This window comes from Dermacentor albipictus, chromosome 5 (genome assembly GCF_038994185.2).
Source record: "Dermacentor albipictus isolate Rhodes 1998 colony chromosome 5, USDA_Dalb.pri_finalv2, whole genome shotgun sequence".
Lineage (NCBI taxonomy): Eukaryota > Metazoa > Arthropoda > Arachnida > Ixodida > Ixodidae > Dermacentor > Dermacentor albipictus.
This window is the reverse complement of record NC_091825.1, coordinates 165,140,536-166,292,920: the sequence shown is the minus strand read 5'-3', so window position 1 is coordinate 166,292,920 and position 1,152,385 is coordinate 165,140,536. Positions and strand designations below refer to the sequence as shown.

The 1,152,385-nt window shown below is 46.2% G+C and overlaps 6 protein-coding genes, 5 long non-coding RNA genes and 1 pseudogene across 13 annotated transcripts; 6 read left to right on the top strand and 6 right to left on the bottom strand.

Annotated features, from left to right (window-relative positions):
• Positions 1-52,916: 52,916 nt before the first annotated feature.
• LOC135917563 (uncharacterized) lies at positions 52,917-55,147 on the bottom strand. Of its 2 annotated transcripts, none has more exons than XR_011514959.1 (3): positions 54,843-55,124; positions 54,118-54,767; positions 52,917-53,871 (listed from the first exon to the last, which is right to left on the bottom strand). It is a non-coding gene; the product is annotated as an uncharacterized lncRNA (long non-coding RNA). The 2 variants fall into 2 exon arrangements; XR_010569329.2 differs by lacking the exon at positions 52,917-53,871 and having other exon boundaries at positions 53,885-54,767; positions 54,843-54,923; positions 55,026-55,147.
• A 20,126-nt stretch (positions 55,148-75,273) lies between these two features.
• LOC135917575 (uncharacterized) lies at positions 75,274-77,356 on the top strand. Its single transcript, XR_010569336.2, has 3 exons — positions 75,274-75,506; positions 75,600-75,709; positions 77,204-77,356. It is a non-coding gene; the product is annotated as an uncharacterized lncRNA (long non-coding RNA).
• Positions 77,357-103,829: 26,473 nt separating this feature from the next.
• LOC135917561 (alpha-(1,3)-fucosyltransferase C-like) lies at positions 103,830-107,110 on the bottom strand. The gene has a single exon (XM_065451121.2). The coding sequence runs from the start codon at positions 106,790-106,792 to the stop codon at positions 105,698-105,700; it is 1,095 nt and encodes a 364-aa protein (XP_065307193.1). The 5' UTR covers positions 106,793-107,110; the 3' UTR covers positions 103,830-105,697.
• A 15,468-nt stretch (positions 107,111-122,578) lies between these two features.
• On the bottom strand, positions 122,579-148,080 carry LOC135917571 (suppressor APC domain-containing protein 2). Its single transcript, XM_065451125.2, has 6 exons — positions 146,797-148,080; positions 146,597-146,721; positions 146,145-146,291; positions 145,585-145,686; positions 125,158-125,262; positions 122,579-124,905 (listed from the first exon to the last, which is right to left on the bottom strand). Exons 1-6 carry the CDS (start codon positions 147,689-147,691, stop codon positions 124,783-124,785), a joined length of 1,497 nt encoding a protein of 498 aa, XP_065307197.1. The 5' UTR covers positions 147,692-148,080; the 3' UTR covers positions 122,579-124,782.
• A 5,926-nt stretch (positions 148,081-154,006) lies between these two features.
• LOC135917574 (uncharacterized) lies at positions 154,007-165,254 on the top strand. Its single transcript, XR_010569335.1, has 4 exons — positions 154,007-154,367; positions 159,203-159,283; positions 159,627-159,800; positions 164,931-165,254. It is a non-coding gene; the product is annotated as an uncharacterized lncRNA (long non-coding RNA).
• A 136,211-nt stretch (positions 165,255-301,465) lies between these two features.
• LOC135917578 (visual pigment-like receptor peropsin) lies at positions 301,466-934,498 on the top strand. Of its 2 annotated transcripts, XM_065451131.1 has the most exons (7): positions 301,466-301,844; positions 470,361-470,633; positions 617,388-617,547; positions 703,630-703,757; positions 723,473-723,569; positions 841,100-841,331; positions 929,010-934,498. In XM_065451131.1, exons 2-7 carry the CDS (start codon positions 470,612-470,614, stop codon positions 929,274-929,276), a joined length of 906 nt encoding a protein of 301 aa, XP_065307203.1. In that variant the 5' UTR covers positions 301,466-301,844; positions 470,361-470,611; the 3' UTR covers positions 929,277-934,498. The 2 variants fall into 2 exon arrangements, with proteins under 2 accessions (XP_065307203.1, XP_065307202.1); XM_065451130.1 differs by lacking the exon at positions 470,361-470,633.
• LOC135917565 (uncharacterized) lies at positions 360,406-364,854 on the top strand. The gene is made up of 4 exons (XR_010569330.2): positions 360,406-360,572; positions 361,653-361,710; positions 362,704-362,869; positions 364,731-364,854. It is a non-coding gene; the product is annotated as an uncharacterized lncRNA (long non-coding RNA).
• On the bottom strand, positions 418,339-419,894 carry LOC135917558 (uncharacterized). Its single transcript, XR_010569324.2, has 2 exons — positions 419,213-419,894; positions 418,339-418,532 (listed from the first exon to the last, which is right to left on the bottom strand). It is a non-coding gene; the product is annotated as an uncharacterized lncRNA (long non-coding RNA).
• Positions 463,087-463,265, top strand: LOC135917579 (U2 spliceosomal RNA; annotated as a pseudogene).
• Positions 934,499-948,744: 14,246 nt separating the features above from the next.
• On the top strand, positions 948,745-949,338 carry LOC139060355 (protein GVQW3-like). Its single transcript, XM_070539473.1, has one exon. It carries the CDS (start codon positions 948,745-948,747, stop codon positions 949,336-949,338), a length of 594 nt encoding a protein of 197 aa, XP_070395574.1.
• Positions 949,339-1,014,083: 64,745 nt separating this feature from the next.
• Positions 1,014,084-1,145,783, bottom strand: LOC135917569 (uncharacterized). The gene is made up of 10 exons (XM_065451123.2): positions 1,145,546-1,145,783; positions 1,104,469-1,104,676; positions 1,085,856-1,085,962; positions 1,064,435-1,064,637; positions 1,059,173-1,059,341; positions 1,058,175-1,058,346; positions 1,050,871-1,050,968; positions 1,037,276-1,037,417; positions 1,019,775-1,020,041; positions 1,014,084-1,014,354 (listed from the first exon to the last, which is right to left on the bottom strand). Exons 1-10 carry the CDS (start codon positions 1,145,726-1,145,728, stop codon positions 1,014,209-1,014,211), a joined length of 1,695 nt encoding a protein of 564 aa, XP_065307195.1. The 5' UTR covers positions 1,145,729-1,145,783; the 3' UTR covers positions 1,014,084-1,014,208.
• On the bottom strand, positions 1,055,033-1,057,490 carry LOC135917556 (piggyBac transposable element-derived protein 3-like). The gene is made up of 3 exons (XM_065451119.2): positions 1,057,308-1,057,490; positions 1,056,897-1,057,036; positions 1,055,033-1,056,839 (listed from the first exon to the last, which is right to left on the bottom strand). The coding sequence occupies exons 1-3, from the start codon at positions 1,057,336-1,057,338 to the stop codon at positions 1,055,205-1,055,207; spliced, it is 1,806 nt and encodes a 601-aa protein (XP_065307191.1). The 5' UTR covers positions 1,057,339-1,057,490; the 3' UTR covers positions 1,055,033-1,055,204.
• Positions 1,145,784-1,152,385: the final 6,602 nt, after the last annotated feature.

Here is a 1,152,385-nt window from a genome sequence, read left to right as displayed (position 1 = left end):
ATGAAAAGGCTGAGGAACGTATCTTAGAAATTTGTCAGTCGAGGCTTCAATGTGAAAACATATCAATAGAGAGAGCACATCGTCTTGGAAGGCATAATCCTAAGAAAAAGCGGCCAATAATGGTCAAGTTTCTTTCGTTTAAGGAAAAGCAGGCAGTGTTATCAAGCGCGAGGAAAATAAAGGGCTCGGACATTAGTATCTCGGAGGACTTTTCTGAGAGCGTGCGCAAAAAGTGGAAGCAATTGTGGGATTATGCTAAGGCGAATCAAGTGAAGACTGACAAAGTAAACCTCAAGTTTACTACTCTTTATATAAATAAGGTAAAATACGTCTATAATGAATCCCTGGACGAAGTTGTACAAGCAGACTGACAGGAACTGAAAGCAGACGGGTCGGTGCTTTCTTTTCTTATTGTGAATTGCAGAAGCATAAGAAATAAAGGTGATGAATTTTCTAGCCTCGTTGATATGTCTAGACCAACTGTCGTTCTAGGATCTGAATCCTGGCTCGATGCTGACGTTGAGGATAATGAAGTATTTCCCAGGGGCTTTGTTTGTTACCGTAAGGACCGAAATCGTTTCGGGGGCGGCGTTTTTGTTTTGGTGGATGCGACAATGTGCTCCCGGGAAATCGACATTCAATGCAGTCAAAGTGAAATGTTGTGGGTAGAGATTAGATTGGAGAACGGCAGGTCATTATCGGTATGTTCGTTCTATTGCCCACCAGGAGGCAAAGTTAATATTCTAGGTGAGCTTACCGCCGCAGTGGAAACAGTGAGCACCGATTATCTAGTTATAGGCGGTGATTTTAATCTTCTAGAAATCAATTGGTCTCTGGCAGATCCCAGTTCCAGCGCTTGCAGCCAGTCAAGTAAAGAAATGTTGAAGATATGTCGCCTCTTCGAGCTAACACAACTAGATCTAGAGCCCACACGAGCAAAAAATGTTTTAGATCTATTTTTCACTAACACGCCAGAGGCGGTGCGTTCTACAGTAGTGCTGCCGAGCATAAGCGAACACCAAGCTGTATTGTGTGATATGAATTTGCAGTATGTGAGAGCAGCTAACAGCAGTCCACGGCGTATCTATAGCTATCAAAGAGCACATGTCAGTGAAATGACCCTGGCTCTAGATTCCTACTATGACGTATTTGAGACACAGGCTGAATTCATGAATATGGAAGAATTATGGGAAGTATTTAAGAACAAGTTGCTCGAGATGCCTGAAAGATATGTACCATCATGGGTTATAACGGCACAGCAAAAGTAAGCCGTGGTGTTCTCGACAGGTGAAATGCAAAGCCAGGCAGAGAGCTCACGTTTACGCTGCTTATAAGAAAAACCCTTCGTTGAAGCTTAAAGATAAACTCAAAAACAAAACTGAAGAGATGAAGGTAGCTACGCAGACAGCCAAAGATAAATACTTTAGCACGTTCCACCTGCGTATACAGAAAAGACCGAAAGAACTGTGGCAATTCTTTAAAATGAACACTAAAGATGTATTATCAATACCTGCTCTTGATTGCGACGGTGCCACCATCCATAACGACATTAAAAAAGCCGAGTGCTTTATCTCGTTTTTCAGTTCTGTGTATGCTGCTCGTGTTGACACTCAAAATACTGTGGCGCGATCCACCCAAGTGGTGGGTGAGCCCATGGACGATATCGTGATCGACCAGCGAGGAATAGAGGCAGCTCTCAGAACATTGAATCCGTCTAAAGCAACTGGGCCTGACGCTTTGTCACCAGCACTGCTTTCTTTGTGCCCACGGGAGGTGTCCAAATATCTGTGTGTAATCTTTACTAAATCTTTACTAGAAATATCTTTACCAGATGACTGGAAACTTGCCAATGTCGTCCCTGTGCATAAAGGTGGACCGCGAAGCAGTTTTGAATTACCGGCCTATCTCGCCTACTAGCGTTTCATGTAAGATACTTGAACATGTGCTTTACAGTAATATTATGAGCCGCATGAACGCGCACTCTTTGCTCAGCCCCCAGCAGCATGGATTTCGCAGTGGATTTTCCTGTACAGCACAGTTGCTTGAGCTGACGAATGATTTAGCAGGAGCTTTGGACAAGGGTTTTTCTGTTGATTGTTTGTTTCTAGATTTTAAGAAGGCGTTCAATGTTGTCCCTCACTCTTTAATTATAGAAAAATTAGAAATATATAATATAAACAGTACGGTTGTTAACTGGATAAAAGAATACTTAAATTTAAGAAAACAAAAAGTTGTGCTTAATGGCAAAACATCCCGTGAAGTTGATGTGTCCTCTGGAGTGCCCCAAGGATCAGTCATAGGACCACTTTTATTTCTTATCTATATAAATGATATTTGCTCCGGTATTTCATCGCAAATCAGACTATTTGCCGATGATTGTGTTTTGTACAGGACTATTCATACTACCCATGACTGCAATGATTTACAAAATGACCTGTACAAGGTAAATGAGTGGTGCAACAAGTGGCATATGCACATTAACATGAAAAAAACCGTTCATATGCGTTTCTCGAGGAAAAGAACCCCTCATGACTTCTGTTACTCTTTAAATTCAACCATGATAATATCGGTTCAGGAGCACAAACATCTCGGCGTTTATTTCACACCTGTTCTTTCTTGGAGCCGTCACATTGATCATATCACAAGTAAAGCATGCCGCATTCTAGGTTTCCTGCGCAGAAATGCAAAAAAGTTGCCACTGGAGACAAAGGTACCATTGTACAAATCAAATGTCCGATCTGTTCTGGATTATGCGTGTGCTGTGTGGGATCCGTGGACGGCACGTGACGTCAACAGTTTAGAAAGAATTCAAAGCATAGCCGTTCGTTTTGTTTATTCAAACTACACTAGGAATTTCAGTGTTTCAAGAGCAAAAGAAAGTCTGAGTTGGGAGCCACTTCAGCAACGCAGGAAATATCTCGGACTGAATCTCTTTCATAACATATTCCACTCTCGAACAGGTATAAATCCCGGGAAACATTTTTCCAAGCCTGATTACGTTTCTGAACGGCTGGACCATGAAAATAAGGTTAAAGAAATAGCCTGCAAAACTGAAGCGTTTAAAATGTCATTTTTCCCCAGAACCATAAACCAATGGAACAAGCTACCATCCGATATCGCAATGATTCTATCAAATGATGTATTTTCAAACTGTATACGCCCACTGAAGTAAGTGTTTTTGTGTGTATGTGCGAGTATGACAGCATTCCGGGTATATGTTATGTATTGCCTGCTTTATTTATTGGTTCTTTGTTTCCTCCCCCCCCCCGCTGTAATGCCTACGGGCGCTGTGGGTATTGTGATAAATAAATAGTGTCACGTGGTAGTGACTGAAGAAAGCAGCCAATCTGAGAATGAGGAAACTAGCGTTTTATTGGGCGAACTTGTGCCCTCAAAAACGGGCTACACTCAAAGAACGGCGACAGCGGCAAACAGTCGGCGATCGTCAAAAATCTGATCAGCGGGTCCAGCGCGTGGGCTTTTATACAGCAGTCATCGAATGTTCCAGACTAATCGTTGGGACCCGCGTGCCTTCCACAAAGTTCTACACCATTCGCGTCATGCGATGAAATCAGATAACACAAGGTTCGGCGACAACAGATAGCGGATAGAGGCATCGATAACTTTCCAGAAACTTCGGATACATGCAGGCGCGTCCCGCGTTGTGCGATAACATTTGTTAGGCGGCGAAACGTGGTCGCCCGATAAATATAAACAAGTACACGTGTCAATACCCCCCTCTTAAAGAGCATCGACCCGATGCTGCAAACAAAAAAGAAAACAAAATAAGGAGGTTTGTCAGCGTCCGTGAAAAGGTTTAAGGCGCACCACGTGGACCACTTAAGATCGTGCGCGGCGCTACAGTGTAGCGGCGCCGGTGTGAATGCGAAATGCCGTCTGGCACGACTTCATAGTCCAGTGCGTCAATACTTCGGATGACCTTGTAGGGTCCGAAATAGCGTCGCAGTAGTTTCTCACTCGGTCCTCGTCCGCGTATCGGGGTCTAATACCCTAACACGGTCGCCGGGCTGGTACTCGAAGCGTCGTCGGATGTTGTAGTGTCGGCTGTCGGTACGCTGCTGGTTCTTGATCCGTAGGCGAGCGAGCTGTCGATCTTCTTCGGCGCGCTGGAGATAGCTAGCGACGTCAACATTCTCTTCGTCAGTTATGTGGGGCAGCATGGCGTCGAGCGTCGTCGTCGGGTTCCTGCCGTAAACCAACTTAAACGGCGTGATCTGTGTTTTTTCTTGCACCGCCGTGTTGTAAGTGAATGTTACGTACGGCAGGAGCGCGTCCCACGTCTTGTGCTCGACGTCGACGTACATTGCTAGCATGTCGGTGAGGGTCTTGTTCAGGCGCTCCGTGAGACCATTCCTCTGCGGATGGTAAGCAGTTGTCCTCCTGTGGCTTGTCTGGCTGTACTGCAGAATGGCTTGGGTGAGCTCTGCTGTAAAATTACTGCCGTTTACCACTTGAACTCGACATCACATTTGGTTAGATGTGTTAGCGGCTCCGCGATGCGTGAAAAGTCCATGACAAAGCGCCTATAGTAGGCACACATGCCAAGGAATCTGCGCACTGCCTTCTTGTCGATTGGCGGCGGGAACTTTGCGATGGCAGCTGTCTTCTGCGGGTCGAGGCGTACTTCAGATTTGCTGATGACGTGGCCTAGGAATAGAAGCTCATCGTAAGCGAAGCGACACTTTTCCGGCTTCAGATTGAGCCCTGATGACTTGATGGCCTCTAATACTGTCGCAAGCCGCTTAAGATGATCGTCGAAATTTCCGGCGATGACGACGACGTCATCCAAGTAAACAAGACAGGTCTGCCACTTCAATCCTACTAAAACCGTGTCCATCACGCGCTGGAACGTTGCAGGCGCCGAGCACAGTCCAAATGGCATAACCTTGAACTCGTAGAGGCCGTCTGGCGTGATAAAGGCGGTCTTTTCACGATCCCTTTCGTCGACTTCTATTTGCCAGTAGCCAGACTTGAGGTCCATCGATGAGGAGTATTTAACATTGCAGAGCCGATCCAATGAGTCGTCTGTCCGTGGGAGGAGTATACGTCTTTCTTCGTGTTTTGTTCAGTCGACGATAATCGACGCAGAAGCGTAGGGATCCCTCCTTTTGCTTCACCAGGACTGCAGGAGATGCCCACGGGCTTTTCGACGGCTGGATGATGTCGCGCAGCATTTCGTCGACTTGGTGCCTTATAGCTTCGCGTTCTCGCGTCGAAACTCGGTAAGGGCTCTGGCGGAGTGGTCGAGCGCACTCGTCTGTTATTATGCGATGCTTTGCGACTGGGGTTTGTCGAATCCTTGATGACGTCGAAAAGCAGTCTTTGTATCGTCGGAGAAGACTTCTGAGCTGTTGCTGCTTAATCACGGGGAGACTTGGATTTATGTCGAAGTCTGGCTCGGGAACTACGGTCGTCGGGGTAGATGCCACAGAATCTGAGAGGACGAACGCATCGCTGGTTTCCTGAATTTCCTCGATGTATGCGATCGTCGTGCCCTTGTTGACGTGCTTGAACTCCTGGCTGAAGTTTGTCTCAGCAACACTTTCGTGTTTCCTCCGTGCAGTCGAGCGATCCCTCTTGCGACGCAAATTTCACGGTCGAGCACTTGACGTTGGTCACCTTCGATGACTCCTTCTATGTCAGCGGGTGTTTCGGTGCCGACCGAAATAACAATGCTGGAGCGAGGCGGGATGCTCACTTGATCTTCGAGCACACTCAAGGCGTGGTGACAACGAGGGCTCTCCGGCGGTATCGCTTGATCTTTCGACAGCGTTATTGACTTCGACTTCAGGTCGATGATTGCGCCGTGTTGGTTCAGGAAGTCCATACCGAGAATGACGTCTCGTGAACACTGTTGCAGGATAACGAAGGTGGCAGGGTACGTCCGGTCATGAATGGTAATTCTTGCCGTGCAGATTCCAGTCGGCGTGATGAGGTGTCCTCCAGCCGTCCGAATTAACAGGCCATCCCATGCAGTCTTACTTCAATTGGGCTGCGATGGGTCCACTCATGGCGGAGTAATCGGCTCCTGTGTCTACTAAGGCGGTGACTGCTTGGCCGTCAAGAAGCACGTCGAGGTAGGTGGTTCTTTGTCATGCATTACAGTTAGGCCTTGGCGTCGGATCACGGCTGCGTCGCGTTGACCTGCGGTTGATACGTGGCGTCGTCAGGTGGTCTTTCGTCAGCGTGTTCTTTCCTGCCAGACTTCGTCGGGACGGCGGTGTGTCGTCGTTGTTATGTCGTCGAGATAGTCTTTTCGGCGGAGGATCTTCGTCAGTTCGACGAACAGCAACCGCACCTCCATCCGTTGCAGCTTTTAGTTTTCCGGATATGGGCCGACGGACCGGCCCCGGGCAGGGCCAGTGTATGGTCGGCGCTGCGGCGACAGGTAGCGGCCTGGTGACGGCGAATGGGACGATGGTCGAGGGCTCCACTGAGTAGCGGCAAGGTAGTCGGCGACGTCACGAGGGCGTTCACCTTCCCTCGGGCGCTGTGCGTTGACGGCGAAGCCTCGCAATCCCAGGTCGCGGTATGGGCATCGGCGGTACACATGGCCGGCTTCGCCGCAGTGGTAGCAGAGCGGGCGGTAATCAGGGTCGCGCCAAATGTCCGTCTTCGTCGCGTAGGTGCGCTGGGCGACGGGTGGTCGTGCTGGCGGCGGCGGACGACGGAATTGCGGTACAGGGCCCTGGCGCGGTCGCGGAGGGGGACCTTGACGGCGTGCGACGAGACATCGCTTCTGGCTGCGGCTGCGGTAATTGTGGTTGCACCTCAGGAACTCCAAGTAATCGGTGCACCTCTTCTTTCACGATGTCGGCGATCGAGGCCACTTGAGGCTGCGACGATGGCAAGACCTTGCGCAGTTCTTCGCGCACAATGGCCCTGATGGTCTCGCACAGATCGTCCGTGGCCAGTGATTGAATTCCTGCGTAGTTCGTAGAGTTTGTACGGCGGTTGAATTGCCGGTTTCGCATTTCGAGTGTCTTCTCGATGCTGGTGGCCTCGCGAAGGAACTCTTCTACGGTCTTCGGTGGGCTTCGTATCATTGGGCCGAAAAGTTCTTCCTTCACACCACGCATGAGTAGGTGGTCTTTCTTCTCCTCAGGCATATCCGGGTCGGCGTGGCGGAACAGACGGCTCATTTCTTCCGTAAATATGGAAACGTTTTCGTTAGGTAGCTGCACTCTGGCGTCCAGCATAGCTTCGGCCTTGCGCACGACGCTCGTAAAGGTGCGCAGGAAGCCGCTACGGAACAGGTCCCATGTTGTCATGGTCGACTCCCGGTTCTCAAACCACGTTCTGGCGGCGTCTTCTAAGGCGAAGTATACATGCCGCAGCTTCTCGTCAGAGTCCCAGCTGTTGAAAGTCGCGATTCGTTCATAGGTCTCCAGCCAGGATTCCGGGTCTTCAGTAGCTGCTCTGTGGAAGGTCGGTGGTTCCCGAGGTTGTTGCAGGATAATGGGGGACGCTGGGACAGCCATTGGGGTTGTCTTCGAGAGTAACAACTACTTCCAGGGCTAGTTCGCCGTGTGGCTAATTAGGCACTCCGCGCAGAGGCGAGAAGTACAGCGACACGTATTCTTGGCCACGATCTTCTTTGCCGTTTTAGGTAGAAGTCCGTGCTCTGGGGGCAGTCTTTGCAGTCTGCGGCTAGCACGCTGGTCATGGGCGATGTTGGTTTTGTCCTCGGGCTTCGGGCTTGGATCGCGGCTCTGTGGGGGCGTTCGGTACATGAACACACAAGCACCTCCACCAGATGTCACGTGGTAGTGACTGTGAAGAAAGCAGCCAATCTGAGAAAGAGGAAACTAGCGTTTTATTGGGCGAACTTGTGCCCTCAAAAACAGGCTACACTCAAAGAACGGCGACAGCGGCAAACATAGTTGGCTATCGTCGAAAATCTGATCAGCGGGTCCAGCGCGTCGGCTTTTATGCAGCAGTCGTCGAATGTCCCAGACTAATCGTTGGGACCCGCGTGGCTTCCACAAAGTTTTACACTATTCGCGTCACGCGATGTTCGGCGACAACAGACAGTGGATAGAAGCATCGATAACTTTCAAGAAACTTCGGATACATGCAGGCGCGTCCTGCGCTGTGCGATAACATTTGTTAGGCGGCGGAACGTGGTCGCCCGATAAATATAAGCAAGTACACGTGTCAATAGTGTTGCCCATTGTAGGCATAGCACTGTGAAGGCACCATGGATACTGCCACATTAATGTTTGTGTTATTGACTTCAAACCTTGACTAATAGACAAAAGTAATTCTTAAGATTCAGCATATTCATTGTTTGTACTGCTGTGGCTGCCCTAAAAAAGCTTTGAGCAGGAGTGCACTTAGAAATTTCTGAACTGTAGGAACTGCGCGTGGTGACATTTAACGGGAGCGGTCAATCAGTTGCACAATACGAGCTTATACCTACAGTTGCATACATAGCAGGCAATGCTATGAGGGCTAGTGAGGTTTTTTTTGCTGCTCATATATGTGACCAAAAAGTAGTGCATTGCATATGAAGGAAAGATAAGTACGTGCTATGTAATTCAATGTGAAATTGGGTCTCTACTTTTGCCTCGAAATGGGACATCTTACATGAATGGTGTCTGAGATCTAAACCTATTTACTACCAAACAAGCGAAGTAACATATTTCTGCAGCCACAGCACATCACTTACGCTAGTGATGAAAACGGTACATCATTTACTAGAAGCACAAAATATGCATAAATGTAGCGATCTGAAGTAAACTTGTGTCCACAAGTAGCAGCTCTAATATAAGCATTATTTGAATGTTGCAGATAAAAAAAGTTCACTGGGTAACATGCAGAGTGCGATTTATATGGGCACACCGTAGAGTTCCGTGCAATACTTACTAGAGAGAACTCTGGCACTAGTGTCTATGGGAGCGTTAAGTGGGGGAATTTTGCCAACTGAGGACGTTCCACGTACGCCGCCAAGGTCTGTGAGTGTTGGCGCTGGCTAACACTCCCAGGGTTTACTAGTACAGTAAAAGCTCGTTAATTCGAACCGCAAGGGGAAGCCGCTTCAGTTCGAATTAACGAAAGTTCGAACTAACGAAAGTGAAGGAGAGCAACAGTACACTGCGATTTGGAAGCAGTAGGGCGTGTCAGAAATTTGGCATGTCAGAAAGTGATGGTGTGTGCCGCGGGCACACGCTATGTTCAAGTCGAAGCTCTGGTTCCGACTGTACCACACCACCGATGTCCACCGAAACGAACGTTAGCCGAGGCTTAACACCATCACAATGAATCGCGACAGCCGATACCTCCTAAGCTGAAAACAGAGGTTCACAACCGAAGAAGACTGCCGAGACAAAGACGCTGAACATGTGGAGGTGGCGAAGGGCCTGATTCGTTGGTTCTTGATTGCAAGCGCAGCTGCGACGTACTTGATTCGCTGTGTTTTGGCGCTTGCCGTGCCATCTCCGCACAACATTAGCAGCTGTACAAGATTTGCAAAGCCTCCGAGATTCGCAACGGGCAAGAAGTCTCGGAGGTTACGTAGAATGGAGAGGCGGCAGCCGCCGCTGCCTTCTGGCTGACCCTGCGTCGGTTAGATTTTTTTCCGATTTTGCCTTCTCTCGCCGTTCTCTCCGTTTCGGAGGCAATACAGCCTTGAGTGTAGGCAGTAGGCGCGTTTCTCTGGCCGTGTGCCAGGCGAGCGTAGTTCGAATTATCCGTGAGGGAACCTTCTCGCGTTCGAATTAACGGAATTTTTTATACATATACTTGTGTGGAGCTTGGACGGACCAAATCGTACAGTTCGAATTATCCATAAATTCGAATTATTGAAGTTCGAATTAACGAGCTTTCACTGTACACATAAATACCCCAGAAAGTTGATGGGGAAACAGCGCCGCGGTAGCTCAATTGGTAGAGCATCGCACGCGAAATGCGAAGGTTGTGGGTTCGGTTCCCACCTGCAGCAAGTTGTTTTTTCATCTACTTTAATTTTCATTCATTTATCGTTTCTTCATTCCATTTATTAAGCACAAGTAATTTCCCCTATGTTGTCCTTAGTGTCAGTGTTTGTTGGCTTCTCATGATATGACTAATAAAAATCGGGCCCCTCGGCCACGGAGTAAGACATATAGGAGGTGAAACTCCCGTCAGCGCGAGCGAGCGCGGGCGACCAGATAAAGTCACAATTGTTGCATGCGCCGACGCTACCCTATGCAGTGGCGGCACCATGCGGCGCGTCGTAGAAGCAGCAGCGGAAAAAAAAAAAGCAGCACCCGGCGCTCACTCCGGCGGCACCCGCTCAAAGCAGACGACAAGCAGACGACACGGGTGTTTGCTTCAGCGGGCACGCCGTAACCGAACTGCGTAGGTGCGCGCACTCAAGAAAACTGTTTTGTTGTGTGCCCATCAAAAAAAGCAACACGTGTGGCAAACTTCCGCTAATCTTCCTCTTATCGCCAAGCAGCTAGGGCAACTAGTTTTCGCGAGTCTTATAAAAAAGAAAAGGAACGGAAACACATGCACGGCGGCATCCTTCCTAAGCGCACCCTGTGAGCACTAGAGCGAGAAAGAAGCGGTCGCCCTTTGAGCGATTAGGAACGAGATAGCCATCAGTTTCGCAAGCGCAAAAAGCCGAAAACCGCCCGCCACGGAGCAAGATAGCCCTGGCTACAACCAGAAGCTACGTATCATCTTATAGCTGTCATGGAAAACGCGTTTTATTTTTTACTGTGCTCAAATGGCTGAAGCGTAGCAGCAGTTGCTTTTCGGGCTACAAGCGGTAAAGAAGCGCGCGAGAGTGCCCTCAGTAGAAGTCAGGCGCGCGCGGCCGAACGGGAGCAACACTCGACCGGTTGCCCTGACAACCGAAACAGCGGTAATTTCTTCCCATGCCGCCAGGTGCCGCCAGCATGAAAATATATCCGCGGGCTTGTGACCTTTTCTGGACGCCGCAAACAGCGGAGTTTCCACTCCTATATTTCTTGCTCCGTGCCCTCGGCTAACCCCCATTCTTCTCGTTTATATATTACATAACGAGGGTCTCGAATCCGGCAACATTGATGCCTTCAGACCTCTAGCCACCATACCTTCAGGTACAGTGTACTAGAGACAGTGTACTAGATAGGGGCAGTGTGTTCAGACGGCGCCGCGCGCCATGCACAGCTTTGAAGCCGGGAGCGTAGACAGGTCCCGGATGTATGCGGCGGCGCTGCAGTCGCACGGGCTGTACGGACGCGTTCTCCGTGAGTTGCGGCCAGTTGCAGCGTGCTTGCCATGTGCTTACTCTGATGGGCTCTGAAGGAATTCCTCGAGTTTCTGTCTCGTTGGGAGTCACATGCAAAAGGATTGCCATTTGTTGGGCATGTTGGTAGCCTGACTTGGAAATCATATTTAGCGCCAGCGAACTAGGACAGAAGGGAAACGACACCACAATGCGCTAACTTCAACTTCATTTTCAGTAAACACCCGCCTATTTAACCGTGCATGGGTTAAATAGGTGGGTGTTTCCTGAAAATCAAGCTGTTGAAGTTAGCGCACTGTGGTGTCGTCTCCCTTATGTCCTTCTTCGCTGGCGCTAAATATGCTTTCCATTGCAAAAGGACTTTGCGGCTTGAGCCTGTCGACGGCAGATAGGCTCCGTGTAAAATTGTGCAGCACTTTGGCTCTGTTAGAATACTTGGAAGGAGAGGGTTTTAAATACCTATTGACATCTAGACTAAGCCAATAAAAGTTGGAAAACTTCTTGTGTGGTAGTCGTGCGGATCCAACGATCACCCAACGCCGTCTCAATTTTTGATTGTTGTGAACTGCCTTTTTATATATTGGCGAAGGCGATTCAAACAGGGAATACAGAAGTCAGTAAATATTTGGTATCGCTACTTCACTCACCTGATAATTCTGACAAGGAAGGGGACGTTGCGTAACAATTGACAAGTTAGTTTAAGCTGGAAATCTGACGCTGGTAGAGCAAAGGCTAAACAATACTCCGGCAGAGCACCGGGTTTATGTGGAGGAAAGGAGTGATAACCGCCTCATCCATTATATATGGCAGGGTATATCGCGCAGAAATTTTTTATTCGCTAGAAATGTGAGGACTGCCGCTCTCTTCTTTTGCAGAACTCTAGTGTCAGTAGCAGCCTCAAAATTCACGACATTTGTGACAGGGGTGGATTGCTGTATCCCTCCAAGTTGCTTTTCGAAGCACTAAAGAAACTTGAAGGAATAAATTTACAACCTTCTTCAACAAAAAGGAGCTTTGCAGCGACAGCATAGTTGATGTCATGATTCTAGTGAAAGCTTTAAAATTGGCTATATATATAGCTTAAAATTACATGCTGATAATTTCACATCAACAGTTGTGCGTCTTTATGTCCTAACAAGGCTGCGCTTTCACGTTAAAGGTGTTAATCAGTGAAGAGAAGCACCACGAAAAAAGAAATTGCACTTTATAGTTAGCTACACTGTTCTTAGCAGGCTGGTGCAACATATGCATGCATGCGGACACTTCTTCGTGTTTTTCTTCCGAATGCACAACTTCTTCTGGTGCATTCAAAAAGCTAACTTTGTGAATATAATTAAAATGAATTAAGTAATTTATTTGCGCATTATAATTCCGCTGTAGGTCTCCGTTGTTTGGGTAGGAATGTACTTGCACTGTTTTTCTGTGTTTTGGCATGATGTGTGTAGTTTTGCAGAGATCCCTTTTACTTGGCGTCATTCCTACCTGTTTTATTCGTTCCATAGGAATGTAGGATGTCGGTGTGTCTCATACTCGCACATGAGCCTGACGTTCGGGAACACTTCATGAGGTAAATAAAAAAAATGTCACGAATAAACTGTGCAAATGTAGTTGCGGGGCGCTCGCGAAACCGAATGAAAGAACGAGGGACAAATGTTTATCGCGAAAGAAGGTAAATGACAAGCAGGGAAGCTCTTTGGCTTTGGGCTATGTACGTACATATTGTTTTGCCTTCTCTCCTACAACAGCAGCTGAGGAACTAAGCGCTTGACGTTGGCTCGCGGATGCCGCGGCCGCTTTTTTATGAATGCGAACCGCAAAAGAAAATGTGCGCACCTGGAATCCGAGTTAGTTGAAATCAATTCGATGTCCTTAACTACGGCGTTATTTGCAGCCGACTTTTCCGTTCGAATAATTTCTAGTTACGTGGCAGCGTGGCTCAAAACAAATTTAACGGCTTTACGCCACTACTTCGGTGTCTGCAGAACCTTTGCTGTTAGGTGAATAAATGTGTCTAATGGGCGTTGAGATGCGCTAGGAGTGCACATACAATTCATCTCTTACATGAAGTGAATTTCGGGGATGCATCTTAACACCCGCCGATGATTTGTACGTCTATTTGATTGCGACAGAAAATGATTATCAAAATATCAGCATGCAGTGCTGGCGCTGCGCCGTACGTTCCGTACAGCCCATGTTCCTACAGCGCCATCTCGTGCTATCTACATGAAGCGCCTCAGCGGCGAGGGCTTCCTGAACACACTGCCCCTATTCTAGTACACTGTACTTCAGGGGCTCTATTCTGGACACGCATGGCGGCTGCACGGCCGCCATTATCCGCCATGTTTACTCTCTGATTGGCTGTCGAAAGGTCACGTGTTTTGAAATTTGTGCCGGGAAGCGGAAGTATTGCAAAAAGCAATTTTGCGTTTTCATCAAGATGACGAAACGTGACGTGGAGCTGCAAATTTTATGAACTAATACAATTTTTTGGTCCTTGGCAGATATATTGTGATGTTAGCGCTTCAAAAAGAATGTGAGCGGTAGCGTGCAGAAGCCAGTGCAATGCATCTGCAATTGCGCGAATATGTGGTGGCGATCCAAGATATGCGCCATGCCAGCTTGCTGATTGGCTGAAGGAATATCTCGTGAGGAGCGTCACAGGAAGGGCTGTTTCGTAATCGTCATTTTGACGATGCGTGACGTTGCGCTGAGCCGCCATTGCTGAGATTTTCCGCCATAATTCTTGCTGCGACGAGCCGCGCGAATTATGCTAATGGGCAGCCATATGCAATGGCAGCCGAGAGGAATGCGTATCGCCACATTTTCCCCGTCGTTTGGCGCCACGAAAATTTTTTGTTCAAAACGCGTGCTCATAGTATTTGCATCGCTCTCGGGTGGTGTTGGCATTTGTGTTTGGGGCCATCGTTTTTTAAAAGAACGCGTTTATACGAAATAATATTGGTTGAATATAGCAAACTTTCAGCAACGTTGTCTACTTTTCACTGCTGCATTTGTATTGTAATCGAGATTAATGCCTTTTTGCACAATCAGACGTTATGACAACGGCCTCTTTCTAATTTATAAAAAGAAATGTACGCAAGGCGGCGCCTTGAAGTTTCCTCCCGTGGTGCGAGAAACCAGCGAAATGAACAAGAGATGGCAGCGCCGGCGCTTGCGTCGCTCTAGTGGATATCTCTGGCGCGCGCAACGCTATCGGTGATATTCGGCTGTTTCTCAGCCAGCCGAGTCAGGCTGAGTCACTTGCGTTTCTCGAAATAGCGATAACGTGGCCTAGAACGTCCTCGCATCACCACTGGTAGGTCGCGTATGTTGTCTCAAGAAAGAAAACAAGCGCGTTGGCGCCAACATGCGATGACTCATTCCATTTTCCAGGGACACGCATACTAGCTATTGAAGCAGACGATGGCTTGTACGCAGCAGACGACGAAAGCGAGAAGCGTTTTCGACGGAATAATCATACGCTTTGAGATAGCTGCTTTATTTTTACTGCGGAGGAAAACTGTTTTGCTTTACCGATAACGCTACATTCAGTGCCTTCATTTCAGTTTCTTAGGCAAAACGTCAAGTTGGCGTCACGTTACGTAAGCAAAACCGGGCCACCAGCGCCATTTTGTTTGCGTCGCGCCTACGTCACTCATCGAAGAAAATGGCGGAATGTCCAGAATAGCGCCCCAGGTAGCATGGGCGCTATTCTGGACATTCCGCCATTTTCTTCGATGAGTGACGTAGGCGCGACGCAAACAAAATGGCGCTGGTGGCCCGGTTTTGCTTACGTAACGTGACGCCAACTTGACGTTTTGCCTAAGAAACTGAAATGAAGGCACTGAATGTAGCGTTATCGGTAAAGCAAAACAGTTTTCCTCCGCAGTAAAAATAAAGCAGCTATCTCAAAGCGTATGATTATTCCGTCGAAAACGCTTCTCGCTTTCGTCGTCTGCTGCGTACAAGCCATCGTCTGCTTCAATAGCTAGTATGCGTGTCCCTGGAAAATGGAATGAGTCATCGCATGTTGGCGCCAACGCGCTTGTTTTCTTTCTTGAGACAACATACGCGACCTACCAGTGGTGATGCGAGGACGTTCTAGGCCACGTTATCGCTATTTCGAGAAACGCAAGTGATTCAGCCCGACTCGGCTGGCTTAGAAACGGCCGAATATCACCGATAGCGTTGCGCGCGCCAGAGATATCCACTAGAGCGACGCAAGCGCCGGCGCTGCCATCTCTTGTTCATTTCGCTGGTTACTCGCACCGCGGGAGGAAACTTCAAGGCACCGCCTTGCGTACATTTCTTTTTGTAAGTTAGAAAAAGGCCGTTGTCATAACTTTTGATTGTGCGAAAAGGCATTAATCTCGATTACAATACAAATGCAGCAGTGAAAAGTGGACAACATTGCTGAAAGTTTGCTATATTCAACCAATATTATTTCGTATTTACGCGTTCTTTTAAAAAACGATGGCCCAAAACACAAATGCCAACACCACCCGAGAGCGATGCAAATACTATGAGCACGCGTTATGAACAAAAGATTTTCGTGGCGCCAAACGACGGGGAAAATGTGGCGATACGCATTCCTCTCGGCTGCCATTGCATATGGCTGCCCATTAGCATAATTCGCGCGGCTCGTCGCAGCAAAAATTATGGCGGAAAATCTCAGCAATGGCGGCCCTGCGCAACGTCACGCATCGTCAAAATGACGTTTACGAAACAGCCCTTCCTGTGACGCTCCTCATGAGATATTCCTTCAGCCAATCAGCAAGCTGGCATGGCGCATATCTTGAATCGCCACCACATATTCGCGCAATTGCAGATGCATTGCACTGGCTTCTGCACGCTACCGCTCACATTCTTTTTGAAGCGCTAACATCACAATATATCTGCCAAGGACCAAAAAAATGTATTAGTCCATAACATTTGCAGCTCCACGTCACGTTTCGTCATCTTGATGAAAACGCAAAATTGCATTTTGCAATACTTCCGCTTCCCGGCACAAATTTCAAAACACGTGACCCTTCGACAGCCAATCAGAGAGTAAACATGGCGGATAATGGCGGCCGTGCAGCCGCCATGCGTGTCCAGAATAGAGCCCCATATCTGGGTTTATTGACCAGTTGCCTTCACCCAAAAAGATCACGTTCTCGTGACGCCTGCGGGCAACAAGGACGTTCCACGTTCGGCGCCAAGGTCTGTGAGTGGTGGCGCTGGCTAACATTCCCGGGTTTACTAGTACATATAAATACTCAAAAAAGTGGATGGGGAAACAGCGCCGTGGTAGCTCAATGGGTAGAGCATCGCACGCGAAATGCGAAGGTTGTGGGTTCGGTTACCACCTGCGGCAAGTTGTTTTTTCATCCATTTTAATTTCCTTTAATTTATCGTTTCTTCATTCCATTTATTAAGCACAAGTAATTTCCCCGATGTTGTCCTTGGTGTCAGTGTTTGTTGGCTTCTCATGATATAAAATAGGGGGAGTGTGATTACCGCCAAGCGGCTCCTACGGGAACCACAGTGCATCCTCATGATGCATCCGCTAGGTGACGCTCGCCGTCGTTTACACGGCTGGTTGGTTTGGATTTTGTGGCGAATGGACGTGCTTTTCGGGGCTCCGTGGCGGCGACGAAATCTTAAGTTTTTGAGCTTGCTTCTGTTTTTATTTGCTGGTTTTTTGCATTTAAATAGTAATTGGGGGGTTTTCCGTTTCTTTCCTTTTTTTTATTTGTCTCTCGTATTTCGGGTGCGCGGGTGTGCTTCGTGTACGTTTGTTTTGCAGGATGATTAGGTCGTCCTTGCGTGGCACGTGTTCCAACATGTGCAGCCTAGTGGGACGTTGAGTGTTTGTAGTCTTTAAGTAGTAGCTTGGAAGTGGCAAGAGAAATAGCTATTAGTGGTTTTACTGTGCGTCTTTGGTAGAAAAGTGAGAGCGTGACCGCGTGGTTGAGCGCGTCATACCTTTGGTCTCCGCGGCATTGATTGTTTTTGAAACAGTGGTGAGAGTTTCTTTGCGGCATTTTGAGGATTTGGATCCTGTGCGTATCGGTTTTTTCTAGAAGGCACGTGCTCTGCATTGATATAATATTATAGTATTTGCAAAAAGCCGTGCAATACATGGCGAGAAAGCCGGTAAAGCAGGCAGTACGGGGGGCGACCCTCAAGGCAGATGAGGAGACGGGTGAGAGTGGAGAGGGCGTCGAATCAACCGGCACACAATGTGATGTCTATATAGGATGCAGAAAATGGAGAGTTTCCAGGAAGAGCTTCTCAAACAGGTGCAAGAGCTCAACAATGAGCTAAACACGGAGCGTGAGGCACTGAAGGTAGTTGAAAAGAGACTAGAAGCAGCCGAGGAAAAGCTGAACAGGAACGCCATTGTGACCGAAAATGTGCGTGACAATAGAACGCAGACCCCCGACGTGACAGGCGCGGGAGGGTCAGAGAAATACGTGGAACGCAGGCAGGGTGATGATGGGTTAGCTGGAAAGAGCAGCACCTACCTTGAGGCCGCTACGCGGAAAAAGCAGGAGCCGAGGGGACAATGCCCCTTGTCGAGTCCGAATCACGCGGAAAATGACAATGGGAGGCAGGGGGAGTAGGAGAGAGTGAAAGGGTGATTATTGCAGGCGATTCAAACCTGGCTGGGTGCTCAAAAGCAATTGTGGAGAGGGTGAAAGGCGACAAAAGAGTGGCGGTAGGGACATTTCCAGGGCGCACACTGGGTTCTGTCATGGAGCGAGCAAAAGAAAAGCTCGCGGACAATGCCCACGTGCGCAACCTCGTCATAGTAGCAGGTGGACTAAATGACGTCCTAGACAGGAAAGGGCCAGGACTAGCCCAGCGCTTGGCGAAGGGGGTGGACGACTTGCGTGAGCTATCCCCTCAGGTGCAGATCGTGGTGTGCACGGTGCCGGAGGTGCCTGTGCGTGACAGTCACGTACAAAGAGCCGTAGTGGCTGCTAATGAGGCAACATGGAAAATGAGCCGAGAGAAAGGCTTCGAGGTTGTCGAAGTAAACAGGGAAGTGAGAAGTTGCGGTGGTTTTAAACGAGACGGGATCCACTTCAATTACAGGTTAGCACGAGAAGTGGGCTGGCGACTTGGTGGTTGCGCTGTTGCTTTTTTTGGGGGGCCCGTGGGCGCTCAGGAGGTCAGAGTAGATAGTAATGAAGAAGGTCCCCTAGGGGAACATCAGAAGAGCATCGCCTTCGATAATAGAAAAAGGAGGAAAACAAGAACAAGAGCTCGCCATGCAATAGGCTACATAAACATGCAGGGCGGCAGAAGAAAGGAAAAGTGGGCAGAGATTGAGGAGCAGTTACACAGAGAACAAATAGGGGTGTATGCGGTTACAGAAACGCACCTTAGAGACTCAGAAGAGCCACCAGTTATTGACAATTATGTTTGGGAAGGGTGCAACAGAACTAAGTCGGAAAGAAAGGGAGGGGGAGTCGGAACGCTCATCCATCAGGGAGCCAAATGGAAAAGAGTAAATTCACAATGTCAAGAGCATCTTTGGTTATCAGGTACAATGAGTGGGAAAGAAACTTGGCTGGGCGTTACGTATTTGTGGACCGGAAAAAATTGCACAGAGAAGAATAAAGAGTTAGTGGAATGCATAAGCGCTGATATTAGGGGTTTCGGGAATGGTGCTGACATAGTCCTATTAGGTGACATGAATGCCCACATACAGGATTTGGATGGCTATACCGACAATAACGGGAAGTCAATGCTAGACCTTTGCGAGCAACATAACCTCGTGATCGTGAATACAGGGCCTAAGTGTGAAGGACAGATCACGTGGGAAGTGGGAAACCGGCAATCGACCATTGATTACTGTCTGATGACAGAAGGAATTCATGATAAGTTGAGAGAAATGGTCATCGATGAGGAAGGGTTTGACAGCATAGGGAGTGACCATAAACGCATCATATTGAAAATGGGATATGTAGTTGGGAAAGAGAGCAAGGAGAGCAAAATGGCCAGTCCAAATTTGAACGCTGAACAAATAGCAAATATAATCACTAGAGTTGAGGAAGAACTTGGCAAATGGCCAAGTAAAGAGTGGGAATATGGTGAGCTTATAAGTGTAACAAAGACAGAAATACGGAAAGAGAACCAACATGTTCGTTGGAAAGGAAAAAAGAAACCGAAAAGCTGGTGGAACAAGGAGATACGAGAAGCGATCGCCGAACGACAGAAAGCATCTCGAGAGCACAGGCAGGCAAAGAAGGCGCAGTTGCCACAGGATGAAGTAACTAGTAAATGGGAAGTATACCGGGAGAAAAAGTCTATGGTTCAAATACTGGTGCAAGCAAAATTAAAAGGTGAAAGTGAACGTTGGTTGTCAGAAATACGTGAGAAACAGAAGGCCGCACCTAGAATATTTTGGAACCACATAAAATAATTAGGCAGGAAGTCAACAACAATACAACGACATATCCTAGACGAAGATGAAAACAGACTCGAAGGAGAAGAGGCAATAAATTACATCCTAAAAGCAACAGCCGAATCTTTCCAAGGCAATGGCGAGGTTATACTTGTTGAAAAAAAGAGTATGAAAGAGACCCAAGGGGAAAAGCAGCTGGTGCTAACAAATTTAAACTGGATGAAAGCGGAAGCGAAAATTCCTAAGCGTACAGCCACAGGGCTAGACGAGGTTCCCATTAGGCTGATAAATGAACTAGGATAAAAAAGTAAGGAAGCTCTGGTGAAAGCAGTGGAAAGAACTTTAAAAGATAGACGAATACCAGACAGTTGGCGACAAAGTAGAATGAATTTGATTTATAAAGGAAAGGGGGAGAAAGACAGAATTCACTCGTATAGACCGTTGACCATTACATCGGTAATATACAGGCTACCAATGCAGGCAATCAAATTAAAGCTTCAAGCATGGACAGAGAATAATGGCATTTTGGGAGAGCTTCAGAATGGCTTCAGAATAGGTAGGCGTTTGGATGACAACTTCTTTGTTCTTACTCAGTGTATTGAAATATCAAAAGCAGAAAGCAGACCGTTGTATGTGGCCTTTTTAGACATTACAGGAGCCTACGACAACGTGGACTGCAACATTTTGTGGGATATCCTGGAAGGGAAAGGCTTAGGTAACGATTGTATACAGCTTTTGAGAGATATTTACCTAGAAAATACCGTTTGCGTTGAATGGGAAGGGATGAGGAGCGAGGAGAAAGTTCATATCAACAAGGGACTGAGGCAGGAGTGCCCTTTATCCCCGCTGTTGTTTATGATGTACATGGTGAGGATGGAGAGGGCGCTAGAAGGAAGTAATATCGGGTTTAATCTCTCATACAAACAGGCGGGTACAGTAATAGAGCAGCAACTCCCAGGTTTATTTTATGCGGACGACATTGTGTTGCTAGCTAACAAGCAAAGTGATTTGCAACGTCTGGCTAATATCTGTGGACAGGAAGGCAACGATTTAGGTTTGAAATTTAGTGTTAGAAAATCAGGTGTTATGGTATTCAATGAAAACAGTGAACAGACAGTGGAGATACAGGGCCAAGAAATACCTCGGATAACAGAATATAAATACCTTGGTATATGGATAAACGAAAGCAATGGATATATGGAAACACAGGAAAAAAACATAACAGTAAAGGGGAAGGGAAATGCAGCCATAATGAAGCACAGAGCGCTATGGGGATACAATAGGTACGAGGTCCTCCGAGGTATGTGGAAAGGTGTAATGGTTCCAAGACTTACTTTTGGAAATGCGGTTGTTTGCTATAAATCAGGGGTACAATCAGGACTCGACGGGAACCAAAGGTCAGTGGGTCGCCTCGCATTGGGCGCTCACGGGAAGACTACAAATGAAGCTGTGCAGGGTGATATGGGTTGGACTAGTTTTGAAGTGAGGGAAGCTCGCAGTAAAATTGATATGAAGAACGGCTGAGGAATATGGAAGAAAGTAAATGGGCGGGGAGAGTGTTCAGGTATCTGTACAGGAAAAACATTGATTCACAGTGAAGGAAAAGAACTAGGAAGCTTACCAGCAAGCATGCGGCCTGTAGGGTGGACAACACAACAACAAAGGTCAAGCGGAAAGTCAGAGAAGCTGAATTAATCTCATTGGTGGCGGCAGTGGAAAAGAAACCTGCCATGAGTAACTACTTAAGAGGAAAAAACGAAATCAGGAAAGAAACCATTTATGATAACTCAAAGGGAAGCTCATTACTTTTCGAAGCCAGATCGGGATGCCTTAGAACACGCACGTATAAAGCGAGATATAAGAAGGAAGAAGAAACATGTGCTTGCTGTGGTAAAGCTAGGGAAACTACGGAGCATGTTTTATTAGAATGTGAAGACGTCTACCCAGCGGTCGATTTAGGCACCACTGGCCTCCTTGAAGCCCTTAGGTTCAGAGGGAGCAGTGCTAAAGCAAACATGTCCGCAATAGACATTAGTAAGAGGTGACTGGAGGATTGGTGAGTGCGTGAGTGACGAAACTTCGTTGTGAACGCCTGCAGAACGGTTAGCCTTCCCCTGTTAGGGAGGCGTTACCGTGACGCGGCCATGACGTCTTCGCGGCGTGTCGCGCCTCTACTTCGGCCGCGGCCTCACTATTCCCTTTGGTCGATCGCGCCTGCCCCTCTTTTGGGGTGGCAGCCTCCCTCCGGTTTCGCTCGGTCGTTGCCTTTCGAGGGCCGCCGAGATCTGCTGGACGGCCTGGGTTTGGACATCTTAGTCATAGCATCTCGTTGCGGCCTCGAGCCGCTGCGGGATCGTTGTTATTGTTGCAGCTTCATGCGGATTCTTAGCACAGTCCCAAAGGATGTGAGCTGCAGTGGCTCTTTCCTTTCGGCACACACAACTCAGATCACTCTCATAAACACTTGGACACACGTGCCTCATCAGCACCGGGGTGAATAACGACCCCGTTTGAAGTTGTCGGTATAAAACCGCCTCCTTACGGGTCAAGCCCGGATGAGGTGGCGGCATAGTCCTTCGCTCTAGTCGGTACCATTTCACAATTTCATTGTAGGAAGTCATTTTGTCCTTGGTTTCCCACCAACACGACGGGTCGGCTGTAGTAGCAGCGGCACGGTTGGTTAGTCCTCGCGCCGCCGCGTTCGCCGTCTCGTTGTGGTTATTGTTGCCGCGATCCGACACATCACTGCCCATGTGGGCCGGAAACCACTTTATCACCACACACCGACTTTCACTCGCGAGATCGACCACACTCAACACACGCGCGGAGGATTGGTGGAGGAAAAGTAGGGAAACGACATAAGACGGAGACGTACAAAAGCACAGTTCGCAATAGGGGATCAGAAAATTTGGGCGTGGTAGTTCATAGTGTTTTTTTTGTCTTTTTTCATTGTTTAACCTAGGTAGAATATTGGGCAGTAGAGTAGCAAGAGCTTGGTGGCGCAACCCACCGCCCCGTTCCAAAGGGGACGCTCATAACATCCATCCATCCATCCACGTCCGCCGTCGTTTACAATAGGTACGAGGTCCTCCGAGGTATGTGGAAAGGGGTAATGGTTCCAGGACTCTCTTTTTGGAAATGCGGTTGTTTGCTTTAAATCAGGGGTACAATCAGGACTCGACGGGACCCAAAGGTCAGTGGGTCGCCTCGCATTGGGCGCTCACGGGAAGACTACAAATGAAGCTGTGCAGGGGGATATGGGCAGGACTAATTTTGAAGTGAGGGAAGCTCGCAGTAAAATTGAGTATGAAGAACGGCTGAGGAATATGGAAGAAAGTAAATGGGCTGGGAGAGTGTTCAGGTATCTGTACAGGAGAAACATTGATTCACAGTGGAAGAACTAGGACGCTTACCAGCAAGTATGCGGCCTGTAGGGTGGACAACACAGCAACAGCAAAGGTCAAGCGGAAAGTCAGAGAGGCTGAATTAATCTCATGGGTGGCGGCAATGGAAAAGAAACCTGCCCTGAGTAACTACTTAAGAGTAAAAAACGAGATCAGGAAAGAAACCATTTATGATAACTCAAAGGGAAGCTCATTACTTTTCGAAGCGAGATCGGGATGCCTTAGAACACGCACCTATAAAGCGAGATATAAGAAGGAAGAAGAAGCATGTGCTTGCTGCGGTAAAGCTAGGGAAACGACGGAGCATATTTTATTAGAATGTGAAGACGTCTACCCAGCGGTCGATTTAGGCACCACTGGCCTCCTTGCAGCCCTTGGGTTCAGCGGGAGCAGTGTTACGGAAACAGGTCCGCAATAGACATTAGTAAGAGGCGATTGGAGGATTGGTGGAAGAAAAGTAGGGAAACGACAAAAGACGGAGACGTACAAAAGCACAGTTCGCAATAGGTGATCAGAAAATCTGGACGTGGTAGTTCATAGTGTTTTTTTTTCTTTTTTCATTGGTTAGCCTAGGTAGGGTATTAGGCAGCATAGTAGCAAGAGCTTGGTGGCGCAACCCACCGCCCCGTTCCAAAGGGGACGCTCACAACATCCATCCATCCACGTCAAGCTGAGCGCATGGGTGGCCTATACAACGTTACTAAGCAATGGGCCTATATGCCCACGTTTTCAGCGCTTTTTGGGTCATTTTGAGTGGTTTCCGTACGCTGTGCGCTTTTTCTGGCTTGTTGAAAATGCGCATGTGATCAGCCGACGTCAAAGCCACTACTTTGTGCCCGGTTGCACAACCGGGTACAAATCGTGCAAACAGAAGCTGTCGCTTTTCGGTGTGCCCAAAGACGAGGAGCTTTTCTGAAGTGGCAGAGGAATATCCCACGAGCCGACAAGCCCCTTGAACGGAACGCCGCTGTTTGCGAGCTTCATTTTGGTCCTCAGTTTTTGTTACGTCATTTCGAACACAACATACAAGGTGAGACGGTGCGTTTGGAAAGAAGCAGACCGGTCCTTGAGCCCGATGCCGTTCCAACGAAGTTCCCGAACGTGCCTAAGTACCTCTCCAAGGCCGTGCCCATGCAAGAAGAGAAACCCAAAAAAGCGACTGGATCCCCAGGTCGTGGCTTCGAAGAGGCGGCGAACAGTTCCGCAGGCCAGCGACATTTCAGCAGAGGCACTCGCATCTGCCGAATCGGACCTACCAAGAACTTCGGATGCCAGAAACGTCACCCTCCCATCAGACAAATGGGGAAAGCATGTTTTTTTGTGAAGAGCCGGTGTGTGCCTGCCAGGGCTGAACATGAGTATCCTCCATGCTCAGAAGCTTGTTTTGTTCCGCAGCGAGGGCACCGCTGTCAAGCACCAGGTGTTGGTCCGGGGTGTGGAACTCACGGCGATAGACGAGAAATCCGATCCAGCGTCCGTGCTGCAGGAGGTTGATAGCATGCAGATTTGCGCAGGAGCGGGATTACTGACAGAGTTCTACCATGTTAGCTGCTCAAAAATGATAAAATAGAGCGAAGGCTTTTATCATATACAGTGCAAAGGTGCCGTGAGCGAAAATGAGATGCGGTGCGTCGCCTGCAAGTATTTGAGAAGGCTTCTTATTAATCAGCGGTGCCGGGAACGAACGAAGTATTTTAATGATTGGAAAATGTAGAGAGGTCGGCCGGATAATGGAACATCTGGCCCGCTACTCTACGTAAGGGAAGGGGAAGAGGGGAAGAAAAAGGGTCACAATGGGGGATGATAATGGGAGGAACGAGGTGAAGGACACATTACACAACTGGTATCACAGGCGTGAGTCCAGGCCGGTGTCACCTAGGAAACGTGAAAGTGCACGCATTGTCTCTGTCGTCTGCCAACTCTGCGGCCATGCGCCTAGCAAGAGGTCCTCCGACAGTGGTCCATTGTGTAAATGTCTCAATGTATCTGCCATTGTCAGTCTTTCGCCCGCATACTCAGCGCGCGCCACGAGCACATGTTCTATAGTCTCTACAGCGCCACACACTGAACAGTCCGGGGAGTCTGTCCGTCCAATAATGTGCAAATATTTGCGCGTGAAGGCGACGCCTAATCGCAGTCTATGTATCAGGCATGTATGAGGGCGTGGAATACCACGCAGAATAGGAAAATGCATGTCGGGATCCATCCTTTTAAGGCGGACGTGACGAGCGTCTGGCTTGGCCCAGTATCTTCTCGTCGCACTCCTCATTAATGCCGACAGGAGGCATGTGATGTCCGGTCTGGAGAATGGCACTACACTTCGCAGGCCATTGCTGAGGGCGCGCCTTGCTGCAGTATCGGCCGTCTCATTACCGTGAAGAAGCGAAATGTCAGTTACGATTATGGAAAGAAGTTGAGGGCAAGAACCGAAGCAGTGATACATCTCGGAGCCAAAGTAAAAAGCTTGGATCGAACCATCACTCAAATGAAGCAGGAGAATGAGGATATTGAAGAAAGTTCTGTGCTAAAAAAGATCGAAAAGCTTCCACAAAAACAAAGAGTTGCAGTCATGCAGTGTTTTGAGGTTGGAAGCCGCAAATCTGTCAAAGGGATGCGCTATATTCCAGAGTGTATGCTAGAATGTATTGTAATGTACATGAAAAATGCACCTCTCTACGAACATGTACGAAAACAAAAAATACTTGTGCTGCCTAGCCACACTTCTCTCAGGAAGTATATGAAGAAATACGAAAGCAGATTTGGATTCAATGCAGCAGTGCTTTCTGGCATATCAAGAAAACGCAAGAGATGACTGAATTTGAGTGCCATGGTGGCCTTATTCTCGACGAGATCAAGCTTGCAGAAAACTTTGCTGTTGCTAGCGGCTCTGGTAAAGTGGACGGGTTCGTTGATCTTGGCCCCTACACTCCTGAGGCTGACAAGACAGTTACTTGTGACCATGGACTGGGTATTACGTTTCAGCCTCTTTCATGGTCATGGCATCAAATCCTTGGTGTTTTCGCTTCTAAGGGAAATGTTAAAGCACCGAAAACTGATGAAAGGCGGAGATATACTAATGTATCGTCACTGCCATTGTAGCATGCAAGTGAACGCATTGCAGTCCGGATATACTCATTTATGAACCGAAAGAATCACTGCAAATTCGTGTTTCTAGCGCGAGAAGCATAGCACGCCCGTAGGAAGCGACGTGGTTGGATGGATGGATATTATGAGCGTCCCCTTTGGAACAGGGCGGTGGGTTGCGCCACCAAGCTCTTGCTACTATACTGCCTAATATCCTGCCTAGGTTAAACAATGAAAAAAAAAACACTATGAACTACCACGCCCAAATTTTCTGATCCCCTATTGCGAACTGTGCTTTTGTACGTCTCCGTCTTTTGTCGTTACCCTACTTTTCTTCCACCAATACTCCAGTCGCCTCTTACTAATGTCTATTGCGGACATGTTTGCTTTACCACTGCTTCCTCTGAACCCAAGGGCTTCAAGGAGGCCAGTGGTGCCTAAATTGACCGCTGGGTAGACGTGTTCACATTCTAATAAAACATGCTCCGTAGTTTCCCTAGCTTTACCACAGCAAGCACATGCTTCTTCTTCCTTCTTATATCTCGCTTTATAGGTGCGTATTGTAAGGCATCCCGATCTCGCTTCGAAAAGTAATGAGCTTCCCTTTGAGTTATCATAAATGGTTTCTTTCCTGATTTCGTTTTTTCCTCTTAAGTAGTTACTCATGGCAGGTTTCTTTTCCATTGCCGCCACCCATGAGATTAATTCAGCTTCTCTGACTTTCCGCTTGACCTTTGCTGTTGCTGTGTTGTCCACCCTACAGGCCGCATACTTGCTGGTAAGCTTCCTAGTTCTTTTCTTCCACTGTGAATCAATGTTTTTCCTGTACGGATACCTGAACACTCTCCCAGCCCATTTACTTTCTTCCATATTCCTCAGCCGTTCTTCATACTCAGTTTAACTGCGAGCTTCCCTCACTTCAAAATTAGACCAGCCCATGTCACCGTGCACAGCTTCATTTGTAGACTTCCCGTGGGCGCCCAATGCAAGGCGACCCACTGACCTTTGGTTCCCATTGAGTCCTGATTGTACCCCTGATTTATAGCAAACAACCGCATTTCCAAAAGTAAGTCCTGGAACCATTAAACCTTTCCACACACCTCGGAGGACCTCGTACCTATTGTATCTCATAAGCAACCGCCAGCGCCGCCTCGCGGTTGCATCGCGGAAGCACACGCGAGCGGCCGCGCCTTCGGCACACTACCCCTATTACAGCCCCTGTAACTCTTCGGCCGAACCGAGTCTGAAGACGATCCAGAGAATCTCATTCGCGACCTTTGACGGCCCCGCTTATGCAACGTCGCTCTCAACGAATGCTTCGCCGTAAACGGGAGCGCCGGGCGCGCTGGTTGAACGCCCTCTTGCTGCTGTCTTTGTTCGTCTTCGCTGCGCGTTCTGAACGGAAGAGGGGCGCAAGAGCCCCAGCGCCTTACAAGAACGCCTCACTGTATGTTTAGCGATGCCTGCTCCCAGCATGAACGCACAGCACGAGCGCACCCCACATGAACCGTTCCGCTAAGGCGAGTAGTTTAGCGACCATTTCGCGAATTAGCTTTTTTGTCCCGCTCATTCGTGCAGTTATTTCGTGGGGTGTTGATAGAGCTGCAGCCAACAATTCAGCAGCGCAACGCATCGGGTGCATGAGCTCGGGCTACTGGATACCGGAGCAATCTTTGCAATTTGCGCCCAGTCAAGCCGGCGGAAAGAGGGGTGTCTTCAGGCTTATATGACACCTCCCCCCCACCCCCCACCCCTGTTGCTACGCCACTGCGATGTAGGGAGTTAAGTATAAACCCCAAACAAGCGATCTTGCACGCGACAGCGACAAGCGAGGCGATGGAGATGGCTTTCGGGTTCACTGGTTGCCTACAAGCCGAACTTCATGCGAGCGATGGCTTTGAGCGACTACTTCCTGGTATGAGCGTAGCTATATATGCGCCGAAACGAGCGTGACGCGTGCTTTACTAATTTAAGTTGATGTATTTTATTGTAAAAAGGAGCACAAAATATTCCTGAAGGTCTTGCACTAGGTTCTTATTCTTGCACGTGTAACATTCAATAGTTTGCTCGTTCCGTGCGACAATCAGCAGTATTTGAGTTATGTACATCCAGTTCTGGCTTCGCGCTATTGGCTAGTCGCTCATAGCACTTTCGAGTGACGAGCCCTAGATTTCTAGAAACGAGCGATCGAGCGACAACACCGAGCGATCTGTACAAGCGACGGCTCGTTTTGTCGCTCGAAGCCGTCGCCGTCGCGCGCAAGATCGCTCTCATGGGGTTTGGACTTAACGCCGAACTCCTAAGAGAAACGCAAGCTCTCGAAATTTTCCATTACCGTCTCGGCAAAACAGCATCAAACTACCTTGCACCGTGCTTCACATGTAGCGGCAGCGGTCGGTCCGGACGGACACCATTGTTGAAGTCACGAGGCGCCCGACGAATCACAGGGGGAAACGAGGCGCGCGAGCTGCACCGAGTCTGCTGCTACACTTTTCGTCGAAATAAAATCTGTTTGCGCTTCTTTCGCTCAATTTCGATGCGATATTCGAATTCGGAGGGTTGAAAACCATGATGCACAGCTCATTTTTCCTGGAAAACATTTCAGCTTCCCTTTAAGGCTCCGAGCGCAACGCTCAAACGATATCAGAAACTACGCCATGTGAAGAAGAGGCTGCTTAGGGCGGCTGCTGCGCATCAAAAGCAAAAGTAAGAAATTTTGGCTCTGAAGAAAGGGCTTTCTGAAATGCCCGATAACAGAATCGAGGAAGCGTTGGCCAAACTTCCACCTTTACAGCGACTTGCGTTTATGACATCGTCTAAACAGTTGAACGCAAAGTCTCCGTGTGGCGCGCGGTACAATGCGGACTGGCTTCTGAATTGTTTAATGCTGAGGATAGCGAGCCCTCGAGCATATAAGCTTCTATCTGACATGAACATGCTGCCCTTGCCCTCCCTGAGCCGTCTCACACAAATTCTGAAAGGAATACCATGCAAGTATATGGTTTCAATCCTCTCTATATGGAAGCTATTGGAAAACAGCTGGGCAACAGAGCACATGGGAAGAAATTCGGCACACTGATTTTTAAGTTACGCCAGGCGTACAATTTCAACAAGTTAGCCTTCAAACTTGATGGTTTTGTGGACTGCGGTGGTATTTCAAATGAAGGAACTGACCAACTTGCAGATCATGCGCTCGTGCTGATGTTCGTAACACTTCTGGAGAGCTGGGTGCAACCGATTGCCACCTTTGCCACGAAAGGTGCTGCGCCTGGCAAGATTTTAGCAGAGCTGGTGTTGCAAGCAGTAATGCAATTGCATAAACATGGTGCTATGGTGATCGCCGTAGTCAGTGACGGAGCTGGGAACAATCGCTCGATGTGGCAGCAGATGGGAATCAGAGGCAGCGTAACCTCGCCTTCTCACAAGATTCCACATCCATGCCTGCCTGAGCGCGCGCACCTTTATTTCCTGTGTGATGTACCACATGCCCTGAACTGTGTACGCAACCATTTGCTCAAGCACAAATATGGACAGGTGAGTTAGCGTAGTTTATTTCATATATAACCTGTGCTGATTGGCGTCGAAAACTCGCCGACAGAGCAGGTGCAAGCAGCCAGAAAGAGGGCGAAATTGCTTTGAGCAAAAGTAGCTCAAAATTATTTTTTTGTTCGCAAAGTAAATAAAAAGTGTCACTGTGTTTGTTGTTTGTTCTGTTCGTCAAAAAGAAAATGAATTAAGCTTTGACCTAAATATGTTCATAGTATTTAACTTCATCCTTGTCACTGCTCACAGGTAACTTCCAACTCATTTGCACGTCCCATAATATCCGCGGACAACTATAAAAATACATGTATCAGTTAAATTTCTTAGGCAAAGAAGCGTTGACGGGGGTGGATCAATTCACCACAGCGTTGTCTCAAGTGACTGTTGGGCGTGATGCGTTAATGTCCCTACGGCTGCACAGGCGCTCGCCGTCTTTAATTACGACAGATCATAAGAATAAGCAGCAAAAAATAAAGCCCCCGCTGAAGGGAGCACGGTGGCGCTTTTAAAGGGAAAAAGTTGCTTGAAAAGCGGAATCGCAGTGCATGCCCGATCATTTGCGGTGTAGTTGCAGCACTAGCTAGACATGTCATTCAAAGGTCCTTGGCATAAAATATTGTGCGGGCAGCCAAAACACAGTCGTCAAAGAGCGAACGGCCCAGGCCAGTTGGGAAAAACGACCCACCGCAGAGATGACATCGCAGGAGTAGCCGATGCGCGCTGCGTGAGAGATGCGTCACTGCAGCGCCGATAGTGCACAGACACCGTGAAGTCCCCGTTACTTACGCGCGGCAGGTTTGTCACAAAACTCAGACTGCGCATCTAAACTACATTTACCGACGGATAAGCGCCTACAGGCCAGTTGGTGCGAACGACGCGTCGCAGCAGGAGCAGACGACGCGCGGCGCATGACGAAAGACTAAAACCCCTCAATCTCCCAAAGTAGCGCCAACCACTTCCCTCCTCCTGCTGGAAGAGGAAAGTGGCAGGCCCAGCACCGGCGCCGTGCTGGGCCTGCCGTAGCAGACGACGGCTCGGCGCTACCACGGAGCGCTACTTTTGAAAAATGAGGGGTTTTACCATGGAGGAAGGAAACTGAGCAGAGGCCCCACCCCCTCCGCGCGCTAGGAGAAAAGTGTGGAGAAAGTGACGTAGTAGGTTCTCTCTTTTGCGGATTTTTTTATTTCTTTGCCATAGCGGCCACGCCTTTCGTGCCACAATGGTGGCTTTGTTTTGGTTCTGTGCGCTCCCATGTGTTGCTCCGTAGGTTTCGTACCGTGGCAAAGGCGCCGTGCGGGTAGGTTTGCGTTGGTCTCCGTGTTTTGTTGCACTGTGTTATCTGCACCATGCTCTCCCCGATGTTGCTGTGGCCAGGTGGGACAGGGGGAACTAAAGTTCGTGAAATGAACGCGCATTCAATGCTGTACGCAATGTACCGCGCCATGGCAATGGCAACGGACGACGGAATATCCGCGGGAAATTTTGCCCTCTTTGGCGGAATCATGCTAACGTGTTAACGATTGCTTCGTACTGCTGCGGAGCGCGCGGGTCCGAGTAGCACGGTTGCGCGCAGCGCGGCGTGGTTTCGCGAGAAATGTAAACAAGAGGAGAGCTGGCCCGATAGGCGGAGCAACGCCATGAGCAACGCCAACTTCCGGCTTCACTTTAGCTTCTCAGAGAGTGACGTCAGGGCCTCTCCTCAGTTTCCTTCCTCCGTGGGTTTTACGAAAGACTAAAGCCCCTTGATAATTTGAAAGTAGCGGCACTCTCCTCCTCACGGCGCTTTCCTCCTCGATTCTCCTCGCCCGCCGGTGCGCACGGCGCGCTTTTCCTCCTGGGCTCCCGTGGACACGATCCGTGGACGGGCCGCAGGATTCTATTAGCCCCGAGAACGAACACGAGCGGCGCTGCGAGCGCCGCTTGCGTGACGTCAGGGCACGGACTCGCGCCTGTCGTCTGCTACAGTTGGGGCGTTGTCCGGGCGCTTTCTGTGGTGTTTTCGTTTGTTCGCCCTCGTTATCTCTGCTTGTACACTTATGGTGGTCGTCTCAAATATATTTTTACGACGTCTTCCTTTGCGAACATTTATTCAAAGAGCTAATTTCTTAGAAAACAATGCAGCTCTCGAAGGCAACGCTACAGTGCCAGCCGAAGCGACGCAGACCAGCCCATTGCGGGTTTTTCATACGCGGATAGACAATCGCAAAAGCATAGCCTATAGGAATCCAGTTATGATACCATACCTGCCGCGGTGCAACAAGTATGTCACAAAGCTGGCTATATATGACTTCTACGGCAGTTACGTTGATTTTATTCCGCTAAAACAGGTTTGCTCACGACGAGTAGTTCATGGTATAATATCGAATTTTTGCATTTCCTCACACAAACGCTCGGCAGTAGCACGGGGACTTAACTAATACTGAAGCTTATATTCTACACGCCTCACTTGCTTCTTTAACTGCTTGTCAACATTAGGCGGTTCTTCAGGTGTTTATTTTTTTAAGCGGCGGAAATTTGAAGTAAAGTTAATGAAGGCTTACAGCTATTTACAGAGTACAAATAGGAATGTACCAATATATATTCCCTTTTCCGTGCTACACGTTCAACTCACCTCTTTAGAGCGCGTTTGTTAATGATTAATAATGTATGTTATGTTCCTCTTTTTTTGTCTATGTTACGAAGTGTATATCATTTATTTATTTCAATACCGCAGTGTGTTTTGCATTGTTATTGCGGAAATATTTCACTGTTATTTTATATATTGCATAACTGCAATGTTTTATGGCCACTATATAAATGTAATTTATATGGCGCTTGATGTGTTACCCCATGCAGCCATATTGTACCTAAGGGGGTGAGGTTACCTCAAGCCGCGTCTGTGCGGCTTTTTTCCCTCATCCACCTCCATTTACCACTCCTCTGTACATGTGTGCGTGTAAATGGAAATTAATAAATCAAATCAAATCAAACTCACTTGAGAAATTTACTGGTGCTTGTTGCTTGAGGAATATACATGACGAATCTGTTTGGCGAACTGACACAGGCTCCTCGGCCCAATTTTTTTTTAGTGAAGTATGCCTGCTGGACCGCATAGCTGCAGCCAGAAAGAAGTCGACGCGTCAATGACTAGTAGTATGGGACATAATGAAGATATACAAATTCCCCCGGTGGAGGGTCAGAAATCAAGTGAAAGTATATGCAAGGCTTGTGGTGCTTTCTTGATGAATGTTTGCGATTGGATTGGAGCAAACTTAATTTAGCCTGCAAGGTTCTCTTTTGTGTAACGACGAAGCGAATAGTTATCCGTTTGTATAATTAAATAACGCTGCATCGAGACATGGTGAGACAGAAGGTGCTTGAATTTTCCTTTTGTAGGCAATCTAAGCTGCGGTGTAGTAGCTCGAGAATACTTTAGCCATTCCAGTTGGCGCTGTAAAAAAATGCTTTATGGTTTTAATTCGAAGTTGTAGTGAACTGATGGGTTTCGCGAACATAGCGTGCCTCGCCATACGGACAGTCGATTGCTACCGTTACGTGATCAGGGGTGTGCCATATTGTCGATAAAGGCTACTGAGGCCCACTATGAAACATTTCATCACTTTCAATTGAGTGGCTCTCGATCTTAACAACGAAACTTTTCTCTCGGGTGATTGCTACTATGGTGTGTAAGAGGTGTGTGTTGGAGGCCGGTTTCAGAGGGGGATGAAAGTAGCAGCAAACTTTTTCATAGGAAATGCGCGCCTAACTATTTTTAACGCATTAATGCATGCCCATATTTGAATAGAACAACACACCAGAGTAATAGGAATCATGATGACAGCTTCGCTGGGCAGTGTCTTTCTAAAATCAGATAACATGTTGACGCCAATTACCAAATTTTTCTTCCACGTAAAATGCAATGCCTCTCATAGCTAAATACTAAAGGAGTGTTAAATGTTTAGCGAAGCATTATACACAACTTCGCGCGTTGAATTTGCAGATATTCTTTTTTTAGTCAAAATTTACCGATAGACACGGCGCATATATGCATTGCAAAACCTAGTAGACCCCTTTAACGCTACTTAGCTTGCGATATCCAAGCCGCAAAGTTTCTCGACTCACACGCTTTTGAAGAAGAAACTGTGGTTAAGGTATGACAGCTGAAAGAAGCCGACGTATTCTTCAATACGTACTGCTCGAGCCACCCATACCCCAAGCATACACGAAGGAAACGAGTGCGCGCGGCAGCCGAGCGAGCCGGAGCGAGCGGCGTCCTGGCCGTGACGTCACTCGCGAGAGGGCGCCACTCCTAATTCTCGGGGCTAATGAGGCGTGTTATTTTGGGCCAGTTGCGCGCCTCAGTGGGGTTGAAAATTTTGAGAAATTCTAATAATAGCGTCGATAATGCTGAAGGCAAAGCTTATGAGGAGGTTGGTTTTTTTCTTAAAGCCGTATGAACGGGGTATACCGATGTGAAGGGAGCTTTGAGGCGAGTTCTATACTCCAGACAATTTTTCTGCCACATGATCAGTTGCTTTACTTCGTGCGTCTGATCTAGCATTGCTTGTGACACATCCCTTTGTGTGGGGTTTATTAAGCGAAAGCCTTAGACCTCTGTTTTAAAGTCCCCTTGTGAGCTACAAAAATATCACGTGACCGAAGGAAGGCGGGAAGCGAACCAAAGCATGTGCAAAGCATTAATGATTAGCAAACTAATGATCGTTTAGGGATTGCATTAAGATGACTTCGGGTGTATTAAGGTGGATTAAAGTCGATGAAGGTGCATTAGGGTGAATGTTGGACTATGTTTGATTAAGGTCGATGAATGTGGATGAAGGTCATTAAGGACGAATAGTGGATTAGGGTGGATTAAAGTGCATGAAGGATAAGGGTGGATTAATAAGGATTAAGCTGCATTTAGGATGATTATGGTGGGCTAGGGTGCATTAAAGTGAATGAAGGAGGATTAGGGTGGACTAAGGTAGATGAATGTGGATTCGGTTGGAATAAGGTGAAATAAGGACGATTATAGTGGATTAGGGTGGATGAAAGTGAATGAGGAAGCATTGGGGTTGATTAAGGAGGAATAAAGTGCATTAAGGAGGGTTAGAGTAGATTAAGGTCGATGAAGGTAGATTAGGGTGCATTAAGGAGGACTTTTGTGGATTATGGTGGATTAAGGTCGCTGAATGTGGATTCGGTGGATTAATGTACATTAGAAGGATTATGGTAGACTAATCGGTCTTAATACTGAATGAACCCTAACTCTCCTTAGTCCTCCCTAATCCACCTTAATCCTCCTAATCCACCTTAATACAACCTAATCAACCTACACCGCCCCTAATGCACCTTAGCCTACCCTATACAGTCTTAATCCTCATTTATCAACCCTAATCCATCATAATCCGCCTTAATCCTTATTCATTCACCTTAATCCAACTTATTCCTGCTTAACAGTCCCAATCTACCTTAAGAGGAAGCTTTAGCTCGGGTGCTCCTATCTAAATACATGTAAAAGGAGAATTCGTTTTTCTCGGCAACCACTGCACCAAATTTGACTGGGTTTGCTGAATTTAAAAGAAAAACTTAAAATCTAGTGACTGTTGGTTTCGAATTTTTGAGTTAGGTCGCCAATTTTTTATAAAAAATTGACGAAAATTGCACATTTTCAGAAAACGAAACTATCAAGTTTACAACTCTGTAACTCAATAAGAAAAAAATGATATCGCTATTCTGTGAATTGTATTTGATAGCACATTTAAAGCGGACAAAATTGATATGTTACACATGAACCTCAAAAAATGTATTAATATGTATTTACAACTTTTGCAGAACCCTCGTAAACAATGTAACAAATTCACGTAAGATGTAAAATGACATAATATTTGTCCGCTTTGAATGATCTAATGGATGCCGTTTACAGAACCGCGATACCTGTTCTTCATGCAGAGCTATTAGTTTGTAAATTCATGCTTCTATCTTTTTCAAACTTCTGAATTCTTGAAAATCTTTCTAACAAAATTCAAGCCCTAAATCAAAATTCTGCTTCCAACAGTCACTAGAATGTGTCTTACTCTCTCAAATGCAACAGATTTCATCAAAATCGGTCCAGGGGTTATCTGATAAAAACGTTTTTGCGTTTTTACATGTATTTGAATAGGCCGCGTCGGAGTTGGGCCCGAGCTAAAGCTTCCTCTTAATACACCCTAATCCACCTCTATCAAACCTAATCCAGCTCCATGGTCCTTAATCCACCCTAATCGGTCTTAATATTCCTTTATAAAACCTAGTTCACCTTAATCCACATTAAACTCCCTTTATCCACCTTAATCCCCCCTAATCCTTGTTCATGCACACTGATCCACCCCAATCGGTCTTATGACACGTGTACTTATCTTTATCGGGCAACCACGTTTCGCCGCCTAACATGTAATCGCACAGCGTGGGACGTGCCTGCATGTATCCGAAGTTTCTGGAAAGTTATCGATGCTTCTATCCGCTGTCTGTTGTCGCCGAACCTTATGTTATCTGATTTCATCACCTGACGCGAATGGTGTAGAACTTTGTGGAAGGCACGCGGGTCCGAACGATTAGTCTGGAACGTTCGACGACTGCTCTATAAAGCCGACGCGCTTGACCCGCTGATCAGATTTCCGACGGTCGCCGACCGTGTTCGCCGCTATCGTTGACGAAAATATCACATTTTCAGAAAACAAAACTATCAAGTTTACAACTCTGTAACTCAATAAGAAAAAAATGACGAAAATTGCACATTTTCAGAAAACGAAACTATCAAGTTTACAACTCTGTAACTCAATAAGAAAAAAATGATAGCACATCTAAAGCGGACAAAATTGATATGTTACAGATGAACCTCAAAAAATGGATTAAGGTTAATAATAATATTGGATTAATAACCCGCCGGAATCGCTGGAATGTGCTATAAGTGTAGCCTGTTTTTGTGGGCACAGGTTAGCCCAATAGTGCGCCAATACGTCGGATCATCTTGTACGGTCCGAAATAGCGGCGCAAAAGCTTCTCGCTCAGTCCTCGTCGGCGTACAGGGGTCCAAACCCAAACACGGTCACCGGGCTGGTACTCCACGAAGCGTCGTCGGAGGTTGTAGTGTCGGCTGTCGGTCCTCTGCTGGTTCTTGATTCGCAGGCGGGCGAGCTGTCGGGCTTCTTCGGCGCGCTGGATGATGTCGTCGCGCAGCATTTCGTCGACTTGTTCTCTTATAGCATTACGTTCTCGCGGCGAAACTCAGTAAGGGCTCTGGCGGAGTGGTCGAGCGCACTCCTCGGTGATTATGCGATGCTTGGCGACTGGTGTTTGTCGAATCCTCGATGACGTCGAAAAGCAGCCTTTGTATCGTCAGAGCAGACTTCTCAGCTGCTGTTGCTTTATAATCACGGGGAGACTTGGATTAATGTCGTAGTCTGGTTCGCAAACCATGGTCGTCGGGGTAGATGCGGCGAAATCCGAGAGGACAAACGCGTCTCTGGTTTCCAGAATTTCCTCGATGTACGCGACCGTCGTGCCCTTGTTGACGTGCTTGAACTCCTGGCTGAAGTTTGTCAGCAACACTTTCGTGTTTCCTCCGTGCAGTCGAGCGATCCCTCTTGCGACGCAAATTTCACGGTCGAGCACTAGACGTTGGTCACCTTCGATGACGCCCTCTACGTCAGCGGGTGTTTCGGTGCCGACCGAAATAACAATGCTGGAGCGAGGCGGGATGCTCACTTGATCTTCGAGCACACTCAAGGCGTGGTGACTACGAGGGCTCTCCGGCGGTATCGCTTTATCTTCCGACAGCGTTATTGACTTCGACTTCAGGTTGATGATTGCGCCGTGTTGGTCCAGGAAATCCATACCGAGAATGACGTCTCGTGAACACTGTTGGAGGATAACGAAGGTGACAGGGTATTGACGCGTGTACTTACCTTTATCGGGCAACCACGTTTCGCCGCCTAACAAATGTAATCGCACAGCGTGGGACGCGCCCGCATGTATCCGAAGTTTCTGGAAAGTTATCGATGCTTCTATCCGCTGTCAGTTGTCGCCGAACCTTATGTTATCTGATTTCATCACCTGACGCGAATGGTGTAGAACTTTGTGGAAGGCACGCGAGTCCGAACGATTAGCACAGAGAAAGAAATTCAGCAAGAGGGGACACTCTTCAAAAACTGGCAACAGGAAACACGTCACGCCTAGTTTCAACACCATCCGTTAGTTGACGCGAGCATCAGAAAAAAAGAATGTGAAATAAACTTCCAGACAACGTTTTATTTTTTTTATTATTTCCTACTAAAAGTGAAAAAGTTGCCTGTAAATGAACTTATACATTGCAACTTTTTGTTGCGTTGCCTAGCAACAAGCTAGCGGCACGCCAGACGCACGTGCATACGTCATGCGCCAGACAAGCCGCAGGAGTGAGCGAGGCCGGTCGTACGTGCTGTTGCGTGTGCCGAGGTATGCGTGGCCGGCAGGAGGTCAGGGCCCCACTTTACGCAGAGTCAGAGACGAGGAGAGCTTTCTCGGCGAAGAATTCTTTATACAATGTGTACAAGTTGGCGTGGTTGTCAGGAGAGACCAACAGAGCAGCTGCAAGCTGCTTAAATAACACCTCCCCGTCCCCAGATTCCCTAGACAGTCCCTAAGGACGAACAATTTCGAGAGAGAGAGGGTCCGGTGCCGTCCTGTGAGCTCGTGATTTCACTGGAGTCTCGGATGTGAGTTCTATGTCGTGAGCGATCAGCTCCGTCTCTCCTGGATTTTCAGAAAACAAATCCATGTTCCCTTCTACCAGGTTATTTAGATCAGCCAATCGCATGTCTGTCAAAGCTTCCTGAGACGCAGCTACCCTCATCACATCTTCCGCACCCGTAATTTCGTTCATTTCACTTAGGCACGAAATTTCTGTCGCCACTTCCTCCGTCACGTTGAGAGCTAAATTAACTGTTTGCTCCTTAATGAGAACCTCTCTCGTCACTTTTGCTAGCATGCTATCTAGTGAGCTAGAGCACAGCAGGACAAATAACCCGCCGACATATTCGGTGTCTTTCATCAATGTGCTCTCTAACTTGGTTTGACTGGTTGTTCTGCCTGACTGCCTAACAGCCTTCACCTCTGTATTTTCTGCAATCTCTCTCTCATGCTTAACAGTCTCTCCCTCACTACTCACAGATACTGAAGGGTTCTAGCTCTGGCTCAATTTCGCACTCATCGCCGAGTGGATTGCTTACTTCCACGTCGGTATCCCGTTCTTTCATTTCCAGTTTAGCAGCCAAGGCACGCGCTTTAGATGTCGTTAGAACCGGAACGCTACCCTCTACCCAATCTTTACCCTGGTCCCTCAGTAGGCGATCGGTGCGGTTAGAGAACAAGTAAGTGTACTGTGGCGGCAGCTTAGAAACAGCCGCCTCAGTACACACTTCACCGAACGGCCCGCAGAGCACCACATCTGCGACCAGAAGGCAGACACTCGTGTCCTCTAACACAGGCTTTATCCAAGCGCATTTGCCATTGTACTGCTCCTGCTTCACATAATCTGGGTGCACCAAGTCAATGGTTGCTCCACTGTCCCGCAACACGTTACATTTTTTCCCATTCACCTGCAGTTTAGACAGGTGCGGTTTGAGCAGCTCATCATTAGTCTGCGTGTCAGAAACGTACGCGAACACAACGTTTGGTTTGCGGCAGCCGACAGCTATGTGACCGGTTTCGTTGCAGTTAAAGCACGTCACCGGCCTCCGTTCTTCGAACAAGCTCTTCTGTGAACGTTTCTCACGAATCTCTCTCTCTTGTTCCCCTACCGGCTGCTCGTGAACCTTCGACTCCACTTCTTTGGCAGCATCTTTCCCATGGGCTTAGCTGTACCCTTCCAGCCTCTCTTTTCCACCGCACCGGCGATCATAGCCTCCTCTTTAATTCCTCTGCGTGAGGCATATTGATCCGCCAGGTCAGCGGCTGACTGCACCGACTCGACACGATCTCTGTCTTGGATCCAAAGTTTCATTGCCTCCGGCAACTTTGAATAAAACTGCTCCAAGGCAAACACTTCTAACGCCTTTTCGAAGCTGCCAAAAGCTTTGGCGCCCTTTAACCACTCGGCCAAATTTACCTTTAACTCATAAGCAAACTCAGCAAAAGTGGCGCCCTGCCTTTTGTTCAGACTTCGAAATCTCTGCCTGAATGCCTCTGCTGACAAATGAAACCGCTTCAATAGGCTCTCTTTCACCTGATCATAGTAATCAGAATCATCCGCAGGCAACCTCGCAAGCACATCTGCTGCCTCGCAGGGCAACAAACTAAGCAAGCGCCGCGCACAAGTGCTGCGAACAAATTTTGACTTTTCGCAAGTTCTCTTGAAATTTACTAGATACAGGCCTATGTCTGTCCAACCTTGAAGGGCTGCATAAGTTTAGATAGATCATATAAGTCATGTCTACCTGCTCCCTCTGATTCCGGAACCACACTTGTCTTTCTCAACTCGACTTCAAGTCGAAGTTTCTCTATCTGAAGCTCTGTTAGCTTCTGCTCGTCCGCCTTGCGCCTTAGGATTTCGTTCCACATTTCTACGATTTCCTCTTTCGCAAGATCCGTGCTCTCGATCGCTTCAATGATACTTGCTTTCGTCATTTGAAGCTGAACTTCAACGCCTAGCTCCTCGTAAAGGGATATGAGCTGAGTTCTAAGCAACCGTTTGAGATCCATCACGGAACACTGGTGTGACAATGCCTCGACCTCTACCCAGAAGTACCAAAACACACGCTTCTGCGGCAGGTCTCTACCAGCGACTAGGATTACACCTCTATCCAGTCAGCCTGGTCACTCAAAAGAGCAAAGCCAACACTTACCAGCAGTGGCGTAGCTAGGTCGTCTGGCACCCGGGGCCCATATGTCTTCTGTCACGCCCCCCTCCCCCCCCCGCGGTGTAGCCGGCGGAAAGAGGGGTGTCTTCAGACATATATGACAACCCCCCCCCCCCCCTATTGGCCCCTTGCACCCGGGGCCCACGGCCTCCGGGCCCCCCCTGTTGCTACGCCACTGCTCACCAGCCCTAAGCTGTCCGTCCCCGTGATCTCGGTGTGCTGTCGTCCGTCATACTTCAGGCTCGATCCTACCGCTCGCCATCCAGTTGTTGCGTGTGCCGAGGTATGCGTGGCCGGCAGGAGGTCAGGACCCCACTTCACGCAGAGTCAGAGACGAGGAGAGCTTTCTCGGCGAAGAATTCTTTATACAATGTGTACAAGTTGGCGTGGTTATCAGGAGAGACCAACAGAGCAGCTGCAAGCTGCTTAAATAACACCTCCCCGTCCCCAGATTCCCCAGAGAGTCCCTAAAGACGAACAATTTCGAGAGAGAGAGGGTCCGGGCAGCCTCCGTGGTCCCAACGCCGCTTTCAGTGGCCGGCGCCTCCGGGCACCGCGCTGCGCCGTCAGGCCAATCTGGCGGTCGGTCGGTATGGTGCGCAGGGCAAGTTCAAAGGCCCGGCATAGAACAAAGGGAACAATCTGCAAGGCAAGGTGTCAAAGCATCGTTCTTGGGTGGTCGGTAAAAGGGTTGCCCCTGGGCGCCGCCGCACAAAGGAGGGGGGGGGGGGGGTGCATTGCTGCCCGCACGAGGAGGGGCCGAATAGCAGTCGGTGAGCCGGCGGCCGCTTCCGTCGTTGTCGCCGTGCAGCCGCGAGGACACCCAAGCCGTGCACTTAGTCGTCATGTGCCCGAAGCGGGCACCATGTGGGGATGAATGCTGCCTCCACGGTCGACACACCACAGCACTGGCCTCCCGTCAGGCAAATCCCAAGGCACAAACATAACAGTGAGAAGCTCGCGTGCTCGGCGACCCGTATGTTTTGGATATAGCCCATTTTTTGGGCTCCCGGCGTTCTTTATGCTTCTCTTGTGTATCGTCTGCATTTCGACACGGCACCACTGCACTATACTGGACTACGGCAAGGTGAGAAATTGTGTTTGACAGTGTGCGGCGCATTTTAAGCACATTTAGGCTTAGTACGAGTGGCGCAGTTAGCGAAAAACAGCTCCGCCGTCCTGGCGCAGTTAATTGGAGTTAATGCCTCGTTTGCGACGCTTTCTATGAGCCCCAACATTACTATAACTTATTTCGGTAGTTTTTGGGCACGCTTGCCGCGCCCGGCTTATTGACGCAGTAAGCGAGAAGCAGCTCGGCTGTGTGACGCATTTGCGCGTGTACTACATGCGTGTACTAAGTCGTAGCGCCTAAGACTGACAAGTTTTCGCGCATTCTGTGGCCCCCAACAATATTGTAACTAACGTCATTATATTTGGGGTAGTTTAGAAGCACGGTTGCCGCGCCCGGCTTATTGACGCAGTTAGCGAAAAGGAGCTCGGCTGTGTGCCGCAGTTAGTTTCGCCTGTACTGAATCTTACTGGTAGAAGTTCTTGACGCATTCTCTGACCCGAAAAAGTATCGTAATTTATTTGGTAACTTTTTGGGATATTTTGAGGATTGCTCGCCGCGCCTGGGGTTGTGAAGCTGTTAGCAAAAAAGCAAGCCGGCCATAGTGAGTTAGTTTTGCGTGTATTGAATTTTAGTGGGAAAAGTTTGTGACGCATCTTATAGCCCTGCAGCAACATACACCTTATTTCGGTACTCACGCTTCTAGAAAACGCGACGAGCGATTGCCGAGAGTGATAACACGGGAGTGTTGCATGCGCCGGCAGGACGCGTAAAAGATAAAACGGAGGAGCTCAAGAACATGACATTTATGTATTCTGAGCGACTGAAAACAGGCTTTGCACCCATGAGTCTGACTTGAGTGCAGTTAGAAGGCATTCTGCGAGCGTGTAACATGGTCTGGCTGAGCCTGTGTTGTAGCCACTTTTGTGTACTTGGCGTACCATCGTGTCGACTGAGGCCAAGTTGTTTTGGAAACGCGCAGTCACCCGTGTATTTGTGCACCTAAAGTGCAGGAAATAATGCCCGGAAAAGGAGGGGTGCTTGAAAATCGGATGTTCAGATTTTATGGCATTGTTTGGGAGGAGTCCTTGCTGCGAAATGTACGTAAAAGTGAATTTATCTGTAATGCCGCTCATTCACCACTTACGCACGTTTCGCCTCTACACGCGATACTCCTGTTAGGTCAATATACCGAAATGATACATGCTTGTAATTTACCTTCTTTCAGCTGATGGCATCCAGTGGAGCATCGTACGGCAACGACTGCTGCTTACCTGGTGCCACAACTTTGGATGAATGCACAAGAAGCCCGGAACGAGCATTTATATAGAGCAAAATAAACATTTCATCGTTTCGGAAGACGTATTACGTTTTCTTTATGAAATTGCACCTGGCAGATTCGGCGCAGTCTTGTAAAGGTCAATCGCAATCATTTCTACTTAATAATGAAACGATTCCACGCCAAGGCCACGCGAGGTTCTGCAGAAGCGAAAAAAAAAAGAAATGAATCGCGCCGAGCAGCGGAGCCGGCGCGGCGTGTACCAACTGGTGTTCAAAACGCGCGCGCCCGAAACCGGAAGGAGTCAACAACATCCGCTTGGTGTGCTACAGTCAATTCGGCCGCTGGGCTCTATGGGAGTGTCCGCTCTTGTTGAAATTTCTTTCTCTATGCGATTAGTCTGGAACATTCGACGACTGCTCTATAAAAGCCGACGCGCTTGACCCGCTGATCAGATTTCCGATGATCGCCGACCGTGTTCGCCGCTATCGTTGTGCTATTAGTCTAGCCTGTTTTTGTGGGCACAGGTTCGCCTAATAAAAGCTAGTTTTGTATTCCACCGTATTGCTGCTTTCTTCACCGTCACTACCACGTGACACTTAAAACATTTTCATCAACCCTTCACCTTAATCCACCATAATCCGCCTTGATCCTCCTCCACCCACCTTAATCTTTATTCATGCATTTTAATCCTTCTTAATGCTCTCTAATCCACCTTAATCTTCTTTAATACCCTCTAATCAACCTCAATCCTCCCTAATTCACCTTATGTCAATCACTAATGATTCATTAACTTGGGTAATCATTCTCTTATACATGGGTGGACATGCTTTGGATCACCTCTGGCCTTCCTTGGGTCACGTGATACGTCCAGTTTACAACGCGACCTTGAAACAGAGATCTAAAGGCTTCCGCCTTAAAACAAAAACTCACTGTTGACTAGCTAACGCTCATCACCTGCAATACCACGGGTATACTTGCCGTTAGTTTTTTCAGGGCGCAAAGCAGAATCTATAATAACAACAGTTAGCGACGTGCGAGGTGATGGAGCCGCCCCAGAATAGTAAGCATAATGAGGACAACCGCAACAAAAACGCTGGTGAACAGGCCGGAAGAATGAAAAAAAAAATGCAGCATTACGGGATGCTTTGCTACGAGCTATAAGAAAGACGCCTCAGCTCGCAAACAACGCTGTTCTTTGTCGGAGCAAAGTTCTTTCGGCCAATGTCATGCAGCCACTGCTTCCTGCGCAAGCAGTCACGCTTTCCTTGTGGTATCATAATAATGGCATAACCATCTTCAGGCTTTTTGCTGCTATTCTATGCGCAACAGCCCGACATAGCGCTAGCACTTAGAGCAGGAAACACAGCGTACAGCGTTTGCTACGCCGAGCTAAAGCGTCGAGCCAGCCGTGCTCAGGAGGAAAATGACGCGAACGAAAAAGAAACACCCAAGCAAAACTCAAGATCCGCGCGTTTCCAAGGGCAACGGCAGGGAGACCAATCGTCGTGCAGCAAAACGGGGGAAAACTGGTTGCCGCGGGGGAACGCGCAAGGGGCGAGGAGGTCGCGCGGCGGCGGCAGAGTTCAAAGAGTGTCGCTACTTTCAAATTATCAAGGGATTTTAGGCCGACTTAGAGTTACTGCAAGGTCGATTCAAATAGGTCGCGAAGCTTCGGGCGAAAAGCGGTTCAGTAAAGATTGTCACCGATATCAGCATGGGGGGTTATGGGAGCAGCGATTGAAGCGCGAATATGTTTGGAGGGAACAAACATTGGGAAAGAAAAACGCGTTTTTTAATTCAAACGTGACACAGTTAGATTCATTCAACGAAAATAAAATTCCTAGTCAATTTTATATATTCGTGATGAGTTAAGAAAATACGTTTAATTTTATTATTATTAATAAATGCATTTCTTTTCAGCGCCCATCGCTACAGGGGGCGTTGACGCCACTATCACTTGCAGTGCAATGCACGTCTTGAAATGGGCAGAAAGGCGCACTCGTATCACCTGTTGAAATACGCCTCCCTCACAATTTGTGCTTTCTTGCTTGTCGAAGTTTGCCTGAATTTGGTGACGCGGGTAGCTTCATCGCTTCTGAATCTGTTCAGTCAAAAGTAGTGAGTTACGACCGCCAGATAATTGTGTAGTTGTTTTCGTGCGACTGCGCTGGCCGACGGGCTTGGCATCCGACAAAAGGATCAGCACTCTACACCTAAAGCTTTCGTCGGCCTCCAAAGAAAGTATGTTCTGTGCAGAGATGCGATTTCGACAACCGCACGGCTGGCCTTTTCCTGCATCGCTTTTCACGCTGAAAGCTTGAAACGCCCTTCAAGTCGAATGGCGAGGCATTTGAATATATATAGTTCCAAAGGAAGAACAAAACAAATTTCGCGCCTTCGAAAACAAAATGACGTCACTTCTGCTTTTAAGGGACATGGCGTCACGTTATTTTTTCTTCCGCCGTAAGTGTTCCCACCACATACATATGGCGCTAAGCCCCATGAACCAGCGATGGACCGCCATGTTTTGAACGTATGGGCTCCTATGGAAGCTTCGCTACCAGGTATATTTACCTTGGTTACTGTATGTGTTACCGCAGGTAGCACATACAGTAACTCTAGACGGTATAGGAAGGCAGCGCGATCTGGTGGCGGGCGCATGAACTAGGCGGTACGGACAGCGCGCTTTGTCCCTCCCGTCAGTGGGTGGGCATGACAAAATATAGGAGGCTATGTCAGGGCACATAGAGTTAGTAGACCAACTCTATGTCAGGGCAAATAGACGAGAAAAGAGTGGCAGTAATGAAGGGGAGGCTAGAGGATTGGTGGAGGCAGTCAAGGGAGATGCCATAATCGGGGAGCTCATGTTTTCTATACTATTTTAGATATTTATTTTGGGGGGAGGAGGTGAGTGAGAACTAGTTTACGGAGAAGGGGATATAGAAAAAAAAAGTAGGAGGGGGAGCAAAAGGCTAGGTGGCGCCAGCCGCCGCCCGTTACAAAGGGTGTAGCCACCATCCATCCGGTATGCCTAGGAAAAACGCCTGCAACACGCGCTAAACCTCCTCCGTAATGCCTAGTCGGATACAACTTTAGAAAAAAGGGGGCGTTTACTCCTCCAAGGCGGATGCACACGAGCATCCACCAATGGGCGCGCACTCTGGACCGACGTCATGCGCCGGACGGCCGGGTGACTTCACCGCTTCGGTCATCTGGGCGGGGCCTCCCCTTTTTTCTAAAGTTGTATCCGACTTATAGAAAAGGCATAGTCGTAATATTCGAGGAGCGAAAGCCCTCAGATTTTCTCTCTCGCGCCAGCCTTTACTCGCGCCTGCGCACAAACGGCTGACGATCCCTCAAATGAACGTCTCGCGCCCGACGGTTCACGAGACCGTTCGGGCCGCGGAGATCGAAGTGTTCTAAATCTAAAAACGTTGGCTTATTCGCAACTCAAATCAACATTAGGGGGCGCTGCGAAGCCTGACCCGGTTACGGTGCTCGTTACGGAGGAAGCGGTGGTTGGTCGTGGCTCGCGGACGCTCCTGTGGACGAGGCTTCAGCGACTTCGTTCGTAGCTAAGTGCTCTTTTATCTTTATTGGCTAGTGTTTTGAAGTGTTTTCTTTTGCATGGAGTAGGGGCGCAAATTTTGAATTTTTGGTAGGAGTAGGAAACGTACCGGCTTTGTCTAGGTCTGGTGGCTCCCCCGTTAGGCCTAGGGGGTAGTTCTTTCAGCTAGCTCTTCAGATTTTTACATGGAGTAGGGAGTGATAATTCTTTGTTTTTGTTTGGGATAGCGGTCGAGGTCGGGTTTGCGTGAGTGATTCGGCGAACGTGCTCGTTGGGCCTAGGGACCCGAGCAAGCGATGAAATCGAAAAACGTGAAGGCCGCGGGGAACGGGGAGCAAGTGCAGTGCGACGAGTGCCTGCGCTGGTGCTTCCTCGACGAGACTGAATTCCAGGATTTAGCAGAAGCCGTGGGGTCTAGCTTCACGTGCAGGTCGTGCGAGGGCGTCAAGGAAGCCGTCCAAAAGCTGGAAGGGAATTGGGCGGCTAAGTTTGAAGAGCTTAAGGCAAGCCTGAGGGAGGAGCAGGAGAAGCGGGTAGCACTGCAGGCGAAGGTTGAAAATTTCGTCAAGGTGGAGGCGGCCCAGGCCGCGCTGTTGGTGAGGACTGTGGCCGAGCTTGGGGAGGCGAAAGAAAGGAGCGCCGAACTGCAAAGGCGGCTCGACGCTCTTGAGACTCGGGCAGCGGATAATGTCGGGTCAGGACGCCAAAGCGAGGGCGAAGTGGGAGGCAGGGAGCCAAAGCAAGCGGTCGCCAGCTCGCCGCCGGTGAATCGGCGTAGCTATAGCGAAGCAGCGCAACACGCCCCGAGTGAGGCGACGCTGCAGCCACAGGAAGCCGGGAAGCAGGGAGAGGTAGGAGAGAGTGAAAGGGTGATTATCGCTGGCGACTCAAACATGGCTGGGTGCTCAAAAGCAATTGTGGAGAGGGTGAAAGGCGACAAAAGAGTGGCGGTAGGGACATTCCCAGGGCAGACACTGGGTTCTGTCATGGAGCGAGCAAAAGCAAAGCTCACGGAAAATGCCCACGTGCGCAACCTTGTCGTAGTAGCAGGTGGGCTAAATGACGTCTTGAACAGGAAAGGGCCAGGACTAGCCCAGCGCTTGGCGAAGGGGGTGGACGACTTGCGCGAGCTATCCCCTCAGGTGCAGATCGTGGTGTGCACGGTGCCGGAGGTGCCTGTGCGTGACAGTCACGTACAAAGAGCCGTAATGGCTGCCAATGAGGCAATATGGAAAATGAGCCGAGAGAAAGGCTTCGAGGTTGTCGAAGTAAACAGGGAAGTGAGAAGTTGTGGTGGTTTTAAACGAGATGGGATCCACTTCAATTACAGGCTAGCACGAGAAGTGGGCTGGCGACTTGGGGGTCGCGCTGTTGCTTTTTTAGGGGGCCCGCGGGCGCTCAGGAGGTCAGAGTAGGTAGTAATAAAGAAGGTCCCCTAGGGGAACAGCAGAAGAGCATCGCCGTCGATAAGAGAAAAAGGAGGAAAGCAAGAACAAGAGCTCGCCATGCAATAGGCTACATAAACATGCAGGGCGGCAGAAGAAAGGAAAAGTGGGCAGAGATTGAGGAGCAGTTACATAGAGAACAAATAGGGGTGTATGCGGTTACAGAAACGCACCTTAGAGACTCAGAAGAGCCGCCAGTTATTGAGAATTATGTATGTGAAGGGTGCAACAGAACTAAGTCGGAAAGAAAGGGAGGGGGAGTCGGAATGCTCATCCATCAGGGAGCCAAATGGAAAAGAGTAAATTCACAATGTCAAGAGCATCTTTGGTTATCAGGTACAATGAGTGGGAAAGAAACTTGGCTTGGAGTTACGTATTTGTGGACCGGAATAAATTGCACAGAGAAGAATAAAGAGTTAGTGGAATGCATAAGCGCTGATATTAGGGGTTTCGGGAATGGTGCTGAGATAGTCCTATTAGGTGACATGAATGCCCACATACAGGATTTGGATGGCTATACCGACAATAACGGGAAGTCAATGCTAGACCTTTGCGAGCAACATAACCTCGTGATCGTGAATACAGGGCCTAAGTGTGAAGGACAGATCACGTGGGAAGTGGGAAACCGGCAATCGACCATTGATTACTGTCTGATGAGAGAAGGAATTCATGATAAGTTGAGAGAAATGGTCATCGATGAGGAAGGGTTTAGCAGCATAGGGAGTGACCATAAACGCATCATTTTGAAAATGGGATATGTAGTTGGGAAAGAGAGCAACGAAAGCAAAATGGCCAGCCCAAATTTGAACGCTGAACAAATAGCAAATATAGTCACTAGAGTGGAGGAAGAAATTGGCAAGTCGCCAAGTAAGGGGTGGGAATATGGTGAGCTTCTAAGTGTAGTAACGACAGAAATACGGAAAGAGAAACAACACGTTCATTGGAAAGGAAAAAAGAAACCGAAAAGCTGGTGGAACAAGGAGATACGAGAAGCGATCGCCGAAAGACAGAAAGCATCTCGAGAGCACGGGCAGGCAAAGAAGGCGCAGTTGCCACAGGATGAAGTAACCGGTAAATGGGAAATATACCGGGAGAAAAAGTCTATGGTTCAAATACTGGTGCAAGCAAAATTAAAAGGTGAAAGTGAAAGTTGGTTGTCAGAAATACGTGAGAAAAAGAAGGCCGCACCTAGAATATTTTGCAATCACATAAAATTATTAGGCAGGAAATCAACAACAATACAACAACATATTCTAGACGAAGATGAAAACAGACTGGAAGGAGAAGCAGCAATAAATTACATCCAAAAAGTAACAGCCGAATCTTTCCAAGGCAAGGATGAGGTTGTATTTGAAGAAAGAAAGAGCATGAAAGAGACCCAAGGGGGAAAGGAGCTAGTGCTTACAAATTTAAACTGGAAGAAAGCGGAAGAGAAAATTCCTAAGCGCACAGCCACAGGGCTAGACGAGGTTCCCGTTAGGCTGATAAATGAACTGGGACCAAAAAGTAAGGATGCTCTCGTGAAAGCAGTTGAAAAAACTTTAAAAGATAGACGAATACCAGACAGTTGGCGACAAAGTAGAATGAATTTAATTTATAAAGGTAAGGGGGAGAAAGACAGAATTCACTCGTATAGACCGTTGACCATTACATCGGTAATATACAGGCTAGCAATGCAGGCAATCAAATTAAAGCTTCAAGCATGGGCAGAAAATAATGACATTTTGGGAGAGCTTCAGAATGGCTTTAGAATAGGTAGGCGTTTGGATGATAACTTGTTTGTTCTTACTCAGTGTATTGAAACATCAAAAGCAGAAAGCAGACCGTTGTATGTGGCCTTTTTGGACATTACAGGAGCATACGACAACGTAGACCGCAGCATTTTGTGGGATATTCTGGAAGGGGAAGGCTTAGGTAACGATTGTATACAGCTTTTGAGAGAGATTTACCTAGAAAATACTGTCTGCGTTGAATGGGAAGGGATGAGGAGCGCGGAGAAAGTTCATATCAACAAGGGACTGAGGCAGGGGTGCCCTTTATCCCCGCTGCTGTTTATGATGTACATGGTGAGGATGGAGAGGGCGCTAGAAGGCAGTAATATCGGGTTTAATCTCTCATACAAACAGGCAGGTACAGTAATAGAGCAGCAACTCCCAGGTTTATTTTATGCGGACGACATTGTGTTGCTCGCAAACAAGCAAAGTGATTTGCAACGTCTGGCTGATATCTGTGGACAGGAAGGCAACAATTTAGGTTTGAAATTTAGTGTTGGAAAATCAGGTGTTATTGTATTCAATGAAAACAGTGAACAGACAGTGGAGATACAGGGCCAAGAAATACCTCGGGTAACAGAATATAAATACCTTGGTATATGGATAAACGAAGGCAACGGATATATGGAAACACAGGAAAAAACCATAACAGTCAAGGGGAAGAGAAATGCAGCCATAATGAAGCACAGAGCGCTATGGGGATACAATAGGTACGAGGTCCTCCGAGGTATGTGGAAAGGGGTAATGGTTCCAGGACTTACTTTTGCAAATGCGGTTGTTTGCTTTAAATCAGGGGTACAATCAGGACTCGACGGGAACCAAAGGTCAGTGGGTCGCCTCGCATTGGGCGCTCACGGGAAGACTACAAATGAAGCTGTGCAAGGGGATATGGGCTGGACTAGTTTTGAAGTGAGGGAAGCTCGCAGTAAAATTGAGTATGAAGAACGGCTGAGGAATATGGAGGAAAGTAAATGGGCTGGGAAAGTGTTCAGGTATCTGTACAGGCAAAACATTGATTCACAGTGGAGGAAAAGAACTAGGAAGCTTACCAGCAAGTATGCGGCCTGTGGGGTGGGCAACACAGCAACAAAGAAGGTCAAGCGGAAAGTCAGAGAGGCTGAATTAATCTCATGGGTGGCGGCAATGGAAAAGAAACCTGCCATGAGTAACTACTTAAGGGGAAAAAACGAAATTAGGAAAGAAACCATTTATGATAACTCAAAGGGAAGCTCATTACTTTTCGAAGCCAGATCGGGATGCCTTAGAACACGCACGTATAAAGCGAGATATAAGAAGGAAGAAGAAGCATGTGCTTGCTGCGGTAAAGCTAGGGAAACGACGGAGCATATTTTATTAGAATGTGAAGACATCTATCCAGCGGTCGATTTAGGCACCACTGGCCTCCTTGAAGCCCTCGGGTTCAGCGGGAGCAGTGGTAAAGCAAACAGGTCCGCAATAGACATCAGTAAGAGGCGATTGGAGGATTGGTGGAAGAAAAGTAGGGAAACGACAAAGGACGGAGACGTACAAAAGCACAGTTCGCAATAGGGTATCAGAAAATTTGTACGTGGTAGTTCATAGTGTGTTTTTTTTCTCTTCTCATTGGTTAACCTAGGTAGGATATTAGGCAGCATAGTAGCAAGAGCTTGGTGGCGCAAGCCACCGCCCCGTTCCAAAGGGGACGCTCATAACATCTATCCATCCATCGGTCTGGCTACACTGTGCATTATGGCGGCTTTACGAAGGTTCCCGCGTACGCTTTCCTTGGTGAAAACTTTGTTTGTTGCACTGCGATGTTAATTCGCGCTGTTTTGTGGGGGGAGAACGGGTAGTGGACGCCGAGCACCTCATTTTAGTCGGTACCAGTGGTACAAAGAGTAATTAAGTAGAAGTGGTCGCGCGTGTGTGCAAACCTCCGGCGTCACAGCGGACCCGCACGAGATTGTGGTGAGAATCACCGACGCATTCCGGGACCCATCGATCGTGGAGGCAAAGTGTTCGTGCACTGCTGGATTGTCGCAAAAGTGCAAGCACATCTCGGCTGTTTCTCCTGGTACTTTATCCTGGAACATTTGGTGTAGTTGTCAGTCCCTTTAATGTTTCATCTCTACATTGCGTTTCAATGCTGTTCATATTGCAAAGATCGTAGTAAAGTGAAATGTTCATGTGCGTGCACCGTTGTAAGCAGAAGAGATCCTATTATGTGCCGAACTGCAACTTAGCTTCACCTTGTGCTATGGCGCTTGGGGTTACCTATCACAATGCATATCCTGCTTTTTTTCTTTTTTTGCCGACATGAGTGTTCGTTTCCTATGGCTCATACGTTATTGTTTCACAATTTGTGCTCGAGCAACTGCGCGATATCAGTGGCGACTCAGGCAGAACTCATGAAACCAACTTTTGTTGTCTTTGTTAGTGCCCTTCTCAAAAGGGCCCTGAAACTGGCATGCCGCATAATATAGATACCACGACCACCACAAGCTCTGTTCGCAGGACGATCAGACAGCCGTGTGTATTTATTGGTCTCTGTAAGTGATGTAGCTCCAGGCGTCCATCTCGCGTTTAGAGAGTGCCACACATGCCTGAACCACAAGTAGCAATGTGTTAAAAAAAAAAAACTTGACCAGGACCTTGCTACTTTGCCATGCACCGTGTAGCTTCCAGGACACTAGCTGAGGCCAAAGGAAAAAGCAATGCATCAGTGCAATAACTACTAATTCCGCTTACAGTTCAATGATTCGAAAAATTTTTGCAGCAGGCGGTCTCCTTTTGTAGTGAGGTAACTATGATCAGTCGGAAGTGTTTCAGTGCCCCTTTAAGTGTTTGTTAAGTGCTTTAAGTGCATGTTAAACTTTTATGTCACTTTTCATTTATTGATATGATAGTAAGGACAGCTCTATATGCTCTCTGGAGGTCAATAATTATCATTCACTGATAAGTCTGCACAAGTGTCTCCTCATGTTGTATTACCAGTGGTTTAGTTATGCTTCCCAAGACAGCCTTTTGCACTGTATTCAACAAACTGGGAAGAAGCATAAATTATGGTACATATACCAGCTGGGGTCATTTGAATCAAACCATTCTTTCAGAGTACTCAACTCTAGTGGCCAAACTTTTTAAATACTCATCGTATGCAGGTTTTACACTGTTCCATGTTACTTCTCATGTTCTGTTTGGCCAGATATACCCTTATATGCTAAAAAGTGCAACAAAAATGGGCTTGAGTAAAACGTATGAGGCGAGTACAGTGAACAAAATATTGAGTGCATGTGGTTTATTTTGTGAAAAAATACAAGTAAGGAAAGGGACAACAAACAGCCATTGAAGAATAACCACAACTCTATGCACACAGATCATAAGTGAACTGCAAATATCTCGAAAAGTGAAAAGATGAAAACTTGCATCAGAATGCGTAGTGTAAATCAGCACTTCAATGAAGAATACAAGTTGCAAAAGAATGTGCATTGCTAATTTACAAAAAGTGTGTTGAAGTTGAAGTCTGCAGGTTTGGCCAATGCAAACAAGTGCAGCATGTAGATCACATGGCAACGACCGTGTCTGAAAAGTATGAAGTGGCTGAGTGGCATAAAAAATTCTGGATTTCCAAACAGAAGACCGCACTTACTCTCAAGGCCGCCACGCTTTGATGGAGCCAAGGTCACACGCACAAATGCCTCTATGCAGTACAGGCTACTTGCAATATCGCCAGCCATGGCACGACTTCAAGTGAATCACCTAATGCCGAATATGCAAACGTGCCACTGGAATTCATCTTTTGGTGGCACAGCCACAGTTACTTTTAAAATTTCACACATCAACTGAGCAGTCTCTGCAATTATGTTGCTACATGTAGTTAGAGAACAGTTAAAAAGGTGACTCAAGAATGCAGTGGAAATATGCTTCAATTTCACCAATGTCAATGCAATTGTTTTTACACATAACTGGTGCCGTCCTGAAAGTGGATGAATTTTTGTGTAGCACGTCACACGAGCATTCAGAACATCGAATGATGGCAGGCCTGTGAATGTATTTACGTTGCTACTATTTATCGTGTTCACAAACTTCTGTGGAAAAGTACCCGATGTCACTTGGGCAGCCTTGCTTTCTGTAAGCCTTGTCTGTGAAGCCATTTCTAGTAGGAAATTTGCCACGTCTTTTTCTTCTCTTGAGTACTCTGCCATTAATGTCCGGAGGCCAGGTTGGCAAGCACATTCCTGTCACAAAGCAAAAGCAAGAGTTGTAATGTCTGACATATCTGACGCGAAATGCAGCTTCTTTTTGTCATTCCAATAATGCACGTCAATGTATTAAATTCAATGTTGGAAGTAGGAAAGCCAGGCTTTTTGCATCAGTTAATTTGCACCCATCACACACCACAATCCTTTCACGAAGTTAATGCCATGCTGCCGGCTAGGTAAAGACAGCTACCACATCACAAATATATAGAAAAAATAAATTGCCATATTTGCTATGTCCTTGTCCCTTATGGTGTTTGCAAGGCTTTGGTCCATGCTGTTAGGGGATGGGAAATCGTCCTGCAATGTCAGATAGAGTTCAGTTCAAGAAACCAGTGGTTAAGCAATGTGTGCACAAGTTGCAATTAATGTGCACCCATCACACACCACGTGCTACAATGCTTTTACGATGTAAATCCAGAAAGCATGCCACCGTCTAGGTAAACACAGCCACCACAACACATACATATCCAAAAAGAAATTGCCAGGGAAAAAGGGCTATCTCGACGCCTTTATCTTGAGTCCCTCATGATCCAGACTATGCCACACACTCTGAACAGGAGCGATGGCAATCTGCCGTCAGTGTATGCGCGCTGCCTGCGTCACGTGTTCTAGACTATTTAAGCGAGCTGCTCGAGCACCTTTGTTTATTTTACCTGTGAACAAGGCTCCCGTGTGGGAGCCGAAACGTCTTCTTTTCTTTTAAATCTTTATTTGGTCGGCGAAGTGCCCCGGGTTTTTGTTTACCCTTTTAACCATGTTTCATCCCGACCAGACGGGCTTCCGTCAAACACTGAACTTCAAAAAGAAATTACCATATTTCCTTTGTCACTTATTTGGTCCATGCTGTTGCGGTCAGGGGATGGGAGATCGTCCTGCAATGTCAGAGTTTAATCCCAAGGAATAAGTGGTGAAGCAATGTGTGCACAAGTTGCAGGCAGCCAATTTACCATGGTGGTCGTGCTGACAGGTGCATGGGGCAACACCTTTGCTTCTAATGGGGAGGCAACAGTTTCTTTGCTTGATTCATTCTGTAATGCATTAAAAGGTGTTGACATCTATTGCATGCTTGTAGACATGGTGTATGTACCATAAGCATATAAGTGCTGCACCATGTAGTCAAATTAACTTACTCTGGCTGACCGATACACACGTCGGCGAAGTCTTGCCAGTGAAAGCTCTTTCATATGAGCATCCTTGTTCTCATCATAACATGACGTCCTTGGCAGGTTTTCAGTTAGTACTGCATTTTTTTCAGCCGCTGTCTTTGACATGCTACATCTGAAAAAATAATTGTTTATGCTTTATTGTGCATCAATATGGGCTGCACCCAGAATTTTTTTCTTTTTACCTCAGAAACAAGGCCACAATATTTATAAAAAAACATTTGCAAGGAAATGAAGCACGGTTTGAGTGTGCAAGGCTATGCAACGTTGTACACAGAATGTAGCATCTGCAAAACGTAGTTGAAAGCTGCTCATAAGGCAAAGTACACAGGTGCAAACACCATGCCACATGACCGGAGTAGTTTTGCCACTGACTTGGGGATGATTTAATAACACAGATAAAGCTAGCTTAGGTACTAATACTGCACATACATATGCGACACGTCAGTAGACGGCGGACGCCGTAAATTTTTCTCGAAACTAGCAAACGCGTGTAAAATTGACATGTGGCTGTTGCGTAAGTGGCAAACTTCTGCAATGAACGTGATAGGCTCGCCGTCGGTGCGAAATACCAGTGTCATATGGCCACTCTTGAGCACGTCGGAGATTCTCAAGTGCAAGTGGCAAATTCGTAATCAGTCGCGCTGGGAAGTGCCCGCGTGCAGTGCGCCTGTGCTGCAAGTTCATCCGCACCACGCATGATATTTATTCCGCTTTAGCATGCCACATACGTGGCACGTTTACACTCAACACTTCCCGAACTTGCTAGTACATCATTCGTAAACATTTGAATCTCCGACGCCCGTATAAGTTGCGCGAGACGTGCTGGGCATCAAAAGCCTCCCGAGTTACAGCCGGGTGTAGCCAACGAGCGCAGAGGTGACGTTGCTCGCAGAAACCGCTGTGAAGCGCCGAACATGAGCTCTAATTACAGCCAATGTGGTTAACGAGTGCAGAAGAGACGTTCCTCGGAGAAACTGCTGTGACAGGTCTCGAACCTGTGCTCGAATTTCCGGTTGCGGCTAACATATGCAGCAAATAATGCATAGGCCAATCGCCAGTGCCCGCAATGCGAAACGTGTTTACATAAGGTGACACAGCGACATGTATAATGGCCACGCACAATGGTCATGCATTAGGGTCGAGTTCACAAGTTCACAATAGTGTCTCACCTGGTAAGGAGAAATTATCCCGTGCAAAATGCCGTGAGCAAACAGTCACTGTAAGCGTCACAGCCAGGCACGTACCCAGGGGGGGGCCCGGGGGGGCCCGGGCCCCCCCCGAAATCAAGTGGCATACCCCCCCCCCCCCCACTTACGCCACCACTCCTCACATATTTCTAAAGCGCCGCCAGAACAATGTTGAGACTTCGCAGCTGTTCATCGGTCAGCATTATGCTGCCTTTTTCACTCCTTTTAGATGGCGGTAGTTATCGGCATCTGTTGTCATGTGAAGGACAGTTTTCTCATATATTCCGCACCCGCGCGATTAACTCGAGATGCGTTCAGTTGTCACCAATTATTCAACCGTCACGCGCATAGCTGTTGCTTTTGTTAGTTCAACCTTCCTTGTTTAGGCTGATCCTGGGACCAGGAGAGGGATGCGGCTGTTACTCAGGTGGTCTGTACTCTCATGGAACGAGTTGCGGCCGGAGAAATCGCCAATTGCGTTTAACTTATCCCTTTGCTTCATTATTTCCTTGAGTTACGGCTCGCCGCGACGCTGGCAGATGTTCGGAACCATATACACGTGATATGGACTAGATAAGGTGGGAAATAAAATAATGCGAACCAGCGTCAATCATGAAACCCTGCAATAACCCTTAAACCCAAAAGCAAGATGACTGTCGCCCGTTACCTCGTCTGTTTTTCCCTAACTGTATTGCACTTTTCGTGCAAAATTGGCAACTGGAAACAAAAATCGCAAGGAGTTGAGAAATTAAGCGATCTACTAAGGGCGAGAGCCAAGGAAACAACCAAACTGCAAGCAAAAGTGAATAATAAAAAAGTTAACCGTTGTTTATGAGAATATTTATGGATCAACATCTTTTTATTTAAAAAGGGAGTAGAGAAAACGCCGCCGGGAGTGGAGAACAATTACTTGTTTTGAATGACGGTCCTACAGTTATCGGTCGAACCGCCTCACGTAGCCCCTTCTCTGCTGTGCTTATGTGGGTGTTTTTCTAACCTTTCGCAGCGAGCGCAGTACGTCTAGAATCGCAGAGTCCTGCGCTCTACGCGGTTGTATGGGACTGGCGGCCTCACAGCGTTACGCAATTCGCGGAACTGTCAAAACTGATCAACAAGGCGAAAACAACTGATATTCGAAACTATAACATGAGAAAGACTGAAGAAGCCGTAAAAAATGAACGCAGCCTGAAATCAGTAAAAAAGAAACCTGGCATAGGACAAACCATGATGTATGCACTAAAAGAGAAAGGAGGATAATATCATCAGCAATATCGAAGTTATAGTAAAAGCAGCGGAAAAATTCTAAGCAGACCTGTATACAGTACCCAGAGGAGTCACGATAGTTCACTTAAAAACAGTAATGAACAGGATACAGAAACTCCTATAACTAGCGATGAGGTCAGAAGGGCCCTGCAAGACATGAAACGATGAAGAGCGGCAGGATAAGGTGGAATAACAGTCGATTTAGTCAAAGATAGAGGAGACATAATGCTTGGAAAACTGGCGGCTCTTTATAAGACGTGTCTATCGACTGCAAGTGTCCCAGAAAACTGGAAGAATGCAGACATTATATTAATCCACAAAAAAGGAGACGTTAAAGAATTGAACAATAATGGGACCATTAACTTGCTCCCAGTATTATATAAAATATTTACCAAAATAATCTCCAATGGAATAGTGTTAACAATGGATTTTGTCAACCAAGGGAACAGGCTGGCTTGAGGAAGAGATACCTTACAATGGATCACATCCATGTCATCAATCAGGTTATCGCGAAATCTGCAGAGTACAATAAGCCTCTCTATGTGGCTTATATAGATTACGAAAAGGCATTTGATTCAGTAGAGATACCAGCAATCGTAGAGGCACTACGTAATGAAGGGGTACAGAACGCTTACGTAAAAAGCTTGGAAAATATTGCTACATGCGTGAGGTATTTGTTTGTTTGAACGAGGCGCGTAGGCGCCATCACTCCAGAAAATAGGAGGAAGAATGAACTTGGCTCGTGCTGTGAATCTAACCGGTCAGCGCTGCAACCGTTGTTGTAAATATAATCTGTAAATAGTTTTCGTCTTACTGACTCATCCTTCGTGTAAGAATATCTACAGAGGTTCTACAGCTACCTTAATTCTACACAAGAAAAGCAGGGAGATACCTATAGAGAAAGGGGTCAGACAGGGAGACACAATTTCCCCAAAGCTATTTTCTGCATGCTTAGAAGAATTCAAGCTATTAAACTGAGAAGGCTTACATGTAAAGATCGCCAGCAAATATCTCAGCAACCTTCGGTTTGCCGATGACATTGTTCTATTCAACAACAATGCAGACGAGTTACACCGAATGATTGGAGACTTTAATAGAGAGAGTGTAAGAGTGGGGTTGAATATTATTATGCAGAAGATGAAGATAATGATCAATAGCCGGGCAAAGGGACAAGAGATCAGGATCGCCAGTCGGCCACTAGAGACTGTGAAGGAGTACGTTTACCTAGGTCAATTAATCACAGGGAACCCTGATCATGAGAAGGAAATTCACAGAAGAATAAAAATAGGTTGGATCGCATACGGCAGACATTGCCAGCTCCTGACAGGAAGCTTACCATTATTATTGAAGTAAGGTGTGCAATCAGTGCATTTTGCCACTGCAATATGTCCAGTGCCAATGCATTTGCCAGTGCATTTCCCAGTGCATTTTGCCAGTGCATATGGGGCAGAGACTTGAGAGCAAGTTAAGGACCACGCAAAGAGCGACGAACGAAGATTGCTAAGCATAACGTTAAGAGAGAAAGAGAGCGGTTTGGATCAGAGAGCGAACGGGTATAGACGATATTCTAATTGACATCAAGAGGAAAAAATGTAGCTGGGCAGGTCATGTAATGCGCCGGTTAGATAACCATTGCACCATTAGGGTTACAGAATGGGTACCAAGAGAAGGGAAACGCAATTGAGGACGACAAAACACTAGGTGGAACGATGAAATTAGGAAATTCCCGGGCGCTAGTTGGAATCGGTTGGCGCAGGACAGGGGTAATTGGAGATCGCAGGGAGAGGCCTTCGTCCTGCAGTGGACATAAAACAGACTGATGATGATGATGATGATGATGATGATGATGATGATGGAGGTGGTGGGCCCCCCCCCGAAAAAAAATCCTGGGTACGTGCCTGGTCACAGCCTTGCCGATGCGGAGGTTAGCGATCCACCTGGTTCTGCGGCTTCAGCCTTTCCACTCGGAGGGAAGTGCGTGAACGGAAATATCGCTGTCCTTCCATCTCGCTGGCACGCACCGAGGAACACAGCAGAACTGCTTGGCCGTTCGCTTTTTCTTTGCTAGCAGCTTCATTCTTCCGTCCGCGACAGCAGCCTCTACGGCACACACGGCGACTGGACCTCCGTATTTCGTTTCTCCCTACTGCCGCTAGGTGTCGCATGAATTGCTGTCAAGATTAAATGATGCCATTCTCGAAAGCCAATTTTAATAAAGTTTTCATAGCAATACCGCCTAAAATCCAGCGTTTCAATTCAATACGAGCCAAATCCAAAGCTCTCACCCTAATATTGGGCATATTTGCCGCATAATTTTTCATTACTTGTTGTCGTAAACTTGCCCTAGCTGACATGTAAAGCATATCATATAATAGCTTTGATAGCGTTGCATTTAGGTCCGGTAACAAATTTTTGTTTTTTTTCTCAATTTCCATTTATGTGGATTTGACCCATTTCGAAAAAAAACTCCTCAAATGCATGCATACCTATGTATTTACTCTTTACTTTTGCGTTGATATTGTCCACCAATCAGATAGCCTCCGTTTAGTTATTTCTACCTGTTCAAAGTCTATTCTACTTTCACTGTCTTTAAAATCCAAGGCTTTGAATAGTTCCCCCTTAGATTCAACTGCAGGGTGAAGTTGTTTACAAGCAAGTATCAGATGTTCCGCCGTTTCCTTCTCCTCTCTACACGCCTCGCACACCAAATCTATCTCCTGGTATCTGGCTCGGTACGTTTTAGTCCTCAGTACACCTGTCCTGGCTTCGAACAACAATGAGCTTCCCTCAAAGTTATCGTAAATATTTTCTTTGGCTATTTCTTGCTTAAACGTCCTGTATGTCTCCAATGCCGATTTGGTTTGCATCTCTGTACTTCACATACCCCTCTCTGCCTCCTTAACCTTTTTCTTGACAGATGATTCCTTACTTGTTCCCCCGCTACTGCCCAAGTATTTGCTTGTCAATTTTCTAGTTCGCTTCCTCCACCTCGTGTCAACATTCCTCGTGTATAAGTAACTGAAAACCTTCCTAGCCCTCCGAATTTCCCCCATTTTTCTCAATCGCTCCTCAAATGCTATCTTGCTACTAGCCTCTCTGCCCTCGAAAGAAGACCATCCAAGATCCCCCTGCACTCCAAGATTTGGTGTCTTGCCATGTGCTCCCAGAGCGAGCCTACCCACGCCACGTTGCCTAATTTCCAACTGTTGCCGGGTCTCTGTTCTAATACACAGAACTGCATTGGCAAAAGTCAGGCCTGGTACCATTACCCCCTTCCATATCCCTCGTACTACCTCGTACCTATTGTAGTTCCACAGTGCCCTACTCTTCATAATCGCTGCACTTCTGTTACCTTTAGTCGTTAGATATTTTTTGTACTCTGTCAGATACTCAATGCCATTATTTATCCACACCCCAAGGTACTTGTATTTATCGACTATCTCCAGCGTGGCCTCCTGTATCTTATGCTCGCCGCAACTGTTATCATTAAAAATCATGACTGCTGATTTTTCTTTGCTAAACTTCAAGCCTAACCTGTCTCCTTCTGTACCACATATGTCCATTAATTCCTGCAGATCTTCTGCATTGTCAGCCATTAATACAATATCATCCGCGTACATCAGTCCTGGTAATGACTGTTCAATCAATTTTCCTTGCTTGAGAAATGATAGGTTGAAGCCGAGTCCGCTTTGCTGTATTTTGGCCTCTAGACCTTGTAGGTACAGCATAAACATCAGAAGTGACAATGGGCACCCCTGCCTAAGCCCCCGCCGTATCATCACAGGCTCCGAAACCTGCTTTTCCCATTATATAATCACCCGGTTACCTTTATAGATATCGTTTAAGAAATTGATTACTCCATCTTGCACTCCTAAAGTTTCCAGAATGCCCCACAAGCCCTCTTGAAGTACACTGTCATAGGCTCCCTTGATGTCCAAAAAAGCCAGCCATAGGGGTCTGTGTTCCTTTTCAGCTATTTCAATGCACTGCAACTGTTTCTGCGACGTGATGCCACCTCGCGGCGACGAGAAAGAGTTGAGAAAAGCACACATTATTTCTGTATTTTAAGTATTCGCGCCTGAAAACCTATAAAAAACAAATGTAGATTACATTAGTGGCATAGGATAGCATGTATACGTTTTCTTATGCGCAGACAACCTTCTTGTCGGCTTTCCAAGCGTCCGTGCTCCCTCACGGGTTACAGAATCAAGCGTCTTTCCTTTCTTTAGATCACTGTCATCATCATCATGCTCTTCTTTGATGTCTCCGAAGAAGAGTTTGCGAGCATATGCGTGACTTTAGTGTATTTATAGGCTGCTCCCACTTGCATCTTAATGCAGCCCTTAACATCCTCCCCCCCCCCCCTTTATTTTTCCGTTTTTATTATATATTATGTCTAGAGTGTAGGAATGACGGCAAGTAATAAGCGCGTTATACTGGTGTCACAGGACCACTTTCGATCGCGGTGAACTTCCACAGCTTATGCAAAGGAGCCAGTCGCGACCGAGTAATATGGTCCCGATGAGACATGATCGCGATTGAAAGTGCACCGCCGCTTGACATTCGTATTAAATTAGCAATCCGTGGATGCTTTAGCTCAACAAAAAATATTTAGTAGGAAGTGGCCATTCCGAGGGAGAAAACAAACAAGTTTATTGGTTATTTAATGCAGAAACATGCAGCTATAGAAAGGAAGGGTAACATAGCGCAAATGGCTTCACATCGGTTTCACCAAACATAGCCAATATACCACTGTGGGTATGCGCCAAGACAACTCGGGTCAACAACTACAAATGTAACATCGGGCTGTCGAATGGAGTACTGGTAATTCAGCGATAAATGGTTCATGTTGAACTTTGAGACCCATGCAAGACAGAATTCATATAGCCAGGTGGAACCAAATTGGAACAGCAAATGTTTTACATTTAGTAGTTTCATTTTGGCATTATTCATACAACCAAGTGATATGTAGCATAAAAAGGTGGAAGGTTGGGTGAGTTGGTGTTTTTCGCAATGCAGGAATGGTTTTAGAAAAAAAGAAAAAGAGTACAGAGAAGCAGTGATCTTTCTCCTCTGTACTCATTTTTTTCGCTAAAACCATTCATGCACTGCACAATTAAAACATTGCCAGGTGAAATGTTTCAAAATGTCAAAAATGTTTAGGTTGTAGACATTGGATAATAGAATAAAAGGAACCTTTAAGTCCATCTATAATGACACATTCATACAATGCATGTGTGCGGATGCTGGAAAATAAAGCCGCATTAAACATGATTTTGTACATGCCATCACCATGACCACACTTAATTCTGGCTTTCCTTGCACTTTGCTTACATAACATGTTTAGTGAAAATAACATAGAATCACGGTTGTATCCCCGTGCTGTTGGCTTGAGGGTGCTGAAACATTTCAGTCTCTTTTGTTCATTCCTTGTGACTGAGCTTTTAGGGTGTTTTATTTTTGTTGCAAGCAAGCATTCTGGTTGTAATTACGTCATGCAATTCAAAGGCCTGTTATGACGATGTTTTGAATGCAGTGTGGCAGAACCCAGTGACAGACCACAAAGTAGTAATACAATATAACTATGCAAACTGCAGCAAATTATAGCTGTCATCATAAAGTAGAAATGTCTTGCAGGCTTTGTTTATATATTCAGGCTTCGTATTGGTCCTTACTTGGGTGTTCAGTGACTAGAAAAGGTATCTGTATTCACATGGAGTGGCTTAATTATGTCTTAGGTCATTGAAAGGGCACCATTTTCTTGGCTTATTGACATGGAAAGTGGGAGCGGACACATACATCCTAAAATCTTTAAAGCCTTTGTTGGTGCTGTTTGCCATTCTGATTTCAAAATTGCTGGGCATAAAGTCTACAAGTGTCGTAGTTAGTTCCTGAAGGGTGGTCAAGGAACCTACCAATAACTCCTAGAACACACAGTGCCTGCAAAACAGGTTGCTAAAATTACAAGCAATAACAATCAACTGACAGGTGTGGACAGCCAGTCACAGCATGCGGTGAGGGGAATAGAGATAAAAGCTTCACTTGACGCTGCTGATCTACAATTTGTAAGCAGCGTCTGCATAAAATCTGTAAGATACAGATTCGGTTGTGTGGTTTATCAATGCTCAGAGAGAAATTCTATATTTGTCCCAAAAGCATGTTTGTGACTGACCTCCTAACTGCAGCCATTGTTAACATGTACCAGGGCTAGTCAAGTCAGTCAGTGTGCAGCACTAGTCGATTTCCTGCATCCATAAGCTTGACCACTTTTTTGCATTATTGCTCAAGGGCCATGGTTCTGCCTTGCTGCATGTAGAGTGAATGGATACGCTTTGCATTTCATTGCAGCTTGATGCTGTGCATCACAGCAGCACAGCTTTTCATTACACAACTTGCCATGTGCCATGGAGTACATATCTGGCACAACAGCTCTCATGTTTGTGGCACACAGCGCACACAACAAAGCTTCATATGCATAAACTTGTGCCAAGACTCCCGCCGTATCAAATCTCAGATGAGCATATGTACTGCATATTCATGTATTCATTAACCCTGGCTCATATTTTGTACTACTTGAAATCGATAACGCAGCATGATGGGCATTGTTTCCGGCATTTTCACAATGCCACTAGAGCAGTGTAGCAGGCCTTTCAAGAGTCCCTGTACAAAAGCAGTAGTATGCAATGTGTTCACCATTCCTGCTTTCATTTCATGAAGTCATGGACAGAGTGTAGTGTTGGTGAGTGCAAGTTTAATTTAAATCGGTTTCATATGTAGTATGTCTATATATTGCAGAAATGTGGTGTAAAATATTCACTTAAAAAAGCAAATTTTAGCATACAACCTTCCACACATAACTGCTTTTAAGAGAGCTCCAAGTCGGTGTATGCCAATGGTTTACAGATTCCTAGGCAGAGTTCAAAACGGGTTTGCGGAAACCATTCTAGAGGTGCCGCACTGGCAAGCATCATCTGTTGTAAAAGCAAGCTAGATATCTGATTAAGTATTTGCGATGAAGAAAGCTTGTGCCACTATTTGAACTTTTTCTGACATCCACTCACAGGCAACATGTGGAACCAGACATGGAAATTTTATCTCTAATTGATGCTAATGCCTTTGTTTCCAGGGTGTGACCGTGATGGATTTGGTGAAACACTAGCGAGCTTTGGTACACAAAACATAAAATCCTACTGTTTGTTGCTCAAGTTACCTTCACAGAATGGTTCAGTTTATGACATAGCCATTTAAGGCTGCAGGTCTTGAATCCTGCGAGTGCCATGGCTATCTCCCTTCTTTTGTTATTGATGCAGGTCATTTAACAGCATACATTGTGCTCGACAAACATCTTATCACTGCTAAATTTATGAATTTTTATTCACACAGCTGTTGCTGCAAACCCTCAGTAATACCTTTAGTCCTGATAATGTAATATACAGGGTGATCATTTTTAAGTTTTACGGAATATTTAAGAATCACCTGTGGCAGATGGCCCAATTCTTGTCATTGAGTTGCATTATTCAAATATGCAGGCATTACTAGCATAAGAAATCTAAACACATATTCAACTGATTAACAAAAAACAGCAAATTAATTTTTTAAATAATTACTTTACGGCACATATTCCAATTTATTAGTTGTAGCCGGGATGTTTACAAAACACATCCACTCGAAATTAATTTTCAGGATGACACCAATTTGGAATCATTTTCAAAAGTGTGGGATGAAATACTTGAACGTTTCGGTTACTTTTGTGCTCCAATGCGTAAGAGTGCTTTGTTAAATAAGTGAACCGAGAGTGCACTTTCATGGTGCATTTGATTGCACACATCTACAAACTGGTGCGATAGAAATTCATTCTAAGTGGATACACCTGACAAACTCACCAGCTACAATTTGTAAATTGCAATATGTGCTGTGAAGCAATTAGGTAAAAAATATCATTAGTAAATTTTTGTTAATTATTTGAATATGAATTTTCTATTTTTCGTGCAAGTAATGCTTACCTCTCTCAGCAATCCAGCTAAAGGGGTGGAATTACGCTATCTGCAACAGATGAGTTTTACAAATTTCATAAAACTTAATTGTCACCCTGTATATGTAGCGTTTGGCACATGTATTTGCTACTTGCATACACAAGTAAATAAGCATGACATACAACTGCAAATATGGAAAAATCTAACTTCTCTGCAGTGTTGCCAGATTGCCAGCAGGAAAGTCAGTAGCCAGAACTCTTAAAGGGCCCCTGAAACGGTTCGGACAAATTTTGTAGGCGCATAGGGTACAGCTTAAGTAGAACATTCACACCACAATTTAAGTGAAGCGTTACGTATTAATGGAGTTACAAGCGATTAGAAGTTACCCTCCTCCCTAGCCATGCCTTTCCTCCTCAACTCGCTCGCCGAGCGAGCGGCGCTAAGCTCCGCCTTCACTGGTCCTGCGTCACGATGCGACGCCACATCGTCCACTTCCGGTTGTGGAGCACGCCTCCTCCCGCGCGATACCTCTCCGCTGGCCGCTTGGCCGTCGACCGAGAGCCATCGAAGCAGCGTGCGTTGCGAGCATTCTGTCGTAGCGCCGAAGGTGTCCGGTATTCCGGTAACCACAGGCAAGCTGGTCATTTCGGCAAATGGCTGGAGGCATATAAACTCAAGCCAGGCACGTACGTACGCAGGATTTTTTTTCGGGGGGGGGGGGGGGGGACCAACCCAAGGTAACTTCTATGCAAATTAGGGGGGGGGGGGCTACTTTACTAGTACAAATGTGAATAACGTCCACCATTCGTCATAAAAACACGTAAACCCACAAGCGAGAAATGAAATAAGGTGTATTTTACAGGTACGCCCTGTGCGATACACCTCTCCTTTACTTGGCAAACAAGGGACTACGTCAAATGGACTTGCGCAGGAAGAACACTGCCAAGGACAAGTAAAAGAGCCAAATTGTAAAATGAAGATTACTTTAGTAGAATACAACTTAAAGAAACAGCAGTTGGCAACCAAGGCACACAAACTGCGGGTTTTTTTTTTTTCGCCAGCCGATCACAGAAGCAAATAAAATCGCCGGCCTGCGGCCTTTTCAAAATGGCGTCGTAATTGATACCTCCGGAGCGTCTGCTGTTCTTGAAAAGTATTTTCATCAGCGGAAGCAATGGGGATGTGCAAAAGACATAGACAAAGTGTATGGAGTCTGAGCATTCCACTCTTCAAAAGTCTGCGGTGCCGTTTATTTCACTGCTGAACCCGTTTTACTCATGAAACTTCCCTGCCAACTAAAGTGAAACTTGACAATAAATAGTTAAAAATAGTTAAAAAGCAAGCATATCATTTCAGTTCAATCAAGAACTAGGGTTTGGCCGTTCCACTATAATAGGCGAGGCAAAAGGTATGAAAGTGGGCGCTAATAATTCTATTTTGTGGTTACCGCCTTATTTGGGTAACAGAAAAAGTTTGAAGTACGAATTATTTGCAGCCTCCCGGAGCAACAGTGGCTGGTGGTTATGAGGGCGTGGGCGGGGCTTCACTGCAGACTTAGTTTGTATCCGACTATAGTAGCGTTTTTTTAATTAGCTCTGGAATAACTATAGAAAAATATGTATTTCCGGAACAGTCACAGTACTTTTGGATCCCTCGTTTATGCTCTACCAAGTGCCGCAAACGACTCGTATTGTTATTTGGGAAGGTACGTAACGATGCGTGGCTTCCAGTCCAGTACAACCTCGTAGGGCGCAGGACGCTGCGATTCTAGACGTACTACGCCCACCGCGGAAGCTTAGAAAGACACTTCATAAGACTCACATAAGCACAGCAGAGAAGTGGCTACGTCAGGCGGCTCAACTGATAACTGTAGAAGCGTCATTCAAAACACATGGAATTGTTCCCCACTTCCAGCGGCTTTTTTTCTACTTCCTCTTTAAATAAAAAGATGTTGATCTATAAATATTTTCATAAACAATGGTTCAATTTGTCAAGTTTCACTTTTTCTTCTTGTTTGGCTGTTGCCTCGGTTGCCGACAATGGATTCCTTAGTAGATCGCTTAATTTCTCAACGCCTTGCGGCTCTTCTTTCCGGTTGGCAATTTTGCAATAAAAATGCTCTACAATTAGGCAAAAACCAGACGAGGTAACAGATGACGTTCATGTTGATTATGGATTTAACGGTTATTGCAGGGTTTGATCATGGACGCTGTTTCGCATTGTTTTATTTTTCACCTTACGTAACCCATATTACGGGTATATGGTTCCGAGAATCTGTCAGCATCGCGGTGAGCCGTTACTCGAGGAAATAATGAAGCAAAAGGAAAAGTTAAAGGTAATAGGCATTTTCTCTGGCCGCAACTCGTCCCACGTGCATACAGACCAGCTGACCACGAACCGAATTCCCTTCTTGGTCCCTGGATCAGTCTAAACGAAGAAGGTTGTACTAACGAAGCAACAGCGAAGCGCGTGACCGTCGAAAAGATGGTGACAACTGAACACATCTCGAGATAATCGCGTGGGCACCGAATCGATGAGGAAACTGTCCTTCACACCCCCAAAAGATGCCGGTAACTACCGCCATCAAAAAGGAGTGAAAAAGGCAGCGAAATGTTGACCGCCGAAGAGCTGTCAAGTTTCAACATTGATTTCGAGGCGCTTTAGGAATGTGTGTGAAAAGTGGTGGCATGGGTGAGGAGGGGGGGGGGGGGGTATGCGTCTTAATTTCGGGGGGAGGGGGGCCCGGGCCCCCCCGGGCCCCCCCTTGGGTACGTGCCTGACTCAAGCTGATGAAGGAACTTCAGAGTAGACGTACGTGAGCAGCCTGATCGGTCTGCACGGTCCAGACACTTGTTGGCGCAGCGCTTAACCACTCAAACGAAGCGCTAATATTGCTCTAAGCAAGTGTTAAACATTTGGCGGTAACTGGTGACACGCGCGTGGTAGAAGCGAAATGCCATACCAAAACGCTGCTGCCACGCACGGAAGTGACGTCACAGTTATGATGACGTTGTTTAAACAAGTATGGCGTGTTCCGGTTTATAGTTTTGCGCGCGCTGCTGGAGCTGCTTCAGTGTTTCAGCTTGGCTAAAACACAATTTTACGGTTTCTTACTGTGTTGTGTGATAGAATGTTGTTCTAGTTAGTTGCGCTGGTAGAACCGGATGGTGTTCGAGCTTGCGATCTCGAGCCACACTTGGGCGCAACGCTGGAGCAGCTCGTTTCTTTATGCCTTGGAGCGTGTTTATGGTTGCATGGTGTGGTCTTGTGCAGCCCCTGTTACGTTTTTCAGTGCTGTTGCTCTTGTTTGTTGAATTTACTGATGTGAATGGAGCATATGTGGGCTCTCAGTTTGGCAGAACTTTTTGCTGTTATGGTAAAAACGTTTAAACTCGTTCCAAATGCTTGTTGCTGCAGTTGCCGCTTAGTGTTGTGCATCGATCGCGGGAAAAAAAATGGCTGTGGCTTAGGTAAGGTTAAGCCCAGGATGCGAAGCATACTAGCCTTTATTTTAGTTGTTGAACCACTGTTTAGCCTGGTGAACTGCTGTTGCTTGGCTATATTTGGTTCGGCTAGACGAAGAAACAACTCATGCATTACTGCTTCGCCTTCAAGAGTGGAACGCGACAGCGTTCCCGTCGACCCGCCAAGGGGTGTAAGACAATGGGCTACAGGGCAGCGACTACGCGCCCCGCATTGGACGCGGTGAGCGTCGAGCAAAGCAGCGTTCGGCGCGGCAACGAAATGTGCGCCTGAGCAAGAGACGCACGCCTTAGAAACAGCTCGTTTCTAAGGCAACACCGCATTCACTAGAGGCGCTTTTGTACCGCTTTGAAGCTTCATACTCGTGGCTCAGTGGTAGCGTCTCCGTCCCACACTCCGGAGACCCTGGTTGGATTCCCACCCAGCCCGTCTTGCAAGAGTTGAGCCAAAGCCACTTCTCCTCTGTCGTGACGTCACGGTGTCACGTGGTTTCATGGCGACACCGCCGCGCCTGAGGAGCTGGGTTGAGCTCTCGTAATATGCTTCGCATAAAAACAAATGTTTCATCCTTCGTAGGATCGCTGTTGCAGATATTGCTTTAGATGATAAAGCATTTATCTAAACACGAGCACAGGGTGTAAATGATCGCACTCCGATGCATGTGATACATAATGACAATCACCACGAAAGCCTATCGCATTACTATTACTTCCACAGGTAATTTTCATGGCTGCTATGGAATGGCTGTCTCACTGCACCACAATCTATAGCAACTAATACACTGGGCATTTCAAATGTTTCATGAAAGCGGGTTGGGCCCTGGCCAGACTGACGCAGCGGCACTTGAGACACACTTTTCAACGCCCAGCCTCGTGTGAGTCACTTGACACTCGTCACAGACACTTGCTGACATTGCCTTCAGGCGGGAACAGGCCTTTCTGTTAGATTCACGTTTCACGTCCAGGCTTTCGTTACTAGGCTTCTGCGTGCTTAAGGCGACGCGAAATGTTTGAATGCACTTTGCTCATCGACAAAAGGCGCCCTTACTTTGCACAGCGATTTGGAAATGTGTATGCACCCTACATCGACGTCAATGCCGACGCGCACCACTTCTGCGTTTTCGAGCTCGAGAGCAGTGTGTCGACGTGGTGTCCAAGGCCAAACAGGCATCCGACTTTGCCAGAAGGCGTACACACAACTTAAAGAATCGCTACATACGACACACCCTGCAATATGCATGATCCGTGTCGGCACCATATGCAGTCGGCGCTGTGCTACCACGACTCTTCGAAACCGACAGTCCAAATGAGGCGACATGTCGTGCTGTTTCGTGGATGCAGCACAGTGCGTTCGAAGCTTCTGTAGCTTCGTAACGGCAACGTTATTCGTACTCGCCGATATTACACAGTGACCCAATATGCAGTCGGCGCCGTGCTACCACGACTCTTCGAAACCGACAGTCCAAATGATGCGACATGTCGTGCTGTTTCGTGGATGCAGCACAGTTCTTTCGAAGCTTCTGTAGCTTCGTAACGGCAACGTTATTCGTACTCGCCGATATTACACAGTGATTCAATACTCCAGTACACACCACACAGCCACAAGGAATCGCAACGGTCCTCCCATTGCGTGCACGCGTGTGTAGGCGCCGACAGTCATTTTCGATTTTGAAACGCAGCATAATATAAATGCTTTATTTATTTAGGCGTAGTGTATTTAACAACAAAACGATAACGTTAGCATTTCATGTATTTTTTACGAAGTTTTCTTTTTGTGACGTCATCATGCGTGGCAGCAGCGGACTCCACTTGGGGTCGTCTGCTGCCACGCGCGTGCACCCAGCGCCGGCCTACTTTTTAGTTGTAAAACTCCGCCTGGGAGCGGCGCGAGAACGTGACCCTCTGCCGTCTCCTCTCGCGAGGTGGCGCTGCCGCCATGGTTGGCCCGGTTATGGAGCCCGGTTGGCTACAGAAGCTTGCCAAGGCAGCAGCGCGCCGCCGACTCAATGCCAGTTTTTTCTTTTCTTTTGCTGCTTTTCGTGGCGCTAAGTATTCAAAGAATAGCATTTTTACATTGTGCGCTCTGTAAAAAGCAGCTAATAGGTGAATGAAGAGGACAGTGAGGCTTTTCATTTGTGGCATGTTTTATGTACAGATGAAAAAAATGATAGGACCGGTACAACGCCGTATTGATGAATCTAAGCATGATGCATCGATATTCACAAAAGACGCGCTTTCTTGGTTGCTACAGCTACCTTGTGACTGCTTTCTAGATGACAGTTTGTATCCCTGGAGTAAAAATGCATCCGCATAACAATGAAGAAATTCAGTACTTCGCACGTGAACGCGAACGAATGCTCTGCACAACCAAGAAGAGAAAAGCAGCACCCCTCTAGATCATCTAAAACCTTCCAAAATATATCTCCGCAAAGGCCTGCCTCATCCAGGGAAGCTGACACACTTTTGTTAGCAGTCTTCATAAAGCCCAGTATCTTTGGCGTCGATCGGGACGTGCTTTAAGGAACCTTGCTTGAGATTTCTGCACTCAATTAAGTAACTGTCGCAGCCAACTGCTGGGATTTCAAAGCTTATGTCCGCTATGCATAGTTCACATGGTGCGCCCTTTCTGACTTTATGAACGATATCCACACAGATAATAAACAGCATTGTCCCTTATGTTTCCTCGAGCATAAGTGTGCTCATTGCAAGCACATTCTGGTGAGCTGCTTGGCTCCAGGCAACTTATCAAAGCCGCCTCAATGGCATTGCGAAAACTTTTTTTTTTTTTACTGGCAGGCTTCTGTCATCTGCTTAAATGTGTCGATGACGCCGACGAGCACAGACAGGGCCTGACATACCTTCCACACTAGCACGTAGCGCTGTTTTAACAGGTGCCCTAGCAAAAATGCCAATAGAATTTTCTATTGGTCCAATAGAGCTTTGCTATGGGTTCTATAGGTAACTGATTGGAACTCTATCGGTTTTATTGGAATTCTATTGGTACCCATAGGTTCCAATAGGCGACATCTATTTCTTGCCTATAGGTCCGATAGACTTTGCATTGGTACCAATAGGGGACAGCTATTTGTCACTTATAGAACCAATAAATTTGTATTGGCACCAATAGGGGACAGCTATTTGTCACTTATAGAACCAATAGATTTGTATTGGCACCAATAGGGTCAAATAGATGCCAGCTATTTGTCACTTATAGGACCAGGAGAAGTTGTATTGGTACCAATAGGGGCCAGTAGAGTTTGTATTGGCACCAATAGGGGACAGCTGTTTGTCACTTATAGAACCAATAGATTTGTATTGGCACCAATAGGGTCAAATAGATGCCAGCTATTTGTCACTTATAGGACCAGCAGAAGTTGTATTGGCACCAATAGGGTGAAATAGATGACAACTCCTACTTGTCCTATAGAGCCAGCAGAGCTCGTATTGGTACCAATACGCATCAATAAGTGGCAGGTGTTATCAGCGACCTAAAGACTAATGTGGTTGCTATTGGTACCAGCAGGATACTGCTAGGAGTTTTGAGTTACTTGGTTCAAATTTAGTCAGTAGAACATTATTTCCTGTAGAACCAAGAGCTTTATTTGGATCAACCTTAATAAAATGGCAGTTTTGATTCATTCAATAGGAACTGCATCAAATATATATGAATGAGGATTTTTCAAAATGTGGCAGCAATTTTACTAATACCTGATGCCTTAGTCGCTCAGTAACAATTCTCTATTAATTTAACTTGTGCAGATATTCTGCCCAAAATTATGCTTATGCTATAAACTTGTATAAAGTTGAACAAGATCAAGATTAACAGGAAGTGAAAGGCTTCATGTGATCTAGTGGTTGATCAAAGAATGTCGCTGGAGCATGTAAACAATGGAATTGTGTTCATCAGGGCAGGAAATGCTTTTCTTGGCAGCTTTCACGTGCACGTAGCCTACTCGTTTTGAGTTATTGCCACCTCAAAAAGAGCCAACAGCGGCACTACCAACTGTTCCCCCTATAACGCTTAACACCTGCCACTTTCTTTTTTAGACTTTGATTACCCAAGCTTACTTTATGCACCAGCTTAATCTCTTTCTCACCCATTGAGGGTACGGGGCAATTTACTCATGCCTAAATGCTGCTAAGAAAGCAGTTGCTGCCCGACAGTACATCATCTTGTCAAAATCACTCAAAATGACATTCCTTGTTAAATCACTGCTAAGGCTTGTGGCATTAAGGACATGCTATAAACATGCTACAAATACGTGCGTTTACACATTACCAGGCTTTTTTAATGGCTGCAGCTTTTGTAGTTTCCTTTTTCATCCTTATAAATCTTCCCAAGAACTTGGACAGTGCTTTGGCACCGTGCCTTAAGCAGACTGTTTCCTGTTACTCATAGAATAAACCTTCATTGCATTCTTTTAGATGTAGCTCTTGTCTCCTTTCTCAGTGTGGAAAGAAATATTTCTTTTTAAACCCCAAGTTCAATGTGTGCAGTTAATAGTTTTCGTGCACAGATTTTATAATTAGCTCTGTCTTTCCGTGTCACTTCAACGTTTAGGCATTCGTGCAGACCAGCACAATACAGGTATAGTGAAAGTGCAGACATGAACAAAGTGCTGGTTTCAAACAAACATTTATTTTAAATGTGAAGCATACATACACATTGGAAAAAAAAGATAAATGAGCAAGAGTGTTGTGGGAACTTGTAATTAACAGTTCTTGAACCTTTATAAAAGACAAAAATATCTTAAGTTTATATGATCAGACATGAGAATGACCAAAATCTAGTTCCTAGTGCCAGCAGCGCAATGCTACCGGCAACTCATTGATCACACACTGAATGGGCCACAAGGAAGTTTTTTTACAGTTAAACACTCTGGCACCACCAGTATTGAATGTGAGAGTGATGTCGCTCCACTCACTTCCCTTCATACGCTTGCGATACAGTGCTCCATCTGTGATGTCAGTGAGCACCGTATTTTTGTTTGAAATATCGCGCAGATTCTTCTTCTCAAGTGAGTCGAGAAGTGCCGCAGCCACCACCTTACTCGAAAGTAAAACGTCAATTTGTTCCTGCAAATTCATAACTGCATAAAAATTGTGCGCCGAATTCCGGGCATTGCAGTTTTAACAAACAAAACTGTGTGCTTCAGCATTGGCAGCAGGCGTACTGCAGGTCGTACAAAAGTAGTAGCGCTTCACTAATTGCCTCTGCCAATTCTTCCACGCCTTCCTCAACAAATATTGAGATGAAGGCAGCACCTCGGCTCCCAGCAAAAGGTTCACCACATTTACTAGCTTTTCCATGTCGCTCCAGTTGAGCCCTGCTCACGTTGAGTACGCCATCAATGTAACCATTGCATCAGCAACACTCAGGTCACAATTTGGCAGACGTTCCCCTGAGAACAATTTCATGAAGTCGTCCTCGCCGTCCGCCGTGTCCACGCAGTTGCTTTCACTGCCCGCATCCGCATGTGCAGACCCTGTTGGTTCTTCGCTTGTACGGTCATTGACGATATGTTGCAGTGATCTCCGGCTGCGATCGTCATTTCTTGTGTTTTCGGCGACGTCGTCCACTTCAGCCGGCAAACAATTGTAGTCTGGTTGCACGCTGTCGTCCAAGTGAGGTGGCGAGTTCGCTGGCTCCACAGCCGGAGACCGCTCGCAGCTCAAATTGGTACTGGGATTAGAGCTTCCCTCCACACGCTGATAAAAAAGAGTGCTTCACGGAACCGTGAAATTCGCTCCAGGCTTCAAATAGCACTTGCGCTTCCTCTCCGGGTTCACGTGCACTGCTACCGGCGACGCCCCGATTTTTCCATCGCTCGCAGAAAAACGGACGTTCGGAAGGCGAGGAATGCCGCGGAAATCGTCACCAAGCAAGGACTCTCGTAAAACGTGACCACTACTACGGGAACCCAATATAACAGACACAGAATTTTGGCAATTACGGTATACAATCACAGAGCCCCTACACCAAAAACGTGTAGGGGCACAAAAAATTTGACAATGAGTCGTCGCGTGGTGACGCTGTATGTTTTACATTATTTTGCTTTCTCACATTACTGTCTTCATGCACCTAAGGCAAAAACGTTTTTAAGCATAACAAACAAAGCAAGAAATAAGAAATAGCAAAGTTAAAAAAAGTACATTGATCGTTTTCTCATATTTAAAGCCACGGGGGAAAGAAAATGCGAGCCGACGAGAGCCATTGCTAGCCCACGTTCGTGCTGCCATGACACAACGTGGTCACGTGGTCTTGGACGGTAGCGTCGGCGGCGTTTTCTTTCTCTATGGCGTTGGCTTGCATCCATAGCTCAAGTAATTGCGAGTATTCGTCGCTTGTGCTTTTGCTGCAATGTACGCGTCGGTCAGATTTCGCGACGACGACGCGCGAGATGTCGTTAGCATCGGAGGTATAAAAAATTTCAGCTTTCAAAGCATTTCAGACTACCAAAGCAACAGGTGGCACAAAGTGCACTGGAAGGACGACCATCAAAGTGGCTTTTTTTCGAGCGCAGATCCTGCGGTTGTTTGGTAAGTTAAATTCTAATATATATATTTGTTCTTCTATAATATTTGCTTATATTTAGGCTGCGTTTGATTTTGCTGTGCTCTGATATTGCGCAGAGACAAAAGAGGCTGCACATCAACCGACAAGGCGGGTCCCACTTCCTCCACGCCCGTCGGACAGTGAGGACAGCGAAATGTCAATGTCCAGCGCGGATTCATTGAACGAGGTAATGAAATTTCACTCTTACGTCTGGCCGCATAAGTTTTGCTTGCCTTTTGTGGCGCTGCACGTGCCCAGCTTCTACAGATATCGAACATTATAGAGCTCAACATGCAACATGCAGCCTGTTTGACAGCAGAGAAGGAAAATACTGTTACTACATTGTTGAGTGGAAAACAGAATGTCTTCATTTATGTTAAAGCTCTCTCTCCCTCAATGACATCGCCCTAACTTGTAAGAAACTGTAGGGAAAAGGCCGCAAGCTTAGCAATTTGCATGGGTTAATTGTTCACGTATGTATAATGGTGGCGTAGATGAATTTCATTGTTTGTTGAAAGGAATCGCTCATAACGCACGTGGAGCTGATTCATACATTCCTAACCTGTAAACCTCAGTGCTACTGTTTTGCATATTCAACAAATTTCATTGGAAACTTTTGTTGGCATTAAAAGTATGCCTGCTCTGGACGCATTCAAGTATGATGCGCTAAAAGGTATGCTTTAATCCAGTCATGTTCCTTGATTGGCCCCGAAGAAAGCATGTTTTTTTTTTATACACCCCTCAGCCATAAGTCTGTTCTTTCAAAAGTCAGCGACATGTTCCTTTGCAATTTTCTCAATGTATTATTCCAATTGTAGCTGCTCAGGGCTTGTGTGTTTGAGACTGACGTCACTTTTTAACAATACTGTTTTCAATTCAAAGCTTTCTTTGCCTACCTTCCAAAGCTTGGCATCGTTGTATAAATTGGCCGATTTATTGCCTCAATGACTCTGCACAAGCTGTCAGTCAGTTAAAAAATTATAGGTCTTGTGGTGGGATTTGAACCTTGGTATTCCAGTGCAGCATCAGATGCACTGTTCATTAGACCATAGACGCACAAAGAACTGCAGTATAGCAACCTTACCCCTCATTTCCCTCTTGCAATTTAGCACTTTGAAACAGATGGCATATATGCCATATTGCATACAATTTACTTTTGAAATTTAAACATTGCATTGTGGTAGGTGGTAGTGGAGCAAGTGCCCAAAGAAACCCATGAAGCCATGCCATAATTCGCAACCATTTTTGCTGAATCCCATTAAAGTGCGTGTGTGTGACAAGACTGGCTGCAGTAGGAAGGCTGTTTGGTGAAGCTTTCTTTATGATGTATGAAGGTATAGATGCTGTTATCCATTTGGTGATAACACTGTTGTGTTTCTCCACAAATGTCTGCAAGGTATGCTGTTGTGACTAAGGGTGACTGCAAGATACATTCGTCACTGAATTCACTGCATGCAGAGATGTGATATATGTCACATCTCTGCATAGGTCTTATATAAGACCACTCTGGATTTCTTACCATGTTTAGCACTTTGTTATTGCTGGCTCATCAAATTTTGCTTATTCTTTCCACAGTGAGTGGGATCAGCACATCTTTTTCATGTTAATATGCCATATATGCTTGTCCTTTCAGTAGTACTTCTAAATCTTTGTTCTCACTTGCTGACCTTTCCCATTTTAGTTTTTTTCAGGCACTACCTTGAGAAGCGGTACAGCAGTGAAGATGACATAACAAGGAGGCACAACATGCTCGGAAAGCTTGTTGCTGGAAAGATTGCGGATCTGATGAAGAAGTAATTTTGTAAATATTATTTGTAAATAAATACATGCCTACTTTCAAATGAAATTTGTTCTTTTTATAGACTGGTTGCCACATTGCAGTCCTCACTGCTGTATAGCACCATTGTTTTGATACATGAACAATGTGCTTAGACCAGTAGGCAACACTACCAATAGACAAATACACTACTAATAGGCCAATAAAGTGCCAATAGACAAATACACTACTAATAGGCCAATAGAGTGCCAATAGGCAAGTATATTACTAATAGGCCAATAGAGCACCAATATATACCAGTAAGCCACCAATAGGCTTATACAATACCTATAGACCAATATGTTCAATAATCCCATAGCCTACTGGTATGCCCGATATGTGCAATAGGTTGATCGATTCTGTTTCAAGGAAAGGTGAGCATACCTTGTTTTTATTGTCGTTGGTTGCCTAGCTTAGTAGAAAGCTTACAAAAAATTAAGCGATCCCAGTGCTATAAAACGTGCTGCACTGCAGGCCTTAAAAATCGTGTCACGGAACTCTTCTCAAACTGTAAAGCTAGCTCTCTGCGTGGTACGGCGGCAGCATAACGGTGATGCTTAAGATACGTACGCAGTGAAGCTGTGTGCGTAATTCACTTTTCGAACTCTTGACGCATTCACGGACAACTTTTAAGAGGTAAAATGAGTGGTAATCGTTCTGTCGTCGAACCTTACAGTTTCTAAAGAGCGCAGAAGCGAATTTTACAACGTGTACAATGAAACTGTTGTGTACTTTGCGAACTCTATACACAATGTGGTATATAATAATCTGCTTGAAAAAGGCAATAGGAGCGGCTATTTAACGCTATTTTAGAGAGCAGCGGACTACACGCTCCGACATTTTTTAGGTTCGGGCAGTCAACTTTTGGAGCCAAGTGACCGATCAAAGCCTTGTGACATCACTGTCACTGTGTTAGCAAAAGTAATCAACTAGGCAAGCAGTTCGTCACAACACAACATCTGCCGTACTAATTACAACGCCGCACAGCCGCCCACTGCGTAGCAGACGAACAGGTTATAAAAGCGCCACCTACGGCCGTCGGTTGAACGAAAGTGGGCGCAAGCTGCTCCCATAGAAGCCGGATATCTGTGCAGGTCTGGAGTTCCAGTAGGTCGTGCAGGACACCTTGAAGACGCGCTTGGCAAATACCGTGCCGTCTGTCACAATGATTCACTTTCTACTAAAACAGCACGTGAAAAGCTGCTATAGCTTTATTATTACGCGAAAACATGTTTTGCTTAACCATGAGAACTTGTTATTGTGTGTACGACTACATGTTACGTATAAAGTATCAGCGTGCCGCTAAAGTTGGAGGACAGACGACGAGGTTTGCGTTCGCTTTGAAACAGCTGGTCTAAGTTGGTCATCTGTTCGTGCTTTCCTTCGCTTGATCATGCATTGTGGGTGAGTAAAGATATAATATGTGTGAATAGAAGCATTTTATGATGATTTTATTTTGAGAGCGCATTATTTGCGTAGCCATAGCCACATTTTAGACGAAGCCTCTTACAACACCAGCCAACATGAGCCTCGCAGACACATATACCGTCATTCCCATTATAGTGAACTCTAGTTCACTATAATTCCCATGACGGCACGGCGCCCCCTTAAGAAACTCCCATAGACGGTGGCGCCAGAATGCCCTCTAGGGGCTCTATGGGCAACCAGCGCTGAAGCTTCGCGTGCCGACAGCAGCGCCGTAACACACAGCCTAGCGAGTGGTAGACACAGTTTCCAGTAGCACACGCAGTGATTTCGTGTCAGCAAATTCACCGATTGTCTTGAGTCACACTTTTCACGGCTCCTCAAACGGCAGGGAACCGACGTGCTAGGACGTAGCAGCACATGCGCTCTACGCAGCGCGCATGGCCATGGACAGAACTTGGCTGGCCGCATCGGGCTAGACAAACATTGATACAGGCGCACGTTTCTTATCGCTAAATATGTCGTGCCATCTTCGTAGCCTCCCTATCGGACTGTTTCAGCATATTTTAGTAACGCATGAAAAATGTCGTAGCGCCTCCTGGCCAGCGCTGGTTCCCCATTCTCGACATGCATGGCGGCTGCCCGGCCGCCATTATCCGCCATGTTTACTCTCTGATTGGCCGTGGAGAGCTCACGTGCCATAAAATTTGTGCCGGGAAACGGAAGTTTTGCGAAATGCCATTTTGCGTTTTCATCAAGATGACGAAACGTGACGTGGAGCTGCAAATATTATGGACTAATACATTTTTTTGGTCCTTGGCAGATATATTGCCATGTTAGTGCTTCAAAAAGAATGTGAGTGGTAGCGTGCAGAAGCCAGTGCAATGCATCTGCAATTGCGCGAATATGTGGGGGCGATCCAAGATATGCGCCATGCCAGCTTGCTGATTGGCTGAAGGAATATCTCATGAGGAGCGTCACAGGAAGGGCTGTTTCGTAAACGTCATTTTGACGATGCTTGACGTTGCGCCGCGCCGCCATTGCTGAGATTTTCCGCCATAATTTTTGCTGCGACGAGCCGCGCGAATTATGCTAATGGGAAGCCATATGCAATGGCAGCCGAGAGGAATGCGTATCGCCACATTTTCCCCGTCGTTTGGTGCCACGAAAATCTTTTGTTCATAACGCGTGCTCATAGTATTTGCATCGCTCTCGGGTGGTGTTGGCATTTGTGTTTGGGGCCATCATTTTTTTAAAGAACGCGTTTATACAAAATAATATTGGTTGAACATAGCAACCTTTCAGCAATGTTGTCCACTTTTCACTGCTGCATTTGTATTGTAATCGAGATTAATGCCTTTTCGCACAATCAGACGTTATGACAACGGCCTCTTTCTAATTTATAAAAAGAAATGTACGCAAGGCGGCGCCTTGAAGTTTCCTCCCGCTGTGCGAGTAACCAGCGAAATGAACAAGAGATGGCAGCGCCGGCGCTTGCGTCGCGCTAGTGGTTATCTCTGGCGCCCGCAACGCTATCGGTGATATTCGGCCGTTTCTCAGCCAGCCGAGTTGGGCTGAGTCACTTGCGTTTCACGAAATAGCAATAACGTGGCCTAGAACGTGCGCGCATCACCACTGGTAGGTCGCGTATGTTGTTTCAAGCAAGAAAACAAGCGCGTTGGCGCCAACATGCGATGACTCATTGCATTTTCCGGGGACGCGCATCCTAGCTATTGAAGCAGACGACGGAAGCGCGAAGCGTTTTCGACGGAACAATCATACGCTTTGAGATAGCTGCTTTATTTTTACTGCGGAGGAAAACTGTTTTGCTTTACCGATAATGCTACATTCAGTGTCTTCATTTCAGTTTCTTAGGCGAAACGTCAAGTTGGCGTCACGTTACGTAAGCAAAACTGGGCCACCAGCGCCATTTTGTTTGCGTCGCGCCTACGTCACGCACCGAAGAAAATGGCGGAATGTCCAGAATAGCGCCCTAGGTGTTATTAGCGGCGAGAATTAGGAGTGGCGCCCTCTCGCGAGTGACGTCACGGCCAGGACGCCGCTCGCTCCGGCTCGCTCGGCTGCCGCGCGCGCTCGTTCCCTTCGTGTATGCTTGGGGTATGGGTAGCTTGAGCCGTACGTATTGAAGATAACGTCGGCTTCTTTCAGCTGCCATACCTTAACCACAGTTTCTTCTTAAAAAGCGTGTGAGTCGAGAAACTTTGCGGCTTGGATATCGCAAGCTAAGTAGCGTTAAAGGGGTCTACTAGGTTTTGCAATGCATATATGTACCGTGTCTATCGGTAAATTTTGGCTAAAAAAAGAATATATGCAAATTCAACGCGCAAAGTTGTGTATGATGCTTCGCTAAACACTTAACATTCCTTTAGTATTTAGCTATGAGAGGCATTGCATTTTACGTGGAAGAAAAATTTGGTAATTGGCGTCAACATGTTATCCGACGTTAGAAAGACACTGCCCAGCGAAGCTGTCATCATGATTCCTATTACTCTGGTGTGTTGTTCTATTCAAATATGGCCATTCATTAATGCGTAAAAAAATAGTTAGGCGCGCATTTCTTATGAAAAAGTTTGCTGCTACTTTCATCCCCCTCTGAAACAGGACTCCAAAAAACGAATTGCTCATGCCTGCTAACACGACGGCGCGTCATGTAGAGTATTTACATAGTTAATTCACAAATACCATAGTAGCAATCACCTGAGAGAAAAGTTCCGTTGTTAAGATCGAGAGCCACTCAATTGAAAGTGATGAAATGTTTCATAGTGGCCCTCAGTAGCCTTTATCGACAATATGGCACACCCCTGATCACGTAACGGTATCAATCGACTGTCTCTGTGGCGAGGCACGCTATGTTCGCGAAACCCATCAGTTCACTACAACTTCGAATTAAAACCATAAAGCATTTTTTTACAGCGCCAACTGGAATGGCTAAAGTATTCTCGAGCTACTACACCGCAGCTTAGATTGCCTACAAAAGGAAAATTCAAGCACCTTCTGTCTCACGATGTCTCGATCCAGCGTTATTTAATTATACAAACGGATAACTATTCGCTTCGTCGGTACATAAAAGAGAACCTTGCAGGCTAAATTAAGTTTGCTCCAATCTAATCGCAAACATTCATAAAGAAAGCACCACAAGCCTTGCATATACTTTCACTTGATTTCTGACCCTCCACCGGGGGAATTTCGATATCTCCAATATGTCCCATACTACTAGTCATTGACGCTTCGACTTCTTTCTGACTGCAGCTATGCGGTCCAGCAGGCATACTTCACTAAAAAAATTGGGCCGAGCAGCCTGTGTCAGTTCGCCAAGCAGATTCGTCATGTATATTCCTCAAGCAACAAGCATCAGTAAATTTCTCAAGCGAGTTTGATTTGATTTGATTTATTAGTTTCCATTTACACACACACATGTACAGAGGAGTGGTAAGTGGAGGTGGATGAGGGAAAAAAGCCGCACAGACGCGGCTTGAGGTAACCTCACCCCCTTAGGTACAATATGGCTGCATGGGGTAACACATCAAGCGCCATATAAATTACATTTATATAGTGGCCATAAAACATTGCAGTTATGCAATATATAAAATAACAGTGAAATATTTCCGCAATAACAATGCAAAACACACTGCGGTATTGAAATAAATAAATGATATACACTTCGTAACATAGACAAAAAAAGAGGAACATAACATACATTATTAATCATTAACAAACGCGCTCTAAAGAGGTGAGTTGAACGTGTAGCACGGAAAAGGGAATATATATTGGTACATTCCTATTTGTACTCTGTAAATAGCTGTAAGCCTTCATTAACTTTACTTCAAATTTCCGCCGCTTAAAAAAATAAACACCTGAAGAACCGCCTAATGTTGACAAACAGTTAAAGAAGCAAGTGAGGCGTGTAGAATCTAAGCTCCAGCATTAGTTAAGTCCCCGTGCTACTGCCGAGTGTTTCTGCGAGGAAATGCAAAAATTTGATATTATACCATGAACCACTCGTCGTGAGCAAACCTGTTTTAGCGGAATAAAATCAACGTAACTGCTGTAGAAGTCATATATAGCCAGCTTTGTGACATACTTGTTGCACCGCGGCAGGAATGGTATCATAACTGGATTCCTATAGGCTATGCTTTTGCGATTGTCTATCCGCGTATGAAAAACCCGCAATGGGCTGGTCTGCGTCGCTTTGGCTGGCACTGTAGCGTTGCCTTCGAGAGCTGCATTGTTGTCTAAGAAATTAGCTCTTTGAATAAATGTTCATGCCGCATGCCGTTCGTGACTGTAAAGTACCGGGTTCGCAGCATTAGAGAAAGGAAGCGCGGGCAAGACAGATGACGATTATTGTTGTGGGACAAGATAAGCCTCAAAGGGTGTAAATTTTTCTAAGAGTGCAACGGTAATCGTCATCTGCACTCTAAGAAAAATTTACACCCTTTGGGGCGTATCTTGTCCCACAACGATAATCGTCATGTCTTGCCCGCATTTCCTTTCTTTAACGCGGCGAGTCCGGTACATCCCAGTCACGAACGGCATGTGGGTTATCAGTGTGACGCAGCATTCTCGACAGGAAAGTAGCGAGCGCAGAGTTTTCAAGAGAGGAAACGCAAGAAAGGCAGATGGCGATTATTCATGGAAACGCGGGCAAGGCAGACGACGATTATTGTTGTGGGACAAGATGCGCCCCAAAGGGTGTAAACTTTTCTAAGAGTTGTTGTGGGACAAATATACACCCTAAAGGGTGCAACCATTTTAAGAGTGTGCCTTGGTTGCGTTTCCTTTCCTGAAAACTCGGCGCTCGCTACTTTCCTGTCGAGAATGCTGCGTCACACTGATATGATGCGCGGGAAGGCGGCACGAAAGGGAGTTTGAGGAAAAAGCGCCGTAGAAAGAAGCGTGGTAAAGATCGGAATGCGGTGAATAATGTAGCGCAGCCAATGACGGCGACAGACGCAAAAAGGTAGGGCGCGAAGAAATGAAAGGTGCAGTCATAGTTGGCGACGTTTTGCGTATCAAGCACATTCGACCCACCGGTCAAAAAGAGACCGAGAAGCATATTCTGCGCGACCGCGGATGGTTTGTGCCGGTTGTTTCGGTAAACCGAGTTATTACCTTCCCTCCTTTGACTAACGAGGCAGGAAGTGTTATTATGGGCTGGAAGTCATACTTGTAGCTTTAAAACTTTGCTTGTGTATAGTTATAGAAGTTGTTTTCATTAATTGTTTACCTTTCTCCCGTTTCTTTTGTAACGAAAATATCACTCTGGCCTTGTCGGCATTCGGGGCGATATGGAAAGCTGTTTAGATTGCATTGGATTGAATAACTTTAATGAAAGGTCCTGCGAGCTACGGGATGCAAGGTCCCATAGAGCGGGCTACTCCCACGTTGGGACCGGGAGTTGTAAATCCCTGGCCGCATCGTGGGCTCGCTGGACGGCCCAGAGCTGCTCCGCCAGGTCCGTGCTGCGTAACGCTTCTTGTAGCCTGGCGGAGTCTTGATCCTTGTTAGCGTGGGTCAGACCACACGGCCAGAGCAAGTGATGTACGTCTAGTGTGCTATGGCAATTTTCGCAATATGACGTTTTGTATAGGTCAGTCATGCAGTGATGTAGTCTGTTCTGCGTGGGGTACTTGTTTGTTTGAAGCATTTTGAACGTGAGGGCTTGAGGCCTGGTGAGCTTATTGTGAGGTGTGCTGTATATTCTGCGGTCTAGATAAAAGTGTTTTGTTATCTCGTTATATGTGGAGGGAGGGTCCCGATTCTCGATGGGATGGTCACGACCAGAATAGGCGGCGTCCCGGAGGGTTAGGTCTCGCGCGCTCCTGGGAGCCATATCATTGAGATTGCAAGGGGCGTCCTCGATATCTCCGAGGTGTGCCGGGAACCAGCAGATGGTGTTATGCTGCAGCGGTGCAGATCTATCGATTATTTGTAGAGCTTGGCTTGCAATCGCTCCTTTCTGAAAGGCTTTGACGGCCGAGCGTGAATCGCTGTAGACGTGGGTGTTGGTCGGGTCTGTGAGCGCGAGTGCGATGGCGACCTGTTCAGCTATCTCGGACTTGTGGGTCTTGACTGTGAGAGCGTTTGTGACTTGACCTTGCTTATTGATCGTGGTGGCAACGAAGACCTTCCTGGTCGGGTACTGTGCCGCGTCTACGAAACAGGCTAAGATCTTCTTATCACGTATGTCGCGCAGGATGAACGATCCGCGTGCCAGCCTTCTGGGTTGATGGTGCGCGGGGTTCATGTTCCGCGGGAGTGGGCGAACCGTGTAGGAGTTGCGTGTGTCCGTCGGAACGCTTTGATATAGATTCTCCATTACTGTGGTGTGATGACCTAGTTTGGCTAGGATTTCTCTACCTGGTTTGGTTCCAGAGAGTCTTGTCCATTGAGCCTGTTCTTGAGCTTCGGCGATTTCTTCAAGTGTATTGTGCACCCCCAGTTGCAGCAGGAGCTCTGTCTCGGTGTTCTTGGGGATTCCGAGCGCTAGTTTGACTAGCTTCCTCAGTTGTACATTGAGTTTGTCCTTCTCGGCTACCTTCCATCTGTGCATGGCCGCCTCGTAGGTGAAGTGGCATAGCGCAAAGGCGTGTGTTAGCTTGAGGAGATTTTCTTCCTTAAGGTCGTGTTGTCTGTTTGCTACGCGTCGTATGAGATTCAAGGCATTATTCGACTTTGTCACGATCTTCTCCACTGTCGCGGCGTTAGAGCCGTTGCTCTCAATGAGCATCCCAAGGACTCTGATTTTGCTGACGTGTGGAATGGTTCCTCCGTCTTTTGTTCTGAGAGTAATGGAGTGTGTGTGTCTGATTTCGCTCTTTGGCTTGGGAACGCTTCTCGATGGTTTGTAGACGAGGAGCTCCGACTTCGCAGGCGAACATCGCAGGCCGGTGGGAGCGAGGTATTCCTCGATCGCGTCGATCGCTTGCTGCGTTACGCCATCTGCGTATATCGTGTATTTGACGTTCTCGATTTGATCCAGTTCCTTGCCTAGGCCGGCTAGTGCAAGGTTAAAAAGCGTCGGAGAGATGACAGAACCTTGCGGTGTGCCCTTGCCGCCGAATTGGTATTTCTGGGACTTGATTTCCCCTAGACGGAGGGTGGCCGTTCTGTCGCTCAGGAACGATTTTGTATAAGCGTAGAGTCTCGTGCCGAGGTCGAGGTTGGAGATCGTGTCGAGTGTGTAGCCATGTGATAAGTTATCGAATGCCTTTTCGAGGTCTAGCCCTAGGATTAATCTCGCGTCTCTCGTGTCTGCGTCAATGATCTCATGCTTGAGGAGCTTCATGGCGTCTTGGGTGGATAGCCCGGGTCTAAAGCCGATCATTGCTGCGGGGTAGATATCTTTTTCTTCGAGATGCCTCGAGAGCCTGTTTAGGACCGCGTGCTCGGATACCTTGGCGACGCAAGACGTCAGCGAGATAGGTCTGAGGTTATTGATGTTGGGTGCCTTGCCAGGCTTTGGGATGAGCACGATGAGGGCCGTTTCCCAGTCTTCGGGTAGTGCTCCGTTCCTCCAGATTTTGTTGATTTCCTCTGTGAGGGTTTCGATTGAGGTTTCGTCGAGGTTTTTAAGTGCCTTGTTAGTTACGCCGTCCGGCCCCGGCGCTGACTTGCTGTTTAGGTTCTGAAGCGCCGTGCGTATCTCTTCGGTTGAGAAGTCCCGATCTAGCTCTGGGTTGGCTTTGCCGCGATATGCTTCGGCGGTCGTGCCTCTAGCATTTTTGGCCAGCGGGAGGTACTTGTCGGCGAGACGGTCAATGAGCTCATTTTCCGTGGTAATTTTGAGTTCCTCGTGCATGATCCTGTTTAGCGTACGACCCTGGTCCGCTTTGGTTCCGGTTCTGTCTAAAAGATGTTTGAGCAGGTGCCACGTCGTCCCGCTGTTGATGCGGCCATCCGCGGCGTCGCGCACCTCGTTCCAATGCTGGTTAGATAGTTGCGTGTAATATTCTGCAATCAGCCTCGCGCACCTCGTTCCAATGCTGGTTAGATAGTTGCGTGTAATATTCTGCAATCAGCCGGTTGAGGGAAGGAATTCTTTTCCTCAGCCGTCAATTGTGTCTGTTCTTTCCATCTCCTGGTGAGCGATTGTTTGGCTTCGAGCATGTGAGCCAGTCGGCTGTCCATGCTTTGAACAGGGAGATCTGTCTCTATTTCCTTCGTGGCCGCCTTAATGTCGGTCTTTAGTTGCGACGTCCATTGTTCAATTGATTCTTTGCCTGTTCGGCGTTCGTGTCTGAACTCGCGGAACTTGTCCCAGTCGACGTACGTCATTTTTCTGGGTTCTCTGGATGGGGTGTCAATCGCTGTCTCAACTATGTGATGATCGCTGCCCAGATCCTCGAAGAGGTTGTTCCACTGATAGTTTGGAACGTTGCGGACGAAAGTGAGATCTGGCGTTGTGTCGCGGTTGACCGAGTTACCCGTTCTTGTGGGGTATTCGGCGTTCGTGATGAGCGTTAGGTCAAGTTCATCGGCGTCGTTTAGTAACTACTTGCCCTTGGCTCTGCTGGCGGCGTACCACCAGGCCGTGTTAGGGGCGTTGAAGTCCCCAAACACGATCATGGGGTTGTCGCCGGCACGGTTGCGGGCGAGCTGGAGTATTTGCCTAAATTTTTGTGCTCTGTGCTAGGGGCTGCTGTAAACGTTTAGGATGAATATGCTCTTGGCATTCTTGGCGCTAGGGAAGATTTCCGTGAGAATGAATTCGCAATTGCTGCGGTCGTGATTAATTTTGTGTGTCGTGTGGGCTAGCTTGTTGCCGACCAACGTGGTGATACCTCTACATTTGTGTTGCGGTGCCGTTGCGGTCACGTCATAGCCGGATAGCGAGGGTGTAGCGGTATTTGTCTCTTGTAAGAGAATGACTTGGGGTTTATCTTTTTTGGCTCCAATGTATTGTTGCAGGGGGGCCTTTTTGCGGACGTAGCCCCTACAATTCCATTGCCAAAGGCGAAACGTTTCAGTTTGCACAGCCATCTTTGTTGTTGGCGTGGGGTGGCCTTTGTGAGACCACGTTGTTGCTTTGTCTATCGAGCGACAACGCCCGAGTAGACTGTGACGTCACAGACGGGTGGTCTGCCATTTCTAGCGCGTTGAGTTTTGCCCCAAGGATGTTGATCGTCTCCATCATGTGATTGATTTGTAACGTTATCCTGTCGTAACCTTCCTTGAGGGTCCCTACAGTCGTCGCAAGTTTGTCTTGCCCTTCCTTCAGTGACGCGATGGTATACTTACAAGCCCGCCGAGCAGTTCCTTGATTTCCTTGATGTCACTGTCCGTTCTCGATGGATGTGTGTTTGTCACGGCTTTTCTCTTATGCGGATTGCGCGAGATCGAGGAACCGCGGTCGCCTGTCGTCACGATCGCGAGGACGCTCCAGGAATTCGAGCCAGAGATCCTTGTCAAGGATACGATTCGCCCCCAGCCCACGAGTTGGCGGTGATGATCGTTTGACGTGGGCCCAGCGAGTTCAGCTGTTTAGAAAGGTGGTTGGAACTGCGTTATCAAAATTGGGAAAAGGAAAAAAAAGACATGGCAGATTTTGACATAAAAGAAGAAGGCAACTGCGTTCGGCGCGCTGGTGTTCGGATCGCAACAGTGAGCTTTCGGGGTTTTGGCTAAGTGTCGGGCGGATTTAGTCCAGCTTTGTAGATACCAAGCAGGGTTTTAAGATAAATTTACATTGTCTGATACAGAGATAGTGCCACAAATGTCTACAAATTCTCCAGGGGACTGCACGGGGCGATCTCCGCCCTGGTCGGCCTCGCTACCACCTGATCAAATGCCTCTTGAAGCTTTCTTTTGTGGTGGGGTGAGCAGCATTCCTGTGGCACTGGTGCCTGTGCATGGAGGAGCCATCCGGCTCAACAACCCGAAGGCAGTGCAGGCGGAACTTCAGGCGGCAACGCATCACTACTTGCACATCACTGATGTGCGACAGTTTGGCAGAGGTGGGATTGTTTGCCGTTCGCCAGACAAGGCGTGTGTGTACGACTTACTTAAGTGCTCATCGTTTGGATCGATGCAAGTGAGTGCCTTCATTCCCCCGCATCTTGCCTGCACTAAGGGAATAGTTCGTGGTGTAGACTCCTCTTTAAGTCTGACGGAGATTCTAGAAAAGCTCTCCGCGGCTGGAGCAATCGCTGTTTACCGGTGCAACAGAATGGTGGACAATACACGTGTCCCTACTGAGTCAGTAATTGCCACTTTTGCAGGTACGTCTTGCCCTACTGAGATAAAAGTCTGGCCTCTAATATTCAGAGCGGACCCGCTTGCCTCACGTCCTTTACAATGTCGAAATCGTTAGCGCTATGGTTACGGCATGGGTGGTTGCAAATCCATCCTTCGTTGTTGCGTCTGCGGCGGGAGCCATTCCGCTAGTAATTGCTCGGCCGAGTCGGACTCCTGCTGCCTCTGCGGTGTAGCCCACAAAGCTGATTGCTCAAACTGCCCTGCTAGAACTCAAGAAGTCCAAATAATGGAGGTTATGGACAAAAGGCGCTGCTCACGCCAAGAGGCAATTGCGGCGGTAAAAGAAAGAGCCCATGGTTATGCGAGCGTGACAGCACGAACCCAAGCTGTCGTTGATGGAAGCCTGTCAGAGGTATGCGCACAAGCTATTGAAAAGTCTATGGCTAAAATTATGGAGCGCATAGTAGAAAGCGTCACGGAATGCTTCGATGGACTGGTATCCTCAAAGTTAGAAAAATTATTACCGAGTGTTACTGCCCTGCCATCATGCTCTGACATGAATGCTGGTTTAACCCACTCTCAGGAAAATGGGGCAATTGCGTCCGCAACCCATATAGAGCAAGTCAGGCCTGTTCCATGTTCCTCAACCAGGGCAATTAATAGCCCAGACAACCCTGATGATCAAGATACCGCAAACGTGGAAATTGATGTGAGGGCACATAAAACGAGGTGTTGTCCCCTTGAGGCTTCCACTTCACACTCAGTTAGTAAATCCAAGAAAATTCTCTCTGAAGTCAACCCGAAAGGTAATATATTGGAGGAGGCTGTGGCCTCTGCGGTGCTCTCATCACTGGAAGGTAGATGAGGGTATTGCAGTGGAACTGCAGATCAGTATTCGCTGCTTATACTGATTTAAACGTTCTATCTTCTCAAATTTCTCCAGATGTAATTTTACTGCAAGAAACCTGGTTATCCCCTGAAAAACAATTTTCTCTGCGCAATTTTAGGTCCTTTCGCCTAGATCGCCCATCTAGAGGTGGGGGACTGTTAATTATGGTCTCAAGCAAGTCTTGCCACAGGGCAAATATATCATTCGAGCTGATGGTCTCCAGAATGTGAAATTCTAGCAGTAGAAATTACTCTCCCTGGCAGTAGGCCTTTCTCATTAGTCAATATATACTTTCCCTCGGGTGTGCAGGATACACACCCACTAGACTCGGTTATGGCAAAATGCGGTAAAGATATAATTTTGGCAGGTGACTTCAACTCTCATCATGTATCATGGGGATCTGCAGGACAGACCTGTGCGGAAAGCGTCTATGGGACTGGGCTATCACAAATAACGTTTCATGTCGAAATTCGGGATCAGTCACGTTTCTTCGCGGACAGTTTAGATCTGTGCTGGATCTTACATTTTCAGGTCCAGGTATTCCCACATCCGCATGGGAAACGGTGAATGTCGGGACGACCAGCGATCATTTTCCTGTTGTGTTTGAAGTGGTAGGTCCGCAGTCCACCGTGGAGGCTCGAATCCACTCTTTTGTGGATTACCGCGTACATTTAAAAATTGCTTGCGGACCACTTTCAAATCAATGGAAAATTCTCCATTGAAAGCTGAGGATATATGCTCAATCATTGATACTTCGCGCAAAAGAGCAGAATTCCAGTTAAAGGCATGCAAAAACACTGCTTCTACAAATTGGTGGAATGACGATTGCACGCGAGACTACAAGCGACGCAAGGCTGCATGGAAACAACTCATGCATAACCAATCTCCGAAAAACTGGAGCAACTATAAATTTATTGCTGGAACATTTAAAAGAACGGTGTGTAAGGCAAAAGACGATTACAATGTACGACATTTCGATTTTTTTTCAAAAGCAAATAATAAGCATGCATTATTTCGGTTTTTAAGGTCCCCAAAAATGATTCCACGCCCCTTGAACTGGGAGTCGGTAGTTTTAACCACAAGTGAAAAAGCTGACTCTCTAAATGTAATCGCGCAAGGGTTAGAGACCCGCTTCGCTACCTCTCTTCCCTTCTCTCCTCACGGACAGGGCACCTCAGAAGATTTCGAAGAGTTTTCCATGGCAGAATTGTCCCAAGCCGTTTCCCGTTTACCAGCTGCAGCCCCAGATCCCGATGGAGTCACTACCAAGATGATTAAACTTCTCTATGAAATTGCTCCTAACGGCTTGTTAGATACCGTAAATTACTCAGTACAATATGCATGGTTACCTCCTGTGTGGAGAATTGCGAAGGTGATTCCTCTGCTGAAAGACCAAACCTAAGGGTATGTCCTAGACAATATTCGGCCTATTTCTCTAACATCAAATATCGTAAAATTAATAGAAATATTATTAAACGCACGTATGGTTAAGTTTGTGACCACAAGATAATTATTGAGCCCCTGCCAAATTGGGTTTAGACCAGGGATATCCATTTGGTGCGCACATATCGACCTAGAAAGCCGAATTCAGTTGGCTCGTTACCAAAAACAATATGCTGCCCTAGTCACATTAGACATTCCTAAAGCATACGATAGTGTGGAATACGCTTTATTAATAAAGAGGATGCAGGATATTGGATTGCCAGACTACTTCATGACGTGGACTGCAGAGTTCTTGCAGGGCAGGGCGTTTTACTGTGCACAAAGCGGAATTTCATCGGGAAAATTCAGACAAACACGCGGGGTTCCTCAAGGCGCAATTTTGTCCCCGCTGTTGTTTAACATCCTACTCAGCTCCATTCCTTATCATCAAAATGTAAGCACGTACATTTACGCTGATGATATAGCGTTTTTTGCATCAGCAAGTGATATTCAGTCACTGTACGAATGCTTACAGGAGTACTTATGCGAGCTAGAAGCATGGCTGGGCAGTATTCGCTTGTCCCTTAATGTAAATAAGAGTGCCGTTCTTGTCTTTCCCCTACAAGACCCAGTTACTATATCCCTTTCATACCGTCATTCCACTATCCCACAAGTGGAAAAGGTCAAGTACCTTGGAATTATTTATGTGGAAATTTTGATTGGCGTCAGCATATTGAACTTCAAAAGCTTCTCGCGCAATGGGGATATTACGAAGAATAAGCAATTATGGATGGGGCATGCGCAGAGACACACTCATAATGATTTACCGCATCTATATCCGACCTATACTAGAGTTCGGCTGTGTGTTATTCTCCGGCGCCGCAGCTTACAAGCTACACCCACTAGTTTTGCTGGAACGGGAAGCGCTTCGCTTATGTCTGGGGCTACCAAAGTTTGTAGCCAACGCTGTGCTCTACAAGTAATCATGATTACCTTCCCTTGAAATGAGATTTAAAATACTTACCGTTCAAACATTTATAAGGCTCTATGAATCCCCACTAAGAAGATCCCAGTCCATCTTCATCAAACAACGAGTCCAATTTTTTGGAGTCAGATGGCCACGGTTTCACACGTATCGCAATCGTTATTGAATCCGTTATACGTAAATATAAATTATATAATCACGGAAAACAGCATCTCAAATGTGCACTAGTTATTACTTATGATGACCTATACCCAAATAATGCAAAGCAGCTTCCCTTCCGCATATTTTTAATGGCTTACTCCAGAATCACTTGAATCAACTCCACACTAACGTAATTATAGCAACGGATGCTTCGCGGAGTGAAGAAAAGGCAGGAGCTGGAATTTTTTCATCATCATTGGACTGGTCTTTTTCTATTCGGCTTCCCGACTTCACTCCAATATACCTAGCGGAATTCCTAGCTGTTGTCCTAGCTTTACGAAAGCTACAATCTTCCAGGACAACCGCGGTAATAATAACAGATTCTTTGTCGCTGTGCAACTCACTTACTGCTCCAGGCGAGTCACACATATTGAAAACTTTGTACTCACTGGCTCCAAGTCATTTGAGAAGTTTACGATTAATATGGGTACCTGGGCACAAAGGCACATTTATGAATGAGGTCGCAGACAGCTTGGCCAAGGCTTCTATCAGCGGCCCAGTGCTTCCCCTTCTTCCAACGATGGGTTTTATCACGTCCGCCAGGTTCAGAAGATACATCCCTTTAACATCAAAATCAAACCTTAAATCATCCTTGGAACTACACCACTTACAATTCCCTTGGAGCAGGAAGTTTTGCAAAACAAGACAAACGGAAGTTACATTAACGAGACTACGTTGTCGAGTCCCACCTCTAAATTTTTACATGCACCTATCTGGTCTGGCAGTATCCCCATTGTGCCATTTTCGCAATGCATTAGAGACGATTGAGCACTACTTACTGGAATGCCGGCGTTTCTTCTCCATGAGGAAAATGATATTAGAAATTACAGTGCGACAGCTTGGCCTGCCATTGCACACTCCGGTACCACGGTCTTTTGGAGCGTCTGTGCTTGGGCACTCACACAGGAATGTGTGGTTCGCCTTAGAAAAATTTATTATTGAATCAAACCGATTTCATTGATGACCGTATTATTCTTTTCATTCCTCCTTTTTTGCCTCATTTATATATTATAGATAATTATTTTTTTTCCTCTTCAAAGCATGACAGTCTACTGAACCCTTTCGATTTTTCCTCGCCTAAATTCATGTAACAAAATTATAGATTTTTACCTCCATTTTCTGAACACTTAAGCAGTCTGCCCGACTCTAGGGCAATCCCCGCGAGTGGGTAAGCGCCAAACTCATCAAGGACATCATCATCATCATCATCAGTAATAGCCTGGCGAGTCAGGGGTGACGAGCCTGTGCTTGCACGTGGTGCAGCGCTATGTTGTTTCGTTTGTGTTACGTACGTTCTCCAGGGCCCGGGATCCAGAAATTTGTCACACGAGGCTCGTCACCAGTACACTACATGTTCCATCAGCGTTTCTCATGGCCAGCGAATTGAGTTCACCGGCCATTCCGGACTTCCGGGGCGAGGAGTAGCTGTTGGATACGGACCCTTTTCCTGGCATCACTCGAGTTCCCCGACCACATCCAATCGCCATCGCATTCCAATTATGGTGCGCAGGGGCGCAATTAACACGTTCCCGGACCTGTCAGACAAGTTGGCGACCCCCACCTCATGTGCCGCACGTCGAGTATTGTCTCCACCCCTGCTTGACTCTTCCCGAAAGTGGAACGGGAGTCTGACACGTTTCCAAGTGGTTGATCTTGGTCCCGAGCAAAGCTGTTTTGCAGCTCTGGAAGGTCGTTCGAAAACAACCAGTCGCCTCCAGCTGAGCGCTTTTAAGTGGGGAGGCAACACCAAGGCAACGCTGGTGTTAAGTCACCCATCAGACAGTGGACCCCATGGGCCGAATGTGACGACACTTGCACGGGCGCCTACCATTGGAGGAAAATGACGACACCTGAGCGGGCTCGACGATTGGCCGAAAATGACGTGACCCCGAGAGACCGAAGGGGTTAAAAGCGAGAGACAGGGAGAAAAGACATTCACTCTTTCATTTTCTTTCGTTCTTGCCACGAGCCACAGCGTCCGATTTGCTGCTGGCCGTCGATGACTTTATGACTGTTCATTACTTTCTGTTATTACTGTAAATATTGTAAATAAACCTTCAGTTTCTTCTCAAGATACTCCTCAACGTCGGCGAACTCCCGCACTAACCGGCAAGATCCAGTAACAGTTGAACGCAGTTGCCTGAAGTCATGCCGTGAGGGTTACTGGCTTTGCGTCTCGCGCACGTTAGGTTAGGTTTACGCTAGCTTAGGTTACGTTAGGTTAGCGTGAAAAGCATTAGGGTGCCGCGGCGTCACAGCGGTTATGCCGTGCGGATTATTGTCTTTGCGTCTCGGCCACGTTAGGTTATGTTAGGTTAACGTTATCTTAGGATGGGTTACCTTAAGGCCCGTTTATAGTCCGACGTTATCGGCGCGCGGGCGAGCGTCGTTCGCGGCCAGTCACGCTACGTCAGTTGCGCTGCGCCAGCCGAGATGCCATCCCCTCTATACTTCAACGCGCGCGCCGTAGGCTGCTATCTTCGGAGCATGCGCAGAAGGCTCGCCAAGTCGCGCGCCGTCCGCAAAAGCCGTCTGCGGAGTTGTGTTGGCGCCTTTTTCTTCGCGCGCAATGCATTGTGGGTCGACGCAGTCGGCGGCGCCGGCGTGCGAATGGAGCGGGAGCCAAATCTGCGCCGGGCACGTCGGGGCGCGCTGGCAGCCGCCGGTTACGTCGGCGCTGCAGTGCGTCGGACTATAGACAAGAACGGCACCGAGAGCGGCGCTGCTGCGCCGGCGTTGAGAGCGCCGCATGCGGAGCAAAATTCTATTAGCCGGTGGTACCCCTCTCCCATCTCTCGTTCGCGCCGCCTTGATTGCCTCCTGCACTGCGCGTGTTTGGGCACGTTTCGCGCCGCGCGCAGTGTGTGCGCGTGGACATTTCCTTCGAAGGGCGGTGTACAGTCTCTCTCACATTTAGGGGAAAACTCGAAGCGCAGCAGCTGGCGCAGATGCTCGAGGGGCGGGATCTTGAACGGCGTCGTCTGCTACGGCGGCGCACGCTGGCCGCATTGTCGAGAAACGTTCTACTGTCAGGTGCAGGGCGCTGATCACATCGTTACTGCGTGAAAGGAGCCGGTATTCTTTGCTAAGCGTTGCGCGACGCCCACTGATACGCCTCGAATGTAAGTTCATCGCTGCATGGCAGTCATAGACGACGTACTGATTCCATACATTCTTGACGGCCCGTTTCTGGAAGGCGACTATATATTCTAACGCGATAGGACGCCGATCCACACTGCTCGTGCTGTGCAAGAACTGCTAGAAGAGCGCGCAGTCACTCTCTTGGAGCGGCCGCCTCAATCCCCGGGCGCCAACATCATTTAAAATGTCTGGGGCTCGTTGAAAGTATCGCTGGCGCAACATCCTCTCTATCAGTCGCCCGAGGATAGGCTTCGATCCACCATCGTCAGTGACTGAGACGTGCAGCGAATGAACACATCCCTGATCAAGTCATTCTACACTTCACTGCCTTCCAGGATGAGCGCTGTCATCGCTGCCGCTGGGGACATGACGAGATACTAACTGAAGTTCCGAGCGTGACGTGTCCAATTCCCCACCGGCGGGCAGGGTCTGTCTGGTGTAGCGAATGATTATCGAGAAAAATCACTTCCAGCTCATTGTCTGAACCTAAAACGTTCATTTAATCGTGTCCGTTTGTTTCACCGTGTTCGACTCCCATTGTTGAGTGCTTTGTTTTCCTTTCGAGTCAAACAAAGACTGAGCACGTTGCGCGCACATCTTGGTGCGTTTTGTCGCTGCTCATTACGGTAGCACACACAGTGAAGAAATATACGTGCACAGTCCGGCCCTTCGAAAGAACAAATGAACCATGTTGTCAAAAGAAGTTTGTGGAACTCCATTAGCGCCAATGAAGGATCAGAGTGTGGCGACGCACAACGTTTAGTAAAGAATATCAGCTCAGTTCCTGCAGTACCGATGAAATCGGTGCATTGCCCCTGACAGTACCACGCTTCCCGAAAATGCGGCCAGCGCGCGCCGCCGTAGCAGACGACGCAGATCACGACACCGCCCCTCAAGCGTGTGCGCCTGCTCGAGCTGCTGCCGCCGCACGACTCCATTGCTTGCCGCATCGCGATGCAATACGTTCCGAGTTTTCCCCTTAGTGTGAAACAAACTGCACATGCTATATTTGCCTTTAAGAAGATCGGTACGCTTGACGATTATTTTTATGGCTGCAATGCGGCGAAAGGGCAGCGTCTGCTTAACCATGTAAGGGTCGCTGAGCAGGTAATTGGAAACGACATCGTATGTGCCGCCGGAAAAATCGTCAGCACATACGATGCGGCACATACATACGGCACCTACGAGCTAAAGTCATTTTTGCAGTTTCTCACATTATGTTTGCTACAAATCCGTGTTGTCTCTGATGGCGACAACGGACTTCTATCGACACTGTGCGGAAATAAACAAGATATATCGCTGCATAGCACAAGTACGACATGCGCACACAACTTTAACTAGTACGTCCCCTACAATATGGAATAGAGGCAGCAATGTAGACAGCTTGGTCATTTTTTAACAGTACTCAAGAGACGGAAGTTGAAAGTATTATTAATCATTCCTGCTTCAGCAATGCCGGCGCGACCAAGACGCGGGTGTGTATCGTCCAGTAACCCGATCGATCGGTGCGATGGTGAAGCGGGAATGAACTCCGGTCATGTTCTATGCATCATGCACATATTCAATTTCTCGGCACGCGTGAACTTCGGCCACTGCTAGCGCATACAACAGACGTGGTTTCCATTCTTAGACAGCGCACACACAAACGAAACACGAGAAAGAAGACAGGACAAGCACTCGTTGAACTTAAAGTTTTTATATGAATAAAAGGATTATGTACCGAGTAATTATTAATTTCACGTGGGTTAGATATAGAAACCGTCATACACTCAGGAGTGATCAATAAACGATCTCGCTTCGTTTGCCAGATGTTTACTTCGCTCGGCGCACCGCAGTAATCCATGTCTGTCGTCTGCTTCTTTCGTACCATTTTCTTGTGAATCAGTATAATTTCACTGGTGGCATCAACCTTTTCATGTTTACATTGCTGTCGTGACAGTTAACAACACAATAATAATTTCCGGTCATCCGAAGAGGCGCCGTCGCAAACAAGAGACGTTTCGCGCGCAGCGCGAACTGAACGCGGGCGCGACCGCGAAGGGAAGCGGCGACGGAAACCTACACCTTCTCGCGTGCAGCGAGCGCGAGAAAGCCTTCTCGCGTGCAGCGCGCGCTCAGCCTGGCCTCCTCTGGCTCAGCGCGAGCGAAGGGAACCGGCGGAAGCAAACCCCCGGGGGATTGGAAACCGTGCCGCCAGGGGAGAAACGAGCGCTGGCGTCTCGGGCAAAACTTGGCGTGCGCTCGTCTATAGAAGGAGTTGTTTTCGCCAACGTAATTTTAGGGCAAGATATAGTCCGGCGTAACGCGCGCGCGCGGCCACGCGCGTCGCGGTTAAGCGACGTCGGTGAAAAACGCGCACTCTACAGTTCGGCGTCACGGCGTAGCCGGCGTGCCCAGGCGCGCTTGGCGAACTCAACGCCGCCGGCGCGGAGATAGAGCGTGTTCTATTTCACGCGGCTGACGCTAGACCAGAATGCACTGCGCGCTGTAGCGGCAGCGAGCAGAAGGCAGAATGGCGGCCTGCGATGCGCGTCCTGACAGTGCGCCTGTGGTTTTTTCAACATCTGTGTGTGATGACAGCGCGAGTGAGGACGCCTGCTTGAAGCGATTAGCAACCATCCATGTGTATACGATGTGAAACGCATGGACCACCGCGACACAGAGCGCAAGAACAACGCGTAGGAAGCTATACGAAAGCAGTGTGGTCTCGCCACAGGTAAGCTGCATTTCGCAGCTCCTGTACTAGCTGGTGGTAGTCGCCGAGTTGAGGGCGCTTGTCGAATAGCTTTCGCATGTACATACATGGTCCGCTTCCGTTTTTGACGTAGCCGAAGTACTAGCAATATGAGTGCGATGTTCTGGCTGTCAGGCATGGCGGCCGCATTTCGGTGGGGGCGAAATGCGAAATACACCCGTTTGCTTAGGCTTAGGTACACGTTAAAGAACCCCAGGTCAGAAAGAAAGTGGTTTTCGCACGGAAAACCTTGTTGTTTTTTTCTGGCTGTCAGGACAAGTTAGCGCCATCCCGCAAAAGTTTTCATTTTAGCGCACAAACAGCGCGCGGAACGAGAAGCGCGCGCTACCCGAACGGCGAGGGTATATGCAAGACGCGCATGCGCCATGTAAACAGCTGTTCGCCGCGGCGAAGTTGCGCTCCCGGACGCACAGATGGCGCCAGCCTCGAGCTGCGCGCGCGCGCCGAACTCTAGAGGAAGCAAATTTCTTGCACCCCTGGCGTCGCTAGCGCAGCGTATCCGACTTCGCCTGCCGCGGCCTGGCGCGCCGAGAACGCCGGACTATATCTTGGCCTTAACGTAGCGAGCGCGAGCGCGCGCGCGCGCGCGCGTTACGTCGGACTATTAGGCCTTCTACATTTTCAATATATGCGGATAGGCCTCTTCCACGCTCCCTACTGCTCCCACGGAAACATCTGCGATGTTATCACTTGTTTCACCGCGCCGGCAGTCAGCGTACGGGCGTAAACAAACTCGAGCCCACTTCGCAATGCCGGCACTCCTAGGGACAAACGCATACAACACGCGCTAAGACACTCCTCCGCAGTGCCTAGGCACAGTCATACATTCAAGGTGCAAAAGCCTCCATATTTTCTCTCTCGCACCTGCTCTTAGTCGCGCAAACGTCCGGCGCTTCCGCAAGTGCCACGCCCCGCTATACCTATTAGCAATTGTAAATACGCCCCCGGGAAATGGAATGAGTAATCTTATGTTGGCGCCAACGTGCTTGTTTTCTTCCTTGAGACAACATACGCGACCTACCAGTGGTGGTGCGCGCACGTTCTAGGCCGCGTTATCGCTATTTCGTGAAACGTGACTCAGCCCGGCTCGGCAGGTTGAGAAAGGCCTAATATCATCGATAGCGTTGCGCGTCCCATAGATATCCGCTTGCGCGACGCAAGCGCCGGCGCTGCCTTCACTTGTTCTTGTGCACAATTTATTTGCGACTGCTTCTTGTTTTCCTATTTTGAAGTACCTTATAAATTCCCTGCCTTCACGAAATAAAACCAGTTGGAAGTCTACGCTAAATTTGTGTGCGTGTCAATGTTACAGTTCACGGCCCGTCTTCCTCGCGCAGTTTAAAATTTTGCTGAACCAGCCGTCGATTAGTAATTAATCTTAGGATTACAGCAGCACAGCCGTAGCCTAGTGGCATAGTGACGAACTCGTATAGAGGAGGTACTGAGCCAAAAATATGGAAATGCCATAAATTGCGCACTCAACCCTTATCCCTCGATTTCCCGCAGCTGCAGAGCACTTGACCACTGTAGCAGTCAGACGAGCTTTCATAACCCCCATATATATATATATATATATATATATATATATATATATATATATATACGATCGAGGGCCGTTTTTTTTTCAACCTCCGATCACTCTGGGCAGGCGCTACGCGGGCAGCAAAAAGCGGACATGCGCTATAGGCAACTGCACAGCTCTCGCACTACACACTCCGCCATTGTTGACATTCAGGCGTCAGTCGGCATTGTGCTACAGCCACGTAAACATGGCTGCCATTATTGTTGCTCCCGCCTAGTAAGAAGGCCATGGTCAAGGCCAAGGCCATGGTGCTGCAGAAATCCATCGGAGAATGAGTCGAGTGTATGGGGAAAACTTCATGATTGATGGTGTTGTGCGTGAATGGCGTCGAAATTTAAAAGATGGACGTAATGATGTGCATAATGAAGGGGGCCAAGGACGCAAATCTGTCGTTTCAGATGACCTGGTTCAACGAGTTGACAGAATGGTTAAAGAAAACCGCAGATTCACCATTACTGCTTTATCTACGGAATTTCCAGAAGTTTCGAGGTCTGTTTTGTACTCTATTATTACTGAACGGTTACGCTACAAAAAACTTTGTGCACGTTGGGTCCCAAAAATGTTGACGGACGGCCACAAAACTCGACGAATGGCGTCAGCTTTGGAGTTCCTTGAGCGTTATCAGGATGAAGAAGACAACCTTTTGAAATCAGTCGTGACTGGGGATGAAACCTGGATTCAATACAGCACACCGGAAACAAAGCGACAATCACAACAATGGATGCATTCAAATTCACCAAACAAACCAAAGAAATTAAAAAAAACCTTCAACAACAGAAAGACCATGGCTACTGTGTTTCGGGATCAACAAGGTGTGTTGCTTGTGGAGTTTATGGAGCCCGGAACCACAATCACTGCAGCTGTTTATTGTGAAACTTCACGACGTTTGCGTAGAGCCATTCAGAACAAACGAAGAGGAAAGCTGACCGCTGGAGTTGTTCTGATCTATGACAATGCCCGTCCACACACTGCTGGAGCAACTCAACGGCTTCTCGAACAATTTGGATGGGACATTTTCGATCATCCGCCATACAGTCCCGACTTAGCACCCTGTGACTTTCATCTTTTTCCTGGACTGAAGACGTGGCTTGGTGGGAAGCGCTTTCAAACCAATGGCGACCTTCAAACCAACGTCAAGGACTACTTGAATTCATTGGCGGCAACTTTTTTTGAAAAGGGTATTGCAAAGCTTGTCCACAGATATGACAAATGCCTCAATCTCTTCGGTGATTATGTCGAAAAGTAACCGTAACTGTACTAATCTTTTGGTAATAAAATTATTGTTTTAGATGAACTTGTCTTTTATTTATAGCCTATCGGAGGTTGAAAAAAAAAAACGGCCCTCGTATATATATATATCATCAGCCTGGTTACGCCCACTGCAGGGCACAGAACTACCCCGGCCATGTACTATTTGTGGCCATGTCGTCCCTGCAAACTTCTTAATCTCATTCGCCCACCTAACTTTCTGCCGCCTCCTGCTACGCTTCCCTTCCCTTGGAATCCACTCCGTAACCCGTATTGACCATCGGTTATCTTCCCTCCTCATAACATGTCCTGCCCATGCCCATTTCTTTTTCTTGATTTCAACTAAGATGTCATTAACTCGCGCTTGTTCCCTCACCCAATCTGCTCTTTTCTTATCCCTTAACGTTACGGCCATCACTCTTCTTTCCATAGCTCGTTGCGTCGTCCTCAATTGAAGTAGAACCCTTTTCGTAAGCCTCCAGGTTTCTGCCCCGTACGTGAGTACTGGTAAGACACAGCTGTTACACACTTTTCTTTTGAGGGATAACGGCAACCTGCTGTTCATGATCTGAAAATGTCTGCCAAACGCACCCCAGCCTATTCTTATTTTTCTGATGATTTCAGTCTCATGATCCGAATCCGCGGTCACTACCTGCCCTTACCACTTCCAGTGCCTCGCTACCTATCGTAAACCGCTATTCTCTACCGAGACTGTTAATCATTACTTTAGTTTTCTGCAGATTAATTTTTAGACCCACCCTATTGCTTTGCCTCTCTAGATCAGTGAACATGCATTGCAATTGGTCCCCCGAGTTACTAAGCAAGGCAATATCATCAGCGAATCGCAAATTACTAAGGTATTCTCCATTAACTCTTATCCCAAATTCTTCCCAATCCAGGTCTCTGAATACCTCCTGTAAACACGCTGTGAATAGCATTGGAGAGATCGTATCTCCCTGCCTGACGACCTTCTTTATTGCGATTGTGTTTTTCTTTATGGAGGACTACGGCGACTGTGGAGCCACTATAGATATCTTTCAGTATTTTTACATACGACTCTTCTACACCCAGATTCCGTAATGCCTGCATGACTGCTGAGGTTTCGACTGAATCAAACGCTTTCTCGTAATCAATGAAAGCTATATACAAAGGTTGGTTATATTCCGCACATTTCTCTATCACCTGATTGATAGTGTGAATATGGTCTATTGTTCAGTAGCGTTTACGAAATCCTGTCTGGTCCTTTGGTTGACAGAAGTCTAACATGTTCCTGATTCTATAAAGAAGTCTAAGGTGTTCCAGTCCCTAATAAATGTTATAAATTATTAGAAGTGTTTGAATGAGTCGTTAGCTTTGCTTACTGGAAATAGAAGCGAGACTTAGACACGTACAAATCAATTACATGCATTTCACACGCCGTTGATGAAAGGCTCAACCGAAGGGATCACTAAAGCCTACAGGTTTTTTTTTTTTCAGGGTCAAAGAAGCACGCAAAGCATCTTGAAGCGAGGTGAACATACAGCAACATATTCATTCTCTAGACATAAGCTACCCATACTTTTAGAAATAATTGTTAATTGGCGACCTCCGTCTCTTTAAAAATATAATAAGCGTTTCCCTGTGTATATATTTAAATATATTGTATATGTGCATGGTGTTTACAGTGGAAATTTAAAACAATGTTGAAGCGAGAAAATATGAGGCAGCCGCCGCTAGTAGTTCTAATGCGCTTGCTCTCCTATTGCCAGGATTTGCAGAAATAAAGCAAATTATGAATTAAAACCTATGCACGTCCGTGCCAACAATGATGCAGTAAGCTATTAGCGACAATAAAATTTTAAGTGAGAAGGTCGAGGAAAGTCAAACGAAACCTCAAATGATGTGGTTGACAAAACTGGCAATGACACGTTAAGTGTGGGGGGGTGTAGGCTTCGGCATCGCCAGGGCGGGGGGAGGAGAGCTCAGGCCCCTCCGGACTTTTCCAGAGGAGGCTAGGGCTCCGGAGCCCCCTCCCCCTCCCCGCATTCGGCGCCTATGAAGTGCGAAATATTTCGGGATTCATTGTTGATGTCGACAGAATTTGGCCAGCCAGAAGGCGAAGGCCCTAAATACAAAAAAAAAAAAACTTTAAGCCCACTATGCAATGTTTTTGCCAAACTATCCGAAACTTCAATGTGTGCAAGTCCACAGTGACCAGGAAAAGAAACAAACAAATTTCTGGAAGATGGAATGAAAAAGAAATGTTGCGACAATTGAGAAATGAATCCTTTGTAATTTGTAGTGGCATACGGATAAAGAAAGTCGGTGAGCACAATTACATGCGACACATACTTCTGGATCTTGTCTTGAACTCATGGTAGTGCTGCGGGGCAAATACCACACTCATACTTCCTAGAGACGTCAGGAAAACTTTGCAAATACTTCTTCAGAAGTTCAAGCATCTGACCGGTAAGTAGTTCAGCATGGCTAGGGGAAAATATAATCGATTTCACAAATGCGTACCACAATCCCAAAAGAACTGGCACACTGCATTGATTTTCAGCAGACAACTATTTTTTGCTAAAAGCCTCTGCGCGTTAATACAACCTCAGGTAGCTTGAATCTTGGTCACATGTAATCGAAAAATATAGCGGCGAATGTAACTCTGAAATTTGCTATCTCGTGAACTTGAGCGAAAACTTAAATTTGAAAATGTTTGCTCGAAAGGAAAACTTTCACGGCCATAATGCTGCTGCCCCTCGCGAGTCGCAAGAAGAAAAAAAGGCGCACTGAAAAAGCCAATGAGACATAAAATAAGCTGCACGATGGACACTTCCTCGATTTTTGAAGCAGATTGTTAGTGGTATCAAGAAATATGCAGTGAATAACAGCGAAACATGTGGTAACCGACTGATTGGCGGAAGTAAAGCTCACAGGATAAGTTTTGCTCTTTGTACACCGATAATGTAGCACGTATTGCGCAATTAAATCGCCCGTTATGCGCAGCAACCGCACTCGATTGAAGTCGCGCCAACGCAGCGACGCGCCATTTCTTATTTCAGGACCACGAAAAACAAGGTATTCACCTAAGTACAGCGGCTGTTTAGCTGTCAGCAAGCCGTTAATTCACATATGGCGAAAGCAAATGTCACGGAGTCCAAGCCCGCGAGTGCACAAGTCAAACTGCGCTCGCACGAGTATAGCGCACCTTTGGGCCCTTACGACACGCACCAACGCGCGCGCAGGACATTTTGCAGCCGACACGACGCCAATGATTAATCTACGTTCGAGAATATCTATTCAAAGAAGCAAAACCAAGCAACAATGTGACGTCAGATCCTGTGAAAAAAAAGAGTTGTTCTCCTTTCTCACCTTCTCTCAGCTCACGCATGCACAGCGTCCATGGAGCCCTCAAGAGCGACGTTCATGTCCGAAAACCGGCTCCCGCAGTCATAGAGTTTATTGTATGAAACTATGCCAGCGGTATGTACACGCGCTACGAAACCTCCTCCTTAAGTGCTAGGCAGCGTCATATATTCAAAAAGCAAAAGCACCCAGATTTTCCCTCTCGCGCCCGCTCTTACCCGCGCCTGCGCACAAACGACTGGCGATCCCTCAAATGAACGTCTTGTCTCCGTAGACGCTTCTCGAGCGAAAATGGCGCTGATGCACGGCGCGAGGGCCCATGTTCTAGCCACCATACCCATGTGATGCTATTAGGCCAATAGCGACGCGGCGTCGGCCAGAGCGCGCGATGAGGAGGCTGCATTCTTCAAAGCGTGGCACTACTTTACGAAGTTTAAGGGGCTTTAGGCGGCACAACAGCCGCTCCTATCCAGTACTCACTGTACGTACTTGGTAAAGAGAGAGCGTCTGTAAACCATTCTGTGCTTTCCGTTTACCCAAGATTATTTTGGCAGCAAAGAACTGTCGTTTCGAAAGTACACAAATGTCCAGAGGGGCTGCCGCGTGGTGCTTTTATTGAGCTCCGACAGCCAAACCTATGAGGACGGCGTCATAGAATAGAGAACTAACTTTAGGGCGTCGTGTTATCCCTCATACTACGCAAGCGAGGCGCTTCCGACAGACGGCGACGTCGAAAGTCCTCGCCGCCAATAGGTGCTTGCACAAATTTTCCATATGGCCTTCAAGATCGGGCGGTGCGATCTCAGAGGCATACTTTTCTGGCATACAGTACCTCCTATCACGGTAAGAGCTAGCCCGGTTTGCTGTTTCAGAATCACATTCCTCTTCAGTGTCCCTTTATTAAAGGGCTTCATGTACAATCAATTTAGTATGACGGCCCACATCTGACCCTTCCAGTGTGTCGGCTTGCCGCATGCATGCCGTTGGTCACAACTGTGAGCAGCTGCAAGTCGCCACCTAAAGCTACACCAGATTCCTTCCACGTTTTGGCTACACACATAAGAACAATGTGCGCATGTTCTGATGTATAATGAGACTACGACATGTATAAAGTATTTACAAAAATGTCCGCTAGTCGGCACCAAACGTTAGTACCTAAACGTTTTCTTCCACGTATAACAGTGAGCTTGTTTGAACCACCATTCATTGAAATCGCTGTACGCCTTCACCGGGGCAGACGAGTTGTGCAGCATTCGGCAGAAGCCGCACCCAAAGTCCTCCCAGGCGTACGAGTAATTTTGCCTCCACGCGTGGTAGCTGTTGTACAGGCGCACGTCCGCGGCAACGCGCTTCATGTGGTCAGCGAGCTGGCGCACGTTCCGGAACGCCAGGGCGTCGATGTAGGAACCGGGAGGCGCTATGCGGCTGTAGTTGGCGCCGCCCAGCACCACGGGCACCATGCCCCAGTTCAGCGCGTTGAAGAACTTCTCGGTGACGTAGTCGGTGCAGATGGAGTTCTCCAGGGACAGGTAGAAGTAGTAGGTCTTGGACGCCTGGCGATAGCAGCGCTCGGCCATTTTGGGCAGGCACGAGGCGCCGCCCTTGGCGCCGCAGTCGCCTACCACGTCCACTTGGACGAACTTGGCGAGCTCCCGGACGAAACCCTCGCGGTTGCTGAACGTCTTGCAGTTGCTGACGAGCCACAGTGCCTGGCGGGTCTTGTTCGCCCACCAGTTGCGCGGCAGCGGCGGTTGGGCCACCTTCTGCAACCAGGGAAGCACGTTAATGTCCGAGTCGGAGCGGTACGTTGCTGTCCAGTTGATGGCGCTCCGCAGGGCGTCCGGCAGCCTCGATTCGTAGGCAGGCGATTCGTGAGTAAAGAGCGCCCAGCGCTGGCCGCGCGGCCGCTCCGTTGGCAAGTCGTTGGCGCGCACGTCACGCAGGTGGAACACAACCAGCGCGCTCGCGCTCAGGGCGCTCCGGTTCGAAGTGCGCACGCAGGCCGGCTCGCCGCCGCACGCAGAGGGCTTCAACTCCGTGCTCCACACCCGGTTGCGGAAGAACGGCGTCCACATGAGGATGACGGGTGGATCGGCGGCCGCAGGCTGCCGCCGCCGCACCGCCGAGGAGGGCCTCGCACTGCTCCTGCTGCCGGGCAGCAGCACGTAGAGACCGGCGAGGACGGCGCCCACGAGCAGCGCCAAGAGGCACCTCGAGGGCACGCGCATCGAGGAGTCGAGCATGGCAGCGCGACGCCTTTATCGGGCGCGCCTCGCAGCCCCGCCCGGTCAGCTCGCTCCTCACATTTCAGCGATACGCGCGGACCACGCAGCGCGGTAGCCGTGCGCGCTCCAGCGATTGCCGCACACGATCGCACCCAGACACCAATGCGGAGCGGGCTGCGTCGGGGTGCATATGAAACGAGGTCACAGAACACCCATAGAATAAAGAACAAGCTTCTATGACGAGGCACGGAGGAAGCCGACTCCAGCAAGCGCTTCGTTAAGAAAGAAAAAAGCTGAACCCACGCCCCCCGCACCAATGTTGCCGCACTACGCGTCCTTTATGGCGAACTTCGGATACAAAACCCCGCACCTCGAAATTCGCAACTCCAAACGCTGCTTTGCTGCCCCGCAGCGCCGCGGAGCGTTGCAGAGAAGAGTGTTCTACAGGGTAGTGCGCGCGTTTGGAGTTTCGGTCGGGTCGAAAATGCCTCAAAAGAGCTCAGTGGAGATATTCGAGCACTGTATGAAACACTATGATTTGAGTGATTTCTTCCGGGTTGCTTCAGCCGCACTGCCGTACATTCAAAACGCCTCGTAATTCTTAGTTACTTATTCAACTCGGCGAGTTGTGCGCTATAGATAAATTGTCATTTGAAATTTGTAGCGTTTGACGAGCTTTCCATGCCAGCTTTTACAAAGACAAAATAGTTAATGCTACTGACATGTCGACATAAACTACCGACGTTCACTGTTCTGTTTTTTATATCACAATTTCCTCGTCTCACAGCTTTTCCTTCGCTGTAGCGACTGCGTTTTGCTTTCTTTTAGCACCCGTTCAACAGACACCGACAATCCGTTTTGCGCATTCGATGATCTGCCTATTGCAACTCTACTTCTCTTAATAGGAACTAGGATATCAATATACACCCGCTTGATAGAGCTTATAATCAACACCGCCTTTATTCCCGTCTTTCAACGTTACGCCCATCATTTTTCGCTCCATTGCTCATCAATCGCGCGGCTCTTGTTCAAGCTTCTTTGTTACGCTTCCAAGTTTCAGCCCCGTGAGTTGTATCAGGGTGTCTACCAAGTTGAAATTTCCAAATTCCCCGAGTTTTCCAGGTTTTCCCCGAGTGCCTTTGCAAAATTCCCTGAGCGATGCAGAAATATGCTTTATGTCAAGACGGGCTGAAACCATATCGCCCGATGGTGTCACTCGCTGGTAAGCATACGAAAAAAATTAAAAAAAACGACTTAGTCCAATTTGAATACTAAGGAGTAGTGTTTATGTTATTCAAAAAGAGAATAGAAGGGAGGCGTTAGTAAAATGCACAGCAAATAAAATGTGCTCGAAAAAAAATTGCAAATCGAGTCGGACATTCTCAAATACGAATAAAAAGGAGATGCATACAGAAGCAAACATTTCGAATATGAGCTATTTCTATCAAATGATAGCAAGCTCAGTGGTATGAGGCCCGAACGTTGTCACAATTGAGATTCTCTCTCAACAGCTCGTAAGTCAACCTCAACTGTCCTGACATACTATCAACCCGCGCACGACGCCTCAGTGTTGTGTTTCACTGCTTTAAAGAGTTTACTTTGGTTTGGATGAGGGACACCTGCATCTCGGCATCACCAACACTTCGCTTTTTGAGCTCAAGCTCCTTCAAAATGGCGGCAGCACACTTCCTTTCCCATTCATTCCTCAATACGTAGGTCCTTTCTGCTCTTGTACTCCTTCCGCCACTTGTTCGCCCCACAGACCACTTCAAGCATCTTGGCCAGTTGCACAGTCCACGTCCCATTTATCGAACTCCCTAAGGGCCGCGAAAACGTCAGAAAAGTCGGCCAGTTGGAAAAAATAAATGCATGCCATTTATTGCCCTTAAGGTCTCAAGCCGCCACAGGCACATTCGAAAACACTCTGAAGGCCTGCCGGTACACGTATTAGGCATACCGGTGTTCGTACTGTGACAGGAAATACCGGGTGCACGCGTGTATAATTAAGGAATACATACCGTGTCCCGTGGCAATAGCCCCTTCCCACGCTAGTTATGCTTCACTGCAATACTTTTGCGTATGCTTCACCAAGTAACATTTCTGTACAGAGGCGAAGCTGACTTTCTGGAACCGGCATTATGCAACGCACCGTGCTTTCCAAGCTTCTAAGCCAATGCGAGTCCGTGCCATTGCTGACAGCAGCGAATTCTTTCAATAAAAAACACGGCATCCAACGGCAAGAAGCTTCATAGCGAACGTCGAAGTAGTTAGGCCTAGCGTAGCGGCCGTTGTGCGAGAGCGCCGGTTCGAGGCGGCAAGGTAATCAAAATGGCAGCGGTGGTGGCTTTGATTAATGCCGCTTCGAACCTGCGGTCACGGCAAAGCCTCCGGAAAATCGGACGGCGAAGAGTTCTTACGTTTGAAATTTCAGGAGTTCTGATACATTGACTCTATGGGGTACGTGGTGGTGCCGCGAAGCCGTCCAAATTATCGAGAATCTGGAAAGTCGGTCGCCGACTGTACACTGGCAACTCCTCCAGCCGCCGACAGGGCGTCAAAGAAGATTCATTACGATTCCTGTCTGTTACTCGAGCCAGCATTACCTCGACTTTCTACCCTTCCAGTAAAATTACAGCTAATTTTTTCTGAGAGCACAAATTCCCCGAGTTTTCGCTGAGTTTTTCCGGACTACTCAAAATCCCTGAGAATTCCCGGTCTTCCCGGTTGGTAGACACCCTGTGTAAACTTTGTTAGAATGCAGCACTTGTGCACTTTTCCAGTTAGATATCGGCCAACCGCCCGTTAGTGGTTTGGATATGCCTGCCACGTATGCGCTCCAACTAAATTTCTTATTGGTCTGGAGACTACGAGAAGATTATCAGTACCGAGTACAGGTACAGCCGCAAAAACCGAAACTGGGAGCATTTCAGGAGCGCATCCGCCACGCCCGTCGGTGACGCGAGTCTACCTCGGTTCTCGGTGGCGTCTCCTTGTGTCGCTCTTGGCAGCCGTTCCGCAGGCGTTTTGCAAACCACCGTCGTCTGACCGTGCTTTCTGGTCGCGATAACGGTAGGCCGCTGACTGAGGGCGCTCCACATCACTGAGAGCGTTCATTCGGTTCGATGATGGGTCAGGGTGGGGATGACGAAGATTGTTTAGCGCACTGGCTGGGATAGAATTGGATGGGAATGACTCATTCCCATCCATTTCTATACCAACCGGGTCGCTAGACTACCTTCCGATATACACACTCTGAAAAAAGAAAAATGCGATGATTGGCATAACATGGACTGTATTCCTCCATACTATCTTGCGGAAAAAAAAAAATCCAACACGTGAGGGTTACTGAATTTCACCACATGACGGAAAACCATGTGTGAGAAAAATGTCACCAAAAATCTAGTGTGTCGCGAGCTGTCACCACTTCTAGAAGGGAAAAAGATACATTGCTCGTCGTCTTTCAAGGAAGAAATGTTGAATCATTAAAAAAATGCAAGCCTTGCAACAGTGCATGCAACACTAGATTTGTGGCAATGTTTTTCCTCACACTTGGTTTCCCGTCATTTGGTATGGTAGGGAAACCTTATTCTGGTCCTTCGTTTGGCAAAATTTAAAGGGCGTTCACGTCCCCCTTCCCACCTCAAATTTTTGTTTGACTAAGAAATATTTTGGACAAGTACAGTCAGTCTACCTTATGCTAATAATCGCCCACGATATTAAAAAAAAAAAGCTGATGGTCAGGCACCACAGTTGGAACTGTTGGCGTGGGATGACCTGCCAGAGTTCTGCACGAGCTCTGTCCACAAAAACACACTGCCCCCGCTCTCTGTGCCCCTGTGAGACACGCTATAGAAACAAGGCCGCCTCTGCTGTGATGTCACGGAAATCTGTACAAATTAGTTCCAAGTTGAACAGTGATGCATTTGCCATTGCATCATTAGTTTGTAAAGCTAAAAAAAAAAGCAGAAAGAAAGCAAGAGACTTCGAAAGCATTACCAACTTCCCATTATGATACATTGTCTATCTTATAGATGCTAATCAGTAGATTTTTGTTGATTACTCATTTCAATTGCACCGCAACTGAAATGGCTGACGTCACCCCGAATGAACTACCCAATGATACCTTGCATACCCCATCTTTAGGCATTTGAGGATTGTTCCCTAACTTAGTGACATCCACAACCAATATACACTTTTATAGGTCATCAAAAGCCTTCAATACTGTTAAATTTATTCAAAATATGTATTACAGTATTTGATACACATGGTAAACATTTCTAATGTGTAAATATACAACAATGTATTAATTTTTCCAGCAAAGCAACATTAAAATATAGCAATGTGTGTATGAACTTTATGCAAGGAACACCTGTGGGTAAATTAGCAGGATCTCATATAAATTGCTTATTTCATATAAACTGGTCATTTCATCACAATACATACACTATAACCATGAGTACAAAACACATTCATTTCACAACTGGCTTGTGTGGAACATTTGTGAACACGTTTTCATATTCATAACAAAATAAGTACCAAAGGAAAGTTGTTTTCTTGAATTGTATGTGCAAGTCAAATAATGGAATGGTTCTGAGTAATACTGCACTGTGATTGCATTCTCAATACCAGTGTCACACAGGTGATATCCAACTAACAGTTCAAGATGACATTAAGTCAAAGCGCTGATGATGTACAAGAAAGGAGGAATAAGGCATGAAGGTTGAGGCACCTCAACGAGCAAATAACAATGACATCCATTAGAACAAGTCAAGGTTGAGTGTACGCCTAAGCACTGATTAAATATTTGCATAACATCATTTTCCTCCTGCTTAACATAAATACTTAAGCTAAACACAAAGCATTTGCATTTTGATTTTGAAGCTAGCTGCACGACGAGCAATCGTGCAACAGCAAATTGTGCCTGCAGACTTGAATGTGCATCTTTCATGCACAGTAATAGAGAAGCAATTGGCACTTTCCCATCCACAAACGTCTGTTCGTTCATAAGTTGCGTTCATTTCTCTTAAAGAAATGAGCGACACCATAAATAGCATAACATTTCAGAGTATCAATGATAGAGGGGTTAAAGGGACACTAAAGAGGCATATTAATTTGAGCTGCACTAGTAAACTGCAGTTCTGCAATAGCAGAACAACCGCCTTTACCATGGTAGGAGGTTCTTGGCAAGACCAGAAAAGATGCAAACACGGAACACAGGTGGCAACGCTGCCATTACGTTTTTGCACCAGCTCACCATGACTTCGTGGATATTGACAGTATCCACGTGTGTCTAGTTAGCAAGCCTCTATTATTAAAGAGGGACTCCATTTCATTCCAATATAACAGAAAGCCGAAGCTGACAAGTTTTGAGAACTTTTCCTCTGTAAAACAGCCTAAATAGAAGAAAACACTTCTGGAATCTACAACATCACAGTGCGGCTAGACGGTGCGAGATTTAGGCAAAGGGCAGTTTAGCCTTCATTTCCTCCACAAGTAAAATCAACCCATTCTCACTAAATGAATGAAAACAGATTTGAGAGGATCTTTAATCAGTTCAAATTGATTTAGTGTTTGCCCTTAGTGTTTCCTTTTAAGAACCAGAAAATAATTTAACAGCGTATCAACAATGTACACATAACTGTGCCTCTGAGATAGTGCATACACATTAATAGAGCAGGGATATTGCATTATATTGGCAGCATTATTTAGTAGCATGAAATCCATGCAAGATGTTTGTACTGAATCCGGTTCTTTCCTAAAATGCTTTTTCGCCTGTCTGATAGATTGCTTGGAGAGGCAATGTGAAAAAACTTCTAAGTTGCGTTATAATGGAAATAGAGCAAGAAAAGGGCAGGACATACCGTAAAAGAAAGCTGCCAATATGATGTAACACAATGATGATGTAATATGATGTATTACACAATAATGTAAGCCATTTCAATTAATGGAATGCCATTACTGAAGCACAGATAAAAATTCACAAAACATCTGTACTAGCATATGTAATTTAGTCATGAGATGAAAGTGCAAGGCATTCATATGTATTGAGGTATAAGTGTCGTTTCAAAGAATACTCTCTGCACTAACCAAGTGCTCTCTGTTAAGCGATGGTGGAATTCAAAGTGCGAAGCACATAACATGTAGCTGTTTATTTATTACACACAAAACTGAAAGGCAACTTCTTGAGTAATAAAATGCAGGATCCTCCTTGATGCTGCTGACAAGGAAGGGTATGTGTAACAGTCAACACAATGCCAGTGGATGCACTGGCAAATGTTGCTATCATGTTACCTGGCAATAAACACCAACACTGTACACATAGTTTGTCAATGTGCATAAAGTTAGTCTGCTTCTGAAGAAGCTACATGTGTGGCAAAGTGCAGAACCTATTTATATGCTTTGTTATAAATGTTCATTGCAGAATCTTGCTAAATTTATTACACTATATGACACTTATGGCAGTGGGCTAACAAGCAAAATGACAAATGTACAGAGACAAATAGAGAAAAATTACCCTGAGCAACTTTCAGTTGGTGCAGTAATGGTTGAAATTGTGGCACACAAGAACTGGCTTGATCACATAGTAGGAAACAGGCAAGTGATGGTTTAATACATCTTTTGGAGTGCATCCACCTCATTTAAGTAAACTTCAATATAGTCTATATGATACATATAATGAAGACTACGATGATGATAACGTATTGCTATTACTGCTGATAACATGCATATCTGCATACCAAGCACAGCAGAGGGAGGAAACTGCTGAAGCATCAACTAGCCCCCTTCACCTCTGACTGCCGACTGTACTTGCACACAAAGCAGCAGTTGTATAACCATGCGGACCAGGACACTTCACTTGTGAGTGCACCACTGGCTAGCACAGTGACTTGAAAAATCAGAATTGGTAACAATTCGAAACGTTGTCATTTGAAGCAGCTCATTTGGCTTAGATTACTTTGACCAAATGAGTTTCTCATTATGCAGAACTGCGGTCTGTTCATAGAATAAAGTAACAGAGACACCAGAAACATAGATCATAACGCAATGTTGCAGGCTGCCAAGAAGCAGAGATTGCTTTTGTGAGCAGGAGTGCCAAAAATAGCAGCAGTGACGCTCTCTGGAGAACAGATTTACAGTGACAAATACAAATTGTAGGAAGTTGGGGTACCGTTTCCACTATGTGTAACAGCACCTGCATCATAATCAACCGTCTCACAAATTCTCTCCATCATAAGGTGCTGGAGTATGTAAAAGTAAGCACTCGTGTGGCCTAGCCAAGTATTTGGCTGGTTGAACATGCAGGAAAGGGTACAGCATGTTAGTTGGCATGACCCTCATATCAAAACTAGTTTTAGCTTACCAACTGACTCAGGCCAAAGAGCCATCCTTTAGATGCATTTGCACTGCTGTTTTGAACATAGTGATCACCCTATGATCTCTCTCATGGTGGCTCCTGGTAATCATTGCTAACACACACTGAATGAGAAGGAACTTGACTGAGGTGCAATGTGGGAAATGTTTTGATGGCACAGAAGATGACCTGACATGTTTAGAGGGCCTTCCTACCGCTCAGAACATGTCTTTGTATTATGGTGGGAATGAGAATACTATGTGTCATATTGACAGAAACGAGCACGTCTTTATTACATAAACAAGGAATGATAATGTTACAGGGGTAAAAGAAGTCAAAAATATATTTACACAATATTTACAATAACTGTAGCAGCTGACAAGATGGTAGACAGCACGCAATGTTCACAGTGTCGTCTTCTTCGGACCAAGCTTAAAACGTCTTCTTCGTCAGCGTGGCACATGACCTCCGTTGGATGAAGCACCGGTCCAGTGCTGGTTAGGAGGTGGTCGAGTGATACGACTTAAGACACGCAACGTGAAGCACGCTGGAGCGATGCTGAGCCATCAGTGGGTCAAGCGGAGCGATTTTGTACGTGACTTCAGTTACTTGACACAAGACAGGGCCAAAGTAGCATGAAGGTAACTTCTCCAAGAGGCCAACGCGACGCGACAGTGATCAGAGGAGAACCAGGGCGCTCGGTGTGTAATGGACGTCACGATAATGGGCATCGTGTAACTGCCATTGATTTTTCCTGCGTCTCCACAAGTCAACGTCAGGCAATATGGTGTGCTTCTGCATTGAGTATGGCTTCACAGGCATACTCGGATGTGAAATTAGGACTAGCAGGCAGAACGATGTCAAAAAGGTAGAGCAAGGCCAAGGCCAAACAAGAGGAAGAATGGACAGAAGCCTGCGATATCATGGCGAGCCGAATTATAGGCAACTTTAAGGAACGGCAATGCAATGTCCCAGTCGCAATGGTTAGCGGAGACATATATGGACAGCATGTCAGTAAGGGTTCGGTTGAGACGCTCGGTTAGACCGTTTATTTGTGGATGGTAAGCAGTAGTAAGTTTGTGTTTAGTTGTGCACGAGTCTAGAAGGTCATTGATAACTTTAGAAAGAAAGCAGCAGCGTCGGTCAGTGAGGAGCTGTCGAGAGCCACCATGGTGAAGGATGAGGTTCTCTAGGAGGAAGTCAGCGACATCGGTTGCACTGCTTGTCGGAAGAGGCCGTGTGATTGTGTATCGGGTGGCATAGTCTGTTGCTACAGCAATCTACTTGTTTCCCGAAGCAGACGTAGGAAAAGGGCCTAAAAGATCAACACCTACACAGAAGAATGGTGTGGCTGGTACGTCAAGTGGCTGAAGGTGACCAGCAGGGAGTATGGTCGGCTTTTTGCGTCGTTGACAAAGGTCACAAGCAGTGATATGACGGCAGACGTCCCGTTATAGACCAGGCCAAAAGAAGCGCCGATGAACACAGTCATAAGCCTGCGAGATGCCAAGGTGACCAACAGTCGGTACATCATGAAGCTGGGCAAGAACAGTCTGACGTAGATGCTCAGGCACAACGAAGAGTCGGTCAGGGCCGTTCAAGCCCATGATAGAGCGGTACAATATGCCATCGTGAAGTTCAAACATGCGAAAGGAAGGATCGGGCGTCGCTGAAGTCAGCCATTGAATAAGATCTTGTAAGGAGGCATTCCAATGTTGTGCCGCTCCAATATTGTGAAAAGCAGCGAGAGAGAGAGAATGATGACAGGTATGCCGGTCACAGAAATGTCAGGTGGGTCGACAGGATGGCACAACAAGCAGTCCATATCTTAATGTAACTGACCGGTCTTGTATACAACTGAATAGTTGTATTCTTGAAGGCGCCGAGCCCGGCGGCCAAGGTTCCCTGAAGGAACCTTCAGGGACGAAAGCCAACACAGAGCGTGGTGATCAGTGATGACTGTGAATTGCCGGCCATACAAATAGGGGTGGAATTTACTTACTGCTCAAACAAGAGCCAGACACTCGCATTTGGTGATAGAATACTTGCGCTCAGTAGAGGAAAGAAGGCGGCTGGCATATGCAATAACATGTTCTCGCCCTTGTTGTTTCTGGGCCAAGATAGCTCGAATATCGTGGCCACTGGCATTGGTACAAACTTCTGTTGGAGCTGACACATAAAAATGTGTGAGAATGGGATGGGAGGTAAGCAGCCCAATCAGCTCGGTGAAAGCACCAGCTTGCTCAGGGCCCCAAATGAAGGCAGCGTCTTTCTTGAGGAGCTGATTAAGAGGGTGCGCAGCGTCTGCAAAATTTCGGACAAACTGACGGAAGTAGGAACAGAGGCCCAAGATGCTGCGAACGTTCTTGGCGCACGTTGGCATGGGAAAGTCCTTCACTGCCCGTATTCTATCGTGATCAGAGTGTACACCAGAAGAATGGAGGAGATGTCCGAGCACAGAAATTTCACGAAGACCAAAGTGGCACTTGGATGGATTTAGTTGTAGCCCCGCCTGATGGAAAACAAATAGGATCATCGAGAGACGTTCGAGGTGCGTCGCGAAATTCGGAGAAAAAATGATCACGTTGTAACAGAGGCAGATAGACCACTTGAAACCGTGTAGGAGGGCATCCATTCGTTCAAATATGGTCGGGGCATTACATAAACCAAAAGGCATGACTTTGACCTGATAAAGGCCATCAGGAGAAATAAAAGCCGTCTTTTCACAGTCCATGTCATCGACAGCAATTTGCCAGAATCCGAAGTGAAGGTCTATGGATAAAAAATATTGTGCTACATGCAGGCAATCCAGGGCATTGTCAATGCATGGTAGTGGATAGACGTCACTCTTTGTTACCTTGTTGAGGTGCCTATAATCCACACAAGATTGCTAACTATTGCCCTTTTTTTAACTAGTACAACAGGGGATGCCCATGGGCTGCAAGAAAGTTCAATGATGTTACGAGAAAGCATCTTGTCAACTTCGTGTTGGATGATGTGTCGCTCAGTAGGCGAGATGCAGTAGGGTCGCCGATGGATCAGGCTCGCATCACCGGTGTTTATTTGATGTTTGACAACAGATGTTTGTCCTAGAAAGCGCTCTCCAAGGTCGAATATGTCCCAGTACGAGGCAAGGAGGCAACATAGTTCTTGAGCACGCTGGGGCGGAGGGTAGGGAGAGAACATGTTCATTAGGGAATTCAAGTCTGAAAGGGCGGGAGGTGAAGCAAGAGTTGCACACGAAGAGTTGCCACAAGATAAAGCCAAAATGTGGTAGTCTCGGGCCGGTGTGATTCGCACCAGAGATATTCTGCGTGGGAGGACTTGTGTACAAAGTCAAAAGTTCACAAGCGGAAGGCAGGACGTGTTGCCTGTAATGGTAATGACGGTGTGGGCAAAAGCGGCATTATGTGAGATCAGGACATCTGGATTAGGGGATACGGTGTAGTCACCATCTGGTACAGGTGAAACACCAATGTAGGTAACGGCATGGTGAGGGAGGGGAATATACTCTGTGGAACATGGCCGTATCGGAGCACTATTGGGAGGGTCAATAGCAACAGGTAGAGTGAGTTGCACAACACCAGCAGAACAGTTTATCAAGGTGGAATGTGCTCACAGAAAGTCAAGTCCCAGGATTACGTCGTGAGGGCCAGTGTTCTAGAAGATAAAATAAAACAGAAGTATGATGTATGGCGACACTCACACGAGCCGGACACATGCCAATAATGGTTAGTGTTCCACCGCCAGCGACTCCGACCACAGGTGACGGGGCAGGAGTGAGGACTTCCTTGAGACGGTTCTGAAGCTTAGCATTCATCACAGATACGTGCGCGCCAGTGTCAATCAGAGCCGTAACAGGTACACCATCCACGTTCACTTTGAGGAGGTTCTGATGTGCGAGCAAGGTCAGAAGAAGATTTTTGTGTCATGTCATTTTGGGAGCATCACCTCCAGGTGCTGCACCCGTTCTTTTTCCGGAAGTGTGCGCTGGAAGGAGCTAGGGGACGGTAATCGACGAGATGGGGGAAATTGGGAGAAGCGGCGATGTGGCGTAGGAGAGCGGCTAGATTGGGTGGGCAGAGAAGTGCTGCCAGTACTTACTGGCTGCATTTGCGGTGGGAAGCGAGAAGCAGCATGAGGGCCATGGGATGGGAGGTAGGGCCAGGAGGTCAAATTCTACGAAGAGTGGTAGTGACATGAAATATGGCTGATACGGCCACAAGTGAAGCATATATGCCTGTCGTATGCAGTGTGCCATTCAACCGGGTTACGATACCACATAGGAGCATTCAGGTTGCAGTTGTGTAGGACAGTGGTGGATGGAGTGCAGTCAGGCTGATTAATTGAGCAGACGTAAGTAAAGCCAACGTTGGCCAATTCCTGGTGCATGACAGACTGGATCAGTGAGATGGTTGCCTAGCAATTGTCAGGGCTAAGGGTTGGGGTCAGGATAGGAGATGCGGCTTGTATTTCACGTCGGATGATTTGTACGATGTCATCAGAACGATGTCGATTAGAATGGCGTGGGCAGACTGTGTAGGTCTTCACACGTGGATATAGCAGTCGTGTTGGGAAGGCGGGGAAAGGGGTGGGCAATATGGCGACTCTTGGCTTCTTCAAACAGTTGGCATTTGGTAATAAAGGCTTGCACAGTGGAAGAATTCTTAAACACAAAAAGGTGGAAGGCATCATCTGCTATGCCCTTAATGACATGTGCAACATTATCAGGTTCGGACATCTTTGGATCCACCTTGTGGCACAGGGCGAGCACGTCCTGGTTGTATGTGAGGTAGGACCCAGTGCATGTCTGGAAACGTGAAGCGATGTTTTTTTGGGCGGCGCGCTGACGTTCAACAGGCTTGCGAAACAAATACTGGAGCTTGTTTACAAATGTCCCAGCTAGTAAGTTCCTCCTCATGGGTCTGAAACCAGAAGCGTGCCGTTCCCGTGAGGTAAAATATCAAGTTAGCGAGCATGATGGTCTGGTCCCAGTGGTTGCTGGCACTCACCTGCTCATATAGTTGAATCCAATCTCCAACATCAGTGTTGTCGTTGCCAGAAAAGGTTCCTGGGTCGCGGGGTTGTGCAAGAATGATGGTGGGTGTGGGTGCCGACGTGCCCAAATCATCCTCACCTTGAGCTGGCATTGTAGATGTAGCCGAGGAGTGCCCACTGCGTATATCCTTGCTAAACCTTACTAAATGCAAAGCTCTGTCATTCACCCACAACCACAGCTTAACAAGTCACACGTACACAATAAATTCAGCTCCTATCAATCATGCCCCGTCTTGCAAATATCTCGGCGTTCAATGACATCGACACTATCATGGGCAACTGATATTGACACCATCTGTTCCAATGCTTCACGCACCCTTGGGTATTTAAAACCCAACCTGAAAGCCGCATCACCAGAAATCAAAAAGCTAGCATATCTAACATTCATACGTCCGCAGTCAGAATATGCGTTATCTATCTGGCACCCTTCCCAATCATATCTTACCTAAAGTTGTTTTTCATCAACTTTCATTTCCAATAATTTATCATTTCTTTATTTAATTTATTAAGCCCAAGTAATTTCCCCTATGTTTTCCTTGGTGTCAGTGTTTGTTGGCTTCTTATGATATGACTAATAAAAATTGGGCCCCTCGGTTAACTCCCTTTCTTCTCGTCTATGACATAGAAGCAATACAAAATCGCGCTGCTCGGTTTATAACTTCCAATTACTCTCGTGAAACCAGCATAACCGCACTAAAACGTACACTTAAACTACCATCACTTGCTTCCCGCCGGATCATCTCTCATCTCTGCTTGCTTCACACCTTTTATTACCACCCACATTCCAGGCATTCCATATTAAATCCACCCTTACGTACATCCTCTCGCTTAAGCCACAGTCGTCCCATAGCAAACATTAACACCCGATCATCTGCCATGAACACTTCATTCTTCCCTGACGCAATAACCCATTGGAACCATCTCCCTGAAGATATCGTGTCATGCACTGACCATAAAATGTTCAGCAAAATGTTAAATAACTACATTGCTTAATTACCGATCCCACCCACCCTTACTCCAACACGACATTCCCCTTTTTTCACAATTGTTCCTGGCTTGTTTTTGTTTATTGTTGTTTCTTTACTGTTCTGTACATTTGTTCTAACATTGTCACAAGGATTAAAGCCCTCCCTTATGTAATGCCTCCGGGCCTTTAAGGTGAAAATAAATTAAATGAAATATCCGTCTTGATATTGAGCCCGCAACCTCCACCACAATGTTAACGGGGGTAAAGGAAGTCAGAAATATATTCATAGGATATTTAAAATAACTGTAGCAGCTGACAAGATGGTAGACAGCGTGTGATGTTCAGAGCGTCGTCTTCTTCGGACCACGCTTAAACTGTCGTCTTCGTCAGCGTGTCACAATATGTTTAATGGGACTCCGAAAGCGGTACACAATGACCTGTGGCATCACTTGACAGTGAAACAGTCTAAACAAAACTGTGTACCATCTTGCAGTCTAAAACCTGTGTAGGGAGAGTTATTTTGCTTAGATACATTGATGCATTGCTTAAAATTGTATTTCATGTGCTTCCACCAGCTTCTTTTGCATCATATAGTAATTTCTTTCTGATTTACAGTTAGAGCATGTTGAAAAGTGGTGCGGCCTTTGTGCACACGAACGGAGTATTGCATCAATGGGTCCTCACGTGTGCCTTCTTGACATAGTAATGTGCTCAATGCATGACGTGTTGTGGGCGCGGTGCGAGGGTTACTGTCATATTCAGGATGATGAAAAAGATGTGTGCTTTGGCGCGCCGTGTCGTCATACCCCCAAGTAGGCATTCTTTACAACAATGTGCCTGCTAGATTGTTGCATAAAAGGCTTTGATTTTGGCAGCAGTGATAACAGGAAGACACAGACTACACAGACTGCATCTGTGTATGTGAGATTATAAGCATAAGCATGTGATAAGCATAAGCATAAGTATAAGAATGTGAGATTATAGTTTCTAAAAAAAAAAAAGACTTAATCAACCAATTATGTGCCAAGGATATCCATCTGAGGTCCTAAACGACCCATCAGGCTTAGTGAAAAACCGTAGTATAGCATATCCAATATATTTATAGCATTGCAGTATAGCATATGTTGCTGCGAACATCTCAGCCAAATTTTGCAGCCATGAGGCATGTGGAGCTCATGAGGAGCACGAAGTCACATATTTCTCAAACACTCTCTTTTCAAACAAGGCCTTCTCACCTGCTTCGAAGCTGCCGGCAGCTGCCACATTTCATCATATAGCAGACTCCTATACAAGGCTGGTTTTGGCCAATACCTGACATCAATCAAGAAAGGTGTTTGCATCAGTTCGCTTCTTCCTACTGTTACTATGTGTATTTATTGATGCAGTTTAATAAAAAGGCTGACATAAGCAAGAATCTGCTCTCGAACTTTGACAAGAGTTACGCACTACTGGAAGAAGCTGACTACAGTCTGCTCACGCTCGGCCGCGGCCACCTGTGTAGGAATTAAACTTTGGCCACCCTGCTTATCGATGTTGTCGCCGTTGGGCCTCGCTGATTTTGATTATATTTGAACACTCAATCAGCCTCGAAGCCTTGAACCACGTTAAAGTGGAACAATATGTACGCTTGCCAGCATGTGCTCACTCCTGGCCATTCCTGGCTTCGCGTTGAGCTACTGACAGCGCTTCAAAATGCGCAAGTTGGATGTGGCTACTATCCGTCGGTCCGCACTACGTATCATGGCCAGACTGGAGCACATGAGCACGAGCGCGCACTCCAGCCCTGTCGTGTACGAAGCAAATGCTGTGCATACACACTGCAGTTGCATGTAGCTTGTAGCAGTGGTCTGCTACATAGCATAGATGCCGGGGCCACTGCAGAGTGCTGCGACGAGCCCGCTTGCCAAGGACAACTGCGTTTGGTGCGTCGTAGGTGCCAAAATCTGTAGTGGCTTCCACGTGAACATCCAAAATCAAATTTGAGCTGTGTGCAACGGTGATGTTCAGTAGGTGGAGCGTTGTGGGCACACCCCGCTCCGCCATAGCCTTCGCAGTGCAAGGCATTGAAGAAGGAGCGGGAGCACCACGACGACAATCACAAACTATTTTTGAATGCCAAAAACTCCGCTTTTGCTGAGTGCATTGAAGTTTTCTGTCTCTTCTATGTTCGTTTCTTGTTTTTTACATGCTATTATTTGACGATCATGAACAGCCAACTATCCTGAATTTCAGCTCTAGCATTGAAGTACTTTTTGCTGCAAAGCATTTCTGAAATAGTCTAGTTAATTATCTTGAAGGGGCAGCGCAATAAGACGAAGACAGAAGGCAGGAACACAGAGGACAGTGCGTGTTCCTGCCTTCTGCCTTCGTCTTATTGTGCTGCCCCTTCAAGATGTTCAACCAGTACCAACTCGCCCAAATGTCGATCCTTCTATAGTCTAGTTAAAACAACTAGTGCATGTCTTGACAAAAATTATTTATGGGTCTCTTTAAGGTCGTATTTCAGTGTTTAGCACAAAGTAATCATTCCTGTGGAAACTCCCATATGCTTCCAGTTCCTCACTTTTACCGGTATGGCTATTCCATAGTGATCAATATTCAGTTCTGTGGGTGTACTTACACAGTTTCAAGGAGATTAGGCAGATAGAAAACGTCTGTTTGGAAAATTTCTGCTTGCTTTCCAGAGAAACTACTGCATTTTAGGCACTTCAAACAGCAGGCTTCCCATTGTGCTGCAAAGTAGCAAGTCCTTGAAAAATGATGGAGAGTCCCTTTAAGCGTCTTGACAAGCTATTTATGGTTTCCCTTCTGTGCTTTCTGCAGCACATTGTGGATGGGTGCCATGCTTGTCAGTGCTTTGTTATACCATTTCATAACCTTGCTGTATTTACCAGGCAGTCTGTAAACATCTGTGGCACTTGTTGCATTGTCCTTTTTTTAAATTGAAACACAGAATGATTACAGTAAAGGAGGCCATAATTGATCATTCTTAGTGCTGAAGTAAACAAGGTTCCATAATACGAATAATTGCTCAGTGGCAACTCACTGCAGCAGAAAAAACAACTCAATTAAGTTTCATATATTAGTGATCCTCCAAGTATTGTTACAGTTTCCGTTTAAAGGGGTCGATGCAGCACTGCTCTTTGACCTCCCTCTCATTTTGGTTCATCAGAATATTTCTTTGTATAACCCCTTAAGTCACGGCATACACATTTGTGGACAGGACTTACTTTTGTCATTACTGTGGAGTGGTTGCAAAGAATAGACAATGAACATTAAACTTTGAGTAAATAGGAACATTGTTTTCTTAAAGTACACCCATTTCACTTCTGAGTGAGATGTATTGCTTCAGACGTCTGATTTGGTGAATGCACTACCGTGTTTGACGGGACGACTGAAATGGGGTGTTTTGCTAGTACTACTTGCAAAAGATTTTTTCCCCCCTTGTTGTAATGTTTGCACCCCATAATCAACCTGTGCATGTCATTCGACCGAGCCATTCAATATTTCTAATGAAGAAACGAAGTATAAATTAAGCATATGAACGTAGCAATAAATTATTATTAATTAGTACCTTTTATGATGGGTCTTTATAAAATGCACAGAGTCATTCTCACCCCACCTTGACTTGCTTTCTATGGACTCTCCAGCACCTTGGCAAAAAATTATGTGAATTTCACACATTTATCGAGAGTCGATTGTAATTCCTGACTGAAGGGGATAAAGCAGCACGCAAGTGGATCACGCAGAATACTCATCACTTTCAACCATTTATAAAGGAGAGAGTGGAGCACATTCATTTGTGCAACAGCAAACAAAAATAAAGCAGTGCAGTACGGCCTTTCATGACTGGTAGAGTATTGCAGGTATTGCACGTGCTGCGTCAAGCTGGACTAAGCATTGACATCAAATGATGAGAGGACGAGGAAGACAAAGAAACAGCTGCATCGGTGCTGCAGATCCCCTTACAGCGCACCCACACCAGGAGGAAATCACAACTTGTGCAGTGAGTGTGCACATAGCATGAGCAATACGTCAATGCTTAATGCAATAGCACAGTGGGTGTCAATATCATGGGAGCTGGAACAACTTTTGCTCTGGTGGTACAAAACAATCTTGCTCCACAGTAGACGTCAGTATGCTCAGCGATATATTTTATCATATTTGGCAACACACTGTAACCTGAAAAGCAATAGTGCCACTGGTGGCCTCAATGCGACATGTAGAGGTTGCAATCACCTCTGTTACACAGGGGCAAAGAAATGCCACTGAGGTTCAGGGCAAAGTAGGGTGAAAGTGCACTGTGTATGCTACCTGCAAAGATACAAGTCTGATGGCAGTGGCTTAACGACTGGCTGCTCTAAAAGTTGATTCTCTCCACTGCTATCCGACCTGTTCCAGTATAACCAACTGCAAAGCAAACCCGCATCCAGGTAGAGCGATGTTCAGCATAACTTCAGTGACAAGAGGAAAGATTTGTTTGTTTGTAATGAAATCCTTGCTGTCACCCTGTTGCCTGCATGTGTCCCAGTAGGTCCCATGCAATGGTTTACGCCTCTCAGCCCTTTCGCAAGAGAGGCACTCACTGCAAACAGCCCTCTGAAGAAAGCAGGTAAAGCGAAAGATGTACATTCACATGAGAGTCGTCTCATCAACAGCAGCCCTGTGCTGTGATCGAGCCTGGAACAGCTCCCGTATCAGCACTGCTTTCTCTCTTTCCAGCTGCGCAATCACTTCACTTTTCTGGCTCACTTCCTGAAAGCAAAGATAAAAAATGGGGGGCAGGGGCTGCTGAGGTAAGGCCATTTTGAGAGCACCAATAAAAATCAGAATTATACTATCAGTTCAACCTTTTCTTGATGCCCGAGAGCAGTGTCCCATAAATAAAAGTTCAGTGAGCCTATACACTAGGAATCCATGCTAAGCATGTTTACAGAGCAAAATTTATATCTTTTGCCAGGTATGGCATGGAATGATGGGGTGAGGCAGTTCTTAATTTGTGCGTACCTCAGTTAAGAGATGGTTTTGCTCTTTCAGCCGCTGAACTATGGAGTTTTGATGAATGTCGTAGGGTGGCGGCTGGACAGCCAAGTTCATGTGCGTTGGGAAGCCCTGAAAAGAAAAAGTTTTCTGCATCATTTATACCATGAACTTAATCCTTTGCGTTCATGTGTCGAGACTGCTCCAACACACAAAAATATCATTTGCAGTCAGATGTCGGGAGGCACCCAACATACATGCATGCAGGTTTCTTTTTGGTATTGTTGCGGGCCTTTTGGGAACCTTTTCAACTATATTGTGATTGCAGTTCACAGTGTTCGACTAAGAGGACATCACTTTTTAAGTGGCATACTTGAAGCAATATATGCTTTTTTTGGTGCGAAGCACCAAGAGAACGGTGACATTATCTCCACATGGGTTTTACAAAAAGGACTTGCATGAGCTTAGAAAATCCCAAGATTAGTTATTTTAGAACATGTCCTCAACATGATAGCAATGAAGGAAGTGGTGATGAGGACACTAGAAAAAATGTTTCCTGTGGCTTTCACCCACAAGGGTATGCTGGCTGTAGACTGCACAAGAGTCCGTGGAATAAAGATTATCTGAAATAAGTTACTATGCATTTGTACATTAGAGCAATTTTTCCGCAAGACATCCAAAATGCATGAAGTAATTCCTGACTAGAATAATTGCAAAGTGGATAAATGCTTATGACCACTAAAGGCTAATGCAGTACACTACCATACTATAAAGATGTGGATATCTTGCATAGAGATGTGCTCTAAAGCAGGTAGCAAGAGGACATCTATCGTCCTTTTTTTCTGTGTTCACAACAAAAATGCATATTATATAAATACAGGTGCTCACACAGCTCTACATACATTATTCAGTAAGCACAACATATCACATATGGAACAACGTGGTACAAGCTGCACTTTGATTTAATAGGTATAGGTTGAGCAACCATACACACTTAATATAAAGTGGAATCATTCATTTACAAGACTGTTCCACAGATTCACCGTGGGCTATGAGATACTGTAATCGGCTTCAGGCTGATTTTGGCCAACTGTTGTTTGTGCAAATGCACCTATACCTAAGCTTACAAGTGCAAGATGGTCATATGAGGGAGAGGGACATGACGTAAAAAAATGGCAATTTCTCGCCAAAAAGTGTGTTTCGAGTTTCTTGCAGTTTTAGGGTCTCCAATCATTGTAGAATGCACATTTATATTCTTAGACAGGCTGGTAGTGCCTTGGGTAAAAAAAAATTTACCGTGACCATTGTTTTGGAAGTGCATTTGCAGTGCAAGCAAAAAACTTAGTATGAAATGGCTATACAATCATTGTAAAGGTTGTTTTCCTCTCTTTTTTATATGCTCAAGCAGTGGTATCAAGGGTTCAACAGGATGCACGTAAAGGCTGATGAATGAAGTTAAAAGAAACAAATTTTGGGCAGTGGCAGCAAACAAGGTGAAACTCAATGCACTATTGGTGCAGGTGCTGTCACTTGACAATTTATTGCCACACGAGGCTTCGTGCCATCATCCGTTTTCACGAAACATGCAGTTTAGTGCCCTCAAACAGTTTACAACTGCCGTTCTTGGAGCATGTTGTGCTCCGATGGCGCTTCACAATCTTTAGTGTGCACATTTACATCTGTTAAATGGCTGGCCCCAAGTTCAGCCCATACCAAAGTTTTGGAAACTAGCATTCTTTTGCAAAGCCAAGGGGCACAGCCTGCGGCAGTAAACCGACCATGTGCGGAAGTCACTCATGCTCTGGACTTTCCAGGCCACTGTGAGATATTGATGCAGTGTTTCCTTCCCCGATGCTGAATGCGTGTGTTTGGCAAGCTTGTGGGAGCTATGAAGGTTCACAATTTGCCATGTTCCTACGTGTGCCACAGAAGCAAGGAGAGCAGATGCCTTTTTCCCCTCTTCCCATGTGGGGAGCCTGACCACTTTTCTCATGGTGGAGCAACCTGCTTGCAAACCAGTTGCAAACGTAATGGTCACCTGGCCACGAAGCCCCACGTGCCCATTGGACAGAGCAAAGAACAAGGCAGAACATCCAAAATCGGCGTGGCTGGCGAACGCCGGTAAAAGGAGAAGACTGCGAGCCATGACGGAGGAAGGACCTCAGGTAAACATCTCGTTCCGATCCTTTGTTGTGCCCTGCCACTGTTCACTTTACAATTGACCCTGGAAAACATTGCATTCAAAAGGCAAGCAAAAGGGAGTTGGCCGTCAAGCCTATGCCTTGCACACAAAGGCGGTTTGAGAGAACCCAAGTCTACAAGCTCTGGTGTTTCTAATGGCTGCAGCCCTAGCAGTCTTAGAATGCTGGCCAAAAAAGGGATTCAGGGCGTACGATGTGCTAGTTAGAAAAGGGGTTTGACAAATGCCCATCCATGATGTCAGGAAACGCAGCAGAGTATGAGAAAGTAGCTAAAAAGAAGTGGAAGGTTGAAGCTGTCGCGTGGTTAGTGTGCCACGGGGGCACGGGCACACAGAGACGGACCGACACGTACACGCTGCTTCCCCAGACGAAAAGGGTCACCCCCTCTTTATGGGGCTCGAACATATACACGTATAAGTACACACAAGTCACAGGGGGCGCTACACTCTGGTGGCAGCCTAAGGTGACTGAGCTGTGGCAAAACTCTACATCTCCCCCCCTGAAGCCTTGAAGGTCAGACGGGAGGGACTCGAGAAGCCAAACGGGTCAAAAGTTTCACAAGTTTAAACAGTACGGCAGAAGAACAGGCCGGCAGTAACATGTTCGTATCACACAGTCAATGAGGGCCCCGACTGCAGGGGACTGTTGCACAGACTGTCCAAGGGGGCCCGCTGATTCCGCGACGTTGGCAGGCTGAGGTTCCCGACAGGGAATTTGCTGCTGTAATGGTGGTTCCTCTCTGAAGACAGTAGGTGCAAAAGCCACTAGGCGATGCCGGTTGCGCTGTAGGGTGCCCACCTCACTGTGTTTCAACCACGTAGCTTCTTGGTCTTTGCCCCAGACTGAGGACCGTAGCCTGCACTTGATCAGGTTGCCCAGATGCTGACCTGTTTGGAGTGGCGGTTGGTTTCGTGCTCCATGATGCCCATTTTAGTTGTCAGCTTGCTTCTGCTTGTCAGCCACATCCTTGGCGACGACATCTGTCGTTGGTGGCTAGTTGGGATGTAGCTGGGAGTCTTGCTTTGGGACTCTGCGTCTGAGCTGACGTCCCATCAACAGTTGGGCTGGACTAAAGCCGTCGACTCCTGGAGTATCCCGATAGCTGAGAAGAGCCAGATGAGGATCCTTTGACTTTCAAAGCAGCACGACGCTGCAAAAGCCGCATTGTGCGACAAGAATAGTGGGTCGTTGTCTGATCTGACTTCTTGTGGGATTCCATGGTGGACAAAGACGGTTTTGAGGGCGTCAATGACTGCCTGTGCTGTCATGCTCCTCAGGGTCACCACCTCAGGAAACCTTGAGTAATAGTCCACCACCAGAATGAACGTCTGGCCGTTGAGGTGGAACAAGCTCATTCCGAGGAATTCCCAGGGACGTCCAGGTAGGGCCGTGGAGACCAGGGGCTCTGCAAAATTCACGCGGGTGGAAGCGCACTGTTTGCAGCTGGTGACAAGAGAGGCGATGTCTACTGAGATACCGAGCCACCAAACTGACTCCCGAGCTAGGGCTTTGGTCCTATTGATGGCCCGATGACCTTCGTGAGACAGCGGCAAGACCGCCGGCCGAAGGGACGATGGGATGACTATCCGGGTGCCTTTCCGCAAAACACCGTCACAGACAGAGAGCTCGTCTGCCACAGAGGCGTACTTTGAGAGGTGCAGTGGCGGTATCTTGGACTATTGTGGCCAACCGTGCTGGCAGTAGGAGGCGAGGGCCTTGTACTCACCATCAGACTCTTGTGCCTGTCACACGTCTTTAGGGCTAAGTGGCAAGACTTCTGACATGCAGCCGACTACCTGTGCTGCAAAAAGTTTGATAGTGTCTAGGGGAGTGGGTGCCTTGTGGGTAATGCACGACAAAGCATTGGCCGTAGCTAACAGCTTTCTTGGCACGTGCAGCATACGGAACTGGTATCACGTGGCCTTCAGCCGTAGTCTCTGAATACAAGGCGGCAACATGTCCAGTTCCATCTTGCCCAGAAGTGTAACGTGTGGCAGGTGGTCACTCTCGACATCGAAGGTGATGCCACGGACGAACTCGTCGAACCTTTGGATAGCCCACGTCATTGCCAAAACTTTTTCGGTCTGGCTGTAATGCTGCTTGGTCTCGGTCATTGACCTTGAAGTGAATGCGACTGGGCAGCACTCTCCAGAGGGTTGCGACTGCAGACACTGTAGAGACGTACGATGGGTGGTACTTGGCCATGCACCCATCTGACATCAAGCATTCCTTGATTTTCTCGAATGCTGACTTTTGATCATGCTGCCACGCCCAACTCGCAGACTTGTTCAGTAAGCTCTGATGGGCGCTGCGACGTCCGAGCTGTGTGGCAAGAAGATCCACCATTCCGAGCAGTCTTCCAACGCCAGCGACGTCTATTGCAGCTTCCATGGCTCTGACTGCTTCGACCTTGCCCGAATCCGGCATGATGCCCTGTGCTGAGACAACGACTCTGAGGAAGGTGACCTCTAGTACCGCAGAACGACACTTGTCCTGGTTCAATGTGATACCTGCTTTTGCAAGGTGAGATAGCACCTGGCTCAGCCTGGCGTCATGTTCCTGGCGGGTGCGTCCAAAAACCAGAATATCGTGTCATATTGGCGACTCCTCCTTGGCCCTCCAGGATTCCTGCCATCTGTTTTTCGAATTACTCTGGTGCGGAGGTGATGCCAAAGGGGAGCCGGCAAACACAGTATCGGCCATATGGGGTGATGAACGTCGTAAGCTCTTGGGAATCTTTAGAAAGCTTCACCTGGTGGAAGCTTGCGGTCACATCCAGCTTCGAAAAAACTGTTGCATCGCCAAAGGGGCCAAGGACTTGCTCGACAGTTGGGAGAATATGTTGCTCCCTGAGAACGACCTTGTTCAGTTGAGTCAAGTCGACGCAGAGCCGGTAGGAACCATCGCCTTTCCCGACCGCGAGACCGGAGCACCATGGTGTTGGCTTGTTGACCCTGCGGATCATGCCTGTGCCCTCCAATTTGTCCAGCTCACAGCAGACGATCTCGAGCAGCAGGATACAGCATCAGGTTTCGACCGGATGTTGTACTCGTCCTTGAGAGTGCTCAATCCATTGAAGAGGTCGGCGTGCAGCATTGCTTTTGGAGTCTTGAGTTGATCGAGAAATCGAACTACTTGGAGGGTTTGGAGTGCTGGCAGTCCCAGATGAGGCACAGTGAGAGAGTGAATCACGTAGAGGTGCTGATGGCTTGTTTTCCCTTGCCACCGAAGTCATGCCAGATACAAGCCCAGTACGCGCAGTGACTGTCCTCCCGGGCCAGTGAGCAAAGTGCCATCTTGGTCGAGTTTGGCAGGCAACGTAGGAAAGTTGCTGGGAACAGCTGATACTTCGGCTCCGGAGTCGAACTTGAACTGCGCTGTGTGTCATGAACGATGATGTCGACGGCTGCGGCGGGCGTCCCGATTGCGTGCAGGGGAATGGAGTGGAGCTTGTTCTGCTTGAATTTCCGCGAGCGGCATACTTCAGCAAAGTGGCCTTCCTTTTTACAGAAGTTGCAGGCGGAGCGCGGGCCGGGCAGTCCGAACGTCGATGAGGCGCGCGGCCGCAGAATTCACATGTGGACGGCTTGCGTGAGCGCTCTGCTTGCGGCTGCGGCGAACAAGGCTTAGCTACGGAGCGACGACGAGAGGGAGCTTTGGTGGCGTCGAGGTTGAACTCGTGCGATTCTGGGGCATCGCCTTTTCGCTGTCAGCGTCTTCGGATTGACGGGCCTGTGTCCCAGCGTCCTTGAGTGTCAACTTCGTGTTTCGGCACAGCTGATCCAAGAGACAGGAGTCGTGGAGGGCGATGACGGTTGGGTCGCGTGCGAGCCTTTTCTCGATGGCAGCTGACGGATAGTGACAGCGCCTAACCATCCTGCGCAATTCTGCACAGTATGCAGTGGCGTATCAACAGGGGGGGGGGGGGGGCCCGGGTGGACAAGGGGCCAGGGGGGGGGTGTCATATACGTTTAAAGACACCCCTCTTTCCGCCGACTGCACACGGGGGGGGGGGGGGGTTGGCAGAAGACCTATGGGCCCCGGGTGCTAGACGACCTAGCTACGCCACTGACAGTATGTGTCAACGATTTCGTCGAGTAGCTGAACGCGTCTGTGGAACCACAACGACTCGTAAAGCTAATTTGCCGGGTGCACGAAGTGCTCAGTGAAGCGGGCGGCAAGAGCTCGTGGCGAGTGCCTGAGCGTCGGGCGAGAATGTCTCGGGAAGCGGGCGTGCCTCTGGGCCCATGCAGTGCAGTGGCGAGCGTACCTACATGTCTTCCAACGCTTGTGTCAGTCCTGAAACCACTGCGTAGTCTTTATAGCGGCTGAGCCATGTCGCCCACGTTGGCGGGTTCGCGAAGTTGAACGGTGCCGGTGGCTGGAAGTTGACGCCGTACAGTTTCGGTGGCTTGCCGGTCTCGAGGGACATCTTGGTGCCTTCCTATCATGGTGAGGGCTAAGGCACGGAAGTGTCATCTGTTCACTTGTGACACCATGTGCCGCGGGGGCACGGACACGCAGAGACGAACGGACACGCAAGTATACGCCGCTCCCCCAGGTGAAAAGCGACGAGGAGGAAAAACATTTATTGTGCTCTAAATTTATGTAATTTTCGCAGTCTTCCGACGGCTTTTTACATCTTCTGATGGTGTCTTCCGTCTTCTTCAGACAGGGTCGGTTCTCCTAGTCCAGGGCTCCGCTGAGGACTGCTGTCCAGTGAGCTCGCCGTACCAATCCACGGTGGATGTCCAGGTTGTCACTGTAGAGCATCCCCCCCCACTGCTCTGCACTCGGGTTTTCTACTCTGGATACCTGATTGTTCTTCTGACAGGCCCATGTTATGTGGAAGAGGGTTGGCTTATCTCCGCACCATGGGCATGTGTCACCGTACTGTGTGGGGTAAGCTTTGCTAAGGGTGTTTAGATTGGGGAAGGCCCCTGTCTGCAGTAGTCTCCACCCTACTGCTTCTTGTTTGCTTAGTTCTTTACATGGCGGTGGGTAGTATTTCATTCTCACCCCCCTATGGTAATTTAGGATTTTTCAGTAGCTCAGGGGGACTAGGTTGGTTTCTTCGAGCTATCCTATCGGCCTCTTCGTTCCCTGGAACTCCAGTATGTCCTGGTACCCATACTATGACGTGCTGTAGTTGTTTGTTTTTCTGTTGCGGATCACTCGAGCAGAGTATGCGGACTGCTCTGCGACTGATTCTGCCGTTTGTGTAGTTACGGCATGCTGCTTGCGAGTCGTTTAGTATAGTTAGGGACCTGTTGGCTCAGTAGCCCTCCGCTGCTGCAAGAGCTTTTCAAATTTTCAGAAAAGGAAATTATCAAGTTAACAACATTGTAACTTAACAACTAAAAAGGATAATCCAATTCTGTGAATTGCATCTAATAGTACATCTAAAGCGGACAAAATTGATATGCTACACATGAATATAAAACAATTTAGTAATATGGAAATACAGCTTTTGCAGAACCCTTGTAACCAACGTAACAAATTCACATAAGATGTAAAATTACATATCGAATTTGTCCGCTTTCAATGATCTAATGGATGCCGTTCACAGAACCGCGATATCTGCTCTTGATGCAGAGCTATGAATTTGCAAACTTCATCCTTCTAATTTTTTCAAACGGTCGAATATTTGAAAATATTTTAAACAAAATTCAGGCCCTAAATCGAAATTCCTCTTCCAATAGTCACTAGAATTTATCTTTCTCTCTCAGATGCAACAAATTTCATTAAAATCGGTCCAGGAATAATCTCAGAAAAACGTTTTTGCGTTTTACATGTTTTTGAATAAGCCGTGTCGGAGTTGGGCCCGAGCTAAAGCTTCCTCTTAAAAGAGGCAGGAGTGAATATATATATATATATATATATATATATATATATATATATATATATATATATATATAGACAGAGAGAGATAGAGAGAGAGAGCAGATATGGTAATAAACTTCCACAAGGCAAGTCCACAAATGCAATGTTATGAAGAAATCATCACCGAATAAGTGCCTCAAACTTAACATTTTGTGTCTTTAGAACAACTTGGACTAAAACATTAGTACTTATACAGTTCATAAGTCTTTTGCATGCACACACACAACAAAAAGGAACATCCGAATATGAACAATAACATACATCTCTTAGTGGAGCAATATCAGTAATCTTTCAAAATGTGAAGCATTGTAAACAGGAAATAATGCAATGGATGCCAATGAAATCTTTCAGGTGTAGATAAAAGCACAAGCAAGTGAAATAAATTGGAATGTAGTAAGCATGCGTTATGTGATACCAAATGATGGAAGGAAAAAAATTAATAAAAGAGGGAAATCAAGTGTATTTTTGTTGTCGTAGTTGGGTCATGAACGATTGAACGTGTGTACAGTTTACCATGTCTGCAGACAGAACACTCCAATCAGTGATGGTGCGTGGAAAAAATTAATTTTTGAAAGATTGTGTCTTGCAGGAATACTACCTGAATTTTTTTTGGATGCTCGGATCGCATTGGTCAGCGATGAAATGATTCTATATAGGCGTTTTTATTTATGTGCAGTTCATCATGGTACAGTAAGAACATAAATTTTAATAGATCATGCTGTCGTCTTGTTTGCAATGTATTCAAGTCGGCGTATTTTAGAAGTAAACTGGGTGATATAGAGGAACTGTAGCGATTAAAAACAAATTGTATTGCTTTTCTTTGAATCATTTCAAGTTTCTTAATATTTACTTGGCTGTGGGGATGCCATACCACTGATAAGTACTCGAGGATTGGACGGATGAAAGTTTGGTACGCAATTAACTTCAATTTTGGGGTCGATCTATGCAAGCATCTTCTTAAGAATCCTAGTTTCTGCATAGCTTTCTTTTCAATGCAGCAAACATGATCATTCCACTTAAAATCTGCACTGAGCACAACACCTAAGTATTTATAGGTATTAAACAATAGTTTATGGCCATTGATTAAGTATTCATACCGCAAAGGGAGGTGTTTACGTGTTATGGTCATAACCATCGTTTTCTTTTCGTTAAGCTTCATTTACCAGGTTGCACATTAAGAAGATCTTTTCATTAAAGCTGTGTTTAAAAGAGCCTGGCCATGTGGGCTACGTATTTCTAGGTAAAGGATGCAGTCATCTGCAGGTAACCAACCTTGAAGTAACTGGAATATCATGGGTGATGTCAATAAAGATTAAGAAAAATAGTGGCTCAAGCACTGAACCTTGAGGAATTCCAGACTTCACCGGTCGTGAATCGGAGCATACGTTTTCAACAGAAGCTATTTGACATTGATAAGAAAGGTAGGCCTCAATCCACGAAATTAAAGCATCATTTCTCAGTATAGGTTTAAATTTTGCCAGAACTTTTGGATGCGATATGCGAGCAAATACTTTTTCAGTCTAGGAATATTATGTCAAAATGACTTTGTTTATCTAGAATAGCTACAATATCCTGAACAGTTTCCAGAAATTGTGTAACAGAGAATTCTTTATGGAAGCCATGCTGCTGGTCGTTGATTAAATTATGTTCCTCGAGAAAAACTGAAAGGTGCTTGAATATGATGTGTCCTAGAACTTTTGTGCACGAGCACAACCGGGAAATGGGTCTATAGGAAGAAATGAGGGAGAGTTAGATGTTTTTGGTATAGGAATAATTTTTGCATACTTCCAATCGTTAGGAAGCTCACTCTGTGACAATGATTTCTTAAAAATAATGCGCAAGAACTTCGAGCACCATTCAGCATATGTCAGACAAAGCATGTTAGGTATGCCATCAATACCAGATGACTTTCTTTAGATCAATATTAAGGAGCAATGACAAGATCCTTTCATTAGATACTGAGATGTCACTTATTGGTGGAACATCATGAGCTGTTTTTGAACATGGTTTTCTAGTGTCATCGTAGGTAAATAATAAGCAGATGAACGTATCAAATGATGCTGCAATTGCTTGTTTGTTAGTAACACTAGCCCCATTTATATACATATTAAGAAAGCACTTCTTTCTTGGAGAAAAATGTGGCCAGAATTCTGCTGAGGACGAAAGTAAGAAGTTTTCCAAAGTAACGTTACAATAGTAATCTTTTGCTTTTTTGATAGTGTCTTTCAACTGTTTGCACAGGATGCAGGCTTTATGCATGTTAGTGAAAGATGGGTTCTGACGCCTTCCGTCCCTAGCGAACAACTAACTTAGTAATCCACGGGCTTACATTTTTTATTACTTTTACTTTTGTTGGTATGTGATCATGAACACACCGCAATACAAGGTTCTTGAAGAAACACCAAAGACCATCAACAGACCAATTGTTAGATTCAGAATGTATGGCAAATCAAGAAAACTATAAGTCTAATGTTGTAGTGTTTGTACATCATTGGTGCGCGAGAAAACAGACCATGCATTCTTCCCTCTTTCTTTATGATACTTTGTTAAGGTTAACGCTTAAGTACACCAATTTATGATCCCATATTCCATCAAACACATAGGTGTCCGACACTCCACGTAACATACTATTGCTAACAAAAAAAATATCCAAAGTTGAAGCATTGGTATTCTGGATGCGGGTGGGTTGCTTAACTAGTTGGGTTAGATCATGAAAAAGGACTATATCAACTAAGCGTTTAGCTGCATTTGATAACAGTGCAGGAAAGTTGGTGCCCCATGTAACTGAAGGGACATTAAAATCACCACCTAATATTATATTGCTACAGTAACCGCAGACGGTAGAATTAAATTCATCCACCTTATTAAAAAATGCTTTATCTGTGTCTGGGGATTGGACGCATTCGAGACCTGGTATATTGGCTTATCTTCCAACTCTTAGCTTTTCTTCAAAGCAGTTTTGGCTTAGTTTCCCACAAGGCGTATTTGCTGTGATGCCATGACACATGAGATGGCCACTTGGGAGCAGGATATTGCAACATTTTGTCACTTACTCCTGCTTACTTGATGGCGTTATGTTGCTACATCAGGCTGTGCAAGAAGTAGCAGCACAGCGGATGACTGAGCTTCTTGGACTTTATCTTCTGGAGCTACTGTGAACAATGCCTAAGCCTATAGCAACTAGCACAATTTAATGTCCTGCTTAACCGTTCATGAACCAAACAAGCATGGCAGAAGTCTGGAGCAAGTGGCCTGGTGCCAGAGGATGCAACAAAAAGCTTCAGCCTGATACACGTGTGTGACCATAGTACTAGAGGCATAGCAGCACTGTGAATTACCTCTCATGATGTAGCACACTCAACTACAGTGCATGGAAAACATTCTGAACTCCAACTCAGTAGTACCCTGCAGCACCATGCTGTGAAGGGTCGCTGAGGGTTTGTCATTGCATGGCACATATAGTAGTGGTCGCAACAAACTCTTGTTGCTCATCCACACAACAACAATAGACACACTGGCATATGCAGTAGTGCGGGAATAATCTTTACGAGCTACAGACACTGTTTTAATTTATGTGTCTAAGATTTCTTTCTTTTGCATGCCAAGGTGCATGAATATTGAGATAACAGTTCTCTGTTTCTGCCCACAATGTCAGACAAATGGGCAGGAAAACTGTTCACAATTAACATGCTTTATTATGCCACCAAGAAACAGTTAGACCCATGACTGTGACAACAAAGTCAACAGTTATGGCAAAACACCACAGTGAACAGCAAAAGTCGGCGGCTGGGTAGTGCCCTGCCTTGTACAATATACGTCAGGTTTGTCGCGCATGGTGTCATTTGTGTGGTACTGCTCAAAAGTCACTTTTTATACTAAGGTAACATAGCAAGTAGCTTCCAACACATTGGGATAATTCAGGGGAAAGAAAATACCTGGGAACAAAGTGGTCACATATTCTGTCATCAAGAAGGCAGCAGCACTTATAAATGTGAGTCAATGCTCCTTATAACATGCGACTGCTGAATGAATATGAGCGAAGGGGGAGAGTATAATGGCCACCCAGAAACCTCTCAGGTGACGGCAGAGGCAAAGAGAATGCATAAAAAAATATGTGGATCCCACGCACTGTAGGAACCGATGCAAGCGAAGGTTTCTTTGCTGTTTGGTTTGACTATCGATAATTTGCAGTGATGTTGACGTCGAATGTGTAATTTCTTCAGCATTTAGTTCAATATGAGAGTGGTGAGTCAATGTTAAACATTACCTTGCCTGTACCGGTGCTGTTTGTCTTCATAGTACACAAAACACGCAGAGAAACATGTTTGGTTGAGGCGTTGTTGCGCAACATTGTCTATAATCTCCGAGAGGTATGAGCATTACCATTGCCTCACATGGCACATCGCATCATGGCAGAAGTGTTAAACTTTAATTGAATTATGGGGCTATACGTGCCAAGACCATGTTCGGATTATGAGGCACACCACAGTGGCAGACTGGGGATTAATTCTGACACCCTGGTGCTTCTTAATGTGCACCTAAATCTAAGTTCACAAGCGTTTTTGTATCTCCCGTTTAAATATGGCTGCCATGGCCGGGATTTAACCCACAACGTCGAGCAATGCGCAGCTATCAAGCTAATATGAAGGGCACAGAAGTGTTGACTTCACGTGCGACCGCTTCTGCAGTGTCGCCTAGACCCTACGGGGTTTTAATGCGGCTTTGCATATGCAAGCCCTGCATCAGTTATTCGTTTGGCAAATTTGCATGGTGCATATTTTTCAGAAATAGCAGAAGCATACCGTACCATACCTTCAGTTTGCCTGCAGCTGCTGTTTCCTTTCCTTTTCATGTCACCTTTTCCCACTCCCGCCCTCTTCCCCTGTATAGGAAGTGCGGAAGTGACAAGACTGTTACTCATTTTGCGACAGCATCGGTTCTACCCATTCTCTGCCTCCTCTACCCCCTCCTCTCTACAATTCTATCTATGTCCACTCTGGGCTAGCATATTAGTAGAAAGGTAAGTGCTACAGTTTCCGCAATGCTTTTGAGAGGGTCACTGATAATTAAAACTGTCAAGAGGATAATGTGGCAACACCCAGGGAGCTCCAAAGGGCATCGTGAATGCGATAGAAATCTTTGAACAAGTCTCTTGTGTCGACTTTCCTCTCTGCCATGATCCTGCCATATATATATATACACACCGGCATCAAAGATGAACGGGTTGACTGGCCGACATCAAGGCAGCAACATCTACGGCGTCGGTGATGAGGAAGATCAGACAGGCATCAGACTCGGAGATACGTGAGACAATAGAAGCTTGTAAGAACACTCCTTTGTGACGGCGCTGCAACCATAGGCTAAGGGTTGCCAGGCTTTCCTACAGTTGCTACAGTGCGTGGGATCCATATATTTTTTTCATGCACTCTCCTTGCCTCTGCCCTCACCTGAGAGGTTTCTGGGTGCCCATTATACTCTCCCCACTCGCTCATATACATTCAGCAGTCCCATGTTATAACGAGCATTGACTCACATTTATACGTGCTGCAACACGGTGTGCAAGACAACAGCAGCAGCAGCGCAAAATATGAAGGAAGAGGCAAAGAAAGAAACAAAGCATTAAAAGCACCTTGCCGTGCTGTGGTGCGCCATTCACAGCTTCAACTGGAAGAATGAATTGCGCGAGCTGGATGCAGGAAGTCATCACATGTGCAAGCCAACAATGAGCAAACAGGGTGCAAACGAACAAATTCTTGATGACATTTGCCTTCCTTATTGGTCAGCAATGTTTGTAGCCTCCACAGTGCTGTGGGGAACTAGTGAGGTGGAGTACAGTGTTGCTTAAACTTTTTGCCAAAAATAAGGAGGAGCCAAGAACATTTCAGGGTGTCTACCAAACTGACATTTCAAAATTTCCTGAGTTTTACAAGTTTTCCCCCGAGTGCCATTGTGAAATTCTTTGAGTGACACAGAACCTTGTTTTATGTCCAGACGGGCTGACACCATGTCACCAGATGCTGCCACTCTCTAATGAGCATGTTAAAAAAGTTAAAAAAAAAACTTCATCCAGTCTGACCAGTAAGGAATAGTGTCTATTTTATTCAAAAAGAATTAAGAAGGGAGGGGTCAGTAAAATGCACAGCGAATAAAATATATCCTAAAAAATGGTAATAATAATAATCATCATCAGCCTGTTTTATGTCCACTGCAGGACGAAGGCCTCTCCCTGCGATCTCCAATTGCCCCTGTCCTGTGCCAACAGATTCCAACTAGCACCCGCGAATTTCCTAATTTCATCGATCCACCTAATCTTCTGTAGTCCTCGATTATGTTTCCCTTCTCTTGGTACCCATTCTGTAACCCTAATGGTCCAACGGTTATCTAACCGGTGCATTACATGACCTGCCCAGCTCCATTTTTTTTCTCTTGATGTCAATCAGAATATTGTCTATACCCATTTGCTCTCTGATCCAAAACACTCTCTTTCTGTCTCTTAACGTTATGCCTAGCAATCTTCGTTACATCGCTCGTTGCGCGGTCCTTAACTTGTGCTCAAGCTTCTTTGTCAGTCTCCAAGTCTCTGTCCCATACGTCAGCACTGGTAAAATGCACTGATTGTACACCTTCCTTTTCAATGATAATGGTAAGCTTCCAGTCAGGAGCTGGCAATGTCTGCCATATGTGATCCAACACATTTTTATTCTGTGAATTTCCTTCTCATGATCAGGGTTCCCTGTGATTAATTGACCTAGGTAAACGTACTCCTTCACAGACTCTAGAGGCCGACTGGTGATCCTGAACTCTTGTTCCTTTGCGCAGCTATTTATCATTATCTTTGTCTTCTGCATATTAATCTTCAATGCCACTCTTACACTCTCTCTGCTAAGGTCCTCAATCATTTGTTCTAACTCGTCTGCACTGTTGCTGAATAGAACAATGTCCTCGGCAAACCAAAGGTTGCTGAGATATTCGCTGTCAATCTTTACTCCTAAGCTTTCCCAGTTTAATAGCTTGAATACTTCTTCCAAGCACGCAGTGAATAGCATTGGCGAGATTGTGTCTCCCTCTCCAACTCTTTTTTTTATAGGTATCTTCCTGCTTTTCATGTGTAGAATTAAGGTAGCTGTAAAACCTCTGTAGATATTTTCCAAGGTATTTACATAAGCGTTTTGTACTCTTTGATTACGTAATGCCTCTATGACTGCTGGTATCTTTACTGAATCAAATGCCTTTTCGTAATCTATGAAAGCCATATAGAGAGGCTTATTGTACTCTGCGGCTTTCTTGATGACCCTTCTACTGACATGGATGGGATCCGTTGCAGAGTATCCCTTTCTGAAGCCAGCCTGTTCTCTTGGTTGACTAAAGTCCAGTGTTTCCCTTATTCTATTGGAGATTATTTGGCGAATATTTTATATAATACTGGGAGTAAGTTAATGGGCCTATAATTTTTTTATTTTTTAACTGCTCCCTTTTTGTGGATTAGTATAATGTTTGCATTCTTCCAGTTTTCTGGGACCCCTGCAGTCGACAGACACTTCGTATATAAACCGCGAGTTTTCGAAGCATTATGTCTCCTCCATCTTTGATTAAATCGACGGCTCTTCTATCTTCTCCTGCTGCTCTTCCTCGTTTCACATCTTGTAAGGCCCTTCAGACCTCATTACTAGTTATGGGAGGTGTTTCTGTATCCTGTTCATTACTGTTTCTAATTGAGGTATCCCGACTCCTCTGGGTATTGTACAGGTCAGTATAGAATTCTTCCGCTGCTTTTACTATACCTTTGAGATTGCTGATGATATTACCCTGCTTATCTTTCAGTGCATACGTCTTGGTTTGTTCTATGCCAAGTTTCTTTCTCACTGATTTCAGGCTGCATCCATTTTTTATGGCTTCTTCAGTTTTTCTCACCTCATAGTTTCGAATATCACTTATTTTCACCTTGTATATCAGTTTTGACAGTTCTGCGAATTCTATCTTATCTCTTGAGTTGGACATTTTCATTTTATGTCGTTTCTTTATTAGGTCCTTTGTTATTTGGGAGAGCTTGCCTACTGGTTGCCTTGGTGCCTTGCTTTCCACCTCAATCGCTGCTTGTGAAGCCAACCTAGTTACGGTTTCATTCATCATCTCTATGTTCTAAGGCTGCATATTTCTTTGCAAGTACCAGCCTGAATTTGTCTGCTTTTACCCTTACTGCTTCTAGGTTGACCTGTTTCTCTTGACAAATTCTGCTCTTTCTCTCTTCAAATTAAGGTGAATCCTAGCCCTCACGAACCTATGATCACTGCACTTTATCCTACCTATCAAATCTACATCCTGCACTATGCTGGGATTAGCAGTAAGTATGAAGTCAATTTCATTTCTTGTTTCACCATTAGGGCTTCTCCAGGTCCACTTTCTGTTGCTACACTTCCTGAAAAAGGTGTTCATTATTCAAAGCTTATTCCTTTCTGCGAATTCTACCAGCATCTATCTTCTAGTGTTCCTAGAATCAATGCCGTAGTTGCGAATTGCTTGTTCACCAGCCTGCTTTTTCCACACTTTTGTATTGAAGTAACCCATTACTACAGTATACTGAGTTTGCTCTTTTCTCATCGCTAATTCAACATCTTCGTAAAACTGATATACCTACTTCCTCATTACCGTGACTGGATGCTGGCTTGTACTACCTTTAATCTATACCTCTTAAGTTTGATTACGACTACAGCTCCCCTCTCGTTAATGCTGTAGAATTTGTCAGTGTTGCCTGCTATACCCTTATGGATAAGGAATCCTACCCTGTATTGCTTCTTATCTAGGAGACCTCTATAGCAGAGGTCATGTCCGTTATTCAGCAATGTGTAAGTCTCACCAGTTCTTCTAATCTCACGAAAGCCGATGATATCCGATGATGGTAATACCCATTGCAAATTGAGTCAAACTTTCAAATACAAATAAAAAGATACATACAGAAGCAAATATTTTCAAATATGAGCTATTTCTATCAACGCATAGCAAGCTCATTGGTATGAGGCCCGAACTTTGTCACAAGTGAGGATCTCTCTCAGCAGCTGGAAAGTCAAACTCAACTATCCTGTGCACAAGGCCTCAGTGTTGCGTTTCACTGCTTCAAAGAGTTTATTTTGGTTTAGCTGAGGGACCCGCATCTCGGCATCCTACACTTTGTTTTTTGAGCCCAAGCTCCTTCAAAGAAGTGGAGGCATGCTTCCTTTCCCATTCATTTCTAAATGTGTCGGCGTTTTCTGTTCTCGTCCTCCTTCCGCTGTGCTTTCGCCACATGGACCATTTGAAGCATCCTCTTGGTCAACATCATGGTACAGCCAACGTCCGATTTTTCAGATTCCCTACGGGCCACGAAAGCGTCCAATAAAAATGAATGCAAGTGTTGTAGTGCCTTTAGGGTCTTACATTGCCACAGGCACGTCCGAAAAAGCTCTGAAGGCCTGCCAGTACAACACTTATTAGGCATATCGGTGCTCATACTGAGACAGGGGACGGCGGGTGTATGCGTGTATAATGAAGGAATACATATGTATTGTGTCCCGTGACAATTGTTCCTTCCTACGCTTGTTAAGCACCACAGCAATACTTCGCGTATGCTTCACCGCTAAGATTTCTGTATTGAGGTGAAGCTGACTTTCAGGAACCGCTATTGCGCAACGTGCCATGCTTCCGAGCCATTCACGAGAATTACATAGTGGAGTCGGTGCCCTTGCTGAGAGCGGCGAATTCTTTCAATGAAAAACATGGCACCGAACGACAATAAGCTTAATAGCGAACATTTAAGCAGCGTGACCTAGCGTTGCTGCGGCGGCTACAGGTGCTGCGGATCTGCGTGCGAGAGTGCCGGTTCGAGGGGGCACGATAATCAAGATGGCGGCGGTGGTAAACGGCATTAATCCCTTAATAAGGGATTAATGCCGTTTCGGACGTGTGGTCACGGCGAAAAGTCCGGAAAATCAAACGGAGAAGTGTTCTTGCGTCCGAAATTTCAGAAGTGTTAATACACGGACTTTGTGGAGTACGTGGCGGTGCCGCGAAGCCGTTCAAATTATCAGACATGTCCGGAAAATCGGTCGTTGACTGCACTGGCAACTACTCTAGCCGATGACACGGCGTCAAAGACGATTAGTTACGATTCCTCTCTGTTACTCGAGCCAGCATTTGCACGACTTTCGTTCCCTTTCAATAAAACTTCAACTAAATTTCCTTGATAGAAGCACCAATTCCCTGAGTATTTCCAGACTATTCAGAATCTCTGAGAACTCCCGGTTTTCCTGGTTGATAAGACACCCTGTATTTTCTAGAAGATTACATTGCCGATTACACTACTGTGCTAGCAGGTGAGAGCAACATCTATTGCTCACTGTATCTTCAGTTGGGTGCTCATAGGGAATTGCCATCATCCAAAAGGTGCCTTACGTGTCTGCGTTGCCAGTGTCGCAGTAATACAATAACATGATGAACAAGCATCACACTAAAGCTCTCCGATAGCTAGTGCTACGAGTTGCATGTGCCTCCCCTGGGCTGCCCTGAGGAATGCAAATTCAACGAGGCAAGAATTTTAAAGGCACTTGTATACTGAAGTTTAGTGCGCACTAAAGAACTGTAAGTGACTGACCATTCTGGAGCTTTCCACATGATGGCCATCATCATGCACATGAACAGCATTGGGATGCAAAAGCCAATCGAAAAGTTTTTGGAAATTCAGCATAGAGGAGTAATGTGGTCAGCTGCTTTACTTAGTATATAGGGTGGTGTATGTACGAACAATTGTGGCCCGACTCCATGTTGATGCACTCTGCAGCGAGAAGCGCATACTGTCACAGCTGCACGTCGCATGAATGGTACATGAAGGGACCATGACAATGCCCCCAGCCATAAGTCCTTCATCATTACCAACTTCCTGGCCTGAAGCAACACCCCAGTGGTCCCCTATCCCCTTTACAGTCACAACTTGGCTCCGTGCGACTTCCTTTTGTTCTCCTGACTGAAGAGAGCGCTGAAAGGAATTGGGAGACCGTGGAAAACATCCAAAAGCATGTTACAGTGTTCCTGAAAGACATTCCCATCGAGGACTTTCAGGGTGCCTTCCAGGCATGGCAGACACGTCTCCGCAAGTGTATTGATGCGGAGGGAGAGTATTTTGAAGAATTTTAGCTATTTGTGCAGGTTCGGTCAATAAATCTATTTTTTTTCCAGAAAATGTGCATTACATTCATAATAGACCCTGTATGTTTGTGCAATAAGACTAGGAAACTCTCTGAACAGCGACGACACGATGGATCTTCCATATCAACATGTGTGGACTCGCTGTGGATTCTGTCAAATACAGGGTCTCTTCTTAGTGCTTCTTAAAAAGTATGTGAACTATAGGTGATTTGACTATGTGTATGTGTCATGTGCAAACATATCGGATTGCAATCATGCATATTTTTCACTCCGGTTTTCGAGGCGGGGCAGCATGCACAGATTTAGCACTTTGTTGACATAGAATCAGCACAAGTACCTTTACTCTCACATATGTCACTGCATAGCCACCAATTTACAAATGTGGCATGTACACGAGGCCTCACTCTACTATGTTTTCATTTTGTAGGCCGCTTGTCAGAACTCTTTGATGACTGCAACTTCAACTGGGTTCCTCCAAAACACGTAGGGTTTGCACTGAATGCACCCGCTGTGCAGCGCTCAACAAGTGCTTGGGAATTAATTTTAATTGAAAAAAAAAAAAAACACCAGCCTTAGTCGTGAAGAAAGGCAAAGCACGAGTTTAAAAATGCTTGTTTACTAGTACAATAATTATCACTGTGTTGGCCGATACTTATTACTTCAGCCATGGCTCATGCACCCAGCCGTTTGACAGGAGGTTGTGCCCTTCCAATGCATTCTGCAACTTCAATTGATCCTTGCTAAAAAAATCTGGTTCACAAAACAAGCAATTCGTAAATTTCCGAAAGCACTGACGCAGGACCATTCATTCGTAGCACAGTTGCCTGAGCCCAGCACAACAGGGTCGACACTGCATAGCTTTACTTATTCAATGTATCGGACCCTGTTGCTTCCATGAGCATTGTCATGTAGTCACAACAATCTGTAGTCAGAGTAGCATTCGTTGTTGCCAGTGCATGCAGTAACAACATACAAAAAATGATCAACAGTTTCAGCGCAACATTGGCATGCTGCCCACAATGCGTCGCATTGAGAGTGTACACATGTGTCTCATGCATACACCCCCATTAGCGCAAAGGGAGTGCAACTAAGTGAACATGCTTTATGCTTAATTTCTGGAAAAGTGAAGAAAGATGGAGCACTTTTCAAAAGGTGCCCCAAATGAGAAATACTGCAACATGATCTGCACACGTACCTTGTCTGAACTGTCAATCAACGCATTAAGATGTTGGTTAGCATCCAAGATTCTTGCCAGTTGAAATCTCAGTCTTTCATCTTGGGCATCCATGGAATACTCCTGTTGAAGATAAAGAAACATGCTCACACGCTAGCAACTTCATAACAAGGGAGAAAGTAACAATATCTTTACTTGCAACATGATTCTGTAACTGCAAGAGCATACTACCTGGTGAATCATCACAGTATAGAAAGAACATACTGCACATTCATTCACCAGGCGCACTACTAAGCAATATGAACAAACACTACAAAGCACCAAATTCTAGCAATGTCTTAATGCAGCAAGCTTTCAGACACTTGTGGCAGCTGGCCTTGATGAAGAGCAGTATATTTTCTTGAAAGAAATTGTAATGCTCTGCACATTGAAATTTTTGTCACATATTATATAACAATGAAAATATTCTTTTCAAACACATTGGCTTCATACAAAGCAGTAAAGTGCAACAGAGCATCTAACAGCATATAAGGTATGCTCAGTTAGGCAATGAAGCATTGCAGAAATAATATGTTGCTTACTGGTGTTGCATGACACTTTCCAGCTTGCTGGATTTTTTCCTGAACAGCACTGATGCGCTGTTGGTACCACTCTCTAGCTTGCTCTATGGCCTGCAGACCTTGTTGGAGTGCATCCTTTTCATGCTCTAGTTGCTTCATACGCCGCAGCTGCGAGAACCAAAAAAATGTCATTCGCCTTACTTACACTTGAATCGCAACCGTCATTAATACTCCCAAGTATGGCAGGCACAAATGCAGAACTACACTTGCTCTGTACCACTGTGTGCTTTAGAAGCTACTTTGACAGTATTCTTCATGTTCCATTATTTTAGATAAGAATGGTCACAGTGCTTTGTTGCAGTTCATCTGGTGACAGGAACTGCAAACACTTATTTCACAGTGTTCATGCTTAAGTTTACCTCAAGAATGTACTACAAAAGTCCGTGCACCGAGAAATTAACAGATGCCATTACCATGTTATACTCTATTCCGTGACCAAGTGTGTGCCTACGCGGTTCTTTCTTCTTCGGAAACTTGCGCTCTGGTGTTGCTGTGTGAGCTGGTGCAGCTGGCAGAACACTTTTCGCTTTGCATGAGCCTGCAGATAGACAGCACAGTGTCACTAGCATGTGCACATTCCTGGTTATATTGAGAAATACAAAAAAGCACATACTCGCGTTATCGTCAGGGCCCTGCTCAGGGTTTTTGTTCTCCTTTAGTGCATCCGGATTGCGCCTGTGGGCCTGCGTTGGTTGACTCTTGGCCAGCTCGGAACTCAAATCGGGAGTTTTGCTGCGTACCCGGCTGAATCTCAATATCCCCGAGGGCTCCGCCGAAGCTTGCTGAGGCCCGTGGTGCAGCCTGTTGTCACTGCGATAACCCCTTAGCTTGCTTGGCAACTCCCGAGCATTCGTGGGGGCCCGACGTGGATCGCTAGACATCCTTGGCGGCTCGGCACCCGTCGTGTTTTGGAGGTGCGGCACACTTACGGATCTCTGGTGCGTGGCCACAACACCGGGCCGTACCGTCGCCGTGTTGGAAGGCGGCCGAACTGCCGACAACTTATTAAGGGACCGGTCTGAGCCACCGTAAACCTTGGCCGAAGGCTTTGAAAGGGCATTTCCTTGCCCGTTTGACCTTTCGACACGGTCAGGGAGCGGCACGGACGAAGGCCGTCCTCTAGGTTCGGTGACCTGACCCAGAGTTTGTGGCGGTGCGGGCGGCATGACGCTGCGATGTCTTTGCAGAACGCCCTGCTGGGCAGGCTGGCGGTGGTTCGACACCCGATGACGGAGCAAGCAGATCTTTAGCCCAGCACAAAAGCGCTCGAACGTCAGCTGACCATTCGGCGGAGTGACCTTCTGCAGGGACTCGATCACGCCACTAGGAACAACCGAAGATGTATTGTCGTCGCGACGACTTGCCCAGCGTGCCTCTATATCCTTGATATTGATGTGACCAGCCTTCTGATCGTCCATAATATCAAATAAAGTCTTCATGGCCACCACAAAGCGTTTAGGTAAGTCGTCCAAGGATGGTTTGATGTGTCGCTGAGTCGAACTTGTCATGTTTGCCAACGTCCACACCGTTACCACAGCAGAAAAAATTGCAGACAACACCTGTGCGATTGTTCGTCGCGCAGAACCACTGGATACCTAAAGCATAGAGGCACTGGATAGCTAAAGCATAGAGGAGGCAATGCTACAACCAATTTTCACTACCTCTTGATTGCCAAGCACAGACTCAAGACAGCGGAGCGAGGCGAGTTGGCGGAGTGAAGCCTGGTGAAGCTGCTGGTCGAGGGTAGCGGCTTTCTCTATGGTAGCGGCATATAATAATGTAGCGGCAGCAGCGGAACGGCGGGCATCGCCGGGATGGCCGGAACTGTTGCCGTTGCACCGCTGTTGAACAGGCCCTGCAGGCCGCGCACACTCTCAAGTTCTAGCGATCGCCACAGAGGGCGAAAAATCAACTGCGGCGCGTTCCAGCATAGCGCGTAAGTGGAGCTACTATAATTCGGCTACATATTTTAGTTTGTACCTTTTCTCTCCGTGTTTTCTGCTAAGGGCGCTCAACATGGCTCAATATTTGATTTATAAATGCACACATAATAACCGTCAAACATAGTTAACATGTAACTTTTTGCAAAATAAACAGACAATTGTTTTATTAAACTTACGTTATTAAAGCCTGTGCTTTATCAGTTGAATAAAGGTTTTGAGACCTCACTGACGTGCGATAAGCAGCAGCCCACTGGTAGCATAGAGTTTCCTACAAAAATTTTTGTAGGAAACTCTATGACTGGTAGAGTGTGCTAGAACATGGAGAGTGTCCGGAACGGCTGCTCTTTCAATGCATTCAAAGTGAAGCCAACGCCTCCTATAAATCCTAGTATATTATAGAAAACGTTGATGAAGCCAAACGACCGCAACGCCGCTAGGGGCGCTGCGATCGGTAGCACTCACGCGGCGTGGTGCCAAGTGGTGCCGAGGTGCGAAAGACCTGGGTTCGAATCTCAGCAAGGGGTAGTGTTTTTCTCTTTAATACTTCATGCGTTGATGTTTATATTATCTATACGACTGCTTAATACTTGCTCCCGTTGCTATCTAACATATCTAATGCCAACCATAACATGGAGCAATAATAACAAAATAATTTGTTTTAACATTGAAGGATGGATGGATGGATGTTATGAGCGTCCCCTTTGGAACGGGGCGGTGGCTTGCGCCACCAAGCTCTTGCTACTATGCTGCCTAATATCCTACCTAGGTTAACCCATGAGAAAAAAAAAACACACTATGAACTACCACGTCCAAATTTTCTGATACCCTATCGCGAACTGTGCTTTTGTACGTCTCCGTCCTTTGTCGTTTCCCTACTTTTCTTCCACCAATCCTCCAATCGCCTCTTACTGATGTCTATTGCGGACCTGTTTGCTTTTCCACTGCTCCCGCTGAACCCAAGGGCTTCAAGGAGGCCAGTGGTGCCTAAATCGACCGCTGGATAGATGTCTTCACATTCTAATAAAATATGCTCCGTCGTTTCCCTAGCTTTACCGCAGCAAGCACATGCTTCTTCTTCCTTCTTATATCTCGCTTTATACGTGCGTGTTCTAAGGCATCCCGATCTCGCTTCGAAAAGTAATGAGCTTCCCTTTGAGTTATCATAAATGGTTTCTTTCCTAATTTCGTTTTTTCCCCTTAAGTAGTTACTCATGGCAGGTTTCTTTTCCATTGCCGCCACCCATGAGATTAATTCAGCCTCTCTGACTTTCCGCTTGACCTTCTTTGTTGCTGTGATGCCCACCCCACAGGCCGCATACTTGCTGGTAAGCTTCCTAGTTCTTTTCCTCCACTGTGAATCAATGTTTTGCCTGTACAGATACCTGAACACTCTCCCAGCCCATTTACTTTCCTCCATATTCCTCAGCCGTTCTTCATACTCAATTTTACTGCGAGCTTCCCTCATTTCAAAACTAGTCCAGCCCATATCCCCTTGCACAGCTTCATTTGTAGTCTTCCCGTGAGCGCCCAATGCGAGGCGACCCACTGACCTTTGGTTCCCGTCGAGTCCTGATTGTACCCCTGATTTAAAGCAAACAACCGCATTTGCAAAAGTAAGTCCTGGAACCATTACCCCTTTCCACATACCTCGAAGGACCTCGTACCTATTGTATCCCCATAGCGCTCTGTGCTTCATTATGGCTGCATTTCTCTTCCCCTTGACTGTTATGGTTTTTTCCTGTGTTTCCATATATCCGTTGCCTTCGTTTATCCATATACCAAGGTATTTATATTCTGTTACCCGAGGTATTTCTTGGCCCTGTATCTCCACTGTCTGTTCACTGTTTTCATTGAATACAATAACACCTGATTTTCTAACACTAAATTTCAAACCTAAATTGTTGCCTTCCTGTCCACAGATATTAGCCAGACGTTGCAAATCACTTTGCTTGTTTGCGAGCAACACAATGTCGTCCGCATAAAATAAACCTGGGAGTTGCTGCTCTATTACTGTACCTGCCTGTTTGTATGAGAGATTAAACCCGATATTACTGCCTTCTAGCGCCCTCTCCATCCTCACCATGTACATCATAAACAGCAGCGGGGATAAAGGGCACCCCTGCCTCAGTCCCTTGTTGATATGAACTTTCTCCGCGCTCCTCATCCCTTCCCATTCAACGCAAACAGTATTTTCTAGGTAAATCTCTCTCAAAAGCTGTATACAATCGTTACCTAAGCCTTCCCCTTCCAGAATATCCCACAAAATGCTGCGGTCTACGTTGTCGTATGCTCCTGTAATGTCCAAAAAGGCCACATACAACGGTCTGCTTTCTGCTTTTGATATTTCAATACACTGAGTAAGAACAAACAAGTTGTCATCCAAACGCCTACCTATTCTAAAGCCATTCTGAAGCTCTCCCAAAATGTCATTATTTTCTGCCCATGCTTGAAGCTTTAATTTGATTGCCTGCATTGCTAGCCTGTATATTACCGATGTAATGGTCAACGGTCTATACGAGTGAATTCTGTCTTTCTCCCCCTTACCTTTATAAATTAAATTCATTCTACTTTGTCGCCAACTGTCTGGTATTCGTCTATCTTTTAAAGTTTTTTCCACTGCTTTCACGAGAGCTTCCTTACTTTTTGGTCCCAGTTCATTTATCAGCCTAACGGGAACCTCGTCTAGCCCTGTGGCTGTGCGCTTAGGAATTTTCTCTTCCGCTTTCTTCCAGTTTAAATTTGTAAGCACTAGCTCCTTTCCCCTTTGGGTCTCTTTCATGCTCTTTTTCTCTTCAAATACAACCTCGTCCTTGCCTTGGAAAGATTCGGCTGTTACTTTTTGGATGTAATTTATTGCTGCTTCTCCTTCCAGTCTGTTTTCATCTTCGTCTAGGATATGTTGTTGTATTGTTGTTGATTTCCTGCCTAATAATTTTATGTGATTCCAAAATATTCTAGGTGCGGCCTTCTTTTTCTCACGTATTTCTGACAACCAACTCTCACTTTCACCTTTTAATTTTGCTTGCACCAGTATTTGAACCATAGACTTTTTCTCCCGGTATATTTCCCATTTACCGGTTACTTCATCCTGTGGCAACTGCGCCTTCTTTGCCTGCCTGTGCTCTCGAGATGCTTTCTGTCTTTCGGCGATCGCTTCTCGTATCTCCTTGTTCCACCAGCTTTTCGGTTTCTTTTTTCCTTTCCAATGAACGTGTTGTTTCTCTTTCCGTATTTCTGTCGTTACTACGCTTAGAAGCTCACCATATTCCCACCCCTTACTTGGCGACTTGCCAATTTCTTCCTCCACTCTAGTGACTATATTTGCTATTTGTTCAGCGTTCAAATTTGGGCTGGCCATTTTGCTTTCGTTGCTCTCTTTCCCAACTACATATCCCATTTTCAAAATGATGCGTTTATGGTCACTCCCTATGCTGCTAAACCCTTCCTCATCGATGACCATTTCTCTCAACTTATCCTGAATTCCTTCTGTCATCAGACAGTAATCAATGGTCGATTGCCGGTTTCCCACTTCCCACGTGATCTGTCCTTCACACTTAGGCCCTGTATTCACGATCACGAGGTTATGTTGCTCGCAAAGGTCTAGCATTAACTTCCCGTTATTGTCGGTATAGCCGTCTAAATCCTCTATGTGGGCATTCATGTCACCTAATAGGACTATCTCAGCACCATTCCCGAAACCCCTAATATCAGCGCTTATGCATTCTACTAATTCTTTATTCTTCTCTGTGCAATTTATTCCGGTCCACAAATACGTAACTCCAAGCCAAGTTTCTTTCCCACTCATTGTACCTGATAACCAAAGATGCTCTTGACATAGTGAATTTACTCTTTTCCATTTGGCTCCCTGATGGATGAGCATTCCGACTCCCCCTCCCTTTCTTTCCGACTTAGTTCTGTTGCACCCTTCCCATACATAATTCTCAATAAGTGGCGGCTCTTCTGAGTCTCTAAGGTGCGTTTCTGTAACCGCATATACCCCTATTTGTTCTCTATGTAACTGCTCCTCAATCTCTGCCCACTTTTCCTTTCTTCTGCCGCCCTGCATGTTTATGTAGCCTATTGCATGGCTAGCTCTTGTTCTTGCTTTCCTCCTTTTCCTCTTATCGACGGCGATGCTCTTCTGCTGTTCCCCTAGGGGACCTTCTTTATTACTACCTACTCTGACCTCCCGAGCGCCCGCGGGCCCCCTAAAAAAGCAACAGCGCGACCCCCAAGTCGCCAGCCCACTTCTCGTGCTAGCCTGTAATTGAAGTGGATCCCATCTCGTTTAAAACCACCACAACTTCTCACTTCCCTGTTTACTTCGACAACCTCGAAGCCTTTCTCTCGGCTCATTTTCCATATTGCCTCATTGGCAGCCATTACGGCTCTTTGTACGTGACTGTCACGCACAGGCACCTCCGGCACCGTGCACACCACGATCTGCACCTGAGGGGATAGCTCGCGCAAGTCGTCCACCCCCTTCGCCAAGCGCTGGGCTAGTCCTGGCCCTTTCCTGTTCAGGACGTCATTTAGCCCACCTGCTACTACGACAAGGTTGCGCACGTGGGCATTTTCCGTGAGCTTTTCTTTTGCTCGCTCCAAGACAGAACCCAGTGTCTGCCCTGGAAATGTCCCTACCGCCACTCTTTTGTCGCCTTTCACCCTCTCCACAATTGCTTTTGAGCACCCAGCCATGTTTGAGTCGCCAGCGATGATCACCCTTTCACTCTCTCCTACCTCTCCCTGCTTCCCGGCTTCCTGTGGCTGCAGCGTCGCCTCCCGCGGGGCGTGTTGCGCTGCTTCGCTATAACTACGCCGATTCACCGGCGGCGAGCTGACTACCGCTTGCCCTGCCACCCTGCCCCCGACTTCGCATGTAGGGTCTACCCTACTTTCTGTGCTTTTGCCTCCGGCTTGGTGTCCCGACCCATCATTCTCCGCTGCGCGCGTCTCAAGCGCATCGAGACGCCTATGCAGTTCTGCTCTCCTTTCCTTCTCTTCTCCAAGCTCGGCCACGGTTCTTACTAATTGCGCGGCCTGCACCGCTTCCACCTTGACCAACTCGGCGACTTTCGCCTGCAAAGCTAACCGCCTCTCCCGCTCCTCCTTCAGGTCTGCTTTCAGCTCCTCGAACTTGGCTGTCCAATTTCCTTCCAGTTTTTGGACTGCTTCCCTGACCTTTTCGCACAGCCTGCACGTAAAGCTAGACTCTTCCGCGTCTGCTAAGCTCTGGAAACTGGTCTCGTCGAGGGAGCACCAGCGCAGGCACTCGTCGCACTGCACTTGCTCCGCATCCCCCGCGGCCTTCCCTTTGTTTGGTTTCATCGCTAGGCCTACTTCCTCAGGCTCAACGAGCACGTCCGCCAAATCACTTCGAAGAGCTAGCTGAGATAGTTACATAGGCCTATCAAACAGGTCCCGTCTAGCACCCAGGCCCAACGAGGGAAACCGCCAGATCCAGACAAAGCCGGCACGTTTACCACGCTTACCACGAATTCAAAATTTGCGCCCCCGCTCCATGCAAAACAAAAGAAGAAAAAAAAGACCACCTAGCCACGAGCGAAGTCGCTAAAGCCTCGACACAGGAGCGTCCGCACGCCCAATTACTATTTAAATACAAAAAACAGCTAATAAAAACAGCTAATAAAAACAGAAGCAAGCTCAAAGCATGCACAAAAACTTATGATTTCGTCGTCGCCACGGAGCTCCGAAACGCACGTCCTTCCGCCACAAAATCCGAAAGGGCAACCGAAAGGGCTCCGAAAGGGTTGAACAATAATTACTGCAGCGCCACCTCACGGGTCTGAACAAAACTTTCCCAATTAAAGAATGGCCTTCGAGACCGGTACGCATACACTAGCCTGCCGACGCTGGCTCGACCACTATGACGGAGTTTCCTTCCTCCGTGGGCTCGACCAACGTTACTAACCTAGTCTAGTAACCACTAGTAACGTTGCTTCAAGGTGTTCAAGGTGTCCTGTCTCTTCGAGAACGATGCCAATCCGAAGTCACAATATACCGGCATTGCCCATGCATACCACAGCGCAGCAGCATGTTCTTTGGTTCTTTGTTCTATGGCAGCGCCAGATTTCCCTCTAGGTAGTGCAGTGAGACCACGAAGAAAGAAGCCATTCCAGGATTATTTGGATGAGATATCAAGTCTATGGACGACTATTTCAAGAGTGAAAAGAGCCTCCGCCATCATTCCACCAGCACGGATATTGGCCGAGTCATCCAGGTACCTCAACAACAAAAATTCTGTGTCTTCAGATGTACCTGCAACCTCTGAAACTGACGACGCTGGCCAAGAGTGTTCCGTCAGCTTGCCCTTCCTTAGTGAGCTTCCTGGCCTTGCCAATTCGTGCCAAATATAATTTTGTTTCAATGAATGCAAGCTTTTTCATTCCACATTTTTGTTAGAGATCATTCCTCTTCCTCATCCAAACATTAAAGGTCGACCAATTCTTTGCTCATACTTAATACCAGTCACTGTCTAGAAGCATATCGGTAGCAGTATTTTCTAGTGTACGTTGCCATGTGCGATTCCTCTCCTGAAATAGCTGATGCGGCATTGGTTTGTGTCTTGCATTAACCTTTACACTGTGTGCTATGTAGCATTTAACTTTTCTTAATGTTTTTGGCTTTGGGTGCTTGCAAGGTAGAGTGGCTTTTTTCTTGAATGCAAGCTTTCTCATTCCCATATTGAATTCCTAGTCTCATTCAGGATTGCTATTTTTGCTCGACAGCCTGTGTCTTTGCGCATGCTACATTGACGTGATTGGTTGCAGAATCTAGTTTCACTGCTCTCCGACTTGGTATTTGTCACCCTGTTACGTTTCTCATATGTGGGAGCCTGGTCAGTTGCACTGGGAAACAGCCTCTCGAGGCAAACACCTGCTCCTACAGTCCGCACAGTGACATAGACTGCGAATTTACACGCAACGTGGTTTTTGCTCCCTGTTCCGTTCTTTCCTGCTGCTGCCGTGTGAAAATTTTGCTTGTGGCCTTCCTCCGCCATGATTTGGCGTCAGCAGAGACTCTCAAACATGATTACATGGTTCTAAGTGTATGAAGTTGATATCCACATGTGTGGAAAGGCCTGCAAGAGTGGCTGCAAAATGGTGATGTCTGCAAAACCGACCATGCCCATGTTTAAAGAATGTGGGGCACCAAGTGTGAGTTACACATTAGTGGCATGCGAAAGAACAAAAAGAAACATGCAGGTTGGAAAGGCGGTAACGCTAAAATGCCGTGCACTCCATGTCGCTGTGTTGGCCGTGGCAGCAGATGCTTGCGTCACCCGATTGTTCTGCAATGCAAGTTGCTCATCTTCCAACACTGACTGTCGGTGCAAACACGTGGGACACACTGTCCAATCTGCTTGCACTGCTGGTTGTTGCTTGTTGCCAGACTACCATCTGCAACGAAGGCAAGCACTATGCCTACAGTCGGACGGTTGAATGTGCCGCAAGCAACCCATGTGCGTGCATGCTCACTGTTTTCATGTGGATCGTAGCCAATGTATAGATTGAGCGTTATGTTAGAGAATGCTGAAGTGATTTGATTGCAGAGTCTTGTTTCAATGTTGCCCCACTTGGTCATGGTTGCCTTATTACATTTCTCGGATGACGCGGCCTGGTCAGTTGCATTGGGCAACGGCCTCTCGAGGTAAGCAGCTGCTCCTGCAGTCCGCACAGTGACACAGACTCCCTGTTTACACGTACTGCGATTGGTGCTCCCCGTTTGTCCTTTCCTTCTGCAGCTGTGGGTAAAGTGTGCTTGTGGCCTGCTTTGGCCGCAATTTGGCGTGAACGGAGACTGTCATACATGATTACATAGTTTGAAGTCTATGAAGTTGATATCCACATGGGTGGAAAGGCCTGCAAAAGTGGCGATTCCCACAAAACAGACCATGTCCATATTGAGAGTGGGTGGGGCACCAAGTGTGAGCGACACATTAGTGGCCAAAGAAAGAACAAAAAGAAACGTGCAGGTAGAAAAGGAGGCAACGCTAGAATGCCGTGTAGTTCGTGTCGCTGTGTTGGCTATGGCAGCGGCTGCCTGCGTCACCCGATTGATTCGCAATGCAAGTTACAATGACTGTCGATGCAAATAGGTGGGGACACTATCCAATCTGTTTGCGCCGCTGGTTGTCGCTCTTTACTAGACCGCCATGTGCGACGAAGGCAAGCTCTGTGCCTGAAGTCGGATAGCTGAACGTTCTGTAAGCAACCCATAGTGCGTGAACGCTCACTGGTGTCATGTGGATCTTAGCCAATGTACAGTGTATTGTCTGAACCTTATGCGGTGATTGAATGCCGAGTCTCATTTGATCATGGTTGCCGGATGTGGCGACCTGGTCAGCTGCATTGGGCAACAGTCTCACGAGGTAACCATCTGCTCCTGCAGTCCACACAGTGACAATGATTCCCAATTTACACACACCGTAATTCGTGCTCCCCGTTCGACCTTTCATGCTACAGCAGTGGGCAAATTATGCTTGTGGGCCTTCTTCAGACGTGATGTGGCGTGAACGGAGACCAGCATACGTGATTATATGATCCGAAGTGTATTAAGTTGACAGCCACATGGGTGGGAAGGCCTCTGCAAAAGTGGCTGCAAAATGGTGATCCCTACAAAAACGACCGTGCCCATATTGAGAATGTGAGGCACGAAGTGCGAGTTGCACATTAGCGGCACGCGACAGAACAAAAAGAAACGTGCAGGTCGGAAAGGAGGAGGTAACGCTAAAATGCCGGCTGGTGCATGTTGCTCTGTTGGCTGCGGCAGCAGATGCCTGCGTCAGCTGATTGCTTCGCAATGCAAGTTACGGCGACTGTCGATGTAAACAGGTGGGGCACTGTCCAATTTGCTTGCACTGCTGATTGTCGCTCCTTACCAGACCGCCATGTGCGATGACGTAAGTGAGCTTCTCAGCGAATCTCGAGATGCAAATTTAATTTCTGCTCTTGTACGAGAAGGCTTTTCTTCTGCCAATAAAGTGGCATGTTCTGTTCACTCACTTGTGGGTTGTTTGTATGGGCGTCAGTAGAGGCTCTTTGGTCTCCTGACAATTAGAACGCACCAGCTACGCGGCATTGCCCTGACGCGCGCCGAGGCCCCGAACACTCTCAAGTTCAACATTAGAGAAGGAAACTGTACCTTCCACAGTGGTACGAAAATAAGCAGCGGCAGCACATGGAATGGCTGAGGAATATGGAAGAAAGTAAATGGGCTGGGAGAGTGTTCAGGTATCTGTACAGGAAAAACATTGATTCACAGTGGAGGAAAAGAACTAGGAAACTTACCAGCAATTATATGGCCTGTAGGGTGGGCAACACAGCAACAAAGAAGGTCTAGCGGAAAGTCGGAGAGGCTGAATTAATCTCATGGGTGGCGCCAATGGAAAAGAAACCTGCCATGAGTAACTACTTAAGAGGAAACAACGAAATCAGGAAAGAAACCATTTATGATAACTCAAAGGGAAGCTCATTACTTTTCGACGCGAGATCGGGATGCCTTAGAACACGCACCTATAAAGCGAGATATAAGAAGGAAGAAGAAGCATGTGCTTGCTGTGGTAAAGCTAGGGAAACGACGGAGCATGTTTTATTAGAATGTGAAGAAAGGTGGAAGGTGGAAGAAAAGTAGGGAAACAACAAAAGACGGAGACGTAGAAAAGCACAGTTCGCAATAGGGGATCAGAAAATTTGGGCATGGTAGTTCATAGTGTTTTTTTTTTCATTGTTTAATCTAGGTGGGATGTTAGGCAGTATAGTAGCAAGAGCTTGGTGGCGCAACCCACCGCCCCGTTCCAAAGGGGACGCTCATAACATCCATCCAGCGGAACCAGGAAGTGCAGTTCTTTTTTAGAGCAAAATCTAATATGGCCACTTTCCACTAAAGCTCTTTAAACTTCGTAAAGTAGTGACACTCTCCTCCTCCGCCTTCCCTTCTCCTCGTTTCTCCTCTTTCACGCTCCCTCCTCGACCGTGGCGCCGCCTACAGTGCTCGAGCGTAGCAACGGCGCCAACATGTGCTCCTCGCCACTCTGTAGACTCTTCACGAGCAAAACTGGCGCTGAGGCACGGTGCGAGGGCCCACGTGATGCTATTAGGCCAATGGCCACGCCGTGTCGGCCTCGGCAAGAGCACGCGAGGAGGAGGCGGCATTTTTCAAAGCGTGGCACTACTTTACGAAGTTTAAGGGGCTTTACTTTGCGCCGGTGGCATACAGCGTACACGCCTTGCTCGCCCTGCTTTTGTCAGGGCTTCTGTCCAGTGCTTGCGAGGTGCAAGCGAAGTGTTCGCTTGTTGGCGCGCGCCGAAGCTTGCCGACGCGTGCCAGTGGTTAGGGCAGAACGTTTTTGTCATGCGCTTTGGAGCTCCATTTCTGCAGCGCCTGTACGTACACCGCACTCGAAACTCCACTGTAATTCCTAATATTCTGGCTGCAACTTCATTGCAATCAATATCTATCAAGCGGCTGTGCTCAACGCAAAGGTGTCTGTTGCAGATAGGTGCCCGCAACAGATGCGTTCCTGGCGTACACCTGGCTTAGCTATACATCCCTAGGTAATGTGCCGGCCATACCATGGCATTACGGGAGCTATAATAGAGTAGCTCTAGCATGTCCTTGTATTCCAGTAAATGCAGTGGCGTTTACTGGGTTACCGGACACTTGATGGTAGCAATATCTTGTGAAGCTTCGTCTACCCACTATGCCTTAATTATAGGTGCGCTATTACATTTAAAAAGGCAATGCATTCACGATTACGCCGCTGTCGAAAATTTACATCAGCAGCAAAGTAGCTAGAATACACTTCGTTACTATGTTTGTCTGGTTGAGGTCTATGCCATGTGGTTGTCACCTGGTGTATGCTCGTGTTTACACCTCCGGTAACCAGTAATCTGCAAACGATAAGAAGTTTGCGAACTAAAACTCGCCAGTAATTTGACCTTTGGGCTTGGTCAGCTTTCAGGAGGGAGAACTACGAGCATAGTGACCATTTCATGCTCTACTTTTTATCTATTTATGCTGTGGTCTATTTTAATTCTTGTCCCTACATTTCAGAATTTAGGTTTATCATGGTTTAATGATCACTGTTGTTGGACAGCTGGAGAACCTCCTCCTAATGCCAGTGGCATCTGTAAGGTAACTATGTATAATTTCTTCAAGTGCAGAGGGCAGGCACATAACATTTTCTTTTCAGAGTGCCTCCTGCGTTCTTGACTTGTCCCTGGACTACAGGCGTATGGTTGTTATCCATGTAAAAATGGTTAAAGAATCACAGAGTAAAGGTCCAGGTTGCCAACATTGTTTCTTGATGATGTGCCCAATAACCCAGATCTAAGTTCATTGCATCATCCCCATTAATGAAGCGAAGCTTTCTTTGCCTCTTCCTTCGACTTTTACACTGCTGTTGCTGCTGTTTTCTTGCGCACCGCATTGGGGGTGGTTTAGAGCATGTCTATGCATGACAGGATTTTCCGCACAGTCCAGGGGCTGAAGCCAGCAGAGTGACAACGTTACTACCAGTCGCTGAGAGCGAGCGGCCCCCGACCGTATACGTGCCTGGGCAGTACCTGGAAATAGAAATGCCTCCCATGCCAAAGACCAAACCCCGAAGTATTACATTCCGGGTTTCGAAAAGGAGGACCTAGAAACGAGGGTGAGTGGGATCTGGCACCCCAACTGGGCTATTTCAGGGATAAATAAATGAGAGTTGATTTGATGCATCCCTTTATTGGGAATTTCTCTGCTAAAATGAAGTATCAAGTGCATTATTTTTATGAGCTTTCAAATGATAAAATCAATATTTAATGCCTGGCTCCCATGGTTCATTCAACACGGCTAGAAATGCTTTGAACATTGCCTGCTCTAACTAAAGGATTATCTGCTGCAGGGCATCACTGCTGCTCACAGGATGCATTTATTCAGCATTTATACGCGTAGGCCTAGCGCGTCCATCGAGTTCGTAACTGGCGAGTGAACGAACCCAGCTGACAAACTCTGTCGAAGGAAATGAATTTTCAGGTTGGTTTGTTGCTGCAGGGATTTAAAATATGGCACTCCTGACTTCATATGATGTGGGATGTGGTGAATGAACCGTGTGGAACTTGGGGTGGTCAACGGCGGCATGTTTCGTGCGGTGTCGGGTGACTCAAGTTTAACGGGCAAGCTCTGCGCTGTTTCCAGTGGCAAAGATGACTTCCGAAAGTGAAAGACACTAGTATCCAAACTATGGGAAGTACTTACATAATCAGCCGTGCCACCTGTTTCAGCTGACACTGCGCTCTTCTATTCGGCATGTCAGTCCAGTTCAGTACAAGTTCACTGTACTCGTTCACTCGCTTCTTTCAAGTGCAACCATCTTTTGGGCTGGTTGGGGATAAATCGCTCGCGTAGCAATCAAGAACACTGATGCACTGAAGCATACGTGACAACGCAGTCATGTTTGAGTCAGTGTGTCCTTATACTTGAGCACTGCAAAAAGAAATTATCTGTTTGCAACGTGTGCCCCTTGTGCAGTGCATAGCAGGACCTGCATCATGCAAGACCTATGCATGTAGCAGCGTACACCATGATTGCTTCGATGCCTGCTTCAGAAGCAGCAAGTACTGAGTCAATGAAACTGTAATTGATTTTTTATCTCACTTTTTGTTTATGGAAAGTGTAGATGGTGTGAGTGCATTGTGGGGAAGGCGAAAAGGTGTCATCAGTGTTTTGTGCAGTCGGTATGCTTAAACTGCTGGAATCCCTTCAGCTTCTACCAAAATGTTTCTTGCTGCGATACTATAAATTGTAGCCAGGACCAAAATGTACGCAAAACCAAGTTACTAATGCATCTGCGCAGAATGTGTTTGATAACAAGTTAACACTTCCACAAAAACAATATGCCAATGCACAGCAAATGTGCTTGGAATAAATACATTCCGTAAAGGTGAACGACTGGGCCTACGATAACAAACTTTGTAGTAGCACTGCAAAAAGTGCTGCCATGCATGTCAGCCACAACAAAACTGCTGCACGTTCAACCTACTTCCTTGGAGGCACCTCTGTAAAGACAGTTCGGGCCCTTCCCATTCTGGGTGTAACATTTAGCTCTTCTCTCAACTTTTCCGCATCTGTCACCGGCACTGTATCTAAGCATCGGCCCATTCTTGGGTTTGTTTCTCGTGTCTGCCTTCCCTGATGACGTAAGATTTTCCAAGCACTCTAACGCTTCTATCATTCTATCACAACTCTAGTACTGCTGATCAGTATAGTTCCCAATAAAGGAGAAAATCAGACATCCACCCGTTCGTAGCAATTGCTACAAAGGAAGCCCATACGGTTTCCTCGAAAGAAAAGCCTCACAGTTGAAGAAAAATTCGTCCTGGTCCGGGACTCGAACCCGGTACCAGCTTCTTTCCGGGGCAGCTGCTCTACCATCTGAGCTAACCAGGCGGCTAGCACATAGCAGGGTGATGTCGAATTTGTCGACAACACGAAGCAAAGGCAAGTGTTTGACGTAGAAGTTCCCGTGCCAAACTCGCGATGCTAACAAACATAAGCTTGTTCAGCGCCAGACAACACGCACCCTCTACTCCCGTCTTTTCGGTTGTCGCAAGCTCATGCCAGCCCACGAGGATTGCCTCAAACCCTTCAAGTAGCACACCCTGCAATACCAGCGCTACATTGCACTAGTCTATACTGCAGGGTGCTTGAGGGCTCTCTGAACAGTACTAATCTTTCTTCAGTTCGTCTGAACAAGTGGTCAGCACCTCTATGGCTCGACACCACAACTCCATGATTATATCTAACATACAGAGCTTTCTCTCCACCCCCCTTGGCCATTTAGGATTCTCCTTCCTTGGAACCAGACTGAATTGGCACTTGTGTGGGTTGTGCACCTGTCGAATGTGTGCGTGTGCGCCGTGCTGTGTTATTGAGCAAGTGTGTGTGTGTGCACGTGGAGGGTAAGGAGATGTCTTCTGCATCCTGCAAATTCCTGCTCTAGATGGCTGGTTATTAGATGCTCTAACATACAGGCATCAGCCTTTCTTTCTAGTCTAGAGTGCCAAGTTACCACTAAGATTATTATTATAATTATTAATATTATTATTAGAATCATCACTACGACCACATTGATTGTGTTGAAGCCAGCGTGACACATAATTCAAAATATTTCTGGAGCTTCGTGCACTCTCACATCTTCTAAAAAGAGTGCCAACGATGTACGTCTTCTTCATGAAAATAGTGGTGTTGTCTCGAGCACTGCTGGTGCCTTTGCAGAACATTTCTGTTTGCTATATGGTGTGAAATATGCTTCAAGTAACCTTACTTCTCAGTCTGGCACAGTGTGTACGCTATCAGTCAGTGAAAACCTTGTTTTCAAGTGTATGAAGTGCCTTAAACCTTCCCTTTCTTGTGGTACTGATGGTATTTCTTCCTCAGAGCTTAACCCTTTGAGATGCTGTCTACACAATTGCGCACAGCAGGAGAGTGCATCAATAGCAAAAGCACTGATGAAAGTAATGGTATTTAAGATGTGTTTCATACATCTTTCATACATCATTTTGTAAACTTGACAAAACTCGCTAAACAATTGAAAATTCTTAATATTTTCTGCAGCTGTACACTTTGTACAATTCTGAAGATGCAAGAGATGTGGTGAAAGCAACTTTTCAATCAACGGAATAAAGTGGCGTCTGAAAGGGTTAAGGCGTATGGAAGCATACTTGTTTCCTGTTCTCACAAGTACCTTCAATAGTTCCCCAAAGTCTAGTAGCTTTTCTAGCACTCGGAAGGTTGCGTGGACATTGCCCATGCACAAATCAGGTGCTAGATGTGCAGTTACTAACTGCCGACCTATATCTATCCTCTGCAGTGCGTCAAAAGTGTTTGAATTGATATTGGATTCCTTGCTTTGCGTTAGTGCAAAGAGCATTTTAATAAATGAACAGCATGACTTTGTGCCGACAACTTAAAACTATTTGAGACTGTCAACATTGTTCACCACTGTATCGACTTCCAAAAAGACAATTTTTCACTCTCAGTTTGGTGCAGAAACAGTAAGTACTCTTAAATGCTTCCGATACTATGGCATTAAGTTATATGCAGAAAATGCACCATGTGAAATTTTGATACACCCTACGTGATGCTCCACTCCTTAGGGTCGATGAAATGAAACATCTTGGTGGGTACTTCAACAAAATGCTAAGCTTCTCTTCACAGATAATTACACAACATGCCCTTCATGCTCTTGGAATTGCATGCCATATATTGCATGATTTCCACTCACCTGTTGTTTTTCTGAAATTCTTCTGTGTGCCTCCAACTACTGGAGTATACCTCTGTAGGAGGGGGTGAAACGAGCAAATCTAATTTTGACCTCATTGAACGCATCAAAAATAAATTGATATCTATCTTAAAGCACGACTTTTGCCATTCTGGCGACCACAGTGGAGCCTTCTCAAATAGACTTCAACTTGCACCTCTAGATTCAAGACTTAATTAATCACACTTTTCGTTCCTGTATAAGGTGGTCCATGGCATTATACATTTCCTAAAGCTTCTTGATCATATGCAGTTGTTCGTGCCGCAGCAGTATACCAGGTAGCATTCCACATTCGTTGCCTGGCCTTGTTGCAAGATTGTGCTATAGAAGACTCGACTCCAAAACATACTTCATAGTTCATTTCCTGTGTTTTGTGTTTCTGTAGATAATCACGTAGGATTATCTCCCTTTTACTTTTCCTTGTTTCCTTTTTTCCCTATTTTTTTCTGTATCTTGCATTTTTTTGTCTACCACATTCATGTTTTCTGTACGTTTTGTCTCACATAATGCTCGTTAAGTGCACCAGCACGAAGGCTGTCTAGGTGTTCCTGGGCACTACAATAAACATTTGAATGATTGATTATTATTGTAGTATAAAATCGTGCCTTTTATGTACTAGTATAACATTTGAGTGCAGTAGCTTTTGTGCAATTAAAGAAACGGCATGAGTGCAATAATAATATGCTATGTGCCTGACCGTATGCATTGTGCTATTATTTTCTTCAGAATTTTAATAATGGCTATCTACTGTATCCAGTGTTGTGCTATAAAATACTATGCCACAGCAATTATTGTGTGCCTCGCAGAACAAATTGAATATATCTTTCTCAGTCAAAACATCATAGGAGGCTGAAAACATTAAGCTGCAATCTTTTTTTTTGTGGTGACGAAGTGTATAAATTGTGAAAATAGCCTGTTTATATTATATTTCTTATACTATGCAAATGAGCTGCTTCCATGCATTCAAATAAGTACTCCAAATAGTACGACTTGGCAAAGGGCAACGAAAGACCCCCTATTAAATCCAATTCTTAAGCTTGTATTATCGGATGGTATGTTATTTAATTAATGTAAAGAAAGACAAACTTGACATGTGGAAACCAGTTACAATAGAACATAGCCCTTACACTGTGAAAATGTTTTGTAGCAATACACTCAATGTGAAGGCCTCGGGATGCGGTGTTGCATCAAAACAACCTAGAATAATAGAGTTGTTCCATGTGCTAGAGTTTACAGAGCCAAGAATCGGGGTTAGACAAGCTACGAATTACACAAATTTTAGCTATTCTAGATTTTTTTTTTTGGTGAGTGCTACAGGTGTTTCAATTCTTTTTTGCCAATTTTCTTAAAACCCACTTTTTCACGTTTCTTTAATGCACCAACAAGCATAATTATATTGACCCGGATGCTTTAATGATTCGGCGGCAGCAGCAGCGGCAGGGAAAGACCGAATCTAAGCCTGTGCTCTGCTTTTTGCAGTTGGGAGCGTCGACCTTGGCCTATCGTCACATCAAAGCGCGTGCAGAAGAGCTTCCACGCCGCCTTGACCCTCGCAGAAGAAGCTGAAATTTGGACTGCCTGCACCCCATCTACGGCGCTCGTCACCAGCATCACGTGTATAAAGGCTGCTCGTCCTGGCGTAGTGGCATTCGGCGGCAGCAGCAGCAGCGGCAGGGAAACACTGAATCTAAGCCTGCGCTCTGCTTTTTGCAGGTTGGTACCTTTCTGTACGGCTGCCTTCTGAGTATATACTGTTGCTGCTGCTGCCACTGCCATTACACTACTGCCAGTGCTTATGTGTTACATGTCTGCCTCTATGCTCTTTTTTCTTGTATTTTTTGTAGAAACATATTAAGTTGCATACGTAGTAATGGCAATGAAAGAAATTTGTTGCTTTTCCTGCGAAGCCGAGTTTGAACCTACTGAGGCAGTGATACTGTAGTATGCGCAGACTGCGAGCACCGATTTCACATTGGAGATTGCTCTGGCTTCACAGAAAAGCAGTACAAGAGCAAATCAGCGTCTGCTAGGTAAAAGTGCTCGTATCTCACCTGTAAGGCCTCGAAGAACGCGAAAGAAGGTCAGAAAGTTACAGCCAGTGCCGATGAAATTATGGACATTAGATCACTGTTGCTTAGCATTAACCGAAAGCTGGCCGAACCTATGCCCCTTAAAGAAACAGTGTCTAAAATTGAAGAATCAGTTCAAATGATGTCAGAGAAATACGACAAAAGTCTTGAACGGGTGGCCACACAAGAGCGGGAAACAAAGGACATTCGGAAAAGAGTGGACGTGCTAGAACAAAAATGCAAAGACACAGCTTGTGAGACGGTTCAAGTACAACTGGAGCTACATGAACTGGAACGAAGAAATCGAAGGCAAAACTTAGAATTTCATGGAATTCCTGTCTCTGAGCAAGAAAATCTTCTAAACAAAGTGAAGAGTGTTGCTGACATGATGTAGGTTCCCGAGCTCGCGGAACTAGACGTTAGTGCCATACATCGCCTTCCAGCAAGGCCTGGCAAAATCCCTGGTGTGATCGTTAGGTTCACAAGGCAAATGGCACGAGATCAGTGGTTTGTGAACAGACATAAATTGAAGGAAAGTAAATCCAGTGTCTTTGTACTCGAAAAGCTGACTAGTCACAACAGGCACTTACTTGGTTTGGTGAAAGACTGTGCCAAAGAAAAAGGGTACCGTTACATGTGGCACCGAAATGGCAGGGTATTTCTGAGGCGGGCGGATGGCGACCGAGCACATGTGACACGAAATGCACACGACCTTCCCGCTTAGTTTTTACTTTCATAATTGCACATTGTTTTGTTAAAAGTTCAGTATGACACAAAGATATTTTCTTCCGCAAGCATTAGATGCAGCTGGCATAACTGAACATAAGAATTCCTTGAAATGCCTTCACTTGAATGCACGCTCGCTCTGCACTAAACTAACAGATATTGTGGATTTCGTGTCTAGTTTTTCCTTTTTCTTTGAAGCCGTCATAGTCACGGAGACATGGTTCAAAGATGACCGTGACGAACTTAGCTTGGCTCCTTATCACTGTTATTTTTTAAATCGTCCAAATCGTCGAGGGGCCGGTGTTATGTTGTTACTGAAAGATGCACTGAATTGTGAATTGCTTCCATCGTTCTGTAGTGTACGTGAGGACTTCGAAATACTTACGGCACGTGCTGGCAAATACGTGTTCTCTGTTTGTTACAGGCCCCCAAATGGGAGCCTTCCTAGTTTTTTTTTGTATCTATGAGCGGTTTCTACGTTTTGTTTCCGAGAATAACTTGTTCTTGATATCTGGTGGTGACTTTAACATAGATCTGTCTGCAAATTCCACATACCAGAAAGCGATGATCACTATAATAACGTCAAATAGTTTTGAAAATCTGATTGCTTCGCCAACTCGAATTACAGACAGCAGTGAAACTCTTCTCGACTTATTCATAACAAATATGCAAAACGAAAGCATAGCCACCGGTGTGCTATCATACGACATAAGCGACCACCTTGCAATATTTATCATGATACCTAAACATAGTTTTCGAGACAAGAGGGATGTGAGATGCTTCACTTATCAGCCAATTACAGCAGCCAACCTTGAGGCTTTTAGAACGCAGATGTTAAACTGTGACCTGGAAGTTATTGGTCCAGTCACGAACGCTGAAGGGGCATATACAAAGTTCATAGATATAATTTATGGTGTATACAAGTACCAGTTTCCCCAAAAAAAAGAATGATCTTAGGCAAGAAAATTCGTAAACCTTGGATAACACCTGAACTGCTTGCAAAAACGAATTGTGTCATAAATTTATACAATATAAGGACCCAGACACACTAAAACAATTCAATATATATCGAAATAAACTGATTAAGGAAATAAAACTAGTAGAATGCGACACATTCAGTCTGAATCTGAGTGCTCTGCACCAAAACCTGACTTCTTATGGAAAAGGTTATGGAAATCTTAATCGTAATAAATTGCATTCTCGTATAAAAAAACTGAACATAAATGGCAATGAGATATCTGGTATCCCTCTCGCCACTATGTCTAATGATCACTTTGTTAGGAACAATCAAAACAGTTCATCTAGAACATTGTTTAAGTTGAAGCCTGTTGCTAGCCCCTTCTCATTATTTCTTGAGCCTGTTTCTGAACACGAAGTTTTCTCTGCTTTCGTGTCACTGCGAAATAGTTCCTTGTGTGATTTTGAAGGCATGCAAATTAGACCGATAAAGCATGTGTTAGATATTGTCACATCGTACCTTACATATATTATTAATTTATGTTTGTCCAGTCCAACTTTTCCGAAAAGAACGCAAATCGCTAAAGTGAGTGTTTCATTTAAAAAGGGAGACAAAAATGAAATCCAAAATTATAGGCCTATTCATATTGCCTATCTTTTCTAAGGACCTGGAAAAAATCTTACATCGCCAATTTAATAATTTTTTCAAGAAGAACAATATAATATCACCTGCCCAATTCGGCTTCAGAAAGCTTAAATCCACCGAATATGCACTGTTGGAACAAAAGGAATTCATCTTATCTCAGTTCGAGGAAAGAAGACTTGTGCTTGGCGTCTATGTGGATTTTAGCAAAGCGTTTGATAATATTCACCCTCTAATGTTAATTAAAAACTTGATAGCTATAGCATTCGAGGTCATTCTTTAGCACTAATTAAATCTTACCTAGCAAGCAGACGGCAGTTTATTCAGACAATGCATTGCTCAAGTATGAAGCCTATTTCAAAAGGAGTTCCGCAGGGAAGTGTTTTGGGGCCCCTTATTTTTAATGCCCATATCAATGATGTATTGAATATTTACCTAAACGCAAAATATGTCCTGTATGCTGATGACGCCAGTATATTTGTTTCAGGAACAAACTGTACAGATATAGAGTATGAAACGAACCTCATGCTCTCTAAGCTGAGGCACTGGTCAATACTGAACCAATTAGAAGTAAATACAAAAAAAACCCCAAAGCTGTGCTCTTTAGGCCTAAAAGTAAGCCAGTGAATTAAAATATTAACATTATGTACGGGGGACAAAACGATGGAAATGGTTACTAGTATGAGAACTCTCGGCGTAACGTTTTCAAGTAATATGCTTTGGACGAACACATTGACGCAGTCACAATCCAGGGGTGCGATCTTGTACGCGTTCCAAAATAGAACGGAGGCGGTTCGTTCCACCGAGCCATATACGATTCGTCAATTTGAACCGTGCCGAACGCCACAACGTCAATTGTGACGTGATATCTGCTGTCAATCATTCCGTGTCGCCTGCTATCGGTCGAACGGAACGGAACATGCCGCCTATTACGTGACGTAAAGAACGGACCGCCTCCGTTCTATTTTGGAACGCGTACAAGATCGCACCCCAGTTATCTATGGTCATTGGCAAAACGTGGAAATGCAAATCACTCTTGCCGTTAAAGTTCAAATTCTCATTTATAACTTGCTTTTTTATTCGTACCTCTTTTATTGCTTATTGGTATGGGGTACAACTACTTTTGTTAATTTGCATAAATTACTTGTCTTGCAAAAGAAGTTTGTCATGCGGTCATGCTTTCTGGGGCCACTAAACTCTTCCTCACTGGAATGGTATTAGCTCCTGTGTCTCTCAAGACCGTAGCCTTGCATGCTTGTACCCTGCCTTCCACCGCAGGCATGTCCTGCTCTATCCGTGCATCCTCTCTAGACCCCATGATACATGCAGTCTTATCCACGGACCTAGACCAGCATTCGTCTGCCTTGTGGCCTTTCTTTTTGCATAACTGGCAAACAACCGGTGTTTTGTGATGGTTATCTCTCACTCGGCAGTTCACCACTACGTGACTTAGCCGGTTACATAGAAAGCATCTCTGGGGTCCCCTTCGTCTACTACACTGCCCCTGGTTCTTCTCTCCTACTGCCATCGTGAGCGCATCTTTGTCGCCTTTTTCTAAATTTTTCAATCCCTGTGCTTCTACGAACTGATCCGTTTGTTCTGCCATCTGTTCGACAGTTTGTATTTCTCTTTACCTAAGGAATATCGTCAAACTGCTGCTACACCTGGCAAGAAACTGCTCACCCACGACCTTGTCGAGAACCCCCTCGTACGTTTTGTCCGTCTCGGACAGCTCTATCCACCTCTCAAAATAATTTGCGAGCCGACACATGAACTGTTTGCCTGTCTTTAAATCCTCAGGCTTACGAGACCTAAACTTCTCTCGGAACCCTTCGGCAGTCAACCTGAATCTTTGCAATGAAGGTTTCTTGACCTTGTCATAGTCTAATGACTCCTCGGCTGGCATACGCCCAAAGACACTCATAGTCTCGCCCACTGAACATGGACTCAAGGCGTTAGCCCACTCGCTCCTCTCCCAGCCTTGCCCAATCGCTATTCTTTCGAACCGATGCAAATACGCATCTAGGTCATCCCTCCGCTCATCGAAAGGTGCTATTAATTTCCTAGGGCAAATCTGTTTTGGCCTGGAAGAAGGTGGGTGGGATGACGCCGATCCGGGAGTACTCATGCCTTCACGAGAGCCCGTGCCCATCTCTGCTAACCTTATCTTCAATTCTAAAATTCCTTTTTCTCATTTCTGCTCCTTTTCTTTTTCTAATTGAGCACACTCGAAGAACTTCATCTCTTCCTTCAACAGGTTTAAATCTTTGGCTCTCGCCGCCAAACGTTCCCACTCCATCTCAAAACCAGCAAGATCAGTGATAGGGTCGAAATAGAATCCTGGAAATATCCTGGGACAGATCCTAGTAAGGATTCTATCCTGGAAGGCTCGCCAATTTGTGTTACACTGATCTCGGGGACGTGCAGATGGAGTTGAGAGACGCAGGCGAGCACAGCAAACAAATTTTACTAAGAGCAAGCTCAAAATAAAACACACTCAAAATGAAACTCAAAGCTCAACTGACAAAGACAAAGCTTCGCACTTATGTAGCCTAAATATGTTCTTATTCTCTCCTACGTTCGTCCTTAGTGCGTTCCGCGCGAAAGTCCAGCAACCCTGGCCTATGGCCGCACGCTTACAAAAGGAACGTTCTGACAAAGTTCAGTCGTGGTGTGCATCTCCAAGTGCGATGTCCCCCGCAGGGGCGTCTGCGTCAGCAGGCGTTTAGTGTGTTGCGACACCACATACCCGAGCACACGAGGGTTGGACCCTTCCGCGTTTAACCGTGCGTGGCTTAGCCGTGTCCGGGGAAAAAAGGATCCTGGGGGTTGAGCCGATGCTGGGTGTTCGGACCTTTAAGGCCCCCGGCGGAGGCAACACACCCCTTTGGCCTCAGCTTCACGTAGACGGCACCCCCGGACTGACCCACCCGGGGGAAACCGGTAGTTGCCTTTTCCTGTCTCTCTCTCCCTCCAGCCTTCGTCTTTCTCTTACTTTTTCATCTTTCCTGTCTTCTCCTAGCTTCCGTTTACTTCCAATATTTCGAGGCAGCAAGGGTTAACCTTGTGTGAATAACCAACCTAGGTTATCTCATATTTGGTTATAGTGATAACGTACAGCTGGCGTTTGCAGGACCTGTTTTTTACAGTCCCTGTAACGTCCCCTTGTAGGGCTCCACGGTGGGTGGCTGGCGTTATTGCCGAAAATTAAGTTCTCCTATGGCAAATTCCTTCCCACCCCTCCTTGATCGCCCTCAGAAAAGAGGGCACACCGAAGATGTATTCAAGTTCTTTAGTCGTGAAAGACCCAACTTCCTACGATTTCATGTGATTCACTCGGAAAAGTCAGACACACAAGTACGCACAATCTCCCCATTTCTAGTTTCAAAGTCTTTAACTGAGGCTCTTGGTCAAGGTTACAAGGCAACAAGGATGGCAAGTGGAGATCTCCTCTTGGAGCTCCAGAATCTGAAACAATTTGAAAAGCTACCCAGTCTCGTGTCATTTGGGGACGTTCAAGTGACAGTGACTCCGCACCGCACTATGAACACTACCCGCGGCGTTGTCTCAGACGATGATTTGCTTCAGTTGACAGACGCAGAGCTCTTGGAGGGCTTTAGTGAGCAAAATGTTGTCAATGTGAAAAGAATAAAGATGAGGCGCGACGGTAAAGAGATTGCGACCAAACACATAATACTCACCTTTAATTCAAGTGTCCTGCCCGAGTCAATCGAGGCCGGGTACATCAAGCTTCGTGTTAGGCCGTACGTGCCAAACCCACTGGGTTGTTTCAAATGCCAGCGCTTCGGCCACAGCTCGCAGAGCTGCCGTGGCCGCCAAACTTGTGCTAAATGCAGTGCCAAAGAACACACCACTGAAACTTGTGAGAACAATCTCCACTGTGTAAACTGTGATGGAGAGCACGCCAGGTCCTCGAGGTCGTGCCCATCCTGGTAGAAAGAAAAAGAAATAGTAACGATCAAAGTTAAAGAAAATATCTCATTCAAGGAGGCACGCAGGTGGGTAGCATACCTGCCAAAGAAAAGCTTTGCCAAAGTGGCGCGTCAGGGGGCAGCGTCACAACGGCCTCTGGCAGCTGTCCGACCCACAAGCCGTGAGTCGGCAATCACGACACCTGCCCCCGCGGCGGTTGCAGCTAGCGCTGCTCCGTCAACCGAGGAGAAGGGACCATCGACCCCGAAGGTGGGCGCAGCCGAGGCTGCCTCAACCTTCCAGGTTCCTTCCAGCGCTGGCAACAGCCGGCGCAGCCAAATCCCCAGGGAGCCCCATCGACCTCTGGGCTGGTGGGCGCAGGGGTCTTGCCCTCCAAGGCGGGACCCTCCCTGACAACATCTCGCTCGCAAGAGCATGTGTCCTGCGCCTCACAAGAGGCAATGGACACTACACCTGTCCTCACGGCGCGCCAAGCGCCTAAGGAGCGGCGAGGCTCCCTCGAACGCTCCAGAAAGGGTAGAACCCCCGTTACCGGGCCTCGAAAGAGCTCTGTAACCTAAGGCATCACCTCCGTTTCTGTAAACACAGCACCAATTTTTCTTTAAATATGGATACACAAATCATTCAATGGAATGTCAGAGGTCTCTTTAGAAACCTTGATGATCTACAAGAACTCATCCACCAACACAATCCAAAAGTGCTGTGTTTACAGGAAACACACTTAAAACCAAAACACACAAATTTTCTTCGACAGCACGTTACTTTTCGCAAAGATCGCGATGACGCTATTGCATCATCGGGTGGTGTTGCCATTGTAATTTAAAAAAGCATAGCATGTTAATGTTTGCAGCTACGAACGGCCCTCGAAGTAGTGGCGGTTCGAGTTGTCCTGCTAAACAAACTCATCACTATTTGTTCACTTTACATACCCCCACATTACAAACTAAACAAACCTGAATTTCAGTCCTTCATAGATGAATTGCCAGAACCTTATGTTGTTCTTGGCGATTTCAATGCACACAACACCTTGTGGGGAGACTCTCGTATCGATGCGCGAGGTCGTCTCGTTGAACAGTTCCTTTCTTCTTCTGGAGCGTGCCTTCTAAATAAGAAAGAACCCACATATTACTCTCTTCCAAACAAAACCTTTTCGTCAATAGATCATAGTATAGTTTCCGCATCTATACTGCCCGAACTCGAATGGGAAGTTACAAGCAATCCTTACGGGAGTGATCACTTCCCCGTACTGCTAAGAACATCCAAAGAAAATGAATTTCCTCCGCAAGCTCCTAGGTGGAAAATAGATACAGCTGACTGGGAGAAATTTCGAACTCTCACTAGCATCTCATGGGCTGATATGTTTTCTTTAGAAACTCATGCTGCTGTGGAGTATTTTACAGCGTTCATAATAGATGCCGCATCTAAATGCATATCTGAAGGAAGTGGCTTGGCATGCAGACGGCGCGTCCCGTAGTGGAACGATGAATGTAGAATCGCACGTAGAAATCGGAACAAAGCGTGGGGGTTGCTACGCACTTCGCCCACTGCAGAGAATCTTGTCAACTTTACAAAAGCAAAGTCACAAGGCAGGAGAACCCACAGGCAGGCCAGAAGAGAAAGTTGGCAGAACTTTTTATCGAGTATTAACTCGTTTACAGATGAGGCCAAAGTCTGGAACAGGGTAAATAGAATTAGAGGTCGACCAGCGTATTCACTCCCACTGGTAAATACACAGGGCGACACACTGCAAGATCAGGCAGGCTCACTTGGGGAGCACTTTCGGAGTGTGTCGAGTTCCACCAATTATTCAAAACCCTTTCGCAAATACAAACAAATAGAAGAATGCAAGCCACTCATAAGAAAGTGTCAGCAGAATGAGCCGTTCAACCGTCCTTTTAGTATTGCAGAGTTGAGAGCTGCCTTGAGCGCATGCAAGAGCTCTGCACCGGGATCCGATAGAATCATGTATGAAATGCTCAAAAACTTACACAATGACATGCAAGTAACACTACTTACACTTTTCAACACCATCTGGGACGCAGGGTACCTTCCAACGGCATGGAAAGAAGCCATTGTGGTCCCTGTTTTGAAACAAGGGAAAGACCCTTCTTCAGTGGCAAGTTACCGCTCGATAGCCCTCACAAGTTGCATGTGTAAGGTATTTGAAAAAATGATAAATCGGCGACTCGTCCACTTCCATGAACAAAACAAAATGCTTGGTCCCTATCAGTGTGGCTTCCGAGAAGGGCGCTGCACAACCGACCATCTTGTACGTATTGAAGGACATATTCGTGACGCGTTTGTACACAAACAGTTTTTCTTATCGATATTCCTCGATATGGAGCAGGCGTGCGATATGACCTGGCGCTACGGAATCTTGAGAGATTTGTCAGAAATAGGCATTCATGGTAATATGCTAAACGTAATAAAAAGCTACTTGTCCAATCGTACCTTCCGTGTGAAAGTAGGCAATGTGCTGTCACGTCCTTTCACACAAGAAACCGGTGTACCCCAGGGTGGCGTGCTCAGTTGCACACTCTTTATTGTTAAGATGACAACACTTCGTGCTTCCTTACCACCGGCCATTTTGTATTCCATCTATGTGGACGACATTCAAATAGGTTTCAAATCCTGTAACCTCGCAGTGTGCGAGAGACAGGTACAGCATGGTTTGAACAAGGTGTCAGGGTGGGCAGAGAAAAATGGATTCAAAATGAATCCTCGTAAGAGTTCTTGGGTTTTGTTTACAAGGAAGAGAGGCCTGGTTCCGGATCCGTGCTTAGAAATGTGTTGACAACAGATGCCTGTAAACAAAGAGCACAAATTTCTAGGTGTTATACTTGACAATAGAGTCACTTTCGTCCCACACATTAAACATCTTTAAGAAAAGTGTCTGAAAACAATGAACCTAATGAAACTTCTATCCCAGACTACGTGGGGTAGTGACAGGAAGTGCCTAATGAATCTCTATAAGAGCCTTATCCGGTCACCATTGGTAGATTACGGTGCCGTGGTATATAACTCTGCCGCCCCGAGCGCGCTAAAGATGCTAGACCCTGTTCACCATCTAGGTGTCCATTTAGCCACGGGCGCTTTCAGAACAAGCCCAATTGAAAGCTTATATGCTGAATCGAATGAATGGTCTCTCCACCTACAGAGATCATACATCAGCTTTACATATCTCCTGAAAGTACGCTCTAATCCTGAACATCCATGTTTTGATACCGTTACCGATATGACGTGCGCTACATTTTTCAGCAACTGTCCCTCCATAAAACAGCCTTTTTCGCTGCGTGTGAAGGAGCTTAGCAATGAAATGCATGTCCCACTCGAGCATCACTTAATGCACATAATCAAGCTCTGACCTCCTTGGGAGTGGCAGGTGATACAATGTGACATATCCTTTATAAAAGTTACAAAGCACGCTCCTGAGGCCGAAATCAGAATGCATTTCCTAGAACTGCAGTACAAACACTCCTGCACAGAGTTCTACACAGACGCTTCGAAGTCAAATGCCGGGGTATCCTATGCAGCCGTCGGCCCATCCTTCTCGGAATCCGATGTACTGCATCCGGAAACAAGCATCTTTACGGCCGAGGCCTACGCATTACTCTCTGCTGTGAAGCATATAAGAAGGTCAAAACTTCCAAAAGCAGCGATCTATACAGACTCTCTAAGCGTCGTGAAGGCCCTAATGTCACTCTACAAACATAAAAATCCCGTATTCAATGAACTGTATTCGGTATTGTGTAAAGCGTACTCATCTAACCAGAACATCATAATATGCTGGGTGCCTGGCCATAGGGGAATCGAAGGTAACGTTCTCGCGGACGAGATGGCCATGTCAATCACATCGCAAGCTGTTAACCCTACCGCTGATGTGCCTGTCACAGATCTGAGGCCTTACGAAATAAACTGCGACATCACTGGCAGTGCACGTGGGACGCGCAAACAAATAACAAACTGCACGTTATAAAGCCCCAGTTAGGTTTTTGGCCCTCTGCAACAAACACTCGGCGAGCAGATGTCCTATTCTGTCGCCTCAGAATAGGACACACATTTGGCAGTCATAGTTATCTGCTTACTGAAAGTGAACCTCCAACCTGTGGTAGATGCGGTGAGAGGCTTACCGTCCTCCACGTGCTCCTGGAGTGTCGGGAAGCCGAAACGGAGAGAAAGAAACATTTTCCACTTGCTTCCCATTATAACATACCTCTACACCCGGCTATGTTTCTCGGTAAGGAACTGCTTTTTGACACCAATGCAGTCCTCAACTTCTTAAATGATGTTGTGCTACATGTAATAAGACCATTAAACTCGTAGCGCATCCTCTTTCCAGAGGATGCCGCTGTGATATTTGTTTTATATAGCACATGCCTCCAGGCGAGGGGGTGTCTTATGCAGCCGTCGGCCCATCCTTCTCGGAATCCGATGTACTGCATCCGGAAACAAGCATCTTTACGGCTGAGGCCTACGCACTGTTGTCGGCTGTAAAGTATATAAAGAAATCAAAACTCGAGAAATCAGTTATATATACGGACTCCCTAAGTGCTGTGAAGGCCTTAATGTCATTTTGTAAGCACAAAAATCCAGTAATCAATGAACTCTATTCCGTCCTGTGTAAAACGTATATATGTAACCAGCATGTCATCATATGCTGGGTGCCGGGTCATAGGGGTATCGAAGACAATGTTCTGGCGGACCAGATGGCCACATCAATCGCATCGTATTCTGTAAATCCTACCGCAGCAGTCCCTGTCACAGATCTGAGGCCCTACTTGCGCAGAAAACTGCGAAACTACTGGCAACGCTCGTGGGACATGGAAACAAATAAACTGCACATAATAAAGCCACAATTAGGGTTCTGGCCTTCTGCAACAAAATCACGCTGAACAGATGTCCTATTTTGTCGTCTAAGAATAGGACACACATTTGGCACCCACAATTTTTTACTCACTGGGAACGAGCCCCCAACCTGTGGGAGATGCGGGGAGAGGCTGACCATCCTCCTTGTCCTCCTGGAGTGTCGGAAAGCCGAATCTGACAGAAAGAAACATTTTCCGTTAGCATACCGGCAGCACATTCCCCTTCATCCTGTAATGTTACTCGGCCCAGAACCGCTCTTTGACACTAACGCAGTCCTAGACTTCCTGAAAGATGTTGTGTTACATGTAATTAGCCCTATACATTCATAGCGTCTCCTCTCTCCAGAGGATGCCGCTGTGAACGATTTTTCGTATAGCACATGCCTGTAGGCCCTTGTGTTTCAAGGGCTCTGGCGAGGCAGCAGTGCTCCAAGTAATTTTACCATACTATATATTTTTTATTTTGCATCATTCTACTACGATGGATTTTAATGTTCATAGTATTCATCATTAGTCATCGCCATAATTTTATAGCATGTAGATTTTACGCACTTTGCTGCCACAACTTTTAGGCCAGTTTACAGCCAAGTCACATCTTCCATAATACATCGTCAACATTACCACTTGTCACGGCGCTCTTTGGCCAAACCTGGCCCTTGCACCATAAAACACCACACATCATCATCCGTCATGCATTTCACGAAAGAATAATCAGAAACCCTGGTTCACAAACACACTAAAAAGGCTCGAAAACAAGAAAAATACGCGCATTTCGTACAGCTGAACGCCACGCAAACCGCCATGCATGGGAAAAGTATTATAAAGCTGAGAACTCATACCTGGCAGCGATTCGAAGAGCTAAGCGCTCATTTTACGAAGTAGTGCTACCAAAAATGATAGTCGATAACCCCCAGAAATTCTGGAAGGTGATAAACCGGAAGGAAGCGCGCGCTGTCACCCTCACTAACAATGCTGGTGAAATCATGGCTGATACCGACTGTGCAGACACCTTTAACACTGCATTTTCATCTGTTTTTACCGACGAAACCGAAGCACCGTGTTTTACATTACCACTTATTATTACTACAGCCATGGACGCCATAACGATCAACAGTAGGGGAATTTCGTGCACAATAAATAAAATAAAAAATTCATCTGCCGCCAGCATAGATGAAATTAATCCAAAAATTTCGAAAAGCGCTAACCTAGCCTGTTCCAGTATTTTCTGTTTATTGTTTTCACAATCACTTTCCGAAGGAACCATTCCAGACGACTGGAAAGTGGGGAAGGTCGTTCCCGTGCACAAAACAGGTAACACTGATTTACCACTTAATTATCGGCCCATTTCATTAACACGTGTACCCTGAAAAATCATGGAACATGTCATTTACTCCCAAATCATGCAATTCCTAGATTCCCGTAACTTCTTCCATCCGTCACAGCATGGTTCTTGTAAGGGTTTTTCGTGCGAGACTCAACTAGCCATTTTTCTTCATGACATTTACGCCAACCTTGATATTAATCTACGAACCGACGCCATATTCCTAGACTTCGCTAAGGCATTCGATAAAGTACCTCACCGACGCTTGCTTCTTAAACTTTCCCAGTTGAACCTACATCCAAACATCATCGCGTGGATTAACGAATTCCTCACGCATTGCTCTCAGTCTGTCTTCATTAATAACCAATCCTCCAACCCAGTCACCTCCGGCGTCCCGCAGGGTTCCATCCTCGGTCCCTTGTTATTCCTCATTTACATTAGCGACTTACCCCAGCGCGTATTTTGTCATACCGCTTGTTCGCTGATGATTGCGTTATTTATCGTTCGGTAACTAACCTTTCTGACCATGAATCCCTTCAGGCAAACCTAAACCACGTGCTAAACTGGTGTTCGCAGTGGATGATGACTCTTAACCCTAACAAATGTAAGTACATGCCTTTTCACTGCCGTCGCAACCCTTTTGTTTTTGAATGTACCGTTTCTAACTCCCCTGTTGACCTCGTCCAGTCTTACAAATACTTAGGTATCACCATTTCTGATTACTTATTTTGGCGTCTGCACGTGACTAACCTAATATCATCAGCTAATAAAACATTAGATTTCTTAAAACGTCACCTGCGGGAAGCCCCTAAACATGTCAGACTGCAAGCATACATGTCCCTTATCAGAACTAAACTGGAATACGCATCGCTCATCTGGAACCCTCATCAAGCATATTTAACAAGCGCCATCTAAACTGTACAAAACCGGGCTACCAGATTTATTCACTCTCCATACTCATACGACGTTAGCATATCATCTCTAAAATTGCAATCAGGTTTGTGTGATCTTTCTGCTCGCCGTCGCATTGCCAATCTTGTTTTGTACCACAAGTTCTTTTATTTGCCACTAAGACAAGAACCATACATCTGCGCACCCCTGCCACGCAGATCGTATCGCATCGGTTACCCTCTTCAAGTTTTGCGTCCACGAGCCCGTACTGCTACCTTCATAAACTCATTTTTTTCACGAACGGCAACTGACTGAAACGGCCTTCCCCACTATATCGCTGCCATAACCTGTCCATCCACATTTTCGGCTTCTGTAAACGCCTGCACCTTGTAAACCTCATTCCTTATGTAACACCCCAAAAGGGGTCTCTAAGGAAAATAAAGTGATGTGATGTTGCACACGCACCGCAAAAGTTTGTGAGTGGTGACACTGGCTAACACTCCCAAGCAGTGGCGTAGCCAGAAATTTTGTTCGGGGGGGGCTACGCCACTGGCCCAACATTATATATATATATATATATATATATATATATATATATATATATATATATATATATATATATATATATATATATATATATATATATATATATATATATATATATCAGCAGCAGCAGCAGCCTGGTTACGCCCACTGCAGGGCAAAGGCCTCTCCCATATTTCTCCAACAACCCCGGTCATGTACTAATTGTGGCCATGCCGTCCCTGCAAACTTCTTAATCTCATCCGCCCACCTAACTTTCTGCCGTCCCCTGCTACGCTTCCCTTCCCTTGGAATCCAGTCCGTAACCCTTAATGACCACCGGTTATCTTCCCTCCTCATTACATGTCCTGCCCATGCCCATTTCTTTTTCTTGATTTCAACTAAGATGTCATTAACTCGCGTTTGTTCCCTCACCCAATCTGCTCTTTTCTTATCCCTTAACGTTACACCTATCATTCTTCTTTCCATAGCTCGTTGCGTCGTCCTCAATTTGAGTAGAACCCTTTTCGTAAGCCTCCAGGTTTCTGCCCCGTAGGTGAGTACTGGTAAGACACAGCTATTATACACTTTTCTCTTGAGGGATAATGGCAACCTGCTGTTCATGATCTGAGAATGCCTGCCAAATGCACCCCAGCCCATTCTTATTCTTCTGATTATTTCTGTCTCATGATCCGGATCCGCAGTCACTACCTGCCCTAAGTAGATGTATTCCCTTACGACTTCCAGTGCCTCGCTGGCTATTGTAAACTGCTGTTCTCTTCCGAGACTGTTAAACATTACTTTAGTTTTCTGCAGATTAATTTTTAGACCCACTCTTCTACTTTGCCTCTCCAGGTCAGTGAGCATGCATTGCAGTTGGTCCCCTGAGTTACTAAGCAAGGCAATATCATCAGCGAATCGCAAGTTACTAAGGTATTCTCCATTAACTTTTATCCCCATTTCTTCCCAATCCAGGTCTCTGAATACCTCCTGTAAACACGCTGTGAATAGCATTGGAGAGATCGTATCTCCCTGCCTGACGCCTTTCTTTATTGGGATTTTGTATATATATATATATATATATATATATATATATATATATATATATATATATATATATATATATATATATATATATATATATATATCTGCACGTTGCAGCTCAGCCTCCTCCTTAGGAGGAAGCTTTAGCTCGGGTTACCCTATTTAAGTACATGTAGAAGGGGAATTCGTTTTTAGAGCAGAAAGATAACATCATCATATCGCCCGCCCCGCGCAATATGCATCCCCAGCGCAACGTAGAAAGAAGGAAGGCCAGAGCGGTGGCGCTCCTACGCCGCGCAACAGAACTCCCTGGCGGCAGCTGCTTCGTTGACGCGGCCCAGTATGGCAACAGCAACAATTTCACGGTAGTGTCAATCAACCACGCGGGTTCGACCGTTAACGCCGCTTCGGTACGAAGCACGTCGTCGCGTGCGGCGGAGCAAGTGGCCATTGTCTTGGCCCTCCTGGACGACGGACATGCCAATATCTTTAGCGACTCCAGGGCAGCCATCCGCGCATTCAGCGTTGGTGCCGTGTGTAAGGAAGCCTGTCGCATCCTCGACGGCAAAAGCATCGCCACCCACACTCTCACGTGGTTTCCCGCTCACACGGGATCCATCATGGGAGGCCCCACAAACCTCAACGAGCTGGCCCACTCCAAGGCGCGAGGTCTCACTTTCCGCGACCATGGAGAACCCTAATGCCGGCCCGCAATGGTGGAGAGCAGAGATCAACCGACCACATACAACGAAATTGCGCAGCACTTTTATCTCGGCAGGAGAGACTTTCCCCTTCCACACAAGAAGTTAAATAGAACGCAGGCATTGACCCTCAGATTATTGCAAACAGGCTCATATCCCAACCCGGCTTTATTCCACAAAATTCATCCCGACACCTATGCCACTAGTTCTTGCAGGCACTGCAATGACATCGCTAGCCTAGACCATACGCTCTGGCGTTGCCCCTCGTTACGAGGCACAGAACAAATCAACGAGGACAAGTGGCTCTCCGCTATCAAGAGCCCCGATGCCGGGGCGCAACTATGGTCTGTCCAGAGGGCCCACGATGCGGCGGTCGGGCAAGGCCTGTCCCAACTTGGGAGCGGCCCGCAGCGCGCTGAGTCGCGTACCTCAGGACCTTATTAAAGTTTTGCATCCATCCATCCATCCATGCAACCACTTCACCAAATTTGAGGAGGTTTGTTGCATTTAAAAGGAAAAGTTTAATTCTAGTGACTACTGGTTTCGAATTTTTCATTTAGGTGGTCAATTATTTATTAAAAATTGGCCAAAATTGAAAATCTTCAGAAAACAAAACCATCAAGTTTAAAACTCCATGACTCAACAATGAAAAATATCACAATTCTGTGAATTACATCTAATAGTACATCTACAGCGGACAAAATACATATGCTACACATGAATCTAAAAAAAATTAGTACTGTAGAAATAAGGCTTTTGCAGAACCCTTGTACACAACGTAACCAATTCACGTAAGATACAAACTGACATAACAAGCTTGTCCGCTTTGACTGTTATATAAAATGCCGTTTACAGAACCACAATATCTGTTCTTCATGCATAGCTATTAGTATGTAAACGTGGTGCTTCTATTTTTTCAAACTTTCGAATTTTTCAAAATATTTTAAACAAAATTCAGGCCCTAAATCGAAGTTCTGTTTCCAACAGACACTAGGATTTAACTTTCTCTCTCAAATGCAACCAATTTCAATAAAAGCGATTAGCAGGATTATCTCAGAACAGCGTTTCTGCGTTTTACAAGTATTTGAATAGGCCGCGTCGGATTGGGCCCGAGCTAAAGCTTCCTCTTAAACAATTTATCGTGGGATCAAATACATGAATAATAACTGCATTGTCATTGCCAAAGATGCTGCAAACGAATTCTTGAAAGCTACGCACTGTAAATACAAGTAAAATATGTATTTTTTTACAAAATATTATACTCGTATGTGCCAAAAATTGTGCCCAACATAACTGACGTCAATGCTTCCATGTTTTTGGTCTATTTATTAAGTAAAGAAAATATCACACGAACTTTAGAACTATATCAGTTCGAAACCAGGAAAGCAGTGCATGCCGCTCATATGAAAAATTAAAAGGCAATGAACTGAACAAGTTGAGGGCAAATATGTTAATGAAACTTTGTCATTCAAGCACCGTGCTTACATTCTTGTATATATGCAATGGCCAGTGAAAAATCTCAATGACGCTGTCGTTTGTTCCAATGTATTACGCAGGAGTAGCTGTCCCTTGTCGCGTATCGTGAGTAATTGCACCGAAGTTATAGTCGCGACAGAGAGCACGTATAAAAAGCAGGAGTTCTGCAAGATATATGAGGGCAAGTCAAATGAATGAGCCAACAACGGGGTACTTTATTTAAAAGTAGTCTTCATGAGAATTTAGACATTTGTCCTATTGACTAACGAGTCGCGTGATTCCCGTCTTATAAAACTCCTTGGGCTGCTGCTTCAAAAAGTCTGTATCTGGTTCCCTTGAGCTGTTTTTTCGGTTGCACCAAAATGTAGAAGTCGCAAGGTGACAGGTCTGAGCTGTATGGCGGATGTTGCAGCGTTTCCCACTTGAACTTTGCCAGTTTTGTATTAACCACATAAGCGACGTGGGGACAGGCATTGTCGTGGAACAAGATGACCCCATTCGTTAATTTTCCACGTTGTTCGTTCTTGATTGCGACACGCTGCCGTTCTGGCGTTTCACAATATCGGAAACAATTGATAGCCTCTCAAGATTTAGCAAATTCTATCAGTAATGGACCCTGTCGATCGAAAAAAAAAGTCAACAACACTTTTCCAGCGGAAATGATGGCCTTTACGTTCTTTGGGCGTGGTAAATTCGAATGTTTCCACTGTAAGCTTCGCCGTCGTGTTTCAGGCTCGTAGTAGTGGCACCAAGGTTCGTCCCCGATCACAGTTGCAAACAAGAAGTCGTCATCCTCATTGTGATACCCGATCAGATGAGTCAAGGCAGCGCGAAACTTCTCCGTCTTCTCGCGATGGATGAAAATCTTGGGGATCCATTGCGCACCAAAGAGCCGATAACCGAGAAGCTCATGAATTATGGCGTGAATCGAACCGTGACTGATGTTCAGACGGTCTGCCAGTTCATCGATGCTTATCCTCCGTTTTTGTTTCAGCAGCTCATGAACCTTTGAAATTGTGGGGTGGTGATTGCGCGATGGTTTTGGCCCGGTCTTAGAATGTCTTTGCAACGTCCTTTGAACCGTTTGCTCCAACGCTTCACAGTGGTCAATGAAATGAAGTGTTCAACGTACACGGCAGTCATATGGCGATTAATTTCTGTTCTGGAAACACCTTCAGCTGTCAAAAACTTCGCGACACCGAGCTGTTCAACTTTTGAAGTGTCCATTATGTGACGCAACCATATTCAACCCAGTGTATGAGAGCATTAAAGAACATTCATCTTCACACCTGCGTGTCACTTTTGTAAATGAGACATGCCGTTCTCCTACACGCATGCCTCGCAGATAATGAACCGAACCATTATTGCGCGGTTAGGGTAGGCTCACTTTCATTTGACTCGCCCTCGTACATTAGAAATACAAAGATACAATGGGATATGCAAATGCGAAAATACGGCTTGATAAAGGACAAAAAGGTGTCACTGGAAACAAAGTTCACTGCATGTATACACAAAACCTCGCAACAAGACATTTAAGTATACGTATAAGTCTCCAATGAGTCTATGTATGCAAGAAGAAGTAACTGTGTAAAATGCGTCAAAAAAGGCAAATAAACATGTTGCACAATCATAGATTCACAGAATCCTAGATTCCGCACCCATCCCATCCACTCCCCCCGATGTATTGCGCGCGACGGAAGGCGGCGCGCTTGCTCCCCGCTTTTTCTCCTTTGCGCACACAAGACTGAGCCAACTGAGCCACTATCGTCGGCTCACCCATTCCACCTCCCCTCCTACGCTTTCACTCGCACATACAGCATGCAGCGCGTGGTCACGATGTTATCACCCTTGGACTTTATACGAAACATGAGGGCGACGGCAGGAATGCGCCTGGAGTGTCCATATAATTGCTTTCGCAATAATATAATAAACGTATCCGGCAACTGAAGCGTCCCGTCGCCCATTACTTTCCGCAAAAGAAGTATCAAATTCGAACTTTCACCATGCGACAATTCGCTGCGCCGCAACAATGTATTTTTTTTTTTCTCTGAGGCGGAGGCACCGAAATGAAAAAAAAAAAACGCATAGGAAAGTATGTTGGCCAGAATCGAATGCCTACTTCGGGCACCTAATGGGGCTACGGAAGGAATACCGAAGAAAACATGAGACGCTTGGTCCATTGAAAACCATACGCATACTGCTCAGTATCCTACAGCGGCGAAACAAGACTTTCCGGAAAGGTTCCGCTCAAGGAATGTGGTGCAATCTTTCGAGTCCCCACAGTGATGGTGGCGAGCGACCATTGTTTTTTTTTTCTCGTATGCTAGCCAGAAGGCGTCCAAAACTCTGTCAGGTGAATATCCACTCGGCCAGAGCAATCCGAACGCGCACTGAAGTGCACCGCACGGTGGTCGGGGCCATACGAGAAAAACGTATGCGCTCTGGCTGGCTCTGGCAGCCCGCGGGTAGGGTAGCGAGAACAAAAAAAAAAAAAAGGAAAAGAAAAAAAGAAGAGGCTTAATGTGTCCTCGCGAATGAAAGTCAAAGTAGAAAAAATAAATAAGAACGTAATCACTTTGGCTGGCTTTAGTGTCTTGACATGGATGTTCTGGCGTCGATTTTAAAAAAATGTTGATATTTTTTTATGTGACATGACGGCACAAATTAACCACCCCAACGCTTCGTCTCATTGGACCTCGCTGCCTGCTTTGTCAACTCGTCTGCTAGTGTGTTGATTTGGCTTGTCTCGTTGTATGTTCCGATGTAAGACTTTAGAAAAGTCAATAAACCTTTGGCGTCAAATGTTTATAACAACATTAAACCCACAAAGTTCCGCAATTGAAAATCTAAAGCACAACTTTGGAAATGTCAATGCACCTTTCACATCAAGAGCTTATGAGATTTATACCCATAAAGGTTCGCAATTGATATCCATGCGCTCCATAGATTCCGTGGCCTCAGTGAGATGCCGCGGCGAGCCCGCTCACCATCAAAGCGCTCTTGAAACTTTGTGCTCGGATGGGACTGCTTGGCGTTATGTGACTCCCGGTGTATGGGCGTTGCCACGAAATCCAGCCCGAGTTTGCAATCGTCGCGGTTAAATGTCTTTTCGAGCGTCAAAAAAAATTAAATTATGGGGCTTTACGTGCCAAAACCACTTGCTGATTATGAGGCACGCCGTAGTGGAGGACTCCGGAAATTTTGACCACCTGGGGTTCTTTAACGTGCACCTAAATCTAAGTACACGGGTGTTTTGGCATTTCGCCCCCATCGAAATGCGGCCGCCGTGGCCGGGATTCGATCCCGCGACCTCGTGCTCAGCAGCCTAACACTATAGGAGCGTCAAAAAGACATTCTAGACAAAATCCAGAGTGATTTCCGGCGCCGGGGGTCGCTTTGGTCGGCGGTGCATGGACAGCACGAAAAAATTTCGGGGGGGGGGGCTGAAGCTCCATAAGCCCCCCCCCCCCTGCCTACGCCCCTGCTCCCAAGGTTAGTTCTAATAGTAACACATAAATACCCAAGAAAGTGGAAGGAGAAACCGCGCCGCGGTAGGTCAGTTGGTTAGAGCATCGCGTCCGTAATGTGAAGACGTGGGATCGTTCCCCACCTTCGGCAAGTTGTTCTTTCATCCAGTGTAAGTCCCATTAATTTATCACTTATTTAATTAAAATAGTAAGTACAAGTAATGTACCCTATGTTTTCCTTGGTGCCTTTGTTGGTCGTCTTCTCATGATATGATTATATCTATAAATATAATAAAAAATACAGATGACTTCGTGGTTCTCACAAGCATATAACACATGAATCATAAACATTCTTGCTCTTTACATTGCAGTAGGGGAGTTCGACTAGCAAACTTGCTTATTCAAATCCAATAGAATATTTGAGAAAAACGACCTGCGAATGTGGAGTCGAATATCGGCTATTCCCAACTTCCCCTCCCCCCCCCCTCCTAAAGAAGAAATCAAATATTCCGGGAGTCTTTTGGGGCAAACTTGTGTTTCCATTATTTGATGGATGCGGTGCCGTTAACAACTGGATGTTAGGTCAACCGATAAGCTCGTAAATGATAAAGAAAGGCAAATACTTTCTTATCTGGTGCACGATGACAGTGACAGTAATGAAGACTGACGCTGATTGTGCGTCCTAAATGCATGTAGTAGAGTGTAGTGCGAGCTGAACAGAGCTAAGTGTAATACTACAGCACCGCGCATCGTATTCAAACAATCCGAGTATAGAGAGATTGTCAAATTTATTAATTGCATTGCCTAAATGGAGACAGTGAATTCGTAACCTGCATAAGACGAGACATGCTTACTCATTGGTTGGTAACTACTGTGCATAAATATGTTCCTCTATGTGTCGGTTTAGCAACTCTATCGACTGTGCAAACTACCCCAGCGTCACAGCACTAGAATCATTCAGACTACTCTCCATTTGCAACAGTCTTTCTGCGTGTAGACTGCAAGGACTATTGATGCCACTCATAGTATTCGAACGAAACAAATATTCGGCAATTTCGAACATTTAATTCTAGAACCGAAGAGAAATCGAAAAGGAAAGACTAATCAATTTGTCTTCTAAATTCCCAATATTAGCTTACCACTAGGTTCCAGTACCTCTGTTACACAGCCGGTGCACAGCCGGTGCAATTACGCGTTCTCTAGCATTAGCGTTAAGTAGCGGGTGCCAATTTAGAGCGGCGTCATAAATAAATCCCAAATACTTCCATTAGATGACTTGGGTAATCAACTCTTGCCGACAAAAAAGAAATAAAAGCTAGATTTGAATGAAAATGACATTTCTTTCTTTTCGCTGAAATGTTCTTGCCTTCGTTCTTTGTTTTTTGTTACTTTCTTAAAAAAAGGCACAGGAAAGTGCAGAGGCTACTTAGTCTTAGAGAGGCGTTCCTTACAATATTTGGGCTTAGGTACGACAACATATTCTTTATGAGGCCACCTACAACCACCTCCCATTTCGGCGACAAAGAAACAAAGGTAAGAAACTTCATAGGGCACCGAAGAAACGGAGATATCGCATGAAGCTCTATAGGTGCTTTCCTGTGTAATTTTTGTGTCTGAATTCGTTCCGGGTATCTCATTTAAGGCTCTTGTTTCCGGTCGTGGTTGTCTTGCTCTGCAGCTCAGGACAACTTTCAAGAAGCGGCGACGTACAGGAAGCTCACCTATAAGAAACAGCTTCCTTCGTCACTTTGTCATGCTAAACTTCAGAGACCAAGAAGTGCTTCACATCTTTGAAAGTCGTCTCTGCGCCCGCTCTTAGTTAATGCTTTCTCTGGTAAACGTGAGGCTTCTCTCGGCATTTGCGAGGGATCGCCGGCATCCGAACTTTCAAAACCAAAAAGTAATCCATCTAAAAAGCTGCGGAAAAGAGCGTCGTTGGTAGAGCTTACGGCATGTGTCCACCTATTGAAAAGTTTCAGCACTTCCCGTTGGTCAGGCGCTTCCTGGCTCGTTTATTTTTCTTTTCATTATTTTTCATCGCTCGCTCATTCTCACAAAATTGCTCTATCGGACCCCGTTTCACTTCCGCTGAGCTCTAAACTCTGACCACGAGTACACATAGTTTCCGGGATCTTATTGTTTCTTTCTATATGTAGTGACTGCTTCCTCTGCAAGCAAAAGTAAAGGAGTAGTCTGAAATTACGGCCATGACCTTTACGAGGCCAGCGATCCTTGAAAAAGAAGAAAAAAAAAACACGCTTCTAATTGCCAGTTCTAAAGGCTTTCTTTCGCCCTTTACTCCTCCTATTCCACCGTTTAACATGATTCGACGCACTTCGTTTATGATGGTGCGACTTCTTTTCCGCGCGCAAACAAAGCTAACGCGAGCGTGCACTGTGAGTGTGCTACAAACACTTCGCCTTTGTACGGGTGTTCTGTTTCGACGATGCAGAAATGTTGAAGAGATGACTGTGGTAGACAGTGTAATTTTGCTCCTTGAGCTGGATTACTCGAAGAGGCGGACATTACGTGCGCGCGAAATCAAAATGCAAAAGGGAATAATTGGCGAGAAAATCCCTAATTAAGTTCTTCCTAGCTGCTTTACGGCACATATTGCAATTTACAAATTTTAGTCGGTGAGCTGGGAAGGTGAAGTTCTGATGATGATTTACCACATTGCCGGGGATACCTGTGGCCTTCGCAAATAATTGGTGTGAGCGAAGAATCCATGTCAAAAACATTCTCACGTCATACGCAGTGGGGAGAGCATAGATTTGACCCTAGATTGTAACGATCACGTAAAAGGAGATTGATAACGAGATTGTAACGATCAAAGTAAAAGAAAACATAAGTTTCAAAGAAGCACGCAGGCGGGTATCCTTCCTGCCAAAGCACACCTTTGCCGATGTGGCGCGTCAGGGGGCAGCGCCACAATGGTCTCCGGCGGCTGTCCGTCCCACACCCAGTGAGGCGGCAGTGACACCATCCGCCCCCCGGCGGCTGCAGCTGACGCTGCTACACCAACACAGCAGACGGGGCCATCGACCCCGAAGGTGGGCGCAGCCGAGGCTGCCTCAACCTCCCAGGTCCCTTCCAGCGCTGGCAACAGCCGGCGCAACCAAATCTCTCAGGGAGCCCCATCCACCTCCGGGCTGGTGGGCGCAGGGGTCTCGCCTTCCGAGGTGAGACTCTCTCGAAAAACTTCTCGCTCTCAAGAGCGCGTATCCGGCGCCTCACAAGAGGCAATGGACACAACACCTATCCCCACGGCGCACCAAGCGCCTAAGGAGCGGCGAGGCTACCTCGAACGTTCCAAAAAAGGCAGAACCCTGGTTACAGGGCCTCGAAAAAGCTCTGTAACCTAAGGCATCACCTCCGTTTCCGTAAACACAGCACCAATTCACTTTAAATATGGATACACAAATCATACAATGGAACGTCAGAGGTCTTCTTAGAAACCTTGATGATGGGCAGGAAATCATCCACCAACACAATCCAAAAGTGCTGTGTTTACAAGAAACAGACTTAAAATCCAAACACACAAACTTTCTCCGACAGTACATAACTTTTCGCAAAAATCGCGATGATGCTGTCGCATCATCGGGCGGTGTCGCCATTGTTATCCACAAGAGCATTGCGTGTCCACTTTTACTGCTACAAACGCCTCTCGAAGCAGTGGCGGTTCGAGCTGTTCTCCTAAACAAACTCATCACCATTAGCTCTCTTTACATACCCCCACATTACAAATTAACGAAACATGAATTTCAATCCTATATAGATCAATTGCCAGAACCTTATGTTGTTCTGGGCGATTTCAATGCGCACAGCTCCCTGTGGGGAGACTCTCGTACAGACGCGCGAGGTCGTCTTGTTGAACAGTTCCTTTTTTCTTCAGGTGCGTGCTTGCTGAATAAAAAGGAACCCACGTATTACTCCTTTTCTTCAATAGATCTTAGCATAGTTTCCCCGTCCATACTGCCCGAAATCGAATGGGAAGTTACGAACAATCCTTACGGGAGCGACCACTTCCCTATACTGATAAGAACATCTAAAGAAAACGAATATCCTCCGCAAGCTCCTAGGTGGAAGATAGACACAGCCGACTGGGAGAAATTTCGAACTCTCCCTAACATCTCATGGGCCGACATATCTTCATTAGAAATTGATGCTGCTGTGGAGTATCTTACATCATTCATAATAGATGCAGCATTAAAATGCATATCCGAAGTGAGTGGTCTGGCATGCAAACGACGTGTACCGTGGTGGAACAGCGAATGTAGGATCGCCCGTAAGAATCGGAACAAGGCGTGGGGGTTGCTACGCGCTTCTCCCACTGCAGAGAATCTTATGAACTTTAAGAAAATAAAGTCCCAAGGCAGGCGAACCTGCCGACAGGCCAGAAGAGAAAGCTGGCACGAGTTTTTATTGATTATTAACTCGTTTAGGGATGAGGCCAAAGCCTTGAACAGAGTTAATAGGATTAGATGGCGGCAAACACATTCACTCCCCCTGGTAGACACACAGGGCGATACACTGCAAGACCAGGCAGACTCACTTGGGGAATATTTGGGAAATTATACACAATCATTTCTCAAATACAAACGAACAGAAGAACGTAAGCCATTAACAAGAAAAGGTCGAGAGAATGACCCTTACAACCGTCCTTTTAGTATTGCTGAATTGAGAGCTGCCTTGAGCGCATGCAAGAGCTCCGCACCAGGATCTGATAGAATCATGTATGAAATGCTCAAAAATTTACACAATGATACGCAAGTTACACTACTCACACTTTTAACACCATCTGGGATGCAGGGTACCTTCCAATTGCTTGGAAGGAAGCCATTGTGGTCCCTGTTTTGAAACAAGGAAAAGACCCTTCCTCAGTGGCAAGTTACCGCCCGATAGCCCTCACAAGTTGCATTTGTAAGGTGTTTGAAAAAATGATAAATCGGCGACTCATATTTTTCCTTGAACAGAGCAAAATGCTTGATCCTTATCAGTGCGGCTTCAGAAAAGGGCGCTCCACAACTGACCATCTTGTACGTGTAGAAGGAAATATCCGGGACGCATTTGTACACAAACAGTTTTTCTTATCCATATTTCTCGATATGAAGAAGGCGTACGATACGACGTGGCGTTACGGAATCTTAAGAGACTTGTCAGAAATGGGCATCCATGGTAATATGATAAACCTAATAGAAAGCTATCTGTCCAGTCGTACCTTCCGGGTAAAAGTCAGTAATGTACTTTCGCGTCCTTTTACGCAAGAAACGGGTGTACCCTAAGGAGGCGTGCTCAGCTGCACACTCTTCATCGTGAAGATGTACACGCTTCGCGCTTCATTACCACCGGCAATCTTTTATTCTGTCTACGTGGACGACATACAAATAGCTTTCAAATCCTGTAACCTCGCCGGCAAACAACAACAGGTCTTGACCGTGTCCACTACACAATGCTGGCACACTTACCTCAAGCATCGGTAGGGTAGTCTGGGGTAATGCCCACAGATTGGAAAAATGCGATAGTAGTGCCCTTTCTAAAATCTGGTAAACCAGATCCCCTAGTAGCTATAGACCCATTGCATTAACAAGCTGTCTAGCTAAATCCTATGAGAGCATCATAAACACAAGACTCACATTTATCCTTGAAACAAGATGCCTAATAGATATGCACTAGTGCTGATACAAAAAGGGTTGCTCCACCATTGACCATCTCGTACGACTAGAACAGGAAATACGTGACACCTTCCTTCACAAGCAATATTGTCTGATGGTTTTCTTCGATTTAGAAAAGGCCTATGATACGACGTGGCGATACGGAATCCTAAGAGACCTGGCTGACCTGGGAATTCGCGGCAGAATGCTGAATTGTCTATGTAATTTCATGTCAAATAGAACATTTCAACTACGTATCGGCACAACACTTTCACGCACATTTACACAAGAAAATGCCGTACCACAAGGTTGCATTTTGAGCACGACACTTTTCATAGTCAAAATGAACTCTGTTAATAAAATTATCCCATCATCTGTTATGTACTCATTATATGTTGACGATTTGCAAGTGGCTTGCCGCGCTTCAAATCTACCCGCCTGCGAAAGACAACTACAAATAACCATAAATAATCTGACACAATGGGCTGACAAAAATGGTTTCCGTTTTTCAACACACAAAACTGTTACAGTTCTCTTTTCCCAGAAGCGAGGTTTACACTGCACTCCAGTTCTCACATTGTATGGTACAACGCTGCCGGTCAAAGAAGACTACAAATTTTTAGGCGTAACTTTTGACACAAAACTGAATTTCCTTGCCCACATTAACTCAACTAAGATAAAAGCAAATAAAGCACTAAATATCATTAAGGTTTTATCGCACAAGCACTGGGGATCTGACCGAACATGTCTATTACGTTTATACCGGTCTCTTGTGTACGTAGCATTCTCGACTACGGTAGTGTAGTTTATGGTGCAGCTAGGCAGTCCTACATTAAGCGACTTGATCCAGTTCACAATCTTGGCCTACGACAGGCGAGCGGTGCGTACAAAACATCGCCTGTCCAAAGTTTATATGTTGACTGCAATGAGCCGTCCTTACAGCAACGCAGAGCACTACTTACACTTTCCTATGTACTACGAATTCGATCATCACCACAACATATATGCTACAGCGTCGTAACACAGTGCAAATCACGGATACACTACACAAACAAACCAAACATGATTCGGCCACAAATCTTACGACACGAAGAATACTGTCAGAATTACGATGTTCCTCATGAGGCCCTGCAGGTTGCTGAAAGGCCACCAAGGTTGCCACCATGGTACAACTTTTCACAGCTATGTGACTGGACGCTAACACATCTAAAGAAAAAAGACATTCCACAAGAACACATAATACAAGAGTTCCGAGCCATTCAAGAAAAATATAAAAATTACACGGAGTTTTACACTGACGGCTCCAAAACACAAGAATACGTAGGTGTCGGGATCGTAACAAAAAATTGGAAAAATAGCATTCGGATAAATAATTTTTCTTCAGTGTTTACCGCCGAAGTTTTTGCAATATGGACGGCAGTAAAAAAATTACCATCGACAAGCAGATGAATGCTATCATATATACCGATTCGTTAAGCGCACTCAGATCTCTAAACTTTTAACTCCGCGTCTGAACCCCTAATTGGTAATATCCTAAACATGGTGGCCTATAATGAATACGGAAGAACCTTACGATTCTGCTGGGTCCCAAGCCATGTCGGGATACCAGGGAATGAAGCAGCAGATAGATGCGCGTTCGTGGCTGCGCACAAAGGTATAACACAACCAACACTTCCATACAAGGACAGTATCCGAGCGATTCATAAGGCCCTGACATCAAAGTGGCAACTAGAATGGGACTCATGCGCGAATAACAAGTTACACACAATAAAACCCCTGCTTGGAGAATGGAAGTCGTGCAGTCACCAGCAACGCTTCTATGAGATGATCCTATGTAGACTTCGAATCGGGCATACACACCTGACACACAATTTTCTACTTCAAAACGAAAACCCGCCAACTTGCGAGAAGTGCAATGAACCACTCACCGTAATGCACATTATTATGACATGTCGAAACATTGAAACACAGAGACAAAGGCTTTTACAAAATCTCTACAACTTACACATACCTTTACACCCCACATCAATACTCGGAGATGAACCGCTAGTGCCCTTCACTGACCTGTTCAGCTTTTTAGAAGAAACTGATTTTTTACACAAACTCTAAAGTATCGCAGCTTGCGCTGCTTTAAGATTTGAATTCTTAATATCTTGTGGCTGGCGCAGCATGGCCTTAGTCGCTTTTGCGCCATTAAACCCGAATTAACTAACTGTAACAGTGGCACCCACGACGATAGTGGAAGAGAGAATAGCCTAGAGGAATTCGAAATCCCACAGGTAACGCCGGAAGAAGTAAAGAAAGCCTTAGGAGCTATGCAAAGGGGGAAGACAGCTGGGGAGGATCAGGTAACAGCAGATTTGTTGAAAGATGGTGGTCAGATTCTTTTAGAGAAACTGGCCACCCTGTATACGCAATGCCTCATAACCTCGAGCGTACCGGAATCTTGGAAGAACGCTAACATAATCCTAATCCATAAGAAAGGGGACGCCAAAGACTTGAAAAATTATAGACCGATCAGCTTACTGTCCGTTGCCTACAAAGTATTTACTAAGGTAATCGCAAATAGAGTCAGGAACACCTTAGACTTCTGTCAACCAAAGGACCAGGCAGGATTCCGTAAAGGCTACTCAACAATAGACCATATTCACACTATCAATCAAGTGATAGGGGAATGTGCAGAATATAACCAACCGTTATATATAGCTTTCATTGATTACGAGAAAGCGTTTGATTCAGTCGAAACCTCAGCAGTCATGGAGGCATTACGGAATCAGGGTGTAGATGAGCCATGCGTAAAAATACTGGAAGATATCTATGGCGGCTCCACAGCCACCGTAGTCCTCCACAAAGAAAGCAACAATATCCCTATGAAGAAAGGCGTCAGACAGCGAGATACGATATCTCCAATGCTATTCACAGCATGTTTACAGGAGGTATTCAGAGACCTGGAGTGGGAAGAATTGGGCATAAAAGTTGATGGAGAATACCTTAGGAACTTGCGATTCGCTGATGGTATTGCCTCGCTTAGTAACTCAGGAGACCAATTGCAATGCACGCTCACTGACCTGGAGAGGCAAAGCAGAAGGGTGGGTCTGAAAATTAATCTGCAGAAAACTAAAGTATTGTTTAACAGTCTCGGAAGAGAACAGCAGTTTACGATAGGTAGCGAAGCACTGGAAATGGTAAGGGAATACATCTACTTAGGGCAGGTAGTGACCACGGATCCGGATCATGAGACTGAAATAGCCAGAAGAATAAGAATGGGTTGGGGTGCGTTTGGCAGGTATTCTCAAATCATGAACAGCAGGTTGCCACTATCCCTCAAAAGGAAAGTGTATAACAGCTGTGTGTTACCAGTACTCACATATGCGGCGGAAACCTGGAGGCTTACGAAAAGGGTTCTGCTGAAATTGAGGACGACGCAACGAGCTATGGAAAGAAGAATGATGGGTGTAACGTTAAGGGATAAGAAAAGAGCAGATTGGGTGAGGCAACAAACGCGGGTAAACGACATCTTAGTTGAAATCAAGAAAAAGAAATGGGCATGGGCCGGACATGTAATGAGGAGGGAAGATAACCGATGGTCACTAAGGGTTACGAACTGGATTCCAAGGGAAGGGAAGCGTAGCAGGGGGCGGCAGAAAGTTAGGTGGGCGGACGACATTAAGACGTTTGCAGGGACAACATGGCCACAATTAGTACATGACCGGGGTAGTTGGAGAAGTATGGGAGAGGCCTTTGCCCTGCAGTGGGCGTAACTAGGCTGATGATGATGATGATGATGATGATGAACCTCGCAGTGTGCGAGAGAGGTACAGCATGGCCTGAACAAAGTCTCAATGTGGGCTGGCAAGAATGGATTTCAGATCAATCTTAATAAAAGCTCTTGTGTGCTTTTTACAAGAAAGAGAGGACTGATCCCAGATCCTTGCTTAGAACTGGGTGGACAACAAATACCCGTAAAGAAAGAGCACAAATTTCTAGGTGTTACACTTGACTACAGACTCACTTTCGTTTCCCACATTAAACATCTTAAAGAAAGATGTCTAAAAACGATGAATATAATGAAACTCCTATCCCAGACTAGATGGGGTAGTGACAGGAATTGTTTAATGAAACTCTATAAAAGCCTCATCCGATCACGATTAGAGTATGGCGCCGTGATCTATTATTCTGCCGCCCCGAGTGCGTTAAAGATGCTAGACCCTGTCCACCATCTAGGTATCCGCTTAGCCACGGGCGCTTTCAGGACAAGTCCCGTTGAAAGTTTATACGCAGAATCGAACGAGTGGTCACTTCATCTCCAGAGAACATACATCAGCCACACATATTTTCTGAAAGTCCACTCTAATCCTCAACATCCGTGTTTTAATACTGTTAACGACATGACATATGCTACACTCTTTCATAATCGTCCCTCCATAAGACAGCCTTTCTCGCTGCGTGTGAGGGAGCTTAGTCATGAAATGCATGTTCCACTCCTCGAGCTTCGCCTAATGCATCCAGCCAAGCTGCTACCTCCTTGGCAGTGGCAGCTGATACAATGCGATATATCTTTCATGCAAGTTACAAAACACGCTCCAGAGATTGAAATCCAAATGCACTTCCGGGAACTCCAGCACAAATACTCCTGCACGGAGTTCTACACAGACGCATCAAAGTCACACGACGGGGTGTCCTATGCAGCCGTCGGCCCATCCTTCTCGGAATCCGATGTACTGCATCCGGAAACTAGTATCTTTACGGCTGAGGCCTACGCACTGCTGTTGGCCGTAAAGCATATAAATGAATAAAAACTCCAGAAATCAGTTATATATACGGACTCCCTTAGTGTTGTGAAGGCCTTGATGTCATTCTGTAAACACAAAAATCCGGTATTTAATGAACTTTATTCCATTCCGTGTAAAGCGTATATAGGAAACCTGCGTGTCATCATATGCTGGGTGCCAGGTCATAGGGGCATCGAAGGCAATGTTCTGGCGGACCAGATGGCCTCGTCAGTTTCATCGCATTCTGGTAATCTCACCGCCGCAGTCCCTGTGACAGATCTGAAGCCCTTCTTACGGAGGAAACTACGGAACCACTGGCACCGCTTATGGGACGAGGAAACAAATAATAAGCTCCACGTGATAAAGCCACAGTTAGGATTCTGGTCTTCCGTAGCAAAATCACGCCGGACAGATGTCCTATTCTATAGGACATCTGATCGGACACACTATAGGACACTATAGGAATAGGGCACACATTTGGCACACATAACTTTTTACTCACAGGAAACGAGCCTCCAACCTGTGGTAGATGCGGGGAGTGGCTGGCCGTCCTCCACGTCCTTCTGGAGTGTCGGAAAGCCGAATCTGAAAGAAAGAAAAATTTTCCGTTAGCATACAGGCAGCACATCCCCCTTCATCCAGTAATGTTACTCGGCCCAGAACCGCTGTTTGACACAGACGCTGTTCTGGGCTTCCTGAAAGATGTATTACATGTTATTAGCCCCACACACTCGTAGCGTCTCCTCTCTTTAGAGGATGCCGCTGTGATAGCTGTTTCATATAGCACATGCCTCTAGGCCCTTGTGTTTCAAGGGCTCTCGCGAGGCAGTGGTGCTCCAGGAAATTTCACCATCTAATATATTTTCTGTATTGCATCACTCTTTCACAATGGATTTTATTGCACATAGAACATGTCATTTGTCATCGACATAATCTTATTACAGATAGATTTTACGCACTCTAGAGCGACTATATTTAAGGCCCCTATACAGCCACTTTACATTAATCCCATAGAACGCATAACTACATTGCGAACTCATCACCACTGCCTTGTCGCTCTTTGGCCACACTTGGCCCTTGCGCCAATAAACACTACATATCATCAATGCTTGATCCTATTCACCACTTAGGTATCCGCCTTGCTACAGGCGCCTTTAGGACTAGCCCTGTGCAAAGCCTCTACGTCGAGTCAAACGAATGGTCATTGCACTACCAAAGGACATATTTAACTTTCTCCTACGCCCTTAAAGTTAGCTCAGATGTTAAACATCATTGTCATTTCACTATATGCGACTTGTCCACTGCTAGGCTGTTTCGTAACCGCCCAGCCACTAGGCCTCTTCTGTCCCTTCAGTTGGAAGCACTATCAGAAAAAACAGGGGTCCCTCTTTTACACAATGTCCTAATGGCTCCTACACGGCTTCCACCGCCTTGGGAGTGGCAGACTATCCAATGCGACATCTCTTTCTTAGAAATATTGAAACGAGCCCCGGAGGCACACATATATTCGCATTTTATGGAACTCAAGGAGAAGTACTCATGTGATGAATTTTACACAGATGTTTTGAAGTCTCCAGCTGGTGTTGCTTACGCAGCTCTGGGACCCTCACTTTCAACATCTGGACCACTAAACCAATACACCAGTATCTTTACAGCGGAAGCATACGCCATTCTTAAGGCTATTGAACACATACGGCTCAAAAATATCGCTAAGGCTGTTGTATTTACACTCATTAAGTGTAGTGAGAGCCCTAGTTAGTTTACGAAAGCATAAGAACTCGGTTTTTAATGAGCTGTATAGCTTGTTATGCTCCTCATATATGTGCAATCAATCGATTATACTATGCTGGGTACCTGGCCATAAAGGCATAAAATGCAACGTAGCTGCTGAAGAAAACGCTACGTCATTGAGTTTTAGCAACAAAGATGGAAATATCCCCATTCCTGCCACAGACCTAAAGCCCCTTCTGCGCCGTAAATTGAGGAATCATTGGCAAGAAGAGTGGGATACACAAACATTGAATAAGTTACACATTATAAAACCAAAGTTGCGGAATTGTACAAGTGACAAAACAGCACGGTACAAGGAAGTACTTCTTTGCCGATTAAGGATAGGCCACACATACGGCACCCACTCTCACCTCTTGACTGGGGGCGATCCTCCATCTTGTGTTAAGAGCGGCAATAATCTCACTGTCCTCCATGCTCTTATTCAGTGCCCTGCAACAGACACAGAGAGGAAAAAGTATTTCCCTGCAGCATATCGCGAGAATTTACCCCTTCACCCTGCATGTTTTCTTAGCGATGAACCTCTTTTTAATCTGCAAACAGTATTAGAGTTTTTAGCCGAAACGGACACCCTGAGAGAGAGAGAATCAACTTTTGTGCTGAGCCCTTAGTGACGGGTGGTGCGCGCTTGCACCAGATGGGGTGGAACCTTATTCTCAGGTCCCATATGTGTCCAGCAGTTCCTGGCCCCTAGCCGCCAGCGCGAGCTGGGTCGGTAGGTCGGGGCTGGACAACAAGGTCTCCCATCGCTCGGGGGGGTTGGGGCTGGGGAGGGCGGGGGGTAGGGGTGGTGGGGGGTTCTTGAGCTTAGTGCACTCTGCAAGGATGTGTGCTAGAGTGCCTTTTGACCGTCTGCAAAAAGGGCATGAAGTGTCATGCTCTGTTGGGAACATCTTATGCAAGAGCACTGGATGCGCTAGCGACCCCGCTTGCATGCGTCGCACGATCGTTTGCTGAATTCGGTTGAGTTGCGGATGCGGACGGGGAAGCCTACATCTGCCGCTTCTGTACATTTGCGTGATGTCTTTGTAGCTTGTCACGGGGTGCGGTAGCCCTGGCTCGTCCTCGGCCCGGATCGATAGTTCTCGGGCATAGTGGTCGGCGAGTGCGTTGCCTTCCACTTGCGAGTGAGCCGGGACCCACACGAGCTCAACGGCCCGCCCCGGTGATTTGCATTTGTTGAGGATCGCTAGTGCCACGGAAGAGATGTTCCCCTTGCGGTAGCTTGCGTAGGCGGTCTGGGAGTCTGTGACAACGGTCCTCACTCCCGGTTGTGCGAGTGCGAGGGCCACGGCCACTTCTTCTGCTTCGGCTGTATTCGTCGTCCGTATCGACGCGCCTGTGACAAGTTTATCTATGGTGGTGACGACCGCCGTTGCTCTGGTTCCGTGCTTGGGAAGTGAGGCGTCCGCGTAGAGGACCTCGGGGTCCTCTTCCAGCTGTCGAGCCAGTGCCTTGGCCCGCGCAGAGCGTCTCTCGTTGTTCCTCCCCGGCTGCATGTTCCGGGGGAGGGGCTTGGTCTTAATAATGTCTCTCCACGTTGTGGGGAGCGGCTCCGTTGTCGGTAGCTGTTCAATTTGCCATCCTATCTTGCGTAGGACGGCCCGACCGTGCTCTGTCCGGCTCAGCCTTACCCTCTGGTGGGATAGGTGTGCTTCCACCAGCACCCTGAAAATCATTTGGCCAGGCAACTTTTAAGCACACGACTAACAGCCCTGCATTCAAGGGCTCTCTTGAAACTCTGGAGTCAGTGTTATGGTTTTATTGCATCATCTTTTAACGAAAGCCCATTGCCATAGCCCACATCACATCCTAGTCACCGTCATTATTTTGCCACCTATATATTCCACTCCACTTACAGCGTAAGTTTTTTAGGCCCTTTTACAGCCATATCACGTCTACCATGATAAGTTCATTGTGCATGTCATCCACAATACATCCTCAACATTACCACATGTCATGGCGCCCTTTGATCAAACCTGGCCCTTGCGCCATAAAACACCACACATCATCATCATCTCATTCGATCACGACTAGACTATGACGACGTGATTTATCACTCTGCCGCCCAGAGCGCACTAAAGATGCTAGACCCAGACCACCATCTAGGAATCCGACTGGCCACTGGCGCTTTCAGAACGAGTCCCATACAAAGTTTATATGTAGAATCAAATGAGTGGTCACTTCATCTGCAGAGAACATACATCAGCCATACATATTTTCTGAAAGTCCACTCAAATCCTCAACATCCCTGTTTTATTACCATTAATGACATGACATATGCTACACTCTTTCGCAATCGTCCCTCCGTAAGACAGCCTTTCTCGCTGCGTGTGAGGGAGCTTAGAGAAGAAATGCATGTTCCACTCCTCGAGCTTCGCCTAATGCATCCAGCCAAGCTGCTACTTCCTTGGGAGTGGCAGCTGATACAATGCGACACATCTTTCATTCAAGTTAAAAAGCACGCTCCTGAGGCCGAAATCAGAATGCATTTCCTAGAACTCCAGCACAAGCATTCCTGTGCACAGTTATACACAGACGCTTCGAAGTCAAATGCCGGGGTAGCCTATGCAGCCGTCGGCCCATCCTTCTCGGAATCCGACGTACTGCATCCGGAAACAAGCATATTTACGGCCGAGGCCTACGCATTACTCTCTGCTGTGAAGCATATAAGAAAATCAAAACATCCAAAAGCAGCGATCTATACAGACTCCCTAAGCGTCGTGAAGGCCTTAATCACATTCAGCAAACAAAAATCCCGTATTTAATGAGCTCTATTACGTATTGTGTAAAGTGTACTCATCTAAGCAGCATATCATAATATGCTGGGTACCTGGCCATAGGGGAACTGAAGGCAACGTTCTGGCGGACGAGATGGCCACGTCGATCGCATCGCGAGCCGCTAACCCTACCGCTGAGGTGCCTGTCACAGATCTGAGGCCTTTCGTGCGAAGGAAGCTGCGAGCCCACTGGCAACACATGTGGGACGCGGAAACGGATAATAAGCTCCACCTGATAAAGCCACAGTTAGGATTCTGGCCCTCTACTACAAGATCGCGCCGAACAGATGTCCTGATGATGATGTTTGAGGTTTAATGGCGCAAGGGCCAGGTATGGCCAAAGAGCGCCATGCTAGTGGTAATGAATATGTCGTGGTCTGATGGGCTCTGTGAAGTTAATGTGACTTGGTGTGGAGGGGCCTAAAAGAGTTTGTGTAAATTGCATTAAATTACCCGTAATAAAATTATGGCACTGATTAATGACATGTACTATGATCACTAAAATGCATTAAAAAAATTATGCAATATATAAAATATGCGAGAAGCTAAAATTGTCTAAGAGCACTACTGCCTCGCCAGAGCCCTTGAAACGCAAGGGCCGAGAGGCATGTGCTATACAAAATAGCTATCACAACGGCATCCTCTGGAGAGAGGAGACGCTATGAACGTATAGGGCTAAATACATGTAACACAACATCTTTCAGGAAGTCTAGGACTGCGTTAGTGTGAAAGAGTGCTTCTGGGCCGAGTAACATTACAGGATGAAGGGGAATGTGCTGCCGGTATGCTAATGGAACATGTTTCTTTCGGTCAGATTCGGCTTTCCGATACTCCAGGAGGACATGGAGGACGGTCAGCCTCTCCCCGCATCTCCCACAGCTTGGGGGCTCATTTCCAGTGTGTAAAAATTTATGCGTGCCAAAAGTGTGTCCTATTCTTAGACGACAGAATAGGACATCTGTCCGGCGTGGTTTTGTTACAGGAGGCCAGAAACCTAATTGTGGCTTTATTACGTGCAGCTTATTATTTGTTTCCAGGTCCCACAAGCGTTGCCAGTAGTTTCGCAGTTTCCTTCTTAAGAAAGGCTTCAGGTCTGCGACAGAGACTGCAGCGGTAGAATTAACAGTGTGTGATGCAATTGATGTGGCCATTTGGTCCGCTAGAAAGTTACCCTGGATGCCCCTATGTCCAGGCACCCAGCATATTATCACATGCTGATTAGATACATATGCTTTACATAGGACGGAATAGAGTTCAATTATTATAGGATTTTTGCGCTTACAGAACGATATCAAAGACTTCACAACACTTAGGGAGCCCTTATATATAATTGATTTTTTGAGTTTTGATTTCCTTATATGCTTCACGGTCGACAATATTGCGTAGGCCTCAGCCGTGAAGATACTAGTTTCCGGATGCAGTAAATCGGATTTCGAGAAGGATGGACCGACGGCTGCATAGGACACCCCGTCGCGTGACTTCGATGTATCTGTGTAGAACTCCGTGCAGGAGTATTTCTACTGGAGTTCCCGGAAATGCATTTGGATTTCAATCTCTGGAGCATGCTTTGTGACTTCCACGAAAGATATATCGCATTGTATGAGCTGCCACTCCCAAGGAGGTAGCAGCTTGGCTGGATGCATTAGGCGAAACTCGAGGAGTGGAACATGCATTTCTTCACTAAGCTCCCTCACACGCAGCGAGAAAGGCTGTTTTACAGAGGGACAATTGCGAAAGGGTGTAGCATATGTCATGTCATTAATGGTATTAAAACAGGGATGTTGTGGATTTGAGTGGACTTTCACAAAATATGTTTGGCTGATGTATGTTCTCTGCAGATGAAGTGACCACTCATTTGATTCTACATATAAACTTTTTATGGGACTCGTTCTGAAAGCGCCAGTGGCCAGTCGGATTCCTAGATGGTGGACTGTGTCTAGCATTTTTAGTGCGCTCGGGGTGGCAGAGGGATAAATTACGGCCCCATAGTCTAGTCGTGATCGAATGAGGCTTGTATAGAGGTTCATTAAGCACTTCCTGTCACTGCCCCATGTAGTCTGGGATAGAAGTTTGATTATGTTCATTGTTATTAGACATTTTTCTTTAAGACATTTAATGTGGGGGACGAAAGTGAGTCTGTAGTCAACTATGACACCTTGAAATTTGTGTTCTTTGTTTACAGGTATCTGTTGTCCACGCAGTTCTATGCAAGGATCTGGGATAAGTCCTCTCTTTCTTGTAAAAAGAACACAAGAGCTTTTGTTATGATTGATCTAAAATCCATTCCTGTCTGCCCACGTTGACACTTTGTTCAGGCCATGCTGTACCTGTCTCTCGCAGACTGCGATGTTACAAGATTTGAAAGCTATTTGAATGTCGTTTACGTAGACAGAGTAAAAGATGGCGGGTGGTAATGAAGCACGAAACGTGTTCATCTTCACGATAAAGAGCGTGCAGCTGAGCACGCCTCCTTGGGGTACACCCGTTTCTTGCGTAAAAGGATGTGAGAGTGCATTGCCGACTTTTAGCCGGAAGGTACGATTTGACAGATAGCTTTCTATTATATTAAGCATATTACCGTGGATGCCCATTTCTGACAGGTCTCTTAAGATTCCGTAACGCCACGTTGTGTCATACGCCTTTTCCATATCGAGAAATATCGATAGGAAGAACTGTTTATGTATAAATGCGTCCCCGATATTCCCTTCAACACGTACGGGATGATCGGTTGTGGAGCACCCTTCTAGGAAGCCGCGCTGATAAGGATCAAGGATTTTGCTCTGTTCAAGGAAATGAATGAGTCGCCGATTTATCATTTTTTCGAACACCTTACAAATGCAACTTGTGAGGGCTATCGGGTGGTAACTTGCCACCGCGGAAGGGTCTTTGCGTTGTTTCAAAACAGGGACCACAATGGCTTCCTTCCACGCGGTTGGAAGGTACCCTGCATCCCAGATGGTGTTAAAAGTGTGAGTAGTGTAACTTGCGTATCATTGTGTAAATTTTTGAGCATTTCATACATGATTCTATCAGATCCTGGTGCGGAACTCTTGCATGCGCTCAAGGCAGGTTTCAACTCGGCAGCACTAAAAGGGCAATTGTACGGTTCATTCTGTCGGCATTTATTGATGAGTGGCTTGCATTCTTCTATTTGTTTATATTTCAGGAAGGATTGAGAATAATGATTTGAGCTTGATACACTCTCAAAGTGCTCCCCAAATGAGTCGGCCTGATCTTTCAGTGTATCTCCCTGTGTGTTTACCAGGGGGAGTGAATGTGTTTGCCGCCCTCTAATCCTATTTACTCTGTTCCAGGCTTTGTCCTCATCTCTAAACGAGTTAATACTCAATAAAAACTTGTGCCAACTTTCTCTTCTGGCCTGCCGGCGGGTTCTCCTACCTTGGGATTTTATTTTTTTAAAGTTGACAAGATTCTCAGCGGCGGGAGAAGCTCGCAGCAACTCCCACGCCTTGTTCCGATTCTTACGGGCGATCCTACATTCGCTGTTCCACCACGGTACACGTCGTTTGCATGCCAAACCACTTACTTCGAATATGCATTTTGATGCGTCATCTATTATGAATGCTGTAAGATAATCCAGAGCAGCATCGATTTCTAAAGAAGACAGTTCAGCCCATGAGATGCTAGAGAGAGTTCGAAATTTCTGCCAGTCGGCTGTGTCTATCTTCCACCTAGGAGCTTGTGGAGGATATTCGTTTTCTTTTGATGTTCTTATCAGTATGGGGAAGTGGTTGCTCCCGTAAGGATTGTTCATAACTTCCCATTCGAGTTCAGGCAGTATACACGGGGAAACTAGGCTGAGGTCAATTGATGAAAATGTTCTGTTGGCGAGAGAATAATATGTGGGTGCCTTCTTATTCAGCAGGCATGCACCAGAAGAGAAAAGGAACTGTTCAACAAGACGACCTCGCGCAGCTATACGAGAGTCGACCCACAGGCTGTTGTGCGCATTGAAATCCCCAAGTACAACGTAAGGTTCTGGTAATTCATATATGAAGGACTGAAATTCATGTTTGCTTAGTTTGTAGTGTGGGGGTATATAAATCGCGCAAATAGTGATAAGTTTGTTTAGCAAAACAATTCGAACCGCCACTGCTTCAAGGGCCGTTCGTAGCTGTAAACGTTGACATGCTATAATCTTTTGGATTACAATTGCAACACCTCCTGATGATGCGATTGCATCATCACGATCTTTGCGAAAAATAACATGCTGTCGGAGAAAGTTTGTGTGTTGTGATTTTAGGTGTGTTTCCTGTAACACAGCACTTTTGGATTGTGTTTGTGTATAATCTCTTGCACATCATCAAGGTTCCTAAGAAGACCTCTGACATTCCATTGAATGATTTGTGTATCCATGTTGAAAGTAAATAGGTGCTGTGTGTACGGAAACGGAAGTGCTTAGATTACAGAGCTCTTTCGAGGCCCTGTAATCGGGATTTTGCCCTTTCTGGAGCGTTCGAGAGAGCCTCGCCGCTCCTTAGGCGCTTGGCGCGCCGTGGGGATAGGTGTGGTGTCCATTGCCTCTTGTGGGGCGCCGGACACGTGCTCTTCCGAGCGAGAAGTTACCAGGGAGAGTCCCGGTTTGGAAGGCAAGACCCCTGAGCCCACCAGCCCGGAGGTTGATGGGGCTTCCTGGGGGATTTGGCTGCACCCGCTGGTGCCAGCGCTGGAAGGGGCCGGGGGGGAGGTTGGGGCAGCCTCGGCTGCGCCCACCTTCGGGGTCGATGGTCCCTTCTCCTCCGTTGACGGAGCAGCGCTAGCTGCAACCGACTCACTGCTTGTGAGTCGGACAGCCGCCGGAGGCCGTTGTGACGCTGCCCCCTGACGCGCCACATCGGCAAAGGTTTTCTTGGGCAGGTATATGATACCCGCCTCCGTGCCTCTTTGAAAGTTATGTTTTCCTTGACCTTGATTGTAACGATTTCCTTTTCTTTTTTCCAGGATGGGCATGACCGCGAGTACGCGGCGTGCTCGCCATCACAATTAACACAATGTGGAGTGTTCTGGCACGTTTCGGTGGAATGTTCTTTGTCACTGCACTTGGCACAAGTCAGCCGGCCTCGACAGTTCTGCGAACTGTGGCCGAAGCGTTGGCACTTAAAGCATCTGAGAGGATTGGGAACGTATGGTCGAACACGAAGTTTGATATAACCGGCCTCGATGGACTCGGGAAGAACACTTGAGCGGAAGGCAAGTATCAGGTGTTTCGTCTCGATCTCTTTTCGATCTCGCGTCATCTTAATTCGTTGAACATTGATAACATTCTGGTCACTGAAGCCCTCCAAGAGTTCAGCGTCAGTGAGCTCCAGCAAGTCAACGCTGCAGGGCCTGAAAAACAGGGCCTGCAAATGCCAGCTGTACGTTGCCGCTATAACCCAATATGATATAACCAAGGTTGGCTACTCACACAAGGTTAACCCTTGCTGCCAGTAAGGTCGGAAGTAATAAAGAAATGAGAAGGAGACAGGAAAGGTGGAAAGTAAGGAAAAGACGAAGGTTGTAGGGAGAGAGAGACAGGAAAAGGCAACCACCGATTTCTCTCCGGGTGGGTTAGTCCGGGGGTTCCGTCTATGTGAAGCAGAGGCCAAAGGGGTGTGTTGCCTCCGCCGGGGGGTCTTAAAGGTCCAAACACCCAGCATCAGCTCAACCCCCAGGATCCCCTTTTCCCCAGACACGGCTAAGCCGCGCACGGCTACACGCGGGAGGTTCCAACCCTCGTGTGCTCGGGTACGTGGTGTCGCAACACACCAAATGCCTGCTTGCGCAGACGCCCCTGCGGGGACAGATGTCCTATTCTGTCGTCTAATATGACACACATTTGGCACCCATAACTTTCTACTCACCGGAAGTGAGCCTCCAACCTGTGGTAGATACGGGGAGAGGCTGACCGTACTCCACGTCCTCCTGGAGTGTCGGGAAGCCGAATCTGAGAGAAAGAGACATTTTTCCTTAGCATACCGACAGCACATTTCCCTTCATCCTGCGATGTTTCTTGGTCCAGAACCGCTTTTTAATACAGACGCAGACCTAGGTTTTCTCAGAGATGTGGTCTTGCATGTTATTAGTCCCATGCATTCGTAGCGCCTCCTCTCTCCAGAGGATGCCGCTGCGATAATTGTTTTGCATAGCTCATGCCTCCAGGCCCTTGTGTTTTTAAGGGCTCTAAGGAGGCAGTAGTGTTCCAGCATTTCTTATAATCTGATATATTTTACCTATGGTTTCATTCTTTTTAAATGCATAGAAATGTTCATAGTACAAGTCATATGTCATCGCCATAATTTTATTACACAGATTTTACGCACTTTAGAGCGTATATTTTAAGGCCCCTTTACAGCCACGTCACACAAATTTCATAGTAATCATAGTTTCATAGTAATCATCACTGCATACCCACTACCACAGACATGGCGCTCTTTGGCCATTCCTGGCCCTTGCGCCATAAAACCCCATACATCATCATCATCGTCATCATCATCACACGACGGGGCGTCCTATGCAGCCGTCGGTCCATCCTTCTCGCAATCCGACGTACTGCATCCGGAAACTAGTATCTTTACGGCTGAGGCCTACGCACTGCTGTCGGCCGTAAAGCATATAAATAAATCACAACTCCGGAAATCAGTTATATATACGGACTCCCTCAGTGTTGTGAAGGTCTTGATGTCTTTCTGTAATCACAAAAAACCAGTATTTAATGAACTCTACTCCGCACTGTGCAAAGCATATATATCTAACCAACATGTGATCATATGCTGGGTGCCTGGACATAGGGACATCGAGGGAAACGTTCTAGCCGACCAGATGGCCAGATTAATCTCACTGCATGCAGTTAATCCTACTGCTTCGGTCCCTGTCACAGACCTGAAGCCTTTCTTAAGAAGGAAACTACGAAACCACTGGCAACGCATGTGGGACGAAGAAATAAATAATAAACTACACGTAATAAAGCCACAATTAGGTTTCTGGCCTCCTGTAACAAAATCCCGCTGGACAGATGTTCTATTCCGCCGTCTAAGAATAGGACAAAGTTTTGGCATACATAACTTTTTACTCACGGGAAACGAGCCTCCAACCTGTGGTAGATGCGGAGAGAGGCTGACCGTCCTCCACGTCCTACTGGAGTGTCGGGAAGCCGAATCTGAAGGAAAAAAAAAACATTTTCTCTTAGCATACCGGCACAACATCCCCCTTCATCCTGTTATGTTACTTGGTCCAGAACCACTCTTTGACACCAATGCCGTCCTAGGTTTTTTGAAAGATGTTGTGTTGCATGTTATTAGCCCCACACGTTTGTAGCGCTTCCTCTCTCAAGAGGATGCCGCTGCGATAATTATTTTGAATAGCACATGCCTCTAGGCCCTTGTGGTTCAAGGGCTCTGGCGAGGCAGTAGTGCTGTAAGTAATTTAACATCTCGCATATTTTAAACAGTGCATAATTCTTTACGATGTATTTTAATGTTCATAGTTTTCGTCATTAGTCATCGCCATAATTTTATAGTACGTAGATTTTACGCACTTTACAGCGACTATTTTTAGGCCACTTTACAGCCAAGTCACATCTTCCATAATACATCGTTAACACTACCACGTGTCATGGCGCTCTTTGGCCAAACCTGGCCCTTGCGCCACAAAACACCACACATCATCATATTGTTTTTTGATCTACAGGGTGTCCTAACTATCATGTACCAAGATTTAGAATTATGTAAATGTAATGTAACTAGACAGAACAAAGGTAATGTTGTTTGCCATCGCTTCGAGTTACTCGGATTATTTTTTGCATTTTGTCTAATAACATAATTCCTAATTAGTTAATAAACGTCGCAAATAATTAAATGAAAAGTGTCCATGAAAAGTTGTAGAGCAATATGAAAGCCTCCTGATACACTTTTCTGTTACTCATTGTGTGCTACATAAAAGTATTTTTCCAAGAAATATTCCTGCGAATACACGTAAAGTGTCTTGAGTGGCCAGTCACGTGTCAATTTTGTGGTGCAAAGCCACGAATACAACATAAATGGGTTCTTTTAAGAAAAAAGATTTAGCTTAGAAAATCCATCTTCTTTATGCAGCCTGTGGAGAACAAGGTTTCTTAGACATGGCCATGGCCTTGAAGGAAGATGCCGAGGCCACAGGCAGTTCCTCCAGTGACCGTGAAAAGGTCCCCTGGGGCACAAGTCTAATTTTGGCACCCCCCACCTTTCTCCTGCAGCTTTTCTGTCTACTTAGCTAACCAGGTTGGTCAAATATGGTAAAGGGAAAAAAGAATCAACAGCTTCAAACATAAAACTTGCTCAAGCTCAATGCATTTTTGGTGTGAAGTTTTTCACTTATCATTTATCAAAAATGGGTGATAAGTATATGATATAATCTTCATACGGACACCTCTTTCCCGCAGAGAATCCGCAGTAAAAAAAGCAGCTTATGAAGGCTTGAATATTGGCCGGGATGATGTGGCATAGATATGATAATGATTATAAATATTTCTGGTGAACTTAGTGGTAGTAGAGTGAATAATGACAGTTTATGTATAGATTAAAAGACATTTCGTTCTAATGCCAGAATTTTAAATCATCCCAAATAATTATTGTGTTTGATAGTCTATGCACATCGAGTGACAATGCTTCTTGATGCTTGCTCCTTGCTGACATTCTTATGCTGCACAATTCACTTGAATATATTCCCTATTTCTCCCGTTCAAGCAACTCTACATTCATCATAAGAAACCTTGTAGATTAGTTCCAGAAACTTGCTGATGAGATTAGAGGGCGGCGTACACCCCAAGCTTAGATATGCATTCAGGAGCCTCATATCTTGCAAATGCTAGAAATACTCCTGCTGAGCAAGTTCTAGGTGTCATACAAGGTTATTAGCGAATACGAATGTGCCTAAATTGGGAAAACAGTCAATCTAAAACATGTCAAGCGATATCACTGACAATGTACACACATTCCAACTGGAGTAAATACAATTGAATATAGCACCAAATGCAAGAATCATTGGCATGATGCCATTCTTTCAGTGGAATAAAATCTGTCCTGCAATGTTAATATGGAATGCTTTATAATCCAAACTACTAAATACCTCGTGAGGGTTGTGACGTGAAATATACATGCATTTATCCCTCATTTTTTTATTTGAGGACCCGGTAATGCTTAAACAGCAGTGAAAGTACTGAGAGCACAGTTAATACTTTATATTGCTCCAGAAATCCGTTTCTCTGCCGATCGCAGCATCCGACGCTAACAATTTTTGACAGAAAATGTGAGACAGAAGCCACATAACACTTAGGGTGCTGCTATTCAATTTCATTGTCTGGGAACGAAACCCATAATGTACGTGTTATGGCCCTACGTGTCATTACCTTTGAACAACAAAAAGGTAGGGAATTAGCGTTTTGCAAAACTGCATGGAGGTTTTTACTGTGTGCAATTAAAATTAGAAACCTTCACAGATGATACTGAATGCATTCTCCACAGCTTTAGGCTATACAAGTGCACTACTTTACACAGAACACGCTCTTTACCTCGTCGCTGCCCAGGTGGTGATTCAGCATCTTCAAAGGTGTTTCATTGTATGGGATGGCACATCGCGCTTAACGTATTTGCAGAATATTGCATTCCAATTGTGTCATATGAGATAAATCCATTAGAGAGCTTTAACTTGCCCTAAATGTATTACAGCTGTGTGCGGGTAAACTGGCAGCAGCTTGCAGTGCTTGTGGAAAAGCAGTTGTAACTGCCATATTATATGTAACTGCTAATGTACAGGCATCAGCAACAGCAATGGGTAGGGTACACTTCTTTCTTCTACTCTGGGGTATGCATCTGCCATGCCTAGTGCTTTGAAGATGCTTGATTCCGTCCACCACTTGGGTATCCGTCTCGCTACTGGTGCGTTCAGGACTAGCCCCGTGGAAAGCCTGTATGCCGAATCTAACGAATGGTCCCTACATCTTCAAAAAACATATTTAAGTCTATCATACGCCCTCAAAGTGAAATCAGGTTTCCATCATCCATGCCATTCAGTTATTTACGACCTGTCTACGGCTAGGCTTTTCCGTAACCGCCCAGGCACTAGACCTCCTCTGTCCTTCCGATTGGAAGCATTGTCCGAAGAAACGGGCGCGTTGATTGTAGAGAATGTCATAATGGCAACTACGCGCCTTCCACCGCCCTGGGAGTGGAAGACTATCGAATGTGACGTGTCGTTTGCAGAAATATCAAAACGAGCACCTGAGGCACACATACGCTCACATTTTCTTGAGCTTCAGGAGAAATATTCTTGTGCTGAATTTTACACAGATGCCTCTAAGTCTTCTTCTGGTGTTGCTTACGCAGCACTAGGACCAGCATTCTTAATTTCCGGTACATTGAACCCATATACATGTATCTTTACAGCGGAAGCATATGCAATACTCTCTGCAGTGAAGCACATCAGGCAAATGAATTTTACTAGGGCTATAGTGTTCACAGACTCATTGAGTGTAGTGCGAGCCCTTATGAATGTACGTAAACATAAAAACACTGTCTTTAATGAACTGTACACATTGCTGTGCTCAGCTTATAGTGCTAAACAAATGATCATCCTATGCTGGGTACCTGGCCACTGTGGCATAAAGGGCAATGAAGCTGCGGACGAGAAAGCTACTTCAGCAGCTTTTAGTGACACGGACATAAACATACCCATCCCAGCCACAGATCTTACAGCATACTTGCGTCACAAGCTCAAAATCCATTGGCAGCAACAGTGGAATGCTGAGATATCAAAACTCTAAACTGCACTTAATAAAACCCAAATTAGGATATTGGGTATCGGAGAGAACATCACGATATAATGAAGTGCTCCTTTGCCGATTAAGAATAGGACACACTTACGGCACTCACTCTTACCTCTTGACTGGGGGGTATCCTCCCACTTGTAGCAAGGGCGGCCAAAATCTCACAGTCCTGCACGTTCTTATTCAATGCCCTGCAATAGAAGCACAGAGGAGAAAGTATTTCATTTCCGCATATCGCGAAAATATTCCTCTTCACCCGAAATTTTTTCGCAGCAATGAACCGCTTTTTAATCCGAAACTTGTTTTAGAGTTTTTAGCTGAAACAGACACTCTGCAAATAATTTGGCCAGGAAATGTTTAGCTCACGTATAACAGCCCTGCACTCAAATGCTTTCTTGAAGTTAAAGTGTGAATGTAATGTTTTATTGCATCATGATTTTAACGATACTCCATTACCATAGCCCACAGCACTACTTACTTAACCAGTGTCATTATTTTATCAAATATATATTTTACGCCACCTACAGCGGCCGATTTTAGGCCTTTTGACAGCCATATCACATATACCGTGAGAAATTCATTGTCTAATTCATTGCCTGCATCATTCACAATGCACCGTTAACATTACCTTTGTCATGGCGCTCTTTGACCATACCTGGCCCTTGCGCCATAAAACACCACACATCATCATCATCCTACCCTCTAATTAGTACTGTAGAATTTTTCAATGTTGCGCGGTATGTCCTTAGGGATTAGGAATCCTATTCTGTATTGCTTCTTATCGGGGATGCTTCTATAGCAGAGGACATGGCTGTTATTCAGCAACGTATATGCCTAGTTAGTTATTCTAATCTCACTAAGGCCGATCATATCCCAAACAATGTCTGATACTTCTTCAAAGAGCACTGCTAAGCTACCCTCACTCGACAGAATTCGGCAATTAAAGGTTGACAGGGTCAGTTTCCATTGACCTATGGCCTATGGTAAGGCGCGTGTATGGTAATGGTAAGCGCATGTATGACCGTTGCTGTATATCCCGCCTGGTCAGGTTAGTGCTCACCCAGGGTTTGGAAAGGCACGTACCTCTTTTTACGCAGAAAGGAATCTTGTGCAGTAACTACGCACAAATCAGCACAGCATCCCGAGCAACGAATATATTACAAGAACTCTATAGCTTCGTGAATATGTGAAGAGTAGCTACCGAAGCCGGAATTTGCAAGTATTTTTTTCTTCCTGTGCGTGTGCGAAGAAAGAGAAAAATATGGCAGAATTTTCCGATTCAGTTCCTCTATTAATACCACATTGCTTTCAATGTAAATTCCTTTCGCCGTGATATCCATAACAATCGGTTCGCCACTCAGTCACGTTCATAGCAGAGGTACGTGAAGTTCCGCAACTCGCGTTTCACCTCTTGTTTCCTCGGTGTTGCGTGGAAACAGTCCCACTGGCTGTTTGATCCCCGTTCGTTTAGTATGCATGTCAGTATGTTTGGGAACCACCCAATGACTGGAGAACGTTCCGTGACGTAGAGTGGCAGTTCTTTTCACGTAGTCTGACGTGGGTACCATCGCAGAGCTTCCTAGAAGCTTGTTTGTTTGATATTTAAGTAAGTATTTGTTGAGAATCACGCATACGCTAGTGAAAGATACATGAGGCCACGTGACACCCTTTTCCGTGTAATTTGCCGCTCGCTACGTGAGTACCATCGCATAGCTTTTGCGATTCCCGTTGGTTTGACACCCAAGCCAGTATGGTGGGGAATGACCCAGGGGCCTGGTGAAGTAAAGTTACGTGAAGCCACGTGACTTTTTCACGTGGTATAAAGTACGCAACGTGCGTATACCACCGTAGAGCTTGTTCGAAGCCCGATTGTTTGATATCCATGTCAGTATGGTTAAAGCTTAAAAAGCTTCTTTCGTCATTTCTTCACTTGATGGCGCTAGCTTCTTTACGAAAACTGTCCACTTGAAGCGGCGCGAAAACGGAAACGTACGCACTATAATACGGCCGCGCACGTGTGTGTCGTCTGGTCGAGCGGCTGGGATATGCCGCGTTTCGTCGCCAGGGCGGCGTGCAACGCACTCTTTTCGACGCGCCGCCTATCCAGCGCTGGTTCCCCATACTCCAAGATCCATTATTTGCTCCTATGACATTGATTCCGCAAATTATCTGAGATAGAGCCCGTGAACACGTGTTTTTCATCCCGGAGCATCGATGAACAAGCCAGAAGATTATTAACAGTGCCCCTGTCATTTGCGCTTGTTCGGCCCCTTCCTGCACCTGTGCTGCGCACGGAGAATCCCACACGCAAGCTTCTTCGTTGCGCGTTTTTGTAAAGTTCCAGTTACATTCGTGAGTCCAGCCATTCTCTGGAAAGTGGATGACGCTTCTTAATGACTCCTTTTTTTACTTTGTTGATAACCATAAAAATGCTGAACTTGCCTTCATCGTTGTGCATCCTTCTTCTATATCATCTCACCCCTCAGCCAGCGTTTACGTCCCCGTTCTCCCCTCCCTCATGCAAAGTAGCAGGCTAGAGCACGTTAGCTCAGGCCATCCTCTCTGCCTTCCTTCAAACAATTTCCCTCTCTCTTCGCGTGGCCGCGATGTGTTGGCTTCTCCGCAACGCAGTCGAGCCCATTGTTCGCCAAATGATGGCGCTCGGCAAATAACGTCACTAGAATCGCTAGAGAGGGCGCCAGCCGCGCATGGAAAGCAGTGGTGCAACTCGCTCCCTCAACGGAGCTTATACAGTAACTCTAGCAGCGTCCAGGAGAGTCCCGGAGAATGTGCTAGGCGGCTTGCGACAATACGAATGTGTCAGGCAAGACGGCGTATCTTAGAAACTGTGGAACAGCGCCCGTACGCTTGCACGTAACCCGCGTTCCCGAAGTGTCACTATTATTTTACTTATTCGTGATGCTCCTTTTCACCGTATTACGACCGTTATAACGTTCTCTCTTGGCGCAAGACGCACATACGTAGATTATCCGAAATTTCCTGACCATTGTCGTCAATTATGTTGACCAGGTGGCGTGTCTGAGCAGACCGTGCGCTGGTCGGTAACTATGCTTTATATTTTCGAATCTACCGTAACTAAAGTAAATTGTGGGGTTTCTCGTCCCGGAACCATGCAGTAGCTTGCGAAGGACGAATCAGTGGAGGACTGCCGATTATTTCTGAGAATCTTGGGCTCCTTATCATGCACACAAAGCTTTACAGTGCGGCCAAATTTTGCCCGTTGCTTAATGTGCACACTTGATTAATTGCACGAGCCTTCTCGTATTCCACCTCCATCGGAATGCGGCCGCGGCGGCCAGCATCGAATCCGAGACCTCGTGCTAATCTGTGCAATGCGATAGCTATTAAGATTCCGCGGCTTCGTAAGATGCTTCGTAACTTATTGCTACATATTATTTGAGGGCTCGATTATGTTATGAACATCTTTACCAGCTTCCTTTCACGTCAGGAGACCCGCGACGGCTCTCTCCTGGATTTAGAATCTATGAAGGGTGTGCAGAAAAAAAAAAGAAATACATTGGTACTACTGCACCGCCAACGCAAGTAGCCCATTCAGCAGGGCGGCGCAAGCAGCGCATTTTACGAATCTTGAGCGTTCTGCGGCTAGCCGCTGATCAGGGCAAGGGATGACACATAGGAAGCGTTTATGGGCAGCGCCTATTGGGACAAAAGCCTGACGTTTGTCAAACTCATAGACGTCGCCCAGGGCCATTTGCACTGAAGCGTAAGAGTCAAGGGAGTGGGAGGACGTTCCTGCAAGACGTCCTCTACAATAATGAAGTTATAACCCGCAAAAAAAAGTGCAATGAATACCGCCCTCAAGCAGCGTCACAGAGGCCTCCGGAGTCCTCCGAGCCCACGCGCAGTGGTGCCGCAGTGACTCCACCCGCCCCCGTGGGGGAAGCAGTCAGTACTGCTCCACCATTGACACCGAAGGATAAGCGCTCTCTCGAGCGTGGTAAGAGGGAAAAATCCCAATAACAACTCAAAATAAGAAAGCGTTAACCTAAAGGTTATCGCTCATTTGTGTTAGCATTTTTAAATCCATGTCACCTATACCACACCTCTTAATTTTTCCGTATAGTGCCATTTCTTATCTTTCCATTTTAAAATGGCTTTTAGTATCCACTGGAATTGTAGAGGGCTTTTACACAACTTAGGTGACATTAAAGACATATTAATAAACTTCTCTCCTGTAGCCCTGTGCTTACAGGAAACAAACCTAGGCGAAAAACACAAAAACATTTTGAAAGGTTTCACTGTTGTACGGCGCGACCGTACTCAGGCGAACCGGCTGTCAGGTGGTGTAGCCATTGTCCTGCCAGGTGGTATAGCAGCCAGAGAAGTTCCCATTAACACTCACATAGAAGCCGTTGCTGTCACCGTTTTAGCTCACAAAACCATCACCATTTGTTCAGTATACATTCCGCCGCATTTACATTTTACCGTAAGAGACCTAGAGTTAATTTTAAACCAGCTACCCGAACCATTTTTATTAGCCGGTGATTTTAATTCACATAACACGCTGTGGGGTAGTCAAACAACTGACACCAGAGGTCAAACACTTGAAGATTTTATCCTAACAAATAACATATGCCTTTTAAACACCGGTGCGGCAACTTACTACTCCCCAAGCACAGGAGCTATGAGTTGCTTATATCTGGCACTATGCTCTCCATCTCTCTTTGACGATTTTCAATGGAGTGTTATTCACAACCCCTATGGTAGTGACCATATGCCTGCTATTATTAAAAGAAAATCTCCTTCTCCTACCATACCATAAGACCATCCCGTTGGAAACTCTACCTAGCAGACTGGCCTCTCTTTACTGAAAAGGCCACTCTCGATAACATATCAGATGAGCTAACCATAGATGAAATGAATTATAAGATCACCGCCTGTGCACTTGCTGCAGCAGCAGAAACAATCCCACAATCCTCTGGCTTATTAAGAAAAAACCTGAAACCCTGGTGGACGAAGGAATATACATAAACAAAAAAACTACAAAACAAAGCGTGGGGTATCTTTCGGTGATACCCAACACAAGACAATCTACTCTCCTTCAAAAAAGCAAAAGCGAAAGCCAGGTACACACGCAGACAAGCCGAAAGACAGTCCTGGAAAAATTATGTCTCGTCGATAAATAGTTCAATAACATCCAAACGAATGTGGAATCAGGTTCGTAAGTTTAGAGGCGACTACGCTTCTTACACTATCCCCATACTATCACCTCCAGGCACGCAAACAAATATAGAAGAACAAGCAGACATATTAGGACAACACTTCCATAATATATCGAGCTCGGTAAACTATTCAGCTGCATTTCTAAAGCATAAGCAATTAGCAGAAAAACTAAAGCTTCCGACCACAGGAAGTTCAGAAAGACCGTATAATGCCTCTTTAACACTACCGGAAATCAATAGAGTACTAAAAACTGACAAAAAACAGCACCTGGTCCGGACAGAGTACATTACGCGCTGCTCGCTCATCTATCTCCTAATGCAGTTGAAACCTTGCTTCGTTTTTTAAATAAAATCTGGGAAACGGGAAAAATGCCGAAAGAGTGGAAGAAAGCTATCATAATCCCGTTCTTGAAAGCTGGAGAACCCCACAACAGCAACCAGTTATAGACCCATAGCACTCACAAGTTGTCTTGCAAAGTCCTATGAAGCCATCATCAACATAAGACTGACATACATCCTTGAAACAGAGAACATGCTAGATAACCATCAGTGTGGATACAAGAAAGGTTGCTCCACAACAGATCACCTAGTCTGGCTAGAAGACGAGATACGTGCGGCCTTTCTACACAAACAATATTGTCTCACTGTTTTCTTTGATTTAGAAAAGGCCTACGACACAACATGGAGGTTTGGTATCTTAAGGGACTTAGCAGATTTAGGAATCCGAGGTAGAATGCTCAAATGTCTAGCCGATTTTATGTCGGACCGAACATTCCAGGTGCGTTTAGGAACGGCGCTGTCACGTATATTCATTCAGGAAAATGGAATGCCACAAGGATGCGTACTAAGTACAGCACTCTTTATAGTAAAAATGAACTCTGTTAACAAGGTCATCTCCCCCTCTGTTATGCATTCCATATATGTCGATGATCTGCAAATAGCGTGCCGCGCCTCAAACTTACAAACATGTGAAAGACAGCTCCAGATAACAATAAACTAACCGAGTGGGCTGAGAAAAATGGCTTCCGCTTCTCTACTCAAAAAACCGTTACAGTGCTAGTCTCGCAAAAACGAGCATTGTACTTAGACCCAGTTCTAAAAATGAATGAGGTCGCGCTGCCGGTAAAACAAGAACATAAATTCTTGGGAGTAATCTTTGACAAAAAATTAAACTTCCAAGCCCACATTAAAACACTAAAGATTAAGGCAAATAAAACATTGAATATCCTGAAACTTTTATCTAATAAGCACTGGGGTTCCGACCGAACCTGTCTTTTACGTATTTACCGGTCTCTTGTGCGTAGCCGTTAGGCTATGGCTCCGTGGTTTACGGCTCAGCCAGGCAGTCCTACGTCCAACTCCTTGATCCAGTACATAACCTTGGATTGCGACTGGCAAGTGGTGCCTACAGAACGTCACCCATTCAAAGTTTATATGTTGAGTGTAATGAACCCTCATTACAGCAGCGCATAGCATTATTAACATTCTCTTACCTACTCAGAACACAGTCATCACCGCAACACATATGCTACAACTTCCTCACACAGTGCAACTCACGCTTACACTACACAAATAAACCGAACATGATTAGGCCACTTGTCCTGCGGTATGAGAAATACTGTCAGGATTAGGACATCCCCCACGAAGTCCTCCAGGTCGCCAAGAAACCACAACGGTTTGTCCCTTGGTACAATTTCACGCACTTGTGCGACTGGACATTAACACATTTAAAGAAAAGAAACACTCCACACGAACACATCATGCAAGAATTCCGTGCTCTTCAAGACAAATATCAAAATCACATGGAATTCTACACGGATGGCTCCAAAACAAAAGAACACGTGGGTGTAGGGGCCGTAAAAGAAAATTGGGAAACAAGTGTCCGTCTACCAATACATGCTTCTGTTTTCACTGCTGAAGTTTATGCTGTATGGGTTGCAGTTCAAAAGATTATCACTGGCAAGCACAAAAACACAGTCATATACACTGATTCCTTAAATACACTGAAGGCTCTACATCTGAAACCTGAGTGTGAACCCCTGATAGGAGACATTTTAAACATGGTGGTGCTTAACGAATACGGGAGGTCAATCCGTTTCTGCTGGGTCCCAAGCCATGTTGGGATACCGGGTAACGAAGCAGCTGATAGATGTGCATTGATGGCAGCGCACAAAGACATTACACGCGCAACACTCCCATATAAAGATAGCATCCGTGCAATTAGAAAAGCATTAACGGTAAAATGGCAACGCAAGTGGGACCGTTGTGCCGACAACAAGCAACATCTCACGAAACCCATAGTTGGCGAGTGGAAGTCGTGCTATCATCAGGAGCGGTTCATCGAAGTAGTTTTATGCCGACTACGCATTGGGCACACACACGTCACACACAATTACTTACTTACCAAAGAAGACACACCAACATGCGAGAAATGTCAACAGCCACTAACAGTTCTGCACATATTACTCACATGTACGGAGACTGAAACACACAGACGAACACTTTTGCTCAAATTATATCAACTACACATACCTTTACACCCTGCTCTAATTTTAGGTGATGACCCACTAGTACCATTATGTGACGTTCGTAAATTTATAGATGACACTGGCTTTTACACAAAATATAGATTAACAAAGCCTTTTCCTTCATAAAGTGGATTTTAAAACACCTCGTGTTTGGCGCAGCATAGCCTCAGCCGCTTTTGCGCCATGAAACCCCATTTAACTAACTAACTAACTAACTAACTAACTAACTAACTAACTAACTAACTAACTAACTAACTAACTAACTAACTAACTAACTAACTAACTAACTAACTAACTAACTAACTAACTAACTAACTAACTAACTAACTAACTAACTAACTAACTAACTAACTAACTAACTAACTAACTAACTAACTAACTAACTAACTAACTAACTAACTAACTAACTAACTAACTAACCAACCAACCAACCAACCAACTAACTAACTAACTAACTAACTAACTAACTAACTAACTAACTAACTAATACCGCCCTCAAACATTTCTTCAAGGACGGGATAACACGAGCCGTGAGAATAAATGATAGCGCAAGTATTGGTTCCAATGGCGAAATGGTCGCGTATGAATACTTGCACCTTCTTTACTGTCAGATCATTCCTAGTGACACCTGGAATAGAATAGTCGTTGGACGGCTCCCCTTCAAGTGTTTATAGCATACAGAGAATATCCACCAGGGAAGAGACGGGGCTGGGAAATTTTCCAAGGTCAACACAAAGAAATGAACATGGTCGAACCACTGTCAGGAGACTTCCAGAAACAGTAGGCGTGCCAGAGGTGACGTTAAAATTCCCTCTAGGCTAGAAGATGAGCTCACATGCAAAATTGAGCTTTGGTCTAGTTAGTTTTCAATAACCGATGCTTTCCCAAGGCATTAAACACGAGTACAGTGAAAGCTCGTTAATTCGAACTTCAATAATTCGAATTTATGGATAATTCGAACTGTACGATTTGGTCCGGCCAAGCTCCACAGAAATCTATGTATAAAGAAGTCCGTTAATTCGAACGCGAGAAGGTTCTCTCACGGATAATTCGAACTACGCTCGCCCGGCACACGTCCAGAGAAACGCGCCTACTGCCTACACACAAGGCTGTATTGCCTCCGAAACGGAGAGAATGGCGAGAGAAGGCAAAATCGGAAAAAATCTAACCGACGCGGGGTCAGCCAGAAGGCAGCGGCGGCTGCCGCCTCTCAGTTTTACATAACCTCCGAGACTTCTTGCCCGTTGCGAATCTCGGAGGCTTTGCAAATCTTGTACAGCTGCTAATGCTGTGCGGAGATAGCACGGCAAGCGCCAAAACACAGCGAATCAAGTACGTCGCAGCTGCGCTTGCAATCAAGAACCAACGAATCAGGGCCTTCGCCACCTTCACATGTTCAGCGTGTTTGTCTCGGCAGTCTTCGTCGGTTGTGCACCTGTTTTCAGCTTAGGAGGTATCGGCCGTCGCGATTCATTGTGATGGTGTTAAGCCTCGGTTAACGTTCGTTTCGGTGGACATCGGTGGTGTGGCACAGTCGGACCCAGAGCTTCGACTTGAAGATGGCGTGTACCCGCGGCACACGCCATCACTTTCTAACAGGCCAAATTTCTGACACGCCCTATTGCTTCCAAATCGCAGTGTACTGTTGCTCTCCTTCACTTTCGTTAGTTCGAACTTTCGTTAATTCGAACTGAAGCGGCTTCCCCTTGCGATTCGAATTAACGAGCTTTTACTGTAATAGGATGAATTCACAGCGCTGAAATAGGAACTGACGTTTAGTTGCCTGAGTTGGCATATAAATGTACTTTGCACAAAGGAAACAGGAAAAGACTACAGAAGCTACGCACATAAATGCAATGTAAGAAAAGTGCGGCGGGGCGTTCTTTGCATATTGAATTTCTTGTGCCTCGTTTCTGTTGCCGTTTCCTGTTTTCCTTGCGCAAAGGACATTTATACCTCCACTCAGGAAACTAAAGTTAGTTGTTAGTTCAGCGTTGGTGTTTGTCCATTATGTCACCCCTGTCTCATGTGCTGGAAAACATTGATTATGCGAGCTGCAAGCTTAACGAAGAAACATAACACATCGCGTATCGCTTAAAACGTCGGATCTTAAAGACGTTGAAGCATTCGCCGGAAGAAGCACAATGCCATAATGTCGCCTTTCACTTTCAGAAATCACAACATACATTTATCAATATTCCGGGTGTTTGCGAATATGTTCTTTTTTTTTTCGCGCGAAATGATAGCAACGCAGCGAGGATGTTTTACGAGAATCTCCAAACCTGCTGCTGCAAGACCTACACGCATGCAATGCATAGTTCTACGCTTACCACTTCTTTTGCATGAAACCTTAAGAATTCACTGTGCTTATAGCTAAATAGTCATCAGCCAGCGCTGCTCATGTTGTCGCTCAGACATTCTCTCATCCTTTATGGCTAGCTTAACTTGCAATTACTTTAAAGTTTGAGTTATTGTAAGCCTTTTATGCGCCTAACTCCAAAGATGTAACGAACAACCTTGCCTACTGTCTCTTAGCATAAACAAAGTGTCAAGGCACATAAAACCTTACTTCATGTAACAAAATACTCTCTATATAAATGATAATGTCACAGGTGGAACTTCAATTAGAGAAGAAAAATAATTCGGGCAACAGCGTAAGATGTTTATCTCAAACTTATTCCTCTAGTTAATCATACGGCTACCGAAACACTCACCTCTCCGTGCACAAAGTTGCCAACACTTTTTCACATTACCAGGACTGCATTCATTGCAAAAGCACAATAATATGCGCTCTCGCTTTTTCCAAATGACAAACCTCTTTGTTTCATTTCCTGTCTCTCTGGAATAAAGTAATCATAAAGGGTGCTGTCTTCGCCACGTGCCATACATCATGAAGCACGGATATGGAAACTTGACTGTCGACGTCTGGCGCACCAACCTGTTTAAATAGGCAATGTACATGACATGCATGCCTCTCAGCCTTTGTAGAGGAGAGGAAGAACTGCGTTCTCCCGTAAGGTGTGTCTAAAGCTGACGTATATTCTGCAACACAAGCGCAGAGTTCAAATTATATAGGCGAGTGAGAGGGTTACGCGGGGGTGGTGTCGTGGTTGTAAGAACAGAAAATATAGCTATTATTTCCCTGGACCAAATTCCAAAGCACCAGCACTTAGTTTTAACCGCTCAAACCTGTGGCTACACATTTCTGTTTTGCACAGTAAATCGTTCACCCGACACTCGTGACCCTTTCATGGAGAAAATGCAGTATTACGTGCTGTTGCATAGAGACTGCAATGTTACACACAGTAAACACACTGTGTGTGTTTACTGCAGCATATCGACTACATTCTATTGTGATAAAATTTCAATATGGCAAATTAAGATTCGTTTAAACATCGGGACCAAGGCTATTTCTTCAGCGCACCGCGCAGCGTAGCCCCTACCCGACGGCTGTTATATGCCCATGTAACGCGGAACCCGTCGATCGCTTCCAACGTCCGGTAGGCGCAGCTTCACTGTTAGCGGCCACCTGGCGCTGTAGGCGTCCGGGCGCGCACTCGGAAGTTTTTCGGTATTGACGGCGAGCTCTGTTGCGTCTGGAAGGAACGTGCTCCCACTCCCTTGGCTTTTACGCCTCAGTGCAAATGGCCCTGGGCGGCGTCTGTGAGTTTGACAAACGTCAGGCCTTTGTCCCAACAGGCTCTATCTATAAACGCTTCCTATGAGTCATCCCTTCCTCTGAACAACGGCTCGCAGCGCAACTCTCAAGATTCGTAGAATGCGCTGCTTAGCCGCCCTTGAGTGACTAATTTAAATATGTGCCGGAATCTGGGAAGCGTAGATTGGCTTCCCTTGCCCCAACGGTCTCCCAGTGGAATTCTTTATAGAATTTTGGGACATCATAAGATCACTGCCTAATGATTTTGTATAGACACTGTTTCGAAGAGCGCATACTTCTAGCTTCGTTCCGCAGACAGCGCATTTCCGTGCTACCTAAAGAATAAGGCAAACGCGGCTAAGACAAACCAGGAAAAGACAAACACGACTCAAATCGCAGGAGTGGAAAGTCCTAGGAAACGACATAAGCTGTCAAGCTATCAAGTGGCGTAGTAGACGCTCTTCGCCATTGGGAGCAATCTCAAGAACTGTGGGGTGAAATGCCAACGCTATAGGAAACGCTCTCATCGAACAGACCGTAACAGCGCTTGGGTACCATGCCTACCATTGCCGGAGACTTGGGAATCTGTATTCAAATGCAGCAAGCAATTCGAGTCACCCGCAATGATTACTAAACATCAACGAAACAATAGCTGTAAAAGTCATTGCAAAAGGTTTTCTAAAAGCTTTGTAAAACTCGGAATGTAGGCTGTGTCGGGGACGCTGTTGTAGTGGGGGACGTGAAAAATTTTACCCTTGCTGCCGAAGGTGCACAGAAACTTAAGTTAAGATGTAAACAAGATACGTTTATTGGCGCATTACAATCCTGACATCCTTAACGTATGATGCGTATAGTGGGGGTCCTACGGTGCATTCATGCGATCGTGCGCGCTCCCTATTCGTAATAGGCCCCGCCCCTACTTGTTCGACGCGGTGGACGTGGACTGACATCTGTATGACTATCTGGCCGAGTCTTTTCCTGCTATTTGCTTACGCTACGTGTCGGCATTTTATACAGTTTTTCAGTGCGGTAGTCATTATGCACTTTGCCAAGTATAATATTATTCTTTTGCGTAAGTTACCACCTCATGCGTCGCATTTACCACTGTACAGATTTCTGCGTAATATAAAATGCTGCCGCCCAAAAATGCGCAACGCGTGTGGTGCAAGGCCATGGGAATGTACGCCAGTAACGAAACCAACGCAGAAAATAAACACTGAGGAATACGCACAATTAATCGCGCTGTTACACGGCTTTTGAAGGAGCAAGCACCGCATTAAAGAAGCAGAAATAGCCACTGCAGCTGTAATATAGCTACGTTAATTCGCAGCTCACTTGATATAAGTGTTCTGCTTTTGTCCTTGGTTATGTGCCATTGATTTTGCCGATTCTTTTTGGTGAGTTATTCATCGTACCTTTGTCGGTGGACTGGTTGCGTCGGTGACGATTTAGCGCTAAAATGTTTCCCTGACAGCCAGCCATACCTTTCAAAGCGAGAACAGAGTCGCCCTAGTTGCCTGATGTGAAAGGTAGCCAGTGAGGATCTTCGGAACATGCTGGCGCCCTCAGAGCAAATGTAGCAACTTACGAAGCAACTTAAGAAGCCGTGGTTGCTCTCAGCCTATGGCATTGCGCAGCTGCGCGTGGTGTCGGGGGTTCGATGCCGGCCGTGACGGGGAACTCTGACGGAGGCGGGATGCAAAACACTCGAGTACCGTGCTTTATATACCTGTTAAGGAACCCGACATCGCAAGAAATAAAATTCAGCACCCCTTCGCAGCGTCCCTCAGTACCCACTGTGCCGTTGCGGCATGCCAGGCCCCACAATGCATTTTATTTGATAGCATACATTCCATAATGTACAGCACAATTAGCGAAGAGCGCACAATCTGATCAGACACGCCTGTTATATGCTATGGACACTGCGAGAAAGGCTCAAGAAATGTCGTATACTGTACCCGTGCAGTGAGTGCATCAAGATAGAAATTGATTACTGAGGTCATACGCAGATAACATAGGCAAAAAAGTAAAACTAACGACGATCTGCCTCCTGTATCGAGAGACGCAGACGATGAATGGCAATGCAAGTAGTCTGTGTGGAGCGTAGCAGACGGCCTATGGGAATTCTTGTCTAAACTTCTCCGTAGCGCCGTTGTCGATCAAGCGCGAGATCACAATGCGTGAATTACTTCCTTAAGAAACGTTATACTAAAACTTTTTCTGTAATATGGCTTTGGAAACATCAACAATTTTCAGTTAGGAAACTTGAGTCAGAATAGTATAAAATGCCCTAAGATAACTACGACACTACACTTGTGACCCTGTCATTGTCGGACAAGGAAGTAAGCTCGTGCTTGCAGCTTTGGCGGTGTCTGTCTTTAAAAGCACTACTGACCCTTTTCACGACGATGCCATGGTGACGCGCCTACTGCTTGCCTTAACTGCCTTCGTTGCCTGTGTGTTTACAATGGGTGCACATGAAGCCGTTGCTGCTCTGAAAACCACTGTTTCGACGGATATCATACACGGTGACTGGGTGGACGACATGCGAACCTTTGGCAGCAGCTATAAAGTAGATGTAACCGCTATCAGATCTCACTACGATTTGTCGAAAAGGCGCGAACACCGCATGCGGTGCTTGTGACGAAATCGTGGCTAAAAATGTAGTCGAAGCTGTCCTACCATTCCACTTATAAACTGAATCAGTATAAGCGTGTTTAGCTGTTCGTTCTTTATTTCAAATACTTTTAGGCAGCGGCTTGTCACGTTCCTGACACAGTTAATTTCCCTGTGTGGCCACTATCTGATTGATCATTTTCTGCTTATCGCTCGCGGGTGTGCTCAGTGGCGAGAAGCTTGTTCTTGCTGGGCAGAATGCCGTATAATTTCCTACAATAATTACTAGAGGGAACTCTGGCACTGCAATCGCTCAGCCACCATGATAATGGTGGGAAGTACATGGATTCGTCTGATCTTCGTGCTTGCGAATTCAAATTTTCTTGTGGCTTTGTTAATTGCGATTTATAAGCATATGTTGACGTAATTTTTAGAGCAGTCTATACTTTTCGAAGTGCAGAATACGCTGAAAACACGCACAATCGCTACTAAATGCAATGGTTCAGCTTGTTGAATTCGCCGATCGAAACGCGCCAAGCGTCTCAACGCACTGGCTGGCCCGCGATAGATTCGTAAGGGCGTTTAATGCCGCTTCTCAATGCATGCATTTGTGGCTGAATGGTTTCAATATCGGGCTTCCGTGCTGGAGGTTGTATGCTGGAATTCTGCCATCGGACCATTTTAATAATGTTTGTTTAATTATTCATTACGCACTACCTCGTTGAAAATGACGAGCTTACAAAGTGACCAAGCCGTTTGAAGCCAAAATGGCGAAGTTTTAGGTAAATCCATGTGCGTCCCACAACTCCCATGCTGGCTGAACCGACCCCATTGCAGCTCCCGCAGACATTAACGCCGGAATTCCCTCTAGTAATTATTGTATGAAATTCTATGCACAAGGCGTGCAACGCAGATATTCTGTACGTTGCTAATAGCTTATAGCAAATACGAATTGTCGCTAGTCACTCGATTACTCTGTGGACCGTTACGAAACCTTCAGCTTCGAACATTAGCGTGTTATCGGTGCAGTCGCTGTCAACAATAGTTCGGCGCATTGATTAAAGTGTGCACCCGTTCACTTATTCTTAATACGTTGCCGATAGAGTGGGCGTAAGTTTGCGTGCGAGTTGGGGTGGATGTGTGTAGATAGCGTGCGAGAAACTTACGATATGCCGAGAAGCGGCGCTAGTCCCCTTGTCAGTGCATAAAAAGCGGTACTCACACGCGCAGACGTTCCGCGGTTGAAGTTTTTTCTCTGGAGATTAACACCACAATGCTGGCGGATGAGTGAATTTTTTGTCATCTTCGAGGAAAGGCGGGCATCGCGAAGAGCCGGTATCACAGGCAGTCCTTGTGTACCAGCGGTTCGTGAAATTGGACATACATATTTCGTACATTGCTTAATATATAAGTTACGATTGTTTCAGCCAACTACTGCACACGTCTTCAGTCCACCTATCCATATTTGGCAGCATGAATGGAGCACAGTGCGTTAGCCAAAAAACATTTTCATTTCCGAGAGCTGATAGCACAGAAGCAGGGCAGAAGAGGTAATTGTTTTGTATTCACCCGCAGTCGTTGAGGTGACTTGCGGATGGATTGATGTTATGAGCGCCCCCGTTGGGATGTGGCGGTAGGTTGCGCCACCAAGGTCTTGCTATTATACTACGTGATGTCCTACTTAGGTTAAAAAAGTCGAAAAAAAGAAAAAAAGTGCCACGAATTCCCATAACAAAATTGTCTGACCCCTATTGTGAGCTTTGTTTTTGTACGTCTCCGCTTTTTGTAGTTTCCTACATTTCTTACACCAATCTTCCAATTGCCCCTTACTAACCTCTATTGCGGAAATATTTACTTTTCCCTGCACTCGCTGAACCCTAGTGCTTCAGGGAGTCCAGTGGTGCCTAAATCGACCACTGGGCAGATATCTTCACATTCTAATAAAACATGCTCCATCGTTTCCTTAGCTTTACCGCAGCAAGCACATACTTCTTCTTCAGTCTTATATCTTACTTTGTAGTAGCATTATAGGTCTCTATCACCATATTCATACTATCAATCAGGTGATAGAGAAACGTACGGAATATAAGCAACCCTTATATATAGCGTTAATTGATTACGAGAAAGCGTTCGATTCAGTCGAAACCTCAGCAGTCATGCAAGCATTACAGAATCACGGTGTAGACGAGCCGTATGTAAAAATACTGAAATATATCTATAGCGGCTCCACAGCCACCGTAGTCCTCTATAAAGAAACCAATAAAATCCCAATAAAGAAGGGCGTCAGGCAGGGAGATACGATCTCTCCAATACTGTTCACAGCGTGTTCACAGGACGTATTCAGAGACCTGAATTGGGAAGAATTGGGGATAAGAGTTAACGGATACTACCTTAGTAACTTGCGATTCGCTGATGATATTGCCTTTCTTAGTAACTGAGGGGACCAATTGCGATGCATGCTCGCTGACTTGAACAGGCAAGGCTGAAGGGTGCGTCTAAATATTTTTCTGCAGAAAACTAAAGTAATGTTAAACAGTCTAGGTAGAGAGGCACTGGAAGTGGTAAGGGAATACATCTACTTAGGGCAGGTAGTGACAGCGGATCCGGATCATGAGACTGAAATATACAGAAGAAAAAAATGGAAGACGCTTAAGCTTCGCCTTCAAAAGTGGAACGCGAGAGCGTTATCGCGCCCCGTTTGCATTACCCACTCATTCGCTCGGCATGCTCTTGAGTCACACAAAGACGAAACGTGCGCCTGAGGAAGCGGAACGAACCAAAGAACTCGGTGTCTCGGAGGGAGAAACGATTTACGCGAGCCAAACGTCGTGATCGGCACGGACAATCGGGCCGCGACGCGCCATGAAGGCGGACACGATCATGGTGCTGACGCCTCGATGGGATCGTCCTCTACCTCACTTAGGAGCAACACGCAGATGCATGACTCCTCGCCAGCAGCATGGCACACATCGCAGGGGACGCTTTCCCACCAGACGCGCTACGGCGCAGCGATCACGTCAGAGGTGCCTCGCATGGGACGCTGCACGTAGGAATCGCGCTGTGAGCGGAAAAAGGAGCCGCGTCGCCTAAACACTACGCTTCGAGTGACGCACGCTGGAAGTTGAAGAGGGAGAGAGCGAGAAAACGTAATAAAGGCAAGGGTATTGGGCCATCCCCGCACCGGTCCCCGCACGGCCCCAATGCGCTCAAATGAGACGAAAGGGAGAAGCGGGCGAGTGGCGCGCCACCTATCGGGGCAGCGCCGTACATTGCGAGGAGGGGTTCCTCTGTGTTTGCCGCAAGATGGTTCTGCGTGCGCACCTAGCGCAGAAGAAATGTAGTGGAAACGTACTTCGCTACGCGTTTAACTGTGACTTCTGTAATTTACATGCTCATAAATACCGATATACACCGCAATATAACTTTCTACGGCACGGTTCTAAGGCAACACCTCATTCACTAGAGGCGCTTTTGTCCCGCTTTGAAGCATAGAACTCATGGCTGAGTGGTAGCATCTCCGTCTCACACTCCGGAGACCCTGGTTCGATTCGCACCAAGCCCATCTTGCATGTTGTTTTTATTTATGAATTGCCTTCCGTCATTTGTCCCTCACGGCTAAAGCAGCCGACGCCGACGAAACCGGCTTTTCTGCCACACGAGCTGTTTAACGCTGTCGTGTTCATAAAAATGGGCTGGGGTGCCTTTGGCAGGCGTTCTCAGATCATGAACAGCAGGTTGTCATTATCCCTCAAGAGAAAAGTGTATAAGGGCTGTGTCTTACCAGTACTAACGTACGGGGCAGAAACCTGGAGGCTTACGAAAAGGGTTCTACTTAAATTGAGGACAACGCAACGAGCTATGAAAAGAATAATGATGGGTGTAACGTTAAGTGATAATAAGGAAGCAGATTGAGAGAGGGAACAAACGCGAGTTAATGACATCTTAGTTGAAATCAAGGAAAGGAAATGGGCAGGGCATGTAATGAGGAGGGAAGATAACCGATGGTCATTAAGGGTTACGGACTGGATTCCAAGAGAATTGAAGCGTCGCCGGGGGCGGCAGAAAGTTAGATGCACGAATGAGATTAGGAACTTTGCAGGGACAACATGACCACAATTAGCACATGACCGGAGTAGTTGGAGAAGTATGGGAGAGGCCTTTGGCCTGCAATGGGCGTAACCAGGCTGATGATGATGATGTAGGTGCGGGTGGGCCACCAATGGAAACTGACCCTGTCGAACTTTAATTGCCGAAATCAGTCGATTGATGCTAGCTTAACAGGACTCTTTCAGCGCCAATCAGACATTGTTTGTGATATCATTGGGCTTAGTGAGAATAGAAGAATTGGTGAGGCTTGTCTATTACTGAATAACGGCCATGTCCTCTGCATGCTATAGAGGTTTGCCAGATCAGAAGCAATATGCAGTAGGATTCCATATCCACAAGAATATAGCGGGAAAAATTGACGAATTCTACAGCCATTATGATAGGGTAGCTGCAGTCGTAATCAAACTTAATAAGAGGTATAGATTAAAAATAGTACAAGCAAGGTAATGACATCAGCAACCTCTAAGACAGGAGAAGAAGCGGAGGAATTCTATACTGACCTGTACAGTACGCAGAGGAGTCAGGATAACTCCATTAGAAACGGTGATGAACAGGATACAGAAACTCCTGTAACTGAAACGAGGAAGAGCGGCAGGAGAAGACGGAATAACAGTCGATTTATTCAAAGGTGGAGGAGACATAATGCTTAGAAAACTGGCGGCTATTCATACGAAGTGTCTATCAACTGGAAGGGTCCCACAAAGCTGGAAGAATGCAAACGTTATACGAATCCATAAAAAGGGAGACGTTAAAGCATTGAAAAATTATAGACCTATTAGCTTACTCCGAGTATGATATAAACATTTAACAAAACAATCTCTAGTAGAATGAGGGCAATACTGGACTTTAGTCAACCAAGGGAACACGCTTGCTTCAGGAAGGGATACTCTACAGTGGATTACATCCATGTCATCAACCAGGTTATCGAAAAATCCGCAGAGAAGAGTAAGGCTCTCTACATGGCTTTCATCGATTACGAAAAGGCATTTGGTTCAGTAGAGATACCAGCAGTCACAGAGGCATTACGTAATCAAGGAGTACAGAACGCTTATGTAAATACCTTTGAAAATACCTGCAGAGTTTCCACAGCTACCTTAATTCCACACAAGAGAAGCAGGAAGATACCAATAAAGAAAGGGGCCAGACAGGGAGACAATTTCTCCACTGCTATTCACTACGTGCTTGAAAGAAGTATTCAAGCTATTAAACTGGGAAGGATTAGGAGTAAGGATCGACGGCAAATACCTCAGCAACCTTCGGTTTGCCGATGACATTCTTCTATTCAGCAAAACTGCAGACGAGTTACAACAAATGACTGAGGACCTTAACAGAGAGAGTGTAAGAGTGGGATTGAAGATTAATATGCAGAAGACAAAGATAACGATGAACAACCGGTCAAAGAAACAAGAGTTCAAGATTGCCACTCAGCCTCTAGGGTCTGTGAAGGAGTACGTTTACCTAGAATCACAGGGAACCCTGATAATGAGAAGGAAATTCATAGAAGAATAAAAGTGGGTTGGATCGCGTACGGCAGGCATTGTCAGCTCCTGACTGGAAGCTTACCATTATCATTGAAAAGGAATGTGGACAATCAGTGCATTTTTCCACTGGTGACATATGGGGCAGAGAGTCGGAGACTGAAAAGAAGCTTGAGAACAAGTTCAGGACCACGCAAAGAGCGATGGAACGAATATTGCTAGGCATAACGTTAAGAGACCGAAAGAGACTGGTTCGGATCAGAGAGCAAACGGGTATAGACGATATCCTAAATGACATCAAGAGAAAAAATGAAGCTGGGCAGGTCGTGTAATGCAGCGGCTAGATAACCGTTGGACCATTAGGGTTACAGGATGGGTACAAGGAGAAGGGAAACGCAGTCGAGGGAGGTGGAGCGATGAAATTAGTAAATTTGTGGGCACTAGTTGGAATCGGTTCGCGCAGGGCAGGGGTAATTGGAGATCTGAGGGAGAAGCTTTGTCCTGCAGTGGACAGAAAACATTCTTGCTGCTGCTGCTGCTGCTGCTGCCGGTGCCGCCGCCGCTGCCGCCACCGCCGCCGATGATGATAACGTTCTAAGGCTTCCTGATATCGCTTCGAAAAGTAATGAGCTTCCCTTTGAGTTATCATAAATTGTTTCTTTCCTCATTTTGTTTTTTCTTCTTAAGTAGTTACTCATTGCAGGGGCGCTATAACGTAAAACTATTCCAAACTTTTCTATTCCAATTCTACAATCAGCCCTCCGCAATTGGACAAAAACTTTTTTGGACCACCCCCATTTCACCTGTCCGTCACGCGCCGTCACGAAAGCCGTGATAGCGCCCATCTGACATGACGTCTACACACTGATTTGCATGAGTTGGCTGATAAAAGAAAAAATACTTATTTCGGATTCAACGCCTTTTCGCCATTAGCCCCGGGCTATTGATGAAAAGATTTAGGGCTGCACCCACTTCACCTGCCTGTCACGCGACGTCCCAAAACCGCAAAAACTCACCATGTCAAAGTGAAAGTATGGAATGGTATGGTATGAAGAATTTTATTTAGGTCCTGACGGATCAGTCTGGGACTGATGCGGGCCGCTCCCACGTCGGTACAGAGAGGCCGAGCCCCTCTGCCATCACACGGGCCCTCTGGACAGCCCTGAGTTGGTCCGCCAGCTCTTCACTGTGCAGCATCCGCTGCCACCACTGTTCACCTCGAGAACCATCACCGGCCAACGCCAAGCAGCGCCACAGCATGTGTTGTAAATCGAGCGACGTGTACGCATTAGAGATGCATTATTATGCCGAAAAAAACTTAAGTTTCTTCTGAAGAGCCGCAGTCTACCCCGTTCCGAAAGGAATAAAAGATGGCTGCCGCCGATCGCTCAGTCGCTGGGTACTTGCACCTGCCGCGGAGCATGGGCGTATTTGCGTATAATAAATATTTTGCACGGGTACGTAACGTTTTCGAGCACTTTCGGCACGTTTACGACCTCATTCTGCCAACTCATTGCTGAGAATCCGTTTTAGCGTAATTATTAAGCTTCCGTTGCATGTTGCCGTGATTTTCGACCAGCCACCGCAAACTAAGTAAGAGAAAGCGGACCAATCGCAGACGCCGGCATCACCCTCTTCATCCGGTTATCGATATTCAGTGTAGTGGCTCGGCCCCATCAAATCCCTCTCCACTTGAGCATGCTCCTCACCTCTTGTGAGCCAATTAGGTAAGACAAGCCGCTTAGTGCAGGCAATGTTATTTGTTTTTCAAGCAAACAAAAGTGACCACCTATGAAAGAAGGGAGCATTTGATTTGTTTGTTCAGACAACCCTGCGGGTGACCGCCCGATGCTTGTGTTGGCGGTTACGCAAATTTGACGTCAGGAAATCGGAATAAAAACATACCGGAATAGTTTTACGTTATACGGCCCCAGATACCTCATTACTCTCCTAGACCATTTACTTTCTTCCATATTCCAAATTTGTTCTTCATAATCAATTTTACTGTGAGCTTCCCTCACTTCAAAACTTGCCCAGCGGATATCAGTGTGCACAGCTTCATTTGTAGTCTTCCCGTAAGTGCCCAATGCGAGGCGTCCCACTGACCTTGGTTGCCATCGAGTCCCGATTGTACCCCTGATTTCAAGCGAACAACCGTATTTCCAAAAGTAAGTCCTGGAACCAATACACCTTTCCACATACCCCAGAGCGCTTCGTACCTATTGTATCCCCATAGCACTGTGTGTTTCATTATGGCCGCATTTCTCTTCCCCTTTATTGTTATTGTTTTTCCTGTGTTTCCATTCATATATTGCCTTAGTTTATCCATATATCAAAAATATTTATACTCTCTTACCCGAGGTATTTCCTGGCCCTGGATTGCCACTGTCTGTTCACTGCTTCAATTGAATACTATAACACCTGATTTTCTAATGCTAAATTTCAAACCTAAATTCTTGTCTTCCTGTCCACAGATATTAGCCAGACGTTGCAATTCACTTTACTTGTTATCTAGCAATACAATGTCGTCCATATAAAATAACCTTGGAAGCGGCTGCTCAACTACTGTACCCGCATGTTTGTGTGAGAGATTAAACCCGATATTACTTCCTTATAAAGCCCTCTCCATCCTCACCATGTACACCTTGGATCGCCACCGGAAGCGCCTTCTGATTTCTCAAGAGCTAACTGCTTCGTGAAAAGAGTCGATAAAATAAAAAATAACATATGGACAGAAGCGTAAATATGTTCGATAAACGGTATAGTTTGCTGACTGATAGGTAAATCGCGTCTGGAAAAATAAGCTGGAATACGCGCTCCCACCGCTATCTGGACATCCTAAGGTCTGATGGCACGTAGCAAAGTAAGCGTCGCATTTTCAAAGGTGACCTCTCCGGGATTTACAGGTTACAGGTGAGATGCTTGTGCATAATACGTCGGCAGGCCGCTGTCCGTTGCGTACGAACCTCGCGTGCAGACAACCACATTAGTTGGGCTGCATATTTACAATTTATGCGTAATGCGTATAATATAGTGCAAAACGTTGCCAAGATATTTTTGCGGTGAATTGTCCGATGCGAAACTACGCAGGTTTCAGCGAGCAGAAAAAAGACCAATTTAAATCTTAAAAATAGTGCATAGTCCGCTAGTGAAGAAATTAAATTCAGGGGTTTTATGAAGCACGCCATAGTGGGGGACTCCGGACTGCCTGGGGTTCTTTAACGTGCACGTAAATACACGGGTGTTTTCGTATTTCACACCCATCTAAACGCGGCCGGGATTCAATCCCGCGACCTCGTGCTTAGCAGCCCAACACCATAGCTACTAAGCAACCGCGGTGCGATCTCTAGCGATGGCACGGCGCTCCTGCGGAACAGTATTCCTATTCTGTCCCCTGTTGTGAGTGCTTATATCTAAATGCTTAGTTTAGTGCAGCCGAAAGTGGTACTGTGTTGGCGACTCGCAATGATTCTCTCATCTTTTGTTTGAATATAAACGTTTTTAAAATGTTATTGATGGCGCTGGAGCGTCGTGGACTTCTTCGAAAGCGCAAGTCTTCGACGTTTCTTTCCCTGCAGCGGAGAGGCCACCAACACGCTGAACGCAATATACATTGCGTTCAGCGTGTGGGTGGCCTAAACTTCCCAGTCGCCTAAGTGAGCTTGCCTTCGGCGACTCTTATTAGTCGACGCTAGGCACCTGGTCATTGGTGGCGAGCGTGCTATTGTACATCACGTCGTCCCGCAGGTGACTAACGCAGACCTGCCCACCTGTGAATGCTAAAATTCGTTAAAAAATCCTTGGACAAGACTCCGAGGAAGAAGGGGGAGGGGTAACTGCACCGTTTTTTGTTTTGTTTACTATTTAAGCTTGCTCTGTGCATGAGCCTTTTGAGGGATACATACGCACTTCATTAACAACACTTGACGTTTAGACGCAACCCACAAGTAGCAATCAGATTCGAACAGCAGATCTATACGGAACAAAGCTTAATTTTTCGGTGCACGCTTTTGTTTCAGCATGAAATGTATTATTTGTGTCAGGCGAAAAATGCGGAATATGCTATTCCACCCCCGCAGGGGCGTCTGCGTCAGCAGGCGTTTGGTGTGTTGCGACACCACGTACCCGAGCACACGAGGGTTGGCCCCTCCCGCGTGTAGCCGTGCGCGGCTTAGCCGTGTCTGGGGAAAAGGGTATCCTGGGGGTTGAGCCGATGCTGGGTGTTTGGACCTTTAAGGCCCCCCCGGCGGAGGTTACACACCTCTTCGGCCTCGGCTTCACATAAACGGCACCTCCAGGGTGACCTACCTGGGGGAAATCGGCAGTCGCCTTTTCCTGTCTCTCTCTTCGCACATCTTCGTCTTTCCCTCTCCCTTTTAGTCTTTCCTGTCTTCTTTTTCTTCTGATAACTTCCAACATTCCTGGCGGCGGGGGTTAACCTGGTGTGGTATGACCTACGTTGGTTATACCATATGTGGTTATAGCGACGACGTACAGTTGGCATGGCAGGGCTTGTTTCACCACATACCTTGCCTTGTCCCCTTGTTGGGCTCGGTGGTGGGTGACTGGCGTCGTCGCTGAATACTCAACATATTTCATGGGAACTTCCAACCCTTTCTCAACCGATCGTCCCTCTAAAAGGGGGCGCACCGATGCTACATTTCAGTTTTCTCTCAAACCCACTCAGACTTTCCCGAAATTTCACGTTGTACACAGTGAAAAACCTGACAAGAAGGCAAGAACTATTTCACCATTCATTGTGGCGAAGTATCTCACAGAGACCATTGGAGGTGGCTATAAAATCACCAAGCTGGCCATTGGCGACTTGTTACTCGAATTGAAAGACAAAGCACAACACGACAAGCTCACGAACCTTGTACAACTTGGAGACATCCCCGTCAGTGTAACAGCACACCGAACCATGAATACGGCCAAAGGCGTAATTTCTGACATTGACTTGATGGATTTGACCGAAGAAGAACTCCTGCAAGGATGGAAGGATAAAAATGGAATAAACGTACAAAGAATAAAGATCAGACGGGACAATAAGGAGCTGCCAACTAAACACCTGATAGTTACCTTTGGCTCTAGCACGTTACCAGAGACAATATAAACTGGATATATCAAAATCAGAGTACGACCGTACATCCCCAACCCGCGATGCTGTTTTAAATGCCAGAGGTTTGGCCACGCTTCCCAGAGCTGCTGAGGGCGGCTAACATGTGCAAAATGCGGCATCAATGATCACTCTGCAGATGACTGTAAGGCTGAGCCCCGTTGTAGCAATTGTAACGGTGGCCACCCTGCATATTCTCGATCATGCGCGGTCTGTAAAAGAGAAAAAGAAATAATTACGATAAAGGTAAAAGAAAACAACAACTTTCAGAGAAGCACGACAACGCATCTCACCAACATTTGCACACAGCACATTTTTCGCCGAAGTGGTACGTCGGGGGGCAGTACCACAACGGCACTTGGCGGACGCCAGCGCCACGCATAGCGAGCGTGTGGCAACGCCACCCGCTCCCATGGTGGGAGCAGCGAAGCCTGCCCTACCTCTCCCGAATTTGACCCCAGCGGAGGCCCCTGCTAGTGCTGGCACCAGTCAGCACAGCTCAGAGGTCAACACAAGCCCATCAACCACCAGCACGGTGGGCTCCAAGGCCTTGTCTTCCGAGACAAGGCCTCCATGGAAAACAAAGCGCTCGCAAGAGCACGTGTCCAGTGCCTCTCAGGAGCCCATGGACACAACACCCAGTCAGAAGGCGCAGTTGACGCCTAAGGAGCGGCGCGATTTGCTCGACCGCTCCAGGAAAGACAACATTCCAATTACAGGACCCCAAAAGGGCACTGTAACCTAAACGATGTACATTCTCTTCGACACATAGCACAGCACAACATTTATTTTGATATGGATACACTAATTATTCAGTGGAATATCAGAGGCCTGCTTTGCAACCTCGATGATATCCAAGAAATCCTTAATGAACTAACTCCAAAAGTGCTGTGTGTCCAAGAGACTCACTTGAAATCTAAACACAAACTCTTCCTTCGTCACTATGTTATTTTTCGGAAGGATCGCGATGATGCTCTCGCTTCATCAGGCGGTGTAGCCATCATAGCTGACAAATCTATAGCCTGTCAACACTTACAGCTACAAACGCCACTTGAGGCAGTGGCCATTCGAGCTGTACTTCTAAGTAAACTGATAACCATCTGTTCCCTGTATATACCGCCGCACTTTGAGCTTCACAAACAAGAATTCCAAGCATTAATAGATCAGTTGGCTGAGCCATATCTTGTGCTTGGAGATTTAAATGCGCACAGCAACCTATGGGGCGACTCGCGCTGTGACGCGAGAGGTCGCTTGATTGAACAGTTCCTTTTTTCTTCAGGTGCATGTCTTTTGAATGAGAAGGAGCCCACGTATTATAACATAGCAAACAAAACATACTCCTCAATAGATATTAGCATTGCATCTCCTACCCTTCTACCTTACTTTAAATGGAAAGTTATTGAAAACCCCTACGGGAGTGATCATTTCCCTGTAGTTCTAAGCACACCAATGGCTAAAGAATGCCTTCCACAATTACCTCGCTGGAGAACTGACTCATCTGACTGGGAAAAATTCAAAAATCTTGCTTCTTTATTTTGGGACGACATGTGTGCTTTAAGCATAGACGCTGCGGTTAAATATTTTACGGTTTTTCTCCTTGACACCTCCTCCAAATGTATCCCTGTAACAAGTGGATTGTCCATAAAACGCCGTCTTCCGTGGTGGAATGATGACTGTCGAATAGCGCGTAAGAAGCAGAACAAGTCATGGGCTTTACTTCGGGATTCTGCGACGGCAGAAAATCTAGTCAATTTCAAACAGGTCAACTCCCCGGGGTCGGAGAACGCGGTGACAAGCTAGAAGAGAGAGTTGGAGAAAGTGTATATCGGGCAATAACACTTATACTGATGAAACAAAGGTGTGGAATAGAGTGAAGAGAATAAACGGCCGACAGCCTTACTCGCTGCCTCTGGTAAATACTCAAGGCGGCAGCATGGAAGATCAGGCGAACTTTCTTGGCGCACATTTTGAACAGATCTCCAGCTCGTCGCACTGCTCTGAAACATTCCAAAGATACAAAAGGCAAATAGGAAGACAACCATTAGAACGGAAAAGCACAAAATGCGAGGCATACAATAGACCTTTTACCATGGCGGAGCTTCAGGCAGCACTAAATAGCTGCAACAAATCTGCCCCAGGTTCTGACTGCATCCTATATGAAATGCTAAAACACCTGCCGTCTAAATCACAAAAAATTCTACTTTGTCTCTACAATTCTATATGGTCTTCCGGCCACATTCCCTCTGCTTGGAAGGAGGCCATCATAATTCCTATTTTGAAACAGGGTAAGGACCCTTCTTTGGCAAATAGTTAGAGGCCTATAGGATTGACGAGCTGCTTATGCAAAGTTTTTCAAAAGATGGCAAACAGTCGCCTGGTCCACTATCTAGAAATAAACAAGAAATTAGACCCATATCAATGTGGTTTCATAGAAGGCAGATCGACGACAGATCAGCTTGTGCGCATGGAAATGTACATCAGGGATTCCTTTGTTCACAAACAGCTTGTATTATCAGTATTTCTTGACATGGAGAAGGCGTATGATACTACGTGGCGCTTCGGGATCCTTCATGATCTTTCTGCAATGGGTATTCGCGGCAACTTGCTGAGAATAACTGAAAGCTATCTCTCTGACAGGACATTTCTTGTTAGAGTTGGCAACGTACAATCTCGACCATTCGTACAGGAGACAGGTGTACCGCAGGGTGGAGTACTGAGCTGTAGGTTATTTATTGTTAAAATGAACTCCCTACACACCATATTACCTCGCACGCTCTTCTACTCCGTCTATGTGGGCGATGTACAGATAGGGTTGAGGTCGTGTAACCTTAGCATTTGCGAGAGACAGCTACAGCTTGTCTTGAATAGATTCTCAAAGTGGGCGGATGAGAATGGTTTTAGATTGAAACCCCCAAAAAGCACATGTTTCCTGTTCTCAAACAACAGAGGTGTACTACCAGAACCAGATGTTAACCTTAAGGGAGAAAGACTAACTGTCAGCCTTGAATACAAATTCTTAGGTGTTATCCTCGACACAAAACTCAACTTCATTCCCCACTTAAAGTATCTTAAAGGGACCCTGAAACGCTTTTGACGATTTTCTACAAACGTACTGAGTCGTTAGAGTAGGTCCTTCTGATCCTTAATTGACACGTCTAAATGCTCTGCGTAAAGCGTGTAATTTATTATAAGGTTTTAAAAATGCACATCGCTGCCGATCGCAGCGCACTGCTCGGCGGAATTTTAAGCCGCCCCTACCCATATGACCGAAATAATCCATATGACGTCAGTGGGGCGAGCTATCCGATTGGCTGACCAGGGCGCGTGATCGATAATTTTTCCAACTTTATGGTAAACAAATGATCTTCGTAATAGTTGGAATGTTAGTTAATTTTTTTATAAAAAGGAAGTAGCATAAAGAGAATGCACAAGAACAATTTTTCAGTACACTTAAGCACTTCCGGCACACAGCAAGTGTCGTCTGCTTGTGTTACAACGTACTCCATTTTGACGAGAGCTCCGCGGTCAGAGTTGGTGTCAGTCTTTTCGTGAGCACTATGATTCGACTTTGTTGCCTTGTGGGCTGCAAACGTAGCGACTGGCAATATGTCAAGCTGCGACATCGTGTCCCTTTGCAAGGCAGCGTACGAGCGAACTGGCTGCTGCGCAGGATTTGCGCGTTTGTGGCCGTCACTTTACACCGGAAGATTACTAACGCAATAGCGTTTCGCGAGTCCCGTATTAGGGCAAACGTAAGCGCAAGGGGACAGGATCTGGCCGCTTGACTGTGCCGTAACGGGATGAGCCGAAATGAGCAGAAGGGCAAATGTGAATGGTCTGCACGGTGCAGCCACCTGGTGGCATAGAGCTCAGCCATACACAGTAGCAGCAACGAAGCGTTTCCTTCTTTGCTGCTGGTGCGTACTTTTCGCAGGAGTGTAATCATCAACACGTTGTTTTTATAAATGTTTAAAATGTTTTACACTTCGTTAGAGCAATATTAGCGCTTTGTTTGACTGGTTAAGCGCTGCGCCAACAAGTGTCTGGACCATGCAGACCGATCAGGCCGCTCACGTACGTCTACGCCAAAGTTCCGTCATCAGCTTGAGTTTATGCCTCCAGTCATTTGCCGAAATGACGAGCTTGCCTGTGGTTAACGGAATACCAGACACGTTCGGCGCTACGACAGAATGCTCGCAACGCACGCTGCTTCGATAGCTCTCGCTTGGGGTCGACAGCCAAGCAGCTAGCGGAGAGGTTTCGCGCGGGCGGGGGCGGGTTCCAAAACACCCGGAAGTGGACGATGTGACGTCGCATCGTGACGTAGGACCAGTGAAGGCGGAGCTTAGCCCCGCTCGCTCGGCGGACGAGTTGAGGAGGAAAAGCATGGCTGGGGAGGAGGGTAACTTATTATCGCTTGTAGCTTCATTAATACGTAACGCTTCACTTAAATTGTGGTGCGAATGTTCTACTTCAGCTGTACCCTACGCGTCTACAAAATTTGTCCGAACCGTTTCAGGGGCCCTTTAAAGAAAAGTGCCTGAAGACCATGAGCCTCCTCAAGCTGCTTTCCCGAACAACCTTGGGCAGTGACAGAAAGTGTCTGCTTAGCTTATACAAGAGTCTCGTACAATCACGCCTCGACTACGGAGCCGTGGTGTACCACTCCGCAACTGAGAGTGCGCTAAAGATTCTAGACCCAGTTCACAACCTCGGTATACGACTGGCAACAATGGCCTTTAAAACGAGCCCTATTGAAAGTCTGCATGTCGAGTCCAATGAATGGTCCTTACATCTACGCAGGATATTCTTAAGTTTTCATACTACACAAAGGCAAAATCAGACACCGAACAACTATGCCATTCCATCATTAGCGACCTACGCGCTGCCACGCTTTACAGTAACAGCCCACGCATTAGAACCCCTTTGAGCCTACGCTTGGAAGCAATGGCAGTGGGAACAGACATCCATCTCCCAGAAAATATCCTAATGCCTCCCACTCGCCTTCCACCGCCTTGGGAATGGCAGACCATGGAGTGCGATATCTCGTTTGTCGAAATAACAAAACATGCACCTGAGGCACACATACGATCACACTTCCTCGAACTCCAAGCGAAGTACTGCTGTGCCGAATATTATACAGATGCTTCCAGATCATGTGCTGGTGTCGCGTATGCAGCTCTCGGGCCACTTTTTTCCACCTCGGGTTCTCTAAATCCTAACACAAGTATTTTCACGGCTGAGGCGTACGTGATACTCTCAGCTGTAAAACATATCAGACAAAGAAATCTCAATAAGGCGATCATTTTCACAGATTCATTAAGCGTAGTAAGGGCCTTGATGAGTTTTCGAAAACATAAGAACCCTATTCTTAATAATCTATACACAGAACTATGCTTAGCCTTAACATACAACCAAAACATAGTCCTATGTTGGGTACCTGGCCATAGGGGCATAAAAGGTAATGTAGCTGCTGACGAAAGTGCAACGTCAGTCGTCTTTAATGAAACGGATGTGAATAAACCCATTGCAGCAACAGAACTTAAGCCATTCTTACGCCACAAACTGAGGAAGCACTGGTAGGACCAATGGGATAATACAGTGGAGAATAAGCTACACGTTATGAAACCAAAATTAGGGGCCTGGATATCTGAAAGAACAGCAAGACATAAGGAAGTGCTTCTTTGTAGGCTAAGAATAGGAGATACTTACGCCACTCACTCCTACCTTTTGACGGGAAGCGAACCTCCGACATGTACCAAATGTGGCAAGAAGCTTACAGTTATCCATGTTCTTATCCAATGCACAGAAATAGAGGCAGAAAGAAAAAAGTGCTTTCCCTCTGCTTATCTCCAACACACACTATTACACCCAGCATTCTTTCTCAGCAATGAACCCCTTTTTACTTATCAATCAGTATTAAACTTTCTAACTGAAACGGACACCTTACAAGTAATTTGGCCAGGCTATTTGTAGCACGGCCTCCACCTGGAGGTCGTAGCTGCAACGAAACCATTTTTTAGAGCACGTGTCTCCCAGCCCTTGCTTTCAAGGCATTGCTGAGGCACTAGTGCTACAGATTCTACATATTTTACTGATCATCCCTATCTCGTGAAACATCTATTGTCATCGGAGAAACGATCAATCGCTGTAATTTTTAATATGTAGATATTCTTATTTTATGCACTTTAGAGGGAATAAATTTTAGGTCCTTTTACATCTTCATTGCACCACATGCATATTTTGCACTTTTTATTGAATGTTTTAGGCCACTTTCATTGCACCACATGCATATTTTGCACTTTTTAGTGAATGTTTTTGGTCACTATACAGCCGTGTTTTATTACACCTCGCAATTAACACTCACATATCATTGAGAAGCACTGATCATCGACTTGGCGCTCTTTGGCCACATCTGGCCCTTGCGCCAATAAACACTACTAATCAATCAATCAATCAATGCTATTCCACAATGTTCTCAATTTGAGAGTCGGAAAAATATATTATAATTTTCTAAGCTTTCCCACTTTGTGTACGCACTTTGCAGAATTATGATAATCTAAATAAAGCAAACTGGATTGCCTGTGCGGGCCACAAAACAAACAAAAAATGACAAAGTTGGCTATTTATGAAGAGGCAAAAACGGTCATGTTTCACAGTTCCTTGTTCGCCTTTTTACCGCTAATTCCTTTCAGATGGTTTTTCTTTGCATACATTTCTGTATGATAAATGTGCATCAAAGAACCGCTAATTTTAATTTTTGCGGCAAATTCGAAAAAACAGGAAAGGTCCAAAATTTGATACTATTCGCGCGCGAATAATAATAAAAAAATGGTGTCGCCTTTTCCCAAAACATTTCCCCGAAAGGACTCCGAACATAATAATGTAACATGTTATTGTTTGTATGGTGTTCCAGCTAACCTTATCCAGGGTTTAAAAATATGCGAATGCCAGGGAGCTTGACAGAACCAAAGCAATGTTGTTTGCCGTCTCTTGGAGACGCTCACATTATTTTTTCACTCTACTTAATTACAAAATTACTCGTAATTCATAAATCAACTTCTGAAATATTATAAGTAGATGAAAAGCGCCAATGAGACAATTCTAGATCAACATGAAAAATTCCAGATGCAGCTTTGTGTTGCTCAATACGTGCTACAAAAAAAAATCATTTTTCCGAGCGTGAAAGAAGCACGCGAATACAACCAATGTGCCCCGAGCGGCCAGTCGCGCGGCAATTTCGCGTGCATTTACCTATTTATATACTCATTACGTATTCATGTTAGCTTGTACAAGGTCGCGAAATCATGTCCCGCCCGTGGGGGCTGTATTCCCACAGGGGCAAAGTGCAAAAACGCCCCTGTACCGTCCAGTGGGTGCGCGTTAAGCATCCCACGTGGGTAAAATTTTCGAACTCTCTCACTACGGCGTGCCTCATAATCATATTGTGGTTTCACCATGGAAAACTGCAGAATCAAATCGAAATTTGTGTTGATGAATTACTGCAACTGTAAGATTTCTTTGCGAAGAGCACGAATGGCGTTATACGCTAGAAAGTTTCAAGCGTACCAGTCATACTGCGGCAAAGTTTTGAAGTCTGTGATTTAGTGAGGATAGTTGAAAAATTTTTTGGAACTGTTCGAAAGAAATGGCTTCCCTAGAAATTGGGTTGCGATATTGCAATGTCGCACAAGTCTCCATTTATTATTATGATTATTGACAAGCAAAAACTAACATTTTCGATGCCTTTATACTTTTGGAATTTTGCTGTGAAAATAAAAAAGATACGGTATGCAGGAGACAGACTATTGACCCTTTACTGTGCGTTTCGCATTTAGCAATACGCGGGTGCCTCCCTTTAGATTATACATACGTTTTGAAAATCGCGTTTGTAAAATAGCGTAATGTTAATCATTGAGCAGGATAAATCAAAGACGCTGGCATTACCTACATGAGAAATCGAAATGCCTAATCGACTAATTAACGAAAATTCACTAACTGACTTTTTTAATTATTACTTTATGGCACATACTGCAATTTACGAATAATAGCCTGTGAGTTCACAAGGCGTATCCACTTGGAACAAATTTTCACGATGACACCAGTCTCGAATGAATAATTCCTAAAGTTGGCGAGGAGATACAGTGGCACCCAATTTACATTTGTGTTTCAGTGCATAAAACGATGTTTTAACACGCCGCGGTGGCTTAGCGGATATGGCGTACTGCGGCTAAGCACGAGGTGGAGGGATAAAACGCCTGCCGCGGCGGCTGCATTTCTATGGGGCCGAAATGCAAAGACGCCCGTATGTCGAGCATTGGGGGCGCGTTAAAAATGCCCTGGTTGTCTGAATTAGTACGGAGTCCCCCACTATGGCGTGACTCATGGTCAAATGGTTGTTTTCGCACGTAAAGCCCCAGAATTCAATTCTACAAGCGGTTTTCGCGTGGTAACAGCAGCGAGAGTGCTGCCCCACGACACTTCCGGTCAGGGCCCTTACCACTCTACTACGCCGTAATACAAAGCACGTTGTTAAGTTGTTGTACTGTACGGAAAGTATACTTGTACGTTCTGAGATAAAATATATGCGCACTACGCCTCAAAACTAATACATAAATTTGTCGCGAGACTTTCTGCAACCTTGACTTGTAAAATTGTTGTTATGTACTGAGAAAAAGTGTTGAAAACCTGCGGGCTTAGATTTCCACGCGCTTCTGCTACTGGATATTCCCGCCAATGCCTTTCTTGCACGCCACATCTCGCCGACTGCATCAGTGCGCAAAACCGGAAGCCGCGAAGGGCCTATTCAAGCTACAGTTGCTCTTCATATTTTGTGATTCATGTGCGTCTGTGCGAAGAAATTGATGCCTGTTGAACTTTCAAGCCATTGTTAATTCAAAATCAATGCCCCACAAGGTGCAACGAGCAGGACCATATTGTGCTACCTTCGTACAGTCACTGGAGGACTACCTAGAATTTTTTCATTTACTTTATTCTTTTTCCCTGAGCACATCGATCGATAAAGCGCTTCTTTTTCTAAAGTTTCAACGCGAATACCTTTCAGCATAATGTTTTCAAATGCAACATTTTGTTTCCGGAAGGTTGCCTCGTGCGCGGCTAATTGCTTTGAAGCACCGGTTCTTCGCATATGTGTACATCTATGAGCTGTACAGCTGACTTGCATTACCGTTACTGCGGCTGCCGCTTTCGATATGGTCGCGCGTATTATTGGTCGTTTTGGAACTGCATTTATAAACGTTCAAATTTTAATTTCATAAAACTGTGTAGCATTAGAGGATTTATAATATTTTTATATCCCCAGTTTGATATTCACCATATATCGCGATGAAAAACCGACTTTGGCTCACCAGCACTGCCGCCTAGAACTGATCTGTTGCTTCTGCGGCACTGTGCTAGCTGTGCTAACTACTGATCTGCAGTGCAACACCTTGTGTTTGGTAATTCGGAAGAGGTTTGCGCGCTACGCAGCCTGGCATATAAGAACTACATGTATTTGTTGCCGTCTTCTGCGTGTCAAATCCCACATGGTGGGTAAGAGCCGTGTTTAAGCGCACGAAAACAGCCAGAGGAGTCCGTCTAGAGAATTATTGTGCCATCGTGATCCCGGCTACTGCTTGCACGCTTGGTCAGTTCAGAGCTCTACAATTTGTCATTAACGATTTTTGTCTAATTATAATATTTGAGATGTCGAATGATTAATTAGGACGAATTATGTAAATAGGCGGAATGCAAAAAACAATGTGAGTCTCCAAGCGACGGCAAACAACATTACCTCGTTTCTGTCCATCCACGTGGCATTTGTATATTTTGAACTCCTGGTGCGTTATAGTTGTGGCACCCTGTGTACCATCGATCTGGCTTCAAATATATATTGCTCGCATACTTGAGAAAACTTAGGGGCAAGCTATACAAATGAATTTGCGTTTCCAACAGTGTAGATGATATACGAAATACATACCAAATAAATTATAATCTCAGATGCGCAGCCCTCTTCTATAATCATTGAGCAATATAAATAGCATTGATAATGATAGTATAACTTCCACGCTCGTATAATACCTCACAAAACTTGAAAAGGAACCTTAACGGCAGCAAAAGGAAAGGGCGCGCATCTGTGGACTCCAATCTTTCCACCTCCTCTCAAGCCGAGCACGCAAAGGTGGGCACGCCATCCTCCCCACTGACGATATAATCGTTTCCATTGGCCCTCGAACTGCTGCTTAGAACGAAAGCGTTGCCAAAGTTCTTGGCACTGACTCGCAGAAACACGTCGGTAAGATGCGCTGGCGCACGTCTCAGACGAATGCGGAACCAATATCGGGCAAACTGATGAGATTGCTGCGGTCGCATGATTAAAGTGTGGCACTACTTACGTAATCGGCTGAACGTGCGTCGATCGAGGAGCTTCAGTGCCGAAGATTTAGGAAGGGCATGCGTTTTGCTCTTCTTCCGTCGTATACGACAAAAATGGAAGATATACTGCCTCTAAATTCGGGGATTCTCTACTTGTCTGGTAAAGTTGCAGTTTGTCAAGGAATTCGCGTACATGGCGGGCAAACTGATGAGATTGCTGCGGTCGCATGATTAAAGTGTGGCACTACTTACGTAATCGGCTGCACGTGCGTCGATCGAGGAGCTTCAGTGCCGAAGATTTAGGAAGGGCTTGCGTTTTGCTCTTCTTCCGTCGTATACGAAAAATATGAAAGATATACTACCTCTCAATTCGGGGATTCTCTACTTGTCTGGTAAAGTTGTAGTTTCTCAAGGAATTCGCGTACATGGCGGGCACCGAAAAGCACTCCAAAAACGTCGGTTGCTCTATAGCCACTGCGGTTGCATTACACGCATTTTTAAGCGCAGGTTTCTATACCTAACCAACCACGGTATCACGTCCCTCAGCCTGGCAGTATCTGACGCGGTTGTGGATATACCGAGTGTTCAAAATTAAGCTTTATGGTTTCCTTAAAGTTAGGCACACGGAGGCACGCGAAGACTACCTGTGCAAATAAGTTATGTGGCCAACGGGGCACAAAGTGAGAGGATAATTATCGCTGTCAACAAGCCCATTAAGTAAACTTTAATATTAACTTTTGATTGACTGCAGTAAGTGGGTATGTTTCTATTGAAAAGTGAGAGGCAGTCGAGTTTCTACACAGTATCAGTTCGAATAATTCTTCTAGCGTGTCTGTTCTCCGAGATATCCGACTTCAAATTTTAATTGTCGCTCGCATGATTACGCATGCAAGAGAGTGAGGATCGGCCCAAAGCTCCTCCCTGATGTAACGCGGCTGTTGCGTGCGGCGTTCAGTCTGACAACAGGGCGGAGGCTGTTACAATCTCGACCGGGTGAGGTTTATCTTCACCGAAAGAATCAGATAAACGACGACGAAGCCGGGCATCGTGATGATGAAAAAAAAAAACGTAGAAAAGATTGTATTCGCTTCATTGGTGCATGTATGCGACTCTCATCTGAGTCTTGAGTGGTTCTTATTAACACGTGGGCCGGCGTGACCTTAAATAACCTCTGGCGGTACTGTGGCTGCCACCGCCTTCTTCCGGAGCCTGTCTTTCCCTTTGAACATCCTTGTTGCCATCTCGGGGAAAAGGGGGGCGTCGTCTTGACCTTCGGTTTCTCCTATACTTTTTTGTCAACTTGTGGAGAACGCGGTGGCGTCGTCTGACCTTTTCGCCTGTCTTTCCCTTCGCCCATCTTTTTCTACCAGCTTGGGGAAAAGGGGGACCTCGTTTCGGAGAAGAGGGGAATTATGTTGACGTGGGGAAGCTCGTTTGAATACTTCTCACACCTGACAGCTCGATCATAACAGACCATCTCCCGCCAGAGGAAGTCTCGAAGGGGCTGCAGTATTCAAGCACTTCGAAGAGACCGGTAGACTCCGTGCTTCTTGCTTCGTTTTGCCGATCGTTCTAAAGCCCCCCTAGTGGCCTCTTCTGGAAATAAACCAGGCCCAACCAAAGGCAAAATAAACAGCGAGCACCCAACCAACCACGAGAACGGCCACGTTCACACGTCCTTCACATAAAATCTTATCAGAATCGTCCTTGCAGCCCTCACTCGATATTTCTGAAAGCTAACAAAGGAGAAAACTAGACTTAAGTGCGTATTTCAACCAACTTAATGCCTAATGTTCTTGTGTTTCCTTTTTCCTAGAAAGCCATGGCTGTCGAGAGACAGAACGTACTGAAACCGAGCAATATTGGCGTTATAATTAATTCCACAACCGACAAGCAAAACGCTTTGAAGAAAAGCAAAGAACGAAAAGGCGTCCTTTGCAACAAACAGCAAACTTAGGGATGCGCCCAATTCGTCAATTACTCCCTTTTAATGCGCAATCGGTTGGAATCCGAAGGCCTTCGGGCCTCGCTAAAGGCAACAAAGTACGCCAGGCATACACTGTCCTCTGCCGTCGTCGTCTGCCTCTCTGTGTACCGCGGCTTCGTGTTTCGTCCCTGAAAAGAAGGCCGTAAACGCGGAAAGAATTGCCTGCCTTCCTTTTCCCTCACTCTCGCGGAGCATTCTACTACAGTGACATTCTGACTAGTCCTGTTCGTACATGCATATCTCCGCCCGGTTGAACATTTCAGCCGCACCCCTTCTTGCAGAGACGCGTTCTGATTTGTTGTTAGGTGACGCCTTCGTTTTGTCACCAGCCACAGCGAGCCCATTGATGTTCTGCGTGATGGCCCGTTCGCTTGTCTTATGGGGTGCGGTGTGATGACTTCTCTATTTTTTACTGAGCTGAATACTTGGCTCGCTCCATCTTGCGCTGTTTAACCAATTTTAGACATGCCAGGTTGTCCCCTAATGCGCCTTTGAAGTTCCCGTGCATTGGGTTCCTGCCCTGCCGGACTGCCCTGGCATTCTCCTCTCCTTTTGACGATTCCGGAAAGCCGCCCAAGTGCGGAGGTACGACGGAATTTTTCAGCGCCTCCTAGAACCTTTTGGGACTGTTTAAACTGGTCTCGTCTCCAGAGGAATGTTCTCCGGGATAGTCCTTGTTTCTACTTTCATGACGTAATCGATCCCTTCTTCCCTCGCGATTTCTTCAACAATCTGAAACCTTTAACAATATTGTGAAAGCTTTCCTAATGTGTTAGTGCCAAATTAGTCTCTAATTCCTCTGCTAGCCCTTGCTGCAGTATTCCTACTCACCCGGATGCCTCCTCACTAGTGCCTTTTTCACTGATTTCACTAGCTATGGGCTGTGCTTCGTGAGCGCCTATGTCACGAGGCATATTTTTGGCTTCGTTGCCGTGATTTTTCTCCGCGACGATCTCTTGAGCCTTAGAACACGTGAGAGCTTGGACCATATGGTCGCCAAAATTCAAGCCCTTCTTCTTCAACATCATTTCCGAGTGATCTGAAAATAAGTAGGGATAATGTTGCGAGAGATTCGCCAATACTGCTGCTTCAATCAGCAATAGTCCAAACGGACCTTCAATCTTTACGCTGGCTATGGGCAAGCAAACACTATTCTTCTCGGCTACCTGCCGGATCCAATGCATATTACCGGGTGACATCAGGTTTCAGAAATGCAGATTAGACAATATCCATTGTCGGAGCTGAGTCGATAAGTACTTTACACACAGCATTCCATTCACTGCTAGTTTCCGAAGGTAGTGTTCTAAGAGGGCCAAGTTTTCATCGCCGTCTTTCATGAAAGAAAAAGAAACAATTCTAGGCTTCCGACAGCCGATCGCAAGGTGTACAGGCTTGTGGCAGCCGAAACAGACGACAGGTTGTCTAGCCTCAAACGCCTTTTTTGTTTTTCTTTCGCCTTTCACTGCAGTGTTATTCTTGCCTGAATTATCGGTTGGCACGTCTTTGGTCCTACGTCCAGCTTTCTCGTTGTGAAAGGGGCGCCTGTTTTCCTCTTTACTGAATCTAGTGAATGGCCTGACACGCGTTTTCTCAGATTCGCGACGTGCCGCGAACTTATCTGCTTGCACTGCAGCATGTTCCAAGCCCTTTTCGCCCGACCTGTCTTGAATGTACAGGCGCATCTCTTCGCTCAAGGACCCATAGAATTGTTCAATGCAAATTAACTGAACAACGTCGTCGGACAACCGAACGCATCTTCCCCTTTTAGCCATTCAATTAAATGTTCTTTCAGCTTACAAGTGAAATCTTGAAAAGGCTCACCCAGGGTTCTAGCTGTCTCCCAAAAACGACGACAGAAACTCTCCGCTGAGAGCGAATATTTCCTTAGCAACGTGGCTTTTACTTTCTTATAGCCATCTGTGTCGTCTCTCGTTAGCCTTGCAATAATTTTGGTTGCTTCGCCTGCAAGAACGGTCAGAATCTGTTGTGGCCAACTGTCTAGTGCCAACCCGTCTTTTTCGCAGCTTTGTTCAAAAGTAACGAGAAACAATCCCATGTAAGCGTTTACCATTTACGACGGCATGAGATCCCTTATTTCTACTCCTGCTTCACCTGAACGTCTTTCATTTATTGAGATGTTATTCCCTGATTGCATAGCCAGATTCCGCTGTGCGTCTCGTTCTTTTAGTTTTAGTTCGTGAGTTCTTTCTTCTGCAGCTCTCTGTCACTCTCGTTCCTCTCTTTCTGCAGCTTCCCTTCGATCAGCTCTTTCCTTTCCTCTGCAGCGTTTTGTTCGGCTTTTCGCCTTTCTTCTGCAGATCTTTGTCTTTCCCTTGCAGCTTTTTTTCCTTTCTTCTGCAGCTTTTTGTTCAACTTTCTCAGCTCATGACTCCATGTTACCCGGCGTCACCCAATGTATCGACTGGCCAATGTTCAAATCAGTTGTGCAAAAAGCTACCGTGATGGCTTATCCTATAGCCTAGATGACATTATAAATGGTGTACGTCCTAGAAGCCGCCACGCATTCGCTGTCAGGAACGTCTACCTGCCCCGACTACGACATTTAGCTGGAGAAGTTTCATGCAATTCGTCGGTGTGCAGAGCGACCATATAGGCGTACAGTCTGTACGTGACTTGAGGTTGGCGAGAATTCAAAAGAAAAATTCAGCGTCGCATGTACAAACTCGCATCGCAAAGGTGCATGTCGTTCTGTGAGTCTTTGGATCCATCCAAGAAAACTTTTGTCTTAGATACGGAGAACTGTTTGTGGTCTCTGTGGAATGCCTCTGCAGCACCAGGCTTTGAAATCTTTGGCCCTTCACTCACAACTAAGAGAGATTGACGGTCCTGACAATCTGCGCAAGTGGATTGCTGTGAAAACTAGTTCCGCTGGAACATCGGCGCTCGACCACTAAACGATTTCCCGCGACCCCCGCATGGACAGTATATTCACTTAAAAGTATCATAGACACCGTCCTTCTTAAAAAAGCTTCTTAAAAAAAGTATCATACACACCTTGCTTTACAGGCTGCTTGAGCACATTGTGCCAGATTGCTTAGAAGCCGAAGAGTTCGCAGTGTCTATGATGGTGTACGGTAAATGCAAGTTTCTTGCATGATGCATTGTGCTCAGAACCATTTAGATTAAGTTGTCATTTTAGTGAAATCTTTGTTTTCCAGATACGTGTCATTTATAGTGCCCAAAGAACCGCACTTTTTAAATGAGTTGCTCCTGCTCCATGTCTACTGTTCGGTGTTGTAAAATGCATGTACGTTGGACAGCATAGTGTTTGGCCTTCAGCTGAAGGTAGTATTGGTCCTTCTGCATGCACATAAAATAGCATTAAGACAAATGTGAAAAGACAAGTGATAACACGATCCATCCGTGTAGCAAAATTTACACATAACCAAATTGCTTGATGCAATCCCTAGGTAAGTAAGAAAAAATGTAATAATGTGCTTATATGATAAACACTACCTATGTCTCAGGCGCATGGCCTTTTACCGCCATGTGCCATAACAGTTCATTATTTAACGCTATAGAACTATTTGCCCTATTTATGTCCAACCGCTCTAAATTCGAAAATGTTAATTGATTGCACTATAAAGGTTTAGTCAGTGTCATGAGTCGCTGCCAGAATTAAATTTTCAGTTGTAGCCGTCCTATGTGTGATCACAAAAAAGCATTTGGAACCAGGTGACTGTTGCATTGTGTTAGGAGTGCGTATTAGGACAGTCAATTATACTTTCATTGTAAACATGTACAAAGTATGTATGTAAACATCTCGAAGCCATAGGCAGTGCAATCTTAATCGAAGGTGTTTATGTGTGCATACAGGATTTCTGTAAGCATTGTCTAGAATTAGCAGTACAGTAAGGTGTAGTGAAGCCAAGAGAAAATATTGTTACAACAAAATGTTTAAAGTGCACCCTTAAGAGTCTGAAGCACATTTAGAGGACTTTACAGCATGTAGTAAAATAAAAATGGGGACTTAGGTGCTTGATTTTTGTTCGTTATTACCATATGACACCAACAAAGAATGTAGACAAAAGAAAAGAGGAAGGGAAGTGAAGTGGACTAAAAGGCAACTTGCTCCTGATGGCACCTGCATTCACATTTGCATGATGCATGGAACCTTAGAGTTGTAGCAGCAGCTCTCGACCTGTTTACTTTGTTGCACATTTGTGTTGTGTTTGTACTAAGTGTGGCCCTGGAATTGTTAGGCAGTGCAACTCGTGGCGTTGGTGCTGTATGCAACACATCCTTCTAACCGCAGGTGTCATGTATTATGTGAACCTAAGTTATTTTGAATTCATGTAATCCACAAAAGTTACACTTGAAAGGATGTGCCCTATTCGAGACCATTGCCAGGTGTAGCACTGACTGACAGTCCCAGGGCGAGACGTTAGCCTTGCTCAGCTACTATGCAAACGTATTTTATATACAAATGTGGTAATTAGTGTACATGCTAAAAGCCTCACATGATAACATTTCTGATCCGCACCTTACAATGATTGTTATTTTGCTTTAATTCAGGATGCCTTTCTAACTGCGCTGCACTCTGTAGCTGACCACTCCAACAATTTCAGCAGAATTGTCAGACAGGTATGTTCTTTTGTGATTTTCAATACTAATATTTTAGTAGTTTATGTTTGATGTAAATGCACAGATCAAATGAAAAAAGACGTTAAAACATGACCTGACAGGCACTGTCTCCAAACGTTTGTTAGGAAGGAAAATCTTTGTTACAAGTTGCCATTATAGCAACACAAGAGAGTCTGCACATCAAAATACCAGTGCCTAACAAGCAGCAGCATTGTACCGTAGAAGAATCCAAAACATTATGCGAAATCTGTACTAAACTAGGGACTTATCAAAACGTTATGAGAGAGACAATTTTTTAAGAGTAACAGGTGTGTTTGAGGCTTAAACTATTTCTTGGGTCACTCTGCCTCATTGCTGGAACTCAAGTGACGTGTCCTGCAAAGCAATTTGCATTCGTATTTTATACAATCTGCACCAAAATGTGAGCAAAGGGCTGCGATACTCCAAGGGCCTACTATTGAAGTAGCAACCAGTCTGCCTAGTGTACTGCAGCCTCAGGAAAATGAAATGTAGTACACTGCACCACATGCACGCGCAACAAACTTTAATCCGTGGGTATTTCTACACAGTGCTTGTGCAGGACTGGGAAGCTGGCTGTTTGTTCGCGATTGAAATAACTACTTACATGAAGACTGTGTTGGGAATCTACTATCTTTTTCAGTCAGTGTAATATTCAATAAAGGTGTGGGATTTCCACGAACATTTTGCCTGCCACAGTTTCTTTGTGGTTTTTTGCACTCATGCCTTGATGGCTGCGAGACACTTCAGGCTGGTTGAAGAGACAGCGGCAGTCTAATAGCTGGCGTTGCAAAATTATTATTTTGATTTTTAAGAGCCAACTTGCCTTGGCCAATGCTGAACCGACACACCAAAAGGCATGGGATTATCGATAAGGTTAGAATGACTTCAAAAGAAGTTTCTGAGGGTTCTTTTTTAACTCACCTCTGTCTGCTGAGACCAAATCATATCAGCTTTTAATGACGCAATGTTCAGGTTAGATAACCGCAAGGCTGTGTGGGTACTCAAACACCATTATTGCTTCAGCTAGCTGAAGTGCCTTCATGACATCAAGGCAGAAGCAAAAGACTTGGTAAAGGAAAGGTTGGCGGACAAAGTGCTCTTGGTGGTAAATATGTAGTTTCAATGGTTATCGCACTGAGTAAGAAAATGTGTTCCCGATACAGTGTGAACATAGTGTTAATGCTGAAGAACAAACTGCCACCATCTGCTTTGTTCTACACAAGCACGTGCACAGAAAAGGGATGCCTGTTGATCTTGAGGGCCACCACTGGAGAGATAGACTGCTATCGCTATGACATAGAATGTGACATCACATGACTAGAGATCACACCTTTGCTGCAGCTAGCTGGCTGGGCAATCGAAGCCGTGCTTGTAAAGTTGTAAATAATGTTTCAATCACAAGGTGGCAATTTAGTTGCCAATTCTTACAGCATGGTGCACTGCTGAGTGCTGTAGTGCCAGACGTATTCGACCAAGCCTGATGCGACTTCTCATGCGCACCCCAAGTTCAAGCCACCGCTAGATGCTTAGTTGATAAAGTCACTGAAAACGAAATAATATGTTCATCGAAAGAGTCATGCAAGCGATGCACACAGGGCTTGTAGCGTGCTCACTTGGTATGACATCAGTCAAAACAGCCTGTGCAGAGATGCTGGCAGAAGTGCGGCAGAAGTGTGGACTGAGGAGAGAAAAGCATCAGCTGTTGAATTTACACATATAATAGGCCGATAATAAATCACCGTTAAGCAATAACTCTGGCAAAAGGGGCAAGTCCCACTCCCCACGATGAATGCTGTGAAAGCAGTAGTTATTGCAGCAAAGTTCCTTATAGCTCTTTTGTGAATAATCATGCCAACCGAAGAACCAATATAAAAGCATCAAGTTGCTCCAATAAAATCTTTGTTGCGCTACACACCTGACTGGGATGCAAAATCTAGGTTTTTTTTATAACCATGACGCCCACATGGAATGCTTAAAACGGGTAAACACTTGGAAGTAACTGTGAATAAACTGCTGGCGTGATTGAACCGCTGAATAAACTGTAACACTTCAGAGCTGGTATCACACAGTGTTGTTTGCTACGCCACGGAATGATTCCAGCAGATGGGCGCCACAATGTCTCCTTGAGGCGAATACAGACACAGGGTGCCAGCAAGCACGCACTAAACGTTTTTCCATGTACATTGATGTCGTCTAGCATATTTGTTTTCTTGGCAACTCAGCCATATTGGGTTAACAATTTTCTGCCTGAATATTCATCGCAGGGAGCACTGCAGCCAACTAAAGCGAGTTTCTTGTTCACACGTTGCCGCAGATGTAGACGCGACCCAATTTTCTGGGCACATTTATTGGGTTCAAGAAACAACAGAGAGTAACCTAAGAACTGCATTCCTTCTAGATCTAATGCGTGGTGCCAGGTGTTAGCCATTGTTTCAAAATTTTACGAAACCGGGCCACATTATTTCTTCAATGTCTTTTCTTATATCGGCTTGATACAGTCCCTGGCTTACTATGGGTGCATGTGATGTGGCTGTTTAAAATGTAATTTTCCTTTTGAGTGCGTTCCAGTCGCAATAAGTCGCGGCTATATTCTGTTTTCAGCAACCCTTCATGTGACATTGCAAAATTTCTTCACCTGTGGCAATCAAGCCTATTTTTTAAACACATGCCTTTCTTTCAGCATGAAAAAGAAATCTTAGGTGAAACAAGGGAAAAATAGCTCCTTATGCATTTGAACGATATTCCGACTGAGAGAGGTGAAAAGTTATAAAATGTTCTACACTTTCATAATTTTTCTACCATATATACAACGTGCATATGTACCATATGTACAGTGTATGTATTTCTTATTAGGAATGAAGCAAGTTTACTTTTGCGCTAGCCTATAAAAGAAACAAAAAAATGACAGACTGAGCTTTTAAGGGGGCCCTCAGAGGGGCCCAGTCAGTGCGTGTCTTCTTTTCTAGTGCAGCTGAGCATATATGCAGCCTGCACACCCTGTTCTAGAGAAGATCTGCTGCGTGTGGAACGAGTGGACATGCTGACATGGCATGGCATTATGTGCACAGTCTTCCCATGTGTTTAGTATTGGAGGTTGCATAATCTAAAGTTAGAGTTGCTTACTGGAGGTTGCATAATCAGTAGTTTCAGAGATGCATCGAAGCGAGAGACAAAGCATTCGCCCCCACTGCTGGCTGTTTTCATGATAGCGTCTTCCCACTGTGTGTGGCAGTATCAGTGAGGGCAGAGTGGATGCGAAAGCAAAGCTGGGTTCGTTTCATACTACCTATGTGAAGGTATCGTTGACACACCATGAAACCATATCCTTGATCACCGACTCTTAAATTCAAATTTTTTTCTCATTCAAGTTTGCCTTTTCTGACTGCGGCCCCTTCGGTGTGAAAAGAACTCATTTGCAAATGTATTTATTTGACTAAAAGGGGGAATATCAGTACAACAAACCAAATTGCTCATTTTAGTGGCTTCATTATGTCGGTGTTTAAGTGTACATACCTCCAGAAAAAGACGACTATCATCTGCTCACACTGCACCATGCCCACTCATATAAGAATAAACTTAATTTTGGTTGGCCACGGTGCTTATTGGTGTAGCAGCCGTCGTGTGTTCACCCATGTGCATTTTGTCGGCTGCCTGAAAACCTCAAAGAACGGCTGTGCTTTGCTTAAGTGCATTCACTACTCGAATAAGCATACGTTTACTAGGATCCCCATATTATTGAGTTAGTTGGCATGCTTTAAGAGGTTCAAAATATGGCAGTTGGATTTGTAATAGAGAGTCATACTAAAATGCTTTGTATTTACTAAAAGTAAGGGTGAGCCGCAATGGCAGGATTTAAAAGACTAGAAAATGGCTTCAATTAAAATTATTTCACAGCAGATACTATTCGAAACCCCAGCCCCTCCCCGAGAAGGGACTCACGAGACGAGAACAGGTACTCCTCCTGCGCCTCAGGACAGGCAGCGTTTGGCCTGCCGCCAGGAAATTCAGCGTAGGGAGAATCGCATCATCTGCCTGTAGGAGATGCAGCTCCCCTGAAACCCTGGAGCACATCCTGTGCCACTGTCCAGGACTAGTCTCTCAACGCAGGAGACGACAGCCGCATACCGCCGCCTCGGCCTTCCAGCCAACACCGTAGAAGACCTTCTCTTTCCCCGCCTGTCCTCGGTCACAGCACTGCAGGCCTTCCTCGAGTTTGCTGCTGCAGCCGGACTTGCCGCCTTGTAGCCGATCCCCCGGCAACCTACTCCTTGCGGTGTCCTGCCATGACAAGTTGCGATGGCTGACCCTTCCCACAACCTACTTTCTTCCCTTCCTTACTTCTCTTTTTTGTCCCTATCTTCTGCTTCCTTCTGGGGCTGAGCTGTGCTACCTCACGGGTAGCAGAAAATAGCTTCATTTTCTCCTTCCTCCAAATCACTGCATACTATATATATTTAGAGGTAGAGAAATTCATATTAGGCTATCATCTTACCTCACATGAAAAAGATCAGACTGAGAAAATTTATTAATTTCTTCTTATAGGTGATGCCTCAAATTGTGCTTTTTCCTTGGACCAAAGGGACTGCAATGTTCTTCCGCGTGCAAATGTTTGCACAGTTTCCAAAGATAATTCCCTCCCTGTTTTGTGTGCTTGATCTGAGTGTAAGTTACATTCTACAGAATGTATAGAATGTACACAGAATGCAATACCGGTATAGGCAAAGCAGGTACTAAATAAATAACCACAAAAGGATTATGGAGGGAGCAAAAATTGCATTTGCACTAAAGATATGCGTAGATGTCCCGTCGGTGTCGCTGTCAAACAAGCAGATGTGATATCGAGGGACTGAGCGAAATAACTAAATGTGTGCTTGCCAAAGTACGACTTTCATTTCCATCTGGATTGTGACTTAGCTATCAAAAGAAGCTTTCTTCGTTTTGTCATGCTCTTTTTCTGTTAAGATGTACTTTTTTCTTTGTTTAGTTTCGTTTCGGTTTTCGTAACTATATCATGTGCACATGTGACCAATAATGCTATCTGCAAGTTAGTGGTTGTGGGTATTTCTCGTTGCCTGTCCTTTGTTCAATTTGCGTGCTAAAGTCACTACAGCACCAACCAGTATAAACCTGTGTGTTGCATTTGTTTTGTTGTTTTAATACGAATGATCTGACTGGTTATGTGCCCAATAAACAATTAGATTATGAAAACAGAGTTCATCAGAACGTGTCATTTGTTTTACTTATAATTAGCCTATTTCAACTGCAAAACCCACATGTTCTGGCATGTAGATTTAGATAGAACTAATCTTTTTGTGGTTTTTAGTTCTGAACAGGTGAGAGCAGTGCTAAGGACAAAAAGCGAGTCCACATAAAAAAATAACTTGGTGCACTCTGCACTGACTGATAATTGATCTGTTTTTGCAACAGACAAGCAATTAAATATGCAGTTACGCGTTGTCAAAGGCATGAAAGCACATAAAGAGGCAGGGGATGGTCACACACAAATGTGTCGTGGCTGTAGGTCTGTCAATAAGCATCCCATTTTCTTGCTCACTGACATATTCGTCTTTTTTGTGGGATTTGATTATTTCTGGGTTAAAGGCTGCTGATTTCGCTAACGCGTCGCACTTGTGAAATTCAGGCCATCATCTGCACTGCTCACACTGTATGTACCCTAATGGTCACATTATAGTGGTGCTCAATCGTTAATGCTCTCATTCAAATATCGAATTATCTGGTCCAGGTATGCTTTCCTTCATGCCAAAGCATAAAAATATACCATGTTTGTGTCAGAAGGAAATAAACTGAGATTGGTGTTAATTATTGCACATAAATCTATGCTTAGTTGCATTAACATTTTTTCTTAATTTCAACAACTTATTTGGTGCAGTTCTGTAACATTCATACTCTGGCTTATACACTTAGGTATAAGGAAAAAAGACGAAAAAGTAAAGCATTGCAGTGGATTTCACTTAATGCTCTTGATTCTTGTTACTTTCTTGGCTTGGCAGGTTTCCTGTTGGGAAAAGCACGTGTACAAAAGCAGCTTTTGACCAAATAGGTTGTTGTTTGGGAGGCTTTGCGAGCACCACTATAACGTGACAACAGCAGTTTGTGGCCATTTGGTTATACAAATTCTGGTGTAATGACACCACAAAAAGAATGATGAAGACGAAGAAAGACAAAGAAAGGTACGTACATATACGACACAGACACCGGATCTCATTTTAAGCTTTAAAATAAGGAAACAGGCAATATTTAATCATGATATCTGTTAAAAGAAATTCTTCGTGTACTGCAACGAATGGATCACTGATGCATGTGTCACTCTTCTTAAATGTTGCAAGCCACAATTACCTCGCATGTTGTCAGGCTTTGATACCTGGCTACAACGGAAGTGTTGTGGAACACAGGACCGCAGTCACATTTCTGTTCAATGTTTAAGAATGTATGAGGGAGGGTTGTTTCACACAGATGGCTCATACTCCCTCAATCTCCCTGATTTCGCATTAATAGAGCATCCCATCTGTTCAATGTAGGCATTGCCTTATGATGGCAGCAGACTACACAACGCTTGCGGCCTAGCTCACTGGATGCATATTGTCCTTACATCCACAACCAACCTTTTTTTTGGCTTCTGCCTTTTGTTGTCACAGCCCAAAACTCTCCTAACAAGGGCCTGAGAAAAAAAGTATTTGCGCAACTAAATTAGGCATAAAGATGGACTATAATGAATGAGTTCAGTGAAGTGAAAAAGTGGTTGCAGTTTCGTATGATTTTATGATTTTCATGGGTAATTGTGTAGCTGGTCCCTAAGGACCATTTTTTCTGTGTGAAGCATGTGAAGAGAGATTTGCTCTGATATGAGGAAAAAGACTGAAGCCAGGAACACAAATTGTTTGTTGCGTGTGGCACAATTTGCAGGCGGTGCACTGTGCAACGGAGGTTATGTACAGTCTGCCATTCCCAACGGTCGTGCCTGCATTGCATAGACGTAAATTGTATTACTTTGAGATGGGGGCTAATGAAGTTGTTTGTGTGTAACAACGCTCATCGGCACATTGTAATGCACCGCAAAATAGATGCGTTCATTCCTGTCTTCTTCAAAACTCGTAGCCAGAAATTATGACCAGGCGTATGTAAGATAATTAAGCCACAGATTTACACGAAAAGGACAAATGTATCAGTCATTCTCAATTACATTGCATCAAGATTTTGTTTTCGAATGAATGGTGTCACTTCGTGTCACTACGTGTAGTATATGATGTCTGTTTTTTTATTAAAGCTACAGTTAACGTTAGGCGCTTATCTGCCGCATGTCTGTCTTCGTTTGCTTCTGTGGTGCCATTACGCCAGATTAAATGCATGACAGGACCTGCCAGTCCATGCGGTTATACTACATTGTGCTGAGTACGGCTGGCAGCTTGAATTTCATGAGTGCGAAGTAGCAGTAAGAACTTCAGAAGGTCAGAAGTTTGTGTCAGTTGGTGATGCGTATTAGAGTATAGTGAAGCGCTATAGATGGAAGAGTGTCAGGAGAGACAGATAGGACAAGTGCTACTGACAACTGTGAAGATTTACTGGAATGTTTCGCTGCAGCAGGACAAGGCGTGCATTATCTTGCTGCAGAAAAAATTGCCAATGTTCATAGTTGTCAGTAGCACTTGTCCCGTCTACATTACACTTCGCTGTACTCTAATAGCAGTAACAACAGCAAACAACTGACGTGAGCGATAATCAAAGCCCAGAGAATCGCCAAATTGTAGGGGAAATGTTTCAGTGTAGAACCTGTTTTGTTAACTGACAAGCAAACAGCATACTTGTCTGTAAACTGATGACCAGTTGCATTTTCCATGCACACACATTATTTTGTACTTCTTCCTGCTTCTTAGGTTTTTTGTGGCTTTTAGGAAGCATTGCAGAGTACTTAACAGTTTGCATGTTGTCAGCCAGGATAAGTTGTCAGCCAGCAAATCAGTTGTCAGCCAGCACTATGTGTCATTACTCTATAAGCCCTTACTTTGTCAGTGTCCTTGGTCCTGTTCCCGCCTAAATATGAATAACCAAATAACCATTTTTAAATTTTGAGAGTATGAAGAGAATACTTTTAATATATATTTCATTAAAAAATTTATCAGTTTGAGGAAGAAGTCCGGCTGGCCAAAAGCTTGGTGTGAAATGAAGAAATGGCACTCCACATCTATTCATGCTTACTTGTCGCCATAGCCAGTCTGTTAGCTAACTGTTTGGTTCTTCCTAATGAATTCTCGAGAAAGTACCAACTCTGTCGTTCATTGAAAATAAATTTTTGTACTTGGAGACACAGCCATGCACAAAGCCCTTGAGCTCATCAATATCTTTTTTAAAAGAAAGTGTAGCTTCTGTGTGAAGCATTAGGCTGAATAAGACGAGGTTAAATTGAAAGATGGAGACATTAGTCATAGAGAGTTGTCCAACAAGGGACGTCTCATGCTGCAGCCAACATCTTTACAAGGGAACCAAATGGCTCCCGCCTGAGACTTTCATTCTTCAACCTGGCAAGTCTCCTTGTCGAAACATTTCACCTACATCCGTTCCACCGCCCTTGACAAACAATACACTAATACATTTGGCAACCCATGGCAAGGTAACAAATTCACATTGGAAGAAAAGAAATGTAGTGTGCACCCTGGAAGGTACCATCAGCACCATTTTATTTACTTGAATAAAATACAGATTTGCTTTCTAATTACTTTATATTGATCTCCCTTTTATAATTGGAAAGCATGGTTCCTCAGAGAGAATAATAATTCGAAGCTCACACAATTGTTCTCCTTTAATTCCGTTAAATCTGTCCTGGTTGCAACACTACCAGTCCTGTCTGCAATTGCATAGCAGTGTTTTGAGTATGCATCCGGATTCAAAAGAATAGTTAGGTTTTTGCGTCAGTGTCTGCTACTGCTTTGCAGCTCAAATTTTATGAGCTGTCATGTCATGTGCTGCTTAAATGAGAGCAATGTGCTATTTGAAGCGGGATGAATTACAATCTCAAATGACCTCAGCTCGGGGGACGACAGGATTGGAGGCCAATGTGAGATGGAGGATTTCATTTCGGAAAAGAAGGCACTTAAACGTGAGAAAGCATGACTAATTTCATCTAAAGTTGCTGCTATTGGATATGATCAGGGAAGGTACTGGTTCGTGGATGCATTTGCAACATGTTACATTGCTAGCTTTATGTTTTGCACTGGGTACAATGAAATCTTGCTGCTTGCACAATATTCAACTAAACATGGTAGCCATGCTAAAGTGTCCATGCAGAACACAACTCATCCATTATTATAAACTACAGTGGAATCTCGATAAATGTAAAACGCTCAAGCGAAACTGCCACTTAAACAGAACACCATCCTCATGGTTGGTTGGTTGGCTCTCTGCAATGTCTCTCAGTAAATAGAAATCCTGGTAAACAGAACCGATTTCCCTGGTCCCTTGAGGTTCGGTTTTAAAAAGCATCCACTGTAAAAATATAGGGGGGACCTTGTATGGAGCTTTCACAAATCTAGTCGTAAACAAAACTGCATTTCAATGAGGGAGAAGTGCAAAACACCCATGTACTTTGATTTAGGTGCGCGGTAAGGAACCCCAGGTTGGCCAAATTAATCCGGGATTACTACGGCATGCCTCATGATCAGATGGTGGTTTTGGCTCGTAAAATACAATAATGTAATTTTAATAGCTTGCCCGGAAATACAGCGCAATAACTACAGTAAATTGTTTATCCCGATTGTGTGATGAGTCCCAATTTCCTAACTTAGTACTTCGGCATTTATCATCATACTTTTGGGCTACCACTGATCTGCGTCATTATACAAGCCACTGTTAATTTGGCGTGGCTTCGTCTTGCAAGCTCAATATATAGTATGTGCAAAGGTGCGGATGCCAGTACAAAGTAACAGTTCAAACATATGGTTCAATAGTTACTGTTCAATATAAAACGAGATAAGATTTCTTAGCATTTCGTTCATTTACTAATTTCATTGTGTTAGGACATGTAGAATACTAGTAACGGGCATGTTCACAGTGTACAGTGTTCGCTTTTTAAATCCACACAATATTCTTACTAGGGCAAAAATGTGCTTTCCTTTGGGCCAGAAACTGAACATATTATATTTGTTACATTTTCTGTCTCTAGCATTTCTTTTTTCTCTATCAGTGTGTGTCTCGTGTATTTTTCCTTTCAGCAAATAGCACCTGCTCTCGAAGGCGTTTACTGGCCTCGGAGGCACTGCCGATAACTAGCATTTTTGTGAGGACGACTGTATGACAGTCGTCCTCACTATGAACATTGGCAAATTTTTCTGCAGCAGGATAATGCACGCATTGTCCTGCTGCAACGAAACATTCCGGTAAATCTTCACAGTTGTCAGTAGCACTTGTCCTATTTGTCTCTCCTCACACTCTTGGATCTATAGCACTTAACTATACTGTAATATGCATCACCAACTGACACGAAATTCTGCCCTCCTGAAGTTCTTACTGCTACTTCGCACTCATCAAATTCAAGCTGCCAGCCGTACTCACCACAATGTAGTATAACTGCATGGACTGGCAGCTCCTGTCATGCATTTATTATGGCGTAATGGCACCACAGAAGCAAACGAAGACAAAGACATGCGGCAGACAAGCGCTAACCTTAAGAGGAAGCTTTAGCTCGGGCCCAACTTCGACGCGGCCTATTCAAATACATGTAAAACGCAAAAACGTTCTTATGAAATAACCCCTGCACCGATATTGATGAAATGTGTTGCATTTGAAAGATAAAGTTAAATTCTAATGACTGTTGGAAGCAGAATTTCGATTTAGGGCTTGAATTTTCTTAAATCGATTTTCAAATATTTGACCGTTTGAAAAAAATAGAAGCACAAAGTTTACAAATTCATAGCTCTGCATCCAGGACTCATATCGCGGTTCTGTAAACGGCATCCATTAGATCATTCAAAGCGGACAAATTCAATATGTCATTTTACATCTTACGTGAATTCTTTACGTTGGTTACAACGATTTTGCAAAAGTTGTATTTCTCTACGATTAAATTTTTTTTATATTCATGTGTAACATGTCAATTTTATCCGCTTTAGATGTACTATTAGATGCAATTCACAGAATTGTATTATCATTTTTAGTCGTTGAGTTACAGAGTTGTAAACTTGATAGTTTCGTTTTATGAAAATTTTCGATGTTTGCCAATTTTTAACAAAAAAATTGACGACCGAACTCGAAAATTCGAAACCAACAGTCACTAGGTTTTAAGTTTGTCTTTTAAATGCAACAAACCTCGTCAAATTTGGTGAAGTGGTTGCCGAGAAAAACGAATTCTCCTTTTACATGTATTTAGATAGGAGCACTCAAGCTAAAGCTTCCTCTTAACTGTAGCCTTAATAAAAAAAAAACAGGCATCATATACTACACGTAGTGACATGAAGTGACACCGTTCATTCGAAAAAAAAAATCTTCATGCAATGTAACTGAGAATGACTGATACATTTGTCCTTTTCGTGTGAATCTGCCAAAGCCTAATTATCTTACATACGTCTGGTCATAGTTTTTGGCTACGAATTTTGAAGAACCCAGGGATGAACCCATCTATTTTGCAGTGCATCACAATGTGCCGATGAGAGTTGTGACACACAAACAACCTCATTAGCCCCTATCTCAAATTTGCAGGGAGGGGCTCATGGATCAGTGAAAGGGAAAATGTCGAAGAAGGGCGGCGACGGGGTTCATTTACCATTGGACTAACGTGTGCTCGTGAGTTGGTCAATTCAGTGGTGGCCCTGTGCCATCGATTGGCCACGTGTGGCGAGCACGCGGCAACGTGCCGATGAGAGTTGTTACACGCAAACAACTTCATTAGCGCCCATCTCAAATTTGCAGGGAGGGGCTCTTGGATCAGTGAAAGGGAAAATGTCGAAAAAGGGCGGCGACGGGGTTCATTTACCATTGGACTAACGTGTGCTCGTGAGTTTGTCAATTCAGCGGTGGCCCTGTGCCATCGATTGGCCACGTGTGGCGAGCACGCGGCAACGTGCCGATGAGAGTTGTTACACGCAAACAACTTCATTAGCGCCCATCTCAAATTTGCAGGGAGGGGCTCTTGGATCAGTGAAAGGGAAAATGTCGAAAAAGGGCGGCGACGGGGTTCATTTACCATTGGACTAACGTGTGCTCGTGAGTTGGTCAATTCAGCGGTGGCCCTGTGCCATCGATTGGCCACGTATGGCGAACACGCGGCAACGTGCCGATGAGAGTTGTTACACGCAAACAACTTCATTAGCGCCCATCTCAAATTTGCAGGGAGGGGCTCTTGGATCAGTGAAAGGGAAAATGTCGAAGAAGGGCGGCGACGGGGTTCATTTACCATTGGACTAACGTGTGCTCGTGAGTTGGTCAATTCAGCGGTGGCCCTGTGCCATCGATTGGCCACGTGTGGCGAGCACGCGGCAACGTGCCGATGAGAGTTGTTACACGCAAACAACTTCATGAGCGCCCATCTCAAATTTGCAGGGAGGGGCTCTTGGATCAGTGAAAGGGAAAATGTCGAAGAAGGGCGGCGACGGGGTTCATTTACCATTGGACTAACGTGTGCTCGTGAGTTGGTCAATTCAGCGGTGGCCCTGTGCCATCGATTGGCCACGTGCCGATGAGAGTTGTTACACGCAAACAACTTCATTAGCGCCCATCTCAAATTTGCAGGGAGGGGCTCATGGATCAGTGAAAGGGAAAATGTCGAAGAAGGGCGGCGACGGGGTTCATTTACCATTGGACTGACGTGTGCTCGTGAGTTGGTCAATTCAGCGGTGGCCCTGTGCCATCGATTGGCCACGTGTGGCGAGCACGCGGCAACGTGCCGATGAGAGTTGTTACACGCAAACAACTTCATTAGCGCCCATCTCAAATTTGCAGGGAGGGGCTCTTGGATCAGTGAAAGGGAAAATGTCGAAAAAGGGCGGCGACGGGGTTCATTTACCATTGGACTAACGTGTGCTCGTGAGTTGGTCAATTCAGCGGTGGCCCTGTGCCATCGATTGGCCACGTGTGGCGAGCACGCGGCAACGTGCCGATGAGAGTTGTTACACGCAAACAACTTCATTAGCGCCCATATCAAATTTGCAGGGAGGGGCTCTTGGATCAGTGAAAGGGAAAATGTCGAAAAAGGGCGGCGACGGGGTTCATTTACCATTGGACTAACGTGTGCTCGTGAGTTGGTCAATTCAGCGGTGGCCCTGTGCCATCGATTCGCCACGTGTGGCGAGCACGCGGCAACGTGCCGATGAGAGTTGTTACACGCAAACAACTTCATTAGCGCCCATCTCAAATTTGCAGGGAGGGGCTCTTGGATCAGTGAAAGGGAAAATGTCGAAAAAGGGCGGCGACGGGGTTCATTTACCATTGGACTAACGTGTGCTCGTGAGTTGGTCAATTCAGCGGTGGCCCTGTGCCATCGATTGGCCACGTATGGCGAGCACGCGGCAACGTGCCGATGAGAGTTGTTACACGCAAACAACTTCATTAGCGCCCATCTCAAATTTGCAGGGAGGGGCTCTTGGATCAGTGAAAGGGAAAATGTCGAAGAAGGGCGGCGACGGGGTTCATTTACCATTGGACTAACGTGTGCTCGTGAGTTGGTCAATTCAGCGGTGGCCCTGTGCCATCGATTGGCCACGTGCCGATGAGAGTTGTTACACGCAAACAACTTCATTAGCGCCCATCTCAAATTTGCAGGGAGGGGCTCATGGATCAGTGAAAGGGAAAATGTCGAAAAAGGGCAGCGACGGGGTTCATTTACCATTGGACTAACGTGTGCTCGTGAGTTGGTCAATTCAGCGGTGGCCCTGTGCCATCGATTGGCCACGTGTGGCGAGCACGCGGCAACGTGCCGATGAGAGTTGTTACACGCAAACAACTTCATTAGCGCCCATCTCAAATTTGCAGGGAGGGGCTCTTGGATCAGTGAAAGGGAAAATGTCGAAGAAGGGCGGCGACGGGGTTCATTTACCATTGGACTAACGTGTGCTCGTGAGTTGGTCAATTCAGCGGTGGCCCTGTGCCATCGATTGGCCACGTGTGGCGAGCACGCGGCAACGTGCCGATGAGAGTTGTTACACGCAAACAACTTCATTAGCGCCCATCTCAAATTTGCAGGGAGGGGCTCATGGATCAGTGAAAGGGAAAATGTCGAAGAAGGGCGGCGACGGGGTTCATTTACCATTGGACTAACGTGTGCTCGTGAGTTGGTCAATTCAGCGGTGGCTCTGTGCCATCGATTGGCCACGTGTGGCGAGCACGCGGCAACGTGCCGATGAGAGTTGTTACAGGCAAACAACTTCATTAGCGCCCATCTCAAATTTGCAGGGAGGGGCTCATGGATCAGTGAAAGGGAAAATGTCGAAGAAGGGCGGCGACGGGGTTCATTTACCATTGGACTAACGTGTGCTCGTGAGTTGGTCAATTCAGCGGTGGCACTGTGCCATCGATTGGCCACGTGTGGCGAGCACGCGGCAACGTGCCGATGAGAGTTGTTACAGGCAAACAACTTCATTAGCGCCCATCTCAAATTTGCAGGGAGGGGCTCATGGATCAGTGAAAGGGAAAATGTCGAAGAAGGGCGGCGACGGGGTTCATTTACCATTGGACTAACGTGTGCTCGTGAGTTGGTCAATTCAGCGGTGGCCCTGTGCCATCGATTGGCCACGTGTGGCGAGCACGCGGCAACGTGCCGATGAGAGTTGTTACAGGCAAACAACTTCATTAGCGCCCATCTCAAATTTGCAGGGAGGGGCTCATGGATCAGTGAAAGGGAAAATGTCGAAGAAGGGCGGCGACGGGGTTCATTTACCATTGGACTAACGTGTGCTCGTGAGTTGGTCAATTCAGCGGTGGCCCTGTGCCATCGATTGGCCACGTGTGGCGAGCACGCGGCAACGTGCCGATGAGAGTTGTTACACGCAAACAACTTCATTACCGCCCATCTCAAATTTGCATGGAGGGGCTCTTGGATCAGTGAAAGGGAAAATGTCGAAGAAGGGCGGCGACGGGGTTCATTTACCATTGGACTAACGTGTGCTCGTGAGTTGGTCAATTCAGCGGTGGCCCTGTGCCATCGATTGGCCACGTGTGGCGAGCACGCGGCAACGTGCCGATGAGAGTTGTTACACGCAAACAACTTCATTAGCGCCCATCTCAAATTTGCAGGGAGGGGCTCATGGATCAGTGAAAGGGAAAATGTCGAAGAAGGGCGGCGACGGGGTTCATTTACCATTGGACTAACGTGTGCTCGTGAGTTGGTCAATTCAGCGGTGGCTCTGTGCCATCGATTGGCCACGTGTGGCGAGCACGCGGCAACGTGCCGATGAGAGTTGTTACAGGCAAACAACTTCATTAGCGCCCATCTCAAATTTGCAGGCAGGGGCTCATGGATCAGTGAAAGGGAAAATGTCGAAGAAGGGCGGCGACGGGGTTCATTTACCATTGGACTAACGTGTGCTCGTGAGTTGGTCAATTCAGCGGTGGCACTGTGCCATCGATTGGCCACGTGTGGCGAGCACGCGGCAACGTGCCGATGAGAGTTGTTACAGGCAAACAACTTCATTAGCGCCCATCTCAAATTTGCAGGGAGGGGCTCATGGATCAGTGAAAGGGAAAATGTCGAAGAAGGGCGGCGACGGGGTTCATTTACCATTGGACTAACGTGTGCTCGTGAGTTGGTCAATTCAGCGGTGGCACTGTGCCATCGATTGGCCACGTGTGGCGAGCACGCGGCAACGTGCCGATGAGAGTTGTTACAGGCAAACAACTTCATTAGCGCCCATCTCAAATTTGCAGGGAGGGGCTCATGGATCAGTGAAACGGAAAATGTCGAAGAAGGGCGGCGACGGGGTTCATTTATCATTGGACTAACGTGTGCTCGTGAGTTGGTCAATTCAGCGGTGGCCCTGTGCCATCGATTGGCCACGTGTGGCGAGCACGCGGCAACGTGCCGATGAGAGTTGTTACTGGCAAACAACTTCATTAGCGCCCATCTCAAATTTGCAGGGAGGGGCTCATGGATCAGTGAAAGGGAAAATGTCGAAGAAGGGCGGCGACGGGGTTCATTTACCATTGGACTAACGTGTGCTCGTGAGTTGGTCAATTCAGCGGTGGCCCTGTGCCATCGATTGGCCACGTGTGGCGAGCACGCGGCAACGTGCCGATGAGAGTTGTTACACGCAAACAACTTCATTACCGCCCATCTCAAATTTGCAGGGAGGGGCTCTTGGATCAGTGAAAGGGAAAATGTCGAAGAAGGGCGGCGACGGGGTTCATTTACCATTGGACTGACGTGTGCTCGTGAGTTGGTCAATTCAGCGGTGGCCCTGTGCCATCGATTGGCCACGTGTGGCGAGCACGCGGCAACGTGCCGATGAGAGTTGTTACACGCAAACAACTTCATTAGCGCCCATATCAAATTTGCAGGGAGGGGCTCTTGGATCAGTGAAAGGGAAAATGTCGAAAAAGGGCGGTGACGGGGTTCATTTACCATTGGACTAACGTGTGCTCGTGAGTTGGTCAATTCAGCGGTGGCCCTGTGCCATCGATTCGCCACGTGTGGCGAGCACGCGGCAACGTGCCGATGAGAGTTGTTACACGCAAACAACTTCATTAGCGCCCATCTCAAATTTGCAGGGAGGGGCTCTTGGATCAGTGAAAGGGAAAATGTCGAAAAAGGGCGGCGACGGGGTTCATTTACCATTGGACTAACGTGTGCTCGTGAGTTGGTCAATTCAGCGGTGGCCCTGTGCCATCGATTGGCCACGTATGGCGAGCACGCGGCAACGTGCCGATGAGAGTTGTTACACGCAAACAACTTCATTAGCGCCCATCTCAAATTTGCAGGGAGGGGCTCTTGGATCAGTGAAAGGGAAAATGTCGAAGAAGGGCGGCGACGGGGTTCATTTACCATTGGACTAACGTGTGCTCGTGAGTTGGTCAATTCAGCGGTGGCCCTGTGCCATCGATTGGCCACGTGCCGATGAGAGTTGTTACACGCAAACAACTTCATTAGCGCCCATCTCAAATTTGCAGGGAGGGGCTCATGGATCAGTGAAAGGGAAAATGTCGAAAAAGGGCAGCGACGGGGTTCATTTACCATTGGACTAACGTGTGCTCGTGAGTTGGTCAATTCAGCGGTGGCCCTGTGCCATCGATTGGCCACGTGTGGCGAGCACGCGGCAACGTGCCGATGAGAGTTGTTACACGCAAACAACTTCATTAGCGCCCATCTCAAATTTGCAGGGAGGGGCTCTTGGATCAGTGAAAGGGAAAATGTCGAAGAAGGGCGGCGACGGGGTTCATTTACCATTGGACTAACGTGTGCTCGTGAGTTGGTCAATTCAGCGGTGGCCCTGTGCCATCGATTGGCCACGTGTGGCGAGCACGCGGCAACGTGCCGATGAGAGTTGTTACACGCAAACAACTTCATTAGCGCCCATCTCAAATTTGCAGGGAGGGGCTCATGGATCAGTGAAAGGGAAAATGTCGAAGAAGGGCGGCGACGGGGTTCATTTACCATTGGACTAACGTGTGCTCGTGAGTTGGTCAATTCAGCGGTGGCTCTGTGCCATCGATTGGCCACGTGTGGCGAGCACGCGGCAACGTGCCGATGAGAGTTGTTACAGGCAAACAACTTCATTAGCGCCCATCTCAAATTTGCAGGGAGGGGCTCATGGATCAGTGAAAGGGAAAATGTCGAAGAAGGGCGGCGACGGGGTTCATTTACCATTGGACTAACGTGTGCTCGTGAGTTGGTCAATTCAGCGGTGGCACTGTGCCATCGATTGGCCACGTGTGGCGAGCACGCGGCAACGTGCCGATGAGAGTTGTTACAGGCAAACAACTTCATTAGCGCCCATCTCAAATTTGCAGGGAGGGGCTCATGGATCAGTGAAAGGGAAAATGTCGAAGAAGGGCGGCGACGGGGTTCATTTACCATTGGACTAACGTGTGCTCGTGAGTTGGTCAATTCAGCGGTGGCCCTGTGCCATCGATTGGCCACGTGTGGCGAGCACGCGGCAACGTGCCGATGAGAGTTGTTACAGGCAAACAACTTCATTAGCGCCCATCTCAAATTTGCAGGGAGGGGCTCATGGATCAGTGAAAGGGAAAATGTCGAAGAAGGGCGGCGACGGGGTTCATTTACCATTGGACTAACGTGTGCTCGTGAGTTGGTCAATTCAGCGGTGGCCCTGTGCCATCGATTGGCCACGTGTGGCGAGCACGCGGCAACGTGCCGATGAGAGTTGTTACACGCAAACAACTTCATTACCGCCCATCTCAAATTTGCAGGGAGGGGCTCTTGGATCAGTGAAAGGGAAAATGTCGAAGAAGGGCGGCGACGGGGTTCATTTACCATTGGACTAACGTGTGCTCGTGAGTTGGTCAATTCAGCGGTGGCCCTGTGCCATCGATTGGCCACGTGTGGCGAGCACGCGGCAACGTGCCGATGAGAGTTGTTACACGCAAACAACTTCATTAGCGCCCATCTCAAATTTGCAGGGAGGGGCTCATGGATCAGTGAAAGGGAAAATGTCGAAGAAGGGCGGCGACGGGGTTCATTTACCATTGGACTAACGTGTGCTCGTGAGTTGGTCAATTCAGCGGTGGCTCTGTGCCATCGATTGGCCACGTGTGGCGAGCACGCGGCAACGTGCCGATGAGAGTTGTTACAGGCAAACAACTTCATTAGCGCCCATCTCAAATTTGCAGGCAGGGGCTCATGGATCAGTGAAAGGGAAAATGTCGAAGAAGGGCGGCGACGGGGTTCATTTACCATTGGACTAACGTGTGCTCGTGAGTTGGTCAATTCAGCGGTGGCACTGTGCCATCGATTGGCCACGTGTGGCGAGCACGCGGCAACGTGCCGATGAGAGTTGTTACAGGCAAACAACTTCATTAGCGCCCATCTCAAATTTGCAGGGAGGGGCTCATGGATCAGTGAAAGGGAAAATGTCGAAGAAGGGCGGCGACGGGGTTCATTTACCATTGGACTAACGTGTGCTCGTGAGTTGGTCAATTCAGCGGTGGCACTGTGCCATCGATTGGCCACGTGTGGCGAGCACGCGGCAACGTGCCGATGAGAGTTGTTACAGGCAAACAACTTCATTAGCGCCCATCTCAAATTTGCAGGGAGGGGCTCATGGATCAGTGAAACGGAAAATGTCGAAGAAGGGCGGCGACGGGGTTCATTTATCATTGGACTAACGTGTGCTCGTGAGTTGGTCAATTCAGCGGTGGCCCTGTGCCATCGATTGGCCACGTGTGGCGAGCACGCGGCAACGTGCCGATGAGAGTTGTTACTGGCAAACAACTTCATTAGCGCCCATCTCAAATTTGCAGGGAGGGGCTCATGGATCAGTGAAAGGGAAAATGTCGAAGAAGGGCGGCGACGGGGTTCATTTACCATTGGACTAACGTGTGCTCGTGAGTTGGTCAATTCAGCGGTGGCCCTGTGCCATCGATTGGCCACGTGTGGCGAGCACGCGGCAACGTGCCGATGAGAGTTGTTACACGCAAACAACTTCATTACCGCCCATCTCAAATTTGCAGGGAGGGGCTCTTGGATCAGTGAAAGGGAAAATGTCGAAGAAGGGCGGCGACGGGGTTCATTTACCATTGGACTAACGTGTGCTCGTGAGTTGGTCAATTCAGCGGTGGCCCTGTGCCATCGATTGGCCACGTGTGGCGAGCACGCGGCAACGTGCCGATGAGAGTTGTTACACGCAAACAACTTCATTAGCGCCCATCTCAAATTTGCAGGGAGGGGCTCATGGATCAGTGAAAGGGAAAATGTCGAAGAAGGGCGGCGACGGGGTTAATTTACCATTGGACTAACGTGTGCTCGTGAGTTGGTCAATTCAGCGGTAGCTCTGTGCCATCGATTGGCCACGTGTGGCGAGCACGCGGCAACGTGCCGATGAGAGTTGTTACAGGCAAACAACTTCATTAGCGCCCATCTCAAATTTGCAGGCAGGGGCTCATGGATCAGTGAAAGGGAAAATGTCGAAGAAGGGCGGCGACGGGGTTCATTTACCATTGGACTAACGTGTGCTCGTGAGTTGGTCAATTCAGCGGTGGCACTGTGCCATCGATTGGCCACGTGTGGCGAGCACGCGGCAACGTGCCGATGAGAGTTGTTACAGGCAAACAACTTCATTAGCGCCCATCTCAAATTTGCAGGGAGGGGCTCATGGATCAGTGAAAGGGAAAATGTCGAAGAAGGGCGGCGACGGGGTTCATTTACCATTGGACTAACGTGTGCTCGTGAGTTGGTCAATTCAGCGGTGGCACTGTGCCATCGATTGGCCACGTGTGGCGAGCACGCGGCAACGTGCCGATGAGAGTTGTTACAGGCAAACAACTTCATTAGCGCCCATCTCAAATTTGCAGGGAGGGGCTCATGGATCAGTGAAACGGAAAATGTCGAAGAAGGGCGGCGACGGGGTTCATTTATCATTGGACTAACGTGTGCTCGTGAGTTGGTCAATTCAGCGGTGGCCCTGTGCCATCGATTGGCCACGTGTGGCGAGCACGCGGCAACGTGCCGATGAGAGTTGTTACTGGCAAACAACTTCATTAGCGCCCATCTCAAATTTGCAGGGAGGGGCTCATGGATCAGTGAAAGGGAAAATGTCGAAGAAGGGCGGCGACGGGGTTCATTTACCATTGGACTAACGTGTGCTCGTGAGTTGGTCAATTCAGCGGTGGCCCTGTGCCATCGATTGGCCACGTGTGGCGAGCACGCGGCAACGTGCCGATGAGAGTTGTTACACGCAAACAACTTCATTACCGCCCATCTCAAATTTGCAGGGAGGGGCTCTTGGATCAGTGAAAGGGAAAATGTCGAAAAAGGGCGGCGACGGGGTTCATTTACCATTGGACTAACGTGTGCTCGTGAGTTGGTCAATTCAGCGGTGGCCCTGTGCCATCGATTGGCCACGTATGGCGAGCACGCGGCAACGTGCCGATGAGAGTTGTTACACGCAAACAACTTCATTAGCGCCCATCTCAAATTTGCAGGGAGGGGCTCTTGGATCAGTGAAAGGGAAAATGTCGAAGAAGGGCGGCGACGGGGTTCATTTACCATTGGACTAACGTGTGCTCGTGAGTTGGTCAATTCAGCGGTGGCCCTGTGCCATCGATTGGCCACGTGCCGATGAGAGTTGTTACACGCAAACAACTTCATTAGCGCCCATCTCAAATTTGCAGGGAGGGGCTCATGGATCAGTGTAAGGGAAAATGTCGAAAAAGGGCAGCGACGGGGTTCATTTACCATTGGACTAACGTGTGCTCGTGAGTTGGTCAATTCAGCGGTGGCCCTGTGCCATCGATTGGCCACGTGTGGCGAGCACGCGGCAACGTGCCGATGAGAGTTGTTACACGCAAACAACTTCATTAGCGCCCATCTCAAATTTGCAGGGAGGGGCTCTTGGATCAGTGAAAGGGAAAATGTCGAAGAAGGGCGGCGACGGGGTTCATTTACCATTGGACTAACGTGTGCTCGTGAGTTGGTCAATTCAGCGGTGGCCCTGTGCCATCGATTGGCCACGTGTGGCGAGCACGCGGCAACGTGCCGATGAGAGTTGTTACACGCAAACAACTTCATTAGCGCCCATCTCAAATTTGCAGGGAGGGGCTCATGCATCAGTGAAAGGGAAAATGTCGAAGAAGGGCGGCGACGGGGTTCATTTACCATTGGACTAACGTGTGCTCGTGAGTTGGTCAATTCAGCGGTGGCTCTGTGCCATCGATTGGCCACGTGTGGCGAGCACGCGGCAACGTGCCGATGAGAGTTGTTACAGGCAAACAACTTCATTAGCGCCCATCTCAAATTTGCAGGGAGGGGCTCATGGATCAGTGAAAGGGAAAATGTCGAAGAAGGGCGGCGACGGGGTTCATTTACCATTGGACTAACGTGTGCTCGTGAGTTGGTCAATTCAGCGGTGGCACTGTGCCATCGATTGGCCACGTGTGGCGAGCACGCGGCAACGTGCCGATGAGAGTTGTTACAGGCAAACAACTTCATTAGCGCCCATCTCAAATTTGCAGGGAGGGGCTCATGGATCAGTGAAAGGGAAAATGTCGAAGAAGGGCGGCGACGGGGTTCATTTACCATTGGACTAACGTGTGCTCGTGAGTTGGTCAATTCAGCGGTGGCCCTGTGCCATCGATTGGCCACGTGTGGCGAGCACGCGGCAACGTGCCGATGAGAGTTGTTACAGGCAAACAACTTCATTAGCGCCCATCTCAAATTTGCAGGGAGGGGCTCATGGATCAGTGAAAGGGAAAATGTCGAAGAAGGGCGGCGACGGGGTTCATTTACCATTGGACTAACGTGTGCTCGTGAGTTGGTCAATTCAGCGGTGGCCCTGTGCCATCGATTGGCCACGTGTGGCGAGCACGCGGCAACGTGCCGATGAGAGTTGTTACACGCAAACAACTTCATTACCGCCCATCTCAAATTTGCAGGGAGGGGCTCTTGGATCAGTGAAAGGGAAAATGTCGAAGAAGGGCGGCGACGGGGTTCATTTACCATTGGACTAACGTGTGCTCGTGAGTTGGTCAATTCAGCGGTGGCCCTGTGCCATCGATTGGCCACGTGTGGCGAGCACGCGGCAACGTGCCGATGAGAGTTGTTACACGCAAACAACTTCATTAGCGCCCATCTCAAATTTGCAGGGAGGGGCTCATGGATCAGTGAAAGGGAAAATGTCGAAGAAGGGCGGCGACGGGGTTCATTTACCATTGGACTAACGTGTGCTCGTGAGTTGGTCAATTCAGCGGTGGCTCTGTGCCATCGATTGGCCACGTGTGGCGAGCACGCGGCAACGTGCCGATGAGAGTTGTTACAGGCAAACAACTTCATTAGCGCCCATCTCAAATTTGCAGGCAGGGGCTCATGGATCAGTGAAAGGGAAAATGTCGAAGAAGGGCGGCGACGGGGTTCATTTACCATTGGACTAACGTGTGCTCGTGAGTTGGTCAATTCAGCGGTGGCACTGTGCCATCGATTGGCCACGTGTGGCGAGCACGCGGCAACGTGCCGATGAGAGTTGTTACAGGCAAACAACTTCATTAGCGCCCATCTCAAATTTGCAGGGAGGGGCTCATGGATCAGTGAAAGGGAAAATGTCGAAGAAGGGCGGCGACGGGGTTCATTTACCATTGGACTAACGTGTGCTCGTGAGTTGGTCAATTCAGCGGTGGCACTGTGCCATCGATTGGCCACGTGTGGCGAGCACGCGGCAACGTGCCGATGAGAGTTGTTACTGGCAAACAACTTCATTAGCGCCCATCTCAAATTTGCAGGGAGGGGCTCATGGATCAGTGAAAGGGAAAATGTCGAAGAAGGGCGGCGACGGGGTTCATTTACCATTGGACTAACGTGTGCTCGTGAGTTGGTCAATTCAGCGGTGGCCCTGTGCCATCGATTGGCCACGTGTGGCGAGCACGCGGCAACGTGCCGATGAGAGTTGTTACACGCAAACAACTTCATTACCGCCCATCTCAAATTTGCAGGGAGGGGCTCTTGGATCAGTGAAAGGGAAAATGTCGAAGAAGGGCGGCGACGGGGTTCATTTACCATTGGACTAACGTGTGCTCGTGAGTTGGTCAATTCAGCGGTGGCCCTGTGCCATCGATTGGCCACGTGTGGCGAGCGCGGGGCAAAATGCTTCGTGGCGGGATGCTCGCCCGGCAGTGCCAGACGGAACACTGCAGGCCGAAGTTTCGGACGCCGGCGTTCCCTCCGAGCAGGCGCAACGCCTGCTGCGTTGGCAGCTTACGGACGGCCGAGTTCCCTTGAGCCTTATTCGCCCGCGTCCGATACTTCGGTGTACGGCGTTCCGTCTGGTGCTGTGCAAGCGCGTGACCAGTGCCACCAAGCATTTCGCTATGTGCTTGCCGCTCCTAAACTAATATACGTTTCATTCCTTCACAAAAGTCCGATTGTACCGCCCAGTCAAATGGGTCTGAAGTGGGCATATTACAGTACTCCCGTTGAATGTGGAAATAATGCCCACCTCACTGGGAATTTTATAGTACGCCCTCTCAATGGGAGCAAAAACATATACCAAAGGAAATGCGTTTCAGGACAAGCGAAAGACGCCCATTTGGGTGTTTTTCTGTTTACAGTGCACTCCCTCTCCTTCGCTGTTGCCTCACAAAAACATGCGCCTACAAACGGACTAAATGAGACTCGCTCTGCAATTACCGTTGAAAACTCTAGCTGTAATAAATCACTTTATGGTTTAAAATTCGCGCTTATTCTCGTCAATGTGCCCTCCGCTGTGAGGGTGCAAGACCATTTGCTCCTGTTGTGTGACCATAACCACCCATCCGTCACCAAAACACTGCTTTAACGCACTCCCAATGTTCCGACTAAGTATTATAAATGCATATGTTGGTACAAAGGAGTACCCTGTTGGCGTACACAGTTGAAACTTTTTGATACTCGGCTATCATAAAGAAATAAAATTGTTTAAAATTTTGCCCATTTGGTTAAGCTTGTGGACTGCCGTGAAGTTCCACAGGACGATGAAGCTGCAATGTCCAGAATTCCTTGAAAATCCGCGAGAATGTTTTCGGTGTCCGAGAAAACGCCAATGCGACAAGAGGCCGGCGCCTGTGTAAGACGTGTTTTGGCTGTGTACGGCCGCTGAATCTGCGAAATCGTGCCGTTTGTACATTGGACGCAAAACAAGTCGTGGTATACAACTGTCGGCAGCAGTTCACAAACTCACGGGCAAATTGCAATAGAAAGTGCGACTTCTCTGTCAGAGTGGCATTTACTAATCGAAACAGACGACAAAATGTATCACGCTGCCTCGTCGTTGCGTCGCCTGAAGCCGTCGCTGCGGCTTCACCTGCAAGCAAGAGTCTTGATCGACGGTGATTTCCGCCGCGTTCCGGAAACAGCAGCTTTGCGCACTATCCGTCGTACAACGCGTCAAAGTGGTTTCTGCGGCGATTCGTGTGGTATGCGAACAAGCCCCTGCAAGCACGACCGGAATACTTCGCAGCCAAGAAACTGCAAACCAACGTCTAAGCTCAGCACCCTTTCGTTTAACACAAACGACGTTACTAAATGTATATCAACGCAAGTGTCGCCGCAATGGAGTGCCGTCTATTTAGGCTCCCCTTGCAGCCGCTGATATCGCTGGGAGCCACTAGGCTTAGAACCCGTATCCGGCAGGACAATTAACGTCTCTACAATTATGTCGTGTCTAATGAAAATGCAGCTGGTCGCCTTGACATCATTGGAAGCGATGAGCAAACACATACGCAAACCACGCAGACCACCGCTACTCACGATCGCTGTGCCTATATACGAGTCAACTTGTATCGCGGATCTCGAGTTGTGACTAAATCAATTAACCTCGTGTCTCAGGGACGGGCGGGCCACTTCTGAAACGCCGGGCCTTTTCGGAGCTGGCTACTTATAAAGGCTGAGGTGGTCTTTAAGCACAGTAGCAGAACCAATGAACCAAGAAAAATTGCCGTGAGCCGACGTCTGGTCATGACATAACTCAGCCAACAGACTGAACCAGAACTCGCATAATCACGTAATTGTAACCGGAATTGAGGAATAGTGTAACCTAGTACCGCATGTTACCAAAGTTGCATATGCTATCCTGAATGAAATCTCTATAAGCTTATACCAAGATAAACTGCTGTAATCTAACTAAACATAGAAAATTAGGACGAGGCGTTAATAACGCGAGCTTTACGCGTGTGACAGGTGGGCCAGTACGTATTGATTCGCCCTAGCTTATAGAACACGCTAACCTACCGAAACGCCTTCAAAATATAAGCTGGTATACCTTATATAGTACCCGTAACACTGGATATTTTAATGTCATCATCAGATGCAAATAATTCAGGGCAATGAATGCCATTCGACCCGTTGTGGTGCTACAGAGAAAAAATTAATTTTATTCCGTCATAATATCAGTGATAATAATTGCAAAAAAATTGGTGAGGAAACAAGAGCAAGGTATGCGTAGAATGTCTCAAAAGTCAATTTATTTTAACATAAATATGGGGTGTGCCTTCACCAAAATAACACGCATATAAAACTTCCAATTACAGAATTTCTGGCCATTGTAAGCAAAAAACGACGCTTGAACACCTTAGTTCTCCCAGTGCAGGGTAGCAAACCTGACGTGCATCTGGTTAAGCTCCCTGCCTTTCCTGTGTTCCATTTCTTTCTCTCTTTTTCTGACCAGCTTAGTAGCCATAACCAATAAATTGAAGACAAACAATATGACTGACATCGCTGCGCTGGACGACGCTCATTTGCAGTAGCTAAACAGTTAATTGAAGTGTGTTTTCCATTGTGAGCAAAGCATACTAATCAGAGGAAGAGGATCGACTGTCAAATAGATGCTAACAGGCGTCCGATTGTTTACAGTATAGTTGACTAGTAAAGCGACAGACGCCAGACGCCACTGATGTGGAGAGTAAAACCATTTTTTGAACGCCTTCCGTACAGCTTTTCTCTAGTTAAGATAACAAATGCCTTAAACCACGCAAAATTAATTACCTCGTTTCATCAATGCTTCTGAAATTATGAGCGCTCAAAGTCATATTTAGCCATTCGCTTCGAGTGCAAAGCCGAATGATTTTCTCGAATTCATTTGAATGCGGAAGTCGTTCGATTCTAATGGCATTAAATATTGCTGTATAGCAATCGAATAATGTAATTCGATGTTAATGCCATTTGATTCGAATGACATTTAAACGTCCAGTGTGGCAGGGCTATATCACAACCGATTGTGAGTCACTGGCCATGTTACCACTATCCATTCATCTTTAGAATATTGGTGGAATATGTTTGAGAATGATTTCATTAAATATGCCAATTACATTCCCAATCCTGTGTGAATCAGTAACTTGTGAAGAGACTTTCCATTTTTCTGTGACGTATGGGTGAGGTTGCTGCATGAGCCAAGACAGCGTACCCGAAATAATTTCTACCCGTCAAATGACAATTCTCAAGTCTGGTACCTTCATTGCCGTTGCTGTTTATATAAATCTTTACAGTTCGCTTATCGCGCAAAGAATGAACGATATTGGAGTTTTCGGACAACTGATTCAACACCAGCTATTTATTTCGCATATGTATTTTGCTCATGGTGCACATCTTTCAACATAAATTGCTATATGAGTTTCCGCAGTAGAAGCAAAACCAAGGTAGTTCATTCTTATAGGAGATTTTTAGAAAACATTTGAATATGAAGTATATTGCAAGCAATCAGTGAAGGCTGAAATTATTTATTTCCTTCATGACTTAGAAACAACAGTCGATGGAGGAATCAGATTTTGTGTATTCATATTTTGCGACTTCCGTGTTTTAACGACCATCCTGATTGGCTCGCGATTAAGAAGCTAGCATCTTTGAGACGCCTAGCGGTACAGCTCACGGAGTGCAGGTGGAATCTTGAATGAGTTGCTCCGGTGTACAGCAGACGAGAAAATGATGCAAGATGGATGCACTGTCAACGGCATGGCCATATGCCAGAGAAGATTATACGTCTTCTACAGAAAGGACCTCAATTTGGAGTCCAAGCGGATGTTCCTGCGCATGGTTTCATTGTAATGAATCGAAAAGTGGCCACTGAGGCAAAACATGATAATCAGGACCACTGCCTTCTTGAAGGTGTTCACTGCCTGCGAATGTTTGTTCCGAAAACCTCGGACTCGCACGGTACTAGATTGTTGAAGGACGTATCTTTTTTAAGAGCAACAACCTGATGCTTACGCAAGCTGACAAAGAGGGTGGGTTCTCCGCTTTACCCAAGGGAACTTACAATGAAAAAGCTTTGGTACTGGTTAATAAGAACTTTGTTCCTGTGAAGAAAAGTGAAGTTCGTGTAAAAACCAAGTTCGTCGAGTTTTGTAAGCAATTAGACCTCGGCGAGTTTGCCAGGGACACATCTAACTGCACAGGGAACAGCTTGAGGGCGCTTTTCGCAGGCAACACACATAAGCCCCAAGTTCCGTTTAGGACTAGCGTTGAGTGTAGAGGCATCGTGGCAGAAGTGTGTTAGCCAGTTTTTGTTAAACAAGCTCAAGATGCTTGCTCTAAACGACCAATTTCGTGTAAAAAAATCAGCCGCAGTAGTGCAGTTTTTGAAGGGAAATTATCATGTTGCTTTCGGTTTTTCGATAGACGTAGGTGCAGGACTGTTTTATTCTGTTCCGCAGAATAAACTGCTAGTGTATGTCAAAGAATGAACTAAAGATAACGGCGACCTAACCTTTCACAACACCATCGCTTTGTCCGTTCATAATTTTCTATCTTTATCGCAGTTTTAGTTGAACTCTACTTTTATTGTATTTGACAAGCAGTCGTTTTTGCAGCGCGATGGTATCGGCATAGGGTCTTGCGTAGCCCCTATTCTTTGTGACATTTATCAGGCCAAGATGGACAACACATTTGAACATGTGTATAATGGGGGGGAGGGGCTGGTTTTAAAAATTTTTAGGCATGTTCACGATTTTTTAGGGCTTTAAAAAAGCAGCCCGCTTTCACCTACTTCTATACAGTGGGCGAAGTTTATCTATTTTTAGCAAATATGGACGTGGGTTTGCCTTTCAGCCACGAGCTTCCGAAGCTTTATATTTTAGTTTTTAGACCTAAAAATTACGTTCTCTGATGGACACGTTTGCTAGGGCTACTACCTACGGGCTGAGAAGGAGTTGCTGCCCTTTCACTCGGCGCACTCCAAGACAATTAAGAGGGGTATAGTGGTGTCGCGTATGGAATAGGCTCTCCAAAAATCGTGCCCACATAAGATTAAGGCCACTTCTAATGATCATGTAAGCCGTCTTTTGGCTGCAGGGTTTCCAGTCTCGGTCTTGACTGCCATTTCAGAAATCCTCTTTCAAAAATTGATGCGTGGACCAGGAAGTACAATGGCTGAGGATCAATGGAAGGCACATAAGACAGAGGTGGTCCCTTACATCCATAAGCTCTCCCGCAATCTTAAGAAGGTGGCAAGTAGGCAAGGCGTGCCAATTTGTTTCTCTGCCCGAAATAAGCTGGGAAACTTGTGTCCATATATCTGTAACTCCAGAAAACGTGGATGCCAGAAGAACCACCAACCACCGTTTGCAAAATGTTCCACTGGAGTGGTGTGTTGCATTCTCATGTCATGTGGGATGTTTTACTTCGGCGAAACTGGTCGCTGGTCAATGACCGTTTAGAGGAACTCGCTCCAAAACTGGAAAAGAAGTAGATGATAAATACGCACATTAGCAAGTGTACGGATTGTGTGGCCCGGCTGAAAGAGACGGCGATTCTAGGAAAGAGCAGTGACAAGACCGTGCGCATCAGTTTAGAAGCCTTTCAGATTAGAAAATTTGGTGGCAAGTGCCTTAGCACCCCTTCCCTTGCTCTCTATGATGCTGAATGTGATCTTCTGCGTGCGGCTATCGGGGCCTAAGATTGCAAAGGAAAAGAAAAATCATTGTTTGCGTTTTGTTGCGCTTGGTCGGCTTTATTGCGCTTGTGTTGTTAGCACAATATCACCCTTGACACGATTTTCACCTTCATTTCCCTTGCTTCAATCTGGCATATACATAGTGTCCCACATAACTTGAGCCAATAATTAAACAAATTAAGGCGCGTCGGAAGCGAATTGAACTGAACGCGCACTATTCGCAATAACCTATAGTAACTCAGACAATTTTTTGTTTTCCCCATAACTCACTAATCAATCAGGTTTAATTACCCAACTTTTTTTATTGGCTGAGGACCCCAAGTATGGTACGCAGATTTGTAGAGCACCTTCAGAAACCATCGATCGAGTTGTTTCCTTTACTAAACGTCTCACGTAGTCCTTTTTTCTGGGTTGGTCAGCAGCATGCATATTCGGGGTCATCCGACGGGAGCCGACTTTGTTCACCGAACGCACGCTTGAGAGGAGCATGATACCACTGCGCAAGCTCTCCGTCACGTGGATGTTTTCATATATCACAGGCTTTCTTTGCAACCCGGAAAAAAGAACTGCCTGAGACGTATCGTAAAGGAAACAACTCGATTGGTGGTTTCTAAAGGTGCTCTACAAATCTATGGTCTATACTTGGAGTCCTCAACCAATAATTAGAAAGTTGGGTAATTAAACTTAAATAATTAGTGAGTTATCGGGAAAATACAAAATCACCTGAGTTACTATGGGCTATTGCAAATAGTATGCGTTCGGTTCAATTCGCTTCTGACGCACCTTTCGTTTTTAGATTCTTGGCTCAAGTTAATTGGGACACCCTGTATAAGGTGTGCTATCCTTGACAATAAAATCAGTTGTTAGCGCTATGTGTACTGGTCTCTCTTTTTGTGGTCGTCTGTTTGCGTTGTTACCTAGATGTTTCAAGATGAACCAACTCGACCAAAGGAAGTATTAATGACGTTACTGCTGTACTGCGGTGTTTTCTAGTAAGCTTAACTTTTTCTCTCCCATTAAAAAAAATAATTTTTTGCAAGCTAGCCCATCCACGCAAGTACGCATCGTAGCAGTTGCGATTCTGCATACAGTTACTATATTTTTCACTTTAAGTCAATACAGTATAGATCAAATAGCTGGTAGATCAGTGTATTGATGCTCAATCATTAAAGAACACTATTTCGCACATAGTGCTAAATTGTCTGCTTTCTATTGCTATGGCGTTTGCTCGTTCTCATCAAATGAATTTGATTTCAACAGCACCGCATAGAACATTCTGATTGGCACTTGTGTAATTTTAATAGTGCTAATCAAACAACAAGCCCTAATTCAACAGCTGTCAAGAATAATTTCTAATACTTTCGGTCCCTTTCCATGTGTTCTGTTTCATACTATGTATTTGGTCAGCACAGTGAGCAGTCTTCTATTCAGTCTGCTTGGTGCTGTTGAGGTCAGAATATCGTCAACCAGCAAGTCAAAATTATAATGCTATCAGCAAGACTTCGATTATTGAGCAGGTGAAAGCATTTTATCTAAGTCTAAAAGTATTTTGACGAAACCACCAGTGTCTAGAGCAAGCATCATATACACTGCAACTCATAATAAGTTTTCAAGTTGGATGGGCAAGTATATATACCTAAGTATACCTGTGCTTATATTTTCTACATATTAGCTAGTGTTTTAGCCACATGAAACAGCCTAGGTTGTTTTGCTGAAGTGAAATTTATGGTTGATGCACCTGCTTGTTTTTGTTGTGCACTTACACTTCTGTGGTGTCTTAAGCGCTGTAGTCGTATGACAGTTGAATTATTGCAGCAGTGTCGAAGCTAGCTTGCTACACTATGCCAACATATACCTATCACTGTATTTTCATTATTTGAGAACAAGCCGTGTTACTAAGCGAAACGTTTATTGTCCTTATGAGTTTGATGGTCAGTTCATGTAACTTTTCAGGACAGAGTTTACACAGGGAAGGAAGGGATACCATACAATATGACTGCTGCTGTCTCTTTATTTTCATGGAAGGATTAAAAATAAGAATATCACTGGATGTGTGCTTATATTGTGCGCAAGTTCTCTCAGAGGGAAGGTGTAAGTTGTGATATAAAGGCATAAAATCACGATAAACAGTACTTGCGTAAAAATAAAAGTAAATATGTACAGACTAATTTCTATCCCTTGTCATCTAGAAAGGATGCTTTCCTTGCATTGATAATGAGGGTTTGCTCACGCGTGTGTTATTTATGTGGTACATTTCACTGATTTCTCTCGTCATTTCTTCACTGTGGGCGAAAACAGATGAACAATCTTAATTTAAACTGAGGCCCTATATCGGCAATGCATGGCCAAGTTGGATAAGCATAATGGTCTTGAGTGAAATGTGATGATTTCTTCGGTACATATTTGGCACATCGAGCTATGACCAGTTTGCCCTGTATACATTGGGCCACATGTGAAAGAAATACAGTACACTGCCTCTCACACACACTACACAAACTTGGTGGCATCTTTAACCAGGCAAACCTCGCTCGCCTGTTCGCCTTTCTCAATTCACTTGTGGACTGTTGTGCATGTGTATACATTTGTACGTGTGTACAAATGTGTGCCCATAGCAGTCCGCAAGCGAATTGAGAAAGACACCCAGCCAAAGGAGGCTTGCCTAATGAAGCATACCACCACATTTCTCTTGTGTCCGCTAGGGGTAGTGGAGTCGATTCCTTCGATCAGCTGTATATCTGGTCATAAGTACGTGGTGCAGACTGGCTGGTGCCTCCACATGCACCCAGGAGAGTACCATAATTCACTTCAGGGACATGTATGTTTGTCCCACTTGACAATTCATTGACAAGGCGGGTTCTGTGCATCAGATTTAGATTATCCATATGTTTTGTTCACCTAAAATAATCAATTGACCAACAAAAACAGTGAGGAATACCACATAAGAAATGGGACGTGTCAGTCCGCGCTCACTATGATTGCGTGACAAAGAGCAACACTCTGTAAATGACACGGAATAGCAATCACTGTTTGCATTTAATTCTATTTGTTATTTAAGCACTTTTCCTCATGCTCTTGTAGATGTCTATTGCAACTGTTCCTCTGATTCTGAGAGAACGTTTGTGCAGTACAAATGCACACGCAGTGTAAATATTTTCTTTATTCCTTCGGTTAAAGTAAACATTTAAACATTGAATTAATAGCTTTTGTGTCCTGTGGTCTCTCTTATGTCCCTTGTTGCGTCGCACTCAAAAGTTAAACGTGAACATGCACCAACTTTCTCAGTTACTCGTCAGTCATTGTTTATAATCTCGAATTGTTTTGAGCCAGAACATTCTTACCATTTATGCCACTTCCAGCCAGTATAGTACTACTCTGGCTTTTCATAAAGCATGTTAATGTGTACTCCTGCATTTATGGTTTATCTAATGATAGCCTCATAGCAGAAGGTAAGAGTTCTAGAGATTCAAACTGTATTTTGGCTATCACTATTTGCGCAGCAGGTGATGAGAGGCGGATTCTAGGAGGGCTCTTCTATTGGTTGGCTGGCACAACCTGTACTGCACAGTAACTTTCTCTTGAGTGAATTGGTCTTTTATAATTGCCATGTTGTTGTAGCGCAACAAACTGGAAAAAGAAAGATTCCAAAGGACAGAAAGAAGGGAAAGACAGATGGCACTACACTCACAACTGTTTGTTAGGCAAAAAACTTGCTACATATATACTGTACACAGTCTCGACATCAGGGGCGGCAAAGAGCAAGTGACGGGTCATCTTGTTTGCGTCAAGCCCAAAAATTTCATTTCTGCATCATATAACGAGACAGATGTTTGACTAGCACATACTTGACCCCTGATCTGAATGTGATATGCCTCTGGCAGTACCCGAGCGGTTTTATCTTTACTCCTACCTAGGATTCTCACATCAGAAAAACAAGGCTTACAGAAGCCCGATTTGCAATGCACAGAGAGATGGGTGTCTATATCCCCTTTTTTTTAATTGTTTGCGTGTTCCCTCATTCGGTCGTTCACACAACGGCGAGTCTGCCCGACATAGGTTTTCCCATAACTTAGTCGTGTCTCGTAAACCACAGTTTTTGACGTAGCGTTTTTGAAGTAGACCCCTTTTTGACGTAGCGTTTCTGTCTAGTTTCGAACATCAGGTCCATCGGCTTGTAAATGCCAGTTTTCTTCATCACCTAGTGGCAGAAACCTCGCTTCCGAAGCTCAAACGTCGCAATAATGCCAAGGGAAGTGAGGGAAGTGAGCACGATTCCCGAAAAAAGGCTTAGGTGGCCCCTCATTACCACAGGGTGAGCCATAACCTCAAGAAGGCAACTAACAGGTATGGGGTACCTGTTGTTTTCTGCCTCGAACAAGCTGTCTCGCCTATGTCCCCGAATCATAGAGTGTGCAGTGCAGACGTACATTCAAACATGCAAAGTGCTACGTGGAAAAGTGTTTCACTGCTGTGGTTTCCCAGATACCGCTAAGTAGCGGGAAAACCTACATCAGGTAGACTGGCCGTTGTATGAGCGACCGAATGAGGGAACATGCAAACAATTTGAAAACGGATATGAACGCCCATTTCTATGCGCTTTGCACACCGTGCTGCTGTAAGCCACGTTTTTCTGCGGTGAGAATCCTAGGTAAGAGTAGCGATAAAATTGCGCAGGAACTGCTCGAGGCATGTCACATTTATGCCACTGGTCAAGCATGTGTTAGTCAAACGTCTGTTTTGTTATATGATGCAGAAAGAAATTGTTGGGTTTGACACCCACAATATGACCTATCGCTTGCGGTTTTCTTCCGCTGATGTCGAGTGTGTGCGCGGTATATATGTCGCAAGCTTTGTGCCTAATAAACAGCTGTTAGTGGCAGCACCGTGTTTCTTTCCCTTCTTTCTGTCCTTTAGAATCTTCTGCCGTGCTACCTGTACCATTTTCTACACTTCACAAAGCTGAAAGCGCCTACTTGGGCTCAGTGAAACTGGTTGTGTATTGCTTGTATTGTCTCTTTAAAGATTCCTTTCAAACAGAGGTGAGCCATATAATGTTTTGTAGACCCTCTACATTAATGTCACTGGATGTACCTGCTATTTCCAGTCACATTTATCGCACAGTTAGACTTACTTCTTTTTGCTACCATCACTTAGTGATATAAGACCAATGGCTGATTGCACAAGCAATAAAAATCTATAAAGATGCTTGATGTCACATTTCTCCGGCTTCCATAAACGAAGCAAATTAGCTGCCTTAATAAGAAAGTTTGGCAGACTGGGTGGGAATAGAACCTGGGGTGTGAAACAAGCGTGCTTCTGCGATGCCACAAAATCCATGTGCTTTTGGAAGTAACGACTGCAGGTGTAAACGCTACTGAGGGTGAGGTTTGCGTTGTGCCATGAAGAACTAGGTCCTTAAAAATCGGTTGTCAGTTCCTTTAATGTGTGCCTAGTGTATGTGTAATATTGCGCATGCCACATTGCAACCATCTGGTTCACTAAAGGTGCTTTCACCTTCCCGCACGTAAGCAGTCTTAACGTGTCTCTGCCCTCTTTCATTGCAGGTACACCTAGGAAATGTACACATTGACGAGGAGTGGGACTTGCTCCAGTGCCATGGCCAGGACTCCCTGTTCTGCAAGGAACTGGCAAAACTGGTGTGGCGAGATTCCTGGCACTCAGGATAGGAGTACCACAGGGGCTCCTATCCTGTGGTACTCCTGATTGGGGACCTAAGATGAAGACGCGAAGGATGATTTAGTTCTTTGGGAATCACGTGAGATTTTCTCAGTTAATTGTATATGACGTAGTTGCGCAGTATTCGGCCAGGGCATTCGATAAAACGTTTCGTTGATGGGCGTCATTCCTGTGCAGTTTAAGTCATGTTTTGGAGTCGTCGGTTTCTCCGACGTATGCATACCTACAGTCCGCACACGGAATGACCTACACTACGCCTGAGAACTTGTCCTTTACCAAAGGGTCTTTCACATGCATGAGCTCGTGTTTAAGTTTCCAGAAGCGAACGTGCGCCGTCTGCACGCCCTATGATCTCAGACCGTGGGCGAAGGTCTCGCTTATGGCGGGGACATATGGTATTGAAGCTTGTTTTTTGGGGGGTGCAGGGTGGCTGAGTACTGCACGAGCCTGCTGGCGCCCTCCTTAGTCAATGAAGTACTCAGGGTATCCACAAGTCGTCAATTTCTGCCGCACAAGTTCACTGTCCACCATGCGTTCTTCCATTGTTGTGCGCACATTTTTCACCTGACGAAGAAGAGAGCAGACAACAGACCTCTTTTGTGAAGCAGGGTGCACCAGCGTTTAGTTGAGGTAGCGCCTGACGTTAGTTAGCTTCCAAAACATCTAGAATAACAGATTTGGCCCTTCGCGTTGCACAAGGGTGTCCAAGAACGACCGTTGGCCTTCAGATTCCACTTCCACGGTGAACTTAATTGCTGCTTGCATTACTGTTTAGGTGAGAAGTGAAGAGGATAAGGATACGGATAAGGAAAACAAATGAGATATTATCTGTGTAATGTTCCAAGTCTGACTGGCCAAGTGACACATAGTCCCGAAGAATTGAATGTTGTGACCCTCCGAGTAGCGGTGAACGTCACCACGTCGTGGCGCAAGATGTTCGCCTGCGTACTTCCAACGTAGCATAGGCGTCTACCTTCGGTGCGAGCGATGAGGTTGTAGCCCTCTTACGAGACTTGCTTGGCAAAAGACGCGGTGTGGACTAGTCTGGCGTTTTGTTGCTGACGTGGTCAGGTGATTGCCTCTGTGGCACTGGACAGGGCCGGTTATGGCAACGTGAGCTTGGACCGGGGTCGTGGAGCACAGCCATGGCGAGGAAGTCGAGAGTCAGAAGCTGCAGCTGTTGCTGGCCAACTCTCGGATGTCCTCTCGTCGGTCCGTGCTCCCTGAAGTTACTACATCCCATCTCCAAAGCACAGCTAGAGAGGCGACTGCCTTGCTTCTTGTCCATGTCAGCAATGCCCACTCCTCCTTCTTCCTCCCCTTTTCCTTCAATTTTTCTCTGACAATTGACATGCTTCTCACCTCATCTATCCATTCTCAATTTCACTGACCGGTGTCGTTGTCTGCTTCACGTTATCGCACATGGTCTGCTGGTGACTCATGACAGTGTGTAGAAGGAAAATCATGGCAGCGTATGCATACGCTTGTCAGTCAGCACTGTGTTTGTGTGTTTTCTTTTACCTCATGTGATCTCATCTGTTGGTACTGTTCCTTGCCATGGTGGTTTGTATTTAACATGTGAAAAGAGTGTAGTGCAAACCTGAAAAGACAGATACTCCAGCTTGAATCGAAGAATACTTTGTTGGCATCAATTACACAAAAGGCCAGGAGTGTACACCTTGAGGCACTCTAGTTTATGGCATTGTGGGTCTTGGAGGCCGTGGAATCGGCTAATACTTTTCTGCATGCTTCACTTGATGATTCTCGTAGACCACAAGTGTAATAATGTTCTCAGCATTATGTTCACACCAATGCCTGATGCCATTTTAATGTGATGTTTAACATGCCTTTTTTTTCTGCTACTAGTGAACTTTTTTTATTTCATTGCTTATATGCACCTTTTATACACCTATTCATTTAGTTATTTATATGTAATATCTGCAGCGCCATTCGCATTCTGTTACAGCTACACTGTTACGAGGAATTTCACAGTGGTTGCCGTCTGTAATAAAACTTTTTTATTTATGTGCAATGTATGTAGTGCCATATAGGCTTCCACCATCTTCCACCAAGGGGAGTTACACTGTGATTGTGGCTACATTATATGTAAATGCAACACTGGTTCGGAGACTTGAATTTGCTCTGAAACATAATTATCAACAATTAAAAAATTAGATTTAACTACATATACCTTTCTTGAATCGATAACTTATTTGCAAAGTCTTAGTAAGTAATTCTTAATTTTCGTTTCTTGCATTTCATTACATTGGCTTTGTTTAAAAGTCTGCAAAGGTCTTGTGTGGCTGCTGCGGTAAAAGCAGATGCCAATATGCTGCTAGCCTGCATGCGGGCTACCACTAAACCAGCCCTAACCATGCTCCAGCGCCGCAGCACGTGCTCTGTGCACGAAAGGCTGTGAGCCAGCAATTAGATCCCTTGTTCTTCTATAGGCTCTGAGAAATGCCATATAACAGTGTTGTCAGATTGGCACACTTCCCTGAAAGATTTTTTTTTACTTTTTATTGTTCCCGAGATGTTATGCAATGAAGCTTCCAAAAGTTGTCATCTAAACTAGTACACATTGTCTTTCATAATGCAGTCTTCAGCGCTGCCTGTTTTTTTGCCTTTTTTAATCGTCAGAAGTGGGGCCAGATGGTGGTTCTAAGACTCTGTAAGCCTTTTTACACCAGCAGCATTGTCCACGTGAAATATCAGGAAAGAAGCTTTTATCATCGCTGTCAGAATCTCACTTATAATTATTCTGGTACTCTTGTCGCTTTTCTGCAAACTACTTTTATTTCAATGTCATTGCGTTAGAAAATTGAAGCATGATGTATGCTCGCAGCTAAAAGGGCTTGATCCACCGGCTGCAAAGTGTAACATAACGAATCAACTTATAGGCTGATGAACACAGTACAGTACACAGCACACAATGCAGGATATGAAAAACATGTACTGTGTTCATCACCCTATAAGTTGATTCGCTATGTGCGCAATGGCTATCAGAAAGAGCGTAACATAAAAGAGATTGACAGCAAAAAAAAAAAATAGTGACAATAACATATGCACAGAAAACTGCGCATAACTTGAAAAAAAAAACGTAGCTGGCAGATATGGTCTACGAGTAGTTTTTTCAGCACCTAAGAAACTCGGAAAAATATGCGCCGGACTGGATCGTAGAGTTTCAACACAAATAAAAGTAAATTGTCGTAAGTGCATGGTCAAGCATCAGGAAATACTTGTCGAGCGCAGGTCGTCCGTTGTCTACTGTTTGCCCATATCGTGTGGAAAAGTATACATCGGCCAAACGGGTCGGCGTGTAAACACAATAATTTTGGAGCACAAAAGGTCACTGGGGGGAAACACTCAATCCCACATTAAAGGGCACTGCTCACAACATGGGTGCTTGCTGCTTTACAATGATACCACAGTTTTATCGCACCATAAGGATCAGCTGACCAGGGAAATAATCGAAGCCTTTCACATTCACAAGAGGGGAGAGGGTTGTATCAGTCAGCCATCTGTACATCTAAGCCATAGTGAGTTTGCCTTTTTGGAAGTACACTAAAGAAAAAAAAAGTGTAATCAAAATGTTTGTTAGGGGGGCAACACATACGATAAGATTGCACACCATGATAAATAGTTGCCATATGTTTGACGCGCGAGTATGCACGGGTAAATGATTTTAAAAAAAAGCCTTTAATCTTGCCTTGGTATTCTTTGACGCCTGAAGGTGAGCAGGTATATAAATATGAAGTATGTGTTCTGAAATAAAACAGTTGCGAGTGCAGCGAGTGCCGTCTTTTCTTGTGTCTTCACTGTGCCCGTGTCAGTGCACTGCTTCACCAGCAAGGTGTGATGACTACTTTGCTTGCTTTTGTTAGCATCTTCACGCTTGGAAACCAATATATTGTGTATTTCTCAGTGTGTAAAATGAATATTGAACATTTTGAAACCGTTATACTAGCCGAGTCATTTGAACAGATACTCCCATATCTTCCTGTAACACCTCCGTGATCAATGTAAAGAAATACTCCTATGGCACCCTGTAAAAGATCCTTGGCATGTAAAAAAGTATTCCCATAGTTCTCCGCAAATGGTCCTCGATGGATGTAAACATATACTCCCATAGTTCGCTGCACAATCTCTTAAATGTATGTAAACATACTGACACGTGTACTTGTTTACCTTTATCGGGCAACCACGTTTCACCGCCTAACAAATGTTATCGCACCGCTCAGGACGCACCAGCATGTCAGAAGTTTCTGGAATGTTATCGATGGTTCCATCCGCTACCTGTGAGCGAACCTTGTGTAATCTGATTGCATGTATGCACGACGCGAATAATCTAGACACGCGGGTCCCAGCGATTACTCTGGAACATTCGACGATTGATGTATAAAAGCCGACGCGGTGGACCCGCTGATCAGATTTCGACGACCGCTGATCGTGTTCGCCGCTATTGCTCTCCTTTGAGTGTAACTTGCGTTTTTGGGCACAAGTGAGCCCAATAAAATACTAGTTCCGCCAATTACCGTTTCGCTTTCTTCACCGTCACTACCACGTGAAAATATGCTCACACTGTTACCTACAAGAGCTCCTCGATGGATGTAAACATACACTCTCACAGTGCCCCGCAAGAGCTCTTCAATGGAACTGAACATATACTCCTATAGTTCTTAGCAAAAGCCTCCCGATGGATGTAAACATATACTACCATAGCTTCCAGCAAAAGCTCCTCGATAGACGTAAACATATGCTCCCATAATTCCTTGCATAAGCTCCTTGATGAAGATAAACAAGAAGATAGTTCCCGGCAAAAGCTCCTCGATGGAAGTAAACATATACTCCCATAGCTTCCTGCAAAAAGCTGCCCGATGGATATAAACATATCCTCTCATATGTACTCTCTTAGGCAATATTACACCCTTTGGCAGCACAACAATAATCGTCACCTGTCTTGTCCGCATTTCCTTCCTTTAACGCGGTGAGCCCGGTACTTCTCAGTAACGAATGGCATGCGCGTTATCAGCATGACATAGCATTCCCAACAGGAAAGTAGCGGGTGTGGCGTTTTCAATAAAGGAAATGCAAGATGACGATTATTGCTGCGTGGCAGAGATACACCCCTAAGGATGTAACCTCGCCTAATCGTGTACATCGAAAACCTCCGTTCTGCAGTGGAGTAAAATTGTTACTCCGCCTAACGGGAGTATATTAACCTCACATTGGGAAGTGCGTAGAGGACAAATCATTTACTCCCATCTCGGATCATTTTTGCTAGCAGTGTACTTACTAGCAATTGTAAAGTCGCCGCCGGGCGATATCTGCGGGATGGTCAGACGCCGCTTGGCGGCGACGGCTGAATGCCTCCAGCTCCCACGCAACGCTCAGAGAATGCGGCCTGGCCTCGCTCTCATTCATGGCCAAACTCGCACTGACTAGGCGAGCGCGGCGCTCCTCTTAGCCAGGCGCGCTGCGAGTCACGTGGTCAGGAGGTGACACAGCTGCGGAGAGCGCATGCGCCAAGCCGGTGGCGGCGGCGGAGCTCGGCGCGGCAAGTCACTGATGCGTTAACAAGGCTACGGCGCAGCTGCGGTCAAATGAAGGTCAAATTGCTGGGGACGGCGAAACTAGGCTCGACGCGGTTAATAAAGCTTTAGCTTTCAAAATTTATTTACGCTTTGTACAAGAAAAATGAAAACATATATTTTTAGCTTTTAGAGTTTGCTGAAGGCTGCGTACAGATCGACTGACACAGCCGGACAGCAGCATGCGTCTACGAAGACGTCTACTGCTGCGTAGTCTTCTATTCGCCTTTCGCCGCATCTGCTCTCGACTTTGGCTACCCCCTCACGCAACGCATTTGATGGTGTGCGGCACTGCCCATTGTTGCCAGACCCCGAGCGTGCCACGTGCTTACAGCATCTCCATATCTATACCTTCCCGCTCAGCGAGTGCCTATCGCAGCACGCGCTCTGCAACGCTGTCCGACTGAACCACTTCTAGAAATGATTACAGTTGTGGTCTCCTATCGAACATGTGGCCCCTATCCATTGTGGGAAATTGTCCAAAATTTGCTCGAGTATTACAATTTATAATGAAGAATAACTTTGCTGGACTTGGCACGGCAGAACGTGAACTTCGCTCTTGAAATTAAAATTTGTAACAGCAGAGTGCTTGTACAACAAATCAAGAAAGAAGGATGATGAAAACCTTCCAGATGTAATTTCATGACTCCCCTGCAGCTCATAGGTTCACATTTTACTACCTAACGACAATAAATAGGATAGGATAGGATATTCTTCTGCGATGGCGCATAGCCACTGCGGGGGATTGGCCAAGATTTGGATGGAATTAGGAAAATTCTGTTAGTACAAAAATTGCTAAGTGTGTTAAGTGGAAATGGATAAAAATAATGTTACGACCAATAACATGATTATCTTTTTCTTCTTCAGTTCAGTACGCTGCTTTGCTCTATTTGTGATTTCATTGACTTGCTTTTTTATTCTTTTGTATTTTATCATCCTTATTTCCCTGACGCCAGAGTGGCTGCTTTATCATTTTTCTATTTGTAGTAATTTATCGTTTCACTTTCTGCTGTAGAACGCATAGAAGAGGAGTAGCCGATGCGCTCTCTGCCTCAGTACCTAAACAGCAACAATTATACTGCGTGTTTCAGCTAACTTTAGCCATATATAAAAAGAAACATGCCGATGCACTCTAAAACGACGCGCCCAAATGCATGTTGCTCACTTTTCTACTTAGAGCATCACGCTATTTTCTGTACTTTGCTTAATTGGATAATTCATCATCATCATCATCATCATCATCATCATCATCCTATTTTATGTCTACTGCAGGACGAAAGCCTCTCCCTGCGATCGCCAATTACGCCTGCCCTGCGCCAACTGATTCCAACTAGCGCGCGCGAACTTCCTAATTTCATCACCCCGCCTAGTCTTCTGCCGTCATCGACTGCGCTTGCCTTCTCTTGGTACCATTCTGTAACCCAATTGTCGGCCAGTTATATAACCTGCGCATTACATGACCTGCCCCGCTCCCTCTTTTTCTCTTAATGTGAATTACAATATCGGCTATACCCGTTTGCTCTCTGATCCAAACCGTTCTCTTTCTGTCTCTTAACGTTATGCCTAGAATTCTTCGTTCCATCGCTCTTGGCGCGGTCCTTAAGTTGTTCTCAAGCTTCTTTGTCTCCAAGTTTCTGCACCACATGTCCGCACCGGTAAAATGCACTGATTATACACCTTCCTTTTCAATAATAATGTTAAGCTTCTAGCTAGGAGCTGACAATGTCTGTTATATGCGCCCTGACCTATTTTATTCTTCTGTGAATTTCCTTCTCATGGTCAAGGCTCCCTGTGACTAATTGACCTAGGTAAACGTTCTTCTTCACAGGCTCTAAAGGTTGACTGGCGATCCTGAACTCTTAGTCCCTTGTCCGGCTATTCAGGATTATCTTTGTTTCCTGCATAATAATCTTCGACTCCACTTTTACACTCTCTCTGTTAAGGTGCTGAATCATTTGTTGTAACTTATCTCCAATGTTGCTGAACACAACAATGTAATCTGCAAACCGAAGGTTCCTGAGATACTCACCGTCGATCCTTACTCCTAAGCCTTCCCAGTTTAATACCCTGAATACTTCTTCCAAGCACGCCTTGAGTAGCATTGGAGAGATTCGGTCGCCTTGTGTAACCCCTTTCTTTATAGGTATTTTACTACCTTTTTGTGTGGAATTAAGGTAGCTGTTGAATCTTTGTAGGTATGTTCCAAGATATTTACGTAAGCGGCTTGTACTCCTCGATTCCGTAACGCCTCTATGACTGATGATATCTCTACTGTACCAAATGCCTTCTCATAATCTATGAAAGCCATATAGAGAGGCTGATTGAACTCTGCGGATTTCTCGATTACCTGATTGATGACATGGATAAGATCTATTGTAGAGTATCCTTTCCTGAAAGCTGCCTGTTCGCATGGTTGACTGTAGTCCAGTGTTTCTTTTATTCTGTTGGAGATTATCTTGGGGAATATCTTATATAATAGTGTAAATAAGCTAAGGGGCCTGTAAATTTTTAATTCTTTAATGTCTCCCTTTTTGCGGATTAGTATAATTTTCGCTTTCTTCCAGTTTTCTGGGACCCTTGAAGTCAATAGACAGTTCGTATAGAGAGCCGCCAGTTTTTCAATCATTATGTCTCCTCCTTCTTTGATTAAATCGACTGTTATTCCATCTTCTCCTACCTCTTTTCCCCGTTTCATGGTTTGCAAGGCCCTTCTGACCTCATCGCTAGTTGTAGGAGGAGTCTCTGCAACCTGTTCGTTAATGCTTCGAATGGAGGTATCGTGGCTCATCTGGGCACTCTAGAGGTCAGTTTAGAATTCGTCCACTGCTTTTATTATTCCTTCAATATTTCTGATGGCATTACACTCCTTATCTTTGACTGCATACATCTTGATTTGTCCTTTGCCAAGTTTCCTTCTCATTGATTTCAGGCTGTGTCTATTTTTTACGGCTTCCTTAGTCTTTCTCACGTTATACAGTCAAGATTATTTAACCAACTTCTGAAGCAGCAAAGTTAGGCAACAAATTCCAATTAGAAATATGTAGATAGCTTTGCAAAACGTCCGATTAAACAGTTTCTAATTTTCTATCTATGAAGTATTAGCGTTTTTCAGCTTACTGCGGATGCCCCCGAAATACAAAAGAAATTACCACGTGACATACCCGCTTGCGTGCAGTGAGTGCAGCGCTCCAGAGCTGCCCAGGTACAAATGAACATAGCATCTAGCAGGGCGTGCTACCGCTTAAAAGGCGATAGGGCTGTGACGAAGGCATTGGCTGTGCGAGTTACGCCAGCGATGTTCTTCCCTCGCGGCAGTTCATGATAGCGATAAGCATACGTAGTAGCAGCACACCCGGCTAATTGGGCTCAATGCTATATTCATTTGTGCCCCGAAAGACGAAATGCCTCTTGGCGGAGTGTTGTTCTTCTACCTGTGGCTATTTCGTCGAAATCTCCATTGTATGTAACAGTCGTCGCGCGCTTAGTTCGGTGGCGATAGAAGTGGACCGTCCTGGGCGTCTGCCGGAACCGGTGGCGTCAGCGACGGCGGCTTCCGGGCTACAGACTGACAGCGACAGCGAAGGCAGCCATGTCTACTCGCTCAGCAGCGAGGACCCTTCTGATGATGACGACTTCGAACTTGTGCGGAGCCGTAAGGCGAAGAGAAGGAATACCAGGTCCTCTTTGTCCTCCTGTACACAAACTGTTAGGCCCACATGGAGCCCCGACGCCGACACCATCTTGTTGATGCTTGTGATAACCCAACGGTAACACGAAGCGGCTTAGTAGGCAATCTGTCTCGATTCAGCTGGAGACCGTGGTACTCAACGAAATCATGGACATTAGAGTGAACACCTGCAAAAATGTCTTGGTGGTTCATATTCTGCATGCGGGTAATCTTAGCGCCCAACTCAAGATTACAGATCTTGATGGCATGCAGCTGCGCTATCACATCCCGCTGGGCTCTGACGTCATTACGCGTGTCATATACGACGTAGACTTGGCCATCCTCAGCAATGACTTGGCGATTCTGGTTTAAGCAGTGAGTGATCATGACGTCATTGTTGATGTCTTGTGCCTGGGCAACTCACGTTGCGGGAAGATTGTGTTCAAGGGCAAATGTCTGCCGTCGCACGTTAATGTGGGCCACTTTCGTCATCTTGTCTGGCCTTTTATTCCGAAGCCTCTGCAGGGCCGCAACTGCATGAAACTAGGACACGCGAGCAGCATCTGTGAGAACGAAACAGTGTGCAGGCTGCAGTGCTGAGCCACACGCCGCGGATTAATGTGCAGCCACTGTCATGAAGTGTCCAAACTGCCACGGATCTCTTACCTTTATCGAGAGTAGACGCTGCAAGAAAGCTTCGAAGTCTCCCTCGTACAATCACGTTAAGTTACTGGCCTACACGAAAGAACTCTAACTGTCGTTTCTAGAGCTTCGACCCGTAATTGAAACTGAATTTACCAGCAAACCTTTTACGACGTGGTACAACACTGCTGAGTCGACTGTGGGCAGGAGTAGCATTCACTAACTCCTACAGCTATCGTATTGGAATGGCAGACTCACCCATGTGCGCTAATTGCAAGTGTGAAGAAACCATCAGTCATCTTCTTTGCCACTGTTCTCGCTTTTATAACCAACGTCAGACTCTCCAGTGTGCCAATAGACTGTACGATAGGCCATTTACAGAAGCAAAGATCTTAGGAGCCTGGCCTCACAGTTCATTAGCCCTAAAAGTTGTTCGAGCGCTTCTTCACTACCTGAAAGCAACATGGTTGAGTGCCCGACTATATACGGTTTCACTCGCGCGATAACTGCAGCGAGAGCGCGCACCCAAGAAACTCCCGGTCACGGACCTTATCAGACTACAGCGCTGGAACGCAAAGCGCAATTTTAAATTGTTTTTCTGGCGGAAAGTCTATATTTATGTTTTCAGATAAAAGACATGCGCAATACGCTTCAAGACAAATACATAAAAATTGTCGTGTAACTTAGCGCAACATTTATTTGTAAAATTGTTATTATGTACAGAGGAAAAGTGCTGAAAATCTGCGGGCTTAGATTTTAACGCACTCTTGCTAGTGAATTTAGATTTATACAGTACCAGTGGCACCCACGATGATAATGGAAGAAAGAATAGTCTAGAGGAGTTTGAAATCCCACAACTAACACCAGAAGAAGTAAAGAAAGCCTTTCGAGCTATGAAAAGGCGGAAGGCAGTTGGGGAGGATCAGGTAACAGCAGATTTGTTGAAGGATGGTGGGCAGACTGTTTAGAAAAACTGTGCATCCTGTATCGCAATGCCTCATGACTTCGAGCGTACCGGAATCTTGGAAGAACACTAACGTATTCCTAATCCATAAGAAAGGGGACGCCAAAGACTTGAAAAATTATAGACCGATCAGCTTACTGTCCGTTGCCTACAAAGTATTTACTAAGGTAATCGCAAATAGAATCACGAACACCTTAGACTTCTGTCAACCAAAGGACCAGGCAGGATTCCGTAAAGGCTACTCAACAATAGACCATACTCACACTATCAATCAGGTGATGGAGAAATGTGCGGAATATAACCAACCCTTATATATAGCTTTCATTGATTACACGAAAACGTTTTATTCAGTCGAAACCTCATCAGTCATGGAAGCACTACGGAATAAGGGTGTAGACGAGCCATATGTAAAAATACTGAAAGACATCTATAGCGGTTCCACAGCCACCGTAGTCCTCCATAAAGAAAGCAACAAAATCCCAATAAAGAAAGGCGTCAGACAGGGAGATGCCATCTCTCCAATGCTATTCCCAGCGTGTTTGCAAGATGTATTCAGAGACCTGGATTGGGAAGAATTGGGGATAAGAGTTAATGGAGAATACCTTAATAGCTTGCGATTAGCTAATGATATTCCCTTGCTTAGTAACTCAGGGGCCAATTGCAATGCCTGCTCACTGACCTGGACAGGCAAGGCAGAAGGGTGGGTCTAAAAATTAGTCTGCAGAAAACTAAAGTAATGTTTAGCAGTCTCGGAAGAGAACAGCAGTTTGCGATAGGTAGCGAGGCATTGGAAGTGGTAAGGGAATACATCTACTCAGGACAGGTAGTGAGCTCGGATCCGGGTCATGAGACTGAAATAATCAGAAGAATAAGCATGGGCGGGGGTGCGTTTGGCAGGCATTCTCAGATAATGAACAGCACGCTGGCATTATCCCTCAAGAGAAAAAAGCTGTGTCTTACCAGTACTCACGGACGGCGCAGAAACCTGGAGGCTTACGAAAAGGGTTCTACTTAATTTGAGGACGACGCAACGAGCTATGGAAAGAATAATGATGGGTGTAACGTTACGGGATAAGAAAAGAGAAGATTGGGTGAGGGAACAAACGCGAGTTAATGACGACATAGTTGAAATTAAAAAAAAAAGAAATGGGCATGGATCGGACATGAAAGGAGGAGGGAAGATAACCGATGGTCATTAAGGGTTACGGCTGGATTCCAAGGGAAGGGGTTTAGCAGGGGGCGGCAGAAAGTTAGGTTGGCGGAGGAGATTAAGAAGTTTGCAGGGACAACATGGCCACAATTAGTACATGAGCGGGGTAGTTGGAGAAGTATGGGAGAGGCCTTTGCCCTGCAGTGGGCGTAACCGAGCTAATGATGATGATGACAATGCTAATCAATATCACAGCATATCACAGCCAATGCCTTTTTTTGCTGGCTAAATTGAGCGGGCTACATGAATGAGCCAAACCGCAAACTATCCAGGGCCTATGTTAATAAACCGTGCAACGGTTTATAGACATCTGGCACCTAAATTATATCATGGGAAAGTGCGATAGACTGATGTTCTTTTTTCTCTCTCGCTTTTTAACTCCTCTCCCCACGTATAGGGTAGCGAACTGGACTCAGCCTGGTTAACCTCCGTGCCTCTCCTTCCACCGCGCGATCTCTCTCTCTCTCTCCTGCATGCTCGCAGCAGCCGCGGCCCGTTGGCGGCAGGTGGCGCCGGCCGTTTTCAGCGCTCTCCCTCGGCGCCTCTGCCTCGCACTCTCGATTCCGGAGCGCCCCACCTCCTTACCCGCTGTGCGATTACTTTGCCGCGCGCGCCGGGAGAGCGCTCACACTGCTACGCGCACCCGGTCGGTAACGCAGTCAGGCGCCGCTGAAGCTTCGCCGAGCGCGGACTGTTCCACGCGCGCCGAAACACGGACGCTCGACGCCCCTCGTGCTTGGCGCACTTCGGCCTTCCAGCGACGCGCGCCTCCTTCGCTCACCTTTCCAAACATCAGCGAGAGTCTATCGTTGTAAAAGGCTCTGCTTAGACCGCGCTGCAAAACAGACGTCGAACTTTCTGCATCTTTGACGACGCCGGACGTCCTACCCTGCGGGTGAAACATGAACAACACAACGGAGCTGCTCTCGATGGCCGACGGTCGTCGGGACGTCCTCGTTGGCAGCTATCTACTGGCTGTCGGTAAGCTCCTCGAAGGCATCACAGTCACATGCGCGTCTTTGCAGCCTTCGCGCACTTTCTCGTCGGCTTTAATGCTCCGATTCGTTGACGCGCCGGCCCATTAGTCGAAGGGCTCCTTATGGAGCCATTCTGTGTGTCTGAGCCGTGCTCTATAGGACGCAAATTTGATGCGACGGGCGACGACGAGCGCATCAAATTTGCTGACCTTTGCTCGTTCAGTCGTTGATGCTTTCAGGCGCGCGTATGTTTCTTCGCAGAAAAGATGAAACTGCCAGTCGAGGTAACTAACGGGCGAAGAACAAAAATGCCCAAGAAAGTGCAGAGGTCGTTATAACGAACAGCGTATCCGATACAATGCCACACTTATTTGCACAGTGACATAGCGAAAGTGACCCACTCTTGGCCACTTGCCGCTGTATTGCAGCGAGCGTTGCGAACAAAAAAAAAAAGAAAAAGCAAGGCCGGAAGTCGAGCCTTCAAGAACAATCCAATATCCTCCCTTGAAATGCCCCGCAATACCCTCTATATTCGTGCTGTGGACGGGGAAGTGTTAATTCGGCTTCTGAATTTAATACATCTTCGTCGACTGTAATTAAGAAAGAAAAAAAATTAGACCTGAAAGAATGTTCTTATCAAACTTCATGTAGAAAATAATCAGATGTATAAATATTAGGGCACACAGTACGAGGAAGAAGAAATTTGGCGCTCGACATGCTTTCTATTGAAAGCCCGATCACAGGAGCCAGACCGATGCAAGATATCGGTCTACAGTGGTGTCACGCATGTGATGTAAAACAAATGAAATGCCCACCCACGGTTTACATATGATGCAATCTGTCTGTAGAAATTTCAAATGAAAGCATAGCTGGCTTGAGGTGACGGCTACATCTAGTTTGTTGTATGGTGTTTTACTCTTATTGATGAAAATGTTTCTCCAAAATACTTTTTCAGTTCGTTGAGCATGCTTATTCTCAATGTGTTTTGCACATTTGGATAGAAAGTATACTTTTATTTTGGTATTTATATGTGCCGTCATTAAAGAGTTAAGGCGGAAAGTCACACGGTCGATGAACATCGCCCATGTGGAAATATTTTTGCTAGCTGTTGCTACATCAACGGCGCCAGAACCGGCAAACTATGGGAAGCACCGTTTAGCTGTCGATAACTGTACTTTTTTGTCATTGTCATTTTCGCGATGTCTTAGCGAGCATCGTTGGAAATCGATGCAGGATAGTATGTCGTTATTATTGTTGTGCTTTTTAGTGTAATTTTTAATGGCGAATGTTCCGAAAACACTTGGAGACGTCTACATTGTGCCGGGTTTATCGGATATAGACAAACGCTCGCGAGTATTTTTGTTCTTGTTGTTAACGATTATGCCCAAGGGTTAATCTTCGCTGGGATTCCAAATATCAATGTTTTGTTCTACGGCCAGATAAGTGTGCTTCAATATGTAGCTAGAGGATGAAGCTCGAAGCTCGTACGGGTGATTTCAGGCACATCGAATATAACGTGCACTTAATTCCTCAGGAAGAACTAAATAATTTAGTTCAGAAGGTCTCTTTCATAAGGTCTTTTTTGTATCAGAAAATGTTTCGAGAAAGCGGAAAAAATAATTTAAGGATCCCAGGTCCAGGGCATTTGGTGTCCTAGAACACGAGATAGGTTGAAACTTATTCTTGTTTCCATGCAAGTGGACCAATCGGCACTCAGTCTAGGTATCCGCCTGTCATATTGTGCACGTTGAAAAGGTAGCACCGCGACAAAGGCTTACGGTGCTCGAAAAATTATTAATTAAAATAGAAATCCTAATTCGGTAACGCTGTTGCACCCTGTTAATTATTTGTTGAAGGGAAACCTGTAAGACGGCTTTATATTTCGTACGATTGTCGCGGACAACAGGGAAATAAAGCAACTTATTTAACAAGCTGACTTTATTTCATCGCGGAAAAAAGAATGCCGGTTAGAGCTGTGATGTGGGTCGTATTTCTCTACTGCACACTTGAAGGCGAATAAACAAGCTGGATAGAGGTAAAAGAAAAGCCTTAGTAAGGCTATTGCGTGATTTCACAGTTCATTAGCCCTGCTCTGCGGCGTAAAATGAAGGAGCAGAAATTTATGCATGCGGTAACGGAACGGCTTGAACGGCTTTTGTTGAAGGAAAAGTCGATAAAAAACCCCTCAAAGACTAACTCAGCTGCGGCGTTCTCCGTCAAAACTACGTGTTTCACTGATCACGCGGGAAGCGAACGTGCCAGAGAGACGGGGAAGGGAGGGGGGTCGCGTGGGGAGGGGAGAAAGACGAAGCGCCCACTGTTGCCGCGCGTTACGGGTGATACGCGTCCTGCTCGTGCCAGCGCGAAGGTTTTCGATGGCATTCCTTTGTCTTCGCCTCAGCGCGATGGCGTAGCACACGTCAGCGGAGTGCGTCGCTGCACGGAACAGCGCGGCGCTACACATCCGCGTGCGCGCTTATCCGTCGACGACCTTTCCAGCCGCGCGCGACGTCCCCCACTCTTTACATAACTGTTGGGGATCGAAGTCAGAACGGCCTCCAAACGCGTTGCCAACGCTGTGCTCAATTTTGTTGTTTTAAATTTTTTTCTTTTAGCTCTGCAGGTATAAGAGAAAGAAGGTAAGGGAAGTGAGAGTTTTGTAGGGACTGTGAGAAGAGGGTTAGCTCGCTTTGATACCGCAAGCCATGCTTTCCGTCTCTCATTTACATGAATGGGCGATACCTTGCGGTTCAGTAGAAGTTCGGCCTATAAAAAAATCCCTTTGCAGATACAACACAAGTGTAATCCTTGAACCGGGTTGCTTCAATAGGCGGACATGAAAAGTAAGAGCCGAAATACATAGTTGACTATCAAAAAGTTTTACTAAACCATTAACTAATTTATTTCCAGCATGTTTTGAGAGATACGAATTGTAGCTGGTGAGTTCACAAGGGATATATAGAGTTGAAACTAATTGCGAAGATGGCACCAGTTTTGATATACGCGCCGTTGAACTCGCGGTAAAAAAATGCACTGTGTTTCCCTTGCCCTTTAAAACAAATGTCGTTTCAAGCATTAAATTAAAAAAAGCTGAAGATCAATGTATTTCGTCGCACATTTCGGGAACGAATATCTCGAAGCTCGGCTCTTCCGGAAAATTGCTTCCTAGTGAATGCACCTTTCAAGCTCACCGGCGCGAATTCCTGACCTTCAATATCTGCCGTCAAGTTATGTAACAAGAACTCAATTAATGAAATTTTGTTAATTAGTTGATTATATATATCGATGTTTCGTGCAAGTAATGTCCACTTCTGTGAGCGAAAGAGGTCGATAGCTCAAATTGTGCTCTATGCAACGGGCGATTCTTTAAAATTCTGTATTTTCTCAAAAACTAAAAATAAAAGAGAGAACATAAAGAGAGAAAAACACCTGGTATATCATAACATACAATGTACTGTGCAATGAACTTGAGCTTTGGCCATGGCAGCCGACTAGCTGTCAAAGCACTACATCTTTCCGTCTGCGTTGTTTGCCTCCTTTTTCTAGTCGGCACGCCATTCGGGCAACTGTTGGCTGGCGATGTTGACACCGGGGCTTACATGAAATAGACTCGCCATCGCGGCGCCCATGGCCAATAGTCGTATGAGTAGGGCGTCGTGATACCTTCGCTCACACCCGAAGACCCTCACGAAATGAAAATGAATCGGAAAGAAAACACGAGCTTGGCGAAAATGAACAGTGTGTACTACTTCGATCATAGCACGCTATAAATGCGGAACTGGAGACGCTGCAGAATCAGCGTTAGCATTACGTTGAAGTGGGAGTTGACACGCGCTGCCTGCAGCCAGTGAATAGGCACACGAACGCACAAACACACAGGCACGCATGCGTTCTTTTTTTTCCAAGCGTTTGGTGTAATAACTTTCCGCTGCGGTTGCTTTGCAACTATTTTGCTTTCTGTAGCGAGAAAACAAGAAGCTGAATGAAGAATGTAATGTAGGGCGACATTAAAAAATATTCACAGGGTCTCTTATGTTGTTTCTAAGACGACTTGAAGGCGGAAGCCCAAGTGCCGATGCATCAAAGACAGACACATCCTTCTTAATTCGATTCGTCTACTTGGATTAAGGCTTTCAGCGCTTCAACTTTGCAGCACTGCTTTTTAGACACAAGTAGTCTACTTCGCTTAGTCATCCCTTTTAATTCGCTTAGTCATCCTGCTAAATTCGCTTAGCTACTTCACTTTGTCGTCCCTCTTGACTCGTTTTATCATTCTTCTTTGTTTCTTACGGGGTATTAGATCTTCCCGTTGAGTGCGGAAGTTGGCCGACGTTGAGGAGGATTTAGAGAACTGAAGGTTTATTTGCATTATTCACAGTAATAACACAAAGTAATGAACAGTCATAAAGTCAGCGACAGCCGGCAGCAAATCGGACGCTGCGGCCCGTGGCAAGAAGAACGAAAAAAACTATTCGCCCTATCTCTCGCTTTTAACCCCTTCGGTCTCTCGAAACCACGTCATTTTCGGCCAGTCGTCGAGCCAGCGCAAGTGTCATCATTTTCCTACAGTGGTAGACGCCCGTGCAAGTGCCGTCAAATTCGGCCTATGGGGATGCTCCAGGGGCTCCATTGTCCTAGAACCTGGCCGAAAGAATGCCTTAGAACACGCACCTATAAAGCGAGATATAAGAAGGAAGAAGAAGCATGTATACTTGCTGCGGTAGAGCTAGGGAAATGACGGAGCATCTTTTATTAGAATGCGAAGACGCCTACCCAGCGGTCGATTTAGGCACCACTGGCCTCCTTGAAGCCCTTGGGTTCAGCGGAAGTAGTGGTAAAGCAAACATGCCCACAATAGACATTAGTAAGAGGCGATTGGAGGATTGGTGGAAGAAAAGTAGAGAAACGACAGAAGACGGAGACGTACAAAAGCACAGTTCGCAATAGGGGATCAGAAAATTTGGGCGTGGCAGTTCATAGCGCTTTTTTTTTCATTGTTTAACCTAGGTAAGATATTAAGCAGTATAGTAGCAAGAGCTTGGTGGCGCAACTCACCGCCCCGTTCCAAAGGGGACGCTCATAAGATCCGTCCGTCCGTCCGTCCGTCCGTCCGTCCGTCCGTCCGTCCGTCCGTCCGTCCGTCCGTCCGTCCGTCCGTCCCTCCGTCCGTCCGTCCGTCCGTCCGTCCGTCCGTCCATCCATCCATCCATCCATCCATCCATCCATCCATCCATCCATCCATCCACCCACCCACCCACCCACCCACCCACCCACCCACCCACCCACCCACCCACCCATCCATCCATCCATCCATCCATCCATCCATCCATCCATCCATCCATCCATCCATCCATCCATCGTCCTATGGTTGACTTGCATCCGGCGTCGCCTCCTCGCCTGGAAGCGCCCAGCTGGAGGAGACGGGTTGTTCCCCAACGACCTTCTAGAGCCGCAAAAAAGCTTTGCTCGAAGCCAAGATCGTACGAACGTACGTAAAACAAACAAAACAACATAACGCTGCACCACGTGCAAGCGCAGACTCTTCACCCCTGACTCGCCAGGCTATTATTATGCCAAAATCAACCCTGTTTTTTTTCTTTTCCCACTTTGATAAAGCAGTTCCAACCGCCTTTCTAAACAGCTTTCCATATCTCCCCGAATGCCGACAAGGTCAGAGCGATATTGTCGTTGCAAAAGAAACGGGAGAAAGTTAAACAATTAATGAAAACAACTTCTATAACTATACACAACCAAAGTTCTGAAACTACAAGTATGACTTCCAGTCCCTAATAACACTTCCTACCTCGTTAGTCAAAGGAAGGAAGGTAATATGTCGGTTTACCGAAACAACCGGTTTAAACCATCGGCGTTCCCATTTAACTTGCCTCTTTGTAACGCACGCTGAAAATATATTCCTGGAATATTAAACTCCGTCTGAGCAAGTGTCCGCTCTTAGGGTACGTGTGTCTGAGCCAGGTCACAGGACAGTGGTCGGTCTCGAAAGTGAATTTCGCTTTGTACAGGTAACAAGATGACTTCTGGACCACCCAAACTAAGCAGGCGCATGCTTTTTCGGAAACGCTGTAAGCCTCCTCTCTGCACGTTAATTTTTGGCTAGCATACAGTACCGGATGCTCCTCCGTGTCTTCGCCCCCCTAGCTGAGGACGACTCCCAACGTTCTGTCACTAGTGTCGCACTGCACGACAAATTCCTTAGAATAGTCATGGGTCCGAAGCGCTGATCCTGAGCTCAGAACCTCTTTCAGGTGCTGAAATGCGCTTTGTTTGGCCTCATTCCATCGAACTTTTCGGGCTCTCCCTTTCGGAGGGTGTCTGTCAAGGGGCTTGCTACCTGTGAGAAATTTGGAATGTACCAATGGTAATATCCCATGAGCGCCAGAAAGGCTCTGACATCCGTCTTAGTTCGCGGTTCAGGAAAGTTATTGATAGGCCCTATCTTTAGTTCGGAGGGCCTCCGCGTTCCTTTTCCTACGACAAGCTCTAGGTAGGTATTATGCGAACACCTGAAGTTCCACTTTTCAGCCTTTAGCGTGAGACCCGTGTCTCGTAGACGTGCCAGCACCTTCCTTAAGTGCTCCATGTGATCGTTCTAGCTGTTACGAAAGATGGCCGCATCATCTAAGTAGAGGATCGCGTAATGTTGTAGGTCTTTCAAAACAATATTCATCAGCTTGGAAAAGCTAAATGGTGCGCTCTTAAGCCAGAAAGTGAACATTAGGGGTCGTAATGTGCCAAGCGGGGAAGTTAATGCTGCGTAGCGACTTGAGCTTTCTGACATGGGCACCTGCCAGCACCCCCTAACTAAGTCGATTGTTGAAATGTACTGGCCTCCGCCCACCCGTTCTTCTATATTATGTATAGGTTAAAGTTGGTCCCTTGCAATCGCGTTCAATTTCCTATAGTCCACACACGGACGCGGCTATTTCCCGCTCGCCTCTACGAGAATCATCGGGGAAGGGTAATCACTGTGTCCTGGCTCAACGATTCTCAACTCAAGCACTCGTTGGATCTCTGCTTCCATTATTTCTCGCTAACGAGGTGAGAGCAGGTACGGTTTGGATTGGACGGGCTCGTCTGATGTCAACTCAATCTCATGAGTAATGAGCACCGTTCTCCCCGCCCGGCTACTGAAGCATTGGCGAAATTCCTCAAAGAGTTTCCGGAGGTCGCTTAATTGACCGGCCTCGAGAGCCAGTCGGTTTACAGGCAGATTCAGGTTGTCCTCTATGGAGCGTCCAGCATCTGTCACTGTCGCTAAAACGTGAAGTTTGACCGCTACTTCTTCAGACGCATTTACCACCATGTTCACAACCTCTTCCCTTCCACAATAACGTTTCATTAAATTGCAGTGGTAAATGATTCCTTTATTCCTTTTTCCTGGAACTTCTAGAGTGTAGTTAGTCTCCGATATCTACTCGGTAACCTTTACAGGTCCGTAACACTGTACCTCAACTTTGTTTTTTCGTGAAGGCCTTAGGATCATGACCCTGTCGCCTACCTTAAATGTTCGCCTACGCGCATTTCTGTCTTCGTACGGCTTCGAGGTTTCCTGGGCCTCTTTTAGGTTTTTTACAACCAGTCGCGAGACACTTAAGTGATCCGGCAATTTTAAAACGTAAATCAGCGCCCTCTGGCTTTCAGCTGTTCCTCCCCACATTTCTCTTAACATTCTGAGGGGGAACGGATCGTCCGACCGTACACCAGATCGGAAGGAGTGAACCCCGTTGCCTTATGCGGGACCGTTCTCAACGCGAACAGGGTTGCGGGTAAACAGTCCTCCCAGACTACTTTGTGTTCATGGCACAGTGCACGTAACACTCTCTTAAGCACCCAGTGCATCTTCTCAACACTGTTTTATTGCGGATGGTACACGGAGCTGTGTATCAGCCGCACACCACACCTTTCTAGGAACGTCGTGATTGATCATCATCAGCAGCAACCTGGTTACGCCCATTGCAGGGCAAAGACCTGTCCCATACTTCTCAAACTACCCTAGTCATGTGCTAATTGTGGCCATGTTGTCCCTGCAAACTTCTTAATCTCATCCGCCCACCTAACTTTCTGCCGCCCCCTGCTACACTTCCCTTCTCTGGAAATCAGTTCGCAACCCTTAATGTCCATCGGTTATCTTCCCTTCTTGTTAGATGTCCTGCCCATACCCATTTCTTTTTCATGATTTCAACTAAGATGTCATTAACTCGTGTTTCTTCCCTCTCTCAATCTGCACTTTTCTTATCCCTTAGCGTTAGACCCATCGTTCTTCTTTCCATAGCTTGTTGCGTCGCCCGCAATTTAAGTAGAAGCCTTTTCGTATGCCTCCAGGTTTCTACCCCGTAGGTGAGTCCTCGTAAGACAAAGGTGTTATACACTTTTATTTTAAGGAATAGTAGCAACCTGCTGTTCATGATCTCAGACTGCCTCGCAAACGCACCCCACCCAGCCCATTCTAAAGCTTCTGAATATTCCAGTCTCACGATCCGGATCCGTGGTCACTACCTGCCCTAAGTAGATGTATTCCCTTACCACTTCCAGCACCTCGCTACCTATCGTAAACTGCTGTTCTCTTCCCGAGACTGTTAAAGATTACTTAAGTTTTCTGCAGATTAATTTTTAGACCCACCCTTCTGCTTTGCCTCTCTTGGTCAGTGAGCATGCATTTCAGTTGGTCTCCTGAGTTACTAAGCAAGGCAATAGCATCAGCGGATCACAAGTTACTAAGGTATTCTCCATTAACTCTTATCCCCAATTCTTCCCAATCCAGTTCTCCGAATACCTCCTGTAAACACGCTGTGAATAGCATTTGAGAGACCGTATCTCCCTGCCTGACGCCTTTCTTTATAGGGATTTTGTTGCTTTCTTCATGGAAGACTGTGGTGGCTGTGGAGCCGCTATAGATGTCTTTTAGTATTTTTACGTACAGCTCGTCTACACCCTGATTCCGTAATGCCTCCATGACTGCTCAGGTTTCGACTGAATCAAATACTTTCTCGTAATCAATGAAAGCTCTATATAAAAGTTGGTTTTATTCCGCCCATTTCTATAACCTGATTGATAGTGTGAATATGGTCTATTCTATTGTTGAGTAGCCTTTATGAAATCTTGCCTGGTCCTTTGGTTGACAGAAGTCTAAGGTGTTCCTGATTCTATTTGCGATTACCATAGTGAATACTTTGTAGGCAACGGACACTAAGCTACGTCCGGACAGATACGTGTGGCAGTGATCAAATCTCAATAAACTTAAAGAACGCTTGTCTCAGGCTGACCAGGGGACGGTATCTACAAGTGCTTTAACCACGACGTATGCAATACCTCGTGGTTAAAGTACTTGTAGATACGGTCCCCTGGTCAGCCTGAATCTTTGCAGGAAAACCGATTCGAGCAAACGCGGACAACAGAGCGCTGACTATTTCAGTGAAGGTCAGTTCCTTCAACGGAATCGCTTCCGCAACCTTTGTCGCGGGACAGAGCATGGTCAAAAGGTACTTGCACCCTGATCGGCTCGGCGGCAAAGGCCCGACTGTGTCGATCACCAGCCGACGGAATGACTCCGTGATTAAGGGAACCAACTTTATAGGTGCCTTGCCTTTATCCCCCGGCCTTCGAGCTCGCTGACACCGCCCGTCACAGGACCTTACATAATTTTCCACATCCTTAAATGATCCTGGCTGGTAATATTCTAACAATAGCCTGTCCTTCGTTTTCTTGATTCCTAGATGGCCCGACCAGCCATTTCCGTGACACAATGTCAGGAGATCCTCTCGATAGCTCTCCGTAACGATTAACTGATCGAGGATACGGCCCGTACGATCTCGGTAGTGTCTTTACAGCAGTCCTCCCTTTTCGTGGATGGTAACGTTGCGCCTAGCTATGCCATCTTTCGCGTTATAGTGTAAACGTGTCAGAGTCTGGTCCCTCTGTTGCTCCTCACTGAGCTACTCTCTCTCTACCTGGAGGAACCTGTCAAAGCCCCCAGAGGCAGGTGAAAGTATATAGAGCTGCTCTCCCTTTCTGTTACTTCCACTGACGACCTTTCTTCACTACGCGAGTTTTCTACGGGGATCATTTTAACTGGCTCCTCTGCTGCCACACTGTTTTCTTTTTCTTCCGTTGTCCGTGGTTCTACTAGGGAATGCGCTTTCTCGCGTTCCGCCACCGCTGCGCTGGGGTCCTCGGTCAGCTGAGCTGCGATGTGGCGTGCTCGCGAGTGGGTTATTACCTGCACCCTTCCTTCTCCGAACTCCTGACCGCGCTCCTGTAGCAAACGCTCCGAATGGTTTCAAAAGTGATACGGTTGTCCATTGACAGTGCCTTCAAAATGCCTGCCTCTTTCTCTAGTTCTCTGAAAGGGCCGGAAATGGTCACTCGTGCTATTGGCAGACACACGCTGTTTGCCTTCAACTTCATCCAAGTTACCTTCCCTGTATAGTCCTCAGCGTTTACAAAAGAAGGGTGGGCTAGGTCCATGGTTGCTTCCACTGTCCCTTACTACCTTGCAGGTTTTCCCGCTAATCCGTAGCTCCTGGAGGTATGGACGGACAAGCTCCAGGCCTTCGTCGCTTCCACCCACGTAGGAAAGCACTACCGGTTTTTTTTTTGCGATCCGAGGCATAGTGACCTAGGCCTTGGCACTGATAACATCGGACCGGTCGCCTCTTCTCGAACTCTCGCGTATCCATCTTGTTTGTCCCCTCCTCCGGAGGGCTGCTAGCTCCTTTATCGTTGTTCCCTTTCTGAGTTTTTTTTCATCGGCTCGGCTCTCTCGATACCTTTTACCTGTATCTGTTTTTTGTGGGGAATATACCTGCTCGGATTATCCGTTCCATTTGAACGCTCGTCGTCGGTAGTGAGTTTTCGTCGCATCATGTACTCATAAGCTAGCGGAGCCGCCTTATCTGCCGTGTCTATGGCATCTCTATCCTGCACCCATAACCTCACTGACTGTGGAATGCTGTGGCAGAATTCTTTGAGACACATATACTCTATAATTTTGTTTCTACTTTCTTAGGCTTCGGCACCCTTAAGCCACTCATCAAGGTTTGTTGTCAAACCGTACGCAAACTCTGAGTAGCCCTCGTAGCTCATTTCTCTCGCTTCTCTGAATCGCTGCTTAAGTGCTTGCGGGGAAATTTGGTACCTCCTCAACAGTGCTGCCTTTACTTTCCCGTAGTCTTCCGCGTCATTCGCCGTTAATCCTGCGACTACGTTCGCTGCCTACGAAGGCAAGAAAGTCACCAACAGCTGTGACCTGGTGCCCTGAGTGAAATACACCTTTCACAAGTTCTCTCGAAATGAACCAAGAATAAGGCAATGTCCTGTCCAACCTTAAGGGGCTTCATCCACTGGTACACCCGACATGGCTCGACCTCGCTTGATCTGCTACGGTTGTCCCCTTTACTGCCCACCGCGGGACGTTATTTCTGAAGTTCAATATGTAGCTCTGCCATCTCTTTCTCGTGCTTTTCCCGTTCACGCTCACTCTCACGTTCTTGATGCTCACGCTGCTGTGTTTTTTGTATCACCTCTCAAGCAATCTTATTGCTTTCATCATCATTGCCACTATCTTGAATTGCCTTTTCGATAGCTGGCTTTTTCATCTTTTCGTCTGCTTCAACTCCCAACTCGTCGCACAATACCAACTCTGGCCTCGTCAACCTTCTAAGATCCATGGCAGCTACCCCGGCTGGTGGTTAGAACTATTTTCCTTGAATAATTTCTGCAAACACAAAATATGCAACAAATTCCCGATTGCTAGAGCCATCAAAATATACACACAGAATTTGAAGTCTCGTGAATCAAAAGGAAAAAAACAAAACAAAACAAAGCGCTCACTCGCGGATGCAGCACCACGCCATCCGGTTCATCGGTCCGCTGTTCCCGGTTTCTCAGGACTCCCTGGGTCGAAGGCTGTTTCTTCTTCGCTGTTCCCAGTTCCTCAGGACTTCTTTGGACGAAGGTTCTTCCTTACCGCTGCCACCAGTTACGTACCGTTGAATGCCGTTGAGTGTAGGAGTTGGCCAACGTGAGGATGATATTGATAACTGAAGGTTTATTTACATTATTTACAGTAATAACACAAAGTAATGAACAGTCATAAAGTCATCGACGGCCGGCAGAAAATCGGATGCTGCGGCCCGTGGCAAGCAGAACGAAAAAAACTCTCTGTCTCTCGCTTTTAACCCCTTCGGTCACTCGGGGTCACGTCACTTTCAGCCAATCGTCGAGCCAGATCAGGTGTCATCATTTTCTTCCAGTGGTAGGTGACCGTGCAAGTGACGTCACATTCCGCCAATAGGGACGCTCCAAGGGTTCCATTGTCCGTGGGTTGACTTGCCTCCGGCGTCGCGTCCTCGACTGGAAGCGCTGAGCTGGAGGAGATTGGTTGTTCTCGAACGGCCTTCCAGAGCCGCAAAACAGCTTTGCTCAGGACCAAGATCAATTACCTGGATTCGTGCCAGCCTCCCGTTGCACTTTCGGGAAGAGTCAAGGAGGCAATAGCTCGACGTGCGGCGCATGAGGTGGGGTCGCCAACCTGTCTGATTGGTCCGGTAACGTGGTAGACGCGCCCCGGCGCCCGATAATTGGAATGCGACAGCGAGTGGATGGGATCGGGGAACATGATGAGGATGATGAAAAACTTTATTTATCCCTCTTTAAAGGGAAAGGGGCAATGGAGTAGAGGGTGGGGGGAGGAACTACTTGAAGTAGGCCCCCTTTATCCTCTCAGCTCACTCCAGCATGGCCTCCTGAACATCGGGCCGGGAGCTGCGCAAGGCAGCCTCCCACTGCTCATCACTAGATATTAATTGCTTGAGGAAAGGGGGGTGCTTTGGGCACCCCCACATGATGTGGTTTAAGTCTGCTTAGGGAGAGACACAGAATTTACAAGAGGGAGAAAGGTAAATGGCGGGATGAATGCGGTGGAGGAGGTAAGAGGACGGAAAGGTGCGAGTCTGCAGCTGTCGCCACAGAACTTCACACCTACGCGGGGATTTGCCCATGAGTGGCGGAAAGGTTAAGCGGTTTAATCGGTAGTGTGTGCAGATGTCGTGGTAAGTAATAAGTCGATCCCGCGCTCTAAACGGCGCTTCCTCCGTGGCGAGGTCCGACACATCTGATGCCTGAGCCCGGACTGTAAATCCTCAGACACTGGCATGCGCCGCCTCGTTTCGGCAAGACCCGCATGCGCGGGAGTCCAGATTAATGCCACAGTTTGATGGAAAGGATGGGCCAAGAGGAGAGAAAGGGCTGCCTTAGAGACCGTACCCGCTCCGAAGTTATGTATGGCTGCTTTGGAGTCACTAACGATAACTGGTGAATTTGGGATTGTGAGGGCCAGGGCTATCTATGGCCGCTTCTTCCGCCTCCTCCGAGGAAGAGCCAGGAATGGAGGCGGCCGCAGCAACCTGGCCGTGAGAGTTAATGACTGATATTGCCTAATGATTTCTGTTCCCATATTCGGCGGCATCAACGTAGAGCACGTTTTTTGAGGTGGATAATTGTTTTTGGAGAGCCTTTGCTCGCTACCGCCTGCGCTGTTTGTGGTGCACAGGGTGCCTGTTTTTAGGAAGTAGAGGGATGCAGAGGTTCTCGTGTATGTGATGTGGAATGGTGTGTTTAGTCTTGATGATGGGTGTCGGAGTGATAGAAAGAGTTTGTAGAATGTGTCGACCTGTTGCGGTGTTAGAAAGTCTGCTATATTGGGATGTGAGGTGGGCTTCTGGGAGTTCATTATGTGTGTTGAAAGTTACAGTAAGCATTAGCCTTTCAGTGGAGGGACGTATGGGGACCTCCGGAGTGAATTTATATATTTTGCGTAAAAGAGTGTCGATCTTATCTGATTCTGATTTAAGGAAATGTAGATATGGTGTTGCGAAAGTAATCATACTGATAACGAAGGCCTGGATCAAGCGCAGATGTACGGCCTCCTTTAGTCCGCCATGTTTATTGGAGACTCGCCCTAGAAGGCGCAGGGGGCGATCGACTGTGGTGTGGAGTGTATGTAGGGTATATATGTTGAGCCGGTTGCTTTGAATGTGTACACCGAGCACCCGGAGCCTGTCCGCTCTAGAAACAGGGATGTGGTTTAGGATGACCTGTATATTAGACATGTGTTTTCCGGCCCCCCGGTGGGATGGCAGAAGTAGCTCGGATTTTTTAGGGGAGCATCTGATTCATAGCCCCGGCATGAGCCACGGCAGCGTCTGTTGCGGCCTGTAGAGTGTCTTGAATCTCTCCATCGGAGCCGCCAGTCGTCCAAAGCGTGATGTCATCGGCGTAGAGTGAAAACTTGAGATCGGGAATAGACCGCAATGCTTGTGCCATCGGCATCATAGAAAGATTAAAAAGAAAAGGGGACAGCACTGAGCCTTGGGACGTGCCGTAGCTACCTAAAGCGTACGAAATGGATTGCTCTGTGCATATATGTGTATCGTTGTGGTCCGGTTGAATAAGAAGGTACTTATGTAGTCATATGTCTTTCCGCCAACCCCAATGAGAATAAGCTCTCGGAGGATGGCGGAATGTGATACGTCATTGAAGGCTCCGTGTAGGTCCAGACTGAGAATTGCTTGCGTATCAAGACTGCTATTGGGTGTAATTATGCCATGCTTCATTCGAAGCGTGATATCTTGGCATGAGAGGGATTTTCGAAAACCTACCATTTCTGATGGATAAAGATTGTTGTCTTCCATGTATTTACTGAGTCGGTTGAGGATGACGTGTTCGAGTGTTTTACCTAGACAAGAGGTTAGTGATATAGGCCTCAAATAAGAAGTGTTGAGTGCTTCGCAGGGGCGTCTGCGTCAGCAGGCGTTTGGTGTGTTGCGACACCACGTACCCGAGCACGCGAGGGTTGGCCCCTCCCTCTTGTAGCCGTGCGCGGCTTAGCCGTGTCTCGGGAAAGGGGGATCCTGGGGGTTGAGCCGATGCTAGGTGTTTGGACCTTTAAGGCCCCCCGGCGGAGGCAACACACCCCTTTGGCCTCTGCTTCACATAGACGGCACCTCCAGGCTGACCCACCTGGAGGAAATCGGCAGTCGCCTTTTCCTGTCTCTCTTTTCGCACATCTTCGTCTTTCCCTCTCCCTTTTAGTCTTTCCTGTCTTCTTTTTCTTCTGATAACTTCCAACATTCCTGGCGGCGGGGGTTAACCTGGTGTGGTATGACCTACGTTGGTTATACCATATGTGGTTATAGCGACGACGTACAGTTGGCATGGCAGGGCTTGTTTCACCACATACCTTGCCTTGTCCCCTTGTTGGGCTCGGTGGTGGGTGACTGGCGTCGTCGCTGAATACTCAACATATTTCATGGAAACTTCCAACCCTTTCTCAACCGATCGTCCCTCTAAAAGGGGGCGCACCGATGCTACATTTCAGTTTTCTCTCAAACCCACTCAGACTTTCCCGAAATTTCACGTTGTACACAGTGATAAACCTGACAAGAAGGCAAGGACTATTTCACCATTCATTGTGGCGAAGTATCTCACAGAGACCATTGGAGGTGGCTATAAAATCACCAAGCTGGCCATTGGCGACTTGTTACTCGAATTGAAAGACAAAGCACAACACGACAAGCTCACGAACCTTGTAAAACTTGGAGACATCCCCGTCAGTGTAACAGCACACCGAACCATGAATACGGCCAAAGGCGTAATTTCTGACATTGACTTGATGGATTTGACCGAAGAAGAACTCCTGGAAGGATGGAAAGATAAAAATGGAATAAACGTACAAAGAATAAAGATCAGACGGGACAATAAGGAGCTGCCAACTAAACACCTGATAGTTACCTTTGGCTCTAGCACGTTACCAGAGACAATATAAACTGGATATATCAAAATCAGAGTACGACCGTACATCCCCAACCCGCGATGCTGTTTTAAATGCCAGAGGTTTGGCCACGCTTCCCAGAGCTGTCGAGGGCGGCTAACATGTGCGAATTGCGGCATCAATGATCACTCTGCAGAGATGACTGTAAGGCTGAGCCCCGTTGTAGCAATTGTAACGATGGCCACCCTGCATATTCTCGATCATGCGCAGTCTGGAAAAAAGAAAGATAAATAATTACAATAAAGGTAAAAGAAAACATGACTTTCAGAGGAGCAAGACAACGCATATCACCAACATTTGCACAGACCACATCTTTCGCCGAAGTGGTACGCCGGGGGGCAGTACCACAGCGGCACTTGGCGGACACCAGCGCAACACATAGCGAGCATGTGGCAACGCCACCCACCCCCACGGTGGGAGCAGCAAAGGCTGCCCTACCTCTCCCGAATTTGACCCCAGTGGAGGCCTCTGCTAGTGCTGGCACCAGTCAGCACAGCTCAGAGGTCAACACAAGCCCATCAACCACCAGCACGGTGGGCTCTAAGGCCTTGTCTTCCGAGACAAGGCCTTCACGGAAAACACTCCGCTCGCAAGAGCACATGTCCAGTGCCTCTCAAGAGGCCATGGACTCAACACCCAGTCAGAAGGTGCAGTTGACGCCTAAGGAGCGGCGCGATTTTCTCGACCGCTCCAGGAAACACAAAATTCCAATTACAGGACACCAAAAGGGGACTGTAAGCTAAACGACGTACATTCTCTTTGACACATAGCACAGCATTTATTTTAATATGGATACACTAATTATTCAGTGGAATATCAGAGGCCTGCTTTGCAACCTCAATGATGTCCGAGAAATCCTTAGTGAACTAACTCCAAAAGTGCTGTGTGGCCGAGAGACTCATTTGAAATCTAAACATAAACACTTCCTTCGTCACTATGTTATTTTTCGGAATTATCGCGATGATGCTCTCGTATCATCAGGCGGTGTAGCCATCATAGCTGACAAATCTATAGCCTGTCAACACTTACAGCTACAAACGCCCCTTGAGGCAGTGGCCATTCGAGCTGTACTTTTATATAAACTGATAACCATCTGTTCCCTGTATATACCGCCGCATTTTCAGCTTCACAAACAAGAATTCCAAACATTAATAGATCAGTTGCCTGAGCCATATCTTGTGCTTGGAGATTTAAATGCGCACAGCAACCTATGGGGCGACTCGCGCTGTGACGGGAGAGGTCACTTGATTGAACAGTTCCTTTTCTCTTCAGGTGCATGTCTTTTGAATGAGAAGGAGCCCACGTATTATACCATAGCAAATAAAACATACTCCTCAATAGATCTTAGCATTGGATCTCCTACCCTTTTACCTTGTTTTAAATGGAAAGTTATTAAAAACGCATACGGGAGTAATCATTTCCCTGTAGTTCTAAGCACACCAATGGCTAATGAATGCCTTCCACAATTACCTCGCTGGAGAACTGACTCATCTGACTGGGAAAAATTCAAAAAGCTTGATTCTTTATCCTGGGACGACATGTGTGCTTTAAGGATAAATGCTGTGGTTAAATATTTTACGGTTTTTCTCCTTGACACCTCCTCCAAATGTATCCCTGTAACAAGTGGATTGTCCACAAAACGCCGTCTTCCGGGGTGGAATGATGACTGTCGAATAGCGCTTAACAAGCAGAACAAGGCATGGGCTTTACATCGGGATTCTGCGACGGCAGAAAATCTAGTCAATTTCAAACAGGTCAAATCCCAGGGTCGGAGAACGCGGCGACAAGCTAGAAGAGAAAGTTGGAGAAAGTTTATATCGGGCATTACCACTTATACTGATGAAACAAAGGTTTGGAATAGAGCGAAGAGAATAAACGGTCGACAGCCTTACTCGCTGCCTCTGGTAAATACTCAAGGCGACAGCATGGAAAATCAGGCGAACTTTTTTGGCGCACATTTCGAACAGATCTCCAGCTCGTCGCACTACTCTGAAACATTCCAAAGGTACAAAAGGCAAATAGAAGGAAAACCACTAGACCGGAAAAGCACAAAATGCGAGGCATACAATAGACTTTTTTGCATGGCAGGGCTTCAGGCAGCCCTAAACAGCTGCAACAAGTCTGCCCCTGGTTCTGACCTCATCCTATATGAAATGCTAAAACACCTGCCGTCTCAAACACAAAAAACCCTTCTTTGTCTTTACAACTCTACATGGTCGTCCGGCCACCTTCCCTCTGCTTGGAAAGAGGCCATCATAATTCCTATTTTGAAGCACGGTAAAGACCTTTCTTTGGCAAATAGTTAGAGGCCTATAGCATTGACGGGCTGCTTATGGAAAGTTTTTGAAAAGATGGTAAACAGTCGCCTGGTCCACTATCTAGAAATAAACAAGAAATTAGATCCATATCAATGTGGCTTTAGAGAAGGCAGATCGACGACAGATCAGCTTGTACGCATGGAAATGTACATCAGGGATGCGTTTGTCCACAAACAGCTTGTGTTGTCAGTGTTTCTTTACATGGAGAAGGCGTATGATACTACGTGGCGCTTCGGGATCCTTCGGGATCTTTCTGCAATGGGCATTCTCGGCAACCTGCTCAGAATAATTGAAAGTTATCTCTCTGACAGGACATTTCGTGTTAGAGTTGGCAACATGCAATCGCGACCATTCATACAGGAGACAGGTGTACCGCAGGGTGGAGTACTGAGCTGTGCGTTATTTATTGTTAAAATGAATTCCCTCCACACCGTATTACCTCGCCCACTCTTCTACTCCGTCTACGTGGATGATGTACAGATAGGATTCAAGTCATGCAATCTTAGCATTTGCGAGAGGCAGCTACAGCTTGGCTTTAATAGATTCTCAAGGTGGGCGGACGAGAATGGTTTCAAATTGAACCTTCAAAAAAGCACATGTGTCCTATTTTCAAACAGGAGAGGTATACTACCACAACCAGATATTAACCTTAATGGAGAAAGACTAACTGTCAGCCCTGAACACAAATTCTTAGGTGTTATCCTGGACACAAAACTTAACTTCATTCCTCACCTAAAATATCTTAAAGAAAAGTGCCTGAAGACCATGAACTTCCTCAAGCTGCTCTCTCGAACAACTTGTGGCAGTGACGGGAAGTGTCTGCTTAGCCCGTATAACAGTCTCGTACAATCACGCCTCGACTACGGAGCCGTGGTGTACCACTCCGCAACTGAGAGTGCGCTAAAGATTCTAGACCCAGTTCACAACCTCGGTATACGACTGCCAACAGGCGCCTTTAGAACGAGCGCTATTGAAAGTCTGTACGTCGAGTCCAATTATTTGTCCTTACATCTACGCAGGATATTCTTAAGGTTTTCGTACTACACTAAGGCAAAATCAGACACCGAGCATCCATGTCATTCCATCGTTAGCGACCTGTCCGCTGCCAGACTTTACAGTAACCGGCCACGTATAAGAACTCCTTTGAGCCTACGCTTGGAAGAAATGGCAGAAGAAACAGACATCCATATCCCAGAAAATATCCTTATGCCTCCCACTCGCCTTCCACCTCCTTGGGAATGGCAGACCATGCAGTGCGATATCTCTTTTGTCGAAATAACAAAACATGCACCAGAGGCACACTTACGGTCACACTTCTTCGAACTGCAAGTGAAGTACTGCTGTGCCGAGTTTTATACAGATATTTCCAAGTCATCTGCTGGTGTCGCGTATGCAGCTCTTGGGCCATATTTTCCCACCTCCGGTACTCTAAATCCTAACACAAGTATTTTTACGGCTGAAGCGTACGCAATACTCTCTGCTGTAAAGCACATCAGACATACAAACCTGAATAAGGCGATCATCTTCACAGATTCATTAAGCATAGTAAGGGCCTTAATGAGTTTTCGAAAACATAAAAACCCTGTTTTTAATAAAATATACACACAACTATGCTTAGCCTTAATGTACAAACAAAACATCGTTCTATGTTGGGTACCTGGCCATAGGGGCATAAAAGGTAATGTAGCTGCTGACGAAAATGCAACGTCAGTCGCCTTTAATGAAACGGATGTGAGTATACCCGTACCAGCCACAGAACTTAAGCCCTTCTTACGCCACAAACTGAGGAAACACTGGCAGGACCAATGGGATAATGCAGTAGAGAATAAGCTACACGTTATCAAACCGAAATTAAGGAACTGGATATCTGAAAGAACAGCAAAACATAAGGAAGTGCTTCTTTGTAGGTTAAGAATAGGACATACTTACGCCACTCACTCCTACCTTTTGACGGGAAGCGAACCTCCGACATGTACCAAGTGTGGCAAGAGGCTTACAGTTATCCATGTTCTTATCCAATGCACTGAAATAGAGGCAGAGAGACAAAAGTACTTTCCTTCTGCTTATCTCCAACGCATACCGTTACACCCAGCATTTTTTCTGAGCAATGAACCCCTTTTTACTTTTCAATCAGTATTAAACTTTCTAACTGAAACGGACACCTTACATGTAATTTGGCCAGGCTACTTGTAGCACGGCCTCCTCCTGGAGGTCGTATCTGCAACGAAACCATTTTCTAGAGCACGTGTCTCCCAGCCGTTGCTTTCAAGGCCTTGCTGAGGCACTAGTGCTGGAGACACAACAGGTTTTACTGATCATCCCTCATCTCGTGAAACATCTATTGTCATCGCAGACATGATCAATCGCTGTAATTTTTAATGTATATACTTGTATTTACCACATTAGAGCGAATAAACTTCAGGCCCTTTTACAGCAACGTTGCACAACATACATATTTTGCACTTTTTAGCGAATATTTTTAGGCCTTATACAGCCGCGTTTCATATACTCCGCGCAATTAACCATATATCATTGAGAAGCACGAATCATCGGCTTGGCGTTCTTTGGCCACATCTGGCCCTTGCGCCAATAAACGCTACAAATGAATCAATCAAGAAGTGTTGAGTGGTTTGTTTGTCTTTGGGATAAAAATTACCCTGGCATCTTTCCACGAACTAGGGAAGGTGCCAGTGTCAAAGCAGTGATTGGAGTACGCCGTGATGGCTGTGACAGAGTTGTCGTCTAGATTGCGCAGTATTTTCTTGTTAAGAAGGTCGGGACCTGGTGCTGACATTGTGCGCAGGGTGGCGAGGGCATGACGAACCTCTGCTTCCGTGATAGCGGCACTGAGTAGCTCGTTGGGTTCGCCAGTACATTTTGGTATGCCATACTTCTGAGCGGGAGGCAGATGTTTATGGCAGAGGTCGTCGAAGAATCCGTTGAGATTGTTTTTGTGTGCATGTAGCAATTTGTTTATGCTATGGTTGTGGTGTGTGCGCGATGGGGTAGGATCTAACAAGTGTCGCAAGAGTTGCCATGTGCGCTTGTTATCAAGGTTTTTATGCGTGATTTCACATACTTGGCCCCACTGCTGGCAGGCCAGTTGTGTGGCGTACTCCTGGATCTGGAGGTCTAATTTGCCAATTCTGAGTCTTAGCTTTCGGTTGAACCGTTGCCTGTTCCACCGTTTGAGAAGAGACTGTTTGGCTTCCCACATCTGTAGAAGCTTGGAATCAACCGTAGTGACAGTGGTTTCGGGGGGCAGAGTGGTAGTATGCGTCTGTGCATCTGAGTGTAGTTGCTGAACCCATTCTGAAATGTCTTGAATGTTTGTGGGAGCTGATATATGGTGGGCCTCTCGAAAATTGTTCCAGTTGGTAAGGCTGAGGCGTTTGGGTGCAAAGGGTATGTGTTTGGATTGTAGTGTGATGGTAATGATGTAATGGTCGCTACCGAGGTTAACTTGTGAGTTGTGCCATGTGACGCGTTGGATTCTGTGTGTAAGCGTAAGATTGGGTGAGGTGTCCTTAGCTACGCTGTTGCCTAGCCTGGTTGGTGCATCGATGTCGTTATGTAATGTGAGTCTGTGCTCTTGTATGTGCATCCATAGGGCTCTGCCCTTAGGAGTAGAAATGGAGTAACCCCATAAATGGTTGGGTGCGTTGAAATCTCCAAGAATTAGGAGGTGGTGAGTGGCAGCGGCAATAGCTTGAGCGAAAAGGGAGTCAAAGTGGTGATGTTGATGTTTGTCTTGTGGACGACTATAGATATTGAGAATGTAAAGGCCAGATGCATTATTTTTGCGAGGAATAATTTCTAGAAAATCGTGCTCTATACCGACGCTGTCGAATTGGGAATGATTGGCAGTGAGGTGCTTTTGCATAAGAATTGCCGTATCGGGCCGGGAGACCTTATTGGTCTGATAGACATTATAACCTGGGAAGCTGATTAGTCCGTGAGTTTCCTGAAGCGCAATGACAGCTGGGAGATAAGAAGAGGAGGCTAGAAACTGCTGGAGGTGGGCTTTCTTTTTTCGAAACCCCCTACAGTTTCACTGCCACACTTGAAACTCGGAGCGTGTCGGGTTATTGGCCATTGTTAAGCAGAGCTGGTGGGGAGGCGGATAGAGCAGGTGCAACTATGGTAGGATGACTCGCGGTGACTCCAGCTATCCAACTTGTAGTTTGTTGGATCTGTGCTTATACGAATTCAATAAATTTGTTGAGCTTTTCATTCCTGGCTGTGCAATCTGCATTGATTTTTTCAATTGCAGTGAGCATATTATGAAATTTAGTCTGCAAAGCAGTTAGCCTGTCGTTATAATTTAAGATTGTCTCGTCCAGGGTGTCCTCTGATCGCGGAGTGCTCGGACTTTTACGTTTGCTGGGGGGAGGGTGGAGGGGTTCCCGTTTAGTGGAGGGGTGGTGTGAAGAGGTTTCAGGTAGGGCTGATGGATGATGAGTCGAAAGGGTCGTGTTAGAGAGAGGGGCTTCAGAGGTTGAAGTAGAGGGGTGACGAGACTGGAGTTCTAGTTGAAGTCTTTGAATTTCAGCTTTTACAATTGTATTTTCTTCGAGGAGGGATTCATTATTAGCAGTTTGGTTTGAGGAGCAGCTGGAAGAGGCTACCTTAGCCCAGCTTACCTGGGGTGGGTTGCGCGAGGAGTTGGTGAGAGTAGGGCTTGATGATAGAGCAGGCCAGGCGACGTCTTGGGTTGCGCAGCCAGGCCCGCGGTCCTTGCTTTTGCTGCGGCTTCTTCGCCGGCTTGAGTCGCGAATGCGGTCGAGACTGGGATGTTGGTGGGGGGGGGGGTGAAGTGTCTTGTTTATGCCTGGGACGTGTAGGGCGCGGTTTGAACCTTTGTTTGCATAGTGAGGAGCCGGTTTCATGGTTTCCGTTGCACACAACACATATCGGGTCGCATTCGTGGTCCATGCGTGCGTCTTTCATTTCGAACTTGGGGCAGAGTGTGTTGGTGGCATTAGCATTAGTGCAGACGTCCTGGCGATGGCCAATCTCGCGGCATCGGGCGCAGGCTTCTACCTTCTGCCTGAAGGGGCGGCATCAAAGTGAACAGCCGTCGTAGTTGACGTAGAGAGGGATGATTTTGCCTTGGAATATGACCATGATGGTTTCAGTATTGCCCAGGCGTCGTGCACCGCCAATGATCAATGCTGGGCTGCATCTGCGGAGGGTTGAGGCGATGTCATCTTCTGAGTAATCTGGGGGCAAGTGAATGCATCATCTACAGGTATCGATGGGATCGGCCACATGGGTGGTGACTTCGTAGGGGTTACCATTGAATTGCAGACTCTGGATGTTGTGGTAGAGATCTGCCCGTCCCATGTCTGGTGTGCTGATTAGAACGGTATTGTTGATGGTGTTGACACGAATTTGGTCAGAACTGGTGCGGTCGGTGATGGGGAGCCCCGCAGCCTTGAGGATGACTTGTCTGAGGATGCATACATGGATTCCAGCGCAGTTGAGGCCCCCACGAACCCTTAGGATGATTTTATAATCGCTGCGCGGCATCTGCGGGGGCTTCGGTTCTGCTCTTGATTGAGTCCTATGAGCCACTGTGGGATATGCTGGTGGCGAAGGATGCTGACGCAGTCCTGTGAGGTTATCGTAGATCTCGCGCCAGGTGCGCGCGACATCGATGCCAGCGGCATCGCGCTGCGTTCCTGCGCCCATGCTAGGCGGAGCGAGGCCCAGCAGCGAGACAGTCAGCCGAGAGCCCTAAAAAGGGCTGCGGCTCGCGTAAGGGACGTCGGAGTTGCCTGATGTGAGTGTTATCGGGGAACATAAGTGATGCTAGGAAAAGGTTCCGTATCCAATAGGGGGTATGAGCCATTGATGGATAGTTTTTGTACCTTTCGTGTCATCGACGCATTTTCGCTGATTGATATTGAAGGTCGACTGAACATGAGACATACAAGGCTTTCGCCTTAAAAAAAAATGCTGATCCAACGCACGCACATTTTGCGATCTATATGAGGCGAATAGGTTAATGAAACACTAAATTTGGCCATTTCATTGCTGCCCGTTTAGCGTAAACTGGCGGCCGCGCATGTGCTCTCGCGCACTCGTTCTACGCAATGTGACACACAAGGCGATCTTCTCAGAAAGCTAGTTGTCGTTGCCATGGTACAAGTTTCAGATTCATTTTATTCAGGTTAGTCAGTGGCGTACATTCATAACGGAATGTGCAGGGGGAGATCGTAGGGCGTAAATTTGTATGGGCGACCTCCTGTCTGTAATTTAAAGGTGTAGTAAATATAAATGCCAGGAAAGAAACTTATGCAAACTAGCTTTGGAAGTTTGCGTAGTTACAATAAATATAGTATAAAAGAAACACTACGAAAAAACATTAAGTACGTCAGTGATTAAGCAACTCATAAAAATGCATAAAGAAATGGCTAAACTCATGAGCATGAATATGGCAAAAGCAAGCATAATGCACCAGCCATATATGACAGGTTAGCTATACGTGCAATTGAGACCTAATTGTTGGAACGTCGGGCTGCTGTGCTGGGGGACCCGGATGTTCCATCCCACCATCGGGTACGTAATTCAATTTATTCAAGTGTAGGTGAATAAACGAGGCAGCAGCAACACCAAGCATTCAGGGTCAGGAAAAAGCGGGTGGTTTAATTGTTAATATGATTTTATACTTATTTGTTTCGAAAACATATATTTATTTATTTATTTTCACATACTGTCAATCCCTCATGGGATTATAACAGGAGGGGCAAGTACATATGGTAGTATTTGCGAACAAAGAATATAAATAGATTATATAATCATAAGTGTGTTATTGCAAAAGTTTTGGTTTCACTAAACAAAAAAAAATAAGTAGTTAATCACAAATGCAATATTTGGGTACAATATACTATAACAAGGAAGAATCTGAGAAAACAAGAAACCAAACAAGAAAAAAGAAAAAAAAACACCTGAAAGCACATGTGATATACAATACCTAATGAACATGACAAACAGGATGCAGTCATGCGTATGATGCATCATACAAAAGGAACACTCATAGATTAAAGTGTTAGGCTATGAAGATCGGTAACAAACCTGACTATGTGTCAGAGCTGTAAGGCAAGGAGGTGTTCTTCCACTGAATTAGCAAATGTATGTAATGAGGAGCTGTTACTAATGGATTCACTCAGTTTTATTCCACCCTCTTATCGCTAAAGGAAAGAATGAATTCTTAAAGCAATCGGTATGAAAAGAATGCTCATTGAGTGTTTGTGTGTTTTTATGCCGCGTTGGCCGTGTTTCATTTCTGGAGATGTATCTAGAGGTATCAGTATTAAGGTTGTTATGCAAGAGCTGGTACATAAGTTTAGAACGGGCTAGTACAGCTCGGTTTTGTACTGTTAGGATTCCGGCTTCGTTAAGTAGTTCGGTGGGCGAGTCTGTTAATTTATGTTTATTGTATACATATCGTAGAGCTTTCCTTTGTACACCTTCTAGTTTTTTAATTAGTTGTTTAGTGTGTGGAAACCAGATAACGTTTGCGTACTCAAGGAATGACCTGACGAAAGTTTTGTAAGCCAGAAGTTTTGTATCGGGGGGTGCTAGTCGGAGGTGTCTTCCAAGAAAGAAAAGGCGTTTCATTGCAGTTGCTGTGACATTATTTATATGGGAGTTCCATCTGAAGTCATGTGTTAACGTTAATCCGAGGTACTTGTGTTCATGAACTCGTATTAGTGGCACGTCGTTAACGGTATGCATAAAGCTCGAGTTATTTTTTTTCTGGTGATTGAAAGAACAGCAGATTTTTTAGTATTGATGGTCATCTGCCAGTGGGCACACCAGTTAGACACAGCTTTCAAGTCGTTGTTTAATGGTATATGGTCATCATACGAGTTAATATTTCGATAAAGGATGCAGTCATCTGCAAATAGCCTAATGTTTCCTGTGATTTTTGCGGGTAGGTCATTATTAAAAATTAGAAATAAAAGGGGAGCCAGAACGCTTCCTTGGGGGACTCCCGATGTTACACGGGCTGTCTGGGAAATCTGTCCATTCACTTCCACAAACTGGGTACTGTTAGTACGATAGTCGCAAATCCAGTCAATTATGGGGCCTGTACCTAATGTAGCCTCAAGTTTCCTTATGAGCTTTTGTGTGATACCCGGTCAAATGCCTTCGAGAAATCGAGTAGGATGAGGTCTGTTTGTCTGTGTTGGTCGATATTAAATGATATGTCCTGGGTTAGTTCCAGTAGTTGAGTGATTGTAGAAAGGCCTCTGCGAAAGCCATGTTGATATGGTGATATGATACTCTCCTTGTCTAAGAAAACGGTTATATGTTTTAGTATGATGTGTTCTAGAAGTTTGCACACGGTACTCGTAAGCGAAATCGGCCGAAAGTTGGACGGGTCTTCTTTGCAGCCTGACTTATGTATTGGGACAACTTTTGCGGATTTCCAATCCTGTGGAAGAACAGATGATGATAATGATTTGTTAAATATTAACAAAGGTACTTCGTCATCCATTCTGCGTACCGGTTCAAGAAAGCGTTGGGTATTTTATCCGGGCCTGGCCCTTTTTTTGTGTCCAGGTTTAGGAGAAGGTTCAGTACTCCGGCCTCCGTGACGGTGAGGGTGCTTAGTGTGCTGTTAACGGTGATGTCAATTTAGGGTAGTTTCCCATCGTCAGATGTGAAGATAGAAGAAAAGTAGTTATATACATTTGACCAGAAAAAAAAAACGAGTGAGGGTTGTTTTAATGTGCTGCACAAGTCTTTCGCTGCCTCAAGCAGCCTGGCAAAGCGATGCTTTGCCAGCTTGCTCGAGGTGGCGAAAGACATGTGCAGCACATTAAAACATCCCTCACTAAATCCTCCCTGAAACGCCCTATGTGTTGCGCTGCCCTTACATTTTAGTTTTACGCATTTTTTTTCTTCGCCGCATGTATATACACGCTATTAGATTCGTTGGATGGTCCCACCGCTGTCAACCAGATGTAGGAGTCGTCGGACTATCTCGCCACTGCCACCATTTGAAGGAGTTGAAGGTCGTAGAGAGGAATTCGCTGAGCAGGATTTATTTACATATTTTAAATTTTAAGCGAGATACATTGGCAGTCCAGCGCGACTCCCATATGGAGCCCGCAAAACTAACATACAGCAAACAGTTTACGAGCACACAGCTCTCTACTACATTTCGAGCATGACAACGAGCACTCAGCTCCCGACGATGAACACACTCTAGCAGCCGGCAAACGCTGCTTATATCCTCTCCGCTTGACGTCATAGTTCGACGTCATCGTTCGACGTCACCGTTCGAGGGCCCCGTGGACGGATTCTCCGTGGACGGATTCCCAGTGGACGGAGTCCCAGTAGACGGAAATGTTCGTGTTGCACACACGCACAGGTTTCAGTGCCGCACAGCTTTCAGTGCCGCACAGCTCTCGGTGTCGACGTCAGAGGGCTTCGTGGAACTCTGCTCCGTCCCGGGTGGCGCTGCCGAGTACCACGTTCCTGAGCTGACCGCGCGCCACGTGGCTGCCGGTCATCCGCAGTTCTCTGAAGGGCACCCCGTCTGGTGGGCTTGGAACACGTGCAGCGGGCTGAAAGCTGGCACGTTTCCACCCCGTACGGCCATTCCTAACAACGCATTGAAAGTCTCCACAAACTTTGGTTATCGTCTCGTTTGGTCAATGTGGCCAAAACAATCCATAGCTTCTAAACAGACTGTGTGGGAAAGAAGAGTATACGGTATTTCTGTGCTACTTCCGCAAGCTGTTACTAAACAAGCGTAAAACTGGAGCCATTTTCTAGAAGCATTAACGTCATCGCTTATCGTTTGTTTGCACAGTGGTGCGTGGTAACCGGGCCTATTTTTCGAGAAGGCGGTATAGTATTTCGTCCTCCGGCAGTATACATTGGTGTTCGCAATTTCTTTCCCTCTCTTTAACGTGTCTTGGTGATTGGAGATTGCAAACAGTGGGGAGCAAAGGGGTGGGGGTGGGGAGTCAGAAAGAAATAGTTCGCGCAGCGTATATCCCCCTGTGCGGGCTGAAGGCTGTTGAAAACAAAATTAAATTCTAGAGCTTTGCACTTCAAAACAAGAATTTGATCCGCAGTCCTTTACGTATAATGGAGGACTGCGGAATCATTTATACCATCTGGGGTTCTTTAACGTACGCGCTAATATAAGTACGCGATTGTTTTCGCATTTCGCCTCTGTCTAAATGCGGTCGTGGCCGGCTGGGATCGAGCATCAAGCTCAGCAGCGGAGCGCCATATAGGCACTACAAAGCCACCGCGCGCATTCCGAAGAGCGGCGAGCCTGAGACTTGTCGGCGAAGGCTACGTTGGTCCCATTAGTCGGGGTTCATCACCGGCAAAGCTGTGATCGTCATCCATCGTCAGCTGTATACCTTGCTAGACTGCCGGGAAATAATACTCTCTCGAGCATCCATTATCGCAAGTACCTGCCTCTATGATGGCTGTTGGGTAGGTATTGTAAGGATAAACTTTCGCGGTCTAATTCTCCATCAGATTCGCGTATATACCATATGCGTTGTCTTTTCGCAATATCGGGCTTCCCCGCGGCACGCGGCCTATCACACGGCTCGTGCAAAAGAGGATGCGGGCACTTTGGCCGTGCTTCGCCGCTGAATCAGCAACTGTTCACCCCTCTGGCACGCACAGTAGATCCAGGTAGGTCACTTTGCACTCAGCTCATTGGGAAGGCACAGAGCGCGCCAGCAGCTTTTACTAATGGACTCGTACACGCAGTCCCGGATCCCTTGTCGACGCGGAAACACCACTCAGTTGAGTGAATGGTGTATACTGTAGTTGGCCGCCTAAATGATTCCTGTACGTGTTTATGCGGTTCTTTGTGTACACTGACCGTCAGAGTAGTGCCAACTTACATGCGCCAACATTGCTTGACTTGCATTTAGGCGGGATTCGATCGTATTAAACGTTCATTCGGTATCTCCTTCGCTGCTTGTTTGGTTCACGTTTTAATTTTATGGCAGAGCAGTACGTGATTCCAGCCCTGTTTGCACACCCTATTTCGGTATCGGAGCGAAAGAGGGCGAATTTCGAAGGTGAGGTGTTTTTTTTTTGGCGATTTCAGATAAATTTGGGGTTCGCGGAACGAATGAAAACGCCGCTTCCGGCTTACTTTCGTTAAAATAAGGCCATATGATGTCTTATAGTGCACGTAGGACAACAGAAAGGCGTCAAAATGACGCTTGGAACGAAAAAGACGCAACAACTTAGCGTAGAGCTATGTACCGAGTAGTAAAAGTTAGACAGAGACACTTAAGACTGTTTACGTGTGGGAATGCGAAAGCATTGCACTCGCTATAGGGAAATGTTTTTGCTTAGGTATTCATTCGTATGTTGTGCATGTTGTAAACTTGCGTGGCATTACTATTTGTGTTTCCTTGCTTCTTCTGCGGCGTTCTTCCGTGGGCGACCATGTTTCACAGATGCCGCTGAGGTAGACTCTTCCGAGGGCATCCCAGTAGACTCGTATAAGACACAGAACTGATAATATCCGAAGAGCAAGTGGCACGTAGGAGGCAGAGACGTGATGTGTAGAGTAACGCACGCACTAGGCACGCCTCATTTTATACACTCATGATTTGGCGTTGAGAGTGCATCGCAGTAGAAACAGCGCCGATGAAATCAGAAGAGCAATGGGATCATGGGAGGCAGTGAAGGAGGCAGTGAAGGAGGCAGTGACGTGACGTGTGCAATGACGCACGTACTAGGCACAACTTTAGTCAGCCACAACCGTGGAGCCATCGCGGCGCCGCGGTAGCGTGCTCGTCTTGCGCCCCGGAGGCCCGGGCTCGATTTCTACGCCGACTGAAGTGTACCAAATTTTATTTTCAAATCCATTAATTGACTTTGTTTACTGAAACCTGCGTGAGAAATTTGACGTCGATTCGAGTATTTTTGATGCGTTTTTACTCGACGGGCCATCGGCCGCTTTTGGTACCATGTTTCGATCAAACCGCCGACGACAGCGCTGGAGTTTTCGCATAATGGAGCATTTAATTCTTTCGCTATAATGATGCATAATTAGTACAAAAATGCCCAAATTGAGCCCAGGTGTCATCGTTCAAACTGCGCGCGCCTGAAACCTGGACTGAAAGTGTGGGCTTCACTCAACAAAATATATGGGCTGATCCCGGAGAGAATGCAGACTAAAAATGGGAGCCTATCACGAAAGCAGGGCGCTATAAACTATAAACCACATGGTACACCTGTGAAAGAAAGTATCGGGACCATGGGAGTGCGTGGCAGACTAAGGTCCCTGAATAAAACTAAAAGCTAGCGACATTCCTCCTCGCCCGGGCTCTCCTTCTCAAGGCCTTCTCGCAGCTCGATCTTTCTCTCATGGCTCGCCCTCGCAGTTTGGTCTTTCGGTCGGAAGCCGTCCATAGAGTTGCGCGAGGTGAGACATTAAAATTGTTGTTGGGTGTTTGCGCTTAAAGTTTTACCGGCTTGGCTATGGTGTGCGGTCCTAGGAACCATGATGGAACGCTACGAAACTGGCAGAAGTAGATGTTTTTTGTGCTGTCTTGGCCCATAATTGCGCGCTTGCTTTGCGGATTCTGGCTGATGGCCTGCTTCCAGTTAGAAGAAAGTCTTGAGGCTAGTTTGGTGGTGAAATTCGTATTAGTGCCGAGTCATCAGCATCAGCATCATCAGCGTCATCATCATCATCAGCCTGGTTACGCCCACTGCAGGGCAAAGGACTCTCCCATACTTCCCCAACTACCCTGGTCAAGTACTAATTGTGGCCATGTTGTCCCTACAAACTTCTTAATCTCATCCGGCCACCTATCTATCTTCCGCCCCCTGCTACGCTTCCCTTCCCTAGGAATCCAGTCCGTAACCCTTAATGACCATCGGTTATCTTCCCTCCTAATTACATGTCCTGCCCATGCCCATTTCTTTTTCTTGATTTCAACTAGGATGTCATTAACTCGCGTTTGTTCCCTGACCCAATCTGCTGTTTTCTTATCCCTTAACGTTACACCTATCATTATTCTTTCCATAGCTTGTTGCGTCGTCCTCAATTTAAGTAGAACCCTTTTCGTATGCCTGCAGGTTTCTGCCCCGTACGTGAGTCCTGGTAAGACACAGCTGTTGTACACTTTTCTCTTGGCGGATAATGTCAACCTGCTGTTGATGATCTGAGAATGCCTGCCAAACGCACCTCAGCCCATTCTTATTCATCTGATTATTTCAGTCTCATGATCCGGATCCGCGGTCACTACCTGTCCTAAGTAGATGTATTCCCTTACTACTTCCATTGCCTCGCTACCTATCGTAAACCGCTGTTCTCTTCCAATACTGCTAAACATTACTTTAGTTTTCTGCAGATTAATTTTTAAGCCCACCACTCTGTCGAGTTTTAGTTTCTGCTAGTGTCGAGTACTAGCACAAAGATCAGAAATATTTGTCTCGTCAATAATGTATACATAATGTACAAGATGTTTATATACATGGCAGACCTTTTTTTTTTAGCTTTATGTCGTCCACGGCCATGCATTGTACTCGTAGGCAAAAACACTGTCGCGGCTTGCACAGATCAACCCGCTTCACGAGTTATTTCTCTTGCATTGAGCAGCTGCAGACTCTTTATTTGACTTTCTAATGACACTTGCCCGGCGTGAAAGGACTGCGATGAAGGTTTCGCTGGCACACGTTAAAGGCGATGCGCTCGCGTGTGTGCAGCACTGTGTAGCTAGCGATTCAACAAATCGGATGCGTTTTCGGTGCTCGAAGGGCGTACGTGTGTACTCTCGGTTACCCAATCGACTGCCGTGTGTTCAGTTTGTGCAGCTTCATAACTTAATCATCTTAGTACCATGATGACTGAGCGCGAGGCGCATGACATAATCGCCTGAATAACGCGAGTGTCATGTAGAAACGTGTGCGACCAATGCAGAGCATCTCAACTATCCTGGTCGTTTTGTCTTGACGCTGACAGCTCTTCATGCAGTGAAACTGGTCTGTTGGCTCTCAATCGCAAACATCACAGTGGAACCTGTACTTCATTTCTGAATAAAGCTTATGCAAGGACGAAAGTTACACATAGAAATGGTTTCCTTCAATGAGCACTCTCCCCTTTACGCAGTTCCAGGTCAATATGAGCCAACAAACTCGCGCACCACTTTATCCTGCCTACCCAGGAGAAAGCCTACTCACAGTAGTCAAAATCATTTGCATTGGTAGTGAACAGCTTGTCCTCGCAAAATATATTTGCAGCGCCTAACAAAAGCATGGAGTGACATACCTACGCACTCTCAGTACTACACCAATAAAACGTGTTGTATTTTTAGCACGATATATAACAGAACACATCCTACGCATTTCATAGCTTCATACACGTTTTGACGATAGCGCAATCAGGAAAACAAAATTGAACGGGCACCGAGAATAAGCTTACTCATGCCTGGTCTCCCTAACCCGTCAACAAAGAAAAAGTGCTCCGTTCGTATACGTTTGCACCTCCAGTAGTCTTAGAATCAATCCCTAACCTGAAACAAAACAAAAACTTAGATCTATAATGACGCGGTTAGCCGCGAAACTTAGCCAAATCATACGAAATCTCTTGCTAAAGCCTTGCCGCGGAAACTCGACGGCCAACGACGGCGCGCCGAAGCGCGGAAAAGGAAAAAAAAAAGAAATAGAGCAAAGGGCAAGAGAAATAACACGTGATGGCGCTCAACCAATCGAGAGAAACCGACCTTCTCTCCAGCCTCCTCTCATGGTCGTCGCAGCAGCGGCCGCGGCAAGATAAAAGCATTCCGTTACCTCTTAGTTTTATTCTGGGACCTTATGACAAACTTCCCGCTTGTTGCCTGCTGTCCACCGTGCTGCTGTCTAGACTAGAATCAGAGCGGTGATGCGCATGCGGGTCCCATCATACCTGCCCGCATGCCGTACTGCTTTTCTTAATGAGCTGCGTTGGTCGTCGACTAAACAAACGACAGCCGCCTGTGCCCCGTACTCCGCTCCCGCACATCGGTCAAGGTCAATCTAAAGGGTTGCCAAGCTTGGGCCGAAAAGCGTGACAAAACCTATCGCCAAGGATATTAGTTAGTGTTGCACGATTGAAGCGCGACAAACACTGAAACTAGAAAACCTATCTGCAAAAAAAAAGAACTCTAAAATGTTTAATCAGTATACTGGCATACGAATAACTTTTCCGTTTCAGATATGTTTCCTGCACTAAAAGAACAAATGTAAACTTTTTTTTCTATTTCACAATTTATTATTTCTTTCTCGGCGACCCCTACAAACCCGTGATTCTGGCGCAGGACTTCAATAAGCTGTGCAAGCCAGCTATTATGTCGCGAGGAATGGCGTTGCTCACTTGAACGTGACGGTTTCGTCAGACTTCTCGTTTTTTTCCTTGCGTGTCTCTTCAAAAACTGGCGTGCGCTTCACTTCAAACGTTGCGTGACCGAGCGCACTGCATTCGTTGGGGAAAGGTGTGAGTACAGGTTTTTTGTTGTGAAAGTTCGCGCTGAGGCATCCGACACGCAGGTCTCGTCGTGACCATAAATGCGGAACGCCACGCGCAGAAACGTTGCGCTACGTTCGTTTACGCTCCGTAATACAGGCTCTGAGTGTCTGACGGGCCGCAAAATTAGTAAGTGGATTGTTTTCTAAATGATAGTGTGGGGCAATGTTGTCTGATAATTGTTGGATATGAATACATGGTTTCGCAAGGAATTACGAGTGATTCTGTGAAAAGGATTCGCATAGGTTGCTATGCATTACAACTATGTGTTGGTCATAGTACCTTTCATCATTGAAACATGTTTTGTTTGGCCCGTTATATTGGTTGCATTATTCAAGACGAATAAAATTGAAGCTGACTTTGAAAGCTTTTTCGCAGTCTCATTTATTTCTATCCTATTCGCTCACCTTCCTATGGAAGCCACTGCAGCAATTACCGTCAATAACAGCCTAATTACCTTCACATTAAGACATACGCCATTCCTAATAGAGAAAGGACACGCTGGGGTTTCAGCTGAGGTGAGTCGCAAGCTCGCCTCAGCCACAAAAAAAAAAAAATAACTACTATCGTAACGGTAGTAAATCTGGACGCTAAAGGAATTCAAACATTCGTGCCAAGCAGCGTAAGATCTTGACGTCATTACCATTTGCGGTTGTGACGTCACTTTTTAAATTTCTTGCTTACTGTTAGTTGTCCCCACGATACGTAGATGGCGACGGTTTCAACGAGCCCCATTTTCTTGACATGTTGCTTCTATGGAAGCTTCGCGCGGTCTCGGAAACTCCGTCACTTCGATGACTGAGGTAATTGGCGCCATACCTCAGGAGGGCGGGAAATCAAATCCGCTACCCTTGCACGGCCTCCTAGATAGGCGCGCGCGGGCGCGCCGGTCTAGGAGGGCCTGTCCTTTCGCCCCCCCTCTCAACTCCTCTCCCTTGCCCTCCTGTGCAACTGCCTCACCATCGACTTTTATCCGCGCCCGCCCGCCGCCGCGGTGCCAGCTTAGCCCGCTGCATGAAGTTTCATGTTTCGTTATCTGCTGTTATCGGGAAGCGTGCGCTGCTGTGCGTTGACCGGCGTGGGCAGCTTCGTCAGTTTCGTGGTCCTCGATAGCTGTGTGCTTGTGTTCCGCGACGTTTCACCCGTTTTACGACTGGCACCGTTCGTGCAGCGGTGCACGAATACTCAAAAAACAAGCGCTACGAGGTTCTTCCGGGTGCCTAAAGACAGCAGGTGAGCTCTCAGACCCAAGGACATTAGAATGCGCATGTCCACAAACACGGCCCTGTGAATGCCTGTGCTCCATGAGTCTCCGGACGTCGTTGCCCCTTGATTGCGCTACACTTCCCTCTTACCTGTAAAGAAAGCTGACAAATAGATGGTCGTCCTCCATGTCACCTAGTATTTGACGTAGTAGTTCTGCGGAAACGCGCAAGGCGGAAAGAAGTAATGAATAAAGGGAAAATCAGACATCCACCCGATCGTAGCAATTGCTACAAAGGAAACCCATACGGGTTCCTCGAAAGAAAAGCCTAATAGTTGAAGAAAAATTCGTTCTGGTCCGGGACTCGAACCCGGGACCACCGCCTTTCCGGGGCAGCCGCTCTACCATCTGAGCTAACCAGGCGGCTAGCAGATGGCAGGGCGAAGTCGAATTTGTCGACAAATTTGACTTCGCCCTGCCATCTGCTAGCCGCCTGGTTAGCTCTATGACTTGCGTTTTTCTTTGCCAAGTGTCCTTGTGCAACTTCAGTAAATCGCCCAGCTTTCCATTCCGATTCCGCCTTCTGTGCTTTTTCTTTGTGTCACTGTTCTACAAACGTACTAACAGCTAAAATATTACTGTTCCTGTGTATGTATCATCTCAGTTATTGCCGATGGTAAAAGCGCACGACCAACCTTCATGTGCAGGCATGACACGCATGAGCATTGCAAGTGTCCTATATGCAGATTTTCGCAGTTCGTATTTATTACACAAAGGAGTACCTAGTAGATATGATTTAGTTCCTTAACTGACGTAATTTTACTGCTAAGCATTGCATTCGTGGTGAAAGAAAAGTCGTGTTGTGGCCTTATTTCACCTCGTCTTTGATTGAGGACTCCGCCTTTCTGCGAATGTTTCCTATGTGCTGCTGCAAACGCTGACTACCTTCTGCTCCTCCTTGCCACCGTTACTCAAATGGTGGCCAAGTGCAATATATTGTGCTAATATGCACTTACGTTTTTAGTACAACGTTATTTTTGTTCTGCCATGTCTTTTTCATTTTGTTCAGTAGTAATGAACATTTCACGCATGTCATATACTTTTGTGCAGGTTTATAAGCAAGTTCTTGTTTTTTTTGGCATGGCTGTCAATAAAACAATCTCAGCATGTTATTCTATATTTTGGGTATTTTGTGTGTCATTGTTTTTGCCATTACAAGGGACTTTTCCGTTTCTTTAGTTGTCATAACTATGCCTTACACGTCGTCCAGTTTTGGGCAATATTTCAGTGAGTATATCAGAAGCTCTCAGTGCGCATAAAGAAAGCTCCTCTATACTTCGCTCTTTAGGGCATTATATAAAAATCTTCTATATTTGTGTACATGAAGCGGCCTTCGCGTTTTCTTGAGTCTTATATTTATTTTGTTATTTCACTGTCTGTGAACTTTTGTGTTGTTCAGTAGTCTAATACATGTCATGCATTCTTCACTTTTCTGTATTTTCTGAGCGTGTATCATACCCGCTTATGCGAAAATATTTATTTTTGGAAATGCAAGTCAATAAAAGGAGGCGAACCATCTGCTGTGTTTGAATGGTAATTTATATGTGGTCTGGAATTTGCTGGCATACTCTAAGTATGGACAAGACTGCGTGCGTGATAAACCATAAGAACACACGGCGCACCACGCGCTAGATCACAAACAATGCTTGCAGTAACGCGGACGCGCGATAAAAACAAGGCGCCGCGGACATGCAAAAAGAAGGCAAAAGTGAAAGTGCGCGGGAAAGGGAGAAAGGAAGTGGAGTGGGTCGCCATGATTAAAACAAAAAGAAAAACAGCGCTAGGGTGAGGAGGCGCCGCGCGGCTGCTGTTCCTGTTGCCATGACAACGTAAACAATCGTGTGCGCCGCCATTTTGTCAAAGTAGCGCCCTCCTGCTTGGGCCGCAACTGACGGGGACCTTGGTGCTAGCGTCGAAAGAGCGTCTGCTTAAAGTCAGCCAATGGCAGCCATGCGGAGATTCACCCCTGGGGCTTAACTACCAGTTTACAAATACCTTGCATCTGTGCCGCTGTCTTACGGAGTGGCTGCGCTAGAGCCATGGCTCGGGCGTCCATCGCGCGTGGTATTTATTGCGCAGCCTACTGCCTTCCCTCCCGCCTTTTGATGACTCGCGCAATATTCCTAGCTTCTTACTACGGCTTTACTTCACGGGAGCGAAGCGCTTTCCAATATTTGCTGCTGCTTATTCAAGCACGGTTTTCAAATCGGTGTCCTTTGATGAGCAAAAGGATTGTCCAAATGCATATCTCAACGATGGACGGGGCTTTTAAAATTGCGCAAATTGCTTTTGGCCCGGCGTCCTCCTCCTCCACTACTACCATTGAAATGCTGGTCTTATACAGATAAATAAAAAGTTAAATAACACATCTTTGCTAATTTGCGAATGGACTGCGATATCTAATCGGCCATCTGTAGCGTGATGAAAGAACGAAGCGTGAAGAAAGCATCAGTACATCTGTTAAGTCCGATTTTAAAACATTTATTTCCAATTGAAATAGGTCACCCTATATATATATACACAGACACACAAACACAAACACCTATATATATATATATATATATATATATTATAGAAGGGTTTATTAGACGACGGACCGATGGCGGGTAGAGCGTTTCACCGAGGGCGCAGTCTCTAAGGTCGAGCATCTGCGGCACGCGATGCTGTTGGCAATCCTGCTGCCTACGTCCATGCGTTTTTCATTACAATGGCCCCATTGGAAAAAAAAGCCATCCTGGCGATGGCGACTTATTCTGAAGATGAGGCTGCAGAATCATGTTAGGGCTTGAGCCGCTGGACGTGGACGACCGCAGTTACGACGACGCATGTCTGACGGCGGTGGGAGTGGTTGTATGAAGTAGTTGACGGGAGAAGTTTGCTGCAGAATGCGGTATGGTCCGTCGTATTTAGGAAGAAGATTTCAAGCGAGTCCTTGTGTGCGGTGCGGACAACGATATGAGGGTTCTTGGTAGAAAAGTTGGAGTCGAGTCGCGAGGATCGTGTTTGGATGTTTGGCGATTCTCATCGTCCGAAGTGAAGTGGTGGGCCAACTGACGATATTCTTCAGCTTGTCTTGCGGCGTCCAAGATTGGCAGGTATTATGATAGGTCTTGCTGGTAGGGCAGAATGGTATCAATTGTATCAGAAGGATGACGGCCTTAAAGCAGATAGAAAGGGGAGAAATCGGTAGTGGCTTGCGTTGCAGTATTGTAGGCATAGGGGACGAACGGAATAACTAAGTCCGAATCGGAGTGGTCGGATGCGATGCGCATAGCGAGCATGTCACCAAGGGTGCGATTAAAGCGTTCCGTGGCACCATTGGTTTACAGGTGATAGGCGGTGTGAGTGCGATGAATAATAGCGCACTCAGCCTGCAATTTTTCAATGACTTCAGACAAGAAGGCGTGGCCTGGGTCGCTGAGGAGTTCACGAGGGCCTCCATGACGAAGCACAAAACGGCGCAGTATAAAAGTGGCGATTTCCTGCGCTGTAGCAGCTGGGAGGGCAGCAGTTTCTGCAGAACGTGTTAAGTGGTCGACGTCAACAATAATCCACCCGCCGCCGGTGGTAGAGAAAGGAAGTGGACCGTATAAATCGACAACGGCACGATAGAAAGGTTGACAAGGGCATGGAAGGCGTTGTAGTTCACCGGCTGGGAGTTGCGGTGGAGATTTCAGCTGTTGACATTCCCGGCAAGAGTGGACGAAGTTCCGAATGAAGGTGTACATCACCCCCAAGTAGTAGCAATGCCGAAGTCGCTCATACATCTTGAAAACGACGGCGTGGCCACACTGGGAATCCGAGTGGAAAGATGAACAGAACTCTGATCTCAAGGCTCTGGGGATAACGAGCAACCACGTACGTCCCTCTGGTGCATAGCTGCGTTGGTACAGGAGCTGATCAGGAATCGAAAAATGAGAAACTTGGCGCCGAAGTGTTCGAGAGGCTGGAACTGGTGAGGTATCCAAGAAAAGGTCGAAAAGGGATGCAATCCAGGGGTCATTGTGCTGTTCGGCAGCAGTAGTGTCAAAGTCAAGAGACGACATCGTGCACTCACAGGGGGACTCACGAGTGGCCTCTAGCAAGAGTGGTGAGCACGAAAGACCATCAGCGTCGGAATGCTTCCGTCGGAACGATACACCACGCGTATGTCGTACTCCGGGATTCGCAGGACCCAGCGAGCGAGGCAGCCAGATGGGTCATTTTAACTAGAAAGCGAACACAGCGCATGATCGTCGGTCACGACGTCAAAAGAGTGGCCATATAAATAAGGGCGGAACTTTCCAAGCGCCCCAGACGATGGACAAGCACTCCTTTTCCTTAACTCTGCAATTGCCCTGCGCCTTGGTCAGCGTGCGGCTCGCATAATGCATAATGCATAGTGGGGCAGGCAGGATGCGTGCGACGCATTCTGCCTGACAATGACGACGCTGTGCGAGAACAGCAACTAGGCCTACACCTTTCGCGTCAGTTTGTACGTACTTCAGTAGGAGCTTGAGGGTCAAAGTGGCGAAGAATAGGTGGCGTCCTGAGAAGATGGCTTAAGGTGGTCAACGCATGGTCGCAGGCAGGGGACCACGATGAGAGGTCTTTGTATCCGCGAAGTAGTTGCGTGAGGGGTGATAGCAGCAATGCAAAATTTCGAATGAAGCGCCGGAAATAAGAGCATAAGTCGACAAAACTGCGAATTTCTTTCACTGTAGTGGGCTTAAGAAACGCAGAAACGTCCCGCAATTTCTCGGGCACCGGAAGAGTGCTATCCATGGGCACAACGTGACCGAGAATTGTCAACATGCGCGTGGCAAATTGACATTTGTTGAGATTAAGCTGCAGACCGGCATTAGTTAAGGATCTCCGCACGTGCTGAAGGCGGCGCAGGTGTGTTGCGAAATTAAATTAGGGGCGAACACTACGATGTCGTCAAGATAACATAGACATATCTTCCGTTTAAGGCCACGCAAAACGTTATCCATCATCCTTTCGAATGTAGCAGGCGCGTTGCAAGGCATGACGGTGAACTTATAGACGATCTGGTGTAATAAAAGCAGTTTCTGGGCGATCGGCCTCCACCATCGGGACCTGCCAGTAGCCTGACCGCAAGTCCAATGAAGAGAGGAACTCGTCTCTTTGTAAGCAGTCCAGAGCATCATCAATGCGCCGCAATTGGTAAACATCTTTCTGCGTGATCTTGTTTAGGCGCCGAAAATCTACAAAGAAGCGTATGGAACCGTCTTTCTTTTTGACAAGTACCACAGGAGAAGCCCATGAGCTTTGTGAAGGTTTAATCACTCCTCGACTGAGCATGTCATCGACCTGGTCGGAAATGACGCGGCGTTCCGCAGCGGATACGCGATACTAACGTTGGCGCAGCGGTGAGTGGGAGCCAGTGCCGATGTGGTGCTCGACTGTTGATGTGCGCCCTAAGAATGCTTGTGCGACATCGAAAGAAGTTCGGAAGCGCTGCAGAATGGTCAGAAGCTGGGATCGTTGCGAGGGGGTCAGATCCTTTGCGATGAATGGACTTAAAACATCCGTACATGTTGGATCAGGAGCATAGAAGGCGCTCAGGTCAAGGGCGGCCGTAGGGGATGCCTTGTCGGGGACGGATACAATCTGCATAGAATCGATGGTCTCGACGTGTCCAAGGCATTCGTGATGAAGCAATGAGAGTGAGGATGAAAGCGTGTTATTAACTGGCATTGTGCTGAAACCGGCGGTGACATCAAGAGTATCAAAAGGCAGAGGATGGGCATTTTGGGCAACGAATAGGTCGGATGGCGGGAAGAAGACTGTTCCATCGTATATAGCACCGCATGAGACGAGCAAAAGTGCTCACGAGCATGAAAAAAAAATTATGGGGTTTTACGTGCCAAAACCACTTTCTGATTATGAGGCACGCCGTAGTGGAGGACTCCGGAAATTTCGACCACCTGTGGTTCTTTAACGTGCACCTAAATCTAAGTACACGGGTGTACGAGCGTGAAGGTATATTGGTGTCTTCCTTGACAAGTTTAGCAGAAGAATGAGGATCAATGAAGGTGAGGTCACTGAGCTGGATGAATTCAACCTCAGCGCGAGCGAAATTGATTATAGCCTTGTGGGAAGAGGGAAAATCCCATCCTAGATTAATTGCATGGGAGCGCAACGAGAGCACTACAAATTTTAAAATCTACATAATGTCTTGAATAAGGACACGGGCTGTACCTGCTGCGGTTGGTTCGACAGGTTGAGCACTTGCAGTCCGAAGTGACAATCTAGAAAGAGGCGTCGTTAGCTTACGAAGTGATCGGCAAAATCATGCATCCATAACAGAAACAGCTGCGCCGGTATCAACAAGAGCGACTGTAGCGACACCTCCGGACAAACTCGTCAATAGCATTCATAATCATCATCATCATCATCAGCCTGGTTGCATCCACTGCAGGGCAAAGGCCTCTCCCATGCTTCTCGAACAACCCCGGTCATGTACTAATTGTGGCCATGCCGTGCCTGCGAACTTCTTAATCTCATCCGCCCACCTAACTTTCTGCCGCCCCCTGCTACGCTTCCCTTCCCTTGAGATCCAGTCCGTAACCCTTAATGACCATCGGTTATCTTCCCTCCTTATTACATGTCCTGTCCATGCCCATTTCTTTTTCTTGATTTCAATTAAGATGTCATTAACTCGCGTTTGTTCCCTCACCCAATCTGCTCTTTTCTTATCCCTTAACGCTACACCTAACATTCTTCTTTGCATAGCTCGTTGTGTCGTCCTCAATTTGAGTAGAACCCTTTTCGTAAGCCTCCAGGTTTCTGCCCCGTAGAAACCTGGAGGCTTACAGGTGAGTACTGGTACTGGTACCTCGCTGTGAGTACTGGTAACACTGTTACCGTAGGTGAGTACTGGTACTGGTCAATAACATTAGCAGGTAGCAAACCAGGACTTCGGAGTTTCCAAACTAGCGCAGTTCTTGCCTCGGGAACTGCCTCGTCTAGTTTCCCTTGTTGTTAGAGACAGGCCGCCGACTCATCGGTTAAAGTGACCGGCGACGGGGCATGGCGAGCGGCGATGGTCGAAGACATGACGATCAGTAAGAGTACGAGATGGCAGTGGGTCGGATTGAGTGTATTTGTATTGGAGTCAAACGGATAACGAGACGCCCGGAGATTATTGTCGATAGTTTGCACCCGGAGGCAGAACCTTGTGACGTGTCCGGGATACCTAAATGCAAAGCATATAGGCCGATTGCCGTGCGTGCGCCACGGGTTGGCAACAGGAGGGCCGACCCAGGAGGTGGGAGGAGGAAGGCGGCGCACGGGCTGCTGAAAGGGTCGCATCGGCTCTTCGCGTGGCCTGGCAGATACCGCAGCATAAGTTAGTGGAGCAGCCGCAAGAGGCTGCTGGGGAGGAACTGGTAGTGCGTCAGCGACTTCTCCTTGAATAACGTTCCGCAAAGCAGATGGCAAATGACTAGCAGGCACCTGGGTGAAGGGTACCAGGGACAGCTGTCGTGTGACTTCTTCGTGGACAAAGGCCTTGATTTGCGTTATCAGCGACGCCTGGTCGGAACCAATGGCCAGGCTGGAGATCGACGTATCGGGTGTAGGAGGAGGCCTCGTCAAAGCTCGCTGTTTGCGTAGCTCGTCTTAGCTCTGACAGAGGGTGATAACATGGAAAACAGTGTCTGGGTTCCTTCCTGGCCAGTAGAATTTGGAAAGCATTATCATCTATTCCTTCATGATGTGCTTAATCCGGTTCCCTTCCGACATGGTGGCATTAACTCGGGTACATAGATCGACAACGTCCTCTATGTAACTGGTGAATGTTTCACCCGTGTCCTGTGGACGTATGCGCAAACGCTGCTCGAGTGGGAGTTTGCGAATGGCGAGACGGTTAAATACCTCTGTAAAAGCCGCCTTGAACGTAGACGACGTTCCGAAATCCGCCTCATGGTTCTTGAACCAGAGGTTGGCCACGCCCGCGATATAGAAAACGACGTTGGTTAGCTTGCTCGAGTCATCCTATTTGTTATGAGCTATCGCGCGCTCGTATGATGCAAGCCAATCTTCAACGTCGTCGTCCGTCCCGCTGAGAATGGTAGGATCCCGCTGGCGAATAGCGCCAGTGCAGAGAACAGGCGGCGACGGGAGCGTCTGTTGGTCGGCGTCTGAAGATAGCTTCCGAGTGCGGAGTTCCAGGATGGTAGAGCTGAAACGGACCCAGCACATCCACCAATTATAAAGGACGTTTATTAGACGACGGACCGATGATGGGTAGAGCGCTTCACCAAGGACAGTATCTAAGCTCGAGCATCTGCGGCACGCGATGCTGTTGGCAATCTTTCTGCCTACGTCCATGCGTTCTTCATTACAATTTATATATCTTTATTTGTTTGTTTATTTATTTATGTTTATTTATGGAATACCCACAGCACCTTTACTGGCATTACAGTGGGAGCAAATACAGAACATCAAGCGCATTCGTGGAATACGACTTAGAAATGAACAATATACTGTACGAATGGTAAGCATAATGGTCAAAGAAATATAGACACTACTCGCATGCATAAAGAAACACCAACAACAACATAAGTAAAGTCGCATCAATCCAACAAGGCATAAAATGCATAATTCGATATTACATGAACTACTGACGATGGCAGTCTATTCAACTCCCCTAATGTTCTAGGAAAAGAAGACATCCTGAGTACTTCTGGGTGGCAAAACATTTATCGTACTTTATGGACGTGGTCGCCTCGAGCTGCTGCATAATAAGGTTCAAGTATGTACTGTTGCCTGTCAATACCAATTGTGTGGAAAATTGGATGAAAAAGTTTTAAACGAAGTTTTTTCCCTGCTATATTCAAGAGACTGCCACTGTAAATTATTATTTGCTTGTGTAGCGCTAAAGGTAAACCTATAATTTACAGTAACAAATCGTGCAGCTAAATTTTGTACTTTTTCAAGGCTTTCCTTGTCACCAACCATCGGGGGGTCCCATACCTCGCATGCATATTCTAACACAGACCTGACAAACGTCTTGAACAGTAGCTCTTTAGCAGCCATACTGAAAGTTTTAGCGTTGCCGCGTAGAAACGCTAATGACTGACCTCCACTCGCTGTTACATCATCAACCTGACGTTGCTATTTGAAATCAGTTGTATTATATATATAGACACCCGTGACAATGCAATATTATCAAAGGCATACTGAAACAAACAGGGGTTTTTTCTTGCTAGGTGACTAGAAAGTTGTCATAGCTGGATTCAAACTCATGTTCCAATTACAACACTACTGAGCAATGCGGCTCAGATCACAGCGTAAAATGCGGAAATCGTCTTCAGAACTAATAGGGTTGTACAAACCGCAATCATCAGCGTACAATCCCAAATGCGACAGGACTAGTTCACTGATATCATTGATAAATAACAGAAACAAATGGCAACTCGGAACTGGGCCCCGAGGGACGCCAGATGTGAGGTCTCTTCTTGATGACTCAGCACCATTCAAAACTAAGTACTGTTGACACAGTCTTATGTAGTCGGCAATCCATCCAATAACTTGTGCAGTAATGTTGAACATATAAAGTTTCTCAATTAACAAAGAATGGGACATGGTGTCGAATGCCTTCCTAAAATCTAAAAGCATACAATATATCGAAAATCCTTAGTCCATATCGCTGGCAATATCATGTGTGAATTCAATTAAATGTGTTACGCAAGAAAAACATTTCTGAAGCTATGTTGAGAGGGATTAAATAAGGAATACCGATTCATATGTGCTGGAATACTTGAGTATAAAATGTGCTCTAAAGCTTTGCATTCAAAGCACGTTAAAGAAATCGGACGATAGTTAACTACTTGATGAAAAGAGCGCTACCGAGACGCGGACTAAAAGAACAACTTGTACGACGGACAAGGCGCCTTGTCCGTCGTACAAGTTGTTCTTTTAGTCCGCGTCTCCGTAGCGCTCTTTTCATCAAGTATGCAAAACCAACTCGCCCACATCAAGCTTCGGCTGCTTCAGATAGTTAACTACGTCACTTCGCGTACCAGATTTATGGACACGAACTACTGCTCCAAGCTTCCAATCATTCGGCAGGGAAGCTTCTGCCACTAACTGTTCAAAAACTATTTTGAAAAAAGGAGCTATAGGTGGGGCACAAATTTTAAAGAAGTTATTAGTTAAACCATCAGGTCCTCCCCCTTTAACAGTGTTCAATTTCAAAAGCAACAGTTCTATGCCATGATTGCTGATAACGACGTCATCCATATTGTCCATCGGGGCTATCAAATCTAGTGGGCTACTTCTGTCGTCATCGTTGCTTGCATCACAGTGGTAAACACGGAAGCAAAATACTGAATAAAGCGTTCCGCTTTAGCTATGTTATCAGAAACGGTGCCGCTTTCAGACAAGTTGATGGAATAGATGTTGCCTCTTTAAAAAATTTTTTTCACGTGCTTACAGAATTCCTTGGGATCTTTGTTTTTTTTGTAAACAGTGATAAGGTGCCTAAGAACGGCTGGCCAACGTTTCGATAGGAGTACGTATCTTCGCCAAAGGCGGCCTCGTCATCCTCGGCATGTTAGTTTTAAAGGGTTAGTGCAGTGACGTCACGTGCGGGTGTTGTCGCTCGCGGCTGTTGTCGCTCGCAGTCCTTTAAAACCAGCCGCGAGCGACAACACTCGCACGGGACGTCACTGCACTAACCGTTTAAAACTAACATGCCGAGGTTGACGAGGCCGCCTTTGACGAAGATAGGTCCTCCTATCGAAACGTTGGCCAGCCTTTCTGAGGCACCTTATCCCTGATTACAAACTTTACACCACAGTGTGCTATTCTATCTGTCAGCCCCTTTCTTGATTTGGGATCTTCCTTGATTCTCAACTGGACAGTTTCACTAAAAGCATTCTTGGCTACGCGAATTGCTTGCTTCATTTCTGACGTAATTTCTTTCAGCTTCTTCCTTTTATAACTTGACGGCACTTGAAGGAAATCATGAAAAAATATTTGCCTCTCCTGTGTAAGAGTGCGCACTGCTTTCGAGAACCAAGCCTTATTTCTAGTTTGTCTATCAATTAGCACCCTACATGGTACAAAACGCTGCCGAAGTTCTAGCATATTGTCTTTGAAGCAAGTTCACAATTCCTCTGCATTTGTATATTCAGATTCTGTTGCAAAAAATCATAATACCCATCCAAGCCTTCGTTTATTTTATCCACCTGAGCTTTCGAATAGTTATACAACTGTCTCGCCACTGTGTGCGCAGGTTTTACATGCGCAATTTCAATTTGACATAAAACAGCTCTGTGGTCGCCAACTCCAGGAATGACAGCCGTAGAATTTATCAATTGAGGTTGGTTTGGGAAAATCAGATCTAGAACATGATTTCCTCCAGTTGGCTCAGACACTATTTCTGATAGTACGACCAAATCAACAATGTTTGTCATTTCCTGACACAAGCGAGCCTCATTTGAAGTTAGTGATCTCTGATCGTTCCACAAAGCATTTGGGAGATTGAAATTACCGCCTACAGCCAGGTCGTGTGGCTGCACCGTTTCACCTGCGGATCTCAGATGACATAATATATCAACAGAGGAATCAGGTGGTCTATAAAAACTAGATATAGTCAAAGCATGTTTGTTGGAAAGAGCCAGTTCACAAAAAATAGCCTCACATTATCTGACAGTAACGGGCAGCTGGACAGACGAAGTGCATTTTCTACCAATATAGAAACTCCGACACCTAGAAAATTTCGAACTTTTCTGTAACTCGTGTAACGATGTGGAAATACCTCATCAGCTATATCATCACTTAGCCAGGGCTCTGTTCCTAAAATTGTAGAGGGCTTAACCAAGTTAACAAGCCCGCTAAATTCGTCAGCTTTATTCTTGATACTAAGACAGTTTATGACGAGAAAAGAAAAACTGCCATTGTTAGATTGACGCGTTGCTTCTGGGAAACAACTTGGTTTAGCTCAGCATTATAGGCACATTTCGTGCCATTGAAGAATAACGTATCGTACCGACGGCTAACTTTATCGCCATCCTTCCTAGGCGATTTCCCTAAATCCCCCAGTTGTTTTCTTTGCGCACGTACTATATAGTAAATATCTTCAGATATAGCAAACTGGCTATTTTTTATCCTTCTGGCGTTTTCTAATATTAACTGTTTTTTTTTTTGTACGAGGTAAAACTTGCTATCGAAGGAAGATTTTTACCACTTTGAAACCTCCCAAGGCGGTGTGCACGCCCAATTGACAGGTTAACGTAAGCCCCATTGTGTGAAGAATTGTGCGCTCAGAATCTAAACTTTGTTCGGGATCATCGCTTTCATTGTCGCGATAGCAAACCAAATGGCAATGTCTACTCTGGTTTGCCAGATTCTCGACTTTTGCCCAAAAAGATTTAATCAACAGACGCTGGTCGTCACATTGCTTCTTGCACACACTGACGGTTATGCAATGCTGATCGAAGCTTTGCTGAGCGAAGCGAAGCTGAGCGCACTTCGCTTCCAGTGATGTAATGCGTCTGCTAAGGTCATCTATCGCAAGCTTGTTCTCTCTGTGTTACTACGAAAGCCTTAAGTTTAGTCTTAATTTCCTCCTGACCGTCAAGAAGCAGCTGCAGTTTTTGTTGAGTTGTTGGTCCCGCGTTAATTTCGACGTCTCCGCACAAAAAGAGCAAAAGAAAGTAAAAAGCGTAACGTTGCAAACGATGGAAACGACATTTAAGCTGTCAGCTGAGGTTACAGCATTTTTTTTGCATACAGGACACTGTTTGGGCTGGAACCGGTAAAACAAAGACCGCAGCGAAATGAGGCAGTTCTGTGTCACTAACCTGGAAGAACAGTAAAAACAGCCTGAGCGGCATCGTCCTTGCCGTGCCAGTTACACGCCCCAACGACCCATTGCGGACACCTCCCTTATGTAGCTAGAGGATGAGCTCGTAGCGCTGCCAATCGTCGTATACTGGTACAGAGCAACGACGGAACTCAGCTCAACTGCACACAGCCGCAAAGTCCGAGGCCATGTCCGTCCTGTTCCGCAGGGCGTCGGTTCCAGTGGCTGTCCAAGGTCAGTTGTCGGTCCACTGATGAAACGGTAAAGGTATCACGATGGCCAAGGGGAAGCCTAAGGCATGGGATAGCGCTGACCTGAAAGAACAGTAAAAACAGCGTGAGCGCCATCGTCATTGCCGTGGCGGTTCCACGCCACACACACACACGCACCCTCACACACACACACTTCTTACGATATATATATATATATATATATATATATATGTGTGTGTGTGTGTGTGTGTGTGTGTGTGTGTGTGTGTGTGTGTGTGTGTGTGTGTGTGTGTGTACGCGTGACAAGCATGTGACGCCCCCTCGGGCATGATCATTGTTGGCCCGCCAGATTCGGTGGGCGACATTCGTCCCCTCACCAAATAACCACCGACGAGCACAGCTGCTCGCGATCAGTCATCGTTCAACACCACCACATTGCGGAGCGTCTCTCTAGCGGTGGGTTCCTCGAGCCCCCCTCGTTCACGAACCCGGGTGGATCGTGACACTGGCGATGAGTGCCCACGTATCGACCCACGCAGCCGCGAGCGGCGAAAACACCGCCCCCGTTCCTGCCATTATGCCGCTATACGAAAGGCTCGAGCCGTTCGATGGAGATGGGTCCACCTGGCCAGTCTACAAGAATCAAGACCACGTGTTTTTCCGGGCAAACCACACACCCGGGGCCAAACAGCGTGATATTTTCGCGGGACCCGTGTCTTCAGTCTCCTATTCTACCTCCTCAAGCCGGTCACACCACATATCAAGACGCTGATGAGCTGCTCACCATGCTGCGCTCGCATTTCTACCCGGAACCGTCCACACTAGTGAAGCGGTTCTGCTTCAACAACCGGAGACACCGGGAAGGAGACACCCTCGAGCCATGCGCCGCTGCGCTATGAGGGTTAGCGAGTGCCTGCGCCTTCAGGGACCAGCTGGAGTCGCTGCTCCGGGACGGTTTCGTCTGCGGCATAAACAACCACGCCGTGCAGACACGACTCCTGTAGCTGGCTCACTGGACGACGCCATGAACGCAGCGCTGGCAACGGACGCTGCGGCCAAGGATGCCGGTGAGATTGCACGTGTGGCCGGCTCACCGTGGGCAGAAGCAGTGGCCAACAAGATGGCAACAAAGGGCAGTACCTGCAGTCTTCAGTGGTGCTCCCTCCCCCTCGCAGTACCAGTTCTCAAAAGCACAATACTTCACGTGCGGGAACACTGGGCACTTCGCATGGGTGCAGCAGCAGCAGCTGCAGCAGGAGCCTGGATCTAGCCCAGGTTGAGCACAAGCCCGTGGCAAGGGCAGCCGTCGCAAGGATACGTGGAAGGCACGTGCGGCAGCAGGCTCGAGTTACTCCGCGACCAGGCTCCACATCGTGGCCGAAGACTTGCCAATTTTCGACATGTGGCACGCAGGTCTTGTTCCGTCTTCCGTGCCGCCGTACATGCTGACATGCTGGCCGTCGAAGTCTGCGGGCACCCCATTTCCATGGAGCTTAATACAGGGGCCAGAGTGTCGGTGATGGCCGGGAAACTGTTAAGCGTACCTTCCCCGGCCTGTCCGTCGAGGCTTCGGGCGTCATGCTGCGCCGCTACTCTAGACGCCTCTCCTAGGCCCAGGGTCAGCGTTCGCTTTGACGACACGGAGGCAATTCTTCCGCTTTGCTTAACCAAGGCGTCGTCGACGACTCTGCCGGGCCCAAACTGGATTCACGCACTGGGCGTTCATCTCCTGGAGTACCAAAAAGCCGTCGTGCATTTGGTGAAAGACGTCCCAAGCTTCCTCACCGAGTTCAAGTCCCTGTTCCAGCCAGGGGTGGGTACATTCGCCGGCACGACGGCTGGCATATATGTACCTGAAAGAGCCCGGCCTCGTTATTAGAAGCCTCGCCCACTGCCGTTAGCCATGAAGGATGGCGACGCACAGGAGCTGCCACGGTTACAGCGAGAGGGCATTCTGGTACCCGTCAAGATGTCTGAATGGGCTGCTCTCATCGTACCAGTCCTCAAGCGAGATGGCAGTGTCAATATCTGCGGGGATTTCAAGGTTACCATCAACCCCGTCGCTACCGTCGAGAAGCACCTGCCGTCCCAGATTAAAGATCTCTGGTCGGCGTTGTGCGGTGCACAGAAGTTCAGAAAGCTCAACCTCAGAAACGTTTACGAGCTGCTGGTTATTCAGGATGCCTCCCTTAAGTATGTCGCAATGTCCACAACTTTGGGCCTCTTCCAGTACACGCGCTTACTATTTGGCGTAACCTCAGCCCCAGCCATTCTTCAGAGGAAGATGGACAACCTCTTGAGCGGCATGAATCACGTGGCGGTGTACTTGGACGACATCCTGGTTACCGGCACCGACGACAGGGACCACCTGCAGAACCTACACTACGTCCTGGCACGAATGCAGGATGCTGGTCTCAAGGTCAATGTGGAAAAGTGCGTTTTCGTGGCCTCCGGTGTTGAGTACTGAGTACCTAAGACATGTCATTTCCCAGGCCGGCCTATCCTGGCCCCCGCAATGTTGATGCTGTGCTAAAGGTGCCTAAGCCCCGAAGGAGCATCGTAGCTACCTTGGCCTCATCGACTTCTACAGGAGTTTCATGCCAAACCTGTCGGCGTACCTACAGCCGCTTCATCTTCTGCTTCGAGATGACCAGCAGTGGGTCTGGAACAAGGAGCAGGACGTGGCCTTCCAGCGCAGCAAGGAGCTAATCACCAAGGCTTCGGTGCTGGTATACTTCGATCCGGTCAAGACTGTCGTCCTGTCCGTAGATACGTCACCGTACAGTGTGGGAATCGTCCTGGTGCACAGGGACAAGGATGGCCAGGAACGCCCTTTGTCGTTTGCGTCTTGTCGGCCTCATACTACAGAACAACGTTACGGCCAGCTGAGCAAGGAAGGCCTGGCCGTCATGTTCGGGGTCGAACGCTTCCACCAGTACCTGTGGGGCCGGAAATTCGAGGCGGTCACCGAGCACAAGCCTCCGTTAAGGCTGCTGGGGCGTGACAAGGTGGTTCCCGTGCAGGCATCACCTCGAGTGGTACGCTGGGCCTTGAGGCTGGCAGCCTGCAGCTACCAGCTGGTCTACCGTCCGGGAAAGGACCTGGGACCTGCTGATGCTCTGAGCCGCCTGCTGGCTCTTCCAGAGGTGCATGCTCCTGTTCCAGAACCTGCTGACGTGTGTTTGCTGGATCATGCGTACTCAGAGGTCCTCTCTAAATCTTTGGTATTGCAGACGACCAGCAGGAATGAAGTCTTGTCTCAGGTGGTCATGGCGGTCTCCCGAGGGAAGAGTTGGTTCAGCGGGCTTATAGCCAGAAGGCCGCCGAGCTGTGGCTGCAGCACGGCTACCAACCACGGGATTCCAGGGTCGTGATTGCACAAAGTCTCCGGTCCAGGGTCCTGCTGCTGCTTCACGCGGGTCATTCTGGCGTGGAAAACAAGAAGGACGTGGCCCGGACTCACGTTTGGTGGCCTGACCTGGAACAGAACATCGCTCACGTGGTGCAGCCTTGCCAAGTCTGCCAGAAGCATCAGTAGGCATCACGTCATGGGGAAATCACCCCCTGGCCCTTCCCACCGAGGTCCTGGTCACGCCTGCATATGGGTTTGGGGGGCCGTTCTAAGGCCATTACTTCATTCATGGTGATAGTGGATGCCTTTTCGAAGTGGGTGCAGGTGCTGTCTGTTACCACTCCGTCAGCAATCGCGTCTATTGCTGCGCTGCGACAGGTTTCGCCACCCAGGGGTTGCCGGACGTCATCGTGTCCGACAATGGTCCTGCTTTCGCCAGCCCAGAGTACCTGGCCTGGCTGACAGAGAGTAGAATCCGCCGGATGATTGTTCCGCCATACCAACCTGCTTCAAACGGTGCAGACGAGCGGATGGGGCAGACCATCAAGGACAAGTTCAAGATGAGCTAGGCTTGTGATTTCCAGACGCAGGTTGCCCGAGTACAGTTCCAGTACCGGACCACGCCCCACAATGTCAATGGCTGTGCCCCATATGAGCACCTGCTGGGGCGGATGGTCAAGGCACGCCTGGACGTCTTGCATCCGGACATACGATCCACTGTGCTCCTGAATCAACTGAAGCAGAAGCTGGCTGCTGACCGAGAGTGCCGTCCCGGACCTTTTCCAGATTCGGGAGCTCCAGTCCTTGCAGGAACATCTGTCCCGGCCCACCCTGGTCCGCCGGACAGGTAGTGTCTGCTGCCAGTGCCTTAACACTGCTCGTCCGCATGCCAGACGAGACCACGTGGCACCTAAACGCCGACCATGTTAGGCCTCACCTCGGGACTTGGCTAGCACTCTCAGTTGCCACTTCGGAAGTCCAGTGCGCAGGAGGAGCAGCGGAAACACCAGTCGCTTCCAGCGAAGCACCGCCCACCTCGGAGGCGGCAGGCGTTGCCAGTGGGGTGGCGCCCATAGGGTCGGTCCCAAGTCCGGCACCACTTTCAAGGCCGGCCACTGCGGACCCTCAGGATGGAGCGAGGCTGGCTCAGGCAGCACCCGACATTACCACACCCGGCCTGTGAACACTGATGCCCAGGCGGAGTACTCGACCACGGAGGCCGCCGGACCATTACTCACCTGGATAGCAGGCACCGTCGACCCGGCCAGGGCGGCTGCAGAGCCTCGACCAGGCGTGAAGTTATTTTGTACATTTAGCCTGGACACATTTTGTTTGCATCGAACAAACAAACTGGGGGTAAGGGTGTGACAAGCATGTGACATCCCCTCGGGCATAATCATCGTTCAGCCACCAGGCTCGGTGGCCTGCCAGACTCAATGGGATGCATTGGCCACCGCACCAAATAATCACCGACGAGCACAGCTGCTCGTGGTCAGTCATCATTCACCACCACCACGCTTCGGAGCGTCTCTTTAACCTTGGGTGCCTCGAGCCCACCCTCGTTTACAAGAACGGGTGGTTTGTGAGGATATAGGTATTTGAACTTGATAACTTCAATAGATTCTGATTCTAGCATGATAATAAACGCATCGGGACTAATTGGAAAAACTTATTGTGGGAACACATTTCCTTTTCTTTTTTATTCTGCTCTTATTTTCTCCCCATATTTTCTGCCCTTATGGGCTGAGTAGCCAGCGGGACACTTAATCTGGTTGATCTACTTGCCTTTCACCTCTTATTTTCTCTCTCTCTCTCTCTCTCTCTTTCTCTCCTCGGTTCTTGCACATCCAACGTCGTTTCTGCACTTGGGTACTTAGTTCCAAACCTCTATAAAACCGTATACAAATACAATTTAGGAACAGATAAAATGACCACGACATAATTCTGTCCCTGATCTTCTGAAATCCCTGATCTTCTGACATTAAATATGCGAAAAACTCCCGGGCATCTATTTGATAACATTAAAGTAGTCATGTTGAAAAAGGAGGTACGGGTCATATGACAAATGGTTAAATTTTTGCTCAATATATAGACAATCCAGACGCACTCGCACCTCTTTCACTGCTGCACTGTCAATGCATTGGTGGTTCACTTGCGCTGCCCGTAAGTGGACGGTTAGAAAGTCTGCAGATACGCGAGTGTCGGGCAGTGGCGCTTGACCGCAAACAACGGCAAAACCAAGCGAGCCCGTGTGCCGTACATTCGGTGCACGTTAATGAAGCCCATGTGGTCCAAACTAATCCGGAGTCCCTCACTATGGCATGCCGCAGAGGACGCAGTGTCAAGCTCCATTCAAACGGCTCTGCATCCGGAGCCAAGGCAGAATTCTGCCTTTCAATGCTGCCTTTCAATGCTGCCTTTCATCAGTGTTACGCGCAACTACACTAGAGTTCCTCCTCTGCAGCGGTGTGGATATCCCACCGTGCACAGCGCATATAATGATTTTACCCATGTTCTAAGACACCATATACCATACAACATGGGCCTGTGAAAACATCCTTTATAACGGCCCCATCCGAAGCGCTACGCACGAGCAGTGCGAGAGGGTGTTGACCAGCTAGGCACTGAAGGATCAGCGAAAGGTGTTCGCCAGAGCTGAAACTGAACTGAGGTGAGCGCCGCTGGGACCCTGGACTGAAGGGTGCCCCTTCCCCCCCCCCTCCCCCGCTCGGAGGTCATCTCCCGTCCGTGCCACGAAAATAAAGTGTTGTCTCACTCTCTACTGTGGTCCCACAGGGCGGCAGACAGATGTTTTACCTATCAGGCACTTCAATCTTCAATGGTGCTAAAGCAGATAAGAATGATGCGCTCTCAGGGTGCGGTAATCCCTTAAGCTGCTACCAATGGCTGACTACACGCTCTGTAGCTGATCTGTAAACCAACACCGAGCTCAAAGAATTAAACAAAACCGGCGGTAAGAAGCGAGAGGCACGATGGAAAAAGACTGAAGTCGTGCCTATCCCCTTTACCATGACAAATGTAAAAGACAGTAAGAACTGCCATTTCCACAAACACGATCGACATAGACAAGAGTCGTCACTAAAGAAAGTTTTCTTGTTCTCGAAAGCCGTGCATCTGCGGGTCTTCACTCCAACCCGATAACATAGGAGAGAAAGATAAGCCATAAGGAAAAGGTAGGGAAGTTAATCAGACTGGGCCCTGTAGGCAACGTACCCTGTACTGGGAAAGCGGGAAAGGAGATTGAAAGAGGAGAAGGAAGAAAGAAGGTCACATTCTTGACTGTATGCACACAAGCGTGCACCACTGAATCAGTCACAGACAGTCATACAGGCTGGTGCATTTCAAGAAACGCACGAGCCCCTTTGTGGCTTTGTACGTAGCAGATGCATGAGGCCGCAGTCCCAAGATCTTCTCTTCTGTGGAATGGTCGTATAAGTGCTCCAAAGCTGTACGAAGGGCACTCTTCTTGTCTTCGTATGTAGGGCAGTCACGCAGGATATGTTTGGTCGTTTCTTCGGCACCACATCTCCTGCAATTCGGACTGCTTGCGATTGCAATTAGGAATGAGTAGGCGTTTGTGAAAGGAACACCTATTCACTAGCGGCACAGTAGGATTTCTTCACGTCGGTTATAACCATGTAAACGTTGCAATGTCATATACTAGTCCATGGCATATAGGTGCCGGTTGGTGAACTCCGGTGTATTTCATTTCCTTACAGTAATAATGTAGGCAAGACCGCTGAGGTGCAGTGCTGCATCCGCTCTCGGCAATGGTATCGAGGTGCTTTTACATACATCATATGCCTCACTGGCAGCTTCGTCGGCACTTTCATTGCCAGCAATATTATAGTGCCCGGGTAGCCACAGAAATACAATGTCGTGGCCTCCGTACACCGCTTGATGGTGGCGTAATCGTATCTTTGCTACCGATTGGTGATGTGGGCTGCGGTGCCGAGATGATAAAAGCGATTGCAGGGCTGCCTTTGAATAACAGAATATAGCCCAATGATTAGGTTGTTGTTGCTGCACATATTGGACTGCGCTACGGAAGGCGGAAAGTTCGGATCCTGTCGATGCTGTGGCGTGGCTGATCTTGAACTTGCATATTGACATCGACGGAATGACTATCGCACCAGTAGAGCTGGATAGAGTCGAATAGCCATCTGTATAAACGTCAACACGATTGGAGTATGCATCATGCCGTAGATCTAGAGCGGCTTGATTCAGGGCACAAGTTGGAGAGTCTGACTCTTTCCAACTCATGGAATGGAAAGCCGCACTTGCACCTGCAGGGGACACCACAGAGGACCAGGTGATCTTGCTACAGGCGTGAAATCGGACGGAAAATGAGGACTGGTAGGAGGCTACAATGCCCGAAAAAGTTGCATCTGGTGTACTTTCTGAGAGAGAAGCAAGGACTTTAGGCTGTAGTAGGGAAAGGTGGCGAAAATGATTTCTAAGGGTGCCTATGACAATATATGCACTGATGGGATGCTCCTTGGCGATGGCAATTGTTGCAGCTGTTGAAGCGCAGTACGGGAGACTCAGACATGTTCTAAGCGCTTGAGCTTGCATGCTCTCAAGCACCCTGAGATTTGTCCTCCGGGTGCTTGACAGCACCGGAGTGCTCTAATACACCAAATCCATGAAGAGCGCTTTGTACAGTTGGAGCATAGAACGCATCAACGGTACCCATGCTTTTCCCGCAATGATTTTGAAAAGGTGACTGATTGAGAGGGGTCTCTTCCTTAGGTAGGATGCATTAGGGCTCCAGGAGAGGTCGCGTTCAACAATCATCCCTAAAAATTGGTTGGTTCTCTTGTACAAGATAGGCTGGCCATTAATTGACACAGGGTATCCAGTCATCGATTTTCGCGTGAAGGTGACCAATAGGAAACAGTGAAAGAATTACCGTCCATAACATTGCACCGGCTGTCGTGTAACTGCCTCGCACTGTGAGCAAAACTGCAATATTTTCCCCAAAGAAATCAGAGATCTCCGGTAAATGCCTATTAGATTATATTTTAGATTATTGTGTCTTACTCTCACAAAGTAGAAACCAGCCCAACGGCGACTGTAAAAGGGGCATCTGTCGGCGCTATACATGCTGGGAGGACTCAGCGTAGACTAATGTAGGGCCAGCATATAGTCCCACGTGCTGTCGACAGTGAACCTACTAAGCAGCCGCTGCAAGGAATTATGGGAAGTCGGAGCGCTGGCCGCCGCTGGAGACCCTCCTGTTCGCCTTGCCTGCAGCGTGCGAGCCGCGAACGGCACGACGATCCCTTCTTCCACAATGTCTTGCGCCTAACCACCAATGGAGGGAACGCTTGCGGTCGCCGCTCAAGGTACTGCGGGTTTCTGGATATGTACATTCAAGAGAGCCTGCGTACCTCATAATCAGATTGTGGTTTTTGGCACGTAAAGCCCCAGATGTTTAATTATTGCGGTTGCGTTTATATGGGCACTCCACATGCATTTCTGCCTTCGCCTTCGGCGTTGCCGTGACGTTCCGTATAGAGTCCAAGGGCGATAAAATCACCGCCGCGTGCCGCATACGCTATGTGCGAGTGAAAGCGGGCGAGGGGGGAGCCGGCGATCTTGGCTCAATCTCGTACACGCAAGAGAGGAAAGCGCGGAGAAAGTGCGCCATCTTCCGTCGTGCGCAAAGCACCTGGGGAACTGTAGAGAGGGGAGGCTCGTTCTTCTCCGGGACGTTGTATCTTGAAAGCCATCTGCGTCGGGGACAGGGTCCGCCGCGCACTGTGTTTGCGCGGCTTAGTTTGCGTTGATGCGAGACACAGCAAGAGGGTCAATTTGCTTCCACGCTTCCTCACTCGAGCGGTTTGACAGCGAGTTTCCGCGGTCATTGAGGGAGATGTGTTTATGTTTGCTTGTGCGCAGTGGACACTATGCTTGTTAATTTCGTTTGTATACCTACGTTTACAAGTTTATACGCTCGATAAAACTAACATCATAACTTCTTATAGCTATCCACTAATTTTCTATCGCGATCAATACTTCGCTTTGCGAAACTGCGACATTTTCTTTTTGCCGGAGTCGAATGCCTCGCGCTGTTTTCGTGTGGCTTTCTATATGACCCATTTATTGTGGAACTAGCTTTACACTCACTTTGTACATATTACTTTAGCAGGACGAGTGAACTGAGCAAGTTGGTAATGATTCATGTGGAAAGACATTTGGTGCAAAAATACACAAGATGCCTATGTCGGCTTTCGTGCTAAAGTTTTACTTTCCGACCCACGACTTGTTGCTGGACAAATTGGTTCATGTCATGGCATGGTGTAAAAACTCGAACCAGTTTGGATGCAAAACTGCGCAGAGCAGCACAGCGTAAAGAAATAAAAGGAGCGCTCTTTCCTGTCTAGTCGTTTATTCATCGAATCGCTTCGCGTTTTTTACACCACAACAGAGCATGAATTTGCACGTTAGCACTAACAGACAAGAACAAAAGAGAGACACATGGGCACCACAACGTGCACCACGTTTTATTTCTGTCACTGTCTGCAGACGATGAAATTTTTCATCTAGAAATAGGCTTGCTATCATGTAGGATATACGCAACTGTGTTCTATACTTATGATTCGTCACAAATGACTTGCTACACTTCTCTCTCCACGCTTGTCAACGTCGCTCCTTTATAGCAACTGTGTTATAGCAACTTTATAGCAACTTTATAGCAACTGTATAGCGACGTCCTTGAGCCTTCTCGAGGACGCCCCGTGCAACGGCAGGTCGGACTTAAGAATACACTGCTCCAAGTCACAAATAGCGGCCGATACCTTTATTTCGTAATCTTACCGGTGGTCCTTAATTAAACTGGACTCCCGGGAAGACAAGTTCACAGAAAGTCCGAGGCTTGAAGTGATTAACAGTAGTATAGAACAAGCGATGCCACTCGAGCTATACACTGTAAAAAGCAACCGTCATTTTGACGGTCATCTTTTTATCTATTTTGACGAGGCGTCGTTGTCAAACGCGAAAGACGGCGACTTCTCCGTGAACGAGCGAGCGAGGAGAAAGAGATGGAGAGCGCAACACAAAACGAGAAACTCTATTGGCTGGCGCGTAGGGGTACGTCATCTGAGACGTCGTTTCACGTGGGCTTCGGGCCCCCGCGGATACTTTCAAGGAAGGAGTCCTCCTCGTCCGTTGTTGCCTGAGCCAACGTTTCCTGAGAAGTGGCTCCGTCCCCTCGCTTTTCTTTGTGCGCGCTGCTACTGCCTGGGCGTGCGTTCGGCTTTTTTCGCCATTTTTGCCTTTTTGTGTGAGGCGCGTTGGAAGGCCGCGAAGACGCAATCAAGGAACGTGTGGGCATCGAGCTGCAGCCGAAAATCAACTGCAGCGGGTTAAGGTAAGTGTAGCGTGTTCTGCTTATATGCTTCTTCGTCTGTTTACATGCTTCGTTCGTGCAGCACGTGTTCTGTGACGCACATAGCTCACGCGAAGCACGCTAGTTCTCACGCGTAATGTACTACACGCACCGATGGCCGTGGGCCCGAGACTGCCGTTTAGAGACGTGCTTCCGTGTAAAGCGGAAACCACACAACCGCGATCTCTCGCGCGTGGTCCTTCGTGCTTGAATCGCGGCCTCATGGTTCAACCACGTGCAGCGATTTTCAGGGGCTGCCTGCATCCACGTGTTAAAAAAAAAAAAAAAACTTTCTGTGAGGTACACTGAAGCGTACGAAGAGCATTGGCGCACGTTAATTGACGAGAGTAAAAGAGAGTCGTTTTTAGTACCCTTATCATGCAGGCACATACAATCCCGATCGAGCCTGACTTTCGATCACTGCTACGCGGGCCAAGGATCGAAATCGAGTTGGTCGAGCTCTAGCGCGCTATGCGTCGCTGTTTAAATGCAGAGCACCTGATGAATGTGCTTAATAGGCAGCAAAAGTAGTTGTAAAAACAATTCTTTACATTTTACATCATCAGTTTGACTTACCATTTGACTTACCATTTTTTTAAAACATCAGTTTGACTTACCGAAATGTTCGGCGGGAGTCTTGCAGAGTTAACAAGTGGCTGAATGTTTTCAGTGTTCGTGTACTGATAGTGTGCAGTTTCATTCTTGTATAGCATTAACATATGGGCCTAATTACCTTATATTCTGGCAATCGTTATTTCTGAATAAATTTGTTCATTTTTAAAGTTTATTGCCTATGGGCCTCAAACAAGGGCCAAAAATTTATTTCGACTGGCGTGTCGATTAGCTGGGAATTATTCAGTAAAGTAAATTTGGAGTTTTCTAATTATATACCGCATTTTCATCCACTTCTGCTGAAATGATGCTGTACCTGAGGTGTAGAAAGTGCCTTGATGACAGCAGGATCCTTAGAAGTATGGTTATGACGTATTATTTGGATGCATGTATCTGATCCCTTTGATGTTTTCTCTGGAGTCTAATAACATGTGGCTTGTGAATTCCCAGCATGCAGCTGAAGGGGGGCCGGAAGGACTGCCAGCAACGCCGCACCTTGCTGTCATTGGTGTGTATTTGTCATTTATAGAACTTTGGATCAAAACATGGCTTGTACACTGTATTTTACTAATGTATGATAATGATGATGTATGAACCAGATAGGTCAGGTGCTACTGTCAATGATTGCTAAATGTAATGTGTGCAGCACTTTTATAGGTAGCGACGTCAGGAAAAATGGGAGCTGATTTTGTGTAACCTCACCCTACTTAGTAGAACATATTCAAAACTTAGAAATGAGGCTAGCCCAGGATGAAAGGCTTAATTGCTGCTTCATCTTATATATGTGAAGTTTGTTTAATAATTTGACATGATAACAGTGTGCAAGTTTGGCCAGTAGTTTTCCATTCTTGTTAGAGTGCGCAAAAAATTTCTAACTCAGTAGCAGTACTGTCGATAAGTGGGGAGGGCAGGGCGATTTCTGCACTATAAGGTGATATGCCAGAGTTCATAGAGACTAACATGCAGCTTTTTGACTTGCCAAAAGCATGACGTTTTGCTAGAAAGCATGAACGAAGCTGAACTGGGCTTTTCTCATCAATGTCATGGCAGGCTCAGTACAAATTGGAGGGCCACTCTGGCTTAGAGAAAAGTTGCCCCGGTGCTTGCCTAAGTTTTGTCAACTCGTCAGTATTCTCCATTATTTAAAAAAAAAGTATTCTATCGACAGACAAAGTTGATTCTTTTTCTTTTTCGGGCAATATTTGTAAAGACTTTCCCACAAACAAGTTCTGTGTAATATTTTGTGTTTACAAGAAGCAAGGGTCTTCAACAGATATAATTAGCGGCGTGTGAAGCACTGATAAGGGAGGGCATGTTGCACGTCTGTCTACTGCCAGGGTACCATAAGGCCTAGTGACACGACCCAGTATGGCTTTTTATGTGTACATTTGAATTCGCCTTCTCTCAGTGTACACATCGAAGGCCATAGAGTTACTCGAATTATTGGATCACCCCTTTAGTGTAGAGCATTTGCTTGTGACCTAATTTTTTTTACTTGCAGGATCAAGCATGGGGGGCATAAAGAAAATCATCGTTGCAGTTGATGCTGTAGAATTCATCTCTACAAGAAGTCTTGAGAAGGCCATGGGCCTCCTCCTAGGTGCCTTCTTTGTTTTCAACGTGGCGTACCCTCCCGACTGCCCCCTCACCATGGAGTTTTTGCAGAGGTAAATGAGTGAATGTGGATGATGCTTTTGATAAGTAATCGGGAACCGAGACAATAACTTGAGCAGTAGGCTTCTTTTTCCTGAGGAAAGGCATTCGCCCTCCTTAGCCAGTGCCTGCAAGTGACCAGTCCTGCCCTGTTCCCCTGTAATTCAAATGTCACATACATTCCTCTCGTGCATTTCTGCGTTCTCTGGCACGGCATCATGTTGTTTTGTGGCACAGCTGTATGGTGTTTCGCCAATCACGGCCTTCTTTAGAAAGTAGAATGGCAAGGTTATTGACATAGTGCTGCTTGCCAGTGGTACATGCTGACAAGCCTTGCACATTTGCTAGCTCTGGCAATGAGTCAGATGGCTGCGAGGTGAAGGTTGAAGTTTTTATTTTAAATTGCACCCAGTTCTGGTATTCTAAGACTTGCAAAACTGGAGATTTGATCATTGTCGCATTACTAATGCACCAGCTTGGCAATTTACAATGCCTAAACTTGGTCACGTGTCCTGTGAGCGCATCTAGATAGCGCTTTTCAGTTTTACGCATAGTTTTGTTAGTTGGCTACCGCAAGAAAGGTGCAAGGACGAAGAACCAGATAGGTCAGGTGCTACTGTCAATGAGTGCTAGATGTAATGTGTGCAGCACTTTTATAGGTAGCGACGTCAGGAAAAATGGGAGCGAGAATGAAGTGAAAATGCAGTTCTTTTAAGTCACTCTACTATGTATCATGTCCATTGGCTAATGTCCTAGTGCAACATTACAGTGTGCCTGACTATGGGTTGCGTCCACACATGTGGCACTAAGTTGCGGAATGCCTGTCTGCACTTTTACAGACCTCAGGTTCCCTTGTTACCATTGATGCAGTGCTCTCTCTAGCCTGTGTACAATCAGCCCCAAGAAAATAGAGCTCACTACCTCACCTTTTGGGCACTCAACAAACCTTTTGCAATGATGAATGTCAGTTTTTTTTCGTTTTGCATTGAAACTGGAGACATGACACATAGGCAGGACAGCTTCACAGGTACTGTCACAACCATTACATGGCACTTTCGCCTTTCACCTGGTGATCTTTTAGGGGCTGGCAGTGTGATTAGTGCCTTTAAAAAAATTATACTGTGGTCCCACATTTGCCCAGAATTGCTTAGTACTTGAAATGGACAGGTGAAAGAGCCATCATAAAGGTTGCTATGTCGGCACCTGAGAAGTTGGCCACCCTGTGTGTCAACAGTTGCAGTGTAAAAGAAAAAAATTACACATTCATCATTGTGGCAGGTTTGTTGATTGCTCAGAAGATTTCAGTAAGAAATTCCGCTTATTTGCAGCCAAGGGCACAGAAACTAGAATGAGCATTCTCCAAATGGTAAGATGAAGCATGATAATGAGGTTCGTAAATGTACACACGACTACCACATTGCAACTGCAGCCTATACCTGGACATCGGGGTGTTACATCAGTACCGACCTATGTATGCGGCTGACAGCAGAAACCCTGAAATGCAGCAAAATGCTCTTGTATAGTTACGGTTTCTTGAGTCTGTGCATGTTCTCTGTATATGATGAGCACCTATTGTTACTAGAAATCCTTTACGGGAGTATGTGCGATTGTGGGTTGTTTTTACGAGTTATAATAATGGTTACATGTAGGTACATCATCCATCATTAGTGCATGTATATGTAGCTATTTAAGCGCATTACTACTGTGCTCACATTTGCTGCTACATGATTTTAATGGTCTTTTCATTTCATAATACTGTATGTTGCAGAAGGCAGTGCAGTTCACACATTCATGGCATTTCACGTGTGTAGCCAGAGTATGTGATTGGCACAGATTATGGAGCATGGATTTATTCTATCCTCATCTTGTTTCCAGGTACCTGGGGCAGATCAACCCAACGAAAGGGCGCGGCAAAGGCAGGGCCAGCAGAATCTCGCCGAAGTTACTCAGCCTGCTGAAAGCACTTTAATTTATGAATAAATGTGCAAGTAGAGATGTGCATTTTTGTTTTTTGTTGCGTGTTTCATGAGGTACTGCCCACTGCAAGTGACTGTCATGTGGCCATGTTGACCATACAATATATTGACACAGAATTATGTTGACACTTGTTGTGACACTTGTGTTGTTGGGCCATCATACTAACAGTACAGTTGCATTTCATGTTGCCAAGCCAAATTTTGGAATGGTTAAAGGCATCGTCATTTTTAAATGACAGCCTGCTATTACCTTGATGGCCAACGCTGTACTGACAAGTATATAAATTTCAAATTTGCAAAAGTCGAAGTCATAAAAACAGTGAATTGACAGCTTGCCATCACAGACAATCAAATGGTATAATTACGGTTTGGTTGTATATTGAAATTTATAAAAAAACATAGAAGTCAGGAAAAAACATTGTCTTTTAGAAATGACGGCTTGCTGTAACTGCTACGGTCAAGTGCTGTCAAATTGACGGTTTGGCTGTATTTCACATTGACAAGAAAAACATTGAAATGATGCAAAAATTGTTATTTAGAAATGATGTTCTGCTGTCACTTTGATGGTCAAATGCCATCAAATTGACGGTTCGGTTGTATTTCAGATTGACACGAAAGACGTCAAAATGATGGAAAACTGTCATTTAGAAATAATGTTCTGCCGTCACTATGATGGTCAAATGTCATCAAATTGACGGTGCAGTTGTATTTCAGATTGACGAGAAAAACATCAAAATGATGGAAAGACACCGTCATTTGAAAATGACGGTGTGGCATCATTTTAACGGCCAAATGCTTGGAAATAGAGCTGCCAAGGTATTTCCCGTCATTTTGACGCATCAGGAGAGGCAAGCGACCTCCGCCAATCAGCACTTCAGCAGCAGACAAAATGGACATGTCCACTAGGTGGACACTTACAGAATAGCCCCTCAGGAAAGCCAGAATTGTAAGTTACGCGGGTCGCCACACAAGAATAATCTGCCACTCATCTCACTGACGCTTCAAAGCTTATTCGTCATTCCTATTATCTCTATTATTAACGGTGCCAGCGCGACCACCTTTATATCAGGGGCCACGAAGGTGTACGTATAGACGCATTTGAATATATGCTATAGAGTACTATAGAATGTTACTATTCCATTTCTGGAACCAGCCCTCCACAATTGGGCGAAAATATTTCGGACCAACCCCGCTTTGCTAGTATGCCACACGACGTTACGAAAACCTCGAAACCTCTCCATCTGATAGGACGCGAGAACACTCATTGTGCATCGCTAGACAAAAAAAAAAAAGAAATATAATTATTCATGATCCCACACTATTTTTTTGCCATTAACCCTCTGCGATTGGCCCAGAATTTTCGGGCTGGGCCCATTTCGCGTATCCCTCACGCGAAGTCACAAAACTACAGAAAGTCATCGCGTAAAAGTGACTTGGGGACCCATAACGTAAAACTATTCCAATATGTTTCTATTCCAATTCCCTGAAGTCAAATTTGCGTAACCACCGACGGAAGCACCGGGCGGTCACCCGCAGGGTTGTCTGAACAGACCAATCAAATGCTCTCCTCGTTCATAGGAGGTCACTTTCGTTTGCTTGAAAAACAAAAAACATTGCCTACACTGAGCGGCTTGTCGTATCTAATTGGCTGACAAGAGGCGAGGAGAACGCTCAAGTGGAGAGGGATTCATTGGGGCAGAGCCAGTGCAGTAAAATCGATAACCGGATGAAGAGGGTGGGGCCGGCGTCTGCGATTGGTCGGCTTTCCCTTACTTAGCTTGTGGTGGCTGGTCGAAAATCGCGGCGGCATGCAACGAAAGCTTAAGAATGACGCTAAAACTCACCCTCAGCAAAGAAGAGTTGGCAGAATGAGGTAGTAAACGTGCCGAAAGTGCTTGAAAACGTTACACGGTCACGCAAGAAGTTTTATTATGCGCAAATACACCCATGCTCTTCGGCAGGTGCTAGTAGCCAGCGTCTCAGCGATCGGCGGCAGCCATCTTTTATTCCTTTCGGAACGGGGCAGCCTGCGGCTATTCCGGAAAAAAGTCAATTTTGTGCGGCATATTAATGCATCTTTATCGCGTACACGCCACTTTGACGCGGTGAGTTTGTGCGGTTTTGTGACGTCGCGTGACAGGCAGGTGAAGCGGGTGCAGCCCGAAAACTTTTTACCAATAGCCGAGCGCTAATGGCGAAAAGGGGTAGAATCAGAGAAATAACTGTTTTTCTTCTGTCAAAGCATGCATAATCAGTGTGTACACATCATATCAGAGGGGGAGGTATTGCGGTTTTCGTGACGTCGCGTGACAGGCAGGTGAAGTGGGGCTGGTCAAAAAAAGTTTTTCACCAATCGCGGAGGGCTGATACCTGAATTGGAATAGAAAAGTTTGGAATAGTTTTACGTTATAGCGGCCTTGTGCGCATTAAAGATGTCATAAATGTGCGGAACGAAACTGAACGTTTTTTCGGAATAGACAGAAAATGGCCCGTTCGGACTTGAATAAAAGATGTCTGCCAACCAATCACTCGGACACTGGCTACTGAGATCTGCCGGACAGCATGAATTCACACGCCTATAATAAACATTTTCGGGTGGCAGTATAACGTTGTCGAGTCCTTTAGGCCAGCTTACTACATCGCTCCGCTAAGTCTTTTTCGCTGAGGATCGGTTTTAGCGGCAACCTACCGTTGCACCCCGCCGAGATTTTCGACTAGCCGCCGCACGCTAAGGAAGGGGAAGCGGGCTACTCCCAAACGCCGACACCAAATCCAGTTATCTACTTTAACGGTGCTAGTTCGGCCCCACCAAAATCCCCTACACTTCTGCGTGCTCCTCCTATTGCAGTCGCCATCTCTGCAATAGCATCTGTTGAACAGGCTGTCATTTGAAGGCGAGGTGGTTAAACTGCCAAATCAGACATTGAACCGCGCAAAAATATCTGCGTACGAAGTCATTGTTTCGTGCTAGAGGCGTGTTTGAGTTTGTCGTAATGCGCCCACTAATATTATCCAGGGGTAGCAAATGTTGTGAAACTAGTCTTGGATGTTCTAGCTCGTTTAAACGTACTCTAAGTTCTTCACTTCACGGAAACAAAATCAATAAATTGTCTTAAAACATTCTCTAAGCACTTTATTTTCTTTATGATTGCGATATGTTTATTTAGCATATAACAAGAGAAAATGAAGCTTAAGGTTGTGGTTTTGAATCTCGCACCGAAACAGCAGCACCTGTACGCCAGCGTGGAGTCGGGGATTTGAAGTATAGCGTCGTATTAAGGTTGCTATGGTTCAGCAAATAGTCTCTAAAATATCCTCTTTTAGGCTGTTTAAGAATGCAATGTATTCCGTTTTTATCGGTGACAAATTAACTATAAGGGAGTGGTGGCTGTCAAAATGTGTGGCGTCGCCGCGAGCTGATGCGAAAAATTCAACGAGGCGTTGCCGTCCAGTCTTTCGTTTTTGATTCTTTCTCCGCTTATCAAGTCTCCCCACACGGTAAAAGTGACCATTTTGGTATTATAGAAAGGTAATTTGCTTATACAAGCTCAAATAATTTTTCTGCTTACTTGCCCTTTAAAAGTAGTTATATTTGCGATCCAGACGTTTTTACTCAGACAAAAAAAAAAATACTCCTTTAAGAAGTTAATACTAGGCGTGGAACAATACATGTCAAGCGCGTTAACGTGCTTTTACTTTTCTTTTTCGTGTTGGAGCTGCAGACAGGTTTGCCGGACGAGGTGAACCCTCCGGCAATCTCCTTTGTTTCGTCCCCGCAGCAATAGGATCATGACATCGATTATCGGATTATGCCTCGCGCTCCGTTGCTCTTCTCCCGCTAACGCCGCGCTCAGTGTCGAGGGAGAGCGCAGCCAAAGCACCCTACGGGATTTTCCAGGCGACCCTTACTTCTCGTATTTTGTTTTCATTCACCATGGCGTATAAATAACAACAGTGGCGCCATGAAGTGCGGAATGGTTCAGCTTCTCAGGTCGTCGTAGAAGCCTCGAAAAAGAAAGCGTTTACCTCCGTTTGCTGTTGGTGATTGTTAAGCTTTCCACTAAATGTGAAAGGCTTCGTGCGTAAGCACGGGAATTCTCGCGTGTTCCTCCCAATTGAACTACACGCTCTATTCACGAAACGTTCCGTCCAAAATATGTTCTAATTAAAATTCACGAAACTGCAAAAAAGCAAGAAGAAGAAATAAACAGACTGGAGTGCTAGAGAGTGAAGAGGAAAGTGTCTCGAAATATGAGTGAAAAAAAAAACGATATAGAGGTAAATGGTGAAAAATAAAGACTGTATGGGCACTGTCCCACAGTCTATCAAGGTGCCGCATCGTCGCACACGGTGTCTGTCAGGCATACAAAATCAGACTGTACACGGTGTCGCCCACTCCCTGTTGATTGCATAATCGGGTTTTTTTAGAATGTTGTTTCTGTGAGCGGGCGATAGTCCAGGTGGTCTAAGGTGCAGGAGAGCGCTGCTTTCTTGAGTTAAAACGAGGAGGCTCGCTAAGAAGGTGCTCGATCATTTCGCTGCACCCGCATATGTAAAAGAGCGGGTTCGTGGCGCTTTTACTGAGGCAGAATTGCGAGTTTGAAAATGCTACTGTATGCTATAAGCCTCGTTTACATGAGCTCGACGTTAGTTGGTCGAGTCAGAAGACGAGCTGACCAAGCGCACTGTAACGTAAAGTTATTCTAACGGTTTCTATTCGATTTCTGCCTTCACGGTTGGTGAATAATTAATGGGGCCGCACCTACTTCGCTTGTCTGTCACGCGACATCAGCAAGACTACGGAAGCTCTCCATGTGATATGACGTCTTCACACTGATTATGCAGAATTAGGCTGCACAAAAGTTAAACAATATTTCCGATTCTACGCCCTTTTCTCCACTATCCCTCCGCTATTCGTCAAAGTGTTTTCCTGCTGCGACCGCTTAGCCAGTCTGTCACACGACGTCACAAATACGTGAAATCTCGCCACTTCAATGTGACGTCTACGCACTAAATATGCATGAATATGCCGAACAAAACAGATTTCTTTTCCGGAATAGCTTGAGACTGGCCTCGTTCTGAAAGAAATAGAAGATGGCTGCCCGCCGATCACTCTGGCACTGGCTATTCGGAGCTACCGGCAAGAACGAATTTATTTACGTGTAATAAAAAAAAATTACGTGGCAGTATTACGTTGTCGAGCCCTTTCGTCACGTATACGACATCGTGATGCCAAGTATTCTTTCCTGAAGATCTGTTTTAGCGGCATTTCTAACTCTCCGTTGCGTGCCGCCGCGATTTTCGACCATCTACCACAAGGTAAGCTGTAGGAAGTGGAGCAAACGCCGACGCCAGGACCACTTTCTTTCCCCAGTTATATACTTTCAAGTACCAGCTCTGCCCCACCGAAACCTTGTACACTCTGTGCTCTCCTCGCCTCTTGTCAGATGATGATATAAACAAAACCTGTCAAGGCAGACGGTGCTATTCGATCTGAAAGTAAGCAAAAATGACCTCCTATAAACGAGGAGAGCGTTTCATTTGGCTGTACATACAATGAGGTTCAACGCCGGGTGGCTGCGTCGGCAATTACGTAAATTTGACATCAGGAGATTGAAATCAGGTCAGAGTGGACTACATTTACTTTACATCCCCCAAGCCCGACTCGACCGCGTTTGCCTCTCCCTCGCCCCCACCCCCCCCCGCCTTGCATGCGGATTGACCGAACTAGACTCGATGCTTGTTCAATCCGACACCCTGGCGTTTACATGACACCGACAACTGGTTTTGGACCCGACAAGCTCACTTGACCGAACTTTCCTCGGTTCATTTAAACGTAGCCGTAGACCAGCTAGAAAGGTGCAGTCACCTCGTGAGATGCCAGATGTAAATTAGCATCCACAGCCTGAAGCCGTGGTGTTTCTAAAGTCGGTTGAATTCCACTGTTCCAGTGTTCGGTCACACGCAAGCGCACGAAAATGATGATTAGTATGCAAATAACTACGCAGTGAACGATGGTTACTCACGGACTTGTTATGCCATGCCAAGTTATCCCCTCTGCTACGAACGAACTACTTCGTTTCGGTGTGTGACTCGGCAGGCGGGGCATAATTATTTACAGGAGCCGTAGAAACTCACCAAAAACAGCGACGTTCCAACTACGCACAGCGTATTGAGTGAAAATTAATAGTGAAAGCTCGTTAATTCGAACTTCAATAATTCGAATTTATGGATAATTCGAACTGTACGATTTGGTCCGGCCAAGCTCTACAGAAGTCTATGTATAAAAAAGTCCGTTAATTCGAACGCGAGAAGGTTCCCTCACGGATAATTCGAACTACGCTCGCCTGGCACACGGCCAGAGAAGCGCGCCTACTGCCTACACACAAGGCTGTATTGCCTCCGAAACGAAGAGAATGGTGAGAGAAGGCAAAATCGAAAAAAAATCTAACCGACGCGGGGTCAGCCAGAAGGCAGCAGCGGCTGCCGCCTCTCCATTCTACGTAACCTCCGAGACTCCTTGCCCATTGCGAATCTCGGAGGCTTTGCAAATCTTGTACAGCTGCTAATGTTGTGCGGAGATGGCACGGCAAGCTCCAAAACACAGCGAATCAAGTACGTCGCAGCTGCGCTTGCAATCAAGAACCAACGAATCAGGGCCTTCGCCACCTTCACACGTTCAGCGTCTTTGTCTCGGCAGTCTTCATCGGTTGTGCATCTCTGTTTTCAGCTTAGGAGGTATCGGCCGTCGCGATTCATTGTGATGGTGTTAAGCCTCGGCTAACGTTCGTTTCGGTGGACATCGGTGGTGTGGCACAGTCGGACCCAGAGCTTCGACTTGAAGATGGCGTGTGCCCGCGGCACACGCCATCACTTTCTGACACGCCAAATTTCTGACATGCCCTACTCCTTCCAAATCGCAGTTTACTGTTGCCCTCCTTCACTTTCGTTAGTTCGAACTTTCGTTAATTCGAACTGAAGCGGCTTCCCCTTGCGGTTCGAATTAACGAGCTTTTACTGTATCAAGTGTTTTGGTTATGCCCGCAACACATTTCATCGCTCCCACGGCCTTTTCGGATTCAGGGCTTTGCCGCTTCTTTAATTAGCTCCGTGTAGCTTCCATGGCATTAATTTTTTGCAACGATCGCGTCCTCAGTGCAGCGTTCAGCAATCTTTAATACCTTTATACCTGCTAAGCTCTTCTGAAGGCGATGTTCTTTTCCGTATAACTTTAGAAGCCTGTACTGCTGTGAGCGTAAGTTGGGATATGAATTCGCTCAGCCCTTTTTAGCACTCCTGGAAGTGGCAATATTTATGAGAGCAACCTTCAATTAGATGGAAGTTTCCAGATTTTGCGGCATTCCCAGTAAGCTTCTCCCAAGCTCAGCTTGCATTGCGGTCTACCGCTAGATTTTCTCACCTGAATAAATTGCAAAAAAGGGCCGTCAATGCGAATGTACTCTCACTTGTGTGTCCCCTGAAGGCCGAGTCTTACGTAATTCCGCGTCGCTTGCGTCACGGGGCCACTGCTATTGCTGAGTGTTTTATCAAACGCGTGGCACCCCACTCTGCTCGTTCCACGATAGTATATACTGTAAGCAGTCATTCACAAATTAACATGGACGGTGGACGATAGCATTAGGACGTTGCCATTCGAGCTTGGCATTCCTGGAGGTGAGCGAATATGGCGTTTTTGAGGTCTCTGTTGGCGATTATTGTATAGGAAAGGCGGACTGCACAATACAGTCGCGGATGGATAACATATACTCAAGAACAAAGCAGACCTCTGCATATGCGCTTCAGTTTGTATGCTTATTTCATCTTCGAGGTAGTGGGAGCAAAAACAGAGACGGCGGCACCGAAATACTCCATTAAGAGTTCGAGAGTTGGATGTGTGTACTCGCTCACTTGTCTCGCTTATATATATATATATATATATATATATATATATATATATATATATATATATATATATATATATATATATATATATATATATATATATATATATATATCAGAGCTGATGAGTGCCTACGAAGATGGGATGGAGGAGAGCGGGTACAAAAGGGGGCAGAGTTTTAGTACCGAGGCGATATTATCAGATGTACTCCTGGAGCTAATCGTCGAATACAAACGGAGTGATAGCGCGTAAAGATATCTTGCAGTTTACGACCAATTCGATTGGAACCCATTCCACGCATGCATTACGTCGCAGGAACGATGGTATATGACGTCCGTGGGTGGTTCTATTCTACGAGCCCGTCTCGATTGACATGGTTTTATAGCTTTTCCTTTTGTCAGCCACCGCGCTTTCTCCCTAATTGCTTGTGTCCTTGCGCGCAGAGCAAATCTTTGCGGTGGCTCCTCCTTGTATTCTCTTTTCTGTCGTTGCTGTGTTCGTGCTTAGTGGTATACGTGTATAGTACTGAAAAATTGAAACACGAACAATTTCTGAAATACTTCAGTGTGCTGTTTTCTTTCCAGATTTTCACCCTCCGTGGTTGTACAGTGGCTATGGTGTTGGGCTGCTGAGCACGAGGTCGCGAGATGGAATCTCGGCCACGGCGGCCCTATTTCTATGGGGGCGAAATGCGAAAACACCCGTGTACTTAGATTTAGGTCCACGGTAAAGAACCCCAGGTGGTCGAAATTTCCGGAGTCCCCCAATACGGTGTGCCTCATAATCAGAAAGTGGTTTTGGCTCGTAAAAACCCATATTTTTTTTTGTTTCCAGATTTACCTGTATATGCAACGGCGGCTTAATTGAAACTCCAAAACGTATACTTGTGGCTAGACTATGCTTAGAAACCGGCTACAGAGCGATTGCATGCCGCACTTCGAAGTATTTACGTGTAAAAGGCGGCTGTAGACGTTCATTGCTGTCGGCGTTTTAATTTTTGAGAACGTATGTATAAACACACCCTTCAAACAGCCACATGATATTTTATTTTTTTATTTTATTTCTATTAAGCATGCCCGAGCAGATAATGAAACGTCCGCGTATAGTTACCGGCTCTGCGGGTGCGAGAAAAAAGAATAGCAAAAAAGTTGTCAGACAGGATAACCAATGAAAGCGGGATGATGCATACATGGACGGATGTGCGGATGAATGTTTGGATAAATGGGTGGATTTTAACTTGCCGAAGATACGCATGGTGTATGAAAGATGCCGGTGTAGATATAAGTGCGGATCAATTCTGATCACTAGAGACTACCGTGCGTATGCCGGTGGACGAACATTTTGTTTTCCATTACACCCTACTGAAATGTATTGAACTTGCGCACTCGTGTAATTAAAATAGAAAGTGAAGAAAAAAAAACACTCATATGGCCGTGTGCAATATAGACGAGTTCCACTACCTGTTTTATACTGCATGACATGCAGCAAAGCACCTATCTGCTATGTTCCGATCTCCTTCCTGTCTTTATCCTGACTGTTCTTGCAGTGCGAATATGCCCCACCTGTACAAGTTTCTGACTTTGAGACAATTCTGAATATTTTACTCGCGTTTTTGGTTATCCACGTACGTATCATTAGCGTCCCTCTGACTTAGACTACTTCCGTGGCGCAAACTTAACGGACAACTGCTGCGAAATTTTGCATCTGGTGAAAATGATATTTTTTTTCGTGATGTTGTATAGTTACAAAGAAGCCTTCCTGCAAATTTTTGTTCGCGCGATATCCGAACGGGTGCATCATAAAGAACTTCCTAAAATTCATGTTTTCCGTGCCGAAAAAATGGGAGAAAGCGTCGTCATTACAGCTCACCGGAAGTAACGCGAATTTCACGCTGGGCCACACCCTTAATGACGGGCTATGCTGGCTGCTTCACACGCAAATTGTGTATAATGGAGGCCCTGGCACTTACATGATGTTTTTCGCGTACTTCAAAGCCAAAACAAGTACCAATATCGACCGCTCCCTGTTGGGAGCAGTCGTATAAGCACCCCGTATAAATATAGGATCACCTGCCGTGGTAGCCTCGTGGCTACGGTATTGCGCTGCTGAATTCCGACCATGGCGTCACGGTCTTTAAGTGCTGTGTTCACAGCGAATGGACACGCATCGCGGTCGTTAATGCAGCTTTGCGTAGTCTGGAGTTGTACGCGCAAGCGGCAGAGCGAAAAAAACAATTGTGGCTGCTTCTCCCGCGATTGCAAAACGCACTGTATTTTTCCTTCTTTCGTGACGTATGCTGCAATTGACAAAGCATTCGCTGCACAAAAATATCTCCAAGGTTTCCACTGCGGTGCCAAGCATTCCTTAGCAGACACTACAGGCTTTTATACTTCCCGAAACCAAAGGACGGTGCATGACTGGCGCTGTTGACTGGCGTTTTCGCAGCGCCATCTGGGAAGCGCAATAGACATATAGATCACGAGCAAGCTCGCATGTCTGCAAAATAGTGGCCAGAAAAGTTTATACCAATTTGGGCATCCGCACTCCCGCCCCTCTTTTTGTACGCAAGCGCTCCAGGCACAAAAAAATTTCCCTCTCACCTCAAACTAATCGTTCCTAAAGATGAGTACAGCAACTGAAAGCAATAAGGGAAGTATTAACGAGCTCGGTACAGGCAAGAACAGGACGTATAAATTGCGGCAATGTCGAGGATTAGGGCTCGCCTATAGAATAAGCAAGCGGAACCGGGCGCTACAAGCAAACCTTGCAGTTTGGGATGCAGGTCAGCGTTATTTTTATGGCAGTTATCAGTATGAGTACATGGACCAGATCGGTAGCGGCAGCGTCGTGACGCTAGTAAAATTTCCACCGCTACACTTAGGTGTCTCTGAATGTTATGTCACCGTATAATGAATCTACCGTCTACCGGAGACACTATTTCTCTCCGTTGTTTTATGCTCTTACGACGAGGCGTTTCTCGCTGCGACCAATATTCCACGTAAACATAGCAAGCTTCTGACCATTTGATAATGTGGTGCAGCGGGGTCCTACCTGATTTGACCAGCTATAGATTGCAAACGGGACGCATAATGCGAGCTAAGGGGTCCTATTCATGTCCGTGCGCCCACTACATGCATTAATTCTACTGCCGGAACACGATGGCGCGAGAACATTAGCCTTCATGGCGCTGCTGCATTATGAGAGACGCAGTTATTCCGCGATCATCACGGCATTATTAAAGGCACACGAACCTGGTAAAACCACGAGGAAATACGCATCACTGCCCTTAAAACTTTTTAAAGTCTTTAGAGTACTCTTACTCAGTAGGTTGTGTATACCCATGAAGCAATGGTCGGAGATACAATTTGTTAACGCACTTATACTGCAAGATTCAATTGCTGCTTCATACGTTGTAGGACGTGCTTAAAGGACAGCATACAGGTGTCCATTTCGCCGCACTTAAAATTTTAAATTGCGAGGTAGAGCATTCCAAAGCTGCACATGTTGGCTACGGGGTACGCTGCAATGGAGTGCTCACGGTTCCCTTTGACCCCCTGGGGTTCTGTAACGTGCACCCAAAGAAGAGTACACGAGCCTTGTTCTATTCCATTCCCATCTCAACTGCACCCGGCCTACTTGCGTCCAGCAGGGATATTCCATAGCCAATGGGCCTTATCAACGATTATTTTCAGTTACCGTATGTGGGCGCGCCGATCTTCAGAGTAAGATCTTTTGTAACCTCCTCGCCCCCCCCTCCCAATACCTATACGCGACGCCGTCGTAATTCATTCCAGCTACCCCATACCACAGCTATTTGTTTTTAACATGCTTCAGCAGGTTTTGCTTATTTGCGTGTATTTCGCGCTACATCTGGAACGGAGCCTGTCCTCTCACATTTTTGTTCGTGCCTATATGACTTTAGCAATCTCGTCCTACACCATTGGTACTGCTAAGACCTTGAGCACGGTTGCACGTGGTGCATGCGCAGTGACAGGGTTTTGCGCTCAATCTTGATGCACGACATACATTTGCAATTTAAACCCACTCTCTTTATGCTTGTACTAGGACATAGCTGCGAGGTAAACATTGGTTTTTCTTCTTAACCGAGTGTTAGCTTGCTTGACGCACAAGAGCGTGCGTTCCCAAATATTTATCGCTTTCACGGGCTGCACAGACTGATGTTTGTGGAAATTCCCGCGTTTCCAAGTGAAGAAGACGAAGAGCGTAAACTTTATTTTCAAATAAAATGAACTGTACATTTTTTTTCAAGTATTTGTATGTATGTACTTAGGTTGCGAAAGCATTTTGTCGACGTAAAGGATAGGCATGGTGCAGTAGGCGAGATAGAACAAGAGGCGGTGTGTCTTGCAGGCTAGCGTATAGAGTGCTCACTACACCAAGCCGGCGCAGGTGGCGCGCATTGGTGAAAGAAACAGTTTGTTATATCGTCGAACCACAACGAAGTTATTTCTTTCAGGTAGCACTGAAACGCAGCATAAGGTTACTTCCTTCAACATAAAGAAGAAACGTGATATCAAGCGGCCTTTAACTAAAAAAAAAAACATTGATTTCTGCGACGGTTTCACGAATCTTCGACATGAAAAACGCATTTTACAGACAGATTTCAGCTATTTTTGTGGCATGTGACCTGTGCATCTTATATATATATATATATATATATATATATATATATATATATATATATATATATATATATATATATATATATATATATATATATATATATATATATATTGCACTGACTGAACAAATATTGCTGCAGAAGGGGATGTAGCCCTTTCAGCGCCTTTAAAACTAGGATGTCTTTTCAAAAAGTAAGTGGCGCAGGGTTTGACGAGGACACTTGCGAAATCAAGGACGTGAACAAGATATTCGAATCTAGTACAACTTGGTGTACAGGGTTGCAAGGTCACGCGGACATGGATACACAGGGCAGGCGGGAAATTACATTAATGAAAAGCAGTGTGAGCACCGTTACTTATGCCAGCAGACTGCACAACTGGGAACTGCACACAATGAGCGACATACGCATTACGACATCAAAGGAAACGCTCAATGTATAAAATAAACAGTTATTCGCACTGTCCGCTACTTCTGTGTCGTCTTTGAGTGAAGCAATGGCGCGCTTTGGTGAACTGGCCAGGTATAGCTTTGCCGTATAGCTTTCTTCCATTTTTTGTTCTAAGCAACTTGCTGAAGCGTAGCCACCGTGTAATCTATAATATGTGGAATACTGGCGACGATTCGTGGCTGTTGCGCTAGAAATGACGCCAGCGCTCGTTACTGTTCATCACATGTCATCTGATTAAAATTTCCTGACGGACAAGTTGGGGAGTACATACGTTCATTAAACTCAGCTACGCACACTTCTTATGGTGACCATAAAAAGAAAGTTTATTACCGTCCACGACTTATTATTCGAACGAATTTACTAGTGAACTTCGTGGTAAACAAGGGAAGCTGAATGCGTAACTCCTATATTGTGTACCTTGTTTACACTCCCGCAAATCGTATTTGAGCGTAATCATTAAATGGAGCGACGCAAATTGAGCTGACTGAGCACTTATACAACGAGTGAAAATATACATTCTGGTAGAGTGGCAAACGTGGATTTAATACAACGAGCGTGGTTCTTCGAATTTAAGAAGACAGCACAAAGTAGTCTAATCAGGCCGCCCTTTTTCTTATGCTGTCATGCAGTTTGCTTCCTTGCGCCTCATTATTCTAACGAATTGGACTCACTTTATTTGTTTCTTTTTGCATCTTGTAATTATATAGCGCATTGCTAATCCTGTCTTAGGTAAACTGTATAGTAAAGATATTTAAAGAATACCGTCTTTCACGCGCTTAATTAATACACAAGTCGGTCTTCACACTCGTCAAGTAAAGCACACGAATCATTGATTCCGAAAAAAAACGAAAAAGAAATAATAAAAATAAAGACGAAATAAATCGTTGCCTAGCAATACCGTTCAAGGTAAAAAGTGCCGTCAGAACTTGCTTGTAAGAACATCGCACCACACTCCTCATTATAAGGTCTACACCGTGCACGATAGAGCGGTTCAACGAAATCCGATTTTTCGCAATGATCTGCTGCGATCACACAGCAGCTATGTCGTTTTACTGCCGAGTTCGAGGTCGGGGGTTAAATTTCCGAACTTCGCGGACACATTTGAGGGGCGGAAGCTTGCGAAAAACGGTAGTGTATCGCGTTTCGGGTGCACGTTAACGAAGCTCAGGTGGTCAAAATTAATCCAGTACACAACGGCCTTTTTTTTTCTAGCTCACCATATGGCTTCGGTACGAAAAGCTCCATTATTTAGGGTAACCTAACTTTTTTTTTTGCGACAGACTGCAATTTATTTAGGTTAGCTTATTGCTGTATTTTGCCTTGTGTTCTTACAGTTCAAATTTGCCCCCTTGAGCACATTTCTGGCTCAGGAACGCGGCGGGCCGTAACTTCGTTTCATCGTCAGTGAGAGAGACAAATACCTTCAATAAAGCAGCACTGCAGATTCATTTGAACGAGTTTCTAATCCCAATCTGAAATTTTTAAAAGCGTGAAACAGAAAACTCTATATGTAAGCGCTGCACGTAATGCAACACTGGAAGTGTTCCTAAGAGTGTCTGGAGTCGAGAAGAACAATGCGAAGTGGGGCAGAATTCCACGGCTTATGGCTTAGAAATATAGTTTGTGGCGTTCTATTGCCGATGGCCTGATTGGTTCGCACGTCACTAGCGCCCTTACACACAATGTGCTTTTTCCTCAATGTCATTTCTAGGGATGAAGCTGCATGCGCTCTCACGTTAAAAAAATGTATTAGTTTGGAAGTGCGAGCACGCAGAGCGTGACAGGAATTTCGAGCGTTTGCTCTGCAGCTTGTGGCGGGTGATTGTTTTCACGCACGTTTTACTCCAGCGCTTAGGAAGGCATCTTGCGCGCTTTGCTTTTTCTTGGTGGGCGCGCGGCGCCGCGGAGGTGGAGTTTATGGTATAGCGGAAGAGTGGCTATAGGTGTTCTGAGACGAGCGGCTACGTCAAACATCTCCCTCTCCCTGTTTTCTTTACTTACCATGGCGGAAGAAAACAAAGCGAACTTTTCAAAGCAACCTCATGGCCTTTCTTGTTGAGTAAATGTCCTTGTGCGAAAAGTATAAAGGAATAACTTTGCGCAGAGTGAGGATGAAGGGCAATAATACAAAGTATATGCAGCCTTGCTTGAAAAAGATGAATAAAAGAGGCGCCGTTGCCTTCTGCCCGCTTGCGTGCGAGACGCACGTTGTGAGGCGAAGTAATTGTCTGTAAATCATAGCCTCTTGCAGTTCAAAGTACGAGTATACAGTCGAAGCTAATCGAAAGGCATCATAGGGCCGTATTATAAAATATGCCAGGTTGGAGTGTGGTCTTTATTCAGGAAATTTCTGCACAACTGGGTTAGTAGCGATGAGTGCTGACGAAACCGCGTAGTGCGGTGTCCGGCTTGGAAACTGCGGACAAAAAATACTGTGCTGCACTCGCTACGTGAGCTTTTAAAGAGGTTTCTTCTCTGAATTTTCTTTGAATATGCATTGAGTTTAAGCGTCAAGCATTCCTTGTCTTGTTCATACGTTTTATACGTTGTCTGGTGGGGCGTAAAGTCCTAAGCTCAGGGTAGTGTGGTATTAGCATTCAGCTCTTACTGAAATTCCGTGGCTGGCAATCGAGCTCACGACCTCCCGCTCAGCAACACTGCAGAATGCCTATGTTGCTACAAAGTAGCAGTATTTTACACAGTAACTGTATACGTGGGGCATGGCTGCTAAATATTGCAAGACGAAACACAAACAACACGAACACTCCCGGGTGGTAGTGCGCTCAATCTGCTCAATTCGCTCCCGTTCTCTCTCTCGCCCCATGTGTGCGTGTATATATATATATATATATATATATATATATATATATATATATATATATATATATATATATATATATATATATATATATATGCGTGTGTGTGTGTGTGTGAACATTTAGAAAGAATTTGAGTGCGCTACAAGGTAAAGTCAAGACGTATTCCATTTTAACAGTTTCGGATGGTCGACCAGTCTTCATCAAGGTTTACAAGAAAGTGGCAGTTCGACACTGATAGTGAAGGCAGCAGACCGGGTTTCCGAGAGAGAGTTCTCTGGTACTCCAAACCAATAGGAACAGTTGTGACAGTGATTGACTCTTTCTAGGTGCTTTGGCAGATTTACAGCTGCCTCATGGGCAACGATGCGCAGCAAACGCAATGTCGATTCCCATGTACGTAGGGCAATGAGGCCAGTGAGAAAAACAGAAAAAGAAAAGAAAAAAAAGGAAAATAGAAGGGAAAAATAATAAAAGAGAAATAAAAGAGGAACACTAACTTCTCCGAAGATAGTGTTCACTTCCTTGACGTCACTTTATCACTGAGTGGCGGTCGCATTTCCACGTCCCTCTACAAAAAGCCGACATATCGTCAGCAATATCTCCACTTCTATTGTAGTCACCTCGACCCCCGAAAAACAAGCATCCCCTACCCTCAAAACACAAGAATCCGTTGCGAATCAGCACAATTTGAGACACATGCGGACGAACTGAAATATGCTCTTGTACACCAAAAATATCCTCCACAAGTAGTATGCAATGCCATTGAACGCGCCCGTAGCTTAGATCGAACACATTTAATGGGGGAAATGGTGGGCAATACCAATACCCAATCAGATCCGAATTTGGTTCATTTCATTCTGAACCGCCATTTCAACATCATTAAACAGAGCATCCGACTCGCTGCTATTTTCCAGCGGGTGCCTCATGTGGCATATAGAAGAAACAAAAATTTAAGAGATTTGTAAGTCAGGGCGAGTACATCGAATCCCAACGCGCCCAAGGGTTGTCGATCATCTGGAAAACGTCGCTGCAAGGTATGTCGTCATATGACAACAAATAGAGCTCAGGTATCGAACTCGTTTTCTTTATATAAGATCAATGAAAATCTTGACCGTGATGCCAGTGACGTCGTGTACAAAATTTGATGCTAGTTGCGTAAGCAGGAATATATCGGACAAACAGAAATCCTTTTCGCCTGCGGTTCAACAATCACCGAGTGCATGTGAAGAGTCTCCCAAATTTATCCTTCTCCAGGCACGTTCGACTACCAGATCACTCTTTTGAACGCATGAGCGTTGCGCTGTTGCAGTCTGGTTTCCAACACACCCGCACAAGCGAGCAGAGAGAATCTTTTTTCGTTCATAAATTCGGAATGTACGCTAAAGGAACGAATGAGAGTACGGCGTGGATGAAGTGCCTCCGGGATATGCAGTGAGAGGGGGAAGCGTGGATACAGGTTCTCGACTCGAAAATTGAGACGCTCGCCACCGCTTGCTGTTTACCCCACGTGCGCCTCAAGGGGCCGAGCGGGAAACTAATAAATCTAGTTTCCTCCTCCCTGCCACTCAAGTAGTCATTCTGAGTGACTTATTGCCCCTTCTGGAAATCCGCACGAGCTGACGTGACAGTTGTCCTGTAAACATTCGAAACCTGCACCACACCGAGGCTCCTTAACTCGGCTCCATAAAGCTGTACGCCCAGGGACGTACTCGCTTCAGGAACCAGGCGTATACATTCTTTTTACAATATTTTTCCGCGCCTCAGCAGGACCACGAAGTCAACGGAACAGGCCGTGTCTTGTATATAGCCCCGTTTACATGAATGCGACAGTGGCGCATCGCATTTCTAAGCGCATTTGGGAAAGGCGATGCGACGCCGTTTACATGTAGCGCCTTAACTCTCGCTAGTGTTCCTGTATGGGCGTCTTGCGCTGGAGTTTGAGGTATAGTAGCGGCGCCTGGTGGCGGCGCGGGAAACGACATCTGGGTCGTACCAGCTTGGGTCGTATTGAGCCCTGGCTGTGGCGAAGCACGTTTCTAGGCCGAGTTTTGCGTCAATTCGCACTTTTTTCTGCCCTGTTGCGAGTGCGAAAAGGCTCGTCACTTCTCGCAGACCATGCCGACCACGCTGCGAGCTCGCCGCAGCCTATAGTTTAACGAAAACGGGCTCTCCGTGTGCCGTGGGACGCAATGCTGGGAGCAGACGAAATCGGTGGCGCCGATCCGGAGAGACCTAAAGCCCTGTAGAGAGACCTAGCCCAGCCTCGAGAAGGCGTCACCGTCATTACTTCTGCGTCGTGGGCTGCCATGAACAAGAAGGCCTGAATCCCAACATCAGATTCTACCGTTTTCCTTCAAGGCCTCACGAAGTGGAGCGTCGGGCGCGCTGCATAGCTGCAGTTCGTCGCGCTGAGTAAGCGAAACTTCGCGCCATGCTGACTGCTTCGCCTGTCTTGAAGCTTGCTTGATTATCTGCGTTCTAATGTTCGGTCTTTTGCACCTACAGTCCCGACAGCAGACCGACATAGCAGCAGGCATGGCTGGTAATTCACGATTCGAGACCCGGCCACAGCGACAATTAACAATTCGACCGATGCGAAGTGGCGAAGTGACCTGTGTGTGCAAATGAGCACAAATGGTCGGGCTCATTCGATGACACTTCACTACCGCACTACGAGCAGCACAGGTTAAGAGAGTTAAATGCGCTCATCCTTGATCTCAAGCCAGCACGTTGAGGCAACGCAGCAAGGCAGTATTGATTGCAACACATCGATGTTCGAGCGCTGTCATTAAAACCTACATCAAACGAGCGGCGTACGAGCTCGCACTGCAGCGCGATTCGCCCGTACGTGCGAGCTCATATGTAATTGCACCAGTTATTACCAGTTACTAAAAAGGAGAGATAGCCGCTACTACAACGCAGGCATAACTACTTGTTTAGCGGCATGCAGTCAACAAAGATTGCAGGAGGCCCGCCGTTTCGCGGCATGTCGAAAGACCGCTGCCGTCGCGGCGCGTACGATCGTGCGCTCGAGCAGTTCGTACATCGCGGCGCGTACCGTCGTGTGCTCGAGCAGTTCCGTACACATGATGTCTGCCTATCGCCGCTGTGGATTCATTTCTAGCAAGCTTTTCCTCGCGTTTGTGCGCCTGAATCTAGCAGCTAGCGTGCAAACCTTACCTGAAGTTCCACTTCGTACGCGACTCGCTTCACTTGCGATTGACACGGTGCTAAAACTTCGCCGCCCAATTCTTGAACGGCGTACACGTATTCGGCACGGCATAATTTCTTGCCTTTACGCAGCGTGCCACCCCTGAAAAAATCTTCGGCGCCCGATATTCGCTGCAGGCCGTGAAACAACACAAGCGAAAGTGACGGGTCCATAGTGTAAACGTGCTTTCCGAAGCAGACGACCGAGCTTGGTACGACCCATTTTAGCGCAGAGGGCGCTTTTTAGCACCTTTTTCGCAGCGCCCCCTGGGCAATGCAAGAGCCCCATATGCTCCCGCAGGGAGCATATGCGGGAGCATATACAGGAACACTAACTCTCGCGAGAACGTAGCGCCACATGGTGCCGTATAAGGGAAGTGCAACCGACTTCCGGTGTAACTGGTTTCCGGTAGTAGGCCGAGTGAACGTTGGTGGTTGAGTGCCGAGAAATAGAGAGCTTTAGTTTAGCGTACGCAACTTATAGCGTACGCTATACGCTATAGTGTAGCGGACGCAAAGACGCGCACATGTTTTGCAGCTTTAGTTGGCCAGCGAGATCTTCGGATCTCAGAGGCCATATGCCATCGTTGCGGCTATTTTCCGACTATAGCGATAGGTAGCGCTGACATCTCGAATGTTTCTTTCGTTAGGCTTCGACTCGTTCGAAACCAGGCACGTACCCAGGATTTTTTTTCGGGGGGGGCCCACCACCTCCATCATCATTATCATCACCATCCTATTTTATGTCCACTGCAGGACGAAGGCTTCTCCCTGCGATCTCCATTTACCCCTGTCCTGCGCCAACCGATTCCAACTAGCGCCCGCGAATTTCCTAATTTCATCGCTCCACTTAGTGTTTTGTCGTCCTCGATTGCGTTTTCCTTCTCTTGGTAGCCATTCTGTAACCCTAATGGTCCAGCGGTTATCTAACCGGTGCATTACATGACCTGCCCAGCTACATTTTGTCCACTTGATGTCAATCAGAATATCGTCTATACCCGTTCGCTCTCTGATCCAAACCGCTCTCTTTCTCTCTCTTAACGTTATGCCTAGCAATCTTCGTTCGATCGCTCTTTGCGCGTTTCTTAACTTGATCTCAAGTCTCTGCCCCATATGTCAGCACTGGCAAAATGCACTGATTGCACACATTACTTTTCAATAATAATGGTAAGCTTCCAGTCAGGAGCTGGCAATGTCTGCCTTAGCGATCCAACCTATTTTTATTCTTCTGTGAATTTCCTTCTCATGATCAGGGTTCCCTGTAATTAATTGACTTAGGTAAACGTACTCCTTCACAGTCTCTAGTGGCCGACTGGCGATCCTGATCTCTTGTTCCTTTGCCCGGCTATATATCATTATCGTCATCTTTTGCATATTAATATTCAACCCCACTCTTACACTCTCTCTGTTAAGGTCTCCAATCATTTGTTGTAACTCTTCTGCATTGTTGTTGAATAGAACAATGTCATCGGCAAACCGAAAGTTGCTGAGATATTTGCCGTCGATCTTTACTCCTAAGCCTTCCCAGTTTAATAGCTTTACTTCTTCTAAGCATGCAGTGAATAGCTTTGGAGAAATTGTGTATCCCTATTTGACCCATTTCCCTATAGGTATCTCCCTGCTTTTCTTGTGTAGAATTAAGGTAGCTGTAGAACCTCTGTATATATTCTTACGCGAAGGACGAGTCAGTAAGACGAGAAACTATTTACAGATTATATTTACAACAACGGTTGCAGCGCTGACCGGTTAGATTCACAGCGTGAGCCCAGTTCGTACTTCTTCCTCTTCTCTGGAGTGATGGCGCCCACGCACCTCGTTCAAACAAACAAATACCACACGCATGTAGCAATATTTTTCAAGCTTTTTACGTAAGCGTTCTGTAGTCCTTGATTACGTAGTGCCTCTAGACTGCTGGTATCTCTACTGAATCAAATGCATTTTCGTAATCTATATAAGCCACATAGAGAGGCTTATTGTACTCTGCAGATTTCGCGATAACCTGATTGATGACATCAATGTGATCCATTGTAAGGTATCTCTTCCTGAAGCCAGCCTGTTCCCTTGGTTGACAAAATGCAGTGTTGCCCTTATTTTATTGGAGATTATTTTGGTAAATATCTTATATAATACTGGGAGCAAGCTAATGATCCTATAATTTTTCAATTCTTTAACGTCTCCTTTTTTGTGGATTAGTATAATGTCAGCATTCTTCCAGTTTTCTGGGACCCTTGCAGTCGATATGCACTTCGTATAAAGAGCCGCCAGTTTTCTAAGCATTATGTCTCCTCCATCTTTGATTAAATGGACTGTTATTCCACCTTCTCATCCCACTCTTCATCGTTTCATGTCTTGCAGCGCCCTTCTGACCTCATCGCTAGTTATAGGAGAGTTTCTGTATCCTGTTCATTACTGTTTCTAAGTGAGGTATCGTGACTCGTCTGGGTACTGTATACAGGTCAGGTTAGAATTTTTCCGCTACTTTTACTGTGTCTTCGAGATTGCTTATGATATTATCCCTCGTATCTTTTACTGCATACATCATGGTTTGTCCTACACCAGGTTTATTTTTACTGATTTCAGGCTGCGTTCATTTTTTTACGGCTTCTTCACTCTTTCACATGTTATAGTTTAGAATATCAGTTATTTTCGCCTTGTGGATCAGTTTTGACAGTTCCGCGAATTGCGTAACGCTGTGCGGCCGCCAGTCCCATACAACCACGTAGAGCGCAGGACTCTGCGATTCTAGACGTACTGCGCTCACCGAGAAAGGTTAGAAAAACACCCTCTTAAGCACAGCAGAGAAGTGGCTACGTGAGGCGGTCCGACCGATAACTGTAGAAGCGTCATTCAAAGCAAGTAATTATTCTCCACTTACGGCGGCGTTTTCTCTACTTCCTTTTAAAATAAAAAGATGTTGATCCATAAATATTCTCATAAACAACGGTTAACATTTTTATTATTCGCTTTTGCTTGCAGTTTGGTTGTGTCGTTGGCTCTCTCCCTTAGTAGATCGCTTAATTTCTCAACTCCTTGCGATTTTTGTTTCCGCTTTTTAATTTTGCACGAAAAGTGCTATACAATTAGGGAAAAACAGACGAGGTAACTGGCGACAGTCATCTTGCTTATGGGTTTAAGGGTTATTGCAGGGTTTCATGAAGGACGCTCTTTCACATCATTTTATTTCCCACCTTATCTAACCCATATCACGTGTATATGGTTCCGGGCATCTGCCAGCGTCGCGGCGAGCCGTAACTCAAGGAAATAATGAAGCAAAGGGAAAAGTTAAACGCAATTGGCGTTTTCTCCGGCCGCAACTCGTTCCATGAGAGTACAGACCAGCTGAGTAACAGCCGCATCCCTCTCCTGGTCCCAGGATCAGCCTAAACAAAGATGGTTGAACTAACAAAAGCAACAGCTATGCGCGTGACGGTTGAATAGACGGTGACAGCTGAGCGCATCTCGAGTTAATCGCGCGGGTGCGGAATCTATGAGAAAACTGTCCTTCACATTACAAGAAATGCCGATAACTACCGCCGTCTAAAAGGAGTGAAAAAGACAGCATAAGGCTGACCGATGAACAGCTGCCAAGTCTCAACATTAATCTGGCGGCGCTTTAGGAATGTCTAAGGAGTGGTGGCGTGGGTGGGGAGGGGGGGGGGTATGCCACATGATTTCGGGGGGGGGGGGCCCGGGCCCCCCCGCCCCCCCCCCCCCCTTGGTACGTGCCTGTTCGAAGCGAGAAGCGATCTCGAAAACACCACAAGGGTATCCATAATACTCTGTCGTCGAAGCGGCCTGAGACTAAGCGAAAGCCGTTTACACAATCATTTGCTGCGAACGAAGTGCATTTTACAAAAGCAACGCCAGGTTCAATTCGAAGCGGGCAGCCGGGACCACCGCCATCTTGATGGCTAATTCCTTCCCATCATTCCTAATGCGACGATCCTGCGTTTACATGCTCCGCGAGAGTCGACTCGCGCCCGTAAATCTACCCTCGCCTGGCGCATTAATGCGATGCGCCTTCCTAGCGCATTACTGCTATTTACATGAATGTGATGCGCTAGAAATGCGATGCGATACGACACTGTCGCATTCATGTAAACGCGGCTTATGTGTACTATGACACTGCGTTACTTTCTACAAGTTGCTGCTCTTCTGTCTTCCCTCCGGGACCCTTCTCTTTTGTGCCCCCCATCGTCCTATTCAACTTGCCCTCTCTCTCGCTACAACGGCCGCACGGCCCCCGCACTGGTGCTGAGCCGCGATCGTTTTCTCCCGCCTTGCCTCGTGTCAACGGCAACCCAGCTACCACTTTCCTACGCCCCCCTGCCCTTCTTCGACGTATGCCTCCCTCCTCCTTTTTTTTCTTTTTACTTTTATTTTCATTTTTTACTTTCTTTTTTTTACTTTCTCACTGTAAAAACATCTATTTCCCTGAAAAAAGGAATTTTCTGACAGCTGCCTAAAAAGAAAATTTCTGTAAAGCTCTGCTTGCTGTATTTTTATTTTTCTGTTATTTAACACCTTTTTTTTCTGTTTTACTTTAACAGAAATTTTGTCTTTAAAGACAGTTATATGTTTTGTAAACAAAAAAAGTTCTTTATTATGTTTAAAACTTTTCTGCTATTTTAATAATAGTTTCTGTTTTATTTTACAGAAAGTGTATGCGCAAAACGATTATCCATTTTGAGGCACAGAAAGCGTTCTGTTTTGTTTATATTTTTGTTACCTGACATTTTTTTTCTGTTCCACTGTACAGAAATTCTATGTGTAAAGACAATTTTCTATCATGATATATTGTGGGCGAACCAGGAATATCGCTGAGGCCAACGGTTTGAAAGGGCATTTATCTTCTTGAGGGAAGTTGCCGCACTCACGAAAAGATTTTTTTATTTGTCGAAACGTTGGCTGCAGCAGATATTCCTTTTCGACCACTGTTTATCACTTCTAGCCTCCATTTTCTTGTGCACTGCTCTCATGTTTGAGTTTTCTAATGCGCCTCGCCTAATCATTCTGAAATAACAACTATCACGTAAATATGCAGCTGGTCTCAGAACGAAAGTTAGGTGGTGTGCTCAATGCTAAAAGTGTTCAACTGCAGCGCAAAAACATGGTCACACGTAGCGCTCATGCGTGTCTCCGTTTTTACTTAGTTTCCTTGCGCTGCTGTTAAATACAGTCAACACTTCTTCTGTCAGTGGCTGTAAGAAAAAATTATGTAACTTAGGGCAGTGTATAAGAACACGAATTTGTTTTATTTCACACCACAAGATCCATTGACACAAAAATATGAAAACGGGAATATTAATATAGCTGCTTATGCGCATTAATTTCAGAAGATAAGCAGCATCAGTTTTTCTCCAGGTGTTATAACAGCTTGAAAGTCAATTTCTTTGGCTGTAGATAAACTTGCGCTTGCCATGGATTGCACGCGTACGTAGAGAAGGAATAATTAAAAAAAAGAACATGCCCTTCTAAAGCAAGCTAAGCGAAGTAAAACTTTGTGTATAATAGGCACCGATAGCCAATTTACTGGACTTTGCGACCCTGGCAGTAACATTTCTTTAATTCAGTCATGGCATGAGCTCCGAGGTTGATTAAGTTTTCTCAATCCTCAGTGAAATAAAAGAGGCAATTAATGCGATAAGACAGACAGTGGAAACGACTAACTTTAAAATGGATAAACTGTGGAAATGGAGCTAACGGCGGAGAAAAGACTTAGGAAGATTGATGCGCTTGAGATATGAGGACGATGAGTATCTGCCATCGGATGCGGCTAGTATAAATTCTATTCCTGGACTATCGGGGGCTATCACAAAGAGGCAAATAGCGGGTAATAGAAAGGCAGCCTCACATAATAACACTGGACAGTAATCATGGATTTAACGTGTTGCAATGCAATTGTCGCGGCTTCCAACACAAAAAAGCAGCACTGCGACAGGTGATCAGGTCATCTGAGGCCAGGCGAAAGGTCATTAAGCTGCAGGAAACCTTAGCGGACGAAATTATGCTTACTGGGTATAAAGCGATATGTAGAGACAAAAATGGAGAGGGGGTTGTTGACCTTCATTGACAAAAAGTTGCCATACATTGAGCATTATATTAATCTTCGACATTCCAGGTTTGAATTTATTCTAGTTGAGATAATACTTATAAGGAACAGAGGTAAGACGCAAAGCATTTTCTGCTTGAATATTTACAGCAGTCCTAACGACATGAGACAGGTTTAGAGCACTCTTCAACAAGGTGCTTTCGGTTGCCAAAAGCTTCCCTCTCATTATTGGAGGGGACTTTAATGCTGCCTATCACTGATGGGGATACACTTGGAACACAAAGAAGGGAGAGGAGTTATGGAGTTTCGCCATGGACCTGGGGTTATGCTTGATTACTGATCCGGCCTATCCCACCCGTTGTCGTGCGCCCACAAGCAGGGACTCCACACTAGATCTTACTTTTGCAAATAACTCAAGGGGAGCCAATTGGGAAAATTCAAGCATGGATCTCGGCAGCGATCATTGCATCATACAGATAACCATACGCATGCCGAGACAGGAAGCTAGAACCCTCAAGTTCACTGATTGGGATCAGTGCAGGAAAATCAGGGCGAACAGAAGGAAAGTGGGGCCTTTAGAAGCCGAGCAGGAGCCCCTTCGGACATGGGTCATCCAGCTCAGAGAGGACGTCAAAGAGGCCACTAAAGAAATCAGGACAGAGGAAAAAAATGGAGGCTATGGACAGAGGCTGGCGCATCTGATTGAGGCCAAACAGGATTACAGAGATGGAAACCGCAATGACTTAACAAAAGGCTAAGGAAAAAGATTGCGCAATTAAACAGAGAAATTGATGATCACTCGAAGACCCTTGTGAAGCAACAGTAGGATGAGATTTGTAACTCGGCTGATGGTAGACTCAAACGGGGAGGTAGCTGCAACTTCCTCAAGCACTTGCTCAAGGAGAATGAAACCACGACAAGCAAGAGAGCAGCTACAGCTAAGTTGGTTCATCGGGAAAGCCAGGATAAACCACAGAGGGATATCATGGATAGTCTCGCAGCCAAATATCTCCCACTTAAACAACCAAACGAAGGAGAGGAGAGCTCCGAATATCATCATCATCATCGTCATAATCATCATCATTATCGGCCTTTTCATGTCCACTGCAGGACGAAAGCCTCTCCCTGCGATCTCCAATTACCCCTGTCCTGCGCCAACCGACTCCAAATAGCACCAGCAAATTTCCTCATTTCGTCACTCCATCTAGTCTTCTGCCGTCCTCTACTGCGTTTCCTGTCTCTTGGTACCCATTCTGTTACCCTTATGGTCCAACGGTTATCCAGTCTGCGCATTACATGACCTGCTCAGCGCCATTATTTTTCTATTAATGTCTATTAGAATATCGACTATGCCCGTTTGCTCTCTGATCCAAACTGCTCTCTTTCTGTGTCTTAAAGTTATGCCTAGCATAATTCAGCAATTTCCACATGTGCCCTGAAGTGAATAGTAAGATTAGTTCAGAAGAATTATACAGAAAACGAAGTCATGAAAGAATGCGGATATTCGATTTGAATATAATATTCTTACTGGCTGGATGGTTTAAAAAACTTTCAACCATAGTTGCACGGACGGTTTGTTAACATTGTCATGAATAGGTCACACGCATAAAAACAAAACCAACAAGAGAACCAAGATAGTGGAATGGTGGTAATTAGACTACCAGCTACATCGGTGGAGCCGAACCTGTTTTTCTTTATTTCTTTGTCTTCATTGACTGTCATTCCGTTAAGATGAAGCAGTCATACTGAATATGTCGTTTTTTGTATGCTTAGCTGTCCTTAAAGAAGAAAACCAGAGACGCCTCAAGTCACTGGTTCCCGCATCATCTAGCTTCGTGCATATTGGCAATAATAAAGTGAAGCTGGTCAGTGCAATCTTCTATATAGGCTTCTACATTTTTTAATGAACCGGCGACCACCAACATGGAGCTGTGTCTGTGCTGTGTGTGTTTTGTACGTGTTGTGTGCGTGTGTATCGTTTGTGTAGGGGGGGTGCACGTACATTTTGTTTAATGAAGATTGGTTTGTTTCAAAATGTATAACATGCCACTTACTGACCTGCCACTTACAACTGCTAATATTCTGCAGTTAGCTGAAACGAAATAGTTGTCTGGCTGGTATAAATACTATTTGGAAGTGGCTTCTCACACGGTACTTCTCACACGGTACAGTCAAACACTGCAAGGCTCTGTTGACCACTCTTCCCGAAAAGGTGCTAAGTTGATTCGCTGAGCTCTGTACAATCAAGCTGCTGTCATAGGTATATTAAAGTCCCACTGTTTTTTTGTAGGTCAGTCGCAGCATGATGCCCTGAGAGAGGAACCAAGGTCCAGCACCAAAGCAAGCAGCATGTCATTGCACCAAAAGTCATCTCTGTAACCAGATGCCTTCACGATTGAGTTTTAAAGCAAAGCCTTCAACAACGTAATGACGAGGCTACTTCAAGTAATTTTTCAGCACCATTATGGTTTGATATGTTAGCTGGTTCTCTTTAACTGTAGTTTAACCGTCCGTGCAACTATGGTTGAAAGTTTTTTAAACCATCCAGCCAGTAAGAATATGATATTCAAATCGAATACCTGCATCTTTCATGGCTTCGTTTCTTGTATAATTCTTCTGAACTTATCTTGCTATTCACTGGAGTGTACATGTTGAAATTGCTGAATTGAAGCCGATCAGTGGAGAAGTGATGCTTGTTTAGCGGAAATCGTAAATTTGCACCAAATTTGAGATGAGGACCATAGATAAATAATAGCATTGACATTATCAACCTATTTATCTCTACAGCAGGATGAAGGCCTCTCCCAGCGATGTCAGTACACCAGTCTTGCGCCAGGTGACCCCATGTTAGGCCTTTCAAGACTTTCGGGGTATTGTACCTTCAAGTCTGCAATGAAATTCATGGGCGTTCCAGTTTATAGCTTTCCTAATCCGTGCAATATATGTTCAGGATGACTTTAACTGTAACGCCAATGCTTTTTTAGCAGATTTTGGAGGCATATGTCTCGAAATTGGCACTAGTCCTCGAATTTCCGCTGTACAGCAATGACTTGATTAACTCTTGGCGACAATATTGGAATTCGTGCATATGCCCCAAATGGGATAATTATGAAGTTATTCAGTGAATCATTTTAATTAGCAACCTGGATACTGCGATCTGTCGCTCAAGTAAAGTTCACTTCTTTGGGTAATCTACATCAATAGACTGAATTGTGCTATGTGCTGCATGCGTTCTTTTTTTTTCGAAGAAGACAAAGAACACGGTATATCCGCTGCGTAAACGCAATGCTAGCTTTCCTGCAATTGAAGTACAATACTGAAATCGAAGTTTGCTTAGCCGCAGCGCAGGCGCAAAACACGTAGCAGTCAAGGAAAGGGCAGGCATGACGGGCTACCGGTCATCACGGCATCTGTGCAACGAGCGGCCATGCTAGGTGCCTGCACGCACAGCAGAGTGCGTGAACATGCTGACGTCTCCACTCTTTGCACAGACGCCTGGGCTGGTAGCGTGTTTTCGGTACCACTTCGACTATCAGCGCTGAACAAAGCCGCGTTGGCGCACAGGGCAAGGAAGACAAAACTGTATTCATCGTGAGTACCTTACAATCCAAGCGCTCGTGTGTCGTATGCTCTACATCTCGTCTACAGTAACGATGAACAGCAGAAACGGAAGTTAGCTGGGTCACCCTGTATACATCTCACTCGATGACCACGAGCACTCGCTGTCACAGCGCTGATGTGATGAAAACCGCCGGCAGCGAGAAGGGAACGATTCGTGCTGCTTCAGTTTCACCACGAGAACACATTTCACGACCAAAGAAGTAAAAGCAGTCTTGAAAGTCCTGGGAACTTCAATTGCACTATTGAGGTTCAACTGCACTATTGACAGACCAAGTAGCCCGAATCAATGCCTAGATCAAAACTTGAAAGTCTACTGCAGACTTGCAGAGGTGGGAAAGCTACGAGCTGTTACCGAGTAGACTATGTGTGCTGTATAAATACAAGTGATGAGTGCGCTGAAGAACCAATGTGGCCGAGACTCCACGTGCAACTGGTGCAGAGGCTAGACCCCCATTATCAGTGCTTCAAGCCGCTTTCTGTAGACCAGAGTGAGCTTGGTTGGGATACTAGGTGCATATATTCCCGCGTTTCAAGGGTAGGAGAACAAATGAACTTTTTGTCCCCCCACCCCCCAGTCCGAGTAGGGCGCAAGTGCACTCATTGCCCCTTCCCCCCCCCTCCCCCCGGTAGATACGCGTATAGTAGAGGAGTTTCTTTCGAATCTACTGGAGCATCAGCATAACGCCAAAGGACTTGTGGAGGCCAGAATGAAGTCAACTTAGGCTCGATCCAAAGTCTACTATGATAGGAACACCCTTCAGAGGGCGTTCAGTATCGGTGACAAGGTAATGTTACTGAGAGCCTCAAGGCAAAACAGGCTCGAAGTACAGTGGAAGGGCACAAAGAAGGGGATGCAAAGCTCCCTGACACAAACTACGTTGTGGAAACCCCAGGGAAACATAAAGAGGTGCGCATTTATCATTGTAACTTAATGATGCCTTACGTGAAAAAAGAGAGGCAGTGGTAAATATGACCCTAAGCCTTCTTGAAGAGATGAAGCACAACCTGGTTTGTGTAAGTGTAGGGGAAAGTAGCGATGTAAAACTCCTGAAGAGGACTGGGCAGAGAGGAACTAAAAGAATTACAATTGTCTTATTTCAGCTTAGATACAGCAGAGTTTAATGAACACTTCGTGGACAGAGCGGGTATAACTGATCTGACTGAGCACGATTACTGAACTGACGTTCGAGGAGTCAGTGCAATCAAAGTGTTATCGATTCTCTCCTAGGCGGAGAGAAATCCTTGACAAGGAAGTGAAGCGCATGCATGCTCGAATTAGGAATATAATTAAGCCCTCCGAGAGTGAATATGCTTCAACTGTGATCTTGACGGAAGCTCCAGGTAAAGACCCAAGACATGTAGTAGACTACTGGAAATTAAATGCTCTCACCAAGGATTAAGTATATCCAATTCAAAATTTTGAGGAGAGAATGGAACAGCTAGGTGAGTCGAGCAGCCTATGTGACTACGCTAGACCTAACTCGAGGGTACTTGCAAGTACCGCTCACTGAGCAAGCGAATAGATACGCGTCATTTCATCACACCAACAGGCACCTATCAACCGACAATGATGAGCTTCGCAGTCCAAAATCCTCCCTTTTGTTTTTCACGCCTCGTGGGTAGAGTTCTAAAGGGTTGTGAAACATTTGCCGTGCCCTACTTGGATGATATAGCAGTCCTTTATGACTGATGGGCAAACAATTTGGTGCATCTTAGACCCCTGCTCAGCCGTTTGCGTCATGCTGGGCTCTCCATAAAGGCCGGGAAGTGCTATCTTACGAGGGTGACCGTGGACTGCCTAGGTCACCACAGAGGACGAGAGAGAGAGGGAGAGAGAAGGGAAAGAAAGAAAGGCAGGGAGGTTATCCAGACAGAGGTCGAGGTTTTAGGAAACCTATCGAGGTTAAAATATCGGTGGTAGAAAGCTACCCTCTACGGACAACTAAGACGGAGATTCGGGCATTTTGGGGGCTCACTGGGTATTATAATCGTTACATCTAGGTTTATTCAACTTTGAAAAGCCCCTTGACTGATGCTCTCCGCGGGACAGCACTGACAAGCGCAGTCTGGGATCAAAAGAAGGAAGCTGCCTTCTTCAGCCTGAAGGTGGTATTGATTAGCCGTCCGGTACTGCGAGCTCCCGATTTTGACTAAGAGTCCACGGTCCAGTGTGGTGCGAGTTATCTAGGACTAGGTGTCAGTCTCTGCCAAGTGGATGTCGACGGTAACGAACATCCCGTGCTCTGTCTGAGTCGAAAACTGAGCTCTCATGAGGTGCCATACTGCACGTCTGAAAAAGAATGTTCTTGTATTGTGTGGGCCATTTAGAAATTGTAGTGCTATCTCGGGGACGCCTAATTCACCATAGAGACGGCCATTGTGCATTGGCCTAGATGCAAACCGCGACACCAAAGAACAGTCGCCTCCTAAGGTGGAGCCTCATTCTACAGCAATATTATTTTGACATAAAGTAAAAGAAGGGCAAATTGATTGGAAACGCAGATGTACTTAGTCGCTCTTTCTAAGCGGTCCGGAGTTGCTCTTCGTCGTTACTCAAAATGGCTACTTGAGTTTTATTTGGGAGATTGTGCGTGTAGATGTGTAACGTAACACGCCTGGTTTATGAGCATTATGGGAGTCCAGAGAGTTCTGAGTGTGTGCATTTTTCAAACAGCTACTAAAGAAGGGTTGATTGCCATCCTTCTTTTGACCAGGCTTGTCAGAGAAAACTGAGTGTTTGCTTGCGCACGGGCTTGAGTTTCGGAGCAAGTTTGAATAATCTGGTCGGCGCCATTCCCGACAATGTGGCAGTCGACGGGGACTTTCTGGCATTCATCTACAGAAAATGAAGTCATCTCTCCATGCCGCAGCGGCGGCTGCTACCCTCCGTGATTATTTTGATAGTGGAGGAAGCTGTTATGACTATAGTAGACAACATGCTGTTAGTCAGGCGCAACAGTCGAATGCGAAAACTACGCTGAGACGATAGCCAGAGGACAGTTCCCAGCCGATGCTGGGCGCTACTGATTTTCCCGTAGCGAGGTCCCCTAAGCAGCACCACAAAGGGAAGAAAGAGTTGCCACTCGCGGGGAGGCAAGACGACGCGAAAGGCTTGTGGACGTTTTCCGAGAGAAAGCCGCCAGGAACTGGCGCCTGCTCTGTACTGAGAAGCAGTGGAGAACACCAGTTGTGAGTAAAAGATATCCTATCTAATTCCCACCGTCAGACCCTCTCTTCGCCTTTCCGCACGCAAGAACTTGGGAGGGGGGGGGGGAGGGTCGATGGTCCTATATTCCGTCTGCGACAGTGTTGTATGCGCTTCTTGATTGGCTATCGTCCTGGTGGGTAGTTACCTGTGTGTGATTGGTTACCGCTAGGGGGAGTGTTAGAACAGCTGTGCTATAATAGAGTCCGGTGAAAAAAACATGCCTCTCTGCGCCATAGAAATTATTCTCATCCAGACGCTCATTGCTAAACTCTTGATCTTTATCAGTTTTTCCTATTCAATGATGTAAATAAATTTTGTTCAAGTGGCAGTAAACTTATTGGTTTTCAATTTTCCAACTTCCAAGCTTCTGATTTCTTCAACCCGAAGCCTCCGTCACTATACGATAAGGAGCCCGGTTTGAGACATAACCTAGTGCCGCAACAGCACTTCCTCGCATCAAACAAATTGCTTGACCCTTATCAATGAAAATTTGGAGGAGGCCGAGCCACAGCTGACCACCTCGTGCTGATTTCGGCATACATTCGTAAATCTTTTGTTCACAAACAATTTTTCCTGTTGGTTTCCTTGACATTAAAATGCTTATGATATCGCCTGGTGTTATGAAATTTTGCGAGATCTCTCTCAAATCGGTAAAAGTGGAACATGCTTAACGTAATAGGAAGCTATTTATAAAACCTCACGTCTCTGACTCAGTCTCAGTCAGTCTCAGTCTCTGACTTTGGGACCCTTGTCTGTATACCATATTTTGTAATAAATTGTTATGAACGAATAATAAACTGAAACTGATCCGTTTTGGAGTTGGCAGTGCTCTGTCTAGGCCATTTATCCTGGAAACTGGGGTAGCATAAGGTGGAGTAGTTAGTTGTTCCGTTTTTATTGTAAAAATGTATTATCTATGTTCATGTATTCCACGATGTATGTTTGATTCCATTCGCGTTGATGACGTGCAGATGGGATTTAAATTATCTAACCTCTTAATGTGCGAATGACGGGTTAAACTTGGTTTAAACAAGGTGTCCAGATGGGCGCAGGAAGATTAATGTAAGCGAAATCCGTTGAAAAACTCCTATATCCTTCTTTAGAGAAATAGAAGCCAGGTTCTAGACCTCCAATATTTAGCTGCATGGTCAACAGTTACCTTTAAAGAGATAACTTAGATTTTTAGGCATCACTTTAGACATGAAATTAACCTTTATTCCACACCTTAAGTACCTTAAAAACTCGAAGATGCTGAATCCTGTCCATCACTTAGGTATCCGCCTGGCGACCAGCGCCCTCAGGACAAGTCCTGTAGAGGGTCTCTACGTTGAAGCTGACGTGTAGTCGCTACATCCGTAGAGGTAGTACTCCAGTTTTAGGTATTTTCTGATGGTAAACACAAACCGCAAACATTCCTCCTACCTGAGTGTTAATGATATGAAATCTGCAACGCTTAATAATCGACCTGCAGTTAGAGGACTCTTTTCATTACGCGTAAGAAAACTGAGCAAATGGGAGTTCCAATTCTTCAGCATGACCTAATGGTCCCACCGAAGCGATTGGCGCCGTGGCAGTGGCAGCTCATAGTATTTGATACATCGTTCGTACAGGTGACAAACACACCTATAGGCAGGTATTTGAATGGATTTTTTCGAACTTCAGTCGAAGTACTCGTGCAAAGAGTTTTACACCGACATTTCTAAGTAACATGTCAGCATATTTTACTCAGAAATCGCTACACCCTCTTCCGAAACCGCTGTCTTGCACCCCGAAACAAGTATCTTTACGGCTGTTTAGTCGGCTGTAAAACACATAAGAAAATTAAAGCTTCAAAAAGAAATTATATTTAATGACTCGCTAAGCGTCGTAAAGGCTTTAATGTCACTGCGTAAGAACCCTGTAGTTAGTGAGCTTTATTCCATTCTTCGCGGAACATATATGCCTTACCAGCAAGTCGTAACATGCTGGGTGCACAGGGGCAGTATGCTTGCTGACCAGATAGCCACATCACTTGCATCGCAAACTATCAATTCTGCGGCTGTTGTCCCTGCCTTAGATCTGGTCTTTACTTCTGAAGAAACTGAAATACCGCTGGCAGCGCCTGTGGAAGGCTGAAACAAAGAAGCTTCATGTAATTAGGCCACAATTATGTTCATGACCCTCGAAAACACAAACACGGCGAATTGATGTCCTTTCTGTCAACTGAGAATAGGACACACATACGGCACACACAATTTTTTGCTGACTGGCATTGAACCTATGACTTGTAGATGTGAAGAGGGGCTGACCGTCCTCCATATCCTCTTGGAATGTCAGGAAGCAGATGACAGGAAGAAACACTTCCCTCTAGCATGTCGGCAGCACATCCCTCTACACCCGATAATGTTTCTTAGTCCAGAACCGCTTTTTGACACCATAGGAATCATAGGTTTTCTTTAATGATGTTGGGCTGCATGTTCTTAGTCTACGGAATTCTTAGCGCATCCTCTTGCCAGACGAGGCCGCTTTGTGTTTTGTACAGCACAAGCCTCCATGCACTTGCGTTTCAAGGGCTTTGTTAAGGCAGAAACGCTTCTTCTAAATTTTGCCTGTGACATATTTTGTGTTTATTAAAACTCCCTCAGAATGCATTTTTCATGTTCATAGCTACTTAATTAAAATTTTAATTATGGTGTTTTACGTGCTAAAACCACGACATGATTATGAGGCACGCCGTAGTGGGGGACTCTGGAATAATTTTGACCACTTGGTGTTCTTTAACGTGCACCTAAATCTAACTGCATGGGTGTTTTTCCATTTCGCCCTCATGGAAACGCGGCCGCCGTGGCTGGGATTTGATCCGCGACGTCGAGCTTAGATAGCAGCGCAACACCAAAGCCACGAAGCAACCACGGCGGGTACACTTGATTAGTCATTGCCGAAATCTCATTACACGAACATTTTATCCGCTTTACGGCGACAGATTTTATGCCCCTTTACAGCCACGTCACATCTTCGTCTCGAAATTCATCGCTCCACTATCAACTCAGTAGCACTGGCATGGCGCTCTTCGGCCATTCATGACCCTTGTGCCAAAGACACGACACAGTCATTCAATTTCACTTTGAGGATACTTTAGGGATGGCAAGAAATGGTCTAAATACATAAACTTCTCGGTGCGGGAGTTATTCGTTTTCATTCAGCAGAGGATCTAGTTCAAGGGATGTTAAATCAATGGCTATTTCACTGTACTTGTCTATGAAAAAAAAAAAGTTGTTTTGTACATTTTTTTTCTGGAGCTGTCACTATCCAGCAATGTGGCTGCTGATTCAAAGCTGCTGTTAAAGTCGAATAAAGGGGCGTTGTGGAAGATACTCTCGAACAGTACGTGTCTTCAATTGCTTGCACTTGAATGTCCAGAGCAAGCGATCGAGCAAGATGCTTCCAAGACGGTCTCGCAAGAGTCGACATGTTCCGCGCGGCCTTCACATTGTTTTTAGGAACAATATGGCTGCTCAAAAATGCTCCTTAGTAGTGTTCCTAAGGAATAACGTTATTCCTTTGGAACACTACTAACCGCAAACACAACAAGTTAGGCTAGAAGGATAGATCGATCCTCTCGAAATTTCTAGGTTCAGGTTCATGGAAAAAAAGCGACTCGTTGCCCGCAGACAATGTTGGAGACGGAAGCCAGCACTTGTCTTTCGACGCTTCTGGCGTTCAGGCTATGGCACCGATGATGCTATTAGCTTTTTCAGTATCGGTTTGCTTCAAAGTTGACGAACCGCAAACATCAGTTTTTGTTTGGTTCTCGGGTATTAGAAAACGAACACAACAGTTTATTGTTGGTAGTGAAGAAATAAAAAAAATGCGCATTATGCCCTAGTGGTGCAAGGCTGGGTAACAGCGGAGCTATTTTCGGCTTTTGCTAAGTATTGTTAGGTTTTCTAAGTTTTGCTCGGGTAGGTTCATACTAAATATTGCTTTAGTTTTCTACGTTTTGTGATGTTATGCATGGCTTGGAGAGGCTCATACCAAGCGTTACTAGGTTTTGCTAAGTCTTACGAGGTAATGCATGGCTTAACTATGCTCATACTAAGTGTCGACAAGATTTGCTAGGTTTCTCCAAGTTTTTACGAGGTCATGCACGGTCAGGCCGGTAAGCCACACAAGCCCAGTAACTAACACGCATATAAGCCACAGTACGTGCATCACAATTTATTGTCTACAGTGCTTCAGTACAAGTCGCCATCATCGTATCTGCCGTCCTCGTCCTCGAGGTCCCAACGTTGTGGGGGTCGTCGTGGTGGTCGGTGGCGTCGGGGATGGCTTCGCGAAGCACTTGCAATCCACGTCGAACCAGAGCCGCTCAGATACGCGCCAGCCGTGCGCGAACTTTATGCCGAAGAATTCACGCTGAAAGCGGCCGTCGGCACCTCTCATGGATTTGCGGGCTTGGTGTTGGAAGTTCTCGGTGACGCGCAGGCCTTTACATTAGGCCTTTCTAAAACTGATAATTGCCAAACTGCTGACCGGAACCAAATCCCGGTGGCGCCGAGCATTCACTCGGCAGCGTTCGTTGTCTCTGGCCCGAAACTCGGGATCCTCGGCTCGGCGACGGCGTTTGTTGGCAGCGGCCTCGGCGCGATGGGCAGGATCGGCTCTCCTTCGTCAATCATTGTCCTTCTGAGCTACCCGCCGAGCTTCCTTTTGGGTGACAAATGCGACAGCTTTGCCCAAACTCTCTGCCCGGAAATTCGCGCTGGAATGGGCCGGTCGCATCCCCCGTGTCTCACGGGCTTGACGCTGGAAAATTTCGAGCAGTCGCAGGCCGGGATCGCTTTCTCGGTGACGTCGAGCGTTCAGGCGACGACTCTCGTGTTCCCTGGACTGAAACTCGGGATCCTTGAATTGGCGTCGCCTCTTCTCAACCGCAGCTTCAGCGCGGTGTTCCGGATTAGGTCGGCGGTGACGCATCCGTTCTCGCCTGGCAGTACGGCGCTCTTCCTGGTAAGCTTCTTCTTCTTCAGGGATCCGGACTTTCTTCGGTATTCCCTAGTGTCCCTTGTTATGAGGGACACTAGTCTTCCCATGGCAGCAGCATGCACGCACGGAGCAGAGGGGGCGAAAGGTTTGTCGCCGCGTGGGCTATTCCGAGGTGTTTCGCCTGTGACGTCACTACTCCGCCCTACGTGCGTGGGGTGCGAGGAGGTTACATCTAGGTGCTCTCGCAGGTGGTTGCTAGGCAATTAACGCGAGGCGGCGCACAGCTCGCCTGAGTTTTCTGGTAACTCTCTATGGCGGATCGAAAGCTTAAACGGCTCCTCTGGTAAAACACTCGGATAACGCCAAATCCTCTCTCTGGTCCTCACATTCTTATTTGACCAAAGGAATGTCAAAAGGAACATGGCGGAACAGAAACGGGGAAACATACCGGTATGCCAGTGGAGCGGCGTGGGTCAAGTGGCATCGTGTATGCGGTCGTTGCCAGTTTTGAGAGAATGGGAGGGAGCCAAATGTTTGCACAGCTTGCTAGCTGTGTACCATTTCTGTGTCACTTTCTGACATACCATGTAATATCTACTTCCACACAGCGTATATTAAAAAAATACATTAGGCCTTTGTAAAACTGATAATTGTCAAAACTGCTGACTGCTTTGTACAACAAGGCACCATTCACCCGACCATCTTCATCGTCACCGCCTTCACCCATTCATTATTGCGATAGCAATTTGATGGACGCTCCAGACGGATTTCTGTAATTGCCGTCGATGTTGCCGTGATGTACCGCATAAAGTCTAAGAGCGATAACGCCGTCACCGCGCGTCGTATGCTGCATGTGCCAGTAAAAGAACGCGACGGAAGCCGATCAATCTGGTACGCGTGACGGAGCAAGCGGAGAGCTAACGCGCCGTCTTCGGTCGAGCGAAAGACCGTGGAGGGATGGGAGGAAGGAAGGGTTGGCTACATATATGGAGGAAATCGAGACGAAGTGCGAAAGGGAAGGGTGACGTCTGGCTTAGGGAACTCGGCCGCTCCGGTGGCACAGGTGATTGGCGCCATCCATGAGAAGGGTGACAAAGCAAATCCGCTTCCTTGTACGACCTCCTAGGTTGGCGCGCGCCCACGCTCGCCGATCCAGGAAGCCGTGCACTTTCTTTCTCCTCTCAACTCCTCTCCCCACGCACTTTCTCACAACTCCCTGACCTTCGACTGTCTCCGCGTGCACCCGGCGGCCAGGCGCAAGCTTAGCCCACTCAATTACATTTCATGTTTCGTTGTCTGCTGTTATCGGGAAGCGTGCGCTGCTTTGCGTTGATCAACGTGGGCAGTTTCATCAGTTTCGGGGTCCTCGATAGCTGTATGCTTGTGCTCCGCGATGTCTCACCCGTTTTACGACTCGCACCGCTCGTGCATCGTGCAGTAGTGCACGAATACCTAAAAAACAAGCCCTGCAAGATTGTTCCGGCTGCCTGAAGAGAAGAGGTGAGCGCGCAGACCCAAGGACATAAGACACATGTACACGAACACGGCCCCGTCCATGTGTGTGCTCCATGAGTCTCCGGACGTCGTTGCGCCTTGATTGTGCTACACTTCCCTCTTACCGGTAGAGAAAGCTGATAAACAGATGTTCCTCCTCATTGCCACCTGGTCTATGACGTGTTTTCTGTGCCAAGTCTCATTCTGCAACTGCAGTCACTTGCCCAGCTTTCCATTCCGCCCTCATTGCTTCTTCTGTGTTTTACGTTCTCCAAACGTACTAACAGCTGAAAAATTACTGTTCATGTTTGTGTACGAGGTCTGTTAGAAAAGTATCCGACCTTAGGCCGAAGAATAAAAACTCGCACAACTGGAGCGTCGGAAACCGAATCACCCTCAGAGTAGTCTCCTGGGGACTCCACACACTTCTCCCTGCGGTGCTGCCATTGTTGGAAGCATTCCGAAAAGGCTTCTTTCGGAAGGGACTTTAGCTCAGCTGTCGCTGCAGCCATAATGTCCTTTCTTGTCTGAAATCGCGCTTCTGTCAATGGCCTCTTGACTTTGGGAAACAACCAAGAGCCGCAGGGGGGCCATATCAGGACACTAAGGAGCCTGTTGAACTGCAGGAGTCTGGTTTTTCGCCGAAAAGTGTGAATCAAGTGCGAGTAATGCGCAGAAGCATTGTCGTGATGGATGTGCCAATTTCCTATTGATCACAACTGCGGTCTCTTGCGCCGCACAGCACTACGTAGGCGACGGAGAACATCCCTGTAGTACTCTTTGGTGATTGTTTGACCTTGTGGCGCGTACTCGTGGTGTACCACACCGCGGGAGTCAAAGAAAGCAGTCAGCATCACTTTGACGTTGCTGCGCCTTCTTTGGTCTTGGTGACATGGAATCCTTCCATTGTGACGACTGGGATTTTGTTTCCGGGTCGTACCCGCACACCCAACACTCGTCACCAGTGATTATGGTGTTCATGAAGTCCGGGCCACTGTTTGCGTAATCCAGCATGTCCTGTGAGACTTCAACATGAAGTTGCATTTGCTCCACCGTGAGCAGCTTTGGCACGAATTTCGCGGCAACTCTCTTTATGGCCAAATCTTCGGTCATAATGGAATGTGCAGAAAAAGTGCTGATGCCCACCCCTCCCTCAATTTCTCGGATAGTCATACGATGGTCTTGCATCACCACAGCGTTTACTTCGGCAATGACCTGGGCATTTCGGCATGTTGATGGCCGACCGGAGCGTGGCTCGCTCTCCACCGATGTGCGGCCGTCTTTAAACCAGTGGCATCACTCCATAATCTATGTGCTGCTGATAGCATCGTCACCGAAAGCCGTCTGAATCTTTCGAATGGTTTTCACTTTGCTGTCTCCCAGTTTCTGGCAAAATCTGACGCAGTAGCGCTGCTCCAATCGCTATGCCATTTTCCTTGCACTAAAAAACTGACGCGAGCACTGCGCACTACCTCACTCAAACTCTGCGTACCAGCGACTGACGCTATCGGCAGGCCGGAAAAAATTCGCGCATGGGCACAAAGATTCAAGGTCGGCTGATGCAAGCGCGCTTGTTTCATATCCATCAGCCCCCCCCCCCCACACACACACACACAGACACACACACAAACACCAAAAGAAAATGTCGGATACTTTTCTAACAGACCTCGTATAATCTCAGTAATCCTCGATGGGAAAACCGCGCGAACAACCTTCATTAGGCAGGTACGCTTTTTTTTTCGTCCGGAAGCCATTAGCATTGCAAGTGTCCTAAATGTAGATTTTTGCAGTTCCCGTTTATTACACAAATGAGTGCCCAGTAGGTACGACTTTGTGCCTTAAGTGACGTAATTTTACTGCTAAGCATTGCATTCGGGGTGAAAGAAAAGTCGTGTTGGCTTATTTTACCTCCTCTTTGATTGAGGAATAGGCCTTTTTGTGAATGTTTACTATGTGCTGCTGCAAAAGCTGCACTACCTGCTGTTACCCCTTGCCACCGTTACTCAAGTTGTGGCCAAGTGCAAAACAATGTGATAATGTGTATTTCAGTTTTTAGTACAATGTTATTTTTCTTCTGCCATGTCTTTTTCATTTTGTTCAGTAGTAATGAACATGTCATGCATTTCATATACTTTTGTGCAGGTCTATACGTAAGCTCTTGTTTTTTTTTGTATGGCTGCCAACCAAACAGTGTTAGCATTCTATTCTATATTTTAGGTATTTTGCGTGTCATTGTTTTTACATTACTAGTGAATTTTCCCTGTCTTTAGTTGTCGTGACTATGTCATACACGTCGTCCAGTTTCGTGCAATATCTTAGTGCGCATATCAGAAGCTCTTCTACACTTTGGTCTATAGGACATTACATAAAAATCTTTTATATGTGTGTACATGAAACGGCCTTCGTGTTTTCTTGAGTTTTATATATATTTTTTATTTCACTGTCTGTTAACTTTTCTGTTGTTTAGAAATCAAGTCATGCATTTTTCACCTTTGTTCATTTTCTGAGCGTGTATCAAACCAAGTTATGCGAAAATATTTGTTTTCGGAAGCGGAAGTCAATCAAACGAGGCCAAAGGACTGTTGCGTTGGAAGTTGAACTTGTATTTGTTCTGGCATATCCTGGCATACTCAAAGAAAGTATGGACAGGACTGCGTGCGTGCTAACGCATAAAGAACCCACGGCGCACCGCGCGCCAGTTCACAAACAATGCCTGGGGTAGCGCATGCGTGCGACAAAAAAAAAATATATATATATAAGCGCCGCGGACAGGCAGAAAAAAAGCAAAAGTAAAGGTGCGTGGGGCATGGGAGAGGGCATAGAGGGATCGGTACGGGTCCTCATAACAAAAACAAAGAGCGCTAGGCTGAGGTAAAGCCCCTTAAACTTCGTAAAGTAGTGCCATGCTTTGAAGAATGCCGCCTCCTCCTCCAGTGCTCTGGCCGAAGCCGACGCCGTGTCGCTATTGGCCAAATGGCATCACGTGGCCCCTTGCGCCGGCTTCGTTTGTTTACAGTCGCGCTTCAGTGCCATCTTTGGTCGAGAAGCGGCGCTTGTTGGCTCCATTCCTTCCATTCGTATTCTGTGTTGTTTTGATTTTGTGAATGTCTTGAAGGATGTTTTGTGGCAAGTGCGACGTCGCTTCACGTAATTTTCTGTTACCATGACCTGCTGCGCGTTCGGATGCCAATATAGTTTTAGCAAAGGCAAGAATATGTTCGCGATACCGTCCGGTAAGCGCAACGGGTTAAGAAGAAAGACCAAGTCGGGAGGGAGAACTTCCGACCAACTTCCTCCGCGCGGCTATGTGATGTAAGTTGTGGCTCTCTCAGAATATTGTATGTGCCAGGCTTGCGTATTGTGCTGCGGGAAATAACGTAGTGGATATTGCACAGTTCACTGTGCTTGTTGTCATTTGTACGCCCGCTTTAACATGATTTTTACGCAACGTCTGCTTTGCTTATATGCGCACTACGTGGTCGTGTTAGTCATATTTGGTGCGCTTAAACGTTTTGAACGCCAACCGGCGTGAGTTCGCGGGCACGCGAGGTTGCGTGCGATAACGTGATTACGAAATTTTTAAGATTCAGCGCAGTCCTTTTGATAAAATTTCAGTCTCGATCATGAAAACGCCTCAGGAGAGCAACTCTCTGCCTTTTGTGGTTACTTACTAGCCTTCTTTAGATAGACTAGCTTTGTTTGCCACATTTGTTCGTGTTTTCGTTGGCGGGTCGCCCGGTGGATTTGCGATACAGAGGCACCGATGAAAAGCGTGCGTGCTCTCCCGAAACCGTGTTACGCGGTGCGTTCGTCGTCGAGCGACAGCATCATAGGTAATTGAGACGTATGTGCTAATTCGCGTGAGCTTTAAAGTGTGCGAAGCTTAAGCTGTGGCGGTGGAGCACTCGCAAAGAAAACGTGCGGTTGCCCGCCCGTTCCCTGGCTGGTTTAGCCGTCGTTCGTGCTTAGTCGTTTGCTCGTTCGTTCGCGCGCTCGTTTAGTCGTTTGCTCGCTCGTTTAGTTCGCGCGCTCATATAGTAGTTCGCTTGCTCGTCTATGCCACTATTACTTTCTGCAGTCACTATGCCTAATTGAGACGCGCTTGCTGTAGGACTCTTAGGCTGGTGCGTTTATTTACGCAGTGAGACAATAAATGGTGCACACGGACTTGTGACTGCAAAGGCATATCTGTAATGCATCTATGTGAAAATAAACTGTTAACTTGCAACTCGAATGCCGTTTCATATCATTTTAACCTATGGATGAAACATCATTTCACTTGCCGCAATTTCGGCCGCGTCATGGCGGGGGGATTTTTCGCGCGATCATGACTTCACTAATAAAGTCATTTCTCGCAAATGTTACTTCGAATAGAGTGCAGCCGTCCTCAATGCATGCACCTCAGTGCAACTCGGTTCGCGACACGTACGTCATTTAGTAAACGGACGAACCAACGCACGATGAAGTGTTATTCGTGATAAGTCATTAACCTGAAAAAATTACTGAAGGCCACAGTGGTCTTGTTTGAGATTTAGCCAAGCATTGTTATCGCGCTCCCGCTTCGCGCACGAATGCTAAAAACTCATTTTATTTTCTTGTGTACGCACAGTCCCGACTCGATGATCGGCCGCGGTATTTCTGTCGGCGTTGAGACACGAGAAACATGATAGCACCAGCGCCCACCTCTGAGGCTTTACGCGCGCTTAGTTTGGCAAGCACGCACGTTGGCGGCACTGTAGCTTGTAATACACTTTCGAACCTCCAGAGCAGTGATCTCCGTCAGCCTTTGTACGTCATAGCTGATACGCGCCGCGAATTCACATGGTAAGGGCGGCGCGGATTCTTTAGGCTGAGGGCTTGCTGGAAGCCAAGAGGTTGTCATGCGATGGTAAACGTGTTATTTACAGCCATTCGCCACAAGATCTTGCGACACACCCTTGACAAACCATCATCATCAGCATCAGCCTGGTTACGCCCACTGCAGGGCAAAGGCCTCTCCCATACTTCTCCAACAACCCCGGTCATGTACTAATTGTGGCCATGCCGTCCCTGCAAACTTCTTAATCTCATCCGCCCACCTAACTTTCTGCCGCCCCCTGCTACGCTTCCCTTCCCTTGGGATCCAATCTGTAACCCTTAATGACCATCGGTTATCCTCCCTCCTCATTAGATGTCCTGCCCATGCCCATTTCTTTTTCTTGATTTCAACTAAGATGTCATTAACTCGCGTTTGTTCCCTCACCCAATCTGCTCTTTTCTTATCTCTTAACGTTACACCTATAATTCTTCTTTCCATAGCTCGTTGCGTCGTCCTCAATTTGAGTAGAACCCTTTTCGTAAGCCTCCAGGTTTCTGCCCCGTAGGTGAGTACTGGTAAGACACAGCTATTATACACTTTCCTCTTGAGGGATAATGACAACCTGCTGTTCATGATCTGAGAATGCCTGCCAAACGCACCCCAGCCCATTCTTATTCTTCTGATTATTTCCGTCTCATGATCGGGATCTGCCGTCACTACCTGCCCTAAGTAGATGTATTCCCTTACTACTTCCAGTGCCTCGCTGCCTATTGTAAATTGCTGTTCTCTTCCGAGACTGTTAAAGATTATTTTAGTTTTCTGCAGATTATTCTTTAGACCCAGTCTTCTGCTTTGCCTCTCCAGGTCAGTGAGCATGCATTGCAATTGGTCCCCTGAGTTACTAAGCACGGCAATATCATCAGCGAATCGCAAGTTAATAAGGTATTCTCCATTAACAATTATCCCCAATTCTTCCCAATCCAGGTCTCTGAATACCTCCTGTAAACACACTGTGAATAGCATTGGAGAGATCGTATCTCCCTGTCTGACGCCTTTCTTTATTGGGATTTTGTTGCTTTCTTTATGGAGGACTACGGTGGTTGTGGAACCGCTATAGATATCTTTCAGTATTTTTACATACGGCTCGTCTACACCCTGATTCCGTAATGCCTCCATGACTGCTGAGGTTTCGACAGAATCAAACGCTTTCTCGTAATCAATGAAAGCTATATGTAAGGGTTGGTTATATTCCGCACACTTCTCTATCACCTGATTGATAGTGTGAATATGATCTATTGTTGAGCAGCCTTTACGGAATCCTGCCTGGTCCTGCCTTGACAAATGCTGCGTACCTAATTGTAGGGCACGTGATACATTCGCAGTCGTCAACGCACAGCGTTAACACTCCTTTAGGTACTTTTTAAAGTAATAGTTATCAAAAATGAAACAAACGCTGCGGTTACCGAATCTGTATAAGCATCCGACTAAAAATTCTATGCTATACACGAAGTTACGCGGAGCTGGAAAGCCAACGTGAATGCCTAAAGAGCACTGCCTTGCTATGCGTGCATTCACTGCGCGAAAGGTCGTCTGCTGCGCTCGAGCATCGTAGGCGGCGCCATGGTCCAGGAGGGAGCGTGAAAGAGAGGAGAAACGAGGAGGAGTGAAGGCGGAGGAGGAGAGTGGCACTACTTTACGAAGTTTCAGGGGCGTTAGGCTGAGGAACTGCCGCTCGCGTGAGGAGGTGCCACGCGCCTGCAGTTTCTGTCGCCATGACGACATAAACATTTGTGTGCGCCGCCATATTGCCATAGTATCGCCCTCATGCACGGAGGAAGGAAACTAAGGAGAGGCCCTGACGTCACTCTTTGTGAAGCAAAAGTGAAGCCGGAAGTTGGCGTTGCTCATGGCGATGCTCCGCCTTTTGTGCCACCCTCCTCTCTTGTTTACATCTTTCGCGAAACCACGGCGCGCTGCGCGTGGTATCGCGCGCGGAGCGCGCGCGCTCGCGCAACATCCGGCAGAGCACGGTGCAGGTAACACAGCGCAACAAGACACGGTGACTAACGCAAACCCGCCCACACAGCGCCTTTGCCACGGCACGAAACCTACCAGAGCAACACATGTGAGCGCTCAAAAAATCAGAACAACGCTGCCATTGTGGCCCAAAAGGCGTAGCCATGCAACAAAAAAATAAAAAAGCAGCAAAAAAATAAGACCTTATACGTCATTTCCGCCACATTTTTCTCCTAGCGTGCGGAGGGGGTAGGGCCTCTCCTTAGTTTCCTTCCTCCGTGCCCTCATGCTAGGGCCATAACTGAAGTGGACCTTGGCGCTAGTATCGAAGGAGCATCTGCTCAGAAACAGCCAATGGCAGCCATGCGAAGATTCCCCGCTGGCGCGGCGGCTTCGAATCTGTCAACAAGTGCGTACTTCGCACGGCCGCACGCGGTCGCGTGCGCCGTATCTTGAAAGGGATCTGCAGACTCCTCATACCTTTGTGCGCGCTGTGTTATAGTCGGTCTTGCGTTGAAGCGATGAGGCTACGGCTACGGCTACGAAGCGCATCCACACGACGGACGGAGTGAGCAGGGAGTAGACAACCGCGCCAGAAAAATAAAGATGGCGGCACCGCCCTAAGCGACTGCCGTCCGCCTCGAACCTGTTAAGTCGTCGTCGTTCTCTGTGTGGCCCGTAACTTTCAAACTGAGGCTTGTATGAGGTTTATATTTGTGTCCAGAAGCTTCGACAGCAAGGTATTCGTCATGAGTGGGCACCGTTGCCGAAAGCCATACTCAGATTCTCGGCGTGTAGGCTTAGAGTGGCTCTATTGGCTGAACATGGCCTCGAAGATGATGAGGTGGCCAATGCGGATCTCAGTGGCCGTAAGTTCCAAATGCTTGTTTGTTTCTACTCACTCTAAATGACGCCATTGGTATAATAAAGACTTTGTCATGCGTGTTTTTCACTCTGAATGAAGATGGATATCGAAAGGAAACGACGGTTGGCCGCAATGGCTGTTTTGTTCGAACTGGATCATGATGAGTACTTGGTTTATAGAAAGAGGTCCTGTTGGCAAAAGGACTATATCGTCAACAAGCATCTCAGTACGCAAAACCACTTGTACCGATAGCTGTTGGTCAGATACATTGAGGAATACCACAGGCTGCTTCGAGTGACAAGAGAGCAGTTTCTTCAGTTGCTGCCAAATCGTCTCTTTCGCTCTCGTGTCCGCGTAATCGGTGAGTTTCATGTCCCACAACGCGGGGAATTGCTCCACGAGATGCAAGAAGAAAGTTGCCTTGTCGCTGAAGTTCACTGCGGTCGCTCTTGTGCGAGTCGCGCGCGCTAACAGGCATGAGTGGTGTCAACAGGCATGAAGCTGTTTCAGAAAAATCCCAGAGCCACGCCTGTTGCCAGACTGTAGAGCATGCTAGGCTAAATCCGCAGCATTCGACCCCCAGAATCCGGATGCGAAAAATAGCTCGGCCTTTTCCGTCCTTGAGGGTCGCGGACGACGCGCGGATGGCACGAATCCGTGACGCGTAGTCACGGGATGCCCCATCCGTCGCGGAAAAGACGGATTTAGTCCGTCGTGTGGATCCACCATAATCGTCGACGCACTCCGTGGCAACCTTTCTTCAGTCGGCTCGCATTCTTAACGTCCGAATATCGCACAGCGTCTACTAGAGACGCCGTCGGGACTACTTTTGATTTTGTCCTATCGATTTCGTTAAGGTGCCCCCAATTACTTCTCTAGCGGCTTTGCTATCTTCACTGATGGGCTGCTGTAGCAGCTGCAAATCGAGATGTGCTTACGTATTAAGTATATACATGGATAGGTTGGTTTTGCACTTTGAGGCAAAAGGCACGACACGAGAAATATGCAAACTGTCTCTGTGTCGTCATCCGTTGGCACGCTATGGCCGGAGCTGCTCCCAATATTATGTCACATTTACTCGCCACCGGGCCAGGTACACCTTTTGATATGTCATATATAGTGCTTATAGTTAGTTCCCAATGTAGTGTCCTGTCACGGTTATCCACGTCCGTGAAGTAAGACCGCTATTTAAAATGATTGTGCAGTAATATATGCGGGATCCCCACATGATCATGATGATGATGATGATATGCGGGATTTATCCTTTCTCCATGTTCTCTACCATGTTGCCGTTCCGTCTTTTTAATATAGCCGCAATGTAGACTAGCAGATATGAAACGCCATAAAGGCTTCACCGCATACTCGAAGAGCTTGCGCACACTCCTGACACTTATTTGTATTCAAGAGTTCTGCGACTGCCAAGGACATCCTTAAGGAATGCTAAAAAAATTATGGGGTTTAACATGCCAAAACCACGATCTGATTATGAGGCACGCCGTAGAGGGGAATTCCGGAATCATTTGGACCACTTGGGGCTCCTTAACTGCGCCTAAACCCAAATACACGGTTCTTTCGCATTGCACACCCATCGAAATATGGCTGCCGTCGTTTGGGTCCTATCCCGCAACTACCTGATCAGCAGCCGAACACCATAGCGACTACACAACTACGGCGGGTAAGGAATGTTGGCAGTTCGAGGAACGTGACAGTTGGCACGTGAGACAATTTGTTTGCATCCTCATTGCGCGAGAATCGGTACGAGCCGTCGAAAAATGATACTCTAGAGCGCATTGTATTTTATTTGATGGAATACGCGTCCAAAATTTCATACCCGAATCACCCTTTAACATCTGACGACCAGGCATTTCGCTTATTCGTGAAGGCGCCTGACAGCTGCTGATTTATTTGTCTCGAAATTTGGCCGCCCTGTCAACGTTATAGATTTTTTGTTATTTTTACGTCATCTTCTCTATTTAAGCTAATGCTGTCCTAAGATTGCCAGTGGTTTCACCTTTGCGAAAATGCCCGCATTTTTGTCGGCCTCTTCTCATATTTTGGGGGATCTTTAATAGACGTTGAAACAATAGCACGGCCCCCATTTTATTTATTTTATTTCCTGAGGTCTTGTGCAAGCTTCTGCCTTCTTCCCATTCATCAACCTCATGATCTCCCTGTGACATGTATCCCATTTCGACGACTACGATCCCACGGAAGTTGGCAATGATGTAATGGCTGTAGGATAGAAGCCGTTTAAATCAATTCTACCGTGGACACGAAAGCTGCTTTCGCTCACTGCGAATGAAAATATTGCATTAATAAGCGCCATTCCTCAGCATCTTGACGCGTATATTCTATGCCGACGACAACGATGATAGGCACATTAACGGACTTCGTCTACTGGGTCAGTAAAATTCGGCGAGGAAGAAGAAGGCGTGCCTCTGTCCTAAAAAGAATAGGTAACCGTTTCAGCACGCAATTCTCGGCCACTCCCCTGTGGGGTCTGAGTCATAATATGAGGCCACTACCGCCATTATAATCATCATCACCATTCTGTTTGTTTTTGGGCAGGTTGTCCTGCTGTTCTTGAAGAACAGCTCCCTGTCTTCGGTCCGCGTTGTACTACGATACTGGGGGAGATGCGGGTATACTGACCGCGCCTGATGCTCTGGACGCCTTCTGGAAGTCTTTCATCTAGCCCGGACGCGTTATCACCAGTTACGATGATTCCTCACATTTCTCTATCACCTGATTGATAGTGTGAATATGGTCTATTGTTGAGTAGCCTTTACGGAATCCTGCCTGGTCCTTTGGTTGACAGAAGTCTAAGGTGTTCCGGATTCTATTTGCGATTACTTTAGTAAATACTTTGTAGGCAACGGACAGTAAGCTGATCGGTCTATTATTTTTGAAGTCTTTGGCGTCCCCTTTCTTATGGATTAGGATTATGTTAGCGTTCTTCCAAGATTCCGGTACGCTCGAGGTCATGAGGCATTGCGTAGACAGGGTGGCCAGTTTTTCTAGAACAATCTGCCCACCATCCTTCAACAAATCTGCTGTTACCTGATCCTCCCCAGCGCCTTCCCCCTTTGCATAGCTCCCAAGGCTTTCTTTACTTCCTCCGGCGTTACTTGTGGGATTTCAAATTCCTCTAGACTATTCTATCTTGCATTATCATCGTGGGTGCCACTGGTACTGTATAAATCTCTATAGAACTTCTCAGCCGCTTGAACTATCTCATCCATATTAGTAATGATATTGCCAGCTTTGTCTCTTAACGCATACATCTGATTTTTGCCTATTCCTAGTTTCTTTTTCACTCCTTTTATGCTTCCTCCGTTCCTGAGAGCATGTTCCATTCTATCCATATTACAGTTCCTTATATCAGTTGTCTTATGCTTGTTGATTAACTTCGAAAGTTCTGCCAGTTCTATTCTAGCTGTAGTGTTAGAGGCTTTCATAAATTGGCGTTTCTTGATCACATCTTTCGTCTCCTGCGATAGCTTACTGGTATCCTGTCTAACGGAGTTACCACCGACTTTTATTGCACACTCCTTAATGATGCCCATAAGATTGTCGTTCATTGCTTCAACACTAAGGTCCTCTTCCTGAGTTAAAGCCGAATACCTGTTCTTTAGCTTGATCCGGAATTCCTCTATTTTCCCTTTTACCGCAAACTCATTAATTGGCTTCTTATGTACCAGTTTCTTCAGTTCCCTCCTTAAGTCTAGGCTAATTCGAGTTCTTACCATCCTATGACCACTGCAGCGCACCTTGCCGAGCACGTCCACATTTTGTATGATGCCAGGGTTAGTGCAGAATATAAGGTCTATTTCATTTCTAGTCTCGCCATTCGGGCTCCTCCACGTCCACTTTCGGCTAAAGCCCCTCCATACACGTTTTCGCCGACCAGCGGCGATGATGCGTGGGTGGAGGGGCTTTACTTTCGGCTATCCCGCTTGCGGAAGAAGGTGTTCATTATCCGCATATTATTCTGTTCTGCAAACTCTACTAATAACTCTCCCCTGCTATTCCTAGAGCCTATGCCATATTCCCCCACTGACTTGTCTCCAGCCTGCGTCTTGTCTTCCCTGGCATTGAGGTCGCCCATCAGTATAGTGTATTTTGTTTTGATTTTACCCATCGCCGATTCCACGTCTTCATAGAAGCTTTCGACTTCCTGGTCATCATGACTAGATGTAGGCGCGTAGACGTGTGCGACCTTCGATTTGGACGTCTTATTAAGTTTCACAAGACCTGCCACCTTCTCGTTAATGTTATAGAATCCCTTTATGATATATATATATATATATATATATATATATATATATATATATATATATATATATATATATATATATATATTGGTAGATTCCTTTTCGTATTCTGCAAACAGCTGTAAGCCTCCATTAGCTTTACTTCAAACTACCGCGATTTGAAATAAACAAGAGATTAACCGCCTAATTTTGAGAAGCAGTCAGAAACGCTAGTGGTAGAATATGAACTGCAGTGTTAGTTAAGTCGTCGTGTTACTGCCGAGAATTTCTGTGAAGAAATGCAAAAATTCGAAATATACCATAAACTACTCATCGTGAGCAAACCTGTTTTAGCGGAATAAATTAAAAATTACATTGGGGGTTCTACGTGCCAAAACCTCTTTCTTATCATGAGGCACGCCGTAGCGAGGGGCTCCGGAAATTTGGACCACCTGGGGTTCTTCAACGTGCACCTAAATCTAAGTACACAGGTTTCGCATTTCGCCTCCAACGAAATCCGCCTGCCGTGGCCCGGATTCGATCCCGCGTCTTCGTGCTTAGCAGCCCGACACCATAGCCGCTAAGCAACTGATTAAAACCAAGTTAACAATTGTAGAAGTCATATATAGCTTGCATTTATGACATACTTGTTGCACTGCGGCAGATATGGTATAATAGCTGGATTTTCATATGCTATGTTTTTGCGGTTGTCGATTCGCGCATGAAAAGCCCGCAATGGGCTGATTTGCGCTCCTTCAGCTGGCACTATAGCGTTGCAATTGAGAACTGTATTGTCGACTAAGAAATGAGCTCTTTGAATAAATTTTTGCGAACGAAGACGTCGCAAAAATACACTTGAGACGACCGCCATAAATATACAAGCAGAGGGAACGACAGCGAACAAACGAAAACACTGCAAAAGGCGCCCGGATTCCAGGGACCATATACGGACACCGCCCTAACTGTAGCAGACGACAGGCGCGAGTCCTCGCCCTGACGTCACGCGAGCGGCGCTCGCAGCGCCCCTGTAGTTCGTTCTCGGGGCTAATAGACAGCACAAGGCCTGCACTCTTAGGCAAAGTTACACCCTTTGGCTTGCCCCTTTTGCCACGCAACAATAATCGTTATCTACCTTGATGCGTTTCCTTTCTTTAACGCTGCGAGCCCGGTACTTTGCAGTAACGAACGGCACGCGCGTTATCGGTATAGAAAGTTTACACCCTTTGGAGGGCCTCTTCTGATAACGCGCGTGCCGTTCGTTACTGGAGAGTTCCGGGCTCGCAGCGTTAAAGAAAGGAAACGCATCAAGGCAGATAATGATTATTGTTGTGTGGCAGAAGGGGTAAGCCAAAGGGTGTAATTTTGCATAAGAGTGTGTTCTCTCGGATCCATGACATCACGCTACCTGGCCCGATATTTCCTTTGACAAGGCTGGTGTGATGAAAGCGGTGACGTCAAAATCGCTGTTGCCTACTCGGGAACATCTCCATTAGACTCCATGGCTGTCGGGCCAGGTAACATGACCTCATGGATCGGAGTGAAAAGGCCTTGTGCTATCTAGGTGGTGTTGGATTAGCCGCACCAGTAGTGACGTCGTTGCTCTCCGTCGCAGCCGGGCGCGCGCACAGCAGTTTCTGTCCAGCTCCGAAATAGGTAGGCCACGCGTCATACGTTCGCTCGAGGAGCAGGCAGCTTTCGATCAGCAACGCCGCGAGCAGAACCGGGAACACCCGCCGAGGTTGTTCAGTGGCTATGGTGTTGGGCTGCTGAGCGCGAAGTCGCGGGATGGAATCCCGGCCATGACGGCCACATTTCGATGGGGGCGAAATGCGAGAACACCCGTGTGCTTAGATTTAGGTGCACGTTAAAGAACCCCAGGTGGTCGAAAATTCCGGAGTCCTCCACTACGGCGTGCCTCACAATTAGAAAGTGGTTTTGGCACGTAAAAGCCCACTATTTTTTTTTTTAGAACCGGGAACGAGCTCGTGAACGCCGTGCCGAAGTTGCAGCCCGGGCACAAGAACAGGCTCGTGCAGCCGAACGCAAGCAGCAAATGCGTACCGGGGATCCGGCAGCCTACCAAGCAGTCGTTTAATAAACCGTCGGCATTACTTTAGTGTTAAACACCGGGGCCGCACGTTTCAGTTTCGCTGGTTAACCATCTGTGCGGAGTGCTTCGGCGGTGATTTTTGTTAGCTCTATCACTCAATTTTTAGGGGAGAGTTTTCCCGTGCGGACGTCATATCCAGTACCTTAGCTTCGCTGTAAAAAATAAACAGTTACCCAATTTATCGTCACTTAAGATGAATGCACACGACGGGACTTGCCAGTTCAGTATGCAGGCGAGCGCAACGGGGCTCATTTGTCGCGGAATCGGGCATCATACAAGCCACTGACGACCCGATTTGTTGCAGCTCAGTGACGTCTCAGTTTTCTGACTGAACCGGATAACAGTCCTGCTGTGGGACTTTTACAGTGAAGCTGTATATAGCTGTTCTCCAGTGGTGGTCGATGTCCGTTCGACTACGCGAAAAATAACTTCGTCTCCAGTTCTTAGCGAATGCTCTGTAGCTCTGCCTTGGAAAAAAAATTACTGTAGTTTGTCTATATGAGAACTTATTACGCCGAGTTTCATTTACTGGTCGTAATTAGTTCACAGCGAAGTTCACAGAGTGGAAGTGGTGACGATTCGTGGAAATCTCATTTGTGCGTTGAATGACTAGTGAAGAGAGCAGATGACGCCATGCGTCGCGGCAATGGTGCATTCATCTGCAGCGGTCTATGCACTATGCATCTGGTTGTAAGCGAAGGTGATGTGTGCCGTCAGCGAAGCAAGTGGTCATCCGCATACCTCGACTCGGGCGAGTGCACAGCACTCGAGTGCCGACAACGCGGGCCGCAAGACCGAGGTGTACGCAGAAGCGATAACAGACGCATTGAACAAGCAATAATAGAAGTAAAAGGATGCTTTATTGGGAATAAAAACCACGTTATATGTTAAAACCACGTCAAAAACCACGTTAAAAACCACGTTATATGTTAAGACCACGTCAAAAACCACGTCAAAAACCACGTTATATGTTAAGACCACGTCAAAAACCACGTCAAAAACCACGTTATATGTTAAGACCACGTCAAAAACCACGTTAAAAACCACGTTATATGTTAAGACCACGTCAAAAACCACGTTAAAAACCACGTTATATGTTAAGACCACGTCAAAAACCACGTTAAAAACCACGTTATATGTTAAAACAACGCTAAAAACAACGCTAAAAACAACGCTAAAAACAACGTGATGCATAGCGCGATATTAAACGATGTCGGACATGCCGAACGATAAAAAGGGACCGACGCCGTTGCGGCCCCAGCCGAACAAGGGGGAGTCTGACGTACAGGTCAAGGTGGCTGAAAAGAAAGAAAAGCATTAAAAAAATATTAAATTATGGGGTTTTACGTGTCAAAACCACTTTCTGATTAGGAGGCATGCCGTAGTGGAGGACTCCGGAAATTTCGACCACCTGGGGTTCTTTAACGTGCACCTAAATCTAAGCACACGGGTGTTTTCGCATTTCGCCCCCATCGGAATGCCGCCGCCAAAGAAAAACACGGACAACAAGCCGCAATTAGTCCAATGGAGCAGCAAGGAAGTGCGAAATTAGTACGAGGGAAAGCGGGAGCAGATAATCGAGTGGAAGGCAACACCAATGGTGTCCGTACAGACCGATCGAGGTGGCAAGGCGGGCAGAAGTACCAAGTTTTCTTTGCTTATGCATTAGATCGTGCAAAATAGGAAAGTGTAGGGACCCATGGCCAAAAGCGGGTAACGCGTCCAACATTAAATATTATACAGCCGTGGCAGTAAGTGTCCTAATGCGTAAGAGTGTGGAATGCTGAACAGCAGCAAGACTATAGGAACGCAAACCAGTGGCACGCAAACTTGAGTAGGCTGATACATAAGCCTACGCGAGCATGGGTGCCACTGGTTTATTATATTATGATACTTGTATATTAAGCGGCTGCAATTTGATGGCGCCTGCTCGGGATGCTGCCGTGCCCTGTATACGTATAATAGGAAATACAACTACCCATGGTTTCCTCGGTTCCCGCAGCTGTATCGCGGTCAAAGGGGCGCCGCTCTTAGGAGTGGTAGAGCGCAGGCCACTCGAGCTGCTTGCCACCTGCGCGGGAGGGCCTTCGCGGCTCTCAGAAGACGTTGTCGCCGGAGAGACGACCGTCGGAGTTTCGCCTAGGGACGACGTAACGGCTGCCTCGGAATCTGAGGGACTCTGGAGGGCAGTCCCGGTTTTTCCGCGTCTTTCTCCAGCCCTTGTTGCGGCGCTTCGGGTTGCTGTTCGGGCTGCTGCTCAGGGCTCCGCTGCTGCTCTGGCGCCTGATCCAGTTGCTGCGCGGGTCCGAAGAGCCACGGTAGTCGACCACGCAGCCTTTCTCGGGTACGGCTGCAGCACTGGAAACCGCAACAGTTCATCAGTTGGCCCATGACTTCGTTCTCGTGTACTCCGCAGCGTACGCAGTTGACGGATGCAGCGTGTCTCGCTTCGGGCGGCTGATCAGACGCGGCGACCGGATGTCAGCGCTGCGTGTTGTGGAGGCTTGCGCTGCCAGCGCTTCCAGTTTTAAGGGTTTTGGCGAGTGACGTCAATCGAGCTAGTGACCAACAGTGCGCGAGTTGTGCTTATCGGAATGGCAACGTCATGCAGGTAGGTATAGCGTGATCTTCGAGTGAGACATGAAATTATACGTCTTTCCGATCCCATCACGGAATTACTTTCGCTGTACTCGTCGCACTTGTAGCATAGGGCAATCACTGCGTAGCTTGAGCAGCGGCTAGTAGATATCAGCGCTCTAGGAATACTGTCTGATAATCAGCGTGCTCGATAGTGCGATCCAAGCATGCGTAATTCTAGATCTGCCTTGAGCAAAACTAACAAAAATGACCTTCGCGTCGATTCTCTACATAACTCGAGCACATAACCCTAACAGTGTTCTTTTTTTCACCCTCAGATATTATAAAACGAACACAATGGTTTACTTTCAATTATGCAGAAGCGACCAAAAAATAGCAAGAAAGAAATTAAAAAAACAATGCCGAATGCACCCTTAAGCATGGTCCGCATACTGCCATCTCCGTTTTGTATCTTCTACCTATAGCTTCGTTCTGTGTTAGCGGCGCACTAAGTCCGCGAGCCACCGCTTCCATTTACGAGTGCGCGCTGCGCAACCACGTTCACGAAGGCAGGGTACGTTCTGCAACGCGCTAATAAATTCCCAGACTGAATTGAATTGAGTTCTAGGATTTTACGTGCCCAAACCACGATTTGATTATGAGGCACACCGTAGTAGGGGTCTCCGGATTAGTTTTGACCACCAGGGCATCCTTAACGTCCTCCAAATACACATGACCACGGGCGTTTTTGCGTTTCGCCCCTATCGAAATGCGGTCGCCGCGGCCGGGATTTGATCCCGCGACCTCGTGCTTAGCAGCGCAACAATATACCAAGGCCGCTTAGCCACCGATCGCCGGGCAGAAAAACAGGAGAAAGACCGCTTCCCGGGGAGGGGGAGGGGGGGGGGGTAAACTTTGCTCGCTGCTGCTGCAGCGCTTCCTCACGCCAGTGTTATGATAGCGAGTGTCCGCCGTCATCAAGTGTGATTTATACATATATGCCTGCGCCCGTTGACACCATGCTTTTTAATTTAGTTAGTAAGTGAATGTTTACAAGTTTAAATGGCCGATAAAACTACTATCCTTACTTCGTACAGCTGTCTACTAATTTGCTATCGCAATCGATGCTTCGCCTTTCTGGCAAAACTGCGACTTTTGCGTTACTGTTGTCAGACCAAAACGTGTATGTCGTTTATAATTTTCAGAACAGTAATATTACTGGTATTAGGTTGCCAAGAAGCTGAAAAAATACTTTGTCATAGACCTCACTGATAAGACGATAAACAATCATGATTATGCAAGATGGTTTAACGCAACCACTGGTCTTTAGAGGATCTTGCGAGGTTGCTGTAACGCCATATGTTTTTAGGACACTGTGCAAGCTTGCTGGACTGCTTGCTTTTTTGTGATTGTTGAGGAAGCAGTGCGTCGGTACATCGTGTAAAAGGTTTTCCCTGTAAACGAAGGGCAGACAGTTACAATACAGGCATATGCAGCAGAGGAAATTTCATCACTGCGGTGAAGAGGCAACCGTCATCCGCATTCTGTGTCAGTGTCCGCAGTATCGTGTACAGAGACGCTCACTTACCGCTGTGCTCCACAAGATCGACGACCGGCCTCTGCGGGCAGAAGTACTCTACAACATATGCGTGACTCGATATCCAGTCAGAAGACCGTGAAAATAGTGATGCGCTTTTATTCGATCCACCGCACTCAGTGAACGCCTGCAGTAGTTAGTAATTCCTTCTTTTTTTCTCTCTCCTCCTGCCTTGCAATGTTACCGCGGCAGAGGTCGTCACCTTTAGGGAGGTACTGAAAGAACCATATTGAGTAAAAAAACTGAGTAATGTAATTAATTGACGAAGTCTAGTTTAGTCTATATGGCAATTTTACCGTTTTTTTTTGTATATAGCCTCGCCTAAAATCAACGTTTAGCGCTTCGGGACTATGTTCCCATTCGGGAACACAGTCCCGAATGGGAATATCGGGTAGCATTCCATTGCCATTCCATTCCAGGTGTTTGAAGATGTAGAATGATACCGGAATCATTCAAACTCCGGAGTTGCCGCTCTGCAACTCTGGTATCTACCATTCTCAGGGTACGTGTTGTGCACGAAACACAGCCAATATTGTCAAGCGCCGAGTCTGAATGATGCATAGTAATAAGCGCCGCGGGGGCTTTATCTCTGCGTTTGCCGCAGATGCATCCGTTTAGTCCTCAGTGGTACTGTTAGGGACAGTTGCCGTTTTGTCGGGACAGCAGGAAGGGTTTGTAGGTGATATGGACAGTTGTAATTCATGAGCAGCAAGTTCATGCTCGAGGATTCCTATGATTAAATGTGGCACCCAGTCCGCCCTCTTTTCGTATAGCGTTCGCACCTGTTGTGTATTCGTTCTCATTTTTATTAGTAATCGTAGTCAAAAGTGTAGTGAATGAGGTTGGACGGTCTCCATACTCGACGGGTCCCAGACTGAGCAGACCCAGAGAGATGAAATACATCATCATCATCATCATCATCATCATCATCATCATCCTGGTTGTGCCCACTGCAGGGCAAAGGCATCTCCCATACTATCCAACTACCCCGGTCATGTGGCCATGTTGTCCCTGCAAACTTCTTAATCTCATCCGCCCACCTAACTTTCTGCCGCCCCCTGCTACACTTCCCTTCCCTTGGAATCCAGTCCGTAACCCTTAATGACCATCGGTTATCTTCCCTCCTGATTACATTTCCTGCCCATGCCCACTTCTTTTTCTTGATTTCAACTAAGATGTCATTAACTCGCGTTTGTTCCCTCACCCAATATGCTCTTTTCTTATCCTAACGTTACACCCATCATTCTTCTTTCCATAGCTCGTTGCGTCGTCCTCAATTTAAGTAGAGCCCTTTTCGTAAGCCTCCAGGTTTCTGCCCCGTACGTGAGTACTGGTAAGACATACCTGTTATACACTTTTCTCTTGAGGGATAATGGCAACCTGCTGTTCATGATCTGAGAATGCCTGCCAAACGCACCCCAGCCCATTATTATTCTTCTGATTATTTCAGTCTCATGATCCGGATCCGCGGTCACTACCTACCCTAAGTAGATGTATTCCCTTACCACTTCCAGTGTCTCGATAGCTATCGTAAACTGCTGTTCTCTTCCGAGACTCTTCAACATTACTTTAGTTTTCTGCAGATTAATTTTTAGACCCACCCTTCTGCTTTGTCTCTCCAGGTCAGTGAGTATACATGGCAATTGGTCCCCTGAGTTACTAAGCAAGGCAATATCATCAGTGAATCGCAAGTTACTAAGGTATTCTCCATTAATTCTTATCCCCAATTCGTCCCAATCCAGGTCTCTGAATACCTCCTGTAAACACGCTGTAAATAGCATTGGAGAGATCGTATCGCCCTACCTGACGCGTTTCTTTATGGGAATTTTGTTGCTTTCTTTATGTAGGACTACGGTGGCTGTGGAGCCCGTATATATATCTTTCAGTATTTTTACATATGGCTCGTCTACACCCTGATTCCGTAATGCCTCCATGACTGGTGAGGTTTCGACTGAATCAAACGTGTCTCGTAATCAATGAAAGCTGTATATAAGGGTTGGTTATCATATCCAGCTTTTCTGGACACGTACCAACTAGCGCCCCAAGCGGGCCCGGCACGAAGCTAGCGCGTTTTCAATGGAACGAGCGGGTTTTTTTTTGCGAATAACAAAAGCTGCAGGGCGATTATTGAAAAACGCAGGTGACAAACGTGTTCTGGATGACAGTCCACACGAGCCAAATGCAGTGATCACACTATGGCACGTAAAAATTGTGTTCCCACAGCACTTAAAGTTTTAGCAATGGAAGCCTATGGAAACGACGAAAATTTGTGCTCGATTTTTGAGGCAAGAACGATGACTGTAATAAAACTATCCCGTCTATCGTAATACGCAGTGCAGCGTATGTAGTCCGGAGACTCAGCTTGCGATTGATGCCTCTCTCGACTCTCCACATATGGCGTAAGACTGTTCCCGAAAGCAATTTTTAAAACACTGTCGTGAAAATTGCCGTGGTATCTATAAAAACATGAGCGTACCCCTTTTGAAGCCTTGGTGGCCGTGGCCGAGTGGTAAAATAGCGAGCACCTTTCGTGTCGCGTCACGGGTGGCCGTGGTTCGATTCCCCCTTCGCAGCGTTTGTTTTTTTAAGCAGCATAGGACCTAGTTTTGTAGTCTCTCACTAGATGGCATAAACACAAAACTCAAGAATTGGTTTCGGTTCTGGTTTTCCAGTGGTGCTCTTGAAATATTGTACTTTCTGTTTTTCCTTCATAAAACGTAGCAGTATCGTGTTCATTTGTTAAGTCATCGCTTTTATGAAGGTTTTATTCATTGGACAACATAACTAGAAGCTTGCGCATGGCTTTGTGTTATGAAAAAAAAAAAAACTTTCGTGCTTTGTAGCGTGGAACCTGCAAGAACAAGATGGCTATTCTTATTGCGTTCTTCTGGAAGGTCCGTTTTCTTCGACTTTCGGCTGTCCTTAATGGCACACACCCCGAGCGAATGACGTCCAGCTGTGCCACAATGTTACCCGGTGGCCAGTGCCATTCCTATGCAACATTCGTGTGGAACAAAGGGTCTGCTAGGCTGAGTCGCTGCCCGAACGTTAATTATTTCTAAATATTCATCCAAATAAGAAATGTACAAACTAGGAGATGTGCAGCGTCTGGATTAGTAGCTACTGTTAATGTGTTCCCTGCAGCCAAGTGGTATCAATCCGTAGGTGCGGCCGTAAAAAAACATTTGAATAAATGTCCTTCGTTCGGTGCATTTGCTTTTAATGTGCAGCATTCTTTGTCGAGTACCCCAGAAATTTGGTAGCAAAATCGTGCAATATCGTACCTGTAACGCCAAAAGCTTGACGCATTTCCCATATAAATATACAGGTGTTCATTAAAAGGGTTGGGGTGACCAACTTGAAATTGGAAGTGGCATCAGCATAAATTTGTGCCAAGGTGAATTTAGCAGTGATATGGGAGTGGCCCTACCTAAATTTGGGGTGAAATGGTAGTAGCCAAACTGAATTTGAGGCTGATATGGGGGTGGCCCAACCTAAATTTGAGGTGATATAGGGGTGGGTAAGCCTAAGTTTAGGGGAATATGGGGGTGGGCCAGCCTGGATTTGGGGATGACATGGGGGTTGGAGAACCTGAATTTGGGGGGGATATGGGGGGTGGGCCACCCTAACCATGGGCGTGATATGGGGCTGGGCCAAGCTCAATCGAGGGGGGGGGGGTAGGGGGGCTAACCTAAATTTGGGAGGGATTTGCAGTGGGCCATCCTAAATTTGAGGTGATAGACGGGTGGGCCAGGCTAAGTTTGGGGCTGATATGGGGGTAGGCCAACCTGGATATGAGGATGATATGGGTGTGGGCCAACCTAAATTTGAAAGTAACATGGGGACGCGCTAACCTAACCATGGGGGTGATGTTTGGCTGGGCCAAGCTGAATTGGGGGGGGGGGGGGAAGGTGATGCGTGGACTAACCTATATTGGGGTATGATTTGCGGTGGGCCATCCTAAATTTGAGGTGATCGAGGGGTGGGCCAGCATTAGTTTGGGGCTGATATGGGGGTGGGTCAAACTCAATTTGCAGGTGGTATTGGAGTGGGCCAATACAAATTTGGCGGTGTTGTGGAGGCGGGCCAATCTGTACTTGGGGGTCATATGGGGTTGGTCCTACCTAAATGTGGGGGAAATCTCGGGGTCAATCAATCTGAACTTGGGGGCGATATGGGGATGGGCCAACCTAAATTTTGGGGTGCGTCGACTGGAATTCTGGGGGACGATTTATGGAAATTCATGGGTGGACCAACTTGAAATTGGGGATGGGCCAACTCCAAGTTTAAGGCTGGGCGAAAAAAAATCGGGCGTGGCCGACTTAAAATTGGAGGGTGGGCCAATTTTAATTTGAGGGCGTGCCAACTTGAAATTTGGGGGTGAGCCTATCTAATGTTTGGGGGTGGGCCGATTGAAATTTGGGGGGCCTGTTTACGAATAGTTAGACAACACCAGTGGTGTTTCTGCATCTTTTTCATCATCGCAAAGTATGTATATTAATAATTGTTACCTAATACCCCTCAAGGTGAGCTACCACTCGAGCCTTCCCAGCCCACTGGGCTGATAATGTCACAGAAGTACTCTCATCGTGACAACTGCGACGTTCAATGCGGAGATCACATGAACAAATCACAGACTGAGCTGAAAATTTTCGCACCAATGTCATTGCTAACACTACTCGCTCGTGCTAGAGGCAACACAAGCTGACAACTATCATAATTCAACTTTCACTCGCACGCTAGTCGACACGCTCTCAGCGCACTATTTCGCCAATCATTGGATAGAGCCTTGCTGGATGTTTTACTGTCATGTTGCGTCGTTTTTCACGAAGGCCGTCTCCCGAAAAGAGAATAGATTTTTGAGATTGACGAGGCAAGCTAGTATATAACTCATACGAAGCAAATGTATAAACGGTTGTAGTGATTTTTCAAAAATGAATATAAGTAAATAAGATTTCAGATGGTATTGTTTCGACCGGGCATGACAACGAGTTTTTCCCTCCTGTCACAGTGCTTTGACCGAAACCTAATCATTTTGCTCAAACGTGTTGCCCAATACTACATGTGCTAAATGTAGAAAAGTGCGGTGCGTGTCACAGCTTCAAAGCCAGTCTATTTTGTGTACGGTTGTTGATATTGTAGTAATGTGGAGTTTTCTTCTTTATAAGAGCACAAAAAGAAAAATATAACAGAGGGTAGCTAAGCGCAAAGTAAATTGGAAGATCTGAAACCAGCAATTATTTTTAATTTGTGGATTGATCTCCTCCGCCGGTAGATCGCTGTCGCATTACTTCAAAGAATTTTGTTTGTGTGCAACTACAGCAAAAACGAAAATACTACCATTTCATTGCCAGGACCTTCATGCCCTCCACACACACAAGAAGGACACCAGATAATTGGCAATATCAGTTTATAAACTGACATTGTTTTGCTAATTTCAGTGCAGCGTGGTGCCTGCGGACGGAGTATTTTCTTAGTATCAGTCCAGTGTTAGCAGTGAGAAGCAGATCGGTCCCATTCCCATGAGGGCATACTAGCCATTGTAGCGCTTTACTGTAGGACAAATTAAGTGCTAAAAACTTGGTGTGGCTTGTCCTTTCCGCAGGTCGTCCATCCATTCTGTTATGGTGACGATCAACATTGTGTCCGTCAGGCCTCCTCCTCATTTTTAGCTTCACCATCGCGAGAGTGGACAGAGAAAGGAAGCTTTCTTCACAATCAGCCCCAGCGGGATTCCACCACTCGTAACTGCTGCAATTTGCATTCAGTGACTGGGCATGCTAAGCACATCCTTAGTTTCACAATGACTAGAGTACGCAGAAAAAGTAGAGCTTTGGTCGCTATCACTACCACGAACCCATGTCAATGCAGATATACATACGTGCAGGGGCTGAGTATGCTAACCTCTCCGCTACCACCTGCTTCCACCACCTTAGATTTTCCAGGCATACCTGCTTCTTGTTTTCATCGCAGACGCATGCAGGATAAACGCGGATAACTAAAAAATCTCAGTGCCCTTCCACTCTGTGAAGAAACATGACCTGCAAAGCTGTGTATGTGGGTCCCTTAATGGTGAACTGCACCTCCACCGTATGTCGGCCCCGCATTGCACTGTCTTCGGGATCGGCCCACGTATGGGGAGTGCTTAACGCCTGCTTCACCTCCGCCGCGGGTCTCCCCGGCATGGCGTTACATTCGGGATCAGCCCACATGTGGGGAGCGCTGAACGCATGCTTCACCATCGCTGCGGGTCGGGCCGGTATTACGCTACCTTCAGGATTTGGCTCTACACGCGGACGCGATAGTGGAGAAATTAGCCCTTAAGAGGAAGCTTTAGCTCTGGTGGTCCTATCTAAATAAATGTAAAAGGAGAATTCGTTTTTTTTCGACAGCCACTGCATCTAATTTGACAAGGTTTGTTGCATTTAAAACAAGAACTTAAAATCTAGTGTCTGTTGGTTTCGAATTCTTGAATTAGGTCATCATTTGTTTATTCAAAATTGTCCAAAATTGCAAATTTTAAGAAAACGAAACCATCCAGTTTACAACTCTCTTTCGGCAAAGAAAACTGATATCAAAATTATGTACATTGCATCTAACAGCACATCTAAAGCAGACAAAATTGATATATTGCGCATGAATCTTAAAAAATTTAGTAATATGGAAATACAGCTTTTCCACAACCCTTGTTCACAACGTAACGACTTCACGTAAGATATAAATCGGCATATTGGAATTGTCTAATGGATGCTGTTTACAGAACCGCGATATCAGTTCTTGATCTGGAGTTAATAATTTGTAAACTTCGTGCTTGTGTACTTTTCGCACTTTCGAATTGTTGAATATATTTTACCAAAATTCAGGCCCTAAATAGAAATTCCGCTTCCAATAGTCATTAGAATTTACCTTTCTCTCCCGAATCCAACAAATTTCATTAAAATCGTTTCAGGGGTTATCTAAGAAAAGCGTTTCGGCGTTTTACATCTATTTGAATAGGCCGAGTCGGAGTAGGGCCCGTGTTAAAGCTTCCTCTTAACGACTTTGCTGTAAAAAAAAGAATAAAAAAATAAAAGAAAACAAAAACGCTGCATCCATCAATATCGCCGGCTCAGATTTCGTCATGATGGCACCGTCCCCATCGGCACGGCTCCGTGAGCAGCTACCAAGCTGTTCACTTTCGTTATCTTCCTTCCCTCGGCGGCCGCGCATTGTCTTGATGCCAGCGGCGCGCCAAATCTGCACCATCATTCCGTCATGCATCGCTTCTGCGACCAAGCAAGCTTTCGGCGGCACACGTACACTGCCGCATTGGAGCCGCAGTGGTTGCTCAGTGGCTATGGTGTTGGGCTGCTGAGCACGAAGTCGCGGGATCGAATCCCGGCCACGGCGGCCGCATTTCGATGGGGGCGAAATGCGAAAACACCCGTGTGCTTAGATTTAGGTGCACGTTAAGGAAACCCAGGTGGTCAAAATTTCCGGAGTCCTCCACTACGGCGTGCCTCATAATCAGTAAGTGGTTTTGGCACGTAAAACCCCAAATATTATTATTATTACACTGCCGCATTGACACCAAAACTTTAAACTGCTTGCTTTCGAGAAAACAGCATGAATAAAAATGGAAGGCGACTATAAGGCCACGTGGAATACGCTCGCGGAGCCATACTATTGATGACAGCATCCCGAAAGGCTAGATGTGGTCAGCTTGACTTTACAGGTTTGGAAGGAATGACTGACGGTCTAGCTGCTTCATTATCACATAAACAGAGCTTGAAGTTGTTAGCGCAGTTTGTGTGTGGTTCCTCCTTTGTGTCCCGTCGTGAACTGCTGTTCTTTCTGTGGCTTTACAGATGTTCCTTTCCTGCGTCAGTTACGCCTTCCAAGAGTGTTTACTTGGAAAATTTTTGTTTGCATGGCTCTTACAGAAGCATGTTTAGTCGAAAGTTTTTCGATTGGCTGCATAATCTCGAGGACGGGCTCCAAACTTATCATTTTCTTTAGCCACGTAAGAACCATTACTGAAAATTTAATTAACGTAGCTTTGTTAATTACGCAAACAACTTCTCAACTTACTCCGCATCTAGAGGTTTCCAATCTGAACACTCGAATGATAAAATGATGTTAACATTGCTTGTATCGTTTCAATAGTTTTGTTTCGTGCAGTTGAAAGCAGCCGGCATATTGATGGTGTTGTAGACTTCTTATAAAGTAAGTGTGAAAGCTTGGACAGGTTATCTTGGCACAAATCAACTTCATGAGCTTAAGCACATGTGCCCAACCTTGCACGACTGCCTTGACAACCGATTCTTATATATTATACAAGAAGCACCTCTGCGCTACGGTACATCCCACAAGGTGTGCGAGAACATTGTGTGCGCTCCCGATGAAGTGCCTGAGCGTTGGTGGCATCAGGCTCGGTTTCCTGGCATCATAAGGAATAAAAACTGCTGCCTGGAGGAAAGCATTGGGTACATTTTCAGTACTTTGTAACATATGGATCAGCATGGATGTGCACGTTAGAATGAAAAGTACTGAAATATTAAGATGAGGCTTTCGGTGGATGTATTTTAGCTGTCTAATGATAAGATCTAAAGAAAAAATACTGTTATTTTGTGACAAATAATGCTGACATGAAATATCAGCTCCGACACAGTAGCCGTGGTGGAACTGGCCCCTGGACTATTGGGATACATTGAACCACGATACGCTGGTTTGATAGTTCGCGCTTGAATTGCCTGTATGTCGGCGCCGCTGTGCAGTGTTGGAGGCGCTTTTTAAACGACAAGCACTCATCATCATCACCATCATCAGCCTGGTTACGCCCACTGCAGGGCAAAGGCCTCTCCAATAGTTCTCCAACAACCCCCTGTCATGTACTAATTGTGGCCATGCCGTCCCTGCAAACTTCTTAACCTCATCCGCCCACCTAACTTTCTGCCGCCCCTTGCTACGCTTCCCTTCCCTTGGGATCCAGTCCGTAACCCTTAATGACCATCGGTTATCTTCCCTCCTCATTACATGTCCTGCCCATGCCCATTTCTTTTTCTTGATTTCAACTAAGATGTCATTAACTCGCGTTTGTTCCCTGACCCAATCTGCTCTTTTCTTATCCCTTAACGTTACACCTATCATTCTTCTTTCCATAGCTCGTTGCGTCGTCCTCAATTTGAGTAGAACCCTTTTCGTAAGCCTCCAGGATTCTGCCCCGTAGATGAGTACTGGTAAGACACAGCTATTATACACTTTCCTCTTGAGGGATAATGGTAACCTGCTGTTCATGATCTGAGAATGCCTGCCAAACGCACCCCAGCCCATTCTTATTCTTCTGATTATTTCCGTCTCATGATCCGGATCTGCCGTCACTACCTGCCCTAAGTAGATGCATTCCCTTACTACTTCCAGCGCCTCGCTGCTTATTGTAAATTGCTGTTCTCTTCCGAGACTGTTAAACATTACTTTAGTTTTCTGCAGATTAATTTTTAGACCCACTCTTCTGCTTTGCCTCTCCAGTTCAGTGAGCATGCATTGCAATTGGTCCCCTGAGTTACTAAGCAAGGCAATATCATCAGCGAATCGCAAGTTACTAAGGTATTCTCCATTAACTTTTATCCCCAATTCTTCCCAATCCAGGTCTCTGAATACCTCCTGTAAACATGCTGCGAATAGCATTGGAGAGATCGTATCTCCCTGCCTGACGCCTTTCTTTATTGTGATTTTGTTGCTTTCTTTATGGAGGACTACGGTGGCTGTGGAGCCGCTATAGACATCTTTCAGTATTTTTCCATACGGCTCGTCTACACCCTGTTTCCGTTATTCCTCCGTGACTGCTGAGGTTTCGACAGAATCAAACGCTTTCTCGTAATCAATGAAAGCTATATATAAGGGTTGGTTATATTCCGCACATTTCTCTATCACCTGATTGATAGTGTGAATATGATCTATTGTTGAGTAGCCTTTACGGAATCCTGCCTTGTCCTTTGTTGACAGAAGTCTAAGGTGTTCCTGATTCTATTTGCGATTACCTTAGTAAATAGTTTGTAGGCAACGGACAGTAAGCTGATCGGTCTATAATTTTTCAAGTCTTTGGCGTCTCCTTTCCTATGAATTAGGATTATGTTAGCGTTCTTCCAAGATTCCGGTACGCTCGAGGTCATGAGGCATTGCGTATACAGGGTGGCCAGTTTCTCTAGAACAATGTGTCCACCATCCTTCAACAAATCTGCTGTTATCTGACGACAAGCACTATTTTTCAGCTAATATTGAAAGCAAGTGTATTCCTTTCTTAGGGGGGGGGGGGGGGGGGAGGTTTCTTTTTTAGCGTCTAACCACAGTTCCAAAGTTATCAGTTAGCTCAAGATGCGCCTGCATGTGTTCCTAATATCGAGTATGTTGTCACGGATTCAATAGCGAAAGAGCGTTATCTTATCAGATTGCGCGCGTGAAGCGAATACTGGCCTACATTCGCCGTCACATTTGAGGACCCGAGATTGCGCTGCAATGTACGAGCATTTCAGTCTGACGAACTGACGCCTTGATCCGTAGATCGGAATCAGAGGAAGCACTTTGCGCGCAGCCATCGTTGCGCTTTGAGCGTTTTCTTTTCCAGCGCAAGCTCACCTTATAATGAGATATATTCGTGACTCACTCTTTGGCAGTGTTTTGTTCTGGACATCCCTACAATGTGAGAGTATAGAGGCGCTCCATCTTTATTGAGTGAATACTTGGGAACGGACTAGGCCTTTTCTTGCGTCTGCGTCTACACACTTACCGCATCAATTAATTTTTTTATAACCTAATTTAGGAGGCTGTAAAACACAGCAACCTTTTATTAACAGGACGTTTTAATAACATAGAAAATATAAATGCTTATTAGTCGGCTTTCACCTCATGGTAAGGAATTTCAATAAAGATATCTTTATGATAATTAAAAGCCTATCCTTTTGACAACGTTTAATCTGAGTTCCTCTTTGCAAGCTGGTACAGACTTGCAGGTGGTTCGTATCGGGGGCCCTCAACATATGTCGAACCGTCAAACAAAGAGTTACTCCGAATGTTTAATTTCAGGAAGGCGTGTTACCCTCCTGTCTTTCATTCCCTTTCGCAAACACGCATAAGACGAAAGTTCTGTATGAAGAGCGTCGTTAGTCAAAACCAACGAACTAGCGTAACTCACCTCGCTTATATCGCTGTCATTTAGGCTTATATAAGAAACATATATATCTTATATCGACGCATCACGAATCGAAAAAGAGCTGTCCGTGACCAGCCCAGCTAGGTTTCTTTCATTTCGTACTTCGTAGTAGCGGCTAATAGTAGCTCACGAAGCAGAGCACTGAGTGTGGATATTGCAGAGAAGGTGTTCTATATACTGTCTCGTCACCCACCGAAAATTGCCCACCGTGCTACTGGCCATTCGTAGAAAATTGTATATGTGACGCCCAGCCATTTGCAACACCGCAACTTTGTTTTGCGATTGGAGAGTCCAGGTGAGAGAGAGGGTGGTTATGTAGATAAAGACACGCTATTTTCTGCAGTAACATAGGAATGCATGAATGAATGCCTTCATTTATTGAGAAAAAAGAAGAGCAAGCATCAGTGGAAGCACGTCTCAGCAGATTGGGAAAGAAGAGAGGGACAAAGAGTAAAAGCTAGAAGTCGGGCGGCAGGCAAAGTCGCAGTTTAGGGGCGAAAGAATATAAGCAGGAGTTGGTGAAACCAGTTCAATTCTAGTGTAGATCTGTGATGCGGTGAGTAAATGATTGGAGTCACCGCCAAGCATCCGTCATTTACGGCAGTATAAGCACCCGCCGTTCTTGGTAACAAACGTTTACTGAAAACCAATCTTCGCAATTAATTATTCATCAGCCATACCTCGCCACGTATTTCTTAGTGGCAGGGTCAGTGGATTTCAACTACGCTGTCGCGACAAGTTACGACTCTAACGTGACGCTTGCGGTTACGGTTGCCATACTCGTGACTGTTACTATTGTGCGAATACTATAAACATGGGTTTACCGCACAAGTTAATGAACAGACATTTTAGAACCGCGTTTCTCACCTTACATACGCTCAACGCAAGCACCATTGCAGTATGTTACGGTGCCCGTCCCTTCAAGACAGAGATGAAAACAAAAGAACGCGTTAGAAGACAGGGTACCGACTTGGGCCTCGTGCCAAACATATCCAAGCCAACAATATTTATTTTATTTCAATAACCTAAAGGCCTAATGCGGACGTTACGTAGGGGGGGATTCATCAAAGAAAACTTAACAATATACAACACAGAATATGAACGGCTGAAGAGGGGAATAAACAAGTTAATAAGCCAGGTACAAGTTGACAGGGGAAAGAATGGCTAGGAACAGGTACTGAAATAATGCACATGTAGCAAAGCCCACAAAACAAAACAAAAATCGCACCTTCAGAAGTTACAAAACATGTCATCTAATATTCCACGGAACGTTATGGCCCACACCGCATATCATTCTACAGTGGAATTTTCTAAGCATGACCAAAGAGCTGTTTGAATGATGATGTTCCAGCGATAGCCGCAATGCTAGAAGGAAGCGAATTCCACTCTTCAATAGCCAGGACCAAAAGTGAGTATTTGTATCGTTCTGTCTGAGCGAAAATGGGTTAGTCTTCTTCATGTGATCTACACAAGCCGGTGTGTGCGGCACCGGGAGAAGATGTGAACTTGCGGATGGTGTGTTGCTGTGGTAGAGAGTATGGAAAAAAGATAAACGGCTGTGTTTTCTGCGCAAGACCAGAGGCGGGAGACGGAGCGATATTTTCAGTATTGTTACACTTTGATACCGAGAGTAACGGAAACGGATGAATCGAGCAGCCTTGTTTTGTATAGATTTTAACATGGTTAACAAGATAGGTAGAATGACGGTTTCAGATCACGGATGCGTATTCTATCACAGGCCTGATTAGCATGTTGAATGCGTGTAGTTTTGTGTCCTGGTTGGCTTGGTGTAGTCGGCGTCTAAGAAGACCAAGTTTTTTTAAGTGTTTGGTAGTAATCAGTTCAATATGAGTGCTCCAGGATAAATACGAGCTAAAATTTACACCGCGGTATTTTACCGACGCTGAAGTTTCAATGATGGTATTATTAAATGTGTGGGCATTAGGAATCGCCTTAGCAGCGGAAGTAAACTTGAGATGTATAGTTGGGTCTGCGTTAATTACCATCTGCCCTACCGCACCAATGAGTTAGCTCATCAAGATCAGTCTGGAGAGCAATGATGTTAACAATCATGCCGTCGTTTCTATGCAAAGAGGTTATGTATTTAAACTTCTGGAGTGACAGTCCAATCCGCCACCTACGGGAGCGCTTGAAGCCGCCGGCGGCCATATTGTTAGAGGAAAAGGAGCACGGTTACAGTACGTTGCTGCAAGCACGCGCGACGCAACTGTGCTTGCGGTTCTGCGATGAAAAATGAAATGAGACCCCTTTAGGAAGTATATCAGTCCGGCATTGTGTGTCGCTGTTGTCAAAAAAAAAAGAATGTCATGGTGGTGGGTGCCTTGTGTTCTTTGTACAATATGTTGCGAGAACTGAAAAACAGTCGTTTCCCGTTTTCTTCATTCAGTAACCTGCCGCGTGCATCGGCACTGTGATGCCCTTTCGTCGATACGTGCTGCCGGGCCGTATTGGCAAAACATGACCTTGAAATATAGTATCCTTATGCCATTTCTTAAAAAAATCACTATTTGTGTTAATGAGCGTTTTTGATTTAAACCTAGAAAACAAGAAAAATATTCAACGGTAGGTCTCATTTTTGTCCGGCGTTTCAGTTCTAGCTGAAAAGAGTTGGTGAAAGCAAATTTACAATAAAGCTAAGGCGACCCACCATCTGCACGAAGCCGCAAGCCTACATGCGCTCCAATGAGGGTAACCTGCCAAAGTTATAGTCATGTGTCACTGGCGGCTCAAGCAATCTTTACTTTTTTTTTTCGTTTCTACATCCGTTCTTTTTGCGTCTGCGGCAAAAACGAGAAGTGGGAAGGCAGATAAACGGAAATTGGTGGAGGCAGGTGGTAGCGTAATGGTTAGAGTGCCCATCTCCCAAATGCAAGCTGCTGCATTTGGGGGATGGGCTCGAAACCCGGTGGTTTGTTTGGGAAGACAGCTTTCTGTGCACTCTGGTGACTGCGACGCTCAGAATTAGGCGGCAGCCTGACGACAACGGTCGCCGTCAACATAACAGAATAAGCGGGCGTGTAAGGTCCCACTTAAAGCCGAAAGTACATTCAGAGGAGATACGCTATATTCTTGTCGGCAAAAAAAAAAGTGATGAGTAACGAGCAATGTTGTTGAGCGACGCTGTAGACCGATAATGTCACCATAGACAGGACCATGCTCCAATCCCGGTGCTCAGCGGAAATATACGTCGACAGCATTTCAACTAGCGTGTTATTGATACTTCATTAAGGTCGTTGCGTGTTTGTGTTGTGTCTTGCAGGAGCGAGTAGTATAGGAGATGACATTGGAGAGAAGGCGGTGAGCGAAGTCTGCGAAAAGTAATTGAGGATAGCCATATTGAACGTCGACGCCGTGTTGAAGAAAGCCTGCGACTTCAGTTGCTCAGCCGACAGAAGGCTTGAGAGGTAGCATACCTCTGGGCGTATTTGGTAACCACAGCGATAGACACACACTTTGCAGAAGTAAACACAGGAAAGGCACGTAGTGAGTTGGCCGCCCTTTTCAAGCTCTGGTATAGCTTGAAAAATGAATGTGGAGAAGTATGACGCACCGAATAGTATATGCCAATCCAAAGGAATCAGCGTGGTCATACTTGCGCGACATGCCATGGTGGCCTGCCACCAGGACACCATGAAGTTGCAGCGATGACAGTTTTCATTGGGTACTTGAGAATAAAAACGAGCACATCAGAGACGTCCAAGGGATGTTTCTACGGTATAAGAACACATCGCCTTCGCCCCCCCCCCCCCTCAAATAACTAAATCACGAATATAAGCTTACAAATAGGGGCCTCGTAAGATCGAGCTCTAGGGTGCTTGTTGATCTTGTTCAGGATGACGTCAGCGTTTCATTCAGCGTTTATTTCTGAGAAAATGAGTTGGAGTTACGTTTATTTGCATCACAATGGCGGGCGTAATCAGGCAAACATTGTCAGCATTTCATTAGAGGGTGCCTGATTACTCTGTGGAGATTACGTTTAACAATGACAACAAACACAGAAAGCTTTGCTTACATCGATTCGCACATACGTGGGATACGCATAATTTTGTGACTATCACTTTAGATGCTTCAGAATGGCGCTCATTAGCCCAACATTTCTATCCACAGTGAGCAAAAGCGGCTGTCGTATCCACAGTAGAATTGATTGAAATGGCTTTAATCCCATGGACATATCGTCGCCAACTTCCGTGGGAATGGAGTCGTCAAAATTGAATACAGGTGACAGGGAAATCAGGAGGTTGATGAATGGCAAGAAGGCGGAAGCTGGCACAAGACCTCAGGGATATAAAATGACTTTTTGAGCAGCTTGGTCAGGGGGCCATGCAATGCTTTCCACGTCTATTAAAAATCCTCGAAAATATTAACAGAGGCCGACAAAAATGCGCGAATTTCGGGAAAGGTGAAACCGCTGGAAATTTCACGACAGCCTTAGCCTAAATATAAAAGATGACTTAAAAATAAGAAACCATAACGTTGACAGGGTGGCCAAATTCTGGCACAAATAAATCGGCTGTTGAAGCAGTTCAGCTGAAACGCAATGGTGCGAAGTAAGGCGGGAATGTCGGCAAGTGTTGAAGAAAGGTCAAGTAGGTGCTGTGGCCGACGCCAGCGCTCGGCAGCTGTCAAACGACTGCACGTATTAGCGAGATGCCTGGTCGTCAGTAATTACAGTATGATTCGGGTCTGAAATATTGGACGTGGACTCCATCACATTGAATACAGTGCATTCTTGGACAGATGGTACCCATTCTCTCGCAATGAGGATGGGAAAAAATTGTCTCACGTGCCGGCTGTCACCTTCCTCCTACTGCCAACATTCCTTTCCCTCCGTAGTGGCTTAGCTTTTATTGGGTTCGGCTGCTAATCACGAGGTCTCAGGATCGAATCCCAACCACGGCAGCCGTATTTCAATGGGTGTGAAATGCGAAAACCCGCATACTTAGGGTTAGGCGCACGTTAAAAATCCCAAGTTGTCTAAATTATTCCCGAATTGTCCACTACGGCGTGCCTCATAATGAAATCGTGGTTTTGGCAAGTGAATCCTCATAATGCGTTATGTAACATTCGTTAAGGATGTCCTGGGCAGTCGCACAACTCTTGAATACAATTAAGTGTCAGGAGTTGCGTGCGAGGTCTTTGGATATATCATCATCATCATCATCATCATCATCATCATCATCATCATCATCATCATCATCAACCTGGTTACGCCCACTGCAGGGCAAAGACCTCTCCCATACTTCTCCAACAACCCCGGTCATCTACTAATTGCGGCCCTGTCGTCTCTGCAAACTTCTTAATCTCATCCGCCCACCTAACTTTCTGCCGCCCCCTGCTACGCTTCCCTTCCCTTGGAATCCAGTCCGTGTATAATAGCTGTGTCTTACCAGTACTCACCTACGGGGCAGAAACTTGGAGGCTTAAGAAAAGGATTCTACTTAAATTATGGACGAGGCAACGAGCTATTGAAAGAAGAATGATGGGTGTAGCGTTAAGGGATAAGAAAAGAGCAGATTGGGTGAGGGAACAAACGCGAGTTAATGACATCTTAGTTGAAATCAAGAAAAAGAAATTGGCATGGGCAGGACATGTAATGAGGAGGGAAGATAACCAATGGTCATTAAGGGTTGAATATGTGGATAGCCTTTATGGCGTTCCATAGCTGCTAGTCTACATTGCGGCTATATAATAAAGGCGGAATGGCAACATGGTAGTGAATGTGGAGTACATACAAATCCCGCATATATTACTGCACAATCATTTTAAATAGCGTTCTTGCTTCACGCACGTGGATAACCGCCATAGGAGACTACTTTGGAAGCTAACTGCAAGTACTGCATATGTCGTACCCAAGGGTGTACCTGGCCTGGTGGCCAGTAAATGTGACGTAATATTGCGAGCAGCTTCGGCCATAGCATGCTAACGGATGACGACATGAAGTGACAAGCGCAAGAGTGGACAGGGGACACTAAAGACGCTAGAAGGACAAGCGCCCAGTTGGAAGTTTGCGCTTATCCTTGTCGCCTCTTTAGTGTCCCGTGTCCACTCTTGCGCTAGTCACTTTAGCATGAAATACCAACTAGCCCCCTCTCACAGCCTGCGACGACACAGGGACAGTTTGCTCAACTCTTGTTTCGTGACTTTTGTGTCAAGGTGAAAAACCAACATATCCATGTATATGTCTTAATACTTAAGCACATCTAGATTTGCAGCTTCAGCGATAGCCCATGAGTGCGCATTGCAAAGTCGCTAGTGAAATAATTGTGTGCACCTTAACGAATTCGATAAGGGAAAATCAAAATCCATCCACGACGGCGTCTCTAGTAGGCGCTGTGCGATGTTCCGACGTTAACAATGTATGCGGATTGAAGAAAGGCTGCCCCGAAGTGCTTCTGACGGTTAGGCTAGCTTCTTTACTCCGTAGAATGAAAAAAAAAGCTAGGCTGCTAGGTCTTGCGCCGGAATTCTCCCCTCTTCAACCACCTTTCTTCAGGAGCTCCACACATCTCGCAGTGGCCGAAACCAGCCCACCACAAGCACCCCAAAGCAACAGGTTTTCCATTCCACAACAAGTAACCGTTCTGCATCCTCTTGTTCCCGATGGCTATCGCGGTGCAGTCTTCGAAGACGTTGGAGACTGGCTTGACAAGTATGAACGCGTCGCACAGGTTAACCAGTGGACTGAGGAGCAAAAGCTCTCCCACATCTATTTCTTCTTTGACGACAGTGGCCCATACTTGGTGGTGCAGTTCGCCATTAACGGGCCCACATACACAGCTTCGCTGGTCATACTTCTTCACATATTGGAAGGGAATTGCGTTTTCTTTTTTGCATTCATATCGCTTTTAGAAAGAGAAAATGCTATAAATACAATGTCATCCGTTCTTGTCTCGTAGATTTAAATATGGGTTTAAATAAACTCTATCCCATTCATCCTGAAGAGCAGGTGTAAGCGAGGAAATACACGCTAGCTCGCTCGTTCAATCACACACACACGTACGCGCGCTCGCGCACGCACGCACACACACAAACGCACACACGCACAGATACGACACATGCTGACCCGCATTCACATATTCACGCGCCCTCGCCTGCACACATGTATAAAAAATGTACGCACGCACACGGAACTGCACACACACACACAAACACGCGTATGCTCGCACACGCATGCACGCATTATTGCTCACACAGATTCAAATACTGAGACAAAAACACGCGTGCTCACGCAAATACATTAAAATTATGGGTTTTACGTGCCAAAACCACTTTCTGATTATGAGGCACGCCGTAGTGGAGGACTCCGGTAAGTTTGACTACCTGGGGTTCTTTAACGTGCACCTAAATCACGCACATACAAGTAAACACGCATGCACGCTCAAGGTGTGCAAACCCATATACACTCCCTCCCCTTTCCTGTTGCATCACAAAAACATGCGCGCGCAAACATACTGAATGACACGCGCTCTGCAATTACCGTACGGAACTCGAGCTGTAATAAATCGCTTTACGATTTAAATATCGCACTTCTTCAAGTCAATGTGTCCTATATTGCGAGGGTGCAAAACCATTTGCTCCTGTCGTGTGACCTAACCGCCCATCCCGGCCAAAACGCTGCTTTAACGCACCGCCAGTTTTCCGGCTAAGTGCCATAAATGCATATGTTGTTACAAAAGACTACCCTCTTGGCGCCAGACTAGCCTCTTGGCGCAACCATTGTCGCCGAAAAGCCCATCGTGCGCGGCACTTTGCCTTTAAGGCGAATGTTTGTTTGCATCTTCCTTCGACTTTCCCACAGCTGCGGCTGCTGTGGGCTGCTCTGGCTCTTGCTGTCGCGCACACCGCGTCGGGGTAGAGGGGGTTCAGAGCGTGTATATAGATGACAGACGCGAGTCCGAGTGGAAAGGCGACAGGAGAAGCTCGTTTTCACTCCACCGCGTCGAATGTGCGCAATGCCCTCTTGAGCTCTCTCGCCGTCTCCAATATAGCCGCTTGACAGCTGTAATTAGCCGCGACTCCCCTCAGAAGGATTGCAGAAACAGCAGCGCTTCCCGTACTACTAACCTGTGAGGCCAGAGGGGACGCAGATAGAACTGTAGAGCGAAGAGGAGAGGGAGGAGACGAGGCAGTTCCCATACAAAAAAAGGGGGGGGGGGAGGTGACTTGAGAATGCGAGGAAATCCCGCTACCTTAGGACAGTGGTTGCGGGGACACATCATAAGCTTAAGTTTAAGGGGCGGTAGAGTACGTTGCCGCTATTTCTGAAAAGTAAACGCCATGCAAATATATCAAGCGGGCAACTTACGCAGCGCGTGCAGAAGCAGATCCACATTAGTTAAAGCGCACCGCAGGGTACAGGAGACACTACGGAAGCGGTCGACCGTCAAATCAACACTTCTGTGCCCGCCGCTTTAGCTTTGCGGCTATGGCATTGCTAGAGGCCGTGGATTTGATCCCAATTGAGGCAGCCGCATTTCGACGGGGGCTAAACAGAAAACGCACGTGCACTTAGATTTGGGACACGTTAGAGAACATAATGGTGTCAAAATTAATTCGGATTACGCCACTAGGGCGTGCCTCATAATCTGAGTGTGGTTTTCGCGCATACAGCCCCATAATCCAATTGAAGTTCAATGCTTCTGCCACTATGCGATGCGCCATGTGAGGCAATGACAACGCTCAACGCTCTCAGAGGTTATAAAATATGGCGCACAACGCCTCAAGCAAACACTTCTCCCTGTGTGTTCTGTGTACTACGCAAACAAGCAGCAGTGGTACACGCAAGGTAACGTTTAACATCAACTCAACTCTCTCGTGTTAGCCTAAACGTTGAAGAAATTGAGCGTTAGCCGTCAACATCACCGTTCATTATCGTCAATCAAAGCATCGAGCATGGAAACCTGTGCTTACATCGATCCCCACAGTGCGTGGGATCAACATAATCTTGCTTCTCACGCTTTCGCCATACGCTGCTAACCCGCTTTCCTCTTTGCACTGTCTTCGCGATCGCCTTCCTTGATCCGCGCTCCGCGTTCGCTCTTTGATCCTTTTGCTTTGCTCATTCACTCTGTTACGATGACGCCGAGGGACGACGCTGACGCTGGCCGTAGGAAAGGGCAAAAGAGCTGTGCTCTGAGAATAAATTTATAGTTAAAGTGCTCTTTAAACGATTGGCGTTTTCTGGATCCATTGTGAACGCAGGAAAGTGGTTTTGCTCTTCAGATGTTCTTTGAAGAAATTAGTTGCACAAGGTGAACGACTTGTAGAAAGGGATTGAAACGTTGTCGCACCTTTCCAAACGGATCATCGCTGACTTTGTTCTATGTTTGCAAATCTCATTGCCGTAACTTAACGTATTATAGTCCGCTGCCATAGTGTGCATTCTACTGGCACCCGTTTTTTTTATGGCAATGGACCACCGGTTGTCTGCTGTACTCGTCACCGGCCCAACCTCACTTCTTGCTCTAAATATCAAGTGGAATACTGGCTTACACCTGTTTTCTCTATACTCCTTCTAGCCGTCTTCCTGTCTGTCAAGGTTACGTATAGAATTTTCCCGTCCCATCGCTTGTTGGGCAGTGCTTGGCTCCTTAACAAGCTTCTTTTCTTATCCTACAAGTTTGCGCCCTTAGCCCAGCAAGAATGCCCTGAATACGTACCTTTATTTTTAGGAATATCGGTAAGCTTTCATGCGAATGCTTTCATGAGAATGCCATAATTTACTCCCTTTCCCCATCCGCAGAACCAAGTTCTTGTAAAAGAAAGAACTGGTGAGACCGGCATTTTTTTTATTATTGCTCGTTATCCCTCCGAAGTCAATAATCTTGACAAAGCTTGTGTAGCCTCGAATAAGGTTTACATTCGTAATTAAAAATTTTTCTCTTGCGACTAGGGCGAAGGATCGAGCCTTTTCCCATTGCTTCCGCCCACACTCACGAAGTTTCTGAAAGATTTGAACATCTAAAAAGCACCTAAATTCCCCAAGGTGGGAAAGAAGGCGCACAGCATTCTTCAGAAAGAGTGAACTCAGGCGACTGAAACTAATACCGAGGCTGAAATTGAATATTAATATTTGCTGTCCGGAAAACAGACAATGTACGGAAGCTCCCTTGCGTTGATAGCGTTGTACGGGATATTCTGCGATAGTATAACACCGGGTACTCTTTCATGGTGCCTGACCACGGTTTTTTTAATCAAGACAACGAGGAGGAAAACTCCATTATATGGCAATTTTACTCTGCTCTTACCACAATGTGCTCGCCTACACCAGCCGTGGTGATTAGGGGCTGTGGCGTTGCGCTTCAAAGCACGACATCGTGAGATATCATATCGATCGCAGCAGCCGCATTTAGATGATGGTGATATGCAAAAATGCCCGTGTACCCTTCATTGGGCGCACATTAAAGAACCCCAGGTGGTCAAAATTAATGTCGAATCCCCAACTAAGGTGTGCCTCTTCGACCGTGGTATTGACACCTAAAGCCCTAGAATTTAATGTGCTCGCATATAATTCATGAGGATTGAGGGATTAAAAGGCTGGTCGGATGTTACCGGGAGGCTTATGTAGCCGTATAGCCTAGTTTTTTATTGCATACCTTTGCTCTGGCTCATATGTTTACTCCCATTCTTCGAGATAAATTCGTACATCAGGTGTACCTCTTTTATTGTGAAAGCAATACTACGCCAGGTCTAACAGCTCGACGCGCATGCCGTGGCCCCCTCAGAGCCGGCGCTGCACTTAGCAGGTGCCATCAGCTCTCTCCGTTGCTATGACGACGCGTGACGTCAGCTTGCTCCCCGCCGCAGCTAGAAGGGAGCCCCTCGTCGCGTGTGCCATGGCCCCCAAGCCGTCGCCGCGCCCAACCGGTGGTCTCTCCGTTGATATGACGACCTGCTCGCCTTGCGCTCGCTCCGTGGTGGATTCACTGGGATATATAGCGGTGCACTACGCGTTGGTCAATGGACTCACACCAGACACTAAATACAACATCAACAACGTGGAAACCAAGTCACACTTCTTCACGGACCATAAAAGCGTCTTCATTGAAGTCAATAAAAGGTGATTTCATGAGTGGAACAAGTCTTTGCCTTTAATAGAGAACATAGATTACCATCAGTAGAACCGAATTAAACAAAGCAAGTCCAAGCTAAACCAAGTCCAACACCAAGTTACACCACAGGCAGAACTACAAGCGTAGCCATGCAGATATTGCTTTCGCAATTCAACCAGGTTTAACCAGAGCTAAACCACAGCCATTTTTTTATTCATATGATATAATAAGATGTTGACGCACAATTTAAGGCACCGGCTACTCCTTGTCTCTTGAATGGTTCTATCATACGACATACAGGGTTCAGGATTACATATCAAATAACCTTTTGACACAAGCACCAGGACTTGTCACGCAACATTTTCACAGGAAGACTACGACGTAAGAAACACATCGTGCGTACAATATACAAGGTAAATGTCTCCACAGTTATGTAGAAAAAATCTCAAAAATACAAACGATACTGTCGCCTAATAACAGTGTCTAGTCAGAGGGTGGTACATACATCATGTAAATACATTATCACATATAGAAGCAACAGAACAGTCAACATCACATAATCCGCAAACACATGCATATATACAGCGACGTTGAAATGAAAGGAACAATAAAAGCGTTAATAACGTCCAACAACGCCGCTGTCTTCAAGAAAAGTCTTTAGTGCTTTTAAAGCGTTCTTCTGCAAGGGCGTTTTACATTTTATAAGCGCATGTTCTGCACCACGGGTAATTCGAGCATTTTCTCGTAAACTATGCGCAATATGGTCAACAGAATGTCCATTTGCGTTATAGCTATGCTGAGGCACTGGAACAATCGTGATATTTCTGTAGACAGAATACGTGGTCACACTCCGCTAAACTCATACGTGTGTCGACAGCGTTGTAGTATTTCCTTGTGGAGAGCAACCTAATTAATTTGATATTTGATTTGTACATCCATGCGAGCTGTACTTTAATCGTGTGTCAACATTTAGGGCTGCTAAAACAATATAAGATATGTGCGTGCACGTATTCTTATTGCGCAGTGACCATAAAAATTCGTATACAATAAACCATATAATAAACCCTCGACACCTACGGTGGGGGGAACCGGAAAACTGACTGCCACCATGGATCGACGCGACAGTTATACCATCTGGCAAAAGAATTGTCGCGGATACAGTAGAAGAAGGTCCAACTTAGATCAACAGCTAAATAATAAGAAACGTCCTAATGTCATAATGCTACAGGAGCCACACTGTAAGGTCAAATTATCTGGGCACGAGAGCTGTCAGCACTCTAGTCAAACGTGCCTACACAGTCGTTCAGTATGATACAGGATTTGCGGATGTAGACAATGTATTAATCGAGTTAATGCCACTAGAAAAAGCAAAAGTCTATGTGACCCTAATGTTTATAGTAACACAATAAACAAACTTCCCAATTTCCAATCACTTCTCCGCAAGACCTTCACTATCGCAGAAGGCCGAGTCATAGTGATTGGGAGAGATTTCAGTGCTCAACATAAGGCATGGGATACAAATTTGAAAACCACATTAGGTAGGCACCTATGGCTAGACGCACAACAAGAGGGCCTTACCGTCATCACAGATCCGTCGACAGCTACGAGGGGGAGGTCTAGTGTTAGTGTGGAACTACGCCCGATCTCATCTTTACGAAGCTTATTAGGGATGCGAAATGGCTTAACACCCAACAGGATCTAGGCAGCAATCACAATATCCTTGAAGTCACTGTTAAAGCTGGGCCACGCAAATCTATGGGTAAACAACTCCAAATAGCAGACTGGGAAAAACTCAGACTGATTCACAAGAAAAAGGATAATACTATCACATGCATTGTGGAATGGAGCACGCTGCTTAAGCAGGATGTTATCTCAGTCACACAAGTAATCCCACAGGACGCGCAAATGGAACAGGTGGATAGTAAGCTCCTACATTTGTGGGAAGCTAAAGAAGGTCTCATTATGAGAGGGAAAACTCAGAGATGCAACAGGATGCTCCGACGCAGGCTAGTCCGGCCTAACAGAGATATAGAAGCATACACACAAAAGCTTTGTATGCAGCCATGGGAAGCAACATGTACCAATATAGATAATCAGTTAGGATTATCCAGAACCTGGACCTTTTTCAGGCACTGTTTCATTAAGAGTAAAGCCACGTACAGACAAAATATAAACAAAATTTTACATGCATATGACAAAACTGAAGCATCTTTTATCGATGAGATAGCCACAAGGTGTTTATCTCGGGCTAAGCCAAGAACTCATTCAGATTACACAGGCATCAAAATCAGACAATTAGACGAAGAGACTAGCGAAGCGGAATTGAGAGCAACTCTACAAAAGCTTAACACTACATCGCGCTGGGACTAGAGGGAGTAACAAACAAAACGATCCGAAATCTCGATAATGGCTCTCTAGAACAGCTTACCAAGTATATAAACGAATGCTGGAAATCCGGTACAATACCACAACAATGAAAAATGGCCCAAGTTATTCTAATACTTAAACCAGGCAAGCGGCTACAGGATGACAGCTGGAGAACATGAGACCCATTTAACTCATGTCTTCTGTCGGCAAACTCATGGAGCAGGTTGTCCTATCGAGGCGGACCAACTATCTCGAGGACAACGACGTCCTCCCGCCTACACTGTTGACAGAGAAATTTGTCTACACAGGATACAATGCTCCTGCTTAAGCATCAAATTATGCATAATAATAATAATAATAATAATAATCTTTGGGGTTTTACGTGCCAACACCACTTTCTGATTATGAGGCACGCCGTAGTGGAGGACTCCGGAAATTTTGACCACCTGGGGTTCTTTAACGTGCACCTAAATCTAAGCACACGGGTGTTTTAGCATTTCGCCCCCATCGAAATGCGGCCGCCGTGGCCGGGATTCGATCCTGCGACCTCCTGCTCAGCAGCCCAACACCATAGCCACTGAGCAACCACGGCGGGTAAATTATGCATAACAAAAGTTGGAACACCAAAGCTATCCTAGGATTGGACCTCAAGAAAACTTTTGGCAGTGTTACTCACGAAACAATATTAAACAGAATAAATTCTTATACTCACTGGCGAGTATAGAATTATTATGTCCGGGAATTCTGGACATTCTCCTTCGGAACATCACGGCAAGGCACAAGTGTAACTCATAATCTTGAATTTTTTTGGCCATTATTTCACAATGTTGGCCGAGGGTCAGAAAGTTTCAACTGACTACAACACGGTAGTCCCTTCTAACAACATATGAATTTTGGCACTTAGTCGGAACATTGGTGGTGCGTTAAAGCAGTTAAAACAGGTCAGAGAGAGGCGGTGAAATCACCGGACAGGATGAAATCATTTTCCACCCTCCCGGCAGAGGGCACATTGATTTGAAGAAGCGCTAAACTTAAACCGTAAAGTGATTTCTTACAGTTGGCAATGAAACGGTAACGGTGGATGTAGTGTTGTGCAGTGTGCACGCGCAGGTTTTGGAGATGCAGCCGAGACTGTAGAGAGGGATTACGCATGTGCACGTCTTGAGCGTGCCTGTGTATGGCTGCATGCGCGTGTGCGCTCTGTGTATGAGTGTGCATGTCCCTCTGTATTTGCTTTTCTGTGCGCGTGAGTGTGTGTATGCGTGTGGGAGCGTTCGCGGCGCCTGTGCATGCTTGCGTGTGTGTGCGCATGTACGCCCATGTTAGTGCACTTATGCGCGTGCTTGCGGTGCATGCGTGGGCGCGTTTGAACGTGTACGTGCGCCAACCTGTGTGCTTGTATTTCAGCATGCACGCGTGCGAACAAATGTGTGCGTGCTTGTGTGCGCATCGATGCCTGTACATGCCTATTGAGTGTGTGTGCGCGTACGAGGGAGTGGGAAAGCGAACGTGTCGGTGTTTGTGTGTGTGTGTGTGTGTGTGTGTGTGTGTGTGTGTGTGCAAAGGAGAGAGAATGTGAGTGCGTGAAAGAAAGAGAGTCTGTGGGTGCGTGTGTGTGTCCGAGCATGCGAGGGAGAAAGAGTGTTTTCGTGCGAGGGAGAGAGAGTAGGCGTGTGTGTGCGTATGAGGGTTTTTGTGTGTTCGTGGGTATGAGCGAACATTTTACTGCTTACACCTACTCTTGGAAACAAACGCAGTGTGGAGGTTATTGAAACCCATGTTTAAATAAATGAGACGAGAACGAATGACACTGCATTTTCAGCATTATCTCTTTCTGAAAGCGAAACCGACAAAAAATGGGAAGCGCTTGTGACGTCAGTATTGCCGCCCTTGATCGGCACGGCCCCGTAAGAAGCTGCTAAGCGGTTCACTTCGTTGCCTTGTTTCAGTCGGCGGCAGCGCAATGTTTTTAGGGCAATGATGCGCTAAATCTGCACCATCATTGAATCGTGTATTGTTTCTGTGACGAAGCAAGCTTTCGCAGCGCACCTTCGCTGCTACATTGATATTTGAACTTTAAACAGCTTGCCGTCGGAAAAAAACAATGGGAATAAAAACCGACAGTCGTCTGGTTGCAAGGAACATGCTCAGGGAGCCATGCGCTTGATGACAATATCTCAAAAGGCCGGAAGCACCGGAAGCGGTCAAGTCGACGTTAACCACGATCTTTCTTCCGCGTCAGTTAAGCTTTCAGAGAGCGTTTACTTGCAAAATATTTGTTCGTAGCTCTTACAGGAGCATGTTTAGTAAACATATTAAAATTATGGGGTTTTACGTTCCAAAACCACTTTCTGATTATGAGGCACGCCGTAGTGGAGGACTCCGGAAATTTCGACCACCTGGGGTTCTTTAACGTGCACCTAAATCTAAGTACACAGGAACTAAACATATATATTCGCTGAGCTGTACAATCTCGAAGACGGGCTCCAAACTCCTCATTTGCTTTAGCCAATCAAGATCAATTATTTAAAAGTTGATTGACATAGATTCATTAATTACCCACACAAATGCTCAGCTTCCTCCGTATGCGGAGGTTACCATCTGAACACTCGAATGATAACAATAACGTCAGGAAGATTTACATTGGTTTATTTCTTAAAATTTGGTGCCACTAAAAATACCGCCTATAAATTCATTGTGCAGTTGTCTTCTGATAAAGCAGGTGCGAATGCTTGGACAGGTTTTCTTGGCACAATTCTAGTAAATGAAGTTAGAACGCATCTGCCAAACCGCACACCTCCGTCTTTACAATGTACTCTCCAACGTTATACACAAAACACATCAGCGCCATGGTACATCACAAAAGTGTGCGGGAACATTGTCTGCGCTCTGTTGGAACCTCAGTGCTGACACCCGTTATTGCAGTCGCACCGCTGGCACGAGTTGTTGCAAATGGGTCGCAAGCCCCAAGGGTAGCGTTGGCCTGGCGGCCTGGGGCACCACTGGAAGCATCCGAAGGTCCTGGCAAAGCATGAGTCGACTGCTAACAGAACAACTTGTTTATTCTAGCATCGCAAAAGAGCGGCCGGTCAGGTCGACCGAAGTGGAGAGACGGGAGAGCACGAGCACGTTACTCAACAGAAGAAATCGGAGCGCCTCTCTTGGCGTCCGGGAGCAGCTGCTTTTATACTCTTGGTGTCGCGGGCAAGAAGGAAGGTCACGGGATGACACCACGTGACAGCGAGGCACGGACGGACTGAGAGACATGTAGAGACGAGTGTAGTGACGCATCAGACGGGCCGGCGCCGGTCAGACCTCCTCGCTTCACACTTGGGGAGCTCCTCTCCCCGGCTGCCGCGCTTTGACAAGCGTGGGCACACACACACACACGCACACACAAAGACACGTGGCACTGAACATGCCGGGACGCGCTCGGCGGGGATGCGTCGCGGCCGCTCCGAACGGGCCAAAATGTCCGCCGCTTTGAACGAAGCCCCGGGGTCCGTTGCATCCGCGCCGGCTACACCGCGCGTCGTAGGCGAAACGTAACAGACCGCCCCGCCGGGGGAAGGAGATCCCGACGGTCAGGGGACTGCATCCGCTGTCCGGAGGGATGTCGCTCGATGATGCTCATAACCGAAGTCGGTCGTCCCTCGACGTTTCTTGAGCGCAGCGCACCGAGAAGGCCTCGTTCTCACGTTCAGGTTCACACAGGACACTGCAAAGTGACTTCGGGAGAGTTGCCATTTTTCTCTAGTTCCCAGCAAGCGTTAGAACTACGCCGAAACTCAGCCGCTCAGTCAGCAAGCACGGCACAACCCTCACTAAGCCATGCCAGGCTCTTTCCCCTTTTATACTACCTAGTTCCTAGTTAGTGCCTAGTTCCTTACAGTAGTCTAGCAGCACTCAGAACGCATCCACAAATCGGAAAATTGCACTACAAAGCACATCATCACTTTGAAACACTACACAAAAGCAATATGTTAAAAATCCTGCCTCAGGAAGAAAAACATCAATAACAAACAATTTTGAGGCTGATTCCCACTTTAGGGGCTTCGACTTAAGCCATCGGCGTTACCGTTGAGACTTTTTGTAACGCACCTCAAAGGAATGTTGTTGCAAAGTGAGGCTCCAGCGCAGGAGGCGGCCATTTGTGGAACAGATGGTCTGCAGCCATTGGAGAGGGCAGTGATCCGTTTCGAAGCATGCGAAGCGGAGATCGCAGCGAGCGACCGTACACTAGCTCAGCTGGCGAAAACCCCGTAGCCGCATGCGGCGCGGTCCGTAATGCAAACATCACCCCAGGCAGACACAGCTCCCAGTCAGTTTGGTGTTCAAAACACAATGCTCTCAACACGCGCTTCATGACGGAGTGAAGCTTCTCCACGGAATTCGACTGGGGGTGGTGTGTAGCAGCTTTACCCCGCACCTTTCGAGAAAGGCTGTCGTCAAAGCGCTAGTAAACACTGTGCCCTGATCTGATTGTATTTCCGCAGGAAAACCAACTCGCGCAAATATGGACAGTAGTGCATTGACTATCTCAACTGAGCTGAGTTCTTTAAGCGGCACTGCTTCAGGGAACTTTGTCGCTGGGCAGATCACAGTCAAAATGTGTCTGTACGCCGTGGCTGTTACCGGCAGAGGTCCCACTGTATCAATAACGAGCCGTCTAAAAGGCTCCGTAATGATAGGTACCAACTTCAACGGCGCCCTCGATTTGTCCCCTGGTTTGCCCACCCGCTGACAGGTGTCACATGTCTTCACAAAGTGGTCTGCGTCCCGAAAACACCCTGGCCAATAGTACTCTTGCAAGAGACGGTCCTTAGTTTTCTTAACACCTAGGTGTCCGGACCACGAACCTCCATGCGAAAAGCGCAACAGATCCTGACGGTAGCATTGAGGCACGATCAGCTGATCGAACTCCACTCCCCTGCGGTCTAGATACTTCCGGTACAGGACCCCACCTCTTTCCACAAAGCGAGCATTTTTCTTGGCGATACCTTCCTTGACAATGCAGCGTATGTTTTCTAGGCTGCCATCCTTCTTTTGCTCGGCTATCAAAGCCGACCGGCTGACTTTTAGCAACCTATTAAGTCCGTCTGACGTAGGCGCGATGAGCAAATCTGCAGATAGCTCTTCTAACTTTCCCGCATCGGGAATTTCTTCTCCAGTATCTGGTGCCTTTAACGCTACAGGCTCAATTTTATTCAGTTCGGGCGTGCTCTGAATATCAGCTTGCTGCGCCTCTGACCCTTTCTCATCGTTCGACAATGTCGGTCCCGCAACTACCGCCTTTGCAGCGAGCTCCCGAACCTTCGATCTGGTTAAGGCCTGAACGCTAGCCTCACCAAACAAAAGCCCCTTCTCGCGCAGGAGGTGATCGGACCTGTTCGAAAATAAGTACGGGTACTGGGGGGGGGGGCAGCATAGATGATACTGCCGCCTCCATCTCAAGTGCTCCGAAAGGTCCTTCAATAAGCACTTTTGCTACGGGCAGACACACGCTGTGAGCTTCCACGGCTTGCTTGATCCATGCGCACTCGCCCGTGAACATATCGGGTTCTACGTAAGAGGGGTGAACTACATCCATTGTAGCTGCGGAATCGCGAAGCACTCGGCACTCTTTCCCGTTCACGAGGAGGTCTCGCATGTAAGGCTCGAGAAGCTTCATGTTCTCGTCAGTGCTGCATAATGACAAAAACACGACTTTTGTTTTTGTTTCTGGACACTGCGCCGAAAAGTGACCCGGCTTTTGGCACGTATGACACACGCGCGCTTGCCTCGCCTCGAACCGCTTTCTGCGTTCGGCTTCGGCTGCCGCCGTCTCCTTACGTTCGGTCGGACTGCTTTCACTCGCGTCCGCACTACGTGTGTGCCCCTTTGCTCTCATGGGCGTGAACTTCGGCCTCTCAAACTTGGAGCCAAATTCACCCTTTTGACCGTCCTTAGCTCCGCGAGCCCCACCCGTCACATACTCTTCGGCTAGCTCAGCGGCTCTAGCCACCGTACTAACGTCTGGCCTATCCAAGACCCAGTACCGCACGTTCTCAGGTAACCGACTATAAAACTGTCCTAGCCCAAAACACTGCAGAACTTTCTCGTGGTCACCAAACGCTTTCTCTTCTTTGAGCCACTCCTGCATGTTTGACATTAGCCTGTAGGCAAACTCTGTATATGACTCACTTTTGCCTTTCTCATTTTCTCGAAATTTCCGACGGAACGCGTCCGCTGACAGCCTGTACTTTTTTAGCAGACTCGATTTCACTTGGTCGAAATCCTCTCCCTCCTCTCTATTCAAGCGAGCGACTACGTCGGCCGCCTCGCCGGGTAACAAAGTGAGCAAGCGCTGTGGCCACGTTTCCCGAGAGAACCCCTGCTTCTCGCACGTTCGCTCAAAGTTAACCAGGAACAAACCAATGTCCTCTCCAAGCTTAAACGGCCGCATCAGGTCAGTCATTTTGAACAATACTCGTTCTCCTGCACCGTGTGCCTGACTTCCATTACGAGCGCGTTCCATCTCCACCTCGAGACGCTTCATTTCCAAAGCGTGTTGACGGTCACGCTCTTCTTTTTTCTCTTGTTGTTCTTTTCGTTCAAGCTCATCTTTCTCTTTTTGTTCTCTAAGTTCGCGCTCCTGTCTTTTTGTCGTCTCCCTCTCCTCAATGGTCTCAAGGCATTCCGACAGCTCGTCATCCTCAGCTTCTAACTCAAGAATAGCCCTCAGCAGTTCCGGTTTTCTGAGTTTGTCTGAGACATCCAGACCCAACTCTCTTGCAAGCTCCAGCAATTTCGGTTTGCGCAACGACTTCAAATCAATGGCTGCTCTGAATGCTGCTTTCTCTACTGCCTACTATTGTCTTGCCGCAAACTAACCCGGCAGCAATGACAACCACAATTACCAGCTCTGTTTCTGACACTAACAAAAGCCTGGCAAAACTCAGAAGAAGAAAATCCCGCACTCACCAAACCTCGCAGCCAAGAATTCAGCGCAGTCGTTCCGCTGCAGGCAACCAGTCATCACACAGGGCTCGTTGCACTGCTCCCGGATGGTCGTTGTGCTGCTCAGCATACAGTCAACCGCATATCTTCGCTGCTGGCCTCCGTTGTCGCGATCTCACCGCTGGCAACCAGCTGTTGGAATCCCACCGATGGCACCGGCTGTTGGAATCTCAGCGCTGCCACCAGCTGTTGGAACCTCAGTGCTGACACCCGTTATTGCAGTCGCACCGCTGGCACGAGTTGTTGCAAATGGGTCGCAAGCCCCAAGGGTAGCGTTGGCCTGGCGGCCTGGGGCACCACTGGAAGCATCCGAAGGTCCTGGCAAAGCATGAGTCGACTGCTAACAGAACAACTTGTTTATTCTAGCAACGCAAAAGAGCGGCCGGTCAGGTCGACCGAAGTGGAGAGACGGGAGAGCACGAGCACGTTACTCAACAGAAGAAATCGGAGCGCCTCTCTTGGCGTCCGGGAGCAGCTGCTTTTATACTCTTGGCGTCGCGGGCAAGAAGGAAGGTCACGGGATGACACCACGTGACAGCGAGGCACGGACGGACTGAGAGACATGTAGAGACGAGTGTAGTGACGCATCAGACGGGCCGGCGCCGGTCAGACCTCCTCGCTACACACTTGGGGAGCTCCTCTCCCCGGCTGCCGCGCTTTGACAAGCGTGGGCACACACACACACACGCACACACAAAGACACGTGGCACTGAACATGCCGGGACGCGCTCGGCGGGGATGCGTCGCGGCCGCTCCGAACGGGCCAAAATGTCCGCCGCTTTGAACGAAGCCCCGGGGTCCGTTGCATCCGCGCCGGCTACACCGCGCGTCGTAGGCGAAACGTAACAGCTCCCAATCAGATTTATGAGCGTTCGTGGCATCAGACTTGGTTTCCTGGCTTCATTAGGAATGAAAGGAGCACATACCTAGTGACCCAAGCAGGTAGGCTACTTCGACCACTGGGTCGGCGTAAGATTATAGATAGACAGACAGACAGACAGACAGACAGACAGACAGACAGACAGATAGATAGATAGATAGATAGATAGATAGATAGATAGATAGATAGATAGACAGATAGATGGATAGATAGATAGATAGATAGATCGATAGATAGATAGATCGATAGATAGATAGATAGATAGATAGATAGATAGATAGATAGATAGATAGATAGATAGATAGATAGATAGATAGGCAGACAGACTTGAAATGGCTGAAGTTTAGCCAAATAATATTATTTACCCTAACAGCTGTCTGGGAAAGCAGTGGATAATTTTTTGAGTAATTAATAACAGATTGCGCAGTTCGGACCCGATTAGATCTTGGTTGGGACGGGAAATATGGAAATTTTAGGATGACTGTTTTGGTGGCAAATATATCAATTATCTTGGGTGAACAATAAGACATTTTTCGGTTTTACAAGCGAAAACCGCAATATATTTATGAGGCACGTCGTAGTGTGGAGCTCCTGATTAATTTGACCACCTGGGGATTTTTTTTTACTTTCACACAATGCATGGTAGACCAGCTTCCTTGCATTTCGGCGCCACCGAAATGCCGCCACCTAGGCCGGCATTCCATCCCGCACCCGGGCTTAGCAGCGCAACGCCAAACTCATTGCGTTAGGGTGGCTAGAACGGGGAGGTGTGAAAACCGGCCTCTCCGAGCGTGTCGGGATGCGCGATCCCTTCAATGTAGAACTGTCATCGGGGGCGCTGGGCGACTGGAAAACAGTGAATTCGGGTTTGATTTATTCTACATGAGTAATTGACGAATGACGCAACAGAAGGTCCCCGGACTGATCTATAATGATGACATTGTGCCACGAGCGGACAATGCAAGGGATTAACAGACACTTGCGAATATTTGTGGCAACGCAGCGACATATGTAGGCCTTGAGTTTAGCGCAGAGAAATGTAGAATTATGATTCTTCGTGAAAAGACGAATAGTTACACGGTGTCAAATCAACAGCAAGTTAAACCCATAGTCAAACAATTTATATACTTGTGCGTATATACAGGGGCTCCCGCGTAACTTCACCCAAACATTCAAAATATGCAAATGCCACGCAGCTAGACAGAACCAAGCTAATGCTGTTTGCCATCACTTGGAGACACTTATATCATTTTTCAATTCCGTCTAACTAGATAAGTAGTCCTAATTAATTATCAACAAGCAACATGAAAAACTCCCGATATACCTTTCTCTTGCTGAAAACGTGCTACATAAAAGTGTATGCGAGCGTGAAAGAAGCCCGCAATTACACGCAAAATTGCCGCGCGACTGGACGCTCGAGGCACTTTGAGCATATTCGTGGGCTTCTTTCACTTCCGGAAAAAAAACACTTTTATGTAGCATGCATCGAGCAACAGAAAACTCTATCGTGAGTTTTTCATGTTGCTCTATGATTTTCTCATTTGACACGTTTAATCTAATTATAATATTTCAGAAGTTCGTTAATTAATTGAGAGTAATTATCGAATTAGGCGGAATGAAAAAATAACCTGAATATCTCTACAAGTGACAGCACGCAACATTACCTTGATTTTGCCCAGCTACGTGACATTTGCATATTTTTATTGTTTGGCTCAAGTTACGTGGTACACCCTGTATAAACGAAGACTTACTCAAGCACACCAATAAAAGCTGAAAATAAAGGGGAAGCTCAATGTAGCAATTATCAAACAGAGCACTTTGGTGCCAAACATTTATGAGGTGGTGCGGGGAGTCTGGCAACGGGTAATGGTGCCAGCACTAACGTTCGCAAGTGCCATTCTGTGCTTAAAATCAGATATCTTATCGTGGTTGGAAGTTATTAGCAAAGATCGGTAGGACAGTTGGCATTGGGGGCCCATGGTAAAACCACAAATGAGGCAGTGCAGGGTGACATGGGTTGGGACTCTTTTGAATTGAAAGAGCTGAGCAAAATTAGCTTTGAAGAAAAACACAAGAACCTTGACTAAAATAAATGGGTGGCTAAAGTGCGCAAGTGTCTGTACCTGAAAAGCGCGGAGACAGAACGGAGAAAGAGATCAAGAAAGTTGGCAACCGAGCACAGGATAACTGAAAGTGTAGATAGACAACCAGGAGTCATCGGGAAGGAAGTGAAAGAAACAGAGACATAGACTTGGATGCAAAGAATGGAAACCAAAAAGACTATGGAGAACTACAAGGGTTGGAAGAAATAATAAGAAAGAATAATCTGTCCAATAACGCAAAGGGCAGTGCCGTTCTATTGGAGGCTCATGCTGGTTGCTTAAGGACACACTTATACCATAGGAAATATTCGCAAGAAAAAGGGGCGTGTGTATGCTGCAGCCAAAATCCCAAGACCACTCATCACATCCTTATGGAATGCACAGGGATTCACCCAGTGATACTACACGTAACGTACAGTTTCCAGAAGCGCGTGCATTTAAAGTCGACGGAAACATCGACCAGTCAGCCGTCGAGATAACCAAGAGACGTTTGAGTATTGGTGAAAAAAAAAAAGCAGGGAAGAGATTGATACGAACAGATCCGTTACAGGCCTAGGTAGCGATACGAGATATAGAAGGTGTGAGAAATAAAGTTTAAAGAGTTGTATGCAAAAAAGCTAAAATGAAAATTATGCAGATCCCACGGACTATGGGAATCGATGTAAGCGAAGCTTTCCGTGCTGTATGCTTTGGTTGACGATAGCTAGCGGTGATGTTGACGGCTAAAGCTTAATTTATTCAACGTTTAGGCTAACACGAGAGTAGTGATTTGATGTCAAACGTTACCTTGCGTGGACCGCTGCTGTTTGTCTGCGTAGTACACGGAACACACAAGAAAAGGTGTTTGCTTGAGGCGTTGTTTTGTGCCATATTTTATAACCTCTGAGAGGGTTGAGAGTTGTCATTTCCTCACATACAAGATCACATACAGGCATCATACAAGATGTGGACGTGCTCGGCAAGGTGCGCTGCAGTGACCACAGGATGGTAAGAACTCGAATTAGCCTAGACCTGAGAAGGGAACGGAAGAAACTGGTACATAAGGAGCCGATCAATGAGTTAGCGGTAAGAGGGAAAATAGAGGAATTCCAGATCAAGCTACAGAACAGGTACTCGGCTTTAACTCAGGAAGGGGACCTTAGTGTTGAAGCAATGAACGACAATCTTGTGGGCATCATTAAGGAGTGTGCAATGGCAGTCGGTGGCAACTCCGTTAGGCAGGATACCAGTAAACTATCGCAGGAGACGAAAGATCTGATCAAGAAACGCCAATGTATGAAAGCCTCTAACCCTACAGCTAGAATAGAAGTGGCAGAACTTTCGAAGTTAATCAACGAGCGTAAGACAGCTGACATAAGGAAGTATAATATGGATAGAAGTGAACATGCTCTCAGGAACGGAGGAAGCCTAAAAACAGTGAAGAAGAAACTAGGAATTGGCAAGAATCAGATGTATGCGTTAAGAGACAAAGCCGGCAATATCATTACTACTATGGATGAGATAGTTCAAGTGGCCGAGGAGTTCTATAGAGATTTATACAGTACCAGTGGCACCAACGACGATAATGGAAGAGAAAATAGTTTAGAAGAATTCGAAATGCCAAAGTTAACGCCGGAAGAAGTAAAGAAAGCCTTAGGAGATATGCAAAGGGGGAAGGCAGCTTGGGAGGATCAGGTGACAGCAGATTTGTTGAAGGATGGTGGGCACATTGTTCTAGAGAAACTGGCCACCCTGTATACGCAATGCCTCATGACCTCGAGCGTACCGGAATCTTGGAAGAACGCTAACATAATCCTAATCCATAAGAAAGGGGACGCCAAAGACTTGAAAAATTATAGACCGATCAGCTTACTGTCCGTTGCCTACAAACTATTTACTAAGGTAATCGCAAATAGAATCAGGAACACCTTAGACTTCTGACAAGCAAAGGACCAGGCAGGATTCCGTAAAGGCTACTCAACAATAGATCATATTCACACTATCAATCAGGTGATAGAGAAATGTGCGGAATATAACCAACCCTTATATGTAGCTTTCATTGATTACGAAAAAGCGTTTGATTCTGTCGAAACCTCAGCAGTCATGGAGGCATTACGGAGCCGTATGTAAAAATACTGAAAGATATCTATAGCGGCTCCACAGCCACCGTAGTCCTCCATAAAGAAAGCAACAAAATCTCAATAAAGAAAGGCGTCAGACAGGGAGATATGATTTCTCCAATACTATTCACATCGTGTTTACAGGAGGTATTCAGAGACCTGGATTGGGAAGAATTGGGGATAAAAGTTAATGGAGAATACCTTAGTAACTTGCGATTCGCTGATGATATTGCCTTGCTTAGTAACTCAGGGGACCAATTGCAATGCATGCTCACTGAACTGGAGAGGCAAAGCAGAAGAGTGGGTCTAAAAATTAATCTGCAGAAAACTAAAGTAATGTTTAACAGTCTCGGAAGAGAACAGCAATTTACAGTAGGCAGCGAGGCGCTGGAAGTAGTAAGGGAATGCATCTACTTAGGGCAGGTAGTGACGGCAGATCCGGATCATGAGACGGAAATAATCAGAAGAATAAGAATGGGCTGGGGTGCGTTTGGCAGGCATTCTCAGATCATGAACAGCAGGTTACCATTATCCCTCAAGAGGAAAGTGTATAATAGCTGTGTCTTACCAGTACTCATCTACGGGGCAGAATCCTGGAGGCTTACGAAAAGGGTTCTACTCAAATTGAGGACGACGCAACGAGCTATGGAAAGAAGAATGATAGGTGTAACGTTAAGGGACAAGAAAAGAGCAGATTGGGTGAGGGAACAAACGCGAGTTAATGACATCTTAGTTGAAATCAAGAAAAAGCAATGGGCATGGGCAGGATATGTAATGAGGAGGGAGGATAAGCGATGGTCATTAAGGGTTACGGACTGGATCCCAAGGGAAGGGAAGCGTAGCAGGGGGCGGCAGAAAGTTAGGTGGACGGATGAAATTAAGAAGTTTGCAGGGGCGGCATGGCCACAATTAGTACATGACCGGGGTTGTTGGAGAAGTACGGGAGAGGCCTTTGCCCTGCAGTGTTCGTAACCAGGCTGCTGATGATGATGATGATTTCCTCACATGGTACATCGCATTATGGCAGAAGTATGAAACTTGATTTGGATTATGGGGCTGCACGGTTCAAAACCACACTCGGATTATGAGGTAAGCCGTAGTGGCGGACTCCGGATTAATTTTTCCCCGTGATGTTCTTTAACCTGTCCTAAAATCTAAGTGCACGTGTGTTTTCCATTTCGCCCCGTCGAAATGCGGCTGCCGCGATTGGGATCAAATCCACGATCTCTAGCAATGCCATAGCCGCCTAGCTAACGCGGCGGCCGCAGAAGTGCTGATTTGACGGTCGACCGCATCCGTAGTATCTCCTGGGCCCTGCGGTGCGCTTTCATTATTGCGGCTCTGCTTCTGCACGCCCTGCGTAAGTTGCCCACTTGAGATATTTTCATGGCGTTTATTTTTCATAAATAGCAGCAACGTACTGTACCGTATCTTGAACTTAAGCGTTTCCTGTTTCCACGCAACCGCTGTCGTATAGTAGTGGGGTTTACCTGCCTTTCAACGTCACCTCCCCCCTCTCTTGTATTGGAACTGCCTCTTCTCCCTCTCTTTCTCCTCCTTTCTACAGCTGTCAAGCGACTAATTACAGCTGTCAAGCGAATATATTGGAAATGACAAGATAGCTCCATGGAGCAATGTGCACATTCGACATCGTGGGGTACAAAACTAGTTTCTCCCATCGCCTTTTCTCTCTTGCGCTGTAATCTATATGCACACTCTGAACAACCCCCGACGCCGTGTGCGTGACTGCAGCCAACAGCAGCAGCAGCAGTGGAAAAGTCGAAGAAAGAGGCAAAGAAAGCTTCGCTTTAAAAACATGTATTGCATACCTGAATCAATCAAGCAGGCTATCTGACTATTTGCCACTGCCCCGTTTCAAAGGAGAAGCCAATAAATCAGCACCATTGTCATGAAGCGCCAAATTCAAACCGTAAAGCAGTTTAGTACCGCTGGCATTGGAACGGTATATGACAGAGCGAATGAAATTCAGGCTGTTCGGACGTGTAGGTTTTTAAGAGCAATGATGGAACATGGATGGTTCGGTCCATTATCTGCGAGGCATGCGCAGACTCAACTCCGATGTCTTTATTCAAGCACATGTTAAACGCAGAAACGCTTTTCTGAGATAACCACATGGCCAATGTAATGATTTTTTTTGCATTTGAGAAAGGCAAACGCTAGTGAACGTTGGAAGCGGAATTTTCGTTTAAGACATGGCTTTCTGAAAAAAATTTGTCAGAAATTGGTTAGCTTGAAAAAAATACACGTACGAAGTTTACAAATTTGTAGTTTCGCTGCATGAGCAGATACCGTAATTTTGTTCACTGCACCCATTAGAGCATCTAAAGCTGACAGATATTATTTATCAATTTAAATTTTAAGTGAAATTCTTCAATTGTTTGCAAGGACTTTGCAAAAGCAGTACTCAAATATATGTGTTATATCTGAGCGCCATGTATAATGCATCAACTTTCTCCGCTTTAAATGTGCTAATAAATGCAATTGACGCATTCGTGATATTCTTTGTTAATGCTGAGTTACATATCTATAAATTTGAGAGTTGCGTATTCCTTCAGATCTTCAATATTTTTTATTGAAACTTTGTCGGCCTACGTCAAACATTCGCTACCAACAGTCACTAGATTTTAACTTTCTTTTCGATGGAACAAAGTTCATCCAATGTGGTACAGTGGTCGCTGAGAAAAAGGGTTTGTAATTTCCCACGTATTTAGATAGGAGCCCCCGAGCTAAAGCCTCCTCTTAAGTAAATCTATTTGCTCAGTACATTTCGGTTTGGTCGACTATAATTAGTTGCTCTTTCTTATTCTATCAACGCTGACATTGACAGCTCCAGTCAGTCATAGAGAAAGCTTATTTAAAAGGATGGTATCAAGGTTTTCAGCTAAAGTTGATCCGCTTTTTCTTGTTTTAATATCAGTCATCCTGGAGAGGGTTAGTTCAGTTGGATTGTTACAACTGCAGTAAGTATAATACCGCGGGCTGGGCTATTGCAGACATATGCATGAACTTTTCTGTTCCGTTAGTGTCGTTATCTTTCCGATTTTTGCCCAGAATGATGCGGTTGAATCCGGCTTTCACGTCGCTGGCAAAATTACGAAGGCAGTGTTTACCACTCCTGTTCTATTCTTGCTAGATCAGGCAACAAGTGAGCATTATGCTTCAGAAATACAGACTTCTTTCTGGTCTCCATATTAACAGCAATTAACAGTCACTGGACTTCGCAAAGAACTGCCCAGAGAACAGCGAACGTTTTTGAAGCTTGGAGGCAGCTGTGTCTCAAGCGAATTAGTAATGAACTCAGAAGTTGTGCACTTCAGCTTGCTTATAGCTTATCAGCAAGCTTTTACTCAAGAGCTCCTATCTACAAATACATGAGAACAGAGAAACCGTTGTTCTCGCCACCAACTGCACTGAATTTGATGAAGTTGATTCCATTTAAAAGTTGTTAAAACATTCAGTGTGTACAGGTATAATTGTTAGGGACATAAGCTATTTTACATCTCTTAAAAAATTCACAATAGCAAAAAGTAAAGCATCGTGCGTACAATTCTGTAACTCAGTATCAGGATTGTATAAACTGCGGGTATTGAAATATCCAAAGGAGGCAAAGTATTTGTTTTATATAGGGTATCCCAGCTAAGGTTAGCCAAGCAGTTCAAAGAAGAAAAAAAGAAGATTAATACATTAAAGTGCAAACTGGTATTTTAGGACCTTCGGTGTTCGGTTGTCAGAGCTCTATCGAACAGCGTGGGAATCGTATCTGGCACCATGTTTTTTTTTTAAATCTTCTCTTTTGTTGTTGCACAACTTACGTAACGTTAGCTGGGACAAACTGTTTAGTGTGTCCCGGCTTCTAAGGCCACAAATCAAGATTCTACTTGCTACAGTAATAGAACTTGGCTTTTTCTCTTGAATGCAACCGAAGTCATTCGAGTCAATCCAGCGCGATTTTTCAAGTAGATAATTTATTCGTTTCATATGTATTTGAATAGAGATAGTTTACTGCGAGTTATAAAGCTTCATTTTAACGCGTGTAGCTGTGCAGCACTTGCAATCCTTGCCCTTACGTAAACATCTTCTGATAGCCGCAAACCCTGTATTTTTATAGGATAAGTATCATTCAGTCAAAGTTGCACAAAGCTGCACATAAGGATCACCTTCCCCCATTATCCTGCAAATTCTTGAACTGAACAACTAGGAACAGGTACTGTTCTTAGTTTCAATGGGTACGACTTGCTCGATTTTCGGCGTTTTATCATTTTCACCAGCGATTATTTCTGAGGTCATTAAAAAATGCAAAACTGGGCAAAATACCCTAGATTTTATCAAAAAATATTCACGGCCATTCAACTCTGCAAATAATGTGTATGACCAGTGAAGATGTGTATATGAGCCCCTTAATGGCGAACTGTCCGATGCCGTACGTCAAACGCCGTATGCGCATAAATGGAAGGCGAGGCCCAACTAGTCGCTCTTCCACGATATTGAGCCTCGGAAGACGATGAGGCAACGGGGTTATACATAGCCATGTATTGTAGCGAAACGCGGCACGATACCTTTTGCTAACGTATACCGGCACGTAGAACAGACACGCACTTCACCGCCCTCCGAGAGCATACACTGCTTCACTGTAGCCAAGACGATCGGGCGTTGGTCGACGTCACGCAGTGCAGTAACAGTTGTGAGGTCACTCGAAAACCACAAGTGGTCACACACAACACAGGCCACACAAAATTGGTCCCATACAAACTTCTTCTGGAACCTGGCCGTTGCTCCGGTGAAACGTTCCATGTTTGCGGGATTGGGGCCACATGTACGGTTCGCATTTCTTTCCGCCTTGCGCTCCTCGCGAGCAGCACGCTTAGGCACCGCCCCCATGGAATAGCGGAAGGAAAGGATATACGCAAGCGCTTGGAACGCCGACAGAGAGAGGGCGGTGTGAACGTAGACATGGCCGACGCGGGTCAAATTGTAGTATCTGTTCTTGTCAGCTTAACATCTGACACGGGTTGTATTTGGAGCTAAGATATTAAACTTATTTTTGCAAGTTGGAGGAGTGCTTAAAGCCTGCTTCGCCTCCGCCGTGGGTCGGCCCGGTATCGCCTATCTTTGGCACCGGCCCACGTATGGGGAGAAATCCTCGCTCTACACGGCTCGATAGACGCACGCAATATTTTCCAGAACCTATAGCCATATACAGCTTCGCTGTAAAAATTGTCGGATGGCCCTGAAAGCCACCCAATCGAACCACGAAAGTGTTGAATAAACCGTTGTGTTGGATAATTAGCGTATGGTTGCCAACATTGTCTTGGAGGTTATCGGCGACAACTGCAAAGATTAAAAGCGATCCAATATGGCTGGTGGCTTCATGCGTGCTTCTTCCCGCGTGTCTAGTGTTGGAAGTCACGTAATTTCCGTGAAGCAAGAGGCATCCCGAAGCATTCGCTGTCCGCAGCCGGCGCTAGTCATCACGCGATCGTGGTAACAGCGAGTGCTCGTAGTGATCGAGTGAGAGCCGTTCATATATGCCTGCGCGCGCGTGACACCAGGATTGTGATTTTATTGATGCGAAAGCATCGAATGGCCCATTGAGCGAAACAACCGACCTCTGTAGCAGCGAAACGACACCTAAATTCCCCTTGACTGCGACGGTACTTCACGTGCGACCCTCGACGAAGCAAAGCGGGCGAACGGGAACGCCTGCTGCAGTGTTGGCGAGCCAGGTGTAGCTTGAGGGGAAAGGGCATCACCGCGAAGCCACGTCACCGTCGCACTCGGAAGTTTGTGTTATCCACGCGTTTCTTGTCCGTGCAAGCTCTCGCCTGCGTTCTAATTTGGCCTGGATAATCACTATAAAGAAATCCGTGTGCGAAAAAAAAAGCACAATATATTCGAAAGGAAAAATGTTGGTGACAGTGACTGTAGAACCTGCGACCCCATGCTGAGAGACCGAGTGTCTTACACACTGGGCTAAACCAGTGCATCCTAGATAACAGGGCTGGGCACTCTGCTTTATGAAATCGTGCTATTTGGAGCGAAATTTCCATTGGTAAGTCCGGTGTGACGAAAGTGGTGACGTCAAAATCACCGCGGATTACTCGGGAGCGTCGCCATTAGATTCTATGGAAGGTATCATGGCGTCACGGATGGAAGTGTAGCGGTCTTGTGCTATCTCGTAGGCAGCGGCGAAGCATCTCAACGCGCTTGCTCTCCCGCGAGGCGTTTATAAATCAAAGGACCACTCAGCGGCGTTCAATTCGAATGAATGCTTTCGCATTCACGACTCATAAGGAATGCTTAGGTGTCCTCGTATATATTTTTTTAATAAGCAATGTTTACTGCAATTTATACAGCCGACAGAACTGCGAAACTTACTTGTATAATTGTCCAACACCTTGTTATCGCTGTCAGTGCTTCGCCTTTCGGGCCAAAAAGCTAATTTTTTTTCTCCAATTCGAAGCCATATACTGTCATTGCAACCAAGCATAGAACAGCAACAACGACATGCTAGAGAAATACAGATACGAGAATCATAAGCAGGGAAAGCAAAAAATAACCCCGATTGCATTTATTTAGTGGCAAGATATATGTCCCCGGTAACGTGCCTGTTTTAAGCACAAGATTCGCTATTATATTTTTCTCAGTCTTCAGAGAATCGATTCATCCCGTTTTTTTTTTCAGATATGCGAATTTTTTTAGTATCACGAGCATCAGGTGACACGCTTGTTTCTTGCGCAACATTTCCGGTTCACTTCCTGGGACGACAGGGGAGAAAATCCAAAATTAATCAGAAAAAGAAAATAGAAAACAAATAGTACAGTAAAAAAATGTATGGGTTTATTTATATATATAATATCAGAGCATAAGTTTAATTACAGGTTGAGTCACTACAGTGCTTGTAATAATAGAATTAGAAATGACTGAGATGACCGGGGACGACATTGAAAATAAAAAAGAAAAAAAAATAGAAAAATAATTATAGTACAGAATTCATGGGTTTCGTTATAGACAAGATATGAGAGCAAAAGTTTAGTTACAAGTTGAGTTACTGAAGTGTCTGAAATAATTAGAATTAGTTTGAAATCACTGAGACGACCGGAACCGCGATTAAAAATAAATCCGTAAAAATTTGAAAAATAGTCCACTGCAATATTCATGGGTTGGATTATAGCTATAGTAGAGCATAAGTTTCATTAAGAGTTGAATTACTCAAATGTCTAGAATAATTAGAATTAAATTGAAATCACTGCTTAGCGCACACAAATGCAAAGATTCGTAGACTTTAGAGACCCGTCCCGCGAGCACGACTTTGGCGAAATTCCTGGAAACTCGGAAGTAGACAGCGGAAGTAGTCACTTAACTAATGTTTTCACGCACAAGAAGGTGGCATGAGATTTAACGGTCTAACTAATGGAAAACAGCTACCTCTGAGTCAGTTTCATGCGTTGCGTTCACTTAAAGTTAACCCAAAGAGAACCAACACCGACGTGCGAGTGCCACTAAGAGACACCTATGTCAAAGACCAGAGTCGCCTACCATATTTTCTTTTTTTTTGTGACACTGTGTTTTCCGCATTTGAAGAGAGTCAGCTCAGTTATTCTACAGCAAGCCAAGGCTTAAAATTCTAATTTATTTTTGTCCTTACTGATCTTTTTGTTACGTCTGTTTTGTTCTTCCTGCAACATTTCCGTCCAGTTTGAGTTGACGTAGCTGAGCGCTATGCTCCTTCCTGAGACAGTGAGCTTTTTTTTTCGCATCTAGCAATAACAATAATACATAATTTTTGCTAGGTTATGTTTTATTTTGTTTTTATTTTTCTTTGTGCATACGACTGCGAAAGCCCTCTATAGGATAAAGTTGAAGTGTGCTGTCAGAAAGGCAGCTAACGAGTTGCTCGGATGTGAGAGCGCCAAGGTGAGAGTCGACGTAGATGTTGGTTTTCATTTTAGCGGCCGACTCGCAGTCTGCGCGTTCGTAAAGCATTGCCTGCATCTTGTGCCCAATCCAAACGGCAAAACAATGGCATAACGCTAGCACGTAGCACGTGCTAATTCAAAATGTAAGCGTGTTTGGTGTAAGTGGCACAGTGCGCCGTGTCTGCTGAATGCGTGTCAAAGTTTCTCTGAATCAATGGTAAAGGGGAACTGCCTATATTCGCATGCGTGTTCTTAATCGTGCAAGCAGCTTCGCTGCAAAAAAAAAGGGGGGGGGGGGCGGGGGAGAAAAGAAAAAGAAAAGCCTAGCGAGACGCTCTCCAGCCTTCTGTTTCCCAACGCTAAAATAAGTTCCCCTCTATCACAAGCATTTGCATGGCACGCGCGCGCTCGTGCTGCAACGCGCTTCCATAGCGTCTTTCAGTATTTTTTCTCCTGCACTTGGCCGTGCCCTTCCACACCATCCCGGCTCGTTCATGTTTGGCTGCGCTGCATATTGCGTTCACACGAAAACGCGGAGTTTCCACAGAGTCGCATTTTGCTTCTGGCGCGAACATTATATTTAAGCGAGTGCGTGCTTGCTAGGTGGTCCGAGCAACAGAGTGGCTTTTAAAGGGCACGCTGGAACGCCACGTTTTGTTTAATTCTTGCAGTCGTCGCTTTTCAACAAAAAATTCGCGTAAGGAAGATTTGTGGCTCCTCGCCAGCCCACCACTCGGGGGTTTGGGGACTGTTCTTCATTTTCTTTTCTTTTTTATTGCTCCGTCGCGTCCTATAGATGCCCTGCTCGGCGTATATCATTCCGGTGGAATATGCAAGCGTCGTATTTTCAGTGAGCAGGTCTTCCTAACAACGCGTCGTGAAATTGTGCGGCACGAAAATACCTTACATGCAAGATCGTGTAATGTACTTGCATATGCGGACCTCACTGCGTGCAGCGACACCAGTTGGAACGTTGAGCATTATCAGGGGCCTGAAACGTCTGCCTTGTGTTTGCGTCTGTCTGATGCACGCGTGAGAGCGGCAGAAGCAGGCCTTTTCGATTGCTGGCGCCAACATCCGACCACTGTCTGATGACTATTAGCGGCGAGAATGTGGAGTGGCGCCCTCCCGCTAGTGACGTCACGGCCAGGACGCTGCTCGCTCCGGCTACGATTGGTCGGCTTCCCATTACTTAGCTTGCGGTGGCTGGTCGAAAATCGCGGCGGCATGCAACGGAAGCTCAAGAATGACGCTAAAACGGACCCTCAGCAAAGAAGAGTTCGCAGAATGAGGGGGTAAACGTGCCGAAAGTGCTCGAAAACGTTACACGGCAACGCAAGAAGTTTTATTATACGCAAATACGCCCATGCTCTCCGGCAGGTGCGAGTAGCCAGCGTCTGAGCGATCGGCGGCAGCTATGTTTTATTCCTTTCGGAACGGGGCAGCCTGCGGCTATTCCGAAGAAAATTCAGTTTTGTTCGGCCTATTAATGCATCTTTATCGCGTACACGTCACTTTGACGCGGTGAGTTCTTGCGGTTTTGTGACGTCGCGTGACAGGCAGGTGAAGTGGGTGCGGCCCGAAAACTTTTTACCAATAGCCGAGGGCTAATGGGGAAAAGGGGTCGAATCAGAAATAACTGTTTTGCTTTTTTCTATCAAATCACGCATAATCAGTGTGTACACATAATATCAGGTGGGGAGGTATCGCGGTTTTCGTGACGTCGCGTGACAGGCAGTTGAAGGGGGGGTGGTCGAAAAATGTTTTTGACCAATCGTGGAGGGCTGATAGCGGAATTCGAATAGAAAAGTTTGGAATAGTTTTACGTTATAGCGCCCCAGCTTTGCTTCAAGTTACCGCCACTTAAATTTAACCGGTGAAGAACGGCCTAATTTTGAAAACCAGATAAAAACGCAAGTCGTACTGGCCGAATCTAAAATGCAGTGGTAGTCAAGTCCTCGTGCTGTTACTGGTGAGGGTTTCTGTGAAGAAATAGAAAAATTCGATATTATACCGTAAACTAGTCGTCGTGAGCAAACATGTTTTAGCGGGTTAAAATCAAGATGAATGTTGTAGAAGTCATATATAGCCAGCGTTTAATTGTGACACGCATATTGCACTATGGTGCGAATGGAATCTTAACTAGATTCTTACGTGCTGTGCTTTTGCGTCTATGCTTTTATTATTCCCGTGAGCTACCACTGGAAAGTGTAGATCCGTGCATGAAAAACCAGTAATGGGCTGGTCAGAGCTCCCTCAGGTTTTGCCTACGAGAAATGTATTGTCGTCCAGGAAATAAGCTCCTTGATTACATTTTCGCGAACGAAGACATAGTAAAACATATATTTGAGAGGCCCGTCATAAGCATACAAGCATTCGGAATGAGAGCGAACAAACAGAAACACTGCAGAAGGCGTCCGGACACCGCCCGAACTGCAGCAGACGACAGGCGCGAGTCCGTGCCCTGACGTCACGCGAGCGGCGCTCGCAGCGCCCCTCTAGGTCGTTCTCGGGGCTAATAGGTTGCTTTTCATTTTAACGGGAGACTCACAGGGCTCGACAACCAGTTTTAGATATCCCGCCGCGTGGTTCACTTGTATATGCGCCTTTTCTTTTCATCATCGTAACCACCATCATCATCTTTATCATCACTATTCTTTTCCTTTCCTGTCCTCTATCCCGGTGCCGAGCAGCATGCCAAAGCAAGGTACAGCTAAAACCAACCTCTACGCCATTTTAAAATCAATTACCTCACTTTCGTATTCTTGCAAAATGCCCGCAGGCTCTTTTCGTGTGAACGGGTAATCTGGGAACTCAGTGCCAGTTTTATGTCTTGTGAATTCAGAAATCATGATGTTCAATGAGTGAATTTTCCATTGAATTATAACTGCACCAAAAGTTGTCAGACGAATACTGCCAATATTGCCGTTTATTTTAACTCCTCCTTACTCTTCGACTTCTAAAAACTACTATGTTGCGTTTTTCCTGATTTATGCAGAATAAGCCTCACGTTTGGTCCGACACTGAAACTGCACAAAAATTTTCAATTTTTCGGGGTCGTAGGTTGAACGGCCCTTCACCAGGGCCGCTATAACATAAAGCTATTCCAAACTTTTGTATTCCAATCCTGCAATCAGCCCTCCGCGATTGGTCAAAAGTTTTCATGTACCACACACACTTCACCTGTCTGTCACGCGACGTCACGACAACCGCGATAGCTCCCAAGCTGATATGTGTACACACTGATTATGCATGATTGAACCAAACAAAAGAAAATGTTACTTCTGATTTGACGCCTTTTCGCCGTTAGCCCTAGGCTATTGGTCAATAGTTTTCCGGCTGCACCCACTTCACCGGTCTGTCACTCCACGTCACAAAACCGTGATAACTCATTTAGTCAATGTGACGTGTACGCGATAAAGATGTATTATTATGCCGAACAAAACTGTATCTTTTGTGAATAGCCGGAGACTGCCCCGCTACCAAAAGAATAGAAGATTGCGGCCGCCAATCGCTCAGGCATTGGCCACTCGCAGCAGAAGGGGAGTATGAGTTTATTTGCGTACAACAAAACTTTTTTGGGGGGGCCGTTTAACGTAATCGGGCCCTTTCGGCACGTATACGACATTGCTCTGCCAACTGTTATTTACTGAGGATCCTTTTGAGCTGCATTATTAAATTTCCGCTGCATGCCGCCGTGATTTTCGACCAGCCACCACAAGCTAAGTAAGGGAAAATGGACCAATCGCAGACGCCGGCTCCACCACCTTCATACGGTTATCGATTTTCAGTGCACTGGCTCGGCCCCATATAATCCTTCTCCACTTAGGCGTGCTCCTCGCCTCAAATCAGCCAATTAGATAAGACAAGCCGCTCAGTTTAGGCAATGTTATTCGTTTAGGCAATGTTATTCGTTTAACAAAAGTGAAGTCTTCTAAACGAGGAGAGCGTTTGATTGGTCTGTTTAGACAACCCTGCGGGTTGCCCATAAGGCGCAACAGGCAAAGCGACCTGTTTGGACAGCAGTTGTAGATCAGCTTCTTCAGTGATTTTCGTCGTTTACATTACCTGCATCATAGCTAACTCGCAGTATAATGGTCATAGAATGGAATTCTTCAACGAAATTAACCTTAAACGAGGAAAAATTAAAGCGAAGCTTCAGCATATCAAGCTACGTATCTGGCACTGTTACTTCAAGAGGAGAAACAATTGGGCTCCCTGCCCTGATTTGATGGGTGCCATAACGCATACGTGGCAGTCAGCGGCAATCTGTTGCAGTGCTGTGAATGTTACTCTGTTTGTTGGCAGCATTCATCGGATGACCACCCGTGCGTCTTGAAGTGAGGGACGGAGCGACAACCGTATTCAGGTTATCTCCGTCACCAAAATTGCACTATCATCAGGCCGTTGCTGTTCACCGCTTCATACCAGGGGAACCACGCGAGCAAAGGACAAGAAAGTTCCCACCGGGAGGCGCTACTGGAGCCGGCAGCAGCTACAAAAGGCTACGCGAGCCACTTCAACCCTGCAGTCAGCGGCAATCTGTTGCAGTGCTCTGAATGTTACTCTGTTTGTTGGCAGGTGAGCTGCATATATATATATACATATATATATCGTTTTTTTTTTCCGCCGCTGACTGCAAAGCGTTTTTTTGTACAGTGTTTGATCCGGTACTATGACTGATAGCAGTGCAGAGTGTGGTCTATGCAATGCGATTTTTGAAGATGAGTGTAGCGTTACTTGTGCGGAATGCAGTTTGTCTTATCATTTTGGGCAGCACTGTTCCGGTATTGCTGAGTCGACATACACGTCAATGGGGTCTGCGAAACGTGAGAAATGGCGTTGTCGTACATGTCGCGGAGACTCTAGAGCCACTGTCGCTTCTGGGAAGCTGTCGCAGGACAGCTCTTCGGGCATATTGGCAAGGTTATCTTCCCTCGAAGACAAGCTGACAGCTATCCTTGGTCTAAAAGACGTAATTGACAGTCTTGCACTGATACCAATACACGTTGATAAGCTGACGCTCACTTGTCAGTCCCTGCAGACCACAACTGTTGAGTTAAAAACATCAGTCACGTTCATGTCGTCACAATACGACAAGCTTCTTGAACAGTGCAATAGCAACTCGCAAGCAACGATGAGACTTGATCAGAAAGTGGTTTGCCTTGAGGAAACTCTATCTGAGCAGGCAAAACAGATCAGTCACTTACAATCGCAACTAAATGACAGTGAACAGTATACTCGCAGAGCTAACCTGGAAATAAGCGGATTACCGGTCACGGCAAATGAGGACTTGTCGGCAGTCTTGTCGGACCTGGCTGGGAAGCTTAATTTGCATGACCATACGGCGGAACAGGTATGTGCTGTTCACCGCTTATCAGGAGGCCAGGGAAAAATACCGGTGATATTGGCTAGATTCACGTCACCAGACTTGCGTGATAAATGGCTGCAGGCAAGGGCTCGACTCAGGGCGTTGGCCGAAAACAAACAGATTCCTGACATTTTTTTCAGTGAGAACCTGACTCGTGCGAACAGTGAACTTTTTTGGAGGGCTAGGGTTCAAGGCAAAGCAAAGGGATTTAAATTTGTCTGGGTGCGAAATGGGAAAATATTTGCGAGGAAGGCCGAGGGTGCTACTGCTCTAAAAATCTCGTCTGTAAGCGACATTGATAAGATGGCCTAAGATTTGTAGTTCCTCGCAAAAGAGTATGTCGTTTCCAGATTTCGACTCCTTTGTTAAGACCTTTCAGCCAGCGTTGGGTTGTTCTTGTACCATTCTTCACATTAATATTCGGAGCATCAGGAAACACTGGGATCAATTCGCGGTTACGGCCTGTGCTCTCAGTGACTTTGTTGACGTGTTTGTATTAACGGAAATTAACATTACCGGCACTCTAACCGATGTATTTAGACTTCCCGGTTACCATGCCTATTTCATTACACGCAACAACAGCAGGGGTGGTGGCATTGCGGTATACTTCAAGGAATCATTGATGATCTCCGAGGTTACCGTTTCCTTCGGCACAGCGGAGGTCATGGCCTTTGAAGTATCCTGTCGTGGTATTTCATTTTATCTTCTTGCTATGTACCGACCTCCTAGTCAAAATGTGTCGGGATTTATTGAAGAATTACAAACTATACTGAAAACCAACTTTGTTGCTAAAAACGTGTGCATGATAGGGGACATCAATATCGATTTGATGAAGGGTGATCGCCATGGCACTGAAAGTTACTTAACAGTACTCGCAGAATTTGGCATTGAACCACATATCGCCGATCCTACTAGAGAAGAATTTCTTAATAATCGCATTACAACTACTTGCATTGACCACGCTAACGTCCGTGCGTCGGACATTTCTTCAGTGACCGGAGCTGTAATCAGACAGAAACTGGCAGATCACTATTACATTGCGTGTCGCCTTATGAAAACTGACTCTATGCAGCACGCTAACTCTACCAGGTGTGTTGTGACCATTCTAGACCAAAAAAAGTTCGATAATCATGTCACTGAATATGATTGGGATTCATTTACTCATCATAACACTAACGACACTGCGTACGATAGCTTGGTCAGGATATTAGGCGAAATAAAGAAAGTGTGCAAAAAAACTTTGGTTGTGAAGAAACGTAAAATTGACTGCCAGTGGCTGACTTCGGAAATCCTGGCTGCTATCAAAGAAAAAGACACTTTCTGGTCTCGATGCCGCAGGGCGCCAAAAAATGACAAACTTCGAGCAGAATATCGTTGCATTAGAAATAAGGTAACTGCGCTTATCCGCTTATCAAAGAGGAAGTTCTTTGCACAGCAGTTTCACAACACTCGTCGCGATGTAAGGAACACCTGGTCTCTGATAAACCAGTTACGTGGTAACATACGCTTGTCCGTCCAAGAAACAGTGGAGCATAATTTCGGTGTAGTGTCGCCTATTTTGGCTAATGAGTTCAATAACGTATTTTCGGCTGAGCAACGGGTCGCAGTCCAAACTTTGAGCTCGACAAAGATTAAAAACAGTGTATCGCCATCAGCCTTCCTTCCTCTTATGACAGAATCTGATCTTTTCAGCATTTTGTCTAGTCTGAAACGTAATAAATCCGCCGGACTTGACAACATTTTCATAGCTGATCTGATAAGAAACATTACAGCTTTGAAACATGTTCTGCTATTTATTTTAAACGGCATAATTGCAACTGGTACATGGCCAGATTCACTGAAGAGTGCTCGCGTTAATCCTCTGTACAAAAGTGGGAAAAAGAATGATATTGCCAACTACCGCCCTATTTCTGTTCTTTCCTGCAAATCCCAGATTCTAGAAAAAGACGTACTTTCTGTGATGAATGCATTTGTTGCTAAACATGACCTAATGAGTGTGAATCAGTACGGATTTGTTAGTGGGTCTGGAACACAGGTGCTATTAGAAAATCTCTCTGATTTACTGCACCAAACCCTGGAAAACAATGAGGTGGCATTTGGGCTTTTTTTGGACGTAAAAAAAGCTTTCAACACAGTAAATCATCAAATTTTAATCTCTAAACTGTATTCATATGGATTTAGGGGTCCTTTTTTGTCACTAATTAAAAACTACCTTCACAATCGCTCACAAGTAGTCATGTTTGGACCTATCTGCAGTGACGCGGTAAGTCTGGTGTGCGGTGTCCCGCAAGGGTCTATCTTATCTCCTTTGTTGTTCAACTTCCCAGTTGAAAATGACAACAGAGGTTGTGTTCAGTACTACAGAAATTTCTGTTGTACAACAGGATTTTTCTGTAGTAACTACAGATTCCTGATGGAGCGACAGACTTTTCTGATGTACAACAGACATTTGTTGTTGCTACTACAGAAGTACAGTCTGTCGTATGTCTGTTGTTACAACAGAAAGCTGAAGCTCTACAACAGATTTTTGTAGTACTACAGAAATTTCTGTTGTACAACAGGATTTTTCTGTAGTAACTACAGATTCCTGATGGAGCGACAGACTTTTCTGATGTACAACAGACATTTGTTGTTGCTACCACAGAAGTACGGTCTGTCGTATGTCTGTTGTTACAACAGAAAGCTGAAGCTCTACAACAGATTTTTGTAGTACTACAGAAAAAATTGTCATCACTACAGGCACCCTGTTGTCCCAACAGAAATGTTCCTGAAGTAACCCGAAAAACTTCTGTTGTGCTACAGAGAGCTGTTGAAATACTACAGAAACCTATTGTGGCAACAGGCCCCCAATTGTCACAACAGAAGTGTTCCTGAAGTAATGCGACCAACTTCTGTTGTACTACAGAAAAATGTTGTTGTACGACAGAAGCCTATCATTGCAACAGGCCCCCAGTTGTCATAACAGAAGTGTTCCTGAAGTAATGGACAAACTTCTGTTGTACTACAGAGAACTGTTCCACAACGGAAACCTATCGCCGCAACATGTACCCAATGATGACAACAGAAGTGCACTGAAATTGTGTGATGCGACAAGCTTCTGTAGTGCCCGGTTGAAAAAGACAAAAAGAATTCCTGTCGCAACTACAGAAATTCTGTTGTACGACAGAAGTTGTTGACATTTCTTAATTGGGAGACATTTCTGACATTACGACAGAAATTCTGATTTCGCAACAGAAGAATTCTGTCGCGACAACAAGAGTTCTGAAGTCGGAACAACAGCTTTATATCCTGACAGCGACTCCGACGTTACGACACCAATTCTGACGTCGCAGCAGAAACATTCGGTCGCGACGGCCAAGAGTTCCGAAGTCGCAACAGAAGCGATTTCCGTCGCGGTCCTTTAAAATTGTATGTTTGCGCATCGGTGGTGTACACTGTACTTTTCTCTTGCGCGGTATTCAATTGCGCTTCTCTGAAGCCGGCAATGCTGATGGCACCGACACCGGTAATAAAATCGACGTGGCGAATAGTTATAATTGTGCCGTGACGACGCGGCACCAGCAACGCCCTACCACCCTCCTCAAAATCGGCCGCTGATCAAAATCATACCATCTGCGGGAATGGCTGCGTATCCGTTTTTTTTTTGGTAAGATGTGGCACACAGGCCTGTGGACTTACATGTGCTGTTACACTGACACATTAGTTAATTTCCCAGGAATATTTCACAAGCTTATGCGAAGCGGAAAAGAAGATTTGGGTTGTTCCACAAAGTTGCGTGAAAAGCTGTCTCGCTCGGGTCTCATAAATCTGGTACAGTGCTGCCGTGAGAAGCCAGTATGCTGTCAGAAAGAACTCTTATCCACGAATGTTCATGTAGCTATTTTGCATTGAACACACGAATTATATGCGCGCTCAAAAGTGTAAAGAACGAGAGACAACTGTCGAAACTAGCAGTAATAACCCTAAAAGTCAACGTTGTCTATTTCTGAATTTCTTATTTAATAAGGATATCGTACATCAAAATCGATGTTCTAGCACTGCAAGATGTACCTATCGATGGTACGAACACTCTTGCTCTTCTAGAGATGCGGCACTTGACGCGGTGGATCTTGGCTCTCAAAATGCAAATGTAAACATCAGCGCATCGGCACGTCGTACTGTTCACATGGCCAAAATGTTCACTCGAAAAGAATGTCAGGAGTGGTGCAGTGGTAAGATGCCGGGCTGGGAATCGTGAGGTCGGATGTTCGAATCCTAGGCGAAGACATTTTTTTTATTTTTTTTTTACTTTTATGTTTTTCTTTTTTGTACTAACAAATTTACATAACCTTACGGACGTCTCTGTCAATTTTTAATTAAATGTTGATCGAGAACTACACAACTTTCTACTACAGGACGTCACACTACAGACAACAGAACTACAGACAACAGAACTACAGACAACAGAACTACAGACAACAGAACTACAGACAACAGAACTACAGGCAACAGAACTACAGGCAACAGAACTACAGGCAACAGAACTACAGGCAACAGAACTACAGAAACAACGTCCCAAAATACGACAGACTCTTAAAATTTCCTGTTGTGTTTTTCAACTGGGTTATATGTGAATGATATATGTGACCACGTGAAAGCATCCACCGTATTCCTTTATGCCGATGACACTTTACTAGTGTCAAGCCACCCTGAGTTTTCATGCGCCCTGGCTAACCTTCAAGAGGACGCTATTAAAGTTAGTGAGTGGTTTGCCTCAAACTTAATACAAATAAATAGCACCAAATCCAGACTTGTCTGTTTTCGTAACCCGCACAAAGATGTACCAAGCGTCGCTTCCATATATTTACACCCTTCATACTGCTCTCTGTGCTCTTGTCAACCTATAGCTAGCGTCCAGTCGGTTAAGTATCTTGGTGTGCACATAGACAGTGATCTGACGTGGAATACTCATTTGAGCCACATTTGTAAGAAACTTAGAAGTGTTGCATGTTTGTTGTTTAATTTAAAAACCATGATGCCTTTTTCTATCAGAAAACTAATCGCCCAGGCTCTGGGGTATAGTGTTTTAAGATACGGTATGTGTTGTTTTTTTAACTGCTCTTTCACATGGAAATGTCGAGTTAATAGGATTTTGAAAAACATCGCTACAAGCGTCCTCTACATGCCACAGAAGAATTTGCCCAGCAGTGTCTTTAGAACAGCCGGTTTGCCTTCTTTCGAGAATCTTTTTAAACAAATCGTAGTACTTAAGTATTTTTGGAGCAGTGCATACAGGCACATAAATACGAAACCGGTACCGTTGAGACATGTTCCTCGTTATCTTAAACCGAGAGTGCGCACTCACTACGGTAAAGCAACAAGACGCTATTATGTTCCTGCTATCTTCAATGAACTACCAGACGATGTACTTTCTTTGTCCACCCGCAAAACACTGAGAGTTGCTGTACAAGCGTTAGAGAACCTTTAATATGTACAGATGTTATCAGTGCATATTTGATAATGTGTGATGGTTGTGCCAAATGCACAACCAGCTTCTGATGGAGTTCTGGTGTGTCGCGTAGATTGCCGCGGCTGCCGGTTGTCGCCGCACAAGCCCTCTTGTGGCTTCGGCGCTTCCGTTTTTTGTATACTGTTTTAACTATACTGAATAAAGATTATTATTATTATTATTATTATTATATGTTAGTGATGAACGTCTCACTAAAACGATTACTTCTCTAGGGAAAGCCGCGGTAAGTGTGTCAACGCATGTTGCTGACACAATGGTTGATCTGAGGCCAGACTCCTATCATATTTGTGTCTTCCTGCGCCACACCTCACCGCTCCCGACTAAAACTTGGACGGATAACTCCTGTTCGTTTCAAGAACCCGGGGACTCGTTTCCTTGTGAGCGGCGGTTTAAACGCTCCACACGCAAAACAGGAGTACAAATGCAACTCCTGAAGACGATTTTAAGAGAAGAATGTCATGACTGATGCCACATTTGCTTCGCTCGACCATCCTACAGTGTCTACCTATATTGCGTCTATGCTATCTGGAACACATTCTCCAGACCCCACGTGGTTGTTCAGACACGGGATGCCGCAGGTTAGGTGGAACCAGATACGTGTGGCAGCGATCAAATCTCAATAACAAGTATAAAGAATGCTTGTCTCGAAAATAGACCCGACGGAGTGGAGGGGGGAGAAGCTTCGGGAATCATCGATTGATAAAGTACACACAGAACTCTGAAAAATGATCTCCCCTTTGCTAGAACTGCTCCACAAGGGTACCTTTACAGCCACATTGGACGAGAGATAACATCAGCCGGACTTCGTTCCTCTCCAGTATTGAGTCAAACGTCAACACGAAGAAGTGCATGCGTCTAGGAATCCCGACTCACAGCGTAGCAGTCCACGTGTTAACATTCTAGTGGCACAGGCGTGCCGGCACTAAAAGCCGCTCTCTCCCTGACACTGGTGCGGGTGGTATCGGGAGATGTGTCTCGGATGTGTTGTCAGAAACAGGGCCCTTTGGCGTACGTTTCGTTCAATGGAACGGGGTGACACGCAGACTGATCCGGCTGTGGAAACACTTTCGCAGCCGGATCAGGCAGTGTGGATCAGGCACGCGATGCAAACAAGGCCGCACGAGTTTGCAGAACACTCTGTTAGAACATATCTTTTCTAAGTATGGTCACGTGTCATCGGGACAATGGCCCAACATTAATAAATCTAATCCAAGTGCCCAATGAGATATATCGGAACTGTTTAGTATGTTCGTACGGCCGATCTATCAGTGACAATCGAAGCGTCAAAGAAATGACCGCGAAGAACACCTGGTACCGACGGTATTCTCTATGAACCGTTCAAAAACTCCAAAGCACAAGAAACTGCGCTCAAATCAAAAACACGATCAAATCAAATTTCCTTGAGAAGAAAGTGTTAAGTTAGCGCAAGTAAATTGGAAAAAAGAAGAAATACATAGACAAAGTTCTACTCGCAGCGCTACGCATTACCATTCGGCGGTGCTACATGTGTTTGCCTCTTTGTGAGAAAACACCATGAACACGCGTAGACCTCTCCTGGACCTCTCCTGGCACAGCGGAATTTACCAAGTGTACCCTGGCGCTTGCTGTGCGCCCGAATGCTCTGCTTCCTCAGTGGAGCTATGAGATTCTGATGAGCTTATGTGTGAATGGTTATTGTATGCAAAAGGAGTCTGACGCACTTGGTTTGCATAGGGAGTACTACTACACATTCGTTGAGAAGTGGAACCATACTATCCAAAGGACCAGTGCCTGTGAACTGCAGTATAGCAGAGATTCATTCTGACGCTGCTAGCTAATTATAAACCCGAACGCAAAGACCGATTTGCCGCATACATTGAATACTTACTGCCACTGTTTGCCTTATTTGTTCCAGATAACAAAGATACCCCCCCTCACCGACTTGCAGCATAGATTTTTCTGTATCAGACATATTATATAAGAGAAATTGTTTAGCCGACGGTGTTTCGGCGCATAGATGCCCACGGCTGACATCTCGTTTCATCTTGTGCGCTGTATATCCTAGCCTCGAACGTCGAAATCCGCTGTATATCCTGTAATCGCGCTGTATATCCTAGTGCGAACGTCGAAAGGGCGTTGTCCATACTCTGTGGCGTCAAGAAGCAGCGCGCCACAGTTGCGGATGCAAACATTGGAAATTATCCTTGTATATATTACAAGTTTACCGAGCGAGAATATTTGTGGTACCAGTTTCTCAATAAAGCTTCTTCAGTAAGGCCAGTGTGTTCTTAGAGAACAGTTGTCTAAATGTTGGAATAAATAACTAAAACTAAAAAACTCCGGTTTTGGGGCGTGTAACTGTCTGCTAAATTCAAACGTGCCGAAAAATTTTTTTAAGTTACACTCCGAAAAAACATACTAAGAATCTCCGATAAAATAAACTCCGAAAACGCAGAACCCTATTTATAGCTCACGCACTTATACCCCAAAACGCTGTAAGGAATAAGCCAATAAAACTCCTTATTCAATTTTAAGCCTGCAATTTATTTTACTGTGTATAGTGCTAGGAAAAATAATGGCTTCATATATCACAACATACGCCACAGATCATTGCTGTAATTCATGCATAAAACAGGCTTTAAAACACACCTAATTATACGTACCATACATTAGGCCTATAAGTGAGCAATATAGCTAGGGCAGAACGCCATTGCTGCCTATTCTACTACATGCAAAACTCCGCAAGGCTTTTACGAGGTGACCACTGGACAGATTTTAATGAAATGTGTTGCATATTTCAGAGACAAAGTTAAATTCTAGTGATTGTTGAAAGCGATATTTTAATTTGTGAGGCTTAAATAAAAAAAAACTAATTTTCAACGAATTTCAACGTGAAGCTTACAAATTTGTAGATGTACACCAAGAACAGGTGTGGCACTTCTACAAACTGCATTTGTTAGACCACCCAAGGCGGACAAATTTCATCTGTGAATTCATATTTTGCGTAAAATGTTGTACAATTAATAAGCGTGGTACCTGGCCCATGCCGTCATCCAACTCATCCACGCTAAGGACGTGATTGAAGGAAAGAACATTTTCTCATCGAGAACTAGGAGTAAGGGATGTATTTACAATCTCTACATGAAGGCTGGAGACGTTACATTTCATCACTCTAGCATGACTGAAAAGCGAAGCACGCAGAGCAGTCGAAAACGTCTGAATAAACACCTTCTGTCCTCCCTAGATCCCCAGGTGAGAGAAAACTGCCGTACAACCTTTGTCCAATCGGAGCGTCCAAAGTTATCGAAGGCCCGCCATTGAATGCGAGGGTTCACACACACACTCGCGCACGTTTGTTTCACTGAACATACTGAGTGGAGAGGGTCCTCGTAGACAGGGGTACTCACGCTTGACTCAAGCTGGCGCGTCTTGATCCCAGAACTGATTTCGCAGTTAGCCGCCATGTCCGACATACGATCGTGACGATTACTACGGGCCGTGAGAAAGTGCCGTAAAACGCCCTTTCCAGCAGTTCTCTTGCTCCATTTAGGCCGTGAAGGCGATGGCGAACCAACTAACAATACTCGGCCCGCCAAATGTGGCTAGCCTTGCTGGCGCCGTCGGGCTGTCCGAGGAGGCGCATTGTTGTCTTCACGAAGCGATTCGTTGCGTCGGGCTCGGAGAGGTTCGAAGGTCACTACCCCGCAGGCCGATCGTAACAGCTCCTCCATGTCCCGGAAAATCTCGACTGGCCAGTGCTGATAACAGCTTGTCAGGATGAGAATGACTGGTGACCAAGAATATGGCTTGGCTTTCTGCAACAACTGCAGACTTGAAATGCCTCCAACCATCTCCCAGTAACTGACACAGAAGAGTCGATCCCGGCAACACTATAAAAACCCAGTGCGCAAACGCCCGAAATCAGCTCTTAACCCACCAGGCTTCCTATCAAGATTTCAACGTAAGCCACTCAACTGGGAACCGCAAATTTGGCCCCAAGATTTTGTGCCGCCAGAGCGAGCGCTCATGTTCCTCTTGAATTTAACCAAACCCGACTGCAGTGCTGCACGAGAGGAGATGTGTACGCAGAACTAAACTGAAGACTCAAAACCACCAATACCCCCACATAACTTATGCAGCCTAACTTCACGAACAGCCTGTTCTTACCCTATCGCACTGGTGTATACTTATCGCACAGTCCCGTCAACTCCAGAAGTACGTAATCAAAATCGCGCTAACTCTGTGGTCCCTATGCACAACGCGTACTTGCGTCGTACGCAAACGTTTCATAACGCTTACTCACATTTCTTCCTCTAGTCCACACAGCACACGTACCTTAAACGAACAACCAAGCTTTTGTAACTTACGTACTCACAAAAACCGTAAAAAATGTGTCTTCTAATAACTAGTTCCACGCGCGCTTACTAGAAAAATCAGAACGGTGCCGCCCTCAACCCACACGAGCGACCCGGTCACGAACATTGTTACCTTCCGTCGACACAGGACACGCGCTAATGGAGCTAACAACGCCTCTCGGTGCAAATTAGGTACTGACTGAAAACCTAGAAAACCTACGCGCTTAACCTTACAAAAAAAACTTCGAAAAAAGTTCTAAAAGGAGAAGGTTAACTAAGACACGCAATCAAATTTATTTAATCAATCACTCAATCAATAAATCTACTAATACACACGCCCGTCCTCCGCAGGGGCATCTGTGTCAGCAGGCGTTTGGCGTGTTGCTACACCACGTACCTGAGCACACGAGGGTCGCATTCTCCCGCGTGTAGCTGTGCGTGACTTAGCCGTGTCTGGGAAAAAGGGGATCCTGGGGGTTGAGGTGATGCTCCGGTTCTTGAACCTTTAAGGCCGTCCGGCGAAGGCAACACACCCTTTTGGCCTCTGCTTCACATAGACGGCATCTCCAGACTGACCCACATGCATGGAGGAAACTGGCAGTCGCCTTTTCCCTGTCTCTCTCTTCTCAAATCTTCGTCTTTCTGACTTTTCGACCTCTCCTGTCTTCATCTCTCTTCCATTTACTTCCTTTCTCCTTGGCGGCGAGGGTTAACCTGGTGTGGTTATCCTACCTTGGGTACACCATATTTCGTTATAGTGACGGCGTAAGACCGGCGTCGTGCAGACTTGCACGCAAGCTCAGCGGCGTCCCCTCGTTGGGCTCCGTGGTGGGCGGTCGGTGCTGTTGCCGAAGGAATACGTTCTTCTTATGGCAGCGCAAACCTCTGTTTTCTATGATCGGCGTCTGAAAAGATGCCGCATCGAAGCACCGTTCCAGTTCTCGTTTCGGAGCAACGCTCCATAATTTCCGAAGTACTATGTGCTGCAGAGTGCAAACAACATACCCGTAAGAAGGCTCTCCCCATTCCTAGAGGCCATGTCTCTAAAAGACAAAATCGGACTTACATACAAAGCCTCAAGAATGTCTAGCGGGGACCTCGTCCTAGAACTGAATGACAAAGATCAAGCAGAGAAGCTCTCGAAAATTACCAGTATTGGCGACGTGACAGTGACCGTTTGAGCCCACAGAACTCTTAACACAAGCAGGGGATTAATAGCTGAAGAAGACTTTCTTGGCTTGAGCGACCAGGAATTGCTCGAAGGTTTCCAGGAACAAAGTGTTACCAAAGTACAAAGAATTGTTATCCGCAGAAACGACCAAGAAATCCCAACCAAACATGTTATACTCACCTTTGTAATAAGCGTAATGCCTACCTCGCTCGATGCAGGTTATGTTAAAGTCAATGTCAGACCATATATCCCAAACACCAGACGATGTTTCAAGTGCCAAAGGTTCGGAGATGCTTCACATGTATGCCGAGGCCAGACAACCTGTGCTAAATGCAGCTCCAATGATCACCAATATGACAACTGCACTTCTTCGCCACATTGCATTAACTGCAAACGAGACCAACCAGCTCACTCGCGATCTTGCCCATGCTGGAAAAAGGAAAAAGAAGTAATTGTACTAACCGTGAAAGAAAAAATCTCGTTCTTTAAAGCCAGAAACGACTATCATACCTTTCGCGACGCAGTTCTGCCGATGTGATGAAGGTCGGGGCATCGTCACAGAGGCCTCAGGAGTCCTACGAGCCCACGCACAGTCGTTCCGTAGTGACGCCTCCCACCCCCGTGGTGGAAGCAGCCAGCGCTGCTCCATCCTCTTCGAAGGGCCTGCAGACACCACTTCCGCAGAACCCTAAACTCAAACGAACAGCAAGGTCCAAGACACGTGTTTCTGCGCCCAACTCCAGGTCCTCCAGCGCTTCAGAGCGATCGATGGAGGTCGTTCCACTAACCCCGGTGTTATGGACACCGCAGGACAAGCGCTTTCTCAAGCGCGGAAAGAGCGACAAAGTCCCAATAAGCACTCTAAATAAGAAAGCGATAACCAAAGGTTATCGCTCCTTTGTGTCAGCGTTCTTTAGATATATGTCACCTAACATCTATCTTATCTCCTATTCACTCGTAACGCTATTTTTTACCTTTCAATTTCATAATGGCTTTTATGATCCATTGGAATTGTAGAGGTCTCTTACATAACTTAGGTAAGCATCAAAGACCTGTTATTTAAATTCTCTCTTGTGGCCTTATGCTTAAAGGAAAATAACCTAGGCGAAAAACGCAAAAATATTTTAAAAGGTTTTACTCTTGTACGGCGCGACCGTACTCAGACGAACCGGCTTTCGGGTGGTGTAGCCGTTGTTGTGAAGGACGGTGTTGCAGCTAGAGAAGTTCCTATTAACAGTCACTTAGAAGCCGTTGCTGTCACCATTATAGCTCAAAAAACCGTCACTATTTGCTCACTGTATATCCCATTCCACACCTATTTTACTACTAAATGCTTAGAAGATATAACAGCTCAACTGGCGGAGCCATTTGGTTTAGTACGGAATTTTAATGCTGACTGTACTCTTTGCGGCAGTATCAAAACTGACCAAAGAGGGCAACTGGTTGAAGATTTTATTTGTCAAGTGATACCTGCCTTTTAAATTGAGGTGCACCGACCTACTTTTCACGGACTTCACACACTTTTAGTTGTTTAGATTTAGCTTATTGCTCGCCATCTCATTTTAATGATCTTAAATTGGAAGTCCTCGACACGTCATACGGTAGTGATTACGTGCCCGCAATCATCAAACATTTATCATCACCACCAACCTTAGTCACTAAACCACGCGAGTGGAAATTACAGCTTGCTGTCTGGCCGGTTTTTATGGAAAGCGCGAAACTGGAAGTTGTCTTTTCGCCAGAAAAGACAAACTTAACAAAAAATCACTGAGGTCATATTCTCATTAGTAGAAAAGGCAATACCCCATTCATCCGGTATTTTGCGCACAAGGCTAAATCCCTGGTGGACAAACGAGTGTACCGAAGCCAAGAAAGAACAAAGTAAGGCCTGGGGAATCCTACAGAAGTACCCCACTTATTGTAACCTTTAAAATTTCAAACAGGCCAAAGCGAAAGCGCGATTTATTCGAAGACTGGCAGAGACATCGTAATGGGAAAATACATATCGTCAATTAATAACATGGTCACGTCAAAACGAATGTGGGACCAGGTGAGGAAACTTAAAGGAGAATACACCTCATAAACATTACCACTACTCACATGTTCAGGCACAAAAACAACACTACAGGACCAGGCCAACTTATTAGGCGAACACTTTTACAAGGTCTTACAAGCAAACTACTGAAATGCTTTCTTAAAATATAAAGAGTCGGCGGAGAAGCAGATACAGTCCAATACTGGGGCTTCGAAAGAACCTTATAATAACATCCACACAATGCAAAAATTGAACACAGTTCTCTCTGCCGGTAAAAAAACGGCAACAGGTCTTGAACGTGTCCACTACACATTGCTGGCACACCTATCTCAACATCACCAGACACACTTATTAAATTTTTCAACAAAATATGGGAATCTGGAGTAATGCCTACAGACTGGAAAAATGCAGTAGTAGTGCCTCATTTTAAATCAGGTAAACCCGCAACATCCCCAAGCAGCTACAGACCCATTGCATTAACAAGTGTGGCCAAATCCTACTAGATTATCATAAACACAAGGCTCACACGCATCCTTGAATCAAGGAGCCTGATAGACATGCAGCAGTGCGCATACAGAAATGGCTGCTCGACAAGTGACCATCTCCCGTACTGCTAGAACCTGAAATACGTAACCCGTTTCTGCGCAGACAACACTGTCTCTCAGTTTTCTTCGATTCAGAAAAAGCGTATGATACCACGTGGTGGGAAGGAATTAAGGAATTAAGAGACCTGGGGCAGTATAACGTAAAACTATTCCAATGTGATTTTATTCCAATCTCCTGACGTCAAATTTGCGTAACCGCCGACGCAAGAATCAAGCGGTCGCTCACAGGGTTGTCTGAACAAACCAATCAAATGTTCCCCTCGTTCATAGGAGGCCCCTTTTGTTTGCTTGAAAAACGAATGACATTGCCTGCACTGAGCGTCTTGTCTTATCTAATTGGCTCCCAAGAGGCGAGGAGTATGCTCAAGTGGAGAAGGATTCGACGGGGCTCAGCCACTGCACTGCATATCGATAACCTGATGAAGAGGGTTGTGCCGGCGTCTGCGATTGGTCCGCTTTCTCTTACTTAGCGTACGTTGACTCGTCGACAATCGCGGCGGCATGCATGCAACGGAAGCTTAAGAATGATGCTAAAACGGATCTTCAGCGAAGAAGAGTTGGCAGAACGAGGTCGTAAACGTGCTGAAAGTTCTCGATAACGTTACACGGCCACACAAAAAGTTTTATTACACGCAAATAAACCCATGCTTTCCAGCAGAGGTAAGTAGCCAGTGCCTGAGCGATCAGCAGCAGCCATCCTTTATTCCTTTCGGAATGGGGCAGCCTGCGGCTATTCAGAAGAAAATTCAGTTTTGTTCGGCATACTAATGCATCTTTAGCGCGTACGCGTCACTTTGAGGCGGTAAGTTTTTGCGGTTTTGTGACGTCGCGTTAGAGGCAGGTGAACTGGGTGCAGCCCGAAAACTTTTGACAAATAGCCGAGGGCTAATGGCAAAAAAGCATCGAATCAGAAATAACTATTTTTGTTTTGTTTGGTCAAATTATGCATAATCAGTGTGCACACGTCATATCAGATGGGGAGCTATCGCGGTTTGCATGACGTCGCGTGACAGACAGGTGAAGTGGGGGTGGTGCAAAAAAGTTTTTGACCATCGCGGTGGGCTGATTGCAGAATTGTAATAGAAAAGTTTGGAATAGTTTTACGTTATAGCGCCCCTGGCTGACTTGGGAGTGCGTGGCAGAATGCTCAACTCTCTATCTGATTGTATGGCAAACAGAAGATTTCAGGTGCGTCTCGGCACAATACTTTCACGCACAGTTACACAGGGATATGACGTTCTATAGGGTTGCATTCTGCGCACGACATTATTCATAGTCAAAATTAACTCTGTTAATAAGCTCATCCCATCCTCTTCTTTGCACTCATTATATGTCGACGATTTGCAAGTGGCTTGTCGTGCCTCAAATCTACCCACTTGCGAAAGACAACTACAAATAATGATAAATAATCTCACACAATGGGCTGACAAAAATGGATTCCGTTTTGAACAGACAAAACTGTTACAGTACCGTTCTCCAAGAAGCGAGGGTTACACCGCAGTTCTCACATTGTATGGTACAACGTTGCCGCTCAAAGACGACCACAAATTTTTAGGCATAACAATTGACACAAAGCTGCACTTCCTGGCCCACATTAACACAACTAAAATTAAAGCAACTAAAGCATTAAATATCCTCAAGCTGTTATCGCACAAACACTGCGGATCTGACCAAACTTGTCTACTACGTATGTACCGGTCCCTTGTTCGCAGAATCCTCGACTACGGTAGTGCAGTTTATGTTGCAGCTAGGCAGTGATATATCAAGCGACTTGATCCAGTTCATAATGTCGGCCTACGACTGGCGAGTGGTGCCTACAGAACATCGCCTGTCCAAAGTTTATATGTTGACTACAATGAGCCTTCCTTACAGTACTGCAGAGCACTACTTACACTTTTCTATGTACTGAGAATTCGGTCTTCACCACTACATATATGCTACAACATTGTGACACAGTGCAAAACACGGGTATACTACACAAACAAACCGAACGTGATTCGGCCATTTACGACACGAAGAATACTGTCAGACTTATGATGTTCCTCGTGAAGCCCTGCAGGTTGCTGAAAGGCCAACAAGATTGCCCCAATGGTAGAACTTTTCACAGCCATGTGACTGGACACTAACCCATCTAACGAAAAAAGACATTCCACAAGAACACATAAAGCAAGAGTTGCGAGCTATTCAAGAAAAATATAAAAACTACGCAGAATTTTACACTAACGGCTCTAAAAGACAATAATACATAGGTGTCGGGATCGCAAAGAAAAATTAGGAGTATAGCATTCGGATAAATAAGATTTATTCGCTCTTTACGGCCGAAGTTTATGCGGTATGGACGGCAGTGATAAAATTACCACCGACAGGAAGATGAATGCTATCATATAAACCGATTCGTTGAGCGCGCTCAGAGCTCTTAACCTTAACTCCGGGTCTGAACCCTTGCTTGGCGATATTCTAAGCATGGGGGCTTATAATAAATACGGAAGAAGCATACAATTCTGCTGGGTCCCAAGCCATGTTTGGATACCAGGGAATGAAGCAGCAGATAGATGCGCGTTCATGGCAGCGCACGAAGGCATAACGGAAAGAACACTTCCATACACAGACAGTATACGAGCAATTCATAAGGCGCTGGCATGAAAGTGGCAACTAGAATGGGACTCTTGCATAAATAACAAGTTACACACAATAAAACCCTTGCTTAGCGAGTGGAAGTCGTGCAGTCACCAGCAATGCTTCAATGAGATGATCCTATGTAGACTCCGAATTGGGCTTACACACCTGACACACAATTTTGTACTTCAAAACGAAAACCCGCCAACTTGCGAGAAATGGCATGATCCACTTAGAGTAATGCTCATTATCATATCATGTCCACATACTGAAACAGAGAGTCGGAAGCTTTTACAAATTTTACAGCTTTTACCGACAAAAAGTGAGTTGCTTCGGGGGCGAGGGGGGGGGGAGGGAGACGGGGAAGTTGTGCGTTGTGTTTTGACTATTTAACTGGGCTGAAGGCTTTCTAAACACAGCTGTGGGAATGAGCTATTCCAGTGTCGCAGTAAGATATAAATAAAAACTTTAGCATATTTACGCACCAGCACTTCTGCTAAACAATGCGAATTTATATAAGACATGGTAAAGCAAATATATAAAAATACACATTAGATAAAGAAAGAAAACACGTACCCAGCAGCAACAAAATAAAATCAGTTAACTAGATCGCGATGTAGCTTCAAAAGAGTATATTTCATAACAGGAGAGAGAACTAATACCTCTAAGCAAAGTAAAGTAAAGAAATCAATTCCAGCTTTGGTAAAGACGCGCTAAATTAAAAAATATGTAATACACACTTGTGGCACCGACTGGTGATTGTAAATGCTAGAAATGGGAAAAAGAATAACAAGAAGGTATGTGGGGAAAGAATAAGAAAAACAAATAGAAGAGAGGAGAGTACTGCAAATATAGAGCATGCAATAGGCATTCCAGACAGTGTCACATTTGTTCATACAGTACAGCAGGTTTCACAAGCGCAAATAACAGCTCTCAGACTATACAGAGGAAGGTTTCTCCACAACCACAGATGTCAATGTCTGCGCTGTGACTGTAGAAGAAAAAACACAGCTGGGAATTATTTGATGGTAAAGCGGGTGTTCCTATAACGGTATAGGGGTTGGTCCCACGCCCGTGGCGCACAAGTTTCCCACGAAAGCGCCGCAGACATACGACGGGTTATCATAATACTGGCATACTAGTGCAGACGTATACGTCGATTACTGTCCGCAGCATCAAACATGTCGACAACACACTGAAGGTCTATGTTATTGGCAAGAGGTCGCTCGACCGCAAGCATAGCTTGGTTGCACAGATGGTTATGCGTCATCTTGCTGCGAAGATAACCCCCGTAATCAGAAATGCACCTTAACTTGAAGCCCATGCTTGACTTGATTTTAATGACGCCTGTCGCGAACGCATTGAAAGAAACACAATGGGCATCTTTGGCGCGTTCGCAACAAGCGTCATTTATATCAAGTCAAGCATGGGCTTCAAGTCAAGATGCATTTCTGATTACGGCGGTAAGTCTTCAGTCTTCGAAGGCACGAAAACCTGCTCTCGCAAGATGATGACCACGCCGGTATCGTCACAGCGATAACAGCTTGCTCGTGCAGTTCGTGGATGGCTAGCTTATATTCTTACAAGACAGTCACCAATTGCAACCGTGTCTCTATATTGCATTTCATTTCGGCTTCGATGTGCTGAAGAAGTCTTGTTATCAGTTGCGCTCGACTTCAACGCTTTCGATGTCGTATGCGTAGTGCTCGGCGAAAAGCTTGAGTAAGCAGCTGTTCACAAAATTCACACTCCGTGGGTGGAGGGTGCTAATTCCGCAAAGTAGAACATTACTATCCGCGAACTACCTAGTCAGCTCCACAATCAGTTGGTCCAAACCGGGTAGAAAAATTTTCACTATGAATGTTTCCTTTGAATCTGGAAACTTTTCTTCAACGGGTCGTCCTTCGCTCAATACATACTGTTCTAAATGTAGCGGTAGGCGCGTCATTCTCTGTTTTTCTCTTCAGGACACCCCGTTTTCCCCAGAAACACCGCAGGTTTGCTCCCAGACTGTCAGATGCGTTCTGCGAATTTCTCATTTCGGAGAACTTGCCAATGACTGTGGATGCCATGAGACATGCCTCATTAATATTGCAGTCTCTACTTTGTCATAAGTCCGAAAGAACCTTCAGGCGGCTGAGTACATTGTTAAATAGGCTTAAATGGAAACGAGTTCATTTGCTCGTGCAGACCCTTAGCTTCAGCTGCCCGCCTGCTGTTTGTAGGGATGACTTGGGCGATACATACAAGGATAGGAGCAAAACTTTTCATTGCCGCTGTGCAAGCCGCTATGTGGCAGGCCCATCTTGTATCGCTGAGACGCTGGAGTCCCATCACTGGAAAAGCAACCTTTTCTGCACATCCACGTACAGAGAGTGAATTGTAGATCCACTGAGGAAAACATAGAGGCATTCTAAAAGAGAGGAAAAATCTCACCACTTTTATCATCCTGCACATATGAACGATGACTAGTTTGAGGCGGTGGTTGATGCAGTGGACGTGCACTGCCCGCGGCACTTTCTGCCTGAATAGCGCCTGGACGCCCATTGAGGTACCCCTCATGACACTCGCACCATCATATATTTGAGCAACGCACAGCTTAGTATCTATGCCGTAGCTATTCAAAGTTTTCCTTACGCAGCCCAGGATCGACCTTGCATCCAAGTGCTGAGCGTTGCGAAATCCGAGAAACCGCTCAAAGATATATAGCCCTACTTTCGTAATACCTTACTACAACTTATAATTGTTCCATCTTGCTTAGGTCCTCGGTTTCATCGACAAGAAGTGGAAAGTACTTGGAGATTTTCACCTCTTCCTTTATACTTGTTAATGTGATGTGGCTGAGAATTTCGAGGATCTAGTGTTGTATCCAATGATGAACGTACTTTGTGTCCGCTCCTCCACCATTCAACTTCTTTCTGACAATATCGTCATATTTGCCAAACAAGTTCAAGAGCTCAACGAAGTTGCCTTTGTTCTGACTTGTGGTACTTTCAACGTGGCCCCTCTGAGCGATTCCCTGAACGGCAGTGAATCGCAAATTGTCTGCGACTCTTGCTATATAGAGGCCATTTCCCCCCGCCTCATCCCTGGAGTACGCGTCGGTGAGATGCGTTGCAACTGACTTGCTCTGTCCTCCCGACTTCATCTGCTCGTAGGAAACCCACGATGTATGGCAAAACTTATGCGCGAGTGAGATTTCGTGCTTTCTGAAATCAGCATCTTTTTCTAGGGCTTTTTTTTTAGTTACTGTATCTACCGTTGACAAATGCATATTTCTCATCGACACCCGTAGAAAACATTCCGCAAAGGTAACGAAAGCTACATCCGCCTGCGCCCTGAATTCCAACCAAGAAAATAGGCCGTAGCAGTCTGAGTGGACGCTCCTACTCAATTTTCCGTACTTCCTAGACGGAAATGAGTTCTCTAATTGGCTGTGCGGGTGATTCTGTCTTAAGTTTCAAAATGTCCAACTGGCCTGCATGATTGATATCCACATCCAAGCCGGTGAATTCGGTTGCGCAGTGAGATTCATCCCTTGCTGCACACGACGCAGAAAGCTCGTCGCACTCACTGTCCATTTGCACCGACGAGAACGGACAAGCGTCGTCAGAAGTGATGCTGTTCACAGTCTTTTCAAGCGGAATCAAAACGAAGCGCTGAGGATTTTATTGTTCATGGAGCGTCTCCGAATCTCCCATTGTTGAAGCAGAAAGCTCAGTATGGACGCATTCTTGCTTGGACCGCTTGCTTGAATTTAAAAAAAAGTCGGCAATTGACCTTTTCTGCGACATCCTAATGCGACCCAAAGGTCCTGTGGCTTCAACCACACGTCGGAGCCTTTTCCAGTGGCGAGATGGGCTGGCGTTTCCTCCCGCGACACGCGTACTGCTTGCGAACGAGCAAAAGATCTGGCCTAAGTGGTTGGTGCGACTGCTGCAGTGAACTAGAAGACTAAAAGAGGTGAGTGCAATGAGCGGAACGGCTGCGCTGCAGCGTGAATGGTGCGCCCAAGGGAGATCGTAGCTGCGGTGCTGTCGTCCATCGCTGCTGAAGCCGTGTGTGCGTGCGTGTGTGTGTATGTGTGTGTTTATGTGACGTGACTTTAAAGAGAAAGGAAGAGATAAGTGCAGTGCCGTAACTGTCTCTTGCAGGAGAATACCTCAACAGCACTGCACGGGGAAAGGGGTATGGGGAGAAAAAGATGAAGAGAGAGGAAAGGAGAAGCGGGAAAAAAATGCGGGGCACATAGCCGCGCTCTTAATTGCGTCGCACTGCAAAAGTCAAGTAGTGTGCAAGCGCACTCTTGAGAATATACGAGTGGGCTACAGGAAAAACAGCGCGTTGGTCGTGTCTCACGGCCGTCCCAAACGCCGATAGGATGAACACAAGTCTGTGCGCTCCACACTGAAAGTAGCACAGTGAAGTAGGAGGTGCCCCAGGATCCCCACATCTGCGCAGTTGACGCACACGGGGCTGCCGTTTCCCTCCCGCCTGTGTAGTCTGGCTGCCGTGATGTAGCATCCGACACGCAGGCGATGGAGGAACGAGCGGGAGGAGGCGAGGGGGTTTACCTGCCGCAACGCGCGCGTCCGGGTGCGCAGAATCGTCGTCTTGGCCACGTCGTAAGGGGTGGCCGAGGTGGCAATCTGGAAGCGATTGGAGTGAGCCTCCTTAGCGAGGGCGTCGGCCGCCTCGTTGCCCGGTAAGTCGATGTGCGCCGGGACCCACTACAAGGCCAAATCGCAGTCCCGCCCGTCGAGATGGCAGAGTTTGAAACCGACCCGCTGCACAAGCGGAAGACCAACATAGTAATTGGCAAGCATGCACAGTGCCGCGCGCGAGTCAGATAAGATCACAGCGGAAACGACACCGCTCTGCTGTAGACGTAGGTCAGCCGCAAGGTCGATCGCAGCGAGCTCGGTCACCGTCGACGACGTATAGCAAACCGAAGGCGGCACTGTCGCGTAGCGGAACGGTCCGGCGCCGTGCACGCGGCAGCACCGGAGCCATCACTCGACACAGAGCCGTCAGTGTAGAAGAGAAGCCGGTCCCCTAGGCGCTCGTAGAGAAGTGCAGCCGTCTGCTGCTGCATGGCACATACAGCGGCGCTTTGACTTGACACCTGACAATTGACACCTGACTTGACACGTTGCTCACGTCGAGTAGCGCGCAGTCGCGCGGCGAGTTGCGGCAGCGACGCGATGAGTATGCTGAACTCTGTGGCACGCTGGTCCATGCCCGAGCCCTCGATGGTGCGGAGGCGGCACACGAGGCGCTGTCCCTGTGGCGAAAGTTGGAGGCGCTCGTTGTGGGTCAGCGCTTGCTTCCGTGCGCGAAGTGAGGGCGGCTATAGTTTCCCGCTTCGTCGAGAGTTGCTCCCACATGCGAACTGTGAGGAAGCCCGTGGAGTTGGCGGATTACGGCGTGCTGTTGACGCTCCTGTTACATCTGAATAACAAAAAGAGCATTTCTTAGACGTTAACCAGAGGCGACCCACACCATTTATCACCCGCCTGGCCAGAAGTCAATGCAGCGTTGACGCCGACCGTTCACGGGTCAGGAAAAGAAATATGACAGGAATATGACAAGTTAAACTAATGGGTGAAAGGGTCCCAAGTCGACTGCTACCGAAGAACAGCGCCGACCTTCGTTTCGCAGATTGCGATATGGTCACAGATTTCATAAAAGTGGACGCGGAGTTCGGCGGAACGCCGTGAAATTCAGAGCGCATCTCCACATGATAGTAGGGTGGCAGAGAAGCCAACACGAGAAACTCGCTTGGACATAGCACCGCGTGGAATGTGTGCATACGCTCTGGAGCTTCCTGGGCGTCGCCACGTTAGCCTCGTGACACCTGTGATTATCTCTGACTCCCCCCCCCCCCCAAAAAAATGAAACATTTCAGAAACTGCGGCGCTTACCTTTCTACTAACCTGAAAGTCCAGGGGCTACGGTCGGGTACAACTTTAGAAAAAAGGGGCGTTTACTCCTCCAGAAAAGCTAGCCACCCTGTATACGCACTGCCTTATGACTTCGAGCGTACCTGAATTTTGGACGAACGCTAACATAATCCTAATCCATAAGAAAGGGGACACCAAAGACTTGAAAAATTATAGAAAGATCAGCTTACTATCTGTTGCCTACAAGGTATTTACTAAGGTAATTGCAAATAGAATCAGGAAGACCTTAGACTTCTGTCAACCAAAGTACCAGGCAGGATTCCGTAAAGGCTACTCAGCAATAGACCATATTCACACTATCAATCAGGTGACAGAGAAATATGCGGAATATAATCAACCCTTATATATAGCTTTAGTTGATTACGAGAAAGCGTTTGATTCAGTCGAAACCTCAGCAGTCATGGAGGCATTACGGAATCAGGGTGTAGACGAGTCGTATGTAAAAATTCTGAAAGATATCTATAGCGGCTCCACAGCCACCGTAGTCCTCCATAAAGAAAGCTACAAAATCCCAATAAAGAAAGGCGTCAGGCAGGGAGATACGTTCTATCCAATGCTATTCACAGTGTGTTTACAGGAGATATTCAGAGACCTGGATTGGGAAGATTGGGGATAAGGGTTAATGGTGAACACCTTAGTAACTTGCGATTCACTGATGATATTGCCTTGCTTAGTAACTCAGCCGACCAACTGCAATGCATGCTCACTGGCCTGTAGACGCGAAGCAGAAGGATGGGTCTAAAAATTAATCTGCATAAAATTAAAGTATTGTTTAACAGTCTGGGAAGAGAACAGCAGTTTGCGATAGGTAGCGAGGCACTGGAAGTGATAAAGGAATACATCTACTTAGGACAGGTAGTGACCGCGGATCCGGATCATGAGACTGAAATAATCAGAAGAATTAGAATGGACTGGGGTGCGTTTGGCAGTCATTCTCAGATCATGAACAGCAAGTTGCCATTATCCTTCAAGAGAAAAGTGTATAACAGCTGTGCCTTAGCAGTACTCACGTATGGGGCAGAAAGCTGGAGTTTTACGAAAAGGGTTCTGCTTAAATTGAGGACGACGCAACGAGCTATGGAAAGAAGAATGATAGGTGTAACACTCAGGGATAAGAAAAGAGCAGATTGGGTGAGGGAACAAACGCGAATTTATGACATCTTAATTGAAATCAAGAAAAAGAAATGATCATGGGCAGGACGTGTATTTAGAAGAGGAGATAAGCGATGGTCATTAAGAGTTACGGACTGGATTCCAAGGACAGGGAAGCGTAGCAGGAGGTGGCAGAAAGTTAGGTGGGCGGATGAGATCAAGAAGTTTGCAGGGACAACATGGCCACAATTAGCACGTCACCGGGGTAGTTGTAGACGTATGGGAGAGTCCTTTGCCCTGCAGTGGGCGTAACCAGGCTGCTGCTGCTGCTGATGATGATGATAATGATGATGATGGCTCCAAGGCGAGCCTCCGCCAATGGGCGCACATTCTAGACTGACGTCACGAGCAGGGTGGCCGGTGACCCCACCGATGGAGAAGATAGCCACCCGTGCTTCGAACTGGGCCAAGTAGCGTCAGTTGCTTGCGTCTGCCCCTAGTCAGAGATGAATCCACAAACTGTTTGTGGTGGTCTGCCGGACCGAAATATTATTGCGAGCTTAGGATGCGCCATTCGTGCCGCGTGCGTTTATTCTGAGGTGTGATCCAGCGACGAACTATTGCAGCGAGCATCAGTGACGCTGCGCTACTCTTGTCTGAAAACAGGATCCCGCGGCGAACAACTACCACAAACATTCTGCGTATTTGTTCCATGGCGTATTGTTTTTCTCCAAAGTGAAGCTACGAAGACGAAAGTTTGCCAAAGTCTCGTCCTTACTTTTAGGGCGGGTTCGTTCGTGCACTTTGTCGCTGTAAAAAAAGAAACAGTGAGAAGGAATGAAAAAAACTTTTCACATTCTTGAAGATAAGCTTATAAAAGCACATAACCAAACAAATGTAAAGCTTATGTAATTTAAAATCAACAGTAGTTATTTAAAACGATAAATGAAGCATTTTTGTGCCTTTCCTGTCTCGATTGTCTTCACGCCCCAGGTTTGTAATGGTTTCAATAGATGCATTATTTTTTTTAAATACATGTTAAATAGGAACTGATTCATTTTAAGCTCCGAAAACGAGTAGTAAATGTGCCGTGTACATGTAACCCAGCGCAAAAGCTGCGCAGAGCTGCTCTTTCTACTTTTTCCCTTGCAATGAATCCAAAAAGCAGACCACGGAGAGCGTTGTAAAAGGTACAGGATTATTATTCTGTCGCGATTCGGCATGTGCTGTAGCAATCAAATCATGAGAGCTCTACCAAACCAGTCGTAAAAATAGAAAAGTCTATATTTATACCGAGAATTACGCATTTTAGAAGCACCGTTTCTTAGTCGCGGAGGCAACCGGCTGTCGCGCTTCGGTCGTCTGGGCGTGGCCTGCCCTCTCTTTCCAAAGTTGTATCCGACTATAGCTAGATAGAATGCTAGAGTGGAGGGGGGGGGGAGAGGAAGCAGAGATAAGGTAGAACAGGCGCAGTTGGTAAATGAGTGAATAACAGCCTTGCCACACTTCGCTCGCTGTACCCCTGCTACAGGAAGGGAGAGGGATAGAGAAAAGATGACATGAGAAGGCAACGAAACGCTACTACTGTCGACACGACAGGGGTTGCGGGGAAATGGGATAAATTGAAGTTCAAGGTACGGTAAAATACGTCCCCGCTTTCTCTGAAATATAAACGCCATGAAAATGCGTCAAGCGGACAACTTACGCAGGGCATGCAGAAAAAGAGCCGCATTAATTCAAGCACACCGCAGGTGTTAGTCGGCACCACGGAAGCGTCGGCACGTCAATTCAACACTTAAGTGCCCGCCTCGGTAGCTTTGCGGCGTTGTCACATCTCGGAGTCGCGAATTTGATCCAGGCCGCGGCAGCCTAATGTTAAAGGGGGTGGAATAAAAACGCCATCATTCAATTAAAATTTATTGCTTCTGCCAGGATGCGATGTGACATGTGAGGCAATGACGATACTCAACCCTCTCAGACGTTATAAAATTAGGCGCACAACAATGCATCAGGCAAACACCTCTTCCTATGTGTTCTGTGTACTGCCCAGACAAACGGCAGGGGTGCACGGAACGTAACGTTTAACGTCAACTCAGCACTCTCACTTTGGACTGAACGTTAAAGAAATAAATCATTCGCTGCCCACATCACCGCTAATTATTGTCAATCAAAGCAAACAGCACAAAAAGCTTCGCGTACTTCGATTCCCACAGTGCCTGGGATCTGCATAATTTTTCCTTCATTCTTACTACCCGATATACTCGTCGATGTGCTTGGTGGATTCCTGGCCCAAGCGCCACTTCGAGCCGCAACACTTCCAAGTGCGTCGACATTCGGTGCGCGTGTCTTTACCGACATGCTGAGTGGATGGCTAAATGGTGATGTTCTGTAAAGGTGGATGGGTTACCGGGTCTTTTTAATAGTAGGCAGCGTTGTCCCGAGGGTTTTTTGTGAGAAAAGCTGTGGCTTAGAAGGGTCACGATCTCTCAACTCGTTTGGCCCAATTTGCGATTTGTGGCCGTGCTGTTACATCCGAGGCCCGAACTGGCCGCTTTGCGCTAGCAGACCGAACAAGGATGAAACGTAGCCCGTTTTTAAATCTATTTAGAACTGCTGGAACCATTTTTATCTCATTGCGGCAGTTCGCGCTGCATTTCAAACGCCTATTCTATAACATTTGCTTGTGATCAGAAATCTTCTGTAAGGAATTGTTATGGTTAAACAAGGCCTTCCTTTGTAAGTTGCGCTGCTCTCATACATGTGCTTCCAAATTTTAAAAAATCAAAGTTGACGTTTTGTTTCATACCGCCTACCTTGGATAAGTCATTCGGCGCTCTTGGTGAGGGTGGCAAAGGGGCCGGGGGTGGGGGGCAGGCGGAAATTTTAATGGGGCGGCCGCCCCCCTGGCGCCGCCCCTCTAATTGCTCTGTGCCCTTTGTCCGCGCAGTACATGCTTCTCGGTCCCTTTTTCTCCAGTGGCTCGGATGCACTTGAATGGAAAACGTTGTTAACGGCAATCGCACCTTTCTTTTCCTTGCACCTCGCTCATGCTGTTTGGCCCTTCTCACTCCCTTTGGCTGCGTCACACTCTTCACCGCATTCTGACCTTTACCACGCTTATTTCTACGGTGCTTTTTCCTCCAACTCCCTTTCACGATGTCTTCTCGAGCCTCGTGCTGGCCGGTACACGTCTCATCGGCCCGGATCATTGTCTCATCCGCATAGCCCGAGTTATTTATAATTAAATCATCCCTCTCTTTGACTTGACTGGCTGACAACTCGACCGACTCTGGAACAATACAGCAGTTCTCTACTCGAGATGCGCAACTCACACTCCTGCAAACTGCCCTCTGCTGCACTGCCCGGCTTACACTGTGCATCGGCACGCGGCTCGTCGGTCTCGATCGCTGTCTCACCCGCACAGTCGGAATGATTGTCTAAATCATGGCTCTTTTGGCTACCCAGACTGGCGGACAGCTTCACCGATCCCTGAACAATGCAGTTATCTGAGCTACGCAGCTCACACTGTTGCGAAATATATACCCTCAACTACATCGTCCAGCTTGCACGGCGCTCCGGCACGTGCCCCTGACGCGACATGGGTGCTCTTCTCTGTTGGGTCAGCGGAACTGTGAACTTCGTTAACAACCTCGTTAACATTGTCTGCGACGCGCACACGCAGTGACTGTACCAATTCATTCACAGCTAGCCTAGCTGTATCTACAGTGCTCTGTTGGCACAGCTCCTCGTCGCTCCCACTACGACTTTCAAGGGCCTCTGTTAATACTAAGGCAACGCTAACTGCTAGCACTTTGAGTTCACCTATGAAGGTACTGCTGACCTCACAGGTACTACTCCTTTTTCCGGCTTTCGACGAAAATCTGCTATTGACTTCTCGCTGCGTGTAGCCTACACCTATAGATTTCTCAAGCCACTGCGGGGTTTGTTTGATTGCGTGCTCCAAACTTTGAATCGTTTTGTCCAATGCTGAACCGTACTGCCTCATTGCTTCTGTTAGTTCTTTTTCCTGCGAAATTCTTTTCAGTTTCTGCCTAGCTTCTTCCTTTCTTTGCCTAATTTCTTCCTGTTCTTTCCTAATTGCTTCCTGTTGCAGACTTTGCTTAGAATTCGGCTGCCTAGATGTTCGTTGAGTTTCAAATCATTGCCACTTTGGAGAATGGCCTTACGAATTTCTGCTTCCGTTAAGTCCTCCTTTACGTCTAGCTCAAACTTTTCCCACAAACAGAATAGGTTAACACTCGTCAAACACAATAGGACCATGGTCGCTCCTTTCTGCTTTGGCTCTGCTGTCACACAATACTTGCTGCAATACCCACACAAATCAGAATACAAGCAAAACATCCCCAGCGATTCAAGTCTACAAACCCAGAGAAATGGAAGCCTGGTAAATCTTACGGCCGAAACCAAACGCTTACGCGCAGAAGCAGCACCATTGCACCAGTAGTCCGCCGCATTCATTCAGTTGTAAGAGGTGGTCAAGCCCATGCCGCCTCCAACTTCATCGTGATACTGGTCAGTCACCACGCCCCAAAGTCCGTGACGTCTATCTCATCGCTGTCTACGAGTTGTAGGAGAATTCCACCGCTGGCGAACAGCTTTACGGGTTGGAGTCGGGCATGTAAAAAATCGTATCTGGCCCATGCCGTCGCCCAGCCCATGCATGCTAGAGACGTGGTTGAAGGGAGGAGCTTTTTCTCATCGAGAAATAGGACTACGGGATTTTTTTGCGATATCGACATTAAAGGTGGAGAACGTTACATTTCTTCAGTCTAGCAACGAAGCACACCGAGCAGCGAAAACGTGTGAGTGATTTTACTGTCAAAGGGAAGAGAAAAGCACAGCGCCGTTTCTACCACTCGTGCGAGGGCGCCTCCACAGCGCTGTACCGGTGGGGGCTTAAACCTCTGTCCTCCCTGGATCCCCGGGCGAGAGAAAACTGCTGTCCAACCTTTGCCCAATCGGAGCGTCCAAAGTGGTCAAAGCACCCGCTTTTGAGGGCGAGGGTTCACACACTCACTTCCGCACTTTTGTTTCACTGAACACACCAAGCGGAGAGGCTCCTCGTAGACAGGTGTTGTCTCGCTTAACTCTAGCTGGCGCATCTTGATTCCAGAACTGTGCAGTTAGCCCCCGTGTCTGACATAAAGTCATGAAGATTACTGGGGGCCATGAGAAAGCACCGTTAAACACCATTTCCCAGGAGTTCGCTCGCTCCAATTAGACCAACTGACAATACTCGGTCGGCCAAACGTGGCTAGCCTTGCTGGCGCCGTTGGGCTGTCCGAAGGAGGCGCATCGTTGGCTTCACGAAGCGATTCGTCGCATCGGGCTGGGAGAGGTTCGAACGTCACTACCCCGCAGGTCGTTCGTAACAATATCCACAACTTGAAAGCTCACTCTTGCGTATTAAGAACCCTAAGCTTTGCCTTAACTTTCCCGTGCTTTAAACCAATATTGTGAAGTGCCAAGCTCAGCGTAGCTTAAGAACCATGTTGTGCAGTGCAAAGAGTGCTCTCGCATTTTGCAGGAAAGGCGTTTCAACATATTGTGAACAAGCGTGGGTGCATTTTTAAAAATGTTGCGCCGTTTTGTGCTGATCTCGTCCGGCAACAATAATCGTCCTAAATCTTGCTGGCATTTCCTTCCTTAAGTGCCCCTCACCAGGCCTCATGGCATACTGTAGTTACACGCTGGAAGTTGTTACGTGTCCTGGGAGCATTCTGCCGCAAACATTTTTCAAATCCACTTATTACTAGCCGAGATTGAAATATTTCAGTGCCGCGAACCCATGATTTCAGCAGGCATGCTCCACTGCCTAACGAGACACCCTCTCCACTTGCCCCGTCCAGCATTTGCGAGTTATATTCGTTCCTTGCGTTCTCCCATACCGGACCTCGAGGATAGCGTGACGCATACGTCACGGGCCCCACCTTCATTTTTTTCTGCTCGTTTTTTTTTCTTTTGCGGTTCTGCGTACTTCCACTGACGGTGTTGAGAGCGATCTGTTGTGATTATGTCGTTTCGCGTAGCGCATGATGTTGCGCGCTGTGCACGAGGACACATGACTAGCGGTATAGCTCAGTGTTACACGAATACTGCTGCAGAACAAGCGGATCGCAAAGCATGATCACGGCGCTGTAACACGGTATCTCTCTTGCTTCGCTGCGAAGTAAAACCAAAAACGCGCAGGCCTTCCGTTTGCGTGCTTTTATATTCCTCTAAACTTCAATTCGTCAAATAAAGTAACAGATCACGCAAATAACAGATGTTGCCTTGAATAATTCTCGAAGTTACGTGTCACCATGAGCGACGTCACACAGGGGATACGAGTACGTAGGCGCAGGGACACGAGTCGTCACCGTCCGCCTTGGAACGAGGTCTACGCAAGGGAAATCGAAAACGGCATTTGGATTGAAGTTTAAGGCATTTCCGCAGCGTGTAGTGATGTAATTATTTGCAGACACGATCGTTAGCTCACATTGTATGCTCTGCGCTTCCCAGCTCAAAATGGCCAGGCTTGGTGAGGGGCCCTTTAACGTCGAGCGCGCCTTTGCTACTTTCCAGGCAAATATGGCATGCGCATGTCACCGTGCCGTAGTCTTCTTGACAGGGAAGTAGCAAGCACGAATGTTAAAAAAAGAAAGTAAACAGCTCGTGCCAGGATGATCTTAAGGAAAGCAGTCGGCAAAGAAACCTTCGTAGACGCAGCTCAATATGGGCGATCTGGTAAGTTCGTGATCACGGCGGTCAGTGAGAAAGGCGACCTCCTATCTGCGGCCCCGGTAGGCGCTGTAACAGCAAACGTGGCAGAGCAGGTGGTGGTTGCGCTGGCGATGCAGGATTCTAAAAGGCCGTATATCTACACTGACTCCCGCGCGGCCGTCAGGAATTTCGCCTCGGGAATAGTTGTGAGACAGGTGGCGGCGCTTCTGAAAAGCAAGACGAAAACCAATGCTGACCTCGTGCATTACATTACGTGGCTGCCCGCTCACATGGGCGACGACGTGCATTTGGGCCACCCGTACCCCAATGAATTTGCTCACTGCAGTGCGCAAAAACTCACGCGCCGCGACGGCATTGGGGCTTCATTGGATCCGTAGGAGATCGGCCAGAACGACCCATTATAAACCTTCCATGAGATCGTCTCCCACTCTAAAGAGGAACGTAGGCGCTTCCTTCTTCCACACCCATGACAATGTAGATCTCAAGCGATCAGGCTTAGGATGCTTCAGACGAGATCACATCCCTGGCGAGGTTTCCTAAGCAGGATTAACACAGAAACTGATCCACAGTGCCCGGATGGTGGGAGGAGTTTAGCACTCTACCTCATATGCTCTGGCAGTATCCTGCATTACGGGATACGACACCCATCAGTGAACAGAACTGGGATGAGGCCATCTCAAGTACCGAACTCAACATCCAGTCCACAGCCGTCCAGAGGGCTCGCGAAAGAGCGGAGAGGCTTGGCTTCCCGATTCTTACATGGGAGTAGCCAGCGGCGAGCTGCGGACCCCAACGCATCTCTGCCGGCTAGTCCCTCAGCATCTTAATAAAATTCTTTGTCTGTCTGTCTGTACACAAGATTCATAATGGTTATTGCTGTGGGACAAGACGAGTGCTCAAAAGTCTGTAATTGTACGAGTGTGCAGACTATTTTCTTAACACATCACATATTCTTCTCTCTGTGTGTGTGTGTGTGAGTAAGATAGATAGATAGATAGATAGAGAGAGAGAGAGAGAGAGAGAGAGAGAGAGAGAGAGAGAAATTATATGATAGGTATGGACGTCCAATAAGATTCTCTTACTCTGACAAGGGGAAAACAGAGGAGCAGGTTATGAGGACAGAACGTCAAGAGTTGGTGCGCACTCCAGTTTCCGGCGTATTGGAAATGTGAGTGCTGCGTCGCAGAATCAGTGTGGTTGCCTTCAGGAGTCGCCGCAGCGCTCTTGTGTCCTCCTGAAGCTGTGATGTGCGAGACCAACCACTGTAGTAGCCCAAGCGCTTTGGCGTCGCGCTGATTAGCTCGAGGTCGTGGGTTCAATCCCGACCACGGTGGCCACAAGTCGACGCGACGAAAGGCAAAAACGCTCGTGTACTTAGCTTTAGGTGCACGTGAGAGAACCCCAGGAGGTCAAAATTTATGCGAAATTCCCTGTAACGGCGTGCTTCATAACCAGACCGTGATTTCAGTACGATCTCATTATTACGCGATACCAAAGTCCCAAGACGTCATGTAGACGTCGTTGTCGCTTACTCCGTGGTTGCTGCATTATGCCTCTGAGCAATAACTAATTAAACCAACAGCAAAGCTTCAGAAACAGGCATGCTATTGCAACAATTATTAATCTCGTTAACTCCTTTCAGTGGAGAAAAAGCTTTAGGTCTCGTCAGCTAAGCAGAAAAGACATCCAGAAAAAAGCCTCCTTGAGTCCACGCCTCTTATGGTCCACTGTGCGATGCCGACTGAATGGAAGCTTCGCAGAACGATAATAGCCGCGCACAATGGACGGGGTCTCCTCACAGCCCTTTAACACGCAGCACGCTCTCTTTACTGATTAAGGTACGCGAACCGTATGGTGAACGCTACATTACATGGAGTTGGTGAGTCGGTATACAGCCTCTTTGGCAGCCTGCTGAATGCGAGTTATCAGAGAGAGAAAAGAAAAGATAGCGAGGTCAACCAGAGGCTCATGTGCCTGGATATGGTCGAGGGGGCATAATGAATGATAACATCAAAAGAAACACAGAAAAAGACCGCGCCAGTTCTGTGTACACGCGGTAATGCATCCCAGTCCACCAAGAGTCTCTGAGACAAGCCGCTTTCAGAAAGTTCAGCAATACTTGCGCTTATTCTCTGCTCCAGCGGCGCGCGACGTCAGGTTCTAATTAGTACTGTGTACATACGTACGGCGTTCTAGACGAGGAAGACAGAAAGAGACAAATGATACACAAGCGCTACATAATCTCTGCTAATTAATGCATGCCAACCAGGCAGTAAACTAAGTCGGGGTCCAAGAAGCTTTTTCTCAGGAAATGACTTTTTTCGAGGAATGTGATTGAGGTTTTTGTGTGGCAATAAAAATTGAAATATAATATTACCACGATTCCATTTCAGTTCCACTCCCATTACATTCACCTACCGGAAACCTCTTAGAAAAATTGATGAAAACAAAGACGAATAATAATGCCTACTTGAGGCCATTCTGTCATTCTGTAAGCAGAAGCGGCCGTTAGCCTGTTCTCTCGTATGCTATAAAGGATAAAAGCAATAAAAGAAAAACACAAACAAAATAGCAGCAATGTAACGGTTGCCGTTTGATATTGTTCAGTCAGTAAGGTTTTGTATCTAGAACATACGAAACGTAAGTAGTCTAAGCCGACTAACGACGCAATCGTTTTGTCATTTCATCACATTCTAAAGCTATCGTGTCAAGCTGGAACCGCATGGTGCAGTTTTGGCGTGATTGGCGCACGGCGGAGGGGCGCGGGAGCTGCATCGACGAACGGGCCCATATAAATTGCGTAACTGCGTGGCACTGTTGGGAGTAGAAAAGAGCGCGCCGCGTCGCGTCGCCGCGCCTGCGTCCACCAATGAAGGTGCACCGCGAGTGGCCCGTCATTCTATACATCACGCTTTAGTTACCTCAACGCCTATAGAAGGTGTTGCGCTCCGTGGCATCTTGGCGGAACAGCTAGGGGAACACCTGGGCAAACGCGGCGCAGCCGGTGCGCAACCGCCGTGCCCATGCGGGTGCTGACGCGTCAGCGATAGGGTGAGCGTTCGCCGCGCGTCGCGTTTTTGTGAGCGGAAAACGCACCATGTGGTTCCACCTTTACACGCAACGCAGAACATGAAGCTGCACCCGGCAAGTACTTATAAGCGGAAACGTTCGGGCATCCGCAGCATTTTTCCTTTTTGTTTGTTTTTAGCAAAGTTCCTATCCGCTCAGACTTCAAGTAGTCAAGTGTACCTCGATGCGCCAGTCATCAACATCTGAACTGCTGACAAGACGGAGCTTCGCCGATATTGTCCGAACAGCTGCTTGCATCTGCGCAGCATCCTTCAAGGCATCGTGGGCAGCATCGTGAGCAGCAGCGGCAACAGCTTTATCGTCCGACACTGCACAGTATTTCTACTGCACTTTTGCAGGGCCAACAGAAGTGTGCGTCGATGCGCCAGTGATCAACATCTGAACTGCTGACAAAACGGAACTTCGCCGATACTGTCCGAACAGCTGCTTGCATCTGGGCAGCATCCTTCAAGGCATCGTGAGCAGCAGCGGTAGCAGCTTTATCGACCGACACTGCATAGTATTTCTACTGCACCTTTGCAGGGCCAACAGAAGTGTGCGTCGATGCGCCAGTGATCAACATCTGAACTGCTGACAAAACGGAACTTCGCCGATACTGTCCGAACAGCTGCTTGCATCTGGGCAGCATCCTTCAAGGCATCGTGAGCAGCAGCGGTAGCAGCTTTATCGACCGACACTGCATAGTATTTCTACTGCACCTTTGCAGGGCCAACAGAAGTGTGCGTCGATGCGCCAGTGATCAACATCTGAACTGCTGACAAAACGGAACTTCGCCGATACTGTCCGAACAGCTGCTTGCATCTGGGCAGCATCCTTCAAGGCATCGTGAGCAGCAGCGGTAGCAGCTTTATCGACCGACACTGCACAGTATTTCTACTGCACTTCTGCAGGTCCAACAGAAGTGTGCGTCGATGCGCCAGTGATCAACATCTGAACTGCTGACAAAACGGAACTTCGCCGATACTGTCCGAACAGCTGCTTGCATCTGGGCAGCATCCTTCAAGGCATCGTGAGCAGCAGCGGTAGCAGCTTTATCGACCGATACTGCACAGTATTTCTACTGCACGTTTGCAGGGCCAACAGAAGTGTGCCTCGATGCGCCAACGATCAACATCTGAACTGCTGACAAGACGGAACTTCGCCGATACTGTCCGCACAGCTGCTTGCATCTGCGCTGCATCCTTCAAGGCATCGTGAGCAGCATCGTGAGCAGCAGCGGCAGCAGCTTTATCAACCGACTCTGTACAGTATTTCTACTGCATTTTTGCAGGTCAGTTGGGAATTTTCTTGCATTATTTTTTGCTTCAATTAGTTACCTTTGCTGCGGCTGCTGCCACCGTTCTGTTTTTTTTCCTCCTCGTTGTGTGTTTTTAAATATAAACGCGTGTGTGAGCTTGTATCCAGCCTTACGTTGTCATGGCTCCGGAAGTGTGTCCGTCCTGCAATAAGGATTGTCCAGGTGAGGAAGGTTTTGCGTGTGTGGGTTGTACTTACGTATACCAATTCGGAAAGTGTTCAGGAGTTGCAGAATCGACGTTCAGATCAAAAGGCTAAATATGGCGGGAAGTGTGGTGCTGTCCAACATGTCGGACCGCAAGCACAAAGAGCCGCCAGAGTGGCAGGTCGAACACTGAACAGGACACTGATTATGCCAGCTTGATATTGAGCATAAATGAAAACCTAGCGCAACTGATGACATTAAAAAGCACGGTGGAGAGCATTGAACAGTTGGTGAAGACAACGTCTGATCAGTACGACACAATTCTTCAGCTCATTACCCGCCAAGATAAGGACATAGCTGAGCTAATGAAACTAGTGGACGTCATTGAGAGTAGGGAACGTTCACTTGACTCCGAGCAGATAACAAAGGATATCAGTGACCTGGAGTGGCAATGCAGGAAATTAAACCTTGAATTCCATGGCATTCCGGAAATTAAGGATGAGGGCCTGCTATCGAAGCTTAATACAGTTACGAGCAGGGTGAACCTTCCCGTGCTAACTATGAACGATGTGGCCGCTGTTCATCAGTCGCCAGGGCCTAAACATAAGGTCACAGCGATTATTGTCCGGTTTTCAAGACAGTCACAGAAAGATGTGTTCTTGAGCGAGAAGGGAGAACTGAATTAACTGAAAACAAACTCTTTTATGCTGGACAATTTGACAAAGAGGAACAAGGAGTTGCTTAAACATGCAAATAACTTGGCGAAAAACAACAACATTACGTATGTGCGGCACAGAAATGGGAGAATTTTTGTGAGACAGCGAGACGCAACAAACGCAGTTCACATTGCTTGCACAGCATATCGGAATAATATAGTCTAGTTTGCTTCCTTGTTCCTTGTTTATCAATTTTTAACAATTTACAACGCCAAGTGCACTTTCGTCGTAGTACATGGCGGTAAATACTTCTTGTTGTGTAATGCCACTTGATTCTTTGGATGTTTCTAGATCTCAGACATTGCAGTCTTTCAGTGTGTTTTATTTAAATGCTCGGTCTGCGGTATCTAAGTCAGCCGATCTCGAGTTGCTTTTTACGCAACTGGGTTTTGCTTTTGGCGTGGTAATGTTGACTGAAGCCTGGTATGGTGAACATAGCAGTATGCTCAAGCTTCTTTTGTATGACAGATTTGTTTTAAATCGCACGAATAGTCGCGATGGTGGCGTACTATTGATGTTAAAAAAGCACTTTCAGTGTGGTGTGTTACCTGAATTTTCTGTCATCAACCCTGATTATGAAATTCTGTCCCTTGTTATAGAAAACAAGGTTGTGGCTGTCATATATCGCCCCCAAACGGAAATTTGAAATCCTTTATTGCGTTTCTTGACCTCTTTTTGTCCTTCATAAGAGAAAACAAATACGATGTCATTTTAGGTGATGATTTCAATATTAACGTCCTCGCAGATAACTCCACAAAAAATATATAAAAGCTATTGAATTCTTTTGCGCTCTTAAACGTGATATGCCATCCTGCACGTGTTACATTGCAGACTGAATCAGTACTTGATCTAATTATAACCAATATGCCCATGCCTATTCTGAAAGCAGGCGTAATAAACACTGATGTCAGTGACCACCGCGGCGTTTTCATGCGCGTTCCGAAAGGAAATTTCCTAATACAAAAAAGATACCGAAGTTATTTCAAGTTATGTCGACTAAAAACCTGAACAATTTCAAAGAGAAAGTTCGTAATCATGACTGGAGCAATGTTCTTAAGAAAACAAGTGCCGAAAGGGCCTATGCTTTGTTTTTAACGGCTTTTTGTGTATATACAACCAGTGCTTCCCTTATAAACATGCACAGGAACGAAGGAACATCAGGAAGCCATGGATGACACCTGAATTGCTCAAGAAAATTTATAAAAAGGATAGGCTATATAAGAAGTTTGAGAAAAACTCGAGACTCTCAGAGGCTTAATGCTTCTAAAGTGTTCAGAAATAAGCCGACGGCGGTAATACGCAGTGCACGTGATTCTTATCTCTGTAACCAGTTTTTCAGTTCGATGAATAAGTACGATGAATTATGGAGGAAACTGGACTTTTAATCAGATCTACAGGCCCAAGCCGAGTACCAAAAATTCAGACTCAGGGTAAGGAACTCACAGTCACTGATTTAGCTAACGCATTCAACAACTACTTCATAGAGATAACTAGTGATTTCGTTGATACCAATACTCTTCATATACGAAACGAGAAGTCAATGTTCTTAACGCCACTATCAGAATCAGAGCTCATGTCAGTTTTCATGAGGGTAAATAATAGCAAATGTTGTGACGCAAATGGCACTGGAATAAAACCGGGCAAGTTTGTGATAGGAGACATAGCCGAGTGCTTAGCTCACATATACAACCTTTGCTTATCTCAAGGAACATTTCCGGGGCAAATGCAACTCGCCAACGTGAGTGTAATGCACAAAAACGGAAGTAAGAATGATTTTACAAATTTTAGACCAGTGTCCATACTACCCATTTACTCAGAAAGATTTGCAAAATTGGTTCTTACTAGAATAACAAATTTTAGCGAACAATGGAATATCACGGCGCGCAGTATGGCTTCCGAAAGCATCGATCAACAGAAATGGCACTGCTAGAACAGAAATAATTTATCCTGCAATCGCTCGAAAATAAAGTAGTTGCCCTTGCAATATAGGTTGATTTTACAAAAGCTTTCGATTATGTAAATGTACGGATTAAAATGTACCGATTCCGCGGAACGGTTCTATCACTTCTGGCGTCCTACCTTAGTGAGCGCAATCAGTACGTGTATTTAAATGGCTACTCTTCTAATATATTGCCAATTTCTGCAGGCGTACTTCAAGGGAGTATTCTCGGCACATTTCTGTTTAACTTATATTTGAATGACTTTGTTAACCTCGATCCGATGGTGAAATTTGTCATTTACGCTGATGATGTGACACTGTTATTCTCTGGAGGAAGTACAGATGAGCTGATTCTGAGAGCGAACAGAACGCTTGTGGAATTAGATACATGGGCGCAACTTAACAAATTGAAAATAAACGTTAGTAAAACGAAGGCTGTCATATACCGTGCGAAAAACAAAAAGATTGACGTTACCTCAGACATTAAAGGGACGCTAAAGTTTACTATGAAGTTAAGTTGAAGTGATAAAGCAACGCTCTAGAACGTCTAAGGCGTCAATATAGTCGTGAACAGAGCTTTAGTAACCGAGAAATCGAGGTAAATGCATAACACGATTTGAGACCCCCCAGCGATATTCCGGTACTAGCCCAATGACGAAGGCATTTCTCATCATAATTTATGTCACTAGTACTCAACTACTCGTATTAAAAAGAACAATTCATGAGGTTATAAGACGGAAGAAAATGCTACTTGTCTACTTCTGTTCGATTCTAAGAAAAAATAACATTTTGACTTTACCCTTCAGTTGTATGCGTGGTCGAAAGGTTTCGTTTTCGCTCGACTGTGCGCCGCGCGCGCTTTGGAGTTTCAGTTGTTTCGTTATCGCGTCGTGCTGCACTGGTTTTGCTGGCTCGCAAAACTTGCACTTAGAACAAACAGCGAGAATGCCTCGTTTATGTGATGTCATGGGATGCGCGAACGGTCCGCGGAACTTGGCCAAGGGCAGTTGCAGCGGTGAATCCAACGTTACTTATCACTGTGTGCCAATGGGTGAACCTCTCCGTTCGAATTGGTTAAGTGCCGTACTTCTGCCACAGCGCGTTGGCAAAGAGCCGAAAAATCACATAGTGCGCTTGCTGCACTTTCGCCCAGAGGATTACGAGTTCAACGCCGACTTACTGAAGTCGTGTGGAGTGCCTTTCAAAGCAATGCTTTCCCGTAGCGCTGTTTCGTCGGGCTTGCCTGCATTCTCCGAAGTGCAAGAACTGCAGGTCGATTCCGGGGTGATGAGTGCGGCATTTGGTTTCCACGAAGGAAGAGCTACAAACGTGCGAATATGTGCAGCCATGACATACAGTTGCCGTCGTAGTAGTACACAACGACGCCGGCAGCGATAGCCCTAAGCAGCAGGTCATGTTCATCAGCGCTTAAATCGCTGAAATCGAGCCAGGCATTGCGAGCCAATGTGTCGTCGTCAGGGTCGTCCATTGCAACGAGCGTCAAAGTTGGCGTCATAAAATAAAGAACCAGCTTATCGTCGCGCGCTTTCCCTTCCGCTAGCCACCATAGTTCCGCTTTCGCGCTGCTGTCGGCACTGTCTTGGCTCTGTTTCTGTCCACGTGTTTGGGTTTTGCGCAGAAAAGCCGTAGCGCCGTCTGCGGCACCGTTTTACTCAACGACGGCGCAACGTGTCAGGATTGGGGGCTCAATCCCATCGCTCGAGATCCGTTGCCAAGATTGGAGTCCGGCATGAATTCGAAGGTAGCTGGCCCATGCCGTCGTCCAACTTATCCACGCTGAGGACGTTGATGAAGGGAAGAACTGCTTCTCATCGAGAACGAGGAATATGGGTTTATTTAGAGAAATTAAATCAGTCTATCATGACTGCTTGAGAAAAAGAGTGTCAGTCCAACATGACTGCACGAGAGAAGTGTATCAGTCTAACATGACTGCCCAAGAGAAGTGTATCAGTCTAACATGACTGCCCAAGAGAAGTGTATCGAGCATCCGCACAACAGCAGTTTTTATACACTCGGTCCGCCGGCGATACAAGGCGGCGAATCTTCGTTTACTCATCGTCAACTTGCCGCCGCCCCGCAGAGCAGTTTACGTACACAAAGGCACACACATTCCGATGCCCGACGCCGGCGTCGGAGGGGTGCCGTTCCGGGAAGTATCGGAGCCAATGGTGGGTAGCTCGTTGTCTTGCGTCTGGTCGGAGCATGGGAAGCAACAAAAAACGGCTTTCCCGCGGCAGCTTGCTCATGCGTAGCAGATCAGGTCCGCGCTGGAGAGCTCCGGCACCATTGTTCGCCCACCGAACTCGTTCCGTCACAACGGCGATGGGGCTGGTGGATGGAGGCGGTTTTCAGCACAAAGCCCGCTTCATCGAACGCCTCCTAGCTGCAGCGACGGAGAGTGGGGGATGCGCGTCTTGTCCCCCAGTCGTAATTGGGTGGCAATTTCGCCTTGCAGCTCACCATTCTTAACAAACGTCACTATGTGACAATGATTTCCCCACACCTCGATCGGAGGGCGCGTGATTGGAACTGCGCTAGAGGTACGTAGACGCTTAAGAACGCATTTTCTCTTAAAATAAGTCTCTTCTTCGCATGGAACAAGCGTTTGGAGGTTTCTGGGATAGTATTTCAACAGTCCACGTTGACTTAATAATAACCTTTAGTGTCCCTTCCAGCTGCACAACTCAAAGATAGAAATAGTAAGCGCATTTAAAATACTTTGAGTCTATTTCAGTGAAAATATGACCTGGGATATTCATATCGACCACGTTGTGTCAAAACTATCTCGCGTGGTTGGACTGACGTACGCCAACAGATATAATCTACCGCCAAAGGTTAAGCTTCTATTGTACATGTAGAATGCACTATTCTACTCACATATGAAATATTACCAATTAGTTTGGGGGAACACAACAAAAGGCAATTTGCAAAAAATCGTGATATTGCAGAAAAAAATGTTAAAAAATACTGGAAACGGCCCCGTGAGTCGCCCTTCCTATCCCCTGTTCTTGAAGTACTGTATAATGGAAACAGATGAGCTATATCCGCATTGCCTGTGTTCACATTATAAGCTTGAAGTAAAAAATAATGGCTATTCCCTACTACGGTTTTGCATTGTTTTCTAAAAGGACGACACCTTATGAGAATCGGAACACACAGCCATGGCTAATCAAAACGTGCAGAACCGGATACGGGCAACAAATGGTTAACAGAACGCTACCGGATTTGTTAAATTTCTGCCATAACAACGGATTTACTCCTGAAACAGCATCGAACCAGGAACTGAAATTGTTCTTTTGTGACAAAACTCCTTTCTTATGACAGAATTTAATATGGTTTTTCATTTCTGCGCATGTACCTTATGGGCATTACAAAGCACCAGTGTGTTGTTTCATACCACACAAGTGTGTACCATTTTTTCCCGTCTTTTCCTTCATTATGTAACACTTTTTATTTGCACTTTTTTCATGTTTGTACGTTTCCTTTAACATTCGTCTATCACTCAGTTCACAAACTTTTTATTTTTAGAGTTACATATTCTCACTGTTGTGGACAAGATTACTATTTGCTTGTGGTTTTTATGTTGCCGTGCCAAAAGTGTTCCGTTTCTCCCGCACTTCTTGAGTGAAATAAAGATTATTATTATTTTTTTTCTCTAGATTGTAATGTGTACTCATGAATGTGTATTTTAACTCTCTACGTTAGAGCTTAAGATACGTACTGTATGAACGTTTATATTCATGTTGTATAATACGTCCGCTTGCTATAGTCTCGGTGAAGAGACTGGGCGAATTCAAAACAATTAAATAAATAAAATAATCAGTGTTGCATTCGACTTCCCTTTATTCCACAGTTTATCTTGGCGGAAGTATGAGTCGGTATTTTATTCGTCCATGTAGACGCCCAGGTATCTATCTTGCTTGACTATGGGTATGACTTCATACCAAGTCCGTACTTGTCTGTCTGTACACACGCTACATGCAGCAATTCGGCATCGTGCGGAGCGAAGATATACACGCACGAAGTCCAATTAAGATTTGAGATTGGCTAGACGAAAACAAAAGAAAATAGAGCGTCACATGCACAAGCTGGCATCCCGACAATTGGTATCCTTTTGCGAGTCCCTGGATCCGCGAAAACATTTGTCGCCTATATGAAGGACTGTTCGTGGCCTTCGCACACCCTTTGGTCAGCGCCGCCCGTTTAAATCTCTGGCACTCAATCTACAATGTAGAGATATTGACGTCGCTGAACCTTTCTGCAGAAAGATTGCTGGCGAAGCAAATTCCGATGGAACGGGTACGGGAACACTCGACCACCCACTGTTCTCACGCGATGCCCGCATGGAATGCCCTTTTTCTATGGAAGAACTAGAAGCTGCGCTTGCTTTGTGCAGGCGTTCTTCAGCGCCAGGACCTGATGGCATTACATACCGTGCCCTGTGTAACCAAGGAGAGCAAGTTCGGAAGGCACTCTTGCTCCTGTACGATTCCTGGCAGACGGATACGGTTCGGCAAGAATGGAAGTCAACTCGCCTCATTTCACTTCTCAAAGCTGGCAAGTCGCCTTTGGACATTTCCTCATACCGTCCAATCACACTTACCAGCTGTGTCGGAAAAACAATGGAAAGAATAATTTTAACACGTCTGGAATGGTACTTAGAGTACTATGAAATCTACCCAGATGCTATGACCGGATTCAGACGTGGCCGTTCGTCAACAGACAACGTTGTTGACTTGATAACATTTGTGCAATACCAAAAGGCCTGTAAGCGACTATCTGCTGCTCTGTGTCTAGATGTTAAAGGGGCTTATGATAATGTCACTCATGAAGCCGTCCTTAGCACGTTAGAGGCGGTCGGACCTGAGGGTAAGATATATATGTGGGTGGGCAGCTATTTACAGAGGAGACCATTCTACGTGCGCACAGAAAATGGCCCGACATCCGAGCATTACGGTAGCCTAGGAGTCCCTCAAGGTGAAGTGCTTAGCCCGACTCTTTTCAATCTCACCCTCTGTGGATTAGTTGACAACCTGCCAAGCACCGTACGACTTTCCATCTATGCGGACGAAATCTGCATTTGGGCATCAGGTGTGACATAACCTCAGCTTCGCGCTCGGCTTCAGAAGGCGACCACAATGACATCTTGCTACCTTCGTGAACATGGACTTGAAATTTCATGCGGGAAGTGCGCAATGGTGGCATTCACGATGAAGCGAATGTCTGCTTACGGCGTATCTATTAACGGGCAACTTATACCATACAGAAGAAGTCACAGATTCTTAGGAGTCGTAATTGACAGAGACCTTTTTGGACTCCGCACGTGAATTACGTGAAAAAGCAGCTGACTGCTGTCCGTCACCTGTTCAGGTTCCTTGCAGGAAAAAGTTGGGGAATAACTATACACGCTATGTTAGAGCTGTACATGGCGCTATTCGTTGGATTCCTGCGATACAGCCTGCCTGCAATATCCATCGCCTGCAAGACTAACCTGCGTACGATTCAGAGTATTCAAGCCCAAGCCCTTAAGGTATGTATTGGCTTACCACGCAGTGCATCAACGGCTGAAACCATTGCCCTTGCGCAGGATTACCCGATCACGACGCACATTAGCGTTGAGACAATGCGTATGCATCTCAGGCATTATGCTAGGACCCCTTCCCACCACTTGGCGAGCCTCACTGCTGCAATGCCCTGCTGGACATTTAGCGGTATTGTCAGTGCACATCGTGCGTCGTTAAGTTCAGGGAACGCACCTGCGACCAAGCCAGCGTTTCCTCCGTGGTGTTCGAGCCGTCCACAAGTACATAATGATTCCAGGACTACTGAAGAAGACATATCTACCGGCCCCTGCTTTAAAGCAGCTGAGCCTACTTCATTTACATGAAAAGTACAGCAACCACGTGCACATCTATACCGATGGATCGACTACGTCGTGCAGTTCTGGTGGTGCCGTGGTTATACCAACGCGAGGAATGACACTGCGGTTCAAGACATCGCATGTCCCGACCTCAACGGCGGCAGAACTAACGGCCCTGCGTCGAGCACTGGAATTCATTGATTCTGAAAGATCTAGAAAATGGCCTGTGTTCTGTGATTCAAAACCGGCATAACAGTGCACGCAGTCAGTTCTCCGACACGACTGTCCTGACCAATTGACATAAGAAATCGTGAAACCTTACCATAACGTCCAAAAAAAAAAAAAGGTCACGAGGTCGTCTTTCAATGGTTACCTGGTCACTGTGGAATCAATGGCAATGATTCCGCCGATAACGGTGCTCGCACAGCACATCAAGAAGAGCACAGTGTTCCAATTCCGCTTTCGAGGACAGACGCCGCAAGGCAGCTTCGACAGCTGGCACGCAGTCTCACACTGACCGAGCGGAACTCGCCAAACTTACGACTTACACGACTGCATCGACTAAACCCCTCCCTGCAACTCCGAGCTCCACTCGGACTTCCTTGACGTGAAGCTACGCTTCTCTGTCGCCTTTGGTTAGGAGTTGCCTTCACAAAGGCATAATCTACAATAATTGGAGTGACTGACAGTGCAGCATGCGAGGTGTGTGGCACAGAAGAAAACGTCGACCACCTGCTGTGCCACTGTCCACGATACACCCCAGAGAGACAAGAACTTGCCAAAGCTTTCCAAAAACTGGACAATTGGCCGCTTTCTGTGCAGGTGCTGCTGGAATACCGCCCCCCATCGCCCGTCGGCCCATAAAGCGGTGAAGGCGCTTTTGTGCTTCTTAAGGACGACGGGCTTGTGCGACCATCTGTGACTATTAATGCAATTTCTGTAATACCACACACGTCAGCGAACTCACCACAATTTTCTTCTTTCTTTCTCTCCTCTCTCTCCCTGTTATCTTTGTTTTCCCCATTTCCCATTCCCCCTGTGTAGGGTAGCCAACCGGATGTTATTCTGGTTAACCTCCCTGCCTTCTACTTATCTTTTTCCCTCCTACCTGGCTGTTAATTAAAAATCATAATTCGCGATATCTCTCTGGTAAAATTAATGCCTAGATATGTCGCTGTATTGCGACATGTTTAGGCAAGTTTCTGTACGCCCTTGCATTGGTCGCTTGTAGCACTATGTCGTCCGCATATATCAGCCCAGGGACGCTCGGTAGTACCCGTTTCCCACTACGGATATATGAGAAATCGAGGCCTAAGTCACGGCTTTCGAGACGTCTTTCCGTACCCTGCATAACGGGTGAACAAGATTGGACATTGAGGGAATCCTTGCTGAAGTAGTCGATGAATTTCGATTGGTTTGTATTTCCGGCTTTCCCATACAATTTGCACTCAGTTGTCCCTACATATCTCTTTCAGCAGCTCCACGAAATCGTCATCCATGCCCTCGTGCTTGAAAATATGTCGCAGCAATTCCTTTTCTACGTTGTCGTAGGCTCGCTTAATATATAGAAATTCTATCCATAAAGGTATATTCTGCGTTACTGAAACCTCTATGCCCTGAGTTATTACATCGATATTATCCTCTCAGCGTCTGCCTGGTCTAAACACCTTTTGTAGTTCCCCTAGTATATTGCTTATCTCCACTCACTTCGACAGCTCCAATTTTACGGCTTGCCTTGCCATTCTATATTTTACTGTTGTTATTCTAACTGGCCTGCAGTATACGAGATAGTATTATGCTTATTACTTTTGCCCTTATAGGTATGGTTCCGCCTGTTTTCACGCCAAACAGTTGGTATTTTCTTGGTTTTAATAACTTGCTCTATGGCAATAGTCAGTTGTGCCTTGATCTGTGGGTCCAGCTGTTTTATTAGCTGTATTGAAATTTCATCTGGTCCTGCTGTCGTGTTGTTAAGGACGTTTACTACTGATTTTTTTCAGTAATAGGTTTCTAACTTTTAAATTTTAAATTTTCAGCTTTCACGCTTCTCTGATGCTGAATCTGGTTGAGCCTGGACAACTTTTTTTTTCTTGCCGAAGTTCTCACTGATAACCTCCCTCATGCACCGCAGCGTATCGCCTCCTTCACATATTTTCCTTCATTCATTTTAACCGTTTGCAAATTTGTAGTAGCTCCTGCTAGCGCTCCTCCAAGGTTTCAGAATATTTTTGGCGCGCTGTTACCTTTTCTGCGAATGTCATGCGCTCAACTTTTCACTTGCTCATTTAATTCATTTTTTGGCACTAGTTCGCTCGTCACCTTTTCTTTTTCCTGGTACATGTTTCATCTAAGCAGTACCTCCTCTTCTTGTAATCAGAACTTTTTGGCTTCGAGATGATCCTAGACCCCCGCTGAGGTTCTTCTACGGCTGGCTTTATTTTTTGCCTTCTCTTTGCTCTACAACTATTTTTAGGCGTGTTTGTCTGACCTCTTACTGCAGGACGTCTACAAATCCCTTGTAATCCTAGACGGCTGTACGAAAGGTCTCAATTTTCTTCTCTATGTTTTTTGATCATTCCGTTATTTGGTGTTAATTTAGCTTTGCGTATTCTGCAGATTTTTTTCCTTTCTTGAATCGCTGTCTCTCCCAAAAAGGTAACATTATACGCTGATGATCACTGCGCAACCTATCCATTCCTTGTACATATATCGTCTTATACATACATATACGTATACCGTATATCTGTACATATACCGTACATATATCGTATATATCATCATTTCGTCAAGTTGTTCATAAACCGGTTCTGAGACTAAGGCGTAGTCGATGCAGAAATGCTTATTTCCGCCTTGCCACGTTACTTACCTATCACAATTATTTTACCTGTTATCTGCTACCTGGTTGGGTTTCTCACACAGAGCCAGCATTAAGTATCCGTATTAATCAGTATATCCATCTAGATACTCCATGTGGGCATTCATATCTTCTGCTAATATCACCAGGCCTGATTTTATGAACTCATTGACATCGTTTCAAACACAGTCAGTCAAATCGTTATTTTAATCTCTGCTATCACTACCTATCCGTTTTTAAGCAACTCCCAGCCAAGTCTTTCTTTCTTCCCATGTACAGCTAATCCATAAGTGCTCCTTACATGTTTCTTTTGTCCTTTGCCATTTCATACCTTGCCTAATTAGCCTACCTACACCTCCGTCTTTTATGGATGTAGTGATTCTGCTGCACCCTTCCCACACAAAATTGCCAATAACAGGCGGCAGCTACAAATCTCGTAGATGCGTTTCAGTCAAGAAGTACACGCTGAAAGCTTGATCATTCAGCTGCGTTTGACGTCGTTCACGCTGACGATGATGAGTTAGTGGCATCTCCTTCGAAACGGGGCAGTGACAAATGGTCACCTAGCCTGCTAGAGTTAATCAGGTATGCTATACATGATTTTGGATCTAATATTTTTCTATATAGCTCCTCAACCTTCTTTCTCGTCCTCAAAATTTCTCTATTTACCTTTTACCGCTGCCTGTGCCTGTATTAGACCAGGTCGTATCAATCTCTTCCCTAGTTTTTTCTACCAATACTTTAAACGTCTCTGGCCGGTCTCCACTGCTGACCGGTTAATGGTTCCGCTCACTATGTATACTAATCCAAGTTCTGATCGAAGGTGTACGTTACCTGCGGGTGTCTATGGGTGAATACCTTCGCATTACATTGGGATGTGCTGTGTGGTCTCCTAATTTTTGCTGCACCTGACACATGCCTCATCTTATTGTGAATATTTGATCTGGTATGTACTGTATTTAAGCAGCAAGCTTGAGCCTCAATTTGCAAGGCACTGACCTTTGCGTTTCATACAGATTTTCCCTACAAATTTGGATGGGTGGATGGATGGATGTTATGAGCGTCCCCTTTGCAACAGGGCGGTGGGTGGCGTCACCAAGCTCTTGTGACTATACTGTCTAATGTGCTACCTAGGTTAAAAAAAAGGACAAAAAGACAAATAACTTTAATGAGGTCCTGAGAAGCGCCGCACTTCGAGCAGCAGCGCGGGCCACTCCCACGTGGGGACGGGGAGGCCTAGCCTCACCGCCGCATCGTGTGCTCTCTAGTCCAGAAAAAAAGGAAAAGAAAAAAAAAACACAACATGAATTCCCATAAGCAACTTTTTTGGCCCCCAAATGTGAACTTTGTTTTTGTACTTCTCCGTTTTTTGTCGTATCCCTACTTTTCTTCCACCGATTTTACAATCGCCTTTTACTAATCTCTATTGCGGACATCTTTACTTTCCCCCTGCTCACGCTGAACCCGAGAGCTTCAGGAAACCAGTGGTGCCTAAATCGACCGCTGGGCAGATATCTTCGCATTCTAATAAAACATGCTCCATCGTTTTCCTAGTTTTACTGCAGCAAGCACGTGCTTTTTCCTTCTTATATCTCGCTTTACAGGTGCGTGTTCTAAGGCATCCTGATGTCGCTTTGAAAAGTGATGAGCTACCCTTTCAGTCATCATAAATTGTTTCTTTCCCGATTTTGTTTTTTCCTCCTGAGTAACTCATGGCAGGTTCCTTTTCCATTGCCGCCCCACCCCCATGAGATTATTTCAGCCTCTCTGACTTTCCGCTTAACGTTCTTTTTTTCGCCGTGTTGGTCACTCTACAGGCCGCATACTTGTTGGTAAGCTTTCTATTTCTTTTCCTTCAGTGCGAATCAACCTTTTTACCTGAACACTCTTCCAGCGCGTTTACATTCTTCCATATTCCTCAGTGGTTCTTCATAACCAATTTTACTACGAGCTTCCCTCACTTCAAATCTTACCCAGCCCATATCACCTTGCACACCTTCATCTGTAGTCTTCCCCTGAGTGCCCAATGCGAGGCGTCCCACTGACCTTTGGTTGCCATAGAGTCCTGGTTGTACCCCTGATTTCAAGCGAAGAACCGTATTCGCAAATGTAAGTCCTGCAACCATAACAGCTTTGCACATACGCCGGAACACCTCGTGGCTGTTGTATCCCCTTATCGCTCTGTGTTTAATTATGGCTACATTTCTGTTCCCCTTTACTGCTATTGTTTCTTTCTCTGTTTCTATATATCTGCTGCCTTCGTAAATTTCTCCCCGGAATAGCAAGCCATCTAGCGTGAACTTCGAAATGTACCCTATGGAACGTCTATGCTTGGAAACGCTCTAATAGTTTCAGAGCGGCTGCGCCATATTCTATGTACCTGCGTTCTGAGTTGTCAATTAATTCCTACTCGTGATGGTGGCGGATGTTTGTTGTAGCTTGTGGCGTCTTCGGGTCTCACAGGCGTACCGACAACCGCGGGTTCGAGCTTAGCGAGCCACAGGGCCGCATCAGCCGCCAGCCTCCAGCGCCGCCGCGCGCGAGCTGAGGCCACAAGGGGCTACCCAGCGACACACACAAGAACAGAGTATTGCCCTGATTTAGGTGATGCCGTTTATTGTATCCGGCGGCACCCGACACTGCACAAACACCCGGTCCCGGGGCAGCGGAGAACCGAAGGGGTCCTGCACCAAGGCCGAAAAATACAGTCAACGGGCGCCTGTTGCACGTCGCTGCAAGAGCACAGCCTCAAGCCGAGACATGCCGCTAGGAAAAGGTGGCGCTGCAGCGCTCGGAATGAACTTACGCATTTCATATGCGCTCCGTGATTTTCGGGCAATTTATTCTTTTACCAGCCACTTACTTCCACTATTTTTGCACTGGACTTGCTACCACCGCTTCGGACCCGGTGTTGCGCTTGCCATAACAAGGCAAGCAAGTTCAGATGTTTTTTTTACCTTTTCTTTTGGCCGAACCGGCTGCGGCAGCTAAGCCTACGGCTGCCACGATCGACGCGACATCGCCACGATCGATGCCACGATCGACACGAGCTGCCACGACATCGATGCGTTCGCGCGCAGCTGCGGTGGCGACGCCGCACCCTGCCGTGCCCAACGCCGCATCGAAGATGCTTTACGCCGTTGAAGGCTGCGATAACACCGCCGAGGAGTTATCCGACGGTACATGGACGGCGTTCGAGATGCAACGCCGCTACCAACGAACATCTCCGCCTGAACAAAAACCTGCCGGAGCCCAGACGCCGGCCACGACGCTGTTTGCCCCGAAAGCGCTGCAACGCGGCTGCCCTCCACCGCCGACCAGGTAGTGCCCGCTTCCCCGCCTGCCCTCGGACGACCTCAATATAGTCAATCGCCCGAAGAGCACACTCAACCTCCACACCGCCAGTCCCGCCCGATTGGCTGTTGCCATTTACGCAGCCGCCAACGCCCACCAACGCCTGGCAGTTACTGCCGCCCAGGTTAGAATCCACCCTACTAACGACACAGTGACAGTGAGCACGCCTGACAGTGCTCGTGCAGTGTCTTACGCCAAGGTCCACACCATCACCATCGACACCACAGAAGTCGCGGTCGCCGTCTACGCCCAGCCCCAGACAACTACGTGCGGGGGATACTGTACCGGGCTTACAGCTATGCAAGCGACGCCCACATCTTCGCCGAGCTTCGGGCTCGCAATGCCGACATCCCTATCGTTGCTGCGCGGCGTATGGGCCAGACACGTCACTTTTTCGTCACGTTCGCCAACACCAAGCTGCCCTGATACATGTGGTATTTGGGCTTCACTTTCGAGGTCTTCCCTTACAAAGGGTGGCAGGGGGCTTGTTTCAACTGTCTCAATCTAAGTCACAGAGCAGATGTGTGCCACCAACCGCGCCAACCCAATTGCCGCCACTGTGGCGTGGCCCATGAACCTCAACCAGTCGGCCGACCACCCACTTGTCAAACCCCGTACATCGTGTGCAAAGGCCCACATCCCACTGGCTGTAGAAGCTGTAAATATCGTTTCGTGCCTACCAACTGACCTAAATCTTCCAAATCCTCCACGGACACTGAAACTGACCCCGGCGCCTTGTCACGTGGCCATCAGTCTCGTTCTCGGAGCCGCGGCCGCCAACAACGACCCCAGGAGATGACCCTTTCCCACCACTGCGAAGCAGCAGCTCCAGCGACAACAGCCCTAGCCGTTCCCCATCGCTCTCTCGGGACTCCCGGGAGAACTCTCAGGATGGGCCGGATACCAAGTACACCAAACAGGTCACGCGGAACACCCCTCCATTAGCTCGAAGCCAACTGCCCAACCCCCAGGCAAAGGAACTGACAGACATGGTTAAACAACTGCGCTACAGTTAGCACAGGCAAATGCTAAGATTCATAGCCTTGAGTCTTCACAGGCGCACCCACAACCGCGGCCGCAGCAGGTGTCTCGCGCTTCCACCCCCGACCCCACCAATGACCCCAACATTTACACCGACCAGCCCAAGTGCAATAAGCGCATGGCACTTCCCCCCTCCCCTACCTCTGACATTGATGCAAAATTCGAAGCCTTTCACGCCCACTTATCTAATCGAGGACATCTTGAAACGGCTTACCCCCACTATCCACCAGCTCATTGTAGGCTGCACCAACATGGCAGCCAATATTCACACCCTAACCACACGTCTCGACTGCCTCACGGGCCCTCTACAAACCGACGCCCTCACTACAGCCAAGCCCACTCAATCGCCTGGCCCGCCTCTCTCGACCGAGAGTGCAACCGCGCGCGCGCCTGCTGGCGGTATTATCGCAACCGACGTACCGTTTCCGCAGCGTCCCGGACCCTACAGGTAACGTGATGGCTAGCGCGCCCATCCACAGTATGGCAGTGGAACTGCAGGGGCTTCAAGGCAAAGCGGAGAGCCTTGGAGCATACCCTGTAGGCCCAGCCATTTGCACCCTACATTATAGCGCTCGAAGAAACATACACCGACACCGAATTCGCCAGCTATACCGCTTACAACCAACCGGTGGCGCCGGATCTCCGCTCGAGCACGACCATCCTTGTACGCCGCAACCTCACCACCAATCAACTCGATCTTGACTATCCCGAAGTCCCACACACTTTCGTGCAGGTCCTTCCAAACAGTCGAGTCGAATCCCGGCTCAAAATCCTTAACGTGTACAGCAGCTCAAGTGACAAAAACACTAATGTAGCCACTCTCCTTCGCAAGGAGTGTGCGACCGCGTGCAAGAGATGCTACTTATAGTGGGTGACTAACGCACCACATACCGAGTTGGGCTACCCCCGCAAAGCCTGCAGTCGCAAAGCAGCCAAAATTTGGGACACTGCCCAGACACTGGCTCTGACGCTCCTCCTCGACCCCGAACGGCCTACCCATTTCAGTAACAGCATCACGAAATACAACTGCCCCGACCTCGCTTTCGCCCGCGACATCCCAGATACACGCTGGGAAAATCTCGGTATGAACATAGGTAGCGATCACTATGTTCTGAGCACTATTTTTGCAGCCACAAACAGCAAGGGCCCGCGCCGCACATTCGAACACACCAACTGGGACGCTTTCCGCTACGTACGCGCTCAGCGTCCGCAAAGCCACATAGACGACCTCGACACATGGACAGATACTCTGCTCCACGACGCAGCGAGCGCTGCCTCCACAGTCACCCAGGAGGAGGGTGGCCCCACCCCAGATGCTAAACTCATGCATGTGTGGGAGGCCCACCGCAGCCTCCACGCTCGCTGGCTCCGACGCAAACACAACCGCCCTCTCAAGCTTTGCCTCGCTTAACTCGAACGAGAGATCAAAGCCTGCTCTACCAAACGTAGTCGGCAGCAGTGGCATCAAACTTGCGACCGACTTAACGGGCAGTTGGGATGCAAGAACACATGGTCTCTGCACAAGCACTTACTTTATCCGACCCACACCAAGCCTGCATCACACAAGAATCTCAACCGCGTCATATACGCATTTCCAGGCACGAACCAGGAACTCCTCGTTACCTTGAAAGACAAATACATCAACACCTCCACCGACATTCCCACCCCCTTAAATTACAAAGGCTCCCACAGCCCAGACATGCGCAGAGACATCATGACGCCGGAAGTCCGCACCGCTTTCAACCGCATCAAGACCATATCACCAACAATGCGATGACCGTATTACCAGCAAAATGCTCCGCAATCTCGACGACCAGTTGGTCGAAGCACTTGCGGACTTTTGTAACCACCACTGGCATGAAGGTCGCCTTCCAGACTCCTGAAAGCATGCCAATGTAATCTTCATACCCAAACCAGGCAAACGACTCGATCTAGGCAACCTCCGGCCCATCTCGCCCACGTCTTGCCTGGCGAACGTTATGAAACATGTAGTTGTAAACAGACTCCAGGCTCACGCATACAAGCAGGATCTCCTCCGCACCCCCCTACCATGTTTGGGTTCCGGGGTGAACTCACTTACTGAACTACTGGCTGAACTATTAAACCGAAGAAGACGCGATAAGAGCAATAGCAGCGGGTGTGTTATTCCGAATTCGCGCCGCATGAAGAAGCGAACATGGCAAAAAAGGGTTGCTATACTTAAGCTACTGGTGGTCAACTATTCAATCGTGTTCCTTCATGCAAGGGGGCAAGGGAAACGTCAATCATGCGCTCGCGTTTGTAATTCTTATTTATTTACCCTGACTACGAATTCACATTAAAGGGGTAGATTTTGCATTATACTGCCATGAAGAGATATGCACCTGACAAGCTGGGGGAGGCCTCTTTTAATTCCCAAGACAGCTTTCAGTAATGGGTCTTTTTCTTTAAAAATAATATAATCATTAGATTTTATTTTATTTGATGCATAGTCTACGGTAAAACATCTGCGCCCCTCAGCTTGCAGCTAGAATGCCGCAGTCTTGTTGTCCACTTCGTGAAACGTTGCTCTTTGTTACATAGTTTACGCTTTGTACGAACACGCAGAACAACGCACAACCTCGGAGTAAGTGCCGCGTTATGCGCTACCTGAGCGGGTGCTAAAAGAATTCGAGAAAGAAGGGCACCCGTCTCAACTGTGTCGCCACGTGCATGTGATGCATCAATTTAACTGTGCTATGCTCTGTTAGGCTTAATAAGAGAAAACTGCATTCGTAAAAGTCCTTGAGGAATATAGATTTGAAGGGTTTTTTTCTATCCTAACTTGGCCTGAAATTAGCATGTTTTCCTTTTATTTTCAGCAAGTTCGCTTTGAAAACACATCATTATAGAGCTTTCCAACGGCCCATACGAAATATTTAATTCCTTTCTTTTTGTCTTCCTTAAGCTTTCAAAGCAAATCTATTGTTATTGATTGCTTCGTAGCGCTTTGTTTCAGTGAGTAATGACTTCGTTACGATACACAAAGGCAAAAGAGAAAAAAAAAAGGCCAGGAGGTTTATTGCACTTCATGCACAGCTAGCGTGCCGGTGTTTTTTGCCATGTATAATTCATTCTTTCCATAAGCCTGCAGCATTCTAGCCGGTCTCGAAGAACCACTTTGTTAATTATGTGTTCTGAGATTTCACTTTTTAGTTACTGCAGTATATGTTGTAAACAGTGAATGTCTGGCTTCGCACGGCGTCTTCGCTGAATCGGGATGTTTCCAAAGTTGTAAAGAAATCAACTGCGTCGTTTGATATCGTCTAGAAGGAGCGTCCCTACGCTTCAGCCAGTTTATTATGGTAGGAAGTTAGGTAATACGAAGAATACTGCATCTGCTTGCATTTTTAGAACTATGAGCTGAGTTTGATTTAATTAAAAACTTGATGTTTACGTGCTCCTCGCGGTACATTTAGGTACTTGTTTGGCTGCTGTGAAAGTTCATCTCTTTGCAAGGCACACTACTAATGCTCTAGATGCGCTTGGCTGTTGATTAATCTTACTTAGAGTGGATCAACGTGAATGTTTATTTCATCGCAATATGTTGTTTATGCAGTAAATTCATTTGCTTGTTTTGTGCGTGTGTGTTCGTCACGTGTGCCAGCGCATATTTGAGTGTATTCTGTCTCCCTCGTGTTTGGAAGGCTGAATGGGGTAAGGTCTTGAATGATTTCCTTTCGCCCAGACGCACTGTTTCCTGCATTCTCCGGTAATGAACCAGCCACGCGTGCATCCATATGCTGCTCGCTCATTAATGTTTCTTTCATTATATTAGCGTTAGCGTCCGCCATTTTTCACGGAAACGAAACAAATCACAACCTAAACGCAACGATGTCTCCCGCATGGCATACGAGGTGCTGTACTGCCTAAATTGCTCGCAAGCAGTCCGTAATTCCCGCGGAGCGCAGCGAACCCCATTACGTTGGTTTTGCCAGCCGCGAACCGCTGGTGGGCTCGGGCTCCGCGCGAGGAGCATGTGGTGAGCTTGTACTGTGGCTACCATGTACGTGAAGGGGCGGGATGCCCTCCGCAGTTATAGCACGCTTTCGTGCCTGTCTACATGCCAGCGGTATGATTACGGCCCTTCTTAGGCGCTGTGCTCGAAACGGGGTCGTGCAGTCTATACTACATCTCAAGTGGAGTCAAGCGAGAGAATGTATCCGCATGGAAGGCGAATGACTGCGTCTGCCTAGTGCCCTTAGTTTGCCAGAGTTCCCTCCAACAACAGCGAGACCATGGCCTAGAGTTCTGGCACCACGTTAAAAAAACTTCTAGCCTGTAAGTTCCCTGAAACGACTCGTTATCGCAGCGCTTGTCTTGTTTTCTTTCCGATCGCCACGTTGAGTTCGGGTGCACAAACGGCGGCCAATGAGGGAGCGCTATTACGTAAGATAATTTTTTTTTGTGATTACGGGCTGCGCATACGACCTCCGATACTTTGGTGATACATCCAGAGTGTATATCTCTTCAGGCTCAACAACTTTCTGTCTTGTAGAAGAGAGAAACTAAACGTACTGTTTTCCTGACCTTTTGCCGATGGCATGCTTGCTACAACAGCGAATGGCCCTGCAGGAAATTGCTACGGAACACTTCCTTTCGCAACTCCATCCATTGTATCTTTGAAGGGCACTTATGAGATTAACTAAAGGCCCCATGCACCATCCAGTGGCAGGCTTTGGCTCCATGCAACTGTTGAGTGCTTCAATGCGCACTACAGGCTCGTTGACATTTGGCCTTTTCTCTCCATGTATCATTAAGATGATCACTGTCCCATTTGTCCGCAGAGCGTGTGTGTGCTGCCACGGAGCGTAAATGAATATTTCATGTGGCGGCGAAATATGGAGCAGTGTTGGGAACTTTCGTTTGCTACAAACAGGCTGAGAAAGGGAAAAATCGGACTTCGTTTACTGTGACAGCTGGAAAATGAGTATTTCTGGCCTCCGTCATCGTCTCGTTGTCGTCCCTCCACGTTCTCTTTCTCGGTTTCTTTATTTCCTGACGGCAAGGAAAATTATGCGCTGCCGCGTGTCAAACTCATGCAGCAATGTGCGGTTGGGAGGTAGACGCACTAACCTATCATTTATCGCGCACTATTCGGGCCTGGTCCGTGGTATTGTGCGCCACGCAGACTGCGAGAAGGGTGGCGTTTGTGTGTGCATTTCTGGGGCCACAGTAGTGGTGATAATGCAGTGGGAGAAGACACATCGCAACAACAACGAATGTCGGGAGGATGGTGATGTCGTCTGTGAGAATGTGCTGCTATCAGAGTAAATGAGTCCAGTGTAGGAGAAATCGTAGAAGTCTGCCTAAACTTAATGCGGAAAAATTGCTCCCCGAGCGGCGCCAGCTTTTCTAATGTATCTCGGTATCGCGCGCCGTTTTCGTGGGTCAACGGGGATACATACAACCATCGCCACCAGCAGTCAGAGATGGGACGTAGCTGAGACCCGTCCAGGCCTCCGAGGGGGACGAGCGCGGCGAACTAGTCAAGCGCGTTTAATGTGAGTTCATCGTGCATCTGTGACATGTTCTGCGAGTGTCTTCGCCTCCGACGCGCCCTGTTGGCCGCTATGGCATTACCTCGAGCAAGAGACCAAAGCGAGAGTCGTTAGCTGAGGTTATGGTTTGCGGCCGCTCAGCTGAAGCACATGTCTACGCAAAAGTTTTAGTTCATTAACTAATAAATCGTAGTGGAGCGTTCGGGCAGCAATACGTTCGTTCGGTCTTTTGTTCGCTCATTTATTCGAAGTCGTAAAGACAAGGCAACAGGTGAAAACGACAAAGCGCCTTGCGGGGCCGCGTGGGCTCCAAAACCTAGACGCGCGTCTGACTCGTGTGGCAACGATTCACGCAATGCTTCGTCATTACGTTGATATCAACTAAAATTCAGTCTTCTCATTTTTTAGCCCTTCCATTCACTACTGTGCCAGGCTTCTCAGATCTGTGCTGGTGACAAAAAACAAGCGACAGATTCTCCCTTGCTTTCCAAAATAAGAGTGAGGCTAAGGTCCACACAATCGGTGTTGTCGGCCCCCATGCCTTATTCAAAACTCCTTACGTACTCCCAGGACGGGCCCCATGTTCCTGGCGCTGCTGCTTGCAGGAGAAATGCCTCACTGGGTGTCTCCAGGAGAACTCCTGCTGGTTTGTACTGACAGAAGCATTCCCAAGTGCTGCACACGGATGCCGCTCTAAATCTCGCTCTCGTTTCTCCGCAAATGAAAGAAAGAAGGCGTGGGCCCTTCAAGACAGTTGTACGCTGAGGGCTCTTTTTTTGGTTGTTTGGTTGGTTGGTTTGTTGGTTGCCCTGCCACCGGATAGAGAAAAGAGCACGGCGCCGCTATAACTGCCTATCATTTCTATGCGACAGTGTAATAGTGCTCTCTCAGAGTTCTAAGTTCGCCTCAATTGCGGAGTTAGCCCCGGAAAAGTAATACGTCAGGGCCAGCACTCTTCATGTGATTAGGCTACCCTAAATCCACCATTAATTCATCGTGCAGTCTACTCGCTCCTAAAGCACTCCAGGAGCTGACAGAATTTCAAGTACGGATCCCCTGACCCTCGTTAAGTGAATGCATTCGTTGTATTGTGATAGCAATTATATCGACACTGAAACGCATTTCTGCGGTCGTCGTCGCCATAATTTGTCCATACAAAGTCTAAACACGATAACATCGTCGCCGCGCGCCGTACGCTGTATGTGCGAGTGAAAGCTAGCCAGGGTCAGCCTACAATGGCGGCTCAATCTCGCGCGCGCGAGAGAGGAAGTCGGAGCGGAAGCGCGTCTTCTGTCGTGCGCGAGGCACCGTTGGGAGGGGGATTGAGAGGGGTAGGCGTTCTGCTCAAGCAGCTGGTGCGCACAGTGCGGTCGCGCGTGCTCCGTAAGCCCCGCAAGCGATAGGCGACGTGGACAAAGTGTGCACCCGCGCAGGCGTCATCTTCATAGCGATCTGCGATATGGACAAAGTATGCGGAGTGCCGGAAGCTTCGTATACCGTGGACAAAGTACGCGAGGTGCCGGTAGCTTCGTATGTGCTGTGCTTTCAACGATTGCTTCACGTTGCAGCGAAAGACGGTGCAAAAATCGATTTGCTCGCTGCTGTGGCCGCGCTTACTCACTCCATCGTTTTGACAGCGAGTTGCCGCAGTCATCGATCGAACGAGATGTGTTCATGCTTAAATATGCGCGCGTGACAACGTGCTCGTTAATTTAGTTAGTAAGCGAATGTTTGCAAGTTTATATGGCTGATAAACTAATATGCTTACTTCGTCTAGCTGTCTACTAATTTGTCACCGCAATTGATGCTTAGCCTTTCGGGCAAAACTGCGACTTTTTTTTGTTACTGAGACCTTGAGCGTATGAGCATAAATGACTGACTGGATTGCGCACCGAAAATTTGCACGCACTTACGCTCATATTACGACAAATCGCAGATGCGGTCAATCCAGCATGGTGACTTAGAGAAAAGAAACTTTCTCGCTCTCTTTGCGGCGCTCGATTGTCTTCTGGTAGGTGGCTGACGAGCGTAACGTGTCCCCCTCGGTTTTCTCACTTTCCGTATAAGAGCGCATGTTTCATCATCAAATTTGTGCAACCCCTGCCGCGAACTAGCACTATCGCATGTACGTTAATGTACAGCTTGATTATGGAGACCGCGCAACGAAGACGCTCGTAAACCTTTCTGAAAGTCACTTGTCGCAAAGACATGCTATATCTTGTGCGTATGTTGGGCGCTCTGACCTGCGTTCGGCTATGTCGTGTGCCTGTGACATCAGCAATGTCATTTCCTTTCTCGTCATTCCCATCCGGAATATAGCATGCTGGGCGTGCAGCCAGACTATTCTCTCCCTGATTGATCAAAGAGCGTCTTTTTTTCTCTCTTTGATCACGGAGCATACACTTCCGGCCACCTCCGGTATGTTTTGGCAGTCGTAAGCTCTCCCGACAGAATCATTATTAGCGTTTTCTTTGAAAATATGTTTACAATGGACGGAGAGGAAAATCAAGCTTGGGACTGCCGCTGAAGGGGAGCAACGCCAGCACACACTTTATTGGATGGAGAGCATAAAGCAGAACAGGAGCTCCGGCTTCGTACAGAAGACATTCAAGGGCGATCGATAGATTGCTGCCCTTTCTATATTTTCGCAGCACGCGTTTGCTTGTTAGGTACAAAAGAGTCTTTATTGTTGTTTCTTTCTACCGCCCCCCCCAAAAAAAAATTGGCATTAGTTTCTATTCAGAAGAAATTCCGGCAACAACCAACTCAGGATCATTATCGGCCTTTATGCAAATAACATAGATGCAGCGTAGGGACACACCGTATTGCCATCACCGAAGCGTGGGATGTATGAGGCGTTTACTGCAGCCGGGCTCCTGCCTCACGCTTCAATGACCATCATTTTTACTTGCATCCCCTTTGAAACTGGTGCCTATAAACAGTCACCTAGCCTGCCTGATCTAATCAGACTTTACTACATCTTTTGCAGTCAAGCATTTTACATACCAAACTCGACCTTTTTTTATCTTCGTTGAAGTCACTACCTCTATATTCTATCCTTATCAAATTGAAATTCTTTATTTGTGCCTTGTACAGATACAGACAGGGGAGGCGCCGAAGAAGCTGTCCGAAACAGCTTGACAAAGCCGCAGCCACCTTTCGCTTGGCAGCGGCTTCACAGCAAGGCTTTTCAAACAAAGGTAATTGCAGTCTAATAACAGTAATGCGATAATGAACACCTACAAAAAAACATAACAAAATTATACAATATCTAGACAACATTCACCACAAAGGAAAGCAGAACCTACATCGTAACATACATAGCACGCAAAGGACTGTTTTACACACTGAAGAGATCAAAATTAATACATTCACAAGCATTTAAGAGAGAAGGAAGAGTGAATTGCAGGCGTTCTTTACCGGAATTTATTCGAGGGATCGGCACTACCCAATTCTCCGCATACCTTGTCTTGTAGGATGCTTCTCGGGAACGCAAATCAGGAAAGTAAAGTACGTGATTCACGTTTCTCCGTGTTTCCAGGTTAAACCGAACACTTAAGCGGTATTTGTACAAGTTGTGGATCTTCAGCACACTACTCTGCAAAAGCAGATCCGCGCTCGCTGAGCCCAAGGGGACATATTGAAAATGACGCAGGAACTTCTGCAAAATGTAGATGCGCTGAAGAGAGCTAATTGTGGCTGTGCCCCACACTAAGTGACGATGGTTTAAATGGGAGTAAAAAAAGGGAATTATAGAAGAGTAATTTTACTGGCCTTGGAAGAACGTATCTGAGCCGACCTACGACCCCAGTTATTTGAGCCAGTTTTGTTGTGATATGACCCACGTGATGTTCCCAAGATATACAGGAGGAAAAAACTACTCCGAGACATTTAAATTGCTCAACCACACCTATGCGTTGTGAATTTAGCTTAATCTCGAGGTAGGAGGGAACTGGTTTATGTTCAGGGCAGAATATGACAGCTTGTGTCTTCTTTTCATTTACACGCATGCACTTGGATTCGAACCATTTTCGTAACTCGTTCATAGTGTCATTGCATTCCCGAACAAGAAGATCAAAATAATTTCCAGCAAAAAATGCTAGTATCGTCGGCGTAGATAATAAATTTAGCAGTGGAGTTAATGTTGGAAATACCATTAGAGTGCATATTAAATTGTAATCGTCCCGATATACTGCCCTGCGGAACACCAGAATAACAGATTTTAGTTCAGATTTCATATTGTCTATGCAGACAGCCTGTTTTCGATGCGATAGAAATTATTTAAGAAGCATTTGAGCCTGTCCCCGACAACCATAACGTTCTAAGTTATCTAGGAGTATAGTGCAGTTCATTAAGTCGAATGCCTTCGAGAAGACCATGAAGACACCAATAACGAAGGCTTTCTTTTCAAACTGTGTTCATATGTATTCCTTTTGTTCGAGTAGCTAGTGCTAACTTGGCAGATTTATGTTTACGAAACCCAAATTGATTCAGCGAAAGATGATCATGCTTATTAATAAAATTAGACAAATTAGTATACAGAACTTTCTTAACAGCTTTTGAAGAGATTGGGAGTATAGATACTGGTCCATAATTTCCTAAATCCTTGCGGTCTCCTTTCTTATACGGAACCGTTACTTTGGCTATTTGCATTTTATTAGGAAATGTGCTGGTAGCAAAGCATAAGTTAAATATATCTGCGATAACAGGTGCAATGACTCCTACAACATGCTTCACAGTCCTTACTTGAATGCCGTCAATGTCGTGGCTACGGTGGTTATTGAGTTTTTGTATTACTCATATAACTAATTTTGTTGTAACCAAGTTGAGAATTATAGTGTCATTATTGTAAGAATTAATGTATTTATTAGAATCATGTGGTGGGTTCTTATGAGCTAGGGTAGTAAAAAAGTTGTTGAAGGCATCTGCTAGCTCTTCTACAGATATATCTTTATTATCTAGTTTAGCGTACTTGGGGCCGCTCGTCGTTGTTCACGTCTCAGTAGGAAATTTAATCTTGACCCCGGCAAATCGTGTCGACCATTTTAACTTCAAGTAATTTAGAGTAGTATTCCGCGCGTGACTGGCGTAGTTTTTTTTGTTAACCTATTCCTGGATTTCCTAAATCATCCGCAGGTCACCTGCTGAAGGTGAATTTAAGAAGATTTTGTAAAGCTTGTATTTCATCTTAATTTCTTGGTGTATATCAGAAGTTATCCAAGGTTTGCGAGTTTTAGGTTGTGATCCTCACACTTTTAATGGGAACCAGGAATGGTACAGCTGCTTGAGTACTTGGAGAAACTCATTGTAAGCCTCGTTTGCGTCACTAGCAATGCCAACATTATCACACTGAACTCGTGCCAGTGAGTTGTAAAAGGAATTCAGGGCATCATTAGTTATACAGTGGTACTTTGCTTTTCCCTGTCGGTACTTTACCGCTCCAGTCCTATTTATGCTCATGAATACTGTAAGGTGGTCGCTGATGCGCATGCTATTACGCCTGTTTCAGCTATTGGTTGGGAGGAGTTCTTAATCAGCAGATGGAGAAGAGACGCACTTTGTGGTTTGACCCTTGTCGGTACTTTAACAAGGTTAAGAAACCGTTCATAGCCAAACCCGGGTTAAAGTTTCTAGTAGAAACACTATCCTTCAACAAGTCAATATTAAGATCCCTTCCAGCTATTAGTGTGAAAGTATTAACGAAAGAAAATCATCCTAAAATGCCAAGAACCTAACCATATTTCCCTTGGGGGGACGATAGCGAACCGAAAACACGAATCTGCTAGTACAGTCTGATATGATTTCAAAATCATCAGTAATTAAACAGTACGAGTCCAACTTGTCGCATTCAAAGTCATTGGACACCAGTAAAGCAACGCCACCCCCGCGGTGGTTGAATGGTTCAAGTAATAAGTTTTATGGTTGGTCATCGTAAAAATGTCGGAGTCATTGGTGCTCAAAGTTTCACTGAGCATGATAAAAATAAGTAAATGAAAATTCACCAAAGAATTATTCTAAACACATTGCCTTGTTCTCTACAGAGCGTGCATTTAGGTGCATAGCGTTAAACAATGTCAGCGCGATACACGAAGTATTGTGTTTCAGTTCATTCGGCAAGTAATAACACATCTGCGGCGTTTGATTATTTTTTCAAAAGGAACACAAGAGGTACTATGAACAGTGCTACAGTCGATACAAGTCGCTCTTTCCCTTCACATGTATAGCACTCATACCCTCACTTTTACGAACGAAACCTTTTCCATTAATGTACCAAGTAAACTTGTATCCTTTATCTTTGGCGCGTTCTTTCGTTGCTTGGAGCAGCTCTCTATTGCGGGGTGTTAGGTTCTCTTGCATGAAAATGGCTGGCGCGCTGTCCTTAAGGTTTTTATTTATTCTTTATCCATTTTTCTCTTATTGCTTGCTTCGTAAGACGGACAATGATGCCTGGCACCTTATCACGTTTAGCGGGAAATGAACAGTTGCGATGTCTGATTCCATCAAAGAGGCACTAGAAGTTTATCAGCCACGTTATTTAATATTACTGTTAAATCCTCGTTCGCTACTTCTTTAAGTGCAGCAGCCTGCTTCTAAATTCAAGGTGATGCATTTCGTTTTCAAGTTGAGGTTGGACGACCTGATTTAGGTCATCTTTCTTATCAAGCTCTGACATCCTCTTTTTCATGTCCTTTATGTCGGCCTCTTGATGGCAGAACTTCTGCTCAATTTCATCGAACTTCCATGGTATAAACTTAAAAGACTCTTCCATGCTCTCAATTTTTTCTGCTAGGGCCATCAGGTGTTCTAGTTTTTGGGTAATTGACATGAGGGAAAGTTTAATATCTGTTTCAGAGCGATCACTCCCTTTACAACACATGTTGCTACTCCCAGCACTTCTGCATGATGGGCATTGCCACGTTTTCTTTGAAGCCCCGTTCTTTGATTTGAAGGATTTTTCAGTTAAATCAGCACATTTTCCAAATTGATAGGCGTGCTCGCACTTGGAACATTTCACTAGTGCACTGTAAAAAATTTTCGTAATTTTATGGTCAAACTTGCCGTAAAAATTACGTAGACCGTTCAGTTTTATGAAAAACGGCGGAATTCTTCGTGAAAAAAAAAACGGACGTGAGCTCTGTTCTTGAAATACGGAGAGCCGTCCGTAATTTCATGTGGAGGGCAACTGAGCATGTTAAGAGCGAAAAATCAACACGCAATAAATATAAAGAAAGACATGGCCCACGCTCACCAGCAGTTACATAATATCACCATAGGTAACGCTGTTTGAACATTATTCATAGGCCAATCGTAAATACACGCACACAAACGGAAGAGGTTTCAGCGGTGACGCTGCTTACCACCCTTCGTCGCTCCTACATGACGGGTTGCATTTCTCCGGCACAACAATACCGAGTTGACAGCGACTGGAAATGGCGTGTGCGGAGGTGGTATACTTGTTGCATTTGGGATTTCACCCTGAGAATAGGAAAGAATCGACGATGGACTGCAACCCAGGTAAGTGATTTAAGTTTTCTTTTTCGTTGTCAGTGCACGTCGCGCGTGCGAAATGCACCGCGATGACCGGTGATGGGCTCAACTGTGTTGTGTGAGCGTGCCCTGTAATGACATTCCCGCTTGGCCATGAGGATTGATAAAGCCGCGACATTGCGAGTCTGTGATAGAGGGTGTAGCGTTTCTTGTGCTGATTTCATATAGAGTACATTGAGGCGCGTAGGCAATATCAGTGTCGATGATGTCTGTAGCACTCCGTTGACGGCTGCACTGTACTGTACACAGCTGCATTGTGTTGAGCTGGTTTACTAACGTTGTAATTCCAGTTTGCACTATGTTGTGCTGTGTCCTTGGCATTCCAAAATAAAGTGAAGTCACTGTTCCCCTTAGCAATCGCTCACGACGCGGTGTAACACTAAGTTAGCCGTATTCGGTGACGCCTTGCGTCATAGCGAAATTCTATTTTTTAAAGCTTAGGACGCAGTGTCCTGGCTTGGCGTGCATGATTGCTGTATTCATACCCGTAATTGAAAGATTGCTTGTCTGGAATTGAAAGTTTGCTTGTGTATGAAGACCTCAGAGGGCATGTTGGATGCGATGCCCCTACATTAGAACGAAAGGACTGTGTAGCGTTCTTGCTGCCATAACCTCGTGTGATCTGCAGTGCTAGGTAACACTGCTGTCACACGGTGCCCATTACTTTGGGATCGAGCTCGAGCAATAGTGCGCGATTGCAATTGAAAGTGTCCGCGTGATTGTGATTCGTGTTAAGGGTCACTGCAGAAGAAATGGATTATTTTTCTAGCTGGTAATCGGCATCAGATGTTTCTCGAATTTTTTTCTTTTGTTCTTACTTGAAACAGCAACGAGGCTGACGATCAACGTTCTGAAGCAATACGTCAGCATTTCACGTATTCTGGGAATGGATTGCCACGTAAATTCTACCCATATGTGGCCGGAAAGGTAAAGCAAATGCATGTGAAAAGTTATTTTTGACGTAACCTTGACACAGAATAGCGGTGGCCAAAAGTTTGTCATGGACGTCCCAAAGTTACAAATGTTCCCAACTAGTATAAAAAAATCAAAACATGCGTCAACACTGATGCTAAAAGCTGGTTCTAATACCGACTGTCTCTAGCTGCGTAGACTAATTTTCAGCATAGGAGCATCACTACAATAATTATTCTAAAATGCATGTTGTTAGTTATGTAGAGCAAAATGTCTGCTGCTTTGCCGAATAGAAGGTGCTTCATGAAGTCTTTTTTTAGATGAGTTGAACGATACAGTTCAAGATACCAACTGATACCACAGCAATTAGAAATTTGGTGACAAGCTTATGTGCAAGAGTGTAATTGTATGTGAAAATGTTTTTGCTTTGTTGTGGACGACCGCTCTGAAAATATCTGATGTTAGTATTTCAATTGCAGCTATTGCACCAGTGAAGGTTATCTGCGTGCCGGTTTGCGCTCAGTTTCACAGCCAGGGGGCCTGCTTGCAGTGGCAATGTGCCACAGCTGTCAGTCGAGTGGGGCTCTTTGTGCTGGTAAGCTGTGCCATACTATTATATATCTGTCTTGCATATGCAGTCTTAATGGACAGCGACTGCAAATGTTGGTGGAATGAAGAGGCTTATGCAAGTAGAATAATTTTTGCATATGCATTCGAAAGGTAATTGAATATTTGTTTTCCTGTGGCAATAAATTGGTTCAGCATGAGCAAGTTGACTTAAAAGTAATATTGTCTCATACCTGACTTGGGTGCACATATGAGTGGTGTTCGAAAAAATACTAATAGTGCCAGAATTCAAGATTTGAGGCAGCAGATAATACATGCACCAATAAAATTATTATTTGTCTGGTGTTGCCTTAAAGAGCACGCAAAAACATTGCACACTCATCACTAGCACTGTCATGCATGGGCTCCATGGTAACTAAGTTTAGCCAATAATAAGCTCACTGTGAGCTAGTGTTGAGCTAGCTATAGTAGTTGAATATGCGACGACGTAAATAAATGCGACAATGGAAGGCAACGTAACAATGTAAAATTATAGTCTGAGCTCGCAGCACCGTCGTGTGGTCAGGCGACTAAAATATATCAATATGTAAAAGGGAATGAACAGCGCTACTGCCAGTACGAAGTGACGGCGGCGGACACAACAAGATATTCCATTTTTCCTGTCCGTAGCCCCTGTTCGATTCCCTTCTAAACATGCACCAAGCAGCCCAATTCAGAACGATCCTGCAGTTTGATCTGAATACTTCAATTTCCCAAGCAGGTTAGTGATGACCCGCTGGCATAGTGGGAGCTATTCTGCAAGTTGTGTATGCTTTGAAAATGTGTCACGAAAATACTTCACGGCTAAAAATTTGGCGTACAACTGCACAAAGCAGCATCAATAGCTACGTTGCTCCCCCATGTTGTGTCAAGGGTCTGTGCATGTTTCGTAAGATAATGCTTGAGTCGTCAACCGGTTTGTCCTACATAATTGCTGTTGCAGGACAGTGGGATGTTGTAAACAGCACCAAACGTACTTCTTATGAACTCCACCACATACTTAATGATGCAAACTTCATGTCTTGGCCTGGTCCAATTAACATTTTGTGCGTGCCCAGATTTCTTGGCGCTGAAAATAAAAAGGTAGTTCCAACTCTCTGAACAATATGCTTGAATTCACAGCTGCCTTTGTGTACAGATTGCATAACAGTCGTAGGCCTTGGCTTGCTCAAAGTTGTCTGACCTGAGACGTCAGCTACGTTCCACTCCATTAACTGCTTCTTGGCTATGCATGCCAAAAGGCAGTGTGATACGCACTGTTAAAAGCAAACATTGTACTTGGTTATGGAAGCTCCCCTCCACTTCGGGGTGGTACCAAGTGTTAAAACTGCTCTCTGGTTTTTCTGTCGCAACAACATGCTTCAGTGTTCAAGTGCACTAATAGGAAAGATAAAAACACGTTTGAGTGCCGGGAATAGCTCCAGCTCGATGCTCACCACAGAAAATTTTCAGGCCCAGATAGCGGAGCTTGCCTTTGAGTAGTAGTTTTGCTTACTTGAACATGCGTGGCACTTTGTAGGAGACATTAAAAAGTTGCTCCACCCCTTTATTTGTAACTTTACACCGTCGAGAACACTGTCAACTATTCGTAGAGCACTAACTGCTGTGAGAACCAGCGTAGTAAAGGTATTATGCTTCACTGCAAAACTTTCTACCCTGTATGACGTGAAGTAAGGCTACTAAATGCGTAGAGTGATTTGTTTTTTGTCTTCTCTAAAATGCTAGATGAGTTCATGGAAGAGGGAATACTACCTTTCAAAAGATGAAGTGCCGACAGAGACAGCACGCTAAGAAAGGACAATACAGGACAAGGCGCTACTTGCAACTGTTTATTGAGATCAAAAGCAGCTGAAATATATAGCCATGAGGAGAGGTGGAAGAAAAAAAAAGAAGCACTGATTATGTGAATGCGCATGCGTGAGAATACAGAAGGTGTATATGAAGCAAATGACAACATTAACCAATATCTAAAGCTTATCTAAAAACATGCATTCATTTGTGTAAATATTCAGAGACTGGTTTAGATCACCACTGGTTTAGCTTTCTTTTCCAATGTTTGACCTTCTTCACTGCTTCTTCTTTCTTTTTCACCTTTTCCAACAACGCCTCCAAAACTGCGCTCAAAACCAAACAAGCAAAGCCAGCCTTTCTTAACTTGAAAATCTGTTCATGAAAGCTTTCGTGTGCCTTAAGGCAGCACGATTTTTTAAGGGTGAATTCAAGGTACATAGTGGTAATCGTAAGTTTAACAGTCTTGGAGCGCGTAGACTCATACGGCAACAATTCATTGCAGGAATTTCTGTCGTATCCAGTGGTGATACCGTATTCTCACCAAGTGGCGCATAATCTTAAAGACGTCGCCATGAAATACAAAATACCTGTGCTTTTTTCCGCGTCCCGAATACTTGCTACTTTGTGCCGCCTAATTGGACCTGATGACTCTAAGAAAGCAGTGTTCTATTAAACATATAAATCATTTTGTGAAGTGTGAAGAAGCGGTCGTATACCGCATACCGCTGAAGTATGGGAAAGAGTATATCAGACGAACTAGCCAATGTATTTATGAACGCCTGTGGGAGCACACGTTTTCGCTGAAAAATACTTATGCCTCAAACTTGCCACTTCCTTGCAAGGCCTGCGGGAATGAGAATAAGCAAGTATGTGAAGCAAGGCTTCATGATACAACAATCGTGTTTAAAAGCAAAGACACTGTGGCGCGTGAACTGTTGGAGGCCAACTAGATTGAGAATAGAGGGGACGACTGTGTCAGCACCCCGTCTCTGAATATTTTCACAAATAAATGCATGTTTTGGCTAATCTTGTGATTCCCTTCATATTGAGCTTCATTGTTCTCGCGAGGTGCGCCTTCACATAACCACTGCTTCTTTTTTTTTTCTCCTTCTCCCCATGGCTATATATTCAGACGCTTTTGACCTGAATAAACAGTTGCAAGTAGCGCCTTGTCTTGTCTTTGTTCCTTCTTAGTGTGCTGTATCTGTTGGCGCTTTATGTTCTGAAAGCTCTGAACCAATTAGCCCCACAAAGTGTTCTACTGGACAATTACCACTAAACAGTCCATTTCTGGACCTCAGGGTTTTCTTTGGGGAGTGTCATGTGCACTAGATTTATGCCCCATTTTTTAGGGAGGGAATTCTGCCTTTCGCATCAGCGCACTCTTTGGCTGTGAAGCTCTGTCACAGGAGCACGAAATGGCGTCCTCAACAACTCGAGGCATCACTAAGTGTAGGAGAACTTCTGGACCTAGGTCTAACATTAGCCTACCATGGGGTGACCAGTGTTAAATCACATTCACAAGGTCAGCCATAGTCTAAAGAAAACTGTTGGGAGAGCTGGAACTTCTATTTGTCACGCCAAGCAATCTGGGTTCAAAAAGGTGAATCAGACCAGGCCTTGACGTAGAGTGTAGCAGGAGGCACATGCAGCAGTTCAACTGTGCGGTTGTAAAATAGCACCTGAGGGTCTCCATCTCTTACATCTGCTGTTTTGCACATCACAATTGTAATAAAACTGTATTTAGTAGTTGCACACCACAGGCCCTATTTTGTTTTATCACACTTCTTTGTGTTTTCTCCCACTGCCCCGTGTCTTATTTTAACAACTTCTATCTGCTGGCGGTCGTAAAATTGCTTCAACATTATTGGCTGATTCCAATATTTTTTTCTCTAACCATTCTCTCATGTGATCTAAAGAAAATTAACTTGAATAGCCTGACATGAAGATGAATTCAAAATAATTTATTTATTGTGCTTGCTTGGTAGCACTGAACTGTTTCTTTCGTTAATATAATACTTGTAATTCACCTTTGTATTGCTGGGTAGTGGTAGAGACAGTTATTTGCCAGAAAGGATTCCAAATTTTCCACCTTCTGAGTGTAGGTTAGACAGTCACTTGTTGCACTTCACAAGGTGTGACCTGTGGTTGCTAGAAAATACAGTTTTACTGAGAATATTCATGCATACAATTTGATTCTGTGTGCTAGTATGTTTATATTAGCATGTATTTCATAGAGTTGAGGCTCCACGAAAGTACATTCTTGCATTGAATGTCCGTCACATGGTTAAGCAGGTTGACCATATCTAATAGAACTTCCTACGTTCTGGGACACTTGTTTGCGACTTAAGCTTGTGTGGTTTGGTGCTGTCACTGTAAGCCTAATGCCTTTTTTTTGTTCTCCCAGGAAGGACGCAAGCATTGGTGAGGAGCCATTTGACCTTCCGCCGCAATAATATTTTATTTGGTAAGTTCTATGACAGGTTTTATTTCGTGTAGTACGTGCTATAATTGTGTGCAAGGTGTTCAAAACTTTACGGATTAGGCTGTTCGACAACAGGTGTTTACAAATTAATAATTATATAATATGTTCCAGGTCATTAGTGATACAATCGCTGCTCACTGCTGAATTTTTTTTAATTATATGATGAGCCACCCTGCACGTGCGGTTCTTCTGCCTAATTATACAAACCTTCAAATACGGTCAATTCTTTATCACAAGTGTAGATCAGTCGGGGAGAACTGTTCACAGCGACAATCTCATAATATTTACTTACATGCAAAAGTGAGTCAAAGGTCAGGTATACTTATGAAGTTTTATGAAACAAGTTCATCGTCATATTGCATAGTTCATTCAAAAGTTTGTCGTGGAATTCTCACTTCTATGAACAGATCAACAGTTGTCGAACGGCGGTTGTCTCTAGAGCCAATGTTTGGGCAAGAGGCTTGTCTTCAGAGTACTAACAAAAGACTTCTTCGCCATGCAGCTTGAGCTGATCAGTACGAAGACATTACGTAGGATAGGGAGACAAAGCATCAGTGGGCCCCCTCGATTATCAGTCTCTGACAGTCCTGGACTGCTTAGGACTGCTGTCCCGCATTCTATTTTTTTTCAATTAGCTTCGGAAGCTCCGCCGACTAGTCCGAGAGCTACCAGAATCGCTTTCGTTTTACCAGAAGTCACAGACTGTCTACAGACTCTCAGAACTATCAGCAGATATTTGCTCAGATATATGCAAGTAGCTAGCAGACAACGGCTGTCTTAAAAAGATGGGCGCGGGCTTGACGCCATGTTTTAAAAGAGTCTGTGTGTTTCTGTGTACTTTGCGCATTCCAGACGGCACACACTGTGCACTAAGCTATCGCTTCCATTACATCGGTGCTTCGTGTGCCACAATGCGAGGTTTTCACGAGTGGTCTAATTGCTGCAGCTTTAGTCCTTGTGTTTTTTTAATAGTGAAGCACAATCATCAGGCGGAAGTTTTTGCTTTTCTTGATCTGTTTCATGAAATCTGTCATGCTCATTGCTATATGCGTAGTAAACAGGTGGATTTCGCTTTTGAGATGAGTTAAAGTGGTGTTCGAGAAACATATCACATTGCATGTAGATATTTTATGCTGGTAGCTGGGGTGGTATACAGGGTGTCTCACGTAACTTGAGCCAAACATTAAAAATAGGCAAATGCCACGTAGCTGGACAAAACTAAGGTAATGTTGTTTGCTGTCGCTTGAAGATACTCATTTTTTTGCATTCCGCCAAATTAAATAATTAGTCCTTGGTAATTATTCAACTTCTCAAATATTATAATTAATACGGGCTACATAAAGTGTTTTTCTGAGCATGAAAGAAGCCTGAATACACACAAAATTGTTGCGTGACTGGCCATTCGTACCACTTTGCGGGTATTCGCCAGCTTCTTTCTCGCTCGGAAAAACACTGCTATGTAGAATGTCTCGAACAACAAAAAGCTGTATGGAGAGCGTTTCATGTTGCTCTACAATTTTCTCATGGACACTTCTAATCTAACTATAATATTTGAAAAGTTGATTATTGGCGGAATGAAAAAAAATCTGAGTATCTCCAAGCGACGGCAAACATTACCTTTGTTCTGTGGAGCTACGTCGCACTTGCATATATTTAATGGTTGGCTCAAGTTACGTGGGACACTGCATAATCAGAAATTCGCCCATTGCTGTTGACATGTATGTTGATCCCGTCTGTTACCCAAGCTCGAGCTTTTTCTTTTGGAAGTGCAGGATTAGTAGGCAGTGTAGACGCGCTCTGTCCTACACATACATCAGACCTTCAGTAGGCGGTTTCACGAACTTTGAGGATCTCGGCATGTGCTCTCTGGGTGAACAGTGATGTGGCTAGACCGTGGTTTTTCTTTTTTGTGTGGGGCCATGACGCTTAAGTTTCGCAGGAGACGAATGAGCTGGCTTAAATACAGTGGTTAAGGGGCACGAAGAGCGAGTGCACGATGTAAACTGAGCTTCGTGAACATGTTCAATGTGCTCAGGCTACGATTCCATTATGCAAGCTTTATGGTTGTGTCAGCGATGTGGCCTCTGAGACTGCACCATTTTGGAGGCCACGCTACTGAATTTGCTAGGTAGGACGTCATCTACAAGTAGCTAACAGCACGAGGTCGCGGGATCGAATCCCGGCCACGACGGCTGCATTTTGATGGGGGCGAAATGCGAAAACACCCGTGTACATAGATTTAGGTGAACGTTAAAGAACCCCAGGTGGTCGAAATTTGCGGAGTCCTCCACTACCGCGTGTCTCATAATCAGAAAGTGGTTTTGGCACGCAAAATCCCATAATTTAAGTAGCTAAGAGCAGACAACAGCCGCCAAGAGAGCGACTTCCGATCACGGTGCTTTCAAACAAAACCACGGACAGTCCCAGACAGCTGGTTCGTGTGACCGTGATGCGCCCTTCTGTCAGTGCTAGGCAGACCGGAAGCCACAGGCAGATTGCGGATAGTCTGGGACTGCATAATCGACAAGGCCCAGTGCTCTCACATACATTATGTTTACTGCGGACGAAGGCCTTTCCTAATAATTTCTAAATATATCTGGCTTGCGTCAAATGACTCCATTCTGTGCTTGCATATTTATAAATTGCGTCGTGGTGCCTAGTTCTCAACACAGCAGTCCTCAACAGTCTCTTTCTTTATTTATACTGCATATCATTTTTTGTCGTTCCATTGCTTGTTGAGCAAGCCTTCACTTCTCAAGCTTCATTTTTATCGTGCCAGAATTCAGTCTCTTAGGTTAGTTTTAGCACAGTGCAATGATGGTACTTTTAAGACTAATGGTAAGCTATAGATCGTGGCTCAGTAGGGTGTGACATAAGTGTTCCAAACAATTTTTAGTCTTCAAGTTTTCTTATACTGGGGGGGGGGGGATCCAGGACTCCTGTGACTAATTGCCTTAACTAACATATTTCATTGCCCTCTTGCCCTAGAAGATATAACTGGTGCCTTCTTGCCGGCCTTTAAAGTGGCAACATGTGCACTTCAGACATTAGGGCATGTTCAGATAAATTCAACTAGACATGCCTGGCGGCCAATTTTAATTTTGATAAAAAATTATTTTGCTGCCTGAGCCTGGCCACAATGAAATCAACCTCAGTTTCGTGAGAAAATAAAAGTGTCTCTGCAAAAAAAGGCAATATACAATGACCTGTTTAGTTTGAAGCATTTTCCCTGGATATTATCGAATCTGCATTTTGGATAGATCCCAAAGAAAAAGTGTGGTCGCTGCGGCTTTAAAAGTATTTTCTCCCAGACCGCAGGCCAATAATAATAGTTCCAACTAATTATCACAGAGTATCCTCACTACGGTATAAAGAAGAAAAAATCGGGGAACGCTACATTGCACAAATTGGCCAACGTTTTTTTTTTTCTTTGCATTTATTAACAGCACAGAATTTGGCCATATTGTTGCCATGAAATTCGTAGAAATTAACCAAATAGCTCTGGCCTAATTGGCTCTCAACATCTATGGGAGGTGCACATGTTTGGGCATGTTAATGAATTACTATACGTTAATTTTTTTTAGGAGAGGCTTCATTTATTTCAGAAATTTTCCGAATTAAGCGCACTCACATGAAGCAACGCAATCTGGAAACACACGTTACATTATTTGTTTGGTTGTGGAATTGCAAGTCAAGAAACGGTTAGAATAAACGGTACTGCCTGCAGGAGCCATGTATGGAGTCCAGGCGTAGTTGCAAGTTTCGTTACGTCACGAAAATGCTACCGGTTGCTTCGAAAAGCACACACTAACAAAAGGGCAAATGTTTTGGTGAACACTGTGCAATATTAGAACTTTAAGAAGATGGGAAGGGTATGTTGATGCATTCACGACCGTAACTTTCGATTTTCACTGCTGGAGTAAAAATAATATTACACATTGATACTTGTTTCGTGACACAACGAACCATATCTGAAAGGGGCTGACAGCTGTTGCGACCCAGTTGTGGTGCAAGCATGGTTTCTTTATATTGTTGTTATTCTACCAGCCTGTCAGCTGGACAGTATCTTTGGCTTGCTTGTTCGTCGTCGCAAGTAAACAACATGCATGGTTTGAGCTTGTTTCAAGAGTGCTTCATTATTTTGGGAAACACCAAAATATGCAAGGTTGTTTAACGGAGCAGTGGAAGTTGAAAGCTATGGTCCGCAGCATGTAGCCATCGCAGTTCTGCCTAAATAGGGGAAATGCGATCTCTGAATCTTATAATGTGCACGTGACATCTTTGCCTGTTCCAAGCAAACCATCAATTGGCTTGGGTCCTTTCCATCTGAAGCTTTTTATGCTATAAGGCTACGAATGAATATATACCAAAATGGATGAGTCTGAACCATTTTTTTTTACAAAGAGCACTTGTAATGACAGTTGTGAATTAGAACTTCTTTATTGTTTATATGAGCAACAATTGTGCTGAGGGTAGGAATAATTTAACATTCTTAATTGAGTGATGTTTCTTTCTTTTCAGGCAAAGCCAAAGGCACTTGCAAGCAGCCAGTCATTCCAATTCTCCACCAATCCTTCCTCTCGTCAGTCCACTTCTTGTGTCTATGCGGAAATGACTAGAGCAAGAGTGGACGCGGGACACTGAAAAAGGCGTCAAGGACAAGTGCAAACTTCCAATTGGTGTTCATTACAAAAAGGTATGTATATGTAATCTCGCGCACTTGATCATAATCAGTTACAATCGAGCAAGTCAACATCGTCATCACAAATAAACAAGAGCGCACCGCGGCCTAAGGCGGCCTCCCGCATGCAGACCCCAGGTACGAAAATTTTTTAACAGTCAAGGCTATAGGGATGGCTTGCTAACGCAGTTGCCTTCTGCGATAGCCACCGCCTCAGTGATGAGTGTAGTGTTTTCTTTCACATTGCTTGCTATTATTTTTGTTTTTTCAAACGGTGGACGATATTTGCATTGGGAGCAATGGATTCCAAGGAAACCTGCACTCCCTTTTTGTACTTTCTGATTATGTTGCTGTATTCTCACGTTTAGGCAGCTTCCCGTTTGTGCCACGTAACGCTGCCCGAAGGAAAGAGGTATGTTATACAATACTGCTCGTGAGCATTCGATGAAACCCTTTCTGGGCACAATGTTGCATGATATTGATTGTCTGCTGACAGGGCTGGTTTTGGCGCATAACTTAGATAGCTTGCGGGGCGCGGGAAAAACGACTTAGACTCCAGTCTTCTGGCCCATTTTCTTTAGTTACGCCCACATGATACTGTTCGCAGGAATCTAGCACTCATCCCATACATTCACGCTATCTTGCATAAACTAAAGAAAATAGGCCAAAGGGCGGGAGTTCCGGTCGTTTTTTCCGCACCCAACGAGTTACCTCAGTTATGCGCCAAAACCAGCCCTGTCAGCAGACAATCAATATGATGCAACATTGTGCACAGAAAGGGTTTCGTCGAATGCTCAAGGGAGTAGTGTATGGCATACCTCTTTCCTGTGGGCAGCGTTGCGTGGGACAAATGGGAAGGTGCTGGAACATGAGATTACAGGAACATAATCAGAAAGGACAAAAAGGGAGAGACGGTTTCCTTGGTATATCCATTGCTCCCAATGGAAATGTCATCCACTTTTTGAAAAAAAAAATTTGAAATAACAGCGAGCAACGCGCAAGAAAACACTAGGCCAATCACTAAGGCAGCGGCTATCGCAAAAGGCAACTGCATTAGCAAACCATCCCCAGCATTGACGTTAAAGAATTCGCATACCTAGGGTCTGTATGTGAGAGGCCGCCTTAGGCCTTGGCGCGGCCTTGGTGCGCTCTTGTTTATTTGTGAGGACCATGTTGACTTGCACGATTGTAACTGATTATGATCAAGTGTGCGAGAGGATATACACATACCTTTTCGTAATAAACACCAGTTGGAAGTCTGCGCCTGTCGTTGTCACCTTTTTAGTGGCCCGAGTCCACTCTTGTGTAAGTCACTTACGCATGGAATACCAACTAGTCCGGTCTTACACCCTGCTCTATGCAAGTTGTAGTTTTTTCAGTAAAGCAGAATAAACAAAGGTTTGTTGAGATTCAAATGGCTTGTTGTTTGTCGGACACGAATCTGTATGTATGCTGTGTACATGTCGTGTGTAGAACCCAAGTGCAACATGACAACACTGACACAAAGAATAAGCGGTGTAGAAAGCAATGACGCTAGGAGGAAACGTGCAAACACAGCAGGTTCGGTGTGGTGTATGCCCTGTGTGCTAAGATTTCTGCCCCGTTTCCAGCTATATCTTAAATGTTGCAAGTTATCCACGTTGTAATATGCGACTTGTGTGGGTCATCGCGCAAGATAACTTATTCCAATGAGCAGGAGAATTTGGCTGGAGAACACGAGCATTACCATTTACAAAATATAGAAATTTTGCAAACAGCGTTCGCACCCGTAAATGCAAAGCAACATGAAGTTGAGCCAGTTGATATGGATTTGCGGTATGGAAATCGAAGCATAGAGAACATAGAAACAAGAAGAATGAAAAGAATCGTGTTTCCATTTTTCTTTTAGTTCTTTTTGTTTCTTTTATGTGCATACCTTTCCTTATCATGGTCTGTCCGCTTTTCAAGTCCCCGTTCTTTCATTACCAAAGTACAGGCATGTACTGTAATCACAAGTACGGGGCTCACTTTACAGCATTTCGGTTTTACGGAACTCACCGTTTTTCTTATTTGCATAAAACGACCAATTTTGTGATCACAACTATGGAGCTCACCGTTTTCCATTTAACGGAAATTATTTTTACGGGCTGTTCGGTTTACGGAAACCCCGTTTTTCATTTACAGAAAAGTGTCCGGCAACGTTTTACCTTCAACTTTGACCGTAAACTGAAGAAATCTTTTTTTTACAGTGTGGCTCATCCTAGGGGATGAGCGGACTCCATAGGCGCTATAACACAAAACCATTCTTAACTTTTCTATTCCAATTCTGCAATCAGCCCTCCACGATTGGTCAGAAACTTCTTTGTACCGCCCCCCTCCCTTCACCTGTCTGTTACGCGACGTCACGAAAACCGCGATAGTTCCCCATCAGATATGACGTGTGCACACTGATTACACATGATGTGACCGAAAAAAAGAAACAGTTATTTCTGATTCGACGCCTTTTCGCCATTGTTCCTCGGCTATTGATCAAGAGTCTCCGGGCTGCACCCACTCCACCTGCCTGCCACGGACGTCACAAAACCGCAAAAACTCACCGCCTCAAAGTGGCGTGTACGCGTTAAAGATGCATTAATCTGCCGAACAAAACAGAATTTTCTTCTTAATAGGCGCAGGCTGCCCCGTTCTGAAAGGAATAAAAGATGGCTGCCGCCGATCGCTCAGGCACTGGCTACTCGCACCTACCGGAGAGCATGGGTTTATTTGCGTGTAATAAAACTTTTTGCGTGGCCGTGTAACGTTTTCGAGCCCTTTCGGCACGTGTACGACTTCGTTCTGCCAACTCTTTTTTTTTTACTGAGGATCGGTTTTAGCGTCATTCTTAAGCTTCCCTTACATGCCAACGCGATTTTCGACAAGCCACCGCCAGATAAGTAAGGGAAGCGGGCCCATCGCCGACGCCGGCACCACCCTCTTCATCCGGTTATTGATTTTCAGTTCACCGGCTCGGCCCCATCGAATCTTTCTCCACTTGAGCGTTCCCCTCGCCTCTTGTCAGGCAATTAGATAAGAAAAGGCGCTCAGTGTCGGCAATATTATTCCTTTTTAAAGCAAGCGAAAGTCATCTCTTATAAACGAGGAGAGCGTTTGATTCGCGTGTTCAGAGAACCCTCCGCGCCAACGCCCGATGCTTGCATCGGCGGTTACGCAAATTTCACCTGAGGCCATTGGAATAAAAATATATTTGAATAGTTTGAAGTTATAGGGCCCCTGGCAGTTTCTTGAAATCCGCCGAAGCGAGCGTGCGGGTTTTTACCTGAGACCAATGACGCCACACCACCATGGTCCGCCCTCGCCGATACTTCTTCCGCGCTAGGCTCCACCCACCCTCGCCGTGTCGCGATGCTGCAGGATGCTATCTTTTTTTTTTAATTTTTTTAAATTTACAGAATACTGCAGGCCAACTTGTGACCCAGGTAGGAGGGAATACGTTCATACGGTAATCTAATTAAATACGTTCAAAGCAAAGAAGTGCATATGAAATATGAGATACATTGAATCATATGAGGTGCATTGAAGGATCATATAAATACATAAAGAACACATTCTACAAGCATACAATGCAAGGGATTGAATTGAAAGGAGAGAATATTTACGGTACCAGTTTACACAGGTTTTTTTTTTCATGCTAACACGCATGAAAGTACTCATGTGGTCACACGTTTATTTGAAATGCAGTTTTTCAATGGCATGTTATATGTTATTGGACAGGAATACATCGGTCGGCAGAGAATTCCAATCATTTATTGTTCTAGGAAAGAAGGAATGTTTAAAGCAATTTGTACGCGTGAAAATAGGGGTTATCTTGTAGGGGTGATAATTTCTGGTAGCTCTAGCTGGTAGCGGCTGGAGACAGGGTGAATGACCAAGTTGTAGTTCCCTTTTCCAAAGGCGGAAAAGCAATGTTAGGCGTGTTACCTTTCTTCGGGATTCTAGCGTGGCAATGTTATTTTCATTAATCCATTGAGAGGGGGAGTCATAACGTCCATAACAATTATATATGTAGCGGACGGCAAGCCTGTTTGTTTTCCAGTTTTTTAATGTCTTTTTTCGTGAATGGGTCCCAGACGACGCAAGCATATTCTAATCGCGACCTTACGAGTGTGTTGAATGCCAATTGTTTCACGGATGGAGGAGAATGTTTCAGCTTGTGTCTCAGTAGGCCGAGTTTACGTCGAGCAGACGCATAAACATTATCAATGTGTTGCGACCAGGTTAGACGATTGTTGATGGCTACATCCAAATATTTAAAGGAGTCTGTTTCAGAGACCGCGGATTGATTAATAGTGTATTGATATGTTAGAGGGCGTTTTTTGTTGGTAATGCGCATAAAAACCGTTTTTTCTTCATTAAGTTTCATTTCCCAGGTGTCGCACCAGTGAGAAATCTCAGTAAGACTTTTATTCAGGATCACTTGATCATTGGCATCTTTAATATCTTTGTAAAGTAAGCAGTCGTCTGCGAACAATTTAATACTCACACTATCGTGTATGCATGCTGTTATGTCATTAATATATACTAGGGAAAGTAGCGGTCCGAGCACGCTTCCCTGCGGCACTCCCAAATATACGGGGAGACATCCAGAGTAATGGCCCTCAACATCGTCGAATTGTCTGCGCTTGCTCAAATATGCACACACCCAGTTTACAATGTTAGGTGGAAACCCATAGTTGCTTAGTTTTGTTATCAAACCAAAATGAGAGACCCTATCGAAGGCTTTGCTGAAATCGAGGAATATAACATCGACCTGGCCGGCTTTATCAAGAACGGAGGCAAAAGCGTAGACGCTAGAGAGAAGCTGAGTAGTGTTACGAAAGCCGTGTTGGCACGGGGACATAATACCACGTTTTTCAAGAAATTCCGTCATGTAATTTGAGGTAATGTGCACTAAAAGCTTGCAAGATGTAACTGTCAGTGATATAGGGCGATAGTTTGATACTAATGTAGGGTCGCCTTTCTTAAATACAGGCTCAACACGAGCGACCCACCAGTCTGATGGAACGATGCCACAAGATATGGACGAGTGGAAAATTACAAGAAAATGTGAAAGCCACTCGGCATAGCGACGAAGAAAAGCATTAGAAATGCCGCCAGGACGGCATGTATTTTTTGTGTTTAGATTTAAGAGCATAGAAAACATACCCTCGTATGTTATAAAATCAGAATTTACGTTTTGCACATCATCAGCAATGACCCGAGAGCACTGATTAGACTCAGAGAAGATAGAATGGAAGTAATGATTAAATTTGGATGCCTGGTGTTGCTTATCTTGAATTATCTGACTATCAATCTTCAGGTGATCAAGAGCTTGCCTCTTCTTATAGTTCCAATGTCGCCAAAATTTTTCAGGGTCAGTCTTAAGAAATTGGGTCAGCGTGTGGGAGCAATAAAACTGCCTACCTGCTCTAATTTTTTTTTTAGCGAGTGTTTGTTTTAGCTTGTCGAATACTGGGCCACATTTTTTTGCTTTCGGAATCTTTTTACTTTTCTAACGAGGTGGATTATATCTCGATTGATCCAAGGATTTTTTCGGTGCACCTTCTTCATTTTACTAAGGAGGAAGTTATCAATACAGAAGTGGCAAATGGAGAAATCTTTCTTCTCTGCTTTCACTCTCCCCCTCCCCACCTCGGCGAAGCTCCAAACGTCAACAGAAACCTCACGAGATTCTAACAGCTCCACTGTAAAAGGGTTTTTCCAAGCCTGAAAGAAGACAGCAAATACACGCAAAGTTGCCGCGCGACTGGCCTCTTGAGGCACTTTGTGTGTATTCGCGAGCTTCTTACACGCTCGGAAATACACCTGATGTGCAACAGAAAGCTGTATCGGGATTTTTGCATGTTACTGTACAGTTTTGTTATTGACACTTTTCGACTAACGATATTATTTGAGAAGTTCATTAATTAATTACGACTAATTACGTGTCTAGGGAGAATGCAAAAGTGAGCTGAGTATCTCCAAGCTATGGCAAACCACATTACCTTGGTTCTGTCCAGCTGCATGACATTCGCATATTTTTAAATCTTGGTGCATATTAGTTGGGACACCCTGCATAAATATGAAGGGTTCTTTTTGGAAATAAACTAGTTGCAAGCGCAGCGAGTGTCGTGTACTCTTGCGTCTTTCCACCTTGTCCTGGTCAATGCTCTACTTCGCCTACACGGTATGATCTCTACTAATCTCACGTGCTGCACACGACTATGACTACAATAGTTTGGTCCAAACGTAAGGAAAAAAACTCGAACCGCTAAGCCAGGAAGTCATGAAGCCACATCTGGGACTTGTCACCGGCCTGCCACGTTCCGCACCCTTGCACCTCCTTGCTCAAATCAGTCGGACGAATCCGATCAAGGCAATATACGAGGGCGCCAAGCCTTGACATCAGTTCCGACTAAGAGCCACGATATCCAGTCGCAGTATTCACTCGGTTCTTCATATGCTGGTCCCCTCAACGCCTCTGCGCTCGGTCCCTCCTCCGTGGGATTGTCCCCAGACCGGGGACCCTGGGCGAATTCTCCAAAGCGTGAATGCCGATAACGCGGAAACGCAGTTGCCTTACGCAAGGTGGCATGAAGCAGAAGTTCGCGATGCTCCTCGCCGTAAACAAACTCTCTATGGCCTGGAACTACCCGTTAACATTGGAACTGGGTGCGATATTCGTTGCATGGAACGCCGTCCTCAAGCCTCGTTTTGCAGCTTTCACTCATCACACTGTTTACACAGACCCACAGGCATCGATAAAGGCCTGCAACCGGCTGGCCTAGCACTATGGTGTTCACTCGATACACTGGGCGATCCGAATCGCCGATGATACTGGCAACACTGTCCACCTCGCATGAATACCGGGTCACGCCGGAGTCACTGGCAACCGAATGGCCGACTCTCGGACAAAGGAGCTTCTTTCCTACCTCTCAGAGACTCGACCACAAGTGCCTGACGACCAATATCCCACCGACCCGCACACAGTCCTGGCAGAGGCTAAGGAGGTTCGAAGGGCCGCGCTCCGGAACATCCTCCCGAAAAATTCTGCCCCTCTGCCAGGCAAGTTTACCCGCGCGGAAGCCACGTGCCTCTGACGCATCGCCATGAAGACAGTATTAACACCAACGTGCCCCTCCAGGATGCGACTCCAGACCTGGAAATCAGCCACTTGTCGCTCGTGTCCAGAGAACCAGCTGCTAGAACAGCAACATATACTGTGCGACAGCTCGGCTTTCGCCTAGCACCGGAGAAGAGCGATAGCCATCTTCCCCTCTGCTCTGAGACCTCAGGATTTCGACGCCTTGCACCTTCCCACTGGTCCCCCCAGAGAGACTGCGCTTCATATTCCAGTCGTTACTTCGGTTTCTACAAGACTCAATAGTGGCTGGTAATATCTAAAAAGACTTTCTCCTTTATCCCTACCCCCGCCCTGGTGGATCCACCTCCTGAGGACGAAAACGTTTCACTGTTATTTTCATAAACGCTTTAACAACAACACAGAAGCTGAGAGGCATGAAAGAACGTAAGGTCCCAAAGCGCTGGTCACATGCCCGGCTACTTTGTAATATATAAGCACAAAAAGCTTCTTGAGAGACGCTTAATGCACGGAAAACGCGCAAGGACTACAAATATTTTCCAAATTCAGGTACTCCGTATGGCGACAATCCGCGGTGTGGGCGACACGGAGTAAAGAAAAAATATTTTGGCGGTTTTCACATGCTAAAAACACGACCTAATTATGACGCACGCCATAGTGAAGAATTCCATATTAATTTTGACCACTTGGGTTCTTGAAGGCGCACCCAAAGCTTGACATATGTTTTTTTTTTCTTTTCCTTTTGCATTCTGCTTCTATCGGAATCCGACCGCCGCACTACAAGGTGTTTCACTAAACTTGAGCTAAACATTAAACATTTCCAAATGCTACATAGCTGCACAGAACCAAGATAATGTAATTTGCCGTCGCTAGGAGATACTGAAATTCTTTTTGGTAGTATGCTTAATTCGATAATTAGTGTCAATTAATTAATCAGCTTATCAAAACTCTAACTAGAAGAAAAATGACAATGAGAAAATTGTAGAGCAACATGAAAGGCTCCCGATACAGCTTTCTCTTTCTCAATACGTGCTACATAAAACTGCTTTTCGGAGCGTGAAAGAGTCCCATGAATACACGCAAAGTGCCTCGGCTGCCAGTCGCGCGGCAATCTCGTTCATTTAGTCGCAAAAAGCGGTGCCTGCGCCAACGAACCGTTATGCTAAGATATCGTCACAGGCGTGCACGGGATTTTTCGCTATTTCAGACTTTCGTTGCCACGGCTCTGTAGCAGCAATATTGTCAAATTCCCAACTTGCCGGTTCGCCAACCCTCAAAAGCTCCTCAGAAGCTAAGGAGCTTGACGGGAATTCATTATCATCATGTCTAATTGCGCACGTTTGTGTTTACTTGATTCCTCTCGCAAAAAGTTTCACGTGAGAGACATGTCTGCATTAACAACAAACAGGCAACGGAAAGTAAACTAAGTAAGAGAAAGCGGAACAATCGCAGACGCCGGTACCACCCTCTTTATCCGGTTATTGATATTCAATGCAGTGGCTCGGTCCCATCGAATCCCTCTCCACTTTAGCATGCTCCTCGCCTCATGTGAGCCAATTAGATAAGACAAGCCGCACAGTGCAGGCAACGTTATTCGTTTTTCAAGCAAGCTGAAGTCACCTCCTATGAACGAGGAGGGCGTTTGCTTGGTTTCTTCAGACAACCCTGCGGGTGACCGCTCGATGCTTGCGTCGGCGGGTACGCAAATTTGACGTCAGGAGATTGGAATAAAAATATATTGGAATAGTTTTACGTTATACGGCCCCTGCAGGGTTTTGTTGCGCGAACAGCTCGCCAAATTTCCCAGTACTGCCACATTCGCTTCCCTCTATGGCTTTCTGAAAAATTGGCGCGCGCTTAGTAGCTTAAACTTTTTCTCAAATTCCCTTAAGGCAGCCAGGGAATGAAACTGAAGCCACGTGAACATGGTACAAATACGTGACCGTGCTTACCTTTCGGCAACAACAGAGGGCTCATGGTCCCATGGGCATTGTCGCGCAGTGGACGCAATGTATCACACTGCAAAAAAGCATTCCAGCGGTCTTCCTGTGCTATCGTTTCTTTCTTTCTATCCTTAACTGTTTCTTCTTCATATAAGGGCTACAAATATTCTGAATTTCTCGCTGTCAACTAGCCCAAATATTAGTGTAAATATTACAAGAAGCAGAGTGCACTATAACCGTCATCAGTGCAGTGGCGGAAACATTCATAAATATTTAAATAACTTGAGCAGATCTCAAACTGGAGAAAGAAGAAACCTGTATCTTTCTACTCAGTAATGTGCTTCGCCATCGCGGAGCTCGGTTTTGGAACTTTGAAAAGAGTATACATGCATTGTTTAAAAATTCGCTGCCTCCCAAAGCTCGCTGTCTAGGATGCTACACGTTGACATTTTTGTATACATACATGCATGTGAATTTTGTATGACTTTAGCTACACCGGTAAAGCAGACACCACGGACAGGACTAGACAAACACCCGCAGGGCTGACTGTCAACAAGTTTTCTCATTTGTTTCGCGAGAGTCAGCGCTGTGCGTTTCCACTCCTGACTGTCTTGACTGCTTCACCGCTGTACCCATAGTCATGAATGATCAACATATTGCAGTAAGGTAGAAGGATGGCTGAGTTGGACAGGATGAATACTTATTAATCAGCGTGAAAACGACGGAAGACACAGTGTTAGAAGGACACAGCGCTATCGCTGTCTAACAGCTGAAATTAACTGAACAAGACGCTTGAAAAAGAAAACACGAATAAACCGGCTACCTTCGTGCGCAGGAAACGTAACAGATCTGGAAATAGTTAGTGAGTAAGTGCGTTTTACGATTGAGCAAAACGACAGATGGCTCAGATGCACAGTCATCGCGCAGCCCTTCTATACGGAAGGCTTCAGAAAGTTCACGAGCCCTTCTGTCTTTGTGCTTAATGATGATGTCAGTTTTTTTTTCGAAGAAAGGTTTGCACCCACAAGATCTGCAATGTGCTGAATGATGGGAGGTCGGCGTTCCTTTTAAAGTATATTTATGGTGGCCCAGGCGCTAAATGAAGCAGTGACCCCTCTGCCGAATGTAGGCTTTTCCGTAAAGCAGAGGAATTTTATGAACTACGCCTACGGCGTAGCAAATGAAGCAGGGTATCAGTACGGGCTAGTTGGTATTCCATTGTTTCAAACCTCACTTACAGCACCTACATAGACAGTGACCAAAAGAACGACGAAGACAAGCGCTTGTCTTCGTTGTTCTCTTGCTCCCTGTCTATGTTCGCGCTGTAAGTGATGTAGGAAACGAGGCGTTTGCGTTGATTTACAGAACAACCAACAGCAGTCGATCCACCTGCCTTCCTCTGAATCGCAGCACAAGCCTTACATACTGTACGGTGACCGAAAAAAAAAGAACATCGTCGTCAAAACCTTTTACAATCTTAATCTTTCCTACGCAAGCCTAGACACCTTATCAAGCCGCGCCACGCTCCATAGACTCAAGTTTCTTTATCAATTAATTCAAAACGCATTAAACATGGATACTGCTACTTACATTAGTTTTAATCGTTCTAGAGAAACACGTCACAAGCATGACTTTACGATTAATGAGTACTCTTGTGCTAACAACACATATTACTTTTCCTTTTTCCCTCGAGCCATAAGAGAATGGAACGGGCTAGATAAATCTATAACTGCGCAGGATTCCTTAAAAAAGTTCGCTGAGCTCGCAGCCTCGTCAGTCTTGTCAACAATCCACACCTGACGATCATGTTCAGACTGTATTGATATTGAGTTGCCCACACGCTGTGTAACTGGCGTATTACTGTACTGTGCTGTATACTGTTTGTATTGTTGCCCGCTTGATGTGTAACTGGTCTATTACTGTACTGTACTGTATTCCTGTATCTTTCTGATAAATCCACTCCTGTAACAGTCCCAGTGGGACTAACAGTATGTTAAAAAAAAATACGATGGGACAGCCTATGACCATATGGCATGACATGAAATGTACTGCTCCTCTTATTGCCCATGACGTCAATTTAAACAGGACGATATTTCCACTTCCTTATGAGTCTGTCGGACGTCGACGCAAGCACATGTGCAGGGTACACTGCGTTTGTTCAACGAAAAACCTGCTGCTTAAAACTATCGTAACAGTTATGTGTACAAGACTTTTTAAGGGTGCAGTGTACATAATTTTGAGCTATAGACTTTTTGATAATCTTCGAATGACCATACGTATGACCGACCTTTCATCTTTCAGCGCATTGCAGACCTACTGGGTGCAAACGTTTCTAAGAAAAAACTGACATTATCATCATGCACAAAAGCAGAATAAAGGCTCGGGAACTTGCCGAAGCCTTCCGTATAGAGAGGTTGCGCGATGATTGCGTATCTGAGCCACCTGTTGTTTCGCTATATTGCGAAGCGTACTTGCTCAGTAACTATTTCCACGTGACTTAGATTTCCTACGTAAGCAGGTAGCTGGCTTATTCGTGTTTTCTTTTTCAAGCGTTTTGTTCAATTACTTTCAATTGTTAGCGCTCGTCCTGTGTCCTTCTAACTATGTGTCTTCCGTTGTTTTCGCGCTGACTAATGGGTTTGAATAAAGAACCCATTAGTCAGTAGTCATTTCCAAACGATTGAAATTTTCTATGCTCGCAAGCTGCCGGTAAAGATGAGGTTTATATTTTTATTTCTTGCGTTGGGACATCGCAGTTCCGTACCTGTACCACTTAACTAAAAGATGCTCACACTGTGCTTAAAAAAATGTTTATCGGCATGAAAGTACTGAGTGGCTGGATTTAACGTCCCTGTGCGGCACGCAGCCTTTCTAGACATTCTGCTTCGGGTCAGTTTTGACCAGCAAAGCTCCTTGAACGGATCACCAATGTCTAAGCGCATGAACATTTTTGAGTTCTACATCGGTAAATCAAACCTTCAACCTCCTCTTCAGGCGCAGAACAGCGCCGCACCGCACAGGGTCAGAACGAGAGCATGACAGCATGTTTAGCATGGTACACAGCAATATTATTATTATTATTTTTAGAATTTGTGCGGGACATTTCTTCGCTGCAATACATTCATTTCTATGTTGCTAAAACGGGGACGTACAATGTGGTTCACGGGTGTTCTTAGATTTCAGATCTTCCGCGTCACAAGGATAAAAACAGAAAAGCTCAATCTCTGCCGGCGAAGACAAAGTGTCACAGACAGCGGGTATGCCGCGTTCCTTTGTTCTGACGATGACTTTTACTAAATTGATATTTTTTGAGCCAGGCATCCGTGCGGTTATTGCAAGCCAGCGAATTCTTCTTGCGTGCAATGTTGCGGCTCACGGTGGACACATGCGTGTTGCATTGAGTTTACATGAAGCTCACTGTAAATATACTGATGGTGTTATACAGTATTAACAGAAAGTACGACACACAGTATAGTTCTACAGACAGACAAAGACGGCAAAAAGTGGTATATCGTGGAAAGGCATCCGTATTCGTAGAAAAAAAATCATATCCACTATTTCCTCTTTATTGTTTTTTTATGCATAAGCCAACAAATATTACCAAGTGGTACACATACCACCAGGGAAGATATTTCGTTTTTAAACAGGCCAGTTACGAAGGCTCCAACAAAGGCGTATAGGGTGTGTGTACTTTTGTTAAAACTGTACAGAATTTAAAAAAAAATTGCTGAGACAAATGCCATAATTCCAGTCGTTGAGCTGAATTACCCAAAGAGGCAGGCATTACTTTCACGGAAAATGGAAATGCGTAATTGACTACCTAAAGGGACTGAGAATAAATTTTCATGGTACCAATATTTTTAATGCAATGGAATGCTTGCAGGTCAGAGTGTCTAATCATGAAGTGGTAACACGGAAAACGCCGTAAAACATTTTCTATTAGAATTTTTCTAACGGCAGCGAGGATGTAGTCGGAACTGGAAGCATGCTGACAGCGCTGACAGGTGAGCATGATATGATTGTACGCTGGCATTATGGGCGGTAGGCGACAAGTGCGGCTGTAACGGTGAGGAAGTATTATTTTGTCTGTCAAGTCGACAGTCCTACGGTTCATGTTTTCCGAATTGTTAAAGTATTTCTGCGATAATAGCTACGTGTTTTCGTTGCTTTCTGTCCAACTGCTTTGCTATTCAACCAGTCAAAACGAAACCAATCGGAACGAAAACGGAACGACGATGTTACACAGGACACACAGTTCAGCGTGTTCCTGTAGCCATGCGTGCGCTTTTGATTTGCGAAGCATAGAATAAAGCGCAAGTGTCTAGTAATATAGCAACTGCAATGTTAAGCAATAATTATGTCGTACTTAATAACAGCCGACGTACGTACAGTAATCTCGTAGACTACATCAGCAGTACCAAGATTTCACTGCAAGGCCTCTTCACTTACTGGCTTTTGAGACTGTCTTAGCCAATTTAAAATGATAATCCCTTTTTCAATCGCGAACAGCGTGCTGGATTCTATAACTCTAAATCACGGCCATTTCAATTCCATCAGGCTCTCACAACACATTCTGGCCAGTTGTCAGTCCCTTTATCAAAATTCACTTAGTCACTTTATAGTGATTTTAACTGATTCACTTTCTAGTTATTGACTTAAGAATATAGCCGCTGAGTTCGCAGGGTGCATCCACATGGAACAAACTTTGAGAATAGCAGCAGTTTTGATATAATCATTCGCAGTGTCTGGGACGAAATACAAGGGTGTTTCAGTTACTTTCGCGCTTGAATACAGCGGGGTTTTTTTTTTGTAAAGGAAGTAGTACAACAGTGCATTTTTACCGCAAGTTGGCGGTGCATATCAGGAAACCCGTGCCATCCTCACAATTCGTTCCAAGTGGACAAGCCTTGAAAACTCACCGGTTACAATTTGTAATTTTCTACATGTGCCAAGCTCAATTAGATTTTTGGTTATATAGTGTAATATGCACCTCGCCTACTTGTGCTAGTAATGTCCGCCGCTTCGAGTAATCCAGCTCAAGGGCTACAATTATGCTATCTCAGACACGCGATTTCTTTAACAAAATTTTTTACAGTCTTCAAAAACGACATTTCGTAATTAGTTCAGCAAGTGCTAACGCTACACTACGAAAAGTTCTTCAGCAGAGTGCAAGGGCCTTTTAGCAGACACAGCGAGCGACGGCTTTAGTTGAATCTACGGCCACTTCACGGGCACAAGTGAAGCAGGAAAGGGTAGGACGTGATTAGTCCAACTGCTACTACTGCCGGTACGTTCGATGCACTTCCCTTATGAAGCAAAGCGTACCGCACCGTCGAAATAGGGTGGTATAGACGTTCTGCGGCGTGTTTGACGAAGAAGAGGGTGTTTGCGGCGATGCTCTGTCGCAGTCCCCGAGCTTCCTAGCGAGCGAACAAGTGAGCTTGCATCCCGTCTGGGAGCGCGAGCAAACACGTTGAGATTCGCCATGCTTTATCGGTTCGAGGCTATTCTCGGCGCTTGGCAGTCGAGTCCTTGCCCAGATGAGAGTGGTCGTCTTGCACGAAGCGATAGCGGTAAGCTCGCCTTTCCGACTGTGAAACAGGCCGCATGTCTGCCAGAGTAGATATGTATCCGGGGCACCGGAAACCTCGTACAATTTGAGCTCCTGGTTTCGGAATGCATATACTCGCACGGCACGAGGCAGAGAAAAGAAAGCGAGCAGGCAGTAATGTTCAGCGTAAAAGCGTCTGATTGGCTACACTCCGCTGAAGGGCGCGTGGAGGGAAACAGTGGAACGTAAATAAGAGAGAGAGGAGGAGGAAGGCGGTCAGTGTGGGCAGTGTGGGCGCGTGCGCTGACAGCCCCACGCAGTCAAAGGCAGTCGCGGCTCGCGCCGAAAGAATCTATTGAGGCGTACCAGCTACTCGAACTTTCTTCTTGGCACCCGAACTGCAGTTCTGTTTTAAATAAATGGTGTTCTAATAGCATTATTTGTTAGCACTCAGAAGATTTGAAGTCTATAAAATGATTTAGTGTCGTCACGCAAGGGTTGAAATCATCCGTTCGCCCATGAGGAGGGTAGTGCCCACTCTTGCCTGGCTCCGGCGATGAAATATATGCGATATAAAAACCAAGAAGGGAACGAAAGACAGCATGACAATATGAACTTGTCATCGTAAAGCATTTCCTGGGGTATCGTCGACGGAGGCATCGTGCATTTTTGCTGGCAAGTCTCGCGATACATAATTTCATTGAACGAGCTTTAGTAATTCCATCAAGCGAAATTATTTAACGGGGTGTTCTAATCTTTGGGCCAAATTCGAGCTTGCTGTCGGATAAGACGTCAATATACGTGACCGCCGTTGCGCTGTGCTTTCGTTTACCTCAGCCATTCCAATCAAGGGTAAATGGAAAGAAAAAAATATATGGTATACCATCTCGGAACTGCATAGTGCGTTATGAAGGACACCGTTGCGTAGTTTTTGGAATAATTTTGGCCACTTGAAAGTGCAATACAGACGCGTTTTTTGCATGCTGCCCTCGTCGGAATGCGGCCGCTATGGCCGGGGATCGCACTTGCGACTTCGTGTTCAGTAGCACAACGCCATAGCCACACTGACATGGCGGCGGGTACGAAAGATAAGCGAGCATTTTTGTATAAAGACTTAAGTAACAGCCTTATGACTAGGGGGACATAACCATGCATTTCGCAGAGTCACGCACGCGCTGCCCATCATTGATATGTACGCTATAGCAGTTTGAAGGCTGTCTCTGCGTGACGGTTTCGCTATAGATTGCGAGGACAAGACACCAAATAGAAGAGCCGTAAGTGGAAGTGACGTGGGCCTCTAATAGAAACTAACAAAGTCATCGTACTTATCAGCATTTTATTTAAAACTTATGCACTTGATGAAGCTCCAGGTCTTATTGTCCGTCTTATCAAATTGGAGTGCACTTCCTGTCTTCCTCATAATGCGCGAAGCAGAAGTGTATATTCAATATTTCTTTCATCTGTTTGTGAAGAACTGGGGCTCTGTTTTGGACTTTCCGCCCTTTTTTTCAAGGCGTGACGTAGACGCGACATGTACAAAATGACGCTGATGGCCCCATTTCGCTTTCTTAACGTGACGCAAACTTGACGTTTTGCCTAAGAAACTGAAATGAAGGCACCGAAGCTGACGTTCTTGGTAAGGCAAAAGTTTTCCGCCTCAGTAAAAAATAAAGCAGCTAGCTCAAAGCCTACGATTACTCCGTCGAAAACGCTTCTCGCTTCCGTCGTCTGCTCTGTACAAGACATCGTGTGCTTCATTAAGGCCAATCCACACGACGGACGAAATTGCCCTTTTGGACCGCGGTCCGCGCACCACGTCTTAGGACGTCACCAGTTCGTGCGTACCGCCGTTGGCCCGCGCAAGACCGCGGCCCTCGCGGTCCAACAAATCGCCGAGGCTTTTCCCGCTTCCGTTTTGGCGGCGGACCACATGCAAACCGCAGCAATTTTGGCTTAGCCAACGAATGTTGTCCGGCAACAGAGTGTCTTCAGCCAAATCCAATCTAGTTTTCGGCTCAGCAAAAGCCAGTCAAGCCAGTCGTTTCATGTCCGCCGTTCCGCCTACAAGTGCGTGCAACAGATATATTTTTTAAACACCTTGTCCTCTTGGAGTGACGAGGAGGTTTTTTTCATTTTGTATACCTCGTTGTGCAGTTCCCGGCTTTGTGGGACTCGAGCAGGAATGATAACAATGATAACACTCTGGCCGAGAATGTAGCTGGTTGGTCTGCTCTGCCGTCTGCTATCGCGGTCCGCCGTGTGGATGTGCTCTGCGCCAGACCGCACCGCGGCGGGCCGTGACGTCGCATCACCTGACCGAGTGGCCCGCGGACTTGGTCCGTCGTGTGGATCGGCCTTTAGCTGGGATGCGTGTACCCGGGAAACAGAACGAGTGATCGTACGTTGGCACCAACGTGCTTGTTTTATGCCTTGAGTCAACACACGCGACCTACCAGTGGTGATGAGGGCACGTTCTAGGCCACGTTATCGCTATCTCGCGAAATGCAAGCCACTCAGCCCGATTCGGCTGGCCGAGAAACGGCCGAATATCACCGATAGCGTTGCGAGTGCCAGAGGTATCCGCTTGCACGACGCAAGCGCCGGCGCTGTCATCTCTTGCTCAGTTCTCTGGTTACTCGCACCACGGGAGGAAACTTCAAGGCGCCGCTTTGCGTTGATTCCTTTTTATAAATTAAAAAGACGCCGTTTTCATATATTCTGATTGTGCGAAAAGGCATGAGTCTTGATTACAATACAAGCGCAGCAGTGAAAAGTGGACAACGCTGCAGAAAGTTTCCTATGTTCAACCATTATAATTTTATGTTAACACGTTCTTTTAAAATAATTGTGGCCCAAAACACAAATGCAAACATCACCCGAGAGCGATGCAAATACTACGAGCACGCGTTATGAACAAAAGATTTTCATGGCGCCAAACGACAGGGAAGATGTGGCGATACGCATTCCTCTCGGCCGCCATTGTATGTGGTTGCTCATTGGCATAATTCGCACGGCTCGTCGCACCACAAGTTATGGCGAAAAATCTCGGCAATGGTGGCCCAGCGCAACGTCACGCAACGTCGAGTTGACGTTTACGAAACGGCCCTTCGTATGACGCTCCCCACGACATATTCCTTCAGCCGATCAGCAAGCTGGCATGGCGCCTATCTTGGATCGCCACCACATATTCGCGAAATCGCAGGTGTATTGCACTGGCTTCTGTACGCTACCGCTCACTTTCTTTTTGAAGTGCTAAAGTCGCAATATAGCTGCCAAATGCAGAAAAAATGTATTAGTCGATAAAATTTGCAGCCTCATGTCACGTTTTGTCATCTTGATGAAAACGTAAAATTGTATTTTTGCAAAAGTTCCGTTTCCCTGCACAACTTTCAAGGCGCGTGAGTTGAGTGGTTGCAGGCTACTGGTGGGATTAGCCTTGCAGTTGCTGCCGGCAATTGCTCCACCCTAGCGACGCTTAAAATAAATAAATCACATAAATCAGACACAGACCTCACACAAATGGTCACTCCTAAGTTCACCATGTGGAGGCCAAATCCGTGTCCTGCAGGTAATTTAAAAGAAGGCGAGAGACCTCCTTCCTACACAACTGGTTCCCGCGCGGTAAAACAATCTCCTTAAGAGATACGTGAGAAACTCCTGTCTTCTTGAGGGGCCGGAATAACACACTCCTTTCCGCGTTATACAGAGTACAGCACATAACGTAATGTTTTATGTCACCGCACACACCACACGTTGAACATAATGGAGACAACGCCAGGCCAGTCTTATACATTCCACGCAGGGGTAGGAGCAGAGCCCGTGCGAATGCGGCTTTTGAGACCCGTGATCACACATGGCTTGTGAGGTGAGCTCCACAGAGAAGTGAAGTGGCACACCTCTTCTCTGAAGAGTCTCTTGTCCTCTTGAGGCACTTTTTGTCAATGAATTCACAGACAGCGCTCTATGGGCGAGGCTGTCCGCCATCCCGTTGCCTATGATACATATGTGCGAGGGCCCCCATTGGAAACGTATGGAGAAGCCTTTGATATCGAGATTGTGCACCGAGTGTAGGGAGCTAAGACACGAGGAATCAGTAGGGAACCCGTGCTCTAACCTTTGCAGGGCAGATTTTGAATCTGTAAGAATGGCAACAGGTTGAGGCGTACAAAACCGTACCTTCTTTAGAGCTGCCTCAATGGCAACGCTTTCGGCCGTTCTGGAGGACACGACTGCCGTGAAGCGAACAGACCAATCATACTTCAAAGAGGGAATGTGAAAAGCAGCTGCACTAGATCCTCTGACGTTTGTCCACAGAGACCTCAGTAAAAATTTGAAGATGGCGTGCATATTGAGTCTTAAGATGTTCCAGTACCAGCGAACGCGTTGCAGCTGTTAGATACGGGACATTTTCGTGAGCCTCCTTCGGGTTCACCAGATCACATCGAATCGCGTCACACCTAATTAAGAAGCGCAGAAGCACATCTACCACGTTCCCGAGACACGGCTCGTCCAAACAAGTTGGCGTCCTCCACCTCGCGCGTCGCATGGGGAGCTGTTGTCCCACTGCTTGGCTCTTTCTGAAAGTGTAGCGGGAGCCTGGCACTTTTCCAGGTAACGTGGGTCCCGAGCAAAGCTGCTTTGCGGCTCTGAAAGGTCGCTCGAGAACAAACACCTGCCCCCGCTGTGCGCTTGCAGGCCGTGAGGCAAGACGGCTGTAATGCTCCGTGAAGCCCTGGCAGCAATCCCCCCGTCCGCCTTTGTGACGGCAGTTGCAGACCACGAAGGCAATACCGCAGAGAAGTAAGCCCTCGGACAATTGGAGCCCAATGAGCGACCCTCTGCACCGGGTGTGACTTACATTCGCACGGGCGCCTACCATTGGCCAAAAAAGACGCCACCTGAGCGGGCTCGCCGATTGGCCGAACGTGACGTGACTTCAAAACACCGCAGGGGTTAAAAGCCAGAGACTGGGAGCAGCAAGGGAGCATTCTTTCATTCATCTCTTTCGAGCTTCTTGCCACGGACCGCAGCGTCCGAGTTGCTGCCGGCCCGTAATGACTTTATGACTGTTAATTTCTTTGTACTCTCACTGTAAACAATGGGAATAAACCTCCAGTTTTCATCTCAAAGTCCTCCTCAACCTCGGCCAACTCCCGCACCCAACGGCAAGGTCCGAAATCTGGGGGACAGCAATTGGGATTGTCCTCCAGATCCAACACCGCCAAATTAGAACTCCGCTTAGCGCGAACGTGAGGAATTGTCAACGAATAATCGAGGCTCATGAATGACCAAGGTGGTTTCAACCTCTTAGTTAGACCTCTAGCGTCAAGACCGAGGTAACCAAGAGTATTTAGTGCCAAGTACGCTCGGGACTCAGATCGCTTTCGAAGGCGCTGTAGAAGGGCTCGTCCGGCAACCTACTGTTTGAGGTGGCCAATTTGCATCAATGACCTTTGTGAAGCGACTAGGCTAAAAGGTTTCGATAGAGACTCACTAAGTACTGCATTGTTAGCAGCAGTCTGCGGAACGTCAAGAGCTCTCCTTGGGGCCCTTTCTGTGCAGAACCTCAAGTCGTTCCAGCTGTGATATCAATGGGGAAATTAAAGGGAGCTGATACATTATTCGACTCGTCACTAGTGCATCGTGCAACCTGATCATTGAAGAAGGGTGATTTCCCCATTGCTCACTTGCAGCTCTACGGATCACATTGACACGCGAAGATAGCGATGTCACAACCGAGTCCGCAGCTCGTCGCCACTGTAGACGGAAGTCAATAACGAGGCCCAAAAAGCGCTTGTGCGTCAATTGGCGAAGGCAAGATTGATCAAGGTCTATCTTCAGCCGCACATATCGTCTTCCTCTACCTGGAAACACGATGAAGCCAGATTTTTCCACCGAGAGAGTCAACCCAACACGTTGAAGGTAATATTGAACTGAAAGTAATGCCTGTCGAGCTATCAGAGCTAAACGCTTGTGTTGATATCCGGTTAACCAAAGACTAATGTCGTCCACATATATCGACATATGGACACGCCTGCAATGTTTCTGTACCTCAGCGGGAAGACCAGTCATTACAACATTAAAGAGCGCTCGGGAAAGGGACACTTCCCTGAGGTACACCTCGCGCACGGAGCAAGAAACATTCAGGAGTGGAAACTCCGCTGTTTGCGGCGACCAGAAAATGTCACAAGCCCGCGGAGCCGTTATCGTGCTAGCGGCGCCTGGCGGCCTGGAAAGAAATTGCCGCCGTTGAGAGCGCGCCGAAGCCGCCTGCCCGGGCGCTGCATTTTTTTTTTTGCTGCGGCTTCTACGACGCGCCGCATGGCGCCGCCACTGTATACGGTCCCGTCGGCGCATACAGTAATTGTGACCTTATCTGGTTGCCTGCGCTCGCTCGCGCTGACGGGAGTTTCACCTCCTAAATGTCTTACTCCGTGACCTCGCGATACCACCCGTTTGGTGCTTGTGGTACTTCCTAACCGCACTTGAATTTTACGATCACTGATAAATGAGTGAATGAATCACAGAAGATAGCCCTGTATGCCCATGACCTGCACACTATTTAGTATTGAGCTCTGAAGGACGCTATCATAAGCCATTGATATGTCTAAGAAAATAACTAGTGCTGAAAGGCCGAACGCTCTATGATGTTCAATATGGCTTATCAAGTCCAAGGCGCTATCCTGCGCGCTTAAACCTGTTCGGAATCCAGTCATATATGCTGGCAGAGCCCTTGGATCTTCGAACCACCAAGACAAACGCTTACTTTCCAGCTTCTCCACGAGCTTAGACACACACAACGTCAGTGATAAAGAACGATACGAGGCCAAGTCCGTCATTTCTTTGCCGGGATTCTGCACTGGGACAACGCAAGCCACCTTCCATGAAGGAAGAACGTCGCCAGTCTCCTACACTCGATTAAGATAGCTTAGGAACATCTTCCGGTGTTCCAGAGGTAGGTTCTGCATCATCTGGTTGGTAATGCCGTCAGGACCTGGTGCCCATCCACGCCGCAGGCTGCTGACTGCTGTGTGTAGCTCTCGAAGTGTCAACGGGGCGTCCATCACAGAGGTAGACGTTGCAGGCAGAGCGCAGGGATGAATTCCTAAACTTGCACTTACAAAGGCATCTGCAAATTCCTCTGCCAAGCACACGAGAGGTTTCTGCTTGCGCAGTGCAAGCGCTTCGAAAGGTTTACTAGGACAAGAATCACCAGCAAAACTGCCAATGACTAGCGAAATTCTCGTCATTGGTGAAAAAACAGTCAAGCTAGCGCATAAGGACGCTCACTGCGACCTACAGAGTTTGTTCGTATGGCGTCGAATGGCAGAGTTAAGCCTATTGAAGGTCGTCTTCAAGGATCTGTCGTCCTTCTTCCGCATCAGATGCCGCGCCGCCCTTTTGCGCGCTGCGCAAAGGTTCTTGAGTTTTAAATCCGGAGTCGGAAAATGATTACTTAACTTGACCGCTGTGGTTGCAGCAATCTTACCAGAAATCATTTTGTCTATCACATCACCAGAAACACATGCAACTTGCTCCCTGTATTTGTACCAATTAACAACATGGCTAGTTTTAGAGCCGCGCCTATGGAAGTCGGCAGTAAACACTAAAATTGGATAGGGATCACTTCCCATGCGGTCGCGTGCAGTTGACCAGTTCACGTGGACGTCAGGTGAATGCATGGTTAGGTCTATAGATGTGGCTGATGCTGGAGGCCGCAAGAAAGTAGGACTTCCGTCATTGGCCACGCACAGGTCCAAACTGTCGATAACTTCTACAAGTTTGCGTCCGCGGGAATTTGTGTTCCTGTCACCCAAGAAAAAGTGATGGGCGTTGAAGTCACCGCAGATAATTTGGGCGCTGGGCAACGGTCACAAAGCTGCTGGAGAAACAAGTCCATTGCTACCTTCTTCCGCGGAGAGACGTATACGGATGCAACAGAAAGAGTTCGGAAGCCAAGCCGTATCCTCACAGCCGCTACCTCAATACTATCGGTGCAAAGATCGGTGACGTTCCAAGCCACATGAGGAATCTCTCTTTGTATGTAAAGGGCCGCACGTCCTGTGGGAAATGACTTTATGCTGCAATTCTTGTGGGTGACATATCCAGTCAAAGGTCTTCCGCTTGGTAGGCCAGCCTCCGAGAGGGCCATTACTGGAACACACGTATCTTTCAAAAATAATTTAAGTTCTGAGAATCGACTTTTAATCCCAGCGCAGTTCCATTGCATAATAGACGGCACTTTTCGGTGATATTTAGTTGCACAAGGTTGAAGAACACTTGCCATATTATAAGGTAAAGGTCGCTGTGAAGGCGATAATCACGGACACAAAGGAAAGAACGACCTGTAGAAAATTCTTCAGGGTGCCAGTCTGCATCGCTTGAACATAGGAACGCAGGACTTCAAGCAAAACTCGCAGAAGGTTGAACTAGGTCCTGATTTTTGAGCTCTTTATTTTGCTGTATGTCCTGCCTCACAACTTCAACAAAAGATGCGGACTGAGACCCACTCTAGGCCGCTGCAGCTGGTTTCTTCATCTCCTTTGAGGCAAGGGAAGCGATGGGTCGGGTACCTATTTTTGCCGTGCCGCTGACGAGAACAGCCAATGGGGGCCGACCGTGAACCGTGACGTCGGTCCCAGTTCAGTGACCCCGTCGGCGGAGGCAGGAGGCTGCGCGCGTGCTGCGGGACACTCGGCGGTTGCTTTGCCAGCATGAACATGCGACTTGAGGATTTTGAGCGGTTCCTGGAATGTATTCGGTCATACCCTTTTCTTTATGACAAGACGCAATGTGACTATAAAGACACGGATGGCAAGACCAACCGATGGGAATTAATAGGACCGGAGTTCGGCCTGACTGGTAAGGTTATTTCGTTGTGGAGTGTCTAATATACGGTGTCGACCCAGGTGTCGGTCAGCATGAGGAAAATGTTTTCTGCAGCTTCCGAAGCATCATCAAAATTTAAAAATGCCAGGGACCGTTGGCTTAAGATCGTCAGCGGCACTGACGCCACATGTCGGAGTGGGGCACCCGGACTATCCCCTTCCCTCACTGCTCGTTAGGGTCCTCCATCAACGCCTCCTCTCTCTACATTCCAAGACAACCGCAGCGAGAAAACGCGCGCAGTGTGATCGTCATTCCGAGCAGCTGCGACGCAGCATCGACGTTGACGCTGTGCCGCTGCGGGAAGTCTCCCGCTAGTGTGAGCGCGCCTTTACTTCACTAAGCCGTGCGTTCTTTGCCACTTCCTCGAAGTCAGCCCGTCCGATCCTGCGACTCCACACTTCCTTTTGCGTAGCGCCCGCCGGACGGCAAAGCAAAAAACTTTTTGCCCTCGCTGTGTCTGTTGCGGCAACCGAAGGCGCAGCAGCATGGCATCGCAATTATGTTCTCGGCCCTGCACATTATATTACGCTAACGCACTCCGTCAGTCCGCCTGCCGTACTTTCGTCGCGCAGGCCCAGCAATGGAGGTCGGCGCGCGCTGGAAAGAAAAATTATACAAAAGCGCGGCGCCTGCTCCGCGCTGGAAAGAAAAAAAATACACAAAAGCGCGGCGCCTGCTTTCACGTGACACAGATTGGCCGATGCGGGAGCGGAGGAGGCTGGAGAGACGGGAGGCGTGGAGGAGGACGTGCCAGGGTGAGCGGGGTGTCGGAAAGATCTAAGAATGGCGCTACTTTTGAAAAATTGAGGGGCTTTGGGTTAACCCCCTTTCTTCTCGTTCATTACATAAGGAGGGTGTCGAATCCGGCTACATTGGTGCCTTCAGGTAGCATATGTGGGCTTATTGACCAGTTGCCTTCACCCTAAAACATCACGCTCTCGTGACGCCTGCGGCAAGAAGGACGTTCCACATCCGCCGCCAAGGTCTGTGAGTGGTGGCGCTGGCTAACACTCCCAGGGTTCTACTAGGACACATAAATACCCAAGAAAGTGGATGGGGAAATAGCGCCGCGGTAGCTCAATTGGTAGAGCATCGCACGCGAAATGAGAAGGTTGTGTGTTCGGTTCTCACCTGCGGCAAGTTGTTCTTTCATCCACTTCACTTTCCATTAATTTATCGTTTCTTTATTCCATTTATTAAGCACAAGTTATTTCCTCTACGTTGTCCTTGGTTTCAGTGTTTGTTGGCTTCTCATTATCTTCCTCCTCAAGGCACGTGAGCTCTCGACAGCCAGTCAGGGAGTAAACATGGCGATAATGGCGGCTGTGCAGCCGTCATGTGTACCGAGAATAGAGCCTCTGCTGGTGGCATCGTTATGTTTTGCGTTTTTCTGACTGGAGGGCTCGGATTTATCGCTCGTCATAATATCTTAACGCCGTGTGATCCCCTTCAGAGCTCGACCAGAACAAGCAACTTCAATCGCTTTCGTCGGTAGTCCTCCCATTGTCAACATGCAAGAAGTAGTATGCCTCCTTAGCTACTGCATCCCGAGGCTACGTTATCCGATGCAACTAAAGGTAATGTCGCCAGCTGCTTTCGAGGTGTATTCGGCGACACGTCTTAATAATGTTGAAGCGGTAACAACGTGTCGCGACGACATAACGATGACAGTGTAAATATTTAGATAAAAAGCAGTGGTACTATATGCTGGACTGATAGGATAATTGCTTTCGTCTTGTGGATGTTGCGCAGCATTTGTTAGCCCCCCTGCCATAGAAGCGCGCTTTCAGATGTTCAATTTCAATTTTAATTTTAGAATTTTAATTGCTGTTACATATCACCGTGTGGGTATGCACAACGTACTTCTTTCAATCTCCGAAGACTAGTACAGGATACAAAAAATAAAATAAATGTAAATCAGTCAGTGACAGATCTGTAGATAAATACTAATGCAGTATTATTAGGACACCCGGCGTCTAGTGCATTGAAAAACAAGAACATAAGTAATACATAAAACTCGATAAGCTCATGCATATGGCTCATGAGACAGTGTTGAATATAAGTGTTAGATATGCAGTAAACAGAAAAAAAGTGGTCTGAGAGAGTAATGCTTTTCGAAATCGATTCCTAATTACCCCTAAATTTAGAATAATTTTATTTCGGTACTTAAAGCAAGCAGCGCGAAAAATTTTGCAACAGATATAAAAATGGAAACAGCGCCGATTCCCTTTCTGTAAAATTATCTTTCACCCAGCTTGACTCAAGCATCGAATACTAACTCACCCAAGAAATTTCCCCTCAACGTGACAACGTTATCATGACGCACGTAATTGTCAAAGGCAATGATCTATGAAACTCTCCATGTCATTATCATGGAAAGAAAACTAGCAAATGTAACGTGGCAAACAGATATGTTTGCAAGTTAGCTGCGGGCTGCCCTCACAGAACACGAGAGACACTGGGTGCTCATACTTCTGCGCGTGCTAGTAAAAGCTGAGTTGGTCGATTTAGTGCGCAGCTCTCTTTTGCAATGTCTCCCCTGAGCCCAAGTAGGCTATTATTCGTAAAAACAATTTGCATATTGTCATCTACCTTCATTTACTCCGCCTTTGCTCTAGAAATTCGTGAATGGCCACACAGGGCAATGTTGAAGCTACGACTATAGGCGAAATTTTATTCACAAGCCTCAAAGGCTTCAGCAGAAGCAATACGTGAAGTCGGTATATAACATGTATTTGTAAGTGGAAGCGTTGTAGAGCTAGAAGTTGCAATACCGCGTGGATATAAGCAGCGTGTCAAGGCATGCATAAACAAGGTGACGGTACATAATAGTTAGGCAGCGAAAAATCAAATAATGGAATGGTTGCAGGCACACGTAATAAAGGACACAAAAAGGACATAAATCTGCAAAAGTCACATGCAAAAAATAAGGAAAATTCCATTCGTGCGTTCTTATTGGGGCGCACGTTTCGTGGCGTCATTTGAGTACGCAAACTCGAGTGGCTACGAATATATTCCGCCTTTGTTTGCAAAGTTCTTCACTCTTTTCATGAAAACACGTTTGCACGTTGACAGCAGAGCCTGCAGCATCAAACTCTCCTGGCGTCATTTGTGCCGCAAGCTTTTTTACTGTCATAAGTATAGCGCCGCGGCATTGGCCCAGTGGCTATGGTGTTCTCCTGCTGAACACGAGGTCACGGTCTCACTCCAGGCCGCGGCTGTCATGTTACGATGGGGACAAAATGGAATAACGCTCGCGTACTTAGCTTTATGTGCGCATTAAACAACCCGAGGATGTCGAAATTAATCCGATGGCCTCTGCAACAGCGTGTCTCACTGTTGCGTTGTCATGGTTACGAGTGTCAGCTGGCCTTGTCCGTGGCGACGCGATATTACTGTGATATGGTTGCAGCTGCGCCATTCACGGGTGCTTATCTACACAGTATTGAAATGGTAGATGTATTAAAGTGTGACACTTGCGGATCTGAAGAAACTAGTGAACATGTATTCTGCACTTGCCCTCAATGCGACGTCCGTCCGGAACAGCCATGTATTGATTCATTCCTAGAATTTGTTAACATGAACCAATATCAGTTAATTTTAGGTGGCGATTTTAACATTGACATGCTGGCCAATAATAACACAACAATCGAGTTCAATACTTTACTTAACGTTCACTCCTGTGAAAATGTCATCATGTCACCTACACGGATTACGACAGAATCAGAAACACTTTTAGATCTCTTCATAACAAACTTCAAAACAGATAGCTTGAAATCTGGCACCATCGCTTATACTCTGAGTGATCACATGCCAATTTTCATATCTGTCAATCTCACTCCGAATTCCCAACGACAACCGGACCAAACGTCATTTTATCGAGTTATAAATGATCAGACGTTATGCGAGTTCAAGGAACGCTTATCTATTCTTAACTGGGAACATGTTTTTGAGGAAACCGACCCTGATGAAGCATACGAAAAATTTTTAAAGATATTTACTGACATTTATAATGCTTCCTTTCGACTGAAGAAATTCTCCCAATCAAAGAAAAGTAGAAAACCATGGGTCGACAAAGATATGTTGCAATTGATAAGAAAACGAGATAAACTTTACAGACTGTTTTTAAAAAGTAGGTGTCCTGAAGCGCTGAAAACGTTCAAAAAATTTAGGAACTTCGTTACAAAGCAACTTCGCATCGCTAAAAAGCAATATATTTATAACCGATTCAATTCAACTGGTGGACAGTCCGAAAAAGTTTGGAAGGTTTTAAAATCTATCTTTGGTAATTCTTCCGAACCGACGACAAAAATTATTTATGAAGGGATTGAATTAAAAGGTGCTGACCTAGCAGATGCCTTTAATGACTACTTTCTTTCTTTTGCGGACACATCAAACAGCGATGTAAATCTGTCTAATATGAGTGCCCGAAATAGCGAAACAATATTATAATGCCGGTTACAGTAAATGAAGTAATTACAGAATTTTTATCACTCAATAACAGTAAAGCTAGAGATGCGTCAGGTTTCCAGATACAGCCCATAAAATTTACTATCGACATTCTTGCACCTTGCCTTGCCCATATCTTCAACTTATCTTTAGTTTCCGTCGTTTTCCCGCGTCCTATGCAAAGGGCAAAAGTTATAGTAATATATAAAAAAGGGAACAAAAATGTAGTGGGAAACTATCGCCCGATATCCATCTTACCTGTGTTTTCTAAAGGCCTCGAAAAAGTTGTTCTTAAACGGCTATCTTGTTTTAGTGAACGATACAACATTATCACTTCAGCTCAATATGGCTTTCGTAAAAACAGATCTATTGAGTTAGCTCTCCTTGCTCAAAAAGAATTCATACTAGAAAATTTTGAATCAAAAAACATGGTACTAGGATTATTTCTAGATTTTTCAAAGGCGTTCGACCTTGTTAATCACTCTGTGCTGCTTAAAAAATTGGATCATTACGTTATTAGAGGCATAGCCCATACGCTGATTGCCTCATACTTGCGACATAGGTCTCAGTTTGTTAGTATTGCCGGTGAATGCTCCCAGTTGAAAGCGGTAGCTTCCGGCGTTCCGCAAGGGAGCATTTTGGGTCCGTTTCTTTTTGTTCTTTATGTCAATGATATTGTCCACATCGACAGCACTGCTAAGTACATAATTTACGCAGATGACACCAGCTTGTTTTTTTCGGGTACTTCAACTGCTGATCTCGCAAATCGAGCTAATAAAACCTTAAAAGAAATAAATACTTGGGCGGCTGATAATCACTTAAGAATTAACGTTAGCAAAACTGCAGCAGTCATGTTTCACCCACGTCACAAACACTTTGAACCTCCTCTAATTGAATTAAACAATACCAAAATAGAATTTGTGCAGTCTGTGAAAACTCTGGGCGTTTACTTTGCAGCAGATATGTCGTGGAATGATCATATTAATTACGTAGTTCAGAAACTTTCCAGAACAGTTGGTATCATGCGCCGCAATTGCTTTAATTTTCCTACATCAGTTAACTTGTTACTTTACCACTCTTTGTTCTCTTCCATAGCCAACTACGGATGTATGGTATGGGCAACAACAACAGCTGGAAACATTAACAAACTCACTGTCTTACAAAAACGTATTATACGCATTGCATGTAAAGTGCCGTTTTTCTTCCACACTGCAGGCCTTTTCCATCAACACAACATTATACAGATGAAGTCCATGTATAACTACAGACTGTGCTATAAATATAAACTCGCCATGATGAAAAATGATGACTCCTTGCTTAGACTTGCTGGGTTAGAGCAGAGCAGAACTGTGTATGATACCCGCACAACAGAACCTTGGAATGTTAAGAAATGCCGCACAAACTATGGCAAACAAATGTTGCAGTATACCTTACCGACACTTCTGAACCATTTGTACTGCTACGAGAATATTGATTTATCTAATATTTCTCTGAAAGAATTGCCCCAAATGTTCGTGTAGTTTTGTACTGTACAAGTACAATGTACTGCGTACTGAACGTGTATGTCTCATTCTCTGTACCGAACGTACGTGTTTTTTTTGTTTTATTTGTTTTTCTCCTCACGTTTTGTTTGTTGTTGTACTCCGCCGCCGTCAAAGCTGCACTGTAAGAGGAAGCCAGGACCTCTCAAGCTGTCTATACAGCTTTTTCCCTGGCTGTCCTCGCAACACCAGTTGCGGAAATAAACCTTCAACCTTCAACCTTCAACCTAGAAAACTTTCTCGAACGAAAAATTTTGGACCATGGCCACATCCGTCGACGGCGCAGAAAGCTGATCGCGCTCTTACAGTTCTCTAGGAACATCGGCCTCAGTGACAGATTGTAGGTAGTGCTGACGTGCATCCTATACACCAGGACACCGCGAATTCAAAGGGCGCCGCCATATTGATGAGCGCCGGTCGCGCCATCTATCCCAAGCGCCGCGAAGTAGCAGGCCTGGGCTGCCACGCCGGGAGATGCGACCCGGCGCGAAAGCGAAACTTGGGCTTTTTAGCTGGGCGGAAGGCGTGTTTCACGTTTTTTCTAACCTGTCATTTTCGTTATCTGGATTCAATCAAACTTCAAGACCTCGTGCAAGTCCACAATGGACACACTGAGTGCTGTACAGACTGCAGAAGCGAATACATCGGGTAGGTACGCTATTACGTTTGTACAAACCGCGCGCTATATGCTAGAACACCTGTGAGCTTTTTGGCACGTAACCTGTGAAGGAATTTACAGCACTGTGTTGGTGCCATATATTATTAAAGCACGCAGAACACTGTCATCTGCACTTTCAGTTTGGTCTTGTTTGTAATGGTCTCTACTGGGTTGGCTGCGCTTGGCAACCAACTGGCGAGGTCGTTCGACTGCCTGGTTAGCAGACGCCTGCCCTTCACCACCTGCACACTGAAAACAAAATAGATGTTATAGTAAGAAGGGCTGTAGTATACACTGGTCATAAGAAAAGAGCAGCGTCTGTCAGCGTGCCGTATTGCAATTAAAATTTATTTCAAAGATTAAGAATTCTGACTGTTAGCTTTTGACATGCTCCCTTTAATAGTACTGTTATCGCCTTTTACTATTTTTCACTATTCTGTTACCTTTTGTGTTGTTTTCAATTGTTTTAAGACTACGTTAGTGATCCCTTTTGTATATTCATACTTTTTAGTACCCTTTCTTGACTGTACATATATTGAACTGTTGCTTTTGTTTTTTGCCATGCATGATCTCTTCCTTCTCTTGACTTTCTTGTCAGCCGGCTGGCTGGCCCTGCAAGTGAGGTAGGTAGTGCTGTGCTTTTTTTCGGTGAGCTTCAAAGCCACATATTACATATATTTAACGTTTTGAATAAAACAATGTCGCAGTATCGCCCGAAAAGTGAAACATTGATAGCGATCGCAAGGTGTTGGACACCTACATAAAGTAGGGGTCATAGTAATATTGTCCGTATAAGGTGTAGTAAACATTCGCTTGCAAATGAATTATCAAGCACTGTAGCACGCACGCGTAGGCAAACATGAACTGATCTCACTCGATGACCGTGGACATTCGCTGTCAAAACGCCAGCGTTATGAAGAGCGGAAGCAGCGGCGAGTGAACACATCGTCCTACCTCTCGCTTCAATGCGTCTCCGAAACTTCATTACGCGCCTCCAACACAAGACGTTCGAGAAGACAGCATCCACGAAACCACCAGTCACCTCGGTTCGCTTTTAATTTGCACTCGCCGCGGATTACCTACAAGACAGGGCGGGCGGAGCGGAACTCAGCCGCGTCATGCGCAGCAATGGCCAGGTTCCCTCCATCCCCTCCCTCAGCGCACTCTTGATTACGTTACCGCGTACTGGCCTCCCACTTTCCTTGCGCGCACAACACTGGGCGAACAGGAAGACGATGCCGCATCGAGCCACCATCTTTCGCGGCACATCCGTACACGCTTTCCCTCGCATCCACAGGATACAGCGCGCGAGACGCGACAGCATCTTGTCGAATTTGAGCTTTAGGACCCTAGTGCTGACAGCAATGACAACAGCGGGAAATCACCTGGAGTGCTCCTATAACTGTTATCGCAGTGAAAATCAATGCATATCTCCTGTTCAGATACTTTTTACCTCATTGCCTATGCAGTTCACCATGTTGAAGGAAAACCGATAACCGATGAAGAAATATCGATAACCGGATGAAGAAGTTGGTGCCGGCGTCTGCGATTCGTCTGCTTTCTCTTAGCTTGCTGTGGCTCGTCGACAATCGCGGCGGCATGCAACGGAAGCTTATGAATGACGCTAAAACGGATGATGAGCAAAGAAGGGTTGGCAGAACGAGGTCGTAAACGTGCGAACGTTCTCAAAAATGTTACACGGCCACGCAAAAAGTTTTATTACACGCAAATAAACTCATGCTCTCCGGCAGGGGCAAGTAGCTAGTGCCGGAGCGATCGGCGGCAGCCATTTTTTATTCCTTTTGGAACGGGGCAGTCTGCGGCTATGCAGCATAAAATTCAGTTTTATTTGGCATATTAATGCATCTTTTACGCGTACGCGTCAATTTGACGCGGTGAGTTTTTAGGGTTTTGTGACGTCGCGTGGAAGGCAGGTGAAGTGGGTGCAGCCAAAATACTTTTGATCAATAGCCGAGGGCTTAGGACAAAAAGGCGTTGAATCAGAAATACCTATTTTTGTTTTGTTCAGTCAAATTTTGCATAATCAGTGCGTACAGGTCATATCAGATGGGGAGCAATCGCGGTTTTCGTGACGTCACGTGACAGACAGACAGACAGGTAAAGTGGGGGTGGTCCCAAAAAGTTTTTGACCAATCGTTGTTGGCTGATTGCACAATTGGAATTGAAAAGTTTGGAATAGTTTTACGCTATAGCACCCCAGGGCCGCTATTTTGTAGCGATGCCTTATGCCTTATTCTATGCTGTTCTTATCGTCCACCACACACGGCCGCCTGATCCCGTTGATAATGTCGGCTGACCGTCGCTCTGACCACTGGCCAAGCGCGAAAAGGCCGAAAAAGCATAGAATCGGAAAAGGCATCGCTACAAAATACCGGCCTAGGGGCGCTATAACGTAAAACTATTCCAAGCTTTTCTATTCCAATTCTGCTATCAGCCCTCCGCGATTGGTCAAAAACTTTTTTCGACCACCCCCCATTTCACCTGTCTGTCACGCGACGTTACAAAAACCGCAATACCTCCCCATCTGATATGATGTGTGCACACTGATTATGCATGATTTGACAGAAAAAAGAAAAACAGTTATTTCTGATTCGACCCCTTTTCGCCATTAGCCCACGGCTATTGGTAAAATGTTTTCGGGCTGCATCCACTTCACCTGCCTGTCACGCGACGTCGCAAAACCGCACGAACTCACCGCGTCAAAGTGACGTGTAGGCGATAAAGACGCATTAATATGCCGAACAAAACTGATTTTTTTTCGGAATAGCCGCAGGCTGCCCCGTTCCGAAAGGAATAAAAGATAGCTGCTGCCGATCGCTGAGACGCTGGCTACTCGCACCTGCCGGAGAGTATGGGTGTATTTGCGTATGATAAAACTTCTTGCGTGACCGTGTAACGTTTTTAAGCACTTTCGAAACGTTTAATACCTCATTCTGCCAACTCTTCTTTGCTGAGGGTCAATTTTAGCGTCATTCTTAAGCTTCCGTTGCATGGCGCCGCGATTTTCGACCAGCCACCACAAGCTAAGTAAGGGAAAGCCGACCAATCGCACACGCCGGCACCACCCTCTTCATCCGGTTATCGGTTTTCAGTGCACTGGCTCTGCCCTAGTGAATCCTTCTCCACTTGAGCGTTCTCCTCACCTCTTGTCAGCCAATTAGATACAACAAGCCGCTCAGTGTAGGCAATGTTATTCGTTTTTCAAGCAAACAAAAGGGACCTCCTATGAACGAGGAGAGCGTTTGATTGGTCTGTTCAGACAACCCTATGGGTGACCACCAGGTGCTTGCGTCGGTGGTTACGCAAATTTGACGTCAGGAAATTGGAATAGAAACATATTGGAATAGTTTTACGTTATAGGGCCCCAGGTATCGCTTCTTCCGTTGACTCCTTGGCCATCGTCAATGATTGATAGAAATGACTTCTTGACGAGCGTACTCGTGATGGCATGCCTAAGTTGCCGGGCTAAGTGATCAGAAGGCGCAGTATTACAAATAGCCATGGGGGTAATTGTAACTTTCTCGAGCAATCAAGAGAGTTTTAATTGTTATATATGTTATATAGGCCGTAAAAATAGTCGATTATACGACTGAAGTTGCCACAGTAAGTCTGTCAGAACTTTTTAACTGCAAACGATTTGACCAAAGTCAATGACATTGCTCTTTCGAGGTGCTAAGAGAACACGTGGCTTCTGCACGGTATAAAAAGAACAACCGGAAGAGCTCCGCCCTTAAGTTTTGAGGCCTGCTGGCCTCGGCTGCATGAATATGCCTGAGTTTCAGTTAACTTTGAAGGGCTTGAGCTTTGAAAGCATTGTGGTGCCACGAGATTATGCGCTGGTATATGTGGTAGCTTCGCTGTAATTATCTTACTAGTATCAAATGGTCACGTGCGGGAGGTGTAGCTCAGAGGTAGAGTGCTAGTTTCGCATACGAGTACTCCCGGCTTCAAACCCCGTAACTTCCATTTTTCTTCCCAAAAGCGTTTTTTTTATTATTGCGCTGTAGAAAAACAGCCTTCTGTTAGTATATTTCACCATAGTGCGCTAATGTTTAGCACTTGTCTCGTATAAAACAAGGTTATTGCACGCCAACTGTCCCGGACGAGTTGCTCGTCTGTCTCAGATTTTCATCTAACAAACCGTGGTTATTTAATACCTTGCTCGAAGACATCTTCTAGTATACTGTGTTTCCTAGCTAACGTTAGCCAAGCCGTTCAACGAAGCAAATTATACCAAAAACACCGTGTGAGATGCATTTATCAGATCTGCGGTGTTCGCTCGTCAGCGTCTGTAAACCGAACATCGTAGGTTTTAGAATCGTATCTTGTACCCTCTTTCTGAAATATTTTCTTTTATTGAACATCTTGGTAAACGTTAGCTGGGATGCATACGTTTGCTAAAAGGCATGTTTGTGTCACGTGATATTTTCCTTAAGTTTACTCAAATACTTGAAACCTGGTTTCGTTAAAAAATTAATGTAGAATTTATTTTAGCGTTCAGCACAGCACTACTTCGTCCGCTGAACCTACAATGATTTATCTTCTATACTGTCGCGTTGTAATGACGGTGATGATCCACAGTGTGCAACGCAAGTCCAGAAACTTGCGTTGCACACTTCCTGCGAAGGTCAAAACAAAGGCTGTTCAGCTCTGCGAAAAAGCCGGACTCTCCAAGCTGGCCTCCTCCATAAAGGCCTCTAAAGAAACCAGTCCTTCTGTGTTTTTCAGTGCCAAGACGCACAAAGAACTGTGCCCGTTTCGGGCCATTGTTTCTGAGCGTGGAACCTGGCAACGACAATTGGGAGTGTTCCTGCAAAGGTTTTTGTGCCTCCTCGACACTGATGACCCCTTCCTCATAAAGACGCCAGGTACTGTCTCCACCTTCCTCCGTGAGGAATGTCCTAAGGCTGTCCGAGCCTTTTCCGTGGACATCAAGGACTTGTATTACTCCTTGCCTCAAGAAGATGTATGCATTGAAGTCGGCCATTGCATTGACAAATATGGTGTTCTTAGGTTTCAGAATGCATGTGGTATCAACGTCGACAAGTTTTTAGAGCTTTTAAGGTTTTATATGCTTTCCACTTTCGTTTCAATGGAGGATAAGCTTTTTATACAGAAGAAAGGTGTGTGCATCGGTTCATGTATAGCCCCTGTTCTTAGTGACATATTATTAGCCAGCTATGAGCGCAATCTTGTAACTATGCTCAGCCAGACAAGCACTGTAAAAGTGATGCGATACGTCGATGACTTTCTAATTTTTTACAATACTAACGCCACTGACGCGCAGCCTGCTGCTGCTATAATATTTGACTTGTTCCGCACAGTTCTAGATTCCTTCGAATGGACCACGGAGCATCCGTCAGACAACAAACTTCGTTTCTTAGACTTGGAGCTAACGTTCTTAAGCAATCATGTATGTTGGGGTTACGCTCCTCGGTCTCATAAGAACCTTCTTCCATTTTCGTCCGCGCATTCAAAGATAGTCAAGCGCGGTATAGCAAGATCCTGCATGAAGGCGGCCCTCATCCGGTCATGTGACCACCAAGTGGATGTAAGCTTCGAAAAGCAAGTAGCCAGACTGAAGCTCGCAAGTTTCTCGGTACCACTTTTGACCAGCATCGCTGAAAGCCTCGCAGCGAACCTTAAAGGAAAGCAGTCGGCAGCTGCTCTGTCCGAGAATCGCTCACGGCAAATGGTTGCGGTTATACCATATGTTCACCAGGTTGTGCACAATCTCAAAAAGGTTGTGAGTAGGGCAGGCGTCAGGTTGCTGTTTACTGCCAAAAATAAGTTAGGTAGCCTGCGCCACCAAGTCAATAGGGTAAGCAATAACAACAAAAAAAGTTGTAAAAAACAGCACAGACAGAGGTTTGTTGGTGAATGTTGTGACTGTGTGGTGTACAAGATCCCCCTTTCATGCAAGCGTTTTTATATCGGCCAAACGGGGCGTTGCATCAACGACCGCATGCGCGAGCACTTCAACAAATTTCAAAAACGGGTAAAAGATAGTCAGTTGTCACTACATTGCAATGAATGCGGCTGCAAGCCATCTTTCGAAGGTGTAACCTATCTGTCAAAATATCGTGATGACCACGCACGCCTTATATCCGAAGCCTTCCACATTCACGTTAGTGGCGAAGCATGTGTAAGCCTTCCGTCCATTTCTCTCCCTCCGAAAGAGATTGCCTTCTTATCACATTAATTGCAATTCCCCCTGCGCATGCCCTATTCTGTAGATTCTGTGGTTTCAGATAGCGGCGGAGCATATATATGCTGACTGACGGAATAAACACACTTTGGTTGTTAGTCAGCGCTGTTGTCTGTGTCCCTTCACTCGTCCCGTCGTTTAGCGCTGCTTTTATTGCTCCAGAAACTAACTGTTCATTCGACGAACGTGTGCCCAGCAAAAAAAAAAAAAAAAAATGTAACACTCACCACAAAGAGAGTGGCGAGTGCAGTCTTCGATCGTCGAAATCTGATTCTGTGGGTCGAGCGCATCGCCTTTTTGACATCACTTGTGCAAGATTCCAGCGTACTTGCTGGTGGCTGCATGCCTTCCAGAAAGTACTGCACAATTCGTGTCGTAAATTCAATCTCATTAAACAAGGTTGGGTGAACGATAGACAACAGATATAACCTGCGATAAGATATCTAGAATGTTCCGATACAGAAACGTCCGTTGCGCGCCTTGTGCTGAGCGATATCATCTTAACAAAGATTATGTCGGGAACGGTAACCAATAACATAAAGCCCCGGCACCTGCATGTTTGTTTTCCTTCATCACGAGGAGTTGCTCGGGAGCCTTTTTTGAACCACTAAAGGTGAGCATACACTTCATGTGCCCCTCTGGGGTAATGCATGAAATTTCGGAGAATTTTGAGAATTCGACTGCCATGAATAATGCCTTGCAAAACACCTTTCCGAGGTGGTTGCTTTAGCATATGAGCTAACGAAGAGGCTAGCCGATCGCAGAGCGACGACGATTTCTTTCTTGTAAATCCCTGTTTGCACAGGGACGGGTAACCTATTTCAAAAATAGCCATGCAATAGCGCCTGGTTTCGAGTGCTGACCTGAGCTGCTGTGCTTCGACGTGGACGAAATTCAGAAATGGTAGTAAACCGAAGAATTGATTGCAGTTTACTAAAGCTCAAGAGGCCAAATATTTAAGGAGCCCTCTAATAGCACGACTTTTATTGACGCCGCGTTGCTTTGCGACGTTTGACCCCGTCAATGAACCGGCCAGCCAGATGTCTTTCGGCCATGTGACTCAGCGAAGCTAAGAATAATAAGTATTAGAGCTGTCCATCTGAACTACAGAGAGATGTAACAATAGGCCATTTCTATGATTGTTAAAAACTCAAGTGTTTCTGCAAGCCTTGTTAACTTCTAAAACATCAGCGAGAAACTTCGGGCGAACCAAGTGGCTTAATTTTTTGTAGTTACTACCATATGAAGCAAGCAGACAATAAAGCTAGGAAAAGCATACGGAAAAATTAACCCTTTTTCTACGATACCAATGATGGCGACGCTCGAAGCACGTTTTCACCGTCGCTGTCGTCGCCGTCGTACTTTCGCATTGGATGCGTGGCTCGCACGTGGGGGGTTAGAGGGTCTCAAGAGACGCGACAAACCCGCAGTGCGTTTGACGGCAAAAAAGACGAAGCCAATTGGTCTTACCGTCACGTTCCGCACAATCGGATCTACAGCGGGCAGTGTTCCGCCTTCCTCTGCAGGTATAAGCTCTGCGCGCGTAAGCACAAGCGTTTCTGCAGTGCCAGTTGTGTGCACATGCGATGTCAGCCATACAGATAGTAAATTTCTCGCTACAAACACCGACGGTTTTCCTTCGTTCTCATTGCGTGCACGATCGAGGTGCGACATCTGCAACACTGGCTGGTAACGCTCTTCAGCATGCCAATGTTTTGAGGTGCCTGGTAGGATGCTGTTTTGAACTGAATTGAATTGAATTTTATTTCTCGTTCATTCAAACGAGGGTAGACTGAGACTAAAGGCATAAAGCCTGACAAAGGTCTCAGCCCCCACGAACGACAGGTTTGACAGCAGGTGACACACATATGCACAATTTTGCGCGTTACAACAGGGTTGGTTACTGTGAAAGTCCATGGTCATTCGATTCTTCAAATGTATAGTACAATGTACAGCAACGGCTAAGTGCAAGTGAGCATTCGAGATGCTAATGGTATGCTAAAATTGTACAAATATACACGAAATAAAGGTCAGCTCACTTATGGAGCAATATACGGCAACAACATGCGCATAAAAAAACATCATAATTGTATGCCAAAGTAATGAAACACTGGGAACAATACGTGGATGCCAACATTTGTGTTAATACAAAGCCCAACAGTAGATATTAAATGAAATCATGTGAATCTTGAAAAGAGAAACTATGTAATTCATGGCAGACACATTTTCCATTTTATTACACGCATTTATTAAATTTTAAAGTATATGTCTTCCCTATCTAACCAATCTCTTATTCTGTCTTTAAATGTGTGTAAAGGAGTATTTAAGGATACAGATGCACTGTAACTGTTCATTATTTTTGTGGACTGATAGAGAAATGTTTGTTTCCCGTAATTGGTCCTTGCTTTTGGTGTGTGTCGTGAGCTGTGTCGCAAGGAGTATCCTGAGAGGTTACATTGACTACTTTGAGCGCTTGGATTTCTCTTTTGGAATTTTAGAAGAATTTTCATATGATATATCCTGTCCGCACGCAGCATATCATATTTTTGGAATAATGGACCGGTTCTTAGATCTGAAAAACGGCCATATTAATTTGCATATAAGAGGATAACTCTTTTTTGTAAGGTAATCAATTTCGTGTAATTTGTTCTGGTGGTTGTACCCCAAACCAATATCCCGTAGCAAAGCTTTGAATAAATAAGTGCATTATACAGTTGTTCTTTCAGCCATAGAGGGATCAGGTGTGCAATTTTATATATTACACCGATGTTTTTTGACAATTCACCGCAAAGGGAATTTACGTGTGTATTCCATGACAATTCTTCACTGAAATGTATTTCCAGAAACTTTTGTTGTTTGACGTGTTTAATGAGGCAGCTGCTAAATTTTACTTGTATACCACCATCAATTCTTTTATTAGGCGCCCTAAATATAATGTAGGTTGTTTTAGTTGCGTTCAACTGGAGTTTGTTGGTCGCCAACCAGTCAGATAACACAAGTGTATATTCATTTACACACTGCTGTAATTCTGCTGTTTTGTCAGCTGTAAAGAATACATTTGTATCATCTGCATACATTGCCAATGTTTGTGAACCTGATAAATCCGTAATATCATTAACATAAATTAGTAATAGTAACGGTCCTAACTTTGAACCTTGTGGGACACCTTGATGTAGGGTAAGTATGTCAGATGCAGTAGAGCCCAGCTGCACGAACTGTTTTCTATTACATATATAACTTTTTATCAAGTCATTTGCAACGCCTCGTACTCCGTATCTTTCCAATTTTTCAGTTAGGATATAGTGGTCAATCGAATCAAACGCCTTTCTCAGATCCAAAACAGGCCAAGCGTTAACTTCTTCTCTTCGATGTTAGCAATTATTCGATCTTTAATATCCAGTAAAGCTTGCTTAGTTGACTTATTTTTTTGAAAACCACATTGGCATTGCGCAATAACGTTGTGTTTCTTAAAAAAATTTGATCATCTTGCATAATTAACACCTTCAAAAAGTTTTGAATATACCGTGAGAACTGAAATTGGCCTGTAGTTCGACAAGTGGTCTGCACTTCCTCCTTTATAAATTGGTGTGACACGTGCTATCTTAAGCTCGTCTGGAAAAACGCCTGTGCTAAGAGACAAGTTTATAACATGCACGAGCGCTGGCCCTATTTCGTGTGACACACATTTAACCGGAATAGGACTGACACCGTCTACGCCAGCTGAAACATCATGCTTTAATGTCTTGATAAGATCACGTACTACTTCACCCACCCATGTCGGTTTGAAAAAAAAGTGAGTTTGATACACGTGGTGTGGAAAACCTGTGATTGTTTCCGATTGCAACGTGTGCAGGGTTCATACCAGCTTTAATAAAATGCGTATTAATGCAGCTAACCATTTCAGCACGTTCTATTTCCCGTCCGTTTAAGCGTGTCATTTGCGGATGCGTGTTTGGATTTTTTTCCTGTTATATCATTAACGGCATACCATATTTTTCTCGGATTGCTTCGTATATTCGAGAAAAGGCGCTCATAGTAATCACACTTTGCTTTCTTTAAATCACCTTGTACTTCGTTCCTAAATTTCTTGTACGTCGTGAATAGGTCAGGCTGCCGCGTGCGGATGAAGGTGTGATACATAGCGTCTTTCTTTTTGATGCGTTCGTGCAAGTCTTTGTCGACCAAAGGTTTGCGCGCCTTTTTATGTTTCTTTTCAGCAGCCGCTGGCTGAAGTGGAAAAGCCAAATCATAGCACGCAAGCACATTTCGTTCAAACAGAGCAAACGCTCTCTTTACATTTGTTTCATTATAGATTTCTTGCCAGTCTACGCACTGGAGGAGACATCGGAATCGCTCTAGAGTATTTGATCTGATTATTCTGCGGAATCGCTGTTTGCAGTCATTGTTTTGTTTGTCAGGGTCTTTAGGTATAAGACAAAACACAGGTAAATGGTCACTTAGATCTGCGATTAGTACTCCCGATTTGACATCACATTCATTTAAGTTCGAAACGCATATGTCTAACAATGTAGCACTGTTGACTGTTACCCTTGTTGGTGCAGTAATGTAATTACTGCAGCCATAATAAGAAAACAATGTTTTGAGTTCTATCGACCATGCGTTATCAGTGATCATGTTGACACTCACATCCCCCATAATTACAGAAGTATCACTAGTTGATTGGGTCAAAAGCAGCAGCCTTTCCAAAAAACTACAAAATGTGGCCTTGGTTCCAGTTGGGGGCCTATATACGACACTTACAATATTTTATTTAGGTGCACGGTCAAGCATTCTACATCATTAGTAATAACAGAAAATTCATCAGTGACAACTAACTTCAACGGCTCTTTAACATAAACTGCTACCCCTCCCCCGGCTTTTTTTTTTTCTCTTCTTACAGGATGCGAGCTATACCCTGAAAAATGTGGAACAGGATCATTTGCAGTTAACCATGTTTCCGTGAAAAGCACAACATCAAATTTATCGGTTTTAATTTATTAATTCATTAATTTCATCCAACTTATTCCTAATGTTTCTTGTATTAATATGTATACAGGATAAAGTCTTGCATCCAGAATATTCTTTGTTCAGCTTTTTGATGTCATAATAAGCGTCTGTCACTTGGTGATCGGATGAATGAGCAGACGCCATTTTAGTGTCATAGTTTATCATTAGGTGGTTTTAGATAAGTCCTCAATAGTGGTGATGCGCAGAATGGGCGAGCCATCATCTTTCCGAGCCAGCACCACGCCATTGGCAATCCAGACATATTTCCACTTTGTTTCCTTCCTTTTCTGTCGTGCAGACGCGAGAAGCTTCTTGTTTTGTTGCGTCAAATGCTCGTTGAGGTACACTGAGTTGTCTGAGGTGAAACCACGATCTTTACATGTTAGCTGCTTTTTTCTTGCCTTCATGTGCACACGGTTTCTTTTCTTTGCACGAAGCGCACAACAATGCTTTTGACGCCAGTCTTTGGACCCGCCGTGGTTGCTCAGTGGCTATGGTGTTAGGCTGCTGAGCACGAGGTCGCGGGATCGAATCCCGGCCACGGCGGCCGCATTTCGATGGGGGCGAAATGCGAAAACACCCGTATACTTAGATTTAGGTGCACGTTAAAGAACCCCAGGTGGTCGAAATTTCCGGAGTCCTCCACTACGGCGTGCTTCATAATCAGAAAGTGGTTTTGGCACGTAAAACCCCATAATTTTTTTTTTACGCCAGTCTTTGCAGTTGACACCCAGTGACACGTGTCAATATCACTTTCTGAAATGCTCTCGCCAACCGCTACTCCAATTCTTTCTATCACTGTCATGACGTCATTTCCACCGGGCACGCCTTTAATTTCTAAATTATTGGCTCTATCATGCTGTTCTAGTTCCTTTACTATTTGCGACAACCTTTTGTTTTCTGCCTTGTAATGAACATTAAGTTTCACTAGCTCCTTGTTCTCAGCCTTCAAATCAGCTATATCTTTCGTGAGGCCGTGCATTCCATCGCATGTAGTGGAACAAAAATTTACGCAGTGTTTCAATTCTCTGAGTTCCGTTCGCATGTCCCTCTTGAAATTCTCTAGTTGTCGGCACAACTCGTTCACATCCATATTGCCTTACTAGCTCAGACAAGAAAGCAAGTATACATCAATATCAACATACACTTTGTTCGACAGCAGCGCACAGGACAATCCAATAAAACGCTAGTCTCCTAAACAGTTAGCTCACCTGCGAAAGCAGACGATGGCTATTAGCGCTGTGTGGACGGTGCGCTGCTGCCGAACTGTAGCCCGTGCCAGCCGTTCCGTCGCCTTTTATAGGGGCACGGTGACGCCCTTTTCAGCAGAAGTTGCCTCGCGTTCTATCTGCCGCCAGTATGTCGCACCCGCGTATAACCTCCGTCCGAGGAGGTTCAACACAGCGCTAAGCCTTGCTATCGCTTTTGATTCTTTGTCCTTCGTGAGAAACTGTTCAATTGTTAACTGCAGGAATAGTAGGGAAAAGGCATATGGATTTGGTCGAAAATACAACCTTTGAGCAGGTGAGGAGCAAAGATATTTTTATTAACTATGGTGAAATAGTAAGAGCCAGCTTACCGTATGCTTTCTAGGGCTTCTAGTTTGATTCTCTGCACTTCGTCGCCTATAGTCTCTCCCTCTCTCTCTTTCTTTCTCTGATGTTTCACACGTTTGCGACTAACTAAAATCAAGCCCTTCGGATTCCCTTATTCTTCTTGGCAATCCATTTCGGGAGGGCCTCGACTTGGTGGTCTTGCTTCCATCACGTAACATACGAGGGTTTGTTAGCCAGTTAGATGCTCCCGAGCGCGCGTACGGCATGACCCACGCAGTTAAAAAAATATGTCATACGCCCAATTTATCGCGAGTGGCTCTGTTTAAAAATTCCAGGGCTAACTTTGTACACATATACAAATACCCAGGAAAGTTGACGGAGGGACAGCAGCCTCGGTTACTTAATGGTAAAGCCTCGCATGCGTAATAACAAATATGTGAATTCGGCGGTTACCTGCGGTAAGGCATCTTTTGGTCAACTTTCGTTTCAATTACCGTATTATTTCAGAGGAAAAAAAATTATTCTTCCCTATGCCATCCTTAGCTTCATTGTCTGCTTCATATTCATTGTTAATCATTGTCGTATTCATTGTCACTTTCATTGTTAATCGTGCCGGTCATCTTTTACATAGAAGCTTTATGTGGCTATTGGATTGGTCCGTTCGTCCGTCCGTCCATCTGTTGGTCGCCTGTACGCCGAAAGCTCCTCCGTCGCAACCCTATGTGCACACGCGAAAAAAAGAGAGAAAGAGAGGCGCGCGATTAGGCAGCACCACTCTCTGATCCATGACGTCACGCTACCAGCCCCGAAATTTTCATTGACAAGGCTCAATCTGTCGTTTCGTACTCTTCCTTCCCAAGTCTTTATTTTCCTTTTTTTGACGCAACAATGTGTTCTTTAGATCCCAACCAACTCGCCCAGCAACAATTTCTACTCAACTACATATCTAGTTCAGTGGGCCCCTTTTCTACCCTGTCTACTTCAAGTTACATCAACGATTTGAGTATTATTGTGGAATCAGTGTGTCGGTTCAGCGCTCAATCTGTCGTTTCGTACTCTTCCTTCCCAAGTCTTTATTTTCCTTTTTTTGGTGCAACAATGTATTCTTTACGTCATGAAAGCGCTGACGTCAAATTCACTATTACTTACTCGGCAGTATCCCCTTAGATTCTATGGCAGTCGGGCCAAGTAACATGACGTCATGAATCGGAGTGGAAAGGCCTTGTGCTATCTAGGCGGTGTTGGATTAGCTGCTCCAGTAGTGACGTCGTTGCTCCCTGTCGCAGCCGAGCGCGCGCGCAGCAGCTTCTCTCCTGCTCTGAAATGCGTAGGCCACGCATCATACGTACTCCTGAGGAGGAGCTAGCTTTCTATCAGCAATGCCGTGAGCAGAACCGGGAACGAGCTCGTTTACTCCCCGTGCCGCTGCCGCAGCACAGGCATAAGAAGAGGCTCGTGCAGCCGAGCGCAAGCAGCAACTGCGTCCTTAGGATCTGGTAGCCTACCAAGTCGTCGTTTAATGAACCGTCGGGATTAACGCAGTGATAAACACTGGGCCGTACGTTTTAGCTTCGTTGACACGGAGTGCATGGGAGGTGATTTTTTTCGTTTAATCGAAAATGGGTAAAACCAGTGGCACTGCGAGCGAGTGGAGGGCATTGCCTCTGCTGCAAAATACGGTATAGCTTCTCGTCGTCCTTTCAGTTCTTTGTTCACAAACCCTCCTTGATGAAAGTTTGCACAATCGTTCCTTCGTATTACAAAAAAGTGTGTGAACAGTTAAGCTATGTATATGGCGTATTACCAAGACACTGCAGTGGATGTCGTGGGAAAACTATGGTGTCACTGGTTTTTATCCAATCTGTGATGTATATGGCAATTCGATTCGTGCGTTTGTCCGTCCGTTCTTCTGTTGGTCGCCTGTACGCCGATAGCTCCTCTGTCACAACCCCATGCGCACCCACGAACAGAAGACAGGGAAAAAGAGAAGCGCGCGATTAGCCATCACCACTTAGATAGCAGAAGGCTTGTTTTTTCTCATCCATGACGTCATGCTACCAGGCTCGAAATTTCCATTGACAAGGCTGGCGTCATGAAAGCGCTGGCGTTAAAATCACTGTTGCTTACTCGGGAGTATCCCCTTAGATTCTATGGCAGTCGGGCCAAGTAACATGCGTCATGGATCGGAGTGAAAAGGCGAAACAGTTAAACAGCGAAAAACAGTGAAAACAGTGAAACATGGGGCTACTCGCACTTTACTCTGCGGTCTTTGTGAGCTTCAGCTTTAACTGCACATGAAGAGTGAATAAAAAAAGAGAAACACATAGAAGGCCCCCCAGTTATTGCTTTAGATAATGCGGTGATTTTTTGTATGATTTATTTTTCGTTTAGCCAAACGATGTTGTGGCTCAGGATGAGCCGTCGCTTCCTGAATGGTTACTTTAATAATGCAGCTCAAATGAACCACTTCCACTTGTCCCGCATAAGACCATTTTCTTGCTGTGCTGCTTGGTCGTTCGGCACGTGATGTCTTTGTCGTCCAACGCTCATTAGTAGTGCTGTTTATCTCCATGTGTTAAAGCCACAGTCAAGCGGGTTTTAACCTCTCAGCTCAGGAGCTCCTCGTTCTGTTGTTCCTATATAAACATTTATTGCAGCGTCTTTTTGGGGACGCGAGTCCTCCTTTTTTACTGGCGCTCGTGAACACATAGAATCAGCGCGGTACACAATACATATTACTCTCCCCTCATTTTATTTTAATTGTTCTTTTTCTCTTCAGTTTTGCTACCTTCATAGCCATCTTGTCTGTAATGAGTCCTGAAGAAGTCAATTTAAAGAAACCGTACGGTAATGGAGACGTACCGAGGTTATAGCGCTGCTGGTTGTAACGACTGAAATAAGAGCGTTCACTTCGCTATTTGACACATAGAACAGGAAGTACGGGTCGCAAGAACCAAGACGAAATAATCAATTACTTGTTTGCTTTTCTAGCGTATTCTTGTAGTTTTCTAAGTTATCACGTAGTTCTCATTTCAATAACTTGATATTCGCGGAGGAATATTGCTTGCTCTCAAAAATCCTTAATAGCTTATTGAAGCAAGGGCTAACAAACAGTATTGAGGAAAGATTACGAAAAGCGGAAGCGTTTGTTTGAAATAACAAGTGGTAAGTTCGGATAGAAACATTCTGTAAAAGATATTTGAACTGCAGACAGGTGACAGAAAAATGTAACTTTGGTAGCCTGTCAGTTATTTACAAACGACTTTCGTTTCTTTATAAATTCAACTGCGACAGCAGAACGAGCGTATAAAGTCGACGCGAGGCAGTGATGTTGTGCTGATGTGCTTTATTGTACTTTGTACTATAAGTACAAACCTAAATTTCAGGCATGATAAAGCTTTAGAGCATAAAATTCGCGGGCCATGGCCGCATTGGGCGAACTTTACACTTCAGCGTGTTTCTGCTCAAGCCGCGCTCACGCGGGCCATGTGCTGCCGCACCCAGAGTTGAAGTGGGAACGCGCGCTGAGGTCTGGTCATATGAAAATGGAAAAATGATGCAAATGTAAGCCTAAGTTAGTTACTTCTAGAAAAGTAAGTTGAGCGCAGTGCACCTGATCGCGTTGAGACAAAGAACTGTTGGGTACAAAGATTCGTCGAGTGTCGTATACCGTAGGCTTAGGAGATGACAGTCCCTCACTAGCGACGTGCCCGGCGCATTGAAAGTGGGACACTCCAATATCAGCTGCTCAAGTGTCTCGCACCAACCGCAAGACGTGCACGATGTACTGGCCACACGTCCTGGTAGGTATAAACGTTCGCACACATTCACGCAGCCAACACTTAGCTTGAGTAGTGATTTAGTGCAGTGAGGCAAGCCTCGACCGCGAACAAGTGGCGGGAACGTTCCATTTGTGATGCGCTGGTTCGGATGCTGCTTGGGTAGGTGGTGCCAAATCAGCAGACGGGTGTCATCAAGGTTGCACAAAATTTCAGGGCAGACACAATCATTGTGAGCGCAAGTTGTGAGCACGTCGGTCCATGCTCACCCTTTTTATTGTTGATGCACAAACACGAAAAATACATGGAACCGTCCCTGTACGAGAAATGTACGCTATTATGGCCCCATCGACTATACGATTTCTCGTAGATTGAACCAGTTCTCGTAGAGTGTGCGATTGCTATAGACTGTACAATTTCTCGTAGGATGAACGAGTTCTTATACTACACGTGTGTACGAGATTACTTTCTTGCCAATGAACGAGACTCTCGTACATCATGAACGAGTTTGGTTGTACGAGCTGAGTCCGTACCAGATGAACGAGCTTGTACGTCCTGCAAGAGTACGAACTCTAAAAAATAGTGGCATTTCCTTTCATATTTACTATAATGATGCAAATGCAATTCTTGTAAGCGTACTACATGCATAATCACTTGTGCTGACCTTACTGCAATGTTGTCTTGCTTTAATGGGTCGTTCACAATCTTACAGTAAATAGATGTAACAATTTTGAGGTGAAAAAAAAATGTCGGATCAAATAATTGCATGTATTTAGAAATAAAAGAGTATACTTTACGCAGGTTCTTTTGCCCAGCCATCCAAACTTTCATTAAGAGGGATGTTCTCTGAATTGAAGCAACAGCACGTCATACATCTCACAAGCGTTCTTCACTAAACCTTCTAATGGCACTAAGAAACAGGCCAACCTAGACACAGTAAGGTTAAAAGCAGACCAATCTAGGTTGGAACTTGCAAATAAACATGCAGCCTTAGAACAGAGAGATGAACGTGACAAGAGATAATGAATGAAACTTTAGCTAGGCTGGCTTCAGAAGCAGAGATTGAAGTGGCAGGTACGGCACCAAGGCTAACAGCAGGTAAGCTCTCCCAAGTAACAAAGCATCTAATAAAGAAAAGACAAAGAATGTGTCGAACTCAAGAGATCAAATATAATTCGCGGAACAGTCAAAACTAATCAACAAGGAAAAAATAAAGGATATTCGAAATTATCATGTAAGACTGAAGAAGCAGTAAAAATGGGCGCAGGGTAATATCATCAGAAATCTGGAAGATGTAGCAAAAGCAGCGGAAGAATTCCATACTGACCTGCACAGTACCCACAGCAGTCAAGCTAGTCCCATTTGATGTAGTGAGGAACAGGTCAGAAAGGCTCTTTCTATAGCTTGCGATGAAGTTAAAAGAGCCTTGTAAAACATGAAATGTGGAAAAGCGGCAGGAGACGACGGAATAACAGTCGATTTAATCAAAGATGGAGAAGATATAATGCTTGAAAACTGACAGCCCTTTATACGAACTGTCACACGACTTCAAGGGTCCAAGAGAGCTTAAAAAATGACAACATTATGCTAACCAACAAAAAAGGAAGACGTTAAAGAATTGAAAACATAGGCGCATTCGCTTACTGCCAATACGATATAAAATATTGACCAAGATAATTTCCAATAGAGGGCACAGGCTGGCTTCACGAAGTGATACTGTACATTGGATCACATCCATGTCATCAATCAGGTAATCGAGAAATCCGCTGAGTGCAACCAGCCTCTCTATGTGGCTTTCATGGGTTACGTAACACCATTTGATTCAAAAGAAATAACAGCAGTCATAGAGGCATTACGTAATCGAGGGGTACAGGAGGTTTCCATGAACATCTTTCAATATGTCTAAAAAGATTCCTTAGCTACTTTAATCGTCCACAAGAAAAGTAGGAAGATACCTATACAGAAAGGGGTCAGACAAGGAGACAGAATCTCTCCAATGCTTGGTTAGAAGAAGCATGCAAGCTATTAAATTGGGTAGGTGTGAGAGTGAGGATCATCGGCGAAAATCTCAGTGACATTCGGTTTGCAGATGACATTGTCCTGTTCAGCAACACTGGACACGAGTTGCAACAAATGATTGAAGTCTTTAAACGAGAAAGTGTGAGAGTGGGGTTGAAGATTTATATGCAGAAGTCAAAGTTAATGATCAATAGCTGGGCAAGGAAACAAGTCTCGAGGAAAACCAGTCAGCCTCTAGAGTCTGCGAAGCAATACGTTTACCTAGGTCGATTACTCACACGGGACCCTAACCATGAGAAGGAAATTGATAGATGAATAAAAATGGGCTGTATCACATACGGCGTACATTGTGAGCTCCTGACTGGAAGCTTAACATTATTGCTGAAAAGGGAAGGTTTAAAATCACTGAATTTTACCAGTGCTGACATATGAAGCAGACTTGGAGACTGAAAAAGAAGCTTGAGAGCAAGTTAAGGACCGCGCATAGAGCGATGGTACGAAGAATGATAGGCGTAACGATTAGAGACAGGAAGGTAGCGGTGCGGATCAGAGAGCAAACGGGGATAGCCGATATTCTAGCTGACATTAGGAGAAAGAAATTGTGCTGGGCAGGTCATGTAATGCGTAGATTAGATAACCGCTGGACAATTAGGGTTAAAGAATGGGTCCCAAGAGAAGGTTAGCGCAGTCGAGGATTACAGAAGACTAGGTGGGGCGATGAAATGAGGAAATTCGCAGGTGCTAGCTGAAATCGGTTGGCGCAGGCGAGGAGCAATTAGCGTACATTATGGTAAGTACTTAGCGCAAGAAAAATGAAATGAAGCAGCATTTCAGGATGCTACGCTTCTTGTGCCACACCTGCACATACCCACCGGATTTGGAGCCAAGGAGGGTCCACAGTTAAGCAGCGCGTGCCGTATGGCTAAATCAAAGGAACTCGAAGTAAATCGAGGAGTTCATTCAACATAATGTCTTATCCCATTAAGAGGTCAGTGCGCTTTTGCGATACATGTGGCCCGACGTTAAATTTTAATGATTTATGAAGTAACCTATTGTTCGCACTACGCCGAACAGAGGTGTTCTTACTCACGCTACTTTGTAAGTCTGCACACAAGGGTTATGTAAGCACATTTGGTGGTAAAACCATTCAGCACGCCTGCAAGATTCATGTATATCTTTTTTTCGCTAATAACGAAAGAAAAAGAAAACTGGAGCCCTGAAATTAAAATACATCGTTATAGGTGAATGAGTTGCCCTGATGAGCATCATTTGCAATAAAGACCAGCGTATTTCACTCAAATTGAACTAACTTGTTGCCTTCTTATAGTTACAGACTTTACGCACATGTTTTATTCGAAGTTAGAGAATCGTCGTAAAAATTGAAGTTTCAGTTTTTTACATTTCAAAATGGTCATATAGGCAGAAATAACTGCCGGCGCATCATTCGTTCAATTTGCTTGATTATACGCACCCGGCACCGGGAAACGCAGCTCTCTTTCGAACGTGTTTGTGACGTAAAGGTGTGGCGTATATTGAAGATGACGCTGCACTTCTCTCTTACCACGTGCTCATTACGATTGGCCATGTGCGCAACTCGTGATTGGACGCGTAGCCACTTCAACAGCGGGGGTGCGCTTTATCCCGCGGTACGCAGAAACTTTATTTCGCTAGGCCCTACTACGTCACAGGGGGGTTGTACCGTGAACGCAGGGGTGTCGCCTGCAGGCGTAATCCCGCAAATATAATGAGTAATTTGACTCCAATATTTCATGTCTACATGGTCATCCTGAGGTATAGTAACACGAAACAAGACTCACGATGATTTCCTTCAAGTTTGTAATACAAGCAAGGGCCGTAAAGCTTGTAACTAAGAAGATAATTATTGTCATTAAATTAGTTAATGAATGTACTGCGTCAGTTTCTCGTGCATATAATTTCCGCCTGAGCAAATAATTCATCTTCAGTGACGTGCTTCGAGTAAGCTTTATGGGCTTTTGTAAGGGCAAAAAAAAAAAACTGTTCGAATGAAAAGTAACTGCAGTGAACATTCCCACATAAATTTATCCGCAATGATATGCACCGTCCCTGCAAGCAGACAACAGCAGCAGCCACGCGAAACCCGGGAGGGTAGGCAAGGAAAGCTTAGCTTCGAAACGTGCCGCCCACTTTTGCTCGCAAAAAAAAAGAGCAAATAAGAGGAAGAAAGGAGGGATAACATTTTCCATGGAAGCATGCTAGCACAATTCGTAAGTTTCTGGGTTCATGCAGGGCAATAACATAAGCAGTGGCGTGTGCGGTCGATGGAAACACCAGGATCCAGACTCTTGCCGGAGAGGCTCCTTGGCTCCGGAGAGGCTCCTATCTGAGTCGGTGCAGGTCACCTGGGGGACGTAACCATATTGCGGCTCACGCGCACAGTGTAGCCCGGACGCAAGTTCTCTGAAACGACGGCGAGACCGCAGTGCACGCTTGGGAAATGCGGACGCTACTGCATCAAGCTTACTTATACGCCTAAGCAGCCGTGCTGAGGTCGCTCCTCTCGGTTTCAGACAACCTCCGTGGAGTGCGCGTTCCTTTTCTTGATGCTATGGCACGGCACTCGCCGGATAAACCTTAATACCTTATTTGTTCTTACTAAGCGCATTAAAATATCAAGAGTAGAAAACAGATTGTTATATGTGGCGTTTTTAGGCACTACAGACGCGCATGACAACGTGGACGGCAACATTTTGTGGGATATTCTGGAAGGGGAAGGCCTAGGCGAAGATTGTCTACAGCTTTAATTTTACCTAGAAAATACCGTTTGCGTTGAATTCGAAGGGATGAGGAGCGAGAAGAAAGTTTATATTAACAAGAGACTGAGTCAGGGGGGCCCTTTATCCCCACGACTGTTTATGATGTACATGGTGAGGATAGAGAAGGCGCTAGAAGTAATATCATGCTTAACCTCTCATACAAACAGGCGGGCACAGTAGTAGAGCAGCACCTTCCAGGTTTATTTTACGTGGATGAGATTGTGTTGCTAGCTAACAAGCAGATTTATTTGCAACGCATCGCTGATATTTGTGGACAGGAAAGCGAGAATTAGGGTTTTAAATTTGGCGTTAGAAAATGAGGGGTGTTCAATGAAAACAGTGAACAGACCGGCCAATACAGGGCAAGGAAATACCTCGGGTAAAAGAACATAAATACCTTGGTATATGGATAAATGAAGGCAAGAGATATGCGGGAACACAGGAAAAAAACAATAACAGCAAAGGGCAAGAGAAATGCAGCAATAATGAAGCACAGAGCGTTATGGGGATACAATAGGTACAAGGTTATCCGGGATATGTGGAAAAGTATAATGGTTCCAGGACTGGCATTTGGAAGTGCGGTTGTTTGCTTGAAATCAGGGGTACAATCAGGACTCGATGGGAACCAAAGGTTAGTGGGACGCCTCACATTGGGCGCTCACGGGTATACTACAAATGAAGCTATGCAGGGTTTTATGGGCTGGACAAGTTTTGAAGTGAGGGAAGCTCACAGTAAAATTGCCTATGAAGAACGAGTGAGGAATATGGAAGAAAGTAAATGGGCTGGAAGATCGTTAGGTATTTGTGCAGGAAAAAACATTGAGTTACAGTGCAGGAAAAGAACTAGGAAGCGTACAAGCAAGTATGCGGCCTGTAGGGACAGTAACATAGCAACAAAGAATGTCATTTGGAAAAACAGAGAGGCTGAAATAATCTCATGGGTGGCGGCAATGGAAAAAGAAACCTGCCATTAGTAAACTACTCAAGAGTGAAAAAAAGGAAATCAGGAAAGAAACAATTTATAATAACTCAAAGGGAAGCTCATTACTTTGGAAACGAGATTAGTATGCCTTAGAACACGTACTTATAAAGCGAGATATAAGAAGGAAGAAGAAGCATGTGCTTGCTGCGGTAAAGCTAGGGAAATGATGGAGCATCTTATATTAGAACGTAAAGATATCTGCCTATCGTTCGATTTAGGCACCACTGGCATACTTGAAGCCCTTGGGGGAAAATAAACTTGTCCGCTATAGAGATGAGTAAGGGACGATTGTAAGATTGGTGGAAGAAAAGTAGGGAAACGACAAAGAGCAGAGACGTACGAAAACAAAGTTCACAATAGGGCGTCAGAAAATTTGGTTATGGGGAATTCATCCTGCGTTTCTCTTTCGTGTCTTTTTTTCTTTTTTTCTTTTTTTAAGCTAGGTAAGACATTAGGCTGTATAATAGCAAGAGCTTGGTGAGGCAACCCGCGGCCCCGTTCCAATGAGGAGGCTCATAACATCCATCCATCTAGCAAAGCTTCACACGCGTATGATGATGATAAGCAAGAGGACGGCTTAAGCTCACCAACGTGTTTCCGCGGGATGGCGCCCAGACCGAAAACAGCACAAAGTCCGTCATCTGCTTCTGCTCCGCGGTATTTCCCGAGTGTAATATTGGCAGCCATACGGCTTGCGCACTTCGTCAATCTTTTCTTCTCACGTGCGCTGCTTCTGGTTTATGTCTCCTTTTCAGTCGGCAGTGACCATATGCATTACTCGATAAGCTTTCAATAAACAGCGTTAACGAGCACATTTATCTTACCACCATACAGCAATCCGTTGCAGCCTACTTACCACCCGTACCTTTCTTTCTGTTTAGTTCGAATAGTTCAATTATGGAAAACCACCTAGCCTAGCAATCAACTCTTCTAGAATACATGTATCTTGTGACAAACGACACTGTTCCTTGTTTTTCTTTCTTTCTTCAGGTGAATTTCTGAAAGAGTCAGGAATTGCTTCCGTGAGTAATTGCAATGTCAAGTTAGCTAGTTAAAACAATTAACAAAATTATAATTTTTATTTCGGGGAACCTGCTTCAATTCGGAAATTGAAGCCAAGCAGTATAGTGACGCCATGCGTACTTAGCCAAATTCCAAAGACCGGCACCTCTTCTGAAATATAGGTTCTCGAAATTTCGCGATGTACCAGGCACAAGCGGCGTACCTGTTCGCTATGCAAAAGTAAGCAATACAAGGTTTTGGGTTAACCTGGCGTCGTGATGTGATTTTACAGTCATTCTGCAAATGTGCTGCGCTCACATATAAGCATGATTATCGCTTACTCTAGAGAACGTTGCGGCTTTTGCTCTCCACTGCATCGGACATCAAACAACTTCTCCTCACACAGCAACATCGTGATAAGATTTAGTATGCATAAATCACCTATAGGAAAAGAATGGACCTCACCAGATTCAACCCAATGGCGCGTTCAAACCATTGAGACACGTGTAGTACAGAATACAGTGAACGTTGTTCAGGGCAATTTTATCGTGTAATAATTAACTGCCAGGAAATATATTCCTTACGAGAGCAAACACAACTTTTTGTGTATGACTGCTTGCTCTGCGACCGCGATGTACACTTTTCCACGCCCCCCCTCCCCCACCCCCTTCCCTTTACCCCCCTCCGTAACGCTGAAACATCGTTACGCCTCCTGTCAGTGCTTGTTGATGGCTTGTTTCTTGTCTTATTTTCCTAGAGCGAACTGCACCGCACCAATTTCTCGTACCATCTTCTTGCGAGCCTATAATAGGATCGTCGGATGGTGTATATTTGAAATCGACTATAGCGACTTGAAATTTGGTGTTGAAATAAAAAAACAGAAGAAAAGAACAAAATAAAAAACAGGATGCCAACGAAAGCGCCTTTGTTGTTGAGAGGTGGTGTGTCATTGTGTCGTTTGCAGCACAGGACATTGAACCATTTCCACTCTCTAACTATTGCCTCCACTTGTTGCTTCGGCAAAATGATTGGGAACACAAACCAGCAATGGTTAGAATATTAATATGCAGAAAACTAATTCACTATTCATATACCTTCATATATCATACCGTCATCACTCGATGCTGAAATCCGCCTATGCCAAATCGTAGCACGGACGTCTGAAGTGGTTAACAACGCATGAAACCCGCCCCACATTGAGGCTTTATTACCGGCGTCTAACGGCGTTGTATCTCTCGGCGCCGTCGCAGGAACGGTGCTCTAGAGAGGGTGCCCAGCCACGCGAGAAGCATGCAGACAAGCGTCAGCCGAGCGCAGCACAATGTAACCGGAGGGATTAATCCGACGCCGTGTGTCACGTCAATCATGTGACCTATGGAAATATTCCTGATTATAGTTTTTATGCTTTAATTATAGTTCTAGGACACAAAAATATTCAAGGCAGTGGGCAGGAAGGTACAAGTGGCTGCTTTCGCAGGCGGCCCCGCCGCACCGCCGACAACGCTTTCACCCCGCGGTGCCGCGCAGCGAGATCAGAGGTACCAACATTGTCTAATCCCGCCATGTTTTCAAGTTTGGTAATGGCGGCATTTTGAGCCAATAAGAGGCGCCATCGTGGGCCTCTCTCTGATTGTACCTCTTCGATTTCTGTACTTCTGGCTTCTCGCGGGCTGCCAGAGCCAACCAGAGCACCTTTGTTTTTCGCGAGTCTCTACGCGCACCGCACGGTGAACTTACCGTATTATCGCGATTCTAAGCACCCCCCCCCCCCCCCCCCCCCGATTCTAAGCACCCCCCTCTCTTTTCGCGAAAAAATTGGGAAAAAAGGTTTGCATGCGAATCTAAGCACCCCCCCTATTCTTTATGAAGACCGCGTAGCCAAGACCGCCAAGCACGCTTGCTCGCTCTGTCATCGAGCCGGAGCCGTCGGAGTCCCGAGGTGGAACGGCGTCCGCGGCGCGATCTTGCCGCACAGCCGGACTGCAGAGCCGCGCGGACTCGTGAGTGGCAGTGATAGTGACTAAGCATCCGACGAAAACGATGGGCTCATGGTCTGCACCGATCTTTCTTTTGGATGTTTGCGAAATAAAATTTTATTTCTCGCACCCGTCTCGTCGTGATGTTGCAGCGAAAAGGAGGAGGGGGGTCATTCTAGATTCCTTGAATCTAAGCACCCCCCCCCCCTCACTTTGGGCATCGCGATCATGAAAAAAAGGGGGTGCTTAGAATCGAGTAAATACGGTACGTTGCGCGTTCGTTTGTTCTCGGATTGGACGGTTCTGGCTATACCCACGAACTCCCAGAACCAGTCAGCACGATTTTGGTCTGGCTGAGTCTTGGCTTCTGTCTGGCCAGCAGACGACAAATAAGAGTCGACGAGTGTCCAGTGCCATCTTTGTGGGCACTTGGCGGATTCCAGTACGAACCCTTAAGGACCTTTGACTCGCTCAGCTAACTAATGTACGGTTCGGTTTTCAATACTTCTAGCGTTATCTTATAACATTCTAACCTACCTTTCTGTCTTGCGAGGCGGTGTGATATGAGCGGCAGTGGGCATTTGAAGTTTTTTTATGAATTTTCTTTACGTGAACAGCCTGCTGCGCTCTCATGCGTGCATGCTAACGTGTAGTGTTCAACGCAATTTGCAGACGTCGCTTATTTCCGTACGTTGCGGTGCTGTATAGGTTCATTTTCGCCTTGTGTTATCCATTTTCAGATATCTCACGTATAAGCGGTCATATGTCCTTTTTTCTGCCATTCGTGAATTCTGTCGCAGCTAGTGAGCGCTCGCTCCGTCTCTGTTGCATGTTCGGCCGGGTGCCGTCGAAACCGATGTTGCCGATTTAGTCTAACTAGTCCATTGATGCTAATGTAATGTACAGGTTTACTAATGACAAACTGGTCTATATAACCGCATGTACTTCAGTTTATTGCTCTCATGATCGACCAATGCTGTTTTTTGTGTGATGCTTTTCGCTAGTCACAGACGGCGTGTATTTTCGGATGCCAGCCGCAGCCTGAGCTCCTTCAGCGCAGGTGCAGAAGAGGAGCACCATCAGCCGAAACTGCTTTCTGGAATCGAACCACTAGCTCGGCGGCACTCACTTTCATGCGCATAACACGTATATAATATCCTGCTTTTACGCGCCTTGTCGAATATGATGTGACTGAACGTCAGCTCATCAACGCCTGTGGGTAAGGGAATCGCTCCGAGTAGGCATCCTCGAGCGATCGCTATATGGGATACGATCACTTATGCGGGATTTCGTGTCTTGGCATCAGACGTAGAGGTTGTTTGCTGCTCAAGGTGTGCAGAGAGAGAGGTTGGCCGAGTGCGCGTCCTGTGATAAGTCGCGTTCATTTTCGTGAAAGTGGTCGTATCCTTATTTATGTAACACTTACGTAACACTCTTATGTAGCTCGTTTAAAACAGCAGAAATATGGTTCGGGAATTTTCCACGACGACCTGCAATCCTCTGATAGATAATGTTTCTCTAATTATAACACTTGATAAGTTAATTAATCGATAATAACTAATTATGCAATTAGGCGATATACAAGAAATGTCTAACTAGCTCGAAGCGACGGCAAACCGCATTACCTTGGTTCTGTCCGTCTACGTGGCATTCGTATATATTTTTTAATATTTTGGCACAAGTTATATGGCACGCCCTGTATATTTCTTAGCTGGCGACGTATAAATGGGCCGACTACGCCGAGCGGGCGCCGGCTGCTGCCGTGCCGGTAACGTGTTTTCGTTTATTCCGTGGCCAGCGGTACCGGTGTTCGATTTTCCAACATTCGTGTTGTCTTGGGCGCAGAGTTTCATGCAATGATTACTAAAGGGAACTCTGGCACCTGTGTCTACGGGAGCTGCAAGCAGGTTAGTTTAGCCAACATGGCAATGAGGGGCAGTGCATGGATTTGCGTAAACTTCCTCCTTCTGCTTTAATTCAAATGCCTTCGTGACTTTGTAAACTCGTAATATTCAACAAAATAGTGTGTAATAAGTAATCAAAAAATAGTAATAACATTGTCCGACGGAAAGATTCCAACACAGGACCTCTAGCACAGAATACTGAAAACACGGAAGCATGCGTCCTGAAACGCCACAGACGCATACGACGACAAGCGGCATCGAACGCCCTTATGTGTTTCTCGCGGGCAAGCCAGTGCGTTGAGACGCTAGGCGCATTTCTATTTGGCCACCTCAACAGAGTGAACCGCTCCAATTAGCAGCGAGTGTGCGTATATTCACGTAGTTTTCTACAGTAAGAAAAGTAAATGCTGTTTTACGGAAGCGTTTACAGGCCGCCATTTTGGTCTGTTAACGCTGCTGCTTTTTATTTTTAACGAAACGTACGCGTTACTACGTCCAATTCGCAAGCATTAAGCGAGAAAGAGAGATAGTAAAGAGATAGTAGGCAGGGAGGTCAACCACATGAGCGTCCAATTTGCTACCCTACGCTGGGGAAAGATACAGGGGAACAAAAAGAGGAAAGCGGGATAGAGGGAACACTGTGTGTGCATGCAGAAAAGCGCCTGGAAATCAGTCAAGTCCAAGCATGTGCCCCGCCGATACATTAGGCTGCCGTCATTCTGCCGTCTGAAGCTAATCTTGGCGCTTCCCCATAGCTGCTGATGCACGTTGAAGTCACCTTTGAACACTAAGGACCCACTGGCCGTCAGCAGTATGTTGCAGTACGTGGCATTATATTGTTAAGGTGAAACCGAGCCTTTTTTACTTTAGTGCGAATAGAATGCTTCGGGAGAACCATGATGCCTATTCAAGACTTGCAAATACTGAATTGAGAGCATAAAGCACGTACATTGCACTTGGCACTGATCGAGTGTCCAGGTGTTCGAAGAGCAGTCGAAAACTATTCATCAAAGAGCGGAGCATCATAACCACTTGCCGGTCTTCGGGTAATTTGTCAGAAACCCGCGCTGTGCACTCTACAGCGCTGCTCAGTGGTATCCCTTGACGCGGCTGCGGCTCCGGCTGTGGCATTGGCTGTGGTATCGGCTGCGGCTTCGGTTGTGACTTCCGCTGTGGCTCTGGCTTTGGCTGTGGCTTTAGTAGTGGGGGCCAAGTTGTATGGGTCTCTGCTATGACCTTATCAGATTTAGATTCGATTCCGCCAAGTCTAGGGGGCATAGGAGGAGGTGTCAGATCGGGTGTACTCTTCACAGAGCCATCAGCGCTCTTTGGCGGGAGCGTCGCTGTGCTGGGGACGTCGCTTTCTAACGGCCGCAACAGCTTCCCGACGAGGCGAGCCGTCTATCACCATCTGCTTCGAGACCGTCTTTTCCTTCATCATTTTGGGGCAGTCCTTCGATGAAGCATTATCGGATTCAAGGCAATTGGTGCATTTGAGAACCATGGCTGCACAAGGGTCTGCAGCGTGGGGCTCACTGCAGCGTGAGCAAACTCTCATGTTCTCGCACAAGGGGCTCACTTGTCCAAGCCTCTTACATTTGCGGTATTGAAGGAGCTTTGGGATAAATAGTCGCACACGGCACCTAAAGTGGCCCACCTTGACGTGCGCAGGGGGAGTCTCGCCCTTGAAGGTTATTTTCACACAGCAGGATGTGCCATGGCGATATACATGGGTTATGGTGACGCCATCAACGACAGGTGTCACTCGAATCGGCAAGTCAGCGCTGGAGATGGAGACGCCCATGCCGTAGATGGCACCAGTAGTGGAACCATTGTCCAGGGGTATGTTCGAGCGGACATTTATGCCGCCCAGTTCTGTAAATTTACTCGAATTTCTCTGCGTAGTCTCATGTGTGACGTCAATAGTCAACACATTTTTTTCGTGGGTTGACTCTAACGTCTGTAATTTGATCAGGCGCCACCGCTTCAAGTTGCACCGAGACAGTCTGTTGAGTGGCCAAGGTTGTCGGTAGCGAGTTCTGGTACAAATAGAACTTTATTGCCTGCGGTATTCCGAGTTGGTCCTACCATTGGCGTGCTCAAAGACATGGTTGCACTAGTGGTGTGTCTGTGCTTCGTCTTGCAGCTCCGCACAAGCTGGAAGACGTCATCAAAAAAGTCCTCACTGCTGAGCGAGTATACACTGGTGTATACTCGGTGTCGCTCTGGAGGCCGGTCCTCTTGCTAGACGCAGCCGCCGCTGTAGCCGCCATCCACGGGAGAGGCACAGGGACAACTTTCCTCCGCGCCACGAACAATGGCGGCTCTCCAAGATGTACGCAGAAATCAGGAGAAAACTGTTGATCTAGAGAAATAGCGTCCTGGCTCGCAGACAATTCGTCTGTGAACGAAATCATTGTATAAATACGTACAGCGATCCTGCACAATGTAACTTAACTTCATTTCTTTCAAACTTAGAAATTGTTTGTGCGACAGCCCAAGACGGGGGCGCGTATGAATCGAATGTAAAATTGTCTATAGGCTACTGTGAAAATTAGGACAATGAAGGACAATTAAACAAAGCAACAAGAGCGTCTGAATCCACTAGCAGTATATTCAGACAAATCCACGTATAGTGGTATTGCCTTGATACGCTGCTGCATAATATGTTTTGGGATATTACTTTCTTTTTTTCTTTTCCATGGCAATTTCCCATAAGAGCAATGCATTTTCATACGGTTATTGCGATCGTGTTTTCACTTCAACTTGAATAATGCAACTGCTGAAGAGGGTTTTTATTGATACTTCTAAAGCTGACAGCTTTATATTCCAGTGAAATAGCTTAAGAACATTCCAACGACCCACAAATAACGTGTTAAGCCCTAGCCAGACTAACGGAACAGCGAGCGCGGCACGCCGCTGGCGGTAAAATGCTGCTGCGGCGGTGCGGACAAAACAACTGGCGGTGCACCGCTGCTCACTTGAAAGAAGAAAAACCCACCTCTTTGTTTAACTTCCAGAAGAATTTTGTACGTGAAATGAAAATAAGAGAGATAGATAAAAGAAAGGCACGGATGTCAACCAGGCAAGAGTCCGGTTGGCTACTCTGCGCTGGGGGAAGGGAGCAGGCGATTACACAGAAGGGAGAGAGACATGGGGGTAGAGAGACGTACACGAACAGCACTGCAGAATCAAAGGCACTCGCACAAGCCAGGCATTCTCAGAAAGCACAGAAATGCCTTTAGTGCCTTCTGAGCCAGTGATCGGTGGGGACGGTGTTCTAATATTGTCTGTTCACTCAGCAAATGATCCTCTAGTTTCCTAAATGCGTTGGATTGTGCTTCAACTTGAGGACAGTGGTAAAATAGGTGATCAACGCTCTCCTCACAGCCGCAGACATCACATGCAGGACTGTCAGCAATTCTAATGAGTGTTGAATAAGCTTTCGTGAAGGCAATTCCCAACCACAAACGACACAGTAGAGGCGCTTCGCGTCGGTGCAGTCCGGCCGGAGGTCTGAGTTGCAGCGAAGGGTTGAGTCTGTGCAGTCTGGTGCACCTTGTATGTGCGGTGTTCCACCCAGCTAACGCGAGTGTGCGTGCTGGAACGCAAAGCTGTTTTGCAGCGTCTGTGCTTGAGAGGAATGGGGACGCAGTGGTCTTCTTGGTTTGATGTCTGAGCTGCCTTAGGTGCGTCATAATTTCCTATAATGCCGCAATGGCTTGGTATCCTTTCAAAAGTAATATCATGACATTTTTCTCTCCAATAATGCATGAGTTTCACGATTTAGCAAGTCAATTGATCGAGAGTTCCATGTCGGAGAAATGACTGTAGACATTGTAATGCGGGCCTTGGATCGCAGAAGAGTGCCAATTTTTCACGACTCTCTGTGTTGATCACATGAAGAGCATCGCAGAGAGCCGCCAGCTCTAGAGCTGTAAACGTAGTGATACGGGAAGACAGGAACCGTTGGGTCATTCTCCTTGTTGGTATAACTACAGCGTCACCGGAACTGGTTGATATTGTTGAGCCATCAGTATAAACTTGTATGCAGTCACTGTATTTCAAGTAGAAGAGGAGCAAAGTAAGTTGCTTGAAAGCTGATGACGGCAAGTCCAAATTCTTCTGAAGCCCTGGGATTCTTAGGTTTACATGATTACGGCTCACACACCACTGACGAATCGAAGGTCTTGCAGCAGATGTGCACCCTGAAGTAAGAGAGGTACAATGCGCTAAAACAGTTGTACTGAATGTCTTGTGGGACCTTTTTACAGGGAGACTTGCGAGGTGGTGGGTGGGGGTCCGGGCGAATTATCTTATATACACACGCGTTTCAATGGTAATGTGTGTTCTGATGGTGTAATCTTGAGCGATTGCAATAACTTCTGCCATTGACGCCATCCATGGTAGACCAAGGCATATCCTGAGGGCATGGGCTTGAATACCTTGGATAGTATTTAGGCTGGTACTGCAGGTGATCGAGATGGCCGGCAGGCTATACCAGATGATTCCAACAAAGAGGACCCTCTACGATTGAATCATAGATTGTATTGACACTCCCCAGGTCTTTCCCGCTAGGAACCTAAACATACGGCCAACTCCCGTTAGTCGTTTTTTTTACATATTCACATGAGGGGTCCAGGTGAAATTTCTGTGAATAACCACCCCTAAAGATATGTGACTTGTGCTGTACGAGATAAGCTGTCTGTCGACGGATATCAGTTATGCAGACATTGGTTTCCTTGTAAATACCACCACTGCGCAACTTTCTTCTGATATTTGAAGTCCTTGTTCCCGAAGGTACGATGATGTTAAAGTACCTGCCTTCTGAAGCCGCGCGCGAAGCTGAAATCGTGTCACATCCGACGTCCAAATAAAGATGTCGTCCCCATAGATAGAGAGCTGCACGGTGCATGGAAAGATGTCAGCGAGCCCGATGAGTGTTAAATTGAAGAGCGTTGGCCTCAGTACTCCACTTTGAGGGACACCATGGTCACTGTAATGCTGGGGGGTTGGTCCATCCTCGGTAAATATGAAAAATTATGTTCTTTATAGGTAGCTACTAATCCAGAAACAGATCTTGCCGCCACGTCCTACTGCTTCTAGCGTGCAGAAAATCGCTTCATGCGTTGCGTTATCATATGCTCCCATAACATCCAGAAATAGGGCAGCAGATAATCTTTTGCAGGATTTCTGGTGCTCGGTGTGCGTCATCAAGTCGATAACGTTGTCTATGGAAGAGCCGCCATGTCTCAAACCTGCCATTGCGTCTGGATAGACCTCGCAATGTTCGAGGTACCATTCTAATCGCGCTAGAGCCATTCTCTCCATTAGTTTTCCGATGCAGCTAACAAGCGCATTCGGTCGCTATGGTGCAATGTCTACAGGTGACTTGCCAGGCTTGAGCAGTGGAATTAGGCGACTTGTCTTCCATTCCTATGGAACCGTGCCTGTCTGCCAAGAGCTGTTTGACAAGTGAAGAAGCGCTTTCCTAGCCCCTTAGCCAAGACTGCATAGGGCATAATAGGTTATACCGACGGGACCTGGTCATGATGAACGCTTGCACAAGGCAAGTGCAGCTTCAAGTTGGTCCATAGTGAAAGGACTGTCCATGCGGGGGTCGTGTGAAATCGGTGAGGGATCGAGCGTCCATGGTCCAGCGGTACTAGTTTCGCCAGCAATCCTCCTGCAGAAATCGTCAGCGCTGTCGAAATCTTTGCATTCTTGGTAAAGGGCCAAAGATTTGAAAGGTGGTGTTGCTGAGGGGTTCCACAGACACCACGAACAGTTCTCCATATGAGAGACAAATGTTTTCTTGGACCCCAAAAGCTCGCAGAACGTCAACCATCTTTGCGATGCAAGTTTGTCAATGCGACGCTGAATTTTCTTTTGAGTTCGTCTGGCCAACCTCAAGTCATGTACAGACTTCGAGCGACTGTATCTTGGCTCGGCACGGTGACGTATTGCACAAAGCTTCTTTAATTCAATGTCGCTTTCGATGCGTGCAGATGTTCTCGAAAGCGAATGCTTCGCAGCCAGTAGGGCCCCTCTTATAGCGTGCTCTAGGCTAGAGGGTAAGCACTCACGACAGCCGTCTTCCACAATTGATGTGAACATCGGCCAGTCGATACATTGGGTGAAGCCGACTAGCTTGAAGTCCATCAGCCCTTCAATCTTAAGTGAAGAGGTGGCCACTTCCCCGCGTTTAAATATTTGAAAAACCACCTAACCTTTTTGGTGAAGGAGCTTGAAACAATGGTGAGGTCCAGGCAGCTACTGTAGGCAGTTCCTCACAGAAAGGTGGGGCTTCCATCATTTAACAAACATAGCTCTTGTTCGGGGGCAAATGACACTAATCTTCTCCACTCGAGTTTATCTTAGAGCCCCCCAGAGATAACGGTGGGCATTAAAGTCTCCAGTCATCACCAAAGGTTGCGGAGTCAATATCGTGATTCGCTGTAACCGCCCGCAGTCCAGCATTCAGGGCGATATATTGGCTCCAACTACTGTGAAAGTGAGCTTGCCTTTCTTCACTTTTAGACACACGTCCTTGTTTTCATGGTCAAGTGGCACTGGATTACAAACATACGTAAGATCACATCATATGAAAATGGTAATCTTGCTGCATTCTCCATGTGTGGCGGACAAGAATCACTCATAACTGGACTGTCTGATGTGAAATGATAGGGGCTCGCAGATGAAGATAATGGGGAAATGATCCATGAACACAAACTGTCGAAAGTCCGACATGCATGACTTAAGTCATCTATCATTCCGATAAAATATCGAAAAGAAGAAAGTTCAGCGCAAACTGCCGAGCTGTTTCAACGTTTCTGAATAAAAGTGCATTGGCTGCGCTTCGTATGGCGTCGAGTGATGCTGCTCAACATAACATGTTATGCAGTGCAATATCACTCGACGCCACACGAATCTTTGCTTCGGAGTTTGTCACCAAGAACACAGTTCTTTAAATTTTTGGAGGTTGTTTTGGATAATACGACTTTCAAATGATGCGCTTTATTTTCTGTTTCTTGTAAAGGTCATATGAAGGCGATTCCACTGCACTACCAGTCGTTCCCTTGGTTGCTGAATGAATGAACCACCAGAGTTCAGCCTAGTAATTGCAGTAGGAAAGTATATTGTCTTGGGATCCGAGCCCAGGCTACTTACTATCAGGACAGCGACTAGTTGGCTGCGTCTGCTGGCCATACCTCATCGCTTCGGCGTATCACCTTCCTCAGCGTCTACGCCAAGTGACGCCGCTTGACGAAGCGCTGGTAAAAACGCTGAATGTGGAGCGGTCTTAAAAGCCGACGCCGAAAATCCATTGGAATTTTGATCGTTGTGGTTAAGCTTCTCTATACCCTCTGTGAACTTCAGAAAGCTTGTGTCGTTTAACAAGCAAGGAAAAAGCTCCCTTGCATTTTCCGTCTTCACCATCGGAATTCGAAGCATCTGGGTGCCTACGACCGGGAAGCCTTGTCAGCAAAGTTTTTGCATTTCGCGCGACTCCCACGAGAACTTTTCATTCAAAAATTCACCACCTGGCTAAGTAATGTCAGAAATTGGCTTGTTATTACTCTAAAATATGAACCATTTAAAATCAATAATTGAAGAACCAATTATGCCGATTTTAATAAGGCAAAGATTACTTCTTACTTGTAGCGCTTACCGTTCTCAGCATTCAAGAGGTATTTAAACGTAAGTTCTCCCTAGTTAAGCTTAATTTTCCTAACTTGAATAGAAAAGCTGGGGCCACTGATAGTTCATGGCCATTGAGTCCAGGACACATTTATTTCTGAATCTGACCGAAACCACGCCATACCTTTGGCTGCACCGCATGACATGGCTGCGCCCAGCGTGGCTGCTTCAGGAGAAACGAGTACCATTTAGGATCCGTTTGCCTCCTGCAGATAAAGTGAACGGTGTCCTTCATCTCACCTTTGCAGCAAAGTTCGGGCGTCGTTTGAGCGGTCTTTTTTTAATTTGTTCTTGCTATCGTAGGGAAAAAGCACCAGCTTATGGTAACACACAGGCGGCTCGCTATGCTACTCGCTTGGATTGCCGTGGCTTCAGACAACATACGTCAGCATGCGCTGTCGTTCGTTGTAGCTGCTCGCGCCTTGAAACAATTGTAACACTCATTGGCCTACACAACTGCACCAACGCGTCCAAACACATAATCTTACTAGACGCAGCGCTGCGAAATAAACGGGGACATACTTTACAATATGACATTGTCCTGTTCAATAACACAGGAGACGAGCTACAACAAATGATTGAGAACCTTAACAGAGAGTAAAAGTGGGGCTGAAGATTAATGTGCAGAATACAAAGATAATGATTAACAGTCACGCAAAAGAACAGGAGTTCAGGATCGCCATTCAGCTTCTAGAGTCTGTGAATGCGTATGTTCACCTAGGTCACACTCACAGGGAACCCTGATTATGAGAAGGAAATTTAGAGAAGAATAAATATGCGTTGGAGCGCATACGGCAGACACTTTCAGCTCCTGACTGCAAGCTTACCATTACCATTGAAAGTAACCGTTTGCAATCAGTGTATTTTACCGGTGCTTACATAAGAGACAGAAACTTGGAGGCTGACAAAGAAGTTTGAGAGCAAGTTGAAGACCGCGCAAAGATGGAACGACGAATGACAGGCCTAACGATAAGAGACAGGCAGGTAGTGGTGTGGATTAGAGAGCAGGGGGGATAGCCGATATTCTAATTGACATTAAGAGAAAAAAGAATGGAGCTCGGCAGGTCACGCGTTGCGTAGGCTAGATTACCGGTGGACCATTGGGGTAAAGAATGGGTACCAAGAGAACGGAAACACAATCGAGGACGACAGAAGACAAGGTGGGCCGATGATGTTAAGAAATTTGCAGGCGCTAGTTAGGATCGGTTGGCGCAGGACAGGGCTAATTGGAGATCGCAGGGAGGGGCCTTCGTCCTGCAGTGGATATAAATAGGCTGATGTGAATGATGACTGAGAAACACGTGTCTCTCGTTGGACACCCCTTCTTCAAAATGGGTAGAGTGCATGCTACAAACACTACAGGTGTTCAGTTGTGGCACCCATTCTATGTGTGCTTATGACTTCATTTATTTAGGGCCATTGCATGTGTTACGAATATATTTCATCTGTCCGAAGTCCCAGCACTATTGCAAAACTCTTAAAGACGCGGACATGAAACACAGAAACAATGTCAACCCTTTCAGCTCTCTTTTCCTCGTGGAAACTCGCGTTTTTAGAGGATCGCATTAGGCGCCCATTAACGTTCACGGACCGGACAGGCCGCCATTGGAATATGAAGCTGGCAATGTTTAACGCTAGAACGTTATCTAGTGAGGCGAGTCTAGCAGTGCTATTGGAGGAATCATTGGGCAGTAATGGGATATAATAGGGCTCATTGAAGTTAGGAGGCCAAAAGAAGCATATACAGTGCTAAAAAGCGGGCACGTCCTGTGCTACCGGGGCTTAGCGGAGAGACGAGAACTAGGAGTCGGATTCCTGATTAATAAGAATATAGCTGGTAACACACATGAATTCTGTAGCATTAACGAGAGGGTGGCAGGTTTTGTTGTGAAACTTAATAAGATGTACAAAATGAAGGTTGTACAGCTCATGACTGGTCATGTACAGGCCTCTACATCCAGTCTTGATGACCAGGAAGTCGAAAGCTTCTATGAATACGTGGAATTATCGGCGATGGGTAGAGTGAAAACAAAATACACTATATTGATGGGCGACTTCAATGCCAAGGTAAGCAAGAAGCAGGCTAGAGACGAGGCAGTGGGGGAATACGGCATAGGCACTAGGAATAGCAGGGGAGAGTTATTGATAGAGTTTGCGGAACAGAATAATATGTGGATAAGGAATTCTTTCTTCCACAATCGGGATAGCCGAAAGTGGACGTGGAGGAGCCCGAACGGCGAGACTACAAATGAAATAGACGTCATACTCTGCGCTAACCCTGGCACCATACAAGATGTGGATGTGCTTACCAAGGTGCGCTGCAGTGACCATAGCATGGCAAGAACTCCAATTAGCCTAGGCCTGAGGAGGGAAGGGAAGAAACTGGTACATAAGAAGCCGATCAATGAGTTAGCAGTAGGAGGGAAAATAGAGGAATTCCAGATCAAGCTGGCTACAGAACAGGTATCGGGCTTTAACTCAGGAAGAGGACCTTAGTGTTGAAGCAATGAACGACAATCTTGCGGGCATCATTAAGGAGTGTGCAAAAGATGTCGGTGGTAACTCCGTTAGACAGTATACCACTAAGCTATCGCAGGAGACGAAAGATCTGATCAAGAAACGCCAATGCATGAAAGCCTCTAACCCTACAGCTAGAATAGACCTGGCAGAACTTTCCAAGTTAATCAACAAGCGTAAGACAGCTGACATAAGGAAGTATAATATGGATAGAATTGAACATGCTCTCAGGAACGAAGGAAGCCTAAAACAGCGAAGAAGAAACTAGGAATTGGCAAGAATCAGATGCATGCGTTAAGAGACAAAGCCGGCAATATCATTACTAATATGGATGAGATAGTTCAAGTGGCTGAGGAGTTCTATAGAGATTTATACAGTACCAGTGGCACCCACGACAACAACGGAAGAGAGAATAGTCTAGAGGAATTCGAAATCCCCCAGGTAACGCCGGAAGAAGTAAAGAAAGCCTTGGGAGCTATGGAGAGGGGGAAGGCAGCTGGGGAGGATCATGTAACAGCAGATTTGTTGAAGGATGGTGGGCAGATTGTTCTAGAGAAACTGACCACCCTGTATGTGCAATGCCTCATGACCTCGAGCGTACCGGAATCTTGGAAGAACGCTAACATAATCCTAATCCATAAGAAAGGGGACGCCAACGACTTGAAAAATTATAGACCGATCAGCTTACTGTCAGTTGCCTAGAAACTACTTACTAATGTAATCGCTAATAGGATCAGGAACATCTTAGACTTCTGTCAAGCAAAGGACCAGGCAGGATTCCGTAAAGCCTTCTCAACAATAGACCATATTCATGCTATCAATCAGGTGATAGAGGAATGTGCGGAATATAACCCACCCTTATTTATAGCTTTCATTCATTACGAGAAAGCGTTTGATTCTGTCGAAACCTCAGCAGTCATGGAGGCATTACGGAATCGGGGTGTAGACGAGCCGTGTGTAAAAATACTGAAAGATATCTATAGCGGCTCCTCAGTCACCGTAGTCCTCCATAAAGAAAGCAACAAAATCCAAATAAAGAAAGGCGTCAGGGAAGGGAGATACGATATCTCTAATGCTATTCACAGCGTGTTTGCAGGAGGTATTCAGAGACCTGGATTGGGAAGAATTGGGGATAAAAGTTAATGGAGAATTCCTTAGTAACTTGCGATTCGCTGATGATATTGCCTTGCTTAGTAACTGAGGGGACTAATTAGCTTACTAACCTGGAGAGGCAGAACAGAAGAGTGAGTCTAAAAATTAATCTGCAGAAAACTAATGTTAAACAGTCTCGGTAGAGAACAGCAATTTACAATAGGTAGCGAGGCACTGGAAGTGGTAAGGAAATACATCTACTTAGGGCATGTAGTGATGGCAGATCCCGATCATGAGAGGGTAGTAATCAGAAGAGTAAGAATGGGCTGGGGTGCGTTTGGTAGGCATTCTCAGATCATGAACAGCAGGTTGCCCTTATCCCTCAAGAGAAAAGTGTATAATAGCTCTGTCTTACCAGTACTCACCTACGGGCTGAAACCTGGAGGCTTACGAAAAGGGTTCTACCTAAATTGAGGACGACGCAACGAGCTATGGAAAGAATGATGGGTGTAACGTTAAGGGATAAGAATAGAGCAGATTGGGTAAGGGAACAAACGCGAAATAATGACAGCTTAGTTGAAATCAAGAAAAAGAAATGGGCATGGGCAGGACATGTAATGAGGAGGGAAGATAACCGATGGTCATTAAGGGTTACGGACTTGATTCCAAGGGAAGGGAAGCGTAGCAGGGGACGGCAGAAAGTTAGGTGGGCGGATGAGATTAAGAAGTTTGCAGGGACGACATGGCCACAATTTGTACATAACCGGGGTTGTTGGAGAAGTAAGGGAGAGGCCTTTGCCCTGCAGTGGGCGTAACCAGGCTGCTGCTGCTGCTGCTGCTGCTGATGATGATGAACGTTCACAAACTCACGAACCCGACAGAACGGTGCTACACATCCGTTCCGAACCATAAACAAACACTTAGCGATGGGCCCTGATCATACGGGAACTGTAAAATCCTTTGTTATGAGTTTCGATTTCCGATTACACTCAGGAAGATTGTTGCAAGAGAGAATCAAAGCTGGAAAAATGTGCCTAAGGCACCGAGATGCGGTGACTGCCTGAGTGAATAACGGCTCGAAAGGTTGAACACTACACTACATTCCATACACTACTACGCTAAATTCCATCTAGCACTGCTAAGTTAGTTTTATCGATCGAAATGTGAAAGCTCAGAAAGATGAGGTCAGGAATGTTGGATGCCTTGCCTTGAACACGTGTGGGCCTCGTTGATAATTTGTGACAAGTCAAAACTACGCATAATATCAAAAAGAATTTCTGAACAAGGAGAGCGATAACACATGGTCGGCCAGTCGATATGGGGAAGGTTGTAATCCCCAAGAAGGATCAGCCGGGCTTTTTCTACATGAAGTAAAATTAAATTATGGGGTTTTACGGACCAAAACCACTTCCTGATTATGAGGCACGCCGTAGTGGAGGACTCCGGAAATTTCGATCACCTGGCGTTCTTTAACGTGCACCTATATTTAAGAACACGGGTGTTTTCGCATTTCGCCCCCATCGAAATGCGGCCGCCATGGCCGGGATTCAATCCCGCGACCTCCTGCTCAGCAGCCCAACACCATAGCCACTGAGCAACCACGGCGGGTCTACATGAAGTTCCCTATACCCATATAATGATGTCATTGCGCGTTCATCAGTTGAAGGGCTACGGTAAACACAACCGTCGCTGATAGTGGTCGCACCAATACTCAGTTTGCAAAAACGTGCTTCGGCGTTCTCGACTTCTCGTAAGACAGCGAAATATTTTTTTTTATTTATAAGTAAAGCGACTCCTCCCCCCTCGCGTTAATCTGTCTTTGCGCACAATCACATAGTCGGGTGGGACTATTTCTTTGTCCTTTATGTCGTCTGTAAGCCACGTTTGTGTTCTCGCCATGAAGTCAGGCTCTAGGCTGATAAGAACAGGCTCTAGTGCATCAAGCTTATTCAGGATACTACGCACATTTACGTTTGCAAAGGTTATTTGTTTCGTTTTTGGGGCGGCCGGGGGTGTAGGTGTGGTCCAATTTAAGTACTTGCTGTTTTTTTTTTGGCTTTTGCTTGCACTTGTCTGTGCCTTTACAGGTACTCGGCAGTTCTTTTTCTTCATCCCACTGAAACATTTTTCCGTTGTTTCGGACTTTATCATAAACGAGCGCAACCTTTTCACCGGAACCTTTCTTTGATTTTGCACTAACCCACAGCTTTTTGCTTATGTCGCGTACTCGGACAGAGAAGTCTTCACTGATCGCGTATTCAGCATTTTTAAGTTTGCGACAGTTTTTTAGCACAATAACATTTTCACGGAAGTCAAGAAGGTTTAGTATTACAGGCCTGGATTTCTCGGGTGAAAGTTTTCCTAACCTATGAATGCGTTCAATGGCGACGGGTTGAATTTCAAGAATGCTCTAGGCAATGCTTTCATTAAAAGTTTGTTCAAGAGATTCATTTTCTTCTTCTTCATCTTCTCGAATTCCGTAAACTAAAAGATTACACCGTCTCGAGCAATTTTCCAAATCATCCAGTTTGAGTTCAACCGAGGAAACAACCTTCTGCAGGTTGGTCACCTGGTTTATGCAGTCAAATATTTTTTTGTCCAGGGCAGCCATGTTTTCTAGTTTCGCTTCAGTTGATGCTAGTTGATCCTCCTTAATGCTTTTTATGTCTCCGGCAGTCGCCTCGAGCTGCCTGAAGATCTGTTCAAGGTCTGGGCTGGGGTTTTTTTTTACGTCTCCAGCCAGCAGCAGTAATTTCACCGCGTGAGTTGCCAAATCACACAGTACAGGACACAGCAGCCTTGGGCACCGCAGCATAACAAGGAACGAATCATTCGAGCGAAGACATTTGCCGTAAAGCCTTCTTACCTGCTCAAGATAAGCGAAAGAATTAAGCATCCGCATGGTGCTGTTGCTGCCGTGCCCAATGGAGTGCGTGCTGGTCCAGTCTCGCTTTAAGTAGTCCCGAAGCGCCACCTGGTCGAAGCTGGGAGTCCCGTCAGTGTGTAGCGTCCCTGTCGACTGCCCCTGGAAGGCGAAGGTTTCGATGACCACCTTTGTCGCAGTGTGGAAGGAGCCGGAGTGGTTCCTCAGCCGCACTATCTCGCCCTGCGTCATGGGGCCAGAGCCGTCCCGTGCCGAACTAATAAGAATAACTAATAAAAGAATAAGAATAATAAAAGAACTAATAAGCTGATTCGTCCTCTGCCTGTTTTTTATGGTAGAGAAAGCAAATACATTCAGTTTATGCATCAACCTGCATTTCTTATGAGAAACCTGCCATGGCCTTGCTTATGGTGATACTGAGCGTTGCGCGCTGTTTCCTTTGGCAGGGTTCATCGGCAGCGTGGGCAACGGGATAATTCTAGCCATGTACGCATGCGTGTCGTCCGTGATGGACCCCACAAGCCTGCTCCTTATCAGCCTGGCGGCTTCTGACTTCGGCATTGTCATTGGAAGCCCAATCTCGGCCACGGCCAGCTTCTGTGGGAGGTAAGTTCAGTGAGCATTGCCAGCACTTCTGACTATGCTTCATTTAAAAACGTTATCATTTGTATTTTATAACTGCATTTACATTCCATAGGATTATTTGGTGCACGCGTAACAACTCCTATGTGTAACGCCCGAGATGCACGAAGACTGTTTCAATGAATAAATAAACTGATAATATATCAATAATATATTACCGCGCGTGAACAATCGGTACGCCCAATTCATGCACGCGCACCTGCACTCGACAAGAATTCTGTCCTAGTGCATTTCTCTGGAATGGCGTTCAAATTTGTGAAACCTTCTGTTGGTCCTATGCCCATCAATAGACGACCGCTGTAGCAATATGTGCCAGTATACTAGATAATTTCAGTGGTAGTGAATTTCTACGGGCTACCTATGTAAAGTGATGAATTTCGATTTGTATATTATTTCGCTAAATGTCACATTGAAACAAAACAAGTACATCTAAGGCACTATAGTGTAAAGCTATTCCAATCCGTTTCTGTTCAATTTCTTTCGTTAGCCCTCCGCTATCGGTCAAAGATTTTAGGGGCCACGCTGGCTCCGCATGTTTGTCGCGGGATATCACGAAAACCGCGATAACTTCCCATCTGAAGATGATATGTACGCCATGATTATACATGATTATGCTAAACATGGGAAAAATATTTCTTTTAGATTCTACGCCTGCGCGCTCCTCGCCTCTGGTCAGTGATTTAGTTAAGATAAACCGGTCACGGTAAGCACTGGGTTCTCCTTGAAACCAAGTAAAAATCACCTTCTCCTAAAAATCACTTTCTCTTCGTGGAAAATCCTCAAACATTTCATTGATAGCACCACCACCCACTCGTATCAACAAGATCGCCTCACCAAGCTTTTATTCACAGAAAGCAAGACGCATGGCTAGGACCACGTTAAGATTAGCTTATGTCAAAAGTACATCCCATCTGCGCCCACTCAACCTCACGGGCCATACACAGGGACCTCCAACCCTGCCCTTGATGAAGATTTCAGCGTGGCAGAGATTCATGCTGCCCTACATAAGATGAACAGCCGTTCGGCGCCAGGCGCAGATGGTGTTACGAATAAAACACTAAGAAATCTAGATGACCCCTCGGTGCAACAACTGACCGAATACATCAACAACTGCTGGCGCCAGGAATCCATTCCCCCGACATAAAAAACGGCAAAAGTAAGTCTCATCCCCAAACCCGGTAAGCCATCTAGCCTCGCCAATCTCCGGCCCATATCGCTAACTTCATGTGTAGGCACGGTCATGGTGCACGCACACCTAACCCGTGTAAACACTCACCTCGAAGACACATGTGTTTACCCCCATTCAATAATTGGCTTTAGACAGCATCTTTCCACCCAAGACGCTATGCTCCAACTTCAGCATCACATCCTAGATAGTAAATCCCGTCACACGAAGGTGATCTAGGGCCGCGACCTCGAACGTGCCTTCGATAATATAAGGCACTCCACCATCCTCGAGCGCATCTCCTTGCTCAACCTTGGAGAACGCACTTACAACTACGTAAGAGACTTTCTATCCAATCGGAAGGCCTTCCTGTTGGTCGGAGACATTCAATCGGAGGAACTCTCCCTCGGCAGCACGGGCACATCGCAAGGCTCTGTCATTTCCCCAATACTGTTTTCTCTGGTTATGCTCGGATTAGCACAAGAACTACAAAAACTCGACGGCATTGAACACACCATATACGCCGACGACATTACAATCTGGGCTGCAAAGGGCAGTGACGGCCAAATCGAAACTGCCCTACAAGACGCCATTGACGTCATAGAAAATTATCTTGAAGGCACGGGACTCCGCTATTCCCCTGAAAAGTCGGAGCTTCTCGTATACCGCCCCACACTCCGTGGACGCCCCCCGCGGGGCTCCACGACAAAACGCCAATACGAGGAAATAGAGCTCAACCTGTTGGATGGCAGACCTATACCCGTGGTCCCTTGCATCTGCGTTCTTGGTATGATCATAGAAGCCAACGGAGCTAACTCTACGGCTATCTCAACGATCCTTCGACAGACCGCCAATACATCCAGACTGCTGAAACGAGTGACCAACTGGTGAGGGGGTATGAAGGAAGAAAGCCTCAACCGCCTTGTCCAATCTTTTATCGTCTGTCACATCACTTATGTTGCGCCCTTTCTCAACTGGTACAAAATTGAAAAGACTAAACTGGACGTCATCATTAGAGGAGCCTATGAGCAGGCCTCAGGACTACCCAACCACACCAGCACGGAACTTCTACTAGAATTAGGCATCCAAAACACTTTAGACGAGTTTATCGAGGCCCAACGTCGATCTCAACTAGAGCGGCTTACTCTCACGGAAACGGGCCGCAGCATTCTAAACAAGCTTAATATCACCTACCACCGTCAACATGGAGACAAACACCCAATACCACGCGACATTCAGCAATGGATACACGCCGACCCTATTCCTAAATACATGCACCCGGACTACAACAAAGAACGCAGGAAGGCACGAGCTACTTCCCTCATCAAAGCTTACGCCAACACCGCGGGCGTAACCTTCGTCGACGCAGCTGAGTACCAAGATGGCCGGCGCTTTGCGGCGGTTACCACAGCAGGCGGCTTGCTCCGACATACTGCCAGCATCATTACCAAAAATGCCGAGACGACCGAGGAAATGGCCATCGCCCTGGCCACTCTTGACCCAGCCTGTCACACCATATGAGTGATTCTCGCGCAGTAGTCAACAACTACATCAACAGTCGTATTTCTCATCAATCACTCCGTATCTCACGACAAGCCCCGCATTCGTCTGAAAATCAAATCACCCTCGTCTGGATCCCAGCACACGCCGGCGTTGTCCACCCGAACCTTCGCAGACACCGAGAGACCAAAGTCCACACAGCAAATGTAGCTCGGTCCCCGTCATTCGGACAACAAAGCTCTTGGTCAGAGAAAAATGCTACTAGTCAAACTCTCCCAGAGAGGGCGGTGTGCGTTAATATCTCTACAAAGAATCTAATGGTTAGATGTGGCGGATAGCAAAGCACCCAGTCGTCGCGTATCAAAACAAGAGGTTGGAGAAATATATGCAGCAGCAAGAGTGTATGTAGGGTTCTTAGTTTTTACAGTTAAACGCACGTATTGGTCATCGTAGGGAGAAAAAACTAAATGTAGCACGTGTGTTCACACCGACCATCAACTACGACCTTCCTCAGGACGCAAAACTTCGTGGATGAGAAAGCTTCATATTGCGATAGTCGAATGGTAATTTGAAGGTTTGGTTCGCAAATGACAATGATGAAAAATTTGTTCGAAAAAATTAAAACGTCGAAAATCCGAAATTCTTGATCTGAGGCCTTGAGCATTCCACTGAAAAAGTGATGCTCACTTGACACCTTTACGGAAGGACAGCGGTGAATGAGCTGTGATAATATTCGAGACTTGCAAGTACTCGATTTATCGCGTCCAGCACCTGTAGTGCACTGCGAGCGCTCAGGGTGTTGAAGTTCGTCAGTAATGTATGCATGATATTCATGACAGACCTCAGCATGGCGAGCTCTTGGAATTCCTGGTTTTCTATGCGGAAAGCTACAACGCCATTCGTAGTTGGTGGACGAGTAATGTCTCGTGGTTTTGCGAATTGGCGTAATTTCGGTAAAGGTGGCCATGCTTCACTTGAATCAGTGATCGCGGGCATCCTTCTCGCAAATGCGCTGGTAATGCGTGGCGTCAGTGGTTGACGACCAGTCTTCGCTGGATTGTACACTTCCTTAGAACTACCAGCGTATTTTTTGGACTTCAGTTGCCGGGAACGCCGGCGGCCCATTTTAGTTGCGGCTTCTTTATGTGTCGAATGGTCTGTAACCACCTGTCTCAAGATCCTCTTTTAATTTTTCTGAAATGGGTAATCATTCCAAGTACCATGGGGTGCTTCATTGCAATTTGAGCGCTTGAAGTCCGTTGCTAGACAAGTGTCTGAGCTATGTGACTTTGAATACAGTGGGCCCAGGTTCTTATAGACAGCACTGTTGCGGCTGGGGGTCCGAAGATATGGAATATGCTTTGCTCATCCAGGAGTAAGGCAACGTGGGGCTAGGCTCGATATCCAGGAAGGTTTATAAACAAGTTTATATAACAAAATTATAACAAAATTCATAGAGAAAACGTTCATGAAGACATTGTAGCAGACGATCACTCCAGCCAACCGTCGCTCTTTTTATCCCCTGCGTGGTGATTGTTAAGTCGCCTCCCCCAATCCGGCGTGAGGAGACCGATGACCTCACGTTCCACCAATCCGGAGGTTTGCTGCCTTTTTCCTCCGAAGGGGGCTTTGTCGGAAAAAGACGCACATCACTGGGCACAAACAGGGGATGGGGTACAGCATAGTGACTCCGTCTCCAGCATGGACGTGCCAATTGGGGTGGCTGACAGGTAATGGAACGTAACCTTGCATTGACCGCGTCTCCGGAGTGGACGTGCCAATTTGGGCGACTGACAGTGGGTCGACCATATCCTTGCTAACTGCTCAAACCTCTCCTAGCCGAGGTACTCCAGTGGTGGCTATAAAACGTTCCATTTGAATACTACCTCAACGAGGCCGTCGGCCCGTTTCTCATAATCGCTTTATCCGTGACCGCAGGTTGTCGCGGAGTGAACGGCTGATCACATCAGCACTCACGTGTCCAATTCTCTGACAATTACGGGCTATGGGCTTGATGACGAAAGGTCGTACACTATGGCGAAAATAGTCGACCTTCACGTGCGAAAGTAGGCAATCACCTTTGTGGGGAGGCTTCACGCAAGTTATTTGCCAATATGAAAGCTTGTAGTATGGCAATGCTGTCTGTCGTTGTTTTGATCAAAACAGGTATATCACTGTCACAGATAGATACACTGATCCTGTAATCCACGCCTGCAGTGGTTTCCAAGCTCTGTGGAATGTGGCAGCGCACTCTGACGTTATTTAGCTGTGTGATCTTTACCAATGGATCCAAGGCACTTCCGTTAGTAATATCGATAACGAGGGCGTTTTTACCGTCATTAATTCTGGTGTATTTTACCTCGCCTGGAGCCAGCGCTTCCAGATACACGGAGATGTCCTGTCTATTGGTTGACATTGTCCGTAGCGATCTGGGGAGCAAACAGAATCATATGCTGCGGAGCCTGCGGTTTAGGAGTCACAGTCAGCTTACTTGATGCGGAGCACCCGCTGACATTTCGTCTTTTCGCTTTTTGATGTGTGTAGACCTCGAAGCCTTCCTCGTCCAATATGGCGTTGCTCGAGGGAAAATACAGGTTGGTGTCATCGCTGTCAGCTTGGCTTCCACGTAGTTCCTCCTCCTCGCAGTAGCTCCCGCGAACGCTTGCATGTCTGGACGCCCCTCGACCGATTCTACTTCCATCGTCCAAAAAAGCGAGCGGCGTCTCCCTGCTGAAGCCGGTGAAAATCTATAATATTCAAGAGAGACCAAAACATTGATGTGTACAACAGCCACTTCGTCCTTTGGACGGGCTGTTAAAACAACCTTGTCCATCCGCACCCATGCTTGCGTCGGCGAGTACGTAAGTTTGACGTCAGGAAATTGGAATAAATGCAAGATGGAATAATTCATTATTATAGCACCCATATCTTCTGGAAGGTTCCAGAACCCATGCTCAGGTGCACCACTACGAAAAAATTTTGCTCATGTTGAAACGACGTCACAACAAGCATTGTGAATACTATACACAGATGTTACAGGAATATTATACGCCTATCAGACGCGCACATTGTATTTCATATTGCCTCCACTCCTATAGAAGAGCGATTTACAAGCAATAAGGTAAAATAATCCTCCCCGATATAACGTCAAATGCATGCGAAAATGTATGAAACTCGCTTATACAACACCGTATCGTCACCTTTCGAGAAAATTGGTAGCCGTTTCATCTGCAACCTTGTTTTGCCGGACAACAGAAAGCAACTGGGATGCGCATTTTAATATTACCGGATGGCACTGCAATATCAGCACGCCAGCCCGCGTACATACCGCATGGTGTTATATCTTTATGCCTGTGCTTCGGAATGAAAAGCCGTATTTTTAGAAGGTGAGAGAATTGGGCATTTTTTTTTAAGATTCATGGTCAGGGCCAGCACAACAGACGGAGACGAAGAAAACGAGACGATGAGCATGGCGCGTTTTCTTTTTTTTCTCGTTTTTTTTTACTTTTACCACAACAAACGTGAGGAGGCGGTTACTTTCTTCAAGTACATGTAGAGGCTTCGTCCAGGATCTAACCGTGGTATTTAAACGAAACATTTATTTTTCCTGCTCTTAGAACACCACCTGGGAATAGGAACCACTTGAACAGAGATTCTTTCTGAACTGTCCTCTAGTCTCAGGAGGTCATACGCTTCCAATTGTTTCCAGCTTCTTAGATTGCTTTCGCTTAAACTTTCTCTTATCCATTGTACACTGTGATGCTTTTCATGTGTTTTGTAATGTTTGTTTGCTTGTTTTGTTTATTCATTTTAACATTCCACTCGTGCTTTTTTCATCAAGCCTAACACGTTTTGACGGTAGCTCGTGTATACCATGCGCAAATGCTAGCACGTATGAGATGGAAACAAATTGGGTAGGTTGTATTAGGGACGCCGCCGTAGTAGGTTCATGAAACGTTTTGTGCGTACTGAAGGGAGTGTATGGGCACTAGTGTAGAAATGGCATAATCAAATTTACATGTCGAATTATGCAGCAACTATAGGTGGTCTCACGGTTTAATATTGCAATCAGGCTCACTTCCTATTCTTAGTGGGCCCTTTTGTGTTGCAGAAGGTGTTTGGGCACTACGGTAACGAAATGACCCCGCTACTGGTGGCCGCCGAAACACCTGTGCCGCTCAAGCCCGTCGCACTCGTAGATTATTGGGGCTCCTGCGCTTGCACTCCCTATGAAAGCGGGCACGTTCCGCCATAGTCAAAGGGTTACGATATTCTTCTCTCTTGCTACCTTTCTCTCTCCACGCCATTTCTGGATCCTATACGAGTTGAACGCGCAAAGGCGTCTGAGGCGAATAAGCTTGGCATATTTGCATCATATTACGCACTTGTAGGCCTTATAACTGCAGATTAGCGCCAGTTTGAGTTTCATAAATGCTGCCTACTATCACATAGGGAGCTGTCTCAAACACGATCACTCGTGCTCGGATGGATGAATGTACTACCGAGCTACACCTCCGTGAGCACCACGTGCGAAACTTCGATCGCGTCAAGCGCGGTGTGTCCACAGCGCCATCTTGGCCCGTGAGACACGAATTGTTGAGTAATGGCTTGTTTCGTCTGCACAACGATATCAGTGTAAAGCACATGTCATCGATTCAGACATTAAAATATACATACTTAATTTATGATACATAACATAACTTATGATCTAATCTTGCAATAGTGCTCGTTCACTATTCCTATAGTGGGCCCACCATGGTCAGAGGTGGTGGGCAAGAATGGGCATCCTTCTTTCTTGTTACCGAGTCTCTTCACACTATTTCTACAACTCCCGTGTCGAACGCGGGGGCGCCATAGCCGAGAAAACGTGAAATTTCGGCGACAAAATGCACATGTATAGGCCCTCTAACTCCTGATGGACACAGGTTTGAGGTACCTGGATTATACCTAGTAAGGCTTGCTGAGCTTTCTCGAATGCGGCTGCTCCCACTCAGATCGATAAACGGTACTGCCAAGCTATAGTCTTCTCAGGACGAGAGGCAAATTTAGCTGCGACTGCGTCATGCGTGGCGCGACAACAGCGCCATTTTTGCACGCGACTACAGCGTACTAGAAGAGGGTGGTCTGTTCAGGGAGGGCGCGTCGCTGAAGCTCATTTTGTAGACGTCACCAGAAGGGGCCGCTTCAGCATGGACTGAGCAGTGCAGGGTGAAATGGGTTGGACCTTTTTTGAAGTCAGAGAAGCAGAGAGCAAATTTTGTGTTGAAGAAAGACTTCCGAACATGAATGTGAATAAATGGCCAGCTATAGTACGCAAGTATCTGTACTTGAAACATGTGCACACAGAATGGAGGAAGCCGTTAAGAAAGTTGGCAGCCAAGTACAAGACAAGTGGAACTGTAAATAGACGACCGGGAGTCATTAGATGGATAGTGAGAGAAAGAGAAGCAGTTAATTCTATGCAAATAATGGAAACAAACAGGACCATGGAGATTTACAAGAACGAGACAAAGAAATTACCAGGAAAAGCCTGTACGATAACACGAAGGGCAGTGTCTTCCTATTTGACGCTCGGTCCGGTTGCCTAAGGACCTAAACATACCGGAGCAAATACCCAGAAGTAGATGAGGTATGTGTATGCTGCAGCGAAAATCCAGAGACAACTGAGCACATTCTAATGGAATGCGAAGACATTCATCGAGTGAGAGAGAACCCTAGGTAGCCTACACCTTCCAGAAGCGCTTGAGTTTAAAGTGGATGGAAGCGTCAACCGGTCAGCAGTCGAGAGAAGCAAGAGACGTTTAAAGCATTGTTGGAAAAACGGAGAGAAGAGATTGATATGACCGGATCTCTTACAGTCATAGCTAGCGGTACAAGGTAGATTTTGAAGGGAAAAAAAGATTAAGGAGACTTGTACACAAATGCTAGCTAAATACTACGTATGGCCTGCCTGAATAAATCAAACAGGCTAGTTCACTATTTGTCACCGCCTCGTTTGAACGGGGTGCCAATAAATCATCATCATCATAATAATAATCTTTCTGGAAGCCGCCGTGCTTCCTCCGACACGCTCAACTTAGCAGCAATGACGGTTCGTGGCGCCGGTTGCGCTAATGAAAATTTGCAGCTTTATTTTTAATTTTTATTCAAGGTCCTCAAATGCTCCGAGGTGGAGTATTGCATGAGGGTGTCGAAGAAAAGAAAAAAAAATATTGAAAAGGAGAGCGAGCCAACTCGTTACATAAAATTTGGTAGTATGAAATCGAATGTTACACAATACTTAGCGATAAAAACAATTATTGGGTTTTACGTGCCTAAACCACTTTCTGATTATGAGGCACGCCGTAGTGGGTGACTCCGGAAATTTCGACCACCTGGGCTTATTTATCGTGCACCTAATCTAAGTATACGGGTGTTCTCGTACTTCGAAATGCGGCGGCCGCATCCAAATGCGGTCGCCGTGGCCAGGATTCGGTCCCGCGACCTCGTGCTTAGCAGCCCAATACCATAGCCACAAAGAAACCACGGCGGGTAGTACTTAGCCATAGAAGTCACAATTGTTGCTTATACATCGTTAGGCTGCAGAATATCAACAACTGTGGAAATGCACATGCAGTTGTTACAATTACGTGTCACACATGAAAAACTTATCAATGAAAACCTACTCCTTCGTATGCAGATATCACTCAAACATTACATGGACATTCTGTAATGAGACTATCTACTTAATTTTTAAAAGTCTCAGGATCAACTCTTTATTGTATATAGCGAAATTAATTATTACCAAAATGATTATTTACCTAGTTATTCAATCATTTAGGTAATGTGAATAATACAAACCAACAGCAGACTTAGTTTTAATTAATTTACTTATTTATTCTATAATCTGAAATAATCAATCGAAACATTATTTCACTAATAATTATAAATTTCACTGACGAGTTATTTAAATGTTGGATAATTAAAAGTAATTCCACTCTTTACATTGCATTCAAATCTTTACACTGCGGCGACAAACGCTTTGTATAATTAAAACTGAAACAGCTAAGGGAAAAGCAAGCCTTTAAGTAAATGCGTGGTTTGAACTGCATAAACTAGAAACGATGCAAAGTTCGATGCAGGCACTATCGGAGCACACACAGCACAACCGGCAACAGTAGGATTGAGTGACGGGAAAACTTATGGGACGGATGTTGGCGATGGCGCTGCTTTCGCATGGGCTGGCATCCAAGTGCCGGACCTTTCCACACTTTACGCATCACGGAAATGCATGGAACTTGCCGCCCCTGAACACACTGCGCCCTTCTAGTACACTGTAACGCCACACATGATGGTCGAGTAATGGCTTTCTTCTTCTATACAGGGATACCAAAGTATGAGTAGTGTCGTTGCAAGGATATAAACCGTGGTGGTATAACATGTTTTTGTTACATATGGATTTAGCAAGCGACCAATTTTAAACACGTTTCACGTTAAAAGAGATATATATAGAGAGAGAGAGGAAAGGAGGCTCACAGACTGTCAAACGGCCACATTTGTCTGATAAACGTTCATGCGCCGCGGCAACAAGTATCCGTGTGGCACGACAGGAAGCCAAATATTCTAGGGCGCTATGACGAGAGGTCTCCAACGTGTGAGCAGGAAGACATTGCTCCAACTCACATTTCGCTACTGCGTGAACGGCGAACGTCTCGCCGCCTGTGTTCGGCGTCGGCAAGTAGACCGTGTCTTCATCCTGTCGGGGCTTAGCGTTTGCCTTGTTGCAGCTCGTAACTCTAAACGGCTGGTCCCTTCATGTAATTTGCATTTTGTTCCCTGTATCTTCCCTACGCATGTTGTTTTTGACACTTCATCGGAATGTAGAAAAATTCGGGCTTTTGTAACCTTATCAAATGGCAAAATTAATAAAAACGACGACCCCCTGCCCCCCTTTCTTGTATAATAAATACCTCCCACACAATAAATAGAATAATCAGGAACCTTAAACAACTACCGGTCCCGTAGCGCAGATGTTCTATGATCATAAAGTGAATCGCCGGCTAGCTATCTCTCCCGCTCACTTGCATGCTAATTTCCACCCCCTACCACCCCACACACGCACGCACGTACACGCACGCACGTACACGCACGCACACCCGCACCCGCACACAGACACACACACACACGCACACGCAACAAATAAATAAATCAAAAAGCTGATGTCAGAAAAATACTTCCGCTGTGTATGTTAGATTACTATTAAATCTCGACAAATTTATTAAGGGCATCTTCCTAAGGACTGTCAACGACGTGCTTGTGGCCAAGTTGTCGAACGCGTTCCTGATGTCTCAATGAGGCATTCCTAACTTCATTGGCGCGAACCGCTATTTTCAGAGCATTACAAAATTTTTCCATGGCGGCCACTCTAGCTGTGAAATTCATGAGCAGCAGTAAAACACGAGATAAGTGACATCTTGCGATACCCCTAACATTCAGATGGACAGTGATAGTTTTTCGAGCAGACGAGCCTGCAGCTTTGAGAGAGACCGAGTCGCTTGGTGTACGCAGCAAAACGAAGGATAAAGTTAAATCATGTTGCTGAACGTCTCGAAGCAACACACGGGCTTCGAAAGCTCCTAATTAATTCTGGCCATCTGGGCTTCTTCAACGTGCACCTGAATCTCAGTACACGAGGTTTTTTTTTTCGTCGTCAGCCCCCATCATTATGCGGCTGCCGCTGCCGAGTAGCGAATCATGGACCTTGTGATCAGCAACAGAATGCCGTGGCCACTCAGTAACCGCGGCGTCTATCAAAGAAAAGACTGTCACATATTCGTTCATTACCATTATGAACAAACACTGTGAAATAATAGTTGGCTGTATGCAGTATTGATGAAAAGAACATGGGTGTATGGCAGCTGCTAGCATTGAGGCATCCATTGTCGACCTATTCTTGCATACGCAGTACTTCGTAGACTCTGGCGAAGATACAAGGTGCTCGCCTCGCCTATAGGAGCTTTCTATAATGTCAGGAGTTCCAGAGACATAAAACAACGCAACCTGCGTTGCAGTGTTGCTGAACAGAACAATATCATCCGCAAAGACGAGGTTGCTGAGATATTCGCCATTGATCCTCGCTCCTAAGCCTTCCTAGTCTAATACCTTGAATACTTCTTCCAAGCATGCAGTGAATAGGATTGGAGAGTTTGTGTCTCCTTGCCTTACCTCTTTTTTTATAGGTGTATTTCTACTTTGGAGAAGTAAGGTAGCTGTGGAATCTTTGAATACATTTCTGAAAATATTCACGTATGCCTCCTCAACTCCTTAATTACGGAGTGCATCTATGACTGCTGCTATCTCTACGGAATCAAATGCCTCCTCATAATCTATGGTATAAAGTTTGAAAACAGGGATAAAGTGCCTCAGAAAGGCTGGCCAACGTTTCGATAGGAGTACCTATCTTCGTCAAAGATAGGTCCTCCTATCGAAACGTTGGCCAGCCTTTCTGAGGCACTTTATCCCTGTTTTAAAACTTTATACCACACCCGCCGAGGTTGCTCAGTGGCTGTGGTGTTGGGCTGCTGAGCACAAGGTCGCGGGATCGAATCCCGGCCGCGGCGGCCGCATTTCGATGAGGGCAAAATGCGAAGACACCCGTGTACTTAGATTTAGGTGCACGTGAAAGAACCCCAGGTGGTCCAAATTTCCGGAGTCCCCCACTACGGCGTGCGTCATAATCAGAAAGTGGTTTTGGCACGTAAAACCCCATAATTTTTTTAAACTTTATACCACAGTGTGCTATTCCATCTGTTAGCCCCTTTCTTGTTTTTGGTCTTCATTATCTATGAAAGCAATATAGAGAGCATGATTGTACTCCACAGATTTCTCAATTACCTGATTGATAATATACATGTGATCAATTGTCGGATATCCCTACCTGAAGCCAGCTGTCCCTTTGGTTGACTGAAGTCATGTCTTGCCCTGTTTCTGCTGAAAATTATCTTGATGAATATTTTGTACAATACTGAAAGCAAGGTAATCTGCCTATGATTCTTCAATTCTTTAACGTCTCCGCTCTTATGAATTAGCATGAGTTTGGACTTTTTCTAGCTCTCTGGTACACTTGAAGTCGTGAGACAGTTCGTACAAAGGGCCGCCAGCTTCTCCAGCATGATGTCTCCCTCACCTTTGAATAAATGAACTGTTATTACTTCTTCTCTGGCTGCCTATCCCGATATCATGTCTTACAAGGCCCTTATAACTTTATCGATAGTTCCAGAAGGAGCTTCTGTATCTATTTCATCACTACTTCGAATGGAGATAAAGTGGATGCTCTGGGTACTGCACAGGTCAGGGTACAATTCTTCTGCTGCTTTTAATCAAAATTGCTGATGGCGTTATCCTGCTCACTGTTCAGGGCATACATCTTGCGTTGTCCTATGCTAAGTTTTCTTCTCTCTCATTTCATGCTGCGTCCATTTCTGCTGCTTCCACAATCTTTCCTGCGTTTTAATTTCGAACATCCCTTACTTTCTCCTTCATCAGTTCTGATAGATCACCCAATTCTATCTGATCTCGAGTTTTACACTATCATGCTTCGTCGTTCATTTATTTGATCATATGTTACTTCGGACAGCTTACTTGCTGGTTGCCTTGGTGCCTTGCCCCCCATTTAAATGCAGCTTCTGAAATCAACCTAGTTACGTTTCATTATTTATCTCTCTGTCATCTTCATCTTCCTGTTCTAAAGCTGCATATTTGTTTGCAAGCACCCTCCTAAGTTCGTCTACTTTTACCCATTCTGCGTCTAGGTTGGCGTGTTTCTTCTTGCCTAATTTTGCTCTTACACTCTTCAGACTGAGAGACCTTTCACCTTACTAACCTATCGTCCCTGCCCTCTGCTTTACCTAATACTTCTACATCCCGCATCATGCTGGCATCGGCAGAAAGTATGACACCTATTTCATTTCTTGTTTTTCCATTAGGCCTTTTACAGGTCCACTTCTTGGTACTGCGCTTCCTGAAGAAGGTTTTCATTACTTGGAGCGTATCCCTTCCCGCGAATTACGCCAACATCTCTCCTCAAGTTTTTCTAGAATCGATGCCGTAGTTGTCAAATGCTTGTTCCCCACCTGCTTCTCCCCACTTTTGCATTGAAGTCGCCCATGGCTGCAGTAGAATACGGCTGCACCTTTGTCAGTGCGAATTCAACATCTTCATAAAACTTAATTTCTTCATAATCATGACTGGAGGTTGGAGCATAGGCTTATACTAGCTTTATTCTATAACGTTTATTCAGCATTATTACGACAACTGCTACTTTCTCGTTACTGTTGTAGAATTCATCGATTTTTCCCGCTATGTCTTTATGGATTGGAAATCGTACCCCGTATTCTCTCTTATATGGGAGACCTCTGTAGCAGGGGACGTGGCCTCTAGTAAATACTGTATATGCCTCACCAGTTCTTTTAACCATAACAAAGCCAAGCGATTTCACCTGTACACGTCAAATTGTCTTCTTCTCACTGGCGCTACTCTTGGTTGCGCCGTAATATAACCCCCGCATCTAAAGGCGATGGTCTTGGCGTTAACTATAAGGGAGGTGAAGTCGCAGCAACGTAAGGCTTCAGCCAGGACACATGCACAACGACCGTGGGTAGACGCGAGTCCAGAGGACCGATATCGTAGTTCACATTGCCAAGCTGATGCAATATCGTGTAGGGCCCTGTGTAGCGCGGCAGAAGCTTTTCAGACAAGCCGACACTGAGACATGGTGTCCATAGGACAACGGAGCTAGGAGCAAGTCGTACGTCTCGAGGTTGGCTGCCGTACCGGTTCTTCTGCGTGGACTGAGACACAGCGAGCCGGGAGCCGGTAATCTGCCGTGCCGTGTGAGTCTGGGCGAAGACGTCTTCAGCATATTCAGTAGGAGTGTTCGTCCGGGAAGGAGGCAGTGTGTCAAAGGTCAAAGATGGGTTGCGGCCGAACAGAAGGTAAAATGGTCAAAAGAAAGCAGACTCGTGACGGGATGAATTATAGGCGAAGGTCACGAAGGGCAACGCGCTGTCCCAATCACTGTGGTCTTCAGAAACGTGCATCGATAGCATTTGTGTCAATGTTCGATTGAGCCGCCCCTTCAGTCCGTTTGTTTGCGGGTAGTACGCGGTGTAAAGCTGGGGCTAGGCAGAACAGGATCAAAGCAGGTCATCAACTACTTGGGACAAGAAGATGCGGCCGCAATCAGTGAGGAGCTGCCGGGGTGCACCGTGATACTAACTTCCACGGATGCACTGTCGCAAAGCTCGTGCGATCGCGTATCGGGTCGCATAATCATTCGCAACAAAGACCCACTTATTGCCAGATTTTGACGTCAGAAAACGGCCGACAAGATGGAGACCGACGCGAAAGAATGGTTTTGAGGGCACATAGATGGGGTGAAGGTGTCCAGTGGACAGCAGAGCAGTTTTTTTTTTTTTCGGCGCTGACAGAGCACACATGCTGCATGGTAACGGTGCACAGAGCGGCACAGACGTGGCCAGTAGAGGCGGCGCCGTACGCTGTCGTAAGTACGCGAAAGGCCGGGGTGGCCTGCACTGGGAGCGTCATGCAACTGCTCAAGAACTGATGACCGAAGATGGCGTGGTACAACGAGTAAAAATTCTGGTCCCTCAGGGCGTAAGCCGCGACTGTAGAGAACATCGTCGCAGAGCGCGAACATGCGCAGTGTGGGCTCCGAATGTCCAGAATTGAGACTTTCGATGAGAACACGTAAGCTGTCATCACGCCGTGGTTCAGTGCGGAGCTCGTGCAGATCACAAATGGCCAAGACGCAAGAGTCTATGTCCCGCGCATCATATCCAGGGTGGTCGACAGGATGACGGGAGAGACAGTCGGCGCCCTTGCGCAAACGGTTTGACTTGTATAAAATAGCAGATGACTATTCTTGGACCCGCATCGTCCATCTACCCAATCACCCAGTGGAGTCTTTAAGTGAGGAGAGCCAGCACAAAGTGTCGTGATCGGTAACCAGGGGTGTGCGGCCATACAAGCAGGGGCGGAATTTCGTAACTGAGCGTATTAACGCCAGGTACTCCCGCTCGGTAACTGAAAACAGCAGCCGGCTGGCGTATGCAGTTACGCGCTCTGAATTACGCTGCCACTGTACAAGTACAACCTCAATTCCATGGCCACTGGTATCCATTTGTAGTTCAGTGGTGGCAGATGTATCCTAATGAGCCAGCAACGGGAGCCGTGAGCAAGCGCACGAAGGCGGAGACGGCTTTGGTTTGAGCGAGGCCCCATGTGAAGGATCGACATTTGGGCGAGTTGGTACTGCTTGAACATCTTGAAGGGGCAGCGCAATAAGACGATGACAGAAGGCAAGAACACACAGGACAGCGCTGAACTCATAACTAACTTTATTCGAAGGCATACACACACTTACGTACACATCCCATAGCCACGTGCTCTCCCATTTATGGCGTCATTATCAGTGCGCAGGCAAAAACACGCAAAACCATTTAATCTAATGCTACGCTATGAGGCGGGTTAAAAATTCAAATTCACTGTCATGCAAATTTAACGATGGCATGCTTACACATGTGAGAGGGATATCCTGGGCCGGTATTTTGTAGCGATGCCTTTTCCGATTCTATGCCTTTTCAGGCTTTTCGCGCTTGGCCAGTGGTCGGAGCGACGGTCTGCCCACATTATCAACGGGATCAGGCGGCCGTGTGTGGTGGATGATAAGAATAGCATAGAATATGGCACAAGGCATCGCTACAAAATAGCGGCCCTGGGCGCTTTAACGTAAAACTATTCCAAACTTTTCTATTCCAATTCTGCAATCAGCCCTCCACGATTGGTCAAAACTTTTTTGGACCACCCCCACTTAACCTGTCTGTCACGCGACGTCACGAAAACCGTGATAGCTCTTCATCTGATATTACGTGTACACACAGATTATGCGTGATTTGGTCGAACAAAAGAAAAACAGTTATTCTGATTCGGCCCCTTTTCGCCATCAACCCTCGGCAATTGGTTAAAAAGTTTTCGGGCTGCACCCACTTCACCTGCCTGTCAAGCGACGTCACACAACCGCAATATGTCACCGCGTCAAAGTGACGTGTACGCGATAAAGATGCATTAATATGCCGAACAAAACTGAATTTTCTACGGAATAGCCACAGGCTGCCCCGTTCCGAAAGGAATAAAAGATGGCTGCCATCAATCGCTCAGGCACTGGCCACTCACACCTGCCGGAGAGCATGGGCTTAATTGCCTGTAGTAACGCTTCTTGCGTGGCCGTGTAACGTTTTCGAGCCCTTCCCGCACGTTTACGACCTCGTTCTGCCAAATCTTCTTTGCTGAGGATTTATTTCAGCGTCATTCTTAAGCTTCCGCTGCATGCCACCGCAATTTTCTACGAGCCGTCGCAAGCTAAGTAAGGCAACGCGGACCAATCGCACATGCCGGCACCACCCGCTTGATCCGGTTATCCATTTTCAGTGCAGTGGCTCGGCCTTATAGAATACCTCTCCACTTGAGCCTGCTCCTCACCTCTTCTCAGCCAATTAGCTATGACAAGCCGTTCATTGTAGGCAATGTTATTCGTTTTTCAAGCAAACAGAAGTGACTTTCTGTGAACGAGGAGAGCGTCTGATTGGTCTCTTCAGCAACCCTGCGCGTCACCGCCCGATCCTTGCGTCGGCGGTTACGCAAATTTGACGTCAGGTGATTGGAATAAAAACGTGTTGGAATAGTTTTACGTTATAGGGCCCCTATACCGTAGAACTATTCCAATGTGTTTTATTCCAATATCGTGACGTCAAATTTACGTAACCGCCGACGCAAGCATGGGGTGGTTATCTGAAGCGTTGTCGGTACAGCCCAATGAAACGCTCTATTCGTCTGAAGGTCCCTTTTGTTCGCTTTCAAAACGAATAACATTGCCTGCATTGAGCGATTTTTCTTATCTAATTGGCTGACAGAAGGCGAGGAGCACGTTCAAGTGGAGAGGGTTTGGATGGGGCCGAGTCAGCGCAGTAAATATAGATAACCGGATAAAGAGGGTACTGCCGGCGTCTGCGATTGGTCCTCTTCCCCCTGCCCTTTTCGACCATCTTACGGTAGCTGGTGGAAAATTGCGGCGGCGTACCACGCAAGGTTAAGAATGCCGCTAAGACTGATGCTCAGCAAAGGAGAGAAGGCACAGTGATGTTGTAAACATGCCGAAAGTGCTCCATAACGTTACGCGGCCACGCAAAGAGTTTATTATACGCAGATAAACCCATGCTCTCTGGCAGGTGCAAGTAGAAAGTGCCTAAGCGATCAGCGGCAGCCATCTCCAATTCTTTTCGGAACGGGGCTCCGGCTATTCAGAAAGGAATTCAGTTTTGGTCGGCATATTAATACATTTTTAAAGCTTAATTTTAATACAGTAATACATCAATACATTTTTAAGTGAGTTCTCGCGGTTTTGTGATGTCGTGTAATAGACAGGCGAAGTGGGCGCAGCCCGAAAGTTTTTGACCAACAGCAGAGGGCTAATGGTGAAAAGACGTCAAATCAGAAATAATTATTTTTATTTTCTTTTGTGTAATCATACCTCACCAGTGCGTGCAAGTCTTATCAGATGTGGAGCTGTCGTGGTTTTCATGACGTCGTGTGACAGACAGGCAAAGGAGGGGGGGGGGGTGGCTCAAAGAAGCTTTTGACAAATCGCGGCGGGCTGATTGCAGAATCGGAATAGAAAAGTTTGGAATAGCTTTACGCTATAGCGCCCCAGGAATGTGTTATAAAATAGCTATATTCACAGTAATGTGGGTCCTCGCGTTGCTGGACAACGGGACGCACTGTTCAAATGACAAATCGGAATGGTCCCGCTTAAATGGTTGGCACAACGTTTTACCACGTCGGTGTAGAAGTTTTTGTTAATTTTTCGTCTTTGAGGCTGATATATTCATGGTACACCGAGAGTCCAAGATAAAAAATGCGATCAGCATTGCCGTGCTTTTGGTAGTCATCGCCTCACTTTTTTAAACAGAGGTGAACCGTGACCTCTGTACTCGTAGGAAGGAAGGAAGAAGGACAGTGGGAAAGACAGGATGGTTAGCCAGTGTATGTACCGGCTCGCTACCATGCGGTCGCGACAAGAGTAAAGGGAAAAAAGGTGATAGCAAGAACACATTTATTTGCTCTTTTAGATGTTCTGATATCATGCGCGCCGTACCATGGCACTTTTCACGTAGTGACTTCTTCACACGTTCCACATATTCAACGGTATGTGACGTTGACGGGCAGCCCCCTCTAGGATCAGGATTTTATTGAAGCGAATTTCTTTCCTCCGTAAAACTTTCGGTCCATGCAAAGACACTCCTTGATAAAGATTCGTCTCCAGATACATGCAGAATCATGTTGCATGTTTCGTTAGGGGCCTTTTTTTCTAGCCTAACGCAGACCTTACTGCTAACTTTCAGCTGGTAATTTGGCTCCATCACGTCACTAGTGTAACATCCAACCAAATTAGCCAACAAGCCAAGAGTGCGTGGCTAAACACTGAGTTGCCGCACGTTTAGTTTAAACGGAAACCATCTTAAGGCCGTCTAATCTGAGCACACACAAAATGACTCAATGACATTTGATTTTATATTCTTCGTTTGTAGCGCCAAGTGACATACACAGAGACTAGAAGAAGACAGGACGAGCACTGTCTGCTAAATCTTTATTTAAACTATGAATATATTGTTACAAGCACGGGGAAAAGCGGGTTTATTTAGGCGTGCGAGAGCAGGAAGAGCAGGCTACGAACAGCAGGAATGGTTGCTGCACAGTCTTCCTTCTCCTTTTCCCTTCTCTTCTTGATCCACGCGTCCCTTTTACGCGCTTGGTCGTAACATATACCTCTCCTCACAGACAAAGCCCACTGGGCGAGTCAACTAGCTTGTCGTGGCGTGCATGATTTCAACCTTGCGACATGCGCAACTTGTGTCCTAGCAGAACGTCTACCAGTGTTAGTGAGGCGCGCGAGAGTATAGTTCACTTCGCTGACTTTGTCCATAGCAATATACGGTGCATCATAGTTTGCCAGCAGCTTTTGGCACAAACCGCGCTTCCTTGTGCGAGTCCAAAGCCAAAAGAGATCACCAGGGTGATATGAAACCGGCTGATGTCATGCGTCGTAGCGGGCTTTGTAGTTTTTTTTTTTTGCGATGCCAAAGTCCGCAGACTCACAAGTCTCGAAGCCTCTTCAGCGAGGCACAGCGTATCGGCGACCGTAAGATTATCGTGGTGGTAAAAAGGGAGGACAGTGTCGAGCGTATACCGGGGCGGCCGAGCATATAGAGGAAAGAAGGGGCTGTAGCCGGTTGTGTCATGTTTAGCGGTGTTGTAGGCGTAAGTGATAAACGGTAGAACTTCATCCCAATTCTTATGATCGGACGCAACATACATGGAAAGCATATTGGTGATTGTTCGATTAGTGCTCTCAGTGAGGCCGTTCGTTTGCGGATGATACGGCGTCGAATGCCTGAGGTGCGAGTTACATAAACGCACAAGCTCTTCCATGATATCCGCCGTGAATTGACGTCCCCGGTCGCTTGTAATAAGACCCGGCGGTCCATGTCGCAGAACAATAACGTGAAGTAAGAAGAGCGACACTTCGAGGGCAGTGGCTGATTGTATAGCTGCCTTCTCGCAATAGCGTGTGGAATAGTCGGCGCAGACAATTATCCAGCGGTTCCCCTTAGATGACCGAGGAAAAGGGCCTAACAGATCAATCCCAACTTGCCTAAAGGGTGAGCTGGGAGGCGGGACAGGTTGAAGGAGACCAGGTGGGGCAGTGGTTGGGCATTTCCGACGTTGGCATTGTATACAGCTGGCGACATACAACTCAACCAAATGTCGCATCCGGGGCCAGTAAAAGCTTTCTTGAATGCGATAAAGGGTGCGCACAGTGCCTAAGAGACCGGAGGTAGGGTCATCGTGCAGAGCCTGAAGGATTGCTGGCCGGAGACGCTCCGACCCCACTAGAAGGAAGCGTGCAGCCATGCTTGAGTAGTTCCTTTTGTATTAGAGCCCATCACGCACACAGTAGCTGCTTGTTGCACTTGAATGGGCTGAAGTGAAGAGTGGCTCCAATTTGGTGTCTGTCCGTTGTTCTGCTTTGAACGAATCGATATCTGGAAAAGCGGATGTCACAGAAGCGTGAGATGGTCAAAATCTACTGCGGGAAAGGCAGTCTACGTCAGCATGTTTTCGGCCACTCTTCTAGGAAACAGTGAAGTTATATTCCTGCAACCTCAAAGCTCTGAGTGCAAGGCGACCAGAAGGGTCGCGAAGGTTCACGAGCCCGTACCGGGAATTGTGGTCTGTGATGACCAGGAATGGGCGTCCGTACAAGTACGAGAGAAATTGCTGTACCGCAAAGAATACAGCGAGGCATTCTTCCTCTGTCTCCGTGTAATTGCGTTCAGGTTTGCTAAATGAGCGGATTGAATAAGCAATCACGTGCTGACGGTTGTCATAGCGTTGGACCAAGACGGCACCCAAACCAACGCGACTAGCATCTGTGTGGATTTCTGTCGGCGCAGCAGGATTGAAGTGTTGAAGGATAGGTCGGGAGGTCGGCAGGAACATCAACTGACGAATTGCTGAATCGCACTCGGGTGTCCACTCAAACCGTGCGTCTTTATGTAGCAGATTTGTCATAGGATAAGCGACGTCAGCAAAACCAGGAATAAATCGGTGAAAGTAAGGGCAAATGCCCAGAAAACTACGAAGTTGCTTCATTGACTGCGGTGCACTGAATGCCTCAACAGCTGCCGTCTTGAAATCATCAGGCCGGATACCGTCTTTGTCAACAAGATGACCCAGCACAAGGGTTTCACGGTCACCAAAGTTACATTTCTTGAAGTTCAGAACCAGGCCAGCGTTTTTGATGCAGTTGAGGACAATATCCAGGTGCGTATTGTGCTCATTGAATGGGCGCCCGAATATAACAACGTCGTCAAGATAGCACACACAGATGTTACACTTTAACCCAAGCAGAATGGTGTCCATGAACCTTTCAAAGGTTGCTGGAGCGTTGCACAACCCAAATGGCATCACATTGAATTCGAATAATTCATCCGAAGTTACGAAGGCTGTTTTCTCCTTGTCTGTCAGATATATCGGGATTTGCCAATATCCTGAGCGTAAGTCCACTGAAGAAAAATAAGAGTCCGAATGAAGGAAATCAATTACATCATTAATCCGGGGCAGCGGATAGACATCCTTTTTAGTCACGGCGTTTAATCTTTGGTAATCGACGCAAAGTCTCCAGTTAATACCGTCTTTCTTTCTGACGTGTATGACCGGGGCTGCTCAAAGACTCGAGACTCTTGCATTATCCCATTTTTTATCATGTCACTCACTTGTTCCCCGATTATCTTGTGCTCGTTAGGCGACACGCGATAATGTTTTTGCCTGATGGGGCGCGCAGTTCCCGTATCGATAGTATGGCGTGTTCGCTACTCGGGAATAGAGAACGCTTTCTCCTGCTGCAAAGTCAAACACTGACAGATGCTTAGAAAGCATATCCACCAAGGTATGGCACTCCCTTGTGCTGAGCGACTTGTTTATCATAGACAGAATCTTTTTATCTGAGACGTGGCGAAGGTAAACCGGTTCACACAGCTGGTCTGTTAGTACGGCTACGGACTAAGATGTGTATTCTGTAAAGTAGGCGAGTTTCAAGCCATCTGGAAGCACGACGGGTTCTGCCGGGCAGTTGGCCGTCCATAAGCCAGCACGCCCATTGCCGATGGATACCACACAATGAGGGACAAAAACGTTCTTCTTCACACAATTTAGATGCATTGGCTGTACGGAGACATCGAAACTGCCTGTAACTTCACCGCGACATACAACTGGCACGCACATGGAGGTGGACGCATGCACAACAGTATGTGCAGATACACAAAGTTCACCTTGACTGCAAGTCTCCTCTAGGAGCCCGGACGAAACATGGCCATCGACGCAAACTTCCCCCGTGCGACAATCCACGGTCGCACCACACGGTCGCAAAAACTCGATGCCCAAAATCACTTCCTGCGTCGATCGGGGAATAACTACGAATACCATCGCGAAAACTCCACCAACCAAGGATACCTCATCAGCGCACACACAAACAGGGCGCAACGACTCGCCGCTCACTCCACAAAACGTTGCAACCTGGTCCCACCGAAATATAACTTTGCGCCCCAACCGACCTTTAAAACCGAGACCCATTACGGATACAGTTGCTCCGGTATCCACTAAAGCCATTGTAGAAACACCATCAACAGGTACATGCACTTTGTTCTTAATAGCAACTGCAGGGGCATTTTTGTCGATAGCACGTGTCGAGCGACCTCACCCCTATCGGCCGCACTAGCTAGTTTTCCGGTTGGGAAAGTGAGCCGGAACGGCGCACTGGCGATGGAGGTTGACCTAAACGCGGTGCACGAGATGGCGATGGCGTCAAACTCCTGTCAGATGCCGGCGAGTGGCTGTGAAAGCTTCTTCGCGAGTAATTGTTGCCGGGAGGGACGCCAGCTGACCAAGATGTGGTGTACGTCTGTTGAGCTGTCCTCATATGAAGTGTGGTCCTTGTTGAAGACCCGGATCAACCATTCCACGTTGTTGGGCGATGATTGCAAAACTTCGATATGTGGCCCTCGACACCACATTGGAAACACACCGGCAGATGCCGCAAATCTCGATGTTCCTCCATGTAGTCACGCATGTTGCTGTCGACTGCATAGCCAGCAGGTGGGTCACATTCATCATGGCTAAGCATCGGCCGCTGGGAGGCGTGCGTGCGGCGAGGGCGTTGGTCGTAGTCACAATCTTGATAGCTCATGATCCCTCTCGTCTGTGGGGTAGAGCTATACTCAATGGTCGCTGAGTGAACCATCGGTTGCCATGCAGTTGAAATGGCCATGTTTCTCATCTCGTGTGGTGAGTACGCACCAGTGATTCCGGGTGCGCAATGGTGCATCTCTTCCCTATGGAGCAACTCTTCGCAAACAAGCTGCCGTATTGTTGATGGAAGGTCAACACACGAGCTCGGGTCTACACTTGCCACCGTTGTGACATTAGCCAGGCGACCAAACTTCGATATTATCCGTCGCATCTTCAGCGTCTCAAAGGCCCTGAAGTGGCGAATGACGTCAGACAGCGAATCCAAGCTTTCCTTGGCGATCAAAAAATTGCAGATGTCTTCGGCTACTCCTTTCAACAAATGTCTAACTTTGTCGCCTTCAGACATTTGAGAGTTGACTATTCTACGCAGTTTCAGCACCTCTTCGATATAAGTCGTACAGGTCTCGCCGGGAATCTGAGCTCTTTGCGAAAGCGTCTGTTCAGAGTGTTTCTTTTTTGCACTAGAGTCTCCAAAACACGCTCTGAACTCCTCGCCAAAACACGCTCCCATGAAGGGAGCGTGTCTTCGTGATTCTCATACCAGACGAGCGCTGTGTCGGTAAGAAAAAACACAACATTGGACAACTGTGCGGTCAAGTTCCAACCGTTAGACCGGCTTACTCTTCGGTAGTTCGTGAGCCACTCGTCGACATCTTTTCCGTCTTTTCCTCCGAAAGTGAGTGGCACCCGGTAGTATTGCCACGGAACACCGGGTGCTGGCCTTGAAGCCGCGTCAGATTCGTCGGGAATCTGGCAGGCGTATTCAGGCATGTCAGGTGAGGCTGGCGGAGGTCCGGCAAGTCGACGGCTTCGGCGAAGTTGCAGCAGCGCAGGCTCTGTGGTTACGAGGTTTACCCCGCACCTCCACCAATTTGTTACAAGCACGGGGAAAAGGGGGTTTATTTAGGCGTGCGAGAGCAGGAACAGCAGTCTACAAACAGAAGGAATGGCCGCTGCATAGTCTTCTTTCTCCTCTTCCCTTCTCTTCTTGATCCCCGCTTGGATGCAACAATATATATAACATTTGATTTCTTGCGCTATAATTTCATAGATAAGGAAATAAAATACCACTCCTGGAATGTTAACTATATCAATCTGGGGCTTTATGTGCCAAACCTACGATACGATTATGAGGCACGCCGTAGTGATAGACTCCGGATTAATATTGACCAAGAGAGTTTCTGTAACTTGCACCAAATGCATGGCACACGGCCGTACTTTAACTACGCCCCCATCGAAATCCGGCCGCCGTGGCCGAGATTTCATCCCACGCTTTCGGGATTAATCGCGCGGCCCCGGAACTTTTGTGAAGATGGCTACATATGAATTGCCATATTGCCATAGTACAATGGAACTCCATGTTGCGATATGGCGACGTGCTTGTTGCAATAGGCATATTTTCACGGCGTCAACAGTAACGAGGACTCATTTTCATTGTTTTCTTTCTAGCATTGCTTTAGCAGCATTTGTTTGAACGTCCTATATATGTCGAGGGGAGGGGAGTCTTCATTTCGTTGTGGTATCAATGGTATTATTAAATACTAAGATTCTCCTTTATTGACATTATTGTAGCATCAAGAGATGGCACTAGGACATGGTACCAAGGCATACATAGTGATTATGACAAGTAATTGCTGTATGACGTCGCTATATTGCAAAAATGTATTTTCCGTTCTTCGATTCCCTTGGTGCCAAATCATGCCTCCGTACCTCTTTTAGGTTGTCCACAAGAACAATGCAAAGTTTACACTTTATGCGCTATAAACTATGCATAGTTGCGCTGGTTTCGCGATTACATTATTACTGCTGGCAGTAGAAAAACACATAATAAAGTTTTATTGAACAGATAAATCTCGCGATAAGAAAGACATGCGCTATCACTGCTTTTAACAAAGAAGTGCAAATTGCAACTGGGCAAAACGCTACAATTCTCTTAAATTTACCATAATGTCAAAAATATAAGTGGCCTCCAAGCACAATTACGCAATTTTGGAGAGTATTTGTTCTTCATAGGCCCAACAGCCTCTTCATCCGCATAGGTCTCTGATTAGGCCTGATTGATGTCGACAACAATCTTCATCTTTCGTAGTTCTTGCGGCGCTCTAAGCGAAAATCGACATCTTCATCTTCGATGCCACAGTCGCAGTGCGGGTTCAAGAAGCTGACTACCAAAAACAAATCTGATTGTCAGATATTTGAAGAAACAGACGGCCCAACGCTATACATATCACTCTTTCGCGTGCAACTTCATTTGCATGAAGGCAATGGTGCGTGGGCAACATCATGTAACTGAACTGAATATAGCATGGCGCAAGGGGCCAGGTATATTCCAGGCTCACTTGGCAGCGGCATTGGGCGGTGAATAAGTAATTAGAGTTCGAAAGCACGTCATATGAGCGTATTCGGTCGAATAGCGTTGTGCTTGCTTGCTGCTCTTGCCATATAAACTACAGAAAAGGAGAAACTCAAATGCAATAAACACAAGTTTTTTTTATAACAGAGGATCTGGGTCATCGTGCAAACTGCAATGGGGAGTATCGCGAGCTGTGGAACATTGTGGCGGCGGCCATATCTATAGAGTGTTTTAGTTGAGCGTCGTTAAGGTGCGCTTAACTCAGAGTTGCCCCGCTCCCCGCAGGGGCGTCTGCGTCAGCAGGCGTTTGGTGTGTTGCGACACCACGTACCAGAGCACAGAGGGTTGGCCCCTCCCCCGTGTAGCCGTGCGCGGCTTAGCCGTGTCCGGGGAAAAGAGGGTCCGGGGGGTTGAGCCGATATTGGGTGTTCGGACCTTTAAGGCCCCCCGGTGGAGACAACACACCTCTTTGGCCTCTGCTTCACGTAGACGGCACCCCCGGACTGACCCACCCGGGGGAAATCGGCAGTCGCCTTTTCCTGTCCTCCTCTACGATCTTCGTCTTTCTCTGTCGCCTTTTTCATCTTTCCTGTCTTCTCTTCACTTCTTTTAACTTCCTTATTTCCTGGCTGCAAGGGTTAACCTTGTGTAATATATCCAGTCTTGGGTATATATATATTAGGTTATAGTGGGAACGTACCGCTGGCGTACGCAGAATAGAATTTTTCTAATCTTGTGACGTCCCCAGGTTGGGCTCCGAGGTGGGCGGCGGGCATTCCTGCCGAATACAGTAATCCCATATACGGCTTCAAATTTCCCCACACTCCCTGATCGCTCCCTGAATAGTGGGCGCACCGATGAAACCTTCAACTTTCTCTTCAAACCACAAGAAATATTTCCCAAGTACCACGTAATACATAGTCAACACGAAACCAAGACAGTCCGTACAATATCCCCGTTTGTGGTCGCAAAATGCCTGACAGAAGCAATCGGTTCTGGTTACAAAGTAACTAAGATGGGAAGCGGCGACCTTCTTCTGGAAGTGTGTGACAAGCTCCAATACAGCAAACTGACGAAACTTGTTGCGTTTGGTGACATTCCTGTATCTGTGGGCCCCACCGGTCTATGAACACTGTGCGTGGTGTCATTTCTGATGACGACCTCCTTGATCTTAGTGAGAGCGAGCTGTTAGAGGGATGGCAAGACCAAAACGAGGTAAAGGTGCAGCGAATTAAGTTAAGGCGTGACGACAAGGAAATTCCAACAGAGCATCTAATAATAACATTTGGAACAAGTGAACTACCTGATTCATTAGAGACGGGATATTGTAAACTACGCGTACGACCGTACATTCCCAATCCGCGCCGATGCTTCAAGTGTCAGCGTTTTGGGCATGGGTCCCAGAGCTGCCGAGGGCGTGCCACTTGTGCAAAATGTGCACCTAAAGACCACGCTTCAGACAACTGTTCTTCCACAACCCACTGCGCTAACTGTGACGGAGACCACCCCGCTTATTCGCAATCGTGCCCGTCATGGAAGAAAGAAAAACAAATAATTGAACTGAAGGTAAAACTAAACATCTCTTTTCCAGAAGCGCGCAAGCGTTTTAGTGTGCACAACCAATCGAATCCGTCCTACAGTGATGTGACGCGCCGGGGGGCAGCGCCACATCTTCTGGCGGCCGCGCAAGTCACACGCCATCAGCCTCCCTGGCGGGAGCAGCCACTGCTCCTGCGCCCCCTACCACGAAGGGCCAGCAGACGTCCGAGCCTGCCGGTCCCAGGGCCACTGCTCGTGCGGACAGGCCCGAAAAACCTCTGCGCGTGCCCGCTGAGCGGGCGTCATCCAGCGCCTCTGACGAGGCGATGGATGTAACAAAAACTTCTCCGGCGTCTCAGACGCCGAAGGAACGGCGTTGCTCCCTGGAGCGCGCCAAGAAAAAAGAGATACCCCGCATCAAGGGGCCTGGAAAGGTCCCTTGAGCCAACCTAATCCATATCTCTTTACACACACCATAAAACACTTTCAATATGGCCACACAGGTAATGCATTGGAATGTGAGAGGTCTAATACATAATCTTGATGACATTAAGGAACTCCTTCGCAAGTTTTAATCCAAGGGTGCTGTGTGTGCAAGAGACACACCTCAATCTTTCACATACTAACTTTCTCAAACAGTGTGCCATTTACCGCAAAGATCGCAGTGACGCCTACGCCTCGTCAGGCGGTGTTGCTATTATAGTTGATAAGGGTATCGCCTGTAACCATTTACATCTGCAAACGCCCCTTGAGGCAGTGGCAATCAGAGCCGTGCTATTTGATAAGCTAGTTAGTGTTTGCTCTCTCTATATTCCTCCGAGCCATCAACTTTCCAGAACAGAATTCGAGAGCTTTATCGCAGAACTGCCCGAACCTTACATTGTAGTAGGCGATTTAAATGCACACAACACCCTCTGGGAAGGTTCTCGTTGTGATACGAGAGGGCGCTTATTAGACAACTTCCTTTTATCTTCCAATGCGTGCATACTAAACAAGAAAGAACCCACATTCTACAGCGTGGCAAACAAAACGTTCTCATCTATTGACTTAAGCATAACATCAAGTACACTAGTGCCATACCTGGAGTGGAACGTGATCAAAAATCCATATGGGAGTGACCATTTCCCAATTGTCTTAAAATTAACAAAAAGCGATAAGTTTTCTCCACATCTGCCCCGTTGGAAGGTCGACTGTGCTGACTGGAAACTATACAGAGAGTTGACACATTTGACCTTGGAGGACATCTGTACTCTCTCAATCAATGATAGAGTGTCATATTTGACGGCGTTTATAACAGAAGCTGCATCACTATGTATCCCTCAAACGAATGGATCACCCTCTAAACGACGTATTCCTTGGTGGAATGAGCAGTGTAAGGAAGCCCGCAAAAATGAAAATAAGGCTTGGAGTCGCCTTCGCGACTGCTTAACTACTGAGAACTTGATCAGCTTCAAGAAAATAAAATCAGAAGGTAGAAGAACGCGCGGCCTTGCCAAAAGGGAAAGTTGGGAGAAATACATCTCTAGTATTAATTCATATACAGACGAAAGAAAAGCCTGGAACAGAGTAAACAAAATAAAGGCCGCGAAACGCATCCTCTACCATTAGTAAACGTGCAAACAGATACTCGTGAAGACCAGGCTGACTGTCTAGGAGCACATTTCGAGCACATTTCCAGTACATCTCATTACACAGATACATTCCTAAAATTCCGGCGACAAGCAGAACAGATGACTCTGGGTGGGAAAGGCACATCCAATGAAGTATACAGTCGTCCATTTGGAATGGCTGAGTTCCAAGCCTCACTGAACTGTTGCAACAAGTCCGCTCCAGGAAGTGACAGAATAATGTATGAGATGATCAGAGACTTACACCCTGAAACCCAAAAAACACTACTGTCACTCTTAAATTCCATGTTCTCTGCCGGATACATTCCTCCTGTCTGGAAAGAAGCAATCGTAATCCCTATTCTCAAAGAGGGCAAGGACCCTTCCTCACCCAACAGTTATAGACCTATAGCTCTCACTAGTTGTCAATGCAAATTATTTGAGAAGATGATTAACCATCGCCTCATCCATTTTCATGAAAGCAACAAAATACTTGATCCCTTTCAGTGTGGTTTTAGGGAGCGTAGATCCACAACAGATCACCTTGTCCGCATCGAGACAAATATCCGTGATACCTTTGTCCGCAAACAGTTCTTCCTGTCAGTATTTTTAGGTATGGAAAAGGCATACGACACAACCTGGCGCTTTGGGATCCTCCGTGACCTGTCTGAAATGGGAGTTCGAGGCAACTTGCTGAACGTGATTCAGAGTAACCTCTCCAATCGGACGTTCAGTGTTAGAGTGGGTAACGTTCTGTCTCGTCCATTTACGCAAGAGGCTGGTGTTCCACAAGGTGGTGTGCTGAGCTGCACTCTTTTTATTGTCAAAATGAACGCGATCCAGACTGCCATACCACATACTACGTTTTATTCCCTATATGTGGATGACATCCATATAGGTTTCAAATCATGTAACTTAACTATCTGCGAGCGATAAGTACAGCTATGCATAAATAAATTATCTAAGTGGGCGGACCAAAACGGTTTCAAACTAAACCCATAAAAAAGTACACGCGTCCTATTTTCTAACAAGAGAGGCATAATGGCGGACCCCGCAATAGATCTAAATGGAGAACGGCTATCTGTGAGCCATGAACACAAATTTCTAGGAATCCTTTTAGACAGTAAGCTGACTTTTGTACCACACTTGAAGTATCTGAAATCAAAGTGCCTCAAGTCTATGAACTTGCTGAAGCTCTTGTCACGTACATCTTGGGGAAGCGACAGGCGGTGCCTTTTAAAGCTCTACAAAAGTCTAATATTAACTCGCCTTGACGACGGAGCAATAGTCTACAATTCTGCTGGACCTAGCGCTCTGAAAATGCTTGATCCTATTCACCACTTAGGTATCCGCCTTGCTACAGGCGCCTTTAGGACTAGCCCTGTGCAAAGCCTCTACGTCGAGTCAAAGGAATGGTTATTGCATTACCAAAGGACATATTTTACTTTCTCCTACGCCCTTAAAATTAGCTCAGATGTTAAACATCCTTGTCATTTGACTATATGCGACTTGTCCACTGCTAGGCTGTTTCGTAACCGCCCAGCCACTAGGCGTCTTCTGTCCCTCCGGTTGGAAGCACTATCAGAAAAAACAGGGGTCATTCTTTTACACAATGTCCTAATGGCTCCTACACGGCTTCCACCGCCTTGGGAGTGGCAGACTATCCAATGTGACATCTCTTTCTTAGAAATATCGAAACGAGCCCCGGAAGCACACATATATTCGCATTTTATGGAACTCAAGCAGTACTCATGTGATGAATTTTAAACAGATGCTTCGAAGTCTCCAGCTGGTGTTGCTTACGCAGCTCTGGGACCCTCACTTTCAACATCTGGACCGCTAAACCCATACACCAGTATCTTTACAGCGGAAGCATACGCCATTCTTAAGGCTATTCAACACATACGGCTCAAAAATATCGCTAAGGCTGTTGTATTTACAGACTCATTAAGTGTAGTGAGAGCCCTAATTAGTTTACGAAAGCACAAGAACTCGGTTTTTAATGAGCTGTATAGCTTGTTAGGCTCCGCATATATGTGCAATCAATCGATTATACTATGCTGGGTACCTGGCCATAAAGGCATAAAAGGCAACGTAGCTGCTGACGAAAACGCTACGTCAGTGAGTTTTAGCAACACAGATGGAAATATCCCCATTCCTGCCACAGACCTAAAGCTCCTTCTGCGCCGTAAATTGAGGAATCATTGGCAAGAAGAGTGGGATACACAAACATTGAATAAGTTACACATTATAAACCAAAATTGCGGAATTGGATAAGTGACAAAACAGCATGGTACAAGGAAGTACTTCTTTGCCGATTAAGGATAGGCCACACATACGGCACCCACTCTCATCTCTTGACTGGGGGCGATCCTCCAACTTCTGTTAAGTGCGGCAATAATCTCACTGTCCTCCATGCTCTTATTCAGTGCCCTGCAATAGAAACAGAGAGGAAAAAGTATTTCCCTGCTGCATATCGCGAGAATTTACCCCTTCACCCTGCATTTTTTCTTAGCGATGAACCTCTTTTTAATCTGCAAACAGTATTAGAGTTTTTAGCCGAAACGGATACCCTGAAAATCATCTGGCCAGGCAACTTTTAAGCACACGACTAACAGGCCTGCATTCAAGGGCTCTCTTGAAACTCTGGAGTCAGTGCGATGGTTTTATTGCATCATCTTTTAACGAAAGCCCATTGCCATAGCCCATATCACATCCTAGTCACTGTCATTATTTTACCACCTTTATATTCCACTCCACTTACAGCGTAAGTTTTTTAGGCCCTTTTACAGCCATATCACGTCTACCATGATAAGTTCATTGTGCATGTCATCCAAAATATATCGTCAGCATTACCATATGTCATGGCGCTCTTTTGTCAAACCTGGCCCTTGCGCCATAAAACACCACACATCATCATCAGCATCAGAGTTGCCCCGCTAAGCGACAGAGGAGCGGTGGGCGATTTTCACACTTTAGTCATACTTTTAGCGTAGCGGAGCGGTCCTTTCGTTGTTGCAGCGCCCTCTGGCCAAATTCAGGGTAAATAAACAAAATAAAAACACCCATTGATCATTTTCATAAAGTAAAACGAATATAAATATATTATTTGCCCATAAAGTATCTAGACGTGCGCTTGTAAATGTGTTGCCGGTCCATTTTATCCAGTCGAAAATACAGCGCCATCTTGGGGAACGCCATGCGATAGCCAGCGAGCTTGCTTTCTGCATCCAAGTCAATCCTTTCTGACGCCAACGCTAGCCAACGCGCTGCGCAGCACGCTCCGCTCAGGCAGCTTGTAAGCGGACCGTGTTTGTCGCTCCGCTAGCCCGCTGGCGGCTAAGCGGAGGGCGCATTCGCGCTTCCGCTGCGCTCAGCTGCTGAGCTGAACGTAAGAACGCCAAATCAGAACACCCTTATATTTTAAGCCATCGCTGTCGCGCTGCTAGGAGGCAATCGCTCGAGGGACAAAACGAGCTTGCCGATTGCTGCTCAGTGCGAGTTCTTTAACGTTCCTTCTTTTTCGAACGCAGGATATTCGGACAGGTCTTACGGACTATTTTTTTCGCAATCGCAGCATGATTATTAAGATATGTGCTCATTGATAAGCGTGCATTATTGGCACTATCGCTGAGTGGCCCGATGCTCCAGCTCTCGAAGAGGTTTTAGCAAAGCTTCACGATTCCCGTCACTAGAAAATGCGTGTGTTTTTCAACGGTGACAGTGTTTACGCTTCAGTTATTTTCCCATTCCATGAAGCCGCGTGCTCCTGAAAAACGTGCTCGTTAATGTTTATATGTGTTCGTTAGTACTCAAAGGAAAAGCGCTTGCTATTCTTTAGATGTGATGCAAAGGGTCAAAGCCATTAACAAACCTGCTCCTTCATAAAGAAAATGAAACTCAGAACTTGTCTGTGGAGCAGCACTTTTTTCGCCAATTAGGTTTTCCATGTTTACTTCTCATTACTGTGCTTTCAAAAAAAATGTATTCATTACTCGCAAGCGATTTCTTTCCCCGAACTCTGCTAACAAACGTAGTTTTCAAATTTGGTCAATCTTTCACATGGCGAATGTTTTAAAAGCACCCTTTAATGGCCGCATGTGGAACACTAGACTGGCCAAGCCGTTAGGGTTCATAATTATAGCAGCGCTGAAGAAAAATAACACAAGGAGAAACAGGTATGACCGGCCCCACTTGCTCAGTTTCACCAATTGAATTCGTGGATTAAGGAACACCATGCATAACAATTTAACAGCATGGGCTGAAAAGATGCACAGAATTCGCGAAGTTTATTTTAGTCAAAATACGCTTACTTACGACTCGCATACATAGTACATAATAATGGATTTCTTTTCTTAATTTCGGATTTGCACATCCATCCCGCGCACTTCTCTGGTGAATGTTTAGCAAGCTAATGCAAAACAAATACGTAAATGTGTTTTGAGATTAGCAATGACTGTTCATAAAGAGCAATTTCAACATAAAATGTAAAGCTCGAACTTCAAAAATGTAAATATACAATTGCTCTATAGTTTGCACAAAACTGATGAACAAGGAGCTTCAATTTCTTATTTCGTCGGTAAATGTATCGATCACATGCGACGACGTAAAGCAAGGAAAAATACTTGCCCCCTTAGTAGGCCCACGCTGCGTTCGGAACGTTTTTCGAGACGGAAGGGTCACGTGAGCGGCTTCAACCAATCAGACACCCACGTAAGCGGGTCGGCGCGTCGGGGGCGGGTGGAAGAGAAAGGCGACACTCTGAAATGGTTTTTTCATTGACTCTCTTCAGGTAGAATTGCGGTATATTCTCCCTTTTGGGAGCAGAGTTGCGCGTAGATCCGCTATCTTGCTCGCCGGAGCGTCCAAGGTATGCAGGAAAGCCACTCCTCTTGATTATAGGAGAAACGCTCGGCACCCCAACGACAGTGCGCTTTTGTTCGTTCCTTGTCGTTGTCACCAGCAACACTTTCATTTTAAACATAAGATGAGAAAACTCGAGGAAACGGCGATTTGTGTTTAAAGAACTGCTGCAATTTTGCTGCGCTTTTCACTCTAGGAATATGATTAAAACAACAATTTTGCGTAGTTGAAGTAGCTCACACGCAATAGGCCCTGAAGACGGCTGCCAACTTTTTTACTGCGCACTTTGATTAATTATATTATATTGCCCTGCTAGCTGCGTCAGATGAATTTTTACATATTGACGCGCGCTAATTTTTCATCTTTTCTCGGTGACCATTCTGCGCGGGATCAAATCTCTGCGAAGGCGGCCACACTTCGATGGGGACGAAATGCAAAAGGGCCACTGTACCGTGCATGGGGTGCACGTTAAAAAATCTCAGGTTGTCAAAATTTTTGCGGAGTCCTCCACTACGGCGTGCCTTATAATAACTTTGTGGTTTTGACACATGATATCGCAGAATAAATTTTTTTCACCGTTTTTCACCTACTAACAACTGATCGCTCGGCACAAGACGCGCCTATATTTATCAATATCGTCCTGAATGTTTCCGCCGACTGTACATGGAGAGAATATTCTCTCACCAGATTCAGTGCGTGAAACTAACAGTGTTGTACGTTCTGGAACGTATCGTTATGCTGGTATGTACGATGAGTCATGCATAAATAGCTGACGCACTCAACCTGTACATCCCACTTCAAAGATCGACGATTGGGCTCATCGCTTTCATTGTGCCTTGAGTGTCGCTTGTTTTTCTGGGTACAAGGTCACTTACTAAAGAGGTGGGGGTGAATTGTAGCGACAGGCAGATTTAGCCTTTCTGTGAACAAACGTCTTTGTCTTTTATTCGCCCCAAGGCAACCCTCGCGTGCGTGCTTTCTTCACGAGAACCTGTCTTCGCAGGGGGTCCTGCTCCACCCTATGGTTAGACTCGTGACTCAGAGTTCTGGCACTGCCTTGTCTTTCATCATCACCACAGCGTGACACGCGTAATGTACTTAGCCAAAGCAACCGATTACTAAGTTCGGCAACATATCTTCAAGAGCGGTGGCTATACTTGAAATGCTTTTTTCTCCAAGAAATGTTCTCTTCAGTGCAACATTTATACTGCAAACTGCGCCATGCTGTTCCCACTGCAGCATTGCATAAGAATTTTCCTGTAGAAGACAGCGGCCATGCGCGTGAAAAGCGTGTAAAATGAGGACATGAGTGACTACATGGATTCAGTAAAAGCATAAGGAAATATAAATATTTGTCTATATTATGCTTCGAAAAAACTTCCACTACATATAGGCAGCTGCATGCCATTCGTGTCAGCCGAACCGTTTATATATTTCTTGCTCTTCTCCAATTCGACCGACCTTTCAAAGGAAACTAATAATGACGACACTTCGGGCTGGAAAAAAAAAATAGGTCCTGCGACGTGGAAGGCAAAGAAACACACATGAGATTGCCACATTTGGGGTGGCGCTGGGCGCGGCAACGGCTTTGTCGCCGCTTGGGCAGTGCAGCCGTGAAGCTGGCTATGCAGCTGGGGGGAGAGATGCTTTGAACAGACGTGACGATGTGTCGTCCAGTAGGGGTGGGAGTGGCACATGCAAACTAATGGACAACTCTACTCCCCAATGGGATCCAACTATATTACACAACATTATTGCTTTCGGAAAGTGACGCGCACCCTGAAACTTCCGCACGTTGTTGCGGAACGGCGCTCCGTCAATTTTCTAGCGCCACATAACTATACCCCGTTCCATACATAGAGTCAACGTTGTGGAGGCTAGAGAGAATTCTTTCAGTGGTTTCGCTCGCACTTGGATGTTGTTCGATGATTTTTGGTCGCAACTGTGTGCAACTGTTTTTTGTGTAGGCTCAGTATTCAGTATTGAATGAAACAAGTGATAATCCTTAGAAACAAACACACTGTGGTATACGGTGCTAATGCGTTATTTTAGATCAGTTTTATTTTTGTTGCTCTGTTCGGGTTTTTTATTTGGAACTTGTCGCGAAAAGCTGCACGTGAATGGTCGCGCGAGCGAATGCGGCTGGTGCGGTGAAGTATGGACGGAACGCGCGAACTGATAACGTTTCTTGACCGAACTTCTTGTGTAGCTTCCACAGCGTTCACTGCTATGTGTGGAACGGAGTATAGGACGTGACAAGTCCGGTGGCCGGCTTTTTCCTTTCTTTTGGCTTGGAAACCTTAAGTCAACACGAAACAGTTCAAAGTTGACAAAATGTCTTCTCTCTGATAAAAACAAAAGAAGAAGAAAAGAATCATATTGTCATCTGCAGTCAGTGGACCTCCTTGACTATGCAGTCCCGAACTATCCGTAAACTGTCTGCGTCTTCCGGTATGACAGCCCTGACAGAAGAGCTCGTCACAGTCACGTAATCCAGCTGTCCGGGACTGTCCGATTTTCCTTCAAACGCACCGTGACTGATGGTCACTCTCCTAGCTGTCGTCGTCTGCTTAGGTCCTCCCAGGTAGCCCCTTACCCAGCGGATTAATTATCATGGCCTCCTCTCAAAGGCCACGTCGCCGACACAACCATAGAGCTTGCATAGCGAAATCGCAGCTTGAGCGCTTAGAAAGTGACACGGTTATACCCCCAGGCGTTGAAGAAGTTTTGAGCAGAGGGCCGAAGTACAGTGTTGAAGCTCCGATCAGTAAGCATGAACTTCTGGCAACAGCGCATAGAATTGTAGAAAAAGTGAAAACCGAGAAGGAGCGTTGCCGTCTCGAAAGTGTCGACGCTGTGCGGAATAGCTACAAGAATAAGGACGGCACCCGCATGATACGAAGAGAAGCAGGATACATAAGGTACCCTGGGCGGACAATAATGCTGGCTGATAAGGACGGAAGCTTTGTAGTGATGCCTCGAAAGCTTTTTAATGACCAGGCCATGCAAGCTGTTATGAAGAATTTTCGGATCACTGATGTAAAACCAACGAGGGTAAAAAGTAAGGCTGTAGCCTTACTGGAAGATTTGAAGCTCGACCTCATTAAGAGGGAGGTGAAGAGCAACAAGATTCAAGCACTCACTGGGTCCTTCAGTGCAAAGCGCCGCAATGTGGAACGTCCCGTCAGAGCCATTGTTATGGAGTGCCGAACATGACAGGCTTCTGTCAGCCAGTATCTGCAAAGATCGCTCATGTTGCTGGCATATGAGGACCTATACAAGATTGTAGCTCACACAGACTAGTGGAACTACTCAAAGATGACCTGCCAGGTGCGAACTCGGGCTTCTTGGTTGACATTGAGGAGCTATTCTACTCATTCCCCATGAGGACCGGCTCGAGGCGGTTGCGATTGCATTGAACGTTAGAAAGTGGTAGCGCTGCAAAATGCGATTCGTGTCGCCGTAGGGGGGTTCCTGGTACCGTGGGAAGTGTACCTTACCTCAACCATGGTGAGGTTTGAAGATAACTTTATGTACAAAAGCGAGGTACACGTATTGCATCAAGTGTAGCACCAGTACTCACTGAGACCTTCTGGCCGAAATAAATTGCTTGTTGTCGCGGGTGCTTACTGATGACCGCATAGTTAGTGTCATTAAATACGTGGACGACTTTTTGGTCCTGTTAAATACAAACTCTGACAATGACCGTGAAGAGGTAGCGAAATACATTCTTCAGTCCTTCAAAAGCGCAACCACCAAGTTGAATTCTACCTTTGAATTGCACGATAATACTTTTTTGCCTGATCCTCCCCAGCTGCCTTCCCCCTTTGCGTAGCTCCCAAGGCTTTCTTTACTTCTTCCCGCGTTACTTGTGGGATGTCAGATTTTTGTAGACTATTCCCTCTTTCATTATATTCGCGGGTTCCACTGGTACTGTATAAATAATTATAGAACTCCTCTGCCACTTGAACTATCTTATCCATATTAGTAATGATATTGTCGGCTCTGTCTCTTAGCACATACATGTGATTCTTGCCTATTCCCAGTTTCTTCACTGCTTTTAGGCTTCCTCCGTTCCTGAGAGAATGCTAAATTCTATCCATGTTATACTTCCTTATGTCAGCTGTCTTACGCTTGTTGATTAACTTCAAAGTTCTGTCAGTTCTATTCTAGATGTACGGTTAGAGGCTTTCATACATTGGCGTTTCTTAATCAGACATTTTGTCTCCTGGGACAGCTTACCGCGATCTTGTCTAACGAAGTTACCACCGACTGCTATTGCGCACTCTTTTATGATGTCCATAAGAATGTCATTCATTGCTTCAACACTAAGGTCCTCTTCCTGAGTTAAAGCCGAATACCTGTTCTGTAGCTTGATCCAAAATTCCTCTATTTTCCTTCTTACCGCTAAGTCATTCATCAGTTTATTATGTACCAGTTTCTTCCCCTCCCTTCTCATGTCTCGGCTAATTCGAGCTCTTACCATCCTGTGGTCATTGCAGCGCACTTTTCCGAGCACGTCCACATCTTGTACGATGCCAGGGTTAGCGCATAGTATGAAGTCTATTTCATTTCTAGTCTCACCATTCGGGCTCCTCCACGTCCACTTCCGGATATCCCGCTTGGGAAAGAAGGTATTTATTATCCGCAAATCATTCCATTCTGCAAACTCTACTAATAAATTTCTCCTACCATTCCTATAACCTATGCCATATTCCCCCACTGACTTGTCTGCAGCCTGCTTCTTGCCTACCCTGGCATTGAGGTCGCCCATGAGTACAGTGTATTTTGACCTTACCCGTCGCCGATTCCACGTCTTCATAGAAGCTTTCGACTTCCTGGTCATCATGACTGGATGTAGGCGCATAGACCTGTACGATCTTTAATGTGTACATCTTCCACTCGCTCGTTAATGCTGTAGAGTCGCTGTATGTTAGCAGCTATATCCTTAATAATTAGAAATCCAACTCCTAGTTCTCGTCTCTCCACTAAGCCCCGGTAGCACAGGACGTTTCCGCTTTTTAGCACTGTATATGCTTCATTTGTTCTCCTAGCCTCAATGAGCCCTATTATATCCCATTTAATGCCCGCTAATTCCTCGAATAGCACTGCTAGACTCGCCTCACTAGAAAACGTTCTAGCGTTAAACGTTGCCAGGTTTAGATTCCAATGGTGGCCTGTCCGGAACCAGAGATCCTTAGCACCCTGTACTGCGTCACAGGTCTGACCGCCGCCGTGATCAGTTGCTTCGCAGCTATTGGGGACTGAGGGGGCTGAGGTTTGGTTGTTGTATTTATATAGGAGGTTGTGGCCAAGGGCTGCACCAGGGTGGCCAATCCTGCTCTAGTGAGGGAGTGCGTTACCGGTTCTGGTCACCCGGATGAAGCCGCACTCCGGGCCTGTTTATGCAATTTTATCAAAACGCGGATTTTTTTATTCCGGTGGAAAATTGCGCGGCACCGGGATTCGAATCACGGTCCTCTTGCACGCGAGGTGGATGCTCTACTTCTACGCCATCGCTGCATCTGGGGAGCATCAGGTAACAGCAGATTTGTTGAAGGATGGTGGGCAGATTGTTTTAGAAAAACTGGCCGCCCTGTATACGCAATGCCTCATGACCTCGAGCGTGCCGTAATCTTGGAAGAACGCCACATAATGTTAATCCATAAGAAAGGGGAATTTATTAATAATTATTCCGTGTCAGCGCTGTCTTTATTTGGATTTGAAATAGGAGTTAGTCGATTCCACATTAAATCACTTCTTTTTAAGATATCGCTGTTAAACAACTCGTGCATGCAGTCGATCATCGCTCGTGTCAGATGTGACGTAACCTTATCGTGATATGTCCTAAATAATGCAAGATCTTCTAACTTTCTGGTTTGAAGGAAACACTTAAAAGAGGGTCTTTTCTCTGTACAAGCACCAAACACTCTTTGTTCATCCATGGTTCGCGTGCATTTCTCGGTTTTTTAGAGGATTTGTATGGAAAACAGTCCTCATATATTGTTGTAATAGGGGCAATGGATCATGGGTGCTTTTGCAGCAGCGATCTCTACATGAAATTCCTGTTTGTATTGGTGAGTCTGGCACAAAAATAACTTAGTGTCGCCTCGTTATTGGACTAGTACTTATTTAGAGCACACTTATGGTGATGTCGTCTACTCAATTGGTTAAAAAAATAAAAATAGTTATATAATCACTCATTTGCGCGCATATGACTCCTGACATACAATTTTGTTCGCATACGTTGGTAATAAAGAGATCAAGGGACGTATGTGTGAGCCAGCACGTGGGCTCTTGTATCAAGTTAAGAAAACTATTGCATTCCAATATTGTCTCTATTTCGCGTTGTTCAGATGCGCAGATGACGCTGACAAAAAAAATCACTGTTTACATCGCCACCCAAGGCTAACAAGAGCTTCTTTTCTCTAATATAAAGTAAGAAGGCACCGAAAATTGGAAAAAGGCTGTAGCATTACTACATGGAGAATACATAGTCAACAAACTTTAAAAACAAAATTTCGGAGTCGTCATGCATTCGTGAAAATTCTGGCATTAAGTTGCACTTTAATGACTCATTTGCAGCGATCAGAATACTAACTCCTGTTTTGTTTTGCCTCTTCTGTGAGTAAGTATTGTAATGCTGTGTATTCATAAGTACAGAATTATACCGGTACCAGGTTTCAGTTCTAAACAAAGTATTGCAAGGAAAATTCAAAGTGTAAAGAAAGGTCGTCATCTCTTCCTCTTTGTTGCAGAGTGATCGAGCATTCACATGTAAGAATGACGAAATCTTGTGATTACTAAACACTTGAGATCAGCAGTTGTAAAAATTCTGAAACCATTTCGCAAACTTATTTCCTTTTTGCGTCTAGACAGTATATAGAGTTCAGTCAAGTTCGTCTAAGTCACCGCCGCAAGCAATCTTAACGACCCGCGAGGCCTCGTCCTTTCTGGCAAGAATTTACTCCTTGTTAATCGAGACGAACTTCCATGCCTTGTCATTTTTCGTTTTGCCCCATTCCCTTCGTCATCAGTCTCTTGAGGTTCGGCCACATAACCTCATTAACATAAGCAGCGTTGTTCTTGCTGTACCAAAGACTGTGTGCAGTCATCTTAGTCTTCTTTACTCTTTCCAATAAAGCATGTCGTTTTGCACGACTCTGAAACTGCACGACAATATTTGGTCAAGAAAAATTCCTTGTATTTACACGGTGGCATTTGTCAATGTCATCCTCAGTGAATGGCTATTGCAATACATCAATTTTTTGTAGTACCGTCGTTAAATCTTCCTTGCAGCCACTGGAAGCCCCTCGATATAATGATTTCCATTTCTAGAATATTTCTCAAGGTCTGTCAAACGTCGTTCTAGTTACGAAACAACTTTCATTGACGCATCACGGTCGGTACGCAAAGCACCATTTTCATTTCTCAGGGCTTTCTTTCTTCCTTTAAGGAAACAACTTCAGGTAAAAAGCCATCGAAGTGCTGGCTGAAATACTCTACAGGTTCTGTCATATCCTTTGATTCATTTCTCAAGCCTTTCTCAAGAGCGCTGCGGGATAGCTGCGATCTCCTTTTTCAGTTCCTTTCGGAACGCATCTTGCAAATTGTCAATTTGACTTGGCATAGTTCGAAAAACGCGCAAAAAAAATCTTGGCAGAAGCAGCAGTAGTAAAATGCAATGAGCCAAACGAGGCGGTATGAAAATAGAAGCAAGCTTCAAACCTGCACAATGGTGAGAGAAGCTCTTAGGAAGTTGAGCCGCTTTGCTGCTTCCGCTAACAAGTGAAGTACCGCTGACCGGTAGCCCCGTATTTAAGCAGCAGTGCCTGGTCGAAAGTCGCAGCATGGCTGCGTATCACTCCGGTGGCGTGGTGGTTATGTTGGTTTCAGCTGGCAGCCGGCCTTGGGCAATCCGTGCTAGTGTCGACACGTTCCTCCGGCAGTGCAGACAAGAGTGATTCCTGCACAATGGCGAGAACAACTCAAACAGTTGCGTCGATTTACTGCTGCCGCTGCCATGTAAAGTCCCGCTGACCAGCAGCCCCGTATTTAGGCAGTAGCCGGCGATGGAAACTGGCAATCTGGCTCCGTATCGATGGCGAGGGGCGTGGCCGTTATGTTGATTTCAGCGGGCAACCCGTCCTTTGCCGGTCTTATACATGCACGTTATAAGCCGTCGATCGGGGCCATGGAGCGTCCATGCCTTACCGTCCTCCCAAAATAATTCACTGTTCATCGGTCAAGCAGCACGGGGTAGCCCATTTAGGAGCGTGCAACGTCAGAGAGGGATTCCAGAAATTACCCACTTTTAATTATCATGTGAATATACTTTTCTTCATCTTTCGTCATTTCGTTGCACAACTACGTGTGTCGTCACTTCTCTCCTGTGGTAAAGCCAGCCGATTACAGAAATTGCAGCAATGGACGGCTACACTTTCTTAAACAAGGAATCGTGATTCCGTGTCCATCCAAGAGAGACTGCGGATCAAGCGTTCATCCAACAATATGACAGCAATTTCGCGCCTGTCAGTGAAAACTCTTCGTTAAAAGTTTGTTAGGAAGCTCAGTTACCACCATCCCGTGACCCGTTCCAGCTATGTGATGCATGTCAGGCGCGTGCTTAGCAAATTCGCAAAGGTTTATTTGTCATTTTCAGTAGGGGGCGACGTTCAAAAGGCAAGACACAGAGACACAGGGTACACTTCATTGTCATCTTTTGGCGCTGAGACAGGATTCCCTGCTCTCTTTTCAAAGCCAGTGGTCCGTGAGTTCCGCGGCACGGATTTCGCATAGCCTCAAGAGATGGCGCCACTCTGCGTGTAGCCTCCTTTAAGAGCTTTTCTTCTTCTAACTGGGCAGTGCATTCTGTCTCCCTGGCACCTTTCGCTACCTGTCGTGCCGCCTTCAGCCGGTTTTCTTCTACTAGCTGGGCAGCGCCCAGATGGACCAGTGCACAGTATGGCGTGCTATGGTGTGATGTGGTGGGGTGTGCCGTTGCGAACATGCACTACACCCATTTTAAGATTGTGGCTAGTATCATCTCCAACCAATCTGCTTTTCCGGTAGCTATTTCATGCTTACATCTTCTCTCAATTATGGGAAAGTCAGCAATATTTTAATCGAAATTCACGGCCAAGCGATCCAAAAGAACAAAAGGACCATAAGTATAAGCAACGGTCGTATATTCTGTTCACGGGAAAGCTAGTTTCCCCTACTTTAAGGCCTGGTGTAGATGTAGGCGTCTTCGCATAAACACGAGCGTGCTGAATTGTTTTGATTTAAAGCCTAAGTGAGCAAAATCGACAATCTCGGGTAGTGTAAGGCTTTCGCCTCAGCGAGCAAATGGGATGAAAATATTTCGAGGGAACTGGGTACAGTACTCATATAATAGTCATACCAACCGCGGTACCGTTGCACTCGGCTAATAAGCGAAAGCCAGTGCGGCTCGGACGCTTTTTGCTTAAAGGGAGAACGTACTCGGCCGGGCGATCGCAGTTTTAAATTTCATCGCAAGTGTATCAACGTTTCTCCTTGCTATGCGTTTTTCTCGTTGTTTTGAGTTTTCAATTTCAGCAGTTTCGAATAGAGAGTATTCAAGTGAAAACTTAGCGTGGCCCCGCTTCCAAACTACCGATAATTCCAAACACGCGTAAACATACACATGCAGCCACTTTCTTGCGCCATCGTTCAGTAGTAGCTTTTGTAAGGTGTTCACGGATGAGCGAGTGTGGATGTGCAGTTGCAAGCCCGTAAGTTTATTTTTCCTCAACGCCTATATGATACTGAAAGCCATTTTGTGACCTTAAATCGTCTGAAGCTTTTGAATTTATTAGAAGCTCTCGTGTGATTCTGTACCCTGCATATAACATTGACACCACTGAAGTTCCTGTATAAACGCAATTTGCGAATATTGTGAAATAAAGAAAGGACTCAGACTCAGTAGTCCCTAGTCGACGAATGCGATAAGTGATTGCACTGCAATAAAGGGTGATTATGCTTATATTTTATGGAATTTTGGAAAATAGTCTGTTGCAGATAACTTAATTCTAGTCCTTCAGCTGAATTATTCAGAGAGGCGGACATTACTTGCACGAGTAATCCAAAGAAATATTCACCGAATTACCAAAAATTTCGCTTATTATCTTTTGAATTATTTATGTTAAGGCACATGATGTATTTTATGAGTCGTATCTGGCGAGTTTACAAGTTGTATGCATTTGGAAATAATTTCCAGAATGTCGCCCGTTCGGAGATGTGCGCCATAAAACGTGTGATAAAAATGCACTGTTGTTTCACTAACTCTTTTTAACAGAACATTCTTTTATGCATTAATACACAAAAGTAGCTGTACCGCCCATATATTTTGTTCCACTCTGGGAAATAACATGTCGAAACTGGAGTCATCAGGGAAATTCATTTCTAGGGGATACATCTTGCAAGCTCACCGGCTACAATTCGTATACTGCAATATGTGCCGTAAAGTAATTAATTAAGAAGCTAATTAGCGCATTTTCGATAATTACTTGAATACGTATTTCGATTTTTCGTGCTAGTAATGTCCGCCTCTTCGGACAATCTAGCTCAAGGACCAGAATAATGCTGTCGGCCACAGGTGATCTTTCAAAATCCCACAAAGCTTAAAAAATGTATGATGTATGTTCATTCTCATTGCCTAGTAACGCCAGTCATGCAAGCGAACGAATGTTTACATACATATTACATGTTTACATGTTACATGTTTACAACGAATGTTTACATATTATTGGCCTTCAATTGAAAGCCACTGAGCGCAGCGGTTCAGGTTATCGAGGACATAGTGAAGCTTGCACTTCACCGTTCTGTCAGATGCCTGAGTCAGGAGCAACTCTTCCCATTATGTACACTTCAAAAGCGGAACATACGGGAAAGATGATGATGGCAGCGAGTTTTTCAGCGGGCACTTCGGCGTGAACGGAGGCATTGGGTGTTGGTACGCTTCAGGTACGCCGGACCTCGGAGACGAGCTACGAAGTAGCTCATTATCGCGGTGTTGTTTATCTCGGAAACAATAGAGTTTGCTAACACTAATCTACAGTGTCCGCTTGACGGACTAGCACAATTGCTCATTTGGCAATAGTTTACAGTATTTTTTTATCAAGTACGTCGACTTCTTATCTTTTGTGCCCATAACTTTGGTGATCTAGGAAAGCCAAGCTACAGCGCTACCCCCCCCCCCCCATTTTTTTATTTATGTGGATTTTCGCAGTGGTGCGCTTATTTAGGATAACTAATCTCATGGGAGAAGCGAGCAATCTTAAGCATTGCTCAAGCATATCTGGAGGTATAAATGTATCTACTTCACTAACCCGGCACCCACGCGATCTTGAGTTAGGGATGAGTAGATGGAGTAAGATGAAGATACTCGCTATTTGTTGTTTATTCTACCTTTGTGTATTTAAGGTGTAGTATAAATAAATGGGGAATTCCTTTTTTATGCTATCTTCATTATTATTATTATTAGGTATGGAAACATACAAAAACACACAAAAGAAACTGGAAGGGAGCAAGCTGACAACTGCCACCGAGAGGGGCACTACACCTGCTTACTCTCTCGGGAGGAGGGAATGAAAAGAGAAGAGGAGAAGAGGAGAAGATAGGAAACAAAGAAATAAGAAAGAAAATACGAAATAAACAAATGACAGAAACACAGACCAAAGGAAGTAGGAACATGTAAAAAATGTGTATAAACGGGAGGCCAAATCAGTTTTCTGCATGGAACTAAACAAGGCTCTATGAGCCTCGTCGCGTTGAGCAACACTCCCTTTTGGAAACAGACAATCATAAAGGATCGTACACTTGAGTCCAGTCAGTCCATATTCCTTAATTAGCAGTGCGCGTTGTGTGAAGAATGCGGGACACTCCAATATAAGGTGTTCAAGCGTATCACAGGAGCAACAGGACGTACACGACGGACTGTCCACACGTCCGTGACGATATAAACACACGTGCACCAACACAGAGCCAACTCTTAATTTCACTAACAGTGCCCTGGCACTACGAGGCAAGCCACGACCATGAACGCGGGGAGGGAACGAGACGTTTGCAAAATGCTGGTCTGGGTGTTTCTTTGGGAGGTATCGGCAGATTAACACACGGGCGTTGTCAATGATACAAGACATTTCTGGGCAGTCACTCCCGTTTTGAGCACAAGTCAAATCGAGACAATCAGCCTCCTCATTTCCAACAATACCCACGTACGAAGGTATCCACTGGGCAGTAAGTGATAATCCACCAGAAGTAATTTTGTCAGCGAATTCTATTATAGTGCATAGAATTCGACTATTGGCATCATTTCTTAACAGCCTGCTAAGGGAAGCGCGGGAATCTGTAAGGATGACGACCTTCGATGTGCGTATTTCTTCCTGTACGTACTTCAAAGCAACATCAATCTCTGCCAGCTCCGCAGTTGTTAATGATGATGGATGAGGTATTCGAAACACCGTTCTTATGTCAGTCGAAGGGCGTCCCTGCTTATCGATAAGTCCGTGAATATTTTAAGATGATCTCCATGTTTTTGAAATCAGTGCTGCTCAGCCAACTGGAGTAGTGCCGAATCAGACTGGTGATACGTTTTGTGTATCTCGGGAATTGAAAGATAAATAGGAATGGGGCATTTGTTATTGTTTTCCTTCGGAGATGTCAGCCACGCAGTATCTTGAGAACTGCCAGCAGAGCAAGGAACAATGCCGCTATATTTCCCATGCGGGAGAATGGTTGCTGAATCAGCAGTTTAATAAGTACGTGTCCATCTCATGCTCGGTGCAGACACTCTGCGTGATATACCACTCTCTGGTCTGCTTGCAGCCTCAGGGGCAGTTCGTGTGCTTCAGTGAGTTATGGAACAGACTGCGCCTCACAAGGCAAGCCAAGAATAACTCCGAGGGCAACATGGTGGTCCCGTTCTAATTTAGACATCAAACTAAGCGGCACGTTCAACACTGGAAAGGTGTACGTTATGCCAGAAAGTACAGATGATTGATGTACCTGTAGTGCTGTCATCTGGTCACAGCCGTCGCACCTAGCAGTCAAGGTGGCCACATACCTGAGTAGGGACAATGATCTGCGCCGCACAGAGGTGACGGCAGGGCGCCATGATAGGCGATCATCGATAACTACACCAAGGTAGCGGTGTTGCTATACGCAATCTATCGGTGTATCTCCGAGGTATAGCCGGCTTATGGTTCGACGAGCGCGTTGCCTAGGATGATAAGCGATTGCGGCTGACTTAGCGGGTGAAATCTGCGGACCAACTTTATCCATGTACTCTAATGTGACATTCAGAGCTCTCTGCAAGATTCCACGAAGATGTGCACCGTGGTGTGAAGGACCGCTGATCTACAATGCGAAGTCATCAGCATAGATTGCTATGCCTATCGGAAAGTCAAATTCTTCAGGCAATAGGCTTGGGAGTCCAGCAAGTACACTGCTGAAGAGAAGCGGCGGTAAGACGCAGCCTTGCGGGACACCACACTTAACAGTGCGAGATTCACTTGTTCCTTCAACGCGCAGTTTCATTTGGCGCTCCGTTAGAAAATGGCGCACGAAACGAAGCAAACGACCCAAAATTCCCGCAGTCATTAGGGCGAAAACAATCGCTCTATGTGGTACCCAATCCAATGCTTGCGGTATGTCTAGGAATAGCATATATGCAGAGTGCTTGTTTTACCGAGCAGATTCAGTCGATGATACGAGGTCTGCAATGCTATTAAGGGCTGATTGATGGGAACGAAAGCCACTCATGACATCGGTAAAGAAATTCAGTTCCTGTAGTCTGCTATCTAGACGAAACAGTACCATTCGTTCCATCAGCTTGATAACATCAGGACGCCCGAGCTATATAACAGGTGTCATCACGGATGATTTCCATTCTTTGGGGATCGGAATCGTTCGCCACACTCCATTATATTCATCCAAGATTAGCTGATGAAAGGCCTCATCGATGTTTCGAAATGCTTGGTACGTGACACCGTCTTCGTCTAGGGCAGTGCGGCGTTTAGAATGGCTAAGCGCATAGCTAAGCTGCTCGAGAGTAAAGTCTGCCTCATCCATCTCGCAAGCAGGACCATAGCAAGAGGTTAGGGTACCTTGACTTGTCAGAGAATTAAGGTCGTCGTTTGTGTTGTCTCTTGACATAGCATATACGAAAAGCCCGGCAAATGCTTCCGCGATAATTTTCGGCGATCGGCCGATCCTTATGCACAGTGCAGCCGCAGGATTCTTGCAGATTTCGGGATTGCGGAGAGCCTTCAGTATGCACCATACAGTTCCGATACCGCTTGCCCTATGCAGCAAACTAAAAAGTGCGGCTCACCTCTTTCGAGGAAGTTATTTTGTGTGCCGCCGTTTACACAATCCAACCAGAGCTTCGTTTAGAGCGCTGCGCCCTCCTGTAAGCGCGGCGTCGACAGGCGCGTAGCCTCAACAGCTAAAGATCATGGTTTGGTTTATCTATGCACCGTCGTCGTCATACCGTAGCTTGTTGTAGACGCTCACTCACCAGTTTGGACAGCTTGTCGTGTGATGGCGCCTTTCAAATCAGCTGACGGAACTTCTCCCAAATTGCCCCAGCGCAGGCGGCTGTCTGGCGTCTAGGAGCATTTTCTGTAGCCAGCCAAATTGGTAGGTGATGTGAGTCCTGTCGGTCAGCTTCACATGACCAGGCCAGGCGCACATCTCTCGTTGATATTGCAATGTCGATGGTGGATTCTCCCTTTCCTCTGTGGACAAATGCAGGTGAACCGTCAGTGAGGGTGTGTAGATGATCATGTCTAACAATGAGTTCATTGATCTCCACGCCACAACTGTCTTGTGGATGAGAACACCAGCGGGGATTGTGAGCACTGAAGTCTCCGCATGACAAAAATTATGGGCCGCAACGAGAGAGTAAGCACTCCAGTAATTTGGAGTCTGAAGACCGCGTCCGTCGATAATATATGCTTGCCACTGTCATCGTTGTATCTCTGATACTTATAGCTTCAGCGGAACATTCAAAATCGGTGCCGCAGATGTCACCTGTATCAATAACTGCGAAATGTACATCAGCTTGTGCATATAACGATGCTTTCGAAGCATTTACTGGATATGTGTCGTCCGTGCACTTGAATGTACCGCATGCCGGCAATGTGCATTGAGTGTTGCCATGCCTGCATACGAAGCCTGGAAGTCTGAATTCTTCTTTTCTTGCATTGTGTACTTGAAGCGCTATAACATCTGACAGAGCGTTGGCCTACACGAACATCAGCGCGATTGGTTATGAAGGCGCTGCTGTGGTATTTAAAAGACACTGGACTTTCTAACAGATTGTGACTTCACTGTGCGACGCAGGATTGTACGGTGACACTGCATAACACTAGGAATGCTTTTGCGGGCTGCGTGACAATGTCCACGTTTCCCCGGTTAACAAATGCTATCAAGCAGCGCAGGACGCGCCTGCATGTATAGGAAGTTTCTGGAATCTTATCGATGGTTTCATAAGCTGTCTATCACCGAACCTTGTGTAATCTGATCGCATGTGTGCGCGACGCGTTTAATAGACAGATTTAGCAGAGCGTTTGCTTGCGCTCCGCTCCCGCACACCTTTCACGCGCACCGGTGGCTGCATAGAATGTATTGATTGCGCTTTTCTGACAAGCGCGTCTCCCAGGGACGTCACTGACGTGCTCTAAGCTTGGCGGTAAAGCGATTACGAAAGCAACAACACGCTACCTGACGCACCGCTAAATCAGGTTCCTAGCGGAACGTGGTCAGCGTCCCACGTTCCGCTGCTGCTATGTGTGCTGTGCGCACGCGCGTCAGAGTTCCCGGTAGCGTTTTGCTGAGCGGCTGCGGGCCAATTGTTGTGATAGGCTGGTCTGAGCGGAGCGGACCGTAAACGCTCTGCTAAAACTCTCTAATGTTGAACTTTGTGGAAGGCACGCGGGTCCCAGCGATTACTCTGGAACATTCGATGACCGATCTATAAAAGCCGACGCGCTTGACCCGCTGATCCGATTTTCGACGATCGCCGACCGTGTTTGCCGCTATCGTTGTGGGCACAGGTTCACCCAATAAAAGTTAGTTTTGTCTTTCACAGTATTGCTACTGTGTTCTTCAACGTCACCACCACATACGTCTGGTGGAGGTGCTTTTAGTTCATGTACCGGACGCCTCGACAAGCCGTGATCCAAGCCCGCACCGCAAAGAGAACACCAACGTAGTTCCGGGCCATCGAGCAAGCCACTGTCTTCAGCAACTGCCCCCAGAGCACTGACTTCTACCTGAGAAGACCAAGAAGACTGCGGCCAAGGCAAGCCCAATGGCAGCCCCAGCGTCCTCCATCGTGCTGCAGCAGCCCAGGGAGCCTCCGGCGTTCCGCGGTTCAACAATCGAAGACCCGGAAACCTGGCTTGAGACGTATCAGCGGGTCGCAGCATTTAACAGCTGGAACAGCGAGGACAAACTGCGACATGTCTTCTTCGCATTGAAAGATGCTGCCAGGACGTGGTTCGAGAACCCAGAAGCTACCTTAACAACCTGGGACCTCCTCCAAAACGGCTTCCTGCAGAAATTCACCAGCGTCGTAAGCCGAGAACGAGCCCAAGCACTACTAGAAACCCGAGTGCGGCTGCCTAATGAGACCACCGCAATTTTTACAGAAAAAATGAGCCACCTATTCGGCCACGCCGACCCGGAAATGTCCGAGGAAAAGAAAGTCCGCCTACTGATGCGTGGTGTAAATTAAGAACTTTTTGCCGGAATGGTACGGAGCCCACCGAAGACCGTCGACGAGTTTCTTCGCGAGGCCACCAGCATTGAGAAGAGACTGGAAATGCGGAACCGGCAATTCAACCGCCGCACTAACTCGACAAGCTACGCCGGAGTTTCGTCACTGGCCACCGACGACCTGTGCGAGACCATCCGAGCGGTCGTGCGGGAGGAGCTACAAAAGCTGTTCCCTTCATCACAGCCTCAAGTGGCTTCAATTGCCGGCGCCGTCCCTGAGGAGCTCCAACAACAACACGGAGTAGCCCCTGAATCGCCGCAGCCTCAGCCGCAAGCGATGACATACGCCGCTGTAGCCCGCCGTCACGTATCCCCTCCACGCCCACGGTAGGGCCCAGTGACGACACAGTTCCGTCAACCACCACCACCCCCGCCGCCAGCACGCCAACCCATCGCCCCACGCAACATTCTAAGGAAGACTGATGTTTGGGGCGCCCCCGACGACCGTCCACTTTGCTAACACTGAGGAGACGCCGGGCACATCTACCGTCGATGCCCATACCGGGAGATGGGACTCCGAGGGTTCGCCGTTAACGCGCCGCGGCCACAGATTGAGGAACGACCTCGCGATATCGCCGACTACCTCGCCGCCACTCAGTAGAGCCCTCAACGACCGTCCCGTTCGCTGTCACGAGGCCGCTACCTGTCGCCGCAGCGCCGACCATACACCGGCACAGCCCGGGGCATCTCTGTGAGCCCATCTCCAGAAAACTAAGAGCAGCAAACGATGGAGGTGCGGTTGCTTTTCGTCCAACTGACGAAGTAAGGAAGCCAAGACTACACCGACGAAAGACGACGCGACGTTCCAGCTTCAGTTCAACACGACGCAGCCGTGATCCGACGCCAAGGCCGAACTGCAGCGCCAGAAAGAACCACTGATCTGGACGTGCTTCTCGACGGCCGCGCAGTTACCGCCTTAGTGGACACAGCGGCCGATAACTCCTTAGTGAGTGGACACATCGCCGCCCAGTTGAAGAAAGTTAAAACTGCATGGGAAGGCCCTCAAATTCGAAACCGCTGGAGGACACCTCATTACGCCGACTGGAATCTGCACGGCAAGAATTACCGTTCATGACAGGACTTACCCTGCCACCTTCGTTATGCTCCAACAGTGTTCACGAGACTCATTATCGGCATGGACTTCCTGAACCAACACGGTGCAATTATAGTGCTGAAGTCATAATCGATAACAGTGTCAGAAGAACAAGCGATACCGCCGGAGAGCTCTCGTAGTCACCACGCCTTGACTGTGCACGAAGATCAAGTGAGCATGCCGCTGCGCTCCAGCATTATTATTTCCCTCGGCACCGAAACACCCGTTAACGTAGAAACCGTCACCGAGGGCGACCAACATCTACAGCTCGACCATGAAATTTGCGTCACAAGAGGGATCGCCCGACTCAACGGAGGGAAAGCGGAAGTTTTGCTAACCAACTTCAGCCAAGAGTTCAAGCACATGAACAAGGGCACTACAGTCGTGTACATCGAGGAAATTGTGGAAACCAGCAAGGCCTTTGTCCTCTCGGATTCTGCCGCAGCAACCCCGATAAGTGTAGCCTGTTTTTGTGTGCACAGGTTCGCCCAATAAAAGTTAGTTTTGTCTTTCACAGTATTGCTACTGTGTTCTTCAACGTCACCACCACGTGACAATATTAGAAGTAAGCTAATGGGCCTATATTTATTCAATCTTTCTTCTCCTTTTTTTTGTGGATTAGTATAATGCTGGAATTCTTCCAGTTTCCTGGGACCCTTGAAGTCAATAGGCAGTTAGCATAAAGGACCACTAATTTTTCAAGCATTACGTCTCCACCAGCTTTGATTAAATCGACTGGCATTCCATCTTCTCCTGCGGCTTTTCCCCGTTTTATGTCTTGCAAGGCCCTTCTAACTTAATCGCTAGTTATAGAAGGAGCCTCTGTCTCCTGTTCTTTGCTACTTTGAATGGAGGTATTGTGGCTGCTTTGGGTACTGTACAGGTCAGAGAATTATTCCGCTGCTTTTACTATATCTTCGAGATTGCTGGTGATTTTACCCTGTCTATCTTTCAGTGCATAAATATTAGTTTGTCGGATGCCAAGTTTTCTTCCCACAGTTATCAGGCTGCGTCCATTCTTTACTCCTTCCTCAGTCTTTCTCACGTTATAATGCTATCTGATCTCTTGAGTTCGACGCTTTCATTCTTTGTCGTTTCTTTATTAGGTTTTTTGTTACTTGGGAGAGGTTACCTACTGGTTGCCCTGGTGCCTTACCTCCAACATCAATTGCTACTTCTGAAGCCAGCCTAGTTACGGTTTCATTCATTGTCTCTATGTCATGTTCATCCCTCTGTTCTAAGGCTGCATATTTGCTTGCAAGTACCAACCTGAATTGGTCTGCTTTTGCCCTTACTGTGTCTAGGTTGGCCTGTTTCTTCTTGGCCAATTTTACCCTTTCTCCCTACAAATTGAGGAGAATCCTAGTCCTCACTAGCCTATGATCACTGCACTTCACCCTGCCTAACACTTCTACATCCTGCAGTATGCTGGGAACGGCAGAAAGTATAAAATCAATTTCATGTCACATTTCACCAGTAGGGCTTTTCCAGGTCCACTTTTTGTTCCAACGCTTCCTGAAGAAGGTGTTCATTATTTGCAGCTTATTCTTTTCCGGGAATTCTACCAGCATCTGTCCTCCACTGTTACTAGAATCCACGCCGTAGTCTCCAATTTCCTGTTCACCAGCCTGCTTTTTCCCCACTTTTGCATTGAAGTCACCCATGACTAAAGTATTGTACTGAGTTTAAACCCAGTATATTGAGTCTACTCAAACTCACTATACTGTAGTTTGAGCAAATACTACCTTAAAAGCATGTTATCGTGCAATAACCAGCAGCAAGGCTTCACGGAGCACAGACCAATACGGACCCTGATGGATCAGCGCCAGAAAAAGACAAGTGATTAGTCTGCAAGCCAAGATGTTTTACTGCAGGGCGCTTTCGACATACGTGTATGCGCAATATTTCATCAGTCAGCTATATCTACCGCTCCATGCGTGCTAATGCACTTTGGATTTAGTTGGACGTAACGCGGTGACGCCAGTCATATCGCAGAACGTACTAGATGAAATACATGGAGGAGTGGTTTCCTTTGTAGGAAAACTGAGGGAGTCTAGCTCCGCTGGCATCTTGCTCCTGGAGGGCGAGCAAAATATTTGAATCAGGCGTAGAAAGAAAAAGAGCAGATTATGTGGAAGGAAACACAGGTTGTACCGGAAATGAGATTTACGGTGCTTAGCGATCCAAACGTAATAATGAGACGTGACGGCGGTTAGTACGTTTTTGTGTTGCCGGTGAACGCTGGGTGATATCTGGGGGGAAGAATGCCTTCAGAATGTGTGACAAGGACCCTCAGTATGTAAACCATAAAACATCAGCTCAGTGTCCTCAGCGCCCACCGGTATTGCACCATGCGCCAGCACCATGCACTCCGACTTTCGCGCTTGAATCACTGAGCAATGACACGTTTGCCAAATTTAGGTTGTCCTGCGACTTGAGTTGCTCTGACAAAATTTGCACAAAAAAAGAGGAGAAAAAAAGAAACAACAATATCCGCGGGACAATGGTTACTCAAGCTATTTATTCTCTTTCTTTTTTTTCACAAATACCAATACCACTTTGGGCATATGTTTACTTTTTCTTTCTTAGTTTTTTCCTCGAAGAACTACATTTTCTTTTCTTTCTACATCGCCTGCGATAAATAGTGCTATTCTGCCTTTTCAGGTCAGTTTCTGAAAGAGAGGGAACTTTCCTGTGCAAGAAATTCCAGTGCACGGGTAGAAAATGAGGAACATTCGCTAATTAACGTTATAGTTACTTATTTCAGCTCATGTACGTATTGGAATTGCGAAATCTATGTCGGGCAGTGGCAAATTCAAATACAAACAGCCATTTCATCATACCCATCGTTAAAGAGACCTGCGAAATACAGTGCCATTTCACTTGGGCATTTCTTGAAGGGGCGTCTCTCTAGCAGTTCGGAAATAGCATAACTTGAATGCCAACACACTTTCCTTTACTAGCTTGTGGAGACGATTATATATCGGGAAAGTAGTGCTAGTCATATAATTTCTCCTAAGCACTGTTATGGTTGGCGTGTAACACCCCAGGAAAAAAGGATGCTCGGGAAACCCTGTTCAACCGGAACGGAGCATGGATTCTTAATTTGCTTTGGTTTTCTCGAATGGTTACCGGTCTGGCAAGGTGCCCCGCAGTGCTTTTTTCTCAGCGCCCCTCAGCGCCCCTCATCACTTCCTCGAGTGACGGCTCGCCGCGACGCTGGCAGATCCTCGGAACCATATACCCATGATATGGGTTGGATAAGGTGGAAAATAAGATCATGCGAGGTGGAAATAAGATCAGCAAACCCTGCAGTAACCGTTAAACCATGAGTAATAAGAATGTCACCAGTTACCTCGTCTGGTTTGTTCCTTATTGTACAGCACTTTTCGCGCAACTTCGCAAATGGAAACAATAGTCGCAAGGAGTTGAGAAATTAAGTGATGTACTTAGTGATAGAGCCAATTCAACAGCCAAACAGGAAGGAAGAGGAAAAATTCACGAATTTAACCATTGTGAAAATACTTATCATCAACATCTTTTTATTTAAAAAAAGAAGTAGAGAAAACGCCGCCGGAAGTGGAGAATGATTCTGTGTGTTTTGAATGACGCTTCTATAGTTATCAGTCGAGCCGCCTGAGGTAGACACTTCTATGCTGTGCTTATATGGGTGTTTTTATTAGCTTCCGCGATGGGCGCAGTACGTCTAGAACCGTCGCGTCCGGCACTCTGCGCGGTTGTACGGGACTGGCGGTCACGCATCGTTACGCAACTTCCCAAATAACAATTCGAGTCAGTTTTGGCACTTCGTAGAGCAGTAAACGAGGGACTCAAAAGAACGGTGATTGTTGTGCAAATATATATTTTTTTTATAATTCTTCCAGACCTAATTAAAGGAAACGCTACTATAAATCTTTAATTGAGACTTTCGCTTGTTTAGTTGTTCTTGCCAGTGTTCTTCATGCGCTACTTTCCTGCGCGAGTCCATTTGTTGTGGTTTCTTGTTTGTCGAGTAAAGGAGAGGTGTATCTTCAAGCGTACCTGTGAGATACACCTTATTTTATTTCTTTTTTGCGCGTTCCCATGTCTTTATGTAGAACGGTAGGCATTATTCACGTTTGTACTAGTAATGGTACACCTCCCCCCTCATTTTCACAGAAAAGTTACCTTCGGCTGTGCCCCTCCTCCCTGAAAAAAAAAAAAAATCCTGGGTGCGTGCCTGACGTGCCTACCGCGGTTTCACAGTGAAGCGGCTCATACGCATCGCGTACGCCGGTAACGCATCCGGCAAAGCTAAATATTTCCAATACTGGAAGTTCATGAACGTACACGGAAGCCGTAACGCTATTACCGTCATCCTGATACGCCACAACGAGCTGCAAACGTTTTTTTGTTGCCCTAATGTTCTCGCTGAAGGGGGCGAATAAAAAGAACTACTAATGATTGCTGCTGCCGATGCCTTTGCGCCAGTAGATATGTAGGACGGGGTCGTTGCAGTTATACTTTTTGGGCTCTAGTTCACATCCGTGGGATTTGACGGTGCTTCCAGCAATACTGAGCGCGTGTGCAGCTGTGGCGCCCCGGTATCCCGTAAACTCTAACAAGTTTACGCACATGCTAAAGCTCAGCGCAGAACGATACTCACCTAAGAATGCTAAACCCATTTTCATCCCCAGTGAAAATGTTTCACCCCCGCACGCATACCTAGAAATTATTTCAGCTCGTACGCCGATACTGTTGTATACCGCTCGCAAATACACCGTGATTTCGCTCAGAGCATGGCGTTGCGTGCGAAAATTATTTAGAATAAACGTGCCAGGTTTCACCAACTCTGTCTCTTCTTGTGACTGACTCAGCTGTCCCAGCAACGGTAAGTGCGGACGGCCATGTCCGCAGTGACAGCATGCGCAGTAGCAGTACCTACAACGTGAACCTTGTGGCTGTTTCATTGCGGTAGGTATATTTTTGTGCGCAATGTTTTTATTTATTATTTCTTTATAGGATAAACACTTGTCCCTGCAATCCTGCTTGCGCTTATATGGGAAAGATTACGTCACTGTTATAACCTTCGCAGCTAGCACCAGAACCAGAATAATTATTCCTTAATTATGTGGAGTTTATCGGAAACAATTAGGAATATACAAGGTTTAAAATATTGCTGGGTGCTTCAGGTATCTAGAACCAGTTGATAACTTACCACGTTCGTACTAGATAGAGGATACAAACGCCATATTGTTCATTGGTAGTGTTCAGATGTCCTCGGAATAGTGCTGTAATACACTTAGTTGGCTAGAAAGTTCAGATTAATAACTGACATTTTGACATAGTCATCTGAAGGAACCAAGTTGTACGTTGAAAAAAGAACCGTGCGTTCAGGAACACCCGGTGTGATTGCTTGAGTTTTTCCTTTTACGTTGTTCTTCTTGGCTGGATTTGAAAAAAAAAAGCCTGCAAAGTAAGAAAAGTGACGTTTCTATACGCGTGTTCACGTGTGGACTGCAGCACGCGCAAGAAAAGGTTGCCTATAAGCTGCCGCAACACCAATGGACAAAACTCTTAGTGCTCCATTAATGAGTTGCTCTCATGTATGCTCTTAAGGAAGGAAACGCGAAGGCAGGCCCTATAAAAGCACCAAATGTAAGCAGCACACACCCATGTCAGCAACTTCATTCTGAAGGTAGAGAACCGCTTAGAGCTGCACTTTGGGACTGCCAGCTCAAAATTTGGCGCCAACGCCACCGCTATGTCAGCGAGGATGACGGGCAATGCATGAATTTCCCCAAACTTCGCACTTGCTGGGTTAGAAAGATCTCGCGGATTTTCATATTATTCTTTTTGAGAGGTATATTTAATATCGGATTAGTCATGAGACAATGATTAGTGCTACTTAGCCCTCCCTCCCCCCTCCAATATAGAATATTAAAGAGTTTTCAGAGCACCACAGACGAAATAACTGTGTAGAGTTGCAAAAAATTGAGACAGATCCAGCGCGCTTTTTGCAATAAGATTTAAGTGAAAGTCGAAACGTTGGCTGACCTTCTTAAGTTTTGTGCAAGGAAACCCACGATGCGTGATATCTTATTTTATTTGCAATTACGCGCGAAGGACCATAGACCTTTTTGTATCATCGCAGAAGTTTAGTGCCATTTTCTTTGGGAAAACAAGCATGTGCTGCTTGTGTTCTGCAGTGCCGGTAGCAGCATAACAAATACGTATACCTTCCCGGACGGGACGGCAACACGCTGATATTCCCTATCCCGCCACCATTGACGTCACAGTCTCCGGGAGCGGCCCACTATCCTATTAGGCTTATAGGATCAGCCACGTTTACTATTACAGGAGGTGCTGCTGTTTTAACTGAAGCTAAGGCCGAAGAGAACTATATTTGAATTTTAAAGAAGTAGATAAACGTGCGAAAGCATTTAACTGGAATTCTGTAACAGAGCACAGTCCACTCAAGGCTTACGAACTGCTTGCCTTTGAAGAAATCTACCATTGCTTCCTAAAGGAAATAAAGCTTCACACGAGAAACAAAAGTAGGCCGTGGATCGATAACGAAATAATGGAGCTTTTCTGTATTAGAAGCATGCTTCTTAAATAATGTCATAATAAACGTGGGGAGGCTCTTCCAAGAGAAGAACTTAGATAAATGAGAAACAGAATGAACGCTGAAATAAGACTAGCTAGGACGTGCTACCACACAGACAAGTTTTCAGCTTGTAGTAGTAATACCAGCAAAACATGGAACTTGTTTAACTCCGTAATAGGGAGACCTACACAGAAGGGTACAAATGATACTCTTATGGAGGCCTTCGTCCAATCACTAGCTGTCCAGCGAGCGAATGATTTTAACAAGCACTATATTGTGTCGGTAAATAACATCACAAACGAGTGCAAACAGCATTACGTTCTCTAACAGTCATTTTGCTTTTCTATCTACAGCTAGTGAAGCCGAATTGTGGGATATAATAGGGTCCATGATCTTATAACAATCTCTTGGTTTTTTATGAAATTAGGATAAAAGACATAGCTGCGAATTTCGATGTGCTCAAATAAAGACTGCTTTACATCTTAAATGAAACGTTAAAAACCGGCCAGATACACAAAAACACGAAAGTTAGCATTGTGAGACCTCTCTATAACAAAAAGATAACGAAAAAATTGCGAGAATTACCGACCAATTTCAATTTTTCATATTTTGCAGGCATACTGGAAGAAATAGTAAATTTTTAGTCCGAATAGTCCAAGAGTCGGAGTCGAGCAAGTCTAAAGGGGCAGCTGATCCATGCCGCCGCCTCACTCATCCACGCTAAGGTCGTTGTTGAAAGGGGGAACTCGTTCTCATCGAGAACGAGGAGTATCGGGTTTATTTACAACATTTACATGAAGGGTAGAGAACGTTACATTTCATCAGTCCAGCACGACTGAAAATGAAGCACACACGTGGAGCCGAAAACGGCTGCTTAAAACCCACTCTGCCCTCCCTGCCGTCTAACCTTCGACCAATCGGAGCGTTCAGTAATCGAAGGCCTTTGAGGGCGAGGGTTCACTGACTCACTCCCGCACTTTTGTTGCACAGCACACTGGAGTGGGGCCTCGTAGACAGGGAATGTCACGCTTGACTCAAGCTGGCATGTCGTGGTTCCTGAGCTGACTGCAGTTAGCCGCGGCGTCCGTCCGACAACCGTGACGATTACCAGGAGTCCCTGGGGGAACGCCGACGAACACCCCTTTTGCAGGGGCTTGCTTGCTCCAATTGGTCCGTGAAAACCACAGCGAGCCAGCTAACATTACTCGCTCCTTCCGCCAAGTGTGTCTAGCCTGACTGACGCCGTGAGTTGTCCGAAGGAGGCGCATTGTTGGCTTGACGAAGCGAGTCGTCGCAGCGGTGCCGGAGAGGCCAGAAGGTCACTGCCCCCCCCCCCCCCCCCCCTGGCCTATCATAAATGTTCCGCCATGGTCCTGAAAATCTCGGCTGACCAGTGCTGATAACCGCTGGGCAGGAAGAGAATGGCTGATGGTGAGGGCGATGACTTAGCCTGCAGCGATCAGCTGGCAAAATGCTGACGTACACCCCAAAACATCTCATAATGACAGGCAACAGCAAAGCAAACCCCACAACACGGCTCTGCGATGAGATGAAGTATCTTGTATCTCACTTTATGTCCACCAGGCTTGAAAGAAAACATGAGTGGAAAACAACAAATACTGCATTTCACAAGGCAAATTTCGAAGGAATTTCCTGCTGACGAAGTTAACAATAACGGATGGAGTCCTACTAAATGGGAAGGGATCGTCTTGGCTTAACAAATTAGAAAATACCAACTACAACAAAGTTTATTCGGGATCCCTAAACGCAGAACGAGTTTCAAGTTAGCCTGCTCAAGCCATCCGCATTGCTGCGCACCTTTCTTTTCCTATATCCAAAGGGGCAGTTGTACTGTTTGAGGGTGAAGCTGCATCGGAGCAAGCGCCCAATTATTTGTGACGTTTTATCAAGCCATGTCAAGGGACAGTCGTCGGTCTCGAAGATGAATCTCGCTCTGTACAAGTAAAGGCTGTTTCGCATGGCGCAAATGAGGCGAAAAAAATCGTTCGGCCACGCACGTTGCAGAGCGATTTTAGCTGACAACTTTCACATGCGTCAGCGAAGTGCGGTTTCCGTCGCAGCGACGCGCAAGGTTGCCCCCTTCCCACGATGTAGCCATGTCTGCATCGTTAAATAAAAACAACATGGAAACTAGTCAAATATTCGAAGTTTCCTGTTATCATTCGATAATAATACCAATTATAATAAGTACACCATTTTTAACGCTTAAAAACGTTGAGACTTCACGACAGCTTGCAGATGCGTTGAGTGAGACGCTGCACAACACCCCAAGTACGAGCGTGCGGCTTGTGCGGAGTCGATGGGGTGGTTCCGTTTAGTACACTCTAGTTTCGTTCTTACTATGGAAAGCGCAACTTTTTTCCTGGATGAGCATTTGCTCTTGCAGGAGAACAAGCTACTATTGAGTGTACATGTATAAGCAGCTGGCACACTTTGTAAAGATGAAAAGGTTGACAACGGTGGCGATCAAGTGGGTACGTGCCTTATGTTCAAGTGGCGTCTTCTCCCGACCTGGATAGCGTGCAGTTTCTCCTTTTAAACGAATTGTATAGCGGAAGAAAAAAAATGTTTATGACGCTCCTAATCCGCAGGCGCTAGTGGGTACGCCCTGTCAAAACATAGCTAAAACTGGCCCGCGACATTGCTCCACAGAACTACCAACGCATGGTAAAACAGGAAAGCTCCTATTCTGACGGCGCTTTGTTTCGTCACACACATTGCCTCTCCCACATCGGGCCGATCGCTGCGACTGAATGACGGCGCGGCCAACTTGTTGGAATCCAGTTGCGGAGAGCCCATGACGTCGCGGTGGTCGCTGAGCGACGGAATTCACTGTGTCGCTGACTGAAAATCGCGCCATGTGAAACAGCCTTAACGCGACAGCTTCTAGGCTGCCCAACCCAAACAGGCACTTTCTTTCTTTGAAGCGCTCCAGGCTTCCTCTCTTACAGCTTGTTTACGGCTGACATAGAGAATAGGATGTTTCTCATAATCATCGCCGACCCGACTAAGTACCATGCCCATTCCCTTGTCGCTTGCGTCGCATTGAACTATGAATTCCTTTGTGTAGTCTGGCGTGCGAAGCACAGGACGAGAAACTAATAGCGTTTTCAAACTTTGGAAAGCGTTCTCTTTGTCCTTATCCCAGTGCACGCTACTCGGCGCCCCCTTTCGGAGGACGTCCGTTAATGAACTTGCCATTTGCGAGTAATTCGGAATGTACCGTTGACTGTACCCCACAAGTCTAAAAAATGAGCGAATGTCTGTTTTCGTGCGCGGCTGAGAAAAATCTCCAATCGTAGCTATTTTCAGCTCGGCCGGCCGTCTCGTGCCCTGACCAACAACATGGCCCAGATAAGTAACCTGCGAGGAGCTAAATCTTCACTTTGCGCGCCTTCATCGTTAACCCTGCTTTCCTCAACCATGAGAACGCCTACTTGAGGTGCGATACGTGCTGTTCCCAGCTGTCCGAAAAATTTGCTACGTCATCAAGATATGGCAAGGAGAACTCCTGCAAGTCTTTTAGGATAATATCCATCAATATAGAGAGGCTAAACGGCGCGTTCTTCAGCGCGAAGTTAAGAACCAGCAGGCGAAAAGTGCCTAAAGCTGAGATAAATGCGGCTTAGCGGCTGGCACTTTCTGAAAGGGGAACTTGACAGTATCCCCGCACAAGATATAGAGTCTAAATGTATTTAGCAGCGCTGACTCTTTCGATTGCTTCCTCGGTGTTGGGTATCGGATAAAACTGATCCTTGGGGATGGTATTTAACTTCCTTGATGGATTCAACAATCGGCTAGGTGTAACCAAACTAATAACGCATGAAATACAGCTGACATCAACCAAACCCGTAAGATCAAAGCCTTACAGGGTGTCTCCATGACAGAGAGAAATTATGGAGGCAGAGATACGGCGCATGCTAGATGTGGAGTTACTGAGCCTGCTGAGAGTGACTACACGTCACCGCTAATACTTGTGGAAACGCCTAATAAGTACCCTCGTATATCTGTAGACTACATGTAGTCTACAGATACAGACTACATGTAGTCTGTATCTGTACAGACTGTACATGTAGACTACAGACTACATGTACAGACTGTACATGTAGTCTGTACATGTACAGACTACATGTACAGAAAACGTTGATTTGAGGATGAAGATGGTGGTGAGAATCGTGCACGCTCCAAGGCACTTCAAGGTTTCTTGTGCAGTCCACGCTCATACAAAATTCTGTTGAGAGCCTTCAGACTATCAAGCTGAGGATGAGGATCAGGCGAACCAATAGAACCGTTTCAGTTAATAGTCCAATGGCATATTCTGAAAAGATGTCCGTCAGCAATTTTCTCTGTGCATCAATTCGCGGGCAGATGCAGAAGAGGTATTCTATCTTCTACGCAATACGGCATTCCACACAATTCGGACTGTCCACCCGGCCGATGAGATGTAGGTAGCGCCGCGTGAAGACCACACCTAGTCGTAATCTGCGCAGCAAGCTTGTATTGCCCCTTTTCATGTTTGGTGATATGCGTATTTTCGTCTCTGGGTCGAGTTCGGGCAGGCGGCGATGACGATTACCTAGCGAGGCCCAATATAGTGCGGTATTATCGCGCAAAAGTCTGTACACTAGGTCAGTAGTGCCTGGTAGGGAAAATGGGATGGACACTGGCGTGGCATTAATGTGGGCCATCTTTGCGTCAGCGTCAGCGAGCTCATTTTCATGTAAGCCAAAGTGTTCCGGAATCCACTGAAGCCTTATGCAATAGCCAGCTCTTAGGGCAACATCATGTGATTCGATCACCTCTTGAGCAAGGACATAGTGAGGTCCTCACCCGCCGTGGTTGCTCAGTGGCTATGGTGTTGGGCTGCTGAGCACGGGGTCGCGGAATTGAATCCCGGCCACGGCGGCCGCATTTCGATGGGGGCGCAATGCGAAAGCACCCGTGTATTCAGATTAGGGCGCACGTTAAAGAACCCCAGGTGGTCAAAATTTCCTGAGTCCCCTCCTACGGCGTGCCTCGTAATCAGAAAGTGGTATTGGCACGTAAAACCTCATAATTTATTATTAATGTCCTCGTCTAAGGGCAGAATCGGTCACCTAGATGTGCCGACTTGGAATCGCAAAATATAGCCCATGTTTGATGCGGCTCCACCAATATATAACGAATTCCCTCCAGAATGGCAACAATCTGTGCCAGTTCGACTGAGGATGGAACTCTGTATCGACTTTACCCAGCACTTTTGTAAGAATGTGGAAGTCAGTGAGCTGGTTATCCACCTGAAGTTCGACTGGAAACCCGACTCGTGTGAATACTGCAAAAGCGCGTCTACTAGTTCGATGGAGCTGAGTTCAGAGGCATTGCCTCCGGAAACTTTGTGGCCGGACACATCATGGTAAACAGGTATCTGTAACCCGGCTTTGTCTTTGGTAGTGGCCCTACCGTGTCTATTACAAGTCGTCTGAAAGGTTCTGATATTAAGGGCACTACCTTTAGAGGAGCTTTCCATGTTTCTCCTGGTTTACCCGAGCGCTGAGAGGCGTCGCCTAATCTGATAAAATTTTCTATGTCTTTGCAACAGCCAGATCAGTAGTATTCGATGAGCAACCTTTTTTTCGAATTGTTTATGCCTAGAAGGCCGACCACCCATTTTTATGAAAGAGACCCAAAAAACCATCCTATACTGAGTAGGTACGACTAACTGATCCCGAATCTTGCACTTTAGGTCTCTGTAGTGCGAATGTAACAAGCCACCTTTCTGGCGCATCGTCACGTTGCGCCTAGCAATGCCTTCTTTAGCCGTTTCATGTAATTTAGCTAGGCTGACATTCTTTTGCTCAGCTGCCAGTGATTCTCTGTCCACACGTAAAAGCCGATCCATGTTCTTTGAGGCCGGTGATAGCAACGACCCTGTTTCGCTTGGGAGTGCGTCAGCTGGCTCTCCCTGCAAACGTAAACTTTGACACATGCCTTGTGATGTGCTCTCGTTGAGCTGGTCAGCTGGTAAGATTTCCTCAACCCCCTTTTCATCCCTCGAGCCTTGTTCGGTTTCTGTTGCCGAGGCTACCTCTTTTGCTACTTCTGGTGGAGCGGCTTTTGCATTTTCAGATGTAAACAGCGCGATTTCACGAGCTTGGGATCGCGTCGACGCCTGTACTACCCCCTCTCCAAGTTACTGCCCTTTCTCACGCAGTAACTGTTCCGACCGGTTCGAAAACATGTAAGGGTACTGCGGCAACAAGAATTTGGTAACTGCAGTCTCGGTCATGAGCTCCCCGTACGGCCCACTGATTTTGACCTTCGCCATCGGGAAACACATGCTGTGTTCTTCCGCAACCTGTTCAATCCATGCTACTTCTCCGGTGAAGTTGTCTACCATCACGTAAGACAGATGGACAATTGCTATGGTGGCTGCACTGTCTCGTTGCGCCCGGCATGGGTTTCCATTAATATGCAGGTCGTGCAGATATGGCTTAAAAGTTCCATGTTCTTGTATTTTTCTTCCACGAATGAAGAAACTACGCTAGGCTTCCCGTAGTTCGTATTGGTATGTCCGAGTTTGTGGCACTTATAGCAGCGGATCGGTCTAAAAGATGCAAATTCCTTTTTCTGCTTTTTTTTGTACGTTTCGTGATTTGACTTCTCCTTGCTCTTTTCTGACGTCCTTTTCTCCGCGTTTACACGCTCCAGTGGTCGTTTCGTCTGCGATCCCTTTATGAACGGAAATTGTTTCCGCGGTCCATTTCGACCGTCCCACTTTCCGTCCTCGGCGTCCAGCTTTCTATGCGTTGCGTACTCTTCTGCTAATTCGGCCGGCTTTTCCGCAATGTTTGCGTTTCCTCTATCTTGCACCCACAGCTTCACAGATTGTGGGACGCTTTTATAAAACTGCTCAGGACGCATGAATTCAATAACCATGTCTCTGCTTTCGTATGTTTCCGGGCTTTTCAACCACTCGACTAGGTTTGAATTTAAAGAGACACTAAACGGAAACACTAAGTCGACGTGGACTGTTTAAATACCATTCCGGAACCCTCGCAATGCTTGTTTCGTGCAAAGAAAAGACTTAGTTTACGAGAAAATTGCATCTGAAGTGTCTGAATATCTTTTTCGAAATACAATTCTCTCGGTGCCTTAATGGGGGAGTGGTGACGTTGCATACTCCATCACCACCCTTTGCTGTCATCGGTGAGTAAAACGGCGCCCGACAGACGACGGTACCGAGGCACAATAGAACCGTAGATTCGCCGCTGCAGCTACTTTTTTGATCAAGTGTAGACCGATTGGGCATCCCGCGACATCACATGAAAGTTGAATTCTCTGCTCCTTGCAGTTTGTGCAAGTTTCGCGAGTGAGCAAAACCGGAGCAGCGCTACGCGATAATGAATCTACGGAAATGCGAAAGCGTGGACGGCGCAAAGTCGAGCAAAAACGAAATCTTTTGGCCGCCCGCGTCGTGGTGAAGGGTGATTTCAATTAGTTCTTTTTTCTAAAACATAAAGTACAACTGCTCAAGTAGTATTTTATTTCATAATATAATACAAGGATGTTTTTTGCAATGAGTAGTTGAGTAGTAGCGATAGAATTTAACGGAGTAGTGCTTTCATCATCGGGCAAGTGCTTGAATGTCCCGGGGGAGTCTGCAATGATGCCCTGCATTTACCTCAATTTCTCGATTATTAAGGCTCTGTTTGCGATAATATTGATGCCTTACAGATTCTCGGACGTTGATCTATCGATTTAGCTTGACTCAGTATTAGCCTTTAGCGTACCTTTAAGCCATACGCGAACTTCGGATATCCCTCGCTATCCTTTTTGTCTATGCTTTGAAACCATTGCCGAAAAGCTTCGGCTGTAAGGCGGTACTTCTTCAAAAGGCTAGCCTTAACCTTCGCACAATCATATGCATCTTGCGCACTGAGTCTGGCCATTACTTCAGCAGCCCCACATGGCAACATACACAGCAACCGCTATGGCCATGTACTCGGAGTTCATCTTCTCGCAAGTCCTTTCAAAATTTCCTAGGAGCAGCCGTGCGCAGTTCCGGACCTCCAATGTCTTCAACAGCCTTTCCATGCGGTATGATTCTGCCTCACTTGATCGTTCCAGAGCCTCTTCACTCGCTCAAGACAACTCCAAACGTTTACGTTCAAGGTCAAGTTGCATTTTTCATCACTGGCGTTCCTCTCTGACCCGTACTTCTCTCTCTCTGTTCCGATTCTCTCTTTTCCAAAATAGTTTTAACCTAATGCCAATATCCGCCTGACTGGCATGTTCGGAAATCAGCTTTACTATTTCCGATTTGCTGATTTCGTTGTGTACATCTAGGCACAGTTCCTCGCCGACAACAAGCAATTTGCCTCTCAGCAAAAGTCCTGAAATTCATGATTGCAGCTTTACTGCCTTGGTCTTGCTCGCTAAACATAACGATGTAAACACAACCTAGCTGGATGGGCTCACGCTGGGTGGGCTCACGTAAGCTGAATGGTTTTCTTCTTGACATTGGAAACCAACACGAAAACGTTGATGTCATCCACCACGCTGAAATACACCAGGACCCCGACATTCTGCTCGCCCGGGACGGACTTCACCCCAATTTATTTGGCGTCAAGGTAATGGCTAACAACATCAAGTACAGGCTCAGGAACTCTTTTAAATCGACGCAACCTACAACACCAATAAATCCCGCGTCCCAGTTAGCTTCAACACAGGAACACACGCTTGGTATTTTCAACACCAGCTCGCACGCACGTTCCACCGAAGCTAGAACCCGAGAAGCATCTACACAAACGGTGGACGCGGAACCAACACCACCTTTACAACATCCGCGCATACGGAAGCCCACAACCACCCGAGAAGCCTTCACGCAAACAGCTACATACACTAACAAGCAAACCAAAACGCAGACAGACATCGGTGCAGGCCTCGACAAGAAAATTAAACGTAAAAAGACACCACCTGAAGATTTTTCGCCCCGGAGGTCTGCCCGAACCAAACAGAAATGACTACCACGCACTAGGGATAGCACACGCAACAACAAATATCGCCATTTCCTCCAATCCCGCAAACTCGTCGCCAAACAAACAAATTACAGATTTTACCTAAAAACTTACACTAGCTGCATTAAACAAAGGAAAATCCCAAAAGGTTTCAGAATTAAGGTTAGATGCGCCCTTGGTTCTTTACCCTCCAGGCTGTTATTAAAGTGGAATGCTGTCCTAGAAAATGCATCGCTCTCCCTAATCGACATTCTCGAAGAGCACTGCAAAGAACAACTTATGATGATCTCTGATCAACATGACAGCATAATTCGTCCAATTTCTAGGCGTATCTCCACCTTTTTTTTCTTTTTTTTATTATCCCCTTTCCTTTCTTTTTTTTTTTTGTCAGCCGGTGCGTCAGACGCCCTTGACACGCCGGCTAACGTGCGTGTGTTGACAGACCGGTGTGAAGGGGGAGGGGGGGGGGGGCCCTGGCATTGACCTTGTACACAGCGTTTCTTTACTCTCAATTCGACACGCTAACAAATTTTCCCTCGTGTCCGCGTTCTCCCGCCTCATACCATTTCCCCTTTAGAAGAACCCCACCTATATATACTGTAGCGAGGAAAGCATATGTCGCCTTGAAGAAGACAAGTCCACTTGTCGAAACGTTGGCTCCTCCATTCACCTTGTTCACATTTTGCTCATCGTCCAGAATTATGTTTTGTAGTATAGTCGAATGGCAATATCAGAACTATTATGTCTGTAGGTTGTGAGTATGTCGTAGTTTACTATTTTTCCACGTGTTTTAGCTTGAGAAATTCGATTAGTTCAGTAAATTCCTTGCGTCACATAGTTGGCCTGAGTATGGGTGGTTAGAAAATATGGTACTCCGATGCGGGATGCCGACGCTCGATTTTCTGCGACACGGGCTTGTTAACGCTATCACGTCATAAGCAAAAAACAATTATGGGGTTTTACGTGCCAATACCACTTTCTGATTATGAGGCACGCCGTAGTGGAGGACTCCGGAAATTTTGACCACCTGGGGTTCTGTAACGTGCACCTGAATCTAAGTACATGGGTGTTTTCGCATTTCGCCCCCATCGAAATGCGGCCGCCGTGGCCGGGATTCGATCCCGCAACCTCGTGCTCAGCAGCCCAACACAATAGACACTGAGCAACCACGGTGGTTCATCATGAGCCAAGCGCTCACCGCAGACACAGCGCCACGTCGCAAAGGCCGTCTCACCGCTGCGAACTGGTTGTAGGAGTTGGGCTCGGGCATGCCAAAAGGGTCAGCTGGTCCATACCGTCGTCCAACTCATCCACGCTAAGGATGTTGTCGAAGGGAGGGACTTGTTCTCATCAAGAGCGAGGAGTATTCGGTTTATTTACAATATGTACATGAATAGTATAGAAAGTTACATTTCATCAGTCTAGCATGACTCAAAACGAAGCACACACGAAGAGCCGACAACATGCTGCTTAGATACCCCTCTCCTCCCTGCAGTTCAACCTTCGTCCAATCTGAGCGTTCAAGGCCGTCGTGTGAACCCTGGCCTTTGAGGGTGAGGATTCACACACTAACTCCCGCACTTTTGTTTCACTGAACAGACCGTCGTGTGGCCCCGTAGACATGGATTATCCCGCTTGACTCAAGCTGGTATGTCGTGGTTCCCGAGCTGACTCTGCAGTTAGCTGTAATAGCAGCTTAGGCTTGTCGGTTTTCCATCCTGGTGTTAACAGTGCAAAACGTAGACGGGACACGAGATGAGGAGACGATACCACAAGCGCTGTGGAGCGCTGTGGTGCGATGTCACAAGCGCTTGTGGTGTCGTCTTCTCGTCTGGTGTCCCGTGTACATTTCGTGCTGTTAACACCACGGTCTGCAGTTAGCCGCCACGTCTGTCAAATGACCGTGACGGTCGTTTGACAGAGTCCCTCCCGGACTCCGGTAATCGTCACGATTACCGGAGTCCATGAGGGAACGGCGATGAAGACCCTTTTCCAGGAGTTTGCTTGCTCTAATCGGTCCGTGAAGGCCACATCAAACCAGCTAACAATACTCGGTGCCAGTGAGGTGCCGTGGGGCTGTCTGAATGAGGCCGATTGTTGGCTTCACGAATTGATTCGTCGCAGCTGGGCCAGAGAGGCCAGAAAGTCACTACCTCGCTGGCCGGTCGTAACAGCCCGTTAGAAGATTTTAATGGCTGCATATGTAACGCAGTCGATAGATAAAAACAATGTTGTATTGATTCTATTCGTTGACTTACAAAGAACTTTTGGCTCATTAGATCATGAACTGTTCCTCCCAAAACTAAGCAGCTGTGGCTTCAGAGGCCTGCATTACTCATTTCTTTTATTAAACAAGCAGACAGCAATGTGTATTTGTGTTGGAGTGCTATGGTTCTTTCTTGTGTGTTAAAGCAGGTGTGCCGCAGGGGTTTGTTTCGGGGCTGCCCTTGTTTAATATTTCTACGAATAACCTTGCTTGCTTACCACTAACATAAAAAATTTATGTATATGCTGATAACACGGGTTTGGTTATATCGAACAAATTTTGAACAATGTCGCTCGATTATTAAAGTATAAGGTGTCCAAACTTGATTGGTTTGTTTATTAATAACTTGAAGACTAACATGCTATGTTTTCGCAGTCCATATGAAGTAATTGAGGATATTTGCACTTCTTATCTCTACACTAGTGACCGCGATGCATGTTCATGTCCTCTGGTAAATCTTGTAAAAAAAACACACAATATACCTGGGTCTACACTTCGACGACATTCTGTGGTGGAAGAAGAAGTATTTTAATGGATGGATGGATAGATGCAAAACTTTAATAAGGTCCTGAGGTACGCGACTCAGCACGCTGCGGGCCGCTGCCACGTTGGGACAGTCAGGCCTTGCCCGACCGCCGCATTGTGGGCCCTCTGGACAGCCCATAGTTGCGCCCCGGCATCGGGGCTCTTGATAGCGGAGAGCCACTTCAACTCATTGATTTCTACTGTGCCTCGTAACGAGCGGCGACGCCAGAGCATATGGTCTAGGCTAGCGATGTCATTGTAGTGCCTGCAAGAACTAGTGGCATAGGTGTCGGGATAAATTTTGTGGAATAAAGCCGGGCTGGGATATAAGCCTGTTTGCAATAATCTGAGGGTCAATGCCTGCGGTCTATTGAACTTTTTATGTGGAAGGGGAAAGTCTCTCCTGCCGAGATAAAAGTGCTGCGCAATTTCGTTGTATGTGGTCGGTTGATCTCTGTTCTCCACCACTGCGGGCCGGCGTTGGAGTTCTCCATGGTCGTGGAAAGCGAGACCTCGCGCCTTGGAGTGGGCCAGCTCGTTGAGGTTTGTGGGGCCTCCCATGATGGATCCCGTGTGAGCGGGGAACCACGTGAGAGTGTGGGTGGCGATGCATTTGCCGTCGAGGATGCGACAGGCTTCCTTACACACGGCGCCAACGCTGAATGCGCGGATGGCTGCCCTGGAGTCGCTAAAGATATTGGCATGTCCGTCGTCCAGGAGGGCCAAGGCAATGGCCACTTGCTCGGCCGCACGCGACGAGGTGCTTCGTACCGAAGCGGCGTTAACGGTCGACCCCGCATGGCTGATTGACACTACCGTGAAATTGTTGCTGTTGCCATACTGGGCCGCGTCAACGAAGCAGCTGCCGCCAGGGAGTTCTGTTGCGCGGCGTAGGAGCGCCACCGCTCTGGCCTTCCTTCTTTCTACATTGCGCTGGGGATGCATATTGCGTGGGGCGGGCGATATGATGATATTATCTTTCTGCTCTTTCGGAAGGCCCTGGTAGGCGTCGCCAGCAGTGGCCGGGTGAACGCCCATCTCAGTTAGGAGTCGTCTGCCCGCCCTGGTGCCGGAGAGCCTGAGAATCTGTGCCCTTTCTTGTGGCTCTGCAATCTTTTCCAGGGTATTATGAATACCCAACTGCAGGAGTCGGTCGGTGCGTGTGTAGTTTGGTAGTCCGAGCGCGCTCTTGATCCCCCTCCTTATCAGGGCATTTAGCTTGTCTCGCTCGGCCCTCTTCCAGGCATGCATGGCCGCTACGTACGTAAAATGGCACAAGAAAGCGTTGACTAGCCTTATCAGATTCACTTCGCTCATACCTCTCCTTCTGTTAGCTTCCCGCCTGATTAGACCGATGACGCTATTCGTCTTTTTTGCAAGCTTGTGAATGGTGATGCTATTCGTGCCCGCCCCTTTGAGTGTCATTCCCAATATTCGAATGGAGGCGACTTTGGGAATGGGATCTCCGCAATTGGTGTAGAGATTGATGTCAATTTCAGTGGGGGGTTTCCAGTTCTGTGGCTTGCGGCCCTTTCTACTTGGGCTGTAGAGAAGGAGCTCCGATTCCTTTGGGGAGCACCGGAGTCCCGTATCGGTTAGAAAGCGCTCTGTAGTGTCGACAGCTTCCTGGAAAGCGGCTTCGACTTGTCCGTCACTGCCACCCGAGCACCAGACAGTGATGTCGTCTGCGTAGATCGTGTGACCGATGCCCTGGACCTTGCCTAGATTCCTTGAGAGGTCGACCATTGCGATGTTGAAGAGGAGTGGTGATATGACTGACTCCTGGGGGGTGCCTCTTCTGCTCAGCTCCATTTTCTCCGGTTCCAAATCTCCAGCCTTGAGGATGGCGCATCGTTTGCTCAAGAAAGACCTTATGAAGGCATGGAAGGACGAGCCCAGGTCGAGTTTGTAGATGGCGTCGAGAACGAACTCGTGACGGATGTAATCAAAGGCCTTCTCCAGGTCCAAACCAAGGATGGCTCTCGTGTCCCGAGTGCAGCGTTCAAGGATTTGGATCTTGATAAGCTTCATGGCGTCCTGGGTGGAGAGGCCTGGCCTGAAACCTATCATGTTTTGAGGGAAAAGGTCGTTGGTCTCGATAAACTCGGCAATTCGGTTATGGATGGCACGCTCGGCCACCTTCCCTACACATGACGTCAGTGAGATTGGACGGAGGTTGTCCAAGCTCGGCGGTTTACCGGGCTTTGGGATTAGTATGACTTTCTCCAACTTCCATTCTGCCGGTACAATTCCCTCCTCCCCAATCCGATTTATCTCATCTGTGAGAAACTCGATCGATGCGTCCTCTAGATTTCTGAGAGCCTTGTTGTTAATGTGATCCGGGCCGTGTGCTGACCTACCATTAGGGTCGTGTAGGGCGCGGCGGATTTCACTAATCTTGAAAGGCTCGTCCAGCGCGGAGTTCGGCTTCCCTTTGTATACAGGGTATGCCGCCTCATCGGCCACAGTTTTGAGCAGCAGGTACTTCTTAGCCAACATCTCCAGCAGGTCCTTTTCCGAAGACGACTTCTTGGCTTCGTGGAGCGCTTTAGCGAGGACACTTCTCTCGTTTGACTTGGTGCTGGAGTCGTCGAGCAAGTGTTTGAGAAGATTCTACTTGCCTCCCGTGCGCATCTGCCCGTCGATTGAATTTCAAATTTCGTCCCATTGCTGCCTAGACAGGGCTTGGCAGTGCTCGTCGATCTGCTTGTTGATCTCGGCTATCCTTTTTTCTGAGCTTGCGATTCAAGCGTTGGCTTTTCCACCTCTCGAGAAGTGATTGCTTAGCCTCGAGAAGGTGTGCTAGCCTGCTATCCATTTTGTCTGTCTGTAGATCCGTCTCTATGGTTTTGGTGGTGGAGCAGACATCTTGCAGAATTAGTGCGCACCACTGGACGAGACTCTCCGGCTTTTCTCCACGGGCGGCGCGGGCCTTGCGAACCTCACGGAATTTGTCCCAGTCAGGCACCGAGAACGCCTTCTTTCTTTTCTCCTGCACTTGTAAGCTGGTGACAGTGATGTAGTGATCACTACTGAGGTCTATGAGCAGATTCTACCACATGGCTCAGCCAGCTTTTTTAGCAAAGGCGAGATCCGGGACAGAGTGCGTGGTCGAGGAGGTGCCCCGTCTGGTGGGAAAGGCTGGGTCCGTCAATATAGAGAGTCCCGCATCTCCCGCCTCCTGCCACAGGCTTCTGCCCTTGACCGTGTCGTGTTTGTAGTTCCACGCGTGAAAGGGGGTGTTGAAATCGCTGGCCACCACCAGTGAAGAGTTTCCGGCGAGTTTCGTTGCCCTAGTGATGATGGTTTTGAAACGTTGTCTGTGATCGCTCGGGCTGCTGTATACGTTAAGTATAAAAATGCTGGATATGTTGGAATGGCTTGGGATGACTTCTACTAAGGAGGTCTCCGTCTTGCTAGACCGGACCCCTAGATTGTGTGCGACGAAAGTGAACTTAATGCTGACTAATGTGCAGATTCCTCTGCCGTCCCCACGAAGAGCAAGAGCTTTGTATCCCTTTGTATCCCTGGAGTGAAACCTGATCAGTCATCGTTTCTTGCAATAATATAACATGTGGCCTTTCTTTGTGAGTGCGAACAAACTGCTGCATGGTGCAGGGTGGAGTCCCCTGCAGTTCTACTGCCAAATCCTAAATTGGGTGTGTGGCGCCATCCTTGCTGTATAGAGCGCTTTCCGCCTTGCTACTAGGGTCTCGAGGGAGATGGTTTTATTAATCGGTCCGGGAATGTGCAGTGGTGGCGGCGCAGGTACTGACGCGCCATCCGCTAAGTAAACGGGACGTACGTGGGTCGACGTCCTGATGTCCATTTCCTGCACCTTGGACTCTATCTCTGGCATTCTGTTTTCTAAGCATTGAATTTTGACATTTTGCGCGTCTAACTTTTGATCCACGGCCAACAGTCGCTGATCCACTGCAGATAATGGTTCGGTAGTCTTCTTGATCTCGTAGCAGATTGAATTCAACATTTCTCTGACTTCGGACTTGGCTTTAGCCGGTACATTTTCGGGCATGCTGGGAACGGCCTTTCTTTTGGCTGGGTTGCCCGAGTGGCTCCCATCCATGACCATGGGAACGTCTGCGGTTTGGGGAGAGGGGGTTCCCGAGGGGGATGACGTGAGTCCTGCCGCGGCCACGACGGCCCGACCAAGCCGAGCGGAGCCCGTTTTCTGAACATCCAGACCACTCCTGGGGCGGGCGATAATCTTCCAGTGTTCCTTCGGGAGCTGAGGCATTCCCGACGACTTGATGATCTTGTGCTTTAGGCTAATGGGCTTCCTGCTGCCATTGAGACGCTCGCGGTGCCCCTCGCTGCTTGCCGCTTCATGGGTGCTGTCGAGACGAGAGACGCGCAGGGCGTTTTTCTTGACAGCGGTGGAGCGCCAGCCGTGCTCCGCACCAAATTTCGGCGGAAGATCGTCTCCTTCCATGACAACAACCATTCCCTCTGTCATGACGAGGCGGGACTAACCCTGCCCGGCGAACGCTGGTTAGGCCTTGCCGTCAGACTGAGGGGAGCGCGGCGTCACGGAAGAGAAACAGCTCGAAAAACCAACAAAAAGGCCACCCACCGTAGAAAAGTTGGTATCCGTGGGTTGCTCTTTTCCTTATGCATCCGTTGGTGCAGAAAGCATAGAGATTGAGATGAATTTCTCAACGAAAATATTGAAGAAAGCAGGAGCCAATGTGGGCACGACCGTACTAGTGGCGCCTTCAAGTATTTTAATGACTGGAAAATATAGAGAGATCGCCCGGATAATGGAGCATCTGGCCTGCTACTGAACGTAAGGGAAGGGGAAGAGGGGAAGAAAAAGGGTCACAATGGGGGATGATAATGGGAGGAATGAGGTGTAGGACACATTACAAACTGGTATCACAGGCGTGAGTCCAGGCCCGTGTCACCTAAGCAACGTGAAAGAGCACGCATTGTCTCTGTCGTCTGCCAACTCTGTGGCCATGCTCCCAGCAAGAGGTCCTCCGACAGTGGTCCATTGCGTAAAGGTCTCAAGGTATCTGCCATTGTCAATCTTTCGCGCGCATACTCAGGGCACACCACGAGCACATGGTCTATAGTCTCTACAGCGTCACACACTGAACAGTCCGGGGAGTCTGTCCGTCCCATAATGTGCAAATATTTGCGCGTGAAGGTGACGCCTAATCGCAGTCTGTGTATCAGGCATGTATGAGGGCGTGGAATTCCACGCAGAATAGGAAAATTCATATCGGGATCCATCCTTTTAAGGTGGACGTGACGAGTGTCTGACTGGGCCCAGTATCTTCTCGTCGCACTCCTCATTAATTCCGACAGGAGGCATGTGATGTCCGGTCTCGAGAATAGCACTACAGTTCGCAGGCCATTGCTGAGGGCGCGCCTTGCTGCAGCATCGGCTACCTCATTACCGTTGAGCCCACAGTGTCCCGGGATGCATTTTTTGTGCATGAAAGTGCATGAAAGTAGCTCGGTGATCTGCAGTGCCAGAACCTGATATGTGGTGTAGCGCAGGAAGCATCCCAAAATTTGCAGCGCGTGTTTTGAGTCCGTGAAAATGCACCACTCTTGAGGTCTTTCCCCGCAGATGTGGCGAATCGCTTCCCGAGTAGCCACATGCTCTGCAGCGGTTGATGTAGAATTATGATCAAGTATGAAACCTCGAGTCATCTGTTGGACTGGTATCACCACAGCTTCTGTCAATGCCTTTGGTGACGCGGAGCCGTCTATGTAAACATGAACTTATGTCTGGTATTCTGACCAGATGTACGCGAGAGCAAGTTGTTGTAGTACACTGACGGGAACCAATAATTTCTTCAGTGTGCCGGGGACATGTACGCATACGGAAGGTTGAACCATCACCTACGGTGGTTTGACGGGTCGATATGGAAGGCATAGCCTGATGTTATGTGTGGTAGATGGCAGCGGAGTGCACTTGTGAAACTGCTGCTCGGCCGCTCATGTAGAACCGACGTCAATGGGTGGCAATGACGTCGTGTCAGTAAGCGTAAATACACATGAAGTGGTTTGTGGGACAGGTATATCGATAATCGGCATACGTGGGCTTCCTCAATTGTGCCTTTGTTGGAGGCACGCCGTGGCGACCCGAGGCATATTTTGAGTGCCTGCGCTTGAACGCTCTCTAATCTCCGTAAGCAGGAAATGCTCAAGGTTGAGAGTATTTGAAGGCTGTATCGAATGTAGCCTACGAAAAGAGACTGATAAAGTCTTAGTAATGAGCCTTCCGTGGGGCCCCATTTCATGCCTGCAGCGAAGCGAAGAACATGGCAAAAAAGATTAAGTTTTTGCTTCAACATATTAACATGCCAATCCCAACCGCTTAGTGCACTACAGTGAATTCGGCCGCTGGGCTCTATTGGAGTGTCCGCTCGTGTTGAATCTTTATGACCGGGCTTTAATCGCGTGACCCCGTGCTTATCAGCGCAACACTATACCGAGCACCGTACATGATAGCATTTGCTGTCGGCAATGCTATAATGCTGATAACGCGCATGCCGTTCGTAACTGGCAAGTACCGGGCTCGCAGCGTTAAAGAAAGGAAACGCATCAAGGCAGATGACGATTATAGTTGTGTGGCAGAAGCGGCATTCCAAAGGGTGTAACTGTGACTAAGAGTGTACGGTACTCGTTCATCTGTCTTTTTCCAACACCAGGATACTTTTGTGTGTCTTGCTACCCGGCTAATTACATAAGGTCAATTACCGAAGCTAGTAAATTTTGAATTCAGTGCGTGACTTTCGATGGGAAAACTTTTTTTTGTTTTTGCGTCCCATAACATTTCATTCAGTCTTTTCTTCTTTTTTTCTTTTTTTTTCATGGCGTTATATGCTGCGTAATCATTTTTCCGCGCTTTGCTTGCAGCGCACGGAATACCAGAACTGCATCGTGATTGAGCGCCTGCGCGCCATGACACCAGTCATCGTAAATGTGATTTGAGCAAACTAACGGCGCCCATTGCCGGACTTGGCTGCCGCCTGTCATTTCGTAGTCCGTGAACATCACGCGGAACACGCAGCACGCACTTCATCATCAGCCTGGTTACGCCCACTGCAGGGCAAAGGCCTCTCCCATATTTCTCCAACAACCCCGGTCATGTACTAATTGTGGCCATGCCGTCCCTGCAAACTTCTTAATCTCATCCGCCCACCTAACTTTCTGCCGTCCCCTGCTACGCTTCCCTTCCCTTGGAATCCAGTCCGTAACCCTTAATGACCATCGGTTATCTTCCCTCCTCATTACATGTCCTGCCCATGCCCATTTCTTTTTCTTGATGTCAACTAAGATGTCATTAACTCGCGTTTGTTCCCTCACCCAATCTGCTCTTTTCTTATCCCTTAACGTTACACCTATCATTCTTCTTTCTATAGCTCGTTGCGTCGTCCTCAATTTGAGTAGAACCCTTTTCGTAAGTCTCCAGGTTTCTGCCCCGTAGGTGAGTACTGGTAAGACACAGCTATTATACACTTTTCTCTTGAGGGATAATGGCAACCTGCTGTTCATGATCTGAGAATGCCTGCCAAACGCACCCCAGCCCATTCTTATTCTTCTGATTATTCCTGTCTCATGATCCGGATCCGCAGTCACTAGCTGCCCTAAGTAGATGTATTCCCTTACGACTTCCAGTGCCTCGCTACCTATTGTAAATTGCTGTTCTCTTCCGAGACTGTTAAACATTAGTTTTCTGCAGATTAATTTTTAGACTCACTCTTCTGTTCTGCCTCTCCAGGTTAGTGAGCTAATTAGTCCCCTCAGTTACTCCATTGCCTCCATGACTGCTGAGGTTTCGACAGAATCAAATGCTTTCTCGTAATCAATGAAAGCTATATATAAGGGTTGGTTATATTCCGCACATTTCTCTATCACCTGATTGATAGTGTGAATATGATCTATTGTTGAGTAGCCTTTACGGAATCCTGCCTGGTCCTTTGCTTGACAGAAGTCTAAGGTGTTCCTGATTCTATTTGCGATTACCTTAGTAAATAGTTTGTAGGCAACGGACAGTAAGCTGATTGGTCTATAATTTTTCAAGTCTTTGGCGTCTCCTTTCTTATGGATTAGGATTATGTTAGCGTTTTTCCAAGGTTCCGGTACGCTCGACGTTATGAGGCATTGCGTATACAGAATGGCCAGTTTCTCTAGAACAATCTGCCCACCATCCTTCAACAAATCTGCTGTTACCTGATCCTCCCCAGCTGCCTTCCCCGTTTGCATATCTCCCAAGGCTTTCTTTACTTCTTCCAGCGTTACCTGTGGGATTTCGAATTCCTCTAGACTATTTTCTCTTCCATTATCGTCGTGGGTGACACTGGTACTGTACAAATCTCTATAGAACTCCTCAGCCACTTGTACTACCTCATCCATATTAGTAATGATATTGCCAGCTTTGTCTCTTAACGCATACATCTGATTCTTGCCAATTCCTAGTTTCTTCTTCACTGTTTTTAGGCTTCCTCCGTTCCTAAGAGCATGTTCAATTCTATCCATATTATACTTCCTTATGTCAGCTGTCTTACGCTTGTTGATTAACTTCGAAAGTTCTGCCGGTTCTATTCTAGCTGTAGGGTTAGAGGCTTTCATACGTTGGCGTTTCTTGATCAGATCTTTCGTCTCCTGCGATAGTTTACTGGTATCCTGCCGAACGGAGTTACCACCGACTTCCATTGCACACTCCTTAATGATGTCCACAAGATTGTCGTTCATTGCTTCAACACTAAGGTCCTCTTCCTGAGTTAAAGCCGAATACCTGTTCTGTAGCTTGATCTGGAATTGCTCTATTTTCCCTCTTACCGCTAACTCATTGATCGGCTTCTTATGTACCAGTTTCTTCCGTTCCCTTCTCAGGTCTAGGCTAATTCGAGTTCTTACCATCCTGTGGTCACTGCAGCGCACCTTGCCGAGCACGTCCACATCTTTTATGATGCCAGGGTTAGCGCAGAGTATGAAGTCTATTTCATTTCTAGTCTCGCCGTTCGGGCCCCTCCACGTCCACTTTCGGCTATCCCGTTTGCGGAAGAAGGTATTCATTATCCTCATATTATTTTTTTCCGCAAACTCTACCAATTACTCCCCCCTGATATTTCTAGTGCCTATGTCATATTCCCCCACTGCCTTGTCTCCAGCCTGCTTTTTGCCTACCTTGGCATTAAAGTTCTGCAGCGGTGGAGTAGAGGTAGAACACCCGCCTCGCGTGCAAGAGGTCCGTGGTTCGAATCCCGGTGCCGGCAATTTTCCACCGGATTAAAAAAAAAATCCGCGTGTTGATAAAATTGCATAAACAGGCCTGGAGTGTGACCTGATCCCGGTGACCAGAACCGGTAACGCACTCCCTCACCAGAGCAGGATTGGCCACCCTGGTGCAGTACTTGGCCACAACCTCCTATATGAACAACACAATCAAACCACGGCCCTCAGTCCCCAGCAGCTGCGAAGCAACTGACCACGGCGGCGGTCAGACCTGCAACGCTGCAAAGGGTGCTAAGAATCACTGGCTCCGGACAGGCCGCCATTGGAATATGAACCTGGCAACGTTTAACGCTAGAACGTTATCTAGTGAGGCGAGTCTAGCAGTGCTATTGGAGGAATTAGAGGGTAGTAAATGGGATATAATAGGGCTCAGCGAAGTTAGGAGGCCAAAAGAAGCATATACAGTGCTAAAAAGCGAGCACGCACTTAGCGGAAGCCAACACCAGCTTGGGACTTCAGAAATATTCCCTTCGCTCCTTATTCTGCATGCACATCTGCCGATTCTTTTCAGCCTTAAGCAAGGATCCTAAGCTTTGCTAAGCTTTGCGCCCCCACTGCGCCATATGTATGAGCAGGCACTTTAACACATCGCTGCAGGGCTGACGCCTTGCGCGAACAGGACCCACAGGAGCGTTAGTTAACTCCCGCACAAAGCCGCGCTTACACGACTTGAATGCTTCCGCACAGCATAGCGCACAGTGCATGAGTAACCGGCGACCAAAAAGGGCAGTGCGCAACTCACTGTTTCTTTTTTTTTCTTTTTAGCAAAGCGTGCTTGTAAGCGATCGCAGCATCTGTGCACACAAGGGAGGAAACAATAAGAATTAACAAAATAACATCAAAAACAGATCCCGCGGCCGCAAGCTATCGGACAATTAAGTAATGCATCCCGCGCAAGGCTGCGGTTTTGATGAAGGAGCAGCTCGTGTCCACGGCGCTGACGTGAAAGTCATGGTGAACGAACACTGGCGGATGCACGCGATAACAAGAGGCAGATGCATTGTCACGGTCTTTATTTAATAATTTCCGCTTGTTCTCAACAGTCCCCGGCAAAAGTTTTCTTGTTACTGTTCTGGTTCTTTGTTGCGGTTAGGGCGCCTTCCGTCAATTCTGAAAGCTTCATTGCTGAGGCTCTCTTAAATCCTCCTTGGTGCCTCCTCCAAAGGGAGTCCCAAAGCTATGTCCAAGTTTTCTTTCGCCCTGGACAAGCACTCGGCTTCACAATGTAGCCCTATACGATCGTTTCATATAACATCTTGCCCATGCATATATTTGCCTGCGCACGCCGGCTGTCGCCTGTTGCTGCCAGGCGGCGGCACGCGAGCCCGGCGTGAAAGAATGATCGTTTTAAGCAACTACAGCACTTTATAGACCCTTTTCGCGAAGTAGTTTGCTCTAGAGAAATGGGATGGTGCTTTTAATGGTGCGCCGTACGTTGCCTCATGGAAAGCGCACAAATAAGAAATCATCACCGCTTCTGCTTTGCTTCTGTGCAATCAGCAGTCAGAAGGGCATTTGGGTTTTCGCTAACACACAGCGCTCCATTGATGCTGCAAAATGTGGATCGGTGGAGTGAAGGCGTGTGTAGTAATTGGCTGCAAAACTAGCAACTGGCCCATTACGGAATTGAATGAATCCATGTGTCCAAGTTCACGGAACGCAGCTGCATAAGGACTACCTTTGTTGCCGGCCCTTCGCGATTGAGGGCTTTTCTCGGGGAGGAAAAACATTTACTCATCCGCCAGCGTTGTATAGGTAAGCTCCAAGGAAAGGACTTAACCCTGGAATGTCGGCGAGAGTGAGTACCGATCGTTACACAGTGGCAACTGCTTCCTGGCGTAATAAGTTTCTCGCATTATTATCTACAAACATCTATCCCAACTCACAAAAAAATTTACGCTCACTCAATAGCCGACGTATCGAGAATATGTGAACCAGCAGCCACTTCAATCAATGCGCCAAAGCATATGTGAAGGTGACTACAGCGACGACACACGATTGCTCATAGCTGAATTATTCGGGACGCTACACCAAGTGAGTGGCTTATAATACGGCTTTCCTAAAGCTATTACAGCGTAGACCACATCTACGTTACAAGCCTTGTGCGCAGGAAGGACAAATATATCTCAACTGCGCACGCCAGAGAGCGACTAGGCGGAAATTAAACAACGAGATAGCGACTGCACCGCGGTACATTACTGAGTCATAAACGTGATGAGTTGCTGTTTCAAAGTATTTGCCAAATTCAGAGCGAATAGCAGAACACACTTATCCTGATTCAATTCGTAAGTGAAAAGCTTGGACAGCTGGGAATACATTTTGTTAGCTCAGCTTTTAGTACTAGCACCGCATACGCTGTTAGCGCCGTTCTGACGAGTAATGAGCTCTGAAAGCGCTTACATGTCCCCTGAAGCTGTGGCCAAAGCTTTATGCCGGGCACCCGGTCATGCACATTCGTTTTAAACACAGAGAAAACGGAGGCAGCTGAGACAAGCAATGGACGCATCACCACGTGATCAAACAAGGCAGCGCCCACGGGATCACCGTGAAAAGGGTCTATAGCCGGTGGCAGTTTTATGTGACAGCTCAGTCAAACCCCCGTGGGCAGAGCTTTCTTTGTTGTGCTGGTACAACAAGTAGTCATATCGTTTGCTGGTGGTTTCAGCTTTGGTTTTACCAGCGCGTTCAACACAACAGCGTCTTTTTTCTTTCTCTCTTTTTTCGTATGTGCTTTCCATATGAGCCCACTCGGTGTATTAGTACTATGAGTGAAATGGTGTCAAGGGAAAACTCGGGTATACCAGGTGTTTCTACGAAGACTTAAAGGAATATTTAAAAATGGAGCCGTTTTTAAATAAAAGGATGGTGCCTTCGTAATAGGGGCGCCAGTGGTGGTGACCACGTGGTGAGGGGTGATACGTGGCAATTATTCGCTAATGAAAATATCAATAATTAATTCTTAAAAATTTTCTTTCAGTGGTCTTATCGTAACTGGGAAATTGAAGCAAGCGCTCTATACAAGCCATATCAGTTTTTCGATCCGGAGAAATGTGATCACACGCGGAACTGTGACATGATAACATATCTAGGCGTTGTACTAGATCATCACTTAAACTAAAAAATGCACATTGACTTTCTATGTAAGCAGCTAGCCACTGTGTGCTTTTGCTTTTCAGATGTCATTCTTTACTGCAGCGACATTGATAACAATTTATTTTGCCCTATTTAACAATCGACTATCATAATGCTTTGAATCTTGGGACCGCACATGACTCTTACGTAATATAACTTGCAGTACTACAAGAACGTGCAATCCGGTTCTTGTCAAACTCAAGTTTTGGGATCTCTACTAAACCTCTCTTTTTCCAATAGCAAATCATGCCCCTACACCTGCTATAAATTTCAAAACAACAATAAGGGTGTACCACTCTATAAATATCAATGATCAACTTCACTCCTCAAATTTTATGCCTTTGCAATTCAAAACAAGAGGTTATGAATGTGGTAACTTCTAAAATCACACGTAAAAAATGTTTAGGGAAAAAGGCGGCTTTCTAGTGTTGGCACTTCTTTATGAAACAATCTTCCAGTGCGTTTGAAACAGCATAGAACTTTCCATGTGGTGCTTAAAAGTTATTACAAATAAGTGTATTAGAACCTGTAATTATGTTTTTTATGATAACCTGATTGCTGTTAAACTGATTTTTATATGTATTAAATTTGTTAATTCCTTGTTTTGGACGCTAACCTGATGTGCTGATGTATAAATGTGTTTCTTGCCTGCAAGTTTATGCATGTAATCGTTGCATGGATCCCTACTAGCATGATGCTACGAATCCAGATGTTTGTAAACATGTTTTTCTGTATGACCATACCTTGTCTAATTAAGTTCAGTTAAATTCAACTTAATGATGAATTTTGGCTATAAAAGTGCGCGAAACCGAAACTGGGAGGCTGCAACGTGCGTAAAGCTGTGACCATTGCGGCGGCGTTTAGCTTATGTCACCCAGCAGCGGCCAGATAGCGCGCTGCGGTTTCGTGCTCCTCGCTGTCACGGCGCTTTCTCGCTGTCAAAGCTTTAACAAGCAGCGCAACTTGAACGCTACCATATGCTGCAGAGCGTCAAATAAGCCTTTAGAATCGCAGAACGCTAATGGGGAAAATGTTACGGTTGCAGCGAATCATAGACGTAAACGCTAGTAAAGCACAATCAAACCAAATGCACACCTAGTTTTAGCCTATGCGAATGCTCCATTTGTATGATGCTCAGGCACCTACCATGGGTTATATATGCAATGGTGGCATCGACCATAATATGGTTTTGCCCAGGTGATTATGATGACCATGGAGCATATATTGTGGCGTTCTATATTCAAAATAAAAAGTACATGCAAACTTCTTCGTTTATAATCTCTGAGACTGGGAAGTACACATGGCTTTCAGCACGCGCCACCAAATCTCTGAGATCATGTACAGATAGTGCTGCCTCTCTCCTTAAGCTTACAGCTCCAAAAATTCAAGCACGAATTTAAGAAACACTGCCCAGCTGTCCTCAATGCCTCGCTGTCAAAGCATCACGGCAGCAACGTAGGCCAAATGTAACCATCAGTTGAGAATAAATGGGGCCTATAATTCAACATGACGAAATAGATCAGAAGCAAGCGGCACACGTTAAAACAGGCACCACGTTCACCTCTGAAAAATGCCCTTACGTGCCTCGGCGTTGAACGCTAAATTCAGAAAAAGCTGTATGCGTCTGTATGTTACCAACTTGGCCTAAAAAATATATTTGACAAACTTCCTTTACTTTGCATGTCAAAGCCGTTCGCTCACTTTTGACAGGTGACCGAGACGCCTTACATATGTTCCTTACCTTTAACGAAAACGTTCCTTTTGTGACTACTGCTGAAGGGAATTTTCAGAATACACTTGCTTCCTTCTTCCATACGAAGTACGTGAAATTTTAGGTGAAGGCAACTGGTCAATAATCCCTCACATGCCACCTGATGGCGTCAAAGCTTTCGGATTCGAGACCCTCGCTGTAGTCACGCCTGCGCTAGGTAGGATGTTTACAGGGACACTAAAGACAAAAATGATTTCTTCTGCATCAGTAAATTACCTCTCTAGGACACCAAAAACACCACTCTTACTACGATAAGACGCTTGGTGAGCCAGAAAAAGCGCTAGAACTAAAGACGGGTGACGACACCTTCTTGAGGTTCGCGCACCTAGTTGCTGTGACGTCACGGATTTTGGTGGCATCTTCTAGGGCCTACTTAATTTTATAGCGGTACAGATTGACTACATTGTGTTCTAAAGGAACCAAATAATAAACTTGGCATGTTTTGGGAACCTTTACTCAGCCAACGTGGCCCAAATGCGAAAACATACTTCGGAATCACTGACGTCACACTGACGTACCGGTGTCGGGGTTTCGGCACGAAATTCAAATACTGACACTTCGACCTTCATTTTCTCATCTAATAATCAAACTATTATTTTGAAATGACTGCCTGTAGTGTTCTCAAACAATGCTTCATTAGTCTAAACTGATTTGTTGTTTCGCTTTAGTGTCCCTTTAACAGTCACTCCCATGGCCGTGAGTGGTGGCGCTGGCTCACACTCCCACCGTTTATTCTTGTATACATACATAAATACCCCAGAAAGGGGATGGCAGAACGTCACCGCGGTAGCTCATTTAGTAAGAGCATCGCACGCGTGATGCGAAGAAGTGCGTTTGTATCACACCTGCGGCCAGATGTTTTTTCATTCACTTTCATTGCCATTTAGTTATGATTGCTTCGATTCAAATAAAAAACTAAAAATAATTTCCGCTATTCTTACCCTGGTGTCATTGTCCGTGGGCTTCTTATGATTGTAACTATAGAGGCAGGGTGTCCCAACTATCATCATGCACCAAGATGTAAAAATATGCGAATCCCAAATAGCTGGACAGAACCGAGGTAATGTTGTTTGCTTTTGCTTGGAGCTACTCAGATTATTTTTTGCACTCCACCCATATAATAGGTCTTCATTATTTAACTTGTCAAATATTGTAATTAGATGAAAAGTGTCAAGGACACAATTGTAGATGAACATGAAAAACTCCTGATACAGCTTACTGTTGCTCAATGCGTGCTACATAAAAGTGTTTTGCCGAGCGTGAACGAAGCCTGGCAGCCAAAGAAAAGTATTCATTTTAAAGCCTCATCTGTTTACTAAGGTTCGATGACAGGTTTGCTGCGGTCATCCACAGAACGTCAGCCATAGCGCACAGCCATGGCGTGAATGATGATCAGAGCAGCACGCACGCACGCACGCATGCGCCTGTGGACACACATACGCGCACTCGCATGCACCGTCCATAGTAGGCGAGATGATAGGTGTCAAAAGCACGTTTCAGGTCGCGCAGGCATCTTAGCATCAGCAAACCTTTGTTAGCGCGCGAGCTCTGTGCCAGGCTCCTTTCGCGTGATCGCTTGCATACACTATATGTGAAAGTACACGAATGCACTTGTCTCATTTCAGATGGATCTTCGGCAATACGGGATGCCAGGCGTACGCTTTCATCGGCTTCTTCTTCGGCTCGGCTCATATTGGAACCCTCACTCTTCTAGCGCTGGATCGCTACCTGGCCACCTGCCGCATTGGCTTTCGTGCGTGTCGTTTTGGGTTTTTTTTTCGAGTGTGTACTTAGCAGCTTTAGTTCCAGACTCATGCAAAGTAGCGCTATCGTCAGTGCAAGTGTGCTACGTGCTTTTGTGCTGCGACGAGCAGTATTATTTGACCGAGGATAAAAAAGTTAAATGGGATTTTCTTTTTAGCTTGACAGTTTCTCACATATCTAATATGCTCATTTCGCGTTGTCTCCTATGAGGCATCTGAAGATCCCACGTAACTGAGCTCGTTCCTACAACAACTGTCTCACATCTGGAAAAAAAGAAAGTGAGACTCGAGACAAAACTAAAAATTTTTGTTACCGAGCTTCCAGCAGCAGAGGGGTTCAGAAGTATTATTTAGCCAAATTTTTATTACCTTTTAATTATTAATCTTTTGGGGCATGCTGTCATTTCGAAATTGAAGTCAGTCAGTAGACAACAAAGTACAAATTTTTGCACCCTTCAGGGTGTTGAATTGTCGCGTGGCTAGCCTCCTTACTTTAAAGCTGTCGAAACTTACTGTACACGACAGTGCTGTTAAAGTCAACTCCGGTGATTTTTTGACCATATCAAGGTAATAAAATATTTAGGTTCCTGAGATCACCCTGTCACGCATCTGGTAGTAGAATTCTTTCGCAAACTCGAAAATAATTTTAAATAAGCAAACAAGCGCAATAACGAAACCGAAACCTGACTAAACAGCCGAGCGAACCTCTTCGTGTGACGTCACGGGTGTCTCCACCGGGGAAGGTGTGCCGGTCTCGCCCGTTGGCAGTGAAGAGCAGACACTCGGCAGAATCCTGACTGCGCCGGATCTTCCGGTGACAATGTCAGGGGCACCAGCTCTTCAGATATGTCAAATATGGTTAGGTGTGATTCTGACGAATTTGATAGCCACGAATCGTCGTGCGCATTCGACCCGCCACCACAACACCCAGCGCCCATGCGCTACATATCGTGCTGCAACATGAAGACAAAGGGTCCCCCAAAGCACTGATTTTTTACGTGCTGCTTGCTATTTTAGGTGTTTTACCCCTTCTCACGAAAACGCTTCCCATGCTCACTGTAAGATGTGGAGCACGATTTTTCGCATTTGTATCTCGCAAAAACGCCGCTAACTGTCCAAAGTACCGAATGCTACATCTGTTTATATCCATCGGAAAGTGCAGTGACCACCCGCCGTTCGTTTGAGATATAATACTAGCCGCTCATTCTTGACGTGAAATAATGTCAGAACATATCAAAACAGGCAGATTTTGTGCATGTAAGCAGCGTTGCATCACTCCGAATCGCGCTGATCTGAGCCACCACGCACCTTCGTAAACAGCGAGCAGGAGACCGTAGTAGCGGAACGTCATGCGGCCTACTTATCCTTCTTCCTATCTCTTCATGCACACAATTTGTTCTGTAAAAAGGACATAAATGAGGACTTTGCGCGCGTGATCGTTCATTTAGAGAACGCGTAGTTTTCTTGCAGAAACGCCGATGCCAATCTAGAAACCGTTGGCAGCTGAACGAGGCGGTTGTTTACGCTGCTGTATCGAAGGGGCCTACGCTCACTGCCCATTTGGGATACGAGGCAAGCAGTGCAGCTCGCAAACTCTATAATGATTCGGCATGACAATACGTAAAAATACACGCATCTTCGTATCGCATTTAAATTAAGGAAGTACCGGTGAGTGCGGCGGGCAGCATTCTGTTGGAAACGGCAACGTATCGATGTCGATACTGCCCCGTGTCGTGGCTTCTCGCATTTTGTGTGTAGACTGTACGAAATGAGGAATGGTTTATTTCAAATCCGTATGGGCAAAACTGAACCACAGAAGTAGTTTTCTTCATCGTGATCGCTTAGTTAGCTTCAGGTTAGTCCCCCAGGTCCGCCAGCAGCAGACGCATGAACTACGCGACTGTGGTATATTGACTTAACCTCGGCTGAACGCAATCGGCATAGCCTCAAACTGTGTGTACGGATGGCGAGGGCTGAAGTTCGTGCAGCCAACAAGGCAACTTGCCACACCCCGTAACTTGCCCGTCCACGGGGAACGCAAATTCTCGTGACTGCAACTTCTCACGCAAAGCACTAGCTCACCATCGTCGACTCCTCCACGCTCTCGTCGCTGTCGTCTGCATGATCCCGGCACGCTCTGAGTGGGACTACCCTGGCGTCATACTCAGTATTGCCTGTAACTGAGGTAAGGTATAGGTAAGGTACAGGGTGTTCGAGGCAATTTATTAAATTAATTTGTAAAGAATATGTGCAACTCTCAAACCTTGTTTTTTGAGGACATGAGGGGCGTTTGCAGAGGAACCTACCCAGCGAATTTCATCAACATCCGTTGACATCGAAAAATCGCCGGAGTTGCCCTTTAAACTACATCTGCCATGAGTGAAGCCATAGCTGAAAACTGAGTGCAAACTGGGACCATCTCGTTCCCTGAAACATCTGACACGAGGTTTTGAGTGTGATAACGATGGATGCTTATTTTCTATGCCGTTTTCGTACCATCTGTTCCCCGTTTCATGTAGTTTTGGCATCGTCGTGTTTGCGTTCCGCAAAGAAGTAAAAAACGTAAGCTTAATTAACCTCCCATCAACAATTTGACCTTACCCACCAGCACTCATCAGGGCGCAAGAACATTTTGCTGGTAAGGCATCACATTTTGCTATAACGTAACATTAGAAACGAAATTATATTGCAGTTCGAGCTGACATGTTCCTGTATTGTTAAAATATCTAGCACTCAAAAGTGTTAACTCGAACAGCAATTCATTTAATGGTGCACATTTAACGGCAAACAGCTGTTATACCTAAAGTTTATAGCAAAGGTTTTGCTTTGGAGTACTTCCAAATTTTCACTTCTGCAATAACAACATTCCCCTTAAGTTCAATAATCATCTTGCTGATTAATAAAATAAAACGCGAGTGTAGGGCACTAGCCCCTTTGGCGCAAGCAGCAGTGTTCTACACGTAAATAGACTACATGAGTCGCTCAGCCAAATCAGACAATGAAACTTGCCCGCCACTGTTACCTAGCTTGGTCAGATATAAAACAACTGTCATTCCTCAAATCCCCTATATTAATTAATTTTTGGCAATCTTTTCAGAGATGCGCGCTATATTAAAACAACCTTTCTGACAATTATGCCTAAATGTTTATCCCGTATAGAAGGCTTCTGTGTAAACTTAAGTATAGCACTCCTGTGTACTAACAATGCTTAGGTTAATGACTGTTAAAGTTTATTTCAGCTACAGCTGCCCATTTTAACTATATGTTTTCACAAACCGAAAAAATCGGCGTCCATTCCACACTGTGAAAGTGGATCTACATACGGTGAAGCTGTTGCGTTAGACGACGTTATGACAAGCACCACCACCACAAGCGACAAACATCACACACGCACGCACGTGCGCGGAACCTGCAGCATACAAACTGATTCTTCTAGGCCCTCTGCCCAGAGCAAGTGCTTTATTGAACTAACTGAACTTTTCAAAGCAACTTGCGTCAGAAAATTTGCAAAGTTAGACTTGTACACAAGCTGCAGATATGATATCTTCAGATTGTAATTCGAATATGCGTGAAAATTTAATTATGTTACGTGGACACTCAAATGCAAAGTGCTTTTCCAGGTGCCGTTTGAGTTCTCTCTGAGTGGCCGTGGCCGCTAGGTGGCGGTGATGTTTTTGGGTGAGCACAGAACTACTCCACGAAAAATCCCAACCAACTATAGGCTAACAGCTTCGCTGTAAAAAAAATATACAGCAGCAAGTAACCTATATCTTGTGGCGATTGTGCCAGATTGTAACGGAATATCGTGAGGCCGACCCCAGTCCTTTAACCCAGTACGTGAGCAAGCGTCTTCAGGAGAACATTTTTGCGTTGTCGTTTTTTATAGTGGCAATTGACCATCGAATCGTGCATTTTAAGGCAGATTTTTGCTCAATGTCAACACTAAAAACGTCGCTGCCTTACAAGTCAGGCAGCGTAGCCTTGATTGGGCAGTTCGACACGTCACTGTCGACGCGACTCTCTAAATCTTGGTGATAGCAGTGAATCTCCCTTGCAAAAGGCAAAAGCTGCAACAAGAGCAATGTCTGTGCTATAAAAAAAAAACAGTCGTGCTGAGGCCAGAGAGGACTAAACTTTAATTATGTTTTACTTGAAATTGTGTTTTTTTTTCTAGTGCTTCTTTTCACTTGTTGTTAATGATCCGTTATGAAAACATAGCGGTGGTCCCGGTTGTAAAACAACTCTGAACATTAGCGCTGCAGTGAAACAAAGGAGAGCATTTTGTGGCCGCTACTTTTGCGTCTGATACAATAGATCCACGAGATTTTGGCGAGTGCACTCAAAGCGAGCGCCTTTGGCTGAAGGTTCGAATTAAAAATTGCCTAAATAGCACGAAAAGCTTCTCTTTAAGTTAGTAGACTGCATAGCGACGCTTTAATTCTGTTTGATTTCATTTATTTACTCTCAAGGCCGTACAGACATTACACAGAGGAGTGGCAATAGAAAAAGAAAAAAAAATTGCTAATGAGGCAGCACATGGTCACAGATAGCCGACTTGAACACAGCATGATCTGTGATAGTGACGATGGATGCGGGAAAGCGATTCCAGTCTTGACTTGTTTTCGGGATGAAGGCTTCGAGGTATACATTGCTTTTATACTGAGGCACCCCAACCTTCATTCCATGATCAATAGGGAATGACAAATGGCTCGGTAGCGAAAGAACTGTCATTTTTAGGTCAATATTAGTGTAGTATATTTTATGAAAGAGACATAAGCGGGAAATTCGACGTCTAGTAGAAAGGAGAGGTAGGTCAAGCTTTTGCTTCATGCGAGAAACACTGGCTTAGCGAAAGTAGTTAGAGAGGATAAACCTAAGTGAGCGCTTTTTAACCAATTTTAAGGACTGTGTTAACGAGCTAGTGTACGAGTCCCATATCGGTGAAGCTTACTCGAGTTTAGAACACACGAGTGTTTTAATCCACCGTCAGTTTTCAGCGGAACGGGAGCGAACCTGAAATTCCGCCGAACAAAACAAAAAAAAAACTGTTACCTTTGTTAATAACATGGTGGATATGTTTACGCCATAACAGGTTATTAGTGATAGGGGCGCCTAGATACTTGTACAGGTCGACGAACCGATGAGGGCAACCATTAAGATCATAGCCCTGAGAAATAGACTGCTTAATCTTTCCAAACACCCTCATTGCTTTACATTTATTAATGTTTCGTTTCATAAAAACTTAAGCCATGTATCACACCAACAAGAAATTTTATTTAGGTCAGATTGAAGAACGGGGAAGTCAGACTCATAGGAAATTACGCGGTACAGAACGCAGTCATTTGCAAAGAGCTTTATGTTAGAAGTAACAGAATCAGGCAGGTTAATAATATAAATTAGAAAAAAAGAGGCCCAGGGACTGACCCCTGAGGAACACTGGATGTTACATTGCATGATTTAGAGTCATGATCATTAACAGAAACGTACTGTGTTCTATTCTGCAAGAAACATCCAATCCCCTTAAGCAAGCTACAATAAAGATGGAGTTAAGTTTCAGTAAAAGTAATCGATGTGAGACGGTACCGGAAGCTTTCGTGAAGTCAAGGAAGATGCAGTCAATAATTTAAGCTCTATCTAAAGCGGAAGACAAATAATTAGTCTTCCACTTAATTAATTAATTAAATAATTAGATTGCGCCGGCCTCTCGCCGACTGGCCGGCGCAATCACTCTGGTTTGCTGAGCGAGTGTCGCTACGCGGAGCAGTGGCTTCTGCGAGTTATTCATGCAGCGTGCCTAAGACTGGAAACCCAACACAAACCTTAGCTTTTTCTACCGTGGCTGCTCACATGAATATCACATGAATACCTTTTACGAAAACCGTGCTGCTGTGTCGCAAAAAAACATTGTTAGACTCGAGAAAACAAATCAGGTTGCAGTAGATTATGTGCTCTAATAACTTGCATGGAATAGAAGTTAAGGAGATCGGCCGGTAGTTTAAGGGGTTATGTATATCACTAGGTTTGAGGACTGGAATCACGTTCGCCGTCTTCCAGGGGTCTGGAAGTGTTGAACTCTGCAAAGACCGTATAAAGATATATGACAAGAAAGTAGATGAATACGCTACAGTACTCTTAAGGAATTTGTAATTTATAAACACCTGCCCATGAGGAAAGATTAGCTTATTTAATCAAATTGTTTATGCCATCAAAATCGATCGAAATCGGCTCCATCTCAGGGTATGTAAAGGCACGTGCGGAATAATATAATATATGGGGTTTTACGTGCCGAAACCACTTTCTGATTATGAGGCACGCCGTAGTGGGGGACTCCGGAAATTTTGACCACCTGGGGTTCTTTAACGTGCACCTAAATCTAAGTACACGGGTGTTTTCGCATTTCGCCCCCATCGAAATGCGGCCGCCGTGGCCGGGATTCGATCCCGCGACCTCGTGCTCAGCAGCCTAACACCATAGCCACTGAGCAACCATGGCGGGTGGCACGTGCGGACGGTGAAGTATCTACTAAAGCGTCAGAAAAAAATAGCGAGAATGTGTTGTTAAAAACCGTTGAGCAAAGCTCACGGAGCACAGGAAATCCAACGTCAGTTTTCAGAACAATTTCTTTAGGTTTGCGTACGTTGATAACGTTCCAAAACTTCTTAGGGTTAGTTGTGAGCAGATGAGGTAGCGTTTCAGAAAAAAAGTAATTCTTGGCTGAGTGAATGGCCATGTTATATTCAGATGTGATAGCTACGTGGGCAGCTTTTGCTTTTGTCTCCCCGGACAGCATGAAGCGTCGAAAAATGTGGTTTTTCTTGTTAAGAAGCCGTTTTAAACACAAGTTAAACCAAGGAGCCCTATTGCATGGAGATAATAGGCTAGTCGGAACATATTTTTGAATATACTCAATCAACTGCGAACAGCAGTTACGGGGCATTTCCTCGCGGTCTACAACTATTCAAGCTGCTACACCATAACATTAAAAAACGTTTTCACCCTTTGGGGCTCATCTTGTCCCCCAACAAGTATCGTCGTCAGCCTTCCTTGCATTTCCTTTCTTGAAAACTCTGCGATAGCTACTTTCCTGTCAAGAATGCTATATGTCACGCTGATAACGCCCATGCCGGTTGTGACCTGGAAGTACCGCTCCCGCTTACAGCGTTAAAGAAAGGAAATGCGGGCAAGCTGGATGACGGTTATTGTTCTGGGACGAGAAAAGCCCCAAAGGGTGCAAACTTCTTAAAGAGCGCATCTGCTGCCGGGAGTTTTCGATGAGCACGCGTCCCGTTCCTGGTTGCCGCTTTTCGGGAATCTCCCCTTTCCGCCCTCAGAAAGTCGAGACGAAGACCCCAGCTGCAGCGCTCTATCCTCCGCTTCGAAGACAAGCGTCGTCATTTTTCTCTGGTAGGGTACCGAGTCGGTATAATGTAACTTTCGCGCGATTCTGATAATGTGGGCTGAGTGCCGCACGGATCACTGAAAAAGCGTGAAAAGAAATAGTATTGGAATAAGATTGTAACGTTATTCTTACCCTACATTAATAATGAGCGCCGGCAGGATGCTTTCTCAAGTATAATTTAGGCTGGTTCCTATCCCGCACTCGCCTCACATCGCAAGAATGCTTAGCCCACTCTAAATTGAGCCAGATAATGCATGCAAAATCCGAAAGTACAGAATCTTATATAGCACTCGGAGGCCAGGAGAGGAAACACATCAGTGGCAAGGAAAGGGAGCAGGTTCCGCGGCAATCGTCCACTGCCACTGCCGGTTACTGGCAGACTGCATAGTAGGTGGAAGCTCTCTATGCCCCCCATTGGACGTGTCAGATCGCGTCACAATTACGTCAGGCCTACAATCAGTGCCAGTGCCACCCCCGGCTGTGGATGGCGTAAAAATATTCACCGACGATTACGATACTCCCCGATGCGTAATTTGAGCGCAGTTCTATACGTGTTTTAATTTCGCAATATATTGAGGCAAACAATTTGAGAGAGACATGTAGCAGAGCCGGCAATGGAAAATCTGATCTGCGGGTCAAGCGCGTCGATTTTTATACGGGACTCGTCGAAAGTTCCAGTGTGCTGTCCAGTGGCTGGTGCGGCGTGGCTTCCATAAAATACCATACAATTTGCGACGCGCATAGAATCAGATTAGAAAACAATGCCAAACCATGACAATCGAAACAAGCGTGAACGACGCCAAACCAAGTTATCCAAACAAGGGCGAGCGAAAGCTGACACAAGCAGACGATAGTCCGAAACGAGTGGTTTGGCTGGGACCAGATCCGACTACGCATCGAGCGGTCGGGCGAGTGCGCATGACACCAGTTTCCCGCGTGCACGTCACTGTAGGGGCCGTTCTCATTGGACTCCGCCATTCGCGACTCGCGTCTTTTATCTCATGCTCCGCGTTCGCTCTTTCTTCTTTCGCTGTGCTCGTCGGTCGGTTACACCGCCGACTCCGCCCATGCTCGCCGCACAAACCGGCACCTAAGAGCTGCGCTTTAAAAGTAAATCACAAATACAACAAAAGTGGTGGTGACGTCGCGCGCTTTTTTCGCCTTCCGCCCTCCATTCCCCCCGCGACGGTCTCTTTGTCTCTCTGTCCCTTACCTTATCTTTGCTTAGCAGGCCTCTCGCCGACTGGCCGGCGCAATCACTGTGGTTTGCTGAGCGAGTGTCGCTACGCGGAGCAGTGGCTTCTGCGAGTTATTCATGCAGCGTGCCTACGACTGGAAACCCAACACAAACCTTAGCTTTTAGAGCGCAGCTCTTTGGCGTCCGTTCCTGGGTTTCGCGTCGTCGTCGGCGTTGTCGTCGGCCTCGTAACCAGCTCCGCCCCCCTTTCATCCCCCCAGCGCTAGCAGCGACCGACTGATACCGCTGGATGCCACTGACGCCGCTAGAGAGTCAAGATAACGTGACTGCATAGAACACCGTCGCCGCCATGCAGAAAGAGGAGGAAAGGGTCCCCCCCCCGTTCTTGTGTGGCGGATAGGGTGCTCTTCAGTTGCCGACGCACCGGTTATTTCACGTAGGCCCCGGCACGTCGACGAATACGTGACCACCTTCCCACGGCTAGACATGGTTCTTAGCGCTGCGGAAGCGAGGGTATCATATTGTTTGTGTCGGCATCGGCGGCGTTGTCCCTGAAACCAACTCCGCAGCTGGGGTTGACTCACTACCGGCGTCAGCGGCATCAGTCAGTCGCTGCTATCTCTTCCCTCCTCCCTTTATCGTGTTGTCCGCTTGCTGCGCGCGCTTCTGCCCCCATCGTTTGCCGCTGGGTGTACACGCCGCCCCCCTCCCCCCTCTTCCTGCGAGTCTCCGGTTGTCAAAGCGCCGGCTCGAACTTAATTCCTTTCTTCGCTCCTCCTCCAATGCAACCCCTGTGCGGTGGCAATCAGAGAGCCAGATCGGTGGCGGCGGATCTGTATATGTGCACCGCCCGAGCCGAAATTGCCGCTGCCGTTCGCCCTGTGCGGTGGCAATCAGAGAGCCAGATCGGTGGCGGCGGATCTGTATATGTGCACCGCCCGAGCCGAAATTGCCGCTGCCGTTCGCCACTGCGAAATTATCTGCCAGTTCTTTCTGAGCCATGAGCGAGACGACCGATGGAAATCCTCCGTCTGCTGCTGCTGCTGCTGCTCCCCCACTACTAACACCGATGTTAGTAGTGGGGGACTTTAATGTTGACATAAAGACAAACAGCAATTTCCTAACACTTATGCGGGAGAACATCCCGTTCCTCTCGCTCGTAACGCGTCCCACGGCTGTGGCAACCTCGCGAGGCACTTGTATAGATCTCGTCTTTGAGAATCAAGCATTGGTGTACCAAGTCGAACATATATCAGTCTATTTCTCCGACCACAAAGCTTCCTTCATGACTGTCAAGAACTGTTAGTGGAGTCTTTGTTAAAGGAATACGTGTGAAAAATAAAAAAAAATTCTGTGATAGCGCATACATGTGTTGCTCGATTTCTTTGCCTCAATCTATCGAAAAGGTGAAACAGCTTATTTGCTGCGCTCAAATTTCGCATTAGGAAGTAACGTAATCGTCGGTAATTTTTTTCTACCGTGGCTGCTTAGTGGCTTTCGCGTTACGCTGCTGAGCACGAGCTCCTGGGATAAAATCCCGGCCGCGGCGGCCGCACGCTGATTGGGGAAAAATGCAAGAACCCTCGTGGGCACATTAAAGGAACACCAGGTGGTCGATTATTAATAATTGGGAAACCCCACTGCGGTGGGCTTCATAATCAGATCGTGGTTTTGGCACGTAAAACGCCAGAATCCTGTTGAATGTTTTTAACCTCAGTTTCATTTTTTTAACCTTTTGAACACTCACTAACCGCCCTACACACGCCGCACCGTGTAGCAGGACCTGACATCCTAAGAGCTCGAGCATCTCTGGTTTCACCAACGGCTTCAGTGGCTCCAGGGCATCCCTCTTGATTAGTTTTGGGCGACCTTTTTTTTTGCTCACAATATCGTCAGCGCATTCGGCACCTTTCAGCTTCACCTTTCGACCTTCTCACAACCCTCCCTGTCTCTGGAGTGATGACCTTTTTTTCGGCCTAGGCGTATGGGGGTCAAGTGTCTTCAACGACACGTGTGCATGCATCAAGTAACCTCTCGTAATATGACACAATCGGAAATTGAAAGAAACTGAAATAGTACACAATTGTAGAAATGACAAATGAACACTTCAGTACAACCACCTACCGACTCAGCTCCACATCCCTCCCTTTTCTGTTCCTGCCCCAATTGGTGTGGAATGGCATAATTCACCGGCGATCACTATACTCCGTAACGGAAAATTTGATCGCAGCTCTATACGTGTCTTCATTCCGTGATACATATGCTGGGGCGGACAATACGTCCCGTGTGGCACGTTCAAAACAGAGCGAAGTTTCGCGCGACTTCCTCGCTAATCAGGAGATGACGAGGAGCAGTGCGTGGGTTACGCGTGGGCATGATTCACAGCAGCCGCCGCAGACAGATCTCCGCTCATGCAGCGCTTTGTTTCCATACAGACGACGCGCGCTACTGTGGCACCATCTCATAGCCATCGTCGCCGCAAAGCCCGTCTTTCACCATACTCTCCTCCTCCGTTTTCCTCCTCGCGCTCTCTTCGCTAGCGCCGTATTTTATCTCCCCGCTGCACTCCGCATTCGCTTTCATCCTTCACTGTGCTCGTTCGCTCGGTTAGAGGAACAACGCTGACGCCGACGCTCGCCGCAGGAATTGGTGTCTAAGAGCTGCGCTCTAAAACGACGTCATTCGAGGTAGCGTATGTGTGGTCCTTATATGCCTTTACCCTAGTATGACTTGTCAGCGGCATGTGAAATCTGCTTCTCATTAATGAAATGAACCCTTGTGTAAATGAGAACACGAATTGTTGTAACGTGGGCACGTGTGCCGTAACTTAGCTACGTTGCTCCTTTAAACGACCATTGCAGGATGAACGTATACACGCTTGTTGAAAGTGATGGAAAGGTGACATATCGGTCTTGCTACAGAGTAACATTGTGAAGCCAGGAGACCTCGTCATCACAATCACATGACAATCATTTTGATGAGAAAAATGACAGGAGATGAGTGCAACAATGTCACAGGGTGTATATGGCTCCCTCCGCATGTCGTAATACTATAAAAGTTAGAATTAAATGAATTATATCACTGGCAATCTTTGCCTATGGCTCTTTTTCATTTGGAGGGAACCTTTTAGGCAGCCCTTCATAAAGGCAACTTGTGCGTCTTTTACAGCGATCAATTTATCAGTTTCTCCATTCAAATTAGTTATCATCTGTGCCAATAAAGTTAGGAACAAAAGCTTTGCACACCTTTCTGTAGCCCGGACAAGCCCGGCTCTGCAGGTAGCTGGCGCCGTGCAGCTGCTGCCTCCTTCATTAGCACTTCAGTAGCACTTGCAGAAGCAGATCAACATAAATAAATAATGACCACGCCATACGATGTGCATCCATGTCCATAGAATGGCATGAAGGCCATTTTTTATTCTTGCAGTAACAAACTGCTGTTTCTATTAACATAATTGAGAACACATGTTAATAGGTAGATAATCTTTTACAGCAAATCTGTAGCCTCTCAGTCGTCAGCGTTTTGCGTGTCCTTTCGTGACCAAAAATTATCATCATCAGCAATGGCTCATGCCCCCCAATCAGCAAAAATAAAAAAAGAAGGAGAAAAAGAATGAAGTGGCGTATTCCGCTCGAAATACAGAGGCCACAAGCACTCGTGATAGTGAAGCGAACAGTGCCTACATTCATTTGAATCACGCATACAACGTACAGTACAGCGTACGTTTCAATAAAGAACAAGCTCAAAACAAGCGTCTAACATTAACAATAGTTCATACCCCCGTAAACAAGCAAAACATGTAATCCCTCATACCCCTGCAAGGCAGATGTTACAAGTGCTCAGTAAAGTGAAGCGAATTGTGCAGAAATTCATTGAACTCACCTACAGAACACGCAGAACAGGATACGTTTGAATAAAGAACAAGCTCAAAACGAGCATTCAACTCATCAATAAAGCATTACATACCCCGCTCTCAGAAGTTTTAGGGGTGGTTTTGCAACAACTTCGCTGGACGTACACTTATTTAGGGCCGGGAGGGCGAGTCCATTTTTTATTCATTTTAACAGCAAATGAAAAAGCGGTTTTGCTGTTCAAATTCTAATTTGTGGCAATGAAGTTATGAGGGAAAACTGTGGGCATCCATTCTGTAGCCCGGATGACCTCTCCTCCGGTGAGAGCTCCATGGTGCTCCGTAGCTGCTCCCTCGCCAGCGGGCTCTTCGGTGGTACCTGTAGAGGGAGATTAATATAACTGACTTAATGGCAAATGAAAGAGAGTCAGTGAATCTCTTCAGTGTCTTTTTGAAGATAACATTACATTATGACTTATTCAACTATGGATTAAAAATACAAAAAATATTTTAGAAAAGGCTCCTTGAAACTGTCAGCTTCATTCATGATAAATAGAGCCTAATGAATTCATCATTACGTGCGTCACTTCACGGAACGCATTTAGAGCCCTTGACTTTTATATATTTCTTAATTGCATTAAATAACATCATAGAGAGATCCTGCAATTCAGCTACTCACCTTCTAATGGCACTGCACACTCTTCAGCCGTTTGCAAATTGGCAGGCTCCCTAACGTCTGTACCTTGCCCTTACCGGTTTTGCTCTGCTACTTTATATACGAAAAGAAAGCGATCATAATTTGCTTAGAGACAATTAAGATAAGCGCTAAACAAAAATGCAGCAAAGAGAAACTGGAGAACAAGGAATATCGTAATTCACCCACTAAACATGCCAAACAGCGCCAACACATACTCTCGTCTGCACACATCGGAACAAAAGTGAATAAAGAGATCTTGCGCGCGGTGTTAAAGCACAGTACAGAACTTGCCATGGCGGTCAGGAACTAATCCCTGACCCTCACAGACGGAAGTATTCACCACAAGAGTTCCTTTCTTAGTGGATCGAAATATGTTCACAGTAAAGCTGGTATCTCCAGCACGCCCGCTCTTTCGGGTGTGCTGGAGTAATCTAGCCACGCAGCATATGTAGAATAACTTGAGGCAAAACACAAAAAAGCACGTAGGACAACAGAAGGCAACAAAGACACAGCGCTGTTGTCGCAGCCCTTCTGTAGTCCTACGTTTTTATGCGAAGCATATTAACGTAGGTTTCGGGCCTTCGCACGACGCCCGGCGGTGGCCACCATTGACCCTGAAGTGGGGTCACGTGACATGACGTCACGTGATGACGTCACACAGGCTGCAGATGGGGCCTCATATCGCGCCGTCGGTCGCCTCCCGGCGGTGGCCACCATTGACCGTCAAATGACCTTCAAATAGGTCACGTGACATGACGTCACACCGGCTGCAGATGGGGCCTCATATCGCGCCGTCGCTCGCCTCCCGGCGGTGGTCACCATTGACCCTGAAGTGAGATCACATGATGTGACGTAACGTGATGACGTCACACCGGCTGCAGATGGGGCCTCATATCGCGCCGTCGGACGTCGCCCGGCGGAGGCCTCCACGCTTCGGTTCGCGCCGTCACGCGCGACGCGGCGACGGCGCCACCATCGCTACATCACGTGATATGTGACGTCACGCCAGGGATGAAGCGGCGCGCGCCCGCCGTCGCGTCAGTCTCTGCGCCCGCAACCGCGCCAGCGTCTTTTCGCCGGGCGTGTATGCGGTCAAGATGCCTCCAAACGCTAAGGATACGCTAAAGTTAAGCCCAGTGGATGCTTCGCATCCACTGGGCTTAACATTGATAAGCCTCCAATTTTTTTTTGCACTTTGTCTCAAGTTATGCAGCACCAACTAGCCCACCAGTCTGTTCTCTTGATCTAGAATAAGACATTTCACACAAGTACCACGGTCTCAGTCTGGTTCGGCCTAAATAGAGTGGAGGGATGAAGGGCTTAATTAGAAAGTACAAATTTACCTAACTCCGTTAGAACGCCTACAATGAGCGTCTTCTTTTTTTTTCGCTGTCACTGAAGAACTAAATTTCAGAAAACAAAACAGCCCTAATGCAAGGCTAGTAGCGCATGCTTTAATTTGTGACGATAGAGTATCATTGCAAGCTCGCTGCGTGCCTTGAGTACCAGCAATGAATTAACCTGAGAATCACCTCGTTTGTCAACAAACCTGTTTTCTAGATCGCGCGTGTCAGTGTAAGTGGGCAAAAATTATTATTACAATGCTAAATAAGAATAAAGCAAACGCAAACTCATCGAACGTACTGTACGTTAAACTAAGATTTCATCAAGCACAGGCATAACGCCACTCGACTTAGGTTATGGGTTCAGCAACAACGCCAGAACGCATGAACAATGATAATCAAAAGGCTTACAGAACACAATATCAATTACCTGTCGCATTTGAGGAATCAAAATAATGTGGCGTACACCACAGGGTCGCCCAAGTCTTGTAATTCCGCTATATAGCCATCTCGTCATCTTATCGGAAGATGTCCGCCTAAGTCGTTTCTTGACGCCCCGCAGGCGCGCATGGTTCCGAAGCTTCATACGGTCAGTCTTCCAGGGTAAGCGGAAATTGTTGCTAAAGCCACTGCGGGGAATACGCGCACAACGCTCAACAAGATCCACAACAAGCATGAGCGACTAAGCCAGCTGAGCTGAGCAGTCTTCGCCATCTCAGACGAAGCTGACAAATTCAGGGGTGGGAAAGGGAGAGCGCTTTGATTTCATTCACGCAATAAAAGTGATCTTATTTTATCATTGCATTAGTAATAAAAACATTGCAACAGCAAGGACAATTGACACATCTTAATTTATACAATTTTATAATGTTTTTTTTCTTTGTTTCAACAACCGTCCGCCGCGACGATGGCGCGGAGTCCCAACCCAAAGCTAGCGGTTGCTTTTACGCCGGTGACTGCATGCCAACAACGGCAGCGGAATTCCACCAGATCTCGGTCACTCTAGCAAGGTATAAAGAGCACCTGCAAGCGCTCTGGGCTGTAGCGCGGTGCTACGAGAGTACCAGCCGCGACCAGCCGCGTTGCATCACGCGACCAGCCATTGCAGCCATCATTGCATCACGCGACCAGCCGAATATACCATTCATACTTATCTCTGGCCTGACACTAAATGTGCCGAAGTCCTTTCCGCGCACCGTTCCGGACAGGCCAGGAAATCTGCTTAGGCAAGCACGCACCCGCTAAGCCCATTTCCTGTACAGCTTATAGTGACTGATCTCAAGTGAAGGAGGGCGTGGGATATAGTAATTAAAATGTTTGTTTTGAAGTCGTGGACGCGCTTTCTCAATTTTGCACACCACCGTGCAAATTGGTAATTTATTTTTTAATCGTTCATAATTCTTGTGAACGAATACACCGCTTCAGCACATTCTCTAGCTAATGACTATTATTCGCAGTAAAATGCCGACTTTGACTTCCAAACTTATGTATTCAGCACTGCGATCCTAGTTAGGATACGTTTCGTGAATGTTTTGGAGCTGGCATTGCGGCGAACCTGCCCCAGCAAGCGATGGTCGGTATGGACACGGAAGCGAGGGTTCACCCACGTCACACAGCACGCGAGAGACGCTGCTGAAGGGTTCGTCGTCTCTCTGACATGGCGCACAGTATAGGATCCAGAATCTGAACGCCAGTGAACAAGTTCAGCACAGCATAATAGTGCTGCCGCTTCGTTCTGGGCAGCAGGACACTATAGCTACTGGGACACTGTGGCGTGCGCCCTTCGAGAAGACGGAGAAGTAGAATGGGTCACTAGCTGCTTTTGCTTCTTCATGTAGATGGTATCAATGCCTGTCTCACTGCAGACACACGAGTGCGCCGTGTGGAAGTGTATCAGCGGCAGACGTGAAGAATCAATGTAGTTGTCCCAGACTGTACATTAGGTAACCGCTGTTGCGTACGCCAGGGTAGCGTATCGTACTGCTGCCGTGAAGTAGCGGCGCCTGCCTATCGAAGCTAGACCGACGTTACTTATTGGGTAGCGTGGTGTTGTCGGCGGGCTGCAGACATACGGTAGACTATGGCGACCAAGCAAGGGCGAGACGCTGTCTAGTGCGAAACTTGTGCGGTTTATTCAAAGGTAGACGAAAGAAAATGAGAGGAGCATGAAGTGAGTAAAAGTACATTCCGGAGCCCTTAAATAGGCTCTCTACAATCGTGAACGAGATCATGCTTCCGTCGACGTCACGTGACCGGCACAGAAAGAGGGCCCCTCCTCCTCTGGTCATACCGAGCCCGCTAAAAGGAAGAAGTCGTCCCGCCTCCTGGAATCGTAGACGCCTGTCCGCCTCTTCTGCGTGTTGCGGGTTCGTGGCAGTTCTCCTCTAGGTCCAATTCGAGAAAAGGGTCTTTCTAAACTCACACACCCACACACAGATACACACACAAAAGAGGCCTCTACATTGCGGGGCTTTCGGCAGACAGGCAGACACTCGAAACAGTCATGGCGAATTAGAAAGCCACGCTTCATTTCGACGAGGCCTGGTGGAAGAAAGTCGGGTGAGAGAAAGTTCTTTCTGCGCGTGGAGCGGGACGCCAATAGCAGGCGAAGTCACGCCTCATTTCGACGGGGCAGGGTGAGACGGTCGGTTGAAATTCCTTTCAAGACGGGGTGCCAGACGCCAACCCTAACAGCGCTGCTACAATCGACCAGCAGGGGTAGTGACCTCCTAACCTGTCCCAGCCTGCTGCGATGAATCGCTTCGTGTAGCCAACAATGCGCACTCCTCGGACAGACTTGCAGCGCCACCAAGGCAAGACACGTTTGGTGGACTGAGTATTGTTTGTTGGTTCATGGTGGCCTTCGTGGACCAATGGGAATAAGAAAAAGTCGGGAAAAAGGTGTTCTAAGCCGTTTTCTCACGGCCCCCGGTAATCGTCCCGGTCGTTTGACAGACGAGGCAGCTAACTGAGGGGTCATCTCAAAAAACAAGACGTGCCAGCTTGAGTCAAGCGAGACAACTCCTATCTACGGGCCCCACTGCTTTCGGCATGTTCAGTGAAACAAAACTGCAAAAGTGTGTGAACCGTCGCCCTCAAAGGCGGGTCCTTCGACAACTTTGGTCGCTCCGATTAGACAAAGGTTGGACGGTTGTTGCCCTGGCATAGGGATCTAGGGAGGATAGAGGGGTCTTTAAGCAGCTGTTTGCCGCTCTTCGGTGTGCTTCACTCGAGTCATGCTAGACTGATGAGATGTAACATTCTCCATTCCTGATGTAGGTATTGTAAATAAACCCAGTAGTCCTTGTTCTTGATGAGAACGCTTTCCACCCTTCAACAACGTCCTTAGCGTGGATGAGTCGGACGACGGCATGAACCAGCTATCCATTTTTACATACCAAACCCCAACTCTTAAGCGCGTACGTGCTCATTTGAAGACCCCTTGGCGAATTTGGCGAGTGTCTCTGTAGCGCCTGCTTTTGCAGCAACTTATATGCTGACACCGCATGACACAGCATTACCGGTCGACGCTTCCATGACATTAATAAAAGAAACATGTTGCAGATTTACGTGAATATATACCGACGAGCAGAATGCAGGCCCATACTCCTGAATTTACAAAACTATAGCCTATATAAAAGCTCGTCTCGCGCGAGGCCTTCTTTTCTGTCAGTATACTGTAAATTAATGAATAGTTGGGATTTATTGTCCCAAATACACACTTGGGCTACCAGAGACGCCATAGTGGAGTGCTCCAGATTAATTTTGACCTCCTGGAATTCTGTAAAGTGCACGTGCGTTTTCGAATGTTGCTGCAACTTAAGTGCGGCCACCGCAGCCGGCAGTCGAACCCGTGACCTAGTTCTCAGCAGCAGAACTCTACAGCAACAGCGCCACCACTACGGATAATCTATACAGATATAGATGCGGATACACATTGTTGGCCCTCAATGGTACCGAGTATCAATATCGCAAATAGCGGGCGCTGAGCAAAAAAAAAAAAAAAAACTTTCTGTTTCAACAGCGCCCCGCGCCCGTAGGTCACACGTTATTCGCATTGGTGCATTGTACACATGAATTACACCACAGCTAACCGACAATTCTTTGGCGACAGTGATTGAAGTTTGGTATACTGAACTTGCTTTAATCGTTGCAAAATCAATGAGCAGATCTAGTAAATAAACAAATGTTGTTTTACGCGAATACTTGTACGCTAATGTACTGACTTCAGTAGAACGAATTAATCAGCGTCGTCTTAGAGATCTGTTCAAAAGGAGCATTATGTTCATTAGCAATAATACCATACCTCCATAAAATATATTGGCGACTGTTTGCATAATGAGATAAGACAAAGTACTCTAAAGATCGTTAGTGCAGGACGCTAACAACGATCACAAATTACTTTATTTAGACTTTTCTGGATGCTTGCTCGCGTGCCTCTTCTGCTTATGATAATTGTTTCAACTCAGATAGGGTCAGAGACAATGCTTTTCACCTTGTCCAATGTGGGTGCCCCTTTAGCTTGGGTACATTCAAGCGCACTCAAGCTCACGGCTGCGATACACTTCCAAGCTTGTGTCCTGCCTGGTCTCTCCCACGTTTAGTCTCTTATTCGAAAAACATCGCACATGTTCGCGCTTTAGTGAGAGAGCTGCTAATGCGATTTCATGCTGCAAATTATCACTGCGAAATTACATATCTAGATAGAAGTACCCTGTACCCAGCATAATCACTCCAGCCACATGCAGCTCTTATGCGTGATCCGTGTATTACCTGTAGCAATTAGCACCTCGATCTTTTGCGAGGTCGATGTGCTGGCGCATCTGCTGCGCACTTCATGCTCAGAGGACGTTTTTCTTTCTTTCTTTTTTGTTTTGATGATCAAGGCTCTACCCTTTACACTAATCTGAACAGATGTGCCGATATAACGGAATATTAAGGACTCTCTTCCGAACTGTGTGCATTCGCACTCTTAGAGCGACTCAAAATCAAAGCTTATTTCAGTTCAGCAGTACACTGTCGTACACGCATGCTGTTATAGAATTTCTTTTCCTCACGAAGTAGTTCGGTGGGATGCGCGGTGACGAGGGAAGGCAGATTCATTTGATTTTTTACACGTGAATACAAAAATAATTGCTCTGAATTGCAGCTGTTCCATGTTTGATTATTAATAGTGTTTTATGGCGCAAGAGCTAGATGCCCCATGTTCTTTTCGCAGGTGGCAAGCCTACATACAAGCGATACGTCCAACTTCTGGGGATGGTGTGGTTCTACGGACTTTTCTGGGCTCTCATGCCTCTACTGGGATGGGCCAGGTACGTCACTGGAATAACTATATATATATATATATATATATATATATATATATATATATATATATATATATATATATCGAGAGACAGCTGTTAAACCTCGATGGTTTGTTTGTCAGGTCGCGCGCTGAAAGTGACGCTGGTCATGATGATGAATGTATACACATGAAGCAGATGGAGGAGTAATATATTGTTCACACAATTTCCACCACGCGTGGAAGTATTGCGCCGAACGCCGTCTGACAGGCTTTAAAGGCGAAACATGCACAATCACGGTGGCACGGCAGCGGCCGTCCAAAGGCGGAACAAAGGGAGTGCCACGATAGTTAACTGCGGAAGTGTGTTCCCAAACAGTGTAGGGCCCGATAAGACGGGAGTGAACTTTCTCGCATAAGCAAGCAGCGCGAACAGCAACACTTCGTCTCCAGGGTGGAAGGAAACAGCACGGTGCGATGCATCATAGCAAGTTTTGCGGTCTTGTTGACTGGCGTCTGTGTTGAGGCGGGCACGTTGGCAACACCGGGCAATACACGAAATGAATTGCTCACACATTGATGTGGACGAGGTCACGGGGACATCAAAGAAAGAAATGTCGAGGACACTGATCGTTGACTACCATACACAAGGAAAAATGGCGAGTACCGCGTAGTGCGCTGGACTTCTGCGTTGTATGCGGAAGTGACGAATTGTAGAATTATATCTCAATTGGTGTGGTCAGGGTTGACGTACATTGATGTCGTGTCGGACAGCGGGCGATGGAAGCGCTCTGTGAGACCATTAGTTTGAGGATGGTAATTGAAAGTCGTTTTATGGATGCTATTGGACGGACAAAGAACGTCGTCGAGAAGTTTATACAGAAAGGTCCTGCCGCGGTCACTCAAAAGGACACGTAGGGGTCTGTGCCGTAAAAAGATGGCTTTTAAGAAAAAGGCTGCAACCTCCGCTGCGGATCCCGAAGGTAGTGCGGCTGTTTCAGCGCACCGCGTGAAGTGGTCTACAGCTGTGACGGTCCATCGTTTACCGCCAGCGGATAAGAGTAGCGGTCCATATAGAGGTCGATACTAACGACTGCAAAAGGAGCTTCAGGACACGGGACAGGCTGGAGCAGTCCAGCCGGAGGTGAGGTCAGTCATTTGCGGTGTTGGCAGAGCGAACAGGAGGCCACGTATTTCGCTACGCTGGTTGCAAGTCCAGGCCAAGAGAAGCGGCTGCGTATTCGCTCATAGGTTTTATGGAAACTTAAATGACCAGCAGTGGGGTCGTCGTGAAAGGTCTCCAGTATCTGGCCCCGAAGGGATCGAGGAACGACAGAAACCCAATGGTGTCCTTCGGTATGAAACACGTAGCAGTATAACATCGCATTTTCGATCTTGAAGTTCTTCAACTGCTCACGGAGCCCAGCGTAAGGCGTGCGAGTTGATCCGCGAATACGTTCCATAACGAAGTGGCAGTAGGAGCCACCACGTTGGAAAGATGCAAACGTATGAGAATTGCTGGATGGGAGCCGGACGAGAGCTGCGAGCGAAGGTAATGGAGAAGATGCGTCTTGTGGTTTGCTCATGGAAGGTGATAAGGAAGCAGCGTTTGATGACGGTGTTAGGGGACAACAAGAGCGAGCATCGGCATCCTGGTGTTTCCTTCCATACTTGGAGGTGACGCCGAAGTCGTATTCTTGTAAACGAAATATCCAATGGCCGAGACGTTCTGTTCAATTATTTATCTTCACAAACCAGCACAAGGCATGGTGATCAGTAACGACTGCAAAGTGGCGACAGTGCAGATAATGCCGAAACTTTTGGGTGGACCAAACAACGACGAGATGCTCTTGCTCGGTAATTGTATAATTTTTCCTGTAGCTGTTAGCGTGCCACTTGCGTATGCAACCATACGCTTTCCGGATTTCGCTTACGTTGCAGAACAGCGCTGATACCATGGCCATTGCCGTCAGTATGTAGAAGAGTGGGTGCGGTGTTGTCGAAATGACAAAGCACACGTTAGGTCGTGAGGGTACGCTTGAGGGCGTTAAAAGCACTTTGGCAAAAGCAGTTCGTCCGACCATACGTAGGGAGCTCCAGAAAGAAGGAGTTGATGGAGCGGCGCCGCAATGGTGGCAAAGTTACGTGTGGAAATACGAAGCTAGCCCAGGGAAGATACGGAAGTCTTTGGCGCGTTGAGGCCTGGGGAAGCGGAGGACTGCGGTAATACAATCGGAGTCAAGTCAAAAGCCCTCCTTGCTGGCAAGGTGTCCGAGTACTTTAATGGTTTTGCTGACGAAGTGGCACTTTCTTGTATTCAGCTGAAAGCCAGCAGCTGAGAGGCATGTCAGGGCTTCGTGGAGGCGCTGCAAGTGCTGATGGAAGGTCGGCGAAAATATGACGATGTCGTCAAGGTAGCATAAGCAAGTCTTCCACTTTAGGCCCCGTAGTACGGTGTCAATCATCCGCGCAAATGTGCCGGGTGCCTTACACAGGCCGAATGGCATTAGGCTAAATTCATAAAGGCCATCGGGTGTGGCAAAGGCAGTTTTTTCCTTGTCTGCTTCGTGCATGGGGATCTGCCAGTATCTAAAGCGTAGATCAAGGCTGGAGAAATACTCCGCGCCTTGTAATGAATCTAAGTGCAACATCGATTCGGGGCAGTGGATATACATTTTAGGGGGTTATTATGTTCAAAGCACGATAGTCTACGCAAAATTGCCCTGAGCCGTCTTTCTTACGCACCAAAACGACAAGCCGTGACCACGGGCTTGAGGAAGGGCGGATTATGTTTCGTTTCAGTATGTCGGCAACGTGGGTATCGATGATCTGGCGTTCGGCAAAAGAAACGCGATATGGCCGCCGGCGCACGATGTAAGCTTTATCTGTGTGTATGCGATGAGCCGTCGCAGAAGTCTGTCCCAGAAGAGGAGAGTTAACGTTGAACGAGTCTTTATGCTTGGATAACAGCGCCAGTGACTCTTCCGTCTGCTGTGGCGTTATGTCGGTGCTGACGGCACTAGCGAGAACAAAAGCAGGGACCGCACCTATAGCCGTGGGTGGTTGTGAAACAGCAGTAGTCAAGGTAAGCACAGAGAGAGCCTGAGTATCCAAGACGCACATGACAACAGCGCCTTTTGGAAGCAGTACAGGCTCAGTGGTTGTGTTCAGTGCAGCCAAAATGGCCGTGCTGTTGGTGAAGCGAACAAGGCTGGGTGCCAGAGCAATCCCTTTGGATAGGCACGGTACAACGAAAACGTCACCATCAGTGATGTCAGAGTTAACTACAAGAAGTTGTTTGCGGCTAGGTGGCACCATACAATCGTCAGCAGTTAGTAAGCAAAGTCGCGGTGCGTACACGTCGTCGGAATTGTCGGTCTTGTCAAGTTAACGAAGCGTAGACGGTGCGAGATGAAAGCAGAGGCCGAAGAGAGCAAGTCGCACCCTAGTACAGTATAAGCATGTGAGCACAGGAAGTCAACACTGCGAACTAGATATGCTGGCGTATCCCGTCGATCGAAACTCTAACGGTGCATTGCGCCGATAGCCGAATCACGACATTATTTGCATCAAGAAGAAGAGCTTCGCTGTAAGGTGTAACTTTGCGCAGACGAGAGCACAAGCCAGCGTGAATAATAGAAATAGCTGTTCTCATGTCAATCAATGCTGGAACTGGTACATCTTCTACACACGGGAATGAAGTACTAGTCGGGCATGCTGGAGAAATTTTAGTCTGTGCGAGCCATGCCGCTTTCCCTCCAAAAACTGCAACATCTAGTTTTCCCATCAGTAGCCATGAGTGCGGATGGCCGGTTGCAGGGGCGACGTCGAGCGTCGGAGAGGGGAGGGCGAACGGCGGCGCCCTGGACGGTAGTTGTGAGGTGCTTCGCGAGGTGGAGAAAGTGAGCGTGGGAAAAGCCGGTGCTGATAGGGACTCGGAGAAAGCAACGCGTCTATCTCATAAACATTGTAGTCACGGCGTTCATCCTGTCGTTGTCTTCGACAAAAACGCGATATGTACCCACGAATACCGCAATAATAACAAATAGGGCGGCGCTTAGGAGGCTAGCGTAAGATGCTGTGGCAGGCGGACGGTGTGCTAGAGCCGCCAGATGGGAGCAGTAGCAGCAGCAGGAGGCGCTGTCTGAACGAAAGCTGGTTGCATAGCCGCAACCTGAGCATACGAGGTTGACGGCGAAGGTGGGGCAAAGCTCGCAGTGCAGGTCATGGAGGACAGCTCCCCTTTGATGATATCGTGCAGGCCAGGAACCGAAGGTTGAGCCTGAAGAACGGGTGGACTGAGCAGGCCACACGCTTGGAGCTCTTTGCGTATGAGAGACTGAATCAGCATACGCAGGTTCGTATCCGGGGAAGGAGGCATGTCACAGGCGACAGGTTGTAAACGGATGGCCTGCAGTGCGTTCAGCTGCTGGCTAGTCGCGATGACATCGTTAACGGTGTTCGAATTCTTGATAGCCAGTGCCTTAAACGCCATGGGGGCAATGCCCTTTAGGATATGACGAACACGATCAGACACCGCCATCGTGGCGTGAACACGTCGACAAAGAGCGATGACTTCTTTGATATAAGAGGTGTGTGTTTCCCCGGGAAGTTGCATGCGTCCATCAAGCTTTTTCTCGGCAAACTCAGAGCGGACGTTGGGGACGTCTAAAATCTGATGAAGTTGGTGTTTGAATGCCGTTAAGTCAGGCAAGGTGCTCTCGTGGTTAAGAAACGAAGTCCTCACAGCGTCAGTGAGGTAGAATGCGACGTTGCGAAGCTTGTGAAAATCATTCCACCGGTTAGGCTCACTCACGCGGTCATAACTGTCCAGCAAGCCATCAACGTCGTCACTACAAAGGCCAGCAAATAGGATGGGATCGCGCTGCCGCGTGCTGACGGTCTAAGAAGGAACGGCCGGTGGGGCAGTGACGGTGACGCCGGAGGCTTCTGGTGGATCTTCTTGGGGCATGATGGCGGAAAAGCGGAGCAAGCGGTGACCTGAACGCAGCTCCGGGGAAACTCGAAATCGTAGAGGACTAAGCGATCGAGAGCAGCCTTCACCACTTGCGAGACAGCTGTTAAACCTCGACGGTTTATTTAGAAGGCCGCGCGCGGCAGAAGGTGACTCTGGCCATGATGAAGAATGTATGCAGATGAAGGAGACGGAGTAATATAATGCTCACAATATATATATATATATATATATATATATATATATATATATATATATATATATATATATATATATATATATATATATATATATATATATATATATATATATATATATGAGGTCATTCTTGAAAACAAGGCCTTCCTTCAGGTGTTCAGATCGATCTGGTTGGGGTTCGTGGGATCTGGGTATCGGTCTAACCACTTTCGTCTCGTAAATTAGGCACTCTGATGCGTTCTACTGCACGTTGGACAACGAGTCGAAATTATGCTTGTAACGAAAGGACGCACCTGGCTAGAGTAGAGCTGAGCACGGAGCAGTAATAAGGCGTAATTAGCGTAAAAAAGTCCAAATGGAATCCAGATGCGCTCGTTAAAGTTGTGTGGACCTAAAACAAGAACCGTAAGGCTCGCTTTACTCAACGAAAAATGTGTGCCCATCCCCGAGACTGTGCAGTCTAAAAGCTTTCGCCGATCTCGATGGTAGCGCAGACTAAAAAAAAATAAGGTAAACGAAAGTAGAGGTTAAGTAAAGGGCTCTGTGTAAGAGTAAGATGGTACTAAATCAAGGCAAAATGGCGTAGGTGAAGTTAAGGTGACACGGCAGTGTTTGCGTAGAAAAAAAAGACGAGGTCTTCTCTTCCCTCCCGAATAGCAAACAAGGTAAGTGAAGAGATATAACACCGAACCACATGGTACAATAATGTGGCCCGGAACACTTTCTCTTTTTTCGATGTCAACCGATGTTGACTTGCCTTTATTTTTCGTATGTTGCAGGCTTTCTTCAGAGCCCGGAAAAAAGAACCGCGTAAAAGATAACGTTCTCGAAACAACTTCATAGGGTGTTTCTGAACGTGCTCTGCGACTTCTCACATACGACGTATGTGCTAAGAGAATTGTTTAAAATTTTCCTTAATTAAACTTAACTAATTCGCCAATATCTTCTTGGTTAAAGTCCTAAATCGCTTGTTGGAATTCATCCCTAATGTTACTAAACAGAGCAATGTCATCTGCAAATCGAAGGAGTCGCAAATACTCGCTGTTGATCCTCACTCCTAAGACTACTCAGTCTAATAACTTGAGTACTCCTATGTACGCAGTGAGTAACGTTGGAACGATTGTGTCTCCTTGCCTGACCCTTTTCATGGTAAGGAATTTTCTATTTTTATAGTGGCGAAGCAAGGTAGCTGTGGAATCCTTGTAGATATTTTTCAAAATATACAGGCATGCCTCCTATACTCCTTGAGTACGCAATGCCTGCATGACTACTGGTACCTCTACTGAATCAAATTCCTTTTCATATTCTATGACAGCCATATATAGAGGTTCATTGTACTCCGCAGATTCCGCAATTACCTAATTGATTACATGGATGCGACGCATTGTAGAATAGCCCTTCCTCAAGCCAGCCTGTTGATTGATTGATGTTAAGTGGGGGCTTGGCTATTGAAAATTGTCTCATGGAAGATTTAATACAATAGTTAAAGCAAGCTAATGGGCGCATAATTTCTCATTTCTTTAACGTCTTCGTTCTTAGGTTGTAGCCTAACGTTGGCGTTCATCCAGATCTCTGGTGCATTTGAAGTCGTGAGGCATTGCGTATAAATAGTCGCAAGCATTTGAAGCATATCTCCTGCATCTTTGATTAAATGAACTGCTGTTCCTTCTTCTCCTTCCATTTTCCCCTGAACGTGACTTGCAATACCCTTCTAACTTCATCGCTAGTAATACTAGGAGCATCTGTGTCCTTCATGGTCATTTGCGCACTACTTGGAACACGGACCGGGAGACGACATACAAAGCGCAAGATTTCAACTGGTTTGAATGGTAGATAGTCGTTCGCAATAGCAAGATAAATTCTGTATAATAATCCTGTTCATCACTACTTCCAATGAAGGTTGCACGGCTGCTCTGGGTCCTGTATACGTCAGTGTAGAATCGCTCTGCGGGTTTTAATTCATCACTGAAATTCCTGCTCACTATGTTCTGCTCATATTTGACTATATATATATATATATATATATATATATATATATATATATATATATTCACGCATTTCATACTGTGGCCATTTGTACTGCTTCCTCAATCTTTCCCTTGTTATAATACATAATATCGATGGCGTCCTTTCCTCTTGTTCATCGACGTTGACAGTTCATCAAATTCTATATGATCTCTTGAGTTGGACACTTTCATGCGGTTTTGTTTCTTTATTAGGTCATTTGTTACGTGAGAGAGTTTACCTGTTGGTTGCCCTGGTGCCTTACCGCCCACTTCAACTGCTGCTTCTGAAATCAGCCTAGTAACGGTTTCATTCATTACGTCTACATTATCTTCATCGTCCTGTTGCAAAATTGCGTATTTGTTTGTGAGAACTAGCGTGAATTCGTCTGGTTTTGCCCTTACTGTATCTAGGCTAGCCCATTTGTTCTTGCCTAATTTTGCCCTTTCTCTCTTCAAATTGAGAGCAACCCTAGACCTTACTAACCTTTAATCATTGCCCTTGACTCTATCTAGAACATTTCCATTCAGCACTATGCTCAGATCGGTAGAAAGTAGGCAATCTATTTGATTTACACCTTGTCCATTAGAAATAAAGTTCTTTGCCTGTCTGTCTGTTTCTAAATTGAGGCTTTTTCAGGTCCACTTCCTGTTGCTGCGTTTCCTGAAGAAATTATTAATCATTAAGAGTCTTACCGAGAAAGTGTAAGAGTAGGGCGGAATATTAATTTACAGGAGACAACGATAATGTTAAAGAGCCTGGCAGCCTGGCAAGGGGACAAGAATTCAGGATTGCCAATTACACTCTGGAGTTTATGCAGGAGTACGTTTCTCTACGTGTATGTACTCACAGGGTTCCTGATCGTGAGAAGGACATTTACAGAAGATTAAAAATGGGTTGGAGTGCACGACATGCATTACCAAATTCTGACTGCAAGCTTAGCACTGTTGCTAAAAAAGAAAGTGTCAAATTATTGCGTTCTACTGGGGCTAACTTGTGGGGCAGAAACTCGGAGGTTAAAGGGCCCCTGAAACGACTCGGACAAATTTTGTAGACGCGCAGGGTACAGCTTAAGTATTACATTGGCACCACAATTTAAGGGAAGCGTTACGTATTAATGGAGCTACAAGCGATTAGAAGTTACCCTCCTCCCTAGCCATGCTTTTCCTCCTCAACTCGTTCGCAGAGCGAGCGGGGCTAAGCTCCACCTTCACTGGTTCTGCGTCACGATGCGACGTCACGTCGTCCACTTCCGGTTGGTTTGGAGCCCGCCCCCGCCCGCGCGAGACCTCTCCGCTAGCCGCTTGGCTGTCGACCCCAAGCGAGAGCTATCGAAGCAGCGTGCGTTGCGAGCATTCTGTCGTAGCGCCGAACGTGTCTCGTATTCCGGTAACCACAGGCAAGCTGGTCATTTCGGCAAATGACTGGAGGCATAAACTCAAGCTGATAAGGAACTTTAGCATAGACGTATGTGAGCGGCCTTATCGGTCTGCACGGTCCAGGCACTTGTTGGCGCAGCGCTTAACCAACCAAACAAAGCGATAATATTGCTTTCACGAAGTGTAAAACATTTTAAACATTTATAAAAACAACGTGTTGATGATTACACTCCTGCGAAAAATACGCACCAGCAGCAAAGAAGAATACACTTCGTTGCTGCTACTGTGTATGGTTGAGCTCTGTGCCCCCAGGTGGCTGCACCGTGCGGACCATTCACATTTGCCCTTCGGCTCATCTCATGGCTCATCCTGTTACGGCACAAAGCGGCCAGACCCTGTCCCCTTGTGCTTGCGTTTGCCCTAATACCGGACTCGCGAAACGCTATTGCGTTAGTAATCTTCCGGTGTAAAGTGACTGCCACAAACGCGCAAATCCTGGCGCCGATGGGATAGCGGCAGTCCGATGCGCAGCAGCCAGTTCGCTCGTATGCTGCCTTGCAGAGGGACACGATGTCGGAGCTTGACGTATTGCCAGTCGCTACGTTTGCAGTCCACAAGGCAACAAAGTCGAATCATAATGCTCGCGAAAAGGCTGAGACCGACTCTGACCGCGGAGCTCTCGTCAAAATGGAGTACGTTGTAACACAAGCAGACGACACTTGCTGTGTGCCGGAAGTGCTTAAGTGTACTGAAAAATTGCTCTTGTGCGTTCTCTTTATGTTACTTTCTTTTTATAAAAACAAATAAACTAGCAATCCAACTATTACGAAGATCATTTGTTTAACATAAAGTTGGAAAAATTATCGATCACACGCCCTGGTCAGCCAATCGGATAGCACGCCTCACTGACGTCATATGGGTGATGTTTGTCATATGGGTAGGGGTGGCTTAAAAATCCGCCGAGCAGTGTGCTACTATCTGCAGCGATGTGCATTTTCAAACCCTTATAATAAATTACACGCTTTACGCATAGCACTTAGATGTGTCAATTATTAATGATCAGAATGACCTACTCTAACGACTCAGTACGTTTGTAGAAAATCGTGAAAAGCTTTTCAGGATCCCTTTAACAAAGAAGATGGATAACAACTTAATGATAGAAGCAAAAATATTAGGCGCAACGTTAAGGGACAGGAACATGGCTATGTGGACTAGAGAGCAAACGGGAACAGCCAGTATTCTAGCTGACATTAGGAGAAAAGAAATCACCGACGATTACGATACACCCGAATGCGAAATTTGAGCGCAGAATACGTGTTTTCATTTCGCGATATGTTAGCTGGTGCGGACAATCTGTCTCGTGCAGTACATCGCAAACGGAGCGAAGTGTGGCGTGACTACCTCGCTAATCGGCAGATTGCGAGGCAGCGCCTGGGTGACGCGTGAGTACGATTTCAGCAGCAGCCGCAGACAGGCCTCCGCTCATGCGGCGCTTTATTTCTATACAGGGTGTTCAAAGCTAGGTTTTCCGGGTTTTAAAAAGAATGCGGAGAGGAATACACACAAGGAATTTTTCTACCTAGGTTATGCAGCCAGGCGGTCGTTAACTGTGAGGATAATTGTCGTCGTAATGTCAGTATTTAATTAAATTCTATTGTATTTTTTTATTTACTGCAGTTGTATGTATGTTTATATTGAAAACGCAGAGGCGGTGGTGCCATTTGGTGACTGTTACATTTTGTACAATTTTAACGCGATAGCGTTAAGGAGCTCGTGTCGCAGAAAAGCCGGTGTCGTCGGCGTCCGTGGCGTTGACCGTGAGCGATAAATCACGGCAGGCACTTCATAAATAAAAAGCAACTTCCAAGATGGGCTGGGTGGGAATCCAACCAGGGTCTCCAGAGTGTGAGACGGAGACGCTACCACTCAGCCACGAGTTCGATGCTTGAAAGCGGTACAAACTCACGTCTAGTGAACGCGGTGTTGCCTTAAAAACGTGCCGTAGAAAGTTATACTGCGGTATATATCGGTAATTATGAGCCTGTAAATTACAGAAGTCGCATTTACACGATAGCGAAGTACGTTTCCGCTACATTTCTTCTGCACTTACTGCACACGCAGAGCCATCTTGCGGCAAACACAGAAGACCCCTCCTCTCAATGTACGGCGCTGCCCCGACAGGCGGCGCGCCATACGCGCATTGGGGCTGTGCGCGGTCCGGTTCCCTCTCCCCCGACTCCCTCTCCCCTGACGACGCTTCGCCGTGCTCCCACGCGGGTTGCAGAATCAAGCACCGTTCCTTTCTTTAGATTACTATCGATCTATCTCTCTGCCCGTGCCGATGACGACGTTTGGCTGGCGTAGATCGTTTCCCCCTCCAAGACACCGAGTTCTTTGGTTCGTTCCGTTTGCTCAGGCGCACGTTTCGTTGCCGCTGAACGCTGCGTTGCTCGACGCTCTCCGTGTGATAGGTGGGCGCAAAGTCCGATACGGGGCGCTTCGTAAGTGATCCCTGCGCCGTAGCGCATTGTCTTACACCCCTTGGCGGGTCGATGGGAACGCTGTCGCGTTCCACTCTTGAAGGCGAAGCTTAAGCGTCCTCAAATTTTTTTTAGTAACGCGCCTGTGTCCCCAGATATGCACGTCTGAAATGTCAGCCCAAGCCGTCTAATTACGCATGCCAGACGGCGGCACCCGCAATGAGGCCCGTTCGTAGTATGACGCAACCGTTGCGTATGACGCTCCGTCTGAAAAAAGATGCGGGGTGACAGGCGACGGTGATTACTTTTGTTTCTTGGCCACCGTTTTCGTTGGTGGCCAGCGAACCCGAAGAATGACTTTGCGTGGCGGCTTGGCCGAGCTCTTTTTCGAAGCAATTACTTGCAGAGTTGGCGACAAAGCGCGGTGCCACCGTACACCTACTGACGAAGCAATCGAGTGCAGGAATACGATACTGGGTTTGGTTTGTTCTTATTTTTTTGCATTTCAGAAGCTCAATGTCATGCAAGCATGACACAAAGGTGATAGCTGCCGGGGAGCACATTAGTTGCCAGGGGTGTTCCAGGAACGCTGTACCTGTCCGAAATGTGTGATTTGGGGGCCCTGCATTGCCTACGCCTGAAAAACTTCTGTGAAATAGAAGGACGACTGTGAACTGCCATGAGTAGTGCACTTCATTGGTGTATGTCGGACGATTTTGGTATATTGTTCGCAGTTTTGCGAAAGTGCGGAATGAATCAGGCATCGCCTTGCAAGCGCGTCGACTGAACCCCTGAGCTTCTATTACGCGCCTTTGCCTTTGCCACTGATTGCCTCTATTAGGCCGGGACGTTGGAAGAAGGAATCCCTGCGTTGGGAAGAAGGAATCCCTGCGTTGGGACTTTCTGCGTTGAAAAATGGCTCCTTCGTCTCGGCCGAGGTACTATTCTACGGCAGAAAAAATTGCCGTAGTGCTATCGATGGCGGAGATGAATGACAATGCCTCATTAACAATGAATATGTACGCGTATCGTCATCCGGATTGGCGAGCTCTTACCAAAACAACATTTGTTAGCATTTTGAGACATTTTCGCACAACAGGCTCAGTTCACCAAAAAAAGACAGCCCAAGACGAGCATCATTGATGATGACATTAAAATTTACGTCCTTGGGTGCGTGCACGCAATGCCGAATATAAGCATCAGAGAGATTTCTAAACAATGCGGGAAAAGCCTGGGAACAGTGCACAGCGTTCTAAAAAAGCACTAATTTCATCCATACTACGTGAGTCTTCATCAGGACCTAAGTGAAGCAGACTGAAAACCAGACAGACTTTTGTAATTGCGCCCTAATGAAAATGGATCAATATAATGATTTTGTGCAAAGAGTGATTTGGACTGATGAGTCTCGATTTTGCAGAAACGGCACAGTGAACATTCACAATGCTCACTACTGATCGCAAGGTAATCCTCACTGGCTGCGACAGCACAACCACCAAATTCGCTGGGGTCCAAATGGACGGCGTGGTATACTTGGGGACAGAATCACTGGCTCTCACTTCTTCGAAGGGGAACTCGATGGAAAGAATTATGTGCACGAAATTCTTGCAGCTGTCGTCGATAAATTTGCCTCGAGTCTCCCTCTCAACGAACTGCAGCAAGTTTGGTTCCAGCATGACGGGGCCCTACCCCATTTCCCCTCCACTGCAAAGAACTGGTTAAACTAACTATCCACGGCAGTGGATTGGACGTGAAGGAGAGATGATTTGGCCGCCGAGATCCCCTGATCTCTCTCCACTGGACTTCTTCATGTGGGGCTACGGGAAAAATCGCGTTTATGCAGTTGAGCCGAGCGATGTCAACGACATGAAGATGGTAATAGTTACCGCCTGTAGAAGCATCGATTCGGAAATGCTGCGCAGAGTTGTCGACTCGACGCGAGAGCGGTTCATGTGGTATATTGCAGCGGAAGGCAAGCATTTCGAACATTTTTAAGCCGTTGGTTTCTTGGCGACTGTCATAATTCTAAGTTGAGTAAGATTTCATATCACTCGACACTAATGCTGTCTAAGCAATGGTATATTTGTAACAAATTTTTGAAGTGTTTGTATGTTTTGTTAGTATGTATACTCTAAAAACAAAGAGTTCCGGGCACTATCTTTGAGAGACTATCTGCTTGTCCGTATTTCACTCTTTCCGAGAGTAGATTGACCCTCTTTGAGAGAGAGTAGGTCAACTCCTGCTGACAGAGTTTTGTTACTCCACCGCAAGGGAGTGCTAGTACTCTTCCATGGAGTGCGTATACTCTCCCCACAGGGAGTGCTAGTACTCTTCCGCAGAGTAATCATGCTCTCCCTACATGGGTATAGTACTCCCCCAGACCGAGTGCTTCTACTCCTCCAAACAGAGTGCTTCTACTTCTCGAAGCCGTGTGTTTCTGCTCCCCCAAACAGAGTGCTTGAACTCCTTCAGAACAGAGTGCTAGTACACTTCCGAATACTGTTAATAATATGTAAATCCATGATCACGTTTGTAGGGATTCGCAATATTTACATGTGGGGACTATTTCATTGCTTCATGAACAGCTCCTGCACTTATGCTTGGTGAATTGGATGTAATCTGTAGTCGCCGAGTTACTCAATTAAAACATTTTCTCTCTTAAAAGGACGAAATCTTTATTGATCAATCACAGGATAAACTAAATAATAACTTGAGAAACATACTGACGAACACAGAAAATCCGCTTACAATGGTGCCAATGAACTTTAGAACACATCTAGTAATAAAACATAAGTATACGTATTCTCTAAAGTTTCATCACTATTACAGTGCAGAAATATCCTTTAATTGCAATTGGTTCCTTCTTTTCAAAAATAAAGTATAGAATGGAAACTTAAACATAGAACAAACGTGTGCAAACTTACGAAGTATTGACACTATGATCGAAGAGAAATATGCGCCACATTACTGGTCAGCAAACGCATTTCTGGCACAAAACGCGTGCACTTATATGGCAGAGGTTACCAAATGAGCTGCTAAGTATGGGGCTGGTAACGTAGATAAATTGTGCATGAAATGTTTTTTGTGTGCCATATTCTAAGAGAGCAGCTCATTTGATAACGTCCTGTACAGCGTATGGATGCTCCTGACCGAGAGTACAGTGCATTTAGAAATGTGTTGTATATTCTCATGTGAGGCCGCAGGTCTAGCTAGCTTTGCTTATATTTAACATAAAGTTATTCATGTATGGGCTGCACCCCATCGTTTCTAAGTGTCTTGTCGTGGTTCTATGACAAGACGCGGTACGATAATACGCGTGTGTACCGGTCTCAAACCGGTACAGACGCGCATTATATTTCCTATTCGGTTGGCCTCCTCACGAAAGTAATTTCCTGGTGCTGTTGAGATTGATCCGTTACACTTTCTCACACAAAATACAATTCAATTTACAATATTATCTAGTGTGTACCAAATGAGTATAAAACTGCAAGGAGCATTGGCATTAAAATCTTGCGCATCAAATTTCTTGTCATATATGGTAGCTTTTCATTCCCATTACGGTAAGAATGCTATACTTCTAGGGAGCAGCTTGCATAATTACATGATCAATTATTGTGACTCGCTGAATATACAATCTAACCAAAGTATAGCATGGCTTCAGATGTGATGAATATGATGCATCAAAAGCGACATAAGCGTAAGTACAGGCAGGGAAATGCACGAAAAAGGCAATCAAAAAAGCAAAACATAAATTGAGAATGGCACCTTCCTGTTTCACATATCCCTTTCATGCACGTGGATTTTGCATGCGACTATGCTTATATTTGCACAATGAACCAACTATCTGAAACCAAAGCTTTTTTCCTACTGAAGTGGTTTAGATGCGCTAAAGAAAAATTACCGCCCTTCACAGAATATTCGTCTCAAAACAAATACAGATGTGTCCAGGAAGATTTATACATCGCCTCACTGTGCACTCTATCTGAAGTCCAGAAGAATTATGTCTACAGAAGCCATGAAACTAAGGGGCTTTTGCTTAACGCTATATGTACACACCCGCCAATTGATGAAGTGTTCTACTCAGATGCTCTCAATTCTTTGCAATGAACGCATCTCTACCTCCACTAGCATACTTGGTTAGCAAGTAGATTGGAGAAACCACAATTTTACATTATTAAAAATAATTTTCAATTCCAAGTGACTCTCCGGCTTCTAAGACGTAAGGTGTGCACCACGGTGTGCACAGTTAAAGAACTTAATTGCTCCTTGCTTTCGCTTCTGGAGGCACGAGCGGTTCTAATGAACTGGTTTCATGAGCATGCATGTAAACGATAATGACTTCTTAAACATGGGATTCTTTTCCCCCAATGCTTCCCCTATCTGGAAGCTAAAAGAAAAAAAATTAATTAAATTATGGGGTTTTACGCGGCAAAACCACTTTCTGATTATGAGGCACGCCGTAGTGGACGGCTCCGGAAATTTCGACCACCTGGGGTTCAGTAACGTGCACCTGAATCTAAGTACACAGGTGTTTTGGCATTTCGCCTCATCGAAATGCGGCCGCCGTGGCCGGGATTTGATCCCGCAACCTCGTGCTCGGCAGCCCAACACCATAGCTACTGAGCAAACACGGCGGGTGAACCTCAAAGGAAGCCATACTTTTATAATAAGGTGTAAAAAATAGATAAAGGGGAAGACATGAATGTCTGTCCGCTTCATGTCAGCATTTAAAATACAGAATCACAGTGGTTTGTATTTGCAACCTTGCATTCACGTGCTGTTAAGTGCATGCTATTAAAGCTGTTAAATGCTAAATACATGTAAGCACCCAACCACGCATGAGCTGTTGCTTTTTATTGTGAGCACAGTCACCGCGCTCATTGCAAGTATGTATCAGGTCACTAAGCAAATATGCAATTTCATTGTACCACTATTTTTTTTATCAGATGGATATATCTGTTGAGAGGCAAGACAAAAAGCACTCACTCCTCAGAAAACTAATCAGCTTTCTTTTTAAACACATTTCTAACTTTTCAATGACACTTGCTCCTATGTGTTTGCCTCCGGAGAGCATACTTGATTTTGACTTTCCCATCAGAGACATTACATAAATATACCTTGTTAATATGACTGCCTAGAGCACGTGAGAATTTTCATCTTGGTGTGACATACTCTATTTTGATTTTGTTGACATTTAGTCAAATGGTACACCCAATATACCCGCATTCTAGTTTTCTCGTACAAATTGCATGGCAATGTATTTTGAGTCTTTGGCGTGCGCTCCTCTGCACTTCGTGAAGTCGCACTGGGCTGGCGCTTTGGCATCCTTGTGTCCTTGCAGCTGCCTTCTTGCGTTATATATAGCGGGTTCTTGAAAAATATCGCGCGCAAAAGTCAACACGAGCACATGGAGTAAACAACATCAAGGCAGTCAAGGTCATGGCAATAAAAGAAAGTCTTAGCTCTTAGTCTTCCTACTGAAATGCATGCAAAACATCTAAATGACTGCAACAGTCAACCGCTAAACTAACTTCAATTTTTAGATTTAAACAAAAAAGAAATAACGGACAGTTCATCGTCGTTCGGCTACAATGCTATAATACTCCTGCTAATCAATAGAATATTGGTCATTGTCGGATGTCATAGGTCTGTCACTAGTCTCGTGTGTCGCAAACACCACTTGTGACACATGCTAAGCACGTGCCCAGTGTGCCTCCCGTACCATCTCTGGTTGCGCCACTGCTGAAGCCGTAATTTGAGGATGATATCTGCAAACATGGTGCTCTGTAGGTATGAAAATATGGTCCTCCAGTTAAATGAATATGACTGGATGCGCCTCTAAGAAAGGGCAACAAGGCTTGTTATGGCAAACTTACCCACATTTCATCAATAACAAGAAAGTTCACTGCGGCCTGCCCCTAAGCTTACTAAAAGGCAAGAACTTATCTTCATTTATGTGGTGCGCAGTGGAGTTTATTTTTGACAGATTCGACTACTGCTACAGTTTGAAATCTACCATTTTACATTCTTGAAGGCGCGTAAAAGTAGCAGTTAGACAGCAGTTATTAGTTTATTACACCAACTGTTTGTCTTGAGTACGACCGCCGACTGGTAACACGGAATTAAAGCGACGTTTTATTTTGATAGTTTATTTCTCTACTAAACATATTAAACCGAGAGCACGTTTTGAACTTCCATGCAGTAGCAAGATGCATACATTACACTTGTAACTCCCCGAAGAGGAGGGATTTAGCTGTTCGTATAACACTGAAATACCAACTCATATTGCACAGGCATGCCCAAAACATTGAGCGTATGCAAAGCGCCCCTGCAATTGTATTTAAACACAGCAGCCATTATATCGGATGTCGATGCATAACTCGCTGCTTGATAAGTCACCGAGTTCGTAGATATTGGCACCCTTTCAGATTCCCGCCGCGCTCGAAAACCGCAACAGGAGTCATAAAATCAGACAGATAATCACACCATTTCAATACATGAGAAAAACCAGTTCAGTCTTTGGGCCAAACATCATGAGAGCAATTTAGTACGCGACGGCGACGAGCGACAAAATGGGCCGTTACTTGAACAGATCGCTCGGTTCTAGAAATCTAGAAATCGTCGCTCGTCTCCCGGAAGTGCTATGAGCGACAAACCAATAACGCGAAGATGGACCTGGATGTACTATCGGCCAAAAAAGTAAACGTACCACGGCACAGGTGGCCGGAGCGGCTGCGGGGCCACACCGGGGCGCTGCTATCTCGCTCCGCGCGCTGACGGCGAGAGTGCCCCAAGTGACGCCAGCCTCCGCCCTCTCTCTCGCGCGGGGCCTTGTCACGGTTGATAAATTTCTAGTGCGCCGTTCGGTTGCTCTGCTCCTGACGGTCGCGACGAAGGGGACTGTGCATCGCCGGTAGTTTAGCACATGGCGCTGTCGAACAGTAGTGGACGGCCGCGGGGAGTCAAACCGCGCCACTGAGAAGGGACGAAGACTGGTTCTTAATGTTGTTTTGCTTATATTCTCCATACCTCTCATATTAGTACATTTCGCTGCCGCCTACCGCTGCTCGATTTTAGGCAACAGAAAGCAAGGAGCCGCAACGGCGGCTACGGCGCATTAAGGCCGCTCCATGCGCGCTCTTTCACGCCGGCGCGATAACTTACAGGCGCCAAGCTCTGCAGCCGGTGCGGGTTCTCTGTGGATATTACTTTTGCGGCATTGTCTCAAGCAGTGCGTGTAATAACTATAGCAACGACGCCTCTCAAAACTGCTTTAATGCGATATTACAATACGCAGCGCGTTATGAAACTTTCTTTACAAAAGTACCGTCAGAAAGAGATGATTCAAAAGACTAATCGGAAAAACAAGCCGCTCTTGAAAGTTTATTCACGGAAGAAGATAAAAAATGGGGTTCCATGCGTTGAAGAGGTCCTCAATGGGATGAAAATTCGCCGTCGACCGCGATGACTTGGCCTACTCGCCTTGGCTATAGCAAGGTTAGTTGAAGTAGTAGAACATGAATACCCAAGGAAGTGGATGGGGAAACTGCGCCGCGGTATATAATCACTTGGTTGGAGCAACGCACGCGTAATTCGTGCGTTGCTATTATAATTTCTTTCATTGAATTAGAAATTACAAGCAATTTCCCCTACCCTGTCCTTGGCGTCATTTGGCGCCGTTTCTTCATTTCTCTTCAAGCCGAGGATTTCATATAGATAGTTGAAACGAAGCTCTGTGTAGGTTGTGTATCTTCATCGGTTATCTTATGGACAACCAGTATCGACATATCTGCCCCAAAAATGGGCTGAAAACAACTTGGAGGACGCTTGTGCTTCGCCTTTCAGAATGGAACGCGATAGCTTCGCCTTTCAGATTGAAACGCGATAGCGTTGTCGGGCTCCGTTGACGCGGACACCAACACCGGATATTCTGCTGCACCGGGCCCGATAGAATGCAATGGTGGGCCGATCCCGGCGGCAATGCAGGGTAGAGCAATGGCACATACCCTCGTGCGAAAAGAAAAGGGGGTTTGTGCTTGAGTTTCCGCGTAACAGAATTGTTTTCTATTATATTCAAATTATAGTGCTACTCTATCATGCCTGTCGGTTGTGTGTAAGCCGGACTTTAAAAATCTTCTGACACATTTTACATTGTGAGCTTCCATATATTCATTAACGCCTCCGCGCCACACGAAGGGCCTACTTGGTTGTGGTTCAGGATTATTTTTGCTGACGGAGAACGCCGCTGAAGGCGGACGCCGAGGCTGAATTTTACCCACAGAAACGCGCCCTATGTCTGGTTGTACTAGATAGTGCAGACATTCTGAGAGCTTCGGCCACGCTCAACACTGTGGACAGTGGTACGGCGGAAGAGGCTGGTATTGCCCTAGCCATCGTACACGCTTCAACCATGCCGGCGCCGGATGGACCTATCACAGTGGTCACTGATTCTCAGACCGCCTGCAGGACTTTGGCACACGGGAAGGTGACACCCTACACACACCGCATCCTTACATCATTACACCCCACAGCGTTACACAGGGTGCGTATCGTCTGGACACCTGGGCACGCCTCTCTCTATGGTAATGAACGCGCTAATGCGGTAGCCCTAGAGCTCGCTAACCGGGCGCCATTGGAAGAGCTGTCCAACACATACGACGCACCGACAGAACCAATGAACTACACTGAAACTCTACAATATTACAGAGACACCAGGAGACACTTCCCTTCACCACATAATTCTCTTAATCGAGAAGATGCCGTCGCGTGGCGACAGCTTCAAACTAATTCATTTCCCTGCCTCTTTTATCTTCACCTCTTCCACCCCACACACTATCCCTCATACTGTCCCTACTGTGGAGCAAAACCCACAGTATATCATTGCACCTGGGAGTGCCCACACCCTCTGGGCTACTCCCCTATTCCTTCACCTTCCCCTTCCTCCTGGGAGACTGCGCTGACCAGCTCAGACCCGCAAGAGCAGCGACGGCTGATCCGGCGGGCACGCGGAGTGGCGCGAGCCAATGGGGCCCTGAACTAAGGGCTCCACCCTGCGAGGAAGTCGCCCAAACTGATGATAAATAAATGTTTTCTCTCTCTCTCTCTCTGCGACACGGGGCCCTTAATGCTCTCGCATTATTTATGTTCGGCCTTCGGTCTCATTTTTCTTTCTGAGAAAGCCTGCTTCGCATAAAGCAGCGCAAAACTAAGTACGCGTGCCTATAAAATGCATACCCAGTTATTGCTTGTAAGCGACGCGAGAGTTTTTATCAGCGGTAGACACATCCTGTACCGCACAGACAACACATGAAAGAGGCAGGCCATTCCTCAGGTTTTGGATCAGATGCCTCCTGCAAGGCGCTAAACATATGGTATAATGAAACGTGAGCCAGCGAAGGCTGGGGGTAGGGTCGCTAACACGTGAGCCGAAAACGTAACAGGAGGTCCAACAAAGGGGGGCTATATACATGCTATGCATTTCATTGCTTCTTCCCGAACGTAACTGCAGCGAGCTGGCTCCTGCGATGAAAAAAAATGTCATTGAGTAACATCACAGACTCACGCCTCCCTCTTGGCAAATACGTCGCTTGAAAGTTTAGCTCTCGGCAGTAGATTCTAAAGATTCAGCCCGAACGACGTGGCTAATGGCGCAGCCAGGCGGCTGTACGTTTGGGCTCTATTATCGTATTGCATGCTCGTCGCATTTATTCCTTACCCCTTTGCCATGAAATGCGTGCGTGACGAACTGGTCCGGAAAATTAAGTTACTATTCACCAGTATACAGTCGCGTATATATTCTACCTGGTCGTCTTGTGCATGTAGGAACTAAAAAGAGAGTCATCGTTTCCGAGCTGAATTACGGAATCAAAGCGCAGCCACGCTCCAAGGCTCGCTTTCACTTGGAATCCATACCCGGCTTGTATGTGGTGCTGCAGGCGAATCGAGTAGTAGACGCTCAGTGCTAAGATGAGCGCCGCCTCGTTTGAAAAATAAGTAAATAAAGACTATCGTCATAATCTTTTTCGTCGTATCGTAAAAGCACGCTGCTGTCACATATATTTGTCGAGGGCCTCGCACTACTGCACTTTCTGCTCGTCAAAGAACGCATACACAGTTTTTGTTTCCACTGTAATCTGAACAAGTTCTGCTACCTGTTTTAAAAGAAATAAGGTGTGACTCAATGTCGCGCCTGGCAAAGCTGCTACTGCTATTTTCTTTATTTTCTCTTTATCGGAGGAACTTTCCTGCGGAACTGTCGCCTTTTAATGTCTTTCGAGCCAGTACAAACTGAGAGCTGTAGTTTACAAATGACGCGGCGACGTTATGCACACGTGGACATTTTTCATAATGACCAAAATGTTTTCCTCCAGAAATGCGACTCCGTTTGAAAACAGAGTTTGCTTCAAGGCTCCTTCGGTCACTTTTCTAGTGCTTTTTTTTGCGAAAAGGCCTAAAGGGTACCAAGGATGAGCTTAAAGCAGACGCTGTACATTCCTTCCTCCCTGCAACTGTGTACAGGGTGTCCCACATAACTTGAGCCACACATTAAAAATATGTAAATGCCACATAGCTGGTAGGAACTAAGGTAATGTTGCTTGCCGTCGCTTGGATATACTAAGATTATTTTCTTTATAGTAATTTTTAATTAATTAATTAATTAAATTCTCAATTATAATACTTAGATGAAAAGTGTCAATGAGAAAATTGCACAGCAACATGAAAAACTCCTGATGGAGCTTTCTGTCACTCGATACGTGCTACATAAAAGTTTATTTCCAAGCGTGAGGGAACCCGCAAATGCACGCAATATTGCCGCGCGACTGGCCGCTCGAGTCACTTGGCTTGTTAATTCAGTTAGTAAGCGAATATTTCCAAGTTTATACGGCCGATGAACCTACCATCCTTACTTTGTGTAGATGTCTACTAATTTCCTATCGCAGTCGATGCTTCGCCTTTAGGGCGAAACTGCGACTTTTTTTTAAATATTCGTGCATGTTAGTTTGGACAACCTGTATATGGAGAAACATGTGGAAACTATTTCTTATCGGTCTTCTTATTTCATTACCGCTTCTTATCTATTTGTCACTGAATTTGCTTCAGTCTCAGCGCTACTCGTTCTCTCTATAGACATCTGTAGTTTTTAGCTTTTAATTATATTCCTAAACCTGTATATCCTTACTCTTCAATACGTAGCGTGGAAATTCTGCAGAATCACAGCGAAGATGAATGGATGCTCGTCCATACAGTGTACGGGTGTCATATGCAGAAGAATTTCTTTAGAACAGACCCATTGTTAGAAAAAAATGATACACAGGGCAAATTTCTCAATTTGTGGGTGCTACAATGGCGTAAATGGGGTTTTTTGTGTTTACTAGCTGTTTACTTTACACCGATTTAGCAGCCATTAGCTCATCCATTATCATAGTAAAGGTGCGTGTGGGCCAGAACACCACCACACTATAAAAGAAAACATCCGTAAGGGGGGTATTAGATTTTGCCGTTGAGTGCGGGAGTTGGCCGACGTTGAGAAGGACTTTGAGAACGGAAGGTTTATATACGTTATTTACAGTAATAGCACAAAGAAATGAACGGTCATAAAGTCATCGATGGCCGGCAGCAAATCGCACGCTGCGGCCCGTGGCAAGAAGAACGAAAAAAAGAGCTCTTCTCCCTTGTCTCTCGCTTTTAACCCCTTCAGTCTCTCGGGGTCACGTCATTTTCGACCAATCCTCCAGCCAGTTCAGGTCTCATAATTTTTTTCCAATGGTAGGCGCCCGTGCAAGTGCCGTACATTCGGCCAATGGGGCGCTCCAAAGGCTCCATTGTCCGAAGGTTGACTTGCCTCCGGCGAAGCCTCCTCGCCTGGAAGCGCTCAGCTAGAGGAGACGGGTTGTTCTCAAATGACCTTCCAGAGCCGCGAAACAGCTTTCCTCGGGACCAAGATCAACTACCTGGAACCGTGCCAGCCTCCCGTTGCACTTTCGGGAAGAGTCAAGCAGGGAGGGAGACAATAGCTAGATGTGCGGCGCATGAGGTAGGGGTCGCCAGCCTGTCCGACAGGTGCGGTAACGTAGTTGACGCGCCCCGGCACAGCATAATTGGAATGCGATGGCAATTGGATGAGGTCGGGAAACTTGAGTAATGCCAGGAAAAGGGTCCATATCCAACAGCTCCTCCTCGCTCCGGAAGTTCGGAATGGCCGGTGAATTCAATTCGCCGGCAATGCGGAACGCGGATGAAACATGTAGTGTACTGGTGACGAGCCTCGTGTGAACGATTACTGGATCCCGGGCCCTGGAGAACGTGTGTAAAACAAACGAAACAACATAGCGCCGCACCACACGCAAGCGCAGGCTCTTCACCCCTGACTCGCCAGCCTGGATTTTTTTTTCCTTTTTCCAATTTTGATAAAGCAGTTCCAACCACCGTTCTAAACAACTTTTCATATCTCCCCGAATGCCAACAAGGCCAGAGTGATATTGTCGTTGTAAAACAAACGGGACAAACTTGAACAAATAATGAAACAAACTTTTATAACTATACACAAGCAAAATTTTGAAACTACAAGTATGACTTCCAGCCCATAATAACACTTCCTACCTCGTTAGTCAAATGAAGGAAGTTAATACATCGGTTTACCGAAACAACCGGCTCAAACCGTCCGCGTTCCCATTTAACTTGCCCCTTTTGTACCGGATGGTGGAGTTATATTCCGGGATAATTAGACTCCATCTGAGCAAGCGTCCTTTCTTACGGGACATGTGTCGGAGCCAGGTCAGAGGCCAGTGGTAGGTCTCGAAAGTTAATTTGGCTCCATACAGATAACAGGAAATTTCTGGACCGCCCAAACTAAGCAGGCGCATTCTTTTTCGGAAGCGCTGTATACCTCATCTCTGCACTTTAATTTTCGACTAGCATACAGTACCGGATGCTCTTCCGCGTCTTCACCCACCTGGCTGAGGACGACTTCTAACCATCTGTCACTAGCGTGGCACTGCATCATAAATTCCTTAGAATAATCGGGGGGGGGGGCGAAGCATTGGTACTGAGCTCAGAACCTCTTTCAGGTGCTGAAATGCGCTTTCTTCGGCCTCAATCCATCGAACTTTTTCGGCCTCTCCCTTTTGGAGGGTCCCTTTCAGGGGGCTTGCTACCTTTGAGAAATTTGGAATGTACCGCTGGTAATATCTCACGCGCCCCAGAAAGGTTCTGACATCCGTCTTAGTTCGCGGTTCAGGAAAGTTATTGATAGGCCCTGCCCTATCTTTAGTTCGGACGGCCGCCGCGTTCCTTGTCCTACGACATGCCCTAGGTAGGTAACTTGTGAACACCCAAAGTTGCACTTTTCGGCCTTTACCACGAGACCCGCGTCTCGTAGACGTGCCGGCACCTTCGTTAAGTCCTCCATGTCATCGTTCCAGCTGTTAGAAAAGATGGTCACATCATCTAATTAGGGGATCGCGTAATCTCGTAGTCTTTCAAAACAATATCCATCAGCTTGGAAAAGCTAAACGGTGTATTCCTAAGCCCGAAACTTAACATTAGTGGTCAAAATGTGCCAAGCCGGGAAGTGAATGCTGCGTAGCGACTTCATCTTTCTGACATGGGCACCTGCCTGCACCCCCTAACTAAGTCAATTGTTGAAATGTACTGGGCTCAGCCCACCCGTTCAATTCGTTCTTCTACGTTAAGTATAGGGCAAAGCTGGTCCCTTGTAATCGCATTCAATTTCATATAGTCCACACATCGACGCGGCTCTTTCCCGTTTGCCTCTACGGAAATCATCGAGGAAGTGTAATCACTGTCTGCTGGCTCAATGATACTTAACTCAAGCATACGTTCGATCTTTACTTCCATTATTTCTCGCTGACGAGGTGAGACCCGGTACGGTTTGGATTGCATGGGTTCGTCTGATGTCAACTCATTCTCATGAGTAATGAGCGTCGTTTTCCCCGGCCGGCTACTGAAGCATTGGCGAAATTCCTCAAAGAGTTTCCGGAGGTCGCTTAATTGATCGGCCTCGAGAGCCAGTCGGTTTACAGACAGATTCAACTTGTCCTCTATGGAGCGTTCCACATCTGTCACTGTCGCTACTAGGGAAGTTCGACCGCTACTTCTTCAGACACGTTTACCACCATGTCCACAACCTGTTCCCTTCCACAAAAAGATTTCATTAAATTCCAGTGGTAAATTATTCCTTTAATCCTTTCTCCGGGAACATCTAGGGTGTAGTTAGTCTCTGATATCTCCTGGGTAAGCTTTATGGGTCCGTCCCACTGTACTTCAAGTTTGTTTTTCGGTGAAGGCCTCAGGATCATGACCCTGTGACCTACCTTAAATGTTCGCCTACGCCCATTTCTGTCATAGTACGCTTTCGCGGTTTCCTGGCCTCTTTTAGGTTTTTTCCAACCAGTTCTCGGGAGACACTTAGCAATCCAGCAATTTAAAACGTAACTCAGCACCGTCTGGCTTTCACATGTTCCTTCCGACATCTCTCTTAACATTATGAGGGGGGAAGGGATCGTCCACCCTTACAACAGCTCGGAAGGAGTTAACCCCGTTGCCGTATGTGGGACCGTTCTCAACGCGGATAGGGTTGCGGGTAAACAGTCCTCCCAGTCTCATTTGGGTTCGTGGCACAATGCACGTAAAACTCTCTTAAGCACCGAGTGCATCTTCTGAACGCAGTTTCGTTGTGGATGGTACAAGGCGCTGTGTATCAGGTGCACACCACACCTTTCTGGAACGTCGGGGTTAAATCACTTGCAAATAACGTCCCCTGATCAGCCTGAATCTCTCTAGGAAAACCGATTTGAGCAAACGCGGACAACAGAGACTCGGCTATCTCGATGGAGCTTAGTTCCTTCAAAGGAGTCGCTTCAGGAAACTTTGTCCAGGGACAGAGCATGCTAAAAAGGTACTTGCACCCTCATCGGCTCGGCGGCAAAGCCCGACTCGGTCGATCACCAGCCGACGGAATGACTCCGTGATTAAGGGAACCAACTTTAAAGGTGCCTTGGGTTTATCTCCCGGTTTTCGAGTTTGTTGACACGCGTCAGAGGACTTTACATGATTCTCCACATCCTTAAAGCATCCTGGCCGGTAATAAACTAACGATAGCCTCTCCTTCGTTTTGTTGATTCCTAGATGGCCCGACTAGCCGTTTCCGTGACACAAATTCAGGAGATCCGCCCGATACCTCTCCGGAACGATTAATTGATCAAGGATACGGCCCCTACTATCTCGGTAGTGTCTATGCAGCAGTCCTTCCTTTTCGTGGATGGTAACGTTGCGCCTAGCTATGCCCCTCTTTCGCGTTGTAGTGTAAACGTGTCTGAGTGTGGCTCCTCTGTTGCGCCGCGCTGAGCGACTCCCTGTCCACCTGGAGAAGCCTGTCAAAGCCCCCAGAGGCAGGTGAAAGTACAGAGCTACTCTCCCTTTCTGTTACTTCCGCTGACCACCTTTCTTCGCTATGCAAGTTTTCTACGGGGATCATTTTAATTGACACCTCTGCTGTCACACTGTTTTCTTTTTCCTCCGTTCCCCGAGGTTCTACTAGGGAATGCGCTTCCTCGCGTTCCGCCACCGCTCCTCCTGGGTCCTCGGTCAGCTGAGCTGCGATTTGGCGTGCTCGTGAGCGGGTTATTGCCTGCACCCTTCCTTCTCCGAACTCCTGACTGCGCTCCCGTAACGAACACTCCGAATGGGTTGAAAAGAGATACGTGTAGTCTATTGGTACCGCCTTCGAATCGCCTGCATCTGTCTCTAGTTCTGCGAAAGGACCGAAAATTATCACTCATGCTATGGGCAGACACACGCTGTGTTCCTCTAGCACTGCCTTGATCTAAGTTACCTTCCCTGCATGGCGTTTACAAAGGAAGGGTGAACTAGGTCCATTGTTGCTCCACTGTCCCTTAATACCTTACAGGTTTTTCCGCTAATCCGTAGCTCGTGGAGGTATGGACGGAGAAGCTCCAAGCGTTCGTCGCTTCCGGCCATGTGGGAAAGTACTACCGGCTTTTTTTTTTTGCAATCCGAAGCATAGTGACCTAGGCCCTGGCACTGATAACGTCAGACCGGCCATCTCTTCTCGAGCTCCCGCGTATCAACCTTCTTTGCCCCCTCCTTCGGAGGCCTGCTAGCTACTTTATCGTTGTTCCCTTCCTGAGGTTTTTTCATCGACTCGGCCCTATCGGTAGCTTTTACATGTGTCTGTTTTTTGTGGTGAATATACCTTCACGGATTAACCTTTCCATTTGAACGCTCGTCGTCGGTAGTGAGTTTTCGTCGCATCACGTACTCTTCAGCTAGCCGAGCCGCCTTATCTACCGTGTCTACGGCATCTTTCTCCTGCACCCAAAACCTCACTGAGTGTGGAATGCTGCGGTAGATTTGTTCGAAACAAGTACACTCTATAATTTTGTGTATGCTTTCCTAGGCTTCGACACCCTTAAGCCACTCAAAAAGGTTTGTTTTCAAACCGTACGCAAACTCTGAGTAGCCCTCGTCGCTCTTTTTGCTCGCTTCTCTGAATCGCTGCCTAAATGTTTCCGGGGAAACTCGGTACCTCCTCAACAGCGCAACCTTCACTTTCCCTTAGTCTTCCGCGTCATTCGCAATTAATCTTGCGACTACATTCGCAGGCTCAGCTGCAAAGTCATCAACCACTGTGACCAGGTGCCCCGAGCGAAATTACACCTTTCCCAAGCTCTCGAAATGAACCAAGAATTAGGCGATGTCCTCTCCAACCTTGTACGGTTTCATCCTCTCGTCCATCCAACATTCCTCGACGTCGCTTGATCTGCTACGGTTGTCTCCTTCACTGCCCGCCGCTGGACGTGATTTTTGAAGTTCAACCTGTAGCTCTGCCATCTTTTTCTCTTGCTTTTCCCGTTCTCGCTTACGCTCACGCTCACTCTCACGTTCTTCACGCTCACGCTCCCGTGTTTCTTGCATTAGCTCCCAAGCAATCTTAATGCTTTCATCATCATTGCCACTATCCTGAATTGCTTATTGGGTAGGTGGCTTTTTCATCTTTTCGTCTGTCTCAACTCCGAACTCGTCGCACAATAACAATTCTGGCCTCGTCAACCTTCTAAGATCCATGTAAGCTGCCCCGACTGGTGGTTAGAACTGATTTCAATAAATAATTTGGACAAACACAAAAAATACAACTAATTCCCGATTCCTAGAACCATCAAAATAAACTCGCAAAATTTGATGATGATATTTGATGTTTTATGGCGCAAGGGCCAGTATGGCCAAAGAGCGCCAAATTTGACACCAACCTGTCTGACGGATCCGGTAACGTTGTAGACGCGCCCCGGCGCACTATAATTGGAATGCCATGGCGATTGAATGTAGTCGGGAACTTGAGTGATGCCAGGAAAAGGGTCCGTATGCAACAGGGGGAAAGGAGTAATGAGCGGTAATTGTGCACCCTGTAAGGAGGGTGTTTTTGAACCATCGGAATACACCATTAAAACCTAAAAGTGCTAAGGACAGGTATTTGCATAATCAGTATCACAGAAGTTGAGGCAAACTTTCCCTTGCTAGCTAACGGCAAAACTCATGGACATGATAAATTGAGTGTACATTTCTATGGGTGTTTTTGCTCTGTGTTAGCCTCCTTTCTGCCTAGAGTCTATGAACAAGCTTATAAAGATAACTAACAACCACGCTCGATCAAGGGCGTGCAATATTTATCCCGAAAAGAAGTGATGCAACTAGGGCGCTATAACGTAAAGCTGCTCCAAATTTTTCTGTTCAAATTCTGCAATCAGCCTTCCGCAATTGGTAAAAAATATTTTTTGAAGCACCCCCACTTCACCTGTCTGTCAAGCGACGTCACAAAACCGCGATAGCTCCCCATCTGGTATGACGCGTGCACACTGATTATGCATGAATGGAACGAAGAAAAATTGTTATTTCTGATTCGACGTCGTTTCGACATTGGCCCTCGGCTATGGTCAAAAGTTTTCGGGCTACACCCACTTCACCTGCCTGTCACGCGATGTCACAAAACCGCGAAAACTCACCGCGTCAAAGTGACGTGTACGCGTTAAAGAGGCATTAACATGCCGAACAAAACTGGATTTTTTTCTGAATAGCCGCAGGCTGTCCCATTACAAAATGAATAAAAGATGGCTGCCGCTGATCACTTGGGCACTGGCTACTCGCACCTGCCGGATAGCATGGGTGTATTTGCGTACAATAAAACTTTTTGCGTGGCCGTGTAACGTTATCGAGCACTTTCGGCACGTTTATGACCTCGCTCTACCAACCCTTCTTTGCTGAAGATCCGCTTTAGCGGCATTCTTAACCTTCCGTTGCATGCCGCCGCGATTTTCTACCAGCCATGTCAAACCAAGTAAGGGAAACGGACCAATTGCAGACACCGCCTCCACCCTCTACATGCGGTCATCAATTTTCAGTGGATTAGCTAGAATCCTTCATCGCACCGAATCCTTCTCCCTTTGAGCCTGCTTCTCGCCTCCTGTCAGCCAATTAGTTAAGACAAGCCGCTCACCGTGGGCATTGCTATTCGTTTTGAAAGCAAACAAAGGTGACCTCCTGTAAATGAGGAGAGCGGTGGATTGGTCTGTTCAGAGAAGCCTGCGGGTCACGGACCGATGCTTGCGCCGGCGGTTGCGCAAATTTGACGTCAGGAGATTGGAATAAAAACATATTGGAATAGTTTTACGTTATAGGGCCTTAAATCGCACAAAGTTCAGGAATATCGTCCTGGATAACTTTACAACATCAGCAATAAAATATTTGTGAAGGTGCTACCTAGTCGAATTCAAGCCGTAGTTGTTTAAATTGTTCGAGACAATCAATCATGGGCTACTAGAGGGAACTTAATCCAGACAAGCATCTACGTTGCACAGTCTCTGCTTGAGTGTGTAGCAGAAAGCGTAGGCCAGGCCGAAATAATGGAGGATGATTTGGCAAAGGCATTTGATAAAGTTAGTCAATACTTCTTTTGTGTGTTAGAGCACGTAAAGATTGCGTGTCGTATTTTGAAATGTTCGTCAGCATTTGTTAGGCTAATGGCTCAACAACGCAAATACTTAAAGGTTGTCGAACAGAATCTAACTACTTCGTGGTTTCGGTAGGGCAGGTCTGACCATTATCCCCTTGTTCTGTTTGCACTTGGAACCGCTTTGTGCGCAAATTTTGAAAGAATATAACTTTCCTTGGTTCGTATTGCTATCAATGAGGTTCGTGTACTTGCCTATGCTGATGACATAGCCTGATTTTGGGCTCAAAATACAAGTGTAGACATTGGCCTTGTCATCAGGCTACAGCTTTCTACGTGCAGTTTCTGGTACAGCTGCTAACTTTCACAAGAACTCGATATTTTGGTGCGGTTTATTGTGTACAATGCCAAAAACCTCTTTGCAAGCATTCAATGGAAGCAGGACGTGACGTACTTAAGCATAACACTCTCTCAATATCAAAATAGCGCTCACTCGTCATCAGAAGTTACAGAAGTACATCATAAGGTTAACACATGACAAGGACAGAAGATTTTCATATGCAGCCGAGCTGAAGCTTGCAATGTGTTCTTAGCAGCTCGAGTAATGTGTGTCCTGCAGGTATTACACTGCTTACTGAGCACGTTGCAAGCTTTCTATTTCTTTGTTTCTTTTGTTTCTACAACTCGCGTGTTGAGGCCTTGGATGGTAAAAATTATTTAAATTCAGGGGTTTTACATGCCACAACCACGATATGACTAGGAGGCACGCCGTAGTGAAGGATCGACGGCGGAATAATTTTGACCACCCTCGGTTTCCTTACCTCAATCCTGAATCTAAGTACACGAGTGTTATTTTTTTGCATTTCGCCTAAACGAAATGTGGACGCCGCGGCCAGATTCACATCTAAGTTAAGCAACTTCTCTTACGCCTGTTCTGCTTTCGTGATGAGTTCAGTTTGGATATTAATGTTTGAACTTCGCTTGTGCAACTACTCTCCAGAAACAGCTGTGTTCTCAGCTATCAGAGACTTACCAACTTCTGGCTTCTTAAAGGAGGTTGTCGAAAGCTGGTACTTTGTAAAGGCTCACTTTAATCTTGATAATATTTTCACTGCCTCCCTAAAGGAAATTTCCTCTGCACTAGTGTACGCGTTGTTCACTGTTTCCCTTTAGCGTGCGCCCTATTTATACTACTGTTACTATGATATACTGAAGCGTGTCCATCGAATGATCATAACTTCTGGGATCAAAAGCTTTCTCTTTAAATCACATACGCCATCCTCGCTCTGAAAACATGGTTCCAGAAAAGGAGCTCTTTAATGCTGGGGCCGAAAACCTGCCGTTTGTGTCAGCGTCATGAAGAATTGGATAACTCTTTTGCAGACAGATGGGGATGCTACATTCTTCTCGGACATATTCCAAGAAGTGCTTGAGAAAAATTAAGCAACAAGCCATACACAATTTGTTTTCTGCCTTTTAAAAAAATCCCTGTGTCCCATCACATGTCATGTTTCAGTTATTTAGCCTGCATAGTCTTTGGAGCGATAGATTATGTGACAGGAATGCAGAAACACCGGGAAGCACCCGGTCGTTCTTTTGGAAATCTGCTGCACAGTGTTCTCAGTATAGCCGCTGCTTAAGAATCACCGCCAGAATGAATGTCTTTGTTGAACGCTCGCATTTGCATGCCTGTCCCTTGAGTGTAATTGTCTAGAGATACCATCAATTTTAATAGAACTTTGCTTTTTCTAGAGTGATCTGCTCTCATGTACTAAACAAACAAAAGAAAAAACTTCCGTGTGAAGCATAGATTAGAGGGTTACTCTTTTCCCCAAACTTGCAAATGAATTATTTGTTCTTGAATGCCGCATGCATTGCACTAAAGGAAATAAACAAGGGAAAGTAAGATGTGCTTACGCGACAAGACCACTTGCACCCCGTTGAGTGTACAACTTTTGACTGTGTATATTCAGTCACCAATATGACTGCGTCATAAGCATACGCCGTTTAAAGCGCATTTCCTCCTTATAGGGGAAATAAAGGTAAGGCCAGGGTAAATATACCTGGTATTTAAGCTTCCATAGAAGCCCATATGTTCGGAACATGGCGGTTCATTGGCGGTTGATGGGGCTTAGCGCCATCTGTACGAGGAGGGAGCACTTCCGGCGGACGAAAAAACACTGTGACGCCATATCCGTTAAAAATAGAAGTGACGTTGGTTTGTTCTCTAAGGGGCGAAATTTGTTTTGGTGGTCTGCCATTAGAGCTGTATACTTAAATTCCTCGCCATTCGACTTGATGGGTGTTTCGAGCTTTCAGCGCGGAATGGGATGCAAGAAAAGGTGAACCGTACGGGTGTCGAAATCGCACCCCTGAACAGAACATGCTTTCTTTAGACGCTGACGAAAGCTTTAGGCGTAGAATGCTGGTTCCATCGTCGGACGCCAAGCCCGTTGGCCTGCGCAGTCGCACGAAAACAACTAAAGTAAGCAATTATCTGGCGGTCGTAACTCACTACTTTTGTCTGAGTGCATTGAAAAACGATGAAGCTACCCGCGTCACCAAATTCAGACGAACGCCTACAAGTGAAAAAGCACAACAAGTAAGCGGGGCGTATTGTAACAGGTGAACTTTACGAGCCTTTTTGCACAGTTCAAGAGCTACATTGCTTTGCAAGAGATAGCGGCGTCAACGCCCCCTCTTGCGATGGGCGCTAAAAAAAGGTATTTATTAGTCATGGTAGCATAAAATGGGGTTGTCTTTTATTTACTGCTCAGGAATATATAACATTGATAAGGAATTTAATTTTTGTTGAAGGAATCTAACTGTGTCTCGCCTAATTAAAAAACGCTTTCTTTCTTTCCCAATATTTGTTCCCTTCAAACATAGTCGCTCTTCAATCGCTGCTGCCTTTCTGATGTCGGTGACATTTTGTTCTAAACCCCTTTTTACCCGAAGCTTCGCGACCTATTTGGATCGACCTTGGTAAGGCACTCACGACATGGAACCTGAATTTTAGAGCACGCCCTCTTAGTATGTGTGTACATACACACGTGCGCACATACACGCACATACGCGCACACACGCGAGCACACAAACACACACACGCATAATGTCAGCGTTTCTGAGTTCACTCAGCAGGACGGTAATGCGATTCGTATCGTAATGCACGTACTACATCTGGGGCTGTAGGCGCTGCATTGATAAAATCGTGTACCGAGGATTCTCGGTAAGATGGCAGCGTGCATTCGCCATCTACACACGTTCGAAGCATTTCATCTAATTTGGAAACGCGCTTCTCGAATGAAGTTGGCATTGAGCGGAAGTATGCTTTCAATACTGCTCAGTATCTAAGAGATGGGAAGGCTGACTATACTTCGTTCGCATGCCGTCATGAGGCGGTGCTTCTTGAGCAGCGGCTTTTGAAACTACTCACACATCCGTGAATCCAACCTAAGGGAGGCTTGAAAGAAATACTACCGATGCCCAATAAAACAAAACTGTTCGACGTGAAATGCACAAAGTCCGGTGTAAGTAGTCTGGTATACAGGGTGTTCAAAGCTAAGCTTTACGGTTTTCTAAAATTTAGGCATTGGGAGGCACGCGAAGACCTCTTTGCCAATAAGTTATGTTGCCAAGGGGACACAAAGTGAGATAATAGTTATCGCTGTCAGCAGCCCTAAATTGAACTAACTAACTAAACTAACTAAAATTGAATAATTAACTTTTTGTCGACTGCAGTAAGTGGGTATGTTTGTACTGAAAAGTTAGAGGCAGTCGTGTTTATACGCATTAACAGTTGGAAGAATTCTTCTAGCGTGTCTGTGCTCCGAGATATCCGACTCCAAATTTTAATTGCCGTTTGCATGATTACGCATGCCGGAAAGTTAGCATCGGCACAAAGCTCCTCCCTGATGTGACGCGGCTGCAGCGTGCAGCATTTAGTCTGACAACAGAGTGGAGGCATGGGCAAGGATGGTAAATGCCCCCTTCCCGTCTCGCCTGGTGAAATGAAAAATTCAAAAAGCCGCGACCGTTGTCGTATCACGCGACCGCGCATACTGTAACGATGACGGCAGCTGCCAAGCCGAGATAATGACGCGAGTCGAGAAGCCGGAGGCCAGTGCGCGTGCGTAATGGGACTAGACGAGCGGGCATGGCCCTTGCCTGGGCTACGCAAATAAAGTGACTGTTGATTTCCAGGTATTGTATTTTTTATTGAAATCAAGAGCAACAACTGCATCGAACATCGCGCTGTCATATTTTGATTCACCAGCCGAGAGGGGAAGGGGAACAGTTATCATTTTTGCCTACGCCTTGGCCCTGTTGTCAGATTAAACGCCGCACGCAACAGCCGCGGAACATCAGGTAGGAGAGTTGCGCCGATCCTCACTCACTCGTATGCGTAATCATGCGAACGACAGTTAAAATTTGGAGTCGGATATCTGGGAGCACAGGCACTCTAGAATTCTTCCAACTGACGCAGTGAAGAAACACGACTGCCTCTAAGTTTTCCATATAAACACACCCATTTACTGCAATCAAAAATAATTATTCAATTTCAGTTAATTGGGCGACTGACAGCGATAATTATCATCTCACTTTGTGTCCTGTTACGGTTGGCGTCTGGCACCACGTGCAGAAATGAATTTCAACCGACCATCTCTCACCCTGCCTCGTCGAAATGAGGCGTGACTTCGCCTGCTACGGTTGGCGTCCCACACCTTGTGCAGAAAGAACTTTCTCTCACCCGACCTTCTTCCACCAGGCCTCGAAATGAAGTGTGACTTCCTAATTCGCTATGACCATTTCGAGTGTCTGGCGGTCTGGCAGAAGCCCCGCAGTGTACAGGCCTCTTTTGTGTTTGTGTGTGCCAGTTTAGAGCGACCTGTTCCTCGAACGGACAAAAGGAGAACCTCCAGGAACCAGCAACGCGCAAGGGAGACGGAGGTGGGACAGCCTCCTCCTTTCAGCAGGCTTTCAGTGTCGGTCACGTGACGTCGACGGAAGCAAGAGCCCTCTTCCTTTCAGCAGGCTTTCAGTGCCGGTCACGTGACGTCAACGGAAGCAAGATCCCTCCCACGATTGTAGAGAGCCTATTTAAGGGGCTCCGAAATGTACTTTTAAACACTTCATTCTCTTCTCTCCATTTTTCGTCAACCTTTGAATAAACCGTGCAAGTTTCGCACTAGAAATCGTCTCGCCCTTGCTTGGTCGCCATGGTCTACCGGATGCCTGCAGCCCGCAGACAACGCCACGCTACCCAATAAGTAACGTTGGTGGAGCTTCGATAGGCAGGCGCCGCTACAACTCGGCAGCAGTACGATTCGCTACCCTGGAGTACGCAACAGTCCCCAGGCCACATAACTTATTTGCACAAGCGGTCGTCGCGTGCCTCCCAGTGCCTAACTGTAAGGAAACCGTAAAACCTAATTTTGATCACCCGGTATATTATTCTGTGACATCTAAACTTACCTCTTCTAGCAAATTGTACAATAGGCGCATTATTCACAAGCTTGAGGGCTGATGGTTTGATTTCTCGTGTATACATCTTCTAGGAAGCGGATGCTCCCAAAATATTGCACGCATGTTTACATATTCAAAGGTAGTCGCTGGGCAAGAGTAGCGTGAGTAGGGACGTCTGAACACTTATGTTCTGATGGCGTAAAAGTAAAGAAAGCACATGATTAATACGCCTTGCCACGTGGCGTTGTCGCCAGCGATTAGTGAATGAGCTAAATAATCTTAAATTGTGAGATTTAACGCCCAGAAACACAACAGTAAGTTATCAGGAACAACGTAGTGGAGAATGTCGGACTATTTAGCCCACCTATGGTTCGTTAACGTGCATCCAAAGAACGATACACGAGCCTTTTTTGTTTGTTTGTTTTCCGCCTTCACCTGAATGTGGTCGCCGTGGCTGAGTGTATATAGAAACCGCGAACCTCGTGCTAAGCAGCAAAACGCCATAACCGCTGCGCCAAGGCGGCGTGTAATGAACTGAATTATACGGCGGGCGTACGGTACGAGAGCGCCAGCTCCAACGACCAATTGTCTTCAACGCTTCCTTTCTTATGTCCGCAATGCGTAAGCAGCGCCAGCTTACTGGAAATGCTTTCGACTCATATCAAGCGAAATCCTCACGTTTTTTTTTCTTTTGTTCGTCTGCTTAGCTGACCAAGATGCTAGCTTTTGCATACTTTGTTGAAGGGGGTTCGCTGAAACTTTGTAATAATAAGGATAGAGAAAAATACTGACTAGGAAAAATGGAACAGAATTATCTATCCAACAAACACTTGTGCTGATAGATGCATACTCGCCAACTATTCCCTCAGTTCCCCATAAATTGTTACGAATTATGTGATGTGGTTCTATGATTTTACGAACACTGCGTCAAGTTTTACGTAAATTAAGTTCTGTCCCGAAAGTGTTCGTAAATGCGTTGAAAGATGAAACAGGTGCAAGATTGCATCCCAAAATGTTGCCAGTTTTACCCGAAGGGCCAAGCACTCACACTGACAGGAAAGTTAGACGCTGCGCCCGAGCTCCCTCGATGGAGCATAAACTATACGCGGTTGCGACATGTTGGGGTGACGCAGCATGCAGGGCAACTACAGCTGTGGGAAGGAATAGCGCCCAGGTGCAGCAACCAGGCGCCTCAGAAAAGGTGGCATTGCGAGTAAGGAGTATAAATGACGCGAGTGGGGTCAGTGGAGTCGGACCTCGGTGGCGCACAAAATTATACCGGCGGAAAACCGTCGGCGTAAATCAGTGCCGAAGGAAATGTCAGACAACGTTAGTTGTCTGACATTTCTGACATGTCTGACATCTGACCAACGTCCAACGTCCAACGAATTTGTCGCACGTGCAATTTCATAAAGTAGACGTAAGAAGCCTCGTAAATGAGTAAATGTTTATTTTGCTCCACATAAATGCTCGTTACGGACATTTTGTGCGTTCATCCAAAGTTGTGGCACCAAGTAAGCACCAGTTGTTCCGGTATGGAGCTCCATCGGACGGGTATCAGCTGAAAAAATTATAAGCATGTGTCATTTTGGTGTTTAGACCTTTAGAAGTACTCTGTGTAAAGGCGAATCGTGCGAAAGTAGCGCAGAAACTCCCCGACACATCCCAGACAATACCATAAAATAGGAAAACATCTGATTTCCGAACATTCCCCATTCCCGAACATTATTTTCTGCACTTTAAGAGCACAAATGAGCGGGTGACTGCGCGTTTCCAAAACTACTTGGCTTCAGCCGACGCGATGGTACACTACATACACAGAGGTGGCCACAATACAGGCTCTCAGTGAGACCATGCTGGACACTCGCAGAATGCCTTCTACTTGCACTCAAGACAAATGCGTGGGCGCAAAGTCGGTTTTCAGTCGTTCAAAAGGAATAATTTTCGAGTTCTTGGTTTTTGAGCTCCTCGGCGTTATGTTTAGCGCGTCCTGCCGGAGCACGCAACAAACTCGCCCTCGCGTTTTTGACAAGCGTGAGTACTGAAAGAAGGTATATGTAGCGGGTCCATATATACAAAGCGTCACAAACTTTTCACTAAGATTCAGTACACGCCAAACGAACTGTCACTACGGCCAAGGTGCTTTTTTTGTCTAACTGTGTCACAACTCCAGGCGCCACGAGCGTGCCCCAGAAGTGTCCCATAAAGTAATGAAATTAAGTACAATAATGTTGGGGGTCACAGAATGCGTCATGAATTTGTCCCAGTAAGGTTCAGTACCCGCGAAACTAACGGCGTCCCACAGCCGAGGTGCTTTTCGCTAACTGCGTCACAAGTCTCGGTTTCGTGCCGTAAACGCCAAAATTGCTTGAAATGTGTCGCAGAGTGTCAAACAAAATCTGTCACCTTGCCGTAGTCCAAAAGTGCAGTGGCGCCGTGTCGAAGTGCAGATGGACCGCAAGAATACGCCTGGAGCCCACGAACAGGCTACGTCAAAAAGAGACGGGTCGCCGAACAGGCCAACTACACATGCGCAGCCGGCCTTACTGGCTTCGGTGGCGTGGCTGGCACATGACGCATGCATCTGGCGCGCCTGGCGTGCCATTAGCTTGTTGCTAGGTAACGCAAGAAAAAAAAAAACAAGTTGCAAAGTTTAAGTTCATTTGCACGACAAACTTCTTAGTTTTACCTGGAAATAATAAAAAAAATGTTTTCTGGAAGTTCATTTCGCATTCTTTATTTGCGATCTCCCGTCAGCTAACGGATGGGATTACTACTTGGCATGGCTTGTCTCATGGTGCCAGTTTTTCCCGAGTGTCCCCTCTTGTTGAATTTCTTTTTCTATGAGAAAGCCGTCCTGCCTCTGCCACCGACCCGGTTTAGTGGTGCGTTAAGGATGCGTCCACTTCGCTTCGCCATTTATGCGCTCAAACGAACTGCGCTTCTGTGGGAGACAAGCTAACATTACGCGCGCGAGCGGCGCATATATTAAAACAGCACGACGACGACGGTTCAAACGCCCCTCGAACGTCCGTATGGTTGCTATTGCATTCAATAGAAAATGTACGGACGGATGAATGGATGGATGGCTGTTATGAGCGTTCCTTCGGTACGCAGCTGACCCGCAGAACATATGCACCCCCACACAAGTCACTACCTAGAGAGCAGGAGCGATTCCTCCGAGCTCTAAAGGTTAATACATTCCCCCACCCAACCAGAAATAACCTCATAGCGCCTAGACAATTCTCTTCACAATGCCGCTTCTGCGCAGAGCCCGGGTCCTTCAGACACATAGTAGGGGGTTGCAGAGCGGCACCATTAAATCCTCCGAACCCTTACCCCACTAACGAGCTTTTGGAGAGAACCTTGGCCAGCTCCGACCTCGAGGATCAGCAACGGCTGATTGCGAGCGCCCAGGACGCGGCCCGAGCTCAAGGCATTCTGGAATGAGGACGCCTCTCCAAAGCTGCATTCCCCCAATAAAAATGTTTATTCTCTCTCTCTCTCGGTACGGGGAGGCGGATTGTGCCACAAAGCTTTTGCTATTATGTTCCCTAATGTCCTAGTTATGTTAAAAAGGAAAAAAAAACGAAAAAGAAAAGGAAACAAAAGACAACTACGAATTCCCATAACCAAAGTTTCTGTACAGCTATTGTGAACTTTGTTTTTGTACGCCTATGTTGTTTGCCGTTTCCCTATTCCACCAGTCTTCTAATCGTCTCCTACCAATCCCTATTGCTGACATGTTTACTTTACCTTTTCTATCGCTGTACGCAAGGGCTTCAAGGACACCAGTTGCGCCTAAATCAACCGCTGGGTAGATATCCTCACATTCTAATAAAACGTGCTCCATCGTTTCCCTAGCTTTGCCGCAGCAAGTACGTGCTTCTTCCTTCTTATATCTCTCTATACAAGTGCGTGCTCTAAGGCATCCTGATCTCGCTGTGAAAAGCAATGAGCTTCCCTTTGAGTTATCATAAATTATTTCTTTCCTGATTTCATTTTTTCCTATTAAGCAGTTACTCATGGCAGGTTTCTAATAAGTTCAGTAAATCAACTAAATGCACTTATTAAGTTCTTAGATAATGTGCTAGTGCCTCTGCCGCGCTCTAGTGGCAGAGCGCGGCACTTTTCAATGCCAGGAATGGCCCCGTAACGGCCGTCCAGCCTCCTTTATTCACCTCATGCTCACTTGTCCAAAGCTACATGTCCACCAGAAGCGTTGAGCGTAAACCATCGTTAGTTTTCCTGCATATTGTTCACCATATAGGGGACATCAATCATCGTGAATAAAGTTCCCGTGTATCTCAGAAATAATGTGTGCTCACGGCAAACTTTGAAAAAGAAAGACTGTTATTCCTCTCTACAAGTACAAAGCCCGTGTTGTCCTGTCCGAGCATTCTTGTGCGTGCGTGCGTGTGTGCGTTAAGTTCACAGGTATGCAATGTAATTTCTCTTCGAACATGTACTTAAGTTTCCTCCTGCAGAGTAATACCATGCAGCTGAGAAACGCTCTTTCATGTTTCTCTGTCGTTCGAAGTACTAACAGGCCTGATCAGCTCCCGATAATTGCGCCATTCCTTCACATTGGTGTAAGTGGGTACCATGAACGTTTTTACGTATTCTTCGCGACTGAAGCGTGAACAGGGCGTGCGTGTTTGTGGCAGTGCCGCCAATATTGCCTGCGGCGCCAACGCTTTGGCATTGATTGATTGTTGGGACCGCAGTAATTAGTTTTCTTTTTCTCCGCGCTGTAGTTTTATGGCGCGCTTCCCTGCAAATAGGCACAGAAGAGAAAAGGAGGTGGCTTTGAGGGGAAAGCACAGAAATCAACAAGTTAGTGAATGGAATTCGTTCAGTTATTTCAGTTTTAGTTCAGATCAGAACGTGCCAAATCCACGTTCTGATCATGAGGCACGCCGTAGTGGGTGACACCGGACCACCTGTGGTTCCGTAACGTGCACCTAAATTTGAGTACATGGCTGTTTTCGCATTTTGCCCCCATCGGCATGTGGTAGCCGTGGACGGGATTTGATCCGACGACCTCGTGCTTAGCAGCCCAACGACATAGCCACTTAGCAACAATGGCGTGTCCACTCGGTTATTTGCAGAGGGCATATAAATTACCAAATTTTCGAGTGTACGAGTGTTCGAGCGTTCGGTAATTTGCAGTTACCATGCCTGCAGTTACTTTGTACATTGTAATCGATTATTTGTACAATGCCTGAAAACTATGAAATGTTAGAATTAGGGGGCAGGTCACATTGTTTTGCCATACAAGATTACCGATAACAAATGAGCTTAAAGAAGGTTAATATAAAAAGCCACGAGCGTAGCGTTTCCTACAAAAAATATACCAAAGAGAACTATGGCGCAGCGATTGTTCAGCTAACACGATAACAATGATTAGTACATAGATGACTCTATCCTGCACGCTTATAGCTTCAAACATTCTTATGGTGTTATTTATTATGATTTATCTTCCTAAATTTCCACGCACACAGTTTTCTAAGCATAGAGAAAATTAGTGATTATTGCGAAACGGTGCATTTATGACAAAATCAGCATCATCATTATCATCACCATCATAATCATCATAAGCATCTTTTATATCCACTGCAGGACGAAGGCCTTTCTCTGCGATCTCCAATTACTCCTGCCCTGTGCCAACCGATTCCAAATAGCACCCGCAAGTTTCCTAATTCCGTCGCACCACCTAGCCTTCTGTCCAACGGTTATCTAATATGTGCATTACATGACCTACCCAGTGCCATTTTTTCTCCTAATGTAATATAGAATATCGTCTATACCCGTTTCCTTTCTGATCCAAACCGCTCTCTTTCTGTCTCTTCAAGTTATGCCTAGCATTCTTTGTTCCATCGCTCTTTGCGCGGTCCATAACTTCTTCTCAAGCTTCCTTGTCAGTCTCCAAGTCTCTGCCCCATATGTCAACACCGGTAAAATGCACTGAGTGTATACCTTCCTTCTTAATGATAACGGTAAGCTTCCAGCCAGGAGCTCATGATGCCTGCTGTATGCGATCCAACCTATTTTTATCCTTCTGTGAGTTTCCTTCTCATGGTCAGCGTTCCCTGTGACTAGTTGACGTAGGTAAACGTACTCCTTCAGATTCCAGAGGCCTACTTGCGATCCTGAACTCTTGCTCCCTTGCCCGGTTATTCATAATTATCTTTGTCTTCTTCATATTTAGCTTCAACCCCACCCTTACACTTACAACCCCACTCTCCCCCTGTTAAGGTCCTCAATCATTTGTTGCAACTCATCTGCAGTGTTGCTGAATGCAACAATGTTATCGGCAAACCTAAGGTTGCTGAGGTATTCGCCATTGAACCTTACTCCTAAACCTTCCCATTTTAAGAGCTTGAATACTTCTTCCAAGCACGTGGTGAATAGCATTGGAGAGATTGTCCTTGTCTGACCCCTTTCTTTATATGTATCTTCCTACTTTTCTTGTGTAGAATTAGGGTGGCTGTGGAATCTCTGCAGATATTTTCTAGGTTACTTACGTAAGCTATCTGTACTCCTTGATTATGTAATGCCGCTATGACTGGTGGTATCTCTACTGAATCAACTGCTTTTTCATAATCTATGAAAGCGATACAGAGAGGCTGATTGTACTCTGCGGATTTCTCGATAACCTGATTAATGAAATGAATGTGATCCATTGTAGAGCATCCCTTCCTGAAGCCAGGAAGATATACTCTTGGTTGGTTGGATCCCTTGGTGGACTAAAGTCCAGTGTTTCCTTTATTCTATTGGAGAATATTTTGGTAAATATTTTATGTAATACAGGTAGTAAGCTAATGGGCCTATGATTTTTCAGTTCTTTAACGTCTTCCTTTTTGTGGATTAGTGTAATCTTTGCATTCTTTCAGCTTTCTGGAACCCTTGCAGTCGATAGACACTTCGTATATAGAGCCGCCAGTTTTTCTAGCATTATGTCTCCTCCATCTTTGATGAAATCGACTGTGGTTCCACCTTCTCCTGCCGCTTTGCCCCGTTTCATTTCTTGCAAGGCCCTTCGGACCTCATCTCTAGTTATAGGAGTTTCTGTATCCTGTTCATTATTGTTTCGAATGGAGTGCTCCTGAATCCTCAGAGTACTGTTCAGGTCAGTATAGAATTCTTCCGTCGCTTTTAGTATACCCTCGAGATTGCTGATGATATAACACTGCTTATTCTTCAGTGCATATATCTTGGTTTGTCCTATGCCAAGTTTACTTCTCACTGATTTCAGGCTGCGTCCATATTTTACGGCTTCTTCAGACTTTTTCACGTTATAATGTCAAATATCACTCATTTTCGCCTTGTTGATCAGTTTCGACAGTTCCGCGAATTCTATCTCATCTCTTGAATTGGAGACTTTAATTATTTGTTGTTTCTTTATTAGGTCCTTTGTTACTTGGGAGAGCGTGTCTACTGGTTGCCTTGCTGCCTTGCCTGGCACTTCAATTACTGCCTCTCAAGCTGGCCTCGTTACGGTTCCATTCATTACCTTTATGCCATCATCATCTCTCTGTTTTAAGGCTGCATATTTGTTCGCAAGTACCAGATTAAATTGTCTGCTTTTACCCTTACTGCCTCTAGGTTGACCTGTTTCTTCTTGACCAAATTTACTCTTTCTATGTCCAAATTGCGGCGAATACCAGCGTTCTCTAACCTATGATCACAGCACTTTACCCTACCTGTCACTTCTACATCCTGCATTATGCTGGGATCGGCAGAAAGCATGAAATCAATTTTATTTCTTGCTTCACCTTTAGGGCTTTTCCAGATCCACTTTCTGTTGTTACGTTTCCTGAAAAAGGTGTTCCTTAGTCTCAGCTTATTCCTTTCTGCGACATCTACCAGCATCTCTCCTCTAGCGTTCCTAGAATCGACGCCGTGGTGGCCAATTGTTTGTTTACCCGCCTGCTTTTTCCCACTTTTGATTGAAGTCACCTATCGTTACTGTATACCGAGTTTGCATTTTTCTCATCGCTAGTTCAACATGTTCCTGAAGCTAATCTACTTCCTCATCGTCGTGACTGGATGTTGGAGCGTAGGCTTGTACTACCTTTAATCTATACCTCTTATTAAGTTTTATTCCGACTACTGCTGCCCTCTCATAAATGCTGTAGAATTCATCAATGTGGCCCGCTGCCCTTATGGGTTAGGAATCCTACCCCGTATTTCATCTTATCTGGGAGACCGCTATAGCAGAGCACATGGCCGTTATTTAACAATGTACAAGCCTCGCCAGTCTTTCTAGTTTCACTAATCTTGATAATATACCGAACAACGTCTGATAGTTCCTCAAAGAGTCCTGCTAAGCTAGCCTCACCAGACAGAGTTCGGCTGTTAAAGGTTGACAGGGTCAGTTTCGATTGGTAGCCTGTCGGGACCCAGAGATTCTTAGCACCCTCTGCTGCATTACAGGTCTAACCGCCGGCTTCGTCAGGTGCTCTGCAGGTGCTGGGGACTGAGGGCTGTGGATTAGTTATAGATATCATCAGTGAGGCTTTGGCCGGATACTGAACCAGGGAGGCCAATTCCTGTTCTGATTTGGGAGTGCCTTCGTTCAAGCTTAGTGGGCCTTCCTAGTTGGGTTGTACCTGGATTAGTATAGCCCCACTCGCTCTCGGCATCTTTCGCACGTGTCAGGCGTAACTCAAGCCTGCAGATGTAGTGCACTGGAAAATGCCAAATTCGGATACCCCATCGTAAAAAGAACAATAAAACCGGGGCGGCGAAGGCGGGGGGGGGGAGGTCGATTTGAACTTTTGACTACTGCAACCAAGCATTGGACATAGCTCAGTAAGATAACCCCACCGGAAGCTATTGCCGAAAAGTACGGCCTAGAGGGCCATATATGCCTAACAGATCCGCTGATTTGTCCGCCCTTTGCACAGGTTGCATGATATAGTGCCAATTCTCCGTGGTCCTAACCTCTTGTTCCCCGAATCTCACGCATGCCCGCGGTCTTTAACACGCTTAGGTACACGGTATATTTTCGCTGAATTCGTACACCATTTAACACCTGTTGGACGTAATAGGTCTGCGGAAACCCGCAAGGTGGAGAGAAGTTATTAGTAAAGGGAAAATCAAAAATTCACCCGTTCGTAGCAATTGTTACAAAGGAAACCCATACGGGTTCCCTGAAAGAAGTCTCGTAGTTAAAGAAAAATTCGTCCTGGTCCGGGACTCGAACCCGGCACCACCGCCTTTCCGGGGTAGCCGCTCTACCACTGAGCTAACCAGGCGGCTAGCAGATGGTAGGGCGCAGCCGAATTTGTCAACAACTCGAAGCAAAGGCAAGAGTTTCACGTAATAGTTCTGCGGAAACCCGCAAGGTGGAGGTAAGTAATTAATAAATGGAAAATCAGACATCCAGCCGCTCGTATCAATCGCTACAAAGGAAACCCATACGGGTTCCTCGAAAGAAAAGCCGGACGAGGAACCGAGAAGTACAAGACGCCCCCGCAAAGACGCGATCAAGTCCCGAAGCCCGAGGACGACAACACCGTCGCCAAGGACCAGCGATCTAGCCGCAGGCTGCAAGGACTGCCCCCGGAGCACGGACGTTTGTCTGAGACGACCAGGAAGAATGTTACCAGGTCAAGGACCCAATGGCAGCAGCAGCAACCCCAGTCGTGCTTAAACAACCTAGAGAGCCACCCAGCTTCCGTGGAGCTTTGTCGGAAGATCCAGAAACCTGGCCTGAGAATTTCGAAAGCATCTCGGTCTTCAACAACTGGACATCTGAGGACAAGCTGCGCTACGTGTACTTCTCCTAGGAAAATGCGGCGAGCACCTGGTTCGAGAACCGGGAGTCGACCCTTACAACGTGGGAGCTGTTCCGAAGTAACTTCTTACGGACCTTCACGAGCATCGTCCGGAAAGAAAGGACCGAGGTACTATTGGAAGCCAGAGTGCAGCTACCAAACAAGAATATTACCTTCTTTACAGAAGTGAGCCGCCTGTTCCGCCACGCCGACCCGGAAATGTCCGAGGACAAGAAAGTCCGCCTACTTATGCGTTGTTTAAAGGAGGAACTTTTCGCCTGAAAACCGTCGACGAGTTTCTTAGCAAGGCCACCTGCATCGAGAAGACACTGGAAATGCGGAAATGGCACTTCAACCGCCGCACCAAGTCGACAAACTACGCCGGAGTTCAGTCATGGGAGACCAACCGCCTGCGCGAGACTATTGGAGTGGTCGTGCGGGAGGAGCTACAGAAGCTGATCCCGTCATCACAGCATCAAGTGGCTTCCATTGCCGACGACGTACTTGAAGAGCTCCAACAACTACTCAGAGTAGCCCCTGAATCGCCGCAGCCTCAGCTGCAAGCGCTGACATACGCCGCTGTAGCCCGGCGTCACGCTCCCCCTCCGCGCCCATGACGGGGCCCAGTGACGACACAGTTTCGACGTCCACCACCACTCCCGCCGCCAGCACGCCAACCCATCCCCCCACGCAGCATTCCAAGGAAGACTGATGTTTGGCGCGTCCCCGACCACCGTCTGCTTTGTTATCACTGCGGAGAAGCCAGGCACATTTACCGCCGATACCCTTACCCCGACATGGGACTGTGAGGGTTCGCCATCAACGCACCGCGCCCACAGCAATGCGAACGCCCACGTGACATCGCCGACTATCTCGCTGCTACACAGTGGAGCTCTCGAAAACCGTCCCATTTGCCGTCACCAGGCTGCTACCTGTCGCCGCAGCGCCGTCCATACACTGCCTCAGCCAGGGGCCGGTCCGTCAGCCCATATTCGGAAAACTATAGGTAGCAACCGATGGAGGTGCGGTTGCTGTTCGTCGAACTTACGAAAATTCTCCACCGCCGACAAAGACCCTGAAAAGACGATCTCGACTAAGCCATCAAGTCAAGAATACACAGATGAACGACGACTTGACGACGGTACGTTCCAGCTTCAGTTCAACACGACGCAGCCGTGATCCGACGCCAAGACGTAACTGCAACGCAAGACAAAGAACCACCGATCTCAACGTGCTTCTCGATGGCCACGCAGTCACCGCCTTAGTGGATACAGGAGCCGACTACTCCGTCATAAGTGGACCCATCGCCGCCCACTTGAAGGAAGTTAAGACTGCATAGGGATGCATCAAATGCGCACCGATAGAGGATACCTAATAACGCCGACTGGAATCTGCACCGCAAGAATTACAGTTCAAGACCGGACCTAACCTGCCAACTTCGTTATCTTCCAACAGTGTTCACGAGACATCCATCTCGGCATGGACTTCCTGAACCAACACGGCGCAATCATCGACCTGAAGTTGAAGTCGTTAACGCTGTCGCAAGATCAAGCGATGCCGCCGGAGAGCTGTCGCAGTCACCACGCTTTGAGTGGGCTCGAAGATCAAGTCAGCATCCCACCCCGCTCCAGCATTGTGATTTACGTCGGCACGAAAACACCTGCAGACGTAGAAGGCGTCATCTAAGGTGACCAACGTCTAATACTCGACCGTGAAATTTGCGTCGCAAGAGGGATCACTCGACTGAACGGAGGAAAAACGAAAGTGTTGCTGACAAACTTCAGCCAGAAGTTTAATCACGTCAACAAGGGAACGACGATCGCATACATAGAGAAAATTCTGGAAACCAGCAATGCATTTGTCCTCTCGGATTCCGCCCCATCTACCCCGATGACCGAAGTTCCCGAACCAGACTTCGACTTAAATCGAAATCTCCTCATTATTAAGCAGCAACAGCTCAGAAGTCTGCTTCGACCATTGAAAGACTGCTTTACGACGTTATCGAGGATTCGACAAACACCAGTCACAAAGCATCGCATAATAACCGAAGAGTGCGCTCGACCACTCCGCAGAGCCCTTACCGAGTTTCTACGCGAGAACGTGAAGCTATTAGACAACAAGTCGACGAAATGCTGCGCGACGACAGTATCCTGCCGTCGAAAAGCCTGTGGGCGTGTCCTGTAGTCTTGGTGAAGAAAAAAAGACTGAAGCCTACGTTTCTGCATCGATTATCGCCGACTTGACGAGATCAATAAGAAGGACGTATACCCCGTCTCACGGATAGACGATGCATTGAATCGGCCCTGCAACGCTAAATATTTCTCATCGATCGATCTCAAGTCTGGCTACTGGCAAATAGAAGTCGACGAGAGGGATCGCGAAAGGACCGCCTTCATCACGCCAGACAGCCTCCATGAGTTTAAGGTCATGCTATTCGGGCTGCGCACGGCACCTACAACGTCCCAGTGCGTCATGGACACGGTGTGAGCAGTGTTGAAGTGGCAGACCTGTCATGTTTACTTAGCTCACATCGTTGTCTTCGACGGAAATTTGGACGATCACTTAGGCGGCTTGCGACAGTGCTAGAGGCCATCAAGTCATCAGGGCTCACTCTGAAGCCGGGAAAGTGCTACTTCACTTACGAGGAGCTTCTGTTCCTGGACCACGTCATCAGGCAATCTGGAGTCCGCCCCGACCCACAGAAGACATCCGCCATCGCAAAGTTCCAGCAGCCCATCGTTATGAAGGCAGTGCGTACCTTCCTTGGCATGTGTGCCGTGTCAGGCGCTTTATCAAGGACTTTTCACGCACCACTGCGCCGTTGACACATCTAAGTAAATGTAATGTCGAGTTCAAGTGGGAAACGCCGCAGGCCGACGCATTTTAACAACTCAAACGACGCATGCACTAGCCACCGGTACTTGCGCACTTCGACGAGTATGCCGATAGAGAAATCCATACTGACGCCAGTAGCCAAGGCCGCGGTTTCTTTATAGCCCAGAGGAAAAACGGAGTTGAACAGGTGATACCTTACGCTAGCCGGTCGTTGTCAAAAGTGGAAGGCAATTATTCTACGATTGAATAGTAATGCCTCGCCATCGTTTGGGCTACAGCAAAATTTCGCCGTCATTTATATGGCTGACCATTCAAAGTGGCCAGCGACCATCACGCGTTGTGTTGGCTAGCGAATTTAAAGAATCCCTGAGGACTATTGGCGCGATGAAGCCTCAGACTACAAGAATACGACATCACTGCAACCTACAAGTCCGGACGAAAACACTCTGATGCTGATGGCCTATCACGCACCCCTATTGTGCCGCCGCCGCAAGATGACGAAGATGACGACGCCTTCCTTTGAATAATAAGCGTGGAAGACTTCGCTTCAACGAGCAGAACCGGAGCTAAAAGGCCTCGTCGAGTATTTGGACGGGCACACCGACGTTGACCCTATGGCATTTAAGCAAGGATTCTCTTCGTTTTCGCTTCAAACCAACCTACTAGTGAAAAAGAACTCACCAGTCCGCGCCAACTACCTTCTTGTTGTTCCCTCGGCGCTGCGTCCCGAAGTGCTGCACGCCCTGCATGACGATCCGACTACTGGACACCTCGGATTCTCCCTGACACTATCGACGATACAGGAAAGGTATTACTGGCCACGCATGGTCACTCACGTCGCCCCTCACGTCAAGACATGCCGAGATTGTCAGAGACGCAAGACATCTCCGACAAGGCCAGCGGGACTGCTAAAGCCGATCGAGCCTCCTTGCCGACCATTTCAGCATATCGAGATGCATTTGTTGGGACCCTTTCCGATGTCAACAATCGGAAATAAGTGGATCGTCGTGGCGATGGACTACCTCACCCGCTTCGCCGAAACGAAAGCTCTGCCGAAAGGTGGCACAGCCGAAGTGGCGAAATGCTTCGTCGAGAACATCCTGCAGCGACATGACGCCCTAGAAGTCCTCAACGCCGACAGGGGAACGGCCTCTACAGCGGAGCTCCCCATACCACCCTGCTGTACAGTCACACAAGGCACAGGAGGACAACTACCTACCATCCAAATACGAATGGCCTTCCAGAGCACCTGAATAAGACCCTCTCCGACATGCTAGCCATGTACGTCGACGTCGAACACAAGACCGAGGATGCCGTCCTGCCGTACGTGACATTCGCTTACAACACGGCGGTTCAAGAAACCGCACAGTTCACGCCGTTCAAGCTGGTTTGAGCTAGGAACCCGACGACGGCTCTCGACGCCATGCTACCACACGTCCCCGGCGTAGAGAATCTTGACGTCGCTACCTATCTTCAGCGCGCCGAAGAAGCCCGACAGCTCGCCCACCTACGGATCAAGAACCAGCAGCGTTCGGACAGTGACACTACAACCTCCGACGTGGCTACGTCGAGTACCAGCCTGGCGACCGTGTTTGGGTTTGGACCCCGATACGCCGACGAGGACTCAGTGAAAAACTATTGCGACGCTATTTCGGACCCTACAAGATCATCCGACGTACAGGCGAACTGGACTGTGAGGTCGTGCCAGACGGCATTTCGCATTCACAGCGGCGCCACGCACGATCTGAAGTGGTCCACGTGGTCCGTCTTAGGCCTTTGTACGCACGCTGACGAACATAGTTTGTTGTTTCTTTGCTACGGGTGTTTTTGTTTATTACTTTCGTTTGTTTGCAGAATCGGGTCGATGCTTTTTAAGAGGGGGGTATGGACACAGTTGCAGCGGTGGCGTAGAGGTAGAACACCCGCCTCGCGTGCAAGAGGTCCGTGGTTCGAATCCCGGTGCCGGCAATTTTCCACCGGATTAAAAAAAAATCCGCGTGTTGATAAAATTGCATAAACAGGCCTGGAGTGTGGCCTGATCCCGGTGACCAGAACCGGTAACGCACTCCCTCACCAGAGCAGGATTGGCCACCCTGGTGCAGTACTTGGCCACAACCTCCTATATGAACAACACAATCAAACCCCGGCCCTCAGTCCCCAGCAGCTGCGAAGCAACTGACCACGGCGGCGGTCAGACCTGCGACGCTGCAGACGGTGCTAAGAATCACTGGCTCCGGACAGGCCGCCATTGGAATATGAACCTGGCAACGTTTAACGCTAGAACGTTATCTAGTGAGGCGAGTCTAGCAGTGCTATTGGAGGAATTAGAGGGCAGTAAATTGGATATAATAGGGCTCAGTGAAGTTAGGAGGCCAAAAAGAAGCATATACAGTGCTAAAAAGCGGGCACGTCCTGTGCTACTGGGGCTTAGCAGAGAGAAGGGAACTAGGCGTCGGATTCCTGATTAATAAGAATATAGCTGGTAACATACAGGAATTCTACAGCATTAACGAGAGGGTGGCAGGTCTTGTTGTGGAACTTAATAAGAGGTACAAAATGAAGATTGTACAGGTCTACGCCCCTACATCCAGTCATGATGACCAGGAAGTCGAAAGCTTCTATGAAGACGTGGAATCGGCGATGGGTAGAGTGAAAACTAAATACACTAATGGGTGACTTTAATGCCAAGGTAGGCAAAAAGCAGGCTGGAGACAAGGCAGTGGGGGAATATGGCATAGGCACTAGGAATATCAGGGGGGAGTTATTAGTAGAGTTTGCGGAACAGAATAATATGAGGATAGTGAATACCTTCTTCCGTAAGCGGGATAGCCGAAAGTGGACGTGGAGGGGCCCGAACGGCGAGACTAGAAATGAAATAGACTTCATACTCTGCGCTAACCCTGGCATCATACAAGATGTGGACGTGCTCGGCAAGGTGCGCTGCAGTGACCACAGGATGGTAAGAACTCGAATTAGCCTAGACCTGAGCAGGAAACGGAAGAAACTGGTACATAAGAAGCCGATCAATGAGTTAGCGGTAAGAGGGAAAATAGAGGAATTCCAGATCAAGCTTCAGAACAGGTATTCGGCTTTAACTCAGGAAGAGGACCATAGTGTTGAAGCAATGAACGACAATCTTGTGGAAATCATTAAGGAGTGTGCAATGGAAGTCGGTGGTAACTCCGTTAGGCAGGATACCAGTAAACTATCGCAGGAGACGAAAGATCTCATCAAGAAACGCCAGTGTATGAAAGCCTCTAACCCTACAGCTAGAATAGAACTGGCAGAACTTTCGAAGTTAAACAACAAGCGTAAGACAGCTGACATAAGGAAGTATAATATGGATAGAATTGAACAGGCTCTCAGGAACGGAGGAAGCCTAAAAACAGTGAAGAAGAAACTAGGAATTGGCAAGAATCAGATGTATGCGTTAAGGGACAAAGCCGGCAATATCATTACTAACATGGATGAGATAGTACAAGTGGCTGAGGAGTTCTATAGAGATTTATACAGTACCAGTGCCACCCACGACAATAATGAAAGAGAAAATAGTCTAGAGGAATTCGAAATCCCACAGGTAACGCCGGAAGAAGTAAAGAAAGCCTTGGGAGATATGCAAAGGGGGAAGGCAGCTGGGGAGGATCAGGTAACAGCATATTTACTGAAGGATGGTGGGCAGATTGTTCTAGAGAAACTGGCCACCCTGTATACGCAATGCCTCATAACGTCGAGCGTACCGGAATCTTGGAAAAACGCTAACATAATCCTAATCCTTAAGAAAGGGGACGCCAAAGACTTGAAAAATTATAGACCGATCAGCTTACGGTCCGTTAATAATAATATATATGGGGTTTTACGTGCCAAAACCACTTTCTGATTATGAGGCACGCCGTAGTGGGGGACTCCGGAAATTTTGACCACCTGGGGTTCTTTAACGTGCACCTAAATCTAAGTACACGGGTGTTTTCGCATTTCGCCCCCATCGAAATGCGGCCGCCGTGGCCGGGATTCGATCCCGCGACCTCGTGCTCAGCAGCCTAACACCATTACGGTCCGTTGCCTACAAACTATTTACTAAGGTAATCGCAAATAGAATCAGGAACACCTTAGACTTCTGTCAAGCAAAGGACCAGGCAGGATTCCGTAAAGGCTACTCAACAATAGATCATATTCACACTATCAATCAGGTGATAGAGAAATGTGCGGAATACAATCAACCCTTATATATAGCTTTCATTGATTACGAGAAAGCATTTGATTCTGTCGAAACCTCAGCAGTCGTGTAGGCATTACGGAATCAGGGTGTAGACGAGCCATATGTAAAAATACTGAAAAATATCTATAGCGGCTCCACAGCCACCGTAGTCCTCCATAAAGACAGCAACAAAATCCCAATAAAGAAAGGCGTCAGGCAGGGAGATACGATCTCTCCAATGCTATTCACAGCGTGTTTACAGGAGGTATTCAGAGACCTGGATTGGGAAGAAATGGGGATAAAAGTTAATGGAGAAATACCTTAGCAACTTGCGATTCGCTGATGATATTGCCTTGCTTAGTAACTCAGGGAACCAACTGCAATGCATGCTCACTGACCTGGAGAGGCAAAGCAGAAGAGTGGGTCTAAAAATTATTCTGCAGAAAACTAAAGTAATGTTTAACAATCTCGGAAGAGAACAGCAGTTTACAATAGGCAGCGAGGCGCTGGAAGTCGTAAGGGAATACATCTACTTAGGGCAGGTAGTGACTGCGGATCCGGATCATGAGACAGAAATAATCAGAAGAATAAGAATGGGCTGGGGTGCGTTTGGCAGGCATTCTCAGATCATGAACAGCAGGTTGCCATTATCCCTCAAAAGAAAAGTGTATAATAGCTGTGTCTTACCAGTACTCACCTACGGGGCAGAAACCTGGAGGCTTACGAAAAGGGTTCTACTCAAATTGAGGACGACGCAACGAGCTATGGAAAGAAGAATGATAGGTGTAACGTTAACGGATAAGAAAAGAGCAGATTGGGTGAGGGAACAAACGCGAGTTAATGACATCTTAGTTGAAATCAAGAAAAAGAAATGGGCATGGGCAGGACATGTAATGAGGAGGGAAAATAACCGATGGTCATTAAGGGTTACGGACTGGATTCCAAGGGAAGGGAAGCGTAGCAGGGGACGGCAGAAAGTTAGGTGGGTGGATGAGATTAAGAAATTTGCAGGGACGGCATGGCCACAATTAGTACATGACCGGGGTTGTTGGAGAAATATGGGAGAGGCCTTTGCCCTGCAGTGGGCGTAACCAGGCTGATGATGATGATGATGGACACATGTACTTGTTTACCTTTATCGGGTGACCACGTTTCACCGCCTAACAAATGCTATCGCCCAGCGCAAGACGCGCCGGCATGTATCGGAAGTTTCTGGAATGTTATCGATGGCTCCATCCACTGTCTGTGACCGAACCTCGTGTAATCTGATTGCATCTGAGTGCGCGACGCCAATAATGTAGAACTTTGGGGAAGACACGCGGGTCCCACCGATTACTCTGGAACATTACATGACTGATGTATAAAAGCCGACGCGCTTGACCCGCTGATCAGATTTCGACGACCGCCGATCGTGTTCGCCGCTATTGCTCTCCTTTGAGTGTAACTTGCTTTTGTTGGCACAAGTTCGCCCAATAAAACGTTAGTTTCCCCATTCACCGTCTTCCTTTCTTCACTGTCACTACCACGTGACACTATGATAGAACACTCACGATTGCTGTTATTTCCGGTGACCCTTCTGCTTGGCGAGCGTACTCATTTCTTAAGCACCGAACAATGGTGCAAAAGTATTGGAAATCCCAATATTGGGCACTGATGCTTCTTTTGGATAGCAGCAGTGCCTTCAATTGCCCACATCGTCGTCAACCCGCGACGCCACTATCGGTAACCTGGGTGCGCCATATAATCCACTCTTCCGCGATGTTGCGCCGGGACGCAGCACCAATACTACGACGGAACCATCACCATTGCTGTTATTCCAGGAGACTCGTTTGCTTACGTGCCTACGGATTTCTTGACCGCTGAAGATTACTGCACAAGTATCAACAGTTCCTACGATTCGGCACTGATGCTGGTTTGGATGGCAGCAATACCTTCACCTCGCCACTCGGATCGTCAACCCGTGACGCCGCTATCGGCAAACTGGGCGCGCCAAATGAACCTCTCTCCCATGCTCTCGCGCAGGAAAACGGCACCGATACTACGACGGAACACTCCCCATTGCTGTTATTCCAGGTGAACCTGTGCTTGGCGTGCCTACGTATTTCTTGAGCACCGAACCATGCTGCGCAAGTATCCGTGGTCCCGACGATCGGGCACGGATGCTGCTTTTGTTTGCCAGCAATATCTTCACCTGGCCACTCGCATCGTCAACACGTGACGCCAGTACCAGCAAACTGGGCGCCCTATATAAACCACTCTCGCGTAATCTTGCACCGGAACACGGCACAGACACTACGATGGAACACTCACCATTGGTGTTATTCCAGGAGACCATTTCGCTGGGCGTGCTTACGTATTGCTTGAGCACCGAACCATGCTGCACAAATATCGACAGTCCCGAAGATTGGGCATGGATGCTGCTTTTCCTTACTACTCGAACCGTGAACCCGTGACGCCACTATCTGCAAACTGGGCGCGCCGTATAAACCACTCTCCCGTGATTATGCGCCGGAGCACGCCACCGAGACCACGATGGAACACTCACTATTGCTGTTATTCCACGTTGTTTATTTAGACCACTGTTACTGCTATGTCAGGAGCGACAATCGCTTTCTTATTATGGTGTTCTTCCCCGGTAGATGGGGGCTTGTAGTGACCACTTGTAAAAAAATGTCGCAGCGCAGTTTGTCGCAGTTTGTTGAAGATATGCTTTTGTTGTTTTCCGGGGATATTGAGTCAAATCCCGGTCCGGAAACCGACTCGTTGCTGGCGACTGTCCTAGCGAGCATTGAAAGAATTGAATCAGGCTGAGATGTCATTCGGAAAGATATTTGCGCCTTAAAAAACTGGCCAGCATCAGTGTACGTAGAGCTGCGACAGTTGGCAGCCCGACTTCGTGCACTCTAGGTCGACACCGAGGCAATAAAGAAGAGCCAACATAATTCATCATGTGTACGGTCACGCGAGTTTGCTCTTTGCTGGAGTAACAAACTTAAAGCTATAGAAATGCACAATGATGATACCGAGAACCGACTTCGACGCTCGACTTTATTTTTTTTCGGTATACCACACGTACAAGACGAAGGCTGGTCGCCTGAATAAAAAAAGTAATACAATTTTGCTCACAGAACCTTGGCGTAAGTGTGGAAACATCCCGAACTGAACGCTCGCATCGTCTTGAAAAATACAATGCCGACAAGTACAGACAGATTATCACCAAATTCACACTTTTGAAGGACAAGCAGCGCATCTTAGAAAATTGGTTCAAGCTAAAAGGCACCATATTCGCAGTACGCGAAGATTTTTCCCTGCAAACGCGAGTACCTAGGGTAAGCTTCCGTGATTTCGTGAAATCAAAAAGTATTCCTTGCACAATAAATGTTGATGAAGATTGATATTATTACATACATTTGCGATGCCATATCATGCGCAGTTTTTCAGTCAAAGCAATACCTCGCACGGGAAGAGACGGCAAATATTACTGTTATTTCGTAACTACAGCGCCAGAAGACTGAGCCGTTGCGGTTGTCTTTTGCGTATACCAGCATACGCAGCATTCTATCAAAACGTGTCGTACATAAATCGCACCTGGAAAACTTCGAATGCGACATGCTAATGCTGACGGAAACTTGGCTTCGTTTGGATAATTCAGATCATGAGATTTTTCCCGAAGCTGACCATTACGTTGTCTACCGCAAATATCGCGAGAGTAAAAAAGGACGTGGTGTTTTTATCGCTGTTAAAGATTACTTAACATCATTGGTTGTAGACATTGCCAGCCAACTGGAGATGAGATAGGTCTGCATCATGTCATTATTTACTAATTCTTTAACTGGTCTATGTTACAGACTGCCAAACAGTTTTTCTTCCTTCATTTCCGACCTGCGTGGCATTCTCGGCGTTATTTCAGCGAAATTTCCCAAAGTAGATATATTCTTAGCGGGTGGTTTTAACTACGCTGACATTAACTGGCCTTGCTTAGCTTCCACATTTCGCTCCTCTAATGAATTCATTCAACTCACCCTCAATGTTTCATTAATAAAACTAGTCGGCCAACCTACCCTAGGAACTAACACCCTCGATCTTGTTCTGGCGTCAAATCCCCAGGTTACTAGCTACATTACTGCCATTAATGGATTCAGAGATCATAAAATCCTGAAGCTAACAATTATCATCCCATCATAACCATGAACTCTTACGCCTAAGCGCATCTTCAATTATAAGAAAGCTGACTGCACTTCCATTAACACTAATCTTGAGACGTTGTGCGATACATTCATTCCTACTCTTTCCTCCCGTACTATAGACGAAAACTGGACGATTTTCAAACACAAGTTACTGGTGCTAATGCATGCACATAAACCTTTAATTTCATTCCGACTTAACATATCAAAACCGTGGTATCATAGATCTCTGCGAACTCTACAAAATAAAAAGAAGCGCTTGTTCAAAACAGCTGAACGACTAAATACCCCTGCATCTTGGTTAAAAGAAAAATCCTGCAAAACAGCACATTGTCGAGCTACTCGTAAAGCTAATCATACGTATTTTTTTTCGCATGACTTACAGTCTCTAATGACTAACAGTCCCAAAAAATTCTGGCGTACGATTTACCTGCTTCCTCTTAGACTAATTTAGCACGACAGGATGAAACCGGTAATTCGATTGAAGAAGAAGAATGCGCCAATGTTTTGAACAAGTACTTTGCATCCATATTCACGAAGGAAGACTGCTAAAATATTCACAGTGTTGCTGACTTCAAATATATGTATATGAACCGCATTGAGTTAACTACGGAAGGTATCGTTCCCGTAATACCGGAACTTAGTGTCCACAAGCTCCAGTATTAATAGAATAAACACTAAAATACTCAAACTAACAATAATCCCTTGTAACTTATTCCTTTACCATACCTTTAATTAGTCATTATCTACTGGTACACTTCCACACGTTTGGAAAACTAGCAAGGGTATAGCCATCTTCAAGTCTCGAAATAAAAGTAATGTAAATAACTATCGCCCCATATCCCTGACTAGCATTCCTTGCAAAATACTTGAACAGATAATTGCATCTAACATTGCGCAACATCTAGAAATTACTATTTATTTTTTCACCAGCAACACAGTTTTAGAAAAGGCTTGTCTTTGTGAAACCCAGCTACTAGAATTCACCCATGACCTATTTTCTAATACCGAAGGTAACACACAGACAGACTGTATTTGTGTAGATTTTTCTAAAGCTTTTGATCGTGTAGCACATTGCCGTTTAATTACTAAACTTTCGTCCCTTAACCTTGATTCTTTGACTATGCCTTGGCTTCGTGACTTTTTATCCCCACGCAAGCAGTTTACTTGGGTTAATTACACTTCATCTAAGTTATTTTACGTTACTTCTGGTGTTCCTCAAGCCAGCGTCCTGGGTACTTTATTATTTCTTACCTAGATTAATACCCTTCCATCTCATATAACATCTAGCATCCGTTTGCTTGCCGGCGATTGCATAATATGCCTTAAAATTATGACTCACACAGACCATCTGGAACTACAACAAAATCTCGACAAAATCACATTCTGGTGCATGCAATGGAAAATGGCAGTTAACACGGACAAATGCAAACTAATGACGTTCAACTGAAAGCAGTCAAACTGGACTTAACACGTACTCTCTTAACAATAACTATATATTGGCAACGCCCAACTACAGGCACATTGGTAATAACTTCTTTCCTGTTCTTTCCTTTTCTCACACATTAAAAAAAAACTGCAACGGCATCACGCACACTAGGGTACATGAAACGTAATCTTCATGCGGCACCTTCCATAACACGGAAACTAGCATACCAGACATTTGTTCGTCCACAACTCGAATATGCATCATCCATCTGGTCACCGCACCAAGTTTATCTAATCAACTTACTGGAATCTGTGCAAAACCGCGCGGCCCGTTTCATCGCTCGAGACTATAAGCGGTACTCCAGTGTGACTAAAATGAGGACTTCATTAGCCTTGTCACCCCTGGAATGACGTAGGAAGATAGCCACTTTCTGTTTATTGCATAAAATAGTCTACAGCGTGCACGCAAACACCTTGCCACTGTCTAAACCACATAGCATATCTCGCAGGCTTCATAATCACAGTCTTTTACTCGTCTTTTCGGCCGCACCCAAACCTTTAACGCATCTACGCTTCGACGTTCAATTGGTCAATGGAATGACCTCCGTGATGATGTCGTGTTTATTCATGACCATGTGGCATTTAGAAATAAAACACTAACTGCCTATGACTGTTTTTGCTAACCTTATGACCACTTGGAATCATGCTTAGAGATTGTATAGGAATATAATATATGTCCACATAATGTTCTATAAAAACTCATAAGTATTTCATTATTACAATGTTACACCATATGAACTACATTTTACCATTTTATGAAACCTGGTTCTTGAATTTCTTGTGTTGTTTTCGTGTTCTTGTTAGAAATTATTTGCTATTCTCCCTCACATAATACTCCTACATGGACCCTGTGAGGTATTTGTAAATAAATAAATAAATAAATCGGCGGTTTGAAGCTTTTATGCATTGGCTTACTAACTAAGTTAACAAGCATGGTAAAACGCGTGCACAACTCGGTGAACACATCTCACTCGGGGACCGCGGACAATCGCTGTCAAAACGCTGGCGTGATGAAGAACGGCAGCAGGCACGAGCGAAGATAGCCTCTTGCTGCCTCTCTCTTCTACGGCGGCTAAGCATTGAGAACACAGCGCACATGAAGCCACGAGCCCTCGGCGTACCTAGACTTTGTACCGATCGCAGATCGCTTTCAAGATAGAGCCCGTGTGGCAGCGCTCAGCCGCGCCATACGCAGAAGCCACCGGTGTAGAGCACCTACCCCGGTAACGCCTTCCTCCCTTGCGCGTCGGAGTTCGAGACACTGTCCTCGAATTACCCTTGCACGCGTTCACTCGCACTCAATCACACGTGGCCACGATGTTATCGCACTTTAACTTTGTATGGAACATCACGGCGACGGCGTGAATGCTCCTGGAGTGACCATATCATTACCATCGCAATAAAAAATCGCATAGAGGTTCACATTATTGTAAAATCTCTTACCGGGCCTGAAGAGACAACACCTTAATAAGCAGTAAACCAAAATTACTTCTTCTTGGGCAAGTTGGGGTTTAGATTTCCTAGGTGTACTTTGTGGCGCAAATACATTTCTTGAAAAGGGAGAGAAGAACGGAAGACAGTGAAGCGCTTGAAGCGCATGAAGCACAGTGAAGGAAGACAGTTTTGGTACTTTACTGACATCATCATCATCATCATTTATTGGACCCTTAAGGACCCTTTCCAGGGTATGGGGTGGAGTCGTCATAGACATGCACAAGTCAAAGATGTTACAACAAGAGTGAAGTGAAATAACGCAGGTCAAGTAATGCAGCGAAAACAAAAATAGGAGTACAGGCCACTTCAAATGCAACAACACTTGGAATGAAAAGCGAAATCGTTCAATTCTAATTTCCAATATGTGAAAGCAACCGCTCTGTAAATTTTTCAGGATCATGCTCCACGGCATGATTTTCCTTTCTTCTGTCCCTTTTCAAGAAATGTATTTTGCACCACAAAGTATACGCAGTAAATGACAAGCAAAAAATCTTACGATCATAATATCGTCCGGCCGCGTGCACTAGTAAGTGTAGCATCCGCCCTACTTCCGGAGCACTTCGCATTTCCGATGGCTTCACCTGCACCCCGCTTGGCTAGCGGCGGAGCGGTATCCAGCAAAACAGTATAGATCAGTGCTGGCATCTCACTTTCTCTTTCACATCCTTTATGTAACATCACGTTAATTCGGTGGAAGCGACTTCTACCATTAGAGTTACTTCCGGCTGGCGCAATATTAAGGCAATGCGTCTTTACACATCATCCACGCCTAATTGAATACCAAGCTCGGGAGCATTTGTCGCAAACAAAAAGTCATACGAGTGCTGCTATACTGACAATTTTTACAAACTCAGATGCTAAAGTGATGCGAAGACGACTGTTACCAAAAGCTTGCATGAAAATTTTAGAAGCGGTCTGTCACCGAGACTTGACCCTAACTTGCTATCTCCCTGGACGTATCAGTGCTAGCTTACACACAGTCTATCACTCCTCGATTTGGATTGTGAATAGGTAGTATGCACAGTGACCCTGCAATGCGTCGACTTACACAACCCTGTGGCGAAAATGGCAACCCTGTTAAATGCGAACGCATTTCATATGCCTACCCCTACGCACTTTGGCCTGTAATATATCTGGACTCGATAGGATTACTCGGTAGCTGTCATAAAAAAATGAAATAAGAAAAGGAAAGAGTTGACTCCCATACGAGGAATCAACTCGGGCCCTATGCGTACTGAGCGAGTATCTTTCATTGGCACCACGCGAACAGTTGAGGAAGGGGCGCGTAATAAGTGCGGCTATGAGGAGGTGACGTACAGAATCCAAACCGAAGTGTTCCTCAATAGGAAGAGAAGGAAAACGTAGCACAAGTGGAACGAGCGGTGGTGGCGAGCCAGTAACTTCTGGATGTGCTTCATACAAGACCTTTAATACTAATCGAAAGGCAAGCGCTGCGTCTATGTCTTGGGCTGCCGCGTTTTGTGGCTAACGACGTGCTTTATCTGGAAGCAGGAATTCTTCCCCTTCAGTCCGGATTGAGGCAACTCACTGTCCTGACCTTTCTGAAGCTATACGATGCACCCCTCTCCCGTTTGCAATCAATCTTCATCAATTCTCAAGATTCATTTTTCACACCACATTGGCGTCGTTATCAACAACCACAAGTTGTTTTTGTTCAGATGCTGTTATCAAAACTTTATGTTTGACTACAGTGCCTGATTTATCTAAAAACTAATACGTTAAAAGTGAAACTGATTTTTGATGGCATTTTTCAAAAAACGCAAAACTTCTTCCGGCGTGCATACTTGAAGGTCTCCTTCAATATCATCTTAGTAAATTTCCATCTCACTCAGTTATTTCTACGGATGCATCACAACATTTAGAGAAGGCCGGAGTTGGCATCTTTTCATGTCAGCTTAACTGGTCTCTTGCTGTCTATCTCGTTGATTATACCCCCATTTTTCTTGCTGAATTTCTGGCAATTATTCTAGCTATCATAAAATTCCGTCAACTAATTTCTCAAGTGATATTTGCTACTGATGCGCTTTCGGTTTGTACTAATTTAACTTCTAATAATCGGTCACACCTTGTGAGTATGTTTTCGTCGCTTGCCCCGAACAATCTCTCTGAAATCCGCTTTGTCTGGGTCCCCGGTCATAGTGAAATCTTTTTAAATGAATCAGCTGACTCGCTTGCATCCTCATCACTAAATGGCCCAGTGTTAAATATTCCTGATTTCGCTTTTATAACAGGAGCTAGATATAAACGTCTTTTATTTTCAAAGGGTAGCGGTTTATCCTTACTTTCCGCAGATGATTTCCGACACCTGAATTTCCGTTGTAACACGAGCAAATGCCATTCACGACAATGCGAGGTGACCTTAATGAATTTCCGTTGTAGAATTCCCCGCCTAAAATTTTATTTACATAGATCTGGTTTGTCCTTAACTAACCTCTGCTCTTTTTACAATGAACCAGCTACTATGGACCATCTCTTTCTTTCTTGCCGCCGCTTCTCCACCCTCTGCAAGATGTTCCTCTTATTTCCAACTAGTAAGCTAGGCTCAGCGCTTACTACACGAAACATCGTGTCCTATGGCGCCTGTCAATTAGGCACAAGCCAAGAGTCAATGATTTCTGCCGTACACAAGTTCATTGAAGCGTCAGGAAGGTTTCGCTGCTAGGGCACCGGCTGTGGGACGCTTTACTTTATTTTCGTTTTATCCTACATTTATATATAGGCCTTCTATAAATTTCTGTTAGCGTTTGTTGCCTAGTGCTTAGTTTTGAATGTGTGCCTTTTGATATTTTAGATGCAGTTTTTAATCAAACCAGTGTGGCCGATACCCCTGTGGGTACGTGTCATGTTTGACGCAACAATCACTTCGGTTTCTCCAAATAGGAAGAGCCTTCGCCCTTTTACAGCTACAAATAAACCTAGACACCATGCGTCCCAAAATTCTTGAAGCAGGCACTGTGGATACAACTCTCCGTCACAGACTTCATACCTACAGCAATTGCAGAAGGTGTCATATATCGAGTTTTTATTGCGATATCAAATATATGGACACTCCACGCGCGTTTCTGCAGTTGGCGTCGGCGTCACCGCGAGGTTCCGTATGAAGTGCAAAGGCGATAAAATCGTCGCCGCGCGCGGTGTGTTGTCCGTGCGAGTGAAAGCGTACGAGGGAGAGCCGGCGATCGCTGCTCAATCTCACACGCCCAAGAGAGGGGAGCGAGGAGGAAGCGCGCCGTATTCCGTCGCACGCAAGGCTCAGGGGGAAGGGTAAGGAGGGGGGTGCGTTCTACTTCGGTTGGCCCGGCCCGCCCCGGTCGCCGCGCGCAGCCACCCGGGCCGCTGTATCTTGAAAGCCATAAACACGGGGACAGAGTCTGCCGCGCGTTGTGTTTTCGCGGGTTAGCTCGCGTTAGTGCAAGACGCAGCACGAAGGTCAATTTTTTGGCTGCTGCTGCCTCACTTCCTAATTCAAACAATAGAATGGGAGTTGAATGAACGTTTGTCTGTGTCAGTCAGTTCAACAGTGTGTGTGTGTGCCTGAATGGTCTCGCAATAACTTAGACCATGATCTCGAGATGGGTTCTGCCGTAATTTTTTTTCCGTTTGTCTCATGTGTGTTTTTTCATTGCTGAAAATCTTGTTAGCTGTGGAGTGATCTAAAGGTGAAAGGCAATAAAAGAGAACCCTTACGAACGTGCTGTCATTGTGGTGCAATGCTAACACTATGCAAGCTTCTTGCCCACACTAACATTTTTGTTATTCTATTGTTTCTGTTGTTCTAGTTATTGCTCTAATTTTTTTTCTCCATAGACGAAATGCACAAGCCGCTAGCGCGCTTACCAAGCATCCCGTCTTGCAACCAAGATGGCGCTACCCGGACTAGAAGCCTAAATAAAGCGTCAGTGTGCGCACTGGTGCCGCTATCCTTACCATGCTTTGTTCGCCGCCACATACAAATTTTCGAAACAAGTCTCAGCTTCAAAAGCGCTATACGGGGTCATTAGTTCTAGGTTTTGCAGAATTTTTAGAAATCTCCAGCTGCACATAGCATAATTCGTTTGCTTGAGCTGCATTACTCGAAGCGGCGGACATTACGAGCAGTAGAAATCAAAACACATGTTCAGCTAATGAACGAAAATTCGCAAATTAACTTCTTTATTCATTATTTTACGGCGCGGCACGGATTACAATTTACCAATTGTAGCCGGTGAGTTCGCGAGACGTATCCACTTGGAATAAATTTCCAGGAGACGCCAGTTTCGAGGTATTTTTCCCAAAGTGTAGTGCGACATATATAGGCGTTGCAGTTAATTTAGTGCTTCAATGTATAAAACAGCGTTTTGTTTAACAAGTGTAGCAATAGCGCACTTCTATGGCGAGTTTGATGACGCATATCTCCAAACGTGTGCCATTCTGGATATTCGTTCCTATTGGATAGCCCTTTATTTATTTATTTATTTATTTCCTTAAAGACCCCATACGGGAGTATTACATAAGGAATGGGATTACAGCAGTAATTAAAACAGTATTAGTTAAGCTGAGAGAATCGATGACACTTGTTATGTGAATGCAGATGAACTGGTGATGGCAGCGACGTCGTAAGGAAGGCCGTTCCAGTCTACAATTACACGAGGGAAAAACAAGGATGAAAAAGTGGCAGTGCGCGTTTTAGGACGAGCAACACTTAATGAATGACCAGTACGACGGGATGTTCGTGCCGGCAGTGAAATGTATGGTGCAATGGCGACCGAACTTTAAAAAAATTTTCGAGATAATGATAAGCTGGCGATACGACGGCGATACGAAAGAGTTGGTAAATTGGGGTCTGCTTTTAAGGATGTTGCGCTGATGCCGTAAGAATATGCTGAGTCAATGAACCTAGAAGCGCGATTCTGTACGGCTTCAAGGGCGTTAATAAGGTAAATTTCATGCGGGCGCCAGATAGCAGAAGCGTATTCAAGTTTAGGTCTGATGAATGACTTGTATGCTAGTAGTTTTACGTGGGGAAGAGCGTATCGTAAGTGGCGTTTAAAAAAAACGAGCTTTTTGTTCGCAGATGTTATAACGTTATTCACATGCGAACACCAGTCAAGATTGTGAGAAATAGTGATGCCTAGGTATTAGAAAGATTTAACTAGTTCAATAGGCTTGTTTTTTATTACATAAGAGAATACGACAGGTTTTCGACGGCGGGTTACTGACATTGCTTTGCATTTAGAAGGACTTTGTAGCATTAGCCAGTCGTCATACCAATTTTAAATATTGTTTAGGTCGTTCTGAAGCAATACTTGGTCACTGGTGTTAGTTATGGTGCGGTAGACAACACAATCCTCAGCAAATGCGCGGATGTGACTAGAGACAATAAGTGGTAGATCATTAATATATATTAGGAAAAGGAGGGGTCCTAGTACAGAGCCCTCTGGAACGCCTGATGTTACAGGAAGCGGGTTAGAAGCACCATTATTGATTTGCATAAACTGTGAGCGATTCGTAAAAATCCTTGTATCCATCTTAGAACGTTAGGGTGAATATTCAACTTTGAAACATTTAGAAATAGGCGTTGATGAGCTACTTTGTCAAAGGCTCTTGCGAAATCGAAGAAAATTGCGTCAGTCTGTGTATTAGTATCGAGGTTTGAGTACAGACCGTGAAGAAAGATGGCCGACTGGGTTTCACAAGGAAATCGCTTGCGGAAACCGTGCTGTGATGAATGAAAAAAATTGTTTGAGTCAAGAAAGTTCATTAATTGTGAGAAAATGACATGTTCCAAGATTTTACAAGGAACGCTTGTTATGGAAATTGGGCGGTAGTTAAGTGGTGAGTTCCTATTACCTGATTTGTAAACCGGAGCGACCTTGCCCACTTTCCACCACTTTTCACCTGTGGTTAACGAGTGTGAAAACAGCAAGATTAAAAAAGAAGCAGACATGATTTCAGTGTTTTTTAGGAGCTTTGAAGTAATTTTGTCAGGGCCAGCAGACGATGACATCTTGTGGTTTTCTATTGTGCTACTGATACCGTTTAATGAAAAAATGATGGCTGCCATTTCTGACATGGCAGGAGCAGAGATGCTTTGAATGGGCGCATTAGATTCCATGGGGAAAACTAAAGAAAATTTTGTGTTAAAAATGTTAGCGCAGTCAGTGTCTGATAAAGGATCACCCATTTCGTTTGGGATACTGATAGTACGGGGTGTGTGGGGATTAATGATGTGCCAAAATTTTTGGGCGTTATCAGTTATCATGCAGTGAAGATTGTTATGATAAAAGGAGTGTGTATGTCTGCGGATAGCGTCCAAGTAGACAAGTTTAGACTCGTAGTATCTTTCCCGGGTGCCAGGGCTTGATTTCATTCTTGCGGGTCGAAAAAGACGTTTCTTTTTGTTCTCGAGAGTTTTGAGTGTTTTGTTATACCATGGCTGATGTCGGTTAGCGCGAGCGGTTATAGTTGGAATGTACTTCTCTGGTAGGTCTTTAAGTTCATTCTGAAAAAGAGACCAGTTATTTTCCACAGAGAGCAAATGAAAACTTGATTCGTAATTTTCATAAAAGTCGTGTACTTCTTGATTTATTGCAGCGTAGTTGCCTTAGTCATAAAGGCAGATGACCTTTTTGTACGAAAGGCGTAAGCTGGGAATAAAGGTGCATGTGGCATGGATTACTTTATGATCACTTATTTCGCGGAGGTAGTTAATACTTGACAGACTTTCTGGATTAAATTATGGGGTTTTACGTGCCAAAACCATTTTCTGATTATGAGGCACGCCGTAATGGAGGACTCCGGAAATTTTGACCACCTGGTGTTCTTTAACGTGCACCTAAATCTAAGTACACGGGTGTTTTCACATTTCGCCCCCATCGAAATGCGGCCTCCGTGTCCGAGATTCAATCCCGCGATCTCGTGCTCAGCAGCCCAACATCATAGCCAGTGAGCGATCACGGCGGGTAGACTTTCGGGATGAGTGGTTAGTAAAAGATCAAAAATGTTCTCAGCAGCCTGTGTTACGCATGTCGGTTTAGTTACTAATTGCGTTAAGGTAAAATTAAGGCAAACATCAAGGAAGTCCTTAGCCCCTGCTACGTTGGAACGTAGTTGCGCAGAACAGTCAATGTTTGGACAGTTGAAATCTCCGAAGAGGAAACATGCATTTGGGTACTTTTTCGCTAAGTTGACCAGGATATTGTTAAGTTTAAGAGGGAAATCAGCAGGGCTGTTAGGGGGACGATAACATACACCGAGAAGTAGCAACTCTGGATTAACATTGAATTTTAGCCATAGTATTTCTAGTTCAGATGTTCCGTCAATTACGCCAGCAAGATAGCTGCTTAATCACAGCAATAAGAACACCTCGCCTCTAGACCCCGGCCTATCTTTGCGGAACACAGCAAAATTAGGAGAGTCGGCGACGATTTCTGCGTCAGAAATGTCATCAAAGAGCCACATTTCGGTAAGTACGAGATCACTTTCAGATGATGACAGAAGGTTTGATATGATATCACGTTTAGGAAGAAAACTTCTTATGTTAGAAAAAATGACTGATAAAGAAAAGGGCGGTTCAGGAATAGGTGCAGAACGTTGAACTGTCTGTCGGTTGTTGCGTTGTAGCTATAGTTCCTTGACTTGTTGGAACGATTCGCCGAAAAGAAAATCCCTTCCAGCCTCACCAGCTACAGTTCTTTATTTGCAATATGTGCCATAAAGCAAATAATAAACACAAATAATTAGGAAATTTTTGTTACTTAGTCCACTATGTGTTTCGATTTCTCGTGCAAGTATCCAGCTCAAGGACTAGAATTAGGTTTCCTGCAACGGGCAATTTTAAAAAATTGCGGAAATCCTGAAAATATCAACCCCATATATTAGCGGAAGCTCGTGTATCTTTGTTGCGGGAAGGTTGAAAAGTGAGAAAGGCTGCTTGCAATGTTTTGCATATTGTCTATTCCTATTCTTTCAATTTTGTCCTCTCCGAGAGAAGTGCGTTCAGTGGACATATTTTATACGTGATGTTGGTTCTTTTGACGTACCTTGTCACGTGGACAAAACTTATGACGAGCGCAAAGCGTTCTTTCTGACGGTGAATGGGAACTGTTCTGTTTTCTTAAATCGTTTGCATGGAAAGAAGGAATGAGAAAGCAGCCTGGATATTTCACATTTCTCCGTTCTACAGCAAAATAAACGAAAAAATGAAGGCCTATAATGTTTGGCCGTGATATGCCTTCCTAATACCTCATGTAATTTTCTGTCTGATCAATACAGTCCGATAACTGCGGACACAACGGCGTCACAATCCGCCAGCTCTTCTAATTTCACGAAAATAAATAAATAAATTTAGTCTTGTGTCATCTCAGTCCACCACCACACTACAGCTCGGTATTACGAAGAAATTTAAGCAGGAGTCGAAGCACCTATCTGCTACATGTTATATGTCCTCGCGGAAAACTAAACGTGACTTGCGCTTGTGTGCTGGTCCTTTATACGCTCCAATCCATCTATTGATGGCGGGCCGCGTTGGGGAACGCCGTAAGGACGCAGAGGAATCGGAAGGTGCGCCGCTTATGTCGCTCCGGCTCAAATGCGTCTTCGCCGTTAGTCTTTCATGTCTATGTTTTGACGGGCTTTCAACTCTACCGCATTTGGTAAGTGGCACTCTGGCGGATAAATTGCCGACAGGTCTTGCAAGGTGCAGCAGCAATCCTCCTCCTTCTTTAGTGCTTCATAAGGGGGGTTAATCATACGTGCTGTCCATACACTCAATAGCGCAGCACAAAGGATTCGCGGGAGGGTTCTTATTGCGAACCACACATCATTACTTTCTAGTGGTGGACGATTTCCTTTGTTTTGTGGTTTTGTGGCGTTGCTCGTTTTTTTTCGTTTTTTCTTTCTGGGTGACTCTGGACGAGCGTGGTACGCGTTTCTCTCGGCTGTCGTTATTTCTTTCGCTTGGCCGGTGTCCTATGTAAAGCTATACCGCTTTGCGAAATTCCCTCGACCGGGTAGCCGCTGTCCATCAACATAGTAGGCTGACAAGTAGAGCTTAAGGGCCATTCCGAACTAAGCTTCCACCCATAAATAAATATCAACTGACTGCCGTCTCTCTCTACGGGCTCTGGTGTCCTCTAAGCAGCGCGGAAATGGTGTGCGTGCCCTTCGTGTTCAGCTGAGAACCCGAAGCTTGTCTGAACCTTCTACGATGAAGATTGAGCGTCTTCTGGCAGGTCGCTATATGCTATGCCTCGTCTTTACCAACGGGTGCCCATCTCTTACACATTTAGAGTAAATAACTTCAATACTGACGTATTTACGTCAAAGCTGACGTAAAGCGATTAAGGCGCTGGTCCGAGTACTTTTTTTCTGTGAGCGTGCCTGCGTTTGTGGGTGGTGGGCGGGCGTGCGTGCGTGTGTGTGCATGTGTGTGTGTGTGTGTGTTTGCGTGTGTGTCCTCCCGCGTGCGTGTGTTTGCGTGTTTCCGTGCAAGTGTCCTCGCGCGTGCGTGTAGGCGTGTGTGTGTCCTCGTGCGTGCGTGTGTGTGTGTGTGTGTCCTCGCGCGTGCATATGTGTGCGTGCTTGCGTGTTTGTGTTCTCGCACATGCGTCTGTGTGCGTGTTTGCGCGTGTGTGCGTCCTCGCGTGTGCGTGCGTGCGTCCTCGCGTGTGCGTGTGTGCGTCCTCGCGTGTGCGTGCGTGCGTCCTCGCGTGTGCGTGCGTGCGTCCTCGCGTGTGCGTGCGTGCGTCCTCGCGTGTGCGTGCGTGCGTCCTCGCGTGTGCGTGCGTGCGTCCTCGCGTGTGCGTGCGTGCGTCCTCGCGTGTGCGTGCGTGCGTCCTCGCGTGTGCGTGTGCGTGTGGTTGCAGTGTGGTTGTGGGTGTCTGTGTGTGTGCGTGTCAGTGCACGCGCGCGTGTGTGCGTGCTTTTGTGTGAGTGCTTTCGTGAGTGCTTGTCTGTGTGCTTGTCTGTGTGCTTGTCTGTGCGAGTGTGTGTAGGGGGAGGTAAATGTGTGGGTGTGAGTAAATGTGTTGCGCAGGACAGCCAGACGTACTAAGGAATCACCCAAGATAGAGGATAACGAATTTATGCACTGACCGTAGACGTGAGACTAGACATAAAAAGGTAAATACAGATTGGAAATTTAATAGGTTTGCCGCTCTAGTCACTAAACTCAGTTCAAGTTATGCACCACTCACAGTTCCAATGGTAGCAGAGTCGAGCCACAGCGGTAGGGTAGCATTGACTAGGGCGTAGGTCAGCCGCAAGTCGCTATGAGAGTGGTGGGAGCCGGGGTGCAGCCTGGCATCGGCGGGTGAGTAATGGCGATGAACGCCGTAGTGCGGCCTATCTCGGCAACACAGGAGCCGGGGCACACCCCGGCCTCGAGAAGGCAGCACGTCGATGAACGCCGCAACACAGCCTCCCTCGGAATCGTCAGGAACCGGGGCGACGCCCGGTTCAGCAGGGGCAGGACCGGGGACGTCGGGACGTGGCCCGCCGCTCGATCCGCAGTGCCCGGCGCGACCTTATCCTGCTGTCCCGCTCTGCTCAGCTTGTCGTACCCGTCGCTCGAGTCGATCTCGCGGGCCCCGCACAGCATTCACGCGCACACTCGCGCTTTTCGGCAACGTTCACCGCACAAGCACCGAAAGTTCCCGCATTTCCCTTCTAGGCCACGCACACTGAGCACAAGCTTCTAATTATCTTCGTCTTACCACAGCCTACATATATACATGTGAGTGTGTTTGCGTATGTGCGTGTACGTGCGTGCGTGTGCGCGCGTGTGTATGCGTGCGTGCGCGTGTGAACGCGTGCTTGTGTTTGTGTATGTTTCTGCGTGTTAGTGTGTGTGCATGTATGTGCGCTTTTGTGTGTACGTCAGTGCATGTGTGCGCGTATGTGCATGTGTGTGTGTTTGTGTGTGGCAGTGTGTGCATGTGTGCGTGTGCGAGTGTGTGTGTACGCGCTTGTGTGTGAGTTCGTGTGTGTGTTCATGTGTGCATGCGCGTGTGTGCGTTTTGCATCTGTGTGTGTGCGTATGTTCATGTGTTTGTGTGCTTGAGTATGTGCGTGTGTATTTTGTCCGTGCGATTGTGTATGTATGTGTGTACTCGCGTGTATTCGTACATAAACACGTGTACGTATGTCTGGTGTGCTTGTGAGTGCTTGTGTGAGTGTGTGTGAGTGTGAGTAGAAAACTCACGTTTAGCCCGAGGCCAGGATTGCGGGTCATGGCAGGGCCCTGGAATCGCGAGAACGCTTCTTATCTAATAGGCTGTCCACCTAGGCTTTGTTCTCAATGTTGCAGCGCCATGCCATCTGAAGCAGAGTTTTCGTTCGATTAACACTGTTCTGATACCGTTTTTTTTTTGCTGTTGCCTATTCCTTTGATACTTCAATGCTTTCTAATGCTGCTTGTACATTTCGTCAAAAATTCAGTATTGCGGTTCGCGCAATACAGTCTATTGGAATAAAATCACGCCTCATTCTGCAAAATCAGGAATAAATGACGGGCCGTAACCTTTCCCAACATCATAGAAAATTAAGTGCTCTTTTGCTACTTTCCCAACAGACCCCGCATCGATGCTTTAATTGTATTGGTTTGTACCCTCCTGTTTGAGCCTTGAAGAAAAAGTGAGAAAAAGGCGTAATATTTTAGTAAACGCTTGCTTTTGTTTTGTATTTCAAGCCGTTCGCTGTGACCACTTGAAAGTAGCGATATTCTCCCTCGCGAAGCGGCTGTACACTTGAAGAAACAGAAAGAAATTACAACCTCGAATTTTGTCATGCTTACTGTTGTGCGTTGAGAGGTACCCTTTGTTTGCAGACCTACTACGTGAGAAAAAAAAAGACGAAATACGGCAGTTCGCAAGGAACGACGTGGGCGAGGAACTTCGCTATTTGATCACTTGTGTAAAAAGGATGTCTATAGTGAGGCATTTCAATTCACTGAAGGGTAGCAAGCTTAGCTCCGAACATTTCTTTCGGTTTTGTAGCCCTATGGAGGCATCACACGACGTGACTAGGTGCTAGATTTGCATTGCGCAATATTGTATCTTCTAAACAACTTCGCCGCTACATAGCGATAATTCATTCAAAATCCGGTTCGCGTTTTTGCCAAAGCGATTAAAATTGTTGGGTGTCTTTACAGGAGCGTATATGTTTATGTGCCCATAGCCATGCCGTTCTTTTTTTTTGTTCTTTCTTTTATTGTTTTTAGCGAAGTCTGCATTTCTCAATAGGCATTGTTGAAACGAGTTGTGCCTGTCGGAACACCAGACAAAAAAAAAATGTACTCTAATAACCATATTATAACCAATAAGCAATGGAGCAAAAATAAGCACCAGGGTGGAATTAGGTCCCTGTAATTAAAATGTCCGAAAAATAAGAAAAGGGGGAATCAAAGGGGAGATCTAGAGGAGCACGCTTACAGCATCGCGCGCGTTATGCGGAAAATTGTACCTTCAGCACCCGCAAAAGGCAAATGGTCTTTTCTTGCACTTTAATTTTCTTTGTCCTTATTACTTCTATGTTTCAAATAAAGATAGTTCATTTTTCACACGGTTTCGTTGGATCCAAATGGTTCTTACAAATAAAAAAAGTTCTGCCCCTCGGTTCAACCGATCGCTCTAAGAAGAAAGTAACTATAGCAATCGGCGACTATCACTCCTGCTGATATGCGCCTTCCCCTGCACTCCGCCGTTCCCTCCTTTTTTTTCTTTCTTTTTTTTTACGGGCGCGATGGAATATCACTCTGAATCTGTTCTTCTGCTGGTAAGCAATCGGAAAACATATACAGGGCGCCGAGCATTCGAGGGAGAAAATAGCACCCAGAACGACGCCTGCGAGTCTACAGCGTCATTGTCATCAACACGTATACTCATGATCCTCATGGTCCTCATTTTGAAGAGATGCGGTCATTTTACTACCGCCAGTAGAAATTTCAGCACCTACACTTTTTCGTGTTGCTTCTCGCTTGCTCTCGTCTAAAAGCTTATGATGTTGCGAAAAAAAAAACCTTGGTATACGAGGTTACCATCATGCATCGCAAGCTAAATGTTTACGAGCACCAAGTAAATAAAAAGCCCCAGTTATATTGCCACGCAGCGGTGACGGGGAAAAACAAATCAGCAAAACTGTGAATGAGCAAATTTTTTAATGGGCGAACCTGCTCCCACAAATGCGAGTTACACACGAAGCACAGCAATAGCGGCGAACGCAGTCGGCGATCATCGGAATCTGATCAGTGGGTCAATCGCGTCGGCATTTATAGATTATTCGTCGAAGGTTCTAGTGGAATCGCTTGTGCCCACGTCGTTTCCAGAAGCTAGCACACAATTTATGTCGCACATGCAATCTGGTAATACATGCTTCGGCGCAGAAAGGAGTACCCGCCGCACTCATTCACGGCACCCTGCCGCAGCTATACGCCTTACTGTATAACGCTGCTGCAGACAACTGACACAAAACGAGCGTCAGAGCTCTGCGTTCATTGATTCATCTGAGCCAGCCAGAAAACAGGCGCAGAGCTTTGCTGTTTCTGCCCAATGATGCCGAAGTCGCAGTGACCTTGCCCGACTCGAAATGACACTGGATTTATCAGCCAAACTGTCTGTTTTCTTCATAAAATGAATTACAACACAATGCTGGCTCTTCGCTAAGTGACTTACCGTGTAGCCATTCGGCCTAGAGATCGCTTCTCTGTCACTCTCTTTATATATATGTCGAGGAAATTTATCCAACAGCAGTTATTCATTTGACAAAAGCGTTGCGGGAAATACAGTGGCACTCTCCCTAAATGACGCAACCCAATGTAATGGATGCTTATCGAGAACAGAACGGTGAGTACGAGGTCAGTGGCAGTCGCAGCCGTGGGCATCGGCCTTACGCTGTAGCGCCATGTCCAACCGTTTATCTATCGATCTAGATGCACTGAAGGGCACGTTCATGGAGTTTTCATTAACTGAAACGTGTAATGATTAAAAGCAATTCTGGAGAAACGCTAAACCGCTTCGTGCAAAATCAGACGCTTTTTGTTTGTTATGGTGATGCTTACACGGCGAGTAGAAGCGTTTGATTTATTTATAATTTTTTAAATATATAATTAGTACATAACCACCCGATAACTCCTCCACTTTGAACGCAATAACAATCCGATCAGCTTGTCTTGCAGCAGACGTTAAGAACTAACATACGGCCTCATAAAGCAAAATTCGTGCGCCACCTCGCAGAATCACAATCTCGTGAAGCTGTTTACGCCATGATAAACCACCATTTCGGGGTGCCATCTTTTGACACATGACACCACGCGCAAAACGCTGCGTTGTATTACTTTTCAAAACGCTGACACTTGCATGACCCAGCGGCACGCGACGGTAGCGTCCCTTATATTGTTGCTAGGACATTATTCTGAATGCTGAAGTCAGTATATCAGTACTTGGTAGTCAGTACCATGTCAGTGCCAATTGTCAACACCATGTATGAAATAAAATTTTGTAGTTTCCACATGCCGTCAACGCTGGAAAGTGTAATGCGACTCTTGCTTTGCAAGCCACTGGTTAAGTTTCCGTTGACAGTGAACTTAAAGCGCACCATAAACGGTTTCGCTAAAACCATTCAATAAATGCTCTTAAAGCGTGCAATGTGTCCATACACCGAAAAGAAGTTTCAACTCTAGTTTCAATCGATATCTCAGTAACCATGAACGATTATCCAAGCAGCCCGCATCTCTACAATAACATCAACTCGATGCAACCAATACTTCTTTTACAACTTAAGAACATGGTCAATACTTTCTCGAATGCGTAGACTCTATTCGCATATAATCTCAATATACCTGAGGCACTCAGTATGCAGGGTCTACAAAGTTAGAGTAACATTTAAATAGTTAGAGTTAGAGTAAATTTTAATGAAGTTATTATGCTACCTACGAAATATCTGCTTGCATAGAAGATTTCTGCGCTTTGGCTGACACAATTTTCGAGTCAAATGAAAGTCACCAAACACGTAAATAAATAGAACTTCTTAATTTTGTTCCTATACCAATTGCAGTATCTGTTTATTTTTGAAATTTTAAGCTAACCTTATTTGAAGACAAGTTCACTTTGTTTGATTCTTCTGGAGCGCTTCTGTTCCGAGGTATTCGCCACCAAATTTGACGCTCATTTAGCCAATTTCACACTCGGGCGAATGTGTAAGGTCGTTTTGACTATTCGCCTTGGTTAACTCATCTATGCATTCTTTTTGTTTAGCTGAAGTGCGTGCTTGCTCGTTTTCTCTGGAGGTCTCTCTGTGTTTGTGCATCTGTTGCCTTGCAATGTTTTGCTGCTGGCTCGCACCCGGGCCGGTTCCAGAGAACGCCTGCTTTACGAAGAGGGTCGCCGAACGCTGTTGGGCGACAAAAGGGAGCGGCAGGGGTTCTCGCACACTGGTTCTGGCGAGCATCATAAATCGCGCCGCACGCCGCTAGCGGGATCTGGAGAGGGGAGTCTTTGGGTCGGGCCGAGACGGCGTGGGCGGCTTTGAAGGCGGCCACCACCGGTGTGGGTTAGGCAGCCCGGACACATGGTCCCGCACCTGGGGGTGAGAATGTGCGCGGTTGAGCGGGCAGCGTGGTCTCAGACTCGAGAGAGAACGGATCGATCTCGTCAAACGCCCAATCGGAGAGATGGACTGCCCCAAGACCTTTGCTCAGCCACATTCATTATTGTGAGCTCGGATTCCGTGTTTACTATATACTCAGTGTAGCCGCTAATGCCTGTCTGTAAATAAATTCAATTTAAATTACTGACATGGATCATCTTTAGTTCCGGAATACCGAAGCAGACAACAGTGCAGCGGCTCAGGAAAAGCCGAGAACGAACGAAAACACCAAGAAAGAAGAACCCGGTCGAGGAAGAGAGAAGAAAAGTTTACTGGCGCAGCCCCACAGCACATCTGTTCTCTTTAAGCCTTCCGCGGACGACATGCGGCAGACAGGCGGTATCCGATCAGAACTCACGAATGTAACAGAACTGCGACGACGTCATCGCTGTGCCTGGTCACGCGAAGAAGCGAAAAGGGAGAGTGCTGCTCACACGAAGGCGAGTAGCGAGGATAGGCGTCAGTGGGCCTACGGACCTAGCCCAGACAGTGCGTCGACGGACTGACGCACAGGGAGCGCTCACTAATGGACTAGTGTCAGCACTGCATCACCCTTTGATGGACTAGAGGACAACCGGGGAAAGCTGCGTGGTTGTGACCACCGGGAAAAGCGACCCCTTTCATCGGCTTCCAGAGACTGGAAAGGAGGTTAGTGGCTTCCCTGCATGGTTCACAGTGACCACTAGCTATAATCTGGGACTAGTGAGCGCTGATCATGAGTATTGACGGGAAAACTACGGTGCCGAGTGATGCGGCTGAGTCGGGCACAGGTGCACACAATGAAGAACTCGAATTTCAACACGAAATTCAGATAGCCTCACTGGAACTGGAGCGTTTGAAGCTTCAGTTTCAAATTGAGCAGCAGAAAACACGGCAACTTGAAATGCAGGAACATATTGATGATAGAGCACAGAACAGTCGTGCGGATTCCCTAGGGCGTTTTTACAAAATACTAAGAAGCCTTCTAACTCCAATTCCATCGGGTTAAGAGGTTCCGGTGTGGTTGGGGGGTATTGAGTACGTCAAAAGCCACCTGGTACTGCCGCTGATAGCAGGGAGCATTCAGCACATTTCTTTTTATTTTTGAATTTCTAGACTGACGAATTAAAGAGCTACGCTAAAGTAAGAGACCATTTTGTCCGAGCTGAAGCTGACGCTGGGCTGTTATCTCAGACAGATCCGGTTTGCAACACCGATGCGAGTCGAGATTCGGCAGCATTTTGCATCTAACCTCGAGAGTTATTATGCCCTCTATACGGCGGCGCGGGACGTAAATGCTTCCAAAGATCTGTTTGCGCTGACCAAATCAAACAAACATTGAGGTAGGACACATCGAAACACGTTAAGCGTAAAGAGGGTAACGGGTGTGCAACGCCACACAAAGTTGCAAAGATCGTTGAAGCATCAGAAGATATCGAGGGTAAGGGGTCAGCGCGGAGGCAGGTGACAACGTCGAAAATAGTGGGAGAATACGGGCAGGCAGTGAGCACAACAAATGACGCGAGCGTTCTTGCACCTTGTGTGCCGTCGGTGAACAAGGGAGCCTTTCAGCAGAAAACGCAGTCTGCGTGCTTTGTATACAATGGGCGGCACTACGCGCGAAACTGCCCCAACAAAATGGCGACCCAGGCAAAAAGCCGTGAACACGGTGTTCAAAGACTGGAATGCGGACGTGGTGCCCGGTCGTCAACAGGCGGTATCCCTCGGAAGCAGCTAGCTTGAGCCCGCCTGCGGCGACACATTGCCCAAAAATAGGAGAGGGCGCATATATCTGCTGTGGAGTATGTCAACTTAAGGTGCGGCAATGCTTCGACTAGGGCACTGCTTGATACGGCGCAGAGGTTACGGTGCTCAGAGAAAGCGCAGTGCCCAAAGGCTCGAGGCATGAGATGAGTAATGTGATGCTGTTAGCAGCTTTCGGCTCAAAAATCGGGGGCAAGTTGGCGCATGTTGTGCTAAGCCTACTGGATGCGGGCGAGAGTGTTCACGTAGCAGGGGAAGTACCTGTAGTGTGCGCGTTTGCTTTGGAATTAGCGACTGACGACGCTGACTGTCTGCACTCGGCGGAGGCATGACACATGATTAAAGAAAGATGTGCCGCTATTGAAAGCGAGCAAGTGTTATAGGCTGTTTTGACCTCACCTTCAATATTTGGGGAGATGAGCAGAGCTTAAGCGACCCTGTTACGAGTGCGCATGTAGACGAAGCTGCCAAATTTGGCTTAGTGATGCAGGGAGAGGCGAGCTTTGACTGTGTAGAACGGCGCAAAATCAGGCCTTTCGGTGGCGCAGAGAGCACATCCAAGTCTAGTCGATGCATGGTAACAAGATAAAGCAGGCAGCCATGGAATGTTTGTTCGCGACGGGCTGCTTTTTCACAAGGACAATATTGCCGCCAGTGTCAATTAGCAGCTAATTCTGCCTAGTGAGAGGAGAAAGGAGGTTCTGCTCCTTGCCCTTGCATCGCCATTGGGTGGGCACCTCGGAATAAGGCAAGTAGCCAGTAGGATAAAGACATCTTTCTATTGGCCTGCCGACCACAGGGACATTGTTAGACATGCCACGGTTGTCACATCCGGTCTGACCGTAAGGTCATTAGACCGTGTTCCCATCACGCCACTCACGCGGCCAAGTTACCCGTTCCAAGTAGGTAACGCTGATGTAATTGGGCGATTGAAGCCACCATCGGCACGGGGTCACAGAAACGCTCTGTGTATGACGGATCTGCATACCCGATGGCCAGAATTGGCGTGTTTGACATCGCTCAAGCCGTGAATGACATGTGATGCGCTACTAGAGATTTTCCTCGCGGACCGGTATCCCTGAGACAATCTGCAGCGATCAGGGAACTAATTTTTCGGCAGAGATGACTCAGATAGTCTGTGAGAGAATCGGGACCTCACCACGATGCTCCCTTGGAAAGTTGCGCTGTGGGCTCGCACCCGGGCTGATTCCAGAGAACGCATCCTCTGGGAAGGCGTTGGCAGGACGCTGTTCGGCGAAGGGACCGACAGGGGTTCTGGCGCACTGGTTCTGGCGAGCTTCATAAATCGCGCAGTGTGGTGCTAGCGGCATCTGGAGAAGGTACTTCTTGGGGAGTGTTTGGGCCGGGCCGAGGCGGCACGGGCGGCGTGACCGTCTCGGTCACGGAAAGTTGGGCGACGCGACACTGCCCAGCCGGTTCAGCTGAGTGTCAATCTTTGGCATCCGCGTGTGCCTTCTGATAATGCCTGTGAAAACGGCCTTAGGTTTACCACCACGTAGCCGGCTACGACCGATGTATGCTTTTGTGTCAGATCGCCATCAGGTCCCAATTATAGTCTTTGGATTTCAAGCGAACCAGCCCACAGCTGCACGGTAGACAGAGTTTTCTCCGTACTGGCAGGGCAGGCAGCCCACTGTCCGGCTGACATGCAGTCAGTAAGCCGTGGTTTCATGGAAACATTCTCGGGGGGGGGGGGGCAGCTTGCGTGGCGGCTGCTTGGGGAGGACATCAAGGGCCAGGGGAGGACATCAAAGGCCAGTGCTCGCAGCCTAACGTAAGGGAGAGGGAGATGACACGTGTCTTTGAGAAATCCTATCCCCTGGAGTATTGTAATGACTGCCACTGTTTCCACCAATGCGTGTGCGGCACGAAGGTGGTCGTGCTATTGGTTACAATGATGTGAACTCGCATGTGTGATTGGCTGGTTTGCGACTCTTTTATGCAACTGAGGGCTTAAAGAGTCATGTTTGGTTGTGTGGAGAGAGCGGACTTTCGGGCTTGGAGTCGGAAGGGTTCCTCGGCGTTTCAATAAAGCGTCAATTTATCGGACAACGGCTCTTCGTGTTGCCACCGTGCACTCGAATCATCGAGGGACACCGACTTCGGACCTTACACACCTTCCCTCCTTAGCTAGTGTTGAAGCTACCAGAGGATAAAGGGATAGGAAATTCACTGTGCCCAACTCAAGAAAACAGATATAATACGTGGAACAGCCAAACTTATCAAAAAGCGACAATAAGTGATATTAGAAATTATAACGTGAGAAAGATTGAAGAAGCCGTAAAAAAATGAACGCAGCCTGAAATCGGTAAGAAAGAAACTTGGCATAGGACAAACCAAGATTCATGCTCTGAAAGGTATGCAGGGTAATATCATCAGTAATCTCGAAGGTATAATAAGAGCAGCGAAAGAATTCTGTACTTACCTGCACAGTACCCAGAGGACTCAAGAGTACTCTATCCGAAACAATAATGAACATTATGCAGAAACTCCTCCTGTAACTAGAGATGAGGTCATAAGGGCCTTGCAAGGCATGAAACGTGAAAAAGCGGCAGGACTGGATGGAGGAACAGTGAATTTAATCAAATATGGAGGAGATTTTATGCTAGGAAAAGTGGTGGCTCTCAATACCAAGTGTCTATCGACTGCAAGGGTCCGAGAAAACTGGAAGAATGCAAACATTATACTAATCCAAAAAAAGAGCGACGTTAAAGCACAGAAAAAATAGAGGCCCATTAGCTTACTCCTAGTATTATACAAAAAGTTTACCAAAATAATCTCCAATAGAATAAGGGCAACATTGGACTTTAGTCAACCAAGGGAAGAGGCTGGTTTCATGAAAGGATACTCTACAATGGATCACATCCATGCCAATAATCAGGTTATCGAGAAATCCGCAAAGTTCAATAAACCTCTCTATATGGCTTTCATAGATTACGAAAAAGCATTTGATTCAGTAGAGATACCAGCAGTCAGATGCATTGCGTAATCAAGGAGTACAGACCGCTTACGTAAACACCCTGGAAAATATCTACAGAGAGATTTCACAGCCACCTTAATACTATACAAGAAAAGTAGGAAGATACCTATAAAGAAAGAGGTCAGACAAGGATACATAATCTCTCTAATGCTATTCACTGCATGCTTGGAAGAAGTATTCAAGATATTAAACTGGGAAGGTTTAGGAGTAAGGATCGACGGCAAATACCTCAGCAACCTTCGGTTTGCCGACGACATTGTTCTATTCAGCAACACTGCGGAGGAGTTACAACAAATGATTGAAGACCTCAACAGAGAGAGTGCAAGAGTGGGCTGATGATCCATAACGCTCTTACTTCAAGGTTCTTGTACATAGCAGTATGCCTAACACTATATTACCTTGGTTGCTGACGTCTACTTTGTTCAAAGTGATTATAATGCTGCAGAAGTTGCTCATGAACGCCTGAACTTCAATGTCCTTGCATGTTTCGTGTTTTTAACTTAGACCAGCAGCCGGATAAGACTTGTGTTGTTAAATCTTCATGCAACTTCTTGTGGAACATTTTTTCTCATTGGGCCTCATTGCGTCTGGTTGCCGTCCTTGAGAAATTTTTTGTTCAATTGTAAGCAGCTCATACCCTCGCGGCAAGCTTTTCTCAGGGCGTTGCCTTTTAGCTATCCCGCTATTTTCTATGCCTTGGAGGAATCAAGTGCATCTTTTATGCTTCTTATTCTTCTTACAACAATACACTTCCCGTTTTCTGTCGCTAGCGAGTTCGCCTATTTAGAGATAGAAAATGAATTCTGGAGGTGAAGAGCAACTCAAGAGAGCGATGTGAAGAAACCTCGACATTAGGCAGAAAGCAGTCTTTTCATAGAAAAGTGACGTGTTTGCCCCATAAGCAGGGAATTATCCGAGATCTAGTCTTCTGCGTTTTATCTCAAGGACTCTCTCTTGTGCGGGCAAAGGTTGCGCGGTTGGTCGCGTTTTCTCGTTGTCATCGTTGCTCCGTTGCGTCATCGCTCTGCAACCACTGTAGCAAGAAAGGAACGAAGTGCACAATAGAAATCATGCCCTTGCCGCATTTTTTTCTGTAATCATTGATGTACCTACGGTAGGTGCTTCCTATCCTTATTCTGCAGTGGATGTGTTGCCCCTTTTAAAATAAATCACAGTGGATATTTTCCTCAGCACACATATCATAAAGTTCAGAAACTCTTACCTGAGGCTTCCAATACACGCGTTCTTAGTTTCACGACACCGGCAAATGGCTGCAACTGATTTAAGACACGAAGGTGGCTTGCCAAATTGATATATAGAAGCAAGTTACCGGTGTTCTCTTTGGTGTTTCGCTCTCATATGCATGCATTGCATGCTTAGAAGTACTTATTTGAGCTCATTACGCAAGAATACTTGTTAAACCAGGAACTGAAGAATTTTCACCCGCTCTATATATAGCCAAGAGCTACACCAGGAAACTTTTCAGCGTCGCGCTACTTACGGATAGATAACAGCTTTTTTTTCTTGCTTTAGTGAGGCTCCTCCCCCCAGCGAATTACTTGGAGAAATACTTACGGCACCCCTGCCTAGGGGGAGGGGGGGAGGGGGCAGTATATTTTCTAGGGTTTCGAGGTACTGTGAAGCCAAACAAAAATTAAGAGTAAAATATATGATGACAGTACTCCTTTAATAATCGGTCGCAATTCAGTGACGAACAATGAGAGTTAAGGGCTGGGGTGATTAACCCCTCTCGAACTTTTGTCTAAGAGCACAGCGGTGTGCATTAAGACCGACGATCAGGGGTTAAATGTGGAGGTGATATCAAAATATGGTGGATGGGAACGTGGCCGGGCTTTCACAAATTCCCAAGCTTACCTCCAAAGCTGGAACATGTGACAAGCGTAACACTTTTGTTGAACCTGTAAACCTTGACGACGCGCATTAAGGCATTGGTCACACGCAGAACGTCTTCCGCATTTTTTAAGACCGCAGTCAGTCTTCGTAATGACCGGTCGTGCCAGCAGACAGGGCAGGCATCGAAAGTGCCGGCCGGATGGGCGGGTGAAAGAAAGGGTGCTGAAGAGCTCACTTCTCTTCCACTGAACTGTAGGTCACCTGTTGTGACAGTCACCATGAAAACTGACAGCTGGCGATGAAGGAACAAGTGTGAAGCCAGTCCTTCGAGTTCTTGCTGACATCCACCCTAGTTTGCGGATGCTCGCACAGCAACTTAAAGACAAAAGCGTGGAATAATGCGATCGATAGATAATCTAGCGAAAACCAGAGGTCATTTTCATGACAGACAGTCAGCGCAATGCGGCTTTCATCTGTATATTTTTGCTGCTGCGCCGCCAAACTAACCACTGTCGTCACTGGCAGAAGTTATTGCTTTCTACCATTGCCACGACTGGCCTTTCGGTGGTATCGAGTAACGTGGCCCGCACTGGTACGAATTCCAGGCGTTACATAGCACGGGGCGCTGCTTCTCGGCCTCACAACGGCAGCTCGAAGCCTTTCGACCCAGTGTCTGACGCTCCTCTTTGACGTGCTATCAGGGAAATAGAGCGCCTTCAGAAAGAGACAATGGAAAAGAAAGGCAGGTGATGTATGGCACGAAAGGCGAAAACGGTGTTCCAGCACCGTTGGGAGAAAAAGCGGGACAACGACTAGAGGCGCTTGTGAGAAGTTGCGTCCTATATCAGGGTTGAGGGATTGATCGATCAACTTTCAAATTGATGCGTTGAACGCGCTATGTGCTGTTATTGTTTTCATACGGGGGCAGTCAGCGCAAGTTGCACCTGCCAAATAAAAACAGGTAGTCCCTCAGCTTCCACGACGCATCGACACCCCCTTACGTCGTCTCCCGCTTCGGAACTGTTTACACCATGCACTTCTTAATTAAAATTAGGCGTGTGCCCTCTCCAGCATGTGCGGACGGCCACGACGATGAGCACGTATGTCACCTAATACTCGGCTGTCCCAAGCGCACTACACAAAGACAGCGCCTTGAAAAATAACTGCTTTTGTTTGACTCACATCATCCTTTTTCACTTGCCAAGGTGTTAGGCACATGACCATCGACAGCGCATCACAAAGCGATGGAAATGCCTCAAGTCTTCTATAGAAGACGCTGGCGATTCGAACGATTATTGACTCTACGGCATCGTGTGTAATTGTGTCCCATTCGTGCAACTCCACCTGGGTTCTCGAGTCCACTGCGGACCTGTTTTCAACGAGAACATTTCGTAACAAACATTTGATAATAGTGTATTACTCGCTTTTAAGCATTAATTGCTTGTTTAGGCATTGCCTATGGGAATAATTTATACTTTCTTTATTTTGTTCCTGTATACTACTAATCAAGTGGAAGCGGGTAGCTGTCGCCAGGATACGGCGGAAACAATTCCTCTGTTTATCTTAAAAAGATAGCCACGCGTAGGCACTTAAGCGAAACGCGAAAACATCCATGTATTTAGATTTAGGTGCACGTTCAAGAAACCCAAGCATGGTTCAAATTTCCGAAGTCCCCAACTACGGCCTGCCTCATAATTAAGTCATCGTTCTGGCACGTCAAAGCCGCACAATTTTCTTGCGCTTAAATTTCTGTGTGTGCGTGTGATTCTTTGTTGTCTTTTTGAACTGAAACTGCAAAACACTTTAACAGCAGTCTGTAGCCTACTACCTACTGTTACGCAGCTCTTGCGTACCCGGGCGAAAGCTTCGCCACGCGGTCTTGTCGAAGGGAACTGGTGCGTGTCGATTAACGCCGAGGTTGATTGCCTGTCAGATACACTGTGACAGGCGCGGCAGAGAAGACAGCTACGGCGATTGCCTCACGACCACGTAAACACCGACCGCTCGACTCTTTTCCTACACGTAGTATTTGGCACGAATGTGTGAGAGGTTCTTTCGCAAGTAAGGTTCTGAAGGATGCCTGTAGAAAGTGGATGCTTCAGCAATTTATGTACATTTTGCTTGCGCTTCATTTTCCATATTGATGCGAGCATGCTTTAACAACTCAGTGGTCGTGAAAAAAATTCACCGACGATTACGATATTCCCTAATGCGAATTTCGAGCGCAGCTGTTTAGATGTATTGAATTCGCGATATGGGGCGCGATCGGAGAAATTTTGTTCGATACGCGTTCTGTTCGGTTGCTGCAACGTCGCAAAGTGGTAGTATGCAAAATTTGTAACAGCGGGGTGGAGAGAGCAGCCAATCAGGAAGCGGTGACCTCCCCGGAAGTTTACTTCCCTCGTTTGTCGTCTGCTTGCAGACAGTATACTACAAAACGAGATGTTTCTCGTCTTCCAAATGAATGAAATCTTTATCTAAAAAATGTATTTTTTTCTTCTCAAGCCCAAACACGCTTTCAAATAGTAGTACGTGTGACTACTGCAATTCATAACTATTAGTTTCTTTGCGTCGTCCTTAGGTGGTGTCGCGCACAGCGAGAAGAAAAAAGAAAAAGAAACGACGGGAAGAGTGGCGCACTTTTCAAGAGGCAGCGACAACATTCCAGTAGCTCACTGGCACCGATGATGGGGTCAATTTCTCTGTACAACTAACGAATTATTCGTTTCGAGAAAGAAAAACGACGCCGGAATTCACTTTCTGCCATTTCTTCAAATGGGTTTCGCACCGCCACCCGCTCTCCTCCTTCCTCTAGAAACGCCAGCGCAACAACCTAAATTCCCAACAGAAGCGCCATTTTTGTTTCTTTCTTTCTTTCTCTCTTCCTTTCTTTCTTCTTTTCTTTCTTCCTTTCTTTTCTTTTTTTTTTATTTGTTTCCATTGCTAAAATACAATGACAGGGACTAAGATAAAAGCTCCAATGAAGATGCTTGAGGTGCCCTTAGCCCCCATGTCTCGAATTAAACTATGGATTGGATCCAAACGTGCCATGCCGCAGCCGCCGGTTGGATCCAATCCAATCCACCAGACGCGCCATGCGAAGCCTTATGATCGCTCCAATTTTCCCAGCTCCCGTCGCGTTCGGTGCCTAGCAGACGAAATGCTCGGTGGGAGGATGATTGACATGAGCGTGTCGTCATTTTGCCGTCACGAAAAACGTGGCCGCGCCCCGCGGCTGGCGACGTCGGCCTGGAGTAGGTCAATCGCGCGCGCCGGTAACCGAACGAACGCGCCGATCAACCATCTCCGAGCGCACCCATGTTATGGCAAAGTGTGAGTCTGAAGGATAAGGTACTCACGGCGGCGGCGCTGAGCACTCTGCTTGGGCAGTTCGTTTAGCAGCCGCCGCAGACGAAGCACTTCCAGCGGTTGCGTCGCTCATTGTTCAGAAAGGAAGCGTGGACACGGGAACGCATAGCTCGCGCGGAGCGCATTCTCTAGCGGCGGCGGCGCAAGCGAAGTAGCCCATGCGCAGGGTCCGAATCCCACGTCAGTGCTTTGTTTCCGCGCTGGCCGCATGGATGGTCGTGCTGCCACTTCGCTTTCCTTCTCACCTCTTTCACAATACCCTCCTTCGCTTTCCGCCTCCTGGTTGCGCTGCAAGCCCCCCTCTCCGCTTTCCCCCTCGCATCTTTCATCCCCCCCCCCTCTGCGCTCCGCATTCGCTTTCATCTTTCGCTGTGCTCGTTCGCTCGGTTATGCCGACATCGAGGCCTACGCTCGCCGCAGGAACGCGCGCCTGAAAGTCCAACCGCTGAAATCCGTCGGCACGCTTCGGCACGCGCCGACAAGCGAAAGCGTCGGTTTGAGGAAAAAGGTGCACAACCACTGGACAGAAGCCTTGACGCACGCGGACACTCGCTCCTCGGCTGCGACGCACTGCTTCAAACAATGGGTTAGTGATCTGTATGCTCTTTTAGATATGAAAAGCACGTTTGATTAATGAATTTGCGGCTACCGCAACAGTTTGTTTTTATGCGAAGCATATTACTAGAGCTCAACCCAGCTCCTCAGGCGCGGCGGTGTCGCCTTGAATACCACGTGACACCGTGACGTCACGACAGAGGAGAAACGGGGCTTGTTAGATATGGAGCTGTTTCCTGCGATTACTTCGAGTTCCCCAAACCACATCGGATTGCAGATGTAGGGGTTGAGGGACGGACTTCGGGATGAAAACCCAACCTTGGGAGGGTTTATTTACATATTATATACAGGGAGGTGAGCGACAAGTAACAGTCGTACAGACATTACGGGCCGGCAGCAACTCGGACGCTGCGGCCCGCGGCAAGAAGTTCGAGAGAGGTGAATCAGGGAATCAGGGCATGTCCCAGAATGCTCAGGTCTCTCTGGAAGGCTTCTTATAAACCCTTCGAGCACTGGAAGTCACGGCATGTTCGACCAATAGGAGAGTCCGCTCCGATGACGCCACTTTCAGCCAATGGTTGGCGCCCGTATCGCGTTGTCACACCCGGCGGCTCTCTGCGGTCTTGCCTCGCAGTGGTGCAACCCACTTCTTCTAAGATGGAGAAGGAGGGGGGCGCTCATGCTCCATTGTACAAGGGCCCACCGGCTTCCAGTGACTCGGCTCCGCAGCGGTGGCAAATGCCTTCTTCAAAGGCGAAGGGGGACGATTGAGCTCCATTGTCCCAGGGCCCCTTCTAATCCCGGCGGCACACGACCTGGGGGCCGCAAACTTGTTTGCACCTGTCTCCTCTGGAATGCGCTTTCCTGCTTCTGCATTCCTCAATTAGCTGTGCTGCAATCCGATGTGGTTTGGGGAACTCGAAGTAATCACAGGAAACAGCTCCATATCTAACAGCTCGTCCTCGCCCCGGTTGTTCTGAATGGCCGGTGAACTCAATTCGCTGGCCATGAGGAACGCTGAAAGAAGCTGCAGGGTACTGGGGTCGAGCCTCGTTTGACAACCCTCGGGATCCTGGGCCCTGGAGAACATACGTCAAACAAACCAAACAACACAGCGCTGCACCACGCGTAAGCGCAGGCTCTTCACCCCTGACTCGCCAGGCTATTACTGAGTCAAAATCAACCCTGATCTTTTAGTTCCCCGAATTTGACAAAGCAGTTGTAACCACCCTTCCAAACAGCCATCCATTTCTCCTCGAATGCCGACAAGACCAGAGTACTATTGTTGTTGCAAAACAAAAGGGTCGTTTACGATGCAAACAACAAATGAAAACAGCCGAACATAACTTAAGTGGCCTAACTACACGAACAGCATGTTTCCAATCTATCGCAGTGGCGTACTTATCTCACGTAATGGTGCCACTGAACAATCTGGTCAACCTCACAAGTACGTAATCACAAGCGCACTAGCCTTGTGGTCACTAAACAAAACGCGTACTTGCGTTGTAGGCAAACTTTGCATTCACGCCTACTCACGTTTCTTCCCTGAAAGTCCTACAGGACACGTGAGATAAACGAACAAATAAATTTGCGGGACTTACACACTCCGCAGAACTCTTAAAATAATGCGTCTTTTAATAACTCGTTCCACGCGTACTTATCAGAGAAGTCAGAATACGGCTGCCCTCCACACACACTAGCAACCCAGTCATAAATCTGCTTCCTTCTGTCCACACAGGACACGCGCTAATGGAACTAAAAACGCTTCTCAGTGCAAATCATGCACTCACTCAAATCTACGCGCTTAACCTTACAAAATTCAAAAACGCTTAAAAAGAAAGAAGGTTAAATAAAATACACGCGCGTTACGATAGGCCTCTCAACAATAACCTTGACCCTCAGGTTACTCACACACACAAAAAAAAGCCTATCTACTTATTAATGAGCATCTCGAGAGACTACATGTTTACTTAAAACGCATCTTTCAAATCTCGGAGCTTTTCGAACGAAAACACAAACAAAGCTCAAACCTTACATATTGAAAGAAATCTCAGTCTCAATTCGCGAAAACTTTCCGATGCTCAAAAATAAAAAAACAACACACTTCATTTTTACGTAAGGGCTCGTGGCCTCCCTTTCCAAACGCTTATGTCTGACTCATACTTTGAGTCTGACTCGGGGTGGGCGTGGTCTCAAAGCTACTCTGGCTGCCGAGAGACAACAAAAGGGCTGATTCACTATCAGCTCCCCCAAGACGTTACGGTCTCCTGCCAATTTGCGTCCCCGCGCCCCGCTTTCAACACGAACTCGATTGACCGCGTCGCTCCCCACCTGGTCTCGTCCTGCCACCTTGCGTTTCTTCGAACTGCACGCTGAGCTGTGAAAAGAACTACGGAACGACGAGGAGCTTAACTGCCTCGTGCCCTTTGTCCGCGTCCGTGCAGAACATTCTTCGCGGTCCCCCTTTGACCTGTGGCTCGAACGTTTAGGATGCGTCAACATCGTCAGTGACGACCGCACCTTTCTTCTCGCGCCTTGCCCTTTTGGGTTTCTCGCCAATTTTGGCGGCGCTACATTAATTACCGTCTTTCGGTCTTTACCGCGCTTCTTTTTACGGCGCTTTCTCTTTGCACTCGCTTTCCTGTCGCCTTCTCGTGCCTCGTGCTGGCCGGTACACATTTCGTCGGCCCGGATCGGTCTCTTACCCGCACAGTCTGAGTGATTTACATTTAAATCTACTCTCCCTTTGCCTCGACTGGCGGACAGCCCAACCGACTCTGGCACAATGCAGCAGGCTTTACTCGAGTCAGACAACTCGCACTCTTGCGAACTGCCCTCTACTACATTGCCCAGCGCACGCTGTGCATCGACACACAGCCCGTCGGTATCGATCGCTGTCTCACGCGCACAGTCCGAATGATTAACTGAATCATCCCTATCTAGGCTATCTAGACTGGCGGAGAGCCGCACCGATCCCTGAACAATGCAGTTGTATTCTCTTGAGCTACGCAGCTCGCAATCCTGAGAATTACCCTCAACTGCACCGCTCAGCTCGCACTTCACTTCTGCACGCACATCTGGCTCTACATGGGTGCTCGCTTCTGTCGGGTCAGAAGTACCGTTTTCTTCGCTAGCAACCTCGCTAACATTACCAGCGACGCACACGCTCGGTAACTGTGCCAATTTGTTCGCAGCTGGCCTAGCTGTCTCCACAGTCATCTGTTGGCACAGCACCTTGTCGCTCTCACTACGGCCTTTAACGGCCTCTATTGCCACTAAGGCATCGTTAGCAGCTAGCCTTTTCCCTTTACTTATGATACTGCAGCTAATCTCACAGGCACTACTCTTCTCGTCGGCTTCTGGCGAAAATCCTCTAGACACTTCCTCATACTTTCGCTCTGTACTACCTACAGAATTCTCAGACAGCCGCTGTCTCTGTGCCAATAACTGATCACAATGCTGTATCTCTTTGATCAGTGCTGCCTTCTCTCTCTCATACTTTTGCTCACGCTCAAGCTTATGTTCCTGATACTCACGTTCGCGTTCATTCTCACGTTCGTGACGCTGACACCTAAGAGTAAGTTCTTGAAGCTCCTGCTTCCGTTGATTCTCGCGTTCTTCACGCGTACGCTCACTCCTAAGTTCACGAAGCTCCCGCAAAGGTACACGACGCACACGCTCCCGTGGCTCCTGTATCACCTCCCAAGCAAGCTCAATGCTTTTGTCATCATTGCCACTATCTTCAATCGCCTTTATGATAGCTGGCGTTTTCATCCGTTCGTCCGCCTCAACTCCCAAATCGTCGCACACCAACAACAAGTCTAACCTCGTCAACCTTCTAAGATCCATGGCAGCTGCCCCGACAGGTGGTTAGAACTGTTTTCCTTAATTTGTGCAAACACACAATGCAACAAACTCCCGATTCCCAGAACTATCGAAATGAAGACACAACATTTGAGTCTGGCGAATCATAAGGAAAAAAACCACGCGCTCACTTACGGTTACAGCACCATGCCATCCGGTTCATTCGTCCGCTGTTCCCGGTTCCTCCGGACTCCCTGGGTCGAAGGCTCGCTCCTTCTTCGCTACTCCCAGTTTCTTCGGACCTCTTTCGACGAAGGCTCTCTCTTCTTCGCTCTTCCCGGTTCCTTAGGATCTCTCTCGACGAAGGTTGATCTGTAGCGCTGCCACCAGCTGATGCATTCGGAGGCGATCCTACCGCTGCCAACCAGATGTAGGGGTTGAGGGACGGACTTCGGGATGAAAACCCAACCTTGCGAGGGTTTATTTAGATATTATATACAGGGAGGTGAGCGACAAGTAACAGTCGTACAGACATTACGGGCCGGCAGCAACTCGGACGCTGCGGCCCGCGGCAAGAAGTTCGAGAGAGGTGAATCAGGGAATCAGGGCATGTCCCAGAATGCTCAGGTCTCTCTGGAAGGCTTCTTATAAACCCTTCGAGCACTGGAAGTCACGTCATGTTCGACCAATAGGAGAGTCCGCTCCGATGACGCCACTTTCAGCCACTGGTTGGCGCCCGTATCGCGTTGTCACACCCGGCGGCTCTCTGCGGTCTTGCCTCGCAGTGGTGCAACCCACTTCTTCTAAGATGGAGAAGGAGGGGGGCGCTCATGCTCCATTGTACAAGGGCCCACCGGCTTCCAGTGACTCGGCTCCGCAGCGGTGGCAAATGCCTTCTTCAAAGGTGAAGGGGGACGATTGAGCTCCATTGTCCCAGGGCCCCTTCTAATCCCGGCGGCACACAACCTGGGGGCCGCAAACTTGTTTGCACGTGTCTCCTCTGGAATGCGCTTTCCGGCTTCTGCATTCCTCAATTAGCTGTGCTGCAATCCGATGTGGTTTGGGGAACTCGAAGTAATCGCAGGAAACAGCTCCATATCTAACAGGCTCCAACTCGCGCCGTCGCTCGCGGCGTCGCGGCGGTATATAAGCAGCTGCGCTTGCCTCTGCTAGACACTCACGAGGTGAGATGCCTCCTAGAGACAGAGCTGCTCGTTGGAATGAGAAGCGAAGGTTGCGGCGTGCTACAGGGACTGATGAGGAGCGGGAAGAACGTCTGGCCAAGCAACGTGCTCAGTATGCGGCTCGGCGATAAGTTACTGGCCAAGTTTAGCCGCCAATATGCTTCGCATCTGACTAGGCTTAACCGAGCTAAGCCTCAGCCAATTTTTATTTTTGAAGTAACAATAGTGCACAAAATATCGACATCAGCGCTTGCGCATCATCTGTCTAAAAGATAGCTTTGCAAACACCTGCACAACCAGGCCATATCGTATCAAAGCCTGTTGTACGATTCACTTTTGGTAGCTCATTACGCAGCCAACTATGTAAGAATTAGGCGTGCAAAGTATCACTGAAACATCTGTCTTATGAATATTGTCTCGTAGTAGTGACGGTGAGTAATGATGCAGAATCAAAATTGGGAGTTACAAATTTAAGGGCCAAACAATGAAATCTTCCTTACCTCGGTAAGGAAGCCTTCATTCTAGTGAGGCCACCTTACGCCACTCTGAAAGCTTCCTTACTGAGGGGCCCTCAGTGAAGGCTTCTATGGTGCTTCCTCAGCGTAAGATAGGTCTGAAGCTACCTTCACGCGTCCTTACGCCGCTCCTGCCCCTGAACGAGCGCTTCACCTCGCTGCTTAGCCACGTGACGGTTGTTTTCGCGTGCGCGCTGTCACCGGCCTGTGTAGAAGCGCGGGCACGGTACGCCTTGCCAAGCATGTTCGTATCAGCCGCACGTTCGGCATGAGTGGCGTTCCTAGGCGTTGCTATGCGTTGCATGATGCCGGCGTGCCAGCGTTGCTGGATCACATCAAGTTTTGCGCTGTAATGTACTTTTTTACACGTTTAGCAAGCAAAACCAGAAGAAAGCGTTCACGTGTCTCTATAATGGCACTTCAACCTAAAGATTATGCGACGACGCAACATATTTCTATTGAATAGTGGTGTTCGCGTAAAAGTTTGAAGAGATCCGCTCGAACCCAGGCATGCGGCAACCGTTCCTTACGTGAGGACGGGCGAAGGAAGCTTTCACAGTACGCTTGCTTCCTCCATCAGTCCTTCGCTTTAAGGAGGCCTCACGTAAGGTTAGGAAGCGGTTTGTTTGGTTGTCATTGTTTGGGCTTAAATCTTTATTAGGCGAACTTGTGCCCAGCAAAAGCAACACTCACTCGCAACGATAGCAGCGAGCAAGTTTGGCGACCGTCGAATATCTTATCTGCGGGTCAAGCGCATCAACTTTCATATATCAATCGTCGAAAGTTCCAGCGTATTCACTGGTGCCCGCGCGCCTTCCAGAAACTACTAAACAATTCGTGTCGCTTATGCAATCTGATTATGCAAGATTCGTCGACAACAGATAACCGACAAAACCATTGATAAGATTCGCGAAACTTCTGGCACATGGAGGCGCGTCATGCGCCGAGCGATAACGTTTAACATTCGTTAGCCGGTGAAATACGGTAACTACATATATATGAAGAAGTATCCATGCTAATATAATTCAGCTTGTCGGTGCATGAAAGAAACGTGAAAAAGTGGGTCGTGAGAAAATGAAGGAAAAAATTTAAACACTTGTAGCGCTCAGAACAAACATCTAGAATAGCTAAAATTTACATAATTCGTAGCTTGTCTCCTCTCGATTCGGTGAAATCTTGCCCATCGTGCACCTCATTTATTATTCTAGGTTGTCTACTTAGCACCTGCTCCACCTCCACCGCGGGTCGGCCCTACACCTACATTGCACTATCTTCGTGCTCGGCCCACGTATGCGGAGTGCTTAATGCCTGCTTCACCTCCACCGCGGGTCTCCCGGCATTCCACTATCTTCGGTATCGCCCCACGTATGGGGAATGCTTAACGCCTGCTTCGCCGCCGCGGGTCGGCCCGGTATTTCACCATCTTCGGGATTGACCCACGTATGAGTTCTTGACGCCTCCGTCACCTCCGCGCGGGTCGTCCCGGTATTGCACCATCTTCGGGATGGGCCCGCGTTTGGGGAGTTCTTGACACATCCGTCACCTCCACCGCGGGTTGGCCTGGCGTTGCACTATCTTCGCGAGTTTGTTGTGCACGCGGACAGGATAGCCGGCAAAGTAACCCTTGACGGCTTCGCTTCTTTTTCCTCGTCCTCTTAAGTAGCCCTGAAGAGGAAGGTTTAGCTCGGGTGCTCCTATCTAAATACATGTAAAAGCAGAATTCGTTTTTCTCGGCAACAGCTGCACAAAACTTGACAAGGTTTGTTGCATTAAAAAGAAAAGGTTAAAATCTGGTGACGGTGCGTTTCGAATTTTCGATTTAGGTCATTCCTTTATTAGGAATTGGTAAAAATAGCAAATTTTCAGAAAACGAAAGCATGAAGTTTACAACTCTGTATTTCGGCTATGAAAAATGATATCAGAGGTCTGTGTATTGCATCTAACAGTGCAACTAATGCGGACAAAATTAGTATATTCACATGAATCTCAAAAAATTCTGTAATGTCAAAATACAGCTTTTGCAGCACCCTTTTACACAATGTAATGAATTCACCTCAGATATAGAATGACATATCTAATTTGTCCGCTTTCAATGATCTCATGGATGTCGTTTACAGAACCGCGATATTTGTTCTTTATGCAGAGCAATTAATTTGTACACTTCGTGCTTCTATTTTTTTCGCACTTTCGAGTTTTTGAAAAGTATTTTATTAAAATTGAGACTCTAAATGGAAATTCCGCTTCCAACAGGCACTAGAATTTGCCTTTCTCTCTCAAATGCATCAAATTTCATTAAATACGTCAAGGCCCTTACATGAACATTGTTGAAAAGTAATTGAAATGTCCTCGTTCAATGTCAACAAATGGTGTTGAAAGCACATTGGGGAATTGCTGAAACTGAAATTGGGAAATGGACATTTGCTGCGTGTGCGTTTACACATTTACAGCAACAATTTATTTTTAATAGCTTTTTATTTAGGAGCCTGTAAAAGACAGCGACTTTATAGTAACGGGAGGTCTTAATAATACAGAAAATTATAATGCTTATCAGTTGACCGTCACCTCATGGTAAGGAATTTCAATAAGGATGTCCTTATCTTAATTAAATGTCTATCCACTTGACAACGTTTCATCTGTGTTCCCCATTCGTAAGCTGATTCCGACTTGAAAATTTTTCGTATCGTGGGCCCTTTACATATATCCGACCACTAAACAAAGTGTTATACCGAATGTTTCATTTCAAGAAGTCTTGTTACCCTCTTGCCTTTCATGCCTGTTCGCAAATAAGCATAAGACGAAAGTGCTGCGTGAAGAATGTCGTTAGTCCAAATCCTCAAACTACTGTGACTCACCTCGCTTATACCGCTGTCATTTAGGCTTACAAAAGAAATGTATATTTTAAATCGACGCATCACGAATGCGAACAGAGCTGCCCTCGACCAGCCCAGCTAGGTTTCTTTCATTCCGTACTTCGTCGCAGCGGCTAACTGTAGCTCACGTAGCAAAATGCTGAGTGTGGACGTTGCACAGAAGGTGCTCTATACTTTCTCGTCACCCACTGAAAATTGCACGCTGCGCTGCTGGCCATTCCTAGACAATTGTATATGCAACGCCCAGCCACTTGCAAAACAGCAACACTGTTTTGCGATGGGACAGTCCAGCTGAGAAAAAGCGGGGTTATGGAGATGAATACACGCTAGTCTCTGCAGCAATTTAGGAATGAATGAATGAATGTCTTCATTTAGTGAGAAAAAGGCGGAGCAAGCATCGGTGGAGGCACGTCTAAGCACATTGGGAAAGGAGCGGGGGACAAAAAGAGGAAAAGCGGGAGTCCGGGTGGGAGCGAAGCCGTGGTTTAGGGTCGAGAGAATACAAGCGGGAATTTCTGAAACCACTTTCATTTAAGTGTAGATGTGGGATGTGTCGAGTAACTGACTGTAGTCACCATCCAGCATCCGTCCTTTGCGCTAGTATAAGCACCCGTCCTTCATGGTAATAAACGTTTACTGAAAACCAGTTAGCGGTAAGGGAAAATAGAGGAATTCCTGATCAAGTTACACAACAGATATTCGGCTTTAACTCAGGAAAAAGACCTTAGTGTTGAAGCAATGAACGACAAGCTTATGGGCATCATTAAGGAGTGTGCAATAGAACTCGGTAGTAACTTGGTTAGATAGGATACCAGTAAGCTATCGCAGGAGACGAAAGATCTGAATAACAAACGCCAATGTATGAAAGCCTCTAACCCTACAGCTAGCATAGAAATTGCAGAACTTTCCAAGTTAATCAACAAGCGTAAGACAGTTGACATAAGGAAGTATAATATGAATAGAATTGAACATGCTCTCAGGAACGGCGGAAGTCTAAAAGAAGTGAAAAAGAAACTAGGAATAGGCAAGAATCAGATGTATGGGTTAAGAGACAAAGCTGGCACTATCATTACTAATATGGATGAAATAGTTCAAGTGGCTGAGGAGTTCTATAGAGATTTATACAGTACCAGTGGCACCCACGAAGATATCGGTAAAAAGAATAGTCTAAAGGAATTTGACATCCCACAAGCAACGCTGGAAAAAGTAACGAAAGCCATGGAAGCTCTGCAAAGGGGGAAGGCAGCCGGGGAGGATCAGGTTGCAGCAGATTTGTTGAAGGATGGTGAGCACATTGTTCTCGAAAAACTGGGCACCCTGTATACGCAGTGCCTCATGACCTCGAGCGTATCGGAACCTTGGAAGAACTCCGACATAATCTTAATCCATAAGAACGGGGATGCCAAAGACTTGAAAAATTATAGACCGATCAGCTTACTGTCCGTTGCCTACAAAGTATTTACCAAGGTAATCGCAACTAGAATCAGGAACACATAAGACTTCTGTCAACCAAAGGACCAGGCTGGATTTCGTAAAGGCTACTCAACAATACACCATATTCACACTATCAATCAGGTGATAGGGAAATCTGCGGAATATAACCAACCCTTATATGTAGTTTTCATTGATTACGAGAAAGCGTTCGATTCAGTCGAAACCTCAGCAGTCATGGAGGCATTACGCAATCAGGCTGTAGACGAGCCCTGTGTAGAAATACTGAAAGATATCTATAGCGGCTCCACAGCCACCGTAGTCCTCCATAAAGAAAGCAACAAAAACCCAATAAAGAAAGGAGTCAAGCAGGGAGATACGATCTCTCCAATGCTATTCACAGCGTGTTTACAGGAGGTATTCAGAGACCTGGATTGGGAAGATGTGGGAATAAGAGTTAATGGAGAATACCTTAATAACTTGCGATTCGCTGATGATATTGACTTGCTTAGTAACTCAGGGGACCAATTGCAATGCATGCTTACTGACCTGGTGAGGCAAAGCAGAAGGGTGGGTCTAAAAATTAATCTGCCGGAAACTAAAGTAATGTTTAACAGTCTCGGAACAAAACAGCAGTTTACGATAGGTAGCGAGGCACTGGAAGTGGTAAGGGAATACATATACTTAGGACAGGTAGTGACCGCGGATCCGGATCATGAGACTGAAATCATCAGAAAAATGAGAATTGGCTGGGGTGCGTTTGGCAGGCATTCTCAGATCATCAACAGCAGGTTGCCGTTATCCCTAAAAAAGATTGCATAACAGCTGTGTTTTACCAGTATTCACGTACGGGGCAGAAACCTGAAGGCTTACGAAAAGGGATCTACTTAAATTGAGGATGACGTAACGAGCTATGGAAAGAAGACTGATGGGTGTGACGTTAAGGGATAAGAAATAAGCAGATTGGGTGAGGAACAAGCGCGAGAAAATTACAACTTAGTTGAAATCAAGAAAAAGAAATGGGCATGGGCAGGACATCTAATGCCTAAGTAACTTATCCTAAGTAACTACCATCGAACTTCTAGCGTAACTAACATGAAATCGATACTTAATCTGCCCCCGCTTGCAAATAGATGGAAACTATCTGACTTGCATTGTTTCATAAGATCCATCATCATAATCATGTTCTTAGGACCCGACTGATTAAACCGCCTAATTTTGTTTCATCTCGCCTTGATAACCACCACAAAGTCCATGTCCCTCACCAAAACACTGCAACATACTCGCACTCTTTCCTGCGCAAAACCAGCCCTGACTGGAACCATCTTCCCGCCTCATTAGTTAGCATTACCAACTGTGACCATTTTCGTGAAGCTCTTTTCAGCGCAATTTAACGCATTCCAACATTTTTTTTCTTTACCCGTTCTCTTTGTCGGTTGGAAACTTCATCTTTTAGTGTCTTAATCGGCTGCAATAATATTTTCTTGCCGCAATCATTGTACAAGCCTTGCATGACAGTGTGAGTTTTCGTTGTTATTAGAAATTACATTAGTTCACATTTTTGAAATTTTTTAATTGTGTAAGTGCAAATACCTGTATTTATGTTGAACGATTGACCCCTCCCCTCTATATTGCTTGTATGCCTTGAGGGTACAATAAATAAATAAATAAATAATGAGGAGGGAAGATAACCGATGGTAATTAAGGGTTACGAACTGGATTCCAGGAGAAGGGAAGCATAGCAAGGGGCGGCAGAGAGTTACGTGGCCGGATGAGATTAAGTTTGCAGGGACCACATGGCCACAATTAGCACATGACCGTGGTAGTTGGAGAAGTACGGGAGAGGCCTTTGCCCTGCAGTGGGCGTAGCCAGGCTGATGATGATGATGGTGATGGTGTTTGCAGCGAGAACGAAGACCATCCTCACTTAAATGCAATAGGGATGACTTCAATGTTCCCTCCCAAATATTCGGCGAAGTTTTTAGCACCGGGTCTGTTCCTTACTGTTCATCGAAGTTTTCCGCGCTTAATGTTCCAATGAAGGCGTCGTCATTGTCGTCGTCTTGCGGCGGCGGGTCAATGAGGCCGCGTGATAGGCAGTCGGCATCAGTGTTTTCGTCCGGATTGGTAGATTACAGTGATTATATTTTTGTAATCTGAGGCTTCACCGCGCCAGGCGTCCTGAAATGTCCTTTAAATTCGATAGCGAAATTTTTCTGCCAGTACTTTAGATTTGTTTTTTGCTAGCTCTGAGTGGTTGATCCAAAATGTAGCTGTCATCCCTGGTATTAGTGATCACGATTGCATTGTTGCCACGTCTAGTGCCGCTTCAGTTAGACCAACCCATAAATATCCTAGAAAGTTTTTTTTTTCTGCGACCGAGGAGATTACATGTCTTTATCACGAGAGCTTTCAAATTTCTTCCCTATTTTTTATGAGGTCAGCCAGACAGCGGACATAGATGAAGCTTGGATTCTCTTTAGAGATAAATTAAAGGCTTTAATTGAAAAATACGTACCTTCAAAACTTTTGAGAACTAGACGCCGGAAAGATAAACCGTGGGTAGATAAAAAAATTCGCTCGCCAATTAACAAAAACGCCGCCTCTATGCTTCGTATTTGAAGACTCGCAATCAATCTGTTTTCCATGAAATGCGTCACGTGAACTACAATATTAAGCAAGCAATAAAGGTGAATAAAAAAACTTGTATTTCATCGCTTGACGCAAAGTTAAGGGATAATCCTAAAGAATTTTGGAAATTTTTAAAATAAATGGTAAGGTGGACACAACTGTCCCTATTTTATCAGTTGGCGAGAAAACAGTGCTTGATGATTATGAGAAAGTGTTTTTAAAAGTGTTTTTCTGAGACGTACACTGGTGAACCGCCTGAAATACAAGAAATAGTCAATGAGAATATGCCCATGGTCACTGTCACATGTAACGGTGTTCTGAAGTTTATTTCCAATCTGAACAACAAATCAGCTGGCGGTCCTGATGGTATTCCGTCGCAGGTATTGAAATCCTGTTCTCAAGGAAATTGCGCATTTTTTAGTCGCTCTGTTTAATAAATCATTCAATACCATTTCATTACCTGCAGAGTGGAAGGTAGCCCACGTCGTTCCTATACATAAAAACGGTCCCAAAAATGTACTAGAAAACTACAGGCCTATTTCTCTAACATGTGTATGTTCAAAACAATAGTACACATCATATACAGTGCTGTGATGAAACACCTTCAAAGCAATAATTTCTTTTCGGATTTTCAACATGGATTCAGGCGCGGCTTGTCATGTACGACTCAACTGGTAGAGTTCTCTCATGATCTCTTTTACTCTTTTGACCTTGGATTTCAGGTACACTGTATATTTTTGGATTTCCGGAAAGCTTTTGACACCGTTTCTCATGCATTGCTTTTACATAAATTATCTTGTCTCGGTATACACCACCCGCCGTGGTTGCTCAGTGGCTATGGTGTTAGGCTGCTGAGCACGAGGTCGCGGGATCGAATCTCGGCCACGGCGGCCGCATTTCGATGGGGGCGAAATGCGAAAACGCCCGTGTACTTCGATTTAGGTGCACGTTAAAGAACCCTAGGTGGTCTAAATTTCCGGAGTCCTCCACTACGGCGTGCCTCATAATCAGAAAGTGATTTTGGCACGTAAAACCCCATATATTATTATTATTATCGGTATACGCCCGGCAATAGTACATTGGATTGGAAATTACCTGTCTGGACGAACACAACATGTTTTAATAAACGGCACTAAATCAACACCTGTCACCGTAACCTCTGGCGTGCTCCAAGGGTCTGTTTTGGGGCCTTTGTCATTTTTAGTCTTTATAAATGACATTGTCCACAATCTAGAATGCAAAAAGTGAGGTTATATGGTGATGATTGTGCCATATACAAGAATGTAGAAAATGATTGTGATGTTACTAGTTTGCAGAATGATATAAACAAAATTCATGCTTGGTGCAATAAGTGGGGCATGTCTTTGAACAATGCTAAATGCCAACTTGTGTCATTCACCCGTAAACGCTTTCCTGTGAGATCAGTGTATAAATTGGGCGGACTACTTCTTGAAAAGGTCCAACACAACAAATACCTCGGGGTATATTTTTCAGAAAATTTAACATGGAACAGACATATTGAATACTTAACCTTAAAATCATCTCGTACACTAAACCTTGTTCGACGTAATTTTTATAACGCCCCCCAGAAAATAAAAGAACTGCTTTACATAACAAATGTTCGTCTAGTACTCGAATACGCTTGCCAGGTATGGGACCCTCAAAGCTCTAAACTTATAGAAAAGCCCGAACGCGTCCAAAACCGCGCTGCAAGATTTGTTTCTGGTAATTATAACTTCCGTAGCAGTATTGCATTACTTAAAGAGGACCTTGGTTGAACAACACTAGCACACCGCCGATTAACTGCAAAATTAGAACTTTTTTTCCGAATCTACTTTGATCTCACAGGAATAAACAAGAACTTGTACATTTTCCCTCCCCATTTCATCTCTAAACGATGTGATCACGAGCTGAAAGTCCTTGAGATGCGCTGTCGTACTGATATCTACCGTAATTCATTTTTTCCGCATGTTTCCGCACACTGGAATAGGCTTCCCACGAGCATTGGTGAATGTAAAACGTGTTCAGAGTTTCTGTCTTCATTGTCACGCAGTCTGTCGTAGTATATTATCCCGTTTTCTTTATATCATTTGGCTGGCATTGCCCTTCATGCGGTAATGTACCCTTTCCATTTCTGTCTTGCAAATTTGCACCGCATTTCACTGAAGACCGTTTTGCCGTCGAGATGACTCACCGATGTTACGTATTTTGTTACTTTTACCACCTGTGCTCTGCTGTATCAAGTTTTGTCACATGTTCATTTTTCTTCAATTTGTCCCCCCCTGCAATAATGCCCTTGTGGCGCTGCAGGTACTAGTATAAATAAATAAAAACGCGCGGTGGTCGCTGACTATGTTGAACGGCGTGCCATATATGTGAGGGCGGAATTTGGGTTTAGCCCAAATGATGGCGACGCATTCCTTTTCGGCCGCCGAATAATTGCGTTCTGTTTTTGACAGCGACCAGCTTGCGTAAGCTATCACCTATTCAAGTACGTCTTTCCTCTGGACTAGGACGGCACCGGGGCCTAGTCTACTGGCGTCAGTGTGGATTTCTGCATCGGCGTCCACGTCGAAGTGCGCAAGTACCGGTGGCGACTGCATGCGTCGTTTGAGTTCTTCAAGTGCATCGTCCGGCAGCGTCTCCCACATGATCTCGGCATCACGTTGACTTAGATGTGTCGGCGGATCAACGACAGCGATGGGTGAAAAGTCTATGACAAAGCTCCTGCAGTAGGCACACATGCCAATGAATTTGCGCACTGCCTTTTTGTCTTTGGTCTCCAGATTTGGTGTTGAAGTGGCTCAGGCACAGAAGCTCATCGTAAGCGAAGCGGCACTTTTCCGGTTTCAGTGTGAGCCCTGATGACTTGATGGCCTCTAGTACTGTCGCAACCCGCTTAGGTGATTGTCAAGATTTCCTGCAAGTACGGGGACGTCATTCAAGTAAACAAAACAGGTCTGCCATTTCAATCCTCCTAACACCGTGTTCATCACGCTCTAGAACCTTACAGGCGCCGAGCACAGTCCAAATGACAGGACCTTGAACTCATAGATGCCGTCTGGCATGATGAAGGTGGTCTTTTTAGCGATCTCTCTCATCGACTTCCATTTGCCAGTAGCCAGGGTTCAGATCCATCGACGAGAAGTATTTAGCGTTGCAGAGCCGGCCCAATGCATCGTCTATCCGTGGGATGGGGTATAGGTCCTTCGTAGTTATCTTGTTCAGTCGACGATCATCAACGCAGATATGTAGGGTTCCGTCATTTTTCTTCACCAAGACTACAGGAGATGCGCACGGGCTTTTTGAATGCTCGATGCCGCTGCCGCGCAGCATTTTGTTGACTTGATGCCTTATAGCTTCACGCTCTCGCGTCGAAACTCGGTAACGACTCTGGCGGAGGGTTGGAGAGGTTATTTATTTTATTTATTTGTACATACTGCAGCCCGATCGGGCTATTGCTGGAGTGGGTGTGAAAGGCAGGGCAATGACAATAAATAGAGGCAATACGAACAATGCATACCAAAACAAACCAAAACTATTCAATGGCTGCCAAGAATAGATTTAAAGGAAGAGAACGAGTACGACCAGGCAAGGAATTCCAGTATTCGATTAACAGGGAAATAAACTGTATTTGAAAGTTTCCGTAGGGGCAAACAAATGTGCGATGTTTAGGTGATGGTGACTTCTAGTATTAGATGGTTTCGCAGGAGTTAGGTAGTTGTCTGAAGATATGCGGCAAGACGAGTTAATAATGCAATGCAAAAACTTCAGTGATTCCGTGCGTCGGTGATCTGAGAGCGGCTGTAAGCCTAGGGATGAAAGCGCTGTATAAGGTGAAAATCCCTATCGTGCCTACGGCACATGTAACGGATCGCTTTCTTTTGGATGGCCTCAATCTGATTAATGTGGCACTGTTTGGTTTGTGCGGATTCCAGACAGGAAAAGAATATTCTAGTATAGGCCAGATTAGCGATTTATGCATCAGTAGTTTAGTATCTCTGGGAGCTGTGGTCAATGTGTGGCGCAGATAGCCCTAACTTTTTCAATGCATTTGAGGTTATTAAACCTGTGTGCTTCGACCAAGACATACTGGGTGTGAAAACAAGACCAAGGTATTTATATTCACTAACACTCTCAATTGGAGCATTATTAACTTGGTAAGTAAATGCGGAAGGCGTCGCTTTATTAGTGAAAGCCGTAGCAACGGTTTTACGGATGTTAATTGTCATTTGCCAGGTAGCGCACCAACAGCTAAAAGTAGAAAATGATTCTTGAAGCTGTATATGGTCATGAGAGCAGGAAATTTTATAATATAAACAGTCGTCAGCATACAAACGTATAGTTGAGGTTATGTGACGACGCAAATCATTTATGAAGAGCAAGAAACGCAACGTACCAAGTACGGAACCCTGTGGCACTCCTGCGGGCACCTCTGTTACCCGGGACTTAGCTCGGTAAAAGGACACAAATTGAGATCGATCGGAAAGAAAACTACAAATCCAGTTGGGAAGGCGGGGTTTATTACGGATGGCGTCAAGTTTATACAATAATTTCGAATGAATCACTGTATCAAATGCCTTTGAAAAGTCAATTAATATTGCGTCAATTTGGTTGCCCGTGTCTAGGTTAATGCAAATGTCATGTGTAAATTCACTTAGCTGCGTTAATGTGCTGAACTCGCGTCTGAAGCCGTGCTGGACATTAGTTAGTAACTTATGTGACTCAAGGTATTCCACAATGTGCTTGTAAATAATGTGCTCTAACATTTTACATGTATGAGAAGTTATATAAATTGGTGTATAATTCAATAAAACGTGTTCATCACCAGTCTTGAATAAAGGAAGAACTTGAGCCATTTTCCAGGACGAGGGTGCTGTAGAGGATGCCAGGGACTTGCGAAATATGACATTGAGGTAGTGACAGGTCCATAATGAGTACCGTACCAAAAACAAGTTGGGAATGCCATCTGGCCCAGCAGACTTCTTAATATCGAGTTTCAATATTGAGTTCAACACACCTTCTTCGGTAATGTTAATGTCATCGATGGATACATCACTACGAGCAATGGTGTCTGGTTGGATGACGTTGTTGTCACGAGTGAAAACGGACTGGTAATATTCGTTAAATGCGTTTGACTCATTACGCGATAATTTGCAACTGGTGTTTGTCAGATCCTCGACGACGTCAAAATGCAGTCTTTGTATCACCGGAGATTTCTGAGCTGTTACTGCTTACTCATGGGTAGACTTGGATATATGTCGAAATCTGGTACAATAACTATGGTTGTCGGGCTAGATGCGGTGGAATCAGAGAGGACAAACAAATTGCTTCCCCAATTTCCTCGACGTGGGCGGTCATCGTGCCCTTGTTGATGCGCTTTAACTTCTCGCAGAATTTTGTCAGCATCTCTGTCACTCTCCCTCCGTGCAGTCGAGCTATCCCTCTTGCGAGGCAAATTTCATGGTTGAGCAGTGGACGTTGGTCGCCCTCGATGACGCCTTCTACGTCTACTGGTGTTTCGCTGCCGACTGAAATAAATGACAATGCTGGAGTGAGGCGGTATGCTAACTTGGTCGTTAAGTACACTCAAGGCATGGTGACTGCGGGTGCTCTGGGGCTGCACTGCTTGATCTTGCGATAGTGTTAACGATTTGGCTTCAAGTCGATGAATGCGCCGTGTTGGATCGGGAAGTCCATGCCGATAATCTTGTCTTGTGAACGCTATTGGAGGGTAACGAAGGTTTCAGGGTAGGTGCGGTCATGAACGGTGATTCTTCCCGTACAGATTCCAGTTGGCGTTATTAGCTGTCCTCAAGCTCTCCGGGCTTGCGGACCGTCCCATGCAGTCTTGATTTTCTTCAACCTGGCGGCGAATAATCCACTGAAGATGGAGTAGTGGGCTCCTGTCTCCAATAAGACGGGTGACTGCGTGGCCATCGTAAAACACGTCGTCGTCGGTGGTTCTTTGTCTTGCATTGCAGTTAGGTCTCGGCCTCGGATCACGGCTGCGTCGTATTGACCTGCGCAGGAACGTCGCGTCATCAGGTCTTCTTTCATTGGCGTACTCTTGTCTTGAAATCTTTGTCGGGATGGTGGCGTGTCGTTGCTTTGTCGTCGGGATAGTCTCTTTGGCGCCTTTGTCGTCGGCGTAGGATCTTCGGCATTTCGACGTACAGCAACCGCACCTCCATCGGTCGCTACATTTAGTTTTCTGGATATCGGCTATCGGACCGGCCCTGGTCTGAGCCAGTGTATGGTCGGCGCTGCGCCGTCAGGTAGCGTCTTGGTGACGGCGAACGGTATGGTCGTCGAGGGCCCCACTGAGTGGCGGCGAGGTAGTCGGCAATAACAGATGGCCGTTCCCCTTGCTGTGGGCGCTGCGCGTTCGCAGCGAACGCTCGCAGTCCAATGTCGTGGTATGGGCACCAGCGGTAGACATGTCCTGCTTCCCCGCAAGGATAGGAGAGCAGATGGTGGTCGGGGGTGCGCCAAATGTCCGCCTTCCTCGGGTAGGTGCGCTGGGCGATTACCATGCGTGCTGGTGGCGGCGGTGGTGGATGACGGAAGTAAGGCGTTACGGGGCCCTGGCGCAGTCTTTGGAGGAGACCTTGATAGCGGGCCATGGTGGCATAGGTCATCGCTTTCGGTTGGGGTGGCGATGCCAGATCTTCTGGTCCTTCTAGTGACTGCTGAGGCTCTTCTTTAACTATTTCAGAGATCGAGGCCACCTGAGGCTGTGACCTTGGGTACAACTTCTGCAGCTGTTACCGTATGACAGCTCTGATCTTGTCGCGCAGATCACCAGTGCGTAGCGCTTGAGCTTCGACCGAGTTTGTTATGAGCGACAGCCTGTTGTGCTGCCTGGTGCGCGTTTCAAGCGTCTTCTCGATTGCTGTGGCCTCCGAAACAAAATCAGCGACAGTCTTGGCCGGTTGCGTATCATGCCGGTGAAGAATTTTTCTTTCACACTCCGCATCAAGAACCGAACTTTCCTTTCGTCAGACATGTCGGGTCGGCGTGGTGGAAGATGCGAGTCATTTCTGCCGCAAACATCGCAATGCTCTTGTTCTGCAGCTTCATGCAGCTTTCCAGCAGAGCTTGGGCTCCCTATTTGCGCATGACGGTCGTAGAGGTCCGCAGGAAGCCGCTACACAACACGTCCCATGTTATCAGGGTCGACTGCCGGTTCTCAAACTACGTTATGGTGGCGCCTTCTATAAGACGAAGTAAACGTGCCGCAGCTTGTCGTTGGAGCAACATTTTTTGAAACTCGCAATTTTTTATAGGTCTCATGCCATGTTTCTGGGGCTTCAAACGATGACTCATGGAAGGTTGGCGAGCACCGAGGTTGTTGCAGCAAAATGGGTGACGCTGGCGCACCAATTCGGGTTGCTGACATAGATTTGATCCCTCTCGTGTTCTCAGGAAGAGGTGCGCATTCCGGCGGCAGTCTTTGTTGCCTACGGCTAGCTCGCAGGTCCTTGGCGATGTTGGCGTAGAGAAAGAAATTCAAGAGCGGGTGGTCCCATAGAGCACAGCCGCCGAATTGACTGTAGCGCACCAAGTGGATGGGATTAACACTTTCCGGTGTCGGTCTTGGGTGCGCGCGTTTTGAACTCCAGCTGGAACACGTCGCGCCGGCTCCGTGGATTGGCGCGGAATTTTTTTTTCGCTTCTACTGCTGAATCACGCGCGGCCTTGGCGCAGAATCGTTTTCTTATTTAGTAAAAATGATTGCGAACGATTTTTACAAGCCTCCATCGAATCTGTGCCATGTGCAATATCGTAAAGTAAACGCAAGAGCTCTTCTGAAATGAGGAAATGTTTATTTTGCTCTTTATAAATCCTCGTTCCGTGCTTATTGTGCATTCATCCAAAGTTGTGGCATCAGGTAAGCAGCAGTCGTTTCCATGCGAAGCTCCACCGGACGCCATCAGCTGAAGAAAAGTAAATTACAAGCAAGTATCATTTTGGTATATTTACCTAACAGGAATACTGCGTTTGCAGGCGAAAGGTGCGTAAGTTTTGAATGGGCGGCATTACAAATAAATTCACTTTTACATACATTTCGTAGTAAATAGTCCTCCCAAATAATGTGATAATATATGCAGACGACATCCGATCTTGAAGCATCCCTCTCTTCCCGGGAATTATTACCTGCACTTTAATAGCACAAATACATGTTACTGCACGTTTCCAAATCAACTTAGCCTCAGTCGACGTGATGGCACGCCAAGTACACAGAGGTGGCCACAACACAGACAGTCAGCCAGGCCACGTTACAGGTTCGCAGAACGCCTTCTAGTCGCACTCAAGAAATATTCGTCGGTGCAAAGACTGTTTTGAGTCGCTCAGAAGACAGAGTTGTCAAGTTCTTGGTTTTTGAGCTGCTTGTGTTACCTTTTACGCGTCCTGCCGGCGCAAGATATACACTCCCGTGTTGTCACTTTTGGCAATCGCTCGTCGCGTTTTCGACGAGCGTGAGTACTGAAGGAAGGTACCGGGTGTTTCAGCGAACACTTTAAAAAATTTTTAAAAGTTGTCTGTGGCAGATATCACAATTCTAGTTGATGAGCTGGTCTACTCGAAGCGACGGACAATGCTTGCCCAAAAAAAAATGAGATGCAAAATTGACGATTGAAACAACATTCACCATTGAAATTTTTAACTAATTACATTAAGGCCCATATTGCAATTTTCAAATTCTAGCCGTGGAGTTCGCAAGATGGATCCACTTGGAACGAATTTTCAAGATGACGCCAATCTCGAGATATAAATTCCCGAACTTTGCGGAGAAATGCATTGGTGTTCCAGTTAATTTGTTAAAGAAACGTCGTTTCATGCGCTGAAGCACACAAGGCGTGCGGGTGGCAAAGTTGCGAAGGGTCGTCCCTCTGTGGTTCAGACGACCGGACAGCTATCCGCACGTGGGCGGACGAGGGCGGAACGGACGGGCGGATTGACCATGTTTCGGCCTTCAGCTCACGGTGGCAGCTAGCCAACATTCCCAACACCTTATCTTCCAAAGGTCAAAAACCACAACATTGACAACAGCGAGCGGGTCAACGGAATGTTTCCGGCCCTGCTGCTGGTGAAGACTGCGGTAAAATAACTTTGGGAAACGCTGCGGACCTGGGGAAGCAAGTTTTTAATTTACTGAGGTGCAGGATGCTCTCTCTGGCTTTTCTCTTCGGATATTCGTCAGGTGTGTTACTCTGCATAAATCTTATTTTCTCGTCCCTCGGGACTTCTCTTTTCGCCTAACACCCAGCACTGCAGCAGCCCAGGAGTCTTCGTGACCGCTCGGACTCCCGATTTTGCAACAGTGAGCATTGTGTGGAATCGGGAGGGTTGGAGAGGCGCTGAGGTCAAATGCACTGAAATGGCTAATAACTCCGCTGCAGGGAAGTGCACTCAAAGACTTCTTGGCGGATGAAATATTTCTCAAGGGATGTCACATAATGCCAAATGCATTTCTGACAAAGTGCTTCAGGGCACCTTCAATCTCGACAACGGCATTCTCGATTGAACTGAGGCACATACATAGTATTATCTTTCCAACAGAACACTGTTTGTTTGTACTGTTTGAAAGCACTCTGCAAGGGAGAGGACAAGGCGGACTCGACGAGTGGGGTTTGTTATTTTGGTCCGTACATAACGTTCATAAAGTCCGTATCATAAACGTTGAATTTAGAATATACCTGTGGCTTTAGGTGCCAAATCCACGTTCTAAATACAAAGCACGCCGTACTGTGGGACTACGAATTAATTCTGACATCCTCGGTTTCTTTAACGCGCATCGCGTTTTTGCATTTCGCCTGCATCAATATGCCGTCGCCGCGGCCGCGATTTGATCTCGCAACATTGTGTTTAGCAGCGCAAGGCCATGGCGACGGCGGGCCGAATAATAAACCTAAAAGCGACGATGTAAATCCCAACTTGCAGAATTCAGCCTTCAAACTTGAGCTCCTGCATAGCGAGATGGCCATCATCCCTTCGCTTTACGATACAGCCGGTGGGACTTGCTGCCATCCACGGAGAAGCGATGAGGACGAATATAAGCACATAATACTGCACCAGATGTATATTCTGACTCGCTTCCCGACATCACACTGGCGCTTGCAGCTTGCACTCCCCGCCAAGGCATGGTGCACAGGCCGCCTTGAAAGTATCTTCACTCGCCAGTACGTACCCTGCATGACAGTTTGTGGTTATGGAAGGTACGACCAAAAAAGTAGACAGAAAGCGCAATGTTCGTTCTTTCAACTACGAGCGTGAGAAGCATGAACGAAAATTTCGGGGGTAGGCTGCGCGAGATGTTTGTAATGTATAGCCCACTCAAGCAATAAGGGGCCCGTTGCTCAAAGTTTACGAATGATGATGTGGATGGAAACTTTAAACCGACAGTAATGCAACATCGGAAGTGGGAGAACGTCAATATTTATTGTGCACCGAGCATGCGAGTGTCTGGAGCTTCTCTGTGCTGAAAGCCGGCATGGCTGGGTACTAGTAATATTCAAGTTTATACGTGATTAAACACAAGAAACCGAAGGAACGTTTACTGAAGACTGCGATTAAAATTTTCGAGTGGTACTACAACTAAGATAATCGTCGTTTGGTGTTAGCGGTACAGTGTAAGGAATATTACAGAAGAGGAATAGCAACGTAAAGAAAGCATGCATAATTATTTGCGTGTAATCTCTCGATTCTGACAGAAAAACTATGTTGAAATTCCTGGAAGTAGACGACATACTTCCATGAGCCGTGGTTAGAGGTTGTGGGCAAACATCATTTGTGCTTCCTTAACTTTCTCCCAGACAATGTTCGAAAAGAGAGGCGGGTGGGAGGCCAGCTATGCCAGGCAGGTGCTCCAATAAGAGTATGGCTGAGTCATATCTTTAACTACACTGCGCGAACGAAATTTGACGGGAGAAGACAAGGGCTGCACGATGTCGTTTTTTGCTGCCGTGCTCCCGTGAGTTTCGTTCGACCGGTTGTTATTGTTGTCGCCACACCGAGTAACCCAACGCGCTACGGCTCTTCAGTTTTACTCATTTATTGGTGAACCCAGGTATGCAGCAAAAAACAAAACTGCTGGCTCTCCCGTAATTCAGAGTAGATGTGAGCATTGCTCCATACTGTGCACTGGTTCATATGGACACAGCCCAACTAGAATAAAACCGGTTTTAGGCCGCACGACACGGAGCGAAGGACGCAAGCAAGAGAAAGTGCACTGCCCCGCTAGTAGAAGAATAAGTTGAATTCTGCGCTTTTACTTGCAAAATCAACGATTTGATTACGAGGCACGCCGTAGTGGGGGACTTCGGATTAATTTTGACAAGAAGTTCCTTAACGTGCCCCCAATGCTCAGCACAAGGGCGGTTTTGCATTGCGCCTCCATTGAAATACCGCCGCCGAGGCCGGGATTTGATCCCGCCACCTTGTGCTTAGCAGCGCAGCACCATAACCGCTAAGGCACCCCGGCGGGTAGAAGCTCCTGAAGGAGGCGGTCAAAAATGCGCGTTGCGGAACTAGTCGACCGCTGGCGTTCAGCGCACAGCGCCAAAAGATCACAATGACGCGTATCATGCCCTGTATATGCCTTTTGAATTCCCATTATTGGAAATGAGAAATAAAACTTCAGTGTACTAGAAGTTGACAGCTTGACTTATATTGTGAACTAACATTAGGAAGAACTCGGAAGCGATACTGTTTGTAACTTGCTTGGGCAGTACCTAGCGTATGGGATTCGGTCCTGTACAAAAGGCTGGGGGCCAGAAACTGAATTTTTCTAATGTTTACACTGGTTGCCCAGATGTTGTCGTTTTAGTGCCCAGATAACGGCTTTCGCTTTTGTCTCAAGGTCACTTGAAGGTCGCCGACAACGGGAGCTCAGAGTATTTCGTGCTTAAAAGTATCATATATTGGGTGTTCGAAGAACACAAGCAGGTCATCACCGTCAAACAAAATTAATGACTTTAGGCTATGTTAGGTTATGGCGGTCAAGACCAAAAGATAGGCAGAGCCGAATTCAGAATGGTTCTCATGTTTTTCCAGATAGCGAAAAATGAGTCTTTTACGAGCATGTACTGGGCCCTCGTCAGCCGATCCAGAGTGCGCTCAACTTCTCTTGCAGGATTCCTGATCATATTGATTCATGCGTATTGCGTCAATCAATATTACGAAGGCACGTTTCTTCCATTGAACTGAAGCGTTTGTCTCTGCTAAGTGTATTATGTTTCGGCAATGTTCTTGGACGAAATTATGTCATCTGCAAGAAGCCTGCAATCTCTTCTTCTTCGTGCATAACCTGAAGCGGGCAGCGTGTTTTTGAAGGAAGGAAACAGCGTCTACGCTTTGATTTAATCAAGAGGAAAATTCTAATGTGGGCTGCATTGTCTCCGACTTTCACATGCAAACGCAAAACTGCCAATCCGAAGCCGTACACTTAAATTGGCAGATCGGCGAAATTCATAACGCACTGTAGCTTAGAGAAGCGCCAAGTTTGGATAGGTGTTTGAGCATAAATTTTCTGAACAGCGCTGGCTAGAGGGCTACTGGAAAACGGGGAACTGGAATCGGCTTGTATTGAACGGTATTTGTGTGGTCCTGTAGCTAGCCAACGCTCTTTGCTCAAAAGTCGCTACTGTAGCTCCCTTTGTTCTCGCAACATTTTTTTTCATATTTCAGTTAGTATCTATTTGCACGTTATAATTGAAACATAAAGCAGTAGAAACATTTCTGCTCGGTATTTTTCACGTTTCCAATTAATGGGTTACTTGCTTGAAAATGAGGTTTCTCATCTTAGCATTTCTCAGGGCACTCGCGAGTCATTATTCTGCCTTTCCTTCTCCTAAAGTGAGCTTGCAAGAGCGATGCGCACCATGTTCAAATCGGTGGTCTAAAGCGTCATTACCGACAAAAAGGATTGCTTCTGTATCCGTAAATTACTCTTCCACAGTACTAAAATCACCACTCTCACCGCTAGAAGACGCTTTATAAGCCAGAAAAAACAAAGAAACACAAAAGACCGGTGGCGACACCGCTTTGAAGTTCCCACACCATCTCATCGTGACGCAATGGACTTTGGCAGCGTCCGCTAGGGCCCATTTAATTTTTTAGGCGTAAAGATTGTTTCCCTTGTGTCTTACATGGGACCAACACTGAAGATGCCAAGTGTCCCGAGGTTTTACTCTGCCAACGCATCTCGAATACGAAAAAAAAATTTTTTTGAAATCCGTGACGTCCCAATCACGTACTGGCTTTGGGATTTCGGCGCTAAACTAAAAGATGAAACATTGACCTTCATTTTTCTTCTGCTAATAAGCTACCTATTATCGTGTAATTAAAGACAATAGATTGGCCAAATAATATTTTATCACCCTAATTATTAGCTTTATTATTTTGCTGTAGTGTCCCTTTAAGGTATGAACACCCCATTTTTTTAAAACGCGCTAAGAGATCCCCAGCTGCGCGTTCGTTTTAATGCGTTCGCACTCTTAGGGTACATCGCGCATGTTCATGCGTCTATCTATGGGCGTCCTGCGCTGGAGTTTGAGGTATAGTAGCGGTGCCTGGGTTATCTGGGCAGTACCGGCTTGGGTAGCATTGAGCCCTGGCTGTGGCGAAGCACGTTTCTAGCCCTAGTTTTGCGTCGATTCGCACTTTTTTCTGCCCTGTTGCTAGTGCGAAAAAGCTCGTCACTTCTCACAGACCACGCCGACCGTGCACGCTGCGTGCGCGCAGCGTGCACGGATCCCTTCTGCACGCAGCAGAAGGAATCGGCGACGCCGATCCGGAGAGACCTAGCTCAGCCTAGAAAAAGCGTCACCGTCGTTACTTCTGCGTCGTGGGCTGCCATGAACAAGAAGGCCTGAATCCCAACATCAGATTCTACCGTTTTCCTTAAAGGCCTCACGAAGCGGAGCTTCGGGTGCACTGGATAGCTGCAGTTCGTCGCGCTGGGTAAGCGAAACTTCGCGCCCTGCTGACTGCTTCGCCTGTCTTGAAGCTTGCATATATGCGTTCTAATGTTCGGTCTTTTGCACCTACAGTCCCGACGGCAGACCGACATATCAGCAAACATGGCTGGTGGTTTGCGATTCGAGACCAGGCCACAGCGCCAATTAACAATTTGACTGGTGCGAAGTGGTGAAGTGACCAGGTGTGTGCAAATGACCACAAATGGTCGGGCTGATTCGGTGACAATTCACTACCCCACTACGAGCAGCACAGGTTAGAGAGTTAAATGTGTTCATCCTTGACCTCAAGCCAGCACGTTGAGGCAGCACAGCAAGGTAGTATTGATTGCAGCACATCGGCGTTCGCGCGCTGTCATTACAGCTACATCAAGCGAGCAGCGCACGAGCCCGTGCTGTAGCGCAATTCGCACGTACGTTACTGCGAGCTCATATGCATTACATCAGTTAAGTTACTAATATAAAGGGACAGATGGCCGCTACTACAGTGCAGGCATAACTACTTGTCTAGCGGCATGCAGTCAACAAAAATTGCAGGAGGCTCCGTTTCGCGGCATGTCGAAAGACCGCTGCCGTCGCGGCGCGTACGATCGTGCGCTCGAGCAGTTACGTACACATGTCTGCTTATCGCTGCTGTGAACTCATTTATATCAAGCATTTCCTCGCGTTTATGCGCCTTAATCTAGCTGCGTGCAAACCTTACCTGAAGTTGAACTTTGTACGCAACTCACTTTACTTGCGATTGACACAGCGTTAAAACTTCACTGATTATTTCTTGAACAGCGTTCACGTATTCGGCGTTGCATAATTTATTGCCTTTACGCAGCATGCCACCCCTGGAAAAATCTTCGGCGCTCGATATTAGCTGCAAGCCGTGGTACAAGAAATGCGAAAGCAGCGGGTCCTTATGTAAACGTGCTTTCTGAAGCAGACGACCGAGCTTGGTACTACCCAGTTCAGGACAGATGGAGCTTTTTAGCACCATTTTCGCAGCGTCCCCTGGGCAATGCAAGAGCCCCATGTATGTCTCTAACCGTTTTTCCGCCTACCTGGGTCACTGGGTAGTCCATGGCTGAATGGGTAGCGCATCGGGCGGCTGTGCTGAGAAAACATGATTCGAAACCTACCATCGGACCAATTTAGATTACTGAGTATGGCAACGTGTACATATGTGCCGCGTTTTAGTGAACCACTTTTAAGCCGATGTGGGTCACTGTAGATGCGGAACTGGACAGGGGCCACTGCTCGAAAAAGCTCTTTGACGCCGGTTTGACGCCATGGCTATGTGACACTCGGTCTGTGCTGGTCTTTAATGATCCTCTTTGCTGCCAACAAACTTAAAACGTAAAAGCCTACCAGTTAGACCACCAAGACATGTTTATCACTCTCTCAAGGGTACTTTCAATGTATCACACGGAGTCTTCGTCATGTCAGGGTGCCGTGGTTGTGACAAAGTAAAAACAGAAGAAATTCTAGTCGCATACCTCGCGCGGAGTAATGGAGTTCAGAGACAGCAAGCAGAATGGCGGAAAGAAAGGATAAAAAGTGCAGAAGTGTTGCACAACTCTGGTGTAAGTTTTACAGCATCGCAACTGCTCCTGTTAGTCATGCCTCCATGTCTTAAAGACATACAGGGCACATTCGGGCCGGTTTATTTCGAGAATTGCTACCAGACACACCGGCATAAAAGAGAGCAATATTATTCGACTGGTACAAGCCTTTAACATCTCTCGTATAGCGTATATTGCGCCAATCTTAAAGTTCGCGCATACTGAGAAACACACGATTGACATAATGGTAAGCAAAATAATAAAACAAACATTACACCTGCCTCCAAGCACAGCAAACGAAAATGTATTAGCCCTAGGATTACACAATATACTGGACGAAATTACAGAAGCACAGAGAACATCGCACTATGAACTCCGAACACACACGAAGACTGGACGGCCAATACTAAACAAGCTGGCGATATGCCACCGGACCTCAGGAACACCTTCATTTTATCCCCCATGCCAAATAACATGCACCGAAACCATAAAGCAGAGCGAGGAAAGCAAGAGCTCAAAGCTCAACAAAATGCGTAAAAACGCTGAACATGACGCTTGTGTTGATGCTGCAAAGTATCCGTCACAACCAACTATGACTGTGGCGGTTGTTACGGGTACAAAAATAGATATCGCAACAACTACCTCCATACCTACCAAACAGCCAGAAGAAAGGGAAGAGGCTGCAATAGCCTTAGCATACGCATCAAGCACTGCATTATGCATCGTCAGCGACTCCAAAGCAGCCGTAATAATTTGCACCAAGGGACTTATATCACTTCAAGCATACCGAATTCTCATTGGAACACATCCTACCCGCGATGAAGAACTGTTCGACTCATCTGGACCCCAAGCCATGCAGGAGTAATAGGGAACAATGCTGCGCATGGCGCTGCCCGAGCAAATATCAACCGGGAGAGTCATTTGCGTCGCCCATCTCTCTCTCTGGACATCAAATCCCCGAAGAGATGCAAACAGAACTATGGCCCCCAGAACCAGAACTAGATCAAAAAGTAACAGCTTCCCAATACGAACAAATCACTACTTACGGAGAAATCCTCGCATACTACTGAAGTACTTGCTATAAATACTTTCCTCCTGACAAATCATTAAACAAACAGCAAGCAACTACGTGGAGACTTTTACAAACAAGCAGCTTCCCTACGCCACTACTCATGCACCGAATACACCTAGAAGCATATTCATCACACTGTCATGCAATACACCACGTGGAGACCTCTATCACGTTATATGGGCCTGCCCATCAACTCCAAACAATATCAGACACAGCATGATCCACAATGCTAAAATAAACATCTGAGCAATGTGAGGCTATACTGCTCAGTGAATCCGGAAAGAGATCACGGATGGGATCTCTAATAGGCTCCTTCGTAATCTGGACGATGCTTCCATACACTCACGGACTAGATCGACAAGGTGTGGGAACACGGTGCCGTCTCGAAATCGTGGAAACTGGCGTCAGTCATCCTTATCCTGTAATGGGACGCCCCATGGATCTGTGTAATCTCAGGCCCATATCGCTTACATCCTGTATAGGCAAGGTAGCCGAACACGTCATTAACAGCCGTATTTCTAAACATATTGAAGAACATGGTCTCTTTCTGTACAACATGATTGGCTTCCGGCCGGCACTTACAACCCAGGATACCATCAAGTTCATCAAAGATCAGATTATCGGCGTAGAAAACGTAAAAAAATTGGCCACTGTAGGGCCTAGTATGTGATATTTGCCTTAATATAAACAGAAAATGAAAAAAAAACGAAATAACACAACAATCGTGAATCGCGAAGAAAATACCAAAGAACGAAAAATTGAAATACAGTTAAAGAACAACGTATATATCAAAAGGTCGTAAAAGTGGGAAGGCGGTTCAACATCCAGTTGAAGTAGAAGAAAAACAGTTCTCCTGAGCGAGTTTGGAGTCAAATAGGGGCGAATGCACAGCGCACCACACTAAAATTGTTGGGTCACTCCTCGTGTGAATTGCTTACTAGAAGCGTCAGACTCAATTTTTTTTACTCCACTATCTCGAGGAGTGACCCAAATTTTGAGGTGTGATGACGTGTTAATTAGTTTTACATATCATCTTTGATTTGACATGTCTGAGTCTGTTTTGAGACATGCACACATGGGTACATGCACATAGGAGGGGAGAGAAAAAAGAACCCGCCAAGTCACGGCTTGATGGTGCTTCCTTCCCCCATGACAAAGATCCATGTCAAAACTGTAGATTCAATTATGAGGCTCGCCTTTATGATGTAAAAGCGTCCGTCGCGTAATGTTTGTTAACAGTACCAGGCTTTTTCGCTAGAGATCCTCTGTTAGAAGTGGACCGCCGTACAAATTTCTTCATTTATGTCTTCAAAAACATCATAAGGGCGGAACAATCAATGCGATAGTAGCAGGTTATAATATTGCGCGAAGTAAGGCTCTTATCTTTAGTGACAGTGCGAGCTGCAGTAAGCATAGCCTGGCTAAGTAAACACGCGTGGCGTGACGTGCGCATAAACACATGGACAGAAAGAACTCCATGAGCACGATGCAGCATCGGCTATAGCTACGAGGTCTTGTAGGCGTGGTCGTCTGGCGTCAGCCTCGCGTTCGCGTACTCCGGCATGCTCACGGCGGGTATGATGTGCATCCTCTTCGCGCTTTTGAACTGCACGTGTTGCTCGGCTTCGGTCTCCTGTTGCTGTAGCGGCGCGTCTGGATGACTCCCCCCCCCCCTTACCCCCGCGGCGTCGAGCTGTAGCGTGCGCCACACAATCAGCAGCACGTTGTTCCTGCGTTCGGACCACGGGCTGGTCTTGGCGCGTGTGCGGGCCCTCCTTAGATTTGAGCGATTAGCGTTTCGCAGGAGCTTTTCAGCTGGCGTGCCGACAATTATAGCACGTGTAGACGTGTTTGCGCGATGTGAGGGGACGAGGTGCTTCGCTACAGAAAGCCTGCACCGGCGGGTACTACCAGTGCTGCTACAGCGTGTGGGAAAACGGTGACACGATCTGGCAGGGTCTGCATTGCTGTATTGCACCCCGTTCCAGCAAACAAAGCAGGTCATCGCCGCGGGTGTCATGGGGGCGCTAGAGCACATGGGCATGCGAGCTTCCATTACGGTAAAGATGAAATGGGCGATTATATAGCATTTGGTTAACCGCTTCACGAAAGCTTCGGTTCACACAGGTTCCAAGATACGCGTTGGATCTGCGTAATTTCTTCAATGTTGTTTTCCTCACCAGCGTTGAGAGCATCAACAGTGAGTACTACGCCGAGAGATGCTCCAACGTATAAACGCTGCACTCACGAAGGAACGGTAGGGCTTTAATAACACGGGCGTTTTTTTATCTAAAGTACTGCGCACCAGAATGCCGCTCACCGAGCAATGTGCACACACCGGCCTCTCAATGGGTAGGCAGTGCCGCATCCACCATAATTTCATGACCTCCCTACGACTGACTATCACTTCTTTGGATGACTGTGAGAGTTCCAGGGTGGTCAACGCTTTTGCAGGGACGATGAGGTCAAGCAGGCTGCGGCAAAAGCCGATATATTTCTAAGCTGCTGTCATGCGTCCTCTGCCGAAAAACTTAAGTGCGTCACTTCCAAGGGAGGTTATTTCAATATGCAAGATCACTTCATGTTTCTAAACGTTTCCAAACATCATGTTTCACTTATCTAAACATGTTTCGTAATCCTGAAAAAGTCCGTGATTGCTTTAGGTGACCGTCGTATATTGTGCATGATATAATATATTGTGCATGACACGTATATATTGGGCCTCGAGTATTGTGTCACAGACAATTGTTCGCGAGTGTACTAGCGAACTACCGTATATGAAAAACGTACAACAGAAAAAAAAAACATTAACGTGACCGTGCGCGAAACCGATACCATTGCTTGTAAAGTTGAGTTCCCGATTTGCTCACGAGTGCCGGGTTTCCTGTCGCAGGTACGGGATGGAACCTTCGTTTCAGTCATGCACGATTGACTGGCGACACAACGACGCCAGCTACAAGTCGTTCACGGTGGTCTACTTTGTGCTGGGATTCCTGGTGCCGGCTTGCATTGTCGTTGTCTGCTACCGCACTTCCTCGGCGCACATCCGGGTCCCCAAGCCCACCGTCGTACGCCCTACCGATATGAACGACGACTTCTGGGCGAACCAAGATTCAGTCACCATGGTGAGGCCTCTTCTCCCGAATTTCTTACTTAATAGTGCGGCGTATCCTCCCGCTTCGCTGCTCTTAATGAAGAAACGTTCGGTAACGTGAAAAATAGCGTCTGTTATTCTTATGTAGAAGAGTACCGGACAGAGCACTTAGACCCGGTATTACGCACGAAGCTTCAGAGGAAGTGACTGTATATCATGTCGCGAGATATTGGCACATTTTCAACCCGGTGAGTTGGCTTTACCGCTTTTGGATTTAACCCTTAAAGACCAGCGTGGCCATAAGGTCACGTTAGTCTGCACAGTGGATTTCAATTAATGAGATTAAAACGGCACCAAAATCGCCTTTGACATGCCGTTAGACAGATGAGAGTTCCCTTTATGGATTTTAAGTGGCAGCAGGTGTCAGTCGTTTTGTGGGAGCCCCTCACAAAGGCGGGAATAAGAGTTGCTGTGCGAGTAGCGTCGCCATGCATCACTCCAAGGGGTAATGCGTTTTTTTTCCCTACTTATTTGAGCAATAGTCGGATATCCTTACCTCCATATTGCTGTTTGAATATGTGACCTTCGATGAGCATTTGTAAAAGATTAATATTTGATTTATCCATGAATGAGCGTGTTACCTTGCGCGTTGCCATATGGTCACGCTGGGCCTTTAGGTTACCTAACTATTTGTTTTTTTTTTCTAAAAAACTGCATTCTCATCTCTTGCACGGCTGCTGGCGCGTTCACACAGTGCTTACTCCTTATTTTATTGTCTGAATAGGTTGATGTTTGAATAAATAGCGAAGGTACTTGAAGAAGACGATGATGACGTGTCAGTGTTTTATATCGACCCGCGAGAGGCTAGCACCTATTCAGATGAAGAGTCGGCCGATGAAGACTCAGGCGGGCTTATTGACAATCTAATCGGGCGGCAGCTATGAGCCGGCGCTGAAACTGTTTTCTCTGACGGACGCCGCATTGGTGGATCCGACTCGGACGATGACGACAACGGCAGGCAAGGTGACGGAATATGAGAGGCTTCTTCTGCTGTAGTTAATGCGGCCATTCCTGCGAAATTATCCACTGCTTCTAAGTAGACGAATGGTGATCGCCAGAGAAGCCTTGGCATATTTCCCTACCCAAACTTTGCTGCTTACAGGGACTTTTCACCTGTTGAGTTGTTCGAAACCTTCTTTTGACGAAGCCGTCGTGGAGCGGCTAGTCGAACAAATAAGAAAGTATGCGTTATTTTTCAATATGCCCGATCCGGAGGTTACCAAAAAGAATTAGGTTTTCTTGGAGGGCTCGTTTTGTCCGGCTATAGCCGCTTGCCAGGGAAAAAGTGCTATTGGGACCGCGGCATGGATATGCGCAACACGATGGACTACAATGCTGTGCGAAGAAATCGCTTCATACAGATAGTGCGATTCCTACGCTGTGCGAAATGCAAGCCTAACGCTTAGTGACAAGTTGGCAAAGTTGCGTCCATGCATGGCACTATTGAAAGCAAGGTTTCTGGAGCACTTTCAACCTGTGCGTCACCTGAGCTATGACGAAAGTATTATTGAGTAATATGGTCGCCATGGCTGTAAACAGTTTATACGCGGAATGCCTATCCGCTTCGGCTATAAAGTGCGCTGCCTAAATGCCAAGAACGGATACCTTGTAAACTTCAAAGTGTATCAAGGCAAGCAAGGGATCCCGGAACATTTGAAAAATATGAAAAGGACTTCGGAAAAGCAGCGGCGCCACTTCTTCAAATGGCGGATGAACTCGCAGCAGAGACGCACGACCTTCCTTTCTTTTTCTATTTTGATAATTTATTCACAGGCATGCCACTACTCAGGCATTTCAAGGCACAGGGCTACGAAGGCACGGGCACAGTGAAGCAGAACCGTGTTCCCATAGTGTGCCCTATCGCTCGACCACAATTCGTCAAGCGCCAACCTCACGGGCACGAAGAGGCCGTGCTGCTCACATACCACACATACTTCTCGGCACACCTTCTCAAACCACACATACTTCTCGGCTCACCTTTGAAAGCGTACATGAAGCCATCAAGTATATCCGGTCTGCCAGCCTTCGAACTCGGTACCTCCAAAATAGGACGTGCTCAGGCGCCGAAGCAGGAGTAGACAGGAGATGTGCACTGAAGTGCTCCCCCCTCCCCTCCTAGCGTGCTCACAACCCGCTCACCCCCTTCTCGGCAGCTTTGTGTGCACGAGTAGGTGGCGCGAACTCTTCCCGCCTTCCTTCCTTGCGAGCGCGAGAAAACACCGCTCCTTCAAGCTACCATACTTCTCGCATCACCCTTGCAAGCATACATGAAGGCATCAGCTATATCCAGTCTGCCAGCCTTCGAACTCAGTGCCTCCAATCCAATATAGGACGCGCTCAGCGGCCGCAGCAAGAGTAGACAGGAGATGTCCACTGAACTGCTCCCCCGCCCCCATCCTAGCGTGCTCACAACCCGCTCACCTGCTTCCCCGCACCTTTGTGCGCTCGAGTAGGTGGCGCGCACTCTTCCCGCCTTCTTTCCTTGCGAGCTCGAGAAAACACCGCTGCATCAAGCCACCATACGTCTTGGCTCACCCTCGCAAGCTTAGACGCACCTAAAGCGTACGGCGAGCGGGCGCAATGATATCGTACTTGGACTTTATACGGAACATCACGGTGATGCAGACGGTGGCGGAAAATGGCCTGGAGTGTTCATATAAATAAAAATGCTTTGCCCCGACTTTTTAATCCAGGCACACTGCATAGGCTGTATCATGCGTATAGAAAATATTCAAACAGCTGTTATGCTTTTAAACCGGTAATAAGGCTCGTTCAAGAAGGCAATATAAGCGCCTCATGAACTCGCTGAAACATAAATGGTTCTTGTAAAGAAAGCGCTTCTTACATTTATAGCACTTTCCAAGAACAACTTCGTGCTCCTGTCCTGGCCCTTCGGGTCCCCTTTTCACTGGTTGTAAAGCCAGCAGGGTCATAAACGCGCCGTCGTCAGGGCAAATCGCAAATGCTCTCGATTATAGATCTGTGAGGAACGTCCGTTCGTATCCATCTGCAAGCTCGTCTTAGCAGCGGTTGCCACGTTCTCGCATGCTCGCTCTTTCTGGTCATTTCGCTTGTTTGTAGAGCGCAATCAACTTATTCCCCCTCGTTAGCTTGTTTTCCTGCGTGTGCTCCAACCACGACCGTGCTTTGATTTGCGTTCCGATTGGTGCCCCATCACTCTTATTTCATGAACAATCGTTCTTACATCGTGTTCTCCCACGTTTTCATGTTTGGTGCGGCGATTAACCAAAAGGACATCGCTCGTGTTGATGCGCATGTTCGCAGAGTGACAAGAGCCAGGGAAGAGCGTTGCTTGCTTGGTAATGGCACTTATTGGAAGCGACTGTAGACGCGACAGAAGACTCGACGCCGGCTGAGTCAGGATGGCGCCCTGTGCCTTGCCTCCCCAATGAGGTTTGCGACAGTGGGTCTGCATATTGCCAGGTGAACTTGTATATCTTTACCATAGGAGGTCGCTGCCCTGAGCACTAGCTGTTTAAATAAGCGCACCGACGTCCACCCTTCGCTGGCAGCAGTGGCAATGCACGAGCCACAACTTAAAAATTTCCTTGTTTAAGCAGGTGTTCTTACCAACTCTTATTTTTTTCTTTTCTTTTTTCCATACCGCTGCCGCTGCTTACTCCTCCTTCTTGTCGTCGAGTTTGTATTTTATTTAACACCATGTCAACTAATGCTGAACTCTAAAAAAATCGAGGATCTAGAGGATAAAATTAAGTATAGCTAAACACACCCCTGATAAGGTGTTTGGCAGGTTCTTGCTAAAAATGAAAGATTCCGGCATTGATGTTGCGGACTTAAAAAAGGAAGTTGAGTCCCTTCAATCAAGTGCACAACACATGAATAAACTTGTCGAGGACTTACGTGGCCGAAATACCTCATTGGTAAATGAGAATATAGAACTAAAACTAAAACTGCTCACTCACTCGTAAGGTCGAAGAACTTGAGCAATACTCACGCTTCAGGAATGCTGAGATCAAGGGCGTTCCCTGTTCCCAAGAAGAGGACTGCATCGTGATCATGGAAATGCTAGGGGAGAAAGCTGGATGTCCCATATCGCCTAATGATCTCGACATTGTTTATCGTGCGCCTACATGGTCTACTGATAAAAGAAAAAAACATCATTGCACGTTTCCGCTCGAACTAAGGAATCTGACTTCATCAGTAAAGCACGTAAGGCCAAGCTTTGGGTCAGTGATCTAGGCTTCTCTGTCGTTTATAACACACCTATCTTTATAAACAATCATCTGACCACATGTGACCCTTGTTTTTCAAAGCCCTAACACTGTAAAAAGAAAAGAAATGGATGTTTCTTTGGACTAACAACTGTCAAATAAAGGCTAGAAAGACTACTAACAGCAGAGTTTTGCGCATCCGTGATCATTCCGACTTGACTAGAATATACTGATAGCATAGCAGCCAGTGTTCATTGTCTCACCGCTTATCATATCAATAATGACCTCTTTCCTGGAACCTAATCAAGTTAACTCTTTCATTAGTGGATTTCATTCCGTCATTCATTTCAATGCTATAAGTCTTCACAAACACGTTGATGAGATTGATCATTTCCTTTTGTCAGAGGCACGCCGGCGGGTTGCATACCTTCCTAAGGCCAGCTTTGCCGAAGTGGCGTGTCAGGGGGCAGCGTCACAAGGGCCTCCGGCGGCTGTCCGACCCACAAGCCGTGAGGCGGCAGTTACGCCATCTGCCCCCGCGGCGGTTGCAGCTAGCGCTGCTCCGTCAACCCGGCAGACGGGGCCATCGACCCCGAAGGTGGGCGCAGCCGAGGCTGCCTCAACCTCCCAGGTCCCTTCCAGTGCTGGCAACGGCCGTTGCAGCCAAATCCTCCAGAGAGCCCCATCGACCTCCGGGCTGGTGGGTGCAGGGGTCTTGCCCTCCAAGGCGGGACCTTCACTGGTAACTTCTCGCTCACAAGAGCACGTGTCCGGCGCCTCACAAGAGGCAATGCACACTATACCTATCCCCACGGCGCGCCCAGCGCCTAAGGAGCGGCGAGGCTCCCTCGAACGCTCCAGAAACGGCAGAACTCCCGTTACAGGGCCTCGAAAGAGCTCTGTAACCTAAGGCGTCGCCTCCGTTTCCATACACAAAGCACTTACTTACTTCCAATATGCATACACAAATAATCCAACGGAACGTCAGAGGCCTTCTTAGGAACCTTGATGACGTACAAGAACTTATCCAAAAACAGAATCCAAAAGTGCTGTGCCTACAGGAAACACACTTAAAACGACAACTCACAAACTTTCTCCGACCGTATGTCAAGTTTCGCAAAGATCGCGATGATGCTGTCGTATCATCCGGTGGTGTCGCCATTTTTATTCATAAAAGCATTTCCTCTCAGCGTTTACAGCTACAGACGGCCTTTGAAGCAGTGGCGGTTCGAGCTGTTCTTCTAAATAACTCATCACCATTTGCTCGCTTTACGTACCCCCACACTACAAATTCAACAAATATAAATTTCAGTCATTTATAGACGAATTGCCAGAACCTTATGTTCTTCTTGGCGATCTCAATGTGCACAGATGCCTGTGGGGCGACTCTCGTATAGACGCGCGAGGACGTCTTGTTGAACAGTTCCTTTTTTCTTCAGGTGCGTGCCTGTTGAATAAGAAGAAACCCACTTATTACTGTCTTGCAAACAATACCTTTTCTTCAATTGATGTGAGCATAGTTTCCCCGTCTATACAGCCCGAACTTGAATGGGAAGTTACGAACAATCCCTACGGAAGCGACCACTTCCCCATACTATTAAGAACACTCAAAGAAAATGAATATCCACCACAGGCTCCTAGGTGGAAGATTGACACAGCAGACTGGGAGAAATTCCGAAACTTAACTAGTATATCATGGGATGACATGTCTTCTTTAGAAATCGATGCTGCTGTGGAGTACTTCACAGCCTCCATAATAGATGCCGCATCTAAATGCATACGTGAAGTAAGTGGCTCGGTATGCAAACGGCATGTCCCGTGGTGGAACGATGAATGCAGAATCGCACGTAGGAATCAGAACAAAGCGTGGGGGTTGCTACGCGCTTCTCCCACTGCAGAAAATCTTGTCTACTTTAAGAAAGTAAAGTCCCAAGGCAGGAGAACCCGCCGACAGGCTAGAAGAGAAAGCTGGGAGAAGTTTTTATCGAGTATACACTCTTATACAGATGAGGCCAAAGTATGGAACAAGGCAAATAGAATTAGAGGGCGACAAACATATTCACTCCCTCACTCACACACAGGGCGATACACTGCAAGATCAGGCAGACTCACTTTGGGAGCACTTTGAGAGCGTATCAAGTTCAAATCATTATTTGCAATCCTTCCTGAAATATAAACAAATAAAAGAACGTAAGCTATTAACAAGAAAAAGTCGATAGAATGAGCCTTACAACCGTCCTTTTAGTATTGGCGAATTGAAAGCTGCCCTGAGCGCATGCAAGAGCTCCGAACCAGGATCTGATAGAGTCAAGTATGAAATGCTCAAAAAGTTACACAATGATACTCAAGTTACACTACTCACACTTTTCAACGCCATCTGGGATGCAGGGTACCTTCCAACCGCATGGAAGGAAACCATTGTGGTCCCTGTTTTGAAACAAGGCAAAGACCCGTAAAGATCTCGTACGTGTTGAAGCAAATATCCGGGACGCATTTATGCATAAACAGTTCTTCCTATCGATATTTCTCGATATGGGAAAGGCGTATGATACAGCGTGCCGTTACGGAATCCTAAGAGACTTGTTAGAAATGGGCATCCATAGTAATATGCTTAACCTAATAGAAAGCTATCTGTCCGGTCGTACCTTCCGGGTAAAAGTCGGCAATGTACTTTCACGACCTTTTATGCAAGAAACGGGTGTACCCCAAGGAGGCGTGCTCAGCTGCACACTCTTCATCGTGAAGATGAACACGCTTCGCGCTTCATTACCAGCGGCAATCTTTTATTCTGTCTACGTGGACGACATACAAATAGCTTTCAAATCTTGTAACCTCGCAGTCTGCGAGAGACAGGTACAGCATGACCTGAACAAAGTCTCAATGTTGGCATACAAGAATGGATTTAAGATCAATCCTAACAAAAGCTCTTGCGTTCTTTTAACAAGAAAGGGAGGAATGATCCCAGATCCTTGCTTAGAACTACGTGGACAACAAATACCCGTAAACAAAGCGCACAAATTTCTAGGTGTTATACTAGACTACAGACTCACTTTCGTCCCCCACATTAAACATCTTAAAGAAGAATGTCTGAAAACAATGAACCTAATGAAACTTCTATCCCATACTTCGTGGGGTAGTGACAGGAAGTGCTTAATGAATCGCTATAAGACCCTGATTCGTTCACGATTAAATTATGGTGCCGTGATCTACCATTCTGCCGCCCCGAGTGCGCTAAAGATGCTAGACCCTATTCACTATCTAGGTATCCGTTTAGCCACAGGAGCTTTCAGAACGAGTCCCGTACAAAGTTTATATGCAGAATCGAATGAGTGGTCACTTCATATCGAGAGAACATACATCAGCCAAACATATTCTTGGAAAGTCCACTCTAATCCTCAACATCCGTGTTATAATACCGTTAACGAGATAACATATGCTACACTCTTCCGCAATCGTCCTTCCGTAAGACAGCCTTTCTCGATGCGTGTGAGGGAGCTTAGTCATGAAATGCATGTTCCACTCCTCGAGCTTCGCCTAACGCATCCAGCCAAGCTGCTATGGGACCGATATGGGACCCGTACACTAGCTCGTTAACACAGTCCATAGAATCAGTTCAGAACCGCTCAGTTAGGTTTATCCTCTCTAACTACTATCGATTAGCCAGCGTTTCTCGCATGAAGCAAGTGCTTGAACTACCTCTCCTTTCTACTAGACGTCGAATGCCTGTTTCACAAAATATACTACACTAATAATGAGCTACAAATGACATTTTTTTCGCCACCGAGCCATTTGTCATTCCGTATTGATCATCTAATGAAGTTTGGGGTGCCTCAGTGTAAAAGCAATGTATACCTCGAAGCCTTCATTCCGAAACCAAGTCAAGACTGGAATCGCCTTCCCGCATCCATCGTCACTATCACAGACCCTGATTTGTTCAAGTCGGCATCTGTGACCATGTGCTGCCTCATTACCTATTTTTTTTTCTTTTTCTATTGCCACTCCTCTCTGTAATGCTTGTACGGCCTTGAGAGTAAATAAATGAAATGAAATGAAATGAGTCATCCATTACCAGGCGGACGACTGCGACGACACCCCCGATTCATCTTCGAGCGCAGCCTCACAGCAGCCGCCTGAACCTCCGCACGCAGCACCGGATCGACCACCAGCAGGCACATCCGGCCCACCAAACCTCCCAGATTCACTAATGTGATCTACCAGACCGTGAAGACCACCAGGCCGCCTGGCCTACTCGCACGGATTCCGGCAGACTGCAACAGCCTAGGAGTGTTGACTGCTACTCTTTGATGTTGAGTGCTTTCCGTGTTTTCAGTGTTCATTCTTCAAAGAAAGGAGGATGCAGCGGCCAATCAAAATAGCAACACTGTGCAAACGAAGAGAGCAGCGAAGCTATAAATACGTTCCCTTCTTATCAATAAAGCATTCTTCTTGTAGCCACGACCGTGTGCATTACGCTCGATACACCCTTCATCACCAGTCGATGGCTTTCTTATAATCTTGATCATCCTTGACATACCGTTTCGCTAGAAAAGAAATATGTCATTATAATGGGTGATATTAACATTAACCTACTCAATGCCACATCGCCAAATGTTATTTCTTACAACAGTCTACTACAAAGCTAGGGATATGAATGCTTAATTGATGCTCATACTCGACAGATTCATAATGGCACAGGGACTCTAATCAATCACGCCTTGTCTATCTTACTAACTTCACCAGAGGCGAACGTTCTTGATAGTGACATAACTGATCATTACCCATTGCTTCTACATTTTAAATAAAACTCGACTCCTTGCCTTTTTCAACACTCTAAATACGTTCTGGACAAAGAGAGCTTCATAAGTGCCATTGCTAATATAGACTGGTATGAAATAAAAACCTTTAATGATCCTCAGAAAGCATTTTTTTTAATTTTTTACTGTAATTATATCACATATTCATAAGTTCACTTGTAAAAGAAATGTAAAAAAGAAAAGTGCATTCTCTCACAAACCATGGATGTCTAAAAAGTTATTACCAGCTTTGTGCAAACGCGATAACCTGTACAAAAAAACAAACTAAAAACCAGCCTTTTAATACAAAATTAATTGGCTGTTATAAAAGGTTGCGTAACTCTATAAACAGCCAGTTAAATGCGGCAAAATGATTATATCTTGAACAAAAATGTTACAAGCAGGCAATAACGGCAAATTGAAATGTAGCGTGCCAACTCCTTTCTAAACAGGAATTCTAAACCAGAAGAGGTGTAAAAAATTATATGCAATAACTCAGAGTATAATTCCGCTATCCCAATAGCCAACGCCATCAGCTCCTATTTTGTTCATAATGACACACCCTCTACTTCAGAAGTAACTCAACTTAATCGTCTCCCTCACTCATTTTTTTTTTCTTTTCCCCACAACACCAGAAGAAATACATAACGTTATATGTCACCTAAAACCCACCAGTGCGGGATTAGAAGTTCTACCTGCTACTATTAAAATGATTGCCCACATAATTTTCAATATCTTGTCATATTACTAATTCGATATTCAGGACTGGTGTATTTCCTAACGAGCCCAAACGCTGTAAAGTGATTCCAGTTCTAGAAAAACGTGACAGCACATTAGTACAAATCTACCCCCCTATTTGTACTTTACCTTTTTTCGCCAAAGATCTGGAGAAATTAATCGAATTGCGTCTAACCAAATATCTCACTAAATTTAATATTCTCGCTTCATGCAAATTTGGCTTTCGTAATGGATCATCCACAGATTTGACACTGAAACATCTAACTGACCCATTAAAAAAATACTTGACGATGGTCTATTTGCAGGATCAGTTTTGACCGATCTAACAAAGGCATTCAACTGCCTAAACCATAGTATCCTTTTTGCTAAGCTTCAGGCTATCGGTATTCGTGGTCCTGCGCTCTCACTATTAAAAAGTAACTTATCAAACAGAGTTCAGATAGTGTCTATGTCTAATGTCTATTACAGAGAACCAACCCCTAACATTCGCGTCCCTCAAGGATCCATCTTAGGACACTACTGTTTTTGATTTATATCAATGACCTACCTCAGTATTTGTCATCTACTAAGTGCATTCTGTACGCTGATGACACTACCATATTTGCCTCTAATAAAACATGTCACTTCTCATTAACTAGCTAAATACAGATCTAGAAAATCTTTGAAGTTGGTGTAATGCTAACTTAATATCTATGAACGCCACCAAGACTAAATTTGTTGTATTTTCCTCACATCAACAACATTCGGCATCCTCCCCTTCTTTACCTTTTGGCTCACACTCTATCTCTCCCAGTCCATGCTCATCTTGGGATTTCTCTTGACTGCAACTTGAAATATAAAGCCCACCTTTCTCACATCAAAAAGAAAATAGCATTATTCGCGTGCTAATTAAAACCTGTCCCTACTTTACACATAATACATTAATGTTGCTATACCACTCATTCACTCACTCTCATATTAACTGCGGCATAATATGCTGGGCTAACAGTTATAACACTCACTTGGCATTCCTCCAGGTCATTCAGAACCAATCAATAAGAATTAATACAAGCAGTTCACGCTTTGCAAATGGAAAATCACTACTACATGAAAACATCGTAACCATTTCAGAAATCACCAACTATAATCTAGGGATTTTATTCTGCAAATATATGACTAAGGAACTACCATCGAGCTGCTTCTCACCTTATGACCTGATAGCTCATGGTCACACTAGATTTGTACTCAATAAAAAAATCCGTCTACCTAAAGTGCAAACTATCTATGGTAAACAGACTGCGGAATTTTCCTCGATATCTCTTCGCAATACTCTACCACCTATAATCAAAAATGCAAAATATTTATACCAATTTAAAAGAGAACTAAAGTTATTTATAATAAATGCTTACTAATATTGTCCGTTTTCTCTCATTTTATTAAGTTTTTTTAATATTCTCATGCTGTTAACAAGTATTTTTATTACTCACATGCTATAAACATGTTTTGACATCACTCTTAGCTCTCATCTGTACTACTGTTGCTTTAAATATTGTATAACATCATAAGTGTCTTTACAAGGAGGTCGTGATAGAGTCTTTGACTATGGGACCTCCTTATGTGTACTATGCACATGTAATTATCTGTATTCTTACTAATTAATAAATTATGAAACTGGGTGACCACATTTCACCGCCTAACGAATGTTACACAGCGCAGGGTGCGCCTGCACGTATCAGAAGTTTCTCGAATGTTATTGACGGTTCTATCCGCTGTCTGTTGTCACGGAAACCTGTGTAATCTGATTTCATGTATGCGCGACGCGAATGGTGTAGAACTTTCTGGAAAACACGTGGGCACCAGCGATAACTCTGGAACCTTGAATTACTGATGTATAAAAGCCGACGCACTTGACCTGCTGATCATATTTTTTGATGATCGCCGGCTGTGCTCTCCGCTATTGTTGTTCTTTGAGTGTAACTTGCTCTTTAGGGCACAGGTTCGCCCACTGAAAGACTAGTTTCGCTATTCAGTTTTTCTTCTTTCTTCACCGTCACTACCACGTGACATCTGGTGGACGTGCTTGTTCGTTCATGTAATGGACGCCCCCGACAACCCGTGATTCAAGCCCGGACCGCAAAGACAAAACCAACGTCGTCCCGGATCATAGAGCAAGCCGTCGACTGCAATAGCCAAGAGGATCGTGCCAAAGACAACCCCAATGAGTGCCCAAGCTCCCCCATTCTCCTGCAACAACCTCGGGACCCACGAACCTTCCATTGATCAGCAACTGAAGACCCTGAATCCTGGCTGGAGACCTACGAACGAATCGTGAGTTTCTACTACTGGAACTCTGAAGACAAGCTGCGGCACGTGTACTTCGCCTTAGAAGACGCCGCCAGAACGTGGTTTGAGAACCGGGAGTCGACCTTGACTACATGGGATCTATTTCGTAGCAGCTTCCTGCGGGCCTTTACGAGCGTCGTGTGGAAGAGCGGAATCTATGCTAGAAAGCCGAGTGCAGCTACCTAACAAGACGGTTGCCATCCTTACGGAAGAAATGAGCTGCATGTTCCGCCACGCCGACTCGGAAATATCCGAGGAGAAGAAAGTTCACCTACTCATGCGTGGTGTAAAGCAAGAAATTTTCGTAGGAATGATACGAAACCTTCCGAAGACCATCGAAAAGTTTCTTAGCGAATCCAGTAGCATCTAAAAAAACTTTAGAAGAGCGCAACCGCTAATTCAACCGCCGCACAATCCCAGCAAACTACGCCGAATTTCACTCATTGGGCACCGACAACCTACGCGAGACCATAAGAGCGGTCGTGCGACAGGAACTTCAGAGGATGTTCCCAAGATCCCAACCTCAGATTTCCTCCATCGCTGACGCCGTGAGAGAAGAAATCCAGTGGTCACTGGAAGTTCACGAAGCGCAGCAGCTATCACCTAGCCTGACGCGATGACCTAGGCAGTTGTCGCCCACCGCGACCGCGCCAGTGTCCTGTAGCGACGCAGTTCCCCCGTCCGCCGCCGCCACCGCTGCCGGCGCCACCAGCTCGTCCACCCGTCATCCAGTGAAACTACCCAAGGAAGACAGACCTACCGGGAGATGGGACTGCGAGGTTTTGCCGTTAACGCGCCGCGACCACAGCTTGGCGAACGACCTCGTAATATCGGGGACTACCTCGCCGCTACTCAGTAGAGCCCTCGACGACCGTCCCGTTAACCGTCACCAGGCCGCTACCTGTCGCCGCAACGCCGACAACACACTGGCCCAGCCCGGGGCCAGTCTGCGAGCCTATATCCGGAAAACTAAAAGCAGCAACCGATGGAGGTGCGGCTGGTGTTCGTCGAACTGACGATGATCCTCCACCGCCGACCATGACGCCGAAAGGATCTCGACTATACATCAACGAGACGCCGCCATCTCGACGAAGCCTAGAAGCGAAGAATACGCGGGCAAAGCAAGACCTCACGACGCGATGTTCCAACCACATGTCAACACGACGCAGCCGTGATCCGACCGTGAGACCTAACTGCAACGCAAGACAAAGAACCACCGACCTCGACGTACTTCTCGATGACCATTAAGTCACCGCCTTAGTGGGACACAGGAGCCGTCTACTCCGTGATGAGTGGGCCCCTTGCCACCCAGTTGGAGCACGTTAAAACCGCAAGGGAAGGCCTTCAAATGTGGGCAGCTGGAGGACACCTAATAACGCCGACTGGAATCTGCATCGCAAGAATAACGGTGCATCACCGGACCTACTCTGTCACGTTCACTGTCCTCTAACAGTGTTCACGAGACGTCGTTCTCGGCATGGACTTCCTGAACCAATACGGCGCAGTCATCGACCTGAAGTCCAAGTCGATAACATTGTCAGAAGATCGAGCGATACCACCGAAGAGCTGTCGTAGTCATTACGCCTTGAGTGTGCTCGAAGATCAAAGGCGCATCCCACCTCGCTCCAGCATTGTTATTTCCGCCGGCACCAAAACACCCGCAGACGTAGAAGACGTCATCAAGGGCGACTAGCGTCTACTACTCAACCGTGAAATTTTCCCCGCAACAGGGATCGTTCGACTGCACGGAGGGAAAGCCAAAGGGAAGCTGACAAACTTCAGCCAGGAGTTCAAGCCCATCAACAAGGGCACGACGATCGCGCACATCGAGGAAATTGTGGAAACCATCAACGCGTTTGGCCTCTCAGATCCTGCCGCATCTACCCCGACGACCGTAGTTCCCAAACCAGACTTTGACATAAATCCAAGTATGCCAATGATTAAGCAGCAACAGCTCAGAAGTCTGCTCCGACAATACAAAGACTCCTTTTCCACGTCATCGAATATTCGACAAACACCACTCACAAAGCTATCGCGTAATAACCGAAGAGTGCGCTCGACCACTCTGCCAGAGCCCTTACCGAGTTTCGACGCCAGAACGTGAAGCTATAAGACAATAGCCAGTTTTAGTACTGCGTACGTAGCGTACGCAACGGCTTTGCGTACATAAGATCGCTACGTTCTACAAAGTGCGCATGCGCAGAACGCAACACGAACGGTCCGGGTTGCGTACGTAGGGAGCCTTGCGTGCTGCTCTCGTGGTTTTCGTTTGTTCGGGTGAGCGCGAGACAAAAGAGTTTCCCAAAATGGCAGTGTCAAAGGCAACCAGAAGGCTGCACTTTTCAATGGCCTACGATTTGGTTACACTGCAAGCATAGCGCGGGAAAGACGATCGACAAAGACTAGACAGGACAAGGACTTGTTCTCGCACGTTCATTCTCACGTTCTTGACGCTCACACATAAGAGTAAGTTCTTGAAGCGCACGCTTACGCTCCCGTGGTTCTTGTATCACCTCCCAAGCAAGCTCAATGCTTTTATCATCATTGCCACTATCTTCAATCGCCTTTATGATAGCTGGCGTTTTCATCTGTTCGTCCGCCTCAACTCCCAAATCGTCGCACACCAACAACAAGTCTAACCTCGTCAACCTTCTAAGATCCATGGCAGCTGCCCCGACTGGTGGTTAGAACTGTTTTCCCTAATTAATTTGTGCAAACACACAATGCAACAAATTCCCGATTCCTAGAACTATCAAAATCAGCACACAACATTTGAAGTCTGGTGAATCAAAAAGAAAAAACCACGCGCTCACTTACGGTTGCAGCACCCTGCCATCTGGTTCATTGGTCCGCTGTTCCCGGTTCCTCAGGACTACCTGGGTCGAAGGCTCGCTCTTCTTCGCTACTTCCAGTTCCTCAGGGCTACTTGGACGAAGGCTCTATCTTCTTCGCTGTTCCAAGTTCCTCGGGACTCTTTTCGACGAAGGCTCTTTTGCGCTATTCCGGGTTCCTCAGGATTTCTCTCGACGAAGGTTGATCCGTAGCGCTGCCACCAGTTGTTGCATTTGGAGGCGATCCCACCGCTGGCAACCAGTTGTAGGAATTGAGGAGGACCTTGGGATGAAAACATGGGAGGTTTTATTTACATTACTTACAGTGAGAGTCAATTAACAGTCTTAAAGTCATTACGGGTCGGCAGCGACTCGGACGCCGCGGCCCGTGGCAAGCGCGAAAGGGATCAATGAAGGTATGCTCTAGGAATGCTCTTCTGCTGCTCCCGGTCTTCGTCTTTTAAGCCCTTCGGTGTCTCGAAGACACGTCACGTTCGGCCAATGGGAGAGCCCGCTCAGGTGACGCCATTTTCGGCCAATCGGCGAGCCCGCTCGGGTGTCGTCATTTTCAGCCAATGGTAGGCGCCCGTGCGATGGTGTCACACCCGGCGGAGAGGGTCGCTGTTTGGTCCTCAATGTCCGAGGGCTTACTTCTCCCTGCGGTCTTGCCTTGCTGACTTGCAATGCGCCGTCACAATTCACAATAGATGGATGGGGGCGACGCCGCCAGGTTTTCACGGTGCATTACAGCCGTCTTGCTTCGGAACCCACTTTACCCGCAACAGTGCAAGGCTCTCGCTTCACTTTCGGGAAGAGTCAAGCTGTAAATAGCTCCACCTGCGGCACACGAAGTGGGGGCCGGCAACTTGTTTGCACGTGCCGCGCCTCAAGAATGTGGTATCCGTGCTTCTGCGCTCCTTAATTAGCTGTGGTGCGATTCGATGATGTCTGGTGAACTCGAAGTAGGCTCAGGAAACGGTCCCGTATCGAACAAGATCAACAGGGTCTAGTTCAACCGAGGGTTCGACGTACTGGCGGACGCGGCCAATGCGCTCCGACACGCCCGGTGTCTAACGCTCGCCCGCTTACGTACGTGGGCATTTCGCAGTACTAAAAGCCCTAACGCGACACATGCTCCTCTGTTCTGCAAAGCACTTGCGTGCTGCGTACGTATCGTCATAGCGCAGTACTAAAACGGCAATATATCGACGAAATGCTGCGCCGCGACATCATCCGGCCGTCGAAAAGGTCGTGGGCATCCCTAGTTGTCTTGGTGAAGAAAAAGAGCAGAACCTTACGTTTCTGCGTCGATTGTCGATTGAAGAGCACGAAGAAGGACGTATACCCCCTCTCGCAGATAGATGACGCACTGGATCGGCTCTGCAAGGCTAGATATTTCTCGTCGAAGAATCTCAAGTCGGTTACTGGGAAATAGAAGTCGACGAGAAAGGTCAAAAGACCGCCGTCATCATGGCAGACGGCCTCTACGAGTTCAAAGTCTCGCCATTCGGACTGTGGTCGGCACCCGCAACGTTCCAGCTCGTCATGGGCACGGTATTAGCAGGATTGAAGTAGCAGCCCTGTCTAGCTTACTTGGATGACGACGTCGTCGTTTTCGCCAGAAATTTCGAAGATCACCTTAGGTGGCTTGCGATAGTGATCAATTCATCAGGGCTACTCAAAAAACTGGATAAGTGCCGTTTCGCTTCCGATGCGCTTCTGTTACTGGGCCAAGTCATCAGCATATCTGGAGTCCGCCCTCATGCGCAGAAGAGAGCTACCATGGCAAAGTTCCAGCAGCCCGTCAACAAGTAAGTAATGCGTAGGTTCCTTGGCATGTGTACCTACTACAGGCGCACTGTCAAGTAATTTTCACGCATAGCGGAGCCGCTGACATCTAACTATATGTAATGTTGAGTTCAAGTGGGAAACGCCGCAGGCCGACGCATTTCAAGAACTCTAACGACGCACGCAGTCGCCACCGGTACTTCCGCACTTCTACGAGGACGCCGATACAGAAATACACACTGACGCCAGTAGCATATGCCCCGGTGACGTCCTAGTCCGCAGAAAAAATGGACTTCAACGGGTGATAGCTTACTCTAGCCGATAGCTGTCAAAACCAGAAGACAATTATTCTGCAACAGATAAGGAATGCCTCGTGATTGTTTCAGCTACAGGAAGATTTCGCCCTTACCTATACGGTAGGCCATTCAAAGTTGTCAGCGACCATCACGCGTTGTGTTGGCTAGCGAATTTAAGGGACCCTTCAGGACGGCTGGCGCGCTGAAGCCTCAGATTGCAAGAATCTGATATTACTGTATCCTGTAAGTCCGGATGAAAACACTCTGATGTCGATTGCCTGTCGCGCGCACCCATTGGCCTCCCGCCGCAAGATGACGAGGATAACGACGGCTTCCTTGGAATAATAAGTTCGCAAGACTTCGCTGAACAGCAATGAGCCGACCCGGAGCTGAAAAGCCCCGCCGAGTATTTGGAAGGGCACACTGACGTTGCCCCTAGGGCATTTAAGTGAGGATTGTTTTCGTTCTCGCTTCGAAACAACGTACTCGTAAATAACTTCTCAACAGTCTGCGCCAACTAGCTCCTTGTTGTTCTACGAGCGCTGCGCCCAGAAGTACTGCTAGCCCTACATGACGACCCAACCGCTGCGCACTTCAAATCGAGGACACAGGAAACGCTATCTAGGATGCAGGAAAAGTATTACTGGCCATGCCTGACCGCCGACGTCGCCCTGTTACGTCAAGACATGCTGCGATGTTCAGAGACGCAAGACATCTCCGGCAAGGCCAGCGGGATTACTACATCCGATCGAGCCTCCTTGCCGGCCATTTCACCAGATCGGGATGGACTTGTTGGGACCCTTTCCGACGTCAGCAATCGGAAATAAGTGGATCGTCGTGGCGACGGACTACCTCGCCCACTTCACTGAAACGAAAGCTCTGCCAAAACGTAGCGCAGCCGAAGTGGGAAAATTCTTCGTCGAGAACATCCTGCTGGTTCATGCGCCCCTCAAGTCCTCATCATCGACAGCGGAACGGCCTGTACAGGGGAGATGACCCAAGCCATTCGCCAGACAAGCCTCATGCAATACAGCCAGACAAGCCTCATGAGGACAACTGCCTACCACCCAAAGTCTAAAGGTCTTACGGAGCGCCTGAATAAGACCCTCGCCGGCGTACTAGCAATTTACCTCGATGTCGAACACAAGAACTGGGATGGCGTCCTGCCGCATGTAACCTTCGCCTGCAACAGAGCGGTGCAACAAACAACACAGATCATGCCGTTCAAGCTGGTTTGCGCCAGGAACCCGGCGGCGGCTCTCGACACCATGCTTCCGCACGTCACCGACGAAGATAATCTTGACGTCGCCACCTATCTCCAGCTCGCCGGAGAAGCTCAACAGCTCGCCCGCTTCCGGATCAAGAACCTGCAGAGTACCGACTACCGACACTACAACCTCCGACGACGCTACGTCGAGTACCAGCCCGGCGACCGCGTTTGGGTTTAGACCCCGATACACCCATATGAGGTCTTGCCAGATGGCATTTCGCATTCACAGCGGCCCCTCACACGATCTGAAGTGGGCCACGTGATTCATCTTAAGCCCTTTTACGCACGCTGACGAACTTCCTTATTTTGTTGTTTCTTTGCTACGGGTGTTTACCTCTACCACTTAAGGAAATTTACGTCTCGTTGGCCTGGTAAGCAAAAAACCGCAGCACTACCTGCGGCTGATCCCGCAGATAGTGCAATGCCGGACCTACCCGCGGAGGAGGTGAAGCAGGCGTTAAGCATTCCCAATACGTGAGCCGGTCCCGAAGATAGTACAATGCCGGGCCGATAGGCGGCGCAGGTGAAGCAGGCGTTAAGCCCTCCCCATACGTGGGCCGATCCCGAAAAGATAGTGCAATTCCTGCCCGAGCTGCGGCGGACATGAAGCAGGCGTTAAGCACTCGCCATACGTGGGTTGATCCCAGAGATAGAGCAATGCCGGCCCCACCCACGACAGAGGTGAAGCAGGCGTTACGGGGGCCGATCCCGATGATTGTGCAATGCCTGCCCGAACCACCGCGGAGGTGAAGCAGCGATAAGCACATCCCATACGTAGGCCGATATTGAAGATAGTGCAATACCGGCCGGACCCGCTGCGCAGGTGACGCAGGCGTTAAGCACTGCCTATACGCGGGCCGATCTTGAAGATAATGCAATACCGGCCCGACCCACAGCGCAGGTGAAGCAGGCGTTAAGCACTCCTCATACGTGGGCCGATCTCGAAGATAGTGCAATAGCGGCCCGACCCGCGGCGCAGGTGAAGCAAGCGTTAAGCACTTTCCATACCTGGGCCGATCCTGAAGATAGTACCTTGCCGGGCCGACCCGCAGCGGAGGTGTAGTTCGCCATTAAGTGACCCACATACACAGCTTCTCAGGTTATCCTTCTTCAGAGTAGAAGGGCACTGAGTTTTTTTGTTTATTACTTTCGTTTGTAGCATCGGGTCCATTCTTCTTAAAAGGGGGACATTGACACGTGTACTTGTTTATCTTTATCGGGTAACAACGTTTACCCGCCTACCAAATGTGTTCGCACAGCGCAGGACGCACCTGCATGTATAGGAAGTTTCTCGAATGTTATCGATAGTTCTAACCGCGGTCTGTTGTCACCGAACCTTGTGGTAATGTGATTTGCTGTATGCGCGATGCAAATGGTGTAGAACTTTCTGGACGACACGCAGGCACTAGCCATTACTCTGGATCCTTGGATGACTGATGTATAAAAGCCGACGCGCTTGGGCCACTGATCAGATTTTTCGACGATCGCTGACTATGTTCGCCGCTATTGTTGTGCCTTGAGTGTAACTTGCTTTTGAGGGCACAGGTTAGCTCAGTAAAACACTAGTTTCACCATTCACAGTTTTTTCTGCCTTCTTCCCCGTCCCTACTACATGACAATATCTTATGGTGGTGCGTCGGCACGGTGCGTTGCCGTGCGTGTCCATTACTCTGGCAAGCCTTTCGAGATGGACAGGTGCGCATTGCAGAGCCCATCGCGGCACAGCACCAACTTCGCAGCAGCGCGACCCGACATGGTGGCAAGGGCGGGTCACCGAAAACCGCGGAGTCGTGGTAGTGCTAAACAAGAAAAGAGTGGTCACGTGACATTCGGAATATCGGTGTAGTGCCCACATGTCTCTAAAGAAGTACGCGATAAGAAGGAGAGAGCGCCTATGGTGAGGGTCGGAAAGGTGAGCGATACACCGCACTGGCCGCATAATCGTTCATCAAACATCTATAACTTCCTGTAACAACATTATTTCAAAGCAAGTTGGTGACTCTGTGGTCGCATAAGTCTATGCAGCTGCCACTTCATAATTTTCCATCTCACTTTGTAAAAGTTCTTTAAGACAAATTCTCATGTTATTCCTTAAGGCATTCACCAAAAAGCATAATTTGGACAAACTAATGAGGGCCGGTCGTAAGCTTACATCCATGCCGGAATAATAAGCGTAGGACACCGTTAGCGATTAGCGCGTCAGCCCGATGTGTAGCCCGTCAGCCCGTCAGCCCGATGTGTACTCTTTAGGGTGGGGATGAGCCTGTAAGCCCCAAATTAACGCAGTACCTAACTACTGAAGTCAGGAGTCCCCGGGAGATGTAAAGCTCAAATTAGATATTTTTTCAGGTTACACTTTATAGTGCAGTTCGGTAGCAGCCAAAGTTTGACAGATTGCTCTAGTTTGGCGTTCTTGTATCGACATAGAATCGGCATTGTGCAGGATTAGCTGTTGTAAACTTTTTAAGCCCTACAAGGTTGTGGTCTACAAGGTTTTGTGTAGTATACGTGTCCTTCTTTCAAAGAGCTAAAAGCTCAATACAGCGGGAAGATGGCCTATCGCAGAAAACTACCATATTCTGTGTCTCACTTTTGCCGTGTTTACGATAACATTCATATGTGTTCATAAATGTGGGATCTCATATACAGTGCGCAGGGCACCAGAAAACGGCCTTCGCTGCCGCAGCCGGTTTTTGTATGAGCGGTTATCTCTCGTCTACTTTATTGCAAGCCCACTGGAAAGTTTATATGCACGCTGTTTCAAAACGTTCAAGCACTGGAGTCGATAGATGCTACAGCTGGCGTGAACTAATTAAACATTCAGTCATGGGCACCAGCTTCTCCTTAGCTATTATTTGATGTTATTTGGTAATTTTGCAATTGTTAGAAACATTATTTGTCGAGTTTTTCTTAACGTCTCATTGTCGTATGAACATAAATTACCTACAAGTCAGTGATTCAAGTTCAGCTTTGAGCGAGTGACGTCATCAACGTTAGCCGAGCTCTACGGCGTAGAGGTGCCATTCCGCATGTACTTCGGCAGCCATAAAAGGCTGTGTCAATCACAGATCCGAAAGCGGCCCTAAAAGATTATGTACAATATGTGAAACGAAATAGATACAGGTTCACTATGAAATTTCTGAATAGAAATTTTAGAATTGTTTTTCTACTAAACCCGAGGCTTCAATTAGGGCGCAACAAATATATGTCCATGAGGAGTAGGATTGGCTGCAGAGCCTGCCAGTTCACGACAACTTCTTGCGTTCGATTGAGTAAAATTACTACTTCTAAGGCTACTTTTAACACAAGTTCGCATCGCCGCATTAGGGTGTCCGTTTCGGCTACGGAAGGTGGTTCGTTCGCATCCTACCGCCGGACACCTGCCGGAACACTAATTGGATACAAGCGTCCCCCCGCCGGGCACCCGGTTTCCTTCAAGAGTGATAGCTTGGGAGAGGCTCCGCTAACCCCGCTCTGCCATTAGTGGGATTAGCTTCCAACGGCAGCGACTGCGAAGGCGGTATCGCAAGGCGTGCGGCTCGGATTGCACTATTGCACCGGCGCGCACCCGGGCAAGGTGCTGTGAATTAGAAAGAAGGATCAGCCCAAGCGCTCACCGAAGCGTTATTGTGCGTCACGTGTCGATCGAAGGAAAGCTTTGCTTGCTCAAAAAAAAATCGTCTGCCTTCTCGCCGAGTAGAAAACAAACAATGCCATTGGGTTGTCCAACTGACCACGTGCCCGAGTAGACGACTTGGGTCACTGGGTATGCCATTGGGAATGTGCCATTGCGTATGGGCTCGAATAAATAAAGTAAATTCTGTGGTTTTAGGCGCAAAAAACTACGATCTGACTATAAAGTACGCAGTAGTGGAGAACTCTTCATTAATACAGTGGAGCTGTTATTTGCTAGGTTCTGACGGTTTCTGTGCGCAGGCGAAAAAGATAACGGCCACCTTAGAGTTAAAAGAGCTAAAGCGTAAAGCAAAAGTGTATCGCCGGGTATGCCCTGTCAGGATTGGGGGCTCAATCCCATCGCTCGTAATCAGTTGTCGAGATTGGAGTCCGGCATGAATAAGAAGGTAGCTGGCCCATCCCGTCGTCCAACTTATCCACGCTGAAGACGTTGATGAAGGGAAGGACTGCTTCTCATCGAGAACGAGGAATATGTGTTTATTTACAGTATTTACAGGCAGTTCATCAGTCTAGCATGACTGCGAGAGAAAGTAGGTCAGTCTAACCTGACTGCGAGAGAAAGTGTATCAGTCTGACGTGACTGCTAGAGAGAGTCCACTGAGCATCCGCACAACAGCGCTTTATAAACACTCGGTCCTCCCCTGATTCCATGGTGGCGGAAATGCTCGTCCAGTCATCGTAAACACGCCGCCTCTCCGCGGGACGATTTACACACACACACACGCACACACAAACACAAACACACACGTTCATGGTCCGGAACCGACATCACACGGACTTCGTAGAACTCGGGGCTTACTGCAAGAACGGTGTGTGGGAAGGGGTCCCCGTCGACGTTCCCGCGGTGCTTCTTCGCTCGCCGCAGACCATGGTGGTGGTGGCAAGTGCAGGCACAAAGCCTGCTTCGTCGAACTCGGCTCCAATGACGGAGAGTGGAGGACACGCGTATTGTTCTCGACACGCAGTCGACTTAGTCATGCCGTGGCTAGAGGTTTGCGGCGACGCTTCTGGAAAAGATGACGCCCGCGGTCGCAGCTGGTTGGCAAAACGTGCACGTCAGCGGGCCGTTCTTAACAGTGCCTTCATGGTCTGGAAAATCTCGACTGTCCAGTGCTGACAACCGCTGGGCAGCAAGAGAACGGCTGGTGGCCAGGGGGGGGGGGGGGTGCCGTAGCTCGCAGCGACCACTTGTGTAATGATGGCACCGCCCGAAAACATCGAACAAGGACAGGCAACTGCAAAACGAACCCCACAACACGGCTCTGCGCCGAGATGACGTACCTTACCTCTCACTTTAGACCCAATAGGCTTCAAAGAAAACATAAGTGCAGAAACAAAAATGCTGCATTTCGCTATACCAATTTCTGAAACAATTTCGTTCTGAAAAATTCAGCAATCATGGAGGGAATCCTGCTAAATGACAGGGCATCTTCTTGGCTTAACAAGGTTAACTATAATAACCCAAAAATTAGGCGGGACCCTCAAATGCAGAATTCAAATTAGCCTGCTCAAACCATCCGCTTTGCTATGCAACTTTCCCTTTCTATATCTAACGGAGAAGTTGTACTCTTGGAGGGTATAGTCTCCATCGGAGGAAGCGGCCATTATTGTGTGAAATTTGATTGAGCCATATCAGAGGACAGTGGTCGGTCTTCAAGATGAACTTCGCTCCGTACATGTAACACGACAACTTCTGGGCGGCCCAAACTAAACAAGCGCATTCCTTCTCTGAAGCGCCCTAGGCTTCCTCTCTTACATTTAGTTTACGGCTGGCATAGAGGATAGGATGCTTCTCGTTATCGTCGCCGGCCTGACTAAGTACCACGCCCATACCTCTGTCGCTTGCGTCGCATTGAACTATGAATTCCTTTGTGTAGTCTGGCGCGCGAAGCACAGGACGAGAAACCAATAGCGTTTTCAAACTTTGGAAAGCGTTCTCTTTGTCCTTATCCCAATGTACGCTACTTGGTGCTCCTTATCGGAGGGCGTCCGTTAATGGATTTACCATTTGCGAGTAATTCGGAATGTACCGTTGATAGTACCCCACAAGTCCCAAAAATGAACGAAGGTCCGTTTTCGTGCGTGGCTGAGAAAATTCTCCAATCATAGCTATTTTCAGCTCGACCGGCCGTCTCGTGCCCTAGCCGACAACATGGCCAAGATAAGTAAGTAACTTGTGAACATCCAAATCTACACTTTTACGCTTTCATCGTTAAACCGGCTTCTCTCAACCGTGAGAACACCTGTTTGAGGTGCGATACGTGTTGTTCCCACCTGTCCGAAAAAACTGCTACATCATCAAGATATCGCAAGGCGAACTCTTGCAAGTCTTTTAGGACAATATCCATTAACTTAGAGAAGCTAAACGGCACGTTCTTCAGCCCGACTCTGAGTGCGAGAGGGTGAAAAGTGCCTACAGGTGAGATGAATGCGGAATAGCCGCTGGCATTTTCGAAAGGGGAACTTGCCAGTACCCGCGCACGAGATCTATAGTTGAAATGTATTTAGCAGAGCTAACCCTTCAATTCGTTCCTCAATGTTGGGTATCGGGTGCAGCTGATCCCTTTAACTTCCTGTAGTCAACACACGGACGAGGGTCCTTGTTAGGGGTTTCTACCAGTATTAGCGGTGACGTGTAGTCACTCTCAGCGGGCTCAATAACTCCCAACTCTAGGATGCGCTATATTTCTGCCTTCATAATTTATCTTTGTCTTGGAGACACCCTGTAAGGCTTTAATCTTACGGGTTCGGTTGATGTCAGCTCTATTTCATGCGTTATTAGTTTGATCCTGCCTGGCTGATCGCTGAACCTGTCGATATATTCCCCTAACACCCCTTTTAGCGCCTCTAGCTGCTCGGGTCCTAGAGCGTGCGAGCTTACCGAATGTTTTACTACTTCTTCTAGGCCGATTTCAGAGTTGGAGGTCGCCCTATACTCCTTAAACTTCGTACTAGTGCCATCCTGCTCTTTGATGGTATAGTTAACGACTCCGCTCCGCTCTACATACGGCTTCATCAAATTGCAGTGATATATCCTCACCTCTTTCCTGCAACTGGGCATTTTCAGAGCATAGTAAGTATCTGAAAGTTTGTGCAACACTTTAACGGGCCCGTCCCAGTGAACTTGAAGCTTATTCTTTCTTGAAGGTTTGAGGATCATTACCTAGTCCGGCGTTAAACGCACGCAGCCTCGCATTCTTGTCGTAATAAAATTTAGCGTTCTTTTGAGCTACTCCCATGTTATTTCCGATTAGCTCTTGGGTTGCGCTTAGCCGTTCCAGCAGATTTAGCACGTATTCAACCACTGTAGGATTCTCCTCTTTCCTCCCACATCTCTCTTAACATTCTTAGTGGAGAACGGAGTATCCTCCCATAGACTAGTTCTGCTGGTGGGAACCCTGTCGCGTCATGTGGAACCGTTCGCAAAGCAAACAAAGTTGTCGGCAGACAGTTCTCCCAGTCCTCGTTGTGCTCGTAACAGAGGGCACGCAAAACTCGCTTAAGCACTGAATGCCACCTCTCTATACTGTTTGACTGAGGGTCATTAACGGAACTGTGTATTAATTTTACCCCGCACTTTTTCAAGAATGTGGAAGTCAGTGCGCTGGTGAATAATGACTCTTGATCCGCCTGAATTTCGGCTGGAAACCCAACTCGTGCAAACACTGTCAAAAGCGCGTCTACTACTTAGGTGTAGCTAAGCTCTTTCAGACGGATTGCCTCTGGAAACTTTGTAGCCGGACACAGCATGGTAAACAAGTACCTGTAACCCGATTTTGTTTTTGGCACAGGCCCTACCGTGTCTATCACAAGTCGTCTGAAAGGTTCAGTTATTAAGGGCACTACTTTTAGTGGAGCATTCCATGTCTCTCCTGCTTTACCCGAGCGCTGGCAGGCGTCGCATGATCTTACAAAATTTTCTACGTCTTTGAAACAGCCAGGCCAGTAGTATTCCATAAGCAATCTTTCCTTTGATTTGTTTATGCCTAGGTGGCTGGACCACCTATTTCCATGACAGAGACTCAAAAGGTCCTCCCTGTACTTATTAGGTACGACTAACTGATCTAAAATCCTACCCTTTCGATCTCTGTAGTGCCGATATAACAATCCTCCTTTCTCATGTATCACCCCGTTGCGCCTAGCAATGCCTTCTTTGGCTGTGTGATGTAACTTAGCTAAGCTCTCATCATTGTTTAGCTCGGCTGCCAGTGACTCTCTATCCACACGTGAGAGCTGATCAAAGTTCTTTGAGGCCGGCGATAATAACGACCCTGTCTCGCTTGCGAATGCAGCTTGCTCTTCTTGCAGGCTTGAACTTTGACACTCTAGTGCTACGCTCTCATTGAGCTGTTCGGCTGGCAGGCCCTCCTCAACTGTTCTTTTGTCCCTCGGGCCTAGCTTGGCTTCGGGTATTGAAGTTATCCCCTTTTCTGCTTCCGCTGGAGCAGCTTGTGCATTTTCAGCCGAAAGCGACGCGATTTTACAAGCTTGGCCTCGTGTCAATGCCTGTACTGCGCCCTCTCCCAGTTTAAGCCCTTTGTCACGCAGTAACTGATTCGAACGATTCGAAAAGATGCAAGGGTACTGCAGTGACAAAAATTTGGAAACTGCAACCTCAGTCTCTAGCTCCCCGAATGGTCCACTGATTTTGACTTTGGCCATGCGCAGACACACGCTGGGCTCTTCTACAACCTGTTTCATCCATGCTACTTCTCCGGTGAAGTCATCTACTGTCACGTAAGACGGATGGACAATGTCCATCGTGGCGGCACTGTTTCGCAGCACCCGGCATGGTTTACCATTAACTTGCAGGTCGTGAAGATATGGGCGTAAAAGTTCCATATTCTCGTCCTTTTCATCCAAGTAGAAGAAAACTACACTAGGCTTCCCGCAGTTTACAGCTATATGTCCTAGTTCGTGGTATTTATAACAGCGGATCGGCCTAAAAGATTCGAATTTTTTTTTCTGTTCCTTTTGTGCGGTTTCCCCGTTAAGTTTCTCTTCGCTCTTGTCTGCGGGCTTTTCCTCCCCGTCTACAGGCCCCGATCGTCTAGTCTGCGAACCCTTTTTGAACGGAAATGGTTTCCGCGGTGCATTTCGACCGTCCCAGTTTCCGTCCTTGGCGTTCAACTTTCTACACATTGCGTACTCTTCGGCTGATTCAGCCGCCCTTCCACAGTGTTTACATTCCTTCTGTCTTGCAGTCAGAGTTTCACAACTTGGGGGATGCTTTTGTAAAATTGCTCTAGACACATGCATTCAATGATCATGTCTCTGCTGTCGTACGCTTCCGCGCTTTTCAGCCACTCGACTAGGTTGGCCTTTAAGCCGTATGCAAACTCCGGATACCCTTCGCTATCTTTCTTGCCTGTGCTCCTAAACCTTTGCCGAGAAGCTTCGGCTGAAAGGCGGTATTTCTTCAGAAGACTAGCCTTAACTTTTGCATAATCATATGCATCCTGCGCACTCAGTCTGGCGATTACTTCCGCCGCCTCACACGGCAACATAGACAGCAACCGCTGTGGCCATGTACTCGGACTGAAGTTCATCTTCTCGCAAGTCCTTTCAAAATTGCATGGGAACAAGCCTATGTTGGTCCCGACCTCGAATGGCTTTAATAGCCTGTCCATGCGGTACGATTCTGCCTCACTTGATCGTCCCAGAGCCCCTTCACTTCCTTGAGACAACTCCAAACGTTTGCTTTCAAGTTCAAGTTGCATTTTTCTTAACTCGCGGTCTTTATGGCGTTCCTCTCTCTCTTGTTCTTTTCTTTCTCGTTCTTCTCTCTTTTTCAGAAGTTCAAACCCCATTTCAATTTCTTCCTCACTGGCCTGTTCGGAAATTAGCTCCAATAATTTCGATTTTAGCATTTCCTTGTGTACATCTAGGCCCAGTTCCTAACCAACACTCAACAACTCGTCTCTCAGCAGTGTCCTTAACTCCATGATTGCTGCTTTACTGCCTTGGTCCTGCTCGCTAAATCTGCCTAGGAAAACACAACCTAGCTAGCACTGCACAATCTAGCATCCCTACAATTCTAAACAGAACAACCACAAAATGAAGCCTAGAGAGTAAAAGCAAGAACCAATCACTCACCGCAGACAAAGCACCACGCCGCAAAGTCCATCTCACCGCTGTCAACCAGTTGTCAGGATTGGGGGCTCAATCCCATCGCTCGTAATCGGTTGTCAAGATTGGAGTCCGGCATGAATTAGAAGGTAACTGGCCCATGCCGTGAGAACGAGGAATATGGGTTTATTTACAGTATATACATGCAGTTCATCTGTCTAGCATGACTGCTAGAGAAAGTGTATCAGTCTAACATGACTGCTAGAGAGAGCCTACTGAGTATCCGCACAACAGCGGTTTATAAACACTCGGTCCTCCCCTGATTCCATGATGTCGGAAACGTTCGTCCAGTCATCGTAAACACGCCGCCTCTCCGCGGGACGACTTACACACACACGCACACACTCACACAAGGTCATGGTCCGGAACCGACGTCACACGGACTTCGTAGAACTCGGGGCTTACTGCAAGAACGGTTCGTGGGAAGGGGTCCCCGTCGACGTTCCCGCGGCGCTTTCCCGATCGCGGCAGACCAGGGCGGCAGTGGCAAGTGCAGGCACAAAGCCTGCTTCGTCGAACTCGGCTCCAACGACGGACAGTGGAGGACGCGTGTATTGATCTCGACACACAGTCGACTTAGTCACGCCGTGGCTAGAGGTTTGCGGCAACGCTCCAGGAAAAAAAGACGCCCGCGGTCGCAGCTGCTTGGCAAACTTGCACGTCAGCGGGCCGTTCTTAACAGCCCCAGTTGCGTTGAATCGCGAGACGTGTCAAAACGTTTTGTGATAAAAAAAGATCGTAATGAACAAAGTAAACCCGGAATAGACTGTTTAGCATGGATTCCGGTTTGATGTCAAGGGCTCTATAGGCGAACCACGTAAGCTTATCTCAGTTCCCTTACACCCATACAATGGGTAGATCACGGATGATGAGGACTGCGGTGAGGACTGCGAGAAAGCAGCCCGCCTACGAAGAAGACCAGCGTGAACAGAAGCGAGAATGTGCGTGCCAACAATCGCCGGCACGTAGTAATACGGACGAAGATAGTGCCGTAAACGCGAAGCGTATGCGCCTGTAGTTGGGTCACCCCTACCGATTCCACTCCTATCGTAATTGTGGGTGATTTACAGCATAGGCCGTCTGGGTCAGACGGAAAGCGGCTGGTGGCGTGGGAAAGGTTAGGCATTCCATGTTACCCAAACATAAGCGTACCCATGACGCTTCACCGGTTGTGTGTAGACCTCACTTTGACCAAGAACCTTCCCAGTGTCGCCACAGAACCATTAGCCGTATATCATAGCGAACATAAAGCGATAGTCCTTTTGGTGACCCAATAATAAATCCAAAAAAGCAAACAAACGAAGGTTAAAAAATTGTAAAAAGCATTCAGTTTGTAGTCTGATGAAACAGCAAAATAATCGTCGAAAGAAAACGAAGCTCATTCTGGCATGTGTCTTTTATTTTCAGTCTACATATTTAGCATCGACATATTTATCGCCATATATACAACATCGCTGGTCATCCACCTTCACAAGGTGGAATGGCTCTCATTATATCTTTTTTGTCCACCTGAGGTTACTTTAAGTGCACTCAATTCTATGTACGTGAGCGTTTTCGCATTCTGCCCCCATAGGAATGCACCCGCTCCTGCCGGGAACAAACGCCTGACCTCGTGCCCAGCAGCGCAACGCTATAGCTACCACGGCGGGTTGGATATACGCCCGATTTGACCAACAGAACAGAAGACAAGAAGAAAAGAAGTCTGCAACACAAACATTGAAGACACCTCATAAAAAAGAAAGCTGCCTATGGAATCAGGGTGCTTTTAAAGACCACACAGTACTTTCAAAAGCACACTCTCCTGACATTGTATTATGCCTTCATTTATAGCCATTTAAATTAGTGTATCAGTTCTTGGGGTCTTACATATCGCTGTCATATAGCTCCCTTGCAGCACATCCAAAATAACGCTGTCCGTATCATCGCTTCAGCTCCTTATAACGCTCATGTTACCCCCATCTTCACTGAGTTACGTATCCTGACAATAAACAAAATTATCTGGTACAACCACAGCATCGTTATTTACCGCCTTCTTCAAAACCCACAATTACATTATGTCATTGGCAGGAATAGTCTTGCTAATCTTAACACTACGAGGTTCTCTTTACAAAATAACCTTTTACTTCCAAAATCGCGCAGCAACTATGGCAAACTAACTGTTGGTTTTGCTAGTGTGAAAATGTGGAATAATTTACCTACTCACGTGAAATCCTCACCTACATTATCGTCATACCAACGTTCACTGAAAGCTTATATTAATACCCTGTAAACTGCATCTATTCTTTGAAGTATGTTTATGTTGCTTATTGATGTAATTTCTTTTATGTTGCTATGTGTTGAAATAGGTTATATTACTTCACCACTGTAGAAATTGTGTAATCCATCCTTTGTTTATAACCGCAGCTGACGCCTTTTTATTTATATATTATTACGTAACTAAGAACAAGAGGTCCCGCTGCAGTTTATAACTGTGGGACCTCTTTCTGTGTAACTTCTACTGCATATATGTACCACTAATGAATGAAGCAATAAAACTTGAAACTTGAAACAGATGGGCGCAAATTCCCATCCATCCGCATCTTGGCCAATTTCCCCCACCCCCCCATAGTGGGCATGATCCAGTGACAGAGGGCAAACACCTTGCACTTGCGTCCTTCTGTACAAATATTATTGTCAATAAAGCTTTCTGTGAATAAGATTTGCTTTAACATTGTCACAAACACCGAATACAGCCTTGCTTAACACCCATTTCTATGTACGCGTGGCATCCATCGAATCGTTATTTTGCTGTTTTGGACTCCCGGTGTAACACTGCAATTGGAATTGCACCACTTGTTTTTGTCGAACAGGAGCTGAACTCAAATTAAAATCTGCGTCGCAATTTTAGCGTTGAAGTAAAACAAATAGGTACATATCCCAATATTGTATAGTGCATGTGTCATCGGCGGTGCGGTTGCGCGTTCTTTTTGATATATAGAAGCTCTGTCACCGTATTCGACTCTGTCATAACCGACGTACGCCATAATCAGTCTCCAAGCAACTGCATTGGCCTTCCGGTTGGAGGACATCTGCGCTGAGATAAACCGTCGAGGTTCGAGCGCAGCAGCATGCTCCCGAGCACTGGTTCTGGTCAAGTGGCTGGTGCGTCTTTCTCTTGATCAGTGTCTTTTACGTATTGTTTTTGACCTTTTTTTCAACATCTGTTAACTTGCCAGAGTATTTTCCTATTTCTCTGCAAGGTCACTTTAATCGCAGGCCAGGAGGCTTCCACCTGGACGGCTTCTGTTGCTAACTCTGATTTGCTGGTGGAGCTTTTCTTACTCAGTGGGATCAGCAGCGTACCTGTGGCTTTGGTTCCAAGTGATGGCGGAGTGATTAGCATGAAGAATCCCAAGGCAATTGAAACCGAACTCGGTCAATTTTCAACAGATCACTGAAGTTCGACATTTTAGCCGAGGGGGCATTCTTTGCTGCTCGTCAGACTAGGCTTGTGTTCAAGATTTACTGAAGCGCGATGTTTTTGCGACACATCCGGTGAGCAGTTTCATTCCTCATCACCTTGCATCTACCAAAGGCCAAGACCGCGGTGTCGACATAAGTCTATGTCTGGCAGCATTTTGGAAATGCTTTCAGCGGCAGGCGTAATTTCTGTGTATCGCTGCAGCCGTGTCGTTGATAATAAGCGCATGCCCACAGAAACAGTCATTGCTACTTTTGCTGGAAAAAACCGTCCATCGGAAATCAGGGCATGGCCACTTATATACCGAGTTGAGCCTCCATCGCCCCACGTCCTTCAGTGTCTAAAGTGCTGGCGGTTTGGGCACTCCATAAAAGGTTGCAGGTCCAACACACGATGCCGAATTTGCAGAGAAGGCCACAATGTAAATGACTGTTCTTCTCAAAATTAGTCCTGCTGCTTTGCAGTGGTCCCCACCCTGCAGATAAGCCTAATTATCCTGTAAGGTCAAAATAAGTGCAAATCCTCGAAATAATTGATAGACGTCGATGCTCTCGTCGTGAGGCCATTGAAGAAATTCAGAGCAGGACTCAAGGTTATGCTGGTATAACGGCCCGTCAAACACTGTGTATGGAAAACACAACTTCTGAGGCTGTGGCAGCTTCCGTAGAGAAGGCGTAGGAGAAATCAATGGAGCGCATTGGGACAAATATCACCGGCTCTCTTGTTCAGGTGCTGTCGTCACAACTAGCTCCGCGGCTTCAACTAACTAATAAAGCCAATACTAGACAGTTTTAGTATAGCGTACGCTAAAAAATAGCGGGTCGTCACTGCGCATGCGCTGAACGCTAAACGAAATAGCGGGTATAGCGGGCGTACGCAACGCAAACGAGTTAGCGTTAGCGTTTTTGCTGGGTTTGCGGAGTTTGCGGGAAACATGGCGGCGGTCCCGGCTGCCCGCTTCGAATTGAATTTCGCGTTGCTTTTGTAAAATGCACTTCGTTCGCAGCAAATCACTGTGTAAACGGCTTTCGCTTAGCCTCAGGCCGCTTCGACGAGAGAGTATTATGGATAACCTCATGGTGTTTTCGAGATCGCTTCTCGTTTCGAACGAGTCGAAGCCTAACGAAGAAAACATTCGAGATGTCAGCGCCACCTGTCTCTAAAGGCGCGAAATAGCCGCAACGACGGCATATGGCCTATGAGATCCGAAGGTATCGACGGCCAACTAAAATTGTAGAAAACGTGTGCTGCTTAGCGTACGCTATATTATAGCGTATAGCGTACGCTATAGTTGCGGACGCTAAACTAAAACTGCCTATTGAGGATCCGGTGTCTGGTCTGCCGCGGAGTCCACCTATTGAAATATCGACCGGGCAGCCATTCACAAATAACGATCCAACAAAGCCGTCAACTTCTGAGAAAGTCGACCACATCTGTCTCTCCGATACAGATTGGATGAAACATTAAGATGTAGATATGGGCCCCCGATCTCTTAAACGAACAAAGTCACCGACGGAGAAAAAAATCTAGCTTTCCCACCAACTCCAAAGCAAAAAGTACGTTAGAGAGATTCCGACTAAGATGGACTTCTTAAAAGATAGCATTTATTAGACCGAGCAGTCTCTGCTTCTCGGATTTATTCACCATAGGAACTTTAACAGTATTTTAGTGAAGCTGTCGTTCTGTACTTTCCGCTGCAATACATTTATTATATCATATTTCTAAATATTCTCCAGATATTATTTTACAGGAAACTTGGCTTGCTGCTTGTCAGACTTTTCATCTAAAAAATTTCCGATGTTTTCAATTGGATCGCCAATCCCGAGGCGGTGGTTTAGTTTTGTTTGTCTCATCAAAAATCTGCCATAGAGCTACTATAGCATATCAGATGATGTCCCCAGAGTGTGAAATCTTAGCACTAGATATAATACTTCCTGATTGCACACCTGTTTCTATAATGAACACGTACTTCCCCGCTGGAGTGCAAGATACCCGTTATCTAGATACCTCTATTGCTTGTAGTCAGAAGAACATCATACTAGTGGGAGATTTCATTCTCATCATGTATGGTGGAATTTCCGAACGGACACTTGTGGCAAGGGCTTGTGGGATTGGGTCTTAACGAATCATTTCTCTTGCTTAAATTCAAGAGCACGTACTTTTGTTCGATATCAGTCGCGGTGTGCCCTAGATCTTACGTTTGCTACCTCGAGCATGTCTGTCACCTCCTGGGTGACTGTTGATTCCGGAACTAACAGTGATCACCGCCCTATAATTTTTGAACAGCTTACCTCATTACCAAGTTTAGATAGTAATGTGCGCACTTTTGTTAATTATGAAAAACCTAAAGATGCGTTCAAATCAGCTTTACACGCTCAGAAAGACATGGAGAGGGATATTAAAGCAATGAGCCTATGTCCATTTCTAAAACAATCATCAAAAAAATCTCAATGTGTTTTGCAATCTCCTAAGGGTGGATCATATTGTCCCTGGTGGAATTCTGACTGCGAGCGAGATTTTAGACCTAGAAAAGCTGCGTGGAAAAAACTTTTATACAACCAATGTCCTGGTAATTGGGCTGATTATACACATATAGCTACTACATTTAAAGAAGCAGTCTCAAAAGCTAAGGAGGATTATGATTCCAAGCACCAGACATACCTTTCGAAGTCTAGCAATAAAAAAGCCTTGTTTAAATTTCTTCTATCTCGTAAAGTTATACCGGCGCCCGTGAGTGTCGACTCTGTCGTTGCATCAGCAAAATAATTATCAGAATCACTTCAGGAAATTGCTCAAGGACTTGCACAACGTTTCAAGCCTGAATTGCCGATAGGCCTAAAGAAACCTCCCTTGCGAGACCACTTTGTATTAGTAACAGCGACAGAGCTTGAAGGCATTATTAGTTCATTAGCGGTGTCAGCCCCAGGTCCAGATGGAATTACAACAGGAATGCTAAAATTTTGTTTGATCGTACACCTCAGGACCTGCTAAATATAATAAAATTCTCTCTCAAAAATTTATGAGTTCCAACAGAGTGGAAAGTAGCTAAAATTATTGCAGTATAGAAGAAAAAAATCAGGCGGCCTTGACTTCCAAACATACGACCTATTTCTCTTACTTCCTATATCGTCAAATTAATAGAAAGGATTGTTCACGTATAACAAATTTTATGCAGGATGACACCTTTCTCAGTCCTTGTTAGGTTGGATTTCGTCCCGACCACTCCATATGGTGCACTCATGCAGATTTAGAGAGCCGCATTAAACTTGCTCGCCGCAAATGATAGTACGCATCTTTGATGATGCTAGATATATCAAAAGCATACCCCCGACTCTGTAGAACATTGTATTCTATTCGATAAGCTTCAGTCTACGAATTTCCCGAAATATATAACCGCTTGGATATAGGAATTTATAATGGATAGGGAGTTTTATTGTTACCAACATGGTATTTAGACGCGTAAACACAAGCAGTCAAGATGTGTACCATGGGGTACCGTTCTTTCCCCTATATTATTTAACATTTTGCGAAGCTCAATGCCTTTGTCTCCAGAAGTAAATGTTTATGTTTATGAGGACAATATCGCATTTTTTACATCCCCAACTAACATGCATTCACTACAACAGTCGTTGCAGAATTACTTATGAATGCTGGAGACATGGCTAGAGGGGTTATGTATGTCATTAAATATTAGCAAAAGTACGGTCTTAGTATTCCCATTAACTGCACAGGTACATATATTTTACCAATACAGACAGGAAATCATTCCTCAAATTGACGAAGTCAAGTACCTTGGTGTCATTTACGATGGCAAACTCACCTGGCGCAGTCACATTGAACATATTAAAGCAAAGGCATAACGAGCCGTATCTATGCTGCGCGGGTCAGCCACCGTCGCTCTGGACTACGCAGGGATACATTACTGATGATATATAAAATGTATGCTCGGCCCATATTAGAATTCGGCTGCGTAATATTTTCCGGTGGCCCCACCTACAAAATTAAACCTCTCATACTTTTAGAAAAAGAAGCTCTACAATCATGGCTTGGGCAACCTAGATTCGTTGCCAACACTGTTCTATATCAGGAAGCTCATATACCCACACTAGATTGCAGATTCCGTATGCTTATGGTTCAGGCATTTAAAAAAAATTATTACTTTTTAAATAGGCGTACGCAATATTCATTTATCACTGAAGCGTCTGAGTTTATTCAAGTATCGTAGTCGAGATTCAACAGTCCTCAGATATTTGTGCAAGCACAGTTGCAAAAGTTTGGTGTGTCCATACGCCAAATTTGCCATTCCAATAAGGCCTTAACGGACCTCAAAATTGTGTTCGAGGACATATTTCCAAATCATGATAAACTATTACCAAGGCGAGATTTAATTAATATCTTACACGGGCACCTACACATTAAGATAACCACTGACAATGTAATAGCTACTGACGCTTCTCTGTGCAATGAGAAAGCAGGAGTGGGGATCTTCTCTGAATATCTTCAAATGTCTTACTCCCTTCGCCATATTTCAGGCAGAATTATTAGCGATTGTATTAGCATTACGAAAACTCCCCCACAATGACCCATTAGCTGTTATTGTTACCGACTTGCTATCTGTAATGACAGCACTAACTGCATCTTTAAATTCATGAATTAAAAGAACATTTCGTTCGATGGTACCTCCGTACTTACGCAAAAAGTGTTTGCTTTGGGCACCGGGACATCGTGGGTTGCACTTGAATGAAATGGCTGATTCACTCGCACCAACATCCCTCAACGGCCCTATCATATCTGTTTGGCCGACATTAGCTTATGTCACCGCGGCTAGGTGCAGAAATTTCTCTATTTCGCAAAACTCTGCAATATCCATGCTAACACCGTCTTCTGAGTTCCGCCATCTTGGCTTCTCGTGGAATAATAATTAAATTATGGGGCTTCACGTGCCAAAACCACGATCTGATTATGAGGCACGCCGTAGTGGGGGCAGAAATTTGGACCACCTGGGGTTCTTTAACGTGCACCTAAATCTAAGGACACGGGTGTTTTCGCATTTCGCCCCCATCGAGATGCGGCCGCCGTGGCCGGGATTCGAGCCCGCGACCTCGTGCTTAGCAGCTCAACACCATAGCCACTAAGCAACCACGGCGGGTTCCTTGGAATAATAATTGATTTCCTTGAAGGCAATTGGGAGTTTCTTTTAGAAAACTGAGATGTCGCATACCTCCTCTAAATTTTTAATTACACAGGTCTGGTCTCCCTATGTCCCCTCTATCTTCTTTTTGCAGTGCACCTGAAACTATCGAACATTACTTTCTCTTGTGACGCCGCTTTCTAGGACAAATAATACTATTAGAATACTCATCTATCAAACTTGTGCTATCGCTAACCTCACCAACCATTCTTTCTTTTGGGGCGACTTTACTGGGATCCAGCCACAGGGATGCTTTTTGTGCAGTTTACAATTTTGTTAGAGAGACAAAAAGAGTACCTTGCTGAATTTCTAAAATTGTCAATAATTTCGATTATTTCATTTCCTTACTCTAGCTTACTTTACGAAACCTCTTAACAATATTTTCATTACCCTTCTAAACTACAGTTCTATAGTCCCACGTTCTACTACTCAAATCTAGTTTCGCTTTACTTCTAAGCACACGCAACACCACCTGCTTCTTGGTCAATCCCCCATAGTGGGTATGCGCCTCTGTTTAGGATACGAGACAGCATAAGACAGGGAGGTTAGCCAGTTCTCTGGTTGGAATGTTGCCTATATTACTAGTTATTTCCCTTTGCAGTTTTATATGTAGCAATTTCCGTTCCCACATCTTTTTATTATCCGCTTTATTTTTTTTCCCTAACACCATTTGGTGCGAGTGCTGAATTCTATCACCATTGTCTTGCTCTTCCGTCATCGTCGTCTTGGTTGTTCGTTGGTTTGCCTCTAAGCATTGCTCATACCCACTATCGCGGCATTTTTGGGTTTTTTTTTTACCTGATCTTTGTCTTGCGCGACAGCTGCGTCCTTTTCTTCTTGAAGTCAGTCGTTGTACCCCTTTCTCTGGTGAGCTTGTCCTTCATGTCATTTTCCCTGTACATGCTATGTTTATGAACACGGTAATAAGGATCATTAAACATTCAATTATGTTTTCCTTCTTTATTGCAAAGGCTTCTGGGAAACTATGGCCATCTCGAACATATTAAGGAAATCTGTCGTAAGAAGTCTCCATAGCTATCATTTGTGTCTTCGTCGTGAAGCCAAGTCGTGGCCAGTGAGCCATATGGGACCATTAAACACTTCGAATTCATCCAGGTGTTTTAGTGATACAGATCGAGGATGGGCCGAGTACAATACTTCAAGACAGCTTTCACTGGCCAAATAACACCCACCTTGATCACCATGCATGAAACCTCAAAAGTTCAAATGAAAAAAAGGCGTGCTGCAGTCCACATTTGGCGTTTGCCACTTCACGAAGTCCATCATGCGCTACGCCGGGGAGGCGCGGTTTTGCACGTAGGCGGCGCCCGTGTGCTACCGGTGGCGACAAAGAAGAGGACGACGCTCGTGACCGCGCCCTGTAACGCTCTTTGGCCACCGCAACTCGTACGCCGCGACCAAAAATGAAGTCATCGTTTACGTGCTTCTAAACATCGGCTGCGCTCCTCTCTTCTGGGGCCAGTATGGATACCGTGGCCATGGCGGACGCCCAAGTGCAACAGGAGTCGACGACCAGGTCTCGCATCTGCACCGTCATCGCTGTCATGGCCTGCATCGTCATGGGTTGCTTCCTCCTGCTCGGCTTCTCGCTGAAGCGCAACGACGAGCTCGTGGCCATCCTGGACCAGTACCGCGAGTACCTGAACCAGCAGTCCGTTCAGAGCCCGCCAGCGGCGGCTGCCGTGCCGCATGCCGCCAAGGAGCCCGTGCACGTCAAGCGACCTGTACACCGCCCTAACAGCACACGACCTGACGAAGTGCAAGTGGTCCACCTGATGGCGCCCTCGTCAACGTCCGGGATGTTGGGGCACAGAGGCAAAGCGTCCGCCGCAACGACGCCTTCAGACAGCTATGCCTCGCCTGTCTTGGTCAACCTCAGCAACGCAGCCAAGATCCAGCAGCAGCAGTTGGCTAACGACTCGGTGTTTCTCCTGCTAGCTGACAACACTTCATCTGTCACGCAACTGGCCGCCGTGGAGAAAGCAATGGAGCCGGTAAGTGAGAACGCCTCCGCGCCGCAGCCGCTCGTTAACCGCATCGACGGCTTCGAGAGCGACAACACTTCGCATGGTGAGGGCAGTGACACGGTGTTTGACGCTGCTATGCATCAGGTGTCTACCGCAGCGCCCTCAGTCGTGTCCTCCCTTTCCGGCTCGCCCACGACAAAGAAAAGCTTGTTGGCTAAATCGGTACAGACTGCACTGGCGGGGGGCAATGAGTCGACGACAGCATATGACGAGGCGGGCATGGATGCTAGCAGCACAGACGCCGAGGAAGAGTTAGACGCCACGCTCATTACTGACGGCACCCGTAAAGGATCGAATGTATCCGTCTTCTCGTGGCCCGGCAGAGTTCTCTCAAATGTGAGCGCCACAAGGGTGACGGTCAATTCAACGGGGAGCTAACGGAGAGACTCGTTGCCTGCAGCATGAAGGAGAAAATGGAGCTGGTGCCATCTCTAGGCATGTCTTGTGTATCATTTGTGGAGCCCTGTTGGTTTCTCAGAGACAAGCCACCTATGGTTGCGAGGAGGCTACCTGCATAAACACAAAGCACACGTGTAAATGCATCGCGCATCACTGATTAATTTCAAGAAGTACCGGCTCCATGAGTTTGTGCGCGGCATGTCCATGAACTTGCAAAATTTATTTTTCTATTTTTTTTCTTCTTTTTTCTTCTTTTTTGACAGAGTTGTAACACGTACTTGAATAAACCCACATGCAAACAACTTCTCTGTTTTTAGAGTTATCGAAACATCCTGTAGCCGCATGGATGTAAGCAGAGCATCTGAGTCAGTTCCTTCGGGCTCCTTACCTTATTTTTTTCCTAGTTAAGATTCCTTTACTTTCGCTAAACGGTTCGCGAACTAAGCATGGCTGCTTCCAACAACTTGGTAATCTGTCTTCGCGAATCGTCAGAATCAAATTCTGGGGTTTTACGGGCCGGAACCACGGTATTATGGGACACGCCATAGGTAATTTTGGCCACCTGCGGTTTTATGACATGCAAGCAATGCACGGTACATGAGTGTTTTAGAGCGCAGCTATTTGGCGCGCATTCCTGGGTTGAGCGTCAGCTTTCCTCGGCGTAACCGCGCGAACGCGCTCGTGCCACTGCTTGATGACGATGATGATGATAGTGATTTAAAGAGGAAATACGCTTGATTCTGCAACCCGTGCGGGAGCACGGCGAAGCGTCACTGCTTGCGCCTTCATGGTCATATATTCCACAGCTGGCTACGATGCTTCTCACCATGCCAGCGTCCCCATACTGTCCCTAGCGCTCGTGCTACTGCTGGCACCTTCGTCATCGTCGTCTTCCACAGCTGGCTCCAATGCCGCTCATCATGCCAGCGTTCCCATGCTGCCCCTCCCTCTGATAAGGCGTTGACGGCACTGGCCCACTGCCAGTCGGTGCGGTGATTTCGGTCTCAAATTCTTTCTGAATATATCGCTAAATAAAAGTACGTTTACACTTACGCTCAAATTTAGCGTTAGGGAGTATCTTAATCGTCGGATACATTTGTTTGCATTAGCCCCTGTCCGAATGCGGCCACCGGGCTGAGATTGAAATGTGACCTCGACCTTAGAAGCGCTACGTCATAACCACGGAGCTACCGCGGTCTGTGGGCGAATTATGCCGTAGTGTCACGACAGGCATCATCTTCGCAATCAATTTGTTTCCAGCATAGATATGGATAGGAAACAGCTATGGGAGCAGGACATGTATGAAACCCTAATGAAATGTAGCTGTCATCACGGTGCGCAGCGGTGACGACAATAATTAGTGCGGTTGAACCGGCAGTGACACTCGCAGTGTTTCGCACACTATCAGACGATGTAAGCGCCGCATAGGCGCTTAAAGTGTATATCTGGAAAGTGTATATCGGCTTTGGATACAAGATTGGCTGTATCGTGACTGGTGACGAGAAAGCTGCAGGGCGTTCTTTATCTCATGGGCAGCGCTCGGCCGGCAGCATGCATGTTCGCCGTCATCCGACGGGAGCCGTGGCCTCCGCGATCAGCTCCGGCGGCCGCCGGATCTGATCGCCGAGGTCGTGCGGGAGCCGACCTTGTTCACCGAATGCACGCTTGAGAGCAGCACGATACCATGGCGCAAGCACTCCGTCACATGGCTTTTCTTTCATAATTCGCGGACTCTCTTTGCAACCCGAAAAAAAAGTACTACGTGAGACGTATCGTAAACGAAACAACCCGATTGGCGGTTTCTGAAGGTGCTCTACAAATCTGCGTATCATAGTAGGGGTCCTCAGCCAATAATTAAAAAGTTGGGTAATTAAACTTAATTAATTAGTCAGTAATATGGAAAACAAAAAAATGGCTGAGTTACTACAAGCTAATGCGAATCGTATGCGTTCAGTTGAATTCGCTTCCGACGCGCCTTTCATTTTTAAATTCTTGGCATCAGTTATGTGGGACACCCTGTACATTACTCAGCATGTACAGCTTGTTTCACACTTAGGGGAAAACTCGGATCGCATTGCGTTGCGATGCGGCGAGCGCTGGAATCGGGTGGCGGCGGCGGCTCGCGTAGGCGCAGACGCTCGAGTGAAGTAGCCTTGAACCGCGTCGTCTGCTACAATGGTGCGCGCTGGCCGCATTGTCTGGAAGCGTGCTGCTGCCAGTGGCCGTGCGCGTATCTCATTCTTACTGCACGAAGTGAGCGGGTATTTTTTGCCAACCGTTGTGCGACGCCAACCTCTGAGCCTTCATTGTCGATAATTGTTATTTACAAACTTCTGACAGCATGCTTCGCTTGTTCATACGGAAGGCCGGGGCATACTGAGTGCGTGCACGTATACTTCTTCACTGTGCGCTACCCTAATTCGCAGCGGCAAGAGAGAGCCACCAAAATGTGTGTGCAACGTGCACGGCCTTTATTTGACGCGAAAGGAAAACAAACCACTCAACAATAATAACTATGCGTGTCAAACACGATTAAGCAAACGGATAACGAATCACCGATACGGATACGAATAAAGCAATGCTTTAGGTTGACAGTGAGATGGAAGTGATGCTTCTCCACAATACACCAGACAGGACCTGCCAGCCGGCGGGGAAATTCATGCGTCACGCTCCGAACTGAGTATTTCTTCATGTCCCCAGCGGCAGCGATGAAAGCGCTCATTCTCTACAATGAAGTCTCAGAGGTTGGCGTTGCACAAAGCGTGGTGAAGAATACCGACTCACTTCCCGCAGTAACAATGAAATCCGCACAATAACCATGACAGTATTACGCTTCCGGACTGTGCGGCCAGCGCGCGCCATTGTAGCAGACGACGCGGTTTAAGGGCTCATTCACACCGGCGACTGACAGTGGTCGCGTGACCAAGTTGGTCGCAAAGCGACCAGTCGCAATTAATCACGAACCGTCGCTTTTCTCGAAGAGTGACGATTTCGGACCAGTCGCTCACTGCGCAATTTTTAAGTCGCGCGACCGCGGTCGCAAAACTGATAAACCAATCAGCGGCGCACCAGAAGTGATCTTACGCATGTCTACATCCGGCCTCTTCCCGCGTCGCGGCAAATTCCGCGTAGATTCCGAGAGTTCTCGCTGAGAGCGATAATCTCCGGGATTGCGACTTGTCGCGCTCAGCCGGGCTTGCCGGTGTGAACATCAATCGCCTTCGGCCGCTTTTTGATCGCGACTCACAAATGGTCGCGCGACCTCCTCATGTCGCCGGTGTGAGTGAGCCATAAGACTACTTCCCTCTATTAGCCCCGAGAATTAGTAGTGGCGCCCTCTCGCGAGTGACGTCACGGCCAGGACGCCGCTCGCTCCGGCTCGCTCGGCTGCCGCGCACGCTCGTTCCCTTCGTGTATGCTTGGGGTATGCGTGGCTCGAGCCGTACGTATTAAAGAATACGTCGGCTTCTTTCAGCTGCCATACCTTAACCACAGTTTCTTCTTCAAAAGCGTGTGAGTCGAGAAACTTTGCGGCTTGGATATCGCAAGCTAAGTAGCGTTAAAGGGGTCTACTAGGTTTTGCAATGCATATATGCGCCGTGTCTATCGGTAAATTTTGACTAAAAAAAGAATATCTGCAAATTCAACGCGCGAAATTGTGTATGATGCTTCGCTAAACATTTAACATTCCTTTAGTATTTACCTATGAGAGGCATTGCATTTTACGTGGAAGAAAAATTTGGTAATTGGCGTCAACATGTTATCTGATTTTAGAAAGACACTGCCCAGCGAAGCTCTCATCATGATTCCTATTACTCTGGTGTGTTGTTCTATTCAAATATGGCCATTCATTAATGCGTAAAAACTAGTTAGGCGAACATTTCTTATGAAAAAGCTTGCTGCTACTTTCATCCCCCTCTGAAACAGGCCTCCAAAAAACGAATTGCTCATGGCTGCTAACACGACGGCGCGTCATGTAGAGTATTTACATAGTTAATTCACAAACACCATAGTAGCAATCACCTCAGAGAAAAGTTTCGTTGTTAAGATCGAGAGCCACTCAATTGAAAGTGATGAAATGTTTCATAGTGGCCCTCAATAGCCTTTATCGACAATATGGCACACCCCTGATCACGTAACGGTAGTAATAGACTGTCCGTATGGCGAGGCACGCTATGTTCGCGAAACCCATCAGTTCACTACAACTTCGAATTAAAACCATAAAGCATGTTTTTTACAGCGCCAACTGGAATGGCTAAAGTATTCTCGAGCTACTACACCGCAGCTTAGATTTCCTGTATACAAAAGGAAAATTCAAGCACCTTCTGTCTCACCATGTCTCGATCCAGCGTTATTCCTTTATACAAACGGATAACTATTCGCTTCGTCGGTACATAAAAGAGAACCTTGCAGGCAAATTAAGTTTGCTCCAATCCAATCGCAAACATTCATAAAGAAAGCACCACAAGCCTTGCATATAATTTCACTTGATTTCTGACCCTCCACCGGGGGAAATTCGATATCTTCAATATGTCCCATACTACTAATCATTGACGCTTCGACTTCTTTCTGGCTGCAGCTATGCGGTCCAGCAGGCATACTCCACTAAAAAAATTGGGCCGAGCAGCCTGTGTCAGTTCGCCAAACAGATTCGTCATGTATATTCCTCAAGCAGCAAGGACCAGTAAATTTCTCAAGTGAGTTTGATTTGATTTATTAATTTCCATTTACACACACACATGTACAGAGGAGTAATAAGTGGAGGTGATGAGGGAAAAAAGTCGCACAGACACGGCTTGAGGTAACCTCACCCCCTTAGGTACAATATGACTGCATGGGGTAACACATCAAGCGCCATATAAATTACCTTTATATAGGGGCCATAAAACATTGCAGTTATACCATATATGAAAGAACAGTGAAATATTTCCACAATAACAATGCAAAACACACTGCGGCATTGAAATAAATAAATGATATACACTTGGTAATATAGACAAAAAAAGAGGAACATAACTTACATTATTAATCATTAACAAACGCGCCCTAAGGAGGTGAGTTGAACGTGTAACACGGAAAAGGAAATATATATTGGTACATTCTTATTTGTACTCCGTAAATAGCTGTAAGCCTTCATTAACTTTACTTCAAATTTCCGCCGCTTAAAAAAAGTAAACACGTGAAGAACCGCCTAATGTTGACAGGCACTTAAAGAAGCAAGTGAGGCGTGTAGAATCTAAGCTCCAGTATTAGTTAAGTCCCCGTGCTACTGCCGAGCGTTTCTGTGAGGAAATGCAAAAATTCGATATTATACCATGAACTACCCGTCGTGAGCAAACCTATTTTAGCGGAATAAAATCAGCGTAACTGCTGTAGAAGTCATATATAGCCAGCTTTGTGACATACTTGTTGCACCGCGGCAGGTATGGTATCATAACTGGATTCCTATAGGCTATGCTTTTGCGATTGTCTATCCGCGCATGAAAAACCCGCAATGGGCTGGTCTGCGTCGCTTCGGCTGGCACTGTAGCGTTGCCTTCGAGAGCTGCATTGTTATCTAAGAAATTAGCTCTTTGAATAAATGTTCGCAAAGGAAGACGTGGAAATATATTTGAATAAAGGAAATATATTTGAGACGACCACCATAAGTATACAAGCAGAGAGAACGAGGGCGAACAAAGGAAAACACCGCAGAAAGCGCCCGGACAACGCCCGAACTGTAGCAGACGACAGGCGCGAGTCCGTGCCCGGACGTCACGCGAGCGGCGCTCGCAGCGCCGCTCGCGTTTGTTCTCGGGGCTAATAGCGTCTGCGCCTGCGCGAGCTGCTGCCGCCGCCCGATTCCAGCGCTCGGCGCATCGCAATGCAATGCGCTCCGAATTTTTCCCCAAGTGTGAAGCAGCCTGTACGCCGGACAGACTTGCTAAGGCCCTCTGCCTTTTAGCTTTTCAGTATATCCGGCCCGGGTTTCACTACGGTCGCAATCTATGACCCGCCACGACTGACTTAGCACGAGCGCCGAAGGTGCGAGACAGTCTGTCCGAAACAGCATGCGCCAAATCGGGCATCACTGCCCGCTGCTTCACCTATTTTACAGCGCCGGCAGCCAGCGTCCGAGCGTAAACAAACTCGACCCCACTCCGCAATGCCGGCACGCCTAGGGACAAACGCCTGCAACACGCTCTAAGCAACCTTTTCCGTAGCGCCTAGGCAGAGTGATATATTCAATGAGCAAAAACCCCCAAATTTTCTCTCTCGCGCCCGCTCTTAGTCACGTCTGCGCACAAATGGCTGGCGTACCCTCAAATGAACGTCTTGTCTGTATATCCTGGGGTTTTATTCTGGACATTCCGCCATCTTCACGAGACGTTCATTTGAGGGTACGCCAGCCGTTTGTGCGCCAGCCGTGTGTGCGAAGCATGATGTCAAGTTTGTAAAACCCCATTATCGACTATGAAGTCTCAGAGGTTGGTGTCGCACAACGGTTGGTAAAGAATACCGGCTCACTTCCCGCAGTACCAATGACATACGCGCACTGTCCGTGGCACTAGCATGCTTCAAGACAATGCAGTGAGCGCGCACCATTGTAGCATATTCTATCCCTTTCTCTATGATTGTAGCAGACGACACGGATCAAGGCTACTTATCCCGCGTGTCAGCGCCTGCCCGAGCTCCTGCCGCCGCCCGATTCCAGCACTCGCCGCATCGCACTGCGATGCGCTCCGAGTTTTTCCCTAAGTGTGAAACAGGCTGTACGTTCCTCCTGTATTAGGATTTGCTTACTTGCTCTTCTCAGGAGGCCCTGACTGCCAGTTCCGCTCCCTGATCCTATTAAAACAAACCATTAAGCCTACGTCTATGGTGTCCTAAATTTCTGTCAGGTTCTATTCATTATCTAGAATCCGAAGTTCCTCTTTTCCTGTGATGGTTCTCTCTTTCGACAGTGTAGACGTCCTTGAGAATTTATGAATCACCGCTGTCACGTCCTCAAATAATATTTATTTCCCAGCCTGTGTTCGTTTTTTTGTGTCAACTGGCCGTGATTACATACTCCACAAATTACATTCGTGGAACAATTACTTTACCCATTGGGCGTGCACATCTCCTATATACTTCGTATTCCCGACAGCTCTCTTACTGTTGATAGTCATTTCGATGGTATTTTTCCTAATAATTTAAAATACTGCCACTTCGTTTTATAGACGGTCTATTACAAGGTCATCTGCAGAGCCTTAAAATAATCATCGTAATTGCGTCTGATGCTTCGCAATGTGCAGAAAAGCCAGGTGTTGGTATATTTTGCCCAATTCTTTACTGTGCGTTTTCTTTTCGGCTGCCAGATCTTACACGCATCTTTCTTTCTTAATTCAAAGTAGTGGCGCTGGCTCTGCGCAATTAAGTCCATCAATTTGACCAGCCGTGATAATCACTCATTCGTTAATGTTGTGCTCATTCCTTACTACTTCTCTTATTATCATGTGATGAGGACGTTTTGGGTACCTGGGCATAAAGGACTATATATAAATGGAATTGCAAACTCTCTAGCCAAGGTATCGATAAGCACCCCGATTCTGCCATACTGGCTTTTGACTGCTTATGTAACTGCAGCTATATGTCGTTTTGAGTGTCATTATGCGGATTGAGCTTTGTGAATTACCGGTATTGGCCTCGAGCTGCACCATTGGAAAAGCTGGCGCCACCGTCGGCGTGACGTGCTAGGAGGGATCACGTGGACATAGCGGCCGCGATGGCTGCTTCGGGCGAGCCGAAGCAAGCTGAAAACGAGTTTAAATTCCCTCGTACGCTGCGGTTCTCATTTAGTGGCGAAATTTTCCCGCTTCGAGTGTCTCCTTTGCAACGCTTGAAAGCACTACAATAGGTAGTGGCTGCCTTTGAAGGCGCACAACATGGCAGGCGACTGCTCGGTGCCGCAGGGCCGAACGCACGTAAAGGAGGGCTGTGTCAGCCTTATTCACACGTAGCCGCAGGACAAGAAGCTGCGTGAAACTTGGCTCGCGAAACATAAAACCAGCAAACAGTCATCGGCTACAACTCGGGTATGCAGCAAGCACAGACGCGAGGAAGATTTCTGCTACGGCGCCCGGTCTGCGATGTTCGGAAAACGCGCACTGAGACGCTCGCCCGAGTCCGCTGCCCGACTAATGTCGTGACGGTTTGGTCTATGAACTTGTCGATGCTATAGACACTGGTAAGTTCAGTGGAGTGGAAAGGCAGCGGTAAGAAGCACATTTAAAGAAAGCATGGCACATGGTCATGTTTGCGTTATCAATTAATGCACTGGATTACAAAAAAGGAGCAGCGGGAAATTGCACGCTGAGAACACCGATAAACATACAGTGCGACGCAACTCGATAAATAGTATTGAAAGGTCGAAGAATTTAGAATAAAAAAAAAAGATTGAATCGTCGCGATGGCACATCACAGTCCCCGTAGGCGTCGAAGTCTCTACAATGAAATTATTTTTGAACAGCTGTGATAGCGCCCGCGCAACAATGGTTGCTTGTATACTGTCAAATGCTCATATTCTGCGGCCTAAAGCTCATGGCACGGTGCGAAAACGCGCGCGCGGGGAAAGCGAAACAGTGCGCGGACAAGCATGCAGACGCGCAGTCGGTCGCTGCCAATCTGCGCGATCGCTGCATTGAGGCTTCGTTCTATTACACTCCATTTAGTTATACAAACACTATAAGAACATAGTTCACATAGCTTGCTCTCAGCGTTTACCTTCCTTTCACGCAAAAAGCCGGTTCGGGAGACTCCATCGCGGCGACCGCGCGCAGTGGCGTTCACTGTACGTATTCGGTAAAGAGATAGCGTCTGCAAACGATTCTGTGCTTTCAGTTTGCCCAAGATTATTATCTAGACAGTAAGAAACTTCTGTCGTTTCGAAAGTACTTACGGAAATGTCCGGGAGAGCTCGCGCGTCGTGTTTTCAGAGAGCGCTGACAGCAAAACCTACGAGGAGCGCGCCACGTGATCCCTCATACTACGCCAGCGAGGCGCTTCCGATAGATGGCGACTCCGTAACTCCTCGCCGCCAATATTTATAGCCCAGCAGAGGCATTCTTGCGAAACAAGAAAATTTGAAGTGTCCATCACGAGGCTGCGCTGCCATATACCTACGTTAAACTTAAGCGGGTCTGGACTGGCCCCTCCTCATTAAACTGTTTCTGTGGCGAAGCGGAGACAATAGGCGATTTCTTGTTGTCTTACAGGCGTTTTTCTGCAATAAGAAAAAGATAACTAGCAACACCGCTTCGCAATGTTGGCCTAGATTTATCTATGCATGGTGATCCTAAGTCTTGGACCCTCCGGTAATGGGTTCAACCACAAAAATGGTTGCTTGGCAACCAATATTATCTGATTGAATCTAATCGATTATCATGCTAACTGATCGTCCTCCTCCCCACCATAGTTCTTCTTTTAATATTATTTTTTAGTTATTATATCTTTGTTACTTTAATTAATCGATTTCTTCTTATTGCTTCTAGTGATTCCCTTGTTCTTAACCTGCTTAATTTAGCTGCCCGATTCATGGCCAATCCCCACTGCGCCACAACCATTCAGATCACCAATAACATATCACTGCGGCTAGGTACAGCCACATTTTCTTTCGTGATGTTTTTTATGGCCGCGGATAGGAAAAGCCGCTCACTACCAAACTTCACCGAATTTAGGCATCTAAATTTTAAAGCGGAAGCATCATATGGATCATGAAGGGGAAAATCCGGTGGCGTGGCCGGAGATTGTACAGAAATTGTGCGTGGCTCTGCTATCGCAAACACAAGTGACCAGCGGAGCTGAGGGAAGTTGAGGCTTCAGAAAAATTCATGCCGTATACCTCCGGCGGAAGGGGAGGGGGGGTTTGGTTGGGACGTCGCGCCATTTGAGGCACCCGCCGCAACAGAAGCGATTTCTTGAGACGCCATATGCCTCCGTGTCATATGCCAGACGCTGCACCGACGTGACGCGGCGGCAACCGCTATAATGCTATACTCTTTACTATAATGCTATATGCTATACTCTTTAAACATTTACACCCTTTGAGCCTTATCTGGAAGCGTTGACTGTGGGTAACTTAGCGTTAGCAGTAACTTAGCGCGAATAAAAACACGGAAACAAGAAAGGCAGACAAGGACAAGCGCTACTCACAACTGTTTAATGGAAGGAAGGATAGTACATATATATATCCTCTTGTCACGTATGCGCCTACCAAGCAGAAGAGAAGGAGGTACATGCAGATCAAAGGCGGTTGGGCAAGAAGTTAGATTCGGCATCTAGTAATGTGATAGAAGGCTCACTTGCACCACCCTTTTCTATTCTTCTTGATAAAGAAGGCCTCAAGAGCGAGCCTGGAAGAGGCGTTGCCGCTTCTGCCCAGAATAGTTGTCGCAGCAAATCGAGCGTCACAACCATGCGCGCTAACATGAGCCATCAAATGTGCGCCCTTATCCTCCTTTTTCTTTAGTTTTTGAGCATGTTCCCTTGAACAGTCCTTCACACAACGCTCGGTTTGTCCAATGTAGAGCTGCCCACAAGGGTGCAAGGGAATTGCATAAACAAACCCTCTGGAGCACACAACAAAGGGCTTTTCATGACTCGTGCGGCAGCCCCGCCTGCTCACAGCAAACTCGAGAACACAGCTTCGAAAGCTTGTCGGGCGCAGAAAAAACCAGAGGAATGCTATGACAGTTTACGAATTCAATGTCATGCCCTTCGACCTCTGCAATGCGCCAGCCACCTTCGAGTGCATGATGGACTCGGTTCTGCAGGGTTTGAAGTGGCACATGTGTCTCTGCTATCTCGACAACATTATTGTCATTGCGCCAATTTCGCAACCCATCTCGAATGCCTCAACCATGTCCTGACGTGTCTGAAGGCCGCTCAGCTGCAACTACATCTCAAGAAGTGCCGCTTTGCTGCGCGAAAACTTACAATACTTGGTCACGTCGTCTCAAAGGACGGTGTGCTTCCGGACCCGGCTAAACTGCGTGCCGTGACCGACTTCTCCAAACCGACGACTCTAAAGCAGTTACGAAGCTTCATGGGGTTATGCTCCTATTTTCGTCGGTTTGTGCGAAACTTCGCCTCTATAATTGCGCCTTTGACTCTACTTTTAAGCAGCGCTTCCAATCTCTCGTCATGGTCTTCTGAGTGTCACGAAGCCTTCGCCACCCTTCGCCGTCTCCTGACGTCACCACCTACACTGCGCCAATACGATTCTACGGCCGCAGCTGAGGTGTACACAGACGCCAGCCGTGTCGGCCTCGGTGCTCTTCTCGCACAATGAAAGCCTGGGTTCGCAGAGTATGTCGTCGCATACACCAGTACAACCCTCACCAAGGCTGAGTCACACTATAGCGTCACCGAGAAAGAATGCATGGCAATAGTCTGGGCGCTTGTCAAGTTCTGCCCTTGTTTGTATGGCCGCACGTTTGATGTAGTTACGGACCATCATGCATTATGTTGGATGTCATCGTTGAAGGATCCGTCAGGTCGCCTTGCCCGCTGCGCTCTTCGACTACAAGAGTTTGACATTCGCGTTATATATCGTTCCGGACGCAAGCATGCCGATGCTGATGCACTGTCACGGTCACCACTATCCACAGAAACCGCGTCCATATCCACTAAAGACCACCCATTGTCAGCTCTTGACGTCGCTACCGTCTCCTCTGCACAGCGCCATGATCCCTGGATCGCTTCGCTTCTTCACGTTTTATCCAAGGCACCCACCCTTTCGACCAATCGAACACTGTGACGCCAAGCTTCGCACTTCAGCATCCGTGATGGCCTCTTGTACCGGCGCAACTACTCGCTAGATGGTAGGAAGTGGCTCCTAGTTATCCCCTGAATGCCGCGCTTTACAATCTGCGCGTCCTTTCATTCCGACTCGCAATGTGATCACGGCGGTGTCTTCAAGACCTATGAACGCCTACGGAAACGGAGCTACTGGCGTGAAATGTTTCGCTTTGTCCGCAAGTTCATTCGCGACTGCCACGAGTGTCAGCGACGAAAAATACCACCGTATCCTGCCGCAGGTTCATTACAGCGCCTTCCATGCTTAGACCGCTATTCGACTGCGTTGGAATTGACATTTATGGACCTTTACCTTTGACCACGGCGGGTAACCGATGGGCTATCATTGCTATTGACCACCTTACACGATACGCCGAAACCGCTGCTCTTCCCACGGCGACAGCACAAGACGTCACCTGTTTCATCCTCAAGCGTTTTGTGCTTTGACACGATCCTCCTCGCGAACTCCTCAGTGACCGTGGCCGCGTATTTCTCTCTGGTCTAATTCAAGCACTTCTCCACCTGTGCAACATTGTACGTCGGACGTGTACTGCCTACCACCATCAGACGAACGGTCTCACTGAGCGGTTTAATCGGACACTGGGCGACATGCTTGCGATACATGTTGCGTCTGATCAATCAAACAGGTACCTGGTTCTTCCATTTGCGACTTACGCGTATGTAGTAAATGGAAGTCCTTACGCTCTTCCTTGAGCGTAAGGAGTTCGGCACGGAAATCCTCTTTAAATTTTAAAATGTCCTTCGCCATTTCGGCTAATATACACTCCAAAAAACAACTTAAAAAGTCAAGTACAGCTTCTGTAATAAGAAAAATGTTTATCTGTGGTTTCCACGAACTTTCACAGAGGTTGCAGAGCGCGTAAGGCGATGTGCATTGGTCGTCGGCGCTACCGCCAAGTCTGAGGACTGGGATAATACCTTTCCTTATGTAGCCTGCTGTTGCGTCCCAAGAAAGCACTGCTGCAGGTCACGTGCGCTGCCGTTTGCCGACCTTGCGTAGCTTTTATCCAAGATGATAGAACGCTGAAGCGCGTGCGCCTTCTCCCAACTTCCTGAGATGCTCCGTGTGGCTGTGCAGACCATGAACTGCACAGAGATAGCTAGAGCACGTTAGGCGGTGGGCACCGGCCCATCACCGCTGCTGCCAAGTGTGAGGACTGTGATAGGAAGTTTCCTTAGAAGCCGCACGGACTGGGATAGGAAGTTTTCTTATGTAGCCTGCTGTTGCTTCCCACGAAACCACTGCTGCAGGTCAAGTGCGCTGCTGTCTGCAAACCTTGTGTAGCTTGTATCCAAGATGATAACACGTTGAAGCACGTGTAACTTGTCCCAACTTCCTGAGATGCTCCGTACGGATGCGCAGATGGTGAACTGCAGAGAGCTAGCTAGAGCACGTTAGGCGACGTGCACTGGCCGTCACCGCTACTGCCAAGTGTTACCCACACCTCAAGAAAACCAATCAATCATGGCAAGGGGAAATCTACCGTGACCTAAGTTCTTCTGAAGAACTTGAAAGTGTGTATGTTACCAAGTTCAATATTCTATCTACTTGAATGGCTGTGAGTAGGAACGAGGAAGAGACTACTGCACACTACAACATCGGTGTGCATTGTACTCCAAGACCTTGTGGACACGGTTGCGATTCGGGAAGGAAGGAAAGGCGATAAATGTTCCAAGCTATGACGAAAATGTGAGATTCTGCCAAAGTGGATGATACTAAATGGGCAGTAGGACGGCCATGGTTTCTATATGGATGCTCTGGTGATGCAATATGTTGGTGTACCTTCATGCTGTCGCATGTCCACATGAAGCATGCTAAAATGAACGTTTCTTGGCAGGAAGAAGTGGCCATGGACTCAACACATTCTCACACTTCTGATGATACAACACCATTCCGGAATTTTTGTAGTGTGTAAGACGAACGCACGCGCCTGTGTGGTTTGTCCTTGAAGTGCCTTTCAAGCTCCATAGCGCGACCAGTTTTCCTGAAAGAAACCTTAAGCCTTTCTCACGAATGTTGAAAGAGAACTACCAATTATGTTAGAGGCTGGTATTATAAGACCATCTACTTCGGCGTTTGCACCCCTCCCCCAATCACTAGTGTGCCAAATGAAGACGCTTCGTTTCGCGCGAGCACCGACTATAGGCAGATAAATACTGTGACTGACCTCTTCCCTTGTAAATCAAGAACCGACGACACCGTAAATGAAATTGCGTAGGCTTGTGCTAATATTCAATATTTTCGAATAATCGATGTAATATTGTTCTATTTGATATTCGCTTCGGATCGAGTTTCTGTATTCGAGATCTTCGAAGTGCTTCAAACGAACGAATATACGTATTTTTCCGCGTGTAAGTCGCACGTGCAATCGCAACACGTCGAGACGAAAAAAAAAAAAGAAAAAATCGGGCGTCTTACCCGCGGAAATAATTGCATACGATGATCAAAACATTCTAAAGGCAGTCTCCAGTAGCCTGCGCACTAATCGTCCGCGTCGTATTTTCCGCCAGAGGCTCTATTCCCCGCCTTTTCCGCGACGCTGATGGCGGAGAACTTTGCCCTAAAGGTGGTTTCACCGGACAGCATACTGTGCTGCCGTGAAACCACACCTCAAGGTGAAATTCGCATATAATTTCCCGATTTCTCTGCTACGGCTACGAGTATCAAATATATTATTCAGACTCAAGGCGGGTTTATCCGCCCCCTAACCCCAAACTCGACAGGGCCCAAGCGGTAGACTGGCGGCAGCTACAAACAAAGACCTTCCCCAACCCCGTCCATCTCAGGAGGATATATCCGGACGTCTACTCAGATGATAACTGCAAGCTATGCAGCAGGGCTCACGCAACTCTTAGACACATTCTCTGGGAATGTGACGTTATATGCGAAGAAAATTCAGTTTCCCCAGATGAAGCTGCGGCGCGATGGACGGCCGCGTTGCGCAGCTCAAACCTCGGAAATCAACTATGGGCCATCCAGCAAGCCGGTGAGGCGGCGAGGAGACAGGATCTCCGGACCTCCTCGGGGGCGGCCTAGGCCCAGGCCACGAATTTGCCGGATTGTTAATAAAGTTGTTACCACCACCACCACCACATTATTCGCAGTGGCCGTACGGCGCGCAAGAGCCGTACGGTCGCTGTGAATGGATTTGCGTCGACGCTGCACTAAAACGGAAGTTTGGAGGCCTACGACCTGTGAAACAGCTCGAGTTTGACCTAATAGTCAAGGATGTGAAGGTGATGCCCAGCAAACAGTCGCGGGAAGCTTGCTGATGATCGGTGGTCCGGCCGCAAACTACACGTGCGGGCTAGATTCAGGACCACAAAAGCGGGGAGCGCGCTTACCAAGTGCATTTGTGCGCTTACAAAAGGGAAGGGATTGAGCTCGTGTGAAGACAGAAAGCATGAAGTTTAATTTCCGAAACACAGCATAAATTGCCGGAGTCAAGCAGTCAAGCTTGTACTTCATAGCATCGCGATGGGCGAACGCGAAACGCTTCCGCAGCCGCAACCACCACAAAGATGTAAAGTTGTAAGTAGACAAGCACAACAGTAAGCAGGAGCTTGTAAACACATTTTCTGAGCTACTGGCGTTGTAAGAAAGTCGAACTTGAAATTTTTGTACAAAAAGGTCTGACTAAGCGCTATATGAAAATAAACTAACTCTATAGATTAACCGATCTTCCTTTTGGCAAGAACCAGCTTTTATATGTAAAGGTTGTCCCACAATATATGAGCCAAAGTTTTAACAATGACAGGCACTCTGGGCGCGAGTTGAACCGAATTGCGTAATGTTGGCATTGACCTATATTTACTCAGGCTATTTTTTATTTTCCCCTTAACTAAAGGATTAGGAATGTTTAATTACACAACTTTTTAAGTATTGCCTGAGACCCCAACTGTGATACGCAGAGTTGTAGAGCACCTTGAGAAAACTCTCAATAAAATGTTTCCTACACGTTATATCTCACCTGGTCCTTTTTTTCAGCGTTCTAAAGAAGGCCCGCTAAATATGAAAAGAGACCACGTGACGGGGCGATTGCGCACTGCTAGGTTAACTGCTATGCTAAGTTCAGTTACCCGCCCCCTCCGCGTTTTTTTTTTAACTTGACATTCAACAGTGCACTACATCTACAGGCTTGGAGTGACGCCCAACACCGGCGAGACATGCCAGGAGCGAGTGGGGCTATACTAATCCAGGTACAATCAAATTAGGAAGGCCCACTAAGCTTGAACAATAACACTACCTAACAAGAACACGAATTGGCTTCCCTGGTGCAGTATTCGGCCACAACCTCCCTGATGTCATCTACTATTAAACAATGACCCTCAATTGCTAACAGCTGCGGAGCACCTGACCAAGGCGGTGGTCAGACCCGTAACGCAGCAGAGGGTCCTCAAAATATCTGGGTCCAGACAGGCCGCCAATGGAAACTGACCCTTGCAATGTTTAACACCCGGACCCTCTCGAGTGAGGCTAGCTTAGCAGGACTCTTCGAGGAACTAGCAGACATTGTTTAGGATATTATCGGCCTTAGTGAGATTAGAAGAGCTGGTGAGGCTTACACATTGCTCGATAACGGCCATGTCCTCTGGTATAGAGGTACACTTGATAAGAAGCAATACGGGGTAGGATTCCTAATCCATCAGGACGTAGCGGGCAACATTCACGAATTCTGCAGCATTAACGAGAGGGTAGCAGTAGTCCTAATGAAACCTAATTAGATGTATTAATTAGAGGTAGTACAAGCCTACGCCACAGCATCCAGTCACGATGATGAGAAAGTAGAAGAGTTTTATGAAGATGTTGAATTAGCGATGAAAAAAGTGCAAACTCTATACAGTAGTAATCGGTGACTTCATTGCAAAAGTGGGGTAAAAGCAGGCGGGTGAACAGGCTAATAGCAACTACGGCGTCGATTCTAGAAACGCTCGAGGAGAGATGCTGGTAGAATTCGCAGAAAGAAATAACCTGAGAATAATGAACCCCTTTTTCAGGAAATGTAGCAACAGAAAGGGGACCTGGAAAACCCCTAAGGGTGAAACAAGAAATTAAACTGATTTCATACTTTCTGCCGATCCCAGCATAGTGCAGGATGTAGAAGTGATAGGTAGGGTAAAGTGCAGTGATCATAAATTAGTGAGGGATAGTATTCACCTCAATCTGTAAAGAGAAAGAGTGCCATTGGTCAAGAAAAAACACGTCAACTTAAAGCAGTAAGGGTAAAAGCAGGCAAATTTAGCCTGGTACTTGCAAACAAATATGCAGCCTTAAAACAGAGAGATGATGATGATGATGATGATGATGATGACATAGAGGTACTGAATGTAACCGTAACGAGGCTGGCTTCAGAGGCAGCAATTGAAGTGGAAGGCAAGGCACCAAGGTAACCAGTAGGCAAGCTCTCCCAAGTAACAAAGGACCTAATAAAGAAACGACAAAGAATGAAATTGCCCAGCTTAAGAGAGAAGATAGAATTCGCGGAGCTGTCAAAAGTGATCAACAAGGCAAAAATAAGTGATATTCGAAACTATAACGTGAGAAAGGCTGAAGAAGCCGTAAAATATAGACGCAGCCTGAAATCAGTGAGAAGGAAACTCGGTATAGGACTAACCAAGTTGTATGCACTGAAAGATAAGCAAGGTAATATCATCAGCAATCTAGAAGGTACAATAAAAGCAGCTATAGTATTCTATACTGATCTGTACAGTACCCAGAGGGCTCTGGAGTACTCTATTCGAAACAATGATCAACACTACACAGAAACTCCTCCTAACACTAGACATGAGGTCAGAAGGGCGTTGCAAGGTATCAAGAGGGGAAAAGCGGCCGGAAAGGACGCAATTACAGTCGATTTAATCAAAGATGGAGGAGACATGATGCTAGAAGAACTGGCGGCTCTCTATATGAAGTGTTTACCCACTGCAATGGTCCCAGAAAACTAGAAGAGTGCAAAGCTACTAATACGTCAAGCAGCACTCAAGCTATGCGGACGCTAAATCCTTTCATCTTCATCGTGCAGATTGTCCAGCGCTTCCCCGGCTTGCTGTTACCCACCAGCGATGGAAATGCCATGTTCACCATGGACACACGGACCGCGCAGGCATTCAACGCACCGACCATAAACGTGCCAGATATCCTGCCGTTCGCGGCAGTAGAATCTGTGCTACGTCACCATGAGGGAACCAGGATGCATAACCTGCAAGCAGCGCCACCACGGATTACCGCGACTACAAAAGAGCACTCACCAGGCAACGCCAGCTATGGGCACGGCAGCACACAAGCTATGCGGACGCTAAATCCTTTCATCTTCATTGTGCAGATTGTTAAGCGCTTCACCGGCTTGCTGCTAGCCGCCAGTGATGGAAATGCCATGTTGACAACGGACACATGGACCGCGCATGCATTCAACGCACCGACCATAGACGTGCCAGATATCCTGCTGTTCGCGGCAGTAGAATCTGTGCTACGTCACCACGAGTGAACCAGGATACATAACCTACAAGCACCGCCACCGCGGATTACCGCGACTACAAAAGAGCACGCACCAGGCAACGACAGCTATGGGCATGGCAGTACTCAAGCGATGCGGACTCTAAATCTCTTCATCTTCATCGTGCAGGTGATAAAGAAATATGAAATTTGTATTCGACCACACAACCGCTTCTTGATCGTGCTGCCGTTCCCGTAGCAGTTTTGTGGGGTTATGTCAAGCTGTGCAGACATAGTCAAAAAATTGTTGCTCCTTGGGGGTGATATTAAAACAAATCCTGGACATGAGCGAGCCCAAACCGAAAAACAGATAAAGGAAATTGCTAGTGACATAAAAGAGATAAAAGAGAAGCGTCTAAAGGACATAGATAATAAGCTTGACGCGTTATCGGAACTAGAAAAGGAAGTTCAAACTTGTCAACGTGAAATACTAAACATGAAGCAGGTAATGGAAACAATGCAAAAAAGAATAGATAACCTTCTAAATCAAAGCCGTTGGTCTAACGTTATTGTGCACGGCTTAGCAGAAGAGAAAGGAGAAAAAGAGTGAAAGCCTTGAACAAGCCGTGAACAAAGGTATTATTGAAGAAAAGCTCGAGCTTGAGCCTGTTACAATCGAACGCATACACCGATTGGGGAACGCACAGGCAAACAAAAACAGGCCAGTTATTTTTAAAATACTGGACTCCAGACAAAAAACATGTAATACTAAAAAACGGGTATAAATTGAAAAAACTGGCTTGTGTATTGGTGAAGATTTCTCGCGCAATATACGGGATGTTAGAAAAAAGCTTTGGGAGAGTGCAAAAGAAAAATACAAAAAACATGAGAAGGTGTCATTAGGTTTTGATAAACTCTACATTAATGGCCAAGCATTCATTTGGTATGATGCAAAAAAATGACAAAGTGCTCCTGCATCAAAAAAGGACGACACAAAAAGTCGGCCTTCCACAAGGCGAAACCCATAGTCAAAGAATTAACTTTAATAAATATAAATGCTAGGAGTATCCTGAAGAAAATTGAAGCTCTCGAAAATTTATAGCTTGAGTATGAACCGGATGTTGTGGCTGTCACTGAAACATGGCTCACACCCGACGTATATGACCATAAAATCGCGCCACCAAGTTATTCTGTAATCCGCAAGGATCGCCTGACGCGAGGGGGTGGCGTTGCTCATCTAATGAAAAAATTGTTTTTTTTTCTTCAGTATTCTGCCACACAATTTAGAAGCTGAAGCTGTCTTTTGTAAAAACGCATGTGATTCGAGGACTGTGTTCATTGGATGTGCTTATCGATACCCGTCATCAGGTCATGAAAGCATATCTGCTATTTAAGAATTCATGCAACATGCGCGAAATTTGAGAATATTGCTGATGGGTGATTTCAGTCTTCCTGACATAGATTGTGATGCCCTGCCTCACTCATCAACTCCCGATTCTCTCTTTGATATAATGGTAGCATTTAATCTTCAACAAATCGTGCCTGAACCTACATGCACACTAGGTACCGTAAAAAAACAATCTGGACCTTATTCTCCTCAGCCAGCACTTGCCGATAAGTGCTGATAAATCAAGTATTATCAAAGGCATCTCGGACCACGACATGCGGCATATATGCACCTTACCAATTAGCAACACCCTCATCAAACATAGCGAAATCTCTGTGGTAACCAACATTAACAAGGCGGATGACAGCAGTGTACTAACGCACATAGATTACGAGTTTCACAGCTTTTCACAGCTCGCGTGTGACGCATCCTGTGACGTAAATACTCTATGGATTGCGTTCAAATCAATTGTATTTTTGTGTGTTGATAAGTATATTCCGACAAAGATGAAGAAACAACAGAGGTCAAACTCGGGGATCACGCGAGTGGTTATTAAGTCAAAACGTCGACTGAATCAGCTTCGTAAAACCGTAGAGAACAATCCAAGCCAGCCGACAAATTCAACACTGCAGTACGGTAGAGATGATCTCCGAAACAACGCCAAAGCGGCGAAGGATCATTACTTTAACGAAACTCTTCCGAACTTCCTTGCAAACAGTCCTCGTAGGTTCTTGAAGCACTTCAGTGGAAACGCAGCAGTGCCACAACTATCTGCAGAAGAAAAACACGAGAAAGTTTATTCATTTAATGATATTTTCCGCTCATTATTCACTGTCGAAAATAAAACTGTACCCTCGGTCAATTCATGCTTTACCACTACCCTCGACGACCTAATTATTACGAATACCGGTACCATGAACCTTCTGTCAGAAATAGATTCTAAGAAATCTAGTGGCCCCGATAACGTCCCAAATGACTTTCGTAAGAGGTACGCGGAATGGAGTAGCAAATATCTAGGCCTAATTTTCAGGAAATCTTTCCAATCCCCTGAATTGCCACCAGACTGGAAATTAGCTAAAATTATACTAATACATAAATCCGGAGATAAAGATGGTATCAAATTATAAACCTATATCTCTCACAAGTATATCGTGCAAAAGTTTTGAACATATTATTTATAAACACATCACACTTTTCCTTGAACGACTAATATTTTTTTTTGCGAGCCAGCATGGATTTCGAAATGGTTTATCAACTACTACACAATTGATCGAAGTTGTACATGACCTTGCTTATAGCCTGAATAACCGAAGTCAAACAGATATGGTTCTACTAGATTTCTCAAAAGCCTTTGATAGTGTCAGCCATACTAAATTATCAAACTAGAAGCCGTTTCGGGTAATCGCCGAATTACCTGTTGGATCAAGGACTTTTTGCTTAATCATAAACAATTTGTATTCTTTGAAAACGTTGCATCAAAAACTATTGGTGTCATCGGGTGTACCACAAGGATCAGTCCTTGGACCATTGTTATTCTTAATCTACATTAATGATATCTCAACGAGAATCGCTTCCAACATTAAACTTTTTGCCAATGATTGTGTTATTTACCGGGAAATCAACAGACATGCAGATCACCTTGCCCTGAGTGCATCCCTCAACACAATATCTGACTGGTGCGAAATGTGACAGATGACAATTAACGTAAAAAAATCCGCCGTAATTACCATCACTACAAAAAAAATCATTTTAACTTCGCTTATGCAATCAATGACACCGTGCTAAATAAAGTTAACAAACATAAATATTTAGGTGTGGCACATACCGCAGACCTTAAGTGGACCCCGCACATCGATAACATTACCGCAGCAGCACTACGTAAGTTACATTTTCTTAAAGAGTGCCAAAACCTAGCGCCTACTCCAATTAGACTGCTCGCCTATAAGAAATTGATAAGGCCGATTTTAGCATATGCCAACGTGGTTTGGTTTCCGCATACGATAACTAACTTAAAAAAACTAGAAGTAGTGCACAGAAAAGCCATAAGATTTGTATATAGCAGGTACAGGCGCACAGATTCCACCTCCAACCTTCTTACCGCATCTAATCTAAAAACACTAGCAGATAGAGCGAAAGAAGCGCGCCTGAAATTTTTATTCCAGATGCTTCACAACAATCTCAATATAGACGTATCCAAATACACTTCGTTTTCCAACACTCGATCTGCACGTCAAAGCCATGCAAACAAACTAATTGAATATTCCTACAGTAATGAAACATTTAAACATTCTTTTTTTCCGCTTGCCATAAGAGAATGGAAAAAACTGCACCCATCTATCACAAACACTAAATCGTTCTCGGAATTCGCTAATAAAATTGAAGGCAACAAAAACTAGATTTTTTTATTGTTTACAGTATCAATATTGTTAAACACTAGAGTGATGTCACTGTCTGTATTCATGTAACCAGTATGTGTTGTTGTAATGCGTTACTGTAACCTCTTATTTCCGACATTTGTTTACATATTTTATTGTTTTGTAAACGTTTCACAAATTGTATTGCCCTCCGGCTATGCTCTCAGCTGAGAGCAGCAGTATTGAAAATAAATAAATACAATCCACAAAACGGGAGACGTTAAAGAACTCAAAAATTATAGGCCCATTAGCTTACTCCCAATATTATATAAAATATTTACCAAAATAATCTACAACAGAATAACGGCAACACTGGACTTTAATCAACCAAGGAAACAGGCTGGCTTCAGGAAAGGACACTCCACAATGAATCACATCCATGTCATTAATCAGGTTATTAGGAAATCCGTAGAGAACAATAAGCCTCTCTATATGGCTTTCACGCATTACGAAAAAGCACTTGATTCAGTAGAAGTACCAGCAGTGATAGAGGCATTTCGTAATCAAGGACTACAGAGCGCTTACATAAATACACTGGAAAATATCTACAGATTCCACAGCCACCTTAATTCTCCACAAGAAAAGTAGGAAGATACCTATAAAGAAAGGGGTCAGACAAGGACACACAATCTCTTCAATGCTATTCACTGAGTGCTCCGAAAAAGTATTCAAACTCGTAAACTGGGAAAGTTTAGGAGTAAGGATCGACGGCGAATACCTCGGCAACCTTCCGTTTGCCGATGACATTGTTCTATTCAGCAACACTGCGGACGAGTTACAACAAATAATTGAGGACCGTAACGGGGAGAGTGTAAGAGTGCGGTTAAAGATAAATATACAGAAGACAAGAAGACAAGAAGAGAAGAAGTAGTAGTTTATTAACTGGAAAATGCAGAGAGGTCGGCCGGAAAATGCAGCATCGGGCCTGCAACTCCACGTAAGGGAAGGGGAAGAAGGGAAAATATAGGGTCACAATGGGGGATGATAATGGCAGGAACGAGTTGAAGGACATTGCATAACTGATATCAACAGAAGACAAAGATGATGATAAATAACCGGGCAAGGGAACAAGAGTTCAAGGTCGCAAGTCAGCCTCTAGAATCTGAAGGAGTACGTTTACCTAGGTCAACTAATGAGAGAGAACCGTGACTAAGAGAAGGAAATTCACAGAAGAATAAAAATAGGTTCGATCGCACAAGGCAGGCATCGTGAGCTCCTGATTGAGCGCTTACAGTTATCATTGAAAAGGAAACTACGCAATAAGTGCATTTCACCGGTGCTTACATATGGAGCATATATTTGGAGACTGACAAAGAAGCTTGAGAACAAGTTAAGGACCGTGAAAAGAGTGATGGAAAGAAGAATGCTAGGCCTAACGTTAAGAGACAGAAAGAGAGTGGTTTGGATCAGAGAGCAAACAAAGGTATAAACGATATTCTAATATACGTCCAGACCAGCCGCGGTTGCTCAGTGGCTATGGTGTTAGGCTGCCGAGCACGAGGTCGCGGGATCGAATCCCGGCCACGGCGGCCGCATTTCGATGGGGGCGAAATGCGAAAACACCCGTGTACTTAGATTTAGGTGCACGTTAAAGAACCCCAGGTGGTCGAAATTTCCGGAGTCCTCCACTACGGCGTGCCTCATAATCAGAAAGTGGTTTTGGCACGTAAAACCCCATAATAAAAAATAATAAATATACGTCCAGAGGAAAATATGACGCTGGGCAGGTCATGTAATGCGCGGATTAGATAACCGTTGGACCAATAGGGTGACAGAATGGGTACCAAGAGACGGGAAGCGCAGTAGAGGACGGCAGAAGACTAGGTGGTGCGGCGAAATTAGGAAACTTGTGGGTGCTAGTTAGAATCGGTTGGCGCAGGACAGGGGTAATTGGAGATCGCAGGGAGAGGCCTTCGTCCTTAAGTGGACATAAAATAGGCTGATCATGATCATGATGACCATCATGATGATTCTGCTGCTCTCAAGCGTGCGATGGATGAACGAGGTCGGCTGCAGCGAGACTGGCCCGCGACATGGTGTTATGCTTCATGTAGGTATCTGGGCATGCGGCTCTTATCGCACGACGGTGCAAATACGTGCTGCTGGCCGAGCGTTACCGAAGCGATAAAGCGTCTAAGGCCACGAAAAAAAAGACGAAATGAGCATTTTGATTTTGCTTGAAAGAAGGATAGGGCGAAGTGCGCGGGTACGATGGAAGGCAACAACGGCTGCTACAATTTTGCCTTTGTACACAAATGACCTTGTAGTTTTTGGATTGAACGATGATTCTACAACGTTAAACCTTAGGGCTCGAATAACAGCGGATAAATCACACGGGGAAAAAGTAGTGGCAAAAGGAAACCTTGGCTATATTCAAGGAAGGATACGCATGTCTTCTTCAGACGATGACTCTTTTCGTACTGGCCCCGTCTGCTCTCCTCACACTTTCTGTCTACCAGACGTTCTCTTTTGAGCTCGCACCCCACACTTGCGCATCGCTTTGTGGTCGCAGTATCGGGTGGCCATGTCTGGCTTCACACTCGTGCACCGTGACCGGTGCGTCAGTCACTGAGATAGAGCACCTGCAGGTTGTTCCAGCTTACCGGATGTAGATCATACATTATGTACTTCGTCTTAACCAATCCCAGCGAACTGGAATATATCCAGTGCTGCTCAGGCGCCCGTCCGCCTGCGTGTTCTCCACAGCAACGCTATTTGGCTGGGACCAACGTTGAGCAGCAGATATGGCTTGCTCCAATGAGGAACGGGCGGATATTGTATTGGCTCTAGGTGCGTCAAGTGGACATAGAAGGCACGCAGTTGAGCTATTTCAACGCTTGCATCTAGGTACGTGTCCGAGCTCAATTACAATTGTGCGTGCATATGAGACGCTGAGACAGACTGGGACTTTTACGGAGAAACAAAAGAAATGTTCAATCCTGGGCGAGGACCTGGAGGCAGATATTCTGTCGATGTTTTCTTCCGACCCACAAGCAAGTCTTCGTAGTGTGGGTGCTGAAGCTGGAGTGTCAAAGCCTTCAGTGTGGAAAGTACTTAAGAAAAGGCAACTTCATCCGTACCACGTGTAGCAGCACCAGATGTTGGAGCCCCACAATTTCCAAAATCGAAAAGACTTTGCAAACTGGATTATAATCAAGATGGAAGAGGACTCAGACTGTGTCAACAAAATACTGTGAACCGATGAAGCTACCTTCTCACGTAATGCCCAAGTGAATATCCACAGCGCTCACCATTGGAACGACAAAAGCCTTCACTGGGTTTTGAAGACACATCACCAATATCAGTGGTCGGTTAGTGTGGGGTGTGGAATTTACGGTGGCACTATCATTGGCCCCATAGTTTTGATAACACGCTTACAAGCGAAAGATACGTCAACGACATCTTTGATTGGGCACTTGAGGATTTTCTTTGCAAAATTCCATTGGCTAGGATCAAGGATATCTGGTTTAAACATGATGGTGCTCACGCACATGGCAGCAGCAAAGCTTGCAAATGGCTGCATGAAGTTTTCCCGCAGCAGTGGATTGGACGGCATGGGCTCATTGCTTGGCCGGCACGGTTGCCAGATTTAACTCCCCTCGACTTCTTTCTCTGGGGCTACGTCAAAGATCAAGTATGCCTGACACCAACCACAACATCAGATAACCTAAAAGAAAAAGTAAGAAAAGTCTGCAACTCCATCCCTGATACCATGATCAAGAGCGCCTCGGAAAATGTGCCTACGAGAGGCCAAATGTGCATTGCAGCAGATGGTGACCACTTCGAACACGCATTATAATCAAAGGTCACTTTTTGCATTGAAGATCACTGGAAAATTATTCCCGCCCTTACGCCTCCTCCGTTGGCAGGCTGCTAACCCTTTCCCATTTCAAGCATCAAAAAATAAAGCCGTGCTCTTGTTCTCTTTCGTCTCATTTGACGCTTTACCGCTTCGGCACCGCTCGGCGGGCAGCACGCATTTGTGCAGCATTTGTACGCGTTGAACAGCTGCATGCGCAGATACCTACAACAGGCATAACGGCTTGTCGCGGGCCAGCCTGACTGCAGCCGACCTTGTTCATCCATCGCACCCTTGACCGCAGCATAATAGCAGTGCGCAATCACCCGTTCCGTGGTATTTTTTTAGATATCGCGGGCTTTCTCATGGTGCTCTACAACTTTTCGTATCACACTTGAGGTCTGCAGCCAATACTTAAAAAGGTGCTTAATTAAGCATAAATAATCCTTTAGTTAAGAGGAAGACAAAAAAAATAGGCTGAGTAACTCTAGGCCAGTGCCAACATTGTGCATTCGGTTCAACTCGCGTTTGGAATGCCTTTCATTTTTAAAACTTTGGCTCAAGTTATGTGAGACAACCGGCATATTGCGAGCATTTAATTATGGATTTCATCTTCCTCATTTGTGCATAACCATGACCATCACTTCGCATCTTCTTTGTTGGCACGCTAGCTCGGGCCTTTGGAAGAAAGTGTCGAGGAAAACCGTTGCTTCTCAAATGCTTTAAATCCTTTTGACCTCTCCACATTCCTCTCCTGGAGCTGCGTTCGGGTCGCGGCTTACGCCCCGTACCCAGCACTTCCACCACTTATGAAGCAATGGTTTTACAGGGCGCTTTTATTCCGAAAGCTGGAGCTAGCGCGCCGACAAAGATGTGAAGTGATGGTGATGGATATGTACGGATGAGGAAGATGACGTCCATAATACGAATGCTCACGATGTATATTTGTTAACACCTGGCGCTTCTGTCGATGTTTTATGCAAATCACACAAATATTTGGATTATTCGCTTGGAAATTATTCGATACCAATAACTATTCGTTTCGACTTCGCTTCTAATAAAAAAAAACTGATATTCGCATAAGCCTAGAAAGTGGGCGATATCCTGTTTCCTTAACAGACCTCCGTAAAGAGCATTGGCAAGTGCCACTACAAGAAAAGTACAAACATTATACAGCATTTGTGACACCCTTTGACGGGCACGAGTGTAGCAATTTGTCATTCCGTTGGATAAACTCTGGAGTATGGTTCTAGAAGATGATGAGTAGCATGCTCAGGAATTTCCTTGCAAAATTTTACAGTGTCTTGATTATCCTATAATTTATTCTCGCACAAGGGAGGAACATCAGAAACACATGTTATGTGTCCTGGAAGCCTTAAACCAATCGAACTTCATTTCATTTATTTCATTTATTAAACCTCAAAGGCCTCAGTTGGGGTATTATATGAGGGATGGGTTTTATTTACAGTGAAAGTGTGATTCCCTTTCCGCCTTGAATTGGTGTGGATCAGAGTGGTGCACGGCAATTGCAGGTAGATGGTTCCAGTCCCATGTGGTCGTCACAAAAAAGGACTGAAGATGAGAATTAGTTCGCGCTGGAGGAGGGTAAACCGCTCTGGGATGGTTTGTGCGGCTGGACAAGCGACGAACTGGCAAGGTAGCTGGAACTTCGAAGGGAGCATTATAAAGTTTACGGTAAAGGCATAGTCTAGATATGTGACGTCGCAATTCAAGGTTGGTAAGGTGACCGCGTGCCTTAAACTCAGAAACGCTGGAATGGTAAGAATACACGGAGTAAATAAAACGAGCTGCACGTTTTTGTACTGATTCGAAGATATTAGATAGGTTAGATTGATAAGGGTCCCAAAGAGCACATGTGTACTCTAACTTTGGGCGAAGAAATGCAAGATAAGCTATTGCCCAAAGCGCGGTTCACGGAGTTAGCTACGTTTGTTACGTCGGTTGTCCGGGAGAGATTGGTTGAAAATGTTACGCAGAAAAATGTATAAGATGCAGTGGATGGTATTGCGGAGCTGGAAGTTATCTATTGTGCTGGATGGTAATACGGCCTGCAGTGGAAAGGTATCAATGAAGTTTTCTTTATATTAAAGGAGATTAACCATGTGTTACACCAGGACTCAGGAAGGTTGAGGTCGTTTTGAAGAGTATTAATATCTGCGCTGTTTTTTTAATAGAACCATATACGACGCAGTCATCTGCGAATAGGCCAATGGTAGATCAGATACTAGCTGTGAGGTCATTAATATAAATTAGAAAAAGTAGGGGTCGAAGAAAAGTACCTTGTGGCACAACCGAGATTGCGGGGGATCAATTTGTTGAGTGGGTGTTAGCTGGGACAAATTGTCCATTTCCGAGAAAACTGCGAATCCAATTGTATACAAGTGTGTTAGTGTTTAGTCTAGGAAGCTTTAGCGAAAGCTGATGATGCGGAACATTGTAGAATGTTTTTTTTCCAAAGTCTAAGAAGAGAACATCGACGAGTATGTTTAAGTCAACGCTGGAACTAATATCGTTTTAAAAGAAAGCTAATTGGGTATCACATGAGAATCCTGCGCGAAAGCAGTGTTGACAAGGTTGAAAGAAATTATTGCATACTAAAATGATTTGGCGCCAAAAAACAACACACACAAGAAAGAGGACGACACCACGGGTGCTACTTCAACTGTTTAATGAGGGTGAAAGCACTCGACATATATAGCCCTCCAAAACCCCGCGCGCACGCACGCGTGCAAGGCAACATAGAGTAAAAAGTCTTGTCAGAGTAGGCACGATAGAAACTTCAGCTCAGCCTCGTAAAGAAAAACCGATGTGCCACTACGATGTGCCACACTACTAGACGATTTCGTGTTTTTCAGCACTTTCGCGCTGATACCATCCACGCCAAATGAAGACGCGAGTTTTAATAAGTCAATTAGTTTTGCAATGCCGTTCGGACAAAATGTGATGCCGGGCATCACGGTGTACTCGAGATAAGGAAAGGAAGGTAAGTTGTCGGTAGGTTCGGCGGTAAACATGGACGAAAAAAGTGGTTAAGCTGTTCGGCGGCCTCAGGATCCGAAATACGATGGTTTTGTTCGCCGCACAATGCTAATAGTTGGGCGTTATTAGGATTAATGGTATTCCAGAATATTTCGGGGTTATGTTGTAACATAGCGGGTATGTCTGTTAAAAAGTAATGTTTTTCTGTGTTTGCGAGTCTTTCGAATTCTTTTTCTAAGGCATAGTATCTGTTACACGCGCCTGCTTCATCGGAGCGTTTTCCGAACAAAAAAATCATTTTCTTTTTATTGTTCAGCCGCTTCAGTGTGACCTTGAACCATGGGGATGACTTCTTTTCGGTTACGATAATGTTGGGCACATGCTTAGCTCACAAGTCTAGTATTTTGTTTTTAAAGAGTGACCAGTTAGTCTCGACTGAACGCTTTGAAAAGTCAGAAGAAAAGCAGTAAATTCTTCGAGCTCAAAGTTTATTGCAGTATAACTACCCTTATACAATGTTATTGTTTTAGTTATCTATGTGGGATGTGAACGTTGACAGGAGTAGGATGCATGGATTACTGAATGGTCACTGAGCCCTGGCAAAAAAAGTCATATTTGATACCCTGTCGGGCTCAGAGGCAAGAAAAATTTCTAGGATATTAGAAGAATTATCGCTGTAGCGCGTAGGCTCATTGATGAGTTGCATTAGTCGAAGGTTAGGTATAAATAATAAAATCACCCTCAGTATTGCTTTTGGAGTCTACACATGCTAAATTGGTCCAGGATATTGCCGGAAAATTAAAGTCGCCGCACAGCCGTATCGGAAGATGTCGATAAGATTCGGTTAGAGAGCGAAGAGTCTCATGGTATTCGAGTACAAAAAGAGGATCAGTGCCAGGAGGGCGATAACAAACACAATTTATCGTGGGGGGATACGAAGCATTACAGAGAACGAATAAAATTTCCAAGGACGAGGGTGTCTTAATTTCGGTAAACTGAAGATTTTTATGACTACCTATAATACGCCACTGCCACGTTGGTTAGTGTGGCCACGTTGGAAAATATTGAAATCCGGAAAAGAGAAGGGAAGCGCAGTAGAGGGCGGCAGAAGACTAGCTGGTGGAATGAAATTAGCAAATTTGCTGGTGCTATTTGGAATCGATTGGCGCCGGACAGGGGTAATTGGAGATCGCAGCGAGAGGTCTTCGTCCTATAGCGGATATGAAATAGGCTGATGATGATGATCTCAGAGTCCGGAAATCCGGAAAAGAGAAGGGAAGCGCAGTAGAGGGCGGCAGAAGACTAGCTGGTGGAATGAAATTAGCAAATTTGCTGGTGCTATTTGGAATCGATTGGCGCCGGACAGGGGTAATTGGAGATCGCAGCGAGAGGTCTTCGTCCTATAGCGGATATGAAATAGGCTGATGATGATGATCTCAGAGTCAGTTATAGCAGGGTTAAGCCATGTTTCAATGATTGCAAACTAATCTAATTTGTTGTAATAAGTATGTTTTGCAGATCACCTGCCTTGGGAAGAATGCTTCTTATGTTCTCATATAGAAACGAAACCGATTTTCTTCTCGGATTACTACTGGGGCCTATGTACTTGAAGTGCGAGGAACAACCTTTTAGCGTTGTGGTAGTAAGTATACACTCTTAAAACGGTTGCACCCTTTGGGGTGTATATTTGTCCCACAACGATAACCGTCATCCGGCTTGCTTGCGTTTCCTTTCCCGAAAACTCGGTGCTTGCAACTTTCCGGTCGAGAATGATGCGTCACGCTGATAACGCGCATGCCGTTCGTGACTGGGAAGTACCGGGCTCGCAGCGTCAAAGGAAGGAAACGCGGGCAAGACAGATGACGATTATTGTTGTGGGACAAGATAAACCCCAAAGGGTGTAAGTTTGTCATTTCGAAGTTTAAAAGATTGCTGTTCTGCCTTTGCGAAAGCAGTAAGGTGCTTTCTTGCTTTAAGTGTGTTGGGTGAGTAGACTTCCGCGATTCGATACTGGGTGCCCTTAAGCCTGTGTCAAAACGTTCTCTTTAGTCTTAAAATGTCCAACCTAATAATGATTGTTGGGTTTTCATTTGTTTTATATTTCCCCAACTGATGGGCTATTTCGATACTCATAGGCTCAATTGCTGTGCTTAGCTCTATACTGCAGAGTTGCAGCACTCAGGCTTCAGATTCGGACTACATTTCACGTTCTTTATCCGAAAAACCAAAGAATACTAGGTTTGAATGGCGTGCTCGGTCTCCTGAGTCATCCAGTTTCACCCTGATTGTCGCTATATCTTTCATGTTTTGGTCACAAAACACTTGGATATCATCGATTTGTTCTTTTATACCACTATCGATTTGCAATCGTTCTCTATTTCGGCAAGCCGGTTGTTAATCTTTCTGATAGCACTGTCATTCTGGGATAGCTTGAGCTGCATGGATTTAAGTTCTTCCAGCATGGAAGTTTGACTAGATTTGATTGGATTTCAGGGCCATAATGAAGTCAAAGGATGCTTGTGTCTTGTTGGAATGGGTAGTGGGACCTGGGTTTAATTCTATGTCACCTGATAACGCTGACATCTGTTTGATGATATGCACACAAGCAATCGCAAATATAAAACAACACTGTGGGCTTGGCAACACCAGAAGCGCCGCGTAACGAGTGCGACATGAGTATAGTGTATTTTGATTATTTATCTGAAAGATGAAAAGCCGTTGCAGGTAAGTGTCTATGGACATAGCAGCAGTGTTTCCAAGCCCATTGAAGGCTGCGCTGGGTCTCGACGTATATACGTATTCCGGTGGCAAGGAGGATGTAATCCGGAGATCTGAAATGGTTGGGCTCACGCGAGGTGGTAGTGATAGCGGGTGCATTGGCTCATGCACTGGGCATTGGGGCGGCGAAGTTGAGGGCACCTGTGCTCGTCGGTGCACCATATGAAGGTGCAGGTCCGATCCGTGTTAAGCGCGCGACCATTCTAGGAGCAACGCTGGCTCCGAGGAGTGAGCTGGGGACACGTCGTCGCACTGTAGGGCGCGGACCCGCAGCGGTGCCTGCGCTGGTCGGCGCCCCAGTTGAAGGAGTAGGTCTGAAGAGAGGTTCAGACCTTAGGCAGGAGTGGGTCACAATTGTTTTCATACCTACAACAGATGTACAGTAAACACATATGAAGAGATACAGCAATAAATGTTAAGAATTGGAAGATTGGAACAAGAGGCTTAATTAGTGAGAACACTGTAGGGGAAAGTTACAAAAAAACTTCTCTCTCTCTCTCTCTTTATATATATATATATATATATATATATATATATATATATATATATATATATATATATATATATATATATATATATAAACACACAGAGACGCCACAAAATCGACATCAAGGCTCGTGTAGTACATCAGAGTTATGTGTTCTGAAATCAAGAGCATGTATACAAGATGATACTGGGCTCCTTCGATTTGCCACTTCTGGCTACCCGCGGACTGCCAGAGCCAGCCAGAGCGTCTTCGTTTTTCTCGGATTGCACCGCCCACCGCGCGAGGCATTTCCGCCGGGCGTTCGTTTTGCTCGGGCTGGACGGTTCTGGCTACCTGCGGGCTGCCAGAACCTGCTAGAACGATTTTGGTCTGGCTGCTCTCTGGAAGTTCTCTGGCTAGCAGACGACTAAAGGAGGCGATGGGCGCTCGCCGCCATCTTTGCGGGGACTTCACGGATTGCAACGCGGGCGCTTGAGGACTTAAATTTACCTCGCTGAGCCAACTGTCTACGGTCATCTTCGGATTTCCTTACTTCTAGCGTTATGTATTTAGGTGCTAACGCTCCGTTCCGCATCGCGAAGCGGTGTGATACGAGCCGCGGTGAACCGTTTGAAGCTTTTGTGTGTGTGTGCATGTGTGTGTGTCCCCTGATTGCTTCTTCGCGGCGGTGAACAGCACGCCGTGGTCTCATGCGTGCATGTTATCTGCATCTTGTTCCACGCAAGTTGTAGACGCTCATTCACACATTGCGGTACATTTTGGGTTCATCTTTCTCTGGCGGCGTTCCTTTTCACATATCTCGCGCACGTATATATCTAGCTCCTTTCTCTGCAGTTAGCGAAGGCTTTGCAGCTAGCTCGTGTTCGCTCCGTCTCTCCGTCGTATGCTTAGGTGGCTGCTCGAAACCGATATGTGTTCGACCTGCAGGCCATTGATCTAAGAATACACTGATTGCACTCGGTACATTTAAACACACGCACATTGGCTTATTGCTCTCATGATTGCCACAAATGTTGTTTTTCGTGTGAAACGTTTCGCTGGTCACAGGCAACGTGCATTTTCACGCGCCAGCCGCGTCCCCAGCTCCTTAAGTGAAAAGCACCAGCAGCCACAACAAACTTTCTGAAATCGAAGCCCAAGCAGGTCGGCGCGAAATTTTATGCGTGTGAGACGTAATCGATAACCTGCTTTTTTCATGTCTTGTGATGACACAATGCCAAATCATCAATGTCGCCGGTAGTCGACGTGATCGCTGCGAACAGGGATCCTCCAGCTATCGCTTTCGAGTATACAATCACGATTTCGCGTCTTGTCATCCGCCGCGTCGGTGGCCATCTGTTGCGCTCGGCAATGCGAGGTTGGCCGAGTACGCGTCCTGCGCCGAGTCGCGCGAAATCGCGCGAAAGTGATCGTATCCCTGAATTCAACTATATATTTTCAAGCTGGCAACGCATAATTGGGCCGACTACGCCGAGCGCGCGCCGGCCTTGCCGCGCGCGGCCATGCTGATAGCATGTTTACATTTGGCCAGCTGTCCCGGCGTTCGATTTTGCTAACTTCGGGAAGGTTCGGGCTGTTTTGGGATCCCAGCCCACGTGACTTCCTATCAGGACCGGAACTAGCTGGCTCCCAGCGGGCTGCCAGAACTCCGAAAATCGAAGAGGCTCACTGTCGGGTATTCGACTGCAGCTGCTGTAATTGAATTCCAATTGGTTATACTTGGGAAAAGGAACATCGGAACAAGTTGGTGTTACATGAAAGCTCAGTTACTTTTTAGTCATATGATATGAAGCCAAGAAATACTGGCACCGAGGACAACGTAGGGTAAATTACTTGTGCTTAATAAATGAAATAACGAAAAAATGAAATAAAAAATAATGAAACATGAGATTAAAAATATGAAAAAAAATCAAGAAATAAATGTAGAACACGATAAATGCATATAACGAATGTATAACACGAATGAACCCGGATGTATAAAAACAAATGTATGTGCGTACCTTTCATCACGATGACCACCGATTAAAACAACAAATGTGTTCGTACATTTGTTCAAAATCATGTGTCACCTCTGTGTCATGTGCTACACAGCTTCGCTGGTCATCCGCCTTCACAGAATGGAACGGCTCATGACTTTTCTTTTGTTTTTGTATAACTTCTTTTCTAAGCTGTGAATTAGGTGCACGTGCGCACAAAAGGTCTGCGCAAGCTCCAGCTTTTTTTTTTCTCTCTTTTTGTCTGTATACGTGACTGATATGTGAACAAGGTAGGGATATCCACAGCGAGCTGTTGTATAGGATTCGGTGCAGATCATTTCCGTTGTATATGTGGCACTTTATGACATGTAGCATTGTCCGGAAATTTGAGTTGCATCTGGCGCACGCTGCATTTCATTTGTAATAGTATATACGCTATTGCCTTTGATTAGCAGTAGCTTATAATAGCGGCGTCGCTGTAAGTAGCATTGTTTTTTGCGTTCTTAGACACCGTTCCAGAGCAAAGTATACATATGCCCTTGAGTAGGCCAGGAAACAAAGGCAATAAACTTGTCGCAACTCGATCCCCAATGATTTTCATAATTTTCACTCATTAACATTCTTGGGGTAAATGTATTTGCGAAGTAATATTGTAAAAAAAATGGCACTGTGGCCGTATCATTTAAATGTCATCTAAAAGAGAAATATTATGTGTGGACAAGAAATCGTAACTAAATGGCGCTTTCTGTGTTCAAACTGCACTTTCTAGTAACACTTAGAAATATTGAAGCTTACTATTATGGCCTGAAGAGTACGCTTTTATTTCTTTTTTCCCTGTGCTTGCATTTCAAGAAAGGAATAGAATAAATAACATATTCCAGAGCTATCGCAAACATAATATTTTTCTCTCGCCCCAGTTTCACGTTTCTATGTGATCGTCTTCAACGGCAATGACACCAATGTGAAAACGCTTTTTCAAATAACGGCGTAAATAGCAAAGACAAGAAACTTGAATACGGGAAACAATTCTTTCCTGTATATTGCGTAAGTTTCATTCTCAGGTTTTTTTCTAATATGCACAGGAGACGATCGATATTGTTATATGCTGGTTTGAAAATTGGGTGGGCTGTGTGAGGGAGGCAGCCGCAGTATGGTATGCGAAACGTCTTGTGCGTGCTGCAGACCGTGTATGGACGCTGTGATGTAGACGTGGAACTTAAGCAAATGCACAAGTTAGACTTTTTCAGGGACTATAAGCCTGCTTGTCTAGCTCACGTTACAGTTAGAGGGCCTATTACGCTGTAATTTTGCAATCGTGCTCTCTCTCCATTTGCGCTGGGCACTAGGTTAATTAAATGACCCCCCCCCCCCCTACTGGTGGCACAAGGCGTATCGTATCAGAAACTGGAGAAAATAAGAACACAGACGACACACACGTTTAGCGCCAAGTGTGTGTCGTCTGTGTTCTTCTTGTGTCCTGTTTCTGATGCGCTACGCCTTGTGCCTCCACAATGATATACCAAGAAGTCCAACGTGCAACCTTAGTCAACTACTGCTCGCGTCCGAGACTCCTCTGCGCCGCTCAAGCCAGCTGCACATGTAGACGGTTAGGGTTCCTACGCTTGCCTCAGTCTCCTGTGCTTGCGCTCCCTGTGGAAACGGACACGTTCCACCATGGTCAAAGAAATTAGAAATCCATTCGGCTTGCTCCTAGAGTCCCTTCCCGCTATTACTGGACCGTACGTGTCCACCGCAAAACGGCCATAGCCGAGAAAGAGCGACATTTCGGCAACGAATTGCCCACTGGTAGGCCTTATAACACATGGAGAGCACTGCTTTGAATTTGATGGATTACACCTACTATGGGTGCGCGAGCTCTCAAATGCGATCGCTTGCACTCGGATCGACAAACCTACTGCCAAGTTCTTCGTCTCTGAACGCCGAGCGAGCTAGAGGCTAAATTTAGCCTTCTGTTGCGTCATGCCGGGTGCGACAACGGCACCACCTGTGCACGTGACACATGCATGATCGAGTAATGGCTTTCCTCTACACAACGATACCGAAGTAAGGCGCGTTTTTAGTACAGTTGCAGCAATAATTTACAAGCGATAATGTTATAACATGTTTTCGCTACATGCAGTTTTAGCTAGAGACGTCCACTGACTGATTTTAAAGATGTTTCACGTCAGTAACGTTCTTCTATATTTTAGAAGGATTAATTCAGCATTCAATTTAACGTTGTAAAACTGACCCAAGTTATTTGTTTTTCGCGTTCTTTGTCTTCTGTTTATTGTGTCTGGTTACGTTTCACAATGTGCGGTGATGAATAGAACGGGTTCCAAGCGCCTGAGACACGACGTGCCTAATCGTCATGCTCTTCAACATGAAAAGACTTGTGCGTCGGGTGTGTGCGACGGGATTATGCGCCAGTGCAAATACTACTCTCCTCTGTCCTTTGTCCACCACCTCTACACAAGGGAGTGGTTTCTCTCTAAATTTCTGTGTGAGTTGACCTGACGTGGCCTAGGTTTACCCCCTCTACGCCAGGGAGTTCCTCCGCATTCCTCTTTGTGGGCTGACCTGGGTGCTGATAAGGCCCTCTACCTGAGTGCAAGAAAGAATAAGGTTGCCTGGATGGTGCAGGGTATGAGAAGGCCAGCGAGAGACCACGTAGAGATCTTCTCTGCTCTTGCGAGCAGGAGCACGAACGCTGAACGTTTTTGTACTTTTTGCCTTGGAGCGCACCTCTCCCCCGTAAGGATTTATTAAACTCGTGTTATTTGTTTTTACATCATCTCGTTTTCTCTCCGGACCCTCACCGGCAGTTAATCTGGTTCGAGCTCCAAGCTGACGCTGTTGAAGGTCGCCGAAACGCCGTCCCCGTTCCAAGTGGTGGCAGCCTTAAGTTTCAAACATGTTAGGTGATTACTTACGTTCAGGCCATCAAGAGACGACCTTCAAATCGACCGCAAAGAAGGGTACATTTTTGTGAAAATCCTGTGTTACTACTTCTTTTTCCGGTATAAAAGGCAAGAAAGAATGAATGCTCTTGCTAAAGAGACTGCGTCGCAAGCCTAAATTGTTCTAAACGAGCTGGTCTAAACGATGTCAAGCAAATAAGCATATTCTGCTGTTCCTTTTCACCTACCATGTCGGGTGTCTATGTAAACAAACGCTAAAAATATTATCACTGAAGAATGTTGTCACAGTACATACATAAAACCGCTAAAAGGAAACAGAGTCGAACGTTAGGCTAATTTGCCATTGAATGGCCGTTCAGGATGGCACGAAAATATCGAAGGGGCCAATTAGTCACTATGTGTTAAAGGTACTTCTGTTTTGCAGCGTGGCGGTGCTGGTTGTTGTGATGATGATTTTTCTACAGGCAGGATTAGCCTGGAAGACCTGTTCGGAAATTGCTCCCGCTGAGCGTCTAGTTCCTCGTCAAATATGTCATCATGATTCAATCAACCCTACCTCTCGCAGAAATGGGATTTGCATCGGCGGCACCTCCTTACGCTCTATCCGCGATGCTTTCCAAAAGAAATAACTGCCCTAGACTTTCGTGAGGACGCCCTTTTCTTCGCATGTTGTAAAGAAGCCTGTTCCTTTTACGTCAGAGGCACTTGCAGGACCTCATGAAACGTTCTATATCGCCTGTTCCATTTCACTCAGGGCACGATGGAGAAACAGCACCGCTCACTTCGAGCATTCATGTAGGAGTGTAGATTGTGTTCCTACTCTATATATGAGCATGGCTTCCATGCGGCTAAGTTCCTTTACAACACAAGGCTGACAGGGATGATGGGTTCGTCTCTAAGGCGAACGAAAGAGGCACCGAATTGCCTTTGAAGAGAAATGGTGATTCTCCAGAGTTCTGACTGCTGGCTGTCTCGAAAGTGAGGGCATCGGCTCCTTCGTTGCGAGTGACGCGAACATGCGGAGGTATCTACTATAACGTAAATTCTTTGCGTGTGTGTGTGTGTGTGTGTGTGTGTGTGTGTGTGTGTGTGTGTGTGTGTGTGTGTGTGTGTGTGTGTGTGTGTGTGTGTGTGTGTGTGTGTGTGTGTGTGTTTGTGTGTGTGTGTGCGTGCGGGCGGGCGGGCGGGCGGGCGGGCGGGCGGGCGGGCGGGCGGGCGCGATATATTTGAGTGAAGCCAGTGACTGACAACAGAACTTCTTTCGATGCGCCCCACGAGATAGTTCTGAATTGCTGACTTGGGGTACGAGAATATGACGGCTTCCTCTGCGCGTCTGTTTTTCAGTAGGCGAAAAGATGCAGCAATGGCAGCAGTCTCTGCAATAGGCAAGAGCCTAAGTAATGGAAGCGGCCAGACCAGTACGCGTCCAGAGACGGGATCAAATATGCAACGGCAGAGCTCAGAATCCACGCTGATCAATCCGCAAATCATATTGACCGCAAAAAAGACGGGGACATAGGAAGAAAACACATAAACAGCACAGGCGGTGCTGTTTATGTGTATTCTTCCTATGTCCCCGTCTTTTTTGCGGTCAATATGATTTGCAGTAAATACCAACTAGGCCAAACTGAAGTTCTTCTGACGCTGATCAATCCGTCCGTGCAGACGTGAAGGTGGTTGGGATGACTTGCGTGTATGTGCTCGAGCCCTAAATAGCGACCCTCAACAGAAAGTGTCGACCACCTGGACTGCAACCCATGAATATTAAGGTCGCAAATGATGCCCTCAAGTATCCAAGACGGATCCCTTTGTTGCCTTCGTTTCAGACTCTTGAGAAGGACTCCTAGAGTATGTAGCGCAGCATCGAAGAGGACTCAGTATCTAGTGCTGAGTGTTCTGAGAAGGGCTTTTTGAGATAAAGGCCCACCCAGCCGGAAAAGCAGAGTAAACAGTGCTTAAATGCCAGGAATTGAAGTTATAGAGATTGGGCCTCGTATATAACTTTCTTGTTGGAGGCTACTTGTGGAACGCCCAAAGACAAGCGGAGATTTTCCCTATTCACATTCTCTAGCTGTTTGTATTAGGTCCAGGGTGGGTGCGTCAGTGGAAGCTGCTAAAGGATCCGGCTGGTCAATTAAGCGCTTTGTAGTTTAAACACCGAGCTTGGGCAGTTGCCTCAGCGCACGCCAGCAATTCTATGGAGTGCGTGAAGCCGATGCAGTGATGTGTCCGATCTATAGTGCACAGCGTGTCGCTAAAAGGGTTTGCTGTCCAGAATGACGCCCAGGAAGTGAACACTGGAAGTACGTCGGTTTGAATGACCTCCCAAGTTCAGGGGCAGACGTTTAGCTTTTAGTTTTATCCCAGGCAAGAGTTGAAAGACGGCGTCTCTGCTGCCGTTGACAAAATGCAGACAAATTACTCTGGATAGCAAAAATAATATTATTTGTGGGAAATACGTGCCACACGCTTGCCACTGTATCCTGGAACCCAAATACAGATATGGTCCCGCAGATATTGACCGTCGATAAGATTAGTTCAATAGCCGCGCTACGCTGTGGATTCAAATCCGTCGTATCATTTAGAACATGTCCGAAGAATTAAATAACTCTGTTCCTTGGGCGCACGCAAGTGCAATTGTCAGGAGATACAGAAATATGCTGCTTATAGATTACTACAATGACGTGGGAAAAATTGCTAATGTGTGAGCTAAGTGAAAATACTGACAGCTGCACCACTGTCAGCAGTTAAACGTCGTCACCACGGACACCTACCAGTCTCGTTTCATTTGCCTTGATGTGAGCTTCCCACTGCCTCGCACACACCCGGCGACTGCGTGGCGCGCCACGGCAAGGGATTTTCAGTCATGAACGGAACGCGAGTGGGATCGGTGCCTGTTCTACGCTCTTAATCTCTTTCCACGAAAATTCTTCTAAGTGGAACATTTTTGTAAATATGTTTGACAAACTTAGTGGAACTTATGTGGAACACCCGTGTACTTAGATTTAGGTGCACGTTAAAGAACCCCAGGTGGTCGAAATTTCCGGAGTCCTCTATTACGGCGTGCCTTATAATCAGAGGGTGGTTTTGGCACGTAAAACCCCATAATATAATCTAATCTGAAACTTATGTGGAACGAGATTAAGAGAGTAACAAAGACAGATAATCGAAGAAATGTCTCTCGCGAACCGTCTGGAAGGCAATGACAGCGTGACGAAAATATTGACAAAAAATAATAATGCAGTTGAAAAAGACAACAAAAGTTTCTGTCGTGACTACAGAAATTTCTATTGTACGACAGAACTCCCTGACGTTTCTGTAGTTGCGAACGACATTTCTTACGTTACAATAGAAATTCTGATGTCGCGAGAGAAACATTCTGTTGCAACGACCAAGAGTTTTGAAGTCACAACAGAAACATTCTGTCGCGACAACAGGAGTTCTGAAGTCGCAATAACAACTTTCTACCGCGACCGCGATTCAGGCGTCGCAGCAGGATTTCTGACGCAACGACACACTTTCTCTCGTGGCGTTAAAAATGTGCCACTTTCTGTCGCAACGACATAAGTTCGGATGCCGCGAAAGAAGCATTTTCCGTCGCGATGCTTTAAAATTGTATGTCACTTTCACATCGATGGTGTACAATGTACTTTCTTTTCGCTTGCGCGCTATTCAATGGTGCATTCTCTGAAACCGGCAGTGCTGATCGCACCGACACATGAATTAAAGTCGACGTGGCCAATTGTCAGAATTGTGCCATGACGACGAGGCACCAGCAACGCCCTACCGGTCTCTTCAAAACTGGCCGCTGATCGAAAGCATAGCATCTGCGGAAATGGCTGCGTATCCACTTTGTTTTATTTGGTAAGATATGGCACACAGCCCTGTGAACACAGGCCTGGCATATGCCGTTACGCTGACATATTAGTTAATTTACCAGAAATATTGTGCAAGCTTTTGCGAAGTGCAAAAGAAGTTTTGGGTTATTCCACAAAGTTGCGTGAAACGCTGTCTTGCTTGAGCGTCAGTATTCTGGCACAGCGCTGCCGTGAGAAACAGGTATGCCGTCTAAATGAACACTGATCCACGAATTTTTATGTAGCTATTTTGCACTGAACACACGAATTATACGCGCGCTCAAGCGTTTAACGAGCGAGAGACAGCTGTCGAAATTAACAGCAACACTCCTAGCAGTGTCGCAGGTTACCGTTGTCTATTTCTGAATTTCTTATTTAGTATGGATATCGTAAAGCAAAACTCAATCGTAAAAAGCAGTCGTAAAGCATAAAAATGTCAACATAGACGCAGACATTTTTACTGTTGACATGGCCAAAATAGGTCTGGTGAGTAACATTCGACGTGGTGCAGTATGAAAAAAGTGACCGTTCCTAACGCCGTCTTCTTCTTTCTCCGCTTCAATGGATTTATCGGCCCCTGGCTGAGGTGCTGCTTAGGCCTCAGCCAGCAGCAATGACTACCGTGTTTTGCTACCTCGTCTTCCGAACGGTAAGCTGGTTGTGGACTCAGTTTCCCTACATGATGACTTAAGTGGTCGGCCGTACAGAGCCTAAGACTTCAGAGACGACCTTCGGAACGTTATTGACCTGAACGAAATAAGTTCCATCGGTCAATTTCAGATGTCGCACGTGTGGATGGTGACGTGCAAATCAGGGATGACAAAATCGAAGCTATTTACATGCGGGGAATTATCAGTGAAAGGTAGACGCTGCGTAGTTATTGATCCTGAGCCCAGAGAAGTTAAAATGTAGCTTTTGTGGCTTCCTGAGCGTTTGGAAGATTACATTCGAGATGCGCTCTAGGCTTACGGGAAAGTGAAGTCTATATCAGCAGAAAGCTGGAAAGTATCGGAGATGCAACAAATCCGTACCCTGAATCGTGATGTGGTGTTGATTCTTGCCGATGGAGTCAGCGTGGGGGACGTTCCACATCTACTACCTGTTTGTGGAGTGCAGAGCCTTGTATTGATTCCAGGCCGGTCCCCACTTTGTCTGCGCTGTAACGGGGTGGGCCACACTCGTCGAAACTGCAGAACCTCTCGTTGTGATGCCTGCCGGCGCTTTGACCACTCAGCTGAAGAATTTGTCGTAACATACGCCGATAAGTTACGACACCGAACAAGGCCTCCGGATGAGAGCTTACAAGCTCACATAATGGATATTACGAAGGTTCTCGGGGTGACTGGAGACGTTCCCTCTTCCGCGGAGACTAGCTGTGTCAGTAAGGCCTCTGTACATGTTAAAGACAATGGCATCGCAGAACTGCCAGTGAAAAAAGAAAGTGGCGAACAGAAAGATGATCAATCCAAGCAACAACGCAAACAAGCACCTGCTAGCACGCAGCCAGTTGCTGCCAAGCAAGCGAATGAAGCAGCCGCTGATGACTCATCTGCTAGACCGAAGCATCTAAACACGTGCGCTATGCTGGCAGAAGACAACCGAAGTAGCGCGGATACGTCAATTCCGAAGCGCTGTGTGACTACCAGATCGGAATCAACCACGGACAGCGAGACGACCAGTATATACATGAAAAGCACGTCGCCGCAAAACATTGAAACATTCAGGAAACTGCCTACGATCACGGTCCAGAAGGCTGGGGGGTGGGGTTCGGAGGTAGCCTCACCATTGCCTTCTAGGACCGATCACATAGATCATTAAGTTCAAATAGTGGTTAGTCATCGTGGTCCTGTCCCAGCAACTTCTCTTCGCAACTTTGAACGTACGAGGTCTTAGGTCTTTGCAGAAAGAGTCACAGCTTGGCCGGCTTTTGTCTAGGAAGCGCCTAGACTTAGTCACCGTGCAGAAGAATAAGATTGAGAGCGATGACGAGACAGAAAGGGCTTTGAGACATTTTCTATTTGAGTATAATGTCTGCATTTCACAGGCTCTTGGTTTATCCGCGGGCTGTTTCCTCTTTCTGAAAAAGAGCCTACCTTGTTCAGCATTGTCTGCAGGATGTATTGTCTACAGGAAGTATTCAGAGACCTGGGTTGGGAAGAATTGGGGATAAGAGTAAATAGAGAACACCTTAGTAACTTGCGATTCGCTGAGGATATTGCCTTGCTTAGTAACACAGGCGACCAATTGCAATGCATGCTCACTGACCTGGACAGGTAAAGTTGAAGGGTGGGTCTAAAAATTAATCTGCAGAAAACTTAAGTAATGTTTAACAGTCTCGGAAGAGAACAGCAGTTTACCATATGTAGCGAGGTACTGGAAGTGGTAAGGACATACATCTACTTAGGGCAGGTAGTGACCTCGGATCCGGATCATGAGACTGAAATAATCAGAAGAATAAAAATGGGCTGGGGTGCGTTTGGCAGGCATTCTCAGATCATGAACAGCAGATTGCCATTATCACTCAAGAAAAAAGCGTATAACAGCTGTGTCTTACCCGTACTCACCTACGGGGCAGAAACCTGTAGGCTTACGAAAAGGATTCTACTTAAATTAAGGACGACGCAACGAGCTATCGAAAGAGAATGATGGGTGTAACGTTAAGGGGGGATAAGAAGAGAGCAGATTGGGTGAGGGAACAAACGCGAGTTAATGACACCTTAGTTGAAATCAAGAAAAAGAAATGGGCGTGGGCAGAGCATGTAATGAGGAGGGAAGATAACCGGTGGTCATAAGAGGTTACGGAATGGGTTCCAAGAGAAGGCCAGCGTAGCAGGGGGTGGCAGAAAGTTAGGTGGATGGATGAGATTGAGAAGTTTGCAGAGACAACATGGTCACAATTAGCACATGACCGGGGTAGTTGGAGACGTATGGGAGAGGCTTATAGCCTGCAGTGGGCGTAGCCAGGTGGATGATGATGATGATGATAAAGATTATGCTGATGATGAGGATGGTGGTTGTTCAGCATTTATTTACCATGTAGACACTGAAGGTCGATATAAATGTTGTGATTTTGTGTTGCAGGGTGTGCCATGGCGAATAGTCAATGTCTATGCATTTAATGACGCTGCAAAACGAATTATATTATTTGATACTGTGTCTAGTCAATTGGACTGTGATCGTTGCATTGTGTTAATGGGATATTTCGATTGTGTATGTGATCCTAGCAATCGAAGCGGCATTAACACTCTGCGGGGCAGGCATGGTGAAGTTTTGTCTAACGTAATAGAAAATGCAGGGCTCATTGATACAGGACTGTCGGTACAGGGAGCTCGCTCTTATACACAAATTCAATGTCGCTCTTACGCCTGTCTTGATCGGATTTATGTTTCTTCATAACTCCTCTCCCGAGGACTGTCTTGTATTACTATCCCAGTCTCGTTCTCTGGCCATTGTATGGTTATGGCAAAGATTAGTGACAAATCTGTAACTAATTTCCGATCACAGTGGGCACTCTGGAAGCTTAACTCTGAGCTCGTAAATTATCAGAAATTCAATTGTCGCGTGCGCATGGCCCTAACAGCTTCTCTCTCTACTGACTTGCCACTATTTGCAGCTTGGGGACCCTTTAAACAAGAGGTTCATACGTGGCTATAGAAATTGGGTCGCTGAAAGCATTCTATAGAAAGAATGAACAAAAAATACTTCTTAGGAGCCTATACAACCTTTATCAGATAGAATGCGAAATGCCAGGCACTGACATTGTTGACACAGAACATCTTAAATTTTAGTTACAGAAGCATTATGCGCTGCGTCACAGAGGTGCGCGAATTCGATATCGAAATAGGCGTTGCTCTGGAGTCTGAGCAGCTTTACTTGCAGTCTACACTTTGAGCAGTCTAGCTTTACTTGACGAGCGACGTCACGCTATTTCCAATGTAACTCCGGAAATATACTCCGAAGGTAGCCTTCAAACAAATACGAGTGACATAATTTCTCAGTTCTAAACCTACTACACTGTGTTCTTTAGCGCCCCTCCCGACGATCAGAGCGCAAAAGTTTTAGAGTTTTGTATCTCTTGTAAAACCATTACAGGATGATGACTCTGCATTCATCAGTGGTAGCCTTATGATCCATGAAATTGAGCTAGCTATTGATCAGCTGCCTCTGTCGAAAACACCTGGCCCTGATTGACTTTCACATAAATTTTACAAAGCTTTCAAATCAATTATCAGTCCCATATTATTGGACATTTTCATTACAAGTTTTGAGCTAGATGCCCTTCCTCAATCTTTTTCCGAAACCCACACAGTTTTATTTCCCAAAAGTTCAGATAAGGAGAAACTGCGTTCTGTTGAAAGCTACCGACCAGTCACATTGTCAAACGTGGGTTATAAAATTTTTGCAAATGTTTTATCGAACAGATTGCAATTTCCAATGTCAATTCTCATTGGTTCCCACCAGACGTGTGGAATTCAAACCAACATACATATCGCCCATACACTACTTCAATAGTGTTACAGTTCCACTAAGCAGTTTGCAATGTTCCAGGTAGACCTTGCTAATGCTTCTGATCGTGTCAGTCACTCTTGTTTATTTCCTCTTCTGGAGCATGCCAATGTTGGCTCCCTTGTGCTTAAAGGCGTTAAGCTTTGCTATACCTGTTGTACTACTCGTTCAGTTATTAATGGCCAACTCTCTGAACCCCTTTCCATTTGCCCTTCAGCAAAAGAAGGATGCCCGATGTCCCCACTACTATTCGCCCTTTACCTGGAACCGTTATGCTTAAGCGTAATTCAGACGAGTTACATTCATGGCTTTAATATGCTGGGTAATGCAGTAAAAGTCTTAGCTTATGCAGATGATCTAGCGTTTTTCTGCTCGGATAAGGCCAGTGTTGAAAAGGTAGTATCAACAATAGAGGAATTTCGCAGCGTATCAGGAGCACGAATGAACTCCTCGAAAAGTTTAGGTTGATGATTTGGCTCATGGTGCTATACACCAGAACAGTTTCTAGGCGTTAAGTGGACTGATGTCTCGCCAAAGTATCTTGGCGTGCCGCTAGACGCATATAAATTAAACACACTATTGGAAAAAACGGGTTTCGGCCCTGCAAAGTTACGCCCAGACATTCGTTCCACAATGACTTTCTATTTTGGGGAAAGCCAAAGCCAGCAATAAGTTCTTGGGAACAAAAATTTACTACGTATTGCAAGTTATTCATTGTACCAGGCTATACATCCAATGCTTTCACCGAATCTTTGCAATCTTCGTAGGTCTTCAACGTTTGAGCCCGAGGCGAGACTGTTTTTAGGCCGTTAGTGAAGGTGGGCTGGGCTTAGTACATATTTATGTGCGTCAAGTAGTGTCTCGTTTCTTCTTTTTTCGTGATACCTCGCATCCTAAAATTTGGTCATTCATGCAAGTCGCACTTGTTAATGCGTTACCTGATTTAATCGTTTCCTACAATTTCTCTCCGCGTTTATGCTTGTGGGGGTACATGCAAGAAGTTTACTTGGTGGTTCGTTTCCTGACAGTTCGGTTTTCCACTGAATACCTGTACTCTGTGTCGCCTAAAACGTTATACAAAAATTTATTGTCCATGCTATTTCCGCCTCCATTTTACAGATCACTATACATTCAATGGCCAGGTCACAATGTACTAAAGCGAGTTCGTAAAATGTATATATACCGTTGCTGCAAAACATTCTTTTATAAACTTCATAGTGAAACCATACCGGTGAAAAGATGGCTACAGAAAAAGGGTACCTTTTTCTCTTCTGTTAACTGTCGCCTTTGTGACGTGCCAGAGATAATTGAACATTGTTTTATTAGCTGCACCGACGCCATCCTATTTTGGGATGTCCTCCAACGGACTTTGAAAAAAGACTGCGATTAACGCTCATACTGTGCGATATCTGATGCCGACCTCTTATAACAGTGCACTTTTCGATATGTTTTTTCTCGTGGGAATGCACAGATTGTGGAAAACGCGAATGGCAGACCGAAACGCGGAAACGGTGGTACCTACTAGGGTACATTTTATCCAAATGACACTACACTTAAAACATTCTTATTATGGATTCGATACACAACTAGACTGGTACCCCATTTTGGTGACGTGCCTATTCTTACCACCCTTCTAAAGTGAAACCAACGTTTCTACTCACAGTATGAACGCAGCCTTTTCTGTGCGTGACTTTCATTGTGCCTTCCATTCTCTGACTATGCAGAACTGTTGAATTTCGGGTGGAATGCTAGTGTAAGAGATACCATGATATAAAGAAAAAAATTCGGCGTTGTGCAGTGGTGAGATACTGGGTTCTGGATCGTTATGTCGCAAGTTCGAATCCCGGGCAGAAAACTTTTTTATTTATTCCACTAACAAATATGCACAGCCCTAAGATGTCTCTGACAATATTTAATTAAACAATAATAAAGACCTACAGAACATCCGACTACAGGACGTCGGACAACTGAACGTCATAAAATACAGCAGACTGAAATTTCCTGTTGCGTTTTTTAACTGGGAAGTATTGTGATTTTTGTTCCATTGCTACAATTCAAGAATAAACGTAAGATAATGGATTCGACATTATTTTAAATGGCCTGGCATACTTTAACGTGTGTAGGCAATTACACTTTCACGCATGCTGAGGTAGGAATGGCAAATAGTGGCTCCGGCATAAAACTGAATTCGCAACTTCGTGCTCAGTCAGAATTCACCGCAGCCACACGGATATATTCTATCTACTACATAGTCGCTAGAGCATAGCCATCTCTTCGCTGTCCAAATGCATGCAAATAATAGGCACCTTGAGCCACTTGGTCTTGTGCGTAATCCCGCTCTCGAAGCCAATGTACGCCATCAGTTTTTATTTCGTGCTTCGCCCTGCACGCAAGCAGTGTCCTTATTATACTGTTGACTTCCGGTCTGTTTCTTTGTTTGTATTTTTGCAATGCGCTTTGAAACATTTCAGTGAAAACGATGATGCAAGAATGTCTTAGAATGTAGAAATGCTAAGGGTGTATACGGTAAACAGTAGCATCAGTAAGTAATATTCGTCTTCGCATCCCCTGACAAGCAGCACAAAAACTAAGCCGAATGCAAACGGAAGCAAACGTCATGTTTTATAGCGAAGCTGTGTACCTCTACCGTCCAAGGAAATTTTCGTGTCGTTCGCGTGGTATGCAAAAACTCCCAATACGTGGGCCGATCCCGAAGATAGTGCAATTGCGGGCCGACCCGCCGTGGAGGTGCAGTTCGCCATTAAGGGGTCCACATACAGAGCTTCACTGGTCATCCTTTTTCACAGAGTGGAAGGGCACTGAGTTTTTTTTTTTCTAGTAATAGAATACTATACTGCAAGTGCAGGCGAGTTAATCATCACAGGTGTAAACGCCAACAAGGAAAGACGCATACTTAATACAAAACATTACGCAACTGCAGAAATGAGCACTAGGCGCCTTTGAAAGGCAATATGAGACGCTGTCAGTTCCCATAAAAGGCCTAAAAAATTGGGGACGCGTGGGTCTTGGTGTGCAAGCAAGACTCTACATAAACGCTTGCCTAGCTTATGTTCGTGCTGCCGTTTTGTCTGTGTGCAGATGGTGGTGCTCATTGTGGCAACGTTCTTCGCGGCGTGGACACCATACGCTGTGCTCTGCTTGTGGGCCGTGTTTGGCAAGGCTTCTGCGGTGCCGCATCTGGTGGCTGTTGTGCCGCCACTGTTCTGCAAGACGGCCAGCGCCATCAACCCGTTCATCTACTTCTTCAGCAACCCTCGCATCCGGACCGACATCTACGCGCTGCTCACCTGCCGATGCAAGACTCTCGGCAGGCGAAGCTGCTCCATTGAAGAGGACTACTGCTAACTGCCACCTAACGACGCTGTTTCTGATGCCGCTCCTCCAGCCACGCTATAGTGCATCTCGTCACATCACAGTTCTTTTTTGGATAACCATGTTCAGAGGCAGGCAGCAAATACGAGGCTTAAGCACTAGCGTATGGCGAAGCGGAGGCAGCGAGCATTTACCACATTTTTAGAACAAGGGTGCATCATTTGGGCATCATTGGCCAACTTATATTATGGAAGTGTCGGAGCGCCCCAATAGACAACTGAAACTCACATTTCTTGGAACAAAACATTACAGGGTCTTTACGGTTGTTTCCTGTATCCCAGAATGTAGTCACATATGTACAATTTTTTATTCAAAACTGTCGGAAGGTCTTGAAACTTGCTTGGGTGAATAGATTAGTTGTCTTTTTTATTGCCTATCTTTATTCGATCAAACTTCTGGAGAAAGTGTCTGAGCCCTTTTCGCTGTGCGTCCGCTTTGTCAGAAGATGACTTTGGCTTTTCATTTTATTTCTTTTTATCGCTGTGGGCTGTTATCTATTTTACTCTGGATTTTGACGGGAGTCACATGAGGCATAATTTTCCATTCCAGCAGCTTGCCTCAAGAATATTGCAGCATTGTTTCAGTAAACATATGGAAATAAACTGATCATTCATTAAAAATCAGGATTAAAAAAAGTGAGAGAGAACTAACGTTTGGACAATATTGAGATAGTTATAATGGTCCGTACTTTACAGATAACTAGTGCTTCAGGTAATAAATCGTATCGATTCATTTTACCGATGCACGTTGTGGAGCGCAGCGTTTACTTTAATCCCTTTTTTGTTTCGCAGTTTACGCAGAGCGACCGCGCAAAGTGGTTAAAACGTCCGATGGGTTATAAGTTAATTCTGATCGCCCGCTACGGTGTGTACCATTGCTGTGACATTGTCATAGCGGTAGTAGCTTCGGGGTTTTTTGAAGCCCTTGTCCTAACGAAAAATAAGACGAACGTTCCCGATAAGCTGGCGCATGAGCGCTCGCAAACCGAAAGATGCACACATGTTAAAAAAAGCATTATGCATCCGTCCAGACAGTATTCCTGCTTCGTGTCTCTATGAGGAGAAAAGCCGACATTTACATTTGAGGCGTTGGTTAGTTTTGCGCAACAACTTTAGTAACAGGACTTAAGTGGTCCTTCTTTGCCTCTAGTGAATCGGTGGTGTTGGTGACTTCGCATGCGGCAGCAATGACTAAGAGCAGAGCGTAAGTTGGCGCTTCGTTTATCGGTCAGTATGACGACGGATACATTAGACGCTGTGATGATACTGCAGTATAGTTTTAGTGCCAGGTCAATAACTACACAATGTACGCGATCACTGTTTTCTGCTTCACGGTCAAACGTTATGAATACATGGTAGCGCTTCCGTATTTACGGCAGTTGATCCGTCATCAAAACCAGTAGCACGTTCATTTCGTGGCTGCAGTAGTCGCCATAAGTGCCGCACCATGGTTCTAATGAAAATCGTCAGTGGTAGGCGCGCTCGAACGACACATAGGAGTGCAACTTGAGAGGCACTCCTATGGCCCTCTATTCAGTTAAAACTTCAATGCGACATATTCGCGTTATCGACTTCTCACCAAAATTCAGCTCCTTCAATTACAGCCTGCGCAGTACAATCGTTGAAAGTTAGAGTCCAGTCCTATAGTTTCTTGCGTTAGATCTAACTTTCTCAGGCAACTTGTTGAACAGATGTGTACTGCATATGGCACTGCTTTTAAAATGTGCCAAAGGGGAGCTGCCTATACCCTCCACTTACACAAGCTGTCGCCATTTTCCCTACGCTCTCGTTATGCGTTTCCGTTGTCCTTACGGGTGCTGGGAGCACGCGCAGCGACGCCCCTGTGCGAACCAAATGAACCAGCAAGAACGCGTGAAAGTCATATGGCAGCTGCAAGTTCTTTCCATTTATTGAGCAGAGCACCTTAACTTTCTCCAGTTTTATTGGTCATCATTCTGACGTCGGCGCTTTTGATAAAGCTGCGCTAGTAAGCGTAGACGTCAGATCAGTCGCAAATATCAGGGCGTACTATGACTTATACTTGAGCCGACGAGCTGAAACTGCTGAAGCGAACATTTCGCTTGCTTCTTACTACTTTCGGTCCCATAGAAAATAAATTCGAAGCGTTACGCACACTTACCATGAATGAATTTTGGCTGCTGTTTTTGAGGTCATGTGTTCGCCTATTCCACGCGTTTGACGATGTGCAAGATATCTGAAAAAAAAATGTCGTGACTAACGTGCGCTATACAAAACAGTAGTCTGAGTAAGTGACGCTTGGGCCAGTCTGTATGATTGCTGTTATAGCTCCGAGGTTGCATTGGAGCGCAAAATATTTCCAGACATTGCTATTATAGTGACTGTTGCCACTGACGGCTGAGGACTCGCTTCAACGTGAACTAAGCGTCGAAAGCAGAGCGCATACAAATCTGCCAGCAATCGGTGCACTTTAACCACATCGCAGATTGCTTTCAAGATATGGGCGCCCGCGAAGCGTACGCAGCAGCCGTCGGCAGGGGCAGACTAAGTCGCAGTTTGATATTGGCTGACCTCGAAGGTCAGACCTACAGAACCAGGCGTTTTCTGGGTTTGTAGCTGGAATAGTAGAGACTCTAAAAAAATAAGCTGTTTATTTAATCTGCACACTAGGCATCCGCGTGGCTCTTCCACTAGCCGGTGTTTTCTACTCGCATGGCTATGACCTAATTTTTTTAGCGAAAAACAACGGGTTAGCAGACGCAATACAATGGCGACGCAGCAAGGTGTATTACCGTAGAGTTACCAAAAGGCATTCGCGAAATCTGTACGTTATTATCAAAGATGCGCGTATGGATAACAACGCTAAATCCAGAATTGGAATTGTTGCGCCGTCTTCTGCGTCCTTATTTATGTGTCTACTGTGTCCTTTGTTCAGCGCTGAAAAAAAAATCGCGGCATGCACTATCTAGCTCAAGCCAAGACTCTATTGTTTCTATTTTCAACCCCGTTCTCTTAGGTCGCGTCACACTAACTGAGCGAGCGTAGTTCTAACTAGCGCTAGCTCTGCTGTTCTTTCTTTTTTGAATGTGATTCGCATTCTTTGAGAGCTTTACCCATTTCCCGGTTGGTCCGTCAGTATCTAACTTATTTCACCCAGTTAGCCAAGTTGCCTACTAGTTTGCACCACTAGATATGTATTGGCTGCTGCCTTGTCTAGAAGGCAACGTGTGCCACCCGGCAATGTGACGGAACAAACAATTTGCTGCAGGCTGCTGCCTGGCCCAGTAGGCAATTTGCGTCACTGGCTATGTACCACTGGCTGTGTGCCCGAACAGACAACTTCGGTACGGCGTATGTGATATCGGTAGGTTCCTACTCTTGGCCAGTACCTCATAATGGAGGTGTCAAGGTGTCACAAGGGGTACGGAGCCTTAAATACCTGTATATTAAAGCGACAGCGCCCCATCCGCGATGCTTTCGCGTCAAGTGCGGCCGCTTGGTGGGTAGCCATTGCAACAAAGTTGCAGCGAGAATACAAGGGACAGTGGGAGTTGCCACGGTGTTTGAGCAGGGGTGCAGTGATTACAAAATTTACCGTGTCGTCGTATCTTCGGCATTGCAGTTGGCAGCGAGGATGCCACTTCGTGTATATGCGGGTTCACCTGAGGTTCGGTAATTTACAGATGGCATGGGGATACAATAATCGCCATAATGATCATCATAACATTTAAAACATATCCCCATCCCCAATACCACACCCGTCCTAATAGAGATTGCTAATCGCATTATCGCAGTCAAACATCTCCAAAGGATAGATGTGCCGCCTATTTTTTTTTTCTTTGGTAACATTATTTCCACGAACAGTAGGGTTCATAATTTTTTCTCTATTTTTATGATTGGCCTCACTTTCCGTCTGCTAAGCAGACCCGCACCTGTTTGGGGGAAACTGTAGCTCAGGTGTGAAATGGGGTGCGATTCCTAGTACATCTTGGTGCCCTTCAAACCATATCTTAAAACACTTTCCCTCGCACTATTTTTTATTGTAAATTACACTCATTTCATTGTAAATGACAGCACTTTCATATAAACAGAGGTTATATAAAGAGAGGTTACAGCTATTTTCTATGACTACAAATCCAACACACCAAGAGCACTTTATATGGTGCACACCAAACCGTTTTTCGATAGTGATATGTGAAATCGTATCCGTCGGTTCTGTAATGCCCAGGCACTGGAAACGGCATACAACAATGTGTAATAAAGTACAGTTAAAGCTCGATCTAATGAAACCCGATTTTACGAAGTTCCCGATCTAACTAGGAGATTTCCATTCCCCGGCAAGTGCCCATAAGGTTCAATGTTGTCATCAGCCCGAATTAACAAAACCAGCTTGCATGACATCCGATTTCACGAAGTTTTTCCAGAAATAAATTACTGAAAAAGCTGTGATTTCTTTCGAATTTTGACAAAGACGGGTTTTCTTCGAGCGTGCAATATAATGCTATCGTATTAAAAGATCTAGGCACCCTATTCATGGCCCTCGCTTGATTTTGACGAGGCTGAACGCCGCACTCATGCCCGGAACAACGGACTCGGCAGTCGCTAGCGTTCTTATCTACCAGATCGCGCTAGGGGTGGCAGTATTTGCCCTCCCCCCCCTCGCGGAGTTTCTGCACGCGCGCAGGCGTGGGTTAACTGCGAATACAATAACACGGTAGCTTTTGGGTGTCGCTACGTTAAGATTTTAGATTTCGGAAGACTAAAAAAAATTCTTACTCTATTTTCCGAACTTCCCGATTTACCGAAATAATTCGAGCGTGGTCATCACTTCGTTAAAGCGAGTTTCAACTGTAATGGGGACATGTTCGCATATGTGACGTTTTCTGTCATTCCAGTGTGTTGTTACTATGGCCTGTTGTAATAAGGGCACGTTACCATGACTATATAAAGCCAATCGTTATATCGTGAAGTATATATTTACATATATTTTACATAGATTACTCGCGGCCTAAACATCAGTGGGATCTGTTTGCCACAGTGTCCATTTTCTCCTTCTGTAGTCCATTTCTTGTGACGAGTACATGCATTTATACATGTTGTGTACATGCCTTTGTCGTTCCGTGTTCTTTATGTGGTGGTCTTTGTACAAAAAGAAATGTACATGCCAACGGGCATTATTCTGGGGCGATCTATACACAATAAAATTGTATTTCTTGAGTTCTTGTATTTTTCGCGCAATCTAGCGTTAGAACACCCAAGCAAGCTCAAACCGAATAGAATCTTCTACAAGTAAAATTATCGCCGGTCTTGTGTATTTCAACGTTGTGCTTACCTTTGTGTTTGTGAGTCAAAGCCTGGGCCCATATCCACAAAATATTCTTACGTTAGAATTGTTCGTAAGAGAAAATACCAGCCAATCTCGGTGCTGACATATTAATAATGAAAGCAGCCGGCCAGTAGTAAGGAGCACTTACGAACGTAAAGCTTTCTAAACTCGGCTACTGATTCATGTTTCTGTTCGTGAGTTCTCGTGGGGCTATCAGCAGAGTGTGTGGCAGTAGTTCAAGTGTTTTAGAGGCGAAGCTAGCAATGAATCCTTGTTGCTTAAACTATATAGAGCAAAAAAAAAAACAAAACAGAACGAATGTGTTTGCCCTTAAAGGAATTACGTTTATTGCTGCAAGCACTGCTACACCATGGTGACCTCCAAAAGTTGTCTTCAGAAGCCTTTCAATGTGCACGAAAAAATAAAAGTATATCGATAGAAGCACCCTCATCAGACCACCTATAGCGTGGGGTCAAGTTTATGCAGTCGGCAATTGAAGGCACTTGAACTCCAGAAATCTGGTGACTTTTTTGCGTGCAAGTAGGAGAAGGCGATGGATGATTGGCCTGCTTTGTAACTCCGGAATAGCAAAATTCACTTGTGGCTGTTGCAGGCAACACAGGGGAGGTGAAGGCTTTGCCGCCGGTGTATAAGATGACGGCATGCACTCTTGATGAGCGCTAACCACACTTGAAAAGGTCGCTTAAGATCTGTCGGCTGGGCGGGAGGTTAAGTTCTGGTTGGGGATCCTTGAGAGATGGCCAATGTGCGCTCTGAGAGAGTCGACAGCTACGCGTGTCTGGATCATGTGGTCTCCCGCGATGGCAATCTTTGCTGCTGTTGAGGTGCATGGAGGCAGCCCTAAACACGTGCGTAGGGCTTGACCTTGTATGCTCTCCAAAGCGCGAATGTTCGTCTTGCATGTATTTGACAAAACTGGTAGGCTGTAACGTAGGAGTCCGAGAAACAGTACCCTGTACAGCTGCAACACATTATGGACTGGTGTACCCCAGTTTTTCCAGCGGAGAAATTTGAAGACCTGAGCAATGGCAACTAACTTCTTCTGATATATTCAGTGAGGGCTCCACGGGAGGTTGCTGATGACACCCAGAAAGCGGTGCGTCTTAACATACAAAGCAGCTTGACCGTTGATTGAAACAGAATATAATTACATTTGTTTGCGCGTAAAGCCAACCAATGCGCACTTTTCAGTAGACACACTGAGCCTTTGTTCTCAGAGATAAGACGCCGTCATGGCTGTCACCCGCTGAAGTCTGGCTCATACCTGAGGGCGAGTACAAATTTGTGCCTGGGCGAGCAATAGACCCAGGCACAAATGTCGTCGGCGTATATTGAGACATGAACTGTCTGAGGTAAGTAATCCGCTAGTCCTACGAGGACGACGTGGAACAAGGCTAAACACTCCACCCTGCGGCAAACCACGGCAGATGTAAGACATAGGGAACGAAAGGACGACAAAGACAAGCGCGAAGAAGCACAGCGCTTGTCTTCGTCGTTCTTTTGGTCCCTCCATTTATGCGCGTGCTGTAAGTGATGTTCAGAATCTTACCGAATGACGTCATTGCTCGGAGAAAACAATTCCCCTTTCACGTCTGCATGCGTGGCGTGCCACGGAAGTATTGGATCCCACCTTTCTTGACGGCGCCGAGGTCACGTGCTTTAGCGCCAAGTGAGATAGAACAGCTGTGTGACTTCTCGCGTCCAGTGTGGAGCACTCTGCGCACCATCACGTTGGAGTGCTTTCTCCGTCTGTGGACGACGCAGTTTGTGGACAAATAAAGCTGCATTGTTGCGCGGCATGGAATCCCAGTCAAAATATGCAGTGACAACGACCCCATTTCGAGTCTCACGAGTTTGCTACTTTTGCATCCAGGTACGACTTCAAGTACGTGACATCTACTCCTTGCTTTCAACAGTTCAATGAACTAGCGGAGAAAGGCGTCCAGATAGCAAACGGATCATGAAAAAAATACAGAAGAAAAGCACGACGACTTCTCACTGGGCCTACTCAGCTACCGATCTACACCGCCGGAAGACGGTCATTCCCCGGGTGAGCTGTTGCAAGGCAGAAAACTACAAACCAAGCTTCCAGACTTCAGCTCGCCACCTAAAAATATTGTGTTTAAGCATAGACAACTGGCGCCTATAAAAAGGACCTACCAGTACTCGGAAAAGGGCAAGGGGTGAGGATCAAAGATAAAGCATGGGCCCGCAAAGTGCAGGTCGTGGGACGGGTACCGCCGAGGTCCTATCGCATCGGTACAGAAGATGACTGAGTACTTCGTCGGAATCAGAGATACCTGATTCGAACGCGTGAGCCATTTCGACACGATGACCTCGACGGCGATTAGCCGGAAAGCGACGACGACCAGGCGGTAACATCCCCAACTGGAGTGCATGCAAACCTCACTCAACTTACAACGCCGTTCCCAAGACGGTCTAAGCGGATACCTTGTCAGCCAAGACGGTTGTAGTACGACCACAATTTCAATCAAGTGAATCGTGTATCTCGGCATTAATAAACTATTAAACAGAAGATGTATCGTGCAGACTACGCATGCGTCGCACGTATCAGCTTGAACTGACTGACAGCACGAAGATTACAGCAACACGTGCCTCTGAATGGTGACGACTATATATATACCCTTGGTGTTTCCTGAATAATCGTTCTTTTCATTGTTGGATTCCGTCCAAACGATACAACTACATCAACTCTGCAGATGCAGTAATAATTCCAAAAAAGCATCTTGAAGGAAAGTTAGCTACACCCTGCCTCAGAAGATTAAGGGTGCGAAGCTGCGTACGTTCCACATGATCCTTTTCAGCGCAAGAAACTCGAGAAAAAAAACAGTGAAAGGCGAGAGGAAAGGAAAAACCAGCGCTGTAGTACAGGAAAGGATTAGGGGAGGAAAGAGTTAATCATGTAGATACGCGATTTCCTTGTCATGTAATTGAATAGATGCCATGCAGACGGAAGAAGAGCCACGCTTGACAAACTCAAAAGCCTTGATGAGTAACGCTCGTCTATTCATTCCTTTCGCCTCTCACTGTTTTCTTTTATTTTCGAATTGTTTGCTCTAAAAAGCATCATGTTAAGTAAGCACCAACTGGTCCAAACAGTTATCTTCAAGTGCCTACGCTCGGACAATGCCTATTTTACTAGATGTCCGCCGCATCGCTCGCTTTCCCATTGTAGCGGTGGTTCCCTTAGTTCAGCAAAAATTCCGTGAGGCGGCGCTGGTTGCCTTTTCAACTTCCGGTGGTGGCGGCCGCCGAATGCTTCCGCCTATAGACCGTTTTTTCGTACGCGCCGCCATATGGTGAAGCAGTGGCGCTGCCTATGAGCAGCGCCATACTGGCTTGAGTGAAAGCGGTCTTTTGCATGGCAGGTATACGCTCGGCGGTAGGTTCTGGCGTTTGTTTTCGCGGTCGTGCGGTCTGTTCGGTATGACGCGCGTATTCTACGCGGTAAACGGTTCTGTGAGACGTGCTGAAGTGGTTTAAGGCGTCATGGCCGGAATTTCTGCTGGTGTTGAGGTGGACGGAACACGCAGCGCGATGTGTGCGTGCATATTTGAGCCTACTATCAGCCTCGGAGATCAATTGTGCATTTCTGAATGTTCCAATCACTAATGTGACCTTATTGCAGTATTATCTTTTATTTGTAAGCTGCAGTTTAGGAGCCATGTAACATACTCGACGATAGTAATAGCGTGGGTACCGTTCTGCTACAATAAGAGCTGTGATGTTATACTTGACAAGCGCTCAAACTGTTCGCTGCAGGTTACATTGCGTGACTACTTGGTTCGATGGATGAGGTTTCCGCCCCTGAATAAAATAGTTTCGGCAAGTAATAGCAGCATACCTTACAGTCTGAATTAAGCTTGTCCAGCAAAGGGACTGTTTACGAACTGCGCGAGCGTCCTAAGCAGTGGTAGGTGCTGGATTACAGATATCTTTGTTCTATATACCGCATGGTCCAAGCATACGGCATCAGCGGTTATATATTCATAAACGTTGTGCGGCGTGACTATGTGAGGTCGTATTGCGGCTTTAGGCCGTTTTCTGTTGCTTTTTCGAGAAAGAGGATGATAACCGAATTTTTTTTCGGTTGTGTTCGTTCCGTTCTCTACGGCACACTCACACGTATTATTGAAATTCTGTCCTCAAAAATAGGCATCGCATTCTTTTTATGCGATCCCTCTCATATATTATGGCTGTATACAGGCTAAAAAGGCAATGCCGAAGCGCAGAGCTTACATATGTATCGTGCTGGTTCAGCAACCGCAGTGATTGCTGTGTTTAGCAGCGCCATCGGCCTCATGCAGGAAGGCTAGCGTAGGCATATGGTAATTTCAAGCCTACTAGGCTTGAAATGCGCGAGAACGATGTCCGAGCATCACAAATATTTGATAGCGTCTGTCGCTTAGATGCTTCGTGGTTGCCTTAGGTTGGCCGAGTGCACAAGCATGCGCTCTTATGCTTTCTGTTTTACTCCCTACGCCAAGCGATCAGATAGTGAGCAGATTTACCATTTCATGCTTCTAATACAGAGACACCGGTTTTCCTTGTTGAATTAAAACCTATATAAGCAGAATAGTTCACAACGCATACACACACCGCGACTGATCATGTGCGTACACCGCGGCTGATAAGGCGCGTCACATTGTTGCGCCCCCAAGAGATATTTCCGCCTACTGTAGTTACCGATGCACCGAAAGCCTGCCCTGACGACCTTATATGAACGGACATGGCGTAAATTTCACAAAGTACGATCTAAAACATCTCGATATCGTTCCGCACCACGCGACAGCAATACTTTCAAGCAGCACCGCTACGGACCGCCTAAGCCAGAGAGGAGGAAAGGATCTCCGCGCGGCGCATTTACATTCGCTCGCCTGCGCAGCCGGTCGACTGCAGCGCCGCCCCCGGCGCGCGTGCCCTATCCTCCTCGCTTGATGATAAGGTCTATAGCTTCCGCCGGCGCGTTCTTTGAGCCGATATGCGCAGGCGTCTCTTAGCGAGCGTTCTCGTGGGCCTCCGAGACGATGACGGATGACATGGTAATCTCAGAGACTGCAGCACTTAAGTAAGTAAGTAAGATAAGTAAGATCTAAGTTGCAGGCGTTCGCCATGAGAGGCGCTCGTTGCCTTTTCGCAGAACGAGAGAAGGGAGAGGGCAGGGAAGCGAGTTTACCGGTCAACGCGGCAGGCATCTAGTAAAGGAGGCATTGGCTCGGATCACCATTGCAATTTATTCTCCCGGAGGCATTTTGGGGCTTGGCAATTTTTTTGCCACTCGAAAGTGGCTCTTCGAAGTAGTCAAATTCGACGCGAAGCGGATCTATCTAAGATAAGGCAACTACTACGGTTGGCCATGAAAGAGGATATAAAGTAATTCACCCGGCAGAGATAAGATGCAGTAACGCCATTGCGGAGTAGACCATGAATATTACATAGCTTATGAATGCCTTCGAAGATTGCGCAGCGTCAGTCGAAATGGCTGTTATGACGAAGTTCTGCTCGCTACAGGGGCAGGTGGCCGTCGATGGGGCTCTCTAGAACAAACGCTGCTACTGCACTTCGATCGAGGGCACATTGTTTTACATTAACCTTGTGAAACTCGACTTTTAATTCAAAATGTCTACAGTAAAACCGGCCTTGGTTATGCGAAGATATTTATTATGAACATCGAAAAAACTGAATAAAGGATTAAGGGAACAGACGACAGGGAAGCTTACTTCCAAATAAACTTTGCTGCGCAGGGGCGACGGATGGAGTCAGGCAAAAACAAAGTAAACGGGGAAGAAAGTTCCGGCAGAAACAATCAGAAGATGGCTATCGCCGTTATCGCAATTAGAACTGAAGCAATGTGGTGTAGGGAAGAATGAGGGGAGGAAAGGGGTAATCATGTAGATACGAGATTTCCTTGTCAAGTAGTTGAATGAATGCCTTGCTGACGTAAGAAGAATCACGCTTGACAATCTTGAAGGCACTCATGAATACGCGTGTCCGCTGATCTGCGAACCTATTGACAGCTGCTTCCCCGAATGTCGGTCTCCCTCCACATAACTGACCGTGCCAGGCCAGATGGCTGCCATACTCCTTTCTCCCTTTGCTGACATGCTCCCCGAGGTGATCGTTGACGCAACACTTAGTCTGCCGCACGTGAGATTGGCCGCATGTAGCTCAGTGGGATATCGTAAACTACTTTCGTGATGGTGTCGGTAAAGTGCGCCTGATTCTTCCTTTCTCTTCATCTGTTGGTTCCAAAGCTGTCCTGGTTGTGAGACAGAAGGAGTTCCGGTTGCTTGGGGCGGAGAAAATTACTGACAGGCCCACCCTGCCTGTTACCTTCTTCAGCCTATGGGTGACACAATGCACATAAGTAATGCCAACTAGTTTCAATGTGTCAACCTCGCTTTTGCAGGGCATACTTCCGTGGTGCAATTCAACGCTTAGGTTACGTCATGGAATGTGCGCGCCTGTGCGCGAGTGCGTGTGCGCTTGTGTGTTTGTTTGTGTGCATGTGTGGGTGCATGTGTGCGTGCGTGTGAGTGTGTTTGTAATTTAATGTTTCTCTCTGCCTACATTTTTGTCATTGTGCACTAAACTAACGAGCATTTTTCGTTTGGCGTCTTTCACTGACACCCAACCAGCAGATCTGTCTTTCGGTTGATTCGCCGCGGTATGAATAAATTGTACGTTTAAATTTGTGCCGCATTTTGTAGGCATTTTTTTTTCTTTTACAGATTGCCCTTTAGTCCTGTGACATCTGCTGCAGTGATGAGACACGCAAGCGTAGTATTTGCTCACGTTAATGCGTTCTTTACTACACATGAGAGACTAGGCAGACAGCGACTGTCAGAACAAGAGCTATAGTATTGTGGCAACGAGCGACCACGCAGACCAGTAAAGTCTCGCGCTCTCGCAGGAGAGGAAACCGACACTCGATCTCTTAGCGTAGCATTCTTTTTAATCTCTTTCAAACGCTAGTCCGTGGCGGGGCGTGCCAGCCGCTCGGGCCTCGTGTGAATGCGAGCGTCTATACAACCGTCACGCGACGCCAATGCTACTGCCGCTACAGAAGGCTCCTCCCCCCCTAGAGAGGAGGAAAATTCGACGAACGATGTAAGTGCACGTGACCCGGCGTGGCTTGGCGTTGGTCTTGGGGATCAAGAACGGAGGCGGTGTCGAAGGATGTAGCAGGGTTGCGTCAGATATTGGTGGAGCCGATGGCACGGGTACTTCAATGTATACAGTTTGAGACGTTCCAGGGCAATTGTGTCTGAGCAGCCGTTGACATTCACGACAAAAGTCGTCGGACGACGCTCGAGAACACAATATGGCGCGGAGTAGTGAGGCTGCAAGGGCTTCAACACGGCACAGTTACGCACGAAAACGTGGGCAGCAGAGGTGAGTGTGGGAGAAACGTCCACAGACCTTGCTTCTTGCGAACGTGTAGGCACGGGACGTATCTGGCTGAAGAAAGCTTGCAGTTCGGCAACGTAGTCGGCAGGTGATGGCAAAGGTGTTTTGGTGGTGTCGACAAAGAAATCGCACGGAAGGCGTAGGTGAGTGCCGTAGACTAGCTCAGCGCAGGAGCAACCTAGGTCGCTCTTGAGTGCGGCTCTGATGCCAAGTAAGATGAGGGGCAACCGCAGGACCCACTTCACCGGCGATTCTTGCGCCACAAGGGAGGCCTTGGGATGTCAGTTAAAACGTTCAACTAGTCCATTTGACTGCGGCTGGTAATGAGTTGTCGAAAACGTGTCGTTCTGAGTAGTTTGCGTAGCTCGTTGAATAGTGCTGAGTCAAACTGCCGACCGCGATCGGTGATTATTGTGGATGGGCAACCGAACCGTGCGATCCATGTAGACGCGAATGCTGCTGCAACAGTGGGCGCTGAGATGTCAGATATTGGTGTAGCTTCTGGCCACTGTATATAGGGGTCGATGCATGTCAGTATGTAGCAATAACCTTTAAAAGATGGGAGAGGGCCGACGAGGTCCAGGTGTACGGTGTCAAAACGAGCATCCGGTGGAAGAAAAGGCTTGGCAGGCGGAATGGGGTGACGCTGGATTTTAGAGCGCCGACACGACAAACAGCAGCAAACCCAATCGCGAACTTGCGCATTTAGCCGAGGCCAAATGTCGCGCATATGCCATGATGCGACAGGTTGCGCACGGTTTTGTGCACGGCATAGACGTCTGCGAGGGGATGCTGGAATGTGTGGTCTAGGTGTGTCGGTAGATGTGTCGCAGACGACTGACGTACCATCTGGGGTCATAACGACGTCCTCCAATTTCATAGACGTTGAATTCCGAAGTCTACAAAGTTCAGTGTCGTCACGCTGTTGACTGGCGAATAAGTCGACCTCGATGATGAAAGGTTCCGACGTCAATGTGGAAACGGCATTAACGCGATTCAGAACGTCGGCTGGAACGTTGTGGGTGCCCTTGATGTGGCGGAACATTGTTGTGAACTCGGAGATGTAGGAAAGGCGTGGAATCTCGTGCGGCGAGTAACAGGCGCGGAACGATTCGTTGCGAGCACAAGGGGCTTGTGGTCAGTCAAGACAGTGAATGCACGGCCTTCTAGGAAATGGCGAAAATGTCTGATAGCCAGGTAAACGGCGAGTAATTCACGGCCGAACACGCTGTAGCGGCACTGCGCAGGCTTCAGTTTCTTGGAGAAAAAGGCGATTGGATGCCACGCATTGTCAATGAATTGCTGCAGAATGGCACCAACGGCAGTGTTTGAAGCGTCGGTCATGATTGCAGTGGGCGCGTCGTGCTTTGGGTGTCTCAGCAGCGTGGCGTCGGCGAGGGCTGATTTCAAATAACGAGGCTGATTTCAAATAACAGATGTGTGTTGGTACGAAGGACACATGCAAATGGTAATTGGTTCAAAATGTTGGTTAACCCGTTGCTCTGAATTCATGCAAAACTCTCAAGGCTGACCAGTGTAATGAGTGCCGTTATAGAATGAGAGCTATAAATAAAGATAAGTGTACCAAGACTAGAGTGTGACGCCATGTTGACGAATATTTTCACTTACACTTGATTTGTACTGTTGTGTTCTTTGTAAATGCGATGTGCTGTGAGTTGGTTTACTATACGACTTGGCAGAACAAGCCTCGAACGGCAAATGTTCTTTTTTTCCACCAAAAATTGGCACCGCGGATTGTAGATGGCGCTACCGTACCTTCAGAAGCGGCCATGTGCAGTACGTATGGGCTTCTATGGCAGCTTCGCTACCATGCGTACGTATACCTTGGTTGTACTGCATGTTCGTCCCCGAAATCCGTTGCGCATCTCACTACAGCTTCATTTAGAGCGAGTCTGACAGTGCGGGAAAACTCCGTGATTTTAAAGCGAGTGGTCGGAGGGGTATGCAGCTTCGGTGGAGTAAGCGAGAAGAAAGTGCAGCTGTTCAGTTGATGTCCTGCGACTTCATCAAGCTGCAGCTGCGCTTTCCGTTGTTGTCATGCCTTCCTGGTCGTATGGCGCAATTGTCGCGTCGTCATCATCTCCATCGTCGCCATTCCATGACCGTAACACTTTCGCTGTTGCACCGCCACAGTCGTCCTGTTGTCATGCCTTCTACAAAATACGTCGAAGGTACTTGCCGTTGCCATCAGCATGCAGCATTATCGGCGTCACCAGCTTACTTCGGATGTATTGCTACTTTGTCCATTTGAGTTCTGCAGTCCACGTAAGCTGCTCGCTTATTTTGACATTTATTTTAAAGGGACACTAAAGTGAAAAATGATTTCTTCTGCATCACTAAATTACCGTTCTACAACACCAAAAACACCACTCTTACAGCGATAAGACGTTTGGTAAGCCAGAAAAGGCGCAAGAACGAAATACGGGTGGCGACCCCTACTTAAGTTCCCGCACCTGGGGGCTGTGACGTCTTGGATTTTGATGGCATCTTCTAGGGCTTACTAATTATATATAGCGGTGCACATTGACCACACTGTGTTCTAAAGAAACCAAATATTAAACATGGCAAGTTTCGGGAACCTTTATTAAGCCAGCGCGGCCCAAATGCGAAAACATACTTTGGAATCCCTGACGTCACGCTGACGTACCGGCGCTGGGGTTTCGGCGCGAAATTCAAACACTGATACTTGGACCTTCATTTTCTCATCTAATAATAAAAAAAAATTTTGAAATGACTGCCTGCAGGGTTCTCAAACGATGCTTCATTAGTCTAAACCGATTTATTGTTTCCCTTTAGTGTCCCTTTAAACGTTGTTGCTTCTTTTCTTTTTCGAAGTATTGAAATGATTGAACACTGCGCAAGATATCAGGAATGCCAACAACAGGAATTATTGCATTTCATTCGTCGTGGACTGTTCCCGGGAGAGCACTACGGTAGAAAGTCTTGAATTGCCAAAGAGTACTGCACCTCAAATAAGTAAGTACGGTCGATCAGGAAGCAGAAACAAAGGTTCGCCATGTAACTCAGCGAAAGGGGAAGCTTCACTGACGACCGGGCCATACCAACGTTTTGGAGCCAGTTTGCCTTCCTGTGTACTGCGCAGGTGAGTATAGAATTATTCTGCTGCTTTTACTAGGTCATCGAAATTGCAGGTGACATTACCCTGCTTATCTTTCATTGCATACATCTCGCCTTGACCTATGCAAAGTCTTCCTTGCACTTATTTCATGCTGCAGCGATTCTTTATGGCTTCAATAATGCCCGCGTTGTAATTTCGAATACCCCTTACTTTCTTCTTGTTGATCCGTTTTGACACTTCAGCAAATTCTATCTGGTGTCTTGAGTTGGACACTTTCAAGCTTTGTCGTTTCTTTATTAGGTCCTATTTTTCTTGGGATGCCTAATGACTCGTGGCCTTGGTCTTTCCACTTCAATTGAGTGGAGTTCTCACCCGTGCTCTTGGGACAAAGGAACGACAACACAGTAGTGCAAGCAATCACAAGGGCATTTGTTGCACCTTTCATAGGCTAATGCCTGCTAGCCGAGTTGCTATCCACTAAACATGCCGATGGGCGCGCGACAAATCGCGGAAGTCTGACTCATCGCGACCGCATAGCGAGCGAAGAAACTGAGCATGTGTTGGTGGGCTAGTTCGTTAAGCATGATTACAAAAATGGCGCCGAATAAAACAAACACGTCTCGTGTTTCCCTTCTTCGTGTGTTTGTTCTATTCGGCGCCGTTTTTGTAATCATGAGCGAAGATGTTCGCCCCGTGCTGGACACCAACGCCTGGTCATTCGCGCGTAAGATCACGCGAATGGTGGCGCATTCAAACGATCGTGTTCGTCCATTCCGAGGTACGCCTAGCGAGACGGTCTCGCAGAAGCATGGATAGGCACACGCTCATAATGTCCGCACCGCTTACCGAACCCGATTCAAAGAGCAAGAGTATTCTCCTTTTTGCGCCCAAGTAAGCCCGCCGTTAGGTGGCCTTAGCAGTGCCACACTTGTGCAATCTCTTGTACTACCCTGCAAGCATACCGACCGCAGCAGTAAAGCCACACGGCGAGGCCACACTACAGGGGACGGGAGCTATGCGAGAAAGCAACATATCAGCGGACGTCTGAGAGTCGCGCATCCCCACATCCCTCCAACTTTAAGTCACTACATATTACGGCGAAACATGTCACATGGTCTAACATCAACGCGTGCTTCGCGAACAAGGTAGTACATGCAACAGTGGCCGCGCCGAGGAAATGTCCGCACGCTGTCCACAAAAACGCGAGCCGACATTGTCCTTCGGGTACACAGCTGGCGTCCGCTGGTTACAGCGGCAGCTCTGCAGACTCGACGGCACGATTCTAGACCAGCAGTCAAAAAACGATGATGCAGTAGTCGGTACGAGCAAGCGTCGCTCGCGCCGACGCACCCTGCTGGCGAGATCCGCAGTAGCTGTTGGTGACTGCCGCTCTTTTCTCTACCACCGAGGGTTGCGAGCCGGACACAGGCGGTCACCGAAGTCGCTGCGCCGAACTGGCCACAGCATCACCATTTCCTGGGGTGGCTCGATCGCAGTCCGGGATAGCAGTGCAGGCGATGTGCAGGTGACAGCAAACCAGGCAAATCACTCATGCTGCGTACACTTAACGCACTCGGCAAACCCTAAATTAGTGCGAAGGAGAAGAATTCTGCATGCACACGCCCACGTGGTACGATGGTCAATTGCGCTAGCAAAAGATCAGGCGGCTACTCAGATGCTAAGTTCACATGAACGAAGCTTGCTTCCTTGAGTCGAACGAGTAATTTCAATTCTTGCGAGGCTAACTAGAATGAGGGAAGCAAAGTGCAGCACTTCAGAGCCACGGTCCACCAGGTTGTGTCCCTCCACGTGCTACAGGCAGCTTCGTATAGCTTTAGGCCTAAAGTGTCGCCACCCTGAGAACAACCGGCATCCAAAAAACAGCACCCATAATGGCGCAAAACAGGCAGTCGCGAGGAGGCGTCAGCTCTGTGAGGTGGTCCCACCCCGCTCAATTCACACAGCTTCCGAGTTGATGGCGCCCACCGTCTGGGACGGTGGGCGCCATCACCGTGGGTGCCACCTGGTGCTCCGACACCGTCCCAGACGGTGTCGGAGCACCAGGTGTCAGGCCGCAATACCTGTCAGCGCAAAGTGGCACCCATGGTCAGTGGCCACCGAACTCCCAGAGCCGCGACTTCATCATAGTCATAGTCAATGGACAAAGGAAGGTGACACAGGACAACCGTCTAGGCGCCTTCCTTCGTACGTTGTTTTATTTGGCGCTTTCGTTGTAATCATGTATATGCCACTCGCTCACCAGCACGTGCTCAGAGATAGAAGAAGCTATTTACATAAGAAATTCGGACCACCCACGAGGCTTCCGTACTCACTTGCTTCAGGCTTGCCAATGCTCCGCGGGCGCTAAGCATCACTCTCCCAGGATGTAGACTACGTGACTCTCGTACCGACGAATGTTATTTAAAAAAGACACTTGCCGAAAGGCTTGGCCTGTTGAAAAGTTCAAACACACTATAGCCACCATCGCTTCACTCAAGAAAGCATGCCGCCGACGCTAGCGATCAAAATCCACGCTAGCCCTACGTTTCGGTTACAACAAAGGTCTCGAACAAAGCAAAACTGCTAAAATCGCCAGATGCCCCAAGTGCCCTACGTTGGGCGCTAGATGTGGGGTTCTCACCCGTGCTCTTGGGACATTGAAACGACAACACTGTAGTGCAAACAATCGCAAGGGCATTTATTGCACCTTTCATAGACTAATGCCTGCTAGCCGAGTTGCTATCAACAAAAAATGCCGATGGGCGTGCGACAAATCGCGGAAGTCCGACTCACCGCGAGCGCATAGCGAGCGAATATGTTCGCCCATGCTGGACACCAACGCCTCGTAGTTCACCCATACGGTCACGCGAACGGTGGCGCGCTCGAACGATCGTGTTCGTCCATTCCGGGGTAAGCCTCGTGAGACGGTCTCGCAGAAGCATGGATCGGCGCACGCGCAGAACGTCCGCGCTGCTCGCCGAACACGAGCCAAAGAGCAAGAGCCTTTTCCTTTTCGCGCCTAAGCAACCCCGCCGTTAGGTGGCGTTAGCAGCGCCATATTCGCGCCATCTTTCGTACTACCCTGCAAGCTTACCGACCGCCACCGTAAAGCCACTCGGCGAAACCAGATTACAGGAGACAGGAGCTATGCGGGAAAAGAACACATCAGGGGACGCGTGAGAGTCGCGCATCCCCGCAATTGTTGCTTCTGAAATCAGCCTAGTTACGATTTCGTTCACTGCGTATATGTTATCTTCATCTTCCTCTTCTGCGAGGTCTGTTAGAAAAGTATCCGGCCTCTTTTTTTTTGCGAACACCTGATGTATATGAAAGAAGCGCGCTTGCATCAGCCGACCTTGAATCTTCGTGCGCATGTGCGAATTTTTTTCCGCGTGCCGATAGCATCAGTCCCTGGGACGCAGCGTTTCAGTGAGGTAGTGCGCAGTGCTTGCTCTCTTGGAGTTTCTCTTTTCATGGGAAATGGCGGAGTGACTGGAGCAGCGCTATCACATAAAATTTTGCCAGAAACTGGGCGACAGCCAAGTGGAAACCATTCGGATTCAAACTGCTCTCGGTGACGATGCTATGATCAGCACACAGATTAAGGAGTGGTACAACCGGTTTAAAGATGGCCTCACATCAATGGAGAGCGAGCCACGCTCCGGTCGGCCATCAACATGCCGAAATGACCAGGTCATTGCCGAAGTGAACGCTGTGGTGATGCGGGACCGTCGTGCGACTATCCGAGAAATTGCGGAAGAGGCGGGCATCAGCCCTTTTTGTCCATATTCCATTATGACCGAAGATTTGGCCATGAAGAGAGTTGCGGCGAAATTTGTGCCGAAGTTGCTCACTGTGGAGCAAAAGTACTTCGTGTTGAAGTCACACAGGACATACTGGGTTACACAAACAGTGACCCCCGACTTGATGAACACCATAATCACTGGTGACGAGTGTTGGGTGTACGGGTACGACCCGGAAACCAAATCTGAGTCATCACAGTGGAAGCATTCCACGTCACCAAGACCAAAGAAAGCCCGCCAAGTGCGCAGCAACGTCGACATGATACTGACTGCTTTCTTTGACTTCCGCGGTGTGCTACACCACGCGTACGCAACACAGGGTCGGTCAAACAATCACCAAAGAGTACTACAGGGATGTCCTCCGTCTCCTACCTGATTTCCTCCGTCTCCTACCTGAGAAAAGACGTTTGGGCGTGTTGGCGGGATGCATACAAACTGGGATACATAGCGCAAGAAAGACACAGGGACAAGCACTCGTCCCATATGTTCCTTCTTGTCCCTGTGTCTTTCTTGCGCTATATATCCCAGTTTGTATCCTACGTGATGCTGTGCGGCCCAAGAGACCAGAGCTGTGTTCAACAGGAAACTGGCGCATCCATCACGACAATGCTCCTGCACATTCCTCGAACTTTAGTCAGACCCCCCTTTTTTTTTGACGAAAAACCAGACTACTGTAGTTGAACAAGCTCCTTACTCTCCTGATATGGCCTCTGCGACTTCTGGCTGTTTCCAAAAATCAAGAAGCCATTGAAAGGAGCGCGATTTCAGGCAAGAGAGGATATTATGGCTGCAACGACAGCTAAGCTAAACTCCATTTCGAAAAAGGCCTTCTGGGAATGCTTCTAACAAAGGCAGCACGGCTGGGAGAAGTGGGTGGAGTCCAAAGGAGACTACCTTGAGGGTGATTAGGTTTCCAACGCTCCAGTTATGCCAGTTTTTTTTTCCTCGGCCAAAGGTCGTATACTTTTCTAACAGACCTCGTAAAGGTACATATTTATTTGCGAGCGCCAGCCTGAATTCGTTTGCTTTTAACCTTACTGCATCTGGGTTGGTCTGTTTCTTGACTAATTTCACTATGCCTCCCCTAAAGTTGAGAGAAATCCTAGACTTCACTAACTAGAACTCACTAGAGATACCAGCAGTCAGAGAAGCATCGCGTAATCAAGAAGTACGGGAGGTATACCTGAATAGCTTGGGCAATATCTACAACGCTTCGACAGCTACCTTGATCCTCCACAAGAAAAAATGAAGGTCACCGATCAAGAAAGGGGTAAGTCAAGAAGCCCCAATCTTCCCAATGCTATTCGCTGCACGCTTAGTCGAAGAATTCAAGCTATTAGATTGAAAATCCTCTAAGAGTGAGGATCAACGGCGAATAGCTCAGCAACATTCAGTTTGCAGAGGACATTGTCCTATTCAGGAACACTGGACATGAATTAAAACAAGTGATCGAGGACCTTAGCCGAGAAAGTGTAAGAGGGGTTGATCATTATATGCAGAAGACAAAGCTAATGCTAATAGCCCGGCAAGGAAGGAAGAATTCAGAATCGCCAGTCAGCCCCGAGAATCTGTGCAGGAGCCTGTGACCTAGGTCAACTACTCACAGTGGATCTTGATCAGAAGATGAAAACATGCAGAAGTATAAAAATGAGTTGGAGTGCATACAGCAGGCATCACCAAATCCTGGCTCAGAGCTTGCCACGGTTGATGAAAAGTGTAAAATCATTGCATTCTACCGGTGCTAACATATGGGGCCGAAACTTGGAGGTTAACAAAAAAGCTCCAAAACAAGTTAAGGACCGCGTAAATAGCCATAGAACGAGTAATGTTACGTGTAGCTTTAAGACACAGGAAGAGAGCGGTGTGGATCAGAGAGCAACGGGGATAACCGATATTCTAGTTGACATTAGGAGAAAAAAATGGCGCTGGGCAGGCCGTGTAATGCGTAAGATGGATAACTGTCGGACTATAAGAGTTACGGAATGAGTGCCAAGGGAAGGGAAGCGCGGTCGAGGACGGCAGAAAACTAGGTGGGATGATGAAATTAGGAAATTGGCAGGCGCAAGTTGGAATCAGCTAGCGCAAGACAGGGGTAATTGGAGATCGCTGGGAGAGGCATTAGCCCTGCAGTGGGCACAAAGATATGATATTGATGCTTTCCTGTTTTAGACGCTCATGGGTGCGCTGACGACATATTCTAAGGATGCATATCATGTAGCAATCTCTATAGGCAAATTACAATGAGGACTTCGGAAACGCAGTAGTTAAAGAAATTTTGAGGGCAAAGCGCCTGAGGATCAGTAAAAGCAAAACATTACGTTGCTTGTCCCACAAAAAATGACTAATCCGAAGCACACAATGTCTTATCATTGAAGGACACAATTAATTCCACGAACACAAGAAATCATTTCATGCCTACCACGACCTCAAATAGCGTAAATTCATATTTCTAATTTATAAGGTTTTCTTCAAGGCTTCTTGTGTACTTTTCTGGCACGTTGTCTTCCTAATAAACAAGTGATATTTGTTATTACAATAATTCTACGAAACAATTGCATTTTAGAGCATTACCTTCGTGCTTCTCTTAACTATGATTTTTCAGTAATTCCCTCTGTGATTAGATTTCTTTCCCGCGCGGAGCCACGATTTACCAAGATGGCATGGCCTCTGAAAGTACGGGCGTGCTAAGTGAGCCCAAATGTTATACGTCCGTACTCTACTAGTTTTCAAAACCAACACATGTGCTACATGTCGCTGAAGTCCTTTCTCCCATCTTTGTTTCCTCTTTCATATTTGTTCGGCTTGATAGAAATTATTATTATATATTCAACATAAGAACATACATAAGTTAGCCAGAAAGAAAAATACAGAAAGGAGACTGGTGGTAACTGCCACGGAGAGGGGCACAACGCTTGCCTAATTTTTAGGAAGAAGGGAATAAAACCAGACAATGAAGATAGAAAAAAAGGGGAAGTGGGAAAAAAAGAAAAAGTTCACAGGTAAGAAATCCTGATGTAAACCAGTCACAAATAAATGAAGTACGCCATGAGAAACGGAAGAAATTTCCTCAGATCGCCCTAATTAGAAAAAAATACAGGAAGAAACTAAAACAAAAACTCATTCGACACTAGCAAAGAAAGAAATGCGCTACAAACGGGAAGACAAGTCAGTTTTTTTATAAAATAAAACAGGTTGCGGATAGCCCAGACGCTTCGAGTCACTCGTCCACTCGGCCACAAGCATTCATCGAGGCTTGTACACCGTATAGGCTAAACGAAAGTCCCTTAGTAGCCGCGTGCGCTGCGAGAAGAAAGCAGGGCACTCCGATATTAGGTGCTCAGGTGTCTGACATGAACTAGAAGAAGCGCACGATGGACAGCCCACGTGTTCTTATCGATGTAGGCGTGAGCACATCAGGACAAAGCTCACCATTCGACTAATTATTAGTGCCCTAGCGCAACAAGGCATGCCTAGAGCACCAACACGGGGAGGAAAGGATTCATTTATGACACGCTAGTCCGGCTGCTATTTTAGGAGGTAGTGACAAATTACCAGACGAGCGTCGTTAAACTTACACGAAATCTAAGGCAGTCACAGTCGCGCAAAGCAAAAGCGAAAAGCCAGTCGATCAGTCTCTTCATTTCCGGCGACACACACGTGCGAATGTATCCACATGCCAATGAATGTATAACCCCACGAGACGTAATTCTGCTGGCAGACTCAATGATATGATGCGAAATTGCATTATGAGCGTCACTTCTGAGTAGCATATTTCTACGGTATATTGGGAGCATAGAAAGAGTGTACTTACAATATATATACAAAATGAGTCAAAGTAATTAGGACAACCAATAACACGAGCAGCGAGCATCCCGAGATCTTCTTCCTCTCTCTTCCTTCATCCTTCCGTAGCCGCACCCCCAGGTGGTGAAGCGCCGTCTCGGCGCATAGTAGGCAAAGAATTGCGATCGAAGTATGGCTTCAGCCGCGAAACGTGCACGACGTTAACAGGTGTCGGACTTGAGGATGCATCAAACTGTAGCCGCACAATCTCGTAATTTAGGCCGTTAACTTGACGTACGACTTCATAAGGTCCTGTGTAGTGAGAAAGGAGCCTCTGGAAGAAGCCAACCCGACGACAGGGTGACCAAGGGAGCACCCAAGCACAAGGCGCGAACTTAACATCGGGATGGCACCAGTCGTAACGCTCATTGTGTATATGCTGCGAGGCTAATAAACGAGAACGGGGGAAGCGTGATCGATGACTTCCCGAGCATACTCAGTTGCAGCATGTGGCACAGAAGGGAGGATGGTGTCAAACGGCAATGTGTCGTCGCGACCATCCAAAAGTTAAAGGGTGAATATCCTGCGGTGTCATGTCGGGACGAGTTGTACGCGGACGTCACGTAGGCCAGCATGGCACGTAGCCATTGGAGACGTACATCGACAGCATCTCTTTGATTGTTCGGTTAGTTTGTGGGTGGTAGGCGGTGGACAGCTTGTACTCAGTGGCGCAAGAGCGGAGGAGGTCGTCAATAGCTCGAGACAAGAACGAGCTGCCGCGGTCTGTAAGTAACTGTCGAGGTGCACCTTGGTACAGAATGACGTCGTGGAGGAGAAAATTGGCGACGTCTGTTGCGCAACTAGTCGGCAATGCTTTTGTTATCGCGTAGCTTGTCGCATAATCAGTAGCGACGGCCCTCCACTTATTCCCTCTAGTCGTCGTCGGAAAAGGGCCAAGCGGGTCAAGGCCTACGCGAAAGAACGGTTCAGAGGGAACTTCAATTGGATGGAGTCGTCCGACAGGTGGCAGGGGAGGTTTCTTCCTCCTCTGACACAATTCGCAAATGGCGACATAACGACGCACGGAGCGGTAGACACCCGGCCAAAAGAACCGGCGGCGTACGCGATCGTAAGCACGCAAAATGCCAAGATGTCCCACCATCGGCACATCGTGAAGTTGTTCGAGAGCGACGGATCGCAGATGACGAGGAAGGACAAGGAGCTACTCAGGGTCGTCAGGGTTGATATTGCGGCGTTAGAGAATGCCGTCGTGCAGCACGAACCTGCGGCACGTGCCGTCAGTGCTGCCAGATTGCACACCGGCGATGATGGACTGCAAGGATTCATCGCGTTGTTGTTCAGCGCGCGTGTTGGTCATGTCAGTAAAAGCCATCACGCAGGTCACCAGCGCAGCAGGATCAGGTGGATCCACGAGGTGACGAGAGAGGCACTTAGCGTCCTTATGGAGCCGTCCAGTCTTGTAATTGACAACAAGCGAAAATTGCCGGAGTCGCAAAGCCCAGCGACCAAGCCATCCTGTCGGGTCCCGGAGCGAAGACAGCCAGCAGAGCATGTGGTGGTCGGTAACGACTGAAAAAGTGCGGCCGTACAAACATGACCGGAACGTGGCGACAGCCCAAACTAAATCCAAGCACACCCACTCGGTGATGGAGTGATTTCTCTTGGCAGGTGACAGCAGGCGGCTGGCGTAAGCTATCACGCACTCAGTACCATTCTGCTGTCATGCGAGACCAGCTCCAACGCAATGGCCGCTTGCGTCAGTGTGGACTTCGGTCGGTGCAGATGGATCAAAGTGGGCAAGTATGGGAGGGGTGGTCAGAAATGCGATGAGAGTGGCGAACGCGTGAGCTTGCTCAGGGCCCCATGAGAATGGCGTGTCTTTCTTTAGAAGAACCAAGGGCTGGCTGATGGCTCGATGACCCCTTTGCGGAGCATTTTGTCCACTACTGTTCGGATAACTTGACGTTCAGCATGCGATACACGATAGGGACGCCGGCGAATAGGGTGCGTGTCTCTAGTGTTGTTACGGTGGCGAGCAACAGATGTTTATCCTAAAGGCATGTCACCGAAATCAAAGATGTCGTGGTACGCCTCGATGAGGAGACGTATGCCCATGGCCTGAGCAGAGTTGAGGTCAGGTGCAATCATCTTCCGGAAGTCATCCGTTCGGGAACCAGAGCTGTTAGCTGCAATTGGCGCTAAGAAACCACTCTCGGCATCCATACCATCAATGTCAAATTCGGAAGTATTAGAAACGCTGGCTAAGAACATGTTGGCTAGAAGCACTTGAGGACACAGGCTAATTCAAGAGCGGAAGAACGACGCCGTTATTAGTAATCGTCACCAGCTTATGTGGAAGAGCAACGCTCCGGTTAAAAAGCAGGTCGATGCTGGGGCGAACGAAATATTCACCGTCATGAATCTGTGGCTCTGCGATCAAAGCGACGTAAGTGACTACCTCAGGTGACAGAGGCACATCGTGAAGCGAACACAAGTGCGGTGGAGCGGTGCTCGGAGCATCGGCGACTTGAGGCAGTTCCAACTGAAGAACACTGGTTGCGCCGTCGATGAGAGCGGAATGATGGGATAAAAAGTCCAATCCAAGGATAACGTCGTAAGAACAGTTGTCGATCACAGCAAAAGGAACAGAAGTAGGGCGGCCAGCTATACTTAAACGCGAAGTACACATTCCAAGAACAACCAGCATGCCGCCGTCGGCCACACGAAGCACTCGGGCAGCTGCTGGGGTGAAGACCTTCTTCAAACATCTTGAAACGGGTACGCCGGCCATTTCCACGTGAATTACACTTCGCGTTGTGGGAACACACAGAGGATTTGCTGCATTGCTAGGCAATGCAGCACCACCTCCGAGGGCTGCATTTCTTAGTCTTCCGAAAGGGTGCGGCCAAATGCCACACGGGACGAAAAAAATTACGGGGTTTTACGTGCCAAAACCACTTTCTCAATATGAGGCGCGCCGTAGTGGAGGACTCCGGAAATTTTGACCTTCTGGGGTTCTCTAACGTGCACCTAAATCCAAGTACACGGGCGTTTTCCCTTCCATCGAAATGCGGCCGCCATGGCCGGGATTCAATCCCGCGGCCTCGTGTTCAGCAGCCCAACACCATAGCCACTGAGCAACCACCACGGGTTCACAGGAGACGAAAGGCGACGTGGCTGCTGCGAACGGGACGATGGGCGAAGCGTTAGCGGGGAACGCGACTGGTGTCCGTGCGGCTATGGTGAGCGACTGTATCTCGTGTTCCTAGCAGAATCGTCGGCGGTGTTAGTCTCGGCGGTGGGCGAAACATTGCGGGTATTTCCATTAAAACGGCTCAGGTTGGTCGGCGTGCGAGGTGTTGAGGGACACGAGTTGCGACAGTATCGGGCGACATGACCAATGCAGCGACAGGTGAAACATATCGGCTGGTAGTCCGAAGTTCTCCACTCAGCCGGGTTGCGATAACGCGGAGAAAAGCGTCAGGGTGGAGCAAAAATACTAGAAGGGCGTTCGTTAGCTCTCGGATAGGCGACAGCACAGACAGAATGTAAACCAATGTTTTCAAGTTCCTGGCGAACGATTGCTTGTACGAGGGGAACTGAAAAAGTGGTAGCATCAGGGCTACGCGAACAAAAAGCTGAGGGTCCCATCGCATCCGATTCACGTCGAACGATTTGCACGACGTCCTCTGATGGCCACACATTTCGCTTTCGGGTTTATCTTCCCACGTGGACGTTGGGGCAGTATTGGGAAGTCTGGCGAATGGTTGCAAGGCGCGTTGGCTTTTGGCCTGCTCGAATTGTCGGCACTCTTTAATGATAGCATCAACTGTAGAGCAGCTTTTGCACATGAGCAGATTAAAGACGTCGTCAGCAATGCGCTTAAGCACGTGCTCGACCTTCTCAGCTTCTGTCATGTCGTGATCGGCTTTACGACAAAGTACCTGCACGTCCTGGATGTGCAAGACATAGGACTCCGTGGACGATTGGGCACGGGAGGCCAGTTCCTACTTTGCAGCAATTTTACGTCCGGCTGGTTTGCCAAACAAGTCTTTTAACGTTTGTTTGCATTGGTCCCGACTGGTAAGCTCCTCTTCGTGGTTTTCGTACCACACCCTTGCCGTGCCTCTTAGGTAGAACAGCAGGTGAGCTAGCATAAGCGCAGGGTCTCATCTGTTGATTCCACTCACGCGTTCGTACATAGCCACCCACTCTACAACGTCAGCGCCTTCGGTCCCGCAGAAAGTTCCAGGATCTTCGGGTTTCACAACGACAACCGAAGGTGACAACGATGTTGCTGGCGGCGGTGACATAGGAGGCGGCAACGACGATGATCCCGCGTGCTGACTGTCATTCATGGTGCGGACGGTGAGTCGACGTCCACTGCGGAGCTCCGTTTCTAGCGGTCGTACCCCACAACTCCACCAATATGTTACGGGGATGTTGGGAGTGTAGAAAGAGTGTATTTACAATATATATACAAAATGAGTCAAAGTAATTAAGACCACCAACAACACGCAGCAGCCAGCGTCCCGCGATCTTCTTCTCTCTTCTTTCATTCTTCCATAACAATGTTAAAGATAGCCATCGAAATTTGTTTTAGCGTTGGGAAAGAGCGAAATAAACTGCGATTTTTTAAAGCTGAGGCAGTGAAGTAGATAAACCATTGAGAGAAATATCTTATCATGTCTAGATTACCTAGGTTACCGACTGAACCCAATGGAGTGGTCAATCCTAGAGGCTGCTCATGAGCTCCATGCGATATAAAGTTGAATCTCGACCTCAATGTCACTAAGTCTAGAATAGTGGAATTTACCACCATGGAACCAAAGTGCCTTATGCACAAAAGCGAGAGCGGAATTACATCGCTGATTTTTCTTGTAGAGTTATTAAGATTTGTGCACCAGCATTATTGAAGTACAAGACCTCATGGGGCGAATCGGAGGCGAAGCGCGCAAGGAGAAACCAAAACCGTGTGGTGAATCGTGGCTATCTCTCTTTCTGTTTTTCCATGATCGTTTCACAGCTATAGAGCTGCCAACCATCCCAAACTTTGCAGGGCGGCCTCGACTTTTAGATGTCCAGAGTAACAATTTGACCCTCTCGAGACGGCAAAATGTTAAGACATATTTTTCTCTACTGGATATAGATAGACAACATTTCCTTTTTGTAGTGCCTGACAGCTCCTTTGCAAATTCTTCTCTGTTATATTATATTGCCTTGCAATAAGCATAAAGGTGGCTTCACTTTTGTCGATGTTCTAGTTCTGTTGCAGGCTATATCTGTTAGCTGTGCCTCTATCTGTATGGTGAAGTGCTTCTACTGGGGCTATTTGGTATGAAATGATTATATGGAGTATTGTTGCAGTGCAGAGGTGAGACACACGTGGAAACTCACACGAAAAAACAAGAAATGAACATGGAGCTTAAGCACTAAAAGGTGTTTATTCAATCGCGTACCCTCATCATACACATATACATTTCACAGATGGTCCTTACCGCCGCTCAGGCACTATCTGCTTTTCCCGCCGTAGCCGTACAAACTCCTAGCTGGCTTCTAACGTAGAAACAGCAAAATTCGACGTGAGAAGAAAGTATTATGGTGTACAAGCTAAAAAAAAACACCGCCGAAAGAAGCTGCATGTTGCAGTGAAGTAACATTTATTTTATAATCAATAAAAACTGCGCTTTAAAACATATTCTTCGTGATGGTCCAAACGCAAGATTCGTTGCACCATCACGGTATCAGCTTTCACCACGGCAGCCATGCAAAATCCCAGCTGACCTCCAACATGGAGCAGGCATAACGCGATGCATATGAGAACCAATGAATAAGGAATTCCTGGTTTAAACTAAAAACGACGGATATAATTTGTAGCCTGTTGAATGAGGTACACGCAAGGCAATCTTTATTTTATACTCGTTTATCGTAACGTTTGAAAGCAAATTCCGGGCTTGAACACAAGTCGCGTTCCATTTGCATTTTATATCGGCCACGTGATCGCACGCAAGCCTTCACCACTCCGAAACAACTGTCACGAAACACCCTGAACAGCTACTCTCTAATAGGAAAAAGGGAGCAGACACGCAGTGCTACGCTTGGAGCCACCCTTGCCATCGGAAATTCCCCGGTCATTCTACATAAGACAAGGTCATAGTTCTGACTCACAACTAACATTATCGACAAGTGGAGAGCTTAAATGAAAAGAGCCAGCCACGACAGAAGCGCTTAGAGTGGCCTCCACGAAACCTAATATCAAGGATTCGGTCTGTGCTCCATGTTGGGGGACGAACACACCACACCCAGCCTCCTTCACCTACTCTGCGAATGACCAGTTTTCGCGGACCGGTGCAAGCCTACGCTGGAGGGCATGACTATTTTTCGTCTTTTTCATGATCATAAAGTCGTCTTCCTATTTTTCACATTTCACAAATTCCTGTCTTTCTAAGATTATTAGGATTATTTAGAATATTCAAGAGTACTTAGTAGAAAGCATTTACGCCACTCAGTTCTTTACCACAAACGTCGCAATGCGTGCCTCATAATTTACATAAATCAGATACGACGCTTTCTTTCTCCCAGAAGTGGATTTGTTTCACCCACACGGTCGCCTTACCAACAATCTATAATACGTATTGTAGATTCAGAATCACAGCTGCCAGGGTTAATATGTGCAAATATGACCGCCTATAAAGTTTTACCCAAACTGAACAAAGGTTCCACACCACGATCTAGGAACTAATTGCCATATGCGCCGTATAACATAAAACTATATTATTCTGATTTTATTTCAATCTCATGACTTCAGATTTACTTAAGCGCCGACGCAAGCATCGCGCGGTTACCCGCAGCGTTGTTTGAAAAGTCTAAACAAACGCTTTCCTCGTTTGTAGGAGGTAACTTATCTTGATTTGGTAGCTAATCTAATTGTCTACCGTGAGAACTTTCTTTTTATCCAGTTGGTCGACAAAAGGCGAGGAGCGCGCAGAAGTGGGGAGGGATGAGGTGTGTCCGAGCTAGCGGCGATAAACGTAGATAACCGCCCATACAAAAATGCTTCCTTATTTTCTTCAGAACTTTTATCAACTTCCCATCAACTGTAGTAACATCCTATGGAAATTTTAGTAAGGTTTGTCAAAATAAAGTTGGTTACTTCTTTTTCTAACTACAGTATTCTAAAAAAGTCACTAGAATGTTGAGACACGCTATTTTAACTTTTTAGAAAGACCATTCAATAGGAAGGTAATAAAAATAATTATCTTTTTTAAGGTACGTAAGCAAAGTTACAGAACATGCCTACATATTATTAAGTACGCTTATAATTATACAGTGAACATGGCTGGTACAAGAAAGCCTTGTTTCATACACAGATGTAAATTTGCTTCAGTTTCAATCAACTTTCTGTAACACTGGTTACAGAAAGTTTTTAAAAATTATTTACTCAAAAATGAACAGATAACATAATCTTCATTGTAAATGAATATGCAATGACTGCGTGCTTTTAAATTTTTTTACACACTAACTGTTTTCTTAATTTTTAATCAACTTCCTGGTAACAGAATATAGTATAATGCTCATAGAAAAAATTTGCTTTTAATTCCGGACGCTAAGAGAAAATATGGCCTCACCAATTGAAGATGAGGGCACATATTCTCCAAAACGCGACAGCTAGCGCCGTAGAAAGCATGTATATGAGCGGTGATCATAAATTTGCGCTCGGTAGGTGTCAAAGAAGCTCGTAGGCCATCCACCATTGCAAGCAGACGGATCTGCACTGATTGTCTCGTGTTCGCCAACTAAAGCTCGCTCATGGTTCCGCTTAACTCCCTGTATATGCTTTATAAATAAGGAAGATACTGTAAACCCAACAATTGATGCCTAAAAGCCTGCCCTCCTCGCAGCTACGGCTTCCTGTGAGTGACAAAGTCTGATCTCGAAAGCCGTGCTTTTGCAAACTGCATGCGCCTGAAGCGGTTGCGAATCTTGAAGGCAACATCTGCTTCATTTCTTTATATACATTTCCATAAACTTCGTATCACAAAGTACGAAGTACATACTTTTACAAAGTACACTTTTTGAACCCAACAAATATGTTAAAGGGTCCCTACCGATTGTTATTAGTCAAAAAACACGCAATTTTCTAATTTAAGATACATTTTTCTAACAACACCAGAGTGGCGCTACTGCAGTATTTGTTTGGTCGACATTGTTTTGCTAGCTAACAAGCAAAGTGATTTGCAACGTCTGGCTAGTATCTGTGAACAGGAAGGCAACAATATAGGTTTGAAACTTAGTGTTAGAAAATCAGGTGTTATGGTATTCATTGAAAACAGTGAACAGACACTGCAGATACAGGGCCAGGAAATACGTCGGGTAACAGAATATAAATACCTTGGTATATGGATAAACGAAGGCAATAGATATATCAAAACAGGGGAAAAAAGAATAACAGTGAAGGGGAAGAGAAATGCAGCCATAATGAAGCCCAGAGTGCAATGGGGATACAATAGGTACGAGGTCCTCCGAGGTATGTGGAAAGGTGTAATGGTTCCAGGGCTTACTTTTGGAAATGCGGTAGTTTGCTATAAATCAGGGGTACAATCAGGACTCGATGGGAACCAAAGGTCAGTGGGTTGCCTTGCATTGGGTGCTCACGGGAAGACTACAAATGAAGCTGTGCAGGGGGACATGGGCTGGACTAATTTTGAAGTAAGGGAAGCTCGCAGTAAAATTGAGTATGAAGAACGGCTGAGGAATATGGAAGAAAGTAAATGGACTGGGAGAGTGTTCAGGTATCTGTACAGGAAAAACATTGATTCACAGTGGAGGAAAAGAACTAGGAAGCTTAACAGCAAGTATGCGGCCTTTAGGGAGGGCAACACAGCAACAAAAAAGTCAAGCGGAAAGTCAGAGAGGCTGAAATAATCTCATGTGTGGCGGCAATGGAAAAGAAACCTGCCATGAGTAACGACTTAAGAGGAAAAAAAGAAATCAGGAAAGAAACAATTTATGATAACTCAAAGGGAAGCTCATTAATTTTCGAAGCGAGATTGGGATGCCTTAGAACACGCATCTATAAAGCGAGATATAAGAAGGAAGAAGAAGCATGTGCTTGCTGTGGTAAAGCTAGGGAAACTATGGGGCATGTTTTATTAGAATGTAAAGACGTCTACCCAGCGGTCGATTTAGGCACCACTGGCCTCCTTGAAGCCCTTGGGTTCAGCAGGAGCAGTGGTAAAGTAAACATGTCCACAATAGGCACTAGTAAGAGGCCATTGGAGGATTGGTGGAAGAAAAGTAGGGAAACGACAAAAGACAGAGACGTACAAAAGCACAGTTCGCAATAGGGGATCAGAAAATTTGGGCGTGGTAGTTCATAGTGTTTTTTTATTGTTTAACCTAGGTTGGACATTAGGCAGTATAATAGCAAGAGCTTGGTGGGGCAACTCACCGCCCCATTCCAAAGGGGACGCTCATAACATCCATCCATCCCATCTTTTGGTCGACATACCATGTTGGTTGTACTGAATGCTCCTTGCAGTAAGGCGATAGTTGGATTAAATTTTAGAAGTGCCTAGACGAAATATGCTTCTTGTCGTGTACGTTAACCATCGAAAATCCCCCGGACTCGTGTAACGCCATTAGTTCACTGTGTGTTTCGTTCGATCCCCCAGTGTCGACAGTGAGTGTCCTACTACAGCGCCCGTCCGATCAGCCTTTGTTTTGCCGAGCTGCCTGCCCGCGCTCTCGTGAAAAGTCTGGTGCTGGGGCTTCGAATCGTAGTGTATGGAATATTTTCTTGAAGGTTATGCTTTTGTGAAGCTGGAGTTCATCGGAAGTTCTACAGTGCTTGCGCCAGAGAAATGTCGGTGTCACGCTACCTGTGAGACGAAGGAGCGTTTGCTTAGGCTTGAGAAATAAGCAAGTTTGGCGCTTGCGCGCATTCTTGCAGCTTATTGTTCACGCAGTGAGCGTTGTGTAACTAACTAGAGCAGAGTGCTTTCTGGTCGTAGGTTGGCTATGCTGCTGTGCACATTTAGCAAGCAATTTCACGACAGCTTCCTCTCGTGTTACAGCGTACCTCTGCTCTGCTGTGAAATATATGCTACCCGCCTTGATTCCTATGTCTGAATGGGTACACTATTATGAAAACACTGAAAGTTGCTTTTCGTTCGGCAGTTTCCTGGCAAGAAGTTATTCGTTATATAGGCATTCCCGCATGTACAGTACATGTTTATTGTATACGTCGATGTATCATAGGCTTCGCTCGTTGGCACACGATCGCTATGTTTGACGCTTAAGCAGATAGAACCTTGTATGAAGAGTTTTGTAAGTATACAGTTCGCTTTGGATGTCCGCGTCGCGAAAACCTGCGTGTATTGTTTATGTTTTTGAGTGTCTTCGTGTATTTGTCTTCTATGTTGCAGAGCAGATATAGGCAGATATTACAATAACGAGGTTTCTTTTTAATCGATACATTTCAATTGGACTCCAGCCTTTAAGAGAGACATAGACCAACCAAATCTTAAGAGCGGGATATCAGCTCTTGCAATCGTAAGTTAGGGCAGTGCATAATAAAGTAAGGACTGCGATTTTGTAGCGATACTTACCCCTCGATTCTGTATCACTCTTGTCGCCCACAGCTAACGGCCGGTTGTTCCAGTACGTAGCATGGGCCGGGACGTCGGTCAGACGACTAACGAACAGCGAAAAGGAATGGCATCGCTACAAAACGCGACCTGGCTTTCAAGATGCTTCTCATGTGCTCTTCTTTTTTTTATCCAATGCTCTATGTTTTACTACATATTTCAGTTTCGTTGTTGATTGTTCTGGCAGTCTGTTGTTGCTGCTGATTTCGTTCTTTCCTGAAATTTCACATGTTACAATATAGCAGTGTAACCTCCTGAGATATAAGAAGGAGACAACCGGACAACCGGTTGTACAACCGGACGCAGATTCATGCAGCCGGCTGTGTGAGGCTCTCTTTACAATTCCACATGACACTGATAAATCACAAATTTTCAGATTCACAGCGCAATAAATTAAACATTTCTTACTGTTGAAGGCATTGCGGATTCTGGTGGTATCCCTACATCCCGCAGGAACCTCCTGCACTGCTGGAAGCTGTACAGCACAATGAAAAAGCAACTGATCTGTGTGCTTTCACAAAGGTGCGTACAAAACTGGCGCTACCTTTCGAGTCGTATGAAATATTTGTGTAATATGCAAGCATTTTACTGTATTGCCATTTTCACGATTTCTAGTGGCTGATCACGAATTTTGTTTTGTTGGAATGCCCTCAGTTTAGTGAACTTACGTAATCTAGCCTCCCACCCGCCATGGTTGCTCAGTGGCTATGGTGTTGGGCCGCTGAGTACGAGGTCGCGGGATCGAATCCCGGCCACGGCGGCCGCATTTCGATGGGGGCGAAATGCAAAAACACCCGTGTACTTTGATTTGGGTGCACGTTAAAGAACCCCAGGTGGTCGAAATTTCTGGAGTCGTCCACTACGGCGTGCCTCATAATCAGAAAGTTGTTTTGGCCCGTAAAACCCCATAATTTAATTTCTTTCCTGTCCGCTTATCCTAGAGTTCATCCAGTCGCGATTGGGTTTAGTCGTTGCTGCATGCTCTGTCAAAGCATTTGATGCCACTCTTTTCTTATCCACAGCGTTCTCATGTTGGCATAGCCATTGTTTAATGTTCCGCGTCACCCTAATGTAGATAGCATTCATATACATATGTTATGCTTCAAAGGTAAAAATTCACGTCCATAAAATTTTTGATACGGTTTGTTACTGGGATGGCAGTCTCGTTGGTTTACCATGGTTTGTAACTTGGATTGCTCTCTTGTTTATCTTCTTGGCGGGTTCTTATGGATTTGATTTTGTGCACAATGAGATGTTACAAACACACCTTGCATATACATGAAAAAAGGTTTACAACAAAGATAACATATATGCAAGGGCACATATGTGTGTCAGGAAGATAATCTAGCCTCCTTTCTGCCTACAGAAAAAGAAGTTATGCCTCCTCGAGGGCATGGCTGCTTGTACTAATGAACCTCCACGCCAAGGTTTTCTCCAATCCCTATTTTTGATTTCTTAATGCTTATGTGGCATTTACAATCCGCTTGCATCAATTTCTCATTGGGATGAACTGTCTAACATTTAATTTTGAGTAATAATTGCAATAATTAACTCATTCTACCTGTCATCTATTGACTATAAAATTCTATGCTTCAACCTTGACAAACATTTTATGAAATTAGTTTGTTGAGGCCCAATATACAGGGCTTTCTAAATTGAAGGTATCAGTAACTATTAAAGACTATGCTAACTATGCAAATACTGCTTGTGTATGTGGTTTATTCACTTTCTGAAACAAAATGTTTACGTATAAGTGCAGTCAGCAAATTAAAAACTGCATGTCTCCAAGGGGAAATCAGACAATTGTATTCGAAGACAATTGCATCTTGTTTGATAGTTCTCGAGCACAGCTTGACCCTTGGCCCACTACTCAATCAGGCTTGAAGTTTTCAATGTCTGTTAATCGCTAGAACAGCGCCAGATCTCACTCTGTGTCAAGGGGTGGACAGCATTTGCTTAGATCTAGACAGATACATGTCTCTCTTTTGCATTGAAGTTCCCAATACTTTCTAGTCTAATGAGAAAGTGCACAGCTCAGCACAATGCATGCATGGTATACGTAAGGCCGCTTTGTTGTTTAAGCCGAATCAGAAAGAGCACCTACTGCTGTTTTTTGCAAACCTTACCCTATTTCTTAACCATTACTTGACCAAAAGTGTTTAAAATGAATCTGTGCTTCTTCTATTGTTTCACAGGTAGACATCGGTGGCGGTGTATATGTTAAGAAGGGCCTGCTGAAGAGGCTGCGCCTGGATGCTAACAATTCAAACTTTCAGTCCGCGGTGAGCCTCCTTAAAGCTCCTTTTTCAAAAGAAGAGGCTGAAGGGAGGTGCTTCATTGGGCAGCTGTCAAATGCTTTCTACAAATAAGAAACTCCCGCTTAACTTTACATATTCAATCGGAAGGTCAACAATCAACAAAAGCGACCAGGTTAAATACCTCGGCATTAAACTAACGCCTAACCTTAACTGGGAGCCTTATATTTCAACCATGTGTCAAAAAGCCATAGGCAAACTGATCTTTTTAAAAAGGAAACTGCGCGCAACACCACCACACATCAAACTAAATGCGTACAAAACACTAATAAGACTATGCCCAGAATTCGCTGATCTAATCTGGAGCCCTCATCAAAAATGCCTTATAAATAAAATAGAACGTATACAAAAATTAGCCATTAGGTTTGTATATTCGGACTAGAAAAGGCAGTCCAGTATCTCAGGTCTGCTACCAAGGGCAAACCTAAAATCGCTCTCGCAGAGAAGAGCAATTTCGCGACTAAAATTCATCTACCAATTATACCATGATCATTTCCAGATAGCACGTTCTCATTACCTGCAAGATCCCCCAAAACTCTCAACCAGACTAAATCATTCCAAAAAAATCTATCTTCCCCCAAGTCGTGTTAATGTTCACAAGCATTCCCTTCTTCCGGCTGCCATTTCCCAGGGGAACAAATTAGCTAACGATATTGTGTGCTGCAATACCATCGACTCTTTTATTAACCGCATTCAGTTCATTGACTTATGATTTTTTTCGTTGCATTTCTGTACCACTCCTGCACGGGCCGTGAAGGGCCTGCAGTATATTCAAACAAAAAAAAGAAGGGTCCGTTGGATTCCAAGAAGGTCAACGCCATACTCGGTACGTGTGTGACAAAGAACCATCTTAATATTATTTGTCTAGTTTTCAATAAAACTCTTTTCATGGCAATTTCAGTGCCATTTAGGGTAGTGCATTCTTTCCTACTGAAATCGATTGCGATTGCAAATTAGTAGACAGCTATACGATGTAACGAAAGTAGTTTTATCGGCCGTATAAACTTGGAAGCATTGGCTTGCAAACTATATTGCTCACTCAATCGACGGGCCTTGTGTCAGGGCGCGCAAAGAAAGATGAACACATCCCACTCGATGAGCCCCGACACGCTATCAAAACGCTGATGTGAGCAAGCGCGCAGCAACAGTGAGTGAAGCGACCTGTGTCTATCGGTTCAACGCAAGAGCGGCGAGAACACAGCGTGCACAAAGGTATGAGCCGTCTGCATATCTCTTTCAAGATACGGTGCGCGCGTCCGCGCGCAGCCGTCCGAGTACGCACTGTCTCGCAGAGTCGAAGCCGCCCCCCCCCCCCCCTCCCTTCTACGCTGCCTCCCCGCTCTCATCCCTTCCGCGCGCGAGATTGAGCCGCAATCGTCAGTTCCCCTTGCGCCCGGTCGCGAAGACGCACTTGCTGCCAGATCACAACGCTGTTGCCCCCTCCCTCCCATCCTCCCAATGCCTTTCGCATGACGCAAGACGGCGTGCTTACTCTCCACCTTCCTCCCTCGTCATTTAGCGTCCTCCAAACTGATGACTTGGAAATTGGTATCTGGGTGGCCACGTTCCTCACGCTAGCATGAGCGTTTGAGGCCATAAATGGTTGCACATCCGTGCGTAGGCTAGGTCTCAAAGACGGAATCCTCCGCCGCTGTTTTTTGATGCTGCTGGTTTGTCTCAGGTTATAATTTCTCATGATAGTCAGTGCGTTTGGTCTAGCACCACACTTCCATGACTGATATATATTTGCGGCCTTCCTCTTGTTGCCATTTGCAGCTCCGTAGGCAAGGATAATGTTGTCCTTCTGCTCATTAGAGAGAGACATGCCGACTGCGGCGAAACAAAATGCACCTTTAAACATTTAGACTGACACTGTAAACTCGCTTTTGTGGTGACAAGTTTTGCGGCAAAAGAAACTTCCATGCACTTTACGTACGCAAGGACAACACCTATCAAAGCTTGTTTCCGTTTAACACCAGACGCGAATTATTAATTTGGCCGGGGCGCGGCAGATAAGGCACTAGCTCCATCGCGATATTTTTCTTTATTTCCTTTATTTCGTCCAGGCTAACTCACAGAGAGCATGTTCGAGGGCGCTGCTTTAGGATGCGGGTGGGATCGCAGTCACAAGGTGTGCTCATATTTCGCAGGGTTGATTTATCAATCGTAAAAATTAGTACGCAATTAGTACGTCGCTGAAACTACAACAGTTAGATCTCTGTCACGGTGCGGCATTATTCGATTCGGCGAAGCACCGATCAACGGACATCAAAGGGTCGTAGTAGTAGGAACCGACGAGCAAGACGGTTATTGTCGGCCTCTCGGGCAAGCGGCCGAAAAGGGTTGAAAGCATGTTTAGTGATTTTTGTCTTCTTGTCATCGGTGCGACCATGACGCTGCGACAGCTTTTCGTAGGAACCCCTGTGTATTCTCTGCCCCGTGCGTGCATTGAGAAGCTTACTAGGAAGGCGGGGGTGCGAATACATTGAAGTACGGATGAGGCAGCCGCCGCTGGTGCTTCTAATGCGCTTGTCGTCCTATTATCAGGATTTGAAAAAGTAAAGCGAAAGTTTGAATTAAAAGCCATGCACGTCCGCACCAACAATGATCTAGTAAGCTACTAGCCACAATAAAATGTTAAGTGAAAAAAGTACCAGGCAAGTCAAACAAACCTCTAATGATATGGGTGAAAAAGCTCTAGTAATGTTCCTATGGGTGGGCAGCGCAACCCGGACGAAGGACGAGAGGAAGTACACAACACCAGCGCAGACTAACAACTGGTTTATTATTTCAAGCAACGGACTATAATATACAGTAAATGTAATATACAGAAAATGACTCAGGCGCATGCGTCAGCCAGCCTTCTATCACTCTGCAGGATAAAGAAACGGATTTTTTGAATGCCAAGATAGGCTAACAACCTTGTAAACGTCACTTTACACGTGTTTACATTTTCTGTATATTATAGTCCATTGCTTAAAATAATAAACCAGTTGTTAGTTTGCGCTCGTGTTGTGTACTTCATCTCGTCCTTCGTCCGGGTTGCGCTGCCCACCCATAGGAACATGTTCAATCACGAACTCGCCCAGCTTGCCGTCTTTACACTAGTAAAGACACTTTAGGTGTGTGTGTTGGGGGTGGGGACGCTTCAGCATCGCCGGGAGTGGAGGGGGGGCTGAACTCCCCCCTCCTAAGGAAAACTCTGGAGGGGTCTCGGGCCCTGGAGCCGCCCCCCCCCTCTCTCCCCCCGTTGTCCGCACCTATGTAATCAAGCCCGCTATTAGCTCGCCCCTACGGAAGCGAGATTTCTTAAATATGCCTTCGGGTGTGATGAAACTCGTCATGGTGTTGCGATGTCTAAACAGGATGCTGAAGGTTCGCTTGTGTCTAGACATTGTATTGGCAAACGTCACGATTATGCCAGAGGGTAGAAATGGTAAAAACAAGGAATCGAGGCATCAGCACTTAGCAGATCACAAAAAGAACGTAGAGAACAGAGAAGAATAAATAACATAAATTTAGTCTGCTAAACTGAAACAAATATTGCCTAGATAAACGCACGGTGACCTTTTTTTTTTTTCTCGTCCTTCCCTCAGTCTCACTCCTACAACAAGCATCGTCACTGATGAAGTTTGAGTTTTGTAGCCAGTAATGCTCAGCGTGAAGGGTCGCGCAGTGGCGAAAAGGAAGGAAGGCGGAAGCTTTATCTGCGCATGCACGAAGGAAGGCAGTGCCAATGGTGCCAACCCGTCGATAAAGGCCGATCCACACGGAGGACCAAATCTGCGGGCTGATCGGTCACGTGATGCGACGTCACGGCCTGCCACGGTCCGGTCCGGCGCCGAGCACATCCACACGGGGGACCGCCATAGCACATGGCAGAGCAGACCAATCAGCTACACTCTCGGCCAGAGTATCATTGTTTTCATTCCGGCTCCAGTCCCACAAAGCCGGGAACTGCTCAACGAGGGATACAAAATAAAAAACCTCCTCGTCACTCCAAGATGACATGGTGTTTAAAAAATATATCTGCTGCACGCACATGTAGGCGGAACGGCAGACATGAAACGACTGGCTTGGGGCGCTATTCTGGATATTCCACCATTTTCTTCGATGCGTGACGTAGGCGCGACGCAAACAAAATGGCGCTGGTGGCCCCGTTTTGCTTACGTAACGTGACGCCAACTTGACGCTTCGCCTAAGAAACTGAAATGGAGGCACTGAATATAGCGTTATCGGTAAAGCAAAACAGTTTTCCTCCGCAGTAAAAATAAAGCAGCTATCTCAAAGCGTATGATTATTCCGTCGAAAACGCTCTCGCTTCCGTCGTCTGCTTCGTACAAGCCATCGTCTGCTTCGATAGCTAGGATGCGTGTCCCCGGGAAATGGAATGAGTCATCGCTTGTTGGCGCCAACGCGCTTGTTTTCGAGAAACGGCCGAATATCACCGATAGCGTTGCGCGCGCCAAAGATATCCACTAGCGTGACGCAAGCGCCGGCGCTACCTTCTCTTGTTCGTTTCGCTGGTTACTCGCATCGCGGGAGGAAACTTCAAGGCGCCGCCTTGCGTACATTTCTTTTTATAAATTAGAAAGAGGCCATTGTCCTAACTTTTGATTGTGCGAAAAGGCACTAATCTTGATTACAATACAAATGCAGCAGTGAAAAGTGGACAACATTGCCGAAAGTTTGTTATATTCAACCAATATTATTTCACATAAGCGCGTTCTTTTAAAAAATGATGGCCCCAAACACAAATGCCAACACCACCCGAGAGCGATGTAAATACTATGAGCACGCTGTATGAACAAAATATTTTCGTGGTGCCAAATGACGGGGAAAATGTGGCGATACGCATTCCTCTCGGCTGTCATTGCATATGGCAGCCCATCAGCATAATTCGTGCGGCTCGTCGCAGAAAAAATATGGCGGAAAATATCGGCAATGGCGGCCCAGCGCAACGTCACGCATCGTCAAAATGACGTTAACAAAACAACCCTTCCTGTGACGCTCCTCACGAGATATTCCTTCAGCCAATCAGCAAGCTGGCATGGCGCATATCTTGGGTCGGCACCACATATTCGCGCAATTGCACATGCATTGCACTGGCTTCTGCACGCTACCGCTCACATTCTTTTTGAAGCGCTAACATCACAATATATTTGCCAAGGACCAAAAAAATGTATTAGTCCATAAAATTTGCAGCTTCACGTCACGTTTCGTCATCTTGATGAAAACGCAAAATGACACTTCGCACAACTTCCGTTTCCCGGCACAAATTTCAAGGCACGTGAGCTCGCCACAGCTAATCAGAGAGTCAACATGGCGGATAATGGCGGCCGTGCCACCGCCATGCGTGTCGAGAATAGGGGTGCTATTCTCGACACATTTTACCCGTCGTTTGGCACCACGAAAATATTTTGTTCATACCGCGTGCTCATAGTATTTACATCGGTCTCGGGTGGTGTTGGCATTTGTGTTTGGGGCCATCATTTTTTTAAAAGAACGCGTTTATACGAAATAATATTGGTTGAACATAACAAACTTTTGGCAATGTTGTCCACTTTTCAGTGCTGCATTTGTATTGTAATCAAGATTAGTGCCTTTTCGCACAATCAAAAGTTATGACAATGGCCTCTTTCTAATTTATAAAAAGAAATGTACGCAAGGCGGCGCCTTAAAGTTTCCTCCCGCGGTGCGAGTAACCAGCGAAATGAACAAGAGATGGCAGCGCCGGCGCTTGCGTCGCACTAGCGGATATCTCTGGCGCCGGCAACGCTATCGGTAATATTCAGCCGTTTCTCAGCCAGCCGAGTCTGGCTGAGTCACTTGCGTTTCACGAGATAGCGATAACGTGGTCTAGAACGTGCGCGCATCACCACTGGTATGTCGCTTATGTTGTCTCATGCAAGAAGACAAGCGCGTTGGCATCAACATGCGATGACTCGTTCCATTTTCCGGGGACACGCATCCTAGCTGTTGAAGCAGACGATGGCTTGTACGCAGCAGACGACGGAAGCGAGAAGCGTTTTCGACGGAATAATCATACGCTTTGAGATAGCTGCTTTATTTTTACTGCGGAGGAAAACTGTTTAGCTTTACCGATAACGCTACATTCAGTGCCTTCATTTCAGTTTCTTAGGCGAAACGTCAAGTTGGCGTCACGTTACGTAAGCAAAACGGGGCCACCCGCGCCATTTTGTTTGCGTCGCGCCTACGTCACGCATCGAAGAAAATGGCGGAATGTCCAGCCCTTGACTGGCTTTTACTGAGCCGAAAACTAGATTGGATTTGGCTGAAGACACTCTGTTCCCGTACAACATTCATTGGCTACGCCAAAATCGCTGTGGTTTGCATGCGGTCCGCCGCCAAAACTGAAGCGGAAAAAGCCTCGGCGATTTGTTGGACCGCGAGGGCCGCGGTCTGGCGCGGGCCAACGGCAGTACGCGCGAACTGGTGACGTCCTATCACGTGATGCGCGGACCGCGGTTCAAGAGAGCAATTTGGTCCGTCGTGTGAATCGGCCTTAAAATGGACACGGACCGGCACTCGCGAAAGATAACGGTTTAGGCGTGACCACTCCTCATAGTGCCAAATCGAGGGGTGACTTACGCAGGGCTAGTTTTGACAGCCTGATGCTTGCATGAGTTTAGAACTCGAGGAACAGATCTTGTCAGCATTTTTCTTATTTCTGCTTTTTATTAGCCGCAATAAAATATGTTGAATTTATTTATACTAAATCGCCTGCTATGCCAAAATAATAGTTGAAATAGACAGTTCGAGACACGCGCTAGTGATAGAAAAGACGCCAATACATATCACGCTCGCTTCTAGCGAAACAGTGTATGTCGACGTAGCTGTTTCTTCTTGCGCAAATTTTACCTCCATCTCGTCATTTCTTCAAAACTGTACAGCATTTGGTGCAGCACTTTTGTAGCTGTCGCAAACTTGGCAAGTTCCAGACATTTATTATTCAAGCGTGTTTTTTTTCCTTTTCTTTACTGTTTTGTCTCTGCACTGTTATTGAAAGTAATACAGGCAAATTATAGCTAAGGCTTGAATTACGCACATAATTCTCGGCATACGAGTGCTCAAATGTACTGCACTAGAAGTGAGAATAATCAAGGGTCTCAATCTTTGGTTAGGAACGATCATACGAACCCATCTGCCCCATGCTTGGTAATGATACTCGACTCGGAGCTCTTCCTCCACTCCACGGGGGTCAGCGCAACGCCGCCCCTCGAGTGCAAAAGACGCTACGCTTCTCGATTAAATGTCGTGATGTATGAGTGAAGTGCCGTAGCCACTACTGTGGAGGATTTCTGCTGTCATCAGCTTCCTTGATAGCAGTCGAAATAAGTAAGAGACAATTAGAGTATTGGTCGAAAAAAAGAATAGGGAATAGATTGATGGTACCGCAGTCATTGCAAGCGTAGGTAATGATACAATATAACAATAAAAGTTTCAAATATGAAAGATCGAGATCAAGTTGGTAAAAAACTAAAAAGCAACAGATGTAGTGCAAACATGATTAAATCAAGCAGGCTAGGTGACTATTTGTCTCAACCCCGTTTAAAAGGAGATGCGAATCAACATCGGCATCATCATTGAACAGATGTCGAGTGCTGAGTGTAAGACTGTTTTAGGATGCTGGGCCAGACAATGAAGCCAATGAAAGCATGGCGGAAATTAGCTTCCAGCATTAACTTCCATTAGCGACCCGCCACGGTAGCTCAGTGGTTGGATGGCGTTGCGCTGTTGCCCAAGAGACGCCTTCGGTCCCGGCCGCGGCGGCCGCATTTCGATGTGGACGAAATCCGAGACATCTCGTGCACTTAGGTCTTTAGGCGCACATTAAAGAAGCCCAAGTCGTCTAAACTAATTCTGAGTCACCCCTACGGCGTGCCTCATAATGAAATCGTAGTTCTGGCACTTAAACCTCATAATTTATTTTAGATTTGAAGAAGCTCCCCGCTTAGCAGAAACACTTGCAATATGATGGCTTCATCAAACGTAATTCTCCCAAACGTCAAATGACATTTAGATTGCATTGCGCAGTAATGGAAAGATCACCGTAGCTTTTTAAAGCAGAGCTTTACAGGCATACCCTCCCGGAGTTTTGTGACAATGGATTCTGCTGGCTTGGCGAATATACCACACGTAGCACAGCACTCATATAACCAATTGGTTTATATTGCTACACGCGTGTGGTATTTGATTGTTTGCCTCGTCCTTCGCGTAACAATATGTAGCCCCCTCTGCGCACTACTTGTGCCAAACGTAGCGGTTTCCGGGTCTGACTTCTGTGGAATTCTGCCATCAAACAACAAACACTATTTAAAGGCCCACCAGTGCAACAAGCATACACCTGCGAGCGCACAAGGGCTTTATTAAAGTGGATCTTTTGTACGCCTACTTTCCCGGAGTTTGGTGGCTCTACTTCGTCCGCTTCTTGCCAAATTAGGTGGGCCAGCCAGGAGATAGTGCACTAGTGAACTGGGATTACACCGAGGAGGTCGTGATGAAAACTGGGCCGATCCCGAAAGCAGTGTAATTCAATCCGCGTTCGCGTGGATCACGTGGGTCACGTGGTGACGACTTGCGCGTCTTGCTGATTTGCCCGGCAAGCACTTTGCAAAACTTGTCGCAGAAGATGACGTTTAATAACATTTAGTTACCACTTCGCAATACCTTCACTTCACAAAAATTAAAAAATGCGCATTGAACCTGCATACTGTTTTTTTTCTGTTTTTCTCTCTTTCTTTTTCACCAACCGCCATACTTGGCAACAAGGCGCTATCGCCCAGCCTAAATATGGAGATGAAATTTAAGAACTGCAATTAAAGTTCATTTTTGTTTCCGTTAGGACACTGCTAACTATATCGACATACACAACTACATACGAGTACTATATAATTCTACAGTATATCCCATTGTGACAAAATTATTAGTGCGCCGATAATGGTTGGTGTCAGTTCAAACACGGAATCGATTCAGCATAAACATGCGAAGGACATCATGTTGAGGCGCCATGGGACACTGCAATGAAAGCCAGATAAAAAATGGAAGAGGCTTGTATCTCTATCGACCATGCAATCGTAGCTGCCCTGGTGGTCCATGTATTCTGCTGCGAAACACAACCGTAGAGAGCTTCCCTCCTCTCTGAGCAGTTAAGGTAAATATTCATTGCTCAAGATTACATGGTTATAGCAGGCGCAATCGCTGTGAGACGGTATGTAAGATCCCTTCCTTCTCTGGGTCACTTGTACTTGTGCTCTTATGGATTCGGCGATAATGCTGGCGGGGCGCTGCCGTAACTTGCCTTTTATTGCTGCGCAGAGCGGAAATTGCGGCACCACAAAGGAAATGATTTTGACCGCCCGGAGACACTGTGCCCGTGTTCTCTATGCACGCAAGAAAACGTGTGCTTGCAGGGCTAACCTAGGGTTGCTGTTCATTTGCCTGCAGCATACATTCGTATAGTCCTATTTTATTCATGCAGCCTCAGGCTCTTGCAGCGTACAGTTGTGTGGCCCTCATATACGGTGGCAATTGACAAGGACGTTCCGGCATGTCGCACTGCTACAACTATGTTTATTTGTGCTGCAAAGAGCAACAACCAACAAAGATACACGCAAGAAAGGGTTGAACGGGGAACGGGAGGGGGGCGATACCTTGGAAAACACTTTACATTCACATTTGTAATGTAGTTTGCATGCTTTATGAAAAAATATCTCCATTTGCGCGCTCATTGCTATGGCGTCTCGTAATCAAAGTTGGCCACGCTTTTTATTTGTCCGGTTGATAAAGAGCACGGGTGCGCGAATAGTAATTTTTGATACCGAATGGAATATCAATCAAGTCGTGACAGAAGCAAACCTATATCAGTGTTTCATCTCTCAAGCTACAGTCCCAATTATGCAGTCTTTCCCTCCGTCGCCGTATTTCTAGCCTGTGCCTATTTCACAAATTTTATTATTCCCAGCTCAGACAGCAGCCATACATCAGCGCACTGCCATCACGCACGTCTCGCCGAATTGGTCATCCGCTGAAAGTCTCACGCCAACGTGCCCGTACGACTACATTTTCCCAGTCATTCTTCCTCCGAACAGCTAGCGACTGGAACGACCTTCCCCATGAAATTGTAACCATCACCTGTCCATCAACCTTCCTAGAAAAAGTTACATCCCACCTGTCATCATGAAAAAAAAGAATGTTTTACTTTCTCACGTTAAACCCACCCCTTATGTAACGATGTTTTCATTCTAGAATTCTTAACGTTACAATGTTTCAGTGATTTTAACATGGTGGTGATTTTAACATAGATCTGTCTGTAAATTCTACGTGCCAGAAAGAAATGATCACTGTAATAACGTCAAATGGTTTTGAAAATCTGATTGCTTCACCAACCCGAATTACAGACAGCAGTGAAACTCTACTCGACTTATTCATAACAAATAATCAAAACGACAGCATAACCGCCGGTGTGCTATCATACGACATAAGCGACCACCTTCCAATATTTTTTATGATACCTAAACATAGTTTTCGAGACAAGAGGGATGTGAGATGCTTCACTTATCAGCCAATCACAGCAGCCAACCTTGAAGCTTTTAGAACTCACATGTTAACCTGTGACGTGGAAGTTATCGGTCAAATCGCGAACGCTGAAGAGGCATATACAAAGTTCATAGATATAATTTCTGGTATATACAGATACCACTTTCCTGAAAAAAGAATTACCTCAGGCAAGAAAATTCGTAAACCTTGGATAACGCCTGAACTGCTTGCAAAAATACATCGAAAAAACGAATTGTATCATAAATTTATTCAAAATAAGGACCCAGATACACTGAAACGATTCAAAACTTATCGAAATAAACTGAATAAAGTAATAAAACTAAGTAGAGTGCGACGCATTCAGTCTGAATTTGAGTGCTCTGCACCAAAACCTGACTTCTTATGGAAAAGGTTGAATACTGTCCTTAATCGTAATAAATCGCATTCTCGTATAGAAAAACTGAGCATAAATGGCAATGAGATATCTGGCATCCCTCTCGCCACTATGTTTAATGAGCACTTTGTTAGCAACAATCAAAACAGTTCATCTAGGACATTGCTTAAGTTGAAGCCTGTTGCTAGCCCCTTCTCATTATTTCTTGAGCCTGTCTCTGAACATGAAGTTTTCTCTGCTTTAACGTCACTGCGAAATAGTTCCTCGTGTGATTATGAAGGCATGCAAATTAGACCGATAAAATACGTGTTAGATATTGTCACACCGTATCTTACATATATTATTAATTTATGTTTATCCAGTGCAACTTTTCCGAAAAGAATGCAAATCGCTAAAGTGAGTGTTTTATTTAAAAAGGGAAACAGAAATGATATCCAAATTATAGGCCTATATCCATATTGCCCATCTTTTCTAAGGGCCTGGAAAAAATCTTACATCGCCAATTTAATAATTTTTTCGAGAAGAACAATATAATATCACCTGCCCAATTCGGCTTCAGAAAGCTTAAGTCGACCGAATATGCACTGTTGGAACAAAAGGAATTCATCTTATCCCAGTTCGAAGAAAGAAGACTTGTGCTTGGCGTCTATGTGGATTTTAGCAAAGCATTTGATAATATTCCCCATTTAACATTGATTGAAAAACTTCATAGCTATGGCATTCGAGGTCATTCTTTAGCACTAATTAAATCTTACCTAGCAAGCAGACAGCAATTTGTTCAGATAGATATATATTGTTCAAGTATGAAGCCTATTTCAAAAGGAGTTCCGCAGGGAAGTGTCTTGGGGCCCCTTCTTGTTAACGCCTATATCAATGATGTAAATAATATTTACCTAAACGCGAAATATGTCCTGTATGCTGATGACGCCAGTATATTTGTTTCAGGAACAAACTGTACAGATATAGAATATGAAACGAACCTCATGCTCTCTAAGCTGAGGGACTGGTCAATAATGAACCAATTAGAAATAAATACAAACAAAACCAAAGCTGTGCTCTTTAGGCCTAAAAATAAGCCAGTGAATTCAAATATTAACATTAGGTACGGGGAAAAAACGATAGTAATGGTTACTAGTATGAGAACTCTCGGCGTAACGTTTTCGAGTAATATGCTCTGGGACGAACACATTGACGCAGTCACAATCCAGTTATCTAGGGTCATTGGCATGACGTAGAAATCTAAATCACTATTGCCGTTTAAAGTTAAACTTCTCATTTATAACTCGCTTTTTTATTCGTACCTCTATTATTGCTTATTGGTATGGGGTACAACTACCTTTGTTAATTTGCATAAACTACTTGTCTTGCAAAAGAAGTTTGTTCGGCTACTCTTTAATGTCCCCTACAACTCTCATACTATTAACTTATTTCAGGAAGCCAACATAATTTCTGTGTTAAAGTTATACCAGTACAAGTTAACAACTGCATTTAGGCGGGAAGCAAAACTGAACTGCTCCTTTCTACGAAAACTTTCTAACCTTGAACTTAATGACAAATTTTATGCTACCCGTCATAAAGAGATATGGCGGGTGGTCACACCCAAAACAAATTACTTAAGGGAAAAGCTGTCACACACAATGCCAATGCTTCTAAATAAATATAATAATCTAGGCGTTGATATCACCCAAATAACGGCCCAACAACTGAGAGACTTGTATATGCATGATTTTTAAATTACTGGTTGAGTGTACATCCTCTCGGCTAGTATGTATACAAAGTGTGTATATATGCTTCTGTATATGTGTGTGTGTAGGTATGTATACGAGTGGTATGCATATACGGGTATATGAATGCATGTGTATGTATATATATGTGTGTATATAATGTTCAGCGGCGTATTCTTGTCTCATTTGTATTCACCACGAGAACCACACAAGCTACCCTAAGTATTTTTGGTTTTGTCACCTGTGGCTCTGTATGGATATGGGTGTGCATGTGTAAATGCGAGTATGTGGGTTCATGAGAGTATATACATGTATGTGTATATATATGTATGTATACATATGTATATGTGTATGTGTATATATGTATGTATGATGCATATGTGCTTGCGTGTATGCTGTTGCCGAATATTCTGTAGAGGGGGCTGCGGGCCTCGTCAAGCTGCTTACTGTAGCAGCTTTTACTTGCAGCCACCTCCATCAAATAGATGGAAATAAAGCTATTCTATTCTATTACCTTGCCCATTATGAGGCGTTCTTTATTAAAACCACCAATGGGGCATTACGATCAAATAAGCATTCTTTTTGGAAACGCAAGGCCTCTCGCTGTATGGTTGACTTTTCGCTGTATGTATAGACGGTAGTCTGGCTCTTTGGTCGACGTAGCCTTCTCCACTACATCCGTAAGATAAGTCGTATGGCAACCCTTTGGCCGTAGGCATGAAATTTATCGCACTTTTGCTGCAATTTCATGTTTTATTGCGCACAATTGACGTTTCAAAAATTCGAAAAATATTCGCATTTACGGATAGTGACTATCCGATTAGAATACCGAACATAATGTGAAGTTTGATATATTCTCAGACCCCAGTAGAAAGGTAATTTCTTGCTTTTTATTATATTATGCAGGGCTTGCATCTACAAATACGGAAAAAGTAAATAGAATACGCGAGATGAGGAGGAACTAAGTTCCGTAGATAAAATAAGTTTTCAATGTAGCACCGTTCCTTCATGTTGCTGTCGTCCTCCTCACTCTCGCACTTGCTCTCTGTTTTCTCCTTGTTTCGTATCTGTCATTGGTGCATTGCTGGTACGTGATGTTCTAAGTGGTTATCGCTGATATTTATTATTTTGAGGTATGTGCGACCACGCACATGCCGGCGGTGGTGATGTACCACAGCAACGAATCTGTTGACGCCATCAGTTGTGTTTACGTGAGTTCTACAGCGGGCCTTCACTTCATCTATACAGTATACTCTTTCTCAGCAGTTCCTTGCAATTTGCTTAGTCAACACTAGGGGCGAACGCCCCTCTGAATATGTTCAACCCCGTCGCATCATCTGCTCCGCGCCTAGTTGGCCTTTTCTCGTCACCGTAATCACTAACTCACAAGAGCCGAATAGTAAAATAGTGATGATAAAGTAATGATGATGACAAAATAGTGGTGCGCTCTTTCCTCTCGTGTCTTTTTTTCCCCACACCTTGTGGTGTACACTTCGCGCAGTAATCTGCAGAATTCAGTATGAACCAACGAGCGTGCAAGAAAGTAATTCTTTAACAATTATTATTTTAAAGTGCTCCGCAACGTTAACGCAACTCCAGTGGTAATGCTTTGGCGCCATCTGCTAAGTTGAAATCAAAACACTTTCACAGCTGCGCATTGTCTGTGTAGTCCTAACGGTTTCAAAACAAAGAGCTGATGGCAATAACAACCACAAGACATAGCTATTGCTCAGCCCTCAGCATGAGATCAGGGTATAGGATAGCTGGTTCTGATTCTGATTCTGATTCTGAATTCTGACCCTTCTGAATCACCCTTTTGAGTCAGCTGATTTGCCCCTCTTATTTCTGGTTGTCAGGGTGGATAGCAAGTAAAAAGAGTGAATTTTGATCAAAGAGGGCGCATCCGAGGCCCCATGGATAGTGGCGTAAACTAAAGCATTTACAATGTTGGCAGTTAGACAGCACCGATCATTTATTTATTTTATATACATCACTGCAGCTCTAATGTAGAGCATAGCAGGAGTGGAAACCATTACATAATATCAGTAAAAGTCTGCAAAGCAAATACAAGGAAATAATTGAACTAAGTGTTATTGAAAAAGAAACACATGCATAAAAAGAACAATAATACATATGAAGCGATTTAAATGTTAGCAACGTGCGCTCCAATGGCACCTAAAATCTCGCTTAGTGGTAATTACCACTAAGGAATGACACTGAAATGCTGAAGCTGGAAAACTCATGTGTAAAAGATGGTCTAAAATTTAATCAGAACACTGTCATACGAGTAAATTTCCGTTTCAGATTTTTTTTTCCTTCACTAAAAGAACAAATTATCTTTTTTGTCTATTTCACAATTTATTCGTTCTTAGCGACCCCTACCAACCAGTGATTCTGACGCAAGACTTGGAAAGGCTGTGCAAACCAGTTATGTTGTGCGGAATGGCATTGCTCACGTGAACAAGTTTCGTCCGATAATTTTTTTTTTAATTTCCTTGCGTGTTTCTTCAGAGTGTGGCGTGCGCTTCACTCCAAATTTTGTGTGACCAAGCGCACGTCATTCGTTGGCGAAAGATGTGAGTGCAGGTTTTTTGTTATCATGCAAGTTCACGCTGCGGTATCCGACGAGTTAGTCGCGTTGTGACGATAAATCCGGAGCGCCCCGCGAAGATACGTCGCGCTATGTTCGTTTACTCTCCGTAACACAGGCTCTGAGCGTCCGACGGGCAGCAAAATTATTAAGTGGAATATTTTCTAAACGATAATGTGGGGCAATGTTGTCTTATAATTGTTGCAATTGAATACATGGTGTCGCAATGAATTACGAAGGATTCTGTGAAAACAATTCGCATAGTTTGCTATGCATTAGGGTTGTGTGCTGGCCATAGTACCTTCCATCACTGAAACATGTTTTGTTTGGTCAGTTAAAGTGGTTGCATTATTTAAAACGAATAAAAGCGAAATCGAGTTTGAAAGCTCTTTGGCAGTGTCGTTTATTTCCATCCTATTCGCTCACCTTCCTAAGGAAGCTACTGGAGTGATTGCCGTAAATGACGGCATAATTACGTTCACATTAAGACATACGCCACACCTAATAGGTAAAGGACACACTAGTGTTTTAGTTGAGGCGAGTCGTAAGCACGCCTCAGCCTCAAAAAAGAAAAATAACTGCTGTTTTAGCAGCCGTACTGCCGCACGCTAAAGAAATTCGAACATTCTCATCAAGCAGCGTAAGATCTTGGCGACACTGCCATTTCCGGTTGTGACGCCACTCTTTATTTTTTTTTATTTTTGCTTGCTGTTAATTGTCCCCACGATACGTAGATGGCGACGATTACAACAAGCCCCATTTTCTCGACATGTGGGCTTCTATGGAAGCTACGCTGCCAGTTTACACATACCTTGCCTGAGGCTGCTAAAGAGCACTGTGGTGGAGTTTGACCATAAGTTCCGTGTTCTAATTACTTTTCTGAGCTTCCGTACGTTTTCCTATGCTAGATAAAACCTCGAGTATAGAATAAGACACGCACACGGGGCACATACAGCAGTCCAGCATATGCGAATGGGCCCACCATGCAGAACTGCCTAACTAAGCCTTAAATCAACGCAAATTTCCAACCCGCGCTTTCTAAAGAAGCGCATTCTTCGTGGCTTATCCCAGTAACTTCTTACTAAAACCTTAAAAAGAATGAAAGTCAGGACAAACATAGATTTTGAGCTCCCATTTCTTTAGGTTGCCAGACTGAATTTACAACGAGGCGTTCATCCACCTTCGTCCTGAATGTGAAAGTTTCGGTGCACTTTTGATGCAAGAGCATCAATTGTCCCGTTGACCGAAAAATCCGGTGTCTGTGGCCGGGAAACGACACTTAAAATCCCATTAGCTGCGACGCCGTCAAGAGCGCGCCTCCACAGAGCAGAGCGGCCGAATCGGAACACCTGCTGCTGCACTGGCGCGTCAGGTGTTGCGTGAGTGGAGAGGGCATAACCCGACGCCACGTCTCCAGTGCGCCTTGACGGAGCAGATACGGTGACGTGACGCTGCTGGGCGAGGAGGATTGTCATCGGCGAGACAGTCACGTGTCACGGCGAGGCAGTCAAGCCGGAGCGCGCTCCGTATGTTTCACTCTCACCTCCACTGGGATGAGCTGCTGCGAGTGCCTGCCCGCCTTGGTGGCCGCTGCTGCATCCTCGGTCTCCCGCCGCTCAGGACGTCATTGTTATGCGGCGTCCTTGATTTCTCAGCAATATCATCGAAATTATTCCGGTCTACAGCCAACATGCTAACGCAGAACCTGTACAACAAAAAATAAGCGGCACCAATTCATTAACGAAACTCAGTGACATACCCCGCAGCAAGACTTGAAAACATTACTTGCAACGCAAAACTCGAAGGACCACTCAGCGGTGTTCAATTGGACATTAATGCTTTCGCATTTCCAACTCATACCAAGTGCTTAGGTGTCCTGGATTTTTTTTTTCTACTTTTCACGTACTTAAAAATAAAGAGCCAATATCAGTGACTCCTCTGGCTGTCAACTCGTTTACTTTGACAGCAACCGGCTCACACCGCGGACAGCGACGCTGTTCTTGTCGCTCTAAGATAATGCTCAGTATACCCACAGGGCAGATTAGCCGGTCATAGAAGTATAACACCTTCCCACAGCAAGAAAAGTGCGCGCCATCATGGGCGCATCTAAGCAGCACAACGTTCTGGACGCATGGACTAACTTGCGGTGAGCTCCATCAGAAGGGAAGGAATAGTTGGTAGATAAAATTAAGAATACTTGTTTTATGCAAATTCTAGGACCATTCTGCGGAAAAAGGAGAAGCCAAGGCAGCAAAACAGGAAATCAATTATGCTAAAGAAGTTCGTCGCAGGGCGCAGGTGGGGGCTTGTTGGTTGGACGTATTTAGACTAACAACGCCAACGTAAAACATAGACACCATAGAAGAGAGAAGCCTTCTCCGATGACAAGACTTCTCCGATGCCTGAGGCAGGCAGACGAGGCCGTGAGCTGTTAGGTGTACCGGCGTACACGCGCGACTAGTGAATTTCCGGTAAGCGCTGGAAGTTTTACTTTTTCTCATGTTCTTTTCTTTTTTGTTTGTCCACACTACTTTTAAGTGCTCTTGAAATTTGCCGAAACTAAAGCGCATATCTAGCCGCTTTCATGACTGCGTCTGTACGGGAGCCTCCGAAATCACGATATTCGAACCATTGAGAAATACTGTCGTGCCACCTGCCGCGATCAACAAAACCCTTATCTCGCGGATAATTCAAGCATGTTTTCAGGCGTGTAAGATCGTCGGCGCTGGAATTCTCCGACGTAAGGTACCCTGACAGCCCGCAGGGTTATCTCACTGAGCTAGCTTGGAGACTTGGTTGCCAGAGTCAGAAGTTCGAATCGTTCCCTTTCTTTTTTTCCCTTCAAAGTGGGAAACTCGAACTCCCCTCCACCTGTGCACTACATCTCCAGGCTTGGAGTGGCACCTGACACCGGCAAAAACGCTGAGAGCAAGTGGGGCTATACTAATCCAAGTATGCAACCAAATTGGGAAGACCCACTAAGCTTCAACAAGACACTCCCTCACCAGAACAGGAATTGGCCTTTCTGGTGCAGTATTCGGCCACTTCCTCCTGAATGACTCACTCAATTACCCAATGGCCCTCAGTCCCCAGCAGCTGCGAAGCATCTGACCACGGTGGTGGTCAGACCTGCAACGCCGCAGAGGGTGCTAAGAATCTCCGGACGCGGACAGGCAGCCAGCGGAAACTGGCCATCGAAACGTTTAACACCCGAGCCATTTTGAGGGAAGCTATCCTAGCAGGACTCTTTGAGGAACTATCACGCATTGTTTGGGATATAATTGGCCTTAGTGAGCTTAGAAGAACTGATGAGGCTTATACAGAGTTGACAAATGGCCACGTCCTCTGCTATATAGGACTACCAGATAAGAAGCAGTTCAGAGTCGGATTCCTCAGTGATCATGGTGTGTTTAGGGAATGTTAATGAAGTTTCTTTTTTTAATGTCAACACTGATGTTATTGATGTTATAGTCTGAATGCATAGCTTTTGTTAATAACAGAATGCTCTTAATTTTGCAGTGCTGTATTTATTTAGTTACTTGTTATTTGGCAAACAGTTGATACATTTCAATGTGTTTAAAATGTTGCTGCATATAGTTCCGAAGTTTTCTGTCCTATTAGTTGTACTTTTTCTATTAGTGAACTGCTACTTTTGCTGCTCCAGTGAGGTAAAGGCCTTAGTGAGGTAGATTACGCCCTCCTTTTGCCTTATCTTGCGGGCAAACCTTGTATGTCTATTTCCAAACAAATAAATAAATAAATCATAATCCATAAGGACATAGCGGGCAACATTGACGAATTTTACTGCGTTAATGAAAGGGTAGCAGTAGTCGTAATAAAGCTGAATAGGAGGTAGGTAATGAAAGTAGTATAAAGCTACGCTCCAACCTCCAGTCACGATGACGAAGAAATAGAACAGTTTTATGAAGATGTTCCATTAGCGATGACAAAAGTGCAAACTAAGTATACTGTAGTCATGGGCTACTTCAGTGCAAACGTGGGAAAAAATCAGGCTGATAAACAAGCACTTGGCAAACACGGCGTGGATTCTAGTAACACTCGAGGCGTGATGCTGGTAGAATTCGCGGAAAGGAATAAGCTGAGAAAAATGAACACCTTTTTCAGGAAACGTAGCGACAGAAAGTGAACCCGGAAAATCCCTAACGGTGAAACAAGGAACGAAATTTATTTCATACTTTCGGCCCATCCCAGCATTGTGTGGGATGTAGAAGTGATAAGTAGGGTAAATTGCAGTGATCATAGGTTAGTGAGGGCTGGAATTCACCTCAATTTGAACAGAGAAAGAGTAAAATTGGTCATGAAGAAACAGGGCAACTCAGAAGCAGTAAGGGTGAAAGCAGAAATATTTAGGCTGGTACTTGCAAACAAATATGCAGCCTTAGAACCGAGAGATGATGATGATGATGATGACATTGAGGTAATGAATGAAACCGTAACGAGGCTGGGCTTCAGAGGCCGCAATTGAAGGGGGAGGCAAGGCACCAAGGCAACCAGTAGGCAAGCTCTCCCAAGTAACAAAGGACCTAATAAAGAAACGGCAAAAAGATGAGTGTCCAACTCAACAGATAAGATAGAATTGGCACAACTGTCAAAACTGATCAACAAGGCGAAAATTAGGGATATTCGAAATTATACCATGAGAAATACTCAAGAAACCATTAAAAATGGAGGCAGCCTGAAATCTGTGAGAAGGAAACTTGGCATAGTACAAACCAAGATGTATGCACTGAAAGATAAGCAGGGTAATATCATCAGCAATCTTGATGTTATAGTCAAATCAGCGGAAGAATTCTGTACTGACCTGTGCAGCACCCACATGAGCCACGATACCTCTATTCAAAACAGTAGATACGCAGATTGCAGATACACCTCCTATAAATAGCGATGAGGTCAGAACGTCGTTGCATGACAAGACGGGAAAAGCGGCAGTAGAAGATGGAATAACAGTTGATTTATTCAAATATGGAAGCAACCTAATGTTTGAAAAACTTGCGGCTCTCCATACGAAGTGTCTATCGACTTCAAGGGCCCCAGAAAACTGGAAGAATGCAAACAATATACTAATACGCAAAAAGGGGGACGTCAAAGAATTGAAAAACTATAGGCCCATTAGCTTACTTCCAGTATTATGTAAAATATTCACCAAGATAATCTCTAATAGAATAAGGGCAACATTTGGCTCATCACTGGCAGCAGCGACGGCACCGTGGACACCGACTAAACGCGTCTCTCTGCTTGTGCAGCCTTCGATGCCGGCCGCTTGACGTCACGGCACCTGCAAGAACTAGAACGTTGCGCCTGAGTCATTAAGATACCTGTACATCAAAATACCTGTGCTGCGACCATAGCGGCTGAGGCGGACACCAGGAATCATCCCTAATTAAGCGTGGAAGTTTGGACAGGCGGCATCATTGGCAGCAGCGACGGCACCATAGACACCGATTTCTTTGCTTGTGCAGGTCAGTAATTCTGTGCCTGAGCACGTAAGTGTATGTTTGGTTTTGTTGCTTTGCTGTCGCTGCTGGCCACATATATTCCGTGCCTTGTGTAGAGTGTAGTTTTGCGAAGGTTCTGTTTTCTTGCATGTGTGTTTCGAGGCTGTTTTCACTATTCCCACTTGTGCTGAGCTCGCGAAAAGGATCGATGAACTTGAATCAAAATTAGGAAATTAAATTGGCAAATTTCAAAAAGCCAGAGTTGGCTATCTAATAGTAAAATTTAAGACTACTTACATAGGTTTTGGTGGAATGAAAGAGCAGAGCGGTAACCTGCTGTCGAACGTTGAATTTCTTAAAGACTTGGTTGAAAATCTGCGCTCAGAAAACGACCTACTTGCTAATGAAAACAAAGAGTTTAAACTGCAAAGCACCTCGCTCACTACTGAATGCCAAGAGATCAAGTTGTGAAACAGTACTCTCTCTCTCGCAAGCTGCCTGATTTAGAGCAGTATTCAAGGGTAAACAATGTCGAGAATAAAGGCCTTCCGTGCATCCAAGGTGAAGATTGCAACCTAATCATTCAAACAGTCGGATATCAAATTGGCTGTCCTGTCTCGCCCGTCGATTAGGAAGTCGTTCGCCGCGTTCCAACCAAAGATGAAAACATAAAAAAACGTTATCGCCCGGTTCTACTTTCGAACAAAGAAAGCAGACTTCGTCAGCAAGGCACGAAAAGCGAAGCTTTGCCTCCTTGACATCGGCTTCTCTGGACCAATTCAGGACATTACAGTGTATGTCAACGATCACTTGACAGCGCAGAGCTAAGCACTATTACCTAAGGCCCTGTCAATAAAGAAGGCTAAGAAACGGAATCTCCTCTGGACAGATAACTGCCAGATGAAAGCCTGCAAGAGCATCCGCAGTAAGTTGTTTCACATTGCTGACGGATCTGACTTGGCTGTATTTACTTAATACAGCACTGTAGCTTAGGAAACTTTTCAAAAACCTTCGCTAATAACAAAAACAAATATGCCTGCGTATTTTTCAACTAGCCAGTTAAATAAACTAAAAATGATAGTTCATGCTAGGCCGTTCATTTTAACGCACGAAGTTTGCGCAAACACCATGACGACATTAATTCCCTTCTAGCTACACTCTTTTTCCGAGTTACCATCATTAGCTTTACTGAGACTTGGCTCTGCGATGACGACAAAAACTTATTTTCCTTCCCTTCCTACTCAGCCGAATACTGTCATAGACAAACTAGCAGTCATGGTAGTTTGGCTGTTTACGTATCATCACATCTTAGCTATAAACATCGTCATGAATCGACTTACAGCTAACAAACTGTGAATCTGTTTGGTTAGAGCTCAATCAGCCTTTTCTTCAGGCTGATAACGGAAACTTTATTTTTGGTTGCGTTTAGAGATCCCCGTTTTCATGTTACATTGACTTTTGTTCCGCCCTTGACCAATCCCTAGAGAAGCTATCATTTGAAAACAAGAATGGGGCTACTATGGGCGATAATAATATAAACCTTCTGAAGAAAACTTCACCTAGAGTTACAGTTTTGAAAGCTTGGTAACGCTACATACTCGTAATAAGCTTAATGAGGCCACACTACTAGATCATGCGCTAAGCAACATGACGTCACCGCCAGAGGCTGGTATCCTTAATGTCGACATTACAGATCATTACCCTATTTTTCTTTTCTTCAACTCAGAGGCGCAGTCACCCACTATTTCTAACTTCAGCTACGTACTGAGCAAAGCTGCCTTTTTAGAATCTGTTACTATAAAACTGACTGGTCTGCTGTCTTTAAAGATAAGGATCCGCAAGAAGCCTTTTGTCAGTTCTCCGTAATTTCGTTATCATTAATCGATTGACATACCGTAAAGAAAAAATGCAAGAAAATGCAAGAAAGAAAACGGGCATAGCCGATATTCTAATTGGCAGTAAGAGAAAGAAATGGAGCTTAGCTGGTCATGCAGTGCGTAGGTTAAATATCCGCTGCATGATTAGCGTTACAGAATGGGTGCCAAGAGAAGGGAAATGCAGTCGAGAATGGCAGAAGACTAGGTGGGGCGATGAAATTAGGAAATCCGCGGGCACTAATTTGCATGTGTTGGCGCAGAACAGGGGTAATTGGAGATCGCAGAGGCCTTCGTCCTGCAGGGGACATAAGATAGGCAAATAATGATGATGATGATGATGATGATGATTCTTTCCGAAGCAGATGCTTTTATATGATTCAAGGGCAACCACAATATATGTGTAACAGTTCAAAAGAAAGGATAAGCAATGAAAGTGATATGAACAAAAACAGCACGAAAATTAAAAATGGCATCAATACTATGTTCTGGAGCTTCCATGTTCAATCATTCAATTTCATTTCCGCTTTCGTTACTTGTTTCTGAAGACAAAGTATTCAAAGCTGACAAAGCGGACTTCACGCGGGTTTGGCACATCAGGGATCTGCCATCTTATGGCCACTTGCTAAAAATAACAGCATCCTCGCGCGCCTCAAGAGTGTCGTAGCTAGTCGCAACAGGTATCAAAATCTACGTCTGAACGAGACGTACAATTTGACGTGTCGTTGCGAGAATCAGTCGCATAGTAGGTAAAACTAAACGTACGGGCATGCGTAGCGGCAACATAGTATAAAATTACCCACATGGCACTATGTCCCTGTAAAGGGTGCACTGCCGCAAATACAATCACGTTCAGGCAAAGCCGCCATGCGGATTACATTTGGGATACGGAGCGAGTTCGCTTGAACTATGCAGGGTTCGTGCGAGGTGATGGTGTCTGGAAGGTGGCTTCGACGGTGCCCTCAAGAAGCTAGAAATACTCGCAGAGTACGTAAAATTAACGGTACAGGCGTAATTAGCGCCAATACAGTCTAACATTAACCCCATTGCAATATTGATTGCAATATCTCCGTATCGTTTTTATTTTTAATATGTTTTTATTCCAATCTCCTGACGTCAAATTTGCGTAGCCACCGACGCAAGCGTCGGACGGTCACCCGCAGGGTTGTTTGAACAAACCAATCAAATGCTCCCCTCGTTCATAGGAGGTCACTTTTGTTTGCTTGAAAAACGAAGAACGTTGCCTGCACAGAGCGGATTGTCTTATCTAATTGGCTCACAAGAGGCGAAGAGCATGCTAAAGTGGAGAGGGGTTCGACGGGGCTGAGCCACTACAGTGAATATCAATAACCGGATGAAGAGAGAGGTGCCGGCGTCTGCGATTGGTCCGCTTTCTCTTACTTAGCTTGAGGAGGCTCGTCGACAATCGCGGCGACATGCAACGGAAGCGTAAGAATGACGCTAAAACGGATCCTCAGCAAAGAAGAGTTGGCAGAATGAGGGGGTAAACGTGCCGAAAGTGCTCGGAAACGTTGCACGGGCACGCAAGAAGTTTTATTATACGCAAATACACCCATGCTCTCCGGCAGAGGCGAGTAGCCAGTGCCGGAGCGATTGGTGGCAGCCATCTTTTATTCCTTTCGGAATGGGGCAGCCTGGAGCTATTCAGCAGAAAATTCACTTTTGTTTGGCATATTAATGCATCTTTAACGCGTACGCGTCACTTTGACGCGGTGAGCTGTTGTGATTTTGTGACGTCGCGTGAGAGGCAGGTGAAGTGGGTGCAGCCCGAAAACTTTTGACCGATAGCCAAGGGCTAATGGCGAAAAGGCGCCGAATCAGAAATTTTTGAAAAAAACTATTTTTAGAAATAATATTAGAAAACTATTTTTGTTTTGTTCGGTCAAATTATGCATAATCATTGTGTACACGTCATATCAGATTGGGAGCTATCACGGTTTTCGTGACGTCGCATGACAGACAGGTGAAGTGGGGTGGTCCAATAAAGGTTTTGACCAATCGCGGTGGGCTGGTTGCAGAATGGGAGTAGAAAAGTTTAGAATAGTTTTACGTTATAGCACCGCAAGTGTCCGTGGTCAGGAAGACAAGGTCGACATATCTGGGAGTCAAATATGGTACGAATGAAATACAGAATCCCTAAATAGTGAACATAAATATGGAGAGAATAGAGTGACGCAGTCAAAATTTAATCATCGGATCATTTGAGCCGCCAGGTAGGCCGATATTGTCTGCTTCAGCAGCGCGACTGGTTTGAACCTTTCTTTTTTTATTGATTGAGCATTTAGAGTGTCAAACTAGAAAAGCTGTATGTGTGAGAAGTTCGGGAAGCCCGTTACGTGGTAGGGAGTGGATAGGAGAATTTAGCAGAGCCTGCATGTATACATAGAATATATATATATATATATATATATATATATATATATATATATATATATATATATATATATATATATATATATATATATATATATATATTACGGGGTTGTAGAGAGTATAGAAGATTGTATTTGCAATATATATACAAAATGAGTCAGATTAGATAAGATGGCTAACCACCAACAAGACGTAGCGGCCAGCGTCCCGCGATATTCTTCTTCCTCTCTTCTTTCATCCTTCCGTAACAGGACCCCCAGGTGGTGAAGCGCCACCTCGGCGCATGGTAGGCGAAGAATTGCGAGCGAAGTATGGCTTCAGCCACGAAACGTGGACGACGTCAGCAGGCGAAAGGCTTGAGGATGCATCAAATTGTGGCGGCACAATCTCGTAATTTACGTCGTTAACTTGATGTAGGACTTCACAAGGCCCTGTGTAGTGAGAAAGAAGCTTCTGGGAGAGGCCGCCCCACGACATGGTGACCAAAGCAGCACCCAAGCACCTGAGGCGAACTTAACATCGCGATGGCACCGGTCATAACGCTCATTGTGTATATGCTGCGAGGCCAATGAACGAGAACGGGCGATTTGACGTGCCATGTGAGCGCGATCGATGACTTCCCGAGCATACTCAGTAGCAACATTTGGGACAGAAGGGAGGATGGTGTCAAACGACAATGTGTGGTCGCCACCATCCAAAAGATAAAAGGGGGAATATGCTGCGGGGTCATGTCGGGACGAGTTGTACGCGAACGTCATGTAGGCAAGCGTGGCGTCCCACTCGTGGTGACCATTGGAGACGTACATCCACAGCATCTCTGATTGTTCGTTTGAGACGTTTGGTAAGACCGTTCGTTTGTTTGTAATAGGCGGTGGACAGCTTGTGCTCAGTGGCGCAAGAGTGGAGGAGGTCGTCGACAGCTCGAGACAAAAACGAGCGGCCGCGGTCTGTAAGTAACGGTCGAGGTGCACCGTGATGGAGAATGACGTCGTGGAGGAGAAAATCGGCGATGTCTGTTGCGCAGCTTGTCGGAAACACCTTTGTTATCGCGTAGCTTGTCGCGTAATCAGTAGCGACGGCCCTCCACTTATTCCCTCTAGTCGTCGTCGGAAAAGGGCCAAGCAGGTCAAGGCCTACGCGAAAGAATGGTTTAGAGGGAACTTTAATTGGATGGAGTCGTCCGACAGGAAGCAGGGGAGGTTTCTTGCTGCTCTGACACAATTCGCAAGTCGCGACATAACAACGCACGGAGCGGTAGAGACCCGGCCAGAAGAACCGGCGTCGCACACGGTCGTATGTAGGCAAAATGCGAAGATGTCCCGCCGTCGGCGCATCGTGATGTTGTTCGAGAGCGATGGATCGCAGATGACGAGGAAGGACAAGGAGCATCTCAGAGCCGTCAGGGTTGATATTGCAGCGGTGGAGGAAGCCGTCGTGCAGAACGAACATGCGGCACGTTGCGTCAGTGCTGCCAGATTGCACTCCGGCGATGATGGACTGCAAGGATTCATCGCGTTGTTCTTCATTACCATGTCGGTCATGCCAGTAAAAGCCATCACACAGGTCACCGGATCATGTGCAGAAGGATCAGGGGGATCCATGGGGTGACGAGAGAGGCAGTCAGCGTCCTTGCGGAGGCGTCCAGTCTTGTAGTGGACACTAAATGCAAATTCCTGGAGCCGCAAAGCCCAGCGACCAAGACGTCCAGTCGGGTCCCGTAGGGAAGACAGCCAGCAGAGTGCGTGGGGGTCTGCGAAGAGCGAAAACGTGCCGCCGAACAAATATGGCCCGAACTTCGCGACAGCCCAAACTAAAGCCAAGCACTCCCCCGGCGATGGAGTAATTTCTCTCGCAGGGGACAGCAGGTGGCTGGCGTGAGCTGTCACGGACTCTCTGCCATTCCGTTGTTGGGCGAGAACAGCGCCGATGCGATGGCCGCTTGTGTCAGTGTGGACTTCAGTCAGTGCTGATGGATCAAAGTGGGCGAGTATGGGAGGGGTGGTCAAAAATTAGATGAGAGCTGCAAACGCGTGAGCCTGCTCCGTGCCCAATGAGAATGGCGTGTTCTTCTTTAGAAGGTCTGTCAAGGGCCGAGCAGCGTCAGAGAAGTTTTTGACGAAAATGCCAACGTAAAAACACAGGCCGATGAAGCTGCGCACGTCAGAAGCAGAACGTGACACAGGGAAACTGCGTACGGCACGAACTTTTTCCGGATCTGATTGGACACCGGATGCGTCAACGAGGTGTCCCAACGCGGTAATCTGACGGCGCCCGAATTGGCACTTCGTGGAGTTTAGTTGGAGGCCTGGTTTTCGGAAGACCGCAAGAATGTCAGCGAGTCGGGTAAGGTGGCTGCCGAACATGGGCAAAAAAACAATAACATGGTCAAGGTAACAGAGACAGGTGGTCCATTTGTAGCCTCGCAGAAGAGAGTCCATCTCACGTTCAAATGTCGCAGGAGCATTGCATAGGCCAAAGGGCATGCCTTTGAACTGATCTAAGCCATCCGGCGTGATGGACGCCGCGTTCTCACGGTCCGTGGCGTCAACTGAAATCTGCCAGTAGCCGCATCGAAGATCGATGGACGAGAAGAATTTAGCTCCGTGCCCGCAGTCTCAGGCGTCATTGATGCGTGGTAGTGGGTAGACTTCTTTTCGCGTGATCTTGTTTAAGTGGCGATAATCGACGCAAAAGCGCCAGGTACCATCTTTCTTATTCAGAAGGACGAAAGGCGAAGCCCAAGGAATGGCTGATGGCTGGATGACCCCTTTGCGGAGCATTTTGTCCACTTCTGATTGGATGACTCGACGTTCAGCATGCGATACCCGATAGGGACGCCGACGAATAGGATTCGTGTCTCCAGTGTGTATAAGGTGCTGAACAAAAAATGTTTGGCCTGAAGGCCTGTCGCCGAAATCAAAGATGTCACTGTACGATGCAAGCAGGAGGTGTATGTCTGTGGCCTGTGCAAAGGTTAGGTCAGGTGCACAGGCGTAGCCAGGGAGGAGGGGGGGGGGTCTTATGGAGTACCCGTCCTCCCCGAAATTATTCGTACTGTCCATGCACCGCCGACCAAAGCAACCCCCAGCGCTGGAAATCATTCTCAATTTTGTCTAGAATGTATTTGTCACGCTCGAAAAAACATATCACCGCGAACATTGCGAACTCGGGCGCGATTTCGCGACAAGGTCAATGCACCGGGAGTTACATAACGCAAGCAGCCCCATCCGAGAACAAAGTTTCAAAAACGTTTTGATGGCGAACGGGCTCGCCACGGCATCTCGCGGAGGCCGCGGAATCCACGGAGTTCATGGATGTCAATTCCGAAACTTTATGGGTATAAAGTTGTCGCAAACTTTTGATACGAAACGTGCATTGGCATTTCCAAAGTTGTGCTTTCAATTTTCAATTCCGGAACTTTGTTTATTTAAAGCTGTTATAAACATTTGACGCCAATGTTGTATTGACTTTTCTAAAGTCGTACATCGGAACATGCAAGTAGAGCCAAATTACCACACTATCAGACGAGTTGATAAAGCACGCAGTGAGGTCCGATGAGAGGAAGCGTTGTGGTGGTTCATTTGTGCCGCTATCTCACACAGAAAATTATCATTTTTTTCACCTACTCCAAAACATCTATGCCAAGACACTAAGCCAGCAAAGGTAGGTACGTTCTTATTTATTTTTTTTTCTTCTATGAATTTTGTTCACGAGGACACATTGAGCCTCCTCAATTTTTTTTCTCTCGCTACCCTACCCGCGGGCTCGGTTCTCTCTGGCCGAGTGGCTTTTCGCCTGGCTGAGTTTTGGACGCTTTCTGGCTAGCCAATGAGAAAAGGGAACAATGGTCGCGCGCCGCCATCACTAAAGGGACTCGATGGATTGCACCGCGTTCGCTTGAGAGCAACATCTCCGGAAAGTCTTGTCTAGCCGGTGTAGGATGCGGTGCAGCATGCGTATTGTTCTCAGTGGGCCAAACGTCTCACGTTTTCCTCGATATTCCTTCGGTAGCCACATTAGGGGCCCAAAGCAGGCTCTCGATTGTGGAAATACTTTCCTTAGCGTTTTTTTTTTCATTTTGGTGCACCCGCCCCACAAAAGAAAAAAAAAGAGATTGTTGTAGCACAGTGAATTGTCGCACGGTGAAAGTTCGACTTTGTTACTTCTTCTTTTGCGGGAAAGGAAAGCAATGCGCAACGGGACGCTTCACTTGCCGGATACTCTTATTACATTATTGCGATAGCAATTATACGGACACAGGTTGCCACCCTCTCTCTCTTCCGCTCATTTTTTTTCAGCTCCCTAAATAACTCACCGTATATCACGCCCCCTTCATACATATCTCATCGCACCGGTCATCCGCTTCAAGTTGCACGCGCACGTGCCCGGACCACCACTTTTCAAGCATCATTTTTTATTCGAGCATCAAGGGACTGGAACGGCCTTCCACACGCCATCGCAGCCATTACAAGCCCATCTGCCTTTACTGAAGCTGTTGTCACCCATATCTCAAGATGTACGCCTATTTCTAATGTTTATTTTAATAACCACCCCTTATGTAATACCCCTCTAACGGGGTTTTTAAGGTAATAAAGTTAAGTGAAGTGAAGACTACCGCGCGCCGCGTACTGTATGTGCGAGTGAAAACGTAGTGAGGGGAGGTAACATGGGTGGGCCGACGATGGTGACTCAGTCTTGTGTGCGCAAAGGAGAAAAGCGGGGAGGAAGCTTGCCGCCTTCCGTCGCGCGTGATACATCGGGGAGAGTGAATGGAATGGGGCGGGATCTAGGATTCCGTGAATCTGTGATTGCGCAACATGTTCATTTCCCTTATTTGATGCCTTATATACAGTGACATTTCCTTATAAATGTAGATTTATTGTAGACTTATACGTATATTTAAATACCTTGTTGCGAGGTTTTGTGTATACGTGCAGCGAACTTTGTTTCAAGTGACACTTCTTTCCCTTTAACAATTCGTATCTTCGTATTTGTACATTCCATTGTGTCTTCGAATTTCTAATCTACGAGGGCGAGTCAAATGAAAGTCAGTCTACCCACCCCGCGCAATAATGGTTCGGTTCATTATCTGCGAGGCATACGCGTAGCACACAGACATCTCTATTGAGATGTATTTAGAATATTGAGTGACTATCAATTCGTTCCGATATTTTGAAACGCGGGATTGGTTATATGTCTCAATCAAGAACAAACGACGTGGAAAATTGACAAATGGGGTCATCTTGTTCCACGACAATGCCCATCCCCACGTCGCTGATGTGGTTAATATAAAACTGACAAAGTTCAAGTGAGAAACGCTCCGATATTCGCCATACAGCTCAGATCTGTCGCCTTGCGACTTCCTCATTTTGGGGCAACTGAAAAAAAAAACAGCTCAAGGCAACCAGATTCTTGTCAGACGATGGCGTGAAAGACGTCAAATGTGAACGTGAAATGTGATGACGTGAAAGGCGATGACGTGAAAGAGTCAGTTGCAGAGTTTTTGTAGCAGCAACCCAATGAGGTTTATGAGACGGGAATTGCGCGACTCGTTAGTCAATGGGACAAATGTCTGATTGCTCATGGAGACTACTTTTAATTAAAATGCCCCCTTTGTCATATATTCGCAATGGCTCACTTTCATTTGACTCGCCCTCATATATGTTGCAGAACTCCTGCTTTTTATACGTGCTCTCTGTTGCGGCTATAATTTCGGTGCAATTACTCACGATACACGACCGGTGACAGCTGCTCCTGCGTGATACATTGGAACAAACGGCAGCGTCATTGAAATTTTTCACTGGCCATTGCATATGTACAAGAATGTAACCACGGTTCTTCAATGACAAAGTTTCATTAACATATTTATCCTCAACTTGTTCATTTCATGACCTTCTCATTTTTCTTATCAGCGGCATGCACTGCTTTCCTGGTTTCGAACTGATACAGTTCTGAAGATTGTGTGATATTTTCTTTACTTATTAAATAGACAAAAAACATGGAAGCATTGATATCAGTTATTTAGGGCACAATTTTTGCCACCTAAGGGTATATTCTTTTATAAAAAAACTAGTTATTTTACTTGTTTTGACACTGCGTAGCGTTCAAGAATTCGTTTGCAGCATCTTTGGCAGTGGAAATGCAGTTATTATTCATGTATTTGATCACTCGACAAATTGTTTAAGAGGAAGCTTTAGCTCGGGCATAACGTCGATGCGATCTATTCAGATACATGTAAAACGCAGAAACGCTTTTCTGAGATAACGTCTGTATCGCTTCTAATGAAATTTGTTCCTTTTGAGAGAGAAAGTTCAATTCTAGTGTCTGTTGGAAGCGGAATTTTCAATTCGGGCCTGAATTTTGTTCAAAATATTTTGAAAATTTCGAAAGTTTCAAAAGAATAGAAGCATGATGTTTACAAATGAATAGGTCTGCATCAAGAACCGATAACGCCGTTCTGTAAACGGCATCTGCTATAACAGTCAAAGCGGACAAATTTGGTATGTCAGTTTGCATCTTACGTAAATAGGTTACGTTGTGTATAAGGGTTCTGGAAAAACCGTATATCCATAATATTGAATTTTTTGATATTCATGTGTAACAATCAATTTTGTCCGTTGTAGATGCACTATTAGGTGCAGTTCACGGAATTGTGATATCATTTTTTATTCTTCAGTTAGAGTTTTAAACTTGATAGTTTCGTTTTCTGAAAATTTGCAATTTTCGCCAATTTTTAATAAAGAATTCACAACCAAAATAAAAAATTCGAAAAAATCAGACTAGAATTTAAGCTTTTCTTTTAAATGCAATGAACCTCGTCAAATTAGGTGCAGTGGTTGCCTTGTACATGTATTTTGTATTATGTAATTCTTCTTGTACATGTATTTAGATAGGAGCACCCGAGCTAAAGCTTCCTCTTAAGGAGGAGGCCGAACTGCAACGTGAGCACCCCCCCCCCCCCCTTGCCAAACGAAATTTCCGGCTACGCCACTGGTCGGGTGCAATCCTTTTATGTTCGCGAAGTCATCCGTCAAGGAACCGGAGCTGTGAATTGCAAGTGGCGCTAATAAACCACTGTCGGCATTCAGACTCTCAATGTCAAATTCGAAACCAATAGAAACACTGGCCATGAACATGGCGGCCGGAATCACTTGAGGGCACATGCTGAAATTCAGAAGCGGTTGAACGACGTCGTTATCAGTAACCGTGACCAGCGTATGCGGAACAGCAACGTTCCGGTTCAAAACCACGTCGATGATGGGGCGAAGCACATTGTCACCGCCAGGAACCTGTGTCTGGGCGGTCAAAGTCACGTTAGTAACTGCCGCGGGTGACAGACGCACATCGTGAAGCGTGCACAAGTGCGGTGGGGTGGTGCTCGGAGCATCAGCGACTTGTGGCAGTTCTAACTGAAGAACGCCGGTCGCGCAGTCGCTGAGAGCAGAATAAATAGATAAAAAGTTCAATCGAAGAATAACATCGTGAGCGCAGTTGTCGATCACAGCAAAGAGAACAGAAGTAGGGTGGTAGGCTATGCTTAAACGCTCAGCACACATTCCAAGAACAACCAGCACGCCGCCATCGGCCACACGAAGCACTCGGTCAGCTGCTGGGGTGAGGACCTTTTTTAAACCTCTACGTAGGCTAGCACTCATCACAGATACGTGGGCTCCAGTGTCGACGAGTGCTTGGACAGGTACGCCGTCTATTTTAACGTCAATTACACTTATTTTTGTGGGCACAGACAGGGATTTCCTGTAGTAGTTGACAATGCAGCACCACCTCTGAGGGCTGCATTTCCTAGTTTTCCGAAAGGGTGCGGCTGCGGAGAACGGGAAGACGGGCGACGTGTTTCCGCGGGAAACGCGACTGGTGTCCGCGCGGCTATGGTGATCGACTGTACCCCGTGTTCCTAGCAGAGTCGTCGGCGCTGTTAGTCTCAGCGGTGGGCGAAACATTGCGGGTATTTTCATTAAAACGGCTCAGGTTGGTCGGCGTGCGAGGTGTTGAGGGCCACGAGTTGCGACAGTATCGGGCGACGTGACCAATGTGGCGACAACATAGAGAAAGAAATTCAACAAGAGGGGACACTCTTCAAAAACTGGCAACAGGAAACACGTCACGCCTAGTTTCAACAACGTCCGTTAGTTGACGCGAGCATCAGAAAAAAAGAATGTGAAATAAACTTCCAGACAACCTTTTATTTTTTTTATTCCTTCCCTCTAAATGTGAAAAAGTTTTGCGTGTAAATGAACTTATGCTTTGCAACTTTTTGTTGCGTTGCCTAGCAACAAGCTAGCGGCACGCCAGACGCGCGTGCATACGTCATGCTCCAGACAAGCCGCAGGAGTGAGCGTGGACGGCCGTACGTGCGAAGCTCGCGTGCTCGGCGACCCGTCTGTTTTGGATATAGCCCATTTTATTGGGCTCCCGGCCTTCTCTATGCTTCTCTTGCGTGTCGTCTGCATTTCGACTCGGCACCACTGCACTACTGGACTACGGCAAGGTGAGAAATTGTGTTTGACAGTGTGCGGCTCATTTTAATCACATTTAGGCTTAGTTCGAGTGGCGCAGTTAGCGAAAAACAGCACCGCCGTCCTGGCGCAGTTAATTTGAGTTAATGCCTCGTCCTGGGAGATGTTTGCGACGCTTTCTATGCGCCCCAACATTACTGTAACTTATTTCGGTAGTTTTTGGGCACGCTTGCCGCGCCCGGCTTATTAACGCAGTAAGCGAATACCGGCTCGGCCGTGTGACGCATTTGCGCGTGTACAATCGCCCAATTTTTTAACCTGAACGCGCGAGCATCGACCGGCCAGTCGATAAGCGCCGTATAACGGAGTACAGCGGCGAAGTGTGCGAGAATACGCCTGGCAGAGGGAAGCTGCATTGGACTGTGCATTGCGGGCACGCGCGTATTCTCGCACACTTCGCCGCTGTACTCCGTTATACGGCGCTTATCGACTGGCCGGTCGATGCTCGCGCGTTCAGGTTAAAAAATTGGGAGATTGTACATGCGTGTACTACGTCGTAGCGCCTAAGACAGACAAGTTTTCGCACATTCTGTGGCCCCCAACATTATTGTAACTAACGTCGTTATATTTGGGGTAGTTTAGAAGCACGGTTGCCGCGCCCGGCTTATTGACGCAGTTAGCGAAAAGCAGCTCGGCTGTGTGCCGCAGTTAGTTTCGCGTGTACTGAATCTTACTGGTAGAAGTTCGTGACGCATTCTCTGACCCGAAAAAGTATTGTAATTTATTTGGTAACTTTTTGGCATATCTTGAGGCTTGCTCGCCGCGCCTGGGGTTGTGAAGCTGTTAGCAAAAAAGCAAGCCGGCCATAGTGAGTTACTTTTGCGTGTACTGAATTTTAGTGGGACAAGTTTGTGACGCATTTTATAGCCCTGCAACAACATATATCTTATTTCGGTACTCACGCTTCTCGAAAACGCGACGAGTGATTGCCGAGAGTGATAACGCGGGAGTGTTGCATACGCCGGCAGGACGCGTAAAAGATAACACGGAGGAGCTCAAGAACATGACATTTAAGTATTCTCAGCGACTGAGAACAGGCTTTGCACCCACGAGTCTGACTTGAGTGAGATTAGAAGGCATTCTGCGACCGTGTAACATGGTCTGGCTGAGCCTGTGTTGTAGCCACCTTTGTTTACTTGGCGTACCATCGTGTCGACTGACGCCAAGTTGTTTTGGAAACGCGCAGTCACCCGTGTATTTGTTCACTTAAAGTGCAGGAAATAATGCCCGCGAAAGGAGGGTTGCTTGAAAGTCGGATGTTCAGATTTTATGGCATTGTTTGGGAGGAGTCTTTGCTGCGAAATGTACTTAAAAGTGAATTTATCTGTGATGCCGCTCATTCACCACTTACGCACGTTTCGCCTCTACACGCAATACTCCTGTTAGGTCAATATACCGAAATTATACATGCTTGTAATTTACTTTCTTTCAGCTGATGGAATCCAGTGGAGCATCGTACGGCAACTACTGCTGCTTACCTGGTGCCACAACTTTGGACGAATACAGAAGCCCGGAACGAGCGTTTAAATAGAGCAAAATAAACATTTCATCATTTCAGAAGACGTCTTTCGTTTTCTTTATGAAATTGCAGCCGACAGATTCGGCGCAGTCTTGTAAAGGTCAATCGCAATCATTTCTGCTTAATAATGAAACGATTCCACGCCAAGGCCACGCGAGGTTCAGCAGAAGCGAAAAAAAAAATGAATGCCGCGCGGCGTGTACCAACTGGTGTTCAAAACGCGCGCGCCCAAAACCGAAACCGGAAGGAGTCAACAGCATCCGCTTGGTGCGCTACAGTCAATTCGGCCGCTGGGCTCTATGGGAGTGTCCGCTCTTGTTGAAATTTCTTTCTCTATGGCGACAAGTGAAACATATCGGCTGGTCATCCGCTGTTCTACACTCAGTCGGGTTGCGATAACCCCGACAGAAGCTTCCGGGTGAAGGGAAAATTCCGAGTAAACGAAGGCTTGAACGAGGGGAACTGAAAATGTAGTAGCATCAGGGCTACGTAAACGGAAAGCTGCGGGTGCCATCGCATCCAGTTCCCGTCGAACGATTTGCACCACGTCCTCTAATTGGAAGGCATGCTGCTGTGCGGGTTGATCTTCACACGTCGACGTTGAGGCAGTATTGGGAAGTCTGGCGAATGGTTGCAAAACGCGTCGGCTTTTGGCCTGCTCGAATCGTCGGTACTCTTTAATGATTGCATCAAGTGTAGAGCAGCTTTTGCCCATGAGCAGATTAAACACGTCATCAGCAATGCCCTTAAGCACGTGCCCGACCTTCTCAGCTTCTGTCATGTCGCGGCGGCTTTACGAAAAAGTGCCAGCACGTACTGCATGTACGAGGCATAGGACTCCGTGGGGGATTGGACACGGGAACTCAGTTCCTGCTTTGCGGCAATATTACGGCCGACTGGTTCGCCAAACAACTCTGTCGATTTCTCTTTGCATTGGTCCCAGCTGGTTAGCTCCTCTTCGTGCTTTTCGTACGACACCTTTGCCGTGACTCTTAGGTGGAACAACAGGTTAGCTAGCATAAGCGTAGGGTCCCACCTGTTGATTCCACTCACTCGTTGGTACATGGCCACCCATTCTTCAATGTCGGCGTCATCGGCCCCGCAGAAAGTTTCAGGATCCTTGGGTTGCACAACGACAACCGAAGGTGACAGCGACGTAGCATGCGACGGTGACGTAAGTTGCGAATAGTGACCCCGCGGCATTCCCCTGTGGCTGCGAGTGCAGCTAATTCAACACAGCAGCATGTAACTGTCTGAGCGCTTGATTGATGGCACTGACCAGGGTCACGTGGGTGCGTGGGGAGTGAGGGGGGGGGGTTGAAGGATGGAAAGTTCGGCCGAAAGATAAGCGGAAATTCACTGTGCGAAAGATAGCCAAGGACGAGAGGCTGCTGACAAGGACAAGCGCAAACTTTTTCTTTCTGTAAGGGGCATCCATATTACTACACTTGCACAAACTAGCACATCTATTGAAATAGGAGCATGATGATTATGCCTCCGCAACATACCATGCATGCTAAACAAAAAAAAATACAGAAGTTTCACTGATACATACGTGCCCCATCTCAAGGCATTATGAAACGGTTCCATGAGTTTTGTGGCACTGCAATTCTCGATTCTCCTCCTAATCCTGATCCCCCAAAGCCGCGGAGCTCACATATAAAATATACAATGCGCTGGCAAATGCGCAACGCCGTTGTTTTTTACGGAAAGCTCATGTTCTTTTGCAAGATCAATAAAGTAACAGCAGCCGCTAGTTTGCCCGATGAACAACTTCCCCTGCTAGCTACGTTGTGCATTGAATTTTGTCTTTAAGGGGGCGCATTTCGGTGAAGGCGAAGTGACATGGCTAGGATAAATCTAGACACAGACATGGCTAGGATCAATCCTATACCCCTGCCCCCCCCCCCCCCCTCCCTACGAGGAGCCTCACAATCACATTGAGGTTTAGGCACGTAGAACCCAAATTTTAGGCTTGTATTGTCTTTTTTTAAACGTCAGTTAAACTTAGCAAGTCGTAGAAAAATACCTTTAAAAATCAGGAACAACATATTTGCTCACTTCAAGACCTGTGTTGTTCCAAGAAAGCCGGCCTTATAGCCCATGTTGGCAAATCCACATGATTGTCAGTCCAGTAATTCCTGCCTTTTTAAGCGGCAGTGCTAATATATTTTGTTGCATGTGCAAACAGGGCCAGCGTTAGATCTCTATCACTGTGGTCCTCCCAATATTCGATTCACGCTGTTTATCTTAGGCCATCATTGGGCAAGTAATCAGGACGACATAGTCCATAGTAGAACCAGGCTGTTAACCTTAGGCCATCATTGGGCCAGGAACTGCCAACACGTATCGATCGTTGGCCCGAACTGACGTACCGCCTGGGCTACTGCGTCGCTTCGAAACGGTAAACCACACAATTTAATTGCTTGCTGAGGTCACGCTTGAGGTGCCAGTCGATAACAACTGATGTACGCCACATTCTGAATCATGTTTGCACCATTAAGGCTTATCTTATACCTCAAGTAATAATCGCCAAACATATATCGCGCACATTCTCTCCGTAACACTAAGCGCTTGCCATTCTTTCCGGTCAGGAACATGTCAAGCTGATATCCGCGTGCCGTTCATGGTGTGAAAATACCCGGAGAAAGAACCCCAGAAAGAAAGAAAGGAAGAAGGAAGGAAAGAAAGAAAGAAAGAAAGAAAGAAAGAAAGAAAGAAAGAAAGAAAGAAAGAAAGAAAGAAAGAAAGACGCACAAAAGAGATGCCAATTATCGTTGGCGGACGAAATAAACCCCAAAGTGCGGACATTTGTCTGGCTGTGGGGCTCTGACCTCCATGTTCTTTTTCTACTTTTTTTTAATTGCGAGTGCGTGATAAGGGAGGACGGGAGTTGAGGGATAGGGGTTCTGGGGGAGAGGTGTCGTGTTGACTGCGGGCCTTTTCCAGAGGCTGCTAAAATAAATATTATATACTCGCCTGCATATCCGGCCGAGAATGGTGCGCACATGAGAGCTTAGCGGGGAGAGCGAGGCTCGTTTCCCTATTGACGGGACAGAAAGGAGATGGCGCACGAGAGCGGCTACGGCCACTCCTTGTCTAACGAAGAGTTGGCGTTTTTGCACATGAGGACATAACTCCCACGCTCTAGTACGTCCAGCATATACGCTTGTACGTGTCGCCATAATGCCTTCTGCATAGCATGCCTTCATACTTCCGCGAAACAGGACAGAGAGGAAGTGCGCTCTCTCCCCGATGGAAAGGTTCGTGGAAATTCCATTTTCGGCGTCCATTCCACATTTCTTCCACGCTCTGCTGACCACACTAACAACGTCTATTTTTTCTTATCTCTGTCTATTTCACTTGGCAGTCAACCATTCTGACTTCTTGAAAGCTTCATAACATGGCCTTTCGATGCACGTTGCATGAGGATTCGCGAAGAAGGAATGCAATAAACGCCATAGAATCAGCGCAGGGGAAAATGCGGAGTGCTGTTGGCTTCGTTCGGTCCATTTCTTGTTGTCAGACTTCGCAAGCTGTTGCAGAGTGCTTATGCTCTGTATTTGCCATTTGTGCTGTGTTCGGAAATACGTTTGAAATTCCTTTATAAATGGAACGTAATAACAGGCAAGGGGGAGCTGATAAGCGACATGCCAGAGGATAAAAACAGGAAATTGAAACGATATTCCTGAACCTCTTCGTGGCCAGAATGCACGCTTCGCGCTTTGAATTCATGCTCGAGACGGTCTTATTCTGGGCTAGCAAGTGCCACAGTGACATCACATTTTCCGTATTCCGCGAGCTTTCGTCAATGCCCGAGAAAAAATAATTAAGGAAATCTACAAGTTCAAATAAACAGCACCAAATGCTGTTGGTTGGTGACGACCACGTCTCAAGCACTTGGATCAGCAGATATTTAACACTTCATGATACTTCTTTTACCAAAATGACAAATAATCATGCTACAAAACAATTTGAGTCGCTGAAGACGCTTAACTTGATTTGAATAGAGGTAAAGATATACCGGGTGTTCAAAATTAAGTTTTGTGGTTTTCTTAAAATTAGGCACTGGCAATTTGGCCGAGCCTGACTTTCTTGCATGCGTAGTCATGCGAACGACAATTAAAATTTGGAGTCAGATATGTCGGATTACAGACAAGCTAGAAGAATTCTTCCAACTCATACTGTGTAGAAACACAGCTGGCTCTAACTTTTTAGTACAAACGTACCCACTTACTGCAGTCAACAAAGAGTTAATTGTTCAATTTTAGTCAATTTGGCGGCTGACAGCGATAATTATCATCTCACTTTGTGCCCCCCTGGCCACATGACTTAATTGCACAGGTGGTCTTCGTGTGCCTTCCAGTGCCTAACTTAAGAAAACCATAAAGCTTAATTTTGAACACCCGGTGTAATTTATTAGAAAAGCAGAGAGGTCGGCCTGAGCTAGCATGCTCTGCCCTGCTACTGTGCGCAGGGCAAGGAGGAAAAGAGACAAAAAAAGAGTGACAAAAAATGATAATGAGGGCAGGAAGAAGGAATGCATGTATCCACTAACACAATGGTTTCGTTAAAGCAGTGTGTCTATTCCGGTCATCTTCAAGTAGTCCAGAACAGCGCTTGTAGCTATTGATGCTGCTGTACGGTTACACATTGCAGGACAAAATAGTATTTTCGGGCAATGCATGCCTGCCAATGTTGGCTAGCGCAAAATCCAGCGTATTCCGCTTTGATGCGTAGAGAGGGCAGTCGCAAAACAGATGATGGAGAGTCTCGGGCTCTTGGCAGCGTTCATAGGCAAATAATATCATTATAGGAAAACTACTAGGTTCATGGCCATCGGGAAAATTTCAACCTAGTGCTGCACGCGCTATAGCAAAGCTTCTGGGAGAATCGAGAACAAATTTGATCATGGCATTTTTCAACTCATTCTTCTTGTTCTTTTTGTTGTTATTCTGGAACCACACAAGTACTTATTTCCCTGTTTCTTGGTGTCTTCGTATTTCCGTGGCTCTTGTGTCCAGGTTCACGAGTGTTGTGCTTGGAACTTGACACTTATGAGTGGCCTTGGGCCCTATAACGTAACTATTCCGATCTTTTTATTCCAATCTCCTGACCTCAAACTTACGTAACCACCAACGCAAGCATTGGGCGGTAACCCACAGCGTTGTTTGAAAAGCCCAATCAAACGCGGTCCTCATTTATAGGAGTACACTTATTTTGCTTTCAAAGCCAATACATTGTCTACATCGAGCAGTTTTTCTTATCTAATCGGCTGACACGAGGCGAGGAGCACGCTTAAGTGTAGAGGGTTTGGTTTGGGCCGAGCCAGCGCGGTGTACGTAGATAACCGGATGAGGAGGGTGGTGCCGACGTCTGCGATTGGTCCGCTTTCCCTTGCTTAGCTTGCGGTGGCTTGTCGAAAATTGTGGCTGCGTACAACGGACACTAAAAAAATGCCCCTAAAACGGATCCTCAGCAAATAATAATTGGCAGAACGATGCCTTATACGTGCCGAAAAGGCTCGATAACGTTACCCGGCCACACAAAAATATTTATTATGAGCAAATAATTCCATGTTCCCTGGCAGCTCCAGCTTGCCAGTGCCAGAGCAATCGGCGGGCAGCCATCTTCTATGCCTTTTGGAACAGGGCACTGCCCGGCTATTCTGAAAAAAAAAAATCACTTTTGTTCAGCATATAAACGCGTTCCTCGATAGCTGGCAGGAATTTTACAAACAGCCTATGAACTACTTTCACGTTAATGTTTCTGGCTAATTGTTGATAGGGTGTTACCAGGGGGTTGTTACGAAGCCTAAAGACCGCTGGAAGGACTTTAACTGTTGGTAGGTTCTATTATGAGTAATCTAAGGATGGTTTAAAAATATTGCTATAAATTTTGATAAGGATTGTACATGCTTACAGGAGTTTCGCACAAAGTTGACGGTGTTGGGGACCGTCGGGTGAGTAGTAGTTGCTATCGCAGTAAGTGAGTTAAAGAGCGCTATAGCCTAAAGCTATTTCGAACTGTTTCTATTTCATTTCTGCAATCAACCCTCCTATATTGGTCAAAATACCCCCGCTTCGCCTGTCTATCACGTCTGGTCAGAAAAACTGCCACAACCCCCTATCTGATATCACGTGTACAAAACGATTATTGATGATTCGTATAAAGAAAATAAAAATAAATATTTCCTATTCCACATCATTTTGGTCGTCAGGCCTCCGCTATTAGTCAAAAGTTGCTGGGCTGCGCCCACCTCACCATTCCGTCATGCGACGTCACAAAACCGCGAAAACTCACCACGTCAAAGTGATGTGCACGCATCTCGATGGGGGCGAAATGCGAATACTCCCTTGCACTTTGATTTAGGTGTTGGGTAAACGACCTCAGGTGGTCCAAATTATTCCAGAATAGCCCACTTCGGCGTGTCTCATAATCATATCGTGGTTGTTGGCATGCGAAACCTCAAAATTAAATTTGCACGCATTAAATAAGTATTGCTGTGCCGAACAAAGTTTTTTTTTTTTTCGGAATAGGCGGAGACTGCCCTATTCCGAAAGAAATAGAAGCTGTTTGCCCAACCGATTGCTCTGGTACTGGCTACACGGAGTCGGCGGGGAGAACGGATTTATTTGCGAATATTAAGATGTTTACATGACAGTATAACGTTGTCGAGCAATTTTGACATTGTTCTGCCAACTATTCTTCGCTGAGGACCTGTTTTAGCGGTGTTTTGAGCCTTTCATTTGCAGAACGGTGCAGTTTTCGACAAGCCTCTGCAGGGTATGAAAGGAGACGCGGGCCAATCGCAGATGCCGGCACCATACTCGTCATCCGGCTATCTGCTTTCACTGCACTAGATCGGGTTCACGTATACCCTCTCCACTTCTGCGTGCTCTACGCCTCTTGTCAGAAAAATTGAAAAAAAAACATCTCAAGGTAGGCAATGTTATTGGATTGGAAAGCAAGACAATGCTATTTGAGTTGAAAGCAAACAAAAGCTTCCTGCTGTAAACGAGAGCGTTAAATTGGGTGATTTAGTCAACACGGCTGGTCATCCTACGATGCTTGCGTCAGCGGTTACGTAAATTTGGCGGCAGGAGATGTGAATAAAAACAGATTGGAATAGCTTTACGCTAAAGGGGCCCTGACCTGAAAGAATAGCTAAACTGCGTTGAATTTTATTATTTCTTCTTGTCTAGTATCTTAGAAAGCACGTTTTCACAAAAAAATGTTAACTGGGATCGAGCGCTACTCCTTTCGCTTCTTCTTAATTAGTTACATACCGACAAGCTTACACTTGCTAACGCTTAACTGGCACATTCATTGTGCACGGTAATTTCTGGTTGCTTTAATTTCCCCCAACTACTATTTCTATGACCAATATTAACGATAGAATGTTTGTTCGTTTTTGTACTCGCCTCGCATTTATTTATTTGGGAAACGGCTGCCGTTCTGCTAATTGCAGCATTCGTTTGAGGAAATGTATTTTTGTTATTTTACACCCCCCATCTGTAATGCCCTCTAAAGGGCTCTTGAGTGTAAAATAAATTATGATAATGATGATGATATTTATTGGTGTCCTGTAACGCAAAATAGAGCTAACGTGGGCTGGTTATACGAGCTATAATCAAAGGACAACGGTGCCCAGGACAGGAAAACGAAAGGAACCAACGCAGAGCTGTCCGTTCAGCACTTCGTCCGTTCGCTCCATTTGCTAGGTCCCGTAGCAATCCCGCACCATGCTGTCCATCAATTTTGTTGTTCTAATATTTCACCAACTAGAAGCCTCGCAAATGTTGTGCAAATGAGATAAATGTGGCTGGTGACAGGTTCCAATTAGTTACGTGCCGACAAGCTTACACTTTCTAACGCTCCTCTGACACGTTATCTGTGACGCAGAGGCGTACACTTCTACAGAACAAAGTGGTAGCATGTGAATCAAAGGCTCGAAATGACACTTACGGCCAGCAAAAACATTCCACATGAATATTTTACGCGTTATTCTCCAGGATAAGGTATTTCGTACTTTCTTTTCTGTGGCCCCGTGGTTCACATGATGTTTCGCATTCACATCCGTTGTAAGGAGTGGCGCTGACTAGAAGTCTCAAGACTAGGCATACTGAATACTCGGAAATTCCTAAGAAAGGGGATGGGCGAACAGCCCTCACCGTACCTAAATTGGGGGTGCATCAAACCCGTCATGCAAAGGCTGTAAGTTAAATTAAAATTTAAATTATAGGGTTTAACGTGCCAAAACCACTTTCTGATTATGAGGCACGCCGCAGTGGAGGATTCCGAAAATTTGGACCACCTGAGGTTCTTTAACCTGCACCTAAATCTAAGTACACGGGTGTTTTGGCAATTCGCCCCCATCGAAATGCGGCCGCCGCGACCAAGTGCTCAGCAGCCCAACACCATAGCCACTGAGCAACCACGGCGGAAAAAGCTGTAAGTTCGGCTCCCATTGGCGGTGAACTGTATTTTCTTCGTCTTTTATTTTACTTTTATTATTAAGTCTACATATCAATTAACAAACTGTATTTTTCCTCAGCGCTTTCCTTGCGTTCATTGTTTATTGCCTGCATATATATGCTTGTCACTTGGCAATAAACCAAGCCCACCGGTTCCGCTGTTGCTTCGTCATCCTCCCGGGTGGCCACACAACTTATTGAGCCTCAAGATGTGGACAAGTATAAGAGCGATGATTTCAGAAAAGGAAGTGGCCTCCGCAAGGAAACTGCTCTCAGTTCATCTTTGCGACATAGGGATTTCTGTTATTACTTGCTCTAGAAGGCAGCAACTGCAATCTCTTTTGTTTTTATGCAAATTCAAGTTACACGGCCAAAAAGAAACGGAACTCCCTTTCGATACGATAGAAGACTTGCGTTATTAAGCGCGTCCTTTAAATAAACTATCCTAAGAGTCAGTATACTGACTCTATAAGAAAGCTTGGTTTGTTTGTTTTTATATGTATTTACGTTTTTTTTTCTTTTTTGTCACTTGGAGTCGCCGCAAAATCGGCAACGGTAATTTTCTCTTCGTGCGACTGCCTGCATTTGACCATTCAATGAGGTGCCATTCTTTCGTTGTGTAATTCCTTCCTTTCAGACGCAGGGAACTAGTGCACGTGGCGACACGGGCGTGTCGTTCACACTCGTTGCAAGTAAATGAGGTATTTACTACCATTAACACACTAAAAAAGGCTTAACCGTTTCGTAATCGTCTGTCCAAGCTCCGCGATTACTAGCATGTTTTTTTCTTTATTTGACACCGCAGTAAAAATGGCAAGAGCGCTCTTGTATCTTTCAAACCACTTTATTTCTTTTTTCATTGTGCAATTTAGAAATGGACCTCAAACAGCTTCACCAGGCCCTAGCAATCGTTCGCAATGCTGCACACTGCGCAGAGCCTTCCTAATATTTAATAAAGAAAATTAGGTTTTTCTTCAGGCTCCAGAAGCCAGGACACAGACGTACTGATGCACTAGCACGACCCTTTGCTAGGAGCACCAAAATTGCTGAATCTCCAAGGAGCTCTAATATTACAACATCTAGCTACGTCCGATGAACCCCCATATCGAAGTGCCTCTTTTAGGAACAGAGTAATCACTGAAGCACGAAGATTTAGATGTGATATCTTCGGGCACCTGGTCATAAAACGAACCTCGAGTATAGTTTGGCAAATACCTCAGAAGCAAAGCGCAGGAAAGTCACGTCAGGACTCATTCGAGTTTCTGAATGGTCCGCAACATATGAGCCTGAATAGTGCGGCGATCATCATGGGGAGTGACGTCCTTATTACAGCGTGTACTCTCAAAGAGGAATTGAGATTCTTTTCTTTTTCTTTTCTTTCTATAGCATTTATTTCTGTTGTGCTGTAGGAGCCGGTATTTTTTTGGTTTTGGGCAATTTGTAGTCACTGACTAGATTTGGCTGCTTCTATTCGCAGTAACTTTTTGTGACTTGATGAGGAGTCAAGCTGCTACCCATATCTCTTCGTGTTACTTTTCTCCTTCGTATACTCGGCGTTTTTGTCAGAATCTGGTTTCTTTTGTTTTTCACACTTTTTTTTCTCAAACATGCGTTTTCTCGGCGACACGGATTAGGAATATTCATATTAGCATATACCGTGGTCCTCGCGCCCCCTCCATGCGCGGTTCCACCATCTAAGAAACCCCCGTGCCGCTGGTACTACGTAAGGGACAGTGAGTTTCATTGCGGAGACAAGGTCCCGTGGTAACATCGGCTCCTAATTGTGGCTTCCCTTCTTTCATCGCTGTTGATTGCTTTGATCGTTGAAATCGTCGACAATACGCGCTACTGAATATGGCACAATTCGTCGTAGTGAATTTGTCGTTGCTTATTAATGCAAAACCGCACATGACCGGTATGATGCACCTTTTAAGCATGCAATGAATTTACGTCTCGTTGCCATCCAATCTTTTACACATAATCTGAGGATATTGCCTTTTCCAAAGGAACGGGAGGTAACGAACGTGAAACATGCTTTCTTTGAAGCCGTGACTCCTTCCAGGCTTCGTAAATACTGGGTGACTTCATAACAAAAAAAAAGAAAACTGAACCCCGACAGAATTCTGCGGTTAAATCAATGCCTTGAAAATATAACTGTGTCAGGATAACAAGAATGAGGAAGTGGGTGCGTCAGTTGAGCAAAATTTAAAGGAAAATAGCACAGCAGCACCACCTATTCAAATACAAAACAAGAAATCAACTTCTTTGTTTTGTCTTTCATTGGCCTTGGTGCTGCAATGTTTCTATTTTTTTTCCGGAATACGTCAGTTTACAGTCAATTAGACCTTGTTTTTTGTGCTAAGACATGTGGGCACATGTCACGGAAACTCTCATAGAAACACATACTTCCACAGCAAGAAAGGCCTAAGTTGAAGCCTTCACTGTAGTGTTTATTGGCGATCGAGGTTGCAGGCATTAGGGCCTAGCATTGCCTTCTTTAGACATCAGAAACGTTGTTCATGTGTTGTGAAGTGGCACGCAGTACAGAGAGTTAACATTCTAATCGCATCGTATGTCCTTATAAATACTTAAATAAACTTATTATCAAAACTAATTACTTTTGTAATCTATGAGCACACATGTGTAATCCATCCTGCAGCTGTACAGGGCACTTTTTCTGGAACTCCTACGCTACTGCTATTTCGGCGTGCAGCTGCGACTCCGTTCCTTTGTTTGTTTATAAATTTCTGATATCCGTTACAGCAACGGATATCAAGATGCGTTGTTGTGCAGGTTGGTTCGTTGTATTTGTAAAGATTGGATGCGCTTTGTAGACGATCACAAGGAAGAAGACGGGTCCCGTCTTCTTTCTTGTGATCGTCTACAAAGTGCATCAAATCTTTCCAATAACGGATATCAAGACAACTAGGGCAGTGAGCCCGTAACAGCTAGCAGTGAAAGAAAACAAACCGTAAAGCAATTATTGCAATTTTGCAGATGTGGTTAATAAATGCGTTTAAGTTGCTGATCATCTCAGCAAACACGTTTTTCAATTCGACAGCAGAATGACGTGGTGGTGCATGGAGGATACAACACTTTTCGACTGTTCCACCTTATTAGTGTACTAAGAGATCTGCTCATCAGTGCTTTCTTTCTGCCGTCCGGCAGCCAGTAAAGCAGAATGTGGCTTGGGAGGAAATGACAGGTAAAGAAAATAGAAGAAAGGGTATACAATTGAAGGGCGCCAAAAGGAACACTTACACAACTACTGAAAATTTCGTGCCTAGGTCAAATCCTTCACTTTAGTTCACGTATATGGCATTGCATGTTGTCTTTGTTACAGTGAATTTGATTTGCAAACATTACATTATGTTCTAGTGACTGCTCAGACTATTCAGTGAAAACTTTGTAATTGAGGACCACGGTATGCTGTCTGTCAGAATTATAGTGAAACACGTTTTTTAATGTAAATAAATATGAATACCGCACGCTTGTGTACACAGTTTAGGATGATAAAAAGAAGATGTGCTTAAATTTAATATGCTTGAAAGAGTAATTTACCTCCAGGATGAAGTTCTTTAAAGCGAGAGGGCAAATGATGGGCAGACCATGGTTAGAAATCTAAAGAAATGCAAGAAAAGAACTGCTTTTGTAATGGATTGCCGAAATACCCTATTTTAGCAAGACTCTCATGTAAGCAACGCACTTCTTGGTGCCCTGTTAACAGCTTTAATAGTTACCGTGCTTCCCTTCTATAGTTATAGATTTTTCTACAGAGACTTCACTATGTGTATATTGATTTTATGGAATTTTATTACTGAGCTTTATAAACAGATTGACCGCCGTTTCTGAATTGATATCTTTGTTTGTTTAAATTGCACGGCTGATGGGTCAATCAAAAAGAGCTAGTAGGCTAGCCTCATTTTGAAAGAAGAGTGACTTTAGCTTTATTTAGGGAGAAAGGGCCATGTCCCGTATGTTCTAAATTAATTAGATCAATTTTCCTCATGTCGCTATAAGGCACAAAAAAAAAGAAGAAAAGTCGGCAGCGTTCTTTTTTCCAGATTAATTAAATGAACGCTTCCTCTCCTCCGGGGCAGTATACTCTTAAACAAAATTGCGCCCTTAGGGTCATATCTAGCCACACAACATAATCGTCATCTGTCTTGTCCGCAATTCATTTATTTAACGCTGCGAGCCCGGTACTTCCAAGTCATGAACGGCATGCATGATTTCCGTATGACAGAGCATTCTCTACAGGAAAGTAGCGAGCGCAGTGTTTTCAAGGAAGGAAATGCAAGCAAGATAGATGACGATTATTGTTGTGTAGCAGATATACACCCCAAAGGGTGTACGTTTGTTTAAGAGTGTACTGACAACGCACAACCTACCTGTGGCTCTGTCCTATCTTTACTTTTTTTCGTGGTGCTCTTATGATAACGCTTGGAGGCTGGCGTCCGATTAAAGCCCCCGAGGGCAACTACGGAATAGTGGCAGGTCGAGTGGAACGCTTTGAAAGCCCCTGCTTTCTGGTTTCCTAGAAAATTTATACGTGTGAGCATGCATGTGCGAAATCGCTATAGCGTGGATTGGACGTCGCACTTCATGGAGTATAACTGCTGACGCTTCCTCGGGAACAAAACAAGAACTACAACATAAAACGGGGTGTTTGGAGAGACGTAAGCGAGATTCAGGTGTATATAATGCCAGATTTTGTGACCCTACAGCGTGAGCCGAATAATACTTTACCTGAATGTTGGTGGCAACATTGTGCACAGAATGGCACCTTTTCCTTCCCGTGTTCAAATTGTTCAGGCCAAAAGACGGCAGGTTGTTGCACAGAATGCTATTATTCGCTGTCAAGACAATGTGAATGAAACCACGATTCCAAGCTGGCAGACGTATATATGCTCTGTATTTAACAGATAAGTGAAATCAATTCTCCTGCTCTGTCAGTCAAATTCCGCTGTTTTGGCCGCTTTGACAACGCTCAATGTAGGCCATCTTAACAGAGTTCCGTAAATATTTTCCGTTATTAGTCTGTGGGATGCTGTCCAGGAACTCAAGGCCACCATGCAGGTGCTTGTGATGGGCCAGTCGACCTGAAATATCGCAAGCAGACATCGTGTAAATTCAAGCGTTGAAATCACAGTGAGAAATATATCTGAAGACGCGCCCTATTACCTACTACATCTAGGTACATAATTGCCAGGTCACTATAAAGAAGAAAGCATTTTGTACCGGATAAGCTGCGCAACAAAGAAACAAATACACAATGCACCATCTGAATAATACTGTTATAATTAAATTGCTTTTTTATGTTTTAATGACGCAATTGCCTGAGCTAAAGTGATAAATCCAACTGTACCGGTTACACGGGGAAAGGTTACCATGCACACTTTGAAAACAGCGAAAAAATATTTTGGTGGAGTAATTTTCGAAATTATTCCTTTTATTTTAGTGGTGGAAAGGAACAAAATGAAGATCTTCTTTAGCTGAAAATACGCAAAAACAGCTTGATATGTACCCACGCGTATGTTGGCTGCCTATGGGGTTACGCGTATTCGGTATTTTCTTTTTCTTGGTTCTTTCTGCGTATTATAGGTCGGTGGGTGGGAAGTGGAAGATGAGATTTTAATGAAGAGAAATGAGGAGAGATATTTAATGTAGATGTATCTATGGACGTATTAACTGTTGCAACTGCATTCAAGCATTTAACTGTTTCTTACTAGACGCAATTTGTAGTGATGAGGCGTCATTGTGTCAACCAGCGGCTTAGAGAGCATTCTAACAATTGGCGCCAAAAACAAGGCAACATGGCCCTTTACTGTAGCGTGTGGCTGCACACAAGCCCTTCAAACATGCAAGGTCATAGGAAGTTATCGCAGCACTTATGTTCGCCTGATCGCCGAGGCGTACGTGCATAAACAAAGAGGTGATACTTTTGTCATCACCCCATCCTTAGGTCTAAGTAAAAAAGAGATCAGTTACGTTGAAATCGCATATGTAATCAGCGTGCGTGATTCTGCACATGATTGATGATTTGTTAGCTGTTTTTGGTGCGAAATCTTTCCTCCGTGCCCGTTTCATCCTGCGGAAATGCTTCTTGCTGACACCTGTCGGCTTTTTTCACGGTTTCCCATATTTATTATTGCTTCATCCCAATAAACCTCACAGTTGTTGACCAGCACTTGTGGTGCGTAGAATGAACTGCCGTCTTGCCTTGACGCTGTTTTCCCTTTCCAGACAAGTAGCAATACCAGTGCGTATTAGTAGTACGTATTACGTATTAGTATACGTATTAAGCAACAATACCATATGCATTGCGTAGTCACGTACAGGAAGTATGCGTGTATATTTTATTTTCATAAAGACTCCATAGCTAGCCTAATCCTTAACAAGAAAGACGGAAAAACACCAGCCAAGAACGATGTCAGCCGAGGAGACACAATCGCTCCAATGCTATTAACTACATGCTTAGGAGAAGTATTAAAGCTATACGGCTGGGCAGTATTAGGAGTGACAAGCAATGACGAATATCTCAGCAACCTACAGTTTACAGATTACATTGTCCTGTTCACCAACGGTGATTTGCAGAAACTGATTGATAGTCTAGCCATTTTGGTAACAAGTGGGTGATTCAAAGGCAAGAAATAGAAACCTTTCATCATGAGGAACTCTCCCGCACGTCCGTGCAGTCAATAACAACTCAGGACGATTAGTTTTGTTTCCATTTTTTCCAATTACCGGGAAAATGTGGAAGAGCAGGAGGAGAACACGTAGACAGAAAAACAAGGTGGTTATTCGGTGTAAACACAAGCCAGTTACTCTGTGCTGGGGAAAGAGGTAAATGGAATAGAAGATGATATAATGAAACAAGGGATAAAAAATAGAGGCAGAAAAACAGGCAGCAACGTACACCATCGGTTGCACAATTCGCAAGCACATAAGAAAAGGAGGCGCGTATTTAGGTCGCAAGTAGTGAAATCTAACCACACCTGTGTCCTAGGACATTTTTCTCCGTGAAAAGACAACCGTGCAGTTTGTCAGGCGTGGTCGCCAGCACTTTCTTGCCACACTTTGACGAGGAAAGTCACAGAAGAGGTGTTTGATCATATCCCCTCTGTGCAGTTTAAATGTAGAGGAGTTTAGTTAACTACGTCTTAGATAAGCCATAAGGTAATCAATGTGAGCAGTTTTTGCACATGCGTTTTTATCATATTGCCTCTCCTCCTTGTTTCCTTGAAAATATCAGAAGCATTTTTTTCGAAATGAGTCAAATCCACTTAGACGGAATTTGAGGAAAACGACATACTTTGTTGTTGGATTGAAATGCAACGCATCCAGGCGATTATGTAATATGTATCATACGTGAGATAGAGGAGCTTGACAGCAACAAGTTATGAAAAAATTATTTCTGCACATTTAACCAATTTTAGTATGTAAATTTGAGATTTGACTTTTCGCTTACGGTACGATGTCATTCCACTAGAAAAGCCATTAGAACACTGCCAATCAGGGGCAGTGATGTGCTTCATGAACACTGGGAACAATATTTTCAGAGAGCATATTCGTCTGCTTGAAAGCACATAGAGCCTGCTTTGTAGTCTATCACAGGGTCTTTTTCTTGAGCTCCATTGAAGGCTGTAACCAAATAAGGAACACAGCTTGCAGTTAGACTACGACATCAACTCGGTAATATGATGTGGAAAGCAGTCTCCTATTGGGCCAGTGGATTCGGCTCATTTTGATCAGTACATCGGCAAGATCTGACTCACTTTTCATCCAAAAACAATTTTTGAACTAGGTTCGATAACCTAATTTGACCCATTTGGTTATAATACCTTTTCAAGAGGAAAAGTGCTAGTTTCTTTTCTCATTACGGCTCTATCTTTCATAGTTTCGGTTGGTGCATTTGGATCATTTAGAAAAAAAAACACTTGTCTGTCCAATGTATCATCTCTAACTCGGTGTACAGGGCAAGCAGTTTGGTGAAATAACTAGAACACATGAAAATCTGTGTGAGACAAAACATATTTTAATAATACTTTTAGAAAAATTATGTGAGAGTAAACGGTTCTTCTGGTTTAGTCATCCACTGGATGCACTGTAATGGTCTTGCACGGGTGACATTTCTGACTTCAAAACCTACTCTGCAAGGCGTTCCGCGTGTTCCTGTTGACAATGTGCGTCACGTAGGGTGGGTAATCAGTTTATCTGCAGGGTTCGTGGAGACATGTCCTTTCCTAAAGTTGTTTTGGCTATTCGGGGAATAGTGACCAAAAGGAGTTCTCACCCACCACAAAAATAATGTCGCAGTTTCACCCGAAAGGCGAAGCATCGATTGAGATAGCAAATTAGTAGACAGTTACATGAAGTAAGGATAGTAGTTATATCGGCTGTATAAACTTGAAAACATTTGCTTACTAACTGAATTAACAAGTATGGTGTAAAACATGGTGTCAAACATTAACAAGCACGGTGGCAAACATGAACATATCATACTCGATGACCGCGGACAGTCGCTGTGAAAACGCTGGCGTGAGCAAGCGCAGCAGCAGCAGCGAGCGAAGTGACATTCGTGCTGTATCGCTTCAACGCAAACAGCGCCGAGAAAAGAGCCCGCACAAAGGTATGAGCCGTCTGTAGATCGCTTTCAAGATACGGCACGCGCGACCGCGTGCCGACGGGCAAAGTAGGCATTTGCTGGCGGAGTCAAAACCGCCCCCCCTCCCCCTTCCTCCGACGTAGCCACCCTACTGTCCTGCGTTTCTCGAGCGAGATTGAGCTGCGATCATCAATTCCCCTTGCCCCCGGTCACGAAATGCATAGTTGTTGCTGGAACACAACACCGCCTCCTTCCCTTCCATTCCCCACGGCCTTTCACTCGACGGAAGGCGACGCGCTTGCTCTCCGATTTGCTCCCTCGCGCTTGCAAGGTAGAGCCGCGATCGTCGGCTTCTCTCGCGTGCTTTCACTCACACATACACAATACGGCGCGCGGCGGCGGTTATTGCCCTTATACTTTATACGGGACATCACGGCGACGACGACGGCAAAAACGCTTTTGGAGTATTCATATAATTGCCATCGGAATACAGCAAACACAAAAATAAAGAAATGTATCATAGTTTCTACCCAAATATGAAGCATATGTTGCGGTAGCAAACTATTAGTCAAATATATGAAGTAAGGACAGTAGTTGTGTTGGCTGTATACACTGGTAAACATTCGCTTACTCAATAAATTGAGCGTGGTTTCACGCCTGCACAGGCAAACATGGGCACATCTCTCTCGATGACTGCGGGCACTAGCTTTTCGAAGGCTGGGGTTAGGAAGAGTCGCAGGAGCAGCCCTTGCAGCGAATTGCCCTTCGGAAGGCCTCTCGCTTGAACACGAAGCAAGCTGTGCGCCTAGGCTTTCTACCCACCTTAGATTACTTTCAAGATAGGGTCCTCGCGGCCATGCTAAAGCGCAGCCAGAACCCCCCCTTCTTGTTCCTAGCGCGCGATGAAAGACGGCACACCTCCTCCCTGCCTTCAACCTGTGCGCTCGCGAGATGTAGCCACCACACTCTAAGAACAGTTGTGCCCTTTGGAGTGTATATTGACCAAACAAAAATAATCATCTCTCTTGCTTGCGTTTACTTTCTTCAAAACACTGGGCTCCTTACTTTCCTGTCGAGAATGCTCTGTCAACGCGCATGCCATTCCTGACTTGGAAGTACCGGGCTCGCAGCGTTAAAGAAACGAAATGCGGGCAACACAGAGGTTGATTATCGTTGTGTGTCAAATATACACCCTAAGGGGTGCAACTATTTTTAGAGTGCACCCTTCTCGGCTAAACCTCGCACGTTTTCGCTCACACCGATAGAATACGACGCGCGGAAGCGATCTTATTGCACTTGGATTTTATATCAAAAATCATTGCGATGGCGACGGTGACCTCGAAAATTAGTCCGCGCAGTCCATGTAATTGCTGTTGCAATAAAAGCACTTTGGCCAGCAACGTTTACCATTAATCTTGTTTGACAATCTGTTAATCACAACCTATACTTCTGCTTAACATCTCAGAGCGTGTGTGTATTGATCTGTTTCGTATGATGCGCTCTCGTAATTAGAGTTATATTTGTCTTTCTTGCAAAACATATGTTTGCCTCTTTGGTTTTGCACCTAAAGCCTTTGTATTCTTAACATGCTCTTTACAGGCTCGCTTCTAATCATCAACTTCTTTATGCCAGTAGCCAAACATTTTTCATTATTTCGATCGTTTCGATATTATGTGGGACTTTTTTATGTGTGTATTATTTCTATTTGTGCCATGCCATTGACAGTAGGTTTGTATATCTTTATAGGAGGTCTCAATCCCAATATAATCATAGACGGCGGGACTTCTGCATATCACATACTGAAATTCAATAGTTTTGAACTAATAAAATTCTGATTCTCATTCGCTTGGGCAGAACACACAGTGCGATTCGACGCTTAAATCGTTGTTTGGCAAAAGGGCGTTGCACGCTTACCGGCGATGAGTTGCTTCAACCTTTCTGCTTCCTGCTGTTCTTCCAGCGGATCCACAGGGCGGCACCGGTGCACAACGAATGCGCGGACAGCCTCTCCATACTGTGGGTGGGGAATCCCAACCACAATCACATGCTTGACCGCTGGGTCGGCAGCCAGTAGCTCTTCCAACTCGGCTGGAGATACCTGCTGGTCCATGCACTTTATGAGTTCCTTGAACCGACCGCTCAAGAACAAGCAACCGTCGGCCGTGTAGTAGCCCCTGTCTCCTGCGGGGAAAGGTTCAGCAATGGGAACATTCCGTATTCTCTTCAATGAACAGTTGACATGCCTAGCAATTGGCCACTTCCGTGTAGGCTGATTTAAGCATTTTCTGTGCCGATTTATTCGTTTGCTTCCCATAATTTCAGCCACAACGAGACCAACGCAGGCGGAAGTCGTATAGGCAATTTTACACAAAGAAAATGCACACCTCCTAACGCACATTAGCGAAGAAAAGCCCCGCTTGGTATTGCAAGAAAAATTTAGTGCCCTTCCACTCTGTGAAGAAGAATAACCAGGGAAGCTGTATTGGGGTGGCTATAATGACAGCTATATTTATATGGTTTTGCTATATTGAGTGAATAAAGACACACGTAACTTCGTGCTTGTTATCGTCTTTATTTTGTCTTATTCGTTAACACATTGACCATAGCTTTGTGGTCGCTGTGGTACACCATGATCGGTCGTACTGCTATGCTACACACGTTCTTGGCAAAGGTTAAATATATACGCCACCGGATACGCGTGGTCGGCGCATTGACGTCCCTGCAGCGCTCAATTTCAAATCGTTGCAACAGGAAGGCAACATTCCACTTGCTGTCGTCACGGTGAGAGCTAGTAGAGGGTACTTGCCCAAGTGCACGCGCCCTTTCCTAGCCTTTCTACGACGAACAAAAGAGCGAGATAATATTCTACAGTTCGTCCCCTCACCCTCCTTCTTCTGTCTCCCTTTACACTTGCCTGCGTGAAGAAAGAATACATTGAGAAAGACCGCCGTGACTCATCACATCATGCGGAAACAGTTGGACTGATCGTTCCGGCGCATAGTTTTTGTCATCTCAAACACATTTATTTCCAGCTCCTAGCCATAGACAGCTTCGCTGTAAAAAAGTATGCTGATAAAACTTCCATAGCTTGTTTCATTCTGCAAATATTCTTACAGTATCGAACATAGCATACAATCGACTATAGTGCCTGCTCGAGATAGCTTTTATGTATGCGCCAGAGGAATTGCCCAAACTAAAGGGGCTCTGTAACACTTTTCTACCTGATCATAGAATGGCCTCACTGTTAAATGACGTCATCTTACGAATCCCTTGCCACAAACATTTTTCGAATCGTTCAACTACATGTGAAGTTATCGCACTAACATGTCGCTTTTTCCGTCTTTTTGTCTCCACTGGTGCGCTGGCAGCTAGACAGAGGAGCAGTAAAGAGGGCAAAGCCTCGGCGAAAAGTTGAGTGCAAAGGCGGCGAAACAGCTCGTCGTGGCAGCCCGTGGTGGCCGTAGTAGACGAAGCACGCAGCACACCGCCGACATCGCGGAGGCCACGCACAGCTGACGCGGTTACACGCAGTAGAAAGATGAAATGGCTTTTCTGTCCATTGGAAATCGTAGACATATACATTTTCCATATTTTATCTCAAAATTGGCACTTATGTATCAATGAGAAAGCTCTAGCCATCACAAAATCCGACTTGTGTTGATGTTTCATGAAGGTTAATAAGGGATAAAAGTGTCGTATTGCTGGATTTCGAATATCTCATTACTTGATATCAGGGAAGAAAAATGAGAACTTCAATGGGCGATTGTAAAGGCCGTGTACGAGTTTATTGTGAATGGATGTTTATTTAGCGATACTCCGTGATGCCCACAAAACAATTTACTCAGCTCTTTGTGTCCTAAGTGCGTAGATAAATCGTTGGTAGCTGAATTATAGGCATGCCTGTGTTGCACTAACGTAATGCGTTTCTAGGCCTGCGTCATCCAAGAATTTTGTGGTGAAGTCAAATAGCCTCTGCTTATTCAAGAATCGCACAGCTTTCCTCTGCACCTTTTCTAGTTTTGACATATTTGGTCGATGTGTGTGGAAGCCAGATGATGTTGGTGTATCTAAGACAGCGTCAACAAAAGTTGTGTAAGTTCTTGGTCTGGTGTGCTTCGCAGCAAGACGTAAGCATTGTCTAAGAAAAAATGTTTGCGTAAGGCGACTGAGGTATTGTTATCGATGTTTAAGTTCCTTGAGAGTTCGGAAATTAGTGTCAAACATATAGGTTGAAATTGTGAGCTTTATCGAGAGCGTCGGGAAATTGCGATGGCTTCTTTAGAGCACAGCTCTCAGGTGCCTGTTCCTGCGTCAAGCATCAGCGTCCCTCGGGTCGTACCGCGTAACCAAACGGACGAGCACAGCGAAAGATGAAAGTGAACGCGGAGCGCAGTGGCCGATGAAAGAAGAGAGTGCAAGGATGAAAGTTGAGGAGGAGGCTACAGTGAAAGCATGCAGCCTAAAGTGAAAGAGAAGCGGATGGGAGACGGCCTGCGCATGCGCTGAATTGCCGGAGGGCACGTCATCCGCAGCCGCGTGGGCGATCTCATCTGGGCTTTCGAGGGGGGGGGTCAGGGTGGTGTGAGGTGTGGAGGGATACGCTCGTCCGCGGCAGCAGCGTGTGTGACGGGTATCACTGCTCCTGCAAGGGGCGATGGCTGGCGGCTACGAGTAAGGCTCGATGTGACGCTGGCTTTGGTGTGGTCGCCGCTGACACTGGTGGCCCGATATGCCCTCGACGAAGGGCCGCTCTCGTCGTTGGTGGAACGAAAGCGTGAGAAAAAAAGCGTAGGGCCGCGCAATACGGGCTGTGCGGCGACGATGGTTACAATATGGCGCCAGACTAGCGCGCGTCGTCCTTATTGAAACAAATATCTGCATGATGTCTGTCTGCGGCGGCTGCTGTGAATCGCACCCAAGCGTGACCCACGAGCTGCCTCGCGCGATCTCCCGATTAGCGAGGCAGCTCGTGGGTCACGCTTGGGTCCGCCGCAGACAGACATCATGATCTCCCGATTAGCGAGGCATTCGCGCCACACTTCGCTCCGCCTGTAACGTGCCGCGCAAGACAGATTGTCCACGCCAGCGATGCTACTCACAGCGTTCTCTTCCTTCTATAAACCGCGTAACTATATAATCATAACACAAAATATTGACGCGCGAAATGAAAACACGTATAGAGCTGTCCTCAAATTTCGCATTGGGGAGTTTCGTAATCGTCGGCAATTTTTGTGTTGTGAAAGACATACGCAAGTATTTAGTAGTGTTATGTGCATTATCCGTTCTTGCACCAATTGGACACCAAGTCAAGTATCCTGTTGAATAAAAAATGGTCTTCATAATTCCTCATTTCCTTCGAAGGAACTTACGCGCAAAATCTAATGTCACTTTCAATGCAGCCTATTACGGTAGCACAATATCCTTCCACTCGTTTGGTTTTAGCTAGCTATCATCACGCTGCTAGCGTCGCAGGACTGAAAACTCATCTTCCCTGCCTAGCTAGTCGTAGAATGGAGTCACACATTTGTCGTTTTCATAGAGTGTATTTTCGACAACCCTGCTCTTCGTTTATTGTTTGTACTTCCAGCAAAATTTCACTCATACTGGTTTGGTCAGCCCCATAAAGAGAGCATACCATATTTTTCAACGAATGCGGGCTCACACTCATTTGTACTCAGAATCGCAAGGGAGTGGAATCCCTTACCCGCCTTCATAACGAACTTATAGTTGATCCAAGGTGTCTTAAAATGGGCTAACAAGCCTGCGGCAAAAATACTGTACGAATGGTAATTCATAGTCAGTTCTTTGCTATGTATGCCTCTCCCTTATGTAACGTATTTATACCCTGAGTGTAGCGCAGACAAACAAACAAGCAATCAAACAAAAACAAAATAAATAAATTAAATAAATTTATAATAAAATAAAAATAATAATTCAGTGTTGTGAGTAATGTCGCCAATAAAACTGAAATGTAGCCACGGGCCCAGCACAGACGCTTCAGGCACTCTTGAAGAGACCGCTGAAGTTTTGGAATGGATGCTACCGACAATGGCATACAATGTTCTATGCAATAAGACGTATTTGACCCAGTTTTTAGCGCCCGCTAGAACTAATAATGAATATTTTGTCCATTTCAGCAACGAGGACTTGGATGTCCTTACTACTAATGAAGGATTGAAGACTACCCCGATGCCATGCGTCCTCTTTTGTTCTTCCTTTTTTTCTCTCGAACAATCTTCTAAAATATCACCGCAACAGCGAGAGCAGTGCCGCCTCTTACGATGGGCGACTGAAAAAGGTGGACGTTAACAACGTTTTTAACAACTTGCAATGTTTCCATAATTGCTTCGTTTATTAGTCCATTTCGGGGATATGCTCATAATAAAAAATTCAAATGCATTCGTCATAAAGTCATCCACAGAAAATAAATTCCTAGACTAGTAAACGTTTTGTAATATGAAACCCCAAGAAGGGCTAAAAATTTTACTGGCATTTCATTAGATGCACTCTACAGTGTCCAACGGAGGCATGTTGTAAAACGTTATTTGGAATGCCAATGTAAATCGCAAATTGAATCTCTTCGAATAGAAGGGTTTCACGATGTTCAAAGCATGTACATGAGCAGCAAGCTTACCGGTGCCATCATAACTGTTGACATCGCCGTTTTCGTGCTGTGTTCAGGTTGATGACAGCATTGAGATGAATATGAAAGAGAATTCTATTTAGGGATAATTCAAGTGGTTTTTTAAGGGAAGTTTGGGGATGCATCTCCTTAACGCTCCTACTGTAAAATCCCTTCATTCTCAACTCCTCCTTTTAAATTGAGGTATAAATGGGCTTCTCGCGGTTAAGACGCAGCATGCTTTTTAGCATAGTTGCCGTCCACCTGCTAGTTACTACTACTACCAACATGCTTTATGTCAGCGGGGGTATAGTGAAATTAATCTCGAAATTGTTTATTGGTGCTAGCCTCAGGTTTTCTCGTAATGTGACTTGATTTCACGACTTCAACTCCGCTCATGCAATATCCATGTTCCGCAAGGCAAATAAATGGTAATAAAACTAGTCCAATATATTAAATTGTATAACTTTAACATGCCAATTTATCACATATGTAACGTTTGCTTGACGTAACAGTTCTGCGGAAACCCGCAACGTGGAGGAAAGTAATTAATAAAGGGAAAATGAGACATCCACCCAATCGTAGAAATTGCTATAAAGGAATACCATACAGGTTCCTCGAAAGAAAAGCCTCGCAGTTGAGGAAAAATTTGTCCTGGTCCGGGACTCGAACCCGGGGCCACCGCCTTACTGGGGCAGCCGCTCTACCATCTGAGTTAAGCAGGCGGCTAGCAGATGGCCGGGCGAAGTCGAATTTGTCGACAACTTGCAGCATAGGCAAGTATTTGACGTAATAATTCTGCGTTATTGCTATGCTAGCCACTTGGTTAGCTCAGATGGTAGAGCGACTGCCCCGGAAAGGCAGTGGTCCCAGGTTTGAGGAACCCGTATGGGTTTCCCTTGTAGCAATTGCTACGATTGCGTGGATGTCTCATTGTCCCTTTATTACTAACGTCTGCCTGTTAAAACAAGCAACTTTTTTAGACCAAATTGCGCTGTGTTTACGAGCTAAATAATACACCTGTACGCAAAAAAAGGCAGAGAAGGAAATGCAGCCTATTTTGTCTGAAGCAAGGAAGTAAAACTTAAAACAGGATAAGTACTTTCATAAATAGAAACCAACGGAACAATTATCCTAACAGTGCTTTAGCGAGAAGGAATTGAGAAGGACATTGCGACTCTTCTGCGCACGCTTTCTTTTCATTTATGCAGGTTTACTGGGTGATCTCACAAGAAACGCATAAACGGAACCAGCGGCCAGGATAAGTCAATATACTCATTCGCCCTATTCATAACAGTGAAGGTGATTTTTTTCTCGGTCATGTTAGGAGTGAACAAAGGAAGCATTTATTGTGATAATGAGATATACAGGGTGTCACAGTTAACTTTCGCCAGAGCTTAAAAATGTGCCGGTTCACTCGATTACGACGGGACCAAATGCATGTTGCTGACCATTGTATGGAGAAAGTTGCACAGTTCCAGAGGACAAAGTAGTTGAACCGGTCTCGTGAGCTCTGTGTAGTCTGCTAGTCGGACTTTGCATGCTCTAGCGTACCGATCGCTCCTTTTAAAGATTTTAACAACTTTACCTAATTTCCAAAACGTAATGGCCCCTTTTTTATCTCTAATAATGACAAGGTAATCATTCTTTAAACAATTGTCCAGCTTCTGTGACCTGCTGTGCGCGCTTCTCAGTGTCAAGATGTATTCTTTATACCAGCGCTGTCAAAGGTCGTTTACTTTTTCTTGTCTAGATCTCCAGACACGCAGTGCGTCTGTGCGACCTCCCGAGTTCTCGCTAACTTGCGATTGTGGAAGGGCAGTGAGACGTCTACCTGACAAAAAGTGCGGAGTTAGTACTTCGCCTCCGGTAGCATCATCAGAAATGTATGTGAGTGGTCTAGCATTTATCACTGCATCGACCTATGTTAGTAAAGTGTGCAGCTCTTCGAAGCTGAAGCATCCTTTTACTATTGTTTTCCTAAGGCAGTTCTGTACTGTCGAATCATTCTTTCCAAATATCCTCCCCACCATGAAACGCGCTCAGGAATGAACTTCCATGTGATGTTACTAGATGCACAAAAGTGTCCCGATGGAGAAATCACGGAAGCATTACAAGCGGCCGCGGATACCGTACAAAATTTTGTACGACAGAATGGTCTAGCGTGCTTGCCGACAAAATCGGAGCTTCTCGTCATCCGAGATAAATCGACCAAACACGCCACCGAAATGGACGCCACCTCCGCTATACGAGTCAGTATGCAAGACGGCCCAGTTCCGCCGGTACTGACTATAAGTGTCCTCGGCATGCTAATTCAACATAACACCCATTATTCTTAGGCGATTGGCCGATTACAGATGACAACCCGCCAAATATGTGGCCTAATGAGACGAGTAGCCACACGACACCGCGACATGAAGGAGGACGACATCTGCCATGTGACGCAGGCTTTCCTGATCAGTCGCATCGTGTTTTCCTTCCCTTACTACCAGATACCCCTTCCTGACAAGGAAAAGGTTAACAGCGTCATTCGCACAACTCATACAGCAGCCCTTGGTCTCCCGAGGTATGCGAACACTGAAAGATTACTTGCGCTAGGTATATACAATACCCTAGACGAACTCGTGGAGGCCCATAAAACAGCCCAACGTTAACGACTCTCCAGCACCGCAACTGGCAGAGTCATTCTAAGCAAACTCGGGCTGAATCCCGCTATGAATTCAGCAGGAAGAACAACATTACTCGGTGCGGTCAAACGCCGTTTGGTTATAAAACCCTTACCCAAGAACATGCTACTTGCGAGAAACGACAAGAGGCGGTCGGCCAGAGCCAAGTCCCTTCAAGAAAGGTACCAAAGAAACCAACACACCGCTTATGTCGATGCAGCAAAGCAAAATCACCAAACTTACGTAGTGAGCGTCGTGACCGGAGAGGGAAATATCTTCAACGCCGCGACCATAAAAACAGCGTCCACCGTGGAAGCGGAAGAGACTGCCATTGCTTTGGCCATCATGAATCCCTCCGTGCAAACTATCATAAGCGACTCCAAAAGGGCAATCGTCAGCTTTTCGAGAGGCAGCATAGGTGTCTGTGCAGCGCGAGTCCTACGGGACTTTACAAATGAAAACGCTGTTGAACTCGTATGAGTCCCTGCCCATTCGGGGAATCAAGGGAATGAGGAGGCGCACTGGGTAGCCCGAGGTCTAATCAGCAGGGAGGTGTGCCCCTCAGACTCGGATCCCATGGATGAGGCACTGACGACATACCACGAGATAACCAGCTACTACAAGCAAAAAAGGCGAACCTACCCGCCTCCAAACGCAAGCCTCATGCGAGCGCAAGCCTCGATGCTGCGTCGAATCCAAACTAAGTCGTTCCCCAGCCCACATTGGCTGGCCATGATTACCAACGGGCAATGGAACCCAGTGTGTCAAAACTGCACAAATCAAACATTGGCTACCCAAAATCTCATTCTTTGGGGGTGCGAGGGCTACGCCCTCCCAGGTCGCTCCTGCGAGCTCCCTCACAACAGACGTGGGAGGAGCTGCCCAGACCACCGGATCAAAAACTACAAAAAAGCCCTCGTTTCCTGGGCCGAAAGGGTCGCTCCTCGTTAGGGGCCATCCTAGGACTCGGGCCTGCCAGATCATAACTGAGCGGAATCTCAATAAAGTTGTGGACACCACCACGTGCACCTGCACATCACGTAGAAGTCCATATGTCAGCTTAAGTTGGCGACGGGCTGCCTTAAACGTTAAAGCATTGTCAGAATAAATTAGACATAGCAAACCACGGCGCGAAATAAATCGACGAAAGGCCAATAAAAAGGAATTCACTGGAAAGTTCTAAGTGAACAACTCGTACTACAGCACAGGTAAATACTACAATGAATGTTTTCACAGAGCCGTTTCCTTTCACAAACACTGGACCAGCTAAGTCGACGCCCGTGTCTTGAAATGGATGTGACCTAGAGACTCTGTCGATCAGAAGCGGGGCTGTAGGAGCTGAAGCCGCTTTAAGACGATGCCTCGCACAGACCGCGCACTGGCCAAGCACCTTTTTAACGCACTGGCGACCGTGCACTACCCAAAACATCACACGCAACTCGGTGAGTGTAACACCGACACCACTGTGAAGAAGGCGTCGATGTTCACTCTCCACGATCAGGTGCGTACAGCGATGATCTGAGGGTAGGAGTACAGAACATTTTACGTTGTCCGAAGTAGCTACGCTGTCCAAGCGAGTCTTGATCATGAAAATGCCCTTGGCATACATGAATCATCAAATTCCCACATCAAATACGATGTCGGAAAAGACACTTCTGCCAGGTTGATTGTCGCAGAACGTTAAGCCGTCCTAACATGGCCTACTCAAAGTGCAAAGCCTAACATCAGCATACACCCGGTCGTGAGTCCATCTCCCTCTTCCTCTTCTTCAATGCGCCGCGCGAGCATAATTTCCAACATAAGGCACGCTATTTTTTCGTATTCATATTAATTGTGTAATTAACCAAGATTAATTAATAAACTTCTGAAGCAATGAAGTTACACAAACATTCCAATTAGGAAGTTGTAGAGCAATTTGCAAAAACGTCCGATTAAACAGTTTCGACCTTTCCATTTATTAAGTATTAGTTTCATTCTGTTACTGCAGATTATTCGAAATACAAAAAAGTACCACGTGACATGCACCCTTACGCGCCGCGTACAAACGAACGTACAACGTTCCACGTACAACGAACGTTCCACGTACAAACGAACGTACATTGAGCCTGGTGTACTGCGACTTAAAAGTCGACGTTTGGGAGGACTACAGTCATGGCGCGCAAGCGCGCATGTCACGTGGTATTCTTTTCCATATTGCGGGCATCTGCGGTAAGCGGAAAATATAATGCTTAGTAGATGTAAAGTTCGAAATTGTTTAATCAGACATTTTGCAAACTATTCTACAACTTTCTAATTGGAATTTTTTGCATAACTTCATTGCTTCAGAAGTTCGTTAATTAATCTGGACTAATTATAAATGAAGGATTATACAATAAATAGTGTGACTTACTCTATACAATAATCAGCAACATGCATTTAGTCGCCTCGTCTTAGAGTGCATCTGCCTATTTTTAAGCTCTGGCTAAACTTAGCTGGGACACCCGGTATACGCGAACTTACACGCTGATAACCGGTAGCCTACAACCGGTTGTCTGACAGGCTACAACCGGTTACGCTGAGCAAAATAAGTTTACTCATCATAATTTAGAGCACGGAGAGAATGCAGGAAATGCGTTTGCCAAAGTGGATCACTTGGGAAGCTGCAAGCTAGACAACTTCAAGTTTCAGGTTTTGTCTGTAGAGAAACGCGAAACTCTGTCAAGGACAAAATAAGCACCAATCTGCGCACTTCGTGTGAATCAATTGCACTTGCGAGAGACGTCGGACTATAGAGTCTCGGTTCATTGAAGACATTTCGACAAATATACGAAGAATTATGCAACATTGTTTAGATGTTTAGACTGCTTAAGAATTCACTCGAATATTCAGTGACAACACGGTAATTGTACGTTTTGCACACTGCTGGGACAGCGTAATTCTCAGCATGATATTCCTTTAAGAGCAGTCAATATGTTGTGCTCCACAGGCGCACAGACATTGGCTCCACAGGTGCGCCTATATGGCAAGCTATAGGGAGTATAAGGCGTAAATATGACAATGACAATGCAAATGACAGGCCACATGAAAAAATGTGAATGTGCAGTGAAAACAAGTTGTGTATATGCTTTGTACACTGCCATGACAGCATCACTGTAAGCTTGATATTGTTTTTAAGAGCAGTCAATATAACGTTACCAGCAGGCGCACACAGAGCGGGCTTGGGCCTATAGTGAGCGTTTCATAAGGCAAGCTACAGGAAGTGTAAGGCATAAACAGTGACAATTTAAATGAGAGGCCACATCAAAAGATAAGCTTCTAATGAATTTAGACGGAGGAAGCGGTTAAAATTGGGATTGCGTTTCTAGTCGCCCATACCCATCACTTCCCGTGAATACAGCAGCCTAAGGCTGCGCGCGCATGCCACCTCTCACTTTCTTTCGTTTCGGCACTAGTTCACTTGGACAATTGCTCTTTTAAAATTTATGAATTTCTTTTTCAACAGGGAGCTCGTTTTAGTTTGGTCATTCGATATATTATCTCCGTTAAAATTATTACGAGGGTCTAGATACAACATATGCGACGGTATTCATGATATGCTATTTGTACGGCTACTTGCAATAAACTTATATCTAAGAATATTATACTGCAAATACATGTCTCAGCAATTACATTCTACTTCTAAAAAGACAATGATTGGATGAGAAACTAATGCTAAGCAAATTAAAAAGTTCCTCAAGACGCCACCAACTCCTAGCTCTTCAGCAACATGGCTTACGGTAAGGATGTAGAACATTTAGGTAGTTAATTACAGTAATTCACTCATGAGCCTCGCCACTCAATAATAACAAGTTGACATGACTAAAACATTCAGTTGAATTACATTCTTGGCGTAAAGTGTAGGACCTTTTTTTATTGATATGATATAAGCAGATGTTGACGCACAATTTAAGGCGCCGGCTACTCCTTATCTCTTAAATGGTTCCTTTATACAACATACAGGGTTGAAGATGACATATCAAATAACCTTTTCACATAAGCACCAGAACTTATCACGCAATGTTTTCACAGGAGGGCTATGACGTAAGAAACACATGGTACATACAATATACAAGGTAAGTGTCTCCACTGTTATGTCGATAAAAGTCTAAAAAATACAATCGATACTGTCACCTAATAACACAGTCTCTAGTCAGCGGGTGGTACTTACATCGTGTAAATGCATTACCACATATAGTCACAACAGAACAGTGAACACAACATAATTCACAAACACATGCATATATGCAGCGACATTGGAATGAAATGAACAATACAAGCATTAATAATGTCCAACAATGCCGCTGTCTTCAAGAAAAGTCTTTAGTGCTTTCAAAGCGCTCTTCTGCAAGGACGTTGTTGGCTAAGGACCCAGAAGCTTCTTTCAACTGAAAACTACGCGGTCTGATTTAATTAGCGTTGATCTAAGTCGGCATCTTGGTGTGTCGTGATGTGGGCAATCTAGAAGGAGGTGATACATATCTCCGTCTACAAATCCACAATCACATTCGGGAGTTTCCGCACGGCCAATTCTGTGTAAGAAATCTTTTGTGTAGGCAGTGCCTAGTCTTAATCGATGAATAAGGGTTTCCATAGTTCTGTCCAATGTCAATGAAAATTAGAATTCAATAAAGGGATCCATATGGTATAAGGCCGAGATCTTAGAATTCTGGTTAAACCAAGTGTTTCTACACATTTTGAAAGACGTTGTCCTTATAATGCAGCGTAATTCATTCTTTGATATTGGGAGCGGGACCGCATCCCTTTTGAGGTGTGCTTGTCGTGCTGCTTCATCGGGATGGAAGTACACTCTCATATTCCATTGGGCAATGAAGTGAGTACTGGGGTAATTTACAATGTTGACGAGACCACTACCAAAACTGTTTTCTCGGCCCTGTTCAAGCCAGCCACAGAAAACATTGTTATCGCAAATGCTTCTCGTATCGGCTGTTCACGGTGTGTAAGGATCATAATGAGGGCGAATCTCTCCTATCGCACGTAAAGGTGGGTCACTTCCGACACGCAGTTCACCCTTTTATAGAAAAACCGCTGCAGTGCTGGAAGTGCATAAAGTTTGATCATGTGAGCAGTGTGTGCAAAAACACTAGCGTGTGCTCTCGATGCACGCGGAACCATACCATTGACACGTGCTGGGTCAATGTGCCGAAGTGCACAAATCGCTGCTCTCCTAACAATGCATTTTCGAAGGATTGCCCTTTGATTCGAAAGGAAAAGGCCATTATTAAGAAAATGGTTAGAGACCACTTGTCTGGCCGAGAAGCTGCTGCATATATCAACCAAAGACAATTCCATCGCCAACGTCGTTCCAAAAACTCCAAAGCCTCTGTACCATGAAAGCCACGTCCGACATCACCGCCCGCTTTGCCGCCCACGCCAAACGCATTCGGCCATAAAGACAAATGAGCGTCGAAGAGCATGGTAGCGGAGGCATGGCCTCAACTTCTGAAGCTACATGCACCTGCTGACGCCCGACTTCGACAGCAAGGGGCACTTTGTCTGTTCTTGATGAAATAACGAATCAAGATCAACAAATTTTTTGTCATGCGCTGCTGACTGGTGAGTGCTATTGTGTACTCCTGGACAAGCCGCAAACACCCACAGCACGAAGCGCTTTGCAAGTTCTGGATGCGATTAATTCAGTTCTCGCACGCCTTCAGGAGTCCACTTCTTGAGAACCTATACAGCAAAAGCATGGCTTGTCGACAGCAATTGCGATCAGTTCGGGATGAGGTCAGAAGCGCCTCCATATTCCAATGGAAGGCGAGATGTATGAGGTCGTGTATTTAGGATTGTTTGAAGACTGCTTTCTATACTCACCATCTTTGAAAGGAACTTGTCAACCACCATAAGACAATCAAGGTATGTTTCAACCCCGTGGGCCGGCCGGAGTAGCAATGTTCTTTATATTAGCAAGAACTTTACTTATATTGCTCAGTCCGTACCATCACGCGACGATAACAAATACGTCAGGGTTATTATGAAAATGAAGCGGCTGTATTTCACACCTATTAGCGTCTAGCTTTCCCCAACAAGTCAATTCGATTGCAAAATACTAAAAGGCATTATGGCTGTGACGCCAGGTCCTTGGATAATAACAGGGGACTTCTGCTTTCACCCCAAGATATGGGGAAGTACAAGTATAAATGCAAAGGGCTTATCACTCATATCCTTTGCACAAGACCACAACCTGTGTCTTCTAAAGGCTAATTCACACTAGGCCAACACGACACCGATTTTGGTCTGCGACTGTCACCAACGGTGTTTTTTTCCTTTGTGTCGGCGCCTCTGTCACGCTATACCGACGCCGACCATCTGCCGACAGTGAGCGGAGAGCTCGTCGTCAGAGGCACCGACAAAAAGGAAAACAAACGTTCTTCTCGACAGTCGGCAGACCAAAATCGGTGTCGTGTTGGCCTAGTGTGAATGAGCCTTAAGTGACACAAGCCCGACCTTTCCGTGGGAAACAAATTACAGCAGCCGCCTAGATTTGACACTGGTGTCACGATGCCTCACTTCGGGCGTGCAGTGGTGTACTGATACTGAAACCTGTGGAAGTGATCCTATGTCAGAATCGAAGTTCCAGAGGCCTCCTTAATTACTGGCGGCCTCTCGACAAACTGACTCGTCAGTCTATAGATATTGTGGAAGGAGCATGCAATACACATATTGCACGCCTGTGGCATAGTGACATATGCAGTGTACAATTGTACGTGTTGCTTCGTACGTTCAAGGAAACGTACAGAGTCTGAGAGTCTGATATTGGATTGGAAAGGCTACATGCGAATGGTCAGCACGCTGGAAGGAGACACGAAGAGAGTCTACACAAGGAGCCTACACTGCCTTGCGCCACCTATGTCAAGAAATACGACAAGAACTGCTAAACCTTTTCAAAATGTCATGGCAGGACAGAGGCGTTCCTCAGAAATGGCAACGTCTGGTATCGCTGTTAAAGAAAAAAATCACAGCTGGAACTTTCATCATATTGGTCTACGCCATTCGCCAGCTTAGTCGGGAAGCTCATGGAACGAATTATCCTCATGCGTCTCGAATGGTGCCTTCAACAATCGAAATTTGCCCCGACTCCCTGGCGGGATTTCGACGAGGCCGTTCATCGACTGACCACGTTATCAATCTAGTGTCAACTGTCGAGCAACAAAGATCCGGGCACCGATTATCACTGGCGCTCTTGCATGACCTGAAGAGTGCTTTCGACAGCGTTTCCCATCAAGCATTTCTGCACGCGCTTTTAACAATTGAACTTGAAGGGTTAGTACTTCGGCGGACCTGAGGCTACCTGACATGATGGTCCTTGTTAGTACGCACTGAAGACTGTCCGACTACCGACCACTACACGTCCCATGATGTTCCCCAAGGTGGTGTTTCAAGCCCTATTCTTTCACTCTCGCGCTTCTTAATCTGCCCGAATCCCTGCAGGAAAATGTTTGTCACTCGATCTACGGCGATAACATGTGCATCTGGGCATCACCAGTGACTCGCTTGCAGGTTCGTGCAGTGCTTCAGAAGGCAGTAACGCAGACATCTGGATATCTTTACACACAAGGCTTAAGCATCTAGTCAGAAAAATGTGCGTTAGTCGCTTTTACGGGAAACACGATGACTAGCTATCTAGTGTGCATTAATCGCCAGACTAGCTTCTAGAAGAGAAAACATTGCTTTTGAGGTCTTATTGAGGACCCGAATCCCTCCTGAAGCCTTCATGTTGCCCACTTGAAAAAGAAGCTCACTTATAATGCCAATGTCGTCAAATAAATTATTTGCAGGCAAAACATGGCGATCATGAGTATGCTCCATGCTACAGTTACAGTTACAGTTACAACTTTACGGCACTCCTGATATTTCTGAAACTTGTATGTCAAATATCGAATTACTTCAGAGTATGGAAGCACGGACACTACGCGTTTGTCTCAACCTTCCGCCGATCGCCTCAATAGCAGGAACAGTTTTGTTGGCACGAGGCCACCCGATCACTAGTTACATTACCACCGACAAGCTGAGGGCGCACATTCGCCCCATTTCACTTATGCAGGCGGACAATCTTTTCTGCCTGCCAGAACAACCATGCGCCATTCTCCAACCTAGTGAACGCCAATCGTGCTTCCCTACTGACGAGCTTCACACCGTGAGCACGTTCACTGTCAGCCTTGTGGTGTTTACGACGTCCTAAAGGTGCGCCTTTCTATCCCTAGGTTATGAAAGAAGACAGACCTGCCTACCTTGGCCATAAGCTTGCACCTATAGATTTCATGCTTTCTACTTTGACCGAGTCCATTTATGCACGGACGATTCTTCCACTCAGACCAACTCCACGGACGCAGTGATTATTTCATCCCAATCAATTAGCATGATATACAATATTTCTCAGTTCACAACATCGAATGGCTCGGAGTTTGTTGCGGCTCCAAGACGCTGTTGATTATATAAACCATCAACCAACTAATCGATGGGCAATATTCAGAGACTCAAAGGCGGCCCCACAATTTCTTCTGTCAGCTCTTCGCCGGGAGTCCTGTGAATAAGCTGTGTCAGAGATACAATAAACGCACCACCATGTGATCACTAAGGCACATTACGTCGTGCTTCAGTGGCAGCCGGGTCACTGAGGCATCTCTGGCAACGACCTCGCAGACGAAGCTGCTAAGCATATAGCATTGCTTCTATGCCTTCATCGAGGACTAACCCCGCCCATGATTTAAGGAAGCTAGCGCAGGCATAACATTGGAGAAGTGGTACACAGCTGACTTCACGAACCATCGCTTCCATTCTCCCGACCCTATGCAACTATGCAACCTACGCAACTGCCACTGTCATCTGATCTTCCCCGCCGTGAAGAAAAAGTGATGTGTCGCTTACGCCTGGGCGTTGCATTCGCCAATGCATATTCATTTTAGATTGAAATGGCCGATAGCCCTTAGTTCTATGCTTCCGGTGTCAATGAGAATATGATACTACTCGCCTTTTCAAAAGGAAAGACGTGACCCCGCAAATCTCTAAATCAGCTAGATGGAAAATGTTTAACATTGAACACGATCTTGGGACCATGACCTCACACATCGTAGCAACAAAAGGCCACAAAAGCAATATTGTGACTTTTGATGACAACAGGTCCGAGTGACCGTATGTAGTATGGTGCAGAGAGCTGTCACTATGTGGGCGATATTAAAAGTGCACCTTCTGTTTGCCTAATGTCAACCTCCCCTTTTCCCAATTCCTCGGTACAGGGTAGCCAACCACGCTCAGTGCTGGTTAACCTTCATGCCTTACATTTTTCCTTTTTATTTGCTCTTTTTCCACTTTCTTTTTATTGTGATATAAATTATATGGACCCTCCAAGCGCATTTCCGTCGTCGGTGTGGCGTCGGCGTCACCGTGAGGTTCCTGATAAAGCCCAAGGGCGATAGAATGATCACGGCGCGCCATATGCTGTATGTGTGAAAGAAAGCGTGCGAGGGTGAGCCGGTGATCGCGGCTCAATCTCGCGCACGAAAGGGAGGAAACCTGGTAGGAAGCCCGCCGTCTTCGGACGCGTAGAAGGCTCTGGGAGAATGCTAGGGGAGTGGGGGCACGTTTTACTCTGGACGGCCCGGGCGGCCGCGCACGGCCACCCGGGCCGCTGTTTCTTGCAAGCTCACTGCGACGGGGACACAAACCACCACGCGGTGCGTTTTCGCGGCTTAGTTCGTGCTGATGCGAGACACAAAGAAGGTCAGTTCGCTTGCTACTGCTGCTGCGCTTCCTCACTCCAGCGTTTTGACAGAGAGTTTCTGCGGTCATCGAGTGAGATGTGTTCATGTTTGCTCGTGCGCACGTGACAATATGCTTGTTAATATTTTTAGTATGCCTATGTTTACAAGTTTACACGGCTGATAAAACTACTGTCCTCACTTCATATAGCTGTCCACTGATTTGCTATCGCAATCAATTCTTCGCCTTTAGGGCCAAACTGCGAGTTTTTTACTACTTAAAGGTAAGGTCATGGGATGTCCATTGAAAGTAAAATAAAAGACATCCAGTGATTTCATATTGTGCAGGGCATCAAACACACAAATAGAAGAGGACAAAGCGGCTCGCACCTGTGCGGACGAAGCCGTCTTCATAGGCATCAGCTGTCGCTTTCGGTTGATTCAAATAGGCCTTAAAGGCAGCAGGACTTTTGACACATACTTCCCCTTGCTGGTTTGGTCCTAGGGTTTCCCTTGTGTCAAAGTCCACTACCTGTAAGTGAGTGGATAGGGCTGGTTAGTGGTTCAACGGAAGAGAAAGAGAAAATATTTTCTGCCATGGCCTTATAAATAATTGAAGGTGCTCCCATCTCGCTAACCTTGCGACGACGCCTGCAGCCGCATCAATTCGTTGGTGGACCATCTCAATCGCACTATATTAGCCGCACTTGCAGCCCCGGGTTTAATGGCACCAAATTCCACATTACATGAGAATGAATGTGGCGTGTTCATTATAGCGTAAACAATTTTCCGTTCTTGTAACTTGTCAGTGAGCATACGTAAAGTGTTGTCTTGTAGGCAGGGAGTACGTGCTCAATTACTGAATCATGGGCGCTATAAAGTAACATTATTCAATTCCGAATTTATTCCACCCGCCTCACGTACAATTTCCCTAACCACGGGCGCAAGCATAGGCGGTAAACCGCAAGGTTTTTGCAACAGCTCTATCAAACACTCTCCGCGTTTATAGGAGCTAGGCGACTTTTGTTTGGTTCTTAAAGCGAATGGCATTGCTTATTGTGGCAGGTCCTCCTCATATAATTGGCTAAGGAGAGGGGAGGAGCACGCAGAAGAGGAGAGGGTATTGGTGGGACCGAGCTAGGGTAGAGAAAGTTGACAACCAGGTTAGGAGACCAGTGCGGTGTGTCCGATTGGTTCGCTTCCTCCTGCTTATCTTGGGATGCTTCGTCGATGATTGCGGCGGCGTGCAATGGCGGTGCTAAAATTGCTAGTAAAATGCGTGCTAAACTAAATAGATTGAGCATAACCATGTCATATACGTGGCGAAAGATCTGCACGAATACATCAATCTTCACCGGCTGCTCCGAGTATACACAGCGCGTGGGTGAGGAGTGGAACCCATCTTCTATTCCTTTCGGAACGGGGAAGCCTCTGGCTATTCCCAAAACAGTTCAGATTTCTTCAGCATATTAATGCGTCTTTTAGTGCATACACGTCACCTTGACGTGGTGAGTTCCCGTGGTTTTGTGACGTCGCGTAACAGACAGTTGGACTAAGCGTGGCCCGAAAGCATTTTCGCAAATCGCGGAGCGCTGATGGTGACAAAGGCGAAGAATCGGGAAAAAATTGTTTAATTTTGTTTTCCTTAACTAAGCACATTCAGAGGGCACACGTTATCTTGAGATGTAAGACGTTCGCGGTATTTATGACGTCTCGTGAAAGGCCGGCGAAGTGGGCGGGGCCCCAATAATGTTTGGCAAATATCAGACGGCTAACGCAGAGAATAGAACAGAATCAAATTGGAATACTTTTACGTTAAAACACCTCAGAAATTGTCCCATACTATTATACGAACTTCGCAATATTCTGAAGAGACTGTCTGCCTGCAGGTTCCAGTTCATGAAGAGCTTGGAGATTTTATATAGACACAAAAATCTGTATCAGACCTTGTTTGCCCGCTCAGGAACGTCTATTGTCGACTGGAACGTCTTTTTATTATAAAGATAGACGAGCGTAGTAGAGTTCATGGGCGAAACACAACCACAAGAAAATTCAAATTAAATTACGGAGTTTACAATCCCAAAACTGCGTAGTGGGTTATCAAGGACACCATAGAGGGGGAGGGGGGAACTGCTGATTAACTAAAACCACCTTAGGTTCGTTAACGTGCACCTAAAGCATGGTACACGAGCATTAGTGCATCCCTCCGTCAAGGAAATACAGTCGGCGAGGCCGGGAATTGAGCCCACGACCTTGTGCTCAGCTGCGAAACGACACAGCGACGGGTCCACCACGACAGGTCTGTAGCAGATATGCTGTGACCTAATGTTTACTGTGTCTCGGACATGGAATTGAATAGGAGCGTTTGCAATCAGTGGTAGTGGCGGAACATATTTAAGCGATTAGAAACTTGGATTTTACGATAAGGACGTTGTCGACGGAAGGAACGCGTTCACATAGAGAACGAAGAGTGCTAAATTTATGCACAATATATACTTGTAGAGTGGAGAACGTTACATTTCATGAGTCTAGCATGACTGAAAGCCAAGCACAACCAGGAGCCGAAGATGTCTACTTAATCCCCCTCTGTCCTCCCTAGATCCGTATGCCAGGGAACACTTCCGTCTCACCTTCGTCCAGTCGGAGCGTCCAAAGTCGTCCAAGGAACCTCCTTTGAGGGCGAGGGTTCACACACTCACTCCTGCTCTTTTGTTTCACTGAACACACCGAAAGGAGTGGGGCCTCATAGACAGGGGTTGTCACGCTTGACTGAATTTGGCACGTTCTGTCCTTTTCTACTTCTGTACTCCTTATGTCTTAGCGCAGTAACCCCAGTATTACAAGATGAACTTACACCAACTAGCCCAACTTGCCCCTCTACTCCTGAGATTACTCCGCATTAAGCTGCCGCGCCTTTCAAAGGACCATGACGATTACCGAATTCCGTGGGGGAACGCCGTAGAACACTCTTTTACAGGAGTTTTCTTGCTTCAATTGGTCCAGAAGGCAACAGCGTACCAGCTAATAATACTCGGTCCACCAAATGTGTCTCGTCTTGCGGCGCTGGTAGTCTGTCCGAAAAGAACGCATTGTTGGCTTCACGAAACATTTCGTCGCCGCCAATTTATCGATGCCCCAGCCTCAGTATACGTGACGTTCACTGGGAACATCGTTCATATGTCAAAAGTAAAATACGCGATATGGCTAAGCCATCAATATGAATTATCATAAATAAACCAATAACGAATACAAGCAAGTTAAGCAAGCGCCTTGTAAAGTTACGTGCCAATTCTCGTGTCATGTTTCCTCGTCTGTCATTTTTTTTTCAAAAACACGAAATGAACTTTCAGCTTTGCCACATGAAGAGCCCTAGAGCGCCCTAGAGCCAGCAGAATACGTGAATCCACATTCGGCTGGCTGAAACGCAGCGCTCAAAACGTGTTTGGCTAGTTGCATACACGCAATACGATCCAATCCCAATCGCGCATAGCCACTCAGACTCCTTCGCTGGAGCGGCGCCGAGATAATTGCCTAGAACCGATCAGGTCACACCCGGCAATTTCCTTTGTAGCACCGTGAAAGCGGAAGCCACCATTCTTCACGGGTCTGTGCTGCTGCCGCGCTGGACTCACGTCCATGAGTAGGTTTTCGCCGCTCTAGGCGTGTTCGGCTCAGGCGCTCGGTCTCTGCCTCGCACGGAGAGTGCGTCCAAATAGGGCTGCTGCGAGGCAGGGCGTGTTAACGACCAGCTAAATATGCTACAATAAAACGCAAAATTTATGGGCAGATTTATAGCTTTTGTAAGCTGCTCCAAAAGGCCTTACGCCATGGCATCGCCCTGAAAGCACACAAAATATCGGAAAAGTACAAATACATGTAAGGTTTTCAACGTAACCTGCGTCAGCAAGGATTAAAATAATGTAATCGTCAGCTGGTCTGAGGATTGAATCCTTCGCCGAGTGCGCGCCAATCACCGAGGGGTGATCAACACTATGCTTTTTTAGCAGACATTTCTTGATATGAACACGCGCATGTAATTGAATGTGTTAGCAAAGTGTGGCAAGCGTCACTTGCAGGAATGGCACCGAATAATGAACGTCAAATAGACATCGGGCTACCTTCGAGCAGCCAACTGGTGAATAAATTCGCATATATTGTCTCCAGGTATTAGAGCGAAGCACATGGGTCAGTTGTCCACAGTGTCCCTAACGATCGCTCTTAACGATTCGAAAAAACAGTGTTCTTTTTTTGTTATTATTTCTCAGCAAGTTACTTTAGTGTTTACAGTGGTTTGTGAAGCCTATTCTCACCTCGTGTGTCATATGTCGAACGATGCAAAAGGCACGATAACGAGAGAAAGACAAACAAGAGAAACAAATGCAGCAAAAAGTGCCGATGGGTTCATCTCAATCTTGTCGGCGACAGTCGCCATTCGCCAAGTGCTGTAGCACCAAATTTCCACGCCGCAGCAAAGCAATAAGCTTCACTAAGTCACACATTACATTGCTAGCGGAAGGAAGTCAATGTAGACGCGTTCGGAGAGGCCAGTCCTTGCTCTTTTACCTTCTTATCTTCTTACCTTCTTGGAATTACCTTCTTAGAGGCCGTCATCCCATCCGCGGCTTGTCTGTGCGTCTGTTTTGCGCGCCTAACCTATTTCACGCCAACAGGGATCATTGCGTAGTCTATGGACAAATGGGTAGAGCAGCGGGTTGCTGCGCGGAGAGAAGCGTGTTTGGAACCAAGTGTCGGACCAAGTTGAGTCACTGAGTATGTGACACTGTGTGTGTATGTGTGCCGCTCTTCAATAAACCTCTATCGCGCCAACTTGGGTCGCTAGGTATGGGTCACTGGGTATGTCCCGTATTTCGATGAACCTTTTTGACGCCAACTTAGGTCACTCGCTTTGTGCACCTCTTAAATCCCCTCCCCCCCCACCCCCCAAAAAAATCCTTTAAGATTTCTCTGGTGCAAGGACGAATCTAACTCAAGTCATATGTATTCATACAGTTTCGCCTGAGTGTATACTCAGACAACGCCACGCGTTTACTCGGCCAAATGTTGCTGCGCGTCCAGAGGGAAGCGTCAAAAACGGGCTCAGCTGCCAGTACACACCTGATACACGCCTGATACAGGACAGGTTTCGACGGTGGCAATATGGTCTATTGCTATATTGCTTCAATTTTAATGGCATTAAGTGAGATGGTGAGATTCTGAGATGGTGTCCGTCGCCGCCCTTTTCTTCTATTGTGTTTTTTTTAGAGCGCAGCTATTTGGCGTCCGTTCCTGGGTTTCGCGTCGTCGTCGGCGTTGTCGTCGGCCTCGTAACCAGCTCCGCCCCCCTTTCATCCCCCCAGCGCTAGCAGCGACCGACTGATACCGCTGGATGCCGCTGACGCCGCTAGAGAGTCAAGATAACGTGACTGCATAGAACACCGTCGCCGCCATGCAGAAAGAGGAGGAAAGGGTCCCCCCTCCCTGTTCTTGTGTGGCGGATAGGGTGCTCTTCAGTTGCCGACGCGCCGGTTATTTCACGTAGGCCCCGGCACGTCGACGAATACGTGACCACCTTCCCACGGCTAGACCTGGTTCTTAGCGCTGCGGAAGCGAGAGTATCATATTGTTTGTGTCGGCATCGGCGGCGTTGTCCCTGAAACCAACTCCGCAGCTGGGGTTGACTCACTATCGGCGTCAGCGGCATCAGTCAGTCGCTGCTATCTCTTCCCTCCTCCCTTTATCGTGTTGTCCGCTTGCTGCGCGCGCTTCTGGCCCCATCGTTTGCCGCTGGGTGTACACGCCGCCCCCCTCCCCCCTCTTCCTGCGAGTCTCCGGTTGTCAAAGCGCCGGCTCGAACTTAATACCTTTCTTCGCTCCTCCTCCAATGCAACCCCTGTGCGGTGGCAATCAGAGAGCCAGATCGGTGGTGGCGGATCTGTATATGTGCACCGCCCGAGCCGAAATTGCCGCTGCCGTTCGCCACTGCGAAATTATCTGCCAGTTATTTCTGAGCCATGAGCGAGACGACCGATGGAAGTCCTCCGTCTGCTGCTGCTGCTGCTGCTGCTGCTAAACGAGCTGCCAGAGCAGAGGCCCAGCGCCGTCGCCGTCAGAATCCAGAGGTGCGTGCCGCCGAAGCAGAAGATTACCGTCGCCGCCGTCGAGATGATCCAGGAGTACGCGTCGCCGAAGCAGAGGCTAAGCGCCGCCGCCGAGAAGACCCTGCCGTTCGCGCCGCCGAAGCGGAGGCTCATCGCCGCCGTCGAGAGCAACCAGCAGTAAGCGAGGCTGAAGCAGAAGCTCATCGCCGCCGCCGAGAAGACCCTGCCGTTCGCACCGCCGAAGCGGAGGCTCATCGCCGCCGTCGAGAGCAACCAGCAGTAAGCGAGGCTGAAGCAGAAGCTCATCGCCGTCGCAGAGAAGACTCTACCGTTCGCGCGGCCGAGGCCGAGGCCAAACGCAAACAAAGGCTCGCAAACAGTCAGGGTGCAACAAATGCTTTCCGGCGACAGTTTACAGACAATCCGTTTGGAAGTGTGTGTTCAGTGTGTGATCGGCTCTGGTTCCAAAATGACGTGAAACCGCTTCCGGATACGTGCCGTGAGAATCTCCGGTGTGCGTTTCCCAACTCGGACGAAAAGGTGAAACAGCTTATTTGCTGCGCTCAAATTTCGCATTAGGAAGTAACGTAATCGTCGGTAATTTTTTTTATTTTCACCTGCGTTTATTCTACTTACGGCTTTGCAAAAAAGAAGAAAGAACTTGTCCTATGCTGATCACCATTGTCTTTTAAAACATCCCATACAGATATGCTTCCTTACATTCTTTAGAACTTCTATAAACTTCCCACCAACTTTAGTAACATCATATGGACTTTTACTTTTTAATAACGTTTGTCAAAAGAGCGTTGGTTACCTTTATTCTAACTTCACTATGTTAAAAAAAGTCACTAGAATGTTAATACACACTATTTTAACGCTGTAGAAACACCGTTGAATATGAAGTTAATAAAAGTAATTATGTTTTTAAGGCACGTAACCCAAGTTACAGAACCATGCATGAATATTATTAAATAAGCTTATAATTATTCAGTAAACATGGTTGGTGCAAGAGTCTTGTTTCATGCACAGGGGTAAATTTGCTTCATGTTCAGTCAACTTTCTGATAACTCTAGTAACACTGGTTATTAGAAAGTTTTTTAAAAATAATTTACTGAAAAATGAACAGATAACATAACCGTAATTATGAAAAAAAATATGCAAAGATTGGCTGCCTTCAACCACTTCTTTTTGCACAGTAACTGTTTTCTTAATATTTAATCAACTTGCGAGTAACAGATGATAGTAGAATGTCCATTGATAAAAACTGCTAGTAATTCCGGACGCTAAGAGGAAATATGGTGTCACCAATTCAAGATAAGGGCACATATTCCCGAAAACATGACACCTAGCGCCATAGGAGGCGTGTATATGAGTGGTGATTATGAATTTGTGCTCGGTAGGTGTCAAACAAGCCCGTAGGCCATCCACCATTGCAAGCAGACGGAGCTGCATGGACGGTGCGCTGATTGACTCATGTTCGCCAACTGAAGCTCGCTCGTCGTTCGGCTTAAGTCCCTGTATATCCTATAAATAAGGAAGCCTACCTAGATACTGTAAACCCAACAATTGGGGCCTAAGTACCTGCCTCCTTCCAGCTATGGCTGCCTTTGAGTGACAAGTCTGACCTCGAAGGCCATGCTTTTGCAAACTGCATACGCCTGAAATGGTTACGAATCTTCAAGGAAACATCCGCTTCGTTTTTTATATACATTTCCTTAAACTTCGTATCACAAAGTACGAAGTATATAGTTTTCCAAAGTACTTACATTTTGGACCCAACAAATTTGTTAAAAGGTCCGTACCCATTGCTATTAGTAAACAACACGGAATTTTCTAATTTAAGACACATTTTTCTAACCGCCGCGTGGCGCTATTGCAGTATTTGTTTGGTCGACATACCACGTTGCTTGTACTGCGTGCTCCTTGTAGTAAGGCGGTAGTTGAATTATATTTTTGAAGTGCCTAGATAAAATGTGCTCCTTGTCGTGTGCATTCACTATCGCAAACCCCCCGGGCTCGTGTTACGCCAATAGTTCGCCGTGTGTATCGTGCGATTCACCAGTGTCGACAGTGAGTGTCCTACTACAGCGCCTTTGTTTTGCCGAGCTGCCTGCGCGCGCTCGCGTGGAAAGTCTGGTCCTGGGGCTTCGAATCGTGGTGTATGGAAGACTTTGTTGAAGGTTCTGCTTTTTTGGAGCTGGAGTTCATCGGAAGTTCTTCAGGGCTTCCCCCAGAAAAACGTCGGTGCCATGGTACCTGTTGCTAAGTCTTGCTTGAAAGGTAAGCAAGTTTGGCGCTTGCGCGCATTCTTGAAGCTTACGGTTCAGGTAATGAGCATTGTGTAACAAGCTAGAGCAGAGCGCTTTTTTATCGTAGGTTAGCCATGTTCCTGTGCACATTTAGCAAGCAATTTCACGAAAGCTTCCTCTGATCTTACAGCGTACCTGTGCTCTGCTGTGAAATATATGCTACCCGCCTTGATTCGTATGTCTGAAAGGGCATACAATTATGAAAACACTGAAAGTTGCTGTTTGTTCGGTAGTTTCCTGGCAGGATGCTATTCGTTATATAGGCATTCTCGTAAGTACAGTACATGTGTATTGTATACGTCGATGTATCATAGGCTTCGCGCGTTGGCAAAGAGTGGCTATGTTTGACGCTTAAGCAGATAGAACCTCGTATGAAGATTTCTTTGTGTATACAGTTCGGTTTGGAGGTCCGCGTCGCGATAACCTGTGTGTATTGTTTATGCTCTTGAGTGTCTTCGCGTATTTGTCTTCTATGTTGCAGATCAGATATAGGGCGATATTGCAATAAGGAGGTTTCTTTTTAATCGAGACATTTCAATCGGACGCCGGCCTTTAGGAAAGACATAGACCAACCAAATTTAAGAACGGGATCTCAGCTATTGCAGTCGTAGGCTAGGGCAGTGCGTAATAAAGTAAGGACTGCAATTTTGCAGCGATACTTACCCCTCGAATCTATACTACTTTTGCCGCCCACCGCTAAAGGCCGGCTGTTCCAGTACGCAGCACGGGACGGGGAGTCGGTCAGACCACTAATGAATTGGGTAAAGGAATAGCATCGCTACGAAATTGCGGTATAGCTTTCAGTATGTTTTTCATGTGCTCCATATCTTTTTTAATCCAATGCTCCATGTTTTACTCGTACTTGAGTTTTGTTGCTGATTGTCCTGGTTGTCTGTTGTGGATGCTGATTTCGTTCCTTCCTGGAATTTCACTTGTTACAAGATACAGTGTAACCTCCTGAGATATAACAAAGAGTCATTTGTACACCCAGACGCAGATTCATGCAGCTGGCTATGTCAAACTCTCTTTGTGATTCCACGTAACACTGGTAAATCACAAATTTTCAGGTTCACAGCACCATAAATTAAATATTTCTTACTGTTGAAGGCTATGCGGATTCTAGAGGCATCGCTATATCCCGCAGGAACCTGCTGCACTGCTGGAAGTTGGACAGCACGACGATAAAACACCTGGTTGGTGTGCTTTCACAAAGATGCCTCCAAAACTGGCGCTACCTTTCGAGTTGTAGGATACATGGGTGTAATGCGCAATCATTTTACTGTATTGCCATTTTCAGGATTTCTAGTGGTTGATCACAAATTTTATATTTTGGTGTAGTGCCCTCAGTTTATTGAACTTACCTAAAGTAGCCTCCTCTTAGTTAAATATAATTGGGGGCTTGAGTAATTATGCCTGATATACTCCATATGGACTCCATAATAGCCTGGCCAAATTGCCTTCTTAAAAACCACGAATTGAGGTTTCGTTCTGTGAATAATGTGCTCTAGAGCGTCTAGAAAAATGTGTTCTACCAGCTAACGATATGGTTTAGGCAAAAGTGCCTTAAGCAATGCTGTCGCACAAACGTTGTATCATCAAGAGTTTCACGGAAGCCTGTGTGGTCGGTATGAAACATGGCAAAGAAAGACATAGACCAACTAAATGCAACATTACGAGCGACAAATTTCGGCTTCTATATGAAAGCTTTGTCCCTAATGGGGGGCAAAAAAAAGTAGAAGTGCATATTTAAGTAGGTTCTAGCATAAGACGGGGGAGGGTTCCTTGGTTTCAGATGAGCGTGTGTCCTGTTGATTACATTTATAGGGAATCCGGTTACAGGTATGGCTTCCAATTTCTTTCCTGGCCGATTATGCTAGAGTTCATCCAGTCACTATTGCGTTTAGTCGTTGCTGCATGCTCTGCCAAAGCATTTGATGCCACTCTTTTCTTATCCCCATCGTTCTGATGTTGGCATAGCCATTGTTTAAAGTTGCCCATCACCCTAATGTAGATAGCATTCATACACATACGTTATGTTTCAAAGGTCATAATTCATGTCAGTAAAATTTTTGATGTGGTTTGTTACAGGGATGGCTGTCTCGTAGGTTTAGCACGGTTTGTCACTGGGATTGCTCTCTTGTTTAGCTTCTTGTAGGGTTATTATGGATTTGATTTTGTGCACAATGATATGTTCCAAACACACTTTGCATATACATGAAAAAAAGGTTCACAACAGAGATTACATATATGCACTGGCACATTTATTTGTGAATAAAATACTCGAACCTCATTTCTGCCTACAGTAAACAAGTTATGTCTCCTCGAGGGCATGGCTGCTTGCACTAATGAACCTCCAAGCCAAGGTTTTCTCTAATCCCCATTTTTGATATCTAAATGCTTATGCGGCATATACAAACTGCTTGCATCAATTTCTCATTGGGAGGAGCTGTCTATAATTTAATTTTGAGTAATAATTGCAATAAAAACTCATTTCACCTGTCGTCTAATGACTATAAAATTCTATGCTTGTAGCTTGACAAACATTTTATGAAATTAGCTTGTTGAGGCCCAATATACACGGCTTTCTAAATTGAAGGTATAAGTAACTATTAAGGACAATGCTAACTATGAAAATGCCGCTTGTGTATGTGGTTAATTCACTTTTTCAGACAAATCTTTGCACCCAAGTGTAGTCAGTAAATTGAAAACGGCATGTCTGCAAGGGGAAATCAGACAATTGTATTCGAAGACAATTGCATCTTGTTTGATAGTTCTTAAGCACTTGTGCGTAACTAATCGAGCACAGCTGGACCCTTGGCCCACTACTCAATCAGGCTTGACGCTTTCAATGTCTGCTAATGCCTACAACTGCACCAGACCTCACCCTGTGTCAAAGGGTGGCACGCATTTGCTTAGATCTAGGCAGATGCATGTCTTTCTTTTGTATTGACGTTCCCAGTACTTTCTAGTCTTAGGTGAAAGTTCACAGCTCAGCACAATGCATGCATGGTATACGTAAGGCTGCTTTGTTCTTTAAACCGAATCAGCAAGAAGCAGCTACTGCATTTTTTGCAAACCTTACCCCATTTCCTAACCATTCCTTGATTAAAAGTGTACAAAATGAATCTGTGCTTGTTCTATTGTTTCACAGGTAGACATCGGTGACGGTGTATATGTTTAAAAGGGCCTGCTGAAGAGCCTGCGCCTGGATGCTAACAATTCAGTCTTGCAGTTCACGGGGGTCCTCCTTAGAGCTCCTTTTACAAAAGAAGAGGTTGAAGGGAGGTCCTTCTTTGGGCAGCCGTCAAATGCCTTCCAGAGAAGGATCCATTGGTTTCCAAGAAGGTCAACGCCATACTCGGTACGTATGTGACAAAGAAGCATCCTAATATTCTTTGTGCAGATTTCAACAAAACTATTTTCATGGCAATTTCAGTGCTATCTTAGGGTAGTGCTTTCTTTCATGCTAAAATAGCTATTAACCTTATTATAGTAGCATATTATAATACAAGCTTTGCCAACATAACTAGAAAATCGTCATTACTGTTGGCATATGTATATATGTATTTTTTGCTAGAAGCCCTCGGCATATGAATGCACTGATAATAGAATATCCTGTCTTGTGGAAAACTAACATGTTTAGTAACAAGCTCACTTTGACAATGTCTGCCTGCACAGCAAATGCATTTTATAATCTTGCTGCAGAATGTGCCTAATGCCTGTTCAACTGCGTACATGTTGCGTGTATCATTTCTTAGTTCTTAAGTGCCACATGTAAGTCAACTCGTCTATGTACCTGTGCCCAGGCAAAACTGCAACATAGTTTCAACTGGCACCTTGCCTTTCCTAAGATAATTCACACATTAAACTTGCATGTACTGGTCATGATATGAATGGGGAAGTTCATTAAACTGAAGTTTATTTAGAACTCTTGTTTGGTAGATGACAATTGATATGATAGAGCTTATGTGTCGTGCATCTGTTGGTGTTACGCACATCCATCACGCTCCCTGCTCTAATGCACTAATTCAGCCATTTCATGCATTTTAGGACTTCGCACAGAAGAGGTGGAGATTCTTAGAAATCACAGGGTTGAAAACTTGTGTCTTGCGCACTTCCTTTTTCAGAAACAGATGCATGGTGTTGCATTGTCACAGTAGCAAAACCAATATATTGCTTTTTTTTTCTCTTTTCTAGATTACACAGCGCAACATTTCAGCATACTTCGAGGGCAACTGAAAAACTCATTGTCCTCATCACTAGCCCGGAGTAATTAAATGGATGTGTTCAAGCACACATGTAAACCTGTCTTCTTCTGTTGCGTTCCACACGTAGCCAAATGGCAACGTGTGACACCAGCCTTTGTTTAGTGCCTGCTTCTATGAGGGTAACAATTCCTGTACGTAGTCACTATATACCTTACAATGGCCAGCATGCTAAAGTTTCTTTACAAATGTCCAGCTAATTTATGCTGCATCATTATGGACGTTATGTAACTTTCATTAAAGTTTGCGCGCTATTCACTAAATAATTACTGCAGTCAGTTGAATGGTATATACTTTTTAACACGCCAACAAATTTGTTATTCAGAACATCATTATAGTGCTCACTGAAGTCCGATAAATTCTAAGAAAATTGCAAACAGGTTTTTAGGAAGTAAGAAGTAAGGGATAATAAAACGTGTGTAAATGCTTGCGACATATCCATGGCCAATAGTTGACAGCATGTTACCAGCAGGTTGTTAGGACGTATAAAGGCGGTTAATAAATATTCGCTTTATAGTTTTTAGTAAGTAAATAAACATTTTATTCAGAGAAAATAAAAGGTTATTTTTGGAATATATATTTGCGAGAATAATTATCTTTGAATCAAACTTTTATGTACTTCCTAAGAACTGTGAAGGGACAATTTATTAACCACCTTTAAACATTCTAACAACTTGCTAGTAAGATCCTGTGAACTATCTGTCTGTGGCGGATAGTCGACAGGATGTTACTAACAAGTTGTTAGGATGTATAAAGGTGGGTAAAAGTCGCTTAAGAGTTGACACATTCTGCCGACATAAGGTAATAAACAGTCGGTAAGAATTCTATCGACATTTTATATCTATATCTTCAATTCAATGTCGGTGGTCAATAGACGGTAGGAGGCTACTAGGAAGTTGTTACGGTGTCTAAAGACGGTTTGTTGAATGTCGATAGGTTCTAGTAACATTTGCCTAAAGACGGTTTATTAAATGTTACTAAAACTTTTTGTAAGGGATACCCGCCGTGGTTGCTGAGTGGCTATGGTGTTGGGATGCCGAGCACGGAGGTCGCGGAATTCAATCCTGGCCATGGCAGCCGCATTTCGGTGGGGGTGAAACGTGAAAACACTCGCCTACTTAGATTTAGGTGCACGTAAAACATCCCCAGGTGGTGAATATTTCCGGAGTCCTCCACTACGGCGTGTCTCGTAATCAGAAAGTTGTTTTGGCAGGTAAACCCCGTTATTTTCTAAACATGCAATTTGTACATATTACAACTTATCGTTTCATGCTCGTACTATAGGCATACTTAGCTTTAAATTTAGTGCTCACTTTGATTTCACAGAACGCAGCAGGCTTGCCAACACTCTTCAAGTCATCAAGACGGGTTGAAAATGCGATGCAGCAGGTCAGCTCTGTCATACCATAACCTGCAACAGGAATTGTATTCGTCAACAGGCCATCCAGTGAATTCGCATGCAACATAGTGTTTTGGTTATAGCTGTTTTAGTGTGATCTTCGTTGGTTAATTTTTTTATCAGCATATAAGGATGAGCATCGTCTGGATCCTTGACAAATCGGTTTGTTCAAAGTTCTTTTAGGGTATTACTAAAGTTACCAGCAGTGCTGAGATTTTTATACATTGCTTTCCCTTCTTTCATGCGGAAAAAAATCCACGGACGTCGGTCTAGAAAACCGCAAAATTTGATTTCTAAGTTTTAGAAATATGTGTGACCCGCCGATCGACCACACGACATTTTATATGATTTGAGGTGCATAACCAATGCTACAAAAGAATATGCGTCAGCCGCGTTGAAACACCGCGAAGCAGTGGAACCTTTTTACTAAATATGCCCCAACGTTCTCGGTTTGATTACTTGACTTTTCAGTGCATCGATTTACATGTAGCGTCATTCCTTGCCGTGATTTGCTTGCTCTAGATTAACGTATATCTCTCGGTAATAAAGTAAATGATCCCGGCAGTTTGCTCAGCGGTTAGTATATGTCAGGCTTCTTGCCTCCGCAGCTCTACAGACAAGTTTCCAAGCCTTAGTGGCGCTGTGTAATGAAAGCAATTACTTTTATTTTTCTTAGACTGAATACGCGGATTATGTTGCATTTGTTAAAAATAAAATAAAAACTAGGACGCATGCTCATAAATACGAATTTCTACTGACGTAAACGACCACCTCTATCGAAATATGAACTGCAGGGCTCCTGATGCAATCATCCCCATTTCTTTGCATTCATTAGGTCTTTTCTGAATGTACATTGAGACAAATGCCCCGCACTGACTCCGCTAATTGTTACAGCGCGTTCGGCGGGAAGCGTCAAAAAGGGGCTCACCTGCAGAACACGCTTTATATATGGCCTGTTTTGACGGTGGTAATACTGTCTATTGCTACAGTGCTATTCCACATGAAATAATGCACCCTACTCAAATTTGTAGTCGCTTAAGACACGGGTGGTGTCAAAAGACAGATGAAATCGGCATCTTCTGCAATGATCACCCAAATGTTCTGTTCTTGCAACTGAGTTAATACAGGCGATTTGGCAGTTGTGCTGATCTATGAAGATGTCGATTGTGCGTTTTCAGTGTCTTAACTTCTTCGAACCGTAGATTAGCCTGAGAAGCTTTGTATGTGCAAGAGAAGAGGATAACTACACGTCATTCCTTCTGCTGGTATCTCGCACAAAAATGCAAATTACTGTAATGGAAGTTTTGATCGACAAACATACACGAACGATCATATTTTGGTGTTTATCCAGCTGACAGAAGCATGGCTTCATTAAACCTGACTTTTACATCAAGCAGTCATTATGTATGTCATATTTCTGCACTAAACTTAAAATTCCTAACTCTCTCCCTCCCCCCCCCTTTCTCTGGGTGGCTGCTGCTGTCTGTGATCTAGCCCGTGAAACATCACTGAATGTACAGCGTATGAGCAAGTTTACCGAATACAAAGTATAACACAGTGGCATGTTGCTCCCTCTATGGCATCAATCCCAATTATGTATACATGAAAGTTTTTACAAAGCCTCCAGTGTGGTTAGGGCATGCCGCCTAGGGGGGGCCTTTTCAGTTACACAGCTATAGAAGAGCGGAAACGACGCCACTCTGAAGCTGCTCGACGTCGCTTAGCTCTCCAACAAGGACAACTTAAGCAACGACGCCTGCAATAGATGCGAGACGCTACGCACAGAAAAGTCACATACCATCGCATAGAAACGCAGTGAAGCCGAAGCCGAACGCCCTCGATACATCTTCAACCAAGGTGACGCCTGACAAAAGCTTCAGAGCAGAAGCAACAGGCACAACGACCCCGCATCACAGCAAACCACAAAGCCGATCTTTAAGAGGACATAAAGTAAGGACGCCAACGCATCGATGCTAGTCATGATACCCTACTGTAACTGATTGCGTTTGTGAGCGGTGCGCTTTGGAATGTTTTGAGCAATACGGTGTGTCGCTACATTGTTCGAATGTTAAGCCCGTTAACATCGACAGACACCGTGAGATAGGTTCTGTCGGAATTTATTAGTGCTGTAAATTATCGTGTTTTATTGACTATGCCAAATAAGATCATCACTATCAGAAGACTGGAACTCATACCTGCAACCACGCTAATATTTCAATTGTGAACCAATACCATATACCGAATGTATGGCACTCTCCTGTTTATTCGGTGCCCTGATCACTGTTTTTTTATTTAAGCACTAAATGTAGAATGGCAGTTGGTTGAATGAGATCTACTCTAAATTTATAATAATTTATTATCTGTTCTGCAGTGTGTCGCCACATGAAAGTTTAATCACATTATCTTTGTCATTACTATAAAAAAGTGGAGCTGGCTTTTGTCAATCCGTGCTGTTTGATACAGCGCTTGTGCTGATTTGTCAAAATTATGGCACTTATCCAATGTGTGGTAAACAAAAGAAACGGCTTTCCCATGGGTGGACCGTGTGAATCATCGCCAAATAAAGCATTCATATGATCATTAAAGTACAGATGACTACGAGAAAATGAAGGCGAACAGCTCAAGTGTGGTCGAAGAAGAGATGCATCCGAAGTCAGCGCTTTGAACCTTCCACCACGTGCCTATGAGGAACATACTCCTGAACAGAAGAAGAGACGAAGAAGGGTAACTTTAACCAACTAACTAGCCAAACAGTTCATGTTTCAAAGATGTTTTGAGCTTTTCTTCCCCCCTTTGTTCATTTAAGCGTTGTCCAAATGTTGTGAATACGCTCGAACACTGTTCATCATGTAGATTATTAGTTATGATTGTGGCGGCGAGCAGAAGAAATGCTTCATAGTGTTCTTTATCAATATTTTCGACATTCCCCATGAGAGTGAAGCGAACACTTCGGAGTGTGTCGATCTGGAACCCCAATGGTGAGTTCTTGTAGCAAACCATGCACCATAGTAAGAATTGGAAGATCCGATTTTTCGGCGGTGATGTCCTAGATGCAATGTTCACAGTACATGTTTGTATTGCTTAACCTTTCAGTCGTAGGATTTCTGTCGTGACATTCTTTTTCCGCTCTGAGCATAAACACTCATTTATGAAAACCTCTGCTGAGGAATGTTTCGCGAATGTATTGAGCAAGCACATTCAAAACCCATTCAGCGATGCTCACAGGCCACACCTTGAACCGAGCCTTGACACAAGGTGGCTGAGCTCACAGTACCGTCTTTGTGGTTTAATTTTAAGGTTTATTTTTTCATTGCTTAGTTTATCGAACCGATCTCTAAAGCGAATATTTGTTTGTCTCTTCCCCCCACCATGCACGTGCTGGCTGGGACAAGGGGTATGTGCGACTGGGCGGGTGCCACTGGGCGAACCTTCGTGACCAATCCGCCAGAATGGGTATGAGCCCGTGGCCAGATGCCCCAATAGACAAGCAGAATAAGAGGCAGCAAGTGAAGTCGGCAACAGAAGCAGCCCAGTGTGCATAAATAGGTGAAAAATAATTGTACACAAGCGTGCACTGAGCGAGGTGTATTTGGGAAAAAAAGTGAAGTTCACAACAGAAGCATCCGACAGTAGATAAAGGACTCCAGGTAAAATATATGGGACCCGAACCTTCAGCGAGGAACGTCGAGCTACACAGAAGGAAAGAAGAGGTGAAAACATTTAATTAAACTTGAAATAAAGCTTCACTTATCACCGATTCCCACAATTTGTGTGTTATCCGCCGAATTTTCTGTGGTGTACTTGAGAGAGTATTACTTCTTCAGTCTTATAGTATGCCAGTCTATTCACGTACACAAAGCGGAAACACACTTGCATCTACAATGCAACTGCGGCACAGATGTGAAGAATACGCATGTCCAGTGTCAGGACTAAATTGGTATCTTTACCTTCAGTACGAGGCAATATAAGTTTATCCCCTTCAGGCGCGAATAAAATCTTTGTAATAAGGAAAATATCTGAGCATCATTTTGTGCTCTTCACGCTTCAAATAACGAGTCTTGAAGAAACTACAACAAAAATTTTATTCTGTTATTGTATATTGCGCTGTCCCCGTTCGGGGACAGGGCGCCTCAATACAGAAAAAATAAAGCACAGCAATAACAGAACGTACGGTAGTGTTGTTAGCAAGATATTTGGAACAGAATGCCAATAATGGCTTATGATTTGATTGGTAAATTAAAGCAAAGCCTACTTGGCGTGAAAAAGGTAAAAACAATTGTTCTGTGCCGACACGCACAAAAACACGTGACATTTTTGACAGCGAATCCGGCACTTCGCTTTGCATCCCTCACGGCGACAGCGTTGCGAGTTCGGTGTGCTGACATACTCCGGCCAGTGATTGTAGCCATCATACCTGATGGTTACGGTCGGTAGCAAATGCGGTCTTGCCTTCTTCGCAACAGGCTCGGGGTATTCAGTGCTTGGCCGACCACGCTTTTTTGGAGGAGCTCTGCTGCATGCGATTAGGCTGTTAGCAATGTCTGTTTGGAAGGCCATCATGTCCAAAGTACTTTTCTGTGCAAGGTTCTCGGCACTTGCGTCTCTCAGGTATTCTATCCAGCTGTTGCACAACGCAAAAGACAGAAAGTGAGACATGACCCTCACTGGCCACTTTCTGGTTCTTGCCGTAAGGGGGTACAGCGACATTAGGAAGTCGAGTTTATCGACCCCTCCCATGTACAAGTTGTACTTTAAAATCACTTCTGGGCAGTCAATTTCTATATGCTGCTTTGTTGCCTCGCTCCATCGTTTCACTTTTCCAACATTACCAATTCCAATTTGTGTGGATGCCATGTTTACGACTCCGTTATCTTGCCATCTCACAATAGCAATGTCTCCTTTCGTGGAAACCTTCTCATCCATGCTTCCCCGACCTTCTTTCTTCAGTTCTTTCTCGCTTTTTAAGCAGCACTTCAGCAGGCGGTTGGCTCGTATCGTACCGCTGGCAAGAATGCCCATTTCCTTCAGCTGCAGGATGAGTGGCACTGAGGTGAAATAGTTGTCCATGAAGCACTTCAGGTTCTTTCCCTTAGGCATTGCCTCGACAAGACGCATGACGACTGACCCGCCAAGTCCGAGATGTGCATGTTGCGCACTGACTCCTGTTCCCTTACCCTGGTACAGCTCAAGGTCATGAGCTAAGCCATCGGCGCTGCAGCGGAGGAACACCTTCACCCCTTCTGGATTTGGCTTTCCCTTCACAAACTGTTTTGCAGGGACACGGCCTGTGAAAGGAATCATTTGCTCATCTATACTATTGTGCTCCAAGGGTTCCAGCTGCAAGCATCGTGACCTGATGGCTTCTATGACAGGGCGCACTTTCCAGAACTTGTCCTGGCTGGCTGGGTCACGAGGAGCGTTTGAGTCCGTAATGTGCAGTGCGGCTCTAATTCTAAAAAATCGCTTTGCCGTCATAGATTCCGCTATTGCTGGAATTCTTGTCGAGGCTTGCCAATACATGCGAATTCTCGGGAATTTTAGAATTCCCATCAGCATGAGAATTCCACAAAAAACTTTGATTTCTTCTGCAGAAGTTCCTAGCACATTTCCATCTGTCTGGAGCACGTACATGTTAGTGAATGTTGCTAGATCACTAAAAAGCGTGGGTGAAAAATACCGAGTGAAGTATGCCATGGGCTCTTCAGGTACTGATCCACCTTGAGGCTTGTAGGTGCAATCGGTGTTCTTAGGCTGAAAAGCTTGGGCCACCCAATTCAACGCATTCATCTTCTTCGATGATGCATCTGGCACTTGCTTGTCCTGCGTGCAAGGTGCTCCAGGCGATGCTCCTGCACGCTGCACAGTACTATCTGTAGCAGAAGTCTGAAAAGAAGCACAAAATTATTTCTAAACCTGGGATCACAAAACATGCACCATTACCGTATGCCGTGTCTCTTGCTCGCTGTGCTCGTCATCAGAGAGATCTGCGTCAGAAATATCGCCGTTTTCAATTCTTCGAAATATTTTTTCAGCTGTGTCATCATCCAGCTTCTTTCTTTCCAAACCATGCTTGGAAATACCTGGAAAAATGAGACGTTTTCTTCATGTCAATGAGGAAGCGACGCCGCGCACTGAGAAAAGGAGCGTGTTCGCAAAGGCGGGTTTGAGGCGCCATGTCCCCGGGGGAGGACGCCAATATTCGGAAGCACATGCAAGGCTGAATATGTTGACGATAAGAATGACAACGGTTATATCGCATTCCTGGGACCTTATTTTAATAAATATATGTCAATGCGTCCCTCAGCGTACGCTCTTAACAGCAAAAAATAAAAGAAAGCAAGAAGCACTTACAGTTCGCTCCGTAGAAGACAGTCGCATCCATTTTTCCCGCGCTTCTCCGGCAGCGTTTTGTTCACTTGGCGTGGGATGGCGCCACTTGTCCATTAAAGTGACTCTGGGGGCGTGTTCCGGCGCATTGACAACGACGTTTTTCTTTGCACTTTTACGCGACTGGGCACGCGAAGTTCACGTCCCCGCGCGGGGACACGGCGCCCGAAGGGGTTATCTAGCAGTTAACAATCAACCTGGTTGCAAATTTCCCAACACATTGTTTTGCCTCTGTAGCAGCACGTACGGCTGAAGCCTCTTGAGCCTGTGCATGCATTTCATGAAAATGCGTAAGAAAATACATAGACTTCTCTGTACAGTTTTCGCACATAATACGCAATCTAGTACATGCTCTGTAAAAAGAAATATAGCATTGTAATTTCAAGGCACAGAAACCTTCCGCGATTCTGGAATGTATCACTTTACTTTGCTTTGATTATCGCATTGACAACTTTAAAACTTCTTTCTATGTATGCCAGCATACCCAGTACGTGAGGAATTCATTTCGATAGTGCTTGCCCTCCTGACTCCGTCTTGCAGGCTTACCCCTCACACGTGGCATGTTTTGCTGGCATGTTTTGTTGTCAAACTTCTATAATAATTATGTAATAATAAATGCCTGTGCTAACAGGCTTTCCTTGTTTCACGTGTGGAGGTTATGCTTCCCAGAGTCACAATCTTTCAAAGGCAATCCCGTTCTGAATGGTGAGAACGCGTACGCATATGATCGGACAGCCCGAATGCGCACATAGGCAGGCACCATAGAGTAGTTAAGAGCACTGACTTCAAAGCCCTTCAAACGCCGTGTTCATCAATCTATCCCCGACGTACCTTGTGATAATTCCTTCAAGCCCAACTTCCTGCGGATGCTCTTGAGTACGGATGGGCTCACTGTACCACCACCAACTAGAAGTTTTTTCACGCTACTCCTTTCGAAGTCCCCAGATTGTGACCACTGATCAAATTGACGTATGGCTGAGGGGTACATCGCAACGGTTGTCGGCTGTTAAAAAAAATACACAGCATACAAAATGTGATCAACTGCTTCGTGTGGGATTAGCGCTATGGTATGGCTTATGTTTACGGCTTTTTTATATTTAGAAGGGAACAAAAGAAGAAAAAATGTTTATTCTTCTTCCCCGCTACGATAGCCAAATATGTTGAAGCTAAAGCATCAAATAGTAGTTGCTCCTTCGAGCTATATTTCCACGTAACTTCTTTTACGAAAAAGTTCAGATTGCTGGTTCTCTATCTTGGGCTTGATAGAAGACAGGAGAGTAAATATAACCTTTCTTCCTCGATTTCTATCGTTTCTCATTTCAAAACATACAGAGTCAAGGAAAGTTAGAAACCTTTTTCAGCTTGTATAACACATACCATAGAGAAAAGGTCGGCACATTAGGTCATTTACCGTACAAGACTAGAAAAACAAATTTACATCTTCAGGGCATGTACTCGGCTATTAGTAAAAAAGTGGGCTTATATATTCGCCAAGGAACCTGTCTTGTTCCACAGAGCCTTCCTACCTATGTGACATTCATATAGTTCCTTGGAGGGTTACTAGGTCCTCCGAGAGGCATTTAATGCTTACATGTATTTTTTATGCGTAAGTACCCAACCCTCTGAAACTGCGCAATTCATTGGGAAAATTAAACGTTTTTCTTTTCAACGTGGTGTGCCCTCACAACAGTTCTGCATTCTGTGCCCAGTGAAAGGAAATTCTAGATTTCTGAGTATCGTGTTGGTGTTGCAAAGAGGCCAGTAATGCAATTCTAACGATGTTCATTATTTATACCAATGCTGACTTGTCTATATTACGACGGAGTTACCTTGTGTCTCTTTATGGCGGCCAACGTTGAGCCAATGTCAAATAAGTCACGAAAAACCACTTTGCAGCCAAGTCCGAGATAGCAAAAGACAGTCCAGAAGCCACCGATGTGCATCATTGTAGATGGGCACCAGAAGGAATCTCCCCTCTCGAATATGGGGTCTAGATACCTGTGAACAATACACGAATAAAATGTATAAGTAGTGCCTACCTTAATACGAATGTGCTAAGCTTGTAAACGTTGACAACAACATGCCGAATGATCTGCCTCTGTCTTATGATTAAACGGCGCGAACGACGAAAGCGCTTTGAGTGGAGGTGCCTTTTCTATGGTGTCCCAAGCGGTAGTGAACAAGTTAGCGAATACAGGGGTGCTATAACGTAAAACTATTCCAAACTTTTCTATTCCAATTCTGCTATCAGCCCTCTACGATTGGTCAAAAACTTTTTTCGACCACGCCCACTTCACCTGTCTGTCACGCGACGTCACGAAAACCGCGATACCTCCCCATCTGATATGATGTGTACACATTCATTATGCATGATTTGACAGAAAAAAGAAACAAACAGTTATTTTTGATTTGACCCCTTTTCGCCATTAGCCCTCGGCTATTGGTAAAAAGTTTTCGGGCTGCACCCACTTCACCTGCCTCTCACGCGACGTCACAAACCCGCACAAACTCACCGCGTAAATGTAACGTGTACGCAATAAAGATGAATTAATATGCGGAACAAAACTGAATTTTCTTCGGAATAGCCGCAGGCTGCCCCGTTCCGAAAGGAATAAAAGATGGCTGCCGCCGATCGCTGAGACGCTGGCTACTCGCACCTGCTGGAGAGCGTGGGTGTATTTGCGTATAAATCTTCTTGTGTGGCCGTGTAACGTTTTCGAGCCCTTTCGGCACGTTTACCACCTTATTCTGCCAACTCTTCTTTGCTGAGGGTCAGTTTTAGCGTCGTTATTAAGCTTCCGTTGCATGCCGCCGTGATTTTCGATCAGCCACCACAAGCTAAGCAAGGGAAAGCCGACCAATCGCACACGTCGGCAGCACCCTCTTCATCCGGTTATCGATTTTCAGTGCACTGGCTCTGCCCCAGTGAATCCCTCTCCACTTGAGCGTTCTCCTCGCCTCTTGTCAGCCAATTAGGTAGACAAGCCGCTCAGTTTAGGCAACGTTATTTGTTTTTCAAGCAAACAAAAGTGACCTCGTATGAGCGAGGAGAGCGTTCGATTGGTATGTTCAGACAACCCTGCGGGTGACCGCCCGGTGCTTGCGTCAGTGGTTACGCAAATTTGATGTCAGGAGATTAAAATAGAAACATATTGGAATAGTTTTACGTGATAGGGCCCCAGTAGTTCATTTTTCGCTCTTTTCAACCTGTACCATGAGCACCATTGCTTGGGTTTGTCCTGCTCAACAAAGGCGAAAACACATAAAACGCGACATTTCGTCGTATGCAGGTATACTCTCAGCGAAGATGTAACCTCGAATTTGACGTATACAATATATTTTTTGCCTATGTCAATGCACATTGCAGTAGCTAGGTTGGCAGGTAGGACTCTGTCGCGCGTAGTTATGAGCAACTTAAGAATAAATACGTACCGAGGGTGAGATTTATAGCTTAGGCGTTCCAGTACAGCTCTCCGACCCTCTCAGGTGTAGACCACAAGCACACGCACACTTTCTCGTGTCGCAACGAACGAGCACTCTGAGACAATTACAGCGCACGTCTCATCGCATAGAAATTCCGAGAGCCCTTCCCTTGCGCACGAGAGCACCAAGCGGTGCGCTGCTGTTTCTATCAAGCTAAATACACAGGAAGGAAACGCACAAATAATACACAATATACGTTAGCACTGTATTATGCGTACTTAGTGTAGCATAGCAAAACTGTGGCTTATAAAATCGAGAGTGTACCCATTTCTCTTATTCTTACAACGTGGGATATAGTGCTTTGAGGCGCTGTGTTAAACAGTGCCACCGTCGGGATCAGTCTACATTCGCGAGTCCTTTTCACGCAGCGTTTAGCGTTACGTAGGCACTGAGCGACAGTCCATCGCTTTCAGGATCAAGCCAGGTCGTAGCGAAACATGATGACTTCCTCGCTGGAGTAAAAAATTATCTCTAATGCTAAATTTGAGCGCAACTGTATGAGTGTTTTCATTTCGCGGTATATTAGCTGGCGTGGCCAATCTGTCTCGTGCGCCACGATGCAAAAGGATTGAAATATGGCGCGACCGCCACAATAACCGGGAGATCCTGGCCCTTGGTGTAGCGAAGGCCTCATGTTCACTCTGTTTTCCGCGTCATTTTTCTGTTCGTATTTTTCTTCTCATACGCTTTGGGCTATCGCGTGGTTGTAGCTGAGTGTTAGCTGATGTTTGTAATCACTTCTTGGAACTTCTAGAAAACGGCTGTTTCTAGTGCTTAAGTGGGAGGACGCGCGAAAGGGATAGGAAAGCAGTAGCGAGTTTCTTTTTTTTTTTTGTAAGGCTAGGTAAGGAGAGTCGCCTTTTGCTCGCTTGCTTTGGGATTGTAGGTACAGCACTGTTCAGGAGTACTTGCTTGTGAAACAGGATACGAAAAAGTTGCAAGACTGCTTTGCAAGTGCACCTTCACCAGACCGGGCCAGGGAGAAAAGGCACAATAGCACTACGAGACCTGCCGAACGATTCCAAGTTATGCCCGTCCTACAAACAAGGGGTTGGTCGGCGTGGAAGGAAATTACGCTACTGAAACGTGGATTTCTCGCCCAGTGGCTGCTGGCCCCTACGCGTCGGGATCTTCCTCCCCCGCCAGAGATGCTGTTACGATCGGCGTGTAGCAATGTTGTGCCTGGCGGCCCTTCTGGACAAATGATGCACATCGACGAGCGTGCAGCCACGGAATGAATTCCCGCTTCATCGTCTTTTAGGTACCAACGAGCTGGTGACGAAACCAGCGTCACGTCAACATAATTGAAAAGTGATTATTTGTTGCGTCTTCGTCTCTTGAAGAACCCGGAGCTGACGAACAAGATGTTCTGCTACCCCCAACTGTGTAGGTGACATCGGTCAGGTGTAAACTAGTAATTGATGCCCAGGGCCTACGCCGACAACTTCGTGGGAGCAGCACCGACCTGGGTTTCACATGAAATCGCATCTTCATTGCATCGAAGGCGTGTCGAATGTTGGATACCAGAGGCGGGGTCCGGCGGGATGGTGCGACACCATGGGTGGGATTTTGTACACTGTGCGACAGTTTCGATTGGCCGGGAAGAAGGACACTGACTTCTCTCTTCGCACGAAAGAGGGAAATGGACTGAATAAATAGGGGAGCTTGGCGTTTGAAGCGTGTGCTCGGAAATGGAAATACTTTTACATGTAGTGGGCTCCGAGAACCATGGAGCTGTTGTAAACCATCCTCATGTGAATTTGTACACAAAACTTGATTTGCTCTTATCTTCTTTCCTACTTCGTTACGATAGAACAAAGAGTGCAAGTTTAGCACTACTAATCGTCTCGCCCCTGCCATGGCGCAATGTTGCTTCGTTGCTACGTTGCAATCTGTTGCTACGTGCAGACTGCTTGCTGGCTCAGATTACTGAGCAGCCAGCGTTGTCCATGAATTCCAGGAGTATTCTTGGCGACTGTAGTTCTGTCAGTGCGGTCCAGAGCTACCGTCGGATTCTTTCCAAGACCACGCGGAATTATCCAAACATATCTCGTCATAGGCGCTTCATAACCGCTGTTGGCTGTAATTGAGCTAAGGCTGTAAAGGTGTAAACAGTCCTTGGCGTCATGTATTTTTTTTTCAGTGGACGTCTCTTTCATTTACTAAGCTTTCTTTCCCTTCATTTCGGAGATAGGCTGAGGGGAGGGGGGGGAGGGCTTCCGATGGATGAATGGTTATACCGAAAACAACCATTTGGGAAAAGATATGCACTGCCCCATGTTCACTGTTATTAAACTGTGCAGGTATATTTGGTTGCACTTGTCAAGAGGAGTGGCAAAAAAATAATAAATTGTTTTGAAAGGCTAGTTATTGGACGATCAATCGTTAAGAAATTTTTCCGTGCATAAAATACCTCCCGAAGATTTTTATTCTCCTTCATCAACAAAATTCAAAATTAGTCTGATTCTACCAACCTCAGTTCTTGTTTTTGTGCATTAAAGGCAACTTGGTGCCGCAACTGATTGTGCCGCGTTTCCTGTTTCTTTTTTTAGAGTGCCAGAAATTTGGCTGGAAAGGCTGCAACGTGTCCGTGGAGGTGTGGAAAGAGCGACGTCGCCAACGCTCTGGTTGCCGCGCTTAAATCTATGCTGAGCCTAACGGTTGTAGGAGTTGTAGTCGGGTCGTAGGGGGAAACTTGGGGGGCAGGACTAGGCGAGCAGAATTTATTTACATATATTTACATTAGAACGAGGGATACATTCGACAGTCTAGCGTGACTCCCAAATGGAGCACGCAAGACGAAGGATACAGCATGCGAGCACGAAGCTCCAACACGCGGCTTCTCGAACACGAGTACACAGCTCACGAGCACAATCACAGAGAACGATCACAGAGCCGGCCCTAGCAGCGACAAACAGCTGCTTATAAACACTCCGTGCTCCCTAGATCCCTAGGTGAGGGAAAAATGTTCGATCCGCTATCGTAGCCTAGCCGCCTTTGAGCGGGAGGGCATACGCACCACTTCCGCACTGGTTTCACTGCCCCCACCGAGGTGAGACGGACTTCGAAGAACTCGGGGCTTACGTCCTGAAATGCGCGTGGGGAGGTGCCGCCAAATACCTTCCCTCGGGAACTCTCCCGCTCAAGGCAGACCAGGTCGACGGTGGCGAGTTCAGTGACAAAGCCTGGTTCGTCGAACTCATCTCGGCCTTCCCGTGACGGAGTCGCTGACGCTGCGTATTGTCCTCCTCCCAAAGTAGACCTAGTGGTGCCTTTCGGCTGGAGAAAGACGGTGGCTTCCTAGAAAATGTTGACGCCGCTGCCGCAGCTGGCTGGCAAAACTTTGCATATCGTCACATCGGCAGGCCATTCCTAACACGGTGCGCCGGATCTGAAAACACTCGGCAATGAACCGCTCAAGCATTACTGCACAAGGTTCAATGAGGTGTTTGCAACGTCATGATCAGCAACGCAATTGCCTAGTAATCCTAGCCGCCTTAGGCTTTCTTTAACTTAACTACGTTTGCATTACATAAATAATATGATCTATATTATATTTTAGTATGTTGCAATTTCCTTTTAGATAGAAAGAAAACTTGAAACCTTACCCATACGATATCACTTGGGCTATGATGTTCCGGTGGGTCAGCTGCACGCCTTTTGGCAATCCCGTGGTGCCACTCGAGTATGCAATGAGCAGTGTCATGTCTGGAGTCTGGTTCAAACACGCATCGTTCTCTACGAGATCGGTTTCTTTCAATTCCCAGAAATTGCGTGCCTCTTCGCAGGAGCCATTGAGAGCAATGATCTCCTGAAATAACAATATTTGTCAAGCAGTTCTGCTCGTGACATTAAACAAAAGAACATAGATGTGCGTTGATATATATATATATATATATATATATATATATATATATATATATATATATATATATATATATATATATATATATATATATATATATATATATATATATATATATATATATATATATATATATATATATATATATATACAGAGTAGTTGGGAACCAATACACAGACGCGAACCATATCAATAAGTAAAAGAGAGGAGTGCCTTCTCGGCAAGCTCAATAACTTGGGGTAACTTTGTCTGATCAGGGACACACGGGTTCAATCCATATCATTCTCTTACGGTTTGCGGGATGTAAGAGAACAAGAACGCGTTATTATTGCAGGAAAACTCTTTTATCTATTTGGGTGCATCTGTCGAGTCTGGTGAGTTGTGATAAAGTTGATGAAGCCTGAGTAGTTTAGCTTAAATTATTTGTGCAGTAGCATATACAAAAACTTCAAACGATGTAGCTTCGCTCGACTTCCCAGAGTGTGAAGGTCTGCACAAAGTCAGAGCTCAGTTGGTGAATCGATACGCTTGTAGCGGTTATAAAGAAAACGGACAGCTTTCCTTTGAATCAATTCGAGTGCGTGGAAGTTATTTTTCGTGTGCGGAAACCCAACTACATTCGCACATTCTAAGATCGACCGAATAAGTCTGATGTAGGCAAGGCACTTAGCTTGAAATGCTATATGGCGCAAGAGTCTCTTGAGAAAAAACAGTTTCTGAATTGCTTTCCTGGTTACCTGTTGGATATGCGCAGTCCACGTCAAGTCGGTAGAAATGATGAGTCCTAAATAACGATGTTCTAAAACACTTGGAATAATGACATTGCTAATGAAATAAGAATAATCCAATTTGCTTTCTTTCTTTGTAACAGACATTGAAACCGTTATATCTAAATTTCTTGACATCTGCCAAAATTTCCACGATTGCCCGACTTTATTTAATGCGTTATTGATTTTAATTTTGGAATCAATGTACTGAATTTCTTGGTAAAGCACGCAGTCATCTGCAAACAGTCGGATTTTAATGTTAATTTCTTTCGCAATATCATTTATGATTAGTAAAAAAAGGAGGGCAACTACAACCGTACCCGGAGGGACACCGGAAACAACTGGAATAGGATCTCACGAATCGTCTCCAAGGTGCACAAACTGCCGCCTCTTGGAAAAATAATAACTTACCCAGCAAGCCACCAACCCATCTCCGAGTATGTTCGTAAGCTTGAAAATTAGTTTCGAATGAGCGACCCGGTGGAAGGCTTTTGATAAATACAGAAAGAGCATGTCAATTTGAGACTGGTTGTTAAGTGTTTGTGCAAGGTCATGAGTTATTTCTATTAGTTGAGTAACAGTGGATAACCAACTACGGAAGCTGTGCTGCTTTGGATGAAGGATATGATTAGTTTCTACAAAATCTCTAATGAACTACAAGACAATATTCCTACAGGCGTGTGGTATATTATTGTTGGAACGAGGCGCGTGGGCGCCATCACTCGAGAAAAGAAGAAGAACGAACTCGGCTTGCGCTGTAAATCTAGCCGCTCAGAGCTGCAAACGCTGTTGTAAATATAACCTGCAAATAGTTGCTCGTCTTACTGACTCGTCCCTCGCCTAACAATATGCTCAAGCATTTTGCAAAAGGTTTAAGTCAAAGATATGGGGTGGTACTTTGCTAGCGATGAAACTGCTCCCCATGTTTGGATTGGAACAATTTTAGCAATATTACACTGTGCTTGGAGGCTACTTTTACCTACTGATTTTGAGTATATCAGATGCAAGAACTTCCTGATAGGTTCTGCATACCGTTTTCAATTGCGATTCCGCTATAAATTGACACATGTACTTGTTTATCTTTGTCGGGCGGCCGCGTTTCGCCGCCTAGCATGGATGGATGGAGGGATGGATGGATGTTATGAGCGTCCCCTTTGGAACAGAGTGGTGCGTTGCGCCACCAAGCTCTTGCTATTATACTGCCTAATGTCCTACCTAGGTTAAACAATGAAAAAAAAAACACTATGAACTAATACGCCCAAATTTTCTGATTCCCTATTGCGAACTGTGCTTTTGTACGTCTCCGTCTTTCGTCGTTTCCCTACTTTCATTCCACCAAACCTCCAATCACCTCTTACTAATGCCTATTGCGGACATGTTTGCTTTACCACTGCTCCCGCTGAACTCAAGGGCTTCAAGGAGGCCAGTGGTGCCTAAATCGAGCCCTTGGTAGACGTCTTCACATTCTAGTAAAACAGGCTCCGTCGTTTCCCTTGCTTTACCGCAGCAAGCGCATGTTTCTTCTTCCTTCTTATATCTCGCTTTATAGGTGCGTGTTCTAAGGCATACCGATCTCGCTTCAAAAAGTAATGAGCTTCCTTTGAGTTATCATAAATGGTTTCTTTCCTGATTTCGTTTTTTCCTCTTAAGTAATTACTCATGCCAGGTTTCTTTTCCATTGCCGCCACCCATGAGATTATTTCAGCCTCTCTGACTTTCTGCTTAACCTTCTTTGCTGCTGTGTTGCCCACCCTACAGGCCGCATACTTGCTGGTAAGATTCCTAGTTCTGTTCCTCCACCATGAATCAATGTTTTTCCTGTGCAAATACCTGAACCCTCTCCCAGCCCATTTACTTTCTTCCATATTCCTCAGCCGTTCTTCATACTCAATTTTACTACGAGCTTCCCTCACTTCAAAACTAGTCCAGCCCATATCACCCTGCACAGCTTCATTTGTAGACTTCCCGTGAGCGCCAAATTCGAGGCGTCCCACTCACCGTTGGTTCCCGTCGAGTCCTGATTGTACCCCTGATTTAAAGCAAACAACCGCATTTCCAAAAGAAAATCCTGGAACCATTACACCTTTCCACATACCTTGGATGACCTCGTACCTATTGTATCCCCATAGCGCCCTGTCCTTCATTATGGCTGCATTTCTCTTCCCCTTTACTGTTATGGTTTTTCCTGTGTTTCCATGTATATACTGCCTTCGTTTATCCATATACCAAGGTATTTATATTCTGTTACCCGAGGTATTTCTTGGCCCTGTATCTCCACTGTCTGTTCACTGTTTTCACTGAATACCATAACAGCTGATTTTCTAGCACTAAATTTCAAACCTAAATTGTTGCCGTCCTGTCCACAGATACAAGCCAGACGTTGCAAACCACTTTGCTCGTTAGCTAGCAACACAATGTCGACCGCATAAAATAAACCTGGGAGTTGCTCCTCCACTACTGTACCCGCATGTTTGTATGAGAGATTAAACCCGATATTACTTCCTTCTAGCGCCCTCTCCATCCTCACCATTTCCATCATAAACAGCAGCGGGGATAAAGGGCACCCCTGCCTCAGTCCCTTGTTGATATGAACTTTCTCCTCGCTCCTCATTCCTTCCCATTCAACGCAAACTGTATTTTCTAGGTAAATCTCTCTCAAAAACTGTAGACAATCGTTACCTAAGCCTTCCTCTTCCAGAGTATCCCACAATATGTTGCGGTCTACGTTGTCGTAGGCTCCTGTAATGTCTGAAAAGGTCACATACAATGGTCTGCATTCTGCTTTTTATATTTCAATACACTGAGTAAGAACAAACAAGTTATCATCCAAACGCCTACCTATTCTGAAGCCATTCTGAAGCTCATCCAAAATTCCATTATTCTCTGCCCATGCTTGAAGCTTTAATTTGCTTACCTGCATTGCCAGCCTGTATATTACCGATGTAATGGTCAGTGGTCTATACGAGTGAATTCTGTCTTTCTCCACCTTAACTTTACAAATGAAATTCATTCTACTTTGTCGCCAACTGTCTAGTATTCGTCTATCGTTTAGAGTTTTTTCCACCGCTTTCACCAGAGCTTCCTTACTTTTTGTTCCTAGTTCATTTATTAGCCTAACGGGAACCTCGTCTAGCCCTGTGGCTGTGCGCTTAGGAATTTTCTCTTCCGCCTTCTCCCAGTTTAAATTTGTCAGCAGCAGCTCCTTTTCCACTTGGGTCTCTTTCATGCTCTTTTTTTTTCTGCAAATACAACCCGCATTGCCTTGGAAAGTTTCGGCTGTTACTTTTCGGATGCAATTTATTGCTGCTTCTCCTTCCAGTCTATTTTCATCTTCGTCTAGGATATGTTGTTCTATTGTTGTTGACTTCCTGCCTAATAATTTTATGTCGTTCCAAACTATTCTAGGTGCGGCCTTGTTTTTCTCACATATTTCTGACATCCAACGTTCACTTTCACCTTTTAATTTTGCTTGGACTAGTATTTGAACCATAGACTTTTTCTCCCGGTATATTTCCATTTACTGGTTACTTCGTCCTGCGGCAACTGCGGCTTCTTTGCCTGCCTGTGCTCTCGACATGCTTTCTGTCGTTCGGCGATCGCTTCTCGTATCTCCGTGTTCCACCAGCTTTTCAATTTCTTTTTTCCTTTCCAACGAACATGTTGTTTCTCTTACCGTATTTCTGTCGTTATTACACTTAGAAGCTCACCATATTCCCACTCTTTACTTGGCCATTTGCCAAGTTCTTCATCAACTATTGTGACTGTATTTGCTATTTGTTCAGCTTTCAAATTTGGGCTGGCCATTTTGCTCTCCTTGCTCTCTTTCCCAACTACATATCCCATATTCAAAATGATGCGTTTATGGTCACTCCCTATGCTGCTAAACCCTTCCTCATCGATGACAATTTCTCTCAACTTATCATGAATTCCTTCTATCATCAGACGGTAATCAATGGTCGATCACCGCTTTCCCACTTCCTACGTGATCTGTCCTTCACAATTGGGTCCTGTATTCACGATAACGAGGTTATGTTGCTCACAAAGGTCTAGCATTGACTTCCCGTTATTGTCGGTATAGCCATCTCAATCTTGTATGTGGGCATTCATGTCACCTAATAGGACAATTTCAGCACCATTCCCGAAACCCTTAATATCAGCGTTTATGCATTTCACTAACTCTTTATTCTTCTCTGTGCAATTTTTTCCGGTCCACAAATACGTAACGTCCAGCCAAGATTCTTTCCCACTCATTGTACCTGAAAACCAAAGATGCTCTTGACATTGTGAATTTACTCTTTTCCATTTGGCTCCCTGACAGATGAGCGTTCCGACTCCCCCTCGCTTTCTTTCCGACTGCACCCTTCGCAAACATAATTCTCACTAACTGGCGGCTCTTCTGAGTGTCTAAGGTGCGTTTCTGTAACCGCATACACCCCTATTTGTTCTCTATGTAACTGCTCCTCAATCAATGCCCACTTTTCCTTTCTTCTGGCGCCCTGCATGTTTATGTAGCCTATTGCATGGCGAGCTCTTTTTCTTGCTTTCCTCCTTTTCATGTTATTGACAGAGACCCTCTTCTGATGTTCCCCTTGGGGACCTTCTTCAATACTATCTCGTCTGACCTGCTGAGCGCTCGCGGGCCCCCTAAAAAAGCAACAGCGCGGCCACCAAGTCACCACCCTGTAATTGAAGTGGATCCCATCTCGTTTAAAACCACCACAACTTCTCACTTCCCTGTTTACTACGAGAACCTCAAAGCCTTTCTCTCGGATCATTTTCCATATTGCCTCCTTAGCAGTCACGACGGCTCTTTGTACGTGACTGTCACGTGCAGGCACCTCCGACACCTCTGCGCCTAAGGGGATAGCTTGCGCAAGTCGTCCACCCCCTTCGCCAAGCACTGGGCTACTCCTGGCACTTTCCTGTTTAGGACGTCATTTAGCCCACCTGCTACTATGACAAGGTTGCGCACGTGGACGTTTTCCGCGAGCTTTTATTTTGCTCGCTCGATGACAGAACCCAGTGCCCGCCCTGGAAATGTCCCTACCGCCACTCTTTTGTCGCCTTTCGCCCTCTCCACAATTGCTTTTGAGCACCAATCTAGGTTTGAGTCGCCAGCGATAATCACCCTTTCATTCTATCCTACCTCGCCCTGCTTCCCTTTGTCCTTTTTTGCGTGATTCGGACTCGACAAGGGGCATTGTCCCCTGGGCTCCTGCTTTTTCCGCGTGGCGGCCTCAAGTTACGTGCCGTTCTTTCCAGCTAAACCCTTCATTACCCTGCATGCATTACAAAAAAAACCATAACACCGTAAGCGTAAACCATAACAGAAAAGGGGAAGAGAAATGCAGCCATAATGAAGCACAGACCGGTAAGGGGATACAATAGGTACGAGGTCCTCCGAGGTATGCGGAAAGGTGTAATGGTTTGAGGACTTACTTTTGGAAATGCGGTTGTTTGCTTTAAATCAGGGGTACAATCAGCACTCGACGGGAACCAAAGGTCAATGGGTCGCCTCGCATTGGGCGCTCACGGGAATACTACAAATGAAGCTGTGCAGGGTGATATGGGCTGGACTAGTTTTGAAGTGAGGGAAGCTCGCAGTAAAATTGAGTATGAAGAACGGCTGAGGAATATGGAAGAAAGTAAATGGGCTGGGACAGGGTTCAGGTATTTGTACAGGAAAAACATTGATTCACGGTGGAGGAACAGAACTAGGAATCTTACCAGCAAGTGTGCGGCCTGTAGGGTGGGCAACACAGCAGCAAAGAAGGTCAAGCAGAAAGTCAGAGAGGCTGAAATAATCTCATGGGTGGCGGCAATGGAAAATAAACCTGGCATGAGTAACTACTTAAGAGGAAAAAACGAAATCAGGAAAGAAACCATTTATGATAACTCAAAGGAAGCTCATTACTTTTTGAAGTGAGATCGGTATGCCTTAGAACACGCACCTATAAAGCGAGATATAAGAAGGAAGAAGAAAGATGTGCTTGCTGCGGTAAAGCTAGGGAAACGACGGAGCATGTTTTACTAGAATGTGAAGACGCCTACGCAGGGGTCGATTTAGGCACCACTGGCCTCCTTGAAGCCGTTGGGTACAGCGCGAGCAGTGGTAAAGAAAACATGTGCGCTATAGAAATTAGTAAGAGGCGATTGGGGGATTGGTGGAAGAAAAGTAGGGAAACGACAAAAGACGCAGACGTACAAAAGCACAGTTCGCAATAAAGGGTCAGAAAATTGGGGCGTGGTTGTTCATAGTGTTTTTTTTTTCTTTTTTCATTGTTTAACCTAGGTACGATATTAGGCAGTATAGTAGCAAGAGCTTGGTGGCACAACCTACTGCCCCGTTCCAAAGGGGACGCTCATAACATCCATCTATCCATCCATTCATGCCACGGTGCGGCGCTCGGTCACCCGGCGGCGTGTTGGCTAAGCGCGCGCGTGTTCGTCGTATAGTTTGTGGGGATGCGCGACCCTCGCGCCTCCCCTGATGTTTTTCCCGCATAGCCCCGTCTCCGTGCGGCGTCGCCGCGTGGGCCGCGGCGTTGTAGTGGTACAAGCGTGGTGCGAGAGATGGCGCGAGCGTCGCGCCGCTGCGCGGTTGCTTGGGTGCGGGAAAGACGAGGCGCTCTCTCTTGGGTTCCAGACAGCGAGCGGGACAGACGTGCTTGCACGCGCAGCAACTCTCTTCCCCGGCGGGTCGCCGAAGCAGCGCGGACATCCCGCGCGCGCGGCGACCGATGCATATGCGAGACCGCCTCGCGTGGCCGCCCTCGAACGCGCCACGATTCGCGTGACTATACACGCGAACGACCAGGCGTTGGGATCCAGCATGGGGCGAACATATTCGCTCGCTTCCGGTCGCGGTAAGTCGGACTTCTAGATTTGTCGCGCGCCCATCGGCATGTTTTGTGGATAGCAACTCGGCTAGCAGGCATTGATGTATGAAAGGTGCAATAAATGCCCTTGTGACTGTTTGCACTACTGTGTTGTCGTTCCTTTGTCCCAAGAGTACGGTTTGAGATATCCCGCATCAGACCCCACATCTGGCTGCCCAACGTGGGACTCTTGGGGCATCGGACGATAATTTTAAGTGTTGCTTCGTTCGAGACCTTTGTTTGAACCGAAGCGTAGGCCTAGCGTGGATTTTGATCGCTAGCGTCAGCGGCGTGCTTTCTTGAGCGAGGCGGCGGTGGCTGTAGTGTGTTTGAACATGTCAATATACTAAGCCTTTTCGCAAGTGTTTTTTTAATGGCATTCGTTGGTACGAGAGCCACGTGGTCTGCATCCTGGGAGAGCGAGGCTGAGCGCCCGCGAAGCATTGGCAAGCCTGAAGCGAGTGAGTACGGAAGCCTCGTGGGTGGTCCGAATTTCTTATGTAAATAGCTTCTCCTATCTCTTTGACTGATGAAGTCGCGGCTCTGGGAGCCGGGTGGCCGCGGGCCACGGGTGCCACTACGGGCTGACTGGTATTGCGGCCTGGCACCGGGCGCTGCGACACCGTCAGGGACGGTGGGCGCCGTCAACTCGGATGCTGTGTGCACCGAGCGGAGTAGGACCACCTCACAGAGCTGACGTCTCCTCTCGGCTGCCTGTTTTGCGCCCATTTTGGGTGTCGTTTGTTGGATGCCGGTTGTTGTCAGAGTAGCGACGCTTTAGGCCTAAGGCTTTACGAAGCTGCCTGTCGCACGTAGAGGGACACAACCTGGTGGACCGTGGCGTTGAGGTGTTGCAAGTTGCTTCCCTCATTCTATTTAGCCTCGCACGAATTGAAATTACTCGTTCGACTCAAGAAAGCGACTTCGTTCACGTGAACCTAGCATCTGAGTAGCTGCCCAATCTTTTGCTAGCCGAGTTGAACATCGTACCACGTGGGCGATGCGCATGCAGACTTCCTCTCCCTTGCACTACTTTAGTGTTTGCCGAGTGTGTTGAGTTCACGCAGTGTGATTGGAGTCACCCCTGGTTTGCCGACGCCTGCACATCATCTGCGCTGCTGCCCCGGACTACGATCGAGCCACCCCGGGCGATGGTGATGCTGTGGCCAGTTCGGCGCGGCGACTTCGGCGGCCTCCTGCATCCAGCTCACAACCCTCGGCAGCGGACAAAAGAGCCGGCGGTCACCGACAGCTACTGCGGCTCCCGCCAGCAGGGCGAGTCGGCGCGAGCGACGCTTGCTCGTACCGACTACTGCGTCGTCGTCTCCGGAGTCCTGGCCTGGGATCGTGCCGTCGAGGCTGCAAAGCCGCTGCTGTGACCGGCGGACGCCAGCGGTGCACCCAAGGACAATGTCGGCTCGCATGCTATGGACAGCGTGTGGACATTTCTTCGGCGCGGCCACTGTTACATGTACTACCTTGTCGCGAAGCGCGCGTTGATGTTAGACCGTGTCACATGTTTCGCCGGAATAAGAAGTGATTTAAGGTTGGGGGGATGTGGGGATGCGCGACCCTCGCGCCTCCCCTGATGTTTTTCCCGCATAGCCCCGTCTCCGTGCGGCGTCGCCGCGTGGGCCGCGGCGTTGTAGTGGTACAAGCGTGGTGCGAGAGATGGCGCGAGCGTCGCGCCGCTGCGCGGTTGCTTGGGTGCGGGAAAGACGAGGCGCTCTCTCTTGGGTTCCAGACAGCGAGCGGGACAGACGTGCTTGCACGCGCAGCAACTCTCTTCCCCGGCGGGTCGCCGAAGCAGCGCGGACATCCCGCGCGCGCGGCGACCGATGCATATGCGAGACCGCCTCGCGTGGCCGCCCTCGAACGCGCCACGATTCGCGTGACTATACACGCGAACGACCAGGCGTTGGGATCCAGCATGGGGCGAACATATTCGCTCGCTTCCGGTCGCGGTAAGTCGGACTTCTAGATTTGTCGCGCGCCCATCGGCATGTTTTGTGGATAGCAACTCGGCTAGCAGGCATTGATGTATGAAAGGTGCAATAAATGCCCTTGTGACTGTTTGCACTACTGTGTTGTCGTTCCTTTGTCCCAAGAGTACGGTGTGAGATATCCCGCATCAGACCCCACAAGTTTAGCCGTTCCTATTATTATTATCATCATCAGCCTGGTTACGCCCACTGCAGGGCAAAGGCCTCTCCCATACTTCTCCAACTACCCCGGTCATGCACTAATTGTGGCCATGTTTTCCCTGCAAACTTCTTAATCTCATCCGCCCACATAACTTTCTGCCGCCCTCTGCTACGCTTCCCTTCCCTTGGAATCCATTCCGTAACTCCTGATGACCATCGGTTATCTTCCCTCCTCATGACGTGTCCTGCCCATGCCCATTTCTTTTTCTTGATATCATCTAAGATATCATTAACTCGCGTCTGTTCCCTCACCCAATCTGCTCTTTTCTTATCCGTTAACGTTACACCTATCGTTCTTCTTTCCATAGTTCGTTGCGTCGTCCTCAATTTATGTAGAACCCTTTCGTAAGCCTCCAGGTTTCTGCCCCATACGTGAGTACTGGTAAGACATAGCTGTCATAAACTTTTCTTTTGAGGGACAGTGGCAACCTACTGTTCATGATCTGAGAATGTCTGCCAAAATGCCAAGCGTAGAGTATGAAGTCTATTTCATTTCTAGTCTCGCCATTAGGGCTCCTAAACAGGCCACACTCCAGGCCTGTTTATGCAATTTTATCAACACGCGGATTTTTTTCTTTTGTTTAATCCGGTGGGAAATCGCGCGGCACTGGGATTCGAACCACACACCTCCTGCACGCGAGGCGGGTGTTCTACCTCTACGGCACCGCTGCTACTTGAAGAAGACTTGAAAGACTACGCCAAAGCCTTGAAAAATTATAGACCGATCAGCTTATTGCCCGTTGCCTACAAAGTATTTGCGAAGGTAATTGCAAATAGAATCAGGAACACCTTAGGCTTTCGTCAACCAAAGGACCAGTTCCGTAAAGGGTACTCAACAACAGACCATATTCACACTATCAATCAGGTGATAGAAAAGTGTGCGCAATATAAGCAACCTTGATGTATAGCTTTCATTGATTATTATTATTATTGTTATTATTATGATTATTATTATTGTTGTTGTTGTTGTTGTTGATGTTGTTGCTGTTTTCTGCCGCCGTGTACTTATACACATTAGAGCAGTATTTGTTACCAGTGTTATTAAAGGCTTTAGCTGCGTAAAGTGGTATTCGTTCACGAACATATATATATATATATATATATATAAATATATATATATATATATATATATATATATATATATATATATATATATATATATATATATATATATATTGTTTGCTGAGCCGTCTAAAGCATTCCTCCGGAGTGGAGATACGACTCAGAATACAAAGAGATTACGAAGCCTGGAATAGGTTGAGCACTGAATTTATTTATTCATGCAATACTGCTGCCCTTTGGCAGCCAAGCCCGCAGTGGTTAAAAGTACAACAATAAAATGGAAGGGGTACTTAGTTATCCCTTCGTGGATGAATGCGAAGCATTGCGACCGCCTTGCGTTGGCTATGAACTTTCAGCTGTCTTAATTTACCTTCGTTCTAATTAACACCAAAAGTCGGGGGTTGGATTCCCAGCATAGGTCGAGGACTCGACTCCCAACAAACGTCGCGGACTCGAGTGTGTTAATTAAATGGCCCTATGTAACAGCAGCGTTCATGGGTTCCAGTGCCTAGTGAACTCTATATTAATTAACTGTGTCATAGTTACCTTCGCCTTAACACCAAAGGCCGTGGGTTCGATTCCCACGAATGGCCGTGGGTTCCAGTGCCTTAATGAATTCTATCTTAATTAACCTCTCCTTAGCACCAAAAGGCGTGGGTTCGACTTCCACCAATGGTCTGGCTGCGAGTCCCTTAATGCACTATTTTTAATTAGCTTCGCGTTAACACCAACAGCCGGGATTTGACTTCCACCAATCGTCGTGGGTTTGAGTGCCTTATTGAACTGTATCGTAATTACCTTCACCTTAACACCAAAGGCCGTGGGTTCGATTCCCACCAATGGTCGTGGGTTCGAGTGCCTTTTTGAACTGTACATTAATTAAATTCGCCTTAACACCAAATGCCGTGGGTTCGACTTCCACCAATGGTCGTGGGTTCGAGCGCCTTTTTGAACACAATCTTAATTAACTTCGCCTAAACCCCAAAGTCCGTGGGCTCGACTTCCAGCAATGGTCTTGGGTACGAGCGCCTTAAAAAACTCTATCTAAATTAACTTTTCCTTAACACCAAAGGTCGCGAGTTCGACTCCCACCAATGATCGTGGGTTCGAGTGCCTTATTGAACACAATCTTAATTAACTTCGCCTAAACACCAAAGTCCGTGGGCTCGACTTCCAGCAATGGTCGTGGGTCCGAGCGCCTTAAAAAACTATATCTAAATTAACTTTTCCTTAACACCAAAGGTCGCAGGTTCGATTCCCACCAATGATCGTGGGTTCGTGTGCCTTATTGAACACAATCTTAATTAACTTCGCCTTAACACCAAAGTCCGTGGGCTCGACTTCCAGCAATGGTCGTGGGTTCGAGCGCCTTAAAACTCTATCTAAATTAACTTTTCCTTAACACCAAAGGTCGCGAGTTCGACTCCCACCAAAGGTCGTGGTTCGAGCGCCGTAATGAACTCTTTCTTAACTAAATTCGCGTTAACATCAAAGACCGTGAGTTCTACTCCCACCAATGGTTGTGGGTTCTAGTGCCATAGTGAACTATTAGCCCCGAGAAAGAGGAATGGCGCCCTCTCGCGACTGACGTCACGGCCAGGACGCCGCTCGCTCCGGCTCGCTCGGCTGCCGCGCGCGTTCGCTCCCTTCGTGTATGCTTGGGGTATAGGTGGCTCGAGCTCTACGTATTGAAGAATAAGTCGGCTTCTTTCAGCTGCCATACCTTAACCACAGTTTCTTCTTCAAAAGCGTGTGAGTCGAGAAACTTTGCGGCTTGGATATCGCAAGCTAAGTAGCGTTAAAGGGGTCTACTAGTTTTTGCAATGCATATATGCGCCGTGTCTATCGATAAATTTTGACTAAAAAAACAATATCTGCAAATTCAATGCGCGAAGTTGTGTATGATCCTTCGCTAAACACTTAACATTCCTTTAGTATTTAGCTATGAGAGGTATTACATTTTACGTGGACGAAAAATTTGGTAATGGGCGTCAACATGTTATCCGATGTTAAAAAGACACTGCCCAGCGAAGCGGTCATCATGATTCCTATTACTCTGGTGTGTTGTTCTATTCAAATATGGCCATTCATTAATGCGTAAAAAAATAGTTAGGCGCGCATTTCTTATGAAAATGTTTGCTGCTACTTTCATCCTCCTCTGAAACAGGCCTCCAAAAAACGAATTGCTCATGGCTGCTAACACGACGGCGGGTCATGTAGAGTATTTACATAGTTAATTCACAAACACCATAGTATCAATCACCTGAGAGAAAAGTTTCGTTGTTTAGATCGAGAGCCACTCAATTGAAAGTGATGAAATGTATCATAGTGGCCTTCAGTAGCCTTTATCGACAATATGGCACACCCCTGATCACGTAACGGTAGCAATCGACTGTCCGTATGGCGAGGCACGCTATGTTCGCGAAACCCATCAGTTCACTTCAACTTCGAATTAAAACCATAAAGCATTTTTTTACAGCGCCAACTGGAATGGCTAAAGTATTCTCGAGCTACTACTACGCAGCTTAGATTGCCTACAAAAGGAAAATTCAAGCACCTTTTGTCTCACCATGTCTCGATCCAGCGTTATTTAATTATACAAACGGATAACTATTCGCTTCGTCGGTACATAAAAGAGAACCTTGCAGGCTAATTTAAGTTTGCTCCAATCCAATCGCACACATTCATAAAGAAAGCACCACAAGCCTTGCATGTACTTTCACTTGATTTCTGACCCTCCACCGGGGGAATTTCGATATCTTCAATATGTCCCATACTACTAGTCATTGACGCTTCGACTGCTTTCTGGCTGCAGCTATGTGGTCCAGCAGGCATACTTCACTAAAAAAAAACGGGCCGAGCAGCCTGTGTCAGTTTGCCAAACAGATTCGTCATGTATATTCCTCAAGCAACAAGCATCAGTAAATTTCTCAAGTGAGTTTGATTTGATTTGATTTATTAATTTCCATTTACACACACACATGTACAGAGGAGTGGTAAATGGAGGTGGATGAGGGAAAAAAGCCGCACAGACGCGGCTTAAGGTAACCTCACCCTCTAAGGTTCAATATGGCTGCATGGGGTAACACATCAAGCGCCATATAAATTACATTTATATAGTGGCCATAAAACATTGCAGTTATACAATATATGAAAGCACAGTGAAATATTTCCACGATAACAATGCAAAGCACACTGCTGCATTGAAATAAATAAATGATATACACTTGGTAACATAGACAAAAAAAAGGAACATAACATGCATTATTAATCATTAACAAACGCGCTCTAAAGAGGTGAGTTCAACGTGTAGCACGGAAAAGGGAATATATATTGGTACATTCCTATTTGTACTCTGTAAATACCTGTAAGCCTTCATTAACTTTACTTCAAATTTCCGCCGCTTAAAAAAAAATAAACACGTGAAGAACCGCCTAATGTTGACAAGCAGTTAAAGAAGCAAGTGAGGCGTGTAGAATCTAAGCTCCAGTATTAGTTAAGTCACCGTGCTACTGCCGAGCGTTTCTGTGAGGAAATGCAAAAATTCGATATTATACCATGAACTACTCGTCGTGAGCAAGCCTGTTTTAGCGGAATAAAATCAACGTAACTGCTGTATAAGTCATATATAGCCAGCTTTGTGACATACTTGTTGCACCGCGGCAGGTATGGTATCATAACTGGATTCCTATAGGCTATGCTTTTGCGATTGTCTATCCGCGTATGAAAAACCCGCAATGGGCTGGTCTGCGTCGCTTCGGCTGGAACTGTAGCGTTGCCTTCGAGAGCTGCATTGTTGTCTAAGAAATTAGCTCTTTGAATAAATGTTCGCAAAGGAAGACGTCGTAAAAATATATTTGAGACGACCACCATAAGTATACAAGCAGAGAGAACGAGGGCGAACAAACGAAAACACCGCAGAAAGCGCCCGGACAACGCCCGAACTGTAGTAGACGACAGGCGCGAGTCCGTGCCCTGACGTCACGCGAGCGGCGCTCGCAGCGCCGCTCGCGTTCGTTCTCGGGGCTAATAGCTTAATCAAACCTACCTTAATTAATTTCGTCTTAATTCACTCTGCCTTAACTAGTTCGTCCTTAATTAACATCTTCTTAATTAATTTTGTCCAAACTGACGTCATCAACTGCCTCGATCGGCTCAATTGACTTGGTCGATTGTGTATTGACAATTTACCATCGTTCAATTAACAATTGACCATCGGGGTAATGCCAACGCCGACAAAGCGGGATTTTCCGCCTCGTGAGCCCCATATCATGCTTCCACAACTATAACAAACATGAGGTTCAGGTGCGCGATGTCGTATAGTAAAGGGTAAGAACGCGAACTAAAACCCAAGTTCCTTCAAAACATATACAAGACAAAATAAAGCACTTGCAGTTAAGGTTGAGCAAGAACAGTGAGAACAAATATCAAGACTTAATAATAGATCAAATTACAAGCTCCAAAAGTAAACAAAAACGAAAAAAACATAATTTGCGATGCATGCCCGCGCCGCTGATGCGACGCAAGAAAATGACGTGACATGTAAAGTTGATATCGCGCGTGGTCAAGGAGAGCACCGGAAGGTGTTTCGGCATTAAATAAAATTGTGCAAGCACGTTCCACTCCGCGATAATCTGGCGCTAGTAATCAAGTACTTATGTGATCAAGCACACAGTCAAAACAAATTACAAAGAGAGGAATGAATAACCTTCAGAAAAGAGCGTAAGCAAGAGACAGCACGCAACATCCGATGAAGTGGCAAAAGGTTCGAGAATAATGTAGCGTTCCTAGTTAAAGGATACAATAGACGGAAAGTATTGCTATGGAACTGGCGTCCATCTGATGATGATGATGATGTCCTGGATGAGTTTGGCGTTTACCCACTCGCGGGGATCTTGTCTACCATTTTATTCTCACTTCCTTCTTCTCTTCTCCTGAACCCAGACTCCTGCGCTTCTTCATCTTCTATTCCAAGGCTCATACCACTTCAAATAAGAAGAGCAATTATAGAGAAAAAAACAAGAGAATTACAAGGCCGCTGAGCTTGCGTCCTCGATGTGACTTAATTTGCGAAATGCCATTATTCTCATCTTCTTATTTTCGAATGTTCTAGCTTTCCTTTCTTTGCTTTCCTTCCATTATTCTGATACTTCGTGAAAAACCAGGGACGCAGAAGATTCTGTAAACCAGCCCGCGCCAACCCGCCGCGGTGCATGCAGGCCATGACGCAGGCAGCCAAGCAGACGACAGCGAAGAACGTAGCAGTAGGACTGCTCGCAGCGCCACCTGCGCTTTCATTAAAAAAGCGTCCCGCCCGCTCAATACGGCGCGACGAGCGGACGGCATATTAGCCAATATTCTAGGCATCATATGTACACCGTGCCGACGCTACAGCTCTGGCACAAGAAAAGGCTCGTGCAGCCGAGCGCAAGCAGCAACTGAGTACCGAGGATGCGGCAGGTTACCAAGCCGTCGTTTAATGAACCGTCGGGATTAACCCAGTATTAAAACCGGGGCTGCACGCTTCAGCTTCGCTGGTTAACCGTCTGTTCGAAGTGCTTGGGCGGTGATTTTTATACTCATTTCATATTGTGTTCTTTAACATACAAGCTCGAAATAGTAATCAGTATACTAAGTGCAATACAATGATGCTGTAGCCGGGCAGGCTAGGTGAAATATAGGCGCTGGTTCTCACAACTTAGTAGTTTTATTTGGGAGAAGGCGTGAGGCGAATTGCGTCCCGCATCTTTTATGAAGTCGTAATAGAAGAAACCACCACACTTTTGTGGCAAGCGATGTTACCGATATGCCTGGATCTCTAACGCGTGCCACCTGGCTCGAACGCGGGCAGCATGCGGAGGCCAACATCGTCATCGTCAACTTGGCGGAGATGGCTCGTCATGTATTAAATTATCTTTGAAAGCAAAAATGAAGCGAAGAGTGGTCCAACCCCTTCCAATAGAAACATGTGAATACGTTTAGACAGCACATCTCAGCGTCACAGTTCCTTGAGCAAAATCACGCAAAACTTCTGTTCAATTGTTGGTAAAAGACACCGCGCTGATATACGGATTCTTTGTTGCCGCGCCTTCCAGTTTTGTCACTTTGTATACCTAAGATTTGAATAAAGATATGCAGCTAAATCAAAAAACACAAGTACATCTGCAAGCAGCGTCAATTACGCCGCAGGTTGTAAACATGTGGTAATAGTAGGGGAAAGGGGCCCGAACAACTCTTACAAACAACACATAATTAATCACAAGCAATAAAAATAATATTACATTTCAGAGCAAAATAACGGTTACGCCATTATATCGTTCTATATTGCTGCATGGTGGGGCCATTCCCACTGCCTCGGGTTCCGAGATCCTCAAAGTATTCTTTTCATAATACTTGTTTCTATATATGAACCCTGAGTAAATTGCCCTCAGCCCCTAACCCAGCAGATTTGCAACTGCAGTAACGTGTTCCGAAAAATTATTCACCCTGATCGGGTTGAAAATTTATCCTTTATTAGTATTCTCACCTGCACCTCACTCGGACGTAATCAACCATATTTTGTCGAAAATCAAACTTTGCAATTGATGTTTAGCGCTTTCACTGACGTTCCACCAAACGTTTGGTTTGGGTATTCTGAGAAGGAGATCGTGAAAATTTTAGTACATCAATGAAGTGAGAAGCACTCTCCCTTTAATTTCTGGCCTTGCCCTATCTAATTTTTGAACAAGTTGTGTTTTCGCATGTCATTTCTTTTCTTCAATCGAAAGTGTTCTAGAACATGACAGCATTGGTTCTGTAAAATGGAGCCCTTGAACCTGTAACCTTCGTTCAGGGGCTGAACGTTATTCTTAACAATGCTTTCTTGACCGCCTATTATAGCGATTGCTATTCTTGCGGAACTTTACCCACCTTGCGTTATGTATGTTTCTATCTAACCCTCTTCCGCCCAGTGATTCAATTTGTCCATTAGCTCGGGCCACTGAGTATGAGCTGGCGGCTGTCTTGCTGAGCAGAGAACATGTGCCACTGGCTGTGCGTCCGAAAGGACAACTTATTGCTGACTGCCATTTCGCCTAGCACACAACTTGGGCCACAGGGTTCATGTCCTTAGGTGTATGTGCCCATTCTTAGCTAATCTCGCATAATGGACGTGCCAAGATGACACAAGGAGTATGTAGCCCTAAATATGTTAACGCGATAGCGCCCCATTCTGAGCGGGCACCTCAACATCGAGCGCGGCCGCTGCATGGAAAGCCAGGGTAACAAATTTGCAGCTAGCATACCAGGAGTAATACTGAGTTTCAACTGGGGTGCTGCGAGCTAAACACGATGTAACGCGTCGTGGCATGGGCATCGTGGTTAGCAGCGATATCACCACTTCGTGTGCCTGCGGTGCCAGTACGGTGTGTTGATACGTTGCTTTAATGCTATTCGAATTAATGTCAACATTCGTCGTGAAATGGGTCCTACGGGAATTTTAATGCGTGAGCAATATTTGGGTACTTCTCGCACTTAATGCTGGCTGCGTTTGCTTCTATGTTTTTAACCCATTTCCCCTCATACCTGGGCCACTGGGTTGTCCGTGGTCTAGTGGGTAGCGCATTGGGATGCAGTGCTGAGGGAACATGTTTCGAAATCAACCCTCGTACCAACTCAGGTCACTGAGTAGGTGGCAGTGTGTACATACGTGCCGCTTTTGCCCATTCCTTTTCACGCCCGCATGGGTCACTGTAAATGGGAGACTGAGCTGGTACCGCCATTCGAAGGAGAAACTCTTTGACGCCGACTTGGGGTACTGGGTTTGTGCCACTCGGCGGCATAACGGGCAAATAAGTGCCGGTCACAGTACGTCCAAATAAACCAATTCTTTTTATGTCCTCTTCGAACTTCAAAGGACGTTCCCTAAGTCAGTATTTTAGGGCCCGCCCCTTTCCGACATGCACGTAAACCACGTTCCTGATACAGCAAGTTGGCTGAAATATATCATTTACGCGGACGATGCGACTCTTTTAAGCATGTTCTGATATCTCTACACTAACATCGCGATGGATGTCGTGGCAGTGTTTGATGTCGCCCATAGCCAAATGGGCGGCTCTGAAGTCGTTGTCAATAAACTATAGCAATATCAAAGCCACGATTTTCATTCCAAACGGCAACCACGTGCAACACCCGGCGCCCGTGTACTTAAATTCTACTGCAGTCAAGTATTTCGATAAGTTTAAATACCGCGGCATAATTTTTACGCCCCCAACTCCCTGGGATGTCCACATTTCAAATGTTCTTCGTAGCCTTTCGCATATTGTTGGAATCACATTCGCAGCTGCTATCTTCTCCCTTTGCAAAGCAAACTAAATTGGTAATACGTATTTTTTAAATTCCTCATTGTGCTGTTGTTTTTTGTCTTGTGCAGAACCACTGCGTCAAACGTTGAGTAAATGCTTGCTTCGCAAAAAAAAAAAATGCTGCGCGCACTATCCGACGTAGGATTTGATGCTTCTACAACGCATATTTATCAACCGTTGCGAATTATAGCTTTAAGGGATCTGTTTTTTACACGAACCGACCATTTCCAAAATTATTCTTTATTTTTCAAACATTGTCACGCTTGCAGCTCACCAAATCCATCATTTAACTTGGAACTCTGACCCTTTTGTATTGCCTCGGTGTAGAAAAAATGAGGAAACCACTATGCTAAGCTACACATTGCCCAAATTAGTTAATTCCTCTGCCTCTGCAAAACCATGCCTGTCCGTATAACACCTTGAAGTTGTATACACGTATTGTAGATGTATAATTTAGCATTTTTCTCATAAACCATGTACTTCTGTGTGTGATCTGCTATCTTGAAAACACATATTTCTGCGTTTATTTGTTTTTACCTCGTTGTGTGAAGCAATCCTGTTTTCGCCCGAATGTATAACATGTTTTTGCCGGGAAATGTATCGATTATCAATCAATCAATCAATCAATCAACCAATCAATCAACTTTGATTTACATTCGTTCCTCTTACAAAAACAGTGGAAAAAATGTTTGGACAGGAACAAAAAGCTACAGCCAGGTAGCTTGATGGGCTTTTGTCCATGTATTTGAACAGATGATTACATGCAAATTATACAAGTGATACAAATATCATAATGAATACAGGTGAGCAATATACATGAAAATGTAGAGATATACCTTCCTACAAGTGACACTATATCAAAAGAATACATTCATGATAGAATTATTTCGCATACACATTAAATATGTGCATAGCAAAACGGTAACAATGTTAAACTTAAATGCATTCGTACAAACAATGTATTGAAGGAATTATTCAATAAACATATATTTGGCGTATTAGAGTGAAACATTTGGGAATATTAGTTGAACAAAAGATAACAATTTAATAAGTGCGACATTTGAGATGTAAAACAGGGCGTAATAAATTGATGTTCAGAATAAGAAATCTCTTAAACTCATTTTTAGTAATGCTGCACAAATCAATTTCTTGGCCATGTAGGTGTCTTGAGTAAACGGGCATGCAGTGCTCTGGCCTATTTAATCTATGGTTTGTGTGTGAGAAAGGTATGATCCACTGGTCTCCGTTCCTAATATTATATTCGCATGTCTGAGGTTTTCTGAGATCACATCACATTAGGAAAAATGTATTGCTAAATTTCAAGCTGTGCCTATATTTCATAATAAGATTAAACTGGAAAATCTGTTGCAGAGGAAGCACGTTCAGCGTGGCAAACAGCTCGGTCGCGTGCGAGTCATAAGAAGCATTTGCGATGCGGCGAATGGCCTTCTTTTGTAATAAAAGGAGATTGTTAATGTTTCTTTTTGATGTGTTTCCCCATCGCAAAGGTACAATAATATATAGTTGATTAGAGTTTTCCGCATTCGCTGCTGATTAAAGGGGTGGTGAGGCTTGCCAAGCAGTGCTGCAACACTGCTTTTCTCTTGTCACCCTCAGTTTTTGTACAACCTGGAAATAAATTCAATCAAAATTGAATGGTAACGATGTATCGAACTAGGCTCCGTGTCATTACATTTTTCCGTCGCATTTGTGACTGAGTCTTAGAACAAGCACAAAATCATTGCGTGCGAAGCTAGCTCTGGTTGCATCAAACGCAACAGGATGATACAAACTGTTAAATTACATCTTTAGCTATGCGTCTCACTCATAAGTGATTACTTAACATGTGCCTACAAGCCAAAGCAAAGTGCCGGCATCCACCTGGTAGTACCTGGGCGCAAAATAGCTTACCTCTACAGACGCAACACCCTCGCAAGCTTGCCTCATTTCGCTAACTTCTTCTGATTGGCAGAAAATAAATTTTGGTTTTGCATCCACCAGTTGGAAATGAATCTCTCCTGAAAAGCAGAACACAGGAAAGAAGCTGTTAGGAGCCACGATATAAAAGTAAATTTTTGAAAACGGTAATGCTTCCTCTGTGCATGACGTCAAACTTGCGATGAAACAGGAGACCGTAAGAATATCTACGTGATACTGAAGCGTTATATTTTGCAGGGAAGTTCAGCCACAAACATTATCCACCTGGATTTTTGGAAGTAAACTCCCTAGCGACTACGTAGACCGCGTGACCATCAAACTACACCTACATTTTTTTTTTCAGGCGCACGCCCTTGCGACTCACACGTGTTAGCGAAAGAAAAATCAGAGTAGTGTTTCGCTCCTATCAAGCTAGTCTTGTCCGAATTCAACACGACCCCCCCCCCCCCCCCACTGTAGTAAGCCACCAAAATTCTTTATTTACGTGCCTGACTTTCGCAAGTCGAATAATATTACCACAAAACGAACACACCGCAAGAAAGAAAAAAGAAAATTAAAACTTAAGAACGCTGAAGCTTCGCCTTTAAGAGCGAAACGCGATAGCATTGTAAGATCCTCGACTCTTTCTCACGCTTCCCGGCAACTGCAGCTTATGTAACAATAATGTTTACCGGGAAACGCTGGCGGCGAACGCTATGCACGAAGGCGAGCTTTCTGGTAAAAACGTGACCTCTTGCTTGAGCCGATCCCGAAGGTAGCACACAGCCGCTCGAAAAAAAAATACCTAATTTTCAGGTTTCTGTTATTGTTTCACACTTGTAATACTTAATTCTGAGAAGGTTTAACATAATACGCATGCGCTTTTCGTGCTTTGTTTCATGACATTCATTTGTAGGCTGTCCTCCAAATTCCCAGGAATAAATTTATCAAGAACGTAAGACAAGGTGTGAGAAACATTATTGATAGAATGTTGTGGCAATATAACCCGCATGTACCGCCTGTCGTATAGCAAGGCGTGGCATATAGATATACCTAAATATATTCGGGAATTTTCGCTCATAGGCAACTCCGCCGATGCCGACACTGACACCAGATTTTCTGCGACATGGGGCTTATAACCCTGTCAGGTTAACGTGTACCATAATATCAAGCAAGTAGACGGAGTTATTAGTTTTGGAACAAAACTGTATATGGCTAGGATCTCGGGAGTCTTTCGCGTCCATTGATCGAAAACTATCATCATTAATGGTTCATACCTCCCTTAATCAAGCCAAAAATACAATGGCTCAAAGCCCCGTAAACCACAGGTTACAAACACTTAGCAAAGCGAAGCGAACAATGCTTACACTCTTTGGAATCACGCATACAACATATAGACCAGCATGTTGAAAACTTTCATCATGAATGGCACATACCGACGTAAGCAAGCAAAAAAAATGCAATGGCTCATACCCGCGTAACACAGAGGCTACGCGCACTGAGCAAAGTGAAGCAACCAGTGCATACATCTTTCGGAATCAGGCGTACAACATACAGAACTGCCGACGTTTCAATAAAGAAGCTCAAAACAAGCATTCGAACCCCATAACTGATAAAAAGGCGCTCATTATAGCAACGCAAAGCACGTAGCGCTCACCGCATACGTTTCCTGGTAAATATTAGTGTTGCGCAAGCTGCAGCGGTCGCGCCACCTTGTGACGTGGGGTGTGACGTTCCTAGCATTTCGTATAGAAATTGACTACACCAACAACGGATTTAACTGTTGTTACAGCACCACTATGGGCGGCGGCGAGCTGTAAAAATTACCGCTACTCGCATTCCTACCATGGCGCTAAAATAGCAGTACTATACCATTACTCGAAAGCCGTAAAGTATTGCATTCCCCACTCAGCCGTAGTAGGGGTGGTTTTCAACGGCTTCGCTGGACATCGGCTTTCGCAGGCACGGGGAGGGCGAGGTTTCTTTTTTCTTTTTATTAAACAGGAAACATTCTGTGTCACTGACCAAAAAGCGGTGGCACCCAAACAAAGATAAATATTAAGAAAGGAGCATATTTATGAAAACAACTTATCAAACAAGTAGATGTGTGTAAAATGCTTCGTGCTTAACTTTAAAATCTGCAGCATGAAAACAAACATGACCAATTGTTTCGGATTTATTGCTGAAGAGGCACTAAGGTAAGCCCGAAGTTGGTGTAAGTTCGCACTTGACAAAAAATAGCTACTGATATCCCGTACAAAAATGAGCGTTGATTAACCATTGATATATTGTTGGGGAATTGTTAAAACAACTGACTTCAACAAATTTTCAAGAGCAATTGAGTTCACTCAACTTTTGCACAACAATATTACCGTTGAGTGTTCTCAATAAACAATTTATTGGGTAATTTGTGTTGATTTTTTTAGTTGTTCTTTTGTTGTGCAGCAGTTGAGTCCAGTATACAATAATTAGGACTCGCATATGAAGACATTGCAAACATGTTTTCCGATGCGTTCCAACCTCATTCCTGTCACTTTACGGCAGGTAGGTTCTTCTTTCGCCTAGCTTTCATTAATAGAAAATTATGTGTGACCGATGGGGTGGAATCGAACGTCGGCCGTCGAGCCCGGTACTCTAACCAATAGGCCACGAGCGCGCGCATACTCCTCATTCGAAAGCCAGTAAGCTCTGAAATGCTTGGCGTGTGCGCCGCGTGCCACTTCCTGGTGCTGTCGCTACAGCTCGCGCTTTGAAGCGCCTATCTCGGGGACCGCCCCACTTTCGTAGCCATTTTCGCTACGTGAAAACTGCAACGTTAGGCTAGATTCATGACCGCCCAAGTTCATAGCGATTTATTTCTTCGCCGGTGTACAAATGCCATCGTCGTTTTAACATACACTAGATGACTTAACCATTGGTACGATCCGAAATGAGCATGTTTCGGGGAGCAGAAGAATGCGAAACTCACTTGCCAACACGGTGACTACGCGCATGTGGAGTTCCCCAAAAGTAGACACAGCGCCAGCGCGGCCGGCGATAAGACAGGTGCCGACAGGCGACGACGCTACCTTCGAGCATCGGACGCACTGTGGGAACCGTAGGATGCAAGCGCGCACACGCTACAAACATACACGGGTGAGGTCTTCGAATTTCCTGCGACGTACCCTCTGTCCGTAAAGCAAATATAGTTTTTGTCCAATGTCCGCGGTACTAGAGATCAAAGAATGAACGCGCTTTGAGATCGCAGCGCGCAGCCGCTATAACCATTGACTTCAAAGAGCTTCAGATTCAGCAACAGCCGCAACAGTATCACAGCTAATCGCTGTATCTGCGGCTGCTCCCGTTCGCCTTGCAAGCAGCACGTGATTTATTTGAGCCTCGCCGAACGCTCGTCCTCTCCCAAGCCTGCAGGTCTCGTATGTTCAGTTAAGAACACCAAAGGTAAATGAAAGAAATACAGGTAACGGACTCTTATTGTACCTTACTAGTCACCTTGTCATCTGCAAAAACGCTACAAACTATTTTAGAAGCTTTATTTTTGTAAAAATAGCAAAACTAGTAGTAATTTTTATTTCTAGGTGGCGCGACAACCGTTAAAGTAGCGTTCGGGTGTGTATGTGTGCGCGCAAACGGGCGCAACCGAGCTGCGTTTTGCGCACACTTTTGCAACAGTACGCATGGTTACCGCTAGTTTCGTAGTCGCATTTTTTGGTCGTAGTATTTATTGTTTACGCTATAAATTAGGTAGTTCTTAATAATTTATGAAGGTTAGTTTATGAAAAATTATTGCTTATTAATTAGTGGTTCTTAAGTGCTGTTATTTTGTGTTTGAAAGGTTTTTCTAACTGAATACGATAGTGAAGCCATGTGAAGCTGTGAACGGCTTTCCGACTCAGTTATTCGGTTGCAGTTGCAAGGTCGATTCAAATAGGTCGCGAAGCTTCGGGCGAAAAGCGGTTCAGTACAGATTGTCACCGACATCAGCATGGGGGGTTATGGGTGCAGCGATCGAAGCGCGACTATGTTTGGAGGGAACAAACATTGGGAAAGAAAAACGCGTTTTCTAATTCAAACGAGACACAGTTAGATTCATTCAACGAAAATAAAATTCCTAGTCAATTTTATATATTCGTGATGAGTTAAGTAAATACGTTTAATTTTATTATTAACAATAAATGCATTACTTTTCAGCGACCATCGCTAGAGGGGGCGTTGACGCCACTATCACTCGCAGTGCAATGCACGTCTTGAAATGGGCAGAAAGGCGCACTCGTATCACCTGTTGAAATACGCCCCCCTCACAATTTGTGCTTTCTTGCTTGTCGAAGTTTGTCTGAATTTGGTGACGTGGGTAGCTTCATTGCTTCTTAATCTGTTCAGTCAAAAGTAGTGAGTTACGACCGCCAGATAATTGTGTAGTTGTTTTCGTGCGACTGCGCTGGCCGACGGACTTGGCATCCGACAATAGGATCATCACTCTACACCTAAAGCTGTCGTCGGCCTCCAAAGAAAGTATGTTCTGCGCAGGGATGCGATTTCGGCAACCGTACGGCTGGCCTTTTCCTGCATCGCTTTCCACGCTGAAAGCTCGAAACGCCCATCAAGTCGAATGGCGGGGCATTTGAATAAATAGCTCCAAAGGAAGAACAACAAAAATTTCGCGCCTTCGAAAAGAAAATGACGTCACTTCTGCTTTTAACGGACATGGCGTCACGTTATTTTTTCTTCCGCCGGAAGTGTTCCCACCACATACAGATGGCGCTAAGCCCCATGAACCGGCGATGGACCGCCATGTTTTGAACGTATGGGCTCCTATGAAAGCTTCGCTACCAGGTATATCTACCTTGGCAGTTGTGCGGTGGTTCACGCCTCGTGCTTCTTGATGAAAGTATTTTCTTTTCGGACATCATGACGCACATTTTAGGGAAATGCTTTAACGACGATAAGTGGGACGTTTATCCGGTGAAGTGGTTGGCTCACCCAACAACTAGTCTTCTACTGATGTGCGAGCCTGACGGTTTTGATGAGTTGCGCGGCAGAGGCCATGATGCCTGTTGGAGAGAAGGCACCCCGAAACAGTCGCAGCCGCACTTCTGAAGATAGGTAAGTAATCTCGTTTTCTTGGGCACGTAGCCTTCTTTTCTATTTTGACATTGACGAGCGTGACATGTTAAGCACACCGTTCACTTTCTTGAAGCAAACCGCATGCCCCGGAGCAAATGCGCGCGATACTAACTCTCGCTGCCGCCGTCACTTCGTTTGAAACAATGGTAGGCGAAGAGGCAGTGGCGCCCCATGTGCGTAAAATTGCACTGCTTCATTTGTTCATGTCTAATAACGTTTCCTTCATTTGTATGAGAGAACACAATTGGAACATAAGGATCGGCTTCTCTGCGCAGTGATAATTTTGTACAGTGGCCACGTCATTTTTCATGGCGGCTCATGTATGCCGTCTAAGCGCTTGTTATCGCTTTCCGATACGTGAGAGGCGCGCTGCCTTTCAAGGTATTTAGGCAGGCACTACGAGTTTAGGAGAACCGCGACAAATAATCATGCAGCAGGTGTGCAGCTGTGCTACGCTTGTATCCCACTCGTACCGGCAGGCAGTGTTGCACTTCACGCTTACGCATTTCGTAACTATGGCGGCCTCCGTGGCAATTTGGGGATCGAGGTCGTGGATACGATCCCTGCAGCGGCCGTATTCCAAAGGAGCGGAATGCAAAAACGCTCGGGCATTGTGCATTGTATGCACGTAAAAATTTCCAGGAAGTCAAAATTAATACGGAGTCCCCAACTACGACGTGCTTCATAATCAGATCGTTGGTTTGGCACGTGGAACATGTGAATTTTTTTTTCTGTAGTGGCTCATGGTATACCATACGGTTAGTGTGATCACCTTTTTTGCCGTAGCGGTTAAGCGCGCCTCGATTTAGGTTGCGGCTAATGATGCGGCGCACCGCGAAATATATTTCGCCTCTCTGGGATTTTCGGAGAACGGCCAACCGATTAGTCACAGCTTCCGCGCCGTGACTGTACACGGATACACAGCACAAATGAACAGAGCTGTGGTGACGTGGTCAAAGAACACAGCCGCCGACGGGCTCACCTTATCGTCTATCACCGCCAAAACTACCGCAGTAAGCATCTTTATCTACCCCGGCGGTTTGCCGTTGAAGGCGTACTGTACAATTTTAATAAGCGATAACCGAAACATGCCACCGTTCTCTGCTGCCTCTTTGAGTTGGACCGATCCGAATATGCGTAGTTTCCAGAAGCGAAAGGAGCGCCAATCGGCGCGTTGTCGCCTCGAGCTAAGCGTCGCACTCGAGCACCGTTTGCGCGGTGAAGAATGACGCGTGCATGAAGCTAGCTCACTGCGCGGACGCTACCGCGCAACGCAAGGGCGTGTACGCGAGGTTCTGCACACAAATCGCGCGGGATGATCGGAGCCACGCCGGAGCGCGGCTAGCTTCAAAGATGCGGTACATGTTCTCACTCGTACAGGCACGCTCACGCTCGCATCGCTCTCGGCGTATGTTTAGGTCATCCCTTCTACTGGACTTCTACCCAAAGATTCGATATCTGTTTGGTATGGGCTATGCACTGTCGCGTGGTCTTTGGTTCTGCGAGAGAGCCGGGAATATTTTCCCCACTGTGAAACATCGCTGTGCGTGTTTTAGCTAACATTTACCGTAGCAACCCATTCCTTCCTTTTCTCGACGGCACTCGTAAAGAGTCGCAAATTTTTACTTGCCAGTATAGTGTGTACTTCTATTTCGTGCGTAGTTATGTGCAGTGTGTGGCTGATTCTTAATCCGCGCAGTCTCATTTGCTGACCAGATTCCCTTCTCACAGGTTACGTATGCAGTAAATTCCCAGATGCTAAAGTGTTCTACGCCAAAAGCACATTGGCGTCGTGCAAGAGACACCCGTTGATATGTGGCTGATTCACTAGCAAGCTCGCATCTCTGTTGCCAATCTCCATCAAGTGGGATTTTCAACTATTTTTTGCGTTACTCCGTGGTGTACTAGCTGCTGCATGGACGCTGTGAAGGCTTACTTTCAATTTGCTCTGGCGTTTAATAGTAAAGGATGGGCTACATTTTGAGGGGAGGCATTTACTTTTGTTTGTGAGAATGTTTACCAGCCTAACCAAGTGATACGTGGGTACTGTAAACAGCAGCACGAACAGAGGCGGACGACGAAATAGGTAGGAGCACACATGAGCGCAAGCTCTACTAAACGTTTGCTTTTGATGACAAAGGTATTAAACACACTGGTCAACTTGGCAAAGGTAAAAATCCGTGCGTGCGTGGCAGAAACAGCCACGTGCGACAAAAAAAAAATATGAAAAAGCCATGTTATGTAGAATAAACGTGCGTGAAAAACGAGAACTATCGGTCAAATCTATTGAAAAAGCGAAAGATTTGTCCGATAAGTGATACTACCCAACGGGAAATACTCTTTTGAGAACAACTTTTTCTCACTAAGGGCAACAGATAACTTGGTTACGCAATTGTTTCGTTTGTGATCAATAAATATTGCTTCTGGAACTCCTCTGGTGTTGCGGTATAGAGCAGAAAGAACGATTGTTTCATCACAAAGACCAGAACACAAAAGGACTTATGGAAGCATTATTTATTGAACACGAAGAAATATTCGTAAGCAAGATTTATGTGACCCTTGGTGGGAAAGAGTTGCTACAGTACTTCTCGTTACTATCGCTTACAGGAGAAACCTTTCAGTTTTCATGTTTTTGTTAGTTCTTGACGCACATGTTTATTCTACAGGACGTATTTGGGTCCTTTTTTGTTGTGCCGGGCTGTGTATGCTGCGCATCCATGGCTTTTTCTTTGTGAGGTTGGCCAGTGTGTTTAAAATCTTCGTCTTCATGAATAAACTTCTACTTGAGTCAGCGTTCATGTGTGTTCCTACCTTAATTCATCCTTCTCGTCTCTGTTTGGGTGTTTGTGAAATATAAATGTACAGGGTGGTCCGTTATGAAAGGGAACACGCGAGCGCGTGGCCTGTGCTCTGCGGAGGCTGCTTAGAGCGCCAGCAACAGGCAGCAAAGGGAATCACTTCCGCTTGTAGCGCCATCTACTGGCGGCAAGCGGCTGTGGACTGCTTCCCACGCCAGGTGGATGCGCAACACGCGGGGCCTGCAACGCAGCGTCTGCCGCTAGCACACCGCACTAGGTATGCTAGCACACTGGAAACGTGGAAGGACCCAACATATGCCCGCTAGTCAATAGACACTCCCAGCGTATTTTAATGCGTAAGCATTCTTCGGCGAGTGCCGCAGCATGATCTGTCCGCCACGCGAAAAGTGTAATGCCTTGTATCTGCACGAAAATGCGTAATTTGCGAAGTTACGACATTTAATCATTGTAATGGTGTAAATGTAGATGACTGTAGCTTTATCAGCAATGACGAATAGTTGAAAAGAAGATTGATTAGAGAATAACAATACACATACATAGGGTCCACAAAAAATCCATGGGGAAGCCTACAGTAGGGGTGGGCCAAAGTGATATTTGGGTGTAGGCAAACAAAAATTTGGGAGTGGGTCAACTTAAATTTAGGGGTGGACCAACTTGAACTTTGGGGGTGGGCCAATTGAACTTTGTTAGTGGGCCAAGTTGAAATTTGAGGATGGTCCAACTTTAAATTTATTAGTGGGTCAAGTGGCAATGTGAGGGTGGGCCAACTTGAAATTTGGGGGTGGGCCAACTGAACTTTGAGGATGGTCCAACTTTAAACTTAGTAGTGGGTCAAGTGGCAATGTGATGGTGGGCCAACTTGAAATTTGGGGGTGGGCCAACTTAAAATTTGCTAGTGGGCCAAGTTGAAATTTGAGTGTGGGCCAAGTTGAAATTTGGGGGTGGGCCAACTTGAAATTTTAGGGAGGCCAACTTGAAATTTGGGGTTGGGCCCACATGAATTTCTCGGTGAGCCGGCTTAAAATTTTGGGGCTGGGCCAGCTTGAGATTTCGGGGGTGGGCCAACTTGAAATTTTGGGGTAGGCCAACTTGAAATTTTTGGGGTGGACCAACTTGAAATTTTTGGGGTGGACCAACTTAAAATTTTGGGAGTGAACCAACTTGAAATTTTGGGGGTGGACCAACTTAAAATTTTGGTAGTGAATCAACTTGAAATTTTGGGGGAGGACAAATTTGAAGTTTGGAGAAATTTGGAGGTGGGCCAACTTGAAATTTGACCATGGGCCAACTGAAATTTGGTAGTGGGCCGAGTTAAAATTTGGGGGTGGCCGGAGTTAAATTTGGGGGTAGGCTTATGCACACTTTGACAACTCCAGTAGAGTTTCTGCATGCATTTTTGCAGTACGGAGCCCTGGCCGCCCCCTCCCGCCATAGCATGAATAAACGTCATCTGAATCGGTGCGGTTTAGAAAAGTGCACTCAAGTGAAACGTAAGCTTAGGTAAATAAGCAGTTATCTTATTTATTGTTCAGGCTTAGCCATTTTTGGTAATGACGACGTTTGCTTAATTAATTAACCTTAGTTAAAATTGTGACGATGACGTTTATGCATGTAATTTATAATTAAGATTGCCTAATTAGGTCAAACTAATTTCAAGGTGCCCTTGATTCTGTATTAGGCTCCGTTGGTCTAACCTTAGTAACTTTTGATTACTCCAATAATTGAACATAAAATGATTTTAATTAGCCTCAGTATACCTAATTACCCTCTATTAATCGCCGTTACACTTAAATAAAATTATCGTAACTAATTTCATGTCTTTATTAACCTTACTTACACTTATACCTCTCAGTATTCACTATATATAGTTAAGGTAATAAATCTCATTAGACATGCATAGTTATAAGACCTTCTCATATACACCTCCGTAGGACCTCATGTATATCTATGCATGCAGTGCATCGTGTCACGCGGTACAAACAGAAAAACTGGGCGGACGGACGGATGGACAAAGTTCTGAGGGAAGAAGCCCTAGAATGCTTACGCATTAATGTAGGTACGCCAGGAGTACCTAATAACTACCGGGCGTATATTGACCTTTCCCCCTTTCCAGTGCACTTGCGTATCCAACGCAGTTTGATAGCAGCAGGCGTTGCTCTGCAGGCCCCGCTCCTCGCGCAACAGTCATACGAGGAGGGGGGGGGGGGGGTTCAAGCTAATTCTAGAAGGCGCTTGTTTATTGGCCATGCCTAGTTATTCTGGCCACCAACAGATGACGCCACAGGCAGACGTGCTTCTCCTTGCTGCCACTTGTTAGCGCTCTAAGCAGCTTCCGCAGAGCGCGGGCCACGCGCTCGCGTGTTCCCTTTCAAAAAGGACCACCCTGTACACCGAATTGGCGAAGTGTCCATAGAATTGATACATGAAGTTATTTGCGCTGTTTATTTCAGGAAGAACGCTATAGCGTCTTATCTTCTCTTTGTTTTTGACACTGAGTACATTTTTCTAGTTCAATTTCAAGGAGTCCCCTGAGGAAGCCAATAAGAGTGATGGTAACTTCCTTTGTGTGTAAGATTTATGAATTTCATCCATTCAAGGCATGACATGGCACATGCCTGATTGTAGGTTGCAAGCATTCGTAGTAAGATCTACTTTTCGGTTCTCATGACGCTTCTTTGTACTGCGCTGCATTCTCCAGGCACATGAACCTTTTTATGCTCTAAGTGCATGTGTTCTTTTTCTATATGTTGGAGCGAAAATTCTAAACTTAAATATGCATATATATCATTTTCCTTGTAATCTTTTTCAACATGGGTGCGCTGTAGCTCCCTCTGTGTTTCAGTTCCTGCTTTGTCCCAATTTTTATGCAACCTTTATGTATTTTTTGCAGCAAAATTCTGGTGCTATTTTAATAACATTTTATCTGCGAAATTGAGGTAATTGCTGTTTCGTATATGATTTATTTGCGTTTTTCACTGTCTCAGCAATCGGGCTGTTGAGTCATTGGAACCTTTTCTCATACTGTAAGACTATTTCTGGGGTGCTTGATACTGAAAGTGCAGGTGACCATTTATTTGGCTGTTTGGAATTGTGTTAGCCATGTGTTACTACCAATTTTCTGTGCTAAATAATTATTTTTTCTCTTATCGTTCAAGGTATTAGCCTTTCCTTATCTCGTTATTGACTGAGGTAGCACTTAGTTGCTGGGTATAGGAAAAAAAGCCCCAAAAAGTGTTTTAATTAGCTTTGTGCAAGTTCAGAAATATTACCTGGAAATGAGCTCACTAAATTGAGGAAATGCCACTAACGAACTCCTCTGTACCCCAAATTAACATAATCAAATGGTGTACTGTTTGTTCTTGACTTGTGCCAGGGAGATAAGCTGCTTTCATTAAACAAAAGCTTTACAAGTTTATTTCTGAAGAAAGCAATCCTGGCTTGTCCGAAACACGATTCAGGTGTTCATCATGCCCCACAACTTTCTAAATGATGGCTCGTCAAATAATAGCTAAGTTGAGTGATGTTATTTTATAAAATAATTGGGCAACATGAAAATATATATATCTCGAAGACAAAGCTCAGGCAAGTCTACTTTGGTACTTCATTAAATTTTAATAACGGTGAAAGACGTGTGCTAAAGGTTGTATATATTTACGTGAAGTCATTTCTTTCAAGTTGGTTATTTTGCCTTCTCACAGTCAGCCGTAGCTCTTCCTGTGATGTGTTAGGGCGCGCAACATTTTAATGTAACATATCAGATGTCTTTTGTGTATTCACATGCAAGCAGCTCCAAGTGTTCATGTGTTCAAAGTTGGTTGTTACAAGAGTAAGCTTAAAGGGGTTGGGACACCAAATTTTGAGGCTATAAAAAGCATGTTGTAGGCTGCTTCGGTATGCAAGGACACCCCGAACGAGGTATCGGACGCTGCAAACATTTCAAAATAATTTTAATTCAGCTCCAAAAAGTCATTAAAAACTCCTTCTCGTAGTCGAGACCCATCGCTAGCGCGGCAGCTACTACGTCACAGAGGAGGAACAAAAATATTGACGTCATAGCACACCAGCACAAAAACGTGACGTATGATGAGTAGCGATGAAATGCCGATTACGGAGCCTGCTGAGCCGAGCGACCGAGCATAGCCTCCACTATGACCGAGCTACAGGCATATAGAAATCCTTTCTTAATGCAAAGAAGGGGTAAGGCGTGCAGACACGGACACAGGAGGAGAGAAGTGGACAACACGAACGCCGCACGGCGGCCCGCGAACGGCAAACTGCGTGCGGCGAGTTGCCGTGCCGACGGGCCTTTGCACGTTTGAGTGTAAAACAGTAGCCGGCCGACTCCGAAAGGGACCAGGATATGCGGCGTTCGTGTTGTCCGCTTCTCTCCTCGCATAGTCGCATAGTTCGGCAGCTCGGAGCGGTCTGTCCTTCGCTTGGCCTTTCTCAGTGTGAAGGCCCGTCCACGTTACCGGCACGGAAACTCGCCGCACGCCGTTTGCCGTTCGGGGGCCCCCGCGTGCGACGGCGGTTTTGCTTGCGAACGGCGAGATTTCCTAGCCGTAGAGAGCACGGGCCCGGGACCCATTTGTGCGGCAGCCGTACGGCGAAGCGGCCAATCAGCGTCCGAGGGGTGGTCACTCTGTGCACCGACGGCAGCTTCACCGCCTCTGATCGTTCGGCGCCGCCGATATCGTGGCTAGGCCTTTTCCGGTTCACTTCGAAGCTAACGCTAACGGCGCTTCGGAATGAATCACCAACTCTCACAAGCCGCAATATTTTCTTACCGTTGTTGTCGCTCTTCGCAATAATTATAATAATCGCGACATGCACTTCGAATCGCCAGTTGACCTCTGCTGGCAGAGCACGCGTATGCGCGAGCAGACGACGCAGCATAGTTTTACGTCACTATTTTTTGTGGCCCACGTGACCAAGCCATGTTGCGTTTCCTCCTCTGTGACGTCATAGCATCCCCCGGAGCCCAGAAACCGAAACCGAAATCGCTCGGTATAATAATGCGATTATTAAATTATTTATCTGATATATATGAATCCCACTGTGTGTATCGTGCTCCCTGAAGCATGACGCAACGTTTGAATCAACAAACGCATGAACGAAAATTTTGATGTCTCCACCCCTTTAAGCCCTGCCTTTTCAGTCGCTTTGCCTTCTAGTCATAAACTTAAGTCGAAAGTGAAGAGCACAATGATCGTTTTGATTGGATTCATATGTATAGGTTTTTTCAGATGTATTTACTCTGCTAGAGTGCTGTAGGTACCAGCCTGTGTCTCCAGGTTCGCTGTAGTGGTGCCTTAAGTACTGTAATAATGTTTCACGTGCACACATCTTTAGTGTAAATAAAGGTACTTCAAGTTCATCAGTCTCTCCTTTGATTTTGTTTGTGTTTGGGCAAGTTATGAGCAGGCACCGGGGCATGCAAGTGTGAACAGCGAAGCAATTTCAATATATGAATAAAAATACACTAGCCCAACGAAACGTCAATCATATTTCAATGGCGACTTCTGAAATTTCAATGGCATCTCAACTGTGCCACAATATGCTTTTCAATGCTGTGGCAATATTAACTCAACAACAAGTCAACAGAACTACCACAACGTTAATTCACCGCAGAATCAATGGCGACTCAACAACCATTCAACAAAACGAACACAACGGGCCGTCTAACAATTATTAACAATTATTCAACATTGAGGTACCCAATGGTGTTTCAATTCGATTTCAGTGGCCAATATTCAGAAGTGCTCAACACTCAACCCAACAATTCTCCAACATACTCTCAATAATTCCTCAATAAAAAACTCAACATTGACCAACAATATTTCAATGCCTTCTCAACATTTTTTTTTGTACGGGATCACGCCTATTAGTTTCGTGTAAGGCGGACGCTCGAATGCCTGAAAATGCTGAAATCCTCTCAGGTAATAGAAAATATTGTACTACAAGCCAATATCTGCCCCGGTAAAATGTTAATGCGGGTACACGGTAGCATAGCCTCGTTAAGGGGACGTAAGGCAGCTGTTCCACGCAGCATTTATTGCTCCAAGAAAAATATTACACGTGAGTAATATGGAGAAGAAAATAATGCGATGTTGACAATTTATTTGTGAGAGTAATTGTTCCTATTCTTGTCACACCGACGAAGGCCGAACCTGGCTGAACTGAAGTGATAGGACCGGTAGAGAAAACATTGGTTTGCAAATCGCAATTACCTTCATCTTCTCTAGATGGCGCGCTTTTAAAATGCTTGCGCTATAGGATGGGTCTGAATTTCATCCCGTGCCTCCATGATTCAGTTCACTACATAACTAAGCGAAGGTGTGTCCAAGGCATGTAAGAGTAGACAGGCACCTGTAGTCAATCGGAGCGACGTCTCGAAGGTCTGAGACTTCCTTCGGCTGTATGATCTTCCCTGTCACGGACATATTCTATATTCTATTTCATCATCATCATGAGCCTGGTTACGCCCACTGCAGAACAAAGGCCTCTCCAATATTTCTCCAACAACCCCGGTCATGTACTAATTGTGGCCATGCCGTCCCTGCAAACTTCTTAATCTCATCCGCCCACCTAACTTTCTACCGTCCCCAGCTGCGCTTCCCTTCCCTTGGAATCCAGTCCGTAACCCTTAATGACCATCGGTTATCTTCCGTCCTCATTACATGTCCTGCCCATGCCCATTTCTTTTTCTTGATTTCAACTAAGATGTCGTTAACTCGCGTTTGTTCCCTCACCCAATCTGCTCTTTTCTTATCCCTTAACGTTACACCTATCATTCTTCTTTCCATAGCTCGTTGCGTCGTCCTCAATTTGAGTAGAACCCTTTTCGTAAGCCTCCAGGTCTCTGCCCCGTAGGTGAGTACTGGTAAGACACTGCTTTTAAACACTTTTCTCTTGAGGGATAATGGCAACCTGCTGTTCATAATCTGAGAATGCCTGCCAAACGCACCCCAGCCCATCCTTATTCTTCTGATTATTTCTGTCTCATGATCCGGATCCGCAGCCACTACCTGCCCTAAGTAGATGTATTCCCTTACGACTTCCAGTGCCTCGCTGCCTATTGTAAACTGCTGTTCTGTTCCGAGGCTGTTAAACATTACTTTAGTTTTCTGCAGATTAATTTTTAGACCCACTCTTCTGCTTTGCCTCTCCAGGTCAGTGAGCATGCATTGCAGTTGGTCCCCTGAGTTACTAAGCAAGGCAATATCGTCAGCGAATCGCAAGTGACTAAGGTATTCTCCATTAACTTTTATCCCCATTTCTTCCTAATCCAGGTCTCTGAATACCTCCTGTAAACACGCTGTGAATAGCATTGGAGAGATCGTATGTCCCTGCCTGACGCCTTTCTTTATTGGGATTTTGTTGCTTTCTTTATGGAGGACTACGGTACTGTATACGAGTACTGTATAAATCTCTATGGAACTCCTCAGCCACTTGTACTATCTCATCCATATTAGTAATGATATTCCCGGTTCTGTCTCTTAACGCATACATCTGATTCTTGCCAATTGCTAGTTTCTTCTTCACTGTTTTTAGTCTTCCTCCGTTCCTCAGAGCATGTTCAATTCTATCCGTATTATACTTCCTTATGTCAGCTGCTTACACTTGTTGATTAACTTCGAAAGTTCTGCCAGTTCTATTCTAGCTGTAGGGTTAGAGGCTTTCATACATTGGCGTTTCTTGATCAGATCTTTCGTGTCCTGCGATGGTTTACTGGTATCCTGCCTAACGGAGTTACCACCGACTTCCATTGCACATTCCTTAATGATGTCCACAAGATCGTCGTTCATTGCTTCAACACTAAGGTCCTCTTCCTGAGTTAAAGCCGAATACCTGTTCTGTAGCTTGATCTGGATTTCCTCTATTTTCCCTCTTACCGCTAACTCATCGATCGGCTTCTTATGTACCAGTTTCTTCCGTTCCCTTCTCAGGTCTAGGCTAATTCGGGTTCTTATCATCCTGTGGTCACTGCAGCGCACCTTGCCGAGCACGTCCACATCTTGTATGATGCCAGGGTTAGCACAGAGTATGAGGTCTATTTCATTTCTAGTCTCGCCTTTCGCATCCCTCCACGTCCACTTTCGGCTATCCCGCTTGCGGAAGAAGGTATTCATTATCTTCACATTATTCTGTTCCGCGAACGTTGCCTGGTTCATATTCCAATGGCGGCCCGTCCGGAGCCAGTGATTCTTAGCACCCTCTGCACCCTCTTAGCACCCTCTGCCCGCTGCAGAGGGTGCTAAGAATCACTGGCTCCGGACGGAGGGTGCTAAGGGAGGGAGGGAGGGAGGGTGCTTAGCGGAGGGTGCTAAGTCCTCTGCAGCGTCGCAGGTCTGACCGCCGCCGTGGTCAGTTGCTTCGCAGCTGCTGGGGACTGAGGGCCCGGGCTTGATTGTGTTGTTCATATAGGAGGTTGTGGCCAAGTACTGCAGCAGGGTGGCCAGTCCTGCTCTGGTGAGGGAGTGCGTTACCGGTTCTGGTCACCGGGATCAGGCCACTCTCCAGGCCTGTTTATGCAATTTTATCAACACGCAGATTTTTTTTTTGAATCCGGTGGAAAATTGCCGGCACCGCGATTCGAACCACGGATCTCTTGCACGCGAAGCGGGTGTTCTACCTCTACGCCACCGTTGCATCCCTATTTATGTACATTCTATTTATGTGCTATTTATGTACTATTATGTAGTATTTATGTAGATTCTATTTATGTACATATAAAATCAATGTCATTTTACACCTAGTGACACCACCTTTCCTGTGATCGGTAGTCTGTGGACGTCGTGGCCAAATCACATCCTCTAATGTCATCCAATCAACAACTTTCCTAGATTTCGCCATGCAGTTCACCATGGGGCGTTTCTGTCTGACTTGTCGACGAGGCGCGCTTGGTTTCGATATCGTCTGGATGGAGCATTGAAATTTGTTAAATATGTTGAGTTAGGTGCTGTTTTCAAGAATTTTAACAACGAGGGTGTGCGCGTTAAAATGTGACGGCCTCCAAAATTTCCATATAGACGACTACGCTAAAGGTTCCAATAAAATATATTTACTGCATTTTTATTATTTACTTTTGTGATGCTCACGTATTGTATAGGCAAATTATGTCCACCCATCTTATAAACTCATCGGCGATAAACGTCACGATCACTATGCTCACAGCCTTTCTTTAAAAATAATATGCATAGTCCACAAAACACACCTTACATAATAATGGATTACGGTGTTTATTGCTAGGTAGAAGCACTGTGATACCTTCCCTTGTATTTTTGGGTTCCTCAAACACTTAATATGTATTAGACGCAAGGGCGCAACGAAAACTATCAACTTCGTAGACGTCATAATGTGCCTAAGATGTGGTTGTCTACCTACAGAGCTGTATCAAACGCCTATTGACCTGTAGTCTGGTTCTGTTTCTACATATCAAATTCGTCGAGTGAACCGTATTCGCCTATGGTCAGGCGAATACGCAAATACTGAACGGGATCCAAAATTCTGAATGCATTTGGAGCGGCAGTTTGATACACCGCTGAACCATAGTCCAGATGTGACCGTATGACGCTTCTGTACTGGTTCATTAAGCAACCCCTGTGACTGCCCCATGTCTTGTGCGCCAGAATTTGAAGAATGTTCGTTGTTTTCAAACATTTCGCTCTCAGATACTTTAGATGTGAAATGAATTTCAGTTTAAAGTCAAGTATGACACAAAGAAATTTGTGCTGCCTGTTTAAAGCGCTGATCACTAAGCTGGATACCAAGCTCTAGGACGAGGCCCACAGCAGCTTTTCTGCGGATTCCGTTTGAAGCCGTTCTGATTTGCCATGCTGAGACTTAGTTCAGCTCAAACTGGACTGCGATGGGACACGATCTAAATCCAATCTGTACATCATCGACATATGTTCAATAAAATATCCTTTGTGGAACACACGTACGTAAAGAAGTTCATTTTAACAATAAAAAGGGTGAATAACGCTACACGTGCAGTCAATGATATTATTATTAGTGCAAGGTCAAATGCTTCTGCATTCTAAATGCATACCAGCATTTAGACGGCGCTACAGCCACGGCATAAGCTGTCTTTATAGGCAATAGTCAGCCGTACGCTCACATGTAAACAAGTAGTGCACATGATTTGCAGACGACAGGACGCGCCGTCTGCATAACGCGTGGTTCAGCTAAAGTCAAGTGAGGCGGCGATTCCACTCTACCCCGCGGCCAATAGCGGCGTTTCATTTTAAGCGACCCCACTACACGTCATAGAGGGGTTGCGCCGCGGGCAGCACTTGGCGGTGCCACTGACGCGATGAACTAAAATTGACAAATAATTCGATGGCAGTTACGTTGGTTTAAATTAACGTTTGGAGATGTACATTCACGGAACAAGACATTTAGGCAATTGCGTTCGACCTTCCAATAAAGGACATGTGCCATGAATTTGGAAAAACACGGGGGGTAACCAACAAAATGAAGTGAATGGCTTGCTTTGGTTTTTGTATTCTTTGCTGACGTAATTATGGTAAATTTCGTAGACTTTCTTTGTTTTAAAGAAAGAGGTATTCGGAGTAGAAAGACAGAACACTACAACCACAAACAAAAAATAAGCAACACACACACGCACTGCACCATTGCAGCACAACGGGGATACAAACCACTGGTAAGGCTGCCCTTGCTGAGCAATCCAATGCCACCGGCGAAAAACGTCCCGCACATGGCGAATACCAGCTCGAGACTGTTTGGGCCATGGAATGCGACCACGTCGCCTGCGCGCAGCCCGAGCCTACGCAGACCGGCAGCCACTCGTCGGCTGGCGTCGAGCAGTTCTCCGAATGTGCACGATGTGTCCAACTGGGCGTCCACCTACGAGCCGTGCACACAAACAGGAAAAAAAATGCGTTTGCAATTTACATTGTGCACCAAAAGAGGGCAGTAAATGCATTCATAGTAACATTCTCGCCTTTCATGAGGGTGTATTGCGACTCTTATATATGCCTGGCTTTCTCGCATTTCTGTCACCATTTTGTCTTTCTCCATATCAATTAAAATGTTTGCTCTATTGCGTTACTTTATTTGTTGCGGGTTCTAACTTTTTTTTCTCGAGGCGGGCTTCGTTACGGCATAGCGAAAATAAGTATAAAATAACTTATAAATATCAATGCAGTCGTTCGCAATATGCTGGTTGGGATACTTTTTACAGTATTTGTTTTTATTTATCTTAATAATCACAGTTTTTCTCTGTATTAGGGACTCAGAGCGCGACACTCTAATTTATCCGTTTTTACGCTTTCCTTTCTTCTTTGCCTCACCCACTTTATGAATAGAACATTGTACGTCTCTGGGCCAAAATATCGCACAGAGCGATGACAAAGCCACATTACTCGCCCTCGCAAGAGAAGTGACGCTGTTATCGCATTCCTATAACACGTTGTAGTTTTGATCGCAGACCCGCTGCTATTTTTGTATAAAGGTTCTTATGTTAATGGGGAGTTGCTGTCCAAAACGCTCAATTGCTGTTCTCCCAAAACTTTGGTGAAGCCATGCAGCTAGGCATGGCTTCACCATGTAAAGAGTGATGTAAAGAGGACACATAACAGCGTGTCCAACAAACCAGGGCGAGACAGTGTGCTCGACAAAGGTACAAGCCTGAAACGTGGCAAATAATTCGTTTCAGTGTCACATACTACAAAGCTACACATGTGCTATGTGCTCTAAGAAACAGCGCAGTGGGCGACTCAATGGATTTCCCCCAGCCGGATTACCCGCCACGGTAGCACAGTGGAAATTACATTCCTCTGCTGAACTAGAGGTCATGAGTTCAACCCCGGCCGCGGCGTCATCACTTTCGATAGGCGTGGTATGGAAAAGTGCTCGTGTATGTAGATTTACGTACGCCTTAGAAACCCGCAGGGCGGTGAAAATTATTCAGGTGTCCGGCACTACACCATGCCTAATAATCTGGTCGTGGTTTTGACACCTTAAATTCGAGATCTTTAATTTTTTTTCTACCAACAAGATTCTGTTAAGCCTCGCCTTAATGTGAATACAGGCGCGTACACCACATTATTTGTTTTTGTCGCGCTTTGATCTACTTTTCGAATTACCTGCGGCAGGTAGAACAATTTCAATTTCTAAGCTAGATTATCCGATTAGGCAGGCAGTATTTGCAGTGAGTGGCAATGTATACTTCACCAACACTGTTTACTTTGCCAACTGTCAAAATTTTAGTAAATGCTTTTTAAATAATTACCTTTGGTTTCACGCTGAAATTGATCAATTGAAGCTGATGAAATCGCAAGGCGTGCTCATTTGGAAGGAATTTTGAAATCAGCACTACATTGGAGATAAGATTCCACAAACTTGTGGCGAAGTACACATCTTTTTTATTTGATCTTCCTCCAGAATCAGTATACTAAATTTATGGCTGTGGCGAACTATTACTTCTCTGATAATCCAGGTAATATTGACTCATTTAGGGTTTCTGTGTAGGCTTCACTCTATAGGCGATATTAAAAATATATAATGATCTGGCAACATTGCCCCCCCCCTTCCACTTTGTATCCCGAGAATCATTTGCAAAGCACCCATGTGTTGAGTGGCCCTATTGTGCGGCTCCGCGATCATCGACGTGTGACTACTCAAGAATAAACTACAGCAGTCGCCATCCTCATGCAGCGATCATTGAAGAGAGAACTCCCTTCCCCCACCCCACTCTCCCTTCCGCAATTCAATGAAGCCAAGCCGACTGATTTTTGCACCCTGGGTTATTAGTGTGGACGGCTTTATCCAGAGGCGCAGAGCTGAAGCTGAGTACTCCGAACATCTGCTCAAACATTCGCTATTTTTCAACTGCACTCTAAAACCTAGAGAGGGTATCGCAGGAGTGAAGCGGCTGATTTACTCTTCAAAGCGTTGTTTTACTCTCTCATAATGTCAAGTGGAGTGAAATGCATCGTTCACTCCGTCACCAAGGAGAGAGTGAGATGTGCTTTTCCCTCTCCCCTTCAGAGAGAGAGTAGAATGCCCGTTATACTCTTGCGGCAATAGAGAACAAAAGGTAACGTAATCTTCTGCTTCAACTGTAGGAGGCTGGCCCCGAACATGGCGATGTATCTGTCACGCGCGCTGAGCAAAGAACGCACCGTTTTGCTTCTAAGGGAAAAGGTAGCCACAGTTCAAAGGAACGCGTAGCGAGCGCTGTACTTTTTCACTCGGAGTTGCTCCACCGCGCACGCGCTCAACGTCGCGGAACAACACAGCACCGAAGAAATTTGATCTGGCCAGCGAGCAGCAACGAAGGCCATCCAAGGGAGATCGTGTGTCAGCCATCTCACGTCGCCGCGAAAACACGACAGCCGTTCGTCATTTGTTGGATATAACAAATCCTCCAAGGTAAGTGAATTTTAACTTAGATTCACAGTCTGCGGATATGATGCTATCGCCAGGAAGTCGTCGCGGCGCTTAGCCCAGGGGGAGGACACTCCCCGGTTCCGGTGGCACAGGAAATTGGCGCCATCTCTGTAATGGGCGACGCAAAAATCCGTTTCCCTTGCATGGCCTCGTAGATCGAGCGGGGGGAAGGGCCAAGCCCTTCTCCCCGCTCGACTCCTCTCCCTACGCCCTCTATCGTAATACCCTCTCAACTCCCTCACCTTCGACTGTCTACGCGCCCGCGCCGCCGTGCCATCCCCGCCGGCCCGGTTGCTGCTTAGTCCGCTACGTAACGTTTTATTTTTGTTATCTACTGTCATCGAGATGCGTGCGCTGCTGTGCGTAACCGACGTGGCTAGTTTCATCAGTTCTGTGGTCCTCGGTAGCTGTGTGCTTGTGCTCCGCGATGTTTCACCCGTTTCACGACTCGTACCGCTCGTGCATCATGCAGTGGTGCACAAATACCCCAAAAACAAGTCCTGCAAGGTTGTTCCGGGTGCCTAAAGACAACAGGTGAGCGCTCAGACCCAAGGACATCAGAAGGCGCATGTACACGAACACAGCACTGTCCATTTGTGTACTCCATGAGGCTCCGGACGTCGTTGCGCCTTGATTGTGCTACACTTGCCTCTTCCCGGTAGAGAAAGCTGACAAATAGATGTTCCTCCTCATTGTCACCTGGTCTGTGACTTGTGTTTTTCTGTGCCAAGTCTCATTCTGCAACTTTAGTAACTTGCCCAGCTTTCCATACCGCCCTCAGTGCTTTTTCTGTGTATCACGTTCTACTAACCAACTAACAGCTGAAAAATTACTGTTAGTGTTTGTGTACTATCTCAGTAACCCCCGATGGGAAAACCGCGCGAACAACCTTCATGTGTAGGCATGATACGCTTTTTTTCCTCTGGAAAGCACGAGCATTGCAAGTGTCCTACATGCAAATTTTTGCAGTTCGTGTTTATTATACAAGGGAGAGACCAGTAGGTACGACTTAGTGCCTTAAGTGACGTAATTTTATTGCTAAGCATTGCATTCGGGTAGAAAGAAAAGTCGTGTTGGCTTGTTTTACCTGGTCTTTGATTGAGGAATAAGCCTTTCTGCGCATGTTTTCTATGTGCTGCTGCAAAAGCCGACTACCTTTTGTTCCCCTTGCCACCGTTACTCAAGTTGTGTCCAAGTGCAACATAATGTGATAATGTGTGTTTCAGTTTTTAATACAATGTTATTTTTTTCTGCCATGTTTTTTTCAATTTGTTCAGCAGTATTGAACATGTCACGCATTTCATATACTTTCGTGCAGATTTATAAGTAAGCTTTCTTTTGGTATGGCTCTCAATCAAACAATGTTAACATTTTATTCTATCTTTCAGGTATTTTGCGTGTAATTGTTTTTGCCATTACCAGTGAGTTTTCCCTTTTTATAGTTGTCATGACTATGTCATACACGTCGTCCAATTTTGTGCAATATCTTAGTGCACATATCAGGAGCCCGTCTACATTCAGGTCTTGAGCACGTTATATAAAATTCTTGTTTTTACATGTGCGTACATGAAATGGCCTTCGCGTTTTCTAGCACGTTCTTTTGTTATTTCACCATCTGTGAACTTTTGTCTTTAGTACTCTTTTATATGTCATGCACCTCTCACTTTTGCTCATTTTTTGAGCGTGTATCACACCACGTTGTAAGAAAAATCTCTTTTCGGAAACGAAGTCAATAAAGCGAGACTAAACATCTGTTGTGTTGGAAGTGCTGGTATAATACATGCTGGTATAATATAAGTATGGGCAAGACTGCGTGCGTGCCAACGCATAGCCCACGGCGCACCACGCGCCAGCTCGCAAGCAATGCCAATGCGCGGCGTAGCGCGCGCATTGCTTGCGAGGTGGCGCGTGGCGCGCGGTAACAAGCGCGCTATAAAAAAGAAAAAACGCGCCGCTTACGGGTAAAAACAAAAAAAAGTGAGCGGCGCGCACGGCATTGGGGAAAGGGTGTGGAGCGGGTCGGCATAACAAAAAGGAAAGAAAAATGTTTGGGAGAGGAGGTGCCGCGCGGCTACTGTTGCTGTTGCCATGACAACGTAAACAATCATGTGCGCCGCCATTTTGCTTAATGCGTCGCCCATTGGTTAGGGCCGTAACTGAAGGGGACCTTGGCGCTAGCGTCGAAAGAGCGTCTGCTCGAAAACGGCCAATGGGATGTATACGGAGTGTCCCCCCCCCCCTGCTTAGCCGACGCGATTGACAACGGACTAGGCATCGCACGCTGTGTCTTTCGATGTCCATCGAAAAAGCCAGTCTTCGCACTAACTGCATATGATTTTATCACTTGCCGCTATCCGTAAGAGCTTTGAAAATCGCAAACGCTGCCACAACTATGGTATGTTCTATAAGACGCGAGGCGAGAAGACGCTTAAAATGGTTCGTTCAACAGCCCATGATTCCGAACCTATGCGGAGCGTGCTCAGCGTGCGTTCTGTGTGTTTGAATTTATTAAGTTTGGCAGTCTACTGCGTACGGAACGCTGTTGAAATAAGGAGTCACGTAACAGGAGGCGTCATTTTGCTGGCAGCATGCTTTCGTTATAAATAAGCCGCGCGCTTCACGGTGTCTCGCCCATCGGTAATCTGCGACCACTGAAGTTACGTGCAGCACCAGTGCTAGGTAGAAAGTTTGCCGCAGGCATTCAGCTGCATGCTGCAAAATGTCAGTTGGGCACGTTATCTTGAACCTACTGAAAACGCATGAGGAAGGCATGTTTTATGCTGAATAACGTATATCCCCATATAAGCGATCTTGCGCACGACAGCTACAAGCGATGCAATGGAGATGGCTATCGCGTTCGCTCGTCGCCTACAAGTCGTACTCCGTCCGAGCGACGATTATGAGCGACGCCTCCCCGGTGTTGCCGGTATAAGGGCTGCAAACACACGTCGAAAGTAGCGTGACCCATGCTCTAGTAATTTAAACTTATGTATTTTACTGTAAAAAGTAGCCTAAAATATTTCCGAAGGTGTTGCAGCAGGTTTGTATCCTTGCACATGTAAAAATTCAATGGCTTGCCTGTTTCGCGCGACAGTCGGTAGTATTTGAGAGATGTACATACAGTTCCGGCTTCACGCTATTGGCTAGTCGCTCATGGCACTTCTCGGAGGCGAGCAACGATTTCTAGATTTCCAGAACCGAGCGATCTGTTCAAGTGACGGCCCGTTTTGTCACTCGAAGCGGTCGCTCGTCGCCGTCGCGCAGTAAATCGCTCTCATGGTGTTTAGCCCTAAGACTGAACTGTTTTTGCTCATGTATTGAAATGGTGTGATTATATATCTGATTTTAGGTCTCCTGTTGCGGTTTTCGAGCACGGTGCGAATCTGAAAGGGTGCTTATGTCTAAGAACTCGGTGAATTTTCAAGCAACGAGTTATGCATCGGCATCGACTATAACGGCTGCTGTGTGTAATTACAATTGCAGGGGCGTTTTGCATAGGCTTATTGTTTTGGAGATGCTTGTGCAGTTGCTAATAGGAGATGGCGTTTTAGAGTTCTGTCATATGAACAGCTAAATAACCCTTCCGCTGTGGATTACAAGCGTAATGTGTGCATCTTGATACTGCATGGCAGATCAAAATGTGTTTATCGCTTTAATATTTTTAGTAGAGAAATAAATTATCCAAATAATACGTTGCTTTAATTCTGTGTTACTAGTCGTGTGTCGTACACAAAAAAAGAGTCGGTCTATTAAACTAGTAACTGCGGTCTATAACAGCAAGTTTTACATGCCTTCAAGAATGTAAAATGCTAGATTTCAAACTGCAGCAGTAGTCGAGTCTGTCAACATGAACTCTATTGCGCACCTCATAAATTAAAATAAGTTTATGCCTTTTAGTAAGCTTAGATGCAGGCCGCAGTGAACTTTCTTGTTATTATGAAAATGTGGGTAAACTTGCCATAACAAGTCTTGTTGCCCTTTATTATAGGCACATCCATATATCCATTGAGCTGGACGACCCTATTTTCATCCTTACTGAGCATCATGTTTGCGGATATGATCCTCAAATAATGGCTTGGGCTGCGGCACAACCAGAGATGGTGCGGGGGGCACGCTGGGCACGTGCTTAGGATGTGTCACAAGCCGTTTTTGCGACACAGAATAATGACATACCTATGGCATCTGACAATGACCAATATTCTATTGATTAGCAGGAGTATTATAGCATTGTAGCCGAACGACGATGAACTGTCCGTTATTTCTTTTTTGTTTAAATCTAAAAATTGAAGTTAGTTTAGCGGTTGACTGTTGCAGTCATTTAGATGTTTTGCATGCATTTCAGTAGGAAGACTAAAAGCTAAGACTTTCTTTTATTGCCATGACCTTGACTGCCTTGATGTTGTTTACTCCATGTGCTCGTGTTGACTTTTGCGCGCGATATTTTTCAAGAACCCGCTATATATAACGCAAGAAGGCCGCTGCAAGGACACAAGGATGCCAAAGCGCCAGCCCAGTGCGACTTCACGAAGTGCAGAGGAGCGCACGCCAAAGAATCAAAATACATTGCCATGCAATTTGGACAAGAACACTAGAATGTGGGTATATTGGGTGTACCATTTGACTAAATGTCAAGAAAACTAAGATACAGCATGTCACACCAAGATGAAAATTCTCACGTGCTCTAGGCAGTCATCTTAACATGGTATATAATGTCTTTGATGGGAAAGTCAAAATCAAGTATGCTCTCTGGAGAGAAACACATAGTAGTAAGGGCAATTGGAAAGTTAGAAATGTGTTTAATAAAAGGTGATTAGCTGTGAGAAGTGACTGCCTTTTGTCTTGCCTCTCAGCAGAAATATCCACATGATAAAAAATAGTGGTGCAATGAAATTAGTGACATGATGGCTTAGTGACATGATATGTACTTGCAATGAGCACGGTACCTGTGTTCACTGTAAAAAGCAACAGCTCATGCTTGATTAGGTGTTTAGATATATTTAACAGCTTTAATGGCTTACATTTAACAGCATGTGAATGCAAGTGTGCAAACAAAAACCACTGTGATTTTATATAGTAAATTCTGACATGAAGCAGGTGGATTTTTATGTCTTCCTTTTTATCAGTTTTTTACACTTAAGCTGAGAATTATGGCTTTTAGGTTCCAGAAAAGGGAAGCATAGGGTGAAGAGAATCCAATGTATAAGAAGCCATTATCGTTTACGTGCATGCTCTTGAAACCAGTCCATTAGAAGTGCTTGTGCGTCCCAAAGCGAAAGCAAGGAGCAATTAGGGCATTTAACTGTGTACACTGTGGTGCACACATTACGTCTTAGAAGCCAGAGAGTCACTTGGAATTGAAAATTATTTTAAAAATGTAAAATTGTGGTTTCTTCAATCTACTTGTCAACGAAGTATGCTAGTAGAGGTAGGGATTCGTTCAGTGCAAAGAACTTAGAACATGTGAGTAGAACACTTGTTCATGAATTCGTGGATGTGAACATATAGTGTTAAGAAAAGCTCCTTAATTTCATGGCTTCTGTAGACATAATTCTTATGGACTTAAGATAGAGTGCACAGTGAGGTGATGTATTCTTAGACACATATGTACTTGTTTTGAGACGAAGATTCTGTAAGTGCGATAATTTTTCCTTAGTGCATCTGAGCCACTTCAGTAGGAAAACAGCTTAGGTTTTAGGTAGTTGGTTGATTGTGGATATGCATAGTCGCTTGCAAAATCCACGTGCATGGAATGGATATATGAAACAGGATGGTGCCATTCTCAGTTTGTTTTGCTTCTTTGTTTGTCTTTTTCGTGCACTTCCCTGCCTGATTTATGCTTATGTCACGTTTGTTGCATCATATTCATCCCATCTGATTTTTGGTTCACATCCGAAGCCATGCTATACTTCAGTTAGATTGCATATTCAGCGAGTTACAATAATTGATCATGTATTTATGCAATCTGCTCCACAGAAGTATAGCATTCTTTCCGTAATGGCAATGAAAAGGTACCATATCTGACAAGAAATTTGATGCACGAGATTTTAATGCCAATGCTCCTTGCAGTTTTATACTCATTTGCTACACACTAGATAATATTGTAAACTAAATTTTATTTATTTGTGAGAAAGTGTAACGGATTAATTCCAACAGCACCAGAAAACTACTTTCGTGAGGAGGCCAACTGAAATGGTAATATAATACACCTCTGTACTAGTTTGAGACCAGGCAGGATATTGCTACAGAACCACGACAAGGCACACTTAGGAACAATGGGGTGCAGCCCATACAAGAATAACTTTATGTAAAATAGAAGCAAAGCGAGCTAGATCTGTTGCCTTACATGAGAATATACAACACATTTCTAAATGCACTGTACTCTCATTCAGGAACATCTATATGCTGTACAGGATGTTGTCAAATGAGCTGCGGTCTTAGAATATGGCACACAAAAAAAGTTTCTTGCACAATTACTCTACATTACCAACCCCATGCATAGGAGCTCATCGGGTAACCTCTGCCACGTAAGTGCACGCGTTTTGTGCCAGAAATGCGTTTGCTGGCCAGTAATGGGGCGTATATTTCTCTTCTATCACAGTGTCAATAATTTGTGAGTTTGCACATGTTTGTTCTATGTTTAACTTTCAATTGTACACTTTATTTTTGAAAAGAAGGAGCCAATTGAAATTAAGAGATGTAGACACTGTAATACTGATGAAACTACAGAATTTACTTATATTTTATTACAAGATGTGTTCTTAATTTCATGGACATCATTGTAATCTGATTTTATGTGTTTGTCAGTGTGTTCCTCAAATTATTATTCAGTTTGTCTTCTGACTGATCAATAAAGATTTTGACTTTTTAAGAGAAAATGTTTCATGTGAATAACTCGGTGACTACAGATTGCATCCCATTCACCAAGCATAAGGGCAGAAGCTGCATATGAAGGAATAAAATATACCCCACAAGTGAGTATTGCGAATCCCTTCAAACGTGACCATGGATCTACATCGTGCTGACAAACTATTGGGGAGAGTACTAGCATTCTGTTTTGAAGGAGTACAACCACTCTGGGGAAGTAGAAACACTCGCCTTGGAGGAATAGAAGTACCCGGTTTGTAGGAGTCGAAGCACTCCATCCACGGGAGCACTATTAACCCTGCGGGAGAGTATTGGCACTCTGTGGAAGAGCCCTAGCATTCCCCGTGGGGAGAGTATTGGCACTCTGCGGAAGGGTACTAGCACTCCCTGTGGTGGATTAACAAAACTCTGTCAGGAGTTGCCCTACTCTCTCTCAAAGAGGGTCGATCTACTCTCGAAAAGAGAGTGAAATATGGGGCAAGCAGTTACTCCCTCAAAAAGAGTGCCCGGAACTCTCTTTGTTTTTAGAGTGTAAAGGCTCGAAAACAACCAATAATTGAATTCAATCCCTCAGGTTGATTGCATCCGCAAGGAAATGTGTCTCTTGTCAAACCCCAAGTTCTGGTATTAGCGCTTCTTGTGAAAGCTGTTAAAGCTCCTCGCAGGCATCCAATGAACATTGTGGTTTCTCTATTCACGTAGGATCCTCGGGCGTGTGAACTCATATAGCGTGGTGGAGGTCACGCATGTATGTGCTGTGAAAACGCAGCACGAACGTGATCGGCAAATTGCGAATCAAGAGTTGTCCTGTTAGCAGCAACAAGTATAAAGGTTTCGCGAGACAGGGCGTTGTGCCAGTTCTAACTCACTTGTGCTCTATGCACATCTTAAGTTTCGCACTGCTTTTGTGCTTCCGGCGCTCTTAAGTATTGGGGATTTCGTTGCTTAAAGATGTTAGTTAAATGAGGTTTAATGGCGCAAAAGCGGCTAAGGCTATGCTGCGCCAAACACAAGGTGTTTTAAAATCCAGGTTATGAAGGAAAAGGCTTTGTTAATCATCTATATTTTATGTAAAAAACCAGTGTCTTCTAGATATTTACGGACGTCACATAATGGGACTAGCGGATCATCACCTAAAATTAGAGCAGGGTGTAAAGGTATGTGTAGTTGATATATTTGCGCAAAAGTGTTCGTCTGTGTCTTTTAGTCTGCGTACATGTGAGTAATATGTGCGTACTGTTAGTGGCTGTTGACATTTCTCGCATGTTGGTGTGTCTTCTTTCATAAGTAATTGTGTGTGAGGTGTGTGTGCCCAATGCGTAGTCGGCATAAAACTACTTCGACGAACCGCTCCTGATGATAGCATGACTTCCATTCGCCAACTATAGGTTTCGTGAGATGTAGTTTGTTGTCAGCAGAACGGTCCCATTCGCGTTGCCATTTTACCGTTAAGGCTTTTCTAATTGCACGGATGCTATCATTCTATGGGAGTGTCGCATTTGTAATGTCTGTTCGCTGCCATCAATGCACATCTATCGGCTGCTTCGTTACCCGGTATCCCAACATGACTTGGTACCCAGCAGAAGCGGATTGATCTCCCGTATTTATTAAGCGCGACCATGTTTAGTATATCCCCTAACAGGGTTTCACACTCAGATTTCAGATTTAGAGCCTTCAGTGTACTTAAGGAATAGGTGTATATGACTGTTTTTGTGCTTTCCAGTTATAATCTTTTTAACTACAACCCATAAAGCGTAATCTTCAGCAGTAAAAACAGAGGCATGTTTTCGTAGACGAATACTTCTCTTCCAGTTTTCTGTTACGGCCCCTACACCCACGTGTTCTTTTGTTTTGGAACCATCAGTGTAGAATTGCATGTGATTTTGATATTGGTCCTGAAGAGCACGGAATTCTTGTATAATGTGTTCCTGTGGAGTGTCTTTTTTCCTTAAATGTGTTAATGTCCACTCGCACAACTGCGTGAAATCGTACCACGGGGCCAACCGTTCTGGTTTCTTGGCAACCTGGAGGACTTCATGGGGAATTTCATACAGTATTGCTCATACCGCAGTACAAGTGGCCTAATCATGTTTGGTTTATTTGTGTAGTGCAAGCGTGAGTTCCACTGTGTGGCGATGTTGTAGCATATGTGTTGCGGTGATGACTGAATTCCGAGTACGTAAGAGAATGTAAGAAATGCTCTGCGCTGCTGTAATGAGGGTTCATTACATTCAACATATAAACTTTGAATAGGTGAAGTTCCGTACGCACCACTTGCCAGTCGCAATCCAAGGTTATGTGCTGGATCAAGTCGTCTGATATAGGACTGTCTGGCTGAGCCGTAAACCACGGAGCCGTAGTCTAAAAGGCTACGCACAAGAGACCGGTAAATACGTAAAAGTCAGGTTCGGTCAGAACACCAGTGATTATGAGATAAAACTTCGACGATATTCAATGCTTCATTTGCCTTAATCTTTAGTGTTTTAATGTGGGATAGAAAGTTTAGTTTTTTGTCAAAGGTTACTCCTAAGAATTTATATTCTTGTTTTACCGGCAGCGCGACATCATTCAATCTTAAATCCGGGTCGGTGTACAACCCTCGTTTTTGCGAGAATAGCACTGTAACAATTTTTTTAGTAGAGAAGCGAAAGCCATGTTTCTCAGGCCACTCCATTAGTTTATTAATTGTTATCCGGAGCTGCCTTTCACATGTTCGTAAGTTTGAGGCGCGGCACGCTATTAGCAGATCATCGACGTATGGGGAGTGCATAACTGAGGTGGGAATGACTTTGTTAACAGAGTTCATTTTTACTATAAAGAGTGTCGTGCTTAGTACGCAACCATGTGGCACGCCGTTTTCCTGGATAAATGTGCGCGAGAGCACATTGCCTAGACTGATTTGGAATATTCTGTTGGACATAAAATCGGCGAGACAGTTTAGCATTTTGCCGCGGATTCCTAACTCGGCGAAGTCACGTAAGATCCCGAATCTCCGCGTGGTGTCATACGCTTTTTCTAAATCGAGGAACACTGCCAGGCAGTGCTGTTTGCGTACGAATGCCTCACGTATTTCATGTTCAAGTCGGACGAGGTGGTCTGTCATTGAACACCCTTTCTTAAAGACGCACTGATGAGAATCAGTGGAGTTCGGTATAAGAAGCGTGAAAGTTAACCTGGCAGTTAATATATTTTCATATGATTTCGCCAAACAGCTTGTCAGGGCAATGGGTCGAAAGCTGCTTGGCGATGTGGGAGATTTACTTGTTTTTAAAAAAGGCACAACTATTGCGTTTTTCCAGCTTTTTGACATGTTTTCGGATTCAAATACTTTGTTAAATAATTTAAGGAGAGCCTCTACGGATGCTTGGGATAGGTGTGCGAGCATGGAATAATGGATCCGGTCAGGACTTACTGCAGTTTTCTTTCCAGCACAGAGAACCCTGTCAAGTTCTTGTACCGTGAATGGAGTGTTGTATTCGTCGCTTGACATGCTAGCAGTTCGTAGTTTCTCCTTTTCTGCCGACAGTTTGTGTTTTAGGAACGTGTTTCAATAGTTAGCCGAGCGGGAGACGTTGTAGAAATGCTCCCCAAGTATATTCGCTTGTTCTTGTAGTGTTGTTTGAGTACCTGAAGGTGCAAGTATGGGTATCGTGTATGATGAGTAGTCCCCCTTAAACTTCCTGACCTGTTCCCACATCCTTTTGGATGTGACGGTGCTATTAATTGTAGATACATATTTTTGCCAGGAAAATGTTTCTGCCTGTCTCCGGATATATCGAGCTTACGCTTTGGCTTGTTTGAAATTTAGAAGGTTATATGTTGGGTACCTGCGTAAGATTCTCCAGGCCTTATTTTTCTGCTTTTTTGCCTACGGTGCATTCATGTGTCCACCAAGGATTAGGCTTTTTCGCAACAATGCCAGAAGATTGCGGAATGGCCTTTTCGGCTGCAGAAATAATGCAATTGGTAAACTTTTCATTAATTTCCTCAACGCTTAGGTCCGTTAAAGTAAGTTCCTCCAGCCTGGCGCTTTCCGTAGAAACAGCCCAGTCTGCCATTTGTAACTTCCAGTGGCGTGGTTTGTGGGATAGAATGGGTAGTGTTGATGTAAGGTGGATTAAAGCAGGTAAATGATCACTGCCATATGGATTCTCCAATACATCCCATTTAACATCGCTAAAGATATCCGGAGAGCGAAATGCTAAATCAATGCAGCTAAAAGTACGTGAGCTCGGTGAAAAATGAGTTGGCGCACCTGAATTTAAAAGACAGATGTTGTTTGTTAAAGTAAAATCTTCGATAAGTTGTCCTCTTTGGCCATTCTTATCACTGCCCCAAAGAGTGCAATGAGCATTAAAATCTCCAAGTAAAACAAAAGGCTTCGGCAGATAGCTAATTAAATTTTCCATGTCTCGAGTTGTGAAATGGGTATGGGGAGGGATGTACAACGAACAGATGGTGACAGTCCTAAAAGTTAAAACGGTGACAGCTACTGCCTCAAATGCAGTATTTAGTCAAACGTTCAGTATAGGGATGCCGCCTTGAAGGACAATAGCGACACCTCCTGAGAGACGACTGGAGTGTTCGCGGTCCTTTCTTATGACTGTAAGGCCTTTAAGAAAATTTGTATGCTATGGTCCTAGGTTCGTTTTTTGAAGGCAGAATGCCACTGGTGATAACTTATTTATAATGTCTTTGATGTCACCTAGATTGTGAATTAGGCCTCTGCAATTCCAACGAATGATGAAAGCCATGTCATTGGAATTTGAATAAAAGTTACTTGTGTGTTTGAGCTTACGGGTTTAGGTGACATGTATTTAAAAGCTGATTACTCTTATGAAAGGCGGTAACCGTTCAGGTTACCTTTCCTTTTCTCAGGGAAGGTATAATATGCTTATCCTTCTGTGCGCTCCAAGGAACGCTGGTCTTTTGGCGTCAACGACGCGGGGGTTTTCGGATCAACCTGCATCGCCTTTTCCGAGGCGCTGGACGATCGAGAGCCAGGCGCCGAGACGCGCGTCTCGGGCCGTGGGGTACAGTTCAACTTCGGGCCCTGCGGCACTGTGGTCTGCTGGGCCGTCTTCGTTGCTGATGGAGCAGCACTGGCTGCAGCCACCAAGGGGGAGGTTGGGGTTTCTACAGGGGTACCGGACGTGGACCCTGCAGATTCCTGAGGCCGGTGGAACGCTACCCCCTGCCGCGTCACACTGGCATAGCTTGCTTGAGGTAAGTGCCCTAGCGTTTTCCTCGCTTCGTAGAATGAAATCTTTTTCTTTACTGTGATTGCAATTATTTCTTTTTCTCTTTTCCTGCAAGGGCAGCTCCGCGAGTAAGCAGGACACCGCCCTTGCGATTGACACATTGTGCGGGAGCATTGCAATGGTCAGATGGATGGTCGTTGGCACTACACTTCGCTCATGTTTACTTTCTTCTGCATGATTGAGATGCATGCCCGAACATCTGGCGCTTGAAACACCGCCTTGGGTTGGGTATCTACGGTCTGACGTTAATTTTCAGATATCCTACGTCGAGTGAACTAGCCCTTTGATGGATGCAACGAGAACAAGTAATTTAGGCGCAATTTTTCATCACCAGAGGCTTTCTGGGGCAGTTTTATTACAAACAAAACAAACACGAGTGGAAACTGTCTGCTTACAAAAGAGAAAAAAGTGGGACAGCGTATGTCCCACTAACCACATAGCATGTATTCACTATGTGGGACAGGGTATGTCCCACCATCCACTTCAGTCAAATTGTCAGCAGCAGTGAAACGGGCCAAAGCAAGTGACGCATAGTGGCACATTGCCCATTTTGCAGAGGTATTTGGTGCGCACTTCCTTCTGCTTTGTAGAGCACCACCGGCACCGCAGTCGTTTCCCAGTGATGACGGGGTGGTGACCATTTCCGGCAAATCAGAGCTCATCTGGTACACCACTCACTGCGCGCCCATTCTTCTTGCCTTTCTTGTTGTAGTGGACTTTCAGCGTTGTTTTCGATTTTCGAAACGTGTTTTGGGCAATCAGGAGACGCCCAAGCATCAGGCGGAACTGCAGATAGGTGACAGGACTCATGGAGGAAATTTGAATGAAAGCATTGACCACCGCTGCGTCCAAAATGAAGTAAAAGATACGGCTCCACCAGCGCTTTGAACGGCGGTCCGCTGGATAGGCATTCCTTTTCTGGTCAAATTTATCAACCCCTCCCATCCATGCGTTGTATTCTTTCACAACATATGGACAGTCCACTTCCTTTCTCTTCCCGTTTTGAAGGGTTCGCTGGACCTGCACGACGCTTTCTGGGTCATGATAGTTGGACATGATGTGCACATTTTTAGAGTCTCGCCATTGGTAGGCTACCACATCAGCCTTCTTCCTCCAAATGTAGGACCCTCGCTCCAGCTTGTTGTCAACTTTGACTTCGGATGGCAGATCCCTCTTGTTCACTCTAAATGTGCCACAAGCAAGGATGTCTTTCTCTAGCAGCTCTTGAAGCAGCTTAGTGGAGCTGAAGAAATTATCAAAAAATAACTGCGAGCCAGCAGGGACGGCACCATCGGCCAAAGTCAGGACAACGTGTTCGCCCAAGGTTCTGTCTTCTGGCTTCTGCATACTCTTTCCTTCGTAGAGCTGGAACTTGAGGAGATAGCCCGTCTCAGAATCCGCTAGAGACCAAACTTTGTATCTTCTCTTGATTTTTGGTTTCATTGGCATGTATTGTTTCATGCTTGAGCGGCCTTTGAACAGAATAATGCTCTTATCGACAGCGAGGTGACTGGATGGCGAGTAGTGGGCCTGGAACCTCTCGTTCATCATCTCTATCAATGGCCGAACTTTGTATGCACGGCCAAAATCTTTTGAGCCGTAGTCGGGCATTTTTTCATTGTCGTTGAGGTGCAGGCAGTTTGTTATGTGTTAAAATCGTTTGTAGGTCATCATTTGGGCGATTTCTTTCACATGAAATAAGCTGTCTGAGCACCAGTACATTTGCAGGTGGTGCATGCGATTTACACTCATCAAAATGAGGACTCCAAGGTAGGCACGAAGGTCCAAGCACGTGAGTGTCGTCCATCGTTTCCGGTTGGTTGTTGCTGCATACAAGTTTGTTTGATCCACGATATGTTTGATCACGTCCTCATCGAAGTAAAGCATGAATGCTTCAATGGCAGTGCTTCTTTCCAAGATCTTCTGCGATCCAGATGCATTATGATTTGTCGGAATCGTCGCAATGAATTTGGACATGTCCCACTGGCTGGCTGTATTATCATCACCTGACCCTTCAGGGAGCTTCTTGACTTTTTTTGGTTTTGTTCTTTTTCCTGAGTAAGGCTTGCGCGCAATTTTTTTGCGCTTGCTTGTCATGGGAACAGGCAGAGGTGGCGAAACGTCGTCCTCTTCGCTGCTCTCAGCGCTTCCAAGCACAAAGTCTTCCTCATCAGAACTATCGCAGTACTCATCGGCGCTGTCATTCGACTTGTCCGGTAAACTAAAATAAAGCTCCAAGGCTTCTTCCCGACTCAGGTTTTTTCGTTCTCCTACGCAAAAAAAATAAATCGTGGCATTCAGCTCCAGCGTCATGTTTGCGCACACACTAGACTCGCTAAGCCTAACACTACGGGCATCAAAACAGACCACTGCCGCAAGATTCATACATGCAACATTATTTTTGCCCGAAAATGATAACTATTGCGCCCTTATTTTTCTCTCAACATTGTTATAGTGCAAGAAATAGGTAAACTTACTTACCAGGCATCTCATAGCAGTTCACGCAGCTTTGAAAACAGGAGAAAATCACGAAGTGGATCCACAAACTGAAGAAAACAAAACTGACGGAATTTGTGGCTCCATCTGTTTCTAAGTGCAGAAAACAGCTATGAATGTTTTCTTCGAAGTCTCATAGAGGGAGCCACATCACTCAATGCCGTAATACGTTTTGATTTTGCGTTCAATCTAGAAAGAAAGTGAGCGCGTCAAGTGGGACCTCTGTGTCCCATCATCCATCAAAGGGCTAGGGACAGGGCTACTACCAAATGTCAAAATCACATGTTACGTCGGGATGTGTTGGTCATTTCGTCGTAGTGTGATTCTCTGAACCTTAATTACGTTTTGCTCCTGAAATCCTTCGACGAGCTCTTCGTCGCTGAGGTTCAAGAAGTCTTCTTGATATATAACTCCCCTGCTAATGTTGAGTGAGCGGTGTGGAGAGATTGTTACTTTTATGTCACCGATATTGGTGAGTTCGGCGAGCTTTTCTAGTTGACCTTTCTTGGTCAGTTCAAGGAGGAGGTCTCCGCTAGCCATTTTTGAGGCCTTGAAACCCGATCCAATTGTGTTTGCTAGGCATTTCTATACTATGAATGGTGACAGTTTTCTAACGGTGGTCTTGCCTTCACTATGAAGAACATGGTATTTCGGAAATGTGTTTTCGCTTGGTTTTAAATAGAATTGGAAAGTTGATTCGCTGAGACCTCTTTTCAGAGGCCGATCTGAAAGTAGCGGGAACGCTTCTGCCATTGGATGGTTTCAAAATTCGGTGGCGGTGGTAGCCACCCACCACGGAGCCCAACAAGGGGACGCTACAGGTTCCAAGAAACCAGCAGACGCCAGCTATACAGCGCCACTATAACCTAATATATATACCCAAAATTGAATATATCACACACGGTTAACCCCTGCCGCCAGGAAATGCGGAAGTAATAAGAAGTGAAAAGACAGGAAAGATGGGAAAGTGGGGGAGAAAGACGAAGGTTTGGTGAGGAGGACAGGAAAAGGCGACTGCCGATTTCCTCCAGGTGGGTCAGTCTGGAGGTGCCGTCTATGTGAAGCCGAGGTCGAAGAGGTGTGTTGCCTCCGCCGGGGGGCCTTAAAGGTCCAAACACCCAGCATCGGCTCAACCCCCAGGATCCCCTTTTCCCCAGACTCGGCTAAGCCGCGCACGGCTACACGCGGGAGGCTCCAACCCTCGTGTGCTCGGGTACGTGGTGTCGCAACACACCAAATGCCTGCTGATACAGACGCCCCTGCGGGATTGCTTAAAGATGCTCCGGCTTTAAGCATGGCACCATATCATGATCAACCCTATACAAACGCGCGGTTAGGTGCACTATATGGTATAGCGTCGCAATGCCACATCAAAAAAAACGCAGGAACACACGGCACTTAAATGCCAAATGGGAGTACGCTAAACGAAAGCACATGTGATTCAACCTCGTATATATACCGCATAATGATGAAGCAGCGAGAGCTTCAGGTTAGGGTGCACGTCCCTTCTCTTTCTTTATGCAATTGGTGAGCGATTGTGAAGGTTTGTAGAGCGAGTTGCACCAACACCATACCCGCAATTTCACTTCTTTTTTCATATGGCAACCTCTGCTCTGATGAATTTTCCTGAACAGCCTGAACAAATATTAGCAGTGAACAAATGGCAATTTTTAATTCTCCGTTTGCGCGCATATACCAATGTGTCAAAGCGCTTTCTCAAACTTTATTTTCAGTACGAACAAAAAATTTTAAGCATCGTGCTGTCTTCTCAGACATTTCCTTCATTTTTAGTTCGTCAGAAAATTGTTCGAACATAATGTGTGCCGCAGCAACACCTAGGGTGTTCTTCAATCGGTTTGCCAAAATATTTTTTAGCCGCTATGATACCTAGAACGCTAAGAATCTCTTAGTGCGCTGTGTATAAAACTGCACTGCATTAATCTGAAACAAATAAAGAAATAAAAGGCGCTCTCATATATGCCAGAATTTCCGGTGTTTCTAGGAAGCCATCTAATATTTTATGACGATGATTGTTTGAGTGAGCACTGCCCGGGGGGGGGGGGGAGTGGGGGCTGCAGGAACGGCGCGGGTGAAATCACCCCACCATGGGTTTGCTGTTGCTAGTCCCCATCGATGGCAGTTTCCGGAAATGGTGCAGCCGTTTTGTCATCTTTGGTGGCAGGTAGGTGTATCTGCTCTAACACGATCATATTGCAGACGACAGAATGATACAACCAAAAAAAAAAATTAGGAGAGCATCATGCAGCGTTGTCTCCTCCAATGAAGCTGCAACGTCATCTACGACACTGCAGTTGCAACTTCGCGCTGTTGGCCTGCGTCTTTCTGTGCTGAGCCTATCTATACAGATTTTTTTTAACATGAAGCAATGTATGAAGGGACTAGACATCTTGTACGTTGTGCTCTGTTTTCTTTAATGGCGAGGGAGTGAGTAAAAATCTTTATTGACAATAAATAAAATAAGGCACGATGGCGAGTAACATGTTTGTGTCGATTGGTGCTGTGTCCTAATTTGTGCTGCGTTTTAATCTTGCTTGTTACCTCGATTGCGGTACGCTTTCAGCATCCCACGATCGAGGTTAATACAATGAAGCGCCTTTCTATGTTTTTGCCCGCAGCACGGTGTCGCACGAAAGCGCTGGCGTCTTTGTGCTTACGTAAGGCTTAGAGACAAAGCAAGTTAAGCAGCATGGTCTGTATATGATGTATTCACACTGACAACTGGCACAATCAGCAATATAACCAATTAGCAGGCTTGAGTGCAGTGGGCACGAAATTGAATAATTAAACACTGCATCACGTGACCTGCCTGTTACAGACAGTTCATTATTTTTTTTCGTCGCAGTTAATAGAAGAGACACGATAATTGGTGCATCCACCTATGACGTCTCTCAAGGGGTCACCAGCCCCGTTAGGAATAGAACATGTTTACCGTGTAGCTGAGTGTGAGCGTCGCCCAATTATTGCAGTTCAAGCACCGCCAACTCTGCGCGAAATAAATCAAGTAAAGCATTTCCGCATCCACGCAGCCCAGTTTCTGTCCGCGCTAGCCATATGCTGCTTCATGTTTTTGTGGTCATGAGTACTCGGATGCGGCTAATTGATGTGCATGACAAACACAGCATAAGTAAACCGTCATGTTCCGCGCAGTATTGTTACCCTTGCCATATCGAAACAATCGCCGTTGCAGTAAGGAAATTGACACGCGCACCCAATCGCTTTCTACTGCTCATCTTCCTTTCCACTGAAAAATGCTGCTTTTTGCGGGAGTTGACCCCCATTGGATTTTTGTCGGCAAATTTAACCGAGCAGACACAAAACAAACACGCCAAACGGCCCTGTTATACTAAGCCCATAGCGTAGGAAGGAAAGACGCAGGCTATTGTGTAGTTTACGGCAGCGAAACCAATGCACACCAAAGCAAACATGCTGGTCACGAAGTCATTTCCTGCACAGTCAATACCGAATGGTGTTTTTAGGCACCACCAATTCGTGCGGTGAATGCGCATCCCACAAGCGCAAGCTTATCGTGTATGCGTGTAGGTCGCAGGGCTGCTTCATGAGCAACGTCCTCTTTGGCTCGCTGTTGATGCAGCCAGTGACGGCAGGATGCCGCAAGATGAATAACTTATGTACTTCCCGGTTCTCAGGATATAAAGAAAAAGAAAAAAAACTACTGGGCTAAACCGCCAAGCGTCCCAACGCCCCCGCTTGCCCGCGAGGACTTCGGGACTTGAAGTACCGCTCACCGACCTTGAATGTGACAGTGATGCTTTAGTGTTCGCAACTGATAAGAAGTGCTTTTTAGGTGTCTCTAATTTTTACATCGAGGCTGTTATCCTCAATTTGGTCTGGATTTATCGTGTTCGCGTACGCGGTGCTCATACAAAAAGTGGCTAGATCCCGGAGACGGTGCTAAGAAGAGAGAAGCACACAGTGGTGCTGCTTCTTCTAGAGCGCATGAGATGACGTCATCAGGTAACATCATTACTTGAAAAAGAGGACATCACGTGACGTCACGTCTGACCTGTTGCTGTCACCTATTAACAGTTTTCAGCGCAAAGAAACGCACGACACGAGAGAAGGCACACAGGACACTGTGGGCTGTGTGCTCACAGGCGTTGTGTCCTGTGTGCCTTCTCTCGTGTCGCGTGTTTCTTTGCGCTAAAACCTATTAACATGCAATACCAACTGGCCCTCCAGCCTGTTTCGTTGGACGTCATCAGATTACATCATAGGCTGATATCGTCAGATGCTGATGCCGTTATTCTCGAATATTCGAACTACAATCCGAAGCTATCCTGTCTGCAGCTTCTCTGTAAATCGTAATGACGCAATATACTTTGAGAAGTTCAATTATTTCAATAACGCATTTTTGCTTGGCAGATGGCCTAGAAGAATGAGGATATATGCTGCGCTTCCGCACGCGCGCGTGCATGCGTGATACACGTGTGCACACAATGTATTCGTCCCTGAAGCGTCGGCATTCTGCCTTTGCACCTATCACATAGCGTGCGCTGCGACCGTAATCGGCATTATGGCACATACTGTCCAAAAGTCGTACCTCCGCTTAGCGGCCGCGGCCCCTCCGACAGACCTCAAAAGGCAGCTGGAAAATGGCTTTGTCCTTGAGCTTCCGCGTAATAGAAATATGTTTTCTACTATAAACTAATTGCAACTCGAAGCTCTCGTGTCTGCAGCTTATGCGTAAGTCGTGGTTTGCGAATCCTCTTCCACTATTTGAAAAATTCAATAAGGCACCTGCGCTTGGTGTAGGGCCTAGAAGAACGAGGATGTATGCTGCGCTTCCGCACACGTTCGTGCGCGCATGACGTAGTACGTCGCTTGTGGTGGTGCTTGTTTAACATCGGCAACAGCTTTGCTAATTCACTTTCACCAGAGTGGAATGGAGGCGCATTTTCTTGCACTTTCGAACGTGGGCATAGAAAGAGTGTGTTCTTTGGAGCCCAGATGATGACTATCCTCAGTTTACAAAAACTTCGGGATTTTATCATTCACTGGTTGACCTAATAAAGTCTTCTGAAGGGATACTAAGTAGCGGCATTCAATCAGTTTAGATTGACAAGATAACTTAAAAAAGTCTACTTTGATTTATTTCGCGGTAGTATTATAGTGTGGCAATAAGAACGGGAAATGACCGTCAAGGTACCATTTTTCAATTTCATGCCGAAACCATAAGGGTGGTTCGTCAGTGTGACGTCCACGAACTGCAAAGCATATTCTCTAATATCGACTGTTGTGGTTCAGTAAAAGTCTTAAGCTCCCTAAGTTTAGTCTTTGCCTATTTTGGAATAATATGTCTTCTACATTTACCGATAACAACTTAACTAGGCCCGAGCAGACGGCGTGACAATCTATGATATCCCGATGGGCTGGCGCGGGAACTGTAAGGTGGCACAGCCACCCGACTTTCCCTGTATCGTCCTTTCTGGCTCATCAAGCGTCAAGTTGCGGTAAGAATTTTTTTTCTCCATTGACGCGCAAGCGTACACGGCTGGCCAGTGAAATCGACGATGCCATGTTTGAAGCCACGAAGGAAGTGAGAGCTGGAGGAGGAAGGCGCCTAAAGCTGGAGAACAGAATCGCGCACCGAGGAAAGTACTAAGGAGTGTATAGGCATGGTCGACAAATTTTTTAAGCGATTAACGATTATACATTCATCATGTAAGCCTTTAATTGATTATTCGCTTTCGATGCAGAGGTTTTCATCAATTACTGATTTACCGAAATTTTGCCGGGCACTTTCAAAAAGGTTGAAACACAGTTATCTACTTTTGTAGGACCCTATTTAAATGTTTGATTAGTTGAACCAAGTTTCGAACACAAGTGAGTAAACGTTTGATCGAGGATAATTTTTAACTTGCTAAAGACTAAATATAGTTGGCACTAGTGGTCGTAAATGTAAGCAATATATGGTGTAAACTGGCGCTTCGTGCAGAATTAAATAAGATACATGACACCAGTGAACCATGCGTAGTGCAGTTAAGCAAGAAAAAAGAAAAATGGCAAAAGTGAAAGGTGAAGTCCAACTGAATTGTGCAAGAAATCGCAATATGCTCAGTGGAAAAAAAATAATTGGTTTAAGATATTAAACCACATGCTCTTTCTTACAGAATGCACACTGAATCCTTGCCAGTTAGAACAAGGCTTCAGAAAAAGATTTTCGTTTCGTCAATTAACTGTTGCCTTTGTGACGTGCCTGAACTGAAACTATGGAAAACTGTATTATTTATTATAAAGATAGCATATCACTCTGGGAAGTTCTCCACAGAAATTTTCAAAAATCTTTTGAATTTTACAGTATCCGACAGTATTCGACAGCATTACAGTATCCGACATCTTGTTCCATGCGATGATCTTCCATTCGATATGTTATTACTGAGGGGCCTGCATAGCCTGTGGACAACTGGTATGCAAGGTGCAAATGCAGAAATAACAAATTCCTCAAGATTGCATTTCGCTCACATTATTAAGCAGTTAGAGCACATTTACGATCACGAAGCGTCAGTCAGATTGGCATCGACTTTTCATTAGGTGTTTAACTTCTTTCAAGTCTTTATTGTGATGGAAAATGTTGCTTTCTGTGACGTTTGGTTCTTTATATGTGCTGCTCGTTGAAGTTGCTTATGACCGCATGGTGATCGTATTATCGTAAATAGTTCCTGCAGACACATCATTTCATTCATTGCACAAAATACCACCTTTAAGCAAAAGAACGCTCGTGCGGCGCCGTGGTCAGTAGCTGACTCTCGCGCCGCGGACCCGGGTTCGATTCCGGCAGGAATTAAGAATTATTTTTTTTTCATTCCCGATGATAGTTGCGATGAACACCGGCAGCCGCGGTGGTGGACATCATCACCAACCGAAACGGATATTGGAATGAGCCTGTAACAGCTTACGCCGTTAAAAAAAACGAAGAAAAAGCTATCTTCGCAGGATGGTTACGAGTGCGTAACGCGAATGTTTAAGCATTAGCTGCTTTAAAGGCTATGCGTTTTCGTTCCCAATTTTGAGCTCACGCAGTCATTTGGGGGTCTGAAGGTCCTGGTTCCTCCTTCACATTTAATTGTCAATTTTATTTTTTATGCCATTCTCGTTTATGATGGATGGATGAAAACAACTTTATTCTGAATCCGGCAAGTTTGACGACCCGGGCTCAGGTCTCCCATGCGGGAACTTCGAGGCTTTGCCTCGTCGCCGCCTCTCAGGCTTGCTGGACAGCCCACTCTCGTGTCTTGAGGTTGGAGCTGCGCAGAGCGGCGGCCCACTTCGATGCAAGAGCCTCCGGAGCTACTGCCATTGCAGCTGATGTAACCCGACACTCCCACAACATCTGTGACAGCGTCGCTCTAGTTTCCTGACATAATTTGCAAAGAGCAGTCGGGTATTGCGCGGGGAAAATGTGCTGCAATCGCACCGGACTGGGGAATGTTTGTGTTTGCAATTGTCGCCAGATGACTGCCTGGCGACGTTTCAGCATGGGGTGAGGTGGGGGCGGCAACCGCCTGGCTAGCTGGTAGTGCTTGGTGATGTCATTGTACCTGACCAGGCGTTCTCGCGTGTTTTGAGCCAGCAGTTCCGAACTCAAAGAGGCGGTCTCCGATTCTGCGCGGCGGGTCAGTTCTCGCGCAGAGCCGTGTGCTACCTCGTTCAAGTTAATGAGGCCCTCATCGGTGGGGGTGGCGACGTGCGCTGGAAACCATATGATGGCGGTGTTATCGAAGTGCTGTCGACCAGCTTTCCTTAGAATCTGGAGAGCTTCGGAGGAAATGCGCCCCCGCGCGTAGTTGCGAACTGCGGATTGTGAGTCGCTAAAAACTACCTCGCAGAGGGGGTCGGTAAGCGCAAGCGCAATCGCTACCTCTTCTGCTGTTTCGGGGTATTCCGTTGCGACACTACACGCGTGCGTAAGCCGGGAGCTAACGTCTACGACTACCGCCATGAACCGGTCTTCTCGTGTGTATTCTGCGGCGTCTACAAAGCGCGTAGTCCTCTTTCCACCCAAGGAGCGCAGCAGTGCCTTGGCACGGGCCTGGCGTCAGCCCCGATAAAATTCGGGGTGCATGTTTCGTGGTATAGGGGCGACAATCAGCCTGTCGCTGAGGTTAGGTAGAATGACCTGTTTCTGACCGTGTTGGACGTGGTAGTTGACGCCGAGTTTCTGCAGGATGTACCGGCCCGTGACTGTCAGAGACATGCGTTCGAGTTGAGAGGTTCTTAGCGCATCCGAGATTTCCTCAAGCGTGTTGTATACCCCCAGCTGTAGCAGACGAGCAGTGCTTGTGGACTCCGGTAGGCCAAGGGCGATCGTGTAAGTCTTGCGTATAAGGGTGTTGATTTTCTCCCTTTCAGTGACATTCCAGTTGTGGAAGGCAGCCACATAAGTGATGTGACTGATTGCGAAAGATTGTATGAGGCGCATGACACTGTCCTCCTTCATGCCCGTGTGGTTGTTTGTAATGCGTTTGATCAAGCGGGTCGCCGCTGTAACCTTGCCTTCGATTTTGCGAATAGCTTCTATGTTTGACCCGTTGGCTGTTATATGCATGCCTAGGATGCGTATCTTTGGGACTCGGGGAATGCAGGAGCCGTCTTTCGTGTAGAGGATTATGTCGTCACATTGGCGCGATCCGGCTGTAGGCTTGGGCCGGCGGCGCGAGCGGTAGACGAGCAGCTCCGATTTCAGTGGAGATAGTCGGAGATCTGTGTCTTGGAGGTAGGCTTCGACTGCAGAGACCGCTGCTTGTAAGGTGCATTCTATCTGACCGTCACTGCCCTTGTTGACCCACAGGGTGATGTCATCTGCGTACAAGGCGTGATGTAGGCCATCGATCTCGTCGAGGTAGTCCGGGAGACCCAGCATCACGAGGTTAAAAAGGAGCGAGGATATGACCGATCCTTGAGGAGTGCACGTGCTTCCTAGTGTATGTTCGTCGGATGTCATGCTGCCGACCGCGAGGGTGACTGTGCGGCGCGACAGGCAGTCTCTGACGTAGTTGTAGCTTCGTTCACCCAAGTTGAGCTTGTTTATGCGGCTCAGGATTGCTGCATGTGCTACATTGTCAAATGCATTTTCCAAATCTAGGCCGCGGATGGCCCGGTTGCCACTAGTTGGGTCATTGATAATCTGGTGGTAGAGCTGGAGCATGACGTCTTGAGTGGAGAGGTGTGACCGGAAGCCCACCATAGCGGGTGGGTAGGCTCCAGTGTCCTCGAGGTGGTGGTTGATGCGTGAGAGGAACGCGTGCTCCATCAACTTGCCAACGCAGGATGTGAGGGAAATGGGCCGCAAGTGATCGAGGCTGGACGGCTTGCCTGGCTTCGGTATCAGGACTGCTTTAGAGCGTTTCCACGCCCCTGGGATGCAACCTGCTCGCCAGCATTTGTCGATGTATGCCGTAAGAGTGGTTATCGAGGCATCATCGAGGTTTCTTAGAGTCTTGTTCGTAACCTTGTCGGGAACAGGTGCTGATTTGCCATTAAGGTCGTGGAGAGCTGCGCGGATCTCTGACTCGTGAAATTCTTCACCGAGTGTCACATTTGTCTCTCCAGTGTAATCTCCGTGTTGAACATCGGGCCATTGAGGGAAGTACTTGGCTAGCAGGCGTGTCACGAGCTGGTGATCACTTGTGGTAGCCTGTTCCTTGTGCAAAAGGCGTCGCAGGTTTGTTTGCTGAGCAGACTTGCTCTGCGTTTCCCCCAAAAGGTGACGAAGGAGACGCCACGTACTGCCATTGTGGAGCTGCCCATCGACCGCGTTGTAGATGTCATACCACTTTGGCGGCTTAAGGTCCGGCAATGTTCTTCCAGCTGGCGATTGATATGTGCGATCTTCTTACGAAGCTTTCGGTTGTGCCTTTGCTTTTCCATCTTGCGTTTAGTGACGTCTTGGCTTCCCAGAGGTGGGCTAGTCGGCTGTCGATCTTGTCAACCTGGACTTCGGGTGCGAGCGTCTGCGTCGCCTTGTTCGTGTCGTCGTTGAGCGTCTCCATCCATGCCTCGATGTCATCGATGTTCTCCTCACCTCTCTGTTCAGCTCGCTGCTTTCGGAATTTGTCCCAGTCCGTCCATTTGAATAGCTTAGGAAAAGGGGTGTACCCTAACTATTAGGCTTTTGCTCGAGGTTCTAATGCTCGCTGGCTTTCTAACCATACACTGCCGCGGCCGAACGTGCAGTGCACGCTGAGCGAGGTGCCACCACCGGTACTCCCGACGCTGTCAGCGGCAAGCGGCATTGCCGCCATGCACCGCAGGCGAGGCGCCACCGCGGCGAGTCAAAACTTCGACGATACTGAGGGCACAATCGGTGGGTTTCGCTTGCCGTGGTGCGCGAGGCGGCGGCAACCGCCCGTGCCGCTTTATCTGCGATGAATGTCTAAGTATAAAGTATGAGAATAGCCGAAACGCATCATGTATGAGGCGTGTACTTCAGCAGGGCTCCACTGTCGCTCTTACCTCCGGCAACCATCCGCCATCCAACGGCGCCTCCACGAAGTCTGCGCATGCCCAGTGACCCAAGTTTGTGCCTCAGAGGTTCAGTGCACATAGCCAGTGGCACATAACCCGTGGCCTCTGGGGTACGTGCCCTCTGACACAAGTTGAGTGCAAGACACAAAAGTTGGCGTCATATAGGTTTAAAGAATAAAGACACATGTCAAGGGGCGCGTACCTACGGTAGCTGAGTCTGCATTATCTCTTGGATTGGTCCACGACTTTGGATGGCGTCAACGCATCGAAACTGAGCATCCAGGTAAATAATGTGGGCGATTGCGAGACTCCCTAATGCGAAAAAATTTTTAGCTCAGCTCAATACGTGTTTTCATTTCGCGATAGATTGAGGCAAATTATTTGGGTCAGAAATCTCCGCACCAACTGGAAGTGGGCCAGTGCTGTCAGCACCTTCGCAGAGGGAGGATCAGTATGGGAACGCTTGCTTGAGGAGTGGCATCGGCGCCAGCTGTGGAAGAAGACGACGACGAAAGCGCGAGCAGCGATATGAGCGCGTTCGCGCATCTACGCCGACGGATGCCGACGCTCAAGCCAGGAACGGGAGCCTACAAGCTGCGCTAGAAAAATTTAACGCTTTTAAATCTAGTCTAGTCAGATAAAGGGTTCTCAACATTTCGCTTCAAGTATTGCGTCGGCTGCTACGCGCAGTGGCATGCGAAGAAGAGGAAGATATAGTAGCGCGCGTTGCACGGGGCATGTTGTGCATGCACACTAGACAGAAAGAAGAAAATCTTTAGGCGAGATGATGCATTGTGTCTTTGTCTAAAGGCTTGTCCATCTCCGACGAAGAAGCCAGTCCTTTCTTCCTTTTCATTTGGTGCCGAATCCCGGGAGCGGAATTTTGACTAGAACTGATCACAAATCACTTGAATGAATTGCGTGCAGTTCGAAAAGTTCAGCAGACCTGGACTTGCAAGACAGATCAGCCATTGAATCTAGCGACTTCACCCTTGCATTGCTCCGGACTTTTCTTCAGCGCCTCGACGAGAGTGCAAACAAGCACACAAAGATAAACGATGAGACTTATGTCGAGATGTCCAAAGATGAGGACGCAGCTGGATATGATTCCGTATTGGAATATAAAGACCAAGCCTAAGGTACCCTGGGACTGTTGCAGCACCATATTTTGGGAGGGAACTGTCTAATCCTCCGGTCACCAGTACATATGTCCGTGATGAGCCACCGCCCAGAGAGCCTACCCACGTGATGCGTTCTGTCGAGAATGGTTCCCAAGTAAGTGCCACTGCCGCACTTACACCAAGGCTGTCCAGACTAGACCTGCTGAGATTTGACAGATCGACGGTGAAATGCTAGTGTTTTTTGGACCTGTTCCGCCACACAGTGCATGAGAACACCCGTCTCAGTGATATCGACAAGTTCCCTATCGCCGATCTGTACTGGACGGCCGGGCAGCCAAGGCTAACTCAGAAATGCTTACTACCGAGAGAAGCTGCTCAGACGCCATTGAAATTATCAAGCATCGATTCGGAAATATATACCAAAATATGTGAGGCAAAGTGCCTATAGAACCTGTAAACTTTCAGTCCGGTGAGCCATGTAGTGGGATTGCGGAACCTGCACGATTATGTGCAGACGAATATAAGAGGACTGAGAGATCTTGCAGTTGCTGCGCCGTCGAATACATCAGTAACATGTGACGTTTTGATGAAGGCTATCCCAGTGGACATTGTGCTCAACAATGTGCTCAACATTGTGCTCAACAATTTTTATGTTAGATGTTTGGATGGCACAAGCAACAAGAGCCCTTTAATAAGCGATGGCAAAGGTTATAATAAAAAGCTGCTGTCCTCGCAGGTACTGCCATTGGTCTAAAATATGCATTCTCACATACAGCTAATACAGTCCATAAATTGGCTTTCATACATGTATGAAATGTTGTAATTGCACCATGTGATCAAATTTAAATAAGGTCAGCAGAATACCATATAAACACGTGAGTGAAGAAAAAAACAAACAGAAGCTGGTGCCTGGTGTTAACAAATTGTATTTTCAGCCGAGCCTGGTGCCTGGAGTGCAAAAGTTTTGTTTTGAGCCGAGCCCGCTCAGTCAGGCGGAAGCCTGATCCCGCCGATTCCACTGCTCACACACCGTCCGCGTGCTGGTCGTGTGGTGGTCGTCTTTTGTCACAGGGCAATTGTTGCACGTAGTAGGGCGCTACAAACATATTTGATGTTGTCCAGCTGGTGCGACGTCTTGATATTAGATGTTGTACTGTTTTAGTCACAAACACATGCGCGTAAACGCAAGGTACGCATACATTTGTGTTTACATGCTACTGAGTGTCTCAAATGAACAGCACAACTTAATTAACAAGACATAAAGACATAATTTTTTGTACTGGACTAATTCCTATTAGTCACGCAGTGATTTCTTTTCCTCACGTGCAGCCACTCAACTGCGTGCATAGGTTAAGGTGACGTTGCTATCCTAAGCTGGGCTTAGGTATCATTTGCACAATATAAAATAAAGAAGTGTCCATGGGTATGCGAATACAACTGATGCTTTGACAATATCTTCCCTGGCTGGGGAGTAAATCTGTGCCAAAAGAAAAATATAGCACACTGACCAAAGCAGTATGACTAATATAATATAGGGAGCAGACACTCATCGGCAGGAGATGAGAAAAACGATAACAAGGTGAAAGCGGGAGCCATTGTTTCGACAAGGGAACTTGTCGTTTGAGTCCCCTGAAAATTTTGCAAGCAGTCCTCATGGGCTGGCTTCGGTCACATGACTAATTCTGATATACTAGTAAAAATGTGTGCGCACAATATTCTCATGACAGCCAATAGACACCCTTTGGCAGCAGCTGAACTTTCAGGAGCAATGCACTGTGGCGTTGCACCTGAAACGGTTCAGTTAATGAGTGGAGCCAGGGCCTGTGCAAAATAACGATAAGGGAGATGGCCACTTGTAGCGTCCAACATCCTACAATCACGAATGATAGGCGCAGTACGCTTAAAACTAGACGAGAGTGCACCGGAAAAGCACTTAATGGAGATACTTTGCAGCCACAAGTCAGTTTAGCGCACATAATTTAGTAAGGACTGTCGGCCGCATGAACAAGAGGATAGAAAATAAAGCGCTTCCCGCGCACATAATGCTGGTAATTATGATAAATATTGTTCACATTAAACTGAAGGCTCGTGCCAAAACAGGTGACACGAAGCAGAGAATAAGATAGGGTGGATGTACAATGTAACCGTGAACTTTCACTTAGCTTATTTGCCTGCATTAGTAGCGTGACCACAGCTATAGCCAGTGAGCAAACATTCTCAGCAAAATTTCTTTCACGCAGTTTTGCTGGCTGCTAGCTGAACATCATATATCACCATACCTGTGATATTTGTCTTACACGTTCATTATTACATGCACATTGCATTAGCGCAAGCTTTTTGGCCAGTTGGTCCACGAAAAACTTTAAAAAAGGGGGCACCAGCGAAACACAAAAGGGCGCGGACACGGACGGACGCTGGACTCTCAACTGTACTCTATTGGAATTCACGTTGCCGCACATAACATTGCGACACATCGCACATATATATCACGATTTGTTATTTTGTGAACACACGCAACAGCAACACACAGCTGGAACGTCGCGATCACCACGGCGCATCGCAGCCGGCAGAACTTCACACACGCAGTGTAGCACACGCGAAATGACAAGGATAACTAGGCAATAGAAACTTATCGCTACTGATGGTATCATCACGTCTGAAAGTTGCAAAGGTCTGGCGTTCACCACTTCGCGGCAACGAACCGTACGCACAGAACACATACGAGTCACCCACGCTGGATGCGCCGATCGGACACTTTTAATTTCTCCACGCCCTGAACATGTGTCCTGATGACAATGCACGTGTATGTGATGAACATCTCATTCGCGACGGCCACGCGAAGCACGGTAAGAAAATAACGAAGTCGATGGCTTCAAAGATTTATTTCGACGCTCTTATAAACACAACACGCAGTTCCAGCGCTCCGTCTGTTTCTCTCGGCGATCGCACGCACTGATGAGGCCTGGAAGGGTACACCGGCTTGCTACTTTCGATTGAGTACCTCTTTGGGTGCTAGATCAGTCTGGTAAAAATCACAGGAACGAGAAAAATAGACTGTCTTTGACGCGGCTATAGCTTAGGCTTCGTGTCCCCACTTCGCTTCGCTTCGAGCAAGCATCATGTTTGCCGTGAAGACGCCGGACGCCGTCCGCCTAACAGCAGCCAATGAGAGACGAGCAGGCCTGCGGATGGCAAAGTTGCGAACGGCCGACCGTCTATGGCACAGACGATCAGACAGGCATACGTACGCGGGCGCTCGAGGGCGGAACGCAATGGCGGATTGACCATGTTTCAGCCTTTAGGTGTTGTCGCCGCTGGCAGTGGTGGCACGACTTCGCCGCGACGAAGAGCCGCTATCGTCGTTGTTGGAACGAAAGCGCGATAAGAAAAGTGCAGTGCCGCTCAAGGTGGCCTGTGCGGCGACGATGGCTACGATATGGCGCCAGAGTAGAGAGCGTCGTCTCTACGGAAACAAAGTAGCGCATGAGCCAAGGTCTGTCTGCGGCGACTGCAGTAAATTGCGCCCACGCGTCAACCACGCACTGCCTGTTGCGATCTCCCAATTAACGAGGAAGACGCGCCACACATCGTTTCGCTTGAAACGTGACGTTTAACCGTTTTTCTTTAACCAGCCTGTTCAGCGCTCACTGCAACTGATCGTCCGGGAATATGTGCCATGATGTTGCGATGTGATGTGAGTGCAAAACATGTTTAATAGGTGGCGTAGGTAAAATGACTGTGTACTTTTTCGAACGTGGATGACCGCGCGAACGCAGCATATGTGGCGACAGAACAGGATATGACAGTGCAAGCACCTCGGTGTTTGCCATGCTGCGGAAGCTTGAACCTGCGTCGACGAAAATAAAGCTTCTCTTTCGTATTTTCCCTACTCATCAAGTCCCCAGAGAGAAATGTGGGGGGACTTTTGGCTGAGGAATCTTGCAGGACCGCGCAATGTGATTCGTCGGCCACTTACAATTCCTTACAAACAGGATCATAGTGGCCGATACAGAGTCTGTAATGGCGAAGCGTAAGATTTTTGTCGCAACTGCTAGGTCTGTGTCACTGGGGCGAACGTAACATCCGGTTTGCGGTTCGGAGTGACTGGCGCTTTGCCAGACACGCTCGAAGTATGCGCCGCGCAGCCATAAACAAAAAGTTCAGCGTAACACGCAAATAGAAATTTTAGAATAAAACGAATAGGCAGTAACAGCGTGTCATTATGCATTCGCCTGCGGAATCTAGGTAAAGCAGCATCTCCATAACCGCCCTCCACCCGCATCTCTTCGCTCTCCTTGGAATAGGTAAAGAACAGCTATAGTGCAGAAGTCCGCAGCGGAAATTATAAAGAAAATTAACCGACGATAACGATACTCCCTAACGGGAAATTTGAGCGAAGCTCTATACTTATTTTCATTTCGCGATATATTGGCTAGTGCAGACAATAGGGACCTTTAGCTTGTCCGCTACTCTGGCAAACGGGGGTGGTTTGGGCGGATTTCCGGATGGGCTCGGGCGTAAGCGTGAGCGGCCCCGTTTTCCAGAATAGCGGACAAGGTAAATGTTCCTATTGTACACGCTAGCCAATATATAGCGATATGAAAACACGTACAGACCTGCGCTGAAATTTCGCATTAGGGAGTATCGTAATGGTCGGTTAATTTTCTTTATAATTTCCGCTGCGGACTTCTGCACTAGCTCTTCTTTGCCTATTCCAAGGAGGGCGAAGAGCGGAGAGTGGAGGGCGGTTAGGGAGATGCTGCTTTACCTAGATTCTGCAGGCGAATGCATAATGACACGTTGTTACTGCCTATTCGCTGTATTCTAAAATGTCAATTTGCGTGTTACGCTGAACTTTTTGTTCATGGCTACGTGACGCATACTTCGAGCGTGTCTGGCAAAGCGCCAAACACTCACTCCGAACCGCAAACTGGATGTTGCGTGCACCATAGTGACACGGACCTAGCAGTGAGGACAAAAATCTTACGCTTCGCCATTACAGACTCTGTATCGGCCACCATGATACTGTTTGGACGGAATTTTAGGCGGCCGCCGAATCATAGCGCGTGGTCCTGTAAGATTGCCCAGCGAAAAGTCTCCCCACATTTCTCTCTGGGTACATTATGGGTCGGGAAAACACGAAAAAGAAGCTTTATTTTTGTCGATGCGGGTTCAAGCTTCCGCGGCATGGCAAACACCGAGGTGCTTGCACTGTCATATCCTGTTCTGTCGCCGCATATGTTGCATTGGCGCAGTCATTCGCATTCGACAAACTACACAGTCATTTTACCTACGCCACCTTTTAAACATATTTTGCACTCACATCAAACCGCAAAAACGAGGGACATATTCCCGGACGTGCAGTTGCAGTGAGCGCTGAATTGGCTGGCTGAACAAAAACGGTTAAGCTGTTTGTCTGGTTGAACATTACCGCGCGAATAAAAGCATGTTTCAGTTGTTTTTGCCTAGGTGTGCCTATTTTGGCTTTTAGCGCCTAACAATGGTTTTTTGAGGCGTTATTTATTTGAGATAGTCAGTATATGTTTCTTCGCAGCAATTTGGGAGGCTCATACAGGTGAACACACAGAATCGCAGAGTGCGTGAAGACGCGTCAAACACACGGAAATACAAAAACGTTCCATTCACCTCTATGAGTGCATGTTGGACGTACCTTTTTATTTTTCTCCACACAAGTTTATTTTCAGGGTGACGAGGCGCAATCTTCAATCTCAATATCTACAGAACATAATCACGTGTCACTTTTCTTACGACTTTTAAAAAGTGTGGTATGGTAAACGGCATGGTCTCTTGGTCCACGCCAGCAGCCCCCAGTCCTGGTTGGCCGCGCCCAAGAGCGCCCAGCGGAGTCTCGAACCACCGCTCGCGCTGACGAGTCACTTTGTCCTCCACTTCTTCGACAGCTGGCTCAGATACCGGAGTTCCCATACTGCTCCACCCTCTGTGAAGGTGATGATGGCACGGCCCCGCAGTCATTGCCATCTAGATTTCTAATCTTACGCCATTTAACTCTTCTTTTTTACTACAGCAGGTCTTTACTACAGTGACTTCAGTATATTAGGCGCGGATTTTACCTTCCCCATTTACCAGCTTAGCCGCTTTTGTGGCGGATATTCTTTTCGCTTTTGCTCCACTTGAGGCGTCATTGTAAGCAGAAAAGGTTGGTTAATAATTTTATACTACCTGTTCATTGTGTCGGAACAATCGTATTGTGCGTGTTGGCTGCTGCATGAGAGTTGTCAAAAAGTCGCAGTTTCGCCCGAAAGGCAAATCAACGATGGCGATGCCAAATTAGTAGATAGCTATATCAAGTAAAAACAGGTTTTATCGTCCGTATAAACTTGCAAACATAAGCTTAATCACTGAATTAACAAGGATGGTGTCAGCGCGCACAGCCAAACATGAACACACCACACTCGATGACCCCGGACACTCGCTGTCAAAACGCTGGAGGGAACAAACGTGGCCGCAGCAGGAGTGTGCGGACTATCGTCGCAACGTAGAGTGGCGAGAACACAGAACGTAAGTACATTGGTATAAGGCGTCTGTCGATCGCTTTCAAGATACGGCGCGCGGACCCACGTGCGGCGGCGCAAAGTGCGCTGTTACTGGCATAGTTGAAGCCGCTCTTCCCTCCCTCCTGAGCTGCCTCCTCACTTTCCTCTCTTTCGCGCACGAGATTGAGCCCCGATCGTCAATTCCCCTAGCGCTCGGTCGCGAAATGCGAATTATGCAGCTTTAGTTGGGCGTCCGCAACCAGAGACATGCGCAGGACGCGGGGGTGTGCGTGCGTAGCGTAGCGCGCGCGCACGATACGGCAATAGTAGGCCGGACGCAAAAGCTGGCAAGGGGATTGCTGACTTGCACGCATACGAACCGGTAGTGTGCTACTCAGCGCCGCCATATGCCACCTTCTGAGACTGTGTAGCCAATCTCAGCCGCCACGAAGTCAAACCACAAGCCGGAGTCATACACTGTAAACGAAAATAAACCCACCTGGGAGTTTTTAACAGGTGATGTACCCTAAAACCTCCCCTCCTCAAGTATTTACTCCGATGTATGGGAGCAAAACAGCGCCATTCCCTCGTTTCACTCCGCTGGCTGGCTGCGGGAGTATTAGGGCGACATGACGCGATTTTACTCCGCTTAAAAATCTTGTTCTCCCGTGAAACTCCGGCAGGGAGTTTTAAAAACTCCCCTCCGCCGAAAGAGCTTGGTCACGTGGCGCTTCCCATGAGGCTGTGCGCCTCGCCAGCGACCGGGCGCATTCGGCGGAGTCGGCAGTGCTCATGGCTGACGGTTTGTTTACATTTGTGAAGTGTCGTTCCGTGACAGCGTTTCGTCAATTTGTTTCCCGTATTTCCTTCCAGAAAGTGTTATAGGCATGCCTGAAGCTCGCTGTTTCTCAGCTTCAAGTACGTTTGCTCTGATCACTTTGCTGACAACGATGAATGCAAGAGCAACGTTTTCAAGTGCGGAAAAAGGCTTAGGTATACCTCGAAGCTGCTCACTGGCTCGTGATGTCGGCTCAGGTTCTGACTGTGTTTTCGTGCTGCGTGACCCTGGCTTGTGTTGTTCAGTACGTGAAATGCGACTTTTATGTCCTTTTGGGTACATGCTGACAACGTCTGGTGTAATGTTTGAAAGGACCGCGTAGCAATGGCAACTGCAGCCACTGTTCGAGCGACGACGTCCGTGCTAGTCGCACATGTATGGCGTATACCCAAGTTCGTTGCGGTGCTGTGTTGCCAGTGAGAAAGATCGGAGTACAAGCAACTGTTTTTATGTATCTGCGAACGGATATTTTCACCCGAAGAAAAACGGTAGGACATAAGTATGCTTACTGTAAATAAAGCTTCTTATTGAGCGATGTGCATCGAATTGTTATCGCGCATATAGGTTTTGGTCACGTCATTGCTTCCGATATTGCATTAACATTACGCTCTATCCAAGACACCGATTTAGACGCATGCCTGCTCGCTCCGAGTTTAAGCATTCACTCGACAGATCAGCTATGTAGCTCCTTTTCACAACCGAGAGATATTGCTTGGACGCGGAGCAAGTAGTGCGGTGTATATTATGTATGACTACGCATTTTTCGGTGTTACGTCGGCTGCTGCGGGTCATGCTCACACGTAATAATTTGTTGCTACGCTACCACTATATCGCAAAAATTTAATTTTGCTATGAAGCAGACGCACTTACATTTTTCTTGCTTACTGTAACTAACGCACTACTTTTTGGCCGCGAACGCCGGCAGTGTGCGAAGTCGCTCTAGCACTCAGAATGGCATGCTAATTGTGAAAATTTACGCCATTAACTTTTTTCTCTCACTATTCTGAATTAACAGTTTTGTGTTGATTAAGGTATTCTGTTAATTTCAGAGAGGCAGATCTCGTATTAACGAGCATGTGAGTCGTAATTCTGAAAACAGCACAGCTGCTCCCTAGGCGGTTTCGAGGCACACAATATCGTGGCTATATATACTGGCACCGTTGCTTCTTGAGTATCGCGTGTACGTGTGATGTCTTTCAAATTTCTGCATTGGGCGTTTCTGAAATGTTTATGTATGTCAGGATTTATGTGCTTTCATTGACTTGTTTCGTCGAATTTGACGCGGTCTCGTGTGCATATTTCGAAATTTGACCAGCAGCCTCTGTATATAAAGATGTTCGCGCAAACTGACGCGTTGCCTCTTTTTATACTCCCATTGCACCTAAAAAAAAAACTCCGTCCATTGCAAAGCAAAAAAGAAAGAAAAGATAGAAAAAATACCTCCCATAATTCCACGCGAAAATTCCGCTCGCACGGAGTAAAAATTCTACTCCGATCATACGGAGCATAACAAACTCCGAACCGGGGGGTCGCTAGAGGACAAGCGTTATACTCCCACGTCGGAGTTATTTCCGTTTACAGTGTATCTTCGTAAGCGCATGGCAAGAGTGATATCGAAAAATGCGCTCTCGTGGACACGCGACGCCAGAACGTCCCGCAAAGACCGCTGACTCCGCAGCGGACAAGGTAAATACACCTGGTAGCGAAGCTTCCATAGGAGCCCATACGTTCAAAACATGGTGGTCCATCGGCGGTTCATGGGGCTTAGCGCCATCTGTATGTGGTGGGAACACTTCCAGTAGCAGAAAAAATATTGTAACGTCATGTCCGTTAAAAGCAGACGTGACGTCATTGTGTTTTCGAAGGCGCCAAATTTGTTTTGTTGGCCTGCTTTTGGAGCTATATATTCAAATGCCCCGCCATTCGACTTGATGGGCGTTTCGAGCTTTCAGCGCGGAAAGCGATGCAGGAAAAGCCAGTGGTACGGTTGTCGAGATCGCATGCCTGCACAGAACATATTTTCTTTGGAGGCCGACGAAAGCTTTAGGCGTAGAGTGCTGATCCTATATTTGGACACCAAGCTCGTCGGCCGGCGCAGCTGCACGAAAACAACTACACAACTATCTGGCGGTCGTAGCTCACTAGTTTTGACTGAACAGATTAAGAAGCGATGAAGCTACCCGCGTCACCAAATTCAGACAAACTTCGACAGGCAAGAAAGCACAAACTGTGAGGGGGGCGTATTTCAACAGGTGAACTTTACGAGTGCGCCTTTCTGCCCATTTCAAGACGTGCATTGCATTGCGACTGATAGTGGCGTCAACGCCCCCTGTAACGATGGGCGGCGAAAATAAATGCATTTATTAATGTTAATAAAATTGAATAAACTTGTATTTCCTTAACTCGTCACGAATATATAAAGTTGACCAGGAGTTTTATTTTCGTTGAATGAATCTAACTGTGTCTCGCTTGAATTAAAAAACGCTTTTTTTCTTTCCCAATGTTTGTTCCCTCCAAACACAGTCGCTCTTCAATCGCTGCTCCCATAACCCCCCTTGCTGATGTCGGTGACAATCTGTACTGAACCGCTTCTCGCCCGAAGCTTCGCGACCTATTGGATCGGCCTTGCAGCGGACACGACGCAGCTTTCGAAAAGCTGCGGGCGCACGCAAGACACCGTGCGTGCTCCTGCTTACTGCACATGCGCTCTGACGCCTCCGCGGGTTTGCTGCGTACGCATAGCTGCTGCGCACGCCCAACTAAAACTGCCTATTACTGTCGGAGCAAACCGCCGCCCTCCCCACTCCTTCCCTGCCATTTCACCGCGGCCTTTCGTGCGACGGAAGACGGCGCACTTGCTCTCCGCTTTCCTCCCTCGCGAGCACCAGATTTAGCCGCAATCGTCGGCTCCCCTCGAGTACTTTCACTCGCACATGCAGCATGCGGGGCGCGGTGACGGTGTTACCACCCTTGGATTTTATACGGAACTTGACGGCGACATCGACGGCAAAAATGCACCTGGTAAAAAGTGGCATCTCGTTCCGTCAAGCAAAGGCCTGTGAAGTAATTGCTTTCGCGATAGGTTTGCTGCCTTTGAGACTTCACAAGGGCACGCTATACTTAAGTTTCTTGCCTTAAACAAGCACTACACACATTAAATAGGTAAAATAGGTTGTGGGTTGCGAACATATTGTAGTGTCTATTCTGGCGCCTATCGTGCCTAAAGTGCTGCTTTAAGGCTAATAAAACTCAGTTTTGCCCCTACAAATCCGTCTTCTAGTGATGAGTGCTGCTTGCATACGTGCATCGTCTTCCTCTGCGCCTGTCAACGAGTTAAGTACGTGTAGCAGGTTGAGCTATGTTATTATTGGTGTACATGAAGTAATGTATTCTGCCCAGCTTCTGCGCACATTCTGATTGGCCAACAGCGCGCAGTAATTTGTCTTCGGGCTATGGGTTAGATGGTGGTTTTCCCCCTGACCGTGTAGCGGCGCGGCGATGGCGCACCACACCCCGAAGCTATGAACAACTCCGCGGGACGTCCCCCGGTCCTGCCTTGAACAGACCTTCGTGAGCGCTACTGACCAGGCACATGGACGCGTTATTTGGGTGCATTTGGGTGCATTTTCAAGGATCCCAGGTGGTCAAAATTAATCCCGAGTCCCACACTACAGCGTGCCTCATAATTGTATTGCGGTTTTGGCTCTTAAAATCCCAGATTTTTTTTTTCTGTTGGTCTGGAGCGGCTTTTTTTTTCGTGCCGGGCGCTCATATTATGGCGGAAGACGCACTCGGGCAGTAATTTAAGCATATTCAATGTTAAAAATAGTTGCGTGAAACTAAAGCGACGGTTGACGAAGTTGAGAAAGCTAGAATACCGAGGCTGCCCCACACACAACCACAGCGGTATCGGCGTTCACATGCCCTCTCATGCACGGTTGCGCCTCTAGCGGCGGGCGCTGGCTCTATATGAAACTGATGCGGCAGTGTTGTGAGCAGAAAAAAAAAATTGAAGGACTCTGGTATTAGGCTGCGAGAGCGTTTAGGCTTGAATTCCATGAAGTAATACCTTGTTTACGCTCCCAGGCCAATTCAGATCGACATTGTTTTATAAAAATGACATTAGAGTATATTTTTCAACTACATTGATAGACGTGGCAACGTTCATGCTGAAAGAGGGCTATGAAGTTTTTCTGAGGTACCGCTAAATGCGTAATGACTCGTCAATTCGAAATATGGTACGTAGCTTCTTCCATAGTTTGAATTTTCAGAATGTTTTATTTGAATGGTCGGGATATTTCACGTAGTACAATATCCCAATCCGAGAATCAAACTCTACAGCTTCAGATGTTGCATACCTTCTTCGGCGTTCAAACCACTCTCAATTTCAGGGAACATTGAGCCGTGCCCAAAATAATCTGGAAGCGTCTGCAGGAGATAACAGGCGAAGAGTATGGGATTAATAAAGTACTAAATGCGCTCCTGCTGAACGTTTAAACGCAGAAGTGTTACCTAATTTTCGGGTGCACTGAGTAATACCACACGGATATATACATACTCAGCCAGACCAGGACATATGTTTTAAGTTAGGAGCAACCGAAGCGCGCACCATGAAGATGTCATGTTCGATTATGTTGCTTCGATACCAACAATAGCAGCAAATAAGTTCGTAACGTTTGCCGGATAACCAAACAATTAGTTCAAAGCGACTCCTAACTTACCAGTGCAGTCAGGTCTTCATGATCTTGCCAAATGTCAGTGAAGAAGGATTTAAAAATGACATCAGGGATGACTGCGCCTTTGGCACATGATTTCACGATGCCGTCCTCAATAATCACTGATACCCTTGAGTTTGTGCCTACGGGAGAACTTAACAGCTGGTGCGATGAACCGTGACCTGCCATTTTTTGCACTAAGCGTGCACCAAGATCTTGTTTTGCAGTGGAACAGTGAGCGAGACTTCGATGCGGGAGGCGTGTTTAGGTAAAAGCTCTACATGCATGCATTGCTACATGAGAACTACAACGGATGGCGAATGCATGAGGATATGCCACATCAGGCGCAGCTCGTTATCTAAAGTAATTTCCGTCGAACCTAACATCGCTTACTAGAAAGAAAGGAACTTGCTGCAGCTGCACAGCCGGAAAAGCATTTACGTCAGTAGTGTATCTGCACAGCTGCTGGCTGTCGCTGCCAACGTACATACTTTTCTTACCAGTAAAAAGTCATAAAATGTCGAATTCGATGCACACTCACAATAAAAGAGATCATTAGGTACGCTGGGCCAAGCCTACAAAGCGCGCGTTACTATGCAGAAAACTTCCTATTTGATCTAATGCTGGCATGTTCTCACTGCTGCCCAGTCACCGTTGTTCCTCCGCCATTGCGTAGCCGTATTTGCAGGTAAGGTTGGTCAACCAAAGAATGATAAATTGACCTGATCAATGTTTGCGACTAGCAAACTGAAGGGGGTCTCATTGTAATTTTCAAATGTCAGGGCAAATTCCTATGCATAGCTGCAGAATAGCCAGGGCGAATGTCCCTGCGTTGATTCCTTCGTGCAGGTGGTTGTGCCTAATTACATTTATGTTTGTTAACTAAGCTTATCTCAGTGGACGCTTGAAAAAAGAATTCTACATGCAGTTTCTCTAAAAAATGTTGACAGCTCCTCAAAAAGCAGTAGCAGCTCAAAAAGTCCTGCTCAAAAAGCAGTAGCAGCTCAGATGCCAACATTGAGAAAGAAGAACACGACGACAACAGCGAAGATAACGAACATTGATGCTCCAACAGAATAACTTGAACGGACCTATAAAAATAACTACTCTCAAACCCCCCCGAGTCTTAGCCTATCTAGCGTTGTATACAGGGTGTACCGATACATATGCCAACATAAGCATATGCAAATGCCACGTAACTGGACAGAACCAAGGTATTGTTGTGTGCCGTCACTTGTAGGTACTCAGATAATTTTTTGCATAGCGCCTCAATACATAAATAATTTAAAATAATAATAAACATCTGAAATATTTTTAAATAAATGAAAACTTGCAACGACGAAATTGTAGAGCAACATATAAAGGTGTTACATAAAGGTGCTATATAAAGGTGTTTTTCTAAGCGTGAAAGGCCGCGAATGCACGCAAAATTATCGCGCTATTGACTACTCGAGGAACTTTGCGCGTATTATTATTATTTCTTAATATAATATTATGTCACGCTTCGAATATATATATATATATATATATATATATATATATATATATATATATATATATATATATATATATAGCTGCGATGCTCTGGCAGCCATATTGATGGAAGACCCGTATAGTGGAAATAAGACGCATGCATATATTTAGGGTAGCTCCAAAAAGTTCTGTGTCTGCATAGGCATCGGTCTTCTCGGCTCGGAATAAACTACGTGTTACACTTACATATTGACAGCTGTTATAAAGACTTCCACCATCCACCACTTCTTCGCCGTATTAACGTGCCGAAATTCCTCTAGCAATAACATAGTGTAGTCTGACTTGTTACCTTGCTGAAGCAGCGTTTGTGAAATCGTTGAATAATTCCTTGCAATTTTTCAGAATAAAACAAACATGAGGTAACTGTAGTGGTCACAATATATTTGCTAATAAAAAGAAACAAACATTACATATTTTTGCAATAATGTAGATGGGATTTTGTTTACTCAAATGCAGTGCCTTAGGACTGCAGTACCTTAGCATGAATGTGACTTACGATATAGAGAGGGAAAGAAAAGGAAAGGCAGGAAGGTCAAACGCAGCTGTACCTGCTTTGCTACTGTACAAGGCGGTAGCGGGAAGTGGGAAGAGAAGAAAAAGAAGGAAAAGGGAAATTGATAACAAGTGACGCGCGCACATACAACAGCGCTCACCGCGCAATTGAAAGAGGCCGCAGACTTTAGTCATCATTGAATATCTCAGAGAAATTCTGGTCGGCTGTCTCATTGTGCGAATGAAGGTCGAGTCCATGGCTCCAGCGCATTTTCACATGTGACTGCTCTGTCGTGCAGCCGGCCCAATGATATAGCACACAAAGGCTGTCAACGTCAAAAGAAAGACAGTAGATGGTATGTACTATGATGCTGTTACAATCACTAAAGTGGCACGAGGCACCCGCTGTGGTCGCACAGTGGCTATGGCGTTGCACTGCTGTGCTCAACGTCGCGAGCTGGGATACAGGACGCGGCAGCCACGTTCCAAGGGAGGCGGATTGCAAGAAAACACGCATGTGCCATGCGTTGAGTGAACGGTAAAGTACCTCAGCTGCACGGTCAAATTAATACTGAGCCCCGGACAACGGGGTGCCTCATAACCAGATCATGATTTTGTAACGCAAAACCGTCTAAGATGCCTAAGATGCGTTAATATGCCGAAGAAAACTGAATTTTCTTCTGAATAGCCGCAGGCTGCACCGTTCCGAAAGGAATACAAGATGGCTGCCGCCGATCGCTCCGGCACTAGCTACTCGCCCCTGAGAGAGAGCATGGGTTTATTTGCGTGTAATATAGCATTTTGCGTAGCCGTGTAACGTTTTCTAGAACTTTCGGCACGTTTACGACCGCGTTCTGCCAACTCTTCTTTGCTGAGGATCCGTTTTAGCGTCATTCTTAAGCTTCTTTTGCATGCCGCCGTGATTGTCGACGAGCCACCGCAAGCGAAGTATAGAGAAGCGGACCGATCGCAGACGCCGGCACCACGCTCTTCATCCGATTATCGATATTCGGTGCAGTGGCTTGGCCCCATCGAATCCGTCTCCACTTGAGCGTGCTCCTCGCCTCTTGTGAGCCAATTCGATAAGACAAGCCGCTCAGTGCAGGCAATGTTATTCGTTTTTCAAGCGAACAAAAGTGACCTCCTGAGAGCGAGGGGAACCCGCCGTGGTTGCTCAGTGGCTATGGTGTTGGGCTGCTGCGCACAAGGTCACGGGATCGAATCCCGGCCACGGCGGCCGCATTTCGATGGAGGCGAAATCCGGAAACACCCGTGTACTTACGTTTAGGTGCACGTTAAACAACCCCAGGTGGTCAAAATTTGCGGAGTCCTCCACAACGGCGTGCGTCATAATCAGAAAGTGGTTTTGGCACGTAGAACACCATAATTTTTTTAAGAACGAGGGGAGCATTTGATTGGTTTGTTCAGATAAACCTGCGGGTCACCGCCCGATGCTTGCGTCGGCGGTTACGCAAATTTGACCTCAGGAGATTGGAATAAAACCATAATAATATAATATATGAGGTTTTACGTGCCAAAACCACTTTCTGATTATGAGGCACGCCGTAGTGGGGGACTCCGGAAATTTTGACCACCTGGGGTTCTTTAACGTGCACCTAAATCTAAGTACACGGGTGTTTTCGCATTTCGCCCCCACCGAAATGCGGCCGCCGTGGCCAGGATTCGATCCCGCGACCTCGTGCTCAGCGAATAAAACCATATTGGAATAGTTTTACGTTATACGGCCCCCAAATAAAAAACAAACATACATGTGCCCAATGGCACAGTAGCCGTCAAAAGCTTAATTACGCTGCAGAAGAACTTAAAGCATGCTTAATTGCAGCGCAGCTAGGCCCACAGAAAGTAAAACTATGCGAAATGGTTGTTTATTGTAGACCAGTGCATTCTGTAAATCATATCACGCTGCATGCCTATAGGGTGCAACCTTTTTTTTCAGATTCTGTGGTCCGTAAGCTTTTGACGCTGTTCCGAAGGCGTAAGACTGCTTTTTGGCTTATACGTAATGGCAAGGAACGAGCTCTTGGTTATGGAATATTAGAGCGTGGAATGGCAGAACTTGTGCAAGGTCGGGCCGCTTTACGACGCAAATCTAGCGATAGAAGCTAAAGATATTTTGTTTATTAGTTTATTAACACTTATGATGACTGGATACTCAGACTGAATGAATGTTACTGTCCGATTTTGGACAGACTCGAGTGTGCTGCATAGGTTCTATATCGGTGAAGATTGCTTACTAATTCCATAGTGCGAATTTCTGTTCTAATTTTGGCCTCTCCTACGCCGACCAATTATTTTAGCATTCAGAAGGGGTAGCGGTTGTTTCTTCGGATGTAGCCAAGGCCATCATTGATGTGTTTAGTAATGGTAGGTATGTGAACAGTATCACTGGGATTATTGTATGCAGTACGCCAAGGTACCTGTGCGAAGTCACGGTGGAAATTAGAGTTCCTCATGTATATATTAAGGTGATCTGAAGGTGTCTACATTAATAAGGTTCTTTAGGTTTAATATTATTGGGGCTTATGAGCCTTCCGTTGAGCTATTGAAATAAAGCACTGTATATGATGTCCTGACGTGTGTGAAATTACAAGGTTGTAATCGCTTCAAAAACAAAGTGACTGTATTGGCTTGTTCACACCGGCGACTTGAGGAGGTCGCGTGACCATTTACGACTCGCGACCACAAAGCAACCGAAGGCGACTGAAGTTCACACCGGCAAGCCCGGCTGAGCGCGATCCGCAAGTCGCAATCCCGGAGATTATCGTTCTCAGCTGCAACTCTCGGAATGTATGGTGGCGTACTTTGTATTTGCCGCGACGCGGGAGGCGGCCGGATGTAGATACATGAAAGATCACTTCCATTGCGCAGCTGATTGGTTTATCAGTTGTGCGACCACGGCCGCGCGACTGAAAAATCTAGCAGCGAGGGACTGGCCCGAAATGGTCGCTTTTACAGAAAAGCAACCATTTGCGACCATTCGCGACCAACTTGGTCGCGCGACCACTGTCAGTCGCCGGTGTGAATGCGCCTTATAAGTCCATCGTTCTCGGACCTACACACCAAAAAAAAAAGGAGTGACTCTTGCTTCGTTAAGGCAGAAACGGCGATGTCCCCTATTTTCGTCTTTAAATAGAGCAACTTTCCTCCTCCATGCATGGAGGAGGAAACTTTCCTCCTCCAAAACCAGCATGGCTGCAGTGTTCTAGAATACCCTTTTCTAGTACACTGTGGCATGGCCGACTCCAGACAAGCGAAACGAAGCGTTGAATGCGACTAGGCTTATCAGCTGTGTTCGCAGCTGGAAAACAATGTACGCGTCATAAGCATAGCCTACGTTACTGATATTTGCACAAAAAAAATCTCGCTAAGTTATCTTTGGCGCATACAAGGAACCAGGTGCAAGTACGACACGATATTGTAGCGATGCCTTCCGCTCGTCTTGCGCTCTTATCACCTGCCGTTCACGGCTGGCTGATCATGGTAATAACGCGGGTGGAGCGCCGTTCTAATCACAGTAGAAGCGTGAAAGCAATGGCATCACTAGAATATCACGTAATTGAACTTGCGTGAACGTTCGGATATCAATGCACCATGTCGTCTCAGGCGCGCACACACACACGCACGCCTGTGTAAACAACGCGCTTAGCGCCACCTTGAGGGGCCTCAAATTACTAAACTACACAGTTACTGCATAGGCCAATAGATGGCGCTAAAAGCTGACAAATTATAAAGCCCCTGAAACTTTGTAAAGTAGTGCCACTCTCCTCCTCCGCCTTCACTCCTCCTCGTTTCTCCTCTCTTTCACGCTCCCTCCTCGACCATGGCATCGCCTACTTGCTCGAGCGCAGCAGACGACCTTTCCCAGAGTGAATGCACGCATAGCAAGGTAGTGCTCTTTAGGCGTTCACCTTGGCTTTCCAGCTCCGCGTAACTTCGTGTACAGCATAGAATCTTTAGTCGGATGCTTATACAAATTCGGTAACGGCAGCTTTTGTTTCATTTTTGATAACTATTTCTTTAAAAAGTATCTGACGGAGTGTTAACGCTGTGCGTTGACGACTGCGAATGTATCGCGTGCCCTACAGTTAGGTACGCAACATTTGTCAAGGGCGTGTCGCAAGATCTTGTTGCGAATGGTTGTAAATAACACGTTTACCATCGAATGACAGCCTCTTGGCTTCCAGCAAGCCCTCAGCCTAAAGAATCCGCGCCGCCCTTACCATGTGAATTCGCGGCGCGTATCAGCTATGACGTACAAAGGCTGACGGAGTTCACTGCTCTGGAGGCTCGAAAGTGTATTACAAGCTACAGTGCCACCAACGTGCGTGCTTGTCAATCTAAGCGCGCGCAAAGCCTCAGAGGTGGGCGCTGGTGCTATTATGTTTCTCGTGTCTCAACGCCGACAGAAATAGCGCGGCCGATCATCGAGTCGGGACTGTGCGTACACAAGAAAATAAAATGAGTTTTTAGCATTCGTGCGCGAAGCGGGAGCGCGATAAGAATGCTTGACCCAATCTCAAACAAGACTACTGTGGCCTTCAGTAATTTTTTGAGGTTAATGACTTATCACGAATAACACTTCATCGTGCGTTGGTTCGTCCGTTTACTAAGTGACGTACTTGCCGCGAACCGAGTTGCACTGAGGTGCATGCATTGAGGACGGTTGAACTCCCTTCGAAGTAACATTTGCGAGATATGACTTTATTAGTGAAGTCATGATCGCGCAAAGAATCCCCCCGCCATGACGCGGCCGAAATTGCGGCAAGTGAAATGGTTTTTATCCATGGGTTAAAATGATAT

Excerpts from the sequence above, each read along its gene's own strand:
- LOC135917561 (XM_065451121.2), bottom strand. The coding sequence starts at position 106,792 with ATGCTCGACTCCTCGATGCGCGTGCCCTCGAGGTGCCTCTTGGCGCTG.
- LOC135917571 (XM_065451125.2), bottom strand. The coding sequence starts at position 147,691 with ATGACAAGTTCGACTCAGCGACACATCAAACCATCCTTGGACGACTTA. Across the intron at positions 146,722-146,796 it reads GGGCCCTGACGATAACGCGA|GCTCATGCAAAGCGAAAAGT; the intron begins GTATGTGCTTTT and ends GTCTATCTGCAG. Across the intron at positions 124,906-125,157 it reads AAAACCATCTCTTAACTGAG|GAAGTGAGCCAGAAAAGTGA; the intron begins GTACGCACAAAT and ends CTTTGCTTTCAG.
- LOC135917578 (XM_065451130.1), top strand. The coding sequence starts at position 301,766 with ATGAACAACACAACGGAGCTGCTCTCGATGGCCGACGGTCGTCGGGAC. Across the intron at positions 617,548-703,629 it reads ACGGCCAGCTTCTGTGGGAG|ATGGATCTTCGGCAATACGG; the intron begins GTAAGTTCAGTG and ends GTCTCATTTCAG. Across the intron at positions 703,758-723,472 it reads CACCTGCCGCATTGGCTTTC|GTGGCAAGCCTACATACAAG; the intron begins GTGCGTGTCGTT and ends TTCTTTTCGCAG.
- LOC139060355 (XM_070539473.1), top strand. The coding sequence starts at position 948,745 with ATGATCAGCACACAGATTAAGGAGTGGTACAACCGGTTTAAAGATGGC.
- LOC135917556 (XM_065451119.2), bottom strand. The coding sequence starts at position 1,057,338 with ATGGATGCGACTGTCTTCTACGGAGCGAACT. Across the intron at positions 1,057,037-1,057,307 it reads TGTCTTCTACGGAGCGAACT|GTATTTCCAAGCATGGTTTG; the intron begins GTAAGTGCTTCT and ends TCATTTTTCCAG. Across the intron at positions 1,056,840-1,056,896 it reads AGCAAGAGACACGGCATACG|ACTTCTGCTACAGATAGTAC; the intron begins GTAATGGTGCAT and ends GCTTCTTTTCAG.
- LOC135917569 (XM_065451123.2), bottom strand. The coding sequence starts at position 1,145,728 with ATGGCAGGTCACGGTTCATCGCACCAGCTGTTAAGTTCTCCCGTAGGC. Across the intron at positions 1,050,969-1,058,174 it reads CTTGAAGGAATTATCACAAG|GTTATGGTATGACAGAGCTG; the intron begins GTACGTCGGGGA and ends TTCCTGTTGCAG. Across the intron at positions 1,020,042-1,037,275 it reads AGACGGCTTCGTCCGCACAG|GAGACAGGGGCTACTACACG; the intron begins GTGCGAGCCGCT and ends CTTTCCCCGCAG.